General features: G+C 46.7%; 2 protein-coding genes and 1 pseudogene across 4 annotated transcripts; 2 read left to right on the forward strand and 1 right to left on the reverse strand.

The window, feature by feature from the left end:
* The first annotated feature begins 1,410 nt into the window (after nt 1-1,410).
* uhrf1 (ubiquitin-like with PHD and ring finger domains 1) lies at nt 1,411-75,746 on the forward strand. The gene is made up of 16 exons (XM_038776827.1): nt 1,411-1,763; nt 14,423-14,692; nt 18,006-18,190; nt 20,791-21,006; nt 35,502-35,611; nt 40,400-40,586; nt 56,811-56,934; nt 57,426-57,533; nt 58,530-58,634; nt 62,504-62,610; nt 63,400-63,562; nt 65,280-65,417; nt 65,604-65,718; nt 73,096-73,256; nt 73,554-73,652; nt 74,579-75,746. Exons 1-16 carry the CDS (start codon nt 1,611-1,613, stop codon nt 74,723-74,725), a joined length of 2,388 nt encoding a protein of 795 aa, XP_038632755.1. The 5' UTR covers nt 1,411-1,610; the 3' UTR covers nt 74,726-75,746.
* Nucleotides 75,747-118,327: 42,581 nt separating this feature from the next.
* Nucleotides 118,328-858,739, forward strand: kdm4b (lysine (K)-specific demethylase 4B). Of its 3 annotated transcripts, XM_038777903.1 has the most exons (23): nt 118,328-118,491; nt 217,878-217,932; nt 270,344-270,498; nt 279,098-279,273; nt 283,222-283,336; nt 286,365-286,558; nt 379,001-379,050; nt 423,939-424,042; nt 499,100-499,237; nt 645,003-645,199; nt 651,005-651,240; nt 660,229-660,647; nt 675,770-675,890; nt 721,754-721,932; nt 765,313-765,529; nt 771,242-771,318; nt 784,500-784,555; nt 786,645-786,753; nt 828,505-828,690; nt 840,957-841,124; nt 843,371-843,490; nt 848,826-848,918; nt 858,436-858,739. In XM_038777903.1, exons 3-23 carry the CDS (start codon nt 270,358-270,360, stop codon nt 858,625-858,627), a joined length of 3,288 nt encoding a protein of 1,095 aa, XP_038633831.1. In that variant the 5' UTR covers nt 118,328-118,491; nt 217,878-217,932; nt 270,344-270,357; the 3' UTR covers nt 858,628-858,739. The 3 variants fall into 3 exon arrangements, with proteins under 3 accessions (XP_038633831.1, XP_038633830.1, XP_038633832.1); XM_038777902.1 differs by lacking the exon at nt 217,878-217,932; XM_038777904.1 differs by lacking the exons at nt 217,878-217,932; nt 675,770-675,890; nt 721,754-721,932; ... (7 more) ...; nt 848,826-848,918; nt 858,436-858,739 and having other exon boundaries at nt 118,329-118,491; nt 651,005-651,236; nt 660,226-660,446.
* Nucleotides 858,740-921,048: 62,309 nt separating this feature from the next.
* LOC119953244 lies at nt 921,049-921,370 on the reverse strand (annotated as a pseudogene).
* Between the last annotated feature and the right edge of the window lie 232,063 nt (nt 921,371-1,153,433).

The raw sequence follows: 1,153,433 nt of genomic DNA on the forward strand, positions 1-1,153,433 counted from the left end.
CCTCAATGAATCTCAGGAGGCTGAGGTCTCAGTTTAGAAGTAAGATGTGGTAAGGCACAGCCAGTCCTATCCTGGCTCTGCAACACATCTCAGGCTCAGGTCTAGATTTCACTTACCTCACCAGGGTCGTTATCTCATGGTTGCATGAATTTCCTTCGTCTATTTTGTGAGGTGTTAACCCACTCCTGTTCCTATATATTATAAAGTATGATTTCACCCCTTTAAAGGTCTCGTTTCTCCCTTTCATTTTTGCTGGCAATGGCTATTGTTGGGTTAATAATTTTCACGTACCATTTGTCGGTTATAGCCTCCCTCACTCCAGAATGAGAGGCTTTTGTACCAAAATGGTGCTTCCAATTTATTGTAGTAACAGCAAAATAACTTCAAATTCTGCATACGTTGCATCAGTTTTTACAGCAAGAAGTCCTTCGGTCCATGTCATCAAGTACCAAATGCCATTTTTCAGCACTTGGCTGTAACCTTGTATGTTATAGCATGTCAAATACTCATCAAAATACTTAAATGTTGAGTGTTTCCGCCTCTATCACCAGCCTTTGAGACAGCGAGTTCCAGATTCCAACCACCCTTTCCGTGAAAGATTTTCTACATACATACCTCTCTAACCCTTGTGCCCCCTATCCATTTTGTTTGCCCCTCATAATTTTATACACCTCCGATACCCCCTCAGCCTTCCTCGCTCCAAGGAAAGCAGTCTATCGATAGTTGAAAACGTATTTAATTATCGATTTCAAAGAAAAATGTACACGATTGTAAATGACAATCTCGAGGACAAAAACGGATTTAAGCTGCCAACAGAAGAACGAGATCAGAAATGAACACTACCATGTTGAAGAGGATAATTTCATTGACAGTTGTCCTGACAATAATAAATGCAAGTGTGTTGTGCAGTTTTTTTTGAATGACACCTACAACTTTCTGTAACGAGATGAATGTGGTTTGAGGGAAGAGGAGTGGCCGTCTCGGACTTATTGCGATGAGCCATTTCCCGCCAAACCTGCACAAACAACCCGATATTTTGGCGCCAAATGAATGCTCCTGCTGAATGCAGCTTTCTTATGGCGAACAAAAACTCACTTTTCTGCTACTTGTCACCCGAGGGACTATTTTCTGAACGTTTCCTCCTTCATTAGTCATTTTTCAATCACCCTCGGCCAAGACCAATATGTACATTTTCCTCAGATGGCATGATTTGGTTGGCGCCACCAAGACCACCCGCACCCCCCTACCCTGCTACTCCTCAGAGGGCGGGGCAACACCCATTTCCGCCTGACGTAATCGCAGGCAAACGTGGGCGTGCCTTACTCCACGTTGCCAGTCTCCCATCCAATCGGAGCAGGGCGAGACTGCGCGCGCTGCAATAGGCGGGAGAGCCAAGGGGCGGCTCGCGCAAGGCGGGAGAGTGCGGATTTGAATCCGACACACGGCGCGCGGAGGAGATCCGTTGGGTCCAAAAAAAACTCCGAATTCGCGGGAAAGTTTCTTCCCCCTCTCCCAGTGAGAAGGAGATCAGGGGAGATATATCAACACCTCCGATCTCATTATCATTATTCACCTTTACAGCCGTAGAAGAGCGCTGGTGGTGACTGAAGATGTGGATCCAGGTGCGGACCATGGACGGCAAGGAGACCCGGCACATTGACGGGCTCTCCAAATTGACTCTGGTGCAGGAGCTGAGGGAAAAGATCCGGGAAGCGTTCGGCGTGGAGGCGGATCGGCAACGGCTGTTCTATCGGGGGAAACAGGTACTTTTTCCAGGGGATAATGGCGGCGGCGACCGGTTGAGGTGGGGGGGGGGGGGTGTTGAGCGGCTTTTTTTCCAACGGCAACACCGGGACACAAAGGTCGACCCGCATGAGTCGTAACTCGGCGACAGTTGAGATTGCGGCAGTGTGGAATGCAAGCTGGCACCGCAGGGGTTAATATCTGCCGCTGAGGAGCGGGAGAAACGGGGATTGACCACCGTGGGTAGATAACCCACTGAGCCCGAATTCTCCCCATCATTGGAGAGGAGGGGAGGCACTTCGATAACCGTCACTGAGGGGATCGGGATTTGTTTCAAGTTGTCTCTTTTCCTGCCGGTTGACCATCCGTTCCGCGCCATTACAATCCCGTGTTAAAACAACTTTTTAAATGGGTCTAAAACTTCAGTGAGAAACTCTTCCAACTGCTCCCGAAGGCGGGCTGTTTACACTGCAACCCAGCCTGCTGGCTATCGCAACATCATTGGCCAAAGGGTCATGGCCATTGTCCGGCTGCGCTGTTCCTCATTGGCCAGGCAGCATGTCAGTCACCCCCCCCCCCCCAATTCATGTTTGGTTGCGCGGGAGTTGTTGGGTGAAGAAAAAGGCGCTAACTTGCAGATACTCATTTAATATTTGTATTGGCCGCACTTGGAACGGATTTCACCTCTACTGTGGATTGTGTCCTCCCCATGGCGATTACATTTATTTGCGTTTCTGTTGCATAATGTGTAGGGTCGTGAGCAACAATTTTAATTCACCACACGGGGACTGGGAAATATTAAAAGTTTAAGTTGGCGCCACTCTTTCACAGGCAATTTCTTCATAAAATCTGGGATCATATTTTGGACCGCGGTTTATTTGTTTTGAATCAACTCCCTTTGCTGCTGACAGCGTTACAGCAGACGATGTTCTGAAAAGAGAAGTTTACAATTTTTAAAAATTTCTTGCAGTTAGGACGAATTAGCGACCCTTTTTGATGCTCTGGGCTTTTAATTGTAGAAAGGATCTTGTGTTTGAGCGCCGCCTAGAGAACCACGGTTCCAATATATGAATTTCCATCTTCTTGGACAGCTGATTCTCTGACAGAGGGTCAAACTAGATTTTGCAGGTGTCAAGTTTTGCCAAATGCATCTTTGTTTCTTGCTGGGGTACAGGTTTGTTTACCTCTTTCTCCCCCCCACCCATCTTGTTTGCTGCATGGTAACTGGGCATATGGTAAAAGGTTGAATTTATTAAACATTAGATGAATTGACTAAAAATACAACGGTTATCACCAAGTTTACCTGACGGTTAACTGATTACGTATCAGGAAGATGGAAGGTTAATTAATTTAAGTATTGTTGATCGCGTTGCCTTTCCGATGAGATGTTAAACCAACATCCTGTTTAGTCCCTCGGGTGTAGGCATGAAAGATCTTATGGTGCTATTTCGCAGAGCAGAAAGGATATTTCTTGTAACAGATTTTATGGTGATTATCATGTTCCTATTTCTGGGAGTTTGCTGTGTTCAAATTGGCAGCTGTGTCTCCTACATTACAAGAGTGACTTTAGCTGTAAAGTTGGGGTGTCCTACGATCATGGAAGGTGCTACATAAATGCAAGTTTATTTTAATCAAATAAATTATTCTTGCTGTCTATACGAACATGAATAAATTGGTATTTACTCAGCTGACACCATTGGGGCTAGTTCCAAGAATTCAGAACTTTAAAACATTTTGCAACCATAAATTCTAGAATGGAAAGTAGGTTGCTAAATTCTCTTTTCTTTTGGTGAACAGCAGAAATATTTATGTATAACTATAATTAGCATTTGAATATGTGTGTGGGATTCACAGAATATCTCAGTTGGGGTTTTAAAAAAAAAAGTCAGGATGTAGACATGACTAGCAAAGTAGGCATTTATTGCCCATCCCTATGGGTTAACAACGGTGAGGGATGAGTCCCTTCCTAGAACTGCAGTTAAGTGAAGATGCCCCCATAATTCTGTTGAGTTGCAGAACTTTGATCTGGTGACAAATTATTTCAAACTGGGGCATTGAAGGGTAAACACGAGTTCCTCGTGCGCGGATGGGCATGATACAGTTCAGGGTGGCACATAGGCTGCATATGACTCGGGCAAGAATGAGTGGGTTCTTCCAAGGAGTGCAGAGAAGTGTGGGTGGACCATTGGTGGCGATATTTGGGACATCGAAGAAGCCGGCGCTGATGGAGGGGTAGAAGGCCGATGTTGTGGCTTTTGCCTCTCTGCCCCGCGAAGAATCTTATTGGAATGGTGGTCTGATGGTCTACCGATATGTGTTTTGTTTTAACATTCTTAACATAATTCCATATCTGTCCTGTTTCTCAGATTTCCATTCCACACTGCCCTACAACTGGTCACTTAGTTGGGCATGTTGAAGTAACCTGACGGCAATAAGATGCAAAAGTGAAAACTTGCAGTGGCTTAGCAGTGTTACTTCCAGACACACTTCAAAAGTCATGTATAGAATTGCAGAACTATGGTGTAATCAATTTTTGGAAGTTGCTTCTGCAAAGCACTTAATACGGTGCAGTACATTTTGTCTTCCTCTAGAGTAGAGGTTCCCAACTGATCTGCCATGTGTTGTGCTGTAAAATAAGATTCAAAATGATAAAAAAAATTAGTATAAATAAACTAAATCCCGATGAACCTCTGCCCTGCCCCCCCCCCCCCCCCCCCCCCCCACCCCAAATGCATGCACTGGCTAGGAAAGGGCTGTACACGTTTTTACTTTGGTGAGGTGCATGGGCCTGATTATTGTTTTCACAAAAAATTCCAGATGCGCACATGTGGCCTTTCTCGGCTGGTGCCTGCGCAGGAAAACTGAGCTTTTCCAGGTCCTGGAGATGCTGATTACGGAGCTGACGTTTAAGGCCCCGTGTGCTCGCACAAAAAGAGAACAAAAACCCTGGGAGAAACGGGGTGGCTGGGAAGGTTTTTTTAAAAAACTTTGCAGTAAGGGAAGAAGATAGAGGTAAGAAAGAGGAACCAATAAAATTAAGAAAAGGAGAAACACTCCATTTGAAGTAAAGGCCAGAAAGAGCAGATGGGCTCAGGAGAAGCCCTACTAGGCGAAGAAACCCAAAAAGAAGCCCTGAAGATCCAAGAAGGCAACTGAAGGTTGGTAACTGCATGGTGTTGGAGCAAGGATACACATTTCGAGGAGTAGTTTTTGGCTTAGCATGGCCACCGAGCTAAGTTGTGTTTGTAAGTTGATGCTTGACATTTATTTGGCAGTGTGGTATGTTTGACCACAGCTTGCCATGGGCAAGTTCTGGGTGAAGGGTCCTATTCTGATTTGCATATGGCTGAAAGAACGGAACATAAGGAGAAATAATGAGGTTCATACACAGTACAGCAACAGCTACTTGGCCGTTGGAATTTAGTGGACTGGTGATGCCTCTTGCCTTGTCCCAGAATGCATAATTTGTAGGGACAAGTTTTCAAATGCTATAATCGTACCAAGTAATTTGAAGCACCATTTCAATATAAAACAGCATTCGCTCTCCAGCTTGGATATACAGTACTTCAAGCGCTTGAGAGAACAAAAGCAAAGCAAAATCAACATATGATGGAGTAGGTGTCGAGTAGTGCACAGGAGGAAAACTACTTTAAAATATATATATTGGCACTTTCAATATTATATACATTGACGTTCATGTTTGTTTACTGTACAGTACGATGGTTTTTCTTATGTCTATCTTTTTTTAATGCATTTTATTATAAACGTGTGTCAAACCAGGTTACAGCGAATAAACACCCTGAGAAACATACTTCCAACAATCAACTATACAGTCTGCACAGAATTTTTCCCCTTTTTCACCTCCCCTGTGACGAACAGCCCATCAAACACGGTCACAGACATCCCCCACCTTTCCTCAAACCTCCCTTAAGAGCCCCTTAATTCATACTTTATCTTCTCTGATCGCAGGAAGTCATACAGGTCACCCAACCAAGCCACTACCCCCGGTGGCGATGCCGATTGCCACTCTGGCAAAATTCCCCGCCATGCAATCGGAGAGGTGAAGGCCAAAACATCGGTCTTCCTCCTCTCCATGAGCTCTGAAATCCCAAATATCGCCACCAGAGGTCCAGGTCCACCTCCTTCTTCAGAGGTCCCGTCCAGAATCTTCTCAATTTTTCGCAGCCCCAAAATATGTGCGTGTGATTCGCTGGCCCCCGCCCACACCTCTCGCACTCATCTGCTACCTCCTGAAAGAAGCCACACATTCTCGCCCGAGTCATGTGCACCACCTTAAACTGTACCAGGCTCATCCTTGCACAAGAGGTGGTCCCGTTTACCCTACCCAGTGTCTTACTCCATACTGCCCAATTGATCTCACCTCTCAATTCCGCTTCCCATTTCCTTGATTTTCACCACCCACTCGCCTCCCTGCTCCCCCAGCCTCTTGTGTATATATCCCCAATTCTTCCCTCTCCTTCCACATCCAGAAGCATCCATCCTCCAGCAGGGTGTATCCCGGCAGCCTAGGTTAGGGGTCCATACCTTTCGCGCAAAGTCCCTAACCTGCAGACACCTGAACTCACTCCCCCCTGGCTGCTCTACCCTCTCCCTTAGCTCTTCCAAACTGGCGAACCCTTCCTCCAAATACAGATCCCTCACCTTGACCAGCCCCATTTCCCTCCACCTCCTGTATACACTACACCCCCCCCCCCACACGCTCAAGCCCATTATTCTTACACAGCGGCGTTAGCACCAAAATCCCTTCCACCCTAAAATGCCTCCTCAACTGATTCCATATCTTCACCGTAGACTGCACCACTGAGCTCCTTGAATACCTACTTGGATCCATTGGCAACGCTGACATCACCATAGCCCTCAAACTAGACCCCTTACAAGATTCCTCCTTTCTTATGTATATCTATTTACAGTTTGCCGGCATACAATCCTCTTTACCCCTCCCCCGATGCCCCCCTGCTTGTTCTGGGGAGGGGGGTTGTTCCCCCCCATCCCCCTGCCAATTTCGGCCGTGCCCATCTTGTGGATGGAGGAGCGGGGGGTTTACCCCCTTCGTGTTGTTTCTTTTGTCCCTCTGAGGCTCTCTCTTCACCCCCCCTGTCCCTTGGATTGTGTGTCCCCCGATGTTCCTTTTTTACTTTTTAGTTTTCCTCTCTACTGGTTGTTGGTGGTCGTGAACAGGTTTTGGAACAGGCTGACAAATTGCCCCCACGCTTTAAGGAAGCCTACCTTCGAACGGTGTATTTGAATTTTCTCCAAGTGGAGAAATTACAAAAGGTCTGCCAGCCAGTCTGCAACCATGGGTAGTGCTGCTGATCGTGAGCTGAGCAGGATTCTCTGGCGTGCGATTATGGAAGCAAAAGCTAGGGCATCGGTCCTCTTCCCTATGTGTAGCTCTGGCTGCTCTGATACCCCGAAGATTGATACATTTTGGCATAGCTTCACCCTCACACCCTAATCACTCACTTGCAGGAGGCCTCCTTCATCCGCACCCACTCCCAAGTTGGGTTTGTGTGCCCATCCCCTCCCTCTTTCCACTGTTGCCGCCCAGTGGTACTACTGCAGGTTTGCTCATGCCAGGCTGCCCTTAATTTTGTGCTATCGCCGGGAGTTCGATTGCTAGGGCAAACAGGAGCGGGGAAGGTGGGCAACCCTGCCTTGTGCCTCTGTGCAGCTGGACGTATTTAGCGCTGGTGGTTGAACACTCGTCTTGGGGCCGTTGTACAGGAGTTTCACCCAGGTGGTGAATCATGCTCCTAGCCCAAACCGTTCCAGTTACCCAAGGAGCTACTTCCAATTGCTTCTGTTGAAGACCTTTTCTGCGTCCAGAGAGATGATCACTGCTGTTTGCTGCCTACCCTTGACAAAGCCCGTCTGGTCCTCTGCAACCAACTCTGGTGCGCAGCTCTCCAGCCCTTTGGCCGGGGCCTTTGCTAGTATTTTCGTGTCCACGTTTAGCAGTGAAATGGGTCTATATGATCCACATTCCTACGGGCCGTTGTATTTTTTGGGTATCGGTGAGATTGCGGCCTGTGTTATTGTAGGTGACAAAGAAATGAAAATGAAAATCGCTTATTGTCACAAGTAGGCTTCAAATGAAGTTACTGTGAAAAGCCCCTAGTCGCCACATTCCGGCGCCTGTCCGGGGAGGCTGGTACGGGAATCGAACCGTGCTGTTGGTCTGCTTTCAAAGCCAGCGATTTAGCCCAGTGAGCTAAACCAGCCTCTTGCCAGAGAGTCTGCAAACATGTCCCTTGGATGTGGGACTAAGGCGGCGGAATACTTTTCTGTCGACTTCCAAGATGGCGTCGATCAGCCGTTGACTGGCCACCCTCTTCCCTGTCTCTACGTGCCTTGTAGGCTATAATTTCCACTCTGATCACAACCTTGAGTGGCTCCCAGAACGTGGAGGGTGAGACCTGCCGATTCCGGTTGTTATTCACGTCGTCGCCGAATGCCTGTGATGTTTGCTGGCAGAAATCCTTTGTCGGCCTGGAGATCCTTGTCTAGCCTCCATGTGGGGCGTTGGGCACAACCCGTCTCCAACCTCATATGCACATAGCGTGGAACGTGGTCAGAGATGACGATTGCGGAGTATTCCGTTCCTACAATTCCTGGTAGCACCGATTTCCCCACTGCAAAGGAGTCAATACGGGTGTATACCTCGTGTACTGGTGAAAAGAACGAGAATTCCTTTTCTCTCAGGTGTAGGAACCTCCATGGATCCACTGCTCCATAAATGATCCCAGTTCCTTCGCCGTGCCTGTTTTTTTTTCCTCGATCGGTGGGTGAGCGGGTCTTTCACGCAGTTAAAGTCTCCCTCCATTTATCAGTCGCTGTGTGCCAATGTTAGTAATGTCCGCCATGGTCTTAATAAATTCTGTCGTCCCAGTTGGGAGCGTACACTTTCACCGGCACTACCGGTGGCCCTTCCAGGACTCCGCTGACCATGATGTAGCGTCCCCTTGGGTCCACAACAGTCCTGGTCTCAGTAAATCCCGTCCTCTTGTTGATCAGTATGACTACTCCCCAAGCCCAGGTCCTGTAGCATGAATGGTACGTCTATCCCACCCAGCCCTTCCTTACCAGTCGCCTGTCCTCCCTCAGTTGTGTCTCCTGTAGGTAGATTATGTCAGCCCTTCAGGCTTCTCAAGTGGATGAATACTCTGGATCTTTTCACTGGGCCATTAAGTCCCCTTACATTCCAGGTGACTATCCTGGTGGAAGATTTTTGTACCCCCGTTCTTGCAGGATCAACCATATTTACCTGTTGGATGCGCCCCAGCACTCTGGGGTTTCCCTTTGTTAGGAGGTCGTCCAAAATGGCCGTGGTCGCTGTTCTCACCATGAGGTTGGGCCCCTGCGCTCCGGGGTTTCCCTTTGTCCAGAGGGCACCCAACATGGCCGGCAACTGTGTGTACGCCACGTGGGCGCGATCCTGCATTCCGGGGTCTCCCTTTGTTTAGGGACCCTCCAAAGTGGCTGTCTTGATTTCTCTGCCTGCTTCATGCTGAATCCTGTGCCTATCTTGCTGCCAACCATTCCCTATTTTGTCCCCTGTCTGTTCTGTGACTCCCTCCCCACCCCCCTTCCCTCTGGCCAGACGCACCCTCTCCCCTCGGAGGTGCTCCACGACCCCCCCCCCCCCCCCCCCCCCCCTCCTTACTACCTGTCTTCCCGTGCTAGCCCTCTCAGTTAATACAGTGGCTCCCCTCCATGGGCTGGTTCAGCCCCATATCTGTTCTGTCTGTCTGCCTCCATTCCCTCCTTCTCCTGCTTCCCGTGTCATCGCTCCGTTCTCTCTGGCTTCAAACTTTAAACTGAAAGCGAGACAGCACAGTCCCGCGCAAACACAAAGTCCACACAGTTGTCTCTGGTCCCGTTCGTTCTTCCCACTGCAGTACATTTTTCGGCGTGCCCTCACCGCTGCCGAGTTTGTTCCCTCTCTGGACTGATCGCTCTGACGAACTCGTCGGCCTCCGCCTGGGTACCAAAGTAGTATTCCTTCCCCTGATATGTGATCCAGAGTCTGGCCGGGAACAGCATGCGAACCTCGCTCTGTTGAGTGCCGATTTTGCCTTATTGAACTTTTCCTTTTTTTTTGGCAAGGTCTGCCCCAATGTATTGGTAGATCCTGATTCTGTGTCCTTCCCATGTGCATAACTTTGTTTGTCGGGCCTACCTCAGGATCTTTTCCTGGTACTGGTGCAACTTAGCGCTGATCGCTTTCGGCTGCTCCCCTTATTTTGGGTTTTGGCCGGTGTGCCCTGTCGAGTTCTGTGGGCCACGATCCTGTCGCTCTGATCAAATTATGTCTTTTCCAGGTCCAGGATTGTTCTTTCCTGTGCTTCCACCTTCTTCCCCAGGCTGTCTATTGTACGCTGGAGGGAGGCCATCGCTTCCTTCACCATCACATGAGCTCCATTTTGTATCGCCTTCTTCATGGCAGCCAGTTTTGTTTTAGGAAACTTTTCCCTGGTGTGAGGGGAGATGGCGACGTTCGCTCTGGTTCCACCGTTCAGATCGCTAGTCTTCCCTGCTCCTGGTTTACCGGGGCTTCCACCTTACCTCGTGGGTCTGCTGGTCTGTCCGCCTGTTGCTTGTACCTCTTTCCGCTGCTTCTGTCTTCTCGTCGGCTCTTTGAGCTGCTGTTTGCCGGGATCATCTTCTCCACTGTGTTCTTCGTCCCATCTAGGTTTGGGAGAGTTTTGAGGTTTTTGGGCCAGAAATCTCATAAAATTCAGTATTTTGGGTCTGGTTGGGAGGCGAGCCACCTGATGTGCATCTGCTCAGCACGTCACCGCCACCGTAAGTCCCTAGGAGGCGAACTAAGCCACACACCATTGCTGAAACTCTACTTTCACAATACCGTTTCAAGCTGGCAGACCTAATGTCGGCAGCTGAGTTAATCTTTTTGATCATACAATCAACATCGCATTGACAAAATGTTGTTTGATATTGAACAGAGATTAGAAATGAGTGAAAATATTTGCCCTGCAGATTGACTTTATAAAAAAAAAAATTGGAGTACCCAATTCTTTTTATTTCCAATTAAGGGGCAATTTAGAGTGGCAATCCAGCTACCCTGCACATCTTTGGGCTGTGGGGGTGAGACTCACGCAGACACTGGGAGAATGGGCAGTGACCTAGGGCTGGAATAAAACCTGCGTCCTCAGTGCCATGGGGCATAAGTGTGTCATGTGTCAGGCACCATGTGTCACCGTGCCACCCCCTCCCTGCAGATTGACTCCATGGGTATTAGCAAGCACTGCCAGCTCTTAGCCAAAGTCAGGATATTGATGGGGATTCTATCAAAGACCAGGTGAAATATTTTCTGTCACATGTGCTATGCTTATTTAGAGAGAAACTATCTTGGACTGGACCAAGTGAAATAGCATCTGCATTGATGGAGCTGCTCCCATGATGGGAAAAGTCATAAGACCTGTGAGTAAGGTGAAAGAACGGAATCCTGACATACAGGTCACTCGCTGTAACCTGCACCGTGAAATCTTTGTTGTCAAAACAATGCCATCTGAGTTAGCTGTAGTGTTAGGCTATACAGTGGAAATTGTGAATTATGGGAAGTCACATACATTGAAATCATGCTTGTTTACTTTTTTGTGTGAAAAAATGGGAGCTGAGTGCCAGGCTTTACTTTTGCAATGGCTGTCTTGTGGAAAGGTCCCCTTGTGTTTATGAGCTTTGTAACTAGGTGAAAGAGTTTTCAGCTCTGCATGAGTTGCCACACACCGATATAATATGTGATGATTCTTGGTGTGCTAAGCTTGCATATCTTCCGGATACATTCGGTTATCTGAATAAGCCGAATGTTAACATACAGGGATTAAAAAAAAGAACATTCTGATTGCTACAGATAAACTTCAGGATTTCAGTTCAAAACTGGTTCCTTGGCAGGAAAAAGTAGCAAGTGCATCAATTGAGATGTTCAAGTTGGCATCAGCAAATCCTGCTGGAAAAACCATGTTTACCATATCTCCACATGCCTAAAACACTAAAAGATAAGTTTGATGGCGGCACAGTGGTTAGCACTGCTGCATCGCAGCGTTGAGAATCCGGGTTTGATTCGGGGTCACTGTCCGTGTGGAATTTACACATTTTCCCCATGTTTCCCCATGTGAAGGGTGGGTGGATTGGTCATGCTAAATTGCCCCTTAATTGGAAAAAAATAATTGGCTACTGTAAATTCATTTTTTAAAAAAAAGATAAGTTTGAATGTTACTTCCCCTCCACGATAATGGAAGACACTGACTGGGTACGTGATCCATTTAGTTCGCTTTCTCTTGAATCGTAGAAATTGTCATGAAAAGAATAAGAGGAATTTGTAGAACTCAGGGTGGTTTGTACACTGAAACTGAAGTTTGCAGAGATGCCTCTGAGTGCATTGCAGGACAAGAATATCCATCTCTTTCAGATTACGCTCTCATAGCACTCTTAGCGTTTTCCACAATCTACCTGTGCGAGTTGGCATTCTCAAAGCTGGCTTATCTTTTTTTTTTAAAAAGAGGCATCTGTCAGTGGAACAGACCTGCGAGTTTCCCTGTCATCGGTTCCTCGTTGGATCAAGGGACTGCTCACAGAGGCAGGCCCAAGTGTCAGTTAATGTTGTCAGACTGCTTATAGTATTTCCTTCATTTATGAACTTCCTCGTTGAGAAATGCAGACATAAAAATGAACAAGTTTGAAATCTTTAACAGGAAACGCTTTTAAAAATTTTCAATAAAAATATTGTGTTTGACATACAATGAAAGCCTTGCCACCAGTTGTAAGCCTACACAATGAAAATTGCATTAGATGTAACTTGACATGGTTTTTAATCTTTATTATTATATTTAGGAGGCTTTGGAGATGAAAGGCTTTTGCTAGAGGGCAGTTTAGTTGGAGAATATAGCTGTGTCTCAATTCTTTGTGGTATAAAGGTGTACCATTGCATTTTAAAAAAAGTTTGGGAACCTCTGCTCTTTATTTGCTCGCAGCTCCTACTGGTAGTTCATTGGGCTTGGTGAAGGTTTTAGAGTGGATAACTGCCCTGTCTCTGAATAATTTATCAGGTTTGGAAAGGCATAGATATCAGGAGATAATTTGGACATGTATTTTGTCCAGTGATTCATATACCAGAGTGAAGAAAAACTTTACTGAGATGTTAGATTCTTGCCACAGGATGGTGCTGTGTTAAAATGAAGCTTAATTCCTGATATAGTGAAATCTGCTTTTAATGGCTGGTTGTAGTAATCTAGAGTTTATTACATTTTAAAATATATATTCATTCTGTATTGGCTATAATGTTGGGTAGATGCTGAATTTATTTCACTCGTCTCAAATGGGAAGACATTATTATCTGAATGGCCATAAATTAAGAGAGGGGACTGTGTAACGAGGCCTGAATGGCCTCATGCCAGTCCCTGAAGGCAAGCATGCAGGTGCAGCTGGTGATACAAGAGGCAAATGGGATGTTGGCATTCATAGTGAGAGAAAGTTCAGGAGCAGGGATGGCTTGCTACAATTATACAAGTCCTTGCTGAGGCCACACCTGGAATCTTGTGTGCAGTTTTGGCCTCCTTATCTGAGGAAGGGTGTTCTTGTTCTAGAGGAGGTTTGCCAAATTAATTCCTGGGGTGGCAGGACCAATGAGACATTGAGCCGGTTAGGATTGTATTCGCTGGAGTTCAGAAGAAGGGTGGGGAGGATGCAAGAAGGATGTTTCCAATGGTGGAGTGTCCAGAACCAAGGGTCACAGTCTGAGGATACAGGGTAGACCGTAGGAGCGTCATAATTTCTTCACCCAGAGTGGTCAGCGTGTGGAATTTGCTTGGCTTATTTGCAAGTTGTTGTATTCTTCCCCCACTCTGTTGTCTTGCTTCACTGAAATTTCCATGGGGCCAGATCATATGGTGTCACAGCAAAAGTAAAAAAGAATTTCTAACCTAGGATCTTGAATCCTATTACAGTATCACTAACAGTCCTGAGTTTCTAGAGTGACAGTAAAATGTATGTGGTCAGATGCCTAATAGAACCCGCCCTCATATGTTTCCCGCTTTGGAGCATGTGTGGTTGCATGGTTTTCATCCCATGTTAAAAGCATGGTTATGTAGATTAGAAACTCTGCTTGTGAATGGACTGCTTTTTGCATTTCAGGATTTTTAATTTAAACAGACACTGTTTGATGACGGAAGGTACTTCTATGCAGTAACTGCAATTGCTACTGTTGGCTGTAATACTAGTTTAGCAATTAAAGAGAAAACAATAGGGCGGCACGGTAGCGCAGTGGTTAGCACTGCTGCCTCACGCAAGGAGAGCTGGGTTTGATCCCGGGTCGCTATCTGTGGAGTTTGCACATTCTCCTCATGTCTGCGTGGTTCTCACCTCCACAACCCAAAGGTGTGCAGGTAGGTGGATTGGCCATGCTAAATTGCCCCTTAATTGGGGAAAAAAAGAATTGGGTACTTTAAATTTAGTTTTTTTTTAAACAATATTTTCTATTCCTTCCCAGCTTCTATTGCTTTTTATATGATGGTTCTTTGGTGATATCAAATATACAGTATTACCTTTAAATGTAGCTCAGATGTGAAGAGATAAATGCAAATTCTGAATTCAGATAGTACCGTAATGACTGTCTAATCTGGCTAATCTCTCTCCTTTTTAGATGGAAGATGCCCATTCACTTTTTGACTATAACGTGGGACTTAATGATATCATCCAGCTGCTTATTCGCCAGGTTGATCAAGTTGTATCAAAAGGCATCACTAGAAAAGAAAAGGATGCAGAGCTGTCTGACACAGACTCTGGATGTGGTTCTGCACAAAGTGAATCAGACAAGAACTCTAATAATGGTGAAGCTGCTATGGAATTGGATGGACAGGCAGGAACATCCACTCAGCCTGATCTCATTGACCCAGGGTTTGGATTATATAAGGTGAGCATAGTCTTTCTTTACTTATCAGTAGAACACTGGTTGTACTGGTGTATTGTTTTAAGTATCTAAATCTTCTATTTGAAGATCCAGATTATGATGCTCCTCTTGGGGAAAATCCTAGTATAGCACCAAGTCAAGTCACTTTTTTAATTGTTGACTTCCAAGTTAATATAATTGTAGAATCCCCGTAGCAATTTGCATGGAACTCTTGCATTTGGCTTGTACAAGAGTATTGTTTCTAATCTTTTCGAAATCAATGCAGTTAAAATGTTCTGGAGAATGCTGCAGATCTGTGCTCCATAGCTAGCCAAACTGATCAGTACAGCTGCAACACTGGCATCTCCTGACAGTGGAAACTTGTTTACATAGAAAATAGAAGCAGGAAGAGGCCATGGCTGATCATCAAGTTCAATAGCCTGATCACCACTGTCACACCATATCCCTTGATCTCTTTGACCCCAAGAATTATATCTAATGTTTAGCTATGTATTGATCACAAGACTTTTTTTTAGATTAACAGTACAGCACAGAACAGGCCCATCGGCCCTCGATGTTGTGCCGAGCAATGATCGCCCTACTCAAACTCGCGTATCCACCCTATACCCGTAACCCAACAACCCCACCCCCCTTAACCTTACTTTTTAGGACACTACGGGCAATTTAGCATGGCCAATCTACCTAACCCGCACATCTTTGGACTGTGGGAGGAAACCGGAGCACCCGGAGGAAACCCACGCACACACGGGGAGGACGTGCAGACTCCGCACAGACAGTGACCCAGCCGGGAACCGAACCTGGGACCCTGGAGCTGTGAAGCATTTATGCTAACCACCATGCTACCGTGCTGCCCGTAAGACGCAGCACAAATCCAAGAGGTTGATTGCCGCCCCACCAGATTACTCTCAATCATCAGCAATAGAGTCAATGGTGAAACAAACCTGCTCTTCAGTGTTCAGTTTGTGTTCTGACGGGTCTACTTGACTCCAGACCATTGGTCTAAAAAATGGATGAAACACCCCAGTGCCAGAGGTGAATTGAGTGATATCAAGGTAACATTTTTTTAAAGAAAAGTAAATTTAGAGTAACCAGTTATTTTTTTTCCAATTAAGGGGTAATTTAGCGTGGCCAATCCACCTAATCGGCACATCTTTGGGTTGTGGGATGAAACCCATGCAGACATGGGAGAATGTGAAAACTCCACATGGACAGTGACCCAGGGCCAGGATTTGAACCCGGGTCCTCGGTGCCGCAGCCCCAGTGCTAACCACTGCGCCACATGCCACCTATCAAGGTAACATTTGACCATGTTGGCACCAAGGACTCATACTTAAAGTTAAGGCCAGTGGTGATCAGGAATGCACATCTCCAATATCCAGAGTCATTCTGACTTTAAAAGAAGACGAAGTAAAGGCAGCACATGCTGGAAAAATACAGCATCTGGCAATATCTGTCAGCAATGTTAACTTTTGGGTCTGTGACCTTTCTTGAGAGAATGGTTGTAGTTGTCAACCTTGCTGCCAGAGTTCTTCAGGGCAGTTTCTTTGGCCCAACCATCTCCATCTGCTTCAACAACAACTGTTCCTCCATCATAAAACCAGAAGTAGAGATGCTCGCTCTGTTTTCAGTTTCATTTGCAACTCATCATCCTAAATTGGGAATATTATCGCTGTTCACTCCCTCGATTTTGACCCAGTGGCAGTTTGTTAAATAGTATTGAAGGTTGCGCTTTCACCACAGGGACTGCAGCGAATCAAGACACGGTGGCACCGTGGTTAGCACTGCTGCCTCACAACTCCAGGGTCCCAGGTTCAATTCCGGCTTCGGGTAACTGTCAGTGTGGAGTTTGCACTTTCTCCCCGTGTCTGCGTGGGTTTCCTGCGGGTGCTCCGGTTTCCTTACACAGTCCAAAGATGTGCAGGTTAGTTGGATTGGCCATGCTAAATTGCCCCGTAGTTTTCAAAAGGTTATTTGGGGTTACAGGGACAGTGTGGAGGCAAGTCTTTCTGTTCTAAAAGTGGCAATTTCTACCAATTGATCAGTTTTACTGAAACCTGGGTTGCAGGGAGCTGAATTCCTGTCCACCGAACAGAATCAATTTATTTGTTTGAACATAATAAATATGACTCAACTTGGTGATTCTCTGTACTATATTACCTCCCACTTGCACGTGTTGAATGTCGCATACTTTCAAGTGTAAGTTTAAAATCATGTTTTTCACATTGTGCATTTTGCCAAGATGTATTTTCTATAATCAAAATGCAGTATAGGTGATGTGGCTGCAAACTTGATTTCTAAATTTTCTCTGGCAGTGCCATGAACCATTGCTTCAATGCATGGTGCTACCTCCACAAAAAGTAATCACTTATGATGAGCTATAAGGATGGCTCTTGGACAAAATAATTAATTTTTTCCCACCCCATTCCCTATAAAGTGTCTAGGCCATAAAAGTTAAATGGTTATACGCTTCAACATTTAAACTGTCAGAGTTTGAAGCTTGCAACACAAGTTTTGTTAAATTTTTGGTGTAGCTTTGTTTTTCATAACATTTGTTGAAAGCCTTTGAAAATGTACTTGTCCAAAGTAGTGGGATTTCTAATATTTCTGAAATATCTTTGGCTCACACTGCTGTTGACTCTGTTGTAATGGCCTGAGCAGAATTTAATAGCTTATTGACATACTTAGGTATTGTTGGAACTATATGTTGGCATGATGCTGTTGAGGGGAAAAGCATGGATGAATGCCAGGGAAAGCAGGAGTGCTTGTGTGTTGGGCTGCACGTCTACTGGGTGCCAACTTTATGAACCATGGCATCTTGTGTTTAGACCCAGAGCTCCACTTTAAGCGTGAATTTAATTTTACAGCAATTATACTGCATTCACGTGAGTTGGCCTACTAACCATCAGATCTCGAGCATGCCTGTACTTTGAATATTCAGATGATGGAAATGTTGACATTTACAGTTGGTCGCATCCCTGAAGTAAGAGTGCCGTGGAAAATCTTTCTATGATCTAGCCTATTGAAAATGTTTGGTGGCAGGCAGAATTGCTGATTATTAGACAGAATCCTATAGAACAGATCACACGCTATTGGGAATTTTCTGATCTTGAAATGACTATGTGGCACTGTATAGTCTAAATATAAGATTTGGCAGTGAAAGAATGTTGGGTTGATTTAGTAATGCTAAATGTGCACTTTTGGCTTTGTTGACTTGAAATGTCTGCTAGGTTGAGTAATTTCTCCCTCCAGAGGACACCTAGTAATGCGTAACCACTAAACAGTTTGAAATATGTTTAATTTGTGCTTTTTCTTTCAGATAAATGAATTGATTGATGCTCGCGACATGCATATGGGTGCTTGGTTTGAAGCTGTTGTCGTTAATGTGACACAAGACGAGAGTGCAAGTAATACTACCAATAATGAAGAGTCTGCACATTCAAGCAAAGCTGCAGAAACAAAGATTGCTGCTGAAGATGTGATTTATCACATTAAATATGAAGAGTATGTTAAAATGACAATATAAGAAGTACCATTTATCTCTCTTGCTGTTTCCACACAAGTGCTGGTGATGGGGCAGTATCCTCCAATTTCCCAATCCATGCCTATTTGTTCCTATTTATATTCCTTATCTGGTGAAGCAGTGACTTGAGGGATGTGATTTCAAGAATCTTGGCTGCCCACGTTATGCGTCCACATTAATGTAGAGAATTTAGCAAATTATATAATCTACACATTTCACTGGGTATGGGAGGACATCATGGGTATATACTTCTGTAGGGAGCATTAATCTTTTTTCTATTCCCAAAATAAGATGTTATTTTGGATCTTGCTAGTTTGTGTGAACAATTGGGCTGTGTTTAATTGGACAGTTTGGTCTGGAAGATATGCAAAATGTGAAAAGTTGACCGATTTAGTTTGTTCACGCTGACTATTCATGATGCTGTCTGTTATGAGACCTATATTGGGAGCCTTTGGAAGATTTCCTCTCCATTTTAGCATACATAAGAGGAAAGACTAGTGATACATATGTGGGATGGAAAGAGGTAAATGGAGTAGGAAGGCTATAAATACTGGCATAGACTAGCTTGACTCAACTGCCTCTTTGTGCTGTAGATTTTGTAATTTACTGTAGTTTGAAGAATTAGTAGGGGTTTAAAGAACATATACACAATAACTGACAGGAAGAGACCCTCTGGTCCACCCAGTCTGAACCAAACAGTTGTGATGCCGTGAGAAATTTTATGCCCCTTCTCTTGGCATGTTTGGAGGCATGGAGGGCATTTAATCAGATAGGGTGGGGCATGCAAGCATTGTGCCACCTTTTCAACTCCACCAAAATTAAGTCTGAGGTGGGAAGGTCTAAGGTCAAACCTCCTGTTCAGCTGCCAATGGAGGCCCTTAAGTGAACAATTATGACCAATTAAGGGTCTCTTCCCACAACTGCTGATATTAACTCAATGGTGGGTAGACCTATCGCCACTGAGCATGACCAGCAAACATGTGCGGATTGCTTGTGATCTGCCAGAAGGCATCTTCATTCAAAGGCACTTTGTGCCTGATCAAGAGACCCAACATCTGGAAGGGTGACATTCTGCCTTGTTGCTGATAGCCCCAACACTGTGCAAACCTCTGCCGCCATAAGTAACCTCTGGCCTGGATTACACCTCGATCCGGGGCCTCCAGTGGCAGTTGGTCCCATAAAACCACCACCTTTCTCGTAATGCTAATAAGCAAAGAGAAAGTTTAAAAAAGAAAATTCAGATTACCCAATTCTTTTTATCCAATTAAGGAACAATTTAGCATGGCCAATTCACTTATTCTGCACATCAAGTCCTACCTTGATAATTAAAATACTTTCAACTCTGAATTAGTCCAATGTGCCACCTCTGTATCCTTTCAATTGCCTTACTACCACCCATCTTGTAAGGAGACCACACTGAACACAGTATTTCTCTTGAGGTCTGATGAAGGACTTGAACAATGACTAAATTGCATATTTTGTCTTACAGTCAACTGGCACATGAACTTTTGAGGTCTATGCACTGGAACACCCAGATATCTTCCTTTCTCTAAGATATTTTTCTGTTGAGTGTTTTGCCCTGCACAATACTACGATTTTTAAAAATGACACTTAATTTGTCAGGCTTAATCCCCTGACATATCAAGATCTCCCTGTGCATTCAAGTGTCCTCTAAGGGCCTGGCATTTTAATGCTATCTTTTGAAAATTGTACCACCAACAGCTACATCATAGATAAAAGTAGGCAAGCATCAGTCGTTATTGGCCTCTACTTGGGGCTAATCTAGAAAAGATCACAATCAATCAATAACTACATTTTGCTTCTGTACTCAATCCAACGCAACATATTACCACCGATACCAGAGGCATTGATCCCTGTAGAGAATCCTCTTTGTGTGTTAACTTGTCGAAAGCTTTTTATAACTTAGATATAATGTTTATTGGGCTTCCCACATTCTTTGTGACTTCAAAACTACAATTAACTTTGTAAAGCATGATCGTTTTGTTCATTTGGTGTCCCTAATATGCTCCTCTCTAAGTGTTTGTATGTTTTACTCTTAAATGGTTTCCACAGGCATCTTTCCAATTAGTGATTGACCTATGGTTAGTTACATTGGTCAATTTCTTCTCTTTATTTATTGACTTAGTCTGTAGGAACAATCCCAGAATGCAGTAAGCTATTAAAAATGTGGTCCAGAGTGTAACGGGGAGCTGCTGAGAGTCATCCCCTGGCCAATCTTCCTCCTATCACTGATCTCTCACTCACTCACCTCGGTCCTTTGATGATCCCAGGCCTCTTCCTGGGTGTATTAGCAGTGGCTTTCATCTCCTGCTGATGCTTCTAGTCTCTGGCTGAGTTGCACTTGGTGGGCTTTCCCTAAAAGGAGCTGGCATGGGGGTCTTGTCCAATGTGTCTCTAAAACAACATGATCACCATTGTTAATACCATTAGTTTTATTATCTTCATGACAGATGAGCATCATCTTCAACGGTGAAGACCGACTTAAAGTTCTCATTAATATTTTTGCCACACTCTTATATGAAAATTGTAACTTTGAAATGATTTATTTAAATTTCCAAAGTTACCCGGAAAATGGAATTGTGCAGCTGCGTTGCAAAGACATCCGGCCACGGGCAAGGGTGGTCTTGCAGTGGCACCAAATTCATGTTGGACATGTGGTGATGGTGAATTACAACCCAGATGAACCTAAAGAGCGAGGATACTGGTATGATGCAGAAATTCTACGAAAGAGAGAGACCAGGACAATCAAAGAGATCTATGCAAAAATTCTTCTGGGGTAAGGAATCTTAATAGTTTGTTGGACGTGTTGGGCTTGTGTCTTGTTTCAGGAGTACTCGCTGTACTAAGCTGTTCAAGGATATATCTGAACGGGCACAGGGCATTCTGAAGGGGGAGGGTGATGAGGCAGAGGTCAAGGCAGAGTACAATGACATAGGTAGAAAGAGAGATTAGGTCTTGCATCAAGAATTCAGGAAGTTAGGTGGTAGACTTAAAAGCAGAACCTCTCGGCTTGTAATCTCTGAATTACTCCCAGTCACACGCAGCGAATGCACAGGAGAATAGTGCAGATGATTGCATGGCTTAAGAGTTGGCCCAAGAGGGAGGGTTGCAGATTCCTGGACCACTGGGACCGTTTCTGGGGAAGGTGGGACCTGTACAATTGGAACAATCTACATCTGAACCAGAGCGGTACTAACATCCTTGCCGATGGGTTTGCTAGTACTACTGGGAGGAATTTAAACTAATTTGGCAGGGGGAGGAGATGCAGACTGTTAGCAGAATAGAGACACCGCAAAACACAGAAAAGCAATCAAGTCAGAGGAAATACGGCGGTAGTAAGGTTCAAGTCAGGAAAAACAGCGGTAGTAAGTTTCAAGGGAGTAAGACGAGGCTGGATGAGCGTATTGCAGGTAAAATGGATAAGTTAAGGCTGAGGATTGACATGTGGAATTGTGATATAGTAGCCATCACGGAGGTGTGGTTGAGGGAGGGGCAGATTGGCAGCTCAACATCCCGGGATATAAAATCTTCAGGCGAGACAGAGGAAGAGGATAAAAGAGGAGGAGGCATTGCATTATGAGTTGAGGAGTCCGTTATTGTGGTTGGAGAGCTGAAACGTTGGAGGGATGTCAAATGAAGCTTTGTGGGTAGAGCTTAGGAACAGCCACATTGCTAGATATTTATTATAGACCCCCAGATAGTCAGCGGGAAATTGACCGAATATGTGCATTATTCACAGAGGTATGTAAAAATAATAATAGGGTAATTAGGTGATTTCAACTTCCCAACATTAATTGGGATAGTCATTGTATTAATGGCTTAGATGGAGTGGAGTTCTGAAGAACATTTTAGTTCCATATGTACAGGGTCCAACAAAGGACAGTGCAGTGTTGTGCCTACTTCTGGGGAATGAAGCCGGACAAGTGGTTGCTGGACCTAATTCTGGGGAATGAAGCTGGATAGTGGTTATTGTGTTGGCGGGGAAGCATTTTGGTGATAGCGACCACAACTTGGTACAATTTCAATTTGTTTTGTTTTTTTGAAATTTTTTTTTTAATAAACAATTTTATTGAGGTAGTTTTTGGCTTTATAAACAGTTACCATAGGACATAGGAGCGGAAGTAAGGCCATTCGGCCCATCGAGTCCACTCCACCACATCATCACAAGACATCAGAAAGGAAGCAAAAAAGGCAAAAATGTGCAAACATCCACATACTTTCAATACTTCCACCGTAACATATTGCACAAGCCCGCTCCCCTCCCACCAGTACTACCCGCCATATTTTCCCTCCTACTGTACTCTTTCCCCCCCCCCCTGCTGACGCTCACTCTCCCGCAAAGAAGTCAATAAATGGTTGCCACCTCCGGGTGAACAGATCCCCTCAAGGCGAACTTAATTTTTTCCATCCCCAGGAAACTCGACATGTCCGCAAGCCACCACTCAGTCTTCGGGGGCTTCGAGTCCCTCCATGCCAATAACGGCGTCGTCGGGCTATCAGGGAAGCAAAGGCCAACACATCGGCCTCTTTCTCCCCCTGGACGCCCGGGTCTTCCGAAACCCCAAAAATTGCCACCCCTGGACTCATCATCACCCTTGTTTTTAGCACCTGGGACATGACCCCCGCAAATCCCTCCCAGTACCCCCTCAGCTCAGGGCATGCCCAGAACATGTGAACATGGTTCGCTGGTCCTCCCGCGCACCTAGCGCATTTGTCCTCTATCCCGAAAAATTTGCTCATCCGAGCCACCGTCATATGGGCCCGGTGAACGACCTTAAATTGGATCAGCCCGAGCCTAGCACATGTCGCGGTCGAGTTTACCCTACTCAGGGCCTCTGCCCACAGCCCATCCTCCATTTCCCCGCCTATCTCCTTCTCCCATTTAAGTTTCAGTTCCTCTGTCTGGGACCCTTCCTCCCTCATGAGCACCTTATAAATACCCGAGACTCTACCCTCCCCTTCGTCCCTCCCAGAGACTATTCTGTCTAGGATCCCCATTGGCGGGAGGCGCGGGAAAGATGGGACCTGTCTACGAACAAAGTCCCGCAACTGTAGGTATCTAAAATCATTTCCCCTTACCAACCCAAATTTCTCCTCCAAGCTCCTCAAACTCGCGAAGCTCCCTTCCAGGAACATATCACCCACCCTTCCCGCCCCTGCTCGCCGCCATACTCGGAACCCCCCATCCATACTGCCGGGGGCAAACCGATGGTTGTCGCAGATTGGCGCCCAGACAGACGCCCCCATCTCCCCCACATGCCTCCTCCACTGGCCCCATATCCGCAGGGTCGCCACCACTAGCGGGCTGGTGGTGTACTTGGCCGGCGGCAGCGGTAGAGGAGCCGTGACCAGGGCTTCCAAACTGGAGCCCCTGCACGAAGCCGCCTCCACCCGCTCCCAAATAGACCCCGTACCCACCATCCACTTCCTTATCATAGCGATGTTGGCCTCCCAGTAATAATTGACCAGACTCGGCAAAGCCAGCCCTCCCTCGCTGCGGTTCCTCTCCAACATCGCCTTCTTCACCCGCGGAGACTTTCCCGCCCAGACATAGCTCATGATCAGCCTGTTAACTCTTTTGAAGAAGGACTGTGGGATAAAGATCGGGAGGCACTGAAAAATAAACAAAAATCGAGGGAGGATTGTCATCTTTACAGTCTGCACCCTCCCTGCCAGCGACAGCGGGAGTGCATCCCATCTCCAAAACACTCCCTTCATTTGCTCCACCACCCTGGCCAAATTTAACTTATGCAGCCTGCCCCAGTCTCGTGCCACCTGGATTCCCAAATACCGGAAATTTTCCTCAACCAGCCTAAACGGGAGCCCTCTCAATCTGTTCTCCTGGCCCCTTGCCTGGACCACAAACATTTCACTCTTGACAGTATTTAATTTGTATCCTGAGAACTGGCCGAACTCCCTCAGCATTCCCAGTATAGTTCCCATCCGGGCCACTGGGTCCGACACGTACAGGAGCAGGTCGTCTGCATAAAGAGAAACCCTGTGTTCAACCCCGCCCCTCACCATCCCCTTCCAACCCTCTGCGGCTCTCAGCGCAATCGCTAGCGGCTCTATGGCCAGCGCAAACAGCAGCGGGGAGAGCGGGCAGCCCTGCCTGGTCCCTCGGTACAACCTAAAGTACTCCGACACTTCTCTGTTGGTCCTGACGCTGGCCCTCGGGGCCTGATATAATAATTTGATCCAATCCCTCCCCGAACCCAAACCGTCCGAGCACCTCCCATAGATAGTCCCACTCCACCCGGTCAAAGGCCTTCTCGGCGTCCATTGCCACCACTACCTCCACCTCTCTACCCGCCAGGGGCATCATTATCACATTGAGCAATCTCCTCAGATTGGCCGCCAGCTGCCTACCTTTCACGAACCCCGTTTGATCCTCCCCAATCACCTCCGGTACACAGTCCTCCATTCTACCCGCCAGTACCTTTGCCAGGAGCTTGGCGTCTACATTAATCAGGGAGATTGGCCTGTAGGACCCGCACACCTCCGGGTCTTTACCCCGCTTCAATATCAGAGATATGGTGGCTTGTGACATTGTCGGCGGCAGGGTCCCTCTGTCCCTTGCCTCATTGAAAACCCTCGCCAAGACCGGGCCCACCAGCTCAGAGAACTTCCTATAAACTCTACTGGGTATCCATCCGGCCCCGGGGACTTCCCCGACTGCATGGCCTTTAGGCCCCCCAATACCTCCTCTACTCTAATCGGGGCCCCCAGCTCTTCCACTCGCCCCCCCCCCCCCCCCCCCCCCCCCCCCCCCCCCCCCAACTGTTGGGAATGTTAACCCGTCCAGAAACCTTTTCATCCCCTCCGGTTCTTCCGGCGGCTCCGAAGTATACAGCTTACGATAGAAGTCCCGGAATACCCTATTCAATTCTGCCGGATCCTCCACTTTGCGCCTCCCCTCGTCCCTCACTCTACCTATTTCCCTGGCCGCCTCCCTCCTCCTGAGTTGCTGCGCTAACAGTCTGCTAGCCTTTTCCCCATACTCGTACACCACTCCCCTCGCCTTCCTAAGCTGTTCCACGGCCCTGCTCGTGGATAGTGCCCCCAGTTCCGCCTGTAGCCTCTGCCTCTCCCTGAGTAAAACCTCCCCCGGGGACTCCGCGTGCTCTTCATCTATCCGACCCATTTCCCTGACCAATCTATCCATCTCTGCCTTGGCTCTGTGGGCCCCAATTGAAATCAGCTCCCCCCGCACTACTGCCTTTAGCGCCTCCCACACGGTCGCCGCTGAGACCTCCCCAGTGTCATTCACCTGCAGGTAATTTTTTATACATTTACCGAAGCCTCTTGCAGATCCCCTCCTCCGACAGCAGTCCCACATCTAGCCTCCATTGCGGGCGTTGATAACTCGCTCCCCCGAACTGCAGGTCCACCCAATGCGGGGCATGGTCTGAAATGGTAATTGCTGAGTATTCCGTGTTCTTTACCTCCCCATACAGTCCCTGCTTATTACAAAGAAATCTATCCTGGAATATACTTTATGGACGTGCGAGTAAAACGAGTAGCCCCTTCCTGTTGGCTGTCCCTCTCTCCAGGGGTCCACTGCCCCCATTTGCTCCATAAACCCTTTCAGCTCCCTTGCCATTGCTGAGAGTCTACCCGTTCTGGGACGCGACCGATCCAAAGTCGGGTCAAGGACCATGTTAAAGTCCCCTCCCATTATTAGCCTGCGAGAATCCAAGTCCGGGATCTTCCCCAGCACTCTTTTAATGAAGTCCACATCATCCCAGTTCGGGGCATATATATTCACCAGCACCACTCTTCTCCCCTCCAGTCTGCCCCGTACCATCAGGTATCTGCCCCCCCTGTCTGCGGATATGCCCTCTGCCTCAAATTGCACGCGCTTGTTGATCATGATTGCCACCCCTCTGGACTTCGAGTCCAAGTCCGAGTGGAAGACCTGGCTAATCCAGCCCTTCCTTAGCCTGTCTGGTCTGACACTTTCAGATGTGTCTCCTGCAACATAATTATGTCCGCCCTCAGGGCCCGCAAGTGCGCGAACACCCGCGCCCTCTTAACCGGCCCATTCAGTCCCTTGACGTTCCAGGTGATCAGCCTGGTCGGGGGGCACATGTTTTTTTGAAATTTTTATTGAAAAATTTTGAATTTATACAACAATAACGCACCATAGTAAAATACCAAAAATAACAATAAAATTAGCAATCATAAACATTCGCCCCACCTCCATGAACAACACAGCATTTTAACAACAACGCAACATTAACACAATATAAAGTTACAGAATAGAAACTACACTAAGGAACACCCCCCCCCCCCCCCCCCCCCCCCCCCCCCCCCGGGTTGCTGCTGCTATTGACCAAGATACCTATCTTTGAGCCAGGAAGTCCAGAAAAGGCTGCCATCGTTTATGGAACCCTTGTATTGATCCTCTCAGGGCAAATTTGACCCTTTCCAATTTTATAAATCCCGCCATATCACTGATCCAGGTCTCCACACTTGGGGGGCCTCGCATCCTTCCACTGTAGCAGGATCCTTCGTCGGGCTACTACTAGGGACGCAAAGGCCAGGACACCGGCCTCTTTCGCCTCCTGCACTCCCGGCTCTACCGCAACTCCAAAAATCGCGAGAGCCCACCCTGGTTTGACCCTAGATCTAACCACCCTCGACACTGTCCCCGCCTCCCCCTTCCAGAATTCTTCCAGTGCTGGGCATGCATATGGGCGTGGTTCGCTGGACTCCCCGAACATCTGGTGCACCTGTCCTCACCCCCAAAGAACCTACTCATCCTAGTCCCGGACATGTGGGCCCGGTGCAGCACCTTAAATTGGATGAGACTAAGCCTCGCACATGAGGAGGAAGAATTGACTCTCTCCAAGGCATCCGCCCAAGTCCCGTCCTCTATCTGCTCCCCGAGTTCCTCCTCCCATTTAGCCTTCAGCTCCTCCACTGACGACTCCTCCAACTCCTGCATTACCTTATAGATGTCAGACACCTTCCCCTCTCCGACCCACACCCCCGAAAGCACTCTGTCCATCGTCCCCCGCGAGGGCAGCAGAGGGAATCCCTCTACCTGTCGCCTAGCAAACGCCTTTACCTGCAAGTATCTGAACATGTTCCCTTGGGAAGCCCAAATTTATCTTCCAGTTTCCCCAGGCCCGCAAACCTCCCGCCAATAAACAGGTCCTTCAATTTACTGATGCCTGCCCTTTGCCACCCCCTAAATCCCCCATCCCTGTTCCCCGGGACGAACTGATGGTTGCCACCCAGTGGAGCCTCCATCGAGCCCCCTGTTTCCCCCCGATGCCGTCTCCACTGTCCCCAGATTCTTAGGGTCGCCGCCACCACCGGGCTCGTGGTAAACCTCTTAGGGGAGAGCGGCAACGGCGCCGTTACCATGGCACCCAGGCTCGTACCTCTACATGACGCCATCTCCATTCTTTTCCACGCCGCCCCTCCCCCCCTCCATCACCCATTTACGCACCATTGACACATTGGCCGCCCAATAGTACCCCAGAAGGTTGGGCAGCGCCAGCCCGCCTCTATCCCTCCCTCGCTCCAGGAACACCCTCTTCACTCTCGGAGTCCCATGTGCCCACACAAAGCTCAAAATACTGCTAGTCACTCTCCTAAAGAAGGCCCTGGTGATAAAGATGGGCAGGCACTGAAAGAGGAACAAGAACCTTGGAAGCACCGTCATTTTGACGGACTGTACCCTCCCCGCCAACGATAATGGCAGCATGTCCCACCTCTTGAACTCCTCCTCCATCTGATCTACAAGTCTGGTGAAATTATGTTTGTGAAGAGTCCCCCAGTCCCTGGCCACCTGCACCCCCAGGTACCTAAAGCTCTCCCCTGCCCGCCTAAGCGGGAGCCTACCAATTCCTTCCTCCTGGTCTCCAGGGTGCACCACAAACACCTCACTCTTGCCTAAATTTAATTTATAACCTGAAAAGGTCCCAAACTCAGCTGGCAGCTCCATCACCCCCGGCATCCCTCCCACCGGGTCCGCCACATACAGTAACAGGTCATCGGCATACAACGACACCCTATGTTCCTCCCCACCTCGCACCAAGCCTCTCCACCTCTCTGAATCCCTCAACGCCATCGCCAGCAGCTCGATTGCCAGTGCAAACAACAAGGGGGACAGGGGGCAACCCTGCCTGGTCCCTCGGTAAAGCCGGAAGTACTCCGACCTCCTCCTATTTGTGGCCACGCACGCCATCGGGGCCTCATATAGCAGCCTTACCCATCTAATGAACCCTTCACCAAATCCAAACCTCCCCAACACCTCCCATAGGTACCCCCACTCTACTCTATCGAAGGCCTTCTCCGCATCCAGCGCCACCACTATCTCTGCCTCCCCCTCAATCGCCGGCATCATGATGACATTCAACAATCTCCGCACATTCGTGTTCAGCTGCCTTCCCTTCACAAAACCTGTCTGGTCCTCGTGCACAACCCCTGGCACACAGTCCTCTATCCTGGTGGCCAGGATTTTTGCCAGCACCTTAGCATCCACGTTGAGGAGAGATATGGACCTGTATGAACCACACTGCTGGGGGTCCTTGTCCCTCTTTAAAATTAATGAGATCAGCGCCCGCGACATCGTCGGGGGCAAAGTCCCCCCTTCCCACGCTTCATTGAGTGTCCGCACCAGCAAGGGGCCCACTAGGTCCACACTTTTTATAAAATTCCACTGGGAACCCATCTGGCCCCGGTGCCTTCCCTGACTGCATCTGCCCGATCCCCTTAACTAGCTCCTCCAGCTCAATCGGCGCACCCAACCCCTCCACCTTCTCCTCCTGCACCTTCGGGAAAGAAAGCCCGTCGAGGAACCTCTCCATTCCCCTCCTCTTCCCCCGTTGGCTCCGACCGGTACAGTACCCCGTAAAAGTCCTTGAAGACCTCATTCACCTCTACCCCCTTCCGCACCACATTCCCACTCTTGTCTCTCACTCCAGCAATTTCCTTAGCCGCATCCCGCTTGCGGAGCTGATGAGCCAGCATCCTACTCGCCTTTTCAGCATGTTCGTACACTGCCCCTTGTGCCTTCCTCCACTGTGCCTCCGCCTTTCTAGTGGTCAGCAAATCGAATTTGGCCTGCAGGCTGCGCCTCTCCCCCAACAGTTTCTCCTCTGGTGCCTCTGCATACCTCCTATCTACCTCCAGCATCTTTCCCACCAGTCTATCCCTCTCGCTCCTCTCCCTGTGTGCCCGGATGGATATCAGCTCCCCACGAATCACTGCCTTCAGGGCTTCCCAGACCATCCCCACCTGAACCTCCCCTGTATCATTCACCTCGAGGTACCCCTCAATACTTACCCGGACCCTCCTACACACCACCTCCGCCAACAACCCCACATCCAACCGCCACAACGGGCGTTGGTCCCGCACCTCCCCCATCTCCAACTCTATCCAATGCGGAGCGTGGTTGGAGATTGCAATGGCCGAATACTCGGCCTCCTCCACTCTCGGAATCAGTCCGCTACTCACCACGAAGAAGTCTATCCGAGAGTAGACCCTATGTACGTGGGAGAAGAAAGAGTACTCGCGTGCCCTCGGCCTCACAAACCTCCATGGATCCACCCCACCCATCTGGTCCATAAACCCTCTCAGTACCTTGGCCGCCGCCGGCCTCCTACCCGTCCTAGAGCTGGACCGATCCAGTGAAGGATCCAACACCGTATTGAAGTCCCGTTCCCCCCCCCCATGATCAGACCTCCCGCCTCCAGATCCGAGACCCGTCCCAACATACGCCTCATAAAGCCCGCATCGTCCCAATTTGGGGCATACACACAAGCAAGTACCACCGTCTCTCCTTGTAGTCTGCCCCTAACCATAACATACCTACCTCCCTTATCCGCCACCACCTCCGATGCCTCAAACAACACATTTTCCCCACCAGAATCGCCACTCCCGGTTCTTCACATCCAACCCAGAGTGGAAAACCTGCCCCACCCATCCCTTTCTCAGGCGTACCTGGTCCGCCACCTTCAGGTGGGTCTCCTGAAGCATTGCCACATCTGCCTTTAGCCCCTTCAGAAGAGCAAGTACCCTCGACCGCTTCACCGGCCCATTCAACCCTCTCGCATTCCAGGTGACCAACCGGATCAGCACCCCCTGCCCGACCCAGTCCCCACAGCGACAACACCTCACCTCTGTCCCACCAGCTCCTTCTTCCTGACCCTACCAGCAGCAACCCGGTATTCCCCTTCCCCCCCCCAGGCTAGGAACCCTCCCAGCCGCGAACCGTCCTCCATTGTACTTCCGTGGGTCAGCTAACTTCTGCTGACCCCGGAAACTCCCGCCAATAACCCAACCCCTCCCAAAGTGGGATCATCCCCCAATCTATCCGTCCTCCAGGCACCGCTCCAGCGCGGGGAAGAACCAGTTAACGCCCCGCCTCCCCTCGTCATCGTCTCTGCCCCGCAGCGCGGGAAAGCAGAGGAAAGCCCGCACTTTCGCACTGCTCCACCACACCCTTCTGACGCAGCTCCCAAATACCAGCCCCACTCCATACCCCCAACCCGACATAGAATACAACAAACCCCCCTAACCCTCCCCGCAAGATACAAAACTCAAACGATACCCCACAGCTAAAGAAAACATAACAGAACAACACCCCCATAAATAACCATATCAAAATTGCAAAAGTACAAAAAAAACAAAAAAAGAAGAACACAGCAACAGCAGAAACCAGCAATAAAGCATTACAACTGACCCCGCAACCCCCACCCCCTAGTTCAAGTCCAGTTTCTCCGTCCGCACGAAGGCCCACGCCTCCTCCGGGGAATCGAAATAGTAATGCCGGTCCAAATAAGTTACCCACAGGCGCGCGGGCTGCAACATTCCGAACTTTATCTTTTTCCTGTAAAGCACCTCTTTCATCCGATTAAATCTGGACCGCCGCTTAGCCACCCCCGCACTCCAATCCTGGTAAATCCGTACTACCCCATTCTCCCAATTGCTGCTCTTCACCTTCTTGGCCCAGCGCAGCACACACTCCCGATCACTGAACCGGTGGAACCTCACCTGCACCGCACGCTCCTTAGGCCTCCTGGCCAGTACTCTGTGTGCTCCCTCCAGCTCCAAGGGCAGATGGAAAGACCCGGCCCCCACTAGCGAGTTCAGCATTGTAGCCACGTAGGTTGTCAGGTTTGGCCCCTCCGCAAGGCCCAAGATCCGCAGGTTTTTCCGCCTCATGCGGTGATCAAGCTCCTCGAAGCGTTCCTGCCACTTGTGGAGTGCCTCGTGCCCCTCCACCTTACTCACGAGGACCACGGCCTCCTCCTCTCGTTCAGTGACCTGCGTCTGTAACTCCTTGATAGCAGCACCCTGGGTCGTCTGAATCTCCAACAGCCTTCTGTTTGTTTCCTGCAGAGAGCTCAGTACCTCAGCCTTGAAGTCTGTAAAGCAGCGCAGGAGAGCAGCTTGTTGCTCCTGGGCCCACTGCTTCCACTCCTCTGGAGCTCCGCCGGCCGCCATCTTGGATTCCTTCCCCCGTTTTTTCTGGGGAGCTGCTGCCGTTTTTTTCCCTTTCCACTCCGAGTTCGACTCATGGACTGCGGGGAAAGTCGATCAGCACACCTTCTCCCACCGGGAGACATCGAAAAATTTCCGTTTTGGGCTCTAAAAAGAGCCGAAAAGTCCGTTTAAAACGGGAGCTCCCAAATGTGTGGCTTCTTATGTCATCGCCGCCACCGGAAGTCACAATTTGAATTTGTTATCGACAAGTTGCAAAAAAGGTTTTGGACTGAGGGAGAGCGGATTTTAGTTCAAAAAGGAAATGGCCCAACATTTCCCTCTAGGGTAATAGGAAGGAGTAACAAGCCCGGAGAATCATGGATGACCAGAGACATCAGGATACGATGGGCGGCACAGTGGTTAGCACTACTGCATCACAGCTCCAGGGTCCCAGTTTCAATTCCGTCCTCGGGTATCTCTGTGGAGTTTGCACTTTCTCCCTGTGTCTGCATGGGTTTCCACCGGGTGTTCCGGTTTCCTCCCACAGTCAAAAGATGTGCAGGATAGGTAGATTGACCACGCTAAATTGCCACTTCGGATCCAAACGGTTAGGTCGGGTTAAGCGGGCTTAAGTAGGGTGCTCTTTCCAAGGTCCGGTGCAGACTTGATTGATCGAATGGCCTCCTTCTACATTGTAAATTCTATGAAAAGAGGCTTTTTGCAAGAAAAAGGGGAGCAAATCAACTGAGGCATTAGTGGAGTACAGAAAGTACAGGATGGAGCTTAAGGAAGTAATTAGGAGAGCAAAGAGGGGATATGAGAAAGCTCTGGCTGGTCAAAGTAGGGAAAATCCCAAGCTATTCTATAAGTATATCAATGGAGAGAGGATACCTAGCGAAGGATTTGGGCCCATTAGGGACCTGTGAGTGGAACCAGACGACATTGGTCAGGTGTTGAACAAATTCTTCATATCTGTCTTCATCCGAGAGAATGAGGAGGTAGATATAGAACTCTGGGTGAGAGACTGAGAGGTTCTTGTGCAAATTGTCCTAGGGAGGGACAAGGTTTTTGAGGTGTAGACAGATCTCCAGGTCCGGATGAATTGTGCCCCAGGATGCTGGGGGAAGCAAGGGAAGGGATTGCAGGGACTCGGACCCCAATTTTTAATTCCTGTCTGGCCTCGGGAAGGTGCCAGAGGACTGGAGAAGTACAAATGTTTCCCACTGTTTGAGAAAGGTTGTAGAGATAAGCCAGGGAACTACAGACCGGTGCGTCCCACGCGATGGTAGGGAAACTATTGGAGAACATTCTGAAGGAGAGAATCTCTTCACTTGGAGAAGCAAGGTTTGATCGGGAATAATCAGCATGGCTTTGTCATGCCGAACAAATTTGATTGAATTTTCTGAGCATGTGACCAGGTGTGTAGATGAGGGTACTGCAGTAGATGTAGCATACATGGATTTCAGCAAAGCCTTTGACAAGGTCCCCACATGGGAGACTTCCAAAGAAGGCAAATGCACATGGGGTTCAGGGTGACTTGAAAAGGTGGAAACTGGCTTAGCTGTAGGAGACAGTGATGGCTTGTTTAATGACTGGAAACCAGTGTCCTGTGGCATACCACAGGGATCTCTGCTGGGTCCCCTATTGTTTGTCATTTTATATAAACGACATAGATGACTATGTGGGGGTAGGATCATTAAGTTTGCGGATGACACAAAGATTAGCTGGGTGCTTACAGCGAGGTTGAGTGTCTTGGGTCACGGGAAGATATAGACGGGATGGTCAAATGGGCAGAAAAGTGGCAGATGGAATTTAACCATGAAAAGCGTGATGGGATACACTTTGGAAGGAATAATGTGACTAAGAAGTATTCAATGAATGGCCTGACACTGGGAAGTTCTGAGGAACAAAGGGATTTTTGGCGCATTTGTCCATGGACCTAAATTATTATTTTTTTAAAACACCTACCCTTCTGTTTTCAGAGTACCCAATTATTTTTTTCTAATTAAGGGGCAATTTAGTGTGGTCAATCTACCTAACCTGCACATCTTTGGACTGTGGGGGTGAAACCACACAGACAGGGGGCCGGGATCGAACCTGGGTCTTAAGCGCCATAGGCAGCAGTGCTAACAAGGGCAGGTTAATAGGGTGGTGAAAAAGGCATATGGGACACTTGCCGTTATCAATCGAGGCATAAATTACAGAAGCAGGGAGGTCATGTTGGAGTTGTGTAGGACTTTGGTGAGGTCATAGCTGGAGTACTGTGCAATTCTGGTCGCCACAGAAGGGTGTGATTGCACTGAAGGGGGTGCAGAGGTGATTCACCAGGATGTTGCCTGGGATGGACTATTTGAGTTATGAAGAGAGGTTGGATAGGCTTGGGTTGTTTTCACTGGAGGAGACAAAATTGAAGGGCAACCTGATCGAGGTATACAAGATTATGAGGGGAATGGACAGGGTGGATAGGGGGCAGTTGTTCCCCTCAGTTCAAGGGTCAGTCATGAGGGGACACAAGTTGAAGGTGTGGGGCAGGAGGTTTCAGAGGGATGTGAGGAAAAACCTTTTTACGCAGAGGGTGGTGACAGTCTGGAATACACTGCCTGGGAGGGTGGTAAAGGCAGGTTGACTCGGATCCTTTAAAAAGTACCTGGATGAGAACTTAGCAAGTCATAATGTTAAAGGCTATGGGCCAAGTGTTGGCACATGGGATTAAGTAGGCAAGTCAGATGTTTTTCATGTGTTGGTGCAGACTCAATGGGCCTCTTCTGCACTAATATTCTGTGAACAGTTGTGAATTACTTTGACTTTTCAAATGGAGCGGGTTGTCCAGCTCAGTGGTCAGATTTGGATATACTTTCCTCTTTGTTTTTAAAATAAAATATGTTGGGATTTATTAAATAAACTTGCTGTGTGCAAGACTGAAGCCACCGTCTTTGGCTACTGCAGCAATTTCCATGCCCGTGAGCACATTCATTCAACATTCAGTGGAATAATCACTTGTGAAAGCTTTAAAAATCACACTTGTACATTTGACGAAGCAAAGAAAATAATACTTAATGAGGCGGCCAATGACTTAAATGCTCTGCATGAAAGAATTGGGAAGCTGATTAAAGATATATGCTATTGCACTGCTCAATCACAATGTCATCTATGTTGGTGTGTTTTATGAGCTTTAAATACAGCAATGCATTCCGCTAGAGGGTGCATGCATGCAAATTTAACTGGTTAGAACATAGAACAGTACAGCACAGAACAGGCCCTTCGGCCCTCAATGTTGTGCCGAGCCATGATCACCCTACTCAAACCCACGTATCCACCCTATACCCGTAACCCAACAACCCCCCCTAACCTTACTTTTATTAGGACACTACGGGCAATTTAGCATGTCCAATCCACCTAACCCGCACATCTTTGGACTGTGGGAGGAAACCGGAGCACCCGGAGGAAACCCACGCACACAGGGGGAGGACGTGCAGACTCCACACAGACAGTGACCCAGCCGGGAATCGAACCTGGGACCCTGGAGCTGTGAAGCATTTATGCTAACCACTATGCTACCCTGCTGCCCCATTAGATCTTGCCCAAATGACCACCGTCTGATGTGCCATGAGGAATTTCATTGGATATTATTTAGTGTTAACTAAAAACATTAAAATACTCTTAATTTACTATAGCCGTGACACTACAACAAAGCAAAATGTTTTCTGCAATGTTTCACATCCCCACCTGCGTAACCCATTCATGTATGCTAGAAACCAGCTGATAGCAAATGACGACCAGACTTGGTCTTTGCTTGCTAATTTTTGTAAATCATTTAATTTTTGTCAGGGACGCTGGTGATTCTTTGAATGATTGCAGAATTTCATTGGTGGATGAAGTCTACAAGATTGAGGAGCCGGGAAGCGTTGGAATGAATGGATCTGAAAGTCCTTTAAAAAGTAAGCTGCTTAAGGATTGGTGGTATGTCATGTGCAAATTGCTTGTCTCCTTGAACTTAATAGGATGGGTGTTCTTGTTTATCTTAGTTTTGGCATGGCACTACATGTTCTGCAGGTTATAGTTTACGATTTGGTGAGAAGATATTTGTTGGTTCAATAAATAAGAAATTGCATTTAATAGCATGAGTTTGCACATTCTCATCGTATCTGCGTTTTTGCCCCCCCCCCCTCCACACAACCCAAAGATATGCAGGGTAGGTGGATTGGCCACGTTAAATTGCCCTTAATTGGGGGAAAAAAATAAGGTGCTCTAAATTATTTTTTTTTTAAACAAGTAGACGTAGCTTATTTCCTGTTTGTAAAAGGCATCTTTCTGCGTATCATCCACATACATCTGCATTTTACTTTTTAAAATGCGTGTTCAGGTATGGATGTCTCTGTTCTGCCGCTTATTTTTTTAAAAGTATTTTTATTCCAGTTCATAACATTTTACAACAACAAAAAACTCAACATATTAAACCCTCCACACAAAAAGATCCCCCTCCCCCACCACCACCAATAGTTGACGATAACTAGCTCTCCAAAATGCAAAATGAACAAACCCCAACTCTTGTGGAATCCATCATTCCATGCGGCAAATTTCACCACCTCCAGCGATAAAACCTCCACCAGGCACAGGATGGAGAAGCTGACCACCCGAACAGAACCCACTCGTGAGCAATCAGCGACGCGAAAGTTAAAACATCTGCCCCCGCATCCATTTGCAACTCTGGCTGGTCCGACATCCTGAATATGGCCCCCAGGGGGCAAACTCCATGTCTACATCTAAAACTGCTGTCATGGTACTAGGAAAATTACCTCCCAAAACCCCTCCAGCTTCGGGCAAGACCAGAACATATGTGTATGGTTAGCAGGCCCATGGTTACCTCCCCCCACACACACCGCTCACAGGTGTTCTCTACCCCATTAAACAGCCGGTTCATCCTTGACTTTGTCAGATGTGCCCTGTGCACCACGTTCAGCTGCATTGGCCCTAGCCTCGCACATGAGGTTGAGGCAGTCACCCTCCGCAGCACCTCACACCATACTCCCTCCTCTAATGCCACCCCCAACTCCTTTTCCCACTTGGCTGTGATCCCCTCCATGGAAACAACCTCCTTCTCCAGAATCCTCCCATAAACCGCTGAGACGACTCCAACCTCACCACTGACAGCAGCTCCTCCAACACCAAGGAGGCAGGCGCTATCGGAAAGGTCGGAAAGACCTTTCGCAAAGTTCCGCACCTGCATGCACTGAAAGCTGTCCTCCTGTGCCAGTCCAAACTTCTCGATCAACTCCCAAGTTCACAAACTGTCCTTCCAGAAACAGATCATTCATCTCCTTGGCCCTTCTCTTATCCCACCCCCGTAACCTTGCATCCATCCCCATAGGCTTGAATCCATGATTCCCCCTGATCGATATCACACTCTACCCTGCTCCTAACTGCTGGAATTGTCTTGAAATCCTGAGCATGGCCACCACCACAAGACTTCCCGAATACGTCCCTGGGGCCAACAGGTGTCGTTGCTAGCACCCGCATCTTCCCCCTTCACATGCTTGCTTCTATTCTTACCCACAAAGCTTCCCCCTCCCTAAGCCAATCCCGTAACTTCTCCGCATTCGTTGCCCAGTAATAAAAGATCGGCTCCGAAATGTATAATGATAAATCATTCGTGTCCCCCACTATCCCCTTCCACAACTTTGAACTCTTAAGCACAATGATCAAGGGCTCTTGCCAATGTAAATTGAAGGGGGGACCTCCAACAACTCAATCAGATAGCTCCACTCCACCCGATCAAACGCCTTCTCCGCATCTAATGCCACCTCCAACTCCCTTTCTACCGATGGAGAAAGCACCACATTCAGCAGCCGCCGCACATTCAACGACAGCTGTCTGCACTTGTGAACCCCATTTGATCCTCCCCAATCATCCAATGTAGGCACACTTCCAATTTTAATGCCAGCACCGTTGCCAATATCTTGCATCTACATTCAGCAGAGATAAACCTGTATGACCCCCACTCCATCGGGTCCATATCCTTTTTTAGCAGCAGCGAGATGAAGGTCTGTCCCATTGTTTTTGGCAAAACGTGCCTGACCATCGAATCTGTGAACATTTTCAGCAACAATGGTGCCAGCTTATCCTTAAATTTCTTATAGAATTCCACCAGGAAACCATCCGGCCCCGCTGCCTTTCCTGCTTGCATCCTCCCAATCACCACCTTCACCTCTACCCCCACCACTCCTCCAGGCCCACCCTCTCCACTTCACCCATGTTTCAGCACTCTTAACCACCCCCCCCCCCCCCCCCTCCACCACCAAAAAAAACTCCCTCCTGTTCAGCTCGTCTGCTGGTGGTTCCAACTTATACAGGTCTCTGTAAAACTCCTCAAACACCTTATTAATCTGCCACCACCAGTTCGCCCAAACTATCTCCCTCGCCGCAGTTTGCCTACGGAGCTGAGCGGCCAACATACAGCTGGCCTTCCCTCCAGAATCATAGTCGGCCCCTTGGCCTTTTTCAGCTACGCACCGCTTTCCCTGTGGACAACAGATCAAACCTCGCCTGCAACTCTTTCCTCTTCACCAAAGGTCCCACACCGGAGACTTCCCGTCTACTTCCAGAATCTTTATCAATCGTTGGTGTTCCTCCCTTGCACCTTTATCCATGTTAGCCTGAAATGAAATAACCTCACCCCTCACTCCTGAACCTCCAAAACCTCTGAGTCCATCGCCATTTAGTTAAACCTCATGCAATCCTTGATCATCATCCCCATTCTGGTTTAGCTCACTGGGCTAAATCGTTGGTTTTTAAAGCAGGCCAGGAGCACGGTTCGATTCCCGTACCAGCCTCCCCGGACAGGCGCCGGAATGTGGCGACTAGGGGCTTTTCACAGTAACTTCATTGAAGCCAATAAGCGATTTTCATTTCATTTCTAACACACAAACTCTGGTCTGCCAACAATCCCACATCCAGCCTCCACCCCAGCTTCTGGGGTAACCCCTTCTACAGGTCCACGTCTATCCAATGTGGAGCATGGTCTGAAATCACAATTGCCAAATTCTCTGCCATCTGAACTCTAGCTAACAGTGCCTTTCCCACAAACCTTGAGAACACATGCACCGGTGGGGGAAAATAACCAAATACTCCCAATTCCTCGGCCCTCTCCAACTCGTATAGAGGGAGGTTTTTTTCCCTCACCCATCAATTAGGTGAACATGTCCGCAAAGTACTCGGTCGGCCTCCGTCCTCCACCCCTTCAGGTAAGCCCGTGATCCTCAAGTTCTGTCTCCACAACCTGTTCTCCAGGGCCTCCAATTTGGCTCCAAGCCCTTTATTGCTCTCCACCATCCTTCACAGCTCCTCCTCATCGAGGTGAGCTAGTTGCTCTGCTGCGACAGTGCCTCTTCCACAGCCTTCATCTTCTCTCCTTGTTCCCGCACCTCCATCAAAGTTTTTGTCAAAACCCCCTTTATTGGAGTAAGCGTCTCCTCCACCGTCCTTGAGCGGGGTCATCATCATCTCTCTCCGATGCACCTCTAGATGTTTAGCAAACAGTCGTTCAAACTCCCCTGATACACCTCAGTCAGAGTTTCAATCGTAATGGGAGCAGCCCCACCCGACGAACCAGCACCTGCCATCTTCCCTCCTGCTGGACTGACAGTAGCACTCGCTGGCGAACTTTCGCTCGCCCCTTGCTCCCTGACCTTTCATCTGGAATGTTGACATTCCACCGATTCCTTAACTTCCACCAGATCTTCCAAAAAGTACCCCTGAGACTGTGCAGAAAGGCTGAAAAATCGAAGACTAGCGGGAGTTACCCAACGTGTGACCTCTACCAACATGTTGCTACTGGAAGTCTCCTGTTCTGGCACTTATACTGTGAAACCGCTGATAGCTTGACTATGAATGGTAGGTTCACTAACCTGGACCAGTTGAATTTTCATTATTTAAAAAAAAAAACAATTTAGGGTGGCCCATCCACTTGCCCTGCATATTTTTGGGCTGTGGGGGGTGAGATCCATGCAAGCACGGGGAGAAGTGCAAACTCCACATGGACAGTGACTTGGGACCTGGGATCGAACTCAGGTCCTCAGCGCTGCGATGCAGCAGTGCTAACCACTGCACCACAGTTGAATTTTCATGAGAATCTTCTCTTCTGTAAGGTGCTGACCCCCCAAACTATCATTTTTATTGAATTCCTTTTCGTATTTTTCTGCAGTGTGACTTGCATTTGTGCCATCTGAATTCCTCGTCCTGTACCATGCCTGCTACCCCACCCCACCTCATTTAATTGGAATAGCTGATGGATGGACTCAATCCTGAGCATGTGAATTGGTCTTTTGCTTAAAGTTATAACTTGTATGTTATGCGCAGTTTACTTTTACTTAGTGACTATTAGCTGGCATTCTGTACTGAGACCAAATCCTCTTATTGCAAACAACCATGTAATAGAGTAGCTTTCTGAACTGAGCTGAACCATTGTGGTAGGATACTGGTTTGTCTACTGCTGTGTAATGAGTTGCCTGTCTCGATGTAAAATTGCAAAATGCAGGCTAGCTGCTTTACAGGGAAGTAAAGTCTGAACTTGAATCATGTTATAGTTGGGGATGCACCAGAAGGTCGAGGAGGGAAAAATTAAGGCACTGTTGCATTTTGCTGACTTGTTTATCCCCCTAGTAATTTTAAAGTGGCATTGAATCTCAATACTGTATATTAGATTTTTTGTGTTTATTTTTCGTCTCTAGGGCAGAATGGACCTGAATGCAAGCATTGCAAAGATAACCCTAACAAGGACTGCAAACAGTGTGCCTGTCACATATGTGGTGGGAAAGGTGACCCAGGGAAGCAACTGCTTTGTGATGAGTGTGATATGGCCTATCATACCTACTGCCTTAACCCTCCTCTCACTAGCATACCAGAAGTCGAAGACTGGTACGTTGACCTCCACTTTAATGCTATGTTTCTACTGGGGAATTAACAGAACCTTTAAAAAAAAAAAGTTCAAATGTTTATTTATTTATTAATTTAAAGTACCCAAATTTTTTTCTAATTAAGGAGCAATTAACATGCCCAATCCACCTAACCTGCACATCTTTAGGTTGTGGGGTGAGATCCATGCAGACACTGGGAGAATGTGCAAACTCCACAGTGACCTGAGGCCAGGAACGAACTTGGGTCCTTGCGCCGTGATGCAGCAGTGCTAATCACTGCACCACCATGCTGTCCAATTCAGGAGTTTATTAATGCGTTGAATAGGGTTTAACAATCCTAACGTCGTTAGTTCCTCATGTGGCCCACAACTCCGAATATGCGGGAGATCATTGTTGATGATTATTGCTGATGATTTGCTTCCTTAACTTTGATATTTCCAATCCTGTAGGTTGTGTACTCCTGATTATGCCTGGATGTGATTAAAAAATATTTTTTTTTTTTTAAATAATTTTTTTTTCAAATTTTCAATAACAAAATACAAAAAGAAAAGAGGAAACCAAACCCCCCCCCCCATATATACAAAATAAATTAATTAACACCCGTCATCAACACGCTGCTGTTGGCCTTTTTCTACCGCTCTGCCAGGAAATCTAGGAATGGTTGCCACCTCCTGAAAAACTCCTGCACCGATCCCCTTAGGGCAAATTTCACCTTCTCCAATTTCAATGAACCCCGCCATAGCATTGATCCAGGCCTCCACGCCCGGGGGCCGCGTATCCTTCCACTGAAGAAGAATCCTCCGCCGGGCTACCAGGGACGCAAAGGCCAGAATACCGGCCTCTTTCGCCTCCTGCACTTCCGGCTCCCCTGCGAGCCTCCAGCCCGGTTTGACCCTGGATCCTACCACCCTCGACACAGTCCTTGCTACGCCCTTCCAAAATTCCTCCAGTGCTGAGCATGCCCAGAACATGTGGGCATGGTTTGCTGGGCTCCCTGAGCACCTAACACACCTGTCCTCACTCGCAAAAAACCGGCTCATCCTTGTCCCGGTCATGTGAGTCCTATGCAGCACCTTAAATTGTATGAGGCTGAGCCTCGCGCAAGAAGAGGAGTTCACCCTCCCCAGGGCGTCCGCCCACGTCCCCTCCTCGATCTCCTCCCCCAGCTCCTCCTCCCATTTACCCGTTAGCTCCTCCACCGAGGCCTCGTCCTCCTCCTGCATCACTTGGTACGTTGCCGAGATCCTCCCCTCTCCAACCCACACCTCCGAGAGCACCCTGTCCTGGACCCGCGCGGCGGCAGCAGTGGGAACTCCGCTACCTGCCACCTGACAAAAGCCCATATCTGAATGCGTTCCCCGGGGGGAGCCCGAGCTTCTCCTCCAACTCACCCAGGCTCGCGAACTTCCCGTCCACAAACAGGTCCCCCATCTTCCTAATACCTGCCCTGTGTCAATTCTCCCCGGGACAAACCGGTGGTTCCCCCATATCGGGGACCTCACCGAAGCCCCTACCTCCCCCCTGTGCCACCTCCATTGCCCCCAAATCTTGAGGGTAGCCGCCACCACCAGGCTCGTGGTATACCTCGTTGGAGGGAGCGGCAGCAGCGCCGTCACCAGCGCCTCCAGGCTCGTGCCCACACAGGACGCGGCTTCCATCCTCTTCATGCTGCCCCTTCCCCCTCCATCACCCACTTGCGCACCATCGCTGCATTCGCAGCCAAGTAATACCCACAGAGGTTGGGCAGCGCCAGCCCCCCCCCCATCCCTGCCCCGCTCCAGCAACACCCTTCTCACCCTCGAGGTCCCCTGTGCCCAGACAAACCCTGTAATGCTCCTATTAACCCGCCTGAAGAAGGCCTTCGGGATAAGGATGGGGAGGCACTGGAACAGGAACAGAAATCTTGGGAGCACCGTCATCTTGACTGACTGCATCCTACCAGCCAAAGACAGCGCAGCATGTCCCACCTCTTAAACTCCTCCTCCATTTGCTCCACCAGCCTCGTGAGGTTAAACTTGTGCAAGGCCCCCCAGCTCCTGGCCACCTGGACCCCTAAGTACCTAAAGCACCTCCGCCCTTTTTAATGGGAGCTTACCAATCCCCCCCCTCCTGGTCCCCTGGGTGAACAACGAACAGCTCGCTCTTCCCCATGTTGAGCTTGTACCCTGAGAAATCCCCAAACTCCCTGAGAATCCTCATTACCTCCGGCATTCCCCCCACCATACAACAACAGGTCATCCGCATAGAGCGACACTCGGTGTTCCTCCCCACCTTGCACCAGCCCCCTCCAGTTCCTCGACTCCCTCAACGCCATGGCCAGGGGTTCAATTGCTAGCACAAAAAGCAGGGGGGACAGGGGACACCCCTGCCTCGTCCCTCGGTATAGCTGAAAATACTCCGACCTCCTCCTATTCGTGGCCTCATATAGCAGCTTCACCCACCTGACAAACCCCTCCCCGAACCTTTTCAGCACTTCCCACAAGTACCCCCACTCTACCCTATCGAAGGCCTTCTCCGCGTCCATCACCACCAGTATCTCTGCCTCCCCTTCCACCGCCGGCATCATTATAACATTCAATAGCCTCCGTATGTTAGTATTCAACCGCCTCCCTTTCACGAACCCCGTTTGATCCTCGCGAATAACCTGCGGCACACTGTCCTCTACCCTCGTGGCTAAAATCTTCGCCAACAACTTGGCGTCTACATTTAAGAGCGAGATCGGCCTATATGACCCACACTGCAGAGGATCCTTGTCCCGCTTAAGGATCAAGGAAATCAGCGCCCGAGACATCGTCAGAGGCAAAGCCCCTCCTTCCCTTGCCTCGTCGAAGGTCCTAACCAACAGAGGGCCCAGCAGGCCTGCATACGTCTTATCGAATTCGACCGGGAACCCATCCGACCCCAGCGCCTTCCTCGACTGCATACTCCTCCAGCCCAACCGGCGCCCCCAGTCCCTCCACCTGTCCCTCCTCCACCCTCTGGAATCTCAGCCGGCCCATAAAACGCACCCCCCCCCCCCCCCCCCCTTCCAGTGGGGTTCGGACCGATACAGTTCCTCATAGAAGTCCCTGAATACCCCATTGATGCCTACCCCACTTCGCACCACGTTCCCTCCCCTATCCTTAATTCCACCGATCTCCCTAGACGCATCTCGCTTCCGACGCTGTTGCGCCAACATCCGGCTCGCCTTTTCCCATATTCATACACCGCGCCTTCCTCCACTGAACTTCCGCCTTCCTGGTGGTCAATAGGTCGAATTCGGCCTGGAGACTACGCCGCTCCCTAAGCAATTCCTCCTCCGGAGCCTCCGCGTACCTCTTGTCCACCCTCACCATCTCCCCCACCAGCCTCTCCCTCTCTCTCGGCTCTCTCCTTTCCCTGTGGGCCCGGATGGAGATCAACTTTCTCCTAACCACCGCCTTCAGCGCCTCCCAGACCGTCCCCACTTGGACCTCACCATTGTCATTGGCCTCCAGGTACCTCTCAATACAACCTCGGACCCGCCCGCCCACCTCCTCGTCCGCCAGCAACCCCACCTCTAATTGCCAAAGCGGGCGTTGGTCTCGCCCAATGCGGGGCGTGATCAGAAATGGTTATCGGCGAGTACTCCGTATTCTCCACTCTCGTAATCAGCGCCCTACTCATAACAAAAAAATAAATCCGGGAATAGGCCTTGTGCACATGGGAGAAGAATGAAAATTCCCTGGCCCTCGGTCTCGCAAACCTCCATGGATCAACCCCCCCCCCCATCTGGTCCATCAACCCCCTCAGCACCTTAGCCGCCGCTGGCCTCCTACCCATCCTGGATCTGGATCGATCCAGTGCCGGGTCCAGCACCGTGTTGAAATCTCCCCCCATTATCAGGCCCCCGTCTCCAAGTCTGGAATCCGGCCCAACATGCGCCGCATGAAACCCGCATCGTCCCAATTCGGGGCGTATACATTGACCAGCACCACCCGCTCCCCCTGCAGCCTGCCACTTACCATCACATACCTCCCACCACTGTCTGCCACAACGTTCGACGCCTCGAACGACCCCCTCTTTCCCACCAGGATCGCCACCTCCTGATATTTTTGCATCCAGCCCCGAAAGAAACACCTGGCCGACCCATCCCTTCCGCAATCTAACCTGCTCCGCCACCTTCAGGTGCATCTCCTGAAGCATGACCACATCCGCTTTCAGCCCCTCCAGGTGCGCAAACACGCGGGCCCGTTTGACCGGCCAATTCAGTCCCCTTACATTCCAGGTTATCAGCCGGATCAGGGAGCTACCTACCCCACTCCCACGCCGACTAGCCATTACCCTTCCTCAGCCCGCCACGTGCCCTCGCACGGCCTGTTCCCCACGGCGGCAGATCCCCATCCCGACCTCCGCTACCTGCTCCAGCTCCCTCTTGGCTGTTACAGCAGCAACCCGGTACTCCCCGCCCCACCCCCAGCTAGGATCCCCCCTAGCTGCATTGCTCCCTCCATTGCACTCCCGCAAGTCAGCTGACCCCGGCCACTCCTTCGACCCCTCTCAGCGTGGGGCTTCCCCTCCTCCCCATTGCCCACCAGCAGGTTCTCCTCCACCCCCTTCCGCTCTCAGCGCGGAAAAAAGCCCGTGCTTCCCAGCTCCGGCCCCGCCCCCTTCAGCCCTCAGCGCGGGAAGAAGCCCGCGCTTTCCACCTACCCGACCCCGCCTCCTCTGACGCCGCTCCCTTTACCGGCCCGGTCCCCTTCCTGCCATCGGCCCCCCACATTGCAGGTCCGCCCCCCTCCCTGAGCCCATCTGACAGACCCAAGCAAAAACAGTGCCCCACCCACCCGAAAAGCAACAAAGAACCAACAATAAACAGAGAACCCCCCCCCCCCCCCCCCCCCCCAACCAATCAAAATGTAACACAGCTACACGCAAGCCCCTGTACCCAACCCTCAGTTTCAGTCCAATTTTTCGGCCTGTACGAAGGCCCACGCCTCCTCCGGGGACTCAAAGTAAAAGTGTCGTCCCTTGTAGGTGACCCACAGACAGGCTGGCTGCAGCATGCCGAACTTAACTCCCTTCCTGTGTGGCACCGCCTTCGTCCGGTTGTACCCGGCCCTCTTCTTTGCCACCGCCGCACTCCAGTTCTGGTAGATCCGTACCTCCGCGTTCTTCCACCTGCTGCTCCGCTCCTTCTTGGCCCACCTGAGCACACACTCCCGGTCAGTAAACCGGTGGAACCGCACCAGCACTGCCCGCGGCGGCTCATTAGGCTTGTTGCCTTCTTGCCAGTACTCTGTGGGCCCCCTCCAGCTCCAGGGGCCCCTGGAAGGGCCCAGCTCCCACCAGCGAATTTAGCATGGTGACCACATAGGCCCCCAAGTCCGGCCCCTCCGGGTGGCCCAGGATCCGCAGATTTTTCCGCCTTGAACGGTTCTCCACCTCCTCGAACCGCTCCTTCCATTTTTTATGGTGCACCTTCACCGCGAGGCCTAAGATCTTGTCCTCGTTTTCGGAGACCTTTTGTCGGACCTCTCGGATCGCCATCCCCTCGGCCGTCTTGAGTTTCCAGCAGCTTACTAATTGAAGCCATCATCGGCTCCAGCAGCTCCGTTTTAAGCTCACTGAAGCAGCGCTGAAGAGCCTCCTGCTGCTCCTGTGCCCACTGCATTCATGCCGCCTGGTCTCCACCCGCCACCATCTTGTGCTTCTTCCCTTGCTTCTGCTTTGGCTTTGCTACCACTTTTGTACTCGCCCCACTCCTGGTCCAGGCCATACACCGCTGGGGAAATGTTGCTGACTCCTTCCCACACCAGGAGACGCCGAAAAAGTTCCGTTGGGGGCCCTAAAAAGAGCCCAAAAGTCCGTTCCTAGCGGGAGCTGCTGAACGTGCGACTTAGCTCCGCATAGCCGCAACCGGAAGTCTGCCTGGATGTGATTACACAACCATTTTACCTTTGAGAGGAGGTTAGTTTCCTACCAGTGGGCATTGTAATTAAGCAGCCCCCACTCCTCGAATAATATTTCTGCAATAACTGAAGAGTAGTTATCTACTATCGACTACATTAAATTATTTCATTGCAGTCACTGTTACTTGAACAAATACAATAGCCATTTTGTGCCCTGTAAAGTCCCATAAACAGTGCTCCAAAGGGTACTTGGTGAAACAAAATTGTGAACTTTTTCTAAGAAATATGTGGAGCTAGTGGACTTGGTCAGTATGATCAAGACGATCTGATCAGATGCCTCTACCAACTCTTTCCATTTGCCAAAGTTCCTCTAATGCCTTGCCCTGTCCTAGTTTCTCTCCTTCCTCTCCTCGTGCAATCTCTGCACTCATCTTTTCTATGAACACCTTGTGTTCCCTGGAACTTAATTCCCACTTAACTGTCCAACCCCCACCCCTGTCCTGATGTAAGCTGATATTAATCTCTCTTCAGGTGTTGTCCATCTTTCCTTAAATCTGCCATCATTATCCTGCTTCTCAAAAGTCTAGACCGTTACTCCACTTTCCTTGCCATCTTTTCTTCTCATGTTTTTGAACGTGTTTCCGCCTCCCAAATCCATGCCCACTATTCTCTAAACACCATGTTTGAATCCTACCAATCTGGTTTCTGCCCTTGCCACAATACTGAAACAGTTCATAGCAAAGACACATGACATCTATGTGAAAGACACATGACATCTATGTGACTGACATGGTTGACCATACCATTCTCTTCACTATCATCCAGTTGGGTGGAACTGTTATCACTTGGTTCTATTATATAATCTGATCCATGGTATTACTTGCAATTGATTTTCTTTTTGCTTCCACACTGCTTTCTCTTGGTACCTCACCAAGATCCATCCGTGGCCATCTCCTATTGTGTACATGCTGCCCATTAGTCGACATCATTCAAAGCACAACATTAACTTGTACACATATAGGGTGGCACAGTGGTTAGCACTGCTGTCTCACGGCGCTGAGGACCTGTGTCACTGTCCGTGTGGAGTTTGCACATTGTCCCCAAGTCTGTGTGGGTCTCACCCTCAACCCAAAAAGGTGTGCAGGGTAGGTGGATTGGCCACACTAAATTGCCCCTTAATTAGAGGATACTCTAAATTGATTTTTTTTTTAAACGTGTACACATGTGATGACACCCAGCCCTACCTCACCACTACCTCTCTTAATTCCTCCACCCTTTTTTTTTAAACAAACAATTTTATTGAGGTATTTTAGGCATATAGAAAAAGTGACATTGTACAGGCACAAATTACTAATTAAACATAGTGCAAACCACGGGTCTGTTCACGCACGGACCTGCCTCAATATCCCCCCTTACGCTACTCTACCCTTCCCCCCCCCCCCCCCCCCCCCCCCCCCCCCCACTTACTCCTCTGCGAAGAAGTCAATAAATGGCTGCCACCTTCGGGCGAACCCTAGTAGCGAACCTCTCAAGGCGAACTTGACTTTCTCAAGGCCAAGAAAGCTCGCCATGTCCGATAGCCATACCTCAGCCCTCGGGGGCTTTGAGACCCTCCATGCTAACAGTATTCGTCGCTGGGCTACCAAGGAAGCAAAGGCCAGAATGTTGGCCTCTCTCTTTTCCTGGATTCCCGGGTCCTCCAAAACCCCAAAGATTGCCATCTCCGGGCTCATTCGCATCCCAGTTTTCAATACCCGGGACATGACATCTGCGAATCCCTGCCAATACCCCCTGAGTTTATGGCACAACCAGAACATGTGTACATAGTTAGCTGGCCCTCCGGCGCATCTAGCACACTTGTCCTCCAGCCCGAAGAATCTGCTCATCCGGGCCACCGTCATGTGGGCCCGGTGCACGACCTTAAACAGGATCAAGCTGAGCCTGGTGCATGTTGTGGTCGTGTTTCCCTCTCCTCTCTCTTCCCCCCCCCCCCCCCCCCCCCCCGGAAGCTCCTCCTCCCACGCTCCTCCTCCCACTTAAGCTTCAGATCCTCGGTCTGTGCATCCTCGGCTCCCATTAGTTCCTTGTAGACGCCTGAAACTCTACCCTCTCCCCTAGAAACTACCCTGTCCTGCCTCCCCTTTGGTGAGAGATGTGGGAAGGACGGCACCAGTCTGCGTACAAAATCCCTCACCTGCAAGTATCTAAAGTCATTCACTCTCACCAGCCCAAACTTCTCCAGCGCCCTCATGCTCTGAAAGCTCTCTTCCAGGAACAGATCCCCCATCCTCACAATCCCCGCCCTCCTCCACAGTCGATACCCCCCCATCCATGCTCCCCGGGGCAGATCGGTGGTTGCCGCAGATTGGGATCCACACCGATGCTCTTACCTCCCCTACATGCCTCCTCCACTGGCCCCAGATCCGAAGAGCCGCCACCACTATCGGGCTGGTGGAGTACCGTGCCAGCGGCAGAGGCGCCGTGACCAGGGCTGCTAAGCTAGTGCCCCTGCACGAAGCAGCCTCCATCCGCTCCCAAACCGACCCCGCACCCACCATCCATTTCCTTATCATCGTTATGTTGGCTGCCCAGTAATAGTTGCTGACGTTCGGCAACGCCAGCCCCCCTTCTCCTCTGCTCCTTTCAAGCATCACCCTCTTCACCCGTGGGGACTTCCCTGCCCATACAAATCCCAGAATAATTTTATTCAGCCTCTTAAAGAAGGACTGCGGTATAAAGATGGGGAGACACTGAAAAACAAACAAGAACTGCGGGAGAATCGTCGTCTTAATGTTAGCATGTACTAGATGCTGTGGCAAGAGTTCAGCTCCTTTTTCACCAACACACCTTTAATGGTTCAACCTCACTGCACAGAACTCTACAGATCATCACAAGCTCCAGAGTCCACCTGAAGCCCCATTACATATCAGTGTCAATCATTGAACACTTAACATAAATGAGACAACTAATTGCAATGTCTCTTAACCCATTACTTAACAGTCTGCACCCTCCCTGCCAATGACAGCGGGAGCACATCCCACCTCCGGACCTCCTCCCTCACTCGTTCCACCAGTCGGGACAGGTTGAGCTTATGCAACCTGCCCCAGTCCCGTGCCACCTGAATGCCCAAATATTGGAAACTCTTCCCCCACTAGACTGAACGGCAACCCCTTCAGCCTACTCTCCTGCCCCCTCGCCTGAATTACAAACAACTCGCTCTTAGCCATGTTCAGTTTGTTCAGAACCGGCCAAATTCCCTCGGTTGCCATAATACCGCCCATCCCCACCATTGGGTCCAATACATATAACAGCAGATCATCTGCGTATAACGAGACTCTATGTTCCACTCCCTGCCCCGGACCAGCCCTTTCCAGCCCCCAGAAGCTCTCAGTGCAATTGCCAATGACTCTATGGCCAGTGCAAACAGCAGTGGGGAGAGAGGGCAGCCCTGTCTTGTCCCACGGTGCAGTCTAAAGTAGTCCGATGTCGTCCTGTTCGTCCTTACACTCGCCTCCGCGGCCTGATACTATAGCCTAACTCAGTCGATGAACCCTGCCCCGAACCGTCCTAGTATCTCCCACAGATAATCCCACTCGACCCGGTCAAAGGCCTTTTCAGCATCCATGGCTACCACTATCTCTACCTCCCTTCTCTCCGGGGGCATCACAATCACATTGAGCAGCCTTCTTATGTTGGCCACCAGCTGCCTCCCCTCTACAAACCCGGTTTGCTCCTCCACAATTACATCTGGTACACAGTCCTCAATTCTGGTCGGCAAAATCTTGGCCATTAACTTAGCGTCTACATTGACCAAGGAGATCGGCCTGCGTGACCCACAGGTCTCCGGGTCCTTATCCCGTTTCAGAATGAGCGAGATGGTGGCCTGTGACATCGCCGGGGGTAAACTCCCTCTGTCTCTTGTCTCGGTAAAGACCCTGACCAGCACGGCCCCACTATCCCGGCAAATTTTTTTGTAAAACTCCACCGGATACCTGTCCGGCCCCGGGGCTTTACCCGACTGCATGACCTTCAGGCCCCCCAATACCTCTTCGATCCTGACCAGGGCCCCCAGTCCACCCACCAACCCCCTCCCCACTCTTCAGAAGATCAGTCCGTCCAGGAATCGCCTCATCTCTTCTCTCTCTCCCCCCCCCCCCCCCGGTGGTTCCGAAGTGTATAGCTTCCTCTAAAAGACCCTAAAGACCTTGTTCAGCCCTGCTGGATCACCCACTAGATTACCTTCCCCATCCACTACCCTCCGTATTTCCCTGGCCGCTTCCCTCTTCCTCAGTTGCTGCGCAAGCATTCTACTGGCCTTCTCCCCGTGCTCATAAATCGCGCCGCTTACCTATCTAAGCTGCTCTACAGCCTTGCCTGTCGTCAGCACCCCAAATTCGGCCTGCAGCCTCTGTCGATTCCTGAGTAACTCTGGAATCGGGGATTCTGTGTAACTCCTGTCCGTCCGTAGAATTTCCTTAATCAGTCGGTCTGTCTCTGCCCGATCTGTCCTGTCCCTGTACGCCCGGATTGAAATCAGCTCCCCTCTCACCACTGCCTTCAGTGCCTCCCAGAGCACCGCTGCCGAGACTTCTCCAGTATCGTTCACCTGCAGGTAATTCTGCATGCATTTCCTCAGCCTCTCACACCGCCTCGTCCGCGAGTAGTCCAACTTCCAGTCTCCACGGTGGGCGCTGAAGGCTGTCCTTACAAAACTGCAGGTCTACCCAGTGCGGAGCATGGTCCGATATGCCAATTGCCGAATATTCTGCCCCCACCATTCCGGCCAGCAGGTCCCTACTCACCACAAAGTAGTCAATTCGGGAATACACCTTGTGGACGTGGGAATAACACGAGAACCCCGTCACCGTCGGCTGGCTAAATCTCCATGGATCTGCTCCCCCATTTGCTCCATGTACCCTCTCAGTTCCTTTGCCATCGCTGACATTCTGCCCGTTCTGGAGCTTGACTGGTCCAGGACTGTATTAATGTCCCCACCCATGATCAATTTACGCGAGTCCAAGTCTGGGATCTTCCCTAGCATCCTCCTAATAAAATCCACATCATCCCAATTAGGGGCATACACACTGACCAGGACTACTGTCACCCGTTCGAGCTTACCCCTCACCATAACGAACCTGCCACCCCCATCCACGATTGTGACCTCCGCCTCAAATTGTACACTTTTATTAATCAGGATCACAACCCCCCTCGTCTTAGAATCAAGTCCCGAATGAAAGACCTGACTGACCCAGCCCTTCCTTAACCTAACCTGGTCTGCCACTTTCAGGTGCGTCTCCTGCAACGTGACTATGTCCGCCTTTAGAACCTGCCGATGTGCAAACACACACACCCTCTTCACTGGTCCGTTTAACCCTCTAACATTCCAGGTGATCAGTCTGGTTGGGGGCACTTCGTTACTCTTCCCCCCCCCCCCCCCGAACACCTCGGCTCCCATTGACTAGCTGCACTCAGCTAGCCTGGGGCTCCCAGCCTGTCTCCCACCCATTGTTCCCAGTAACTCCTCCACACCACTTCCCCAGATCAGCCCTACTTAAGCAAACACTGTATCCAAGTCCTAAACAACCCCCACAATAGCACAATTCAGGTTAAACAAGAAAAAAAAGATAAGAAATAACAGGCACCGTTCAGTCCTACCCATACAGACACAGAAAAAAAAAAGATTGAACAAAGTTCCCCTGAAGCATCCATTTTAACCCAACCCTTTTAACTGTTTTCTTTATTAATTCCCCCCAGCCAAACTCCAACTAAGCAAAGAGCCCAAACAGGAAACATTCAGGAAAACCACGCAAAAACAAGAAAAAAAAAGATACATCCCAAACCGGGGGAGACGCCACATATACTTAAAAGCTCTAACATGAGTCCAAACGCCCTCGGCTCAGGGCCAGCCCTTGCTTCTTAACTAAGTCCATCGCCTCTTCGGGTTCCTCGAAATAGTGGTGCCGACCCTTCTATGTAACCCACAGTCGCGCCGCAAAAAGTAGCCCAAATTTTACCTTGTTTTTATACAGTATCTTCTTCACCTGCCTGTAGCCTCCCCTGGCCACCTCCGCGCTCAAATCTTGGTACACACGCAGGGTGGTCTTTGCCCATTGCAGCACCTGTTCCTTGTCCAGGTACCTGTGAAAGCGTACCACCATCGCTCGTGGGGGGACCCCCTTGTGCGGCTGCCTCACCTGCACTCTGTGTGCCCTGTCCACCGCTGGCAGGCACGGGAACACCTAGTTCCCCAGCAACTTCTGAAACATACCGTCCACATATACGGCAGCGTGTAGCCCCTCTGCCCCCTCCGGGAGGCCCACGATTCTCACGTTCTGCCGACAAGATCTGCTGTCCAGGTCCTCCAGCCTTTCCAGAAGAACTTTTTGCTGGTCCCTCAGTCTCCGAATCTCCACATCTGCCACCGTTTTAAAGTCAGCCGGCTCCTCCACTGACTTCTCCGACTGCTGGAGCTTCTCAGCCTGATCATCCAGCCTTTTTTCCATCCGATCAATCGACTTCTGAAGCGGCTCCAAGTTGTCACGCTTCAAAGCCAAAAGCCCTGCTGCATAGTCTGCAGCAGCTGCTGCTCCATTGTGGGCTGGGCTGTTGGCTCCTTGCTCTGAACACCAGCCATGCTAGTCTCTCTCACAGCCTCCATTGTGCCCTTACTTGACCACTTCTGCTGTTTACGGTCCCTCCGGCTTCTTGGGTCCATACAATTCTGTATGGGTCCTGTGCCTGAGTAATATTGCTTTCCAGTTCCGCACTCAAAAGCACAAAAAAGTCAGGGGGAAAGGTCCAAAAGTCCGACCGAAACGGGAGCCACCAAATGTGCGACCTACTCCCTCATAGCCGCCACCGGAAGTCCCTAATTCCTCCAACCGTGCTAAATTAACAAACTGTTTATCTGACATCTGATACTAGAAGTCATTGCTTTTAGTCTCCACCTCAAACTCATTTCCTGGGCTACTGATTCCATCAATCTCCATAGCAACAGCTTGGGGGTTAAAATTGGGGGTAAAAACTTCACAAATTTAGTGTTTTATTTGACCGTGGGATGTCTTTTTTGAACATGTTCATTTCATCACTAACACTACCCTTTTACTCTTCTCTGTAACATTGACCAACTTTGTCCCTCTCTCCGTTTAATAGCTGAAGCCCCCATTTGTGGCTTTGTTACTTCCAGACTGATAATTGCAATGCACTCTGGCTGCTTCCCATATTCAACCCTCTTTAAACCTTAGGTTATTTAAAATTGCTGTCATGTTTTGGATTGCACCAAGTCCTGTTCATCTATCATCTCTGAGCTCTTAACTTTGATTGGTTCCCCATCAGACAGCATCCTGATTGTAAAAATTCTTGTCCTTGTTTTTAATTCTCTCTACAGCCTCACCGTTCCCTATATCTGTATATGTCCTCTAGCCCTGCAACCCGTGAGATATCATTATAGAATTTACAGTGCAGAAGGAGGCCATTCAGCCCATTGAGTCTGCACCTGCTCTTGGAAAGAGCACCCTACCCAACTACAAAGCCCACAGGGCATTAAGGCTCTCCCTCTGTCACAGGACACGGCTAGGGAGATAGTCACAGTGCACAGGCCAGTGAACATCGTCACCATGTGGTAGAGAGCTAGTCTGGTCAAGCCAGTAGAAGGTTATCAGTTAGGCTAATAGTGTCAACCCACAGCAGATTATGTACAGCAATCAGCAGGTTCAATAAAACAGTGTTGGACCATCCTGTGTCGGAAGCCTGTTTCTCGTTTTACTACATCCAGTTGCAGTCTATGTTAGACCAACACAGATAACACATCACCCACAACTCCGTAACCCCACCCACCACTAAGGGCAATTTTGGACACTAACGGTAATTTAGCGTGGCCAATCCACCTAACACTGCATATCTTTGGACTGTGGGGGGAAACCGGAGCACCCGGAAGAAACCCATATGTGTTCCTCTTAATTCTGGCACCTTAATTTTAAATCCTCCACCACAGTAGCCTTGGCCCTAAGTTCTAGAAACACCACTACCTCTCTACCTTTTTTCTCATTTGAGACATCCCCTCAAATCTCCCTCTTTGGCTAAGCATTTGGTCATCTGACTTAATATCTCGTTATGTGGCTTGGTGTCCTTTTGGTTAATAAAGCTTGTGTGTGACATTTCATTATGTTAAGGGCGCTAGATCAGTTATTTTTAATTCCCTGATTGTGAACATCGTCAGCATGGTCGGTATTTGTTATTTTTGAAAGTGGTGGTGGGGAAACCGCCAGTTGCAGTTCTGTGGTGAGCAGTTTGCCTAGCAATTAGCTATCAGTTGTACCAATTTCTGATGGCAGTTAAGTCAACTACATTGTTGTAGTCACATCTGGGCCAGACAGTTTTAAGAACGGCAAGTTTCCTTTCCTAAAGAGCCAATTGAGCCAATCCTTTCCTATTGAGCCAATCTGTAGCTATTGCATACTTACCATTGCTGCTGCTACTAGTATTTTTAAATTCCAGCTCCTATTAGACTAAGTATTTAAATTACCAGCTGCCATTGAATGATTTGAATGTGTCTCGGGATTATTTGTCCCAGCGTCTGGATTAGGGATCCAGTAATACAACCACTATGCTACTGTTCTTGCTCACAATATTTGGATTGTTATCGTGCCATTTACTATTCAAATTAGCACTCGGGTAAATGAGGCAGTACTGAAACCTACTTTTAAAAGGAAGAATTGGAAAAGATCAAAGCAATAAAGGGCGATTTTTTAACTTTAAAATTGGGCAGGCTTAGGGTTGGTTAAAGTTAGAAAAATCTATCTCCTGACCCAATGCACCTTTAACCTGTCCATTTCAGTTTTAACAGAGATCTGATCCGAGGAGTCAGATTGCAACTTTAAATATGATAACAAAGCTGAGAGTCCCTGTGGTGTGGCATGGTGGCACAGTTGTTAGCATGGCTGCCTCACAGTGCTAGGGATCCGGTTCCAATTCCTGCCTTGGATCATTGTCTGTGTGGAGCTTGTTGGTTCTCCCTGTGTTTGCATGGGTTTCCTCCAGGTGCTCCAGTTTCCTCCCAAAGTCCAAAGTGTGCTGGTTCGATGCATTGGCCAAGCTAAATTGTCCCTTGATGTGTAGGTTAGGCTGTGCGGTTACGGGATTTGATGCGGGGGGGGGGGTGTATAAATCGGTAGCTCATTCAAAAGTGTTGGTGCAGACTCAATGGACCGAATGGCCTCTTTCTGCACTGTAGAGATTCGATCTTTCTCTAGTACCCGTGGAATTGGAATCAGAATAGGGCTGTAAATGTTAACTGCCATTTTTTTCTTTGCAGCCTGCTGGTCTGCGGGCATTCCCCAGACGGGGAAATAAGTCAGCCAGAAAATAGCATTGTATTGTGACTTTCAAAGAATTGCAATTAAACATGGAGGATTTCACTTGCAATGAAACAAATGCAATTACAGAGCTGGTGGTTCCTCCTATACTTCTGTAAAGCAAATAATAATGGAAGAAATCTATTCAGCATATTCATCACACTTCAAGTAACCAGTGAATAAAATGCTTGCTGAATATTACTTGACTAAAAATAGCCTTGTATTTGAGCAGGAAGATAATTACTGCAACGGTTTGCAATTGGATGCATTTCTGACTTAATTAAGATGCATTTAATTGAATGGAGACTGGGGAGGATGGTACTGTTTGTGTAAGCCATGGTGGCTGGGGTTTGTCACTGGCGGTGTGTGTTGGTTATTTTGTTTTGTTCTTGTTGCAACCTGATTTTCAAAATAAAAAGATGCATTTAATTGCATAATCTGCAATTTCCTCAACTCACAAACCAAACCTTTAAGATTCAGAGAATAACCCAGAGGTTACAGGACGCAGCTTTTAAGAATGCATTTCTACATAGCTGAACATTAAAGAAATGTAGGGTATTGATCAGTATTGAAGCTATAGATCCATCTTGCAGTGTCATCATTTTGATGAAGGAACCTCTATTACTCTAACTGTCAATTTTTTGCTGTTTAAATGGAAGAAACCCATTTTTGGTATAAAAATATTTCTACCCCCTCTGAAAAGCACCTTATACTTCTACCTTAGCAGATGGATATGAATATCATATTGAGACAATCTTGCAGGACTAAGAACTTGTGACATAAATCAAAGTGGAAAACATGCAATTGAATATCATTCAAGAACACTGTTGAAGCAAGGTGTTGTATTTGACAGTTTCAGTGCTTAGTTTTTAATCACTACCATTTTTTTCCAGTGCCCCAGTGAAAGCTTATCTTTTTTTGTCATGTTTTTGTAGCTCATTACAGATTGTAACTAACCTTGTTAGCCAACTCCTAATGTGTATTGTGGGGACCTGTTCACAGGTATTGCCCTCTCTGCAAAATTGATGCCAATGAAGTGGTGCTAGCTGGTGAGAAACTGAAAGAGAGCAAAAAGAAAGCTAAGATGGCTTCTGCTAACTCTGCCTGCCAGAGAGACTGGGGTAAGGTGAGTAAATTTCAAACAGTTGTGGTGAGGCCAGAAGGTTGAAACAACTATATTTTGACTGTTTGTCGCAGTTTTAAAGAAGGTAGAAATGAAACGGGGATAATCCATTCTCAGTATATTTGTCCAACCAAGTCTAATGTAATGAGATTTTGGTGCGGAATACATTTTTCTAGGAAGTGGTGTTCTTAAAACCCTGAAATTGGCACCGCTGCACTCCAATTTAGCCTCCATAGTAAAATTAAAAAACTATAGGAGACATTATAATGGCTATTTAATGTTGGTACACATTGCCTGCATATTAAGTACAACCCTGGCCATGTTAATCTTACCTTGGATCTAATCATCTTGTTTTGTGTAATGTCTATATGGCTTCGCTGTACACCCAGCAAATCTGCTGTCAGAACGTTCTTATGCTAATTTTCAGCCCTTTTTATGTATTCAGAAGGGTAGAAAGCTATGAACTGCATTAATCTTTTAATGGTTTATTCCAGGGTATGGCTTGTGTAGGTCGCACAAAAGAATGCACAATTGTCCCCTCCAACCATTATGGACCTATTCCTGGTGTTCCTGTGGGTACTCAGTGGAAATTCAGGGTCCAGGTATGTTTGCTTTCTATTTGCAGTTTTGGTTAGATGAAATAGGCTGGGAATACAGTATTAAAGCATATTTTAGTCAATTTGTTTGACACTAACAGCTCTACTTGCATCCTTTCATTCACAGAAGAAAAAAAAGTCAGCTATGTGTTTCTCTTACTGAGCAGCAGCTGTTTATACTCCTGTGGAAAGATAGATAATTAATTGTTGTGTTATTAGATCTTGGTAGGTGATGTGTTTTCTTTTTTAGCGTTTGTGGGGGGGGGGGGGGGGGTAAATTATAAGGCTTCTATCAGGAGATTTCACAATATGGTATTTTTTGGTTCCCGAATGCCTCCTTGATCCATGTTGATCTGGAATCAGTTAACTAGAAGTCAATCTGATATGGGGAAATTAGTTTGATTTTAAGACCCGCGTTACTATTCAGCAACCTCTGTGGACGTCTCCGAATGTAGCCACGGTGCGAGAATGGGATTGGTGTTTGGTTCTGACCCCTGCATGCCTCTTTCCAGTAATCATAACGCCTACCATTACAAACTATGATTAGCACCCTTTGTACATTGACCTCAATGTGGCCATAATGGTAAAGGTACCTGAACTGACTTGTTTGGTCTAAAATTGACTTCAGTGGCTACCCAAGTTCTTAAGAAAATTGGTAATATATTACTCAGTAGTACTACAGCTAAGTGTATCACCCATGAGCCCATCTTTATTGAATTTGTATTATACTGTTTGTTACTTGGTGCATACTGCAAGATATTTTGACATGTACAACCATATCTCTATCCTTTGTGCATGCAAAGCATGGACTGGCAGTCATGTGCACTTTAAAATGGTAGTGTTGCGCCCAGTAACATCGTGGCCTGCCCTCCTGCGTGAGGTCGGCTACATTAAATTGTGTAATTGCAGGCAAGGAAATTGGTTACGCTTATTTTGTCCCAGTGTCTGCTCTGCTATGGACATTTTGTGACTGACCATTTCACTTGATTTTTCTATTTGCAGGTGAGTGAGTCAGGGGTTCACAGGCCTCATGTTGCAGGAATTCATGGTCGAAGTAATGATGGAGCATATTCCCTTGTGCTTGCAGGCGGCTATGAAGATGATGTGGTGAGTATCATATAATAAGATCTGAATATTTTCGACTTGTGCATGTGCCTTTAAGATACTATAAATTTGGCAAAATAGGCACCTGGAATCGTAGGGTAATGGCATACAGCCATTTGGCCCATCGGGGCTCTGCTGGCTCTTTGAAACAGCAATCCGATTAGTCTCACTCCCTTGCTACTTCCCCATATCACTGCACGTTCTTCCTCTTCAAGTGTTATCCATTCCCGCTTGAAAGTTATTGTAAATTCACTCTCAATAATTCTTAACTGGCCTAATAAGGGGCGGCACGGTGACACAGTGGTTAGCACTGCTGCATCACAGCACCAGGGACCTGGGTTCAATAAGGGGTGGCATGGTGACACAGTGGTTAGCACTGCTGCATCACAGCACCAGGGACCCGGGTTCAGTTCTGGCCACGGGTGACTGTGTGGAATTTACACATTTGTCCCGTGTCTGCGTGGGTTTCTTCCAGGCACTCTGGTTTCCTCCCACAAGTCCCAAAAGAAGTGCTTATTAGGTGAATTGGACATTCTGAATTCTCCCTCCGTGTGCTCGAACAGGCGGCGGAGTGTGGTGACTAGGGGATTTTTACAGTAACTTCATTTCAGTGTTAATGTAAGCCTACTTGTGACACTAATAAAGATCATTATTATTATTTGGGTTAACTGGTCTGGTCTTTAGTTAACAGGTTTTATCCCTTTCCCTTTTTTCAGCAGAGGTAATATTAGCAACCACCCAGGCCTCTGTCTATCCAAGGACGATAAGAGTCCCAAAACTTCCATATTCTCCACCATTATTTCTCTCCGTTATCTATGATGCAACCCATCTTGACTGGTTAACTTTTCTACTTTTGAGACCTACTAACCTTTTAAGTTTTTTTTCTCTTTTATAGTTATCTAGCCGAATTCTCTACCCATTCCTTTACTGTGATATTTTCGGCATTCTCAGATGCAGAATTTGCATTCAGTCTTGATGAGCAACATGCAATCATGTGACTAGACCATGACCACCTCTTTTGGTAGCTGGTGGAACTTTCTGTCTTAAAGCTATAATTCTGTTAGATCAGGTTTGTTTAACCATAAACGGTTGCAGTCTTCCTGTCTAACCAAGCTTATGGGAGTTTTCAAAAAAACAAAGTAAAACTTGCTCAACTCATGATTATGCAGTGAACAGCTTTGTTAACCAAAAATAACCAAGGAATTCTACGACAAAAACTACTTGCCATAAGTGTTTAACAATTCTTTGAGTACCCAATTTTTTTTTTCCAATTAAGGGGTAATTTAGCGTGGCCAATCCACCTAACCTGCACATCTTTGGGTTGTGGGGGTGAAACCCATGCCGACATGGGAGGAATGTGCAAACTCCACATGGACAGTGACTTAGGGCCAGAATTTGAACCTGGGTCCTCAGCGCCGCAGTCCCAGTGCTAACCACTGCGCTACATGCCACCCTGTTTAATAGTTCTTCGAAGTAACAGAAGGTCGATGTAGGTAGTGTGAGTGACTTTTTACAACACCGTTGAAATGTGTTTGAAAAAATATTGCATAATTGGCTTTTAGTTTTGTTAGCGGGTCTTTGGGATTAAAAGAACAGGAAATGGGTGAATGCAAAATTAGCTAAGGGGCAAAAACTGTATTAATGATCACTTTATTTTCAGTCTTGAGGGAAGTGTACATCGTTCTTACCAAAACGTTGGTATTAGGACTTGCTCTTTTTGACCTTTATTAGTCAGATGGACTTGTATATCTGGTGGCTTAATTTCAAATTTTTCAGATGACATTAAGCAGCAAGGGGGACACTTCAAGAGGACATAGACTGGTGAAATGCTGTGAAGACACCTGCGTGGCAGATTAAATTTAATGTAGAGAACTAAAGTAGGAAGAATGAGTGGAGGAAATATATGGGACAGTTTTAAAGGGTGAGCAGAGACTGACATATTCTGCGGGTGTAATTTTTATATTTCATGGTGTGACAAGGCCAGCATTTCTTGCCCATCCCATATTAACCTTTAGAAGATGGTGCTGAGCAGTCGCCTTGAACTGCTGTGTCCATCTGGTGCAGTGATGCCCACAGTACTGTTAGGAAGGTTCAGCTACACGTTTTGTGATCCAGTGACCATGAAGGAATGCCAATATAGTTTCAACTCAATATGGTATATGCCTTGGAGGGAACTGGCAGGTGGTGGTGGTGTTCCCATACATCCACTGCATTTGTTCTCGGTCAGGATGTGGAGATGCCGGCGTTGGACTGGGTGGGCACAATAAGAAGTCTTACAAAACCAGTTTAAAGTCCAACAGGTTTGTTTCGAATCACTAGCTATCGGAGTGCAGAAAGTTAGTGATTCGAAACAAACCTGTTGGACTTTAACCTGGTGTTGTAAGACTTCTTGAGTTGTTCATGGTGATGGTGGTTTGGAAGATACTGTCGAAGGATCCCTGGAATGCACCTTAGAGATGGTTTACATTGCTGCCACTGCACTGAGTGGTCGAGAGAGTGAATGTTGAAACAAGCTGCTTTGTCGTGGATGGTGTCGAGCTTCTTGTGTTGTTGACACTTCACTCATCCACTCATATTGAAGTGGAAATTGTTCCAACACACACTCCTGATTTGTGCCTTGTTGGTGCTGGAAAGGCTTCTGGATGCCAAGACGTGATTTGCTTGCTGTAGAATTTCCAACCTCTGACTGGTCTTGTAGTGAAATTTTGTATAATTGGTCCAATCCAGTTTCTAGTTCGGTGATGTTAAGTCTTTGAATGTCAAGAAGGGATGATGAGGTTCTCTCTTGGTGGAGATGGTCATTGCCTGACATTTTATGGTGCAACAGTACTATCATACACAGATGCATTTGTTCATGTATGCTTTTCCCTCTTGTTGGGTCCCTCGCCACTTGCCCCAGACCTAGTCCAGCACCCATGTCCTTGCAGGTGTCTTATTATGTCTGACTCGTCTAAAACAGCACAATTTTGGCACAAGCCACAGATGTTCGAGAAGGAGGACTTTGTAGGGTCGACGTGGCTGAGTTTGCTGTTGTCGTTTCTGGTGGTCTGTGTGGTCCGTCCAATTTAATTCCCGTGAAACTTTTTTATGATTTGATACAACTGAATAGCTTGCATTTCGGAGAGAATTTCCGAATCAACCACATTGCTGTGGATCTGGAGTCACATGTAAGCCAGGCAAAGATGGCAGATTTCCTTCCCTAAAGGAGTGAACCAGATGGGTTTTCAGAACAATTTGCAATGGTTTCATGGTCATTAGAATTTTTGTTCCAGCATTTTTTAATTGGATTCAAATTCAGTATCTACTATGCTGGAATTTGAACCCAGGTTCCCAGAGCATTACCGCGGGCCTCTGGATTACGAGTCCAGTGACAACACCTACGTCACTGTCACTGTCTCCCTAATTGCGTAAGCAATTCCACCGTGTAAGTATGGTTGTCAGAATATCGATGGATGATTCTGAAAATGTTTGTACAAATAATGTAATAGGCTTCATTGATATTGCTGCCACTAGCCATTTACGTGCCTTGTATTGGAATAATGATTTTTTTTGGGATCAACTTTGAATGGTCCTACATCAAGTATTTTGGTAGTTTTCGAGTATTACTGTATGCATGTTTAATAATTAAAATGTAATCTAATAAAGTTTTGAATGGCATAGACCTTAATTAAACTGTTTTGCACGGTGGCTGGTGTGGGAGGACGGTAGTAGTATCCAGACCATGTTTGGTTGATGATCGCAAAGTGACCTTTGGGCATATGCTTTGATGCTATTTCCTTGGAACCTGTTAAAACTATGGAAAATACATTTAGGGAACAACTGCGAACTCTGCTGAAAAGATGGAAATGACTGTTGAACCCTTCGTTTTACAGGATCATGGTGGTGACTTCACCTATACAGGTAGTGGTGGACGCGACCTTTCTGGAAACAAACGTACTGCAGAACAATCATGTGATCAGAAACTGACCAACATGAACAGGTTTGTCCTTTTAACATTTGTTAAAAGAAAGAAGAAATGATTATGCTTTGAGAAATGCATTTCATTTTTCCATTATTTACTGATGATAATTCTGACAGTATAAGTTGTTTGAACTGTATTTATGGAGCTGGATTTGAATAGTTGATAAAAGAATGTTCAGCATTTTTGTCTACTTCCGGTAAATTGTTCAGACAGTTAAATCTATATAAGGGAACTCATCTTATTCGTGGAGCATTTTCTCTCTGAATTTAGAGTACTCAATTCATTGGTTCCAATTAAGGGCAATTTAGCATGGTCAATCCACCTACCCTGCACATCTTTGGATTGTGGGGGCGGAACCCACGCAAACACGAGGAGAATGTGCAAACTCCACACGGACAGTGACCCAGAGTTGGGATCGAATCTGGGTCCTCGCTGCCGTGAGGCAGCAGCGCTAACCACTGTGCTGCCATGCTGCCCCTACCTGGATCATGTTTTGTATTCAAATGAGATGTTTGAAAATCCACAAGACCAAATGTGCATCTTTTATACTGAAGCTTTTGCTTTTCTTAAATATGCAATTCAGTTTAGTACATGCCTTAATCACCTTGCCACGCTAAATTCTCTCTATTGCAGATTGGTTTACCCATTGCTGAAAGCATGCCATTGATCTTACCCATCTAAAGAGGCTGTTTTCCAAAATATCTTGTACATTCCAGTAGACCGCTGGACATATATTTTGCTTAAATATTACATTGGTGTATATAAATGTATAGTTTAATAGTAATGGAAATTCACTTTCTTTTGCAGGGCTCTGGCTCTGAACTGTAATGCTCCCATTAATGACAAAATGGGAGCTGATGCTAAAGATTGGAGAGCTGGAAAATCAGTGAGGGTTGTAAGAAGCGCCAAAGGCCGTAAACACAGCAAATATGCACCAGAAGAAGGGAACCGCTATGATGGAATTTATAAGGTGCATAGCAGATAAACAAATTTATAATTTCTATTAAACATAATGGATGAGCCCAGTAAGAAGTCTTATAACACCAGGTTAAAGTCCAACACGTTTGTTTCAAACATAATGGGTAGCATGGTAGCACAGTGGTTAGGACTGTTGCTTCACCGAGCAGGTCCCGAGTTAAATTCCCGCTTGATCACTGTCTGTGCAGTCTGCACGTTCTCCCCATGTCTGCGTGGGTTTCCTCCGGATGCTACGGTTTCCTCCCACAAGTCCCGAAAGACGTGCTGTTAGGTAAATTGGACATTCTGAATTCTCCCTCTGTGTAGCTGAACAGGCGCTGGAATGTGGCGACTAGGGGCTTTTCACAGTACCTCCATTGCAGTGTTAATGTAAACCCACTTGTGACAGTAATAAATATTATTATTACATGAATTAGCAGGCAGATCACAGTCACGTTCAATAGCAGATACAGATTTATCCGGCAGTGCACACAGCATAAACTTGGGAACAGTTCTGCTGAACATTTATTTGCCAAGCTCTCTTGGTTATAAAGCACTGGGTAGTAGGTTACTACTTAACTTAATTGACGAGCCAGGAATGTTGAATATGGCAACATCATTGAAAATCATTGTAAACATTATGCCGGCAGAAGACATGCAACATTCAACTTGCAATTTTGTTTCAGAAAACCCTGTAAAATGAGGCAAAATTATGAATTTAAAATTTGTTTGGTGTGGTGATGTCTGAGAAATCAATTCCAGTAATTCAAAATTCTTGTGAACACAATATTAACCATTTGTATTTATAATGTGAGAAAACGTTCCACGGTGCTTCACTAGGAGTACTATAAAAGAAAGTATGACACTGAACCACAGAAGGGAGATATTGAGTCAGATGACCAAAAGATTGGTCCAAGAAGCAGATTTTGAGACATGCCTTAAGGGAGGAAAGTGAGGTAGATAGGCTAAATAGGTGGAAACTTTAAGCCGAGTGCCAGGGCAGTGAATGTATGACCACCAATGTTGGAGCACCTACCCTGCACATCTTTTTGGTTGTGGAGGCGAGATTCACGCAGACATGGGGAGAATGTGCAAACTCCACACGCATGGTGACCCGGGGCCAGGATCAAACCCAGATCCTTGGCACCATGAGGCAGCAGTGCTAACCACCGCGCCATCCTATTCCTTTTTATTTGAAAAGAGGAGTATTCAATTCTACCCCCCCACCCCTCTCCGCAATTAAGGGGGAATTTATTGTGGCCAATTCATCTACCCTGCATATCTTTTTGGGTTGTGGAGGTGAGACCCACACAGACACTGGGAGAATGCGCAAACTTCACACAGACTAACCTGGGGCTGGGATTAAACCTGCTCCTCGACGCCATGAGGCAGCAGTGTTAACACTGCGCCACTGTGATGCCCCATGGCACAGCTATATAGTTGGAAGCTCATCTTGTGGTCAGAACAGTCTGATTCAGTGCTGGGAGGGGTGAAATAGGTGACATGAGAACAGTTTTTTTTTATAGGGACCATAGACGATGGCATTGGTCCAGTCTTTATGGTAATAGATTTTAAAGAGAAAACAAACGTTTCTGCCCATTTGAAGTCCAATAATGCCACCCATTTGAAGCAATAGCATTCACCACAAATCGTAAAAAGTGCTATAACTCCTTGGCTCAAAATTCACACCGTTTTGGCTTTAACTTCTATCATCTGTGTTTTTGAACTAGGTGGTAAAATACTGGCCCGAGAAGGGAAAGTCTGGTTTCTTGGTATGGAGGTACTTATTGAAAAGGGATGATGAAGAACCAGCTCCGTGGACCAGAGATGGCAAGGAGAGGATGAAAAAGCTAGGATTAACTATGCAGGTAACTCTTTTTATTTTAAACTGGTTAATGATCTAATAGATTTTTGTACAATTAAATTTAGCTCAAAATTGGCACTGCCTGATGTTTTCAGCACAGGCAGTAAATTCAGTTTGACTAAGATGTGAGTTGTCAGTGTTTTTTATCCCCATTGTGCAATATGTTGAATTAACTGATCTTGTATAACAGTACCCTGAAGGTTACCTAGATTCTGTTGCCAATAAAGAGAAAGAGAAGGAGAATAAAAAGCGAGATGATGATCCTGAACCAACACCAAGCAAAAGGAAAAGAAAATCCAACGCAGGTGTGTAGCTTGTATTCTAAAGTTGTAGAATTCCAAGCTATTGTAACATTTTCTCGGTGAATATTTTGGTTTAGCCTGTTGGAGTACTTCAGTTGGTATGTGTCCACGAAATACCATGTATTTTGTCTTGCATATGAATTAAGTTTACTGGAAAACCTACAAGAACAAACATAGTTGAGGATGACATTGAATTCTTATTGAAACTTGCTGAAATTGGGGAAGCTGTGTTGATTATTTTTAAAAGTAGAGACCTGTGGGAGATTTAAGCATTTGAGTTTTATTTAGACAATTAAAAAGACACCTGAAATTTTTGTTCACCTCATCTAACTTAAAAACTGTGATGGAATAACATGGGAGAATTAAATAAAATGGAATTTTTACATTGGTCAATTACTTTTTTTAAAAAAATATTTTAATTTAACGGTTTTACACAAACATTATCTCCCCCTCCACCTCATCCTTCGGCTGCAGCTAGGTCTCCAAAATGTAAAATGAACAGCCTCCATCTCTGGTGTAACGCCCCTCTCAGGGAAAATATCACCTTTTTCCTCTGCCCCTCTCGGGGAAAATATCACCTTTTCCTCTGCCCCTCTCGGGAAAAATATCACCTTTTCCTCTGCCCCTCTCGGGAAAAATATCACCTTTTCCTCTGCCCCTCTCGGGGAAAATTCCACCTTTTCCTCTGCCCCTCTCGGGGAAAATTTCACCTTTTCCTCTGTCCCTCTCGGGGAAAATTTCACCTTTTCCAAGGACAAAAATTCCCAACGGGTCCCCCAGACACACCGAGGCACTGGGGGAAGAAGCTGACCTCCACGCCAACAGGATCTGCCTGCGAGCAATCAATGTGGCGAGGGCTAAAACATCTGCCCCCACTCCCGTCTGCAACTCCGGCAGGTCTGATACCCCGAATATGGCCTCTTTGGGACACGGCTCCAATTCCATATGCAGAACCTCAGACATGGTGCGAGAAAAAAATGACCCCCAATATCTCTCCAACTTTGGGCAGGACCAGAACATATGGACATGGTTGGCTGGGCGCCTACCACACTGCTCGCAAATATCCACCACCCCCTCAAAACGGCCGGCCTCAACCCCAGCCTCGCACACTAGGTCGAGGCATTAATCCTTCGCAACACGTCGCACCATAATCCTTGTGCTAGCCCCATCCCCAGCTCTTCCTCCCACTTGGTCTTAATCCTTTCCATAGACTCTCTGTACTCCATAATCCTACCATAAATCGCTGAGACAAACCCACTCTCCAACCTCCAACTGCACCTCCAGCAGTGAGGAGGACAGTGCCATTGGAAAACCCTTTCTTGCAAAATACCTAAAGCGCTCGCGCGCTGCAGTCCATATTTGATTCCCAACTCTTCCAAACTGGTGAATCTCCCATCCAGATACAAATCCTTAATCACTTTTGCACCTTTCTCCTCCCAGAAACTTGCATCCATCCTCACTGGCCCAAACACATGATATCTTCTTATTGGCTAGGCCCTGTCCTCAACTTTAAGTACCATTGAAATTGTCCCCAGATCCTCAGTGTGGCTACCACTACCGGATTCCTGGAAGACTTCCCTGGGGCTAGTGGCGCCATTGCCAGTGCCTGCAGCCCTGACCTTTTACAGGACCCCGCCTGCAACCGCACCCACAAAGCTTCCGTCTCCTTCTCCAGCACCGCACTTGATCTACATTTGCTATCCATTAATAGTGCAACAGATTCTGAAGTGCCAAGCCCCCCCCCCCCGACTACCACCCCTTTGGAGCACCACTTTCCTTATCCTCGCAACCTTCCCTGCCCACACAAATGATGAAACCAGCCTATCCACCCCTTGCCTTTGGCAAAAAGACCGGTAGATACTGGGGCCAGAACAGAAACTGTGGCAAAGTATTCCTTTTTACTGCCTGCACCCAGCCAGTCAACAACATAGGGAGACTAACCCACCTCTCAAATCCTCCTTCACCTTTTCTATCAGGGTCGTGAAATTTAGTTTATGGAGTGGCATCCAGCCCCGTGCTACCTGCACCCCCAAGTATATAAAGTGAGTTGTCGCTAACGTGAATGGCAACCCTTCCACTTCCGTCCCTCCACCCAAAGGAGACATGACAAAATATTTACTCTTCCCTAAATTCAATTTATGCCCCAAATTCCCCTAGCAACCTCATTGTATCCCCCACCGATGAGCCCGTAATGTACAGCAGTAAGTCATCTGTGTACAGAGACACTCAATGCTCCACCCCTCCCCTCCATAAGCCTGACCCCCTCAACGCAATCGCCAATACGAACAAGAGTGAGGACATGGGCCCTGTCTCGTTCACTGGAATAGTGGGAAGTACTCTGACTGCATCTCATTCGTCCACACGCAAGCTGTCGGATCCTTGTATAGCAATTTTACCCAAGCCACAAACCTAACTTCTCCAGTACTGCAACCAGATAGCTCCACTCCACTCTGTCAAATGCTTTCTCTAGACCGGACCCAACTCCAAGACCATATTCACCCAGTGCAGTGCATGATCCGATATCGCGATCGCAAAGTGCTGCCTTCTTTACACTTGCCTACAACAATAAAGTCTAACCTCGAATATACTTTGTGTACCAGGGTAAGAATGAATATTCCCTGTCCCATAGGTGCTAAAACCTCCACAGATCCACCCCTCCTATTTCCTTCATAAACACAGCAAACACCTTTGCGGCCCTTGCCCCCTGGAAGGAGCCAGTGAGCACGGCCAACATCTATCCATCCTTGGGTCCAGCACCATATTTTAATCTCCATCACCATCTCCGTTGCCAATTTCAGTGAGGTTGCCCTGGCTACAAAGGATTGATCATTGAATTTGAGGTTGGTGAAGAGAAGACAAGATGGGAAAGAAAGTGAGAAACTTGCATTGAATTAAATCTGCAATGGCCAGCATTGTATTCTCAAGATTCGTATTCCTTTTGAGGAATTTTAAATGAAGTATAGTGTTTGTTTCTGGGCTAGAAATCCAGATGCCTAAGCTCGTCACTTTGGTAGTCTGGTCAATTGTGACCGCATTTTGTAGCATGGTGTTTGATGATGCAAAAAAAATTAGACTTCTATGCCTCCATCACAGATAAATCCCAATATTCTAGATATACTTGCAGAATATATTCACAATTTGGAATTTGCTATTTCCCAGTGTCATTTTGAAGCAGTCTGAGCTTAGATGCTCCACAATGCTTGCCATCTTCACACATTGAAAAAAATAACTGCTAAAATTGGTAATTTGAATGTTAATGATTACGAGCTTGAACTTGATCCTTTCATTCCAATTTGTGTAATAGAATTGCAATGTACTCTGCTGCTCTTCACCTTCTCCAGAACTCAATAGGTTCTTCTCTAGCTTCTTTTCCACACACCCGTCCTCCTTTTCAGCATGATGCCAACTCTGTTAATAAAATCTTTTCGATTCACAAATGCTGAATTCTATGATTGCCGCAAGCCTAAAGTAATCTCAATGCTTATAACTTTAAGAAGCAGTTTTATTGGTATGAGGACTTCACTGGCATTATGCAGGGGGAAGAGGTGCACTAGGTGGCTTCCGCTAGAGTACTGTTTTTAATACCTTTTGCTCAGTTTCAAGGGGTATTTTTGTTTAAAGACTCACTTGCTTAATGAAATAAGGTGCCTACATAGATGAAATGCCTAGAAAACTCAGACTGAAAAAGCCTGAAAGTAGAAATTCGTCGACTGAATCGGAAACTTTTCGGGGCTCAGTGGTGGAGAGGATGGCGGAGGCCGTCATGTGACTCTGGCTACTCCACTAGCGACCGAGAGGCATACCAGCACTGTGATGACAGAATTTGATAAGCACTGGTGGGTGCTTATCAGGGGACCTCAGCAAATCGATGGAGGAGGACTTGATTCCCATTTGTATGGCGTTGGAGAGGATCAATGAAACGTTAAAAACTCAAGGTGACACGATACAAGGCATGGACCGCCGGTGCGAGCATAGCGACTAGATTGCCTCTGGAAGTGGAGATGTCTTTGATGGCTGATGCAAATAAAGTGCTTGAGGCCAAAGTGAAAGCTTTGTTCCAAGAGGCAAAATATCTGAATTGTGTGATTGCCAGAGGAGGTGGAAGCCTAAACTTCCACAGAATATTTTGGGAAAATGGTGGGGAGGGGTGGATTTGGCACCCTCCCTAGCTTGACCGTGCCCACCAAACACTCCAACAGAAGCCCCGTTTCCAACGAACTTGTGTGGTGAAGTTTTACAGCTTCCAAGAAAAAGCCCTGAGGTGGGCAAAGGAGCATCAGGACGACAAATGGGGAGGCTATGTCACCGGGTCTTATCAGGATGTGGAAGTGGAACTGGCAAAGAAGCGAGTGGCGTTCAACAAGGCCAAAGCCGCCCTGTATAAAAGTGTAGTCCAGTTTGGGGTGGTGTAGTAATAATAATAATAATAGCTTATTGTCACAAGCAGGCATTAATGAAGTTACTGTGAAAAGCTCCTAGTCGCCACATTCCGACGCCTTTTCGGGGAGGCTGGTATGGGAACCCTGCATGGCAAAGAGTGACTTTTGAGAGGAAATGCGTTTTTTGATGCACTGGAGGAGGCAGATTCCTTTTGTAAAGGAGTGTGGGTTGAGGTTTTTTGGATATTGAGGATGTTGATATGTGGATTTGTTGGGGTTCTTTGTTTATGTTTGCATTTTTCTGTTCTAGTTCAGGTTGAATGTTTTGCAAGTTGGACTTGGGTGGAGGGCTTATTTTTATGTGGGTTTCTGTTCTGTTTATTCCAACTGTTGTGAAAATATATAGCTCCCTGTTGGAGTACTGCCTTAGACGGGATTTTCATACTTCTGATTTTTTTCCTGTATGCATTTTTCTGGGCGGGAGTCGCCCTGCTATGCTAGGCGAAAAGTTAGCTAACTGGAGTGTGCTGAGGGTTGATTGCAGCTCGTTATATTAGTTCTGTTTTGTATAATGAGCTTAGTGTTTTGTTCTATTTGGTTTATGAGAAGCAGGTTTTGGTGGTTTAGGTTCACTGTACTGTTTTCTTGGGTGTAGTGGTGCTTTTGGCAGGGGGTCAGTAACTGACGGCGACTACAGATTTTTCTTTGTTTCATCTTGTTAGTAGACATGGTCGCCATCTTGTGGGCCTGATTGCAAGACCAGACAAGGTTGAGGAAGAAATGGTGGGACAGGTTTTTCATTCAGGCTTTGATGGTAGGGCCTGGTGTGCGGCAATTTTAATCAATAAAAGGATACAATTTTCCACCGCTAAGATCTTGGCTGACGCCAATGGTACACATGTTATTGTCTGTGGGTCTTTGGCAGGCACCTTGATGATCTTGGTTAATGTCTACCATACAGCGTTCCTCCAGAGAGATGGGCGATCAGGAGGTTTGGCTTTACCCAATTTATTATTTTATTATCAGATAACTAATATTGAGAATATACTGGAGTGGTTTAGTGATCCAGGTTCCATATGAGGGCAAATGGAGGCATGTCCCTGATAGGATGCTAGCCTTGGTGTATTTGTAACCACATAGTGCCCTTCTCGCCGGCAAAGTTTCCTCTAATTCTGCAGTGGTTTCCAACCTGAGAATCTGGAAGCCATTCAGACAGGAGCTATCTGCATTAATCACTTCCTTTTGCCAGCAAATTTTGACTCAACAGTTTAGGTCGTGGTTGGGGAAGGGTTTGGACAGGTTTGGGGACTTGTTCGTGGAGGGAAGGTTTGCTAGCTTCAAGGAGCTGTCGGAGAAATTTCGAGTCCTTGGTTCCAATCTGTTTAGATACTTTTAGATTTTTCGCACAAGGCTTTTCCCTCTTTTTCTTTGGCACCTTCCTTCCTGTTGAAGAGGATTCTATCTTTGGCTGGGTCTTGTGGGAGGGGACTATTTTGTGCATATGCAGTCAGATCCTATCAGCATAATCACCTTCGCTGAATGAGATAAAGGTGAAATGGGAGGGTGAATGAGGTATGGAATGAGGGTGTTCACAGTGTCAATTCCACATCCTCTTGTGTTCGGCTTAGTCTGATCCAGTTTAAGGTGGTGCACAGGATTGGGAGGATGAGCTTTTTCTTTTCGGAGTTGGGGGACAGGTGTGAGCATTTTCTCAGCGGCCTGCTCTGGTCTTGTCCTAAGTTGGTACGCTTCTGGGTCTCTTACTTTAGCACCATGTTAGAGACATTTAATGTCGATCTGGAGCCATGTCGACTAATGACCATTTTCGGGGTATCAGATTCACCGGTGCTGCAGATGGTGGCAAAGACGGATGCCCTTGTCTTTGCCTCGTTAATAGCCGGGAAACAAATTCTTCTTGGGTGGAGGCCTCCTATTCTGCCCAGTGCCTCAGCTTGGTTGGGTGACTGCGTGACCTTTTTACGTTTGGAGAAGGTCAAGTACACCATTAGAGGGCTGTAGAAGGGTTCTACCTAAGGTGGCAGCGAACTGTCAATTGTTAAGGGGTTTAGTTTCATGTTGTTTTAGATCGTTTGCTGTGTTCTTTGTAACTTGAATTAATTGTTTTATATTATTTTGTTTATAATGAACATTTTTCAGTAAACATTAAAAAACCAACACTTTTACAGGTTCAACTTGATGTCCACAAAATTGAAAATTTAAATAGGTTGGGGAAATAGGTTTGGTATGGGATTTATGGAGATTTTGGATTGGGGTTGAACTTTGACTTTAATATTGGGTAAAGGAGCTATATTGCAAGTTACTCGGAGGCTGCTACAAATTCCTGCTGAATGAGTGTGCTGTGCGTACATGTATTTGATTGGAAAGTAGTCACTGGATCTTGGTAATCTAACACCGTGCTTCCCAAATGTTTTCCCGGTTAGACCCTGTCTTAATGCCTCCGACTTTGTGTGACCCCAGAGTGAAAATCTGGAGGATTGAGTGTTGTTTGAAGATGGGGAGGCTTCAGTTGTTGAGGGGGGGTTGGAGCCTTTTGTTCTTGACCAGGACCATCAAGCATTTTTCTTTGCAACAGCAATTGGGCCTCAAAGATCAGTTTGTTACACCCAAAAACAAAAAAGTAAGGATTTAAAGGGACGCACAGCTGTCAGAAATCAGTCTAAGCTACGGCAGCCATTGCTGCATCTGAGCCCATGACCCCAAAATCTCATCTTGCATAGTTTGGGAAGTCCTGATCTTGCATTTGAAGATTTTGACAAATAAATAACAACCTATTGTAATGTTAGCTTTTCATCTCGGTGCTGTTTTTTGAAACTTTTAATATTTTAATAACTCCAACATGTAATCCACTCAATCAGCACCAAATTATTTGTGGGGGAGAAAGAGATCATATTTCATGATTTAAAAAAATTTTTTTTATGATGTCTTGTGCATTAGTTTCTATATTTTTATGCCGAACTTTAAAATTTTAATGCATTTTCAGATGAAGACAGATTTTCACCAACCCCATCGCCAAAAGGCACCCCCAAGAAGCCAAAGGTGGAAGCATTCAAACTAACAGCAGAGCAAAAGAAACTGATAAAAGAAGATGAAGTTAACAAGAAGGTGTGGGATGAAGCACTGATGTCCCTCAAGGATGGTCCGGTAAGCAAGGATTGCATTCCAGTTGTAAATATTGTATTGCAAAATTGTAATTCTATTGCAAATTTCCCCCTTATTGTGGGACTATTGTATACTGGATGCTGAAGTAGCTTTTGCCTTTCTAGGTTGAATAGTTATCAGCAAGTACCAGTGGATGTAACATTTTTGAATTGCACTACGATTCCTGTACATAATAAGGAAGATAGGAAGGACCACTGAATGTGGCATTTGTGGGACAGTGTATGGAGATGATCTATCAATATCTTACGAGGACTAATGATTTAAAATTTGTTTCTCCAGAAATTCCTGTCAAAATTGGAGGAAACATTCTTGTGCATTTGCTGCCAGGAGGTAGTATTCCAGCCAATTACAACAGACTGCCAACACAACGTCTGTAAAGTAAGTACTGTAAACCAACCCACACTACAAAACTAACCGTAAACCATTTTCATTGTACTGGATTATATTTAAATGGCAGAATCCTGCAAAACATTTGTGATCAAATTAGTATCTATTGCCACTCTCCCACTTTGAATTCAAAATTTCTACTTCTTTCACCAAAGACTTCAGCAGAATCAAAACTTATTTTTCAGAAAGCCTGATAAAGCTGTAAAATATGCAAATCCTATGAATAAAATACTTCTGTCAAGAATCTGGCCGTGTAAATATATGAAAGTCTAACTGGGAACTATTCTCCATAGAATCCCTGCAGTGCAGAAGAAAGCCATTTGGCCCATCACATTTGCACTGACCCTCTGAAAGAGCACCCTACTTAGGCCCACTCACCCACCCTATCCTCATAATCCCATCTAGCCTGCACATCTTTGGACTGTGGGAGCAAATCGGAACATCCAAAGGCACAGGCAGAACTCCACTCCATTGAACCTGGGTCCCTGGTGCTGTGAGGCAGCAGGGATAACCACTGTGCTGCCCTTCTGAGCTCAGAAACTCAGATCTTCTGAGTTGAAATGGCAATGGTTTTCATTTGATGGGCTCAGTGTTGCCCAAGGAATAAACACTTATTCCACTTCCTCTTGCTTCGTTGTCTTCCATTCTAACATTCAGTCCTTGCTGAGCAGAAAATTCTAGGTTTGCTGGGAAGCTTAGAAAACATGTGTTTGATTCCTGGGTTTGCATCAAGATTATTTCTTGCATTTTCAGGTTCTATAATGACTAGCAACCAGTTAGACCTCTTCACTATGTAAATCTTATGAAATTTGAAACGGTACTAAATTTTCATTATTTAATTGTTAAAATCAATTAGGAATTTAGTTGGCAATGATTTGCAACTGCAGTTTTCTTATGGATTCTTTCTTTTCACCCAGAGCTGCTTACAACGTTCTTTCAAGGCTGATGTGTATACCTGTCCTGCTTGCCGCTATGACATTGGCAAGAACTGCAATATGGCAGTCAACAAATGTCTGCAGATTCTTCTAATCCAACTGTTTCCAGGATATGGTAATGGACGGTGATGCCTTCGTTTTAAGATTATTTCTTGCTTCTTGGTTGCTGATTTTTTTTTTTTAAGAGCATGGGCATTCTGGCCTGTGTAACTTGACTGGAGGGCAGATTGACTAATGAATCCAGGGTAGCTGACTTCCCATTCCCCAATCTTTCTGTGTAGCACGTATGAACTTCAAAATCTTTGTGCTTATTTTGTTTTGTTTTTAGTCTAGGAGCTTGTCTAGATGTGCAGACCAATGTTATTGGTGTAACACTGCGGGGGAAAAAAATTTATAAAAAATACTACCTCAAAGTGGGGATAACTTTCTGGGATTTTCTTTGGCCAGTGTAGGTTCAGCTGAAGACTGCCTGTCTAGTCAGCCTTGATTCTCTTTGCTTGATAAGTTAAGCCATCACACAAGTGCCTTAGTCTTGTTGAAGGCTGGGCTGTGAGCGACTTCCTAGCACTGATTTTTAAAAAAAATAAAAACTGCAAATAGCACATTGGTTGACAAACTTAGCTGTGCAGATCAATTTATCAAAGTTATTTTAACAGGGAATATGCAGGTTTTTGATGCCGTTATTTTTATAGAACAGTAACCTCTTATTCGTGATTTGTAATTCAGAAATGTACACATTTTTCCATGTTTATTGATGCTTATTGAACTGTTAATGATCTTATCCTACTCTGGTTAACTGTGAAAAGCAATCCTTTATTAATTGAAATTGCAAAAGGGGATGGAACCTGGGTAAAAGGGACCTGCAACCTGCATGTTTGTATTTGTAAATTGACTTTTCACACAGGCACCCTCTTTCTCTAATGGCAATACCAAAGGATGCAGTATGGTACCTCAACGTTGCATAGACATCATTGCATACATCAGATTTAGGCTTTTATGGAGTTAAACTGGACATAATCTAATTTAATTCCTTTTATAAAATATTGTTTAAGGGTGCTGGCTGTGAAACTTTGTGAATTTCCATGGAAATGTTCCACTTGGTACATGCTGTGTCTATATGCTGCCTTAAAATAAAGTTTCTTGCTTTTCACTTGTGGCTTTTATTTTGTGTATGTGAGAATCCCTGAAGTGTCAATTTGTAGCTAATAATATCAAATATGTTTATCCTGGTTCTATATTGCAAATTGGATGTGGTGTTTTACAATCTTCACCTCATTTAAAGCTGTAATATATTGATTGTTACAGTTTATGTTGGACACTTAAGCTGTCATTATCCTCTTCTGACTGGATAGCTTTAATCCATACAGTATAAAAATAGCATTTGATCTCTTGAGGCCATCCTGGTCAGATGAGGGCACATTGTCTTTTGAGCCATTGTTGCGTAATGCACAAAGGTTGCCAGGATAAGATGTGCTTCACCTCAATTGCAGTACATGTCATCTGCTTCACACTGCCTCAGAGATTGGAACGTGCTGGGACATAGTTATTACAAATCTACACTGCATTCTTCCACAATACAGAGGCTAGTGCACAATGTGCTGCTGGGTTTCTCATAAATTATCAAGCAGCCTTGCTTTCTTTTGATTTAAAATATGGAAAGAAAGTAGTGTTCTGCTTTTTTTTTGGTTGAACAGTATATATATTTTTTTAAACTGTGACTGTCTTTCACCACCTCCAGCCTTCTGCCACCTGATGTCTGAGTTACATTTTCAAGCTTAAATTGAGGATGGATGGTGGCTTGGTAGCCTTGATTTTGAAAGGTATCATGACTAAGTCTGATGTTAGCCTCACCCTGACTGTATGGCCTCTCTCAGGCAGTTATTTTATTTATAACAGTTGGCATTAGACATCATACCATTTTCTTGCTTGTTCTCTCCCTGACCCAAAGATCGATTCAAGTGGATCAATTGGCACTCTGGTTAACAAAGACATGGAATTGGGGCAAAGATAATAGAATAGTGCAGTTCCTCCAAAGTCCAGGATAACTTATTGGTTCAAAGGTGAACCAAAATGATCCTTCCTGCATTTTTTGGAAAGAACCAGAGACTGAGTTTTTAAAATGTTAATTTCCTCCTGCTGAACTGTCTCATCAGCTGACATTTTTGTAGGATAAAACATTTTTGTGAAGTGTTTGCTATCAAACTGTTGCTTTCAATTACAGAGGTGCAACAAATGGGATAAGGGCACCACTCAAATCTGTTCCTTCCTAGCTGAACAGATTGTGAATGTTATACACAATATTTCTTTCTAGGTTGAACCCTGTAACATATTTTCTCAACGGATTCTGCTGAGCTCAGTTAATCCACACCGTTTTAAAAATAAATTTGAGTACCCAATTATTTTTTTTTCCAATTAAGAGGTAATTTAGCATGGCCAATCCACCTAACCTACACATCTGGGTTGTGGGGGTGAAACCCACGCAGACACGGGGAGAATGTGCAAACTCCACACAGACAGTGACCTAGGGGTGGGATTCGAACCCGGGTCCTCTGCAGCGTAGGCTACAGTGCTAACCACTTGTACCAAGTGCTACCCTAGTTAATCCACAACTAAGGATTGTTTGAGATTGAGATTTCTAAATTGGCAGAAGGACTATACCCAAAGAATTCTTGGAGCATCGCGCTATGAATATTATCACTCAAAACAGCATTGGATACAACACTTAAAGAGCACACGCAGCATATAAATTACTAAGACGTGCAAGGATAAGGCAGTTAGCAAAATAATGTCAAATAAACTAAATGACAACACTTGGACTCGATGGAACATACCTAAAATCAGAAAATTAATTTTACTATGCTGATAGCACTGGAACCTCTAGTCAGCAAGTTAAGTTGCTGTGTAATGGTTTATGGAATCTGTAATTGACAAGTTGGCTATAGTCTTGCATATCTTTTTCAACTAGACAGGTATTTTGCCAAACTTCAGGCCAACACCTAAATATTTGCACCTATTTAATTCATCTGTTGCTACATGTAACTTTTACATCAAATTGTTTGGCATGAGCTCTGACAAAAGGATAATGCTTAACTTATCTCTGCATTAAACAACTATTTTTTTATAGTCCTTCGCAGGTGCTGACTTGTCAAAAAATAAATTTGGAGAACTCTTCACTTTTACAAATTAAGGGGCAAACTAGCTTGGCCAATCCACCTAGTCTGCACATCTTTGAGTTGTGGAGGTGAAACCCACGCAAACATTGGGAGAATGTGGAAACTCCACACGGACAGTAACCCATAGCCGGGATCGAACCTCGATCTCGGCGCCGTGCGGCAGCAGAGCTAACCCACTGCGCCACCGTGCTGCCCCGATTCTTGATAGAGAATAATTCCACAAGCACGTCAATGGGCTTTTCAATTTACGACGACCATGCTTTGAACATTAATTTGACGTAGGTCATCAGTCAATAGCCCGATGGTGTTCCCACTTTCTAGCCTGCTGCAAATAACATGCATTTTGTCATAGAACTGCTTGATCGCTTGACATTTCTATTGTCCGCCATGCCCACCCCAGGTTTTCATCTGGTATTTCTGTTTTGTTAACTAAGCACAGCCTGGAGTTTGAATCTGCTTTTGTAGAAAATTAGAATTGAAACCATGTCAACGAGGAAATTGTATTTGACAAATTTATTGAAGCTATGTTGGGTAATTGGGTTGCCAAGCAACATTCTATAAAGTGCCACATTAGCTATTGAGTGCGGTAGACTTTAATGATGTTGAGGCTAATATATTATGAATAGAGGATTGGCCAACTGGGAGGAAACAGTCAATGATAAATGGGTCAGCTTCATATTGGAGAACTAAGATGTGGGTGCCACAGGAATCAGTGCTGTGAACTCAAATATTTAGAATCTACATTAATCACTTCAAAGGATTGGGTCTGTTGTAGCCAGATTTAGGGCAGCACGGTAGCATAGCGGTTAGCACTGTGGCTTCACAGCTCCAAGGTTCCCAAGTTCGATTCCCTGCTGGCTCACTGTCTGTGCGGAATCTGCATGTTCTCCCCGTGTCTGCGTGGGTTTCCTCCGGGTGCTCCGGTTTCCTCACATAGTCCAAAGACGTGCAGGTTAGATGGATTGGCCATGATAAATTGCCCTTAGTGTCCAAAAAAGTTAGGAGGTGTTATTGGGTTATGGCTTAAGTGGGTTGGTGCAGCCTCTTTCTGCACTGTACTACATTAACACTGCAATGAAGTTACTGTGAAAAGCCCCTTGTTGCCACATTCCGGTGCCTGTTTGGGTACACAGCAGGAGAATTCGGAATATCCAATTCACCGAATAGTGCATCTTTTGGGACTTGTGGGAGGAAACCGGAGCACCCGGAGGAAACCCACGCAGACACAGGGAGAGCGTGCAGACTCACACGGACAGTGACCCAAGCCGGGAATCTAACCTGGAACCCTGGAACTGTGGTGTTACCGTGCTGCTCATGACTGATTTCAACTTCACTTTCCTGCCCCTTCTCCAGAACCCTTCAACCCTTTACTAATTAAAAATCTGTCTAGCCGCTCCTTAAATTTACTCAAATGTTCTGGCATCTACCACACTCAAGTAGTGAGTTCCACAGATTCATGACCCTTTGAGAGAAGTAATTTCCCCATATCGCTGCTACCTCCTATCTTAAAACTAATACCCAATTGCCCCACAAGAGGAAACATCTGCTCTGTCTCTTACTTTGTCGATACTGTTTATCATCTTGTATACCTCCATTAGATTGGATTGGTTTATTGTCAAGTGTACAGAGGTACAGTGAAAAGTATTGTTCTGCGTGCAGCTCAAACAGATCATTCTGTACATGAAAAGAAAACACATAATAGGGAAAATAACAAATACACCTCGTTGCATAGGCCTAAATTGCGCAATCTCTTTTGACAAACCCTTCACCTCTGGAGTCAATCTAATGAATCTCCTGTGAACTGCTTCCAATGCAACTACATCCCTCTGAGTAAAGGGACTAAAACCAATGCCATGTACAGTTGCAGCAGCATGTCCCTACTTCATGCACAAGGACACCCAGATCCCTCTGCACCGAAACACTCCAACGTTCTCTCCATTTAGCTGCATATCCATTTTTCCATCCAAAATGGATACCTGCACACTTGACCACATTAAATTTTATGTGCCAAATTTTAGCCACTCACTTAAACTAGCCATATTCATTTGCAATCCACTGGAACCTTTCCCGCATCCAGGGAATATTGGGTGCGATTCTCCAGCCTAGCTGCGCTCCCGTTCGAGCGAAACAAGGCCAGTGAATAGTGGGAGAGGCCTAAAATGAGAACCTTGCCAGTTGCCAAATAGTTTGCGATGCAACCAACCCACTCCCATAGGTGAAATTGGGATCCTGCCATAGCTTGGTGAGAGACCAATTATCACCACTTGAGCCCTATTTCCATTCAATTAACGGAAGCCATCCCATATCCCAATGGCCGCCTGTCAATCATTGGCAAGCGGTCATGCTGGGGCCGAGTAGTACTCCTTTTTAAAACGTGAACCTGGCGGAAGGGCTTCTGTGGGGAGCCGAGGAGGTGAGTAGCCATCTTTGCTCACAGGCAAAGAGCGAAGGGGTGCTGGGCTTGCCACCCAGTGTTCGGTGAGGGCTGGGTGACTCCGCAGGGCTGGGCTGCTATGGGAGTTTGTGTGTAAGGGGGAGGGGGGAGGGGGGCGGGGCAATTGCACATGTCAACACTTGGATTGTGTACCTGTTTCAAGGGCAACCCTTGCCCCTGCCCCACCGACTACCCGTAACACCCACAGACTGTCGAGGCCTCTGGCTGTGCGGCTCAAGGCTATTGCTAATAGGGAATTGGCAAATGTGGTTAAATGAGCACAATCCTAGTGGATTCCTGTGGGTAAGCGGGCCATGTAGCATATCGGAGTCCTTGCCTAGCATCCCAATCAGACCGCGATGCTGGACATGCCTGAAGACTGCGGGAAGCAACACCACACGAGCTACTGCCAACATTGGAACACCCAGGGAATGGCACCCACCCAGAGATGAGTAAGTGCTGCGGGGAGGGGAGGATGCCTGGAGAGATGGGCCAATGGTTTGGAGATCAGCCCACACTGCCAAAGAAAATGATAGGCATCATACTGGATAGGATTAGATTTGTTGTCATGTGGACCAAGGTACAGTGAAAAGTATTGTTCAGCATGCAATTCAGACGATCACTCTACAGGAAAAGAAAATATATAGGGCAAACATAAAATACACAATATAAATACACAGGCATTGGTATAGGAGTGTATTACTCCGTTGAGAAGATGTGTGAAGAGATCAGTTCCGTTCATAAGAGGGTTTAGGAGTCTGGTAACAGCAGGGAAGAAATTGTTTTTGAATCTGTTAGTGCGTATTCTCAGACTTTTGTATCTCCTGCATGATGGAAGAAGTTGGAAGAGAGACTAATCCGGGTGGGAGGGTTTTTGATCATGCTATCCGCTTTCCCAAGGCGGGGAGGTGTATTCAGAATCGATGGATGGGAGGTGGGTTCGTCTGGTGGATTGGGTGGAGTTCACGACTCTAGTTTCTTACGATCTTGGGCCGAGCAGTTGCCATACTAAGCTGTGATGCAGCCAGATAGGATGCATTCTATGGTGCATCTGTAAAAGTTGGTAAGAGTCAATGTGGACGTTCAAATTTCCTTTGTTTCCTGAGAAACTATAGGCACTGTTATGCTTTCTTGGTGGTAGCGTCGATGTGGATGGAGCAGGTCAGATTTTTGATGATGCGCACAACTAGCAATTTGAAGCTGTCAACCATCTCTGCCTCAGCCCGGTTGATGCAGACAGGGTGTGTACAGTACTTTGCTTCTTGAAGACAATGACCAGTTTTGCTGACATTGAGGGTGCGATTGTTGTCATTACACTCCTCCACAAGGTTCTCTATCTCCCTCCTGTATTCTGACTCATCGTTGTTCGATATCTGACCCACTACGGTCGTGTCATCAGCAAACTTGTAGATGGAGTTGGAGCCAAATTTTGCCGCACAGTCGTGTGTGTGCGTATAGGGAGTTGTGTGTGTGTGTATACTGGTTGTGCACAAGCATGTTTATTGTGTTTAACAATTCCCCACACTCCAGATGGTCCCACCCACCCTCTCCCCGGTTCCCTCAGTGATCCTTGGTGTGCTTTGCCCTCTTGGCTCTACCGCTGCGAAATGCATGCAGACACGGGGAGAATGTGCAAACTCCACACAGACAGTGACCCAGAGCCGGGATCGAACCTGGGACCTCTGCGCTGTGAAGCTGAAGTGCTAACCACTGTGCCACGGTGCTGCCCTCATAAATGTTTGACAGGTCTTCCGGGTGGAACCCGGTGGTTCCTCAACTTTGCGGCATCCACAAGCCTCCGCGTTGGTGACCGCCTTGTCCTCGGCAACCCCAGTCACCTCCAGGGCCCGTTCCTGGTAGGAGGTGAGGATTCCTAAGTCCAGCACAGTGGGCTAAACAGCTGGCTTGTCATGCAGAACAATGCCAGCAGCGTGGGTTCAATTCCCATACCGGCCTCCTCGAACAGGCGTCGGAATATGGCGACTAGGGGCTTTCACAGTAACTTCATTGAAGCCTATTCATGACAGTAAGCGATGTCCCCACTGCCAGTTCGGGACCTCTCCCGTCAGTTGTGCAGCAGCTTTTCCTGAGGTGGCACTGTTAGCTGCGCGCGTGGTTCACAGTGAAGAAAGGGTTGGGAAGTGGGTTGAAGGGAGAGGGAGGGTTGGGGGTTGCATGGAGAGTTGGCAGGGGTAGATGCGTGGGGGGTGAAAAGATCTCGGGGGGGGGGGGGGGTCTGTGGGGAGGTGTCGTTGGTGTCTGCTGGTGCAGCTTGTTGAACTTTTTCCGCACTGGAAGCCAGTCCTAGTCACACTCCCCGCGCTCACAGCCGCTGCCATCTCGTCCTAGGCAGCATTGGCTGCCCTTTGACTGACCTTCCGGGGGAATGGGACATCCCTACTGGCCTCCACTGCATCTAGAAGCCTCCCCAAATCTGTATCCCTGAATCTTGGGGCTCGTTTCCTGGGCGCCAATGTTGCAGGTTGTCTGAGCAAGTGCTGCTCAACCTTGTTAGTGGGGGCTGGCGAATCGGCTGACAACCCTTCATTTGTGGCGAGAAGCCCTTGGGGCTTCGTTAAGTGGACCAATTAACGTTGAATAGCGTTGCCAGCCTCACTGGGCGGAACGCCAGGAAGCTCATGGCAGTTCCTGCTCACCACTTAAAAATCTTTCTGGAGAATCAAGTCCATTATAACCAATCGATCCACTATCTCTACTATCCCTACGGTGTAGATCATTAGACCCTGGGGACTTGTCTGCCTTCAATCCCAGTAGCTTGTTCAGTGCTTTTCCCCTGTTGATTATTGTTCAAAGTTCTTCTCTTTCTAATACTTCTGCATTACCTGTTACTATTGGGTTGGTAGTGGTGTCCTCTACTGTGAAAACTGAGGCAAAATATTGATTTAGCGTCTCCGCCATTTGTTCCCCACTATTACCGCCCCCGGTTCCATCCTGCAAAGGACCAACATTCACTTTAGCTACTCTCTTCCCCATTATATACTTATAGAAGCTTTTACTATACTTTATATTTTGTGTTAGTTTTCTTACGTAATTTTCCTTTGCTCTTTTTACTTTTTTAGTAACCCTGTGTTCATCTTTAAAAGTTTCCAATCCTCCAGCCTTCCACTATCCTGCAATATGGTACATCTTAGTTTTTGTCTTAATCTTTTAACTTCCTCACGTAGCCACGGATATGTTTTCCTCCTCTTATAATCTGTCCTCCTCTGGAATATACTTTAGTTAGGAGGAATTGAATATCTTTTGAAACAACTGCCACTGGTCATCAACTGCCCTGCCTTTTAGTCTTCCTGCCCAGTCCACTAGGGCCAAATCTGTCCTCCTGCTGGCACAATTACCTTTATTTAACTACAGAATGCTAATGTGGGACTCCAGTTTCTCACTCTCAAACTGAATTTGAAATTCTAACGTACTATGATCACTCTTCCCTTGCAGATCCTTAACTATGAGGTTATTAACTAATTGCTCCATATTACACAATATCAAATCCAGAGGAGCCTGGTTGATTCCTCCAAGAAACCATCTCTAATGCATTCAATGTAGGCTCCCTTGAAGCTACCTATGCCAATTTGATTAATCCAGTGTATATGCATATGAAAAGCACCCATGATTATTGCCATACCATTCTTACAAGCCCCCAGTATTTCCTGGTTTATACTGTGCCCTACTGCAGAACTACAGATATGGGCCAAGTGCAGGCAAGTGGGACTAGCTTAATGATAGAAACTGAATGGCATGAACAAGCTTGGCCGAAGGGCCTGTTTCAATGCTGTAAACGTCTATGACTACTGTTTGGGGACCTAGAAATTACTCCTGCGTAAGCAGAAACTTCTTTCCCTTACTATTTCTTATTTCTACCCAGACTGATTTTCTTTCCTTTACTATTTCTTATTTCTACCCAGACTGATTTCACATCTTGATCTCCAGTGTCTATATAATTTCAGTGTGATTTGGACTAGTTGAGTGAGTGGGCAAATGAATGGCAGATGCAGTATAATTTGGATAAATGAGGTTTTCCAATTTGGCAGCAAAAACGAGAAGGAAGATTATTATCTGAATGGCCATAAAATAGGAGAGGGGAATGTGGAACAAGACCACTCACTGAAGGTAAGCATGCAGGCACAGCAGGCAATAAAGAAGGCAAATGGTATCCTGGCCTTCATTGCGAGAGGATTAGAGTACAGGAGTAGGGATGTCTTGCTGCAATAATACTGGGCCTTGGTGAGGCCACATCTGGAATATTGTGTGCAGTTTTTGTCTCCTTATCTGAGGAAGGATGTTTTTGCTCTAGAGGGAGTGCAGTGAACGTTTACCAAACTGATTCCTCGGATGGCGGGACTGACGTATGAGGAGAGATTGAATCGGTTAGGATTGTATTTACTGGAGTTATGAACAGGATCTCATAGAAACCTATAAAATTCTAACAGGACTAGACAGGGTAGATGTAGGAAGGATGTTCCCGATGGTGGGTGTGTCCAGAATCGGAGGCCACAATCAGAGGATACAGGTAGACCATTTAGGACAGATGAGGAAACATTACTTCAACCAGAGAGTGGTGAGTCTGTGGAATTTGTTACTACAGGAAGTAGTTGAGGCCAAAACATTGTATGTTTTCAAGAAGCAGTTAGATATAGAACTTGGGGCGAAAGGGATTTTGGGGGTAAACGACTTAGGCTATTAAGTTGGACGATCAGCCATGATCATAATTAATGGCATAGTAGGTTCAAAGGGCCGAATGGCCTCCTGCTGTTATTTTCTGTTTCTCACTGCAGCTCTGATCCCTTCCTTTACTAGCAAAGCTACACCACCTCCTTTTCCTTTGTCTCTATCCTTCTGAAATACTGAGTAGCCTTGGATATTCAACTCCCAGTCCTAGTCTCCTTGTAGCCCTGTCTCAGTAATCATCACCAAATCATACCCATTTGTCTCTATTTGTGCTGTTAACTCGTTAATTTTAATCCAAATGCTTTGTGCTTTCTGATCCAAAAGCCTTTAAGTTTGCTCTATTTTCAAATTTCACTTGAATATTCCTTGGTATAATATGACGTCAGAATATGACATTCTGTCCCTTCCTTTTATTGTAAAGTCGGCTTCATCACCAATCTGCACTTGCCCCATCTCCTTTAACTTTGATTTTCTGGAGTGGCATGGTGGCGCAGTGGTTAGCACTGCTGCCTACGTCGCTGAGGACCCGGGATCGATCCCGGCCCCGGGTCACTGTCTGCGTGGAGTTTGCACATTCTCTTTCTCTGCGTGGGTTTCAGCGCCACAACCCAAAGATGTGCAGGATAGCTGGATTGGCCACACTAAATTGCCCCTTAATTGGAAAAAAATAATTGGGTACTGTAAATTTATGGAAAACCTTTGATTTTCTAAATTTCCCTGCGATTACCGCCCCGCTCCCCCCCCCCCCCCCCCCCCCCCCCCAGCAGTTTAAAGCAGCCCTAGTTACGCAATTCACCAGGGCTCTGGTCCCAGCATGATTCAGGTGAAGACCATCGCATCGGAACATCTCCCTTCTTCCCCAGTCCTGGTACCAGTGTAGCCATCTAAGATGGACACTGGGCTACAAAATGGAGAACTGCTAAGACTGCAGGGAAAAACAGTCATAGTGAGGGGACACAGCTTGCAGAAGACTGTTTTGCATTTTGCACATACAGAAACCAGTTTCAAGCCAGGTGCAGAGTTTCAGCCAAAGGTGCAAATGGGAAACAGATCTGCATAGTAACGAGGTGATCCAGATCCAGACCCCGGACAATAGAAACATTTAAGTATCGATGGATACTTTTCCATAGACGCCCAGACAGAATGGTGCCAAAGCAACCAAACACAAAGAGCCGTAGGGACTGCCCCACCCATCGAGGAACGACCCTAGGATTGGGGAGTTCGAAAGATATCGATTGGGAAAGACCCAATCGATGAGGGAGCCGCCCCAAGGGGGCCTGGACCTCCTGGGACCTATAAGAATAGATCCCGCACATGGTTCGGTCTGTTTGCTCCAACTGTTGCTTCCAGACTCCGGCCCAGGCATGTTACATCGCATCCTGACTCCAGTTTCATCACCGGCCGTTGAGCATCAGCCATCGAACTGTAAGTGCCAACACAACGATCGCTACGTGATCCAGACCTTGCTAGCCCTTGACAACTTTGCCAATCAGAAAGTTACAGACCAAGAACGGGAGGAAGGCCTTGCTCCCTGACCTTGCCTGTTCCTGTCTAGATAAGTATTTAGTTGTTTAGTATTAGAAGTAAGTTAGTCTCTTTAGCGTATGCATGTGTATTTATTATATTTGTTATAATAAACACCAATCGTTTGGACTTACTAATCGGTGTATGGATTTATTACTTTGAACCTGACCTTGATATACTTGTGACGGTGTCTCAATACGGCACCTGGCGACTCCGAGCATAATTACACATACAGAGCCATAGTAGTGTTAAGCACACGGCCTTTAAACGGAGGCGTGTTAATCACACTCCAGTAAAACGAGCAACACCAGAGTCCTGGTATCGATGTCCCATGCTCACATTTGCTCAGCAGAACCTCTAACCTTGTTCTACTTATATTGTTTGTACCCATGTAGACCACAACTGGATCTTTAATGTGCAGCACGATAGCATAGTGGTTATCACAACTGCTTCACAGCTCCAGGGTCCCAGGTTCGATTCCCGGCTTGGGTCACTGTCTATGCAGAGTCTGCACGTTCTCCCCGTGTGTGTGTGGATTTCCTCCGGGTGCTCCGGTTTCCTTAGACAGTCCAAAGATGTGCAGGTTAGGTGGATTGGCCATGCTAAATTGCCCTTAGTGTCCAAAATTGCCCTTAGTGTTGGGTGGGGTTACTGGGATAATGTGGAGGTGTGGGCTTGGGTAGGGTGCTCTTTCCAAGAGCCAGTGCAGACTCGATGGGCCGAATGGCCTCCTTCTGCACTGTAACTTCTATGATTCTATGATTTATGCTCCTTCTCCAAGTTCCTCTGCAGCCCAAATGAGATATCCTGAGCCCTGGCACCAGGTAGGCAGAACCTTTGGGAGTCTCGATCCTGGTCACAGAGAACTGTCTATGCCCCTAAATATACTATAACTGATTACGACTACATTTCTCTCCCCACTTGAGTGGCTCACTGTGCCTCAGGTCAGTTTCATTAGCCTCCCTACAGTCCCCACTCTTGTCCACACAGGATGCTAGAATCTTGAACCTATTGGGCGAGGACAAGGACTGAGGCTCCTGCAACTCTACCTCCTGGGGGCAGCATGGTGGCGCAGTGGTAGCACTGCAGTCTCGCGGCGCCAAAGTCCCAGGTTCGAATCCGGCTCTGGTTCACTGTCCGCGTGGAGTTTGCACATTCTCCACGTGTTTGCGTGTTAAATTTATTTTTAAAAACTCTACCTCCTGGATCCCTCTACCTGCCTCACTCATAATCACCCTGTCATGTCCCTGACCACTGGCCAAATTCAAGATTGTTAATCTAAAAGGTGTGACTGTCTCCTGAAACACATCACCCAGGTAACTCTCCCCCTCCCTGATGTGTCACAACGTTCAAAGCTCAGACATCAGCCCTGAGCCAAAGTTTCTTGGAGCAACCAATACTTGCTGCAGATATGACCACGATCAACCACAATGGTGTCCATCAGGAATCGCAATCGTGTCCACCAGGAACCACATCACATGGTCCTGCATCCCTATTCTATTACATTTTAATTTTTTTAAAATTCCAACTGGTCTTTTTAAAAATCTAAAACGTTTCTCCTTTTTACCTTTAATCTGAAAGCAATTTAGAATATATAATTCACATTAGCAGTTACTAACCAATTAATCAATTTATGGTTTTCCTGTGATGTCCCTCTTTGTTTTGGGAGCTCTGTTTATGGTAAGCCACACCGTCCGCGCCTCTCCCCCACCCCGGCCCCTGTCCCATCTCTTCCCTTCTCCCTTCTCCGCTGTTTTGACCAGCAGGGTCCGCTGTCTGCGCTGAAGCTGCTCTCCCTTCCCCCGCTGTTTTAACTGGCTGCGTCCGGCTCTCCGTGCTCCTCGCACTGAAGCTGTACTTAGATTCCCCCACTGTTTTATCTCGCTGGGCCAAACTCTCTCTGCTGTTTCTCGCAGGAGTTGCAAATGAGAGTTTGTTTATTTTGGTAGGAAGAATAGAAAAGAATATTATTTAAAAGGAAAGAGACTACAGAATGCTGTGGTGCAGAGTGATCAGTATTTCCTCGTAAGTGAAACAGCATGCAGATACAGCGAGGAATTAGGAAGGCAAATGTAATGTTGGCCTCCATTGCAATGGGGATGGAGTATAAAGATACCATGTACAAATTTGGCCTCCTTATTTACAGAGGGATATACTTGGAGGCAGTTTAACAAAGATCAACTTAGTGAATTCCTGGCATGAAAGGATTGTCTCATGAAGAAAGGTTGAGCAGGCTGGGCCTATTGGAGTTTGGAAGCATGAGAGGTGATCTGACTGCAAATTAAGATTCTGAGGGCAAAACTTCATAGATGCAGAGAGGATGGGCAGAATCTAATCTCACCCACCAGCACTATTAGACACTGTTGGGCCTTCTCTGGGATTAAGGACACAGGTGTGGAAATCCTGCCCCTTCCCAAATGGCTGGCAGCTCTCCATTCCAGGCCGTGCTTCTGGGAGCATTGGTAGCTGTTGGTAATGCGCCCACCTAGGATTAACAAAGGATTTTTAAAGATAGGTGAGGGTGGGATGGGGCAGCCAGAGTTAAGGGCAGGGTTTGGCTTTCAGCGGTGTGCTGTCTTCCTGAGCCGGGAGTCTTGATCAAGCCTCCTTTTGGGCATCCTGTATTGCAAATCTCCTGCCCATCGCTAGTTAAATGCCAGGCCCGTGTAAGGGCCTCCATGCGGTGAGCATCCATGCCTTGGCCTTATTTGATGAAGGCAGGAAGTCAGCAGGCTCCTCACCCAGCACATCTGCCCTGTTGAAAGGCCATTGCCTGCAAACTCGTGGCGGGGGTGAATTAAATTTCACCTAATTTTTCCTTTGTGGGGAATCTAAAATTAGAGTGCATATGCCCCGCAAAGAGAAATCTGATAATGGCAAGAACATATTTTAGTGATGTTAGCTGTGGAATAAATATTGGCCAGGACAACAACTCTAACACCCTGATGTAGTAAATGTCTCCAGGTATTTCACAAGTAATATCACTGAACTAAATTTAATATCAAGCCACATAAGCTGCTATTCGGACAGATGGCCAGGTGCTTGGGCAAAGAGGTAGATTTTAAGGGACATCTTAAAAAGGTGGTCTATCGAACAATTCAAGAGTTTAGGCCCTCGGAGCTGAAAGCACATCCACCAATGATGTAATGAAGGAATTTGGAAGGATACAGACATGGTGGATTCCAGGGCTGCAGGAGTGTTAAAAGATAGAAAGGGATGATGCTATGGAGGAATTTCATAAAGTTGTAGAATGGTTACAAAGCAGAAGAAAGTTATCCAACAAGTCTCTGAAAGCTGTCTGCAGGAGCAACTCTGATAATCCCTTTCCTCGTCCCTTTTTCTGAGCTCTGCAAATTTTTCTCAAGGTGCTTATTCAATTACCTTTTAAAAGCCATTACTGAATCTGTCTCCACCAAGCACTCAAGCAGTGCATTCCAGATGCTAACTGCTTGCAGTATTAAAAAGGGGTTTTATCACAGTGCCATTGGTTCTTTTGCCATTCACCTTATATCGGTGTCCTCTGGTTCTTGCCCCTCCCCCATTGGGGACAGTTCCTCCCCATCTACTCTATCTGGGCCTCATGATTTTGAACAGTCAAATTTCCTCTCATCCTCTTCTCTATCAACTTTTCAATCTATCAACTTAACTGAAATCCCTCACTTCTGTAACCTCTTTTCCCTCAAATCCTTTTTGCACCCTCTTGAATGCCATCTCTGAAGAGCCGCACCTAGATTTGGACACAATACTCCCAATAAAGACTGAAATAATGTTTTATTAAGTTTCGGCACACCTTCCTTACTTTGGGACGCTATTTGCTTCAATTTATAAAGCCCAGGACCATAAACTATTTTAACCACCTTCTCAACTTGAAAATGAAATGAAAATCGCTTATTGTCACGAGTAAGCTTCAATGAAGTTACTGTGAAAAGCCCCTAGTCGCCACATTCCAGTGCTTGTTCGGGGAGGCTGGTACGGGAATTGAACCGTGCTGCTGGCCTGCCTTGGTCTGCTTTAAAAGCCAGCGATTTAGCCCTGTGCTAAACCAGCCCCAGGTTGCCCTACCACCTTCCAACTATGAAAATATTTGACAATTTGAAAACTGAGGGATTGCTGGGCAGGAAGCCTGGGTAAATTAGTGATCAAAAGAGATGGGCGAACTGGACGTGGTGCAAGCTAGGATATACAGAGCAAAGTTTTGGATGAACTCACGCAAATAGGGTGTAAGGTGGAGGCTGGCCAGGAGAGCATTGCAATAGTCAAGTCTAGAGGTTTCTAGCAACAGTTGAACTGAGGCAGGGGTAGAGATGATAGGATAGTTACACCACAGAAAGAAGCCATTTGGCCCATCTTGTACTGGCTCCCTGAAAGAGCAATTCACTTAGTACCACTCCACTGCCTTCTCCCTATCTCTGTGCACATTTCCTTTTCAGATAATCCAATTTCCTCTTGAATGCTTCAGTTAAACCTATCTCCACCACACTCGGGCAGTAAATTCCAGATCTTAACCACTCGCTGCACGAAAAAGCTTTTCCTCATGAATGAAGTCCCTCATCCTTCGAATCGTTCTTGTGAATTTTTTCTTCACTCTCTGGAATGCCTTTACATCCTCCCTAAAGTGTGCTGCCCAGAACTGCACAGACTACTCCAGTTTATGCTGAACCAATGTTTCTATACAGGTTAAACATAACTTCCTTACTGTCATACTCTGCCCCCATTGAAAAAAACCTGAATACTGTAGGTTTTGTTAACTTACCCTGCTATCATCAACCATTTTCTTTTGGAAATGTATTTATAATTTTTAACTATTTTCATATATAACATATAGTAACACAGAATAACAACCAAATAGTAAGAACCCCCTTCTCCTTATACTATAACATCACCACTAACCTCCCCACCTGTCGATGGCACAGTGGCACAATAGCTAGCATTGCTGCCTCACAGCTCCAGGGTCCCAGGTTCAATTCTGTCTCGGGTGACTGTCTGTGGAGTTTGCACTTTCTCCAAGTGTCTGCAAGGGTTTCATCCAGGTGCTTCAGTTTTCTCCCACTGTCCAAAGATGTGCAGATTAGGTGGATTGGCCATGCTAAATTGCCCCTTAGTGTCCAAAAGGTTAGGCAGGGCTACAGGGATAGGGTGGAGGCATGTGCTTAAGTAGAGTGCTCTTTCCAGGGGCGATGCAGACTCGATGGGCTGAACGGCCTCCTTCTGCACTGCAGGGATTCTATGATTTTATTCCCCCACACCCTAACAGCTGACAGTGACCACCTCTTTCACCGACATTATCAATGACCACCATCTACGGTGAAACACTACCACCGACCCTCTCATGGTAAACTTGATGATCTTGAGGTGCAAAAACCCCATCAAGTTACCCAGCCATGAAGAGGCACTTGACGGTGTACCTGACCTCTAGCCCAAAAATATCAACCTCCTTGCCACAAGCAAGGCAAAGGCCAGAACGCCCACTCCTGTCTGGTGTTCCAGCATGTCTGAAACCCCCAAAATCGCCACCAGTGGGCAAGGCTCCAACCCAATGCCAAAGATTGCCAACATTGTATCAAAAATGGACCTCCAGAAGCCCTCCAACTTTGAGCATGATCAGAACATGTGCACATGGTGTGCCGGCCCCCTCGAACACCGATCGCATCTATCCTCCACCCCATCGAAAAACCAACTAATTCTAGTCTTTGTGAGATGTGCTCGAAACACTACCTTGAGCTGGATGAGACTCAGCCTCACACAAGATGAGGTTGCGTTCATCCTCCTCTGTACCTCACTTCAAATCTCCTCTTCCATGATCAGCCCCAGCTCCTCTGCCCACTTTGCCTTCACACCCTCAACCGAGCATGTGTCCTCCCCCACTATCCACGGGTATATGCCTGATGTACTGGCTTACTCTGACCCTGAGCAGGATAAAATCTGCTCAAGCCTGCTTCACCAGGAAGGCTGGAAATTGCCTTTTGACCTAGCTACGCACCTGGAGATACCTGAACCCATCAGCATCTGCGAGCCCATATTTCCCCTTCCGTTCCCTCAGGCTAGCAAACCGACCTCTAAAAACAAATCTCCCACCTTCTCTAACCCCTTTTCCTTCTACTCTTTAAACTTCACATCTGACCTAGCAGACTCTAATAACTGATTTTCACAGATAGGAGTTGCCTTGAGGCAGCATTCAAATTGCAATGTTGACGGAATTGCCTTCAAATTGTTAACGTGGCTACTACCACCGGGTTAATCATCAATAATTTAGGTATATATACACCTAGGTCACTCTGCTTCTGCACCCCCTTTAGAATTGTAATTTAGAATTACAAGAAATTTCATCTGCCACATGTCCATTCTTTTTGCCAATCAGTCTATGTCCTTTTGAAGTTTGAGACTATCCTCACAATTCACAATATTTTGAAGTTTCATTTCATCTGCAAATTTTGAAATTGTGTACTGTAAACTGAGATCTAGGTCATTAATGCATGTTAGGAACAGTATGGGTCCTTGCACTGACCCCTGGAGAACTCTGTTATAATCCTTCCTCCCGTTTGAAAAACAACCATTAACTACTGCCCTCTGTTTCCTATCGCTTAGGTAATTTTGTTGCTCCTGTCCCTTTTATTCTAAGAGCTCCAACTTTGCTCACAAGTCTGTTGTGTAGAACTTGATGAATTGCCTTTTGGTGGTCCATGTATCCACATCAACAGCATACCTTTTGATGCGACCATCAATTCACTCAGAGACACAAGTTGAAGTAAACTGTGGCTTTAATCGGCTTACAATTGAGCCTGCCTGCGACTATGCTGAACTGAAGGCGGACTCGCAGGACCGCAGCACTTATACTTCCTGAAGAGGGTGGAGCCGAGGGCAGTGCCCTGTACGTGCTCCTCATCTCCCCCTGTGGGCAGAGCCGCGCAACGGCTCACAGATGGAGCCCACAGGGACACAGTAATGTACAGTGTGAATTATAGTGGTTACACATTCACCACACCCTTGTCAACCCTCTTTGATATCTCATCAAAAAGCCCGAGCAAAGTTAGTTAATCACAATTTGCCCTGACAAATCCATGTTGACTTTCCTTAATTAACCCACAGTGGCCCAAGCGATTTAATTTTGTCCCAAATTATGGTTTCTAGAAGCTTTATCATCACTGAGGTTAAACCGAATGGCTGTAGTTGCTGGACTTATCTTTACATTGTTTTGAACTAGGTTGTAATATTTGTAACTTCCAATCGCCTGGCACCACTACTAAGTTTAAGGAAGATTGGAAAATTATAGCCAGCGTCTCTGCAATTACCACTCTCACTTCACTCTATCCTTGGATGCATCTCATCCGATCCTAGTGCCATAGCAATTTCAAGTACAGAATATCCAATATCTCCTCCTTCGCAATTTTAAACCGTTCGGATGTCTCAATCACCTTTTCTTTCACCATGATATGTGCAGCAGTATCCTCCTTTATAAAGACAGATGCTGAGTATTTATTTAATACCTTAGCCATGCTCCCTACCTGCATGCATAAATCCCTTTCTTTGGTCCCTAATTAGCCCCACTCCTCCTTTTACCATCCTTTTACTTCTAAAATGTCTCTGGAAGATCTTAGGATTTTATTTTATATTAGCTACCGTTCTCAGTTCCCTTCTGAACCATTCATTATCAGCCTGGGTTCTCAGTTGTGTTTCTGACATCTGCCATAAGTACAAGTTTTCTTCAACTTAATTTCCATCTTACGTCTGAAGCTCTGAATTTCTTTGCTTTCATTTTCCCTTTTGCGGGAATATACCTTGACTGTGCCCAAACCATTTCTTCTTTTTACCTGCTTGAGATGAATTGTAGTCAAAGAATCAGTGTCAGATCCATTTTTACCCTTTTGAAATTAGCATTCATCAAATAACTTTACTCGGGATACTCCCTTGTCCTTTTCCCTCGGAAACCTAAACCTTATGATACAATGACTACTATCCCCTGGGGCGGCATGGTGGCACAGTTATTGGCAGTGCTGCCTCACAGCTCCGAGGACCCAGGTTCGTTCCCGGCCCCGGGTCACTGTCCGCGTGGAGTTTGCACATTCTCCCCATGTCTGTGTGGGTCTCACCCCCACAACCCAAAGATGTGCAGGGTAAGTAGTTTGGCCATGCTAAATTGTCCCTTAATTGGAAAAAATAATTTGGTCTTCTAAATGTAATTAAAAAAGACTACTGTCCCCTAAATGTTCCTGACTGAAACTTGATCCATTTGGCCCACCTCATTCCAAAGTGCCAGGTCGAGCAATGCCCGTTTTCTCATTAGACTGGAAACGAATGCTACAGAAAATTCTCCTGAGTACACTCCAGGAACTCCTGTCTCTCGCTGCCCTTTATAATACCATTGTCCCAGTCTATATTCAAAGAACCCAGTCTATTATAACTACTTTTTAATTCTTCCACCTCTTTGGGGATATTATGAAGGTGGAAGATTTGGTTTGGGTGATGGAAAGGATAAGGGGTCGGATATGGGGTAATTTAGTCAAATGGGATAGAGGTGATTGTTGTTAAGGGTTGTATGGTGTCTTGCTGAGAGGTCTGGAGGTTTTGTTTGCTCTGCACTATTGTTCAAGCTTATTTTGACTAATTGTTTCTGAGGCTCTTCATGTTCCTTTGTGAGAGCTTCTACTTTCTATTGCAACTGTTCAACTTTTCTCAATATCCTAGGATCTTGATTTTCGTTTCAGCCATTTCATTTTTCAACAAGTCAGTTGTTCTTCGTAAGTTGAAGTGCTTTTTCTTCTAGTATCTTGAGCTTCAGCATTTGCTTCGCATTTTCCGATCTTATTTCTGTCTTTTCTTTCTCTGCCTGCAGCAGAGATTTGTCCTTGTCCTTTATTTTGGTTTCATTGTTGACCAGATCAATCTTCAGATAAGATTTAACTTGTTTCAGTTCTGTAATCATGCTACTCCTGGTTTCACTGTCTGCTCACAGCTTAGAAAGCTCTACAGCTTTTCCTTTCAATGCTTCCTCTTTCCCATCCAGCTGGTTCTTTAGCTTTTCAATCTCTTTCTTGTACCTCTTAATAATAATAATAATGGCCTCTTGGCCTCGTTCTGAAATATTTAACAGAACAGAACAGAGAACCGATCTGCCCCTGTGTCGCCTGTGGAAACCTTGCTGACTCCTCTCTGACAACTGATTCTTCAGTTTGTTCAGAGTGATGTTAAATCCATTTGACCTCTTTTTGTAATTTTCTAGAGGAACAAACTTTGATGTGAGTGAACCTTGAAGCATGTGAAGGTCCTCCAACAGGTTTTGCTTTTCTTTGAGAACTCAATTATTTTGGCTTGAATTTGCTTGTAATTCAAGAGAGTCTCCTTGATTTTGTTTCTGCTGTACTTCCATTCTGCTCTTCAAGGTAGTCTTTACTTCAACAAGCACTGAAGGGTTATATACATCCTTTTGTATTTAATCTTGAAGGACAATCACACTACTCTTCCGTGCATTGCTTTGTTGCTACTGATCGTTCCAATGCAGCTTTTCCTGAAATAGCATTCAACAGTTTTTTTTAGCTCCTCATGTTTTTCTCAGGCCACATATTGATTCTTCAAAGCACCTTTTGGGGAAGCTATGTCTTTGAGCAGTTTGCTTTTACGCCTGGCTTACTTCCTTTTTAAAAAATAAATTTAGAGTACGCAATTATTTTTTTTTCCAATTAAGGGGCAATTGCGTGTAGCCAATCCACCTAACTTGCACATCTTTGGGTTGTGGGAGTGTAACCCACACAGACATGGGGAGAATGTACAAATGCCACACGGACGGTGACCCAGGGCTGGGATGCCTGGCTTACTTCTGGTTGCATTATTCTAACTCAACTTCGCTGTGAACATTTTCCTTTGGAACAGCTTAATTTTATTTTTGCAGGATTTGTTTTTTTTGTGGTTACATCACACAGCTTTCCTTTATTCACAGTCTTCTGGTCACCCCACACTGCCTCCTGCAGTTGGAGTTTGGGTACTGTGTCAGCATTTTCAAAAAGCACTATTGTTAGGATCCTGCAGAGTGCGGCAGAGCGGCGACGCTGATTGGCTGTTGCGGGGAATGAATTGTGGAAAGCTGCTGTCGTGTGAGTTTCTAGAACTAATATATTTCAGACAGTGGCTAACCCCGAGACACGACACAGGTAGTGTCTCCCACCCATCCGCCTCCTCTAACCAAAAAAAAAGACTGTGTGGTGAGTTGGCGAGGTAAGCTTTTCTATCCTTTTTCTCTCTCCACCCTTCCACCACCTCTAACCTGCGGGGAGTAAGAAAATCAGGTAAGCTTTTTATTTCTCTCTCTGCAATTGTTAAGTGGATAAATGGAAGGGATGGCAATGTTCCTCCTGCAGGATGTTCGAGGTGAGGGACACCGTCAGTGGCCCTGCTGAGTTCTCCTGCGGGAAGTGCACCCATCTCCAGCTCCTCAAAGACTGTGTTAGGGAACTGGAGCTGGAGCTGGATGAGCTGAGGATCATTCGGGAGGTAGAGTCAGTTATAGATAGAAGCTACGGGGATGTAGTTACTCCTAAGAATGAAGGTAGCTGGGTGATGTTTAAAAGGAAGGGGAAGGAGCAGTGAGTGCAGGGATCCCCTGCGGTTGTTCCCCTCAATAACAGGTATACTGTTTTGGATACTGTTGGAGGGGGGGGCTACCAGAGGTAAGCCACGTGACCAGGTCTCTGGCATTGAGTCTGTCCCTGTGGCTCAGAAAGGAAGGGAGGAGAGCAGGTGAGCATTAGTTATTGAAGACTATAGTTAGAGGTACAGATAGGCGGTTCTGTGGCAACGATAGAGGCTCACGGTTGGTGTGTTGCCTCATGGGTGCCAAGGTCCATGACGTCTCTGATCGTGTTTTCAGGATCCTTAAGGGGGAGCAGCCACAAGTCGTGGTACACATCGGTACCAACGACATAGGTAGGAAAAGGGACAGGGATGTAAAACAGGAATTCAGGGAGCCAGGGTGGAAGCTGAGAGCCAGGACAGACCGTGTTGTCATCTCTGGTTTGCTGCCAGTGCCACGTGCTAGCGAGGTGAGAAACAGGGAGAGAGTGCAGTTAAACACATGGCTACAGGGATGGTGTAGGAGGTAGGGTTTCAGTTACTTGGATAATTGGAGCACATTCTGGGGAAGGTGGGACCTGTACAGACAGGACGGGTTACACCTGAACCAGAGTGGCACCAATAACCTGGGAGGGAAATTTGCTGCAGCTCTTCGGGGGGGTTTAAACTAATTTGGCAGGGGGATGGGAAACTGATTTGTAGTCCAGGAGAGAGCGTTGCTGGAGTTCAGGAAGTTGAGGGTAGTGCAGTACTGAGGAAGGTACCAAGATCACAAGAGTGGACCTGCAGACATGAAGATGGTTTGAAGTGTGCCTACTTCAATGCGAAGAGGATCAGGAATAAGGTTGGTGTACTTGAAGCATGGATGGACCTGGGACTCCGATGTTGTGGCCATTACGGAGATGTGGATAGAACAGGGGCAGGAATGGTTGTTGGAGGTTCCGGGGTTTAGATGTTTCAGTGAGATTAGGGAAGGTGGTAAAAGAGCTGGCGGAGTAGCATTGTTAATCAAGGATAGTATAATGGCTGCAGAAAGACATTTTGAGGAGGATCTGTCTAATGAGGTAGTGTGGGCTGAAGTTAGGAGTTTTCTATAGGCCCCCAAATAGTAACAGAGATGTGGAGGAAAAAATTGCAATGCAGATTTTGGATAGGTGCGGTAGTCACAGGGTAGTTGTCATTGGTGACTTTAACTTTCCAAATATTGATTGGAACCACTATAATTCGAATAGCTTGGATGGGGCTGTTTTTGTCCAGTGTGTGCAGGAGGGTTTCCTCACACAATGGGCAAAATTCTCCGACCCCCGCAGGGTCGGAAAATCGCCCGGGGCCGGAGTAAATCCCACCCCTGCCGTGGCCGGAATTCTCCGCCACCCGGGAATTGGCGGTGGCGGGAATCACACCCTGCTGATCGGCGAGGCCCCTGCGCCGATTCTCCGGCCCACGATGGGCCGAAGTCCTGCCGCTGAGAGGCCAATCCCGCCGCCGTGGTTTGAACCACCTCTGTGCCGGCGGGATTGGCGGCGCGGGTGGGCCCCCAGGGTCCAGGGGGGGCGCGGGGCGAATGGACCCGGGGGGTGCCCCCACAGTGGCCAGGCCCGTGATCGGGGCCCACTGATCGGCTGGCGGCCCAGTGCCGTGGGGGTGCTCTTGCTTCCGCCGCTGCCACGACCTCTACCATGGCGGAGGCAGAAGAGAATCCCCCAGCACGCATGCGCCGGTGGTGACGTCAGCCTACCCGCTGGGTAGGGGAGAATCCCGCCCAATATGTGGATAGACCGACAAGAGGCGGGGCCACATTGGATTTGGTAATGGGTAATGAACTGGGCCACGTGTTAGATTTGGTTGTGGGAGAGCACTTTGGAGATAGTGACCACAAGTCGGTGACTTTCACTACAGCAATTGAGAGGGATAGGAACATACGGCAGGGCAAGGTTTATAACTGGGGGAAGGGTAATTACGATGCGATTAGGCAAGAATTAGGGAGCATAAGATGGAAACAGGAACTGTCAGAGATAGGCACAATTGAGATGTGGAGCTTGTTCAAGGAGCAAATACTGTGTGTCCTTGATATGTATGTCCCTGTCAGGCATAGAGGAAATGGTCGAGTGAGGGAACCATGGTTTACAAAAGATGTTGAATGTCTTGTCAAGAGGAAGAAGGGGGCTTACGTAAGGACGAGAAAACAAGGTTCAGTTAGGGCACTTGAGGGACACAAGATAGCTCGGATGTCGCTCAAGAAAGGGCTTAGGAGAGCTAGGAGGGGGCATGAGAAGTCTTTGGCAGGTAGGATCAAGGAAAGCCCCAAGACTTTTTACACTTATGTGAGGAATAAAAAATGACCAAGGTGAAGTCAGGGCCAGTCAAGGACATTAGTGGGAACCTGTGCATGGAGTCTGAAGATATAGGAGAGGCCCTAAATGAATACTTATCTTCAGAGTTCACAAAGGAGAGGGGCCATGTTGTTGAGGAGAATAGTGCGATACAGGCTGGTTGGCTGGAGGAGGTAGATATTCGGAAGGAAGATGTGTTAGAAATTTTGAGAAGCCTGAGGATAGATAAGTCCCCTGGGCCTGATGGGATATATCCTAGGATTCTTTGGGAGGCGAGGGATGAGATTGCAGAGCTTTGGCTTTGATCTTTATGTCCTCACTGTCTACGTGGAGAGTCGCAAATGTTGTCCCCTTGTTCAAGAAAGGGAATAGATATAAACCTGGGAATTATAGGCCGGTTAGTCTACTTCAGTCATAGGTAAATTATTGGAAAGGGTCCTGAGGGATAGAATTTATGATCATTTGGAAAGATATAGCTGAATCCAGGATAGTCAGCACGGATTTGTTTTTTAAAAAATAATTTTTATTCTAATTTTTCAACAACAAATTTTCTCCCAACAGTTAAAGTAAACAAAGTGTATGACTAAACAGAAACAGAAAAAGAAATCCTCCCCAATACAAAGTAATAAATTAATAACTAATAACAATACAAGAAAGAAGAAAATAGCAAACACACCGTCGCAAAAACAAACCCCCTTAACAAACCCCGAACCCACTCCCCCTTACCTCCCCCCCCACTTCCCGGGTTGCTGCTGAGACTGACCACCTGCCACCCCGCACCAAGTTCCCTCCTGCATCTGTGACACCCCCTATCTCTCTTGCTGCCTCCCGCTTCCGGAGCTGGTGGGCCAGCATCCGACTTGCCTTCTCCCCATACTCATATACCACCCCCTGCGTCCTCCTCCACTGCGCCTTCCGGGTGGTCAGTATATCAAACTCCGCTTGGAGACTGCGATGCTTCCTCAAAAGCCCCTCCTCCGGGATATCCGCATACCTCCTGTCCACCCTTACCATTTCTTCCACAAGCCTCTCCCTCTCAACCCTCTCCCCCCTCTCCCTGTATGCCCGAATGGATATCAGCTCCTCTCTAGCCACTGCCTTCAGCGCTTCCCAAACCACCCCAACTTGCACCTCCCCGTTATCGTTGGCTTCCAAATACCCCTCTATACCCCTACAGACCCACCCACATACTTCCTCCTCTTCCAGAAGCCCCATATCTAACCTCCACAGCGGGCGCTGATCCTTCCCCTCCCCCAGCTCCAGGTCCACCAAATGCGGAGCATGGTCAGATATGGCTGTCGCCGAATACTCCGCCCCCACCACTCTCGGGATTAGCGCCCTGCTGAGAACAAAAAAGTCAATCCGGGAATAAACCTTGTGGACATGGGAGAAAAAGGAGAACTCCCTACCCCCCGGCTTCAAAAACCTCCAAGGGTCTACCCCTCCCATCTGATCCATGAACCCCCTCAGCACCGAGGCCGCCGCCGGCCTCTTACCCGTCCTAGACTTCGAACGGTCCAGAGCCGGATCCAACACCATATTAAAGTCCCCTCCCAAGATCAAACCCCCGCGTCTCCAGGTCCGGGATCCGGCTCAACATTTGCCGCATGAAGCCCGCATCATCCCAGTTGGGGGCGTACACATTGACCAGAACCACCCGCTCCCCCTGAAGTCTACCACTCACCGTTACGTATCTACCTGCACTGTCCGCTACCACATTCGACGCAACAAACGACAAGCTCTTCCCGACTAAGATCACCACCCCTCGATTCTTCGCATTAAGCCCCGAGTGAAACAACTGCCCCACCCAGCCTCTTCTCAGCCTCACCTGATCCGCCACCTTAAGGTGCATATCCTGGAGCATAGCTACGTCCGCTCCTAGCCCCTTCAGGTGCGCCAAGACCCGGGAGCGCTTCACTGGTCCATTCAGCCCCCTCACGTTCCATGTGACCAGCCGAATCTGGGAGGTCTTCCCCCTCCCTCTGCACCGGTCAGCCATGCCTCTCCCTCGGCTCACCACGTGCCCAGAGAACCCCCCAGGACCGTTCCCCATGGTGGCAGACCCCACCTCCAGCCTCCCCCTTCACCAGCCGTTCCCCTACGGCCCCTACAGCAGCAACCCGGTGCCCCCCCTTACTTCCCTCCCCCTGAGCCCCCCCCCCCCCCCCCCCCCCCCAAAGCTAGGGCTTATGCTAGCTGCATAACCCCTACCATTGTACTTCCGTAAGTCAGCCGACTCCTGCTGACCCCGGCTGCTCCCGCCATCACGACGACGCCCCCCCCCGATGCAACACAACCACCAATCCCCCCTCCCAGTGCCGCCCCCGCCTCCTACTCCTCCACCATGGGAAGAAAGCCCGCGCTTCCATCCCAAACCCCGCCCCCCCCGACCCAACACGCGGGAAAAAGATGGGTACCTGACCCAGCGGGACCGCGAACAGCTCCCCAACCCTCCACCAGTGAAAAAACGAAAAAGCACCCCAATAAATAAATAACAGCCCCAAAAAGCAAAAAAGCAGAACAGCGAAAAGGCAACATCAAACACAGCCAATAAAACGAAAGGATACCAAGGAGGACAGAGCCTCTGGACTATGTACATCATTCCCCAGCCCCCCAGTCTTCAGTTCGAGTCCAATTTCTCTGCCTGGACAAAGGCCCAGGCCTCCGCCGGAGAGTCAAAGTAGAGCTGGCGGTCTTTGTAAGTGACCCAGAGGCGAGCCGGCGGTAACAGGCCAAACCTCACCCCCTTCCTGTGAAGCACTCCCTTCGCCCAATTGAAACCAGCCCTCCTCTTCGCCACCTCCGCTCTCCAGTCCTGATAGATCCTGATCTCTGCATTCTCCCACTTGCTGCTCCTTTCCTTCTTCGCCCATCTCAGCACGCACTCACGGTCAACGAAGCGGTGAAAGCGGACCAGCACCGCCCTAGGCGGCTCGTTCGGCCTGGGCTTCCTCAACAGCACTCGATGGGCCCCCTCCAGCTCCAAGGGTCCTTGGAACGACCCCGCGCCCTTTAACAAATTCAGCATCACAACCACGTAGGCCCCCAAAAATCCGAAACTTCCAGCCCCTCCGGGAGGCCCAAAATCCGCAGGTTCTTCCGACGGGAGCGGTTCTCCATCTCCTCCATCCATGCCAGCCATTTCTTGTGAAGCGCCTCGTGCGACTCCACCTTAACTGCCAGGCCCAGGAGTTCGTCCTCGCTCTCCGAGGCCTTTTGCTGTAGCTCCCGGATCTCCGCACCCTGAGTCGCCATGAGCTTGTCCAGTGAGGCCTTAAATGGCTCCAGGATCTCAGCTTTCAGCTCTCTGAAGCAGCGATGGAGCAGCTCCTGCTGCTCCTGCGCCCACTGCTGCCACTCTGCCGGTTCCCAGCCCGCCGCCATCTTGTTTTTCCTGCCTCGCACCTTTCTCTGCTCCAAAACCGATTTTTTGACCGCCCCGCTCCTGGTCCAGTCCATCCACCAGCAGTTGAGCACAGTGGATGTGTTCCCACCAGGGGAAACGTCCAACCAGCACCGCTGCGGGTCCTTAAAAAAGCCCGAAAGTCCAAAAATGGCGGGAGCTACCGAACGTGCGGCTTAGCTTTGCATCGCCGCAACCGGAAGTCGTCAGCACGGATTTGTGAGGGATAAATCTTGCCTCACAAGTTTGATTGTATTCTTTGAGGAGGTATCTAAGTACATAGGTGAAGATAGAGCAGTTGATGTCCTGTACATGGATTTTAATAAGGCGTTTGATAAGGTGCCCCATGGTCAGCTCATGCAGAAAGTAAGGAGGCATGGCATAGAGGGAAATTTGGCCGATGTGGTGAATTATAAACACTAATAATGCACACTGTATTTTACAACATGTGTTGAGCCTGTACCTTGTACTAGATCATGTGTAGTTGCGCGGCTCTACCCATAGGGGGAGATGAGGAGCTTGTACTGGGCTCCGCCCATGGCTCCTCCCCCTAGCCGGAAGTATAAAGGTTGCTGTTGTAAGTCTGCCTGCCAGTTCATCTAGAGTTCATCTCATCACAGGCAGGCTCTGTTGTAAGACGATTAAAACCACTGTTCGCTTCTAACCACGTGTCGCGTGAATTGATGGTCTCATCTGCCGATTGGATCAGTAACTGGCTATCACATAGAAGACAGAGGATGCTGGTAGATGGTAAATTTTCATCCTGGAGCCCATTCACCAGCAGTGTACCACAGGGAGCAGTGCTGGGTCCTCTGCTATTTGTGATTTTTATTAATGACTTGAATGATGGAGTTGAACATTGGGTTAGTAAATTTGCTGATGACACCAAGATTGGTGGAGTCGTGGATAATGTGGAGGGCTGTTGTAGGCTGCAAAGAGACATTGATAGGATGCAGAGCTGGGCTGAAAAGTGGCAGATGGAGTTTAACCCTGATAAGTGTGAGGTGATTCATTTTGGTAGGACAAATTTGAATGTGGATTACAGGGTTAACGGCAGGGTTCTGAAGAATGTGGAGGAGCAGAGAGATCTCGGAGTTTATGTCCATAGATCTCTGAAAGTTGCCACCCAAGTGGATAGAGCCGTGAAGAAAGCCTATAGTGTGTTAGCATTTCTTAACAGGGGGATTGAGTTTAAGAGCCGTGAAATTACGCTGCAACTGTACAAGACCTTGGTCAGACCATATTTGGAGTATTGTGTGCAGTTCTGGTCACCTCATTATAGGAATAATGTGGAAGCATTGGAAAGGGTGCAAAGGAGATTTACCAGGATGCTGCCTGGATTGGAGGGTAGGTCGTATGAGGAAAGGTTGAGGGAGCGAGGGCTTTTCTCATTGGAGTGAAGGAGGATGAGAGGTGACTTAATTGAGGTGTATAAGATGATGAGAGGGATAGATAGAGTGGACGTTCAGCGACTTTTATCTTGGGTGGATGTAACTGTTACAAGGGGGCATTACTGTAAGGTTCATGGTGAAAGATATAGGAGGGATGTCCGAGGTAGGGTCTTTACTCAGAGAGTGGTTGGGGCGTGGAACGCACTCCCAGCTACGGTAGTGGAGTCGGACACCAGGAACTTTAAGGCGGTTATTGGATAGGCATATGGAGTGCACTAGAATGATTGGGAGTAGGTTGATTTGATCTTAATTTCAGACTAATTTGGCACAACATCGTGGGCCGAAGGGCCTGTACTGTGCTGTACAGTTCCATGTTCTAAGCGTTTCAGTTGCTCCTCAGCCTCTTCTTTTGACTGCACTAAACCCGTTGGCCAGTGCACTTTGTTGTGCTGCCATGGCCTCCAACCATTTTGTGGTTTACGAGGTATTGTCTCCCTCTGCCCGGGTCTCTTGTCTCCCTTGGCCTGGGATCTCCTGTCTCCCTCAGCCGGGGGTTCCTGTCTCTCATGCCCTCTGGTGTCTTTACCCTTTTGGTGTTTTATAGGGGATGTTCCAGACCTTTTTCGATCTGTGCATTCCACAACTAAGAGTTTAAAATATTCGTCAAAGGCTTTTTTGAATTTTGCTCAGCCCTTTGTCATCTGGCTAGGTCCTTAACTCTGTCTGGCTTGCGATCGATCAGGTCTGGCTTTGGAACATTTTTAGGTGAGCTCCAGCTGTGTCATCAATTTAGGTGTTAACACCCGCGGGCCAGGCTGCAGTTTTTGTACTTTTCATGCTTTTGGCGTCCATCCTTTGCTGCCACTATATTTTAAGGGTTGTTAAATGTTTCACAGAGAAGTCTGGAGGTTTGTAAGGTTGAACATTGTGTTCATTAATAACTCATAACTATATACATCACCAAGGCATATCCCTTCATGGGCATGGGTGCTATCCCCATGCTGACTTCTGCTGGACTCTTCGACACAGTTTACCATCATGTGATGTTGGAATGGTGGCACAGTGGTTAGCACTGCTGCATCACAGCGCGAGGGACCTGGGTTCAATTCTGGCCTCGGGTGACTGTGTGGAGTTTGCATTTTCTTCCTGTGTCAGCGTGGGTTTCCTCCGGGTTCTCCAGCGATAGATTTCTTTTTTTATAAATAATTTTTATTGAGATTTTGAAAAACATATCAAAAACAGAAAATAACAACAAGAAAACAGTATTAACAACAACAACAAAAAGCAAAACACAAGAACCCCCAGTAACTACAAAACGAAGAAATAGATAAACACCCGGCATATTCAATAAACACATTTCTCCCTTCCCCCGAAACAAACCCCCCTCCGCCTCCCCTCCTTCCCCCCCCCCCCCCCCCCCCACACCCCGGTTGCTGCTGCTGCCTCCCTATTTTCCTACCGTTCTGCCAGGAAGTCCAGGAAAGGCTGCCACCGTCTAAAGAACCCCTGTACTGATCCCCTCAGGGCAAATTTCACCTTCTCCAACTTGATGAACCCCGCCATATCATTGATCCAGGCCTCCACGCTTGGGCGCCTCGCATCCTTCCATTGAAGCAAAATCCTCCGCCGGGCTACAAGGGACGCAAAGGCCAGAACACCAGCCTCTTTCGCCTCCTGCACTCCCGGCTCCACTGCAACCCCACAAATTGCGAGTCCCCAGCCCGACTTGACCCTGGATCCTACCACCCTCGACACCGTCCTTGCTACCCCCTTCCAAAACTCCCCCAGCGCTGGGCATGCCCAGAACATATGGGCGTGGTTCGCTGGGCTCCCCGAGCACCCAGCACACCTGTCTTCACCCCCAAAACACCTACTCATCCTCGTCCCGGTCATGTGGGCCCTGTGCAGCACCTTGAACTGTATGAGGCTAAGCCTCGCACAGGAAGAGGAGGAATTCACTCTTTCCAGGGCATCTGCCCACGTCCCCTCCTCAATCTCCTCACCCAGCTCCTCTTCCCATTTACCCTTCAGCTCCTCCACCGAGGCCTCATCCACCTCCTGCATGATGTGGTACACATCCGAAATCCTCCCCCCTCCAACCCACACTCCCGAGAGCACCCTGTCCCGCACCCCACGTGGGGGCAACAGAGGGAACCCCTCCACTTGCCACCTGGCAAACGCCCTAACCTGCATGTACCTAAACATGTTCCCTGGGGGGAGCCCAAACTTCCCCTCTAACTCACCCAGGCTCGCAAACCTCCCATCCACAAACAGGTCCCGCAACCTCCTAATACCTACCCTGTGCCAGCCAAGAAACCCGCCATCGATGCTCCCTGGAACAAACCGGTGGCTCCCCCGTAATGGGGACTCCATTGAGCCCCCCAATCTTGCCCCGATGCCGTCTCCATTGCCCCCAAATTTTGAGGGTAGCCACCACCACCGGGCTCGTGGTATACCTCGTTGGAGGGAGCGGCAACGGCGCCGTTACCAGCGCCTCCAGGCTCATGTCCACGCAGGACGCCATCTCCATCCTCTTCCATGCTGCCCCTGCCCTGTCCATTACCCACTTATGCACCATCGCTGCATTGGCAGCCCAATAGTACCCACAGAGGTTGGGCAACGCCAGCACCCCCCATCCCTGCCCCGCTCCAAAAACACCCTTCTCACCCTCGGAGTCCCATGCGCCCATACAAATCCCGTAATACTCCTGTTGACCCTCCTAAAAAAGGCCTTCGGGATAAGGATGGGGAGGCACTGGAACAGGAACAAAAACCTCGGGAGCACCGTCATCTTGACGGACTGCACCCTGCCCGCCAGCGACAGCGGCAACCAGCGCCGGCCCTAGGGTTGCTGGCGCCCCGGGTAAGCTGAACTTCGGCGCCCTTGGGGGGGGGGGGCCGAGGGGCGGGGGGGCGGGGCCGAGGGGCGGGGCCAAGGGGCGGGGGCGGACCCGAGGGGGGGCGGACCCGAGGGGGGGGGCGGACCCGAGGGGGGTGAGGGGGGGCGGACCCGAGGGGGGGGCAGACCCGAGGGGGGGGGCGGGGGAGGGCGGACCCGGGGGGGGGGGCGGGGGAGGGCGGACCCGAGGGGGGGCGGGGGAGGGCGGACCCGAGGGGGGGGCGGACCCGAGGGGGGGGCGGACCGAGCGGGGCGGACCGGGGGGGGGGGGGCGCCTTGGGAGAAGGCGGCCACCGCGCATGCGCTGGGTGGCACCGGCCCAACTGCACATGCGCGGGACCCGAGTCTCTGGCGCCCCCCGGCACATGGCGCCCCGGGCAACTGCCCGAGTTGCCGGTGCCTTGAGCCGGCCCTGGCGGCAACATGTCCCATCTTTTAAACTCCTCCTCCATTTGCTCCACCAGCCTAGTGAGGTTAAGTTTGTGAAGGGCCCCCCAGCTCCTAGCCACCTGGACTCCCAGGTACCGAAAGCTCCTCCCTGCCCTTTTCAGTAGGAGCCCACCAATCCCCTCCTCTTGATCCCCCGGGTGCACGACGAACAGCTCACTCTTACCCAGGTTGAGCTTGTACCCAGAAAAGCCCCCAAATTCCCTAAGGATCTTCATCACCTCCGGCATTCCCCCCACTGGGTCCGCCACATATAGCAACAAGTCATCTGCGTATAATGACACTCGGTGCTCCTCCCCACCCCGCACCAGACCCCTCCAGTTCCCCGACTCCCTCAACGCCATGGCCAGAGGCTCAATTTCCAACGCAAAGAGCAAGGGGGACAGGGGACACCCCTGTCTCGTCCCCCGGTACAACCGGAAGTACTCCAATCTCCTCCCATTCATGGCTACGTTCGCCATCGGGGCCTCATATAAACAGCCTCAGCCAACTGACAAACCCCTCCCCGAACCCAAACCTTTCCAGCACCTCCCACAAGTACCCCCACTCAACCCTATCAAAGGCCTTCTCCGCGTCTAATGCTACCACTATCTCCGTCTCCCCTTCTACCGCCGGCATCATTATAACATTCAGAAGCCTACGTATATTGGTGTTCAGCTGCCTTCCCTTCACATACCCCGTCTGGTCCTCGTGAATGACCCCTGGCACACAGTCCTCTATCCTGGTGGCCAAGATCTTCGCCAACAGCTTGGCATCCACATTTAACAACGAGATCGGCCTATATGATCCACACTGCAGGGGGTCCTTGTCCCGTTTAAGGATCAAGGAAATCAGCGCCCGTGACATAGTCGGGGGCAAAGACCCACCCTCCCTCGCCTCGTTAAAGGTCCTAACCAACAGGGGAGCCCACCAGGTCTGCATACATTTTGTAAAATTCGACCGGAAACCCATCCGGCCCCGGCTCGTTCCCCGACTGCATGCTACCTATCCCTTTAACCAGTTCCTCCAGCTCAATCGGCGCCTCCAGCCCCTCCACCTGTCCCTCCTCCAGCTTCGGAAATCTCAGCCTGTCCAAAAAGCACCCCATTCCCTCCCCCCCCCCCTCCACCGGGGGCTCGGACCGGTACAATTCCCCATAAAAGTCCCTGAAGACCCCATTAATGTCCACCCCACTTCGTACCACATTGCCTCCCCTATCTGCCACTCCACCAATCTTCCTGGCCGCGTCGCGCTTACGAAGCTGATGCGCCAGCATCCTACTCGCCTTCTCCCCATATTCGTACACCGCTCCCTGTGCCTTCCTCCACTGAGCTTCCGCCTTTCCGGTGGTCAGCAAGTTGAACTTGGCCTGCAGGTTACGTCGCTCCCCCAACAGTCCCTCCTCCGGAGCCTCCGCGTATCTCCTGTCCACCCTCACCATCACCCCCACCAACCTCTCCCTCTCTCTTTGCTCTCCCCTCTCCCTATGGGCTCGGATGGAAATCAACTCCCCTCTAATCACCGCCTACAATGCCTCCCAAACCGTCCCCACTCGGACCTCTCCATTATCATTGGCCTCTAAGTACCTCTTGATACACCCCCGAACCCGCCCGCCCACCTTCTCATCCGCCAGCAGTCCCACCTCCAGGCGCCAGAGTGGGCGCTAGTCCCTCTCCTCCCCCAGTTCAAGGTCTATCCAGTGCGGGTCATGGTCCGAAATGACTATGGCCGAATACTCGGCATCCTCCTCCCTCGAAATCAGCCCCCTGCTCAGGACAAAAAAATCGATCCGGGAATAGGCTTTATGCACGTGGTAAAAAAATGAATACTCCCTGGCCCTCGGCCTCGCGAACCTCCAAGGATCCACCCCTCCCATCTGGTCCATAAACCCCCTCAACACCTTAGCCGCTGCAGGCCTCCTGCCCATCCTGGACATGGATCGATCCAATGGGGGATCCAGCACCGTGTTAAAGTCCCCCCCCAGTATCAAGCCCCCCGTCTCTAGATCCGGAATGTGGCCCAACATGCGCCGCATAAAGCCCGCATCATCCCAATTTGGGGCATAGACATTCACCAGCACCACCCGCTCCCCTTGCAACTTGCCGCTCACCATCACATACCTCCCTCCACTGTCAGCCACCACCTTTGATGCCTCAAACGACACCCTTTTTCCCACCAGAATCGCCACCCCCCGATTTTTTGCATCCAGCCCCGAATTAAGCACCTGGCCTACCCAGCCCTTCCTCAGTCTAACCTGGTCCGCCACCTTCAGGTGCGTCTCCTGGGGCATAGCCACGTCCGCCTTCAGCCCCTTCAGGTGCGTAAACACCCGGGCCCGTTTGACCGGCCCATTCAGCCCCCTCACATTCCAAGTTATCAGTCGGATCAGAGGGCTCCCTGCCCCCCTCCCCTGCCGGCTAGCCATAACCCGTCCCCTGCTCGCCCCAGGCCAGCGACGCTCGCTCGGCCCGTTCCCCACAGCGGCAAACCCCCACCCTGGCCCCCCTTGCAGACTCCAGCTCCTTCCTGGCCATTTCAGCAGCAACCCGGTACCCCCCCCCCCCCCCCCCCCCCCCAGGCTAGGACCCCTCCCAGCCGCGTTATTCTCTCTGTAGCACTCCCGTGAGTCAGCTAACTTCTGCTGACCCCGGCAGCTCCCGCCACACCTCCGACCCCTCCCAACGTGGGGCTACTTCTCCTCCCCCAGACCCATCAGCAGACCCTCCTCCTCCCCCTCCCGCTTTTGCGCGGGAAAAAAGCCCGCGCTTCTCAGCTCCGACCTTCGCCCCATCCACCCTCAGCGCGTGCAACAGAAGAAAAGCCCGCGCTTTCCCTCTGCCCGACCCCGCCCCCGCAAAAAAAGACAGCACCCCACCCGCCCTAGAAACAACACACAACCAACTTGATGTACCATCGATTGCACGCGAGGCGAGTGATTTACCAAAGTCTGGCTTTAATTAACTAGAACACAGCTCTGCGATCGTCTACAGTGGAAAGGGACGATCGTCAGGCGTTTGAGCATTTATACCTCGTTAATAGAGGCGTGGTTAACTCAGCCTCTCGGCCAATCGGTCGAGAGGCACATGACCGACCAGGGCCAATGGTAAGCCGACGTTCTGGCCCAATGGCAGACGAGTATGCAGATCATATCATCACATTCACCCCTTACGGAGAAGGAAGGCGGGGGGGGGGGGGGGGGGTGTGAACGAGACCCAGGGGGGGGGGGGGGGGGGGGGGGGGGGAGAGAACTGATGATATGAGTAGCCGTCGGGAGAATAATTTTCTCTCCGTACCCTTATCGAATTTGGGGGCTTGCCACTGGCCCAGACATAACAATATTTACAAAAGAAAGTCCATGGGGCTGTAGAACTCTAGAAGGATTCGATCAGTCTTTTGGTGGTCCTTGACGTCCTGGCCGAGCGCCGTAGTGGAGGAGTTGTCGTCGGATCGGCTGATGGTCCTGCTGATGTCCTGGAGTCCGGGAGCGATAGACTTCGAGTAGTCTCCGTCACCTGAGCTGGCCGCGGAGACGCCATGGATGAGGGATGGAGAAGCTGAGTGGGGTGCTGGAGTGAAAAAGGGGGGGGGGTCTGTGGTGGGGGGAGGCCGCACGCCGGCGGGTGCCAGGTCCCGGAGGGAGACCGTGTCCTGCCGACCGTCGGGGTACTCCACATACGCATACTGCAGGTTAGCGTGGAGTAACTGGACATGCTCCACCAACGGGTCGGACTTGTGCACCCGCACATGCTTCCGGAGCAAGATGGGCCCGGGGGTGACCAGCCACGTCGGGAGAGGGGATCCAGAGGACGACTTCCTGGGGAAAACAAGAAGACGCTCATGAGGTGTCTGATTAGTTGCAGTACAGAGCAGTGAGCGGATAGAGTGCAGTGCATCGGGGAGCACCTCTTGCCATCGGGAAATAGGGAGGTTTCTAGACCGGAGGGCCAGTAGTATGGTCTTCCAGATGGTACCATTCTCCCGCTCGACCTGTCCGTTACCCCGGGGGTTATAGCTGGTCGTCCTGCTAGAGGCGATGCCCCTGTCGAGCAGGAATTGACGCAGCTCGTCGCTCATAAATGAGGACCCCCGATCGCTGTGAAAGTACGCGGGGTAGCCGAACAGTGAGAAGATGGAGAGTAGGGCCTTAATGATGGTCGATGTGGTCATGTCGGGACAGGGAATGGCGAAGGGGAAGCGGGAGTGTTCGTCCATAACCACCAGGAAGTAAATGTTGCGGTTGTTAGAGGGAAGGGGCCCCTTGAAGTCGATGCTGAGACGTTCGAAGGGGCGGGATGCTTTGATCAGGTGTGCGCGCTCAGGGCGGTAGAAGTGCGGTTTGCACTCGGCGCAAATGTGGCAGTCATGGGTTACTGACCTGACTTCCTCGATGGAGTAGGGCAGGTTGTGGGCCTTAATGAAGTGGTGTAGGCGGGTCACCCCTGGATGGCAGAGGTCTGCGTGGAGGGAGCGGAGGCGGTCTATCTGCGCGCTGGCGCAGATACCGCGGGACAGGGCATCAGGAGGCTCATTGAGCTTCCCAGGACGATACAAGATATCATAGTTGTTCGTGGACAACTCGATCCGCCACCGTAAAATCTTGTCATTTTTGATCTTGCCCCTTTGTGCATTATCAAACATGAAGGCTACTGACCGTTGGTCTGTGAGGAGGGTAAACCTCCTGCCGGCCAAATAGTGCCTCCAATGTCGCACGGCTTCGACTATGGCCTGGGCTTCCTTTTCCACAGAGGGGTGGCGGAGTTCGAAAGCCTGGAGAGTTCTGGAGAAGAAGGCCACGGGTCTGCCCGCTTGGTTCAGGGTGGCCGCCAGAGCTACTTCTGATGCGTCGCTCTCGACCTGGAAGGGGAGGGCCTCGTCGATGGCACGCATCGTGGCCTTTGCGATGTCTGCTTTGATGCGGCTAAAGGCCTGGCAGGCCTCCGTCGACGGCGGGAAGGTCGTGGTTTGCATGAGGGGACGGGCCTTGTCCGCGTAGTTGGGAACCCATTGGGCGTAGTATGCGAAAAACCCCAGGCAGCGTTGGAGGGATTTGGGGGTATTGGGGAGAGGGAGTTCCATCAGGGGGCGCATGCGTTCGGGGCCGGGGCCTATCACTCCGTAACGCACTACGTAGCCGAGGATGGCTAGGCGGTCGGTGCTGAACACGCATTTATCCTTATTGTACGTGAGGTTAAGGAGTTTTGCGGTTTGGAGGAATTTCTGGAGGTTGGCGTCATGGTCCTGCTGGTCGTGGCCGCAGATGGTGACATTATCAATGTACGGGAAGGTAGCCTGTAATCCGTACTTGTCGACCATTCGGTCCATCTCCAGTTGGAAGACCGAGACCCCATTTGTGACACCAAATGGAACCCTAAGGAAGTGGTAGAGGCGCCCATCAGCCTCGAACGCGGTGTACAGTCGGTCACTCGCGCGGATGGGGAGCTGGTGGTAAGCGGACTTAAGGTCCACAGTTGAGAAGACCTTGTATGTCGCGATCTCGTTTACCATGGTAGAAATACGGGGAAGAGGATACGGGTCCAGTTGCGTAAACCGATTGATGGTTTGGCTGTAATCGATGACCATCCGGTTTTTCTCCCCCGTCCGGACCACCAGCACTTGGGCTCGCCAGGGACTGTTGCTGGCCTCGATGACCCCTTCCGTCAGCAACCTCTGGACCTCGGACCTGATGACGGATCGGTCCTGGGCGCTGTACCGTCTGCTCCGTGTGGCGACGGGTTTGCAATCGGGGGTGAGGTTAGCAAACAGGGAGGGAGGGTCCACTTTGAGGGACGCGAGGCTGCAGACAGTGAGGGGGGGTATAGGGCCGCCGAATTGAAAGGTCAAGCTCTGCAGGTTGCACTGGAAGTCCAGTCCTAGGAGTGCCGGTGCGCAAAGGTCAGGGAGGACAAGGAATTTATCATTTTTAAAAACCTTCCCTTGGACCGTGAGGTCCGCGATGCAGCACCCGGTGATGTGGACGGAGTGCGAACCTGAGGCTAAACCGATTTTGCGTGTTACGTGATGGACAGGGAGCGCGCAGCGTCTTACTGTGTCAGGGTGAATGAAGCTTTCCGTGCTCCCGGAGTCCAGCAGGCGGTCCGTCTCGTGGCCGTTGAGGTGGATCAGCGTTGTCGTTTTGGCGAGCGTGCGTGGATGAGACTGGTCGAGTTGAACGGCCGTGAGCCGTGGAGAAAATCCGTCGTCGCCGTCCGAGTCGATGCTGGAGGGACCTTGCGTGGCAGATCTGGAAGTCGGTGGCCAGGATCCATATGTGAGGTGAACGGCCGCGAGCCGTGGAGAAAATCTGTCGTCGCTGTCCGATTCGATGCTGGAGGGACCTTGCGTGGCAGATCTGGAAGTCGGTGGCCAGGATCCACATGTGAGGTCTGTTCCCCAAGATGGCGGCGCCCAGTATCCGCACGTGGGGTCGGGGCCCCAAGATGGCGGCGCCCAGGAAGCCCTCGTGGCCGCTGGTGGCGGAGCTAGCGTTGCCGGCGCTGTGCGCTGATGAGGTGAAGCGCGCAGGCCGGCTCCAGGAGGCGAGCCGGGTGTAGCAGCTGTGGGGACGCGCAGGCCGGCTCCAGGAGGCGAGCCGGGTGTAGCAGCTGTGGGGACGCGCAGGCCGGCTCCAGGAGGTGAGTAACATGCATCAGCTGTGGGGATGCGCAGGCCGGCTCCAGGACGCCGGTTAGGTGCATCAGCTGTGGGGACGCTCAGGCCGGCTCCAGGACGCCGGTTAGGTGCAGCAGCTGCGGGAGGAGGTAAGGCGCGCGGGCCGGGTGCGGGGGGCCGGGGGAGCAGAGTCGCGCTGCGGGCAGGCAGGGACTGGGAGGGCCCGGAGAGGCGAGCCGGTCGGGCGCCGGGGCCCGGGGGCGGGGGGGAGAAACGTGCGGGGCAGGCTGGCAGAGGCCTGGAGGGGCCGGGGAGGTGCGCTTGTCGGCTGGCGGGGCGCGAGTCGGGAGCGGCTGGAGGGGCCCTGGAGGAGAGAGAGAGGCACACAGGCCGTTTGCAGAGGCCTGGGGGAGGGGGGGGGAGTGCTGTGCAGCTTCCAGAAGCGCTGCAGCCAGCGTTTTGGCCTGGCAGACCGTGGAGTAGTGGCCCTTCTTCCCGCAGCTCTTACAGAGGGCGGAGCGGGCTGGGCAGCGCGAGCGAGGGTGTTTAGCGTACCCGCAAAAGTAGCAGCGGGCCCCGCGGATTTATCGGGGCTCCCCGTGGCACAAGCCTGAGGGAGGCCGGGAGCGGCGGGTGGCTGGTGGGAAGCGTGCCAGGAGGTGGCCTGGCCAGGGTCATAGGTGCGAGCGCTTAGATCTGCGACCTCCAGGGAGGCGGAGAGAGTCAGCGTCTCCGTTAAACTGAGTTCGTCTCTTTCCAGCATCCGCTGGCGGATCATGGGAGACAGCATCAACAGGGTATTCGCTCGACATCTGCTGGCCACCAGAAAGCTGGTCCCCGGTGAGTCTCTAGACCAGGGGTGGGCAAACTTTTCCGTGCAAGGGCCACATTCAGAAATTCACAATTCACAAAGGGCCGCATAGTATATTAAGTAAAATAATTACTTCACCCGGTTATGATTCTGGGCGCCTCATATAGAACATAGAACAGTACAGCACAGAACAGGCCCTTCGGCCCTCGACGTTGTGCCGAGCAATGATCACCCTACTCAAGTCAACGTATCCACCCTATACCAGAAAGTAACCCAAAAGCCCCCCCCCCCCCCATTAACCTTAAAAAAAAGTTTAAAAAAAAAAAAAAATTTTTTAAATTTTTTTTTTTAAATGACTTGGTGGGCCGCAGAAATACCTTTGGCGGGCCGCATGCAGCCCGCGGGCCGTAGTTTGCCCACCCCTGCTCTAGACCAATACGCCCGGGCCCTCTATGCCCTGGGGAGAGGTTGCGCCTGTGTAGCGGACACCGCTACACAGGCGCAACCTCTCCCCAGGGCATAGAGGGCCCGGGCGTATTGGTCTAGAGACTCACCGGGGACCTGCTTTCTGGTGGCCAGCAGATGTCGAGCGAAAACCCTGTTGATCAGTTTGATGAATTGTCCTTTTAGCTTTTGTATAGCGTCATCAAAATCCGTTTCCTCTTTGATTATGGCGTAAGCGTCAATACCCACGCTGGAGTGGAGGACGTGCAGCTTCTGTGCCCCGGTGGGGGGGGTGGTTGTAGATGCTAGGAACCCTTCGAGGCAAGTCAGCCAGAGTTGGAAAAGTTCTGCAGAGTTCGGAGTTTGCGGGCTGATGCGGAGGCATTCGGGCTTGATGCGGAACTCCATCTTCAAAGTCGTAGTTAATTAAATTGATGTACCATCGATTGCACACGAGGCGAGTGATTTACCAAAGTCAGGCTTTAATTAACTAGAACACAGCCTGGCGATCGTCTACAGTGGAAAGGGACGATCGTCAGGCTTCTGAGCATTTATACCTCGTTAATAGAGGCGTGGTTAACTCAGCCTCTCGGCCAATCGGTTGAGAGGCACATGACCGACCAGGGCCAATGGTAAGCCGACGTTCGGGCCCAATGGCAGACGAGTATGCAGATCATATCATCACACAACTTAAAACAGCATGAAACAGCATAAAACAGAGACCCTTCCCACCAAAAGTTAACACAGTTATTTACAAACCCCCGACCCTCAGTCAGAGTCCAACTTCTCGGCCCGCACAAAGGCCCACGCCTCCTCCGGGGACTCAAAATAAAAGTGCCGGTCCTTGTAAGTGACCCACAGATGCGCCGGCTGTAACATGCCAAACTTCACACTCTTTCTGTGGAGCACCGCCTTGGTCCGGTTGTACCCGGCCCTCCGCTTAGCCACCTCCGCACTCCAGTCCTGGTAGATCCGCACTACTGTGTTCTCCCACTTGCTGCTCCGCTCCTTCTTGGCCCACCTAAGCACGCACTCTCGGTCAACGAACCGATGGAACCGCACCAGCACCGTCCGTGGCGGCTCATTCGGCTTGGGCCTCCTGGCCAGTATTCTGTGGGCCCCCTCCAGCTCCCATCAGTGAGTTCAACAAAATGACCACATAGGCCCCCAGGTCTGACCCCTCCAGCCTCTCCGTAAGGCCCAGGATCCGCAAGTTTTTCCGCCTCGACCGGTTCTCCATCTCCTCGAACCGCTCCTGCTACTTCTTATGGAGCGCCTCATGCATCTCCGCCTTTACTGCGAGGGCCGCGGCCTCATCCTCTCTTTTGGAGGCTTGTTGTTGGAGCTCCCGGATCTCCATCCCCTGGGCTGTCTGCGTCGCCAGCAGCTTGTCCGTATTCGCCTTCAGCGAGTCTAGCAGCTCCACTTTTAGCTCCTGAAAACAGCGCTGGAGAGTCTCCTGCTGCACCTGCGCCCACTGCCTCCATTCCGCGAGGCCTCCGCCGGCCACCATCTTGATTCTCTTCCCCCGCTTTTTGTTAGGCGCTGCCACCGCTATTTTGCTGGCCCCACTCCTGGTCAAGACCATAGACCACTGAGGATCCGCTGCAGACACATTCCCATGTCGGGAACCGCCGAGCAAGTACCGCTGGGGGCCCTTAAAAGAGCCCAAAAGTCCGTTCCTGGCGGGAGCTGCCGAACGTGCGGCTTAGCTCCGCATGGCCGTAACCGGAAGCCCCAGCGATAGATTTCTGATTTACAAAGGAGCCGAACGTTATGGGGACGGACAGGAAAATGAAGTTGAGGCACAGTTCAATCGGTCATAGAATTTACAGTGCAGATGGAGGCCATTCGGCCCAATGAGTCTGCACCAGCCCTTGGAAAGACCAGTCTCCTAAAACCCACGCCTCCACCCCCTCCATGTAACCCAGTAACCCCACCTAACCTTTTTGGACACTCAGGGCAATTTATCATGGCCAATCCACCTAACCTGCACATCTTTGGACTGTGGGAGGTAACCGGAGCACCTGGAGGAAACCCACGCAAACACAGGGAGAACATGCAGACTCCGCACAGACCGTGACCCAAGCCGGGAATCGAACCTGGGACCCTGAAGCTGTGAAGCAACTGTGCTAACCACTGTGCTACCGTGCTGCCCATGGTCTTATTGAACAGTGGATCAGGGTCGAGGGGCAAATGGCCTGCTCCTACTATTTCTTATGTTCCTATTTATTCCTATTAGAATGCAAAATATTCATGAAGCAATCATAGTTTTCATGTAAAATTTTCTTCATAAAATTGGCCTTGTATAAAGTATGTGTAATTACTTCCTGCATTGATAGTGACCTTTTCACAATAGCTAGTGATGCACATTTGTTAGCCCACGTGAGTAAGCGTATAAAGGTATTTATTTTTAGTTGGACATGGAAGGCGTTTGTATTATGTGCAAGGTTAATCTTGGAGCTGCATTTGCATCTTCCCACAGGCTGCCTCCAACTGCTCCATTAACCTGTCAAGCACAGAAGATGGGGCTCTGAGGTTAGGTGATGAGTGGTGGGACGAGCTAATTGCATCTCTCCTTCCAACAGCAACCTTCCTCAATGCCCCCAATGATTCATCTCCAGCAGTGACAGCAACCTGGAGGAGGAGGAGCTTCACTCATCTTCGTGCAATAATATTCTGCAAGTCCTCCTGCCCCTTTTGGTAAATGTGAATAGTGGCAGGCATTTCCCACGAAAAGGCGGAGGAGAGGGGAAATAAAGGGGGAATTAACCCATTGCGACAATGGCCCTGGGTCAAGATTGCAGGAATTTGAGCGAATTGGCAGGGCCTGAGTGCGGCACTACTTTGTTACGGGGCGGAGCGGTTTACCAGCCGCACGGCGGCCGCTTTTCTCACGTCGTCTCCACGCTTTGCAACCAAGCCTGATAACCGGAAGCGCCTCCGCAGGGCGGGGCTCGCGGCTACGATTGACGGGTGGGCCCGCCCAATCTCGAGGTGGCGCCGTCCGTCCATCAGGCCGAGTTACCAATGAGGAAAGGCGAGGGGGGCGGGACCGCGCGTCGGCAAGTTAGGTTGACTTTAGAGTTTTCGTTTCATGTCTTTATTTGCGTTTTAATGAATCTTCTCCCCCTCACCCGCCCCCCATCACCATCCCTCTCCTGCGAGTGTGCTGCCGGAGTGAGCGGTCAGCTGCCTCCTTGCGGGTGAGTAACTGCCGAGAGCGGCCTCCCGTTTGCCAGTGTGTGTGTGTGTGTGTGTGTGTGGAGGTGGCTGAGGGAGGGAGCTGAGGGAGGGAGCTGAGGGAGGGAGGCTAGGCCCAGCGAGAGAGAGCGCGGTGGCTCACTCAGAGTCACCAACTGTCAGCGGGGGATGGGAGCTTCGGGATTAAAATCCTTCTTAATTTGCACCCCCTCCCCATTATTACTGTGGTTAGTTTAACGGGAGCTGAGGTCTCTCTCTCTCTCTCTCCCCCCCCCCCCCCCCCCCCCCTATTCATCAGTATTTACTGTTGAGAACACAGGAGGTTTTATGTCAACCTGGAGTCTGGGCTAAAGCCAGCAAACGTTGGAAATGCGGATCAGCAGCTGAAAAGGGGAAGACGCCGGTTTTCATTTTTTTTTTGGCCGCTGATCCATCGTCTGTCTGTCTGCACCCAAACTGACAACCTCCCTCCCTCAGCTTTTCAGATGTTTGAGGGTTTTTTTAACACCCAAAGTCGTGGCTGCTCCTATTTTTCCGATCTCGTTACTGACGCGCATTTTCCGATCTTGTTCGATTTCCAACATTGCCCTTTCTTTTGGTGTCTTTTAACTTCGCTCCATGGTGACCCCAGAAGAACGAACCCGGGTGTTGCTGTTTCTCACTTTTTTTCAGCCAGCACCGCAACTCCGTGAATGTTGATTTTTCTTCCCCCCGTGTGATTTGATTGGACTGTTGGCAGTCAGTCAGTCACACGTTGACAGGAGTGAGAAAGCTTTAAAAACAAGAGGCTCGAAGCGAGGCTGGTGGCCTGAATATATGAAAATGTTTATTAAAGATAACAGTTGGAATGAGAAAAAATTGTTAAATGAACAACTTAGTGATCGCATGTATTTTAGTTTGAAACTTGTGTGTTTGACATGTAAGTTGCATACCTGTTGTCATCGACAAGCTTGAGTTCCCATTCAAGGATCCAGCTATGCTCTGCCCGGTTACTTAGAAATTTGTAGATATGGGGTCTGATTTCAAGTGGTTCAAATGGAGGCTGGGTTAGTTTATTTACAAAGCATAAGGTGCTATGGTTAGGAATATATTGCAATTTGAACTATGTAAAACTGAAAGTTGTATCTACCACAATGTTAAAATAACGGACTGAGTATTAAATGTGAAGGTTAATGTTTTTGAAAGCTGTTGCTGTCGCGGTTGCCTATATATTGGTTAGAAGAGACTGTTCAACTCATAGTGTCAATGTTAACTGCAAGAGCAACACTCGTCCCACCCTCCTTTTCTCCATTGCTTCAAGTTTCTAATTCCACTTTGAAAGCCACAATTGAATCTGTCTCTTCCACACATTGGCAGTTTCTAAACATTTGCTGCATAAAAAAACGTTTCTTCCTCATGTTGCCTTTGGTTCTTTTGAATCCTCTTTGCAACCTCTCTAATGCTTTTCTATCCTTCCTAATGTGTGGTGGCCAGAATTAGACATGGTACCCCAGTTGAGGCCAAATCCGTTTTTAATGGTTCATTTTAGCTTCCTTCCTTTGTAATCTATGCCTCTGTTTATAAAGCCCAGGATCCCCTGTGTTTATCTGTCTGCGTCTTATCCTAGCCTGCTACCTTCAGTGATTTGGAAACATATGCCCCCAGGTCCCTCTGTTCCTGCACTCCCTTTAGAATTGAATCCTTTATTTTCTATCACCATTCCTCATTCTCTCTACTAAGATATATCACTTCACACTTCTCCGGTTTAAATTTTGTCTGTCATATGCCCGCCCATTCAACCAGCCTGTGTGTGTCTTCATGTAGCTGTAACATTTGCAATTCTCCAGTCTTCTAGTACCACCCTTGTATCTATGGGGGATTGGAAGATTATGACCAATTTTTCTGTTTTTCTGGAATTTCCACTCTCCCTTCCTGCAGTATCCTTGGATATCCTTGACCCTAGCACCGGTGAGGCAATAAGCTAACCTGAGTTCATATCTGCTGAAGCCTGTACATCCCCCTAACTATAGAATTTCCTAACTATTACTTTCCCAATCGTCCTGCCCCCCCCCCCCCCCCCCCCCCCCCCCTCCTCCCAATCGTTGTTGTCACTATGGTTTCTGTTCGGCGTAATGGTGACCATGGGAAATGTTTGTGCTGTGTAATTTGAACTGTGGAAATAAAATGCCTGGTAATGCAATTAGAGGTTCTTTCTTTGAACCTTTTAATGCTGGGGTGGGCTACTGGTAGTGGTCAGAGCAACAGACGCAATGAATTAAGAGTGTAATACAAGAAGCACATTAAGATGAATTGACCGAACTGAGATTTTTGTTGCTATACAACATTGGTGCTAATATGTGTAGTAAGTCAGGTATTCACACTTCGTTTATTACCCCTGTGACTGGCATACATGACAATTGTGATTTACAAACAGTGGCTTATGTATCCCACACTAATGTGTTACTGATCCATTACTGTTGGGTGATGCCATATGACCGCTAAAGAAAGAAAATTGGAAGATATTTTCAGGGCCGCATTGGTATAAAAAAAGAGTTAGGGACTAGTTTTTCCCCTCTGAATATTATGAGGAACCCTCAGGGAAGAAAGATGGTTGCAGGGGCGGTCATGGTGTGAAAGGAGGTGTACAGTCCTGTACTCTGCCCTCCAAGCTTCTTGAGTATCCTTTGTATTCTCGTGAAAATAATAGCAAATAGGTAAGGTCTCCAAGAGTCATTTTAATTTGGTTAGCTGCCTAACTTAAATTTATTATCTATTTTCTGATAACTTAAATGTATTATCTAGAGATTATCATAAATGTGACCTATAGTGATACAATACAACTCTAATCTTGATTTTGTCTAACAATTGTCCTTTATTATTTGCTCTTTGTACAAATAAATGGTGTTATTTTGAATACAAGATTTTATGAAAACTGTTTTGGCAATTTTCAGTCTTGATAATATGGATTCAAAACAGTTGCTGAAAGAATGTGTGGCTGAAGAATGGTACCTAGACGTACAGACCTAAATGTCAGGTTTGGTACTTTCCTAATTAAAGTGGAAGGGCTGACTTCACATCTTAAGGGCTAGGGAAGAGAAAAATCAACTGTCTTTACATTTCATTTTATAATAAAATAAAATAACTGGTAGGGTATTATGCACTAGCTCAACAGCAGCAACTGTACAATTGGCAACATTATTTTTAACACATAAGTAGGCATCTGTTTGTTTGGGGGTGGGGGAACTGGGGAGGCACATATACATTTGGGTGCCGGAGAAACAATTACATCTTCACATTTCTAATTGTTAACCAGTGACACCTGCTGAAAATTCTGATCTGTGAATGTAAAATTTGCGCTGTGTTTAATTCAGCTCAATGTAATGCCCTCCAGATACAGACAATTGCATTTATATAGCATCTTTCATGTAGGAAATCATCAAAAGGTACTTCAAAGAACCGAAAACAGACGGATATTAACCTTGCCAAAGGCGATATTCGGATGAGAGAATAAATGCTTGCTCAGAGGTCTGTTTTGAGCAACATTAAAGACAGAAAGAGAAGCAAACTGGTTTATGAACAAAATTCCAGAGCTTAAAGCCTATGTAGCTGAAGGCATAGCAGGCTATGATGGGGTGAAGGAAGTCCTGAATTCGCAAGAGTTGGAGTAAAGCAGAGTTTTTGCAAGGTTTTAGAGTTGACGGAAGCCTGAGTGAGGAAAGGGAGAGACAATGAAATTAGTTGAACACAAGATTGAGAATTTTAAATTTGCAATGTTCAGGGACCAGGCGACAATGTAAATCAACAGAAGCAAGGATGATGGGTGAATGGAACTTTGTACAAATTAGGATAGAGGCAGCAGAGTTTTGAATGAGCTTATGTTTATGGAGGATTGGAGGCTGAGCAGTAGAGCATTAGAATAGTCGAGAATAGAGATTGATACTTTCATTACCTCGAGACTCAAATGAAACTATGGCGGGTTTCAGCAGCAAATGAGCTGAGGCAAGGATGCAGTCAGATGATGTGATGGAGGGGAAAATATGTGGTGGTTTGAATGTGATCAGAAGCTCACCTTGGAGTCAATATGACACCTACACAGGGAACTATAGAATTCCTACAGCGCAGAATGAGGCCATGGCCATTCGGCCCATCAAGTCTGCACTGACCCTCTGAAAGAGCAACAACCTCGGCCCACTACCCTGCCCTAACGTCTTACCTCCATAACCTCACCAAACCTACACATCTTTGTGCCATTAAGGAACAATTTAGCATGGCCAATCCAACTAACCTGCACAATTTCTGGATTGTGGGAGGAAACTGGAGTACCCGGAGGAAACCTACGCAGACATAGGGAGAAAGTGCAAACTCCACACAGACAGCTACCCTAGGCCGGAATTGAACGCGGGTCTCTGGCGCTGAGGCAGCAGTGCTAACCACTGTGCTACAATGCTGCCATTTAAGTTCAAAGGAAGTTGCCAGCGAGAAGGATGGAATTGATACCTAGTGAAATGTTTGCTCCAGTAGTAAATGTTGGATAAACAGTTTGATAATTTAGCAGAAGTGGTGGTGAGGTGGAACTGCATGTCATCAACGAACATGTGAGAACTAATGCTATGCTCTTGGACGATGTTGCCTTGGAGCAGTATTTTCAGGAAAATAGGAGGGGCCAAGGATAGATCTTTGAGAGATGCCAGAGGTAATGATAGGGCTGCAGCCATTGTAAGTGGTACTCTGGCTTTGATTAGATAAAAACGAAGCCAGGCAAGTGTAGACTGGCTAAAAAGGACAAGGAGGTTTATAATAGTTTACAATTGTCACAGTCACATAGGATATCATTTGTAAATTTGGTGGGAGCTGTTTCAGCACTGTGGCATGGACAGAAACCTGATTGGAGGGATTCAAACACAAAGTTCCAGGAAAGATGGATGTAGTTATGGAAGGATTAAAGGGAAGTTGCAGATGGGATGGTAGTTTGCAAGGACAGAAGGGTCAAGGTGGACATTTTGAGGAGATGGCAGCAGATTTTAAAGGAAGGAGGGACAGCATCTGAAGGGAGAGGACTTAACAATAGCTATGCCTATCTGTGGTACATTATTAGCTAACATGAGGACCAGAGGGCGAGTTGGGTGATTAGTGGGAGTAGGATAGAGTGAACTTGGAAAGAGCATGAGCGGAGAAATTAGCCAAACTAAAGAAAAGTTTGTTCAGAGATAGGACAGTGGAGTGGGACGGAGTGGTTAGCTTGACTTGGAGATGGCCAAGAGAAAGGAACAATGGTGGAGAGACAACTGAAAGGATGATCATAATCTTCATGACAAAGAAGTCCATAAGCTCCTTGAACCTATTGAAGTCCATGAGCTCCTTGAATCTATTACAAGTGAGGTTGGAGAGAGCAAGGGAGAATAGTTTAAGGAAACAGTTGGTAGTGGGGTAAGTTGGAGGTAATCTTTTCATTCCAGGTGACCTTGGCGTAATGAGATATTTCTGATGAGGAGAGCAGGATCTGATTATATTTGTGTGGTTCAGCCAGATCTGTGATGAATGACTAAAACCTGCTTTGCAGACATTCAAGTCTTTTGGACCCAAGAGAGTGAAGGTGGGGCGAGGACAGGTTGGGAGAGAGTGATGATTTTATTGGGAACAAGTACATCAGAGATGAGGGAGTGATTGAGCGGGAGGACAGCTCAATAACAAGCAACATGTACTGTGAAGTTTATTCATGAAGGATGGGTAAATAGACTCGGTATTGGAGGGCTGCTTCCTTTAGAATTATTCAGTAAGGCCAGCAACTCCTGTAAGGCAACCAAATTTGGAGAAGAGGGAGAAAATTGAAGAATGGTTATAGCCCAGAAGGTGGCAATACATCCCATTGTGTCCTTGCTGGCTCCCTGCGAGATCTCCTCTTCCACTTTTCCCATAACTCCGAGACTAGAACCCGAGGGCACGGCCTCGGACTGAAAGGATGATCCTTCAAAACTGAGATGAGGATGAGTTTCTTCAGCAAGAGGTTGGTGAATCTGTGGAACTCTTTGCCGCAGAAGTCTGTGGAGGCCAAATCACTGAGTGTCTTTAAGACTGATTATAGATAGGTTCTGTTGCTCGTTATGCTTTCCTTAATTTGCTCTGTTTTAATTACCTTTGCTCAAGAGTCGCCAGATATCTTTTTGATACCACCACAAGGTTCAAAACCGAATACTGATCAAAGACTCGATACACCAGTTAGTAAGTTTGAAATCAATGCACATTTATTTACACGCACAGTCAATTATTACTCATGCACAAACTCTACTCACTAAACTACAACTACTACTAAAAGCCTATACTTAGCTTAGTGGCTGCATGGCCTAATTCTGCTCCTATATCTTATGGTTTTGTAAAGGATCATTGAGTCATACAGTACAGGAGAGGCCTTTTGGTCCATCACGTCTGCACCAACAAAACTAAACAAGCCTACACTAATCCCACTTAACAGTACTTTGCCTATAGCCTTGAATGTTATGATATTTCAGGTGTACATCCAGGTACCTTTTTAAAGGCTGTGAGGTTTCCCGAATGGGCAGCACAATAGCACATAGCACTGGGTCACTGCCTGTGCGGAGTCTGCACGTTCTCCCAGTGTCCGCGTGGGTTTTCTCCGGGTGCTCCGATTTCCTCCCACAGTCCAAAGATGTGCAGGTTAGGTGGATTGGCCATGCTAAATTGCCCTTTGTGTCCAAAAAAGGTTAGGAGGGTTATTGGGTTACAGGGATAGGGTGGAAGTGAGGGCTTAATGTGGGTTGGTGCAGACTCGATGGGTCGAATGGCCTAATTCTGCACTTTATGTTCTATGTTCCCTACGACCCTCCAAGGCACTGCATTCCAGACTCTCACCACCTTTTGGGTGTAGTAAATTGCCTCAAATTCCCTCTGAACCTCCTGGGCGCAATTCTCCAATCGGGAGACTAAGTCCTGACGCCGGAGTGAAAACCGGAGTGTTTCACTCCGGCGTCGGAGGGCGCTCCCAGCCCCCTATTCTCCTACCCCCGGGGGGCTAGGAACGGTGCCGCGTAAATTACGCGGCCAGCACCGTGTAAATGACAACGGGGGGGGGAGGGGGAGAATTCCGCCCCCTGTCCCTCAACTTAAAACGATGCCCCTCATAATTGACCCTTCAACTAAGGGAAACAGCTGCTTCCTATGCACCCTGTCCATACCCTTCAATCTTGTACATCTCAATCAGGTCCCCCCTCAGCCTTCTCTGCTCCAAAGAAGACAACCCCAACCTATCCAGCGCCTCTCTTCATGGCTCAAATGCTCCATCCCAGGCAAGATCCTGGTGAATCTCCCCTGCATCCCTCCAGTTTAATCACATCCTTCCTATGGTGAGGTGACCAGAACTGCACACAGTACTCCTACCACAGTATCAACACCACTGCTCATCCTGGGCTCTCCACCAGTCCCAATCCCCCATACCCCATTTTTCCCAGCCCTTGCTGCGTGTTCACCATACCCTCCGACCTTCCCCTCTCTGAGGCTGAGCGTGGTGTTCTCAGCAAAGGACTCAGCTTTGTACCCTTACCCCACCTCAATGAATTCCAGGCTTGACATGATGTTGAGCTCTTCTTTCGTCACCTTAGTCTCCGTGTCCACTTCTTTGGGCAAGAATCCTCCCCCATTCCACTGATCCTTTCATGTGCCCCAAGATTCTGCCTCCAAGTGGACCCCTCCCCCGCCGGGACAATTACCTGCCCTTGACCTTTTCATTGAGAACTGTCGACGGGACATTGGCCGTCTTAATCTTTCTGCCCCCCCTCACCCATTCCAACCTCGCTCCTTCCGAACTTTCTGCTCTTCACTCCGTCAGGTCTAACCCTGACTTTGTCATCAAACCTGTCTACAAAGTGGGTGCTGTTGTCGCCTGGCGCACTGACCTCTACCTCGCAGAAGCCGAGTGCCAACTTTCCGATATTTCCTCTTACCTGCGTACCATGACCAGACCACTCAACATCAAGCCATTATCTCCAACACCGTTAGCGACCTAATTTCCTCCGGATGCCTTCCCCCTACGGCTTCTAACTTCATAGTCTCCCAACCCCGGACAGTCAGCTTTTACCTACTTCCCAAAATCCACAAAAAGGACTGTCCCGGCAGGCCCATTGTGTCAGCATGCTCCTGCCCCACCAAACTTATTTTCTCTTATCTTGACTCCGTCCTCACTCCTCTGGTCCATTCCCTCCCCACCTACATCCGGGATTCCTCTGATGCACTGCGTCATATTGACAGCTTCCAGTTTGCGGGCCCTAACCGCATTCTAGTCACCATGGATGTGCAATCACTCTACACCACCATCCCACACCAGGATGGCCTGAGAGCTCTTCGCTTCTTTCTCGAAAAGAGGCTTCGACAATTCCCATCCACCACCATTCTCCTCCGCCTGGCTGAACTCGTTCTATCTCTCAACAACTTCTCCTTTAACTCATCCCACTTTCTCCAAATCAAAGGTGTAGCAATGGATACCAACATGGGTCCTAGCTACGCTTGCCTTTTTATGGGGTATGTGGAACATTCCTTGTTCCAGGCCTACCCGGGAACCCTCCCACAACTCCTTTACCGATACATTGATGACTATTTTGCTGCCGCGTCATGCTCTCGTCCGGACCTGTAAAAATTAAACGGGTTCGCTTTCAGATTCCACCCCAACATCACTTTTACCTGGTCCATATCAGACACTTCCCTCCCCTTCCTTGATCTTTCTGTCTCCATTTCCGGCAATAGGCTATCTACTAATATCCATTACAAGCCCACTGACTCCCACATCTATCTGGACTACAGCTCTTCGCACCCAATATCCTGTAAGGATTCCATCCCTTTCAACTCCTTTGCCTCTGTCGCATTTGTTCCAATTATGCCACTTTCCAAAATGCTGCTTCGAAAATGTGTTCCTTCTTCCTCAACCATGATTTCCCACCTACAGTTGTTGACAGGGCCCTCAACAACGTATGGTCCATCTCTCATTCCATTACCCTCGCCCCCTCCCATCCTTCCCAGAACAAGGATAGAGTCCCCCTCGTTCTCACATTTCATCCCACCAGCCTCCGTATGCAAAGCATAATCCTCCACCATTTTCGCCATCTCCAGCATGATGCCACCACCAAACACATCTTCCCTTCGCTCCCTCTGTCAGCATTCCCTCCGAGATAATCTAGTCCACTCCTCCACCATACCCAGTACCTCTCCCATCACCCATGGCACCTTCCCATGCAATCGCAGAAGGTGTAATACCTGCCCCTTTACCTCTTCCATGCTTAACACCCGAGGCCCAAAACACTCATTCCAGGTTAAGCAGTGTTTCACTTGCATCTCTTCCAATTTGGTCTATTGCATTCACTGCTCCTAGTGTGGTCTCTATATCGGAAAGACCAAACGCAGACTGGGTGATCGCTTTGCTGAGCATCTCCGGTCTGTGCACCTTCCTGACCTTCCAGTTACTTGCCATCTTCACAAAAGACTCTGCTCCCATGCCCACATGTCTGTCCTTGGCCTGCTGCAATGTTCCAGTGAAGCTCAACGCAAAGATGAGGGACAACATCTCATCTTCCGGTCTCCACATCAAATTCAATAACTTTAGATGATTAGATCTACCACACCTTGACCCATTTGCTTTCATCCCATTTCATTTTAACTGTCTTTACCATTTCTTTCTTAATATACATTAACCCCCCCACCGCCATCTTATCCATCTTTTCTTACCCTTTCTCCACTTTGCTTTCCCCTCCACCCACATCTACATCTGTCAGAGTTTACTCTCTGATGTCAGTTTCTTTGGCCTTTCACGTCTTTTATTGTCTCTGGGGACTACCATTAGCACTATTTCCCCTTGGTTTCTGTGGCTATGACTCATCTTTCATTCTCACTCCACAGTATAAATATTTCCCACTTTCTCTGTCTGTGAGCTTTGACGAGAGTCATTGGACTCGAAACATTAGCTCTTTTCTCTCCCTACAGATGGTGCCAGACCTGCTGAGATTTTCCAACATTTTCTTTTTGGTTACAGTACTTCTGCTGAACCAAAGTTTTTTGTGTACATCTCTTTTCTCTTCTTCAGATAATTATACAGTTTGCTTTTGAAAACCATGTTATTTTGACATTCACCTTATATCAGTGTCACCTAATTCTTCCCTCTATGCCAATGGGAATCTGTGCCTACTCCCTCCAGACCTCTCATGGTTTTGAACACCTTGATCACATATCTTCTCAACATTCCCCAACTAGGATAGAGTGGATAGCCAGAGACTTTTCCCCAGGGTGGAAATGGCTGTCACAAGGGGACAGAATTTTAAAGGTGATTTGAGGTAGGTATAGGGGAGATGTCAGAGGTAGGATCTTTACACAGAGAGTGGTGGGAGTGTGGAATGCACTGCCAGCAGAGGTGGTGGAGTCTAAGAGTCATTAGGGACATTTAAGCGACTCTTAGACAGGCACATGGACAGCAGTAAATTGAAGGGGTGTAGGTTAAGTTAATTTTAGATTTGGATAAATGGTCTATAATTCTGTAGACAGAGTGGATTGTCAGAGGCTTTTTCCCAGGGTAGATCGGTCAATTACTAAGGGGCATAGGTTTAAGTTGCGAGGGGCAAAGTTTAGAGGAGATATTACGAGGCAAGTTTTTTTTTTTTACACACTGGGTATTGGGTGCCTGGAACTCACTGCCGGAGGAGGTGGTGGAAGCAGGGACGATAGTGATGTTTAAGGGGCATCTTGACAAATACATGAATAGGCTGGGAATAGAGGGATACGGACCCAGGAAGTGTAGAAGATTGTAGTTTAGACGGGCAGCATGGTTGACGCAGGCTTGGAGGGCCGAAGGGCCTGTTCCTGTGCTGTACTTTTCTTTGTTTGGTCGGCACAACCTCGTGGGCTGAAGGGCCTGTACTGTGCTGTACTGTTCTATGTCTATGTTGTAAGGAGAACAACCCCAACTTTGCCAATCTGTCCTCGTAACTGAATTCCCTCACACCTTGAACCATTGTTATGAATTCTATTTGCACCGTCTTCCATCCTTCACATGTTTCCCAAGGTCTGGTGCCTACAATTGGACACAATACTCAACTTTAGGCCAAAGCAATGTTTTATAGCATTGCAGTTATAAAACTAGGTTTTATTCTTATCTGTCTAATCCTAGCCAGAGGGTGAGATTTTCTGACTGTTCATGTTGGCAGGATTTTCTAGTCCTGCTGACGGGGTGCGGTACTTTTCAGCGCCGCCGTTTCAGCGCCAGGACTTTTCAGCGCCAGGACATTTCAGCGCCAGAAAAAAAAAAATTCTCCAATGTTGTCATATAGTTATGACAGAATTTTTTTTGGCACTAAGCAATTTACAAATCTGTAAGTTCATAAAATGAAATAAAACTCAAGTGTTAACAAAATGTTTTTATTGTAAAAGATCCACTTATAAAGATCCAAAAACAGTACATTAAAACAATTTACAAATCTGTAAGTTCATAAAATCAATCATTAAAAAGAAAGTTAATTGGACATTCATTGGAAAAAACGCATTTAGTTTGTTAAATTGTGCCCTATTGAACGAAGGTAGTCAATTTCATTCCTGCTGCCATATTCGGAAACAATTTTCAATATCCTCTCATCAGCTTTTCTATATTTAAGTAATTTTAATTGAGGTTCATTGCCAGCTAAAAGTTTCTCGAAGTGCTCGTCTCTTCCCTTTTGAAGAGTCAGCATACCAAGTCTTGGAAGTTGCCATGTGTTCTAACCAACTCTCTCTCCCAAATATAATAATCCGTTCGTTGTTCGTACCACTATCCTTTAAACAGAAATTTTCCTCGGTTTCTGGGGTGGGTTTATACATCATGTATTCATGAGGTAACTGAAGCTCTTGAATCGATCTTGGATTATCGGGGACCTGATTAACTTCGTCTCGTTTTCTACGAATAATTTTTCGCATTGCCTGCCTGTTTGGTAACTGTGCCATACCTGCCACGGACATTTTTTCATGCACTTGTTGATAATCGTACTTGGAGGCTCACAAGTCTTTTCAGCCCGGTCTCTCGCATCAGTTATGACCTTTTCCACTTCGATAGCAACTGCAGATGGGGGATGAGTATGTTTGTTGATCTTTTCGATCACCTCTCTTTCTAACGTGTGAATGCGGACCTTACACCTACCATCCTCATGGCATCGCCAAAACTTAACTTGCTTTTGTTTCTTGCTTTCTTTGTCGAAACGATATATAAAACCTTCATGACAGAACTTCTCTCTGCCTCGCTTGCTTTTCACTGATTCAGCCATGGGTTTAAAGATATGGAACTTACCAAATTTGCCAAAAGAAATTTACCAAATAACTAAGTAAGTATAAAAACTTGTTAACAAAACTCTAACATTATCTAAACAGTAATCATAATAAAACTCCAACAAAATCTAAAGACAGTTAGAACGATGAAACGACCAAATAACTAAGTGTAAAAGCTGGTATACCTGTGACCATACTCAAGAATGATTTCTGAATGAATGAGTGCTGAAACGTCCTGGCGCTGAAACGTCCTGGCGCTGAAACGTCCTGGCGCTGAAACGTCCTGGCGCTGAAACGTCCTGGCGCTGAAACGTCCTGGCGCTGAAACGTCCTGGCGCTGAAACGTCCTGGCGCTGAAACGTCCTGGCGCTGAAACGTCCTGGCGCTGAAACGTCCTGGCGCTGAAACGTCCTGGCGCTGAAACGTCCTGGCGCTGAAACGTCCTGGCGCTGAAACGTCCTGGCGCTGAAACGTCCTGGCGCTGAAACGTCCTGGCGCTGAAACGTCCTGGCGCTGAAACGTCCTGGCGCTGAAACGTCCTGGCGCTGAAACGTCCTGGCGCTGAAACGTCCTGGCGCTGAAACGTCCTGGCGCTGAAACGTCCTGGCGCTGAAACGTTTTGGCGCTGAACTGTCCCATTCCCTGTTAATCTAGTTTAAGGTAAATTAGCACAACATAGTCTGGGGATTGAGACTGAGGGCGTTCTGTACAGTTGAACTACTTATGAGAGAACCTGCTGACTTTTTCTCTCTCGTTCTGTGGCAGTAATTAACTCAATTTAAAAAAATTAAAAAATATGTAAAGTACCCAATCCATTTCCCCAGCCCCTCAATTAAACTCCACGTGGACAGTGACCCGGGGCCGGGATCGAACCGGGTCCTCGGCAAGCAATTTAGTCAATATCTGGAACAGTTAATTAATTGAAATGCACGCATTAGAAAACAATGTAGTTTGTACTGCACATGTTAATTGAAACAAAAGCAGAAAATACTGGAAAGACAGCAGTAGAGCCAGTCAGTGTCTGAATTATTCTCAAGAAATATATGCACCCAAAACGCACACTTCTGTTCCCACCATACATGTTGGCATAGATCATAATTTTTCAAACATTTTTTCACAGGACCCACTTTTTTCATTGGCATTTCTCATATTTCTAAACAGTTGTACATGTACACATCACATTTTTCTCGCCCGTGCTAATTTCCTTTATTATACAGAGGTTTAGTTTGTCCTTTGTTTAACTGATCTTATGTGCATTTCGTTGCCCTCTGGATTGGCCTACGGTTCCTCCCCCCTTCCCTGTTGTTCCCCTCCCTCCCTCTCTCCTCCCCTCCTTCCTGGGGGGCATCTCTCGCTCGCTCTCTCGCTCGCTCTCTCGCTCGCTCTCGCTCTCACTCTCTTTCCCCCCCCCCCCCCCCCCCCCCCCCCCCCCCCACGGCTTTGGCTGTGTCTTTCTTTTATTTTCTGGACAGAATGGGGAAAAGAAAGGGGGGTAGCCCCCCGCCCCCATCTCTTGTGGTTTCCCCACCTTCCTCTCCCTCCTTCCCCATGTGTAGCTCTGGCTGCTCCGATACCCCGAAGATTGCCACTATTCGACATGGTTCACCCTCGCCTCCATACCCATGGACATTGCCTCGGAGAAGGCTGTTCAGAACCCAGCAAGTTTGGGGAAAGCCTAAAGCATGTTGGTGTGGTTGTTCGGACCCCTCTGGCACCGTTCATATTTGTCCTCCACCTTCCGGAAGAACCTGCTCATTCGGGTTCTGGTCAGGTGTGCTCTGTGCACCACTTTGAGCTGCATTAGTCTTAGCCGTGTGCAGGAGGAGGTGGCATTCACCCTGCTCAGTGCTTGGCTCCAGAGTTCCCATCCTACCTCTGTTCCCAGTTTGTCCTCCCATTTTTGTCTGGTCTCGTCCAGTGGAGTCCGGGCTCTGTCCAGTAGCTGTCCGTATATTTTCCCACATAGCTCCCCCCTTTCTCGTTGCTTGTGCCTATCAGGTCCTCTATTAGTGTAGTTTCTAGGGCCCCGGGTTACACTACTGTCTCTTTGTGGAGGAAGTGCTTTATTTGGAGGTGTCTCATTTCCTGTCCTTTTGCTAGTTCGCAGGACCCACTTTTGCCAGCAGTCTGACCTTTCCAACTGCTGACCTTTGCAGCACATGCCTCGTTTTCTTGCCTTAATGCGAAGGAGGCGCCTGCTTGGTCCTCACGCTCTCACTCCACTCAGGTTCACAGGAGGAGAGGACAATGCACATAACAGGTGCGGAGTTCAGCCAGTTCCTTAGTGTCATCTTCACCTTTGTGAGAACGGAAAATCTAACCTCGTACACGTAGGTCAATAGCAACAGACTGCTTGTTTTTACTCCGCACTGGATAGTCCTGGGAGATGCTAGTCCAGAAGGCTGACAGCTTTAGAGACATTTGGCGTGATTTTAATGTTGTGTCACATGTGAGGTTAGCAGCGGAGTCTTTTCATTTGGAGTCACCTGTAAGTTAATAACTGACTCTGGGGCCTTGACATCAAAAGGGATTTTTCACCCACCATTTCTCTTTGAAAATCTGAAACTTCTTTTATTTTCCAGTACTTCCCTGCATATAACATACACGGGCGTTGCATTTTTATTTGCATTGGCACAATTGACAAAACCATTCCTCAAGAAATCATCTTTATACTGCTTTGTTCCCAAGTTAAATTTCTTCTTTGTAGGCTGTTAACCTGAGGCCCTGGAGCTCTGTACAGAGCTAACACTAGTGCTGCTTTGTCCTTCTGTGGATTCTCCTGAGCAGCTACCCGCAGATTCAGATGCAAGACCCTGGCCAGGTAGATTGCCTGTTTGTGTCTCTGGCCGTCTCTTCCTTGTAACATAATGATCCAACTTCACAATTTCCTTGCCAGCAGCTAGAAAATGGAAGAAGCTGTCCTCCGTGATTTGGCGCCAAACGTGCATATGTACAGGGCGCTTGATGTCAAGTGTACAACTGCACACAACCTCATTTCATTCTTATTTAAAAGCTGATAGCAGCTGCCATTCTCTATTTAAAAGCTGATAACGGCCGTTGGTTCTTCTCCCATGATGAGGGACCACTACAGGAAAGTTGCAGCTGATTGCTCCGTGACCCTCCCGACACCCGCCCGTGACCCACTGTGGGTTGTAACCCGCACTGTGGGAAAAACCCTGCCATAGAAATTTGATGGACTAGTAACCTACTACAATAACTTATAATTGTATATTGCCTTCAGTAGAATGAAACATCCCAAGGCACTTCAAAAGTACGGTATAAAACAAAGTATCATACTGACCGACCCATGATCAAAACCTCGGTCAAAGAGGTGGCTTTTAAAGATTGTCTTAAGGAGGAAAGAGAGGTGGAGAAGTGTTGGGAGGGAATTCCAGAGCTGGGGTAAAGGCAACTGAAGCCATGGCCACTGGTGGTGGAGCAATTAAAATTTGGTTCCACAAGAGGCCAGAGTTAGATGAGCTCTCGAGGAGATTACCGAGATAGAGGGTTGAGGCCATGGAGGGATTTAATTACTGGGATAAGAAACTTAAAATTTGCTTGACTGGGACACCCTGTAGGACAGCAAGCACAGGGGCGATAGGAGAATGGGACTTGCTGCGAGTTAAGACACATGCAACAGTATTTGTCTCAAGTTTACAATGTGATTGACCAGCCAGGAGTTTGTTGGAATAGTTGAGCCCAGAGATAACAAAGGGCATGAATGAAGATTTCAGTAGTAGATTAACTGAGTCAGGGGTGATACTATGGAGGTGGAAATAGGGAGGTTTTAGAAATGGCATGAATGTAGGATAGGAAGCTCATTTTGAGGTCAAATGTGAAATCCAGATAACGAACAGACTGGCTTAATCTCCTGATTGTTGCCAGGGAGAGAATGGAATCGGTAATGAGAGTACAAAATTTAGAGCATGGACCCAAAATAATGGCTTTGGTCATTTAGAACATAGAACGGTACAGCACAGAACAGGCCCTTCGGCCCTCAATGTTGTGCCGAGCAATGATCACCCTACTTAAACCCACGTAACCCGTATCCCAACAATCCCCCCATTAACCTTACACTACGGGCAATTTAGCCTGGCCAATCCACCTAACCCGCACATCTTTGGACTGTGGGAGGAAACCGGAGCACCCGGAGGAAACCCACGCACACACGGGGAGGACGTGCAGACTCCACACAGACAGTGACCCAGCCGGGAATCGAACCTGGGACCCTGGAGCTGTGAAGCATTGATGCTAACCACCATGCTACCGTGAGGCCCCTAATTTAATTGGAGTACATCTCTGCTCATCCAGTACTGGGCGCTAAGCAACACTGGAGGAGTCTAGGTGGTGAGGGAGAACTGGGTCATTAGCATTCACATGGAAAAACAAATATTGTGCCTTCAGGTGGTGTCACCAAGGGCCACCATGTTGATGAGAAATAGAATCCTAGAATTCCTACAGTGTAGAAGGAGGCCATTTAACCCATCAAGACTGCACCAACCCTCTGAAAGAACACCCTACCGAGGCCAACTCCACTGCCCCACCCTCGTAAACCCATAACCCTACGTAATCTGTGAGACAACCGTGCTAACCACTGTACTGCCTGTTAATTGGAGGAATAATGACGGAAACTTTTCACTTTCTACTCTCTCCAGTACAGCAAATATTCATGACAATGGTCCCAGGAGAATGAGATCTTCGTAGATAGATTAGAGAGGTCAGGACTGTTTTCTTTGAAGAAGGAATGGTTGAGAGGATCAGGGATTATGGTGAGAAGGCAGGAGAATGGGGATGAGAAAATATCAGGCATGATTGAATGGCGGAGCAGACTCGATGGGCCAAGTGGCTTAATTCTGCTCCTATGTCTTATGGTCTTTGATCTTTAGTTTAACAGTTGCATGGTGTCATACGTCAGAGGTTGCAATGATGCTGTTTGCAGAAGGTGGGCCTATTTTAAAAAATATGATGTTTTTGTTTGACTGAGAATGATTCTGGTTTTTTAAGTATGAAAAATGGGTTGGTGATGAAAAATCTTTTAATTAGGTAATCAAAAGAAATATTGGTACACTGTCTGGATGGCTCAAAAGTCTGCACAGATTCATATATACATGGATGATGATCCTTGATGAATTAGTTGGTGTAAGTCTGGGCAACAGTACGGGGGCTGATGTTTGCTTCAGTGTCCCTTCACCCTTACAAACTACTGTTCCATCTTCAACTTTCCTTTCCTCAAGTCCTTGAATGAGTTGTCACTTTCCAAATGTATGCCCATCCTTCCAGAAACTCTACGTTTGAACCCCTCCAATCAATTTTCCCCTCTGACAGTACCAAAACAGGTCATCGTAAAGTTACAAACAACATCCTAGATGACTGTAACGACTGTGACAAAGATAAACTATCCTCCTTGTCCTTCCTGTCTCATCTGCAGCCTTTGACAGATTATCCACAACATCCTCCCCCAGTGTCTCTCCTCCATCGTGGGATTGGGTGAGATAGCACTCGTGTTCCATTAATAGCCATCCATTTATAGCCAGAGAATCACCTGGAATGGCTTTTCTTTCCACTTGTGCACCATTACCTCTACAGCTCCCCAAGGATCTGTTCTTGGCCCCTCCTACCTATTTTTCTGCATCACAACAGGACACCAATCCAAATTGCCTCAACAGCCACATACAGGCAGGCACTTTGTAGTACCAGTCACTGGGTAGTAACTCACAAGTCCAAGAATACTTAAGCTTTTGTTCCCAAGCTCCTCGAGCGCTAACTTGTTACTGGACAGTAGTTTAAACTCGGTCTGCAATTTGTTTCCTGCTTGAAAATAGCTTCGGAGTAGGATTGAGCGAGTATTGGTGATTCTCCTCTAAGATAGAATCCACCAGCCTCTGCAGCTCCAACCTTGCTGTCCTCAGCATTTACGCTTATAAGAAATAATTCCGCCCCCCCCCCCCCCCCCCCCCCCCCCCCCCCCCCCCCCCCGCCGTTAAAAGCATCCCATAGCGTGGAGGGAGAGATTGAGTTGGTCTTGTTTAATTTGATATAATCATCTATGGAGATAGACAAGTGCTCACAATTTCTATTATCTGCCATCAGAGGAATATCTAATCTCCATGGTGGGAATTGGGCAGGGCTGGACAGATAAACAAAATATGGGGTGTGGTAAGTGTTTTGTTATGCTCTTTATGTAGCATAAACTGCTTCCTTGATGTGCACTCTGACAAAGGAAGGTTCAGACTTGGAGATAGCTTTAACACATTTATTTACTGTTAGAAATTCTCCTACTTGGATTCGACTCTCCTGTTAATCCTGCTATAGCTACTCAGACTGATGAACCAGTCTGCTACAATCCACGTGGTGGGCGTGATGTGTTCCAAATCAACCCTGTGTACTCACTAAGAGTCTCCACTGAAAAGAGTAAGATCATGTGTGCTGTGTCCTTTTATATGGGTTGGTGTAATGCCCCCCTGTGGTAGTGTCACCTCTGTGTGTATCGTGAATGCCCATTGGTCGTGTCCTATTTTACTGACCTATTGGTTGAATGTCTGTGTGTCATGTCTCTGGTGTTCCCTCTAGTGTATTTACATTACGTGTATTTACATGTCTACATACCTACGTGTATTTACATTAACCCCTTGTGTATTTAGTGATGCAGATTGCCATAGTAAGAAATAACAATTGCTGAGTATTCATCTGTCACTAATAAAGAGAACAGAGCACTATCCAAAATTTAAAAAATCAATGAGGGAATACTGATGGACATGTGGGGGGAAAAAAATGGAAAAATCCCTGTCCTTCAACTGCAGAAAATGCCAGGGATCTATCCCGCCCCCACCTGTGCCATAAAGGAAGATCGAGCCCTGGCCATCCTGGATGGGCAAGAGATTTAGATTTGGAACAATCCAATTTAGGGTCCAAAGTACAGTTCAGGTCCCCATCCAAAATCAACTAGTGTGAGTCAGGGTTGGGGAGAGAGGCTAAAAGAGAGTTGATTAATTTGTATCATCCCAGTTAGTTGAATAAATATTGGCCATGACTACTGGAGTGTTTTGACAGGGAGCCACAAACAATTTATTGACATTGGAGTCCGCTATAACCTGAGAGCAGAACTGCACTCTTATTAATTAAAATTGCCGTAACCGTAGCCCCGTCATTGAAACTGGTGTGAAAAACCTGCCCACTCCAACCGTTGCATAACCTGCACTGGTCCTTGACATGCAAATGGGTTTCCTGCAAGAACACAATATCGGAATTTAGACTCTTAACATGGGCGAATGTCCTCGACTGTTTTACTGGGCCATACAAATCCCTAAAATTTCTGGTAACCAAACGGATTAGAGATCTCCCATCACTCAATCTAGAGTCAGCAATTCCCAAAGAGAACTACTAAACAAAGGGACACTGAGAAGATAAAGTAAAAAGATCCACCCAAGGTGACGAACGAGCCAAATCAGATGACTCAACAAAGGAGGACCCACAGACTCTGCCAGCAAACTAACACTAAAAACCTCCACCTTCCACTCCCAAATAAGGCATATTATTACCCCCTGGGTAGGTGAGTGGTCAATTCTAGCCCTGCTTGACCCAGAGATGCAACACAATGAAATTAATAAATAATTCTTAGAAAACACCCAAAGTCTTTGACCCTTGCTGCCCAATAATTACAGTCACCAGGTTTGTAAATTTACACTTGATTAATTTTATTAATAACAATAACTAATTAAATAGGCAGAAAATACAACAGGTTAACTATTATCTAATTCCTAATGCCCCTTACCCCCACCCTATTTCTATTCAACACAGAGGGGAAAATAAGGGTGTAAAAATAAGTGAAAATGAAAAAATAAAATAAAATAGGAAAGAGTCTTTGTTTCAGATGGTTATCTTCTAGCACACCTTCCTTGCTTTCAGTTTGAAGTTTCTGCCTTCAGTCTAATGATTTTCACGGTAGGGAATTCAGCTTGAATTCTTCTTGACTTTCTCATGGGCATCTCTATTCCGCTAAATTCCGAGAGTCTCTGAGAAGTAAAAGTCCATTACGTCAGGGAAAAAAAAGCGCAAAAAGGTCGTCTTTCCAGCGGGAACCACATCGTACATGTCCTTCCCATATTCCACCAGAATCCCCCCCCCCCGTAAACTTGAGGTCATCTAAAATTCACTGTCTGTGTTTTAACTAGCAAGTCCATTTTCTCTTATCCCTGTGCTCGCTAACCTATATTAGCACCCAGTAAAGCAATATCTTGACTTTAAAATTCTCAATTGTTGTTTCCAAATCTCTCCATGAGCTCGTCCCTCCTAACCCTCTGGTAGCGTGGCCCCTGTAAGAGAGCCACGGCTTGGGCCAATGGGGGTTTGCGCAGGACCCTGGGTGGTGTGAACCGGGGAGCTGATGTGTAAAGACCTATTGTAAAGTGTTCTGTGCCTGTTATCTAACTGTCTTTGCCTTTCATCAATAAACCCCTTTGTTTATCACTAGAAGCCTCCAGTCTATGTCTCGAGCAACCACACCTTTGCCGAAGTCCCAAGCTCTGGAATTCCCAATCTACACCTCTCCCTCACTTTCCTCCCTTAAGATCTTCTTAAAACCTACCTCTTTGGTCAGGTTTTAACCATTTGACCTAATATCTGCTTAGTGTTGTGGTTAATGCTCCTGTGAAGCGTCTTGGAACATTTCATTATGATAAAGGTGCTATATTCTTCATTCAAGAGGGCAGGTGGAGCCTGATTTAATGCCTCATTGAAAAGACATTACTCCAGGAAGTAAGCCACTATATGCTCTGTCACTAGGATGGATTTTGAACCCCTGATCCGAGTCTGGGGTGAGAGGGTTGCCACTGAACGAACAGGTGCCGGAATATGACGACTAGGGGTTTTTCACAGTAACTTCATTTCAGTGTTAATGTAAGATTACTTGTGACAATAAAATAATATTATTATTATTAGTACAGGTGATGAGACGTGATTTAGAAACCATGGCAACTTTATGGTCACATTCGCTTACCATTTGCGGTACAGTCGCACAGTGGTTAAACTGCTGCCTCACCGTGCCAGGGACCCGGGTTCAATTCGAGCCTTGATTGTGGAGTTTGAACATTCTCCCCGTGACTGTGTGGGTTTCCTCCAGGAGCTCCGGTTCTCTCCCACAGTCCAAAGCTGTGCAGGTTATTTGGATTGGCCATACTAAATTGCCCCTTAGTGTCCAAAGGTTGGGTGGAGTTATGGGGATAGGGCAAGAGGGTTGGTGCAGGATTGATGGGCCGAATGGCTGCCTTCTGCACTGTAGGGAGTCTATCAAATGATGGTGTTAAACCAAATGGAAAAATTCAAGTTCTTGTATTTTCCAACAACTTACTTGAAATCTTAAAAGCACTCCCTTCAAAAGACAGTAACCACCTGATATTACAAGCAGACCTTTCTTTAAAGTTGGCAGCTGCTCAAGGATCAATTTTTGCAGAATTTGTCAGTAGGATTACAGGAGGCATCTGCAAGCTGCTTTTATAGCACACTGTTGCAGTTTGGTTTGTAGGGGTGCTGGGAAAGGCATGGCTTTTCATTCCGTCAAAATAACATTAAAGAGGGGCAGCAGGGTAGCATGGTGGTTAGCATAAATGCTTCACAGCTCCAGGGTCCCAGGTTCGATTCCCGGCTGGGTCACTGTCTGTGTGGAGTCTGCACGTCCTCCCCCTGTGTGCGTGGGTTTCCTCCGGGTGCTCCGGTTTCCTCCCACAGTCCAAAGATGTGCGGGTTAGGTGTATTGGCCATGCTAAATTGCCCGTAAGGTTAAGGGGGGGGGGTTGTTGAGTTACGGGTATAGGGTGGATACGTGGGTTTGAGTAGGGTGATCATGGCTCGGCACAACATCGAGGGCCGAAGGGCCTGTTCTGTGCTGTACTGTTCTATCTATGTAATGGTTAGCACTACTACCTCAGCACAGAGGACCCGGGTTCGATCCCGGCTCAAGGTCACTGTCCGTGTGGAGTTTGCACGTTCTTCCCGTGTCAGCGTGGGTCTTGCCCTTCCAACCGAAAAATGTGCACGGTAAGTGGATTAGTCATATCTTTTTATTAAAACAGTGAAAAAAAAAATATACAAGGCTAAACATTATGAACACTAATTTTGTGTTGGAGAAATAGGGTGCCCTCCCCTCAGTACCATACTGGGAGGGGGGTAGGATACTCTGATTATTAAAACAGTTCACAGCACAGTTGGACAAAAAACTAATGGTACGAGCACTAAACTTTGCGCGCTGGAGAGACCAGATACCCTCACCTCTGTACCAACAGAAGAGAAAAGAAGGGGGTGTGGTGGGGAGGGTGGTGAGGAGGGCCCATTAGGGCACTGCCTGAACTATCTATGGAGGCAGAAAAACAAAGGAACCTTTAATTCTGATGTGCCAGATTACGGGAGTCTCCCAGAGGGGTGAGTGGTGACATAGTGTCAGGCATGAGTGATCCCTGCACCTCACTGCAGAGAGCCTTACGTGCACCCTCCGCTCCTGACACTGGGTGGCTGACGGCCTTCGGACAGTCATTTTCTGGTCCCGAATCCTCCACCACATTGGGCAACTAATCAGGGGAACTCATTCTAATTGGCCAATCTCAAAGACCTGGCCTAGGTCATTACACCTCCCCCCCCCCCCCCCCTCCCCCTGCCCCAACCAAAGTCTGAGGAGCCTCCATGGTCCTCGTGATTCATGAGACTCCTGCTTTGTTTTTACGCCGGTCAGGCTCCTCCACTTCGTCCTCCGACGTGGGGGGGGGGGGGGGGGGGGGGGGGTTTATAACGGCTAGGCGCCCGTCTTTTGGGATGTGAGCTCCTCGGGGCGGTTCGCCCCTTCATCTCCAGCGGCAGGGGTACAGCTGCGGCATCATCCACGGTGTCCATATCCGAGTCCGATGTCTTCACCAGTGGTGTTGGAGGGACATGAATAGTTTGCTGGGGAAGACACTCCATGGTCGTTAGTATGCTGGTCTGAGTCAGCTCCGGAGGAAGAAACGAATCATGAGGCCCGCAGCTGGTCCACGTGTTTCTTTATTACATGTTTTCCCACACGTATCTCATATGACACAGGTCCTGTCCTGGCCTTGACTGTTCCTGCTACCCATGTGGGGCCATTCACATCACCCGTGTTGAACTGCCTTTCTCGGCGAGTGTTGTCGTGGCCCCTGCATTGGGCCTCTTGGTGTTGCTCTATTCTGCCACCTAAATTCGGCAATAGTAGACTCAGCTGGGTTTTGAGTCGTCTGCCCATCAGTAGCTCCACTGGTGCTATTCCCATTGCGGCGTGTGGGGTTGTTCTGTAGTCCAATAGCCAGCGCGACAGTTTGGTGTCCAATGATGCTGCTGACTGTTTCTTCAACCCAACTTTAAAGGTCTGGACGGCCCTCTCTGCCAAACCATTCGATGCCGGGTGGTATGGTGCCGTCCTCATGTGCCAAACGCCATTCGACTTCATAAATTTTGTGAACTACTGGTTGGTGAAAACTGATCTGTTACCCGAAACTAACACCACCGGGATATCATGAGTTGCGAACGAGGTCCGGAGTTTTTCAATGGTAGTTGTAGACGTCCAGCCATTTGGAATGGGCGGTCTGCTATTATAAAAAATATTGAACCCATAAACCGGCCTGTAAAAATCGACATGAAGTCGCGACCATGGTCTACCTGGCCATTCCCATGGGTGCAGCGGGGCTGCCGGTGGCACCTTCTGCCCATGTTGGCATTCTTGGCACCGACCTACCAATGCCGCTATGTATGTGTCCAGGCCCGGCCACCAGACATAGCTTCTGGCCAGCATCTTCATTTTTGAGACTCCTGGGTGCCCATGATGTAGTTTAACCAGTATGGCTTGACTGCCTTGACTTGGAACTATTACTCGAGGCCCCTATAGTAGGATCCCATCTTCCATGGTGGTCTGCTCTCTTCTGCTCCAGTAAGGGTGGAATTCCGCTTGGACCGGTCTTTCCATTTCCCCAGTTAGCACCATGTGTTTTATTTTTGATAAAACCGGGTCCTTTGGGTCCATAAACAAATGTTTTGTGCGGCCACTGGAAGGGTGTCCAGGAAATGTAACGCCATTTTGGGTTTCCTCTATTTTGGTACTAATGGCGGGGTTTCTGGTAATGGCAGCCTGCTTAGTGCGTCAGCATTTGCCACCCTAGTTCCTGGCTGATGCCCCAGTTGATACTGGTACACCGCTAGTAGTAGGGCCCAGCGTTGGATCCGAGCCAAAGCTATTGGTGGTATTGCTTAGTCTTTTAAAAACCCAGCAATGGCTTGTGGTCTGTAATTATCGTGAATTTCCACCCATATAAGTACTGGTGAAATTGCTTCACCGTAAAGATCACAGCCAGTCCTTCCTTTTCGATTTGGGCTTACTTTCGTTCTGCTGCTGTCAGCATCCTGGAAGCAAACACTATAGGTCATTCCTGTCCATTTTGTCCTGTGCCAAAATTGTACCAACACCATATGGAGACGCGGCACATGTGAGCACCAACTTTCCTGGGGTTGTGGTGTACCAAGACGTTCTCCGAGAAAAGTTGTTCTTTTATCTTCTTGAAAGCCCTGTCTTGGCGGGTGGACCACTCCCAGGCTTGCCCCTTTTTTTAGTAATTGATGTAGGGGGGGTCAAAAATGGAAGCTCTGTTCTGTATGAACTTTCCATAATATGTCACCAGTCCTAAAAAGGACCTTAACTCCTGGATTGTGGTGGGGGCCAGGCGTCTTTAATCGCCCTCACCCAATCGTCCAAAGGGTGTGGCCCTGATTTGTCAATCTTGTATCCCAGATAGATTACTCGAAGTGCTAGGAAAACACATTTCTCCCTCTTTCGGCGCACCCCTGCTGCTGGAAACCTCCTAAGGACTTCCTCCAGGTTTTGCAGGTGTTCTGCCTTTCTTTTTCCTGTATTGAGGATGTTGTCCAGGTAAATGGCGACTTGTGGTAGCCCTTGCAATATATTCTCCATTGTCCTCTTGAATATCGCACAAGCTGACGATACCCCGAAGGGTAATCTTGTATACTGAAAAAGGCCCTTCATCATTGAGAATTTTTGTGGCTCTTTGTCCAGCTTCAGCTGTAGATATGCGTGGCTCATATCCAGCTTTGAGAATAGGAATCTTCCAGCCAGCTTTGCGTACAAATCCTCAATCCGGGGAATTGGGTATTTGTCCAGTTGTGAGTAGCGATTAATTGTTTGTTTGAAATTTCCACAAAGGCGGTCCGAGCTGTCCGGCTTAAGGATAGGTACCACGGGTGCTGCTCACTCTGCAAACTGGACTGGTTTTATTATTCCCTCACGCTCTAATCGTTTTATATCCATATCGACTTTCTGCCTTAATGCGAAGGGTACTGGTCGGACCTTGCAGAATTTTGGCACTGTCTCTGGATCTACATGCAATGTCGCCTTTGCTCCCTTTATTGTTCCGAGGCATTCTCGAAAACCTCTGGGTATTTATACAGGAGATCGCTCAGGCGACTATTTTCCAGCTGGATCTCTTTTAGCCAGTTACGTCCCAATAAGCCGGGCCCCACATCTTTCACGACCATTAAAGGAGCCTAACCAGTTGCTCTCCATAAATCCAGTTACATGCATTGTGCCCAACACTCTCAGTGGTTCCCCTATGTGTGTCCTCAGTTTTGCCGAGGTCCTGGTTTGGAATAAGGGTTGGAATCCAGTGTGAATTTTATTGAATTGTCATGTGAGAGTACCTTCAAGAAATGGGTGTTTATAAATGGGTGTGTATATAAATATCTGTAATGAGAGTACCTTTAAGAAATGGGTGTTTATTACTGTAGTGATGTCAGAGAGGGGGTGGAGTTGGACTGTCTGTCAGCTTTTTTTACTTTTGTTTTAGGCTGTTTGCTGCAGGATGTGTTTTAGTTTCGTTTTCAGAGCTGGATAGCTGCAGTCACAGCCAGAAGGTGTATTAGAGTCTCTCTCTATAATCTAAAGAATGTAAATCGATCCTGATGATTTAAAACTAATAACAGTAGTGACTTTAACCTGATGTGCTTCTGGTAAAAGGTGTTTTAAGTCTTATGGATGTGAAAAGGAAAACTTAAAGGATTACTTAGTGTTGTATTCTTTGGGGGTTGTATTTGAATTAATAGTTGCTAAGATGTTGACTGTATGTTTTAAAAAGGTTTAACTTGAGTTCATAGAATAAACATTGTTTTGCTTCAAAAAATACTTCTCCATTTCTGCTGTACCACACCTGTAGAGTGGGCCGTGTGCACCCCATACCACAATCTATTAAAAGTTGTGTGTCAGGTGACTCCTTGATACACTTTGGGGTTCTCTAATCCCTGGCCCATGACAGAATACTGTTTCCCCTATCACTGATATGGCTGCTCCAGTGTCGACTTGCATCAGTGTGGGACGTCCATTCAATCTTATGGATAATTTAATGGGTTTCGTTTTCACCATCGTTACACAATTTAGTTGTTCCTTGTTGGAGGTAGGTGGGGTTTCTAGAGTATGCATTCTCCTGTACCGTGGCCTACATGACCTTCTCCAAGGTGATGGTTTTGGGCTTTTGTTTCTCCTTTCTGGCTCAGATCTCTGGCAGCAATTGCAATATTTTTCCGGGCAAAAGGCTGCAGGGGCTGCTGTCTGCCTGGACCTAATTTTCCCTTGCTTGGGAGGTCATCTGCAAGTGGGCCTGGTAAACGTAGTATCCGCATCGTTCCGGAGGGTGGCTATCCAGTTGCCTATCCCCCAGCGGTAATCCCTTAACTCAGTTTTACCTCCATCGGAGTACCCTGTAACTCGTGCGCTCTGCTTGCCGCTTTTTCTAAGGATAAAGCCACCTGCAGTGCTTGTTTGCAATCCAGCTTGGCCTCTGCTAACAGACGTTTCTGTATTGTTAAATTATTTATTCCACATACCAAACAGTCGCGGAGCATCTCATTTAGCATCAGGCCAAATTTGCATGCCTCTGCTAATCACCTTAATCTTGTTAAAAATTTGTAACTGGCTCCCCAGTGTCTTGGAATGCTGAGTAAAACCGGTACCTTCGCAGGATCAGTGGTGACATAGGGTCACTTTTACTGGAAAGCTTTTGTGTCCGGTGCCTCCAGAAAACTGAGACTGCACATAATGGCAAAGACTGCTGGCCCACACGCGTTCAGCAGAATGACCCATGGCTTTTCAGCTGGGAATTATATTGTTTGCTCTAAATAAGTGCTTCATCCGCTCTACATATTGGGCCCAGTCTTCCACTGCAGGGTCAAAAGAGTCCAACTTTCCGAATAAAGGCATTTTGCCTGTTAGTAGCTGTTGACAAGCATGTTTCTTCGGGTCGTTCCGTTTTCCTTGTCGCCGCTGTAATAAGTCCATGGAGGTCGAAGTCCCGTCACCAGAATTCCTTTTATTTACAAATCCAACAGCTGAACAACCATGACCATTTAGTCTGCTCTCTTCACTGGGAGTGCAGAGGCTCTGGCACTCCCTGTTTTATACAGAGCAAGGGGTTCCCTGATTGGGCCACTAATCGGGGAACTCTTATTCTAATTGGCCAATCTCAAAGACCTGGCATAAGTCATTACACCCCCCGCTTCTTTTCTTTCGGGGACTGGGTATGACATTTATGGAAAAGAACCTGGAGTGACGCCGTTTGCGGGGGAGAGGATCACTCGCCGGGGAGACCTCTATCTCTGGAGGCTCCTCCAGGCTGACTCCTTGTTCCTGAATGCTCTCTCCAGAATTTGTGGCTGGGACAGAGCACCCTCTGGTTTGAGGTCGCACACCTCACTACTGCCACCCACTGGGGCCTGCACAGAAGTGTCGCCAAGCCGGCATCCGATGGCAAAATGTCACCGGGCTGAGGGTGTTGCTGGATGATGGCTGGGTGAGGTGTAAAAACTGCACCCGAGTAAGTAGCCAGAGGCACTGGGCCAGTCGGGGTCAGAAGGATCCAAACCTGACCGCTGGCGAATCTTCCTGTTGGTCTTTTTCTCAGCCTTCCGGCATGCGGCTGTGCCCTCCACGTCAGTGGAAGTAGAGAGGGTGGTGGCACCATCAGTGCCGTGTTAAGAGCTGGAGCAATTTTTTTCCAATATGCCCCACCTTCCTGCAGGCATAGCACCGCACACTACCTGCAGACCAGAAGATGGGGTAGGTTTTGTCCTCAAAAGGGATCTCAAAAGCCCCTTCCAGGAGCTCCTCCTGGGCCAGGCAAACAAAGACCTCATGCCGGAAGGAGCAAATATGCTTGCGGGTGGAGTCTTTGAGACCGAGCGGGAGCGGTATCACCCCTGACCGTACCTCCCTCAGTTGGTGAAGGTGGGTGAGGACGAGCTCCGTGGGAATAACAGGTGGGACATTAGCGAGAACAAATCTCTCGGCATTGGCCTCCAGCAGATCCATCGGCAGGTAGATCATGCCCACCGTGAACCCTTTTTCCAAGGTGAGGTGGACCTCCTGTCGGTTCTCCAAAAGAAGACAGCTTTGCCAGAATGTGGCGACTAGGAGCTTTTCACAGTAACTTCATTTGAAGCCTACTTGTGACAAGCAATTTTCATTTCATACATTTCAAAAGGACAGGCTGGTGCCGAGGAAAGTCTTGCGGGCTGGTCCCCCAAAAGGTCTTCGATCCAGCAGCGAATGGGTGGGTGGGTGGGGGACAGGATCTTCAGCCCAGCAAGGGCCCAGCAAAACAGTCCATGGATATTATCCCGTCTCTGCATAATCGACAGATGAAAACAAAATAAAGTCCAGTTGCACCAACCTTCTTCTCCTCTTCGTTTCCTTCCAAGTGTTGCAGCAACCTCCTGTTTTCTGGGAGGCCTCTGGCCCTGGGGCTCTGCAGATGAAACAGTCAGCAAACTGCAAACAGTCCCAGATCCAAGGGCCCTGTAGATGGAACGGGCTGAAAACAGTCCCGGCCTCTCCTCTCCTCCTGCTGCAGGCTATGGAAATGCAGGGAGGCAGGCAGTGTATAAATCCAGTTCCAGGCTGGAACTCTATCCAATCCAGGCCAGGCCAAACCTTCACCTGTGAAGACTGCTTTCCCTCTTTTGCAGCTTCCTATAACATCCGCTGAGCTTCAGATAAACCACTTTGTGGTACTTTATTGAAGGTCCAAATATACTACACCCACTGGTTCCCCATTATCTAACCTATCAGTTACACCTTCAAACAATAAATTTGTTGATCATGATTTCCCTTTCATAAAACGATGTTGGCTTTGCTTGACCATATCATGATATTACAAGTGCCCTGTTCCTCACAGTAGATTCAGAATTTGTCCATGACAAATGTCAGGCTGAAGTCCATAGTTCCGTTTTCTCTCCCCTTTCTTGAGCAGTGATGCTATATTTGATATATTCCAATCTATGGAAACATTTTGAATCTACAGAACGCTGGAAGATCTTAATGAATGTCTCTATTTCTGCAACCACCTCTTTTTTTTAAAAAAAACCCTTGGGTAATGGGAATTTGTTGGATTTTCATCCCATTAATTTAATCAGTTCCTTTACCAATATTAATTACATTGTTACTCACAGTCATTAGATCCATGGTTGCCCACTAATTTCCATATGTGTTTGAGTCTTTTGTTAAGTCAGATTAAGACAGACCAGTTGAGTGAACCTTCACTGTACAGTCGCCAATGCAATTTACTTTGCTAATCTCTTCCTTTTTACATATTTGTGGATGTTTGAACATCTATTTTTATAGTTGTTTTTGCAGTTTGCTCTCATTTTCTATTTTCTTTCTTGATACAATCCCAGTTGGTTTTATAACTGGTCAGGAAGATCTCAGAATGGAACTCTGGCTCAAATTACAGCAACCGTTACTTTACTTTGGAGGCCATGGAGAAACAGTCACAGGACCACACATTAGTTTTAATAACAAGAAATTTTGTTTTTTATTAAACATGAAAAGATGGATTGCGATACAGTACTCCTTTGCTCACCCCTTAGTGTCACCAATGCACATTATTTTTAAGCTTAACACTGATTTCTCAGCAGCAAGTTGGCACAGTGGTTAGCGCTGCTGCCTCACAACGGCGAGGTCCCAGGTTCAATCCCGGCTCTGGGTCTCTGTCCTTGTGGAGGTTGCACATTCTCCCCGTGTTTACGTGGGTTTTGCCCCCACAATCCAAAGCTGGGCAGGGTAGATGAATTGGCCGCTAAATTAATTGGAAAATTTTATTGGGTACTCTAAATTTAAAAAGAAAAAAACCCAACTGATTTCAAAGCACATCTTAAGGAACAATGGTCTCAGTAACATAAAGTCCCTCTGAACACACAAACTGGCTCCATCCAATTACCACTCTGCTCTGAACTAGTTGATGTCTGTGGATTTCGCCTCAAAATCTCCAAAATGATTGTCACACGAGAGTTTCCACACGCTGTTCAGAAAAACATGCTTTGAAATCTTCTTTCACAACAATGCTTTGCATTGGGCAGAGCAGCACGGTAGCATGGTGGTTAGCATAAAGGCTTCACAGCTCCAGGGTCCCAGGTTCGATTCCCGGCTGGGTCACTGTCTGTGTGGAGTCTGCAAGTCCTCCCCGTGTGTGCGTGGGTTTCCTCCGGGTGCTCCGGTTTCCTCCCACAGTCCAAAGATGTGCGGGTTAGGTGGATTGGCCATGCTAAATTGCCCGTAGTGTCCTAAAAAGTAAGCTTAAGGGAGGTTGTTGGGTTAGGGATATAGGGTGGATACGTGGGTTTGAGTAGGGTGATCGTTGCTTGGCACAACATCGAGGGCCGAAGGGCCTGTTCTGTGCTGTACTGTTCTATATTAGCGACTTGCAATCTGAAATCCAATCCAGGTTTTCCAAATGATCCTTTAAAACATTGCTCCTTTTATAGAACATAGAACATAGAACAGTACAGCACAGCACAGAACAGGCCCTTTGGCCCTCAATGTTGTGCCGAGCCATGATCACCCTACTCAAACCCACGTATCCACCCTATACCCGTAACCCAACAACCCCCCCCCCCCCTTAACCTTACTTTTATTAGGACACTACGGGCAATTTAGCATGGCCAATCCACCTAACCCGCACATCTTTGGACTGTGGGAGGAAACCGGAGCACCCGGAGGAAACCCACGCACACAGGGGGAGGACGTGCAGACTCCACACAGACAGTGACCCAGCCGGGAATCGAACCTGACATCCTTCTTTCTCTTGACTGTTCTGCAAACTGTTCACAATTGTTTTAACTATTGATTCCAATACTCCATGAAAATGGCATCACACTTTTGATATATCTCTGAAATCTGATTTCCCACTTTGACCCGCAACACTTTGACTGCTTTTCCCTTAACATATATTGAACAACATACTGGTCTCTGTTCTTTTAACTTCAGTCTTTCTAAGATATTCTCTCTGTCCCAAATCCCTGGATATCGGGACAGTATCTGGTTCTTTCGGAAGTCTGCCGCTTTGCAGATCCCTTGTCCTGTCCAGTCTTGCTTCTGGCAGAGTTGAGATTTGTTCGCTCCCTGGTGTCCTTTGTAGCCACCTAAGATGGACACTGGGCTACAAAATGGAGAACTGCTAAGGCTGTAGGGAAAAACAGTCTTAGCAAGGACAAGCAGTTTGCAGAAGACTAATTAGCATTCTGCACGTACAGAAACCAGTTTGTGGCCAGGTGCAGAGTTTCAGCCAAAGGTGTAAATGGCAACAAGATCTACATAGTAATGAGGTGATCCAGATCCAGACCCCGCACAATAGAAACATTTAAGTATGAATGGATACTTTTGAGAAGACGCCCAGACAGAACGGCACTACAGTATCCAACACAAAGAACCATAGGGACAGCCCACCCATCGAGCCCGCCCCGAAGGGGCACGGACTTCTAGGAACTATAAAAGGCACATGGTTCGGTCTGTTTTGTCGCTCCGGCTCCGCTTTGCTGATACATCGCATCCTGACTCCAGTTCCATCACCAGCCGTTGAGCCATCAGCCATCGAACTGTAAGTGCCAATACAACGATCGCTACGTGATCCAGACCTTGCTAGATCCTGACAACTTTAAGTACCTGAGAGTTGCAGACCAAGAACGGGACGAAGGCCTTGCTCCCTGACCTTGCCTGTTCCTGTCTAGGTAAGTATTTTAGTTGTTTAGTATTAGAAGTAAGTTAGTCTCTTTAGCGTATGCATGTGTATTTATTATATTTGTCATAATAAATATCAATCGTTTGGACTTACTAATCGGTGTACAGATTTATTACTTTGAACCTGACCTTGATATAATTGTGAGGTGTCTAAATACGGCACCTGGCGACTCCTGAGCATAATTACATACACAGAGCCATAGTAGTGTTAAGCACACGGCCTTTAAACGGAGGCGTGTTAATACACTCCAGTAAAATGAGCAACACCTTTAACTGCCAACAAATTCAGCTAAAAACTAAACTTGAAAGTCTTTCCACGGGCTCTCAGTTGATCAGCAGCAGTTGCTACTTCTGCCAGCCTATTTACTCTTCACGCTCTAACCCTCAATAAGCCCAAGAGAAGCACAGTTGGATTGACTCAGCCCCCACACATACAAAACACATTTTGTCCAGCATGAATCCAACAGGCTTTACCCCTCCTTATACAAAACAATTAAATTAAAGCTACTTGAAATGATATCTTAATTCTAATATTTCCCAATAAAAATAATAATCCCGTAAAACTACTTTGCTTTGTAACACACTCATGATCAATTGTTTGGTTAATCTCTGATTTTTAAAATCTTTGCAAATCTCGGATTTATTATTTTTGGCAACATTGTTCGCACCTTTAATCGAAAACTATCCTTAATTTCTCTAGTTAGCTATGGGTAGTACGAGTGGCTAGCACTGTTGCTTCACAGCTCCAGGGTCCCAGGTTGATTCCCGGCTTGGGTCGCTGTCTGTGTGGTGTTTGCACGTTCTCCCCGTGTCTGCATGGGTTTCCTCCGGGTGCTCCAGTTTCCTCTCTCAGTCCAAAGATGTGCAAGTTAGGTGGATTGGCCATGCTAAATTGCCCATGGTGTCCAAAAGGTTAAGAGGGGTTATTGGGTTACGGGGCTAGGATGGAAGTGAGGGCTTAAGTGGGTCGGTGCAGACTCGATAGGCCGAATGGCCTCCTGCACTGTATGTTCTATGTTCGGACCGCTTTTTTTTATAGAGCTTTTCCTCGAAGGAAAGTAGCCTGTATGAAAATTAAAGTTCCCTATAATTATTACATTTATAATATCCTAAAATATACCAAAACACAGCCTTTTGTGTTGTTGCCAACACAAGCTTGGCCGAAAAAAGGTTAATTGGATGGTAAGATTAGAATGGTCGCTTAGGAATGACATTGATATGAAGAAAGTATGAATGAGCAAAATGGGAAGAAAAAGCAGACAATAGTAGGAACCATCCAGCTAGACTTGGGATATTTACCACTCGTGTGATGAAACATGTTAAGAAATAACGACTAGTATGGCACATTTATGCTCCATCCCTCAGCAGAAAGATTGTACTCTAAAGCATTTAACTTTCACAATGAAACATTACTGTTGTAATTAATAGAATGTGAAATCAATATGGTGAATGCATTATCCATATCACTCAACTGAATTCTGAAATAATAATTGCAGATATAAAGTGTCCTGGATAAATTTCATTATAGTTCTTTTGTTATAGACATTTAATCTGAATCTTTACCTACAGGGATTTTCAATTTAGCAGCCAAACACCTCAAGTGATAAAAGCTTATAAGGAATGTAAAACACAAGTTGCTTAAAGACATTGGGCTATAGGAATACTTCGACATAGAATGTGTAGTTCACTCAGGAGGAAGCCTTCAAATATTACCTTGCTTTCTTATAAAGTACATTTTTTAATAGCATACAGATATCCAGTATGGCATCCTTTGCATTAATCTTGGAGAAACAAAAACCTCAAAGTTACAAGTTTCAAAAACTTGACAAAGGAGAAGAACATTTCTGTTGGAAAAAAAGGTTTTCCTAGATAGATAGGCGTGCATGCTACTGCCCTGGACCTTTTTAAAAAATAAATAAATAAAATTATTCATTTGTGAGATGTGGGTGGCGCTGGCTAGGCCAGCAATTATTACCCATCCTAATGGCCCTTGGGAAGGTGATGATGAGCTGCATATTTGAACAGCTGCAGTCCATGTGGCGTAGGTCCACCCACAGTCCTGTAAGGGAAGATGGTCAGGATTTTGACCCAGCGACAGTGAAGGGGTGAAGATATAATTCCAAGTCAGGACGGTAAGTGACTTGGAGGGGAACTGTAATGGTGTTCCTTCATTAATATTGCAGAGAGTATAAAAACAAGGAACTTGTGACAACCCTTTATAAAACACCAAATTGTAAATCGGTGGAACAATTCTGGGCACCACACTTTAGGAAGGGTGTGAGTGATTTCAGAGGCTTTTGAGAGGTTGCAGAAAAGATTTGCAAGAATGATTCTGTGGGTGAGCAACATCAATTATGTGGATAGACTGGAGAAGCTGGGTGTATTCTCCTTCGAGAAGACAAGGTTGAGGGGAAATTAATAAAGGTGCTCAAAATCATGAGGGGTCTTGACAGTGTATCGGGTGGAACAGTTTCCAATTATGAAGGGGAACCAATGATGACATGGAAAACCTTTTTTATGCCGTGTGTGGTTATGATTGGAATGCATTCCCTTAGAGTTTGGTGAAGGCCAATTCAGTCCTATGTTTCAAAAGACAATTGGATACACAACCAAATTTGCAGGGCTATGGGGAAAGGGTAGGGGAGTGGGATCAGCTAAACTGCTCTTGCAGAGTCTGCATGTACACGTTAGACAAATGGTTTCCTCCTGTGCTGTAACCATTCTATGGTTTTAATAGAAAATAGAATTATTAATGATTTTGCTCAATGTAGGAAAACAACCTCAGTTCTCCAGCCTCAGCATTTCTAAGGCCCTGGTATCATTCTATAAATCTATTTTGCACCTTCCTTCAGGTCTTGATATCATTCCTAAAGAGCAGTTCCCAAAATTGATCATACTAATTAAAGATTTGGCCTTTTTCTATGTCTCCAATTCCTCCATTAATAAAGCCAAGGATCCTAATTTTTTCAGCAAGCCCCTCAACTAATCATCTGCATATTTCAGATCTCTCTCTGTACCTGCAGTCCCTTTGATGATTCTCCAATTTAGTTTATATTGTATCTCCTGATTGTTCCTACTAAAATGTAAGACTTCATACTTCACTGTGACTTCTGCCAAGCATCTGCACATTTCACCAATCTGTGTGCTTCTGAAGTCTATTACTATCCTCCTTTTTGTTTACTACATTTCCCAATTTAATTTCACCTAAAAATATTGAAATTATACCCTGTACCAAAGCTGCTAATTTGATCAAAAAGTGACGTGATCCCAATACTTTCCACTGGCCTGAAAATTAATCAATCACTGATTAATGCATGTCCTCTTCTTTTTATCTCTTAGTCAGTTTTGTATCCACGCAGTCAATATCCCTTTTAATCCGATGGGCTTTAATTGTTCTCGTGTGGTCATTTGGCAAACATCTTTTAAAGTCTGTAAACAGATCTATTTACCTATTTTTTTTCTAGCCAATGTTGTGAACACCACCTCCTTTTAAAAATGATTTGCATTTATAAAGTGCTTTAATGACCATTGGACATTGCAAAGGAGTTTACAGCCAGTGAAGGACTTTTTGAAGTGTAGTCACTTGTAATGTAGGATTGTTAATGTTTACTGCGACAAGAGCAGCATTCTTTTCTCTAGCGATGGCAGATGCAAAGTGTTCATTTAGTACCTCTGCCATTCCTCTGCCTCCAAGATGACCTTTATGGTCCCTAATCGGTCCCATACTTCTTTTGACTAATGTCTTTACCCAAACCATCTCCTCATTGAAGACCTCCCATTATTCCATTGCCATTTCACCGACCAATATTTGACCTGGTTTGATTCCCTTTTTTTTTATCTTAGCCATCCTTTCGTTGTATATTTTTGTTTAACTGTTCTTTGATCTTTTTCTAAACCTGCTTATATAATGTAACAACAACTTCTGTTTATATAGTGCCCTTAATGTAGTACATTGTTCCATGGAATTCTGTAAGAGTCTTATTAAACACATTTTTTGAATGTTTTTTTAAAATTTAAGAGTACCCAATTCATTTATTCCAATTAAGGGGCAATTTAGCGTAGTCAATCCACCTACCCAGCACATCTTTGGGCTGTGGGGGCGAAACCCATGCAAAAATGGGGAGAATGTGCAAACTCCACACGGGACAGTGACCCAGAGCTGGGATCAAACCTGGGACCTCGGTACAATGAGGCAGCAGTGCTAACCACTGCTCCAGCGTGCTGCTGTCAAACATAATTTAAGACACATAAGTTACTCAGATAAGTGCCCATGAGCTTGGTCAGAAACAAGGTTATTGAAAATGCTGGCGAGAGGTGGAGACGATTATGGAAGTAATTCCAGAATATGGGGCCTGCAATTATGGGTGGAAGAAAGAACATAGGAGATGCGCAAGAGGGGCACGCAGTGTCCCGGATTATGGGACTGGAGGACGTTGGCTCAGCTGGCTAGATGGCTAGCAGGTGGTCAAGAATAATGCCCAACGACTTCCGGTGTGCACCATGGAGTGAGTGGGCACACACACGGCAGCTCCTGCTAAGATCACAGAAAAGAGCTCTTTTTTTTAAGCAATATGGAGTGGAATTTTTGAGTATAGGTGAATGTAGGAGGAGTTTTTTCACCCAGGAATGATATGTTTCTTGGTTTCCAGTCCCGCAGAAACAGTGTAGGATTTGGCTGGGGCTGCAGCAGAGAGACAAAGCCTATTCAGCATGCAGGCGGGGGGGGAAGGGATGTGTCAGAGGCCTCAAGCTGACCTGAGGGCCCTTGTGAAAGCTGGATTCTAGCACCAAAGGGAACAACTGGAAAAGATCTCACCAAGGGCTCTTTTAAGGGCCCGCAACGGCGCTGATTTGATTTTCCCCCAGGTGGGAACGCAGCCTCGGCGCTTGGCGGCTGGTAGATGGGCTGGACTAGAAATGGAGCGACCAGAAAATCAACTTTGCAGCAGAAGAAGGTGCGAGGCAAAAAGGACAAGATGGCAGCGGGCGGGGAACCGGCAGCATGGCAGCAGTGGGCGAGGGAGCAGCAGGAGCTGCTGCTGCGCTCCTTCCAGGAACTAAAAGCTGAGATCCTGGAGCCGTTGAGGGCATTGCTGGACAGGCTTGGGGCGACTCAGATGGCTCAGGCGGCGGAGATTCGGGAGCTGCAGCAAAAGTCATCGGAGAACGAGGACGAACTCCTTGGCGTGAAGGTGGAGTCGCACGGGGCACTTCACAAGAAATGGTTTGCAAGGATGGAGGAGATGGAGAACCGCTCCCGCCGGAAGAAACTGAGGATTTTGGGCCTCCGGGAGGGGCTGGAAGGTTCGGATTTGGGGGCCTACGTGGTCCTGATGCTGAACTCGCTGATGGGCGTGGGGTCGTTCCGGGGACCCCTGGAGCTGGAGAGTGCCCATCGGGTGCGGCTGCGGAAGCCCGGGCCGAACGAGCCACACAGGGCGGTGCTGGTCCGATTTCAACACTTGGTCGACCATGAGTGTGTGCTTCGTTGGGCGAAGAGGGAGAGGAGTAGTAAGTGGGAGAATACGGAGATGAAAAAATGAAAATCGCTTATTGTCACGAGTAGGCTTCAATGAAGTTACTGTGAAAAGCCCCTAGTTGCCACATTCCGGCGCCTGTCCGGGGAGGCTGGTACGGAATCGAACCGTGCTGCTGGCCTGCTTGGTCTGCTTTAAAAGCCAGCGATTTAGCCTTGTGAGCTAAACCAGCCCCTAATCAGGATTTACCAGGACAGGAGTGCGGAGGTGGCGAAGAGAAGGGCTGGGTTTAACCGGACGAAGGCAGTGCTCCACAAGAAGGGGGTCAAGTTTGGCCTGTTACAGCCGGCACGCCTGTGGGTCACTTATAAAGACCGCCAACTTTATTTTGACTCTCCGGAGGAGGCCTGGACTTTTGTCCAGGCAGAGAAGCTGGACTTGAACTGGGGGCTGTGGAACGTTGTATGCAGCCCGGAGGCTTTGTCCTCTTTGATATCCTTTCGCTCTTTTTGGTTCTGTTGGACGAAGTTTTTTTTTTTTGCTGTCTTGCCTTTTCTTTTCTGCTTTTCGGGACTGTTATCTGTTTACTTGGGTGTTTTATCATATCATGTTGGGATTTTTATTATTTCACTGGTTACGGGTTTGGGTGGGGTTCGTGGCCCTGTTGGGTCATGTGCTTGTCTTCCCACGTTTTGGGTCGGGGGCGGGGCTTGGGATGGGGGGCGGGAGCCTCTCTCCCGTGCTGGAGAAGCAAGGGGCGGGGTCGGCATTGGAGGAATGGTTGGGGGACACTGGGGAGGGTAATTGGGGTGGCGGGAGCAGCCGGGGTCAGCAGCAGTCGGCTGACTTACGGAAGTACAATGACCAGAGTTATGCAGCTAGGGGAGGCCCTAGCTTGGGGGGGGGGGGGGGGATACCGGGCTGCTGCTGGAATGGCCAAGAAGGATCTGGAGCGTGCAGAGGGAGATCAGGATGGCGGTCTGTTGCTGTGGGGAACGGGGTGCGCGGGCACGTGGCGGACTACGGAAGGGTGATGGCTAGTCGACGGGGGAGGGGGGCAGGTGGCCCTCCGATCCGGCTGATCACCTGGAATGTGAGGGGACTCAATGGGCCGGTCAAACGGTCCCGCGTGTTCGCGCATCTGAGTGGGCTGAAGGCGGACATGGCTATGCTTCAGGAGACGCACCTGAAGGTGGCGGATCAGGTCAGGTTGAGGAAGGGGTGGGTGGGCCAAGTGTTTCATTCGGGGCTGGATGCAAAAAACCGGGGGGTGGCGATCCTGGTGGGGAAGAGGGTGTTGTTTGAGGCGTTGAGTGTGGTGGCAGACAGCGGCGGGAGGTACGTGATGGTGAGCGGCAAGCTGCAAGGGGAGCGGGTGGTGCTGGTCAATGTATATGCCCCGAACTGGGATGATGCGGGTTTCATGCGGCGCATGTTAGGTGGATTGGCCATGCTAAATTGCCCGTAGGGTAAGGTTAATGGGGGGATTGTTGGGTTACGGGTATACGGGTTACGTGGGTTTAAGTAGGGTGATCATTGCTCGGCACAGCATCGAGGGCCGAAGGGCCTGTTCTGTGCTGTACTGTTCTATGTTCTATGTTAGGCTGGATTCCAGATTTGGAGGTGGGAGGGCCTGATAATGGGGGGGGGGGGGGGGGGGGGATTTCAACACGGTGCTGGATCCGCAACTGGATCGATCCAGTTCCAGGACGGGTAGGGGTCCTGCGGCGGCTAAAGTGCTGAGGGGGGTTTATGGACCAGATGGGAGGGGCGGATCCTTGGAGGTTCGCGAGGCCGAGGGCCAGGGAATTTTCATACTTCTCCCATGTACATAAGGCCTACTCACGGATCGACTTCTTTGTTTTGAGTAGGGCGCTGATTGCGGGGGTAGTAGTCGCTGAGTAGTCGGCGATAGCCATTTCTGACCATTCCCCACATTGGGTAGACCTCGAGCTGGAGGAGGAGAGGGACCAGCGCCCGTTGTGGCGCTTGGAGGTGGGGCTGCTGGCGGATGAGGATGTGAGGGGGCGGGTTCGAGGATGCATCGAGAAGTACCTGGAGGCCAATGATAATGGGGAGGTCCGAGTGGGGACGGTCTGGGAGGCGCTGAAGGCGGTGGTTCGGGGGGAGTTGATCTCCATTCGGGCCCACAGGGAGAGAGGGGAGCAGAGGGAAAGGGAGAGATTGGTGGGGGAAATGGTGAGGGTGGACAGGAGGTACGCGGAGTCCCCGGAGGAGGGATTGCTGAGGGAGCGGTGCAGCCTTCGTGCTGAGTTCGGCTTGTTGACTACCAGAAAGGCGGAGGCTCAATGGAGAAAGGCTCGGGGTGCGGTGTACGAGTATGGGGAGAAGGCGAGTAGGATGCTGGCACACCAGCTCCGTAAGCGGGATGCGGCTAGGGAGATTGGTGGAGTTAAGGACCGGGGAGGAAATGTGGTGCGGAGGGGGGTAGACATTAATGGGGTCTTCAGGGACTTTTATGAGAGACTATATCGGTCCGAACCTCCGGCGGAGAAGGGGGCGCTTTTTGGACCGGCTGAGATTCCCGAGGGTGAAGGAGGGACGGGTGGAGGGTCTGGGGGCGCCAGTTGAGCTTGAGGAGCTGGTTAAAGGGATAGGGAACATGCAGTCGGGGAAGGCGCCGGGGCCGGATGGGTTCCCGATTGAATTTTACAAGGCGTATGCAGACCTGTTGGGCCCCCTGTTGGTTAGGGCCTTCAACGAGGCGAGGGAGGGGGGCTTTGCCTCTGACGATGTCTCGGGTGCTGATCTCCTTGATCCTTAAGCGAGACAAGGATCCCCTGCAGTGTGGGTCATACAGGCCGATCCCACTCCTGAATGTGGACACCAAGTTGTTGGCAAAGATCTTAGCCACGAGGATAGAAGATTGTGTGCCGCAGGTTATCCACGAGGATCAAACGGGGTTTGTGAAGGGGAGGCAGCTGAACACTAATATACGGAGGCTCTTCAACGTTATTATGATGCTGGCGGTGGAAGGGGAGGCGGAGATAGTGGTGGCGCTAGATGCGGAGAAGGCCTTTGATAGGGTCGAGAGGGGGTACTTGTGGGAGGTGTTGGGGAGGGATTTGTCAGTTGGGTGAGGCTGTTGTATGAGGCCCCGATGGCGAGTGTGGCCATGAATAAGAGGAGGTTGGAGTATTTTCGACTATACCGAGGGACGAGGCCAGGGGTGTCCCCTGTCCCCCCTACTTTTTGCGCTGGCAATTGAACCCCTGGCTATGGTGCTGAGTGAGTCGGGGGATAGGAGGGGGCTGGTTGGGTGGGGAGGAGCACCGAGTATTGCTCTATGCGGATGACCTATTATTGTATGTGGCAGACCCGGTGGGGGGAATGCCGGTGGTGATGGGGATTCTCCGGGAATTTGGGGATTTCTCAGGGTATAAGCTTAACTTTGGGAAAAGCGAGCTGTTTGTGGTACACCCGGGCGACCAGGAGGGGGGGATTGGGAGGCCCCCACTGAAAAGGGCGGAGAGGAGCTTCAGGTACTTGGGGGTTCAGGTGGCCAGGAGCTGGGGGGCCTTGCATAAGCTAAACCTCACAAGGCTGGTGGAGCAAATGGAGGAGGAGTTTAAGAGGTGGGACATGTTGCCGCTGTCTTTGCGGGTAGGGTGCAGTCAGTCAAGATGACGGTGCTCCCAAGGTTTCTGTTCCTGTTCCAGTGCCTCCCCATCCTTATCCCGAAGGCCTTTTTCAGGCGGGTTAACAGGAGCATTACGGGATTTGTGTGGGCATACGGGACTCGAAGGGTGAGACGGGTGTTCTTAGCGGGGGGCAGGGATGGGGGGGTGGTTGGCGTTGCCCAACCTCTGTGGGTATTATTGGGCTGCCAACGCAGCGATGGTGCGTAAGTGGGTAATGGACGGGGAGGGGGCGGCATGGAAGTGGCTGGAGATGGCATCCTATGTGGGTACGAGTCTGGAAGCGCTTGCAACGGCGCCGCTGCCGCTCCCTCCGACGAGGTATACCACGAGCCCGGTGGTGGCAGCTACCCTCAAGATTTGGGGGAAATGGAGGTGGCACGGGGGGAGGTGGGGGTCTCGATGGGGTCACCGATACGGGAGAACCACCGGTTTGTTCCGGGGAGAATTGATGGCGGGTTCCTGAGTTGCCACAGGGCAGGTGTCAGGAGGCTGGGGGACCTGTTCATAGACGGGAAGTTTGCGAGCCTGGGTGAGCTGGAAGGGAAGTTCAGGCTCCCCCCGTGGAACACCTTTAGGTACATGCAAGTAAGGGCGTTTGTCAGGCGGCAGGTTGTGGGGTCCAGGACAGGGTGCTCTCGGGGGTATGGGTTGGAGAGGGGAGGATCTCGGAAGTGTACCAGGTGATGCCGGAGGTAGACGAGGCCTCGGTGGAGGAGCTGAAAGATAAATGGGAGGAGCTGGGTGAGGAGATTGAGGAGGGGACGTGGGCGGGTGCCCTAGAAAGGGTGAACTCCTCCTCTTTGTGTGTGAGGCTTAGCCTCATACAGTTTAAGATACTGCATAGGGTTCATGTGACCGGGACAAGAATGAGCCGGTTTTTTGGGACCGAGGACAGGTGTATTAGGTGCTCGGGGAGCCCAGCAAACCATGTCCACATGTCCTGGGCATGCCCAGCACTGGGGGAATTTTGGAAGGGTGTAGCAAGGATGGTATCGAGGGTGGTAGGATCCAGGGTCAATCCAGGCTGGGGACTCGCGATATTTGGGGTTGCAGTGGAGCCGGGAGTGCAGGAGGCGAAAGAGGCCGGTGTTCTGGCCTTTGCGTCCCTAGTAGCCCGGCAGAGGATTCTTCTTCAGTGGAAGGATGCGAGGCCCCCAAGCGTGGAGGCCTGGGTCAACGATATGGAGGGGTTTATTAAATTGGAGAGGGTGAAATTTGCCCTAAGGGGGTCAGTGCAGGGGTTTTTCAGGAGATGGCAACCATTCCTAGATCTTCTGGCAGAACGGTAAAAAGAAAAGGTCAGCAGCAACGCGGGGGAGGGGGGGGGGGGGGGGGGAAGGGGGTTGTCTCTTTGTTTTGTTTTGGGTTGAATATCTCTTTTTTGCCAATGACGGGCGTTAATTTATTGTTTCTCTTTTGTATTTACGGCGGTGGGGGGGGGGGGGGGGGGGGGGTGTTCTGTTTTTATTTTGTTCTTAGAATTTTCTGTTGTTTTCTTTTTTGTGAAAATGTGAAAATTTGAATAAAAATTATTTAAAAAAAAAAAGAATAATGCCCAACAGCACTGGTTGATTTCTCTTCAGCTGAAATAGACTTGGGATCTTTTCTCGCCCTGCCTTTGAGAGTAGAAGGCCATGGCAAACTACCACTGACAAATTGCCGAGAAAACAGCTCAGGATGAAGTATCACCGACAGTGAGCCAAGGACCTGGCAAGCATAATGTGATATAGTTGCAGTCTCCTCTCCTGATGGATTGAATTTTTGCAAGTGTATAATACATTTTATAGCACTCTAACCATCATAAAGTGCCAGGATTAATGTGTGGGTAAGTGAAATGGCAAAACACATTACTGTCTTCTGGATTCAGTGGAATAGTTGCAATTCGGAGAAATTAGATTGATTTAGTATTTTGAGACAAATTTGTGGAAAGATTTTTTTAATAACTTTCTAATCAATCAATTACTAATTTGAATGCCCAGAATACTAAATAAATTACCATTTAAATTATTTTGTAACAATTTAAGGGGCAATTTTGCGTGTCGAACTACCGACCCAGCACATCTTTGGGTTGTGGGGGTGAAACCTATGCCGTTATGTGGAGAATGTGTAAATTCCACACGGACAGTGATCCAGGGCTGGAATCGAACCTCAGCGCCGTAGGCAGCAGTGCTAACCACTGCGCCACTGTGTCACCCTAAATAAATGATCATTTGTCCCGAAATGAATTAAATTGAAAATTTCCAATCAGCTGTATTTCTTATTACAGTCATAGTTTACACACATTAAGTGGATTTGATTCTTGCAAGCACAAAATGGTTTATACTCTTTGTAACTCGAGGTTAGCATATTGTATATGTCAGAACTTGAGACGACCTAATGTGGCGTGTATTGAATTAAAGGGTTTGTTGATAATGAGTAACTATGTACATTTAAGGGTGTTAACAGCACAACTATATTGGTCTACTCCAAACAGCCCCCGGCTCCAACTGCCAACCTCACAGCCCCGGGTTCTGCGCTCCAACAACTCCAACTTCCACGTGGCTGACAAAGGATCGCACATCAAAGGGGCCACATCTCCACACTCTTTGTCCACCCCTCCCCAGCCATCTCCTGAGACCACATATGATAAAGCAGAGAAAGAAAATTCACACACAGGAAGAGAAACTGCAATATTACAGAAGGGACACTAGGCAAGACGTTCATTATGTCAGTTGGTCCGGAGACTTCCGGATCACTGCAACTCTGTCAGGAGTTCTTCGGCAGCCAACGACACAGATTCCATTGATGTAGCAGATATGCTGACCATGTCCTGGAGCTAAACCTTTGCCGGCCCCTTTTGCTGTCTCTGCCACTGAAGCCAGAGGCTACCTTGGCCCCACCAAGGGCGTAGAAATCTCTGGTTCAGGGACTGGTACATATGAGCTTGATGCGGAACTCAGTTGTTGGTCTCCTGGAGTTTGTTGTACTCTCTTGTGTAAGTGGTCAACATGTTTCTTTACTCGATTCTTCTACCACATGTGAAAGTGGCCCTGTCTGCTCTACAACTCTCCTTGGCACCCAGGCAGGACTGCTACCAAAATGACTTGCCAAAATGACGCCGTCAACATTAAATGATCTGTACCTTGAGAGTCATGATACTCTTTCTGAGAGGCTTTGCCAAGCTTCACCCTCCCCAGTAAATTTGGGAACACCAAATCAAAATGGTATGCAAGCGCTGACCCATTAGCAATTCTACAGGCGTGACTCCGGTGATGGCATGAGTTGCGCTGTTGTAAGACGACAAAAGTCTTGCAAATGGCCTACAAGTCTGCTTTTTCATGGAAGCTTTGAATGTCTGCATGACTTGCTCTACTAACCCATTCGAGGCCGAATGTTAGGGTGCCAACCTCACATGATGGATGCCATGAGACTTTTAAAAATAAATATTTTCATTGAATTTTGCATTTGTACATTACACAGGGGATGATTGAAATGCTTATGGTTTATAATTTACATGTTTTTCTTTGTTAGGCACTCTCTCCCCTTTTCTGTTATTTGGGCTCAGTCTTAGGCTCTTTTCTTCAACCGTAGATGTTATAATATATCTTTTGTCCTATTTTTGTTCCTATGGCTTTGGTCTGATACCCCCTCTTCGATGTGGGATGGGAGCGCTGTCGTGGTGAGGGCTTGGAGGGTCATTCCCATGCAGGAGGACTCCTTCATCCTCACCCCATTCCTCGCTCTGTTCCCTTTCCCATCCCCTCAACCTCTCGGCTGTGGTAGTATTGCAAGTTTGGAAGCGCTCGGCCACCCATGCTTCTTCTCTGCAGCGTTGTCTTGGGGATTCTTGGATTATCTCCTTCCCTCTCCTGCCCCATGTAAACGCCATAATCATTTAATCTATTCTTTGGAAAAAGGGCTTTAGGGATGGATAAAGGGCTTGGGGATGAAGATCAGTATGGATCGGAACAGGAAGGGGAACCTTGGCAGTGGGTTCATCTTGATCGTCTGCACTTTCCCTGCCAGAGAAAGCAGAGTGCATCCCATCTCTGTAGGTCCTTTTTGACTTCCTCCGTCAGACTGGTCAGATTCCACTTGTGAATCCATGCCCAGTCATGGGCTGTCTGGATCCCCAGGTAATGGATTTTTTTCTGGGCTAGTTTATTAAACGTAGACCTTCCAGCTCTGAACCCCATCCCTAGCCCAAACCGCTCTAGTACCTCAATGAGGTGCTTCCATTCGACTCTGCCGAAGGCCTTTTCTGCGTCCAGGGAGACTATCACCTCTGGTGTGTCTCCCCGGTTGAGGTCTATATCACATTCAGTAGCTGTCTGATGTTCACAGTTAGCTGTCTACCCTTGACAAAGCCCGCCTGGTCCTCTGCGATCACTTCTGGTACGCAGTTCTTCAGTCTTTTGGCCAGGACTTTTGCGAGTACTTTCGCATCTATGTTAAGCAGCGAAATTGGTCTATATGATCCGCATTCCGTCGGTTCTCTGTCTATTTTTGGGTATCAGCGATATGGTGGCCTGTGTTGGCGTAGGAGGCAAAGTGCCCCTTGTTAGTGAGTCTGCAACCATCTCTCAGAGGTGCGAGGCACGACCTGGTGCAAATTGTTTATAGACGTCCAGGTCCTGGCGCATTCCCTTCCTGCATGGAGTTGATGCTCTCCAGGACCTCACCCGGTTCTATTGGTGCTTCCAGCTCCCTCCATCTGTCGTCCCCCACGACTGGAATGTCCAGTACGTTGAGGAACTGTTTCATCCCCATGTCCCCGTTGGGGTGCTTGGAGGTGCACAGTCCCCGGTAGAAGGCCTCAAATGCTTGGTTGACCTTTTTTTGGTTCGGCTACTAATCTGCCTCTTCTGTCTTTTGCCTGGGCTATCTCCCTCATGGCTGCCTGCTTTCTCAGCTGGTGAGCCAACAAGCAAGCAGCTAGCCTTCTCTCCATGTTCATAAAAGATCCCATGTGTCTGGCAGAGTTGGTGCACTACCTTTCTGGTGGATACGTTAAAGCCCATTTGTAGCTTTTTCCTTTATGCCAGAAACCCTACTTGGAATGAAATAAATGAATTGAAATGAAAATCGCTTATTGTCACAACTAGGCTTCAAATTAAGTTACTGTGAAAAGCCCCTAGATACCAAATTCCGGCACTTGTTCGGGGAGGCTGGTACGGGAGTATCTTCTGTCGATCTCCAGGATGGAGTCAATCAGTTGTCGCCGAGCCGCCCTCTCTTTTCTATCTCTACGAGTCTTGTAGGCTATAATCTCTCCCCTAATCATCACCTTCAGTACCTTCCAGTATGTGGAAGGTGAAACTTCCCCGTTCTGGTTGATAGTAGTGTATTTACCTATGGCCTGTGATGCTTTCTGGCAGAAGACCTTGTAGGCCAAGAGGGCCGTATCCAACCTCCATGCGGGATGTTGGGCACCGCCTGTCTCCAATCTCCCATCCATGTAATGTGAAGTGTGTTTGGAGATGACTATCATGGAGTATTCTGCTCTTACTATTTCTGGAAGCCATGATGTGGAGATGCCGGCGTGGGACTGGAGTGAGCACAGTAAGAAGTCTTAGAACACCAGGTCAAAGTCCAACCGGTATGTTTCGAACCACTAGCTTTCGGAGCACTGCTCCTGCCTCAGATTCACCTGAGGAAGGAGCAGTGCTCCAAAAGCTGGTGATTCGAAACAAACCTGTTGGACTTTAACCTGGTATTGTAAGACTTCTTGCTATTTCTGGAAGCGCTGCAAAGAAGCTGATACAAAGAACAAAGAAAAGTACAGCACAGGAACAGGCCCTTTGGCCCTCCAAGCCTGTGCCGACCATGCTGCCTGTCTAAACTAAAATCTTCTGCACCTATGGGGTCCATATCCCTCTATTCCCATCCTATTCATGTATTTGTCAAAATGCCCCTTGAATGTCACTATCGTCCCTGCTTCCACCACCACCTCCGGCAGCGCGTTCCAGGCACCTACTACCCTCTGTTTAAAAAAAAAACTTGCCTTGTACATCTCCTCTAAACCTTGCCTCTCGCACCTTAAATCTATGCCTCCTGGTAATTGACCCCTCTACTCTGGGGGGAAAAAGCATTGTGGATAGCACAATCGCTTCACAGCTCCAGGGTCCCAGGTTCGATTCCCGGCTTGGGTCACTGTCTGTGTGGAGTCTGTACATCCTCCCAGTGTGCGTGTGGGTTTCCTCCGGGTGCTCCGGTTTCCTCCCACAGTCCAAAGATGTGCAGGTTAGGTGGATTGGCCATGATAAATTGCCCTTAGTGTCCAAAATTGCCCTTAGTGTTGAGTGGGGTTACTGGGTTATGGGGATAGGGTGGAGGTGTTAACCTCGGGTAGGGTGCTCTTTCCAGGAGCCGGTGCAGACTCGATGGGCCGAATGGCCTCCTGCACTGTAAATTCTATGTTCTATCCACTCTGTCTATGCCCATCATAATTTTGTAGACCTCTGTCAGGTCGCCCCTCAACCTCCGTCGTTCCAGTGAAAACAGACCAAGTTTATTCAACCTCTCCTCATAGCTAATGCCCTCCATACCAGGCAACATCCTGGTAAATCTCTTCTGCACCCTCTCTAAAGCCTCCACATCCTTCTGGTAGTGTGGCGACCAGAATTGAACACTATACTCCAAGTGTGGCCTTTACAGCTGCAACATAACTTGCCAATTTTTATACTCAATGCCCCGGCCAATGAAGGCAAGTATGCTGTATGCCTTCTTGACTACCTTCTCCACCTGTTTTGCCCCTTTCAGTGACCTGTGGACCTGTACACCTAGATCTCTCTGACTGTCAATACTCTTTAGGGTTCTACCATTCACTGTATATTCACTGCCTGCATTAGACCTTCCAAAATGCATTACCTCACATTTGTCTGGATTAAAATCCATCTGCCATCTCTCCGCCCAAGTCTCCAAACGATCTAAATCCTGCTGTATCCTCTGACAGTCCTCATCGCTATCTGCAATTCCACCAACCTTTGTGTCGTCTGCAAACTTAGTAATCAGACCAGTTACATTTTCCTCCAAATCATTGATATATACTACGAACTGCAAAGGTCCCAGCACTGATCCCTGCGGAACACCACTAGTCACAGCCCTCTAATCAGAAAAGCACCCTTCCATTGCTACTCTCTGCCTTCTATAACCTAGCCAGTTCTGTATCCATCTTTTTTTTTATAGATTGAGTACCCAATTAATTTTTTCCAATTAAGGGGCAATTTAGCATGGCCAATCCACCTGCCCTGCACATCTTTTGGGTTGTAGGGGCGAAACCCACACACACTGGGAGAATGTACAAACTCCACAAGGACAGTGACCCAGAGCCGGGATTGAAACTGGGACCTCGCTGCCATGAGGCAGCAATGCTAACCACTGTGCCACCATGCTGCCCCTGTTCTGTATCCATCTTGCCAGCTCACACCTGATCCCATGTGACTTCACCTTTTGTACCAGTCTGCCATGAGGCACCTTGTCAAAGGCCTTACTGAAGTCCATATAGACGACATCCACTGCCCTACATGCATCGATCATCTTTGATACAGGTACTGGTGAGTACCTAGCCATGCCTGTCTTTTTCCCCATTCTGGGGTTTGATCAGTCCGTCAGTGGGTTCTGTACACCGTTAAAGGTGATAATCCTGGTGGGGGTTTTTCTTGTCGTGTCCCCCCCCCACCCCATTTCCTGCAAGATCAACCATAATTACCCGATGGCTCCGCCCCTGCATTCCATGGTTTCCCGTTGTTAGGGGCCGTACAAAATGGTCATGGTTTCCGTTCTCATCATGAGGCGGGGCCCTGCGCTCTGGGACTTCCATTTGTCCAGGGGGCACCAAACATGGCTGCCAGCTGTGCATACAAAGTTCAAACGTGCCCCCCAATCTGCACCTTACCTGCTGAAGCCAATCTGAAACCCATCCCTTTCTTGTCCTTGTATTCCCCTTGTGTTTCCCCCTTCCCCCTCCTGACCCCGCTTCTACTCCTGCACACCCACCCTCCCTTTCCTCCCTTCCTGCCGGAAGGTACGCCGCAGCCCCCTTTGCTTTCATGCTTCCTTTTTAAAAAAATATTTTTTTATTCTCCTTTTTCACATTTTTCTCCCAAATTTACACCCACCAACAATAAACAATAATCAGGAACAAATATGTCAATCCCCATATCAATAACAATCCCATCCTCCCACCAAACCCCAAACATTAGCCCGCATGTTTACATAACCAAATCAAGGAATCAGGAATCACCTTTGGCCACCATTAACACCCATTGCCTCCCTCCACCCCCTCCCCCCCCATCTACCCTCCCAACTAATGTTTGATGTTATCCAGTTCTTGAAAGTGCATAATGAATAATGCCTATGAATTGTAGAACTCCTCCATCCTTCCCCTCGGTTCAAATTTAACCTTCTTGAGTCAAGAATTCCAACAGATCCCCCTGCCATGCCAGGCCACAGGGTGGAGAGGCTGCCCTCCAACCCATCAGGATCCGCCTTCAGGCGATTAACGAGGCGAAGGCGACGATATCTGCCTCCACAACCGTTTCCAACCCTGGCTGGTCCGACACCCCGAATGTGGCCTCCCGGGGAGGCGGGTCCAGTTTCACGTGCACCACCTTGGAAATTACCCGAAAAACCTCCTTCCAGTAATCCTCTAGCTTTGGACAGGACCAAAACATATGAACGTGATTAGTGCCCCCCCCCCCCCTCCCCCCTGCAACGCTCACACACATCTTCTACTCCTTCAAAGAATCGGCTCATCCTCATCCACCTTCAGTTGTATCAGCCCCAACCTTGCGCATGAGGTGGAGGCATTCACTCTCCGGAGCACCTCACACCAGAACCCCTCCTCCATAACCTCTCCCAACTCTTCTTCCCACTTTGCTTTGATCCCTTCCAGTGGTGCCATCTCCTCTTCCAAAATAGCTCCGTAAACAGCTGACACTACCCCTTCTCCGGTCCCCCTATCATCAGCACCTCCTCCAGCAATGTGGAGGCCGGTTCCACTGGGAAGCTCTGAATCTCCTTTCTGGCAAAATCGCAAACCTGCATGTATCTAAACGCTCTCCCCTCCTCCCCCGCTCCAGCCCACACTTCGCTTCCAGCTCCTTCAGTCCTGCAAACCGACCCCGAAGAAACAAATCTTTTAGCGTCTTAATCCCCTTCTTCTCCTCCCATTTCCGAAAATTTCCATCCCAACTCCCTGGCTCAAATCTGTGGTTCTCCTGAACCGGCATTTCCCTTGACCCTGCCCCCAACCCGTAGTGTTGGCGAAACTGCCTCCAAATTCTCAATTAAGCTATTATTACCGGACTCCCTGAATATCTCCCGGGGCCGTCGGATGTGGCGCTGTTGCTAATGCTTTCAGTCCCGACCCCCTGTACAAACTCCTCCATTCTGACCCACTGGGAATCAACCCCTCTGATCCAGCTCCGCACCTTCTCCACATTCACCGCCCAGTAGTAGTACATCAGACCCCCTGCAAGACTCGAACCCCCTACCTGCTTTCCCCTCTGGAGCAGCAGCTTTCTCACTCTGGCCACCTTCCCTCCCCATATGAACGAGGTAATCCTTCCCTCAATCTCTCTGAAAAAAGCCTTTGGCAGGAAAATCAGTAGGCATTGAAAAATAGACAGAAATCGTGGCAATACATTCATTTTAACTACCTGTACCCGACCCGCCAGTGAGAGAGGGAGACCATCTCAGCGTGCCAGATCAGCTTTCACACTCCCCACCAAACTAGAGGAGATGTACCTCAGCAAGTCGTCGGCATACAAGGACACCCTTTGCTCTATCCCCCCCACCCCCTCACTATCCCTTTCCATGCTCCCGAACTTCTTAATGCGATGGCCAACGGCTCTATCGCAAGTGCAAACAGTAGGGGGGATATTGCACATCCCTGCCTCGTCCCACGGTGGAGAGAAAAGTATCTCGAGCTGATGTTTGTACGGGCACTTGCCCTCGACTCCTTATGCTCCTTGTGCATCTCACAGTCTCCCCCAGGTGGCTCGGACCTGTATAACCTCTCATAAAACTCCTCAAAAACCTTGTTAATCAGATCCGGAGCCACCGCCAACTTCCCTGCCCTATCCCCCACCTGAAGAATTTCCCTTGCCACTGCTTCCCTCCGGAGCTGACCTGCTAACATATGCCCCGCTTTATCTCCATGTTCATAAACTGCATCCCTTGCTCGTCTCAGTTGGCGCATCTCCTTCCTGGTAGGCAGTCGGTCGAAGCTCACCTATAGTTCCTTCCTCTTTTCCAGCTTCGCTGGGTCCCCATCTTCTGCATAACTCCTCTCTACCTCCAACATCTCATTTATTACCCTCTGCCGCTCCAACCTCTCCTCTTTATCTACCCTGACCTTAAACAAAATTACTTCACCCCTCACCACCGCCTTTAGAGCCTCCCAGACAACTGCCTTTGACACCTCACCCGTACAGTTGAAACCTACATATTCCTTAATTACCTTTTTCAATTTTGTCACAGAACACTTTGTTCCCCAAAAGTCCCACATCTAATTTCCACCCCGGCCTCTGCGCTACCCCCTTCTCCAGTACCCCCTTCTCCAGTACCCCCTTCTCCAGTACCATATCCACCCAATGCGGAGCATAATCTGACAGTGCAATTGGCAAGTGTTCCGACCCCGTAACCCCAGCCAGCAAAGCCTTCACCACCACAAAAAAGTCGATCCGCGAGTATACCTTATGGACTGTTGAGAAAAACGAGTACTCCAGTTCCCTCGGGTGCAGAAACCTGTAAAGGTCCACCCCTCCCATTTCCACCATTAGCCCAGCCAGCGCCTTCGTGTCCCCCCCCCCCCCCACCGATGGGACCAGCGAGTGCGGCCGTGACCTGACAAACCTTAGCTCCTGCACCAAGTTCTAGTTTCCCCCTCCCCAACAATCAGTTTGTGTGTGCCCAAGTTGAAGATGGCCCCAAATACCTTCTTTGCAAATCCCACATCATCCCAATTGGGACCGTATACACTTAACAGCGCCACTAATCTCCCCTCCAGTGCCCCGTCACGATCACATATCTACCCCCCTGATCTGCCACTACCGTCTCCATCTGGAAACGTACCCTTTTGCTGACCAGTACCGCTACCCCTCGAGCCCATCCGTCAAATCCAGAGTGAAACACTTGACGAACCCAGCCCTTTTTAAGTCTCACCTGGTCCTTCACCCTCAACTGAGTCTCCTGCAGCATTGCCACATTGGCTTTCAAACTTTTAAGATGCGCAAGCACTCTTGACCTCTTGACCTGACCTCCTAACCCTCTCACGTTCCACGTGACTATCCTAACTGGGGGTCTCTCACCCCCCCCCCCCCCACCCTTCTTATCCACCATCATCATACCACTGGGCGCTGCCCCCTAAGCCTGACCCACCCCGATCCATTATTAACATCGAACCCCCCCCCCCCCCCCCCCCAAGAACCCCCCCTACATTTCCTCTTGAAAAAACATCTCCCAGCATCAATCTCTCTTTCCCCCCCCCCCCCCCCTCACTCTCCTCGTAGGCCCGTTGAAACCCGCTATCCAGGCTCCAATGTCCGCAGCCTCACCTCCGTTCTAGCCAACTTTAGTTAGCTAGCGGGGGTGGCTCCCCCCGCCAAGGTATACCGTCCCCTCCCACCCAGTCCCAGAGAAAGAAAAAACCAAAACAACAATCCAACCCATACAATTCACTAAAATAAGATATAACCGTCGTAACACAGAACACCAATCAACCCAACCATTAACTTGAACTCTAACAATGTAAAGAGAAGTGAATTACAATACACACCAGTAAAAAGAAAGTTGTATCATTTATACATTCTCCAGCACATTCCCAAAAACAGTCCACAATCTCTCTTCCAGCTCCGCTCCTTACGTCTGTCCCAAGCCCTCTGCCTCAGGAACGCCTCAGCTGCCTCGAAATAAAAGTCTTTGGCCTTATATGTTACCCTCAGCTTCACCGGATACACCATACCAAATCGCACCTCCTTTTTGTACAGTGCCGCCTTCACTCGCCCGAACGCTGCTCATCTTTTTGCCAATTCCACCGTCAAGTCCTGGCAGATCCGAACTACAACACGATCCCACTGCACCTCGTGCTTCTGCTTCGCCCAGCATAACACCTCCTTCATGCAGTACTTATGGAAGCAGATAATTACTGCTCTTGGCGGCGCGCTCACTTTGGGCTTTGGCCTTCATGATCGATGATCTCGGTCTAGCTCGTACTGGGAGGGGTTCTCACCCTCCCCCATCAGCTCCGCCAACTTCTTAGCGGAGTATTATGTTGGCCTTGGGCCCTCTGTCCCTTCGTACAAGCCCACAATTCTCAAATTGTGCTGCCTCGAGGTGAACTGGTCGCTGTGTTGTGACACGGCCTCCTCCACTTCCTTCATCTTCTCGCCCTGCTCTCACCTTGGCCGATGCCTTTGCCACAGCAACCCTCACCGGGACAATTGCCTCCTCCACCAATGACTTCAATGCAACCACCATCTCCTTCCTCAAGGCCTCCATGTGCCTCGCAAACTGTTTTTCCAGCTCCACCGCCATCACCTCTGTCATCTTCTCCACCGTAAGTAGTGCGGCCCCACCATGCAGTTCGGCATCCGCCATCTTGTCAGCACTTTTGCTCGTCCTCTCATTTAGTGGCGAGCGCGCGTTTCCTCCTTTCTTCGACGCTGCTCTTCGCATCCTTTAACAGCTTATTGTTTTTCCTTTCTTTTTTCCCCTTCACCCTTATGTCCTTCTTCAATCTGTTTTTTTTTTTGAAAAACACACAATTTTTCTTCCTTCACACAAAAAAAGTGGAGAAAAAAAGACTTTCACCAAACTTCTTTAAAACTTCTTTCTCTTTTTTGCATTCCTCCAGAATTTCCCTGGGACCGGATTTCAGCCTTCTTTCCATATTCTAGGTGGGAGCCATCCGATGTGGGACATCTCGCCTACATCGCGCCCTGGCTTCGTGCCTGCCGCCTCGAACTCCGTTTGGCTCCGCCCCCGCTGCTCTGGCTTTCGAGCGCGCTGGGCCCGACGACTCAGCCTCCGACACCCGCGCGGGGTTCCTTGCCGGTTTTCAAACCGGCTCCGCCAGTTGCCTGTGATGGCCCCAAAGGCTGATAGTATTCTGGGGGGGGGGGGGGAGGAGAAGAGAGAGAGAGAGAGGGGAGATCGGAAAATCGGGGGAAACCCTGAAAGCGCCGCAAATCGTGGCCAACCCCGAAAGCGCCGCAAATCGTGGCCACCGGCGGGAGCTTTTCTCGATGCGGGCGACCTGCTCGCAAACGCCACCGGAAGTCTGCTTTTATGCTTCCTAGCGCTAGTTTCCCCCGCTAGTGTGGTGGTCTCCCTCCTGGGGCTGATCTTACTTCTTTCCTATGCCCACTAGATAGCTGTTCCCCCTCTGTCTCCTCTTCCCTGTAGTCTGATATTTGGCTCAAAGCGAGGCAGTTCTCTACCATGCAAACTTGTAGAAGTCCATCACAGTCCTTTTCTCTTTTCCTCCTCTGCTTCGTCCTCAGTGCTGTCTCGTCTGCCCCTTGTCCAGGCCGTTTATCCGCATGAACTCTTCTGACTCTGCCGGGGTATTGAAATAATGTTCAATAATGTTCCTTCTTTTGGAATGTAACCCAGAGCCCGGCTGGGAATAGCATTCTAAATTTCACTCTACTTTTGTACAGGGCCGATTTTGCCTGGTCGTTTGACTCGGCCTTGTGTGCTTTGCCAGGATTACCCTGATGTCCTGGTGTAGTCTTATTCCATGCACTTGCTAGCCGCTTGCCTTAGTCTGCCTTGCCCACCGCAGAATCTTTTCCTGATCCTTTTACCTATGTAATTGGGCAGTTATTGCCCTTGGCTGTTCCCCCGCCTTGGGCTTCCGTCGGAGTGATGTGTGTACCCTGTCGATCTCCGGTGGCGTGGGGACGCTGTCCCCCCCGGCTGAGTTACCCAGCATCTGAGCCATGAGACTTGACAAAAGTCTGAAATTCGTCAGACGTGAATGCCATTCCATTGTCTGAAACCAACACTTGGGGAAGAACATGCATTACAAAGTTCTGCCTCAGTTTGTCCATAGTAGATGTAACTGTGGTGAATCTCATGAGCTAACGTCCAGCCACTTCGAATGGGCATCTACTAGGTTTAGGAACACGTGCCCCAAAAAAGTTCCAGCAAAATCTATGTGAAGCCGTGACCATGGATGGCCCGGCCATTCTCAGGGGTGCATGTTTGCTGGTGGTGGTAATGCTTGCTGGGTCTAACAATTCTCACTGCCCAACGTTTTGTTCAATTTTGCGAAACCGTGCCAGGCCATCAGACATGACTTCTGGCCAGGATGGGCATCATGTAACTCTTGGTGCAGTGGCCATTGTCCTGGATTATTACGTCCCTCTGTTGCAAATATGGCTTCATTTGTTCTGCCTTGTCGAAGTGCTGCCTTGTTGAAGTGCCACCTTGTCAGCATTATTTTCTTAATCTTCGAGAACAATGGCTCTTTATCTGTCCATGATTTAATGTGGGCTGCTGAGACGAGCAAGGTGTCCAATCAATACAAAGCCGGTGTTATCTTCTGTGGAACACGCGGTGATGGTATGATCTGTGGCAGTGAGAGGCGGCTAAGTGCATCTGCATGTGAGATCTATGTTTCAGTCTGTACTGGAAAGCATAACTGCATGCTGCTAACAGCAAGGCCCATCTCTGTACTCTGGCCAAGGCCATAGTTGGCACTGGCTTATCCTCCCAGAAAAGCCCCAACAATGGCTTGTCATCTGATCTGATGGTGAAGTGCTGTCTGTAGATGTCCTGGTGCAATTTCTTTGTCGATTTGCGCGTACTTTTTCTCAGCCCCTGGACAAGGTTCTTGAAGCAAATGCAGTTGGCCCCTCTGCCCCATCTGTCATTCTATATGTTTGAACTGTTCCAACTCCATACGTCGAAGCATACGTCCATATGTCAAGTGACGAATATTGGCTTGCTCAGGTTGAAGTGTAAGGGCAATGTTAACTACTGTAAAACTTGTTTGACTTGGGCAAACACTTCTTTCTGCATGTCTCCTTCACTTCAAAGCCTCCACCCAGGATTATTTGAACTGCTCAGTGGCCATTTTAGACATGCCCCTGTTCTTGGGTCGTCTTAACCAATGTTCCTTCTAAAGTGCTTGCAAACCCAGGCTTCCAGTAATTATTAATGTCCTAAGGGCTGACATAAAAAGTCTGCTCACAACAGCGAATGATGGTATGGGGCTGAACATCAAATCCCAAAGGCAGAAACATGCGCATCTGGAGAGGAAGTGTTATAAATGGGTGGGGTAGGGATGGTAACATGAGCTGCATGGAAGGGGGAACTTGGTGGCATGAGCTGCATAGAGAGGGCTACAGTTGCATGAGCTGTGTGGTCGCACGAGCCATTGGAGGCAGGGAGGGGCGGAATTGCAGTAGCATATGTCACATGAATGCAGGTGCACAGTCACATGGGCTGTCTGAGAAGGTGGAGCAGTGATAGCATGGGCCTCATGGAGTGGGAGGTAGTGACATAATATGAGCTGGGCTGTAACAGAGGCTATGAAAGGTGGAATTTGGTCACATGGGTCGAGGATGAGCCCTGGTACACTGAGGAGTACAGGAGAGCAGACCAAAAGTAGCACCAGACATGCCTAAAAATGAGGTGGCGGCCAACTGAAGCTACAGCATGAGAATACATACATGTCAAATAGTCAAAGCAGCATAGAATAGGCACACAAAGTAATCCCACAACCAAAGGATCTGATGAAAACTTTGCAGCCCTGCCACACATCCAGTCATGAATGGTATTGGACAATTAAAAGAACTAACGAAGAGAAGGCTCCACAAAAACCCCATCCTCAATAATGATGAAGCCCAACGCATCAGTTTAAAAGATGAGGCTGAAGCATTTGCAACTAAAGTCAGATTTGCTGAGTGGATGATCCACTTATACCCTCTCCAGAGGTCCCCAGGACACAGATGCCAGTCTTCAACCAATTTAGTTCACTCCACATGATTTCAAGAAACTGCTGAAGGCACTCGATACAGTAAAGGCTATGGGCACTACAACATTCCGATAATAGTACTGAAGGCTTGTGCTCCAGAATCAATTGCTTCCCGAGCTACAGCACTAACATCTACCTGATAATGTGGAAAATTGCCCAAGTATGTCCTGCCCACAAAAAGCAGGATTAAATCAATCTGGCCAATTACCACCTCCATCGGTTTACTCTTGGCCATCAACAAAGCGATGGAAGATATTGTTGACAGTGCTTTCTCGTGGTACTTGCACAGCAAGAACCTGATCACAAGTGCTTGGTTTGAGTTCAGCCAGGGGCTTTCGGCCCCTTATCTCATTACACATTTGGCCCAAACATCATCACCCAAACATCATCAAAGAGGGGAGGTGAGAGTGACTGTCCTTTACCTCAAGGTAGCATTTGATTGAGTTTGGTATCGAGCAGTACTATTATAATTTAACTGTGGGAATCCGGGTGGAAAGCCCTCCCAAACCTGCAATTTTACCACTGGGCAGCGGCAGGGGTAAGAGTGATGGGATGGATAAAGGAGCTAGAAGCCGAGTGGGTGCGCATGGAGGAGGCCTCCTGCAAGGGGACCTCACTCCAGGCCCTCACCATGGTGGCACTCCCATACCCAAGAAACACTCCGCAGCCTGGTGGTGGTGGCCTCCCACCAGACTTGGAACCATCTGTAACTCGGAAGTTTTCAGTGAAATGTCTGTCCCATAAACAATCATTAAAATGATTACAATACTGAAGGAGGCCATTCAGAATATTGATCCTCTATCAGCTCTATCGCTAGAGCAAATTAGCTTGCCCTGTCCCTAACCCTTTCCCTGTGGCTCTGCAATTTAAAACTCTTTTGGTGCTTACCCAATTCCCTTTTGAAAGAAACAATTGGATCTGCCTCCACCTCTCGGGCACTGTGTTGTTAGTATTTTCTGCTTAAATATTTTTCCTCATGATGCCACTGGTTCTTTTGCCATTAACTTTAGATTGGTGTACTTTAACTTTCACCCCTTCCGCCAGTGAGAACCGTTTTCTCTCTACTCCTTCCAGACACACCACCCCCCACTTGATTTTGAGCAACTCTATTAAATCTTTGCAAACTTCTCTTTGAGGAGAACAGCTTCTCTGATCTATTGACTTGTCTTCCTCCACCCCTCCCCCCATGTGGCATCCAGATTTGGATACAAAATTTAAGTTGAGGCTAAGCCAGTGTCTTGTAGAGCTTCACCATAACCTCTTGTTTTTGTACTCCATAGCCCTATTTATAAAGACTAGGATCATTGATGTCTTTAAACTGTTTTCTCAACTTGCCCTGTCACTTTCCACAATTTGTGCACCTATAGCCCCAGGTCTCTCTGTTCCTGAACCCCATTTAGAATTGCACTCTTTAATTTATATTGCCTCTCCTCATCCTTTCTATCAACATGTATCACATCACTTCCCTCCATTAAATTACATCTGCCAAATGTCCTCCTGAAATCCATCACGATGAGCTAGTTCAATATACTTCCAAGATGTGCCATCAGCAAATTTTGAAATTGTGCCATGTAGAGACAAGCCTAGATCACTGATATTTAAAGCAGTGGTAAAAGTACTGATTCCTGTGGAGCTACACTGTATACTTTGCTCCATTTTGGAAAACAAGCACTCGCCACTGCTTTCTGTTTCTGTCACTTGGCTAACATTGTATCCATGCTGCCTTTCATTCATGAACTTAACTTTGCTGTCAGCCTGTGAAGTGGCTCTTTATCAAATGCCTATTCGAAGTCCATGAACACCACTTTAACAGCGTTATCATTTTCCCCCTTCTCTATGACTCTACCAAACACATAATAAAGTTAGTTGAACACAATATACCTTTAAGAAAAGCCAGCATGGATTTGTTAATGAATCTACACTTGTCTAAGTGCCTGTTAATTTTGTCCTGGATTGTTGTACCTAAACCCACCACCCTGGCTAAACTGACTGACTTATTGTTGCCAGGTTTATCCTTGACCCTTTTTCTTTTGGCAAAGGGGTGTAACGTTTGCAAACTTCTGGTCGTCTGGCACTATTCGATTTCCTCAGAATCCTGGGATGCATCCTTAAGTTCAGCAAACCTTTTATAATACCTCCACTTTATCTATTTTTATTCCATCCAGTATCTCCTCTTTGACTATGATTTCGACAGCATCTTCTTTACTAAAGATAGATACAAAATACTTCTCAGCCATGCTCTTTGATTACATATGTAGATTCCCTAATTGATCTCACCACTCCTTACTACCCTTTTACTAATTGTATGCCTTTAAGATACTTTGGAATTCCTTTATCTGTTAGCTGCAAGTCTCTTCTTATACTCTCCCTTGCTTCTCATTTGTTTTCCATGTCCTCTTTGTACTTTCTGTATTCAGTCTAGTTCTCACTTGTATTGCGAAGCAGACATCTGTTACGCACACCTTTCTTCTGCTTCATCTTACTATCTCTTTCTCATCCAGCAGGAGCTCTGACTTCACTTGACCTACCTTTTTCCCCCTTGTGGAAAAATACTTCAACAGTACCCAAACCCTTCCTCTTCAGAAACAACCTATTGTTCCATTTGCAGTTCTGCCTGCCAATTTTTGATTTCACTTTACCAGGGCGATCCCACCTCCTGAAATTGGTTCTCCTCCAATTAAGTATTTTATGCTAGATTGCTCTTTGTCCTTTTCCATAGTAACCTAAACCTTATGATACAATGATCACTAAATCACCAAATGTTCCCCTATTAAATGCCTCCTTCCTTGTTCGGTCGCAAACAAACTCGTCAACAAAATTCTCCTGAACATACTCCAACGATTCTTCTTCCTCTCGATATTTTACGGTATTACTATTCCAGTTTACATTAGGACAATTAAGGTCTCCCATTCTCACAGCCCTATAATGTTTGCATCTCTGAAATTTCCTTGCAAATGTGCTCCTCCTCTATTCTATGTATGTCCTATAGAATATACCAAGTAGTGTAATATTCTATTATTTCTTCATTCAAACCAAATAGGTGCCGGAATGTTGCGACTAGGGGCTTTTCACAGTAACTTAATTTAAAAAAAAACTTTTTATTGGAATTTTTTACAGAAAATATAAAGAAATATAACAACAAACAATAAAATACAACAAAATACCCCATAACAACCGTAACACCCCCCAAACTGTATCAACGCATGTATCCCATCCCCCCCATCCCCAACAAGAGAACTTAACAATAAGTTAAAATTAAATAAACCAAATTTAAATAAAATAAACAAACCTAGTCATCATCGTGTCCCCACCCGTGACCTTCTCTAGCCTGATAAAACCCGCCATGTCATTGATCCAGGTCTCCACGCTCGGGGGCCTCGCATCCTTCCATTGTAGCAAAATCCTGCGCCGGGCTACTAGGGACGCAAAGGCCAGCACACCGGCCTCTTTCGCCTCCTGCACTCCCGGCTCCGCCCCAACCCCAAAAATCGCGAGTCCCCATCCTGGCTTGACCCTGGATCCCACCACCCTTGACACCGTCCTGGCCACCCCCTTCCAGAACTCCTCCAGTGCCGGGCATGCCCAGAACATATGGGCATGGTTCGCTGGACTCCCCGAGCACCTGACACACCTGTCTTCATCCCCAAAGAACCTACTCATCCTCGTCCCAGTCATGTGGACCCGGTGCAGCACCTTGAATTGGATGAGGCTAAGCCGCGCACACGAGAAGCCTACTTGTGACAAAAGTGATTATTATTATTATCATTAAATATATTCTGTTCTTCACTGCTCTGGGGCATCCCCTCTCTTCACTGTAATATTCTCCTTGATCAATACTGCCACCCCTCATCCTTTTTTTTCCTGCCCTAATTTTCCTGAACACGTTGTCTCTTAAGATTATTTAATGCCAGCTCACGTTATTACCACAACACTATATTCCCATATGTTTAGTTGCACTGGCAGATCACCAGTCTTATTTATCATACTTTTACATACATGTACAATTCACCTAATTCGTGTATTTGCTCAATCTGCCATCACCTCATACCAAACTATATTTTACTGTAGTGCTTATCTGTTTGTCCTAATCCTTTGTGCACCTTGGTTCCTCCTTTCTATTGCTTGCATCCTGGTTTCCACCCTCCCTAACTACACCAGCAAATGTGCCATAAGGACATAGCCCTTCTTCTGTTGAGATACAACTTGTTTGTCCTGTACAGGTTCCAACTCCCTCAGAACTGGTCTCAATCCCACACAGGAATCTGAAGCACTCCTTCCTGCACTTTCGCTTCAGACACTTGTTCATCATTCAAATGTAATATAAAATCTAGCATAAAGATGGGTATGTATGAGTTTCAGACTTTCGGTGAAATACTGAATGCCAGTCAGGGAAGTAGAAAAAAAAAGTGTTGGTACTTAATGACCACACCATGCAGGGAGGTGTAATTATAGTGAGAAAAGTTTATATTATAAATGTATATAAGTTTATGAAGGAAAATTGCTTTTATATAATTACTGTTAAAACATTGAAGTTTAAAAAAAAAACTGCAGTGGTGGGTTGCTGTATTGAAATGATACCTTTATCTCTGTTCACACAGTATATCTGTGCCTATACTACAGAACTTATCTTGGAAAAATAATTTTATTGTAAGGAAGAAAGTGAGGAATAGAGTGTTTGGATGAATTCTTCCATTCAGCATTAGCAGCATTTGAGCTGTGCTCCCAAAGGTTTTTTTCTTGTAAACAACCTTTCCCAGTTGACATTTGTGTATTATACTGAGTTACAGTTGGGTAGTCAATATTTTCTACTTGTGTTGATATGTTAATCAGTAATTTGTGATTGAGGATTTGTACAGAATACAGTCAATGTACTTTTTGTTATTTGCTTTCATGTTTTATTGTACAAAGCAAGGCTATTAGTCTTTTGAGGTTTCATTGTCATCTCTTAGTGCGTGCATTACATGCAACGAGTATCAATTTGCATCCCAGTTCTAGGATGGAAATTATATCTGAAAGATCTTGCATTATACTTGGTGTAGACGGCCATGTGTACTAATTGAGAACTGGTTTGCTTTAACCCAGCAGGCAATACATGGAAACAATGCCTGACTGTACACTACTTTGCAAAATGCAAATAAAGTTAAGCTTCTTTGCTCTTTTTGTGGCTGGAATCGCAATAATGACCACAGGTAAGAGAAGGTGGTGGGATGGAGGAACAAGGTGGAGGCTAGTGCAGATACGCTGGCTTTATATCCCTGTAAAAATGTGGGATGTTTGTGCAGAGTTGCTGGAAGCTGGGGTTTAGGGGAAGGTGACATTTGAGTACAGGACCAGAAAATGGCTGCAGGTACAGGAGGAAATGGGTGCAAAAATAGCTTTAAAAAAGGCCAGTAATTTAGTTTACAGATTTCTATGGATCAGTTGGTCGCACTCGCATCAGAGGATTGTGAATTTAAGTCCCCACGTTTGAGACTTGGGTACAAAACTATAGGCTGACATGCCAGTGCAGTACTGAGGGAAAGCTGCACTGCCTGTGATCAGGTAAAGAAGGAGTTGAGCTCTGAAAACTAGTGATTCCAAATAAACCTGTTGGACTGGTGGTGTAAGACTTCTCGCTTTACTCTCAAGTGGACATAAAACCCCCATGCAATACTCTGAAGAAGAGCGAGGGGGTTATCCCAGGTGCCCTGGCCAAAGTTTATTTGTGGTTACAATGCCCCATTCAACATCACAGAAAGCAGATTATCCAGTTAATATCATAGTGGGAGTTTGCAGTTTAAAAATTGGCTTTTGTGTTTCCTACATTACAGCAGTAAATACACCTCCAAAGTACTTCATTGACTGTAAAACACCTTTGGGTATCCTAAGGTTGAGAAATATGCTATATTAAATGCAGGTTTATAAAAATATCAAAACATTTCAATAATTAGCAAGATTAAATCCCATCACCCCGCATCATCAACAAATCAAATTCCCACTGCAACTTCTTCCTCTCTGCCAACAGCTTCCTGGTCAGGGCCACTAAATATCGCTGATGATCCACTTCCAAAATTTCCCTCAACAACCTGTCTCCCCATTTTGGTCGAACTCTGCATACTCCTTTATAATGAAATCACCATTCCACAGAACTTTTTACCCGACAGCAGTGCCGAATCCATCCTTCATGAGGGTCTCTGTGCCCGGCCCAAACCGAGCCTTCCATCCATGTAGTGTGGCACATGGTCCATGATCAAGATTGCCACATATTCCACCCTCACTATACCCGAGAGATTTTCCCCACCATCACAAAATCTGTATGCGAATGGCGAAGTAGGAAATCGCCCTTTCACCCAGATGCCCAGTTCTCTCGCTCTCTCCAGACCCCATGCACCATCACGTACTGACCCCCTGGGTCTCGCACCTTGCTGGCCACCACAAATGCCACCCTTTTGCTAAATAGGATCGCAACCCCTCTCGACTTGGAATCAAATCCCAAGTGAATCGTCTGTCCCACCCAACCCTTGCTTAACCTCACCTGATGCTTCACCCGCCAGTGCATTTCCTGCAGAAAAACTACCTCCACATTTAAACATTTCAGGTGTACAAACACCTGCAAGTGCTTCACGGGACCATTTAAACTGCACACGTTCCAAGTCACTATCCTCACCAGGGTTTCTGATCACTCCCTCCCCCATATTGTCTTCCTACTCCACTTTCGGAGAGTCTCTGCCCAGGATCTCTTTTTTTTTCTCCACCTCCCACCAACACATGACTCAGACCCCCCCACCCCACCATAATAAAATACGGAAAAGACCAACATGTACAAAAAACAAAATATATTGCAAACGTTGTACAATATATATAAAACAGAAATTCCCACCATTAACCCTCCTCCAAACCATGCTTCTTAAAGAGTCATTTTCATCCCCTGATGTCGTAAAATAGTGTTCCTTCCCCTTAAAAGTCACTCGGAATTTGGCCAAATACAGCACCCCAAATGGGATCTTATTCCGAAAAAGCATCGCTTTAGCCTGGTTAAAATATGTCTGCCGTTTTAACAGGTCGACCCTAATGTCCTGATATATTCGAATCGCTGACCCTCCCAACTGCAGTCTCTTATCATCCTTGCCGATCTCGCATCTTCTTCTGTAATTTATGCATTTGGACTATCGCCGCCCGCAGTGGCTCTCCAGCTCTCGGCTTCTGTCGTAGTGATCAGTGTGCCTGGTCCAGCTCCGGGGCCCTCTCACAGACCCCCCTCCCCGGCCCCGCCAACCTGTTTCGCAAACATCTTCGAAAAGCACCTGTTCCCTCCAACCTCCGGCAGGTTCACGATTCTTGAATTCTACCTCCTGGACTGATTCTCCTAATCGTCCACCCTCGCCTTCAACGCCTTACAGGATGTTCCCAACATCGCTACCTCTGCCTCTTACTCCATGATCCAGTCAGTGTGATCCGTTACGGCTCTCTCCACCTCGCCGGTCGTCACAGCTTGCGATTCCAGGCACTTCTCCACCCGCTCCAAAATCCCGTAAAGAGGGACTTCTGCACTCTTAATCGCCTTGGACCAATCCTCTTGCATCTCTAGCCGATGCTGCTAGAGTCCCCTTTGATCAACACCATCAACTGCTCCACAGGCAGTGAGTGGACGACAAAGACACTCCAGACTCTACCATGATTTTTGTTACTATGCCATGCAGATCCTCCATCTCTGGACCCGCCGCATTTTATGATTTCTGCCAGGTGTGATAATCCGCCGACATTCCACTGCGGAAGTAAATTCAAACCCCACCAATTATTTTTCTTAATTTCAAACAAATCTTGGGCGGCACAGTGGTTAGCACGGCTGCCTCACAGCTCCAGGGTCCTGGGTTCAATTCCAGCCTTGGGTGACTGTCTGGTTTGTATGGAGTTTGCACTTTCTCCCCATGTCTGTGTGGGTTTCCTCCTGGTGTTCCGGTTACCTCCCACAGTCCAAAAATGTGCTGGTTAGGTGGATTGGCTATGCTAAATTGTCCCTTAGTGTCCAAAAGGGGAGGTGGGGTTACAGGGATAGGGTGGAGGCGTGGGCTTAAATGGGGTGCTCTTTCCAAGGACTGGCGCCATTCTGCCCATCGTGTAAATTCTGTAACGTCTAAGCACTGTAAATTCTATGATTCTATGAAATCACCCGTTAACTAGGCAGAAAGGGCCAAAAGCAAAGCCTCCAAGCAGGAGCCACCGATCAGCTCATGGCCGCCGCGGGAAGTCTCGGGATCAACAAATATACTTGGTGGTGTGACAGAAGGCCATTATAGGTAAACCTTTAAACTTGTACAAGAAAAAATACCATTTACTGGTGTGACTGGGAATTCTAAAATCAAGTGGATATATAATGAGATTCCACCACTGGAAAATGCTTAGCCTGTTTAGTTACACACAATCCATGCACTGATTCAATTTGTTTTAGATAGAGTAAAAGTCTTGTGAATAATACAAGACTGTTCCAGCACTTGAAGTTATTCCTCTTTAGGAACTTTGAGCTAAGTTTCTAAACAACAACCCATATTTCCTATATAGCACCTTTTTAATGTAATAAAACATCATAAGATACTTCACAGAAACGTGTTAAAAGTATGACACTGAGCCATATAAGGATGCAAGATAATCAAAAGATTAGTCAAATTTTTAAATGTAAAAAATATTTAAAAACGAGGATTGAACATAGAATTTGTAGTGCAGAAGGAGGCCATTCAGCCCATCGAGTCTGCACCGGCCCTTGGAAAGAGCACCCCACTTGAGCTCCACCCTATCCCCATAACCCAGTAAACTCACCTAACCTTTTTGGTCACTAAGGGCAATTTAGCATGACCAATCCACCTAACCTGCACATCTTTGGACTGTGGGGGGAAACCGAAGCACCTGGAGGAAACCCACACAGACACTGGGAGAATGTGCAGACTCCGCACAGACAGTGACCCAAGCCGGGAATCGAACCTGGGATCCTGGCGCTGTGAAGCAACCGTGCTAACCATTGTGCTACCGTGCTGCCTGGATTAATTGACCTGGATCACTTTGGAGCATTCTCATGAATGGAATTCTATTGTTGTGATGGGCGAGCCATCATCTACCTTTGACACTGCTGGTAAAATAGCATGGCATTTGGCGCACACACACAGTTGCGTGGGCACAAGCAGACAGACAAATATTCAACCCATATATTGCTCATGAGAATGGTGTTCCACAAGGCCTACTAGAGGAGAACTAGGTAGGTAAATAAACTTGAGAAAGAGGAATGAGAGGAAGAAGCAAGGCAGGGTCATTAATTTTAGATTGATATTGTGAAGCATGAACACAGTGATGGGTTATATGGGTGTCTGATGCTTCTAAACATAAATGAGAAGAGGGAGCAATTCAAATTGAAGGTGACCTTATTTGCAAGATTTTCATTAACAGTATGCTTGGATCGAAAGGCAGTTAAGGCTGAGCTGTTTTGTCAGGCCCAAATATAAAAGTTGAATTGATAGTTTTAATCAAATTTAATGATTTACAATTGGCTTGAGGGAACCTAGATTGTGGACAGAGCTTCTGTGGCCCGATCATTGTTTTGTTAACGGCTACATCAATTTTTGAGAAGGGGAGAATTTTTTTTGATGAGGAATTAGTAAAATAAAAATGTCACCCTGAAATGGAAGGCATGAACTTGGAGAGCTCTCTTGAGTATTGTCATTATCATTTTTAATGTTTCGGAACGGAGGGCAGATTTCTACTCTAAATCATATTCCTGATAGGTGTTCCGAGTTTCCCATTGCAATTAAAAAATGATGAGCCCTTAGAGTCCAGAAAGGTTAGGTGGGGATACTGGGTTACATACAGGGTGGAGGTGTGGGCTTAAGTAGGGTGCTCTTTAGAAGGGCTGTTGGGCCGAATGGCCTCCTTCTGTATTGTAAATTCTATGATTCTATAAAATGGCTGTACACTTATTTGAGGTTGATAAACCTGTATGTAGCTCAGTAGGATCAGTCTGAAAATTCAACCATATAAAAATATTTTCCATTTGTAGAATCACGTTAATAGGTGAGGAAGACGTTTAAATCAGCAACTGAAATTTCGTAAACTACAAAAATAATGTAACCACTGTGTTTCTTTTGTTGCATTTCACTCTGTAATCATTGTCTTATCTCAATGATTATATATTTCAGGCTTGTCCTTTTGTACTATGATTTATTTATCTTTATTGCCATACATAGGCTCAGTGTTAAAAACAAGCACAGCAACATTAGAAAATACATACATAGAATTCACACTATGGGTGGGATTCTCTGACCCCGCCCGCCCGCCGGGTCGGAGAATACCCTGGGGGGCGGCGTGAATCCCGCCGCTCTGACGGCGGATGCCGAATTCTCCGGTGCTGGTTTTCGGGCGGGGGTGGGGACCACGCCGCGCCAGTCGGGAGTTGTTGGCAGTTCTCCTCCCGGCAATTCTCCAGGACCCGATGGGCCGAGCGGCTACCTGTTTCCGGCCAGTCCCGTCGGCGTGAAATGGACAAGGTCCATCCCGGTTGGACCTGGCTTGGAGGGCAGCTACCGGAGTCCTTGGGGTGGAGGCGGTGTGGATCCGGGCCCCCACGGTGGCCTGGCCCATGATCGGGGACCACTGATCTGCGGGCGGGCGTGTGCCATGGGGGTGCTCTTTCCCTCTGCGCTGGCCTCTGTAGGGCTCCGCCATGGCCAGCGTGGAGAAGAAATCCCCTGCGCATGCGCAGGAAACATTCCGGCGGTTCTGCGCATGTGCCACCTAACGCCGGCCCTTCGGCACTGGTTGGCTCGGCGCCAACCCCTCCGCTGGCCTAGCCCCCGGAAGTGCGGAGGATTCCGCAAATTCCGGGCTGCCAGACGCTGGAGTGGTTCGCGCCGCTCTTGGTGTCGGGTCATCCGGGCAGTTGCGGGAGAATCCCGCCCTATATGTTTCTAACAAGTCTTCTAAAAGCCTTTATATTTTCAGCATTCACAACAAAATCAGAGAAAGCATTCCAAGTATCAACAATTCTCTGGGGGGGATTTTTTACAAATATCAAAATGTGAACCGGGTTGATACTGATGACCACGCTGAATGCTGTAATTCTGAGTAAATACCTTTTTGGGCTTAGTGGTAGTAAAGTCATGTCTCAATTGAGAAGCTTCAGCTAAATCAAAAATCAATCCTTTTCTCTAAAGATTGTAATCCAAGAATTCTTAAATGCTGCTCATAATAATCTTTATTGTCAAAATTAGGCTTGTATTAACACTGCAATGAAGTTACTGTGAAAAGCCCCAAGTCACCACATTCCGGCACCTGTTCGGGTACACAGAGGGAGAATTCAGAATGTCCAAATGAATGGACTGGGTTTAATCTGCTCGTGTTTGTACCGCATTTATCCCATGAAATGAAAAATGAAAATCGCTTATTGTCACAAGTAGGCTTCAAATGAAGTTACTGTGAAAAGCACCTCGTCGCCACATTCCGGCGCCTGTTCGGGGAGGCTAGTACGGGAATTGAACAGTGCTGCTGGCCTGCCTTGGTCTGCTTTAAAAGCCAGCGATTGAGCCCAGTGTGCTGAAGCAGCCATGATTAGCTTGGGACTGCTCTTTAAAAAAGCCACTAATACATTTGTCAAGGTGCATGTTGCTTAAAATCTTCGATAGCTGTCATGGACAATGTCCCTCCTGTTTTGATATGTTACTGCTCAATGCTGGTGTACTTTACATTCAGTGCTTTGTGGTTTTTGGTTTAACTATAGATTTTTTAAAAAATGATAAATTTAGTGCCCAATTTTCTTTGCCCATTGAAGGGGCAATTTAGCATGACCAGTTCATCTACCCGGCACATCTTTGGGTTGTGGGGGTGAGACCCATGCAAACACGGGTGAATGTGCAAACCCCACACAGAGAATGACCCGGGCTGGGATTGAACCCGGGTCCTCAGCACTGTGAGGCAGCAGTGCTAGCCACTGTGTCGTTGTGCCACCCTGGTTTAACTGTGGATTAGAGCACGGGTTTCCTCCTCCTGCTGCTTCTGAAAGCAGTGTAGCCACTCGGCATTAGAAACATCACTACCATACTACGCTATCTTATGAAAAAGTGTGATTAAACAGTAACTCTCCAGAAAGTTGTTCAGAGTGATGAGATCAATACCACATGTGTTAACAATTGTAGAGATTAAGACATTAACTAACCTTCTTGTTTAACTCAATAACTTCTAGATCGGTATTTTCAAAACTTTTTTTTCCTGGGATCAACCTTCATGACACATGCTGGCCGTCCTTCGCACACATGCCATGCTCGCTTACCCTTTAATGCAAAAGTAGAGCCTGCTTTGTCCGCACTATCTTGCTTGAATATGGTTCAAAGGATCAGAGGTAATGCGCATATCAGGTGCAGACTTTAGCCAGTTCCTTTTTTTCTCTCTTCATCTTTATGCAAACGGAAATCCAACCGTGCAAAAATGCGTGTTTGACTAAGTACTGGATGCTCCTGCCAGATGCTGCACCAGAAAGCTGACAACCCCGAAGATTTTTGAATCATTTTTAGTGTGGTATTACAGGTAAGTTGCAGCAGTATAATATTTTAATTTGGAGTCAGCTCTAAGTTAATAACTGACTCTGAAGTCTCAACCTGAAAAGGAATTTCTCATGAACCACTTTTCTCTTTCAAATTATGAAACTTCTCTCTTTTGCCAGTACTTCCCTGCATATAACACACATGCACTTTGCCTCCCAATTTGCATTGTCACAATTGACAAAATGGTACTTGAAGAAATCAATTTTATATTTCTTTGTTCCAAATTAAGTTTTTTTTTTTTTCAGGGCTGTTAACCAGAGGTCGTGCAGCTCTAACAGCCCTGTCCTGCCCTGGACTCGCCTGAGCAGTGCTCTCCAGATTCTGTTGTGATTCTGTCCAATAGGTAAACTGCCTATTTGAGTCTGGCCATCTCTTACTTTTAAGAAAACCACATTGATCTTCACAGTTCACTTGCCTTGTTTGCCAGCAGTCGCAAAATCAAAGCAACTCTGCTCTCTGCTTTGGCGCCAAAGGCACATAGCTGGATGGCACTTCACATCAATTCTACATGCAGGGTCAGTAACTTGCTCTTTGCTGCCACTTCTGGCCTGAAGACTCCACACAATCCACTCCACACCGCCTAATGTTTCTCCGTTTAAAAGGTGATTCTCATTTCAAAAGCTGGTAGCTGCTGTTGGTTGCTTCCCCTGTGATCGGGGCCACTGTCGGAACGGTGGGACAGATCGCTCCATGACCCTTCCGACACCCGCCCGCGACCCTGACTTTGAAAAACCTTGTTCCAGTTCACTAGGTTATATTTTCTTCGTGCATCTGGTGATTTCAGGAGGGGGAAAGGTTCTTTGGATAGGACGACGGTGTTTTGGTTAGGTCAAAATCTGGAAAATAAACTCCACCTGTCGGACTGAAGACAGGTTTTGAAATCTGTTTGAATTACCTGTATTTGGAATGTTGAATGTAGCCCTAACTATAGGTTTGCCTAACGTCAAGGATATTTCCAGCCTGAGGCAGAGTTAATTGTATTATACCAGACTAATAGACTGCAACCTTTATTTTCAAATACAGAAACAGAAAATACTGGACAATCTCAGCAGGTCTGATGGCATCTGTGGAGAGAGAAGGGGGCTAATGTTTTGAGTCTGGATGACTCTTGTCAAAGCCTATTTTCATATGCTTTGCTTTCTCCACACACTGCTTGTTCTTGGGATAACCATTTTAATTTTGCTCTTTCTCTCTTGGAGCATTTCTTTGACATGCTATTTCTCAGATGACTGGTTGAGTTTATTAGTCAACTAATGTCAATTGGTCCATAGGTGGTGTTGCTCGTTCTGGGTGAGTGTGCTTAACACTCAATTTGGCTCTGTTTCGTTACTTAGCTCTGGAGTCGCCACGTATCGTTAAGATACCATCACAAGTTTCAAGGTGAAGTTCAAAGCAATAAAACCATACACCAATTAGTAAGTTCAAACAACTGAGTTTATTATAATACAATTATAAAACTACCCATACACATGCTAAGAGGATTAAACTATTCCTACCGCTAAATAAACAAATACTTATCTCGAAGGAACTGCCGGATCAGGGGACAAGGCCTCTTGCTCTGCTCTGGTCTGCAGACTTCAGGTTGGTACGGGTTAAAAAGGGGTCAGGAGTGTCTATCTCTGGTAGTGATCGTTGTGAGACACTTATTTGCTGGCGGCTGCTGTCCCCAAACCTCTCCTCTCTCTCGTTCAAGGTCTTGGCAAAGCTGGTCGAAATGCTGGTCCAGAGAGGAGGGCTGGTTCAGAAGGAGAGGAGGGCTGGACAAGAAGAACGAACTAAGTGTGGGACCTGTCTTTTATAGGCCCCAGGGATCCGCACCCCTTTGGGCGGACCCCTTTACCTGCTCGGAATCGATTGGGTCTCTTCCCAATCGATATGTTTGAATCCCCCCAATACTGAGGCTGTTCCTTGGCTACTGGGCGGGCTTTCAGGTGCTTTGTTTTCGGACCCCACTGGTGCCGGGGTGTCTGGTATCCTATACAATGTTGCAGTTACTTCCCCATTTGTGTCCATTGTCTCTGGGATCGTTCCATTACTATGCTAACTATCCTGGAGATTGCCTCATTAGTATGCGGAATGTTCGTTTCGGTGCTGTCTCCTCTCTTAGCAGACAGAATCCGCATTTGCTTGGTGCAGCCTGCTGGTGCTGCAAACATTGTCCATTTTAACCTGTGTGCTTTGCGTTCCTCCATTTTGTATTTAGGGAATGGCCAACTTCGGTGGCTACAGTGGGCACCCTTTAGCCTTTAGAGCAAGATGATGTTCAAACAGGAATTTATCTTCTAGTTAAAATCTAGTATATCTGATGGAATGATCTAATTTTGTAGAATATAAATGATTTTTTTTCATTTACCTTTTGCAGGTTTCTCCTCTTTTTCTCTTTGCAATGGTGTGTTGGTTGTATGTGCAATATATTCTAGTACCTCAGTAAAATTACTGATACTTGTTTCTGACTCCAGATAGTGGGTGTTTGCATGATATTCAGTATGGGAAGGTGGGTGAGTGAGGCGATGGAAGGAAATGGCAGGGAGGGGGTGGCATTGTTGCGCAGTGGTTAGCACTGCTGCCTCACAGCACCGAGGACCTGGGTTCGATCCCGACTCCGGGATCACTGTCCGTGTGGAGTTTGCATATTCTCCCAGTGACTGCGTGGGCCTCACCCACAACCCAAAGATGTGCAGGATCGGTGCTTTGGCCAAGCTAAATTGTCCCTTATTGGGCACTTAAAATTTAAAAAAAGAAAGGGGAGGAGATTAAAATAAATCTTGCGAAAAAAATCTTTTGCACAATACTGACAACTCTCAAGCTTCATCAATAACAAATTCAGCATAGACTATTAAAACAGACTGCTTAGTGTAGGTTTAACAAAGGTTTTAATTTGAAACACAGAGTAAAGTGCATAATTGGTACCCGTTCGAAATGTTGGGCTTGTTCAGTCTTTGCTCCAGGAACTTTCTAAAGAGCAGTAAACTACTGCTCACATAGTCACGGGACAGCTGGGGATTTATTTTCTCTTCGTAGCCTTGGGCACTGAAAATGATTGTAGCATCCTTGGTGTCAAACTAACTCCGAGGAGGAATTGATTTTCTGGTTGTGTGATTTCAGTTTAGCCAAGTATTAACCAAAGAAGCCATCTGAGGAGTAAAAAAAACTGTTCCTTTCAACTCAAAGATTTTTCTCAAGAGCGTTGTGCGACTTTCGAACTCTGCCTCAGGTGGTGGTAGAGGCGGGGTCATTGAATACTTTAAAGACAGAAGTAGATAGATTCTTGTTAGGCATGGGAATCTAAGGTTATTTTGGGTAGATGGGAATGTAGAACTCTAAGCACAAACAGTTCAGCCATGATTATTGTGATGATATGATCTGCATACTCGTCTGCCATTGGGCCAGAACGTCGGCTTACCATTGGCCCTGGTCGGTCATGTGCCTCTCGACCGATTGGCCGAGAGGCTGAGTTAACCACGCCTCTATCAACGAGGTATAAATGCTCAGAAGCCTGACGATCGTCCCTTTCCACTGTAGACGATCGCCAGGCTGTGTTCTAGTTAATTAAAGCCTGACTTTGGTAAATCACTCGCCTCACATGCAATCGATGGTGCATCAATTTAATTAACTACAACTTTGAAGATGGAGTTCCGCATCAAGCCCGAATGCCTCCGCATCAGCCCGCAAACTCCGAACTCTACAGAACTTTTCAAACTCTGGCTGACTTGCCTCGAAGGGTTCCTGGCATCTACAACCACCCCCCCCCCACCGGGGCACAGAAGCTGCACGTCCTCCACTCCAGCGTGGGTATTGACGCTTACTCAATAATCGAAGACGAAACAGATTATGATGACGCTATACAAAAGCTAAAAGGACAATTCATCAAACCGATCAACAGGGTATTCGCTCGACATCTGCTGGCCACCAGAAAGCAGGTCCCCGGTGAGTCTCTAGACCAATACGCCCGGGCCCTCTATGCCCTGGGGAGAGGTTGCGCCTGTGTAGCGGTGTCCGCTACAGAGCACATGGAGCTACTCGTCAGAGACGCTTACGTGGCTGGGATGCTGTCTCCCGTGATCCGCCAGCGGATGCTGGAAAGAGACGAACTCAGTTTAACGGAGACGCTGACTCTCTCCGCCTCCCTGGAGGTCGCAGATCTAAGCGCTCGCACCTATGACCCTGGCCAGGCCGCCTCCTGGCACGCTTCCCACCAGCTACCCACCGCTCCCGGCGTCCCTCAGGCTTGCGCCGCGGGGCGCCCCGATAAATCCGCGGGGCCCCGCTGCTACTTTTGTGGGTACGCTAAGCACCCTCGCTCGCGCTGCCCAGCCCGCTCCGCCCTCTGTAAGAGCTGCGGGAAGAAGGGCCACTACTCCACGGTCTGCCAGGCCAAAACGCTGGCTGCAGCTTTTCTGGAAGCTGCACAGCACTCTTTTTCCCCCCCCCCCCCCTCCCCCAGGCCTCTGTAAACGGCCTGTGTGCCTCCCTCTCTCCTCCAGGGCCCCTCCAGCCGCTCCCGACTCGCGCCCCGCCGGCCGACATGCTCACCTCCCCGGCCCCTCCAAGCCTCTGCCTGCCCGCCGCGCACGTTTCTCCCCCCGGGCCCCGGCGCCCGACCGGCTCGCCTCTCCGGGCCCCCCTGGTCCCTGCCTGCCCGCAGCGGCCCTGCTTCCCCCGCTCCCGGACCCCGGCTCCCCCCACCCCGGGCCCCGGCGCCCGACCGGCTCGCCTCTCCGGGCCCCCCCGGTCCCTGCCTGCCCGCAGCGCGACTCGGTTCCCCCCGCCCCCCGCACCCGGCCCGCGCGCCTTACCTCCTCCCACAGCTGATGCACCTAGCCGGCGTCCTGGAGCCGGCCTGCGCGCCTCTCCGCTCACAGCGCCGGCAACGCTAGCTCCGCCTCCAGCGGCCACGAGGGCTTCCTGGGCGCCGCCATCTTGGGGTGCCGACCCCACGTGCGGGTCCTGGGCGCCGCCATCTTGGGGCCCCGACCCCACGTGCGGGTCCTGGTCGCCGCCATCTTGGGGAACAGACCTCACCTGGGGATCCTGGCCACCGGCTTCCACATCTGCCACGCATGGTCCCTCCAGCATGGAATCGGACAGCGACGACGGATTTTCTCCACGGCTCGCGGCCGTTCACCCCACATATGGATCCTGGCCACCGACTTCCACATCTGCCACGCAAGGTCCCTCCAGCATGGAATCGGACAGCGACGACGAATTTTCTCCACGGCTCGCGGCCGTTCAGCTCGACCAGTCTCATCCACGCACGCTCGCCAAAACGACTACGCTGATCCACCTCAACGGCCACAAGACGGACTGCCTGCTGGACTCCGGGAGCACGGAAAGCTTCGTTCACCCTGACACGGTAAGACGCTGCGCGCTCCCTGTCCATCCCGTAACACGCAAAATCGGTTTAGCCTCAGTTTCGCACTCCGTCCACATCACCGGGTGCTGCATCGCGGACCTCACGGTCCAAGGGAAGGTTTTTAAAAATTATAAATTCCTTGTCCTCCCTGACCTTTGCGCACCGGCACTCCTAGGACTGGACTTCCAGTGCAACCTGCAGAGCTTGACTTTTCAATTCGGCGGCTCTATACCCCCCCTCACTGTCTGCAGCCTCGCGTCCCTCAAAGTGGACCCTCCCTCCCTGTTTGCTAACCTCACCCCCAATTGCAAACCCGTCGCCACACGGAGCAGACGGTACAGCGCCCAGGACCGATCCTTCATCAGGTCCGAGGTCCAGAGGTTGCTGACGGAAGGGGTCATCGAAGCCAGCAACAGTCCCTGGCGAGCCCAAGTGCTGGTGGTCCGGACGGGGGAGAAAAACCGGATGGTCATCGATTACAGCTAAACCATCAATCGGTTTACGCAACTGGACGCGTATCCGCTCCCCCGTATCTCTACCATGGTAAACGAGATCGCGAGATACAAGGTCTTCTCAACTGTGGACCTTAAGTCCGCTTACCACCAGCTCCCCATCCGCGCGAGTGACCGACTGTACACCGCGTTCGAGGCTGACGGGCGCCTCTACCACTTCCTTAGGGTTCCGTTTGGTGTCACGAATGGGGTCTCGGTCTTCCAACGGGAGATGGACCGAATGGTCGACAAGTACGGATTACAGGCTACCTTCCCGTACCTTGATAATGTCACCATCTGCGGCCACGACCAGCAGGACCATGACGCCAACCTCCAGAAATTCCTCCAAACCGCAAAACTCCTTAACCTCACGTACAATAAGGATAAATGCGTGTTCAGCACCGACCGCCTAGCCATCCTCGGCTACGTAGTGCGTAACGGAGTGATAGGCCCCGATCCCGAACGCATGCGCCCCCTGATGGAACTCCCTCTCCCCAATACCCCCAAATCTCTCAAACGCTGCCTGGGGTTTTTCGCATACTACGCCCAATGGGTTCCCAACTACGCGGACAAGGCCCGTCCCCTCATGCAAACCACGACCTTCCCGCCGTCGACGGAGGCCTGTCAGGCCTTTAGCCGCATCAAAGCGGACATCGCAAAGGCCACGATGCGCGCCATCGACGAGGCCCTCCCCTTCCAGGTCGAGAGCGACGCATCTGAGGTAGCTCTGGCGGCCACCCTGAACCAAGCGGGCAGACCCGTGGCCTTCTTCTCCAGAACCCTCCAGGCTTCCGAACTCCGCCACCCCTCTGTGGAAAAGGAAGCCCAGGCCATAGTCGAAGCCGTGCGACATTGGAGGCACTATTTGGCCGGCAGGAGGTTTACCCTCCTCACAGACCAACGGTCAGTAGCCTTCATGTTTGATAATGCACAAAGGGGCAAGATCAAAAATGACAAGATTTTACGGTGGCGGATCGAGTTGTCCACGTACAACTATGATATCTTGTATCGTCCTGGGAAGCTCAATGAGCCTTCCGATGCCCTGTCCCGCGGTACCTGCGCCAGCGCGCAGATAGACCGCCTCCGCTCCCTCCACGCGGACCTCTGCCATCCAGGGGTGACCCGTCTCTACCATTTCATTAAGACCCGCAACTTGCCTTTCTCCATCACGGAAGTCAGGACAGTAACCTGTGACTGCCACATCTGCGCCGAGTGCAAACCGCACTTCTACCGCCCCGAGCGCGCACACCTGATCAAAGCATCCCACCCCTTTGAACGTCTCAGCATTGACTTCAAGGGGCCCCTTCCCTCTAACAACCGCAACATTTACTTCCTGGCGGTTGTCGACGAACACTCCCGCTTCCCCTTTGCCATTCCCTGTCCCGACATGACCACATCGACCGTCATTAAGGCCCTCCTCTCCATCTTCTCCCTGTTTGGCTACCCCGAGTACATTCATAGCGACCGGCGGTCCTCATTTATGAGCGACGAGCTGCGTCAATTCCTGCTCGACAGGGGCATCGCCTCTAGCAGGACGACCAGCTATAACCCTCGGGGTAACGGACAGGTCGAGCGGGAGAATGGTACCATCTGGAAGACCATACTTCTGGCCCTCCGGTCCAGAGATCTCCCTATTTCCCGATGGCAAGAGGTGCTCCCCGATGAGCTGCACTCTATCCGCTCACTGCTCTGTACTGCTACTAATCAGACACCTCATGAACGTCTTCTTGTTTTCCCCAGGAAGTTGTCCTCCGGATCCCCTCTCCCGACGTGGCTGGTCACCCCCGGACCCATCTTGCTCCGGAAGCATGTGCGGGTGCACAAGTCCGACCCGTTGGTGGAGCATGTCCAGTTACTCCACGCTAACCCGCAGTACGCGTATGTGGAGCACCCCGACGGTCGGCAGGACACGGTCTCCCTCCGGGACCTGGCACCCGCCGGCGTGCAGCCCCCCCCCACCACAGACCCCCCCCTCCCTTTTTTCACCCCAGCACCCCACTCAGCTTCCCCATCCCTCATCCATGGCGTCTCCGCGGCCAGCTCAGGTGACGGAGACTACTCGAAGTCTTTCGCTCCCGGACTCCAGGACATCAGCAGGACCATCAGCCGATCCGACGACACCACCTCCACTACGGCGCTCGGCCAGGACGTCAAGGACCACCAAACGACTGATCGAATCCTTCTAGAGTTCTACGGTCCCATGGACTTCCTTTTGTAAATATTGTTATGTCTGGGCCAGTGGCAAGCCCCCAAATTCGACAAGGGTACGGAGAGAAAATTATTCTCCCGACGGCTACTCATATCATCAGTTCTTTCCCCCCCCCACCCCGGGTCTCGTTCACACCCCGCCCCCCCCCCCCCCCCCGGCCTTCCTTCTCCGTAAGGGGTGAATGTGATGATATGATCTGCATACTCGTCTGCCATTGGGCCAGAACGTCGGCTTACCATTGGCCCTGGTCGGTCATGTGCCTCTCGACCGATTGGCCGAGAGGCTGAGTTAACCACGCCTCTATCAACGAGGTATAAGTGCTCAGAAGCCTGACGATCGTCCCTTTCCACTGTAGACGATCGCCAGGCTGTGTTCTAGTTAATTAAAGCCTGACTTTGGTAAATCACTCGTCTCACGTGCAATCGATGGTGCATCAATTATCGAACGCTTGAGGGGCCACATGGCCTACCTCTGGTCCTAATTTGTTGGTTCATTAAACTATGGCCAGTGTGTGGTTTTACCTGAGTTTTTCAGCAATAGAAACTTATATCACAGTTATGATGGTTGTGTAAAGCCTTATTGGTAAGGGTGGATATTTGAATGTATTACCTGTCATTTTCTTGTGGACCACTCTAAGATAGAAAATAGAGAAATTAATACCCTTCCACTGCTCTGTGCAGCAGTTTTCCTCCATACAAGTAAAAGCAATCCTAAATGCCCGAAAGAAGTATTTACAATGGGGAAATATCCTAAGCATGTGTACACAGTGCTTCTGTCTGTTCAGAATTTGATGTTTAGACATACAATGTTACGAAAACAGTGGACAAGGTAAGGAATGAACATTGCAACGGTGGGAGCAATGTTCATTATTTAAATATGCTGTACTTCAAAATGTGTTAAGTTCCTGAATTAATTTAACACTGCTGGCATGGGTCCTGAAGTGTGGAATTTGTATCCTTTTAAAGAAAATTTATGTATGAATCTGACTTTTATACATTGTTTAATCTTAAACAAAAGTCTGGAAAACGCACAAGTTGGCCTCTTAAGCATGGTTCAGCATGCATCATAACTTAACAACTTAAAGTGTTTGCAAACTGAAGTCACGTGTGCAATACAAAAGAAATTAGAGGGTTTGTTGGCCTGGTTTAACCTCTCAGTTGCCAGAGAGTGAGAGAGAGAGATGCACTTGGTAGCTGGAATTGTGACCAGCACCAAAAACAATGGCTTCAAATACTTTGTTGGATTAAGTTCTTCTCATTCAGTGCTGGATTAGAGACAGCCGAAGCATTGAGAGAGGTGTTAGTGAGGTAGAGTTAGCGGTGTACGGTTAGAAGGAAATAGATTAAATTATGCCATGTTAAAGTTTTTATATCTTTGTGAAGGCTGCAAATATTCATTATTGCAGTAACTTAGCCAGTAGGTGTGGCTGTGACTGAAGGAGATAACCTGCCCTAACTTTTCACCTGCCCTAACTTTTCACCTGCCCTAACTTTTCACCTGCCCTAACCTTTCAGCTCTTGATATATTGATATCAAAGACTGTGTATGTATGATTTGCGGTTTATTTTACAATAGTCCTTATCAATTCATTCTTTCGTTACCGAGTCTTGTAAAAAGCAATGAGTACACTGAAATTATTTTTTTTACATCAATATAACATATTACTTTGCAGTGCTGTATCTTACCAATTCTATGGCCTACCATAATTGCATCCATTTCTCACATCTAACCTTGTTGATAGCATTGGCTCCTTTGCAGCATGGGGATTGTTAAATAGTGTTATTTCATATTGCAGAATTATTTTTTGTAGAGGTCTGAACATTAAGTTTGAAGGTACACAGTGAACTTTAAAAAAAAAAAAAAAATTAATTTAAAGTACACAATTAATTTATTTTCCAATTAAGGGGCTAATCCACCTATCCTGCACATCTTTTGGTTGTGGGGATGAGACTGGCGCAGACATGGGGAGAATGTACAAACTCCACACTGTCCCGGGGTCAAGATCGAAACTGGGTCCTCAGCGCCGTGAGGCAGCAGGGTTAACCACTATGCCACCGTGCCTCAGGTTAACCGAGAACTTGACATGAAGACAAAATGACAGACCAATAACATTACAAAAAGCGTTTCAAGGAATAATGGCGATTTCCCCAGTACAAGATTAGCAGGCATCTAGAGACATTAAGGTGCAAATGACCATATCAGAACCTCATTTACCGGAGATCAGTGGGGCTATACAAATGATAACGTCTGAAGGCAAGGAACTTGAGAGATGTAGACAGATGAATCCACAGGGTGGAACGTGAAAGAGACTGAACTGTATAACTGCAAGCAATTCATTGATGAAAGAAGCTAGATCCCCAGCCAGTAGTCAGGCAAGCTAGTTACCTCTCAGATCTGATCTTTGGAGGCTTGTTCCATCTAACATTTAGAACCACAGCAGATTGCAGATATTTTTTAAAAGTCGCAGTTTTTGTGCCTTTGCTGAACCAAGAAGAGAAGTTTCCCAGACTTAATCACCTAAATGGTATTGTGTGGTAACTATTGGCCGAATTTAACGTATATTGAGTTATCAAAACTGGGTGTTTGCATGCAAAAAGCCGTGTCTCAGTGAGTTTAGGGAATGTGGGTATATTTTAGGAACAAGAGATAACATCAGATAAAACGGTGTGTTTAGTCATTAATATACTTTTGGCATACTGTACATTAGTTTTTTCTCTTGCTTCAATGAATATTCATTATTAATTATTTTTACAATGTCTGGTCTGGTTCCTCACTGGGTTGAACACTGTTCTCGCATTATTCCAAACAAATATACACCACTAAGAATCAGTGTTTCCAGATATCCTTTGGGGTTTTGAAACACACTTGCAGGTAACAATGGGGTTAACAAATTTGGGGCTCTTGGCCCGGATTTTTAAAGCATAATTCCCTTTGGGTCTGGAGGATTTATGACTTGTTCAAGAGTGAGGAATGCATGGAACCAAGTGAGAATGTGTGATTTAAAATAAAGAGATTGCAAAGATGGCTCTTGTTCTAGCCCAGGCTTATTTGGAAGTAGACAATATAAACCCTAACAAATTTGAAAAGTGTTCTTAACGCGGAATTGAGGGTGTCACAGTGGTGCAGTGGTTCGATCCTGACCCCGGGTTACTGTCCATGTGGAGTTTGCATGTTCTCCCCATGTCTGCGTGGGCCTCATCCCCACAACCCAAATATGTGCAGGGTAGGTGGATTGGCAGTGCTAACATTGCCCCTTAATGGGAATTTTAAAAAAAATGAATAGATGGAATTGTCAAGTAAATTGGAATTCAGATTACAGGGGATAAGAAAGCTGAAGTAATTGAAAGCATAGAAACCCATTTAAATGTACCAGTGGTGCCAGTGCTGCAAGAAGCTTTCTTCCTTTTCGAGCATTTCCACGAGGACAGACTGGAATGGGGAAAGATATAAAAATTTTAGAGATACAGGTGAGTCAATCCCCAATGTTGTGTGATGAAGATATTTGTTGTGTAGAAGGGGTATTGAAGGAAGAGGGTTCTGGTCAGCAGGACTCATGGCGAAACAAGAAAAAGTTCTTTGATGAAAATAGACTTAAGGTGTCGCTTGACAACAGGAGAAGTGGGTGCAGGAATGTTATAGCAGGATCACAAATAGTAATGATGCCTACTGTGGTTGAACAGTCAATAGAAAACCCAGCCACCGAGAAATTGCAAACAGACCATCTGGAGGTTTTTCCTGATTGTGTAGTGACAAGATCGCAGGCTCATAAGATAAGATAAAAGAGGGAGGAGCTGTGAGCCCAGGATGAGACCATTGAGATTGGGTTATCTGTTGCGATCTTTAGCAAGCTGAATGAAGATGAAACAGTCAAAGGGGAAAGGGGCAGAGGTACTTGATTCAAAGGGACAGATAGAATTACAAATCTATCAGACAGCGTACTCCGCATTGGAAGCTCGGTGTATTCGTGAAGTTATTACGTTATGGACCAAATAATAATGAGAAAATGACACCCACATTTGTCTAGAGGCCAAATGGGCAGAAATACACCAAATTGTATTACCTCCCTGAGTACAGGAAAGAGATTTTATAGATAGGTCATGAAATTCCATTAGGGGAATCTCGTAATACGAACACTCAAGTAAAGATCCAAACACCATTTTACTGGTCTGACCAACGTAAAGATGTAGGTAACTCCATCAAATTGGGAAACAGCAAGCTGAAATAAAACCAGCACCTTCGATCTCATCTCTATTCCAGCTTTTGAATAACTTTTTACAAGAGTTTGAATTGACTGTGCAGAACTGTTGCCGAGAATGCAAGGTGGAATTTGATGCATGTTAACTATTATGGATATATCCACTAGATGTCCTGTGTCGATACCATTAAGAACCATTTCAACCAGGAGAGTGGCAGAGGAATTAACCAAGTTGTTTACCCAAAATAGCTTTCCAAAGGAGATACAATCAGACTAAGGGTCAAATTTCATGCCAAGGTTATTTAAAGATGGGCAGCACAGTGGCGCAGTGGATAGCACTGCTGTCTCACGGTGCTGAGGTCCCAGGTTTGATCCCGGCTCTGGGTCACTGTCCATGTGGAGTTTGCACATTCTCCCCATGTTTGCGTGAATTTTGCCCCCACAACCCAAAGATGTGCAAGGTCGGTGGATTGGTCACACTAAATTGCCCCTGAATTGGAAAAAATGAATTGGGTACTCTAAATTTAAAATAAAACGATTATTTAAAAATGTAATGACTAACCTGGAGATAAAACAGCAGAAATCATAGAAACTAGGAACAGAAGAAGGCCATTCGGCCCTTTTAGCTTGCACCGCCGTTCATTATGATCATGGCTGATCATCCAACTCAACAGCCTAGTTCCATCCCCCCAATATCCTTTGACCCTTTCTTAGCCCCAAGTGCTATATCCAACTGCTTCTTGAAAACCTACAATGTTTTGGCCTCATCTACTGCCTGTGGTAACGAATTCCACATGCTCACCACTCTCTCGGAGAAGAAATTTCTCCTAATTTCTGTCCTAAATGGTCTACCCCGTATCCTCAGACTGTGACCATTGGTTCTGGACACAGCCACCATTGGGCATCCTTCCTGCATCTCCCCTGTCCAAGTCCTGTTAGGTTTCTAGGTTTCTATGAGAACCCCCCACATTCTTCTGAACTCCAGCGAATACAATCCTAACCGACTCAATATCTCTTCCTACATCTGTCCTGCCATGCCAGAAATCAGCCTGGTAAACATTTGCTACACTCCCTCTATAGCAGGAACATCCTTCTTCAGATAAGGAGACCAAAACTGCACACAGTATTCCAGGTGTGGCCTCACCAATGCCCTGTATAATTGCAGCTAGACATCCCAGCTCCTGTTCTCGAATCCTCTTGCAATGAAACCCAGCCTTACACTTTGCTTCTTTACCGCCTGCTGCAACTGCATGTTTACCTGCAGCAACTGGTGTACGAAGGCACCCAGGCCTCGTTGCACATTCCCCTCTCCTAATTTATGGCCATTCAGATGATAGTCTTGGTTCTCATTTTTGCTTTTTAATTTTGTGTGTGCACACCAAATGGCCTCCTGCACTGCAGGGATTCTATTCTATTCTGTATGTACACCACTGAGAACCAGCTTTTCAAGTTATTCTTTGGGGTTTTGAGACTCTCGCAGGTAACATTAGCGGGGTTCTTAACAGTACATGCCATTAAACAGTAATTAAAATAGCTTTACTTTTCAGGAACACCTTTATTGGACGAGGGTGTGTACTGTAGTAATTGCTTGTGTTTCGAATTTAGCAGCTCACCTAGTCATGCTTTATAACGTATTGTAAAGGAATAGTTTAGGGAAGGCATTGTGAGTAATTGAAGTTGGGTTTGGTGATGGGTTGGGAAATCACATTTACTTTTGTATAAACCCTCATGAAAAATATTAAAATAAATCTGGGGTCCATAATAACAATACCACAAAAATAAACTCAATTATATATTTTCAAAATGCTTTCCTAAAAATGAGGAGGAAAGAAAAATATTACAAATTATCTGAAAGTTTTAGGATCTGCGATCTTTGTCTTTCCCTTTTTAAATATTTGCTTGGTGGCATCATTTGTAAACATGGTCGTTCAGCTTCCATGTCTGTACCTAAGACACTGGCTCTACCTTTCCATTACTCCCTTAATTCATGAGCAATCTCCTGTAATGTCAGTTTTCTTGTTTCACATTGACCAGAATTTGCTACAGTTGAACATTAGGTAGACCATAACCATACTTCTTGTCTTCCGTCAAGAATTCCACATAATTACTATTGACTCAAATCTCTCCTTCGCTGCATGCTCAAGTTTTATTTTACTACATGTAATACTTGCACTTTGTTTGACCTGAAGTTGAGCTTGAAGTCCCTATTCTATTAGCTCTTGAGGCAGCTTACTTCTACCCCCATACTGTTTGCCTCTGTCCCTACCTTTCACCCTCTACTGTTAAAATCTCCATCCATACTGTCATCACTTGTAAACTTGACTTCTCCAATATCTTTCTTCCCAATGTCTTAACATCCTTCCTCATCAACTCCAATTTGTCCAAAATGTTGCTGCCAGATGTTATTCCTCATCCTTGCTGAGCTATTGCATGTGTATCTCTCAGTAGATTGAAATTAAAATTGTCTGGACACATCTTGATGATGGGGGTACATGTCCTGTATTCAAGTTTACTGGTGACACAGAGATTTGCGCCATTGTAAGTAATGTAGATTCAATCACAAAGGGATATTAATGGGAAAATGGCCTAAACTGTGTGAAATGGATTTCAGTCAAGGCCATTGTATGCGTTCAGTAACTTTGGACCTAAAACGATGGATAGAAATAGTATCTAAATGGTCAAAAGCTAGAAACAGTGGCGACCCAAAGAGACCATGTATATCATTGAAATGTCATGAACAAAAGAATCAAAAAGGCTAATGTAATGCTGGTCTTTATATTTGAAAACAGTGGGTAAAAGAAACATGCTCTTTCTCTAGCAGACTCTCAAAAGTGAAGAGGAAGCTGGCCGAGAAGCCTATGGCAAAAGCTTGTGTGTGGAGTCTGTTAACATGGGGAGGCTGTGACCATGCAGTTACCACAATTCTGACTGACCAGAAAACTCTCCTATGTTTACTGCCTGCTAGAGAATTTTGAGAGAATTTACAGGTTGACCGTCAACCTACTTGGACATGCCATGAACGCACCTTCCAGGGTCATCCAGTCCCTGGGTCAACAGCTTATTGCTCAAAGCTAGGGATGCTATCCACTGCAACATAAGATCTCCTCTGATAGTCATGTTACAGCTGTACAAAATCTTGATTAGACTGCAGTTGAAATACTGTGAGTAATTACGGAAACCACACATAGGAAGACTATTTTGGCCAAGAGGAAGTGAAGTGTAGATTTTTTTGAATCATGCCTAGTGTTGCCGAATACTATCCCACCAGCGTCACTAATAACTGTTGCCGATTCTGCACCGGAGACGCCAATAATGTTGCCCTTCTTAATATCGAGTAATATTGCTTTTCAGAGTCGCCAGGCATCAAATGATACCACCACAAGGTTCAACCAGATATTGATCAAAGACCCAACAACCAGTCAGTTAGTTCAAGTTCAATAATGGTTTATTTACACACAAGATTAACTCTCACATGCAACATAAAGACACTACAAGCTAAACTACACCCAACACTACAACTTAACTTTCAGGCGCCCGGCTTTGGCAGAGGAACAAGGCCGTTGTTCGGATCTGGAGTGGCTGGGTCTGGAGAAGTAACTTTGGTTCTGCTGGGCTCATCCGTCTGGGAGCGATCGTTGATCTTGAACTTGCTTCTGGTCGTGGTACTGCAGTTGGCTTCAGGTATAGGCCGGGCCGAAGAGTGCCGGTGCGCCAGGGCCAAAAAGATCAAAGACATGGCAGTGTCTCTCTTTATACTTTGGGGTTTCGCGCTCTTTTGGCGGTCCTTCGCTTGGGGCCCAATAATTCGGCAGATTTCGATCACTGCCTTCGATTTGAGCCAATAAAGGGGCGGGTCCTTGATGGCTGGGCGTGTCCTGAGCGGTCATTGACCTTGGCTGTTTGGGCTTCCTGGGTGAAGGGAGTGGCACCAATGTGTCTGGAATTGTATCTGATACCTGAGTACCAGTCCTTTGTCCTGAGGAAATAGGTCATTAGAATGCAAATTGGCTAGGGGTTTCAATACTGTCTCGTTCTCTGTTAGCAAATATATGTTTGGGCTCTGGGTTTGCCTGAATCCTGTATTGGCCATATTTTCCTTGAGTCTTTGCAAGTGTCCATGTATCCTTTGTAAGTGGCCATCCCAGATGGCTACAGTAGATTTAAAATAGAAGATGAGATTACAAAAGGTAGGATTGTATTTCCTGGAATTTAGATGGGCGAGCTGTAATGTGATTGGTAGCTTAAGGGCAACTGATAGTGGAGACAGAAGGAAAATATTTCTGCTGGGTGAGCAAATCTGAGGCAGGGTTTTTCAAACTCGGTCTGGGTCACAGGTGGGTGTCGGGAGGCTCGCGGTCCTCCTGATTGCGGGGAAAGTGCACAATAGCTGCAACCAGCTTTTAAAAATGCAAGCTGTGACCGGCTTTCAAGAATGCTGACCATCCCGCGCTTGTGTGCCACCTCAGGTGGATTTGGCAGTGTGCAGGCATGGAGCCTAGCAGGGCAGACTGCTGCCACCTGACATCAGCACACTGACCCAGGATCAAACTTAAAAAAGAACGATGGAGTCTTCCTGCCACAGTTTCTTTCTCATTTAAAGTCAGCACAGGAGTTCTCCATACAACTGGATGAAAGTTCAGACATTTCAGATTGTGCAACCGTGCTAGTTTATGTTAGGTATGTTTGATGCAATTAATTTGTTGAGGATTTGCTGGTGCTGCCAATCAACATGACTGGTGCAGGGATTTATGAAGCATTGAATAGTTACGTGATTGGAAAGTGCACGCTTGACTGGGTTCATTGTGAGGAATCACAAGTGATGGAGCAGCCAACATGATAGGAGCAACAGCAGAGTTATAATAAGGATTAAGGAGGCAGCTGGTCAGGACATTGTTTGGAATTATTATTTTAGTCACCGTGAGGCATTAGCATTGAACGGAATTCCATCCGATCTTGAAGTGGCGTTGAAAGGAATTATGAAAGTTGTGAATGCCATTAAACAGTGCATGTAATACCAGAGTTTTTGAGGCTCTGTATTCCGATATGGAGACTGAGGGGACACACTTATTGTTTTACACAGCTACGTTGTCGGAGTTTACGAATTGAGGTATCAAATCCAACCTTTCCTCCTTGAGAAATTGTCCCTTCTGGCTGATTTGTTTGGTGATGAAACTTGGATGAAACTATAGAAAATACTGTACTATCTCAGCAGGTCTGACAGCACCTGTGGAGAGAAAAGGGAGCTAACGTTTCGAGTCTGGATGACTCTTTGTCAAAGCTATGAAACTATGTCTTACCTTGCAAACATCTTTTCAATTCTACATAACTGAACCTCAAATTACAAGGGAAGTATGCTAATTGCTTTTGGCACTGTGAAGAAATAAATGCTTTCCAAAAGTAATTGAAAGTTTGGAGAGTGCGAGTACAAAGCCAAAGCTAATACATGTTTCCACACTGCTACGGCATATCGAATTAAACCGTGTTAGTAAGGGAACTGTCAATAGTATGGCAAGCCTTATTCAGTTGCATTTGGTTGCGCTGATCAACAGTTTTTGTTGCTACATTCCAGAGAAGTTTCAGATTTTGAGAGAGAAGTTATGGGTGAAAAATTCTTTTGCATTCGAGACCCCTGAGTTAATTATTAAATTATAGCTGACTCCAAATGAAGAGACTGAATTTCTGCACCTCACCCGCGACAGCACATTAAAAACACGCCACAACTCAGCATTCTGGAATAGCATCTCCGAGGAGTATCCAGTGCTGAGTAAAACGAGCACTTTGTTGCTGTTGCCCTTCACAACGACCCATATGTGCAAGGATGGATTTTCCGTCCTCACAAAGATGAAGACAGCACAAAGGAACCGTCTGAACTCTGCACTTGGTATGCATGTTATTGCCTCTCCTCTGTGAGCCTGATTGGAGTGAGATCGTGAGGACCAAGAAGGCCCACCTGTCTCATTAACGATAGGAGGAAATGGTATGTTGCAAAGGTGGGCCCGCATGGGTCATGAAAGTCACTGGCATGGGTCCCAAAGGTCGGCCGGTTGGTGAAAGTGAGTCTCAGAGTAAAAAATGTTTGAAAAACACTGATCGAAGTGGTATAGTTTAAAAGTTAGTCAGGCCCTTCAGAAATGTACGAAGCACTTTTACGAAGTTTGGTGGAAATGTGGAATTTTCTTCTGTAAGTAGCAGTGATAATGGTTTAATGTTTTTTAAATTTGAGATTTATAGATTTTTGTTAACCAAATGGATATGAAGCAGAAGCAAAAGCAAGAATGTGGAGTTTGGTCAGCCATGATCTAAATAATGACAGAACAGACTTGAGGATCCTATGTTCTCCATCTGTCATCCTTCTTCCAGCTTTCTATGTCTTCCAGTTGTCTGATTTTGGCCTTCTGTATCCCTTCCCTCATTACCACCGGCCTCTGCCCCCACTTCCCTCCACGTGCACAATTGCAGGATCAATGTTGGAACTTTAAGAACATAGAACATAGAACATAGAACATACAACAGTACAGCACAGAACAGGCCCTTCGGCCCTCAATGTTGTGCCGAGCCATGATCACCCTACTCAAACCCACGTATCCACCCTATACCTGTAACCCAACAACCCCCCCTTAACCTTACTTTTTTTTTAGGACACTACGGGCAATTTAGCATGGCCAATCCACCTAACCCGCACATCTTTGGACTGTGGGAGGAAACCGGAGCACCCGGAGGAAACCCACGCACACAGGGGGAGGACGTGCAGACTCCACACAGACAGTGACCCAGCCGGGAATCGAACCTGGGACCCTGGAGCTGTGAAGCATTTATGCTAACCACCATGCTACCCTGCTGCCCCAAAGAAGCTGCAGACATACTCTTTGGAGCTACAAACCCCACCCTCACAAAATCTTTTTCCCTTGCACTTGCACTTTTCTCACTGCTGCTCTGTGAAAATATCACAAACTTGGGGTGCAAACCTAATTTCTTAATTCTTTGGTTCCTCCTGTTTTTTCAACTGGAGATGATTCTTGTATGCTGCATGGCACTTTCCTCACCCAAGTTAATACATAAAGGCTTAAAAGAAAATTACTGCAGATGCTGGAATCTGAAACCAAAAAGAAAATGCTGGAAAATCTCAACAGGTCTGGCAGCATCTGTAGGGAGAGAAAAGAGCGAACGTTTCGCGTCCAAAGACCCATAAATGTTTAGGATGATTTACTGCATGCTGAGTGCTCGATCCAACATTGGAAGACTCTGGCAGGTCTGTAACAATATCACCAAGCTCTTCATGTTAGGAATGCAATAAATATTGGAACTGTACCCCTACAATCTGTCTCCATCTAGAATATGGTGCAGCAACATCAAATGTGTTCCACCGTCATCTGTTAAAATGTGCAAATGAAAGGAATAGGGCACTGTTGGTGGTAAAGGAGAGATTAAAGGAGGTTAGCATGAGTTGAGGTTGATTAAGTATCTGGAGGCTATTGGAAGAAATGGTGATCGAGCCTAAGGTAGGCAAGCGTGACAGTCCACGAATGAGCATGTAGAGGTTTTGCCGAATCCCTTCCCTCCAGGAGGCTCCCCATCCCTCCCTGAGGCTCCTAATTTATCAATAATTTGATAAATTAGAGAGAGCTAGCTTTTGTAGCAATATGTTTGAAATAAACTGAGCACATTGTCAGGAACAAAATACTTGAGGCAACAGATTATCATCTCCCTTTTAAAAGTGTATTGAGCAGACTTGGTTTACATAACAGTTGGATTGCAAAACCCTTTTGAAGCTGTTCTCACTCTGGTGGATCAGTCTTGATTGCTGACTGTTGAAAATCTCAAATCCATTTTCAAAAGATAAGATATTAATATTGTACATATTTTGTTGGGATATGGTGACTTGATCACCACAAGTTCGGCAAGCAGCACAATACTATTGAACATCACTGGTGCAAGAGCTGGTAGACCACAATCCATATTTAAGCCAAAAAATGAGTTAATGCATTGCAGTTAATGGATTCCACTCTCTTTCAATTGTATAACCCCTGCACTATTTGAACTTTTTATTTTTATTTTATTTCACAGAATTGTTTCGGTGCAGAAGGCGGCCATTTGGCCCATCATGTTGCACCGGTTCTCAAATCGAGAATTATGACTCGGTGCCATTCCCCTGCACGTGTTTTTAATTCAAGTAATCATCTAATGCCCTCTAGAATGCTTTGATCGAACCTGCCTCCACCATACTGCCAGGCAGTACGTTCCAGACTTCCAGACCTGAAATACTTGTGTGAAAAAGATCCGATTCCCCCCCCCCCCCCCAGTCTAGTTCTTTTGCACATCACTTTAAATCTGTGCCATCTGGTTATTTTCAAATATTCTGTTGAGTGTTCCTTTATAGGGTCTTTTGGGGTTAGTTTTAACTGAGTGTGTGATCCAACTGCCACGCTGCACCGGAAAAGCAGCTCATCATGGCGCAGCGTGGCCGTTAAAAACCGGGAGACCCTGCTCCTGGGATTTACCAGACTCTCGATGCCTCGCGAGATTCAACGCAATCTCACGAGATGTTGCAATGTGAATCCCGCCCACAATGGGCATGATTACTTTTTAGCAAATCTGCATATTGGAGCGAGACAGCAGGCCTCACTCTAATGTACAGATTCCTGGGGTACCTGAGGCTTTGGGATTCAACCCCTTCGCCTCAGACCTCTGGCAAGTCCTGTTAGGTATTGGTCCCCATAAACGGAAACCAGACAGAACAGCACTCGTGGTCTCCAAGAGGATCAGCGGCTCCCGCTGCATGCCCTTTGGGCAGGGTTACGCCCTGGCACTGCTGGTGCCATCTGGGTACCTTGGCAGTGCTACCTGGGTGTCAGCCTGGCACTGCTAAGGTGCCCAGATGCCACTGCCAGCAGACATGGGCACTGTCAGGGTGTCAAGTTGGCACTGCCAAGGTACCAAGCTGGCATTTTTCTGCGCGTGCGATCGGGCCAGGGTTGCCTGGCGTGAGTGTTTTGGGGGAGGGGACCCTCTGCTATTGCGTTCGGACTGGTTGGGGGGTGGGGGCGGGGGGAAGAAGTTCGGGCTGTGTTTTGGAGGCCTTGGAGATGGGGACGCCATTTAAAAATGGCATCCTGATCTCTCGCTACAATGGAGTTCTGGCGAGCGGAGCTTCGCGCTGTACAAAATGGGGCTATGTGCAGCCTTGCTAGCTAGTCTAGCATGTCACGCCCCAGGCGCCTAGGATTCTACCATCTGCTGGATCTTTACCCCCCAACTCTTAAGATAAGTTTTCAAAACAATAGCACCAAGCACAGAAAGCAAACAAACCATTCACTTAAGGTCTAGGCTCAACGGCCCACTCCTCCCCCTTTACAACATCTTATCAATCCCATCACCTTCAAACAGAGCCCCAAACAATTGAAGTGAAAAACAGGATAAATGGAAAGACAGAAAAAAGTATGCATGCAAAAACTCAGACAGCTGTCTTTCCTTCCTGGAACATATGAATTAGAACTTTTCTTCCCCCCCCCCCCCCCCCTTCCATTTTTTTTCTTATTTTCTGAGCGCAAAAAAAGGAAGGAACTGTACCTTGGTACATACACTAAAAGGTCAAAGTTAGATAACTCCGAGAAATCCTTCTCTTTCCGGTCATCGCAATTTGAGTTACAGTGCACCACAGAACCTTTTGATTTAAATTGCTACCGACCAGTTTTTTTTTTTCTTTTTTTTAAGTCCTTATGGGTCCACCAGGTTGTTGTCTTTCATAAAGACCGCCACTTCTTCCGGCAAGCCAAAATGTAGTTCCCGGTCCTCGTAGGTTACCCAAAGATAGGCCAGGCCGAGTAGTCCAAGTTTTATTCCCTTTGCATACAGGGCCGCTTCAACTTTATTAAAACTCGCCCTCCTCTTAGCAAGTTCTGCTCCCAAGTCTTGGTAAACCCGGATCTCGGGTTCTTCCCACACAAACTGTTTCGTCTGCCTAGCCCATCTCATGATGCGTTCTTTGTCTAGAAATCGATGCAGCCTCACCACCATCGCCCTCGGGGCCTCACGTCCCTGGGACTTGCGCATACGTGCCCTGTGAGCCCTGTCCACCTCCAACGGCCTGTCGAATGCCTCTGACCCCATAATTTTCTCCAACATCTTCATAACATATGCACCGGCATCCAATCCTTCCTTTCCCTCTGACAGACCGACGATTCGCATGTGCTGCCTGCTTGAACGATTCTTCGGGTCTTCCATATTTTCCAGCAGCCGCTTTTGCCTATTCTGTAAAATGCCGATTTGCAGTGCCACCCCAGTAGACTGCTCCTCTTGTTCTGTCGCCTGCTCCTGTAACTTTTGGATTGACTGTCCCTGGGCCGTCACTGTCACCTCCATCCGGTTGGCAGCCTCCTTAATTGAGGCTACCACCTTGGCCAGATCCTCCTCATACTCCTTTTAGTGTCGGGCGAACTTCTCATCCAGGTATGTAACTAACCGATCCATCGACCATTCAGCTTCTCTGCCATTGCAGCCACCAAGCTCAGATCCTCACTTCCAACCAGCTTTTGATCCCTTCTTTTGTGATTACTTTTTGAGCGTAGTTCCATAGGATATGGTTGCCTTCTCCTCTCACTTTTATCCACTTATGTTAGAAAAACTTGCCGTGAAAATCCAGCTTAAAAGCCGTTAAAAAACCATCAAGAGGGGGACTTCCGGTGACGGTGGGCGGGAGGCCCACCGTCGTGTTGGAGGGCTCCCGTTCGGGAACGTCATTGTCGGGGATTGACGCCCGGTCCTAGGGGCAGCAAAGGCGGTGAAGGCCAGGAGAAAACACAGGGAAGGGATATGTCGAGGGCCAGTAAAAAAACCGCTGTGAAAACAGCTGAAAGTTCGTCGGGGAGTAGAAAGGTCACCAAGGAAAATGGAAGCTGGAGCACCAGGGGAGGCCGCATTGCTTATAGCTGAAGAAATAACTAAGGTGATGGCTGCGGAATTCGAAAGGCAGTTTACAAAATACATGGAGACAATGAGGGAGGAAATGAGGGAGGTATTGAGTGTGCTGGTGGAGGAGGCGATTTCCCCGGTGACGACGGCGGTAGCGAGCGCAGTGGCAAAGGTGCGGAAGCAAGGGGAGGCGCTGAAGGAACTGGAGGAGACATTATTGCAGCACGGTGATCAACTTACCTCGATGGGGAAGGAGATGCGGAAGGTGATGGAGATTAACAAGGATCTGCGAGGAAAAGTGGAAGACCTGGAAAACCGATCAAGGCGACAGAATTTGGGGATTGTGGGGCTAGCCGAAGGAGTTGAAGGGCCGAGGCTGACTGAGTATTTTGCTGTGATGCTGGCGAAACTATTGGGGGAGGGGGAGGATCCCTCCCGATTTGAACTGGATCGGGTTCATCGGTCTTGGAAGCCTGTACCAATGGCAAGTGAGCCACCACGGGTAGTGACTGTGCTTCCGTAGGTACAGTGTGAAGGAGAAGGTCATGTGCTGGGCCAAGCAGAAGTGGGTGGTGCAGTGGGTTGGAGCTGGTATACGTGTATACCAGGACTTTACGTTGGAGCAGGCTAGGAAGCGGGCTGCTTTCAACCGGATGAAGAGGGCACTGTACATTAGCAAGATGCAGTGCAGCATTGTATATCCAGCAAAGCTGAGGGTGACTTACAAGCTCAAGGACTTTTATTTTGGAATGGCGGAAGCAGCGGAGGAGTTTGCGAAGGCAGAAGGACCGTGGCAGAACTGAGAATTTGAGAAATGGCCATGTGCCGATGTGACCTCATGACTGTATTTTCTTTTTTTTTTGTTTGTTTCACTGCGTGCGGGTGTATGGGCTGAAGGAGCCGATGTATATATTTGAACAAGGGAAGTGATGGGTCTTTCACTTGAAATGAGGGCTCTTTGGGGTGTAGGTGGATATGCGGGGTTTATGTGCTAAAAGGGGATTTCTGGGTTTTCCTCGGGCCGGGCAAGGGGGAAAGGAACCCTGGCGGGGGCCTCCACGCTGGCCGGTTTAAGCCGGCCAGTGAACGGGAGTGAGGTGGGGGGGGAGGGGCTGCGGCCATTGGAGCCTGGCAGAACAGGGTCCGAGGGATCTAGCCGGAGTGGAAAGTTGGGGGGAAGGAACCGAGGTTGGGGGAAGGAGTTTTACAAGAGGCAGTGGATGGGAGGAGTTGGGGAGGGAGGGGGGTGTTTACAACTCTTGGGTATCATGTGCGGCACTCTTTCAGAGGTTGGACGGCGTCGAGTGTGGGGGGGGGGGGGGGGGGGAGTGGACGCTATGGTGACCATGGGCGGTCCCGGACTCCTTTTTCTCCTTTGTTTTTTTGTTTCCACCGTGGGAGGGTTTGTTTTATTGGATGCATATATTGACAGGTGGGCCGTTGTTTGGGGTGGTGGGAGGATGGGATCGTTGTTATTGTTAAGGGGATTGATTTTGTATTTGTTACCGATTACTGTTTGTGGGTGGGGTGTAAAGTTTGGAGGAAAATGTGAAAATGGAGAATAAAAACATTTATTAAAAAAAAACCCACCAAGAGCATGAGCTGCTAAATGTGCGACTGTTCACCGCATGGTCGCCACCGGAAGTCCTAGCAATTACTGTTTTAACCAACCTTTTTGATGTGCCATCTGGTATCTCCATGGTTAGTTGTCACATTGTGCTTTGGTGAGACTTTTTCCTGTGTTAAAAGCATTTTATGAATTAAAATGGCGCTTTCATAATTCATTGTTTTTTGATTTAAGCCAATTTTGAACCCATGGTTTGTGTCTCATCATTAAGTACTATGATGAAAGAAAACTAAGCTCATCATTCCCAAGCTTCTTTTGGTTTAGAAGAGCAGCAAAAAAGTTGGAGATGAAGGGCAGCATGGTGGCGCAGTGGGTAGCACTGCAGCCTCACGACGCCGAGATCCCAAGTTCGATCCCGGCTCTGGGTCACTGTCCATGTGGAGTTTGCACCTTCTCCCTGTGTTTGCGTGGGTTTTGCCCCCACAACCCAAAGATGTGCAGGGTAGGTGGATTGGCCACGTTAAATTGCCCCTGAATTGGAAAAATGAATTGGGTACTCTAAATTTTATTTTTTTTTAAAGTTGGAGATGATCACTACTGCAAAACTAAAACATCACTGCTTATTTTTGTTTGTGTCCACAGCTTACAATTTTACTATACTCCCAAAAATAGCGCATAAACTTGTGTTCAACTGACTTACATAATTATTTTTAAAACACTAATTTGCATAACTTAGAAGTTGAGTGCTAAGGAGTTAATCAGCTGAAAATATGGGCTTCTGTAACTTAACGGTCATTTTGGTATTTTTCAACGTCGAGTCAAAAGGCACGAAAGTAACATCAGTGAAGTCTTCCCCCTTAAATGTTTCTCTCCCATTTTGGTCCCCTGTTTTCTTGAAGGCACTTCAGTGTCGTTGTACACATGTGATCCCACAGAATGTTTGTAGATGCTTATATAGAACATACTGTACACCCAGATTTTGTTCTCGTCTGAAATCCAGTCCACATGCCTATTTCTATCAGTAAGATGATTCAAATAGGAGAACAATTAGCTGCCTTTCCCCACTCCCCACAATTTCCAAAGGGACGGAAGCAAATTGTAGATATCTGTTATGGCTCAGTGGAAGTTAACTCAAGAGTTATTGTTATGTTATTGGTTTGAGGCCAAATCCAAGATGAAGATGATAATTCACTACATCTTTGAGGGAATTCTGTGCAGTTTGGGTATTGGTGTTAAAAGGAGGTCCAGTCTGGTCTGCCACAGGGACGTAATTGATCCCACCGCACTACTAAAATGAGAACAGAGGAACTTGAGCTAACTTATCTTTTTAAATTTAGAGCACCCTATTATTATTTTTTCCAATTAAGGAGAAATTTAACATGGCCAATTCACCTAACCTGCACATCTTTGGGAGAATGTGCAAACTCCACAGACAGTGAGTAGGGCCGGGATCAAACCCGGGTCCTCAGCGCCGTAGGCAGCAGTGCTATCCACTGTGCCATCGTGCTGCCCAGTGAGCTAACTTAAGTCTATGGGATTACTCATCCATTATCAGACCTGCTGGATGCCGAAGTGACTGGAGTTGGGGACATACTGGATGGAAGAGTGGGCCAGGTATCGCTGCAAAACCTGGCTAGATGAGATAAAGTATTATTGGGTCATTCTCATCATCGCTGAACCCCCCCCCCCCCCCGCAATTTGGGGTATATCCAGAAGGACTAAGATAACACCATATCTTCATCACAAACTGTTCTTTTAAACCATCCCCAACCCCCACCGCCATCCCCAACCTTTACCTCTAATAATAAGAAGTTTGTGGAGCTTGTTATATTCCAGAAAGCTAGTTGGTGAGAGCCAATCTTGGGCCCAAAAGGAAAGTCCCTCCAGTGACTGACTTCCACCCTATATGCAGTTCTGAAGGTGTGAATCTGTGCTTTTCGGAGAGAAAGCGACACAGAGAACAAGAGTGGGGGAAAAGGTGGGAGGATACAGGATGGAGTCACTCCTCAAAGGTTAGACTTGGTGGTTGGCAGGGTGCCTCAGGTTTGCACTTCCTGAAGATTTTTTAAGCTCTGGCTGTGATCTTCCTGGTGTTTGTGGGAAGAAAGGGGGTGTCTTCATTCAGGACAGCCCAGGCACAGTCCTCCATCAGGTCTTCATAAAAGGCAACTATGTCCACGCTCCTTAGCTGCCCTGGACCAGGCATGGGGGTGGGGCTGAGGTGGGGAATGTGGTTGATTAGTGTTTGCAGGAGCACCCTCATGATCCTCCAGCCCCTCTCCCCATCTACTATAGCAGTTTTTAAGAAAATGTATCGAGCACCTATCGTTCTACAGGTTGGTCTCTTTCTCTCTGCTCCTCCTCTGGATAGATGTGGTTGATTGCTCTCTCTTTCTCTCTCTCTCTCATTCTCACTGCCCTAATATGGGGACTTGGCAGCAAGGCTATTGATCTTCAGAAGGCCAGGTGGTGAAGGTCAGAAATGGACTTCCGAACCCAACAATCATATTGCAGTTATGAATATTTATAGGGAGCATGTGAGCTTCTGGTCAATATCTGCTGCTTGTATACAGTTAAATATAATTAAATATGACGAATGGATTCCGTTTTTAAAAATAGAAATAAGATGTTATCTATATTACCAAAATTTTGAAACAAATTGAATCAGAAACCTCCATGTTTTGCAGTGTTACATTGGAATACACCCTTCTTCTGCTACTGTTAACAATTTATTTGTGCATGCATAACTTTGTAAAACAAATCAGACAGTTAATGACTTGTACCACCAATGTAGTTTGAGATTTCCTTTCTTCCATCCCCTCTCCTCTCCCCTCTGTGCACATGTGCCACCTCTCTTGTGTGAGCAGCTCTTTTTCTCCCTCTTTTGCTCTCTCCTCCTCTCCCTCTCCCACACATCCTCTCACACTATCTCCTCTCTCGTACTGTCTTGCTTGCACACGCAATTCCTATCTTGTATGTCGTGGACCCCCCCCAAGAGAATATATTACCACCCCCCAAGAGAATATATTAGGAGTTGAAGGTTATTAAGGAAGATGTATATTTTGTGAAATTGCCCTTCAGGTTTCAATGTTCTGAATGTCTTATAGCCACTTTTGTTACTTGATTCTTTAGAATTGCAGAGGTTTTCTGCTGATGTTTTGAGTGGAGCTCCCACCACATGTGTTCTGCTCTAGTGACATTGAATGAGGGTGAAATACTGTGGGAACACTCCACATTACTATACTAGAACTAGGGGGCATACCCTCAAAATAAGGGGGAGCAGATTTAGGACGGAGTTGAGGATCTTCTTCACCCAAAGGGTCATGCATCTGTGAAATTCCCTGCCTGGTTAAGCAGTTGAGGCCATCTCCTGAAAGATAGATAAACTTTTGAAAATTAAAGGAATTAAAGGTTACAGTGAGCGGGTGGGTAAGTGGAGCTGAGTCCACAAAAAAGATCAGCTATGATCTTACTGAATGGCAGAGCAGGCGAGAGAGGCCAGATGGCCTACTCCTCCTTTTGTTCTTATGTCATTTACAATGTCACTGGAGCAGAATGGTGGTCAGTGGTGGGAGTTCAATTCGCAATGTCTGTAAATGAAATCTCATAGTCCATTGTACATATGACTTCATTAATGTGAAGTGTGTGGTATAAATATTCACTTAAATTTCTTTTTATAAAATATAGGGTTAGTGTGATTGATAAAATATATTTCTCACATCATCAAAATGGCAGTAAAGTTGATTTAGCATGTCAATTCAAAATTATGCCAAAGACCTGCAGTACACATGAAGGCAATGAAGTCTGTAATATACATGTAGTGATTTCTCACATTTTGTGTGGCATCGATAATGGACATGTTAATATGATTTAAGGAGCAGTAATATTATAAATTATTTTGCCAACCAAATTAAAGATTATCATGACTTCTGAATACTTAAATGCATCTCCGTTGCCCATGGACCAACAAGTTGCAGGAAGGGAATTTAAAGGACTAATGTGAATTAGGAAATGCTGTTTGTGAAATGAGGTCCCGATGATTTGAATGGAATCTAAATGAAGCAAATGGGATACAAATAAGTCCACTTGCTTTGGCACATAATATTTTGAGGTCCATGCACAATTTTTGAAATTGAATAGTAAAGATCTTCCCCTCCAATGGCTTTGTGTTGAAATTGCCATCTGTTGTAACACTAAACCAGAGGCCCAAGATCTCATCTGAATTAACTACTGTCAGTGAGGTCAGGAGTTGGAATGCCACAGTTGGTCTCTGAACTGCTAAGGAGCGTCAAATCAATCCGGGTTCTTGCACTTGATCTCTGCCCAATACCCCTTGCACTAAAGTGCATCTTTATTGATGCTGGGTAAGGATGAGAGTAAGTTTGGCTGCAGTAAAATCTGCAATTGAAAGTCTGCCAAGACTAGCTATCCAGGAACAAACTAAAAAATATCTGTACGAGTGAAGTACCAGAGGGAAGCTGCAGTGAAAGTGAGAGTAGTCCTGAGAAACGGGAAGAAAATTGGATAAGTATGGTGTTTTAAAGCCTGTGTACTGAGCTTCTTGAATAATAGGTAAACTGTCCTGTAGTTTATGCAATCTGACAACTCGACAGTCTGGCAGAACCCAGTAATTGGTACCTCTGATATACATACACCTATTGTTCTTAATTACAGGTGCAAATCTTTTTATCCACCTTTTCTACGCATATGAGATAACGTCAACAGCACGGTGAGTAAGCTGCAACCGACTGTGGAAAATTAAAAAAAAACAGATGGTGAGGGATAAATTTAAGAGCACCTTGGAGATTTTTGAATCCCATCTGTGCAAGTGCTGTCCCTAAACCTGCCAGTGCTAGGTTGAATGTGGGATTTGAATGTTTATTGATATTTTATGTATTTGCATAGTCTCATATTTTAACTTGTGTTGAACTGTATGTGAAGGAACAAAAGTGGATTATCTGGCGCATTGCACATTGGAGTTATGTCTGTTGGTATTGGCGATTCATATAAATGGTCAGATAAACATGTGTCCCCAAATTACAGAAATATTTTTGCATAGCCTCTTAAAAATTATTGTACTTAGTCGGCCACCTCCATCCCTTTCAGCTGTTTTGCTGTGCTTCTGCTTGTAAAGTCGTGATACCATACAGCTAATCTGACCGGTTTAGGCTTGCAACTGTACCTCGTGGCTCTAGCTGCCAGACTTACTATAGACCTGAGAGAGCCTGCTGATTGTGCCTCTGCAGCCTTGAATTTAAAGTTACAGGGAGCTGTCTGTTTACATATGTTCCTGTGCCAATGCACAGTGTGTGGTCAGCATAACATCATATGGCTACTGAATGAAGAGAAGAAAAAGGTTGGCAATCTCCAATCCTGCTGGTATCTTGTTATTTTGTCATGCCCAACTGCACACTACTTCCTAGTTCAAGAACAAATGTTATTTTTCCTGGTGAAGACTATCTTGTCCACAGCAGGTGCATGAGAGACCGGGAAAGCTTGCAAAGATGGGCAACTTACTGCTTGTGGACTTGACGTGGTTGCTGCCTGACAGACAACTGAGTGTGTTTTTAAAACATCTCCTGAATTTGCTGGAGGAGAATTTTGACAGGCCTGTGCATTTACATGGAGTTTCATTGAACCTGCTTTTCCGCTTTTTGCAGATCTGACCTGTCTGTCAAATTGAAACCAGAAACACAGAATTTTGAGAATATCGCAACTTCGCCTTTCCCTCTAAAGCTTCATTGTGTTGCACAGGAAGTTCTCAAAAGTTTTGAAGTAGCTTGGGAGCCCAATATCCACAACATAAATTGCGGCAAAGTACTTTAAATTGTCACCTCTGACACAGCTATGTTTGGCTTTTTATTTGTGCCCAGTCATATTGACGTCTCCTTACTTCATGACGTTTCTCAGTTGAAAATTCATAATTATATTCATGTATTGTGAGAAGTCAAAAGTGAAGATGTGTCTGAAATGTGAATATTTTGTTCGTTCTGTGGGACAGTCCGGTGTTGTTTCTATTCTTGTATTACCATCTAGTGGTAGAATTCCAAACTACTCTTCAGTCAGCTTGCATTGTATTATTTAAGGCATGCATTGTTCTGGGAAGGAAGAAAAATGCTTTTTGTCATGAAGCATTTTGTAATAGCAAGTTTATTACTACTTCCTAAAAGGGAATATTTATATTCAACAAAGCCATCAAGCAACTCCTGAGATGCACTATATTGAATCTCCTAACCTAAATCCTTCTTTGTTATGCTTTGTTAAGCATAATGTCCGAGTTTCTTTGCTGTTATCTGACCCGTACAACTGTAATCCCTTCACTCCGAGGAGATGAGATAAACCATCTGTTATGATTCTTTTGGTTTAGAAGTTTTTTTTCTCATCAACTGGATCAGTCACTCCTTTTTGACAACCGTATCTGCCGATCCTGCTACCTTCACGACACTGTGAACATGCTACCCAAAGTTTCTCTATTTCTCTACACTTCCATTGTCTTATTTGCTTTCTCTAAAATCATAAACTCTCGCTTCACCAGATAGAATTCTATTTTCTAGTGTTCTGACCACCTGACCAATCCATTGTTTTCTTCCTAGATTCTACAGCTTTCTTCTTCACTAGAATCACTGTTATTGATGATTTCATCCGCAAACCTCTTAATCATGCTTCCTACATTTAAATCTAAATTGTTGATATGTATCATGAAATGCAGTGGACTTAGTGCTGAGATGAAGCAGTATTCCAGTCACTAAAATAATTGACTATGTACCAGTACAGAGTAGAACATCTATCCGTCCATGTTAGTTATCAGTGCAGGATTTAACTTTATCAAACTTGGTTATTTAAAGATAGCAGTTGTCCATTACAGTTTTAATCCACAGTGGTTGGCTTATTAGGAATTTCTATAAGTTTAAAAACAATGGAAAATCATGTATTCTGAAAGAAGCAAAATACATCCTTATTTTGAAGATTAAAAATTGGCGTCAGAAGAATTTTGATTGATATCTTTTAAAAATAACAATGCTGACCATGTTATTTTCGAGTTAGAGGTTGAATTAAAAAAAGAGAAGTAAAGAGTTTGGTAGCTAACATAAAAAGGAATCTGAATGCCTTCTTGCGGCATGTAAATAGTAAAAATTAGGTACAAGGAACTGTGGAGCAAATTGGGGACCAAAAAGAGCAGTTATGCAAAGCGACAAGAAACATGGCAGAGGTATTAAATGCATATGTCGCAGCTTCTTCTATAGTAAAGAGATCTGCAGCTGATGGTGAAATAGGAGATGGTTGTGACATTGGATAGGCCAAAAATTGATAGAGGAAGGATTAGAAAGACCTGTAGTAATTACAACTGATGAGTTACCAGGATCGTAGGATATGCATCCAAGGGTACTGAGGGGAGCAAGAGCAGAAATTGTGGAGACACAGTAAAGCCATAAAAAACAGGAGTAGTAGGCCATTCAGCCCTTTGAGCCTGCTCCAGCATCCAATATGATCATGGCCAACCCTCTCTCTCAATGCATAACCCGTGCTCTCCCGGTGTCTAGGAATCGGTATCTATTCCTGTCTTAGATATATTCAGCGATTTACCCTCCACAGTTATCTGTGGTGGAGAATTCCACAGGTTCACCATCCTCTGAGTTTCTCCTCGTCTCATTCCTAAATGGCCTACCCCATATCCTGGGACCTGAATCAGTCAGGCAAACCTTCGATGTACACCTTCTATGGCAAGTATATCCTTTCTTGGTGACCAAAATGGCACACAATATTTCAGGTGTGGCCTCGCCAAGGCCCTGTACAGCTGCAGTATGTCATCCTTGCTCCTGTACTCGCCATTATCTTGCAGTTTTCCCTGGATACAAGGGTGGTGCCAGAGAAATGGTACACCCTTGTTCAATAAACAGTGCAAGGAGAATCCCAGCAATTACTGATCAATCAGTTTAGCCTCCGTGGTGGGAAAGTTCATAGAAGAAATAATTCAGGACAAACTTTAAAAAAAAAGTATTTTTATTAAGGTTTTGCAGAATTTTTCATAATAAAACAGTAGTAACAATAATAACAAAACAAACTAGTGAACACCACCAGTGTCCCCGCTGACTATACCTGCGGGAAGTGCACCCAACTCCAGCTCCTCCGAGACCGTGTTAGGGAGCTGGAGCTGGATGAACTTCGGATCATCCGGGAGGCCGAGGGGGTTATAGAGAAGAGTTACAGGGAGATAGCCACACCCAAGGTACAGGATAAGAGTAGCTGGGTTACAGTCAGGGGAAAGAAAATGAACGGGCAGACAGTGCAGGGATCCCTTGTGACCGTTCCCCTTAAAAACAAGTATACCGTTTTGGATGCTGTTGGTGGGGATGGTAGAGATGAGCTACCGGGGGAAGGACCTACCGGGGGAAGGCCCCAGCGGCCAGATCTCTGGAACTGAGTCTGGCTCTGTGGCTCAGAAGGGAAGGGGGAGAATAGAAAAGCAATCCTGATAGGAGACTCAATGGTTAGGGGAATAGATAGGAGATGCTGTGGTTGCGAGCGAGACTCCCGGAAGTCATGTTGCCTCCCGTGTGCCAGGGCCAGGGCTATCTCGGATCGAGTCTACAGGATTCTTAAGGGGGAGGGTGAGCAACCAGACGTCGTGGTGCATATAGGCACCACCGACATAGCTAAGAAACGGAATGAGGATCTAAAAAGTGATTTTAGGGAGTTGGGTTGGAAGCTAAGGAGCAGGACAAGCTGAGTAGTGATTTCAGAATTGCTACCGGTGCCACGTGCAAGTGAGGCAATGAACAGAGAGCGAGTGCAGCTGACACTACAGGGCTGGTGCATGAGGGAAGGCTTCAGATATGTGGATCATTGGGATATCTTATGGGGAAGGTGGGTCCTGAACATGAAGGACGGATTGTACCTAAACTGAAGGGGCACCAATATCCTGGGTGGGAGGTTTGCTCGAGCTCTTTGGGAGGGTTTAAAGTAGTTTGGCAGGGGGATGGGAACCTGAGCTACGGATCAGAGGATAGCGGAGCTGTTGCACAGGTAGAAATAGTATGCAGCAAGTCTGTGAGGAAGGATAGACAGTTGATAGGGCAAAGTTGCACTCAGTGGAATGGGTTAAAGTGTGTTTGTTTCAATGCAAGGAGTGTCAGGAAGAAGGGAGATGAACGTAGAGCATGGATCAGTACTTGGAACTACGATGTTGTGGCCATTATGGAGACATGAATTTCACAGGGGCAGGAATGGTTGTTAGATGTTCCGGGGTTTAGATGTTTTCAGAAGAATAGGGAGGAAGGTAAAAGAGGAGGGGGAGTGGCACTGTTAGTTAGGAAGTGCATCACAGCTACAGAAAAGGAGGTGGTTGAGGAGGGTTTGTCTACTGAGTCAGTATGGGTGGAAGTCAGAAACGAGAAAAGAGCAGTTACTTTATTGGGAGTTTTCTATAGACCCCCCAATAGCAGCAGGGAGATAGAGGAACAGATTGGGTGGCAGATCTTGGAAAAGTGCAGAAGTAACAGAGATGTTGTCATGGGTGACTTCAACTTCCCTAATATTGACTGGAACATCCTTAGTGCAAATAGTGTGGATGGAGCAGATTTTGTCAGATGTGTACAGGAAGGTTTCCTGACTCAATATGTAGGTAGGCCGACCAGGGGGGAGGCCATATTGGACTTGGTGCTCGGCAACGGACCAGGCCAGGTGTCAGATATCTTGGTGGGAGAGCATTTAGGTGACAGAGACCACAACTCCTTGACCTTTACCATAGTCATGGAGAGGGATAGGAACACACAGTATGGAAAGGTATTTAATTGGGGGAGGGTAAATTATACTGCTATGAGACAGGAGCTGAGGAGCATAAAGTGGGAACAATTGTTCTTGGGGAAATGCACAACGGTAATATGGGGGTTGTTTAAGGAGCACTTGCTGTGAGTGCCGGAAAGTTTTGTCCCACTGAGACGAGGAAGGAATGGTAAGGTGATGGAGCCTTGGATGACAAGAGAAGTTGAGCTTTTAGTCAAGAGGAAGAAGGAAGCTTCCGTAAGGTTGAGGAAGCAAGGATCTGACTCGGCTCTAAGGGTTACCAGGTAGCCAGGAAGGAACTCAAAAATGGACTGAGGAGAGCTAGAAGGGGGCATGAAAAAGCCCTGGCATGAAAAACCCCAAGTCGTTCTACACTTATGTGAGAAATAAGAGGATGACCAGAGTGAGAGATGGGTTGATCAGGGATAGGGAGGGAACTCGTGCCTAGAGTCTGAAAGATGGGTGAGGTCCTAAATGAATACTAGAGAGAGGGATCTTGTTACTCATGAGAACAGTGCGAACCAGGTTAATAGACTCGAACAGGTTGTTGTTAAGAAGGAGGATGTGCTGGAAATTTTGAAAAGCATCAGGATAGATAAGTCCCCTGGGCCTGACGGGATATACCCAAGGTTATTAGGGGAAGTGAGGGAGGAGATTGCTGCGCCATTGGCAATGATCGTTGCGTACTCGCTCTCCACTGGAGTGGTAGCGGATGATTGGAGGGAGGCGAATATTGTCCCCCTATTCAAGAAAGGGAATAGGGAAAATCTCTGGGAATTACAGACCCATCAGTCTTGCGTCTGTGGTGAGCAAAATATTGGAAAGGATTCTGAGAGATAGGATTTATGATTATTTAGATAAAACATAGTTTGATTAAAGATAGTCAGCATGGCTTTGTGAAGGGAAGGTCATGCCTCACAAGCCTCATTGAATTCTTTGAGGATGTGACGAGACACATTGATGAAGGTCGGGCAGTGGATGTGGTGTATATGGATTTCAGTAAGGCATTTGATAAGGTTCCCCATGGTAAGCTCATTCAGAAAGTTAGGGGGCATGGGTACAGGGAAATTTGGCTATCTGGATATAGAATTGGCTGGCTGAAAAAAGACAACGAGTGGTAGTGAATGGAAAGTATGCCTGGATGTCGGTGACCAGTGGTATCCCACCAGGATCTGTTCTGGGACCTCTGCTCTTTGTGGTTTTTACAAATAACTTGGATGAGGAAGTGGAAGGGTGGATTAGTAAGTTTGCCGATGACACGAAGGTTGGTGGAGTTGTAGATCGTGTTGAGGGTTGTTGCAGGTTTCATCAGGACATTGACAGGATGCAGAGCTGGGCTGAGAAGTGGCAGATGGAGTTCAACCTTGATAAATGTGAAGTGATTCATTTTGGAAGGTCGAATTTGAATGCTGAATACAAGGTTAAAGGCAGGATTCTTGAAAGTGTGGAGGAACAGAGGGATCTTGGGGTCCATGTACATAGATCCCTCAAAGTTGCCATTCAGGTTAATAAGGTTGTTAAGAAGGCATATGGTGTGTTGACTTTCATTAACAGGGGGATTGAGTTTGAGAGCCGCGAGATTTTGCTGCAGCTTTATAAAACTCTAGTTAGACCACACATGGAATATTGTGTCCAGTTCTGTTCGCCTCATTATTGGAAGAGTGTGGATGCTTTGGAAAGGGTACAGAGGAGATTTACCAGGATGCTGCCTGGACTGGAAGGCATGTCTTATGAAGAAAGGTTGAGGGAGCTAGGGCTTTTCTCACTGGAGCAAAGAAGGCAGAGAGGTGACTTGATAGAGGTGTACAAGGTGATGAGAGGCATGGATAGAGTGGATAGCCAGAGACTTTTCCCCAGGGTGGAAATGGCTGTCACGAGGGGACATAATTTTAAGGTGATTGAAGGAAGGTATAGGGGAGATGTCAAAGGTAGGTTCTTTACACAGAGTGGTTGGTGTGTGGAATGCACTGCCGGCAGAGGTGATGGAGTCAGAGTCATTTGGGACATTTAAGCGACTCTTAGACAGGCACATGGACAGCAGTAAATTGAAGGGGTGTAGGTTAGGTTGATCTTCGATTAGGATAAATGGTCGGCACAACATCGTGGGCTGAAGGGCCTGTACTGTGCTGTCCTGTTCTATGTTCTACGTAAAGGGGGGTGCAGAAGCAGAGGGACCTGGGATATATGTGCACTGATCATTGAAGGTGGCAGGGCAGGTTGAGAAAGCAGTTAATAAATTGTGTGGGATTCTGAGCTTCGTAAATAGAGCACCAAGCAAGGAAGTTATGATGATCCTATATAAAACACTGCTTCAATCTCAACTGGAATATTGTGTCTGGTTCAGGGCACACTTCAGGAAGGATGGGAGGGCATTAGAGAGGGTACACAAGATTCACGAGATTCTAGGGATCAGGAACTTCATTTGTGTGGATAGATTGGAGAAGCTTGGGATGTTCTCCTTAGAGAAGAGAAGATTGCTGCGATTTAACAGAGATGTTCAAGTCATGAGGTGTGTGGACAGAGTAGATGCGGAGTGAATGTGCCTTTGGCCTTCGGTTTGACAACCAGAGGACACCACCGGTATTGGCAAAAAAAAGCAATTGCGGTTTGGGGGAAAACCTTTTTATAGTCAGTGGCTAGGATGTGGAATTCACTGCCTGAGAGTGTGGTAGAGGCAGATTCAATTGAAGCCTTCAAAAGAGAGTTGATTGATTATCTGGCGAGTTGAGGTTTGCAGGGCTATGGGAAACAGGGTAATAATAATAATCTTTATTATTGTCACAAGTAGGCTTACATTAACACTGCAATGAAGTTACTGTGAAACACCCCTAGTCGCCACATTCCGGCGCCTGTCCGGGTACATAGGGAGAATTCAGAATGTCCAATTCACCTAACAAACACGTCTTTCGGGACTTGTGGGAGGAAACCAGAGCGCCCGTTGGAAACCCATGCAGACACTGGGAGAACGTGCAGACTCCACACAGACAATGACCCAAGCCGAGAATCGAACCTGGGAACCTGGCGCAGTGAAGCAACAATGGTAACCACTGTGCCACCCATGTAGTTGCTCTTGTCGATACTCTGCCTGGACTTGACAGCTTAAATAGTCTCTCTGTGCTGGCTTGAGGAGCTGTACTGCTTGTCTCCCAGACTACCCATGCTCAGCCCTACTCTTGTCCCACTGTATAGCTGGTTCAGGTCAGTTCCTGGTCAGTGGTCAATCTCAACATGATGGTACAGTGGACACTAAAGGGGAAGATGTCTGAACCTTTGTTTGAAATGGTCATCACCTGGCATTTATTTGATAATGTTAGTTGCCATATGTTGACTGAAGGATTGATGCTGCAAGGTCCTTCTGTAAGTTGGCATGACAGCTTCAATATCGAACTCGTGAATGGAGCTGCAGAATAGAATTGTTGGTGACATAGAGAAGGTCATTGAGGAAGGAGCTTTAAATGATTCACTCAGCTGAAGACACTCTTGAGGAGGTCCTGCAGTGAAGTTTGCTGAGTCGCATCTGAGAACTGCAACTTTGTTATTTTTGTCAGGAATGATGCCAGGCACCAGAGGATTTTCCCTTTGACCCCCATTAATCTAATTTGCTAATGACCCTTCATTGTCATACTGCTGAATACTGTCTTGATGTCAGCAACATCACCTTAAATTCACAAAGTTGGTTTAGGAGTAGGCTGTTCGGCCCTTAGAGCCAATCATTCAATATGATAATGGCTGATCATGCAAATTCAGTACCTCACTTCCATTTTCTCTCCATACCCCTTGATCCCTTAAGCGCAAGGTCCATGTCCAGCTCCCTCAACGAACTGGCCCCAACAGATTTTTGTGGTAGGAATTCCACAAGTTCACAACTCTCTGAGAGAAGTTCTTCCTCATCTCAGCCCTGATTCCCCCTTATTCTTGGGTTGTGACCCCTATTCTGGACGTGCCCAACATCTGGAACATTCTTCCTGCATCTAGCCTGCCCCGTCCTATCAAGATTTTATATGTTTCTATGAGATCCCCAGTCATTTTGCTAAACTCCAGTGAGTACAAGCCCAGTCGATCCAGTCTTTCTTCATATGTCAGTCCTGCCATTCCTGGTGAATGTTCTCTGGACACCCTCAATAAAAGGAATGTTCTTCCTCAAATAGGAGACCTGAACTGCACACAATTCTCAAGGTGGGGCCTCGCCAAGGCCCTGTATAACTGTAGCCAGTCAAATCCTCTCGCTATGAAGGCTAGCATGCCATTAACCTTCCTCGCCACCTGCTGTGCCTGCATGCCAACCTTAAGTGACTGTTCCACCTTGATACCCAGGTCTCATTGCACTTCCACTTTTCCTAAACTGCCACCATTCAGATAGTGTGCCTTCCTGTTTTTGCCACCAAAGTGGACAATCTTACATTTACCCACATTATATTGTATTTGCAGTCATCCAGCCTGTCCAAGTCATCCTTCAGCCTCTTTGCATCTTCCTCACAGCACACACTGCCACACAGCTTAGTGTCACCTGCAAAATTACTTCGTTCAAATCATTAATATATATTGTCAACAGCTGGGGCCCCAGCACTGAACCCTGCGGTACCCTACTAGTCACTGCCTGACATTCTGAAAAGGACCCATGTATTTCCACTCTCTGCTTCCTGTATATCAACCAGTTTTCTATCCACGTCAATATATTACCCCCGAATACCATGAGCTTTAATTTTGCTCACTAATTTCCTGTGTGGGACCTTGTCAAAAGCCTTTTGAAAGTCCAGATACACAACATCCACTGGTTCGCCCTTGTCCACTCTACTGGTCACGTCCTCAAAAAATTCCTGAAGATTTGTCAAGTATGCTTTCCCTTTAATGAAATGAAATGAAAATCGCTTATTGTCACAAGTAGGAGTTACTGTGAAAAGCCTCGAGTTGCCACATTCATGCTTGCTTGGACTGTTCCCGTCCCCGGTTTCCAAATGCTCAGTTATTTCATCCTTAATAATTGACTCCGGCATTTTCCCACCACCGATGTGAGGCTAACCAATCTATAATTCCCCACTTTCTCTCTCCCTCCTTTTTTTTTTAAAGAGTGAGGTTACATTAGCTAGCCTTCAATCCATTGGAACTCTTTCAGAGGCTATAGAATGCTGGAAATATTTTTTTAAAATTTGGAGTACCTACTCTTTTTCTCTCTCTCTTTATCTTTCTTTCTTTCTCTCTTTCTCTTTCTTTCTCTCTTTCTGGTGATGCCCCTCTTTCATGTCTGTTTAGCACAGGGCTAAATCGCTGGCTTTGAAAGCAGACCAAGCAGGCCAGCAGCACGGTTCGATTCCCGTAACAGCCTCCCCAAACAGGCGCCGGAATGTGGTGACTAGGGGCTTTTCACAGTAACTTCATTTGAAGCCTACTCATGACAATAAGCAATTTTAATTTCATTCATTTCATTTGGATGCTTTTCCTACTGTTTACTACTGGAGGGCTTCTTCCGCGATCCACTGTTCAGTCGTGGTGACTGCGCCAATGCTCCCAGAATGCACCTCAGTGACATCTTTCAGCTGCCCTCTGCTGGATTCCTTGACGTGTCTCTGCCGGCTTCTGTTGGTTCTACAATATCTGTATTTTATTCAGCAACTTTCACATATTAAAACCTCCGAATGCGTGTCACAAAGGCATGATAAAATCATGTGATTTGAGATGTTCGAGCAGATGACCAAATCCTTCGTCAAAGGAGTAGATTTTAAGAAACATCTTAAAGGAAGAAAGTAAGGTGGAGATTCAAAGAGATTTAGGGAGGGGATTTCAGAACTTGTGAACCTAGGCACCAAATGGCATGTCCAAAATGGGGGACAGAGCTCAGAATTATAGGTGTGCTAAGATCTGAAGGCTGTCGAGTGGTAGAGATTTCAAAGATAGGAAATGGCAAGACCTTGGACGAATTTGAAAACAAGCATGTGAGTGTTAAACATCAAGGTGTTGCTTAATGTGGTGCCAGTGAAAGTTAGTGATTATGGGTGATAGGTGACTGGAATTTATTGAGAAGCATGAGATGGGCATAAAGTTTTGAATGACCTCAGGAAAGTAGAATGTCAGAAACGGCCAGAATTGCATCCAAGTCTGGGTGTAATAAAGGCACGGTTGAGGGTTTCAGAGGCAGAAGAGCGGAGGCAGGGGCAAATCCTGATGATGCTACGGAGATGGAAACAAGGGTTCTTCGTCATGGTTGGGGTATGCGGTTGAAAGCTCATTGAGCTCAAATATGACTCCGAGGTTGCAAACCATCTTGTTCAGGGAAATTATTGACTTGGTGGCTAGGGAACAGAGATGGCTTCAATCTTTCCAGTATTTAATTGGAGAAAATTTCTTCTCGTGCAGCACTGGATACAGGGCAAGTATGAGGGATTCAAACATGCAGTTTTGATAAAAAGGGCGCTGATTTGGGAAGCGACAACAGATTCAATCACTTTGGAGAGGAAATGGATGTTGGAGACGAGACGGACAGCGGAATCAAGGGATTTTTTTTCAGGAGAGGATTGATGATGGTCGAAGGTTCGACAGGGGAGATGGAGGAAGAATGGTTCCCCTGGTTGAACCAGGGGAACATTCTCCGAATAAGAGATAGGCCATTTAAGACCAAGATGAGGAGGAATTTCTCCAAGTACAGTGAGTCCTTAGTATTCTTTACCTGAGGTGGTTGTGAACACTTAGGCATTGAGAATTTTCAAGGCGCGGATTGATATCTAGAATATGAACAATATCAAAGGATGTGGGGATAGTGCGGATCGATGGTATTTGAGGTTGAAGGTCCACCATGATCCAAGTGAAAGTCAGAGCTCACGTGAGGGGCTGAATGGCCTACTCTTGCTCCTGTTTCCTTTGTTCCTATTTTATAACACCAGAGCTAGGAAGGTTGGCATTTTATTGTTGATGGGGTCAAGAGAAGAGGAATGTCACATGGTGAAGATGTTCTCGGACAGGGCTTCAATGTCGATTGGAGAGAAATATACCAATCTGGACTCTAGTTTGTGCCGAGGACTGGGGAATTGCAAATGCTACTCCCTTGTTCAGAAAAGGATGTAAGGATAGGTCCAACCTCTACAGAAAGCATATGAAGGCATTAGAGAGAATGAAGAAAGAAAATCACAAGAAAGGTTCCAGGGATGAGGAACTTCAGTTACATAAATGGATTGGAGAAGTGGCGCTGTTTCTCATGGAGAAGAGAAGTTTGAGAGGAGATTTGATAGGGGCATTCAAAATCATGGAGGGGTCTGAACAGATATAGAGAAACTGTTCCCATTGTGAAAGGGTCGAGAACCTGAGGACACTGATTTAAGTCTATTGGCAAAAGAATGGAGACACAAGGAAACTTTCTCATGCAGTGAGTGGTTGTGACTTAGAATGCACTGCCCAAGTGTGGTGAAAACTGGTTCAATTGAGCTATTGAAGAAGGAATTGGGATGTATGAAAAGGTAGAATGTGCAGGTTTACGGGGCGAAGGAGGATAGAGGCATTTGTAAATTGCTTCTTCAGAGACCTGGTGCATACATGGTGGACTGACTGGCCGCCTCCTGTGCCCTAACAATCATGTGATTCTGTGAAGTCAGTGGTGAATACTCTCCAGTTGCTTGGTGAATGTAGCCCCAGCAACACCCGAAAAGCTTGATACCATTCAGGACAAAGCAGCCCGCTTGATCGCACCTTCCACCAATTCAAACATTCACTTTCTCCACCACCACTGTGGCAGCAGTGTGTGTACCATCCACAAGATGCTCTGCAGCAACTCACCAAGGCTCCTTTGACAGTACCTTCCAAACCCACGACTTCCACCATCTGGACATTAAACGGCATCAAATGAGTGGGAACACCATCACCCAAGTTGCTCGCCAAGCTGCACACCATCCTGACTGGGAACTATATCACCTTTGCTTCGCTGTTGTGGGATCAAAATCCCTCCGTAATAGCACAGTGGGAATGACTGAAGTTGTTCCTGAATGTGGCTCACTGCCTCCATCTTGTGGGCAATTATGGATGGACAACAAATGCTAACCTTCCCAGCAGCACCTACAGACCATGAAAGCATTTTTAAAAACTGCAAAATGCACCTCCCAGCCGTCAGCAGAATCAGTTGGCATTATTAAAAGATCCAGCGTTTTTAACCTCAACTATTTCTATGGAAATTGAAACGATCAGATTTCACTGCCAGGTTTCCATTTTGCAGAGCAGATGAAAGTTATGGGCACTTTTTCCCTGATATAGTGCCATCAGCTGAAGTCGCAAAGCCTTCCACTGTCTCCTGCAATATGAAGAGATCATGTGCAGTGGTTAGCATTGCTCCCTCACGGTGCCAAAGTCCCAGGTTTGATCCCGGATCTGGGTCACTGTCCGTGTGGAGTTTGCACATTCTCCCTGTGTTTGCATGGGTTTCACCCCCACAACCCAAAGATGCGCAGGGTAGGTGGATTGGCCATGTTAAATTGCCCCTTAATTGGAAAAATGAATTGGGTACTCTAAATTTAAAAAAAAATATGAAGAGAGCACCTTTCCTAGTTCCTGTGACCTGCCATCACAGTAGTTACCTCCACATCTGAGCCGCTAATTATGCTACATGTGTTACGGTGTAATGCCTATATGCATGGACCTATATGCAGTATGTAATTGACTTCAGTAAGGATAAGCAACAACACCTTCCCGATAGTCCTCAATACAGGGGCCCAGCAAGGCTGCATACTTAGCCCCCAACTATACTCCCTATACACACACGACTGCGTGGCAAAATTTGGCTCCAACTCCACCTCCAAGTTTGCTGACGGCATGACCGTAGTAGGTTGGATCTCAAACAACGATGAGTCAGAGTACAGTGTGGTGATCACAAGTTAACTAGATGCAATACAACTGAGCAAACACTAGAGGGAGCACGGGCGAGCCATATAAATAGACCGGGACAGGAAGTGGGGACACACTTCACAGAAGGCAGAACTTGGAGCAGGACACAGACACGTCAGCTGGTAGCACTTGAGGTAGCCGTAGGTAACGCTCTGAAGAGAGAACGAATTCACAATAAAGCATCTTCTCCACATTTGAGACTACGAGCTTTATTAAGTCACAAGGAACAACACATGGTACCCAGGAGTGGCTTCAGACGCTTACTACAGGACAACTCAGCTGCAGACACCGAAAGCGCAAAATGGCATGGAAATCTCCTACTGGACATTTGACTTGGGAAAACATCGCTAATTCAAGGATGTGGTTTAAATACCCATATCAGCTGGACCTGACTGGCAATGTAAGAAATGTCTGGAAAAGGTTTAAACAAATGTTCGATATTTATCTCATAGCTAATGATGTAGCAGCAGCCTCAGACAACATTAAAATAGCAATTCTCACCGCAGGGCATGTAAATAGGAAAGTGTACAATGGATTTAAATACTCAAAAGATGAAGACAGAAACAGCTTACAAACGATACTAAACAAATTCGAAGAGTACTGTAAGGAATTTGAACAGCAAGGCATGCTCAGAGGCCAAACTGCAGAGAGGCTGAGTGATGCAAAACTTAAAAAATCACGAAAAGAACAAGAAATCGCGAATGAAAAGTACAGATCAAAAAGAAGAAATAACATGAATTTTTCACAAAGCCAAAACGCAGAAATCCAGTCCAGATCGGAAAGAAAAGGTAACTCACAACTTTTAGAAAGAAAAATCGCTGAAATCCGCGAAAAAATGGCGTCGGAGCACATTTTGCAGTCTCGGGCAAGCAAAAAAACTACAAATTGCGCCTGCGCATGCGCCGGAACCGGAAGCCGCGCATGTGCAGTTAAAAAAAGATCGCGTTGCCGATCGTAATGCGCACGCCGCGCATGCGCAGTCTAAAAAAGTTTTGGCCGCGGATCGTAATGCGCATGCGCAAGCCGCGCATGCGCAATGGAAACAAAACCGCACAGTGAAGGAGGGCCGATTTGCGCATGCGCAATGCATTCCTGCGCGTGACGTCATGACGTCTGAGCATCCCGACCACGCCCACTTAAAAGGGAAATGCCCGAAAATTGAAAACAAGATACTTAAAGTGGTAAAAGCAAATTTTCTTGCCTCAGAACACAGAAAAACGCCTGAACTTAAACCAGCAGTTAAAAATAACTCGCACAACACCCTGGAAAAAGCAGTCTGCACCACCCAAAGTGAAGAGAACAAAAAGAATTCCGAAACAACAAAAGATGATTTGTTTTTCGAAGATTACCTCTCAGACATGGCTGAGTCAGTCGGATATGCTTCTCACAGCATCAGCGACACGGTCGCAAAGTTCAACACGAACCAACTCGTGGTAGAAGAAGCCAACCAAGATGATTTGGGTTTCAAATAATACTACTCAGAGATGGCTGAGTTATTTGGATATGCTGATCACAGCATCGGCGACACCGTTGCAAAGCTCAACACGAATCTACTCGTGGTAGATGAATCCAACACCATGATGCCATGGCAGCTCGTCGATACATTGGATGACAGCAATACCCAAGACGAAGACGACGCCACACAGAGAGCACAGAACGACTCCACAGAGCGAGCGATGACAGGCTCCACAGAGCGAGCGATGACAGGCTCCACAGTGCGAGTGATGAAAGACTCCAACAGGGATGCAAGCAAACACTCCCTGGCGAACACCATGCATGAACAAGACCATGCAGGTAAACCCGCTGTATCTGAGCAACCGCAAGCAGACTATGAAAGTCTACCAAGCTCACATGAACAAGAAGAAGACAACGTACATCTAACCACTGACACCATGCATGAACAAGACCATGAAGGTCAACCCGCTGTATCTGAGCAACCGCAAGCAGACTATGAAAGTCTACCAAGCTCACATGAACAAGAAGACGACAATGTACCTCTACCCACTGCATGCGAAAACAGTGACAAGGTGATCACACTCGACGTACAGGATCACAGCGAGACTGACAGTTCTCAGCTTGTCTGTATAGAAGCACAGAGCGAAAACAGTGACAAGGTGCTCGCACTCGACGTACAGGATCACAGTGAGACTGACAGTTCTCAGCTTGTCTGTATAGAAGCACAGAGCGAAAGCAGTGACAAGGTGATCACACTCGACGTACAGGATCACAGCGAGACTGACAGTTCTCAGCTTGTCTGTACAGAAGCACAGAGCCGGGCCACCCAACAGTCCAGAGAGACAACGCCGAAAGAAAACATGCAGATTTTGACTCCAGAAGAGGAGCACCTGGAGTCCAGAGAGACCACGCCAACAGAAACCATGCAGATTTTGACTCCAGAAGAGGAGCACCTGGAGTCCAGTGAGACAACATCAACAGAAATCATGAAGATTTTAACTCCAGAAGCGGAGCACCAAGAGTCCAGAGACACCAAGTCAACTGAAATCGAGAAGAAGTTGACTCCAGAAGAGGAGCACCAAGAAAGCCAAGATGAGGAATCAAATCCTCCACAAATGATTGATGTCACCAGCACCGATGCAACATCAGATCATTCGCACCACTCTCGAGACGAAATGCTCAATGACTCAAATTATCCACTCGGGACACTCATTGAGCATAACAAGAAAAACAAAAGTCAAAAGAAGCACAGCAGAAACGAGAACAACAACAGCAAGAACAGAAGCAACATGAAGCGCGACAAGACCAAGAACAATAGCAAGAAGCACAGCAGAAACGAGAACAACAACGGCAACGAAAACAACAAAGTCAGGAACAACGACGGCGACAACACCAAAGACAGAAACGACAAAAACAGCAACAAGTACGGCAACGAAAACAACAAAGACAGGAACGACAGAAACAACAGCATTGAAACAACGACTTGTACACAATGGTACTACTCGGCACATGAAGGACAATGCCACAGCGCACTGCAAAACGATAACAAGACTACAAACATGTCATGGGATGACAGCGAATCGCACAAACTCACATCTGCTCCAGAACAAGCAAGCACACCAGCATCCAAGGCGGATGAGATAATAAATCAATACCACAAGCACAGGAAAAAGTCCATGCCAGTCAACATCAGTGATGTGACCATGCAAACACCTCGGGATGACGCATTGGGTACTTAAAATAACAAGGAACACCATCAACATTCACAACGGAGTTGCAATATCAATCTCACCACGTCATAAACAACAAAAAGAAAAAAAAAACTGAACAAATTCATCAAGTTTGGACTCATAAATGTTTTATTAAGATTGGACTCATAAATACATTGGCTTTGTAAAAATATGCAATAGCACCATCACTTGTGTATATATACGCATATAATAAGTAACTGTTTTGTATAATTTTCTTTAACGATGTACAGACAATATGTAAAGAGAAAAAGGGGGATGTGGTGATCGTAGATTGACTAGATACAATACAATTGAGCAAACACTAGAGGGAGAGCTATAAATACACTGGGACAGGATGTACAATTTTCTTTAACGATGTACAGAAAATATGTAAAGAGAAAAAGGGGGATGTGGTGATCACAAGTTAACTAGATGCAATACAACTGAGCAAACACTAGAGGGAGCACGGGAGAGCCATATAAATAGACCGGGACAGGAAGTGGGGACACACTTCACAGAAGGCAGAACTTGGAGCAGGACACAGACACGTCAGCTGGTAGGACTTGAGGTAGCCGTAGGTAACGCTCTGAAGAGAGAACAAATTCACAATAAAGCATCTTCTCCACATTTGAGACTACGAGCTTTATTAAGTCACAAGGAACAACACATACAGGAGGGAGATACAGAACCTAGTGGAGTGGTTCTCCCTCAATGTCAGCAAAACTAAAGAGCTGGTCATTGACTTCAGGAAGCAAAGTATTGTACACACCTGTCTGCAACAATGGGGCTGAGGTGGAAGCGTTTGACAGCTTCAAATTGCTAGGTGTGCACATCACCAACAATCTGTCCTGGCCCACCCATGTCGACGCTACACCCAAGAAAGCACAACAACGCATATACTTTCTCAGGTAAATAAGGAAATTCGGCATGTCCATATTGACTCTTACTAACTTTTAGTGATGCACCATAGAAAGTATCCTATCTTGCTGCATCACTGTCTGGTATGGCATCTGCTCGGCCCAAGACCCGCAAGAAACTACAGAGAGTTGTGAACACTCCTGTCCATCACATGAACCTGCCTCCCATCCATTGACTGTCTACACCTCCCACTGCCTTGGGAAAGCGGGCAGCATAATCAAAGACCCCTCCCACCTGATTTATTCACTCTTTCAATTTCCATAGATCAGGAGATACAGAAGTATGAGAACACTCACTAACAGATTCAAAAACAGCTTCTTCCCCACTGTTACCAGACTCCTAAACCACCCTCTTATGGACTGATTTGATATTTTCACACAACTTTTCTACAGAGTAGTACTACACTCATATACCCGATGCCTGTGTCTATGTATTTTCATTGTGTATTTATGTTTGTCCTATATATTTTCTTTTCATGTACCGAATGATCTGTCTGAACTGTATGCAGAACAATACTTTTCACTACCTCGGCACACATGACGATAAACAAATCCAATCCACTTGGGCCATTGTCTATTTACCATAATGCTAAGGTTCCCTGCATGTATTGATAAATAGGTTCCTGTTTGGAAAACAAAGGTATTTTTTAAAAAACTGTTTTTAGTTCCAATTAAGGGGCAATTTAGCATGGCTAATCCACCTACCGTGCTAATTTTTGTGTTGTGGGAGTGAGGTCTATGCAGACAGGGAAAATGTACAGACTACAACACGGAGAGTTTCCCACGGCCAGGATCAAACCCAGGTCCTTGGCACCGTGAAGCAGCAGTGCTAACCACTGTGCCACCGTGCGGCCCGTAAACAGAGATAGTTTTCAGGGATTTATATTGTATTGGTGAACATTAGAAATAAGTAGTTATTTTATACATGTTTTTATTGGGTTTTATACATGGTATACTTACAGATGTACACACTGAGAAACCAGCAAGAAATAAACAACACTAGAAACTAAAAAAAACGAAGGAATGGAAAATAAAAACAGGAAATATATATACAAAGAAGCAAAAAGGAAAAAGATTCATTACAGATGCTGGGCACGGTGGGGGGGCTCCACTTCTCCCCCTCCCCCTTTATAAATCTCTTTTTTAATGTACACAAGCAAAACAAAAAGTCAGATGTCACTTGCATCTCTTGGTCTGTTTCCTTTTTTCTTTTTGTCCGTTTACCTCAGTTTCTGCCGCTTACAGCCGAGCAGGATTCCATGGTGGCCGATTAGGGAGGCAAAGGCAAAGGCATCCGCCCTCCTCCCCATGAAGAGATCTGGCACCCCAAAGACTGCCACTTTCGGGCATTACCTCAAAGAAGGCTGTCCAGCACCCAGCAAGTCTGGGGCAAGACCAGAACATGTAGGTGTGGTTGGCCGGGCCTCCTTGGCACCGTTCACATCTGTCCTTCACCCTCCAATATAATTAACCCCGCCATATCATTAATCCAAGCCTCCACGCTTGGGGGCCTCGCATCCTTCCACTGAAGTAACATCTTCCGCCGGGCTACTAGGGACGCAAAGGCCAGAACTCCAGCCTCTTTCGCTTCCTGCACTCCCAGCTCCATTGCTACCCCAAATATCGTGAGCCCCCAGCCTGGCTCGACCCTGGATCCTACCACCTTCAACACCGTGTTTGCTACCCCATTCCAAAATCCCCCCAGCACTGGGCATGCCCAGAACATACAGGTATGTTTCGCTGGGCTCCCCGAGCACCTAGCACACCTGCCTTCGCCCCCGAAGAACCTGCTCATTCTCGTCCCGGTCATATGAGCCCTATGTAGCACCTTGAACTGTATGAGGCTAAGCCTAGCACAAGAAGAGGAGGAATTCACCCTTTCCAGGGCATCCGCCCACATTCCCCCCCTCAATCTCCTCACCCAGCTCCTCTTCCCATTTACCCTTCAGCTCCTCCACCGAGGCCTCGTCTACCTCCTGCATTACGTGGTACACGTCCAAAATCCTTCCCCCCTCCAACCCACACCCACGAGAGCACCCTGTCCCGTACCCCACATGAGGGCAACAGAGGGAACCCCTCTACTTGCTGCCTGGCAAACGCCCTAACTTGCATGTACCTAAACATGTTCCCCGGGGGGAGCCCAAACTTCCCTCTCTAACTCACCCAAGCTCGCAAACCTCCCATCTACAAACAGGTCCCCATACCTCCTAATACCTACCCTGTGCCAGCTACGAAACCCGCCATCAATGCTCCCTGGAACAAACAGGTGGTTCCGTCCACCTCCCCCCTATGCCGTCTCCAATGCCCTCAAATTTTGAGGGTAGCCGCCACCACGGGCTCGTGGTATATCTCGTTGGAGGGAGCGGCAACGGCGCTGTTATCAGCGCCTCCAGGCTCGTGTCCACACAGGACGCCATCTCCATCCTCTTCCATGCTGCCCCTTCCCCGTCCATTACCCACTTACGCAACATCGCTGTGTTGGCAGCCCAATAGTACCCATAGAGGTTGGGCAGCGCCAGCCCCCTCTCCCCCCCGCCCCCCCATCCCTGCCCCGCTCCAAAAACACCTTTCTCACCCTCGGCGTCCCATGCGTCTATGCAAATCCCGTAATACTCCTGTTGACCCTCCTAAAGAAGGCCTTCGGGATAAGAATTGGGAGGCACTGGAACAGGAACAAAAACCTCGGGAGCACTGTCATCTTGACTGACTGCGTCCTGCCTCCCAGCGACAGCGGCAACATGTCCCATCTTTTAAACTCCTCCTCCATTTGCTCCACCAGCCTTGTGAGGTTAAGTTTGTGTAGGGCCCCTCGGCTCCTAGCCACCTGGACTCCCAGGTATCTGCCCTTTTCAGTGGGAGCCTACCAATCCCCTCCTCCTGATCCCCCGGGTGCACGACGAACAACTCACTCTTACCCAGGTTGAGCTTGCCCCCTGAAAAGCCCCCAAATTCCCTAAGAATCTTCATCACCTCAGGCATTCCCCCCACTGGGTCCGCCACATATAGCAACAAGTCATCTGCGTAAAGTGACACTCGGTGCTCCTCCCCACCCCGCACCAGACCCCTCTAATTCCCCGATTCCCTTAACGCCATGGCCAGGGGCTCAATTTCCAACGCAAAGAGCAAGGGGGACAAGGGACACCCCTGTCTTGTCCCCCGGTGCAACCGAAAGTACTCAGATCTCCTCCTATTCGTGGCTACGCTCGCCAATCGGGGCCTCATATAACAGCCTCACACAACTGACAAACCCCTCCCCAAACCCAAACCTTTCCAGCACCTCCCATAAGTATCCCCACTCAACACTATCAAAGGCCTTCTCCGCGTCTAATGCCACCGCTATCTCCGCCTCCCCTTCTACCGCCGGCATCATTATAACATTCAGAAGCCCACGTATATTGGTGGTCAGCTGCCTTCCGTTCACAAACCCCGTCTGGTCCTCATGAATGACCCCCGGCATACAGTCCTCTATCCTTGTGGCCAAGATCTTCGCCAACAGCTTGGCATCCACATTTAACAGCGAGATCGGCATATACGATCCACACTGCAGGAGGTCCTTGTCCCGATTAAGGATCAAGGAAATCAGCGCCCGTGACATAGTTGGGGGCAAAGCCCCCCCCCTCCCTTACCTCGTTAAAGGTCCTAACCAGCAGGGGGCCCAGCAGGTCTGCGTACATTTTATAAAATTCGACCGGAAACCCATTCGGCGCCTTCCCCAACTGCATGCTGCCTATCCCAGTGACCAGCTCCTCCAGCTCAATCCCCCTCCTCCCCCCCCCCCCCAAAACTGGGGGTACAGACCGGAACATTTCCCCATAAAAGTCTCTGAAGACCCTGTTAATGTCTACCCCCCTTCGCACCACATTTCCTCCCCTAGCCTTCACTCCACCAATCTCCCTGGCAGCGTCCCGCTACGGAGCTGATGCGCCAGCATCCTACTCGCCTTCTCCCCATATTCGTACACCGCTCCCTGTGCCTTCCCCCACTGAGCTTCCGCCTTTCTGGTGGTCAGGTCGAATTTGGCCTGATGATTACGCTGCTCCCCCAGCAATCCCTCCTCCGGAGCCTCCGCGTATCTCCTGTCCACCCTCACCATCTCCCCCACCAGCCTCTCCCTCTCTCTTTGCTCTCCCCTCTCCCTATGGGCTCGGATGGAAATCAACTCCCCTCTAATCACCGCCTACAATGCCTCCCAAACCGTCCCCACTCGGACCTCCCCATTATCATTAGTCTCTAAGTACCTCTTGATACACCCCCGAACCCGCCCGCCCACCTCCTCATCCGCCAGCAGCCCCACCTCCAGCGCCAGAGTGGGCGCTGGTCCCTCTCCTCCCCCAGCTCAAGGTCCACCCAGTGCGGGGCATGATCCGAAATAACTATGGTCGAATACTTGGCATCCTCCACCCTCGAAATTGGTCCCCTGCTCAGAACAAAAAAATCGATCCGGCAATAGGCTTTATGCACGGTGGTGATCAATGAATACTCCCTGGCCCTGGGCCTCGCGAACCTCCAAGGATCCACCCCTCCCATCTGGTCCATAAACCCCCTCAATACCTTAGCCACCGCGGGCCTCCTGCCCGTCCTAGACATGGATCGATACTATGGGGGATCCAGCACTGTATTGAAGTCCCCCCCCCAATATCAGGCCCCCCGTCTCCAGATCCGGAATGCGGCCCAACATAGATATCATAGATATCATAGAATTTACAGTACAGAAGGAGGCCATTCGGCCCATCGAGTCTGTACCGGCTCTTGGAAAGAGCACCCTACCCAAGGTCAACACCTCCACCCTATCCCCATTACCAAGTAACCCCACGAACACTAAGGGCAATTTTGGACACTAAGGGCAATTTATCATGGCCAGTCCACCTAACCTGCACATCTTTGGACTGTGGGAGGAAACTGGAGCACCTGGAGGAAACCCACGCACACACAGGGAGGATGTGCAGACTCCGCACAGACAGTGACCCAAGCTGGAATCGAACCTGGGACCCTGGAGCTGTGAAGCAATTGTACTATCCACAATGCTACCCTACGCCACATAAAACCCGCATCATCACAGTTCGGGGCATAGACATTCACCAGCACCATCCGCCCCCCTGCAGCTTGCCGTTCACCATCACATACCTCCCGCCACTATCAGCCACCACCTTTGACGCCTCAAACGACACCCTTTTTCCCACCATGATCGCCATCCCACCGGTTCTTTGCATCCAGCCCTGAATGAAACACTTGGCCCACCCATCCCTTCCTCAGTCTAACCTGGTCCGCCACTTTGAGGTGCATCTCCTGGAGCATAGCCACTTCCACCTTCAGCCCCTCCAGGTGCGTAAACACCCAGACCCGCTTGACCGGCCCATTCAGCCCCCTCACATTCCAAGTTATCAGCCGGATCAGAGGGCTCCCTGCTCCCCTCCCCTGCCGACTAGCCATAACCTATCCCCTGCCCGTCTGGAGGGTGGAACTCTTTCAGGAGCGCGATGATTCCTTCCATGCAGCTTGAGGATCTGAGATGTAGAGGAGCAGTTCATTTGTGTGGAGCGAGACTCTGTGCTTTGGATCCCCCTCCTGTTCTGAGTGCGATCGCTAGTGGTTTGATCGCTAGGGCGAACAGCAGTGGGGGCAACGAGCATCCCTACCTGGTCCTACTGTGCAGCTGGAAGTACTGGGAGCTGGTGTTGTTTGTAGGTATGCTCGCCATGGGAGAGTTGTACAGGAGTTTCACACAGGTGGTGAACCCTGTTTCCAAGCCCGAACCACTCCAGTTCCTCCTTTGACGTACTTCCACTTGACTCTGTCGAAGGCCTTTTCTGCATCCAGAGAGACAATCACCTCAGGTGTTCTCTCCTTGGATGGGGTCATGATCACGTTCGACAGGCGCCTGATGTTCGATGTTAGCTGTCTACCTTTGACAAAGCCCGTTTGATCCTCTGACCACCTCTGGAATGCAATTCTCCAGTCTTTTGGCTAGTATTTTGGTGTCTGCGTTTAGTAGTGAGATGGATCTGTACTACCCGCACTCCATTTTGTCTTTGTCTTTGTCTTTCTTAGGTATTAGCGAGATTGAGGCCTGTGCTAGAGTAGGTGGGAATGTGCCCCTAGCCAGCGAGGATGTGAACATCTCCCGCAGGTGCGGGGCCAGTTGCAAATTTTTCTGCCGGGAACCAGTCTGGTCCCTGCGCCTTCCTCGCCTGCATGGAGCTAATACTTTCCAGTTCTAGTGGTGCTTCCAGACCTCTCTCAACTGGCATGTCCAATCCGTCGAGGAACTGTTTCATCCCCGAGTCCCCTGATGGGGGCTGTGAGGTGTACAGCCCCTGAGAAAAGGCCTGAAGGTTTTGTTGACCTTTTCTGGGTCTGCTCCTAATGTGCCTCGGGTGTCTCTAATTTGCACGATCTCTCTAGTGGTGCCTGCTTTCTCAGCTGGTGGGCCAGCAGGCGGCTGACTTTGACTCGGTGTTCGTATATGTGTGCCTGGCGGAGTTGGTGTACCGATTTCTTTGTGGAGAGCAGGTCAAAGTCTATTTGTAGCTTTTTCCTGTCCGCCAAGAGCTCTACGGTCAGGGCCTCGGAGTATTTACGGTCTATCTCCAGTATGGAGTCGGCCAACTGCTGCCCAGCCGCTCTCTCCTCCATATCTCTTCGCGCTTTAAAGGCGATAACTTCCCCATTAATCATGGTCTTTAGCGCCTCCCAGAACGTGGAGGGCGAGAACTCCCCGTTTTGGTTGTTCTCCGTATACTCCCTTTTCCCTTTGTCTAGGGGGCACCCAACAAGGCTGCCAACAGTGCGTCTGCCATGTACATCTGCCCCTGCACTCTGGGGCGGGGGGGGGGGGGTGTCAGGCGGTGGGCTTGCTTGCGGCTCGTCACTCAGGATGTGTTTGTGGGGGGGGGGGGCACTTCCTCTTTTCTCTCTCTCTCTCTCTCTCTCGCTCTCTCTCCCCCCCCCCCCCCCCCCCCCCCTCCCCCCAACGCTGCCTCGTCGCCGTGCTAACGTTCCTTGCCATTGGCCCCTTATCAATACCCCTGCTGTCGCTGTTCCAGCCTGCACTCCACGACTGAACTTGTCTGCCTCGGCCTTGGTATGTGACCCAGAGCTTTGCTGGGTACTGCATGCCAAAGTGTACGTCCTAATATAGTGCTGCTTTTGCCCTGTTAAATTCCGCCCTTCGCCTGGCCAGGTCAGCCCAATGTCCTGTTGTATTCTTATTCTGTGTCCTTCTCAGCTGCAGTTCTTTGACTGCCTGGCCCATCACAGGCTTCCATCTCATTCCTGGTACAGGTGCAGTTTGGTTATTACTGTCTTCGGTTGTTCCCCGGCTTAGGGTTTCGGGCACAACGTCCTGTCTATTTCTGGTGGGTTGAGGAAAGTTTCCCTTCCCGCCAGGTTGCTCAGCAGCTGGGCCACGAAGTCAGTGAAGTCCCTGCCCTCGATTCTCTCCAGTAGGACCACAATCTGTAGGTTTTACCTCCTTGAGTGGTTCTCATGGTCCTCACCTTTACCCCTCAGACTGTCTTGCGTCGCGGCCAACCTCGCCACCTCTTTCTCCAGCGCCACAATCCGATCACTCTCTGGTTGGTTGCAGCTTCCTCCATGTCCTTGATGGTTGCCTCTTTCACTCTGCTCAAGGCGAGCTGTATTTGGGCGAGAGTCTCGGCCACCACGTCCTTCACTGCAGCCTGCATGTCCGCTTTTATATCATGCTGGTACTCCGTTAGTGCCTCCAGTGTGGGAGGGTTTTGCTCCAGCGAAACTTGTGCTCCGCTACCGCCTCGCGCGCTGGCCAGCTCGCCCAAATACTGCCGTTCCTGGCCCCTTCCACTCCTGATCTCTGTTCGGCCACTAGTCTGGCTTTTTCCGGGTATTTTTTTCTTCTTCTATTCCTCCTCTCTTTCTTCCTTCCTCGGTCTTTTTAAGGTTGGGGAATGAGTTGCTGTATTTTTTGGCGAGCTTTCATTAAAAAGTGGCTATTTTACGGATCCACGGGAGGAGAGCCACCTGTCGTGTGACTGCTCAGCACATAGTCTTCACCGGAAGTCAAAAATAAGTACCGTTTTAACTGTGTTTAATTTAATATTTCTGTGCTTGGAAGGTTAAAATTTAGATTCATGTTGGACCAAGGTTTTTGTGTCGGGGATGGTTAAGTTCCAACTGTGTTACTATTGTGCTTGTAGAGGGCTACAGTGTGAAAAATAAATAAGTCATAGACACATGGTAGTTGCTTAGCATCTAGAGATTCTTGTTAAAAAAAAAGCTTTTAAATTTTACTTTGGGTAATTTGAGAGCCATTGGAGACAGTATTCTGCCAGAAGACAAACTGGACAGGACAGGAGCTGCAAAGTGGCAGGCTTCCCACATACAAGTTACAGTCCAGATCATCAGGGAATTTGGACAGGAGACAAATGCAATAACTAGATTTGAAGTGGGGCAGCAGACTTCGGAGGTAGATTAAATGTTTGATGTCAATTTTAATACAGCCTGGGAATCAAAAGTTAAAGCAATTGTGAGTGGTTTGCACAGCAGTCAAGACAAAGAAATCCTAAAGGGGTTGGCGTGAAATTCTGGTTTGGATTCACTGTTAAAAGTGGAGTGGAACTTTGATTGAAAGAGTCATTTGTATTCCTGGACTGGAGTTCACAATGCAAACCACCAAGGGAAAGCATTATTATGAGAGAAATTTTTAAAGTGTGTTTTTGGGAATTGAGTTTGGAAACACTTGTGTGGCAATTATCCTAAGGGATTCTGAGGAGAAAGCCATAGACTCTGATTTGCGTTCAGAACAAAGTATGTATTTGATCTGGTGTGCTTAAAAGGGACTTTTTGTGTTAATGAGAACATTGTAGTTTAATATGGACTTGTAACCCATGTTAATCTTTAAATCTGTGTGTTTTTGTTAAATTGGGGGAGGGTTAAAGGAGTATAATCCAACTTTTCATGTTGAATAATTTTTTTTCCTTGTTAAAACTAATCAGCAGGACTATGACTCTGTTTCTCCATCTTTTATAAATCTGGAATCTACAAATTTTAATTATGAACAGCAACAACAACATCATGCAAAAACAATTGCAGTGATTCTTTCAATTTTTTATTGGGGCTGAGATTGATATGCTTGGACTTAGATTTTATAATGTAACTAATGAATATTGGCCCAGCCAGTAATGCCCACAACCCTGAAATAGAGTAAATCAAAAACTGCCAAAGGATACACATCCCATTTGTGCAGTTCAAGCAGATTTTAATCTAAGATGGCTAGAAATCTAATGCAATCAGAAATGTGCCTGAACTTTTAAACTGCCCATAGTGGCAGAGTCCTAATACCGTTATACCGCTGCTTGATTTGTGTAACTGCAAAGTAACTTCTGCTTTCTGACACAAGAACGACTATAATTAACTCTGGAATGCAGCAGTGCGAGACCCCGGCGGGGGGTTCTCTTCACTTAGGTTTGTTTGTAACCGGCATCAAACCAGATTTAAAACGTTTTCATGTGGTCTACTGGATCATCTTACTATTTTGTACACTGACTTCAAATGTGAAAAAAGCAAGGGAGCAAAACTGTGGCCATGTTTATAAATATGCCTGTACAGAGCTACCACTTGACAGTTAACTAGTTATGACGCTCAGTACAGCCTCCAATGACAAAGAAAAGTGCCAGAAAGTGTCATTGGCAGTGCACTCAGCAATAACCTACCCATTGATGCTTAATTTGGGTTTCATAGAATCACAGAATTACTAATCATAGAATCCCTACAGTGCAGAAGGAGGCTATTCAGCCCATCGAGTCTGCACCGACCCAAAAGAGCAGCCTACCGAGGCACAATCCCCCGCCCCATCCCTGTAACCCCACCCAACATTTGGATGCTATGGGATAATTTAGCATGGCCAATCTACCTAACCTGCCCATCTTTGGACTATGGTAGGAAACCGGAGCACGCAGAGGAAACCCATGCAGACACGGGGAGAATGTGCAAACTCTATGCATGCACTCAGCAGTGGTCAGAATCGAATCCTAGTTCCTGGCGTTGTGAAGCCGCAGTGCTAACCACTGTGCCACCATGCAGCCAGGCTAATTCCACTCCAAACTGTATTACAGCCTCAGTGCAAACATGGACAATAGATTCTAATTCTAGCGATACAATGAGAGTGACTGCCCTTGAGATCAAGGCAGCATTTCTCCATTGCACCATGGAAGCCTAACAAAATTGATGTCGTTGGTAATCGGTGAAAATTCTTCTCTTGCTGGGGTCATAGTTCGCACAAAGGAAGATGTGGTTGTTGAAGGCCAATCACCTGAGTCCAAGGAATTCCGCAGAGTCACGTCCTAGGCCCAACCATCTTCAGTTGCTTCATCAATGCCCTTCCCTCCAATATAAGGTTAGAAGTGTGAATATCTACAGATGAGTATTCAATTCCATTTGTAATTTCTCAGATAATGAAACAGGCTGTATTCAGCCTGGAAACCATCAGGCTTGGGATGATAAATGACAAGTAACTATCAGACCATTCAAAATGTTTTCATCAACGAGAGATCTAACCACTACGACAGATCTGAGGCGTTCAAGACAGACGAGACTGTCCTATACAAGAAATCCAGGTACGACCTCCGCAACGCCATCCGAAATGCCAAGAGAGAATATCAAACCAAGCTAGAGTCACAGACAGACACTCGGCGGTTGTGGCAAGGACTAAACAACATAACGGGCTACAAAGCGAAGCCGAACAGTATCTCTGGCAGCAGCGCACCCCTCCCCGATGAACTCAATGCATTCTATGCTCGGTTCGAGAGGGACCAAAAATCTGCTGTCGAGTGCCCCAGCAGCCCATAATTCACCCATACCCACCATCATAGCTTCCAAAGTCAGATCGGCCTTCCTAAAAGTGAACCCTCGGAAGGTGACGGGCCCAGATGGGATCCCTGGTCGTGCACTCAGAGCTTGCACGGACCAGCTGGCAGAGGTATTCGCGGACATCTTTAACTTGTCCCTACTCCACTCCGAGGTTCCCACCTGCTTCAAGAAGACCACCATCATACCGGTACGAAAGAAGAACCAGGCAACGTGCCTCAATGACTACCGCCCGGTGGCGCTGACTTCAGTCGTAATGAAGTGCTTTGAGAGGTTGATCATGAAGCGCATCACCTCCATACTCTCAGAACGTTTTGATCCACTGCAATTCGCATACCGTTGCAATCGGTCCACATCAGATGCCATTTCCCTGGCCCTACGCTCATCCTTAGAGCATCTCGAAAACAAGGACTCCTACATCAGACTCCTATTTGTTGACTACAGCTCCGCCTTCAACACCATAATCCCAAACAAGCTCATATCAAAGCTCCAAAACCTGGGACTTGGCTCCCCACTCTGCAACTGGACCCTTGATTTTCTGACCAACAGACCACAATCATTAAGAATGAACAACAACACCTCCTCCACAATAATCCTCAATACCGGGGCCCCGCAAGGCTGCATACTTAGCCACCCCTACTCTACTCCCTGTACACACACGACAGCGTGGCAAAACTTGGTTCCAATTCCATCTAAAAGTTTGCTGACGATATGACCATAATGGGCCGGATCTCGAATAACGACAAGTCAGAATATAGGTGGGAGATAGAGAACCTAGTGGAGTGGTGTAGTGACAACAATATCTCCCTCAATGCCAGCAAAACTAAAGAGCTGGTCATTGACTTCAGGTAGCAAAGTACTGTACACACCCCTGTCAGCATCAACAGGGTCGAGGTGAAGATGGTTAGCAGTTTCAAATTCCTAGGGGTGCACATCTCCAAAAATCTGTCCTGGTCCACCCACGTCGACGCTACCACCAAGAAAGCAGAACAGCGCCTATACTTCCGCAGGAAACTAAGGAAATTCGGCATGTCCACATTAACATGTAACAACCTTTACAGATGCATCATAGAAAGCATCCTCTCGGGCTGCATCACAGCCTGGTCTGGCAACTGTTTGGCCCAGGACCGCAAGAAACTTCAGAGAGTCGTGAACACCACCCAGTCCATCGCACAAACCTGCCTCCCATCCATTGACTCCATCTACACCTCCCGCTACCTGGGGAAAGCGGGCAGCATAATCAAAGATCCCTCCCACCTGGCTTACTCACTATTCCAACTTCTTCCATCGGGCAGGAGATACAGAAGTCTGAGAACACGCACAGACTCAAAAACAGCTACTTCCCCACTGTCACCAGACTCCTAAATGACCCTCTTTTGGACTGACCTCACTAACACTACACCCTGTATGCTTCATCCGATGCCAATGCTTATGTAGTTACATTGTATATGTTGTGTTGCCCTATTATGTATTTTCTTTTATTCCCTTTTCTTCCCATGTACTTAATGATCTGCTGAGCTGCTCGCAGAAAAATACTTTTCACTGTACCTCGGTACATGTGACAATAAACAAATCCAATCCATCAGTACATTCAATAGCATTGCCATCACCAAATTTCACTGCTAAACCATGGCACGGTAGCACAGTGGGTGGCACTGTTGCTTCACTGCGCCAGGGTCCCAGGCTTGATTCCGGCATGAGTCACTGTCTGTGTGGAGTCTGCACGTTCTCCTCGTGTCTGTGTGCGTTCCCTCCGGGTGTTCCGGATTCGTCCCACAAGTCTCGAAAGACATACTGTCAGGTGAATTGGATATTCTGAATTTTCGCTCTGTGTACCCGAACAGGCGCAGGAATGTGGCGACTAGGGGATTTTCACAGTAACTTCATTGCAGTGTTAATGCAAGCCTACTTGTGACAATAAAGATTGTTATTATTCTTACCAGAAACCTATCTGGATCAGTGGTAAAAATGCTGTGGCTAAAGAGTAAGTCAGAGGCTGGGAATTCTGCAGTGAGTAATTTGAATCCTGACTTCCCAAAGTATTTTTACCATCTACAAGGTACAAGGAGTGTGATGGAATACTTTCCACTTGCCTGAATAAGTGCAGCTCCAACAACACCTAAGAAGCTCAACACCATCCAAGACAAAGCATCCCTTTTTATTGGCAACCCCGTGTACCGCCTTAAAGGTTCATTCTCTGCACCACTGGTGTACAGTCGCAACAGTGCAACGGTCTACAAGATGTATTGTAATAAAGTACCAAGGCTTAATCTAATCTTTATAATTGTCACAAGTAATCTTACACTAACACTGCAATGAGGTAACTGTGAAAAGCCCCTAGTCGCCTGTTCGGGTACACAGTGGGAGAATTCAGAATGTCCAATTCACCTAACAAGCACGTCTTTCGGACTTGTGGGAGGAAACCGGAGCACCCGGAGAAAACCCACGCAGACATAGGGAGAACATGCAGACTCCGCACAGACAGTGACCCAAGCGGGTATCGAACCTGGGACCCTGGCGCTGTGAAGCAACAGTGCTACCATGCCTTCCCTTCTTCAACAGCATCTCCCCAAACCTGCAATCTTTCCTAACAACAAAAACTATTTATATAGTTCCTTTCATGTGATAAAAATTCCAAGGCACTTCACATATAAACACAATGTGACACTGAGCTGCCAAAGTAGATATTGGTCAGATGACCAAAAATGGGTCAAAAATGTAGGGTTTGAGCAATGTTTTGAAGAAGAAAAAGAAGGAAGTGAGGTGGGCTGGTTTAGGGAAAGAATTATCGAGCTTATGGTCCAGGCAGCTGAAGGCAAGACCTGAGTTGCTGGAGCAATTAAAATTGGGAATGCTCAAGAGGCCAGAATTAGAGCTGTCTGAGGAGGGTGTGGTTGAAGAGGGTTAGAGGTTGGGAGCCAGGGAGGAGCTTGAAGCCATAATGGGAATTTTAAATTCGAGTGCATGTCAGTGAAAACAAGGACCTCCTGGAAGGAAAAGGACAGCAGGCGCAGGTGATTTCCACCATCTTGAAATTCTCTTCCAAGACCTGTGCCATTCTGAATTGGAAACATATTTGTAACTACAAAGATATGAGGGAGGAGCTGGCCAGAGTTGATTGTAAAAGGAGCCTAGTAGGGAAGACCGTGGAACAGCAATGGCAGGGGTTTTTGGGGATTATTCGGGAGGCACAACAGAAATTCATCCCATGGAGGAGGAAACATGCTCATGGGAGGACAAGGCATCCATAGCTGATGAGGGATGTCAAGGACAGCATAAAAGCTTAAGAAAAAGCATACAAAGTGGCACGGATTAGTGGGAAGCCAGAGGATTGGGAAGCCTTTAAAAGCGGGCAGAGGACAACTAAAAAAGCAATAAGGAGGGAGAAGATTAAGTATGAGTGCCAGCCAGCTAGTAATATAAAGGAAGATAGGAACAGTTTTTTTCAATATATAAAAGGTAAGAGAGAGGCAAAAATAGACACTGGACCACTGGAAAATGTGGCTGGAGAAGTAATAATAGGAAACAAAGAAATGGCAGACGAACTGAATAGTTACTTTGCATCAGTCTTCACGGTGGAAGACACCAGTAGGATGCCAGAGCTACAGGAGAACCAGGGGGCAGAGGTGAGTGCAGTGACCATTACTAAGGTTCTGGGGAAACTGAAAGGTCTGAAGGTGGGTACGTCACCTGGACCGGATGGACTACACCCCAGGGTCCTAAAAGAGATAGCTGAGGAATCACTGGAGGCAGCAAGGGTCCCAGAGGACTGGAAAGTGGTGAATGTAACACCACTGTTTAAGAAGAGAGGGAGGCAGAAGATGGGAAATTATAGGGTGGTTAGTCTGACTTTGGTCATTGGTAAGGTTTTAGAGTCTGTTATTAAAGATGATATTGCAAAGTTCTTCTAAGTGCATGGTAAAATAGGACTGAGTCAGCACAGCTTTGTCAAAGGGAGGTCGTGTCTGACAAATCTGTTAGACTTCTTTGAGGAGGTAACAAGGAATTTGGACAAAGGAGAACCAGTGGACGTGATTTATTTATATTTCCAGAAGGCCTTTGACAAGGTGCCGCTTAGGACACTGTTAAATAAGTTAAAAGCCCATGGTGTTAAAGGTAAGATCCTGGCATGGATAGAGGATTGGCTGACTGGCAGAAGGCAGAGAGTGGGGATAAAGAGATCTTTTTCAGGATGGCAGCCGGTGACTAGTGGTGTGCCTCAGGGGCCTGTTCTGGGACCACAACTTTTCACAATATACATTAATGATCTGCAAGAAGGAACTGAAGACACTGTTGCTAAGTTTGCAGATGATACAAAGGTCTGTAGAGGGGCAGGTAGTATTGAGGAAGCAAGGGGGCTGCAGAAGGAGTTGGACAAGCTAGGAGAGTGGGAGAATGATTCCCTGGACTGAAGAACTTGTCGTACGAGGAATGGTTGAGGACTCTGGGTCTGGGGGGGATCTTATTGAAACTTACAGGATACTGCGAGGCCTGGATAGAGTGGACGTGGAGAGGATGTTTCCACTTGTAGAAGAAACTAGAAGCAGAGTACACAATCTCAGACTAAAGGGACGATCCTTTAAAAAGAGATGAGGAGGAATTGCTTCAGACAGTGGGTGGTGAATCTGTGGAACACTTTGCTGCAGAATGCTGTGGAGGCCAAATCACTGAGTGTCTTTAAGACAGAGATAGACAGGGTCTTGATTAATAAGGGGATCAGGGATTATGGGCAGAAGGCAGCAGAATGGGAATGAGAAAATATCAGCCATGACTCAATGGCGGAGCAGACTCTATGGACCGAGTGGCCTAATTCTGCTATGTCTTATGGTATTCCTTATCGAATCCTAGAACTGCCTCATAATGAATGTTGCGAGTACTTTCACCACACAACTGCAGTTTGCAAGTTGTTGGTGATGCAAATTTTAAGTGATGTATTTGGAAGGCATCCACCACTTTCCTGTTTCATACTCCAGTGATCATTCAACATGTCTCCCTGCTTCCTAATGTTTCCCAGTTTTTTTTTGAAGTAGAAGTTATACTGTCCGAAAATTATCTGTAGTTTGATGACCTGTTCCCTCATGATGATCCAAGAGTGTATGGAATCCTGTCCAATTTCCAGCATTAGTGCCGTCAAGACTCTGTGCCATCAAGGACAAAGCAGCCTGCTTGATTGGCACTCCGTTCATCACCTTAAACATTCTTTCTTACACCACTGATGATCAGTGGCAGCGGTGCATACCATCTACAGGAAGCACTGCAGCAACTCATCAAGGCTTCTTCAACAGCACCTCCTGAACCCAAGTCCTCTACTACCTAGAAGGTCGAGGGCAGCAGATGATTGGGAACGCCATCACTAGAAGTTTCCCGTCACACACCATCCGGACTTGGAACTACATTGTTGTTCCTTCATTGTCACTGGCTCAAAATCCTGAACTCCCATCCGAACAGCACTATGGGTGTAATTACACCACAAAGCTTGCAGTGGTTCAAGAAGGTTATTCACTGCCACTTTCTCAAGTCAGTCAGGGATGGACAATAAATGCTGACCAATCCAGCAACACACTCATTCCGTGAAAGAATAACTTTAAAAAAAAAAAAAATCCTTGCTCTGATAAGTGCACTGATCACAGCCTATGAAAAGATATCTGCTTGATATCAATTGGGCTGCTTGATAAAGATAGAATCATGACTTTTTAAAAAGTGTGATCACAATTCTAGTAGGTTGTACGTCTAAATGATTTTCTGGATTGGCATGCTTGGCAGCAGAAGCCTTTTTGATTGTGATACTGAGAAAAAGCTGGTTCTGCTGAGAAAAAGCTGGTTCTGCTATGACTAGTTATACTAATGCTCATACTGTTGGACCATGTCATTCATTTTGCAGTTTGTGGGTGCCTTAATCCATTATCAAAGATACAAAAAAATCATCTTGTGATTCTGATTCTCTGTTGGATATCTTGTTGGCTAAAAGATAGTTGAGTGAGAAAGATGAACTAAGTCTAATTTCAGAGGTTACTGATTGTACCTATGACAACAACTGGGTTAAACAGGAGAGATTTTAATCATGGATGTCCACCAGCATTGCAATCGGAGTCTTTTCTCTGATGATTGTATTATGAGTGGACCTGCCTGAAGATAGTGCTTTATTCTCCATGCTGAGAGTTTGCTGAACTAAATTGGTTCCTGGTTCTCCTACACCTCAAATTTAAAGTTTTCATCTTTGTTTAAATGACTTCAGAGCTTCAACCCTCCCTATCTCTTTGCTCCTCTCCAGCCTTACTACTCCTTTAAAACTCTTCATTCCTCTGTCAGGTCTTGTTGTACACTTGCTTTCCCTTAATTTCAGTATTGCTGGCTGTGTCTTTAGTCCTTTAGCCCAGTGATTTGAAATTCCCTCGCCAAACTTTTCTGCTTTTGCACTTGTATCACCATTATTAAGACTCTCTTTTTTAAAATCCATCTCTGACTTCAACTTTGATCAGCCTTTCTGAGATTTGTTTTAGAGGAGTGTGGAAAGCTGAATGCTCACTGTACTTAATAGGCCATGACAGGGGACTTGCCTCGGCATTGGATAAACCAGCATAGTTGACCAAAGATCACAATGATACAAGGTTTCTCTTAAGAACCTTCTCTTTCTTTTTTCATCTGGAATAGTAATTCTTTGGGGTGTAAAAGATCATACTTTTCCTTTTCCTCAAAGAAAATGATTATTGACTTCCGGTTGCGGCTATGCGGAGCTAAGTCGCACGTCCGGCAGCTCCCGCTAGGAACGGACTTTTGGGCTCTTTTTAGGGCCCCCAGAGGTACTTTTTCGACGTTTCCCGACGTGGGAAGGAGTCAGCAACATTTACCCAGCAGTGTATGGCCTGGACCAGGAGTGGGGCGAGTAAAAAAAAGTGGTAGCAAAACCAAAGCAGGTGCGAGGGAAGAAGCACAAGATGGTGGCGGGCGGAGACCAGGCGGCATGAATGCAGTGGGCACAGGAGCAGCAGGAGGCTCTTCAGCGCTGCTTCAGGGAGCTTAAAGCGGAGCTGCTAGAGCCGATGAAGGCTTCAATTGATAAGCTGCTGGAGACCCAGACGGCCCAGGGGGTGGTGATCCGAGAGGTCCGACAAAAGGTCTCCGAAAACGAGGACGAGATCTTAGGCCTCGCGGTGAAGGTGGAGGCGCACGATGCGCTCCATTAAAAAATGGCAGGAGAGGTTTGAGGTGATGGAGAACCGTTCGAGGCGGAAAAATCTGCGGATCCTGGGCCTTCCGGAGGGGCTTGAGGGGTCGGACGTGGGGGCCTATGTGGTCACCATGCTAAATTCGCTGATGGGAGCTGGGCCCTTTCAGGGGCCCCTGGAGCTGGAGGGGGCCCACAGAGTACTGGCAAGAAGGCAACAAGCCTAATGAGCCGCCGCGGGCGGTGCTGGTGCGGTTCCACCGGTTTACTGACCGGGAGTGTGTGCTCAGGTGGGCCAAGAAGGAGCGGAGCAGCAGGTGGGAGAACGCGGAGGTACGGTTCTACCAGGACTGGAGTGTGGAGGTGGCAAAGAAGAGGGCCGAGTACAACTGGACGAAGGCGGTGCTACACAGGGAGGGAGTGAAGTTCGGCATGCTGCAGCCGGCGAGTCTGTGGGTCACCTCCAAGGACCAACACTTGTTACTTTGAGTCCCCGGAGGAGGCGTGGGCCTTCGTACAGGCTGAAAAATTGGACTCAAACTGAGGGTTGGGTACGGGGGTTTGCGTGTAGCTGTGTTACATTTTGAGGGGGGGTTCTCTGTTTATTGTCAGTTCTTTGTTGCTTTGAAGGGTGGGTGGGGCACTGTTTTTGCTTGGGTCTGTCGGATGGGCTTGGGGAGGGGGGCAGACCTATAGTGTGGGGGGGCTGATGGCAGGAAGGAGGGTTGGGGCCCCGCGAGGGGACCGGGCCGGTAAAGGGAGCGACATCAGAGGAGGCGGGGTCGGGCAGGTGGAAAGCGCGGGCTTCTTCCCACGCTGAGAGCGGTAGGGGGAGGAGGAGAACCTGCTGGTGGGCAATGGGGAGGAGGGGAAGCCCCACGCTGGGCGGGGTCGAAGGAGTGGCCGGGGTCAGCAGGAGTCAGCTGACTTACTGGAGTGCAATGGAGGGAGCAATGCAGCTAGGATGGGTCCTAGCTTGGGGAGGGGGGGGGGGGGGGGGGGGGGGGGGTACCGGGTTGCTGCTGGAATGGCCAGGAGGGAGCTGGAGTAGGTAGAGGGAGTCGGGATGGGGGTCTGCCGCCCTGGGGAACGGGCCGAGCGGGGGGCGTGGGCACATGGCGGGCTGAGGAAGGATAATGGCTAGTCGGCGGGGGAGGGGTTAGGTAGCCCCCTGATCCGGCTGATAACCTGGAATGTAAGGGGACTGAATGGGCCGGTCAAACGGGCCCGCGTGTTTGCGCACCTGAAGGGGCTGAAGGCGGATGTGGTCATGCTTCAGGAGACTCACCTGAAGGTGGCAGATCAGGTTAGATTGCGGAAGGGATGGGTCGGCCAGGTGTTTCATTCTGGGCTGGATGCAAAATATCGGGGGGTGGCGATCCTGGTGGGAAAGAGGGTGTCGTTTGAGGCGTCGAACGTTGTGGCAGACAGTGGCGGGAGGTATGTGATGGTAAGTGGCAGGCTGCAGGTGGTGCTGGTCAACGTATACGCCCTGAATTGGGACGATGCGGGTTTCATGCGGCGCATGTTGGGTCGGGTTCCAGACTTTGAGACGGGGGGGCCTGATAATGCGGGGGGATTTCAACACGGTGCTGGACCCGGCACTGGATTGATCCAGATCCAGGACGGGTAGGAGGCCAGCGGCGGCTAAGGTGCTGAGGGGGTTTATGGACCAGATGGGAGGGGTTGACCCATGGAGGTTTGCGAGACCGAGGGCCAGGGAATTTTCATTCTTCTCCCATGTGCATAAGGCCTATTCCCGGATTGATTTTTTGTTATGAGTAGGGCGCTGATTGCGAGAGTGGAGGATACTGAGCACTCGGCGATAGCCATTTCTGATCATGCCCCGCATTGGGTGGACCTCGAGCTGGGGGAGGAGAGAGACCAGCGCCCGCTTTGGCGCTTAGAGATGGGGTTGCTGGCGGGCGAGGAGGTGGGCGGGCGGATCCGAGGATGTATTGAAAGGTACTTGGAGGCCAATAACAATGGGGAGGCCCGAGTGGGGACGGTCTGGGAGGCGCTGAAGGCGGTGGTTAGGGGAGAGTTTATCTCCATTCTGGCCCACAGGGAGAGGAGAGAGCAGAGAGAGAGGGAGAGGTTGGTGGGGGAGATGGTGAGGGTGGACAGGAGGTACGCGGAGGCTCCGGAGGAGAGATTGCTTCGGGAGCGGCGTAGTCTCCAGGCCGAATTTGACATGTTGACCACCAGGAAGGCGGAAGTTCAGTGGAGGAAGGCACAGGGGGCGGTGTATGAACATGGGGGAAAAGGCGAGCCGGATGCTGGTGCACCAGCTTCGGAAGCGAGAGCTGGGGCGTTTTCTGGACCGGCTGAGATTCCTGAGAGTGGAGGAGGGGACAGGTGGAGGGACTGGGGGCGCCGGTTGGGCTGGAGGAGTTGGTCAAAGGGATAGGGAGCATGCAGCCGGGGAAGGCGCCAGGGCCGGATGGGTTCCCGGTCGAATTCTATAAGACCGTATGCAGACCTGCTGGGCACTCTGTTGGTTAGAACCTTCAACGAGGCAAGGGAAGGAGGGGCTTTGCCTCCGACGATGTCTCGGGCGCAGATTTCCTTGATCCTTAAGCGGGACAAGGATCCCCTGCAGTGTGGGTCATACAGGCCGATCTCATTCTTAAATGTAGACGCCAAGTTGTTGGCGAAGATTTTAGCCACGAGGATAGAGGACTGTGTGCCGCAGGTTATTCACGAGGATCAAACTGGGTTCGTGAAAGGGAGGCAGTTGAATACTAACAAACTGAGGCTATTGAATGTGATAATGATGCCGGCGGTGGAAGGGGAGGCGGAGATAGTGGTGGCGATGGACGCGGAGAAGGCCTTCGATAGGGTAGAGTGGGGGTACTTATGGGAAGTGCTGAAAAGGTTCGGGTTCGGGGAGGGGTTGTCAGGTAGGTGAAGCTGCTATATGAGGCCACGAATAGGAGGAGGTCAGAGTATTTCCGGCTATACCGAGGGATAAGGCAGGGGTGTGCCTTGCCCCCCCTGCTTTTTGCACTGGCAATTGAACCCCTGGCCATGGCGTTGAGGGAGTCGAGGAACTAGAGTGGGCTGGTGCAAGGTGGGGTGGAACACCGAGTGTCGCTTTATGCGGATGACTTGTTGTATGTGGCGGACCCAGTGGGGGGGGATGCCGGAGGTAATGAGGATTCTCAGGGAGTTTGGGGATTTCTAAGGGTACAAGCTCAACATGGGGAAGAGCGAGCTGTTTGTTGTTCACCCAGGGGACCAGTAGTGGGGGGATTGATAAGCTCCCATTAAAAAGGGCGGAGAGGAGCTTCAGGTACTTGGGGATCCAGGTAGCCAGGAGCTGGGGGGCCTTGCATAAGCTAAACCTCACAAGGCTGGTGGAGCAAATGGAGGAGGAGTTTAAGAGGTGGGACATGCTGCGCTGTCTTTGGCTGGTAGGGTGCAGTCAGTCAAGATGACGGTGCTCCCAAGATTTCTGTTCCTGTTCCAGTGCCTCCCCATCCTTATCCCGAAGGCCTTCTTCAGGCGGGTTAATAGGAGCATTAAGGGGTTTGAGCGCAGGGGACCCAGAGGGTGAGAAGGGTGTTCCTGGAGCGGGGTAGGGATTGGGGGGGGGGGGGGGGGGGGGGGGGGGAGGCTGGCGCTGCTCAACCTCTGTGGGTATTACTGGGCTGTCAACGCAGCGATGGTGCGCAAGTGGGTGATGGAGGGGGAAGGGGCAGCATGGAAGGGGATGGAGAGGGTGTCCTGTGGGCACGAGCCTGGAGGCGCTGGTGACGGTGCCACTGCCGCTCCCTCCAACGAGGTATACCACGAGCCCGGTGGTGGCGGCTACCCTCAAAATTTGGGGGCAATGGAGACGGCATAGGGGGAGGTGGGGGCCTCGGTGGGGTCCCCGATACGGGGGAACCACCGGTTTGTCCCGGGGAGAATTGACGGCGGGTTCCTGAGTTGGCACAGGGCAGGTATTAGGAGGATGGGGGACCTGTTTGTGGACGGGAAGTTCGCGAGCCTGGGTGAGCTGGAGGAGAAGTTCGGGCTCCCCCCGGGTATCACCTTCAGGTATATGCAGGTAAGGGCGTTTGTCAGGTGGCATGTGGCGGAGTTCCCACTGTTGCTGCCGCGCGGGGTCCAGGACAGGGTGCTCTCGGGGGTGTGGGTTGGAGAGGGGAGGATCTCGGCAACGTACCAAGTGATGCAGGAGGAGGACGAGGCCTCAGTGGAGGAACATAGAACATAGAACAGTACAGCACAGAACAGGCCCTTCGGCCCTCAATGTTGTGCCGAGCCATGATCACCCTACTCAAACCCACGTATCCACCCTACACCCGTAACCCAACAACCCCCCCCCTTAACCTTACTTTTATTAGGACACTACGGGCAATTTAGCATGGCCAATCCACCTAACCTTTGGACTGTGGGAGGAAACCGGAGGAAACCCACGCACACAGGGGGAGGACGTGCAGACTCCACACAGACAGTGACCCAGCCGGGAATCGAACCTGGGACCCTGGAGCTGTGAAGCATTTATGCTAACCACCATGCTACCCTGCTGCCCCTGAAGGAGCTGAAGGGTAAATGGGAGGAGGTGCTGGGTGAGGAGATCGAGGAGGGGACGTGGGCGGACGCCCTCGGGAGGGTGAAACCCTCCTTGTTCGAGGCTCAGCCTCATACAATTTAAGGTGCTGCATAGGGCTCACATGACCGGGACAAGGATGAGCTGGTTTTTTGGGAGTGAGGAAAGTGTGTTAGGTGCTCCGGGAGCCGAGCAAACCACGCTCATATGTTCTGGGCATGCCCAGCGCTGGAGGAATTTTGGAAGGGCGTAGCGAGGAAGGTGTCGAGGATGGTAGGATCCAGGGTCAAACCGGACTTGGGGCTCGCAATATTTGGGGTTGCAGAGGAGCCGGGAGTGCAGGAGGCGAAAAAGGCCGGTATTCTGGCCTTTGCGTCCTTGGTAGTCCTGCGAAGGATTCTTCTTCAGTGGAAGGATGCGCGGCTCCCGGGCGTGGAGGCCTGGATCAACGATATGGCAGGGTTCATTAAATTGGATGGGTGAAATTTGCCCTAAGGGGATCAGTGCAGGAGCTCTTCAGGAGGTGGCAACCATTCCTAGCTCTCCTGGCAGAATGGTAAATACAAAAGGTCAGCAGCAGCAGCAACCCGGGGGGGGGGGGGGGGGGAAGGTCGTCTCTTTGTTTGCGTTGAAGGGGCGTGTATATTTGTTCATTGTTGATGACGGGTGTTAATTTATTTCTTTTTTGTGTATATGGGGGGGGGGGGGTTTGTTTCCACTTTTCTTTTTGTAGTTTGTTTTGATATTTTGTGAAAATTTGAATAAAAATTATTTAAAAAAAAAAAGAAAATGATTGTTGCCTAAGGCTTCACTGTTCAGTAGTTGACAGACCTTGGAGCTGGATGCGAGAGGCTGTTGGGTTGCCTTTAACCAGGACCTACTTTCAATAGCAGTCTGTATACTCCCTTAATCCCAGACAGTGAGGAGGTACCTTATGGTCTGTTCAAACCTTCGTGTTTGAGACCTACACACGTTTCCGAAGCAGGGTGAGGCTGATCACAAATATATCTGATCGTCCATTGATCCTTCTGAAATTTTAAAGTTGAGAACCTCTTGAGGTGGTAAGGTCTTGTAGTCGTGATTTTTCTGCTTCCTTTCTGTACATTTCTGTGCTGCAGGGCGGCACGGTAGCGCAGTGGTTAGCACAGTTGCTCCAGGGTTCCAGGTTTGATTCCCGGCTTGGGTCACTGTCTGTGTGGAATCTACACGTTCTCCCTGTGTCTGCGTAGGTTTTCTCCGGGTGCCCCAGATTCCTCCCACAGTCCAAAGATGTGCAAGTTAGGTGGATTGGCCATGCTAAATTTCCCTTAGTGTCCAAATGTCTTAGATGGGGTTACTGGGTTGGGAGGAATAGGGTGGAGGTGTGGGCTCGGGTGGGGGGATCTTTCTATGGGCCGGTGCAGGCTCAATAGGCCGAAAGGCCTCCTTCTGCACTATATATTCTATTATGATTCTGTGATTAGCACCAGGCTCATAGCAGTTGGTGGCAGCAGTTTGAAGTGTTCTTTTCTGGTAGTGCTCCTGCTGGCTTTTTGGTGCCACCTGGGCACCTTGGCAGGGCCAGCGTTCCAGGTGAAGAGCCAGGGGGCTACCCTGCACTATCCTTGGCCACCTAGGGGCCTTCTCTCCCCAACCCCTGGTGCTGTTCTGACTGATCCACGCTTGTGTGGGGACTTCCAAGGGAGGCCGTTAAATGACGGGCAGGATAGATCACGGGTGAGTAGCCCAAGTAGGTTTTAAACCTACTTAAGCATGTGTGAGTTGGTCCCGCCCATTGTGGGCTGGATTCTGGTCGCGTTGTCTTGTGGGACTTAGGTAAAACCCGCGAGATGTAGTGGCTGCTGGGAAGCCCATGGGAGGCCTCACCTGGCATTTACTGGCCACGTCATGCACCCAGTTGGGTTAAACATGGCCCGCACATCTCACCCGTAGTCTCTGCCATATCCTTTTAAAGCATTTTCAACTGCTGTGAAATAGTTTTGTGACAATCTCTGACATCTGTTAGTTTAGTTTTTGTTTGAAAAAATGGCAATTCCTAATTTTTATACAAATCTTTCCCTTTTTTAGAGTTTTTCTCTTGATCTGTGAGATGCTGGTATAGTTGAGGTATAGTTGAATAATCGTGACATGTTGTGGTCATACTTTTCCTCTAGATCTTCAAAATAATTTTTTGAAAACCGCTTCAATAAAAGCTGATTTTTTTAATTGTCATTTTAATAAGACGATGTTATTTTAGAAATGTGCTTCTGTCTGATTTCAGTAAACCATTCCCTAGCCTTCCTATGTACAAGTGATTACAGTTAATTGCTCTCATTGCTGTTGCTGGACTGGAGATGTCACAGTTCGTGATTTACTGTGCCTATTTTTAAGTTGGGAATGCTTGAGCGAGTGTAGCTGGTTCAAAAAAACCCACTGTTTAAGATACCATAATCTTTTAATGTTAAAGTTGCATGTACTGTAGCAAAGAGGATCTTTGCGTGCTGCACTGGTATCCAGCCTTCGGTAAGTTTGTTGAGGACAATATGGCAGCTGAATTAAACTGTGATTGTCTAAGTTTTCAAATCTGGCACAGTGCAAGAAATGTAATATGTGGGTGTTGTGAGATGTGCATTTTTGAACAAAAACACAACCTTTTGTTTTCAACCTGTAGAGATCTTTATTGAAGTCCTGTGATGCATACATGGATTTATGTATGAATTTGATAAACAAATTTGATAATTGAATCTGCCACCATGTTGTAAGGTTATTTGGTGTCTCACTAAGATGTCAGTAGACTTTGTGTGGTTGAACATAAACTGTTTATTGGCAACCCATAATGATGTACACATCTCCAAGATACAGCACTATCTAGGTGCTATCATCATGCCAACTTCTCAGACTCTCTCGAGACCACCCTGCCTACTGCCATGTGTGTCTCTATATCATACCGTGTGCAATACAGTTCACCGGTTTTGTGAAGGGGAGGTTGTGCCTCACTAACTTGATCGAGTCTTTTCAGGAGGTGACAAAGATAATAATGGAGGGCGGTGGATGTTGTTTAAATGGACTTCAGTAAAGCCTTTGACAAGGTGCTTCATGGCAGACTGTTACAAAAGGTGAAGTTACACAGGGTCAGAGGTGAGGTGGAATGATAGATCCAGAACTAGCTCGGTCACAGAAGGCAGAGGGTAGCAGTCGAAGGGGGCTTTGCTGAATGGAAGGTTGTGATAGTGGTGTTCCACAGGGATCTGTGCTGGGGTCTCTATTTGTAGAATACATAAATGATTTGGAGGAAAATGTAGCTGGTCTATAATAATTTTATTGTCACAAGTAGGCTTACCTTAACGCTGCAGTCAGTGAAGGTGTTGTATGTACTCTCTTTGCGTTAGAAAAAAAGAATATATGCAAAAATGGAAGAACACACAAGACTTGTATAAAAGTATACTGCAAATGCCTCCCCAGTACCTCGATGTATATACACACTCTTTTCCCCCCTCTCCCCCCCCCCCCCCCCCCACACACATACCTTTTTTTTCTTTACTCATTAGTTATGTGATTTTGCTAACTATATAGCGTTGTTATTTTTGGCTTGTACGTCCTATATTCTTCTTTTATTTTTCTGCTGTATTTTTTTCTTTTTGTGTACACCTGTCAATATACTATGTTCGGAAACCCAATAAAAAACATTTATAAAAAAAAAAAAGAACTGCAATAAAGTTACTGTGAAAAGCCCCAAGTTGCCACACTCTGGAGCCTGTTCGGGTACACAGAAGGCGCCTGCTCGGATACAGAGAGGGAGAATTCAGAATATCCAATTCACCTAACCGCACGTCTTTCGGGACTTGTGGGAGGAAATCGGAGCATCCGGAGGAAACCCATGCAAACACATGGAGAACGTTCAGACTCCACACAGACAGTGACCCAAGCCTGGAATCTAACCAGGTACCTGGTGCTGTGAAGCACAGTGCTAACCACTGTGCTGCCGTGCCACCGATAGCAAGTTTACAGATGACACCAAGGTTGGAGTGGCAGATAGCGTTGAGGATTGTCAGAGGATATAGCAGGACATAGATAGGTTGGAGACTTGGGCAGAGAAATGGCAAATGGAGTTTAATCCAGACAAATGTGAGATAATGCATTTTGGTAGGTCTAACGTAGAGGGGAAATATACCGTAAATGGCAAAACTCTAAGGAATATATAAAGTCAGAGAAATCTGGGCGTGCAGGTCCACAGATCTTTGAAAGTGGCAACACAAGTGGACAAGGTAGTCAAGAAAACATGCGGAATGCTTACCTTCATTGGACGAGCATAGAGTATAAAAGCTGGCAAGTCATGCTACAGTTGTATGGAACCTTGGTAAGGCCACACATGGAATATTGTGCACAATTCTGGTTGCCACACTACCAGAAGGGTATGGAGGCTTTAGAGAGGGTGCAGAGGAGGTTTACCAGGATGTTGCCCTAATTGAGCCCTAACTGAGCCCTAATTCTGTATCCCCATAATGTCTCAGTAAGCTGCTGCATTGCTGAAACCCTGATTTTTAATTCATTTTTAAGGGCAATATTTCCCCTTTCAAATTATTTATTCCATTTCTTAGTGCTTTACTGGTAGAGTGCTGGGGTAGGATTTTTGCTTTGGGTGCAGTTGGCAGCTGTGATTAAATTGTTCTGGTTTTCCGATATGATGTTTGGGTTCAAGTTTCCATTCAAACTCATTTGCATAATCATACTTCCATGCACTAGTGTGATTGGGTAGAGTTTTTTAAAATAAATTTAGATTACCCAATTATTTTTTCCAATTAAGGGGCAATTTAGCGTGGCCAATACACCTACTCTGCTCATTTTTGGGTTGTGGGGGCGAAACCCACGCAGATACGGGGAGAATGTGCAAACTCCACACGGACAGTGACCCAGAGCCGGGATCGAACCTGGGACCTCAGTGCCGTGAGGTGGTTGTGCTAACCACTAGGCCACGTGCTGCCCGATTGGGTAGAGTTTTAAAAGTAATTGCTTGCTGCACTAAAAATGTTCTTTGATATATTTGAGTGGTAAAAAGTGCAATTTAATTCATACAGCTGAAAATGTGTTTATCACAATATAAGCTTTTCGATCAGTGCCTCGTGCACTGTCAATAACTTGATTTTAAATAACTCAAAACCACTTTCAAAACATATAATGAATCATTCATTAGTTTAATTGGTGTACAATTGCCAGATTCTTTAATTAAACTTTTAAAAGGTGCAACTTAACGTGATAGTGGCTAAAACTTAAACAGCTTAATTGTAAAACCTCAAATATCTGCAATTGGTGGAAACTTGCCATACTCTGGGGTCAGATTCCAATGTTATTTTTAGATGACTTCAAAATATTGCATCAACAATGCTGGATGTAACTTGTGTTTGAAATTCCTCACTCTCTTGCACTGATTTGCCCAATCTGGGCTCAATTGCGCTGGTTTTAAAAACGTTACCTAGTAGAAATTCTTGGAGCGGGATTCTCCGACCCCTGCTGGGTCAGCGAATCCCCAGGGGACGGCATGAATCCTGCTCCGATGCTGGCTGCCGTATTCTCCGGTGCCGGTTTTCGGGCGGGGTCAGGGATCACGCTACGCCGGTCAGGGGCCGTTGGCAGTGGCCCCCTGGCAATTCTCTGGGCCCTGATGGGCCGAGCGGCCGTCGGTTTCTGGCCAGTCCGCCGGCGTGGATTGGACATGGTCCCACACGGCGGGACATGGCTGGTAGGCCAGTTGGTGCGGCCCTCGGGGGCGGGGGGGGGGCACCCAGCCCCGATCTGCGGGCGAGCCTGTGGCGTGGGGGCACTCCTATCTTCTGCGTCGGCCACTGTAGGGCTCCGCTATGGCCGTCACGGAGAAGACACCCCTCTGTCCATGCGCTAGAATGTGGTGGCCGATCTGTGCATGCACGGAACCACGCCGGCGGTTCTGCGCATGCGCTAACTCGTGCTGGCCCTTCGGCGCCGATTGGTGCAGCGCCAACCCCTACGGTGCCGGCCTGGCGCCTGAGTGGTTCGCGCCGCTTTTTACACCGGCGTCGGGCCATCGCGGGGATTTAGGAGAATCCAGCTTTTATTGTTTCTCCCTCTTCACTCTGCCAGTGTTGCTCTGAAACCACCTACAAAGAGGTGCATGTGAACCAGTCTAAAGTTTTGCATTGCCTTCCTTTCTAGCGTCCCCACTCAAAAGCGAGGATGTCCGTTGGAGGGAATTACTTGTGGCCAAATATTCAAATTCAACCAAGTTTTCTTTGATGTGCATTAAAACTTGCAACCTGCTTTTTTTGGTGCCTTGTCAATTACTACCTCTGGAATTTGCCACACCCTTCTCCTGGGGGCAGCATAGGGTGCAGTTCTCCTGTTCCAGCACCTAGCCCAATTAAGTGTGAGCTGGAACTCTTTGTAATTACTTTAGTTGGCTGGGATGAAATGTGTGACTTGATCAATTCTCCAATCATACCGGACCAAACATTTAAGATTTGATGTAGGACGTTTCCAAAGTGTATTCATAAAAATGCTAGACCCACTTAAAATTCATTGTTGGATGAAGAAATAGTGAATTGAATAACTGTGCTTTCTGTATCATTCATGTACGAAGTGGACTACATTACATGGACAGGGTGGGTAGAGAGGAATATGGGCCAAATGCGGGAAAGTGGGACCAGCTTAGTGATAAAAACTGGGCGGCATGGACAAGCTGAGCCAAAGGGCCTGCTTCCATGCTGTAAACATCTATGACTCTGTCTATTTACTAAGAAAGTTACTTGGATCAGTTTACCAAAACATCACACTGACATCTAGTGACAGTAGGGTGATGTAGCACCAGGAAGACAGTTCTGCAAAAAGGTTCTTGGGTTATGGACTGATGTGCACAACTGAAATTGAGGCTCATTAAATTAATGACTATCGCTTTGCTGAAAGCATCAGTTTGCATTGTAACTGCTTCGGGGAACCAATTTCCTTCATTGCATTCCATTATTTCAACAGAAATAGATGGGGTTAAAGCAAGGTAAAACTTAGTTAGAATTTGTAAGCATAGATTTTCTTTCGAGAAACAATGAAAGGAACACTTTTTTTTGCAGCGCACTCAACTAATTTCGTACACGATGTTCCATGGGTGGAAAGGAAGGCAGGTCTTATTGTCGAGCAGCAGTGAACATTGCTCTGTAAATTGGTGCTAGGAGATGCATAATATAAACTGTTCAGTCTGTCTGCCTGGCTGTATAAATTTACCTTTCCAGCCCTTTTGTTTGGAAAATGTCTAATGATTGTGTCCACGCCTGATGTTGAAGTCTGTAGTGTTGTGTTATGCTTCTCCATGTAGCCTAAGCTGCTTCCTTGATGTATGTTCTGACAAAGGAAGGTTCAGACTTGGAGATCGGTTTAACGCATTTATTGAACAGTTAACAATTCTCCTATTTGAGTTCGACTCTCCTGCTAATCTTGCTATAGTAACTCAGTCTAACTAACCAGTCTGCTCTAAGCCATGCGGTGGGCGTGATGCTTCTGATCTGCCCCTGTCCTTCTCTGAGTGTCGCCTGTGGAAAGAGAAAGAGCATGTGTGCCTTATCCTTTTATATGGGTTAGTGTCGCCTCTGGATGTCTTGACTGCCCATTGATTGTGTCCTATTCTATGTGTTCATTAGCTGTATGTCTGCATGTCGTGATGTCTCTGGTGCTCCCTCTCGCGTTTAGTGTATTTACATTAGCCCCTTGTGTATTTACAGTGATGCATATCACATGTAGCGTGCAGTATCATTTAGTGAACCATGCAGTCCCACAAATCAAAGTTGGATTTTGGGGTGCAAGAAAATGGGTAGAAAAAGCAAAAGTATGTCATGAAACTGTTGATATATCTTTTCCTGAAATAACTATTCACTGATGCTTTAAAAGTTGAAAACTTAGTTATAAAAGGTGGCTTGCATAAGGGTTGTGAAATAGAGGTATCTCATGGAGTCTGTATAGTACTTTTGGTGCAGGCTGCTCCTATCCACCATTCCTCTCCCACCTCTGGCTTTCTGGCATCTCCAGTGACACACCTTTGGTTGGGCTACTGTTCTGTGGGATTGTTATGTCTACATTACCTTGACTACAAAGTCTACTTGGGCAATAAGTATCGGTAGGTTGTTGGACTTTGAGGAGAGGCAATGGATGTGACATGGACAGTTTAGGTAAAAAAAAGTCTGTTTTAAAGTCAGTCACACTCAAATTGTCTAAAAATTGAATGTTGCAATTCTTGTTGGGTGAATTGAAGGCTCTCTAAAACTCAGGGAATCATCTAGTTGACAGCGCAGCATGGAAGATAGTGCCATGGCAAAATTTGCCAGGGGCCCAGTGGAAGATGGTGTCCTTATACTGCCTTCATTTTATTTCAGTTTTTCAGCAAGACACAGATGGCCTGCATATCTCTCCTTGGCCTGCTGCAATGCTCCAGTGCCCAATGCAAATTGGAGGAGTAGCATCTCATCTTCTGATTGGGCACGTTACAGCCCTCAGGACTCAACATTGAGTTCAGCTACTTTAGACCATGACCTTTCTCCTCCATCTTGACCCTTTTTAAAAAAAACCCATACTGTGACGATTGGAGGATTTTAGGAATATTGGCATCTACATATTGGGACAAATTAAGCGTGTTTGGCTGCAACGGTCATGTTTTTAAAAAGAGGGCAGCACGGTGGCGCAGTGGGTTAGCCCTGCAGCCTCACGGCGCTGAGGTCCCAGGTTTGATCCTGGCTCTGGGTCACTGTCCGTGTGGAGTTTGCACATTCTCCCTGTGTTTGCGTGGGTTTCGCCCCCACAACCCAAAGATGTGCAAGATAGGTGGATTGACCACGCTAAATTGCCCCTTAATTGGAAAAAATGAATTGGGTACTCTAAATGTATTTAAAAAAAAAATGTTTTTAAAAAGGATTTTGTTTTGCTTCTAGTAAATAGCAAATGAAATTGGCCAGAAGAATGTGAATTGACTGGGGAGGACCCTGGGGAGTGCTTTTGCAGAGATGTGTGTTTTCAGTTGGGGAGATGTGTGTTTTCAGCTGAGTAGAGCTCAAAAGGGCAGAGAGATGGTGGGTTTGGAGATGTGGGAGGAGCTGAGCTCTGATCTGCCTGACTGAGTGCATAATTCTTTCCAAGTAGGATAGTTTAAAAAAAAAGTAATATTTTATAGCAGAACATTCTTTTCTGAAGGGAAGAGGCTGAAACAACCTTGTTGAAGCAGCTATGTGAAGACATTCAGCCCTAGTCTGAAGGGTTCTAACCAGAGCCAAATATGTTTTATAAAACAATTATTACTCAATGCCCTGCACGTTTTAAGATTGATTAAGAGTGGCATGTTCCTTTTCTTGTTGTTTAATGGGAAATTGTATAATTGTGTTAAGAGGTAATTATAAGCTGTCCTTTTTGGGTGTGAAGTTAAAAGTTTAATATTGTATTCCTAATAAACTTTTGTCTTAGAAATACCAAATCCCCCCTTATTTTCATGCAATCACTCCTGGAACGAATCATTCTTTCTGCACAGTCTTAAAATAAACTAAAATATTGGGTATCGGTCCAATGTCCCAGCCATTTTGTTGGGGTCTGGTCTGGGATCGTAATATATACATTTATTGTCTCAATGTAAATCGTCCCCTCGTCCCCCATCAACCCTCCCAACCATTGGTCTCTTGTTATCTGCTACGTCTTTTGAAATCCCTCCCAGCTGTAGTTTAATATTCATCACATTTTACCTCTTCAACTCTGATGAAGAGTCATGCTGACTCGAAACGTGAACTTCATTTTTTCTCTCGATAGATGCTGTCAGATTGCAGAGTTTTTCCATCATTTTCTGTTGGATGTCCTTTTGAAGCTCTATACCATCCTCCTCACAGTTAACAAATTTTGCATCAGCCACAAATTGAGTTGTGTCCTGTTAATGAAGATCATCTTTCTTTGTCTTCTTGGGCAGTCCCTCAGGGTTGAGGATGACTTACTTCCACTCGGGGGAAGTGGATTCTGCAGTGAATAATCCAAGCCTGGATCCGCAGATTCTGCCACCGGTTTGGCAGGTGGTATTTCATGAGGTGGATGGGTTCTTTATTTCGGGCTCTCTTTCCACTGTTTACGCTTGGCCTCCGCATGCTCAGCCTATGATGCTCGAAGTGGTTTGCGCCCTCGCGGATGCTTTTTCTCTAGTTCATGCGTTCTAAGGCAAGTGATTCCCACGTGTCGATGGCGATGTTGCATTTATTTCAGAAGGCTTTGAGAATGTCCTTGTAGCGTTTCTTCTGACCTATTGAGTGCTTACCATTGTGGAGCTCGGAGTAGAGCACTTGTTTCAGGAGTCTTGTGTCAGGCACACGGGCAATGTGGCCCATCAATCTCAACTGGTTGAGCTTGACCAGTGCTTCAATACAGGGGATATTGGTCTGGAAGAGGACGCTCACATTGTTATGCCTACCCTGCCAGTGGATTTGCAGGTTTCTGCGGAAGCAATGTTGGTGATATCTCTGCAGGGATTTGAGCTGTCTGTTGTACATTGTCCATGCATACAGAAGGGTGGGGGTCACGGCTGCTCTGTAGACATGATCTTAGTGCAGGGTTTGAAGTCTTAGTCCCAGATCCTGGATCTCCTGATCATTGTCGTTGAACCAGTCTTGGTGTCTCCTCACAGGCACTATGGTGGCTTCTAAGGCGGACCAGGCACTGTGGCTCTGGCTCGTTAGTTGTCGTCAGGTTAGCTGTGAGGTGGCGACTGAGTAGCTCTTTGACATTGCAGCAGTTTTTTCTGCTTCTAGCAGGGGGTGTTGGTATGAGGTCTTCTGCTTGTCCCTCTGGCGGAATAGGGTATTCATGATTACCAGGTCATGTTCTGAACATTTTGTCAGGAGGAAAACTCTATTGGCGATTTGTTTTCCCCACACCTTTCCTGCCTAACATGCCCTTTCAAAAGTTTGCGTCCTTTCTGACTCTAGCATTGAAGTTGCCGAGGAGAATTAGCTTGTCACCCATTGGGGTGTGGGACAGCGGTTGGTCAAGGCTGGAGTAGAATGCCTCTTTTGTCTCATCTGTTCCATCTAGGGTTGGGGTGTAGGCGCTGACGGCTCTGCTATGCTGTTTCTGGGTCAGGGTGAACCTTAGGGTCATGAGTCATTTGCTCACCCCGCAAGGGAGTTTGTTGAGACGTTTCTTTATGGTGAAGCCAACCCTGTCGAGGCAGCATTCTTCTTCTGGTTTGCCTTTCCAGAAGAAGGTGTACCTGCCACCTTGTTCTTTAAGTTGGCCTCCACAAGCCAGTTGTGTCTCACTCAGGGTGCCAATGTTGATGTTGTGGCATTGGAATTCCTAGGCTATGATGGCGGTGCGACGTTCTGGTCTCTTCCTGTTGGGATTGTCCAGAAGGGTCCTGGTGTCCCAGGTCCCAAAATTCATTTGGATGGGTAGGATGAGGTTGGGGTGGAAGATGCTCGTGCATGGATTCTTTTAATGTGGGGTGGTCGTTGCACACCAGCCACCATGTGATCCCAGCGGAGCGATTTGACCCAGTGGCAGGCAAATCCGAGATGACTAGAGACCAGGCTTTGTTGTAAGATGGGGACCAACACACACTTGTCATCCTCCGACCGATCACTGGGGCACTCCACTACAAACCTTCCTCCAGTCTGAAAAACAACTATTAACCACCAATCTGTGTCCTGTCCCTCAGCCAATTTTGTGTCCATGTGACGACTGTCCCTTTTATTTCCTGAACTCTCACTTCATTTACTATTTGTTGTTCTGTACTTTTATGGAAGTGTTTTTTATGTTCACAATTCTGTGGTTGTCAATGGATTAATAAACTTTTAACCTACCTTTTTTTTAAACAGACATTCTATTAACTATGGCATCGGAACATCCAGGTCCTCCTAATCCAAACTGCAAGATCATGACCTTCTATCCAACCGTGGAAGAGTTTAAAAATTTCGGGAAGTATATTGCGTACATTGAATCCCAGGGAGCCCATAGGGCTGGTCTGGCAAAGGTAACTATGCAATCAATCATTTTGAGTTGGTGATCCAAATACACTGTGTTTTTAAAATTATTTTGAAGTGTCCAATTCTTTTTTTCCCCCCAATTTACTGTGGCCAATCCACCTACATATCTTTGGGTGTTGGGGTGAAACACACAAAGATCCGGGGAAAATGTGCAAACTCCACATGGACAGAGACCCAGGAACGGGATCGAACCAGGGTCCTCCGCGCTGTGAGGCAGCAGTGCTCACCACTGCGCCATTGTGCCACCCTCCAAATACACTGTCTGTTTGGTAACTGGTTATTTTGGAATCACCCAAATAATAATCACCTCATTCCTACCTATGCTTGAATTGTGCAAGTAGCAGGGATGGTGTTACAGCATGATTACTAGCCACAGATGAATTCAAATCAATTACAACAGAATTCTCCATTGAGGATTCCACTATTTAATTCCTGAATGAGATTTCATGTTTTGTGTGCCTGCGTAATTTATGACTGACATTCACATTGCTGATTCCTTCTTGGCTCTTTGCTGCTTGCTCTTTCATGACTGATTTCCAGTCTTAAACAAAACTGCAACTTGAGACTTATGAGAGAATCTTGAAATCAATTATTGTTGTGTGAGAATGAGGGAGGGTCGGAAATCATGCGCTGCCTGAGGTATCCTGGCTCTTCCAATGCACCGCTGTTCTGTATAAAATAACAAATTCCCTTCTAACTGGGGTTGTGCCTTGCAAGGCACCTTTCTCTAATGAGGAAAGACGTGTGGAAGCATCTGGAAGAAAAATCACAGCACTTTGTGTACACTGGTGTATATTTATAAAATTAATTTACATGGCTGTAACTTTATATATACAGTTGAAAAATGGAAATGACAGATGCTTCAATTCTTGATTTGCCACCAGATGTTGCAATCGGAGTGCATATAATTGGTAAAATGATGAGAGGGTGAGGAGCTGATGGCGACTGTGTCTCACTTTCCTCCAGTTGATTGTGTGTTGGTCTCCTCTCGGGTGATCGTGTCTTGGCAACCCCTCTGCTAGTGATTGTGTGTTGGTATAATATGTTGGGGAAAATTCCTGTATGGACTCCAATGAAAATGCACAGAAATATTAAGTACATATTTTTATGTGCTGACCAATGAACCCAAGTATTTTCTTTTTGGTGAGAGGAACTTTAAAAAAATAAAATAAAAATAATTTGAATTTCCCAGTAACCAATGCAAAGAATTGACAAGCTTTCACGTTTCAAGAATTTTACTGTAACAAATTGACATGAATATCAAGTAAACCTTATTTGGGCAAACATCACATGAAATGACAAAGAAGGTATATCCATTAAAAATCCCTAATATGGAGGAGGTGGTGGGGTAATGTTATTGTTACTGGACTAGTCACCCAGAGGCCCAGATTAATACACTGGGGGCCTAATTTGGCCATGACAGCTGGTGAAATTTAAATTCAATTTATAAATCGAGAATATAAAGCTAGACTCGGTAACACTCACACTGACGGCTATCATCGATTGTTGTAAAAACTCATCTGATTCACTAATTTCCTTTTAAGGAAGAAAATGCCATCCTTGCCTTGTCTAGCTGTGCAGTACCATATTGGTTAGCACAGTTGCTTGACAACTCCAGGTTCGATTCCCGGCTTGGGTCACTGTCTATGCGGAGTCTTCACGTTCTCCCCGTGTCTGCGTAGGTTTCCTCCGGGTGCTCCGGTTTCCTCCCACAGTCCAAAGATGTGTAGGGGTAGGTGGATTGACCATACTAAATTGCCCTTAGTGTCCAAGGAGGTTGGGTGGGGTTACTCGAATACGGGGATAGGGCTTGGGTAGGGTGCTCTTTCCAAGGGCTGGTGTAGACTCGATGGACCGAATGGCCTTGTTCTGCACTGTAAATTCTATGATTCCACACATATGACTCCAGACCCACAGCAATGTGATTGACTCTTGCAAGGGCAATTAGGGATGGACAACAAAAGCTAGCCTTGTTAGTAATGCCCACATCCCATGAATGAATTTTAAAAACTTCTTTATGCAAATGAAAATCCCACACTGCATTTGCATATTATACTCTCATAGAAATATACTCTTGTGCTGAAAGTGCCCAAGTTTCTCCTAGCTCTTAACAGGATCTCCTCTCCCACCCCCACCTGAGTGAATTTCCAGGTGTCCTTTAAAACAAAGGATTCACTCATACCCAAATAGATTTGGAGTCGCAAGGCACCCATTGGTAACTTTTGTTTTTAATTCTTCACCACAAGCTTTTTTTTTTCGAACAAGGGATCTGCCTCACCCTGCTTGGCATAGCATCACCGTGAATCTTCTTCCCCCAACAGCACTCTGGATGACTCAGTCTGTGAATCTGCATGCTGCAGGGACATCTGCCTTATTTTCTTACTTTCAATAAGTTTTGACCTGGACCCTTCAGACAACAGAGAGCATTGGACCTGCGAGGGACACTCTCTTCTGGGAATGCAGGATAAAGGGAGCACGAGGCTTGGGGCCCTTACTCACCTTGGGGCAGTGGAGAGCACCAGACCTGCGAGGGACACTCTTCTGGGAATGCAGGAAAAGGGAGCGTGAGGCTCGGGACCTTTGCTCACCTTCGGGCAGTGGAGAGCACCGGACCTGCGAGGGACACTCTTCTGGGAATGCAGGATAAAGGGAGCGCAAGGCTCGGGACCTTTGCTCACCTTGGGGCAGTGGGGGGCAGTGGAGAGCACCGGACCTGCGAGGGACACTCTTCTGGAAATGCAGGATAAAGGGAGCGCAAGGCTCGGGACCTTTGCTCACCTTCGGGCAGTGGAGAGCACTGGACCTGCGAGGGACATTCTTCTGGGAGCGGAGGATAAAGGGAGCGCGAGGCTCGGGGCCCTTACCTTTGGGCAGTGGAGAGCACCGGACCTGTGGCCACTGTTCAGACAGTGCGCTGAGTTTGAAAAATCAATGTGTGACATCCCAGGAAAGCAGTAAGCTGATTGGTGGTGAGTAACTGATATTAGGGACAGTCTTTAAATAGCTGAAACTTTAAATAAGATAACAGTTAGGGGACAAAGCTGGGAGGATAAAGGAGTTAAGAAAAAGCGAATCTAAGAGCAGAACCAGGTGGTCAAAAGACTAAAAAAAAAGTGGATTGCAAGTTTCCATCTCCTGAGGAAATCGAAACAGCTGTTTGGGTGAGTACAATTGGGTAGGTACTTACTACTACAATTGGTTATAATTGTTAAGATATCATCGTGATTCATTGTTTGTAAGAAATGTATTCAGTAGTAAGAAAGAGCAGAGAAGAAGTGCCCCAGTTGATATTGTTTTTATATTTAAAGATTAATTTAACTTAAAGGCATAAGAAATGGCAGGAGAGTTCCAAGCCATGGTATTCTGTTCTTGCTCCATGTGGGAGGTCAAGAATGCTTCCAGTTGCCAGAAACAACATGTATGTAGGAAGTGTCTCCAGCTGCAGCTTCTGGAAGCCTGAGTTTCTGAGTTGGAGCAGCATCTGAGGATACTGTGGAGCACCTGCGAGGCGGAGAGCATCGTGGATAGCATGTATAGAGAGGTGATAACACTGCAGGCTCAGACTCCCTAGGCAGGATGGGAGTGCAGAGCAAGAGGACTAGGTGGGCAGGCAGCGCAGGAGTCTCCTGTGGCTATTCCTTTGCAAAACGGATATAAAACCGATGTACCGTTGATACTGTTTGTTGGGAATAACGCCTCGAGAGTCTGTGAATCTGCATGCAGCTCTGCAGATTTGTTCTGCTGTACAGGGGAGGAGCAAACTGTTTAGAAATGCAATAGTCATTGGGGATTAAATTGTGAGGGGATTAGATAGATGCTTCTGTGGTCACAAACAAGACTCCAGGATAGTATGTTGCCTCCCTGGTGCTAGGGTCAAGGATATCGCAGAGCAGTTGCCAGACGTTCTAATGGGGGAGGGTTAACAGCCAGTTGGTGTGGTACACATTGGTACAAAACAACTTAGGTAAAAAAAGCGGTGAGGTTAAAAAAAGGGGTGAGGTCCTAAAAGCAGAATAAAGGGAGCTAGGAAGCAAGTTGAAAAGTAGGACCTCGAAGGAAATTATTTCAGGATTACTACCAGTGGCACATGCTAGTCAGAGTAGAAATAGCAAGATATATAGGATGAATGTGTGGCTGAAAAGATGGTGTGAGGAGGAGTCAGATTCCTGGGGATTTGGGACCAGTTCTGGGAGAGGTGGGACGAGTACTAGCTGGACAGGTTACACCTGGGTAGGATTGGGACTGATGTCCTGGAGAGTTGGGTTGGGGGGGGGGGGGGGGGGGGTACTTAATAGAGGGTTGGGAAAGGGAACTGTAGTGACATGTATGATCGACTGGTAGACAGGGACGACACCGTACTGGACGCAACAAGAAGGAAATGGGAGGACGACCTGGGGATGGAGATAGGGTGGGGACTCTGGAGCGAAGCACTGCATAGGGTCAACTCCACCTCCACGTGCGCAAGGCTCAGCCTGACTCAACTAAAAGTGGTACATAGAGCCCACTTAACGAGAAACCGTATGAGTAGGTTCTTCCCGGAGGTGGAGGACAAATGTGAGCGGTGCCAGAGAGGCCCGGCCAACCACGCCCACATGTTCTGGTCTTGCCCCAGACTTGTGGAGTACTGGACAGCCTTCTTCGAGGCTATGTCCAAAGTGGTGGGGGTGAGGGTGGAGCCATGCCTGATAGTGGCGGTCTTCGGGGTTTCAGACCAGCCAGATCTATTCCTGGGGAGGAGGGCGGACGCCCTTGCCTTTGCCTCCCTGATTGCCCGCCGTAGAATCCTGTTTGGCTGGCGGTCAGCAGCACCACCCAGAGCTGCAGACTGGCTGTCCGACCTCTCGGAATCTCTCCAAATGGAGAAAATCAAATTCGCCATCCGAGGGTCGGACGACGGCTTCCACAGAACGTGGGAGCCATTCATGCAACTGTTCCGGGACCTGTTTGTGGCCAACGTACATGAGGAAGAATAGTCGGGTGGCCAAGAACCAGGGGAAAATGGGCGGGAATCGGGGGAAGGTAGCCGGGGGGGGGGGGGGGGGGGGGGGGGGGGGGGGGAGGCTAGGGGCTCGGTATAGGGGTTTAATGGCAAGCCAAGGCCCAAAACCAAACTATAAATAAATGCCTATAAACATGTGCCTCAGCCATATTGGGGAATGTAAAATATGTATGCTGGCTAAAGGGGGCGGCCACAATTATTGTTATGAAGATGCTTACCTGTAAATATTCATGTAAAATGTTTGTGTTTTCCTTTTTTTTTTCTCTCTCTAATAACTTGTAATTTGTCATATATAAAATATGAAAACTCAATAAAAAAACATTTATAAAAAAAAAAAATAGAGGGTTGGGGAGGATTTAAACTAATATGGCAAAGGGATACAGTGGTTGGGGAGGGTTTAAACCAATATGGCAAGGGACTGGGAGCCCATGTAAGGATTCGGAGCAGGAGAAAAAGACAGCAAGGAGAATAAGATAAGTAATGGACAGGGAAATCCAGGACCAAAATCACAGTAAAATAATAGTAGGGACAGGGCAAGGAACGTTAAAAGCACTAGCCTTAAGGTTTTTTACCTAAACGATCAGAGCATTCAAAACAAAATGGGTGAATTAGTTGCGCAGATTCATATAAAGGGGTATGATATAGTTTGGATTACGTCGACATGGCTCCAAGGTGACCAGGGATGGGAACTAAACATTGAGGGCTATCAGTTTTTAGGAAGGAGCGATAAAGGAATTGCATTGTTGATTAAAGAAGATATTGATACAATATTGAGAAAAGATATTAGCACAAACGATATAGAATCTGTTTGGGCCGTGTTAAGTAGCACCAAGTGGTAAAAAACATTCGTTGGGGTGATATGCAGACCACCAAACTATAGTGGTAATGTTGGGAATAGCACTGGACAAGAAATCAGAAGTGCATATGATCAAAGAACATCTGTGATTATGGCTGACTTTAATCTGCACAGAAATTGGCCGAGTCAAAATAGTCACAGTACAATAGAAGAGGAATTTCTGGAGTGTATTCAGGATGGTTTTCTGGACCAATATGTTGAAGAACCAAGAAGGGAACAGACCATCTTGGACTGGGTGTTGTGAAATGAGAAAGGATTATATGGAAATCTTGTTGTGAGAGATCCCTTGGGGATGAGTAAGCATAATATGCTAGAATTATTTATCAAGGTGGACAGTAAGGTAGTTGATTCTGAGACCAGGGTCCTTAATCTCAATAAAGGTAACTATGATGGTATGAGGCATGAGTTGGCTATGATGGACTGAGGAACATTACTGAAAGGAAGGAAAGTGGTGAGACAATGGCAGACATTCGAGGAACCAATAGGTGAACTCCAAAAGTTGTTTATTCCTATTTGGCGCAAGAGTAGAAAGGGAACAATGAACAACCATGGCTTACAAGGGAAATTAGAAATAGTATTGGATTCAAAGAAGCATACAACTGATCAAGAAAAAGCAATAGACCTGAGGACTTGAAACAGTTTAAAATTTAGTAAAGGTGGACCAAAGGATTAATTAAGGGGAAAATACAATATGAAAGTAAGCTAGCGGAGAACATAAAAACTGACTAAAAGTTTGTATAGGTACGTAAAGAAAAATTGATTGACAAAAACAAATTTAGGCCCCTCAGTCATAAATGGGGAATTCATTATGGGGAGTAAAGAAATTGCTGTGGAACTAAATTCGTACTTTGCTTCTGTCTCCACAAAGGAAGGCATTAATAATGTACTGGCAGTTCTGGGAAGTTTTAATGAGGAGCTGAAGGAAATCAGTATTAGTAGAGAAATGGTTTTCGGGAAATTAATGGGATTGAAGGTGGAGAAATCTCCAGGACCTGATGATCTGCCCCAGAGTACTTAAGGAAGTGACCCCAGAAATGGTGGTCATTTTCCAAAATTCTTTGGACTTTGGAATGGTTCCTACAGATTGGAGGGTAGTGGATGTGACCCCGCTATTCAAAAAGCAAGGTAGAGACAAAACAGGGAACTATAGACCAGTGAGCCTAACACCGGTATTCGGGAAGTTGCTGGAGTCCATTATCAAGGATTTCATATCACAGTATTTGGAAAGCAGTGGTATAATCAGACAAAGTCAGCATGGATTTACAAAAGGGAAATCATGTTTGTCAAATCTACTGAAGATGTAACTAGTAGAGTTGACCAGGGAGAACCGGTGGATGTGGTTTATTTAAACTTTCAGAAGGCTTTTGATAAGGCCTTGTATGTCAAGTTGAAGCACATGGGATTGCATTGGTGTCTTGAGAAGCAAAGAGTTGGAATAAATAGGCCTTTTCTGACTGACTGAGTATGACGTGTGGGGTATCGCAAGGATTTGTGCTAGGACCTAACTATACACATTACAATGATTTGGACGAGGGAACTAAATATCTCCAAATTTGCAGATGGTCCAAAGTGGGATGAGAAGGTGAGCTGTGAGAAGGATGCAGAGATGTTTCAGCGTGATTTAGACCGGCTGAGTGAGTGGGCATATGCATGACAAGTTGCAGTATAAATGTGGATGAATGTGACGTTATCAACTTTGGTCGCAAAAATGTAATAATACTAATCTTTATTGTCACAAGTAGGCTTACATTAACACTGCAATGAAGTTAAGTTACTGTGGGAAGGCAGATTATTATTTGAATGGGTGTAAATTGAGAGAGGTGGATACTCAGGAAGACCTTGGTGCCCTCGTGCATCAGTTGCTGAAAGTAAGCATGCCGGTACAACAAGTAGTAAAGAAGGCAAATGATATGTTGGCCTTCATAGCAAGAGGATTTGAGTATGGGAACAGGGATGTTTCACTGCAATTGTATCGGGTATTGGTGAGGCCACACCTGGAGTATTATTGCAGTTTTAGTGTCCTTTTTTGAGGAAGGATGTTCTTGCTATGGAGGGAGTGCAGCGAAGGTTTACCAGGCTGATTCCTGGTATGGTGGGACTGTCATATGTAATAATCTTTTTTGTCACATGTAGCCTTATATTAACACTGAAATGAAGTTACTGTGAAAAGCCCCTAGTTGCTACATTCCGGCGCCTGTTCGGGTACACAGAGGGAGAATTCAGAATGTCCAGATTACCTAACAGCACGCCTTTTTTGGGACTTGTGGGAGGAAACCGGAGCACCCGGAGGAAACCCACACAGACACAGGGAGAATGTGCAGACTCCACACAATGACCTAAGCCGTCAATCGAACCTGGGACCCTGGAGCTGTGAAGCAACAGCACTACCCACTGTGCTACCGTGCTGCCCCATAAGTCAGGAATGAACGGCACCTGTTGGTCTCTGGGCTAATTTAGTGTGAAAACATCTGGGCTCATCTTCAGGTGAATTCTATTGGAGACCACATCCCCCTCTCTGAACATTTCAACCAGAGGCGGACACTTTAAGACATCAACATCTTATAAAGTTCACCGTAACAGCAATTTTGTTAAATCTGAGAAAATAAGCTTTGAAGACCCAACCTCAGTTTTGAGTCTCTGCTTGACATGCAGCCAACAGATCATTATTGCATGTTCCAGGTTTGAAGTAACTTATTTTTTCTGCTAGATTATGTATGCACTGTGCTTCCAGGTCATTCCCCCGAAGGAGTGGAAACCAAGGAAGTCATATGAAGATATTGATGACATGACCATCCCAGCTCCAATTCAACAAGTGGTGACTGGCCAGTCTGGGCTTTTCACGCAGTACAACATTCAGAAGAAATCCATGACTGTTGGGGAGTACAAGAAACTGGCCAACAGTGAGAAGTATGGAGAACCATTTTTAAAGCTTGTTTTTTAGTGAATGTGCCAAAAAATCTGAGAGGTAAATTTCGAATTGAGAATGTGTTCTTACAAGTGACCGGGATTACATTGGTAAAAGTAGTAGAATGTTGTGGGACCAGTAGTCCCAATAGGAGTTCAAGGTCCAGGACAAAAATTACTCTTTTGAAATGGCAACATTAAGAAACTGGACAGTGTTGCTAAAATCAGTTATTGAACCAGTACAAAAATTATTATGCAGAGGGGTGTAGAAGGAAAAGCTGAGGAATTTGCTCAAATAATCAGAAGAAATAAAAACCGACTCGCAAAAAGAATAAAATTAAATATTTTAAGCATGCTGAAAGAAGGGCAGCACGGTGGCACAGTGGTTAGCAGTGTTGCCTCCGGCGCTGAGGACCCAGGTTCGAATTGCGGCCTTGGGCCACTGTCCGTGTGGAGTTTGCACATTCTCCCCGTGTCTGCGTGGGTTTCGCCCCCACAACCCAAAAGATGTGCAGGTTAGGTGTATTGGCCATGTTAAATTGCCCCTTAATTGGAAAAAAATAATTGGGTACTCTAAATTTATGAAAAAAAAGTATACTGAAAGAAACATCTACCGGTATCATTGCAATGAGGATTAATAGGAAGGAAATGAGAACACTCAAAAGATTAAAAATGACCGTTAAATGAAATGAAATTAAAAAATATTAGATTAGTGTTTCATAAGGTGTGATCTCATGGTTGCAGTGGAGATGGGCAGTAAAATGCAGTGAGCCGCTCAAAAGTGTATTTACTTCAGCGGGACTGTTCACTAGACAAAATAGTGCAAACTGTTATTTGTTTTTTATTATATACAATATTCTAGACTCCAGATGCTGAATTTTAAAAATATATAAATAATATATTTTATTGCCATTTTTTTATTTTTACAGAATAAAAATTTAATGAATGGTGCATCTGATATTTACATGCTGTATAGTTTCTTATTTACATTCTTTTTAACATACATTGTCCTCGTCCACCCTCACTTCCCCCATTGGTTGAATATATAATCATATATAATCATTATTGTCACAAGTAGGCTTGCATTAGCACTGCAATGAAGTTACTGTGAAAAGCCCCTCATCGCCACACTCCAGCGCCTGTTCAGGTACACAGAGGGAGAATTCAGAATGTCCAAATGACCTAACGAACGTCTTTCGGGACTTGTGGGAGGAAACCGTAGCACCCGGAGGAAACCCACGCAGACATGGGGAGAACGTTCCGACTCCCCTCTTCAGCTCTGGGTGCCCAACCACTGTGCACCTCTGCTCTTTTCTGCATTTTATGTTGTTGTCTCTGTGGGTTTGGCGGGGGGCTGGGGGGGGGGGGGGGGGAAGGAAGGAGGGCTTCCTGCCCCCTCACCCAAGTTTCCCTCTGTGTCTCCCTTGGGTTCCCTTTCATCTCCCCCTTCTCCCTTTGCTCCTCCTCGTTGCATGAGGTGTGGTCTGCTCTACCCTGTCCACCCCCCTCTTTCCCTAGTCACTGTTGGCCTGGAACAGGCCGCCGAATAGCCCCCACACTTTGTGGTAACCCTTGTCTGACCCTCGGATGAAGCAAAAGCTAGGGCAACGGCCCACTTCCACATATGTAGTTCTGGCTGGACTGATACCCCAAAGATTGCCACCCTCGGGCACAGCTCCACCCTCACCCCCACAAGCTTGGGCATTGCCTCAAAGAACGCTGTCCAGAACCCGACAAGTCTGGGGCAAACCCAGAACATGTGGGTGTGGTTGGCTGGGCCTCCCAGGCACCGTTCACCATTATCCTCCACCTCCAGGAAGAACCTGTATAGGAGGAAGCAGAGTTTGCCCTATTCGGTGCTTCGCTCCAGAATCCCCAACCCACATTAGTTCGTCCTCTCATTTTCATCTGGCTTCGTCCAGTGGTAGCCTTGCCCTATCCAGTTACCATCCTTGGATGTTCCCACAGTTCCCTCCACCTCCCCCTTTTTTTCTGTCCAAGTTGATTAGTTCCTCTGGTAGTGTGTCTCTCGGGGCCCTAGGGTAACTTGTCTCCCTTGCGTATAAAGTGTTTAATTTGGAGGTGTCCTGAGTTCCTGTTCTGTCGGTAGTTCCAGGTCTTCCATCGGTTCGCCCAAGGAAGCTAGTTTGTCCCTTGTGTAAAAGCCCCCGACTGCTAGCGTCGCCCTGACCTGACTCTAGTTTTTAAATGTGTTTCAAGCATGGATGGTAGGAATTTGTGTTTTCTGCAGATTGGGGGTGGGAGCATCTCGGTAAGACAGTTGAAGATATTTACTGTAACAAACAGACGAAAAGCATATTTACTACACGCTATTTTTGTGGCAACTTGCACATTAAACTACAGTACAGGATTTTCCCCTTTTCACACAACTGGAAAGCTCACTTCACAGGTAGTCTCTTAAGTGGCCATACAATGTTCCCAGTCCAAAGTGAATCCTGGCTCCCGAGGGTTTCCATCCATTCCTTCCCTTTCCCATCCTGGTAACTCCTATACGGTGGAAGTTTTTCCTGGAGATGCATCCTCTAGTAGAAGTTAGGCGAATCTTCCAGCCTTGTTTCAAATCTTCATGAATTTGGTCTTTTCAATCCCAGTGCGAGCTCTCACCTGCAATTCTGTGCAGTGAACGATAAGAGACTTTTGCTTCCAGCTACTCTCTTTCTCCTGGTTCCTGGTAGAGCAGCCTCTCTGAGTTTCAAGAATAGTTTAGAAATAACCTTCCTCCCCAGCCAATAGCCATGGCAATATGAGTCACGGGGTCTTGTATCCAGGTGGAAATTTTGATTTGCTGTTTTTGAGACCCCCAACTCTCTTTTAGCTTGTAAGTAAATGGACAATTTAAAGCATAATTGTTCGCAACTTGACATTCTTAACACCTTCCTTGGGCCAGGGAGACTAGCAGTCTAACCACTTTAAGCACAAATGCTGCTGCAACTGTCTCCAAATGAGAACAAATTATACACCGTTTTCCAGCAAAACGCCCTGGGCCTCCCTTTAATTTTTTTCACAGCCACATCATTCAGGCCTGTTGTCAGGCATACTTCAAAACAGACCCCATGATCCCCTTCTTTTACCCTAAATTAAAGACACCGTCCCAAGACATAACAATCTTATAAATCTCCTATTTGTTACAAAATTTAAAGCCTGGTAGCACGTGACATGATGAAGCCAGATCTAACATAGTTTAACATAGAACATACAGTGTAGAAGGAAGCCATTCGGCCCATCCAGTCTGCACCGACCCACTTAAGCCCTCACTTCCATCCTATCCCCGTAACCCAATAATCCCTCCTAACCTTTTTGAACACTAAGGGCAATTTAGCATAGCCAATCCACCTAACCTGCACGTCTTTGGACTGTGGGAGGAAATAAGAGCACCCAGAGGAAACCCACGCAGACATGGGGAGGACGTGCAGACTCCGCTCAGACAGTGACCCAGCGGGGAATCGAACCTGGGACCCTGGCGCTGTGAAGCCACAGTGCTAGCTACTTTGCTACCGTGCTGCCCATCCATCTAGTGATGGATGAGTGATCAAGTGAGTGTTGGATGCGAGATATACTCTCATTGTGCGCCTTGGACATGAGGGGCTGAACATGGGGTATAGAGTGGGAGCAACAGGGTTGTGTGATTGAAATTTCACCTACTGACAGGGGTGTCAAAAGAATAATGGGAAAGGATAGAAAAACTGAATTAAGTTTGATAATTCTAGTTGAAGAGCTAATATTGGTGTGATGGGCTCATCTCTGAAGTAATTTCTATTGAATGTGAAAACTCAGACTCTTCTATGAGCCATTAACATGTGCTGGGATTTTCAAAAGGCTATTGTCTAACTTATTTCATGAATTTCTCCTTCCGTTTCCCATTTTTTCAATGCAGTGAGGCTTCTTTGAAAGAAAACAGTAGAAAGTAAAGTTGCAATTCTTCTCTTTCAGGTATTGTACTCCAAGGCATATAGATTTTGATGACCTTGAACGTAAATACTGGAAGAATCTAACATTTGTGTCTCCCATCTATGGAGCTGATATCAGTGGTTCTCTGTATGATAATGTAAGTAATAATATGGTTTAGATGGAAAACACTAATCTTTTTAAAAAGAATCGTGGTAGTTTTCCCTTTAATTTAGTCCTGGCTATAGCAGGTTAGGAACTGGAGTTATGAACTTGGAGCAGTATTTTTTGCACCCATGGCTGTCATTCCTTCTCCCATCTGAGGAGTAAGGTGGCAATATCCTGGTTTGCACCATGTATTAATTTTGTGCCATGTATGAATCATACTTTGGATTTGTGCAGTGCAACTTTTCGCTGAATTTATTAAATGCCCTGTTTCAGAACAGTTTTTCAGCTGTTGTATGTTTCACACAATGGTGAGGGAAAACAGTGGCAGCTTACTAACAGAAACTTTATTAACTGCCTGCACTGGGCTAGGATCTCTGACTATGACTGTAGAAAATAAGTGTGGAGGAAAGAAAATCAATATACAAGAACTGCAAATTTATTTGCAACTGACTCTTGAATAGTTCTTGAATGGCAGGACCGGCTCGAGAGGCCTGATGGTCCATTCCTCCTAATTCATAGATACTGATGATGACAGCCATACTGATGAAAATTGTTTCCGTAATCTGTGGAGAAAACATAATTGTCGAAAATCAAAACAAAAACTGCTGGAAATACAATCTCTGAAATATGCAGCTGGGTTAATTTTTCTTAGTAGCAGCCCAACTTGTTCACCTTCTGTTCTCTTTGGCGTGCTTATAGGCCTGCTTTATATTTTCAGGATTTGGTAAATTAAATCCTCCTGTCAGTAAACAATACAAACAATCGAATGTAGCAAACGTAACAAATCAGGGTTGATAAAGACAGAGTAAAAGTAAAAAGCAACAATATACTGTTCAGACTGTCCAGGGTCACTTGATGAATATGGGTTTTGAATGTACAAGGTGGCAAAGATTTTTGGAAGAGGCAGAACTCCTTCCACAGAATCACCCTTTGAGAGAGAACTGACTGGTAACGATTAAACCTGAGGGTCACCACACCTCGGGTGAGGAGCAAGGTTGAGAAGGCGAGGCCTTCGTGAATAATCTCAGTCGGTACATGAATTGAACTTGAGCTGTTGGTATTGCTCCACATCATGAACCAACAGTCAACCAACTCCCTTGTTTTCTCTAGATGCAACATGGGTTAGAAGTTGCACTTAATTTTGTTCCAAGTTTGATTAAAAACAGTCATTTCCTATCCAGAATATGCTACAATGCTTTGTGATCGGAGTTAAGATTACAACATTATAAATCTGAAATGTCGCTTTCCATTACTGGAAGCTGGCCTCGAATCATCATCACATGTCATATTGGACCTTTAAACTGTGTCCAAGAAGGGTTATGTTGTTTAATATGGTAGGATAGAATTAAACTTGGGTCACTGAGATGGAAGAATGTGTTCCAACTATTTTCATTTTACCAAATTCTTAATTTTAAAAAAAAATTAAAACCACTGAGTTCCTGCTGAATAATTGTTCATGTTCATGGATCCCCACGGCAGCTTGAAGCTGGTGAGCAAAATATTTATTAGAATTATATTGTGCTAAGTGATTATTGTAGCTTGGGAAATGTTTGGTGCCCGTTTTCTCCTCTCTCCTTTGCTCTCTTGTGTGCGTTTTTAGACATTTTTTTAGTGGGATGCTAGCATCAGTGGCAAGGCCAGTATTTGTTGTCCATCCCTAATTGCCCTTGAACTGAGTGGCTTGCTAGGCCATTCCAGCACTTTGTTGAGGGTTGGGAGACGCATGTAGGCCAGACCAGGTAAGGATGACAGATTTCCTCCCCGAAAGGACATTAGTGAACCAGAAGGGCTTTTACAACAAATGATCATTTCATGGCACCATTAATGACTAGCTTTCAATTCCAGATTTTTCATCAATTAACTGAATTTAGTAATTTATTGCATTTAAATTCCATCGGCTCCTGAGGTGGAATTTGAATCCGTGGTTGTTAGCCTGAGTCCCTGGATTTCTCATCTTGTGACATTGCCACTGCACTTTCATCACCACCAAGTTTTATCCTACACTCACTGGTGGTTACATAGCTGCATTCCAGCAGTGAGGTCATTGAACAGCAATCATGAGTGGGAACCCTGGCTGATTATTCTCTGTATAGACCTCTACTGACCCCATGTCTGTGATGAGGGAACAAATCAGTTAAGGTTAGCAAATGAAGAGTGGCCAACTGTGCATTAAATTGGCAATGTTATGAATTCTGCTAAAGCTTAAAGTAGAAAGAGATTTATTCGCTTGTCACTTACGTGGGCTGATGAATGTCACTTTCAAAATTTTTTGAGCTGGTTTTGTAGATGCAATCTAGGCTTTTTCTGCGAGATGACAAGGGTCCTTTTTAATGTCAAGTCATTACTTGTTGATCCAGATCAGAATGTCAATTTAAATTGTTAGCGTAAAGTAGACCTGGAGCGGGGAATGGTTAATATGCAAATGCTGTTGTAATTGTAGTCTTGTAGGTGTCGATTTGGATACCCTCTTGTTTCTTCACTGTAAAGCAGATGGTGCGCTGTTGAAATTGATAGATCTCCTATGTAATAAATGGCCGTCCCTTCAGGATGGTTTAAATTATTTCTTGTTCAGTCTTTAAGAAATTTAGACGCAGAATGGACCTACACTGCCTGCACACACCAACACAGCTGTTCTTTTCCTGAACTTGAATTAGTCCTAAATACATTCCTTCGAAATATGATGTGAATAATTAGTTTAATTATTACTTTGATCATTTCGTTAGCCAGTGATTTTCTTTAAGCCAATGAAGATTATATTATTTGCAAATCTATTAATACTCTTAATGATCTTGTTACATTAGATATTGGTTGTAAGTATTGCAGCACTGGATATTTGAGTTTCCACTGTGTTATGTGGGAGTTAACTTGTTTTTTTTACAGGCATATGTATTAGGGCAAGTATATTTATGTAAAGATGTATATGTTTTCTGAGTATTAATGAGATTTTAGTGTACATAAGAAGATGCCAGGATGGCTGACTTGCCTTTAATTATAATGTTTTCTCTTGCCTTTCCTTGTAGAATATTGAGGAGTGGAATATTGGGAATCTAAACACATTACTGGATATGGTGGAACAGGAATGTGGAATCGTGATTGAAGGCGTAAATACTCCATACTTATACTTTGGGATGTGGAAAACCACATTTGCCTGGCACACTGAAGATATGGACCTCTACAGCATTAACTACTTACACTTCGGGGAACCCAAATCCTGGTATGTAGGGAGATTATTTAATTAAGTTGAACTGGCAAACTATTTCTTCTCCTTCGGCATAATTATTATTATTGGCATGTCCAGGGAATACACAAGACACTGAGTACTGGGTTGGTTCTTGTTGACCCAGAATGATATGAAGCATTCTGCCTAACTTGTGGTCCCAATTCTTTGCAAATTACTCAGAGAGTTGGACTTGGTCCTGGGTGTGTTTGATGATTCCTGAATTTGATGGGCTGTCAATAACATTTTCTGGACTGCCGGGTGCTTTTATACGTCAAGATTTGATTATAAGAATGGCTGTGCTTTGTCACAGTAGAGGATGCATCATTTTCCAGTGAGCTGTGACCCTCTGCTAGATTGGGTGTTGGCTTGTTCAGAATCACCTGTCGCCAGGACTGTTATTTAGAGTTAGCATGACCCCTCAATTAACTCTTCTTATCTAGACTCCCACACCCATAGGAGATTTGCCAGATTGTCATTTGACAGGTAGAAAGCCCGAGTACACAGAATAAGCACCAAGGCCTCAAACAACTCCAGAAGGCATTGTGTGGAGTGCAACTGATCATAAAATATCTGTTCAGCGACACCATCCTAACGTGAACGTGCAACATTCCTCATTTACTAATTGGAAGTACGGGGCTTCATCAGATGGTGCTGATGTACTATCTGCCAAGTAATCAAGGTGGACATTGAAACCGGGATATTTGCGTAACTGGTTTCCAGGTAAATTGTCAGCTGTGTACCAAGTCTTGAGTGCCTCAGCAGCTTTGTAATGGGCATCTCCTTTGAGTGGGGTAGAACTGCTCAAAGAATGTTGTTCCAGATGAGAAAGTTTATAATTGTGTACGTGTTTATTCATCATTTAACTGCTTGTCCAAATCCTCATGTAAGTTGCTTCAGTAAGATGCTCTCGTAAGTTAATTGTGCTCTGTAGCACCCCTATGCATGCCTCTAACAGAACTGTCTTTCTTGTAAGAACAGTAGAAGCAATATACCCTAAAGGATACAATTCCAAAAAGAATGCTGGGACAAAGGGACATAAGGGTATACGCACAAATCATTGAAGGAAGGGCAGGTTGAGAAAGTAGTTAAAAAGGCATTTGGGATCTTGGGTTTTACAGACAAAGAGTACAAAAGTAAGAAAGTTATGTAAGTAAAACCTCTTGAGGTTTAGCCTCAAATGGAGTATTTCATCCAATTCATTGCAATTTAGAAACAATTGGAGAAGCTTCGGAGAGGGTGCAGGAAGGATTTATGAAAAATGGCTCCAGGGTGAGGGACTTCAGTTACATGGATAGATTCGCGACGAGGTTGAGAGTGTTATGTGGCACTTGGTCAAATTGGAAGTCCAGATACACCACGTCAACTTCATTACCGTTATCCACCTTCTCTATTACCTCATCAAAAACTTAATAAGTGGAATTGTGACTCCTTGCAGATAAAACCAGTGGTTTCACTTCATTTACCTAAAGATGCTGTCAATTTTGTTGTTGTTCTTGATTCCTTCACCGAGGCTTCACTTTATAGACTTCTACTCTCAAGAACAATTCTACTTTCCATCGCAGTCATCCTGTACACACTCTCTTTTAAATGCTGCATTTGTTCGAATTGGTCAAAGAGTTGCATGTCCGGGTGAGAGATTCTAATTGTGTTCTATCTTCTCAGGAAGAATTCTTTGCAAACAACTGAGTTGTTTAAGTTAAAGAACCACAAATGTGCAGATGTCCTGAGCTGAGTGCCTGTCTGCAAATGAATCATGCCTGTCATGAATTGCTGTGCATATTTCTTGTAGATCATATTTAAAGTGTTAAGGACTGCGAAGTCAAGTGGATTGATCCTCGCCCATTTTCTGCCTAAAGTGTAGTTGGATGGCCCACTGAAATAGCAAGCATATTTTGGGAATAAAAGACCATAAACATGTTTATTTGCTGTAAAATGAAAGATATTCCAGTTTATTCCACAAGGGGATGCTGTTGTGTAGGTAATTCTGAAAACTCCTCTGGTTTGCAACAGCATTTCTTTCACCCTTCAATCCCTCCCCCAAGGGACTGCACTGCAGTGAATTACGACAGCTGTAACCATGGAGAACAAGAGCTCAATATGCTGAACAACCGTGGGTTTCATTTATTTGTGGCTTCACTTGAGATGGCGGGGAAAATGCTATGTAATTTTTCTAAAAGATAAGCTATTATCCTTGCTGATGTTATTTTTGCAGGCTTAATACATAGTGTTCCTTGCCCATTTCTGGAAGTTTATTATTAGGTTTGTGCATTGTTTACTAAACTACTGTTTGTGCTGCAGCATTAGACCTGACAAAAAGTGTTTTGGTTAAAAACTCCTATGAATTGCAAACTACAATATACTGAATATGCTGGCTAACTCGCAAAATTGTGTTCCAGGTGTGGGAGGACATACTTGATAATTCCTTTGGTGATGGAAAACCCTATTAATGTCATCATGGGGCATCAAAGTTCAATTATTTTTTTTGTTTTTTAAAAAAAAATTTAGAGTACCCAATTATTTTGTCCAATTAAAGGGTAATTTAGGGTGGCCAATCCACCTATCCTGCACATCTTTTTGGGTTGTGGGGGGCGAAACCCACGCAAACACGGGAGAATGTGCAAACTCCACATGGACAGTGACCCAGGGCCGGGATTCGAACCCGGGTCCTCAGCGCCGCAGGCAACAATGCTAACCACTGTGCCACCGTGCTGCCCTCAAAAGTTCAATTATTGATTGCATGCTAAGTGCCCTTCTTTGGTTTAAAACACTTTGGGCGCAATTGTCGGAAATGGAGACAGTGTTCACGCCGGTGTGAAACGGGCATGGGGAATACAGATTCTGGCCCTCACAGGGGGCCAGCATGGCGTGGAGCGATTCATGCAGCTCCAACCTCTCTTCCTGGCACCAAATGGGCGCCGTGCCAACCCGTGAATGTGGAGTTGGGCCGCGCCAACCTGCGCATGCAAAGTGGCGCCGCGGGACTTCCTCAGCGCACCGGCCCCGAGGCAACATGGCGTGGGGGTTTAGAGGCTGGACGCGTAATAAAATAGGGCTGGGTCTGGGGCTGGTGGGCCCCGATCGCGGGCCAGATCCCATCGGCGGCCCCCCATGTGAAGGAGTGCGTTTCCCTGCCCCGCAGGCCGCCCCCCGACCCTTCACGCAGAATTCCCACAGGCAGCGACCAGCAGTGATTCTGCTCTTTCCGCTCGGCCCATCAAGGCCGGAGAATCGGCGGCCCGGCCGCGGACAGTGGCCCGCAAGTGACGTCTCGCCAAATGCGCCGGCACAAATGGCGCCGATTCTCCGCTCCTAGGGGAATCGCCTGCCAACCTCGGACTGGCCCCGCACGAAAAAATGGCGCGAACGGCGATTCTCCCATGTGGCGGGGCATGGAAGAATCGCGCCCCCTGTGTTTTCTGGTGGCCTTAAATGCAAGCCTTTTTCCTCCTAAAGGTTCGATTGAGAATTTAAAATGTCTTCAACTTTTGTTGTTGTTTTCATGTTTTGAAGTAATTTGCTGCAGGTGCCATCTATGCAATTTTTCATAGGCCAACAAATGTTTGCCGGTGATACGGGGCAGCTGTCTATTTGGGGAGGAGCTATATGGAATTGGTATGTGCTGCACTTCTGGAATATTGGAATCCTGGTTAACGAATCTCATCAGTTAAAAAGGTCATTCAGGATTTATACCTAAATTGTAGAACAATGCCAGGGTGTTTGCAGAAGTGGAAGTCTGCTTGGTTGTGTTGCCTGCATTGAATGCCTCCTGCCTGTTGTACATTGTTCTGACTGCAAACAAAATCCCATCTGTTTTATGAAGTGGTGGCCATTCAATATCCATTCAGGCAGATTGTATTTACTGCACTGAAAGGCAATCCATTGCAGAATATAGATTATTGTTTCCCTGTTGAGTACAGGAGCGAATGGGAAAATGTGTTCGTTCCACCCCAGTGCATGCACACAAGGCAATGCAGGGCACATGTTTGTTGCAGCTGTAAAGTTCCATTGTTCCATTAGTTTAATGTCATTATTAGGACCATTGGTTTCAACAAAATTAAGAGGAATATCGAGACAATGCATTTTGCTGGAGGTAGGAGTGGACAAAATAAGGGGCACCTGTATATTCTCTAATCTGTACATCGATTGGTTCGATCTCTTGGCCAGTCGGTTATTGAATTGTCCATAATGTGCCATGGAAATGAAGATAGGTCAGACATTTGTTTCCAAGGACTGAGAATGGTTAGAATCTATTACAGCAGTACAGTTACAGGCTGTGTTCATATTTGTGCTAATGAAATTAACTCGATTTTCTGGGCTGCAGGGGAAAGTGATTGACTCTGTGGGAAATTATTGCACAAAGTTTGCCTTATAGTTTGAACGGCATACCGGGTTAGTCTTTGTTAGTGTAATTGTGATAAAATAAATATAGTTAATTTTACGAATGTTGGTTTTAGGGTGTGTGTTACTTCATATGCTCCCACAAAGTCTTGCATCTTATTCTCTGGGTATATACATATTTTGGAGCTTTCTGTCCGGTTGACTGCAGTTTATTCTATGGTGGGTAGTGCAAGTTGTGCCAACAAAATAAATGCATTTTAAGTTGCAATCCTAGTGCATAGTTGTACTATGTAAACCATGAGAGTAGGAAAGTTCGATGTTTGATTCTTTGTGATTTTGCACAAACACACTGCAGTTTGTTTTGAACAGCTGTACGTTTTTCGTAACTTTTTGCCCCCTGAGCATCCAATTGATCACAATGCAAGTACTAACTTCAGTGCAAGGTTTTTTGGTATTATAGGTAATCCTGCAGATTATTGAAGCAGCTGGACATGTGAAATAATGCTCAAGCTGTCAGTTTCCCAATTATGCCATTATGGTTGCAAATTTATTTCTGCACACCTTGGGACTAAATCAAATGAATCCCAGTGGGAGGAAACATTAATCTATTTTGGCAGCTTGCTCAAGAATTCTCGCCCTGTGATGTCAATTGTCTGCACTGGAAGGTAACCGGGCTTTGATTCTGTACTGGTAATGACTCCCTGAAAAGCCACTAGCTTACTAATAAGATTGCCGTTGCTTTGTGAAGCTGCCATAATGTTTTGATTGCATTCAACAAGTGTATCACATATCCTTAGGTCAGGTGAAGCAGGGATCAGACGCTTGGGTTTCCGTACGTATCACTTGGCCAACCACACCAACTCTCCGCATATGAGCACTTAGATGTGACTTCTCCATTTTTCAATGGATGTTTTCCTTGTGGCCCTTTCTTGGCTGCTAAACTTGGGTCAATTCCTGTCTGTGTAGAAGCAGATTGTGACAGCACAAGGTGAGCACTAAAATAATTTCAGTTCTAATAATCAAAGAATAGAATTCTTTGCATCTCATCTGGCTTCACAAAATGTTCCCGTAACCGAGTTGTGTTAGCTTTAGAATTTATTGTGCATCCCAATCTGTATAGAATAGTGTTGATCTTGCAATCTTGCAGTACTGCAGTCAAGTATTGCCGGGGGGGGGGGGGGGGGGGGGGGGAGGAAAGAGAGAGAGGAGGAGGAGGAGGAAGAGGAAGAAGAAGAAGAGGAGGTGATGCTTCAGTATTTTACAGGATGCTGCTGTCCTCTAAGATTTTGGATTGATTTTTGAAGCAAATACATTCTGCTTGACAAGTCTATTTGGAGAAGACTGTTGGTCAATCCAATCCTCCTATCCACATTATTTTCATGGGTGCTTTTTAATAATGGCACTGGACGTCAAGTTGGCAGAGTGATTAGCACTGCTGCCTTGCAGCCCCAGGGACCCGGATTTAATTCCGGCCTTGGATGACTGTATGGAGTTTGCACTTTCTCCACATGTCTGCGTGGGTTTCCTCTGGGTGCTGCGGTTTCCTCCCACAGATGTGCAGATTAGGTGGATTGGCCACATAACACCCAACAAAAAAATGATCAATCTCATAATCTTCAGAATTTCAATTTACTGACTACTTGTGGGATGTCGGGGGATGGGCAGTGGATAATTTCAGATTTCTACCACCCTTCCAGATGTGTCACTGATTGACTATTCTAATTTTAAGATTATGTGGCAAAGCTATGTTGTCAGGTTTTACCGGAGCAGACATGATGGGCTGAATGGCCTCTTTCTAAACCGTATCATTTCTTTCCTCTATTAATATTCGCTGTAGAATAACCCTAACCGGGCATGGTGGTGCAGTGGTTAGCACTGCTGCCTCACAGCGCCGAGGTCCCAGGTTCGATGCCAGCCCTAGGTCACTGTCCGTGTCCAGTTTGCACATTCTCCCCGTGTTTGTGTGGGTTTCAGATGTGCAGGTTAGGTGGATTGACCACGCTAAATTGCCCCTTAATTGGAAAAAATTAATTGTGTACTCTAAATTTAAAAAAGAAAAAAAAAGAATAATCCTAACCAATTAACAATAAGGGGAATGAGTTAAGTGGTTCTCATCACTTGTGGACAAGCGCATGATCTAATACATGCAAGTCATTGAAATACTTACACAATGAATGGCTGCCATTTGAAAAAATGGAAAACAGCATTGCTGGAAAAAGGACATGCAATCAAAGCTTTTTGCCTTCTCATGGAGAACAACAATTTATAATAACCTGAGAAGAAAGTGCTGATTGGTGGCAAGTAGACTCTGATGGAAAAAGGGAAGAATTTAGTGGTTCAATTTGACTAACTGTAGAAGTATCTGGTCCGCTTAAAAATGGGATGACAATGGCTAATCAAACACTGCATCGCAAGTATTTAATTAAATTGATATTCTATTCTTGTATTGGTCAGTTTTCGAATATTGTGTGATTCAGAATATCTGCAAAGATTCACTGATGCATTGGAGTGATCTTTGGGGGCGAGAAAAGTGATGAGGATGCTTGCACTTGTTTTCATTTGATTTTTTCATCTTCAATTTTATTCATCTTCAATTATGATTGCAGAATCAAAGGTGTAAGTAGAAAACTGTGAGCTTCAGACTAGATATTCCACCATAGCTCTCATAATCTACAATCGGCAATGAATTATTAATCAGTATCATGGACAGATGTACATGTATGTCTATGTCTCAGTATGGTGCTCCAGTGGATGATGGCAAGTATACTTATTTATTGACAGTATCACTGTTTCGATATGTTTAAAAAAAAGCATTACAGACTGACCCAGTCTCATTTTCATGCCAACCAATTAATCATGGGGGTTCTTTGATCAGCTCTGCGTGACCTCCCAATGCTATCTATTTCTGTTGAAAATCATTTTCAAATAACTTACTCCAAAATAGATATTAAAAGACATGAAGAGGAAGAAACAAGATGAGTAAAGATTTTGATTCTGAAAATGGTTACTGTAATGGGGTGGGAATGATTATCTTGCCCATGGTCCCTGCAGAGTATGAGCTCCCCTCTAGGGGTGGGGATCTCAATTACCCTCTGTATAAAAGATCCGGCAGTAAGGCACCGACCAAAACAGGAACCAGATAGGCATCTACTGGGGAGTGTAAATAATGTGCAGGGCTGGCACGGTAGCATAGTGGTTAGCGCTGCTGCCTCACAGCGCCGGGGTCCCGGGTACGATTCACGCTTGGGTCACTGTCTGTGTGGAGTCTGCACGTTCTCCCAGTGTCTGCGTGGGTTTTCTCCGGGTGCTCCGATTTCCTCCCACAAGTCCCGAAAGACGTGCTCGTTAGGTGAACTGGACATTTTGAATTCTCCCTCTGTGTACTCGAACAGGTGCTGGAGTGTGACGACTAGGGGCTTTTCACAGTAACTTCATTGCAGCGTTAATGTAAGCCTATTTGTGACACTAAAAGATAAAGATTATTAAAAATAAAATTGTGTTTCTTTATGTTACTCGGTGTGGATTCCCTGTTGTGACATTATCATAAATGTAAGAACTGCAAGGGTTAATTAAATGTCTAAATCAAACACTAGGGGAGCTAGTTTACAAGTATATAAGACATTGATGCCAAGCCTATGGAGAGAAGTTAAGGAGATGGCCAGAGAACAGATTGAAGGAAAGATAATGTGAGTGAGAGCAGATCATGGTTAATGTAATAGTGTAGAGATTAGTAACTGATGAGGGTAGATTATATGTTAATTATCAACTGTGTACCATATCGGAGTAAGTGTCGAGACCATTTAAGTAGTGTTTTAAAAAAAATATTTTTTATTCTCCTTTTTCACATTTTCTCCCAAGTTTACACACAGCAATAAACAATAATCAGTAACGAATGCAATGTAAATCCCCATATCAATAATAACAGTCCCATCCTCCCACCAAACAATAGCCCGCATGTTAACATAAAAATATAACAAAAAGGAATCCGGAATCACCTATAGTTACCATTAACACATACAGCCCTCCTCCCCCCAACTCTCCAAACCCCCCCTTAATGTTCGATGTTATCCAATTCTCGAAAGTGCATAATGAATAACGCCCATGGATTGTAGAACCCCTCCATCCTTCCCCTCAAGAATTCCAACAGGTCCCCCCGCGACGCCAGGGCACAAGGTGGAGAGGTTGATCTCCACCCCAACAGGATCTGCCTTCGGGAGATCAACGAGGCGAAGGCTACAACATCTGCCTCCGCGCCCGTTACCAACCCCGGCTGGTCCGACACCCCGAATATGGCCTCCCGGTCCCTGGTCCAGTTTCATGTGCACCACTTTATAGATTACCCTAAAACCTCCTCCAGCTTTGGGCAGGACCAAAACATATGAACGTGGTTTGCAGGCCCCCCCCCCCGTAATGTTCACACACATCTTCTACCCCCTCAAAGAGCCGGCTCACCCTCACACTAGTGAGGTGTGCTCTATATACCACCTTCAGCTGTATCAGCCCCAACCTCGCTCACGAAGTGAAGGCATTCACCCTCCGGAGCACCTTACACTGGAACCCCTCCTCCATACCCTCTCCCAACTCTTCCTTCCACTTTGCCTTGATCCCTTCCAGTGGTACCTTATCCTCTTCCAAAATAGCCCTGTAAACTGCCGACACTACCCCCTTCTCCGGTCCCCCTGTTGTGAGCACCTCCTCCAGCAATGTGGAAAGCGGCTCTACCGGGAAGCTCTGTATCTCCTTTCTGGCATGTCTTCATGAACCTACATGTATCTAAATATTTCCCCCTGCTCCACGCCCATACTTCTCTCCCAGTTCCTTCAATCCTGCAACTGACCCCCAAGAAACAAATCTTTTAGTGTCCTAATTCCTTTCTCCACCCATCTCTGAAAATTTCCATCCCACTTTCCTGGCTCAACTCTATGGTTCCCCTGAATCGGCATTTCCCTTGACCTTGCCCCAATCCGAAGTGCTGGCGAAACTGCCTCCAAATTCTCAACGAAGCTATTACCGGACTTCCTGAATATCTCCCGGGGCTGTCGGGAGCGGCGCATTTGCTAGCGTCTTCACTCCCGACCTCCTACACAAACTCTCCTCCATTCTGACCTACTGGGAATCAACCCTTCTGACCCAGCTCCGTACCGTTTCCACATTCGCCGCCCATTAATAATACATCAGGTTCAGAAGAAACAAACCCCCTGCTTGCCTTCCTCTCTCTGTAGTAGCGCCTTTCTAATTCTAGCCACCTTCCCCCACCGTATGAACAAGGTATCATCCCTTCAACCTCTCATTTTTTAAAAAAAATGCCTTTGGCAGGAAATTCGGGAGGCATTGGAAAATAAACAGAAATTGCGGCAACACATTCATTTTAAACGCCTGTACCCGATCCGCCAGTGACATAGCAAGACCATCCCACCTTGCCAGATCAGCTTTCACCCTCCCCACCAAACTAGAAATGTTGTACCTACGGACTCCCCCCAGTCCCGACCAACCTGCACCCCATGGTATCTAAAGTGAGTCCCCGTCCTACAGGAATGGCAGCCCACACCCCACCCCTGGTCGAAACACCACAAAATGTTCACGTCTTGTCTAGATTTAATTTGTACCCCGAGAAAGACCCAAACACCCAAAGCAGCTCCAATATCCCCCCTATTGACCCACTCGGTTCTGATACATATAATAACAAGTCATTGGCATATAAGGACACTCTCTATGCTCTAATCCACGCCTCCGCGCCCGTTACCAACCCCGGCTGGTCCGACACCCCGAATATGGCCTCCCGGTCCCTGGTCCAGTTTCATGTGCACCACTTTATAGATTACCCTAAAACCTCCTCCAGCTTTGGGCAGGACCAAAACATATGAACGTGGTTTGCAGCCCCCCCCCCCCCCCCCCCCCCCCCCCCCCCCCCCCCACCCGTAATGTTCACACACATCTTCTACCCCCTCAAGAGCCGGCTCACCCTCACACTAGTGAGGTGTGCTCTATATACCACCTTCAGCTGTATCAGCCCCAACCTCGCTCACGAAGTGAAGGCATTCACCCTCCGGAGCACCTTACACTGGAACCCCTCCTCCATACCCTCTCCCAACTCTTCCTTCCACTTTGCCTTGATCCCTTCCAGTGGTACCTTATCCTCTTCCAAAATAGCCCTGTAAACTGCCGACACTACCCCCTTCTCCGGTCCCCCTGTTGTGAGCACCTCCTCCAGCAATGTGGAAAGCGGCTCTACCGGGAAGCTCTGTATCTCCTTTCTGGCATGTCTTCATGAACCTACATGTATCTAAATATTTCCCCCTGCTCCACGCCCATACTTCTCTCCCAGTTCCTTCAATCCTGCAAACTGACCCCCAAGAAACAAATCTTTTAGTGTCCTAATTCCTTTCTCCACCCATCTCTGAAAATTTCCATCCCACTTTCCTGGCTCAACTCTATGGTTCTCCTGAATCGGCATTTCCCTTGACCTTGCCCCTAATCCGAAGTACTGGCGAAACTGCCTCCAAATTCTCAACGAAGCTATTACTACCGGACTCCCTGAATATCTCCCGGGGCTGTCGGGAGCGGCGCATTTGCTAGCGTCTTCACTCCCGACCTCCTACACAAACTCTCCTCCATTCTGACCTACTGGGAATCAACCCTTCTGACCCAGCTCCGTACCGTTTCCACATTCGCCGCCCATTAATAATACATCAGGTTCAGAAGAAACAAACCCCCTGCTTGCCTTCCTCTCTCTGTAGTAGCGCCTTTCTAATTCTAGCCACCTTCCCCCACCGTATGAACAAGGTAATCATCCCTTCAACCTCTCATTTTTTAAAAAAATGCCTTTGGCAGGAAATTCGGGAGGCATTGGAAAATAAACAGAAATTGCGGCAACACATTCATTTTAAACGCCTGTACCCGATCCGCCAGTGACATAGCAAGACCATCCCACCTTGCCAGATCAGCTTTCACCCTCCCCACCAAACTAGAAATGTTGTACCTACGGACTCCCCCCAGTCCCGACCAACCTGCACCCATGGTATCTAAAGTGAGTCCCCGTCCTACAGGAATGGCAGCCCACACCCCACCCCTGGTCGAAACACCACAAAATGTTCACTCTTGTCTAGATTTAATTTGTACCCCGAGAAAGACCCAAACACCCAAAGCAGCTCCAATATCCCCCCTATTGACCCACTCGGTTCTGATACATATAATAACAAGTCATTGGCATATAAGGACACTCTCTATGCTCTAATCCACGCCTCCGCGCCCGTTACCAACCCCGGCTGGTCCGACACCCCGAATATGGCCTCCCGGTCCCTGGTCCAGTTTCATGTGCACCACTTTATAGATTACCCTAAACCTCCTCCAGCTTTGGACAGGACCAAAACATATGAACGTGGTTTGCAGCCCCCCCCCCCCCCCCCCCCCCCCCCCCCCCCCCCCCCCCCCCCCCCCCCCGTAATGTTCACACACATCTTCTACACCCTCAAAGAGCCGGCTCACCCTCACACTAGTGAGGTGTGCTCTATATACCACCTTCAGCTGTATCAGCCCCAACCTCGCTCACGAAGTGAAGGCATTCACCCTCCGGAGCACCTTACACTAGAACCCCTCCTCCATACCCTCTCCCAACTCTTCCTTCCACTTTGCCTTGATCCCTTCCAGTGGTACCTTATCCTCTTCCAAAATAGCCCTGTAAACCGCCGACACTACCCCCTTCTCCGGTCCCCCTGTTGTGAGCACCTCCTCCAGCAATGTGGAAAGCGGCTCTACCGGGAAGCTCTGTATCTCCTTTCTGGCATGTCTTCATGAACCTACATGTATCTAAATATTTCCCCCTGCTCCACGCCCATACTTCTCTCCCAGTTCCTTCAATCCTGCAAACTGACCCCCAAGAAACAAATCTTTTAGTGTCCTAATTCCTTTCTCCACCCATCTCTGAAAATTTCCATCCCACTTTCCTGGCTCAACTCTATGGTTCTCCTGAATCGGCATTTCCCTTGACCTTGCCCCTAATCCGAAGTGCTGGCGAAACTGCCTCCAAATTCTCAACGAAGCTATTACTACCGGACTCCCTGAATATCTCCCGGGGCTGTCGGGAGCGGCGCATTTGCTAGCGTCTTCACTCTCGACCTCCTACACAAACTCTCCTCCATTCTGACCTACTGGGAATCAACCCTTCTGACCCAGCTCCGTACCGTTTCCACATTCGCCGCCCATTAATAATACATCAGGTTCAGAAGAAACAAACCCCCTGCTTGCCTTCCTCTCTCTGTAGTAGCGCCTTTCTAATTCTAGCCACCTTCCCCCACCGTATGAACAAGGTAATCATCCCTTCAACCTCTCATTTTTTAAAAAAATGCCTTTGGCAGGAAATTCGGGAGGCATTGGAAAATAAACAGAAATTGCGGCAACACATTCATTTTAAACGCCTGTACCCGACCCGCCAGTGACATAGCAAGACCATCCCACCTTGCCAGATCAGCTTTCACCCTCCCCACCAAACTAGAAATGTTGTACCTACGGACTCCCCCCAGTCCCGACCAACCTGCACCCCATGGTATCTAAAGTGAGTCCCCGTCCTACAGGAATGGCAGCCCACACCCCACCCCTGGTCGAAACACCACAAAATGTTCACTCTTGTCTAGATTTAATTTGTACCCCGAGAAGGACCCAAACACCCAAAGCAGCTCCAATATCCCCCCTATTGACCCACTCGGTTCTGATACATATAATAACAAGTCATTGGCATATAAGGACACTCTCTATGCTCTAATCCACCCCCCCCCCCCAATCTCTTTCCATACCCCCAAATTCCTTACGCCGATGACCAATGGCTCATTCGTGAGTGCAAACAGCAAGGGGACATAGGAGATCCTTGCCTAGTCCCACGGTGGAGAGAAACGTATTCCGAGCTGATGTTATTTGTGCAGACACTCGCACTCGGCTCCTTATACAGTAGCTTTACCCAGTGCACAAATCTTGGTCCAATCCCAAACCGCTCCAGAACTGCCATCAAGTACCCCTATTCTACCTGGTACCATTTAAGTAGTGTTAATAATAAATTTATAGCTTTGTTCAAGTTAAAAGCTATTTGTGGTCTTTGTGAACACTACACCAACCATCGTGAATTTAGCAACACAAAGAACACCACACCCATGTCCTTATTAAAGTTATATTAAGTAGAAAACTACATTTATCAAAAGTTAAAAGAAATATAACTTGCAGAAAGGGAATTTCGAATAAATTGGAAATGGAAGAGCAAGTAAGGGCAACATTTTAAAAAAACTCTAAATAGTGACTTTTTTTGTAATTTAGGTTAATAAGTGAATTGGTATTAGTTTCATAATGAGTAGCTTTTATTGTTGTGATGTTGTACTGGGAGCAGAAAATCTACAAATTGATACCTTTAGAAGTAGGTTTCAATTTGTATTAAATTAAAAGTTGTATAATTTTGGGATGCGGGAGATATTTTTCGGGGCTTTATCTTTTTGAGACTTACCTGTAGTTATTTTCTTCCCTCCGAGATTAATTAACTACCGATGAGAGAGCTCATTTTTGCAGTGCCTGCTCCACTGGGCTGCAGTTATCGCATTAAGCAGCTGGAATTCCCAATATCATGCTCAAAAAAAGCATCAGGGATATTGCCTGGTTACTTCTTTGACATAACCAGCTCAATGCTTGATGTGCCAAGGTTTGACTGCTGGAAAATGAGCTTCAAGGTTGACTCTCAGTTCATCACCATGTAGCTTTTTATCAGTATGGATCCTGATTTGGAATGGAGGTTAGGGCAATGCAGGCAGAAGAGGAAGGGTGAACTAGCATAGTTAAATATAAAATCCAGCAAAATAAAAAAGTTGTGTACAATTAGAGCTCCTGTGATGGCTTACTAAGCACAACTATCCCATGGTGATTCCAGATTTGATCCCTGCTCCACTTTAGCTGATCTCAGCTAGAGGAGTGGGGAACAGTTTGCAATGGGGAATGCTGATCAGGAGCCCAATATTGGATCTCAGTCATTGATAACTACCAGAAATAGACAAGTGAGGATGTGGGTGAAGATGAGATTAACTTGGCTGTCAAACTTTAGCATGGTCAGTTGGCCATACTCAATGTCAAGCTGCCCAAATTTAATGTCGAGGTCTTCATAAAGGAATGGGCTGATGGTTTATTCACTTGCAAGGCACATGAGCTAAAATAATAGTAGAAATAACTGACTGACCCAGGGAAAACAGAATTCCATGAAAATACAGCCTTCTCTATTGCTATTGTTATAGGACTCCTGTGTTAGCAGTTCTCCAGTGTGTGGTTCACTCACTCCTGACTGCAAAACTTTTTTGAAATAAATTTAGAGTGCCCAATTATTTTTTTTTCCAATTAAGGGGCAATTTACCTTGGCAAATCCACCTAACCTGGACATCTTTGGGTTGTGGGGGTGAAACCCACTCAGACATGGGGAGAGGATGACCGCAAAACTGCCAAAGTGAGGTTGGTGACCAGGAAGATTAGTTTATTTTCACTGGATTCTTCTGTCTGATGGCCGTAGTAAATTGGGCATGGTTTACTTTGGATGACTATCGTGGTGAGGAGATGAATACCTGTGACTTGGATTTTTTCTTTCTCAGAATTGCATAGGTAAATTTCATTAATGTACATGAAATATGTCTTAGGAGGTGATCTCTGTACATTCCTGAAATGAAAATATGTTCAGGATATCATTGTCATTCTGTGGTTCTCCTAGTCCTAGAAGATATTGATAATTGCTTTGAGTGTTTTGCATATAAATGATTTAAGGAATAAGAATAAGCACGTGAGACTCTAATCGGGTCCCCTAGAAGTCACATTTGGGGTGTCAGATCGGCCGGGGCTGGAAGTGGAGGCACATGTCTTGGCCTTCGCCTCCCTGATCGCCCGAAGGCAGATTCTGTTGGGGTGGAGGTCGGTTTCTCTGCCCTGTGCCTTGGTGTGGCGGGGCGACCTGCTGGAGTTCTTAGCACTGAAGAAAGTAATGTTCGAGTTGAGGAGGAGGATGGAAGGGTTCTACAACTCATGGGCCTTGTTCATCATGCATTTTCATGAATTGGATAATCAAACATTAGGGTGGTGGGGGTGGTTTGGAATGTATAAATTAATGATGATTCTTTTTCTTTGGTGTTTTGTATTCAAAATGCTGGGAGCTCATAGATCATAGAATTTACAGTGCAGAAGGAGGCCATTCGGCCCATCGAGTCTGCACTGGCTCTTGGAAAGAGCACCCTATCCAAGGTCAACCCCTCCACCCTATCCCCATAACCCAGCAACCCCACCCAACACTAAGGGCAATTTTGGACACTAAGGGCAATTTTGGACACTAAGGGCAATTTATCATGGCCAATCCACCTAACCGGCACATCTTTGGACTGTGGGAGGAAACCGGAGCACCTGGAGGAAACCCACGCACACACGGGGAGGATGTGCAGACTCCGCACAGACAGTGACCCAAGCCGGAATCGAACCTGGGACCCTGGAGCTGTGAAGCAATTGTGCTATCCACAATGCTACCGTGCTGCCCGAGCTGTTTGAGGTTGGGTAGGATGAGGGGATTGATGGCTAGGGGATTGCCATTCTACTTGTTATTAATTATTTGTTTTTGTAAATATGATCAAGGAGAATAAAAATATTTTTTAAAAAAGGAATAAGAATAAAACAGAACTTTAAACTACAGATAAACAGTTGATAGATTGTTTTTGTGATGACAACAATCTGGCAATATTAAACGACTGATAGACCAATTTATTTGCTTCTTTGCGCCTTCTGCAATAAAAACAATTAGAGGCTGTCTGCAGTAGTTAGCAGTAAATGTCAAAGACTTAAATGGTAGCCAGATATATTGTACAATTCCAAAGTTTCAGAGCTGGGTTACCTGTTTCATTTTTAGCCTGCTTACTCTCTGGGTTTTGTATTGGAAACAATTGGAATGACATCAAACTGTGAACATGCAGGGAAATAGTCGGACTCTTCAATGGGTTATGTATCGATTTATCCCCCTGACTGGTGAAAATTGTGGGACGACATTGCTACTTCACTGTGCGTTTCTGCTGCGTAACTTTTAGCTTCCTTTAAGTGAATTAAATTGATATGAATCCTTCCCTGGTGCTGATATTTATCACTTGTGTCTTAATGCACTGAATCAGTGAAGATGGTTTCTTTTGTGGTTGGTCTCCATGTATGATCAAGTTTCAACCACGTATGTGAGATTTATTAGTTGTTTCCTGCCACGAGGTTTTGTGTAATTGACTTGTTATAGCATGTTCATGTTAGTTAACATTAAGGTAGCTGCTCTAGATGGTCAGGTTATGCAATGTTTTAGTACTTATACACTTCTGTTTCCTACATTTTGTTCAGTATTGGAATTTCACACGGCAAGTTTTAAATTCTTATCTGTTTAATTCTTAATGGACAGTTTCAGTTTGAACATGATTCATACAATTCTGAACTGCAACATAATCTTTCATTTCTATCTTAAAGACATTGATGTAATATGATTTATGTGTGATGCATCAAAGGACAATTGACACAAGTGACTATTTTGGTAAGAAGGCTGAGAGGCTAAATACTACGTACATATTCAGTTGCATGCATCAAGGTTGAGACTGTCTCTGTTGCTGTCTTAAGATCTCTTAACTTGCACAGACTGAAATGGATCAGGCATTTGTGACTGACTGCCTAAATCTACTGAGCATTGCAAAAACTCATTTATTGTCTTTGCAAATCTGTGTGTTTTGTGTTGAATTTCTCTTGGAGGAATATTTAAAATGCACTGAACAAGTGTAAAGTGGATTATTAAGAGAACTACTCAAATTTGCAGAATCACGTAGAATGTCCATTCCGAAAATGGGCCATACACGTTGATATGCTGATTATCAATGCTGGCATTGGTTTTATGTTTTGTTGGTTTTATGTTTTGCCCGAGCCATAGAATCATAGAATTTACAGTGCTGGACGAGGCCATTCGGCCCATTGAGTCTGCACCGGCCCTTGGAAAGACTACCCCATTTAAGCCCACGCCTCCACCCTATCCCTGTAACCTAGCAACCCCACCTAACCTTTTTGTTTTGGACACAGCGCAATTTATCATGGCCAATCCACCTAACCTGCACATCTTTGGACTGTGGGAGGAAACCGGAGCTCCCAGAGGAAATCCATGCGCGCACACAGGAGGATGTGCAGCCTCTGCACAGACAGTGACCCAAGCTGGGAATCGAACCTGGGATCCTGGAGCTGTGAAGCAACTGTGCTAACTACTGTGCTAACCACTGTGCTACCATGCTGCCCTTCCACGCTACTTCTAATCCTACGAGCCAATACTGATATTCCTTTGTTCCTTATGTTGATCTAACTCCCCTTTTAAAGTGCATCTATGCTGTTCACTGCAACTTACGATAGTAACAAGATAGCTAATTTACAATCTTGGGGAATTCAAAAGTACTACACAGTCACCTATCACTGAAATGTAGTCGCAGTTGTAATATGGGATTTTTTTTAATGTCTAGATTTAAATATCTAGGTTTAAACTCCTATTTATAGTTCATAGCTCACTTTCTATCCCTGGAATTTCTACGTGGGAGTACTCACATTTTGGTATTGCCAATTTATTATCCTGCTCTGCCGGGGCAGGATTGAACACCATCATTCTTTATCTTTTCTCTTACAAATGAATGCTCCGCCATCCTTCAGAGATAAGTGTATATGGACCTGATTCCTTTGGTGTTGCATTATGATATTTTTGTTCAAATCCTCTTCGCCACCCATCAGCTTTGCTTGAGCTGCTATGTAGGGTTCTAGTTTTCAGTTTATCAGCATTAGCAAACATCAGCTCTGAACTTGTCTTTCCATATATTTTGTAATTAATGCACTGCAGCTGAGAAAGTTGACATTTCTTGGCTTGGGGGGTGGTAGGGAGGAGGAAGATGACATTTCTCCTAAATGTAATTATTTCCTATAAATTCAGAAGTGCGCTTCCTGAGCATGAAGTTGCAAAATGGCTCACTTTTATAGCACTCTTACTCAAAGTCTAAAGGAGTAAGTTTAAGCTCTTAATTTAGGCACATAATCCTTGCTGTAATATTGGCAAGGACATGTTGCACTGTTGAAATTGCCATTTTTCAAATGGGATATGAAACAAATCTGGGGCTTTGGAACATAATTTTGAATGCCATTTTCCTATGGAGGGATGAAGGTGATGGCCTTGAAGTCTTCTACGAATATTTAGTTTGCCCATGTGTTATGGGCCAGGGTCTAGAGAACACCAAAGTATCATGGAGTTCACCTGATCTCCAACTTTTAATAGGTTTTGGTTATGAGGAGCACAAGGGTCCACTTGCCAGGTGTGATGCAACAGAGATCTAAGTATTTTTAAACTAAAAATGTTTATTCTATGAACCCAGTTAACATTTTATAAACTCAAAGTAAACATCCTATCAACAACAGCACTGATATCCCCCAAAAGATACAGAACTCTATAGGTAACTCTTAGTAACTTTCCCAACAACATCCATAAGCCAAACACCCTTTTTTCCTACAAAAACAATAGGTTTCCATTCCTTACAGAATATTACTTTGAAATTCTCAAGTGATCTGGAGACATTCTTTGGCATGCAGAGAGAGAGACCAAAATATACCTCCTTGGTTTGGATGCAGCTCCTCAACTGAAAACCGAAAGTAAAACTCGGAGCCAAAAACAGCTTCCAGCTCAAAACGAATATAAAAGCAGAGCCAGAGCCCAGCTCCACTCACACAATGATATCACTGCAGCCACTTGAGAAGATAAACATTTCTTAAAGTGACATTCCCATGACACCTCTTTCCCCCACCCCGCCAAAAAAAACCCGTCAACTTTAAGATGGCTTCATTTTTCACCTTTTCACTTTTGAGCAAAATTGACAATAAATATACCTTTTTGGAAACAAAAATGAAACATGCAAACATTTATAATAACATAGACCATTCGAATTCTTCTTCCTCCATGAACCTGCTTCTCTTCATCACATTAGTTACAAAGCATCGGGTATCATGTTTTCTTGTCCTGCCACATACATTATTTTAAAATGAAATGGCTGTAACAATAAACTCCATCGAAACAGTCTGGCATTTATTCCGGAATCGCTCCAAAATGTCAATGGATTATGATCAGTATATATAATTGTTTCAGGCGAATTGCTGGTAATATAAATGTGAAAATGTGGCAAAGTCAGCACCAAGCTCAAAGTCTCCTTCTCAATTGTTGAATACTTCTTCTGGTGCTTATTTAATTTCTTTGGAAAATAACCAATAGGTCGCTCTAGTCTTTGTCGTCTTCTTGTAAAAGCACCGCACCATCACTCGCATCAACAGCCACTTTGAATGGTTATGCGTAATTTGGGATGGCCAACACAGCAGCATTGGTTAACACAGCCTTCAGGCCGTCCAATGCCTGTTGACACTCCGCTGTCCACTGAAATTTGCTGCGCTTCTTCAGCAAGTCTGTCAGCAGAGCGGCCACACTGCTAAAGTTCGGCACAGATTTCCGGTAAAATCCACTCATGCCAAGAAATCGCATTAGTTCCGTTTGTGTCAAGGGTATTGGAAACTCCCCAATAACTCTTGTTTTTACATCCCATGGGACCATTCGACCCGGTCCAATTGTATGGCCAAGGAAAGTGACGTGGGCTTTTCCAAATTCACTTTTGGCTAGGTTTACCACCAAAGCCGCCTCCTGAAGTTGATGAATAACTCCATCAGATGCTTTAAATGTTCTTTCCATGTCTGACTAAAAATTACCAGGTCGTTGATGTATACCGCACAATTGGGTAATCCTGAAATGACTTTGTTAGGTAACCGTTGAAATGTGGTTGGGGCGTTTTTCCTGCCAAATGGCATAACTTTGAATTGGTATATACCATCTGGAGTCACAAAAGCTGAATTTACTTCGCCCATTCGGATAAAGGTACCTGCAAGTAACCTTTAAGTAAATCCGGCTTGGAAATAAAAGCGGATTGTCCCACCTTCTCAATGCAGTCCTCCAAACGTGGGATAGAACAAAGAACAAAGAACAGTACAGCACAGGAACAGGCCCTTCGGCACTCCAAGCCTGTGCCGACCATTCTGCCCGACTAAACTACAATCTTCTACACTTCCTGGGTCCATATCTCTCTATTCCCATCCTATTCATGTATTTGTCAAGATGCCCCTTGAATGTCACTCTCGTCCCTGCTTCCACCACCTCCTCCGGCAGCGAGTTCCAGGCACCCGCTACCCTCTGTGTAAAAAAAAAAAACCAAAAAACTTGCCTCTTACATCTACTCTTAAACCTTGCCCCTCGCACCTTAAACCAATGCCCCCTAGTAATTGACCCCTCTACCCTGGGGAAAAGCCTCTGACTATCCACTCTGTCTATGCTCCTCATAATTTTGTAGACCTCTTATCAGGTCGCCCCTCAACCTCTGTTGTTGCAGTGAGAACAAACCGAGTTTATTCAACCGCTCCTCATAGCTAATGCCCTCCATACCAGGCAACATCCTGGTAAATCGCTACTGCACCCTCTCTAAAGCCTCCACATCCTTCTGGTAGTGTGGCGACCAGAATTTTTTATAAATGTTTTTTATTCAGTTTTCATGTTTTATATTGAACAAATTACAAATTGTTAGAGAGAGAGGAAAAAAAAAAAGAACAGGCCAAAATTAACATATATATTTACAGGTGAGCATCTTCGTAGTAATAACTGTGGCCTCCCCCTTTTCGCCGGCATACATATTTTACATTCGGCAACATGTTTATTGGCATTTATTTAGTTTGGTTTTGGGCCTTAGCTAGCCATCAAACCCCCGTAACGAGCCCGTAGCCCCCCCCCCCCCCCCCCCTCCGGCTACCTTCCCCCGACTATTCTTCCTCTTGTACGTTGGCCACAAACAGGTCCCGGAACAATTGCATGAATGGCTCCCACGTTCTGTGGAAGCCGTCATCCGACCCTCGGATGGCGAATTTGATTTTCTCCATTTGGAGAGAATCTGAGAGGTCGGACAGCCAGTCTGCAGCTCTGGGCGGTGCTGCTGACCGCCAGCCAAACAGAATTCTACGGCGGGCGATCAGGGAGGCAAAGGCAAGGGCGTCCGCCCTCCTCCCCAGGAATAGATCTGGCTGGTCTGAAACCCCGAAGACCGCCACTATCGGGCATGACTCCACCCTCACCCCCACCACTTTGGACATAGCCTCGAAGAAGGCTGTCCAATACTCCACAAGTCTGGGGCAAGACCAGAACATGTGGGCGTGGTTGGCCGGGCCTCTTTGGCACCGCTCACATCTGTCCTCCACCTCCGGGAAGAACCTACTCCTACGGTTTCTCGTTAAGTGGGCTCTATGTACCACTTTTAGTTGCGTCAGGCTGAGCCTTGCGCACGTGGAGGTGGAGTTGACCCTATGCAGTGCTTCGCTCCAGAGTCCCCACCCTATCTCCATCCCCAGGTCGTCCTCCCATTTCCTTCTTGTTGCGTCCAGTACGGTGTCGTCCCTATCTACCAGTCGGCCATACATGTCACTACAGTTCCCTTTCTCTAGGATACTTGCGTCCAGTAGGTCTTCCAGTAGTGTCTGTCATGGCGGTTGTGGGTACGTCCTTGTCTCCTTTCGTAGGAAGTTTTTGAGCTGCAGGTACCGTAGCTCGTTCCCCCCAGCTAGCTGAAATTTCTCTGTCAGTTCGTCCAGTGTTGTGATCCTGTCGTCCGTGTATAGGTCCCTGACTGTCAGTGTCCCCCCGTCCTGTCTCCACCTTTTGAAGGTGGCGTCAGTCAGTGCTGGTTTGAACCTATGGTTGTTGCAGATGGGAGCCTTGTCCGACATTTTGTTCAGGCCAAATTGCTGCCGCAGTTGGTTCCAGGCTTGGAGGGTGGCTGTCACCACTGGGCTGCTGGAGTGTTTTTTGGGTGGGGATGGGAGTGCTGCTGTGGCGAGGGCCCGGAGGGAGGTCCCCATGCAGGAGGCCTCCTCCGCACGCATGGCGACCAGAATTGAACACTATACTCCAAGTGTGGCCTTTACAGCTGCAACATAACTTGCCAATTTTTATACTCAATGCCCCGGCCAATGAAGGCAAGCATGCCGTATGCCTTCTTGACTACCTTCTCCACCTGTGTTGCCCCTTTCAGTGACCTGTAGACCTGTACACCTAGATCTCTCTGACTTTCAATACTCTTTAGGGTTCTACCATTCACTGTATACTCCCTACCAGCATTAGACCTTACAAAATGCATTACCTCACATTTGTCCGGATTAAACTCCATCTGCCATCTCTCCGCCCAAGTCTCCAAACAATCTAAATCCTGCTGTATCCTCTGACAGTCCTCATCGCTATCTGCAATTCCACCAATCTTTGTGTCGTCTGCAAACTTACTAATCAGACCAGTTACATTTTCCTCCAAATCATTGATATATACTACGAACTGCAAAGGTCCCAGCACTGATCCCTGCGGAACACCACTAGTCACAGCCCTCCAATTAGAAAAGCACCCTTCCATTGCTACTCTCTGCCTTCTATGACCTAGCCAGTTCTTTATCCACCTTGCCAGCTCACCCCTGATCCCGTGTGACTTCACCTTTTGTACCAGTCGACATGAGGGACCTTGTCAAAGGCCTTACTGTTCCCGAAATGCTCCCCTACTGAAACTTCTGCCACCTGGCCGGGCTCATTCCCCAATACCAGGTCCAGTACAGCCCCTTCCCTAGTTGGACTGTCTACATATTGTTTTAAGAAGCCCTCCTGGATGCTCCTTACAAACTCTGCCCCGTCTAAGCCACTAGCACTAAGTGAGTCCCAGTCAATATTGGGGAAGTTGAAGTCTCCCCATCACAACAAACCTGTTGTTTTTACTCTTTTCCAAAACCTGTCTATCTATCTGCTCCTCTATCTCCCGCTGGTTGTTGGGAGGCCTGTAGTAAACCCCCAACATTGTGACTGCACCCTTCTTATTCCTGATCTCTACCCATATAGCCTCACTGCCCTCTGAGGTGTCCTCCCGTAGTACAGCTGTGATATTCTCCCTAACCAGTAGTGCAACTCTGCCACCCCTTTTACATCCCACTCTATCCCGTGAAACATCTAAATCCTGGGACGTTTAGCTTCCAATATAAGAAGATAAGAGTCTGTTCTTGTAACTACATTAACCTTTCTATAGTCCATACACAACCGTTGGGTATTGTTCGGTTTCGGTACCATCACGATGGGTGAGCTCTGTTGGCTGCAACCCACTTCAATTATGCCATTTTAAAGCATACTCAATTTCTTTGTTAAGTTGTGCCAATTTTAAAGGGTTAAGTCTATATGGATGTTGTTTAATTGGAACAGCATTTCCCACATCTACATAATGTATAGCCATTTTAGTACTTCCCAACTTATCTCCACAAACTTGCCCATGTGATATCAATAACTCTTTCAGGTCAGTTTTTCCTCTGCAAGATAACTCCCAACAATTCATTCCAATTTTTAAGAACATCCTCATTTTCCAATTTAATTTGAGAGGTGACAAATTCAAAGTCATCTGGATTTGGTTCTTCACTTTGAGTTAGAATCATTAAAACCTCCTTTGCTCTTCCTTTTCAAAGTGCCTTTTAAGCATAGTCACATGACACACTTGGTGAGTTTTCCTTCTATCTGGCGTTTTTACCACATAATTCATCTCACTTAATTTCCTTTCAATTTGATAAGGTCCACAAAATCTTGCTTTTAAAGGTTCACCTACCACTGGTAACAATACTAAAACTTTATCTCCACTGGAAAAACTACAGACTTTTGCTTTCTTGTCCGCCACCTCTTGTGCAACCTTTTTGCAACATACATCACATGTTGTGCAACCTTTAAATGTTGTCTGGCCAATTCACCTGCTCTGTTTGATCGTTCCCTAAAATTTGACACATAATCCAATAATGTAAATTCCGACTGCTCACTCACCAATTTTTCCTCAATCAATTTAAGTGGTCCTCTTACCTCATGACCAAAAATTAGTTCAAAAGGACTGAATTTGGTTGACTCATTGGATGCATCCCTAATTGCAAACAGTACGAATGGAATTCCTTTATCCCAATCCTTAGAATAATCTTGACAATAAGCCCTCAACATTGTCTTTTAATGTCTGATACCACCTTTCTAACGCTCCCTGCGATTCTGTATGGTACGCAGTTGATTTAAATTGTTTTATTCCTAAGCTATTCATAACTTCTTTGAATAACCTTGAGGTAAAATATGATCCTTGATCTGATTGTATGTCTGTGGCTAGTCCATATCTAGTAAAGAATTTAAGTAACTCCTCCAGTCTTTTTAGCTGTAATATTGTGTACTGGAATGGCCTCTGGAAACCTAGTAGACAAATCCATTATAGTCAAAAGATATTAATTCCCACTTTTTGTTGTGGGAAGCGGTTCTATGCAATCAATTAAGACCCTTGCAAAAGGTTCCTCAAATGCTGGAATGTCTATTAAGGCTTCCCTTTCACTTCACGTGTGACATGATCAATAAAATTTCACTACATCTTTATGTAGTCCAGACCAATGAAAATGTTTTTATATTTTAGCTTGAGTTTTCCTTACTCCCAAATGACCTACCTCTGGTACCTCATGTGCTACTCGCAACACCTCCTTTCTGTACCCTACCTGCAATACCACTTGCTGAACCTCTGCACACTTTTCATTCGCCTGCATATGTAAAAGTCTCCATTTTCTCATCAAGACATAATTTTTACGGTAATAACATTCTGGTATACACTCAGATTCTTCTTCCGTGTATGCTTTCTGATCCATCTGTTTTATTTTTATATTTTTCTGTTGTAACTCTGCCAATTTTCCTGAACTAAAAATATCCTCCTCATCCTCATCCTCCACCTGTTCTTGTTCTTTTCCAACCATCTGATCAAAAATCGTTTCTGATAATTGAACTTCAACTTGATCTTCACTCTTTGATTTCTTCTCGTGTCTTAACCTGTGACTTTGTGACCTTGTCACTACACAATCCAGAAAAATCCCAGGATATTTGCTCTTCAACACTTCAGTTGTCTGATTTTCCACTGGCTTATCAACCACAGTAGGCATCACTCCCACCTGCGATCCAGCTATATCATTACCCAAGATAAACTGTATTCCTGGACAAGATAGTTTCTCTATTACCCCCACTACCGCTTCACGACTCTTCACTGGCATCTCCAACCTTACCATATATAATGGAACACTACTCTTCTCACCCTGAATTCCACTTATTACCACCTTTTCTGACAATATTCTTTGCTTCACTTGGGCTTTACTTTACCACTTTAACAAACCCCACTGACTTATCTTGTTTACCACATCAGCCTTCCCAGTGCTTTTCTTCAACCACCAACACCGTGACTTTACATGGCCTAGTTTATTACAGTGAAAACATTTGAAACATTTCATTTCTCTTCTACCCTCCTGGATTTATTTTTGTAATCTGAGGTACACACTCCTTATTATCCCTGATCAGATCTCCTTTACGTCTACCACTTGAGTATTTCTCTTTCCCCCAGTTTCTATCCCTCACAGGCTGAAACTGATGACGGAAACTGAACCATGATTCATGAACTAATTCATAATCATCTGCCATTTCTGCTGCTAACCTCGCAGTTTGAACCCTCTGCTCTTCCACATGAGTTCTCACTACATCAGGAATTGAATTTTTTAATTCCTCCAAAAGTATAATTTCTCTGAGAGCTTCATATGTTTGGTCTATTTTTAAAGCCCTTATCCACCTATCAAAATTACTCTGGTTGATCCTTTCAAACTCCATGAATGTTTGACCAGGTTCTTTCCTTAAATTTTTAAACCTTTTGTCTGTAGGCTTCAGGCACGAGTTCATATGCACCCAAGATCGATTTTTTTCACCTCCTCAGACGTCCCAGATACCTCCTCTGATAGCGATGCAAACAATACAGTACTCTATAGGTAACCCTTAATTTTGCCAACAACAACCATAAGCCTTTTTCCCTCCATAAACAGTAGGATTGCATTCCTTACAGAAACAGATATTATTTTGAAATCATCAAGTGATCTGGAGACATTCTTTAGCCTGCAGCGAGAGACCAAAATACACCTTCTTGGTTTGGATGCAGCTTCCCAACTGAAAACCAAAATAGAAATCAGAGCAAAAAACAGCTTCCAGCTCAAAACTAAATAACAAAAGCAGAGCCAGAGCCCAGCTCCACCCACACAATGACATCACTGCAGCCACTTGAGAAGCCAAAGATTTCTTAAAGTGACATTACAGTAAAATACATGTTGTATTTTAGTGTGGGAATGTGGTCATGATTTGTACATTGTAGGGTCTAAATTCAGTAATACCCAGTGGGGGATTACTGCTGTTTTAAATGATTTCATCATTTAGTTATGCTAGCTGCTCTGTTTATTGGTTGTTGGCTAGAGGCAGGAGCAGAGAGGGGTCAATATTGTGATACGCTAACTTCAATTAAAGCTAGCCCATACCTTCTAAAAGAGAAGTGTGATGTGGCTGAAGCAGGTGCTCAGAACCATGCTGGAATTAAATCTGACCTGGGAAACATTGAATAGCACAACATGGGAGAGCAAGGGTGGTCAGAGGTGTCCCACTGGACGCCTTGCTGGCAGATGTGGAATTGCGGAGCAAAGTCCTCCATCTTAAGGGTGCTAGCTGGCCAACCAGACACAGGCTGGAAAAGGAGCAGTAGTTGTGACAATAAATGCTAAAAGTGAGCGTGGAGGACCTGGATACAATGCTGTAAGAGATCTGATGACCTTGCACAAGTGGGCAAGGTAAGTGAATGCATCTTCAAATGCCATGTTTAACCAACTTCCACTCTAACCTTCAGAAGCTGCTTCATTTACCACCGTATCGTTCACCCGTGAAAATTCTGGAAATCAGGACTGATACCTGGCATTCATAGGCTCCAATGTAACCGTAGACATTTAATACTGCTGCAAGCCTCATACTCACATTTCACAGCTTACACACACTACCGACCAAGCAACCTGCAACAGGTTTCAGCCTCATGAAGACTGCTCATCTGTTAGTCTCTGATGATTCCCTGCCAAGCAGACCAAGTCTTTGTACAGCAATCTCATCTCCCTGCAAGGCCAGCCACTTTAAAGGGATTCTGCACTTCTGCCTTCTGCCAGGAACCCACAGGAACTGGAACTTCTCTGTGGAAAGAACCCCTCCTTTGGACTTTGACTTTCATAGTTGTAAAACCCTCTTCCTGTATATTTGTATCTATGCAAGTTGCGATCATCCTTCTGGGCTTGAATTTGTGAATAAACTGACCTGAATTAATCATTGAAGTGACTTGCGGAAAGCTCTCTAAAATTGAACTTACAAACTGATGGTTTGGGGAAACATGCCACAGACTTTCGAAGAAAACAAATCTGCTGATGGACAAATGGCAAGAAGATAAAGGTGTTCATATAAGTCAGAGACTTTACAGTGCAGAAGGTGGCCATTCTGCCCATTGGGCCCTTGGAAAGAGCACCCCACTTAAGCCCGCACTGCCAAACTATCCCTGTTACCCAGTAACCTCGCCCAACCTTTTTGGACACCAAGGGCAATTTATCATGGCCAATCCACCTAACCTGCACATCTTTGGACTGTGGGAGGAAACTGGAGCAGCCGGAGGAAATCCACGCTGACACGGGGAGAATGTGCAGACTCCGGACAGACAGTGACCCAAGCTGGGAATTGAACCTGGGACCCTGGAGCTGTGAAGCAACTGTGCTAACCACTGTTTTGCCCCTCCTGCCGATAACATCCCAAATGATTGCTCAATACTTAATGACGCATTTCCCTTTCTCTTGGAGGAACAGTCACACACAACAGCAATAGTTGATCGCCGGGCAGGCGGTGGCGTAGTGATATTTTTACTGGACCAGTAAACCACCAACCTTAAGTAATGCTCTGGGGACCCAGGTTCAAATTTCACCACTGCAGATGATGACATTTGAATTCAATAAAAATCTGGAATTAAAAGTCTAATGATGACCATGAAATTATTGTTGATTGTTGTAAAAACCCTTCTAGTTCACTAATGTCCTTCAGGAAAAGGAATTTGCCGTGCTTACCCGGTCTGGTCTATATGTGATTCCAGGCCCACAACAATGTGATTGACTCTTAACTGGGATGGGCAATAAATGCTGGCGCAGCCTGCGATGCCCACATCCTATGAAGGAATAAAATAAAAATTGGACTGGAAAGGGGGCACCTGCATGCCCTGACCCCAGTGGAGGAGGCAGTTATTGGCTTACCCATAGCTGGAGTTTTGGCCGGTGGAAGGGCTTAAACCATTGAAGATGGGAATGTCTTTGTACCTAATTCTCCTTGCATCCAGCTCTCCCTCTCAGAGGAGGAACATGAGTAAGACAGTGATGATGAGGATTACATCATCTCTCAATTTCCGTACACGATGAGACGATCAGTTGTGAGGCCAGGGCAAGAATCGAGGCTACGCCCTGGTGCCAGTTTGTTGGAGGGCAAGGCTGCACATGCTGATGGATATGCAACAAAATATTTAATGCTTTGTGAAGTCTACTGTATGAGCCAAGGAGCTGTGGGAGATCAACACTACTTTGACAAAGACAATACACAGAGCTTTGGAGCCCCTTCTTTCCAACATGGAAGTAGTGGCCAACTCCAGCATCTTTGCAGTGTGTGATGGCCAGTGTGTCAGCTTACATTGCCGCACAATCAACTTCCACTAGAGGCCAGAGTTCTGCAGTGGAAACTCAGCTTGCTGCAATTATAGCTCTGGATTACAGTTAGCAAAAGACTTTCAGGATATATTAAATGATCGAGCATCGCCAACCCTCTGGGGCAGGGAATTTCAAAGATTCATAACCCTTTGAGTATAGTAATTTTCCCTCATCTCGGTCATAAATAATCAGGCTCTTATCCTGAGACTGCCTCCACAATTTAGATTCCCTGACCAGTGGAAATAATTCCTTCGCGTCTACCCTATCAAACCTCTTCAGAATGTTATCCATTTCATTGAGATTGCCCCTCATTCTCCCAAAAAAAATAGACCCAGGTTTCTGAGCCTCTCATCATGGGAAAATTCCTTCATCCCAGGAATCAATTTAGTGAACTTTTGCTGCTCTGCCTCCAGTGCAAATATATCTTTTTTTAAAATGTGGAGACCAAAAGTGCACACAGTGCTCCAGATGTGGTCACATCAAAACTCTGTACAAATCGAGACTTTTTAAATTCTGTGCTCCAATCTCCTTGCCATGAAGGCCAACATGTTGTTTACCGTCCTAATTTCTTGCTGTACTGGTTTTAAGTTTTTGCATTCCTTGTACAAGCACACCCAAGTCTCTTTGAACATCCACACTTACAAGTTACTCACCTTTTAAAAATAAATTGGTCGTTCTATTCTTTACACCATAGTAAATAACTTCACACTTCTTTCATTATAATTCTTTAATTATAATCTTGTTACCCACTCACTTAATATGCCTATATCTCTTTGCAGTCTCTTGTGTCCTCAGCTCAGCTTACCCTTTCCCCTCGCTTTGTATCATTAACAAACTTGGATGCATTACTTTTATGTCTCGATCTAAGTTATGAATATAGTTTGTAAATAGCCGAGGCTCCTGTACTGACCCTTGTGGTACTCCACTATTCGCTACCTGCCAACTTGAAAAAGTCCGATATATGCCTACTCACTGATTCCTACCTACTAACCACTCATTTATACGTGTTAATATATTACTTCCAACTCCATGTGCACTTGTCTTCCTATTAATTTTTGTGTGGTACCTTATTGAAAGCCTTTTGGAAATCTAGGTACACGTTACTGGTTCCCCTTTTATCTACCTTGCCAGATAAATGCCAATAAATTTGTTAATGGGATTTTGCTTAATTAAAACTATGTTGACTTGTTCTAATCATTTTGTGCTTTTCTAAGTGCTTTGTTAACACCTCCTTAATAGATTACAGCATTTTCTCAACAATTATTGTCAGCTAACTGGCCTTTGGTTCCCTGTTTTCTCTCTCCCACCTTTCTTGAAAAGTGTAGTCGCATTTGCTAACTTCCAATCTGATGGCATTCCCTAATCCAATGAATTCAGGTAAATCACAGCTAGCACATTCAAGATTTCTGCAGATATCCCTTAGAACTCAAGGATGTAAACCATCAGGGCCTGGGGATTTGTCGCACTTCAGTCCCTGAAGTTCCTCCAATAATTTTTCACTGTTGATATTAATTCCCATAATTTCCTCATTCCTTTTAGCCCCCAATTTACCGTCCATTTCATAGAACATAGAACAGCACAGTACAGGCCCTTCAGCCCACAATGTTGTGCTGACCATTTATCCTAATCTAAGATCAACCTAACCTACACCCCTTCAATTTACTGCTGTCCATGTCCCTGTCTAAGAGTCGCTTAAATGTACCCAGTGACTCTTACTCCACCACCTCTGCTGGCAGTACATTCCACACACCCACCACTCCCTGTGTAAAGAACCTACCTCTGACATCTCCCCTATACCTTCCTCCAATTGCCTTAAAATTATGTCCCCACCCTGGGGAAAAGTCTCTGGCTATCCACTCAATCCATGCCTCTCATCACCTTGTACACCTCTATCAAGTCATGTCTCTGCCTTCTTCGCTCCAGTGAGAAAAGCCCTAGCTCCCTCAACCTTTCTTCATAAGATATGCCCTCCAGTCTGTGGCTGGTTTAGCTCACTGGGCTAAATCGCTGGCTTTTAAAGCAGACCAAGCAGGCCAGCAGCACGGTTCGATTCCCGTACCAGCCTCCCCGGACAGGGGCTGGAATGTGGCGACTAGGGGCTTTTCACAGTAACTTCATTGAAGCCTACTCGTGACAATAAGCGATTTTCATTTTCATTTCATTTCAGTCCAGGCAGCATCCTGGTAAATCTCCTCTGTACCCTTGCCATAGCATCCACATCCTTCCTATAATGAGGCGACCAGAACTGGACACAGCATTCCAAGTGTGGTCTAACTAGAGTTTTATAAAGCTGCAGCAAAACATGGCGGCTCTTAAACTCAGTCCCCCTGTTAATGAAAGTCAACATACCATACGCCTTCTTAACAATCCTATCAACCTAGGTGTCAACTTTGAGGGATATATGTACGTGGACCCCAAGATCTCTCTGTTCCTCCACACTTCCAAGAATCCTGCCTTTAACCCCGTATTCTGCATTCAAATTCAACCTTCCAAAATTAATCACTTCTCATTTATCAAGGTTGAATTCCATCTGCCACTTCTCAGCCCAGCTCTGCATCCTGTCAATGTCCTGTTGTGACCTGCAACAACCCTCAACACGATCTACAACTCCACCAACCTTTGTGTCATCGGCAAACTTACTAATCCACCCTTCCACTTCCTCATCCAAGTTATTTGTAAAAACCACAAAGAGCAGAGGTCCCAGAACAGATCCTTGCGGGATACCACTGGTCACCGACATCCAGGCGGAATACTTTTCATTCACTACCATTCGTTGTCTTCTTTCAGCTAGCCAATAACTTTCTGAATGAGCCTACCATGGGGAACCTTATCAAATGCCTTACTGAAATCCATATACACCACATCCACTGCCCGACTTTCATCAATGTGTCCCATCACATCCTCAAAGAATTCACTGAGGCTTGTGAGGCATGACCTGCCCCTCACAAAGCCATGCTGACTATCTTTAATAAAACTATGGTTTTCTAAATAATCATAAATCCTATTTCTTAGAATCCATTCCAATATTTTGCTCACCACAGACTTAAGATTGATGGGCCTGTAATTCCAAGCCATTTCCCTATTCCCTTTCTTGAATAGGGGAACAACATTCGCCTCCGTCCAATCATCTGGTACTACTCCTGTGGAGATCATTGCCAACGGCACAGCAATCTCCTCCCTTGCTTCCCGTAGTAACCTTGGGTATATCCTGTCAGGCCCAGGGAACTTATCTATCCTGATGCTTTTCAACATTTACAGCACATTCTCCTTCTTAATATCAACCTGTTTGAGTCTATTAAACTGATTCACAGTGTTGTCATGAACAACAAGGTCCCTCTCTCCAGTGAATACTGAAGCAAAGTCTTCATTTAGGGCCTCCCTCATCTCTTCAGACTCTAGGCATAAGTTCCCTCCACTGTCCCTGACTGGTCCGACTCTCACTCTGATCATCCTCTTATTTCTCACAAATGTGAAGAACGCCTTGGGGTTTTCCCTGATTCTTCCCACCAGGGCTTTCTCATGCCCCCTTCTAGCTATCCTCAGTCCTTTTTTGAGTTCTTTCCTGGCTACCTTGTAATTCTCTAGAGCCGAGTCAGATCCTTGCTTCCTCAACCTCACATAAGTTTCTTTATTCCTCTTGACTAGAAGCTCCACTTCTCTTGTCATCCAAGGCTCCTTCACCTTACCATTCCTTCCTCGTCTCAGTGGGACAAAACAATTCAGCACTCTTAGCAAATGCTCCTTAAACAATCCCCACATTACTGTTGTGCATTTCCCCAAGAACAATTGTTCCCACTTTATGCTCCTCCGCTCCTGTCTAATAGCAGTATAATTTCCCCTTCCCCAATTAAATACCTTCCCATACTGTGTGTTCCTATACCTCTCCATGACTATGGCAAAAGTCAAGGAATTGTGGTCACTGTCACCAAAATGCTCTCCCACCGAGACATCTGACACTGGCCTGGTTCGTTGCCGAGCACCAAGCCCAATATGGCCTCCCCCCTAGTCGGTCTATCTACATGTTGAGTCAGGAATCCTTCCTGTACACACCTGAAAATATCTGCTCCATCCAAACCATTTGCACTAAGGAGGTTCCAGTCAATATTAGGGAAGTTCAAGTCACCCATGACAACAACTCTGTTACTTCTGCACTTTTCCAAGATCTGCCGCCCAATCTGTTCCTCTATCTCTGCTATTGGGGGTCGATAGAAAACTCCCAATAAAGTGATGGCTCCTTTCTTGTTTCTGACTTCCACCCATACTGACTCAGTAGACAGACCCCCCTCAACTACCTCCTTTTCTGTAGCTGTGATGCACTTCCTAACTAACAGTGCCACTCCCCCTCCTCTTTTACCTCCCTCCCTATTCTTCTGAAAACATCTAAACCCTGGAACATCTAACAACCATTCCTGCCCCTGTGAAATCCATGTTTCCATAATGGCCACAACATCGTAGTTCCAAGTACTGATCCATGCTCTACGTTCATCTCCCTTATTCCTGACACTCCTTGCATTGTAACAGACACATTTTAACCCATTCCACTGAGTGCAATTTTGCCCTATGAACTGTCTATCCTTCCTCACAGTCTTGATGCATACTATTTCTGCCTGTTGAACAGCTACCCTATCCTCTGATCCATAGCTCTGGTTCCCATCCCCCAGCCAAACTAGTTTAAACCCTCCCGAAGAGCTCTAGCAAACTTCCCACCCAGGATATTGGTGCCCCTCCATTTTAGGTGCAATCTGTCCTTCATGTACAGGTCCCATCTTCTCCAGAAGATATCCCAATGATCACATATCTGAAGCTTTCCCTCCTGCACCAGCCCTGTTGCCACGTGTTCAGCTGCACTCACTCTCCGTTCCTTGCCTCACTTGCACGTGGCACCGGTAGCAATCCTGAGATCACTATTCTGCTTGTCCTGCTCTTTAGCTTCCAACTTAACTCCCTAAATTCATTTTTTAGATCCTCATCCCTTTTCTTAGTTATGTCGGTGCCTATGTGCACCACGACTTCTGGTTGCTCAATCTACCCCATAAGAATCCTGTAGACTCGATCCGAGACATCCCTGCCCCTGGCACCCGGGAGGCAACATACCTTTCGGGAGTCTCGCTCGCGACCACAGAATATCCTATCTATTCCCCTAACCATTGAGTCTCCTATCACTATTGCCAGAGACCTGTCCGCTAGGGCCTCCCCCCCCCCCCCCCCCCCCAGTAGGTCACTCACCCCCCCCCCCCCCCCCCTCCCCCAAACAGCATCCAAAATGGTACACTTGTTTTGAAGGAGAACGGCCACAAGGGATCCCTGCACTGTCTGCCCGTTCATTTTCTTTCCCCTAACTCTAACCCAGCCACACTTGCCCTGTACCTTGGGTGTGGCTACCTCCCTGTAACTCTTCTCTATTACCCCCTCTGCCTCCCGGATGATCTGAAGTTCATCCAGCTCCAGTTCCCTAACACGGTCTCTGAGGAACTGGAGTTCAGTGCACTTCCCGCAGGCATAGTCAGCGGGGACACCGGTGTTATCCCTCACCACCCACATCCTACAGGAAGAGCATGCAACTGCCCTAACCTCCATCCCCTCTTACCTTGCAGAATATAGCTGCCCTGTGGACCAACTGGAACTCCGCCCTCCGACTCTGCTCCCAGTCAGCTGTACTCTGTAAACTCCCGGCTCCCTTCGCGCTCTTTGAGGAAATGTATGAAATGAAAGGAGCACCTTAACCCCTCCTGACCTAACTCACTGAGTCACCAAACTCTCACTATAGCTTTCCAATGCCCCCAAATTCAGCACTCAGTTTCAGGAATGAAATTTAAGTCTTTTGGTGTGAAGACAAAATGTTTGATCAATGGCTCTGCCATTTCTTCATTCCCCTTAACAATTTCCCCTGTCTCTGATTCTAATAGTCCAATATTTCTCTTCTTTTTTATATATTCATAAAATCTCTTGCAATATGTTACTGGCTAGTTTACTGGCATAACTTTTTTTCCCTTTTTTATCATCTTTCTGGTTACCCGTTGCTGGTTTCTGAAACACTCCCAATCCTCAGACTTGTTGCTGCCTTTTGCAATATTACAAGCCTCTTTTAATCTAATGCTTCCCCAAACTTTGAGTGAGCGGTGGATGACCTTTCTTACTCAGTCTTCTTTCCTTAATATGTTTTTTTTTGAACATTTTGAATTGTTTCTTTAAATATTTCTCACTGTTCATTTACAGCTACATCTTTTAATTGGCTTACCCAGTTTACAGTAGCTAGCTCTCCACTCATACCTTCGGAATTGGCTTAAAGGAAAAGATTTTTGTTTGCAGGGCAACACGGCGGCGCAGTGGTTAGCACTGGGACTATGGCACCGAGGACCCGGGTTCGATCACGGCTCTGGGCCACTGTCCGTGTGGAGTTTGCACATTCTCACCGTGTCTGCGTGGGTTTCACCCCCACATCCCAAAAGATGTGCAGGTTAGGTGGATTGGCCACACTAAATTGCCCCTTAATTGGAAAAAATATAATTGGGTACTCTAAATTTATTTTTAATAAGATTCTTGTTTGTGATGGAGTATGTCAGTTTCAAATTGAACCTGGAATTCAATGTAACAATGTTTTTTGCGGATACTTTAAAAAAAAAATTATTTGAGTGTCCAATTCATTTTCTCCAATTAAGGGGCAATTTAGCATGGCCAATCCACCTAACCTGCACATCTTTTTGTTTGTGGGGGTGAATCCACGTAAACACTGGGAGAATGTGCAAACTACACACGGGACAGTGATCCAGAGCCAGGATCGAACCTGGGACCTCGGTGCCGTGAGACAGCAGTGCTAACCATTGTGCCACCGCGCTGCCCTTTGCCTATACTTTTAAATCAAGGTATAAATTGGTTGAATAAACCAGACAGATCAACCTTTTAAAAAGATTTTTAAAATTGCTGAAGGAGCTACCGTTTTAAAAATGCTAATATTAGAACACATCGAAAAATGTTATGGAATGACTGCAGTCTGAAACTGGGCTTTCCAGGCCTGGAGCTATTTGACGTTGACAATCAAGACCACCTGCAATCTCCTTCACTGAAAGTTAGCAGATTTCTACCTGATAGGATTCAGCAAGTGTACAGGGGCACAAAGGCAGACAAAGGTATGCAGAAGTCTGGCTCTAAGGGAATGCACAAGGGTAATTAATGGAATTTGATAACCAATATGGAATGATTTAATTTAGAAATTTGTTTGGAATGTTTATTTTGCTTTGTGACCAAATGGACAGTGTGATGGTTGGTGTGGAAGAGAGAGGGTGAGGTATGGAACTGGAATGGGCAATTGAGTTTTAGGTCACTGGTGTCACACCAGTTAGCTACCTCTCTTGTGACTTAGTGACCTCCCTCACGTGGTAAGGTGAAGCAAACTGCAAGGTGCTGCTAATACTTGCAGCTCTAGCCTGGATGAAGCCAGACGCATACAAGCTAATTCCCAAGGTCACCTTAGCAAGCACTTCAAAGTGGCCTTTGTCCAGCAACTGGCAGACTTCAATTAAGACGTCCTTACTGAAGCACAGATGTTGTACACATTGTTCGCTGCTGAGGTTAAAGTAGGAAAATTGCTTCCGATACACTCTTTATGATCCCCTTTTGAGAACCCTTTTTCCTCTTTCTCTGCCTTCTCGCAGCCTGTCCTGCTCCGTGTGACCCATTATTCTCCAAGACGAATGGCTATCAGTGCACCCACGTCTGGGAGTAACTGGTTTTAGCAGAATTCTTGAAGTCAGCAAAAGCTCTTTTAGCACCTCTAACACCACTCCCGATAGACTTGTGCAACTTTAAATGACTGCAGAAAGCACCAAACACTTGTAGTATCATAGCAGCATTAGAAGAAATCTACCAGCAACTATTGTTTTAGAGTGGGTACTGAGGCAGCAGTTTGCAGGTACCTATATTATTGTATATATTGTAAAGTAAAAGTCTGTGGTAACTAAATTTCTCTGAAGGTTAGTTAATGCAGTGCTGTTGTAGGTGACAGATTTATGACAGGCTTGCCAGCACTTACTGATTTGTGTGACAGATTGGCTCAGAATCTGCTGCCTCATATGATTTTTTTTTTCTTAATAGCTTGCACTTTCTGTGGGGATTTAATAAATTCCTGTTCGTGTTTTGACTATTATCAAATATGGTTATAAATGGCAGTCCCCGTTTTCATTATTAGCTGGCCATCCACCTGAGTCTGAATTCAGTACTGAACAGATTTCTGTTTAGTGAAATTACTACATGCACTTGATTGTGGCGTGATTCATTTAAGGAAATGATGTATTGACCAAGCAGTTGTATTCTCTCAGCTTGATAAATGACAGAATGGGAAAGCTATTAATAAAATGTTTCGGCTTCATTTACTACAGTCATTTGTTAATCAATATTCTAACCGTTAAGCCAGTCCTTCAAAGATTATTGGAGATGGCAGAACTACAAAAAAAATGATATGACAGTCCGTGGTTGAAAACATTACCAGCTGATTGAAGAAACAGCTTGTACATGTGTGTGTGGTTCAGAAAGTTGGCAATTGAGACAACAAAATGACGGCAAGTGTGATACTCTGAAAGAGCCTCTGCACATTATTAGTCCAAAATAATCACTTGCCCAATAAAAATTACACGGTGACGTATGAAATTGTGTAGGCTATCTTTTTGAAGTGTGGGGAAAAAGCCTTTTTGCAACTAAACATGTTAGGATTGGCTTGTGTCTGGAGAAAACATTTTGAGTCCTATCACAAAGTTGAAGTATTGGTGTTTGTAGCGATGGGGACAGTTTGAGGCAATAGATGAAGGCTATCATAACTGTTTTGCACAGCATTTGGGTTTGCCAGGCTAAGAATGGTTTTCCCAACAGGGTATTAGCACTCATCTTCTCAATTGGCTTTGTGACAACAACTGAAGTTCTGGTACCAGGATAACTTTGTTATTCATATAGCTTCACTTGCATATCCATTTCTTTAAATTTACTGATTTAAAATGCAACAGGCAATACCAAAAATCTCTCTAAAATGCACAGGCATGTAGCAACTTGAAAGTCCCAGCTCTGGTTACGCGTGAGTCTGACCCTTTAAACGATCATGCTCAAGACTGCAATAAAAGGGGCTACTCACTGAAAGAAATTGCCCATATACTTAGAGGGGAGAAAGTTAGAGGGTATGTTGGAGAGTATGTATTGCATTTAACAATGTAGCAGTTGCTCAGTCAAGTTACAAGCAGATGACATTAATCTATGTGATGTATTTAATTCCTAGACTGGGATTAAATGAAAGATATGTCATGTGCCTGTTCAATGGACAGTAAAAGCAAATCATGCTGAGTTCACAGACTAGGGCATTTGTTCAGCATTGTGAATGCTATAATGCTGAGTTACCTAGTGATTGACTTCATAGCTGTTTATGCCTCACACAAAACAGCATTGAAAATTGCTGTTTTGTGTGAGAGGAACATAGCAATTCGCTCTGTTGTACATTCAGTTACTGTCCTGACCTGCTGAGATTGAATTCCAGCAATGAATTAATTCACCCATTACTTTCATTGGATGAGCTTCTGCAGTTCTAGGTTAAATCATTTTTATGGGGAGAAAGGTTTTGAGGGAAAAAATATAAAGTTGTTGTAACATATTCTGCTACCTGTATCCTAACTTGCACATATTCACCCAAAATGCTGAATGATCATCAACCTCAAATATTCCTTTTGTTTCTCTCTCTTTTGCAGGTGCTGTCTGACCTGTTGGGTGTTTACTGCATTTTCTATTTTTACCGTGATTCTGTCTGCCAGTGCCTTGTGTTTAAAATTCCCATCCTTTTTTTTCAAATTCCTCCATGGCCTCACTCCTAGCTCTACCACTGTCTGAACTTTCGGCACTCCTTCAGTCCTGACGTCTGCACATCTTGGTATCTTTCCCTTCAGCTGCCTGGGCTCTAAGCTTTGGAATTTCCTTGTTAAATTTCTGCGCCTCTACTTCGATTAGGTGTTCCTTAAAAGTGACTGTGCCGCTTTCACCAAGCTCTTGATCCCTTTTCTAAATTTCTGTTTATGACTCGATGGCAAATTTACTTTGATAATTGCTCCCATAAAATACCTTGGGCTGTTTGATTACATTAAATGTGCTACTTATAAGTTCAAGTTGGAAATCATGGTGGTATTGAAATGTCAGATTGTGGAGGAAAACATAAGTGCAAAACAATTAATGCTGCATTGGGAAAGAATCAGATAGTGCCTCTGCTGGTATGGAGCCTTAGTTCCAGACTTTGGTTTGTGGACTGTCTCTGTGGGGTTTAAAGTTGCAGGAGCAAGTTCAAGGTGTCAGGTGAAGCATAGGCAAGGAAACCATCTGTTGATTACTATCTACCACCTTCTCCACTGATGAATCAGTGCAGCTACATGTGGATCACTATTTGGAAGGAGCACTGATGGTGGCAAGGGCACAGTATTGGGACCCCCCCCCCCCCCCCCCGGGCTAGTGCACAGTTAATTCCAGACCCACTAGACCTGAGGTTGCAATACAATTGAAATTGCAAATAATTCTTAGAAAATACCCAAAGTCTCTGGCTGTCCAATAACTACAGTCACCAGGTTTGTAAATTTAAACACAAGTATTTAAAAAAATTAATAACAACAACTATAATTGAGTACACAGCAAATACAACTGGTTAACTATTATTTAATTCCTAACCCCCCACCCTTAACTTGCACCAAATATGTGTGTATATATAATGTGTGTAAAACGCAGAGGGAAAAAGAGGGGTGTAAAATAATGATGAAAGTAAAAGGATAAGAGCCGTTGTTTCAGATGAACATCTTCCAGTACAACTTTCTTCAACTGAGGCATTCAGATTGAGGCTTTTGCTTTCAGTCTGTAATTGTTTTCACGCTAATTCATCCAGGTCGCAAGAACTTCTCTGCAGTTTCACAAATCAGCAGTAGGCAGCATTTTTGGAGAATGAGAGACAGACACTCACAGCTGTTCCTCTCGGCGTTCCAGAATCCAATTGACACTTCTTGCTTCCTCTGAAAACTGTATCATTTGGGTAGGACCCAATCACCATCTGTTGCCAGGCAGGATATGGACTTTGGTCAATTCGTTGGCCACCAGCCAGCCAGTCGAACCAAATGTTTCCAATCTCTTGAATCCTGCTGTTCAAAAGCTATATTTCCAGTCGCACAGTGTACTATTTTGCAACATTTGAGTTCCCCACTCCCTCTGCTTGACTTAAAAATATATGCCCGTTAAATATGCATGGATCAAAATGATAACCACAGTAAAATAAATGGGAAAAAAGGGAATCAACAGGAAGGGCCCTTACAACAGAATATACTCTGCATGGGAGACATCAATATCCATTGCCTAGAATGGTTTGGTAGCACCACTACCGACTAAGCTGATCAGGTCCTGAAGGATATAGCTGCCAGACTGGACCTGCAGCAGGTGGTGAGGAAATTGACAAGAGGACAACATCTACTGTAGCTTGTCTTCACCAATTTGCTCATTGTGTATATATTTTTCCATGAACAAATAGATTGGAATGACCACTGCACAGTCCTGTGGAGAAAAAGTGCTGTCTCCACAGTGCGAATACCCTCCATTAAGTTGTGTGGTACTGTCACCGTGCTAAATAGGATAGGTTCAGAACAGACATAGCAACTTAAAACTGGGCATCCATGAGGTGTCTCAGCATGAGCAGAAATTTATTCACTCTGTAATGCCATGGCACGGTATATCCCTCACTTACCATTATCATTGAGCCAAGTGATCAATTCTAGTTCAATGAAGAATGCAGGAAAGCAAGCAAGGAGCAGCACCAGGCATACCTAAAAGTGATGTGTCAACCTGGTGTGGCTACAGCACAGGACTATATATATATGTCAAAACAGCAGAAGCAGCATGCAATAGATAAAGCTAAGCAATTCCACAGCCAACGGATCAGACCAAAGCTCTGGAGTCCTGCCATATGAATGGTGATGTCAATTAAACAACTGACTGAAAGAGAATGCTCAATGATGGGGAGCCTAGTGCTAAATATTAGGATGAAACATTTTCAACCATCTTTAGCCAGAAGTACAGGGTGAATGATCCATCTTGGCCTCCACCTGAGGCTCCGAGGATTACAGATGCCAGTCTTCAACCAATTCAATTCATTCCATGTGATATCAAGAAACAGCTGAAGGCTCTGTATAATGCAAAGGCTTTAGGCCTATTTCAGCAATTGTATTGTTGTAGCATAGTGGTCAGCACTGCTGCATCACAGTCCAGGGTCCAGCGTTCAATTCTGGCATTGGTTAAAGACTGTGTGGAATTTGCACTTCGTGTCAATATGGGTTTCTTCTGGGGGCTCCTGTTTCCTACCAGTCCAAAATGTGTAAGTTGGGTGGATTGGCCATGGTGCAATTGCCCCTTAGTTTCCAAAGATGTGTGATGTGCAGGTTACGTGGGATTACGGGGATAAGGCTGGTGAGTGGGTCAAGGTAGGGTGCTCTTTCAGAGGTTCAGTGTAGGCTTGATGGGCCGAATGGCCTCCGTCTGCACTGTAAGAATTCTATGGTTATTGAAGACTTGGGGCTGGTTTAGCACAGTGGGCTAAACAGCTGGCTTGTAATGCAGAACAAGGCCAGCAGCGCGGGTTCAATTCCCATACCGGCCTCCCCTGGCGACTAGGGGCTTTTCACAGTCACTTCATTGAAGCCTACTTGTGACAATAAGTGATTCTTCTTCTTCTTCCTCCTCGTCCTCCTCCTCTATTATTATTATTGTGCTCCAGGACTATGTACCCCCACCCCGTAGCTGGCCAATTACAGCTCCATTAGTCTACTCTTGGTCATCAGAAAAGTGAGGGAATGTGTCATCGACATTGCTATCAAGTAGCACTTACACAGCTTGCAACCCTAACAAAAATGAAGTCAATGGGAATCACTGGGAAAACTCTCCACTGAGAGTCTTACCTTGCACAAAAGAAGATGATTGTGTTTGCTGAAGGTTAATCACCTCAGTTCCAGGATGTGAATGCAGGAGTTCCTCAGGGTTGTGTCCAAGGGAAAACTGTCTTTAGCTGTTTCATCAAAGAACTTCCCTTTATCATAAGGTCAGAAGTGGAGATGATCTTCGCATTAATTAGCTGTAATGTTTCTCTGTAAGGTGCTTTGGGAAGTCCCAGTCATTGTGAGACTCTGTAGAAAGTTGATGTTTTGACAAACAAAGATATTTATGCGAAAGTATAATAATGTAAAAGTATTTTTCTTATAAAGTTACAGCTTAACTGTGAGCCAGTTAACTATGTCGATGAACACCTGGGAGGAGCGGGAGATGGGACTTGATGCAAATTAGGACACACACAGCAGAGGTTCGAATGGCCTCATGTTTGCTAAGTTATCGAGACAATAATGTGTTATCAGAAAGCTGATTTTGAATTAGAGCCTTGGTTTCAGTCCTTGGATTGTGGCCTCAGTTGTAAGGTTCAAAGTTGAAAGAGTGGAGTGTTGACTTGAGTCACATGAAGGTTGGCATTGGTAAGTGACATACATGGTCTGGGGGTGGGATGATGAGATTTTCTGCAGGGACTGAGAATGAATGGAGATGCTAAGGTCAGAAAGGACAGTGAGTGGAGAAATGGCTTCTTTTATGGTATTGTGGAAGGATCCAGATGCTCAGACGCTGGAAGAAACGAGCTGTGTCTATATTAATGTCTTGTCAATTATGTTGTTAATGTTAAGTGAAGCAGGTGATAGGTATTAATTGTCTTTGAACATTTATAAATCGGTTATAGCTGGGACACTGGGTGGATTGCGAGGAGGACTGGGAGACTGAACAAGTCAATAAACTCTCGATAAACGAAAGCTCTGTCGTGGTTTCGGCTTGACCAATTGGCTTGGTTCCTATTAACACAACACATCACTGAACAGTGAGATCATGCATGAACAAAGACCTGGAAGGTCTTAAAATGAGTGGTGGGCTAAAACCATTGGCAGAAGAAAGCAAGCACTAAGAGAGAAGAATGTTTTAAATCTTTTGAGCAAGGGTAAGCTTCTCAGAATACAACTTGAAATTTCCAAACAGTCATGTATAATTTATCTTTTAAATTGTGTTTTGTTATGGATATGAAGTATTAATGTTCCACTTGTGATAAGAAGGAGATCAAAAGAATAGGGGAAAATCAAGTTGAGCAATATTCTGGTGCCTACTTGGTAGCTCCTCGAACCACAAGATTTCACCAATATCAGTGTTACGATCCCATTTGATGTTATAAATGGACGGGAAAATCTCAGAATGGAACTGTGGCTCAAAAGACAGTATTGGTTAATATTCGAAAAAGGAAAACATGAAGGAACAGAGTCACAGGACCACTAATTAGTTTTAATAACAAAATAACATTTATTAAACATAGAGAAATTGGATTATAATACAATACTCCTTTACTGCGCACCCCTTTAGTTTGACAAATACACACTGATTTAAAGATTAACATGGATTACAAAGTACATCTTAAGCTACAATGGTCTCATTAACAGTGCTAAGACACACTCGCCCCTGAACCCAAGTGAGTGTTAGTGGATTTCAAGTCAAAATCCCCACAGATGTTTCTTATACCATGAGCCAACTTGTCTCAGCATCCCACGCATGATTTAAAATTCTGCTTTCAAAAGGCACGCTTTCCCTCCACTGCTTCCATCAAGGTTTTGTGTTTAGGTTTTAGATATCTCTCTTCAGGTTTCATTTATCTTAAAGGTTTTTACATGCAGTCTGAGGTCCAGCTACCGATTTCCACAATTATTTCATAGAATCAACAGTGCAGAGGGAGGCCATTCGGCCCATCGAGTCTGCACTGGCTCTTGGAAAGAGCACCCTACCCAACCGCACACCTCAACCCTATCCCCGTAACCCAGTAACCCCACCCAACACCAAGGACAATTTTGGACACTCAGGGCAATTTAGCATGGCCAGTCCACCTAACCTGCATATCTTTGGACTGAGAGGGGAAACCGGAGCACCCGGAGGAAACCCACGCACACATGGGGAGAACGTGCAGACTCCAGTGGGGAATCGAACCTGGGACCCTGGAGCTGTGAAGCAATTGTGCTAACCACTATGCTACCGTGCTGCCCTTTTCAAATAATGTCTCCCAAACTAGTAATTTCTCACAAAACGTAGCACTACTGCAGATATTTTTCTGACCTCTCATGGTCCAAACTCTCTGTAACTTCACAGAACAAATAAAAAATCTGTTCTAGTTCCCAGTTTCCTCTGTTCCATTAACTCCAGACTTCTTTTAAAATTCTCTTAATTTTTCTAGTTTCCTTAACTAGCTGGATGTTGGGTTTCTGGCATCTGTTTTTCTCAACCATTACTCCATTGTGTGGCTTTTCTTCCAGCAAGTCTGAGAGAGATGTTCCTTCTGTAACCTTCTAAAAGCAACTGCTTCAAGCAGAGTTGTGAGACCTGCCTTCTCTCACTACCTATCTCCAACTGCAATCAAATTAGCTAAACTAGAACTTAAAACCTTCTCTACCTTACAAGGCCCCAGTTCCTTCGTAACCACCTGGTTTATTTACTGTTCAGGCCATAACTCACTCTGAGCAAAATAAAATCACAGTTGGAATTTAAATCAACCCCCAGATATACAAACACCCTTGCCCAGCATGAATCTAACTAGGTTTTACCCTTCCAGGCACAGAAACATTAAATTAAACTCAAAATGATACCTTGTTTCTAATCTTAACCAATATAAATATAAATCCCTTAAAATTAGTTTTGTTTTCCTAACAATCAACAGGTAGTTTGAGCCCATCAGAACTGATTGAACATATGGCTGAAGGGAGGGGGTTTCCTTTATTTCTTTGTGGAATGTGAGTGGTCGCTGTCAAGGTCACCATTTATTGATCATACCTAATTGCCCTTGAATATGTCTCACCACCACTTTCTTTTTGTTCATGTGATATAAATACACGCAGTGCTGCTAAGAGGGGAGTTCCAGCTTTTTGACTCAGCGGCAACGAAGGAACGGCGATATAGTTCCAAGTGAGGACGCTCCGTTACTTGGAGGGGAACTTTTGGATGATTTTGTTCCCATATGTCTGCTGCCATCATTCATCTAGATGTCAGATTTTCCAGGTTTGGAACGTGCTTTCAAAGGAGGCTTGGCCAGTTGTTGCAGTGCATCTTGTCGATGGTACACACCAGGGGTGGGCAAACTTTTCCGTGCAAGGGCCACATTCAGAAATTCACAATTCACAAAGGGCCGCATAGTATATTAAGTAAAATAATTACTTCACCCGGTTATGATTCTGGGCGCCTCATATAGAACATAGAACAGTACAGCACAGAACAGGCCCTTCGGCCCTCAACGTTGTGCCGAGCAATGATCACCCTACTGAAGTCAATGTATCCACCCTATACCAGTAAGTAACCCAACAGCCCCCCCCCCATTAACCTTAAAAAAAAATTTAAAAAAAAAAACAAATTTCTAAAACAAAATTTTTTTTTTTTTAATGACTTGGTGGGCCGCAGAAATACCTTTGGCGGGCCGCATGCGGCCCGCGGGCCGTAGTTTGCCCACCCCTGGTACACACAGTTGCCAAAATGCACTGGTGGTGGATGGGGTGACAATAAAGCTAACTGCTTTACACCGGAACTTTGTGACTGTTGTTGGAGCTGCACTCAGCCAGATGAGTGGTGAATAATCCATCGCACTCCAAACGTTGTCTTGTAGATGGTGGACAGACTTTGTGGAAACAGGAGGTGAGTTACTTAGAATTCGTAGCCTTTGACCTGCTGCGAAAACCACAGTATTCATATGACTCGCCCGGTTTAGTTTCTGGTCAATGATAACTAGCAGGTGTAGATGGTAGGGAATTCTGTGGTGGTAATGACATTTAATGTCATGGGGGAGAGAGTTGAGAGATAGATTCTTTCGTGTTGGAGATGATCAGTGCCTGGCACTTGTGTGGCACAAGTGTACCTTGCCACTTGTCAATCCAAGCCTGAATATTGTCCAGGTCTTGCAGCATATGGATGATGTGTTAGGCAGGCTGGGTCGACATGGACTGCACTTGATGCAGTGTAGCGAGAGACAGACCTCTAACACTGGATAAGATGCAACACGATTTTATTTAACATCTTAACTAATATACATGTTCAACTGTGGGTTGACACTATACTGACTTTACTGGAGACCTAGTATTAGCCTGACCACACTTACTAGCTACCGCATGGTGTTTGCACTGGCTAGCTCACGAACTCTGGCTGTCTCAGTGGCTGGGTCCAGAGAGAGCGGGAAACCTAGTGCCCTCTGGCTTTATAGTCCTGTTTGGTGATTGGCTGCTCTGTTCTGTGTGCTTACTGGTCATCTTGTGTGTTAATCACTGCCTGTCTGCACTCCATTATATACATAGATGTATATTATGACAATGGACACCAACTACTTTAGCATCTGAGAAGTTGTGAATGGTACTGAATGCTGTGAAATTATCAGCGAACCTCTCCACTTCTGAGCTAACTGACTTGGTGATGGAGGGAAGGTCATTGATGAAGCAGATGAAGGCGATTGGACCTAGGAATGTATCTTGAAATCCTGTATTGATGCCTTTCCACTGAGAAGATTGGCCTCCAACAACCGAATTCATCTTTTGTACTCGGCATGACTTCACTCAGTGGCGAGTTTTCCCTCGATTGCCGTTGACTTCAATTTTGGTTGGGTTTCCAGCTTAATTATCTAAACCAGGAAAGGGTGATGAGAAATTTGAGTGTAAAATATTTGAGCAGACGCATGGGGTAGTGTGTCACTCAAATAATAATTCTTTATGCAATTACAGCAATTTGTTCCAATCTGCTGTGTAAATTCAAACTTGGAAGGCTATTACTGAGACATGGCTTCAATACGATCAGAATTGGGAACTAAATATGCCAAATTATAAATTACATAGGAAAGACTGTGAAGGTGGTATAGGGAGTAGAGCAGCCTTGATGATTAAGGGTGAGAGGGATAATGAAAGGAAATAATAATGAAAAAAAGCTTGCAGTGGAGTAGTGATGGATAGAATTATGACTTGTAACGGATTTGTAGTGGGAATTGGGTATATATAGGTCCATGGTAGCAGCTGTGCAGTGGCAGAATATATAAATTCAGAGTTTAGACAAGCATGTAGAGACAGTGATTTGAAAGAGGATTTCAACTTTCATATGGATTGGAATTAGCTGGAGGGTACATACTGTGGATTGCTTGATGTGCTTGGGATAGTTTACTGCAGCAGTGCCTTCAAACCAATACGGAGCTTGCTATTTCGAGTGACCAGATGGCTTCTATGCTCGGGTTTTAAATGAAGTCAGTGAGAACATTGCAGGTGAGTAGGAATTATAATGAATAGATGCTTCATTGCTGGTGCAGACACGTTGTGCCAAAGAGCTTCTTTCTTTGTTGTAAAACTCTAAGACTTGGCATGTCTTCATCTTGGAGGATGTTCATGTTTGTTCTTTTGTCCTCTCACTTGATATGCAAGATCCTTCGAAGACTGTGTGGATGGTGTTTATCGACGGATTTATAGAAGTTTATAAATTGTCTGAGCTTCTGCACAATAGAGAAGAGTGGGATGAACCACTACCTGATGGACTTTGAGTTTAGTGTAGGATTCCCAAAAATTTGAATACATAATTTATCATAGGCTGAGCTGGTACATTGGATTCAGTGATGTATCACTTCATCAATGTTAGCTTTTTGGGATAGCTAGATGGATTCCAAAATATGAGAAGCGTGGGACATTATCCAACACTTCAGCATGAATCTCAGCAAATGGCATTGGATATGATATGTTTGGTCTGAGTTGGTAGTGGACTTTGTTTGCTTGCGTTCAGGGAACGGTGCCATGCTCTCTCGGGCTTTGTAAAATACGTCCGCTGTCTTTTATAGCTCTTTTTCAGAGTGAGCACTAAGGTTTGTATCACTGGCAATGGTTGTCTTGCTGTTAGCTTTCAGCCAGCTGAGATTGAAAGATTTACCATCAGTGCGATAAATTATTATCACACCTGGAGGGAACCGGTCCATCTTATATTGCAGAATTATTAATTGAGATTAATAGATTTTGAATTTAAATTAATAGATTTTTGGTAACCAAATGTGTTGAGGGATATTGGGTAAAGGAGTCAGTTGCAAATCAACCATGATTATGCGGAATGGTGGCACAGGCTCCAGGGGCTGAATGGACAATCCCAGTTTCTGCGTTTTTGCAAATGCAACATGTTATTTGTGAAACTTTAGTGTTGTATTTGCAACACAGCTCATTATGTGTAAAGGTATGAAGAAAACCTATAAAACATTTTTCATGATGTCAGGGTGTCACAACTGCTAGTGGTTGAATTGTAATCACTATTTTAATGTACTGATGTCTGGCATGTTATATGTTGAGCCTGAAACTGTGCATGCAATGTGATGTCTGAAATGTTCAATGGAGCCAGGATAATTTATACCTGCGGCATCACATGTGTTTACTGACTTCTGTCACTTAAATGGGTGGGATGTTTAGGTGCAAATTGCAATATTATGTTTCCAGGATACCCGTTGGAATTTATGGTATTATCATTGGTTTCTGATAGTGCACTGAAGTTTATGGAATGTTACTTCTCTGCTTGATGTGTCTCAGTGGATGTAGTGCAGCCCAATCAGAGTGAAAATTGAATCGCTCTGTACTATAATTTTCATGCTGGAGTTTTGCTGTGATCTACATTTGCCAACCAAACTTTGATGTAGCAAATTCTTGAGAATTCTGGTTAACACGTGCTTTTTATGTTTCCAATTAATTTTGAAATTGTTTCAGCCCAACAATTGGTGTTATTTTGGTCAAATATCTATTTATCCAATAAACTGTTTGCTTTTTAAAAAATTACATTTCACATTTTTGGAGGGAATGCATCAGCCACATAATGCACAAAATATTCAATATCATGACTGTGTTCACTAAATCTTTATTTCAATATACTTAGGCAATTTAGCATAAATATACACATAGAATAGGCATGTAGTTGGAGAATGGAAGTTATTTGAGCATTTCAGGAATTGTTGCTTTTGTTGCAATGGTTATAATTTTGCACCTTCCAGGTTTTTCAAGTAAAGGGAAATAAATAATTTTGTATTCTATTTGACTACATTCATCAAAAGGCTGATCAGCTCAAACCTAGAATAATTTGTTCATCAAGACCAAGCATCATCTCTTTAGCATTTTTGCTAGATTGAAAATAAAAGATTAACCTTTCCGGAAGGATTATTTGATATTTATTCACAGCCTCGTATTGGATGCTTTTTGGTTTTAACCCAGAATAGAAACTGTTTTATAAAGTGAAATATTTTTTATCCATACACAAATGAACACCGTACATTTTATGTTTGTTTGTTCAAGTTTATATAAACTTCATTTTCCTTCAATTAAACAGAGATTGAATGCTCGACGATTGTCACAAACTCTGTACCTCCTTTGATTATTCCAAACCCTACCCCCACTGTGTACTCAGACTGAACCCAACTATTCTCAACCATGTCACCTAGTTAAACCCGAGCTGAGCTTCTAACTCCACATTCTCTATCACAAAAGCTACCTATGCCTACCTCTATAATGGTGTCCACCTCTCCCTCGCACTCAGCCCATCTGTTATTGCGTTCCTCTTTGTCTGATTATCCCTCTATGAAGAGCTAGTGATGTTTTTCTAGTTCAGGGCACTATATAAGTATGATATTTGAAATATGATGCTTTGTACACCACAATGTCCTGAAGTGCTTCACTGCCAATGAGTTACTTTTGAATTGAGATCATTATTTTTATTTAGGCAAAAGTGATAGTAATACCTTTACGAAGTATCTGTCTAGATGTGCTCACGTTCATATTGGAGCTTGACTCCATTATCTTGTTCATAATTGAAAATGGTGTCAACTGGGCCAAGCTGATTGATCTACCTACTATTATCTATTACTTTTTTTAAAAAATAATTTTTATTCAAGTTTTTCAACAACAAATTTTCTCTCCACAGTTAAAGTAGACAAGTTGTGGTTCTACACCGAAACAAGAAAAGAACCCCCCCCCCCAAAACAGAATAATAAATAATAACAAACAACAATACAAGAAAGAAGAAAATAAACAAGCCCACCGTCGCAAAAACAAACCCCCTTAACCAGCCCCAACCACCCCCCCCCCCCCCCCCCCAAAGGTTGCTGCTGAGACTGACCACCCTCTACCCCTTCGCCAGGAAATCAAGAAAGAGCTGCCACCACCAAAAGAACCCCAGTACCGACCCCCTCAGGGCAAACTTAACCTTCTCCAGCTTGATAAACCCAGCCATGTCATTGATCCAGGCCTCCGAACTCGGGGGCCGCGTGTCCCTCCACTGTAACAGAATCCTGCGCCGGGCTACTAGAGACGCAAAGGCCAGAATGCCGGCCTCTCTCGCCTCCTGCACTCCCGGCTCCGAAGCTACCCCAAAAATCACGAGCCCCCAGCCCGGCCTGACCCTAGACCCGACCACTTCAGACAAAGTCCCCGCCACCCCCTTCCAAAACCCTTCCAAGGCCGGACATGCCCAAAACGTATGGGTGTGGCTCGCTGGGCCTCCCGAACACCTCCCACACCTGTCTTCCCCTCCAAAGAACCGGCTCATCCTGGCCCCTGTCATGTGCGCCCTATGCAGCACCTTCAGCTGAATTAAGCTGAACCGTGCGCAAGAAGAGGACGAGTTCACCCTCTCCAGGGTGTCCGACCACGTTCCATCCTCAATCTCTTCCCCTAGCTCTTCCTCCCACTTCGCTTTGAGCTCCTCTACTGAGGCCTCCTCCTCCTCCTGCATCAACTGATAAATTGCCGAGATCTTCCCCTCACTGACCCACGTCCCCGAGAGCCACCTGCCGCTTAACAAATGCCCTGATCTGCATATACCTGAAAGCGTTCCCAGGGGGGAGGTTCCACTTCCCCATCAGCTCCTCCAGAGTCGCGAACTTCCCATCAAGGAAGAGGTCCCCAATCTGTCTGATGCCTGTCCTGTGCCAACTCCCAAATCCACCATCCATTCTCCCCGGTGCAAAACGGTGATTGCCCCGTATCGGGGGGGGGGGGGGGGGGGGGGGGGCCAGACTGAGGCCTTCACTTCCCCCCCATGCCGCCTCCACTGCCCCCAGATTTTGAGGGACGCCACCACTACCGGACTCGTGGAGTACTTTGCCAGGGGGGAGTGGAAGTGGGGCCGTCACCAAAGCCTCCAGACTAGTACCCACACAGGACGCCACCTCCAATCTCTTCCATGCGTCACCCTCCCCCTTTCGTCACCCACCTGCGAATCATTGCCACATTCGCCGCCCAGTAATACCCACACAGGTTGGGCAACGCCAAACCTCCAAACTCCCTTCTTCGCTCCAAGAATACCCTCCTTACTCTTGGGGCCTTCCGCGCCCACACGAACCCGAGAATAGACTTATTCACCCTTTTGAAAAAAGCCTTTGGGATCAATATGGAGAGGCACTGGAAAAGAAACAAAAACCTCGGGAGCACCGTCATCTTAATCGACTGGACCCTGCCCGCCAACAAGAGCGGCACCTTGTCCCACCTCCTGAACTCTTCCTCCATCTGCTCCACCAGCCTCAAAGTTAAGCCTGTGCATGGCCCCCCAGGTCCTAGCTATCTGGACCCCAAGATATCTAAAGCTCCTCTCAGTCCTCTTCAACGGGAGCTCACCTATCTCCCTCTCCTAATCCCCCAGGTGCAGGACAAACAGCTCACTTTTCCCCACATTGAGCTTGTAACCCGAAAAGTCCCCAAACTCCTCAAGTAGCTTCAACACCTCTGGCAACCCCTCAGCCGGATCCGCGACGTACAACAGTAGATCATCTGCGTACAACGACAGCCGGTGTCCCCCCCCCCCCCCCCCCCCCCCCCCCCGGCACCAACAATCCCCCTCCAACTCTTTGAATCCCTCAGTGCCATGGCTAGGGGCTCAATCGCTAGCACGAAGAGCAGGGGAGACGAGGGGCACCCCTGCCTCGTCCCCCTGGAAAGCCGAAAGTCCTCCAACCTCCTCCCATTCGTCACCACACTCGCCACCGGGGAGCTGTACAGCAACCTTACCCAGCTGATGAACCCCATACCAAACCCAAACCTCCTCAACACTTCCCACAGGTAACTCCACTCCACCCTATCAAAAACTTTCTCCGCATCCTTTGATGCTACTATTTCTGCCTTCCCAGCCGTCGGCGCCATCATCATAACATTAAGGAGCCGCCGTACGTTGGCATTCAGTTTCCTCCCCTTTACAAATCCCGTTTACTATTATCTATTATTACGGACTTAGAAAAGTATTATATGATTTGAACTAAGTCACCATGGTTTTACAAAACGGAAATCTGTTTGACAAATTTATTTCCCTTTTTTTTTGAGGATGTAACTAGTAGGGTAGATAAAGGGAACCAGTCGATGGCAGCATATCTGGATTTCCAAAAGGCACTCGATAAGGTACACACAAGGTTACTCCGCACTTTAGAGTTGGGGGTAATGTGTTAGCATGGAGTTTTGGTTCGTGGACAGGAGGCAAAGGGTGGGCATATGTGGGCCATTTTGAAGTTGACAAGCTGTGACTAGTGGAGTGCCACAAGGATCAATGCTGTAGCTTCAGCCATTTACAATCTAAATTACTTGGATGAAGTGACCGAGAGTAATGTAACTATGAGACATCCAGACTCCAAACATTAGATCCCTTGTCTCTCCACAAATGCTGTCAGACCTGCTGAGATTGTCCAGTATTTTCTGTTTTTGTTATTATAATGTAGCTATGTTTGCTGATGATACAAGACTAGTTGGAATGGTAAGCTGTGGGGAGAACACGGAAATGCGGCAAAGAGATGTAGACAGGTTGAAAGAGTAAGAACTGGATGGCAGATGGAGTATAATGTGGGGAAGTTTGAAGTTATTCATTTTGATTGTGAGAATAGAAGAGCAGGTTTTTTAAGAAGGTGTGAAACTTGCTGTTGGTGCTCAGAGAGCCTTGAGTGTGTTTGTTCAAGGAACACAAAGTTAGCATGCAGGCGCAGCAAACAGTTAGGAAGACAAATATATTTTGTCCTTTATTGCAAGGGAGGTGGAGCAAAGGAATAAAGAGGCCTGCTGCAATTGTAGAGGGTTTTAGTGAGACTGCATCTGGAGAGCTGTGTGCAGTTTTGGTCTCCATATTTAAGGAAGGATGTACTTCCATTGGAGGCCATACAGTGAAGGTTTACTAAATTAGTTCCTGGGATGAGAGATTTGTCTTTGATGAGAGGCTGAGTAAACCACACCGATATTCTCTGGAGTTTATAAGAATAAGGCATGGTCTCATTGAAGCACACAAGATTCAGAAAGGGCTTGATACGATAGACAATGATTTACTGTTTCTGCTGGTCAAGGAATGTAAAACACAAGGGGTAAGGGATTACTCAGTCTTGGAACCAAAAGAGAAAATGCTGGAAAATCTCAGCAGGTCTGGCCGCGTCTGTAGGGAGAGAAAAGAGCTAACGTTTCGAGTCCAGATGACCCTTTGTCAAAGCATATGCTTTGTATTCAAATCTTTCTAATACCTCACCCCCCTCTCTCTCTCGGTAACTGTTTCCAGACCTATAAGCCTCTGAGATAACTGTGCTACTCTAATTTTGGCCACTTGCTCACCCACAATATTTTTCACTCCAGCAGGGGCAGCACGGTAGCATTGTGGATAGCACAATTGCTTCACAGCTCCAGGGTCCCAGGTTCGATTCCGGCTTGGGTCACTGTGCGGAGTCTGCACATCCTCCCCGTGTGTGCGTGGGTTTCCTCCGAGTGCTCCGGTTTTCTCCCACAGTCCAAAGATGTGCAGGTTAGGTGGATTGGCCATGATAAATTGCCCGTGGTATCCAAAATTGCCCTTAGTGTTGGGTGGGGTTGCTGGGTTATGGGGATAGGGTGGGGGTGTTGACCTTGGGTAGGGTGCTCTTTCCAAGAGCCGGTGCAGAATCGATGGGCCGAATGGCCTCCTGCACTGTAAATTCTATGATAATCACTGGCAGTCGTGCGTTCAACTGTTTCCTAAGCCCTGAAATTCCTTCCCTAAATCTCTTTACCTCTCTCTCTATCCTCCTTTTAACTCACTAAACCTATTATTTGATCAAGATTTTGGTTACCAGTTCTCATATCTCCTTATGTGATTCGGCATCACATTTTATGCGAAAGCACTTCTATGGAGAACTTTAAGTCATTTCGAGGACCTATATAAAATTTGAGTTGTCGTATGACATAATTTTGTAGCTTTTTATCTGGCCCCATATTCCACAAAGAACCCGTGCTTGCATGCATTTCAGATTTAAACACTTGGCTAAATTTTTTATCGGGTCGGAAATCCGACACAGAGGCTAGTCTGGGACGTAGACATAGACATAGAACATACAGCGCAGAAGGAGACCATTCGGCCCATCGAGTCTGCACCGACCCACTTAAGCCCTCACTTCCACCCTATCGCCATAACCCAATAACCCGTCCTAACCTTTTTGGACACTAAGGGCAATTTAGCATGGCCAATCCACCTAACTTGCACGTCTTTGGACTGTGGGAGGAAACCGGAGCACTCGGAGGAAATCTACGCAGACACTGGGAGAACATGCAGACTCCGCACAGACAGTGACCCAGTGGGGAATCGAACCTGGGACCCTGGCGCTGTGAATCCACAGTGCTAGCCATGTCTGCTTCCGTGCATGCCGTCCCAACTCTACACCATGTACTTTTGACACCCACTGCAATTTTCAATTTTTCAGCCATACAAAGGCCGGGAACAGACTCTCCATTCAATCAGGGAGAGTGGACAGACTCCCAAGACCGGGGTGCCTCTGACAGGTCCTCCAGCATTCCTAGATTGGCTGCACCACTGAGTGGTGCAGTGGGGGTTGGATGATGTCAGGATAGCGATAACGAAGGACAAGTACTGGGAAATTAATTTTATTTTTAAAAATACCCTTGCTACCTGGCCTTTGCTTAATTGGCTACTTACTGACTGAGTGGCAGGAAACCAGCACTGAGGCTCACAAAAGTACAGGATCTCTAACAATTTCAGGTTATGCTTTATTTTTACAAGTAAGTACCTTATTTTATTATTGCTTCCTACCTCAGCATGCAGTATTGAGGATGGGGCACGGAAGTCAGTAACTTGACTGACTCTGCTGTGCAGTGATTGACTAGCCTTATTGTAAGTTGATTGAACAACACATTGGGAAGTTCCAGCAGTGTTCGTTTATCGCATAAAATTCCTAACATTACTGGGTTGTGCCGTGACTTTGCATTTGCAACGATGGCATTTTATGCATGTCAGCAGTCATCAGAACGAGTTTATTCACATGGATGAACTTTCAGTATGAGCAAGAAATTATGCATTTTAAATTCCTCGTCTTCGCTTTTTGGTAATTATAGCATGTTAAAATACACATCGGCTGTTTGTACAACCTCTGTGCAGCCACTGTGAAATTGGCTTCTTCTAAGTACATGACTTGGTTAGAAATAGCACTTCAAAAGACTCTCATCAAATGCAAGATTGTAACTTTTGACTAACAACTGAAGTTCAGTACATGCGGATCTGTGTGCACATCTGTGTCTATTTAATGTGAATTGACTAATTAAAATCACCATCTTTGAAATTTTTACTGTTTAATTGCAAGATGCCTAATTGAAGCAACAATTTATGTAAAACAAAATTATTCGAGTGGAGGCTTGGTCAGTATATTCACTTTTTCTTTTATTTAGAAATTCAGTCAGTGTCTTGGGTAAAATTCGATAATAGTTAATTCAAAGCATTAAAAGAAAGCAAACTTCCAGCATCACGTACAGCAAACTGCTGGAATGTAATTCACAAAGATAAAGGGTATTGAATATAAAATAAGAAACTAATCATATTTTGCCAGAGAAACATTGTAGGTTGAGAAAATCTCAAATTGAAAACATATTGTAGATCGTAGCGTATAAGTCAACCCAAGTTTTTCGGCACCCAAATGCATGTTGAGGCCTATACTCGGCTGATAGGTCAACTCCCAGTTTGTTTTTAAACTAATAAATACAGGTTTAGAGCTATACTTTAATTACAAGTCTGCATCAATTTTGCAGTTCAGAAATACATAAATAATGTTCTACTTGCATTCTAAATTGGTGCATGGGATCAAGCAGGTGATACCATTGCCAAGAAGATGCGCAGGAATTTAGAACACCCCCACAGAGCAGACCATGCATGGTGATTGACAAACCAAAATGGCTCCCCCTGCAGAAAAACAATGAATTATGAAGCTGGTTTCAAGCTTGAAGTTGAAACATTTGGTAACTTGTCAAATAAGTGCACTGCAGTGAGGAAATGTGTTGCTGGTGAAATTCTGATGTGAGAATGGAACAAAGAGGAATCAGCCCTAAAGAAACTGGACAAGACCAAACGTGTGTGAGAATATGGACCAGCCACTGGCCTGATCGTGAGAATCCTATATTGGAATGGGCCCTTGAATAGAATAGTTACATAGTCACCAGAAAAGTACATGTGCACTTAAGTGGACCAAATCAAACCCAAGTCCAGCAAAGATTTCAGAGCAATAGCTAGTGCTTCACAAAGTTATTCCAAGTGTGACCCCATTTTAATACTTCAGACTTTGTGTGGCCCCCATACACTTTAGGAGTTTACAAGAGCCGTTAATTGGGGGGGGGGGGGGGGGGGGGGGGGGGGGGGGACGACGGTGTTGTTGGGGGAGGTGGAGACTTCAGCTGTTGAGGGGGGAACGGCTTCAGTTCTTGACCAGGGCTGGGAGAACAGGAGTTGAGCATGGGGGGTGGGGGTGAACAACTACTTTTTTACAGCAGCAGCTGGGCCCTAGACATCACTCTACTAGGCCATATCCACCCAACAAATAAAAGGTGAGGATTTAGAGGGAATGCGCAGCCGTCAGAAATCAGTATGAGTTTCATGGGAACTGCTGCCTCTGTGTTCGCGACACCAATGAGGGTCATGACCCACAGTTTGGGAAGCCCTGGTGTAGCAGCTCAATGGAATTAGTGTTACGGCATAAGACCAAGTTTGTTCAGAGACTATCAAAAGATGTAAAAATCACCAGTTTCCAGCAATTCAGCAGCAAAAACGTGAATACAGATCATGTCACATTGGCAGCATCGATGAAGTGTCCTTCAATTTTTATGTGCCCAGTAACCAAACTCTGTAGTGAAACCATACTAACATGCTGGCTACAGAATTCTCATAGAGCAAAATCACAGATCATATCTCGATAAACATGGTTATTAGCCCTTAATTCTTTAGTGAGCATCCCCAGGCTAGTCATGATATTTCATGGGTTGAATACGGTACAAACACAAACCACGATGACAAGCAGATTAAACCCAGTCCATTTCATTTGCTGGAAACCTTTGCAGCTGTACAGAAATTTTCAGATTGCATCAATAAATCTGTATGATCTAAGGTCCAAGAACACAATAAACTTTTATGCACAAGAAATGAGAAATCCAGGTATTTGTTCCCCCTAATTGTTATCCTCAAGAAGTTGGCGAGATAGTGAGGACTGATGTAGTAATCAGGGTTCGTATTTTGTTGTTTTATCTTTTAATAAAGAGTTAACTTTTGAGAGAGTTTTTAATTGTACAAGGTGAACCATTCCAACTGCATTAGAATGGGCTGTTATGAAAATGCTTTAAGGTTATGTAACTTCTGTTTGCTGAGAAAATGAAGTATTGTGCAAAGGTGTAAAGAAATTATTTTAGTCCTGGAGGTTAATAATTCCTCCTTTCTTCCCTCAGGACCTTGTCCCCTGCAAAATGTTGCCATTTTTGTTCATCTTAAGCAAAATTCTTTATAATAAAAAGATTGCTTTGTCCGTGAGTTTTTCTTTCACAATGAGGTTAAATTTAGTGAGCAGAAAAAAGTCCTTTTGACTTGACCTCCAGTCCATCAATCTTAAAATGATTTCTATTCAGAGGAAGAGAAGGAGGTATTTTTGATATAGTACTACAAACAAATTCCCTCAGAAAAGATAAAAGCAGACTTTGACACAGGGTGGCCTTGGTAAGCCGGAATAGAGCTAAATAATGAGAAGCCACTCCACCCTGTCGCTTTACTAATGCTGACCACACGCAAATACTTATTGCCATAAAACATGAAGAGACTTTTGAGGACAGAATTTATCTCTCCCTCTCTGATTAGATATCGTAAGTTATAAACTTGTGACGTGCCCTGCACTAAATCCTTTTTCATTGGAATCCTCCAGTTCTCTATAATTTCATGTATTTAGTTTGTGAAAAACTTACCTAGTTTATACAATGAAATGAGTGCAGCAAGTGAAAGCATGGCTGGATGGTTATGCCAGGTTATATGTGTACAGATTTGACAAAGCTAAAGCTGGGAAGGTTTAGTAAAATGCTTTTTAATAAGGAAAGTGATTTTTCTTCCTGGAAACCTGGAGGATTTAATCATCTTAAGCAGTATTTCAGCTTAATGCTAGGCAGTTGAAAGTACTCCATTGTGATTTCATTTCAGAAACTCGTTCAGATATACTGACATTTTTTTTTGGGGTCTATCATGTAGGCAGGATTAAAAAGTGTGTTTGAAGAAACTTGTAGGGTGGCTTCTCAATTTAACTAGGCCATGATAAATACAAACTAAGCACTTGGGTTCATTTCCAGAGCACTGAAATTGATAAGCCGGGAGGTTATGTTAAGCTTGTTCCAAACTGTGGTTAGACCAAACTGTGGTTAGACTATATTATCACATATACTTCGAGAAGGTAACGTAAGAAATGGATCATATGGTCCCTTGAGCCTGCTGTACCATGCATTATAATATTAACTGATCTTCTGCCTCAACTCCACTTTTCCGCTCATCTCCCATATCCCTTACTTCCTTGAGAGACCAAAAATCACTCTATCCAAGTCTTGAATATACTCAGCAACAGAGCATCCATAACTCTGTGGGTGTAAAGTGTGGCAACATGCCGGTAAACAATATCACAGATGGATGATGTGTGACCTTCAACCATCAAGTGGCGCTGCAGACACACCATGCAGTCTCAATACAGTGGTCATGTGACCAGGCGCTCCAATATAAGTAGAGCACATCAGGCCATCACCAGATGGTTATAGGAGATGGTAGTAAGACATACAGGTGAACAGTTGTGCTAGGTACACTTCTAGAGGAGTACAAAGAAACTCCATGACAACAGACCGCTATCTTACCACATGTGATTCAATAAAGATCCTGGTTTGGACAGCTCGAGGTGTTTGGTGGATTCCTTTGCAAGACATTGAAGATCAAACACAACATAAGGTATTCCAAAAATTCACAACCCCCTGAATGAAGAAACCTACCCTTTATCTCAGTCCAAAATGATTGACCTCTTATTCTAACATGGCGGCCCTTTACCACAGCCAGGTGAAACAACGTCTCAGTGCCTACCCTGTCAAGCCCCTGTCAATAATCTTGTATATTTCAATGAAATCGGCTCCCATTCCTTCACCGCTCCAGGATCCCAGGTTCGATTCCTGGCTTGGGTCACTGTCTGTGCGGGGTCTGCACGTTCTCCCTGTGCGTGGGTTTCCTCCGGGTGCTCCGGTCTCCTCTTACAAGTCCCGAAAGACGTGCTGTTAGGTCATTTGGACATTCTTAATTCTCCCTCTGTCGACTTCCGGTGGCGGCCATGGAGCAGGTTGCACATTTGATAGCTCCCGCCTGTGACGGACTTTTGGACCTTGTTCCCCCCTTTTTTTCCCCCGGATTTTGAGATAAATCGGTCAAGAATGAGTCAGAGAAGAAACCCCTCTCCGGTGTATGGAGAATTGGACCAGAAGTGGCCATGTGAGAAGACAGAGTCCTATAAGGAAGACGCGAGCAGATCCGGCAACGCGGGAAAGTATGGAGGAGAGCAAGGGCCGCGGGGAGACGGCACAGTGGTTGACGGGGAAGCTGGTGGAATTTTTTGAAGATTGCTTCGCCAAGCTGAAGAAGGACATGCTGGACCCGATTTAAGGCTTCGATTGATAAAGTTGTGCAGAATTAAGAGACCCACGGGAGAGCGATCCAGGAGGTGGAGAAAAAGCTGTCCGAGCACGAGGAGTACATAACTGTGCTGGAGACCAAGGTGGAGATGATGAATGACCGCCAGAAAAGAATGCAGGAGAAGCTGGAGGACATGGAGAACAGGTCCAGGAAGCAGGATCTTAGAATTGTCGGCGACCCTGACGACAGTGAGGGATCGGATGCGAGGACTTATGTGGAAAAAAAATGAGATGAAAATCGCTTATTGCCACGAGTAGGCTTCAATGAAGTTACTGTGAAAAGCCCTTAGTCGCCACATTCCGGCGCCTGTCCGGGGAGGCTGGTACGGGAATCAAACCGTGCTGCTGGCCTGCTTGAAAAGCCAGCGATTTAGCTGAGTGAGCTAAACCAGCCCCTGGTGACGGACATGTTAGAGAAGTTGATGGGGGCTGAGGCGTTCCCTTGGCCCCTAGAAGTGGATAGAGCGCACAGAGCCCTTGCGAAGAAGCCCCAAGCGAATGAGCCACCGAGGGCGATGGTTGTACACTTTCACTGATTCCTGGACAAGGAACACGCTCTGCGGTGGGCCAAGAAGAAACGGAGCAGCAAGTGGGAGAATTGTGAGCTGCGCATTTATCAGGACCTGGGCGAGGATCTGGCCAAGAGGCGAGCTGGGTTTAATCGGGCAAAAATGGCCCTCTTTAAGAAGGAGGTGAAGTTTGGGATGATGTACCCAGCCCGTCTGTGGGTCACACGTGGGGAATGGGACTTCTACTTTGAAACACCAGACGAAGTATGGACTTTTATTAAAGAAAAGAAGCTGGAACCGAATTAAAAGACACTGAAGCCTTGGAGAAGTACTGTGGTGGTGATTTGTTGTGCTATGCTGTATAAGTATAAGTAGTATTATGTGTAATGGGCTGTTTGGATGGCTAAAGGTAACCTTGTCTTGCAGGGAGTTGGTTAGAGGGAGGATTGGCTTTGGGGTTGGTTCTGTTTTTTGGGTGTTTTTGTTTTCTAAAGTGGCTGTTTCTGCACTGTTTTTTTTCTGATGTTTGTTTACTGGGGAATGTGATGCTTTGGAATATGTTTGTCCAAGTGGGGCGAGAGGGGAGAGAACAATGGAGACAGACTGCTTGGTGCCAGGGGCGGGCGCGATCAAGTCAGCATGGGTCAGTTGACTCTCGGAAGCGCAGTGGCGGGTGAACAGGTGTTAAGCTGGAGCTTGACGTGGGGTTTGGGTTTCTAGTGTTGTTGCTGGGGGGGGGGGGGGGGGGGGGAGCTGCTTTGCTGACAGGGGAGGAACTGTTACTCGGGGACAAATGGGAGGTTGGGGACAGCGAATGCCCGAAGGGGGAAAGACCAAGCTGATTACATGGATCGTCAGAGGGCTGAATGGGCCGGTCAAGAGGGCTTGCGTGTTTGCGCATTTGAGGGGGCTGAATACGGACGTGGCAATGCTACAAGAGACACATCTAAAGGTTACAGACCAGACGAGATTGAGAAAGGCGTGGGATAGAATCATAGAATTTATAGTACAGAAGGAGGCCATTTGGCCCATTGGGTCTGCACCGGCCCTTGGAAAGAGCACCCTACTTAAGCCCACACCTCCACCCCATCCTCGTAATCCCAACTAACCTTTTTTCGACTCTTAAGGCAATGTAGCATGTCCAATCCACCTAACCTGCACATCTTTGGACTGTGGGAGGAAACCGGGGCACCCGGAGGAAACCCACACAAACACGGGGAGAACGTGCAGACTCCGCACAGACAGTGGCCCAAGTCGGGAATCGAACCTGGGACCCTGGAGCTGTGGAGCAATAGTGCTAACTACCGTGCCACCCTTGGGTTAACCAAGTATTCCACTCAGGGCTGGACTCAAAAGACCAGGGGGGTAGCGATCTTGATCAACAAACGAGTGGCATTCGAGTCGGGGATAATCGTGTCAGACAAGGGGGGTAGGTACATAATGGTGAGTAGGAAGCTAGACGGGGTGCAGGTGGTACTCGTGAACATATATGCTCCGAATTGGAATGATATGGAATTTGAGTGGGTTTTAGGTAAGATCCCAGACTTAGAATCAGATAACCTGATCATGGGAGGAGACTTGAACACAGTCATTGATCCGGAATTGAACCGGCCAGAATCCAGGACAGGGAGGAGGCCGGCTGTGGCAAAGGAATTGAAGGGGTTTATGGAACAGATGGGGGGAGTAGACCCATGGAGGTTTGCACGGTCAAGGGCGAAGGAGTTTTCCTTTTTCTCACATGTCCACAGGGTATACTCTCGCATCGACTTTTTTGTTCTGAGCAGGGTGCTAATACCGGAGGTGGTGGATACTGAGTACTCTGCAATCGCAGTGTCGGATCATGCCCCGCACTGAGTGGATCTATGGGTTAGTGTGGAGAGAGGGCAACGCTTGCTGTGGAGACTGGATGTGGGGTTGCGAGCGGATGAAGCGATCTGTGGGCAGGTTAACAAGTCCATCCAGAACTACCTGGAAACAAATGATACGGGGGAGGTCTCTGCAGCGACAGTTTGGGAAGCTCTGAAGGCAGTGGTCAGAGAGGAATTAATCTCGATACGGACCCACAGAGAAAAGGCGGAACGGGCTGAGAGGGATAGGCTAGTGGAGGAGTTACTCCAGGTGGACAGGAGATACTTGGAGGCCCCGGACGCGGTGCTACTGAGGGAGCGGCGGAGGTTAGACGCTGAGTTTGGGCTGTTGACCACAGGGAAAGCGGTGGAACAGTTGAGGAAGGCAAGGGGGAATTCTATAAGACATTTTCAGAGGTATTGAGCCCACTACTGGTGAGGACATTTAATGAAGCAAAAGAGAAGGGAGTCCTCCCCCAACAATGTCGCAGGCCTTGATTTCATTGATCCTGAAACGGGAGAAGGATCTGGAGCAATGCGGGTCATACAGGCCAATTTCTTGACTGAATGTGGATGCCAAACTGCTGGCTAAGATACTGGCCACAAGGATAGAGGACTGTGTCCCGGGGGTGATGGGGGAAGACCAGGCGGGATTTGTAAAGGGCAGGCAACTCGAGGCCAATGTTCGAAGGCTTTTAAATGTTATTATGATGCCCTCAGAAGGAGTGGAGGTGGTGATACCGATGGATGTGGAGAAGGCTTTTGATCAGGTTGAGCGAAATTACCTATGGGAGGTGCTGGGAAGGTTTGGGTTTGATGAGGGCTTTATTGACTGTGTGCGGTTGCTCTATCAGGCACCAGTAGCGAGTCTGCGTATGAACCGGCTGATGTCGGGGTACTTTAAACTACACCGAGGGACGAGACAAGGGTGCCCCCTCTCCCCGTTACTGTTTGCTCTGGCCATAGAGCTATTGGCCATGGTGTTAAGAACCTCTAGGAACTGGAAAGGGCTCATTCAGAGGGAGGGTAAGCACGGGTTTCGCTTTACACAGATGACCTGCTTTTGTATATTTCAGACCTGTTGGAGGGGAGGGAGGAAATAATGCGAATCCTGGGGGAATTTGGCAATTTTCGGGGTATAAATTGAACATGGGGAAAAGCGAGATGTTCGTGATTTAGGCAAGAGGACAGAAGAGACTGGGAGAGCTACCGCTTAGAATGGTAGGGAAGAGCTTTCGGTATCTGGGAATCCAGGTGGCCTGGGAGGCACTGCACAAGTTAAACCTATCCCGGCTGGTGGAACAAATGGAAGGGGACTTTAAGAGATGGCGAGGAGGGTACAGACCGTGATAATGACGGTCCTCTCCAGATTTCAGTTTGTCTTTCAGTGCCTCCACATCTTCATCCCAACGGCCTTTTTCAAGCGGGTGAATAAGGTTATTTTGGGCTTTGTGTGGGCGGGTAAAACCTGGCAAGTGAAGAAAATGTGGCTGGAGCGCAGTAGGGGGGAGGGTGGGTTGGCGCTGCCGAACTTCTGCAATTACTACTGGATAGCTAATATATCCATGATTAGGAAATGGGTAGTGGGGGAGGGGTCGGCATGGGAGCAGATGGAGGCGGCGTCATGCAAAGACACCAGTTTGGGAACACTGATAACGGCACCTCTTCCGTTCGCGCCGACCTGATTATCCACAAGTCTGGTGGTGGTGGCGGCTCTGAAAATCTGGGGGCAATGGAGGAGATAGAAGAGAGTGGAGGGAGCATTGGTTTGTACCGGGTAGGCTGGATGGTGGGTTCCGGAGATGGCAAAGGGCAGGAATTAGAAGGATGGTGGATCTATTTATAGATGGGAGCTTTCCCAGCTTGAAAGCCTTGGAGAACAAATTTGAATTGCCAGCAGGGGATGGTTTAGGTATTTGCAGGTGCGAGACTTCCTGAGAAAACAGGTGCCGGCCTTTCCGCTGCTGCCGCCATGGGGGATACGGGATAGAGTAGTCTCCAGTACTTGGGTGGGAGAGGGGAAGGTTTCAGATATTTACCAGGAACTTTCGGAGGTGGATGAAACTCCGGTGGAGGAGCTTAAGGGCAAGTGGGAGGACGAGCAGCTAGGAGGAGAGATTGAGGCCGATCTATGGGCGGATGCCCTAAGCAGGGTAAATACCTCCTCATCATGTGCTAGGCTTAGCCTGATACAATTTAAGGTAGTTCACCGGGCACACATGACCGCGGCTAGGATGAGTAACTTTTTCTGTGTAGAGGACAGCTGTGCAAGGTGCGCGGGAAGCCCAGCATATCTTGTCCACATGTTTTGGGCATGCCCGAAGCTTAGAGGGTTTTGCGAAGGCAATGTCCATGGTGCTAAAAACACGGGTGGTGCCGAGTCCGGAGGTAGCGATCTTTGGAGTGTCGGGAGATCTGGGAGTCGGGGGGAAAGAAGCTGATGTCTTAGCCTTTGCCTCCCTGGTAGCCCGGGGACGGATCTTGTTAATGTGGAGGGATTCGAAGCCCCCGAGTGTAGAGACCTGGGTTAGTGACACGGCTGGGTTTCTCAGTCTCGAGAAAATAAAGTTTGCCTTAAGAGAGTCAATGGTCGGGTTCACCTGGAGGTAGCAGTTGTTTGTCGGCTTTCATGGGGAAAATTAAAATGTCAGCAGATGCAGTATTCCAAGTTGGGGGGGGGAGAGGGCCGGATTGTTGTTTTATGGTTGGCGGTGTGAAGATTGGGATGGGGGAATGTTTATGATACCATGTTGATGTCATTGTTATTGTTATTTTTATTAAAATTTTCAAATACTTTAATAAGAATATATAAAAAAAAGAATTCTCCCTCTGTGTACCCGAATAGACGCTGGAATGTGGCGACTAAGGGCTTTTCACGCTAACTTCATTGCAGTGTTGATATAAGGCTATTTGCGACAATAAAGGTTATTATTATAAACCGCACAGAATAAAGGTCCCTTTACTTGGGGTCTCACCATAGGACAGTGTTATCATCCCAGGAGTCAATCTAGTGAAACCTCTCTGTGTTGCTGCTAATGCAAGTATATCCTTCCTTCTATATAAAGACAAAAGTGCACAGTACTCCCAAGTGTGGTCTCACTGAAGCCCTAAACAAATTGTAACTAGACTTTCCTATTCTTGTACTCCCAAATCCTTTGCACTAAAATTCAGCAAGCCTTCCTAGTTGCATGCTAACTTTCTGTATTCCTTGTGTGAGTTCACCCAAGCCCCTCTGAGCATGAATGTTGAACATTATCGTGCCTTGTGCAAATAATCTGCTTTTCTCCTCTGTCTATCAAAATGAATAAATTAACATTTCCTTACATTATACTTCATTTTCCGCCTTTGTTGGCCACGTACTTAACCTGTTTGTGTATCTTTGTGGCTTCTTTGTATCCTCCTCACAGCTTGTATTACTTCTCAGCTTTGTATCTGGTCTTCACAGTACCAAAAAGAGGTACTGTAAAAACAAAAATACAAATGTGATTTGAGGATGATGCTGAACTGACAGGTTGTAACAATCAAGAAATGCTGAACATGCTAGAGTTCTTTGCTCTTGAAAAGGGGAGGCCAAGGGGTTGACCTAGTAGGTCTTTAAAATGGCAAAGGTGTCTAATGGGGAGGTGGTGGCATAGTGGTATTGTCATTGACCTAGTAATCCAGAGATAAAAACAGAAAATGCTCGATAAACTCAGCAGGTGCGGCAGAATCTGTGGAGAAACAGGGTTAAAAATTTGGATCTAAATGATCCTTCCACGGGACACGAGAAGTAGAAATGTACAGAATTATATATTTAGAAAGGGGGTGGGGAAGGTGGGCAGAATAGAAGACCAGGGAAAGGTCGGGGCAAAAGAGATAAGACCATAAGGCACAGGAGCAGAATTAGGCCACTCGGCCCATCGAATCTGCTCCGCCATTCAATCTTGGCTGATATTTTCTCATCTTCATTCTCCTGCCTTCTCCCCATAACCCCTGATCCCCTTATTAATCAAGAATCTATCTATCTCTGTCTTAAAGACACTCAGTAATTTGGTCTCCACAGTCTTCTGCGGCAAAGAGTTCCACAGATTCACCACCCTCTGGCTGAAGAAATTTCTCCTCATCTCTGTTTTAAAGGATCGTCCTTTAGTCTGAGATGGTGTCTGAGATATGCACAAGTTTTTCATGGACATGAGACAAAGGGGAATGTTGGAGGGAGATGAGTCCAGAAGGCCGGAATGTGTCTAATCGGAAGATGAGATGTTGTTATCCAGTTTGGGTTGGGGATTACTGGAACATTACAACAGGCCAAGGACGGGCATGTGAGCTTTAGAGCCAGACACCCAGATTAATGGGTTTGAGTCTCACATGGCAGATGGTGAAATTTGAACTCAGTAAAAATCTGGAAATAAAAGTCTAATGATGACCATGAAACTCCAATGTCCTTTAGAGAAGGAAATCGGACCGATATGTGACTCCAGATCCACAGAAAAGTGGTTGACCCTGAAATGCCCTCTGAAATAGCTTAGCAAGCACTCAGTTCAAAGGCAATTAGAGATGGGCAACAAAGGCTGACACAACCAGCAATGCCCACATCTCATGAATTAATTTTTTTAAATTCGGGGTTTCACAGAGAAGCTGTTTATGGGGAGTACAAATTTGGGTGTCATTAATAAATCCATAAAAGTCCATAGAAAAGCTGTTTTACCCCAAGGGTTGTGAGAATGTGGAATTCTTTTTTTCCGGTGACCCGTTTTTAAAGAGTGGCCGATTCTTACGAACCACGCTACATTCACAATAGCAGCTGGAGTACTGTGTGCAGTTCTGATCGCCACAATATATGAAGGAAGCGATTGCACTAGAGAAGATGCAGAGGAGATTCACCAGGATGTTGCCTGGGCTGGAGCATTTCAGCTACCATGGAGCAGAGAAGGCTGAATTGGTTCCTGTAATGCAAGGACTTCTGCTTCTAGCTTTATCGGGACTTCAATTGCTCGGCAAGGATGGCATTAGCTGGCAACTAAACTGCACTCATACAGGAGCTGGTAAAATGTTTCAGTTGAATGGAATGTGTCTCTGCGTTTTGCATATTGGTCAGCTGAGTTGTACCCAGCATTGTTTTTGTTTAAAGCATGTTTTCAATCTATTACATATTTACCTGGGAAACGCTGACTGGCATCCAGTGGCATTCCATCTAACCGTGTTATTAGCAGTTAAGGCTCTTGTTTCTGAAGTGGAAGTTGAAGTTTAATTTCCTATCAGAGGTTGCGTTCGGTTTTGATCGAGTGAACATGACGCTGTTAAAACTGTATAATGAGCCTGTTAATCTTTCCAGCGCACGCAATTTTCCAAAGGCTAACAATGGGTGTGAGGATATAAAATAATCAAATAATTCTGAGTTACACCCTTTGGCAAGCTGTCAGATCTGTCCTTTACAATTTTTACATTTAATACATTTAATAAAGAAGTGCCAACAATGAGTGTGACGTTTCTAAAATTAACAATGGAGAATCTGGCTGTGGCTTACCCAGATTTTATACAGTTCCATCATATCCTCCCTGCTCTTATATTCTATGTAACAGCTAATAAAGGCAAGTATTCCGTATGCCTTCTTTGGGCGGCCAGTAGCACAATGGGTAGCGCTGTTGATTCACAGCTCCAGGGTCCCAGGTTCGATTCCCGGCTTGGGTCACTGTCTGTGTGGAGTCTGCACGTTCTCCCTGTGTTTGTGCGGGTTTCCTCTGTGTTATCCGGTTTCCTCCCACAAGTCCCGAAGGACGTGCTCTTAGGTAATTTGGACCTTCTGAATTCTCCCTCTTGAGTTTGCCCCTGAACAGGAAAAATAGAATTGGGTACACTAGGTAACCCAGCTGTTTGAAGGGATGGAGGATGTTTGGAAGTGATGTGGGAGGGACCCTGTGAACTATGTGCATGTATTTTTGTCCTGCCCGAAGCTAGAAACGGGACTGGTTCGGGGCTTTTACATGCGGACGTGGAGCCCGGTCCTATAGAAACCGTATTATGGGTGTCGGACCGGCTGAAGCGATGGGCGCGGTGGCAGATGTTTTGGCCTTCGCCTTGCTAATTGCCTGCAGGCAGGTCTTGTTGGGGTGGAGGTCAGCTTCTCCACCCTGCGCTTCTGCATGGCAGGGGGATCTGTAGTGCTTTTGACTCTTGGGGGGGGGGGGCGCGAGTGAGGGTTCTACAATTGGGCTTTGTTAATCTTGCATTTAAATCATTTCCTGATCCACACCGCAGCACGTTTCAAGTCGTTCCATGTATTTTGCTGTGCATATAGTCCTGGTGTGTATATTTAATTTGTTCCCTCCCCCACCACACCTCCCTTATTTTGTTTTAATCCTTACACCTGTTTTAGTTGTAATATCTTTCAGTTCTCAAGAAATGTTTTCTATCCAAGTTTACCTATATATCATCTGGGAGCACTGAGGCTACTTATATGGATTGTTGATGGTGGCAATGATATACAGTTGACCAGAGTAATCTTTCAGTAATTAATCCTTCAAGCCTTCACTAAAAATGAAGGGGGAAAATAATCTTTGAGTGTTGCTTGTGTTTTGGTGATTATGGTATTTTTTTCAAAAAAGGGTTGCAGTTGGCTATTAAAAATCTGAAATGTATAAAGCTGCATTGATGGATTAATATGATTTAATATTAGAACTGATCTAAGATACATTTGATTTTGAAAGAATTTGATGGATTAGAAGGAAAACTAATTTATTGTTCCGGGGCTTTTGTGATTGATGTAATAATCCATTTCTACCATCCAGCATTACCTTAATTACAATTGGTAAGTGCTAGTTGTAAAGATAAGATTAATGCAGTCAGCGAGACTTGAAAGTTGCAAATATCTGAACATCAGTGTCCATTATCTCTGCTTCCAGATTGCTGAAGTGGTGCCTGATCAGTTCTATGCAGTTCAGGGGCAGCTTTTTATTATAAAATTGGGGAGGGATTTTTACAGGAGCAAGCAAAAATGTAAGTGCTCCTGCTGGAGGCTTACATTGTAGTTTGTCAAGAACTTCTTAATAAAGAAGTTATTGAGGGAAAGGATAAAGCTTGTGTCTGCAAAATAAATGACTGCTTGGAAATGTTATTACTCCCTGTCAGATTAGCCGGGACGTGTTTGAAAGTATTCAGCATGGTAGAGACCAATTTCACGTGGACACCTGCTGTCTCTTCAGTGAGCGGCAATTTAAATTATGGTTTTATTTCACCAAATGTACAGTATTTTTATTGTCCACAAAATGCCAAATGATCTCTGACTAATCCAGAGCAAAGAGAAACTGTCCTAAGAAAGAGATTACATAGAATTAATGGATATGTATTTGGTAGACAGAATGCTGAAACATATTGGAGTTTGAATATTAACTATGCCCAAGAAGGAGAAGAAATCAAAATGCTAAAATAATTTAAATTGTTTGCATAATGTTTACAAGATGTGTATAAAATTCATATTTAAAAAAAAATCGATTACACTCATCAAATGCAATACAATGTGAGTTTTTTTTCCTTTTAGTAACTCATTCGTTAAATTTGTACAATCAATTTACCCTAGTTTTTTCTGTATTCATTTTTGAAAATGGAACATCATTTTAAAAATGGGAATCATAGACTCATAGAGTTTTACACCACAAAAAGAGGCACTTCAACCCATTGTATCTGCACTGGGCATCCGGCACTTATTTATTCTAATCCTGTTTTCCAGCACTTTGTTCGTACCCTTGTATGCTTTATTGCTTCAAGTGCTCATCAAAATGCTTCTTAAATGTTGAGGTTTCCCATCTCAGTCATCCTTTTCGACAATGATCAACATTTGTAGTTTGAATTGGAACGTTTTTATTGAAACTATACATGAGAATAATATTATTGTGTATAGAACTGAAGGGAAAAGATTTGAATAGCTACAAACTGAATAGTTGAGCAGCTTTTTGATGCAGCCTGTCTGCACTTTTCCGTGCATGTTGACCTCTGAACTTGGTTGTAGGCACAAGGTGCTTCCTCAGGAAAGCAACTTTGATCTTTAGTCATTCTAGTGAGAATGGCAATTGAGGAGGTACTTGTCTATCCTGTGGGGGGGATGCTCAACTTGGAGGGTGGAAGCTGTTCTAGAAAAGTAGCAGCATTTTTTGCAATGCACCTTTTGGAAATTTAATAAAAAGAAAGAAATGTACAGTGTAATTTTTGTTCCCAACAGAATTTAAGTGAATGTTTGTGCAGGCTCTGTCTCTTGCAGATCCACTGGAATTTTGAAGTAATGTGGACAGATTATTTCCTGCAAGTCTGGTTCTGAGGGACAGGACATGATTATCCAGAGTCTGGCAGAAAACTATTGTGAGAAAAGCTGTTGTTCAGCCAGGAAAAGCGTTCTCAGAGGGAAGGATTAATAACTGATGGGTCTTTCTCACTCTGTTTTGACTGAATGTTGCTTTTATACACGTGCAGTATATAGTCACGTGTCACTTTTTAAAAAAAAATCTCTGTATGCAAATTATGCAGTAGATGAGTGAGTGGGAGTAGATTTCTCTCTGCCTATTTGATTCTACCCTCCTGCCTCTAGCTTGCTATTGGGCCCCTTTATGTCCTGTGAGGAAACTGTGGTAGTTTTAAGTATTCTACATTTGTATTTTTGGATATTCGAAATAAGGTATAGTTTTACGTGAGTTTCATTTTTGTTTATGTGTAAGAAAGCAATAGATTGTCAGATAGATTCATGTTACAAAAAGGTGCTTGCATATCTGTAGTTTTGGTTTCATTTCAAACTATGCCTGCATTGATTAGGGGGCATATGGCGTGAAAGTAAATGAGCAGTAAATAAATACTAGTCTGTTGCTTAGTAATCAGGGGCCGCTTTAGGTTAGAAATTATTTTTAAACTGAGTTTTTGAGTTGAAACCAGAAAGCTGGAGAGGAAGCAGCTCTCACAGAAACTGCCAGAAGCAGAGAGGGAGAAGAATGGAGTAAGGGGCAGAAAGCAAGCCCTTGAATCTAAAGAACAGATAGTTCAAGAAACTAGGGAATAAAAGAGAAGTCCCAGGAAGACTGAAGTCAAAGGACAAAGGAACTGGATTTTGAACAAGGTACGGTTCACTGAAATTTAAGAAATGGGAAGAGAAAGGCTCCCAGTTAAAAGACCGAACTAAAAAGTACAAACCTGGTTCAGTTGGCCAGCAAGAAACCAGGGGCGGGATTCTCCCAGCCCTGGGCCTGGCCGGAGAATCCCCACGACTGGGCCACGCCACCCCGATGCCGGCCCGTGATTCTCCGGACTGTGGAGAAATCGGCGCCACTGGCTCCAGCGTGGTTGGCGCCTCCCCCGTGATTCTCCGTTCTGGATTGGCTGAGCGTCCGTAAGAAAAACACCGAGTCCTGTCGTCGCCATTCTAACCTTCTCTCAGCCGGCGGGACCTCTGCGTTGATGTGGCGGCCTTTTTTGGGGGCGGGGGAGGGAAGGCCCGACCCCGGGGTGGGCCTCCGATGCCGCCTGGCCCGCAATCAGGGCCCACTGATCGGCAGGCCGGCCTCTCTGGCTGGGGGCCTCCTTTCCTACGCGCCGGCCACTGTAGCCCTGTGCCATGTTGTGTCGAACCCGGTACGTTTCAGGAGGCCACTGCGCATGCGCACGTTGGCACCAGAGCCACTACGTATGTGCGCGTTGGCGCCAGCGCCACTGCGCATGCGTGTATCCCGCAGCACACAGTTCGCACCGGGATCGGCAGCTGGAGCGGCGTGAACCGCTCCAGCGCCGTGCTGGCCCCCTATAGGGGCCAGAATTAATGCTGGCAGCGGCCCGTTTACGACGGTGTGGACACTCTGCCTCAGGATTAGAGAATCTCACTCGAGATACCTGAAATAATCCTAAAATTGGTGACACCTAGGGCGACACAGTGGTTAGCACTGCTGCCTACGGCGCTGAGGACCCGGGTTTGAATCCCGGCCCTGGGTCACTGTCCGTGTGGAGTTTGCACATTCTCCCCGTGTCTGCGTGGGTTTCACCACCACAACCCAAAAGATATGCAGGATGGGTAGATTGGCCACTCTAAATTGCCCCTTAATTGGAAAAAATAATTGGGTACTCTAAATTTATATTAAAAAAAAGATTGGTGACACCTTAATACAGCTTGTAAAACAGTGGTGTTCTGTTGACATGGCTGGGTACCTGGAAGATTGAATGCACATGATAATTCAAGGTAGAGGTACACCGAAATGAGATTGAAATCCTGGATTTGTGGATCTGTGGTGAAGGCATCTGAGAGTAAGTGTTGTTTGGGAGTAGGTTCGAAGATCTATCTTTTTGAGAGTAGGGTTTCGAAACTTGTGTGAAAGCCAGAGTTCCAGTGAGACCATTTGGATTGCAGTGTGATGAACATCTGGTGGATTTGATGAGAAATCCACAGAAATTGTACTAGATGGTGTCTTATACTTGGTTTCGAGTGAGGTGTATCTGACAGTTGGCCTGTTGGTTACAGGGATTGGATATTTAGCAAGAATAATATGGTATAGGATATATTCTGCAACTTGTGTTATCTGTAAAACAAAAAAAATCTGTGTACATCTGGGACGATGTGGGTAAGTTGCAGGAGTATTGTATTATAGTGAATCTTTTCATTATTAATAAATGTTTTACTCCTTTGCTGAAGGCTAATTGGCGGTCCTCATTCTGTTCATCCACATTTCCGGAAAAAAAAGTTTTAAGTCTATTGAGCTAGGGTTCCATTCTGAGACTTTTCTGTCCAGTAGTAAAATTAGCTGAGATTGTAACAGTTCCTTCTCATGTGCATTATTTGTCCTTCACTTTCTTGCTTCTGTGCTTGCTTGCTTTTTAGTTCTGAGAATTTTTCTTTCGCACACCCTTGTGACTCTATGCGATCTCTCTGCTTCCAGAGGATGCCAGTATGGAATGTTGTTATTGAAATTGAGTTTAAATTGAAAACTTGGACAAGGCTGTTCCTTTGTTATGGTCAAAGTCACACTTATCTGACTTTACAGATTCATTTCACTTGTTCTAAACAAGACGAATAGATTCTATTTACTGTGGCCCCAATTATAATGCGTCTCAGATTGATACCTCAGTTACCATTTTCTTTTATCAGTTGATTAAGATTGGTTTGCATTTACTAGTCATTCAACTCCATGAAAGAATTGAAAAAAATATTTTCATGTCTATTAATGACAATATTTATTTTAATCAGCTTAATACAGACATTACCTTATTAATATACTCCAATCAAAAGATGTGCATTTTTCATAACAGCGGATCTATGAGTACATTATGCACATTTATCTTTTGATGATTAGTTTGCACAACCACTAATTGTAGGACCAACAAAAATTATATATACATCTTTTTAAGACCTCCTAATAATCTGTTGGCAAGGGTGTCCCCTTTATTTTACTCAAACCTGCAGTGAAGCATTTTTCTGAATGATACAAGGACCATCTCTGTTTCCAGAACATACAACAACTTGTTTTCTTCCATTCTTACCAACTACAAGAATTAACAATATTCTTCAGCACTGGGCCCGTTTGTGTCAGTGCTCGTCTCATATCTATATTGGTTCCTATGCTTGCTTGTTTTAGCATTTACAATGAAGCCTGGGTCATCCATTTTATTTTTTTTGATTAGAAAATATTTTATTGAAGCATTTATAATTTTCACAGTTTAACACATTAACATTTCTTAAACAACCGCTCGGGCTGAAACACACAAAACACCTTAAAAAAAAAAAAAATAGCAAACAACGTCCGCTACTACCCCTGCCCTATCCCCTAATTACCCGAATACCAAGTTCCCTGTCCTTATCTAACATTGCCATACCTCCTGCCTTCTCCCTGCCACCCCCCCCCCTCCCCCCACTGCTGATCTTCCGACAACCCAAATATTACCAGTTCTGGACTCAGTTACCCATCCTTCCAGGACAACCGGCATAACATCTGCAAATCCCTGCCAGAATCCCCTCAATTTCGGACTTGCCCAAAAAATATGAACATGGTTGGCTGGGCTACCCCCACACCGCCTAAATCTGTCCTCCACCTCCTCAAAGAACCTGCTTATCCGAGCTACCGTCATGTGGGCCCTGTGGACTACCTTGAACTGGATCAAGCTAAGTCTGGCACACGACAAGGATCAATTGACTCTATCATAGATTATCATAGGATTTACAGTGCAGAAGGAGGCCATTCGGCCCATCGAGTCTGCACCGGCTCTTGGAAAGAGCATCCTACCCAAGGTCAACACCTCCACCCTATCCCCATAACCCAGTAACACCACCCAACACTAAGGGCAATTTGGACACTAAGGGCATTTTATCATGGCCAATCCGCCTAACCTGCACATCTTTGGACTGTGGGAGGAAACTGGAGCAGCCGGAGGAAACTCACGCACACACGGGGAGGTTGTGCAGACTCCGCACAGACAGTGACCCAAGCCGGAATCGAACCTGGGACCGTGGAGCTGTGAAGCAATTGTGCTATCCACAATGCTAGTTCAATTTCCAGTTCTCCTCCCAGCTCCTCTTCCCACTTCCTCTTCCCCTCCCTGATAGGGGCCCCTTCCCACTCCATCAACTCCTTGTACATCTCAGAATCCCTCCTCTCTCCAACCCTTGTTTTTGACATCACCTTATCCTGTAGTCCCCTCGAGGAGGCGAGGAAAGCTTGAAACCTGCTTCCTTACAAAGTCCCGCATCTGAAGGTACTGAAACACGTTCCCACCCGGCAGCTCAAACTCCTCCTGTAATGCCTCCAAGGTCGGAAAGCCCTCCTGGATGAATAGGTCCCCAAATCTCTCAATCCCTGCTCACTGTTTTCTCTTAAAGCCCACATCCAGCCCCCTGGGGTAAACCGCTGGTTGTCACAGATCAGTAACCACACTGATGCCCCCTCCAGTCCCATGTGCTGCCTCCATTGGCTCCAAACCTTTAGGGCTGCCACCACCCCAGTGCTTGTAGAGTACCGGTAGCTGGCGAGAATGGCAGGGCACCGTTAATAAAGCCTCCAAGCTCGTACCTTTGCAGGATGCTGCTTCCACTCACTCCCAAACTGACCTCTTCCCCCACTACCCACTGACTGACCATCGATATGTTGGCCGCTCAGTAATAGTTAATAAAGCTCGGGAGGGCCCCCTTCCAGGACTACCTTCTTTACTCTCGGGGTTTTGCCCACCCACACACAACCCAATATCGCTGCGTTCATTTTCCTGAAAAAAGCCTTTGGGGCAAAAATCGGGAGACATTGAAAAAAGAAGAGCAGTCTCGGAAGGACCGTCATCTTTACCCACTGGACCCTCCCCGCCAGCATCAGCGGGAGCATGTCCCATCTGCGAAAATCCCTTTTCATTTGATCAACTGCTTTGCCCAGATTTAACTTGTGAAGCTGCCCCCAATCCTTAGCCACTTGAATCCCCAGGTATCTAAATCTCCTCTCAACCATTTTAAAAGGTAACTCCTTCAGTCTGCTTTCCTGTCCCCGTGCATGGATCACGAACATCTCGCTTTTTCCCAAACCGGGTCTGTGACATAGAGCAGAAAATCGCCCGCATAGAGAGAGACCCTGTGCTCCATCTCCCCCATTATCCCCCGCCAGGCATTCGATAAGGGTAATCGCTAAGGGCTCTATGGCCAGGGCAAACAGTAATGGGGAGAGCACACATTCCTGCCTTGTCCCCTTCCAGAGACCGAAGTATTCTGACTGGACTCGGTTGGTTCTCACATTTGCCACTGGGGCCTGATATAACAGCCGGACCCAATCCACAAATCTCTGCCCGAACCCAAACCTGCCTAAAATATCACATAGGTACTTTCACTCCTCCAGGTCGAAAGCCTTCTCTGCCTCCATGGCTACTACCACCTCAACCTCGCTCCCTTCCACTGCCATCATTATAACATTAAGAAGCCGTCTAATATTGGACGTCAGGTGCTTGCCCTTCACAAATCCCATTTGATCCTCCCCGATTACCTCCAGGACACAATCCTCTATTCGAGTGGCCAAGATCTTTGCCAGCAATTTAGCATCTACGTTCAAAAGGTAAATTGGCTTGTACGATCCACAGCTCGTCGGGTCCTTGTCTCGCTACAGGATGAGAGAGATTGGAGCCTGCAATAGTGTTGGAGGAAGCATTCCCAGCTCCTTGGAATCATTAAAATCTTTAACCAGAAGTGGCCCCAGTAATCCAGAAAACATGTTATAAAATTCCACTGGGAATCCATCAGGTCCGGGGCCTTACCCGATTGCATCACCCCCAATCTGCCTATCACCTCCCTGAGCCCAATTGGGCCCCCCAGGACTTCCATCAGCTCCTCATCTACCTTCGGGAACTCTACCCTCTCCAGGAATTTATTCATACCCTCCTCCCCGACCATTAGTTCCAACTTAAATAGCCGACTAGAATTCACAGAACACGACATTAATCGCCCCTGGGTTCATCACTACCTTCCCCCTCATATCCTTTATTTTCCCGATTTCTCTCGCCGCCTCCTGCTTCCTCAGCTGATGTGCCAGCATCCTGCTAGCTTTCTCCCCATATTCATATATTGTCCCTTTTTCCCTCCTCAGCTGTCCCTCTGCCTTACCTGTGGAAAGGGGCCAAATTCCATTTGGAGTATCTGACGCTCCTTCAGGAGCTCCTCACCTGGAGATTCCACATATCACCTGTCCGGCTCCGCCCGTTCGGTCTTCTCCCTATGGGCCCGAATCGAAATACATTTCCCTCTAATAACTGCCTTCACACACCACCCCAGCTGCGGTCTCTCCCGTGTCGTTTTTTTTACATACCACTGAATGGCCTCCCTCACTCGCTCACCGATCTCGTTGTCCGCTAACAGCCCTGCATCGAATCTCCACAGCGGGCGCTGGAACTTTTCTGTGCTTACCCGTAGGTCTATCCAATGTGGCGCGTGGTCTGACACAACAATTACTGAGTAACCTGTGTCCTCCACCCCTGCTAACAGTGTTTTATTCAGAGCAAAGACATCTATCCTGGAGTATACCTTGTGCACATGGGAGTAGAATGAATATTCCTTGCTCCTTGGCCTCCCGAACCTTCACGGATCAATCCCTCCCATGCGCTCCATAAACCCCCGCAGTTCTTTCGCCATTGCTGATACTTTCCCTGACCTAGAACTCGACTGGTCCATTCTCGGATCCAGGACCATGTTGAAGTCAACCCCCGTAACCAACCGGTACGAGTCAAGGTCCGCGATCTTTCCCAACACCTTCCTGACAAACGCGACATCATCCCAGTTGGAGGCATATATATTTACCAACACCACTGCCATTCCGTCTAGTTTCCCACTAACCATAATAAATCTGCCTCCCGGGTCTGCCTCTATCTTCACCCTTTTGTTAATCAGGATGGCCATCCGCCTTGTTTTAAAGTCCAGCTTCAAGTGGAATACCTGTCCGACCCATTCCTCATTCAGTCTAACCAGGTCTCCCAGCTTCAAGTGTGTCTCATGTAACATGGCCATGTCCGCTTTTAGCTGTCTCAAGTGTGCGAACACACAGGCTCTTTTGACTGGTCCATTCAATCCACGGACATTCCATGTAACCAGTCTGGTTGGGAGGGCTCTAACCCCCCTCCCCTGTCGATCAGCCATGACCTTTCCTCGGCCAGCCCTTAGCCCATGTCCCGCACCTCTCCTGACCCACCCCTCGGCAGCTACCGACATCTGGTCTCCATCTCCAACCTCCTAAAAGTCCCCTAGTCATCAGCAGACTCCACCTATCCCCCACCCCCTTCAGTCATCAGGAGACCCCCCATCCACCCCACTCTGTCTCTCTTCAGCTCTCCCCCCACTTGCTCCCGTGAACCAGCTTGCGCCTGGCTCCCTGTGAGGCCGATTCACCTCTAACGGCCTGTCAAACGCATCTTCCCCGAGCATCTTCTCCAGCATCTTCCCCACATGTGCACTGACATCTGATCCCTCCTTTCCTTCTGGCAGTGCCACAATCCGAATATTCTGCCGGTGAGAACGATTCTCCAGGTCGTCCACCTTCTCCAACAACCATTTCTGCCGATCCTGTAAAATATTAATTTCCAATGCCATCGCAGTGGACTGCTCCTCTTGTTCCTCCGCCAGCTCCTGCAACTTTTAGATCGCCTGTTCCTGGGTCGTCACTTTCTCCTCCACCCGGTCGACCACCTCCTTAATCAAGGCCACCGCCCGAGTCAGGTCCTTTGCACACTCCTTACGATGCCGGGCAAACTTCTTGTCCAAGTATTTAACCCACTGATCCATCGCCATTGAGCTTTGCTTCTCTGCCATTGCATCCAGCAAACTCTGAACTTCACTTCCAACCAACTTTTGATTTCTTCTTTTATGATTGTTTCTTGGACGCAACTCCATAATATAGGGGTCGCCGCCTTCTTCTCTTGCTTTTATCCACTTATGTTGCAAAATTCCCACAGAAATCCAGCTTAAAAGCAGTTAAAAAACCACTTAAGAGCGGGAGCTGCTAAATGTGCGACCATTCACTCCATGGTCGCTACTGGAAGTTGGTAATCCATTTTATTGACATATATTTAGGTAGTACCTGACCATTTTGATTCTTTGAAAATCAATGAAAAACTTAAACTCGAGTAACTTGGTTGATTGCACTTAGTCCAGACCGAGAAATACATCTTAAATAATCTAGTTCTTCCATACCATGGCATTGCATTTTGCTAAGAGGCACATTCTATTTTTCTGATGCAAAGAAACCATTTATCTGTGTTCCAAGCAGTCTTGGTTCTTGAGAGGATCAGCCTGGTGTATTTGGGTTCATTGCAATCTGTATTTGAAAGTCTTCAGCGGCTTTGATACTGACAATTGTTTAGATCAGAGATTGTGCCTGGTAGCTGACTTCTGGCATTTACACTGCAGAATCCAGTTCTCTTACCTAGCGGCAGACGAATCGGCCTGTTTTTTTTTGGAATGATAAGGGATTAGCTTTTAACAGTGTGACACTAAGAAACAGTTTTAAAATCCGCTAGGATAAAAGCAACTTTACATTCCCTCCCAAGAGGCATCCAAATCATTGTACAGTAACAAATGGAAAAAGTCTTCTGTTCAGAGCTCAAGTGGAACCAAGGAAAAGAGTTGGTTGTCATTGACAGTCTGATCTTTGGACCTTAAATCTAACTCCAGTAGAGTGCATGTTTCCGTCATATCAGTATTCCAAAAATGGGTGGATGCGATCTGTTAATCGCATCAGTTTATTAAAGGATCTTGGATTCTCCAGTCGCTGATCAAGCCAGTTATTTTATTTGAGCTTGGCCAAGTAAACTATTAGCTCCCCATACCTTTTTTAAAAATATGTTTAGTGAAAAATGTTCATGTTAAATAAACCACCCAAAACAATCAAACAGAAATACACAATAGAAGAAAGGTACCTGAAAAACAAAAGCACACATAAACTTTAATGCGGGTTAAGGCGGGTTCTCTTGGAGTGGAGGCCAGCTTCTCCAATCAGTGCCTCGGTGTGGCTGGGGGACCTCCTGGAATGTTTCTATTTGGAGGACGTTAAATACAAGCTGAAGGGGTTGATTGGGAGGTTCCATATAAGATGGCAACTGTTTGTTATGTATTTGAAAGAGCTGGTCACTGTCAGCTTTTATGGGGGTTTGGGGGGGCTGTTCTTGTTTTGGGGTTTGTTTTTGTATTTATACATTTTTAAATGTTCAATAAAAATATTTCCAAAAAAGAAACGTTAATACAAACACAGTAAACTAACCCCCTCTAACAGCTGACTGTGAAATGAATGGCTGCCATCTTAGGCAGAACTCCAAATCTCTCGAGACCCTTCCCCTCCAAGCCTTAAAGTCGAGTCCAAACCTGGTAGAAAAAGATGGTTGTTGCAGGTAGAGGCTGGTGAAGACCAAGAACAGAGCTAGAAATGTTGTCTGAACTGCTTCCAAATTCTCAGGGTGGAGACCATCACTAGATTCAAAGAAAATCTCACCAGAGAGAAAGGCAACGGTACAGTAACTATTGCGTGAAGGCTAGAAGCTGTGCAGGAGCTTACTTCCATTTGACCCCATATGGAACCAGGATTGCTAAATCACAACAGTATCTTCTGAATATTGGCTGCCCAACAGTAAAACAATAAATTGGGTGGGGCCAGGCCTCCTAATTGTCTGTCTCTTTGGCGTATAATTCTGGGAATCTTGCTTGCCCAAAGAAAGGAAGACATTAATTTGTTGACTTTGATACAAAAAGGACTTGGGAGAAAAACGGGGAGACATTGAAAGAGAAATAAAAATCTCAGGAACAGGTTCATTTTAATAGCGGGAACCCTTCCCGCCAAGGATAGGGGGATGTTATCCCATATCGGCAAGTCTGTTTTGATACTGTCGACCAAATAAGTATAAATTAATTTGTGAAGCGAGGCCCAGTTGTGGGCCACCTGGACACCCAAATAGTGAAAGCTAATCTTGACCAGATCTAAAGGTAACCCCCGGTTGGGATTTCCTCCCCAGGTGACATTCACTCTTGTTCAAGTTTAACTTATAGCCAGAGAAGCAGCTTCATAATCTTGTGCATGGAGGGCACTAGGTCTGTAATATAGAGAATTAGGTGATCCGCGTAAAGGGACACCAGATGCTCCACCCCTCCCAGGCTTATCCCCCTCCACTTAATAGAAGACCTCCGTGCTAGTGATTGGTTCTATTGCCAAAGCAAGCAGGCGTGGGGTCAATAGACACGCCTGTCTTGTGCCCCTATTCAACGGGAAATAACCAGAGTTCAGGACATTCGTGCGAACAGTGGCAGTGGGTGCCCTACACAATAGTCGAATCCAGGAATAAGATTTGAGGCCAAAACTGAACCTCCCAAGAATCTCAAACAGATACTTGCCTTTTCGACATCCAGGGATGCTGTCACCTCCGGTTCAGGCACCGAAGAAGGGAAAGGGGAGGCTACTTATATTGGCCAACAATTGTTGACCCTTAATGAAGCCTGTCTGATTCTCTGAGATTGCCTTTGGGAGGCAGTGCACCAGCTGCAGCTCCAACACCTTGGCAAGTAACTTGCCATCCATGTTCGAGTTTGAGAGGTCGTTACGGCACACACTGTGGGTCTTTATCCTTCTTGAGAATCAAGGAGATAAATGCTTGTGTGAAGGTTGAGGACAACGAACCCCAGGATAAGGAATCATTAAACATGCCCAGAATTAAAGGCACCTGCTGCTCCGAGAACTTGTTATAAAATTAAATCGGAAAGCCATCCAGACCAGGGGCTTTGCCAATCTGCATCAAACCAATGCATTTTATCATATCATCTGTGTTTAACGGGGATTCCAACTCATCGCAGCTCCATAGATGGGATCGATAGGCTGTCAAAAAAGTCAGACATGACCAATCCCTCCGACAGAGGCTCTGATCTATAAAGTTCACGATAGAACAATTCAAATGCTGCATTAACTTGCATTTCTCGTACCAGCCTCCCTGGACAGGCGCCGGAATGTGGCAACTAGGGGCTTTTTACAGTATCTTCATTGAAGCCTACTCGTGACGATAAGCGATTTTCATTTCATTTCAGGGGCGGAAAACAGATAACCGTTCGATTACATATTTGTATAATTTCCCAGAAAACCGCCTGTCGCTTAAGCTGGTGAGCGAAAAGGTAACTGGCCTTCTCCCCATATGTGTAAAACATGCTCCTTATGCATCGCAGGTGGTCTACCGTTCTGCGTGTCGACAGTAGCTCATTTATTTACAGTTCTGGTTTACATTTGGGGTTTAGTTCTATGTGGGGTTCTGTTTGTTCCGAAAATATAGCTCCCTTTCGGAGTTTTATTATTTTGTTGTTTGCAACCATTTTTCTTCATTCTCGTTGGGGGCCTCTCTGCTAACCAGAAAGTTAGCAAACTGGAACGGTGTTAAAGGGTTGACTGCAGGGGCAGCACGGTGGCACAGTGGTTAGCATTGCTGCCTACGGCGCTGAGGACCCGGGTTCGAATCCCGGCCCTGGGTCACTGTCTGTGTGGAGTTTGCACATTCTCCCCGTGTCTGCGTGGGTTTCACCCCCACAACCCAAAAGATGTGCAGGTTAGGTGAATTGGCCACGCTAAATTGCCCCATAATTCAAAAAAATGAATTGGGTACTCTAAATGTAAAAAAAAAAGGGTTGACTGCAGCTCATAATAGTAGTTTTCTCAATGGGAAAATGGCCTTCTGTAGGGATTCTATGATACTAAGGAAAAAGGAGCAAAAAGTACAGTAGTCTGGTGGGAGCCACCTCGTGCACGGCTTCCCCCTACATTATGCCACCAGAGGTCAGCTCTCCATATTTGTAGTCCAATATTAGTTGGTATCATTGATGTTGGAATGGCTGGCTAATTGCAAGATTTGACCAGCTAATGAGGAATGTTAGAGTGGAATTGGGGAATGAATTGCGTTTTAAAAATAAATTTAGAGTACCCAATTCTTTTTTTCTCCCCAATTAAGGGACAATTTAGTGTAGCCAGTCCACTTACCCTGCACATCTTTTGGTTGTGGGGGTAAGACCAACACAGACATGGGGAGAATGTGCAAACTCCACATGAACAGTGACCCGGGGCCGGGATCGAACCTGGGTCCTCGGAGCTGTGAGGCAGCAGTGCTAACCACTGTGCCACCGTGCCGCCCCGGGAAATGAATTGCTAATATAGCAAACATCCAGAATTTTATTTTAAAGTTACTGTCAAATCCCTTTGAATTGCTCTATTGTGTAACTTTCATTCTTTTTTTTTGCACTTGAAACTAATACATTATGTAGCGAATATGTGACAGCACCAAGAAAGAGATAATCAGTATCTTCAGAACTGAGGTTCAGTGAATAACTTGAGTGAGATGTGGCATATAATTTAACTTTGCAAGTGGGGTATTTATCATATCTTTGTAAGCCGTGACCTATTCAATTTAAACACTGTAAAAAGTAAGTTTAATATTAATGTCCTTTCGGGTGTGGAGAGTATGGAAGATTTATGCCTGCTCTTTCCAGACCACATATTCTAATATACGTTCTGTTTATCACAAGCATATAAAGGCTTTTCATTCCTTACAGTGGAGTGTCATGTTATAAAAGCTCCAACGAGTTGCCTACTCGCCATCCAATTTTTGCTAAATTATCAAGGCAGTTACATTGATTTTTATCTATTGTTTTGGAGTGCTGCAGCTCACAGTAAATAGGAGTCTGCTCCATCGGGCTCTGGATCAATGCGCCACATGAATAACAGCAGTGTGCAGCATTTGGTAGTCTTTGCTTTGCCCACTATAGCTAACCTCAGTCAGAGGTACCAGTTTAGAATCCAGAATTGGCCATAAGGCCTCATACCACGGCAGAACAAATATCCAAGATTTCTGCTCTTCATTGCACTAACTAATGTTAATGTCAGGTCTGGTTCACTTGGTCAAGCTTAGTGATGGAACTGTACTCGAATGCACAATGCTAACTTCAGTGGAGAAAATTGGAAGATGCAAAAGTAAACTTAACCAGCATGTGGTCAAACTTGTCACACTGTTGTTTCCCAAACTGCGTATCATAGAATCATAGAATTTACAGTGCAGAAGGAGACCATTTGGCCCATCGGGTCTGCACCGGCCCTTGGAAGGAGCACCCCACCTAAGCCCACACCACCACCCTATCCCCATAACCCAGTAACTCCACCTAACCTTTTTGGACACTAAGGGCAATTTTAGCATGGCGAATCCACCTAAACCGCACATCTTTGGACTATGGGTGGAAAACGGAGCACCCGGAGGAAACCCTCGCAAACATGGGGAGAACAGAGCCGGGAATTGAATCTGGGACCTTGGGGTTGTGAAGCAACTGTGCTACCGTGCTGTCTGAAATATGAAGTACAAATTATGAAATACAAATTAGGAGCAGGTGTTGGCCACTTAACCCCCTCAAACCTTCCCCGCCATTTAATAAGATCACGACTGATCTATTTTGACCTCCACTCCACATTCCCACCCAACCCCGCTAGCCTTTGGTCCTCTTGCATATCAAGAATCTAACATCTTCTGTCTTAAAGATATTCAAAGACTCTGCTTCAGCCAGGAAGAGAATTCCAAAGTGTCTCAACCCTCCGAGAAAAAACAATACCATTGTATTAACTTTGCATACTAATCTTTGGGATTCATGCACAAGGGACATCTCGATCTCTCTACATCTCAGCTCCGCACTCTTTCATCATCCGGATCAAATGGACAACCTCACATTTCCCCACATCTTTGCCCAGTCGTCTAACCTATTGTTATAACCTGCCCGGATGCTATTGGCTGGAGACAATTGGTTACCCCATGATCCTTGGGGAATATGAGCTCCCCGGATGGGGTGGCTGGGGGGGGGGGGGGGGGTAGGGGGAAAGGGTGACCACAATCGTTAGCAGTATAAATAGAGCTGGCCACTGTGGTATCGGCTGGAGAGGAAACCAGTAGTGAGCTGCTGGTACTTTGTACATATTGTTGTAAAAATAAAGTTACTTTCTGTTTGACTCTACAAATGGATTCTTTGTGGTCCTCACAAAATCTATCCATATCCTTTTGTAGCTTCCGTATGTTCTCTTCACCACTTACTTGCCTACCTATCTTTATGTCATCAGTAAACTTCGCAACGATACCATCGGTCTCTTCATTAAAATCAGCTATATAAATTGTAAAGAGTTGAAGCGCCAGCACTGATCTCTGTGGCACAACACTCGGCAAAAGAACTAGGTGCAGGAGTAGGCCATCTGGCCCCTCGCGCCTACTCCGCCATTCAATAAGATCATGGCTGATCTTTTTGTGGACTCGGCTCCACTTATCCTCCCGCTCACCATAAACCTTAATTCCTTTACTGTTGAAAAATCTAACTATCTCTGCCGTAGAAATACCCAAAGAGGTTAAGTAACCTCAATTGCTTCACTGGGCATGGAATTCTACAGATTCACAACTCTTTGGGTGAAGAAGTTCCTCCTCAACTCAGTCCTAATCTGCTCCCCCTTATTTTGAGCCTATGCCACCTAGTTATAGTTTCACTTGCCAGTGGAAGCTGCTACTCATCTTCTATCTTATCCATTCCCTTCATAATTTTATGTTTCTGTAAGATCCCCTCTCATTTTTCTAAGTTCCATGAGTATAGTGTCAGCCTACTCAGTCTCTCCTCATCAGCCAATCCTCTGAACTTTGAAATAAACCTTGTGAATCTCCTCTGCCCACCCTCCTGTGCCAGTACATCCTGTCTCTCTGCAATCTAAAGACTATCCCTTGATCAGTTGGTGAATTCAGTGTGATAACTGCTCTAAGTAGTGAATTTAAACCTGATGTGCATCTGTTAAAAGTTTTTTTTAATGTCTTATGGATGTTAAAAGGAAAGTTTAAGGATTACTTAGTGTTGTATTCTTTGGGGTTTTTTGAATTGATGATTGCTAAGGTGTTCACTATGTTTTAAAAGGGTTAACGGAGTCCATAGAATAAACATTGTTTTGCTTTAAAAAAATACTTTTCGATTTCTGCTGTACCACACCTGTAGAGTGGGCCGTGCGCTCCCCATAGCACAATCTAGTAAAAGTCGTGGGTCAGGTGAACTCCATGATACACTTTGGGGTTCTCTAAACTTTGGCCCACAACAAATTGGGGGCTCGCGGGAGATAAAAGACTATCTATTGGATTGGCTTTGTGAACTTAAAGACAGTGAGTGGTGAGCATATTGGGTTGCTTTTCAGGTGTGGTATTTCAGTTTTCGTAGGGAGTGTGTTGTGGACAAAGGCTCTTTCAGAGGCTCTGAAGTTTTTGGGGGTGGAGACGGTCACACGCAGTACTTTACGGGCAGAGACTAAAAGCAGACTGTTAAATTTGGCAAAAACATTGCAGTTAACATTACCTGACAAAATGCGAAAAGACAAGGTAATTATGGTGATGGCTAAGCATGTAAAATTGCCTGAGATAGAGTCTGACTCATTGTAAGTGGAAAAATTCAGTTACAGATCATGCAACTTGAACATGAAAAAGAATTAAAGCAGCTTGTGAACGAAAGAGAGAGAGAGGAAAAGGAAAAAGAGAGAGAAGAAAGGAAAACAGAAAGAATAGCCCTAACAGAACAAAACGAAAGAGAAAGGGAGATACAGTTCAGGAGAAAGAGAGAGAGAGGGGAGAAAGAGAGAGAGAGAGGGGGGAAAGAGAGAGAGAGAGGGGGGAAAGAGAGAGAGAGAGGGGGAAAGAGAGAGAGAGGGGGGGAAAGAGAGAGAGAGAGAGGGGGAAAGAGAGAGAGGGAGAGGAGGAAAGAGAGAGAGAGGAGGGAGAAAGAGAGAGAGAGAGGGGGGAGAAAGAGAGAGAGAGAGAGGGGGAAAAGAGGGAGAGAGGGGGAAGAGAGAGAAAGGGGAAAAGAAAAAGAGAGGGGGAAAAGAGAGAGGAGAGAGAGAGAGAAAGAGAGGAACGAAAAGCAGAGAGAGAGAGGAAAGAGAAGCAGAGAGAGAGAGGAAAAAGAAGCAGAGAGAGAGAGAGGAAAAAGAAGCAGAGAGAGAGGGGAAAAAGAAGCAGAGAGAGAGAGAGGAAAAAGAGTTTGAACTTTGGAAAATGGCCATGAAACATGACAGTCAGTTAAAATTGGCGGACGCGACGGGAAATTAAGGGAGGTGAATGATGTGGTAAAAACGCCAGATAGAAGGAAAACTCACCGAGTGTGTCATGTGAATATGCTTAAAAGGTACTTTGAAATGAAAGGAGAGCAAAAGGGGGAGGTTTTAATGATTCTAACTCAGTGACGAACCAAATCCAGATGACTGTGAACTTGACATACCTCCAGTTAAATTGGAAAATGAGGATGTTCTTAAAAATTGGGATAAATTGTTGAGTTACCTTCCAGAGGAAAAACTGACTGACCTGAAAGAGTTATTGATATCAAATGGGCAAATTTGTGGAGATAAATTGGGAAGTACTAAAATGGCTATACATGATGTAGATGTGGGAAATGCTGTTCCAATTAAACACATCTATATAGACTTAACCCTTTAACATTGGCACAGGTTAACAGGTTGAGAGTATGCTTAAAAATGACATAATTGAAGTGGGTTGCGGCCAATGGAACTCTCCTCTAGTGATGGTACCTAAACCAGACGGTACCCAACAGTTGTGTGTGGAATATAGAAAGGCTAATGCAATTATAAGAATGGACTCTTATCCTATCCCACGTTTGGAGGAATGCATTGAGAAAGTGGGACAATCAGCTTTTATTTCCAAATTGGATTTACTTAAAGGTTACTGGCAGGTACCTTTATCTGAAAGGGTGAAGAAGATTTCAGCTTCTATGACTCCAGATTGTATACCAATTCAAAGTTATGCCATTTGGCATGAAAAACGCCCTAGCCACATTTCAACGGTTCACTAACAAAGTCGTTTCATTGGCGATCTGGTAATTTTCAGCCAGACATGGAAAGAACATTTGAAACATCTGATGGAGTTATTCGATCGACTTCAGGAGGCGGGTTTGTTGATAAACCTAGCCAAAAGTGAATTTGGAAAAGCCCAAGTCACTTTCCTTGGCCATAACGAACGGACAGGGTCGAATGGTCACACGGGATGTGAAGACAACAGTTATGGGGAATTTTCAATACCTTCAAAAGAAAGGGAAAAAACGCGATTTCTTGGCATGAGTGGATTTGATCAAACGCTTGTGCAAAATTTTTTGTACCGTGGTTGCTCCACTGACGGACTTGCTGAAGAAATGTCAAAAATTTCAGTGGACAGCGTAGTTTCAACAGGCATTTGACTGCCTGAAAGCTGTGATAACCAATGCTCCTGTGTTGGAGAATTACGAGGGACTCTGATCAGATTGAACTAAAGTATCTGACTTCAAAGAGAAATGCCAAGGCGTAGGAAAATGGATGGATCGTGTAAAGACCTTCTTGTCCAAAGAGACTGTCAATCGAGAAGAGTTCCAGTTGGAGGAAGAAGAGCAAAATGGACTGTTATTATTAAATGTTTGCATGTTTTGTTTTGTTAAAACAAAACCTATAGTCATTGTCCATATTTCTTAAAGGAAAGTGAAAGGGTGAAAAATGAAACCATCTTGAAGTTGATAGTTCTTTTTTTTCCTTGGGGGAGGTGTCATGTGAGAGTACCTTTAAGAAATGTACTTTTAAGAAATGGGTGTTTATTACTGCAGTGATGTCAGAGTGTGGATGGAGAGGGCTCTCTGTCAGCTTTTAGTTTCGCTTTGAGAAAAGCTTGGGTGTGTGTCTTTTGGTTTCATTTTAGCGTTGGAGCTGAAACCAGCCAGAGAAGGTGTAATTTCGATCTCTCTGCAATCTAAACACTATCTCTTGATCATTTGGTGAATTCGGAGTGATAGCTACGCTCAATAGTGAATTTAAACCTGATGTGCTTCTGTTAAAAGTTTTTTTTTAATGTCTATGGATGTGAAAAGGAAAGTTTAAGGATTACTTAGTGTTGTATTCTTTGGGGGTTGTATTTGAATTGATGGTTGCTAATATGTTCACTGTAAGTTTTAAAAAGGTTAACTGCGTTCATAGAATAAACATTGTTTTTCTTTAAAAAATACTTTTCAATTACTGCTGTGCCACACCTGTAGAGTGGGCCGTGTGCTCCCCATACCACAATCTAGTAAAAGTCACGGGTCAGGTGAACTCCATGATACACTTTGGGGTTCTCTAAACCCTGGCCCATAATATCCTATACAGCTGCAACATAACCTCCCTGTTTTTAAACTCTATCCCTCCAGCAATGAAGGACAAAATTCCATTTGTCGTCTTAATTACTTGCTGTACCTGCATTTTGCAATTCATGCCCAAGGACACTCGGGTCCCTCTGCACAGCAGCATGCTGCAATTTGTTTACCATTTAAATAATAGTCCAATTTGCTGTTATTCCTACCAAAGTGGATGACCTCATATTTGTACTCCATATGCCAGACCCTAGCCCATTCACTTAAACTATCTATATCTGTTTGCAGACTGTGTCCCCTCTGCACACTTTGCTCTACCACTCATCTTAGTGTCATCTGCGAACTTTGACACATTACACTTGGTCCCCAACTCCAAATTATCTATGTAAATTGTGAAAAATTGTGGACCCAACACTGATCCCTGAGGCACACCACTAGCCAACCAGAGAAACACCCATTTATCCCCACTCTTTGCTTTCTGTTAGTTAACCAATCCTCCATCCATGTTCATACATTACCGTAACGCCATGCACATTAATCTTATGCAGCAACTTTCTGCGCGCCACCTTGTCAAATGCTTTTTGGAAATCCAGTTACATCACATCCACCTGTTGTCCACCTTGCTCATAATGTCCTCCGAGAATTCCAGTAATTTAGTTAAACATGACCTGGTTTTCATGAACCCTTACTGCGTCTGCCCTTTGGGACTATGTCTCGTTATTCTTCCTTGATGATCGATCCAAGCATTTTCCCCGCTACAGTTAAGCTAACCAGCCTATAGTTACCCGCCTTTTGTCTGCCTCTTTTTGTTTTTAATCAATGGCGTCACATTTGCTGTTTTCCAATCTGCTGAACCTCACCAGAATCCAGCGAATTTTGGTACATTATCACGAGCGCATTTGCTATTTCCCCTGCCATTTCTTTTAGTACTCTGGGATGCAGGATTGAGCCTGGGTCCATGGCACTGTGAGGCAGAAGTGCTAACCAGTGCGCCACCGTCTTTTATTTCCTTAGATATCAATGGCTAATTATCCCTTTTCCTACAGTACTTCCTTTTCACTGGTGTATATTTTTGTTGAGCACTGTGAAAAATCGCTTTGAAAATCTTCCACTGTTCCACAATTGACCCATCATAAATTCTTTGCTCCCAGTCTACCTTTGCCAACTCCTCCCTCACCCTATTGTAGTCTGCTTTATTTAAGCACAAGACACTGGTATTGGATTTTACCTTCTCACCCTCCATCTGTATTTTAAATTCAACCATACTGTGATTGCTACTTACGAGAGGATCCCGAACTATGAGATCATTAATCATTCCTGTCTCATTACACAGGACCAGATCCAGGATAGCTTGCTCGTCATAGGTTCCATTACATACTGTTCGAGGAAACTATTGCGGATACATTCTATGAACTCCTCGTCAAGGCTGCCTTAACCGACCTGGTTTGACCAATCGACATGTAGATTAAAATTCCCTGTGCTAACTGCAGTACCATATTCACATGCATCAGTTATTTCTTTGTTTATTTCCCACCCCACCATGATGTTACTATTCGACGGCCTATAGATTAGGCCTATCAGTGACCTTTTCTTCTTCGTATTTCTATTTTCCACCCAAATAGATTCAACCTTTTGCTCTCTAGAACCTATATCATCTCTCACTACGATCCTAATGTCATCCTTAAATATCAGAGCTACACCACCTTCCTTACCTTCCTGTCTGTCTTTCCGAATAGCCTGATACTCCTGGATATTTAACTCCCAGTCATGACCACCCTGCAACCATGTCTCTGCAATGGTCACTAAATCATATTCATTCATGATGATTTGTTCCGTCAACTCATTTACCTTCTTTCGAATGCCAAGAACATTCAGGTTAAGCGCCCTTATGCTAGTTTTTATACCCTATCGACTGGTTTAGCTCAATGGGCTAGACAGCTGTTTTTTAATGCAGAACAAGGCCAGGAGTAGGGATTCAATTCCCATACCGGCTTACCTGAACAGGTGCCAGAATGTGGCGACTTGAAGCTTTTAACAGTAACTTCATACTTGTGACAATAAAAGATTATTATTATTGAATCCAAACACCTCCATTAATAAAATCTTCTGAGTTCTTCCCTTTGACATTTTTTGTAATTTTCCATGTAGTTGAACCCACCTCCCCATGTGTTAACTTGCTACTTTGCTTCCCATTAACTCTCTCTCTCTCTCTCTCTCTCTCTCTCTCTCTCTCTCTCTTTTACCCCCAAGCACTTGCTAGTTTAAACTCCTGTGACCACCCTATTTATACTTTCTGCTGGAACTCTGATCCTAGATCGGTTCGGGTGAAGACCGTCCCGAAAGTACAGATCCCTCTTGTTCCAATACTGATGCCAATGCCCCATGAAATGGAACCCCTCTTTTCCAAACCACTGCTTTAGCCACATGTTTACTTCCCTTGCCAACCATTGACAGCCAGAAAATGACCTATTTGTGCTTACTCTGTTTCCTGATAGCTTGCTAATCTTCTGTCCATGCCAGTATGTTACCCCCTACACCATGAACTTGAAATGTTATTTTTGCCTAACCTTTGATTTGGCACCTTATCAAATGCCGCCTTGAAATCTAAGCACAGTACATCCACCAGTTCCCTTTTATTGACAGCAGCTATTACTGCTTCAAGATCACTAATAAATTGGTTACACGTGATTTCCCTCATGTTGATCCTGCTCGATTACCTTGAATTTATCTCAGTGTCCTGTTATAACATCTTTAATAATAACTTCTAGCGTTTTCTCTGTGATAGGTAATAAGCTAACTTGCCTTTAGTTTCCTGCTTTCTTTCTCCCTCCCTTTTTTAATAAAAGCATTACATTAGCTATTTTCCAATTTAATGGAACACTCCCCGAATTTTGTGAATTTTGGAAAATTAAAGCCAATGCATAACTATCTCACTGGCCACTTGTTTTAAGGCCCAAGGATGAAGTTCGGTAGGATCTGGGGTGTTGTCAACCCGGAGTTCCAACATTTCCTTGGTGATTGTAATTTTTCTGAGTTCCTCCCTCCCTTCCAAGTCCTGATCTGCAGCTATTTCTTAGATGTTACCTGTATCCTCTATTGTGAAGACTAATGTAAAATATTTCTTTAATTGACCTGCCCTTTACTCCTTTTTCCATTTTACAACAGATTATTGAGCATCAGTATTAAAGTTTGATTAGCAACCCTGTCAAAAACTTTAAAATTACTGAAGAAACTCATCCGGGCTGCAATCAAACTTGAGCCTGTGTTTGAAGGCATGCTGTTTATTGCCACAGCGTTTTTGCCACTTCTAATATTTTTAAAATATACTTTAATTTCAATAGGCTAATTTGATCTGTTTCAATTTATTGTAGGTATGCAATACCCCCAGAACATGGGAAAAGGCTGGAACGATTGGCAAAAGGTAAGAAGACAAAAATTGGCTTTCATAACAAAAATTAACAAGATAATCTTATTCATGAAGGAATTTCATAGTTTCAAAATATGCATTTGCAATTATCTTGAACTCTTCAGAATATTTATGGAGCCAAACAAAACCACCATAATTGACCAGACTATGGTAATACACGAAGCAAGAAATAACAACATAGATAGATCAGAATATAATGAATGTCGGCTATGGTCAGGGTGCTACTGCTTAAACTAAAGAGAAAATGCTGGACAATCTCAGCAGGACTGGCAGCGTCTGTCGGCAAAGAAAAGAGCTAACATTTCGAGTCTGATGACTCTTTGTCAAAGCTGACAAAGCTTTGACAAAGAGTCATCGGACTCGAAACATTAGGTGGATTTGCCATGCTAAATTTCTCTTGGTATCCAAAAAGATTAGGTGGGGTTGTTGGGTTGCGGGGATAGGGTCAGGTGTGGTCTTCAGTGGGGTGCTCTTTCTAAGGGCCGGTGCAGACTCGATGGACCGAATGGCCTCCTGTACTGTAAATTCTATGATTCTGTGATCTTCAGTTAGTACATATTCCATATTGCACATAGATAATAGGTGATGCTGCTAGCCACATTGGAGTTAAATAGTGGAAAGGTGTTTACTCTACAGGCCATGAGGATAGACTGCCTGTTTGCCTGTGCAAATGGCCCATGACATCATCAATTTGTCACGTGATTGTACTCTTAAAGTGACCTTGTTCCAGCAAGGAACAAACATGAATACACAGCAGGGTTGCGCAGTGGTTAGCACTGCTATTCTATGAAATGAATAATCGAGTACATTTTCACACGTGAATTGACATTGTAAAATCTGCAGTTCCTCTAATGTGCACTATACAGTACTAAAATATATCAGCATATTTGCCTTGACAATGCCCTGTCATTCGGATGAGAAGTTAAACTGAGCTCCCATCTGCTTTCTCAGGTCAACATAGATCCTATGGCACGATTGACGAAGAAAAAGAGAGTTCTCTTGGTAGTCTTGGCCAATATTTATCCTTTAGCCAATATCATTAATGTAGATTTTCTGGTCATTTGTCCCCATGGTGTTTGTTGGGAATTTTGCTGTGCAAAATAAATGGTTTCCTACATTACAACAATGAGCTTAATTGGTTATTAAGCACTTCAGACCACTTGGAGGTTATGAAAGGCACTATATAAATACACATTTTTCTGAGTTCTGTTTGAGGCGTCCAAATGTGGACTTGGAAAAAACCTGATGTTTGCTGAAATGTTGACCCAGGCATTACTCATGAATAACCTGAGACTGTATGGATAGTTCTCCGTTATGCCTCTGAACTGCTTGTTGAATTTGTCCTTAATACAAATTTTTTCATGCAGAGATGAGCCTCTGGGAGCAGTATTGAATTAATTAGATAACACAGTTGACAGCTTATTTTATTCACTTTCATTTTTTAAAATACATCTGGCACTGTTTTATTAGGTGCAAGTTCAAGGTTTTCTGAGTTTCTCATTCTCTGTGATGAATGCAGAATATTAATGGCAAAGTTTGAAAGTGTTTGGAAAGTGATTGAACACTATGCAGAGCAGAGGAATGATTACGTACCACATTATCTCTGCTAATCATTCAAGATGGTGAGCTGCATTGTTAGACTTATAATAGCATTAAAAGCAAATACATCAGGCAGGCAATAGTGGGCTGCCCATTGTGGCAGATTTAATTGAAAAGCTGCTATTACAAGTGCAAGGAGAAACCTATGCAAAGACGCTAGATCATGCACAGTTAACACCTTTTCAGGTTCAGATAATTGTAGGTCATTGCTGGAAATATGTTCTAAACACATTGCTTTGGGCTTCATTTTAAAAGCTTTTTAATGAGCTTGAGATTTGGTTGTGTTGATGACCAAAAATAAATACTTGCATTTATATTTTCCATTATCATGTTGATATGATATCTCTGAGCATTTTACACAATATATTTGGAATGGATTAGTTTGTTGCCAAACGTAGCAACCATCTGTACTGCTAACATCCCCCAAAACACAAGGTGGGATTTACTAGCTATGATTGGGTGCGGTAGGGTGGGAATTGTCAGCCAACAAACCAGGAATACCCACTGCCTCTCCCCTAATAATGCCTTGGAAACTTGAATGCTTTGCAGGTAGATTGTTTTTTGGATCAACTTTTTGTTTGAATGATAGGATCTGAGACAGTGTAGCACTCTTAGTATTGACCAAGAGTGTGTAGTTATGTGTGAATATTCTGCTGTGGCCTTGTGGTACCAAATGAGCCAAGCTGCTACCTTCACTATCCAGTAACTTACTTGGAAGTGTTTGATTGTTTTCACTGCCTGGAGGAGTTCATGTGCCTTTGCTGGGTTTTAAAAAATATGTTTTTATAGAAGTTTTCAAGTTTTAACAATTATTGCATCAAAACAAAAGAAAAAGAGAAATAGATGTCAATACGAAACAGGTACAGCACCATAACAGAAGTCATTGCAAACATAGGAAAAAATAAGACCGGATAAGTAGGGGACCATATTCCCAACATGTTCCGTCCACGTATACAAGGTCTGTTTGTACCAAAACAGGATGCGTCAACAACAAAGTTGCACCTTAGCCATGGATAGCTTCAAAGAAAAATAAAAAACCTGAGAATCCCAGAGCTGAGGAAAAATTACACAATGCAAAAAGGCCCGAGGTTAAGGAGGATATCATCCCAGATGGACGGGAACCGAGTACCATCAAAGGGGGCAGTTCTAAAAAAAAAGTGGGGAGGGGGGAAGTGCCCTGGGAGGAAAGGGGGAGGGCGAGCTCACCTCTCCTCAGCACCGGGGAACCCACACTGACAACCAAGACCACTCAAAAAGGGGTAGAAGGATGATGAGAATGAGCATGGATGCTCTGATTCAAATTAAAAGGTCGGAAACTGGTGAGCTGTAACTGGGAGATCTTCCTCGATCACAGCTAGGACTCCGACCCTCCACCCTCCCCCCACTCTGGCTCTGCTTATATTCCTTCCAAGTGAGACTGGCGGGGGAGAAGAGCGATAACAAGAAGCCCCCCTTTCCCTCCACCGCAAGGATTGTTGAACTAAATATATCAAGTAAAGCCGGTGAGCTCTTGAAATAAAAAATTAAATGAAGGTGTGAAAAGACAAAATTCAATTAATGGGCAAGTTTAAACGTGCTACTTAAAAAATATGTACGTTTACTCCACAACAGGCTGCTATTGGGTGTCACAGATAACTGCAGGTGTCTCTCTCCTGCAGGTGTTGAAATCACGACCCGGAGGTGTCGCACTGGGACAGCTTTGCAAGAGAGAGGGACCAAGTCTCACTGTTTCTACCTAACCAGTGGGATTGTCCTTTCTGCTAGGCCAGTTACCTTGACTGCCACTTAAGCCTGTGTGAGTTTCTCTCCTGTTGATGGTGAAATGTCACCCAGAAGTGCCCCACCAGTGCAACTTCACAAGAGGGAGAGAAGGAGGGACCATTGTTTTACACCTAACCAGTAGCCTCTCTTGAGTGAGCGTGTTCGAAGCACTCAGATTCCTTTTGGGTCCTCGACTATGGAATTATGTTCTGGCAATTATTGTGACTCAACCAGAACGGACAGTGAAAGAAAGGTGAGACTACAACAATGCTAGATTTAAAAATAAATAATTTATTCAAGAAAATTAGGTCCCACACAACTCAAACTATAATTCACAAACACCTGTTATAAAAATACTATGGGGGGGGTGGGAAGCATGGTGGCGCAGTGGGTTAGCCCTGCTGCCTCACGGCGCCGAGGTCTCAGGTTCGATCCCGGCTCTGGGTCACTGTCAGAGTGGAGTTTGCACATTCTCCCCATGTTTGCGTAGGTTTCGCCCCCACAACCCAAAGATGTGCAGGCTAGGTGGATCGGCCATGCTAAATTGCCCCATAATTGGAAAAGATGAATTGGGTACTGTAAATTTTTTAAAGAAATTCAAAAGAAAATAAAAATACTATGGGAAGCAAGATACTAAACGGCATATCACAAATTCTCACTTTTACACAAGTTACTTAAGCACACACAAACATATATATCTACTTACAACCCCCCCCCCCCCACCCCCAAGTAACTTCATTGAAGCCTACTCGTGACAATAAGTGATTTTCAATTTCAATTTCTTTGGCTCTTCCTCAAAACTGACTGGTCGATTTGGCTGCTGGTCCTTGATCCTGTGTAGTCTGGTGTTCGTACCTTCTTTCTTGTAGTCTGGTAGGAGCCCCATGGCAAGTGAAGAGAGAGCGAAGCAGAGAGAGAGAGAGAGCGCCTCTGTGTCCTGAATTTTTAAGGGCAAAATCTGAATGGAGCTGACTGCCCCTCCCACAGGTGAGTTTCAAGACAAAGGCCTGCTAATTGCTGGCAGGATGAAACTGATGTGATCAGTTTCTCCATAAAGGTTCTGTAATGAGTCCGAAGACCGCTAATCTCTTCCAAATGGCTCAAGTGGATGTTGGGGACAACTTTAATCATTTTCCCATTAGTATGGTGCGGATTTCTTTACGAGGCGGACCTGGGGAGAGAAGAGGGGGACTTAGAACATAGAACAGTACAGCACAGAACAGGCCCTTCGGCCCTCAATGTTGTGCCGAGCCATGATCACCCTACTCAAACCCACGTATCCACCCTATACCCGTAACCCAACAACCCCCCCTTAACCTTACTTTTTGTAGGACACTACGGGCAATTTAGCATGGCCAATCCACCTAACCCGCACATCTTTGGACTGTGGGAGGAAACCGGAGCACCCGGAGGAAACCCACGCACACAGGGGGAGGACGTGCAGACTCCACACAGACAGTGACCCAGCCGGGAATCGAACCTGGGACCCTGGAGCTGTGAAGCATTTATGCTAACCACCATGCTACCCTGCTGCCCCTTGAGGCAGTTACTAGGCGAGCTGGAATTTCCCTAGGTGGAGGAAGCAAAGAGGCAGGCATTTGAGGAGCCGCGGGGCTGAGGGAGGTGCTGTATAGTATTGGGGGTATGAAGGTAGGTACCCTGCGCAATTTTATAAGGAATTTGCGACAGACCTGGCACCATATCTGTTGGGGGTGTTTAATGAAGCACTGGAGAAGGGGGAGTTGCCGGAGGTGATGACGCAGGTAGCAATCACACTAATCACGAAAAAGGGGAAGGACCCAGTGGAATGTGGGTTCTTATCCACCTGGAATGTTTCAGCCCATTTCACTATTGAACATTGATGTGAAAGTATTGGCTAAGTTGTTGGCGGGGAGGATGGAGGATTGTGTCCGGGGTTGGTTGCAGAAGATCAAACCGGCTTTGTGAAGGGCAGGCAGCTCACGAGTAATATAAGACGGCTGTTGAATGTGGTGATGAATCCGTTGGGGCTCTGGTGCCAGAGGTGGTGGTGTCCATGGACACGGAGAAGGCATTTGATCGGGTGGAGTGGCGGTACTTGTTCGAGCTTTTGGGAAGGTTTGGGTTTGGACTGAGATTTGTGGCATGGGTGTGGTTGCTGTATGTGGCATCAAGGGAGAGGGTGAGGACGAATGATATGAGCTCATGCTATGACTTACACAGGGGTACGAGGCAGAGTGCCATGCTATCGCCATTGCTGTTTGCACTGGCCATTGAGCCGTTGGCGATTGCTTTCAGGGGGTCGGCAGATTGGCGGGGGATTATGAGGGGACAGAGGGAGCATTGGGTGTCACTCTATGCCGATGACCTCTTGCTGAATGTTTCAGATCCGTTGGAGAGTACGGGAAGGATTATGGACCTGCTGAGGAGGTTTGGAGGGTTCTCTGGGGACAAACTGAATGTAGGGAAAAGCAAGGTATTCCCAGTGAATGAGCTGGGACAGCGGGCTAATTTAGGGACGATGCCATTTATGGTAGTGAGGGATAGGTTTCGATATTTGGGCATTTAGGTAGTGAGGGAATAGACAGGGTTCCATAAGTGGAACTTAATGAAGCTGGTGGAGGAGGCCAGAGAGGATCTTAAGAGGTGGGATACACTGCACTTAACGTTGGCGGGGAGGGTCCAAGGGGTGAAAATGAATATTCTGCCGAGGTTCTTCTTTATCTTTCAGGCTCTCCCGATCTTTATGCCAAATACCTTCTTTCGGACCTTATATAGGCGGGGAAGGTGCCGAGGGTGGGGAGGACCCTGCTGCATTACCGAACTTGCTTAATTATTATTGGGCGGCGATTGTGGACAAGATGTGGCGATGATGGGAAGAGGGGTAGAGTATGTTAGGATGGAGGAGGAATCTTGTAAGTTATGGGGACAGCAGTGATGCCAATGGCTCCGAGTAGGTATTCAGGGTGCCCGTGGTACAACCAACAGTGAAGATATGTAATCAGTTGAGACATTTTAGGGTGGAAGGGAAGTTGGTGCTAACGCCACTGTGCGAGAATCATGGGTTTGAGCCAGGGGAGGATGGATAGTGTATACAGGAGGTGGAGGCAAGTGGGGCTGGTCAAGGTGAGGAATCTGTATTTGGAGGAAGTGTTTGCCAGTCTGCAAGAGCTAAGGTAGAGCTGACGAGGGGGAGTGAGCTCAGGTATCTGCAGGTTAGGGACTTTACACAAATGTTCTGGAGGGGGTTCCCTAGGCTGCCGGGCTACATCCTGCTGGAGCGATTGCTGCTTCCGGATATTGTCATGATGCTTGATCGTTTTGTTTCTCTGGAGATCTTTTGCCCATCTTTGGGAGTTGAGTTACCCTGTTAGAACCTAAACTATTTCTTGTCAAATGGTGTGGAGTGAATCAAGCTGTCTGAAAACTGGCATCTATAATGGTAGGAACCTCAGGAGGAGGCTAAGGTGGATCATACAGCCGTTTTGGCTGAAGATGGTTGTAAATAATTTAGTCTTGTCTTTTGCACTGAAGTGCTTGGCACCTCCATCATTGAGGTTGTGTATGCTTTTGGAACTGCCTCCTTCAGCTATATGTTCAATTGCCCATCATCATTCATGACTGAATGTGAAGGGACTTGCTGTGATCTGATCTGTTGGCTGTGGATTGCTCAGTTATGCCTATGGCACACTGCCTCTGCTTATTAGCATGCATGTAGTCCTGTGCTGTAGGTTCCTCGGTTTGGCATCTCATTTTAGTTATGTCTGGTGCCACTCCTGGCGTGTTCTCCTACATTTCTCATTGAACCAATGTTGGTCCCCTGACTAGATGGTAATGATAGAGTGAGGGAAATGAAATGAAATGAAAATCACTTATTGTCACAAGTAGGGTTCAAATGAAGTTACTGTAAAAAGCCCCTAGTCGCCACATTGCGGCACCTGTTCGGGGAGGCTGGTATGTGAATTGAACCGTGCTGCTGGCCTGTCTTGGTCTGCTTTAAAAGCCAGCTCATTAGCCCCGTGCTAAACCAATGAGGGCCATGAGGTTACAGAGTATGTTTGAATATAATTCTGCGACTGTTGAAGTGCCTGTGGATGCTCAATTTTGATCTCTCTGATTCAATTCCATTTCCAATGAATATTATCATGGACAGATGCATCTGTGTCAGTTAAATTAGTGAGGACAAGGTCGGGTAGGTGTTTCTCTTAAAGGAGTTTGCACCATCTTCTGTAAGCCGCATCTGCCAGATATGTCCTTCAGGACTCAGCCAGCTCGCTCAGTAGTAATGGACATTGAAGTACCCCACCCAAAGTACATTCTATGCCCCTGCTTCCGTCATTGCCTCTTCCAAGTGATACTTAATGTGGAAGAGTGCTAATTCATCTTTTGAGGGAGGCTGGTAAGTGATAATCAACTGGAGGTTTCCTTGTCAATGCTTCACCTGATGCCATGAGACTTCATGGGTTCCTGAACCGATGTTGAGAATTTCCAGGGCCAACCCCTCCTTACTGTATATCACAGTGCTGCCATTTCTGCTGAGTCTGTACTGGTATGATTTGGTGGTTATGACTATGTCAGGCTTTTGCTTGATTAGCTTGTGGGACAGTTTTTCCAATTTTGGCACTCTCTAGATGTTAGTGAGGAACTAACTGGGGAATGTGTGTCTTTGTCATTTGCACTGCCTAGGTTGATGCTGGCTGGTTCGTCTACTTTTAGACTTCAACTTTCTCTCGCAGTTCAATCTAATTGAGTGGTTTGCTGGGCCATTTCTGGGGGAATTTATGAGTCAACAACATTGCTATGCGTCTGTAATCGGAATACGTGTGGGTTAAGGGTGATAGATTTCCTTCCCTGTCGGACATTAGTGGATTAAATCGTTTTTTTATGACAATCGGGTAATTTCATGACACTTAATTAACCAGATTAGCATTTTATTCTAGGTTTATTAATTAATTCAATTTAAATTGGATCAGCTGCCATGGTGGAATTGAACTGATGTCTTCCAATCATTAGTTCAGGCCTCTGGCTTACTGGTAAAAGTAAAATTAGCATAATGCTACCAATCCTATTACTTACCTGTGCCAGCACCCACCGTGAGGGCACCATCAGAGGGTTCTCCGTTTCAGCTTTACCGCAAGACTTGAACATGTAATCCAACTGATATTCAAGAGCAGTACTGTGGAAATGCTGCATTGTTAAAGGTGTTGGGCGCAATTCTCCGCACTCACGACGGTGCGGAGAATAGCGGGGTTCGTAAAATTTTACGGCCACGCTAGTCTGACGCCCTCCCGCAGCGGGTCCGATACCCGCGCACTCTTTGTCCTTCCGCCGCCCCGCTGTATCACTTCGCGGGGCGGCTGAGGGGCATCCCGGCCCGCGCATGCGCGGGTTTCGCGCAAATGCGCGATGGCGTCATCCGCGCATGCGCGGGTTGGAGTCTTCCAATCCGAGCATGCGTGGCTGACGTCATGTGACGCGTCAGCCGGCGCAAACTCTGGCAAGCGGGCTTAACGAAATTCGTTAAGCCCGCGATGCCGGAGTTTACGGCGGCGGCATGCTAGCCCCGACCGGGGACCAGAATCGGTTCCCGGTCGGGGAGGGGGAGGCTGGCGTCAAACCCGCCCGGATTTGACGCCAGCCTTACGATTTCCCCCTCTCTGGGAGAATCGCGCCCGTTATACTTAGATGAATTGATGAACTGACACTTTGTACTTGTTAGAGGGGCACTGGAGATTCAAAGAAGAATTATGTGCCCTGGTTATCATTCCTCCCTCATGATTAATTCTTCATTTTTTTTGTGTTTGGGATCTTAATTTCTCTGAAATGCTGTTTTATTTATTTCCATGAAAACTGTTATTGAACTCAAAGCAACTCATTACACTTGAATACTGAGACATGTGATAAAGTGCTATATATAAATGAAACCATTCTTTAATATCATTACTCCATCATAGAAAAATAGAAAATAGAGCAGGAGAAAGCTATTCAGTCTCCTTATGATTATACTGATCATCCAACTCAATAGTCTAATCCTGCTTTCTCCCCATATCCCTTGTTCTCCATCTTCCTATATCCTTTGATCCACAATGCCCTACAGGCTATATCTAACCGCTTCTTGAAAACATAGGGCGGAATTCTCCGCAATGGCCGACACCGTCGTGAAACCCGGAGTGTTTCACGACTGCGTTGGAGGCCGCTCCTCGTCCCCTATTCTCCACTCCCCGGTTAGCCGCGCATGCGCAGGTTGCCGTCTTCCCCTCCGCTGCCCCGCAAGATGTGGCGGCTTGATCTTGCGGGGCGGCGGAGTGGAAAGAGTGCGTCTCTTAGAGAGGCCGGCCCGACGATTGGTGGGCACCGATCGCGGGCCAGTCCCCTCCCGAGCACGGCCGTGGTGCACAATCCCCTCTCCGCCCCCCACAGGCCCCAAACTCACCTGTCTCGCGCTGTTCACGCCGGCAGCGACCAGGTGTGTTTGCCGCTGGCGTGAACAGGTCGGGAACAGCAGGTCACTCGGCCCATCCGGTGTGTGGAGGGTGTGGGAGAATCGCGGGGGTGCCAGAGCGGCCCTCCCACGATTCTCCCACCCGGCCTGGGGAGTGGAGAATCGCGCCCATAGTGTTTTGGCCTCATTTATTTCCTGTGGTAATGAATTCCATAGACTCACTGCTCTCTGGGTGAAGACATTTTTCCTCATCTCTGTCCGAAATGGTCTACCCGTGTCCTCAGACTGTGACCCCTGGTTCTGGGGACACTCACCGTTTGGGAACATCCTTCCTGCATCTACCCTATCTACTCCTGTTAGAATTTTCTAGGTTTCTATGAGACCACTCTTCTTCTGACCCCTCTTATTCCAGCGAATACTATCCTAACCGATTCAGTCACTCCTCATACATCAGTCCCGCTGTCCCAGGAATCAATCTGGTAAACATTCGCTGCACACTTTGTAGAGCAAGAACATTCTCTTGGGGATGTTAGGGCCTCACGGTAGCATGGTGGTTAGCATCAATGCTTCACAGCTCCAGGGTCCCAGGTTCGATTCCCGGCTGGGTCACTGTCTGTGTGGAGTCTGCACGTCCTCCCCGTGTGTGCGTGGGTTTCCTCCGGGTGCTCCGGTTTCCTCCCACAGTCCAAAGATGTGCGGGTTAGGTAGATTGGCCATGCTAAATTGCCCGTAGTGTAAGGTTAATGGGGGTATTGTTGGGTTACGGGTATACGGGTTACGTGGGATTAAGTAGGGTGATCATTGCTCGGCACAACATCGAGGGCCGAAGGGCCTGTTCTGTGCTGTACTGTTCTATGTTCTATCCTTCCTTGGGTAAGTAGACCAAAACTGCACACACTATTCACCAAGCCCTGTGTAATTACAGCAATACATCCCTGCTCCTGTACTCAAATCTTCTCTTAGTGAAGGCCAACATACCATTTGCCTCCTTTACCGCCTGTTGTACCTGCATGCTTACCTTCAGTGACTGGTGCATAAGGCCACCCAGGTCTCGTTGCACATTCCTCTCTCCTAATTTATGGCCATTCAGGCAAAATTCTGCCTCGTTTTTGTTACTGAAGATAACCTTGCATTTATCCAAATTATGCTGCACCTGATGCTCATTAGCCTATTTACTCAACTTGTCCACCCTTCCACCCAATGGTGTCATCTGCAATTTTGGAGATATTATGGACGGGATTCTCTGATCCTGAGGCTAAGCGTTGACGCCGTCGGAAATGCCTATCTCATTTCTTGCGGCGTCAACATGACCTCAGGATCAGCAATTCTGTCCCCGACAGGGCCCAGCACGGCATTGGAGCGGCGTGGGCCACTCTGGTTCTGTGCAGTGGCACTGGCGCCAATGTGCGGATGCCAACATGTGCAATGGCTCCTTTCTCTGCGCTGCCCCCCCCCCCCCCCCCCCCCCCCCGGGGCAAACATGTCACCCCCCCAGACCCTTCCACGCCGAGGTCCTGCTGGCTGAGAGCAGATTAGAGCGCCGCCGGCGGGACTCTGGTTTTTCGCTACGTCCGTTTGGCCCATCCCGGGCTGAGAATCAGCGGGGGAGGGGGGGTGGGTGCGTAGAGCGGCCCCCGACCGGCACTGCGCCGACCACCAAGCGCCAATGGCGTCCCGGGGCAGAGTGGCGCGATTTTATCGGTCGCGGGGATTCTCCGGCTGGCCTCAGGCTGAGAGATTCCCGCCCTATATTTTGTTCCCTCATCTAAATCAGTCATATATATTGTGATTAGCTGGGACCCCAGCATGCTCCCTATGGTACCCCACTCATCATTGCCTGCCAATTTGAAAAAGACCCGTTAATTATCCTAGGATTGGTGGCGGTTGATGGGAAATGTTCAACCTGGAGTTCAGTTACAAGTGGTGCACCGCAAAGATCTATTTTGGGGCCACTGCTGTTTGTCATTTTTATAAATGACCTGGAGGAGGGGGTAGAAGGATGGTTGAGTAAATTTGCGGATGACACTAAAGTCGGTGGACAGTATGGAAGGATGATGCAGGTTACAGAGGGACATAGGTAAGCTGTAGAGCTGGGCTGAGAAGTGGCAAATGGAGTTTAATGCAGAAAAGTGTGAGGTAATTCATTTGGAAGGAGTAACAGGAATACAGAGTACTGGGTTAATGGTAAGATTCTTGGTAGTGTGGATAAGCAGAGAGATCTCGGTGTCCATGTTCAGATCCCTGAAAGTTGCCACCCAGGTTGATAGGGTTGTTAAGAAAGCGTAGGGTGTGTTAGTTTTTATTGATAGAGGGATTGGGTTTCGGAGCCATGAGGTCATGTTGCAGCTGTGCAAAACTCTGGTGCGGTTGCATTTGGAGTATTGCGTGCAGTTCTGGTCGCCGTATTATAGGAAAGATGTGGAAGCATTGGAAAGGGTGCAGAGGAGATTTACCAGGATGTTGCCTGGTATGGAGGGAAGATCTTATGAGGAAAGGCTAGGGTCTTGAGCCTGTTTTCATTAGAGAGAAGATGGTTAAGAGGTGACTTAATAGAGGCATACAAGATGATCAGAGGATTAGATAGGGTGGACAGTGAGAGCCCTTTTCCTCGGATGGTTATGGCTAGCACAAGGGCACATAGCTTTAAAGTGAGGGGAGATAGATATAGGACAGATGTCAGAGGTAGGTTCTTTACTCAGAGTAATAAGGGTGTGGAATGCCCTGCCTGCAACAATAGTGGACTCGCCAACATTAAGGGCATTTAATTGGTCATTGGATAAATATATGGATGATAATGGAATAGTGTAGATGGGCTTTAGATTGGTTTCACAGGTTGGTGCAACATCGAGGGCCTAAGGGCCTGTGCTGCGCTGTAATGTTCTATAATTCCTACTTTGTTTCCTGTCTGCCATCAGTTTTCTAACCATCTCAATACACTACCCCTCATCCCTTGCGGTTTAATTTTACACGCTAATCTCCTATGCGGGACTTTGTCAAAACTTTCTGAAAGTCCAAATATACCACATCCTCTGCCTTTCCTTGTCAATTCTACTAGTTACATCAGCCTTCAATCCTATCAAGTTTCCCAACACCATTTTCCTACTGATATTCTTCAGTTCCTCCCTCTCACTAACCTGGTGTTCCCCAATATTTCTGGTATGTTTTTTGTGTCCTCCTTTGTGGAGACAAAACTAAAGTATGTATTTAGTTGGTTGCTGTTTCTTTGTTCTCCACTATCAATTCCCCTGTTTCTGACTGCAGTGGCCCTACATTTGTCTTGACAAATCTTTTTCTCGTCACAACTCTGCAGAAACATTTGCAGTCAGGCTTTATGTTCCCTGCAAACATACTCTCGTACTCTATTTTCCCATTCTTAATCAATCTCTTTGGCCTCCTTTGCAGAATTATGAACAGTTCCTGATCCTCAGGTCTGTTGTTTTTTCTGGCCTTAATTTCCTTCTTTTTTTTGTTAGTCCATGTTTTTGCCATGTTTCCTCTTTTACTTTGCGCCAGACAGGAATGGGCAACTGTTGCACTTCGCCTATGTGCTCATTGTCATTGCCCTTCCGCCGTCATCCCTTTGAGTTACGTTTCTAAACCACCATGGCCAAGTCATGCCTCATATAATGACCCTAGTGTCAGAATAAACAATGTCACTCTTCATCTTGATGAAGAATGCTATCATATTGTGGTCACTTATTCCCCAGGGGCCACTCACAGCTGGACTGCCAGTTATTCTTTTCTCATTTCACCATACCCAGTCCAGGATGGCCTGTTATCCAGTTGCTTCCTCAATTTATCGGTCAAGAAAACCATCCCATTTCAACTACAGGAATTCTTCCTCCACGGCATTGTTATTAATTTGATTTTCCCAATCTACATGCAGATTAAAGTCACCCATAATTACAGATCTGCCTTTATTGCATGCATCTCTAATTTCCTGTTTAATGCCATTCCCAACATCACCACTATAGTTTGGTGATCTATATACTTCTAAAAAATGAATTTGGAGTACCCATTTTTTTTTCCAATTAAGTGCAATTTAGCGTGGCCAATCCACCTAACCTGCACATCTTTGGATTGTTGGGGTGAAACCCATGCAGACACTGGGAGAATGTGCAAACGTCACAAAGTCACCGAGGGCCGGTATTGAATCCGAGTCCTCAGTTCCGTAGGCAGCAGTGCTAACCACTGCACCACCATGCTGCCCACTGGAGATCTACATCCAACCCCCACAAATGTTTTTTTTTTCCCCCCTTGGTGTTTCTCAGCTCTGCTGATAAAGGTTCCATCTCATCGGAGCAAATATCCTTCCTCACTATTGCGTTGATTTTCTATTTAAGCAGCAATGCAACCCCACTACCTTTTCCTTTTTGTCTGTCCTTCCTAAATACTGAAAAGCCCTGGATGTTCAGTCCCATCCCTGGTCACCCTGCAGCCATATCTCCGCAATCCTGACTATATCATACCCGTTCACATCAATTTGGGGCTGGTTTAGCTCACTGGGCTAAATCGCTGGCTTTGAAAGCAGACCAAGCAGGCCAGCAGCACTGTTCGATTCCTGTACCAGCCTCCCCGGACAGGCACCGGAATGTGGCGACTAGGGGCTTTTCACAGTAACTTCATTAAAGCCTACTCATGACAATAAGCGATTTTCATTTTTCATTTTCATTTGCGCGATTAATTAATCCACTTTATTGCAAATGCTCCATGCATTCAGGCACTTTTGAACATTCCTTGCCCTATTTCCATTATTTTTCACCATGGCCCTGTTTGATTCTGGCCCTCTGCCTATCATTTTTCCTATTTTCTCCTCTGTCTTTTGTTCTTGTCCTTATTTCCCCTCCTTTGACACTTTGCATAGGTTCTCATCCCCTTCCATTTTAGTTTAAACTCTTCCCAACCACTCTAACAAATAGTTCCCCCTAGGATATCAATCTCATGTCAGATCCTGCTCTGCCTGTTTGGTCATCTTTTGTGTTCCTTCATTTCCCCCCTCTTCACCATATTCGTAATATCCCTGACTAACATCAAGAAGAATGGGGGTGGCTTTCTTATAAGCATTGACTGTATTCAGCTGCCTCTCTGGATTCTCACTCAATTCAAAGGCTGATGCTACAATTTCTGGCAGTCGGTGTGTTAGTCATGCCAAAGCCGATTTTTGCTCCAGTCTTCATTAGCATGCATTTACTTATATATTCAGACAACATGAAATATCACCAAAGATCCATAGAATCCATACAGTGCAGAAGGAGGCCATTTGGCCCATTGCGTCTACACCAACCTTCTGAAACATAACCCTACCTGGGCCCATTCCCCTGCCCTGCCCCTGACTACCATCTTTAGCTGAGTAAGAAACGTGCTTGACACTTTGCAATGCTCAACTCTGAACTCTGCTTTCTTCCTCACACATTCTCCATTACGCTCACTTGCTTTCATCACAAACAATGCTCAACTTTGCCCCATCTCTTCTCCCCCTCCCTAACCCTAATGCATTTTACCTTTACTTCAAAATATAATTTCCTCAATCTTTTGTTTGCCAACTCTGCACAATATTCAACCTCATTCAAAATGCTACAGCCTACATTCACTGCCAGCCCCTTATTTCCCGTTACTCCATGATCCACTGGCTTTCACAAGTTTCCGTAGCATTTTCAAAGACAATGGCACGAATGAGATTGGAAACATCATGGAACATTTTTAATTAAATTGATATACAAGATTTGTTTGTCATTTGTTTTTCTTACTCGCTGTCTGCATCATCACAACCAGCCATCACTCTCTGCTTTCTCTCCACGTTCCAACACCACATGCTGGATTTGACCCAGACGTTCAAAAATATCACTAATAAGCTTTTTAGCATAGCTCTTTTCTCTTCCAGCCATGTAATCCCCATACAAGCCCACTTCCTTGCACTGTCTTAATTTTATAATTAATATTATAAAGATATGTTCCCTTGCCAACAGCACACTGGCCGGTGGAAATGATCTTTCACTCATTTAAAAATTTTGAATGAGGATACCTCTCGAGTTAAAACAGTGCTACTTTATAGAACTTTTGAGCTCATTGAGTAGCTTCTGATTTAAGAAAAAACAGAATTCAAAGAAATATGGCAAGGCCTTTTTTAAAACTTGCCAGTATTTTCAGTGTTGTTGCTTTGAAAAGAATAAAAATGTAGCGACTCCAGTTTCTCTCTGGAAAATTGGGTTGAAGCACCAAGCAATATCTAAAATATGAAACAAAGCATCTACAGTTTATTGCTATCTAAAATATGAAGTTGTGTTGAACATTTTTAACATTAACTTTAGGTAGAAAATTGACAAATAACTTTCTATTAAATCAACTCAAACCATAACCATGAGCACGTGTTTTTCCATAACTTTAATCCTTAATTCTTGTCACGTTGAGGAAAATGTTATTTTTCATGGTTTGGACTGTTTTATAAATTCTCATCTTGTGTTTTAGACAAGTACGTTTTGAAAAACCTACTAGGAATAACTTAATTATGTTAATGACTACAAGCTATTAAATGTATTAATAACTTATAACCTATTAAACTATAAGTTACTCATTTCATAATGCTAATGACTGTAAGCCATTAAAGTAAACCTAACTTTAAAAGTACCGGTTCTGTTATCCCGGTTCAGCATCTCCTCTCTTGACAATATTTATCTTATCAATTTTCTATCAAAGATAACCTGCCTAAGTTTCAAATCTTCTACTTGCCCTTTTCTTGGCATTTTGATCCTGTTGTCCATTTGACTTGGCTGTAAATGGCAGCACGGTAGTGCAGTGATTAGCACTGTTGCTTCACAGCTCCAGGCTCCCAGGTTCGATTCCTGGCATGGGTCACTGTCTGTGGAGTGCGCACGTTCTCCCCGTGTCTGTGTGGGTTTCCTCCATGTGCTCCGGTTTCCTCCCACAAGTCCCAAAAGATGTGCTTTTAGGTAATTTGGACATTCTGAATTCTCTGTTTATTCGAACAGGCGCCGGAATGTGGCGACTAGGGGCTTTTCATAATAACTTCATTGCAGTGTTAATGTAAGCCTACTTCTGACAATAACGATTATTATTATAATACTGCTTTTTCAGTAATTGAATTTATACTGATGCACTGTGTAGATGTGACCTGCTGCGTATTGTTTCTTTTAAAGAGAGCTTTGATTTGAGTGCTTTCTTGAAACATTTGACAAAAAAGGTTCAGATGTTATCTAAAGCATTATTTTTTTTAATGCATTTCATTTATTAAATTCTCCAAGGTTTGGCCTATCAGGATATAGTGTAGGTTTTATTTGTTTTTTGAAAATTCATTATTTTGGGCCAGTATGTGCAAATTTGACAGCAACTTCATGTGAGAGCAGTTAAAAGCAAAAATCGGGAAGTTGCTATCTAATGGGGGCTGCTCCTCGAGATGTATGAAAATGTCACCTCGCTGTCTGATTCCTCATTCAGATGTATTGAACAGCGTAACCGTCCTGTACTTTGGTCAATACAGACTAAATTCAGCTCAAAACGTTAGGGCTGCTGCTTTCCATTGTAAAAAATCATTTTTAACATCATAATGAGGCTTATTTGTTGTTCACAGGCCCTGTTGTGGCAAACACCACACTGTAGTGCAACAACATCCACTATAAAAGCTCAGAAATGAAATGGTCCATGCCAATTCTAATGAACAATAGCTGATATTCATTCTCAAGTTGCACCAAATTATGGCCGGTTTTCTGTCTAGCATTATATTAAATATGAATTAGATAATAGAGTAGAGGAATGACTTACTAGATTTCTAAAATTAAGTTTTCAAGACTAGAGAGATTGTTAAACTGCATTTGAAACTTTGTATGCTGTTTTAAAAACTCAATTGTACTTCATTTAATGAGACCTAGCGGTTTTGATGGTTTTTACAGTGAGTATAATGTGTTTGAAAAGTTGAAGTTCATCTCAAATCACTGATGTTACTGTATATGCAAAGACTGCAACAGATGGCACCCTCTGGAGATGTGTAGACTATGAATGACAGTGACTTATGGATTTGTGCTTTTAACTGCGCATGTGTGTATGGGTAAAGTTGCTGTCAGTTTTATACAAAAATGACAGTTGATGCTGTCATTTGCTGTCATTACCACCACACATTTTATGCAAAAGGGTTGATATGATAAGTTGAAAAATTGTTTTTTTTTGGACAATTTTGGTACATTATCTCTATTTTAAGATTTTTTAAAAAACTACTTTGCTACTGCTCAGAATAGATTTGAAACTAAATTAGGTCCAGATTTTTTTTACTAAGGCTTTGAACTCCAGATGCATTCTGATCAGAGTGAGATAAATAATGCATGTGGACAGAATATACTTTGGTCTTTTACTACTTATAAACTGTATATTCCGTATGGAAAGAGATATGTCTTTTCTTACTCTTGAAATATGTATTCCAATTAAATGATTCAGCAGCAAGCTTTCAAGAGTTTACAATAATGAAGGTTATTCTCACACATTTAGGCCTTATTAGCATTGTGTTCTACACTTGGTTGCATGCATACACACACAATTGGGTACGAATAAAGATAGTGAACTTTTACAGATTAAAGTTAATTTGGTGTCTGATTTATGATTTTGGGTATTTCACATGGCAGATCTATGAATGGATTTGATGATTTAAAGTTGAAGTGAGGGTCTTGTAATGTGAAGGGCTCACAGCAGGTGGTGAGGTTTCTTGTTATCTCAAGCTGATTTTAATTACATGACCAATACTGACAATCATCCAACCCAAACGGATTGGAAGTCCAATGCCATCTCTACATGAAAGGAGATAGATGATGGTCTTCGACACATAATTCGATAACTCTCACGAGGACCAGAAGGGATCACTCATGGGACCTGTGGAGGACGAGTTCCCTTGGTAACGGGCGGAGGCCCCACCAGCTGGGACTTGTTATTGGGCCTTTTAAGTTACATCCCAGACTGAGTTCCTGTTAGTCTTGGGCTGATACACTAGTGATGTATGCCATAGACGTGGCTTTGCACATGAATTAAATACATTTGATGTTGTGCCACCAGGATTACTATACTTGCAGATATCTGGTCTTGTCAGTTTTTGTTAAATTACAAACCTGAAGGCATAGGCAGTCAGTGAATTCCTACACTCTATGTTTTCGGTAAGCTTCGAGCAATGCAGGTATCAATTCCACAAAAAGCATTCATACTGCTATTTCAGGAGGACATTCCCACCCAAGATTATTCAATTTGAAACTTTCCCGAAGCTTGATTGTCTATGTTGATGTTGGATAAGCAAAGATCATTTGACCCATTAGTAACCATCTTAACAGTTAATCAGTGTCCATTTTAAGTACCGTATATACTCTCGTATCATGCGACTTTTGAAGACCTAAATTGTAACCTAAATTTGGGGGGTCGCATGATACGCGAGATACAAAATTCGCGGGTGTTTTACTTGCTGTTTTTTCTGATGGGAAGATGTTCAGCCACTTGACATTTCCATTCATAAAAATATGAATGGAAACGTCAAGTGGCTGAACATCTTCTCATCAGAATGCTGTGGTCAAAATCTGAAGAGTAGTATTCACAGAATTCGAATGGAAACGTCAAGTGGCAGCACGACGCTAGTAAAGCCAGCTGGAAAGCTGTTCCATTCGCGAACAGCTTTCACAACAGAATCCACTCTGCAGAATCCACAGACAATGATACCATTTGGAAGTTTTAGTTTGGGCATTAATTTCCAAAAAAGTGACTCGCATGATACACGAGATATAGCATAAAATCATGTTTGGGGACGAAAATTTAGGGGTCGCATGATACGCGAGATCGCATGATACGCGAGTATATACGGTAGATAAAACACAGTTCCAAAAGCTTCCATACAAGCACAGTACACGTTTAGGAATATGATGTGCCTCTGCGGAGTATGGCTTATGATTTGAGATAAAGAAGCAGTTTAAATGGGCAGTGGGGATTCTTTCTGTTAGTATATATACTCAACATAATCAAATGTTCTTTCCCAGGAACAGAATTGATTGGAATTTAAGTGCGACTGATCTCTAGTGATCCAGACAAGGAAGGAACAATAAAGTGAAATCTCCAATTCCCTTCCCCTTACAGTCCGTAATCATTGTGGTTTTGGAGAGGAAAAAATGTGTGATTCCTAACCCCTGGAGTGTGTATGCGATCGTATTAAAAATAACACATGCAAGCTTTTGTGGCTTTAAATAATGAGAGTTATTCACACATTTAACCAGAAAGATAACTTGATCACTCCCATCCACACAAGAAAGATATGTTTAAAGAAAAATAGGTATGCCGTTCCAAGTTGTAAATGAGAAGAATAGTTAATACTTCAGGTGTTGGATTTGTTGTAGATGAGCAGTTGCTGCAAAAAGCCTAATTAAGAAAGTTATCTTTTTTCACTCTAGTCAGTTGGGTTTAAATAGATTATTGCAGAGTAGCCTTGAACAAATGCCGTTTTTTTTAGATCATGAAGGGCAATACTTCAGGAGGTCAAACTTCATTACAAGTGGACTTGAATTTTTTGAATCTGACTATGGAAGGCTTTTTGAAGATGTGTAACCTCTAGGTTCTTAAAGGCAAAAATGACACTACCTCTTGCTGCAGTCTCTGTCTCTTTTAGTGTTCTCTACAGACTCTCCAGGTTTCCTCGGTCTTCAGTTAGTCTCATTATTTCCAGCTGGTTTCGGTCACATAACCAATACTGGCATTGTCCACCAGAGATGGCATAGCTGAAAGTCACCAGGCCCTTGGTAGCCCCCTTTGCAGAATTACAGTTGCTACAGGGCAGAAGGAGGCTATTCAGCCTATTGTTTCTGCACCAGCTGTTCGACGAGCATTAACTGTGCCATTCCTGTGTCTTCTCCCTATAACGCCACACATTCTTCCTTTTCAGATAACTTATTGATTCTATTTTGAATGGTACGATTGAAGCTGCCTCCACACTTGGGCAGTGAGGAAGGTAGTGTACAACTTCAAAAGGATTTGGACAAACTGGTGAAATGGACGGACAGGTGGCAAGTGAAGGTCAATGCAGAGAAATGTGAAGTGATTAATTGTGGTAGGAAGGAGAAACAAAGGATTAGGGTGCAATTCTCCAAGCCCTGCCCCGGGCCGGAGAATCGCTGCAACCGAATCACGCCGCCCCGACGCCGGCGCGCGATTCTCCGAGGTGCGGAGAATCGCCGCCATTTGAGCCAGTGCAGGGGGTCTCCGATGGGGTCTGGCCCGCGATTGGACTTACCAATCGGTGGGTCCCCCCCCCCCCCCCCCCCCCGGGCTTACTTTGTTCCGCTTCTGGCCCCAGAACGCCCGTGCCATGTTGCGTCGGGGCTGGAGCGTTGAAGAAGTCCCCCGCGCATGCGCAGGTTGTCGCGGAGCCGGGGAGGGAGGCTGGAGCAGCGTGAGCCGCTCCAGTGCCATGCTGGCCCCCTATGGGGGACAGAATTGGTCGTCCCCACGCCCGTTTTGCACCGTCGTGAAACGCGACGGCGTTCACGACGGCGCGAACACTTAGTCTCCATTTTGGAGAATCGTCCCCTATAACTCTAAAGGAGCAGGGCCCTGGGTTTATATGTGCATTAATTAATAATTAAAGATGGCAGGACAGGTTAAGAGTGGTTTAAGACATTAGCCCTTCACTACATAAAAGTTTTTATTCCTCATTGTTTTTGCTTCTTTTGCCAAATACTTTAAATCTGTGCCCACTCGTTCTTGATCCCTTCGAGTGGGAAGTTTATTCCTATCTACTCTGACCAGACCCCTCATGACTTTGAATACCTCTATCAAATATCCACTCCGCCTTCTTTACTCCTCGGGAAACAGACTCAATTTCTCTAATCTATCTTTTTTTTAAAATAATTTTTATTGAAATGTTTACAAAATATAAACATCTCAACTCTATTAACAAAACAACCGCAGTAACACCCCAAGAACAATACCCACCGCCTAAAGAACCCTTGTATTGATCCCCTCAGGGCAAATTTCACCTTCTCCAATTTAATGAACCCCGCCATATCTTTGACCCAGGCCTCCACGCTTGGGGGCCTCGCATCCTTCCACTGGAGCAAGATCCTCCGCCGGGCTACGAGGGACGCAAAGGCCAGAACACCGGCCTCTTTCACTTCCTGCACTCCCGGCTCCACTGCAACCCCATAAATTGCGAGTCCCCAGCCTGTCTCGACCCTGGATCCCACCACCCTCGACACCGTCCTTGCTACCCCCTTCCAAAACTCCCCCAGCACTGGGCACGCCCAAAACATATGGGCGTGGTTCGCTGGGCTCCCCGAGCACCTAGCCCACCTGTCTTCACCCCCGAAAAGTCCAAACTTCCCCTCTAACTCCCCCAAGCTCGCGAACCTCCCCTCCACAAACAGGTCCCTCAACCTCCTAAACCCTGCCCTGTGCCAGCCCAGAAATCCGCCATCAATGCTCCCTGGGACAAACCGATGGTTCCCCCGTATCAGGGCCTCCATCGAGCCCCCCACTTCTCCCCTATGCCGTCTCCAATGCCCCCAAATTTTGAGGGTAGCCGCCACTACCGGGCTCGTGGTATACCTCGTTGGAGGGAGCGGCAACGGCGCCGTTATCAGCGCCTCCAGGCTCGTGCCCACAAATGACGCCGCCTCCATCCTCTTCCATGCTGCCCCTTCCTTGTCCATTACCCACTTACACACCATCGCTGCGTTGGCAGCCCAATAGTACCCACAGAGGTTGGGCAACGCCAGCCCCCCCTATCCCTGCCCTGTTCCAGGAACACCCTTCTCACCCTCGGAGTCCCATGCGCCCACACAAATCCCGTGATGCTCCTGTTGACCCTCCTAAAAAAGGCCTTCAGGATAAGGATGGGGAGGCACTGGAACAGGAACAAAAACCTCGGGAGCACCGTCATCTTAACGGACTGCACCCTCCCCGCCAGTGACAGCGGTAACATATCCCACCTCTTAAACTCCTCCTCCATCTGCTCCACCAACCTTGTGAGGTTGAGCTTGTGCAGGGCCCCCCAATTCCCAATCACATGGACCCCTAGATACCTGAAGCTCTTCCCTGCCTGCTTCAGTGGGAGCCTACCAATCCCCTCCTCTTGATCCCCCGGATGCACCACAAACAACTCACTCTTGCCCAGGTTCAACTTATACCCAGAGAAACCCTCGAATTCACTAAGAATCCTCATCACCTCCGGCATCCCCCCCCCACCGGGTCCGCCACATACAGCAACAGGTCGTCCGCATAAAGCGTCACTCGATGCTCCTCCCCACCCCGCACCAGGCCCCTGCAGGGCCCCCCAATTCCCAGTCACCTGGACCCCTAGATACCTGAAGCTCTTCCCTGCCTGCTTCAGTGGGAGCCTACCAATCCCCTCCTCTTGATCCCCCGGATGCACCACAAACAACTCACTCTTGCCCAGGTTCAACTTATACCCAGAGAAACCCTCGAATTCACTAAGAATCCTCATCACCTCCGGCATCCCCCCCCACCGGGTCCGCCACATACAGCAACAGGTCGTCCGCATAAAGCGACACTCGATGCTCCTCCCCACCCCGCACCAGGCCCCTCCAGTTCCCTGACTCCCTCAATGCCATGGCCAGGGGCTCAATCGCCAACGCAGAGAGCAAGGGGGACAGGGGGCATTCCTGTCTCGTCCCCCGGTACAGCCGAAAGTACTCCGACCTCCTCCTATTTGTGGCTACACCCGCCATCGGGGCCTCGTAGAGCAGCCTCACCCACCGGATAAACCCCTCCCCAAAACCAAACCTCTCCAACACCTCCCACAGATACTCCCACTCAACCCTATCAAAGGCCTTCTCCGCATCCAATGCCACCACTGTCTCCGCCTCCCCTTCCATGGCTGGCATCATAATGACATTGAGGAGCCTTTGCACGTTCGTATTCAACTGCCTTCCCTTCACAAACCCCGTCTGGTCCTCATGAATGACCCCGGGCACGCAATCCTCTATTCTAGTGGCCAGGATCTTTGCCAGCAGCTTAGCGTCGGCGTTTAGCAGCGCGATCGGCCTATATGACCCGCACTGCAGAGGGTCCTGTCCTGCTTCAGGATCAAGGAAATCAGCGCCCGTGACATAATTGGGGGAAAAGCCCCCCCCCCCCCCCCCCCCCCCGCCTCGTTAAAGGTCCGGACCAACAGGGGGCCCAACAGATCCACATACCTTTTATAAAGTTCCGCTGGGAACCCGTCTGGCCCCGGCGCCTTCCCCGAATGCATGCTCCCTATCCCTTTGACCACCTCCTCCAGCTCGATCGGCACCCCCAGTCCCTCCACCTGCTCCTCCTCCACCATCAAGAATCGCAGCTTGTCCAAGAAGCGCCCCATTCCACCCCCCTCCACCGGGGGTTCCGACCGGTACAGTTCCGCATAGAAGTCCCTGAAGACCCCATTAGCATCCACCCCCCTCCGCACCACCTTCCCAGCCTTATCCGTCATGCCCCCAATCTCCCTGGCCGCGTCGCGCTTTCGGAGCTGGTGTGCCAGCATCCTGCTCGCCTTCTCCCCATACTCATACGCCGCCCCATGTGCTTTCCTCCACTGAGCTTCCGCCTTTCTGGTCGTCAATAGGTCGAATCTGGCCTGAAGGCTACGCCTCTCCCCCAGCAATCCCTCTTCTGGAGCCTCCGCATATCTCCTATCCACCCTCACCATCTCCCCTATCAGTCTCTCCCTCTCCCTCTGCTCCCCCCTCTCCCTATGAGTTTGGATGGAGATCAGTTCCCCCCTCGTCACCGCCTTCAATGCCTCCCAGACCGTCCCCACTCGGACCTCCCCGTTGTCATTGGCCTCAAGGTACCTCTCGATACACCCCCGAACCCTCTCGGCCACCTCCTCGTCTGCCAACAACCCCACCTCCAATTGCCAGAGCGGACGTTGGTCCCTCTCTTCCCCCAGCCCGAGGTCCACCCAGTGCGGGGCATGATCTGAGATGGCAATGGCGGAGTATTCCACATCCTCCACCCTCGAAACCAACCCCCTGCTCAGGACAAAAAAATCAATCCTTGAGTAGGCCTTATGTACGTGGGAGAAAAACGAGTACTCCCTGGCCCTTGGTCTCGCAAACCTCCATGGATCCACCCCCCCCATCTGGTCCATAAATCCCCTCAACACCTTAGCCGCCGCCGGCCTCCTACCTGTCCGGAACTTGGATCGATCCAATGGGGGATCCAGTACTGTGTTGAAGTCCCCCCCCATGATCAGGCCCCCCACCTCCAGGTCCGGAATGCGGCCCAATATACGCCGCATAAACCCCGCATCGTCCCAATTTGGGGCGTAAACATTCACCAACACCACCCGCTCCCCTGCAGCATACCACTCACCATCACATATCTCCCGCCACTGTCAGCCACCACATTTAACGCCTCAAACGACACCTTCTTCCCCACCAGGATCGCCACCCACCTACTCTTCTCATCCAGCCCTGAATGAAATACTTGGCCCACCCACCCCTTCCTCAGTCGAACCTAGTCCGCCACCTTCCGATGCGTCCCTTGGAGCATGGCCACATCCGCCTTCAGGTGCGCAAACACCCGGGCCGTTTGACCGGCCCATTCAGCCCTCTCACATTCCAGGTTATCCGCCCGATCAGTGGGCTCCCTGCCCCTTCCCCGCCGATTAGCCATACCCCATCCCTTGCCCACCACCGGCCAACGTCCCCCGCTCTGCCAGTTTCCCACGGAGGCAACTCCCCCCCACCCCCAGCACCCCCTGCGTCCTCCAGCTCCTTCCTGACCGTTACAGCAGCAGCCCGGTACCCCCCACCAGGCTAGGACCCCTCCTAGCCGCGCCCCATCCTCCATAGCACTCCCGTGAGCCAGCTAACTTCTGCTGAACCCGGCGACTCCCGCCCTACCTCCGACACCTCCCCATGTGGGACTACCTCACCCGCCTTCACACTACCTTCTCAGCCCCGCCCCCGCCCCCACCATCTTCCAGCGCGGGAAACCCGCTCTTTCGCCCTGCCCGGCCCTGCCTCCTCTAGGGCAACTCCCATTGTCAGTCCCCCCCCCACCAGCTCCCCGAACTCCCCGTTTACCTCCCTGCCCGAACCCGTCCACCAGACCCATACAGAAAAGACAATAAACCAAGCAAATACAAATACAGTATTATACAGCATCCCCCATCTTAGACCCTCAGTTTGAGTCCAATTTCTCGGCCTGCACAAAGGCCCACGCCTCCTCCGGGGACTCAAAATAATGGTGCCGATCGTTATAGGTGACCCATAGACGCGCCGGCTGCAACATGCCAAACTTCACACTCTGTCTGTGGAGCACCACCTTCGTCCGGTTAAACCCGACCCTCCGCCTCGCCACCTCCGCACTCCAGTCCTGGAAGATCCGCACCTCCGTGTTCTCCCACTTGCTGCTCCGCTCCTTCTTGGTCCACCGGAGCACACACTCACGGTCCACGAACCGATGAAACCGCACCAACACCGCCCGCGGTGGCTCGTTCGGCTTGGGCCTCCTAGCCAGAATTCTGTGGGCCCCCTCTATCTCCAGGGGCCCCTGGAAGGACCCAGCCCCATCAGCGAGTTTAACATAACCACCACATAGGCCGCCAGGTCCGACCCCTCCAGCCCCTCCGTGAGGCCCAGGATCCGCAAATTCTTCCTCCTCGACCGGTTGTCCAGCTCCTCGAACCGCTCCTGCCATCTTTTATGGAGCACCTCGTGCATCTCCACCTTCCCCGCGACAGCCACGGCCTCATCCTCCCTTTCGGAGGCCTGCTTCTGCAGCTCCCGGATCGCAGCCCCCTGGGCTGTCTGGGTCTCCATCAGTTCCCTGTTGGTTACCTTCAACGACTCCAGCAGCCCCAACTTAAGCTCCTGGAAGCAGTGCAGTAGAGTCGCCTGCTGCTCCTGAGCCCACTGCCTCCAGTCTCCTGGGTCTCCGCTGGCCGGCATTTTGTCTTCCTTCCCCCCACTTTTTCAGGGGTGCTTTCTCCATTTTTCTCCTTACCCCACTCCTGGTCCGGACCATAGGACCGTAGGGGTCAACTCCTGTCCTCTTCCCACGTCGGGATTTGCCGAAACAACTCCGTTGGGGGCCCTGAAAAGAGCCCCAAAGTCTGTTTTCAGCGGGAGCTGCCGAATCCATCTTAATAACTGAAGTTCCTCATCCCTGGAACCATTTCCGTGAAATTTTATTGCACTCTCTCCAAAGTTTTCACACCCATCTTCAAATGTGGCTTGCAGAACCGGATGCAGTGCTGCAGCTAAGGCTTGAACAGGTTCAACATAACCTCCTTGCTCTTGTGCTTTACTGTCTGCACTCTGAACCGGTCCTGCCGCCTCCCGAACAGGTGCCGGAATGTGGCGACGCGGGGCTTTTCACTGTAACTTCATTGAAGCCTACTTATGACAATAAACAATTATTATATTATTAGTTCATGTACAACGATAGCCAGAACCCTGCTCCTCTTTCAGAATTGTGCCTTTTATTTTGTGTTGCTTCTCCATTCCCTTCCTACTAAAACTAATTACTTTACATTTCTCTGCATTGAAATCCATCTGCCAACTGTCCATTTCACCAACTTGTCTATATAATGTTGAAGTTTTACATCAGGGAGGCGGTGGCATAATGATATTGTCACTGGGCTCGTAAACCAAAGGCCCAAAGTAATCCTCTGGGGTTCAAATCCCACTTCAGCAGATGGTGAAAATCAAAATCTGGAATTAAAAGTCTAACGATGACCATGAACCCATTGTTGATTGTTGTACAAACCTACCTCATGTCATTTTAGGGAAGGAAATCCATACTTGGTCTGGCTTGCATGTGACTCCAGACTCGTCTGAAATGGCCTGACAAGCCAATCGGTTCAAGGGCAATTCGGGATGCCCACAACCCATCAATGAATTTTTTAAAAGTTCATAATGCTTCCAAATTTCGTATCATCTACAAATTTTGAAAATATGCCCTTTATGCTAAGATGTGGGTCATTAAAATAAATTGGGAAGACTTAGAGCACCGATCTCCTGGGGAACACTACTATAAACCCTTCCTTCAGCCATAAAATATCCATTAACCACTACTTTATCTTCCCTGTCACTTATCCATTTTTGTATCTGTGCTTTTACTGCCCCTTTTATTCCCTCAACTATAACTTTGTTCACAAGTTTATTATGTGGCGCTGTATTAAATGCATGGAAGTCCATGTACCTCACATCAGCAATATTGCCCTCATCAGTCCTTTGTTACCCTACCAAAAACTCCTGCACATTGGTTAAACGGTATTTTCCCTGAAGAAATCCGTCCTGACTTTCCCTAATTGATCTGCATTTGTCCATGTGACTTAAATTTGCCTTTGAATTATTGTTTCTCGAAGTTTATCCACTACTTCAGTTAAATTGATTTTCCTGTAGTTGCTGGGCTCATCATTGCCTCTTTTTTTGAACAAGGGTCTAATTTCGCAATTCTGCAGCCCCCTGACACGACCCTGTGTCGAAGGAAGACTGATAAATTATGGTCGGTGCCTCTGGAGTTTCCGTTCTCACTTACCTTTGTATGTTTGATGCATCTCATCTGGTCCTGATGCACTCTCTCTACTCTCGCCCGCTCCCTCTGCCTGTTTTCTGTGTGTGTCACCCTCTATCTATCTGTCTGTCTCTCTCCCGCTCTCGCTCTCTCCCGCTCTCGCTCTCTCCCGCTCTCGCTCTGTCCCGCTCTCGCTCTCTCCCGCTCTCGCTCTCCCCCGCTCTCGCTCTCCCCCGCTCTCGCTCTCCCCCGCTCTCGCTCTCCCCCGCTCTCGCTCTCCCCCGCTCTCGCTCTCCCCCGCTCTCGCTCTCCCCCGCTCTCGCTCTCCCCCCGCTCTCGCTCTCCCCGCTCTCGCTCCCCTCGCTCTCCCCCGCTCTCGCTCTCCCCCGCTCTCGCTCTCCCCCGCTCTCGCTCTCCCCCGCTCTCGCTCTCCCCCGCTCTCGCTCTCCCCCGCTCATCGCTCTCCCCCGCCTTTCCTCGCTCTCCCACCGCTCTCGCTCTCCCCCGCTCTCCCTCGCTCTCCCCCGCTCTCGCTCTCCCCCGCTCTCGCTCTCCCCCGCTCTCCGCTCTCCCCCGCTCTCGAACTCTCTCTCGCTCTCCCCCGCTCTCGCTCTCTCCCCCGCTCTCGCTCTCCCCCGCTCTCCGCTCTCCCCCGCTCTCGCTCTCCCCCGCTCTCGCTCTCCCCCGCTCTCGCTCTCCCCGCTCTCGCTCTCCCCCGCTCTCGCTCTCCCCCGCTCTCGCTCTCCCCCGCTCCTCGCTCTCCCCCTCTCTCCGCTCTCCCCCGCTCTCGCTCTCCTCCCCCCTCTCCGCGCTCCCCCCGCTCTCGCTCTCCCCCGCTCTCGCTCTCCCCCGCTCTCGCTCCCTCACTGCTCTCGCGCTCTCCCCGCTCTCGCTCTCCCCCGCTCTCTCGCTCTCCCCCCTCTCTCGCTCTCCCCCCGCTCTCGCTCTCCCCCGCTCTCTCGCTCTCCCCCGCTCTCGCTCTCCCCCGCTCTCGCTCTCCCCCGCTCTCCGCTCTCCCCCGCTCTCTCGCTCTCCCCCGCTCTCGCTCCTCCCCGCTCTCGCTCTCCCCCGCTTCGCTCTCCCCCGCTCTCCGCTCCCCCGCTCTCGCTCTCTCCCCGCTCTCTCGCTCTCTCCCCGGTCTCTCGCTCTCTCCCCGCTCTCGCTCTCTCCCCGCTCTCGCTCTCTCCCCCCGCTCTCGCTCTCCTCTCCCCCGCTCCCTCTCCTCTGCTCTCCCCCGCTCTGTCTCTCTCTCTCGTCTCTCTGCCTCTCGCTCCGCCTCTCTGCTTTCGCCTCTCTGCTCTCTGCTCTGCGTGTCTCTCCTCTCTCTGCTCTCGCTCGTCTCTCCTCTGTCTCGCTCTCCCCCGCTCTCTCTCTCTCTCGCTCTCTCTCTCCCTCTGTCTCTCTCTCTCAAGGATTTCTTTGCCCTATCCTTTTCTTTTGAAGGAATATACCTCGACTGTGCCTGAACTGTGACCTCTTTGAAGCGAGCCCATTGTTTAGATACCATTTTTCCTGTCCACCTTTGAGTCCAATTTGTTCGGCACAGATTTCTTCTTATCGTATTGAAGTTGGCTTTCCACCAGTTAATTATTGTTTGACCATTTCCATGCAAACTTACACCTTATGATAGCTTGTGAATGTCCATTTCAAAAGAAATAAAAGACTGTTCCAGAAGCTTCTATATGAACATAGTGCAGGTTTAAAGTTCTGACCATGTCATGCATCTATTGGCATAACATGAGGACGATAAGAGGATGTCCAGCTTCTAAGATGCTGTGGCATTAAGTTGAAACAAAGTAGAATACTATGGTAACTACTGAGTGTTTTCCAAAAAGACTTAAAGGTTTTAACTGAACAGCAACAACTTAATAAGAACATTAGAAATAAGCAGGAGTAAACCATTTTGCCCATTCGGCTAGCTCCTCCATGCAATACGACCATTGTTGATCTTCTGCCTCAATTCTTCTTTCCTCCCTGCTATCCATGTGCCTTGATTTCTTGAGATCAAAATCTAGTATCCCAGCCTTGATACATTCAGTGATGGAGCTTGCACAACCCACTAGAGATTCACAATCCTCTTGAGTGAAGAATATTCTCCTCCTCACCTAAATGATTGACTGCTTATCCTGAGGCTGTGCTCAATGTCCTAGATTTCCCAGTCAGGGGAAACTACCGCTCTATCTACCCCATCAAGTCCCTTCAGAATCTTGTATATTTCAATGAGATTGGCTCTCATTCTTCTAAACTCAACAGAGTATTGGCTCAGTTTACTTTCACCATTTGACAATCCAGTCAACCTAGAAACCAATCTAGTGAACCTTCTCTGTACCACCTGCAAAGTAAGTATGTCTTTCCATAGATATGCATACAAAAACTGCATGCAGAACTCCAGGTGTGGTCTCATCCAAGTCCTGTGTAATTGCAGCTACAGTCCTTTACTCTTGTATGCCAGTGCCCATGTATTAAAAACCAACATGCCATTTGCCTTTCTAATTGCTTGCTGTACATGCATGCTTATTTCTGAATGAAAAACTAAAAATATGCATCAGATTTGTGATTGTCAGGAAGAGGACAGTTATATCTTTGAGGAAAGATCTTCTCCAAGCCAACCTTCCCACTACTTAGTATTGCATAGGAGGATATACACCAGAGAAATGAGCCATTTTACCTAACCAGTCCATGCCAGTGTTGGTGCTCCATTCGAGCCTTCTCCCATCTTTCCTCACCTAAATCTATCATTGGAACTCTCTATTCCCTTCACCTCATTTGCATCATACTATCAGCTTCAACCACTCCCTGTGGTAGTGAATTCCACATTCTGAGCACTCTTTGGATAAATGTGTTTCTTCTAAATTCCCTATTGGATTTATATTTATTATTCTGTATTGATGGCCGCGAGTTATGCTTTTCCGCGCAAGGGAAAATGCTGTCCGTATCCACTCTATCAAAATCTTTCATCATTTTTGAGACCTTTATTAGGTTACCCCTCAGCTGCCTGAGAGAAAAAAGACCCAGCTTCTTCCTCCTTTCCTGACATGCATATATTCAATTTTGTGTCATACTTATAAATCTTCTCTCTCTGCATCCTCTCCGGTGACTATATGGTTTTTATAATATGATGACCAGAACTGCACACAATTTTAAGTGTGGGATAACCAAGGTTCAATACTGATTTAACTTATCTACATTTCAATTCTGGTCCTTTGGAAATAAAGCCTCGTGTTTGGTTTGCTATTTTTATGGCCTTACTGGTAGCTTAACTTTTAGTGATTGATGTATTGGTCCTCCAAGATCCTTTTGTTCCTCTAACCCATCTAAACTCGCAACTTCCAATTAATAAGTAACCTCTATATTCTTCCAACCAACATGTACTATCTCATATTTATCTCTGTTGCACATCATTTACCAGCTACTTTCTTTCTCTGCAATTTTATAATGTCATCCTGTATTTCAGTCCTCCTTGACTATTTCCCTCAATTTGCTGTCATCTGCAAATGGTGTTTTTAATTCCAGAGACCAAATTATTAATGTACATTGTGAACAGCAGTGGTCCCACCAAAGAATCCTGTGGAACACCAATTCCCACCTTTTGCCACTCTGAATACTAACCCCTTTCTCCCACTCTCTGCTTTCTCTCTTGAAGCCAGCTAGCAATCCATTCTGTCACTTTTCACCTGACTCCATATTCTCTAACCTTACTCATTGGTCTATTATGGTACAACTCATCAAAAGGCTTTTGAAAATCAAGGTAAGTAACATTATTGTATTACTACTGTCTACTCTTTTATGTCCTTAAAATCAATGCAGTTGGCCAAGCAAGATCTTCCCTTTTGAAATCCATGCTAACTTCATTATATATTCTTTCTAGATGTTCTTCTGTTCTCTCCTTCAATAGGTTTTCCTACCACTGATATTATAGATTGACTGATCCATAACTCCCTGGATGTGTTCTGTCCCTGTTCTTTAAATATAGGAATCAAGTTAGCTAGCCACCACTTCTCTGGTACTACACCTATTCCTAACGAGTTATTAGATATGCGTAGTAATGCCTCTGCCATCTCTTCCCTAGTTTTGCTTTTTCAAAACTTCATTTTTTGGGCAGCATGGTAGCACAGTGGGTAGCACTGTTGCTTCACCATTCCAAGGTCCCTGGTTCGATTCCTGGCTTGGGTTGCTGACTGCGTGGAGTCTGTACGTTATAAGAACATAAGAACTAGGAGCAGGAGTAGGCCATCTGGCCCCTCGAGCCTGCTCCGCCATTCAATGAGATCATGGCTGATCTTTTGTGGACTTGGCTCCATTTTCCGTCCTGAACACCATAACCCTTTATCCCTTTATTCTTCAAAAAACTATCTATCTTTATCTTAAAACATTTAATAAAGGAGCCTCTACTGCTTCACTGGGCAAGGAATTCCATAGATTCACAACCCTTTGGGTGAAGAAGTTCCTCCTAAACTCAGTCCTAAATCTACTTCCCCTTATTTTGAGGCTATGCCCCCTAGTTCTGCTTTCACCTGCCAGTGGAAACAACCTGCCCGCATCTATCCTATCTATTCCCTTCATAATTTTATATGTTTCTATAAGATCCCCCATCATCCTTCTAAATTCCACCGAGTACAGTCCCAGTCTACTCAATCACTCCTCATAATCTAACCCCTTCAGATCTGGGATTAACCTAGTGAATCTCCTCTGCACACGCTCCAGTGCCAGTACGTCCTTTCTCGAGTAAGGAGACCAAAACTGAACACAATACTTCAGGTGTGGCCTCACTAACACCGTATACAATTGCAGCATAACCTCCCTTGTCTTAAACTCCATCCCTCTTGCAATGAAGGACAAAATTCCATTTGCCTTCTTAATCACCTGTTGCACCTGTAAACCAACTTTCTGTGACTCATGCACTAGCACACCCAGGTCTCTCTGCACAGCAGCATGCTTTAATATTTTATCATTTAAATAATAATCCCATTTGCTGTTATTCCTACCAAAATGGATAACCTCACATTTGTCAACATTGTATTCCATCTGCCAGACCCTAGCTCATTAACTTAACCTATCCAAATCCCTCTGCAGACTTCCAGTATCCTCTGCACTTTTCGCTTTACCACTCATCTTAGTGTCATCTGCAAACTTGGACACATTGCCCTTGGTCCCCAACTCCAAATCATCTATGTAAATTGTGAACAATTGTGGGCACAACACAGATCCCTGAGGGACACCACTAGCTACTGATTGCCAACCAGAGAAACACCCATTAATCCCCACTCTTTGTTTTCTATTGATTAACCAATCCTCTATCCATGCTACTACTTTACCCTTAATGCCATGCATCTTTATCTTATGCAGCAACCTTTTGTGTGGCACCTTGTCAAAGGCTTTCTGGAAATCCAGATATACCACATCCATTGGCTCCCCATTATCTACTGCACTGGTAATGTCCTCAAAAAATTCCACTATATTAGTTAGGCACGACCTGCCCTTTATGAACCTATGCTGCGTCTGCCCAATGGGACAATTTCTATCCAGATGCCTCGTTATTTCTTCCTTGATGATAGATTCCAGCATCTTCCCTACTACTGAAGTTAAGCTCACTGGCGTATAATTACCCGCTCTCTGCCTACCTCCTTTTTTAAACAGTGGTGTCACATTTGCTAATTTCCAATCCACCGGGACCACCCCAGAGTCTAGTGAATTTTGGTAAATTATCACTAGTGCATTTGCAATTTCCCTAGCCATCACTTTCAGCACTCTGGGATGCATTCCATCAGGGCCAGGAGACTTATCTACCTTTAGCCCCATTAGCTTGCCCATCACTACCTCCTTAGTGATAACAATCCTCTCACCTGTCATAGCCTAATTCCTATCAGTCACTGGCATGTTATTTGTGTCTTCCATTGTGAAGACCGACCCAAAAAACCTGTTCAGTTCCTCAGCCATTTCCTCATCTCCCATTATTAAAACTCCCTTCTCATTCTCTAAAGGACCAATATTTACCTTAGCCACTCTTTTTTGTTTTATATATTTGTAGAAACTTTTACTGTCTGTTTTTATATTCTGAGCAAGTTTACTCTCATAATCTACCTTAATCTTCTTTATAGCTTTTTTAGTAGCTTTCTGTTGCCCCCTAAAGATTTCCCAGTCCTCTAGTCTCCCACCAATCTTTGCCACTTTGCATGCTTTGTCCTTCAATTTGATACTCTCCCTTATTTCCTTAGATATCCACGGTCGATTTTCCCTCTTTCTACCGTTCTTCCTTTTTGTTGGTATAAACCTTTGCTGAGCACTGTGAAAAATCGCTTGGAAGGTTCTCCACTGTTCCTCCACTGTTCCACCATAAAGTCTTTGCTACCTATGTCTGCGTGGGTTTCCTCCAGGTGCTCCAGTTTCCTTCCTCAAGTCTCGAAAGATGTGCTGATCGGTGAATTGGATATTCTGAATTCTCCCTCTGTGTACCCAAACAGGGACCGGAATGTGGCGACTAGGGGCGTTTCACAGTAACTTTATTGCAGTGTTAATGTAAGTCTACTGGTGATAATAAAGATTATTATTAAAACTTGGATGTGATCCATCCAGATTTGTGAGTCTAAACTCTTTGAACTTGATTATACACCTCTCTTTTTTAATTAGATATGCCCTTGACTCATTACTCATCACACCATTCAATGTCATGTCTACCTGTTCCATCCCTCTGGCAAATATTGAAGTTAAATATTTAATATTTCTTCCATCACTGCCATTACCTGTGATATTATTCTGACTGTCTGTTGCTCGTCCTAGTCCCATTCCAGCTTTTAAAAAATTTAATGTGTAATTTTTGTCTCTATTTTGGCTTATGTTTCTTGATAATTTAGTTTCATTGTTCCTCTATGCATTCTTAATTGTTTTCCTAACCCTCCATTGTTCCCTTACGTCTTTACTCTTCCATTGACGTTCAATAGCATTACCATCACTGAATTCCCACTATCAACATCGTGCGGGGTTACCATTCACCCGAAACTGAACTGGACTAACCTTATTAATGTTGTAGCTACAAGAGCAGGCCAGGGGTTAGGAATCCTGTGGCAAATAACTCATCACCTGACTCCCCAAAGCATGTCCACCATCTACAAGGTACAGACAGGAGTGTAGTGGAATACTGTCTACTTGCCTGGGTGAGTGCAACTCCACTACTCGAGAAATTTGACACCATCCAGGACATACCCTGCTTTATTGCTATCCTTTCCACAAATATCCACTCCCTTCACTACTGCCGAACAGTGGAAGCAGTGTGTACCATCTACAAGGTGCACTGCCAGAACTCACCAAAGTTCCCTTGGCAACACCTTTCAAACCCATGACCGCTGCCATCTAGAAGGACAAGGTGAGTAGACACGTGGGAATTTCACCCCTGGAAGGTCCCCTCCAAGGCTCTCACCATCCAAACCCGGAAATATATCGCTGTCCCTTCTCTGTCGCTGGGTCAAAATCGTGGGACTCTCTCCCTAACAGGACTGTAGGTGTACCTACACCACGTGAACTGCAGAGTTTCAAGAAGTCAGCTCATCACCATCACCTTCCCAAGGACAATTACGGATGAACAATAAATGCTGGCCTGGTCAGTGATGCCCACATCGGGTAAATGAATTAAAAATCCATGGTGTCTCACTAGCTTTTAATTATTTTCATTTGGTGGAATATGTTTTTGCTGCCCCTGAACACAGCTTTAAATACTACCCATTATTGTTCTGCATTGTTGTTTGCCGATATTGTTGTTTATTTTATTTACCCAAGTTCTATTCTCAGCCCCTCAAAATCATCTTTTGTCCAATCTATTAACTGTTTTTTGTCATGCTTATACTCTGTTATCATCTTTGGAACATATTATATCATGGGCTTGATTACTCTGATGCTCTCTACTTGTATTTTTCTGCTATGGTTGATTCCACTTTACCAGATCTGTCATGAAAATCAGATTAATTATATGTTTTAGCATATAACCAACAGATTTGGGAGTTAATTGCAGTTAAAGCTAACCTATGTTTATCTTACAAGGTCAGAGGTAAAAGTGTGAAACTTAAACAAGTGATCCATTTCTTGGCTTGTAATGGAACCAGAAGGTCAACTTAACAAGTTTAAGTAGTTCGCAGATGAAGTAAAATTGAAAGCCAGTTGTAAACAAGAGAGTTCCTTAATGGGGACAGAAATTCATATGCATATAGGTTATAGAATGGAAAGTGCTGTTGAAGATAAAATAGTTTGTTCACATTTCTGATCAAGACCATTGTAAAGCATGTCACGTCATGGAGATGGTTTGTGGGTTATAAGGTCCTTTGTGTGGATTTGCTGACAGAAGCAAGCATTTCAGTTTGGGGAACAGAAAGAGGCATTTGCAGGTTTGCATTTCAACAGATTGAGAGAGCCAACAGGGGATGCAGCTAGTGGAAAAAATTACAGTCGTCTTCACAGGGAAAGCAGTTAACAGAGTGAGCTTGGAAAGCAGTGAGAAGGTAGTTGAACATATGCTAGGAATGCGAGCAAGGAGCCGAGGCATCCACAGTGTGAAGCCTTTTTAAAATAAAAAGTGGGTGGTTGCGTAGCCCAAAAGCTAATGGAAGGACTCCTGTAGAAATTTGCTCGGAGGAGAATTAAAGTGGACTGTGGATTATTTTTGGGTTGGCCTCCAGTGATGTGCTTGCACCTTCTCGATTGTTCTAATGTATTTTCTGTAAAGTGTTTTTATTTTTATTGAATTTCACATTTTTATGTTACACATTCCAGTTTGTACTTTAAATTTACAAGTTTCATCAATGCACCTAGTATTAAGCAATGCAACCAAAGAAGAATTAAAAATTACAAATGCGATATAAGCCAAAGAAGAATGAGAAAAAGAAAACACAGACAACACAAACAAACAAGGAGCATTATACAAATTCACATGTCCCCTCCTGCCCCACTATGGCTGTGGATCCCATTTGGGCTGTTCTGCCTTAGTTGGACTGCCTAGTGTTGGCCCTAGCATGTATTGCCCGGCGTATTGTTGCTCCCTCTGCTTTTCCCGCTTGCCTTCAGGACAGTCTCCTGCAGCTATGTTGCTCGAGTCCCGTGGCCTTTTTGATGAATTTTTGCACTCCTTTCCCCTCCCCCTCCCACCCCTTCCTTTTCCTTAATGATCTGAGGCTCGTCCATTGCTCTATTGTTTGCTGGCTACAAACAGATCCCGGCCCTCTTCCGACCCAAGGATGGCACATTTTATCTTCTCCAGTTGGAGGAATTCCGACAGGTCGGACAGCCAGTCTGCAGCTTTGGATGGTGCTGTCAATCACCAGCTGAGCAGGATTCTCCCCCATCTCCTTGGACATTGCCTCAAAGAAGGTTTTCCAGAACCCAACAAGTCTGGGGCAGGCCCAGAACATGTAGGTGTGGTTGGCCGGGCTTCCCTGGCCCCGTTCGCATTTGTTCTCTGCTTCCGGGAAGAACCTGCTCTTTTGGGTTCTGGTTTGATGCATTCTGTGCATCATCTTTAGCTGCATTAGGCTCAACCCTACACCTGAGGAGGTGGAGTTCACCCTAATTAATGCTTTGACCCAGAGTCCCCCTCCTACTTCCATGCTAGTTCTTCCTCCCATTTTCCCCTTGTCTTGTCCACGGGAGTGTACCTCCTCCAACAGTCGTCTGTACAGGTCTCCGCAGTTTGCTTTGCTAGGTTTCTCGTGTCCAACAGTTTGTCAACTAGTGAGAATCCTGGCATCTTGGAGTAAGTTGTCGCTTCCCTTCAGAGGAAGTTTTTGATCTGTTTATGCCTCATTTTGCTCTCTTTAGATAGTTGGAACCTCTCCATGAGATCCTCCAGGGTCGCTAGCCTGTCGTCTGTGTACATTTTCGCTAACTGTCAAAGTGTCCCCTCTTCTTATCTCCATCATTTGAAGGTGGTGTCCATTGTTGCGGGCGTGAACCTGCAGTTGTTACATATTGGGGGCCATAGTGGGCATTTCGGTTAGACTGAAGTGTTGTCTCGTTTGATACCACTTTCAGAGCATGGCTACAACCACTGGGCTTCTTGAGTGTTTGGTCGGAGGGGATGGGAGTGCGGTCGTGACTAGGACTCTGAGGGACATCCCTATGGAGGAACTCTCCTCCATCCTCACTCCTTCCGCTCCTGGTTGCTTCACCCATCTCCTCGCTCTTTCTGCTGCCCAGTGGTGGAACTGTAGGTTTGCGAGTGAAGTAAAAAAACTCACCACTATTCTTAGAATTCCCCCTATACCTAAAAGGGTCAATAAGACATTCTAAATGGTGAACAGGGATTCTCACTCTCTGACTCCTATGCAGACCTAGGTGGGTGCTATTCAGGTCAGTCTATATTTTCAAATTATCCCCCGGTATAACCCATATCTTCATAGAAGATTTCATCTACTTACCACTTAGTTGCCTGGGTCTCGCGTTGCTAAGTAAGTAAAGTAGACTTTGTAATAACCACTGTTTCAGGTTAAAACTTTCAGTTATTTTATTATTATTTTTTTCTTTTAAAAGATAAAATTGCTGTCTTTACAGAAAAGTAAAAAGATCTTGCTTCTGGATTCTCCTGGTTAGTTGAAAAGACCTTCAGGTCTACCGTGACAATCTCTCTACTTTATCTTTTGGTTTTCTCCTCATGGATTCGCTGTTCTGCTCGGTTTCTGTGTTGTATCCTTCCCATGACCGAGGGCAGCAATGAGAGCTGACTCTGCCAGCTGTTACCGATTTATGGTTTATATTTCCCTTCTAGCAGTTATTAAGTTTATATGACATTATCGTAAAGTAACTTTGTTTTGCTCTTGATTGTTCAGTGTACCGTTGATCTTAATTACTTTGAATACGACTAGGTATTCATGTTGAGCATGACTTTACTTAATCGAACTCTGATTACATTTTTTCGTTTGTAATGTTCAAAAGTGCTTTGATCCTAGAGGGATGTTACATCTGGTTCCTGTCACTTTTAAAGTTGCTTTATTACCAAATAGTGCCCTTACCTTGTCAGAACTCTGACTCTGATTTGGAGTTAACTTGTGCTCTCGTGGACACTTCGGCTCCGGCTTCCCATATTCATCTGGTGTCAGCAGGATTTCACACCTAAACATTTGTCAACCAATTCAACTGAAGATCCTGGCAATTCTTTTTTAGCGGCTTATTAAAATAATTAACTTCAAAGAAGGTGAGAAATATTGTTTCTCTTCATGTAACTAAAAGTTCAATCTGCTTTAACTTGAAAGATAGGCATCAATTTTACAGCTTGAGCTGTTACAAGCTGTTTTCTTAACGCCTGTTTGATAAAGGTTGTCTGCATTTCAAAACCACCTTTTGTGGCTGCTGTTCCATGTTTCAAATGACATATTTTCCCCATTTTTACTTTACAGAGGGCTAGGTCTCCCATGCTTTGTAGGACCCTCGGGTTGTTCTACAGAGACACACACACACACACACAAACACACACACTTACATATATACATACACACACACACACACATACAGGCATTCACACTCAAGAGGCACACATACATGCATGTACAGACTGACACACACTTGAGGCACACACACGCGCATGTCCAGACTCTCGCACACACTTGAGGCACACAAACACATTGACAGCCACTCTCACAGGCGCACACACAGACACCCACAGACACAACTACCGTGTTGAATAAAACCTTGAGGGGGTGTAGATCTAGAGGTCACTCTGCGACCTTTCCCAAAAATCCAGGAAGAGGAACCTGGGCAGTACGTGCATTTTGATCATCTGCACTCACCATGCCAGTGACAGTGGGAGTGTGTCCCACCTCTGCAGGTCCCTTTTAACTTCCTCCTCCAGACTCGTTGGGTTTCATTTGTGGATTTGTGTCCAGTCGTGGGCAATTTGGATCACCAGGTAGTGGAATTTGTTTTGGGCTTTGAACAGTAGGCCCTCCAGCTGTATCCCTCTCCCTTGCAGATTCACTGGAAAGACTTTGCTTTTGCTCAGGTTGAGTTTGCAGCCAGAGAAAGCTCCAAGTTCCCTTAAAATCTTCATGATCCGTTCCATTCTGGCGTGGGTGTCCGAGATATGGAGGAACAGGTCATCCTCGTAGAGTGAGACACTGTGCTCTCTCTCCCCTCCCTCCTCTGGATACCTCTCAAGCCTTTCGTTGTTCTGAGGGTGATCGCCAGTGCCTTGATTTTCAGGGCAACCAGCAGCAGGACTCCCTAACTCGTGCCTCTGTGCAGATGGAAGTATTTAGAGCTGGTGTTGTTGTCTGTACACTTGCCACGGGAGTGCTGTACAGGTGAACTCTGGTCCCAAGTCCAAACCTCTGAGGTACTTGGACTCTACTTCCGTGGGCAGCATGGTAGCACAATTGGCTAGCACTGTGGCTTCACAGCGCCAGGGTCCCCGGTTCGATTTCCCGCTGGATCACTGTCTGTGTGGAGTCTGCACGTTCTCCGCATGTCTGTGTGGGTTTCCTCCGTGTGCTCCGGTTTCCTCCCACAGTCCAAAGACGTGCAGGTTAGGTGGATTGGCCATGCTAAATTGCCCTTAGTGTCCATAAAGGTTAGGAAGAATTATTGGGTTACGGGGATAGGGTGGGAGTGAGGGCTTAAGTGGGTCGGTGCAGACTCGATGGGCCGAATGGTCTCCTTCTGCACTATATGTTCTATGTACTCTGTCGAAGGCCTTTTTTGCGCCCGGGGGATGATCATTCTGGTGTTCTCTCCTGGATGGAGTCATTATCACATTCAGTTACTTCTTCCATCAGACAGGAGATACAAAAGTCTGAGAACACGCACAAACAGGCTCAAAAACAGCTTCTGCCATGCTGTTACTAGACTCCTAAATGACCCTCTTATGGACTGACCTAATTAACATTACACCACTGTATGTTTCACCCGATGCCGGTATTATGTCGTTACATTGTGTACCTCGTGTTACCCTATTATGTATTTTGTTTTATTTTCTTTTCTTTTAATGTACTTAATGATCCGCTGAGCTGCTTGCAGAAAAATATTTTTCACTGTACCTCGGTCCACGTGACAATAAACAAAATCCAAATCCAGCAGGCACCTGATGTTCGATGCTGTCTGCCCGCCCTTGACAAAGCCTGCTGGTCCTCTGTGACCACCGCTGGTACGCAGCTCTCCAGCTACCTAGCCAGGGTTTTTGCCAGGATTTTTGCATCTACATTGAGCAGCAAGATGGGTCTGTAGGATCCGCCCTCAGTTGAGTCTTTGTCTTTCTTTGTATCAGTGATATGGAGTCTTGTGCCAGAATTGGTGGCAGGGAGCCCCTAACAAGTGAGTCTGCGAACATCTCCCGCAAGTACGGGGCCAGTGTTGGCACGAATGTTTTGTAGATGTCCACCGGGAATCCACCTGGCCCTTGCGTCTTCCCCGTCTGCATGAAGTTGATACTCTCCATGACTTCCTCTCGTTCTAATAGTTCTTCCAGGCCCTGTCTCCTATCTCCCCTATGATTGACATGTCCAGTTCGTCAAGGAACTGCTTAATCATCGAGTCCGCCTTGGGGTGGAGGTGGGGGCTCAAAGGTGTACAGCGTCCGGTAGTAGGCCTCGTTGACCTTTTCCATCTTGGCTACCGACCTGCCATTGTTGTCCCCAACCTGCGCTAATTCCCTAGTTGCTGCCTGCTTTCTCATCTGGTGAGCCAGTTTGTCTCTGTGCTTTTAAAAGGACCCGTCTGGCGGAGTTGGTGCACTGCTTTTATCATGTAGAGGAGGTCAAAGTTCATCTGTAGCTTTATCCTCTCTGCCAGAAGCTCTACAGTCGGGATCGCAGAGTACTGCCAGTCCATCTCCAGTATAGAGTCGAGCAGTTGTTGCCTAGCTGTCTTCTCCTTCCTGTCTCCCGCACTTTCTACGAGATAATCTCTCCTCTGATCACAGCCTTCAGCGCCTCCCAGAATGTGGTGGGTGAGACCTCCCCATCTGGTTGATAGTAACATACCTACCTTTGGCCTGTGATATTGTTTCATAAAATGCCTTATCGGCAAGCCCCCCCCCCCCAATGATGAGTCGCCCCATGATGAGTCGCTGTGTGTCTATGTCAGGGATTTCCACCATGGTCGTCTTGATGAATTTCGCGTTGCCCCAGTTGGGAGTGTACATGTTAACAAGGTCCACAACTGTCCTCTTACTGAGTAGTATGGCGATACCCCCCCAAGCTCTCATCCTGCAGCATGAATGGTATGTCTGCCCCACCCACCCCTTTCTTATCCTCAGTCGGTCCTCCCTCAGGTGTGTCTCTTGGAGGAAGACTCTGTCAGCCTTCATACTTTTCAGGTGGGTGAAGACTCTGGATCTTTTCACTGGGCTATTAAGTCCCCTGACGTTCCAAGTGATTATTTTGATGGGGGGTCTGTCAATCTCTTAATATTTAATTAAAAACTATAGTTTTAAGTTAGCAGTGCCTACTTCAATTTATTGTTATACAGTAATGTTTGTTTTTGTTTAAAAATTTTAAATCACATGGTGTTTTTGGTCGGTTAATTACTGGTTGTTCAGATTAATAATAATAATCTTTATTAGTGTCACAAGTAGGCCTACATTAATACTGCAATGAAGTTACTGTGAAAATCCCCTAGTCGCCATACTCGGGTGCCTGTTCGGGTACACTGAGGGAGAATTCAGAATGTCTAATTCGCCTAACAAGCACAGCTTTTGGGACTTGTGGGAGGAAATCAGAGCGCCCGGAGGAAACTCACTCAGACACTGGGAGAATGTGCAGACTCCGCGCAGACATTGACCCAAGCCGGGAATCGAACCCGTGACCCTGGCGCTGTGAAGCAGCAGTGCTAACCACTGTGCTACCGTGTCACTCTATTCTTCTTTAAAATGTTAACTCACCCTGACAGGATAGTAGCCGATCTAATAGTGAAGCTTCCCTTTTTTAACATTGCAATTTTCATACCAATTTACCAATCTTTTCTTCCCAATTACTATTATGATAGCTGAAATCCCTTATAATTATCTTAAATCTTTTACAAAATTTCCGAATATGTCTGCATATTTCTTCTTCCACCTGCTTCCACTATCAGGCGGTCTGTAGACAATACCTATTAGTTTGATTGATCCTTTATTAACTTTCTCTCTCTCTATTTTTTTTAAATATAAATTTAGTGTACCCAATTCATTTTTTCCAATTAAGGGGCAATTTAGCGTGTTCAATCCACCTACCTTGCACATCTTTAGGTTGTGGGGGTGAAACCCATGCAAACACGGGGAGAATGTGCAAACTCCACACGGACAGTGACCCAGAACCAGGATCGAACCTGGGACCTCGGCGCCATGAGGCAGCAGGGCGAACCCACTGCGCCACCGTGCTGCCCCTTCTCTCTATCTATAAAGGTTCTGTATATATATTGCTGAATGGCTGCATCCCTTTTTCCTGTTGCCATTACAGTGTCAGAATCCTACGTAAGGGTTTACCCGGCAATTGCCCAGAAGGACTAACCTTCCCTGGCCAGTTGCACTGGGCTGGGAACCATCTGAGTTGAATAACTAACTTTGGATGGTTCTGACAGTTTTGCACTTAGTTACTATGAAAGAGATGGAAGGAACAAAAGGTCTTCTAACTCCAGAGTAACTATTTTAAACACTCAGACTGAGCCCCACACCCCATTTACTCACCTTAAGAAATGTATCTTCTCCCTTTCAGTGGAATCTTTAAACTCACCTGCTTTATGGCAACAAGTGCTGTAAAGAGGGGGCGTTATTCCTTCGCTCTGCTCCTTCTGCACTTTGCTGGTAGAGTCATCGACTCTTCAGTCTCACCCATATGAGTCAGGGAGGTTGGGTGGGACTGAAGCTTTGCATTTTAAGCGCAGGTAAGTTGCTACAGATTGGCAATCTGCTGCTGATTGCCACTCTGAGGATGATACAGGCCATTAGCTCTGATAAGTACAGCTGCCCATAACAGTGTCCACCCTTAACTTTTCCCCCATGTCCTTGTTGTATCCTAATATTGACCTGTTTTTTTGCAGTCTATACGTTTCATCACAGCTGTTACAGCCGCCATGTCTTGTTGAAGTTCCTTTTGAAATTTCTCATTTTGTTCCCACCTTCCCTGCTTTCAAAGGTTTTCATGAAAGGTTTTGATAAAAAAGACAGGGCATGAAGCATTAGCTCTCTTTCTCCTGTCCTACCAAGTATTTCCAACATTTGGAAATATCTGCATATATTTTGTTGTTGTACGAGATAATACCAATCGGCCAAGGATCAACCTTTGTATTTTCTACCTGGAATTGGTTGAATTTGGCAGAAAGATTGATGTTGGAAAAGAATTGGTGAATGGCCTCTGCACCCTGGAGAAAAATGAGCTAAAAATGTTCTCTTATTTGCCCTCCAGTAACCCTACGTAAAAATACCCTGCTCTGTGTTAATTCTCACACTTCAGCAAAGGTGATGCTAACACGCCCTGCAAGTTGTCAACAAATTTAGGCGGAGAGGGGGGAGAAAATTTGTGAGAAATTCATGTGCGGTGAATTAGCACAGTCTGACGAGCCAGCTTTCAGAAAGCAAACTGATCAAGTTAGAACAATACAGTTGATAATATAATGTAAATGGGAAATGTACGATCCATTCTTCTATTTTACTCTTTTCTTGCAGGCTTCTTTCCAGGCAGTTCTCAAGGATGTGATGCATTTCTTCGGCACAAAATGACTCTCATATCACCTTCAATACTGAAGAAGTACAGCATTCCCTTTGACAGGGTAGGTAATTTGTGGTGTTTGGCTCAAAATCTGTTAACCCAACTAACAGATCCGATATATATAATATATATGTTATATATGTATAAGCAGAGAACAGTGTTTTTTATTAATTTTTTCGTGGGGATGTGGGCACCACTGACAAGTGCAGCAATTGTTGCCCTTTCCCAATTATCCTTCAATGGAGTGACTTAGGCCATTTCAGAGGGCTTTTAAGAGTCAACTACTCGTCAACTACATTGTAGGCTGGACCGAGTGAGGACTGCAGATTTTCTTTCCTCAAGAATGTCAGTGAGCCAAGTGGATTTCGATACCTATCAACAATGGTTTCACTGTCACCATTATGGAGACTAGCTTTTAACGCTAGATTTATTAATTGAATTTAATTCCACCAGTTGCCATGGTGGGATTCAAACCCATGTCCCCAGAATATTCGCATGGGCTTCTGTACTAGTTCAGTGACATTAAAAGTATGCCATCATCTTCCCAGGAGAGTGAGGTTAGATGGGGCCAGTTGTTCAACCTGGTCAGAGCTTGCTTCTGTGTGGTCAAGTAGATGTAGCAAGACTGTATAGCTTTGACCTGATCAGTTGCTGTGGGAATGCCTTGCCTACAGTTTGCTACTTCTGCTCTTTGGATGCATGCAAAAAAGAAAAAAAAAGAGAAAATCTTGCATTTACCTAAAGTCTTTCATGGTTATGGGACATCCAAAAGCGCTTTAGAATTAATTAATTTTGAAGTGTAGTCAGTTGTAATGTAGGAAACATGGTAGCCAGTACGTGGAAGGAAGTTCCCACACAACAGCAAGGTGATAATGACCAATTAACTGTTTTAGTTATGTTAGTTGAGGGCTTCTAAATAGTTCCATGAGTACGTTTATATATATCTGGGAGTGTAGAGGGGCCGCAGTTTAATATCTCATCCAGAGAATGGGAACTCTGGCAGTGCAGCACTCCCTCAGCACTGGAGTGGCAGCCTTGATCTTTGTGCTCAAGCCTTGGACTGAGAATTACGTACAAACATCTGAATTGGGAACAGGAGTAAGCCACTTGAACCTGCTCCTCCATTCAACCAGATCATGGCTGATGTGATTGTGGCATCAACTCCACATTATGCCTACTCTCGATAACTGTTGACTCACTAGTTAGTCAAGAGGATGGCTTGGTGGCATAGTGGTTAGCACTGCTGCCTCAATGCCAGGGACCTGGGTTCAATTCTGGCCATGGGTGACTGTGTGGAGTTTGCACGTTCCCCCATGTATTTGTGGATCTTTCATTTTCCTCCCAGAACCCAAAGATGTGCAGCTTAGGAAGATTGGTTGTGCTAAAAATTGTCCCTTAGTGCCCAGGGATGTGCAGATTAAATGGGGTTATGGGGACAGGGTGGGGGTGTGGGTCTCCGTAGGGTGCTCTTTTGGAGGGCCGGTGGAGGCCTAAAGGGGCTAATGACCGCCTTCTGTGTAGGGATTCTACTTTTGACTTTAAAGTATAATTGACCCTGTCTCCACTGCTTTCTGGGGAAAAGTTTTCCAAAGATACACTACCCTCAGAGTAATGGCCTGTCAATTTTATCATGTAATACCCATCTCCCATACACACACAGACACTATGAACTCTTATTTTGTGTATTGAGTTTTGATGTGACTACTTGTCACATGCCTTCTGGAAATTTAAGTGCAGCATGTGCACAGGGTTTCTCTGTCCACATTGCTTGTTACTTCTTCAAAGAATTCCAATAAATTAGTCAAACATGATTTTCCTTTCATCCATATTGTCTATGCCTGCTTGCATTGAGATTTTTGTTAGGTGCCCCTTTATAAAGAATAGATTCCGACAAATTCCATACGAGAGATATTAAGTGGCCTGTAGTTTCTTGCTTTTTGTCTCCTTCCTTTCTTTAACCCGGCAGCATGGTAGCATAGTGGTTAGCACAGTTGCTTCACAGCTCCAGGGTCCCAGGTTCGATTCCCGGCTGGGTCGCTGTCTGTGCGGAGCCTGCACGTTCTCCCCGTGTCTGCATGAGTTTCCTCCGGGTGCTCCGGTTTCCTCCCACAGCCCAAAAGATGTGCAGGTTAGGTGCTTTGGCCTTGCTAAATTGCCCTTTGTGTCCACAAAAAGTTAAGTTGGGTTACTGGGTTACAGGGATGAGGTGGATTCGTGGGCTTGATTGGGGTGCTCTTTGTTGGGGCAGGTGCAGACTCGGTGGGCTGGGTGGCCTGCTGCACTGTGAATTCTGTGATTCTGTGAATAGGGGAGTCACGTGCTATTTTCCAATCTGAAAGGACCTTTCCAGAATCAAGGGAATTTTGGAAAATTCAAACCTATATATCTACTATCTCAGCAGCCATTTCTTTTAAGACCTAGGATGATGTCCTTCAGGACCTTGTCAATTTTAGTTCTAATCATTTTCTCGGTTTCCTTTCCCTAATGATTGTAATTTGTTTAAGTTCCCCCTCGACAATGATATCTATTATTTCTATCTTCTACAATAAAGACATGCAAAGTGTCTGTTTAATTCACCTGCCATTTCCTTATTTTCCTCTATTAATTCCCCATTCTCACTCTCGAGAGAACTAACACTCACTAATTTATGTCTACTTATTTCATCTTTAAGTCATTTTTTTGCTGTTCTTTATGGTCTGTCCAATCTTCTAACCTGCCATTCAGCTTCGTAGAATTATATAATTTTTCTTTCAATTCGATCCTATCTTAAACTTCTTTAGTTAGCCACAGATGAACCCTCTCATGGAGTTTTGTATTGTAATTTTATCACGCTGGTACCTCCCTTTTAGGGATGTCTGATTCAGCCCCTGGCATGCTTTCCTGCACTTATGGAACCGGGGTTGGTCCCCTGGCATGATAGTGTTGAAAGAGTGAGGATATATTCACTTGAGGATATAACTTCCTACGGAATCTAAAGAAATTTCGCATTTCGGCATCAACTCTCACAAACATCTACAGATGTGCGATAGAGAGCATCCTATCCGGCTGCATCACAGCCTGGTATGGCAACTGCTCGGTCCAAGATCGCAAGAAACTGCAGAGTGTTGTGAACTCAGCCCACCGCGTCACACAAACATGCCACTTCCACATTGATTCTGTATGCACCTCCCGCTGTCTCAGGAAGGCAGACATCATTATCAGAGTCCTCTCCCACCCATGTATTGCCTTCTTCCAGACCCTTCCGTCAGGCAGAAGGTGCAGAAGTCTGAAGACCCGCACATCCAGACATAGGAACAGCTTCTTCCCCACAGCGACAAGACTCCTCAAAGACACCCCCCCGGGTTGCTGCTGCTATTGACCAAGATACCTATCTTTGAGCCAGGAAGTCCAGAAAAGGCTGCCATCGTTTATAGAGCCCTTGTATTGATCCTCTCAGGGCAAATTTGACCCTTTCCAATTTTATAAATCCCGCCATATCACTGATACAGGTCTCCACACTTGGGGGCCTCACATCCTTCCACTGTAGCAGGATCCTTCGTCGGGCTACTACTAGGGACGCAAAGGCCAAGACACCGGCCTCTTTCGCCTCCTACACTCCCGGCTCTACCGCAACTCCAAAAACCGCGAGTCCCCACCCTGGTTTGACCCTTGATCCAACCACCCTCGACACCGTCCCCGCCACCCCCTTCCAGAATTCTTCCAGTGCTGGGCATGCATATGGGCGTGGTTCGCTGGACTCCCCGAACATCTGGTGCACCTGTCCTCACCCCCAAAGAACCTACTCATCCTAGTCCCGGACATGTGGGCCCGGTACAGCACCTTAAATTGGATGAGACTAAGCGTCGCACATGAGGAGGAAGAGTTGACTCTCTCCAAGGCATCCGCCCAAGTCCCGTCCTCTATCTGCTCCCCGAGTTCCTCCTCCCATTTAGCCTCAGCTCCTCCACTGACGACTCCTCCACCTCCTGCACTACCTTATAGATGTCAGACACCTTCCCCTCTCCGACCCACACCCCCAAAATCACTCTGTCCATCGTCCCCCGCGAGGGCAGCAGAGGGAATCCCTCTACCTGTCGCCTAGCAAACGCCTTTACCTGCAAGTATCTGAACATGTTCCCTTGGGAAAGCCCAAATTTATCTTCCAGTTCCCCCAGGCCCGCAAACGTCCCGCCAATAAACAGGTCCCTCAATTTACTGATGCCCGCCCTTTGCCACCCCCAAAATCCCCCATCCTTGTTCCCCGGGATGAACCGATGATTGCCACCCAGTGGAGCCTCCATTGAGCCCCCTGTTTCCCCCCGATGCCGTCTCCACTGTCCCCAGATTCTTAGGGTCGCCGCCACCACCGGGCTCATGGTAAACCTCTTAGGGGAGAGCGGCAACGGCGCCGTTACCATGGCACCCAGGCTCGTACCTCTACATGACGCCATCTCCATTCTTTTCCACGCCGCCCCTCCCCCCTCCATCACCCATTTACGCACCATTGACACATTGGCCGCCCAATAGTACCCCAGAAGGTTGGGCAGCGCCAGCCCGCCTCTATCCCTCCCTCGCTCCAGGAACACCCTCTTCACTCTCGGAGTCCCATGTGCCCACACAAAGCTCAAAATACTGCTAATCACTCTCCTAAAGAAGGCCCTGGGGATAAAGATGGGCAGGCACTGAAAGAGGAATAAGAACCTCGGAAGCACCGTGATTTTGACGGACTGTACCCTCCCCGCCAACGACAATGGCAGCATGTCCCACCTCTTGAACTCCTCCTCCATCTGATCTACAAGTCTGGTGAAATTATGTTTGTGAAGAGTCCCCCAGTCCCTGACCACCTGCACCCCCAGGTACCTGAAGCTCTCCCCTGCCCGCCTAAGCGGGAGCCTACCAATTCCTTCCTCCTGGTCTCCAGGGTGCACCACAAACACCTCACTCTTGCCTAAATTTAATTTATAACCTGAAAAGGTCCCAAACTCAGCTAGCAGCTCCATCACCCCCGGCATCCCTCCCACCGGGTCCGCCATATACAGTAATAGGTCATCGGCATACAACGACACCCTATGCTCCTCCCCACCTCGCACCAAGCCTCTCCACCTCTCTGAATCCCTCAACGCCATCGCCAGCGGCTCGATTGCCAGTGCAAACAACAAGGGGGACAGGGGGCAACCCTGTCTGGTCCCTCGGTAAAGCCGGAAGTACTCCGACCTCCTCCCATTCGTGGCCACGCACGCCATCGGGGCCTCATATAGCAGCCTTACCCATCTAATGAACCCATCACCCAATCCAAACCTCCCCAGCACCTCCCATAGGTACCCCCACTCCACTCTATCGAAGGGCTTCTCCGCATCCAGCGCCACCACTATCTCTGCCTCCCCCTCAATCGCCGGCATCATGATGACATTCAACGATCTCCGCATATTCGTGTTCAGCTGCCTTCCCTTCACAAAACCTGTCTGGTCCTCGTGCACAACCCCTGGCACACAGTCCTCTATCCTGGTGGCCAGGATTTTTGCCAGCACCTTAGCATCCACGTTGAGGAGAGATATGGGCCTGTATGAACCACACTGCTGGGGGTCCTTGTCCCTCTTTAAAATTAACGAGATCAGCGCCCGCGACATCGTCGGGGGCAAAGTCCCCCCTTCCCACGCTTCATTGAGTGTCCGCACCAGCAAGGGGCCCACTAGGTCCACAAACCTTTTATTAAATTCCACCGGGAACCCATCCGGCCCCGGTGCCTTCCCTGACTGCATCTGCCCGATCCCCTTAACCAGCTCAATCGGCGCACCCAACCCTTCCACCTTCTCCTCCTGCACCTTCGGGAAAGTAAGCCCGTCGAGGAACCTCTCCATTTCCCTCCTCTCCCCCGTTGGCTCCGACCGGTACAGTTCCCCGTAAAAGTCCTTGAAGACCTCATTCACCCCTACCCCCTTCCGCACCACATTCCCACTCTTGTCTCTCACTCCAGCAATTTCCTTAGCCGCATCCCGCTTGCGGAGCTGATGAGCCAGCATCCTACTCGCCTTTTCACCATGTTCGTACACTGCCCCTTGTGCCTTCCTCCACTGTGCCTCCGCCTTTCTAGTGGACAGCAGATCAAATTTAGCCTGTAGGCTGCGCCTCTCCCCCAATAGTCCCTCCTCTGGTGCCTCTGCATACCGCCTGTCTACCTCCAGCATCTTTCCCACCAGTCTATCCCTCTCACTCCTCTCGCTCCTCTCCCTGTGTGCCCGGATGGATATCAGCTCCCCGCGAATCACTGCCTTCAGGGCTTCCCAGACCATCCCCACCTGAACCTCCCCCGTATCATTCACCTCGAGGTACCCCTCAATACTTGCCCGGACCCTCCTACACACCTCCTCCTCCGCCAACAACCCCACATCCAACCGCCACAACGGGCGCTGGTCCCGCACCTCCCCCATCTCCAACTCTATCCAATGCGGAGCGTGGTCGGAGATTGCAATGGCCGAATACTCGGCCTCCTCCACTCGGAATCAGTCCCCTACTCACCACGAAGAAGTCTATCCGAGAGTAGACCCTATGTGCGTGGGAGAAGAAAGAGTACTCTCGTGCCCTCGGCCTCACAAACCTCCATTGATCCACCCCACCCATCTGGTCCATAAACCCTCTCAGTACCTTGGCCGCCGCCAGCCCCCTACCCGTCCTGGAGCTGGACCGACCCAGTGAAGGATCCAACACCGTATTGAAATCCCCCCTCTATGATCAGACCTCCCGCCTCCAGGTCCGGGACCCGTCCCAACATCCGCCTCATAAAGCCCGCATCGTCCCAATTTGGGGCATACACACTAGCAAGTACCACCTTCTCTCCTTGTAGCCTGCCCCTAACCGTAACATACCTACCCCCCTTATCCGCCACCACCTCCGATGCCTCAAACAACACATTTGTTCCCACCAGAATCGCCACTCCCCGGTTCTTCACATCCAACCCAGAGTGGAAAACCTGCCCCACCCATCCCTGACCTGGTCCGCCACCTTCAGGTGGGTCTCCTGAAGCATTGCCACATCTGCCTTTAGCCCCTTCAGATGAGCAAGTACCCTCGACCGCTTCACCGGCCCATTCAATCCTCTCGCATTCCAGGTGACCAACCGGATCAGAGGGCGTCCCGCCCCCCTCCCCCGTCGACTAGCCATAGCCCGTCGACTGCCCGCCCCAGGCCAGCACCCCCTGCCCGACCCAGTCCCCACAGCGTCAACACCTCACCTCTGTCCCACCAGCTCCTTCCTGACCCTACCAGCAGCAACCCGGTATTCCCCTTCCCCCCCCCCCCCCCCCCCCCCCCCCCCCCCCCTCCTCCAGGCTAGGAACCCTCCCAGCCGCGAACCGTCCTCCATTGCAATTCCGTGGGTCAGCTAACTTCTGCTGACCCCGGAAACTCCCGCCAATAACCCGACCCCTCCCAAAGTGGGATCATCCCCCAATCTATCCCTCCTCCAGGCACCACTCCAGCGCGGGGAAGAACCAGTTAAGGCCCCGCCTCCCCGTCATCGTCTCCGCCCCCCCAGCCCCGCAGCGCGGGAAACCAGAGGAAAGCCCGCGCTTTCGCACTGCCCCACCACACCCTCCTGACGCAGCTCCCAAATACCAGCCCCACTCCATACCCCCAACCCGACATAGAATACAACAAACCCCCCCAACCCTCCCCGCAAGATACAAAGCTCAAACAATGCCCCACAGCAAAAAAAACATAACAGAACAACACCCCCATAAATAACCATATCAAAATTGCAAAAGTACAAAAAAACAAAAAAAGAAGAACACAGCAACAGCAGAAACCAGCAATAAAGCATTACAACCGACCCCGCAACCCCCAACCCCTAGTTCAAGTCCAGTTTCTCCGTCCGCACGAAGGCCCACGCCTCCTCCGGGGAATCAAAATAATAATGCCGGTCCGAATAAGTTACCCACAGGCGCGCGGGCTGCATCATTCCGAACTTTATCTTTTTCCTGTAAAGCACCTCTTTCGTCCGATTAAATCCAGACCGCCGCATAGCCACCTCCGCACTCCAATCCTGGTAGATCCGTACTACCCCATTCTCCCAATTGCTGCTCTTCACCTTCTTGGCCCAGCGCAGCACACACTCCCGATCACTGAACCGGTGGAACCTCACCAGCACCGCACGCGGGGGTTCGTTCTCCTTAGGCCTCCTGGCCAGTACTCTGTGTGCTCCCTCCAGCTCCAAGGGCAGATGGAATGACCCGGCCCCCACTAGCGAGTTCAGCATTGTAGCCACGTAGGTTGTCAGGTCCGACCCCTCCAGCCCCTCCGCAAGGCCCAAGATCCGCAGGTTTTTCCGCTTCATGCGGTGATCAATCTCCTCGAAGCGTTCCTACCACTTCTTGTGGAGTGCCTCGTGCCCCTCCACCTTACTCACGAGGACCACAGCCTCCTCCTCTCGGTCAGTGGCCTGCGTCTGCAACTCCGTGATAGCAGCACCCTGGGTCGTCTGAATCTCCGACAGTCTTCTGTTCGTTTCCTGCAGAGAGCTCAGTACCTCAGCCTTGAAGTCTGTAAAGCAGCGCAGGAGAGCAGCTTGTTGCTCCTAGGCCCACTGCTTCCACTCCTCTGGAGCTCTGCCGGCCGCCATCTTGGATTCCTTCCCCCGTTTTTTCTGGGGAGCTGCTGCCGTTTTTTCCCTCTTTCCACTCCGAGTTCGAGTCATGGACTGTGGGGAAAGTCGATCAGCACACCTTCTCCCACCGGGAGACGTCGAAAAATTTCCGTTTTGGGCTCTAAAAAGAGCCGAAAAGTCCGTTTAAAACGGGAGCTCCCAAATGTGTGGCTTCCTACGTCATCGCCGCCACCGGAAGTCTCAATGTACTGTGTTTATTATTCTCTTTGCCTACTATGTACGCACTGTGTACGTTCCCTCGGCCGCAGTAAAATACTTTTCTCTGTACTTCGGTAGATGTGACAATAAATCAAATCAAATCACATCAAATCAAATATATGGGAGCACTAAATTGCAGATTATGTTAGAACACAATTATTCAGCTGCTGACGACCACAAAAATTTGTGGATGCCCAGTTTTGAGCTGTCGGATCAGTTCCAAATCCACCCCATTTAGTATGCTAAATAACATAATGTCTGGCGTCGCCAGTGTTGAACATGGGACTTGATTTCCAGAAGGACTATGTGGTGGTGACACCTGCCATACTGTCATAGACGGTATGACATCTGTGACAGATGGATTGGCAAGGATAAGGCTGGGTTGGTCCTCGTGTTAGTTCTCTCACCAGCTGTCACAGCCTTGGGTTTATACATAGAGGAATAGAATATAAAAGCAAAGAGATCATGCTAGAACTTTATAAATCACTGGTTAGGTCTCAGATGGAGTACTGTCGGAGATTCTGAGTGGGCAGCACGGTAAAACAGTGGTTAACACAGTTGCTTCACAGCTCCAGGGTCCCAGGTTCGATTCCCGGCTTGGGTCACTGTATGTGCGGAGTCTGCATGTTCTCCCTGAGTCTGCGTGGGTTTCCTCCGGGTGCTCAGGTTTTCTCCCACAGTCTAAAGTTGTTCAGGTTTGGTGCATTGGCCATGACAAATTGCCCTTAGTGTCCTAAAAGGTTAGGCTAGGTTACAGGGATAGGGTGGAGGCGTGGGCTTAAGTGGGGTGCTCTTTCCAAGGGCTGGTGCATGCTCGATGGGTCAAATGGCCTCCTTCTGCACTGTAAATTCCATGATTTATGACTACTTCAAGCAATTTGTAAAAGCATTCAAAAGGGTAAAGACAAGATTCACCAGGTAGTTACCAAGAAAAAGGTAGGACCGTTCTCTTTGGAAAAGGGAAAGTAACCTATTAGCGATTTTTAGGTAAGTTTTGATAGAGGCAATAGCGAAGCTTTTTCCTTCTGAAATGAAATGAAATGAAAATCACTTATTGTCACGAGTAGGCTTCAATGAAGTTACTGTGAAAAGCCCCTAGTCGCCACATTCCGGCACCTGTCCGGGGAGGCTGGTATGGGAATCGAACCGTGCTGCTGGCCTGCTTGGTCTGCTTTAAAAGCCAGTGATTTAGCCTTGTGAGCTCCTCTAAAACATGCCTCTTTGACTAAGCTTTCTGATTATGTCACCCGATGATCAGCTCGGGAATCCTTCCATCACTTCCCCACTATTCCCTAAAGGGAAAAGAGTGCGTGTGAAGATGATGCTTAAAAAGAATTGCAGATCTAGGAGAGAGACTGAAGAAGTCAATTGGGAGCTTTGAGCTTTGAATATTTAGCACCTTGAAGTTGTTGTTGGAATGACAATTTATCTGTGCAGCTTCAAAGGTTTAAGGTACAAATCATTAACAAATTGGGTCAGTTTGGAAGGTTTTGCAATTCTGCACGCCATAACAGTAATTGTGTTTACCATTTAGTAAGCAAACTCACCATAGTTCCAGATGACCATAGGCTACTTTCCCCTTTGACAGGGAGAGCTAACAAGTGGTGATTAGACCCGAGGATCACCACACCTCAGGCGAGCTGCAAGGTTAAGAAGGTGGGGTGGCATGGTGGCACAGAGGTTAGCACTGCTTTGTCACAGCACCAGGGACACGTGTTCAATTCTGGCCTCGGATGACTGTATGTGTGGAGTTTGTACATTCTCCCCGTGTTCTGCGTGGGTTTCACCCCCACAACCCAAAGATGTGCAGGATAGGTGGATCGGCCATGCTAAATTGCCGCTTAATTGGAAAAAAATAATTGGGTACTCTAAATGTTTTTTTTAAAGTACGTAAGTGCAGTCTCAAAGAGTAACTGTTCGCAATTCAGCATGAAATTAATACTACCCTGAGGGGACCTTGAGATAGCTGCTGTTGGAAATGGAGAAATATCTCACAAGTTGACTTTTTCAGGCTGAGATTGAGACACATTGAAAGGCTTAGCCTTTAATAATGCTATAACTGAACATAGTGAGAGTTTTTATTTGCCTGCACTTGCTGCATGAAATGCCCCTAACATGGACCTCCGCAATCAAGGAGCAGAATAGAAGCCACCTGCATGGAGCAGCTTGGGACACTTTTGGAGGTCAACAATAATGGAAATTCATGGTGCATTTATAAAAGAGTTGCTGTACACTCTGGAAGGCAGCCAACCACCTGGTTTGGTCAGTGAGAATAGCATTCCACAATATGCCCACTATACTTAATGGTTAAGAGTTATAGCGCAGTAATGGAGTGAGCTGAGCTAGTGCCCAGAGTACCAGAGCTGAGTTATGAAAGACTTGTATTTATGCAGTGCCTTTTATGACAATTGGATGTCTTAAACTTTACAGCGAAGGAAGTACTTTTTTGAAGTGTAGTCACTGTGTAATGTAGCCAATCAATTTGTGCACAGCAATGTTCCAGAATTAGCAATGTGATAATGACCAGGGGATCTGTTTCTGATTGAGGATGTTATAACCCCCAGGAGACCCACGGGGATGACCCAATCGATCTCCCAGTGGAGCTCGTGGAATATGAGCTCCCGCACTGAGGGCGGAGACCCAGCAGCGTGTCTTATTAATTCTCCAAAATAAAAGCCAGCCCAAGAGGGAATAGGAATCTCAGGATTCCCTCTTGGGCTGCTTTTATCTTGGAGAATTAATAAGACCCGCTGTTGGGGTCTCGGCCGAGTGTGTTCTTAATGGCTGTATTTCCTAATTGTTAGTTGGAAATAAACCACTTTTGACTTAGCTTTTTGGGGCTCCTCATTGACTATAATATTAGCAATGAGGATAAAACCGAACTACAGGCGGTGTAGATGGGCACTCCGACCGTGACTGCATCTCAGCACATAGGGGCAAGATTAGCACCACTTCAAAAATGCTGTTCTTTGGTAGACTTGAGACTCCATTGACGCGAGTGAGAAAGACTGGGCTCAGTACACGGAGCGTAAGCGCTATATTTTCAGTGTGAACACCATTACTGGGGAGGACCACCAGAAGGTGATTCTTTTGACTGCCTGTGGGCCCCACTTTCAGCGTCATAAAGAGCATAACCCACCCTGTGGCCCCAGACTCGAGACATTTGATGAATTAGTGGTGCTTGTAACGAACCACAATGACCCCAGGCCATTGGTCATTGTCCAAAGATACAGATTCAATATGGCTGAGAGAGCCCCAGGGTAGTCTGTTACTACGTTTCTGGCAAGCTTACGCAAGCTGGCAGAGCACCGAGACTATGGGCCATCCCTATCTGAGACCGTCTTATGTGCAGAGTTACCAACATCGTGACCCATGGCGATTCGGAGCTCTCAAGGAAGTGGAACTAGCAACTGTGGATGTGTTGGTGGTCATCTTCCAAGATTCTATAGACTCTTGGAACAGTTCCTCCAGTTTGAGGGTAGCTAATGTAACCCCACTATTTAAAAAGGGAGGTAGAGAGAAAACACAGAATTATAGACCAGGCAGCCTGACGTCGGCAGTGGGGAAAATTTGAGAGTCCATTATAAAAGATTTAATAGCAGAGCACTTGGATACAGTGGCAGGATCAGACAGAGTCAACATGGATTTACGAAAGGGAAGCCATGTTTAACAAGTCTACTGGAATTCTTCGAAAACATAACCAGTAGAGGTGATGAGGGGGAACTAGTGGATGTGGTTTATCTGGATTTTCAGAAGGCTTTCGACGAAGTCCCACATTAGAGATTAGTGTGTAAAATGAAAGTGCGTTAGATTGGGATAGTGTATTGAGGTGGATAGAAAACTGGTTGGCAGCCAGAAAACTCAAGAGTAGAAATAGGTCTTTTTCCGAATGACAGGTTGTGACTAGTGAATTAGCCTGGGGATCAGTGATAGGACCCCAGCTGTTCAGAATATATATTGATTTAGATGAAGAAACTAAATGGTGGATGATGAGTGTTTGTTAGTCGCCGTCCTACTGCAAAGTCAACTCGGATTTGCCTGCCACTGGGCCAAAACTTTGTTTCGCTGGAACCGTGTAGTGGTTGGTGTCCAAAAATCACCCCACATTAAAAGAATCCATGCACAGGCATCTTCTGCTCCAACCCCACTCCACCCCATTGACATTGATGCCTTGAGCAAGACACAACTAACTGGAGAAAGCCAGCTTAAAGAACAAAGTGACGGATACACCATCTTGTGGAAAGGCAAACCAGAAGCAGAATTTTGTTCCTACCGGATCGGCTTGCTGTAAAAAATGAATTGGTCGGATGTCTGAACCTATGGGGTGAGCAAATGCCTCATGACCCTACTTTCACCCTGCCCCAGAAGCAGCACGTCACAGCCGTTAGTGCCTACGCCCCAACCATCGATGCAATGGACAAGAAAAAAAGAGGCATTCTACTCCAGCCTTGACCAATCACTGTCCCACATCCCAAAGGGAGACCAGCTGATTCTCCTCGGCGACTTCAATGCTAAAGCCGGGAGGGACGCGAACCTTTGGAAAGGTGTTGTAGGCAGGGAAGGCGGGGGGGAAAGCAAAAGCCAATAGAGTCGCCCTTCTGACAAAATGTTTGGAACATGACCTGGCCATCATGAATATCCTGTTCTGTCAGAGAAACGAGCAGAAGGTCTCATGGCAACACCCTGTTCCAAGCACTGGGACCTAATAGATTATATCATCGTCTGACTGGAGCTGTCGACTGCTGGACTGACCATCAACTAATCCGATGTACCATCTCTAACAGGCAGGCCCCAAACCGGCACAGGCAGAAAAAACTCTGCAGCAGGAGACTCAATGTCACTGGATTCAAAGATCCTGAGAAGAAAGCTACTCAGTTGGTGTCCCTCAGCTAACCTGGTGATGACCAACGAGCCACAACACCTGGTTCGCCTTAAAAGCCAACATAGTCAGCACCTGGGAGGAGAAGTTCGGGCTCTCGACCAGGAAACACCAGGAATGTTTTGTTTTTTAAAAAATAATTTTTATTGATATTTTTACAAAATATAAACATCTTAACTCTATTAACAAACAACCGCGGTCACACCCCAAGAACAATACCCCCCCAACTTCAAGAGCAACTTCAAACAAAAGGAAAAAGGAAAAGAAAAACAAAAGAGCACCCAAACAACAAAAGGGAAAGAGATAGCACCCGCCACATCCCGCAGACCCATGTACACAGTTCCTCCTCCCCCCAATCCAGACCCCCCCTCGGGTTGCTGCTGCTGTCGGCCTATTTCCCTACCGTTCCGCCAGGAAGTCCAGGAAAGACTGCCACCGCCTGAAAAACCCTTGTACTGATCCCCTCAGGGCAAATTTCACCCTCTCCAATTTAATGAACCCCGCCATATCATTGATCCAGGACTCCGCGCTTGGGGGTCTCGCATCTTTCCACTGGAGCAAGATCCTCCGCCGGGCTACTAGGGACGCAAAGGCCAGAACACCGGCCTCTATCGCCTCCTGCACTCCTGGCTCCACTGCCACCCCAAAAATTGCGAGTCTCCAGCCTGGCTCGAACCTGGATCCCACCACCCTCGACACCGTCCTTGCTACCCCCTTCCAAAACTCCCCCAACGCTGGGCAAGCCCAAAACATATGGGCGTGGTTCGCTGGGCTCCCCGAGCACCTAGCACACCTGTCCTCGCCCCCGAAAAACCTACTCATTAGCAGCATGGTGGTTAGCATAAATGCTTCACAGCTCCAGGGTCCCAGGTTCGGTTCCCGGCTGGGTCACTGTCTGTGCGGAGTCTGCACGTCCTCCCCGTGTGTGCGTGGGTTTCCTCCGGATCCTCCGGTTTCCTCCCACAGTCCAAAGATGTGCAGGTTAGGTGGATTGGACATGCTACATTGCCCGTAGTGTCCTAAAAAGTAAGGCTGGGGGGGGGGGGGGGGGGGGGGGGGGGGGGGGTAGGTTGTTGGGTTACGGGTATAGGGTGGATACGTGGGTTTGAGTAGGGTGATCATTGCTCGGCACAACATCGAGGGCCGAAGGGCCTGTTCTGTGCTGTACTGTTCTATGTTCATCCTCGACCCAGTCATGTGGGTCCCATGCAGCACCTTGAACTGTATGAGACTAAGCCTCGCACAGGAAGAGAAGGAATTCACTCTCTCCAGGGCGTCCGCCCATGTCCCCGCCTCAATCTCCTCACCCAGCTCCTCTTCCCATTTACCCTTCAGTTCCTCCACCATGGCCTCGTCTACCTCCTGCATTACCCGGTATATGTCCGAAATCCTCCCTCCTCCAACCCACACCCCCGAGAGCACCCTGTCCCGTACCCCACGTGGGGGCAACAAGGGGAACCTCTCCATCTGCCGCCTGGCAAACGCCCTAACCTGCATGTACCGAAACATGTTCCCCGGGGGGGAGCCCAAACTTCCCCTCTAACTCCCCCAAGCTCGCGAACCTCCCCTCCACAAACAGGTCCCTCAACCTCCTAACCCCTGCCCTGTGCCAGCCCAGAAATCCGCCATCAATGCTCCCTGGAACAAACCGATGGTTCCCCCGTATCGGGGCCTCCATCGAGCCCCCCATTTCTCCCCTGTGCCGTCTCCATTGCCCCCAAATTTTGAGGGTAGCCGCCACCACCGGGCTCGTGGTATACCTCGTTGGGGGGAGCGGCACCGGCGCGTCACTAGCGCCTCCAAGCTCGTGCCCACGCAAGATGCCGCCTCCATCCTCTTCTATGCTGCCCCCTCCTCGTCCATTACCCACTTACGCACCATCGCTGCGTTGGCAGCCCAATAGTACCCACAGAGGTTGGGCAACGCCAGCCCCCCCCCCCATCCCTGCCTCGTTCCAGGAACACTCTTCTAACTCTCGTAGTCCCATGCGCCCACACTAGCGCCTCCAAGCTCGTGCCCACACAAGATGCCGCCTCCATCCTCTTCCATGCTGCCCCCTCCTCGTCCATTACCCACTTACGCACCATCGCTGCGTTGGCAGCCCAATAGTACCCACAGAGGTTGGGCAACGCCAGCCCCCCCCATCCCTGCCTAGTTCCAGGAACACTCTTCTAACCCTCGTAGTCCCATGCGCCCACACAAATCCCGTGATACTCCTGTTGACCCTCCTAAAAAAGGCCTTCGGGATAAGGATGGGAAGGCACTGGAACAGGAACAAAAACCTCGGGAGCACCGTCATCTTAACGGACTGCACCCCCCCGCCAGTGACAGCGGTAACATATCCCACCTCTTAAACTCCTCCTCCATCTGCTCCACCAACCTTGTGAGGTTGAGCTTGTGCAGGGCCCCCCAACTCCCAGTCACCTGGACCCCTAGGTACCTGAAACTCTTCCCTGCCTGCTTCAGTGGGAGCCTACCAATCCCCTCCTCTTGATCCCCCGGATGCACCACAAACAACTCACTCTTGCCCAGGTTCAACTTATACCCAGAGAAACCCTTGAATTCACTAAGAATCCTCATCACCTCCGGCATCCCCCCCACCGGGTCCGCCACATACAGCAACAGGACGTCCGCATAAAGCGACACTCGATGCTCCTCCCCACCCCGCACCAGGCCCCTCCAGTTCCCTGACTCCCTCAATGCCATGGCCAGGGGCTCAATCGCCAACGCAGAGAGCAAGGGGGACAGGGGGCATTCTTGTCTCGTCCCCCGGTACAGCCGAAAGTACTCCGACCTCCTCCTATTTGTGGCTACACTCGCCATCGGGGCCTCGTAGAGCAGCCTCACCCACCGGATAAACCCCTTCCCAAAACCAAACCTCTCCAACACCTCCCACAGATACTCCCACTCAACCCTATCAAAGGCCTTCTCCGCATCCAATGCCACCACTGTCTCCGCCTCCCCTTCCACGGCTGGCATCATAATGACATTGAGGAGCCTTTGCACGTTCGTATTCAACTGCCTTCCCTTCACAAACCCCGTCTGGTCCTCATGAATGACCCCGGGCACGCAATCCTCTATTCTAGTGGCCAGGATCTTTGCCAGCAGTTTAGCGTCGGCGTTCAGCAGCAAAATCGGCCTATATGATCCGCACTGCAGAGGGTCCTTGTCCTGCTTCAGGATCAAGGAAATCAGTGCCCGTGACATAGTTGGGGGCAAAGCCCCCTCCCCTCCCTTGCCTCGTTAAAGGTCCGGACCAACAGGGGGCCCAACAGGTCCACATACCTTTTATAAAATTCCGCCGGAAACCCGTCCGGCCCCGGCGCCTTCCCCGACTGCATGCTCCCTATCCCCTTAACCACCTCCTCCAGCTCGATCGGCGCCCCTAGTCCCTCCACCTGCTCCTCCTCCACCCTCAAGAATCGCAGCTTGTCCAAGGAGCGCCCCATTCCACCCCCCTCCACCGGGGGTTCAGACCGGTACAGTTCCCCATAGAAGTCCCTGATGACCCCATTAACATCTACCCCCCTCCGCACCACCTTCCCAGCTCCATCCATCACTCCCCCAATCTCCCTGGCCGCATCTCTCTTCCGGAGCTGGTGCGCCAGCATCCTGCTCGCCTTCTCCCCGTATTCATACACCGCCCCCTGTGCTTTCCTCCACTGAGCATCCGCCTTTCTGGTAGTCAATAGGTCAAATCTGGCCTGAAGGCTACGCCTCTCCCCCAGCAGTCCTTCCTCTGGGGCCTCCGCGTATCTCCTTTCCACCTGCACCATTTCCCCTATCAGTCTCTCCCTCTCCCTCTGCTCCCCCCTCTCTCTATGGGTTCGGATGGAGATCAATTCCCCCCTCATCACCGCCTTCAATGCCTCCCAGACCGTCCCCACTCGAACCTCCCCGTTATCATTGGCCTCAAGGTACCTCTCGATACACCCCCGAACCCTCTCGGCCACCTCCTCATCTGCCAACAGCCCCACCTCCAAGCGCCAGAGCGGACGTTGGTCCCTCTCTTCCCCCAGCCCGAGGTCCATCCAGTGCGGGGCATGATCTGAAACGGCAATGGCGGAGTATTCCACATCCTCCACCCTCGACACCAACCCCCTGCTCAGGACAAAAAAATCAATCCTCGAGTAGGCCTTATGTACGTGGGAGAAAAACGAGTATTCCTTGGTCTTGCAAACCTCCAGGGGTCCCCCCCCCCCCAATCTGGTCCATGAATGCCCTCAGCACCTTAGCCGCTGCCGGCCTCCTACCCGTCCGGAACTTGGATCGATCCAATGGGGGATCCAGTACTGTGTTGAAGTCCCCCCCCCCATGATCAGGCCCCCCACCTCCAGGTCCGGAATGCGGCCCAACATATGCCGCATAAACCCCGCATCGTCCCATTTTGGGGTGTAAACATTCACCAACACCACCCGCTCCCCCTGCAGCATACCACTCACCATCGCATATCTCCCGCCACTGTCAGCCACCACATTTAACGCCTCAAACGACACCTTCCCCACCAGGATCGCCACCCCCCTACTCTTCTCATTCAGCCCTGAGTGAAATACTTGGCCCACCCACCCCTTCCTCAGTCGAACCTGGTCCGCCACCTTCAGATGCGTCTCTTGGAGCATGGCCACATCCGCCTTCAGCCCCTTCAGGTGCGCAAACACCCGGGCCCGTTTGACCGGCCAATTCAGCCCTCTCACATTCCAGGTTATCAGCCCGATCAGTGGGCTCCCTGCCCCCTTCCCTGCCAATTAGCCATACCCCATCCCTTGCCCACCACCGGCCAACGCCCCCCGCTCTGCCAGTTTCCCACGGAGGTAACTCCCCCCCCCCCCCCCCCCCCCCCCCAGCACCCCCTGCGTCCTCCAGCTCCTTCCTGACCGTTTCAGCAGCAGCCCGGTACACCCCACCAGGCTAGGACCCCTCCTAGCCGCGCCCCACCCTCCATAGCACTCCCGTGAGCCAGCTAACTTCTGCTGAACCCGGCGACTCCCGCCCTACCTCCGACACCTCCCTATGTGGGACTACCTCACCCGTGCTTCTCAGCCCCGCCCCCACCATCTTCCAGCGCGGGAAACCCGCTCTTTCGCCCTGCCCGGCCCTGCCTCCTCTAGGGCAACTCCCATTGTCAGTCCCCCCCCACCAGCTCCCCGAACTCCCCGTTTACCCCCCTGCCCGAACCCGTCCACCAGACCCATACAGAAAAGACAATAAACCAAGCAAATACAAATACAGTATTATACAGCATCCCCCATCTTAGACCCTCAGTTTGAGTCCAATTTCTCGGCCTGCACAAAGGGCCACGCCTCCTCCGGGGACTCAAAATAATGGTGCCGATCGTTATAGGTGACCCATAGACGCGCCGGCTGCAACATGCCGAACTACACACTCTGTCTGTGGAGCACCACCTTCGTCTGGTTAAACCCGGCCCTCCGCCTCGCCACCTCCGCACTCCAGTCCTGGAAGATCCGCACCTCCGTGTTCTCCCACTTGCTGCTCCGCTCCTTCTTGGTCCACCGGAGCACGCACTCACGGTCCACGAACCGATGAAACCGCACCAACACCGCCCGCGGCGGCTCGTTCGGCTTGGGCCTCCTAGCCATAATTCTATGGGCCCCCTCTATCTCCAGGGGCCCCTGGAAGGACCCAGCCCCCATCAGCGAGTTTAACATAACCACCACATAGGCCGCCAGGTCCGACCCCTCCAGCTCCTCCGTGAGGCCCAGGATCCGCAAATTCTTCCTCCTCGACCGGTTGTCCAGCTCCTCGAACCGCTCCTGCCATCTTTTATGGAGCGCATCTCCACCTTCCCCGCCACGGCCACGACCTCGTCCTCCCTTTCGGAGGCCTGCTGCTGCAGCTCCCGGATCGCAGCCCCCTGGGCTGTCTGGGTCTCCATCAGTTCCTTGTTGGTTACCTTGATGGACTCCAGCAGCTCCAACTTCAGCTCCTGGAAGCAGCGCAGCAGAATCACCTGCTGCTCCTGGGCCCACTTCCTCAGCTCCTCGAGACCTTCGCCGGCCGCCATTTATTCTTCCTGCTCCCGTTTTTTCAGAGGCACTTTCCTCGGTTTTTTTTCTGCGCCGCTCCTGGTCTGGACCATGGGACCGTTGGGGTCGACTCCTGTCTTCTTCCCCCGTTGGGATTCGCCGCTGCAGCTCCGTTGGGGCCCCTGAAAAGAGCCCCAAAGTCCGTTCTCCGCGGGAGCTGCCGAATGTGCGGCTTAACTGTTCATTGCCGCCACCGGAAGTCCACACCAAGACTGTTTCGATGAGAATGGTCTAGAGGTCCAGATCTCATTGAGCGCAAACTCAATGCGTTCCTGAACTGGCAGCTCCACCAAAACTAGAGTGAGAGGAACTGAAGGCTGAGGTGTAACAAAGAACACACAACCTAAAAAATAGAAGGTGGGTGGAAATGGCACAGGAAACTCAGCAACTCGCTGACAACCACAATGTGCACAGCTTCTTCAACACAATTAAAACGATCTATGGTCCGACTACCCAGGGACCTACCCCACTGAGAGCCAAAGACAGAGAAGTGCACATCAAAGACCGAGGCAGTCAATGCCCACTGGAGAGACCACTTTGAGGAACTCATCAACCCAAGCCACATCCTTTGACGCAAGTGCCTTTGACATCATCCCGCAACACGCGACCTGTCACCATCTTAACGCAGTCCCAGCTCGTCCCGAGGTCAAAAGAATCAACCAACAAGGCCTCTGGCACAGATGGAATACCTGCAGAGGTATTAAAATGCGGTAGTGAGGCACTCTTGACAAGTATCCGCAACCTCATTACCCTTGTCTGGAAGGAAGAGAGCATGCAGGGTGATCTCCGAGATGCCTTAATTGTGACCATCGTCAAGTAAGGAGGCAGGTCCGACTGTGGAAATGACAGGGATTTCCCTACTCTCTGCCACAGGACAGGTCATCGAGACAATTTTTCTCAACCGCCTACTCTCAGTGGCTGATGAGTTCCTCCCAGAGTCTCAGGGAGGCTTCCGCCCATCAAGAGGCAGAATTGACATGATCTCCAGCACATGACAAATCCAGGGAAAATGCAGGGAGCAGTATCGACCTCTGTACATGGTCTTCTTTGAGCTTACAAAGTCCTTCGTCCCTGTCAACTGTGAAGGATTGTGGAATATCCTCATCAAATTCGGCTGCCGCAGAAATTCATCACCATTCTCCGCCTGCTCCACAATTGCATGCAATCCGTGATCCTCACCTGCAGAAGTACCACAGACCCAATACATGTGCAAACTGGGGTCAAACAGGGCCACGTCATCACACCAACGTTCTTCTCCATCTTCCTCACAGCAGCACTTAACCTGAAGCTCCCGCTGGAGTGGAGCGAAGCTACTGAACAAGCAGGAAATGTTCAGCCTCCGACACCTCCAGACCAGATCCAAGACCACACCAACCTCTGTCATTGAGGATTAGGCAGAGTGCCCGGATCTAGGATGAGTAGGTTCTTTGTGGGTGAAGACAGGTGTGTCAGGTGTTCGGGGAGTCCAGCGGACCATGCCCATATGTTCTGAGCATTCCCGGCACTGGAGGAGTTCTGGAAGGGGGTGGCGGGGACGGTGTCGAGGGTGGTGGGATCCAGAGTCAAGCCAGGTTGGGGACTCGTGATATTTGGGGTTGGGGTGGAGCCGGGAGTGCAGGAGGCGAAAGAGGCCAATGTCTTGGCCTTTGCGTCCCTAGTAGCCCGGCGGAGGACCTTGCTGCAGTGGAAAGATGCGAGACCTCCAAGTGTGGAGACCTGGATTAATGACATGGCGGGATTCATTAAGTTGGAGAGGGTCAAGTTCGCCCTGAGGGGGTCGGTAAAAGGGTTCTTTAGGAGGTGGCAGCCTTTCCTCGACTTTCTGGCTCAACGATAAGGTACTGGGTCAGCGTCAGCAGGGGGGGGGGGGAGGGAGGAGGGAGGAGTTTAGGGGGATAGTGTTTAAGTTAATTTGCTTATTGTTAATTTATTCTGTTGTTTATTGGGGTTGGGGGGGGGGGGGGTTTGTATATGCATTGTTACGGGTGCCGGGGGGTGTTTATTGTTATTATTGTCATTACTGTATTGTTTTGTTGATAATATTTTTCAAAAAATTTCAATAAAAATTATTTATATAAAAAAAAAGAGGATTAGGCAGAGGACCATCGTTGATTCATTCACCGAGGCATATGAGAGAATGGGCCTCAGACTAAACATCTGGGGGGAAATAAGGTTCTCTAGCAGCTGCTTATGCCACATAAAACTGTATCCCAACCATTAAGATCCATGGTGACCCCTGGACAATATGGATTGGTTTCCCATACCTCGGGAGCCTCCTCTCGGCACGAGCAGACATCGAAGATTAAATCTAGCATCGGCTCCAGTGCACCAGTGCAGTCTTCAAGATCAAAACCTCAAATCCACACCAAGTTCATGGCTGAATGCCATGGTCCCCACCCTCCTGTATGCATTAGAAAAATGGACATGTTTTCTTTTAAAAGTATTTTTATCCACAAATCTTCAACAGTTTTACAATAAAAAACACCCCCGCCCAAACGGCTAACGGTAACCAACTTTTGAAAATGCATGACGAACAAACTCCAACAATTGTATAACCCATCACTCATTGTCCTCCCCCTCTTCCCCCCCCCCCCCCCCCCCCCCCCCCAGAGCAAACTTCACCTTTTTTAGGGTCACAATCTTGAGTAGATTCCGCCACGCCAAGGCACAGGGTGGAGAAGCTAACCTCCACCTCAACAAGACCTGCTTACAAGCAATCAGCGAGGTAAAGACTAAAACGTTTGACCCCGCAGCTCCAGCTGCTCCGACACACCAAATACGGCTTCTAGGGGACCGGGCTCCACGTCCAGAAGTAAAACCTCCCAAATGGTGCTGAATACAGTTCTCCAAAACATTTCTAGGTTTGGGCAGGACCAAAACATATGTATGTGATTCACAGGGCCCCACCCACATCACTCACCAGACATCCTTCACCCCCTCAAATAGGCGACTCATCCGAGACCATGAGGTGCGCCCTGGACACTACCATCGGCCGTATTAGCCCCCAGCCTCGCGCACAAAATAGAGGCATTTACCGTCAGCATCTCGCACCACCCCCAACTCCTCCTCACACTTCGCATTAACCCCCTTCATGGACACTTTGTACTCCTCCAAGATCCTCCCTTAAATTGCCGAGACAACCCTCTCTCCAAACACCCCCGCTGACAGCACCGCCTCCAACAGTGAGGAGGCAGGCGCTATCAGGAAGGTGTCGGAAAGACCTTCCTCGCAAAGTCCCGAACCTACATTTACATGATACTTCGCCCCAGGCTTTCCGCCCACCTCCTCCCAACTCGCAAATCGCTCTCCCAGAAACGAATCCTTAATTTTCTTAATGCCCCCCTCTTCCCACCCCGAAACCTTGTATCCATCCTCCTCAGCTAGAACCCATGATTCCTCCTGATCGGCATCCCCCCGGCCCAGCTCCCAACCTGAAATGCTGCCTTAACTGCTTCTAGAACTTCGACATGGCTGCCACCACCGGATTCACTGATTCTTCCCTGGGGTCATCGGGAATGGAGTTGTTGCCAGCACCTGGAGCCCCGAACCCCTGCAGGAGCCCGCACCCATCCTCACCCACAAAGCCCCCCACCGTCACTGCTCCAACCCCACACCTTCTCTGCATTTGCCGCCTAATAATAATACAACAGCTTTGGGAGGCCTAACCCCGTCCAAGCCTGCCTTCTCCTCTGCAGTATGGCCGTCCTGATCCTGGCCACCTTCCCCATCCAAACAAATGAGGTGATCAGCTTGTCCACTCCCCTAAAAATAGCCTTGAGCAAAAAGACTGGCAGGCATTGAAACAAGAACATGAATTGCGGGAAAAAAAATCATCTTTCCTGCCTGCTCCCGGCCTGCCAATGACAGAAGGAGATTGTCCCACCTCAGCAAATCCGTCTTCATCCTCCCCACCAAGCTAGTAAAGTTAAACCTCCGAACCGCTGCCTGATCCAGGGCCACCTGCTCCCCATATAGCTAAAATGAGATGCTGCCAGGCGAAATGGCAGCCTCCTCTCCCCTATCCCCGCTCCCACTCCCAGATGGGAGATCACAAAATACTTGCTTTTACCCAAATTCAATTTGTACCCTGAAAATGTCCCATCTCTGGAGCAGCCCCATTATCCTCCCCACCGAAGAGCTTGGCTCCGAAATATACAGCAGCATATAAGGACATCCTATGTTCCACTCCCGCCCCTCACTATCTCCTTTCACAACCCCGAGCATCTGAGCACAATAGCCAAGGGCTCTCTAGCCAATGCAAACAGAAGTAGTTGGGGTGTGGCAGAACTACATCCATAAGAAAGAAAAAGAAAAGAAAAAAACACATGTAAATGAACTTCCCCACCCCACCCCCACGCCAGTCAGGAAACAGAGAAACAAAACCCCAATCAAATAGAAAGCCCTCCATAAGAAAAACACCATTCCTGTCCAAACCAACCAAGTCCAAATCCCAACACTCATTTCAGTCCCAGTCTTTCAACCTCACTGAACGCCTCTGCCGCCTCTACTGTCTCAAAATAAAATAGTGCGTCACTCTCAACTTCGCACCGTAAACCGCTCCAAATCGCACTCCACGGCCTTCACCCATCCAAATCGCACTCCACGGCCTTCACCCATCCAAAGGCCTTCTTGCCAGCTCCACCATCAGATCTTGATATATTTGTACACCAAAGCCTTCCCACATCGCCTCTTGTCTCTGCTTCGCCTAGCTCACGATCTTCTCCTTCACGCGGAACCTGTGAAAGCAGACTATAACCGCCCTTGGTGGCTCATTCGCCTTGGGCTTCAGTCTGAACTACCGATGTGCCCTGTCCAACTCGTAGTGGGAGGATTCTTCCTTCTCCCCCATCAACTCGGTTAGCCTCGGGCCCTCCACCCCCTCAGGCAGGCCCACGACTCTCAGATTTTGCCTCGTTGACCTGTTCTCCAGGTCCTCCACCTTCGCTCTGAGCTACCCTCTGCAGCTCCTCACCCATCAAGGTGATCTGGTCTTTATGTTGCCACAATGCCTCCTCCAGCCCCTCCATCTTCTCTCCTTGCACCTGCACCTCGACTGACAGGGGCTGGTTTAGCTCACTGGGCTAAATCGCTGGCTTTTAAAGCAGACCAAGCAGGTCAGCAGCACGGTTCGATTCCCGTACCAGCCTCCCCGGACAGGCGCCTGAATGTGGCGACTAGGGGCTTTTCACAGTAACTTCATTGAAGCCTACTTGTGACAATAAGCGATTTTCATTTCATTTTCGTTTTTCACCACTGCTGCCTTTACCGAATAATCGTTTCACTCTTTATTCGCAGTCATCCTCTCCCTCCAAAACATCTCCTTATGCTTGGCAAACAGCCTCTCAAACTCCACCAACATCACCTCGGTCAGAGTTTGCACTGTGAGCAGAACTGCCCCACCCGTCGACCCATCCCCCACTATCTTTCTTCCTTCAGGACTCACAGCCTCACTCGACGGTGGACTTTCACAATCCCCCTTCTTTCCAGCACCCTTCTTCTGGGTCTTTGACATTTCACATCTTCCTTATAGCTTCCCACACCAACTCATTCGCAAACTACCCCGAAACTGGGCATAAAAATCCAAGAGCCCCTAATGTATGACCTTCACCTACATGCCGCCACTGGAAATCCAGAAACATGGATAATGTACAGCACCTCAAATCCCTGGAGAGATACCACCAGCACTGCCTCCGTAAAATCCCGCAAATCCACTGGCAGGATAGGTGTACCAACATGCGTATCTTCTCCCAGGCCAATATCTCCAGTATCAAGGCACTGGTCACTGATCACCAGCTGCGATGGACGGGCCACATTGGCCGCATGCTCGATAGAAGACTCTCAACACAGCTCCACTCCGAGTTCTACAATATCAGACACTCTGAAAGCCTCGCTAAATAAATGAAACATCCCCATTGACATATGGGAATCACTTGCATGAAATTGCACCAACTGGAAAAGAAGCATCCGTGAAGATGCCTAGTCGCCACATTCCGGCGCCTGTACGGGGAGGCTGGTATGGGAATTGAACCGTGTTGCTGGCCCGCCTTGGTCTGCTTTAAAAGCCAGCTCTTTAGCCCTGTGCTAAAGCAGCAATATAGCGTAGGATATTGCTCACCACATGTCGTTTTAAAAATCCGAGAGTGCAAGACTTTAAAACCATTTCACGTCCAACTCAGAATTCACAACAAAACTGAGACTTAAAAGGATCCACAGCCTGTCGACTACAAATAAAGTTTTCTGGCCAGTGAGATCTGTGGTATCTTTTGAAATTCGAGAGCTGTAGACACAGCATAGTTATGTGCATTCAATTAGCTATTGGTAAGTTGCTGACTGGAATAGTCATGGCTCAGAGAAATAAAACTACAAATACATATCAGCACTGCTAGCATAACATACTGTAATGTATATTCTCTGCAGATTGAATCATCCAAGAATACTTTTTAAAAATAAATCATTTTTGGGATAATGTTGAGGCCAGCAAAGACAACGTTTATTGCCCATCCCTTTTCTTGAAACACTGCGGTTCCTCTGAAAAAGATACTTCAATAATGTTGTTAAACAGGAAGTTTCAAGGGGGGGGGGGGGGGGGGGGGTGTTCCATTTAATATATGTATGGCAAGCAGGAATAGATCCAATAAATAGTCCTGGGTGGTTGAGGTGGGAATGTTTGCCCAGAAACTGGAATAGTGATGTTGCACCCTCCATGTTTGCTGAAACATGCATTTCTTTGGATCATTATCTCATCTGAAGGACCAGTACTATGACAATACTGTGTTCCATCAGTATTGTTTGGAAGTGTCAGCCAGTTTGTTTTGAAGTTCTCGAGTGTGTCTCCAAGGGGAAAAACAATCATGAGCCTATGCTTATAACTAGGATTCTTGAAACTTGGTTCTATTCTGGTAGCTTCCTCTGGACCTTCTCTTGTCCTTTGCTCTACAGCCCTTTTCACAAATTGTCAGATCGTCAATTGGGAGCCTTGGTAAAATATTTCAGGTCTAAACATCAGTTTCCTTCATTTCTCTTCAAGTCCTTTTCCATCTCTTGCCATTTTTCATCTCTTTCTGCTCGAGTGGAAGTCCCACAGTTCCTCAATTGGTAGAGTTGCTTCCAAAAGTTGCTTTGTTGTTCTTCAGTACCTGAATTCCCTGTAAAGTCCATTGAAGACTTTAACCCAACTCCCGATGTGCGGTTATTAACAGCTCGATCGTCAGCAGATACTGATCTCTTTGTAATTTTAAATCTGTTTTGAAAATAAGAGGCTTGCTACCTTACGTCTCAGAGAAAGTTTTCAAAACAGTTCACGTTCGAAGAATCACTTTGAAATAGAGGTTGATTTTGTGCATAGAAATATTCCCTTGTTTATCAATGAGGTGCTTCAATGCACGACCAGTTAAGTTTATTGTTGGCCATGCTAAAGACAAAACCGTAGGAAAACTTCCTGATACTTTAATATATTATCATGGAATCTTCAAAACCCACTTGAACCACAAGCAGATCGGGCTTTGAATCAACATCTCACTTACCATGGTATCTCTTGGGATGTGGTTTTCTGGATTGCAAGCCTGGTTTCATGTACTCGGGGTGCAGAGTGGCATTTCAACCCAGAACCTTTAGCTCTTGAGTTACCATCTGAGACAAACTGGCACACAAGAGGGAACAGAGAAAGTTGCTATTTAAGCAAGACAGTGTCGGAGAAGACCAGAGCAACATCTGGTAGAATTTAATTTGTATCATACTGCAGCTTTGTCCACAATCTTGGATGAAATTGCTCCTCTATGTTATATTACATTTTGTTGTAATATGTTATTTTTTGCCTTGAGATCCAGAATGGTTTGATAAGTAGATGATAAAGAAACCAGCAATCTTTAGATTGAAGCAAAACTAATTTATTGAATAATGATTAAATTAAATAGAGTTTGCACACACTTCAGAGCTATAACTATTAATACAGTAATCTACAACCTAATAATAACTAATGATGTAGTCATGATACTTCTGTCAAATCTATATTACTCCCTGAGCTGTGATCAATCCCTTTCCTTTCCGCTAACACTACCCAAGATTCCCTGAGGTCTGATATTTATACTGGGAACTGGTGGTGCCCTCTGGTGTTTGCATCACACGGAGATGGAATAATTAACCCTTCACTGGTATGCCTATATACATATTATTACATCCCCCCTTTTTTAATATTTATTTTCTATGTACAAGAAAGGAAAAATGTATCATATTATCACAATACATGATATGTATATAACTTAGTAACGTAGTGAAAAATAAATAATGAAAACCGAGTTCAACGTAAACGATTCACAAGTCAAGTTTGTTTTGTTTCCTTCTTCTCCTGGTAGATCTTCTCAAAACATGAGGAGGTGACGTAGAAGTTTTTACAGTTCTTTGAGAATCTTCACGTATCTGAGAGTTTGTCAGAGTATCATGAAAAATACTTTCATTGAGTTGTAAATCTGGAAGAATGTTGTGTTTCTTGATCTTTAGTAGTGCTCGACGATTGCGCCGAACTATTGTTCTGTCAGCTGTCTGAACAATACAAGAATGTGGTGCTGCTTGTCTGATAACCTTCTCAGAAGTTGACCAATCTCCATCACGTTCTTTGATCCTGACGGTATCATCTGGAAGCAGTGAGTCCAGAGTGGTTGCATGTCGGTCATAATACGTTCTCTGTCATTCTCGCTGATGTTTCAACTTTTGTATCACCGGCAGATGATCTGGATTGGGTAGAGACATAGATGGTAGGGTTGTTCTCAAATCTCTATTCATTAACATCTGTGCAGGTGACAAACCAGTTGAAAGAGGAGTCGCTCTATTTAATAGTGGGAGTGGGAGGCAGTATTTGCACTGTTAATATTTTCCTTGTTATGTACATTGTTGATTTTGTTGCTGTTACAATTTCCTCTGTAATCCCGGAGTCATGTCATTGAGATCCTCTTGTATGATATGTACATGTGGTCTATGGTCAGTTTCAACAGAAAGGCAGGAAGGAAGTCCATAAACGTAATCATGAAACTTTAATATGTCTGTGAGTAAACCAAGACATTCTTTTTCGATTTATGCATCTCTTTTTTTCAGTTGGTGTCATTGCTCTGGATGCAGATGCAACAGGTAACCATGACATGTTGTTGTCCTTTTGCAACAAAAATGCGCCTATTCCGTCCTGGCTAGCATCAGCCGGAATTTTTGTGTCTCGAATCGAAGAACGAAAGAAGAGAGCAATCGTCAGTTGAGACTTGAGATTTAGCCATTCCTCCTGATGATTGTCGGTCCAATTTAAAATGGTAGACTTCTTTATTAGATTCCTGAGAGCAGTGGTCCTGGATGATAGGTTGGGAATGAATTTGCCTAAAAGATTCATGACACACAAAAAGCATAGAACAGCTTTCTTGTCCTCTGGAACTTTCATTCGTTGTATGGCAGCAATCTTTTCTTTTCATTGTCAGGTCGCACACCATGTTCAGAAATCTGGTCTCCTAGGAACTTGAGAGTCGAAATTCCAAAACCACACTTGGTTTTATTGAGTTTTAGGCCATTCTTGTGGACTCTTTGAAATACCTTTAGTAATCCTGTGATGTGTTCTTCTCTGATTGATGACCATATGATTATGTCATCAACATATACACAAACACCTTTGATTCCCTCAGTCATTTGTTCCATAAGATGATGGAAGATCTCGGGCGCTAAGATGATCCCAAATGGCATTGTGTTAAAACAAAACCTGCCAAAAGACGTGTTGAATGTGCATAACATTTTACTAGATTCATCAAGTTGCATCTGCCAGAATCCTCGTGCCGCATCCAATTTGGAAAAGATTCATGCGTTGGACATTTCACTAGTTATTTCCTCTCTCTTAGGAATGGGATAGTGCTCCCTCTTAATATTCTTGTTAAGATCCATGGGGTCAATGCATATCCCCAGATCACCAGAGGGTTTCTTCACACAAACTCAGTCAGTCGGTTCAGTGATTCTTGAGATGATGCCTTGATGTTGTAATCTTGCCAGTTCAAGTTTCAATCTCTCTCTGAGTGGAGCAGGAACTCATCTCAGAGGATGAACTACAAATTTAGCAAATGGTTGTAACAGAATTTTGTACTTGTAGGGAAGAGTACCCATGCCTACAAAGACATCTGGAAATTGGTCCAAGATCCCTTGAATGTTGCCTTGAGGAATTGTTTGGAGATGAATTTGCACTATAAATCCTCTTGACTAGGTGTAAATCCTTGCAGGACTGCGCACCAGAGAGCGAAGACTTGTTTGAATCAACAATTTCAAATCTTCGAGAAATTGCTATATCATTATTGGAAATTAACAAGTAGCAAGATCCACTTGATGTGATTGCATTGCCATTGTAGTTGCGTAGTTGACAAGCTGATTGATTTGTTTTCGGAATTTGCTTTATCTTCTTGAGGCCAAGCTGGGTAAGCAAATTGGCAGAAGCTCCAGTATCCAGATTAAAGTTTATTGGATAATCATTGACTTGCAAAACAGTGTTCCATTCTGTATCGGAGTTGATGGAGTTGACTGCATTGAGAGATGATACTTCCATGGTTCTGTTGTACTTTTCTACGATGCTAACAAAGAAAGTGTCTTCCAATGAATAAGCATCTGTATCCTTGGAAAAAATTGTTTCAAAACCTTCTTCCTTTGAAGCTACACTTCTCACATTAATCTGTCTTGATTTTGACTTAAATTTAAATGCGTGTGTGGATCTGCATTGGGCAGCAAAGTGGTTTAAATTGCCACATTGTGAGAATTATTTTCCTTCCGCAGGGCATTTTTTTTGAAAGTGGGCGGTTTCATACCTTCCACACGTCAAAGTAAATACACTTCTTCGCGCATGCGCAGATCAGATTTAGTCCATCTCGCATCTTTTAATGAAGTGCGCATGCGCAAGGTGGCTGCCGTCCGAAACACGCATCTTCATCTGTGACACTGCCTTAACACACTCTGCCTCGTGGTTGGTTTTCGCACCTTTTTCACAGAGAAAAAATTCTTGGTACTTACTTTTCGATGACTGATGTACTCGATACATTTGAATCGCATTTTTAAGCGTTAGATCCTTTTGCCTGAGCAATCGTTCTCTAAGCTTTTCATCACTTATACCAAAGACTATTTGGTCTCTGATCATGGAATCATTCAATACTGAGAAGTTACAAGATTGAGCTAGCAGTCTAAGATCATCAACCAAGCAGTCAATTGATTTATGCTTGTTCTGCATTCTCTTGTTAAAAATAAAATGCTCAAAACGTTTCATTTGTTTGAATTTTGCAATGATCAAATTTAGCAACTATTACTTCAAACTATCTTGGTCCGCTGTATATTGGAAAGAGTTATAGATTTCAGTGGCATGTGGACCAGTCATAGTAGAAGAGCAATTTTATGAGTATCGGTAGCCTTATTCAAATTGGAACCCTCTAAATAAATTTGAAACTCCTGCTTGAACACCTGCCAGTTTACATCAAGTGTACCAGTGATCTTCCGTTGTCGTGGAGCTAGAACTTTGTCCATCGATCCTGGATTTGTCCAAGTTCTGCAGTCACAGGTTGGTGCTTCGCAAGTCGAATAGCCTCTTAGTTTTCTGCACTAGATTCTTTCTAAACTATACTAGTTAGTTACTGTAGCCAATCCTAGTGCCATGTTATGTTACAGTTTGTTGTAATATGTTGTTATTCTTGGCCTTGAGATCCAGAATGGTTTAATGAGTAGATGATTAAGAAACCAGCAATCTTTATAATGTAGCAAAACCAATTTATTGAATAACAATTAAATTCAATAGAATTTGCACACTCTACAGAGCCAGAACTATTAATACAGTAATCTGTAATCTAATAATAATGATGTACTTGTGATACTTCTCTCCAATCTATATTACTCCCTGAGCTGTGATCAATCCCTTTCCTCTCTGCCAACACTACCCAAGATTCCACGAGGTCTGATATTTATACTGGGAGCTGGTGGTGCCCCCTAGTGTTTGAATTACACGGAGATGTAATAATTAACCCTTCACTGGTATACCTATATACATATAATTACACTCTGGACATAAATAGGAGGAAGAATATGGTCTGTGTAAAATGGTCCACACACTCCCGTTTTAGGCCTTACACAAATGTACACAGCCATTTTTAAATGTTTTTTAATGACACTTTACTGTGCCTTTGAAAACATTTTTTTGGGGGGATAATTTAGCGTGGCCAATCCACGGACTCTGCATAGCTTTGCGTTGTGGGGGTGAGACCCACGCAGACACAGGAAAAATGTGCAAACTCCACACAGACAGTGACCCGGGGCCGGGATCGAACCCGGGACCTTGGCGCCTCAGGGCAGCAGTGCTAACCACTGCGCCACCATGCTGCCCTTACTTTACTGCGTCTTGATTTAAAAGGCTATGCCGTAAATATACTAGTCCTCACTTAACTAAAGTACTGCTAACAATATAAAGGACTTGATAAACAGTCAGTCATTTTACTGACTGATCACAGGGGATTTTGATGGGTTGCTGTTCTGGTAAATCCTCCTTTCTCTGCTGAGAAAGTCAGACACAAGTTGATGAACAAGTATCAGAGGGCAAAGGAAATCCAAATCCTTATTTTCCACTAAAACTTTGACCTGCTACGCTTGAATAATTCCCAATAAGATATAAATAATTAAATTGATTCAGCCATAATGAATTTCTTCTGACATTGTTGACAAAAGGGAAGTGGTTAGGGAATTCAGTGGCATGTAGCAGAAACATCAAGGCTGTTTGACACTAAAAAATGGCATACAGTTTGTCCAAATGGAGTCAGCTGTACAGCAGTAGAGGTTTGGATCTCCTGGGGGCACACAGGCAATAATTGTCTTCAGTGTGTTACATTTTGTTTCAATTTAAAACAATGGCACTTTTTGAACAAGTCATTAAGACTTTGAAGATGTGCCCATTCAGACGGAAAAAGCATTTGAAGTAATACTTATGAATTGAAAAGTGTTCCTGTATCATATTTAGTTTAGACTAAGTCGAGTTTGCTGTGGGTTTGAGACAATAAGTGAAGGTGTAACCCCCGAGATAATTCATGTAAGGTAAGGGTAATTTGTAACTCCAGCAGTCTGAAATGAAAATTACCCTTTTGAAAAATGTAATTTGTAATTTGTTAATGTCATTTTTGTTTTGCTAGAGCTGGTATTGGCTTCCTGATAATTATGATAATGTTGCACAGTGAAAAATCAGTATTGATCAAACAACACAGGGACAACCTTGGAATCCATTTCAATAAAGAATTGCAGAGATGGAGCAAATTCCTTTTGCCAGGCGTATATGAGACATTAAGGAGTAACCTAGTGATTGACGATTAACTGCCATGGTGATCGTGCTTTAATCTTGTTTATTGTCCAAGATGCTCATCACAAAGAAGTTATTGATGTGCTATATATTTCAGAAATTAACAATTTAACTTAATTATGGAAGCGATACTAAGTTTAGCATAAAAGGCTGTGGATGATGGTAATGTTATTAAAAATGGTCAAATTGCTCAATTAACTGATTGTATTTGGATAATGGTCAACAATCTATTTGCAAGCTATCTTCTTCCCCTTCCCCCTTTCCAGCAGTCTTTGTGTCACACATTAGCATTTGACGTGAGGGGGGAGTAAACCAGAAGCTTTCTGGAATCTATAAATCTTGCTTTCTGACAAGTTGTTGAGATTGTGTGAAGATGCAACACTTTACCTGAGCAGTGACTCCTTGCATTGATGTTGTTAATACTAAATTGGTACCTCAATGGCAGAACCTTGCACAGTTACGATGAGGGACTTTGTCTTTAGTAATCAATGATTACTAAATTACCTGAACTAGAGAAAGTACCAAGTGTAAAATAACTCCTTCAGATTTGCCCAACCTTCTAATCCCATTGAGATTTTCCACTATTCCCTTTCCCACTGTGCGAATTGTGCCTGACTGTTGCTTAGCACGTCCCACATTTATAAAGTTGTCATTGGAGAATGTAGGAAAATTTGGGTGTGAACCAACGTTTCACCACTCATTGGGCAAGTGAGCTACAGAAACCTCTTTCAACTGACCTCCCTCACTGGGCCATCTGTCACTTGTTCTTAGGTTTTGCTACATCTTTGTTGCAATCTCTCCCAGCTCCCACTAATCATTGTTCCACACAGACACGGGGAGAATGTGCAAACTCCACACGGACAGTGACCCAGAGCCAGGATCGAACCTGGGACCTCAGCGCCGTGAGGCGGTTGTGCTAACCACTAGGCCACCGTGCTGCCTATATTGGACACTAATGACCCAAAATTACCAGCATTGTATCCTGGAATGTGCTCCATTGCTTTACTGTGATTTTACTGCCATTATCATTGGTTATTCCGTTCTGGAAAATGTGCACTAATCGAGAACTTACCATATTTGATGGACCATAAGATGCCCCATAATGTTCACTAGCAATTTAGAAGGAAATATTTAGACAAATAGGGTAACCTTTGGACCAGATGTTGCACAGATGTTTTCCAGAAAAATGGCATTTTATGGTCCAGCAAATACCATACCTTTTTTTTTAAAATTTAGATTACCCAATTATTTTTTCCAATTAAGGGGCAATTTAGCGTGGCCAATCCACCTACTCTGCGCATTTTTGGGTTGTGGGGGCGAAACCCACGCAGACACGGGGAGAATGTGCAAACTCCACACGGACAGTGACCCAGAGCCGGGATCGAACCTGGGACCTCAGCGCCGTGAGGCGGTTGTGCTAACCACTAGGCCACCGTGCTGCCCTGCAAATACCATACCTTAATCTAATATAGTAAAATAGTCAGATGCTGGCATCTGAAGCAACCCTCAGGGCTCAGCATTGAGTTTAGCAACTTCATACTGTGACCTTCCTCCTCCATCTTTACCTTTTTCCAATATCCCAAATTATGTTTTCATCCTCTCCCTCCCTCACTGGGCCATCCGTCACTTGTTCTTAGGTTTTGCTACATCTTTGTTGCAATCTCTCCCAGCTCCCACTAATCATTGTTCCAACTGTTCCACCCCCTGATATATAATCACATTTTTCCTCTCTTTAGTTCTGAAGAAGGGTCATGCGGACTCAAAACGTTAGCTCTGTTTTCTTTACCTATGGATGCTGGCAGACCTGTTGGGTTTTTCCAATCTTCTCTGGTTTTGTGTTGACCTCAATCTAATGTTGGTGTCAGAGTTTTCTGTGTTGTATATCTTGTGTAATATCGCTTGTTCAGTTGATTCATTTTAACCTAATCAGACACTGGAAAACCCATAGGATTGCTGCAACACCAGTTTTACACCCCCGCATGATATTATCCTCATATGAAGTCATAGAACGTAGAACAATACAGCACAGTACAGGCCCTTTAGCCCACGATGTTTTGCCAACCATTTATCTTGATCTAAGATCAACCTAACCTATACCCCTTCAATTTACTGCTGTCCATGTGCCTGAGTTGCTTAAATGTCCCTAATGACTCTGACTCCATCACCTCTGCTGGCAGTGCATGCCACACAACCACCACTCTCTATGTAAAGAACCTACCTCTGACATCTCCCCTATATCTTCATCCAATCACCTTTAAAATTATGTCCCCTCGTGACAGCCATTTCCACCCTGGGGAAAAGTCTCTGGCTATCCACTCTATCCATGCCTCTCATCACCTTCTATCAAGTCACCTCTCTGCCTTCTTCGCTCCAGTGAGAAAAGCCCTAGCTCCCTCAACCTTTCTTCATAAGACATGCCTTCCAGTCCAGGCGGCATCCTGGTAAATCTCCTCTGTACCCTTTCCAAAGCATCCGCACTCCTTCCAATAATGACGCGAACAGAACTGGACACAATATTCCAAGTGTGATCTAACTAGAGTTTTATAAAGCTGCAGCAAAACCTCGCAGCTCTTAAACTCAGTCCCCCTGTTAATGAAAGCCAACACACCATACGCCTTCTTAACAACCCTATCAACCTGGGTGGCAACTTTGAGGGATCTATGTACGTGGATCCCAAGATCCCTCTGTTCCTCCACACTTTCAAGAATCCTGCCTTTAACCCTGTATTCTGCATTCAAATTCAACCTTCCAAAATGAATCACTTCAAATTTATCAAGGTTGAACTCCATCTGCCACTTCTCAGCCCAGCTCTGCATCCTGTCAATGCCCTGTTGTAACCTGCAACAACCCTCAACACTATCTGCAACTCCCCCAACCTTTGTGTCATCGGCAAACTTACTAACCCACCTTCCACTTCCTCATCCAAGTCATTCATAAAAACCGCAAAGAGCAGAGGTCCCAGAACAGATCCTTGCGGGACACCACTGGTCACCAACCTCCAGGCGGAATACTTTCCATTCACTACCACTCGTTGTCTTCTTTCGGCCAGCCAATTCTGTATCCAGACAGCCAAATTTCCCTGTATCCCATGCCCCCTAACTTTCTGAATGAGCCTACCATGGGGAACCTTATCAAATGCCTTACTGAAATCCATATACACCACATCCACTGCCCGACCTTCATCAATGTCACTTTGTCACATCCTCAAAGAATTCACTGAGGCTTGTGAGGCATGACCTGCCCCTCACAAAGCCATGCTGACTATCTTTAATTAAACTATGTTTTTCTAAGTAATCATAAATCCATCTCTCAGAATCCTTTCCAATATTTTGCTCACCACAGACGTAAGACTGATGGGTCTGTAATTCCTGGGATTTCCCTATTCCCTTTCTTGAACAGGGGAACAACATTCGCCTCCCTCCAATCATCCGCTACCACTCCAGTGGAGAGTGAGGACGCCAAGATTATCGCCAACAGCACAGCAATCTCCTCCCTTGCTTCCCGTAGTAACCTTTGGTATATCCCGTCAGGCCCAGGTGACTTTTCTATCCTGATGCTTTTCAAAATTTGTAGCACATCCTCCTTCTTAATATAAACCTGTTTGAGTCTGTGAACCTGGTTCACACTGTTCTCATGGGCAACAAGGTCCCTCTCTCTAGTGAATACTGAAGCAAAGTATTCATTTCTGGCCTCCCCCCATCTCCTCAGACTCTAGGCACAAGTTCACTCCACTATACCTGATTGGCTCTGCTCTCACTCTGATCATCCTCTTATTTCTCACGTAAGTGTAGAACATCTTGGGGTTTAACCTTAATCCTTCCCGTCGGGCTTTTCCATGTCCCCTTCTAGCTCTCCTCAGTCCATTTTTGAGATCCTTCCTGGCTACCTTGCAACCCTCTAGAGCCGAGTCAGATCCTTGCTTCCTCAACCTTACGTAAGCTTCCTTCTTCCTCTTGACTAGAAGCTCAACTTCTCTTGTCATCAAAGGCTCCTTCACCTTACCATTCCTTCCTTGTCTCAGTGGGACAAACCTATTCAGCACTCGTAGCAAGTGCTCCTTAAACAATCCCCACATTACTGTTGTGCATTTCCCCAAGTACAATTGTTCCCACCTTGTGCTCCTCAGCTCCTGTCTAATAGCAGTATAATTTTGCCTCCCCCAATTAAATACCTTCCCATACTGTGTGTTCCTATCCCTCTCCATGACTATGGTAAAGGTCAAGGAGTTGTGGTAACTGTCACCGAAATGGTCTCCCACCGAGACATCTGACACCTGGCCTGGTTTGTTGCCGAGCACCAAGTCCAAAATGCACCTCCCCCAGTCGACCTTCCTGTACACACCTGACAAAATCTGCTCCATCCAAACCATTTGCCCTTAGGATGTTCCAGTCAATATTAGGGAAGTTGAAGTCAACCATGACAACATCTCTGTTACTTCTGCACTTTTCCAAGATCTGCCACCCAATCTGTTCCTCTATCTCTCCGCTGCTATTGGGGGTCTATAGAAAACTCCCAATAAAGTGACTGCTCCTTTCTTGTTTCTGACTTCCACCCATATTGACTCAGTAGACAAACCCTCCTCACCTACCTCCTTTTCTAAAGCTGTGGTGCACTCCCTAATTAACAGTGCCACTCCCCCCTCCTCTTTTCCCTCCCTCCCTATGCTTCTGAAAACATCTGAACCCCAGAACATCTAACAACCATTCCTGCCCCTATGAAATCCATGTCTCCTTAATGGCCATAACATCGTTGTTCCTCTCATGTACTGTACCCATCCAAAGTCGATGGAAAGAAATTTTGGTGGGCTGTAAAAGTGGCGAATTAAATCACTCTTAACTCCTGGGTAATTATAGTACTGACTCCCACGTTCCTGACGCCCCCCCTCGATTACTGGCCACGCTGACCACCCCACTCCTGATCACCCAACCCACCCCCCACATATGTAGCTCAGGCTGTTCCGATACCCGAAGACTGCCACACTCGGGCACTGCTCCATCCTCACACCCACAATCTGGGTTGGCTGGGCCTCACTGGCACCGTTCACATTTATCCTCCACCTCCGGGAAGAACCTATTAATTCGGGTTCTGTTTAGGTGCGCTCTGTGCGCCACTTTAAACTACATGAGGCTAAGCATTGCGCAGGAGGAGGTAGAGTTGGCCCTGCTCAGTGCTTCGCTCCAAAGTCCTCAACCCACTTCTGTCCCCAGTTTGTCCCCCCATTTACCTCTGGCTTCGTCCAGTGGTAATCTTGCCCTATCCAGTAACCGTCTGTAGATGTTTCCTACAGTTCCACCCCGTCCTTACTGTCTGTGTTTATCAATTCCTCTAATAGTGTGTGTCTCGGGGCCCTGGGGTATCTTGCCGTCTCTTTGCAGAGAAAGTGTTTGATTTGGAGTTGTCCGAGTTCCTGTCCTGTCGGTAGTTCCAAGTCTTCTGTCAGTTCACCCAAGGTTGCTAGTCTTCCCCCTATGTCGAGGTCCCTGACTGTTGGTGCCCGTTTTTCTCTCTCTCTCTCTCTCTCCCTCTCCCTCTCCCTCTCCCTCTCCCTCTCCCTCTCCCTCTCCCTCTCCCTCTCCCTCTCCCTCTCCCTCTCTCTCTCTTCTCTTTCTCTCTCTACTCTCTCTCTCTCCTCTCTCTACTCTCTCTCTCTCTCTCTTCTCTCTCTCTTCTCTTCTCTTCTCTTCCGCTCTCTACTCTCTCTTCTCTTCTCTCTCTACTCTCTCTCTTCTCTCTCTCTTCTTTCTCTCCTTTCTCTCTCTTTCTCTCTCTTCTTTCTCTCTCTTCTTTCTCTCTCTTTTTTTTCTCTCTCCTCCCTCTCTTCTCTTTCTCTCTCTACTCTCTCTACTCTCTCTCTACTCTCTCTCTACTCTCTCTTCTCTCTCTACTCTCTCTCTACTCTCTCTCACTCTTCCCCCCCCCCCCAATCCTGTCTCCACCTTCTAAAGGTGGGAATGTGTGCAGATGGGGGACATCTCGGTTGGACTGAAATACTGCCTCATCTAGTTCCATGTCTTTCATGTGGCTACCACCACTGGGCAGGATGTGTATTTTGTTGGGGAGGATGGGAGCGCTGCAGTGGCGAGAACCGTTCCCTTGCAGGAAGCCTCCTCCATCCTCACCCATTCCATATTGAGATCATATACCCACCCCCTCGCCCTCTCTGCCATAGCTGCCCAGTGGTAGTATTGTAGATTCAGCAGGGCCAGACCGCCCAAATCGCGCTCCCTCACAAGCGGCATGATCATTTTGTCTATGTTTAGGAAAAAAAGGTGAACCCTGCTCCTAGCCCAAACCACTCCAGTACCTCAGAGGTACTTCCACTCGACTCTGTCAAAGGCCTTTTCTGCATCCAGGAAGATGATCATCTCCGGTGTTCTCTCCCTTGGGGGGGGGGGGGGGGGTCATTGTTACATTCAGCAGCCGCCTGATGTTCACAGTTAGCTGCCTACACTTGACAAAGCCCATCTGCTCCCCTGTGACCACCTCTGGTATGCAGTTCTCCGGTTTCTTAGCCAGGACCTTTGCAGGTACCTTCGCGTCAACGTTGAGCAGGGAAATGGATCTACATGATTCGCATTCCGTCGGGTCTCGGGTGGGGCGGGCTAGGAGGTGCACAGCCCCTGGTAGAAGTTCTCAAACACCTGGTTGACCTCTTTTGCCTTGGTTAGCAGTCTGCCTCTACTATTAGCGCTATCTTCCTCATTGCTGCCTGCTTTCTCAGCTGGTGAGCCAGTAGGTGGCCAGGCTTTTCTCTGTGTTCATAGAAGGTTCCCCCGTGTCCGGCGGAGTTGTTGCGCTGCTTTGTGGTGGATAGCAGGTTACAGTCGATTTGCAGCCTTTTCCTCTCTGCCAGAAGCTCTCCCGTCGGGGCCTCTGAGGACATTCTGTCGACCTCCAGGCTGGAGTCGATCAGTTATTGCTTGGCCGCCCTCTCTTCTCTGTCTTTACGTGCCTTCCAATTTGTGCCTCCCAGAACATGGAAGGTGAGGCTTCTCCGTCCTGGTTATTCGTAATGTACTCGCCTGTGGCCTGTGATGTTTTTTGGCAGAAGGCCTTGTCGGCCAAGAGGTCCGTGTCCAGCCTCCATGTGGGGCGCTGGGCACAACCCGTCTCCAACCTCACATCCATGTAATGTGGAGCGTGGTCGGAGATGACTATCACTGAATATTCCACCCTTGCTATTCCTGGAAGCACCCATTTCCCCACTGCAACGAAGCTGATCTGGGTGTATATCTTGTGCACCGTTGAAAAGAACGAGAATACCCTCTCTGGGGTGTAGAAACCGCCATGCATCCACCGCCCCCATCTGCTCCATGAATGTTCCCAGTTCTCGAGCCATAATCTTTTTCCCTGTTCTGGGGTTTGATCAGTCCGCCAGAGGGTCCTGTATGCAATTGAAGTCGCCCACCATGATCAGTTGGTGTGCGTCAATGTTGGGCATTTCCGCCATGGTCTTCTTTATAAAGTCTGTCATTTACCAGACCTAACGGTGCCCCATCCAGGACACCGCTGACCATGACGTCCCATCCCCCCTGGTCCATAACCGTCTTTGTCTCAGTGAACCTCGTCCTCTTGCTGATCAGTATTGCGACTACCCTATCCCTCGTCCCATAGCATGAATGGTAGGTCTGTCCCACCCAGCCCTTTCTTACCCGCAGTCAGTCCTTCTCCCTCCGTGTGTCTCCTGCAGGAAGATTATGTCGGCTTTCAGACTTCTTAAGTGGCCGATGACTGCGGGATCAACAATACTTAACTGGTGGATGCGCCCTTGCACTCCGGGCTTTCCCTGTGTTAGGGGGCCGTCCAAAATGTCCGCGGGCACTGTTCTCACCATGAGGCCGGGCCCCTGCGTTCCGGGGTTTACCTTTATCCAGGTTATCCTCAACATGGCCACCAAGTGTGTGTACATCACGTGGGTGCGTCCCATGCACTCTGTGGTCTCCCTTCGTTTCTAGACCCTCCAAAGTGGCTGCTTGCGGCGACATCTTGTTTTGTCTGTCTGCTCCCCACCTGCCGAAGCCAATTCGAGAACAAAGAACAAAGAAAAGTACAGCACAGGAACAGGCCCTTCGGCCCGCCAAGCCCGTGTCGACCATGCTGCACTAACACTTTTTTTTCCTGAATTGTTTCCTATGTGTTCCTTCCCACCGCCCCCCCCCCCGCGTCTTCCCCAACCCGCCCCCCCCCCGCGTCTTCCCCAACCCGCCCCCCCTGCGTTCCTCCTCCCTGTTCCTGTGTCGTCACACCCCACCCCCTCTCTCCCAGGCGCTCCCTTCCATGCCGAGAGGTGCACCGCTTGCTGTCTGTCTTCCCGTGTTAGTTATCCTTGCTAGTACAGTGGCTCCCCTCCCAGGGCTGGTCTGGCCCCTTGCTTATGCGCGTGCTGACTGTCTGCTTTCTCTGCCTGCACCATCACCTGCACTTCCCTGTCCTCACTCTCTCCTGTGAACCGGTCTTTTTGATCAGAACGAGGCAGTAGAGTCCCGCACAAACATGGTAATTGTTCAATAAGTCTCTGACCTTTAGCGATCTTCCTCCAATCAGCCTTCATCGCTGCCGCTCCTGCCCCTTGTCCAGGCCTGCACAAAACCGTTTGTCTCCTCCAAGGGAAATAGTGCTATTTGTTCTGGTGTGTGACCCAGAGCCTGGCTGGGAATAGCATGCCAAGTCACACCCCATTTTTGTATAGCGCCATCTTTGCCTGGTTGAACTTGGCCCTTTGCTTCACCAGATCTGCCCCAATATCCTGGCAAATACAAATTCTATGTCCTTCCCATGTGCTTGCTCTAGTCTGTCTTGCCCAACGCAGGATCCTCTCCTGGTCCTGGTATGGTTGCAGCTTTGCAATGATTGCTCTTGGCTGCTCCCCTGCCTTGGGCTTCGGCCTAGAGCGACCTATGTGCCCTGTCGAGTTCTGAGGGGTTGTGGAAGCTATCTCTTCCAACTAGGTCGCCCAGCATTTGGGCGATGTAGCCTTTTGGGTCTCCACCCTCGATATCTTCAGGCAGGCACATAATCCGAACATTTTGTCGTCGGAACCGGTTCCCTTGGTCCTCTACCTTTACCTTTTCCTTTGAACTCCCTTGGGCCGCCACCAACCATTCGACTTGTGCTTCCAGAGTGACAATCCTGTTGCTCGGGCCTGTCGACGCTTTCTCCAGGTCATAGATTGTCCTCTCCTGCACCTCCACTTTCTTCCCCGACCCATCGATTGTTTTTTGTAAGGTGACCATCGCCTACGTCGCCACCACCTTGACCGCCACCTGGATTTCATTTCTGATTGCTTCTTTCATGGCAGCCAGCTCCTTCGTGAAGAAGGTCTTCCATCCATCTCCAGGTGGTGAGGGGGAGGCTGATGCTCGGATCGATGGTCTCCCCCTCTCTTGGGTGGCCGGGGTCCCCTCGCCTTGTGGGTCTGCCAGTTCGTCCACTTGTTTGTGGCCCTGTCCGCCACTTCTGCCGTCCCTTCGACCCCTCGTGCTCCCATTTGCTGGCATTTTTGTGGTCTTTTTCTTTCCTCTGTTGAGGTTACTTTGCTTTCGATTTTTTTGGGGCAAAATTCACCTGAAAGTGCCTATTTGATTCTGGTTGGGAGGAGAGCCACCTGATGTGCGTCCGCTCAGCACATCACCGTCACCGGAAATCTCAGAAACAGCAAAATTACATAAAATACATCAACTAAATATGCTTGAATGGCCTCTGATGCTGTTAGCTTTTCCAAGGAGTTGAAATAAATATTGATGCTGATGAGCAACCTGTTCAGTCCATTTTAAGCTTAACTATCCAGTAGATCTCACAGCTCCCCTAAATTTTTATTAAAGGGCTGCAAGATTTTTGCCTTCACTTTCAAATCAAGAGGCAATTCTGTGTTTAATCACTATGTAAAGAAGCACTTCCTAATGTCATGATTGCATTTTCCACCTGCTAGTTTGCATCTTTTTACCCTTGTTCCACTGTAATGATGTCACCTGAAGCAATTTTCTGGATTTACCTTTCGATTATGGCCTACTACTTTTAAGATTGTCAAATAATTAATTAAATCTGTCAATTCCTAAAGTAACATAAAGCTTGAGACATAAGCCAGTGTGCAATAATGTGCACCCTTGTGTTTGGAGAACTGAAAATTTAGATTTACTCTGTATAAAGTGAGAAACATTTTTTGATTATATTTTGTTGTACTTAATTGGTTACCTTTTTGATATACTTTTGGAATTGTTACAAATTTGGATCTTTGGACTTCCGGTGGCGGCGATGATCGAGTGAGTCGCACGTTCGGCGGGCTCTCACTCCGGCGGGGCTTTAGGGGCTGATTCCCCGCGATAGCGGGACCATGGAGCGGCAAAAAGGCGGCCGCGAAAGTGCTGGAGAGCGGGCTGCAATCTATGGAACCGTGGGAGTCCAGGAAGCAGAGGAAGAGAGAGAGAAAGGGACAGAGGCAAGGAGCAGAGGAAGCTGACCTGGAACTTAAGATGGCGGACACACGGACCTTTCATGCTCCAGGAGATGAAAAACAGTTTTGAGTCGCTGAAGCAGGACAACTTGGACCCACTTCAGAAGGCAGTGGATTAACTGAATCAGAGGCTGGATGCTCAAGATGTAAAAGTTAAGGATCTGGGAGAGGCGGTGCAGGAGCAGGCGGATGCGCAGACGATTGCGGCGTTAGAAGTTGACGGGCTGAAGGAGCGGCAAAGAAGACTGCTGGACAGAGTGGAGGAGTTGGAGAATAGAGCCCGCAGGAACAATCTGAGGATCGTCGGCCTCCGGGAGGGGGCTGAGGGAACTGATGCCGCAGCGTTTGTGGCAGACCTGTTGATGCAGCTGATGGGGGCTGAAGCCTTGCTGCGACCGCCAGAGCTGGAGGGGGCATACAGAGTGCAGGGGCGGCCGGGGGGACCCCCCCCCCCCCCCCCCCCCCCCCCCCCCCCCCCCCGTCCGTCCGTCCGATGGTGATCAGGTTCCACAGGTTCGTGGACAAGGAGCGGGTGCTGAGGTGGGCGAAGAGCGCCAAGAGCAGCACGTGGAACAACAGTGTTCTCCGTATTTACCAGGACCTAAGCCAGGAGGTCGCTCGGCAGCGAGCAGCCTTTAAACAAGTCAAGGAGGTGCTGTTCAAGAAGCATGTGAAGTTTGGTCTGCTGTTCCCGGCCCGTCTTTGGGTCACGCATCAGGGTCAACACCACTACTTCTCCGAGCCTGAAGAAGCGATGGACTTTGCGAGGGATCAGGGGCTGGTCCTGAAAAGAGCTCCCACGGGCGCGAATTAGGACCCGAGAACTATCGTATGAAGGGACACCGAATGTGCCTGGAGTGCTGTTCAACTATTTGCTGGGTTAAAGGTGCCAAGCGGGACATTTGGGACTCTTCCCTTTGTTATTTTTGGTCACTGGTTTTTTCTTTTGTTTTTGTTTTCTTCCTCTTTTTTTTCTGTTTTTCCTTTTTGTGCGGATTTTTATTTTTTGTGGGGCTCGCCGAGGGCACTGGAGCCGGTATGGTACCAAGGGTGGTCGGTCTGCAAGGGGGGTTAAGGACGTGGGCTGGGGTGTTTTTGTTTTACTGATGTGCATGCCTTCCTGTGCCAGTGAGTTTGCTCCAGTGGGTTGGAGAGGGGGATGGGGCGCCGGGGAGTGGGGATGAGGACGGGGAAACAATGGGAATGAGACAGGGGGGGGCGCCGGAGTGATGAGTCACCGGGCTAGCAGATTGGCTAGTCAAGGGAGTCAGGTGGTGGTGGTGGGGGGGGGGGGAGAGAATACAGCCAGTGGATGGCAGGGGTGGGGTTATCGGTGGGTGTTGCTAGGAGGGGGAGGGGGGGGGGGTTGTTCTGCTGACGTGGGAGGGATTTGAAGTAGGCAGTGGGAAGGAGGTCGAGGGTGGAGGCAACCTAGAGGCGGGCCAAGAATGGCGCGACGCACGGGCCGGGGGCCTGCCCCGAGAAAGGCTATGGCTGACCGGCGTTGGGGGGGCGGGGGGAGGTTTGTGCCCTCCAACCAGGCTGATCACCTGGAATGTCAGGGGACTTAATGGGCCGGTTAAGAGAGCGTGGGTGTTCGCGCACTTGCAGGCTCTGAGGGCGGACGTAATTATGTTGCAGGAGACACATCTGAAAGTGTCTGACCAGACTAGGCTAAGGAAGGGCTGGATTAGCCAGGTCTTCCACTCTGACTTGGATTCGAAGTCCAGGGGGATGGCAATTATGATCAACAAGCGGGTGCAATTTGAGGCGGAGGGCATAGCCGCAGACAGGGGGGGGCAGATACCTGATGGGAAGGGGCAGACTGGATGGGAGAAGAGTGGTGCTGGTGAATATATATGCCCCGAACTGGGATGACGTGGACTTTATTAAAAGAGTGCTGGGGAAGATCCAGGACCTGGACTCTCGTAGGCTAATGATGGGGAGGGGACTTTAACATGGTCCTTGATCCGGTGCTGGATCAGTCGTGTCCCAGAACGGGTAGACTCCCAGCAATGGCAAGGGAGCTGAAAGGGTTTATGGAGCAAATGGGGGCAGTATATTCTATGATAGACTTCTTTGTTCTAAGCAGGGACTGTATAGGGGAGGTAAAGAACACTGAATACTCGGCAATCACTATCCCGGACCGTGCCCCGCACTGGGTAGACCTGCAGGTCGGAGGAGCGAATCACCAACGCCCACAATGGAGGCTAGACGTGGGACTGCTGTCGGAGGAGGGGATCTGTGAGAGGCTTCGGAGGTGTATGCAAAATTACTTGCAGGTGAATGATACGGGGGAGGTCTCAGCGGCGACCCTGTGGGAGGCGCTAAAAGCAGTAGTGTGGGGAGAGTTGATCTCAATTGGGGCCCACAGAGCCAAGGCGCACAGGGCAGAGATGGACAGATTGGTTAGGGAAATGGGTCGGATAGATGAGGAACACGCGGAGTCCCCGGGGGAGGTTTTACTCCGGGAGAGGCAGAGACTACAGGCGGAACTGGGGGCGCTATCCACGAGTAGGGCCGTGGAACAGCTTAGGAAGGCGAGGGGCGTATGTACGAGCATGGGGAAAAGGCTAGCAGATTGTTAGCGCAGCAACTCAGGAAGAGGGAGGCGGCTAGGGAAATAAGTAGAGTGATGGATGGGGAGGGGTGCAGCGTGAAGGACCCGGCAGGATTGAATAAGGTATTCCGGGACTTCTATAGCAAACTGTACACTTCGGAGCCTCCGGAGGAGATGAAAAGGTTTCTGGACGGGTTAACATTCCCAACAGTAGGTGCGGGGCGAGTGGATGAGCTGGGGGCCTCGATTAGAGTGGAGGAGGTATTGGGGGGCCTAAAGGCCATGCAGTCGGGGAAAGCCCCGGGGCCGGATGGATACCCAGTAGAGTTTTATAGAAAGTTCTCTGAGTTAGTGGGCCCGGTTTTGGAGAGGGTTTTTAATGAGGCAAGGGAGAGAGGGACCCTGCCGCCGACGATGTCACAAGCCACTATATCACTGATATTGAAGCGGGGTAAAGACCCGGAAGCGTGCGGGTCCTACAGGCCAATCTCCCTGATCAATGTAGATGCCAAGCTCCTGGCAAAGGTACTGCCGATTAGAATTGAGGACTGCGTACCGGAGGTGATTGGGGATGACCAAACTGGGTTCGTGAAAGGTAGGCAGCTGTCGGCCAACTTGAGAAGATTACTTCATGTGATAATGATGCCCCTGACGGGCAGGGAGGTGGAGGTAGTGGTGGCGATGGATGCCGAGAAGGCCTTTGACCGGGTGGAGTGGGGCTATCTATGGGAGGTGCTCGGACGGTTTGGGTTCGGGGAGGGACTGGTGAATTGGATCAAGTTATTATATCAGGCCCCAAAGGCCAGCGTCAGGACAAACTGAGAAGTGTCAGAGTATTTTAGACTATACCGTGGGACCAGACAGGGCTGCCTGCTCTCCCCGCTGCTGTTTGCGCTGACCATAGAGCCGTTGGCGATTGCATTGAGAGCCGCAAAGGGATGGAAGGGGATGGTTAGGGGCGGGGTGGAATATAGGGTCTCTCTTTATGCGGACGACCTGCTCCTGTACGTGTCGGACCCATTGGCCGGGATGGGAAGTATACTGGAAACATTGACGAAGTTCGGCCAGTTCTCAGGATACAAACTAAATATGGCCAAGAGTGAAATGCTTGTGGTGCAGGCAAGGGGCCAGGAGAACAGATTGAGAGGGCTACCATTTAGGCTGGGTGAGGAAAATTTCTGGTACTTGGGGACCCAGGTGGCGCGAGTCTGGGGCAGGCTGCACAAGTTAAATTTGGCCAGGGTGGTGGAACAAATGAAGGGAGAGTTTCGGAGATGGGATGCACTCCCGCTGTCGCTGGCAGGGAGGGTGCAGACTGTAAAGATGACAATCCTCCCGAGATTCCTGTTCATTTTTCAGTGCCTCCCGATCTTTATCCCACAGTCCCTCTTCAAAGGGATTAACAAGATGATCATGAGCTTTGTCTGGGTGGGAAAATCTCCGCGGGTGAAGAAGGCGATGTTGGAGAGGAGCCGCAGCGAGGGAGGGCTGGCTTTGCCGAGTCTGATTAACTATTACTGGGCGGCTAATATCGCTGTGATAAAAAAGTGGATGGTGGGTATCTGGGAGTGGGTGGAGGTGGCTTCGTGCAGGGGTTCCAGCTTGGCAGCCCTGGCCACGGCTCCTCTACCGCTGCCGCCGGCCAGGTACTCCACCAGCCCGGTAGTGGTGGCACCCTGCGGCTATGGGGCCAGTGGAGGAGGCATGTAGGGGAGATGGGGGCGTCTGTCTGGGCGACAATCTGCGACAACCATTGTTTTGCCCCGGGAGTGTGGATGGGGGGTTTCGAGCATGGCGGCGGGTGGGGGTGGGGAGGGTGGGTGATATGTTCCTGGAGGGGAGCTTTGCGAGTTTGAGGAGCTTGGAGGAGAAATTTGGTCTGGTAAGGGGAACTGATTTCAGGTACCTACAGTTGCGGGACTTTGTCTGTAGGCAGGTCCCATCCTTCCCACGCCTCCCGCCATTGGGGATCCAGGACAGAATAGTCTCCAGGGGGGAAGGAGGGGAGGGTAGAGTCTCTGATATTTATAAGGTGCTCATGAAGGAGGAAGGGTCCCTGACGGAGGAACTGAAACTCAAATGGGAGGAGGAGCTAGGCGGGGAAATGGAGGACGGGCTGTGGGCAGAAGTCCTGAGTAGGGTGAATTCAACCGCAACATGTGCCAGGCTCGGCCTGATTCAATTTAAGGTCGTTCACCGGGCCCACATGACAGTGGCTCGGATGAGCAAATTCTTTGGGGTAGAGGACAAATGCGCTTGGTGCGCAGGAGGACCAGCGAACCACGTACACATGTTTTGGGCATGCCCGAGGCTTAGGGGGTACTGGGAGGGATTCGCGGGGATCATGTCTCTGGTGATAAAAAGAAGGGTGGCGATGGGTCCAGGGGTGGCAATTTTTGGGGTTTCCCGGAAGACCCGGGAGTCCAGGGTGAGAAAGAGGCCGATGTTTTGGCCGTTGCTTCCCTGATAGCCCAGCGACGAATATTATTGGCATGGAGGGACTCAAAGCCCCCGAAGACTGAGTTGTGGCTTTTGGACATGTCGAGTTTTCTGGGTATGGAAAAGATTAAGTTCGCCTTGAGGGTATCTGTACAGGGGTTCGTCCGAAGGTGGCAACCATTCATTGACTTCTTTGCGGGAGAGTGAGCATCAGCGGGGGGAGGTTAGAGTAGAGTAGGAGGGATAAATTGGCGGGTAGTGCCGATGGGAGAGGAGCGGGCTTGTGCAGTATGTTACGATTGAAGTATTGAATGTACGTGGATGTTTGCACATTTTTGCCTCTTTTTGCTTTCTTTCTGTTGATGTCTGTAACTGTTCACAATGCCGAAAAACTACCTCAATAAAATTGTTTGTTTAAAAAAATTTTTTTTTAAAAATTGGATCTTTGAGCTTAGATGTTGTTCCATACATATTTGTAAAATCATATTTGATGAATATCCCTTCACTGGGCATCTCAGCACCATTAGTGGGTAAATTTGTGAGCGATGTATCTATCTAAGTGGATAATGTACTAGCTTCAATTTTAAAACATTATAACATAGCTGCACGTTAACTTGCTGGTCATGTATATATATTTTTTCAATGTAACCCCTCTTATTTTCTCCCCTCTTTGCCTGAATGTGCTGACTCGTATTGGGTTCTACGGTCATTCCACATGCATGAGCCTAGACTTTGAACCTTGGTAGGTTGTACAAATGCATTGCTGACCTTTCCTGCACATTCCTGTCCACACATTCCTGCCCACACAGTTAAACACTAGGTAGTCTCAGTCAGTTTTACATTTGGCTAGAATTCGGAGATAACAATTGCTTATATTAAAAACAAATCAACCGATTTGTGATGAGGAAGAGAAACAATAGGCGCGATCTAATTGAATGGGAGCAAAGTCCTGTAACGTGCGCATTTAGCTGAGTGTTTCCTGCCACTCACAGTGCCGAGAAACACCACTCTACCAGGGCCCTGGCTCTCTTCGGGGCCTCAGTGGGGAATACGCTAACTGTCCCATTTCTAGCATTGAGGAGCTCCTCTCGCTGGAACTCCTCAATGCGGGAGGTGATCGGGACGCCATTTTAAAATAGCCCTCCAATTTCTCGACACCCGAACCCCCCCAGCCCCAACTCACCTATAAGGGGGTCCTTGGGGAGACCGCCCCGCTCCCCACCGCTGTGCAGTGCACCCACCCCCGGGGTCTGATCCCCGTCGTGGGAAAAATGCCAATTTGGCACGTGCACACTGCCAGCTGGCAATGCCAGGATGGCACCTCGGTGGCACTGCCCAGGTGGCACCAGCAGTGCAGCAGTGTCAGGGTGCCACCCAGCCCAGAGTGAGCACATGGGGGCCTTCAATCACCTGGGAGATCACACGTGTCGTCCCATCTCATCCCCATTTGTGGAGACCAGCACTGATTGGCGATCGTCCGAGGTCTCCAAGGCGAAGGGGTTATATCCCAACGCATCTGGTAGTTCATGGGAGAGCATGTTAGTGAGGCTAGCTGTCTAACTTTAATGTGATGTTTTTCAAAATAGTGATCTGCCCACAATAGTCGGTATTTAGAACATGACTTCTCATGAGATAATGTTGGATGTTGCAAGGCGTAGTGAGCCGGTTCGATCCTGAAAGAGGGATCTCCTGGCATCTACTGGCCGCGCCGCTTTTCGAGTGCACCGTGGCCGGTAGATCACACCCAATTAGTATTGTAAATAGCCTTGAATTACCGAATAGTTTTAGCTTTGTAACAACAGCTGCTGGCTGTCAACCACCCTAATATTAACATTTGTTGAAAGCTACATAATGCTCAGAAAATAAAGGTATTTATATTTGTATTGGGAAACATTAGAAATAAAGTGTTGTTTTAAATGGGTTTATTTGAATGTTTCTGTGGAAAGAAGGGTAAAATCTGTAGTTCAATTCATGCTGGACAAAGATGTTTATATATGTGGGAGTTTGCTGAATTCAAACTGTGCTTTCATTGTGCTTGAGTGGGTTACAGTGTGAAAAGTAAATAAACTAGCAGGAGCATGTGACCATTGCTTAGCAGCTGAGGCCCTTTTAACGAAAAAAGGCTTTTCAGCATTTCATTTTAGCTGAATTTGTTTGCAGTTGAAGAAAGGATACCGGGGAATGAACATCTCTCAAGTCTGCCAGGAAAAGATGAGCTGGACAGGGCAAGAGAGCTGCAAAGAGCAAAACTCCCCAAAGAATCAGATACAGTCCAGATAACCAGGAAATTGGTACTACGCAAATGTCTCGGGAATACTGAAGTAAAGAGTACAGAGACCAAATTATTCAGGAGAATTCACGGGAAAAGCAGACACAATCTTGTGCGTGAAAGAGACAGTTGCAGTAATCGGATTTAAAGTTGAAAAATAGACTTTGTAGGTAAATCAAAATCATCTGGTGGGATTTTAAGGACAAATCCACAGGAATTGGGTTCAGAGTGGAGTGTGTGCTTTACCACAACCAGCTTGTGTGTTTAAATGGACTTTTTGTTGCTGATACTATTGTCAGTTAAGATAGATTGTGCAACCAGTATTAATCTTAAAATATGTATATTTGTTAAGATAAGCAAGTATCGGAGTAAAGCGAGTAAAGGAGTATTGTATCATAATCCAACTTTTCATGTTTAATGTATATTTGTTTCTCTTATTGCAACTAATTAGCGGTCCTATGACTCTTCCTCCACATTTTCTCAAAAAAAAGTTTTTGTGCCAGGGTTTCGTTCTGGATGAAAACTGGATCTTTTCATCCAGTTATAATATCAACTGGGTTTGTAAAATTCCTGTTTTTCTCAATCAGTCTCATACACACGTATGAAAATAGTGCTTCTGTAAATTGCTGAATTTGTACTGTAAATATGAAATAAGCTTGCCACCGAAAGTTGGTGCTGGTACTTCATGATATAAGGGTTACGTTGATGGAGTGATTTATCGTACGTGTGTGCATGTGTTTTGTTGTGTGTTTGTTTTATGGTGTGTGTGGGTGCGTTTTGTGTGGTGGGTGGGTGTGTACGTTTTCTGATCGCATAGATCTCATAAAATTTACAGTGCAGAAGGAGGCCATTCGGCCCATCGAGTCTGCACGGGCTCTTGGAAAGAGCACCTTACTTACGCCCACACCTCCACCCTATCCCAGTAACCCTGCAACCGCAATTCACCATGGCCAACCCACCTAACCTGCACATCTTTGGACTGTGGAAGGAGCACCCGGAGGAAACCCACGCAAACATGGGGAGAACGTGCAGACTCCGTGCAGTCAGTGACCCAATCAAGATTTGAACCTGAGACCCTGGCGCAGTGAAGCCATAGTGCTAATCATGCTATGCTACCGTGATGTGGGTGTGTGTGTGTGTGTTTTGTGGTGTGGGATGTGTGTGGGCGTGTCTTGTGTTTGTGGTGGGTGTATGTATTCATCTTGTGTTTGTGGTGGGTGTATGTATTCATCTTGTGTTTGTGGTGGGTGTGTGTGCATCTTGGTTTGTGGTGGGTGTGTATGTATGCGTCCTGTTTGTGGTGGGTTGGTGTGTGTGCCTCGTGGTGGAGAGGGTGGAAACTAATCTCACCCCTACAGATAGTAAACTATTGAGTTTTGCTTTAAATGGATTTCTTTTTCCAATCACTTTTCGCTCTTGTAATCCACTTTTTCTTTTCCTCGTCTTTCTTTCTGTATCCGATTTGATTTCCATTCAATCTGTTTTATTCTTCACCATTTCCTCTATTCCTTACTCCATTCTTAAATTTCTTTGGTTGAGGAAATAGACTTTCGGTCCTCTCGTGACCTTACTGTGCCATTATCAAACTTGCACTTTCAACAATTTGTATGGCAAAATTAGTTGGAGTGGAAGGAGAAAAAATACTTCAATGCAAGATGCAAGAAAAATTGAAATTGTAATGCATCAACGGAATGGTAACCACAATTGTTCGCAGGGGACTCAAATCCCGTTATGCCTGCTGAATCTCGCGAGACAGCCATAACGCATAATGGGATCTGTTCCCCCCCCTTCTGGTGACATGATGGGCGTGAACCTGATTTCCTTACATTATACCATTTTAGCAGATACCTACTGGCCTTGACACCGCCCATGCCTTATGATCCCATCCAGTTGGTGTAACCTCACACGGCGTGCATCACTACTGGTTTTCAAAAACTAGAACCAATCGTGATGATCACCTCAGGGTCAGAGCAGTGAGTATAGCCCCCAGATGGTAAGGAACATGGCTGCTCAGTGCCAGCCAGGCAATGCCAAGTGGGCTCTGGCAGGCGGCGAAGGCGATGGGGGGGGGGGGGGGGGGGGGGGGAAGGGGGAAGGAAGAGTGAGACCCTTCTCCATTGTGGGAGGAGGTAGAAATTCCCCTTATGTGTGGTGGGCAGAGCCCTGATGATGGCATGGGGGAGGGGAGAGGAGTGGAATGGTGCCAATCGATACTTCCATGGTTGGGGGGAGCACCGAAGCTTGTGGGTCTGGTCCATTTCTTTGCGAGAGTTGGGGGAACTTATCTTAAATGCCCATCAGAGCACCCTTTAAAGTTGCCGCCCCAACCTCTGTGGAGCCGGCTTGCTGGCTTTGTCAGGCCCTGGCCCTGCCAGAGTGATGCTGCAAACCACCCCCTAAGATTTTCTGTGCACTAAATTCCAGAAAATCTGGTTTGAAAATTCAGCTGTGCTTCTGGAGGGGAACATGCCTGTTTTCAATCAGACCCTAACACTTCCCATTTCTTGGGAAAATTCTGCCCACCGATGTAGAACTTGGATTTGCATTTGTTCTAGATTTGCATTTACAAGACAGAGGAGTGAAGTATTCTTTCAGCCTGTTTAATTGAGGCTCAACATTTGCAGCAGCCACTGAAGATTTAGGATCTCATTATCACAGTTAAATTTAATCTCCTTCTTTGGGTGACTAGTAGCTATACTGTATCAGTTGAGTCTAGAAATGTAAGAACTGAAAAATGACTACTCGGCTAACCATCTTGGTGCATTTTGTTTAACTCTTGCTGGAGAATGTTTAAACTTCACACCCTAGGATTTATTTGGTGCTGTGTTACGGGTGCGAGTGTGGAATTATAGCAGTGTATGCATTTTTATACCTGCTGGTTACTAGCTGCAAACTGAAATTGTAGTTTGAGCTTTTCAATTGATCACATTTCAGATCTGTTGATATAAAGGATAAAATAAATTTATGGACAGACAAATCTAGTGAAACCCTTGTTGCATTTTGGATTCGCAGGATTGTACAGATTCACATCTCAAAACACTACCTTCTATTAATCTAAAGGTATAAGTAATGGCCTTGGCTCCCTTTTATGTTCCATGAAGGTAGTTTTCATTCTTACTCAACAGAAAAGATATCTGTACAAACCCAGTGACGTGGCACTGTCATTCCATGTGAATGATGGTAGTTCACTGTTAATTTAAATTCAATGCAATCCTAAAATGGGTAGGTTTATATTTATAAATCTTTTTAATAGTATTTACTTTTCGCTGGAATTGAATCAATACCAGACATTTAATTATTAAAACATGTATTTCTGTAATTCACTTATTGATTTACTCATTCACTTTGTAGGAAACTACCCAAGTTAGTAAATTCTGTGAAACCGTTAGTTTTACTTGGCAGTCATTACTTTTCAGGGCATGTTATCCATCACAGAATTTCCTCATTCAACATTTGCGGCCATTGACAGTGACAGCAGGTAAGATGTATATCTGGGGAGGCAAAAAACAAATGCACAGAACTGAACAGTTGCTGATGCAGAATAATTCACTTACTTTCTGAATACAGCATTAAGGATGAGTGTACTGATTTGAACTATTGTAAAACAACAACAAGTTATATTTATGTAGTACCTTGATACAATGAAACGCCTGAAGGTGCTTCACAGGAGCATTATAAAACAAAGTATGACACCCGGCGACATGAGATATGAGGTCAGATGACTAAAAGCTTGGTCAAAGAGGTAGGTTTTAAGAAGTATCGGAAAGCAAAGTGGAGGAGTTTGGAGAGTGAATTCCAGAACTTGGTGGCCCAGGCAACCGAAGGCACAGTCACCAATGGTGGAGCAATTATAACTAGGAATGCACAAGAGGTCAGAACTATAGGAGCGCAGATATCTGAGGGTTGTGGGCCTGGAGGAGATTGCAGAGATGGAGAGGGCAAGGCCATGAGTGGGGTTTGAAAACAAGGATCAGAATTTTTAAATGATTGTCAATTTGGTTTGTTCTTGAGATGTGAATGATGTTGACAAGATCATATTAATTGCCAGTCCTTGGCTGCTGTGAGAAGGTGGTGGGCATTATACTTGAATCACTGCAGCCCTGTGCTCCCATGATGATGATACATGTGGAATTTCAGCATATTAGTGCAGTGATGACGAAGGAAATGATGATGTCCAAGTCAGTATGGTGCGTACCTTGGAGGAAATGGTGTCACCATTGGATTACTGCTCGTGACCTTCTGGACGTTGGAGGTCACAAGGCAGAAGGCAGGCACCAAAACAACTATGGCGAGTTGCTGTTGTTTATCCTGCAGATTGGACAGACCAATGGTAGAACAGTAAGATAGAGACTCTTGAGGTGCAGAGTAAATCAAACGAATTGTCCTGGATGATCAGCTTTGACCAATGCAGCAGTGAGTGCACAGTAGTCTGTCGCATTCCTAACTCGAGCGCTGTCGATAGCGGAGAGCTTTATAAACAGGCCTGAGAAAAGGCAGGACTGGGTACCAAATCTTCCTGGATACAAAATGTTAAGGAAAGGAAAGAGAGGAGGTGGGTGGTAGTACTAATTTAAGAATGGGTGAAAGATGGAATGTATTTGATTGGAGCTAAGAAACAATTGAGGTATCATTATACTATTGTGTGTATTTGATTGGAGAATTGGAGAAACCAATTTGCAAGGAAATTACATAGAAATGCAATTCAGGTAACCTTATAATACAGCAGAAAATGACAAGAAGCAATCCAGACTAAAAGTAATTAATTGGGGGAGGGCCAGCGTTAATAAGATGAGAACACATCTGACCCCCGTAAATTGGAATCCAAGATTAGAAGGCAAAGCTGTTAAGGAACAATTGTCTCCCTTTAACTTCGGGTGCAGTCGGGGTACGTTGCCACATGATGGAAAGGTAGGGAAAACAAACACAGCGCTCCCTGGATAACGAAAGTGATGACGAGTAAGATAAAGCAGAAAAGGGCTGCATGTGATACGTAGGTGGATCATACAATTCAGAACCAGGCCCAGAATAGAATGTTGATGGAGACAGTGAAATACAGAACGGAGAGCAAAGAGAAAGTATGAGAAGAGAGTGGTAGCTAACATAAAAGGGAATGCAAAGTCTTCTTTCGGCATATAAATAGTAAATGGATGGTAAAATGAACAATGGGCTAATTAGAGACAAGAAAGGACATGTATGCATGGAGGCAGGTGCATTGTTGAGGCACTGAATGAGTATTTGATAAAGCGGAGATATTACAATGTTGCTCGTTCTGGGTTAGTGTGCTTTACACTCAATTGGCTCTGTTTTATTTCTTAGCTCTAGAGTCGCCAGGTATCCTTATGGTACCGCCACAAGAATCAAGTTCAAGTTCAGACCAATGACTCAATACACTAGTTAGTAAGTTCAAAACAAGACACATTTATTATTACACAGTTATTTACTACTCATGCATATAACACTAAAAGACTAGGCTATTCCTACCACTAACAGGTCAATACTTATCTGGAATAAGGGAACTGCCGGATCAGGGAACAATGGCCTCTTGCTTTGTCCTTGATCCGCAGGCTTCCATTTGGTGTGGACTAAAGGGGTCAGGAGTGTCTACTCTCATAGCGTGCCTTGTATGACACTTACTTGATGGCGGCTGCTGACCAGGCCTCTCCTTCTCAAGGTCTTCTGCTGCAAAGGTGTTCTGCTGGGAGGGCCGGCTGGTCAAGAAGAAAGAATCAGTCCTGGGACCTGACTTTTATAGGTCCCAGGGGCTTCACGCCCTTCTGGGCGGACCCTCTATAAACTTGCAATTGATTGGGTCTCTTCCCAATCGATTGATTTGAATTTCCCCAATAACGGGGCTGTTCCTCGATCACTGGGCGGTTCTTTCCACCTTATTTGTGTCCTTTGTTTCAGACTCCACTGGCGCCGGGATGTCTGACCTTCTATAGAATGTTTCAATCTCTTCTAATTGTTGTGTCCATTGTGCCTGGGAATCACCGGGAATCGCTCACTTAATATGCGCAGCTCGTTAGTTACAATGCTGTCTGGTTTCTTTAGCAGCTAGAATACGCAGGGGATTCTACAAACTGCTTGTCTCTTTGCAACTGTCCATCTTTCCCTGTAACCTTTGCGTTCTTCCATTTTGTGTGAGGAAGTGGCCAACCCAGGTAGCTACAACAAAGGCTGGTATTTAAAGCTGGTAAGCCACCAAGATCGGCTGAGTTTCACCCGAGGATACCGAGGAGAACAAGGGTGAATGCAAATTGTGAGGAAACTGGGCATAATCTTCCTGTCCTCCCTGGATACAAGGGTGGTGTCAGAGGACTGGAAGAACTGAAAATGGTACACCTTGTTCAGAAACCCAGCAATTACAGATCAGTCAGTTTAGCCTCAGTGGTGGGAAAGTTCGTAGAAATAATAATTAAAGACAAAAATATTATTGGGGAGGGCCAACTTTAATAAGGTGAGAACGCATCTGACCCCTGAAAATTAGAATCAACGTGGATTAATTAAGAAAAGCCAGCATGGATTTGTTGAGTGTAAATGGTGTTTAACAAATTTGTTTGAGAGGCTTCCGGTGACGTAATGTAGGGGGAAGAGGCACATGAGGTGGCTCCCACTGGGGTACTGTACTTTTTGCCCATTTTCTTAGTGCCACGAGTTGTTTGCTCTTGAAAACCCACATAGTTATTGGAATAAGGATCTTGTATGTCTGGAATGCCCAAAAAGGTCAGGAAAAAGAAGGTTGAGAGCAGAAGTTTGTCGACGGAGTCTGATGCCTTTCAGAGCTCATTGACAGGAGTGGCTCATTGGCCACTCCACCAATAGCCGAGGTGCTTTCTAGTAGCTTGGCGAAGGAATTTGAACAGCACTGATGAAATATGTTGGAGGATCTCCGGAAATCAATTAAAGAGGCTTTGGCCTCCTTCGAGTGGCTCTGTGGAAAACAGTGAAACTGGAAGCCCATGGAGCCACGATCAAAGATATGGAAGTGGTCCTTTCGGACCACAGTGTTCAGATTGCCTTGCTGGAATCAGAGCTATGTATCGAAGCGAACAAATCATAGAATCATCAAATTTATAGTGCAGATTGAGGCCATTCTGTCCATCGAGTCTGCTGCGACCCTTGGAAAGAGCACCCTACTAAAGCCTACACCTCCACTCTATCCCCATAACCCAACTTAACTTTTTGGACATTAAGGGCAATTTAGCATGGCCAATGCCCCTAACCTGCACTTCTTTGGACAGTGGGAGCACCTAGAGGAAGCCCACCCAGACATGGGGAGAAAAGTCCAGGAGGGCAAATATTGTGGGGCTGCCAAAGAGGTGGAAGGCCTAATGCCCACGGAGTGCTTTGCAGGAATGTTCAGTAAGTGGTGGCTGAAGGTGGGTTCACATACCATTCTGAGGATTCATTGTGTGCGGTGATATTGATGTTCCAAAGCTTCAAGGAGACAGAGGGGGTTCTAAGATAGGTGAAGGAACACCGTTGCCTGGATTCTCCGTCGGCGGGATCCTCTGTTTCGGCAGCAGCACACTCATGCCTGCGGATTTCCCAACGGTGTGGGGTTCCCACAATGGGAAACGCCATTAGCCGGCTGCCGGGAAGGAGCATCCTGCTCCCTGTGGGGGGGCGCCGCATCAGAAAATGGGGACGTGGCGCACCAGAAAATGGGTGCGGCAGGATATAGAATCCCGACCCGTAACTTTGAGTGGGAAGACCACACCACCAGATTCCATCAAAGCATGGATATTGAGCTGACTAAGAAAAGGGTTGCATTCAACAGAGTCAAAGCCGCCCTGTGTGGTCTGGTTCAGTTTGGTCTACTCTTCTTGACTGTCAAGGGAAAACACGATTTCTGTGACACATTGGGAGAAACGGACTCTTTACGTTAAAAAACACAAGTTGGGCGCAGGTTAATTGAGTCTTTGGTTCTGTTGACGGGCATTTTGAATTGTTACATTGTTGGGATTTCATGTTTGTCCTTGTATTTTCTTCTTGTTTTGGTTGAATGTATTTTCTTCTTGTTTTGGTTGAATGTTTACAGTTCTTTCTTAGATTTTGGGTTTAGTTCTATGTGGGGTTCTATTTGTTACGATAATATATAGCTCCCTTTTGGAGCACAAGGTTTTATGGGGTTTTGGTATTTTGAACTTTGGTATTAGATACACTGCCTATTTGAGCCTCTGGCCATCTCTTCCTTGTAACAACTGATCCATCTTCACAGTGCTCTTGCCTTGCTTGCTAGCAGCTAGAAAATGGAAGAAGCTCTCCTCTGTTATTTGATGCACAAAGCGCATATGTACGGGTGTTTTACCCGCACGCCACTGCCGCATATGTTCAAAAGATTGCCCACAGCCTCATTTTGTTCTCATTTAAAAGCTGACAGCGGCCACCATTCTCAATTTAAAAGCCGCTAGTGGCTGTTGGGTACTTCTGCCGCGATTGTGACCACCTCAGGAATGCCGCGACTGATCGCACCATTTACCCTCCTGACATCTGCCAGCGACCCACCTGTGGGTCGGGACCCGAACTTTGACAAACCCTGCACTAGGAGGTACGTATAACGGTCAAGACTACAGCTACTTTATCCTCCAAACATCCATTTACTTATCATTTTTCTATTCTACTTCATTAGGAACAGTTGAAACTGATCATCGGGGAATAATTGCATGACTATGGATCCACAACAGCTGTGTGGACTTCGGTGGCGGCATGTAGGAGGGAAGTCTCACATTAGGTGCCTCCCGCTTGAGATGTATTTTTGAAGTCCGGTCCCGGAGGTAATCTTTGGAGGATTGAAGAAGGAAAGATAATAAGTTAATAAAGGGCTGCGAGAAGCAGCTGGAAAGAAGGGAGGAAACAAGGGTTCACCGTTGGGTGAGAGGACCAGCAAAAGTTCTGGCAAGATGGCGCATGCCGGACCGCATGGTTGGGCCACACTGCTTATAATAGAAAAGGTGACCGAGGTGTTGGCTGTGGAGCTGGAAGGAGATGGCGGTCACATTGAAATCATTGGTGGAGGGGACAATCGCCCCGGTGAGGGTAGCTATGGCAAAGGCATCGGCCGAGATGAGAGAGCAAGGTGAGAAGATGAAATAAGTGGAGGAGGCCGTGTCGCGGCACAGCGACCAGCTCACCTCGATGGAGGACGAGCTGCGGATGGTGGTGGAAGCCAACAGAGGGCTTTGAGTGAAGCTCGAAGATTTGGAGAACTGCTTGAGGCGGCACAATCTGAGAATTGTGGGCTTGCCCAAAGGGACAGAGGGCCCGAGGCCAACAGAGTACTTCACTTAAGATGTTGGCGGAGTTGATGGGGGAAGGTGAGGACTCCTCCCGGTAGGAACGGGATTAAGCTCATTGGTCCTTAAGGCCGAAACCCAAAGTAAATGAGCCACCAAGAGCAATGATTATCTGCTTCCAGAAATACCACGTGAAGGAGAGAATATTAAGCTTGGAGAAGCAGAAGGGGGAGGTGCAGTGAGCTGGTGCTGGAGTTGGGATATACCAAGACTTGACGGTGGAGATGGCGAAGAGACGAGTGGAGTTTGGCTGAGTTAAGGCAACACTATACGACAAGAGGGTGCGATTTGGTACGGCATACCCGGCGAAGCTGAGGGTGACGTACCACACCAAGGACTTTTATTTCGAAACAGTGGAGGCAGCTGGGGCGTTCGTGAAGGCAGAAGGCTTGCGACAGTAGTGAGGAGTGGAACTGGAAGAGAGGTCATGGATTGTGTTTGGGGAGCTGGAAAATGTATAAATGTTCTAACTTTCTTTTCATTGATCTGCATTGTAACTTACTTACGTTGTTATAAAATTGAAGTTTTTTGTTTGGTTTGATTGGCATTCTTTGTTACAACGGTTATATGTTACATTATTGAGTTGTATGTGTTGGATTGTTTTTCTATTTCTTCTGGGACTGGGTGGGAGGGGGACGGAATGCCTTTGGGGGGGGGGGGGCGGGGGCAACCACACTATCTAACTAAAGTCACCTAGTGAGCAGAGATGAGGTAGGAGGAGGGCTAAGGACATTGGAGCCTGGTTAGCATGTTTTGATGGGCCTACGAGGCAAGCAAGGGGGGGAAAGGATTGACACTGGGTGAGGTGTTTTCGAGAGAGGAAGTACCGGGGGGGATTCTGGGAGGGAGGGAGGGGGTTTGATGTTAACAATGGATAGGGGCGGGTCAGGCTCATGGGGCAGGATCCGGTGGTATAATGATGCTGGATAAGAAGAGGGGGGTGAGAGACTCCCAGTTAGCATAGTCACATGGAACGTGAGGGGGCTGGGAGGTCCAGTCAAGGGTGCTTGCGCATCTTAAAAGCTTGATGTCTGATGTAGCAATGCTGTAGGAGACACACTTGAGGGTGAAGGACCAGCTGAGACATACAAAGGGCTGGGTTAGCCATTTTCTTCACTCTGGACTTGACGGAATGGCTTGAGGGGTAGCGGTAATGGTCAGTAAAAGGTCTCCAGATGGAGAAGTGGTTGCAGATCAGGGGGGTAAATATGTGATTGTGACAGGGGTGCTGGAGGGAAGGTTAGTGGCACGGGTAAGTGTATATGGTCCCAATTGAGAATTTGTGGTATTCGTGAAGAAGGTGTGTGGAGCCAACCCCGACTTGGACTCACACGAATTGGTAGCGGGGGGACTAAACCTGGTGCAGGAGCCAAGATTGGACAGGTCACGGCCGCGCTCGCTGGTCCTGTCAGTGGGGCATGAACGCGTTGGCTGCGCTAATGGTGGAAATGCACCCGAGGGAGCGTGAGTACTAATTTGTCTTGGTGGTCCATAAGGTATACTCGCGGATTGATTTTTTTTGTGGTGGGGAAGGCTCTGCTGGCTGGGATTAAGGGGTCGGAGTACTCGGCAATTGCAATATCGGGTCATGCTCTGCATTGGGTGCTTATGGTACTGGAGAGGGGGTAGGACAGAGGACGGGTGGAAATTAGATCTGGAACTGTTGGTGGCCCGAGGGTTCTGTGACAAAATTGAAAAAGTAATTGAGGAATATGTAGGGTTCAGCTGCACGGAGAATGTGTCGAAGGCGGTTATCTGAGAGGCTCTAAAGGTGGTGGTGTGGGGTGAAGTGATCTCGTTTAAGGCTAGGGTGGACAAAGAGGAGAGGTTGGAGCGTCAGAGGGTAATTGATGAGATGTTGAAGGTAGGCGTTATGCAGAAGATGGGGACCCAGTGAAGTTGGAAAAAAGGAAGGAACTACAGGCGAGCTTTGACTGACTATCAACCAGGAAGGCGGGACGCCAATTGAGGCGAGCAAGGGGTGCTGTGTACGAGCATGGAGAGAAGGCGGGGCGTATGTTAGCGGGCCAGCGTCGGAGGGAGGTGGCGGCATGGGAAGTTGTTCAGGTGCGGGGCAGGGAAGTTGGTGGTGGCTTCGGATCAGATTAACAAGGTCTCTAAGGAATTCTATGAGAGGGTGTATAGGTCAGAACCACCTGGGGGAGATCGACAGATGCAGGAATTTCTAGATGGGCTGGAGTACCCGAGGTTAGGGGAGGGGGGGGCAGGGTTTCATTAGAAGGGGCGATAGTGGAGCAGGAGATAAAAGATGCGATCGGGAGGGCACAGCTGGGGAAGGTAGCAGAGCCGAATGGGTTTCTGGTGCATTATTATAAAAAGTTTAAGGATAAGCCGGTACCTCTGATGGTAGGGATGTTTGAGGAGGCGAGAGGAAAGGGTGTCACCACAAACTTTGGGGGAGGCATCGATTTCCCTGTTGTATAAAGAAGACAAGGATCCGAAGGAGTGTGGGTTGTATAGGTCCATATCACTTTTAAACGTGGACGCAAAGGTATTGGTGAAGGTACTGGCTGGAGGATTGCCTCCCGAAGGTGATTGGTGAGGATCAGACGGGATTTGTGAGAGGGTGGCAGCTCTTTTTGAATATTGAGGGTATTGAACGTGGTTATGGCACCGGCGGAGGGGAAGGAAACAGAGGTAGCTGTGGCATTGGACACCGAGAGAGCGTTTGCCCGGGTAGAATGGGGGTACTTAATGGCAGTGCTGGAGCGGTTTGGGATTGGACCATGATTTGTTGACTGGGTAAGGCTACTGTATAAGGAACCGAGGACGAGTGTCCACACAAATAACATCAGCTCGGAATACTTTTCTCTCTCCACCGTGGGACTAGGCAGGGATGTCCTATGGCCCCCCCCCCCTGCTGTTTGCACTCATGATCGAGCCGTTGGCCATCATCGCGTTAAGTTCGGGATTATGGAAATGGATAGTGCGGGGTTGAGGGGGGTGTACAGAGCATAGGGTGTGCTTATATGCCGATGACTTGTTGTTATACATGTCGGATTCGAGTGTGTCAATAAGGGGAATATTGGAGGAGCTTCGGGTGTTTGGGTCTTTCTCGGGTTACAAGTTAAACCTGGACAAGAATGAATATTTTCTGGTGTCTCTGCCGGGGCTGGGGGCAGGGGTGGGAGGGCTGCCATTCCGTAGGGCAGGGACTCGATTTAGATACCTGGGGGTGTAGGTTGCTCGGGATTTGGGGGGGGGGGGGGGGGCTCCATAGGTACAATACTTCTAGTATGGTGGGGAGGGTGAAAGCTCATCTGGCAAAGTGGGATGGTCTCCCTCTGTCACTGGCGGGTCGGGTACAGGCAGTCAAAATGAACGTCTTGCCACGATTTTTGTTTATTTTCCAATGCCTGCCGATTTTCCTGCCATAGGCATTTTTTTTAAGAGAGATTGAAGGAATGATTACCTCATTCATATGGGGAGGGAAGGTGGCTAGAATTAGAAAGGTGCTGCTACAGAGGGGAAGGCAGGCAGGGGGTTTGGGGCTTCCGAACCTGATGTACTACTACTGGGCAGCGAATGTGGAGAAGGTGCGGAGCTGGGTCAGAGGGGTTGATTCCCAGTGGGTCAGAATGGAGGAAAGTTTGTGTTGGGGGTCGGGATTGAAGGCGCTAGCAACAGCACCGCTCTTGATGAGCTCGGGGAAGTACTCAGGGAGTACGGTGATTGCTTCATTGAGAATTTGTAGGCAGTTTCACCAGCACTTGGGGTTGGGGGCAGGGTCAAGGAAAATGCTGAAATTGGAGGAAGCCACAGATTTGAACCAGGGAAGTGGGATGGAAATTTTCATAGATGGGAGGAGAAGGGAATTAAGACACTAAAGGATTTATTTTTTGGGGGTTGGTTTGCAGGAATGAAGGAGCTGGGAAGAAAATATTGGGTTGGAGCAGTGGGAAATGCTTAGATACATGCAGGTTCGAGACTTTGCCAGGAAGGAGATACAGGGCATCCTGGTGGAGCCAGCCTCCACATTGCTGGAGGAGGCGCTGACGTCAGGGGGACTGGAAAAGGGGCTATTTTGGGAGAGGAGGAGGCACTGCTGGAAGGGATCAAAGCAAAGTGGAAGGAAGAGTCGGGAGAGGGTATGGACGAGGGGTTCTGGTGTGAGGTACCCCGGAGAGTGAATGCCTCCACCTCGTGCGCGAGGTCGGGATTGATACAGCTGAAGGTGGTATATAGAGCACACCTCACAAGGGCAAGGATGAGCCGGGTCTTTGAGGGGGTAGAAGATGTGTGGGAATGTTGCGGGGGTCCCCGCAAACCACGTTCATATGTTTTGTCCTGTCCAAAACTGGAGGATTACTGGAAGGAGGCTTTTGGATTAATTTCTAAAGTGGTGCACGTAAAACTGGACCCGGTCCCAGGGAGGCCATATTCGGGGTATCGGACCAGCCAGGGTTGGAAACGGGTGCGGAGGCAGATGTTGTAGCCTTCGCATCTTTGATCACCCGAAGGCGGATGCTGTTGTGGTGGAGATGAACCTCTCCACCCTGTGCCCTGGCATGGCAGGGGGACCGGCTGGAATTCTTGACTCTTGAAAAGGTTAAGTTTTCAGCAAATACACAGCTGTAGTCTTTTTTATATATTTTTATAGGTTAAGTTTGAACTGAGGGGAAGGATGGAAGGGTTCTACAATTCATGGGCATTATTCATTATGCACTTCAAGAATTGGATTACATTGAACATTAGATGGGGGGGATTTGGGAGGGTTGGGGGGAGAGGGACTGTATGTGTTACTGGTGATTGTGGGCATTTCCTGATTCCTTCTTGTTTTTTGTTTATGTTAACGTACGGGCTGTTTGGGGGTTTGGTGGGAGGGTGGGATTGTTGTTGTTGATAAGGGGATTGACATTACATTCGTTACCGTTGATTGTTGGTGGGTGTAAAGTTTGAAGAAAATGTGAAAAAAGAGGAGAATAAAAATATATAAAAAAGACTACAGCTGTGTATTTGCTGATAGCATAATTATGTAAACTTGCCTTTTTAGCGATTAGATATTGTAATTAGGCAAACATATAGATGCTGTAAATATAATATATATATTGAGTATCATAAGTAGGAAAACTAATTGTAATATGTTAAAAACAATCGTATGTTTAATGTCCATCTTTGGCATATGCAAATAGCTGTAATAATGCAAAGGTATTAGACTTAATGTAGTGTATTGTTCAGGGTGTCCATGTGCCATTTTGTGGATACGGCTCCCTTGAATGGATCAACAATCCGGTGAAAGAAGAATCCTGTCTGCACCTGGTCTCTTGAATAGCCAGTAGTTCCCTGAACAATACCAAGTCACATGAGATATTAGAGGGGATGACCAAACGCATGGTCAAGCAGGCAGGTTTTAAGGATCTTTTTTTTTTTTTTTTTTTCTTTTTTTTTTTTATAAATTTAGATTACCCAATTATTTTTTCCAATTAAGGGGCAATTTAGCGTGGCCAATCCACCTACTCTGCACATTTTTGGGTTGTGGGGGCGAAACCCACGCAAACACGGGGAGAATGTGCAAACTCCACACGGACAGTGACCCAGAGCCGGGATCGAACCTGGGACCTCAGCGCCGTGAGGCGGTTATGCTAACCACTTGGCCACCGTGCTGCCCCGGTTTTAAGGATCTTAAAGGAGGAAAGTGAATTAGAGATGCAGGGAGGTTCAGGAGGAAATTTCAGAACTTGGAGCCGAGGAACCTAATGGCATGTCCAAAATGGTGGGGCAATTAAAATGGGGAATATCAAGAGCCCAGAATTGCAGAAGCGCTGAAACCTAAAAGTTATGGAGCTGGAGGAGATTACATAGACAGACCTTGAAAAGATTTGAAACCAAGGGTGCGCGTGTTAAATGTTGATTCGTCGTTTAACTAGGAAGCGGCATGATTGCGGTCCACACCATGCGCTGGTGTGGGCATGCAAAATGTACAGTAGCATGAATTAACATTTCATTACTGGTACTGATCCAGTAGTGTACGGCCTCCTGCGATGTCCCGCCCCCACCAGGTGGAAGTTACGATGGCGAAGTTCACTTGTGGTATTTAAAATCGGGAAATGTGCATTTAGATAATGTTCCCAAAAGCGCAACAGTGGGCTCGACAGTTATGCCGCTGGCTGGGGTTTGTCTGCGAGGACTGGGGGCAGCGGTGGGGGGGCTGGGGACACAAGGGGATGGGCTGTGGGAATGAGGTGTCCCCCCGGGACCGGGGTGTCCTGGAGCAGACCGCCAGTGCCACAGTCTGCAAAGCAGCCATCTGGCTGCGCAGTCCACTGACAGCCCAGTCAGCTGACGGCCCACCATTCCCGTAGATGTGCAGAGCTTCACCGATCATATAGGTACTCTTTCCCCCCCCCCCCCCCCCCCCCCCCCCCCCATCAGTTAGCCCACCCACGGAGGACCCCCCCCCGAAGGTTCTTGGCAGAGGCCACAGTGTACCGCAGGCATGGGTGGCACCAGGCGCCGGTCTCCTGCCAGCAGGGACGGGTGGTGGGTTTAAAGGCCCCCTGGTGCCAGGCACTGACCGGGCCAGGGGTGCACTGTAGAAGTGTCAGGGAGGACGAGTGGGGGTGGGATCGGTGGAGGGAGTATGTGGGGGCAGGGGCTGCAGTGCAAGCTAGGGCCACCCCTGTTGGGCCTGGTTAGGCATGTGAGTTCTCGCCATGCTAACATATCTGCCCTTTACCCCCGGCAGAGAATGAATATTGGCCTCGAACCAGGAGCAATTAAGGACTCTGGGTCTGTACATGATGGGGTTTAGATGGATCTCATTGAGACTTACAGAATACAGAGAGGCCTCGATAGAGTGCGTGTGGAGACGATGTTTCCACTGGTAGGAGAGACTACAACCTAAAGACACAGCCTCAGACTGAAATGACGATCCTTTAAACTTAAGATGAGGAATTTATTCAGCCAGAGGGTGGAATCAGTGGAACGCATTGCCGCAGAAGGCTGTTGAGGCCAAATCACTGAGTTTCTTTAAGACACAGACAGATAGGTTCTTTTTTTTTATTAGAAATTTAGTGTACCCAATTCATTTTTTTCCACTTGAGAGGCAATTTAGCGTGGCCAATCCACCTACCCTTGCACATCTTTAGGTTGTCTTGCGAAACCTACGCAAACACGGGGAGAATGTGCAAACTCCATACGGACAACGACCCAGAGCCAGGATCGAACCTGGGACCTTAGCGCTGTGAGGCAGCAATGCTAACCACTGCGCCACCGTGCTGCCCTCACAGATAGGTTCTTGGTAAGGGGATCAGGGGTTATGGGAAGAAGGTAGGAGAATGGGGATGAAAAAATATCAGCCATGATTGAATGGTGGAGCAGATCCGATGGGCTGAATGGCCTAATTCAGCTCCTATATCTAATGGTTTTATGGTCTTGTACCCTTTTGAATCTGTGTTACTTGGACTTAATGAAAAGATCAATGTAAAATGTTTTATCATACTGGTAACTATATAAAGTAAGTCAGTAAATGTCCAATGTTGACAGAGGGATGCTTGGAAAAATAGTGCAATACCCAGCCTTGAGAGAAAGCCCTTTGGCATGAAACCTTCCATACTGGGTGTTGCACTGCCCTCTGACTTGGTATCCTCATTTATTTTTAATCGTACAGAATTTCCTTGAGGTTCATTTGTGGGCCCAATTGGACAACATTGTTGTTTGTATTTCACATATTTGGTACACAAGATGTTCCTGTGAATCCTGTGTAAATCCATTTCATGATGAATGGATATTTCAAAATGTACAGCACAATTTTGTTTTACTGGAATCAATAGTGTTGAGCAAAATAAATAGCTGCAGTTTGAAACAGAAAACTATTTAAATCAATTTTCTTTTGGGATTAAAATGAAAATTTTTCTGACTTCGTATCAGAGAATGGTTGCAGCACAAAAGATGACTATTCGGCCCAATAAATCCGTGCTGGCTCTATGAAAGTGCAATTTGCCTAATCCCAGTCCCCCGCCTTTTCCCAGTAATCCTGTGTATGCTCATGAGGTGTGAACATCTGATATGAGGGAACACTTTTCTTTTCATGCAGAAAGTTATGATCTGGAATGTACAATCTGTAAGGGTGAGGAAACGGGCTCAGTAGTAACTTTCAAAAGAGAAGTGGATAAATGTTTGCATTTACAGGGCTTTGAGAAAGGGTTGTGATTTGGGGCTATTTGGATAGTTTCACACGGAGCCAGCAAGGGTACAATGGGACAAATGGGAGCTTTCTGTGCTGTATCTTTCTATGATGTGTTTGGTTATTTGGTTTCATGTTGATGACATGTAACCTTTTCTGGGATAGGTTTTGAGAACTCATCCCCTTATTTGTGCTATAGTTCTACTTGATATTCTCGGGCAAGGAATCAATTCCAGGAATGAGCCACAAAATGATCCTTCCATTGAATAGACTTGATCTACAATGAATCCTAGTTGTTTCTTGTAGAAGCAAATCTTCTGCTGAAAGCAATACCATGTATGTGTTGCATGATATGTCTTCAACTTGCATCATTGACAGTACTTATAGTGTGGGCATCCTGCAAGCCAATATACAGAGAAATTCATTGGATAGTATTTGCAAGGCAGTTCTTTAGACTCTCCTGACTTGGATCATTATTTTAATATATAATGAAATTTGACCTAGATATAGTTTCTATGATAGCTTTTGAACAACTGGTCAAGTTGGGGGTGGTGGAACTTAACCCCAATGTATTTTCAATTTTTCAATTCACCTACAATGGAGAAATGAAGCAATCCTTTCCCTTTAACGAGTACCTTTCATGCTTGCAATGTAAAAATTAAAAGCTCTAGTGAATTGTCCTTGCTTTCATATCTGTGAAGAAAGACGGCTGTACTCGAATTTAATTATACCATAGTAGAATTTAATTATATCATTGTCCATTATCTATGTTTTGCTGAAGGCAGCATGTTAAGGATATGATCTGGATCCTTTGGGTAACTGGATATAACTATACGGATCGTTTGGTACCACTTTCCTCTTTCAATCTAATAATTAGGTTGCATCATGATGCAACTATCTGTATAGGCGCAGGGTTTAATGCTAAGATTGGGGCTGGTGCTGTGTGGTTGTATTTAAACTTGACTGTAGTTCATTGAGAAACAGTTTTACTGAAGGTGGAATTTAAATCCGGAGACAGGCAAATTATTGGAATGTACAGATCAATTAATCTGATAAAGTAAGAGGGGAAAAAAGTAAGTAGAGAGTATACACTTGGTGGAAAAGCTTTGAAGAGTGTAGATGAACAAAGAAAGCTGTGGCTCAGCAACATTATTTGCTGAAATTATCAGTGGAGGCACACAGTTATTGTTTTTAAAAGACTAACAGTAATTTTCATTTAATAAGTTTAATATCCTTTTCTGCACTTGCCCCACAGTCATGGCAACACAGGAACAGAAGCAGAGCTATCAGCTCCTCGTGCCTGCTACTTAAATAATGACTGATCTATAACCTCAATACAATTTATACATCTTGATCCATATTCCTACATACCCTTAATTAACAAAGATTTGTTGATCCCAATCTTGATGGTTGTAAGTGAGCTCCAGCATCCACAGCATTTTGTTCTAGATTTCCTTTTTGTGCAGGATAATATCCCGATTGCACTCCAGAACAGACCAGCTCTAATTTTGTCTCCCTTTGCTCTGGATGCCCCTACAAGAATCAAGAATTTATTTCTACGTACCCAATTGAATCCTCTATTATTTTAAGGATCTCCATGAGATCAATCTCTCAAACCTCTAAACTCAATCATGCTAATTTCCAAAAATAATGGATATCCTTGGAAACTGTGTTACATATCGACTTGACTGTTCCAGTACTCTCGTTGCCAGCCTTGCATCTTCCACACTCCATAAACTTGAACTCATCCAAAGGTCTGATGCCCATATCCCAACATGCACAAAGTCCCATCATCCATCACCACTGTGTCTGCTAACCTACATTGGTTCCCGATTAAACAAAGCCTCAATTATAAAATTATACTTTTTGGAAATTCATTCATGGCTATGTTCCTTCCTATCTTTATAATCTTTTCCTCGTCCACAATCTGCCAGAATCTTTTTACTCCACCAGTTTTGGCCTTTTGTGCATCCCCGATTTCAATCACTCCAACATTGGTGGGTGTGCCTTCAGCTGCCTAGGCTCTAAGCTCTGGAATTCACTCTTATCCTGCCTGCCTCGCTACCTGTCTGTGTGTCTCTCTCCCTATTTAATATGCTACTTATAACCTACTTCTTTGACCAAGCTTTTGCTCATTTGTCCATTCTGGCTTGGTGTTAGCTTGACAACACTCTTGTGAAACTAGTTGAGATAGTTTATTACATTAAAGATGCTATTTAAATGGCAGTTGTTATGAATGCTGAGAATGCACCTGAGTTTGACAGAGGTGACATTACTGGAAAAAATGCAGATTTGTATTACCCAAAATCTATGCTAACCTACAAAATGCTTAACATGCATGTGTGCACTTTAAGATATTTCTAATTTTATGGTTCATTGTCTATTTTTTGTTCTTCCAATCTGACATGCAGTAATGAAATCATATGCCACACAGTCCTGTCAACATTTGTGCTTAAAAACTTCTGATATCTCCATGTAACTATTATTCAGGTTTGAAGACCTGAAAGGTTGAACTTTATATGTGTCTGTTAGTGTTGGACTGTCTTGGAAGATATTGGGTGTCTTAGTGTAGTAAGAAACCGGGCTGGTGGCAAAGATCTTTCCTTAAAAGTAGTTTTATTTACATAACTAACTATATACAAGGTTACTGAACATCAGGGCAGAGCTACTGCTCCTCTTAGGTTCTTACTCGCTCATCTCTATCTGAGTGACCTTTTTTTTTTCATTTAGAGTACCCAATTTTTTTTCCAATTAAGGGGCAATTTAGTCTGGCCAATCCACCTATCCTGCACACCTTTTTGATTGTGGCAGTGAAACGCATTCAGATTAGGGGAGAATTTGCAAATTCCACACAGACAGTGACCCAGGGCCGGGATCAAACCTGGTTCCTTGGCGCCATCTGGCAATAGTGCTTGCCACTGTGTTGCCCCTCAGTGACATCATTATAACATAGCTCCTTACATACATGCTCAGTAGCTATTATTAGAGTAGTGTTAGAGTTAACACTTGTACTCCACAATGTGCACCAACATTTTGAACGTATATTGTGATCATGTGTGGGAATTATCAAATAGACCTCCATCATGAACTGATAGTGATGAAATGAATAACGATTATATTTTTAATACAAGGGAAATGGTAGTGTCAACATGGGTTAAAAAGGGAAAGCATGCTCTGCAGAAAAAACGGGTAACGAGGATGCCATGAATATATTTAAAATAGCTAAGGATAAAATTGAAATAGATTAGGGTTTCTTAGATGAAGAGTGCTCAACTTGACCAACTACTGAGGTGCATTGTCAACAAAACAAGTAGAATGCTGAATGGTATAGTCAAAACCAAGAAAAGTTCTGAGGAAGTATTGTTTAAAATGTTAGGTGCGTTAGTCAAACCACTCCTCATGTTGAGTCTGTCTCTATCAAGAGATCGATCTGTAGTATTGGAAGCCAAATCCAGAGGAAGGACTGGGGAAATTTACTTTTTGGTATTGAAAGAAGCAAGGTGAAATGTGACCTATGTAGAATACCTATATCTTTGGAGAAGGTAATTCTGGATCATTATCAAAGACTAAATTGCATGAAATGGGTCATGGGGACACTAAAGCATTTTTAGCATTGATGTCAAGAGATTCTTACTTAAATGCATGGTAATCAGTACATGGAAAGGACTTCCAGGTAAATAATTAGTGGGCTAATGGAGGTGAAAATCCTGAAGGTTTATTAATTGACAAAAGTGCTAAAATGTAAGGGGGTGAGTGGTGTGGTGTAGGGGAAGATGTAGGGGGGGCGGGATTCTCCGACCCCCCCCCACTGCCGGGTCGGAGAATCCCGGGGACGGTGCGAATCCCGCCCCAACGTCGGCTGCCGTATTCTCCGGCGCCGTTTTTTGGGCGGGGGCGGGACTCGCGACATGCTGCTCGGGGGCGTGGGCAGTCCTCGGGGGGGGGGGGGGGGGGGAGGGAGGGAGGGGCCAAGGGAGGTGGCCTGGCCTGCGATTGGGGCCCACTGATCTGTGGGAGGGCCTGTTCCGTGGGAGCACTTCTTCTGCACCGGCCCCTGTAGGGCTCAGCCATCTCCGGAGCGGAGAAGCCAAGCCCCTGCGCATGTGCCAAAATACCACGCCTGGTCTGCGCATGCGTTAATTCGCGCAGTCCCTTCGGTGCTGGCTGGAGGGGCGCCAACCTCTCCGGTCTCCACCTAGCCCCTGAGACAGGTGAGAATTTCTCACCTTGGGGGGGGCCCATTGACGCCGGAGTCGGTGGCACTGGTTTTCATGCTGGCGGGGTGACTTAGTCCCCGGAAAGGCGAATCCCGGCCAGGATCTTTATAAATGGATGAACTAAATGGTTTTGTTATCTGTTATCTTGTAATTTTGTGTATGGCCACCAGGTGTATTTAATCATTTTCAATCAGTGCTCTATGAAAAAGTTGCATAGAAGTTGTTACAGTGTAATATTGTGCCAGTATATTTTTGCTGTGCTGCTTTGCAACCATCTCCATCTGATCTGTAAATGCCAGCACTTCACTCCAATCTTGCAAAGCTGAAAATGTTGACAGACCTCAAATTTGGAAGGTTCTTTCCACATCTGCTGTACTGTAAATATCAAGTGGGAAGATACAGTTCTTGACGTCAAAGTACTTGAGGAAGCAAAGTTGCCACGCCTAATAAATTTTCTCAAACATGAACTTTTGATTATATGTCAGATGGAAGTTGGGTGCATTCCAAAAGATCTTAGAGAACTTGCAGCTGCTTCTCGGTTGTTCGGCTGACCTAACCTCCGATTTATAGGAGGACTTCAAAACCTTTGATATTGATACCACAAATAGAGAGGACGTGGCTGCATCTGGGAGCTAAAGAAATTTGAGAGAGTGGAAAATTCATCAAACATTAAACCTTAATAACGTGTGAGCTTTATTAGCTGGTCCTGTTTTTACACCCGTGCCATTGGCGGTAACAACTATCACTTGAGGATTGGATTCTCATATTATTGCAGCATAGCACAGGAACCAAATTGGTGCTTCAAAATGGGCTGTGACTGCATGTATCTTGTAGAAATTAAGAGGGATGAAATAGTTACATTGCATTATACATTAATCAACAATTCTTGCAGTCAAATTTGGAGTTCGTGGAAATAACATTCACCGGATCCAGTGATTTTATTGGTGTGTTTCACTATCCGGTTTCCTGCTTCAAAAGTTTACCAAAGTTTACAGCATTGAAGACCACCCTGCAGCCTATGCTAGATGTGTGAGCAGTCCAAAACTAAATTCAGTGTCTTGCCAGTCCCATAATCTTGCATCTTCCTCCATTTTAAAGTGTTTCTCCACTCTGTTCCCTTCATTATGCTCCCTGTAAAAGTTGAACTGTGTGCAGTTCTACTCACCGTATTATTAAAAAGGATATGGATGCACAGGAGAGGGTGCACCAGAAATGTATGGATATACATATCAGGAATGGGTTGGCAAGTGTTTGAGGGAGAAGGGAATAGAGGATTACAATGATCGATTCAGATGCGAAAAGATGGGAGGTGGCTCAAGTGGAGCATAAACTCCAGCATGGACTGGTTATGCCAAATGGCCTGTTTCTGTGCCGGCTTTAGATAAATATGGAAGTGGTGATTTATGTGTAGAGAGTCAGCAGGGTGTGATTTAACTGCTGTGGGCTGGGAGGAGTGAATATTTGTAGAATACAGTTTAACAATAGTTGCATCCAACAATTAATTTAAAAATCTGAAGTTAAAAATACATAAATTATGTTCTTTCATTTTACACTACAGGAATACTATATTGACTGGTATCAAAGGTCTCTATTCTCACGACACACAAAAAGAAGCAAGGGCTGTTATGTGCTCAGAACTGCTTACGTCTGTGGTTTACACAATAGCTGTCAGCTTTGCGCTTGCAGATGCCTGCTAGCTAACTCCCAGGCGCTGACACCACTTTTCTTTGTAGTTCTTGCTAATTTTAATTGCGTTTCATGGGAATTGCACTCACATTCAGAGGCCTGTCCTTTAGCTGGATTGGAAACTGGATTTTATAAAGAAATTAATTTTAAAATAGCAATAATCTCTTCTGGATACAGCTTGTTTATCCTGAAGATTTTTGAATAAAATATTTTTAATGCAGCCCTCTCTTCTATTCATGCAACTCTGGGCTTGTTTGGGAGTCTGCTCCTTTGTGAATGTCTGGGTTAGTACAGTAGATGTTGATGAAAACCAATAGACACCAATCATAGGAGCAAGAAAATACTGTTCAATTCATCAATCTAATACCATCCAGAGTCCATTTTATCAGCAGCTTCCTCACCCACCCGCACTCGCCCCACCAATAAATTTTGTAGAATGTGATAAAATGTGAATTTATTTTTCCTGCAAATTATACAGAAATTAGGTGATATTAACTGAAATAGAATTTACAGTGCAGAAGGAGGCCATTTGGCCCATCAAGTCTGCACCACCAGCCCTTGGAAAGAGACCCGACTTAAGTCCACTCCTCTACCCTATCCCAGTAACCCAACCTAACATTTTGGACGCTAAGGACAATTTAACACAGCCAACCCACCTAACCTGCACATTTTTGGACTGTGGGAGGAACCGGAGCACCTGGAGGAAACCCACACAGACATGGGGAGGACGTGCAGACTCCGCACAGACAGTGACCCAAGCCGGGAATCAAACCTAGGACCCTGGTGCTGTGAAGCAACTGTGCTAACTATTGTGCTACCATGCTGCCCGTGCATAGTTCTTTAGATTCATCTCTTCTTTGATTGAGGAAAGAGGAGACTGCCCCACTGTTGGAAATTGCTATTGCTGATTAGCATTTAATTTAAGTACTGACATCGAGGTTATTAGCTTCTACTTTCTTCATTATAGATTACACAGGAGGCTGGAGAGTTCATGATCACCTTTCCTTATGGTTATCATGCTGGTTTCAACCATGGGTTCAACTGTGCAGAATCAACAAACTTTGCCACACTTCGTTGGATTGATTATGGAAAAATGGCTACTCAGGTAAGGAGCTTATACACTTTGATCTGGTTATAATTCTAAATTGCTTGGGTTAGTTGCTGCCTTTTTGTGGGATGCTGTTATTAAAACACTTCCCATGGTAACAGAATACAGATGAGATGTGCAAATAAATTTGCAGTTTTATTCACCAATTGTTTTCATTGTTTATCAGTTATTTCCTCTCCACAAATCATCTACTTTGTCGATTTAGAGGAGTAAAAGTCCTCATCTACCCCTTGTGATCAGCCAGAGATTAATGCGAACAGAGTCCATAATGTTTTGTTTTCACTCAACAGCCTATCCATTAGCTGTAGGGAAGGGAAACACTCACCAGTAGTGGTGTTGGTTGAAACAAACAATGGACATTCCTAGGATTTGAACTGTTGACTGTTTAACTCTGTTTTGAAGCAAATTATCAGCCTGCTCGGAATGTTGAAACAATCTCCCGAAAACATCTCTCAAATTCCAGGAGATTAGTGACGCCAATTCCAATTGTAACTGTTCAGATTAATCAGCTCGATTGGAAAATAAAGGGCACCAGCTGCAATAGCTTGAGTAGGTAATGGAGAAGTCTGCCTCCTGGCAGTTTACCCACAGAAATCTCTTGTGTGATTCGCATGCAAATGTATGAGTGGTAGTACAAGGTGAGTAAATTGCCGCATACTTGGTGATAAAACTCAAGGATTGTGTTTTTTTTACAAGCACATTCAATGTGTCCCTTTGACTTTGTAGTTCAGGCTACTTGGTACTGAAGTGAAAAATAAGTGAAACCATTATGATTTTAAAACCTGTAAGTTAATAGGCCTGTAATCTTATTTCAAGACTAATCACAGAACTCTTCAATTTTGTACAGTGTAGTTCATCACACAGCAAACTATTAATCTTGTAAAATGTATCCAAACGTTAGGCTTTAGCTTGCTGCATTAATATATGGGTGTGTTTATTGAAATATGAAACTAAGTACAAATAACTAAAATTAGTGTGATAAAATACAGGACTGATCCAAGTGATTCAGGTCACCAAATAATATGACGGGCAAGCATTTTGGATTTGCCAGTTCAATGCTAGTCTAGGTATAATGGGTTCATTTAAGTTTTTAAAGAATATCATGAAAATTCAATTTATTGGTACTAAGAACTGAATGAGAGATCCAGCATTGCAGTAACACAGCTCTTTAAAAGCAAGACTGCAGGTGAAAAATACATAAAAAGGAAGAATGAGATTATAAACGTAGGACAGGGAATGCAGAATAATGACAAATTTCCAAGAAATGCTGATTAGGCACAGTTGGAAAACTGCAATTAGTTTTGGATAACCCATAATAAATTTATATTTGTAATGGCTATTAAGTATAAAAGCTGAATCAATTTTGCCATTTACGAAGAAAAATAAACAGCTGAAGAGGAAAAATATTCATGATGGAGAAGAGCAGCTCCAAATTGTGATTTAGGCCGCGCTGATCTAAAGATCGCACAGTTATGATGGGCAATTTTGATGATTCCAAGAGGCAGAGAAGCTGATAAGCTTCTAATGCCCAATAGCAATATCACAATCTATCTTGAAAAGAAGGGAGCATGTCAAATAAGTAAATGACAAATAAAAACAGGAATTTCAAGAAATACTCACAGGTCACGCATCTATGAAGAGGGAAACAGTTAATATTTCAGGTTGCTGATCTTCCAGCAGAACTGGACAATGTTAAAATTAGTTTGAAACCAGGACAGAGACGGGAAAAGGGATGGGGGGCAGTGAGGAAAGAACAAAACGAAAAGCCTGTGATAGATTGGGCAGGAGTGATTAAATGACAGAAGAGGTAACGCTGCGTGAAAAACATGGGCCTTAAAACTGGTTACATTATCAACTTTTTCCTGTTCTGATGAAAGTTCATCAATTTGAAACATTAACCATGGGTCTCCAGGGATGCTGCCTGCCAGACCCAGTAAGTACTTTCAGCATTTTGTATTTCAGTATCTGTAGTCTTTTGCTTTTTCCTGAATAAAATATAAGCTTTGTGATCCGATATGGAATTTGACGCAGGATCATTTAAAATCTTTAATGTTAAGGTACACAATGTCAATTTAAAAACTTGTCAACAACTTGGATAAGACCAATGGAATCATAAAATAATATAGCACAGAATGAGGCCATTGGCACTGTGCTGACTCTCCAATAGAGCTATCCCTCTGCTTTCTCCCCATGATCCTACAAATAATTTCCCTTTTAAGTATCCTTTTGAAAGTTACTATTAATTCTGCCTCCATCACCATTTCAAGCAGTGTATTCTAAATAATAATCTTTATTATTGTCACAAGTAAGCTTACATTAACACTGCAATGAAGTTACTGTGAAAATCCACTCCGGCACCTGTTCATGTACACTGAGGGAGAATTCATATTGTCCAATTCACCTAACAAGCACATATTTCGAGACCCGTGGGAGGACATGCAGACTCTGCACAGATAGTGTCCCAAGTCAGGAATCAAACCTGGGACCCTGGCACTGAAACAACAATGCTAATTACTGTGCTAACAACTCAGAATAAAAATATTTCAACCCACCTTCGCTCCTGGCTTTCCTGCTGAGCATTTTATTATATCTGTGCTCTTTGCTTACTGACTTTCCTGTCAATGTAAACAGTTTCTGCTACCTACTCTTATTAAAACCGTCATAACTTGAAAACCTTTATTGAATCTCCCGTAACCTCCTTTGCTCTAAGTAACTGAATATTTTATAATCTTTATAATCTTTATTGTCACAACTTACATTAAATGTAACATTGCAATGAAGTTACTGTGAAAAGCCCCTAGACGCCACACTCTGACGCCTGTTGAGGTACACAGAGGGAGAATTCACAATTCCCAAATTACCTAACAGCACGTCTTTCAGGACTTTTGGGAAGAAACCAAAGTACCTGGAAGAAGCCCACGTAGACACGGGGAGAATGTGCAGACTCCGCACAGACAGTGACCCAAGCTGGGAATTGAACCTGGGACCCTGACGCTGTGAAGCAACAGTGCTCACCACTGTGCTACCGTGCCGCCCAATGTTCTCATCTCTGGTGCAAATCTCCTCTACATTCTCCTCTAAAACATTCACATATTTTATTAAAGGTTAAAATGTAAATTGATACAATGTATTATCTTGTGGTGGAGCTCAGTTGTCCAATAAGTATTAGTAGATGATATCTCTTTGTGCAATGTGCATGTGGCTTATGTGTTACCATCTGCCATATGGATCATATCTAACCCAAGCCTTTAGCCGATGTTTGACAAAAGCAAAGCTGAGCATCAAATTGGAATTTAGGAAAGAGCTACATTAGTGAAATGAATGAGTATTGGCCCCATGTGGAGTTCTAGCCAGTGGGAGAAGGCTGTTCGAAGACTTTTCAATTTTGAAGCAAGCCTTTTTTGAAAGGGGTCATGAAAAATTGGATTTGTGACAGAATCAAGTTTAGAAATAAGATGCTCAGATAAGCAAACCATTCATTCCCCTTCATAAAGATTGAGGAGTAAATTACTTTATTCTTCCGTTCTGTCCAATTTTAGTTCTGTCTTGTCACAATATTCTGTGTCGGGAATGATACAGCTGAGCATGTTATTTAACTTGTGTAAGTTAAATAATAAGCCTGGTTAGCTCAGTTGGTTGAAATGCAGTGCTTATTAATGCCAATGGTGCAAGTTCAAACCCTGTACCAGCTGAGCTATTTCTTGGAGTCTGTTTCTTTTATTTGTATAATTGTGATAACATGGTATCATTGAGCCATGGTTAGCAATGATTGGACAACCAAGGACACTACATGGAGAGAGAAAGAGAGAGATAAGCCAGGATATAAATGGGATTTATTTCAATGTCTGGAGATACTGATTTTCACACTTGAAACTTTATTTCCTAATTTAACCAATTGGGCTCGGAGAATTAAACAGTTTAAGGATTGTTTATTTTGATGAGTATATAGGAAGTATCAATCTGGATGACTCCTACAATTTAAGAGTATTATAATTGAGACAAATTAACTGGGATTAGATCTTAACTCAAAGGAAGATTACAAATTGCTTGATCTTCTATAAAGTGAAGTCTGTATTTTAGAAATGCACCATTGACACTACATTCTATTGTTTAGGCTTGAGTTAATTTTTAGTTATATTGGTTCTACGCAGCAGTGAAAATGGAAAAGTCCTGTCATTTGGCAACTGTTCCAATTTCTCAAACTGTGAAAATAGCTGCTAAAATTCTCTTTGGGAATCGTGAGAGGCAGACACTTTTTTTTCTCTTTGGGCCATTGGTTGGATATGGGATAGAAGTTACAAAGAAAAAGGTTGCCTAAATAGTATTTGATTCTCTTGTTTGCTCTAGTTATCTGTATGAGTTATAACTGTAACCAAATAAGTGATGCAAACTTATCTGACTCGGATACAAATTAAAATTGCGAGACAAATAAAATTCAAAGACCATCTAGTTTGCATTCTACCATCCTGTAGTTGCATGGTACAATGATAACAGAGTTGTTGACTAATCGTAGCAATCAATCTCTAGGCATTTAGTGTACAATAGAACCAGTCACCCATTACTTCCTAGCATGCTACACTTAACATGTCATGACTCAAATTACTTATGTACGATATTGAAAAAAAATTACTTTCTGGAACAAACGTATCTAACATAATATTTCCATTAATCAGAAAAGAGCACAAATAGGTTGCCTACTTTAAGACCAGTCTTGTGCATCCTGTTTCTGACTCGTAATTTTCTCAATACTCTGGCATTCATTCATGAAGCTTAATGGCTGCAGTATTAATATAAACAGTAGTGGGAAACCCTTTGAAGACAAATCTGACTGTTATGGAAAGAGCTATTATGGTTTATTTTGGGATTTGCAACACAATTATTGATCAGTTGACAAAATCTAAAACTATTAAGAATAAAATAGCTAAAGTTTTTCTCTCTTCCCTTCTTGCAGTATTTCTCATTATTGAAAAATACAAGCTAATACTCCCGAGTCTTCCTAATTTAGCCCAGAGATTAAATATGGAATTGCCACCAGGTCTGGAAAACTAGTCTTTATCTAGTCTGCAATTGTTACTTTCCAACTGTGGTGAGCTAATAAACGGGGTCAGCTTCCAACTTTGACTCTTCCTTTCCCTATTTTACTGTCTTCATTCTGCCGCTCGGTTATCAACCAATATTCTTTATAAGCCCTTTGACTTTTGCAGCTACCGTAACTATATATTTACCCATCTCACTTCCTGTGGGGACTCTATTCCATTTCCCCAGTTTTTCATTCTCCATCATGAAATGAAAATGAAAATCGCTAATTGTCATGAGTAGGCTTCAATGAAGTCACTGTGAAAAGCCCCTAGTCGCCACATTCCGGCGCCTGTCCAGGGAGGCTGGTACGGGAATCGAACCGTGCTGCTGGCCTGCTTGGTCTGCTTTAAAAGCCAGCGATTTAGCCTTGTGAGCTAAACCAGCCCCATCTGTTCCATCACCTTCCGTACCAATGCTTCAGATTTGTCCTACTTTTACTTCAATCAAGGATTCACCTCCACAATGGTTGACAGGGCCCTCTACTGTCTGTTCTATTTTCCACACTTCTCTCTCGTTCCCTTGTCCTCACCTTCCGCCCACCAGCCTCCATATTCAACAGATCAACTTCCACCATTTCCATCAGCTCCAGCTGATCCACCTTCTGCTCACCTTTCAGAATTCTGAAGGGGCAGCTCTCTCTGCGACCTTGGTCTTCTCCTTTATCACAAAAATCCCATTTCTTTCTCATGGCATCTTCCCATGCAAGTGCAGGAAATGCAACATCCAGGGCAGAATTCAACCAAAAGGTTTCGAAGAGTAATTTTTGAAGTGTTTGACGGGGTGTCTGTTGTCGACTTTTTGGGTGAGAGCCACACTGCTATTCAATCGCTCTTCAGTCATTTTTTTGGGCCTTGAGGAATTTCTCCCCGGTCAAGCCCACTTTTCATCACCAGGGAACTGAACTCGCCAGCCAGACTGGCTCCTCCGAGATCGGGCCGGCATTTTCGAAGGGTGCCTAATCTCTTAAGTGAGCTTGAGGGTTCCCCACATCCCCCACCCACAGGCAGTGTCACACTCCCCACATACATGCGCATTACCTTACACCCCTGCAAGTCAGGACACCACTGTAAGTGAGGACACCTCGCTCTGGGGTCGCTGAGGACCCCCCTTTTCAGGCCTCCCAATCTCTCCTTTCAGACTCCCTCCTTTCAGGACCCACCCACACCTCACCTTTATGAGGCCCCTCTCCCCCTTCATCCCTCACTCTTCATAACCCCGCCCTGAGCATTGGCAGTGCCACCTGGGCACCCCAAACTATCACCCTGGCAGTGCCACCCAGGCTTCCTGGCAGTGCCAGGGTGGCAGTGCTGGTAAATCATACGTAGCGGGTAAATCACACCCCGAGTCTTTCACCTTCCTTTCCACTCTCTCAGGCCCCAAACACTCATTCCAGGTGAAATGGTGAATTACTTGTACTTGCAATTTAGTATTGTATACTGTATTGACTACTCACAATACAAGCTCTGCAAGCTCCTCTACAAACACAGACTTTGTGGAGTGACATTAAATTTCTGGTTGCCTGTCATTTCAGCTCTCCACCAGTTTGACTTCTTGGTCCTTGGCCTACGACACTGAACTCAGTGTTAGGTCAAGGAGTAGCATCTCATCTTTCACACAGCCACTTTACAACCTTTAGGACTTGACATCAAGTTCACAAATTTCATATCATAACCTCTGCTGCCATTTGTTCAGATGTAAGCTTTAATGATTCTGTTATCCTCTCTTACATAGATAGATTCACCTGAGGAACGAGCAGTGCTCCGAAAGCTAGTGTTTGAAACAAACATGTTGGACTTTAACCTGGTGTTGTAAGACTTCTTACTGTGCTCACCCTAGTCCAACGCCGGCATCTCCACATCATAGCTAAATAGAAGGTAGGAGAAGGCCTTTTGGCTCTTCGAGCCTGCTCCGCTATTTATCACGATCATGGCTGATCATCCAACCCAATAGCCTAATCTTGCCTTTTCCCCATAGCCTTTGATCCCATTCTTCCCAAGTGCTATATCTAGCTGCATCTTGAATATATTCAATGTTTTAGCATCAACTACCTCCTGTGGGAATGAATTCCACAAGCTCACCACGCTTTGGGTGAAGAAATGTCTCCTCATCTCTGTCCGAAATGGTTTACCCTGAATCCTCAGACTGTGACCCGTAGTTCTGGACACACCTACCATTGGGAACATCTTCCCTGTGTAGTCCTGTTAGAATTTTATACGTCTCTATGAGATTCCCCCTCATTCTTCTGAACTCCCATGAGAACAATCCTAACTTAGTCAATCTCTCCTCCTATGACAGTCCCACCATCTCTGGAATCAGTCTGGTAAACCTTCACTGAACTCCCTCGCGAGCAAGAACATCCTTTCTCAGAAAAGGAGGCCAAAACTGCACACTAGATGTGGCCTCACCAAGGCGTGTATAATTGCAGCATTCATCTTATGTTTCGATTACCATCTCTTTTCATGTTACACCATCATCCCGTTTATCATTTAATTACTCTTACCTTCCACCCTATTTCGGATCTCACTATTTGTTTTTCCCTCCCCACTTTTTCTGCCTCTAATTCCTTAAAAAGTGATTAAAAGTTCTGATGATCATCGACCTGAAGCATTAACATTATTTCTCTCTTCACAGATACTGCCTGATCTACTGAGTACTTCCATTATATTCTGTTTCCATTTCAGCTTCTTGGCTTGCTGCTGCTTCTCCAATTCTTCACTGTTCTTGTCATAGCTTGATTTCTTTGCTGTATGTTGAAGCTATTCCCTGGCTCCAGCTAAAGTTTCTTGGTTTTGGAAAGTAAAAATTTAACTAGTGTGAGTGCAAGAAAACATTGAGCCTGCTGCACTTCTCTTGTACTTTATTAGAAGGTCTTGGAATTCTATCCCTATCAGCAGTTAACTTCCTTTTTTGCTGATGAATTCTTGGTCTTGATTTTCATTGTCACCAAAGTACATTTGGGGCGGTTTGTAATGCTCATATTGAAAAGACTTGCAAATTTCTAATGTTTTGGAGCAGATGCATACATTGTAGAGTATTTCAGATTTCGTGTGAAGTATAACTTTTTGTGTCGACTTTCAATGGAACGCTAATGACCACTGCGAATTCTATGCAGGGTGTGACATTATTTGTGATTGTAATTTTAGCTGCCAATGTTACAAACAAGTGTATAATCTAGGCTGAGCATTAGTTCCTGTTCACTTCAAAGAAATTTCTCACTTTGAGTATTTATTTGTGGAGGCATTGCTATGCGGTCTTACATCCTGTTCTGTGCCAGAAAATCCTGATTTGTATTCCGTTGCTCTCTGTCCTTTTACTCACATTACAATCCTCGATATGAAACTCTTATCTTGAAGAAAAGCACTTACAGGCCTAATAAAGTTTTATTCAAGCAATTTGATGATGGGGTAGAAGAGTATTTCTCTAAATTACTTGAGGACCTGCAGGAACATATGATTAACTGTGTAGGAGTCGTGCTGAACAGGATGAGAGCCAGCTGGCATCTCAGTGGTGATAAACTGTGCAGACCCCTGCATGTCAATTTTGCTCGAGGAAGTCTGTTACAATGATGCAGTGATTTTCAAAATGTTATCTTACACGGGACCCACTTTAAATATTGACGCATTTGAATGGTGGTGGTGGGGGGGGAGGGGGAGGTGGAGGGGGTGGGGGGGGGGAGGGGGGGGGGAGGGGGGGGGGGGAGAGGGGGGGGGAGAGGTGGGGGGGGGGTAGGGGGGTGGGGGGGGGGGTGGGGGGGGGAGGGGGGGGGGGAGAGGGGGGGGGAGAGGTGGGGGGGGGGGTAGGGGGGTGGGGTGGGGGGGGAGAGGTGGGGGGGGGGGTAGGGGGGTGGGGTGGGGGGGGTAGGGGGGGATGGGGGGGGGGGTGGAGAACAATACAAATCTTGCCTTGACTTCTGATTCAGCTAACAAGTTTTAGTTGGGATTGTCGTGCATTGGTGCACAGGTAACCACTCATGCCAATGATCAGTTATCATGTTCGGGACTCTATAGCCATTTTTAGGTAATACTGTGATATGCAGAATAAAAGCAAAGTGGGTGGAAAAGCTCTGCCAGTCTGACGGTATCTAGAGAGAAACTAGAGTTAATGCATCAAATCCAATATGACATTTCTGCATGGTTTCTGTTTATTGAATAGAGCACATGGGAGTTGACTTCCATCCGAATGCAACATTTATGTGTGCAGCCAGTCTGGATTTTCAACTCTCCTGCAGTCCTGAAGAAATGATCAGCTTCTTAACCTTCCTTGTTTACAATTGTGGATTAGATTTTTAAGACCGGGTTTCAATTGTGGACCTTGAATATATTTTTTGAGAATTGCGACAGGTTAATTTCACAATCATAAGCTTCATTAACCACTTGATTGTAGGGATTCAATTTTAGTAAAAAAATTCTTGTTTGGAATTTTTTTTAATGCGTAGAGACTGAATACATTACATGGTGTTTGCAATGGGTTGCAAGTTAATGGCCTCATCCTTCAGATGTAATCATTTTACCATGTTCAAAATCGAGAAAGATAGCATTCAAACCTCAGTAACTTTGGCCTGACGTTCAGAACTTTCAGATTTGAAAGATTTCCTCAAAGGAATTATTGAATCTCCTTGCTGCTTCACTGTGCAAGCCAAGAAATATTTCTCATAGTTTCACTATGTTTCCTTGTGCCTGGACCAATTTGTAGATTGGTTTAAAAAAATAGTGTATTTTTTTAAGCTGTCATTGTCTGAAATGCTTTTTAATTTTGACTGACATTTGAGGAGTTGGTAATGATTTTTCAAAATAATGGGTTTGAATAAACTTCTGATATATTTGACCAGTTTACTTAAACATTTTACTCAGGTGCCCTTATTTGCGAGATGAACGAAGGACAAAACAGGTTCACAGTTCAACGCAATTTTATTCACCATTCTATTACTCAGGAAAATATGACTCAGACTCTCAACTGAGCTTTGGGGTTTACCCACACTTAGTAAAGGAGTCTGGCAGGCTTTGATCACTCGATGTTGATGTATTCTCTGGGTTCGAAATCTGGGATCCTTTCTTCTTGCGATGGTTGTGACTGGGCAACTCCCAGGTTCTCGCTCAAGATCGTTTGATGCTGCTTTCTTTATACTGGGAAGCTTGGATTGAGTCATATGTATACGCCCACCACTGGCCATTGTCCGAGCCAGACCCAACTGGTTAATGGGAAAGACAGGATACTCCTGTTTATCAGTGGTGGTTAAATCAAGACCCATTGTCCTCTGAAACTCCCCTTGTCTGACCAGCCATCAGCTCATTAAGGAGTCTGATGGCTTCTTTTGTCTGTTCTTCGTCCTACTGCAAAGTGGATCACCTGTGTCTGGAAGTTTGTTACATATTCATAGACTTGGACGGTAATCACAAAGTCCACATAGCAATAACAGGTTTGGGTGCTCTTGCAGATGGCCAGTATCGATTCCAGCCAGGGTCCCATGAGACAGTTTCTGTTCCTGGCTTATGTGCATCTTCTCAGCATGTTTTCTGTACCACAAAAATGCTTTTTAATTTTGTCTGACATTTGATGAGTTAGTAATGATTTCTCAAATAGAACATAGAACATAGAAAATACAGCACAGAACAGGCCCTTTGGCCCACGATGTTGTGCCGAACGTTTGTCCTAGATTAAGAACAAATTAATCTACACCCCATCATTCTACCGTAATCCATGTACCTATCCAATGGCCGCTTGATGGTCGCTAATGTTTCCGACTCAACTATTTCCACAGGCAGTGCATTCCATGCCCCCACTACTCTCTGGGTAAAGAACCTACCTCTGACATCCCCCCCATATCTTCCACCATTCACCTTAAATTGATGTCCCCTTGTAATGGTTTGTTCTACCCGGGGAAAAAGTTTCTGACTATCTACTCTATCTATTCCCCTGATCATCTTATAAACCTCTGTCAAGTCTCCCCTCATCCTTCTCTGTTCTAATGAGAAAAGTCCTAGCACCCTGAACTTTTCCTCGTAAGACCTACTCTCCATTCCAGGCAACATCCTGGTAAATCTCCTTTGCACCTTTTCCAAAGCTTCCACATCCTTCCTAAAATGAGGTGACCAGAACTACACACAGTACTCCAAATGTGGCCTTACAAGGTTTTGTACAGCTGCATCATCACCTCACGGCTCTTAAATTCAATCCCTCTGCTAATGAACGCTAACACACCATAGGCCTTCTTCACAGTTCTATGCACTTGAGTGACAACTTTCAAAGATCTATGAACATAGACCCCCAAGATCTCTCTGCTCCTCTACATTGCCAAGAACCCTACCGTTAACCCTGTATTCCGCATTCATATTTGTCCTTCCAAAATGAACAACCTCTCACTTTTCAGGGTTAAACTCCATCTGCCACTTCTCAGCCCAGCTCTGCATCCTATCTATGTCTCTTTGCAGCCGACAACAGCCCTCCTCACTATCCACAACTCCACCAATCTTCGTATCATCTGCAAATTTACTGACCCATCCTTCAACTCCCTCATCCAAGTCATTAATGAAAATCACAAACAGCAGAGGACCCTGAACTGATCCCTGCGGTAACTGGGCTCCAGGCTAAATATTTGCCATCCACCACCACTCTCTGACTTCTATCGGTTAGCCAGCTCGTTACCCAACTGGCCAAATTTCCCACTACCCCATGCCTCCTTACTTTCTGCATAAGCCTTCCATGGGGAACCTTACTAAAATCCATGTACACTACATCCACTGCTTTACCTTCATCCACGTGCTTGGTCACTTCCTCAAAGAAGTCAGTAAGACTTGTGAGGCAAGACCTACCCCACACAAATCCGTGCTGACTATCCCTAATCAAGCAGTGTATTTTCCAGATGCTCAGAATCCTATCCCTCAGTACCCTTTCCATTACTTTGCCTATCACTGAAGTAAGACTAACTGGCCTGCAATTCCCAGGATTATCCCTATTCCCTTTTTTGAACAGTGGCACGACATTCGCCACTCTCCAATCCCCTGGTACCACCCCTGTTGACAGTGAGGACGGAAAGATCATTGCCAACGGCTCTGCAATTTCATCTCTTGCTTCCCATAGAATCCTTGGATATATCCCGTCAGGCCCGGGGGACTTGTCTATCCTCAAGTTTTTCAAAATGCCCAACACATATTCCTTCCTAACAAGTATCTCCTCGAGCTTATCAGTCTGTTTCACACTGCCCTCTCCAACAATATGGCCCATCTCATTCATAAATACTGAAGCAAAGTACTCGTTCAAGACCTCTCCTATCTCTTCAGACTCGATACACAATCTCCCGCTACTGTCCTTGATCGGACCCACCCTTGCTCTAGTCATTCTCATATTTCTCACATATGTGGAAAAGGCCGTGGGGTTTTCTTTGATCTGACCCGCCAAAGATTTTTCATGCCCTCTCTTAGCTCTCCTAATCCCTTTCTTCAGTTCCCTCCTGGCTACCTGTATCCCTCCAGCACCCTGTCTGAACCTTGTTTCCTCAGCCTGACGTAAGTATCCTTCGTCCTCTTAACAAGACATTCAACATCTCTTGTCAACCATGGTTCCCTCACTGGACCATCTTTTCCCTGCCTGACAGGGTCATACATATCAGGGACACATAGCATCTGTTCTTTGAACAAGTTCCACATTTCAATTGCGTTCTTCCCTGACAGCCTATGTTCCCAACTTATGCACTTCAATTCTTGTCTGACAGCATCATATTTACCCTTCCCCCAATTGTAAACCTTGCCCTGTTGCACGCACCTATCCCACAGAATTGTGGTCACTATCTCCAAAATGCTCCCCCACTAACAAATCTATCACTTGCCCTGGTTCATTACCAAGTACCAAATCCAATATGGCCCCTCTGGTCGGACAATCTACATACTGTGTTAGAAAAGCTTCCTGGACACACTGCACAAACACATCCAAACTATTTGATTTAAAGAGTTTCCACTCAATATTTGGGAAGTTGAAGTCACCCGTGACTACTACCCTGTGACTTCTACACCGTTCCAAAATCTGTTTCCCAATATGTTCCTCCACATCTCTGCTGCTATTGCTCTGCTGCTATAACTCCCAACAAAGTGACTGCTCCTTTCCTATGAAACGAAAGACAAAATACTGGAAAATCTCAGCAAGTCTGGCATCATCTGTAGGGATAGAAAAGAGCTAACGTTTCGAGTCCGATGACTCTTTGTCAAAGCTAACAGACAGAGAAAGTGGGAAATATTTATACTGTGGAGTGAGAATGAAAGATGAGTCATAGCCACAGAAACCGAGCGAAACTGAGTGCTAATGGCCACAGAAACCAAGGGGAAAGAGTGCTAATGGCAGTCCCCAGAAAGGACAAAAGATGTGAACGGTCAAACAGCAGTGAAGCTAACATCAGAGGATGAACTGTAGATGTGGGGAGAGGGGAAGGGGGAAGCAATGAAGAGAAAGGTGAAGGAAAGATGGATAAGATTGGGGGGGGGGGGAATTAAATGTGTATTAAGAAAGAAAGAAATGTTAAAAGACAGTTAAAATGAAATGAAAACAAATAGGTCGAGGTGGGGTAGAGCTGATCATCTGAAGTTGTTGAATTCGATGTTCAGGCTGGAAGGCGGTAGCGTGCCTAACTGGAACATTGCAACAGGCCAAGAACAGACATGTGGGCACGGGAGAAGGGTCTTTTGTTAAAATGGCAAGCAACAGGAAGGTCAGGGTCCTGAATGCACACAGACCGAAGATGGCTTTCCTATTTCTGACTTCAACCCATACTACCTCAGTAGGCAGATCCTCCTCGTACTGCCTTTCTGCAACTGTTATACTATCTCTAATTAACAATGCCTGCCACCCCCCCCCCCCCCCCCCCAACCTCTTTTATCACCCTCCCTAATCTTATTGAAACATCTATACCCAGGAACCTCCAAGAACCATTTCTGCCCCTCTTCTATCCAAGTTTCCATGATGGCCACCACATCGTAGTCCCAAGTACCGATCCATGCCTTAAGATCACCCACCTTATTCCTGATGCTTCTTGCGTTGAAGTATTTACACACTTCAATCCATCTCCGTGCCTGCAAGTACTCTCCTTCATCAGTGTTACCTTCCCCACTGCTTCACTACGCGGCTACCTTAGTTGCTGGACTACAAATCCGGTTCCCATTCCCCTGCCAAAATAGTTTAAACCCTCCCGAAGAGTACTAGAAAACCTCCCTCCCAGGATATTGGTGCCCCTCTGCTTCAGATGCAACCCGTCCTGCTTGTACACGTCCCACCTTCCCCAGAATGCGCTCCAATTATTCAAATACCTGAAGCCCTCCCTCCTACATCATTCCTGCAGCCACATGTTCAACTGCACTCTCTCCCTATTCCTAGCCTCACTATCACGTGGCACCGGCAACAAACCAGAGATGACAACTCTGTCTGTCCTGGCTTTTAACTTCCAGCCTAACTCCCTAAACTCGTTTATTATATCCACACCCCTTTTCCTGCCTACGTCGTTGGTACCAATGTGCGCCACGACTTCTGGCTGCTCACCCTACCCCTTAAGGATCCTGAAGACACAATCCGAGACGTCATGGACCCTGGTACCCAGGAGGCAACAAACCATCAGAGAGTCTCGCCCGTGCCCACAGAACCACCTGTCTGTACCTCTAACTATTGAGTCCCCTATAACTAGTGCTCTCCTAATCTCCCCCCTTCCCTTCTGAGCCCCAGAGTCAGACCTTGTTGTTTGACCATTCCCATCACGTCCTTCCCATGTCGCTCAAAATGCTTGGTAAGCGTGTCCACAGTAAAGGCCGGACACCCACCCGGCGAGCCTGCTCCCGCCATCTCTCCTCCCACAGAACTCTGCACCAAACTCAGACCAACAGGCAGACCAGCGCTCGTTCCTCTTCGTGCCGTATTCTTCCGTCGGGTTTTCGACATCCTCTAATTCCCACTTTACTGAATTCAGCTCATATAAAGGTTCCCCCCAAAATTGGGTGAAAAGGGCCAGAAAAACGACAACCAATACATGCCAATACATGTGACCTCCAATACATGTCGCCGCCGTAAGTCTCTTAAATCTTCTACCTATGCGCATTCATTTTAACATGATTTTGGCTTCTATGCTTAGTTGGTGTTAACCTTTGTTTAATTTGCCTTCTACAAACTTTTCCTTCTTCCAATGAGCTACCTCTCTAGTTTAAATCCTCCACAACAGCACTAACAAATCTCTGTGAGGATATTGGTCCGGGCCATGACAAGGTGTAACCGATCCAGTGTGCTCAGGTCCCACCTGCTCCAGAACCGGTCTGATGACCTCTCTCCTACACCAATTCTCGAGCCACATAGTCAATGACAATGCTCACGAGCAAATGGCACTGGGAGTAATCTTTAGATTATTGCTTTTGAGGCTATGCTTTTTCATTTAGTACTTAACTAATTTTAAAATCTGCATTGAAGACTTTATCCAGCTTCCGACCTATATCATTGGTACCAATGTGGATCACGATCTCTGGCCCTCTCCCAGAAGGATGTCCAACAGCCACCCCATGGCTTCCTTGAGCTTGGCACCAGGGAGGTAACACATTGGCCTGGAGTCATATTTATAGCCACAGAAACAGCTATCTTATCCCCCGACTATCAAATCCCCTATCATTATTGCTCTTACACTCATCTTCCTACCCTCCTGTGCAGCTGAGCCACCCATGATGCCACAGACTTGGCACTGGCTGCAATCCCGAGGAACTATCACCGTCACTTGTATCAATGGAAAACTGATTAGCAAGTGGCATGATAGGCTCAGTGGACTTCTGCAGGACCCTTCATGGTTCTCTTAGGCTGCCTGGCATCACCCCTTTCACCTCTAGTGAAACCCCCTTCCTAAAGGGGAGATGGGGCGGCACGGAGGCCTCACAGCGCCAGGGACCCGGGTTCAATTCCAGCCTTGGGTCAGTGTCTATGTGGAGTTTGCGCTTTCTCCCCATGTCTGTGTGGGCTTCCTCCCACAGTCTAAAGACGTGCAGGTTGGGTGGATTGCATGGATATGCAGTTTAGGTTATGGGTAGTGGGCAGAGTGGATCGGTGCAGTCTTGATAGGTCGAACATGCTAAGCACAATTCTCCACCTTGTGGATGCACAACAGTGATTCCAGCCACCACTCAGTTCCGAAACTCGGGGAGCTCAAGATTTTGTAGCCAGTGACACGTGGGTCCATCACATGGCTTGTCCACATCTCCTTACAATACTGCAGGATGTACATTCCACCCAGACACTTGACAAAACAAGAAAGTTCACATTCCAGGCACATGAAAAATGACCATTTGGACGAGATTTTGAATGGCAACAAGAATAAGCAAACTCAAGTGTGGGACAGGAACATCACTCTCTATACTTGAATCCAATGAGTGTCTATCCTGGTGCTCACTATCACCCCATCCCGGGACAAAAGAAATACGTTATGGCTGTATGGAAATCTTAAGGTCCTCCAGCAGTCCGACTGGTGGTTAATTTACCTTGGGAGGTCGATTTCTCTTCCAGTCAGCAGACTCTACCTGCAGCTTTTCCACCAGCGGCATGGCAAACGAGAATGTTTTGCCGGTGCCAGTCCTGGCCTGTGCCACACAATCACTCCCATCATAAATGCAGTTGAACGTCTGTACTTGTATTGGAAACAAGTAAGCCACACCTCGGCCTATAGAGCAGCAACCAGAGGAATGCAACAGATTAGAAGGAACAATTTGGCAATACTCACACTTCAAAGCTGGCAATGTAAAGCACACCAAAAATAACCCAATCTGAACTATCATTTACCTTAGTTGGCAACTGATGCTTGGCTCAGAGTCTGCTTGTCCCAAAAGCACGTTGGCAAAGCAAGTGCACGGGTACAGCATAAAGCTGCTAGCTATGAAACTGCCTGTACTGTGGGGAAGCAGTGCATCTCTATCAAGGCTTGCTCACTCTGAGACTCTGTGTTAAATCTCCTGGGGTCCACCATTTAGTCTCTCAGGGGGCATTAAGTCCCAGGCTACTTCTTAGTTACCCATAACGAATGGAAAGCTAATCTCAGGATTTGAAATATTACATTTATCCCCAGTCTTGTGAGAGTTTTCAGATGTCCACAATCCGGTGTGTGAAAAAGTCCACTTTGACTTCCATCCTGAATGACTGAGCTAATTCTAAAGTTGTACCCCTCCTCACCAGAGGAACTAGTTTCAGGCAAGTTAACTTGGACAAGTTAAACTAACGGACAACAAACATAGCCAGAGTTACAGGAGTGTGTAAGTATATTTAAAAATATGAACTGCAACTAAAAACGAGTAGATGTCTATACAGCAATTGGAATAAAACACAGGAATTGGCGATATTGTGGATATCCAGCTACAGTCAGAATTATTGAGACATGGCTACAGACAAGCGAAAGGAGTGAAACAGTTGTAGTTATTCGGAAAAACAATGTCAGCAGAAAGAGACACAGCTATCAGCTAGACAGAAGTAGAAATAAATGGGTTTTAATGTAGTTAGAACATACAGTGCAAAAGGAGGCCATTTGGCCCATTGAGTCTGCACTGACCCACTTAAACCGTCACTTCCACCCTATCCCCATAACCCAATAACCCCTCCTAACCTTTTTGGTCACTAAGGGCAATTTATCATGGCCAATCCACCTAACCTGCACGTCTTTGGAACGTGGGAGGAAACCGGAGGATCCGTAGGAAACCCACGCAGACACTGGGTGAACATGCAGACTCCGCACAGACAGTGACCCAGCAGGGAATCGAACCTGGGACCCTGGTGCTGTGAAGCCACAGTGCTATCCACTTGTGCTACCGTGCTGCTCCCTTGATGGTCCTTCATCTTTCTGAACTTTGAGAATTTTCAGACATTTTATTCTGGTCTACGTAGACCTTTACTTTGTGATCCAATGGGGCTTTTGGGAGTCTGTACATAATTTCCTATGAATTGACAAAGGAATGTCTTGCTTGACAATCCTCTGATGCAAGTTATTTACCCTTCATTGTCTTACAAAACCCATGCCCCTCTGTGGTTTAAATCACTTTGCTTCAAAAAATGGAATGTTCACTGCCTGTGTTGTAAAATCCAATTTGATTTGAAATAGCATTAAGTAGTATGACATTTAAATGAATAATTACTTAATGATTGCCTTAACTGAACAGGCGCACTGTTTATTATTTTATATGTGTCAATTCTAAAGCAAAGATTCATAAAAATGCATGAAATAGTGAGCAATTTTGGTAATTGGATGGCACGCATTTATTGCTGCAACTGGATGGTCATCCTTATTCCCCCTCTCCTTACCTTTTCTTCCCTTTGTTTCCCCCTTCCCTCCCTACATCTGTCACAGCTTACCCTCTGATTTTAGTGTCTCTGTGGCCTATCACACCTTTTATTCTCTTTGGGGACTGCCATTTGCGCTCTTTTCTCTTGGTTTCTATGCTATTAGCACTCTTTCCCTTGGTTTCTGTGGCTATGACTCATCTTTCATCCTCTCACTCCATAGTATAAATATTTCCCACTTTCTATGCATTTTAGCTTTGCAAAGGGTCACTTGGACTCGAAACGTTAGCTCTTTTCTCTCCCTACAGATGCTGCCAGACCTGCTGAATCTGTTCTGGGCTGTTTTAAATGGGAGCCCCTCCAGCTCTGCCCCTCCCCCATTCAGGTTCACTGGGAATGCCTCACTTTTGTCCACAGTAAGAAGTCTTACAACACCAGGTTAAAGTCCAACAGGTTTGTTTCAAACACGAGCTTTCGGAGCACGGCTCCTTCTTCAGGTGAATGGAAAGGCTTGTTCCAGAAATGTTTATATAGACACAGTCAGAGATGCCCCGGAATGCGAGCACCTGCAGGCAATCAAATCATCAAAGATGCAGAGAGAGAGGTAACTCCAGGTTAAAGAGGTGTGAATTGTCCCAAGCCAGTTCAGTCGGTAGGCCTCTGCAAGTCCAGGCTTGTTGGTGGGGGCCGAATGTAATGCGACATGAATCCCAGATCCCGGTTGACTGTTCCCTTCCAGTTGGGGAACACTTCAGCAGTCAAGGACATTCAGCCTCTGATCTCCGGGTCAGCATTCTACAAGGAGGCCTTCAGGAGACGCGACAACGCAAAATTGCTGAGCAAAAACTTATAGCTAAGTTCCGCACGCATGAATGCGGACTCAACCGGGATCTGGGATTCATGTCGCATTACATTCGGCCCCCACCAACAAGCCTGGACTTGCAGAGGCCTACCGACTGAACTGGCTTGGGACAATTCACACCTCTTTAACCTGGAGTTACCTCTCTCTCTGCATCTTTGATGATTTGATTGCCTGCAGGTGCTCGCATTCCGGGGCATCTCTGACTGTGTCTATATAAACATTTCTGGAACAAGCCTTTCCATTCACCTGAAGAAGGAGCCGTGCTCCGAAAGCTCGTGTTTGAAACAAACCTGTTGGACTTTAACCTGGTGTTGTAAGACTTCTTACTGTGCTCACCCCAGTCCAACGCCGGCATCTCCACATCATCACTTTTGTCCAGGTTACGTTTGCAGCCCAAAAAGGTTCCAAACTCTTTCAGGGTTTGCAGTATTGCCTTTAGTCCCTCCTGTGGCTTTGAGACATAAAGGAGCAGGTCATCTGCATAGAGTGAAACTCTGTGCTCTCTGTCTCCTTCCCTTCCAACTTTTCGTGTCCCGCAGGGCAATCGCCAGGGGTTTGATCACTAGCGCGAAAAAGAGTGGGGTCAGGGGGCAGCCCTGTCTTGTTCCTCTGTGTAGCTGGAGGTATTCAGAGCTGGTGGTGTTAGTTCGGACAACGGGAGCGTCATACAGGAGCCTCACCCAGGCGGTGAACACCGCTCCTAGCCCAAACCGTTCCAGTACCTCGAGGAGGTAGTTCCACTTGACTTTGTCGAAGGTCTTTTCTGCATCCAGGGAGACAATCTCTCCCCGGGGGTGGTCATTATTACGTTCAGGAGCAGTCTGATGTTCGCTGTGAGCTGCCTACCCTTGACAAAGCCCGTTTGGTCCTCTGCGACCACCTCTGATACGCAGCATTTTGGCCAGGACCTTTGCGAGTATTTTCACATCCACCTTCAGCAGTGAAATGGGTCTGTATGATCCACATTTCGTAGGGTCTTTATCTTTTTTGGGTATCAGTGCAATTTAGGCCTGCGCTACCATGGGGGGCAGGGTGCCCCTTGCCAGTGAGTCCGTGAACATGTCCCTTGGGTATCGGGCCAGGACTGGTGCAAATTTTATGTAGAAGTTCGCCGGGAACCCATCGGGTCCCAATGCCTTCCTCGCCTGCATGGAGCTGATGCTGTCCAGAGTTTCCCCCAGGTCTATGAGTTCTTCAGGCTCCCCCCGTTTGTCTTCCCCCACCACTGGTAATTCCAGTTCGTTCAGGAACCGTTTCATCCCCTCGCACTCATTGGGGGGCTTGGAGGTGTACAGCCCCCGGAAGAAGGTCTCAACTGCCCGATTGACCTCCTTTGCTTCCGTTACCAAGCTGCCTCTGCTATTCTTTACCTGTGCTATTTCCCTTGTGGCTGACTGCTTTCTCAGCTGGTGAGCCAATAGGCGGCCAGCCTTGTCTCCGTTTTCGTAGAAGGTGCCCCCATGTCTGGCGGTGTTGGTACACTGCTTTCCTGGTGGATGGCAGGTTAAAGTCCATTTGCAGATTTTTCCTCTGCCAGCAGCTCGGCGGTCGGGGCCTCGGAGTATTTTCTGTCGACTTCCTGAATGGAGTCCATCAGTTGTTGCCTGGCCACCATCTCTTCCCTATCTCTCCTTGCCTTGTAGGCTATGATCTCTCCTCCAATCACGGCCTTCAGTGCCTCCCAAACCGTGGAGGGTGAGACCTCCCTGTTTTGGTTGTTACTAACGTAGTCGCCTGTGGCCCGCGATGTTTTTTGGCAGAAGGGCTTGTCGGCTAGGAGGTCCGTGTCCAGCCTCCACGTGGGGCACTGGGCATGTCTGTCTCCAACCTCACATCCATGTAGTGTGGAGAGTGGCCGGAGATAACGATCGTGAAATATTCAGCTCCCGTGATGCCTGGAAGCAACGATTTCCCCACAGAAAATAAGTCGATACAGGTGTACACCTTGTGCACTTGTGAAAAGTATGAGAATTCCTTTTCTCTCAGGTGTAGAAACCTCCATGGGTCCATCACCCCCATCTGCTTTATGAAAGCTCCTAGTTCCCTAGCCATGCTAGTCTTTTTCCCTGCTCTGGGGTTTGATCGGTCGGTTAGTGGGTCCTGCACACAGTTAAAGTCGCCCCCATAATCAGTCAGTGTGTGTCAATGTCGGGAATTTCCACCATGGTCTTCCTTATGAATTCAGTTGAGAGTGTACACGTTTACCAGTACCACCGGTGGCCCTTCCAGGACACCGCTGGCCATGACATACCGTCCCCCTGGGTCCGTAACTGTCTTGGTTTCTGTAAACCTCGTCCTCTTGTTGATTAGTATTGCTACTCCCCTTGCCCTCATCCCATAACATGAATGGTACGTCTGTCCCACCCAGCACTTCCTTACCAGCAGTCGGTCCTTCTCCCTCCGGTGCGTCTCTTGTAAGTATATTATGTCTGCTTTTAGGTTTCTCAGGTGGGTGAAGACTCTGGATCTTTTCACCGGCCGTTGAGTCCCCTTGCGTTCCAGGTAGCAATCCTGGTGGTGGGTATCTGCCCCCCCCCCCCCCCCCCCCCCGGGTTCTGTGGGATCACCCATACGTACCTGGTGGGCACGCCCCTGCACTCCGGGGTTTCCCTTTGTTCGGGGGCCGTCCAAAATGGCCACGGCCGCCGCTCTCACCATGAGGTCAGGCCCCAGCTCTCCGAGGTTTCCCTTTGTCCAGGGGGCGTCCAACATGGCCGCCAGCTATGTTTACGCCACATAGATGCGCCCCTGCACTCTGGGGTCTCCTGATGCCCTCCTGAGTTGCTGTTTGCGGCACCATCTTGGTTCCTCGCCCTGCTCCATGTCTGCTGAGGCCTGTGTCCATTCTGTTTCTCGACCTCAACCTTCTCTTTGCTTCTCTTTTGTTCTGCGCTCCTCCCCGACACCTCTCCACAGCCCCTGTTCCTCTGTCCATCCCCTGTGCCCTTCCCCCTCCTTCTGTTCCCCCTTTGTACCAGGCGCCCTCTCCCCTGAGAGGTGGGATAGGCCCTCTCTTCCTGCCCACCCCTCTTAGCCCTCCTCGCTAGTACGGTGGCTCCCCTCCCAGTACTTGCCCAGCTCTGGCTCTGCTTTACCTTCCTCCTTCCAGTCCTTATTTCTCCCTCACTTCCCTTGCTCCGCAACCCCTCCCCATCGCATTGAGAGAAGAAATAAGCCTGAAAACGAGGCAGCACAGTCCTGGGCAAAACAGAAAACAAATGTGTACAGTTCCTGCGATTATTATCTCTGTTTGTGGTCTGTCCTCTGCTCTCTGTTCCGATTCTGCTTTTCTTTTCCACCCCTGTGGCTTTCATTACTGTTGCGGCTGTTCCTCCCCCAATTTGTTCGATTTAACAAGCTCATCAGCCCCTGCTGGGGTGTTAAAATACAGTTCCTTTCCCTTGAATGTTACGCAGAGTCTGGCCGGGGATAACATCCCAAATCGCACCCTACTTTTGTTGAGGGCTGATTTTACTCTGTTGAACTCGGCCCTTCTTTTTGCCAGGTCTGCCCCAATATCCTGGTACACCCTTATATTCTTCCCTTCCCACGTGCACAATTTCGTCTGACGGGCCCACCTTAGGATTTTTTTCCCGGTCCTGGAACCGGTGCAGCTTCGCTATAATCGCTCAGGGATGCTCCCGATTTGGGCTTGTTGTCGAAGCGACCTGTGCACCCTGACCATTTCTGGGGGTTTGGAAAGCCTTCCCTTCCCACTAGCTTGTCCAGCATTTTGGTGATGTAGCCCATTGGGTCTCTGCCCTCTATCCCCTCTGGCAGACCCACTATTCTGATGATCTGCTGCCTGGACCTGTTTTCCTGGTTTTCCACTTTCCCTCTTAGGCTCCCCTGGATCGTTACCAACCTTCTCATCTCGGTTTCCAGATCTACAATCCTGTCACTCTGGCTCGAAGTGGCCTTCTCCAACTCCATGATCATTTTCTCCTGCACCTCCACGTTCCTTCCCAGGCCTTTGATGATTCGCTGCGTTTTATCTGTCGCCTCCGACAGCACCTCCTTCAACATCTCTGTCCTGATTGCCACCTTTATGGCGTTTAGCTCCCTTTTCAGCACGCTTCTCCACTCCCTGTGCGGAGGGGATGATGGTCGCCACGTCCTATTCCTGCTCCACTGTTTGGTTCCCCAGCTTTTCCCCTTCCAGGTTCGCCTGAACCTCCGTCCCATTTCGAGGGGCCGTCTGCCTGCGCACCCACCGTTCCTGCACTTTTCCCTCGCTGCTGCTCCTTACATCTTGCCGCCCCTTCAATTTGTTATTCTTTCCATTCATAACCATTTGTGTGCCTTTCGCCTTTGACTGGGTTTTGGTGGGCTTTTTAAGCTGAAATTCCCGATAAATTTCCTTTGCGAGGTTTGTTTGGGAGAGAGCCATCTGATGTGCGTCCGCTCAGCACATCGCCACCACCGCAATAGACCTGGACTTTATGTTTTTAGGCAAGAAAATAAGTCATGGGCTGTTAATGTTTACTACTTTTGCTATTAGTTACCTACTTTTGATAGATGTTTGTATATTTTAGGCTGATTGTAGCCAACACGGCAGATACGTTGAGATTTCCATTAGAAGGCAATGAGGTATGTTGGTGACATTGACACATTGGGTGTGATTCTTTGGCCTCCCTGCAGTGTGTTTCTCGGTGGCGGGAGGCGACTCGCCGTTGGCTGGTGACGGGATCTTCTGGTCCAGCCACCATCGATGGGATTTCCCATTGAATTCACCCCATATAGCTGGGTTGCGCCTTGGTGAGTCCGGACGATCCATCAGCGCAAACAACCGGAAGATCTCACCCATTGTTTTGAGAATGCAAACAGATGTTTTTGCGCCCCCTATGACTAAACACAATGTGATGCTCAGTTGTATGAAGCAGGGCTGCCCCAGGTTCCACCCCTTGTTTGTGGGGATTTAGCTGATCTATCTAGGGTAACGGCAGGACTTTAATTGCCCCAGGAAAGGTGAAGGAAAACCATCTCGTGTCAAATGTTGCTATTCGCTATCCAGTATTTCCTGTTAAAACACATATGGTGTGGGCTTCAGGTGAGAACAGGACTTAAGCATGGTAGATATTCATCACAGCCAACAATTACTCTTTGGATTCATGCGAAAGAATAACCACTCTGAAGCATCTTTGATTGCCGCTACCCATGGAGAAACATACCTCGCCACAATTCTGGGCTTTCCGATGAAGGGGAGAAATGGATACTTCATTAAGAGTAAGGAGTGTTTGGGATTTTGTAAAAGGCAAAATGTAATGTGATCAATGCACAATGCATGAGCAGAATCAACCAAACATCAACATTAGTGTTTGAAGAACTTAATCACTTAAACAGCTAATAAAATTACATTCCAGCAGAACACCATGAAAACTTTATTGAAATATACCAGGGGATGAGTTTCTGCTTCGGGCACAATTGGTGATCCAATTACAAATGTGGGCAGCACGGTAGCATTGTGTGGGCAGCACGGTAGCATTGTGGATAGCACAATTGCTTCACAGCTCCAGGGTCCCATGTTCGATTCCTGCTTGGGTCACTGTCTGTGCAGAGTCTGCACATCCTCCCCGTGTGTGCGTGGGTTTCCTCCGGGTGCTCCGGTTTCCTCCCACAGTCCAAAGATGTGCAGGTTAGGTGGATTGGCCATGATAAATTGCCCTTAGTGTCCAAAATTGCCCTTAGTGTTGGGTGGGGTTACTGGGGTATGGGGATAGGGTGGAGGTGTTGACCTTGGGTAGGGTGCTCTTTCCAAGAGCTGGTGCAGACTCAATTCCGAATGGCCTCCTTCTGCACTGTAAATTCTATGATAAATTCCACTTGTCTTGAAATGTGGATTTTCTCCAATTTCCATTCAAAGTCATTTGCATGTCAGGGTGCAATTGTGCCTTTTAGAATGTAATTGTTTTAAAATTATATGTTTTACTTTTATATTCTTTAATATATTAAGTGAAAACGTTGTGCAGTTTGATTATAGCAGCTGAAAATGGGTTCATCATTTAGAAAAATAAGCAATAAGCAGTTTCGTTTGCACATAACTTGATTTTAAATATTTGACTTTAAGCAATCTTTACAGAACCACTTGCTAGTTATATTAGTGAACAGTAGTCACTTTTTTAGTAAGTTCTGAAGCAGTGAGCGGGAGAAATTCAGAGTGCAGACTGTGAAGGTAAGTGATGTAAAAAAGTTATCTTGGGGCTTCTGAGGTCTTCAGCTGTGAGTGCTGTGAGTGGGAGAAATTCAGAGAGCAGTGGGAGAAATCCAGAGAGCAGCCTGGGAGGGTAAGTGATATGGAAAAACTTACCTTGGGGGATTCTGAGGCCTTTACTTCGGGAGCTGTGAGTGGGAGGAATTCAGAGTGCAGCCTGGGAAGGTGAATGATTCTCTGAAACTGACTAGAGTTCCGACTGGAGAAAAATAAACTGCGAAGTGACGTCACATGAGGGCTGTGATTTGATTGGCTAATAGGGAGGCTGTGCTAAATTTGAAAATCCATTTAAATTTCTGGTTATAAATTGCTTTCAGACTGAGGTAATACAGAGAGATAAAAAAGTTAAAAAGAATAATTTTAAAAACCAAATTAGAAACTAATTAAATAAAATAGAGATGGAGGGTCAGATGATGTATTGTTCCTGCATGATGTGGGAGCTGTTGGGCCCCAGTGTGGTTCCTAGTACCCATGTCTGTATAAGTGTTGGTTGCTTAATTCTAAGCTTCAAACGCTGCAACACGTCAGGGAGGGGGAGAGGTACCTGGACACTGTTTCAGGAGGCAGTCATACTCCTTAGATTAAATACCTTGAATTCGGCCAGTGGTTAGGGACAGGAGGGTGTGGCTGTGAGTGAGGGAGGTAGAAGGATCCAGGAGGCAGGGTTGCAGAAGCCTAAGCCCTTGAGTTTATTCAGCTGGTTCGGGATTCTTGCTCCCTGTGTGGACAGGAATATGGACTGCAGTGAGGATGAGCAGACTGACCACAGCACCGTGGTTCAAAGGGGGAAAAGAGAAAAAAAAATGTAGTCGTAATTGGGGGTAGTATAGTTGGGGGCATTGTCACCGTTCTCTGTGACCAGGATTGAGAATCCCTAAGGTTGTGTTGCCTGCCTTGTAATCGAGGTCAGGATATCTCATCTGGGTTGCAGAGGACCTTGGAGTGGGAGGGTAAAGATTCAGTTGGCGTGGTCCACTTAGGTATCAACGACATAGGTAGAACATGGACAGAGGTTCTACTAAGGTGGTCGGAACAGCTAGGAGCTAAATTAAAAAGCAGAACCAAAAAGGTAATAATCTCTGTATGACTACCTGAGCCACAAGTTAATTAGCATATGGTCAATAAGGTTAAGGTGGTAAATGCGTGGCTCAAAGACTGGTTTGGGAGGAATGGGTTTGAATTCATGGGATATTGGCACCAGTACTGGGGAAGGGGGAATCTGTTCCGATGGGACGGTTTTCATCTGAATCACGCTCGGTCCAGAGTCCTGACGAATCGCATAACTAGATAAGTCTTTAAACTAAATTGTTGGGGGGGGGGGGGGGGGGGGGAACTGTTATGAGAAAGGAGCAGGTCAATAAAGGATTGGGGGTGTTTTTTTTAATATAAATGTTTTTATTGGTTTTTTTTGAACAAGGTATAATTACCGTTATGTACACAGAATAAGAAACGCACATATATATATACACACATTTAGAGGTGAAGGGCACACCCCAACATAAAAGAAAAATTCAATAAAATATGAAATTGAATAACTGGTGGGGTATTGTGCACCAGCTCGACTGGGCATCTCTGTATGTCTGGCAAAATTACCCACCCCACATAAGTAGGCGACTGCCTGCGGGGGGGGGGGGGGGACGGACAGGCGGGGCAGGCACTCCTTTGGGTGCCAGGGAGAAAATCACAGTGTGCGATATTTGGCTGTACTGTGTGTTGCTGTCGCCTGCCCTTCCCGGACGGGTCTTGCAGCCGTCCCACGCTCGCCCCCGCTTCTGCCGCTCATCCCGTCCTCCATCTCCAGTTTCCTCGTTCCCCGCTCCTGGAGATGTCATGAACGTTCGCCCTCTATGTCCCGGCTACCTTCTCCCGACCATTTTCCCCTGATTCTTGGCCACCCGGCTATTCTTCCTCTTGTTCGTTGGCCACAAACGGGTCCCGAAACAGTTGCATGAATGGCTCCCATGTTCTGTGGAAGCCGTCGTCTGACCCTCGGATGGCAAATTTGATTTTCTCCATTTGGAGAGATTCCGAGAGGTCGGACAGCCAGTCTTCAGCTCTGGGTGGTGCTGCTGACCGCCAGCCAAACAGGATTCTACGGTGGGCGATCAGGGAGGCTAGGGCGTCCGCCCTCCTCCCCAGGAATAGATCTGGCTGGTCTGAAACCCCGAAGACCGCCACAATCGGGCATGGCTCCACCCTCACCCCCACCACTTTGGACATAGCCTCGAAGGAGGCTGTCCAGTACTCCACAAGTCTGGGGCAAGACCAGAACAAGTGGGCGTGGTTGGCCGGGCCTCTTTGGCACCGTTCACATCTGTCCGCCACCTCCGGGAAGAACCTACTCATACGGGTTCTTGTTAAGTGGGCTCTATGTACCACTTTTAGTTGCGTCAGGCTGAGCCTTGCGCATGTGGCGGTGGAGTTGACCCTATGCAGTGCCTCGCTCCAGAGTCCCCACCCTATCTCAATCCCCAGGTCCTCCTCCCATTTCTTTCTTGTTGCGTCCAGTACGGTGTCGGCCGTTTCTTCCAGTCGGTCATACACGTCGCTACAGTTACCTTTATCTAGGATGCTTGCGTCCGGTAGGTCTTCCAGTAGTGTCTGTCATGGCGGTTGTGGGTACGTCCTTGTCTCCTTTCGTAAGAAGTTTTTGAGCTGCAGATACCGTAGCTCGTTCCTCCTGGCTAGCCGTAATTTCTCTGTCCGTTCGTCCAGTGTAGCGATCCTGCCGTCCGTGTATAGGTCCCTGACTGCCAGTGTCCCTCTGTCCTGCCTCCACCTTTTGAAGGTGGCGTCAGTCAGTGCTGGTGTGAACCTATGGTTGTTGCAGATGGGAGCCTTGTCGACATTTTGGTCAGGCCAAATTGCAGCCGCAGTTGGTTTCAGGATTGGAGGGTGGCTGTCACCACTGGGCTGCTGGAGTGTTTTTTGGGTGGGGATGGGAGTGCTGCCATGGCGAGGGAGCGGAGGGAGGTCCCCACGCAGGAGGCCTCCTCCGCGCGCACCCACTCGGCCTCTGGCTCCTGGATCCATCCCCTTACTCGTTCGGCTGTTGCCGCCCAGTGGTAGAATTGTAAGTTTGCGAGGGCTAGCCCCCCCCTGGATTTTGTTTTTTGTAGGACCTTCTTTGGGATCCTAGCATTTTTACCCCCCCATACGAACTCCCTGATTAGTTTGTCCAGCGCTTTGAAAAAGGCCTTGGGGATGTAGATCGGAATGGATCTAAACAGGAAGAGGAACCTGGGCAGTACGTTCATTTTGATCGTCTCGGCTCTCCCCGGGAGGGAGAGTGGAAGTGTGTTCCATCTTTGCAGGTCCTTTTTTACTTCCTCCGTCAGACTGGTGAGGTTCCATTTGTAGATCCCTTTCCAGTCATGGGCGATTTGGATCCCCAGGTAGCGGAATTTGCGTCGGGCCTGTTTGAACGGCAGCCCCTTTAGTGCTGCCCCCCCACCTTTGCGGGTGTACTGGGAAGATCTCCCTTTTGCTCATGTTGAGTTTGTAGCCCGAGAAGGATCCAAACTCTTTCAGGAGCGCAATGATTCCGTCCATGCTGCTCTGTGGGTCCGAGATGTAGAGGAGCAGGTCATCTGCATAGAGTGAGACTCTGTGCTCTCTGCCTCCCCTTCGGATCCCCCTCCAATTTTTTGCTGCCCTGAGCGCGATTGCTAGCGGTTCGATTGCTAGTGCGAACAGCAGTGGGGACAGTGGGCATTCTTGTCTGGTGCCCCTGTACAGCTGGAAGTATTGGGAGTTGGTATTGTTGGTCCGTACGCTTGCCATGGGAGCGTTGTATAGGAGCTTTACCCAAGAGGTGAACCCTGTTCCAAGCCCGAACCGCTCCAGTACCTCTGTGAGGTATTTCGATTCGACTCTGTCGAAGGCCTTTTCTGCGTCCAGGGAGACGATTACCTCTTGTGTTCTCTCCCCGGAGGGGGGTCATTATCACGTTCAGCAGGCGCCTGATGTTCGAGGTAAGCTGTCTACCTTTGACGATGCCCGTCTGGTCCTCTGTGACCACCTCAGGTACACAGTCTTCTAGCCTTTTGACTAGGATTTTGGCCAGTATTTTGGCGTCTGCGTTCAGCAGTGAGATGGGTCTGTATGACCCAAATTCCGTTGGGTCTTTGTCTTTCTTAGCTATCAGCGAGATTGAGGCCTGTGCTAACGTGGGTGGCAGTGTGCCCCTAGCTAGTGAGTCTATGAACATCTCCCGCAGGTGTGGGGCCAGCGCTGTCACGAATTTTTTGTAGAAGTCCGCCGGGAATCCGTCCGGTCCCGGCACCTTCCCGGTCTGCATGGAGCTAATGCTGTCCATGATCTCTCCCAGGGCTAGTGGTGCTTCCAAGTCCCGCTTTCTGCCCTCTCCCACGACTGGTATGTCCAGTCCATCAAGGAACCGGTTCATCCCAGCCTTCCCCGTTGGGGGCTCTGAGGTGTACAGCTCTTGATAGAAGGCCTTGAAGGTTTTGTTAATCCTCTCTGGTTCTGTTTCCAACGTGCCTCCGGTACCCCTGATTTGCGCAATTTCTCTGGTGGCTGCTTGCTTTCTCAGCTGGTGTGCCAACAGGCGGCTGGCTTTGTCTCTGTGTTCGTACAGGGTCCCGCGCACCTGGCGGAGTTGGTGCACTGCTTTCCTGGTGGAGAGCAGGTCAAAGTTCCTTTATAGTTCTTTCCTCTCCGCCAGGAGCTCTACGGTCGGGGCCTCGGAGTACTTACGGTCTACCTCCAGTATGGAGTCGACCAGCTTCTGCCTAGCCACCCTTTCCTCCCTATCTCTTTGCGCTTTGAAGGCAATGGTTTCCTCTCTTAGTACGGCCATTAGCGCTTCCCAGAACGTGGAGGGTGTGACCTCCCCGTTTTGGTTGTTCTCCTTGTACTCTGCTATGGCCCGCACTATCCTTTCGCTGAAGGCCTTGTCAGCTAGTAAGGCACCGTCCAACCTCCATGTGGGGCGCTGGGCCCTTCCCGTCTCTAGCCGCACGTCCATGTAATGTGGAGCGTGGTCTGATATCACAATTGCGGAGTATTCCACTTTGTCTATCCCTGGAAGCACCGTTTTCCCCACCACAAAGAAGTCAATTCTGGTGTTCACGTTGTTTACTGGGGAGAAGAACGAGAATTCTTTCTCCCCCTTGTGGGCGAGCCTCCAGGGGTCCACTGCTCCCATCTGCTCAATAAAGTGACTGAGTTCCCTTGCCATGCTTGAGGTTTTCCTCGTTTTGGGGTTTGATCTGTCTGACTTTGGATCCTGTACACAGTTGTAGTCCTCTCTCTCTCTCTCTCTCTCTCTCTCTCTCTCTCTCTCTCTCTCTCTCTCTTCCCCCCCCCCCCCCCCCCCCCCCCCCCCCCCCCCTATGATTAGTCGATGTGTCGGTATGTCCGGGATTTCTGCCATGGCCTTTTAGATGAAACTCGCGTCGTTCCAGTTGGGCGCGTACACGTTGACTAGAACTACCGGTGCCCCATCCAGGGCCCCGCTGACCATGACATACCGCCCCCCTGGGTCTGTAACCGTCTTTGTCGCCCTAAACATCGTCCTCTTGCCGATCAGGATCGCCACCCCGACTGAGGGTGTTTTACCTAAATGACGCAGTATATGGAACCGGGTAAATGAGCTTGTTGCGCACATTGAAATTGGCCAGTACGAAATTGTGGCCATCACAAAGTCGTGGCTGCAAGGGGATCAGGACTGGGATCTAAATATCCAAGGATATGTGTCCGATCGAAAGGACAGGCAGATGGGAAAAGGGGAGGGGTTGCATTGTTAGTAAGGAATGAAGTTAAATCAATAGCAAGACGCGATGTAGGATCAGAAGGCATAGAATCTGTGTGGGTAGAGTTGAGGAATCGCAAAGGAAAAAAGACCCTGATGGGAGTTATGTACAGGCCCCCGAGCAGTAAGCAGGATTGCGGCAGAAAATAAATCAGTAGATAGAAAAGGCATACAAAAAAGGCAATATTACAATAATCATGGGCAACTTCAATATGCAGGTGGACTTGGAAAATCAGGTTGGTAGCTGGGAAAATCAAGTTTGTAGCGGATACCAAGAAAAGGAATTTGTGGAATGCCTACGAGATTTTCTTTGAAGCAATTTGTGGTAGAGCCCACTAGGGTCAAGCAATTCTGGATTTGGTGATTTGTAATGAGGCAGACTTGATTAGGGAACTTAAGATGAAGGAACCCTCAGGTGGCAATGACTGCAATTTAATAGAATTTACCCTGCAGTTTGAGGAAGAATGGAATCAGATGTAACAGTATTACAATAAATAATGGTAACTACAAAGACATGAGGGAGGTGGTGGCCAGAGTTGATTGGAAGAGGAGCCTAGCAGGGAAGACAATAGAACAGCAATGGTAGGATTTTCTGGGTGTTATTCGGGCGACACAGCCCAAGGAGGAGGAAACAAGCTAAGGGGAGGATGAGGCATCCATGGCTGACGAGGGAAGTCAAGGACAGCATAAAAGCAAAAGAAAGTGCGTACGAAGTGGTGAGGATTAGTGGGAAACCAGAGAATTGGGAAGCCTTTAAAAGCAAGGACAACTAAAAATGCAATATGGGGGGGGGGGAGAGAAGATGAAATATGAATGTAAGTTAGATAGTAATATAAAAGAAGATGAGAAGAGTTTTTTTCAATATATAAAAGGCAAGAGAGAGGCAAAAATAGCCATTGGACCACTGGAAAATGAGGCTGGAGAAGTAGTGAATAGGAAACAAAGAAATGGCAGAGGAACTGAATGGTTACTTTGCACCAGGCTTTGTGGTGGAAGACACCAGTAGGATGCCAGAACTTCAGGAGAATAAGGGGGCAGAGGTGAGTGTAGTAGCCAACTCTAAGAAGAAGGTTCTTTGGAAACTGAAAGGTCTGAAGGTGGATAAATCACTTGGACTGAATGGACTACACTCCAGGGTTCTAAAGAGATAGCTGAGGAGATTGTGGAGGCATTGGTGATGATCTTTCAGGAATCACTCTGGCAGGCAGGGTCCCGGGGACTGGAAAATGGCTAATGCAACGCCGCTGTTTAAGAAGGGAGGGAGGCAGAAGATGGGAAATTATAGGTTGTGTAGCCTGACTTCTGTCATTTGATAAGATTTTAGAGGCCATTATTAAAGCTGAGATTGCGAAGTACTTGGAAGTGCATGATAAAATAGGACTGAGTCAGCCCGGCTTCGTCAAAGGGAGGTCATGCCTGACAAATCTGTTAAGAGCACGGTGTTAATGATAAGCTACTGGCATGGAAAGAGGAATGGCTGACTGGCAGAAGTCAGAGAATGGGGACAAAGGGGTCTTTTTCAGGATGACAGCTGGTGACCAGTGGTGTGCCTCAGGGGTTAGTGTTGTGACCACAACGTTTCACAATATGCATTAATGATCTGGAAGAAGGAACTGAAGGCACTGTTGTTAAGTTTGCAGATGATACAAAGATATTCAAAGGAACAGGTAGTAATGAGAAAGCAGGAGGGCTGCAGAAGGACTTGGACAGGCTAGGAGAGTGGGCAAAGAAGTGGCAGATGGAATACAATGTGGAAAATTGTGAGGTTATGCACTTTGGAAGGAAGAGTGGAGGCATAGACTATTTTCTAAATGGGGAAATGCTTAGGAAATCAGAAGCACAAAGGGACTTGGGAGTCCTAACTCAAGATTCTCTTACAGTTAACCTGCAGGTTCAGTTGGCAGTTAAGAAGGCAAATGCAATGTTAGGTAGAGGGCTAGAATACAACAGCAGGGATGTACTTCTGAGGCTCTATATGTCTCCACTGGTAGGAAAAAATAGAACCAGAGGCAACAACCACAGACTGAAGGGACGATCCTTTAAAACAGGGATGATGAGGACTTTCTTCAGCCAGAGGGTGGTGAATCGGTGGAACTCTTTGCCGCAGACGGCCATGGACACCAAATCACTGAGTGTCTTTAAGACAGAGATAGATAGGTTCTATACTTATAAGGGGATCAAGGGTTATGGGGAGAAGACAGGAGAATGACGATGAGAAAAATATCAGCCAGACCCGATGGGCAAGTGGCCTGATTATACTCCTGTGTCTTATGGTCTAAATTAAAAGCCTTTTTAATGTGCCCAAATGAGCGAGTTTGAGGCCCGCAAATGGGCACAATTGGTAAAAACTCACAATAGGGATTAATTCAGTTTGGGAGCATAGCTAATTTTGTGGACAAGGCTGCTTCTAGCCTGAGTTATAGGTTCAGAGTTGCCCAAAAATCGCATAAACCCAATTTGCACTGGGTATAATTTGGGCTTGAAGTTTCGTGATCTTTTGCACTGATTTCACATGAATTGTGCGCACACACACAGAGGGAACAGTGCGACGGGTGGGGCAGACTGACGGGGGTGGGGCAGACTGACGGGGGGGGGGGGGGCAGGCAGGGGGACAACAGAATAGTCTGACCCTTGGGGGCGGGGACGACAGGACAGTCTGACGGGGGGGGGGGGGGGGGGACAGGACAGGCCAGTTTCACGGGTGGGGGGGAAACAGTCTGACGGGGGGGGGGCAATTTGTAATTTATTTAGTCAGATATGTGTTAGAATCATAGAATCCCTCCAGTGCAGAAGGAGGCCATTTGGCCCATCGAGTCTGCACCAACCCTCTGAAAGAGTACTTCACCCAAGCTTACTCCCCTGTCCTATCCAATAATCCCTTAACCAAACCTACCTACACATCTTTTTTGGATGCTCAGGGGCAATTTAGTATAGCCAATCCAGCTAACAACACATCTTTGGACTGTGAAAGGAAACCGGGGCACCCGGAGGAAACCTATCGTGCAGACACGGGAAGAAAGTGCAGACTCCACGAGACAGTAACCCAAGACTGGAATCAAATCCAGGTCCCTAGTGCTGTGAGGCAACAGTGCTAACCACTGTGCTACTGTTTGTTTCGGTGTTGTTAGGCCTCGATAATACTTTGATTTGTGTATGGGAGGTGCATTATCCTTGAAGTTAAAAATGGATGCCCAGTTCCTTATTTTGGCCATGTCCTATTGCTTAGAATACCTGAAGGGGAAGGGAAGAAGTGGAAAAATCCATGGAAGGGGAAAATTCCATGTTTGTTTTAAGTTTATACTTACTATTGCCATGGTATAAAGAATCTGATGTAAGTCCGCAGGAGAGATCAACAAGGCTGAGTGTAAAATCATATTGATCAGAAGTATGGCTTGACATATTTTAAATTAGCCGAATAATGGTATCTCCAAGGCTGCAATTCAGCTGTTTTTTTAAATAGTACATCTCCTTGAAAGTTCATTGGCATTTCATTGTGCACCATACTTGCTATGGGTTCTGTATTTTCCATGGAAATGCCTGACTGTCAAACATTCAGAGCAATAAAATCTTATTGACTGTATTGATTTTCAGCATAGGTTTGAACCAAATTCAAAGATGTTGTGAAGTATTTCTTCAATTTAATTGCTGAGAGTTCTATATGAGTGTTTTCCTGTGTTGAGAATAATAGACCAGAAATGAAAGGCTTGTCCAACTGCTGCACGTGATAATTTGTGGCCCTTTGCAGTTGCTTCCTAGAAATATGTTTACTATAAGATATATCGCTCACCGCTTCCCTGATTCATCCAGCTCACATGTTTTACACACAATACAGTAGTGAGATGCACAATTAACATACGGAGGAATGTGTGCTTGTTACAAGAAATTTGATTTACATTTCTTTGGTCAGGGATTATTCTCGGGTAGATTGGGTTCTCTTTTAGGAGTTGAGTTACCTTTAATTCTCAGGATTGATGCTGTTTCCCAGCCATCTGAAATTCAGATGGCCCGGGAAGCAGCTAGTACACAGGGGCAAAGATGTTTGTGCAGCTAGATTCTGTAAGGTTACTTGATCTTTCCTCACCCTTTGTTCTGATCTTGACAAGGGATAATGCTATGTGTCGACTTTCTCCCAGGGCATTACCCATGGTTCTCTTAGCGTTCTGCAAAAATGTGTGATGGTTCTCTTCGTGGTATACAAGGCCCCATAACCTAGCAAGCATTTAGGGTGTGAGAGAGTTTTAACCATCTTTCAAGAGAGTGTTAACCATCTTTCAAGAGAGTGTAAGAATGCTTAAAACATATTCTCTTGTATGCAATATTCCATTTGATATTCCCAGCCATGGAATAATTTAAAATCTGACGTGTGCATTGATTTTACTGGTGAAGTAATAATTCATACTGTGAATTGCCAATGCTGTGAGCAGTGAAATTACCAGTCACGTAACATAAATAAATCCTTCGTTTTCAGTTTGCAGATGTTTTTCCCTGCGCATGACCTTCAGGATCTAGTGTCGATTATCTTGTGAATGTTTCTTTCTTTGCAGTATTTTAGGTTTATTTAAAAAAACAGGTTCTGACTTTCTGTTAGAATTTCATGTCTATCTCTTTAATGTTCAAAGCGAGCTCCTTAAGAGGATAGATAGAAAGCATTGTACATATAATTTCCTTACAGAAAGATTATCCATCCATCTCTATTTTAACCAATGACATCATTCCATCTGGAGCTGTGTCTAATTGTGAAAGAGACACATTATTACTTGCTGCTCCTCACCCCTCAGATTCCATTTTTTTCATTTCCTCCAGGGTTTTCTATATAAAATTACATGGCTGAAAACTGTATTATATCTAAAATGTAGAACATTCATCTCATCACCTCTTTGTGTGATTTTTCTGCGTGCAAATTGACTGCTGTTTCCCCATTGATGACAGTGAATGGACTACAAGCTTTACAAGCTACAAAAGTACTCAGCTCTGAAGAATAGTCATACAGACTCAAAACATTATCTCTGTTTCTCTCACCGATGCTACAATATCTGCTGAGTTTTTCCAGCATTTTCTGTTTTTATTTCTAAAGTACTTTATTGGCTGTGAAACTATTTGGGAAATCCTCCAAATGTGGAAGGAGCTGTATAAAAGTGAATTGCATTTGAGCATCCGAATGATATTCTGGATGTATAGAAATTTCCTCCAATTAAATATTGAGACTGAAAATAATGTGTCCGGTCCCTGCCACTGGAAGACTGATAATGCTTTGCCGATTCATGTGTGAACATTGATCTCTCCCTAGAGGTGTTGCTTCCTAGGTCGGGAAAGTTGTTGATGTCCTATTGCCCTATGTTAATGGGAGGCCTTGTAGCAGTTGAGACATCACTGTCTTGGACTTGTAGCAGATGCACAGACCAACCTTGGCACTGCTATTCTCCAGATCGATGGTCATGTCACAGACTGCACGCAATTCGTTGGCCAGCAAGGTGATGTCTTCTGAGAAAACCAGCTCCATCAACTGGTATTGCTATGGGATAACGAAGTCTGCACCTAACATCTCCTTCCTAATGCTGAAATCAGCAACCAAAAGGAAAAGGAATGGGATGAGCAACCAAAAGGAAAAGGAATGGGGAGAGCATGCAGCTTTGCTGTACTTCGGTGATGACTTGACGTGGTCCGTGGTGCTCATGCTAGTCTTGACGTTGCAGATGGAGTCGTGGTACAAGGCTTTGAAAATGTTAATATATCACTCTGGGCTGCCATACTGTCTAGCAATATATGAGTGACTGCCAATGGATGCTACTGAAAGTCTTATTGAAATTCATGATAACAAGTGGCATCTGATACTGTAGGCTCTGCCCCAATAATGTTCTTGAGTATAAAAATATTATTGCTGCACGGTTTTTCAATCCAGAAACCTATCCATCATTCCCCGAAGGATACAGTCTACTCTTGTTTTCAATTCATTGAGCAGCGCTGTGCTTAAGACCTTGCCAGATACTGACAGCAATATTATGCCCCTCCAGTTGTTGCAGTCACAGAGGTTCCATTCTTTGGCAGCTTGACAATTAATCCTCAACCTTCAGTCATCCAAGACATCCTCCTTGGCCCAGATCTTGTTGATCAGTCCATGAGCTGTTGATGGTGCTCTTGCCATGTTTCAGTATCGCTCTATCCCAGGTGCCTTGTTGTTGAGGCTGTTGCTGGACGTTTGTGTTATATTACTTCATGTAATATATATATATATATATATATATTACTCTTTGAACCAACCGAGTAGATGAAATAACCAATAGTCTTTTAAAGATGAATTAATTTAATGAGTACTATAAATAATATTCTGTGAGTCCTTTGTACTTAATACTCAACTAGTAAAAGAACCAAAATACAGTAAAGATAACTAACTAACTATACAATGTAATAATAAAATAACTTATAACTTCTCTCTCTCTAGCTAATCTATGTCTTGTCTGTTCACTCTCCTGAAGCACACTCTCTCAGAAAGAGCGGGAAAGTCTTTCTTATGTCATCTGATAATGAGACATCTAGTGTTGAATTGACTGTACTACATTTACATGCATTGATCATGTATATTAATGTACAGAGATCACCACAGTTTGGTCCTGGAATCTGGTAATTTTGTTCAGGTTGACGCTCAGTTGTTGTCAAACTGTAATGAGCTGGAATGGGGCTGACTGAGGATCTCCCAGAAGTGCTCCCGTTGCCTTGCCTCCTGTTCTTCATCCATAAATCGTATCCTGCTATCCTTGCCCTTGATTAGTACAGTGGTGTTGCTTCTTGTACCAGTCAGTTCCCATATGATCTTGCACAATATCTTAGGAGTCATTCTGATTTGCTGCTCCTTGTGCCTGTCTGCCTTTTTACTCTATCCATCTTCATTGTCTTTCCTGCAACTCTTCTTCACAGCTTTATCGTCTTCTCTACTTCTCATCACCTTCTTGTCTTTGTTCAATATTCTTTTCCTTATTGAAGACCTCAATGCTAAAATCGGGGGCAGCGAGGATTGAACAGTGTGTGCTAACAGTTTCGCTGCCATTACTATTGCAAATTCTAGGCCAATGTTTTCAGAAAAAAATCATTGTGTTTGTTGTCTCTAATAGGTATTTTCATATGGTTCCTGGTTAGATCAAATTAGTTGAATGTGCCAGTCATGTTTTATTGAGCTGTGGTCATTACTGGTCCTGGGGAAGTAATAAAAAACCTGAACAAAATATGTTGCTGCTGTTGTTATCCATTTGGGTAGATGTTTTCAAGTTACATAAACTGCACTGTAATTGCTTTTCACATTTTCTTCTCATTTGTTTGCAGTTGTGTTTCTGATTGCCTGTGCTCTGATGGTGATGGCTTGTTGCTGGTTTGCAGATATATCACCGGGAATTGCATATTGATTAAATTATTGTCTAATGTCATGTATGTATGATTTATTGCTCCTGGAAGTGACAAATTCTTTGTTTTGGCCACATATACTGATAGTGCTATAGGCAGCTTTGTTGCTTGCAATGTTAAATGTGTGCCACTGTACCAAATTGGCCAGTTTAATGCAAGCAATAAAAAATAAAATCTTACAATGGAAATTAAATGGGTAAGACAGCATGAAATGCACTGTAGAAAAGAATGGATGTGGCTGTGAAGGGTGCAATATGTCAGGAAATCATGCTTACTCTTCCTCCCTTCAAAGAAATTCGATCAGTATGTATCGTATTGTATATAGCATGTTCTGTATACTGATTTTTTTTTAGCCTCTGTTGGGAGAGCCTTGCTTTCTCTTTTTTTAAATACTTTATCAAAATTACTGTCGAACTGTCAGCATCAGAGAAATATTGAAAAGGTTGTTTATGGTTTTAAATATATACGGATGTGTATTTGAGTGACCCAGGCTATTTTTTCTAAATCAAAATGATTAATTATCACTTCTAACAAATGGCACAGGATCAATTTGTAAATGCTGATTTGTATTAGGAATAATTTTTGTCTGTTTGCACACTAGTCACCTACAGATTAGTCACCACCGTCTGTCACACCGTTATTTTCCTTTAAGAGCGCAAACACATGTCAAATTTATACGTCTGTATTTTCTGTGTTACAATGGAGTTTAAAACTTTAAAAAGATACTCCACCTACAATGTTTGCCACAGCAGCTCAGTTGGTTAACAGAAGAAGTAGGACTCGGTCAGACTAGTAAGAGCCCAAGGCTATACCCGCTCCATAACAAAATTAATCTAGTAATTCGGTACGGCAGAACTTGAATATTGCTGAAAAAAAGAGACCTGCTATCTAAGCTTACTGCATGAGTAGAGTGCTGGTTGGTAGCAGTGTTGGCATGGCAACTCTGCCGACCAATTAGAACACTCGTCCTATGAAGTATAAATTGTTGTTCCCTTTACTGATAATAGAACATAAAACATACAGTACAGAAGGAGGCCATTCGGCCCATCGAGTCTGCACCGACCCACTTAAGCCCTCACTTCCACCCTATCTCCATAACCAATAATCCCTCCTAACCTTTTTTGGTCACTAAGGGCAATTTATCATGGCTAATCCACCTAACCTGCACGTCTTTGGACTATGGGAGGAAACCGAAGCACCCAAAGGAAACCCACACAGACAATGGGAGAACGAGCAGACTCCGCACAGTGACCCAGCAGGAAATCGAACCTTGGACCCTGGCGCTGTGAAGCCACAGTGCTATCCACTTGTGTAATCTTGTGATCTGTCCTGATGATGGGAAGATGAATACTTTAGGCAGCATGTCACTTTTTTTTAGCAATACTGAACTTCATATATTAAATCAGATTACTTGGAATTGTTCCCTTGATTAAAATGTTAAGAAATGCTGTTGGCTTAGCAATTTCATGAACCAGAATTTTACAAATGTAGTGAACGCATCTTGAGCTTCAATGTGAAAGAGTTTGATCCATTATAAAAAGTTCAAACTCATTCTGCCTGGCCATTTCTGTCACCATCTGCAGAAGATCAGAGGCCATCTACAAGGCAAGCAGGAGCAGTGCACATACTGTCTTGATTTAATGAATTAGAATGATAAAAATGTTGCTTTGCTTCAAACTGAGCAGAAATTATTGGTCTGAATCCTTCCGTTACTTTCTGCCCTACTGCTGAAATAATTCCTCTCTGGGAAATATGGCATTCCTCATCTGGCACACTTCTGTTGCAAAGTAACTCGGTGATTCTGCAATAGTGCTGTCTCCAAATAAAGAACTAAAAAAATAGCTAAAGGTAGAGGCTTGATGTCCAGCAGAATGGGGAATGATCACATTGACCTTGCAGGAAATGCAATCATTATGACAGCATCCTAATTACAAGTGGAGATTGAAACTCTTTCGAAGAATGAGGAAGACTGTGGCTACAATAGGCTAGCAGATAGGTGAACATTACTGGACAAATCATAATATCTTCCACAGGCCAGTAGATTTAAGCTCTTATTGTGTTAATGAGTTTCATGTGCAGAATGCCATCTTCTTACAGAGTAATATTTTTAAAGAGTCAGTCTTCTATGTGGCCCTGCTTTAATGGATTTTCTTCAGGAGCCTGAGCGTTTATAGTACTGACGTTTTCAGTTTATTCTTCTTCAGTGAACAGCTTCTGTTTATGCATGAAAATGACTGTCTGAAGAGAAAACCAAAAATCGCAATTATGTTACCCGAATAGAAATTGCTGGGAATACACAGTAAGCCCATCAACATCTGTGAAGTAAATAGACGCATTAATGTTTCCAAATCAACATCCTTTGTCTGAACTGTGTGACATGTCCCGTCCGATGTCCCACTGATGAACCTGCTGTATATTTCTTGTATTGTCTCTTGGTATTCTGTGCACATTTTCCCAGAGCAAACTGAAACTTTCTATCCCTACTGTTTAATTCTGGTTGAGATGGGAGTCCTGCTGTGCTCCTTAAACACTCCAACAATTTTCTTTCCACATCTTGGAGTATTTCATTGTTTTCCCTCTTGATTCCTAATGGGCAGCTTTAATTTCTCTAGTGAATTTTTAACATTTTGTTGGCAATTATGGAAGCCTATATTGAGCATTAAAATTAATTTTTAGTTCAGTGATGTGTTCACAAGCAGTGACATATAGAAAGCAGCACTTGATTGAGCAGCCTTGCTTACACTGTTATCCAGCATAGCATGAAATTACAGTACAAGCGTTACCAAGAGGTTTAATCCATACGCGCGCGCGCACACACACACACACACACCTCTCTTTCCATATTTCATGTCTATCTCTGTATTTTCATATTTTTCCTTTGCCTTGTTCTTCCTCTTTTCTGCCTGTCTCTGTATTTTTTCTCTACCTCACCTTTCCCTCTGAAATTCCAGAAATCGGCTAAACAGGAACATTGGATTGGGATATTGTTATAAGTTTTTGATTCCATTGTTTACATATTGTATGGGAAAGATGTTATAACTTAACCTGGGGTTAAGTGTAGAAATCTACCACAAAGTCAGTTTCCATTTGTTTACATTACAAAGGACCAGAGCAGTGTGAAGAAATCCACTTTGCTAAACAAATTTGTTTTTTCCTTTGCTTTTAACTTTTGAAGGAAGTGACACAGTATATCTAATCTAAGCAATGGGAATAATCGGCTAATTAGTTTGGTCATTCAAACGAAACCATAACAGTCTCGAGCTCTTTCCTTCTGCTGTCTGATTTTCAAACTCATCGATGGCCTGCACAACTTGCAATTCTGGCATATCAGTGATTCCATATAGATCTAAATGACACCAATGTTTACCACAATAGAGCAGGGTCACCTGGTTAATGATAAAAGTTAGCAAGTAATGGACTTTTAAGTGTTACTTCTGTATTTGTGTAAAATACAAATCATAGATTATCATAGAATTTACAGTGCAGAAACAGGCCATTCGGCCCATTGAGTCTGCACCGGCTCTTGGAAAGAGCACCCTACCCAAGATTAACGCCTCCACCCTATCCCCATAACCCAGTAACCCTACCCAACACTAAGGGCAATTTTGGACACTAAGGGCAATTTATCATGGCCAATCCACCTAACCTGCACATCTTTGGACTGTGGGAGGAAACCGGAGCACCCGGAGGAAACCCACGCACACACGGGGAGGATGTGCAGACTCCGCACAGACAGTGACCCAAGCCGGAATCGAACCTGGGACCCTGGAGCTGTGAAGCAATTGTGCTATCCACAATGCTACCATGCTGCCCCCTTTACTTTAAGCAAAGTAAACACTAAGATCTATATTTTCATAACTCTAGCTGTAATTCATCTATGTTATTTCGCTATCATTGGCATCACAATCAGAAATTCTAGGCCATAGTTTCAGCAACACCAGCAATTTTGTCCTGTAAAGCTTCTGAAGAATAACTGAAAGTTACAATAGAATTTAGGTAACATGGAGATTCATGCTGATACATGGCTGTCTTTCATTACACTTTTGTGTGTTACATTTACAACACTTGCACTGTTAGAAAATTACGCATCGACGTCAGTCCACTTGGTTGATAGTTATATCTGTCAATATCTTTAAAAAAGACAGCTTATTTGACCATTATCTTTATGATACATGTAAACTAATATAACCAAATTTTTCCATTTCTCCTACCCCCATGAAGAATTACCAACAAGATTTCACTTTTTGTAACTTTTGCTTTAATACAAATCAGAATCAACATAAAATAAACATGAATTAACAGGCAAAAGGTAAATTTCACTGGGTGTTCTCAACACAAATCAACATTGGTTCAAGTAGGTAGCTCGCAAGGCACAATTAGGGGTGGGCAATAAATGCTGGCCTAGTCAGTGATGCCCACCACGCGTGAACGAATAAGTGAAAAACAAAAGCAGCTCTCCACGTAGATATATGGCCCAAGTGTTTTTACAAGGTTCTCTATCTCAGCCTCTGGAAGGTAGGATCTCTCATTTTCTCACTTAAGAGTTGCATTGACCAGCAGCCACATTCTATTCAAGTTCCCTGGAGATGGTCATCAACCGAAAGGCACACTCCACAGAACCTCCTCAGCTAGGTTAATGACTGTCTTGATGGCACAGATTCCCCAGCGATTCTTTACCCCTTTGATAAAACTTGTTAAACAGTGTTACAACACCCTGGGCCAGTACAAGGTCAATTCCAGCTACACCTGACCCACAGTAACAACACAATTCAAATTAACAAATAATTCTTAGAAAGTACCTGAAGTCTAGATGTAAATAAAAGGATAAGAGCCTTTCGGCCTGATCTAACCGAATTGCAACAGAGTTCTGTGTCAAGCGCGTTCACTTGGGTGTTTTCCGGTGCTCACTGCCAGCCTGGCACACGTAGCAGTGCTAAGATGTCTGTGTGGCACTGGTGCCAGCATGCCACCCTGCCCAGAGAGCAACCACCTGGGGACCTCCAATTCCCTGGGAGCACCCCCCACCCTCCCAAGTGCCTTTCCATCTGGTCTGCATTTATGAGATCAACACTGAACGGTGCTCACCTGAGGACCCAAAGGGAAGGGGTTGGATCCCAGTGCCTTGGTAGATCAGGCAAGCTGTATTTTAGATTGCGTGTAGCTATCTCACTCTAATATGCAGATTTAGCAAACACTGATCTTACCCCCAATGTTCAGATTGTGACATCGCACGAGATTCCGGAAGAGGGATCTCTCGGCATCTTCTGGCTGCGCTGCATCCCGCCTGGTTCGCCTGGCTGGTAGATCGCACCTTTTTTTTGAGATGGGCATCTTCCAGTATATCTTTCTTCAATCTAACCTTTCAGTTGGAGGTTATTATTTTCAGTCTATAATGGTTTTCACTGTAGATTCTTCCAGGTTTCTGCAGGTTCAGAAACTGCAGATGAGGAGTATTTCTGGAGTGAGAGAGAGAGAGAGGTACTTGCAGCTGCTCCTCAGTGTCCAGGATCCGACTGTCACTCCCTGTGACCTCTTAAAACCATCCCACTCGGCCGAGACGCGATGTGAAGTGGGAAGGCCTTGGTATACCAATATACCAAGACCTGACGGCGGAGCTGGCGAGCAGCCCTTTGCATGGGTGAAGGCGACATTGTATGGCAGGGGAGTGAGATTTGGAGTGGTGTACCCTGCAAAGCTGAAGTGACTAACAATTTGAGGGATTTTTATTTTGAGACGGTGGAAGCGGCCGGGACATTCATTAAGGCTCATAATGAATGCGAGTGTGGTGGAGGAAGGGGCAGTGGGCGTTGGAGCCCGGTTGAGTAGATTCCGATGGACCTGGGAGGTGTGAATGGTGGGGGGAGGGGATCGATACTGGGTAAGTTGTTTGCAAGAGGGAGTGGAGAGGGCTATCTGGGAGGGGTGGGAAGAGTTTGACTGTAGTAAGTGGATGGGATGGGCCTGGCTGATTTGGCAGGGCCCAGAGGAACCGTGATGGCAGATAGGCAAAGGATACGGGTGAGAGAAGCCCCCGGTCAGAATGGGGACGTGGAATGCGAGGGGATTAGGGTACCGGTGAAGAAAGCAAGAGTTTTTGCTCACTTGAAGAGTTTAAAACCTGATGTGGTGATGCTGTATTTGAGGGTGAAGGTTCAGGTGAACCTTAGGAAGAGTGGGTGAGTCAGGTGTTTCATTCTGGGTTTGATAGTAGGGCTCGGGGGTTGAGAATCTTGGTGGCCAAGAGAGTGACGTTTCAGATGGAGAAGGTGCTGGCTAACCATGGGGGCAGTTACGTGGTGGTGACGGGTGCGTTGAAGGTGAGATTGGTGGTGCTGGTAAGCATATATGGCTCCAATTGGATGATGCGGGGTTCGTGAAGAGATCGTTGGGTGCCACTCGGCTTCTGGTTAACCCATGAGCTGATAGGGGGGGAGGATTGGAACACCGTGCTGGAACCGAGGGTGCACAGGTCCCAGCCGCGTTCACTGACCCATGCGGGGTGGGGGTGGGCTAAGGCGTTGGCAGGGCACATGAGGGAGATGGGCAGTGGTGAACCCGTGGAGATTTTCACATCAAGGGATCGGGAGTATTTGCTTTTCTCCCCGTTATAGAACATAGAACGTAGAACAGCACAGAACAGGCCCTTCGGCCCTCGATGTTGTGCCGTGCAATGATCACCCTACTCAAACCCACGTATCCACCCTATACCCGTAACCCAACAATCCCCCCATTAACCTTACACTACGGGCAATTTAGCATGGCCAATCTACCTAACCCGCACATCTTTGGACTGTGGGAGGAAACCGGAGCACCCGGAGGAAACCCACGCACACACGGGGAGACTCCACACAGACAGTGACCCAGCCGGGAATCGAACCTGGGACCCTGGAGCTGTGAAGCATTTATGCTAACCGCCATGCTACCGTGCTGCCCGTTGTACCGTTGCACAAGGTGTTCTCGAGAATTGACTTTTTTGTAGTGCGATAGGTGTTGTTGTCCGGAGTTAAGAGTACTCAACAGTTGTGATCTCTGACCACACTCTGCATTGGATGGATGTGGTTTTGGAGAAGTGGGCAGCCCAGGGGGTGGAAAATGGATGTGGGGTTTACTGGCTAATTGGAGATTCTGTGACGAGATGGGAAAGTTGATTGAGGAGTATGTGGGGTTTAATTGCATGGGGAGGTTTCACGGTCGGTGGTGAGAGGCGATGAAGAGGAAGGAGTTGCAGGTGAGGTTTGACCTACTGTCCACGGAGAAAGTGGTGCATCTGTTGAGAAGGGAGAAGGGGCCTGTTTATGAGTATGGGGAGAAGGTGTTAGCAGGTCAGCTCCAGAGAGAGGCCGCGGTGAGGGAGATAGTTCGAGTGCGGGACAAGATGGAGGAGTTGGTGGTGGCTCCAGAACAGATTAATAAGGTGTTTGAGGAGTTCTATAGGGACTTGTACAAGTTGGAGCCAATGGAGGAGGAGCGGGAAATGAGGGAGTTTTTGGGTGGGCTAGAGTGCAGGAGGCGGGAGAGGGCAGAGTTGGAGGAGGCGATGGGGAATGAAGGAGGCGAAGGTGAGAATTGGGACATTGCAGGCAGGGTCGAATGCGTTCTTGGTCGAATTTTACGAAAGATTTGAGGATAGGCTGGTGCCGTTGATGATGGGAATGTTTGAGGACGCGATCGTCAGGGATTGCCACAGACGAAGGGGCAGGCCTCCATCTCTTGCCTAAGAAGGACAAGAATCCAATGGAGTTTGTGTCATATAGGCCCATATCTCTGCTGAATGTATGCCTCCAGAACTAATTCATGTGCACCCAGAATAGCCCTTTTTACTTTGTCATAATCCTAGACAGCCCCTCTGACAGGGAAGCATGAACTTCCTGTGCCCACCCCGTCAATTTACTTTGCATGAGTAATGTCCACTTTTGATTCAGCCACTCCAATTGGGTTGGTATTTTCTCAAATGCCCAATTTCCTTTCTATTCAAATTTTGGGAGGGCCTGAATAAACTTAAACATATCGTCGCTGGGTTCTGTTCAAGGGTTAATCTCCCCTCTAGCTCCTGGCAGTTTCCTTTTAATTTCCAGTGCTTTAATCTGGAACTCTCTCTCTCTTTTGCTTTTTCCTCTCTCTCTTTCTTGCTTTTTCCTCTCTCTCTCTCTCTCTCTCTTTTGCTTTTTCCTCTCTCTCTCTCTCTTTTGCTTTTTCCTCTCTCTCTCTCTCTCTCTCTCTCTCTCTTTTGCTTTTTCCTCTCTCTCTCTCTCTTTTGCTTTTCCCCCTCTCTCTCTCTCTTGCTTTTTCCTCTCTAATTCCATCTTCTCATTTCAGGTTCCATTTGAAAAGCTTTTTCTTTTTGCTGCATCTCTAATTGTTTCATTTTTAACTGGATTTTCGCTAATTCTACTGATTCCTCCCATGACCCAGGCTGTTTTTGGCATTTCTTACAAATTTAAATGCTGAGCAATCATTTCAATTATTTCTACCTTCCTAGCTTTAGCCAGCACCTCTATCTTTAATTCACTTCCCAATTCTATCAGTTTGTCCTTTGAAAGATTTTTTAAGTAAAGCAAAAGCAAGTCACCCACCTGAAGTAAAGCCTTAGCAGCCTCCAGAGCCACCCTGTTATACCTGGTACCTCTTAATTTATACTGTAACCCAAATGTCACTGTCTACCGTTCCAAACTTCACAAAACTGATTCCCCAAATTATGTTACAGCACCCTGGGCTAATGTGCCGTCAATTCCAGCCCCACAAGCCCGAGAGTCGCAACACAACTGAAATTAACAAATAATTCTTAGAAAAAACCTAAAGTCCGGTCTATGACTGCCCAATAACTACAGTCACCAGGTTTGTAAATTTAAACACAATTTCTATCCATATCAATAAATAAATATGCAGTAAATACAACTGGTTAATTATTCTCTAATTCCTAATCCCACCCCCTTTAACGTGCCTTGCCTTCTTATTTTTTAAATATATATATATACACACACACACATATGCACACAAGCACACAACAGACAGAGAGGGCAAAGAAGGGTTATAATAAGGATGAAAGTAAACGAAAAAGAGCATTTGTTTCAAGTGTAGCTTTATTCAATCTACACCTTTAGTTGGAGGTTTTTGTTTTCAATCTGGTATAGTTTTCACTATAGGTTCATGCAGGTCTCACAAACTTCTCTGTAGGTTCAGAAACAACAGATAGGCAGTGTTTCTGGAGAGAGAGAGAGACAGAATGACGCTCACAGCTGCTCCTCTCAGCATCCAGAATCCGACTGTCACTTCGTCCGTCCTCTGAAAACCATCCCACGTGGGTAGGGCCCAATTACCACCTGTCGCCGGGCACAATGTGGCCTTTTGCCAATTCATTGGCTACCAGCCAACCAATCAAACTGAATCCCTTCGCTCGCTCGGGTGTCAAAAAGTCTTGAGTTTTTCTGTTCGGAAGCTAAACCTCCATAGTACAGTGTACCTTTTTGCGAGTTTCTCGCTTCCTCTGCTAGACTGAAAGATATATGCCCATTAAATATCTATGGATCAAAATGATACCAAAGTAAAAGAAATGGGAAGTAGGGGAATCAATAGGAAGGGTGCTTATAACAGTCTGGTTAGCTCCTGCAAAATTGAAGCAGCAGCACTAAAATTGTCCAATTTATAATTAAAACATAGAATTTACAGTGCAGAAGGAGGCCATTCGGCCCATCGAGTCTGCATTAGGCCTTGGCAAGTGCACCCCACTGAAGCCCCACACCTCTAACCTATCCCAGTAACCCCACCTAACCTTTTTTTGGACACTAAGGGTGATTTAGCATAGCCAATCCATCTCACCTGCACGTCTTTGGACTGTGGGAGGAAACCGGAACACCTGGAGACAAGGGGAGAACGTGCAGACTCCGCAAAGACCCAAGCTGGGACCCTGGCACTGTGAAGCGACCCTGCTAACCACTGTGTTACCGTGCTGCCCACATTGCTCTGACTACAGCTGTCTGTCATATTTAACTGTAATTTATATAGACACACGCACACATCCCCTTGTAAATGTGGCTTTTGTGTTATCCCCTCTGCAAAACTCTCTTTTTTTTACACCAGTTGCTTCTTTATTTGTCTTCTCTCTGTCTGGTCACATGCAGCCTCTGTGACATAACTTATTTCCTGTTGGTGCTGCGCCCAGATCTAAGGTCACCAGATCATATGGACCAGTATTTCTTATTATCCAATAAAATTGCAATTGATTTGTTTACAATTGATGCAAACTCTTAAATGTCACTTTCAAAATATTTTTTAAAAATTACAGATTCCACAGACCTTTTAAAGAAATTATAAATTTACCTTGCTGTACTGCTTCCAGGGTAAAGGTTGTCATTGCTGTTTGCCATACCTGGCTGTCTGCAAAAAGACCTGCTGAGTTTCATACGTTGCAACTGTGAAAATAATTCACATGTACTTCATTGGTTATGCTTTTGGACATCCTGAAGTCATAAAACATGCATTTAATGCAAATCTTTTTCTTTTTGTGATATCACTTATGAGATTCATTCTTTCTAAGATGGAAAAGCAGTTCTATCTTGTCTCGCCCCTTCGCCCAAACATCTGACATGAGCAACCAGCTTCATATCTTATCTCTCAATACGTAAATATTTTAGGTTGGCGGAACATGTGCTGTAACCCTTTTACAATATGTACCTTTTTTTAGTAAAGTCGAACTGACATTGTGATCTGATTTATTCCAATGTAATCTCATTACTTGGAACTGTTTTCACTATGGATCTTCTAAAGTTGATCAACCCTTTTAGATATATATCCTCCTTTATGGAAAGAAACTCCGTTAAAAATCATGTAGTTTGGAAATTATTGTTATGCAACCTGATGCTAACCGATCAACTTGCATGTCTGTTTCTTCCAGAAAGTTCCATTGTGTATCCCATAATACCCATTCCATTATAAGGAGCAAGCATGATATTTGCTATTTAATGCACGTTTGGACAATAAAATGGGATAGATATAGAAATCACTTCCTAAATGCATTGCTGAATACCCTGGCCTAAAAATGGAAATTGTTCAGAGTAGTCAAATGAAAACGATTTTTCTATAACTGTACTGAAAATGAACTGCTGTAGCCATATGAGAGGCAATTACACTTGTATTTATAATGAACCGCTGAATAGAGACGATACGTTTTCCTCATTTAATAGTCTGAATATTTTAAAATATGAATTTTGGAATATGACTTTTGAAAAAGTCAGCAAAATATCAAAAAAATTGTGTCCTAAAAAGGATCAAACTAGAAGCAATCTAGATATGTACAAGTCTTCAATCTTTTACCTAAAATTCAAATCCAATATGTTTCCTCTGCAGTTAATATAGCATGCTGTTGAGAGGAACAGAAAATTCTGGAAAATTTCAGCGAACTGGTTCATTCTACTTGTAGCGCAACATTTATAGCAGTGTTTTTCAAATTATTTTTCCTGGGTCCCACTTTTGCCAACTGGCTGATCTTTGTGGGCATTGCGATCTCGCCACGTTCGCTTTCCTCTAATGCGAAAGGACAGCGTGCTTGGCCCTCATGATCTCACTCCAATCAAGTTCACAGGAGGAGAGGGCAATGTGCATGTCATGCGCAGTTTCTTTTTTATTCTTTCATGGGATGTGGATATCGTTGGGTGGCCCAGTATTTATTGCGCTTCCCTAAGGGGATCCTTAAGGGGGCATTTAAGAGTCAACAACATTGCTGTGGATCTGGAGTCACATGTAGGCCAGATAAAGATGACAGATTTCCTTCCCTAAAGGACATTAGTGAACCAGATGGGTTTTTATGACTATTGACTGGTTTCACGGCCATCATTAGACTTTTAGTTCCAGATTTTTATTCATTTCAAATTTCCACCATCTGCTGTGATGGGATCCAAATCTGGGTCCTCAGAGCATTTCACTGAGCCTCTGGAATACTAGTCCAGCCACAATACCTACGCCAACGTCTCCCTTGTGCCTTCTTCATCTTCGGGTACGGAAAATACAATAGTAATAATCTTTATTAGTGTCACAAGTAGGCTTACATTAGCACTGCAATAAAATTACTGTGAAAATCACCTAGTTGCCACACTACGGTGCCTGTTCGGGTACACAGAGAATTCAGATTTCAGAATGAATTCAGAAGCATGTTTTTTGGGGATTTGTGGGAGGGAACTGGAGCACCCGGAGTAAACACATGCTGATACGGGGAGAATGTGCAGACTCTGCACAGACAATGACCCAAGCCGGGAATCGAACCCAGGTCCCTGGCGCTGTGAAGCAATCTTGCAAATGTAGGTAGCCATGAGGCAAGAGCAACAAAATGCTTTCTTTACTCAGCAGTGGATACTCCTGGGAGATGCCACTCCAGAATGCTGACAACCTCATGGGCTTTTGGCGTGTTTTTAATGTGCTATCATCGGCAGCGTAGTCTTTTCATTTGGAGCCAACTGTAAGTTAATAACTGACTCTGGAGTCTCAGTCTCAAAATAAATTTTTCGCCAACCATTTCTCTTTCAAAATGTGAAACTTCTCCTCTCATTTGCCAATACTTCTCTGCATATAACACAAGGGGCTTTGCATCCTTATTCACATTGGCACAATTGACAAAACCGTACCTCAAAAAAATCATCTTTATTCTGCTTTGTTCCCGAGTTAAGTTTCTTCTTTGTAGACTGTTCGCCAGAAGCCCTGAAGCTCTGTACAGCTCTGGCACTAGTACTGGTTTGTCCTGTCCTGGACTTTACTAAGCAGCTCTCTCCAGTAGATTCAAATGTGAGATTCTGGCCCATAGGTACAATGCTTATTTGTCTCTCTGGCTTTATCTTTCTTGTAAGAAAATTATTTATTGTCACAGTCCTCTTGCCTTGCATGCTAGCAGCTCATAAACTGAAGAAGCTCTCCTCCGTGATTTGGCGCCAAAATTACGTACACACAGGGTGCTGGACTTCAAAGTGTACAGGCATGGCTTGTGCCCTGATCACTGCTGCTGCCCCTGGCCAGAAGACTGCACACAGCCTCATCTCATTTAAAGAGCAGCAGCGGCCACCATTGTCAGTAAAAATGCCGGTAGTGGGTGCTTCTCCCGCGATTGGAACCTCTTTGGGAATACCGCCACTGATCGCTCCACAGCCCTGCCAACACCCACCTGTGTGTCTTGACCCATACTTTGTAAATACCCTGATTTATAGGACACTGTATGGTTGTGCATATTTGTAAAGAAAATGAATATTCTTCAAATCCGAGAGGTGCATGGTGTAGAAGGCACAGCTGGACACTGGTACTCAGGGCAGCCCTTCAGGGGGATTTTTTGATTGGGTCACTTTTTCCGGATGATGGAAGCCAATGTGTATTTTAAGCTGCAAATATTGTCATTATATCATCTCGTGATGTTTTGGAAATATATTTGACAAACATTAGACGTTTTGATATTAAAAACACTAAGCCAGTTTACAGGAAGATGATAGGTATAGACAGATGGGTATGTATTTTCTTCAAGTAATATTTGATATATTTTGTGTTCAGACTATAAATCTTGTCGTAAAGCATTGTGGCAAAGCCATGACGTGGGAAACAAGCTTATGTGAACTGGGAGTTTTTGTATTACATTCTTGTAATATTGTGTTATTCTTTTGCTTATTTCCAGAATGGTCCGATGGTTGCTGTTCAGTAAAACTGTCAGCCTTCAATTTAAGCAAATACTGTTTATTGAATAACGATTATATATATATCTATAAGTTTGTTCACTCTTCTACAACTATAACTGAAAACTATATAAATAAGAATAAATATATATATTGTTTAACTACACCTGCTTACAAAGCTATATCTCTAAGACTCTGCTCACTAGTCACTCCTGATATGAAGAGGTGGGAATCTCCCATGAGTGTAGCTTATATACATAGATCTGGTGCTGCTATCTAGTGGTTGTCTAGCACTATATTACAGATGTTAACTCCTTACATACCAGCAGATATACAGAAGTGATGACAAATATTTGTACATCCAGTAAAGTTTGTTAGAGAGAAATCAGGAGCAAGAATGCTGGCTGATTTCCCCTCTGCAGCTCAAACAAGAATTGCTGAACCATCGGTCTCCTCCTCCACATTCATTGCCCAAGTTAGGCAGGTCAAGGGTCGCTATGACACAGTGGGTTTGCTTCCACATATGTGCATTGACACAAAAAAACATCCAGCACCTAGAGAGCATTAGCATTGTGGCAAAGTAATACCAGCAGAACTACATCAGGCTTGTAAATGTATAGTAGAGTTCCAAGCAGCGTCCGTCTTCTCCAAATTAGTAATTTTCGTCTGTAAAAATTTTAATAGTTACTCGATGGATATTCCAGCTCGCTCCAATTGCTCTATGGATATTCCACCTCACTCTAATTACAATAAAGTGCTGTGACTTGTTATATAGGCAAAAGCAGTAACCATTTTGTACACGCAAAATCTCTCAAACAGGAGTAAGACTAATGACTGGTTAATATTTTGCTAATGATATTGGCTGAGGTAGGGATGCCATACAAGATAAAGTCATTCCCTTTCTCTCAATTGACTAAATTATATGCTTGAGTTACTTGGAGTTCAATCAGGATTAAATTAACTCCTGAGTTATACAGTTTCATGTAAACCTTGAATATTATAGCCTTGTTATCTAATAGCCAGCCTTTATTCATACCTTCCCTAATGAATTCTTGTTATGGAATCTGTATAAAAATGTAACTATTTGCTTTAATGTTGTCAAATCATTGCAAAATAACAATTTGTTTTTTTGTCCCATCACTTTAAAACGTGAAAACATTTTATATCAGGCAGTGGGGACTATGGGCATTTTGCAGTGATTTGATGTCATGGGTAAGTAAGTTAATTTCCCAAGCTTGTATTTATTGCTCACGATTCCCTTTTTCATAATAACCTGAATGAAAATTGTCCACAATTCACGATGAAAATGTAATTCTTCAATACTAGAACCAATTGTAAGAACATGACTAAAATGTTTCATAACCGGAGCTTTATTGCAGTTATAATGCATGCTACAAGTTACCAGCCATTTATAAATTTACCCGAGTACTTTGCTTACAGGTTTCTGGGAATATTAATATGGTACTGAAAGTTGTCTTTATTAAACAGGCTAATTATGCTAACAACAAGTTTACAAATGGCCATGCACTTGCAGCTGCTTCAGTTTTAGCTGCTGTTTTAGAGTGGGATGATGAATTATTGCCTGGTTTCAATTCATGTTAGTGGGAGGCTTGGAGTTGCTAGCAAGTGTTTTTAAGGCTTATAATAATATGCTAATTAACATTTTTGTTTGGTTGTTATCTCCTCCTCTGCTTTGCACAACTCCCATGAGTGTTTCACCAAATAAAATAGGGTAAATTGTAAAGAAACTCTTTGTTGCTTGGTTTGTGAATATGCTGCCTCGTTTGATAATTATCATACAGACCAGGAAGGTTGATGTCTTGTTAAATTTATTTGCATCGGTAATTTTTAGAAAATCTTCATGAGAGATGTGCCAGCAGCTGCTATGCTTATACCTTTTGATAAAGGTATTTTCTGGGGAGGGTTGTGTGGGTGGGTTAGAGGGTTCATTCCTAATTGCCTTTGAGAAGGTGCTGGTAAACTGTCAGTTTATATACAGCCCACATGCTATGCAATTTCAGAGACCAGTCAAAGGTCCATCACATCCCTGTGGGTCTGGAGACCAGATGGGTAAAGATGGGAGATTTCTTCCCCTGATGAACATTCGTGAACCACATGGGTTTTTACAATAATCTAGTAGTTTTAAGGTTACCATTACTGATACCAACATCTGTTTAATTTCATGTTATTTAATTGAACTTGAATTCCCCAGCTGCCTTGGTGCAGTTTGATCTTGTGCCTCTGGGTTAATAGTCCAGGCCTCTGGATAACCAATCCAGTAGCAAAACTACTATGCTGCCAAACTTTTACAGTCACAGTTTGAGTCATGCTACAGAGACGTGAGGTTGCAATGATATCTATGAGCCTTTGACAGTGCAAAGTGTTCCTGGGACAATGAAAAGTCAAAGACTGTGTTCAGAATTCCTGCTCATTATTTTGAGGATGGGGTGGTGCTGTAAAAATGGGAATATTTTTACCTGTTTTGTTTGTAATTAATCTAAATTAAAGAAATACAATTGAGAGATTTCCCCAACCTCTCAAGAAGTCATTCTGACAGAAATAAGCCTTCAGTAAGCAACCTTTTGAAATTTGGAAGCTGTTCTAGAAATTTTTGCCCAATACTGCTCCTCCTTCACTGAGTGAAATTTTCTGAGCTGAGCCTGACAGTTCTTTAACTTCGACATGCAGTCTGCAGAATGGGCCCTTCCTTGCTTCAGTAGCCTCCTGATTTATGATCTTTAAGTGCCTTGTTTATTTGTTGTTTGTAACATGCCCAATGGGTAAAAGCTTGCAGCTTGAATTTGCTATTCCCTTTTCTTTACTTAGAAGGGCATGGAGCACCTTGTTGTTTTAAGCTGATTTTGATGGATTGGTTTTTGCTCCGATTTGCTGCCATCACATCACGGAGCTGACAGACTGTTTAATGAAACTTTTGGCTGGAGTTTTCAGCTTTATTGTTTGTGAAATACAGCCTAGCGTTTGATGTGGTACATTCTCATCCTCTGGTGACCACCGTTTCCTTGGAGGCAGGGAGGAGAGGCGTTATTTAGTACTTTTCTACTGAGTACAGAGCAACTGCTGAGACCTGATGGAATTATAAAATAGAATTTCACTAATCCAGGCCTGGCATGAATGGAATGATAGTTAAAAAAATCCTAGCTGATTTGTCACTCGAATGGCAGGTTTGTAGTGCTTACTTTTCATTGGTTCCATTTCTCTTTTCACTGTGAGATATTTTCCCTGTCATGAAGAAAATGTAGGCGCAGGCAGAGAGTTGTGAAAGAGCAGCTACTGCTTCTACATTGTTGCTTTATTCTCTAATCTTGGGGTGGGGTAAGATAAATGCCTAAAGAGTAGAGGTTCTGAAGACAACCCTCAACATTGGAGAAATTGCAGGTGTGAAATTTTCAGTCAAGGGCAGTATATAGGAGCTACGTTGAATCATGCCAGAAACATGCAAAGTAGTGCCCGCTAAGTCTGCCACACGAAAGAAAGAATAACTTGCATTTATATTGCACCCTTCTTGGTTCAGCACATTCCACATTGCTTTCCAACGAATGATGTACTTTAGAAGCGTAGTCACTAATGTAAGAAATTGGGCCCTGAGGGACAGCTCAGTCAACTCTGTCTCATCTCTGTTTCTCTCTTTATTCCTTTCCCTTCACAGTCCACCTGGTTGTAGGATGTGAGTGATTTCTCATCAAAGTGAGAGAATTTATACATATTCTACACCAACTCTTCTGCTAGGACACTCTTGAATGCTGGCAACTCACTGCCTCCAGTGTCGCCTCCTCACTCACCATAGAGTAAAAAGAGAAATGCTGAGAATTGCTGGCAGAATCAGACAACAGTTCATTCATGTGTGAGATTGCAAACCTGCCGTTGGAGGGAAGGATAATGCATCTCGCATGATTCTCCTATTGAATGCAGGAATGTAGCAAGTTTGCTGAAGTGCAGAGCAGGAGCACTAATTCTAATATCTTTTACTTTTCTGAAAATATGCACTTGTAGGATGTCATCTTTGTACTACAAGTATTTTCCCCAGTCCATTTAATATGCTTTAATATCTTTAATGTTGCTTGTCCATGAACAGTACACATCAAAAGTAACTATAATGTGATTTTTAGCAGATTTTGTTAAGTGCTGTCATGCCGTGGGGGATTGTTTCTCGTGCCTCATGCAAGCACCCAGTCCAAAAAAGTAACTATCTCTACATTTCACAAAATAAAAATTGAGAAAATGTGTATGGTGTAAATAACTCTCACAGAACCCATGGAGCCACCCCAGTTGATCTCCCAATGGGACTCATGAAATAAGGGCTCCCCTGCTATTAGGCGGAGACCCATCTGCTGGGGCTCGTGGAAGTAGCCTCGTAAAAGCCGGTCCGGACTGGGACTGACTAAGAGCGGTGATGCTGTTTGGGCCCTTGGAGTTATAAGCAGCGTTGTGGCATTTTTTTGTTGTTGTCCGATTGCACCTCTTTTGGATTTACCTTTGCAGGCCTGTTGAGCTTTTATATGTGAAATGTTTTCATTGAATTGATTTAGTCCTTGCACTAGGTTAGTATACCGATTTTTATACACATCACCACACTTTAAGCTCTCTACCTTACTTTCTTCAGCTTGTGACATGATGACACAATGGTTAGCACTACTGCCCCTCACGGCCAGGGACCAATTCCAGCTTTGGATGACTGTTTGTGTGGAGTTTGCACTTTCTCGCTGTGTCTGCATCGGTTTCCTCCAAGTGCTCTGCTTTCCTCCCACAAAGCAAAAATGTGCAGGTTAGGTGGATTGGCCATTCCAGATTGCGACTTGGAGTCCAAAGACGTGCAGGTTAGGTGGGGTTACAGGAACTGGGTCCAGGTGAGGTGCTCTTTCAGAGGGTCGGTGCAGACACAAAGGGCCGAATAGGCCCCCTGCCAGAGGACCACCCTCCGCGCATTGGACCGAGAACACACAGCCCCCCGACAGAGACCCCCCAACCCCGCCCCACTGGACAGATCCCCTCGCACTCCCGGACACAAGACACCCGCCCTCCCAGATGGAGACCCGTCTCCCCCGCCCGCCCTCTGTCCGGGGGGTGGTGTCTCTGTCCGGGAGGGCGGGGTGGTGTCTCTGTCCGGGAGGGCGGGGTAGTGTCGCTGTCCGGGAGGGCGGGAGTGTCTCTGTCCGGGAGGGCGGGGGGGTGTCTCGGTCCGGGAGGGCGGGAGTGTCTCTGTCCGGGAGGGCGGGGGGGTGTCTCAGTCCGGGAGGGCGGGTGAGTCTTTCTCCGGGAGTGCGGGGGGGGGGGGTGTCTCGGTCCGGGAGGGTGGGGTGGTGTCTCGGTCCGGGGGGGTGTCTCGGTCCGGGAGGGCGGGTGAGTCTTTCTCTGGGAGTGCGGGGCGGGTCTCTGTCCAGGAGCATGCAGGTGGGGGGGGGGGTTCTGTCTGGGAGAATGGGGGGGGGGGGTTTCTGTCTGGGAGGACGGGGGGGCGGTTCTGTTTGGGAGGGTGGGGTTCTGTGTGGGAGGGCTGGGCGGGGGGTTCTGTCTGGGAGGGCCTCTGCCCGGGAGGGTCTCAGTCCGGAGGGCGGGGGGGGGGGGTTCTCTGTCCAGGGGGAGGGGGGGTGTCTCTGTCAGCGAAGGCGGGCAGGGGTCTCTGTCCGGGAGGGCGGGTGGGGGAGAATGTCTGGGAAGGGGGGGGGGGGGGGGGGGGGAGGAGGGTTTCTGTCAGGTAGGGTGGGTGGGGGGGCTCTGTCCGGGATGGCGGTGGGGGAGGGGAGAGGGTTGAGGTCTCTGTCCGGGACGGCGGGGTGGGGGTTTCTGTCTGTGGATGCGGGCGGTGGGTTTCTGTCTGGGGGGGTGCTATATCTGGGGGTGCTTCTGTCTGGGGAGGCGGGAGGGTTTCTGTCTGGGGAGGCGGGGGGGGGGGGGATTCAGTCTGGAGAGGGGGGGGTTTCTCTGTCCGGGAGGGCGGGGGGGGGGGGGGTTGTCTCTGTTCTCCCCCCCCCCCCCCCTCCTCCCGGACAGATACCCTCCCTCCCTCCTGGAGAGAGAACGCCCATCTCCCGCCCAGAGACACCCCCCCCCCCCCCCCCCCCCCCCCCCCCCCCAATCCGGCCCTCCCGGACAGAGACAAACCTCCCCCCTCTCTCTCTTCTCCCCCCCCCCCCCCCCCCTCTCTCGGACGGAGACCGACCTCCCAGACAGAGACAACACCCCCGCCCTCCCGGCTCCCGGACGGAGACTGACCTCCCGGTCAGAGACAACCCCTCCCGGGCAGACACCCCCCCCCAATCCGGCCCTCCCAGACAGAGACCCTCCTCCACCCGGGAAGAGACCCCGCTCCATCCGGACAGAGACTCCCCCTTCCCTCCCAGACAGAGACCCCCCCGCCATCCTGGACAGAGACCTCCCCCTCCCCATTTTTGGATTTGCCAGGAAGGATATTTAACCTGCGTGTGCCCGTATCCGTATGTACCTACCTATATATCTATGTGTATCTACTCCACAATGTCTGTGTTCATGGAACTCAAAAATAATCAAAGTTTTCAGCAATTATAAAAAATAAGAATATTGGAATGGCAAAAGTCATGATGAAGTCAAAGCCCAGTTCAACTCTCATCCATCTCGAGCTAATCATTTCTACTTGGGTATGGCTTTTTCTTTCTTTGCAAAGAAATTTTGACCTCCTCACCTCCCACCCCGTCGTGCAGAAATCATAGAAAATAAGTCACAAACAGCTTAAAATTTCTTCAATGATCTAATGTACTTTTAAAGCGTTGGGAGATTTTAAAAGTACAATCCAAAAATTTTAATCTGTTCATTTAATGCGATACAAAATTTTTAATTTGTTCCAATATTTTAAGGAGGATTAAACTATCTTGTTCTCTACTCTCCAAAGCCTATGTTTCTTAGTAAAATATTTAAAATTACTGTAGAGTATTTTATTTTACATAAACATTGGGAAGTCTTATCACCTTTAACTGCATTGAAAGCATCCCATATTAAGTGCAGGAGTATTTGTTTGCTTCTGCCACCCATTATTAATCTTGATGTTGCTTCTGCATCATGAGCTTTTGCAGCAGGTCTTGCGAAATGTAGATGCTGACGATTCTGTAAAAGCAGTGCAGTCCTATGTTTTAAATTCCTCTAGATGGAGCTCTTACTGTTGCATGCTCAACAGTGTCGGTGCAGACTGGTGAAATGTGACATGATGCCTTGAACCAGAAGGAAGAGCAATAGTTTAATTCCTTAAATACGCAACAAAGTTAGGACATCTTGCCTTCCTAAATGGGTGAAGGATGCTGAACCCTGTGCAGTCTTTCTGATGTTTTTGTATTAATTTCTAAATTTGTTTACAATAAACATCAATGTCATATGTTTTCAAAACGTTTTGAAGATCAGTTGTTTTAGAATGAATGAGCTGGAAGGTTCACCCTGTGGGATGAACTTTGAAGCTGCCAAGATTCAGACTGTATTGGGAGGTGTCACGAACATTGAACTTTACAAGACAGTTATGATTTGAAGTCTACCTTTAGCTCTAAGTAAAACGGATAATTCTGGGCAAACACCTTAGCTCGGAGACATCTTCATGCAATCCCGTTGCCATGGGGACCTTGTGAAGAGAAACTCTAAACCAGAAATCTATTGAAGGGTGATGATCTTTGTTCTGGAAACTTGGGGAGGCATAGTGGTATTGTCACTGAACTAATAAACCAGAGACCCAGAGTAATGCACTGGGGTCCCAAGTTCAAATCCTGCCAATGCAGATGGTGAAATTTGAATACAATAAAAATCTGGAATGTAAAGTCTGATGATGACCATGAAACCGTTGATGATTGTCATAAAAACCCATCTAGTTCACTAATATCCTTTAGGGAAGGAAATTTGCCATTCTTTCCTGGTCTAGCCTACATGTGACTTCAGATCCACAGCAACGTGGTTGACTCTTGACTGCTCCCTCAATTAGGGGTGGGCAATAAATTCTGGCCCGACCTGCGATGCCCATGTCCCATGAATGAATAAAAAAAAAGTAGCAGTCAGGAAAATGGTAAGATGTTTGAGGAAGCTGCAGTTGTTTTAAAAAATGTTTGAAAAGTCTTTTCAGGATTTGTATCACTTGTAAATGGAGTGATTATAGTTTTTGGAGAATGCATAGTTTCATATGACCTGACAACCCTTGACCTGGAAGCAGTACCAACAGGAAAGAAGTTAAATATGGAGGCGGTGTGGCACACGGGAGAAAGCACTGGGAGGAGCTGCCAGTTTGAAGTGCAACATATAGGAAGATTTCACAAACAGAACCCTGTTTATACAGGCCCCTGTAAAGACTACTTCTGTGAAATAATCTTTGTCTGTGCTATTCCAGGCTCACTTTATAATTTATGCTCATCATGTATACTTTTGTTTAATTTACATTGATTCTGATTTGTGTTAAAGCAAAGTTACAAAAGTGATATCTTGTCTTAATTTTGAGGGTGTTTTGGTAAACTTGATTATTTTGGTTTATGCATCCATAGGGATCTTAACAGAGGGATTGGTTTATCTGATGCAGAGCATACTTTTAGAAATTAATGTTGAGGACTAATTTTTAAACTGGCTGACCTATTTGCACTGAAAGTTGGCTGACTGGGAGGATGGTTTCGGGTTCCATGGAAGTGGTTCTGCATCCTCCAGACTCTTGGCAGATCTGAGGAAACTTTCTACTGAGTCCACACCTGAAAACGTTATTAAAACCTTTCAAGTCGGCGGTGTTTGTGATCTACTCATGTGTCTTAATTCCTGTGATGTGCAGTTACCGCTTTGCCTCTCGAGTCCAATCTCTTACAGCTAATGCTTGGAACAAAATGACACTTCTGTAAAGGAGTAAATTGGATTATACAGACTATTAAATATAAATATTATTAGTTAAGCTGGCATGTCGGGACATTTGTGTTTCTCTTTCACGCTTCCCAATGGTTTACGGTTTTAGTCTCCAAGTGATAAACCACTAGGAAACATTATTCTAGGCTCCTTTTTGTGGGAAGGCAGATTCTATGCTAACAATGCAAGTTACTTACCTGGAAGGCATTGAGCATTATATCAGTTGGCACCACTAAACTCTTAGAGAGTATTGAAAGATGTCTGGCAAGCAGCTGAATTCAGCAACTGTACAGCGTCAGCACCAATCATTGTCAATCTGTGTTCAGTTACAACTGACTGAATTTTATTTTAGACTTAATTGCCTATTTCACTGTGAATAATATAGGAAATGCATTACATTTTACAAATCAAGACCTGCTATAATAGCAGAAAGCAGATCCGTCCTGTTCAGATTGCATACCAGTGACTAACCTGATCTTCCCCAGACAGCTATACAAGAAGAAAATTAAACAGGCAAAGAGTATACCAGCATTAACCTACAAGGGAAAAATGTGCAAATTGCAATTTCGCACTCTGCACGTAAGGGATCATGTAGCTGCGCTGTGTTCATATGGTAGGCTCTTCAACGTTGGCCAATGAATAGGCTGAATTTAAACAAACCCTATCTTAATACTCTGATCGTGATGTTTGGACCAACTTCTTTAAACGCTATGTTGAATAGCCCATTTATGGTCATAGGCTGTCATGATTGTTGCGTCGAGGCGATGATACAGATGTACTCCAGGACATAAGATATTGGGACAGCTTGCAGGAATGACCAGTACCATGATACTCAAGAAAATATTTGTGGCATATCTAATACTCGTAACAATCAGCAAACAATCACTGTTGGTTGTTCATTAGAATTGAAAATGTTTGGTCACAGAGGACCAGACTGGCTTCGTCAAAGGTAGACAGCTTACCTCGAATATCAGGCGCCTGCTGAATGTGATAATGACCCCCTCCGGGGAGAAAACACTAGGTGATTGTCTCCCTGGACGCAGAAAAGGCCTTCGACAGAGTCGAATGGAAATACCTCATAGAGGTACTGGAGCGGTTCGGGCTTGGAACAGGGTTCACCTCTTGGGTAAAGCTCCTATACAACGCTCCCATGGCGAGCGTACGGACCAACAATACCAACTCCCAATACTTCCAGCTGCACAGGGATACCAGACAAGGATGCCCACTGTCCCCGCTGCTGTTCGCACTAGCAATCGAACCGCTAGCAATCGCGCTCAGGGCAGCAAAAAATTGGAGGGGGATCCGAAGGGAAGGCCGAGAGCAGGGTCTCACTCTATGTAGATGACCTGCTCCTCTACATCTCGGACCCACAGAGCAGCATGGATGGAATCATTGCGCTCCTGAAAGAGTTTGGAGCCTTTTTTGGGCTACAAACTCAACATGAGCAAAAACGAGATCTTCCCAGTACACCCGAGGGGGGGGGGGGGGGGGGGGGGGGGGGGGGCACAGCACTAAGGGGGGGGGGGCGCAGCACTAAAGGGGGGGGGGGCGCAGCACTAAAGGGGGGGGGGGCGCAGCACTAAAGGGGCTGCCGTTCAAACAAGCCCGACACAAATTCCGCTAGCTGGGGATCCAAATAACCCATGACTGGAAAGGGATCCACAAATGGAACCTCACCAGTCTGACGGAGGAAGTAAAAAAGGACCTGCAAAGATGGAACACACTTCCACTCTCCCTCGCGGGGAGAGTCCAGACGATCAAAATGAACGTACTGCCCAGGTTCCTCTTCCTGTTTAGATCCATTCCGATCTACATCCCCAAGGCCTTTTTCAAAGCGCTGGACAAACTAATCAGGGGGTTCGTATGGGGGGGTAAAAATGCTAGGATCCCAAAGAAGGTCCTGCAAAAAACAAAATCCGGGGGGGGGGGGGGGGGGGGGGGGGGGCTAGCCCTTGCAAACCTACAATTCTACCACTGGGCGGCAACAGCCGAGCGAGTAAGGGGATGGATTCAGGAGCCAGAGGCCGAGTGGGTGCACGCGGAGGAGGCCTCCTGCGTGGGTACCTCCCCGGAGGCCCTCGCCACAGTAGCACTCCCATCCCCACCCAAAAAACACTCCAGCAGCCCAGTGGTGACAGCCACCCTCCAATCCTGGAACCAACTGCGGCAGCAATTTGGCCTGACCAAAATGTCGGACAAGGCTCCCATCTGCAACAACCATAGGTTCACACCAGCACTGACTGACGCCACCTTCAAAAGGTGGAGGCAGGACGGAGGGACACTGACAGTCAGGGACCTATACACGGACGGCAGGATCGCTACACTGGACGAACTGACAGAGAAATGTCGGCTAGCCAGGGGGAACGAGCTACGGTATCTGCAGCTCAAAAACTTCTTACGAAAGGAGACAAGGACGTACCCACAACCGCCACGACAGACACTACTGGAAGACCTATTGGACGCAAGTATCCTAGATAAAGGGAACTGTAGCGACATGTATGACCGACTGGTAGAAAAGGCCGACACCGTACTGGATGCAACAAGAAAGAAATGGGAGGAGGACCTGGGGATTGAGATAGGGTGGGGACTCTGGAGCGAGGCACTGCATAGGGTCAACTCCACTACCACGTGCGCAAGGCTCAGCCTGACGCAACTGAAAGTGGTACATAGAGCCCACTTAACAAGTACCCGTATGAGTAGGTTCTTCCCGGAGGTGGAGGACAGATGTTAATGGTGCCAAAGAGGGCCGGCCAACAATGCCCACATGTTCTGGTCTTGCCCCAGACTTGTGGAGTACTGGACAACCTTCTTCGAGGCTATGTCCAAAGTGGTGGGGGTGAGGGTGGAGCCATGCCCGATAGTGGCAGTTTTCGGGGTTTCAGACCAGCCAGATCTATTCCTGGGGAGGATGGCGGACCCCCTTGCCTGTGCCTCCCTGATCGCCCACCGTAGAATCCTGTTTGGCTGGCGGTCAGCAGCACCACCCAGAGCTGCAGACTGGCTGTCCGACCTCTCAGAATCTCTCCAAATGGAGAAAATCAAATTCGCCATCCGAGGGTCAGACGACGGCTTCCACAGAACGTGGGAGCCATTCATGCAAGTGTTCCGGGGCCTGTTTGTGGCCAACGAACAAGAGGAAGAATAGCCGGGTGGCCAAGAATCAGGGGAAAATGGTCGGGAGTCGGGGGAAGGTATCCGGGGCATGGAGGGGAGAGATGGACTGGGAGGGAGGGAGGGGGGGAACGGCTAAACCTGAGGAGGGAGGGGCGAACCACGGGTGGGGGGGGGGGGGGGGGAGGACAGCTAAACCTGGGGAGAGGGAGGGGAACCGTGGAGGGGGGGACGGGAGATGAGGGCCGGCGGGGGGCAGGGAAGCAGGAGTCGGAGGGAGGACATGGGATGCCAAAACGTGCATGACATCTCCAGGAGCGGGGAACGAGGAAACTGGAGATGGAGGACGGGAGGAGCAGCAGAAGCCGGGGCGAGCGTGGGACGGCAGTGAGACCCGTCCGGGAAGGGCGGGCAGCAGCAACACACAGCACAGCCAAATATCACACGCTGTCATTTTCTCCCCGGCACCCAAAGGTGTGCTTGCCCCCCCAGTCCCCGCCCCCCGCAGGCAGTCGCCTACTTATGTGGTGTGGGTAATTTTGCCAGATGTACAGAGATGCCGCAGTCGATCTGGTGCACAATACCCCACCAGTTATTCCATTTCATTGAATATTGAATTTTACGGTGGGTCTTAAATGAAAAAAAAAAGTAGTAAGGGTAAGGCAAAGAATTCCAGAGCATGGAACAAGAGCTGCGGACATACTCACCAATGGCGAGTTGAAAATTGAGGGATGACCGGAGTGGAAATGAAGCATTTGGATTCGGGTATGGGGGATCGACGGAGAAGTAGAGATTAGGGAGGGGCAAAGTCATGAGCATAAGAAAATTAAATTTGAGACATCGGTGGACAAGAAGCCAATCTAGGTCAGCACGGGAAGGGGTGATGGCATCCAGAATTTTGTGAAAAAGTGCACAAACACCAGAGTTGTATTTGAGTTGGTTTATAGGCACTGATGGATGGGAGAAGAACATTGGCATTGTTCATTCTAGAGGTGACAAAAGTAAGGATGATAGCTTCGATGGCAGATGAACTGTGGTAAAATCAGAAGCTCAATGATGTGCCAGTGAATGCAGACATAGATCAGAAGAATGGAAGGGGGTTAGAAACTCAGCTTGGAATTGAATAGGATGCCCTGGTTAAGAAATATGGTTTGTAAAGCTTGAAGCAATGAAATGAAAATCGCTTATTGTCACGAGTAGGCTTCAATGAAGTTACTGTGAAAAGCCCCTAGTCGCCACATTCCGGCGCCTGTCCGGGGAGGCTGGTACGGGAATCGAACCGTGCAGCTGGCCTGCTTGGTCTGCTTTAAAAGCCAGTGCTTTAGCTGAGTGAGCTAAACCAGCCCAGTGTGAGCTAAACCAGCCCAGTGGCCAATGAGAAGGTTGGTGGCAGGAAACAGAGTTACAAATATGGGAAGGCGGTGGCACAGTGATATTGTCACCGGACGAGTAAGCCAGTGACCCAGGGTAATGTATTGCGTGGAGTGGGTGGGGACACGAGGAAAGATGAAAGTGAAACAAGATAAAGAAACCCAGGTCCAAGGCTAGGATGATGGTGAACTTGGAGAGAGATTTGGCTTGCTGGGGAGAAGGAAAAGGGAGAAATGGCTGAATCCTTATAGACAATAAACTTATCCTACTTGTTGGAGGGCAGAAAGGATTAAAGCAGCTGCTTGATTGTGGCCAAAATAAGGCAGGAATTATCCTCGCTTTCCAGGATGATCCAAAGTAAGTGGGTATTTTTAGCAGAGGAGAGTGAGTATCCATGCTTGATGAGGTTCAGCCAGATCTGGTGGTGGATGGATAGTGATATGTTCAAGTCTGTGTCCTTTGAACTGAGGAAGTTGAAGGTGGGGGCCATGCCAAGGGCAGTAATGGATTTGCTGAGAACAATGGATTGAAGGTGGGGTAATAGAGTGCTTTAGTGAATGTGAATGGAAACTTTAGTAGTTGGCGGTTGTGAGCTTTGAAAATACCATTCCAAGTGAACAAATGCAGAAGGAAATAGAATGGGTGTTACGAGAAATATGAGGGTTGCCTTGGTAGAAGGCATTGACTGTGATGGAGATAATAGAGAGGACACAGTAGATGGTAAAGTTGAGATGGTGACCATGAATGAAGATGAGATTTGAGATGGGTATTTGAAGGCTGATATGTATGTGGAACGCACCTGCACAGAACCCATTTGGCCAAGCAGAATGTGATGTGGTGCCGGCATACAGCCTCAATACTTCCATGCTGCATCAGCTTAAGGAGGTACTGGTCTTATGCCAGTACTGCAGTATAACTGCGCCATTAAAAAATAGTAACATTTTCACAAAATTAATGGGAATTGATGTTGAATTGTTTTATTGAGACTGTGTTGGCAAGGTATTGCAGTCCGTTTTTAAATAGAATGTATCTTTAACACAGTAAAATGTTAGCATTTTTTCAACAGAGCCTTTATTAACTTTGCATTAAAATAGTTTCCATAATTGATGCACCCTTGCAAACAAAAAGTAGTTTCCGGTACATGAAGAATTACCGCACAAACTCTAAACTATAAGCGAAATTAAGTAAAAACCTAGGAGTTGTTTAAAAGAAGTGTTTGTTATGAAAGCCAAATGTGAATTGACACATGTATGATAAAGGTTATAAGTGCGGAGGGGAGGTTCGTCTTGTGAGCCGTACTGTTTTTTAAGATTAATATTACTATCTGTATGTCTATATCTATTTATCTACCACTGTCTATAACTATCTATTTTTATTCATCACTATATCTGTCTCTCTCTATACAATGGCTTGGATGAAGCTGTAGTAAGTAAAATCTCTGCAGATGCCACTAAGTTAGAAGGCAGGTTGAATAATAGAGAAAAATGCAGGCATGTTCAGAGGAATTAGATGCCAATTTTTTCTCTTTTTTTCGTAACAGAGACAATTGTGCAACTTAATGTGGTACATGTGAAATAATTAACTTGGGACCAAGGAAAGGGAATATATGAAAAACGGAAAAGCAGCGCAGCATACTGATTACAAAAATGATCTTGGAATTACAGGAGATAAATAAACTTGTACAATGCCCAACTACAGAAAAGAGGCAAACAAGATTGGGCCTCACGGTAGCATGGTGGTTAGCATCAATGCTTCACAGCTCCAGGGTCCCAGGTTCGATTCCCGGCTGGGTCACTGTCTGTGCGGAGTCTGCACGTCCTCCCCGTGTGTGCGTGGGTTTCCTCCGGGTGCTCCGGTTTCCTCCCACAGTCCAAAGATGTGCGGGTTAGGTGGATTGGCCATGCTAAATTGCCCGTAGTGTAAGGTTAATGGGGGGATTGTTGGGTTACGGGTATACGGGTTACGTGGGTTTAAGTAGGGTGATCATTGCTCGGCACAACATCGAGGGCCGAAGGGCCTGTTCTGTGCTGTACTGTTCTATGTTCTATGTTCTAAGATACTGGATTGCATTAGCAGAAAGATAGATGTGTTTTGTGTCTGTATTGTGTTTTGTGATATTTTATATAAGACCTTGGTTCAGCCCAATCCAGTAATTATGTTCACTTCTGAGAGGTACATAATCTGGCTGGGAGGTATTCTAAATTCTGAGGAAATGTTTATGATGTTGAGCTTATTTTCTTTGGTAAAATAGAGATTATTGGATGAGGTAACTGAAAATAATGAACACTTTTGTTTATGGCTCATTGTTCATTGATAAAGGGTGAAGTTAGGGTGGATAGATTCAAAGAATAAAAAATTGGGATTATGAACAGGAGCCGGTAGAAGGCAACAAGGCATTTGTGTACTCTGATAATCCCCAAATCACTCAATTACACCAGATTATTCTTTCAAAACTGGCTCCGTCAATTCTGCATGCTATTTCTTTCTGCTTTAAAAAAAAAAGTCAGTCGTGGTAAAATGACTGATGCAGTAACAAGAGTGTCTCATTTCATCCCCCCCCTCCCCCCCCCCCCCCCCCCCCGATGATCGTAAGCACCTCACAACCAATGGATACATTTTTGAAGTGTATTTGCTGTTGTGTATCAGCTAATATGTTCAACTCCAGATACCACAAGAAAATTTGGACAGGCTTTCAAGATTGCACCAGTGTCATGTGAGAGCACCTTTAAGAAATGGGTGTTTATCAGTGATGTCAGAGTGCGGGTGGAGTTGAGCTGTCGGTTAGCTTTTTACTTTCGTTTTAGGCTGTTTGCTGCAGTGTGTGTTTTAGTTTCGTTTTCAGAGCTGGATAGCTGCAGTCACAGCCTGAAGGTGTATTAGAGCCTCCCTCTGTAATCTAAAGAATGTAAATTGATCCTTTGGTGATTTAAAACTAATAACTGCTCGCAGTAGTGACTTTAACCTGATGTGTCTCTGTTTAAAGGTTTTTTTTAAAGTCTTCTGGATATTAAAAGGACAGCTTACGGACTACTTAGTGTTGTATTCTTTGGGGATTGTATTTGAAAATAATGGTTGCTAAGTTCACAATTTAAAAAATTTAACTTGAATTCCTAGAATAAATATTGTTTTGCTTAAAAAAATACTTTTCCATTTCTGCTGTACCACACCTGTAGAGTGGGCCGTGTGCTACCCATACCACAATCTATTAAAAGTTGTGGGTCAGGTGAACTCCATGATACACTTTGGGGTTCTCTAAACCCTGGCCCATAACAAATTGGGGGCTTGTCTGAGATAAAAGTCTTATCTGTTGGATTGGCTTAGTGAACTTAAACACAGTGAGGGGTGAGCATATTGTGGTTGCTTTTCAGTTGTGGTGTTTCAGTTTAGGTCGGGAGTGTGTTGTGGACAATGGCTCTTTCAGAGGCTCTGAAGTTTTTGGGGGTAGAGACTCACACGCAGTACCTTATGGACAGAGACTAAAAGCAGACTGTTAGATTTGGCAAAAACATTGCAGTTAACATTACCTGACAAAATGCGAAAAGATGAGGTAGTTATGGCGGTGGCTAAGCATTTGAAGTTGCCTGAGATAGTTTGACTCATTGGAAATGGCAAAAATTCCGTTACAAATTAAACAAATGGAACATGAGAAAGAATTAAAGCAGCTGCAAACGAAAGAGAAAGAGAGGAAAAAGAAAGAGAAAAAGAGATAGGAAAGAAAGAGAGAGAGGAAAAAGAGAGAGAAGAAAGGAAAACAGAAAGAATAGCACTAGCAGAACAAAAAGAAAGAGAAAAAGAGAAACAGCTCAGGGAAAAAGATAGAGAGAGAGTTTGAACTTCAGAAAATCGCCATGAAACATGACAGTAAGTTAAAATTGGCAGACGTAAAGGGAAACTTACAGTTGGTTGGTAGTAATGAGGATAGTCAGAAAGAGCGTCAAAGTCAAAGGCTTGGTGGGAATCTATTTAAATATGTCCAAGCATTGCCAAGGTTTGACGAAAAGGAGGTAGAAGCCTTTTTCATTTCATTTGAGAAGATGGCTAAACAAATGAAATAGCCACTGACATGTGGGTATTACTGATTCAAACAAAACTGATAGGTAGAGCGAGTGAAGTGTTTGCATCACTACCGGAGGAGGTGTCTGGGTCGTATGAGGTGGTGAAAAAATCCTTCTTAGGTGTATATGAACTAGTGCCTGAAGCCTACAGACAAAGGTTTAGAAATTTAAGGAAAGAATTTGGTCAAACAGACATGGAGTTTGAAAGGATCAAACAGAGTAATGTTTGATAGGTGGATAAGGGCTTTGGAAATAGACCTGAACGTATGAAGCTCCCAGAGAAATTATACTTTTGGAGGAGTTTAAAAATTCAATTCCTGATGTAGTGAGAACTCATGTGGAAGAACAGAGGATTAAAAATGCGAGATTAGCAGCAGAAATGGCAGATGATTATGAATTAGTTCATAAATCAAAGCTTGGTTTCCGACATCAGTTTCAGCCTGTGAGGGATAGAAACTGGGGAAAAGAGAAATACTCAAGTGGTAAAGATAAAGGTGATCTGATGGGAGATAATAAGGAGAGTGTACCTCAGATTAAAAAAGAAATCCAGGAGGATGGAAAAGAAATGAAAAGTTTCAAATGTTTTCACTGTAATAAACTAGGCCATGTAAAGTCAGTGTTGGTGGTTGAAGAAAAGCACTGGGAAGGCTGATGTGGTAAAACAGGATAAGACAGTGGGGTTTGTTAAAATGGTAAAGGAAAGCCCAAGTGAAGCAAAGGAGGTGCAAAAGATTGTACAGCTTAATCAAGAAGTGATTGATAAGAAGGTGCCAGATTTCTTTAAAGAGTTTACTTCTGTGGGTAAAGTTTACTCCTGTGTATCGGGAGGAGCAGGTAAAGAAGTCACAATTTTAAGAGATACGGGAGCTAGTTAATCTTTAATGGTAAGAGAAGAGGAGTTACGTAGTTTGGGAAGAATGTTGCCAGAAAAGGTGGTAATATGTGGAATTCAGGGTGAGAGGAGTAGCGTTCCATTATATAAGGTAAAGTTGGAAAGTCCAGTGAAGAGAGGTGAAGTGGTAGTAGGAGTAATAGAGAAAACTATCTTGTCCAGGAATACAGTTTATCTTGGGTAATGCTATAGCTGGATCGCAGGTGGGAGTGATGCCTACTGTGGTTGATAAGATAGATAGATAGATAGATAGAGAAATACAGCACAGAACAGGCCCTTCGGCCCACGATGTTGCGCCGAACTTTTGTCCTAGGTTAATCATAGAATTTTGGACAATTTGTCATGGCCAATCCACCCAACCTGCACATCTTTGGACTGTGGGAGGAAACCGGAGTACCCGGAGGAAACCCACGCAGTCACGGGGAGGATGTGCAGACTCCACACAGACAGTGACCCAAGTCGAAATCGAACTTGGGACCCTGGAGCTGTGAAGCAATTGTGCTATCCACAATGCTACCGTGCTGCCCTTAAGAAGTTAACCTACACTCCCTTATTCTACCCTAATCCAAGTACCTATCCAATAGCCGCTTGAAGGTCCATAAATTTTCCGACTCAACTACTACCACAGGCAGTGCATTCCATGCCCCCACTACTCTCTGGGTAAAGAACCTACCTCTGACATCCCCTCTATATCTTCCACCATTTATCTTAAATTTATGTCCCCTTGTAATGGTGTGTTCCACCCGGGGAAAAAGTCTCTGACTGTCTACTCTATCTATTCCCCTGATCATCTTATAAACCTCTATCAAGTCGCCCCTCATCCTTCTCCGTTCTAATGAGAAAAGGCCTAACACCCTCAATCTTTCCTCGTATGACCTACTCTCCATTCCAGGCAACATCCTGGTAAATCTCCTTTGCACCTTTTCCAAAGCTTCCACATCCTTCCTAAAATGAGGTGACCAGAACTGCACACAGTACTCCAAATGTGGCCTGACCAAGGTTTTGTACAGCTGCATCATCACCTCACGGCTCTTAAATTCAATCCCTCTGCTAATGAACGCTAGCACACCATAGGCCTTCTTCACAGCTCTATCCACTTGAGTGGCAACTTTCAAAGAACAATGAACATAGACCCCAAGATCTCTCTGCTCCTCCACATTGCCAAGAACCCTACCATTAACCCTGTATTCCGCATTCAGATTTGTCCTTCCAAAATGGATAAGATAAGACAGTGTAAAATCAGACAACTGAAGTGTTGAAGGACAAATACCCTGGTATTTTTCCGGATTGTCTAGTAACAAGGTCGCTAAGTCACAGGTTAAGACAAGAGGAGAAATCAAAGAATGAAGCTGAAGTTGAAGTGCAATTATCAGAAACCAGTTTTGATCAGATGGTTGAAAAAGAACAAGAACAGGTGGAGGATGAGGCGGATATTTTTAGTTCAGGAAAATTGGCGGAGTTACAACAAAAAGATATAGAAATAAAACGGATTTGTCAGAAAGCATACACGGAAGAGGAATCTGAGTGTTTACCAGAGTGTTATTACCGTAAAAGTGATGTCTTGATGAGAAAATGGAGACTTTTACATATGCAGGCAGATGTAAAGTGGGCAGAAGTTCAAGAAGTATTGCCGGGAGGGTATAGAAAGGAGGTGTTGTGAGTTTCACATGAGGTAACAGTGGGAGGTCATTTGGGAATAAGGAAAACTCAAGCTAAGATCCAGAAACCTTTTTAGTCGCCTGGACTACATAACGATGTAGTTACATTTTGTCAATCATGTCGCACATGTCAAGTGATAGGAAAACCTCAAGCAGAAATAAAACGAGCGCCCTTAATACCCATTCCAGCATTTGAGGAACCTTTTACAAGGGACCTAATTGATTGCGTAGGACCACTTCCTAAAATGAAAAGTGGAATCAATATCTTGACGATAATGGATCTGTCTACGAGGTTTCCAGAGGCCATTCCAGTACGTAATATTACAGCTAAAAAGGTTGTGGAGGAATTACTTAAATTCTTTACTAGATATGGACTACCCACAGAAATACAATCGGATCAAGGATTGAATTTTACCTCGAGGTTATTCAAAGAAGTTATGGATAGCTTAGGAATAAAACAATTTAAATCAACTGCTTACCATCCAGAATCGTAGGGAGCGTTAGAAAGGTGGCATCAGAGATTAAAGACAATGTTGAGGGCTTATTGTCAAGATTATCCAGAGGATTGGAAGAAAGGAATTCCATTCGTACCATTTGCAATTAGGGATGCACCTAATGAATCAACCAAATTTAGTCCTTTTGAACTAATTTGTGGTCATGAAATAAGAGGACTACTTAAATTGATGAAGGAAAAATTGGTGAGTGAGAAATCACAACTTGCATTATTGGATTACGTGTCAAATTTTAGGGAACGATTAAATAGAGCAGGTGAATTGGCTAGACAGCATTTAAAAGGTGCACAAAATGTGATGAAACGGGTAGCGGACAAGAAATCCAAAGTGCCAGTGGAGATAAAGTTTTAGTGTTGTTACCAGTAGTAGATGAGCCTTTAAAAGCTAGGTTTTGTGGACCGTATCAGATTGAAAGGAAATTAAGTGAGGTGAATTATGTGGTAAAAACACCAGTTAGAAGGAAAACTCACCGAGTGTGTCATGTGAATATGTTTAAAAGGTACTTTGAAAGGGAAGGAGAGAAAAAAAGAGGAGGTTTTAATGATTCGGTGACGAACCAAATCCAGATGACTGTGAATTTGACATACCTCAAATTAAATTGGATAACGAGGATGTTCTTAAAAATTGGGATAAATTGTTGAGTTACCTTCCAGAGGGAAAACGGACTGACCTGAAAGAGTTATTGATATCACGTGGGCATGTTTGTAGAGATAAATTGGGAAGTACTAAAATGGCTGTACATGATGTAGATGTGGGAAATGCTGTTCCAATCAAACAACATCCATATAGACTTAACCCTTTAAAATTGGCACAGGTTAACAAAGAGATTGAGAGTATGCTTAAAAATGGCATAATTGAAGTGGGTTGCAGCCAATGGAGCTCACCCATAGTGATGGTACCTAAACCAGACGGTACCCAATGGTTGTGTGTGGACTATGGAAAGGTTAATGCAGTTACAAGAACGGAGTCTTATCCTATCCCACGTTTGGAGGATTGCATTGAAAAAGTGGGACAATCAGCTTTTATTTCCAAACTTATCCGAATGGGCGAACGAGATTTCAGCTTTTGTGACTCCAGATGGTATATACCAATTCAAAGTTATGCCATTTGGTATGAAAAGCACCCCAGCCACATTTCAACGGTTAACTAACAAAATAGTTTCAGGATTACCCAATTGTGCGGTATACATCGACGATCTGGTAATTTTCAGCCAGACATGGAAAGAACATTTGAAACATCTGATGGAGTTATTCGATCGACTTCAGGAGGCGGGTTTGGTGATAAACCAAAAGTGAATTTGGAAAAGCCCAAGTCACTTTCCTTGGCCATACAATCGACGGGGTCGAATGGTCCCACGTGATGTGAAAACAAAAGTTATTGGGGAGTTTCCGATACCCTCGACACAACGGGAAATGATGCGATTTCTTGGTATGAGTGGATTTTACCGGAAATTTGTTCCGAATTTTAGCAGTGTGGGCGCTCCACTAATGGACTTGCTCAAGAAGCGTAACAAATTCCAGTGGACAGCGGAGTATCAACAGGCATTTGATGGCCTTGAAGGCTGTGTTAACCACCGCTCCTGTATTTGCCATCCCAAATTATACGAAACCATTCAAAGTGGCGGTTGATGCGAGTGATGTGGGTGTAGGTGCGGTGCTTCTACAAGACGACGACGAAGGGCTCGAGTGGCCTATTGGTTATTTTTCAAAGAAATTGAATTCTCACCAGAAAAGGTATTCAACGATTGAGAAGGGGACATTGAGTTTGGTGCTAGCTTTGCAACATTTTCACATTTATGTGACCAGCAATCCGTCTGATACCGTTATATATACTGATCATAACCCGTTGGTGTTTTTGAAGCGATTCCGGAATAACAATGCAAGGCTGTTTAGCTGGAGTTTATTGTTACAGCCATTTCATTAAAAAATAGTACATGTGGCAGGACGAGAAAATTGGGGCCGCACGGTAGCATGGTGGTTAGCATCAATGCTTCACAGCTCCAGGGTCCCAGGTTCGATTCCCGGCTGGGTCACTGTCTGTGTGGAGTCTGCACGTCCTCCCCGTGTGTGCGTGGGTTTCCTCCGGGTGCTCCGGTTTCCTCCCACAGTCCAAAGATGTGCGGGGTTAGGTGGATTGGCCATGCTAAATTGCCCGTAGTGTAAGGTTAATGGGGGGATTGTTGGGTTACGGGTATACGGGTTACGTGGGTTTAAGTAGGGTGATCATTGCTCGGCACAACATCGAGGGCCGAAGGGCCTGTTCTGTGCTGTACTGTTCTATGTTCTATGTTCTAAAACATGGTAGCCGATGCTTTGTCACAAATGTGATGAATGGAAGTTGGAGGAAGAAGAACGAAAAAAAATGGACGATATTATTATACCTGTTTGCGTGTGTTGTTTTTTGAAACAAAAAAGTATATTTACTGTGTGCATTTCTTAAAGGACAGTGAAAAGGTGAAAAATGAAACCATCTTGAAATTGATGATTTTTTTTTTTTCTTGGGGGCAGGTGTCATGTGAGATTAGCTTCAAGACATGGGTGTTTTTAAAATGTACCTTTAAGAAATGGGTGTTTGTTCAAAAACCCAATAAAAAACATTTATGTAAAAAAAAGAAATGGGTGTTTATCAGTGATGTCAGAGTGTGGGTGGAGCTGGGCTGTCTGTTAGCTTTTTACTTTCATTTTAGGCTGTTTGCTGCAGGGTGTGTTTTAGTTTCGTTTTCAGAGCTGGATAGCTGCAGTCACAGCCATAATTGTATCAGAGTCTCCCTCTGTAATCTAAAGAATGTAAATCGATCCTTTGGTGATTTAAAGCTAATAACTGCTCGTTGTAGTGACTTTAACCTGATGTGCTTCTGTTTAAAGTTTTTTTTAAAAGTCTTCTGGACAGCATACGGATTACTTTGTGTTGTATTCTTTGGGGGTTGTATTTGAATTAATGGTTGCTAAGTTGTTCACTTTGTTTTAAAAAGGTTAACTTGAATTCATAGAATAAACATTATTTTGCTTAAAAAAATACTTTTCCATTTCTGCTGTACCACATCTGTAGAGTGGGCCGTGTGCTACCGATACCACAATCTATTAAAAGTTGTGGGTCAGGCGAACTCCATGATACACTTTGGGGTTCTCTAAACTCTGGCCCATAACACCAGTTCACTCAATGTAAGGAGATTATTTATTTATTTCACAATATTATTACATAATAAATCTCTGAATGTGTCCAGAGGAGGTTCACAAGAATGATCCCTGGAATGAAGAGTTTGTCGTATGAGGAACGGTTGTGAACTCTGTCTGTATTCGTTGGAGTTTGGAAGGATGAAGGGGAATCTTATTGAAACTGACTGTATACTGCGAGGCCTTGATAGAGTGGACGTGGAGGATGTTTCCATTTGTAGGAAAAACTAGAAGCAGAGGATACAATCTCAAACTAAACGGACGGTCCTTTAAAACAGAGATGAGGAGGAGTTTCTTCAGCCAGAGGGTGGTGAATCTGTGGAACTCTTTGCCACAGAAGGCTGCGGAGGCCAAATCACTGAGTGTCTTTAAGACAGAGATAGATAGGTTCTTGATTAATAAGGGGATCAGGGGTTATAGGGAGAAGGCAGGAGAATGGGGATGAGAAAAATATCAGCCATGATTGAATGGCAGAGCAGACTCGATGGGCCGAGTGGTCTAATTCTGCTCCTATGTCTTATGATCTTATGGTGCTCATTGGCACTTCTCACATGAAAAGACCATAAATGGCGAATGTATGAAAGGAACTTCACTGTGGCACATGCTGTACCTTGCCTGGAAGTTTTGAAGTTGATTCTTGGTACCTGAAATGGAGAATGACATAGAATCTACTACTTGAAATGCATCCTCTGACCCAACCTGGGCTTGTCTTTCAGATAACAATAGTTCTAATCCCATTCAACTACCGTCGCCCCATACCCCTTTCCACCAATTAATCTATTCTTAGAAGTTAACATGATCTGTGCCACAATTACTGTTTCTGATGATGCATTCGGCAACCTTCAGCCATTTATTTCAAATAAATTGTTTCCAGCAGGAATTTAACTAACCTAGTGAATAGCTTTCACCAAAAATAAGCTTTAGTAATTGTCCTGACACAGTAAGCTCACATTTGCACGCCTTTGCAGTTCAGATTATCAGGCCAATTAGTGAAAATAAGGATGTGGCTCACTCTTATTATATCCTATTCGAATTCAAAAATAAGTGTTGAAATAGGTGGTGATGCACTATTTCATTTGAAACGAGTCTGACAGATCAGGAATCCTATATAATTGAAATATCGTAAGGGTACATTATAAAAGTCTCTGCTTCTGCCGTTCTCTGTTTAAAATATTCTGAAATTGCACTTCATGGACCACGGATTCATCTTTCACAGAGAATGTTCACCAGCAACAAACAGAAATCAAAGCTCTGCAGTCAATTTTGTTTTACAGTTAATTAGGTTCTCTGTGTCCACAAAAGCATCATTAAAAGCTTACATTTCTGTATGCTAACTTTAAACCAGGAAGGGATATTTAAGTGATTAATTTAGCCGATATCGTATTAAAATATGCAATCACTTGGGTGTATATTTACAATTTAATATAAATATAAGCAAGAAACATAATCTATCAGTGACACTCAATAACCAAAAACTAGAGATTTTACAAGTCAAAAAATTTGGAATCCAAAATTAAATTTGAAAATTCTAGAAATACATAACTTCTGTAAAAAGAAAATGGAACATGGGTCCAAATGCTTCAGGTTTGACTTGTTGGGTCTGAAGCAAAAACAACTTGTCATTTCTCCCTTTGTGGTTTATGTGGTTCATTTACATTTAATGAAGGAGCCTCTACTGCTTCACTGGGCAAGGAATTCCATAGATTCACAACCCTTTGGGTGAAGAAGTTCCTCCTAAACTCAGTCCTAAATCTACTTCCCCTTATTTTGAGGCTATGTAGTTGCAGTCCCTGTGACGGCAAAGCTAATGATATGCCATGTCTGCATCTAAGCTGATGCGGGTCTAACAAAGACGTAAGGAAAGAAGGAGCGGGTCTACCGGGATTAGAGGATTAAGTGCTAAGTCTCGGGGAGGGGGATAGCATTGGCAGTATTTGTCACTTACTTGGACTTGAACAGAAACATTGATTTTAGTAATCTTTGCATCAAATGCATTGTTTTGCAATTTGATGATTGGGAAATAATATTGTGCTGTTAATTGCATTGCTTCATTCAAATTCTTGGCAAATTTGAATATTTTAATGCAAGACAAAAACAATGACTGACAGTTAGCTTTAAAATAAGATATTGAAACAAACCTTACCCAAACCCCAAAACACTGGTACAGTGTCATGTTTTTCAAAAATTGAACGAGCAACATTGAATTAAGACTCCTTTTGGCTGAAATATCTGCGCAAATAATACGAGCTTTCATTTCAAACGTAAAGTCAAAAGTAGAACAGTTAAGATCTTTTTTTTTTTTTTTAAATAATTTTTATTGAAAGAATTTTTTACATGAAGATATTTACCCCAACTAACTATAAAATATTACAAAATATTCCCTCTTAACAAATATCCCCCCCGCCCGAACGCGCGCGCGCGTTGTCCCTCCCCCCCTCCCCCCTCCCCCAAAAACAAACAAAGCAACAATCAACATCAAACATGACCTGCGAGCAAATTTGCCCGCATTTCAACCGTAAATAACCCACCACAACCGTTGTTGCCACCTCCCCCTCCCCCCCCCCCTCCCCTCCCCCCGGGTTGCTGCTGCTGCGACCTCTGTACCCTATCTCTGAGCCAAAAAGTCGAGGAAAGGCTGCCACCGCCTGAAGAACCCTTGTACCGACCCTCTCAGGGCGAATTTGACCCTTTCCAACTGAATAAAGCTTGCCATGTCATTAATCCAAGTTTCCACGCTTGGAGGCCTCGCGTCCTTCCACTGTATTAGTATCCTTCTTCGAGCAACTAGGGACGCAAAGGCCAGTACTCCGGCCTCTCTCGCCTCCTGTACCCCCGGCTCCATCCCAACCCCAAAGATCGCAAGTCCCCATCCTGGTTTGACCCTGGATCCCACCACCCTCGACACCGTCCTTGCCACCCCCTTCCAGAACTCCTCCAGTGCCGGACATGCCCAAAACATATGGACATGGTTCGCTGGACTTCTCGAACACCTGACACACCTGTCCTCACCCCCAAAGAACCGACTCATCCTTGTCCCCGTCAAATGGGCTCTATGTAGCACCTTAAATTGAATGAGGCTAAGCCTCGCACACGAGGAGGAAGAATTAACCCTCTCCAGGGCATCAGCCCATGTCCCATCCTCTATCTGTTCTCCCTGCTCCCCCTCCCACTTGGCTTTCAGCTCCTCTACTGATGCCTCCTCCGCCTCCTGCATTACTTTGTAGATGTCCGATATCCTCCCCCCTCCGACCCAGACCCCCGAGAGCACCCTATCACTCGCCCCCCTACTGGGGAGCAAGGGAAACCCTTCCACCTGGCGTCTAGCAAATGTCTTCACCTGCAAATGTCTAAACATGTTTCCCGGGGGGAGCCCGAATTTCTCCTCCAGCTCTCTCAGGCTCGCAAACCTCCCATCTACAAACAGATCCTTCAGCTGCCTGATGCCCACCCTGTGCCAGCTCTGAAATCCCCCGTCCATGTTCCCCGGGATGAATCTATGGTTCCCTCTTAACGGTGCCTCCATCAGACCTCCCACTTCCCCCCTGTGTCGCCTCCACTGCCCCCAGATCTTGAGGGTGGCCGCCACCACCGGGCTCGTGGTGTACCTCGTGGGAGGGAGCGGCCATGGCGCCGTTACTAGGGCCCCCAGGCTTATGTTGCCACAGGACGCCCTCTCCATTCGTTTCCAAGCTGCCCCCTCCCCTTCCATCATCCACTTACGCACCATCGATACATTTGCCGCCCAGTAATACCCCGAAAGATTGGGTAATGCCAGCCCTCCACTATCCCTACTCCGCTCCAAGAAGACCCTCCTCACCCTTGGGGTGCCGTGCATCCACACGTAGCTCATGATGCTACTCGTCACCTTTTTGAAGAAGGCCCTAGGGAGGAAGATGGGCAAGCACTGAAATAAAAACAAAAACCTCGGGAGGACCGTCATTTTAACGGACTGTACTCTGCCCGCCAGCGACAGCGGCACCATGTCCCACCTTTTAAATTCCTCCTCCATCTGTTCCACCAGCCTGGAGAAGTTCAGCTTGTGGAGAGTCCCCCAGTTCCTTGCCACCTGCACCCCTAAATATCTAAAACTCTTTCCTGCTCTCTTAAACGGGAGTCCCCCGATTCCCTCTTCCTGGTCCCCTGGGTGTATCACAAATACCTCACTCTTGCCCAAGTTTAGCTTGTACCCCGAAAAGTCCCCAAATTCTGCTAGCAGTTCCATCACCTCCGGCATTCCCCCTTCTGGGTCTGCCACGTATAGCAGCAGGTCGTCCGCGTATAGCGATACCCGGTGCTCCTCCCCGCCCCTTATCAGCCCTCTCCACCCCCCTGAGCCCCTCAGTGCCATCGCCAACGGTTCAATTGCCAGTGCGAAGAGCAGGGGGGACAAGGGGCACCCCTGTCTGGTCCCCCGGTGGAGCCCAAATACTCCGATCTCCTACCATTCGTCACTACACTTGCCGTCGGGGCCGAATAGAGCAGCTTCACCCATTTAATAAATCCCTCCCCAAATCCAAACCGTTCCAGCGTCTCCCACAGGTACTTCCACTCCACCCTATCAAATGCTTTCTCCGCGTCCAATGCCACCACTATCTCCGCCTCACCCTCCACTGCCGGCATCATGATGATGTTTAGCAGTCTCCGCACGTTCGTATTAAGCTGCCGCCCTTTCACAAAACCCGTCTGGTCCTCGTGTATCACCCCTGGCACACAATCCTCTATCCTGGTAGCCAGGATCTTTGCCAGCAACTTGGCGTCCACATTCAGGAGCGAGATAGGCCTATATGACCCACACTGCACGGGGTCCTTGTCCCGCTTCAAGATCAGAGAGATCAGTGCCTGCGACATTGTCGGGGGCAGAGCCCCCCCCTCCCATGCCTCGTTGAAGGCTTGTACCAGCACAGGGCCCACCAAATCCGCATATTTTTTGTAAAATTCCACCGGGAACCCGTCTGGCCCCGGCGCCTTCCCCGTCTGCATATGCCCAATCCCCTTGACTAGCTCCTCTAACCCTATCGGCGCCCCCAGCCCCTCTACCAGCTCCTCTTGGACCTTGGGGAACCTCAATTTGTTCAAGAAGCCCTCCATCCCCCCTCCCCTCGTCGGCGGCTCTGACCGATACAGCTCCTTATAGAAGTCTCTGAAGACCCCATTTACTTTGGCCCCTTCTGCACTACGTTCCCACCCCTCTCCCTCACTCCCCGAATTTCTCTAGCCGCATCCCGCTTGCGGAGCTGATGCGCCAACATCCTACTCGCCTTCTCCCCATATTCATAAATCGCGCCCTGCGCCCTTCTCCACTGTGTCTCTGCCTTTCTGGTGGTCAACAGGTCGAACTTAGCCTGCAAACTGCGCCGTTCCCCCAACAGCCCCTCCTCTGGTGCCTCCGCATATCTCCTATCCACGTCCAAAAGCTCCCCCACCAGCCTCTCCCTCTCCTGTCTCTCCCTCCTTTCCCTATGTGCCCGTATGGAGATCAGCTCCCCCCGGATCACCGCCTTCAGGACCTCCCAGACCATCCCCACCTGCACCTCCCCCGTGTCATTAGTGGCCAGATACCTTTCAATGCTCTTCCGGACCCTCTTACACACCTCCTCATCCGCCAGCAACCCCACATCCAGGCGGACGCTGGTCCCGCGCCTCCCCCATTTCCAAATCTACCCAGTGTGGCGCATGGTCTGAGACCGCTATGGCCGAGTACTCCACTTCCCGTACTTTCGGGATCAGTCCCCTGCTCAATACAAAAAAGTCAATTCTAGAATAGACTCTGTGGACATGGGAGAAAAAGGAATACTCCCTCGCCCTCGGCCTCCCAAACCTCCAGGGATCTACCCCTCCCATCTGCTCCATAAACCCCTTTAACACTTCTGCCGCTGCCGGCCTCCTACTCGTCCTTGAACTCGATCTGTCCAGCACGGGGTCCAGCACTGTGTTGAAGTCCCCCCCCCATGATCAGGCCCCCTGCCTCCAGGTCCGGAATGAGGCCCAGTAGGCGCCTCATGAAGCCAGCGTCGTCCCAATTCGGGGCATACACATTAACCATCACCACTTTCTCCCCCTGTAGCCTACCCTTCACCATGACATATCTACCCTCTTTATCCGCCACCACCTCCGCCGCCACGAACGACACTCTCTTCCCTACCAGGATCGCCACCCCCCGGTTCTTTGCGTCCAGTCCTGAGTGGAACACCTGTCCCACCCACCCCCTTCTCAGGCGGACCTGGTCCGCCACCTTCAAATGGGTCTCTTGTAGCATTGCTACATCCGCCTTCAGTCCCTTCAAATGCGAGATTACTCTCGTTCTCTTGACCGGCCCATTCAGCCCCCTCACATTCCAAGTGATCAGCCGGGTCGAAGGGCAGCCCGCCCCTCTCCCCTGCCGACTAGCCATATCCTGTCACCTGCTCGCCCCGAGTCAGCCCTCCCCTTCTGACCCGCTCCCCATGGCGATGGCGCCCTCCCCCCACCCCTCCGGTCCTCAACTTCTCCTCCCTGGCCTTTTCAGCAGCAACCCGGTAGCCCCCCCCTTCCCCCCTCCCCCTCCCCCCCCCCCCACCCCCCTCCCCCCCCAGGCTAGGACCCTTCCTAGCCGCGATGCACCCTCCATAGTACTTCCGTAAGTCAGCTGGTTTGCGCTGACCCGGCTGCCCCTGCCACAATCCGACTCCTCCCGGCATGGGGGACATCCCCCCCCCTACCACCCCTCCTTGACCCCGCTCCAGCGCGGGAAAGGGAGCCATTGCTGACCACGCCCCTTCCTCCCACCCTCCTCCCTCCTCTGCCCCGCGCGCGGGAAACCAGAGGAAAGCCCGCGCTTTCGCCCTGCCACTCCCCACCCCTCCATCTTCAGTTCCACCCCCGTCCCCGATCCCACACCGATAAAAAAAACCCCCACAAGAAACACATACCCCCGGCACTCTCCCCCCCCACCCCGCCCCCCCAACATAACATTATAAATAACAGAAAAAAGAAAAAAAAAAAACTGGTAGAGAGAAAAAAAGGGTCCAAAAATACAGCCAAGTGAAAATCCAACCAAAAGAAAGCCACGTGTCCAGCTTAAAGTACCAGAGCGGCAACGACCGCCAAGTATCCCCTGGTTCTAGTTCGAGTCCAGCTTTTCTTCCTGGACAAAGGCCCACGCCTCCTCCGGGGACTCGAAATAGTGGTGCTGGTCCTTATAGGTCACCCACAAGCGCGCTGGCTGCAGCATCCCGAATCTGATTCTCTTGGCATGCAGCACCGCCTTCGTCCGGTTGAACCGGGCCCGCCGCTTTGCCACCTCCGCACTCCAGTCCTGGTAGATCCTCACCGTCGAGTTCTCCCATTTGCTGCTCCTCTCTCTCTTGGCCCACCTCAGCACCCTCTCCCGGTCACTGAATCGCTGGAACCGAACCAGCACCGCCCTCGGGGGTTCGTTTGCTCTTGGCTTCCTGGCCATTACTCTGTAGGCCTCCTCCAGTTCCAGGGGCGAAGGGACGGCCCCTGCCCCCATCAGTGAGCCCAGCATTTCTGCCACATACCTCGGGAGGTCCGACCCCTCCAGCCCTTCTGCCAGGCCCAGGATCCTCAGGTTTTTTCCGCCTCATGCGGGTATCCATCTCCTCCAGTCGGTTTTGCCATTTCAGGTGGAGTGCCTCGTGCACCTCCACCTTTCCCACGAGGACCGTGGCCTCCTCCTCCCTCACAGCCATCTCCTGCTGCAGCTCCCGAATTGACGCCTCTTGGGTCGCCTGGGCTCCCATCAGCCTGGTGGTCGTCGCGTTCATCGACTCCAGCAGCTCCACTTTCAGCTCCGTGAAGAAGCGCAGGAGAACGGCCTGCTGCTCCTCCGCCCATTTCCTCCAGTCCTCGGGTGCGCCGCCGGCCGCCATTTTGGGTTTCTTCCCCCGCTTTTTTCGGGGAGCTGCTGCCGCTTTTTTTTCTGCCCCACTTCGGGTGACGACCATAAATTTTGCAGGGTTCTCCTCTGGGAACCTTCCCCCACCGGGAATCGTCGTTCCAGCGCCGTTAGGGGCCCTCCAATCGGCCCGAAAACACCTTCCTCGCAGGAGCAGCCAAACGTGCGACTTAGCTGGTCATAGCCGCAACCGGAAGTCCGAAAAGTTAAGATCTTTTAAAATGGGAAACTAATTAGGGCAGCACGGTAGCATGGTGGTTAGCATAAATGCTTCACAGCTCCAGGGTCCCAGGTTCGATTCCCGGCTGGGTCACTGTCTGTGCGGAGTCTGCACGTCCTCCCCGTGTGTGCGTGGGTTTCCTCCGGGTGCTCCGGTTTCCTCCCACAGTCCAAAGATGTGCGGGTTAGGTGGATTGGCCATGCTAAATTGCCCGTAGTGTCCTAATAAAAGTAAGGTTAAGGGGGGGTTATTGGGTTACGGGTATGGGGTGGTTGCGTGGGTTTGAGTAGGGTGATCATGGCTCGGCACAACATCGAGGGCCGAAGGGCCTGTTCTGTGCTGTACTGTTCTATGTCTATGAAACCTAGTTCCTGCACTAACCGCACTGCAAAATATATAGAAACACCTTTCCATCTCTTGCCTCAAATGAACAGTACTCAACAAAGGCTACAGCTCCTTTGTGCAGCCTCCGTCCAACAATGAATTTTACGTTCTGCACAATGCTGAACTTGTCTTCCTTAGCTTTCATGTTTTTAGCAAATGAGTCTTCTCCCACTCTCCCACCTTTCTCCTATCTTTAGAATTCTCATTCTACCTGGCCTCTTACCTTCTGACCTCTTGCCTGTTTAGATCTCTTCAATGGGTACTTTTCACATGAAGATGGCTGTCTCGATTTATGTGCTGTTCTCACTTACTCTTAACTATCTCCCTGTATACCTGCAGCACTTGTTCTCCAGGTCCAGCCTTGGCATCATTAAATCTGCTGACAAGGGTGGCGTTGCTGTGGTGAAGGCTAACTATCCAACACCACCACAAATACTTCCTCCAGGTTAAATAACAATTTTCTTGTATTTTCAATTTTACATTATTTTATTTGCTGCAGACAACATGGTCTCCTCTACACTGCGGAGAAGAAACACAGACCGGGTAATATGAGCTGCTTTGTTCAGTCCAAAAGTGTGACCCTGAACTTCTGGTCACTGCCATTTTCCCATGCACATTCTGAGCTCTCTGTTCTCATCCTCTTACCATTTCACTGAAGCTCAACAGAAGTTAATTTTCAACTAGATACTTACAGGGTCTGGTTTAGCTCACTGGGCTAAATCGCTGGCTTTTAAAGCAGACCAAGCAGGCCAGCAGCACGGTTCGATTCCCGTGCCACCCTCCCCGGACAGGCGCCGGAATGTGGCGACCAGAGGCTTTTCACAGTAACTTCATTGAAGCCTACTCGTGAAAAGCGATTTTCATTTTCATTTTTTTTCAGATACCGTACAATTTTCCATTCCTCAAAATTGAATTCAACATTATTTTTAATTCTTTCGTTGGATTTGAACACCACTGACCAGGCCAGTGTTTTGTTGTTCATCCCTAATAGTTGTTGAGAAGGAATTTCTATCTGTGATCATGCTGGTAAACTGTTGCTATTTGCAGCCTCTCTTCGCCCATCCTAACTGCTTTAATTGGCTCTGTGGCCAGGGGTGCAACTTAATCGCCCCTGCCTTCTACCCTTTTACACCTTTTTTGTTCTTCCCTGATCAGGACTGACTTAAAACCTGTTAATCTAACATTTTCCAGTTCTTTTTTTTAAATTTAAAGTGCCCAATTATTTTTTTCCCCAATTAAGGGGCAATTTAGCATGGCCAATCCACCTACACTGCACATCTTTGGATTGTGGGGTGAGACCCATGCAGACACTGGGAGAATGTGCAAACTCCACACCGGCTGTGATCGAACCTAGGTCCTCGGCGCTGTGAGGCAGCAGTGCTAACTGCTCACTGTGCTGCCCCTACGTTTTCCAGGTCTGATGAAAGGACTCTAACCTGAAAAGTTATATTTATTTTTCTCTCCACACATGCTGCCTGACCGTTAGTATTTCCAGAATTTCTGGTATTTCAGATTTCCAGCATCCACTGCATTTTGCCTGCAGGAACATACACCAGAGAAGCATAGAAACCAGATTAGTTTGTTCACACCTAAATTATTTTGCAATGAAAAATTTCTCAAATAACATTGAAATCATCAAATGTATTTTTCAATTCTGTCCTCCACCATACATTGCACAAATTACATGCTCCAAGCAAACATTTGTGCCTATTAATTATAATGCAGTAGTGACTGAAAAAGTCAACATTTGGTAAAATTAATCCTCCTTGTCCTTTGTGCTGCATTTCCGCTTCTGGAAGAGCTATTGAGTTTGATTACTGCCCAATGAATTTGTTTTATCTCTTTGACCTTTAGCTGAGGTTCCAACCCCATTTTCTCTCCATCTGTCTTCTTTCAGCCCATAGCACTGCCTGATTCTGCCTCAGATCATCTGTTGATGAAGCCCTCATCCACGCCTTTATTACTTGTCCTAAAATGTCCTTATATGGTTCAGTGTCAAATTTAGTTGACGATTCGCACTTTGGGATATTTTATTAAATTAAAGGTGTATAATTTAAAAGTTATTGTTATTAGTTTATATCCAAAATTAAATAGGACAGGCTGAAAATTTGAAATAAATGCACATAAACATATAACAGAAACAGAAATCTGTCAAACAGTGCAAATCTGAAACAGAATAACTTGACTTCTCATTACAGATGCTGATTTCTTAATGTGAATTTCTAGCATCTTCTGTTTTTGCTTTTATCCACCTGTTGGGACTTGATTGTTAAACGGAGATTATGGCAATGGTTCTCCGCAAAGATGGAGATGTTGGATCCATTATACTCATGATTGTAAAAAACTTAGTTATTTAGTGGGCTGCCAAGGGATTGAGCACTCGCCTTGTAATGCAATTTAGTATGAAGAGCTCTCGTTTGAGATAACACCTGGCATATCCTCAGGGCACCGCACCTACTTCAGAATACAGTCACTGTTTTTCTGTTTGTCAATATTGCAGCTTCAATGCACTCAGTCAGGTGGCACAAACAAGAGTGAGTTAAATAACCAAATAATCTGTTTTTATGGACTTTTCGAAGGGGCAATATTGGCAGGTTCCCAGTTGAACTCCTCACTTCAAGAATTAAAAAAATTAAATTTAGAGTGCCCAATTCTTTTTTTTCCAATTATGGGACAATTTAGTGTGACCAATCTACCTACCCTGCACACCTTTGGGCTTGTGGGGGTGAGACCCACGCAAATCCGGGGAGAATGCACAAACTCCACATGGACAGAAACCCATGGCCTGGATCAAACCCGGGCACTATGAGGCAGCAGTGTTTACGAGATCTTTTATGTATACCTGAACTTGCATATGAGGTCTTGAAGTTTCATCTGAATTGTCGTGTTAGGTACACTGGTATAACACTGGATGCAGCTTAGATCAAAAAGATACTCCAGATCTTGAAGTTAGTTCAGTCAGGTTTATTGAACTAATGGCACAGTTAGCACAGTTCTCTGTGAGTTCGACTTTCTGCTAACTTAAGTGTGGTTACTCTGTCTGACTGAACCAGACTAGCTCTTAGGCACATGGTGGAGGTGTGAGATTGTAACAACACCCTTGACTGACTCTCTAGATGTTGATCAGTGGAAAGAGGCGGAGTGTGAGTGCCTCATGTCTTTTATAGTCAGATCCCACCCCTGAGTGTCCTGCCTGTTTATTGGTCATGTCCTGTTCTCTGTGTCCATTAGCTGCTTGTCTGTATTATCTGTATGTGTGTGTGCCTGCATCTCATGACATGAATGGCAAGACCTCCCAGTAGAACTTCATCGAAGTATAGACCCTGACTCTGCTCAAGTCCTGGAGTCACAACACTATTTCTATGGAAGAATGTTACAAATGGCCAAACTAACACCTGCACCAATTATATGCCTAAAATTTGTCTATTCTACTTCGCTTGCAACTGCCATGGATTTGCAGAGTCCCAAAATTTCTTGAAAAATGGCTTTTATGTTAACTAGAAACATCTGCGCCCAATGGTGAATGCAATTATTTTCCAAACGCCCTCCTTTTATTTGTACAAGCCTGTAAAGATTTTCAACACTTTGTACATGATTTATGATACATTTGCATTGCATGAGTGACCTCAGCCCACTCGCACTAAATTGAGGAATCAAGATGATACTTGATTGTATACAGGTAGGACAAAAAAGAGGTAGGAGTTTTAATGCTTCTAACTTTTTGATTTGTTAAAAATTAACTGTCGACCATCAGGCATGTGTCCCCTTAATCTTGCACAGTTTAGTATCAGATAGATATCAAATTGCGACTATCCAGCAAATGTTCACCGAGAATGATTCTTCAACATGGATGTATATTTTTAGGGGAGCATATTCAATTTGAGTCTTTTTAAAAAATAAAATCTGGCACGGTGGCACAATGGTTAGCCTTGCTGCCTCAGCGCCAGGGAATCAGATTCCATTCCGGCCTTGGGTGACTGTCTGTGTGGAGTTTGCACGTTCTCCCTGTGTCGCCGTGGATTTGCTCTGGGCGGTCCGGTTTCCTCCCACAGTTTAAAGATGTGCACGTTAGGTGGATTAGCCATGAGCACGCATGGGGTTAAGGGATAGGGTGGGGGAATGGTCCAAGAACAAAGAAAAGTACAGCACAGGAACAGGCCCTTCGGCCCTCCAAGCCTGCGCCGACCATGCTGCCCGTCTAAACTAAAATCTTCTACACTTCCTGGGTCCGTATCCCTCTATTCCCATCCTATTCATGTATTTGTCAAGATGCCCCTTAAATGTCACTATTGCCCCTGCTTCCACCACCTCCTCCGGCAGCGAGTTCCAGGCACCCACTACCCTCTGTGTAAAAAACCTTGCCTCGTACATCTCCTCTAAACCTTGCTCCTCATACATTAAACCTATGCCCCCTAGTAATTGACCCCTCTACCCTGGGAAAAAGCCTCTGACTATCCACTCTGTCTATGCCCCTCATAATTTTGTAGACCTCTATCAGGTCGCCCCTCAACCTCCGTCATTCCAGTGAGAACAAACCGAGTTTATTCAACTGCTCCTCATAGCTAATGCCCTCCATACCAGGCAACATCCTGGTAAATCTCTTCTGCACCCTCTCTAAAGCCTCCACATCCTTCTGGTAGTGTGACAACCAGTATTGAACACTATACTTCAAGTGTGGCCTAACTAAGGTTCTATACAACTGCAACATGACTTGCCAATTCTTATACTCAGTGCTCCGGCCCATGAAGGCAAGCATGCCGTAAGGCAAGGTAGAGTGCTCTTACAGAGGGTTGGTGCACACTCGATGGGCCAACGGCCTCCATCTGCACTGTTGGGATTCTATAAATTTAAACGGTAAAATGTATTATGATTAATACAGCAGCTATGAGTATGATATAACCAAAAATTTAAGGACACTTTTTAAAAAAAAACTACTGATGGCATCTTGTGTTGTTTTGACAGTAGCTTGACTGGGCAAAGATCCTATCTCGTTTTAAAGGCTGACCAAGCCCAAAGTCAAGCAAACAACAAATAGCTCAAAACAATGTTTATTCTGTTTATAAATTGTCTTTTGACTGCACAGGAAAAACAAAATTGTCTTTTTAAGGTAAAATATGAATTTTGTATCCATAAACTGCCTAGTTCCACAGGGTACCTCTCAGACATCCATGCTTTAACATGCTGGTATATTTACAGTCAAAATTATAAATCTTCCCAGGAAGCCGTTGTTTGCAAAGTGTGAACAAGTCATCTTCTTAGGCAGTTATTTAGGATCGAGGATTAATTGCTTTGATTCAGTAGGTTCTGAAAAAACTGATGAGGCCAATGTGCAATCTGCATCATTCGGGAGGGGCGGTGCTTGAATGGTTGGCTTGATGGGCTGTTTGGAGGTTTGAACACTCCATCCGATGCCTCGATTTCACCTCTGCACATTCCTGACAAAGTCTCTCTCTGTGTTCAGTCCCTTCCTGAATAAGCCTTCTCCATTTTGCTCGGTCACAAGCCACGATCTCATGTGAGTCGGTGAGATGCTTTGTGGGAATCCGTAAAGCATTTCTGATTCTCCCTGAGAGTCTCCAGCAGAAACTGAGTTCAGAGTCTAGCAATCATTTCAGGAGTCTCGTGTCAGGCAGATAAATGATGTGTCCCACCCAGCTGCCTTCTCTCCAAAAGCAAAACAACTCCACCTGAGCTACCTCCTTGAACCGCTGCAGACCCTGAAGTATAGGTACACCCACAGTGCTGTGAGGAAGGGAGTTGCAGGATTTTGACCAGCGATAGTGAAGGAATGACGATACAGATCCAAGAATGACTTGGAGGGGAACCTCCCGGGTGGTGGTGTTCCCAGGTGTCTGTTACTCTTGTCCTTCTAGATGAAATTAAATTAAATGAACTGAAATCGCTTATTGTCACAAGTATGCTTCAACGGAGGTTACTGTGAAAAGCCCCTAGTCGCCCATTCTGGCACCTGTTCGGGGAGGCTGGTACGGGAATTGAACCGTGCTGCTGGCCTGCCTTGGTCTGCTTTCAAATCCAGCGATTTAGCCCTATGCTAAACAGCCCCTAGATAGTAGTGATCATCTACTAGTAGTGATAGTAGGCAGCACGGTAGCATGGTGGTTAGCATAAATGCTTCACAGCTCCAGAGTCCCAGGTTCGATTCCCGGCTGGGTCACTGTCTGTGCGGAGTCTGCACGTCCTCCCCGTGTGTGCGTGGGTTTCCTCCGGGTGCTCCGGTTTCCTCCCACAGTCCAAAGATGTGCAGGTTAGGTGGATTGGCCATGCTAAATTGCCCGTAGTGTCCTTAAAAAAAGTAGGGGGGGGGGGTTGTTGGGTTACGGGTATAGGGTGGATACGTGGGTTTGAGTGGGGTGATCATTGCTCGGCACAACATCGAGGGCCGAAGGGCCTGTTCTGTGCTGTACTGTTCTATGTTCTATGTGTTTAGAAGGTGCTGCCAAAGCAACCTTGGTGAATTCCTGCAGTGTAGATGGTACACATGACTGCTACTGTTCGTTGGTGGAAGGGGGAGCAATCAAGCGGGCTGCTTTGTCCTGGATGGTGTTGAATTTCTTGTGTTCGAGCTGCACTCAGCCAGGCAAATGGAGAGTATTCTATTTGCACTCCTGACTTGTGCCTTGTGGTTTTGGGGGTCAGCTGGTGAGTTACTTGCTGCAGGATTCCTCGCCTTTGATCTGCTTTGGTAGCCGCAGTATGGCGAGTTCAGTTCAGTTCCTGGTCAATGGTTACCCCAGGATGTTGGTGGTGGGGAATTCAGCAATGGTAATGCCATTGAATGTCAAGGGGCAATGGTTAGATCCCCTCTTGTTATAGATGGTTATTGCCTGGCACTTGTGTGGCGTGTATGTTACTTGCCACTTGTCAGCCCAAGCTTGGATATTGTCCATGTCTAGTTTTATTTGGGCATGATCTGCTTCAGTATCTGAGTCGCGAATGGTTCTACGACGTTTTGCAGTCGTCTGCGAACACCCCACTTCTGACCTTATAATAGAAGGAAGGTCATTGAGTAGCTGAAAATCATTGGGTCTAGGACACTACTCTGAAGAACTCCTGCAGTGATGTCCTGGAGCTGAGATGGTTGGCCTCCAACCACCACAACCATCTTCCTTTGTGCCATAGCCGTCACAGTATCCAATGTCAGCCGTTTCTTGACATCAGGCTGAGTGAAACAAATTGACTGAAGACTGACATCCGGACGTTGGGGACCTCCAGAGGAGACTGAGATGCATCATCCACTCGGCACTTCTGGCTGAAGATTGTTGCGAACCCTTCAACCTTCTCTTTTGCACAGATGTGCAGGGCTCCTCTATCATTGCGTGTGGGGATATTTGTGGAGTCTACTCCAGTGTGTTTAATTGTCCACTACCATTCATGGCTAGATGGGGCAGGATTACAGAGCTTAGATCTGATTCATTGATTGTGGAATCGCTTACCTCTGTTTATCACTTGCTGTCTATGCTGTTTGGCATGCAAGTAGTCCAATGTTGTAACTTCGCCAGATTGGCACCTCATTTTAGGTATGCCTGGTGCTACTCCTGACATGCCATCCTGCACTCTTCATTGACCCAGAGTTGATCCCCTGGTTTGGTAAACTGGGGCATATACCGGGCCATGAAGTTATTGATTGTGGGTGAGTCCAATTCTGCTGCTGCTGTTGGTCCACAGCGCCTCATGGATGCCTAATTACGAGTTGCTAGATCTGTTTTGAATCTATCTTATTCAGCATGGTGGTAGTGCCACACAACATACTGGAGGGTAACCAGACTTCATCTGCCAAGGACAGTGTAGTGGTCATTCCTACCTATACTGTAATGGACAGATGAATTTGCGACAGGCAGGTTGATGAGGATAGGGTGACACAGTAGCACAGTGTTTAACACATGTTGCTTCACCATGCTAGGGTCCCGGGTTCGATTCCCGGCTTGGGTCAATGTCTGCGGAGTCTGCACGTTCTCCCTGTGTCTGCGTGGGTTTCCTACGGGCGCTCCTGTTTCCTCCGATAAGTCCTGAAAGATATGCTGTTGGGTGAATTGGAATTCTGAATCCTCCATCTGTGTACCGAACAGGTGCCAGAGTGTGGCGACTAGGGGCTTTTCACAGCAACTTCATTGCAATGTTAATGTATGCCTACTTGTGACACTAATAAAAACATTGCAATAAAGTTACTGTGGAAATCCCCTAGTCGCCACACTGCGACGTCTGTTCGGGTACACTGATTGAGAATTCAGAATGTCAAATCACCTAACAAGCACGTATTTTGGGACTTGTGGGAGGAAACCCACGCAGACACTGGTAGAACGTGCAGACTCTGCGTGGACAGTGACCCAAGCCGGGAATCAAAACCGGGCCCCTGGCGCTGTGAAGCAACAGTGCTACCATGCAGCCCATAACCTAGTGCTATTCCTTCACCTTCTACCCCTAGCCCTGAGCATTCTTTTTTTCCGGAGAATAATCTTCTTCAACATCTCAATTGGACCTGCCTCCACCACACTCTTGGGCAGCGAGATGCATATCCTAACCACACCCTGCATGAAAAAGTTTCTCATGTCTCTATTGCTCTTTTGCCAGTTCCTTAAATCTGTGCCCTCTCATTCTTGATTCCCCCCCACCAATAAAACAGTATCCCCAATCTACTCTGCCCAGACCCATCATGATTTTGAGTACCTCCATCAAATCTCCTTTCAACCTTTTCTTCTCCAAGGAAATCAGTTCCAGCTTCTCCAATCTGTCTACGTAAGTTTCCGTGTTGTTGCAGAACTGATGTACATTGCGCATGTCATAATTTTTATCAGATATACCAGGTTATATCAATATTTTGGTATATTTATTTTAGGTACTCCTATCTGCATCATTTTTAAAAAGTTTATTTGTAACTTTGTCATCTTCTGTAAAATGTGGCTTTTGATCTCTCCACGTGTGATTTGAAACAATGGGAGTGTATCCTTTCTGGTAAAGACTGTGATACTATGAACCACGTTTTATGATCTGCTTCTTGGGAGGACTAGTTAACATTTTCAGTGCCAAAGTAGATGCAGCGCAATTCTGTGGGTCAGCGGTTCTCACTAAGATCTGCTAGAATTCCTTCAAGGTATTCCTCACGTGCTGCAAACTATGACACAAAGCTGCCTTGATAAACCAATGTGTAGAAGAATCCACTGCCAGAATGGATGGTAATTTAAGATCATCTTGAGCAAACATTAGCACCAAAGCTGTATAAGGGCATTTGTATAACCACATTTTTTACTATTGGTCTCCAGTTGTTTGTTTTGGCACAACCATTAATCCACAAGTTGGATCGCTTAATCTGTTTATTCTTCCTTTCACTAAGTTCCATGATGAATATACACATTTACTTGATGTTGCCACAGCTGATGTAGCATGTTTTGCTTTGGACATTGTCTGTCTACCTCAATTAGATTATCCATTTGCTGAGTTGGTTTCCGTATGCATCTTCCCAGGGTTGGAGTAAAACATCATTTTTACTTGTCTACTTCTCAGCAGTCTGCAGAAAATAATTCTAACTCGACTGGAGTCTTTGTGATTTCTAATGCTGCATTATTACTCTCGCTGAGCAAACAAATGAGGAGCTATGTCCTGTGTGCCTCGTTATGTTAATGCTATTGGAATTCTGCATGGCAACTTCGCATCATTGTTTCTCCCCATTGACCCCTGTAGGTTTCTTCATCTCTAGTATGGGCTACACAGAAAGGTGACTATTAGTTTTATGGTGAATCCTGCTGCTGCTGTTAAGTAGTGTACTTCTTCCTCTAACACAACATTCATTAACCTCCTGCTGCCATTTAAAATGTATTTCTCGCAGTTGTTTAAAATCCCATAAAACGTGTGCGATAAAAGTTAATATGGAGACTTCAGATCGTAACAGCCATTTGCCCTGAAAACATGTCCTCATGATAATCAATGTTATTGGTTTAACCCCCTTCACTGATGGTCGGTGGAATCTTGTGCCCTCACCATGGAGAGTTTGATGGTGGGACATTTAATCTGGCGGGAATGACAGGCAGGACTCTGCTGTGGTGGGTGTGGATTCCACTGCCTTTCTGCCTCCACCTTGATTAAGCCCGTTGCAAGAAGGCCCATCGACGGCCTTCACACCCTGCCACAAATTGAAGCGTTTAAGTGGACAATTAATCCGGCGGGGCAGTCACCACGTGGGGTGCATAACAAGAAAATCCATGAAGGATTGCTTCTGGGCCTCCATGCCTGACTGAGGGACCAGGCATCGGGAAATGGGCAGTAGGACATACCTCTGCCCTTGCTTTTGAATTGGAACTTCCCCCGTGCCCCCATCACTCCCCTGAAGCCTGGGATCTAGCAATAATACTAGACTTCGAGGAGTCGTCATAACAGACGCAGCCACAAGCTCCCCAGTGTGTCTGCCGTTGAATAAAACTGCTAGCCCCTCTTTGCCTGCTGAGAGCTGATGGCCAAGTATCAGCCCCAACGTTCCTTGACACCAGGGGAAGTCTGCCACTGTCTGTCATGTACTTGAGTGTAACAAGGTACGGTGGGCATTCCTGATAACAGGCAGTGCAGGACTCTCGCTGTCTCTGCAATCTACACCAGAGACCGCCATCACCGCCTCAAGATTCCACCCAGCGCGTGTGACATCTCTCGCTATGACTCTTAAGCTGTGCTGATTTTGATGTTTTAATGATTCTCCAGACTCGAACCGCCTCATTCTGCATTGCATTACCACTTTTCATTGCTGTAATTTTCCTCACACCCATTACTTCATATCAGTTTGCTGCACAGTTTGAGAATGCCATGCAGATGGTAGAATGTTTACAATTAATATAGCTACTCAACTGGTAGAATCTTGCTACTTATAGTATTTGAGCACATGACTTAGAATAATGCTTCATTGTAATATTGAGGGGCTGTTGGCAGTGATGCCATCTTTTAAGTAGATCAAGGACTCCTGACTGCCTGTTTCAGCAATCCAGATCTATGGTTCAGATTTCATTGAATGTTTCAAGAGACGGCATGCTGCCCTTGCATCCTGGCTGTTCTGGGGTGTTATATAATAATACAATAATCTTTATTGTTACAAGAAGGCTTACATTAACACTGCAATGAAGTTACTGTGAAAATTCCCTAGTCGCTACACTCTGGTGCCTGTTCGAGTACATGAGGGAGAATTCAGAATGTTCAAATTACCTTACAGCACATCTTTCGGGACTTATGGGAGGAAACCGGAGTACCTGGAGAAAACCCACACAGACACGGGGAGAATGTGCAGACTCTGCACAGCCAGTGACCCAAACTGGGAATCGAACCTGGGACCCTGGTGAAGCAAAAGTGTTAACCACTGTGCCTAAATCTAAGTTGTCTTTGTAGTCTTTAGCAGGTTACCTGTAAGTCTTTGTTAACTACTAGAACTATTTACAAATAAACATGAAAGAGTATAATCTAGGAGCCATCTCCATGTTTAGGTCTGCACACAGCTCTGTCCAACACCGCCCTGACCCTGGGTGCAGGTCATGTGCTCTCTTCTATCACTTTGTGGACCGTGCTGTACTCTGTGCCCCATTAACCATATATATGCCAGACCATTATACTGTATCTCACCCCCCCCCCCCAAGTTTTTAACCAATGTGTTTTAATGGTTTGTAATTAATCTGTGTCTCACATTATATTATCATATAGAATTTCAAGTTTCAGGTGATCTGGAGACCTTATAACCCTTCCATCTCTTGTTTGCTCTTCTATTAGAGAAGTGGTAGTCTCTGTCTTTACTGGTTCGTCCTATTGGTTTGGCAGCTGAGTACCTTTTCATTCTTTTCTTCCATTCCTTCTTGTTGAACTGCACTTGGTTCAACTGTTGCATTGATTGGTGGCTGCTGCTACTCTAACTGATTTCTGGCGGTGAGGACCACCATAGTGCTTATTTCCTTGTCACTTCTTTCACTTTTTCCATCATTGCGAGGGCCGTCTCTGTATTATCTGTAGCTGAGGAAGGGTGCTCCTGTGACAAGAATAAAATTCAGTGGTCCGTTCACCTCTGCTTTTTGTTGTAGATTTCGATCTTTGTTTTAATTATGTTTACTTTGAAACCAAATTACAAAAATTATTTGGTTATGTCAGTAGTACCCTCATACAAGCTACCTTTTATTTAGAATTGTCTCCAGACTAATTACTTGGTGTCTCTCAAGGCCTGATGCCTGATTTTATGGTCTGCTGCAGGTTTTGTGAAAGCCATGTCATGTCTGCCATTGATGCTAGGCAGCTCTATTTTTAGCCTGTGGTTAAATCCTGCCAGTGCCAAAATGCAATAGTCCAGCAAGAAGGCAAACAGAACAAACCAAATGAAGAAACAGTCCGAGAATATGTAGAATTCCCCGGTGCCCCTTTGTTCATTATTTTCCATCCTTTGCCATGCAAGTCCTCTCTTTAAAATGGTAAATAGGAAAACTATTCTAGATCTCTGGCATTGTTACGAGAGGGCAGGCGAGTGGCCTTTGGTCACACAAATCACAGAGATTTCAATCTCATCCATCCATCTACTGGAATTGCTGTGAGCAAAAGTAAGTGACTTTACCATAAAGGTAGAGTTGCCCCTGGCAACTTGAAGCATCTGAATTGAAACAATGTCTACCTACCTGATCTCTATAAACTGGAGAGACTAGTGTACCTGACGAGGAATAGTACACATTGAAAAATAAATCGAACAGAGGAGGACCAAGTGCCCCTTTAAACTAACTGCAGCATAAATTAGGTTCATGAAACAATTCATTAGATATTGGAGAAAGGCTTGTTTGATTTTTTTTACGATACTTTTCCTTTGCCAACGTGTATGTCCTAAAGGCCATCAGTACATAATGAAACCTGGTCATAACGAATAGCCAAGATAAGCCCCGTGATAACTCTAATGAGAAATGAAGCTTCATTATACTGCATCCCATAGCAGCACAAAGATATCACTCTCCCAGACAGCAGCTAAGTCATCGGGGCCTTTAGGATTCTGAAACAAAAACCAGAATGCCACTGCCACTTACAATACTCTGTATGAAATACAGAAGGTTCATATACAGGAAAGAGGAACATAGTAAATGTGGTGGTATGATTTGCATAGCTGTCTGCCATTGGTGCAGAACACCGGCTTACCATTGGCCCTGGTCGATCATGTGCCTCTCGACCGATTGGTTGAGACCAGTCATGTGACGGCTCTCCGATTAGTCGAGAGGCTGAGTTAACCACGCCTCCATACCGAGGTATAAATAGTCAGAACGCCCGGCGGTCGTCCATTTACTGTAGTCGACCGCAGGGCTACGTTCTAGCTTATTAAAGCCTAACTTTTGTACAGCAACTCGTCTCGCATTCGATTGATGGCTCATCAATTTAATAAGCTAGATTTTTGAAGATGGAGTTCCGGATCAAGCCCGAATGCCTCCGCATCAGCCCGCAAACTCAGAACGCTTCAGAAATTTTTCAACATTGGCTGGCATGTCTCGAAGGATACCTGGAGTCTGCAAACAGCCCCCCCCACCATGGCACAGAAGCTTCACATCCTCCACTCCAGCGTGGGCACAGCAGCCTATGCGATGATCAAGAAAGAGAAAGATTATGATGCGGCCATGCTTAAGCTGAATGGACAGTTTCTTAAACCAGTCAACAGAGTATTCACCCGACATCTGCTGGCCACCAGACAACAGCTCCCCGGTGAGTCATTAGACCAATTTTACCAGGCCCTCGCTGTCCTGGGGAGGAATTGCTCCTGCCTCCAAGTTTCAGCCACGGAGCACATGGAACTGCTGATCAGAGATGCTTACGTGGCTGGGATGCAGTCCCCCGCTATCCGCCAGCGGATGCTGGAGAAAGACGACCTCAGCTTAACTGAGGCACGGACTCTCTCCACCTCCCTGGAGGTCGCCGATTTAAACGCCCGCGCCTATGTCCCCAGCCACGCTGCACCACCCTGGGCCTCCTGGCACGCTTCCCCATCGCCATCCGCCGCTCCCGACCTCCCTCAGGCCTGTGCCGCGGGACACCCTGACAAGTCCACGGGGCCCCGCTGCTATTTTTGTGGGTTCGCGAAACACCCTCGCCCGGGCTGCCCAGCCCGCTCCGCCCTCTGTAAGAGCTGCGGGAAGAAGGGCCACTTCTCCTCCATCTGCCAGGCCAAAACGGTCGCTGCTGTACCACGCAGAGACCGGGGATCCCTCCCTCCGGGCCCTTGCTGGCCCCTCCAGTACGCCGCGCCGATCTCTCCCCCCCCCCGCCCCCGGGCCCCTGCGCCCGGCCTGCGCGCCTCTCTCTCTCCTCCGGGCCCCTCCAGTACGCCGCGCCGATCTCTCTACCCCCCCCCACCCCTGGGCCCCTGCGCCCGGCCTGTGCGCCTCGCTCTCTCCTCCGGGCCCCTCCAGCGCACCGCGCAACTCTCTCCTCGCCGCGCCTGGCCTGCGCGCCTCTCTGCCCCCGCTCCCAGCCACTCCGGTCGGCTTGCCGGCACCGCTAACTCCGCCCCCCTCAACCACGAGGGCCCCGCGGGTGCCGCCATCTTGGGGCGCCGACTCCACGTGCGGGTCCTGGACGCCGCCATCTTGGGGCGCCAACCACATGTGTGGATCCTGGGCGCCGCCATCTTGGGGCCCCGACTCCACGTGCGGGCCTGGGCGCCGTCATCTTGGGATCCCGACTCCACGTGCGGATCCTGGGCACCACCTTCCGGGACTGGAACGCAAGGTTCTTCCAGCACCTACTCGGACGACGACTATGGATCTTCTCCACGGCTCGCGGCCATTCAGTTCGACCAGTCACGTCCACACACGCTCGCCAAAACGACAATGCTGATCCACCTCAACGGCCACGAGACGGGCTGCCTGCTGGACTCCGGGAGCACGGAAAGCTTCATTCACCCGACCATGGTAAGACGCTGCGCGCTCCCTGTCCATCCTGGAAAACACAAAATTGGGTTAGCCTCAGGTTCGCACTCCGTCCGCATCACCGGCTGCTGCATCACGGACCTCACGGTCCAAGGGAAGGTTTTTAAAAATGATAAACTTCTTGTCCTCCCTGACCTTTGCGCACCGGCACTCCTAGGACTGGACTTCCAGTGTAACCTGCAGAGCTTGAATTTCCAATTCGGCGGCCCTATACCCCCCTCACTGTCTACAGCCTCGCGTCCCTTAAAGTGGACCCCCCCATCTTGTTTGCTAATCTCACCCCCGATTGCAAACCCGTCGCGACACGGAGCAGACGGTACAGCGCCCAGGACCGGTCCTTCATCAGGTCCGAGGTCCAGAGGTTGCTGAAGGAAGGGGTCATCGAGGCCAGCAACAGTCCCTGGCGAGCCCAAGTGCTGGTGGTCCAGACTGGGGAGAAAAACCGGATGCTCATCGACTATAGCCAGACCATCAACCGGTTTATGCAACTGGACGCGTATCCTCTCCCCAGTATTTCCACCATGGTAAACGATATCGTGAACTACAAAGTCTTCTCCACTGTGGATCTTAAGTCCGCTTACCACCAGCTCCCCCTCCGCGTGAGTGACCGCAAATACACCGCGTTTGAGGCAGATAGGCGCCTCTACCACTTCCTTAGGGTTCCATTTGGTGTCACAAATGGGGTCTCGGTCTTCCAACGGGAGATGGACAGAATGGTCGACAAGTACGGATTACGGGCTACCTTCCCGTATCTTGATAATGTCACCATCTGCGGCCACGATCAGCAGGACCATGACGCCAACCTCCAGAAATGCCTCCAAACCGCAAAACTCCTTAACCTCACATACAATAAGGATAAGTGCGTGTTTAGCACCGACCGTCTAGCCATCCTCGGCTACGTAGTGCGGAAAGGGGTGATAGTCCCCGACCCCGAACGCATGCGCCCCCTGATGGAACTCCCTCTCCCCAATACCCTCAAATCCCTCAAACGCTGCCTGGGTTTCTTCGCTTACTACGCCCAATGGGTTTCCAACTACGCTGACAAAGCCCGTCCCCTCATTCAAACCACGACCTTCCCGCCGTCGACAGAGGCCTGCCAGGCCTTTAGCTGCATCAAAGCAGACATCGCAAAGGCTACGATGCGCGCCATCGACGAGTCCCTCCCCTTCCAGGTCGAGAGCGACGCATCAGAAGTAGCTCTGCCGGCCACCCTGAACCAAGCGTGCAGACCCGTGACCTTCTTCTCCAGAACCCTCCAGGCTTCCGAACTCCGCCACCCCTCTGTGGAAAAGGACGCCCAGGCCATAGTCGAAGTGGTGCGACATTGGAGGCACTATTTGGCCGGCAGGAGGTTTACCCTCCTCACAGATCAACGGTCAGTAGCCTTTATGTTTGATAATGCACAAAGGGGCAAGATTAAGAATGACAAGATCTTACGGTGGCGGATCGAGTTGTCCACGTACAACTATGAGATCTTGTATCGTCCTGGGAAGCTCAATGAGCCTCCTGATGCCCTGTCCCGCGGTACCTGCGCCAGCGCGCAGATAGACCGCCTCCGCTCCCTCCACGTGGACCTCTGCCATCCAGGGGTGACCTGTCTCTACCATTTCATTAAGGCCCACAACCTGCCTTTCTCCATCGCGGAAGTCAGGACAGTAACCCGTGACTGCCACATCTGCGCAGAGTGCAAACCGCACTTCTATCGCCCTGAGCGCGCACACCTGATCAAAGCATCCCGCCCCTTCGAACGTCTCAGCATTGACTTCAAGGGGCCCCTTCCCTCTAACAACCGCAACATTTACTTCCTGGCGGTAATCGACGAATACTCCCACTTCCCCTTCGCCATTCCCTGCCCCGACATGACCACATAGACCGTCATTAAGGCCCTCCTCTCCATCTTCTCCCTGTTCGGCTACCCCGCGTACATACACAGCGATCGGGGGTCCTCATTTATGAGCGACGAGCTGCATCAATTCCTGCTCAACAGGGGCAGATCGAGCGGGAGAATGGTACCATCTGGAAGACCATACTACTGGCCTTCCGGTCCAGAGATCTCCCTATTTCCCGATGGCAAGAGGTTATCCCCGATGCCCTACATTCTATCCGCAACAAATCAGACACCTCATGAACGTCTTCTTGTTTTCCCCAGGAAGTCGTCCTCCGGATCCCCTCTCCCGACGTGGCTGGCCGCCCCCGGACCCATCTTGCTCCGGAAGCATGTGCGGGTGCACAAGTCCGACCCGTTGGTGGAACAAGTCCAGTTACTCCACGCTAACCCGCAGTATGCGTATGTGGAGTACCCCGACGGTCGGCAGGACACGGTCTCCCTCCGGGACCTGGCACCCGCCGGCGTGCGGCCTTCGCCCCCTTCACCACAGACCCCCCCCCCCCCCCCCCGTTTTTTTCCCCCCAGCGCCCCACCCAGGCCACCCCTTCCCCATCTATGGCGTCTCCACAGCCACCTCGGGTGACGGAGACTGTTCAAGGACCATCGCTCCAGGACGTCAGCGGAACCACCACCATCGGCTGAACCGACGTCACCTACTCCACTGCGGCGGTCTGCCAGAACATCACGGGCCACGAAAAGACTGATCGAATCGATTTAAATTGCAACAGCTCCATGGTCTTTGTTGGGACTTTGTGTACTATTGTTAATTGTCTGGGCCAGTGGGAAGCCAAAATATGTAATAAAAGAAAAGAAAAGAAGAGAAAAAATTTTTTCTCTCCCTTCCCCGGCTGCTACTCATACCACCATCGTTGATACCCCCCCGGCTCTCGTTGATACCCCCCCCCCCGGCTTCTTTCTCCGCAAGGGGTGAATGTGGTGGTATGATTTGCATAGCTGTCTGCCATTGGTACAGAACACCAGCTTACCATTGGCCCTGGTCGGTCATGTGCCTCTTGACCGATTGGTTGAGACCAGTAATATGACGGCTCTCCGATTGGTCGAGAGGCTGAGTTAACCACGCCTCCATACCGAGGTATAAATAGTCAGAATGCCCGGCGGTCATCCATTTACTGTAGTCGACCGCAGGGCTAAGTTCTAGCTTATTAAAGCCTAACTTTTGTTCAGCAACTCGTCTCGCGTTCGATTGATGGCTCATCAGTAAGATCACGTGATTTGTCTCATTTATTGGGGCATTTAGTTTAATAAATAAGAACTGCTTGCATTATTTTCAACTCTGCATGTGAATGCCATGCCTGGACTTCTCAACTTCCATGGTATAAATGAAAACAAAATAGAAATAAAACACCACAAATCTGAAGCATTAATCTTTTGCCTTTGTAGTGATCTGCTGTGATTTAGAAATTTATCAGAAGCTGGATTGGCCTCTCACTCTGCAGAACACAATTATCACGCCAACATTTAGAAGAGTTGTCAATTTAAATTAAATTAAACACCAATGCTGAGACTAAAGCCTCAGAAGGATACAGTATCGCCATATCCGACTATCCAAAAATAGGCCATGTCCAAAAACAGGAGATTTTCTTTGCTGCCATGCTTAAGTTTTAATTATTGGATGAGTAAAATAACTTACTGACTTATCTAGCTAGACGCTGCATTGGCGTACCAACTAGTTATCGACCTCACCCACCCGGTCCAGGCCCAAACTGCCTGACCTGAAAACTTGCAAGAGCCAAAATCTGGCATAGACTCACTTGGTCCTGAGTTGCAGGTTGGTGATACTGTACCTGCAGCAGCAATATCTCTTTCCATTTCCCCAGTGTACTTGCACTCATGACTCTCTGTAATGAACTCCAGTTGGCTTTATTGGTTGGCCAATTGGAGTATGAGCTCCCTCAATGATAGCTCATTGAGGGGGCCCATATAATCACCTGTGTAGGCTTTGTGAGCAGTCTTAAGTTGACTGGACTGCTAGCAGCACTGTTTGTAGCGGCTCCTGTAATATCGTTATTGTAAATAAATATTGGTGTGGTGACGGAACTCCTGCCTCCCGTGGATTACTACACTCTCAAAGACCATTTGCATTTGTATATTTAAAACATGTTTCATCCAAACCCTCCCTCTGTCCTTCATTGTTTGCAATAGCTGGCCAACTAAAGACCAGTGCATTTTTCTTTTGAGCAGTTTTATGAATTCAAATAATCAGCACTTGTGATTTCCCAGTTATGTGTTCTACCCATTCAGATTTATTTATTTCCTATCTTCTAAGAAAGACACGTTTGTATTCACACTGTTTTGAATTTACGATCCTTAAAATTGTTAACAATTGCTTCAGTCTGAACTAAATAGAACATTTGACATCAGATTTTAAACATACAGGATAAATATATTCCCATAACCAAGAAGCACAGACTGAGCAAATATGACCCTGAATGGATTAACAAACAAGTTAAAAGAAAAATAAAGAGGAACTTGTTCCTGTACAAATCCTGTAAGAAGAAAGGCGAATGGGCCCATTTGTATGAGAAAATCTAGAAACGTGCTAAAAAAAGTGATCAGAGGGACAAAAAGACACCAGGTAAGATAAATAGCAGCTGACGCAAAACACAATAGTTTAAAAAGAGGTCAGTTCTACAGCTTCAAGAGGGTAGTAAGAAGACTCTCCTGTCTTTTCTTCATATCCTACACTATTTACTTCTTCAAGCATTTTTCCAATTCATTTTTGAAGACTGCTATTGAATCTGCATCTGTCAACAGGCCGTCAAATCCCAATCCTGGCTGCTCGTTTTTAAAATGTTATTTTTTAAATGTTATTTCTAATTCTTGGTACAAATCTGCTTAAACCTGTGCCCTCTGGTTATTGGCCTTTTAACCATTGAAAATAGCTTCTCTTTATTTAGTCCATCTAAACACTTAGTGATCTTAAACACCTCAGCCTTTTGTCGAAGGTGAATAATCCTGCTTAAACCAGTCTATCTATCTGGAACTGTTCTTGTAAATCTCTATGCACCCTCTACAAATCTTTTTGGAGGAATTCTTTCATTTTGAGACTAGGTGCGGTGGCAGGTGGCTCTGGTGGCACCTGTCTCACTGAATAGAATGGCTGGCTCCTGCGCCTTGTACTTGAAAGCTCATTAATTATGCACAGATGTCCACCCCAACTCTCCTGGCAGGCCCACATCTGCTTGTCCACAACTAACTGGTTCAAAGATCCTGGCCCCATATTTAAATCCAATCTAGCACACTCCATATCACTCTCTCCAGCATTGTTTGTTGTCTCCATGCACCCTTTCCCCTCTGTCTGCCATTGTGAGCTCTCGCCCCATCCACCCTCCCCATCTTGCACATCTCTCCTTCCACATTGCCCTCCCCTTGTCTTTGTCAGGCTACCACTTCTCACCTTGCACTCTACTCCTGTGTGAACTTTGTACCTTTGTTGCAGTGGCTGCATGGAACCCTCAACACAAGGCGGTGGCACAGGAGGATCCATGGGTCCAGCAGCACGGTGCTGCCCATGAAGACCAGCTTGCCATGGAGATGGAGGGCAAGAACTGGTCTTCCTCAGAAGAGTAGGGTACAGTGCATCAGGAGCAGTACAGCACTAAGGCAGAAAAGCTTTGGCGCACTCACCTTGAAGTGTGAACTGAGGACCACCTTGTGCCCACCACTCTTCTGCAATCGGGTTTGACACCAAAGCAATTTCATGCTGGCGTGTCGCAAGATTGGAAAGTCTGATGGAACACTGGTGGGCAGCATTTTTAATGAGCATTCATGAGTTACAACAAAATGCAAATTACATATGCACCACCTGGCAGCAGGATGACCAACCACCATTGGGAGAATCATAACATAATTTTACACTGGGTTTCCGAATTTTTTGGTTCTCGCCAGATTCTCTGCGTCTGCTCGCCACCAAACCTGCCGTGGACAGTTAAGGAGAATTCCATACTTTGTGCCCAGGCAGCACTGCTGCATCACAGAGCCAGGGACCTGGGTTTGATTCCAACTTGGGTGACTGTCTGAAGTTTGGACATTCTCCCTGCGGCTGAGTGTTTTTTTTTGGGTGCTCCAGTTTCCTCTCACAGTCCAAAGATGTGCAGGGGATTGGCCATGCTAAATTTTCCCGTGGTGTCTAAAAGGATAGGTGGAGTTACTGCGTTACGGGGATAGGATGGTAGCCTAGTTAGGGCAGTGTTCTTCAAACTTTTTTTCCGGGGACCCATTTTTACCAACCGGCCAACCTTCGGGACCCAACCTGGCCGACCTGTGCGACCCACCATTTTCTCCTACCTTGTTTGCTGCTGACAAAAATGGAGGAAATGGTTTTGGGTCCCTTTGGCCCTCGTACACACTCCTCCAATGGAACCTGTTGGATGAAGGTGAAGCCTTCTGGTGTCGGAAAGTATGGAGTCTCCATCTGTCCAAAGTTCTGAATTTTTTTCCTGTAAAATTTTATCAAATAACCCCCCCTTGTAAAAAAACTTGTATAAAAAATAAAATGAGTAAAATAAATGAAACAAATTAATAAAACCCCCCCCGAACTCGTAAAAAAAATGAATAAAATAACCGAAAAAAATAAAAATTAAATGAATAAAATAAATGAATAAAAACCACTACAGAACTTGTAAAACAAAAAACTGAACTGATAATTGGCTCGTGCACGCATGTGCAATGCGGCCAAATTTAAAAAAAACATGTTCGCGGCCGCTTTATGAAAAGCTGGCTGCTGCGCGGGGATTTGCGCGATTGGGAGCGCTGCGGACAACGGCTCTGCGACCCTCCCGACACCCGCCAGTGACTCACCCGCGGGTCGTGGCCCCGACTTTGAAGAACACTGAGTTAGGGTGCTGTTTCGGAGGGTCGGTGAAGACTCAATGGGCCAAATGGCCTCCTTCTGCACTGAGTGATTTTTGATCCTGAAGTGTGATGCCTAGAATTGGATGCAATACTCCAGCTGTGGTCAAACTCGTGTCTGCATTTATCACAAATTCCTAGTTTTGTTCTTCATGCTTCTATTTATAAAGTCCAAGATCTAACATGCTTAATGAACAGTTTTATTAACCTGCGCAGCAACCTTCAAACACTCCTGGGTGTCTCTGTTCTTGTAGATCCTGTTGTGATATTGTATGCATGACACTGCAGACAGTGACATGTACCTTTAAGAAACTGCATAGTAGCATCACGTTAATATCGCCGTGGTTAAGACTGGGCGATAAAAGGTGCAACCTCCATGTTAGATGTTCACCATTGCCTGTGATCCCTACTGCAGATGTTCACTACTGCCTGTGATTCTGTATCAGTCAGACTTGTATACCTTATGAGTCAGGCAAACAATGAAGTAATCGGTCTATGTAACTGTCAGGCCCCAGGATAGATCAAGGCTTGTACAGAGCTGAGCATAGTTGTTGCTAATACTGTAACAAACTTCAGTCAATTGTGTTCAACCTGAAGTCTCATCATTCCAATGTCTTGCTCAGCTTTGAGATCGATCCCTTGAGACCCTCAACATATATGGTGGCACCAGACCAGAACACCTCCTTTAAAATTGGACCACTTAGCTTGCATTGCCACTCCTTATTTCTCCAACCAAAATATATCACACCTCACTTTTCTGTGTTGAATTCCATCAGCCATGTGACCATTCCACCATCCTGTCATATGTTCTCCATTACATTTGGCGTAAGCAAGTCAGTCTGGGTAATAGCATGCATTTGGTTGGGAAAAGATTTTTGAAGGACTAACTCTCCTGGTTACTTTGAGCTAGTGGCAACCAAAATAATCTATGGAAAACCCTAAGAAACAACGTTCCAAAAAACCCTTTCAATAGCCCAAAATAGGATAAAACTATATTAATTTGCATTTATCAATTGTGTCATCTATGTGGATGAGTGGCTGCAGCTGTCAGCAATGTCAGCTACCAACTTATTTGTGTAAACAACTTAACTGAGAACTGTTGAAGTTAGTGTGCTCAGGCCTTGCAGGTGTTTCTATATATTTTAAAGGCCTGGTTGATGCATATATCAATGTTATTGGTCTAATTTTTGTAGAATTTGCAACATTCTTCAGGGTTTTGGGGGGTGGGGGGTGGTGGTGTGTATGGGGTGGTGTGTATGGTCGAAGCCCATGTTCTTTCCAATAAATACTACTAGCCTGATGGAGTCAAGCTGTTTTATACCATTAATGCTTAATGGTCCATAAGAACCTAATCCTGAGTCTGCATTACATAGCAATAACGTGGAAACTAGCTGTGACGGTGAAATGATTGTGTCGCTGATACACAGATTCCTGCAGAGCTGGGTCATTCTACAAGCCGCCCTCAAGCATCAGTCAGCCACCGGTCTGCAATTAACAACCCACAATACTGATGAAACATTCTCTGACATAACAGAAATAATAAGAGCCCTCAGACTGAAATGGGCATTAACGCAGACATCAGGGTTAAGTAACGAAAATGGTAGATAAACATTCAATCAGTTAGTTTATAGAATTTTTACTAACCTGCTGATGTGTTCGGGAACCAAGCTCTTTTTGCTATTAGTTTATAATGAAGCCGGTATTTATAACGCGCAAGGCACTGGGTACTGCAAAGGCTATGGGCCCTGACAATATCCCGGCAATAGTACTGAAGGCTTGTGCTCCAGAACTTGCCACACCCTAGCCAAGCTGTTCCAGTACAGCTGCAAAACTGGCATTTACCCGACATTTGCCCAGGTGCGCCCTGGACACAAGAAACAGGACAAATCCAACCCAGCCAATTACTGCCCTATCAGTCTACTCTACATCAACAAAAAGTGGTGGAAGGAGTCATCAACAGTGCTATCAAGCGGCACTTAAATAACCTGCTCATGGATGCTCAGTTTGGGTTCCGCCAGGCTCACTCAGCTCCTGAACTCATTGTAGCCTTGGTTCAAACATGGACAAACGAGCTGAGTGCCAGAGGTGAGGTGAGGTGAGAGTGACTGCCTTTGACATTAAGGCAGCATTTGACAGAGTATGGCACCAAGGAGCCCCAGATAAACTGGGGTCAATGGGAATCGGGGAAAACTCTCCACTGGTTGGAGTCATACCTGGCACAAAGGAACATGGTTGTGGCGGTTGGAGGTCAATCATCTCAGGTGCAGGACATCGCTGCAAGAGTGCGTCAGGATAGTGTCCTTGGCCCAACCATCTTCAGCTGCTTCATGAATGACCTCCCTTCCATCAGTTTCAAATTCCTAGGAGTGCACATCTCCAAAAATCTGTCCTGGTCCACCCACGTCGACGCTACCACCAAGAAAGCACAACAGCGCCTATACTTCCTCAGGAAACTAAGGAAATTTGGCATGTCCACATTAACCCTTACCAACTTTTACAGATGCACCATAGAAAGCATCCTATCTGGCTGCATCACAGCCTGGTATGGCAACTGCTTGGCCCAGGACCGCAAGAAACTTCAGAGAGTTGTCAACACCGCCCAGTCCATCACATGAACCTGCCTCCCATCTATTGATTCCATCTACACCTCCCACTGCCTGGGGAAAGTGGGTGGCATAATAAAAGACCCCCCCCGCTGGCTTACTCACTCTTCCAACCAACTTCCTCCATCGGGCAGGAGATACAGAAGTATGAGAACATGCACGAACAGACTCAAAAACAGCTCCTTCCCCGCTGTTACCAGACTCCTAAATGACCCTCTTATGGACTGAACTCATTAACACTACACCCTGTATGCTTCATCCGATGCCTGTGCTTATGTAGTTAAATTGTATACCTTGTGTTGCCCTATTATGAATTTTCTTTTATTCCCTTTTCTTCCCATGTACTTAATGATCTGTTGAGCTGCTCGCAGAAAAACAAATCCAATCCAATAAGGTCAGAAGTGGGGTTATTTGCAGATGACTGCACAATGTTCAACACCATTCGCAGCTCTTCATATAATGAAGCAGTCCATGTCCAAATGCAGCAAGACCTCGACAATATCCAGGCCTGGGCTGACAAGTGGAAAGTTATATTCGCGCCACAGAAGTGACAGACAATGACCATCTCCTACAAAAGAGGATCAAATGACCGCCCTTCGACATTCAATGGCTGAAACCACCACAATCAACATCCTGGGTGTTACCATTGACTAGAAATTGAACTGGACTAGCTACATTAATCTGTGGCTACCAGGGCAGGTCAAAGGCTCGGAATTCTATGGTGAGTAACTCACCTTCTGACACCCCCCCCCCCCCCCCCCCCCCCAAAGCCTGTTCACCATCTACAAGGCACAAGTCAGGAGTGTAATGGAATACTCTCCACTTGCCTGGATTAGTGCAGCTCCAACAACACTCAAGAAGCTCAACAGCATCCAAACATTCAAACCCTCCACCACTGACAAAGAGTAAGATGCTTAGACAACACCTTCCAAACCCACGACCACTACCGTCTAGAAGGACAAGAGAGGCAGATACATGGAACACCACCATCAGCAGGTTCCCCTCCAAGTCACTGAGCACCCATATTTGGAAATATATCACCATTCCTTCACTGTTGCTCGGGAAACATCCTGGAACTCCCTAACAGTACAGTGGTTATACCTACACCTCAACGACTGCAGCGGTTCCAGAAGGCAGCTCACCACCACCTTGTGAAGGGGAACTAGGGATGGGCAATAAATGCTGGCCTAACCAGTGATGCCCACATCCCGTAAATGAATTAAAAGAAACTAATATTTATGGCTGTGGAATAGCTGATCCTACCCAATCCTGTTCTTATGCCTTTTTGTGGATTTATTCAAGGGAGATTTCTTGCTTTTAAGCTGTTTGGCATTGCACTAATTTGCATCACTCTCTGACCCATTTTCTATATTTTCAAAACCCACGATCATGACCATCGTGAATGACATAGGTAGGAGCCACATGGGAATGCCATCATTTGGAAGTTCCCCTCCGAGTCACTTACCATCCTGAATTGGAAATATATCGCCGTTCCTTCACTGTTGCTGAGTCAAAATCCTGCAACTCCCTCCCTGACAGAACTGTGGCCGTACATAACCACAGGTACTGCAGTGGTTCAAGAAGGCGGCTCACCACCAACGTCTTGAGGTCATGTAGATGCAGACTTTGTTAGTGGCATCTACATCCCACAAGTAAATAAATAAATAAATATGTGGGTAACTGGAGGCATTCAGCTTTAAGCACCATTGGCTGTAGAATTAATTGTCTGGATCTGGGAAATTAAGCTGACTGGAGGAAAAATGGGCGGATTGGAAAGCAGGTGGGTGTCCTTGGAGTTGAGCACCAGATTATAATCAAGATAATGGTAAACAGTTACTGAATCCTCTTCCCTGCTATGTATATGCTGGGGCTGGTTTAGCACACTGGGCTAAATAGCTGGCTTTTAAAGCAGACCAAGGCAGGCCGCAGCACGGTTCAATTCCCACACCAGCCTCCCCGATCAGGCTTCGGAATGTGGCGACTAGGGGCTTTTCACAGTAACTTCATTCAAGCCTACCCGTGACAATGAGTGATTTTCATTTTCATTTCATATGCTTAACAGTAACCCGTTGGTGCCTATGACCAACCAGATTTATGATTTGGATTAAAATTAAAATGCTGAAAAAATTCAGCAGATCTGGCAGCATCTGGGGAGAGGGAAACTGAGTTAATGTTTTGCGTCCATATTTAGTAGTTACCTGATCATCGGTGAACTTTGGGGGAAAAAATAGATGGGGGCGGGACAAAAACATTTCTCTTGATCTCTAGTGCACAACATTTTATTAAAATATAAATATTTTCTGAGGAAATAATTGTCTTCAAGTTAAATACAGTAGTATTGTACAAGAGATGGGGTAACTAATAGAAGGAAGAGTTGCAACAGTGGGACACAGCCGTGATATGTTGTGCAGAGAATGAGTTGTGTAGTTGCACGCATTATTTCCTACACTGCGAGCTTCCACTTAAATATAAAGCAGGATTGCTGTGTTGCCTTGCACTTGGAGATTGTACATGACATAGGGAAATGGTGCGCTGTAAATTACATTGTGCCTAAGGGAATTCAGCTTAAGTCCTGGGGTTGGTAGAATCTTTTTGCATATTTAACTTTTGCCAAGTGAGTTATTCTGTGCAGTGCTGCAATAATAATTGTAATGGTACTGTTCTTGAATTTATTAACTGCTATTCTTATCTGAAGTCAAAAGGCATAATCAGCTCGGATCTAAGGCATGCTTTATTTAATTGGTGACTAAATTATTGGCACTATATGTTTTTATTGTAAAGTTGTCACATCCCTGAAGTTGAATGGTAAGCCATTACTTTTATATGAAATGTTTCCCTCAGCTCTTACAATACTTGTTAGTGAAGCAATGGCATCAGTACGGGAAGTCTAACTTAAACGATTTTGGATAGATTCTACTGTATAATGATTAGTTGGTCTCGTCAGTTTGATCACATTGTTGTTGGAATTTTCAGCATGAGGGGCCTCACCAATTTATGCAGTTATTTTCCACATAGTCCCCTTGGAAAGGCAACAAAAACAGGTAAGTTAACTGGCAGCAGCAGTCCAGAGGAAGTGTAAAATGAAGCTTGGTTACAGGCATATAAAAAAGAGGCATTTTTGATTTTAATTGAACAATATTACCAATGATCAAAGGTCAATAGTACAGGAGATTGTGTCTGGGTTTAAAAGAATGAGAGAAAGTGAGGTAAATTTTGATCAGATTCTGTGGTGAGTAACTGATCTCCTGACTCCCCAAATCCTGACCCCATCTACAATGCATAGTCAGGGGTGTGATATAATACTTGCCTGGATTAATGCAGCTCCAATAACACAAGACGCTTGATGCCATCTGGAATACGGCAGCCTGATTGATTTGCATCCTAACCACCAACTTAAACATCAACTTTCTCCATCATTAATCCACAGTGACAGCAATGCATACTATATGCAAGAAAAACTGCAGCCAACGTTTCTCTGATAGCACCTTTCAAACCCACAGTCACTACCATCTAGACGAATAAGGGCTACAGACGTAAGGGGAACACCATGTGCAAATTTCCCTCCAGTCGGACACCAGACTTGGAAACATGTTGTTGCTCCTTCACTGTAACTGGGTCAAAATACTGAAACTCCTTCCCAAACAGCACTGTGCTGTACTTGAGCTGCTCAGCATCTTCTTAAGGACAATTCACAGAATCATAGAATGGTTACAGCACAGAAGAAGACCATTCGTACCTGTGCTGGCCTTTTGAAGGAACAATTCCTTTAGTGTCACTTCACTGCTTTTTCCCTGTGGTAGACCTGCAAATACTTTCTTCTCAGATAATGATCCAACTCCTTTTTAAAAGCCTCAATTGACCCTGCCCACCACATCCTCTGGCAGTGTAGCTCAGATCCTAACCATTCACTGAAAAAGTGTTTCCTCATGATGCCATTGCTTAGTTTGCCAATTACCATTAATCTGTACCCTCTCGTTCTTGATCCTGCCACCAATGGGAACAGCTTCTTCCTATTTATGTTTACAAATTGGAGGGGGGTTAATTTAATCAGCACTAATTTTTCCCCTTATCTGTGAACAGAAACATGTTTTTGATTTTTTTCGCTCGAGCGGTGCCCTATTTCTCAGCCCTTTGGTTTTGGTGTGATCCAATTTTCTATTAATTAATAGGCCCGCAGCAATCTCAAGATATGATGATCTAAAAAGGAATAATTTATTGCACATGTTCAAAACTCGAAAGGAGGGTTACAACACCACTGCCACAGTCTGAGAGTAAGGAGAGGGATAGAGAAAATAAGGTTTTACAGTAAAAGAGCACAGCGGAAATAAATATTGATTCACATGAGTTCCAGAATCAAAGTCTAATGAGATATTCCTTCACTGAGGTCGGCAGTTGTAGAATTCAATTTTCTAGTGGTGTTGACTGCACAAGATGAGATAGACATGCAAAGATAAATCATTCTTGTAGGCAAAGTGTAAATGGGGGCAGGTGTTCAAGATGGGCAGAACTCCTTTTCTGCGAGGCTGCTAGGCAGATGGTAAACAACAGATTGTGCTATGTAGTTCGGCTTGTTCCACAAGTCAGAGGCCCATTTCACATGACTTCCAACTCTCCTCCAGATCTTTGATCTTGTGTCTATCATCTGGATTCCTGTTAAATGTCTAAACCATTATGGATTTAAAAGGAAGGTTGTGGAGCATTTGTCTTAGCACAAGATCCAGCTCCTTCTGCCCAGCCTGCGTTACCAAATGTAGATGAAACTTCGTATAGCTCTCTTTGAAGTTGGTCATTTATGGGTCCTCGGAGATAAAGATTTGCAACTTTTCCCGAAATGACCGAACAGCTTCTTTCATTCAGGGGTCGCAGACAGACTTGGATTCTGCCATTCTGAAGGCCTTTGTTCCATTTTAACATTTTAAAACACGTTAATCAAATCTTTTCTCAACGTTTTCCCCTCAAGAATAGTCAAAATTTTTCCAATATCTTTACTAACTCATCTTCAAACCATTTTGGTATAGAACAGTACAGCACAGAACAGGCCCTTCGGCCCTCGATGTTGTGCCGAGCCATGATCACCCTACTCAAACCCACGTATCCACCTTAAAACCGTAACCCAACAACCCCCCCTTAACCTTACTTTTTAGGACACTACGGGCAATTTAGCATGGCCAATCCACCTAACCCGCACATCTTTGGACTGTGGGAGGAAACCGGAGCACCCGGAAGAAACCCACGCACACACGGGGAGGACGTGCAGACTCCGCACAGACTTTCTTGAATCTTTTCTGAACTCTCTCTAATGCCTTCACATTCTTCCTAAAGTGTGGTGCCCAGATCTGGATGTAATATTTCAGTTGAGGCTGAACCAGTGTTTTTATAGGTTTAACATAACTTCATTGCTTTCGTACTCTATTGATAAAACCCAGGATGCCTAATGCTTCATTAACAATGCTCAATCTGTCCTTCCACCTTCAATTATTTATGCATTTAAGCACTTCGATCCCCTCTGCTCTTGCACCCCCTTTAGTATTATACCCTTTATTTTGTATTGTTTCTCTGAGTTCGTACTACCAAAACTGATCAATTCATATTTTTCTCTGCTTATTATATGAACACGTTTTTGTCTCTTTGAAGTCTATAACCCTCATGGTTCACAATACTTCCAATTTTTGATCATCTTCAAATTTTGAAATTGTCCCCTCTAAACCAAGGTCTAAGTCATTAACTTGTATGTCAGGAAGAAGAGGGGCCCGAACACCGACCTGTGAACTCTATTCAGGTACAACCATTACACCTGTACAGGTCTCATGCCCCTCAGAACTAATCCCAAAGGCCAATGAAGCTGCACCATCTTTCCAGTCATGCATCTGCCTTAATTTTGTACTCATTTCCGCATTTTATTAAGGCATTTATAGTTTTATAACAACAGAAAAAAAAATACTAATGTAAACATAATTCAGTGCATAACACCCCCCAACCAACAACCTCACCCCGCCAACATAGCTTGTACACACGATCCCCAAGTCCCTCCATCTCCTCTCGCTGATCCCGCCTGAATTGAACTAAACTAAACTAACTCCCCCTGCTCCCCTTATTCCCTAACCCTTACCGTACTACCTTATTGCATCTGCTAACTGTTTAGTTTTCCCCAAAGAATCTGATAAACACCTCCGGATGAATCCTAATACTGATCCTTTCAGGGTTAACTTAATTTTCTCAAGCCTGAGAAACCCAGCCATGTCACTAACCCATACTCCCGATTTCAGGGGCTCTCAGTCCCTCTACGCTAATAAGATCCGTCTCCGGGCTACCAAGGAGGCAAAGACCAAAACGTCAGCCTTTCTCGCCCCCTGGACACCCGGGTCTTCTGACACTTCAAAGATCGCCACCTCTGGACTCGGCGCCACCCTTGTTTCAGCACTGTGGACATGACATCAGCAAATCCCTGCCACAATCCCCTAAGCTTCGGACATGCCTAAAACACGTGGAAATGATTTGCGGGCCCTCCTGCACACTTCACACACTTGTCCTCTACCCCAAAACCTGCTCATCCAGGCCACCGTCATGTGTTCCCAATGAACCACCTTGAATTGCATCAGGCTGAGCCTGGCACATGATGAGGAGGTATTGACCCAATCACAGCATTCTCCCACAGACCAGCCTCTAGCTCCTTACCTAGCTCACCTTCCCACTTAGGCTTTACCTCCCCAGTCTGGGTTCCCTCCCACTCCATGAGTTCTTTATAAATTTCCGAGACCTTCCCTTCCCTCACTCCTGTTTTTGAAACTACCCTGTCCTGTATCCCCTGTTACGGTAGAAGCGGAAAGGTCAAAACCTGCCTTTGCACAAAATCCCTCACCTGCAGATAGCGAAACCCATTCCTTTTTTTAAAGAAATTTAGAATACCCAATTCATTTTTTTCCAAATATAGGGGCAATTTAGCGTGGCCAATCCGCTTACCCTGCACACCTTTGGGTTGTGGGGGCGAAACCCACGCAAACACGGGGAGAATGTGCAAACTCCACATGGACAGTGACCCAGAGCCGGGATCGAACCTGGGACCTCGGTGCCGTGAGGCAGCAATGCTAACCACTGCGCCACCTTGCTGCCTGCGAAACCCATTCCTACCCGGCAATTCAAACTCCTCCTCCAAACAAGGAAAGTTCCCATCAATAAACAGATCTCCCAGTCTCTCAATACATGCTCTCTGCCACCTCCAAAACCCCCCATCCAACCTCCCCGGGACAAACCGGTGATTGCCACAAATTGGAGCCTACACCGATGCTCCCTCCACTCCCATACACTTCCGCCACTGTCCCCAAACGCTCAGAGCCGCCACCACCGGGCTTGTGGAGTACCGAGCCCGCGAGAGTGGCAGAGCTTTCTACTTATATTGTCGGTATCAATGTATTCTGTGGCAGTTCATTGATATTTGTGACCATGGCACCAAGAAGGCAGCATGCCAACCTAGATTCACTTCTGCAACCACTGTGTTTCTCTAACTATTGAATCTCTCCTCACCATTTTTTTCTCCAGTCCTCTTCATGCTCACTGTAGAGCTAAGCCAGCTGTGGTACATGGAATTGGCTCTGGCTGCACTCCCCAAATGAACTGTTACTTTCATCAATATTCAGATCTGAATACTGTCTGGAGTGAGATGTTTTTGGGGGTGGGGGGGCTTGGTTAGGGGGGGGGGGGCACCAGCAGTACCTGCCTGTTTCTTCTTGACTGCCTGATGGTCACCCATTCTCTCACCTTGCATACTCTTAAACTTCAGTGAAACCACACCTACGAACATGGGACTGAATTCTCCTGGTCCCAGCGGGATGGAATGGCGTGAACCACTCGGGCGTCAGGCCGCCCCAAAGGTGCGGAATCCTCCGTACCTTTAGGGGCCAAGCCCTCACCTTTCCCGCGCCGGAGTGGTTGGCGCGCCACCGGCTGGCGGGAAAGGCCTTTGGCGCCACACCAGTTGGGGCCAAAGGGACTCCGCCGGCCGGCGGAGGTCCGTGCATGCGCGGGAGCATCAGCGGCTGCTGACCTCATCCTCGCGTATGCGCAGGGGGGGTCACCTCCGTGCCAGCCATCACGGAGGCTGATGCCCAACGCGGAAGGAAAAGAGTGCCCCCACGGCACAGGCCCGCCTGTGGATCGGTGGGCCCCAAACGCGGGCCAGGCCACTGTGGGGCACGCCCCGGGGCCAGATCACCCCGCCCCCCCCAGGACCCTGGAGCCCGCCCACGCCGCCTGGTTCAGCCGGTAAATACCTTGTTTAATTCACGCCGGCGGGCCCGGCATAGCAGCAGCGGGACTTTGGCCCATCGCGGGCCGGAGAATCGCCGGTGGGGGGGACCCGCCGACAGGCGCGGCGCGATTCCTGTCAGGCACCGGATATTCGGCGGGGGCGGGATTCACGCCGGCCCCCGGCGATTCTCCGACCCGGCGGAGGTTCGGAGAATCCAGCCCATGATATCCACAAAGCTCTCAACCTCAAGATGTGCCAGGGCTACACAAGTTGCTCCTTAAGTTCTAAAACTCTAAGCTTGAGCTGCTGCAGCTGACAACACAGCTTCCACATACGATTATCTAGGATGCAGGAAATATCCGTGAGTTCTCACAAGAAACAGGATGTGCACTGCAGAGGTTGGAGCATCCCTGCTATTCCTTTATCAGGAAATAAAACTGATTACTTAAAAAAACTGACTCACCAGCTACTCAGTTCTCCTCTTGTGTTGTCACTTAAATATAAGGAAATTCATTGAAATGCTTTACTTCACCCTTATTAACAAATCAAAAATATTTTTTAAAATGTCCTAACTCCTGATACTAACTCTGTTACTTTGAAGAAAGAGTAGACTCACTACTTTCCTGTGTCACAGTTGGATTTGTTTTCTTGCTCACTCGCTTCACAGTGACCTGCTTCACATTCCTCCTGGTCTGATTCACAGTCATCCTGACCTGATTCACACTTTCCTGGTCTAATTCACAGAGATCCTGATGTACTTCAAACTCCTCTTGGTCTCTTCACAGTCATCCTTGACCTGCTTCAAACTCCTCCCAGTCTGATTCCCAGTGATTCTTTAAAAAAATATATATATTTAGTGGACCCAAGTCTTTTTTTCCACTTAAGGTGTAATTTACTGTTGCCAATCAACCCATCCTGCAAATCTTTGGGTTTTGGGAGTGAGACCCATGCAGACACGGGAAAATGTGCAAAGTCCACACAGATAGTGACCTGGAGCCGGGATCAAACCCAAGTCCTCAGTGTGATGAGGCAGCAGTGTTAACCTCTGTGCCCCTTGCCACTCAATTCCCAGTGATGCTGACCTGCATCAAACTCCCTCCTGGTCTCTTCATAGTGATCCTGACCTTCACACAATTCCTGGTCTCTTCCCAGTGATCCTGACCTGCAAAATGCTCCTACCAGTTGAATTCATAGTGACCCTGACCTGCATCACGTTCCTCCCGGTCAGATTCACAGTGACCCTGACCTGCATCACGTTCCTCCCGGTCAGATTCACAGTGACCCTGACCTTCTTCACACTCTGACTGGTCTAGTTCACAGTGACCCTGACCTGCTTCACACTCCAACTATCTAGTTCACAGTGATCCTGACCTGCTTCACACCCCTACCGGTCTAGTTCACAGTGATCCTGATCTGTTTTACACTCCTACAGGTCTAGTTCACAGTGACCCTGACCTGCTTCACACCCCTACCTGTCTAGTTCACAGTGATCCTGATCTGTTTTGCACTCCTCCCGGTGTAGTTCACAGTGATCCTGATCTGTTTTACACTCCTACCGGTCTAGTTCACAGTGACCCTGACCTGCTTCACACCCCTACCTGTCTAGTTCACAGTGATCCTGATCTGTTTTACACTCCTACCGGACTAGTTCACAGTGATCCTTATCTGTTTTACACTCCTCCCGGTGTAGTTCACAGTGATCTTGACCTGTTTTACATTCCTACCGGTCTAGTTCACAGTGATCCTGACCTGTTTTGCACTCTTGGTTAGAAACAAGCGATATGCTGGTCTTGCAATGATGCTGAAAACTCTGAAATACTTTTTTAAAATATAGGAGTTGAACAGTGAGTGTTCAGTATTGTGAAGGTTTTAGCTTCACAGGAAAGAGGAGCAATATGTACGATCATATCTTCCATTTGGATTGAACCCTTAATGTGGCAAATGACCTATTCTGTACATTTGAAATTTATGAAGAATGAAATGCAATATATGTAGTATATGGAGTATAGATAATTCTGGTAAAATGCAATGTATTTTCCATTGTAGAGATAGCCTGTTAAGGAGTGACTGACTCTTGTATTTTATTTTTTAAAAAACTCTTGTCTTGAAATTGGCAGCAAGAATGAAATGATGAACAAAATTCAAACAGAAACTTGCCAGATATTTTTGATTTCATATATTAAGAGTATTGAATGGAAATACAGTTAGCTGATGAATTGTATACTAAATTGCCTAACCAGTAGTTGGAGTACTGTGTGCAGTTTGGTCACCTTTTTATAAAGTGGTAACCGAAGCCGAGTCAGTCATGCCATTTCTCAATTGTTGGCACTGCGAAGGAACGCAAACATCTCAAGAATTTCAACAATAGGTTAAGCAAACTGTTTCACGCTGCTACTATGCAGTGGCAACACAGATAGTATGTTCCATTAACTGGATGCTTCCATCAGTCCAAAAAGACATTCTGTCTACCACACAATTTAAAATAATCACTCAAGCTCATGATCAGGCTCATTTACCCTTGCTGGAAGCGACATATATTCATATACTGTACAGGGAACTGTTCTCTGCAAACCAAAGAAATATATTCAAAACTTGTGCCTTTTTCCAATTGCCCAGGAATTAGGTGAGCCTCTGGATTTCTTTGCTTACTCCATGGCAACATTGCGGCCAACCAGAGTCGACAAGTCAACCAATCAACACTTTTGTCCTGTGGTGTAACTTGTCATTGATTGTTTGAATTTTGACATTCTTGCATTTGTCCTGATGAGTGCAAGATGAAAAGCTTCAGCAACATAGAATCCACAGAATCGCTGCAGTGCAGAAGGGGGCCATTCAGCCCATCGTGTTTGCACCAACTGTCTGAAACAGCACCCTATCTTGGCCTGTCTCTCTCTTCTCACCCCCCACCCTAACCCTGTAATCCCCGTAACCCTACCTAACCTGCACATCTTTGGACTGTGGGGGGAAACTGGAGCACCCGGAGGAAATGCATGCAGACACTGAGAACATGCAAACTCCACACGGACTGTCACCCAGGCCCAGAATTGCAACCTTGGGTCCTTGCTGCTATGAGGTAGTTGTGCTAACCACTCTACCACCGTGCTGTCCTGTCTCTATGCTCCGGTTTCCTCCCACAGTCCAAAGATTTGCGGGTTAGGTGGATTGGCCAGACTAAATTGCCCATAGTGTCCTAAAAGGTAAGGTTAGGGGGGGGTTGTTGGGTTACGGGTATAGGGTGGATACGTGGGTTTGAGTAGGGTGAGCATTGCTCGGCACAACATCGAGGGCCGAAGGGCCTGTTCTGTGCTGTACTGTTCTATATAAACATATGTCGCTAACGTTCTATTTATAGGAGAGGAAGCTTGTTTGGAGCATAAACACCGACATCGACATGTTTGGCCGAAATGGCTTGTTCCTGTGTTGTAGACACTGTGATCGTGTATTCTGTACTTAAAGTTTCTCTATGAAGATAGTAAAAGTTCTTGATGAGCAGCATTACTGAAAAGGTCAGAGTGTGTTAATAATCTACTGCCACTTTGGGTAGCACTATACAAATTGTTTGTATTAATGGACCAAGTTGGAAGTTAGAAATTTCTGAAGACAGTGACCCTTTAGCTTGCATTATCCTGAGTGCAATTGTTAGGAGATATCAATTACGAGATTGGAAGGAATGAAAACAGCACAGGTCACGACTGTTTGTTATACCAAATTGTGTTGCTACAGAAATTGGAACCCATAGACTACCATTATCGAAACCAATTATTAAAGGAGCACTATCAGGGTTACAGTAATTTCTAGTTTTCAAAATAAATAGTGATTTCCTCAAATTGTCTTTAAACGCTTTTCCCCATTATCATAATGATTACCAAAGTTTAACCTTCCATAGCACTGTACCGCAATCAGTAAGGCAGACATTCGTCTAACCTTTTGGTTCAGCTGATTTTAATACTTTAAGGGGTACAATGTGTAGTCTGCTTGCTAGTTAAAATGGGAAAATGTTCATTCGGTGTTTCAAACTTTGCTGAGCATGACTGCTAGTTGGTCAGTAAAAGCACTATTACACTGCCAAGATAATCATTAAAAAGGTGATGGGGTGAGCAATGGGGGGTGAGAAAACTGGAATTGTGACCTTTCCTTTAAAATCTAATTTAAATGAGAAAATCCTCCCTTTTTTCTCTCCATTTGCTGCCTCTGTGTCTATCTTTCAGAAACATTCTGGTGGTTTCCCAGTAAGATAATGTTAAAGCCTTGGTGTTGAAGGTTGCTAATGATTCCAAGGAATCATTGCTGCAAATCATTTCACAAAGAGTTCAGCACAGTTGTATGGATCAGTTTTCTTTTGATTGTGCACTTCAATTGGGATACAAGATTTAGTGCTCCATGGATTTGGAGTGTTAAATTCATCGTAAAAATATTTGGAAAAATGAAACTTCGTTATGATGTGCATGCAAAAGTATGACAGCACCTGGGGCTGCAGTGGTAATGCCACTGGACTAATAATCTGGATGAATTATCCAGAGACTCAGGGTAATTCTCTGGGGCCCGTGTTTCGAATCCCACCACAGCAGATGGTGAAGTTTGAATCTGGAATTAAAAGTCTAATGGTTGTCATAATATACACATCAGTATATGATGGTGCAGGGACACACACTGACTGACACACTGCAAGACCAATCAACACACACAACACAGCAGCCAATCACCAACTAGGGCACGGTCACTATAAAGCCAGAGAGCACTAGTTTTCCCGCTCATTCGGGTTGCAGCCTCTGAGACAGACATAGCCTGCAGTCAGTAGCACAAACATCTACCATGTGCTAGCAGTATAGGCTGGTCAGGTTAGGCAAAGGTCTTCAGTCAATCTAACATAGTGTCGACCCACAGTGCAAGTATGTTTAACAGCTCTTAGTTAAATAAAATAGAGTTGTACTATTACAAGTGTTGAAAGCCTGTCTATGTTACTGCTAAGGTAAACGCAGTCTCCACAGATCCAGAGTACCCAACACATCAATGATGACCATGAAACTATTCTTGATTGTCATAAAAGCCCATCTGGTCCATTAATGTCCTTTAGGTAAGAAAGTCTGCCGCCTTTACCCCGATCTGACCTACATGTGACTTCAGACCCACACCAAAATGGTTGACTCTTTTTTAAAAATCCGTTCTGAAATGGCCTCATAAACCATTCAGTTCAAGGGCAGTTTTGGGATGGGCAATAAATGCTGGCCCAGCCACATCCCCTGAACGGATATAAAAAAATACTTCAATCCACTTTAGTTACAGCTAAGAAATTAGAAAGCCTGGTAATAGTTATTTACAGCAATAATAGTTTGTGTGCTCCTTTGGTCTTTTTTGAAACAGAGGAAGAGGGTGACTCATGGAACTAGCATTTCTCCTTTGGTTCAGAATTCCAACAGCTAGATGAAAACTTACTGAATTTATATGCTGAATTGGATATACTGCACAGTGTAAAATCATTTCCACTATCCAACACCATTAACGTCATGTTAATCTAATGCTAATTGTCATTATCACATGCTGTACTTGGTGTTATTAAAGCATATCTCCACTTGAGCTTTGTCGGCATTGTCCATAAAATAACTGAAGCATTTACAGCTTAATGTTTGAGTAACATGGAGATAAGTCTGCATGTTTGCAAGGTAACTTGTTTCAGCTTGTAATTATATGAGTAATGAGTCAAGTTGGGGGGGAAAAAACCTGAACTAAATTGCAGTTAATTTTTAAAATACAATTCAGCCACATGTTGTCAAATTCACGCATGAATCAGCAAATTGTTTTTGTTGCGACCGATTCAATTCAGACTTTATTTGCATGAACATTAGGTCTGCTCTGAAGATCAGTAATGGTGAAGTCCTCAGCTCATCTCATGCTAAACAGGTCTTCCATTAGTCTTGCAGTAGTAGAGATACACTGTCAGTCATGAACAAAAAGTCTGCATTTGTTATTCATTGTTTCACAATGCCAACCTAGGTTTCTGTCATGTGCCAGCTTATTGGGAATTGGTAATTGCTTCTTCCTGTCATCATGCCTTCTAATCAGTTTTATTCTTGCTTAGTAAGTTTTTCCAACTATTCCACCTGCCTCTGCCTCTCCTGTTTTAAAGTTATTTGCTTTTTGCTTTGGTACATTACCAAAGTTGTTGTTCTTCACATTTGAGCTTCAAAAGTGTCAGCAGACTACTGAACTGGAGGGACTCGTCCCTGGAAAGACAGAGTGCATTTTTATGGTATTGCCTTCATTGTAGTTCTGTATTGACGAGGCTTCACTGTGAAAGAAAAGAAAGCCTTGAATTTATACAGCGCTATCATGATCGGCGGAAGTCAAAAATCCCTTTACACCAATGAAGTACTTTGAAAGTGTAGTTACTATTGTAATGTCGGAAACATGGCAACTAATTTTCCCACTGCAATCTCCCACAATAATGGCCAGGTAATCTATTTTTGTGATGTGGATTGAGGGATAAATATTGGCCAGTACCCTGGAGATAACTCCAGTTGGAAATAGTGTGATGGATCATCATGTTCATTTGAGAGGGCAGAAGGGGCTTCTGTTTATTGTGTCATCTGATGATGTCTCAAAATGGCACAGGAATGATGGCCTAGATTTTTGTGGTCAAAACTGTGGAAAGGGACTTGAACCCACAATCACAGAAAATAAGTGCAGAAGAGTCCCTTCGGCCCATCGAGTCGGCACTGACGCATGAAAGACTCCTGACCCTCGAGCCCAGAACGCGATGTAGAAGGGGACTAGAGCACACTGGGTGGCAACCACTGAAAATGGATTTTTGGATCATCACCCTTTGGTTTAAAAAGATTTTCCTCAAATGCCCCCGAAACCTCCTGTCAAATGCCCCCCAAACCTCCTGTCTCGCACTTTGACTTATGTCCCCTTGTAACTGATCCTTCAACGAACGGTAACAGCTACTCCCTATCCACTCTGTCCATGCCCCCAAAATCTTATACACCTCAATCAGGTCGCCCCTCAGTCATCCGTGCTCCAGGGTAAACAACCCAAGGCTATCCAAGTTCTCTTCATAACTTAAATGTTCAATCCCAGGCAACATCTTGGTATTTTCAGAGTGTTTAACTAATGAAAGTTAGGTCTCAGTTTTGTCATTGAAAATTTCCAATTGAACAACCGTTACGTTTCGTTAGCAATCAGTGTATTTCCTTATGAGCCGCTGGATACAACAGGTACCAGTTCCAAAGAGCAAATTCTCTCGAACAAAAAAAAATTAGCTGAGCAGTAATGTCTCCTGTGGAACTGATTGAAAATGTGGTTCTGACGACATACCTTTTAATTGTAAAAACAAATTCCTTCAGGCAGAGACGTTTACTAAGCCTCAAATCCTACTTTTCCATTAGTAAATCAACCAAAGAAATTTGAGCAGATCCATCGATCCGGAAAGAGATTCATGTCTCTTCGATTCAGTTCTTTGCCTGAAGGCAGGCCCAACACACAGCATGTGATCTCCATCTTGGGGAGGGCATGGAGGCAGGTTCCAAATCCACCCTAACTGGAACAGGGATCAAACCACGTGCTTTTGGCACCAATCAACTGTCTTCCCAAGAAATCCATGTTTTCTGTGCGTCGGTATGTGCTCCTATTTTTTTTCCATAGTATGGCTAACTAGGCATCTCTCGCATTCTCCAGTGCTTCTGTGCCTTTTTTTTGTAGTTTGCCGACTAGAACTGTACACTACATGAGGTGGCCTGCCCAGGATCCTATCTAAGTTTTTCTTTTCATTAAAGTAAATTTAGAGTGCCCAATTCTTTTTTTTTCCAATCAAGGGGCAATTTAGCATGGCCAAACTACCTACCCTGCACATCTTTTTGGGTTGTGGGGGTGAGACACAGGGTGAATGTGCAAACTCCACACGGACAGTGACCCGGGGCTGGGATCGAACCCGGGCCTTTGGTGCTATGAGGTAGCAATGCTAACCACTGTGCCACCATGCCGCTCTGCCCAAGTTTCACATAACTTCACTAATTTTTAATTCTATGCTCCTAGAAATAAATTGTACAGCTTTGTTGATATTTCTAATTGCTTTGCTAATTTGCAGTGATGCTTTAAATGATTTGTTCAATTGTATCTTTCAACCCCTTTGCTCTTGTACCCCATTCTGTTAATTTTCCAAAATGTAGGTGAAATTTCTAGTTTTCTTAGCAAAATGCATTTATCTACATTAAAGTTCATTGTCCAGTCTGCAATTTTGTTTAATACCATCTTATTTTCATTGAATTCTTCATCAGTATTTGTTAATTGAAAGCTTCTGCAAATTTTGATATTTAGGGCACGATGTAGCCACCAAGTTGCGCGTGGTGCGCATCTGAGCTCTCCAGTTAAATAGCGGGAAAGGCCAAAAATAAACATGAATCATTTTGCCGTCTAATTGGCCCAGTACCAATGGCAAGTTCCGGATCTTGTCCAAATATGGCAAGCATATCATTGACTCCAATTTTTATCAATTTCCATCTCATTGGCAAGATTGAAATTGAATGTAATGGTCTCATGGGAATGAATCGGCTCCCCAGCAAGAAATTGAGAAGGGGTCGTTAAGTACTCCTTTTTTTAAATGTGAAGCTGGCGCAATGGCTGCTGAGAGGAACTGAGTTCCCTGAGTTTTCTGGCATGCATCTCAAGGGTACTGGGCTGGGGGGGTGGGGCGCGGCTTCAAGCCCTCTTTAAAGATTGTGGATACCCAAAAAATGGGCAACTGCAGCTGCTGCCTGCCTGTCCTACCAAACACTTCCAAGATGGAGCCCTGTTCTTGGTTATATGCTGAAGGTCACTTTAACTCCCTTTGACTGTGATCAGCCTCTAGCTTCACAGCTGAAGGCTATTGCTAATTAGGAATTGGCTTTAGTAGTTGAGAGCACTTCACAGCTGCAGTTTGTCTTTGCTGCTTGCTCCTGCTTGTGGTTGCAAATGCCTGGAGGCTGCTGTTGCTGTTTGCTTCCTTTTCTGTAGCTGGAAAGAAGGACAATATTTCCTAAGATACCTGGGTCCGGGAACACTGGGCTCAGGGAGATGCATCAGTCCAGAAGGCAATCCGGTTTGAAACAAGAAGATGCTGTTGGACCTTGTGCCTGACATTGTTCCAAATGGGCCACCTGATTACACTGTTGAAGAAATGCTTTCACAGATTGCTGATGTTTTTGTTGCTGCTGTGATGAGTGCTACATGTAACTGGCACATCACCACAGGTTAAACGCGTTGGAAGTCAAGGATGTTCAACTGCACCTTGAGCACTAGTAGATTATGTAGATGCCAGGATTTGGTTCCGGTGAGATTGGGCCATGTGGGAGGGGCTGTGAACTCCTGAATGGAGAATGGCACCGATATGCGGAACACATTGATGGATAGCTCATTTCTACGACAAATATCTAGATGTAATAACATATTCTCAGGCTTCTCCTCCATTTCAGTTGAGGAGCCTGTGAGGGGTGATACGGTGTGTTTGGATTTTTTTGTGAAAATGAGCTGACATAGCTTTGTATTGGTACCAATATGGAACGGTGACCTTTCCTTGTTGTTTGATGGTTGGTGTGATTTGTGGAATGTTATGTGGTTAATTTTCAAATCTTTGCTACTGTTTGCCGCTTAATAAACAAAATATTCTCAAGTGGCTTCTTGTGGGTACAGGTGCCATATCTCAGACGATGATTATTGCGTCTTATTTCAACCAAACTTTGAAGCCTGAACACTTTGCCTGAACTCTAGAAGTGTCAGCACCATGGAGACGCAGGTGTGTGTGTGTGATCTCTGTGTATGTGTGTGTGTGATCTCTGTGTGTGTGTGTGTGTGATCTCTGTGTGATTGTGTGTGTGTGTGTGATCTCTCTGTGTGTGTGATCTCTCTGTGTGTGTGATCTCTCTGTGTGTGTGTGTGTGATCTCTCTGTGTGTGTGTGTGATCTCTGATCTCGTGTGTGTGTGTGATCTCTGATCTCGTGTGTGTGATCTCTGATCTCGTGTGTGTGATCTCTGATCTCGTGTGTGTGATCTCTGATCTTGTGTGTGTGTGATCTCTGATCTCGTGTGTGTGTGTGTGTGATCTGTGTGGGTGTGTGTGATCTGTGTGTGTGTGTGATCTGTGTGTGTGTGTGATCTGTGTGTGTGTGTGATCTCTGTGTGTGTGATCTCTGTGTGTGTGTGTCATCTGTGTGTATCATCTCTGTGTGTGTGTGTCATCTGTGTGTATCATCTCTGTGTGTGTGTCATCTGTGTGTGTGTGTGTCATCTGTGTGTGTGTCATCTCTGTGTGTATGTGTGTCATCTCTGTGTGTGTGATCGCTGTGTGTGTGATCTCTGTGCGTATGTGTGTCATCTCTGTGTGTGTGATCGCTGTGTGTGTGATCTCTGTGCGTATGTGTGATCTCTGTGTGTGTGATCTCTGTGTGTGTATGTGTCATCTCTGTGTGTGTGTGTGATCTCTGTGTGTGTGTTTGTGTGTGATCTCTGTGTGTGTATTCGGAAACCTGGATATGCGTTTTCCCTTCTTGGTTCCCAAATAACAGAGATTCCAGGCTGTGCTTTTTGGCAACGTTTTATTGAACTTTATTTGTCAGCTTTAGTGTCTACTGGTAAATGTTTGGTTACAATACAAGCTTAGGTTACATTGATTGTCGAATACAGTGGTCGCGTTTAAAATACAATTACCAAAATGGTTATTTCTTCAAATCATGATGCACAGTACAAAATTCCTGAGTGATTTAAACAAAAGAAAAATGGTGATTTAGCAAAAGCAAGCAACGAAAATAAGTTTCAGAAAAATAGAGATACAGAGAGTGATTCCTGAATGGCTGTTTCCATCCCGACAATTGATTTTTAAGGAGATCATTACCTTAAAGTTTTGCCTCCTTTACAGCTGTGATTGGCTTTAACTAATTTATAATTCTCTCAATTTGGCCAAACTATCTGTCTGTCAATTTAAGAGATAAATGTTTTGGTGTAATTTTCCACACCCTGGCTTGCCAATTATGCCTCCTAACATTAATTAGATTAACACAGTTTTCGAAAAGTTATTATGATCCTAACTGACTGTTACCATGTAAACGGTCCAGGCTTGGGAAAGCAACTGCATACAATGGAGTCTTTTGGGTCAGTAGGCGTCACTGGCCATGGATTCTCTAGCAAGTCTCAAGCAACTTGCAAAATGTGAAAATTCTAAGTCTTATCTGATTAGATCCCAGCTATTCGGCTTTCCTCACTCTCATGGTTAATATGATTTAGTTAATTACTCTTACTGATTTCTCAATTAAACCTTTTATCTATATCATCAAAAGCTAACCAGAAAAGCTGATTTCTATCAGTGCCCAAAATGACACATTAGAAATCTTTCTGTTGAATCACATCCTTAGTTGCTTGTCCGTGTGTCCAAATCATTAATGTAAATAGTGAATAACATTGGCCCCAGCACTGATCCATGACTACACTTTACCTCATGATTTCTATATTTTAAGCCAACATGCTATCCATTCAGCTATTTAACCCTGATTCCATATCCCTTAACATTTATCGTAAGTCTACCATGTAGTGCCTTACTGGAGAAGGGGCCAAATCCCAATAGAATTTAAAAGAACCCCTGGAGAGTCTAGAATTTGGGTTGGGGGGAGGGGGGGGGGGGAGTTGTACAATAGCTAAGTAGCAAATGAGATTTGATCAGTTGGGGCAAGAAGTGCCGTAATTATGTGGTACACCCATCTTTGATGGGCATGTTGAATTTGTGCTGGATGAAGTTTTTGTATTAATCCAGAGGTCAATATTTTTTGATTTTCTGGTTTCAATGCAGTTATGAAGAAACAAATATTTAATATTTTCTTCAGATTCCCCCTCCCCTGCATTTCTGTCCAGTTGCTTTTATCAATCCTATTCAATTGGTGAAAAATCACTTATACACAAGATGCAGCGTGCAGTTTTAGAAAAATCGATTTGTAGGAGTTTAAATTATTGCGTGTTTGGGGTTAAAAATTAAAGCCCTAACTTTAACAATTGCAGTCCTTTGAAAATCTGCATTTGCACTGTGGTTTTAAGTCTATTGTGTGGTTATGACATGTTTACTGTTCTCGTTTCTCATTTTTTGTACCTTCAGCCTGAATCTAGTTGCAGTAAAGCACAAAGAGAACCTTGAATGGTTTCAATTTTCTTTGGAGTTGATACTTTGGTCCCACAAGGAATTCAATATGAATATTCTTATATTTGATCTGTCACTTTTATTCTCGGCAATGACAGTTCAGTACTTGAGAGCAATCCAGAGTCACTGACATTACTGGCATGGGGAAAGGTAGATGTATTTGAACTGAATTCCACTGTTAACACATTTGGATGACAATCATTTCCATAACTGTCAGTGCTGTGGCAGCTGCACACAATGTTACATTAGCTTTCCAGATATCAGCTACTGGCATGTTCACTGGCTCTTAGCAATATGAAAGCAGTTTAAAGGTTTAAGGATTTTTCTTATTGCCAATATGTATAGCTAGATAGCCAGCAAGAAAGTGCTTGTTTTCCAACTGTTCCTATTTCATCAGACTAAACCAAACTTCTAAGCATGTCTGATAAGCTTGTGAAAGTTGTTGAACAATGCGTAGGATAGCATTATGAAACTTATTCTGCTGGTCAGCAATAATTCAGATGGAGAAGAGATGTTGATCCATGGAAACAATAGCTTTGAGTGAAACCATGATCAGCTATAGAAGATGAAGAGGGTGGGCAACAGAATTGGACGTCCAAGTCAATAAATAAATGCAATCGTTTAAACTGGACTGTTTACCCAGCTTGGAATCAAAGTGACTTGATGCAGTATCTTGTAAGCCATTGAAGGGAACTGGCTATTTCTGATAGGTAAAAATGTCATTGATTTAGCCATTTTTAATGTAAATACTAAAGCCCAGTTTAAAATCCATTTTAAACTGGATTTCATCATATAACTTCAAGCATAACTTAGATTACAAAAACACACAGCTTGCAGAATTTGCAATGGCAAAGCACAGAATTGAAACATCTAAAAAAGCTAGCTAAAGCTTATGCAACTTTATACTGAAGGTCAAATTGACATTATAGTTCATATGAGCTCTGCCATTGTTCAAATGAACAGAATTGCAGAGTTCAGCACATACCAGTTTGAAATTAAATGAAAATCGCTTATTGTCACGCGTAGGCTTCAATGAAGTTACTGTGAAAAGCCCCTAGTCACCACATTCCGGCACCTGTCCGGGAAGGCTAGTACGGGAATCGAACCGTGCTGCTGGCCTGCTTGGTCTGTTTTAAAAGCCAGCGATTTAGCCGAGTGAGCTAAACCAGCCCAGAGTGAGCTGAACCAGCCCAGTTTAATGAGCAGAGTTTGTATTCCAACACACATTTAAGAATTCCACATGCAACATTTATATAATTTTAAAAGTTCAACAAGATAATGTTGCACATTGATGATTGACAACTAACCATCCAACCAAATGCATTTGAGACCCATCCAAGCCAATCAGCATATTACAGGGGTAGGGACAGATGGAGTCAGACTGATAACATTCTCTTTAAAGATAGAGGTCCGGGCAGACATTTTCCATCCAGGATCACTCTATACCTTTTACCTAACTACTCGCTATCCTTATTCCGTATTTTCATATTTCCACTCTAACTCTTGAACTTTGCGCAAGCTGTTTTGCTTTGAGCAAGAACCATTACTGTATTTTGAAAGTTAAATCTGTTGTAAACCATTAATCCGATTATTTCTCTTAAAGTCTTTTGAGGCAAGGGCTTTATTGAGAACATGTGATTTGTAACCACAAGAAGATCTTAGTCTCTCAATTTTTTTTAATAAACATTTTATTTTTGTTTTTACAACAACGACAAAATAAACAATATACACAAGTCTATAAACAAAGTGCAAAAATCCTGCTTCCTCCCTTACAGATTTCACCTTTATTAACCCCCTACGCTAAACTAACCCCCCCCCCCCCCCCCCTCCGCTGACGATTAATTTTCCACAGAGAAGTCGACGAACAGTTGCCACCTCCAGGCGAACCCTTCCAGTGACCCTCTCAAGGCAAGCTTGATTTTCTCCAAACAGAGAAAGCTACCCATGTCAGTAAGCCAGGTCTCCGGCTTCGGGGGCTCTGAGTCCCTCCAAGCTAATAGTATCAGTCTCTGGGCTACCAGGGAAGCAAAGGCCAGAACGTTTGCCTCTTTCTCCTCCTGGATTCCCGGATCTTCAGTCACCCTGTAAATCGCCACCTCCGGACTCGGTGCCACCCTTGTTTTTAACATGACAAAATAAACAATATACATAGGTCTATAAACAGTGCAAAAAGCCTGCTTCCTCCCTTACAGATCTCACCTTTATTAACCCCCTACGCTAAACTAAACTCTCTTCCCCTCCTCTGCTGGCGATTAATGTTCTGCAAAGAAGTCGACGAACAGTTGCCACCTCCGGGCGAACCCTAACAGTGACCCTCTCAAGCAAGCTTGACATGACGCCTGCAAACCCCTGCCAGAATCCCCTAATCTTCGGGCATGCCTAGAACATATGGACATGGTTCGCTGGCCCCCCACACACCTTGCACACCTGTCTTCTACACCAAAGAACCTGCTCATCCAAGTCACTGTCATCTGAGCCCGGTGAACGACCTTTAACTGTATCAGGCTGAGCCTGGCGCATGTTATGGATGTGTTGTCGCTACACAATGCATCCGCCCAAAGACCATCCTCTATCTCTCCCCCTAACTCCTCTTTCCATTTGCGCTTCAGCGCCTCAGTCTGTGTGTCCTCTGACCCCATGACCTTCTTATAAATGTCGGAAACCATCCCTTCTTCCACCCCCACTCCGGAAACTACCCTCTCCTGAATTCCCCTTGGTGGTAGGAGCGGGAAGGTTGAGACCTGTCTACGTAGGAAGTCCTGCACCTGCAGGTACCTAAATTCGTTTCCCCTCGCTAATCCAAATTTCTCCTCCAGCTCCCTCAAGCTAGGAAAGCTCCCTTCTATAAACATATCCCCTATCCTCTCAATTCCTGCCCTCTGCCATCTCCGAAACCCCTCCATCCATCCTTCCCGGTGCAAACCGGTGGTTATTGGAGATTGGGGACCAAACCGATGCTACCTCTGCTCCCACATACTTCCTCCATTGCCCCCAGACTCTCAGAGCTGCCACCACCATGGGGCTGGTGGAGTACCATGCCGGCGGGAATATCAACGCCCCCAAGCTGGTGCCCTTGCATGAAGCCGCCTCCATACGCTCCCATACCGACCCACTTCCTGTTCATGGCTATATTCGCCGCCCAATAATAGTTACTGAAGTTTGGCAGCGCCAGTCCGTCTTCTTCCCGGCTCCGCTCAAGCATCCCCTTCCTTACTCGCAGGGTGTTGCCCGCCCATACAAAGCCCGTGATAACTTTGTTAACCCGTTTAAAAAAGATCCGTGGAATAAAGATGGGGAGACATTGGAACACAAACACAAAAAGGAACGTCATCTTCACCGTCTGGACCCTCCCAGCTAGTGATAACGGGAGCACGTCCCACCTCCGAAAATCGTCCTTCATTTGGTCCACGGGCCAGATTAAGTTTGTGTAACCGTTCCCATTCCCACGCTACTTGGATGGCTAGATACCTAAAACTTCCCCCGACCACTCAAAACAGCAGTTCCCCCAGTCGCCTCTCCTGTCCCCTCGCCTGGACCGCAAACATCTTGCTTCAGTTTCTCAATTATAATCAATAGACACAATAAAAGATTTCTATTTTGCGTCCGAGAAGTGTAACTTAAATTCTACTGAGTTTTGAAGTGTATTCAAGACTATACTTAAACTGTACGGTAGATTCCTACAGCCAAATTGTTAGTTTGATTCAAGCAAGTCATGTCTTGATCAGTTGGTACTTGTTCAGTTTCAAACAGTATCATGATACCCATCAGATTTATTATTCTAACTCCCACAGCAGAAAGGTTGGTAACCCAAAGGATAATGCTCTGGAGCCACTTAAAATTAATGTTGCATCAAAGGTGTTCGCAAAGAAACAGATCATCAGTCAAGGGGTTCTTTCAAAAGAAGAGGGCTTTCGTGAGCATTATTGACAATAGGCTGAAAATAAGATAAAATGTTGCCATCTCTTTTCTAATTCTGTCGCTGATTATCCCAAAGGGTTTTGGCCTTTCCATGTTTTCACATGTGTTGGCGGACAATTAGGCTGGGATTTTCCGCTCCCACCTGAGTCAGGTGGGTTTGTCGAAGGAAGGGGACCGTCCCCCTGTCCTGTCAGTGACGGGACATGATTCCCAACGTTCACCTCATTATAATTTATGTAATTATCAGGTCCACATGCCTGAATCGTTTCCCGAGATCAAAAAAATTCATCTACAGCAATGTGCTAGCAGAACAGCATGAAGCATGACTGGTCTCAAGCACATGGCATGCACCTGGTGAACTGTATCCCCAGGGGATCGGAGGGGGGGGGGGGGGAGGAGGATAGAGTGCCCAGTTAGTGCGGGCTTGAGCCAGGGGTAGTGCCAATAGTGCTAGAGGTGCACTTGAGTGAACTGGTTTGCTCGCTGTGTATTGTAGTGACATTTAAACATCGTGCCCTGGATTGGGATTTATCCTAGGATTCTCTGGGAAGCCAGGGAGGAGATTGCAGAGCCTTTGTCCTTGATCTTTATGTTGTCTTTGTCGACAGGAATAGTGCCGGAAGACTGGAGGATAGCAAATGTTGTCCCCTTGTTCAAGAAGGGGAGTAGAGACAACCCTGGTAATTATAGACCTGTGAGCCTTACTTCGGTTGTGGGTAAAATGTTGGAAAATGTTATAAGAGATAGGGTTTATAATCATCTTGAAAAGAACAAGTTGATTAGCGATAGTCAACACGGTTTTGTGAAGGGTAGGTCATGCCTCACAAACCTTATTGAGTTTTTTAGAAGGTGACCAAACAGGTGGATGAGGGTAAAGCGGTTGATGTGGTGTATATGGATTTCAGTAAGGCGTTTGATAAGGTTCCCCACGGTAGGCTATTGCAGAAAATAAGGAAGTATGGGATTGAAGGTGATTTAGCGGTTTGGATCAGTAATTGGCTAGCTGAAAGAAGACAGAGGGTGGTGGTTGATGGCAAATGTTCATCCTGGAGTTCAGTTACTAGTGGTGTACCGCAAGGATCTGTTTTGGGGCCACTGCTGTTTGTTATTTTTATAAATGACCTGAAAGAGGGTGTAGAAGGATGGGTTAGTAAATTTGCACATGACACGAAGGTTGGTGGAGTTGTGGATAGCGCTGAAGGATCTTATAGGATACAGAGGGACATAGATAAGCTGCAGAACTGGGCTGAGAGGTGACAGATGGAGTTTAATGCGGAAAAGTGTGAGGTGGTTCACTTTGGAAGGAGTAACAGGAATGCAGAGTACTGGGCTAATGGCAAGATTCTTGGTAGTGTAGATGAACAGAGAGATCTCGGCATCAGGTACATAAATCCTTGAAAGTTGCCACCCAGGTTAATAGGGCTGTTAAGAAGGCATGACAATGAAATGAAAATTGCTTATTGTCACGAGTAGGCTTCAATGAAGTTACTGTGAAAAGCCCCAAGTCGCCACATTCCGGCGCCTGTCCGGGGAGGCTGGTATGGGAATCGAACCGTGCTGCTGGCCTGCTTGGTCTGCTTTAAAAGCCAGCGATTTAGCCTGGTGAGCTAAACCAGCCCCTGTTGTGAACTAAACCAGCACCCCATATGGTGTGCTAGCCTTTATCAGTAGGGGAATTGAGTTTCGGAGCCACAAGGTCATGCTGCAGCTGTACATAACTCTGGTGCGGCCGCTCCTGGAGTACAGCGTGCAGTTCTGATCACCACATTATAGGAAGGATGTGGAAGCTTTGGAAAAGGTTCAGAGGAGATTTACTAGGATGTTGCCTGGTATGGAGGGAAGGCCTTACGAGGAAAGGCTCAGGGACTTGAGGTTGTTTTCGTTAGAGAGGAGAAGGCTGAGAGGTGACTTAATAGAGACATATAAGATAGTCAGAGGGTTAGATAGGGTGGACAGTGAGAGTCTTTTTCCTCGGATGGTGATGACCAACACGAGGGGACTTAGTTTTAAATTGAGGGGTGGTAGATATAGGACAGATGTCAGAGGCAGTTTCTTTACTCAGAGAGTAGTAGGGGTGTGGAACGCCCTGCCTGCAACAGAAGTAGACTCGCCAACTTTAAGGGCATTTAAGTGGTCACTGGATAGACAAATGGATGAAAATTGAATAGTGTAGGTCAGATAGGCTTCAGATGGTTTCACAGGTTGGCGCAACATCGAGGGCCGAAGGGCCTGTACTGCGCTGTAATGTTCTATATTCTATGGTGTTGCTGGCGGGGTGAACGAATCAGAGGAAAATGTCATGACTTCAAACCTTTCTTCAAAGACCCGCACCCGCCGCTTTTCTTGTGAAAATTCCAACTGCAGAATTTGTCAACTCCTGCCAATTTGCTTGAAGCTAAATATTACCTTATTTCCTTAAGTGAGTCTCTTTTGAGAAGCTGTTTCAGCTGTAAGATTTTTATTTATTTATTTTTATTAAAGATTTTCTATTTACAATAAATATTACAACAAAGCTAACAGCACAAACCACGGGTGTAACCCAGCACAGTGTAGCAAAAATACAGCCAACCATATGCACTTCACCCACAAAGAGAGGAAAAATGAAAACCCAATTCCACTCCCACCGAATTCCCTGTGCTTAGCAACTGACGGTGACCAATTCCTTAAAGTAGGCAATGATTGGCTGTCACCTCGGATGGAATCCCTCAACTAATCCCCTGATGCTGTACTTGATTTTCTCCATACACAAAGATTCCATTCGGTCACTCAACCAGACTGAGGCGCTGGGCGAAGTAGGAGACCTCCATTCCAGCAGAACTTTCCTCCAGACGATCAACGAGGCAAAGGAGAGGAAGTCTGTCTTCAACCCTGTTTGCAGCCCCAGTGAGTCCGACACCCTGAAAATGGCCACCAAAGGTCAAGAATTCAGATCAATATTCAGAATTGCCGACAAGGTGCTAAGGAAGGAGCGCAAATGCTTATCAATTTGGGACACAACCAGAACATTTTTGTGTGTGGGTGACCGGTCCCTCGACGCACCGCTCACATCTGTTGCCACCCTACGGAAAGAAGCCATTTATCTTAGCCTGGGTCAGATGAGATCTATCCACCACCTCTTCAGCTGGATCAGGCCAAGCCATGCACATGAGAGTCCACCCTATGAAGGGTCTCACTACACACTTCATTATCCACTATAGGTTCCAACACCCCCTCCCAAATCGTTCTCACCTCATGTAACCATGACCCATTCCTCCTCTAGGATCCACTCATAGATGCAAGATATGCTACCTCTATCAGGGATGGCGGCAGTGCCACGGGGAAAGCCGGGAGGACCCTTCGCACAAAATTCATGTGGGTCTGGTGAAGCTTGATTCCGCATCCTTACAGCTACAAAAGATGATCGACACAGCAAACAATCTATTTCAGATGGGGCATCTTCATATTGTACACCTTTTCTGATGGCTGAAGAGGCCAATCCTTGAGAGGCAGGTTCTGTCACAAGTGAAGGATATTAAACTAAGTGTCATTGTGGGTCGTTGTCTTCAGTGGTGGTGTCTGTTTACCAGTGCCTTTGTAGCTACTGATCATCATGGTGGTGCATGCCAGCTCACAGGCGATAGTGCCATTTTCCTCTATTGTTAACTGGTGACGCCCAGATGCGATAATTGATGTTTAGGGCCCTCATGTCACACTTGCAAAAATCTTTGGAGCAGAACTTTGGGCGTCCTATTGGTTGTCTGGCTCTGGCTACTTCACCGTGCGGACATCCTATTGGTTGTCTGGCTCTGGCTACTTCACCATGCGGACGTCCTATTGGTTGTCTGGCTCTGGCTACTTCATTGTGCGGACGTCCTATTGGTTGTCTGGCTCTGGCTACTTCACCGTGCGGACGTCCTATTGGTTGTCTGGCTCTGGCTACTTCACTGTGCGGACGTCCTATTGGTTGTCTGGCTCTGGCTACTTCACCGTGCGGACGTCCTATTGGTTGTCTGGCTCTGGCTACTTCACCGTGCGGATGTCCTATTGGTTGTCTGGCTCTGGCTACTTCACCGTGTGGACGTCCTATTGGTTGTCTGGCTCTGGCTACTTCACCGTGCGGATATCCTATTGGTTGTCTGGCTCTGGCTACTTCACCGTGTGGAAAGTCCTGAACTATGCAATCAAATTCCACCCTGCAGATGTGCCCAAGTCAAAGAAGCCACCTCGGTTTGATGAGTGCTAACAAACATGGGAGCTCTGCCTTTGAGAGGATGGCCACATTCCTGATTTTGTCGGCCAGAATAAACCCATAATGTGCCGGCAACAGTGAAGTTGAAAATTGTTTTGCTTTTCTTGCTAGCCGTAAGTCATCAATCTTTCATAGATGTACAACAAGTCCTGAGAATGCAGGCCTTATAAACCATCAGTTTGATTCTAAAGGCCAGCTTGATGTTATTCCACATTTTGTGAGTTGGCCAAAAGTGGTAGCTGCTTTCTCTGTGTGTATCAAATTCCAATCAAGGGACAGGTTGTCTGCCATTGTGGACCAGAGATGGCAGAATCTGCTAACCATTTCTGGAGTCCAATGCTCCTATTATTACTGAAATAATACAAATCTCAGCGCATTAGTCACTTCAGTGAAATCCCACTCAATTGTTTTTGAATTTAAAGAGACTATTGTAAAATTTTTTGAGAGACTTTTTTGTAAGACTATTGTAAGACTTTTGTGGGCACCACAAAATATACTGTAACAAAAGCAGCCATCTCATGCTCAGTGTAACTTTAGCTTTTTGTCACTGATTAAACTGAAGCATGACTGTTGTAAAGCTAGGAAAATTTCTGTTTTCTACTTGGTCAATAGTAACTGCATTAAACTGGTGACTTGGATGCTCGTTCAGTTCTAACCTTTGTCCATGGCTGATGGCTATTGGACTGAATCTTGTATTGAATCGGTAGTTAACTTGACATTTTTTGCTTATTTGGAATACAGCACATCTTCATCCTTAAGGTTTATATGTTGCATTAAGTTGTCCTGTGGTAATGAATAGCATTAATTCTGGTATAGTTGGTGTAAAGTAATTGTGAAAAGGGGGAGGGTGAAATTCATCCCCATGAGTTTTACTATAGAATTTTACATAGAAAATATCAATCAGTATTTTACAATTTCTTACCTTGATTCCCACAATAATCATCTGGCTTTTGTGTGAAGAGTAACAGAGAGACTATCGGTGCTTGCTGTTATTACAGAAAACCGGGGGGCAGCACGGTGGCATTGCTGCCTACGGCGCTGAGGACCCGGGTTTGAATCCCGGCCCTGGTCACTGTCCATGTGGAGTTTCCACATTCTCCCCGTGTCTGCATGGGTTTCACCACCATAATCCAAAGATGTGCCGGATAGCTGAAATGGCCACGTTACAAATTGCCCCTTAATTGGAAAAATTAATTGGGTACTCTAAATTTTAAAAAAAAGAAAAAAAATGACAGAAAACGGTCAGGCAGCAACTTCCAGCATCCACAGTGGATCTTCCACTACTGTATGTAAGCTCTAAAACCTAACATTGTACCGTTAGGCATTTCTGTTGTTCACAGTAACCATTCTGTTGAGCAAGTGAAAAGAGGTTTGACAGTTACTTCAAATTTCTACCTGGAAAAAAAGGGCACAGATCAAGTTGTATTAGGCTCGAACGTTTGGTTTTAAATCTGAAAAGGAAGTATTCCTGTGACACCGAAATGTACGTGATGTAAATAGCTCCTCACTCCTGTAGTTGCTGGATGAATTGCTTATTATTATTATATTGTATAATAAGGAAGAAAAAGATGAGTCTTGGTCTTTCCCAATGGTATTATCTTATTGATCTGTTTGATAAAGGCTGAGACAGCCAGTGGCGCTATTTACTGTCATTGACCCCTTCACCTTTTATTGTCTGTCTTTACCTGGATTTGATGACAGCTGAAATATTGTGACAATTTTCTTGATGGTCCTGCAGTTTCGTTTCAGTGAAACAAAAATGAGAAGAAGTTGTAATGTGTTTGATCTTCTTGTGCTTGTCATAGAATCATAGAATTTACAGTGCCATTCGGCCCATCGAGCCTGCACCGGCTCTTGGAAAGTGCACTCTACACAAGCCCGCACTCCACCCTATACCCAGTAACCCCACCCAAGACTAAGGGCAATTTTGAACACGAAGGGCAATTTATTAAGGCCAACCTACCTAACCTGTACATCTTTGGGCTGTGCGAGGAAACCGGAGCACCCGGAGGAAATCGACGCAGACACTGGGAGAATGTGCAGACTCCGCACAGACAGTGACCCAAGCCGGGAATCAAACCTGGAACCTTGGAGCTGTGAACCAATTAAGCTAACCACTATGCTAACGTGCTGCCTTTTATTATTTTTTATTATAAAAATGGCGCCCCGATCTCTTGACCACCGAACCCCCCCCAAACCTTAAGTCACCTATAAGGGGTCCTTGCCCCCTCCCCCCGACTCCTGCGGAGGGCACCTCCCAGGCCTGATCCCCATTGGGGGAACAATGCCAGCCTAGTACACTGGCAGCTGGCAGTGCCAGCCAGCACTGTCAGGGTGCCAGTACCAAGGTCTCCTGGTGGCACCAGCAGTGCCAGTATGCCACCCTGCTTAGCATACAAGCATCAAGGGGCCTCTGATCCCTTGGGAGACCCTCCATGTGTGCTGTTTCATCTTGTCCCCATTTGTGGAGACCAGCACAGAACGGAGCTCGCCCGAGATCTCCAAGGTCATGTAACCTATTTGAATTAGTCTGTTGTAGAAGGCCTCCAATTATTGCTGGGTCTTTACACCCTCGAGTTGAAGCTCCATAAATGTTATTGACGTATGGGGTAAATTTTAAAAGTCTTTGCTCTTAAAGTGTGATTTCTCTGAAAGGCAACTATTCGCTTTCTGTTTTAATACTGACTGGGTTACATATTCTACTCCATTCCACACAGGTGAATTCACACAGACAGGGTAATTATAATGATTCTTTGATACATGCCTCATTAAAACAAAATGAATACTAATTTCTCAGCAATCCATTCAGGTGTGGACTTGCTCTGTAGAGTTCTTTTTAGTTCTGGCCAAGTTTCCCTAAAGTTCTGCAGACACATCCATTTATTTCTAATTTCGAAGTGTAACATGCATTTGAAAAGTGAGTAATTTTGGAAAGCCAATGTTCCCTCTCTACATTCTCCCCACCAAAATAGCTGTTTGTTGTGTGTACTACCTTATTATTACCTACCCACTCCTTCATCCATTGGACTTTAGACTAGGAGCATTAACTGAGAATGTGGAACAATCCTAGGCCCAATATATCTGGAGCAAGTCGGGTTTTGGGCAGCGCGGTAGCACAAGTGGCGAGCACTGTGGCTTCATAGCGCCAGGGTCCCAGGTTTGATTCTCCGCTGGGTCATTGTCTATGAGGAGTCTGCACGTTCTCCCCGTATCTGCGTGGGTTTACTCCGGGCGCTCCGGATTCCTCCACAGTCCAAAGACGTGCAGGTTAGGTGGATTGGCTATGCTAAATTGCCCTTCGTGTCCAAAAAGGTTAGGTGGGGTTATTGGGGTACGGGGATAGGGTGAAAATTAGGGCTTAAGTGGGTCGGTGAAAACTCAATGGGCCGAATGACCTCCTTCTGCACTGTATAATCTATGTTTAAGTCAATATCCTAAGGTACTCCCAGTGATCCATCAGGCACATTTTAGTGAAAGGAGCAGATCTCCTTCAGTTTCAGCAAACACCATTCTAGCCACAAGGGCAGGCACCATTTTGAAAATTAATCGAACTATTAAATACTACAGCTATTTAAAAGATACTACACTCCTCATTCCTGGCCATCCTCTTGTCATAAGCGTTGCCTGTCATCTGTGTGAAGCACTGTCAATGGACACGAAACAAAAGGCTTTAATCAGCAAGAAGAGAGCCCGGCAGCAGACGTACAGAAATGGCCTGGCTGCTGGGGAACACGGGTTCTTATACCCCGCCTCATAGGCGGAGCTGCCTTCCTCTTAGCCAATAGGAATACAGAGAACACGGTACTTGGGCCAATGGGCAGCGAGCCCTCTGCACCAATGGCAGCTCACACTCCCAGGTACTGTAATACCTCTAGTCATACCAACACACTGTGTATCATAAAGGATGTGAAGAGTGTTGAAATGTTACATTTTCATATTTGTTTTCCTCCACAGCCTCTACCCTCCCTGCCTCTAACTTTCTCCAGTTCCACAGTCATCGCAAGCTAACTGTACACATCTTGCACATTCTTGATTTTCTTTTAATTTTTTTTATAAATATTTTTATTAAAGTTTGCATTTTGACAGTGTACAAGAAATTAATGAAATAGTTATAATTTACAATTTACACATTGCACCCTGCCTCCCCTTTTCTGCTGTCTCAGGGTCCTATCGTCGACCCTTCCCTTCACCGTAGATGGGTTGTTTTGCCATTTGTTTTACTCTTATAGCTTTGTGAGGGGCCCTCTGGTCCCCTTGTCAGTCTCTCCTTGGGTTCCCCTTTGGCATTTCATTGGGTCTCTCACCCCCCCCCCCCCCCCCCCCCCCCCACACTTCCTGATCCTGTCTGCTTTCTATGGCCTAATGGTGCTCGAAAACCTGCTAATTCAGGTTTTTGTCAGCTGTGCTCTGTGCACCACTTTAAGCTGCATGAAGCAGGTGAAGTTGGCCCTGTTGAGTGCTTCACTCTAGAGTCCCCACCCGGCTTCAGTCCCTAATTACATCTCATTTCTCTCTTGTTCCATCCAGTATGGAGAGTGTCCTCACTAAAAATCGTCCGTATATGTCCCCGCAGTTCCCTTTTTCCATACTATCCTCATCCAGTGACTCCTCCAACATTGTGTCTGTTGGGCCCGAGGGTACCTTGTCGTCTCCTTGCGGAGAAAGTTTTTGATTGTAAATGTTGGAGTTCCTGTCTGTTCGGTAGTTCCAGTCTCTCCTTCAGCTCTTCTTAGGTCGCAAGTTTGTCCCCTGTAGAAGTCTCTAACCACTAGTGTGTCGTCGTTCGTTTCCCCCCCCCGCCCCCAACTCTTAAAGGTGGCATCTAGCATGTTTGGTGGAAACCTGTGGTTGTCACAGATGGGGGGCTATGGTGGACTGTTCAGTTAAACTAAAGTGCTGCCTCATCTGGTTCTAGGTTCTTAGTGTTGCTACAACTGCTGGGCTGGTTAAGTGTTTTTTGCCGATAGGAATAGAAGCATTGTTGTGGCGAGGGCTCGGAGAGTTGTTCCTGTGCAGAAGGACTCCTCCTACTTCACCCATTCCATATTTGGTTTCTATACCCGTCTCCTCACTCTCGGCTATGGCTCCCCAGTGTTAGTATTGCACGTTTGGGAGGGCCAGGCCTCCCATACTTCCTCTCCTTTGCAGTATTGTCTTAGGGATGCTTGGATTTTAAACCCCGACTAAATGCTCCAACCATTTTGTCTATTTTTTGGGGAAAAGGCCTTGGGGATGAAGATCTGTACAGATCCAAACGGGAAGAGAAACCTTGTCTGCACCATTCCCGCCAGAGAAAGCAGAGTGCATCCCATCTCTGTAGGTCCTTTTTAACTTCCTCCGGCAGACTGGTCAGATTCCACTTGTGGATATGTGACCAATCGTGGGCTATCTGGATCCCCAGGTAGCAGAACTTGTTTTAGGCTATTTTAAATGGGAGACCTTCCAGCTCTGCCCATCCTCCAGTCGGGTTCACCAGGAAAACCTAATTTTTGCCCAGGTTGAGTTTGTAGCCTGAGAAGGCTCAAAACTCTTCCAGAAGCTTCATGATTTTGTTCATGCTGTTTTGCTGGTCCGAGATGTAGAGGAGCAGATCAGCCACATAGTGAGATTCTGTGCTCTTCAGAAAACCGTCTAACCTCTTGCATCTCGGAGATGATCGCCAAGTATTCAATTACCAGGGCGAACAGGAGTAGGACAGCGGGCATCCGTGCCTGGTGCCTCTGTGCAACTAGAAGTATTCAGAGATGTTGGCATTGGTCCAGACGCTCGCCTTGGGGGCGTTGTACAGGGGTTTCACCCATGAGATGACCCCTTTCCCGAGCCCAAATCAGTGTCTCAATGAGGGACTTCCATTCAACTCTGTCCAAGGCCTTTGCTGCGTCTGGTGAGAGGATCACCTCTGGTGTTCTATTCCCGGGTGAGCTCAGTATTACATTCAGCAGCTGTCTGATGTTTGCAAGTAACTGTCTACCCTTGACAAAGGCTGTCTGGTCCTCTGCGACCAACTCTGGTAAGCAGTTCTCCATTCAACTGACCAGGACTTTTGCGAGCATTTTCACGTCCACAATGAGCAGCGAAATAGTTCTGCATGATCCACATTCCGCGAGTCTCTTTGTCTTTATCTTTCGTACCACCATAGGCAGCAATGCCTTCAGCTGCTGAGGCTTGAAGCTCAGGAGTTCTCTTCCTAAACCTCTGCTGTGATGATAGGTAGACTATCATCAGTATATAAAACGAGTAGATCAGCATCATCTGTATGTGTATTATATGTTATATATTTTACTGTTGTAGCTCTAGCATCCAACCAGCAGGTGGTCTGAGGATGTAGGCATGTGACTCGGAGGCACCGTGTGTTCCAGGCACGGTGTTAGATAGCAGTCGCATATTAGAGTAGCTCTGTAGTATTTTAGTGTAAATTAGTGTTAGACCATCATTTCCAACTGTATTAATCTTAGACATTATAGTAATCCTTTAGAGAAGCGTTAGTAATAATTCGTTTTGTTGTAAGACAAAGTGTAAAGTTTATTGTTGACGCTACCACATCAAGATTCAACATCAGCTTAATCAAAGAACATTACATCTACCTCTCGCTCTCCTCCTTTAGGAAGGTCCTTAAAATGTACTCTTTCATCAAGATTTCGATTATCTGCCCTGATTTGACTCAGTGACAAATTCTATTTGATAATGCTCCTGTGGTGACTTAGGGTGTTTTATGATGTTAAAAGCACAACACAAATACAAGTTGTTGGAATTATTTGAATGAAGTAACGTTAATAAATGTAACGAGATTGATTCCAAAGTAGCTTTACACCAATTAAGGAATCAGTGTTTTAGTAAATGGTAGATCATTTTACAAACATCTTATGAATTTATATGCTCCATTCAGTGTCTTTTGATGTATTTGCAAATGTAACCTGTAACAAGTTTAAAATGAGACAAATTATTTTTGCTCATCGTCTGAAAACATTTTCAACACATGGTGAGGACTGCATGACTAGCAGATTAAATATAGGTCAAGGCATCCAATGTAATGGCCCAATCTTTACAGTAATAATGACTGTAATGACCAGGAAGGCAAAACTATCAGCATTCACCATCATCACTCCTCTGAAACAGCATCCAACCACAGGACCTCCTATCTGTAGATTATTGATCTCCAAGGCAGAAATTAGTAAAATATCTGCTCTGTCGTATATTTATTTTCTTCAGCCTTCTGCACCCCCCCAATGCAAAACACACACAAATGTGTTCTAGAAAGTGGAGTGTATGGCACGACAGACCAGGGAAAGAGAATAGCCATATTGATGAACATCAGGACAGATGGAGCTCCACAGAATCTCCTATTAATTTCTGTAAACCCCCTTTTATGGACTCCTTTGTGGCAGAAAATGAATTATATCTGCTTTCTTAATTAATAAAAGAAGGCAATCAGAAAATACTTTGTGTAAATCCCGTAAGCTGCCAACACAAGCATGTTATGAACTCCTTGATTTTCATATGTTCATTAGTGAGCTCTGTACCCTGTGTCATTCCAATTATTAAATTTCAGCACTTTTAACTTTTTTTAAATTAAAAGCATTATGCTTACTCAAAGTGATTGAGCCATGAGCATTTTTGTGCATGTGTACTGGGGTTTTGATTTGCTTGTCTGGTAATTTCCGAACCCTGTTCTTGGTAATTGAACATAAGGCGTACAATGCACTTCATAAATAAAGAATGATGTTACTGCACCTGAGCGGCACACACACCATGGAGTTTTACAGACTGTGATCACACAGCATAAATATTTTAGATAGTCTAAAGCAAATAAGATGAGGCCTGTATAGTGTGTGTTGTGTGTTATTGGATTTGTCTTGTAACACGTGTCAAGAATGATTGAAAAATAATGCAGGTTTTGGAGATCTCCTTTCTGGTATTAATGAAAAGGGCAAGAAGTTTAAGGCTCTCGTTACTGTATTGTATCTGGTGTTTAATATATTTTTAATCTACAGATGATTGGAAGTTTTAAACACTAAGAATTTTCAGCTAGTATCTTGATTTCACGCATTGCTAAGATTTTCCTCTGCAGTTATTTTGATGGCTATTTTAGCAGTTCTTTGACCATGGCCATTTGATATTGCATTCTTAGACAGCTAGTGGGAAGTGAATTTGGTTAATTATTATCCCATTGATTTTGAACTCCTGCTTGTATCTTGATATCAAAATGATGTTGATATTAAGGATCCGTTTATTGGTTTACTGCATCTGGAACCTATCACCAGTGCAGCAGCAGTGAGGAAAAATGCATAAATTGTCATCACTGACCTCTTGTTTCTCCTTTCTTCTCAGCTTTTCTCTGGAGTTAGTCCAGATTTAATCCCTAATGTTTGGTACTGTCACTGCTCTTGTGTGGAAATTACCGCAGTTAGCACTTTATAATGTATTCGACTTTGCTGAATTTTACATTGTGAATAAAGTTTTAAAGGTACCCCATAAATTGAGCGTATTTTTGTCCACTGAAGATGAAATTTTGGTGCAGGTATGTTTAATCTGTTCTTTTGTTTCTCCTTCTCCTCCTCTTCCCTTTTCCACCTCCCATGTTTATAGTGTACCTGTAGGAAGGACATGGTGAAGATATCAATGGATGTGTTTGTGCAGTTCCTTCAGCCTGATCGCTATGAGCTGTGGAAAAATGGCAAAGACGTTGTCACTATTGATCACAACAGACCAACTGCACTATCAAGTCCTCAGATGGATGACTGGCTGGAGCGGAAAGCTTCATTGAAAGCGAAAAGTATTCGAAGGTAATGGTTTTCTATTCACCTTTTCTATTTATAAATTTCTTGCCCTTTTCTATTTATAAATTTTGACTTTGACTCTTGGGTAGGCAGTATATTCGCACATTGTTTACTGCAAATAGGTTTAAGTTGAATTAATTCAAACTCTCAAGAGTCCTTTCACAAAATATTCTGGAAGCTGTTAACTCTTCATCACTCCTATGACTTCAGTTATCATGAGGATAAATGTCAAAATGAACATATCTGCATTGTGAGGAGGGAGTCACTAACAGCTTAGAAACTTCAACTTTAATTCTTCTCTCAAATTTGGTTCATACTTTATAAAGTAACACAGCTTCATCTTCTTTTCTCGGCTAGCTCCTTGGGATCGAGGTTGATTTGCTTTCACTCTGGTTCAATGTGTTCAGAAATGACTGACACATCCAATGTGCGATTTACAGACTCTGCCACATGAAGGGCTGGTGATGCTTGAAGGATTAGATAGATGAGTTGTTGGGAATTTTGTGCACTTTTGCCTCTGTGTGTTCCTTCCCAAATGAGCCTTCTCCAAGCTAGGGACTCCCAGGGGGGATGCTTGACCTCTTCAGGATATCCTTAAAGCATTTCTGGTGTCATCCTGGGAGTTTCCTGCCACAGTCGAGTTCCGGGTAGAACAGTTTCTTCGGAAGTGTGGTGTCCGTCATATGACCAATATGGGCCAGTGAAGCTAGTTTTGAGTTATTAGTGCCTTGATGCTGGACTTTGGTTTGGAAGAGGACACTGTTGTTGGACTGCCTTTCTTGCCAGCGCTTTGGAGGATCTTGAGAAGGCACCACTGATGTTCCTTCTCCAGTGCTTTGAGGTGCCACCTGGTAGGTTGTCCAAATACCTGAAGCATATAGGAACATGGGGATCACTACTGCCCAATAAACTCTGACCTTCATCTCGGATTTGAGATCCTAGTCTTCAAATATTCTTCTCCTCAGTTGGCAGAAGGCTGAACTGGCTTACTTACTAATTCGATGGTTCCAGTAATTGTATTTTATTTTGTATTGACTGCAATGTACATCATATTCTGACCAAACAAGACAATCTTGTGTCCTGCTGCCAAGTCCCTGCAAATTTACCGTTTTAATCCAAGTACCAACAGGTTCCCACAAGTAATTTGCCATCTTGGGTATTTTCTTTGGTTTCTCTTTTTTTTTGGAGAATTACCTACCATCTTCACAGGTGCTTCTACATTGACAGTATGACTCAGATCATGTGGAGAATTAGTGTAGGCTAGATTCCTATCAGTCAATGAAATACTGTATATGAAAATGTGAGAATAGGTAAACAGTCAATTGCAAAATTGTTCAATTTCATGAACACAATGATTATAACTCCCAATTTGGAAGAGTCATGATCTGTGCTCATAACATGAAGCAGTTTCTTTCTCCATCAAATTAAGTTTATACTTGCTGAGTTATTGGTTATAAATGACTAAGTGGTTAACTCGGATGAATTACAAAATTATTTTCCCTGTAATTCTAGGTTAAAGTCCTACCTTTGAAAATAGAACCATACCATTGGGCTAACCAATTGAGCTGAGTTTTTGAGAGACATCTCCATATGGAAATCAGGTTTCCCGTATAGCTGAAATACTGTTAGACTATCAATACATTTCTTAATATACAGCACTTCAAGAAACACAATGGCCATAATTTACTGTAGTGGACAACAAACAGACTTTCTTCTGTCCATTGAATTTCTTTGACTTTTTCAACTGGAAACTAAAGTACATTAGAGATCCAATCTGTACACTTGCAGGGCACCTGGCACCTTTTTTAAAAAAAAATGTATTTTATTACAAATATGTATCAAAACAGGTTACAGCGAACAAACACCCCGGGAAACATGCTTCTCTACAATCAACTATACAGTCTGTACAGACCGTTCCTCTTTTTCACCTCCCCCTCCCCCGTGACGAACAGCTCCTCAAACACAGTCACAAACATCTAGTACCTTTCCTCGAGCCCCACTGAAGAGCCCCTTAACTCATACTTTATCTTCTCTAATGGCACAAAGTCGTACAGGTCACACAACCAAGCCGCTATCCCCGGTGGCGATGCCGACCGTCACTCCAGCAAAATTCGCCGCCGTGCAATCAGAGAGGCGAAGGCCAAGACATCAGCCTTCTTTCTCCTCCATTAGCTCCGGCTTCTCTGAGACCCCAAATATCGCCGCCAAAGGGGCCGGGTCCACCTCCTCCTCCACTATCCTGGCTAAGACTGCGAACACTCCCGTCCAGAATCTTCCCAATTTTTCGCAACCCCAAAACATGTGCGCGTGATTCGCTGGCCCTTGCCCATATCTCTCATACTCATCTGCTACCCCCTGAAAGAATCCACTCATTCTCGCCTGAGTCATGCACCCTGTGCACCACCTTAAACTGCATCCAGCTCATCCTTGCACATGAGGAGGTCCCGTTTACCCTACGCAGTGCCTCACTCCATGCTCCCCAATTGATTTCCCCTCCCAACTCTGCTTCCCATTTCTCCTTCATCTTCACCACCCGCTTGTCTCCCTGCTCCCCCAGCCAATTTTATATATCCCCAATTCTTACCTCCCCTTCCACATCCGGGAGCAGCAGTTGCTCCAGCAGGGTGTATCCCAGCAACCTAGGGAACCCCTTCCAGACCTCTCAAGTCCCTAACCTGCAGATACCTGAATTCACTCCCCCTCGGCAGCTCAACCCTCTCCCTTAGCTCCTCCAGACTGGTGAACCCTTCCTCCAAATACAGATCCCTCACCTTGACCAGCCCCACTTCCCTCCACCTGCTGTATCCACTATCTATCACCTCTGATACAAACTCATGGTTCTCGCACAGCCGCATTAGCACCGACATCCCTTCCACCCTAAAATGCCTCCTCAACTGATTCCATATCTTCACTGTGGATTGCACCACCGGGCTCCTTGAATACCTACTCGGAGCCATTGGCAACGCTGCCGTCACCATAGCTCAAACTAGACCCCTTACAAGATTCCTCCTCCATCCTAACCCACTCTACCCCTTCTCCTTCCCACCACAGCCGCACCGTGTCAGTATTTGCCGCCCAATAATAATGAAGCAAGTTTCGCAACACTAACCCCCCTGCTGCCTCTGCCTCTCTTGCAGGGTCCTCCCCACCCTCGGCACCTTCCCCTCCCATACAAAGTCAGAAATGATCGTGTCCACTTTCCGAAAAAAGGCCTTTGGTATAAAGATCGGGAGAGATTGAAAGATAAAGAAGAACCTCAGCAGAATATTCATTTTCACCACTTGGACCCTCCCTGTTAGCGTGAAGTGTGGTGTATCCCACCTCTTAAGATTCTCCCTAGCCTCCTCCACCAGCTTTGTCAAGTTCCACTTATAGGGCACCTGGCACCTTTGTAAATAATCGTCTTCTCAACCTGTCATATTTTGACATTGTTAATGAGCAGTGCTATCGGTAAATTCAATATCAAATCAGGTACAGAGTAAAGAAAGAGAAATACAAATTGGATTGAGAGTGAAGAAAAGTTATAAATTATTTTAAAAATCTTCCAACAATTAAAATCTGAATGAATAAGACTCTCTACTTGTAAAAGTTAGTTTCAGCTTTAGAATGGTTGTTTAGCAGTAAATAAGATTATCATGTTGTAAAAAAAGTACATAAATTGAAAAAGGCAAGCCCTACATTTCTGTGGCACGTTTAGTCCATATCTACCATGCAAATAAAGGGACTCCACATCATTCAATACATGTAAATTAGTCCTCAGCCAGTGAGGTGCTGTTTTGGGTATCTTTTGCATGAGTGGCACATCTTGAACAGTAGTTCTGAATTTTTGTCAACTGTGCATCTACACTCAAAGTCGCAGTGCAATTTACACATAAATAACAAAAAGCACCATTCACCAAATCATTTTTTATTGTAAATTCTGGCCCAAAATCTCGAATAAATGTTCATGTACTAATTATTAGAAGCAACAGAACATTATATTGGAAATGAAGGCTTCAGAATACCACTCCAGGTGCGCTCAACATTTCTCGAATTTGAATACAGGAGAGGATCTGATAGTTAATTTCCATTAGCGGCATGTATTTCTAAATATGTGTGTGTATAATGCATTTTGAATGATATTATCAAACATCTGCCTTAAAAACCTTTCACAACGTTGATGCAGCATCTTGCTTTGGCATCAGTATTAATTGATGAAGGAAGTACAGTCAATGATGCATTTAATCGGGAAGAATGGTAGAAACTAGATCTTTGCAATCACAAAGTTGGAACATTCCACTCTCAATTGGTCAGACTGAATCCAAAAACTATTGAGTGCAGTGTGGCCATAATTATAGCCTGGGCTGAGAAGAGATTCCTGGGACAACTGCTTTACGAAAAAAGAAAGTTGGGATCCAAGGATGGAATATAAATATGAAAGTTCTGTGTAGTGATAGACAGATAGCACACTCCTTAGCTGGCATGTTCTCGTGCTGCAACTGTAGTACAGCTGGTCCAGTAAGATGCACCATCACTTGAACTCTGGTGTAGAGTACAGCCTGCACTAAATTGACACATTTAATATACGAGTGCGGCATGTGAGAAAAGGGAAATATTGCTATTGCACCATCAAGTATGTGCTGGTGTTTGTCTTCACAAGAATAATTTAGTAAATCCCACTCTTGCTCACTCCCTTTCTCTTTATTATTCCTTTTTTCCAATCAATTATCTGATTAATTTTAAAGTACTTAGCTGCTTCAACAAGAATTTGTGACTGACTATTCCACATGATGGTCACCCGCCATGTGAAGAATCTTTTTCTAACCTCCCTTTAATGCTTTTTGAGATGACCTTAAATTTGTGTCCTCTTATTAAGCTCTCACCAACCAGTGAAAACATGTCAGGGGTATCTTGTTCCTTCATAATCTTGAAGACATAATCTTAAATGAGTTCAGGAGCAGAGGGACCTGGGTGTATGCGTGCATAAGTCATTGAAGATGGTTGGAAAGGTTGATAATGCATACAGTATCCTAGGTTTTTTAATAAGGCAAAGAGTAAAAGAAAGAAAGTTATGTTGAACTTGTTTAAGTCACTAATTAAGCCTCAGCTGGAGAGTTGCATCCAGTTCTGGGCGCTACACTTTGGGAAGGTTGTGAAGACATTGGAGGTAGTGCAGAAAAGATTCACAAGGCTGGTTCCAGGGATGAAGAATTTCAGTTGTGAAGATCGATTGGAGAAATGAGGACAGTTTTCCTTGAGATAAGAAGGCTGAGCAGAGATTAGAGGTATTCAAAATTGTAAGGGATCTGGACAGAGTAGATAAGAAACTGTTTCCATTGTGAAAGAATCAAGAATGAGAGGGCGCAGATTTAAAGTAATTAGCACAAAAAGTAACAGTGATGCGGAAAAACCTTTTTACTCAGCAAGTGTTTAGGGTCTCGAATGCACTGTCTGATAGAATGTGGTGAAGACAAATCCATTTGTAGCAGTCGAAAAGGAATTAGACTGTTATTTGAAAAGTAAGAATGTTTAGGGTTACAGGGAGAAGTTTAGGGAATGGAATTAGATTAGTCGTTCATTCAGAGAGCTTGTGCAGACACAATGGACCAAATAGCCTCTTTCTGCACCATAACAGTTCTGTGGTTCTATGATACATTCAATAAATTACTCTTCCGCTTTATGAACTCAAAATAAAGAAAGACTTAACTGTTCAAATCTCCTTTGTAAATGCAAATTATTAATATGCAAAAATTAGGCACCACCAGTGAATGTTTGAGGTACTTTGTCAATTTCACTTTTTCTTTGCATCCCTTCCCTGAAAATGTGCTGCAGGTCCCATCGGCGAAGAACCCAGACTAGGAGACAGAAAACTGAAGACCAGAAAATATTGAATGAACCTGTAATTGAAGAAACCTCTGGAAAAGATGTGCCTGAAGATGAAGCCAAGATCAAAGAGGAGCACAAGAGAACAATAGACACAGAGGAACACAGCAAACCAAGCAAGGTTACGATCTTGGAGCTCAGCCAAGCTGACTTCACAGAAAGTTTGTTTGATCATCATTTTTCAGGTATGTGTTCAAGACACAATTATTAGTGAATATCTCTGAAATGTAGTCTGGATTGGAGTAAAGGCGGAGTGATTCCGAGCAGTGATGGAGCTACCTGAACAAAAGGTGTACAGATCATTTCAGGGTCATTTCATGTCTGTGTGCATTTTCTTTGGTCACTTTCCCCACCATCCCTTTTGCCTCACAGAAAAGACCTTGTGCAATTTTCAACTTTGCTGTACCGAATCCTTAAGTACATCTCCGGGAGGAATTAATACACACAATTGGATAAGTATTTTAAATTGAATACTAGAAGGCATCATCATTGCTTTTCCTTCGGTAAAACCTTTTGCCCGTCAACATGAAAAATATCCATGTTATGGATTAAAACACTTTTCTGCTTTATAAACATTATGGGCGGGATTCTCTAAAAATGGGGCTCTGTCCCATGCCGGCGGGAAAACTGGCGCCAACGACTCCGGCGTCAACGGCCCCCAAAAGTGAGGAATTCTCACCTTTCTAGGGGGCTAGGTTGCCGCCGGAGTCGTCCCCGCTGCTCCAGCCGGCGCCAAAGGGCTGGCGCGAGTTCGCCCATGCACGGAACGGCAGGTGTGATTTTGCACTTTCGCGAACCGGCTGATGTATTTCCGCGTATGCACGGGAGTTCCCTTCTCCACGCTGGCCCCCGGCAATATGGCGGAGCTCTACAGGGGCCCGGCGCGGAGGAAAGATGGCCCCCATGGAACCAGCCCGCCTGCAGATCAGTAGGCCCCAATCGTGAGCCAGGGCACCGTGCCCCCCCCCCCCGCACACTTATCTGCCAGGTGCCGCCGTGTGTGAGGTGAGTAATGCGCGCTGGCGGGACTGGGCAAAACTCTACGGCCACTTGGCCCATCGGAGCCCAGAGAATCGCCGGGGGTGCCGCTGTCAACGGCCCCCGACCGGCGTGGTGGGAATCCTGCCAACCCACGAAAAACGGTGCAGGAGAATAAGGCAGCAGGGGTCGGGCTGGCGGGGCAGGATTCTCCCCCCCCCCCGGTATTCTCTGATCTGGCGCAGGGTCGGAGAATCCCGTATCACCATCTAAAATTCTCATGTTGAGTACAGCACGGATCACTGGGAAGATCTTTCTACTGGACCAGTGTAATTTTTCTTCTCCATTTTAGATAATTTCCAGGAAATTGTGAATTATCAGTAACTCACAGGCAATCTTGTGTTGTGTCCAGCATTATTAAACCACAAATTGGATTTGTAAACCTACTCATTTCACTTGGGAGTCTTGCAACTTGGTGAAAAAGGAGAGAGGCACATATTTTCATTTCCATCAGTTTGAACCCAATCCCAACTGTTCAGGCTCCGAAGAATATGTGATTGACGTTCCTTTCACTGTGACAGAATTCCAAGCTTTCAACAAGTTCAGATCTAAAATACGTAAAAGCTTTAAAGTACAAATGCTACAATACTGGCCATTTGGTGCATCAGAGAATTTTTGGGTAATATTTAAATTATTCACCCCCTTTAATCTCTAATCAAAACAAAAATGAAAGCAACCAGAAATGCTGTTGATCTGGTTTGTGGTTAAAAAGATCTCAAAGCATAGATTGCAGACTGAAAATTGCACATTTAACATTTTTGTCCACCAGGGGGAAGGTCACTAAGACTTGGTAGTGAAATATATATTGCAGATATGTGCCTATGGTCTGATATTCCTGGGCTTTACTGGACATTTATCATTCCAAAATGTCAGATGCTTCAGAGCTGAATGGCATCTAATTAAACCATCTTGAAAGTTGCGTTCAAAAACTGCAAGAGGCAGTATTTGCAGTACCCACTATGACATGCCAAAAAGAACGATTCCTCGCTTAGTTTCTGCAGGAGCTATTACTTTAAATTGAATGAGTTCTTGACAGAACAGTTTGTAGGTTGTGATGTTTCATCTATTAAATGCACCCTTCACTACAGCAGTTGAAGTCTTTCATCTGTGCATTCCATTAGGTACGATGAGCTGTAATTAAATGCACTGGACCAAAATAACCTACCCTTAATGGGAAAGGTAGCCTGACTAAAATACAGTGGAACTGTCATTATCTGCACTCCAGAACCTTTGTGGGCACATAATTCAGTTATTCTTTTCCTCATTTGATGGAAAACAAAATATGATATTTCTTTTGTTTGTTTTGAATTTGTTTTCACCACTTAGGGCATTGCTGTATGATATGTATAAGACCAATAACTTAGAACTTTTCATTTTCATTATGTGAGAGGAGGCTGGGGGTTACACTGTGAAGACGCACCATCCCTGTAGTCATTGCCTGAAGCCCCAGACCTGTTTGATATTGGGGACCACTGCTATATTATTGGGTTTAAGTAATATATGTTGTTACTAACTGTAGATGATGTTAAAGAACACTCGAGCCTTCGAAGTAAACTGAAATAATTTATTACGTAACAATAAAATTAATAAATGAGTTTGACACTCCATTGAACTAACTCTAGCAATAAAGTAAGGACATATAACTGTACAAACTGCATTTAAGCTACACGTCGTGTCTAGGCTGTGATCTTACACTGCTGCTATCTGATAAGTCCTGCATGGAAAGAGAGCTAGAGCTTCTGGGAGCTCAGTTGTATAGTGGGGTTTGTAATGCCCTCTAATGGTAGTGTTATGGCTAGGTGTTGTGATTAACTCTTTAGCTATATGTCTGCCTACATATCATTACATTCCCCCCTTTTCTTTTTACATTTCTTGCTTGGTAACAAGTAAAAATGGATAGTGATATTAAAGATAAGAACATGATATGCACACATCAAATATGTTAAACAAAATGTTCATAAATTCAGTCTTTTAGATCGTCTTCTCGTTCTCGATGACCTTCTTAGAAGTTGCGGTGGAGACGTCGATGTTTTGATAGTTGTGTGTGAATCACGACTAGTAAAGTTGTTGGTTATGGTGTCCGGAAATATTTCTTCATTAAATAGAACTTGAAGAAAAAGCAATTGTGGGCGTGTGATTTTCTGAAGTGCCCTTCGATTTCTGCGAATGATTCTGCCTTCAGAAGTTTTGTGAATATAGGATCTGGGTGCGGCTTGTCTAATGATGACAGATCAACCTCCATCAGGAATTTTGATTCTGACCAGGCATCTTCTGGAGATAGTGATTCTAGAGTGGTTGCATGTCTGTTGTAGTAATATGTTTGAGCATTACGAAGCTGTTTTATCTGCTGTATCACCGGTAGGTGATCTGGATTAGGTAGTTGTAGAGCCGGAAGTGTTGTTCTCAGATCCCTGTTCATCAGAAGTTGATCTGGTGACATGCCAGTCGATAATGGAGTAGCACGATATGACAGTAGTGCTAAGTGAATGTCGGATGCTGAATCCGAGGATTTGTTGATTCGCTGTTTGACTATGTGCACCCCCTTTTCAACTTTGCCGTTGGACTGCGGGTAGTGCGGACTAGAGGTGATGTGCTTAAAGTTGTAGAGTTTTTGCAAATTCAGTCCAGTCTTGTCTGTGAAAGCACGGTCCAGTGTCAGTCATAACAGTGTTCAGTATGCCATGACGAGAGAAAGTTTTTTGTATGCTCTGATCACGGTCTTTGAGGTGAGGTCTGACAGCTTCAATACCTCAGCGTGGTAGTCTATAAGGAGTATGTAGTTACGACCATTAGAGTGAAATAAGTCAATGCCTACCTTGGACCAAGGAGAGGGTTCCATGTCATGTGGTTGTAGTATGTCATGTGGTTGTAGGAGCTTTTGACCTGTTTCGTATCCCAAAATCATGTTCGTGATATCCTTATTGATGCCAGGCCAGTAGACTGATTGTCTGGCCCTTAATTTACATTTTTCTATCCCGAGGTGTCCCTTGTGAATCTGACGATGTACCATATGCCTGAGACGCAGCGGAATCACAATTCTGTCCACCCTCAGCAGTATTTCATTAATCATCATTAAGTTGGCTTGAACATTGTGGAATTGTTGCAGCAATGGATCTTTTTTCATTTCTTCTCTTATGAGAATTATTTTTTCGTCCGTTGCAGGAAGGTTGTCTGCATATTTGTACCTGAGACTCGATGTATTGGATTATCTCCAGTGGATCACTTGGCGAAGTGACTGAACGAGACAATGTGTCTGCAATGATTAGATCTTTGCCAAGCGTTTATACAAGATTGAAATTATATTTCCGAAGTTTGAGTAGTATTCTTTGTAATTGAGGGGTTATGTCATTTTGATTCTTTTGAATGATATGCACCAAAGGTTTATGATCCGTTTCAACGGTGAATGTTGACAGGCCATAAACTTAATCATGGAATTTTAAGATACCAGTGAGGAGACCTAAACATTCCTTTCAATTTGAGCTTACCGAGTCTCTGTCGGCGTCATTGCACGTGATGCATGTGCAACTGGAACCCATGATGAGGTGTCGTCTATTTGTAACAACACTGCTCCAATTCCATCTTGACTTGCATCAGCCGGAATCTTAATTTCACGATCTGAATCAAAGAATGCTAGGACGGGTGCGGTTGTGAGTTTCGCCTTCAACTCCAACCACTCTTTTTGATGTTCCGTCGTCCACTCAAATGAGGTTGATTTTTTGATTAAATTCCTTAGAAATGTTGTGTGGTTGGCAGAATTTCGGATAAATTTGCCTAAAAAATTCAGCACTCCAAGGAAGTGAAGAATTGCTTTCTTGTCCTCGGGGACTTTCATAGCTTCAATGGCTTTTATCTTGTCTGTGTCCGGTCGTACACCATGTTCCGATATCTGGTCACCCAGGAACTTGAGTGTAGGCGTTCCAAAGCTGCATTTGTGGTCATGCTCGTGTATGCGTTGGAAGACTCTGCAGTCTCGACACATAGACACGTAGACACAAACTCCATCTATTCCTTCCATCATCTGTTCCATGAACCGGTGGAATATTTCAGATGCCGAAATGATTCCAAATGGCATTTGATTGTAGCAAAATCTGCCAAAAGGTGTATTGATGGTGCAGAGATTCCTGCTGGATTCTTCTAGTTGTATTTGCCAGAATCCCTGAGATGCATCTAACTTGGTGAAGATGCGCACGTGTGCCATCTCGCTTGTAATCTCTTCCCTTTTTGGGATCGGGTAGTGTTCCCGCATTATAATCGTGTTTAGGTCCTTAGGGTCTACGCAGATTCTTAAATCACCTTTATGCTCAGCATTGAACTGACCCAGTCAGTCAGTTCAGTAACTTTTGAGATGATGCCTTTTTTCTCGAGACTTGCTAACTCTGATTTTAACCGTTCCCTCAGTGTAGCAGGGACTCTCCTTGGTGGGTGAACTACAAGTTTTGCATCAGCACGCAGCAAAATTTTGTACTCAAATGGAAATGTGTCCATTCCGCTGAAGACTTCTGGATATTGATCCAGTATTCCTTCAATTCTGCTCTAAAGAGCTTGATGAGACGACGTTAATATGTAAATCCTTTGAATAAAGTTCAATTGGTTGCAGGCTTTCGCACCTAAGAGCGACGACTTGTCTGATCGGACAATCTCAATTCTCAGGCTCGTCTCTATGCGTTTGTTGGACACTACTAAATGGCATGACCCCAATGACAAGATTGCGTTGCCATTGTAGTTTGTAGGCAGCCGGAAAGAGTTTGGGAGCTTGCTTGAGCTTCGAGAAGTCGAACTTTGAAAGCAGGTTAGCGGAGGCACCTGTGTCCAGTTTGAATTTAATCAGGCATCTATTGACATCCAACACTGTTCCGTTCAGCATCAGAATCAATGGCATGGATTGATTTCGCTTATGATGTTTTCTCTGTGGAGTTTTCAAACTTTTCAATAATTCCCACTTGAAATGTTTTATCCAGGCAATAATCTTCAGGATCTATTGCACTATCTTGATCAGACTCATCTGTTTTAAGCTGTACACTGCCAATGTTACGCTTCTTGAAATTCTGTTTGTGAGTTTTAAATTGGAGTGCAGCTCTGTACTGTCCAGCATAGTGATTCAGTCTCCCACATTGGAGACATTGTTTGCCTTTTGCAGGGCATTTTTTTCGAAAGTGGGCGGTTCCACACCTTGTGCACATCATCGCGTCAACATCATGACGTTCTGTGTGTCTTTGCGCATGCGCAAAACGATTCTTGGCCGTCTCGCACTTCATTTCGAAGTGCGCATGTGCGGGGCCTGAGTGAGCGCGCGCAAGATGGCTGCCATCAGAAATGTGGAGCCTTTTCAATTGTGACACTGCCTTGATACATAGAACATAGAACAGTACAGCACAGAACAGGCCCTTCGGCCCTCAATGTTGTGCCGAGCAATGATCACCCTACTCAAACCCACGTATCCACCCTATACCCGTAACCCAATAACCCCCCCCCCCCATAACCTTACTTTTTAGGACACTATGGGCAATTTAGCATGGCCAATCCACCTAACCCGCACATCTTTGGACTGTGGGAGGAAACCGGATACACTTGACCTCGTGGAGGGTTTTGCCGCCACTTTCACCGATTTTATACTGCAAGTACTGATTTTTCGACTGTTGATGCACCAAATACGTTTCAATAGCGATTTCAAGGATCAAATCTTTTTGCCGAAGTAATCGCTCTCTAAGATGTTCATCAATAATTCCAAACACTGATCACGAATCATTGAGTCATTTAGTGCAGCAAAATTGCAGGATTGAGCTCACAGTTTAAGGTTACTGAAAAAGCTGTTAAAAGATTCCTCATTCCCTTGCATCCTTTGTTTAAAGATGTAGCGCTCAAATATCTAATTTGCCTGTACTTTACAGTGGCTATTAAATTTCTCAAGGATGGTCTCATACTTTTTTTTATCTTGACCTTCTGAGTAGTTAAAAGATTTGTAGATCTCTATCGCATGTGGACCACCTATAGTCAATTAAAGAGCGATCTTACGAGCATCTGGAGCATTAAGTCAGACGTTTCTAAATACAGTTGAAATTGTTGTCTAAACAACCACCAGTTAACATTAAGATTACTGGTGATCCTGAGGTGACGAGGAGCTTGTGGTCTGTCCACCGTGCCAGGAATCATCAGGTTTTGTTCCGAAGGCGATGCCTCTGTTGCCGAATAGCTGTCTATTTTCTTTCTGTTCACTAAATGTGACTAGGTAGATTCAGTAGGCACTCTGGTACCATGTTATATTACTGGGTTTAAGTAATATATGTCTGTAGATGATGTTGAAGAACACTCGAGTCTTCAAGGTAAATTGAAAGAATTTATTAAGTAACGCTAAAACTAATAAATGAGTTTGACACTCCACTGAACTAACTCTAGCAACAAAGCCAGGATAAATAACTGTACAAACTGTATCTAAGCTGCACGTGGTGTCTGGGATGTGATCTTGCTCTTCTACACTGCTGCTATCTGATAACTCCTGCATGGAAAGAGAGCGAGAACTTCTGGGAGCTCAGTTGTATAGTGGGTTTTGTAATGCCCTCTAGTAGTAGTGTTACAGCTAGGTGTTGTGATTAACCCTTTAGTTACATGTCTGTCTACATAGCATTACAACCACAATTGCCAATCTGCACTTTTTGTTCAGTTTGTAGGAAGACTGAGAGCCAAAGCCTCATTTATTTACCATATTATGTGATGAGTAATTTTCTCATCGTCATGCCTTTATGCCGTTGTCCTTGGGAATTGATATCTGCTTTCTTCTCAGTCTGTATGTTATTTTGGTCTCGTTGCTTGAGCTTTTATAAATGCAGCTCAACTGTGAGCATAAATCTTCAAGGGAGTAAAACCTGGAACATGCTCCTCATTGGGACACCTGTATTAAAATGTTCATTCTGTGGAGCCGAGGGACAGAGGAAATGCACTGTTTCACAAATTGATGACCTTGCATTAAGCTGATTGAGCAGATGTATTTTTAAAAATGGCAAAAGAACATAGAGGTTGAAGTCTTTCTGGCATAGCAACTCAAACAGTTGAAAACCGCAAGAGGCAACATTTGCAGGATCCACATTGCAGATGTAAAAAATGCAGTAACTTAGTTCTCCAAGTTATTTGGGCAACTACTTTTGGGTGCAGTATTCTGTTGTTTTATTGCTGATGACTTGAAAATTGTCATACACTTTAAAAAAACCTTTGAAGTTGGATGCTTTCTGTAGATTTCATTTTCTGCATTTTTAGTATATTGGTGAATATTATGGTAAAGCCACAGAAGCTCAGACTTTTCCCCTTCATCTGAAATTTATTTTATTGTCCAGTTACCCACAGATTCAGGTGGAAGACTTTACCATGAATGCTCCCATACCTGTTCTGGGATTTGTGTTCTGGGGAAATTGGAATTGTTAGTTTTGGCTCACTAAAAATGACACCGCCTGAGTGGGCAAAAAGTGTCTTACCAGGCTAATTACCTTTACCTTGTTCAAGCCTTTCTTATGAACCATTGAGCTGTACACCTGTTCATAAAGACAAAGAAAGACTTAGATTTATACTGTGTCAGTTGTCATATTGCTCAGTGGTTGTACACTCATCTCTGAGCCAGAATGTTGTGGGTTTAAATCCACTCAAAAGATATGGGCAAAAAATCTAGCCTGACATTCCAGTGCAGTACTGAGGGAACACTGTACTGTCAAAGCTTTTGTCTTTTGGATGAGATGTAACACTGAGGCCTTAGGAAGTCCCAAGATGCTTTATTGCCAATGGAGTACTTTTGTAGCAAAGATATTGTGTTAATGTAGAAAATACAATAGCCAATTTACAGTCAGGAAACAACATAATAATGACCAGATAATCTGCATTTTAGTGAATTTGGTTGGGGTTAAATACTAGCCGGGACTCCAGGCTCCTCTATTGGCTGAGATCTTCTTGTTGACCTTGAAGGACAAGTAGACAAGGCGGACAGTTTAATATGCCATCCAAAATACCGAAACCTGACCACCTTCTAGATGAGAGTACTACCGCTGAGAAACAACCAGCATTTAAGATAAAATGTTTTTCATTGTGATTGCAAATTGGTATGAAGACTAATATCATAAAGTCTTAGGTTTACTTCTTTCTTTTTCTGTGCACAGCTAATGGCAAGCCACTGAAAACATATTCTCGTTCCTCAAAATCCAAAAGTGAAAAGAAAAAGAAGCGTGTGGAAACAGACACAACGGCAGCTACCTCAACCGATGGTACCGAACCATCCAGGGCAGAGTCATCCCAAGCAGATTCTCTCTTTGCAAGTATGCTATCGGACAGTTTTGCTGCTGAAGATGAATTTAAACCGAAAGCCAAATCTACCATGATGTATGTGCTCCCCAAATCAAAGAAGGTGGTGTTTGAAAAGGAGCGCATGTCCTGTCAGCAGGCATTTGAACAGTTTGCTACCAGGAACAAAATACCAATATGGAGGGAGGTAGAGAGCAGCAACGAGGGAGTCACAATGGAGGAGGAAACAAGTGACCATGAAAGTGTGGATGTCAGTTTTGAAACAACTGAAGTACAGGTATAGCAATGAATGGCTTTCTTCAATGGATTTATGCTGACTTTTTAATCTATAATACCTACAATTATAGCATATAATCATGAATAATTTGAAATGAAAATCGCTTATTTTCACAAGTAAGCTTCAAATGAAGTTACTGTGAAAAGCCCCGAGTCACCACGTTCCGTCGCCTGTTCGGGGAGGCTGGTACGGGAATAATTTGGAAGATTAAGATCAATTTATGTGCCGTCCTTTCTTGGAAAACATCTTAAATTGGCAAGATTATAAGAATTTAAGAGGATAAATACCATTTTTGTTTGTGGAGTTATATTGTCAGATAGTAAATACAAAAAATTTTGTGTACAAACAACAGTTCTGAATATGGAAACCGTGATGAGATTGTATTTTTACAATTTTGAAGGTGGTGGCCTGGTGGCATTGTCACTGGACTGGCAGTGACACAGTATAATGATCTGGGGACCCAGGTTCGAAACACACGACAGCAGGCGGTGGAATTTAAACTCAGTAGAATATCTGAAATTAAAGTCTAATGATGACCATTGTCGATTGTTGTAAAAAGCCACCTGGTTTTCAGGGAAGGAAACCTGCCATCCTTTTACCTGGTCTGGCCTACATGTGACTCCAGATCCATGCAAATGAGGTTGACTCTTAAATGCCCAAGCAAGCTTCCCAGTTATATTCAACCACTGCAAAAACACTAAAAAGGAATGAAACCGGATGGGCCACTCGGCATCGCCCCAGGCACCAGAAACGACAACATTAAACCCATCCCTGTCGACCCTGCAAATTGTTCCTTACTAATATCTGGGGTCTGTGCCAAAATTGGGAGAGCTGGCTCACAAACTAGTCAAGCAACAGCCTGACATAGTCATAGTCACAGAATCGATGTCCCAGACACCACTATCACCATTCTTAGTTATGTCCTATCTCACCGGCAAGACAGACCCAGGAGAGGTGGCGGCACATTGGTATACAGTCGGGAGGGAGTTGCCCTGGGAGTTCTCAACATTGACTCTGGACCCCATGAAGTCTCATGGCTTCAGATTAAACATGGGCACGGAAGCCTTCTGCTGATTACCACGTACCGTCCACTGTCAGCTGATGAATCAGTTCTCCTCCATGTTGAACACCCCTTAGCCGAAACACTGAGGATGGCATGGGTGCAGAATATAGTCTGGGTGGCAGACTTCAATGTCCACCACAAAGAGTGGCTCAGTAGCACCACCACAGACCGAGCTGGCCATGTCCCAAAGGACATAGCGACGGGCTGTGCAGCAGGTGTTGAGGGAATCACCAGGAGGGAAAAGCATACTTGACCTCATCCTCACCAACCTGCCTGCTGCAGATGCATCTGCCCTTGACCGCAGCGGTAGAAGTGACCATCGCACTTTCCTTTTGGAGACAAAGTTTCGTCTTCACAGTGAGAATCCCCTCCATTGTGTTCTATGACACTACAACCGTGCAAAATGAGATAGACTTCGAACAGATCTCGCAACTCAAGACTGGGCACAGTCATGAGGTACTGTGGGCCATCAGCAACAGCAGAATTGCACTCTACCTCAATCTGCAACCTCATGGCCGGGCATATCCCCCACTCTACCATTTCCACCACGCCAGGGGATCAACCCTAGTTCAATGAAAAGTGCAGGAGAGCATGCCAGGAGCAACACCAGGCATACCAAAAAATGAGGTGTTACCTTGGTGAAGCTACAACACATGGCTACTTGTGTGTCAAACAGCGTAAGCAGCAGTAAATAGTAGACAGAGCTAAGCGATTCCACGACAAACGCATCAGATCTAAGCTCTGCAGTCCTGCCAAATCCAGCCAAGAATCGGGGTGGACAATTAAACAAATCACTGGAGGAGGAGGCTCCACAAATATCCCCATCCTCAATGCTGGAGGAGCAGAGCACATCTGTGCAATGGACAAGGCTGAGGCATTGGCAATAATCTTCGGTCAGAAGTGCCGAGTGGATGATCCATCCCGGTCTCCTCCGGAAATCCCCAACATCACAGATGTCAATCTTCAGCCAATAAGATTCACTCCACGTGATTGTGAGAAATGGCTGAAGACACTGGATACTGCAAAGGTTATGGGCCCTGACAATATTCTGGCAATATGCTCCAGAACTTGCCAGACCGCTAGCCAAGCTGTTCTACAGTAGTCCCCCGTTATACCGCGCTCCGCAATACCGCGGTTCGCGATATACCGCGGGGGGGGGGCTTATGGACCCCAACTGTCAGTTGTGTCAATTTCAGCGGCCGGCTCACTTTGATCCGGAGAGGGAAGCTGCTCTCTCACTGAAACAATCAGCCGGCCGCTGAAATTGACACTGCCCGCTGCTCTCTCCCTCCAATCAGAAACATTAAAACTTAAAAGTTGGATTGGAGGGAGAGAGCAGCGGGCAGTGTCAATTTCAGCGGCCGGCTGATTGTTTCAGTGAGAGAGCAGCTTCCCTCTCCGGATCAAAGTGAGCCGGCCGCTGAAATTGACACTGTTTTAATTAGATCCACGATGGGGGTTTTAAATTTATTTTAAAATCTATGCTAGCGCTTCCCATTGTGAGTCTACGGGGGTCTGACCTCTCCACCCGCCCCCTGTAGACTCTCAATGGGAAGCGCTAGCATAGATTTTTAAATAAATTTAAAACCCCCATCGTGGATATCCGCGGCTCGGATGCAACGCGGGTAGCTGTCTTGGACCCCAACACCCGCGTTATAAAGGGGGACTACTGTAGTACACTACAACACTGGCAATGTGGAAAATTGCCCAGGTGTGTCCTGGAAATAAGAAACAGTACAAATCCAACCAAACCAATTACCACCCTATCAATCGGTATGATGGAATGAAACATCAACAGTGCTGTCATGCAGCGCTTACTCAACAATAACCTGCTCACGGACACTCAATTTACGTTCCGCCAGGGTCACTCAGCTCATGACCTCATTACAACCTTCATTCAAGCAGGGTTGCACAGTGGTTAGCACAGTTGTTTCGCAGCTCCAGGGTCACAGGTTTGATTCCCAGCTTGCGTCACTGTCTGTGTGGAGTCTGCACGTTCTCCCCGTGTTTGCGTGGGTTTTCTCCGGATGCAGATTAAATGATTTAGCTAAATTACCCTTTGTGTCCAAAAAGGTTAGGTGGGGTTACGGGGATAGGGTAGGTGTAGGGATAGGGTGGAGGTGTGTGCTTAGGCAGGGTGCTCTGTCCAAGGGCCAGTGCAGAATCAATGGGCCGAATGGCCTCCTTCTGCAATGTAAATTCTATGTACAAAAGAGTTGAGGTGAGAGTGACTGCCATTGACATCAAGGCAGCATTTTACCGAATATAACAATCAGATGAAACTCACTGCTGGTTGGAATCATATCTGGCACTAAGGAAGATGGTTGTGGTGGTTGGAGGTCAATCTTCTCAGCTCCAGGACATCGCTGCAAGTGTTCCTCGGGGTAGTGTCCCAGGCACAGCCATCTTCAGCTGCTTCATCAATGACCTCCCTTCCATCATAAGTCCAGGAGTGGGGTTGTTTGCACAATATTCAGCACCTTTAGTGATTTCTCAAATAATGAAGCAGTCCATGTCCAAATGCAGCAACATCTGGACAATATGCAGGCCTGGGCTGACAAGTGGAAAGCTACATTCACGTCACACATGTGCCAAGCAATGACCATCTCCGACAAGAGATGATCTAATCACTGCCCCTTGACATCCAATGGCATTACCATTGCTGGATCCTCCATAATCAACATTCTTTGAATTACCATTGACCAGAAACTGAACTGGACTAACCATATTAATAATGTGGCTACCAGAGCAGGTCAAAGGCTAGGAATCCTATGGTGAGTAGCTCACCTCCCGACCCCAAAGCTTGTCCACAAGGCACAAGTCAGGAGTGTAATGGAATGCTCTCCACTTGCCTGGATGAGTGCAGCTCCAACAACACTCATGAAGCTCAACACCATCCAGGGCAAAACAGCCCACTTGATTGCTCCCTCTTCCACAAACATTTAATCCTCCATCACTGATGAACAGTGGCAACTGTGTGGACCATCTTTGAGATGTACTGCAGGAACTCATCAAGGTTCTTTAGGCAGCACTTTCCAAACCCACGACGACTACCATCTGAAGAACAATAACAGCAGATACCTGGGAACCCCACCACCAGGATGTTCCCCTCCAAGTCATTCACCACCCTGACTTGGAAAATTATCGCCATTCCTTCACTGTCCCTGGGTCAAAATTCTGGAACTCCCATCCCAACAGCACTGTGGGTGTACCTACACCTCGGGGACTGCAGCAGTTCAAGAAGACATCTCAATAACACCTTCCGAAGGGCAACCCGTGATGGGCAATGAATGCTGGCCTAACCAACGGCGCCCACATCCCGTAAAATAATGTTAAAAAAATCTTTTGTGTCACTGTATCAAGCTAAAAACAATTAATCTCACCTGCACGTGCTCTCTTGTAGCATTTGAATACACTGAAAAGCCATCAATGTATCTAAGGAAGACATTGGGAACAGTCCGTATTTCAACAGTAATTATTCAGATGATTCTGAATTATTCGATAGATCGTGGAGAAAAAGAAATCCGAGATAATGGAGCCAATATAGTCTTTAACAAAGCATTCGAGTATGTTTTCCTAGCTTCTCACTAGAGCAGATCATTGTGGTTTCAGCTCGCAACTAATGGCAGTGCTGCACTGTTAGATCAAGCTTCCTTTAGTGATAGGATTGGTCTGACAACCTGTCTTGTGCTGCAGCTTCAGATGGACATTGGATTATCCTGTGGTACTCTTTGGAAAACTGCGGGGAATTATATCTGTGCATAGAGACAGCAAAGCAGATGGATGGGTTCTCAGTTGAATCCCTTGCTTGAAAGAGTCCAAAACCAATGGAGCAGCACTCCCTCAGTATTGAGCTTGTACCCACAACCCTCAAATCCAAAAGCAAGGGGCCTACCAACTGGGCCAAACAACATAGAACATAGAACAGTACAGCACAGAACAGGCCCTTCGGCCCTCAATGTTGTGCCGAGCCATGATCACCCTACTCAAACCCACGTATCCACCCTATACCCGTAACCCAACAACCCCCCCCTTAAACTTACTTTTATTAGGACACTACGGGCAATTTAGCATGGCCAATCCACCTAACCCGCACATCTTTGGACTGTGGGAGGAAACCGGAGCACCCGGAGGAAACCCACGCACACAGGGGGAGGACGTGCAGACTCCACACAGACAGTGACCCAGCCGGGAATCGAACCTGGGACCCTGGAGCTGTGAAGCATTTATGCTAACCACCATGCTACCCTGCTGCCCTAAGGTGGTCTCTGTTTATTGATTCTTATATGTCCTTAAAAATGTCCAAAAAAATGAATTACTATTTTTCTTGTTTTTAAATGCTTCCTCCCCCTTTCCTGTACTGCTGCAGGCAAAACCTTTTACTGACTGAGTCCCATCCTGGACCCCTCCCCATAATCTTTCACATTGGACTCCTCTTTTTAAATAAAAACAAAAACTCATCTTTGACTAAACCTTTTTTTTTAATAAACATTTTATTGAGGTATTTTTTGGCATGGTAACAGCAGCAATATAAACAATGTACATGAAAATATAAACATAGTGCAAATACCAACTCCCTCCCCAACAGGTCCACCATTAATTAACCCTGGACTCAATGCCACACTTGTTTTTAATACCTTGGACATGACGTCAGCAAACCCCTGCCAAAATCCCTTCAACTTTGGACATGCCCAGAACATGTGGACATGGTTCGCTGGTCCTCCCGCACATTTTGTGCGCCTAATTCCCACCCCAGAGAAACTGCTCATCCGGGCCACCATCATGTGAGCCCGGTGAACGACCTTGAATTGAATCAGGCGGAGTTTGGCACAAGTTGCGGTCACGTTGACACTACTCAATGCGTCCGCCCAAAGGCCCTCCTCTATCTTTCCCCCCCAGCACCTCCTCCCACTTTCGCTTCAGCTCTTCAGTCTGTGTCTCCTCTGATCCCATAAGTTCCTTACAAATGTCAGAAACGCTCTCCTATCCATCCTCTGGAAACTCCCCTGTCCTGAATCCCCCTTAGCGGCAGTGGAAAGGTTGATACCTGTCTATGCAGAAAGTCCTGCACCTGCAGATATCAAAATTAGTTTCCCCCCGCCAATGCAAACTTCTCCTCAAGCACCCTCATATTCTGAAAGCTCCCCTCTATAAACAAGTCCCCATCCTCTCAATCCCCGCTCTCCGCCACATTCGGAACCACCCGTCCATCCTCCCCGGGGAAAACCGGTAATTATCGCAGATTGGGGACTAGACCGATGCTCCCACATATCTCCTCTATTGCCTCCTCTCAAGCCGCCACCACCACGGGGCTGGTGGAGTACCGCGCCGGCGGGAACGGCAGAGGCGCATTTACCAGCGCCCGCAAACTTGTAAGAAGCCGCCTCCATACGCACCCACGCCAACCCCCCCCCAACCACCAGCCACTTCCTAATCATGTCTATGTTAGCCACCCAATAATAATTGCTCAAATTTGGCAGCGCCAGCCCTCCCTCTCCCCGACTCCGCTCCAGCATTACCCCCCTCACTCGCAGGGACTTGCCCCCCCCCCCCCCCCCATTCAAAGCCCGCTATAACTTTATTGTCCCGCTTAAAAAAGGACCGTGGAATGAAGATGGGGAGACATTGAAATACAAGCAGGAACCTCGGGAGGACCGTCATTTTCACCGTTTGGACTCTACCAGCTAGAGACAACGGGAGCACATCCCATCTCCGAAAATCATCTTTCATCTGATCCACCAACTGGGCCAAGTTCAATTTATGTAGCCGGTCCCAATACCGTGCCACTTGGACACCTAGGTACTTGAAACTGTCCCCTACCAATCTAAATGGCAGTTCCCCCAGTCGCCTATCCTGACCCCTCGCCTGGACCGCAAACATCTCGCTCTTCCCCATATTAAGCTTATACCCTGAAAACCGGCCGAATTCCCCTCAATTGGATCTGAAACATACAGATGCAGGTCGTCCGCATACAGCGAGACTCTGTGCTCCAGCCCCCCTCCCCGGACCAGCCCCTTGAGACCCTCAGAGCAATTGCCAGCGGCTCTATAGCCAGCGCAAACAACAGTGGGGAGAGGGGGGATTCCCTGTCTCGTCCCCCGGTGCAGTCTAAAATAGTCCGAAGTCGTCCTGTTCGTCCGTACACTTGCCACAGGAGCCTGGTATAGCAACCTGACCCAGTCAATAAAGCCCTTCCAAAATCTGAACCGCCCCAGAACCTCCCATAAATAATCCCACTCAACCCTGCCAAAACCTTTTTCCGCATCCATCGCGACCACTACCTTCACCTCCCTACTTTCCGGGGGCTTATTGATCACGTTTAACAGCCTTCTTACATTGGCCACCTTAACGAACCCCATCTGATCCTCCACAGTGACGTTTGGTATACAATCCTCAATCTTGGAGGACAAAATTTTGGCCAACAGTTTGGTGTCTACATTCAATAGGGAAATCGGCCTGTAAGACCCACATAGCTACGGGTTCTTGCTCCGATTGCTGCGAAATCGTGGCCCGTGACATCGTTTGGGGCAGAACCCCTCTTTCCCTTGCCTCATTAAACACCTTCATCAGCACAGGTCCCAATATCCCGGATAACTTTTTATAGAACTCCACTGGGTACCCATCCAGTCCCGGGGCCTTACTCGACTGCATGGCCTTCAAGCCCTCCACTATCTCTTACAACCCGATTGGGGCCCCCAGTCCTTCTACCAGCTCCCTGTCCACCTTCGGAAAGTCAGCCCCTCCAGGAAGTGCCTCATCCCCTCCAGCCCCGCAGGGCGTTCTGACCTGTACAACCTGCTGTAGAAATCCCTGAATGCATTGCTCACCCCTATCGAGTCCCCAACTAAGTTCCCATCCCTGTCAAGAACTTTCCCTATTTCTCTCGTTGCCTCCCTCTTTCTGAGCTGCTGTGCAAGCATCCTGCTGGCCTTCTTACCATGCTAGTAGATCGCCCCTCTCGCCTTTCTGAGCTGTTCCACTGCCCACCCTGTGGTTAACAAGCCAAACTCCGCCTGTAGCCTCCGCTGTTCCCTTAATAAAAGCCCTATCTCTGGAGTCTCTGCGTACCTCCTGTCGACTTGTAGAATCTCCTTTACCAGTCGGTCCTTCTCTGCCCTGTCCGTCCTGTCCCTGTGAGCCCGGATCGAGATCGGCTCTCCTCTCACCACTACCTTCAGCACTTCCCAGACCACCGCTGCTGAGAACTCTCCCGTATCATTTACCTGCAGGTAGTTTGATGCTCCTCCTGCTAAGCCAGTGCCTTCTCAACCTTCTGGATCGCCCGATCGTGGACGTCCAATCTGTGCTCCAGCCAATCAATCGACTCTTTAATCGGGCCCAGGCAGTCCTGTTTCTGCTTGGCAAAGCCGTCCTGGATGACCTGCATCAACTGCTCCGTTGATTGCTGGGCCGACACACCAGGGGTACGGTCCTCGGCCATGCTGTCTCCAGCTGCAGCTTCAGCACAGCTCTTGCCTATCTTTCTATTTCTGCCTTTTCGTGCACTTTGTTCTTTTCTCCATACACCGATATGTGGAAACGGTGCCCAATTGCCTCAGCCTTCGAATTTGCCGTTTAAAACCGGAAAAAAAGTCCGGTGGAAAGGTCCAAAAGTCCAACCAGAGCGGGAGCCACCAAATGTGTGACTTACTCCTTCACAGCCGCCACCGGAAACCTCTTTTGACTAATCCTTTGACCACCCTTCCTGCTTCTCCTTTCTTTTGGAGTATTTATTTATATCTGTAAAGTGCCGTGGGATATTTGCTATGTAAATGAAAGTTACTTTATATAAGTCTCACTTGCAACAGCAGACTGGATCGCTGTTGTACAATTCACCTCTTACCATAGGAATATAGCTGGGCTATTCAGGTTTAAAATCATGAGCAGTAATTTTAGGACCAATATCTGGAAATGCTTACAGACAGAATGGACATTTTATGGAATAATTCGCAAGACAAACCAGTGGGAACGAACTCGCTTGAATCAGATAAGAAGCATTTGAATCTTACCAGCAGGAAGTTTAGAATAATTTTGATTGGATGAGTTAAAATGGCTGAATTGCCTTCCCATTCAAACTCCACGGAGGTTACGGTGTGCAGATCATCCAGTTCCCTGTGAGCTCTACCGAGTACAAACTCACCCTGGTAATGGGGGCGGGGCTTCACCCTTAAGAGGGGAGCCCATTGAATGTAGGTCGGGGCTGGAGACCCTTCAGGAAGTGGAGTCGTTATATGTGTGTATTAGTAAACCATTATTTTTGCATCCTACCCTTCGCTCCTTGTGATCACTGTGCGGATTCTACAGAAATTTTGTGATTTATTTTTTTCTGAAACCAGATTTAACAAAAGTCGGGTGCAATTCTGGGTGTTTCAGAATAAAACTGAAGTAAAATTAATGCAATCCTTTGAAATTAAGATGTTAATCCAGTTAGCCCCCTAAATAAAGTTAGTGTGCTATTTACATTTTTAATAATCCCACAGTGGGAGGAATAAACAGTTGGATACAAAATTGCCTCCGTGATGGAAAGCAAAGACTGACCGTAGACAAATGTTTTTATGACCGGAAAGCTATTTCCAGAGGGGTTCCGCAAAGGTCAATACCAGGTCCTTACTGATTTACTTTTCCTAGTGTGTGTCTGGAATTAAAAGTCTGATGATGACCATGAAACCATTGTCGGTTGTTTTAAAAACCCATCTGGTTCACTAATGGCCTTTAGGGAAGGAAATCTGCGTCCTTACCTGGTCCAGTCCACATGTAACTCCAGACCCACAGAAATGTGATTGACTCTGAAATGTCCCCTCAAGGGCAATTAAGGATGGGCAATAAATGCTGGCCCAGCCAGCGCCGTCCATATTCCATGCAAAAATAATAAGTGTGATGTCATGCATTTGGGAAGGGTGAATAAGGAAAGGGAATATTGCAATAAATTATGGAATGTTACGCCTTTAATACCAAAGTGGGCTGGGGAAAATTTTGAGAGAGGATTAATTTGTTTTCTGATTATTACTTCATTAGATTCCAAGAAATGTCTGTGCTCTGACATGGAGGTGAAGAATGAAAGAGTGTACGGAAAGCTAATTGCATTGGTGTTGGCTTTTTTTTTAGCCTGTCTTTGTGGCATACATTTCAGAGCACACTGAGAATCATTATTACAAATCACAGAATTGCTATTGGGGGGGAGGCCATTTGGCCCATCTTTTCTGAACCGGCTCTCTGAATGAGCATCATGACTTCATGCCAGTCCCCTCCCTATACCCCTGTACATTTTTTCTATTCAAATAATCATCGAATGCCCTCTTAAATTCCTCGATTGAATCTGCCTCCACCACAGTTCCAGGTAGTGAAACCCAGACCCGAACATCTCGCCGCGTGAAGAAAGTTTTTCTCACATCACATTTGCTTCTCTTGCAAATCACTTTCAGTCTGTGACCTCTCGTTCTTAATCCTTTTACGATGGGAACAGTTTCTCCCTATCTATTCTGTTCAGCCTCTTCATGACTTTGAACATCACTATCAAATCTCCTCTAAGTCACTTTCATCCCAATCCATCCTCATAACTGAAGTTTTCCATCCCTGGAATCATTCTTGTCAACATCCTCTGCACTTTCTCCAAAGCATTCAATTCCAGCTGAGGTCTAACTAGTGTCTTGTATAAGTTCATTAGAACCTCCTTGTTCTCATACTCTATGCCCCTATTAATAAAGCCCAGAATGCAATTTTCTGTATTAACTGCATTGAACCTGATATGCCACCTATCTGCCCATTCCCCCACCCTGTCTATGTCCTTTTGAAGATCTACACTGTCCTCATCACAGTTTGCAGTAGGTTTTGTGTCATCTGCAAACTTGGAAATTGCCCCCTGCACGCCAAGATCTAGATCATTAATATATATGAAAAGCAAGGATCTAATACAGACCCCTGAGGAACACCACTACAAATCTTCCATCCGCCCAGAAAAATGTAAGAATAATCTTTTATTGTCACAAGTATGAAGTTACTGTGAAAAACCCCTCGTTGCCACATTCCGGCGCCTGTTCGGGTAAACCGGTATGGGAATTGAACCCACGCTGCTGGCCGCCTTCTGCATTACAAACCAGCAGTCTAACCCACTGCGCTAAACCAGCCCAATCCATTGACCTTCATATTATTCAGCCAATTTTGATCCACGTTGCTACTGTCCCTTCTGTAACTTTTCTCACAGGTCTGGTGTCTGGCACTATATCAAATGCCTTTTGAAAGTCTCTTCCAATGTTTGTGTTGGTTCAGGTTGATGGAAGTCTTCACTAACACCATTGTCTTGCTGTTCTTGAGCAGGTTCTTTTCTTTTCAATAATGCCTGACGATTTCTTCTCAAATTCTGTCCTTGTTCTGTCATTACCGTATATGATCTTGGACCTGCCTCTTGTAGTACAGTAGCTTTTCCATACCATCCACCAGGATACTCAATCCTTACAACATCGCTTGGTAACAAAGATTTAAGACTGCTGGTTCTCTATTATAGCCTGTCTTCTGTTTTTGCTTCTGAGATTCCAGCTTATGTCTTAACTTTACATTTTGTCTTGTCTTTGTGTGGAACGGCAATGTGGTACGATTCATCAGTAACTGCAGGTGACAAGTGACAGCTTAAAGATTAATTTCTGTAACTCAGTAGAGCTAGATACAGATCAATTTGTCATTATGTTCCTCTTAGGTGGAACCCCATATGATAACGTCATCTACATAGACACGGAACCCATCAATGATATGTTCCACTGCTCTGTGGGATATCACCGGTGCATATATAATGCCAAAGGGCATGCGAAGAAAGCAATATCTGCCAAAAGAAGTATTGAATGTGCAGAACTTGGTATTTTCTTCATCAAGCTTGAGCTGCCAGAATCCCTGTAATGGATCGAGTTTGGTGATAATTTCTACCAGCCATCTTGCTTGTGATCTCTTCCCTCTTTGGAATTTGATAATGCTCCCTTTTAATGTTTGCGTTCAAATCATTCTGATCCATACAAATCCTGAGATCATTATTCTTCTTTTTCACACATACCATTGAGTTGGCCCAATCTGTAGGCTCTTCTATTTTCCTTATGATTCCAACTTGTGTCATCCAGGTTCAATTCCGGGCTTGGGTCACTGTCTGTGTGGAGACTGCACGTTCTCCCTGTGTCTGCGTGGGTTTCCTCCGGGTGCTCAGGATTCCTCCCACAAATCCCAAAAGACGTGCTGTTAGGTAATTTGGACATTCTTAATCCTCCCTCCGTGTACCTGAACAGGCGCTGGAATGTGGCGGCTAGGGGCTTTTCACAGTAACTTCATTGCAGTGCTAATGTAAGCCTACTTGTGACAATAAAGATTATTATTATCCTGTCCAACTCTGCCTTGAGACGGTCATGCAATGGTGCTGGAACTTTTTGAGGAGCATGTTTCACCGGTTGAGCACCCCCTCTTAATTGTCTTTTATATGTGAAAGGCAGGATGCCAAAGCCCTTGAATATTTCCAGAAAGACTTGTACAATGGACTCCACTGAGCAACTTTGTGTACTCAGTGCAGTCAGTGCTATAGACTCTTCGCACCAATTCCAATGCCTAACACGCTTCATCACCCAATAATGATTCATGACCTTCAGCAACAATTGAGAACTTCAGCTTGTGCACTTTGTTTTTTACTTACACGTCTAATTCGCACATACCCAAAGTGTCAATCTTCTTACCATTGTAGTTTCTAAGTAAGACCGGCTTGTTTTGAATTCTCGTCATTAGCTGCATGGTCTTAATATCACTTATACTGATTAGGTTTGCCTTTGCACCAATATCTAATTTAACAGTAATTAGTGATCGATTGATAATTTAAGATAGTCCATTTGTCCCTTGTTACTGCTGCAATATCACTTTCAGCACTCCTTATACTTGTGGGCGGCATTTTATTTGGTATGGCTTCATTTGCTGTGTCTTCATCCGACGCCAGGCCAACGAAAAATGTGTCATTTAAATTAGTGTCATCGATCACGTTAAACCACTGTCCTGCATTAATTTTCTTATTTGAGGGACGGTGTTTTGCGAAGAGATTCTTCACTTTGCACATTTTGGCAAAAGCTGGACATTGCATTGGTAGGTGCTTATAACTACATTGTTTGCATGGCATGGCTAAATGTTCAGACCATTTAGAATGGCCACTAACACCACATTTCTTTTCTCAGTGCGTCACAACACCAATGGCGGCTGCATCACTTGTAATATTTGCGCCAAAACATCTTGCATTAAACATATTAACATGTTGCGCAGCTAGCTCGCTAGCATGCCAAATGTTTACGGAATTTTATAATTGAAACTCATGGGCAGCACGGCAGCACAGTGGCTAGCACAGTTGCTTCACAGCTCCAGGGTCCCATGTTCGATTCCCGGCTGGGGTCACTGTCTGCACGTTCTCCCCGTGACTGCATGGGTTTCCTCCGGGTGCTCCGGTTTCCTGCCACAAGTCCCGAAAGACATGCTGTGAGGTGAATTGGTCGCTCTAAATTCTCCCTCTGTGTATCCGAACAGGCGCCGGAATGTGGCGACTGGAGGCTTTTCACAGTAACTTCATTGCAATGTTTATGTAAACCTACTTGTGACATTAAAGATTATTATTATTATTTTCTTGTAAAAGATGCTCTCACACCTCAGTATCATGCAGTCCAAACACAATTTGATCTCTAATCATGGAGGAGTTGTGAATTTGCACATCTGCACTTTCAGCTTAAGGTTAGTAAGAAAACTATTGAATGATTCGCCAGTCTTCTGTGTGCACATTCGAAAAATGAACCTTTCATATGTTTCATTCTTGTTAAGTGTACAATGCTCGTCAAATTTTTTGATCACAGCATATGCGCGGCTGCCGTCTTCCCCTCCACTGCCCCGCAAGACGTGGCGGCACCGATCACGGGCCAGTCCCCTCCCGAGCACGGTCGTGGTGCTCACTCCCCTCTCCGCCCCCCACAAGCCACAAACCAACTTTTGGCGCCATGTTCATGCCGGCAGCGATCAGGTGTGGTTGCCGCCGGCGTTAACCGGTCGGCAATGGCAGGCCGCTCGGCCCATCCGGGTCGGAGAATCGCTGGTCGCTGTGAAAAACGGCGGCCCGCGATTCTCCGAGCGGCGTGTCGCAAAACGCAACATGCCATTTTGGGGGGGGGGGGGGTTGGGAGAATCGTGGGGGGTGCCAGAGCGGCCCTCCCACGATTCGCCAACCCGGCGTGGGAGCAGAGAATCGCGCCCACTATCTCTGCTGCCACTTCTTTTAATACCCGAGGATGTAGGCCATCAGGCCCTGGGGACTTGGATGCCTTCAATCCCAATAATTTGTTGAGTACCGTTTCCCTATTGATGCTGATTGTTCTAAGTTCCACCTTTTCAATTATCCATCCCTATGGGAATAGTTAGCACTGTTGCTTCACAGCACGAGGGTCACGTGTTTGATTCCTGCTTGGGTCCCTGTCTGTACGTCTGCACCTTCTCCCTGTGTCTGCGTGGGTTTCCTCGGGGTGCTCCGGTTTCCTCCCACAAGTCCCGAAAGGTAGGCTGTTAGTTGAATTGGACGTTCTGAACTCTCCCTCTGTGTACCCGAACAGGTGCTGGAGTGTGGCAACTAGGGGCTTTTCACAGTAACTTCATTGTGGTGTTAATGTAATCCTACTTGTGACAATAATAAAGATTATTATTATTGTATTTTTAACCAAGCCCAGCTGGTAAGTAATCCTTGCAGAAAGTAACCATGTTGAAGTGAGTTGGATGGTTAAGTAGCTGCCACAGTAACTCAATGACGAAATTAAGCTATTGAAAAATGTATGTGTGGGCATTAAGCGAAGCCAAGGTATATCTTCAACGTAATCATTCTCAATCAGAAAAACATGCAACACTGTCTAGGTTCATGTGAAAACTATGCATCTATCTCAATACAATACATGGGCCACCTTGTTCACTGCGGCTCATTACCATATTACTTGGTTAACCATTAGACAGAAATCCAAGCTTTTTTAAATTGCATCATGTTCCATGGTATGTCAGTCTAATTATGGATGGTGTTTTTTAGTTGCCCCCAGTTTATCCAAAGTTGAAGAAGGAGATCACAAAGAGTCGACGCCATCCCTTCAGCAAACCACCAGCTAGATCTCCATTGTCTGTTGTCAAATTGGAAGCATCTAGTGATGAGGGTGAGTGAATTATTTCAAGTTTGCTTCCAAGGAAATAACATGTGCTTTCTAACATGGGGTCCTCTGTTAGAAAGTGTTGCTGCAAAATTGAAGCTTGGATCCTGTTTTTAATTGAAAATCAAAGGTGAACAGCCATGGGCTGCAGTACAAGGAGAACTAAGGTGAATTCTGTAAAAAATAAAGAGCAAGCTAAATTGGAAAGTAGTGATTAAAAAACTAAGAGATTGATAAAGATTGAAGTAGATTAAGTGGCATTTCAATTTTAATATAACAATGTCCAGTTACATAAGATATGTAATGTAGAGGAACTTTACAGAGCAAGGAGAGAAGAAAGCTAGTAATACATAAAAAGTAGATGAAGAAAGAAAGAAATGCTGAATAATAGCAAGAAAGAACTTATATTTTATACAGCACTTTTCATATCTTCAGGGCACCTCATTGTTACATTGTCAATTGATGAGTTTTGAAATGCACTTGCTATTGTATTGTAGACTAATGCAACTACCAATTTGGACACAACAAGGTCCCATTGCAGCAAATTGGAACAATTTTTTTATTGGTGATGTTGCTGAAGGAAAGAGTACAACTTTTTGATTCAGAATTGCTGAGCTAAACTGACTCAAACTGAGAATTGAAGGGAGAGGGGAATCCACAAACGGCAAGGATCAGAGGTTTGAAAGATGCAAGGCAGGAACAGTTAGCAGAGATACACTGGGGAAGTAAAGGGATGGACTGGATTTCAAGGGTGAGGATTTTAAATTCAGTATATTGAAGTGCAGAGAGTCATTGTAGAGGAGTAAGGATGGGGCTGGAGGACAAGTGGGGCTTGTCTGTCACAAGATGCTAGACAGCTATGGTTCGGCCAAGTTACCATTTATGAGGGTTTGGAGATGGGAATGGGAAACCAGTAAGAAGACCATTGGAGCCATGATGATAGAAGTATTAATAGTGGTTTTGGCAACTGAAGGCAGCATAATGTAGCAGGGAATAAACAATACGATGGCATGGGAAAATAGAGCCAGGTGATACAGCTGAGTCAGAGTTGTAGAGAAGAAAGGAATATATACGATGATTTAGAAGCAAGAAAAGGAAAGAATTGAAAAGATTAGTGGTGATATTATTCTCAGTGAAATAGAGGCAAATAAGAATTTTCAGGAATGAGTGGGAGGTTAGGATTGAATGTTGCAATTTGGGAGTTGGTAGAGCCTCGTCACACCTGGAAGTGAAATTCAAGTTTGGGCAAACTAAGGAATTAGAATCATGCTTGGAAAAAGAAAGCCCTGAAGGAACTGTGGATCAGTATTCAACTTGAGTAGTGGATTATACAGCATTACATATCTCACCCAATCTGAGGGTGGCAGTGGCATAGTGGTATTTTGGATGAGTAATCTAGAGACCCGACGTGGGTTCGAATCCCACCACGGCACATGGTGAAATTTGAATTCAATAATAATAAGCTGGAATTAAAAATCTAATGACCATTAAATTGTTGTTGATTGCTGCCCTTTAGGGAAGGAAATCTGCCATCCTTACCTAGTCTGGCCTACATGAGACACACTCTTAACTGCCCTCTGAAATGATTTTGTAAGCCACTCAGTTTGAGGGCAATTAGGGATGGGCGATAGATGTTGACACAGCCAGTGATACCCACATTTCATGAATACCTTTTAAAAACTAACCTCATTGACTTCAGGGAAAGGAAAATTTGTGCTATATAGCACCTGTTTTATGTCCCTGCTGAAGCTAATTTCAACCCCAATGTCCTGAGTTTAACGCAGTTAAGAGTTTTAGTTGCCCATTGAAAGAAATGTGAATCAGGATTTAATAGTTCAGTCAATCCACTAGAAGGAGACGGACGTTGTGAAAATTGAGGATGGAGTCTGAAGGAAACTAATGAATGTGGCATTCAATCTGTTACAAAGAGGGGAGGGCAAAGCACATCACAGTTAGTGATCCAACAATCCCAGCAGCTGCACATGGTGCCACTCACAAATTGCAACGACTTAATGCTATTTCCAGTATTCTGTTCAAACCAATGCTCAATGTACTGATTTCCTTATTGCTTTTAGTGCTGCAATTTACAATTAAGAACAGTGTAGACATAGTGGTGTATGGTCAGGAAGGTTATGAAGAATAGAGTAGAATATGTGCTGATTTAATTACAGATAAGCTATTTTAAATAATAGGATATTTTAAAGCCAAGAATTGCAAAATTACGTTAATCTTGACAAATGTTTTTTGACATCATGACAATTTAGCGTGGCCAAACCTACCCTCCTCATCTTTGGGTTGTGGGGGTGAGACCCACACAGACACCCAGGTCGAATCCAGGTCCCTGACGGTGTGCAAACTACACACCGTCAGGGACCTGGATTCGACCTGGGTGTTCGGCGCTGTGAGACAACAGTACCAGCCACTGAGCCACCTTTGGCAAATGTTGATACTTGATGAACTAATGAACCACAAATGAGTAAACACTAAAACTAATATGTCAAAACAATATTGTTCAGTTATAACAGAAAGGCGTGCTTGATGGATAGTCTTTCATTTACAAAACATTTGGGTTTCTTTGGGTGCAATCCAGTGGCCACGCTGCAGCAGAAAAGTAGCTCGCGGTGGCGCAGCGTGGCTAATGAAAGCCGGTATACCCCGCTCCCAGAATCTCCCTGCTTGCCACACCTCGCGAGATTCAACGCGATCTTGCAAGATGTTGTGATATAAATCCCGCCCATTGTGGGCGGGATCACGTTTGGCAAATCTGCATATTAGAGCGAGGCAGTAAGCCTCACTCTGATTTGCAGATTCCAAGGCACTTGAAGCTTTGCGATTCATTCCCTTCGCTTCACAGACCTCGGGCGAGCGTTGTTCAGCACTGGTCCCCACAAACAGGGAACAGACGGAACGGCACTTGTAGGGTCCCCGAGGGAATCGGAGGCCCCCAGCTGCATGCCCTTTGGACAGGGTGGCCCCATGGCAGTGCCACCTGCGTACCCTGGCACTGTCAACTGAGCACTGCCCACTTGGTATGAGGAGCGGTTAAAGACTCTGGGTCTGTACTCATTGGGGTTTAAAAGGATGAGGGGGGGATCTGATTGAAACTTACAGGATACTGCGAGGCCTGGATAGAATGGATGTGGAGAGGATGTTTCCACTTGTGGGAAAAACTAGACGTAGAGGACACAATCTCAGTCTAAAGGGCTGATTCTTTAAAACAGAGATGAGGAGGAATTTCTTCAGCCAGAGGGTGGTGAATTTGTGGAACTCTGCCGCAGAAGGCTGTGGTGGCCAAATCACTGAGTGTCTTTAAGACAGAGATAGATAGGTTCTTGAATAATCAGGCGTTATGGTGAGAAGGCAAGAGAATGGGGATGAGAAAGATATCAGCCGTGATTAAATAGCGGGGGAGACTCGATGGGCTGAATGGCCTAATTCTGCTCCTATCTCTTATGGTCTTATTGCAGGGGTACTGTCAAGGTGCCAAGCTGGCATTTTTTTGCACGTGTTGGTTTGGGCCGGGTGTGCCCGATGTCTTTTGGGCAGGGGCGGGGACCCGGGGACCCACCCATAGTACTTTTGGGCTTGAGGGGGAGGTCAGGATCATTTCAGAGGCCTTGGAGATTGGGCTGCCATTGAAAAATGCCGGGCCAATCGCTTGCTACACTGGGGAGTTCCAGTGAGTGGTGCTCCCCACTGTACAAAATAGGGCTCTGTGCGGCCTTGGGCACACATTCCCCGTTCAGGCCCCTTATACAATGCGAGTCAGCACAGCGAGCGCTGGGAAACATGCAGCAAAACGCGCTCGCTAGGGGACTTTGTTTGCTTTTGGGAGTATCGTGCCTTTATGACCCCAGAGTTGACATTGAATTGCAAGAATTTGGAAGTACAAAGGCCTACATGGGTCTGATTGTCCAATGAGTGCTTTATGCACGCATGATAAAGTCTCTAGAGTGCACATTCACTGGAGTTATTTATTACAAGGGAGTCTGACACAACACTAATGTGAACAGTTAAACCTAGTACTATATTTAACTGAGTGCTATTAAACTGATAATTTCCTGAACTGGAAAGATATCACTAACTTCAATGCCTATGGGTGAGATTCTCCGGCCTCCCAACCGCGGTTTTTTGGGAGGAGAGAGGCAGCGCGGCGGGATTCTCTACTCCCGCTGCTGTCAATGGGAATTCCCATTGAAACTACCCCACGCCGGGCTGAAGAAAAGTTCCCCAGATAATCACAGCACGATCACTGGCCTGAGACAGCAGGCGGTTTGTGATTCATCCTTGGCATGTGTGGTTGAAATGTCAGCTTTCTTGTCTTCATCATTTGTAATTTACTAATGCAGAGTAGAAGATTTCAAGACAGGCTCTTTCCCTTCAGTCAACAGGTTGATGACCTTTTCTTTAAAGCTTGACTATTACCATGTTAAAGTTGACCTTTAGAAGAGTGCACAATTGTAACAGTGCTAGCATCAGCCAGGGGTGGTGTCAAATGGACTACCTGCTGTTCAGATGTCTCCGATTTCTGTTCTCCTTTGTCTTATTTTGTTCCCCTGTTTATTAAGTCTCTGATTGTGATAGTTTACTGTTTGCCTCACGTTTTTCTGTTGCTGGTTGTTCATTTTATCTTTTTAATTTCAACTTGGTTATTTTCAAAGACTGTTAGCTCGCTGATGTAGACCTTTCCACCTTGCTGTCACCGTTGCTGCTTTGTACCTGTTGGTCAAAAAATAAATGAAAGTTCTTCAAATACTTGAAAAATAGAAACGGGAATTCATAGACTATTTGAGCAGAGAAGGAGCCATTCAGCCCATCATGCGGTGTTGGGTCTTTGAAAGAACTATCCAATGAAGCCAACTCCTGCATTCTTTCCTCACCACCTTGCAAATTAAATGAAAATCAATGATAATATTATACTTTCAATTATTCTGTGGTAAGTTTTCAAAACAATTCTTAAAGTTGATTTTCCCTTTTAAAAGAGGCCATTCAGCCCATCAAGTCTGCACCCTTCCCCCGAAAGAGCACCTTAACTACCCCGTAACTCCACCTAACCTTTGGACACTTAAGTGGCAATTTAGCATGGCCAACCCACCTAACCTGCACAGCTTTGGACTGGGAGAAAATCGGAGTACCCGGAGGAAACCCATGCAGACAAGGGGGAGAATGTGCGAACTGCACACAGTCACGCGAGGCCGGAATTGAACCTGGGTCCCTGGTGCTTGAAGCAGCAGTGCTAATCACTGTGCCACCCTGACTACATCCCTGATCACATTCTCTAGGAAAACCTTCAACAGCCTGCGAGTCTCCTCGTAGATAAAACCCAAGATCTGCTTGACACCACCATGGCAAGCCAGGTGGCAGATTTCTGATTTGGTGATGCCCTGGTTATTATCACAAAGTACTTTGGGGTGCCCTTTTGATCCATCTTTACCTAGTCCTTTGCCTCCTCTTTCTCTGTCTAACATGATGATCCTTCACTCTTTGACGACTGCTCAATATCATTCCTGGTTAGAAACTTGCTCCAAGTCTCTGGTGTCCCTGCAGTGTTAAAATAAAACAGGACATCATAACATGTACTGTTAGGCCTCTTCCCGCACACCTCATCTTGAATATACTGTAATCTGCACATTTTAGAAAATACAGGCTGATGGTGACATAATTATGACAGTGGGGCATCTGGAACCATAATGAATGAAGGAACCAATAGAGTCATAGAGTTTTACAACACAGAAAGAGGCCTTTGGCCCATGGTGTCTGCACCAACTGTCAAGCACCTGTCTATTCTAATCCATTTTCCAGCACTTAGTCCGTATCTCCTTAACCAATAAGATTTAAAGATTGAGTATGAAACAGATTCGACAGAGGAGGAAATGGAGGCAAATCAGATATAAAAAAGGAAATAAAGAAGGAAAGAAAGCTTCGATTGAGAGATTAAAATGGACAGAAGGAGAAGTAAGAAAAATGTAACTTAAGATCAAAATCTTTAAAAACAATTTATGACATTCAAGAAATAAATTGAACAGTTTCAATTTTTGCCTTCAGGGACGGAAAGATTGATTGACTTGCACATGAAAGATAATCACAGTGGTTCAAAAAAATGTTTAAATTGTTAATGATGAGTCCCAATCTTCTGTGCCACATGAAATTAGCATGTAAAATTAAAGCATATGGATTGGGGGTAGTGAATTCATAGAATCCGTACAGTGCAGAAGGAGGCCGTTCAGCCCATCAAGTCTGCATCAAACCTTTGAAAAAGCACTCTACCCATATGCACTACCCCATCCACCCCGCCCTATCCCCATAATCCCATACCTAACCTGCATATCCCTGGGCGCTAAGGGACAGTATCGCATGGTCATGAGAGGAAGAAGTGCTGACCACCCTGTCGCTGGCAAACAGGAAACAAAGAGTAGTAATAAATGGGTCTTTTTCTGAAAGGCAGACAGTGACTAGTGGCGTACCGCCAGGATCAGTGCTGGGACCCCAGCTATTCACAATATATGTTAATGATTTAGATAAAGAAACTGAATATAATATCTCCAAATTTGCAGATGATACACAGCTGGGTGGTAGGGTGAGCTGTGAAGAGGATGCTGTGATGCTTCAGTGTGATTTGGACAAGCTGAGTGAGTGGGCAAATGCATGGCAGCAGCAGTATAATGTTGATAAAAGTGATGTTGTTCACTTTGGTAGCAAAAACAGGAAGGCAAATTATTATCTGCTTGGCTATAAACAGAGGGGAATGTGCAATGACACATCGGTGCCCTTGTACACCAGTCGCTGAAGGTAAGCATGCAGGTGGTGAAGAAGGCAATCCTCAGAGAGGGAGGATTCGAGTACAGTAGCCGGGATGTAATGCTGCAATTATAGAGTGTCTTCGTGAGACCGCTCCTGGAATATTGTTGACATTTTTGTTCTCATTATCTGAGAAAGGGAGTTCTTGCCAAAGAGAGAGTGCAACGAAGATTTACAAGACTGATTCCTGGGATGAGCAGAGTTTGAGTTGGTTAGGATTATATTTGTTGGAGTTCGAAAGAATGAGGTGGGGCAGGGTGAGTCTCATAGAAACCTCCAAAATTCGAACAGGACGAGACTGGAGAGAAGCAGGAAAGATATTCCCAATGGTCGGGAACCCAGAACCAGGGGTCACAGTCTGAAGATACAGGATAAACCATTTAGGACTGAAGTGAGGAGAAATATCTGCACCCAGAGAGTGGTAAGCCTGTGGAATGTGCCACAACAGAATGGAGTTGCTGCCAAAACTTTGTGCGTTGTCAAGAAGAAGTTAGATAAAACTCTTGGGGCGAAAGGGATAAAAGAATATAGTAGGAAGGTGGGATCAACTTCTGGTGGACAAGGCATTTTATGAAAAGGTGAGAGCGGCTATTTGGAGCTTAATCAGAATAGGGAGGTGTCGGCTGTTCTGTTGTGGGAAGCTTTGAAGGCGGTGGTACGAGATGCGATTATTTCGTTTAAGACTCATAGGGATAGGAGGAGGGAGGAGCATTGGCAGCTGTTAGATCAGATAGTCGAGGTGGAGAGGAAATATTGAAAGAGTTGCTGGCGGGGTGGAAGAAGTTGCAGGGACAGTTTGACAGGTTGACCACAAGCAAGCAAGTGGGACAGCTGCAGAGGGTGAGGGGGAGTGCAGTAAGAGTATGGAGAGACGGCGAGTCTTATGTTCGCCCACCAATTGCAACGTCAAGGAGAGGCTCAGCATATTTTACAGGTGAGGGTGGTGTCGGAGCCGGAAAAGATAAATGAGATGAAGTGTTCAGGGGGTTCTGCGAGAAGTTGTATAAGGCCGACCAGGGTGAAGAGTTGGGGGATATAGGGTGCTTTCTGGATGGCTTGGAGTTCCCATAGCTGGAGGAGAGGAAGAGGTAGGCATTGGAGGGGCAGTTGAGACTGAGGGAGGTGATGGATAGTATCAGGGGAATAAAGTTGGGGAAGGCCGGGATTTCCAGCAGAGTTTTATAAGCAGTCTGCGACAGAGTTGGCCCCCAACCTCTTGGGGAATGTTTAGTTTTTTAAATAAATTTGAGTATCCAATTCATTTTTTCCAATTTAGAGGCAATTTAGTTTGGACAATTCACCTAGCCTGCACATCTTTGGGTTGTGGTGCCGAAACCCATGCAATCACAGGGAGAATGTGCAAACTCCACACGGCCAATGACCCAGAGCCAGATACGAACTTGGCACCTCGGCGCCATGAGGCAGCAGTGCTACCTATTGCCCCATCGTGCTGCCTAGTGGATGTCTAGTGAGGCAGTGGAGAGTGGTGAGTTGCTAGCAACGTTGTCTCGGGTGTCGATTTCACTGGTGCCGGAGAAGGGGAAGGACCCACTGGAATGTGGGTCCCACAGGCCTATCTCTTTGTTGAGCACGAATACATAAATAGAAGATAGGAGCCTTTTGGCCCTTCGAGCCTGCTCCACCATTCATCACGATCATGGCTGATCATCCAACTCTATAGCCTAATCCTGCTTTCTCCCCATAGCTTTTGATCCCATTCTCCCCAAGTGCTCTATCCAGCCGCCTCTTGAATATATTCAAAGCTTTAGCATCAACTACTTCCTGTGGTAATTAATTCCACAGGCTCACCAATTTTGTGTGAAGAAATGTCTCCTTATCTCTGTCGGAAATGGTTTACCTTGAATCCTCAGACTGTGACCCCTGGTCTGGACACACCCATCATCTTCCCTTCATCTACCCTGTCTAGTCCTGTTAGAATTTTATAAGTCTCTATGAGATCCCCCCTCATTCTTCTGAACTCAAGCGAGAACAATCCCAACCTAGTCAGTCTCTCCTCGTATGACAGTCCCGCCATCCCTGGAATCAGTCTGGTAAACCTTCGCTGCACTCCCTCGAGAGCAAGGACATCCTTCCTCAGAGAAGGAGACCAAAACTGCACACAATACTCCAAGTGTGGCCTCACCAAGACCCTGTACAATTGCAACAACACATCTCTGCTTCTATACTCAAAACCTCTTGCAATGAATACCAACATACCATTAGCCTTCTTTACCACCTGCTGCACCTGCATGCTTACCTTCAGCGAATGGTGCACAAAGACACCCAGGTCTCGCTGCACACTCTCCTCCCAGTTTACAACCATTCAGGTAGTAATCTGCCTTCCTGTTTTTGCTTCCAAAATGAATAACCTCACACTTATCCAAATTATACTGCATCCGCCATTAGTTTGCCCACTCACCCAACCTGTCCAGATTTTGCTGTACGATCCCTGCATCCTTGTCACAATTCACCCTCCCACCTAATTTGGTATCCTCTGCAAACTTTGAGATGTTACATTTTGTTCCCTCATCGAAATAATTAATATATATTGTGAATAGCTGGGGTCCCAGCACTGATCCCTGTGGTACCCCACTAGTTACTGCCTGCCAATTTGAAAATAACTCATTAATCCCTACTCTTTGTTTCCTCTCTGCCAAACAGTTTTCTGTCCACCTCAATACATTTCCCCCAATCCCATATGCTTTAATTTTGTATAATAATCTCTTATGCGGGACTTTGTCAAACGCCTTCTGAAAGTCCAGATATACCATATCGACTGGCTCCCCCTTGTCAACTGTACTGGTTACCTCTTCAAAGAATTCTAACAGACCTGTCAAGCATGATTTTCCCTTCATAAATCCATGCTGACTCTGACTGATCCTGTCACTGCTTTCTAATTATTCCGCTATAAAGTCCATGATAATGGATTCAAGCATTTTCCCCACTCCCGATGTTAGGCTTACTGGTCTATAGTTCCGTGCTTTCTCTCTACCTCAATTTTTGAATATCGGAGTGACATGAGCTACCCTCCAATCTGCAGGGACAGTTCCAGAGTCTATAGAATCCCCGAAGGTGACCACCAATGCATCCACTATTTCCAGAGCCACCTCCTTAAGCACTCTGGGATGCAGATTCTCAGGCCCTGCGGATTTATCCGCCTTCAGTCCCATCAGTTTTCCCAGCACCATTTCTCTACTAATGTTGATCTCCCTCAGTTCTTCCCTGTCACAAAACCTTTCATTCTCCAACATTTCTGGGATATGATTTGTGTCCTCATTTGTGAAGACAGAACCAAAGTATGTATTCATACAGAGAAAGTGAAAGTACTGGCAAAGGTGTTGACATGTAGGTTGGAGGGATGTGTGCCAAAGGTGGTATCCAAGGACCACAGGTTTTGTGAAGTGCAGTCAGTTCTCCAGTAACATTAGGAGGCTGTTGAATGTAGTTATGACTCCATCAAGGGGGCGGGGCACAAGCGACAGTACGGTAGTGTAGTGGTTAGCGCAGTTGCTTCACAGCTCCATGGTCCCGGTTCGATTCCGGCAGGGTCACTGTCTGTGCGGAGTCTGCACGTTCTCCCCGTGTCTGCGTGGGTTTCCTCCGGGTGCTCCGGTTTCCTCCCACAGTCCAAAGATGTGCAGGTTAGGTGAATTGGCCATGCTAAATTGTCCTTCGTGTCCAAAACAAAATGTTAAGTGGGGGTTACTGGGTAACGAGGATAGGGTAGATACGTGGCGTCAGTAGGGTGCTCTTTGTAAGGGCCGGTGCAGGCTCAATGGGCCGAATGGCCTTCTGCACTGTAAATTCTATGAAATCTGTGAGATTGTTGCATTTATAAATGCGGAGAAGACTTTTGACCAGGTAGAGTGGAGGTACCCTTTCAGCATTCTGGGTAGGTTTGGGTTTGGGCCGAAGTTTGTGGCGTGGGTGTGTCTTTTGTAAGCATCCCCAATGTCAAGCATGCATACGAACGAGACGAGTTTAGTGTATGTTGGGCTGCATAGGGGAACGAGGCAGGGGTGCCCACTCTTAGCATTGTTATCTGCACTGGCGATTGATGCCTTGGCGATGGCCCTTCGTGGGTTGGCCGAGTGGTGAGGGATTATGAGAGGGGGCAGGGGGCATTGGGTGTCATTGTATGCAGACGACCTGCTGTTTGTCAGACCAGCCAGAGAGTATGGGCAGATTGCCTGGCGACGTATCCTGTTGAATTGGAGGTCGGACATGCCACCAGGGGAGGCGGCCTGGTGGCATGTCCGATTAAGTTTGAGCTGAGGGAATCAGAAGATGGTTTTGAGGTGCAATGGAAGCCATTCATTTGAGGAGCTGTTCATCGTGGGATGGGAGAGCAAGGAGGGTTTAAAAGAGGACAAACTGTACAAACGGTTGACTTTGCTTTGATGGACTGTGTATTTTGTTGATGTTATTAATGTTTGGGATAAAATATATTTTAAACAAAAAGTAAGATGAGATCAGACTATTGAGTTGGATGGTCAGTCATGATCATAATGAATGGTGGAGCAGGCTCAAAGGCCCAATGGGCTCCTTCTGCTCCTATTTTCTATGTTTCTATTGTGTGAAGTGAAGTGACTCGTATTGTGGACTTGGGGAATGGGTAGAAAATTGTAAACCGACCCAGCCCATTATTTTGGTGCTCTATTTTCGAGAAATCAGTCCTGGAGTTCAGTACACATACGTCACCTTGCAATTGAGGAGGCATTCTATAAGTGATGGCCTTTGAAAGGGATGAAAATAGAGCCTGAATGAATCTCAAAACAAATAAGACGCCCAACTGATAGCAGAATAGATCTGAGCTTCAACCTTTGAGTAGCACTTTTTTATGTTTTCTAACTGTAACAATAAAGGTCTTGCAGACATTTGAAAAGGTTTTGATGGAATAAACAGTAGCAAAAGAAAAGTTTAATTTGAATTTAATGAGTTCTGTTGTGACTGCTGTCCTCCTAACGCAATAACAGTTCAGTTTAGTTTGCTTCACTTATTTGGCAGATAATGGAGCCGTCCTTGCAGCTCCCTTGTGGTGTTTGTCAGCAATCTTTTTAAATTTAGGTTACCCAATAATTTTTTTCCAGTTAAGGGCAATTTAGTGTGGCCAATCCACCTATTCTGCACATTTTTGGGTTGTGGGGGCGAAACCCACGCAGACACAGGGAAATGTGCAAACTCCACACAGACAGTGACCCAGGGCCGGGATCGAACCTGGGACCTCAGCGCCGTGAGGCAGCTGTGCTAACCACGAGGCCACCGCGCTGCCCTGTTTGTCAGCAATCTTGATGGATTTTTATACATGAACTAAAAAGATGATAGATGCCTTGAGGGAGCAATGGTTCATTAAAACAGGAATGCCGACTGAATATTCCTAGCTGGAATCCTGTACACTATTTCATTCTCTTCATTGGAGTTTACTTGCAACATGAAAAAAAGCATTACTTGACAAAAAACATCTGTTTACTTATCTCTCTCCCTCTCTTAAATTCACAAAAAATGTTAATGGATGTGTCACACGTTTCAAGCTTTAACCCTATAAAACGTTTCTAAGCTGCACTCTACCAACACATCCTTCCCACATCCTCAAATTTCTAATGCTGTTGCACTTCATATGAAAGTGGAATTTGGCTCAACATTTGGGCAGGACAGGATATTTTCTGTAAAACTGGCAAATCCTAAGCTTTGATTGCTGGTTTTCTCAGCTGATATTGTTTGATTTGTTTAATTAAAGTAAGGACAACTTCTTGCAGCTCCATAAAGTGCCTAGAAGTTTTCTAAATATCTGGCAGTATATAGTCTAATAAAACAGCATTTGACTGAACAAGGCAGATTCCTGTTTTTATTTTTTGGTGAAAGTTTACAATGTTATGTGAGCTGAATAGTTGTGGCAGGGCTACCTAGATTGGCCAGACTAAGAGAGTTTTAAATTATATGGTCTCATTGCAATATCAGGGAGGGGATGGAAAATGAGGGGATGGGGCAGTTGGGGGTTTCCAGAATTTTGGAAGCCTTATTGCATGCTGACAAAAATATATAGACATTAATAAGATTTACCTCCGTTCCATAAATTTTCTTTATCTTAGACTTCACATAATAACATTGTTATACACTGAGTAAGAAATTGGGAGGGGGGTTACTTTACCAGTCACTAATTCTAGGGCACCACTGAGGGAGTATTGCAATGTTGCTGATTTTTCCCATCAGACGTGATACCGAGGCCCAGTCTATTCTCACCCTTGGAAGCAAGAGAATCCCATTGCGTATTTCAAAGAAGAGCCAGGGGCATTATCCCCACTGTCATGGAAGCATCAGTAACAAAAGGGATTATCTGGTCGTTGTCACATCGCTCTTTGTGAGTGCATGCTGAGTGGAAATCGGTTGACAAAACATCCTACATTACAATAATGACTGTACTTCCAAGGTACTTCATTAGTTGTAAAGTATATTGAGACCTCACATAGCGTCTTTCATGACTTTGTAAGTGCTAGTATTTTGTTATCATACCAGCAATTGTACAGCTTCAAAAGTATTCATTGCCTATCAAGAACTTGGGGTAACCTGAGGATGCTATGTAAATGCAAGTCTTTTTTTCAAGCATTCTGAATTTCTTTCCTCGAATGTTTAAGTCCAAACTGTAAAAACACAATTCAAGGGTAATAATTGACAGAAATGTATTGCTGATCTGAGGCGCATATCTATGATTTTTTAGAATAAATACATTTTTCAGTCATTTCTTGCTGTTCAGCTAATTCTGTAGTAAATAGTGGTTATAGCATGAGATGGATACCAAATGATTGCACTGTATGATTTGAACTAGTTATGTACCATATAGATTAATATTGCAGTCACATTGTAGCACACAATTTGCATTGTAATGCTATTGAGCTTTATGTGACAGTATATTTATTACAGGGAAATAGCCGCTGTCATAAATATATTAAGTGAATTTATGTTCCTGACTTGTGTATGAGATCCGTCACACAAATCGGTTTTAGAATAAGGCCATGTTCCCTGCTGGCAACTATAATATCTATTACTGTGCACCAATTTGGTTCAGAGCTACACAAACCCCATGGTAGACTCCATATTTGCTAAAAAAAATGGTGTGTACTCATTGCAATGCAGAATTTGGTATTCTTGTTGCTCAAAACATCAGTGCACAGAAATATTGTGCTATGGAACAGATAAGGTATGAATGCTTTATATCCCGCCTGCAATTTCTAATAACTATGCTATCTATAACACAAAAACCATATGGTCTGGGAGACACTGTATTCTGTCCTCCTCGGAAGGCTCTGACTCAGTTGGCTATTGCACTATTGCATTCTTGGTCATGCTTAATGCACAAGTCTAGATTGTGGATGTCAGATGGCTATTCATAGTTAGGCCTTCTATTCAGATCCAATGTTGTCCTTGCTCATCATCCACAAATATATTGCACGACAGGGTGTTAAAAAGGAAATTGATAAATATGACCACTCATTAGCATCCCTGTTGAGATTACCTAACTCAGGACAGACCAAGGTTGATAACAGACCAAGGAGCAAACCTAGGATTTTGCTTGCCTACGTAGGTTATTGTATCATCCAATGGAATATTAACCCCTGGAGCTGGAGGAGCTACAGCCAAGTGTCTTTCCTGCCTAGCTTAGTGATTTTTCCTCCGGGTTCTCGATTACTTGACAAACAGTACTGTCTGTTTTTGTATTCAATTTACACATATTCAAATAATAGACAGAAGTAGACTAATGGTCCATTGAGCCTGTCCCATATGATGTTAAAGCTAAACATGATCCCAAACAATTGTCTACCACCTCCAGACATGTATGTCCTCGGTGAGACAATAAAATAAAGTAACCTAGGAAAATAAGAATTCTTGCAATAGCTTTGTTAGTTTGGATTTTCAGCAAGGAAGTATTTGTAGAAGTTGTAATCATTGCTAATAATTTTGTTATCATTCATGCGGGGATCCCTAAACCAAAATAGCCAAATGACCCCCAAATTAAGAAATTGCCATGATTCTACTTTTTGTAGCTTTTACTTCAACATTTATCAGAACCAGCGCAAATTACACATGAATTAAGAGGCTAATGATACTTCATAAAAAAAGGAAATTTCACTTCAAATAATTGATACAACTAAAATACCACACACACACAAATGTGTAACTATAGCTAAGCAGGTCGACAATATTTTGTACTTTATTCATACAGGTTAGGCCAGGACTCATATCCAATAACAGCTTTCACTTTTTAGTTTCACAGTTATGATCATCACTAATAAGGCATACTCCTACAAACTCCCTCCTCCTTTGGCCATGACTGCCCTGATGGTGTAGCTTTTTTAACCGACCAACCAATAACACGGTTGTTCACTGTTTGACTTCCAGGAAAACACTCAGCTCTTTACCGTCTCTGAGATTTGTTTTAAACTATATTAGCTAGCTGGCACAGTACCTCCAAGAGCTCCTAAATCCTATTCTACTAAACAGAAAAATTATCCTCATGAGAGTGATTTTCTTCTTCCCCTCATTAGAATCTCCGTTTTCATTTTTCTGGCTCTGTCTGCAGCCGTGCGCTAATCACCTTCACCCTCCAGCTCCTCTGCTTGTAGCTCCCCTGAGTGTCTGCCAGCCAAATTGTTTCTGATCTGAACTTCCTTCCTGCTGGTACCATAGAAATGATACAGCACAAAAGGAGGCCATTCGGCCTATTTTGTCTGTGCCAACCAATGCTTCCAATTCAAGGGCTGCAAGGTCACATGGACCAGTATTTCCTTTCATCCTAGATAAGTACAATTGATCCCTTTTACAATTGATGCAAATCCTTAAAAGTCCTTTTCAAATATTCTGAAAAATAATTGCAGATTCTACAGATAAAAAGAAATTACAAATTTTCCTTGCTGTGCTGCTTCTGGGTCAAAGATTGTCACATTAGGACCTGCAACAGTCCTGCTATTTTTTGGAAGGTTCCCTACTGCTGTTCTCCAGGTGTAAATTGTAGATTCTGAAGCAATTACTTTTTTTCTATAACCTGCTATGCTGGATTTATCGAATTGAAAATAGCCCAGTTGCAGATGCACCAAAAGCCATGTAATAAAGATGCTGCGCGTTCCACTGGATTTCAAATCTCCCCAATTTACTCCCGACAAACCACCCAAACCTTCCAATCTGTATCATTTGTGTCAGACAAATAGAACAGACATTTATATAGTGCCTTTCAAGTCCTTAGGGTGAACCCAAATGCTTTTCAGTCAATTAACTAACTTTGAATTCTACTCGCTGGATGAAATGTGACAGGCAATTTGTAAACAGAATGAAATAAATGACCAGCTAATCCTTTCTTAGTGGTGATAGTTGAGGAACACATGTTGACCTGGACATGGGAGAAATCCTGTTTTTCTTTCAATAGTGATATGGTATCTCTTGATTTTGTTTTCTTCATTCTTTCAAGGGATGTGATCATCGTTGGCAACGTCAACATTTGTTGCCCATCCCTAATTGCCCTTGAACTGATTGACATGTTAGACCATTTCAGAGGGCTGTTGAGAGTCAGCCACATTGCTGTAGATCTGGAGTCGCAGGTAGATCAGACCATGGAAGGATGGCAGAATTCCTTCCCTAAAGGATGATACTGAACCAGATGGGTTTTTATGATGATCGATGATAGTTTTATGGTCTAGATCAGTGCTTCTCAAAGTGTGGTACGCGTACCGGTGCCGGTACGCGAGCCATCGCCTGCCGGTACGTGGCGTGTTTCCAGAAAAGAAAGAGACAGTAATCCTGGATTGGCTTGTTTCGCTCACCGGTCCCTGGCACATTGAAAAAAAAAACTGCCGGTCCACCACATCAGATAGTTTGAGATGCACTGGTCTAGATGACTTAAACTGGCTTTCAATTCCAGGTCCTTTGTCCTCCTGAGAAAGGTTATTGAGATCTCTGTTGAATGTTTGATCTGATAGATGGTGGCAATACACCACACCCTCAGTATTGCACCAAAGTGCCAGTCTCATTTATGTGCATTTGCCTATTGCGTCAAGCTTGAACCCACAATGTTCCTGCTATCACTGAGCTGAGGTTGGTACCTGGCATGCAGATGGACAAGCTTGCTCACCCTAACTGTTTTCATCTGCCAGTAAAACATCTTTAGCTGGGCGGCATGGTGGCGCAGTGGCCAGCACTGCTGTCGCACTGTGCCGAGGACCCGGCTTCAATCCCGGCCCCTGTCCGTGTGGAGTTTGCACATTCTCCCCGTGGATGTGTGGGTCTAACTCCCACAACCCGAAAAAGGTGCAGGGTAGGTGAATTGGGCATGCTAAATGGCCCTTTCATTGGAAAAGAAAATAATTCAGTACTCCAAATTTAAAAAAAACTTTAGCTGTCCATTACAGCATTTACATGACTGCTGACTCTTCTGATTGAGTAATATAATTCTGTATTTTATGTGTTATTGACTTGTTCCGCAGTAACTATAGAGCCCAGCCTATTAACACTTAAAAAAAAATTTTTTTAGGGTACCCAATTCATTTTTTCCAATTAAGGGGCAATTTAGTATGGCCAACCCTGCACATCTTTGGGTTGTGGGGGCGAAACCCACACAAACACGGGAAGAAAGTGCAAACTCCACACGGACAGTGACGCAGAGCCGGGATCGAACCCGGGACCTCAGCGCCGTGAGGCAGCACTGCTGACCACTGCGCCGCCGTGCTTTCCTGGTCTATTAACATTCTTCAGATCTCTTTCAACATCATCCAGTTACTTTATATAACTCTGGGACTATTTGAATCTTTCACGATTTTTTTCCCGTGTGCCAATTGAATGAATAAAATGTATGGGGCGGATTCTCCTTGTGGGAGATTATGTTCTCCCGCCGGAGGAAAATTGCACCCATTTTACAATCCCCCTGGGAGTCCTAAATGGGAAGCAATTCTGTATCCCTTGCCATGCAAATTTATGCATGGCGAGGAAATCCCAATATCAGTCAGCTATTTTTAGCTTGCTGCCCGATAACAAAGCCCCGCGTCCATCCTCCCCCACAATCCCTGCACCGCAAAGCAGCACCTCACTCCCGGATGCCCTTCCCCCAATTACGGGGCCTCCCGGGACTCCTGTAATAGAAAGACCCTAGCCCCCCTCCCCTCCAGCGACAACGGCAATAGGGACACTATCAATAGGGAGACCCATCCCAGGAACCTCTGTAATAGGGCGACCCACCTCAGGGACCCCTGTAATAGAGCGACCTACCTCAGGGACCCCTGTATTAGGGAGACCCAACCCAGGGACCCCTGTAATAGGGAGCCCCACACCGCTGGACACTTGCAGTAGGGAGCCCCACCCCAGGAACCTCTGTAAAAGGGAGACCCACCCCAGAGTCCCCTTTAATTGTGTGACCCATCCCAGCGACTGCTGAAATAGGGAGACCCACCTGAGGGACTGCTGAAATAGGGAGACCCACCCCAGTGACTCCTGTAATAGGGAGCCCCACACCCCCAGACACCTGCAATAGGGAGCCCCACCCCAGGAACCTCTGTAATAGGGAGACCCACCCAAGGGACTCCTGTCATAGGGCAACCCACCCCAGAGACAGCTGAAATAGGGAGAGCCACCCCAGGGATCCCTGTGATAGGGCAACCCACCCCAGAGACTGCTGACATAGGGAGACCCACCCCAGAGACTGCTGAAATAGGGAGACCCACCCCAGGGATCCCTGTGATAGGGCAACCCACCCCAGAGACTGCTGAAATAGGGAGACCCACCCCAGAGACTGCTGAAATATGGAGACCCACCCCAGAGACTGCTGAAATAGGGAGACCCGCTCACATTAGCTAACTTCTTCAGCTAGCAGGACAACCTCCACATGGAATAAAGACAAAGAAATAGCCATAACCACCAGCCCACGTCCAATTTTAATAAACAAATACAAAATACAAGAACAAGAAAATTCAAACTGGTGCAAGAAACACCAACAAACTCCAATAACCGCATACCTGCCCTAATAATACCAAAACTCCGTATAAAGTATAATTAACTCGCTCCAGCTCATGCTTCCGAACAAAATCATCAGCCTCTTCCGGCGCATCTAAATAATTGTCTTTCTGATCACAAGTCACTTGGAGGCGCGCAAGGTGCACCACCCCAAATAGAACTTCATTCTTCTTTACCGCGGACTTGGCCTTGTTAAATGCCGCCTACCTTTTAGCCAGCTCTGCTCCTGCATCTTGATGCAGTCTGATGGTGTGGCCCTCCCATTTATAGTCTTGGTGATCCTTTACCCACCTCAGGACTCATTTCTTCTCCTGATAGCTATGGAACCTTATGGTGATTGCCCATGGTCGTTTGCTGGAACAGGACTTCTGCCTAAATGACTGGTGTGCTTGATCCAGCTCGGATGGGGACGTGGATCCACCCTCCCCCACCATCTTCCCAAACATCTTCGATGTGGTCATTAGGACTTTGGCCCTCCATTCCCTCCAGCAGCCCCAGGACTCTAAAGTTCAGGTCTCCAGAAATATTCTCTGGATCGTCCACCTTGGCATGTGGTGTTTTATTATCACTGGCCAACATTGCCATCTCGGCCTCCGAGGAGACAATCTGATCGCTTTTCTTCGAAAGACCTGCCTCCAAACGCATGCGCCTTTAACGTCTCATTCGTCTTCGCCAGCACCAATCAAATGGGTGATAGGGCCACCTCTATTGAATTATGGAGGTCCTCGGAGAGAAGAACCTCGAGGAGATTTCCGAATCTGTCAACGACTCTTTACTTGCTGGCTTCTTTGACCTGGACCTTCTAGGCATTTCTCTTGTGTGACAACCTTATCCCATCAAATTAGTTAAATTTTAACCTCCCCATCCCCCAAAACTATGTGAAAAGGGCTAGAAATAAAATATCCAGGCAGGTGACACCTCGTGTGCGACTACTCCCTTCATGCCGCCACCGGAAGACCCTCTGCTACTGTTCTGACCATTAATAAATTTTACATAGGCGCTCAACCTTGACCAATTGCTTAGTGTTTCTAAATTTAGAACTTTCAAAATATTTAATATTGCTCTCTTTGGCAAGAAGATTTGAAATAGATAATGTACTAATACATTTTGTATTAATAATATCAGAATAATATCAAAGTTCTGCATTTAATTTTTACTTGGACCACATTTTGCCACTTTCTATTCCTCTTGAGATTTCAGAACCACCTTGAATCTCCAGATGAAGAGGTATACTATAGCCAATCAGCACTAATTCTTTTTTAAACGAAGTAACAGTTCTGCTTCGGATCTTTACCGTCACTTCTGGAATTAATTCTAGAAACCTCAGCAAATTTATTTTCATGGGGCGTTCAATTCAGTATGCATCAATTATCACCTACTGTATATGATCTTATTTTCACTAATGTATTTGAACTTTTGTGAAGTGATGAGATACATAGCTTTGTCTCTGCTACTGCCAGCATCACCTGATCAATGTATCACTGATATCACAACAGTGATAATAATTATTGCGTTTGATATTAACAAAAATAATATAAGCCCGCATATTTGGAAAGATGAATTGAAATTTAAGAGTCCATGAGTAGTTTCATGTAGAATAAGTCACAGAAGTAACTCCCCTTTAATTACAGTATCTTGCCAGTCGGGGTTGAATTGGGGAGCAGAGAAGCCAATCTCCTCACCACACGGTCATTTTGAATTTCTTTGCTTTCTCAGGGAGGTCTTTTGCTTTCTCAGGGAGGTCTCTTCAGGGAGCGATGTTGCGACTGGGAGTAGATGGCCCATTTACCATTTTGGCTGAAGGGTCTGCCTGAAATAGGGAGTAAACATGGTAATGGGGATGTTGAAGTTCAAATATTATCAAAGTTGAATATTGCAAAAGACCTTTTCTCATGCAGTGTGGTTTAGCTGGTTTAGCACACTGGGCTAAATCGCTGGCTTTTAAAGTATACCAAGGCAGGCCAGCAGCACGGTTCAATTCCCGTACCAACCTCACCAAACAGATGCCGGAATGTGGCGACTAGGGGCTTTTCACAGTAACATCATTGAAGCCTACTCATGACAATAAGCAATTTTCATTTCATTTCATTTCAGTGTAAATTTATTGAACACAGCTGTCCTGATGATTGCAAGACAAAAAACTTTGACAACATGCATCTTTTTTCAGCAATACAAAAGTGGAAGAATGGTGTATCCCCTTAAAATGTCCCAACAGCTACTGGTTAGCAAATGGTTAGCAAATGTGAACTGGTGAGATTTATTACCTCAAGGTTTGACTAAATAAGACTGCTGAAGAGTACACTTTAATATATTTGTCGAAAGATGGGCTGAACTGAATGGTTCTACGTGGCACTGCAGGTATAAGTTGAACGTTATTCAAAATGGCTTTGTTAGACAATTGAGTGCACCTCAGATTTACCATATGAATAAACCATTCTTCAAGAAGGGATGAAAATTGAGATTTAACTTTACAACAACCTGCTGCAGCAATTGCAATAATCGGAACAATCAGTGTGCCGCCATTACTGGTTTACTGTGATGCAGCATATGGATCACAGGCTACAATACATCATTAAAGTAACTTGTGAAAAAGACAGGCCAAAAAACAGATTGCAGCTTCTGGCTGCATGATTTTCTGCAAACTACAAAGTGTTCTCATCATGATTACTTGACAGACAGGGCCACCTAAATGTTCCAGTGTCTTGTTGAATACATGAATATTTGACTATTTTAACGAAAGTACATAAAACACTCTCAAGCTTGAATGGCTTTTTTTTTTTACTTTACCTTTTTTTTAAACTTTCCTTTCCTTTACCTTTCCTTTAGTTTGCGAGACCATTATTTCTTTTTAATATGTTGCTAGTTCTCAGCAGTTTCTCTCCCTCCATTCCCAGTTACCAGGTATTTGCTGCCTGGTCAAAACAGGGCACTTACTTTGCCCTATGTTTTTTTCTGTGGCTGAGTTATAGACAGATGCTGCAGACACTGGTGGCACACTGTCAAAAATGAAGCCATGAATCAATCTTGGCTTGTGGGAGGAGGATTAAAGAAGATGCTGGTGGATAGGAGGAAGAAACATAATTTTACTATCATCATTGTTTACAGTTAAAGAAACATAGTGCTGTCGACCTCGACAATTAGAATGAAGGCTCACTCTTTCTTTCTCTGAACTGATGGGCCATGAATCCAGAAGTAATGTGAAAATTATATAACAGTAACTCAAACTTACAATCTGATTGACAAAGTCATCTTCTATGTGGGCCGATTTGTTACAGAAATATATCTCACATATTGAGTATGCAATTTATGGAATGGCAGAGCTTTGTTTATGAAATATGTGTATCCAAACCTATAACTGAACAACAATATTTATCCATTATAGAAATAGCTGACAAAGCGTCCTGAGGCATGTGTGTATTATGCTTATACCCATCAACGTATTGATAAGTTTTTGTATATTGACTATGTTTATGGGTCAGGGTTTAGGGAACCCCAAAGTGTATCATGGAATTCACCTGACCCACAACTTTTGTTCGTTTTTCCAACTGAAATCCTTCTCAATTGACAGTCTCTTTGAGGAGCACACGGCCCACTCTACAGGTGTGGTACAGCAGAAATGGAAAGTATTTTTTAAAGCAAAACAATGTTTATTCTATGAACTCAAGTTAACCTTTTAAAACATACAGTGAATATCTTAGCAACCATTAATTCAAATGCAACCCCCAGAGAATACAACACTAAGTAATCTTTAATAACTTCCCAAACAACACCCAGAAGACAAAAGAAACACCTTTTAACCGAAGTCCATGAGGTTTACATTCACTACTGAAAACATTTATAATTCTGAATTCACCAAATGATCAAGAGATAGGCTTTTCATGGCAGAGAGATCAACAGTACACCTGCTCTGTCTGGCTTCAGCTCCAACACTGAAAATGAAACGAAAACACACCCTGCAGCAAAAAGCCTAAAACGAAAGTAAAAAGCTGACAGAAAGCGCGGCTCCACCCACGCTCTGACATCACTGCAGTAATACGAGCAGCCGAACATTTCTTAAAGCGACATTCTCATGACACCTCCCCCAAGAAAAAAAACAAACCATCAACTTCAAGATGATTTCATTTTTCACCTTTTCACTATCCTTTACGAAATGCACACTGTAAATATACTTTCTAGTTTCAAAAACAACACACCCAAACAGGTATAATAATGGAAGTCCATTTTTGTTCGTTTCTCCAACTGAAATCCTTCTCAATTGACAGTCTCTTTGAACAAGAAGGTCTCTGCACGATCCATCCATTTCTCTATGCCTCGGCATGTCTCTTTGAAGTCAGATACGTTAGTTCAATCTGATCACAGAGTCCCTTGTAATTTTCCAACACAGGAGCATTGGTTATCACAGCTTTCAGGCAGTCAATGCCTGTTGAAACTCCGCTGTCCATTGAAATTTTCGACGTTTCTTTAGCAAGTCCATCAGTGGAGCAATCACGCTACAAGACCTTTGCACAAATGTTCGATCAAATCCACTCATGCCAAGAAATCTCCTTATTTCCCTTCGTCTTGAGGGTATTGAAAACTCCTCAATAACTGTTGGTTTCACATCCCGTGGGACCATTCGACCCCGTCCGATTGTATGGCCAAGGAAAGTGACTTGAGCTTTTCCAAATTCACTTTTGGCTAGGTTCATCACCAAACCTGCATCCTGAAGTCGATCGAATAACTCCATCAGATGTTTTAAATATTCTTTCCATGTCTGGCTGAAAATTACCAGATCGTCGATGTATACTGCAAATTGGGAAATCCTGAAACGACTTTGTTAGTTAACCGTTGAAATGTGGCTGGGGTGTTTTTCATGCCAAATGGCATAACTTTGAATTGGTATATACCATCTGGAGTCACAAAAGCTGAAATCTCCTTCGCCCTTTCGGATAAAGGTACCTGCCAGTAACCTTTAAGTAAATCCGGTTTGGAAATAAAAACTGATTGTCCCACTTTCTCCATGCAATCCTCCAAACACGGGATAGGATAAGAGTCCGCTCTTGGAACTGCATTAACCTTTCTGTAGTCCACACACAACCGTTGGGTACCGTCTGGGTTAGGTACCATCACTATGGGTGAGCTCCATTGGCTGCAACCCACTTCAATTATGCCATTTTTAAGCTTACTCTCAATCTCTTTGTTAACCTGTGCCAATTTTAACAGGTTAAGTCTGTATGGATGTTGTTTGATTGGAACAGCATTTCCCACATCTATATCATGTATAGCCATTTTAGTACTTACCAATTTATCTCCACAAACCTGCCCATGTGATATCAATAACTCTTTCAGGTCAGTTTGTTTTTCCTCTGGAAGGTAACTCAACAATTTATCCCAATTTTTAAGAACATCCTCGTTTTCCAATTTAATTTGAGGTATGTCAAATTTACAGTCATCTGGATTTGGTTCGTCACTTTGAGTTAGAATCATTAAAACCTCCTCCTATTTCTCTCCTTCCCTTTCAAAGTACCTTTTAAGCATATTCACATGACACACTTGGTGAGTCTTCCTTCTACCTGGTGTTTTTACCACATAATTCACCTCATTTAATTTCCTTTCAATCTGATACGGTCCACAAAACCTTGCTTTTGAAGGTTCAGCTACCACTGGTAACAACACTAAAACTTTATCTCCACTGGCAAAACTACAAACTTTGGATTTCTTGTCCGCTACCCATTTGATCGCATTTCATGCAAATTTTAAATGTTGTTTAGCCAATTCAGCTGCTCTATTTAATCGTTCCCTAAAATTTGACACTTAATCCAAGAATGTAATTTCCAATTTCTCACTCACTAATTTTTCCTTCATCAATTTAAGTGGCCCTCTTACCTCATGACCAAAAATTAGTTCAAAAGGACTGAATTTGGTTGATTAATTAGGTGCATCCCGAATTGCAAACAGTACGAATGGAATTCCTTTCTCCCAATCCTCTGGATAATCGTGACAATAAGCCCTCAACATTGTCTTTCATGTCCGATGCCACCTTTCTAACACTCCCTGCGATTCTGGATGGTACGCAGTTGATTTAAATTGTTTTATTCCTAAGCTATCCACACATCCATTATAGTCAAAAGATATTGATTCCCATCTTTTGTTTTAGGAAGCGGTCCTACGCAATCAATTAGGACCCGTGTAAAAGGTTCCTCAAATTCTGGAATGGGTATTAAGGACGCTGGTTTTATCACTGCTTGAGGTTTCCCTGTCACTTGACATGTGTGACATGATTGACAAAATTTAACTACATCTTTATGTAGTCCAGGCCAATAAAAATGTTTTTGTATTTTAGCTTGAGTTTTCCTTATTCCCAAATGACCTCCCACTCCATTTTCTCATCAAGACATCACTTTTACGGTAATACTCTGGTATACACTCAGATTCCTCTTCCGTATATGCTTTCTGATACATCCGTTTTATTTCTATATCTTCTTGTTGTAACTCCGCTAATTTTCCTGAACTAAAGTATCCGCTTCATCATCCACCTGTTAGAACATAGAACAGTACAGCACAGAACAGGCCCTTCGGCCCTCAATGTTATGCCGAGCCATGATCACCCTACTCAAACCCACGTATCCACCCTATACCCGTAACCCAACAACCCCCCCTTAACCTTACTTTTTAGGACACTACGGGCAATTTAGCATGGCCAATCCACCTAACCCACACATCTTTGGACTGTGGGAGGAAACCGGAGCACCCGGAGGAAACCCACGCACACAGGGGGAGGACGTGCAGACTCCACACAGACAGTGACCCAGCCAGGAATCGAACCTGGGACCCTGGAGCTGTGAAGCATTGATGCTAACCACCATGCTACCCTGCTGTTCTTGTTCTTTTTCAACCATCTGATCAAAAATCGTTTCTGATAATTACACTTCAACGTCATCTTCACTCTTTGATTTCTCCTCTTGTCTTAACCTGTGACTTTGCGACCTTGTTAATACAGAAACCGGAAAAATCCCTGGATACTTGTCCTTTAACACTTCAGTTGTCTGATTTTCCACTGGCTTATCACCCACAGTAGGCATCAGTCCCACCTGCAATCCAGCTGTATCATTACCCAAGATAAACTGTATTCCTGGAAAAGATAGTTTCTCTATTACTCCTACTACCACTTCACCACTCTTCACTGGACTTTCCAACCTTACCTTATATAATTGAACACTATTCCTCTCACCCTGAATTCCACATATTACCACCTTTTCTGGCAACATTCTTCCCAAACTATGTAACTCCTCATCTCTTACTCTTAAAGATTGACTAGCTCCCGTATCTCTTAAAATTGTGACTTCTTTACCTGCTTCTCCTGATACACACGAGTGAATTTTACCCACACAAGCAAATTCTCAACAAAGCTATTACTACCGGACTCCGAGTATTTCCCCGGGGCTTTCTCCTGGCGCCTTCAATCCCGACCCCCGACACAAACTCTCCTCCATTCTGACACACTGGGAGTCAACCCCTCTGACTCAGCTCCGTACCTTCTCCACAATCACCGCCCAGTAATAATAATAATAATCACTTATTGTCACAAGTATGCTTCAGTGAAGTTACTGTGAAAAGCCCCAAGTCGCCACATTCCGGCGCCTGTTCAGGGAGGCTGGTACGGGAATTGAACCCGCGCTGATGGTCTTGTTCTGCATTACAAGCCAGCTGTTTAGCCCACTGTGCTAAGCCAGCCCCTAATACATCAGGTTCGGAAGATCCAAACCCCTTGCCTGCCTTCCTCTCTATGGTAGCACCTTTCTAATTCTGGCTACCTTCCCTCCCCAAATGAAAGAGGTAATCATCCCTTCAATCTCTCTAAAAAATGCAGGAGAATCGCAGGCATTGGAAAATAAACAGAAATCACGGGAGAACATTCATTTTAACCGCCTGTACCCGACCTGGCAGTGACAGAGGGAGACCATCCCACCTTGCCATATCAGCGTTCACCCTCCCCACCAAACTAGAAGTGTTGTACCTATGGAGCCCCCCAATCCCGAGCAACCTGCAGGCCCAGGTGTCTAAAGTGTGTCCCTGCCCTACGGAATGAATTTTTTATAATATTCAACCGGAAACCCATCCAGCCCTCCCACCTTCCCCGACTACATCCTCCCCATCGCATATTTTATCTCCTGCTCCTCTACCGCCCCTTCTAATGTAGCCCTTTCCCCCTCCTAACCTTGGATACTCCAGCCCACTAGAAATTCCTGCATCTCCCGGCCTCCCCCAGATGGCTCTGACCTGGACAACCTCTCATAGAATTCCTTAAAGACCTTATAATCTGATCTGGAGCTACCACCAACTTTCCTGCCCTACCTGCATCTGGACAGGTTCCCTTGCTGCATTCTCCCTCTGGAGTTGACCTGCCTTCTCTCCATGCTTGTAAACTGCACCCCTTGGTCGCCTCCATTGGCATACTGCCTTCCTGGTAGATAGTCGGTCAAAGCTCGCCTGAAGTTCCTTCTTCTTTTCCAACTTCGCTAGGTCCCCATCTTCTGCATACCTCCAGCATTTCATCTTCTCATCTATTACCCTCTGACGCTCTAACCTCTCCTCTTTGTCTAGCCTAGCCTTGAACGGGATCACCTCACCCCTCAGCACCGCTGTTGCTACTTCTGTGTGTGTGCGCTTAACACTCAATTTGGCTCTGTTTCTTTTCTAAGCTCTGGAGACGCCAGGTGTCGCACCGCCACAAGCATCAAGGTTAAGTTCAAAGCAATAAAACCGTACACCAATTAGTAAGTCCAAACAACTGAGTTTATTATAATACAATTATTTTTTTTTTAATAAACAATTTTATTGAGGTAGTTTTTGGCTTTATAAACAGTTACAGACATCATCAGAAAGAAAGCAAAAAAGGCAAAAATGTGCAAACATCCACGTACTTTCAATACTTCCATCGTAACATATTGCACAAGCCCGCTCCTCTCCCACCAGTACTACCCGCCATATTTTCCCTCCTACTCTACTCTTACCCCCCCCCCCCCCCCCCCCCCCCCCCCTCCACCCCCTGCTGACGCTCACTCTCCCGCAAAGAAGTCAATAAATGGTTGCCACCTCCGGGCGAACCCCTGCACAGATCCCCTCAAGGTGAACTTAATTTTTTCCATACCCAGGAAACTCGACATGTCCGCAAGCCACCACTCAGTCTTCGGGGGCTTTGAGTCCCTCCACGCCAATAGTATTCGTTGCCGGGCTATCAGGGAAGCAAAGGCCAAAACATCGGCCTCTTTCTCCCCCTGGACCCCCCGGTCTTCCGAAACCCCAAAAATTGCCACCCCTGGACTCATCACCACCCTTGTTTTTAGCACCCGGGACATGACCCCCGCAAATCCCTCCCAGTACCCCCTCAGCTTAGGGCATGCCCAAAACATGTGAACGTGGTTCGCTGGTCCTCCCGCGCACCTAGCGCATTTATCCTCTATCCCGAAGAATTTGCTCATCCGAGCCACCGTCATATGGGCCCGGTGAACGACCTTAAACTGAATCAGCCCGAGCCTAGCACATGTTGCGGTCGAATTTACCCTACTCAGGGCCTCTGCCCACAGCCCCTCCTCCATTTCCCCGCCTAGCTCCTCCTCCCATTTAAGTTTCAGTTCCTCTGTCTGGGACCCTTCCTCCCTCATGAGCACCTTATATATACCCAAGACTCTGCCCTCCCCTTCTTCCCTCCTAGAGACTATTCTGTCTAGGATCCCCATTGGCGGGAGGCGTGGGAAAGATGGGACCTGTCTACGAACAAAGTCCTGCAACTGTAGGTATCTGAAATCAGTTCCCCTTACCAGACCAAATTTCTCCTCCAAGCTCCTCAAACTCGCAAAGCTCCCTTCCAGGAACATATCGCCCACCCTCACCACCCCCGCCCGCCGCCATGCTCGAAACCACCCATCCATACTCCCGGGGCAAACCAATGGTTGTCGCAGATTGGCGCCCAGACAGACGCCCCCATCTCCCCAACATGCCTCCTCCACTGGCCCCATATCCGCAGGTTCGCCACCACTACCGGCTGGTGGTGTACTTGGCCGGCGGCAGCGGTAGAGGAGCCGTGACCAGGGCTGCCAAGCTGGAGCCCCTGCACGAAGCCACCTCCACCCACTCCCAAATAGACCCCGTACCCACCATCCACTTCCTTATCATAGCGATGTTGGCCGCCCAGTAATAATTAATCAGACTCTGCAAAGCCAGCCCTCCCTCGCTGCGGTTCCTCTCCAACATCGCCTTCTTCAGACAAAGCTCATGATCATCCCGTTAACTCTTTTGAAGAAGGACTGTGGGATAAAGATCGGGAGGCACTGAAAAATAAACAGAAATCGAGGGAGGATTGTCATCTTTACAGTCTGCACCCTCCCTGCCAGCGGCAGCGGGAGTGCATCCCATCTCCGAAACTCTCCCTTCATTTGCTCCACCACCCTGGCCAAATTAACTTATGCAGCCTGCCCCAGTCTCGTGCCACCTGGATTCCCAAATACCGGATATTTTCCTCAACCAGCCTAAATGGTAGCCCTCTCAATCTGTTCTCCTGGCCCCTTGCCTGGACCACAAACATTTCACTCTTGACCGTATTTAATTTGTATCCTGAGAACTGGCCGAACTTCCTCAGCATTCCCAGTATACTTCCCATCCCGGCCACTGGGTCCGACACGTACAGGAGCAGGTCGTCTGCATAAAGAGAGACCTTAAGTTCAACCCCGCCCTCACCATCCCCTTCCATCCCTCTGCGGCTCTCAGCGCAATCGCCAGCGGCTCTATGGCCAGCGCAAACAGCAGCGGGGAGAGCGGGCAGCCCTGTCTGGTCCCTCGGTACAACCTAAAGTACTCCGACACTTCTCTGTTGGTCCTGATGCTGGCCCTCGGGGCCTGATATAATAATTTGATCCAATCCCTCCCCGAACCCAAACCGTCCAAGCACCTCCCATAGATAGTCCCACTCCACCCGGTCAAAGGCCTTCTCGGCGTCCATTGCCACCACTACCTCTACCTCCCTACCCACTGGGGGCATCATTATCACATTAAGTAATCTTCTCAGGTTGGCCGCCAGCTGCCTACCTTTCACGAACCCAGTTTGATCCTCCCCAATCACCTCCGGTACGCAGTCCTCCATTCTAACCGCCAGTACCTTTACCAGGAGCTTGGCGTCTACATTAATCAGGGAGATTGGCCTGTAGGATCCGCACGCCTCCGGGTCTTTACCACGCTTCAATATCAGTGATATAGTGGCTTGTGACATTGTCGGCGGCAGGGTCCCTCTGTCCCTTGCCTCATTGAAAACCCTCGCCAAGACCGGGCCCACCAGCTCAGAGAACTTCTTATAGAACTCTACTGGGTATCCATCCGGCCCCGGGGACTTCCCCGACTGCATGGCCTTTAGGCCCCCCAATAACTCCTCTACTCTAATCGGGGCCCCCAGCTCTTCCACTCGCCCCCCACCTACTGTTGGGAAGGTTAACCCGTCCAGAAACCTTTTCATCCCCTCCGGTTCTTCCGGCGGCTCCGAAGTATACAGCTTATGATAGAAGTCCCGGAATACCTTATTCAATTCTGCCGGATCCTCCACTTTGCGCCCCCCCCCCGTCCCTCACTCTACCTATTTCCCTGGCCGCCTCCCTCCTCCTGAGTTGCTGCGCTAGCAGTCTGCTAGCCTTTTCCCCATACTCGTACACCACTCCCCTCGCCTTCCTAAGCTGTTCCACGGCCCTACTCGTGGATAGTGCCCCCAGTTCCGCCTGTAGTCTCTGCCTCTCCCTGAGTAAAACCTCCCCCTGAGTAAAACCTCCCCCGGGGACTCTGCGTGCTCTTCATCTATCCGACCCATTTCCCTGACCAATCTATCCATCTCTGCCCGGTCTGCCTTGGCTCTGTGGGCCCCAATTGAAATCAGCTCCCCCCGCACCTTTAGCGCCTCCCACAGGGTCGCCGCTGAGACCTCCCCAGTGTCATTCACCTGCAGGTAATTTTGCATACATCTCCGAAGCCTCTCGCAGATCCCCTCCTCCGACAGCAGTCCCATGTCTAGCCTCCATTGCGGGCGTTGGTAGCTCGCTCCCCCGATCTGCAGGTCCACCCAATGCGGGGCATGGTCTGAGATAGTAATTGCCGAATATTCCGTGTTCTTTACCTCCCCCATACAGTCCCTGCTTAGTACAAAGAAATCTATCCTAGAATATACTTCATGGACGTGCAAGTAAAACGAGTAGCCCCTTCCTGTTGGCCGTCTATCTCTCCAGGGGTCCACTGCCTCCATTTGCTCCATAAACCCTTTCAGCTCCCTTGCCATTGCTGAGAGTCTACCCGTTCTGGGACACGACCGATTCAAAGTCGGGTCAAGGACTATGTTAAAGTCCCCTCCCATTATTAGCCTGCGAGAATCCAGGTCCGGGATCTTCCCCAGCACTCTTTTAATGAAGTCCACGTCATCCCAGTTCGGGGCATATATATTCACCAGCACCACTCTTCTCCCCTCCAGTCTGCCCCATACCATCAGGTATCTGCCCCCCCTGTCTGCGGATATGCCCTCTGGCTCAAATTGCACCCGCTTGTTGATCATGATTGCCACCCCTCTGGACTTCGAGTCCAAGTCCGAATGGAAGACCTGGCTAATCCAGCCCTTCCTTAGCCTGGTCTGGTCAGACACTTTCAGATGTGTCTCCTGCAACATAATTACGTCCGCCCTCAGAGCCCGCAAGTGCGCGAACTACCGCGCCCTCTTAACCGGCCCATTCAGTCCCTTGACGTTCCAGGTGATCAGCCTGGTCGGGGGGCACAACCCGTCCACCCCGCTGGTCAGCCATAGCCTTTCTCGGGCCGGCCCCCGGCCCGTGCGTTGCACCATTCCTGGTCCGCCCTTTGGCTGCCTCCACCCTCTTCCTCCTTTCCAGTGCCTATTTCAAGTCCCTCCCACGTCAGCAGAACAACCACCCCCCCCCCCCCCCCCCCCCCCAAACCACATCCCCCGATACCCCCACCCCTGCCATCTACTGGCTGTAACCTCCCCCCCCACCTGACTCCCTTGACTAGCCAATCTGCTATCCCGGTGACTCAACACTCCGGCGCCTTCCTGTCTCATTCCCATTGTTTCCCCGTCCTCCTCCCCACTCCCCGGCGCCCCATCCCCCTCTCCAACCCACTGGGGCAAGCCGGCTCCAGTGTCTTCCACGGAGCTGCACAAAAAGTACAAATCAGCCCAAAGAGGAAAAAACAAAAAAGAGGAAAAAGCACAAAAAAAAAAAAACCCCATAAGAAAAAAGAGAGACAACAAAAAAGGGTTAACCCCCAAACCAATGTCCATGAACAAAGGAAAGAGTCCCAAATGTTCCACTTGGTCCCTTTGGCCCAGCAAACCGTTGAGCAGCAGTCCAGGCCCATTCGGCGTACCTTCCCACGCTAATCCTCGGGCCCTAATTCGCGTCCTTGGGGCCTCCTTTCGGGACCAGCCCCTGGTCCCTTACAAAATCCATTGCTTCTTCGGGCTCGAAAGTGAGTACCAGTTCATGAATTTTGTGCACCAGGTCTGGTCCTTGCTGTTCATTACTGGACTTTGAGGAGTCGGTGTGTGGGAAACATTAACGGCGGGGGTCATAGAGGAAAAATGGTTTGCGTCCGCGCGCAAAAATACAAAAACAGTAACTAAAAGCATGTAGTTCTTCATCGTGGTCTTCTTCCTTCTCTTCCTTCTGTCCTTTTGTATTGCTGATCTTGCTCTGATCCTTCCTTCGAATGTTCGAAAGCTATGGGATCAAGCACAGTATCTGTCAATAATTCGTTTAATACCTGTAATGTTAGTGTATCTGTCCTCTCATTCCAATTGTCCCTTAAATGAATGGCCAAGTCACACCCTGTGACTCCCCTCATTTTTTTTTCAAAAGCGAATTTAGGACCAGACATACACCTAACAACTTTGCCACTGCGAGCCGTCTCGCAGGTTTTGCGATTTACCATCCGAATGTTCCTGGATGTAAACAGCATATGGGATGGCGGCCGAAGGGCTACCGTGAACAAAAATGAATCCAAAGTTTAGAAACAAAAAGGTCGAATGAGTTGCGTATGGGCCGCGACGGGTAAGAGTTGAATGGGATCCCCGGGTAGGGCATGCAGTGCTGTACCCGAGCTTAGCTGACCAAAGGGGGGTCCTCAGACAGGGCGGGTCCTCAATGCCGTTTCTCCACTGCCTGAGCAACCTGGAATGAACGGGCAAGAATGTAGTCATATGGAATTGCAGCCTCTATTCCCAGAATAGAGGGGCACCTAAAAATAAAAGGAAGGAGCCAAGGTGCTCCAACATCTGTAAACAGAAGACAAGTCGTGAACATTGTCGATTCTGCAGAGGACATTTCAATTGATTGAAGTTCTCCGAAATTTCGGCGGACAAACTAACGTGCATGTGAGGTGGTCACAAGCTTTTCGGCTGAAAAGCAAGTGGCCAATCTCCAAATCAAACATTTAACATACAAACAAACATACATACGTGCAGGTTCCATCAGAAAGGACAGCGCTTCTCTCAAGCGGTTCCTCTTTTTACATCATCTGGACACCTCACTTCTCCTCATTCTCTTCGAACAGGGTCGCAAAGGGGTTGCCGTGTTGGGAGTCAGACATCAAGTCCTCCTCTTCTCCCGGATCCCATACCCTTGTAAGGATCAGGCATGCAATCTTTGCATTGTGTGACCGGGGGTCACTCTCGTCATTGCGGACAAGTCGCCAAGAATTGTCCCTGTGCCTAATCGTGGGGTCTAAAATTGAAGTAGCATTGTCGGGGTCGTCAGTGTTGGGTGGTGGGTGTAGGTGTGGGTCCGGATTTTTTATGTAGGTGATCTCCATGGGGTCACTGGGGTCGTAGTCGCTGAAGTGGGGGCTGTAGGGTGGAGTTTCACAGTCACTGTCACTGCTGTGGCAGCTTGTGGGCATTCCGGGGCGTGGTCTGAAGTCAGTGGGCGGAGTCAGGTCGAGTCCGATGAGGAACTGGTCTGTGAGGGGGAGGGTGGAAATGTGTCTCTTGTGGGCGGAGCGAGGTGTTCTGCTGCATCGAGCAGGACATGGTGCGAGTGGTTTGACTGTGTTCCATAAGCCTTCAGTTGGTTAATATGAAACCACGCAGTCTTACCGTTGGGGTACTTTATCCTATAAACTGAGGGGCTGATTTTGTCCGAAATTGAGTGCGGGCCGGAAAATTTAGGAGCCAAAAACGTGCTGGGGTTATAAACAGATAGCATAACCTGTTGCCCAACCTGAAATTCTGTGGGGTGAACATTCGTGTTGAAACAGGCCGTGCTCTGTTCCCGTCGTTTTCCCAATGTTACTGCGGCTGCTAACTGTGCAGACCTCACAGTCTCAACTAATTCTTTGACTGCTTTCTCGTGTGTGAGGGCCGTCACTTCTGGGCTTGTCATGTTCAGTCCTAAAAGGAATTCTGATCCTTTCATAGGGCGTCCGGTCATGAATGTGTGTGGGGTGAAACCTGTAGATGATGAAACTGTATTTCGGATGAACATTAGTGCGAATGGGAGCACTGAATCCCAAGTCGAATTGTTCTCCTGTACCATCTTCCTAAGGGTCGATTTTAGGGTCCGATTCATGCGTTCTACTATCCCGCTTGACTGGGGGTGATGCGCAATGTGGAAATTCTGTTTTATGCCGAATATGGTCAGGACGTTCTTCATGACCCGTCCTGTAAAGTGAGATCCCTGATCTGACTCTATACTTCCGGGGAGACCCCATCTCGTAAAGATGTGGTGGGTCAGGATCTTTGCAGCTGTCTTTGCTGTGTTGGTGCGTGAAGGGAATGCCTCTACCCATTTGGTAAAGGTATCTATGACCACCAGAACATATTTATAGCCATTCCTGCAAGGGGGCAATGGTCCTATAAAATCGATCTGGAGGTTTGTCCAGGGGCCATTAACGGGGCGAGTGTGGCTGAGTTGTGCCTTCTTTGAATACCTCTCTAGGTTATTCTGTGCACAAATTAAACAATTCTCAATATAGTGGGTTACATCTTGTCGTAAGTTGGGCCACCAACAGAGTTGTCTGAGGTACCTTGTGGTAGGGTCGATCCCTTGGTGTCCATGACTGTCATGGAATAAGGTAATCATTTGATTCCTGTCCTGTTCAGGAACCACATACAATTTATCTTTAATGATCACACCCTCATGTATGGTCAAAGCGTGTTTGAATCTATCGTACTGGGCCACAAAGTTTCCTTTAAAAATCTCCCGGAGATTTTCGTCCTGCTTCTGTGCCTGTACTAAATCTTTGATTTCTGTCTGTGAGACCTGAACTGCACTCACAGGGGCGCTAGCTGGTGCGTTAGCAAAAGTGACCTCGCCTGGAACCTGCTTTTGCCAGTGCATCGGCTTTTACATTTCCAGGGGGGGATGACCTATGGTGACTCCTAACTTTAACTATGCCATACGTCCTATCCTTTGCCTTCTCTAGGATATGGCAGAGTAATGGGGCTGATGGAAGAGGGCTTCCCGTCTGCGGAAACAAAACCTCTTGTCCTCCACAGGGGTAGAAAATCGGTCAGGCTGTTACAGACATATAAGCTGTCCGAATATATGTCTGCTGGGCTGGGGAACGAATCTGGGTGGTCCACTATATAAGCAATGGCCGCGAGCTCTGCTGCCTGCGCGCCTAAGTGACCTGGTAATTTTAATGCGATCTCTTCTAGTGCGCGACCCTGCGCATCCTCAACATAAATCCCGCATCCTGTGATGCGTTCTCCATCTAAAACTGTGGATGAACCGTCCACATATATTTTCAATGGGGCACACGTGTCTGTGTGCTGGGGGCTCTGGCTTGAATTCCCTATCTTCCTGGGGGGTGTCTTCGCTATGAAGGGTCCTGTGTTGTGTAGGGGTGCTACTATCTCACATTCATGGGGCTGTCCTGGATATTGGAGGTTGTCGGCTAAAAATGTGTGTGTCCGGGTCCGTTTTACCGTAATGTCGCGTCCTTGTAAAAGTAGTGTCCACCTAGCTGCCCTAATCTGGCTAACTGAACCGTCCTTCAGTCGACTGTCTAGGAGTAACTGTGTGGGGGTGTGCTCGGTCAAAATGGTAATGGGATTAAGTCCGGTAATGTACGAGAAGTACTGAACTGCCCAAAAAACTGCTAGTAGGTACCTCTCGCCTCTCTACGGGGTCTAAAAGTCGTGAGGCATAAGCCACGGGTCGTAGCTGCTCGTACCGTTCCTGAAGGAGCACGGCCGAGAGGGTCAGATCTGTGCCAGCTATCTCTATTGCATAGGGGGAGAGTTGGTCTGGAACTTGTAGCGCGGGTGCTGCGCTAAGGGCCTTTTTTTAACTCTTCCACAGCCTCTGTATGCTGTGGAAGCCATTCCCAAGGGGCTCCTTTCTTAAGGAGGTCTGAGAGTGGGGCTGCCTTTGTCGCAAAACCATCGATATGGTTCCGACAGTACCCAACCAGTCCTAAAAACGACCGGAGGGCTGAAACATTCTGGGGAAGGGGCAATTTGACAATCGATTCAATTCTTTTGAACTCGATCTCGCGTTTGCCGTGCGTGGTGACTGTACCCAAATACATCACTTGATTCTCTAATATTTGGGCCTTTCTGGGGTTAACTTTACATCCAATCTCTTGTAAAATTTCCAGGAGCTCAGCCAGAAGCGTGATGTGCTCTGCCTTGGTGTCTGTCTGCAGTAATAGGTCGTCCACATACTGTACCAGACATTCGGGTCGGGAAAATTTGGCTAATCCATTTGCCAGCTGTCAGTGGAAAATGGAGGGGGAATTGTGGAATCCTTGTGGAAGGCATGTCCACGTATACTGCTGTCCTTTAAATGTGAAGGCAAATTTGTACTGGTACGCTTTTGCCAATGGGATTGACCAGAAGCCATTGCTAATGTCCAATACCGTGAAATATTTGGAGTGGAGTCCCTGCTTAAGCATGGTCTCGGGACTTGTTGCTACCGTGGGGGCTACTGCTGGGGTTACTTTGTTGAGTTCCCGATAATCAATGGTCAGACACCATGATCCGTCGGGCTTCCTCACTGGCCAAATAGGTGCATTATTAGTTGAGGCTACTGTCCTAAGTACACCCTGCTCTAATAAGCTTTCTATAACCGTTCCAATTTCTCCCTCTGCTTCTAGGGGAAATCGGTACTGTGTCTGTGGTCTCGGGTCAGGTCCAGTAACTTCAACTTGTCCAGTCATTCTGCCGCAGTCGTGCCGGTGACTGTGTCGGTTCAAAACTGCCCTAACCTGTTTGTCCGTGCTAAGCGTGGTCGGGTCGAAACAATAGTCGCCTACTGCGCTAATCCGATTTGCATACTCTCCTACTGTGAGAGTTGCGGGTACTCTGTCCGATTTTGCCATTCTCCAGACACACTGATTGACTGGATCGAACGACAGGCTGTGGGCATTCATAAAATCAATACCCAGTATGTGTTCTGCTGTGCGGGGCAGACTAACTAAAACAATGGGGTGTCTGGTGTAGATGTTCCCTAGCTGAATTGATATAGGGGCTGTAATGTGTCCCTGCTGTGAGTGATCAGTAAATCCGCTGAGTGTAATTGAAGCTGTAGTGGGCCACGTGTCTGCCTGTGTTGTGATGGTGGAATTAATTGTTGTGCGGGACATCCTGTGTCCCAAAGTAATTCTATGGGCTTCCCTCTAATCTTTGCTGTGACCACCGGCCTTCCGGATCGGTCCCAGAGGGTGTCACAGACCCAAGTGGGGGAGCCCAAACACCGTCAGTCCGTTCCGTCCACATTGGTCTGTCCTGACTGCGTCCCTATACTGTGGATAGGCTTAGCTTTGTTCCTGTTCAGAGTGCCTGTCTGCTGACCTCTCTGAGATCTCTGTGGGCCGTTTCATTCCCTTGCAAAATGTCCTAACTGTCTGCAGTTGTAACATTCCTGCGACTTCTGTGGGGGGGCTGTTCTTTCCTTCATCTACCCATGCGGGGTTTTGGTGCGCTCTTACTGCCTGTATGTCTGCTGCAGCCTGAGCTTCTTCTCGGTTCTTCACTTTAACCTTGCCTTGGACAGATTGCTCCCATGCGTGGGACAATCTTTTCAAAACCCATTTTTCATTATGGGCCTCTTCTGAGGGGTCATAACTATTGCAGACATTCTGTCCTGCATCTGTGGCATGGGAGATTATGGTGCGGGTCCATTTAACCATATTATCGCGGGTTAAATGTGCTCGGTCTAAATCGCCAAAAACGGCAGTGAAATGAATCCACAGCCTTCCTACGAATGCTGTGGGATGCTCTGTCCTTTTCTGCCTACACTTATTTAGGCCTTCGACTGGGTCTCCTCTATTGTACCCTATCGCGTCTAAAATAGATGTATGCATCTCCTCCAGTGTGCCTCCTCCAACGTTCTGTGGGTCGGGGAGGGCTGCAACTACTGATGAGTCTAAACTCAAAACTGTGAGCTTCACTTGCTCTCGCTCATCCAGGCCGTACATGGTAGCCTGTTGCTTCACTTTCGCGAAAAATTGGTGGGGGTCTGCAGTGGGGAGGAACGGGGTGATTTTCTCACACGCGACCCTGAGTTGTGTTACAGTTAAGGGGGTGGTGTAGGTGATGTCGGGTGCGCCTTCTGTGGTTGCCTTTCTTTGGGTGGTGACTGGGTTCATAGGTGCGGGTGCTATCTGATCTGTGGGGGGTTGGGGCGCTTTCCTTTTCTGTTGCGCTGCTGGCGCACATGTTCCCTGAACATAGCGCTGCGCTGTCTCGCTCAATTCTTGCCAATCTGGTGCATTTTCCTCATCTAACTGTGTTCCAAAGGTGCTTTGGAACCCATTCTGTATGGAAAGCAGAGATTGCAGCTCCGCAATCTGCTTCCTACACTTTGCGTGATCCACTGTGCTTTGTCTTTGTTCTGTGGTGGCAGCATGGAGTGCTCTTAAAGCTGCTTTTAGGTCAGAGCATTGCCTTTGCAGTGCCTCTACCTGCTCTTCTGACTCTTCTCTTATCAGGACTGCACGCTGCACATCTTGATAGGCTTTTTCATATTGGGTTTGGGAACTGCTCAGATGGGCTAGACAGGACTGATGTGCCCTCTTGGCATCATCCACCTCTTTATCCTTCTCTGCCAGCTTCCTTCTTAACTCTAGGTTTTCCTTTTCGATGTCCCTGACATCCACTTTACTCATCCTATTCCTTTCCTCTAATTCTGTTCGGAGCGTCCGAACGACCTCCTCTGTGCCTCGCAATTGTGCCAAGCAGGACACAATTGCCATCGGCTTGCGTGCTTTACTTAAATTCTTCCTGTGAATTTGAGAAAGGTTCTCCCACCAAGTATGTCCTATACTCCCAGGACCTGTCACCTCATTCACACAAAACTCACTCCAAAGGGGCCATCCTTTCCCTTTGAGATATTTTCTGTTCCAGCTACCATACAGGACACTGACCTACTCTGCTGCTGCTGGTCGCTGCGACCACGAACTGCTCTGGGTTCGTGAGGCGTTCCATTGCCTGCATGGCCATTTCCTCTTTCTCTCTTTAATTTGGAACAGGGGATGATCAGGTAATGCTTTTAAATACGGGTACGGCTTTCGCTATGTTCCGATTATAAAACTCCCGACAGTTTGACGCAACGAAAAATCTCTCGGTTTAACCTTACAACCCTGTTAGTTACGCATGCAAAAACACACTTCCGAATTATGACTGTTGATTTGAACTCCTTGTACACTTGTGGTTTTTCCTTTTCCCAAATGGATTTCCAATTCAAATTTCTGGGTTCTCTCGGAGTGGGGGGGGGGGGGGCACTTCTAATCAAGTCCCATCTGGAGTCTGCCACTAAATGTTGTGACTTCTGTGTGAGTGTGCTTAACACTCAATTTGGCTCTGTTTATTTTCTAAGCTCTGGAGTCGCCAGGTGTCGTTAAGACACCGCCACAAGCTTCAAGGTGAAGTTCAAAGCAATAAAACCGTACACCAATTAGTAAGTCCAAACAACTGAGTTTATTATAATACACACTAAAAGGATTAAACTTATTCCTACCGCTAAATAACTAATACTTATCTCGAAGGAACTGCTGGGTCAGGGAACAAGGCCTTTTGCTCTGCTCTGGTCTGCAGACTTCAGGTTGGTATCAATTAAAAAGGGGGTCAGGAGTGCCCATCTCTGGTAGCGGTCGTTGGGAGGCACTTACTTGTTTGTGGCTGCTGTCCGAAGGCTGGAGCAGGAGACAGGAGACTGAACCATGTGTGGGACCTTTCTTTTATAGGTCCCAGGGGATCCGCGCCCCTTTGGGCGGACTCCTTTACCTGCTTGGAATCGATTGGGTCTCTTCCCAATCGATATGTTTGAACCCCCCAATCATGGGGCAGTTCCTCGGTTGCTGGGGCGGTTCTTGGGACTTATTGTTTTGGGCTTCTCTGGCGCCGAAGGGTCTGGCCTTCCATTGAATGTATCGATCTGTGTTTAACTTGTTTCCATTGTATCTGGGGATCGCCCAGTATCACCTCATTAGTATGTTTTTTTTTTTTAAATTTAGCGTACCCAATTATTTTTTCCAATTAAGGGGCAATTTAGTGTGGCCAATCCACCTATCCTGCACATCTATTGGGTTGTGGGGGCGAAACCCACGCAGACACGGGGAGAATGTGCAAACTCCACACGGACAGTGACCCAGGGCCGGGATTCGAACCCGGGTCCTCAGCGCCGTAGGCAACAATGCTAACCATTGTGCCACCATGCTGCCCCTCCTCATTAGTATGTTAACTGGTTTCTTTTCACAGTGCTGTCTGGTTTCTGCAACAGTCAAAACTGGTTTCTGCAGCCGTCCCAATATACAATCGCTTTGCAAGCTGCTTGCTTTACAACATGTCCATTTTCCCTGCATTCCTTGCAATCTTCCATTTTGTGGGCCTTTAGAGCCTCACAGACAACCGCCTTCGACACCTCACCCGTGCAGTTAAAACCTACATATTTCCTCGATTACTTTTTCAATTTTGTCACAGAACCCTCGGTCCCCCAACAGTCCCACATCTAACTACCACCCTGGTCTCTGTACCACCCGCATTATTCTTAAAATATAAGCAAAAACATGCTGTAAACAGTCAAGCAGGTCGGGCATCATCAGTGGAGAGGTGAAGACAGGGTTAACATTTTAGGTTGAACGTACACCAGGACCATGTACTGGGAGTCTCACTGAAGCCACTTAACTCTCTAGTGGGCAGGAAGTACAGAGGGGCTAAGATTGCCCTGTTAATTTGATACTGAAAATGTATGTGTCGAGTTTCAAAAATCTATACTAGAAGTCTGGACTGAAATTTAGATTAAATGAAGTGCACCCAAGAGATGGATTTATAATTTGATAATGGTTGGAGGATTACATTATCCTTTTTTATTGGTTCTTTTTGCTGATTTAATTCCAGTTGGTGCTGAAGCTTCAGGCTTGCCCACGATAACCGTTTACAAATGCCCCCAACCTGTTACTAGTCCATGTTAAAACCAAAAAAAAAATTGAACGTATGGACCTCTTTCGCAGTACAAGCATCAGGGAGCCAGTTTGCTTCCGAGAGGTGATCATTTTATATGTTTCTGCTGAGGAAACTCTGGGCCTGTTGACTTGCCACATCAGATGCGAGTAGACATTGCAGAGGATCTCCATCGACAATCAAAGCAATTAAGGTTAGTTTGGAGACAGCCTGTCAGTGTTGTAGTCAGACTCCCCATGGCTTTGCTTTCGAAGACAGTTATTGATTCAAGGATCATGACTTCCAATTACCTGCCTTCAAAGTCACTTTGAGCAGGTCAGCAGTAGCTGTCATTCCCAGCTTCTCAGGGTGACTGAAAGTCTAACGTATGTGTAAGCCGATTACCACCGTGTGTGCAAAAGGGCTTCACATCAGCGGCCTTGCCCAGAGTTCAACTTGCAGGTCATCCAAGAATAGCCAGGGAAACAACCATTCAGAGACTGCAGAGGTAACTCTTCCACCATGAAAATATCAGACATGATATGTATTCACTGAAAAACTTCATACCATAATGTTTTTAGCTCCTACATCACTACTTGTTTTATTATATTTTCACCTATTCCAGGCAATTTATAAAAATAAGAAAAAAAATAAGCTGTCAATATATTTCTAACCAAATAGCAGACAGTTATCTGTGAGTTTAAGATTGTAATTTAGTTTCTAGGTCTGCTGATGCCAAGGAAAAGCAATTGAACACCAGAACCTTTAGATTATAGCCTTATAACTTGACTGCCAACTGTCATTTATATATAAACCTCAATAATATATATGTAAATGGATGCTTCAAATATTTGGAAGAAATTCTTGTGATGCAGTCAGCTCAGCTGGATCCTGTCTTCATCTATATTCCTAAGAGAGTGTGGCTAATGTTCATAGTTTTATGCTTTCCCTTTCTAACCAAGCCCCTCTCATCTGCACCCGATCACCCCTCTTGTTCAGCACATAAGTTGTTTAAACCACCCCCTCACTCTCTGTCTCTCTTTCTCTTCCTTTCGTGATCCCATGAATCTTTCTCCCTTGTTCTTGCAGCATTTCTCTCGCAATCATCCCCCTGCCTGCACCCGCCCAGGCCCAACTAGCACTCGTTGGGGCGGGTGGGGGGGGGGGGGGGGGGGGGGGGGGGGCAGGCTGGCTCATCTGGCCCTCGCCGCCCACCTGGTCCACGCCGCCCCCTCGGGCCCCTCTGGCGTTCGCCTTCCCACCAGGCCCTCGCCCCCACCTCGGGCCCACCTGGCCCTCGCCCTCTACACTTGGCCCTCGTTCCCTCTGGCCCAACCGGCCTCCACCATCCCCCTCCAGGCCCAACTCGCCCTTGGCCCCTGGCCCTTGCCAGCCTACCTGGCCCTCACCTACCCCGGCCCACCCGGCTCTCACCCCACCTGGCCCTCGCTCCCCCTCGGACCTGGCCCTCGCTCCGCCTCGGCCCACCTGGCCCTCGCTCCCCCTCGGCCCACCTGGCCCTCGCCGTCCACCTGGCCCTCGCTCCCCCTCGGCCCACCTGGCCCTCGCCGTCCACCTGGCCCTCGCTTCCCCCTCGGCCCACCTGGCCCTCGCTCCCCCTCGGCCCACCTGGCCCTCGCTCCCCCTCGGCCCACCTGGCCCTTGCTCCCCCTCGGCACACCTGGCCTCGCTCCCCCTCGGCCCACCTAGCCCTCGCTCACCCTCGGCCCACCTGGCCTTTGCACCCCCTTGCTCCACCTAGCTCTCGCTCCCCCTCGGCCCACCTGGCCTTCGCTCCCCTTTGCTCCACCTGGCTCTTGCTCCCCCTCGGCCCACCTGGCCCTCGCCGTCCACCTGGCCCTCGCTCCCCCTCGGCCCACCTGGCCCTCGCCGTCCACCTGGCCCTCGCTTCCCCCTCGGCCCACCTGGCCCTCGCTCCCCCTCGGCCCACCTGGCCCTCGCTCCCCCTCGGCCCACCTGGCCCTTGCTCCCCCTCGGCACACCTGGCCTCGCTCCCCCTCGGCCCACCTAGCCCTCGCTCACCCTCGGCCCACCTGGCCTTTGCACCCCCTTGCTCCACCTAGCTCTCGCTCCCCCTCGGCCCACCTGGCCTTCGCTCCCCTTTGCTCCACCTGGCTCTTGCTCCCCCTCGGCCCACCTGGCCCTCATGCCCCTGGCCCTCGTGCCCCCGCCAGTCCACCTGACTCTCGACCTCACCCCACCCTGGGCCCTCGGCCCCCTGGCCCTCGGCCGGCTGGCGTCGCGCCCCCCCTTCTCCCCTCACCACCACCGCCCTGCGCCACCACGCCCTTGAGCTTGAGTCTCTTGCGCGACCTGACCTCTTAACCAACTGGACCATGGTTGGCACTACAGATGACGATGATGCAGCAGCATGCAACGCTGTCTTTTCTTCTCTAGCATCTTTCCAAGCTTACCCTCTGCCTGCCCCCTCCCCTCTTGTGCGTGCCCTGTCCGTTGTGCATGAGTCTCTGGAACGACTTGAACTTACAACCAGCTGAGCCAGGGCTGGCACTAAAGTTGATGATGAGATAGTCGCTTGAAGCACTGTTCTTATGCCTGTGGCATCTTTTTAAACCCGGACCAGATAGATGGATGCGGTTTTTGTTTTGTGAGCATTGAGGGCATGATGTGAAATGACTTTAGCGGCACTTCATGGCACAAACCTGACTGCAATTCAACATCAGTTCTCTCACTTTTTAAAAAATATGTTTTTACTTGGGTTGCAAACCTTACATCCCAAGACAGGACCAACACACATATTTACAAAGATATCCAGCCACTGTGGACCAGGCAGTAATTTAGTTCTTGCTTTTTAGGCTGGTGCACTCGAGGGGGATTTTTTCTAAAATAGCAAACATGAAGTCCATTAGTTGGTTGGTAGATTCTTGAAGTATTTTCAAAGCTGATGCACAGACAGTTATTTCTAAACCTTTCTAACTATCGATATTTATTTAATTCTTAAGGAATTTTGGGAGGCTTGAGTTATTTATGTCAGTAAATCCTTTCTTTGTTGCTACGTCTAAGGTATCTGCATCTGAAGTGCTGTGACCTGCACGGCTATGGGCCAGATGCTGTAAACTGGGATTAAAGGAGCAGTTAGTATCTTTTTCCTCTTCTTTAGCCACACAGACACGGTGGGCTGAATGGCCTCTTTCTTCACTATAGCTCATTTGATGGTTCTAATCCAAGTTCTTCAGTGTGATACAACCATGCTCAATCTTTTGCTTGTTGAACAGTGAGCTGAGATTCAACCCTTCTCAGTCCCATCAGTGAAACCATCTGCCTCCATAATATTACCTGTGACATCCCATTTCACCTCTACCAGTCCTGAAACCAGCGCCCACACCTTTGACAAATGTGGGCTCAACATCTTCCCATCATTTCCCACTTGTACCACAGATAAAGCTCAACTCATCCAGAAATCTGACCCATATATACTGTCCATACAAAATCCTGCTTATCTGTTCCCTCAGTTTTCATCGTCCTCCATCTTACTTTCCCAACCAGTGCAAGAGTTTCTTTGTCCTCCGTCTCATTTGCTGCCTCACTCGTCCTATTTCTTTAATCTTCTCCAGCCCTACATCTCTACTCGAACATGCTTACTTCTGACTGGTCGACTGTATATTTCTTCTTCCTCTGTCGCACTGTCAGCAACGTCAATCTTCTTGCCTCTGTTCTGAAATCTTCCCAAAATCCCACTACCATGTTGCAACCCTCTTTTTATTCATTCGCCTCATTTACCAATATCCAATCTCTCCAGGTCCTGACTAACTCTTACATTTTATCCTGCTCCAGTCCAACCTCTACTTTCTGAAACTCTTCAGGGTTTTAGACATTAGGTTGTTGATGCTGTAAGAAAACAATAATGTGAATCAAAATGATGATTGATGATCAAGATGATTAACATGTGTATGTTGGGGGAGGGTGAAAATAAAGGAGAGGCAAGGTGGTTCCTTGCAAGGGGAGAAAGAGGAATAGGAGGTCCAGGTACTGACTGCATATTTGGAACAGTTAGTGTGTGATGGAGATGATCATTTAACAATCTCAGAGAAAGAGGTAAAGAATAAATAGATGCTGAGTTATTTAGATGTGGTATTGTAATTTGATTGTTGCCTAGCAGAACTTGAAGGTTCGCTAACATTTTGCTACTGGATTGACATTGTATTTGAACCCTGTTTCTAACGTGGGCTAACTTGGTGCTGACGTTCATGAGAAAGTTGGAAAATATTTACTACTCCAATAATTACTTGGAACAAAAAGCCAAAGTGTATTTTTCGATGTTATCTACTTACAAGCTAAGTTTTGCTGTTTGTGCACATGGGCAAGGTTTCACATGATCTAGCGAGGGTAAAAGAAATCCAGAACACCTTTTAATTTTTACAATATTTCCTGTTCTACGTGTACAGTAATCACCTGGGGAGCTGACATTTGCTTTGATTTTGAGTTATATATAAAGCACAGTTATATATATCACTGTGTTCTATTATGCATTATATCCTGCATTATGCATTACATGTTCTTTGCATTACAGCCTCAGTGACTCAGGATGTTGACGAATGACCATTATCATTTTGGAAACTAGATGCTAGTAGTGATTTATGAAAGCTGGTGTGGTTGGCATATTAATGCTAAATTTGCTGCACCTTTCTCCTCCTAGAAATGCTTGTTTTCTCCGATGAGGAAGATCAGACTGAACTAGAGGCCTGGAAGACGCCACTCACTCACCTTTGGCAAAGTCGGTCATACAACTTCCTTGCTGAAAGGAGGTTTAATGCATCCGCTGCTCTAACTGAGCCCTACTGTGCAATCTGTACGCTCTTCTATCCCTACTACCAGGTAAAGAAATTCCTCTCCTCCTGTTGCTGGCAAAATACACTGTGCTGATCTGAACCCTGTTTGCTTGGTGATTACTCATGTTTTATTATCTGATACAAGTTGTAACATCTTACTCAAACAAAGAAGTACCTTACCAGTTAGCATATTTGCCTTACACACCAAACCCCTAGCAAATGATGATTGCCTTAATACTGACATGCAGCCCCAAAACATGATGTAGGCTGGACCTGGGGAGTTTTGCAGCTCCTATCTCTCTCTGTCCAATTCATTGGAGAAGGTGTCCATCCATGCTTTAAAATGGAACAAATGCTCTAGTAGAAAAAAAATCAGTTATTTTACATTCAGTGCCAACAGAGAGAAGTTTATCGCCTTTGTGATTATCCACGTTGTACATGCTGCTCCATCAAAATGGCTCTCCTTGGTTCCCTTTGAATAGTTGCCTACGGAGAAATGGGATTTTGGCACAAAATAAAAGAGTAAAGATGAAATGTTGCGCTGTCTTATTAAGTTTCCCTTTGAAAGATAACACTTGCACAGTGACACAAAAAGCATTTATTCACTCAATAAAATTGACATTTCGAAATGCTGTTCCAAAAATTGATGTTAAATTATGCAAATTTAAAATCTGTTTAAAATTAGGGTTTAAAATTAACTTAATGTGAGATGAATAAAAAGCAGCCATGTGGAAATCATCCTGGTTATTGGCCAGAAGGTATTTGTGCAGCTCAGTGATGTAGATGTGCAGAAACTTGATTAGAGAAATGCATTGCATCGAAGAGATTGTGTTTTAATTGTTGTAATTAACCAATTATCCACATCTGTGGAAACTGTCTATGTTTTATAAAGATTGGCACCAAGGGCTTGTCGCTGCATGGGCAAAACAAAGACCATGGAGTGAGATGGGATGTGATTCAGCTTCACAGGCAGCAAGCAGTAACTCTTAACATGAATCTTGTATATAACAAGCAAGATGATTTGATTCACTACTGATCTTCATTTGTTATTCTCCTGACACGCAAAATGTGAGAAGCATAGTATTTTGGGCTCAGTAGTTTCAGGAACAATTGAACAAGACAATATCAGCTCATATTGATCAGACAATGGTTTCCGCACAGCAAAGAAGTTGACAGTTCTGGATGGTGCAACAATATTTTTAGCAAGAGCGATGGAAATAGAATTGGCATTGAAGCAGGAGAGCAGATGGGGATAGAGAGCAGATAGAGATTAATAAAGGAGGTCAGAATGTGTGAAATGCGCTGTGCACAAGAAAATCCTGCAAGGGAAAGACAAATCAGTAGGACATAATTAAAAACCCTGTACCCAAATGCACATGATATTCGGAATAAGATCAATTAGCTGACTGCACAAATAGAGACAAATGGGTATGATTTGGGGGGAATTACTGAAACATGGTTGCAGGGGGACCGGGACTGAGAGTTAAATGTCCAAAGGTACTCAGTGTTCCGAAAGGATAGATGGGATGGAACAGGTGATGGGGAGTTACTTTATTGGTTAAAGGTGGCATCAAGCCTGTATTAAGAAATGATATTGGCCAAAATGTTGAAACAATTTGGGTTGAAATAAAAAACAAGCGAAAAGACTCCTTGGTAAGGAGTAATCTACATGCCCCCAAGCAATGCTTCCAAAGTGGGGCATAGTATAAACCAAGAAATAATGAGAGCTTGTGAGAAGTGCACAACAGTAATCATGGGTGATTTAAAAATGCATATTGACTGGATTAATCAAATTGGCAAGGGTAGCCTCAAGGGAGATTTCATAGAGTGTATGAGGGATTGTTTCTTAGAGCAATATGTTATGGAGCCAAACAGGCAGCAAGCTATTTTAGATTTAGTATTTTGTAATGAAGAAAGGTTGATAAATAATCTTGTCGTTAAGGATCCTCTTGAAAGGAATGATCACAGTATGCCAGAATTTCAAATGTTGGTTATGCGAGAGAAGACAGAGTGCTATACTAGAGTTTTAGCGTTGGGCAGAGGTAATTATACAGGGCTGAGGAAAGAGTTGGCCCAAGTAGACTGGGCATAAATAATTGAGGGTAGGACAGTTGAGGAACAATGGCAGGTGTTCAGGGGGTATTAAATGCCTCTCAATTAAAGTATATTCCCGAGAGGAAGAGGAATTGTAAAGGGGAGAAAAATGTTCCATGGTTAGTCAAGGAAGTCAAAGGGGACATAATGACAAACACTAGGGGATACCATACTGCCAAAGCTAATGGTAAGCTGGAACATTGGGAGAACTTTAAGGTTCAGCAAAATGCTACTAAAAATAAAATCAAAAGAGCAATGATGAACTATAAAAGGAAACTAGCAGAAAACATAAACACTGATGCCAAAAGTGCCATAACTATATAAAGAGGAAGTGAATAGCTGAAGTAAATGTTAGCCCTTTAGAGGACAATACTGATGAGGTAATGATGGGGAACACAATATTTTGTCTCTGTCTTCACAGTAGAAGATAATAGAAAATGTCCAAAAAATGCAGAGGAACTTAGTGCAATAACCATCACTAGGGAGAAGGTATTGAATAAACTAATGGGCTTAAAGACAAACAATTCTCTGGGACCTGATGGCCTGCACCCTAGAGTATTAAAAGAAGTGGCAGCAGATAGTGGATGCATTGGTTATGACATTTCACGGTTCTTTGGAGTCTGGAAAGCTCCCAGTGGATTGGAAACACACTAATGTGATGCCCCTATTGAAAATGGGAGAGCATGAAAAAGGGAAATAGACCGGTTAGCTTGACGTCTGTGGCGGAGATATTGCTGGAATCAGTCATTGAGCCGGAGATGACTGAACATTTGGAAAAACAAAGCTCAATCCACCATTGTCAGCATGTTTTTATGAAGAGTAAGTCATGTTTGACAAACTTGCGTGAGTTCTGTGAGGATGTAACCAGCAAGGTGGATAATGGGGAACCTGTGAATGTGCTATATTTAGACACCCAGAAGGCATTTGACAAGATGGTGCATAAAAGACTGATCCAGAAGGTGAGCTCGTAGGGGATTGGGGGTAGAGTACTATTGGATTGAGGATTTGCTGACTGACAGAAAGCAGGGGGTCAAGATAAATAGGTCCTTCCCTGGCTGGCGAGCTGTAACTAGTGGGATGCCGTAGGGGTCAGTCCTCGGACTTCAACTGTTCATGTATATAATATGAGATGAGGGTGGTGAATTTGAGGAACTCACTGCCCCATAGTGCAGTGGAATCTGAATCATTAAAAGGTTACAAGAAGGATATAGATATATTTCTGATTTTAAAAACGGGTTAAAGGGATATGGGGAATAAGCAGGGAGGTGGATTTGAGAGCAGGAAGAGATCAACCATAATCTGGTTCGATGGCGGAGCAGGCTCGGACGGTTGAATTGTCGTCTTCTGCTCTTAATTCCTAATTTCCTATGGAACGGTAGAGCTGCTGAAGGAGTGGTGACTGAGGAATTGTTACACTTTAGCCAATTAGAATTTAGGGAGATATGTGTTTTGTTTACATTGGTGTTTGGGACGTAGACAATATAAGTTCCATGGATGCCATCCGCTGGTCAATAATGGTGATTGAAGAGATCATCAAGATTACTTTTATGCACAGACAACAAGTATTCTTAGTGGAAATATAATTATCTAACGCTAAATACAGAAGAGCACTTGAACGACAAAACGTCAATTCCCATTTAACACAAGACCACTCTGTGATGTTGTTGATATTTGAAGATGACAGACTAGTCACTGGAACTATTGAACTGCAAATTGAGTAGAAGCAATCAGCCTCCTTCACTTGCTCTGATGTTTTTCCTCAGAACAATTTTGTAAAACATAATTTTCAGAACCTTGAAAGTCTCTTCAGACCCTTTCTTGAGAGTAGGTAAGGACACCAAGATAAAAGACCTATTTAAGCTGCTGAAGAAAATTGGCTGCCTACAGAAGCTGTTCTGTGTGATCTTTTTCCATGACAACATGATGGGTAAGGTCCAGCTATGACAGGGAAACACTGAAGTCCATCAGTATCAGGAAGTTATCGTCCCACCATTGACAATGTGCCACTTGAGGTTGTTGAAAGCTTCACATAATCTAAGCCCAACAATCACCAACAATCTATCACTTGATGCTGAAATAAACAAACACGTCGCAAAAGCTGCAGCTGTCCGAGCTGAGTAAGAGTGTGTTGAACAACAGAAATTTGGCCAGTTGGATAACGAACTGGCTAACTGATAGAAGTCAGAGAGTGGTGGTGGAAGGCAAATATTCAGTCTGGAGCCCAGTTACCAGTGGCGTACCGCAGGGATCAGTTCTGGGCCCTCTGCTGTTTGTGATTTTCATTAATGACTTGGATGAGGGAGTTGAAGGGTGGGTCAGTAAATTTCCAGACGATACGAAGATTGGTGGTGTTGTGGATAGTGAGGAGGACTGTTGTCGGCTGCAAAGAGACATAGGATGCAGAGCTAGGATGAGAAGTGGCAGATGGAGTTTAACCCTGAAAAGTGTGAGGTTGTCCATTTTGGAAGGACAAATATGAATGCGGAATACAGGGTTAACGGTAGGGTTCTTGGCAATGTGGAGGAGCAGAGAGATCTTGGGGTCTATGTTCATAGATCTTTGAAAGTTGCCACTCAAGTGGATAGAGCTGTGAAGAAGGCCTATGGTGTGCTAGCATTCATTAGCAGATAGAACATAGAACACTACAGCGCAGTACGGGCCCTTCGGCCCTCGATGTTGCGCCGACCTGTGAAACCATCTGAAGCCTATCTTGGATTGAATTTAAGAGCCGTGAGGTGATGATGCAGCTGTACAAAACCTTGGTACGGCCACATTTGGAGTACTGTGTGCAGTTCTGGTCGCCTCATTTTAGGAAGGATGTGGAAGCTTTGGAAAAGGTGCAAAGGAGATTTACCAGGATGTTGCCTGGAATGGAGAGTAGGTCTTACGAAGAAAGGTTGAGTGTGCTAGGCCTTTTCTCATTAGAACGGAGAAGGATGAGGGGCGACTTGATAGAGGTTTATAAGATGATCAGGGGACTAGATAGAGTGGACAGTCAGAGACTTTTTCCCCGGGTGGAACAAACCATTACAAGGGGACATAAATTTAAGGTGGAAGAGATAGGGGGGATGTCAGAGGTAAGTTCTTTACCCAGAGAGTAGTGGGGGCATGGAATGCACTGCCTGTGGAAGTAGTTGAGTCGGAAACATTAGGAACCTTCAAGCGGCTATTGGATAGGTACATGGATTACGGTAGAATGATGGGGTGTAGATTAAGTTTGACACAACATTGTGGACCGAAGGGCCTGTTCCGTGCTGTATTTTTCTATGTTCTTACATAAACTTGACTGAGAACACAGTCCACCAAGCCTGTATCTTGCATCTACTTTAATGTGTTGAGGCCTGGGCAACAAATGCTCTGCAGGAGAAAAGGTTGGATAGATTCCACCATTGTTGTTTCAGGTATAACTTCCATCATCTCTTGACAGGACAAAGTCACCAATTCAGAGATCTTCCCATTGACATAAACATGCCTGTCATACACATGCTTGACACACACATGTTTGACCACTGGTTAGATGGGGTTACGTGGATAGGGCGGGGGAGCAGGCAAGGGTGGGTTGCTCCTTTAGAGATTCGATGCATATGATGGGCTGAATGGCCTCCTTCTGCACTGTAGGTATTCTATGATTCAAATGGCAGACAGAGGAGCAAGGAGTTGGATAAAGAAGATGAACAATGGAAGGCAGAGGGAAGAATGAAGTGAGGGAAACTGGACCCCGACAAGCCTGCATGGAAAGTTCACAAAAAAAGTCAGAAAATGGGAGAATTGTGTCCATTGATACTGACAAGTGTGAGTCAGGTGCTCATGGCTCTGACCTCCAGAAGAGTATTGGAAGAGATGAACAGAAACAAAAAGCTCAGTTGACTGAGAAGAGGGCTCGGAGAAAACAGAGAGAATCATGCACCTACTCAACTCACTGTTTCCTCTGCAGCAAATATGGCAAAGACTGTCAGAGAGCGGCTCCTGAGCCACATCCGGTGATGATTAACACAGTTGACCACCACGGTGCAAACCATCATCTAACAGGACAGAGGGTTGCTGCAATACCAGCGGTGCTAAGATAAAATCAAATTGGAGGAATGTGACCGTTTTGTAATCAGAAAATGAGATTTTAGAAGTATTTGTCATGATTTATTTTTGGGTGGCAGGGGAACATTTTTCCACTTCTGTTACTGAGAGTCAGCAACACACATCTGAGTCAGATATAATGTCATTAGATTCAGAGTAAAGTTCTGTATTTACTGCTTTACCAGCGCACCCCTAATCTCATGATGCCACCCCATACTGCACCAATTTGTGACTTTATAGTTCCATCACTTGCAATCCTCGCAGTGTGCCTGAATAAGATTGCCAGCTTAGTGCTAACGTCTGATAAATTGCAGGCAGGTTTTTTGGTCTGGTTGTGGGCTTAATGGCAATAAGTTGAGACTGCACAAACTCATTTTTACTTAATGTCAGTTTTCACAATTGAGAGGGTGAGTGTGCGGAGTGCAAGAAGAAACCTTTCCTTCAATTGGCTGCGGATTCTTACAGCTTAAAGCTCAAGTGCACAGAGGGATGATAAATATGGAATTCTGTCACCGTTGTCGATCATAAGCTGAGAAATATACTTTAAAAAAGCTGATATTTGCTTGAAAAAGAATATTAAAGATTATGAGGAATGAAGGATTAAACTGTGGCTCTTGGTGAAAAACACAAAGATTTGATGGACTGAACTGTTTGTTTTTGAGCTTCAACAACTTACAGAAGTTGAATCAGTGGATTTGTATTGGACGATGGTTCCGTGCCTTTGCATATTTCTTTCTTCCAATGGTTTCCTCTGTTCTCTTAAAAATAGGTACTGGATGTTCAGTTCCTTGGTAGCTGCCTCACCCAATTGGTCCTCTCGAGCAAATGCCAGCAGCTATACTCGCCTCCCATCCATGTGAATCACACTTTCCATCAAGAATCACTGGATTGTAATCAGGAGTAGGAAACCTGATTTTTTTTTTTCAACCTACTTCACGTGAGGAGCCGAGGTCAATTGTCACAGCCCCAATGCTAGTTTAGATTAACTAACTCAATTTCGATATGGACCAGGAAAGGCACCTTCAAATCACTACATCACGTAGAAATGCATTTACCCACTGAGCCATGAAGTGTATTTTTTATCAAAGTTTCCACAATTTCTGGGTGGAAAGGTTAGACTGTTCTACTGCTGCCTTTCAGGTATAAAACCACCAATGATGGTAATTTAACTAAAACATACTGCTCAGTGATTACATTCAAGTGTAAGTCGGTAGTGATTTCTATATAAGTATGCAGCAGCCCAGCACAGGAGTTATCGTGTGGGTCCTCTCGAGTAACTTTTCATGTATTACCTTTGGAAAAACAGCAGAGTGATAAAACAGGAGTAACTATTCCACCCCTCGAACTGTTCTGCCATTCCGTTAGATCACGGCTGACTTGCACCTCAAATCTACTCGCCTGCCTTTGCTCCATTTCCTTAGATACCCTTACCTAACACCAAATCTATTGATCGTACTGTACTGATGGATTGGATAATACCCAAGAATGGATAACAGCTTATGAAGGACATGACCATGTTTACTATTTTGCTGGTCTAACACTGGTTTGCCTGCAGCAGTGAATTCACAATGGCAAACATAAAGGACTTTGTCTCATCAAATTCTTGGCACATTTCAAAGCAAGCGACAAACTGTATCTGCCTATACTATATACCGTGAATTAGATTTAGCACCTGAAAGATTTTGGGGGATTTAATCTAACTTTGTGACTTCTAGCATTAAGCATTTGAAATACAATTTTTAAAATTAGTTGGGATGTATTACCACAGACTATGGTGTATAAGTTGATCCAGCATGTAAGGCGACCTATGTTTATACCCAAAATGCACGATTAGGTCTATACTTGGGGGTATAAGTATATCCCCTGTGTTTCAGCAAATAAATGCATCTTCAGGGCTATACTTGTATTAAGATTTGACCTCAATAATTAGTTCAGAAATACATGTTTAGGGTTGCACTTGCCTTACAAGTCAGCACATGAGATCCAACAGGCGATACAAACTGTGTTGCCAAGAAGATGGGGAGGCCATGGCATCGTGGTATTGTCACTGGACTAGTAATCTCTGGAGACCTGGGTTCGAGTTCCACCACGGCAGATGGTGAAATTTGAATTCAATTTTTAAAAAAATCTGGAATTGGAAGTCTAATGAAGACCATGAAACCATTATTGATTGTCGTAAAAACCCATCTGATTTGCTCATGTCCTTTAGGGAAGGAGCCATCCTTACCTAGTCTGGCCTACATGTGACTCCAGATCCACAGCAATGTGGTTGACTCTTTAAAAAAAAAATGTGAGCCTTTGCCTGCAATGTAAGGTGACTGCAAATTGTTCCCATGAACAATAAAGATGCATGTGAGTTTAAGACACGCAGAGCAGATTGGCCATGACAACTGGAAGGGACTAAGTTTCTAGTCAACCTTTGTGCCGCGATCTATGGTAAATGCACTTTCTTTTCAGAATGTGCGAATATTCTATAATCCTAAAATTTCCATAGTCTAATCAATGCTTCCTATGTCATATTTAACATGGACCTTGGTTCTTGGTGGGAATAAATATGTGACGGGGTTTGGATCATATTTCTCTCTGATCCTTTAACACCTATTAAGCTGTATTTAATCTGTAACCAGATTTTACTGTTTGTTGATGGAAGCAATTTCAAAAGCAATTTTTTTATTGTGTAAGAATGAGCATTGTTCACATTGTTAATTACTCATGTGTTTCTGTATAGGTGGGGGTAAGTCACAGAGTCACAGAATCTCTACAGTGCAGAAGGAGGCCACTCGGTGCATCAAGTCTGTACTGACCATCTTAAAGAATACCCCACCCGGGCCCACCCCCTGCAATCCCATAACCCCACTTAACCTTTGCACATTAAGGTACAATTTAGCATGGCCAATCCACCTAACCTGAACGTCTTTGGGCTGAGGGAGGAAACCGGAGCACCTGGAGGAAACCCACGCAGACACAGGAGAAAGTGCAAACTCCACACAGACAAGTCACCCAAGGCCAGAATTGAACAGGGTCCCTGGCGCTGTGAGGCAGCAGTGCTAATCACTATGCCACGGTGCTGCCCGGGAGTGATGGAACCCTTGGTAGATTTTACTTTTCTCTTCAAAAAGTGTACATTTTTTTAAATTCTGGGAAAATTGAGTGTACAGTAGTAGAGTGAGTGGTTCCAGAACAGTGGTTCTCCTCGTGCTTCATGAAGTGTCCTTTATTTTTGCATCTGCCTCAACATGAAGCCAATTCGGGCAACTGGGAGGTCTGGATGCATCCCCACGCGTTTCCAGTAAGATTGCTGTGTGGGTGGTGAACAGCAATCAGTGGGCATTTGTAGTGCAGCCAAACATCACAGTTTCAGTAGTCAGTGGGTGCTAATTTAGAATTTTGGACTACGAAGCTTAAAAATGAAGACTTCACTACTCAGTCCTAGACAGCAGGCAGAACAGTTGCTTTGTTCAAAGAGGAAAGCATAATTTCTGTGGAGTAGTATTCTGTAAATCAAATAAAGAAAATCAACCAGCATCTTTTAATGAAGGTGGTGCCCTTTCACTTCTTCAAAAAACTAGAATTGGCAGGCTTGCCTAGTCTGGTGCTGGATATATGGGGATGCGAGATTATGGACCCCTTGGCGGATAAGTTTTACCTACTTAGCAACTCACCTGATTGTTGGAGAGAACAGATGTTGACGAGTGTGTCAGGAATTTTAAACACTGTAAAACTAGAAAGTTAAATAAAGGTGACTCTGCAAAGCTCAGCAGAAGAACACAACATTAACCAGCCGCCACCTGCAAACACATTGGGCGGGATTCTCAGTCCAGCGACCCTGGAATCGTGAAATATGAGTGGGCGGAGAATCACAACTGAGACAAAAATGGTAACAGTGCCCGACAGAATGCCGTGCTCTTGTGCCTCGACAGCGGCGTGAATGCATTCTATTCCACACATAAAGTAAATGCTATTGACATATTATTAACGGACCTGACCCGGAAATCTTGAGGGCTCCCGCGATGCTCCGCCTCCACAGGGAGGAATTACGGACGCAGAGTTTCACTTGTGGTTTTAAAAATCAGGAAACGGGCGCCGTGGCTGCTGAGGGAGAGAGACAGGAGGCAGGACATATTACCAGAGGCGGGCCGTGGGCTGCTGGCAGGGCTAATTGGATTGGGGGGGGGGGGGGGGGGTCGGGTCAGGGTGACCCCCTCAATCCCCCCCCGGGACCATACAGACTGCTGCAGCCTGCAAGGCAGCCATTTTGGTGCACACCCCAGTAACCGCCCACCATGGCCCGTTGCACAAGAGTGACACCACCCCAGCACTCCACTCTCACTTCACACCACTAACACTGCCCCCACCCCCCACCAACTCACACACGCAACCAGGCGCCACCCACCGGTGGATCATCTCGCAACCACCCAGGGGGAAAAGCCCATAGGCACTCCTACAGGAGGGCATAGATGGGGGCCACAGAACATACCACCGGCATGGGTAGAGCCAGCCACCAGTACCCCTGCCAGTATGGATGGTGGCTGCCAGTGGGCACCAGTGCCAGGGGTGCGGTGCAGATGGCAGAATGCCAGGGTGAACAGCTGGTGGTGGTGGGTACATGCAGGGGCTGCAGTGCAGGCCGGGGCCATTGTGTAGCCGGTTAAATCTGGTTGGGCTCCATGCTAACATGTCTGATTTTCACCCCCATGCTGACGATTGATTTTGGAATTTCAACTAGGAATGGTAGCCTTCATCCTAGCCACCGCAGCCCTGAGGGATGCACTGAAGCTGTATGAGAACACGCTGTTTGGGGAGAATTCTGCAGGGGCAGACACTGCCCCAGAACAACAGAAGCCAGCCGATGAGGATGCAGAGCCAGCCGGCAACAGGCCACAGGGGAGTTGGGAAGGAGGCACAGCATCAGGCTGTGGTGATCATAGATCTGAGTAGATGCAATACAACTGAGCAAGCACTATAGGGAGCACGGGAGAGCTATATATACACAGGGACAGGAAGTGACGACACACTTCACGGAAGGCAGAACTCGTAGCAGGACACAGACACACAAGCAGGCAGCATTTGAGGTAGCCGTAAGTTAAGCTCTGAAGAGAGAACGAATTCACAATAAAGCATCTTCTCCACATTTGAGACTACGAGCTTTATTAAGACACGAGGAACAACACATGGTACCAAGAGTGGCTTCAGACGCTTACTACAGGACTAACTCAGCTGCAGATACAGAAAGAACAAAATGGCATGGAAATCTCCTACCGGACATTCGACTTGGGAAGACATCGCTAATTCGAGGATGCGGCATGGATACCCACCTCAGCTGGACACGACTGGCAATGTAAGAAATGTATGGAAAATGTTTAAACAATGGTTCGATTTATATATCATAGCTAATGATGTAGCAGCAGCCTCAGACAAAATTAAAATAGCAATGCTCATCGCAGGACATGAAGCTAGGAAAGTATACAATGGATTTAAATACTCAAAAGATGAAGACAGCAACAGCTTACAAACAATACTAAACAAATTTGAAGAGTACTGTAAGAAATTTGAACAGCACGGTATGCTCAGAGGCCAAACTGCACAGAGACTGAGTGATGCAAAACTCTACAAAAAGAAAGGGTTCAGTCAAGAAATCGCGAGTGAAAAGTACAGATTAAAAAGAAATAACTTGAATTTTTCACAAAGCCAAAATGCTGAAATCCAGTCATGATCGAAAGGAAAAGGTAACTTACAACTTTCAGAAAGAAAAAACGCTGAAATCCGCGATAAAATGGCGTCCGACCACATTTTACAGTCTCGGGCAGACAAAGAACTACAAACTGCATCTGCGCATGCGTGGGGAACGGAAGCCGCGCATGTGCAGTTACAATCACCCGTTTTGCGTTCTGCGCATGCGCAGCCTAAAAAAGTTTGCGTTGATCGTTATGCGCATGCGCAGTCTCAAAATGTTTCGGTCACGGATCGTTATGCGCATGCGCATTGGACACAAAACTGCACAGTGAAGGAAGGCCGAATTGCGCGTGCGCAATTGATTCCTACGCATGACGTCATGACGTCTGAACATCCGGACCACGCCTACTTAAAAGGGAAATGCCCGAAAATTGAAAACAAAATACTTAAAGCGGTAAAACCAAATTTTCTTGCCTCAGAACACAGAAAAACGCCTGAACTTAAATCAGCAGTTGAAAATAACTCTCACAACACCCTGGAAAAAGCAGTCTGCACCACCCAAAGTGAAGAGAACAAAAAGAATTCCGATACAACAAAAGATGATTTGTTTTTCGAAGATTACTACTCAGACATGGCTGAGTTGTTCGGATATGCTGATCACAGCATCAGCGACACGGTCACAAAGCACGGTAGCCTTGTGGATAGCACAATTGCTTCACAGCTCCAGGGTCCCAGGTTCGATTCCCGGCTTGGGTCACTGTCTGTGCGGAGTTTGCACATCCTCCCTGTGTATGCGTGGGTTTCCTCCGGGTGCTCCGGTTTCCTCCCACAGTCCAAAGATGTGCAGGTTAGGTGGATTGGCCATGATAAATTGCCCTTAGTGTCCAAAATTGCCCTCAGTGTTGGGTGGGGTTGCTGGGTTATGGGGATAGGGTGGAGGTGTGGACCTCGGGTAGGGTGCTCTTTCCAAGAGTCGGTGCAGACTCGATGGGCCGAATGGCCTCCTGCACTGTAAATTCTGTGATAATCTATTCGCGGTAGATGAATCCAACCAAGATGATTTGATTTTCGAAGAATACTACTCAGACATGGCTGAGTTATTCGGATATGCTGATCACAGCATCAGCGACACGGTCGCAAAGCTCAACAAAAATCTACTCGTGGTAGATGAATCCAACACCATGGTGCCATGACAGATCGTCGATACATTGGATGACAGCAATACCCAAGACGAAGACGACGCCACACAGAAAGCACAGAAAGACTCCACAGAGCGAGCGATGACAGGCTCCACAGTGCGAGTGATGAAAGACTCCAAAAGGGAAGCAAGCAAACACTCCCTGGCGAACACCATGCATGAACAAGACCATGAAGGTCAACCCGCTGTATCTGAGCAACCGCAAGCAGACTATGAAAGTCTACCAAGCTCACATAAACAAGAAAAAGACAATGTACATCTACCCACTGCATGCGAAAACAGTTACAAGGTGATCACACTCGACATACAGGGGTCACAGCGAGACTGACAGTTCTCAGCTTGTCTGTACAGAAACACAGAGTCGTGCCACCCAAGAGTCCAGAGAGACCACGCCAAAAGAAACCATGCAGATCTTGACTCCAGAAGAGGAGCACCAAGAGTCCAGTGAGACAACATCAACAGAAACCATGAAGAGTTTGACTCCGGAAGAGGAGCACCAAGAGTCCAGAGAGACCGCGTCAAAGGAAATCGTGAAGAATTTGACTCCAGAAGAGGAGCACCAAGAAAGCAAAGACGACGAATCTAATCCACAACAAATGACTGATGTCACCAGCACCAATGCAACATCAGATCATTCTCACCATTCTCGAGACGAAACGTTCAATGACTCAAATTATCCACACGGGTCACTCATTGAGCATAACAAGAAAAACAAAAGTCAAAAGAAGCACAGCAGAAACGAGAACAACAACAGCAAGAACAAAAGCAACATGAAGCGCGACAAGAACAACAAAAACGCAAGAAGCACCGCAGAAACAAGAACAACAGCACCAACAAAAACTACAAGCACAATGACAAAAACTACAAGAAGAACAACAAAACCAACAAGAAGCATAACAAAGATAGCGACAACAACAAAGACAGAAACGACAAAAACAGCAACAAGAACGGCAACGAAAGCAAAGACAGGAACGACAGAAACAACAGCAATGAAACAACGACTTGTACAAAATGGTACAACTCTGCACATGAAGGACAATGCCACAGCACACTGCAAAACAATGACAAGACTACAAACATGCCATGGGATGACAACGAATCGCACAAACTCACATCTGCTCCAGAACAAGCAAGCACACCAGCTTTCAAGGCAGATGACATAAAAATCGATACCACAAGCACAGAAAAAAGTCCATGTCAGTCAACATCAGTGGTTCGACCATGCAAACACCTCGGGATGACGCATTGGTTACTTAAAATTACAAGAACACCGACAACATTCACCACGTCAACAACAACAAAAGAAAAAACTCAGTTCACAAATTCATCAAGTATGGACTCATAAATGTTTTTATTGAGTGGACTCATAAATATAAATTGGCTTTGTAAAATATGCAATAGCACCATCACTTGTATAGATACACATATCATAAGTAACTGTTTTGTACAATTTTCTTTAACGATGTACAGAAAATGTAAAGAAAAAAGGGGGGATGTGGTGATCGTAGATCTGAGTAGATGCAATACAACTGAGCAAGCACTAGATGGAGCACAGGAGTGCTATATATACACAGGGACAGGAAGTGACGACACACTTCACAGAAGGCAGAACTCGTAGCAGGACACAGACACACAAGCAGGCAGCATTTGAGGTAGCCGTAAGTTAAGCTCTGAAGAGAGAACGAATTCACAATAAAGCATCTTCTCCACATTTGAGACTACAAGCTTTATTAAGACACGAGGAACAACACACATGCCTCGTGTGTACCAGCAGCCCCTGTCATTCGAAGGCCTGTCGGGCTGGGCATGCCAGCGAAGAGTCTGGCTGAGCAAAGGGACCGTATAGCATACCTGCCAGATCATGGCACACATGGAACCATTGGGGTATGGGGTAGGACATCCACTCCCTGTGGTCATCAAGGTGACGGTTGCCCTGAACCTCTACACCATGGGATCCTTCCAGGCACTGAGTGGGAACCTATCTGGGATCTCGCAGACCTTGGTGCACAGATGCAACCGCGCCATCACGGAGGCTGCATATGCCCAGTCTGCATAATACATCAGCTTCAACATCGACCAAACCCACCAGGATGCCCAGGCAGCGGGGTTCACCGCCATCGCTGGGTTGCCCTAGGTCCACGGGGTGATCAACGGGATGCAAGTCCTGCTACGGTCAAGAACTGAAAGGGGTTCCATTCAATACATGCAATGTGCCAAGGGACGCGATCGAGCGGTGCATCGGCAACCTGAAGATGCCTCCCACATCGTGGTGGCCTGCTGGTCCTCCACAAGATTGTGCAGCAGAGGGGTGATATGCTGGAGGAGGGGAGTGTGCGTCATGCCTTGTCCGAGCAAGAGGATGGCCAGGGCAGGCATATGGGGCTGCACAACGTGTGCGCCAGTGACTTCCGGTTGCGGCTATGCGGAGCTAAGCCGCACGTTCGGCAGCTCCTGCCAGGAACGGACTTTTGGGCTCTTTTAAGGGCCTCCAGCGATACTTGCTCGACGGCTCCCGATGTGGGAAGGTGTCTGCAGCGGATCCCCAGTGGTCTATGGTCTTGACCTGGAGTGGGGCCAGCAGAATAGCGGTGGCAGCGCCTAAGAAAAAGCGGGGGAAGAGAATCAAGATGGAGGCCTCGAGGAATGGAGGCAGTGGGCGCAGGTGCAGCAGGAGACTCTCCAGCGCTGTTTTCAGGAGCTCAAAGTGGAGCTGCTAGACTCGCTGAAGGCGAATACGGACAAACTGCTGGCGACGCAGACAGCCCAGGGGGTGGAGATCCGGGAGCTCCGACAACAAGCCTCTGAAAGAGAGGATGAGGCCGCGGCCCTCGCGGTAAAGGTGGAGATGCACGAGGCGCTCCACAAGAAGTGGCAGGAGCGGTTCGAGGAGATGGAGAACCGGTCGAGGCACAATAATTTGCGGATCCTGGGCCTCACGGAGGGGCTGGAAGGGTCAGACCTGGGGGCCTATGTGGTCGTTTTGTTGAACTCGCTGATGGGAGCTGGGAACTTCCAGTGGCCCCTGGAGCTGGGGGGGGCCCACAGAATACTGGCCAGGAGGCCCAAACCAAATGAGCCGCCACGGGCGGTGCTGGTGCGGTTCCACCGGTTCGTTGACCGAGAGTGCATGATTAGGTGGGCCAAGAAGGAGCGGAGCAGCAAGTGGGAGAACACGGTAGTGCGGATCTACCAGGACTGGAGTGCGGAGGTGGCCAAGCGGAGGGCCGGGTACAACCGGACGAAGGCGGTGCTCCACAGAAAGAGTGTGAAGTTTGGCATGTTACAGCCGGCACGTCTGTGGGTCACCTACAAGGACCGGCACTTTTACTTTGAGTCCCGGAGGAGGCGTGGGCCTTTGTGCAGGCCGAGAAGTTGGACTTGGACTGAGGGTCGGGGGTTTGTAAATAACTGTGTTAACGTTTGGTGGGAAGGGTCTGTGTTTTATGCTGTTTCATGCTGTTTTAAGCTGGTTGTGTGTTGTTTCTAGGGTGGGTGGGGTGCTGTCTTTTTTTTTCCTTGATCGATAAATGGGACAAGGACCCTCCTGCAGTGTGGATCATATAGGCCGATCTCGTTGTTAAATGTGGTTGCCAAGCTGTTGGCGAAGATCTTGGCCACAAGGATAGAGGACTGTGTGCCGGGGGTCATTCATGAGGACCAGACGGGATTTGTGAAGGGAAAGCAGCTGAACACCAATATACGTAGGCTTCTGAATGTTATAATGATGCCGGCGGTAGAAGGGGAGGCGGAGATAGTGGTAGCATTAGATGCTGAGAAGGCCTTTGATAGGGTTGAGTGGGGGTACTTGTGGGAGGTGCTGGAAAGGTTTGGGTTCGGGGAGGGGTTTGTCAGTTGGGTGAGGCTGTTATATGAAGCCCCGATGGCGAGTGTAGCCACGAATAGGAGGAGATCGGAGTACTTTCGGTTGTACCGGGGGACGAGACAGGGGTGTTCCCTGTCCCCCTTGCTCTTTGCGTTGGCAATTGAGCCCCTGGCCATTGCATTGAGGGAGTCGAAGAATTGGAGGGGTCTGGTGCGGGGTGGGGAGGAGTACCGAGTGTCATTATACGCAGATGACTTGTTGCTATATGTGGCGGACCCAGTAGGGGGAATGCCGGAGGTGATGAAGATCCTTAGGGAATTTGGGGGATTTTCTGGGTACAAGCTCAACCTGGTTAAGAGTGAGCTGTTCATCGTGCACCCGGGGGATCAAGAGGAGGGGATTGGTAGGCTCCCACTGAAAAGGGCAGGGAGGAGCTTTCGGTACCTGGGAGTCCAGGTGGCTAGGAGCTGGGGGGCCCTTCACAAACTTAACCTCACTAGGCTGGTGGAGCAAATGGAGGAGGAGTTTAAAAGATGGGACATGTTGCCGCTGTCGCTGGCGGGCAGGGTACAGTCCGTCAAGATGACAGTGCTCCCGCGGTTTTTGTTCCTGTTCCAGTGCCTCCCCATCCTTATCCCGAAGGCCTTTTTTTAGGAGGGTCAGAGGAGTATTACGGGATTTGTATGGGCGCATGGAACTCCGAAGGTGATAAGAGTGTTTTTGGAGCGGGGCAGGTATAGGGGGCGGCTGCCGTTGCCCAACCTCTGTGGGTACTATTGGGCTGCCAACGCAGCGATGGTGCGTAAGTGGGTAATGGACGGGGCTGGGGCATCATGGAAGAGGATGGAGATGGCATCCTGCGTGGACACGAGCCTGGAGGCGCTGGTAACGGCGCCATTGCCGCTCCCTCCAATGAGGTATACCACAAGCCCGGTGGTGGCGGCTACCCTCAAAATTTGGGGGCAATGGTGACGGCATAGGGGGGAGGCTCAATGGAGTCCCCGATACGGGGGAACTATCGGTTTGTTCCAGGGAGCATCGATGGTGGGTTTCTTGGCTGGCATAGGGTAGGTATTAGGAGGTTAAGGGACCTGTTTGTGGATGGGAGGTTTGCGAGCCTGGGTGTGTTAGAGGGGAAGTTTGGGCTCCCCCCGGGGAACTTGTTTAGGTACATGCAGGTTAGGGCGTTTGCCAGGCGGCAGGTGGAGGGGTTCCCTCTGCTGCCCCCACGTGGGGTACGGGACAGGGTGCTGTCGGGGGTGTGTGTTGGAGGGGGGAGGATTTCGGACGTGTACCGCGTCATGCAGGAGGTGGATGCGGCTTCGATGGGGGAGCTGAAGGGTAAATGGGAAGAGGAGCTGGGTGAGGAGATTGAGGAGGGGACGTGGGCGGATGCCCTGGAGAGAGTGAATTCCTCCTCTTCCTGTGCGAGGCTTAGCCTCATACAGTTCAAGGTGCTGCACAGGGCCCACATGACCGGGATGAGGATGAGTAGGTTTTTCGGGGGCGAAGACAGGTGTGCTAGTTGCTCGGGGAGCTCAGCGAACCATGCCCATGTGTTCTGGGCATGCCCAGCGCTGGGGGAATTTTGGAAGGGGGTAGCAAGGATGGTGTCGAGGGTGGTGCGATCCAGGGTCAAGCCAGGCTGGGGACTCGCAATTTTTGGGGTTGCAGTGGAGCCGGGAGTGCAGGAGGCGAAAGAGGCCGGTGTCCTGGCCTTTGTGTCCCTAGTAGCCCGGCGGAGGATTCTTCTTCAGTGGAAGGATGCGAGGCCCCCAAGCGTGGAGGCCTGGATCAATGATATGGCGGGGTTCATCAAATTGGAGAAGGTGAAATTTGCCCTGAGGGGATCAGTACAGGGGTTCTTTTAGCGGTGGCAGCCTTTCCTTGACTTCCTGGCAGAACGGCCGGCAGCAGCAGCCTGGTGTGGGGGGGGGGGGGGGAGAAATGTGTATATGTGTTTATTGAATATGCCTGGTGCTTATCTATTTCTTCTTTTTGTAGTTACTGCAGGGGGGGGGGGGGGGGGGGGGGGTTGGTCTTGGTCTTGGGGGTTATTGTGTTATTTCTTTTTGTTGTTGTTCATACGGTTTACTTGCTGTTATTTTGTGTTATTGATGTTTTTGAAAATCTTAATAAAAATTATTTGAGAAAAAAACATGTGCGCCAGTGCCGATGCACACTAGACGCTCTGATCGCCTCCAGTTTTACCGACCAGGGGGCCTGGCCGACAGCAGGAACAACCATGGGGCACAGGGACTGGGCCACCTCCCTCTGGGACTGAGCCACGTCACTCAGTGACTGTGCCACCTCCCTCCATGACTGGCACAGGTCAGCCAGCATCGAGGCAATGCTGATGATGCCCTCAGCCATAACCCATTGTGACTGGGTCAAGTTCTGGAGCGCCGCTGCAATGTCAATGTGACCCTGGTACATAGCTGCCTCTGACAGGGCAGCCCTGTGTTGTATCTGTAAAACCTCAGATATTTTCGACCACTTACTCAAGGGTTTTACCTAGGTGTCTTTATTAACGAGAGGAACAGACCACAAACACAAGTGAAAATTCAACATATTTATTTACCACAATTAACCCTTAAATTCCCCACAAAATATAAAAGAGATACCCAAGATCAGTGTATAACCTGCAAAGATAGCTTAGTAGGGCTATGGATTTGATCACTGCATTCCTCTTGTCCATCTTCATTAAGGTGATTCTCGCTGGCAGTCTTGTCCTTCCTTCCATCCTTCCTGGTCTGGTCTGGTCTCTTCTCTGGTCTGGTCAAGGGCTCCTCCCGGAGTGGCTACTTTTATCTCCCTTGCTTCATGCCCTTTTCCCACTTCCTGTGGTCTTCTGCCAATGGGGTATCGAGAGGGCGTTTTAGTGATTGATGCCCGATGACAGGTCACCTTGGCCCGTCCCAGGTGTACATCTCTACCAAATAAGGTGACAGCAAGAACTCTGGTTACCCGAGAGTCTGACCTTGCCTGGACTTGCAGCAATAGATCGGTGCATATCAATCAGATCGATTATTTCTTGATGGCTGATTAACAGGACAGGTTGGACATGTCTTGGCAACCTGTCTGACCTTTAGTGTATTCGTACTTGATCAGTTCAAATTCCCATGAGGCTCTGCTGGAGTGACTGTGGCTTGTTTTAACGTGCCCAATTCCTGAATTTAAAATGGCCAATTTTAATCGGACCTAACAACTGACCTGTGCCTTGGCTACCGCCCGCACAAAGTGCCTCAGGCCTTCGGCATCCTGACCTGTCGTCGATACCTTCATCCCCAAAGTCTCCACCATGGACGCCACCCATGTGGTATTGGCCTGGGTGGCACACTTGTCGGCTTCACCTCCCCTCCAACTGCAGCTGTCAGGCCCACTACCCATTTCCGGGTTCCATGTGCGGTGTGCACCAGATAGTGCCCCAGGAGCCTCTTCACTAAAGTCTGAGGTGAGTGTCTCTGGGATGGTGGAGGGTGTTGGAGACAGCTGTGACGAAAAGTGTGTGTTGTCCCCGGACTGACTTTCCGGGGTGTCTTGAGCTGGCGTCTGGGGGCTTGCGTCACTATCTGTTGCCTCCTCGTCACTGGAATTAGCTGGGGTCAGGGGATACCAGAAGGGCCTGCCTTGACGCCAGGGAAACCTTCAAGACACGAGACATGATGCATAATTGGATCGCGTGTGGGGGTGGCGAGTGGGTGGTGGGGGTTGTGGTTCATGCCACGCATGCCATGAGAAACCGCAGCCTAGCGGAGTCTCACTTGGTTGCCCGATGCCAACCTCCGCCTCGGCAACTGCCCTCTCTCTGGGCCTACTGACCAGGTCCAGTGCCCACTGCTCTGTGACACTGAGGGGCTGCTGGTCTGGCAGCCCCCTCCGGTCTTCCCTCTCTCTCCGATTATGCGCCACCTTCTCCTAGGAGGGGGGGAGGGGGGGGGTAGACAGCGCACAGTATTCGGCAGTTGGATGCAGGCAGCATAGCGGGTGGGCATCTGTTGGCCTTTGTGGCCAGGGCCCTCGCCATTGCGGTCGGAATGGGTGCTGGCTTGTGGTGCAGGGTGGAGTGTGCACGCACTGCTGGCGGGTGGGGTTCGCTCGCTCTCCGGGGGTGGGGGGATGGTTACGGGTGTGTGGGGAAGGACGTTGGTGCCAGGGAACAGTGCTGGTTACTCACCCTGGTCGCCCTGAGGAGGTCGTGCAACACTTTACACTGCTGTCCGGTCCCCCCACCGCGCTCACAGCATCTGTCACCTGCCCCCAGGCCTGGTGTACAGCGGCGGGTAGCAGCCTCCATTCCACACCGGGGAACAGGGTGACCTGTCTCTCCTACACGGCATCCAATAAGATGTCGAGCTCTGCATCGCAAACCGGGGTGCTGCTCTTTTTGCTGCCATTTTGTTTTCAGGAACGTGTGTGCGCGGAGTGGAATGCTGATATGCGGCTGCAGCTTGTCAACCTCTCGAGTGGCAATCCAGATTCCATTGAATCGGACGCCGTTTTTCATTGGAAATGATGGGTGCTTGCCCATTAACAGATCATGCATTGCTCCGGGACTGGCTCCAATTTAGTAGTCATAGAAGTCCACTAATTCAGTCCCGCCGTCAACGCTCTGAAAAGGAGAATCCCACCCATTACCTTCAATACCAACCTGATTCACATCGCCTGTTACCAGGCATTTCAGAGAATTTCTGCAAAAGGTTGTTAATGCCTAACTTCTCAATCAGCAAGGTATGGCAAGTGAGCTTTGAAAACAACTTAATTTGTGAACGCTGAGGACTTTTGGTTTTATTTCATGATTTCTGTTGGTAGAGTGGGTTCTGAATTATCATTGGTTGTAGCAAAGGATTAACAATTAACCACTGTTTCTAAACCTTGGATACCTGGGGGGCAGTCGCTAGTGTTTGTGATTGGTTCAAATTCAATCACTTGGCTGCTGAAATACACCCAACAGAGAAGTACAGATTTTACCTTTAACCACAACAAATTTCAGACAAGGGTACCTACAGTTAGTTAGAGTTCCTCTTTCTGCAGTGTTGTGACCACAAGGTTGGATTCTGAGTCTCACAGAAAATGCTGGAAATACATAGTGGGTTTGCTGAAGGGTCTCCACACAAAAAGTTAAAACTCCCTTGTTTATTTTCAGATGCTGAGAAACCACTGTTAATTTATAACATTTACAGATTTTTTTCTTTTTATCTTTGCATTAGATTGTCTACAATCCAATTTTGTTTACAAATGACAGTATTGGGACTGATACACATAGTTAATCCTATTCACAACACTGAGTATCTCTTGTAATTAAGCTGTCCTTTTAGCAGTGCTTGTTTGAGTTTAATACGCGGGTGCCTCACTACCAGAATTCATATTTTAAACCACCAAACAGAATAATTCTTCATCACCTTTTTAATCTGCAGACATTCAAAAAAAATAGGAGAGTAAGTTTTTTAAAATGCAAGAACATAATTACATCAACAGGAGGAGTTACTGAGCCCAGTTGTGCGTTAGAGCTGAAGAAACATATCGAGTTGAAATCACCAAATAAAACACTCAAGTACCTTGTGTTAATGACTTTAGTGATAATTTAGTCTTATTTAATAGTTCCTCCAAGCTAGACTCCAGATGTCATGAGCCTTCAGAGCTCAAACAAAAGTGTTTTTTAAAAACTGGATATCAAAATTGACACTAATTTATTTTTAACTTTTAAATATTTCAGTGTACAGCCTACTGTTGACTTATTTACAAATAAACTGATGGTTTCCAGTGCTATTCCTGGTCTTGAAAATCCATGTTGCTGCACTTATACACAGTGTGGGAGACCTTGGTATGTGAAGGAACAGTGACAAATTTCAGTGAAGCAAATAATTTTTGCCATTGTAAACAACAAATTCATCTCCAACCTCCATATGCTAGACTATGTGGTGTTCTTTATGTTGCTTATTTCAGGATGGTTGGTGCAGTGTTCACAAAGACCAAAAATAGCTTTAACTTGATTTTATTTACACTACTAAACTGGGATTCGACACTTAATCCTTAAGAATACACAATCGATCAATAACATCTAACTACACTCCTCTACTACTAATCTCACTACTGGTATACACTATAATCTAACCTTACTCACATTATCTGCTCTTATGGCCTTCTCCAGCAATCTCCTGCATACACTCCTCCCCTAAGGTCCAGCAGCACTGCCTTATATAGTTGCATCTCTAGCTCACTCTAGTGGCTTCTCTCGACACTACATTAACCCTGGCAATGCTGATAGTTATGAGAATACCATAGACTATTGTCCTTGAACCTGTTGTTAACTCTTGCAAACACCACCTTCATCCAGGTTCTGTTACAGTGTCCATCTCTACCTCTTCCTCAGCCTGTCTGTTACTGCTGAAACTTTACCTTTGGCACTTTAGACTCACTTAGTTTATTGTTGTCCTGGTTGGTCTCCCATCCACCCCTTCTAACCCAGCTGATCTAAAACTCTGCTCCCCAATATGTCCACTGCACCAAATTCAGTTTGCTCTTCACTGACCCGCCTTTGCTCTTGGGTCCCCTAGTATCTCATGTAATATTCAAATTATTGTGTTTAAGATATCCTCCTCCCTCACCATGGCCTTGACCCTTGCTATCTCATGTCCTCCAGTGTTCTTGTTCATATGACCCCTAAAGTTCCTCTTGTTCACGCCATATGCACATAACTCCCAGCCTTTGCCCTACCACGGTGCAAGATTTCAATTGATTATGCCCCACACTCTAGAATTTACAATCAAAAGCCTATCTTCTCTCCACCTCCCTGTCCTAAGATCTTCCTTGAAATCCACCTTCAAACATTTGATCATCTTGCCTAATTGCTCCATCTTTGGCGAGGCACCCAGCTTCTTCCATGTGTCACTGCAAAGTGCCTAGGAATTCTTTTTACATTAAAAAAACGGTGTGGTTCCGGTGGCAGCTATGAAGGAGTAAGTCGCACATTTTGGTGGCTCCCGCTCTGGTTGGACTTTTGGATCTTTTCCCCCGATTTTTTTAACGGGCTTGAACATAGAACATAGAACACTACAGCGCAGTACGGGCCCTTCGGCCCTCGATGTTGCGCCGACCTGTGAAACCATCTGAAGCCTATCTGACCTACACTATTCCATTTTCATCCATATGTCTATCCAGTGACCACTTAAATACCCTTAAAGTTGGCGAGTCTACTACTATTGCAGGCAGGGCGTTCCACACCCCTACTACTCTCTGAGTAAAGAAACTGCCTCTGACATCTGTCCTATATCTCTCACCCCTCAATTTAAAGCTATGTCCCCTCGTGTTGGTCATCACCATCCGAGGAAAAAGACTCTCACTGTCCACCCTATCTAACCCTCTGACTATCTTATATGTCTCTATTAAGTCACCTCTCAGCCTTCTCCTCTCTAACGAAAACAACCTCAATTCCCTGAGCCTTTCCTCGTAAGACCTTCCCTCCATACCAGGCAACATCCTAGTAAATCTCCTCTGAACCCTTTCCAAAGCTTCCACATCCTTCCTATAATGTGGTGACCAGAACTGCACGCAGTACTCCAGGTGTGGCCGCACCAGAGTTATGTACAGCTGCAGCATGACCTTGTGGTTCCGAAACTCAATCCCCCTGGTTATAAAGGCTAGCACACCATATGCCTTCTTAACAGCCCTATTAACCTGGGTGGCAACTTTCAGGGATTTATGTACCTGGATGCCGAGATCTCTCTGTTCATCTACACTACCAAGAATCTTGCCATTAGCCCAGTACTCTGCATTCCTGTTACTCCTTCCAAAGTGAACCACCTCACACTTTTCCGCATTAAACTCCATCTGCCACCTCTCAGCCCAGCTCTGCAGCTTATCTATGTCCCTCTGTATCCTATAACATCCTTCAGCACTATCCACAACTCCACCGACCTTCGTGTCATCTGCAAATTTACTAACCCATCCTTCTACACCCTCTTCCAGGTCATTTATAAAAATTACAAACAGCAGTGGCCCCAAAACAGATCCTTGCGGTACACCACTAGTAACTGAACTCCAGGATGAACATTTGCCATCAACCACCACCCTCTGTCTTCTTTCAGCTAGCCAATTACTGATCCAAACCGCTAAATCACCTTCAATTCCATACTTCCTTATTTTCTGCAATAGCCTACCGTGGGGAACCTTATCAAACGCCTTACTGAAATCCATATACACCACATCAACAGCTTTACCCTGATCCACCTGTTTGGTCACCTTCTCAAAAAACTCAATAAGGTTTGTGAGACATGACCTACCCTTCACAAAACCGTGTTGAGTATCGCTAATCAACTTGTTCTTTTCAAGATGATTATAAACCCTATCTCTTATAACCTTTTCCAACATTTTACCCACAACCGAAGTAAGGCTCACAGGTCTATAATTACCAGGGTTGTCTCTACTCCCCTTCTTGAACAAGGGGACAACATTTGCTATCCTCCAGTCTTCCGGCACTATTCCTGTCGACAAAGACGACATAAAGATCAAGGACAAAGGCTCAGCAATCTCCTCCCTGGCTTCCCAGAGAATCCTAGGATAAATCCCATCTGGCCCAGGGGACTTGTCTATTTTGACATTTTCTAAAATTGCTAACACCTCCTCCTTTTGAACCTCAATTCCATCTAGCCTTGTCGACTGAACTTGAGTGTTCTCCTCGACAACATTGTCTTTCTCCAGTGTAAACACTGACGAAAAATATCCATTTAATGCTTCCCCTATCTCCTCTGATTCCACACACAACTTTCCACTACTATCCTTGATTGGCCCTAATCTTACTCGAGTCATTCTTTTGTTCCTGATATACCTATAGAAAGCCTTAGGGTTTTCCTTGATCCTATCCGCCAACGACTTTTCGTGTCCTCTCCTCGCTCTTCTTAACTCTCCCTTTAGGTCCTTCCTGGCTAACTTGTAACTCTCAAGTGCCCTAACTGAGCCTTCATGTCTCATCCTAACATAAGCCTTCTTCTTCCTCTTGACAAGTGCTTCAACTTCCTTAGTAAACCACGGCTCCCTTGCTCGACAACTTCCTCCCTGCCTGACAGGTACATACTTATCAAGGACACGCAGTAGCTGTTCCTTGAAAAAGCTCCACATTTCGATTGTACCCATCCCCTGCAGTTTCCTTCCCCATCCTATACCTCCTAAATCTTGCCGAATAGCATCATAATTGCCTTTCCCCCAGCTATAATTCTTGCCTTGCGGTATATACCTATCCCTGCCCATTGCTAAAGTAAACATAACCGAGTTGTGATCACTATCACCAAAGTGCTCACCTACATCTAAATCTAACACCTGGCCGGGTTCATTACCCAGTACCAAATCCAATGTGGCCTCGCCCCTTGTTGGCCTGTCTACATACTGTGTCAGAAAACCCTCCTGCACACACTGCACAAAAACTGACCCATCTATAGTACTCGAACTATAGTATTTCCAGTCAATATTTGGAAAGTTAAAGTCCCCCATAACAACTACCCTGTTACTCTCGCTCCTGTCAAGAATCATCTTTGCAATCCTTTCCTCTACATCTCTGGGACTATTCGGAGGTCTATAGACAACTCCCAACAGGGTGACCTCTCCTCTACTGTTCCTAACCTCGGCCCATACTGCCTCAGTAGACGAGTCCTCAAGCGTCCTTTCTACCGCCGTAATACTTTCCTTGATTAACAATGCCACACCCCCCCCTCTTTTACCATCTTCTCTGTTCTTACAGAAACATCTAAATCCTGGAACCTGCAACAACCATTCCTGTCCCTGCTCTACCCATGTCTCCGAAATCGCCACAACATCGAGATCCCAGGTACCAACCCATGCTGCAAGCTCACCCACCTTATTCCGGATGCTCCTGGCGTTGAAGTAGACACACTTCAAACCAGCGTCCTGCTTGCCGGTGCCCTCTTTCGAACTTTTAACCCTATCCCTGACCTCACTACTCTCAACATCCTGTACACTGGGTCTACAATTTAGGTTCCCATCCCCCTGCTGAATTAGTTTAAACCCCCCGAAGAGCACTAGCAAATCTCCCTCCCAGGATATTGGTACCCCTCTGGTTCAGGTGAAGACCATCCTGTTTGTAGAGGTCCCACCTACCCCAGAATAAGCCCCAATTATCCAGGAAACCAAAACCCTCCCTCCTGCACCATCCCTGTAGCCACGTGTTCAACTCCTCTCTCTCCTTATTTCTTACTTCGCTAGCACGTGGCACGGGTAACAACCCAGAGATAACAACTCTGTTTGTTCTAGCTCTCAGCTTCCACCCTAGCTCCCTGAATTTCTGTCTCAAATCCCCATCTCTCTTCCTACCTATGTCGTTGGTACCTATGTGGACCACGACTTGGGGCTGCTCCCCCTCCCCCTTAAGGATCCCAAAAGCACGATCAGAGACATCACGAACCCTGGCACCTGGGAGGCAACACACCAACCGTGAGTCTCTTTCGTTCCCACAGAACCTCCTGTCTGTTCCTCTAACTATGGAGTCCCCAATGACAAGTGCTCTGTTCCTCTTCTCCCTTCCCTTCTGAGCAACAGGGACAGACTCTGTGCCAGAGACCTGCGCCCTATTGCTTACCCCTGGTAAGTCGTCCCCCGCAACAGTATCCAAACGGTATACTTGTTATTGAGGGGAACGACCACAGGGGAATTGTTGAACAGATGTTAGTGGCAATTCTCTACTGAATTCCCACTTTGGTGCATGGAGAAAAGGCCCAGAAGTGTCCGTAAGGGCAGAAACAAGAAGATAGAGAAGACTTGGGCTGTAGTTGCAACAGGGGACAGCATGGTGGAGGGGCGAACCTCTGGCTTGTCCACTTAACAGTCTATGGAGCAGCTGATGCAAGTCATCCAGGAGGGCTTTGCTATCAGAAACGGGACTGCTCGGACCCGATAAAAGCATCGATTGAGCGGTTAGAGCTCAGGTTGGACGCCCAGGATTGATGATCCAGAAGGTGGAGAAGGCGCTGGCGGAGCAGGAGGAGCATCAGACTGCGGTGGAGCTGGAGATGGGGATGCTGAGGGACAAGCAAATGAAGCTTCTGGAGAAGGTGGAGGACCTAGAGAATAGGTCCTGCCGGCAGAACCTAAGAATTGTCGGGCTCCCGGAGTAGTCCGAAGGAACGGACACTGGGGCATACATCGCAGGCATGTTTGGGAAGCTGCTGGGGGATGGGGCATTCTCCCGGCCCTTGGAGCACCTGCTAAGAAGCTGCGAATGGGAGACCCCCAAGGGCTATGGTGGTGAGATTCCACAAGTTCTCGGATAAGGAGCGTATTCTGCAGTGGGCCAAGCAGACACGGAGCTATAAGTGGGACAATAGCATCCTGTGGGTTTACCAACACCTGAGTGTGGAGGTGGCCAGGAGGAGAGCAGGCTTCAATCAGATCAGGGTGATTCTTTTCAAGAAAAAGGTGAAGTTTGGACTGTTATACCCAGCCCGTCTCTGGGTCACACATGAGGATCAGCACTTTTACTTTGAGTCGCCCGAGGACGCGTTGGACTTTGCAAGAAAGAAAGGGCTGATGAAGGACTGAGAACTTTTGAACTTGGCTGCAACGTTCGTGTTTCTGTTTCTCTGTTTGGTTTCTGTTTTTGTAAAAAGTTTCTCGTTTTGCTTGGAACCAGCAGTAGAGCTGAGTGAGTTTAGGTTTTAATTTGCACTGTTGGAGGATGGAGGTGTGCTAGTTTTGATCTTGGTGTTTTTCGGTTGGACAATTGTGTGGGGATTGTTTGATGTTGGAGTTTGTTTGCATGAGCAGGGAGGAGGGTGGGGAGGGAACAAAAGGTGGGAGACTATCTGGCGCCGGGGTTGGGGGCCACCAAGCTAGCTGGGTGAGCTAGCTCTCGGAAGCACAGTGGGGGGTGTGCATATGTTTGGTTTAGGAAAGGGATTGGGTTACAAGGTGTTGTTGCTCGGGGAGAGGGGGGATGAATGTTCTGCTGGCGAGGGAGGGATTTGGGCTGAGGGATAGAGAGGAGGTTGGTGGCGGGGGCTACCTGGCGATGTACCTGTGGAGGCATGGATCACGGGCTGGTGGCGGGCCTAAAAAAGGGATGACTGATCGGCGGCGGGGGGGGGGGGGGGGGGGCGCAATTAGTCCCCCAACTAGGCTGATCACCTGGAATGTTGAGGGTTAAATGGGCCGGTCAAAAGAGCAAGTGTGTTCGCACACCTTCGGGGATTGAAGGCGGATGTGGTAATGTTGCAGGAGACGCACCTTAAGGTTACGGACCAGGTTAGACAGAGGAAAGGCTGGGTCAGTCAGGTGTTTCATTCGGGACTAGATTCAAAGACTAGAGGGGTCGCGATCCTGATCAATACGCGGGCGGTATTTGAGGCAGGTAGAATAGTCTCTGATGTGGGAGGTCGTTATATTATGGTCAGTGGGAACTTGGAGGGGGTGCAGGTGGTATTAGTGAACGTATATGCGCCAAATTAGGATGATGTGGAGTTTATAAAGAGGATGCTGGACTCGCACAGGTTGGTCATGGGAGGGGACTTCAACACCGTTATTGACCCTCGCTTGGACTGGTCAAGCTCGAAAACGGGCAGGGTACCAGCAATGGCAAAGGAACTAAGAGGGTTCATGGAGCTGGGGGGGGGGGGTGGATCCATGGAGGTTTGGGCAGCCGAGGACGAAGGAGTTCTTTTTCTACTCACACGTGCATAAAGTGTACTCCCGGATTGATTTCTTTATTTTGAGCTGGGCCTTCCTGGCTGGGGTAGTGGACATGGGGTATTCGGCGATTACAATCTCAGACCATGCACCGCACTGGGTTGACCTGCAGCTTAGTAAAGACAGTAATAAGCGGCCGCACTGGAGGTTGGATGTGGGACTTTTGGTGGATGAAGGGGTGTGCGAGCGGCTGAGGAAATGCATTCAGAGCTACCTGCAGGTTAATGACACGGGAGAAAACTTGTCAGCGGTAGTTTGGGAAGCACTGAAGGCGGTGGTAAGGGGGGAGCTGATCTCGATCCAGGCTCATAGGGAGAAGGTTGACAGAGCAGAGATGGACAGACTGGTAAAGGAGATATTACAGATCGCTAGGAGGTATGCGGCGACCCCAGAGGCAGGATCCTGAGGGAACGCCGGAGGCTGCAGGCTGAGTTTAACTTGCTGACTACAGGGTGGGCAGTGGAGCAGATGAGAAAGGTGAGGGGGGTGATTTATGAACATGGGGAGAAGGCCAGCAGAATGATTGCACAGCAGCTGAGGAAGAGGGAGGCAGCTAGGGAGATAGGGAAAGTAAAGGATGGTGAGGGGAACCTGGTTGGTGATTCGGTAGGGTGAATAACGCGTTTAGAGATTTTTACAGGTCGGAACCCTCTACGGGGCCGGAGGGGATGAGGCACTTCTTGGAGGGGCTGAATTTCCCAACGGTGGACGGAGAGTGGGTAGAAGGGCTGGGGGCCCCAATTGGGCTGGAAGAGATAGTGGAGGGCTTGAAGGCCATGCAGGCGGATAAGGCCCCGGGTCCGGACGGGTACCCAGTGGAGTTTTATAAAATGTTCTCGGGGATACTGGGGCCAATGTTGTTGAGGATGTTCAATGAGGCAAGGGAAAGAGGGGTGCTGCCCCCGACGATGTCACAGGCAATGATTTCGCTGATTCTTAAGCGGGACAAGAACCCAGAGCTGTGTGGGTCCTACAGGCTGATCTCCCTGCTGAATGTGGATGCCAAGTTGCTAGCCAAAATCTTGTCCTCCAGGATTGAGGACTGTGTTCCGGACGTTATTGGGGAGGACCAGACGGGGTTTGTTAAGGGTATTCAGTTGGTGGCCAATTTAAGAAGGCTGTTTAATGTGATCATGATACCCCCGGAAGGTAGGGAGGTTGACGTAGTGGTCGCAATGGATGCAGAAAAGGCTTTTGATCGGGTAGAATGGGATTATCTGTGAAAGGTACTGGAACGGTTCGGATTTGGGTGGGGCTTTATTGACTGGGTCAGGTTGCTGTATCAAGCTCCTGTGGCAAGTGTGCGGACGAACAGGACAACTTCGGACTATTTTAGACTGCACCGGGGGACGAGACAGGGATGCCCCCTCTCCCCACTGTTGTTTGCGCTGGCTGTTGAGCCGTTGGCAATTTCTCTGAGAGCTTCAAGGGGCTGGAGGGGACTGGTCTGAGGGGGGGGTGGTGGAGCACAAGGTTTCGCTCTCTGCAGGTGATCTCCTTCTGTACGTTTCGGACCCAGTAGAGGGGATGGAGGAAATCATGAAGAATTTGGGGGAATACGGCCGGTTTTCGTGGTATAAGCTAAACATGGATAAGAGTGAGATGTTTGTGGTTCAGGTGAGGGGACAGTAGGTGCGACTGAGGGAGCTGTCGTTTAGGTCAGTAGGGGGTAGTTTTAGGTACCTGGGCATCTAAGTGGCGCGGGAATGGGACCGGCTGCATAAATTGAATCTGGCCCAGCTAGTGGACCAAATGAAGGACGATTTCCGGAGATGGGATGCGCTCCCGTTGTCGCTGGCCGGGAGGGTACAAACGGTGAAAATGACGATCCTCCCGAGGTTCCTATTTGTATTTCAATGTCTCCCCATTTTTATTCCGCAGTCCTTTTTTACGCGGGTCAACAGGGTGATCACGGGCTTCGTTTGGGTGGGCAAGACCCCGCGGGTAAGGAAGTTAATGCTTGAGCGGAGTCGGGGAGAGGGCGGGCTGGCGCTGCCAAATTTTAGCAACTATTACTAGGCGGCTAATTTGGCCATGTTCAGGAAGTGGGTGGTGGGGGAGGGGTCGGCGTGGGTGCTTTTGGAAGCGGCTTCTTGTCAGGGCACCAGTCTGGGGGCATTGGTAACAGCGCCTCTGCCGCTCCCGCCGGTGTGGTACTCCACCAGCCCTGTGGTGGTGGCGGCCCTGAGAGTTTGGGGCCAGTGGAGGTGGCATGTGGGAGCAGTGGGAGCATCGGTCTGGGCCCCAATTTGTGATAACCACCGGTCTGCCCCGGGGAGTATGGATGGGGGGGTTCCGGGTATGACGGAGAGCGGGGATTGAGAGGATGGAGGATGTGTTCATAGAGGGGAGCTTTCGGAGTATGAGGGCGCTGGAGGAAAAGTTTGGGTTGGCATGGAGAAACAAATTCAGATATCTGCAGATGCGGGACTTCCTTCATAAACAGGTGGCAACTTTCCCGCTCCTACCACTGAGGGGGATTCAGGACAGGGTAATTTCCAGAGGGTGGGTAGGGGAGGGGAGTGTCTCGGAAATCTATAAGGAGCTTATGGGGTCGGAGGAGACGCAGACCGAGGAGCTGAAGCGTAAGTGGGAGGAGGAGCTGGGAGGTGAGATAGAGGATGGTTTATGGGCAGACGCGTTGAGTAGAGTCAATGCGTCCGCAACATGTGCCAGGTTCAGTCTGATACAATGTAAGGTTGTGCACCGGGCTCACATTACAGTGGCCCGGATGAGCAGATTCTTTGAGGTGCACAAAATGCGCGGGAGGACCAGCGAACCATGTTTTGGACATGTCCAAAGCTTCGGGGATTTTGGCAGTGGTTTGCGGATGTCATGTCCAAGGTTTTAAAAATAAGGGTGGCGTTGGGTCCAGAGGTGGCGATTTTTGGGTTGTCGGAAGATCCGGGAATCCAGGAGGAGAGAGAGGCAGATAGAACATAGAACATTACAGCGCAGTACAGGCCCTTCAGCACTCAATGTTGCGCCGACTTGTGAAACCCTCTAAAGCCCATCTACACTATTCCCTTATCGTCCATATGCCTATCCAATGACCATTTTGAATGCGTTTAGTGTTGGCGAGTCCACTACTGTTGCAGGCAGGGCATTCCATGCCCTTACTACTGTCTGAGTAAAGAATCTACCTCTGACATCTGTCCTATATTTATCTCACCTCAATTTAAAGCTATGTCCCCTCGTGCTGGACATCACCATCCGAGGAAAAAAGCTCTCAATGTCCACCCTATCTAATCCTCTGATCATCTTGTATGCCTCTATTAAGTCACCTCTTAACCTTCTTCTCTCTAACGAAAACAGCCTCAAGTCCTTCAGCCTTTCCTCGTAAGATCTTCCCTCCATATCAGGCAACATTCTTGTAAATCTCCTCTGTACCCTTTCCAATGCTTCCACATCCTTCCTATAATGCGGCGACCAGAACTGCACGCAATACTCCAAATGCGGCCGCACCAGAGTTTTGTACAACTGCAATGTGACCTCATGGCTCCGAAACTCAATTCCTCTACCAATAAAAGCTAACACACCGTACGCCTTCTTAACAACCCTCTCAACCTGGGTGGCAACTTTCAGGGATCTATGGACATGGACACCGAGACCTCTCTGCTCGTCCACACTACCAAGAATCTTACCATTAGCCCAGTACTCTGTCTTCCTGTTATTCCTTCCAAAATGAATCACCTCACATTTTTCTGCATTAAACTCCATTTGCCACCTGCCAGCCCAGCTCTGCAGCTTATCTATGTCCCTCTGTAACTTGTAACATCCTTCTGCACTGTCCACAACTCCACCGACTTTAGTGTCATCTGCAAATTTACTCACCCATCCTTCTACGCCCTCTTCCAGGTCATTTATAAAATGACAAACAGCAGCGGCCCCAAAACAGATCCTTGTGGTACACCACTAGTAACTGGACACCAGTCAGAACATTTCCCATCAACCACCACCCTTTGTCTTCTTCCAGCTAGCCAATTTCTGATCCAAACTGCTAAATCACCCTGAATCCCATGCCTCTGTATTTTCTGCAATAGCCCACCGTGGGAAAGCTTATCAAACGCTTTACTGAAATCCATATACACCACATCAACTGCTTTACCCTCATCCACCTGTTTGGTCACCTTCTCGAAGAACTCAATAAGGTTTGTGAGGCACGACCTACCCTTCACAAAACCATGTTGACTATCTCTAATCAAATTATTCCTTTCCAGATGATGATACATCCTATCTCTTCTAAACCTTTCCAAGACTTTTCCCACAACAGAAGTAAGGCTCACTGGTCAATAGTTACCGGGGTTATCTCTACTCCCCTTCTTGAACATGTGCTATCCTCCAGTCTTCTGGCACTATTCCTGTAGACAAAGATGACTTAAAGATCAAAGCCAAAGGCTCAGCAATCTCCTCCCTAGCTTCCCGAAGAATCCTAGGATAAATCCCATCCGGCCATGGGGACTTATCTATTTTTACACTTTCTAGAATCGCTAACACCTCCTCCTTATGAACCTCAAGCCCTTCTAGTCTAGTAGCCTGTATCTTCGTATTCTCCTCGACAACATTGTCTTTTTCCTGTGTGAATACGGACGAAAAATACTCATTTAGCACCTCTCCTATCTCCTCGGACTCCACGCACAACTTCCCACTACTGTTCTTGACTGGCCCTACTCTTACCTTAGTCATTCTTTTATTCCTGACATATCTATAGAAAGCTTTAGGGTTATCCTTGATCCTACCTGCCAAAGATTTCTCATGTCCTCTCCTGGCTCTTCTTAGCTCCCTCTTTAGAGCCTTCCTAGCTAACTTTTAACTCTCAAGTGCCCTAACTGAACTATCAAGTCTCATCTTTACATAAGCCTCCTTCTTCCTCTTGACAAGTGTTTCAACTGCTTTAGTAAACCATGGTTCCCTCGCTCGACCACTTCCTCCCTGCCTAACAGGTACATACTTATCAAGGACACGCAGTAGCTGTTCCTTGAACATGCTCCACATTTCCATTGTGCCCATCCCCTGCAGTTTTCCTCTCCAGCCGATGCATCCTAAGTCTTGCCTCATCGCATCATAATTGCCTTTCCCCCAGATATGACTCTTGCCTTGCGGTATATACCTATCCCTTTCCGTCACTAAACTAAACGTATTCGAATTCTGGTCACTATCACCAAAGTGCTCACCTACCTCCAAATCTGACACCTGTCCTGGTTCATTACCCAGTACCAAATCCAATACGGCCTCGCCTCTCATTGGCCTATCTACATACTGCGTCAGGAAACCCTCCTGCACACATTGGACAAAAACGGACCCATCTAAAGTACTCGAACTATAGTGTTTCCAGTCAATATTTGGAAAGTTAAAGCCCCCCATAACAACTACCCTGTTACTTTCGCTCCTATCCAGTATCATCTTTGCAATCCTTTCCTCTACATCTCTGGAACTTTTAGGAGGCCTATAGAAAACACCAAACAGGGTGACCTCTCCTTTCCTGTTTCTTAACTCAGCCCATACTACCTCAGTATTCGAGTCCTCATTAAATGTCCACTCAGCCACCGTAATACTGTCCTTTACTAACAATGCCACCTCTCCCCCTCTCTTACCACCTTCCCTGAACTTACTGAAATATCTAAACCCTGGCACCTGCAACAACCATTCCTCGCCCTGTTCTATCCATGCCTCCGAAATGGCCACAACATCAAAGTCCCAGGTACCAACCCATGCCGCAAGCTCACCCACCTTATTCCGGATGCTCCTGGCATTGAAGTAGACGCACTTTAAACCACCTTCCTTCCTGCCGGTACGCCCCTGCAACTTTGAAACCTTACTCATGACCTCACTACTCTCAACTTCTTGTGTACTGGAGCTACAATTCAGGTTCCCAATCCCCTGCTGAACTAGCAAACGCCCGACTTATATACAGGTACTCACCTTCCCGACAGGCCCCTGCTCCCGCCGAAAATCCGGAGGCCACTCCTGCTGAAAGGCAAGCAAATTTAAAGGCACACACTCACCTTCCCGACAGGCCCCTGCTCCCGTCGAAAATCCGGAGACCGCTCCTGCTGTAAAGTAAGTGAATTTAAAGGCCCACACTCATCTTCCCGACAGGCCCCTGCTCCCGCCGAAAATCCGGATGTTTTGGCCTTTGCTTCCCTAGTAGCCCAGAGACGGATACTATTGGCGTGAAGGGACCCAAAGCCCCTGAAGTCGGAGACCTGGCTATCGGACACAGCTAGCTTTCTCTGTACGGAGAAAATTAAGTTCGCCTTGAGAGGTTCACTGTTAGGGTTCACCTGGAGGTGGCAACCGTTCGTCGACCTCCTTGCGGAAAATTAATCGTCAGCAGACAGGAGGTTAGAGTAGGGGTGTAATAAGGGTGGGACTTGTACGAAAGTAAACGGTTTTTGCACTTTGTTTATGGTTTCATGTATATTGTCTATTTTGTTGTTGTTTCTACACCAAAAATACCTCAATAAAATATTTATTAAAAAAACAGTGTGAATGCAAATTTCTGCTTGTAAGTCCCATCAGAAAAAGGATAAATGAAAGAAAAGCTGATGGAACCAGCAGCAATCTGTTGCTGGTGAGTACACGGTGGAAGGTGAATACATTTTCTGACTAGAGAAAGATGTTTTGAGGATGTCAGAGTGCTTGAAAGGAAAATTGATCAAATCTCGGAAAAGTTAATAATTCTGACTTTCTAAAGTCTGCCTATTTTCTGGAGTTCATGGCTATCTCCGTTTTGATTTAGTTTATAAATGGAAGTAGTGATATCCAAGTATGAGTCCTTCTATAATTGATGGAAGGGCATTTATTGTGCACATGTAACATTCACAACAAACTTTTGATTAAAGTGAGATTGGTTTTGAATTGAATTTTGTTCTACATTCCCAAAGACTGAGCGTTTGACACCTTCACATAATTGAAAATGATCTTTAAATCTGTTTGTATAATTTTGACAAGATAAAATCTCATTGGAGAAGAGAGTGGCAAGACAAATGGAATATTTGCAGAGTAATTTGTGCAATAGCATTAAGTATATTAAAAATACAGTTCATTCTAGTTTACACAAGCAATACTGAATCACTTGGAATTGATACAGAAAAAATTGGACAGTGGGTGGACAAGTGGTGTAATATCTTTGCAGTGAAAAGCCAACCCAGTCCTCATGTCAAGGCAGATTGACTTCGATGTGGCTTACTCACCTTCATAAAAATTCTTCTATTACAAAATATTAATTCCTTGACTTGGCAATGATGTCAGCAATGCTGGAAGAACTGCCGCATTGAATGTGCTCAACCCCAGATTTCACCACCTGCAACACAGGAGCAACTCGCGTGGCTTCCTCGATGAGAGTATTAGTAGAACAGATGCACTGAAGTGCCAGCATTTAAGCCTGACCTCTTTGATGCATGCAACAGCCCCTTCGCTGCACTGCAAAATTACTTTCAAAGAGTGCACACACCACACAGGCAGAACAACAGCACACAATGCTTCTCCCACCTTTGTGATTGTCTTCTCATCAGAATGTTTTGTCTGATTCAATTTCGTCCCTGCACACACCAGCTCAAACATTGGATTAGGCTGATGCAGCAAGCATTGGGGTATGGAGATTCCATTTTCAAGTTTTTCCTGCGCTCACACCCAGTACTAGGTTGAAATTTATGTGTTCCTGTTTTTTGGCTGCAGGCAATTTTATTTCCGCATGAATTTTGTTTTTGTATGTAGTTGCGTACAATCCAGAATCCTAACTCATTTCTATGTCATCCTTTTTTGCCAGAGAAAGAAACACTTGTATTTTCATGGTATTTTATCATATAGTTGAAACATCTCAAAGCCTCACACCACAAATTACTTTTGGAGTGTAATGACTGTTAGTATATGGACAAATGTGTCAGTCTTTCTGTGCCAGGAACATCACACAATAATCATGAGATGAATAAATGATTTTTTAAAAATATTGGTTGAAGGAAAAATATTGGTCAGCACAGGAGGAGAACTCTTGGCTTCTCTTCCAGCTGCACACTGGGATTGAAGCAGGAGGAAGAAACCTTGATTTAACTTCTTACCTGTCATCAGTGTGGCCACTATTTTAATACTGCGTTGGAATGTCAGCCTAGATTATGAACATACGCTTAAGGAGCAGGAGTAGACCATTCAGTCTCTTGAACCTGCTCTACCATTTAATAAGATCATGGCTGATATGATGGTAACTGTGGTGGTATGATTTGCATAGCTGTCTGCCATTGGTGCAGAACACCGGCTTACCATTGGCCCTGGTCGGTCAAGTGCCTCTCGACCGATTGGTTGAGACCAGTCATGTGACGGCTCTCTGATTGGGCGAGAGGCTGAGTTAACCACACCTCCATATCAAGGTATAAATAGCAGAACGCCCGGCGGTCGTCCATTTACTGTAGTCGAACTGCAGGGCTAACTTCTAGCTTATTAAAGCCTAACTTTTGTACAGCAACTCGTCTCGCGTTCGATTGATGGTTCATCAGTAACCTCCAATCTACACTCCGCCTAATCCCAATAACCCATTACCCCCTTGCTTACCAATAATTTATCAATCTCTGCCTCAAAAATATTCAAAGACTCTGCTTCCATCGCCTTTTCAGAAAGAGAATTCCAAAGACTCATAACCTTGAGTGACCCCTTATTTTTAAACAGTGACCCCTAGTTCTAGGTTCTCCCACAAGAGGAAACATTCTCTCCACATGGACCCTGTCAAGACCCCTCAGGATCTTGTATGTTTCAATCAAATTGTCTCTAACTCTTCTAAAATCTAGCGGTTACAAGCCTTGATGTCCAATCGTCCCTCCTACGACAGCTCACCCATTCCAGGTATTAGTCTGGTAAATCTCCTGAACTTCTTCAAATGCATTTACATCCTAATTAAGGTGACCAATACTGTGCACAATAATGCCCTGTACAACTGAAGCATAACCTCTCTACTTTTGTATTCAATTCCCCTCTCAATAGTAATAACATTCTATTAGTTTTCCTAATTACTTGCTGTACCTGCATGCAAGCATTTTGTGATTCATGCACTAGGACACCCAGATCCCTCTGCATCTCAGAGCCCTGAAATCTTGCATCATTTAAATAATATGCTTTTTTATTATTCCTGTCAATATGGACAATTTCACATTTTCCCGCATTATACATTTGCCAGATCCTTGTCCACTCACTTAACTGATCTGTATCTCATATTTTCTTCACAATATGCCTACCTATCTGTCTTTGTGCCATCAAATTTGGCAACCCAACCCTTCAATATCTTCATCCAAATCATTTATATAAATTGTAAACAGTTGAGGTCCCAGCGCTGATTTCTGTGGCACACCACTCATTATATCTTGCCAACATGAAAAAGACCCATTTATGCCTGCTCCCTGTTAGCCAACCAATCTTCTATCAATATTGGTATGTTATCCCCTACAACACGATTTGTATTTTCCACAATAACCTGTGATGTGGCACTTTACCATATGCCTTCTGCAAATCTTAAGTACAGTACATCCACCGATTCCCTTTTATTGACAGCCTGTTACTTCCTCAAAGAACTCCAATAAAGTGGTTAAACATGATTTCCCTTTCACAAAACCATGTTGACTCTGCCTGATTACCGTGAATTATTCCAAGTTCCCTGCAATTTCTTTAATAATCGCTTCTAACATTTTACTTTGCCAGATGGTAAGCTAACTGGCCTGTAGTTCACTGCTTTCTGTCTCCCTCCCTTTTTGAATAAGAGCTACATTTGCTATCTTCCAATCTAATGGGACATCCCCAAATCTAGGGAGTTTTGGAAAATTAAAACCAATGCATCAACTCTCTCATCAGACATTTTTATGACCCGAGTATGAATTCCATCGGACCTAGGCTCTTGTCATCCCGCAGCACCATCAATTTACTCAGTTTCACTTTTCTGGTGACTGTAATTTCCCTGAGTTTCTTCCTCCTTCAATTTCCTGATTTGCATTCTTTCTGGAATGTTACTTGTACCCTCTATAGTGAACACTGATACAAAATACCTGTTCAGTTAATCTGCCATCTCCTTGTTTTCCAGTATCAATTCGCCAGAGTTACTTTGCAGAGGACCAAACCTCACTTTGTAAACTCTTGTAAAAAAAATTTATAAAAACGCTTTTCTGTTTTTATACTTCTAGCTAGCTTTCCCTCGTACTCTAAGTTTTCACTCCTTATTAATCTTTTAGTCATCCTTTGCTGTTCCTTATATTCTGGCCAACCTTGTGACCTCCCATTGCACAATTATATGGTTATACTTTAAGTTTGATACTATCTTAACTTTTCTAGTAAACTATGGATGGACTTTGATACTGTCTTTTGCCTTTCTAGTAAATTATGGATGGACTTTTTCTTACTCATTGGAATGTATCTTTTCTGTGTATTCTGAAATATCCCCTTAAATGTTTGCCACTGCATCTCTATTGACCTATCCCTTAACCTAATTAGCTAATTCACTTTAACAAGCTCAGCTTTCATGATCTTATAATTGCCATTATTTAAGTTTAAAAACATTGGGCGCGATTCAACAGGACAGAAACTGAGTCCTGTTTCGGGCGCGTTGAGCAGGGTGTTTTTTCGGTGCCTGCAGCGGCGAAAAAGACCCCGCTATGCAACAGCACTTTGCCCTTACCTCTTACGGTGTCCTCAAACACCCCCTCACCACACCTCTTAGGGCAAGGCACCACAGGCCAGACCCCTGGCATGGACAAGTTAGAACCCTGGCAGTGCCTCTGCCAGTCTGCCGGTGCCACCTGGCACTGCAGGGTGCCCAGGTTGCATTGCCAAGGTACCAGTCTAGCAGTGCCAAGATGCTTGGGTGCCAACCGGAGTAACCGGAACAACCCTACCCAGAACCCAATCACCCAGGGGTCTCATGGCCTGGGAGACACCCCCAAGGTCCGTTGAATCTCGCGAGACATTTCGAATGTCACACCTCTCACAAGATTCAACCGCCTCGTCTCATCACCAGGTCTGGTGCGATGTGGCCGGTAAATTTCACCCATTGTCTCAGACCCACGCCTCTGGCCCTCAAACTGAATGTACAATTCAATCCTATCATAGTTGCTGCTATTTAATGGCTCCTTTACTCTGAGATCATGTTTGTGTGAACCAGTGCTAAATGGCGCCATGGTAAGATCTTCCAGGCGTGGTCAGGGGCCCCCACAACCCAAAAAGAAGTGCAGTGTAGGTGAATTGGCCACGCTAACTTGCCCCTTAATTGGAAAAAAAAGAATTGGGTACTCTAAACTTATTTTAAAAAATTAAATGAGCCTAATGGCTCACATAAATATGCTATTCTGGATCTTGCCCAGCAAGGGCAAGATTAAGATTGTGACATCTCGCAAGATTACGTTGAATCTTGCGAGACATTTTGAGCGTTACGCCTGTCACCAGATTCAACGACCTCATTCAAAACATTCAATGAACTCCTCATCTTGGTACCTTTGCCCATCTGACTTTTCCAGTCTAAATGTTAATTAAATCTCCAATGATTATTGCCGTACCTTTCTGACAAACCCCAATTGTTTCCTCTTTTATGCGCCACTCTATCATGTGGTTTCTGTTTGGGACCTGTGCACGACTCCCACAAGTGACTTCTTACCATTACCATTTCTCATCTCTACCCAGACTACTTCCACATCCTTGTTTCCTTAACTTAGGTCATCCCTCTGTATTGTGCTAAAACCATCATGAACTCACATGAAAACCCTTCACCTTTTCCTCAATTCCTGTCCTTCCTCAATATCCTGTACCCTTCAATATTCAGGTCCTAATCCATGTCCTCCTACAGCCATATCTCCACAATGGCTATCAATTTGTACTTCTTTATTGCTATGTACACTTCCAGTTCTTCTATTGTTTTGTTTTGAATGCCACGTGCATTCGGAGACAGAACTTTTAGTTTTATTCTTTTATTTTGTTTTATAACTTCTGGTCTCATCGGTTGATTTAAAATCTCTATCCTTACCTGTCTTGGTCTGTTTTTCATTTCCTGTAATAACACTTTTCTTTTGGTTTGTTTGTTCTTTGATTTACCACATTTCCCAAATTTGATCCCTTGCCCTCACTGTTTTGTTTAAAACTCTCTCTATTTTCCTAGTTATGCAGCTTGCACGAACACCAGCCCCAACACGGCTCAGGTGGAGACCATTCGAATGGTACAGATTCCACTTTTCCCAGTACTGGTGTCAGTGTGCCACAAAACAAAGTACACTTCTCTCTCACCAGTCTTTGAGCCAAGCATTTATCTCTCTAATCCGATTTTCCCTATGCAATTTGCATATGGTTCAGGTCCGAGAGATTATGACCTTTGAGATTCTGCTTTTTAATTTGGTGATTAGGTTTTCACGCTGACTGTGCAGAAATTCTTCTTTGTCCTGCATTGGTACCCACATGGATCACGACAGTTGTGTCCTCCCTGTCCCACTGGAAATTCCTCCACAAACCTGAGCAGATGTGCTAAACCCTGGTACCGGACAGGCAACACGCTATCTGGACTCGCGCTCTTTTGTGCAGAGAATGGTGGCAATCCCTCTGATAGGACTACTGCCTACTGCCACCACATTCCTTTTTGCTCCCCCACTTCAACCTGTCCGATGGTACCATTGCCAGTTAGCTCATCCACCCTGCAGTCCCCCACTTTCATTCAAACAAGCTGAAAAAAACCTCAAACCTGTTGAAGGCTGAGGCTCGTGTGCTCCAGCCCTCTGAATTCCCTTAACTGCCTCACTTGCCGTCTCATACTCCTGTCCCAGACCACTGACCAAAACAGAAGACCTGTCCTAAGAGGTGTGACTGCCTCTTGGCACAAAGGATCCAGGTAACTTTCTCCATCCCTGATGCATCGCAGTGTCGGCAATACTCCAGCTCATGAGCTCTTACTGCAAACGTGTTTGCCCTGCATCAGACTTGCATCTAGGAGCCCCCACATGCTGCAGCACTAACACATTCCCTGTCCTGCTGTCCTTTAATTAGCTATTTCATTATTTTATTGAATTATATATTTTGCTTATACTTTTACATATTTTATTTATCTTGCTACCAGTTGTTGGACTATTTCTAACTTTAGAAATAGACTGAACCGTACCAGATACCAAAAAACTAGATTCTTCTTCTGTAGCAGAGTAACACCACTTCTCGAAGGCTGAGAAAGTTAGAAAACATAAAGCAAAAGAGCATCTCTTTCTCTTTATGACCTTGCACTGAACTCCCAGTACTCTATTCTTTAAAGTCATACTTCTTGCAGTAAACCTTACCTAAAGTATCACTTTCCCCATGTGCACCAAATTCCTACTTCGACCAAATTTCCAAACATACTCACGTGGTCTCTGCCTCACTAAGGCCAAAGTCTCCCCTCACTAATGTAATCACTGTAATATTAAGTAATCTTTTCAGTGCTGTTTTTTGAAAAAAAGAGTAAATACAAATAAATAGCTCCTACGAAGAATCATGATGATGAAAATTGAACTGGATGGAGGGAAGAGGAAAATATATGATAATTGACTGTCAGTATGTTGCCTGCAAGATTTTTGGTGAAATATTCATTTTTGTAGCCCGAGGGTCAGATACAGTTTGTAGATAAATTGTGTTCCATGCATTTTATTATATCCCTGGCAACTGTCACTTACCTATTCCTGCTTGTCAGTTTGACGGACACCTTTGAGAGCAACAGCACAGGAGGTGGGCAGTTTATCCTGCTCTATTGGCCTTTGAGATCACTCGCTGAATGTTTCCCCTTCACGTAGAAAAATCTTAAATGTAAGTTGCAGGTCAACTGCTGAGGATTATAATTGCAAAATGATTATATTGGAAATTGAATGCTTTTCTTTAAACATTTTTTTCCCTTCTCTTTAAAGCCTGAAAGAGATGCTGTTCAGGACATTTTCACAGCAGAAGGAAATTCTTGGATAATGGCTGCCAAGGTTGGGCAAAAGACAAAGCCAATCATCCCAGAAATGTGTTTCACATCAGGTGGAGAAAACACAGAGCCTTTACCCACAAACTCGTACATCGGTGATGATGGGACCAGCTTGCTCATATCCTGTGCAAAATGCTGTCTTCAGGTCCATGCCAGTAAGTAGCTCACAGTTTTTTAAAAATACTTCTTCAAAATGCGTAGGCCGTCATTCCTGTCTTGAAAATGCTGCAATTTGTGTTGATCTGTGCCACAAAGGGCATGGTACTAACAAGATGTTGTTGAAGCAAATATTCTGTATGAATATTAATATACTGAGTTGAAAAATTTAATACATTAAAGACCTGTGAAAAGCAGAGCGTAAAAGGTCATTGAAGCAAACTCCATTTGTCATGAACGTCTTCACCACCTGTAGATGTGTTAATCACTCGATAGGGGTTCAGAGGATATTCACCAGCATAACTTACCCCTTAGTGTTCAAAAGGTTAGGTGGGGTTATTCGGTTGCGGGGATGGGGTGGGTTGTGGGCCTAGGTAGGGTGTTCTTTGGGATGGTCAGTGCAGACTCGATGGGCTGAATGGCCTCCTGCACTGATGTGAATCTATGATTCTATAATACCAGGGATTGGGTCATGGGAATTGGAGCATTCAGCCCTCTGCCTGTACCATTCAATTAGGTTATGACTGTATCTTAGCTCCATTTATTTGCCCGAGTTCCATTTTCCTTAGTCCACTTACCAAATAAAAATTCATCTCCACCTTGACATTTTAAATTCTAACCTCAACAGCCTTTTGGAGAAGAGAATACATATTTCGACTTTCCTCTATATATTTTCTGACATTACCCTTAAATGGTCTGTCTTTAATTTTAAGGCTATGCTATCTTGCTCCAGACTTCCTCACCATGGAAAATAGTTTCCATCTACCTACGTTATCAACTGTTTAAATCATCTTAAACCACAACTGAAATTCATTTGGAGTTCGCAGGTGTATTATGAATCAAAGCTAAACACTGAACCACCTAAGGTGATGTTAGGGCATACAGCCAAAAGTTTGGTTAAGAAGGTAGATTTTAAAGGAAAACGAGAGTCAGAGGTTTAGGGAGGGAGTTTTAGAGCCAAGGCTAGGCAGCACAAAGCACAGCCAGCCAATAATAGAGCAATTAAAATTGAGAATGCCAAGAGGCTAGAATTCGATAAGTACAGAAGTCTTGAGAGATTGAGGCTCAAGGAGATTGCAGAGATAGAAAGGGGCCAGACCACAAAAAGATTTGAAAACAAGGAATGATACTTTAAAAACCAAGGTATTATTTGACTAGGAGCCACTGCATGTGAAGGGTCATAGGGGTGATAGGTGAATGGTACCTGGTGTAAGGAGATTATTATCTTTGAGATTCTCCTTCTTAATTTGGTGTCTAGCTCTTCATACTGACAATGCAGAACCTTCTTCTCGTGGCCTGTCCATGTCATTGGTACCTACATGTACCACGACAACTGAATCCTCAGCAAATGTCCTGAACCCTTGCACCAGGAAAGCAACACAGCTGTTTGGACTCTCGTTCTTACTGCAGAGAACAGTGTCAATTCACCTCACTATACTGTCCTCTACTATGACTTTATTCCTGTTTACTCTCTGCACTTAAATGACTTCCTGTGCCATCGTGCCTTGGCCAGCCGGCTCATCCACCTTGCAACTTCATTTTATTTCACACAGGTTGCGAGTGCCGCAAACCTGTTTGACAATTGCAAAGTCTGAGACTCCTCCCCTATTTTCTGCTTGGTCCCTTTACCTGCTTCAGTCACTGTTGCTTCCTCCTGACCATCGCTGCTGACCAAAACAGATGATCCTATTCTAAGAGATGTGACCTTCTGGAGAAAATGTCTCCACCTCCCTTATAAAAAGAACAAAGAAAAGTACAGCACAGGAACAGGCCTTTGGCCCTCCAAGCCTGCGCTGACCATGCTGCATCTCTAACCTAAAACTTTCTACACTTCCAGGGTCTTTATCCCTCTATTCCTATCCTATTCATGTATTTGTCAAGACGCCCCGTAAACGTCATTATCGTACTTGATTCCACCACCTTCTTCAACAGTTCCAGGAATCCACTACCCTCTTTGTAAAAAAAACTTCCCTAGCACATCTTCTCCAAGTCCCCAAGTAATTGAATTATGTTGCACAGTGTCTACAGTTCGGCTTCCAGATCAGTAATCCTGATCCGGAATTCCTCCAGCTGCTTGCACTTTCTGCAGCTGTTTTTGTTCTGGATCACCTTAGCATCCAAAAGCACCTACCACCCATAACACTTAGATTGTAGAATCTACAGTGCAAAAGGAGGCTATTCGGCCCCTTCAAGTCTGCACTGGCCCTTGGAAAGAGCACCCTACTTAAGACCATGCCTCCACCCTATCCCCGTAAACCTACCTAACCTTTGGACACTAAGGGGCAATTTAGCATGACCAATCCGCGTAACCTGCACATTTTTGGACTGTGGGAGGAAACCGGAACACTCGGAGGAAACCCACGCAGACACTGGGAGAAAGTGCAAACTCCACACAGTCAACCGAGGCCGGAATTGAACCCGGGAGCCTGGAGCTGTGAGGCAGCAGTGCTGACCACTGTGCCACCGTGCCGCCCTTGTCCTGCCATTGTTACTTATGTTATTTAATTAATTTAATTACTTTATTAATTAACTTAGAGTAATTCCTATGAATGCTACTGTTCTTATTAAATGCTTGTAGCACTGACATCTAAAAGTTATATGTTTTTTAACTAGAGAGGAATGCAACTTTAGCAGTTTTTAATTTTTATTTTAATTTTAAAGTTTTAATTCTTTTAATTTATAGATCTACCTTAATTCCTGTGTCCAAAACTGGTTATTAGTTCAGCTTACCATCAAATTGTAAAATTACGATTCCTATACTATTTTTATCCTGAGTAATAGAATAACTGTTAATCGTTTATTAGATGCTCACCAGATATTGCAAACATTCACATTGCTTCTTTGCTGCAATGTCACTGTTTGTTTCTTGCACTCTCCTTTCAAACTCCGTGTGGGACGGTTCCAAGCTGCTGACTGGTGTACCTCTCTTACTCCAAGCTAATTATATAGGCCTCGAGCTTCAGCCCCAATTTATATTCTCTTGCTCTGCGCTGTTCCCTCAATGATGTGCCACCTCTTGATTTCCAAGACAAGTCAATGGAAAATGTGGCCATATATTTAATATGTTTGAAAATAAAGCACACTCGTGCCATACATTTTGAACCAACCTCTTCAGCGAGCGATCAAGGCCATTATTGATGTGGATTGTAAATGTTGTTGTCTCGCTTGCTGCTTAATTTTTCAGTGAATAACGTAACCACTAGCAAACATTCCTCAAGGGATATCTCAAGTTCAGAAACCTAATGAGGGGAACCAGTTTTGCAACTTTGGTGCTGGATTCATTCAATCAATTCTCAGCCCATGCCATTTCAGTGTGGCACTGACCTTTATTCATTCCATCAGCATTCAGTCCAGAAACTCTATATTGCACTGCCTGTGAACCATAACTAGGTTGAATTTTTCTGCTGTCAGATGTCGTGGAATACAAGTGAAATTAATAAAATGACCATTACTTGAGCATTCTTTCTAGTGTTGTCTACAATATTCTACTTTTTGTTTAGTACAGTCACTGGTTTAGCACAATTCTCTGTCTCACAGCTGGCCACTGTACTCCAGTGTGGCCTCCCAAAACCAATTCAGGCCATAATAATAATCTTTATTATTGTCACAAGTAGGCTTACATTGCAATGAAGTTACTGTGAAAAGCCCCTAGTCGCCACATTCCGGCGCCTGGTCGGGTACACAGAGGGAGAATTCAGAATGTCCAAATCACCTAACAGCACGTCTTTCGGGACTTGTGGGAGTAAACTGGAGCACTCGGAAGAAGCCCATGCAGACACGGGCAGACTCCGCACAGACAGTGATCAACCTGAGACCCTGGTGCTGTGAAGCCACATGCCGCCCCATGTTCCATTAGAGGCTTGAATGTTCCATATTTACAGAAAAGCTTGTTCCTAGTAACCAAGTTGCTTCACAACTAAACCACTGGGGGGTACGTCCAGTCTTGGGATGAATTTGTGTTATTCACATTATTCTGTCTTTTCCAGCAGCTTTTGTGTTTTTTTTTGTTTAGAGTAATTACAGCCACTTCAGTTCCAGTTAATCTTTGAATGTACACTAACCCTTTGGTTATTGCAGTAACTTTAATTTGCTTGAATACAAAGGTGGTACATAAATTTGATTTGTGTACCTTTTAACCAAAATTTCTGATACTGAAATCAATCCCATGAAGCACGTGAAGTAAATTGAACAATTGTGAAGGCTGAAAACCTGAATTGAAACAGAAAGTGCTGGAAATTTACAGCAGATCATTTGGCATCTGAGAGTAAGAAATCAGGTTAACATTTCAAATGGGATACACCATCTGAACGTGGGAGCATATTTTCTGTTATCTACAGTTTTGAAAATCTCTCACATTTATTGACTTAATTATGGGGAACAAAGAAAAGAAAAAATAAACTTGAATTTATATGTTGCCTTTTGCATTCTAGAGCAATCCTAAAATGCTTCATGTAGCTAATGACTTACTTTGAAAGTATAGTTGGTACCAATGTTCATGCTAATTTCTGTTAGCTGAACACGGCCTGCATTTTTCAGTGCACAATCCCTTTAAGATTAACGTGCAGCCAAGCATCTTAAACGGAACATTGCTTGTCACAATCTGTTTGTTCCTTGGGTGACACCTACCTGATCTTTTTGCTGCTGTGTACTCACACAGCTTAGAGGGAAAATTGGTTGCTGCTAATATCTTGGCAAAAATAGAAAGGTCCCACAAACTGTAAATGAGATAAATGACCATTGTCACCATAAATGTCCGTGTTAATTAAACCAATCGGAATTTAAAAAACTTTTATCAATAATGGTGACCGTAAAGAATACCTGATTGTTACTGAAACCCATCTGGTTCATTGGTGACCTTTGCAGAAGGAAATCTGCCAGCCTTACCTGGTCTGACCTATATTTGACTCCAGACTCAAATCAAACACTTAATTTCCTTCTGAAATGGCTTTCCACAGTAACTTAAGTGTAGTGTTAATGTAAGCCTACTTATGACAATAAATATTATTATTATTATTATTAATAATAATAATCAGTCACTCAGTTGTATTAAGAAGGCAGCTTACTAGCACCTCAAGATAATTGGAGATCGGCAATAAATGCTGACACCACATGGACTGCAGCAGTTCACCGCCTTCTCAAAGGCAATTTAAAAATTCTGAATTGGCACAGGACAATTCGCTCCAGAGAGGGAAATATTGGCCTGAAACAGATTGTTGTCTAGGAAATAGATTGTAAAAGTGTCAGCTGTATTACGGTTAGTTTTGTCCTATCCATTTTCCACAACCTAACAGATTAGAAGTGTTTCCATACTATACTCTCAAAGTTTTCGGTTTACCTTTCATGTACTCAATAGTGCTTTAAGAGTTTCTAGATTGGATATTTGGCTTCATGCTTTTGCCTTGGGATGAGCTAAAATACTGGTATGCAAACTATATTCTTATAGATTTTTAACTGATAAAAGATCGTAAGGAAGCTCATCGTTCAGTGTTCAACTGCTTTTCATGACTTCTCTGCAAGTTTGACACTCTTGAGTTGTACAGAGAATCTTTTGTGTCTTGCTGTGCAATGAAGACTAATCTTAAGAATAGTGTGCTGAGGGAGATGAGGATTAATTAGTAACACTCAAAGTTGCTTTGATTAAGGCACTGATTTGGGATTGAGTAAACATGTTTGTCAAAGCATCATTTCTAATCAGCTTTTGCTCTTGACAGGTTGTTACGGTATTCGACCAGATTTAGTCAAAAATGGCTGGACCTGCACCCGATGTACAGTCAATCCCTGGGCAGCAGTAAGTGTTTCCTACCACATATTGTACAAGTGTTTCGAACAGACCGATATCTAATGTCTGAATTGCTGTGGTCAACAGGTTATCCTGACTATACCAATCGAAGATGAAGAGGAAGGAAGTGAAATTAACACTAAATTAGATTGGGGTGTGAAAGTATTATGATTTTCTGCGTACCTTTATAGGTTAATAAATGGTAAACCCCTCAACAGGAAAGCCTATTGGTTAAAGGCTTGCGTCCCTCTAGTGTCATATCTCAATATCATAAGCCACACTGATCAGAAAGTCTGAGATTTCCTCTTCAGTCGATGAGGAGTTATTTTCTTTCACTCAGGGCTATCCTGCAGTCACTTCAGGAAAGTATACCTCTGGACATCCTATGGTTTCTTCCATGAACGAATAGACCACTGGAACCAAAGGTGTAGACTCTCAGTTAAGAAAAACAGCTTGTTGGTGTTTCAGTGAAGGTTAACAGAAATGTATCACAACATTTCAAGGTAGATGAGGAAGTTGTTAAATGGTGACGTGTACACTACCGGTGGCGGGCATGGAGTGAGCAGTCGCATGTTTGGTGGCTCTTGCTCAAAGCGGTATTTTATTGGTCTTTTTCCCGCCCAAAGGTGAAATATTTGAAGGCAAGAGATGCAGAAATGCCTGGGGAAGGTTTTACTCCTCTGGTGTGAATGGACCCACGAACTAGGAGTGGGGCAAGAAGAATAGAGCTGCTGGATCAGGAGAGTCTTTGTGATGCGTCACAGGATAGATTGGCGGAGGGCAAGGGAGCTGCCCTGTTCGCCCAGTGGTCAACGGAGCAGCTAATAGAGTTCCTAAATGGAAAGTTCTGTCAGCAGAGGAAGGATGCCCTGGAAGACCTAGCCAAGGTGGTGTACCTGATTATGCCAGGGATCGAGAGAATGGAGCAGAGGCTGGAGTCCCAGGACCGGATGATCCAGAAAGTGGAGGAAGTAGCGAGGGAGCACGAGAGGAGTTGGCCTCCTTGGTGGCCAAGGTGAGGGTGATGTGGGAGACCCTCAGGTGGGATTTTATCTCATCTTCTGACTGTTCGTCCAGACATCCGAATTATTAGTCCCGTTTAGCCCAATAACATAACTATTGTGCTATCGTACCCATGTTTCCCATTTTACAATTTATTCTTCCTGATTTTAATGGCACCTTGTTAATTTCATATTTTCTATTTTAAAAGAACCTTGGGTAATGGCAGTTAAAATTAGTTTAAATGAACTCAAAACGTTTCATACAGTGTAAACTTGCAGTTCTGTGTTCAGGTCTAATCACTGTGCTTTAGATAGTGCAGTATAGAGGGGAGGAACAGGCATAGCACAAATTTAAAGTGGCTAGTTTGCAAGGCAGTCGTAAATGGAGAAAAGGTAATTCTTAGTCCAGAAGAAAGGTGATTAAAGGAAGACCTCATCATGTTAAATTCGGATGTTAAACAGTACACAATTAGGTAAATCCAACCACTTCAGATTAAGCACGGATTTGTAAAATCAAATTAGGAAAAAGTAATGCGACATGATTAACTAATGACCTAAAGTAAAGACATCTGTAGGTAGCATCGATCAAAATATGGTTAAATTTTATATTCAGTTTGAAAAGGAGAAGAATGGGTCTAAGACTAGTACTTTGAACTTTATAATAATAATAATCTGTTCGTCACAAGTAGACTTACATTAGCACTGCAGTGAAGTTATTGTGAAAAGCACCTAGTCGCCCATTCCGGCGTCTGTTCGGGTACACAGAGGGGGAATTCAGAATGTCCAAATTACCTAACAGCATGTCTTTTGGGACTTGTGGGAGCAAACCGGAGCACCCAAAGGAAAACCACGCAGACACAGGGGGCGGGATTCTGTCAGGCTGGGGCTGGCCGGAGAATACCCGCGACCGGCGCAAATCGAGCCCCAACGCCAGGACACGATTCTCAGCAGAGTGGAGAGTTGGCGGGGGGCCGGATGGGGGCTGCTCTACGGGCCCCATTCCCCCCGGCCGCCAGGCGGCCATTACAAAAAACCTGAGTCCCGCCAGCGCCGTTCTAATCTGCTCTCAGCCTGCGGGACCTCGGCGTGGAAGGGTCTGGGGGCGGCCTGTGGGGGGTGGGGCGCATCGACCCGGGGTGGGGGGGTGCCTCCATTGTGGCCCACTGATCAGCAGGCCGGCCTCGCGGGCTGGAGGCCTCCTTTCTTCCGCGCCGGCCCCTTTAGCCCTACGCCATGTTGTGTCAGGGCCGGCGCAGAGAAGTACCACTGCGTATGCACGCATTGGCGCCGGTGCCACTGCGCAAGCGTGGACCCCACGGCGCCCAGTTGACGCCGGGATCAGCAGCTGGAGTGGCGTGGGCCCCTGCAGGGGTCAGAATTGCTGATCCTGAAGCCATGTTGACGCCGTTGAGAAACGTGACGGCGTTTCGGGACGGTGTCAACACTTAGCCTCAGGATCAGAGAATCCCGTCCAGGGCGAACGTGCAGACTAGACACAGATAGTGACCTGGGAATCAAACCTGGGACCCTGGAGCTGTGAAGCAACAGTGCTACCCACTGTGCTACCGTGCTGCCCGCAATGGCAACTGTGTGGAAATGGAAGTTGAGGTTGCTGAGGTGAACTGAGATATTAGGTGAGAGGATAGGTTAATGGAGAAGCAGTGGCAGATATTTAAGGGGATATTTGGAATACGCAGAATAAGCATATTCCTACTATCAAGAAATATTCCAATGGGGCGGACCCACCATTCGTGGTTAACTAAAAAAAGTTAATGAAAGCATCAAAATTGATGAAAAAACATTCAACTACGCAAAAGTGAGTGGCAGGTCAAATTACTGGTCAGAACATAAAAAACAACAGAGAATTACTAAAAGGTTAATCAAGAGAAATAAATTAGAGATTGTGCAAAAGCTAGCTAGAAGTATAAAAATAGAATGCAAAGATTTCAACAGGTATTTAAAAAGGAAAAGGGTAAATAAAGTGAGTGGTGGTCCTCTAGAGTATGACAATGGGGAGGTAATTGTTGATAATAAGGAAATGGTGGATGAAATAAACAAATAGTTTGCCTCCGTCTTCACTATAGAGGATATCAATAGCATTCCAATAATAGCTGTAAGCGAAGAGTGGAAGGGAGAGGGGAACTTAAGAAATTGCAATCATGAGGGAAGCGGTACTAAGCAAACTGATGGAGCTGTGGGCTAGCAAGTCTCTGAGTCCTGATGGACTTCATCCCAGTGTCTTAAAAAAAGTGGCTAATGAAGTAATAAATATGTTAATTTTCCAAAATTGAAACGATTCTGGAAGGGTTCCATCAGACTGGAATTAAATATAACCCTTCTATTCAAGAAGGGAGTGAGACAGAAAAGAGGAAACGATGGAGCAATTAGCTTGATGTCTGTCATGGGGAAGGTGATAGAATCAATCGTTAAGGAGGCTATAGATGGGTACTCAACAGTGAGTCGAGAACTAGGGGGCATTGCTTTGAAATTAAGGGTTTCCCTTTTAGGACAGAGATGAGTTTTTCTCTGAGGATTGTGCGACTTAGGAACTCTGCCTCAGAAAGAAGTAGAGGCAGAGCCATTGAATATTTTTAAGGCGGAGCTAGAGCTAGATAGATTCTTGTCAAATCAGTTGCTATTGGGAGTTGATGGGAATGTGGACTTCAAATCACAATGTTGCTGGTTGGGGATTTGACAATAATAATACTGTTGAATGACAAAGGGAAGGTGGTTAAATTTTCCCTAGTTGCAAATGTAAGAAGTCTTACAACATCAGGTTAAAGTCCAACAAGTTTGTTTCGAATCACTAGCTTTTGGAGCGCAGCACACCTGATGAAGGAGCTGCGCTTAGAAAGCTATTGATTTGAAACAAACCTGTTGGACTTTAACCTGGTGTTGTAAGACTTTTTACTGTGCCCACCCCAGTCCAATGCCGGCATCTCCACATCATTGTCGCAAGTGGTCATTGCTGGTACTTGCGTGACACGAATGTTATGGCCACTTGTCAGCTCAACCTGAGTGTTGGCAGGACATGCTGCGTATAGAGCTAGGATTGGGGCTGAAAATAATATCATCAACAACCATCCACACTTTTGACAGAACAAAGGCCTTTATGAAGCAAATAATGATGGTTGGACCTCGGATATTGCCCTGAATAAATCCTGCTGCGATGTCCAAAGGCTGAGATGTTGGGCCGCCAACAATAAAAATCATCTGTCGACCTTTGTGCTAGGTATGACTCCAACCAGTGGAGACTATTTCTTTTGCTACCCCTTGACTTCAGTTTTGATAGGGCTTTGATGGATCTCTGTGTCTATTTGGAACCGTGGATATCCGTTATCCCTCCTCAGTTCCCAAATAACAGAGGTCAAGTCTGTGCTTTTTGACAAAGTCCACTTGTACTTTATTTGTCAGCTGTGCCACTGGTAAACTTATTTTCAATACAAAATTTAGAAGGTTTCCAACTAGCCCCGCAGCAAACTAGTCAGATTGATTGTCTGTAACGAATAAAGTAGTTGGGTTTTCATTCAATTACAGATCGTAGTAATTCTTCAAATCATAATACACAGAATAAAATAACTAAGTAATTTAAACAAAAGAAAGATGGCGATTAGCAAAAGCAAGCAGCAAAAGAAATAGGTTTCAGAAATATAGATGGGGTGATCCCGGGATGAGTTTTTCCATCCCGGTAAGTGATTCTTAAGGAGATTGTTATCTTAAGGTCTAGCCTTCTTTTTACTTCTGATTGACTTTGACTAATTTATAATTTATTCAATTCGGCCAAAATGTCTGTCCATCAATTTAAGAGATAAATGTATTGCTGCAAATTTCCCATTCCATTTCTTGTCAATTTTCTAAATTATCCACACCTGCATCTAACATTAATTAGAGAAACATAGTTTTTGTTAAGACATTATCACCCTAGACTGGCTGTTACTATAGAAACGGGGCTACTCGTTCTTGGACAGCAGCACCAGTTCTTACCTCACAATGGGGCCTTTTAGCTAGCTGTTGTCACTGACCTTGCAGCCTCAAGCAACTTGCAGATGTGAAATTAAAGTGATATGATCTGGATTAACCTTTCGTGGATTCCCAGCTATTGTTGCTTAATACGATTATAGTTAATTATTCTTAATAAGTTCTCATTTAACCCTTTTACCTCTATCATATTCCCTTACTCTCATGATTATAGCTGACTAGAAACGTAAATTTCTGTCAGGCTTCTTGATGCTATATGGTCAAATGTTGTTATGATATCAAGGGCCAGTCGTTCTCCCTCCACTTCGGGAATTCAGCTATTTTGTGCATGTTTGGATCAAGCTGTAACAAGATCTGGGGTGGGATTCTCCGACCCCCGCCGGGGCGGAGAATCGCCGGGGGCTGGCGTCAATCCCGCTCCCGCCGTGTCCCAAAGTCTCCGCCACCAGAGATTCGGCAGGGGTGGGGATCGCGCCGCGCCGGTCGGCGCCCCCCCCCCCCCCCCCCCCAGGCGATTCTCCAGCCCGCGATGGGCCAAAGCCCTGCCGCTGTCAAGCCTCTCCCGTCGGCGTGGATCAAACCACCTACCTTACCGGTGTGGGCAGGCTCCGGGGTCCTGGGGGGCGCGATCTGGCCCCGGGGGGTGCCCCCATGGTGGCCTGGCCCGCGATCGGGGCCCACCGATCAGCGGCGGGCCTATGCCGTGGAGGCACTCTCTTCCTTCCGCCTTCACCATAGTCTTCACCATGGCGGAGGCGGAAGTGATTCCCTCCCCTGCACATGCACGGGGATGACGTCAGCAGCCGCTGACGCTCGGGTGCATGCGCGGACTTCCGCCGGCTGGTGAAGTCCCTTCGGCCCCAGCTGGCGTGTCACCAAAGGCCTTCCTTGCCAGCCGGCGGAGCGCCAACCACTCCGGCACGGGCCTAGCCCCTCAATGTTAGAGCTTGACCCCTAAAGGTGCGGAGACTTCCGCACCTTTGAAGCGGCCCGATTCCGGAGTGGTTCACGCCACTCCATCACGCTGGGACCCCCCCCCCCCCCCCCCCCCCCCCCCGGCCGCCGGGTAGGGGAGAATCCCGGCCCTGGAGTAGAGTGGTCCTGGCAGAACCCAAATTAATAACTGGTGAGCAGGTTATTGTTAAGTGTCATGACCATTTGCTTAGACAGCATTCAGTATATAGTTTTTCTGGAACTGCCATTTATATAAATAGCCAATGTTAACTGGGCTGTTAAATTAGTTTCTGAACGTCCGGTTAAATTTGCAATTTCTGCCACAAGAATCAGCAAAATTCATAATTGAATACCCATGAGTGGGGGGCACCCCTTGAATGGACATACCCAGATGAAACTTATTTATGGAATTTCCATCTGCTATTCTCTGTAATTTACGCAAAACTCAAATTGAATTGTCTTCCAGACTTCACGTCTCCAAGTTTGACATTGAACAAAAGAGAATTATTTTTGATATTTATATATGGGAATCTGTGCTTCATTGGCTAAGCCAGCATTTATTACCCATCCCTAATTGCTCTTGAGAAGATAGTGCCTTCTTGAACCGCTGCAGTCCATGTGTAGATACACCCACAGTGTTAGGGAAGGAATTCCAGAATGTTGACCCAGCAACTGTGAAGAAATGGCAGAGAGGGCAGGTTTAGTTCAGTGGGCTAGACAGCTGGTTTGTAATGCAGATCAAAGCCAGCTGCGCGGGTTCAATTCTCATACCGCCTTACCTGAACATGCGCCGGAATGTGGCGTCTAGGGGCTTTTCACAGTAACTTCATACTTGTGACAATAAAAGATTATTATTATTATTATATATTTCCTAGCCAGCATGGTGAGTGGCTTGGAGGGGAACTTTCATGTGGTGGTGTTCCCATGTGTCTGCTGGCTGCCCTTGACCTTCTAGATCGTAGCAGTTGTGGATTTGTTAGATGCTGTTTAAGCTGCCTTGGTGAGTTCCTGTCGTGCAATGTGCAGATGGTACACACTGCTGCCACTCTTTGTTGGTGGTGAGGGGAGTGAACATTTGTGTAAGGGCTGCTTTATCCTGGACCATTTTGAGCTTCTTGAGTGTTGTTGGAGCTGCACTTGTCCAGACAATTGGAGAGTATTCTGTCACACTCCTGACCTCTGCCTTGTAGATGGTGGACAGGCTTTAAGGAGTCAAGAGGTGAGTTTTTCCCCGCAGGATTCATTGCCTCTGAACTTCTCTTGTACCCGCCATATTTATATTACTTGCCCAGTTCCCTTTCCGGTCAATGGTAACCCCCCATTAATTGTGGGGGGGATTCAGCGATGGTAATGCCATAGAATGTCAAGGGGTGATTGTTAAATTCTCTCTTATTGGCGCTGGTCATTGCCTGGCATTTGTGTGGCACAAATGTTACTTGCCACTTGTCAGCCCAAGCCTGGATATTCTCCAGGTCTTTCTGTATTTGCACATTGGCGGCTTCAATGTCTGAGGATTTGCGAATGATGCTGAACATTGTAAAATCCTAAGCAAGTATCCCCACTTCTGACCTTATGATGAAAGGACAGTCATTGATGAAGCAGCCAAAAATGGTTGAACCAAGCATGTTGCTCTGAGGAACGACTGCAGTGATCACCTGGAACTTAGATGATTGATCTCCAACCACCACAACCATCTTCATTTGTGATATGGAGATCTTCATTTGTGCCAGGTATGACTCCCAACGAGCAGAAGGTGTTCCCAATTCCCATTGACTTCAGTTTTGCTCGAGCTCCATAATGCAATGCTGCATTGATGTCAAGGGCAGCATGGTGGCACAGCCACTGTGCCACCGTGCTGCTCTTGACATCAAGATAGAATTGCAGCCTCACAGGTTCATTTCCAGCCTTGGATGACTGCCTGTGTGGAGTTTGCATGTTCTCCCCATGTCTACGTGGGTTTCCTCCCACAGTCCAAAGCTGTGCGCGTTAGGTGGACTGGCCATGGTAAAAATGCCCCTTCGTGTTCAAATATGTGCAGGTTAGGTAGAGTTATGGGGATAGGGCAGGGGGGGTGGGCCTAGGTTTCTTTCAGAGGGTCGGGCAGATCCGATGGGCCGAATGGCCTCCTTCTGCCTGTAGGAATTCTATGTGAAAGTCATTCTCACCTCAGCTCTGGAATTCAATTGTTTTGCTTGAAGGCTGTAATGAGGTCATGAACTAAGTGACCCTGGCGGAAACCAAATTGAGCGTTCGTGAGAAGGTTATTGCTGAGCAAGTTCTGCTTGATAAAACTGTTGATGCCCCCTTCCATCACTTTAGTGATGATCAGAGCAGCCCGATCAAGGGCATAATTGGCCAGATTGGATTTGGCCGGAGTTGGATTTGTCCTGCCTTTTGCATCCAGGACATAAGTGGGCAATTTTCCACATTCTTTTTAAAAATTAATTTTTTGAGATGTGGACTTCACTGGTTAGGACACCATTTGTTGCCACCCTTAATTGCCCTTGATAAAGTGGTGGTGAGCTGCCTTCTTGAACCGCTGCAGTTCATGCGGTGTAAGTACACCCACAGTGCTATTATGGACCAGGACTTTGACCCAGCGATAGTGAAGGAACGGCGATATATGTCCAAGTCAGGATGGTGATTAACTTGGAGGGGAGTTTCCAGGTGGTGGTGTTCCCATATATCTGATGGCCTTGTCCTTCTAGATGGTAGTGGTCGTGGGTTTGGAATGTGCTGCCAATAATAAGCCTTGTGAGTTCCTGCAGTTCCATCTTGTATATTCTATGTACTGCGGCTACTGTGAGGCAGTGGTGGAGGGCATGAATGTTTGTGGAAGGGGTGCCAATCAAGTGGGCTGCTTTGTCCTGGATGGTGTTGAGCTTTTGTTACACTCATCCAGGCACTCCTGACTTGTGCGTTGTAGGTGGTGGGCAGGCTTTGGGTTGTCTGGAGATGAGTTACTCACCCCAGGATTACTGGCCTCTCTCCTGCTCTTGTAGCCACAGTATTTCCGGGTAGATGATGTGTTGCAGCTGTGCTGGAATCATTTGGCTAGGAGCGTTGGAAGCTCTGAGGTTCCCGTCTTCAGAAGTAATACAGAAATAGCATCAAGATCCATCGCCTTTGCAGTATCCAGTACCTTCAACCATTTCTCGATATCACATGAGGCGAATTGAATTGGCTGAAGACTGGCATCTGTGGTGCTGGGGACCTCTGTAGGAGGCAGAGATCATCCACTCAACACTTGGGCTGAAAATTGTTGTGAATGCTATAGCCTTTACTTTTGCACTGTTGTGCTGGGCTCCTCCATCATTGAGGATATTTGTGGGGCCTCCTGCTCCAGTGAGTTTTTAAATTGTCCATCACCATTCATGACTGAAACAAAAACAGAAAATACTGGACAGTCTCAGCAGGTCTGACCGTCTATGGAGAAAAGGGAGCTAGCTTTTTGAGTCTGGATGACTCTTTGTCAAAGCTAGCTGTCAGACCTGCTGAGATTGTCCAGTATTTTCTGCTTTTGTTTCAGATTCCAGCATCTGCTGTAATTTGCTTTTACTATTCATAACTGGATTGGCAGGGCTACAGAGTTTAGATCTGATCCATTAGTTGTGGGGTCCCTTAGCTCTATCTGTTACTTGCTGCTTATGTAGTTTGGCATGCACGTAGTCTTGTGTTGTAACGTTACCAGGATGACCCTCATTTTTACTCCTGACAGATCCTCCTGCAGTCTTCATTGAATACGGTTTGATTTCCTGGCTTGCTGGTAATGGTAGAATGGGATCTGTGACAGCCTTGATTCACGACCCCCACTATTGAAACCACCTAGATTACTTTTTCAGAGCGAACCACCTTCTTCGACCGTAAATGAAAATTAAGGATTTTCGAGAACTCCGGTCCTTGTCCATGTCATTTCATAGCACTGTCAGCGACACCTTCCATCACTTTGCTGATGATTGACAGTAGAATGATGGGGTGGCAACTGGCTGAATTGGATTTGTCCTCGTTTTTTTTGTGGATGTGAAGAATGTCGGACCAGCCATGATCCGATTGAATGGCGAAGTAGGCTTGAGCAGCCGAACGACCTACTCCTGTTCCTATTTCTTTTGGTCTTATGATATACCTGGACAATTTTCCACATTGCTGATTGGTGTTTGTGTTGGAACAACGTGGCTAGGGACACAGCATTACAGCTAAGTTGCTGGTGGGACCCAAAGCATTTACCATGTGCACTACACTCAGCCATTTCTTGATGTCATGTGGAATGAATTGAATTGCTGAAGGATGGCATCTGAATGCTAGCGAAGTTGTTGAAGAGGATTGCCCACTTGGCTTTTCTGACTGAAGATGGTTGTAAATGCTTCAGCCTTTGAACTGACATACTGGATTCCACCATCATTACTGGTGCGGATAATTATGGTGCCTTCTCCGGTTTGTTTTTAATGGTCCACAACCATGAACATACAGATGTGGCGGGATTGCAAAGCTTTGGCATGACCTGTTCGTTGTGGGATTGTTTATTTCGATCTCATGCATGTTGCATCCTCTGTTTAGAGTTAATGTGCTGTGTTGTCTGTTGGTGTTTTGTTAAACTGTCAAAAAGGCTGTCTGGTAGGTGATTTTACTCTGGAATCAATACTTTTAAGACTAACCAGGGGCAGCCAATAGGTGTTGGCAGCAAGTACAAAAGACCTTTCAGGGAGCAATATCAGGAACTATATCTGCTGTTCAAATCCCTAACTAAAGCTTTTGACAACATGAGTCAACTTGGTCTATGACACATGTTTTCCAAGCTTGGATATCTGCACAAGTTTGTCAAAATCCTGCATCTGTTATATAATGGCATTGTTGCATTATATGTCTTTGTGCCCTTGGCGTCCAATACCTTTGCAGTAACAATGGTATAAAGTAAAGATGTGTTATGAATCTCCAAACCCTCTGCTGCAATGCTTATGGAAGCCACCATGACATGCCTGCAACATCAACATTAGGTTTCATTCATGGTAACTCTCGAGTCTTTCAAGATTGTGCCCCTCTACCAAAGTCACAGAAGTAGTGATCAGAGAGGTTGTGTATGGAAGCAACTGTGCCTAGCTACAACAAGGAAGACATCCAGACTAGGGCAAATAAATTTTCGAGTGCTGCCAAAATCCTTGGCCTCTGTGACGACAGATGTTATTATATTTAATATGTTTGGGATCAACTTTGTTATTCTGTGAAGCAGGCTTGAGTGTTTGTGTGTGAAAATAATTTAATTAAACTGAAGACAGCTTGGCTGCAAGGTTTAGAACATGAAAAGAGTGTAGATGTGAAAGGCATGCTTTTGAAGTAAATATGACCAAGTGAATTTTATAGAAGTAAACAGGCAGTACATAAAGAAATAGCATTCAGAGGTCATTAGGAGTTTGTTGTTTTCAGCTGCTGAATTTCACCGAAAAGTTTTAAAAAGCTTTTACAGCGTACAATGGTTTCATAAACAAGGCAAGATTGTTCAATTTTATTTAACCCAAAAGTTGGGGGCAATAGGGACAGATGAAAATATTTGATATTTTGGGAAAGTTAAGTTCAAAGTCTTCAGCACAAAGTAATCACAGATGAAAGGCAAAAAGAGTATTGAAGGAGATATATTAAGCTGTTTTGGGGCTCTGTGATACCTCCTGAGCTGTGGCTCTGTGTTTGGAAAAGAGCTGTGGAGAGGCAAAGTTTAGCAGCCATTCCAGCCAAGCCAGAAAAGTGTCTGTTTTTAAAAAAGTAGAGTTTTGTTTTGGAGTTCTTTGATTTCCACAGCAGTGTGGCAGTAAGGGAGAAGTCCTGTAATATACCTTTCCTACAGCAACAGTGGTAATATTACTAGATTTTTATAGTTAAACATCTCTAAAGGATTGTTCACTTGTGAGCCTAACCAAGTAGGGAATCTTTTCAGGGGGATGTTTTGTAAGACTAATTTTTTAACTGTGTAAATTTAATCTTGTGTGTTTAGGGTTTCTTCACCTTTGTCAATAAGTATTTTAGTTTAATGTTTTAAATCTGAGTATGACTGGAATTTGTGGCTTTTGAATTCAGCAAACTTTTCTTCTTCTTGCCAGAATACAAAAAAAAAATGTTTTTTTGTACACGGGCCAAGTTTCCCTTTGGGATTTGGTTTGCGCGGCAGTTAACATTTGCTTGATCATAGCATCTCCAGATCAGTATCTCCAAGACCAAGGCCATGTTTCAATCAACACCAGGTATAAGCCATGAAGCAACGGACATAACCATTGATGACATCCATCTCAACGTTATAAAAATATTTTCACATCTCGGTACTGTGCTTTCCGGGATGTCACTACTGATGAAGATATCTTTTCACACATCCAGGAAACGCATTCTGCCAATAGCTGACTCCATGATCATGTCTGGAAATTGTATGGCATTATACTGAAGATGAAATTAAACTCAACCAAACCATTGTTCTTACTGCTCTGCCCTCTGGTACTATATCCTGGGCTTGCTATTGGCACCACATCAAAACAGGGGAACACTTCCACCAAAGACACCTGTGGTCCATCATGAAAAGGCGATGGCAGGACAAAATCACAAACAACAAGCTTTATCTTGCTGGATTATTTTGCATTAACTATTTTCTTCTTACGCTTTTGAGAAGAGCTCTTCGTGAACATTGTCATATTTTATGTTGCCATTAGGTTGAGAAAATATGTCAATGCTGTAGATGAGAAAGACAAAATACTACGGATGCTAGAAATCTGAAATAAAGTGATCTTGTCTTACCATGAGTTGCTATCTGCCAAATTAAATACTATATTTGAATAACTGAGAACATAATTTTGGTGCACAGCAATGAGTCAAGAGATAGCATCTGTGCTAGAGATATTTGTTCACTCATTGTATCTAATGATTTGAGAAGAAAATGCTCCAATTCAACCAGCCTGAGACTGACTGGAAATGGGTGTAATTTCTTTGCTTCAGGTTATTAACTTGTAAATGCCATGCAGAATTGTGGAGCCACCAAATTTTTGTTGTGTGGCACGTGCTCTAAATTGCCTCTTCTGCCGTGAGAGGTTGGTCTTGTCCAATCTGTTTACCTTGTGCAAAATACAAATGCTGTAAAGACGAGAAGTATTAGCCAATCTATTTAATTGGAAGCAAAAAAATTAACATTTTGTTTCATTGTTTTAGTTTCTATGCTGTGAATTCAGTTTGGTGTCAGTCTGTTAATTTTTAATTGCTATTTAACTTCTATTTTCTTCCTCATTTCAGGATTGCTGTTTATGCAATTTGAGAGGTGGGGCACTAAAAGGCACCACGGACAATAGGTAAAGAGCAACTTGTGTTCGAGAAGTAAATTCTAAGAGTACTTGAAAGTTGTATTGATCTGCATGTTGTTAAGTCGGTGATACATACGTTGTTCGCTTGTCACTTGATTGTGCAACATAACAGTACATTGCACCTTCAGTAGTGGATAGACTCTACCTATTAGGCCATTTTTAGTGCTAAGACAATGGAAATATGCATCTTAGCTGAATCTTGTGCCATCACTACAATGAGAACAATTTAAATGGATACCAGTACTTTTGTTCAGCAACATTTGCACTGCAGGTTTCATTTGACGATGGGTTGTACTTGTGTCATTTTTACATACTAGCATTGAATGTAGCATACAATATAATTTACATAGCTTTAGTGTTTGTGAATAGCTCGGAAGGTTTGGCAAACACTCTTTTTCACAAAAACACTACCCATCATTGAGTCATACAGACCAGGAAGGTCATTTATGCAGTCTGTGTTCCGTTAATCTCTCATCCGAGGCCATAACTGTCTTTATCACCCCTGGGTTAAGGAGAGCAAAATTAGCCTCTGATCCTGTTACTGATCTGATCTCTATCCAGTTACCTTACCTTGTTTGCGTGAAATCTGATCAAAAGTAAGCTGTTCCCCATTGAAATATAATGGGATGGATTCTCCGGCCACTCCTGCCCAGCGACCGGAAATTTCCGTCCGCGGTCAATGAACCGTTACATGGTCCACATTCCGCCCGCGGTGATCTTGTGGCGGGCGGGGCCTAAGAATCCAGCCCAATGCAAAATTTTGAATTTCATTTATTGACTTTGCATAGAAATGGAAATCTATGGTGTGAAATCATATTACACAATATTTGTTGCCTGTTATTTTAATGGAAATATTATTTTTAATGGGTTAGCTCCCTCATTAAAAGAACATGGGAACTTCATACAAATTTCTGATAAAATTCTGCTTTTCTTTGAAAGTATATTGTATTTAAGATGGTTATTCCCATAAAATCATAGAATTCCGCCCATTGTGTTCATACTGACTCTCTTCAAGAGCCACTCACCTGGTCCCGCTCCCCAATCTTCAGGATGTCTTTTACACCTAAATACTCCCTCAGAGCTTCACTGAGATGCCAGGCTGGGAATAAATTAAATCTATCACCATAATGGGGGATGGGGAAGACCTGGGGAAAGGAGCTCTTGCCTAACTGGCTGTGAGTCAGTCATCCTACCCTGCAGCAGACACTAGTGGGGTAAATTTAGTCTTTTAAATTTAAATTAAACTGCCTTTTCCTAATTGTTCAGCCTTTGTGGCAATACATATAACAATTCAGTCTATGAAATTGTACACTGCTAATCAAATAAAAAGAATTATTGTTATTTGATATTGAGAGCAGCAAAGGAGCAGGCGAAGGATATTCATTTCCTTGAGCATGTTTTGCTGATCAGCCTTTGATTCACCTTGGTTCCATAATCCTTAATACCCTTATCTTACAAATATATATCGGTTTTAGTCTTGAAATTTCCATTTCAGTTTGTTTTCCACTACGGTTGATGTGAGATCTCTATCTTGTATTGTATCTAATGTTAAAGCAAATTGTTGATGTGTAACCTGACAACACCCCTAAATGACCAAGTTCTAATTTTAATGTTGTACCCCCTTGATTGGACTCCCCAACAGAGGAAATAAGCTCTCTGTATCTACTCTATCAAATCCATTAATCGTGTTAAACACCTCAGATCGCCCCTTAATATTCTATATTCAGCGGAATGCAAACTTTTGTTTCTGTAATCTGTCCTCATAATTTAACTCTTTCGGCTCCAGTATAATTTTGGTGAGTCTGCTACACCCTCTCCATGTCCAATGTATCCTTCCTGAGGTGCAGGAAGCCTCCACAGGGAGAGTTTATTAACCCCCACATCCACCACTCATCACTCCTCTCCATGTTCCAATTGGGAAGTCAGTATTGAAATTTCCAATCAGCATTAATGGATCTGGTATATACGGATCAAGAACAAATGTCCATATAAATTATTTAATTAATTTAAGGTTCCAAGGTAATTTGTTTTCAAATCCATTGCTTCTCTTATTCGATGCTTGTAATTGTCTGTTTAGGTGGGTCCATGTGATCTGTGCAATAGCTGTGCCAGAGGTGACGTTTTTGAATGTGCTGGAACGGAATCCAGTTGACGTCACTGGGATCCCAGAGCAGAGACAAAAGTTGGTAGGTGCTATGTGGATCATTATCAATTCTGTTAGATCACTGGTATTGTGTCATTGTTCTTCCTGATTCATTGAGGTGACGGCATTAGAGGGAACAAGTCAATCGTAAAAGAGAAAAGGATACTCATACCTTTTATCCTGTTATCTCTATAATCAAACTGTTTACTTTTGGTTGTTTTTTACTACAGATGTTTGTGTATGTGAATGATTGTCTACCATTAAAGAAGAGGATTTCCAACTCTCTTCCACCTCTCTTCCACATTCTCCCACCCTGATGTGCTGATCCCATTCGGGGCAGTGCTGGAGACAATATAATTGGGCTTGGTGTGCTTAACAACAGCTAATGATCAGCAAGGATCATAAAGCAGTGAACCCCTATACTAGATACAAGCAAATTACATGTGGATGCTGGAATCTGAAACGAAAGAGAAAATGCTGGAAAATCTCAGCAGGTCTGGCAGCATCTGTAGGGAGAGAAAAGCACTTGACAAAGAGTCATTGGAATCGAAACATTAGCTCTTTTCTCTCCCTACAGATGCTGCCAGACCTGCTGAGATTTTCCAGCATTTTCTCTTTCTAACCTTTTTACTAAGTGTTGACTGGATGAAATGCAACTCGATTGTGGCTTCCCCTATGGTTAAATATTCTAACTACATTAACTACTGTGAACAATGGCAACTTAAGCCAATGCTTTTGGAAAGAAAAAGGCTTTTTTTCACATGTGTTACTTCTTAAGCAAAGAGAAGAGCTGTTTCTTGAAAACTAGAAATATGTTTTGTTTTAAACAAAAAGACCACGCGTGCCCAATATAACTGGGTCCATTACTTTTCTGGTTCTAATCCAGTATTGATATATTTCTGTGTTCATAATGAGCATTTCTGATATACTTCGGTCACAACTTTTGGGGAGCTTTATTATTGCATGAATTCAGTGTACCCCTTCTCATGGGGACAGTCTGCCAATAAGAGAAAACCAGGCATGTGTCACTATTTGCCAGCTTTCCCAGGCCCAGGTATCACAGACACCTTTCTCTACAGATTTCTCAGAGGTGTGCACTTTTTTGTAAGAAGTACCTAAACGTCTGATTATTTACAGTGAAATCGAATGGTTAGTATCCCCTGTAATGTATGATGATTTGCAAGAGGACCATACAGAGAGGCTTGAAAACGAATGCTATAAATTTGCACTATGTAATCATTTTAGCACTCAACTGGCAACTTTGATTTTGCTTTTTACTGATATTAGCTTGTACTTTGCTTTGAATCAGTGTATGCTGACCCAGTCATTGTTTACTTCATCCTTTTTCTATAGGATAAGCAATTCCAAAAGTAAAAGTGAGCAACTTCCTTTATAGTAACTTTGTAACTTTAATGTTACAGTTTGCTTCTTTTTTTCAGTTATCATATTTGCATTTGCAGATGATGGTATAAATGTTCAGATTTTGATTTTAGTGGTTCAAATATTCAGACTGGTCTGGTGTTTATTATTTGAAACATGAAGTTAAGTGAAAATAATTGCCTCAACGAGTTTGTCTAGTGATATGCTGGACGATAAAGACCTAGAATGTCTCTGGTTGAATCCCCAGACTGGTAGGAATGAAACAGGACTAACCGCCCAGCATCAACATAGGCACCGGAAATGTAATAGCCAATCCAGCCCTATTAACTCTGTAAAGTCCTCTTTACTAATAACTGGGGATTTGTGCCAAAGTTAGGAGAACTGTCCCACAGACTAGTCAAGTAACAGTCTGACGTAGTCATTCTCAACAAATCACACCTTACAATGTCCCACCATCACAAATCCTGGGTATATCCTGTCCCACTGGCAGGACAGATCCAGCAGAGGAGGTGACATTTGGTGTATAATCGGGAGGGTAGTACCCTCTAAGTCCTCAGCATTGACACCAGACCCCATGAAGTCTCAGAGCAGCAAGTCAAGTCTGGGTAGGGTAACATCCTGCTAATTATAACTCCTCCCTGCCTCCTTCAACTGATGAATTTGTGCTCCTCCAAGTTGAATGCCAATTAGAAGAAGCACTGAGGGTGGAAAGGGCATGAAATGTTATCTGGATGGGGGCTTCATTGTTCATCCCCAAGAATGGTGTGGTAGCAGCCGACAGACCGAGCTGGCTGAGTGCTAAAGGACTTAGCTGCTAGATTTGGTCTTTGACATGTTGACGCGACCAACAAGAGGGAAAACATACTTGACTCCATCCTCACATCTGCCCATGATTTTATTGGTAGGAGTAACCCCCTGTCCTTCTGGAGACAAATTCCTGCCTACACATTGAGACGCCCTACATCGTGTATGTATGGCACTACCACTATGCTAAATGGGATAAATTTTGGACAGATCTAACGACTCAAAATTGAACATCCATGAGGTGCTGTGAGCCATCAACAACAGCAGAATTGTATTCAATCACAATCTGTAATCTCATGGCTGAGCATACCTCCCACTCTACCATGATTACCAAGCCAAGTGATCAACTCTGGTTCTGTTAAGAGTGCAGAGGGGCATGCTAGGAGCAGCACCAGGCACACCTAGAAATGAGATGTCGATCTGTAATGCAGGATTACAGCGGATGCGGCATGCAATAGACAGAGTTAAATGATTCCACAAGCAATGGATCAGATCCCAGCTTCACGATCCTGCCACATCCAATCATGAATGATGATGGATAATTAAACTGCTAATGGGAGGAAGAGGCTTTATAAATATCCCCATCCTCAATGATGAGGGAGCCCAGCACAACAGTGCAAAAGACAGCCAGAAGTGGTGAGTGGGTGATCCATCTTGGCCTCCTCCTGAAGTCGGCAGAATCACCGATGCCAATCTTCAGCCAATTTGATTCACTCCACGTGATATCAAGAAACGACTGAAGGCACTGGATACAGCAAAGGCTATGGGTCCAACGGTCTGGCAATAGTACTGAAGACTTGTGCTCCAGAACTTGCTGCGTCCCTAGCCAAGCTGTTCCAGTACAGCTACCAAAATAGCAACTATCTGTCCATGTGAAAAATTGCCAAAGTATGCCCTATCCACAAAAACCAGGACAAATCCAACCTTCCAATTACAGCCCCATCAGCGTACTCACGATCATCAGCAGATAGATGGAAGGGTTTATCGACAGTGCTATCAGTAGGTCCGAGGCTCAGCAATAACCTGCTCATTGATGCTCATTTTGGGTTCACCAGGGTCAATCGGCACCCAACCTCATTAGAATCTTGATCCAAACATAGACAGAAGAGTTGAACTCCAGAGATGGGAGAGTCGGATTGTTCTTGACATCAAGGCAGCATTTGACCAAGTGTGGCACAAAGGAGCCCTTGCAAAACTGAGGTCAATAGAAATTGGGGGGGTGGGATTCCGGTGGAGGCTATGAGGGAGTACGTCGCACATTTGGTGACTGTCGCTCCGGTCTGACTTTAAGACCTTTTTCCCCGACTTTTTTGAACTTTTGAGTGCTGGAGTGAAAAGCAATAACACTCTAGATCTGAATCCATACAGAGTTGTATGGACTTAAGGGGCAGCACGGTAGCATGGTGGTTAGCATAAATGCTTCACAGCTTCAGGGTCCCAGGTTCGGTTCCCGGCTGGGTCACTGTCTGTGCGGAGTCTGCACGTCCTCCCCGTGTGTGCGTGGGTTTTCTCCGGGTGCTCCGGTTTCCTCCCACAGTCCAAAGATGTGCGGGTTAGGTGGATTGGCCATGCTAAATTGCCCGTAGTGTCCTAAAAAGTAAGGTTAAGGGGGGGGTTGTTGGATTACGGGTATAGGGTGGATACGTGAGTTTGAGTAGGGTGATCATTGCTCGGCACAACATCGAGGGCCGAAGGGCCTGTTCTGTGCTGTACTGTTCTATGTTCTATGTTTAAGGAGCAGAAGGGAGCGAAAACAGGTAAAGAAGGGGCTAAACAAAAGGTGGTGTGGAAGCTGAAGTGGGAGGAAAGATGGCCGATGAACTGACCACGGAAAGGACAGTCCAGACAGCACTGGACAACATGCTGCAGGTCATGAAAGAGAGCTTCGCAGCACTGAAGCGGGATAATTTGGAACCGCTCCAGAAAGCGGTGGAGAGATTTGACCAGAGGCTGAATGCTCAGGATAAGAAGGTCCAGGCACTGGAGAAGACAGTGGAAGAGCAGGCGGATTTCCAAATGGTAGCGGACGTGGAAATGAGTAAGTTGAAGGAGCAGCAAGCAAGGATGATGGACAAGCTGGAGGACATGGAAAACAGGTCTTGCCGGCAGAATCTGAGAATCATTGGGCTCCCGGAGGGGGCCGAGGGAGTGGATGTCACGGCATATGTGGCAGACATGCTTCAGAAGCTGGTGGGGGATGATTTCTTCCCGCGTCCGTTGGAGCTGGACAGGGCACACAGAGTGCAGGCGAGGCAGCCACGAAGGGGGTGGGGGGGGGGGGGGGGGGGGGGGGGGGGGCGATGGTGGTCAGGTTCCATAGGTTCATGGACAAGGAGCGGGTTCTACAGTGGTAAAAGAGCACGGCGAGCTGCTCATGGAACAACAGTGTCCTGCGCATCTACCAGGATCTGAGCCAGGAGGTGGCCAGAAGGAGGGCAACCTACAGACAAATTAAAGACATTCTGTTTAAAAAGGTCAAGTTTGGGCTATTTTTCCCGGCGCGGCTTTGGGTCACATACCGGGAACAGCAACATTAGTTTGACGACCCGGAGGAAGCGATGGATGTCGCTAAGGGGCATGGACTGGTGCCGAACTGAGGACCCATGGACTCAAGTTAGAGTGTACTAAGGGATGTCTGCAGTTCACAGATAGCCCTTCATGTTAGCGGTGTCATTCGGCATACTCTTTTATTTAAAATTGGGGATGTTCTTGTATTTGTGTTTGCCTGTTTGAAAGTTTTAAAGTTAAAGCCAAAGTTTAAGTTGCTGGGGGACTGTTCAGGTTCTCTTTGCTTTTTTTTCTCTTCTAGGAATGCTGCTTTGTTCTTTGTTTGTTTTCTCTCTGTCTCGGTCCCAGAGCGATTGCTTGAACAGGGCTGTTCTGGGGAGGTGGTGTTGATGGGCGGGAGGGGAGGGGAGCGGGGGGACAATAGGTGTGTAAGGTGATCTGCTGACGAGGGAGGGAACTGAACCAGGTTACAGGGAAGGGGTCGGGGGTGGGAGCTGCCAAGAGGCGGACCAGGGGAGGCGCGGCACATGGGCAGGGGGTGGCTGATCGGCGTTGGGGGGGAGGGGAGGGGGGGGCTGCAGGGTGCCCTCCAACCAGGCTGATCACCTAGAATGTTAGAAGATTAAACGGGCCGGTCAAGAGGACATGTGTGTTCGCGCACTTACGGGCTCTGAAGGCGGATGTAATGCTACTGCAGGAGACACATTTGAAAGTGGCGGACCAGATTAGATTAAGGAAGGGCTGGGTTAGCCAGGTCTTCCACTCGGGGCTTGACGCTAAGACCAGAGGGGTCGCGATCATGAGTAACAAACGGATTAAATTTGAGGCTGACAGCCCAGTTGCGGATGGGGGTGGTAGATTTTTTATGGTCCGGGGCGAGCTTGAGGGGGTGAAGGTGGTCCTAGTGAATGATTACGCTCCAAACTGGGATGATGTAGATTTCAGCAAAAGGCTGCTGGGGAAAATCCCCGACTTGGATTCGCACAAGTTGATTATGGGTGGGGACTTTAATACAGTCCTCGACCCCGACCTCGACCGGTCGTGCTCCAGAACGGGCAGGGTCCCGGCAATGGCAAGAGAACTGAGAGGGTTCATGGAACAAATTGGGGAGGGTAGACCCCTGGAGAATCAGCTGGCCGACGGGGAAGGAGTTCTCATTCTATTCACATGTTCACAAGGTTTATTCTCGTATTGACTTCTTTATTATGAGTAGGGACTCTTTGGAGGGGGTAAGGGATACTGAATACTCGGCGATCACTATTTCGGACCATGCTGCACATTGGGTCGACCTGCTGGTCTGCAAAGAAAGTTATCAGCGGCCACAATGGAGGTTAGAGTTGGGATTGTTGGCAGAGGAGAGGGTGCGTAAGAGAGTGGAAAAATGCATGCAGGGCTACCTGCAGGTCAACGATACAGGGGAAGTCACAGCAGCGGTGCTCTGGGAGGCGCTGAAAGCGGTGGTGAGAGGGGAACTGATCTCAATCCGAGCCCATAGGGACAGAACGGATAGGGCAGAGATGGACAGACTGGTGCAGGAGATGATACGGACGGACAGGAAATGTGCAGACTCCCCGAGGGCAGAGCTACTTAGGGAACGATGGAGACTGCAGGCGGAGCTGGGAGCGCTATCCACTGGGAAGGCCGTAGAGCAGCTCAGAAAGGCCAGGGGTGCGGTGTATGAGTATGGGGAGAAAGCCAGCAGAATGCTTGCGCAGCAACTTAGGAAGAGGGAGGCGGCCAGGGAGATAGGGACGGTAGTGGACGGGGCAGGGAACCGGGAGGGAGACCCGGCAGGACTGAACAGTGTATTCAGGGACTTTTACAGTAAGCTGTATACCTCGGACCCCCCTGCCCCCCACGGGGCCGGAGGGGATGAGGCGCTTCTCAGATGGGCTGACCTTACCAAAGGTGTACAGGGGGATGGTAGAGGGGCTGGGGGCCCCGATTAGAGCTGAAGAAGTAATGGGGGGCCTGAAGGCCATGCAGTCGGGTAAAGCCCCGGGGCCGGATGGGTATCCAGTGGAGTTCTACAAAACGTTTGCGGGTATACTGGGGCCGGTGCTGGTTAGGGTGTTTAACGAGGTGAGGGACAATGGGGTGTTACCCCCGACGATGTCGCAAGCCACCATCTCGCTGATATTAAAACGGGATAAGGATCCGGAGGTCTGTGCGTCCTATAGGCCAATCTCCCTGATTAATGTAGATGCTAAACTGCTGGCCAAGATCCTGGCGTCCAGAATCGAAGACTGCGTCCCGGACGTGATTGTGGAGGACCAAACGGGGTTTGTTAAGGGCAGGCAGCTGGTAGCCAATCTAAGAAGGCTACTCAATGTGATTATGATGCCCCGGGAGGGCAGAGAGGTGGAGGTAGTGGTGGCAGTGGATGCCGAAAAGGCTTTTGGCTGGGTGGAGTGGGGCTATTTATGGGAGATGTTGGGACAGTTTGGGTTTGGAGAGGGCTTTGTGGACTGGGTTAAACTGCTATATCAGGCCCCGGAGGCTAGTGTAAGGACGAACAGGACGACATCTGAGTATTTTAGACTACACCGCGGGACAAGACAGGGATGCCCCCTCTCTCCACTGCTGTTTGCGTTGGCCATAGAACCGCTGGCAATTGCTCTGAGAGCGGCAAGGGGATGGAAGGGAATGGTCGGTGGGGGATAGAACACAAGGTCTCGCTCTACGCGGACGACCTGCTTTTGTATGTGTCAGATCCAGCGGCAGGGATGGACGGGACTATGGACATCCTAGGGCAGTTTGGCCGGTTTTCAAGTTGAACATGGCAAAAAGCGAGATGTTTGTGGTGCAGGCGAGGGGTCAGGAGAATAAGCTGAGGGAGCTACCATTTAGGCTGGTTGGGGAAAGTTTTAGGTATCTAGGGATACAAGTGGCGCACGACTGGGGTAAGATGCATAGGTTGAACTTGTCCAGGCTGGTGGAGCAAATGAGGAGCGAGTTTCTGAGGTGGGATTCGCTCCCGCTGTCACTAGCGGGGAGAGTACAGACGGTGAAGATGACGATCCTCCCGAGATTCCTGTTTATTTTTCAGTGTCTCCCTATTTTCATCCCGCGTTCCTTCTTTAAAAGAATCAATAAAATCATCCTGGGATTTGTTTGGGCGGGGAAGTCCCCGCGGGTAAAGAGGGGGATGCTGGAACGGAACCGTAGCGAGGGGGGACTGGCGTTGCCGAACCTCAGCAACTACTACTGGGCGGCTAACATAGCCATGATAAGGAAATGGATGGAGGGTACGGGGTCGGTTTGGGAGCGGATGGAGGCTGCTTCGTGCAGGGGCACCAGCTTGGCAGGCCTGGTCACGGCCCCCCTGCCGTTCCCGCCGGCCAGGTACTCCACCAGCCCTGTAGTGGTGGCGGCTTTGCGGATTTGGGGCCAATGGAGGAAGCATGCGGGGGATGTGGGAGCGTTGGTCTGGTCCCCAATATGTGACAACCACCGATTTGTCCCGGGGAAGATGGATGGCGGGTTTCGAGCGTGGCGGAGGTCGGGGGTGGGAAGGATGGGCGACTTCTTCCTGGAAGGGAGCTTCACGAGCATGAGGGCGCTGGAGGAGAAGTTCGGGCTGGCGAAGGGGAATGACTTTCGGTACTTGCAGGTGTGGGATTTCGTACGTAGACAGGTCCCGTCCTTTCCACGCCTTCCATCCAGGACAGGGTAATTTCCAGGGGTGTGGCAGGAGAGGGGAGAATCTCTGATATTTATAAGGCGCTTATGGGAGCAGAGGACACAGGGACCGAGGAACTGAAACTTAAGTGGGAGGAGGAGCTTGGTGGGGAGTTGGAGGGAGGCGTATGGGCACACGCTCTGAGGAGGGTAAATGCAACCGCAACATGTGCCAGGCTCGGTCTGATTCAGTTCAAGGTGGTTCACCGGGCCCACGTGACGGTGGCCCAGATGAGCAAATTCTTTTGGCTGGAGGACAAGTGTGCTAGATGTGGGGGAGGACCAGCGAACCATGTCCACATGTTCTGGGCGTGTCCAGAACTCCGGAGATACTGGCAGGGATTTGCGGACGTCATATCCCGGGTACTGAAAACAAGGATGGTGATGAGTCCAGAGGTGGCGATTTTTGGGGTGTCGGAAGACCCGTGAGTACAGGAGGGGATAGACGCCGACGTTGTGGTCTTTGCTTCCCTGATAGCCCGGTGACATTCACTGAGATTAACATTGCTGAATGCCCCACTCTCAGCATCCTGGGGGCTACCATTGACCAGAAACTAAACTGGATCAGCTATATAAATACTGTGGCTACACGTTAGGCAGCACCTTTCAAACTCAGACACATGAAAACATCGCTATCTGGAAGCTCCCTTCCAGTTACTCATCATTTCTTCACTGTCACTGGGTCAACATCCAGGAACTTACACCCTAATAACACTCTGGGTATACCTACACCACATGAACTGCAGGGGTTCAAGAAAACAGCTCACTGCCATCTTCTCAAGGGCAATTATGGATGGCTAATAAATGCTGGCCTAGCCAGTGATGCCCACCTCCCTTAAATGAATATAAAAGAAAAGTAGGTCTGAGGCTAAAATTCTGCAGTGAATAACTCGTCTCCTGTCTCCCCAAAGCTTGTTGACCATCTACAAGGCACAAATCAGGAGTGTGATGGAATACTCTTCTCTTGCTTGGATGTCTGCAGTTTCTTGCAGGCTGCTTGATTGACACCCTACCCACCACTTTAAGCATTCACTCCCTCCACCACCGGCACGTGGCAGAACTATGGACCATCTCAAAGATGCACTGCAGCAACTGACCAAGGCTCCTTCCGACTTCCAAACCCACAACTTAAAAAGACAAGGGCAGCAGATGCATGGTTAACTCCACCACCTGGAATTTCCCCCCCAAGCCGCAGGATCACCCTGACTTGGAACCATAGGCGGGATTCTCTCAGCTCGGGGCTGGACTGGAGAATTCCCGCGACTGGCACAAATCGCGCCACGCCCCCCAATGCCGGGACGCGATTCTCCGCATCGGCATGGTCGGCGTGGTGCCGGTCGGGGGCCGTTCTACACAGCCCCCCCACCGCCGATTCTCAGCGCGGAATGAGCCGAGCTGCCGCAGCAAAACACCCGAGTCCCGCTGCCGCCGTTCTAATCTGCGCTCAGCTGGCAGGACCTGGGCGTGGAAGGGACTGGGGGTGGCCTGTGGGGGTGAGGGGAATCGACCCCGGGGGTGCCCTCTGTTGTGGCCTGGCCCGCGATGGGGGTCCACCAATCGCAGGCCGGCCTCTCGAGCTGGGGGCCTCCTTTCTTCCGCGCCGGCCCCTGTAGCCCTACGCCATGTTGCATCGGTGCCGGCGTGGAGAAGGGAGCCACTGCTCATACGTGCGTTGGCGCCGCTGCCACTGCGCATGCGCAGACCCCGCGGCGCCCAGTTGACAGATCTGCAGCTGGAGCGCCGTGGGCCCCTATAGTGGCCAGAATTGCTGATCCTGAGGCCGTGTTGTCGCCATCGAGAAATGCAACGGCGTTTCCGATGGCGTCAACACTTAGCCTCAGGATCAGAGAATCCCGCTTCATATCTCTGTTCCTTCGCTGAGCCTGGACCAAAATCTTGAAATTCCCTTCCAACAGCACTGACTTGGAATATATTCATGATGTGGAGATGCCGGCGTTGGACTGGGGTGAGCACAGTAAGAAGTCTTACAACACCAGGTTAAAGTCCAACAGGTTTGTTTCAAACACGAGCTTTCGGAGCACGGCTCCTTCTTCAGGTGAATGATTCACCTGAAGAAGGAGCCGTGCTCCGAAAGCTCGTGTTTGAAACAAACCTGTTGGACTTTAACCTGGTGTTGTAAGACTTCTTACTTGGAATATATTGCCATTCCATCACTGTTGCAGGGTCAACATTCTGGAATCCCCCCCCCCCCCCCCCCCCCCCGAACAGCACTGCGGGCATACCTACACCACATGGACTGCAGTGGTTGAAGAAGGCAACTCCCCACCACCTTCTCGAGCAATTAGGGATGGGCAATAAATGCTAGCCTTGCCAGAAATGCCCAAATCCCATGAACAAATAAATTTTAAAGAACTATATAGAATTAGCAGCGGTAAGGGCACCGACAGTTGCCGACTATGCTGTGCTTGATAGAGGGAGGGTGGGGAGTTGTGGGGGGGGGGGGGGGGGGGGGTGGAAAGCAGCCAGATATCTCACTTCCAATCTACATTCAGCAGTCTTTGCTGGGTTTGGGCAGGTGATCCAGCTATACCACGCAGCTGAGAATAGGGATCAAACCTCACTGGCCCATTACAGTGACGAGGAGATGGTGAAGGAATGCAACTGAGCCTGATGGACACAGAAAAGAACATACCACTTTCAACTGATGGTGGCAGGAAAAACTGGCCAAACCAAGAAAAAAACCCTGGATGACAGCTTAATGTTTAGAGCTTTAATGTACTTTAAGGTCAATATTCTCAATCAATTTGGAAAACACGGGCACTTCAAATCCCTGCAAAGCGACCAGGTATTATGTTTGCATATACAAATTAGCCTCGTTGTTATGCACAATGTATGTGTTCCTGAGACTAACTTTATTTACCAGAGGTGAAGTCTGAAAATTGATTTCTTATTTAATTGTCATTCAAAATCCATTTGGCCATGTTTCTGTGGCAACCGTTGATTAAGTCCCCTCCATTTTCTGCCTGTGAATTTGCTTCCAATTCACTTTGTAAATATGCAGAGAAATAATGGGGACTAAATTCATGGTTTATGTAATGTGGAGATTAGACTTGATACTTTGTCAAATCAATACCATGGAAACTATTAATTTTTTAATTTCCATATTCAGCCTAGAAACAGTACTTTCCTGAAGGTTAATTGTTACACATCTGACATGGTTTTGAGGCATGCATCATGCAGTGCTCAACAACCTGTTCCCCCTACTGGCAGATATAATAAATTAACTGAAACCTACCAATATAAGCAGTAATGGGATAGCCAATGAATTATTGTCCCTTTGTGGGCAAAAGGTAATTGTGCTAATATGGTAGGTATTTGAAGCTCTTTAACTTAAAGTGCTAAAATCCTGTTGCAATAATAGTCAATTCCCTTGTGTCATTGTGCATTTGTATTATGTAATTTGTGCTCATTTGCAATACTCAATATTACAGTTAAAGATGGAATCCTGACATAAAATGGAGGATGGTGAATACTAAATAGAGAAAAAAGGCATGCATTAATAGAGGCATATTTTGTCGCTCTCTGAACCACTTCATATGTGGAAAATGATGTTGCAGTGCAATGGCTGATGTTTCATAACCACATATAATAGCTGTTTGTGCACAGCAAGATTCTACAAATTGCAATGTTATTTATGCCCAGTCCTGTGTTCCCCAATACTGTCCTGACCAGCCTCCCCTCCTCAACTGCCCTAAACTCTGCTGCCTGTATTCCATCCCACAGCAAGCTGTTAACCCATGAGCTGAATTGAAAATAGAGGAGCTTGGCCAGATAACTGCTTGGGTTTATAATCCTTCATTGTCCATTGTATGTGTGCCAGTAATAAACTCTTTATTTTTCATGCATCTGTAGTATGAATATTAACTCTAAATCACATTTGAAGTACCCAATGTGCATGGTGTCTGTCATCTGGTGTTTGTCTCGAACCGATCCACAGAACAAGCACTGATACTATTATACACCTAGGCCATTACTTATCTTGGGGTCCAATAGCTTTATTTTAAACTGCTGCCCTCTCTCTCCCCAGCCCTCTGTGCTCCACTTGTCTCCTTTTTTGCGTCCGTTCGCACTTTGCCCAGCTTGAAATCAGACCTCCCTGATCCAGCTGCATTCCAGATCAGATATTACCCATAGCGGTGTTATTGGAGAGCAACCTGTATTCCACATTAATTCTAGTTGATTCAAACTTTGTATATCCAAAGCTGAAAAAAGACAGATCTGGCAACATCTGTACAGAGAAACCGAGTTAACCATTAAGGTCAATGACCTTTAATATCATTGACCAAAAACATTTGCTGGATTTTCTGCTTGGGGAGGAGGCTGCAACTTGTTAGTTTTGAAGGATAATTTTATACGGCAAACAGCAGCCATCATCGGGCTTGCTGTTGCCTAGAGGAATGGAGCAGGCAGGAGTTAGAGGGCCAGTTTCACTTTCCTTTTTTACACAAGGTTTTTCATCAGCAGCCAAAATTAATACCGGCTCCCTAGTATGTTCCCAACAACTATGCACTATTGTTTGCTCTTTGCTCTTCCCATTAGTAGCCTTGAAAATTTGATTCTGGGCGGCATTCTCCTTTCCAGAGTCTAAGTGTTCCTGCCAGTGGAGAATCGGGACTGGTTTCCGCTAGTGCTAGGAACATCCCCAAGCTGCGAGTCACAGACCTTTTGCATTCAAATATACGCAGAGCGGCAAATGCGTCGGATTCCCGTTGCTCCGCCTCAGGTCACTATTCGGAGCGGGCACCCCAATCCCGAAGTCCAAATGGCAGCCCCCCAGCCCTGCAGCACAAATCATATCGTAGAATCATCAAATTTACAGTGCAGAAGGAGTCCATTCAGCCCATCGAGTCTGCACTGGCCCTTGGAAAGGACACCCTACCTAAGCCCATCTCCACCCTATCCCCACACCTCCACCCTATCTCCGTAACCCCACCTAACCTTTTTTGGACACTAAGGGCAATTTAGCATAGCCAATCCACCTAGCCTGCACATCTTTGGACACATCATTTGGGAGGAAACCGGAGCACTCGGAGGAATCCCACGCAAACACGGAGAGAACGTGCAGACTCTACACAGACAGTGACCCAAGCCGGGAATCGAACCTGGGACCCTGGAGTTGTGAAGCAACAGTGCTGCCATGCTGCCCCCTCCGCTGACTAGGGATGCACCCCCAACCTCTCATCCTCCTCCACAGGAATAACGGGTGACACCGCAACACGCGCACATGAGGGTGACCCAACCCCCTTCAGTCCCTGCACCCTGGCACTGCCAACGGTGAGCTGCTCCATGGTACTATAGCACTGACACCCTGGCAGTGATACCGTAGCCTGGCATGATACAGTACCTTTCACCAGATTAATGGTTCAACATAGCTCTAGGGAATTGGTTTATTTATATTTCCCTTCACACTGTAATGCATCTCAAATACCCCCATTGATCCTAACCACAATGTTAAGAAACACTTTTTATGATTGACAGCTCCTGACCATTTCAACAGTGCTTTCTGTGGTTACAAAAGAGGAAGTCCACAACGCCAGGAGTGCAATTGGCAATACTTCCACCAAAGTTCGCCTGGTGGATTTCCTCTGTGGGGGGCTGGATCAACACGCTTCCAGCACGTTAATTTCATGCTCATGCCTGCAAATCAGCATTTTGCATGTTGCTGTTGGCGTGGGGCGGGTAACCTGCTACGGTGGAGATCTGTGAATGGAGACTGGGGAAGGATCTGCCACCCAGCGCCTTTCCTGTTTTTCAGCTGACGCTCCCGTTACGTTCTCCGCCCGATCGGTATTCCTGATCACAGCAGCGGAGAACGGAGAATCCCGGCCTGTGTGTCTCTTTCCAGCCTGTTAACGAGCTCTTCAATGAACATAAGACCATGTTAATTGAAGGTGTGCAGTTACCATCTTTCCCTCCCCAACCCCTGCCCTCACTTTAAATGTTCCAGCACATCACGGAGGCATCAGTGGACTGACGAGCCATGCATGTGCACTATTTTCAGAGCACGCCTGAACCCAAATTCAGCCTCACAGACGATTGAGAATTCTGAAATTCAGAAACTCTGTTTCTGTCTTTACCGAAGCTGTCTAGCTTGTTCAGGATTCCAGAAAACCTGCAATATTTAACTTGTTTTAATGAATAAGCCCTCTTGTTCCTGCTCTTAAAATCAGTAATTTTATGTGCAGGGAGATTCGATCAATTTTATCCTATTCCCTTTCGAGAGTTGAGATGATGAATTGATGAATCACCCAAGTTTGGGATATGGTCACCTTGGTGACACCTTTGTATTTTAAAGCTGGTACTCTGGAACCGAGATTCAAAACTTAAGTCAGGTGAGGAAATCATCCTGCCCCTGATGGACAAAGCAAATACAGGGTTGCAATGGTGGCCTTGAGTAGCAATCTGTTCAATGAAGTAGTTCAGTGATAATCCCCCTCACTGTTAAAGATCTAAAATGATTCTGGATATCAAAATCTAGTTTGTATTGGCATGAATTTACAACATGTGATTATTCAGATCAACCAAGATGTTGCAGAAAAACAAAAGAAATAAAATATTGAGGACTTAAATGTTTCATTCATAAATACTGAAGAGAGTTGCTGTTCTAAGTTGGGTTGACGTGCATTGAAGAGCAGATTTGACATATTTGATTATTTCTGCCCTTGGATCATTATCTGATTCTGGGTGCAAGAGGGAATTACAATCACAAATTAGATATTAAGCCTATTTTAAAAAAATACATTGAAGGTTTTAATTTAGTTTGCTACAGGATAATACCGCTAAAGTTTGTGGAGATGGTTTTGCTTTTCAGATAAAATGTGATGCCTAGTTGCACGATGAGCAACCATGGTGTTTCACCAGCAATTATGCATATGGTAAAGAACTTAACTCGCTGGGACCCTGATATCAAGAATCAACCTTGCACCTTCTTCCAGTCACTCCTGAGAGAGAGTGAAAATCAGAAACATATTTGTAACATCGGCCCCTATCTACATTAGTGTCATTTTTCAGAGCAGTACTATATTAAAAGAAAACTGACTGTTATACTTGAACTAGGGATATCCAAAAATGAGTCCAAAGACAAATGAGAGACTTCAAAAATGGAGATAAACACTAAATTAAACGGTAGGTTTAGAATCGATATATCCTATTTAAGAAGAAGACCTGAATACCTGTTTTCATTTTAGAGTGTTTGATTCGTAAAATTGACCAAAATTGATAGTCAGATTTAATTATTAGCCAAATGTAATTATTGCTTTGATTGTGAGCTAATTTGCATAATGAGTGATCTGTCAAATTACATCTGCGAATCCTCCAAGAAGTTACCTGCTGTCAATTAATAGCATTCTGTGTGGTTTACTTTGCATTAAATGGGGAACTGATGTGCCACAATGGCATCTATTGTCTTAAAATTAGTTTCTTTGGATGTCTAATTTTATATATGTTTTGCTAATCTGCTGAACTACTACTTTTACGAATTGTAAAATTTGTGGAAAATAGATTCACAAGCAAGCTGCTTCTTAAATATCTCGAGTTGTAGGGGGGTTATAGGAGGTGGTTTATAGAAACTGCAACCTAAACCCTCCTTTTGATAAATAAAATGTAGAAATTACAACATGGATGGGAATATGACCATTCAGCACACCTGTCCTTGTTGGTAAACATCCAAGTTTATACTCACGCTTTACATGATCAGTGGTCCTAGGCTCACAGGGAATGATTGAATAGTTTGGATATATTTAAGTGAAAACTAGACAGGTATACGAGGGAGAAGGTTATGATAGATTTAGATGAAAAAAGATGGCAGGAGGCTTGAATGTAGCACAAACATCACATGAACTTGTTGGACCGAATGCCTGTGCAGTATCTCCTTTGTAATCCTTGTTTCCCTGACTTTGCTGGGATTAAGCTCATTGTATGTAGCCTGTTCACACAGCCATGCTTCGTAAAGGTCTGGCTTAAAAAATATACTGTACAATATTTACTGCATTGCAGTGCAGTTATACTTTGTGCTTGTGAAGGGCTTTATTACCTGCTTGTCCTTTTGAAGGCTGCATTAGAGACACTGCGTAATGTACATCCTTCTGCTTGATGGAATGGTCCTCTTGTAAGGAAAATACATTCTCCAAATGACACCACACCTACCCAAGTTGCTGATTCTCCCTCTGTAATGCTGGTTCAGTTACCACGTGGAAAATCTTTTTCAATGCATTTACCATTGAAGATTTTCCTCACAAGTAGAGCATATGGTGCATTTTAATTTGTACTCCACTTTTATCTTTTGTGTACGCTTCTTGGAAAAGCAGCAAAAATATTTGTCAGTCTATGATACCCAATAATGTGCAGGCATTACTACAGTATTTCTTTCCTTCCCTTGATAGTTATCAGAGATTAAATCAAGGTGCTCTGATACATCATAAGAACATAAGAAATAAGAGCGGGCAAAGGCCAGGCTTCCCTTCAATTCAGTAAGATCATGTATGAACTTTTAGATCCTCTTCACTTTCCTGCCCTATTACCATATCCCTCAATTCCCTCACTGCCCGAAAATCAATCAATCTCAAGTCTTTAATATTTTAAATGCCTGTATATCCACGGTATTCTGGGGTAGAAAAGACCCCTTATCCTGAGACTATGAGCTTTGGTTCTAAACTCTCCAATCAGGGTACTAACCTTCCATCAGCTACCCTGTCAAGCTCTCTTTAGACTTTTCTCTGTTTCAAGGCGATCACCTATGATTCTTCTAAACTCCACAGATTATGGGTCCGTTCTGCTCAATCTCATCAGAAAATGTTCTCATTGCAGAAATCAATCTCGTGAACCTTCATTGCATACCCTGGAAGGCAAACATATCCTTCCTTAGGTAGGGAGACCTAAATTATACTCTATACTCGTCTCAACCAAGTCTTATATAATTTCACCATGGCTTCCTTGTCCTATGCTGCATAATTACTTGCTATAAGTATGAACACTCAATTTGCCTTTCTAATTGCTTGGCTGTACCTGCATATTCATTTTCTGTGAATCATATCCAGGGACACCCAAATCGCTCTAAATTTCAACTGTTGCTATCCTCTCACTCTTTTAATTAAAATCCTGTTTTTACATTCTTCCTGCCGAAGGGGATAATATCGCACATCCCCACAATCTGCCACCTTGCTGAATCACTTAACTGCTCTATAGCCCCTTGCAACATCTCCTCACAGCTCATTTTCGAAATTACTTTGTATTGTCAACAAACGTACGTATATTATACTTGGTCCCCTCATCTAAATCATTGATATAGATTGTAAATTACTGAAGTCCAAACACTTATTATTGCAATACCCCATTAGTTGCATCTTGCTCCTCTGAAAAAGACCCATTTATTCCTACTCTGTTTTCTGCCCATTAACCAATTTTCAATCCACGCTACCTTATTGCCCCAAATCCATGAACCCTAATCCTGTTTGAGAATATCTTGTGTGGCAGCTTATCAAATGCCTTCTGAAAACACAAATGTACTACAGTACGGTGTCTCCAATCTGGCTGTCCAAAAACTGTAGTTGCACGAAAACGGGGTATTTTTAGAATGTGCCACGCATCAGTTTAAATTGAGTAAGATTTTTTAAGAAGGCTTACCTGGGCAATGCAACTAGGCGCTGTATTGGTGTGATATGGTGCCTGACTAGTTATCCCTTTCTGTACTTGGCCACTGTCTATTCCTTGGCTCTGAGCTACCCTTGAACCCACCTGGCCTGTCTTGACTTGATCGACCCATGACCCGCACTCTCACTGCTGATGTCAAGACAGATCACGTGACATTCCACCAGCAGGGAGGTATTACTTAAATACATAATACCCCTCCCACTTTACTTCTTTAGTCCAAGCGACAACTTTTCTTAACATTTAAACAATGCAACTCCTGTATGTTTTCTGTATATTCCCTTATATCCTCTTTTCATTTTTGCTATTGCAATTTTGATCGATGGAAGATTAATGGAGCTGTGACTTTAAGGAAAGTGGCCTGTGCCTTTCTTTCAAACAGCAGGATGTAGAAGATTGTGCAGTTTTAGACTGGTGATTTGCCGATTGGCTGACATTAATGCTAACCCGATTTGATTGATTTGGCTGCTGGCCAATGCTTGGATATTATTTCTCAGAGATGCTTTTCCGTGTCACGGCTTTTTTTTTCGTTTCACTTTCGAATCTGCAGGCTGGATGGAGGAGGAATCTAACCAACACATTCCAGAAATATCCAGTTAATTCTCTCTCTCTCTCCAGAAAAGATTGATGTAAAGCAGAATCCAGAATCTGGTCATTCTCTCTCTCTCCAGAAGGTTGATATACGACAGAGGCGAGAACCTGATAACATTCTCTGTGCAGGACAGGCTGTAATAAAGCTAGAGGCCTCTCCTAAAAAAGCTGTAAGATTTACTACTGAACTGCAAAGAAGATCATTATGGGCTGTAGACCAGAGACTTTAAACCACACTCCTATTGTGAAGAAGGTGCACTGAATACCTCAACATCTGAAGCAAAGGCTTACTTTTTGACAATTTAATAAGACAGTCTCTAAGGTGGATGTCTATTTATTTCGGGTTGTACTTGACGTTCTGGAATCTGACTACTCAAAACCTTTGAAGCACCTTTTTCTTCTGTTGGTAACACTTACTGTGAAGTTACTTCAGTAGCCGTCTCCATTGCTGTTGAAGATTGCTCAGAAACAGAATCAGAATGTTCTCTGGTCTCTGTTTAGAAGCATCGCTGCTTAGATATTCCAATGGAAATACTTCCTGGGAAGTTTCAACAATTTATCTTTGTGAAGATAATAGTTGGCCAATATGAAGTCGCCAAACTCTCTCATTTATTTGTATAGTGTATAATATTGGACCCATTTTTGCTAGGATAACTGCAGGTACCAATTTCTCATTTGTAGTGTAGCTTCTTGCTGGTACTCTCTCCTTGTGAGATGAATGTAAGAAATTGGTACATTAATTGTATTTTGTATCTGTGAAAGTAAGCTTTCAAAAGCCTTGGTTAAGATATATATTTGTTGCAGTGATATTATTACAGAATCAAGGTTAAGGTATCCAAACTATCTGCTAAAGCTACAATTAAGAAGTTGTAAAAGATGTGGTCATTGTTCATTTCAACCACTTACTTGGCTACTGGAATATTGTTATGATTGCTGTAGGTTCCTTGGAGAGTAGAAAATTAAAGACGGATGATGTTTAGTCCTCGCTAAGCAGGTCATGTGACATCTTGGAAGGATACAGATGATGTAATTAATGGGAGGAGCCAGGTCTGTTTGTAGTTTTGCGGTTTGCCATAGGATTTGAATCTGACAAGACAGAAGTATTTTAAGTTGAAACTCCCTGGAACTCCCTCCCTAATAGCACTGCGGGTGTACCAGTATCTCATGGACTGCAACAGTTCACGAAGGCAGCTCATCACCACCTTCTGGAGGTAAACTAGAGGTGGGCAGTAAATGCTGGCCTAACCAATGATGCCCACATCCCATAAATTAATTTTTAAAAGTCTCTCCATAGGTCCCATCCAGGCACAGGAACATTAAATTGAACCCACCTAACTATACCTTATTTCAAATGTTTATCCATACCCATGGATAGCACAATCGCTTCACGGTTCCAGGGTCCCAGGTTCGATTCCGGCTTGGGTCACTGTCAGTGTGGAGTCTGCACATCCTCCCCGTGTGTGTGTGGGTTTCCTCCGGATGCTCCGGTTTCCTCCCACAGTCCAAAGATGTGCAGGTTAGGTGGATTGGCCATGATAAATTGCCCTTAGTGTTCAAAATTGCCCTTAGTGTTGCGTGGAGTTACTGGGTTATGGGGATAGGGTGGAGGTGTTGGCCTTGGGTAGGGTGCTCTTTCCAAGAGCCGTTGCAGACTCGATGGGCTGAATGGCCTCCTTCTGCACTGTAAATTCTATTCTATGTAAATATAAATCCCTTAAAACTACCTTTGTTTTCCTAACACTCCTGAATAGTCTTCTACACAGAAGAGTCAACATCGTCCAAAGGTGTTGCCATGTCCCCATGTGCACCAAGCACCTTCAGCCTATCACACCTACATTGGCCCCTAGTCCAGCAATGACTGAATTTTGTGTGTAAATCATGGCTGAGCTGGTACCACTTTCATCTCTGAAGAGAGGTTGTGGGTTAAGTCCCACTTCAAGAATAGAGCTCAACAGGGCAGCACGGTGGCACAGTGGTTAGCATTGCTTCCTACGGCGCTGAGGATGGGGGATCGAATCCCGGTCCTGGGTCACTGTCCGTGTGGAGTTTGCACATTCTCCCTGTGTTTGCGTGGGTTTTGCCCCCAAAAAAGATGTGCTTGTTAGGTGGATTGGTCACATTAAATTGCCCCTTAATTGGAAAAAAAATAACTGGAAACTCCAAATTAAATTTAAAAATAGAACTCAACAATCTAGACTGACACTGCAGTGGAGCACTACACTGTCAAAGGTGCGGTCTTTTGAATGAATTATTAAAACAAAGCATCATCCAGTGGATGCAAAGATCCTGGGCTGGATTCTCCGCCGGCGGGATGCTCCATTTTGACGGCAGCCCGGGGGTTTCCTGATGGCGTGGGGCTGCCCCACAATGGGAAACCCCATTGATCAGCCGGCCTAACAGAGCATCCCGCCGGTGGGGTGAAACAGAAATGTGACACAGCAGGACGGAGAATCCAGCCCCCTATTTTGAAGAAGAGCAGGAGTGTTATTCCTCATCTCCTGGTCAATATTTATCCTTCAATCAGCATCACAGAAACAATTATCTGGTCATTACCACATTGCTGTTTGTAGGGGTTTGCTGAGCACAAATTAATTATCACAGTTCCTGCATTAAAATAATTACTTCACTTCACAAAGACTTCATTGGCAGTAAAACGCTTTGGGGTATTTATTGGTCATCTAAGGCACTATATAAATGTAAGTTTTCTATCGATTTGAAAATTTTAATTTTTGTTTTCAAATTCTTCCTCCCTATTTCCATAATCTCCTAGAGCCCTACAGCCCTCTCAGATCTCCACAGTCACCTAATTGTGGCTCCTTGAATATCCCCAGATTTGTAATCCACTATTGGTGGTCATGCCATCAGCTGCTTAACCCCCTAGTTCTGAAATTCCCCCACCACATCCCTGGCTCTCTGCCTCACTTTCCTTCTTTAACACTCAAACCTACTTGTTTGTCCAATCACTGCAATAACTCCAGGTACAAATATTACAAAGAAACAAAACAATAATGAGGAAGAAATTAGACTAGCGGTATGACTCACATCATATTTGTTTTTTAATGCTTCTGGACAATACCATCAGAAATTTTATTTCATTAAAGCTGCTATATACATTTAAGTTGTTTTCAAATAGGCCAAAGAGTGAAATCTATCGAATTTTGAGCCTGTTCTTAAAACATTGTTGCTAAATTTGAAAGAATTGCCCAGTAGTTCAATACACTGCTCTGTGCCCTGGCGTTTTCCATGTTTGATCCTTTGGAATCATGTTTACACTATTTGTTTATTTAACTTAGAATTTTGCAACATCATCATTGTGAACTTGGAACTAGAGTTATGTCCATAGGCATGGGAAATTCCAACCAGGAGAATGCAGGAGGAGCTAGCAAACAAAATATGAACAGTGTTGCCAAAAGAAACTGAGGCTGTAAATTGATGGTATAACTTTCTCAAGGATCATGGGACCTTGGAAGGATTGAGGAACGGGCACATACCGCAATTTGAAAGAGGATGACAGGGCTTTTCTTGTCTATTAATCACTTTGAACATTATTGTGGGCTTTTTAAAAAAAATTCCAATTGAAGGGCAATGTAGCATGGCCAATCCACCTATCTTTGGGTTGTGGGGGGTAAGACCCACGCAGACACGGGGAGAAAGCCCAAACTCCACATGGCCAGTGACCTGGGTCCTCGGTGCTGTGATGCAGCAGTGCTAACCACTGTGCTGCCTATTATTGTGTGTTTAATGTGAAAGTTTCAGAGGAGATTGATATTGTTGGGTTAAAATATTCAGTGTGTTATGTTTTTTTAAAATCTGATCCAAGACTGAATTTCAATTAGGAATTTTGACTGTGAGGAGATGTTGCCAAGTAGAACGTCACGCTAATTGTTATCCTACAAAACTGACAGACTGAATATGTTGTGACCGATTACTCACTTTTAGCTTGATCTTTCTGGAACCATCTCGACATTTCTTCTCCATGCTGTCATCATGCTAATGATTTTTAAAAGCTTTTCATCAGAGCCTGATCTAATAGTCCTTAATGGCTTTAGTGCACAGAGAGGGACGTGTGAGAAAGATATTTAATTAAGTCCATATACTTTGGAGTAACTTCGCTGTCAATGATCCAAGATTATTTAGTTCTTTTTGTTTTGGAAGCACATCCTTTTTTTAAAGCTGCGGAGTTTAATTTCAGTCAAATGCAAATTTTTGAGCTTGACAAGTCGCTTGGATCAACTTGTACAGAGGAGCTTTTAGCAATGGGGAATTCATTTGTATGGCCTGTGACACATCAGTCAGTTTTTCTCTGGAAGATCTAGGAAAGAAATGCTCATATTTTTAGTGGTTCCTGGTAAATGTTGTATTCTAATTCCCCAATGTCTCATGTATTACATAGATCTTGTAGATGATATCCCAGTTTATAATCGGATTGAATGTTAAACATTGATGTATAGCAGTCCTGTGAACAAAAGTTTGACTTTTATTCCTGCAATTTTGCAATTGGCCTCCTTGGCAGCTCACTATCACAATCCCCTACCCTGAGCTATTTTCAATGGCTCGGGGTTTGATTAGATACCCAGTAGGAAGTAACAAGCAGTCAATTAAAGCCAATTGGTAAATATGAGACCAATTCAGGCATGAAACATATTATAGTTTTGTTTGCACTTCAGTCCCATGTTGCTGATCTATGGGCACCCAGTGCGGAGGGGGATGGGGAAGGAGGAGGACTATCTCATGAACCTGATCCAGGGCCTGGTCAAACTCGCCATAAACCGTTCCAGGCAGTGAGCAACTGAGGGAGTCATCCGATCCGACTATCTGCCCCTCTACCAAGGCTACATTTGAGGCCAGGTGTCCCTGGAGAGGGAGCACATGGAGTCCACCAGCACCGATGAGGCCTTCATGCCATGTGGGCCCTGCAGGGACTGGGGTGCCTGACGTTCACCTTAATCACATTTTGTTTTGTTGAATTCTAATTCCCCAATTTTTCTCTGGAAGATCTAGGAAAGAAATGCTCATATTTTTGGTGGTTCCTGATGAATGTTGTATTCTAATTCCCCAATGTCTCATGTATTACATAGATTTTGTAGATGATATCCCGGTAAATAATCGGATTGAATGTTAAACATTGATGTATAGCAGTACTGTGAACAAAAGTTTGACTTTTATTCCAATTTCTCTCTTTCCCCCCCCCCCCCAACAAGAAGAGACCGTGATTTGTTTTTGTTTAAGACAGGATCGCTTTAAGGGGCTGTACCTTTAATTTGTACCTCAGTTTGTTTGATTTAATTTCCTTGGTTATTTGATTTGCAACAAAATAGTTGTGTCTTCAGTTCACAATGTAGGCAGTCCACATGTCCAAGCCAATATGGTGGTCTCAGGGCAGGAATTATGGGTGGGGAATGTCATGATATGCAGACACACACATAATTGTATACAGACAAGCAGCTAATGGACACAGAGAACAGGACATGACCAATAAGCAGGCAGGACACTCAGGGGTGGGATCTGACTATAAAAGACACGAGACACTCACACTCCGCCTCTTTCCACGGATGAACATCTAGAGAGTCAGTCATGGGTGTTGTTACAATCTCACACCTCCACCACGTGGCTAAGAGCTAGTCTGGTTCAGTCAGCCAGAGTAACCACACTTAAGTTAGCAGAGAGGCGAACTCTCAGAGAACTGTGCAATTAGTTCAATAAACCTGATTGAACTAACTTCAAGGTCTGGAGTATCTTTCTGATCTAAGCTGCATCCAGTTGAAGCCAGTGTTAGACCAGTGTACCCAACACGACAAAAAGCACATGACGGACCCGTGCCATAACAAGGCTAGCTAGCTACACAGCTACCTATTTAAAGACTTCTAGCTTCCCAATTCTCGGATCTTTTCAGTTGGGACATTTATACTTTTCCCACTCGATAAGCAATTAAAGTTTTCATACAGAACTTATCTCCGATGTCGACTCAGCTGGTGCCTGACTGAGTGGGCCCTTTCAGTGAAGATGGGGAGGGTTTATGTAGCTTTCAGATATCTAGCAACTCCTTTATTTTTTTTAAAAAGTGATCAGTGGGAGATTTCTAAGCTCTGGTCAAACGTGGAAGCCTTGGAACGGGTGCAGAGGAGATTTACCAGGATGTTGCCTGGTATGGAGGGAAAATCTTATGAGGAAAGGCTGATGGACTTGAGGTTGTTTTCGTTAGAGAGAAGAAGGTTAAGAGGTGACTTAATAGAGGCATACAAAATGATAAGAGGGTTAGATAGGGTGGACAGCGAGAGCCTTCTCCCGCGGATGGAGGTGGCTAGCACGAGGGGACATAGCCTTAAATTGAGGGGTAATAGATATAGGACAGAGGTCAGAGGTGGGTTTTTTACGCAAAGAGTGGTGAGGCCGTGGAATGCCCTACCTGCAACAGTAGTGAACTCGCCAACATTGAGGGCATTTAAAAGTTTACTGGATAAGCATATGGATGATAAGGGCATAGTGTAGGTTAGATGGCCTTTAGTTTTTTTCCATGTCGGTGCAACATCGAGGGCCGAAGGGCCTGTACTGCGCTGTATCGTTCTATGTTCTCTGTTTTGGTTCTTTCTACTCAGTTCCAGATGATACTGTCCCATGGGATATGTAGTTCACCATATTCCATTTTAGATTCTCTTTAAAATGACTGCATCTTTTTTTTGCAAACCAATATAAATCCTGGCTGCTGACAGTCCTTTTGAAGAGTACTTGAACAGCTTCCACTGACGTAGCCAAAGTACTTAATTTGCCTCTGCAATGCTGACTGCACTAGCTGGTTCAGTCAGTCAAGGTATTTTTCTTCCGTATTTTATCATACATAGATCAAGTCCCTATTTTAAGTTACCTCAATTAATGTTGTGGGGCCAATAGTGTTGGAATTTCTGTTTCGGAATGATTTTGTGTCAGGCTAAAGTAGGATTGCATGATAAACACCAATTTGGAGTGGCCTTTCCCACTCGCCAATTCTCCTGTTCACTGACGCACCCGCCCGCTGACAATCCTGCTCACTGCATCTCCTGCATCCCAATTGTTCTACTCGGCAATGATCCCGCTCCCTGACATTGCCGATGCTCCTCCTTAGGAATTCAACGTGCAGGTATAAAGCTTTCATTTTTTTTCTCTGACAAGAAAGGTCCTACAGAACCTAGGGGGGAGATGATGGCATAGTGGTGATGTCACTGAACTAGTAACCCAGAGGCCAAGGCTAATGCTCTGGTTACATGGGTGTGTGTGTGAATCACACTATGGGAATTGGTGGAATTTAAATTCAACTAATAAATCTGAAATATAAACTAGTTTCAGTAATGGTGACCATGAAACTATCATCAATTGTTGTAAAAACACAGAGGTTGATCTCCATCCCAACAGGATCTGCCTTCGGGCGATCAACGAGGCGAAGGCTACAACATCTGCCTCCACACCTATCTCCAACACTGGCTGATCCGACACCCCGAATATGAAGTCCTGAGGACCCGGGTCCAGTTTCACGTGCACCACTTTAGAGATTACCCTAAAAACCTCCTTCCACTAATCCTCCAGCTTTGGACAGGACCAAAACATATGAACGTGGTTTGTGGGGCCCCCTCCGCAACGTTCACACACATCTTCTACCCCCTCAAAGAGGCAGTTCATCCCCGCCCTTGTGAGGTGTGCTCTATATACCATCTTCAGATGCATTAGTCCCAACCTCGCGCACGAGGTGGAGGCGTTCACCCTCTGGAGCATCTCACATCAGAACCCTTCCTCCATATCCTCTCCCAACTCTTCCTCCCACTTTGCCTTGATCCCTTCCAGCAGTGCCTTCTCTTCCAAAATAGCCCCCTAAACTGTCGACACTACCCCCTTCCCCAGTCCCCCTGTCGTGAGCACCTCCTCCAGCAATGTGGAAGCCGGCTCTACCAGGAAGCGCTCTCCTTTCTGGCAAAGTCTCGAACCTTCATGTATCAAAACATTTCCCCCTGCTCCAGCCCAGACTTCGCTCCCAGCTCTTTCAATCCTGCAAACCGACCCTCAAGAAACAAATCTTTTAGTGTCCTAATTCCTTTCTCCTCCCATCTCCGAATTTCACCCCACTTCCCTGGCTCAAATCTATGGTTCTCCCGAATCAGCATTTCCCTTGAACCTGCCCCAACCCAAAGTGCCGGTGAAACTGCCCCCAAATTCTCAACCAAGCTATTCCTACCGGACTCCCTGAGTATTTCCCCAGGGCAGTTTTAATGGGAACGTCAGATTCACATCACATGTTTCAATGAAGTTGCACTTTTTAGGAATACACCATGAAGAAAGGAATTACTATATTCCAGGGTGCACAATTAGTTCAGAACTTTTAGGTCTTCAGACACTAGCTTTGAAGAACCTACGGTTCATTAATTCTTAATAAAACCATTGAGTAAGGGGTGACACAGTGGTTAGCACTGCTGCCTCACCACGCCGAGGACCCGGGTTTGATCCTGGCCCTGGGTCACTGTCCGTGTAGAGTTTGCACGTTCTCCCCGTGGCTGCAAGGGTCTCGCCCTCACAAACAAAAACAATGTGCAGGGTTGGTGAATTGGCCACACTAAATTGCCCCTTAATTGGAAAAAAATAGTTGGGTGTTCTAAATTTAAAAAAAATAAAAACGTTGAGTCAGTTCTTCATCTGACTATTATTGAACATAAAAAAATGTTTACATTTACCGCCAATCTGTTCCCAAAAAGCAGTATGCCGCCGCACAACGAGGCCGATAAATGACAGGAGACCCCGCTCCTGGGATCTACCCGGCTCACCAGGCCTTGCGAGACGCCGCGATGTGAGGCCTGTCCTTTGACAATCTGCATATTAGAGCAAGACAGCTAATCTCACTTTAATATGCAGTGCCCTGAGGTAACCAAGGCATTGAAATCTATCCCCTTCTCCTTGGCGACCTCGGCATTCGCCGTTCAGGACTGATCTCCACAAACGGGAACCAAATGGCACAGCACTCGTTGGGGAACTGCCAGGGGATAGGAGGCCCCCAGGTGCACTCCCTCTGGGCATCATGGTACCCTGGCCTTCTGGTGCCACATGGGTACCCTGACACTGCCAGCCTGGAAAAGGCACTGCCAGGGTGTCAGGCTGGCACTGCCAATTTGCCAAGCTGACATTTTGTTGCATGGCAGTGATCGGGCGTGGGTTGCCCGGCGTGGGTGAGGGGGGAGCCGGGGACTCCTGCCTCTTACAGTGAGTTGGGGTGTGGATGGTTCAGGGGTCGTGTTTGGGGCTCGTGAGATCGGGAATCAATTTCTCCCTGCACTGAAGGAGGGCTCCTGAGTGCAGGAAACCGGACTAAGTGTGATCTTGGCAGTGCGTTCCCCGCTGAGGCCCCGTATATAACTGGAGTCACGTCAGATAGCGTTGTGTTTCTTGGTGCTGAAAGTGCCGGGAAACAAGCGGCTAAATGCGCTCTCAATGGGACATAGTTCCCATTTGGTTAAATTACAGCCTTAATGGCTTTGGTCATGTTTTTCGCAAACTAAACCTGTAGCACTATGAACCTGTTTACCATCATAGATGGATTTATTCTAAATTACTCATCTAAATGTCATCTTTATTATTAGAAATGCAGAGATTTTTTTTATTGTTGGAAATTGTGAACTGTTATGGGGCGAAGAATATACTGCAGTTGATTCCATTAGGTATAATGGCCAAAGAGGATATTCCACTGTTTCAAATATTTATCTACTTCAAGGTTTTTGCCTTGGATATGCCCTGTAACAAAACATTCCATCTTCCTGCAACTCTCTATGCAAATAAATTTCTCCCTTGTTCTCTGAATTGTAAATTGATCACTTGTCACTAAACGTACTCTATCATTTTAAGTCCTGCTTTAAATCTCATCCTTTTTGTCTGCCACATCTGAGGGTGCTTCCTGCATTCTCTTTATTACAAGGTAATAAACATGATGCATTCCATATGTCTAAAAACTCAGGATGAGGGGGGTAGTCAATAAAATCACCACATTTGTGACTTTGCCAGATTTACTACTTGATCTCTTTTGGAATTGCTAATGGAGAGTTTGAAACCAAATGTGGCCGTCACCAATTTATCAGCTAAGCTCCGTGCACGACAGCTTGGGAGTTACCATATAGGTCCTTTTTCAGGTTTAGTATCTTTCATGCTTATCCAAACAAAGAAATGTGAATATACAGGGCTTTGAAAAAAACTAGGTGTTCCAAACAACAGAATTTGATAGGAAACATTGGTCTTTACATAAAGCAAGGTTAAGGGATGGAGACATAATTGTCCCAGGATAGAATCAGAGAATTTACAGTGCAGAAGGAGGCCATTCTGCCCATCGAGCCTACACCAGCCCTTGAAAGAGCACCCTACTTAAATCCACACCTCCACCTTATCCCCATAACCCAGTAAACCACTTAACCCAAGGGTCAATTTAGCGTGGCCAATTCACTTAACTACATCTTTGGACTGTAGGAGGAAACAGGACCACCCAGAGGAAACCCATGCAGAAATGGGGAGAAAGTGCAAACTCCACACAGACAGTCTCCCGAGGCTGGAATTGAACCCGGGTCCCTGGAGCTGTGAGGCAACAGTACTGACCACTGTGCCACACATACTCAGATATAATGTTGTTCTAATTTAAAGTTATACATTGCCCTCAATTGTACAACACTCTTATTTTACAATTACTTCTAATTAATATAATCTTGGGTCAGTGGCAGCACGCAGCCAGCAGGTCATTGATTCAAAAGCCTTACTCTCAGGACTTGTACACATAATCCAGGATTGTGCTCAGTGTAGTAAAGGGAAACACAACGTGCATTGTTGGAGGCATTGTTTGTAGATGATGCACTAAACATATCCGTTAAGGGGGACAAAAAAGATGTCAGTGATTTGGACAACAGTTATCCTTCAAACAACATCTCCAAAAGCAGATTAACTGGTTATTTATCTTATTGCTGTCGAGGGACCTTATTGCCACAAGTGCTCAGGGCGCAGTGGTTCACAAGTATTTTGTTGGCTCTGAAGCATTGCGATACCCTGAGGATTTGAAGGACACTGTGGGCACAATTCTCCCAAAACATTTCTAAGTGTCATTTTGGGCGAGGTTGGTGGGGTGTTTCCCACTGGCTTTTTGGGTGCGGTAAAACCTAGTTCACCCTCACTTAGTAATTTTTTGGGGACTTGGAGTGTTTCTCCCCATTCTTGCCCACACTTGGAAATTGTTTCAGCAGTGGGGAGTTGAACCTGCCGGCAAGACCTGCTCCTCCAAGATCCAGATGCCATTTTGAAAGGGTGCCCAATCTCTAAGTCAGCTTGAGTGTCCTTCACACACCTCCACCCACAGGCAATGCCACCCCTCCGCATTCCCCCCCCCCCCCCCCCAGTGAGGAGACCTGTTCTGGGGTCACTGAGGGCCCACCTCCTAACAGGCCCCCCGCTCCCACACACACTTTTTAGGATCCCCCTTTCAGCCCCAAACCTTTATGAAGCCGCTTCATACAGCCTTTTTGTTGGTATATTTATTTTTTTCTTTGTTTTTTTTGAAATTGTAGTTGTATAAGTTAACCGAAGGTTTAAGACATGGCAGGAGAACCCAGACCCTTGTCATGCTCCTCGTGTGTGATGTGGGAGCTCAGGGACAAGTCCACTGTCCCTGGCTCCTTCACGTGCAAGACGTGTGTCCAGTTGCAGCTCCTGTTAGACCGCTTGCAGCTCTGGATGGACTCACTTTGGAGCATCCGTGATGCTGAGGATGTCGTGGATAGCACATTTAGCGAGTTGGTCACACCGTAGGTGAAAGTTACTGAGGGAGATAGAAAATGGGTGACCAAAAGACAGAGCAAGAGTAGGAAGGCAGTGCAGGTGTCCCCTGCGGTCATCTCCCTGCAAAACAGATATACCGCTTTGGATACAGTTGAGAGAGATGGCTCACCAGGGGAAGGCAGCAGCAGCCAGGTTCATGGCACCGTGGCTGGCTCTTCTGCGCAGCAGGGCAGGAAGAAGAATGGCAGGGCTATAGTGATAGGGGACTCAATCGGAAGGGGAATAGACAGGCGCTTCTGCGGATGCAATCGAGACTCCAGGATGGTATGTTGCCTGCCTGGTGCAAGGGTCAAGGATGTCTCGTAGCAGCTGCAGGACATTCTGGGCGGGAGGGGAGGGGGGAGGGTGAACAGCCAGCTGTCGTGGTGCACATATGCACCAACGATATAGGTAAAGGAATGGGACAAGGTCCTGCGAGCTGAATTCAAGGAGTTAGGAGTTAAACTAAAAAGTAGGACCTCAAAGGTAGTAATCTCAGGATTGCTACCTGTGCCACGAGCTAGTCAGAGTAGGAATGTCAGGAAAGATAGGATGAATGCGTGGCTCGAGAGGTGGTGCAAGAGGGAGGGATTCAAATTCCTGGGGCTTGGAACCGGTTTTGGGGGAGGTGGGACCAGTACAAACAGGACGGTCCGCACCTGGGCAGGACGGGAACCGATGTCCTGGGGGGGGGGAGGGGGGGGGGGGGTGTTTGCTAGAGCTGTTGGGAGGGTTTAAACTAATGTGGCAGGGGGTTGGGAACCAATGCAAGAAGTCGGAAGGTAGTGAAACAGGGACAGAAACAAAAGGCAGTAAGGGGGAAAGTGTAAGTCAGAGGAGCCACAATCAAAAATCAAAAAGGGCGACACTACAAGGTACAGTGACTGAGGGGAGCTCAGTGAATAGGCCCAGTAATACTAAAAGGAATAAAATGGGAAGTAAAAACTTAAATGGTAAGCGATGCGGCAAGTTGTTACATGAAGATATGGGTTCAACGACAAGGAAAATTAAGAGAAAGGTTAAGAGGAAATATAACTTAGGAGAGGTTACCAATCGAGGTGTTTAAGATTCAAAACAGAGGTATAAAACCAACATAAGTGTACTTTACCTGAATGCTCGTAGTATTTGGAATAAGGTAAATGAGTTGATGGCGCAAATCATCGTGAATGACTATGACTGAAACATGGTTAAACGATGGTCAGGGCTGGGAGTTAAATATCCAAGGGTATCAAACTATGCGGAAGGACAGAGTGGATGGTAAGGGAGGTTGTGCAGCTCTGTTATTTAAGGATGACATCCGGGCAATAGCACGGGATGACATCGGTGCTATGAGGATAAGGTTGACTCCATTTGGGTGGAAATCGGGAATAGTAAGGCGAAAAAGCCACTGATAGGAGTTGTCCATAGGCCACTAAATAGTAATGTTGTGGTGGGGCAGGCAATAAACAAAGAAATAACTGATGCATGTAGAAATGGTACAGCAGTTATCTTGGGGGATTTTAATCTACATGTCGATTGGTTTAACCCGGTCGGTCAAGGCAGCCTTGAGGAGGAGTTTATAGAATGTATCGGCTATAGTTTCCTAGAACAGTATGTAATGAAACCTACGAGGGAACAAGCGGTCCTAGATCTGGTCCTGTGTAATGAAACAGGATTGATAATGATCTCATAGTTAGGGATCCTCTCGGAAGGAGCGATCACAATATGGTGGAATTTAAAATACAGATGGAGGGTGAGAAGGTAAAATCAAACACTAGAGTTTTGTGCTTAAACAATGGAGATTACAATGGGATGAGAGAAGAGCTAGCTAAGGTAGACTTTATGGTGAAACAGTTGAGGAACAGTGTAGAGAACCTTCCAAGCGATTTTTCACAGTGCTCAGCAAAGGTTTATACCAACAAAAAGGAAGGACGGTAGAAAGAGGGAAAATCGACCGTGGATATCTAAGGAAATAAGGGAGAGTATCAAATTGAAGGAAAAAACATACAAAGTGGCAAAGATTAGTGGGAGACTAGAGGACTGGGAAATCTTTAGGGGGCAACAGAAAGCTACTTAAAAAAGCTATAAAGAAGAGTAAGATAGAGTATGAGAGTAAACTTGCTCAAAATATAAAAACAGACAGCAAAAGTTTCTACAAATATCTATAACAAAAAAGAGTGGCTGAGGTAAATATTGGTCCTATAGAGGATGAGAAGGGAGATTTAATAATGGGAGATGAGGAAATGGCTGAGGAACTGAACAGGTTTTTTGGGTCGGTCTTCACAGTGGAAGACACAAATAACATACCAGTGACCGATTGATAGAAATGAGGCTATGACAGGTGAGGACCTTGAAATGATTGCTATCACTAAGGAGGTAGTGATTGGCAAGCTAATGAGGCTAAAGGTAGACAAGTCTCCTGGCCCTGATGGAATGCATCCCAGAGTGCTAAAAGAGATGGCTAAAAGGGAAATTGAAAATATACTAGTTATAATTTACCAAAATTCACTAGACTCTGGGGTGGTCCCGGCGGATTGGAAATTGGCAAAAGTGACACAATTGTTTAAAGAAGGAGGTAGGCAGAAAGCGGATAATTATAGACCAGTGAGCTTAACTTCGGTCGGAGGGAAGATGCTGGAATCTATCATCAAGGAAGAAATAGCGAGGCATCTGGATGGAAATTGTCCCATTAGACAGACGCAGCATGGGTTCATAAAGGGCAGGTCGTGCCTAACTAATTTAGTGGAATTTTTTGAGGACATTACCAGTGGGTAGATAATGGGGAGCCAATGGATGTGGTATATCTGGATTTCCAGAAATTCTTTGACAAGGTGCCACACAAAAGGTTGCTGCATCAGATAAAGATGCATGGCATTAAGGGTAAAGTAGTAGCATGGATAGAGGACTGGTTAATTAATAGAAAGCAAAGAGTGGGGATTAATAGGTGTTTCTCTGGTTGGCAATCAGTAGCTAGTGGTGTCCCTCAGGGATCAATGTTGGGCCCACAATTGTTCACAATTTACATAGATGATTTGGAGTTGGGGACGAAGTGCAATGTGTCCAAGTTTGCAGATGACACTAAGATGAGTGGTAAAGCAAAAAGTGCAGTGGATACTGGAAGTCTGCAGAGGGATTTAGATAGGTTAAGTGAATGGGCTAGAGTTGGCAGATGGAATACAGTGTTGACAAATGTGAGGTTATCCATTTTGGTAGGAATAACAGCAAAAGGGATTATTATTTAAATGATAAAATATTAAAACATGCTGCTGTGCAGAGAGACCTGGGTGTGCTAGTGCATGAGTCGCAAAAAGTTGGTTTGCAGGTGCAACAGGTGATTAAGAAGGCAAATGGAATTTTGTCCTTCATTGCTAGAGGGATGGAGTTTAAGACTAGGGAGGTTATGCTGCAATTGTATAAAGTGTTAGTGAGGCCACACCTGGAGTATTGTGTTCAGTTTTGGTCTCCTTACCTGAGAAAGGACATACTGGCACTGGAGGGTGTGCCGAGGAGATTCACTAAATTAATCCCAGAGCTGAAGGGGTTGGTTGGATTACGAGGAGAGGTCGAGTAGACTGGGACTGTACTCGGTGGAATTTAGAAGGATATGGGGGGAATCTTATAGAAACATATAAAATTATGAAGGGAATAGATAGGATAGATGCGGGCAGGTTGTTTCCACTGGCAGGCGAAAGCAGAACTAGGGGGCATAGCCTCAAAATAAGAGGAAGTAGATTTAGGGCTGAGTTTAGGAGGAACTTCTTCACCCAAAGAGTTGTGAATCTATGGAATTCCTTGCCCAGTGAAACAGTTGAGGCTCCTTCATTAAATGTTTTTAAGTTAGAGATAGATAGTTTTTTGAAGGATAAAGGGTTATGATGTTCGGGCCAGGAAGTGGAGCTGAGTCCACAAAAGATCAGCCATGATCTCATTGAATGGCGGAGCAGGCTCGAGGGGCCATATGGCCTACTCCTGCTCCTAGTTCTTATGTTCTTTACTCCCCACCCTTCATACCCCCTATTTCATGGGTTTGCCCCCCTTCAAGCCCTGACCCTTGGCAGTACCAACCTGGCTCCCTGACACTGCCAGCCTGGCGACAGTAGAGTATCCCCAGCACCCTGGCAGTCCAACTGGGCACCCTGTCAATGCCAGGTTGGCAATGCCAGGAGGAGTGACAGGGTACTGCTCTGCATTGTCCCCAACCACCCGAGGGGTTCCAATGGCCTCCAAGACCCCCGGAGTGACCGTCACACTTTTGCGGTGACTAGTACTAATTGGTGCCCGGTTGACGCCGCGCCACTGTGGCCAGTGACTCCCGGGTGGCGGGAGAATGCGGCCTCAAATAGGCTGTGCATATCTAAATGAACCTAAAAGGGTTTCACGTTAAGCACAAAGCCCAATTAGGGCCCCCCTGTGATGCAACTGACGCACCCACAATGCATTGGGAGAATCGCAGCCTACATCCTTTTAATTGACAAAACCTGTGGAAACACTTGTTGGACCACAGGTGTTTCGCTGCAGTGCCACCAGAAAGGACTGGCGGCACAATGTTGTGGTGCTATGGCACCACCCTGAGAAGGTCTAATTCCAGTGTGACATGTTTACATAGGCAATTCCATTATAAACATGGATGTATGAATTTATAATGACAGTTGCCACAAAATATGACAACAGGTATTACATTTTTGAAGATTAGTGTAAATAGATATAAGATTTTTAATATAGTCATTCCATTCCAGAAAAAAACCTTCCAACTTTTTGTGGCTTTTGTGGCTCTTTGAAAGGTATATTGGTGTTACTGATGCAGCCATATTTTGATTACTCCCTAATGATTGATTTTTTTAGTTGGACACTTTGTGACTATGAGTATGCTGTCTATTTATCCCTTCCGAGTGCTTCTCCAAAGGAGCACAATTGCCATTCCCCTCCCCTGCCCCTGTCTTCCCCTTACATGGGTGGTTAGGGAATAAAGGAGTGAAGTGGAATGCTGCCGTCCACCTGGTTGAGCCTGACTGCTGATAAGATTAATGTGAAAGGAACCACGATTGCACATATTTAAGCCTTAACATATGTGTAGGAGAAGCTTAGGTACAATCTCAAAATTATTTCCAAGTATTTTAGTACTTGTAGTTGTGCCAGGGGGAACCTTGAACATATTTGTAAAATGTGTTATAATTTTGTGATGCACAGTTGATCATATGCATAAATTATTTGTGGCATTAAAATTTTAATATATTATATTCCAAATCTTGGTTGTGGAAATGAATTGCATTGACATAATCAACAGGGAATTGCTCAGATTACACACACTGAGCCTCTCCCTTTCACCTGCAGCAGTGAAACCATTCCTTCCTGTGAAGAGAATACCATATAAAGGTAAATTTATTGTCTGTAAATAAAGACGCGACTGAGAATCTCTAACTTCTCAATCAGATGGTCCTGAAAATCCTTGAATGTCTCATAAATATCTTAATTGTCCTTCTGAAGTTTGCTGATGATACAAAGCTAGGTGGAAAGGTAAACTGTGAGGAGGTCACTGAGAGGTTGCAGAGATATCGAGACAGGTTAAACAAGTGGGCAACAAGATGGCAGATGGAGTATAATGTGGGGAAGTCCGAACTTATCCACTTTGGTCATTAGAATATTAAATGGCGGATCAGGCACAACAGGCTATATATGGTCTACTCCTGCTCCTATTTCTTTTGTTCTTGTGTAATGTTCGTTGCTCCACACCAAACTTGTATCTTATGTGGATGCTTAGGTGAAGTTCATTCCATTTGCTTTTCTTGCAATGAAATCCAAAATAATGGAGGACAGACGGAAAATATTACACCAAAGTTACATTTAAGGCAACAGTTCATCTTGAACAGCTCCTGTTAGAAGTACAACATAATGTCCCAGCTATACCATAAAAAATCTGCCCACAAAAATTGTGAGCACCAATTGAAGTGGAATTGGTGTTTCGCAAGCCTTTATTTTTGAGCCTTATAGGCAGATGATTGTCTGTTCTCTTCCACCCATTCATTTTGCTTTCAAATATCTAGTTTTGCCTAGGCTTAGCTGATAGGCTCACAGTAGCATCTGCCACTGAACTAACCCAGTGACTGGGTTGCAGTTTTCGTCCCCACTCGGCATTTAAATTTGCCATTATTTCCATATTTTCTGTTGCAAAAATAGATAGACGATTCATAAAATTAAACAATGCATACATTTATATTTAATTGAGTATGCCCATCACTCAGACCATATTGTTCTTTAATTTGGGTGCTGAGCTTTTAGCCACTGTGTCCTTGCATTCTGTAATTTTTTTGTGATCCTCTCTGACCTACTAGAATTTTTTGTGATCCCCTCTGCCCTGCTACCTTTCTTACCATCTTCAGAAGCAGTTGAAAATCAGCTTCTTTGGGCATCACCTCTATCTTTCTCCCTCTCCTGCCTTCGAGGAAAGAGTCAGGACCTTCTATTGTCTGAAACACCTATAAAATTCAAGATGGTGATGTTGTAGTAGTGGTAGTACTCCTCTAGCACCTGGTCTTAACTTTTATTCCAGTGCACTTAATTAAGCATTCTACCTTAAAGGGCACAAACCTGATTAGAGGACATTTGATAGTGGTAAACTGAGAGTGAACTTGCTGTGCTCAGTGGCAACCGGGTCAAGCAATGAGGACAGAATATGAGCACACATATTGTAGTGAGCACATGCAGAGAAGCAGATTCATTTATTTCACTTTTGAAAGCTAGTTTCCAAGAACAGAAAAAAATTCTTACCTTATTTAAACATATTTAAACAAATCACTCTTATCAAGTTGACAGAGCATCTAATAGAAAACAGATTTGCTTGTAAAACGTGCAGTTTCTGTGAAATCTAATCATTGTGTTACCTCCTACACATTAGCAACAGGGACCCATCTGGTTAGCCATAAAGGTGATCTGGTCTTAGCTGTACTCTGGACAGTGTGAATACCTAGTCCCAATTCACATGCAAGGAGGAGTTAGTTCTTGTTCAACTGTTCTGAAAATCAGAACGTTTCCAGATGTAGCGGAAGTGTTGTTTTGCTCGCAGGGGAACTTCAAGCTTTTGTTCTGTTAGATGATCGTTCATGGTGACCTTGAATTGTATTGAAACCAATGAGGTGTTTTTGTTTTTAATGCATCATTTAAACCCAGTTTTCAATTATTTCAGTTGCTTTGTTACATATTTGTTCCTCAATCCCAGCTACAGAAAGGTAGATCTAGCTACTGTTGCCTTTTCTTACTCTTTATGTGAACCACAAGCTGTTTCTTATATTGACCAAATGACCACACAATCAGTATGTTAGCTCAAAAACACAGTTTATTAATAACACAAGACTTGTATCTTTGTGCAATAATACACGCGGCTCCATACTAAACTACACCTAACTAAGATGACCTTTACTTAACTTTGAGTGACCGGCACTCTGCGAGATAAGGCTTTTATCCGGGTCCACATGGTCGGTTGGAAGTTGTTGGGTTCGTCTCAGCTGGGCTCGCCCTTCAGTAATGGCCACGGGTCCTTGAACTTGGTTGTTCTGCTGCAGTTGGTCACGCACAGGCCGGTCCCAAAAGAGACAGATCTCTAGTGCACAGGGCTTTTTATCCTTCGTCTCTTTTGCGCCCTTTTGGGCGGTCCTTACTCCAGGCCCAATGGATCGATAGGGTTTAAATCACCCTCATCGATCTCAGCCAATTAGGGGGCGAATACCTCGATAGCTGGGCAGGTCCCAGCTGTCATTATCCCAGGCATGTAGGCCTTTCCAAATAAGGGGGGGTGGCGCCGGTTAGTCTGCTACAGTTGTAACTCCTTGATTCAAACTCTACTGTCCTGGGGGAAATGGTGATCGACTCTTAATGGATACAAGTTTCAGCCAAGTCTGGTTTCTTTGCACAATACACAGAGGCTGTGTACCTGTTTGTGTCCCAAATTCACCACAATTCCCATGGTCCTTTGCAGGTGGTCATTTTACACAGCTACAATACACCATTGCGACATTTCTGTTTCTGAAATCAGCCATGTTTCTGTGTTTGCTGAAAAGAACATAGAACATAGAACAGTGCAGCACAGAACAGGCCCTTTGGCCCTCGATGTTGTGCCGAGCTTTGTCCGAAACCAAGATCAAGCTATCCCACTCCCTGTCATTCTGGTGTGCTCCATGTGCCTATCCAATAACCGCTTGAAAGTTCCTAAAGTGTCCTACTCCACTATCACAGCGGGCAGTTTATTCCACACCCTAACCACACTCTTGAGTAAAGAACCTACTTCAGACATCCCTCCTGTATCTCCCACCCTGAACCTTATAGTTATGCCAAATAAAGTACATTTTTTGAAACAGAACGTGTGAGGTCTCCAAGGGGATCTGAGGCCCCCAGCTGCATGTCCTGGATAAAAGAGATTGTACAATTACTCACGAGCCATTGTCATTCAATTGGAGCTTTATTTTGTGGCTTTCAATCAGTCTCTCACCTCTTTGTAAGCAACTTTGTAAGCAATATTGATGAATCTGTAATTAGTGCTAATTTATAGGTGGTTCTATGCTATGGATTTGTATTCATGAACATCTGGATTCAGTTTGCCTGAACTGACTGCACCTAAGTGCTTTCAGAAAAAGGAGGTGCCATGGGGCCAGGACTCTAGTTTCAGAGGTGCCATTGTCCCCTGTTACAAAGAAGTTATACAGCAGGAAACGTATGATGTACCTTGCCGAAACCTCGATGTGGTCAGCTGCCAGGTGAATCATATTGGGGTGATTCATTATCATTTTCTCTATGAAACCGTATTGCATTTTTTCCCCCATTGCTCTTTAATAGTCAGCAGCATTGTCTGACCTCTGAACTAGTAGGTTGTGGATTCAACTGAAGTGCCATTAATGTTTGGTTTAAGAACTTGAGCATTTAATCAAGGATATCAATTAAGGAGAAAGGGATAACGCTTAAGGAGAAAGGGTATCTCATTTTTGGAGCATCTATCTTTTGAATGAGATGTATGCCTGAATCTTCCAAGGAGTGGCAGTCACCACTCTGCTCCTACTCTTCTGCGGCACACAGGAGCCCTGCATTTCTGGTTGGGATTTCTGATCCTGGTTTCTCCAGAAATGTGGAGCATTCCTGAAATCTAACTGATTCTTTGTAGCACAAGATTGTTGAGGGAAAATGAACCATACCCCCTTTTTAACAGCACTAGCTGCTATATTCTGCTAAGTGTTCACTAACACACTGAACAGCTGGGACATTTAAACCACATTTTTCAGTGTCTTAGTGAATGAGTGTCTGAATGAATTAATGTGTAGGTCGGTAAGGGGAAAGGGTGGGTGAGGTAAGGGGGTAGGGTGGCAGGTGGGTGAGGTGGCAAGGAATAGGATGGCGCTGTCGACGGAGTCATGGGAGAAGGGCAGGAGGAGCCTGGTGGTGGGGTTAGTCATGTCATGATGGGAGGGAGGGGGTCAGGGGTGAAGTTGGGTGGTGAGGTTAAGTCCGATTGGGTTGGAGGGATGTCAGGAGTCAAGACTTGAGGGGTGAAGTCAGAGGTTTCTAGGGGTGAGTCGATGGTGTCAGTGTAAGCAATTGATGGGGTCAGTTATAGTTAGACTAGGATTTTTCTGTCTCTCATTTCCTAACTATCCAGGTAAGTGCCAGAACTGATTGAAATCTCTAACTCTAGTTGGAAGCCTTTTCAGAAGATCCTGAGGAGCATGGGAGTTCTCTATGAGAAGCTCAAACGTCCTGACTAATTCCCACAGTTTCATAAAAGCTGTTCAAAACTTCAAGAGTAAGATGAAAGTGGGTTTTACACCAATCCTTCTGATTTGTATCTCATGGAATCGACTAATCTTTTGAACAATAGTCCGTACTGCTTCAGAAGCGCAGAAATAAAATTATGGACCAGAGCATTCAAAAACTTAGCCGATCTTTTCAGTTCATGTATGAAACTTGTTTTATGTTTCTGTTTTCTATTAAAAATGATGACATTTCAATATGATGAGCCACACATCCTCTTTCTGCTCAACAAATATTGAATGTACAAAGGTGCAGTTTGCTTAATATCAGCTCATACATCCTTTCCTGTGTCACTCCCCCTGACCGCCCCCAAATCTATCCTCTACCTGGCCCTGTTTTAATCTGAAATTAAAAGATTTTTATTCCAGAGTCAAGTCAAGGCATGGGAGTGCAGGGTTTATGTCAAAATGTGTGAGCAACTCGGGTGTGGTGTGGGCCTCTTCAGGTTACAGCTTTGTTTAATCTAATTGGCTTGGTTGGATGCTGACTTCAGCTGTGCATTCTGGACTTTAATTCATTATCTATGTCTGTATTTGTGTTGTTTTCCGAGGAGGGGGAGGTTCTTTTTTTTCCGATTTGATTTGATTTATTATTGTCACATGTATTAGTATACAGTGAAAAGTATTGTTCAGGTTCAGGAGAGAACAGAAATGTTAACCAATCTGATATTCTACAGGCAAAGAAATTGGAGGGCTATTATTAGAATTTCCAGATAAAAGGTGTTTTAATCAGCTGGCAAAAGCTCAGAATGTTGTTGAACAGCTGGATTTCAAAGGGAAGCTCAGCTCAATTTTGGAAGTAAATTCCCATAAATGTCTTCACTGCTTTAAAAATAAAATCCAAATTGGGTCAAATTAGCCTGGCCAGTCCATCTACCCTGCACATCTTTGGGTTGTGGGAGTGAGACCCATGTAGACACGAGGAGAATGTGCAAATTCCACACGGACAGTGGAACCCGGATCCAGGTGCCGTGAGGCAGCAGTGCTAATCACTGCGCACTGTGCCGCCCTAATATGATTTGATGTTAATGCAATTTGAATCCACATTAACCTCCTGATGGAAGCAACGTTTTAAATCCTGTTCTGAAAATGATTCTCCAAGTGGAAAGTCCAGGATATCCAGCAATTGGGTTTGACCCTTTGGATGCTGAAGACAACAAAATATCTCAAAAGGTGTGTCTAGTGGCAGTGGCTAGTGATATGGGCCTGAATATGTGGGATTGGAATGAGTCTATCATAGTTAATATATTGGAATTATAGCAATTTAAGAAACAGATGATAACAGATTTTGTTTGCGTTCTTTGTACTGATATTGGGATTGAAGTACAATTGTAGTCATTGGCAGATGGTGCCTTTTGGTGCATTATTCTCATTTACAGTAACAGCATTGAAACTTGACAAAAATTGCCCTCTTGAGATCCTATTTTATAGTACGGCCTGATCAGTTTAAAGTTATTTCATGGTAATATTCCTGTTAACATACTCAGATTATGTTGAATTAAGAGAAAGGAAGCAGTGAAGTACTTTAGTGCTTACAAGTTCATGAAAATAAAGCCAAAAGATATATTCTTACATGTCTCTCCTTTTGTCTCTATCAGAAATGTGTCTACTGCAGGAAAAGAGTGGAGAGTGTCTCAGGGGCCTGTATCCAGTGTTCATATGAGCATTGTTCAACATCATTCCATGTGACATGTGCTCATGCTGCGGGGGTTGTAATGGAACCAGACGATTGGCCTTACGTTGTGTCCATCATCTGTTTCAAGCACAAAACAACCAGTCAGAATGTAAGTATAAGCATTAATTACATTGGGCCAATGATGGTGGCGGAACAGTTACTGAGCTGGTAACTTGCAATGTCTGTCTTACTCAATTGATTAAGGTGTTTGGCACTAAATGTATTTCAAAATGCACCTGCTGGATTGATTCACAAAGTAACTGTTTCACCCTCATCACTGCTTTATGATTTCTAGATCAGGAACAGCCTGTATGGATAAACCCTATCTCCTTCATATTATCAAACTGTTAAATGATTGTATGGTTTTCAACTTCACAAACTGAAATTGCAATTCACATAATGTTCACTCATGAAGAAAATCATGACTGTCCTAAACTTATCTTCAACCAATTTAAGTATTTGTCACCTTATCAATAATAGTTAAGTTTGTTTTTTCTGTGCCACTTACTAACATAAATGGCTCCAATATTACTGCTCAATATTTACCAATTCTTTCCAGTTCGTTAAAGATTACAAATTTTCATTTATACTCCTTAAAGCTGTAGATTTTTTTTTTCGGGAGGCACGGTGGCACAGTGGTTAGCACTGCTCTCTAATGGCACCAAGGACCCAGGTTCGATCCCGGCCCCAGGTCACTGTCCACGTGGAGTTTACACATTCTCCTCGCGTTTGCAGGGTCTCACCCCACAACCCAAAGATGTGCAGGGTAGGTGGATTGGTCATGCCAAATTGTCCCCTAATTGGAGAAAAAAATAATTGAGTACTCAAAATTTATTTTTAACAAGCTGTAGAGTGTTAAAACCTGTTTGATTTTTGACACTCGAACAACTGATCTTTCGGTCGCTCCCTAGAAACTGGTGGACAGTCTGTCTCCTCTGATGGTGAAAGGTGCACAGGCAGTGGGGACTAACTAAGCTAGGGTTAAAAAATAAAATCTATTTAGCCTGCAAAATAAAGCAGGGAGGGGAAAATCCAACAAATCTCTTTTGTACATTTGTACACAATGTACCAAAGAGAGGAACGCATGACATTTTCTATCAAACGGGTTGTTGACTTGTGCATGTACCTGAACCTCTGCCTATCTGTAATTAATCCTCTAATCATCTATTCAGTTCCGTCAACTGAAAGTGAAATAACCAATTGCCCTTGAAATTAATGTATAAAACCTCTACTACTCATTATTTAAAGTTTTAAATCCAAGATTCTAGTAAGTAAAAGTAGGTTGTTGATATTTCAACTTTTACAATTTCATTGAGTTAATTGTTAGTACTATAATGCAGTAATTAATTAATCCCCAATTACTAGTGTCTCAGATCAACCTAATCAGGTCCAGTTCTCCTGTTCTTTTACTAATCTTTTAAAAAATGCAATTCTGAAACCATAGCATGGACTGGGATAAACCTAAATCATTTAACTCCATTCATAGGGGTTGATTAATTGCATATTTGTTTACTGTTTCGTCTTGATGCACTTGCAATCCCACCACAAATGTGGGGAGCACATTAATTCCAGTCGTTCATGTATAGCAGGACTATTTGGAAGACAGCAGTGGGCCATACTGAAATATATGCATGAGTAGATTATCATATCAAATAGACTACCCAGGTGAACAGACAGAATGAAAGGTTTGGGAATTTAAAATGAGGGATGACTGATATCACAGGATGAAAATTATAGGTTTGTTCCAGCTCACGTTGAGGAATCAGAATATGAAAATTGCTGTTTTTTTATTTCTTTCTTTCAAAAAGTACAGAAATATTCCACATGGAATATTGTACATCAATATTAGAAAAGAGATATTTTGGCTATAACCTGTACGTGGAGTGAACCCAAAAATATGAGTCCCTTACTTAACCTTTGGACTGCTGGTAAGTACACAGTACTTTGTAGCCGCAGGCTGGTTTTTGAGCTGATTTGACTAATGCTGTATTCAAAGGTGTTTGTGAAAATCTCTATGTACATGCACCACAGTTTTGAGACTTTTATTAAAGCTATACAGGCATAATAAATATTGGTACACTGCTAATCAGATACTTTAATATTTTCTTGGAAAATATAATTTAGGTAAAATTATAACACAATGTGAGCTGAACATGGAGATTTAATGTGCACCGATATATAAAGCATGTAAACTTTGCACACGTCATTGTGTTGCTGCATATTCTTCAGAACCATAGTGCAGTTCAGTCAGTTCGAAATAATTTTTAAAAATTATTTTACAGGACAAGGGCGTCGCTGGCTCGGCCAGCATTTTTGTTGCCCATCCCTAATTGCCCTAAATACCATGTCTCCTTGAGCCGCTGCAGTCCATGTGGTGTAGGTACACCCACACTGCTGTTAGGGAGGGTGTTCCAGGATTTCAGTGACAATGAAGGCATGACAATGTCATTCCAAGTCAGGGTGGTTTAGAGTCATATGGCTTAGAGGGGAACTTGCAAGTGGTGGTGTTCCTGTACATCTGCTGCCCTTGTCCTTTTAGCTGGTAGAGACCACAGGTTTGGTAGTGCTGTTAAAGGACCTTTGTGATTTTTAAAAATTTGTTCCTGGGATGTGGGCATCACTGGCTGGGTCAGCATTGATTGCCCATCCCTGAGGGCATTTAAGAGTCAACCACATTGCTGTGGGTCTGGAGTCGCATGTAGAGCAGATCAGATAAGGATGGCTGATTTCCTTCCCTAAAATACAAAAGTGAACCAGATGGGCTTTTGCGACAATCAACAATGGTTCATGGTCATCTTCAGACTTTTTAATTCCAGATTTTTCTTGAATTCAAATTTCACTATTTGCCCTGGTGGGATTCAAACCCGGATTGTCACTGGGTTATTTGTCCAGTGACAATACCACTACACCACTGCAATGCACCTTGAAGATGGTCAACGCTGCTGCAACTATGCATCGGTGGAGAGAAGGTGAGGGATGGGGTGCCAGTCAAGCTGCTTTGACCTGGATGGCGTTGAGCTTCTTGAGTCTTGTTGCAGCTGCACTCATCCAGCAAATAGAGAATATTCCATCATGTTCTTGACTTGTACCTTGTATGTATGGTGGACAGGCTTTGAAGAGTCATGAGCGTCACATGCTTTATATATCGGTGCACTTCAAATTACCATGTTCAGCTCACAATGTGTTACAATTTTACCTAAATCTGCACCGATCCTCCGAAAGAGCACTCTACCTAGGCCCCCATCCCATCCCTGGAACCCCATTACCCCACCTAAACTTTGGATACTAAGGGGCAATTTAGCATGGCCAATCCACCTAACCTGCTCACCTTTGGACTGTGGTGGAAAGCCAGAGCACCCGGAGAAAACCCACGTATACACAGGGAGAACGTGCAGACTCCGCACAGACAGTGACCCCAGCCAGGAATCAAACCTGGCGCTGTGAAGCAACAGTGCTAACCACTGTGCTACCATGCCACCCAATGAAGTAGAACAAGTAGGAAAATATTTGGGAAGCAGTAACCACAACATAATGCAATTTAGTCTAAGAATAGAAAATGCAATTTAGTTTAAGAATAGAAAGAGAAAAAGATAAGTTGAGGACAAGAACATATGACTGGATAAAAGCAAATCATAGAGAGATTAAAAAGAATCATAGGATGGACAAATTGCCAGGTAGAATAACAGTGGGAATAATTAAACAAGAGATAGAAATTAACCAAATGCCAGTCGGAAAATAGGGAGTTTAACGAAGGTTGGTATTTCATTGAATAGCGAAATTAGGTCAAATTTAAAACTGAAATATAATATATGAAATGAAATGAAAATCGCTTATTGTCACGAGTAGGCTTCAATGAAGTTACTGTGAAAAGCCCCTAGTCGCCACATTCCGGCACCTGTTCGAGGAGGCTGTTACGGGAATCGAACCGTGCTGCTGGCCTGCCTTGGTCTGCTTTCAAAGCCAGCGATTTAGCCCAGTGTGCTAAACAGTGCTTGCAGTGCAAATATTTAAAATAATCAAACAGGGCACATACAAAGATATACATATACATAGGGAATGTATATGTGGACTGGAAGACAAGCTTGGAGTGGAAAACTAAGGTTGAAGGTTCCTTTTTAACTCGGTTGTATATCATTTCAGCTAGCCAAACATCTGAATTATCATAAAGGACAATTGAATGTTTACAAAGAACAAAGAAAAGTACAGCACAGCAACAGGCCCTTTGGCCCTCCAAGCCTGCGCCGACCATGCTGCCCGTCTAAACTAAAATCATCTACACTTCCGGGGTCCATATCCCTCTATTCCAAACCTATTCATGTATTTGTCAAGATGCGCTTTAAACGTCACTATCAGGACATCACAATTCAGGATTAGTTATAGAACATAGAACATCGAAAAATACAGCACAGAACAGGCCCTTCGGCCCACGATGTTGTGCCAAACCTTTGTCCTAGATTAATCATAGATTATTATAGAATTTACAGTGCAGAAGGAGGCCATTCAGCCCATCGAGTCTGCACCGGCTCTTGGAAAGATCACCCAACCCAAGGTCAACACCTCCACCCTATTCCCATAACCCAGTAACCCCACCCAACACTAAGGGCAATTTTGGACACTAAGGGGAATTTATCATGGCCAATCCACCTAACCTGCACAGTTTTGGACTGTGGGAGGAAACCGGAGCACCCGGAGGAAACCCAAGCACACACGGGGAGGATGTGCAGACTCCGCACAGACAGTGACCCAAGCCGGAATCGAACCTGGGACCCTGGAGTCTGAAGCAATTGTGCTATCCACAATGCTACCGTGCTGCCCTTAAGAACAAATTAATCTACACTCCATCATTCTACCGTAATCCATGTACCTATCCAATAGCCGCTATTGTTTCCGACTCAACTACTTCCACAGGCAGTGCATTCTATGCCCTCACTACTCTCTGGGTAAAGAACCTACCTCTGACATCCCCCCCTATATCTTCCACCATTCACCTTAAATTTATGTCCACTTGTAATGGTTTTTCCACCCCGGGAAAAAGTCTTTGACTGTCTACTCTATCTATTCCCCGATCATCTTTATAAACCTTTATCAAGTTGCCCCTCATCCTTCTCCATTCTAATGAGAAAAGGCCTAGCATCCTCAACCTTTCCTCGTAAGGCCTACTCTCCATTCCAGGCAACATCCTAGTAAATCTCCTTTGCACCTTTTCCAAAGCTTCCACATTCTTCCTAAAATGAGGCGACCAGAACTGCACACAGTACTCCAAATGTGGCCTTACCAAGGTTTTGTACAGCTGCACCATCACCTCACGGCTCTTAAATTCAATCCCTCTGCTAATGAACGCTGGCACACCATAGGCCTTCTTTACAGCTCTATCCACTTGAGTGGCAAATTTCAAAGATCTATGAACATAGACCCCAAGATCTCTCTGCTCCTCCACATTGCCAAGAACCCCACCGTTAACCCTGTATTCGCATTCATATTTGTCCTTCCAAAATGGACAACCTCACACTCTTCAGGGTTAAACTTCATCTGCCACTTCTCAGCCCAGCTCTGCATCCTATCTATGTCTCTTTGCAGCCGACAACAGCCCTCCTCACTATCCACAACTCCACCAATCTTCGTATCGTCTGCAAATTTACTGACCCACCCTTCAATTCCCTCATCCAAGTCATTAATGAAAATTGCCATCCACCACCACTCTCGGACTTCTATCGGTTAGCCAGTTCGTTATCCAACTGGCCAAATTTCCCACTATCCCATGCCTTCTTACTTTCTGCATAAGCCTACCATGGGGAACCTTAGCAAATGCCTTACTAAAATCCATGTACACCACATCCACTGCTTTACCTTCATCCACATGCTTGGTCACCTCCTCAAAGAATTCAATAAGACCTTATTTCAATAAGGCAAGACCTACCCCTCACAAATCCGTGCTGACTATCCCTAATCAAGCAGTGTCTTTCCAGATGCTCAGAAATCCTATCCCTCTGTACCCTTTCCATTACTTTACCACCACTAGCCTGTAATTCCCAGGGTTATCCCTATTCCCTTTTTTGAACAGGGGCACGACATTTGCCACTCTCCAATCCTCTGGTACCACCACCTCTGTTGACAGTGAGGACGAAAAGATCATTGCCAACGGCTCTGCAATTTAATCTCTTGCTTCCCATAGAATCCTTGGATATATCCCGTCAAGCCTGGGGGACTTGTCTATCCTCAAGTTTTTCAAAATGCCCAACACATCTTCCTTCCTAACAAGTATCTCCTTGAGCTTACCAGTCTGTTTCACACTGTCCTCTTCAACAATATGACCCCTCTCATTTGTAAATACTGAAGAAAAGTACTCGTTCAAGACCTCTCCTATCTATTCAGACTCAATACACAATCTCCCGCTACAGTCCTTGATCGGACCTACCCTCGCTCTAGTCATTCTCATATTTCTCACATATGTGTAAAAGGCCTTGGGGGTTTTCCTTGATCCTACCCGCCAAAGATTTTTCATGCCCTCTCTTCGCTCTCCTAATCCCTTTCTTCAGTTCCCTCCCTATCTTGTATCCCTCCAGCGCCCTGTCTGAACCTTGTTTCCTCAGCCTTACATAAGTCTCCTTCTTCCTCTTAACAAGACATTCAACCTCTCTTGTCAACACTCGCTCCCTCACTCGACCATCTCGTCCCTGCCTGACAGGGACATACATATCAAGGACACGTAGTATCTGTTCCTTGAACAAGTTCCACATTTCACTTGTGTCCTTCCCTGACAGCCTATGTTCCCAACTTATGCACTTCAATTCTTGTCTGACAGCATCGTATTTACCCTTTCCCCAATTTTAAACCTTGCCCTGTTGTTATAACTTTGTTTTTCTTAACTGCTTTGTTTTGTGCAAGCAATTCAATTTGTCTGTGTAGTACAATCCTCTTTAGCTGCTTTAAGAACTTCGTTGAGGTTATGTTGATGTCCAGCTAAGAAAGCTTGATATTCTTTTTTACAGTAAAATTCTGCTGTTTATGGGAATTATGTTCCCGCAAGTTGTGAAATTACGAACATACTTTAAAATTAAAGTCAATTAGATAGGTTAACAACCATAAGAACTAAGAGCAGGAGTAGGCCATCTGGACCCTTGGGCCTTCTCTACGTGGGCAAGATCATAGCTGATCTTTTTGTAGATTCAGCTCCACTTACCCGCCTGCTCACCATAACCCTTAATTCCTTTACTGTTCAAAACTTTACTTATCTTTGCCATAAAAGCATTCAACGAGGTTAACCTCAACTGCTTCACTGGGCAGGGAATTCCACAGATTCACAACCCTTTGGGTGAAGAAGTTCCTCCTCAACTCGGTCCTAAAGTTTCTCCCCCTTAATTGAGACTATGTCCCCTAGTTCTAGCTTCACCCGCCAGTGGGAACAACGTCCCTGCTTCTATCTTATCTATTCCTTCATAATTTTATATATTTCTATAAGATCCCCCCTCATTCTTCTAAATTCCAATGAGTATGGTCCCAGTCTGCTCAGTCTCTCCTGATGAGCCAATTCTCTCAACTCCAGAATCAACCCAGTGAATCTCCTCTGCACCCCCTCCAGTGCCAGTACATCCTTTCTTGAGTAAGGAGACCAAAACTGTGCACAGGTTACAACCATCTTAAAATTTTACATCCAAGGCAATAAAACTACTCTTTTTTTGGCAATAAAACTACTCTTAACAAATTTAGAGAGAAATCTATTAGAGAAATTGTTAACTAAAACAGGAAAAATTAGTAAAATTTATCACAATTACAGCACTTCAGAGTGGAGTTTGACTGTGATTATGAAGTTAATCGCATCAACAGAAACGCCCCCCCCCCCCCCCCTGCAAACAACAGCACCAGACGATGTATGTGCAGAGTGCAATTTCTACTACAGGAAATGCATCATGGACACCTTCCTATTTTTATCTTTATTTCAGCTTTTAAATTATTTTTGGTATTTTCAAAAGATTTATATTTATTTTTAGAACTGTGGATAAGTGAGCAGTTGGGTCTGCAATGCGTGAACTGATGTACAAAGTCCTTTGCGCGGATAAGCAAATTCACACAAGAGGAAGTCGCAAACAGCAGGACTTTACTGTATTTAGTTCTTGCATTTTCTTGCGTTTTTGTCTTTTAGCCTCACACTGTATTCGAGCTTTGAGTAAATCATTTCTAGCAAGGGCAGTTGCTTCATTGGTTTGAAATTTAAATTTATGTTGAAGAACATCTATCTTTTCTCACAGCCCTAAATGTCAGCGCTGGATTCAGCTTTTCCACTCTCCTTCAAAGTTCGTCATTAGCTTTAGGAATTGTTGCCATCTGCTTTGCCTCATCATGATCACACTTTTTCTGCATTTTTAATCCAGGCGATTTTAAAGCTTTTCCAACTGCCATTAAATTTTCCTTTGTTGCTTGATGGTCCAATATCACTTCTAAATTAGCAGGCTGAGTTAATTGGGCACGATCCAACAGCCACGTTGCGCCACAAAACCAGCTCATCGTGGCGCAGTGTGGCCGTGAAAGCCGGGAACCCTGCTCCCAGGATCTACCCGGCTCACCATGCCTCGCAAGATCCAACGTGATCTCATGAGACGTTGCAATGTAAATCCTGTCCATTGTGGGCAGGATCATTTTTTGGCAAATCTGCATGTTAGAGCGAGGCAATAAGCTTCACTTTAATGTTCAGAGTTCTGAGATACCAGAGGCTTTGGGATTCAGCCCCTTCACCTCGGACACCTCAGGTGAGTCCCGTTCGGCACTGGTCCCCACAAATGGGGACCGGACGGAAAGGCACTCGTGGGGGTCTGTCAAGGAATAGGAGGCCGTCAGCTGCATGCCCTTTGGGTGGGTTGTGCCCCGTCACTGCTTTTGCCAGCCTGGCACCCAGTTGGCAGTGCCAGGTTGGCACAGGCACTGCGAGGGTGCCAGTTTTTGTATGTGCGCAGTCGGGCCAGGGTACCCAGCTTGGGTGTTTTGGGGATGTGGGGGGGCTGTCCCATAGTAAGTTCGGGTTGGGAGGGAGATTGGGTGCATTTCGGGGTCCTCGAAGATCAGGGCGCCATTGGATGTCCTGTTCTCTCGCTACGTTGGGGATTTCCGCTGAGCAGAGCTCCTCAGTGCTCAAAACGGGGCTATATGCAGCCTCAGCCACTTGTTCTCCTTCAGGTCCCTTATACAATGCGAGTTACATCGATAGCCATATTTTTCTCAGCACTGTGAGTGCCGGAAAACATGCGGCTAAACACGCTCGCTGGGGGACTTTGTTCCCTCTTGGGAGAATCGTGCTTTTTGGATACATCTTTTGTTGAAATAGTACTTTTAGTAGCAGACTTAACAAAATGGGAATGGGCAGCTTGCAGGTGATGGGCTTAAATGGGAATGGGCAGCTTGCAGGTGATGTGCTTGGGGAGGGAGGGGAGAGTATTTGATTGAAGGGGCAGGCTTCTTCTTGAGACTGTTAGCCTATGTCCTCTGGATTGCTGACAACTTGCGTGGCCTGATGGGCTGGGGAGAGTGACATGTGTGTGCTGAACTAGTGTTTAAATATGGCTTCAGGATCTTTGAACCCACCACTCGCAGCGGGCGTATGAATTCTCTGTTAGCCCTCCAGGCGATTGAACGGGGAAGTCACCTGTGCATGATTAATGAGGTTCAAAGTGCAGAATCTGCCATGGGATCCTGCCATTCTGGCCAGCAGTAAAAGTGCTGGAGCATCCACCACCTCACCTGAGGTCTCCAGTAGCGTGGTTCTCAGCAGCATACAGTGCGCTGATGACAGAATTATCTACTCCTGCCGCTTGTTGATCAGATTTCCCATTGAAGCCACCCCACACCGCCGGAAAGCCGTAGGTGGGGATGGCTGCCAGTGGGAAAAGCGAATCCCAACAGCCGGAGAATCCCAGCCTTAGTCTCAGAAATGGAGAATTTTGCCCATTGTGTGCAGTCTTGTGCACCACATTACAGGAAGGGTGTAAACATGATGGAAATAGCATAATGTTGATTCACTCAGAAGTTTATGACAGATATGAGACATTAGAGCTTTTCTCCGCTAGTGTTGAGAAGGTTAACGATTGACCTGCTAAAAGTCTCCAAGATTATGAAGAGTTATAGAGAAACGAATTATCATGAATTGTTCCATTATTTAGTGAGAATTCCAAGTTAAGATAAGCACACAAAGTGAAAGGGAAAGTTACAGTAAAGTTATTACACAAAAGATGGTTACAGGTGGAACTTGTTGCTAAAATATGGTGGTTGAAGCAGAGTCCATCAACTGTTTTAGAAAGGAATCAGATAGTTGTTTTAAAATGAGGCAAGTTAGGTTTTTAAAGGAGCGAGCAAGGTTACAGAATGAGACTAAGGCTGGGATTTTCTCAGATATCGGCAAAGTCTGATGTTAAGTGGCAAAAACAGCATTGAGGTCACGGACGGCAATGGTGGCATTTTGCACCATATGGTGCAGAAGTTGGTGCAGAAAGGCGGCAGGCATGGATACCATGCTGTATCGCTAGCAGGCGGTCCTTGATTCACCTGCCCGACCATCACCTCATCGCAAGTTAATTTATTACAATGAGGTTCCCAACTTTGATCAGCAGGAAATGGATAGCTCACTACTAACAGGGGGGAGGAGGCGATCACTTCTGCTTTACCTCAACATGAAACACAACTAAGTCTTCTCGCAGTATTTTCCGCTCTCACCGCCAAACCAGCCCGATGGGAGCAGAAAGTCCTGTTGTATGACTCAGAGGAAAGCATCACCATAGATTTGATCTGAATCGTGTGATTCTATTGCTGGATTGTTCTTTGATTCTGTGCCGTCTATCTTCTGTTTGGTGATTACTCAATTGACACTGTTCTTCAATTATTCCCTTTGTAATCTGATATCCAGTTGTAAAGTGATTGAAATGTGTCTCAAGAGTTCTCAAAGAGTTATCTGCATGTCTGATCTAGAAGATCTATACTCCCCAGAGTAAAGATTAATTGCAGAAGCCCTGTTTCCCTGCCACCTACCATGTTTAAAAGTACTGCATCTTCTCTGCAAGCAACTTGCATCCCTAGTGCGAACCATTTGCACCTTCCTTCCTGAAAAGAGGGAAATTGGTGACATGAGGACTTTATATAAATTGAATCTATATGATGCGTGTTCCTGGTATGACTATTGTTCTCCATGAAGAATTCAGTTCCACGAAGGCAACATCTGGCACAATTTACACAGTGTACATTACGATAAACTTGATATATTGATACAGGTTGGAGGGGTACATAATGATAAATGTGAGTGAGTTCCTAAAACAGAGCTGTGACTATGATACACACACATCACCTTGATGAAGAGGATTGCACTGCAGGAAAAGTACAGTATAAATAGACTTTAATGATAGGAAGGAAGAGTTTTTTTATTGTAAAGAATCATAATCAATAATATTGGCATGAATCAAGGGTTGCATTTGCTATTAAGTTGTAGTTTCTGGAAAATATTCCCAGCAGTTCATAGAATTTCAGTTTATGACTGCACAGGCGCAATGGGATTCAAGACTGCATTATAAATTAATGTTTTCAAGTGAGATCACATACCTCTCCTTCATTAACCTGTTTGATCAAACAATGCTGCTCTACAACTTGAGTCATCCCATTGATTGTGCCACCAAAATGAATTGTTTACCAGTTATGTAAACAATACCTTATCTGAATGCATGCATTGAATATATATAAAATCTCTGAATATGGAGAGGGGCAACATATGGGACAGGAGTGGCGTCTTCAGATGGACTGTGAGGCTATTATCATAGAAGTAACAATGAAATACAGATGGAATTGTTAAAACAAAGCCAGTGACCTATTTGTGGTTGATTTACCTCTGGCAATCTGGTTCTCAAGCACCAGGCAATTAATCCTTGTTGGTTTATTCTGTTTGAATTGTGTGGGCCTGGAGGTTTGGCAAGGTGTAATATTAATTAGCATGGATTGTAATTAAGGACACATTAATGGGATCATGGATCTCAACTTTAGACGTGACCCCTGAAGCTTCAGGGTTTTGTATCCTGAACATTCCTCAATTAAAGATTAATTGATGGGGAAAGGGGCTCTAAAAATGCAGCTTCCAGGATGACAACATTGGGAACAAAGCGAGAGGAGGGAAATTAGGGACAATTCTTAAGAATTGAATGTTATTGGAAGAGAACAGCTCATAAGTTCCTGAAAAAGCTTTTATTAAAATTGAATTCTTCTGCAATTTTGAAATAATCTATGTAGTTTTCTACCAATTGAAAGGTTAAAAAAACGTAACAAGATTAAATATATTTTTAACATTTTTCTGTATATTGACTAGTCTCCCTGTTCTGTCTAATCTTGCCCCTCCCCTACAATGAACTTTAGCAAAACCAAGATCCGTGGCTCGTGTCAATAGGTCAGATGGTCATCGCAAAAAATCGAAACGGACTTTACTACAAGTGTAAAGTGATTGGGGCTGCTGCACAGACCTTTTATGAGATCAATTTTGAAGATGGATCATACAGTGACAATGTATACCCAGAAAATATTGTTGTAAGTAGACAGGCATCTATGCCTTTTCTACTGACTCATTTATTTGTTCAGAACGTTTTACTGGTTGATGAAAAAGTCTTGGCTACATCTTCCCTTGATTAAGAAAGTATTTTCCTCTGAGAAGTCCTAGTCCCTTTGATCCTAATTAAGGTACTCAATAAGGTAATACACCAAATTAAGAACATAGCAATATAAAAGTATGATTGCCAGAATTCTCAGCAAAGAATTAAATGGTTGGGTTCAGGTCATATATTGGAAATCAATGTAAGCCCAGGCACTGTAATGGCAGGAAGCGCATTGTTTGTATCATTAATACTGCCATCAGGCACACTAATGCTGAGGATAAAGAGAGTAAGAGGATACAGATTTGTGCCTGTGATTCCTTGAACAATGAATTTGCACCATGGTTGTGATCAAGCACATTTAGTCTTTGATACCAAAATGCAATTAGAAAGAACGCGCAAGTCAGAATCCTTCCTGTTCTGTGAGCTACTTCTTGCAATACTATCAATTTGTTGCCCCAAATTTGCTGATCCCTTTTCCATACCTGTCACTTACAGCCAATGTTATAAAGCTCCAAATGCTTGTTTGCAATGATAAAATCTATCATCATTTTTTCAAGGTATTTTCCCAGTATGATCAGTAAAATAATTTATTAGCCCAACCATTAAGGTTTCAGTTTCCCCATTTTCAGATAAATCTCCCCTTCACCTGTTCACATACAGCTCCTAGCACTCGTTACTGCAGAGCAGCATTGCCTTATTTCTGGAAGGAAATTGGCTGTATTGTCCACCACCCCATAGTATAACATCATGACTATGCCTAGAAACATAAAATCTTACAGGTTACCCAACCCATTATGACTCTTTGTCGTAACTGTCCAATTCGCCCCACTTTCGAGCTCTTTCCCCATAGTCTGGCACATGTTTTCTTTTCAAGAATTTATCCCATTCCCTTTTGAAAGTTACAATTGAATCTGCTTCCACCGCCCTTTTGGACAGTACATTACAGATCCTAGCAACTCACTGTACAAGGAACATTCTCTGAATCTTCCTCTGGTTCTTTTGCCAATTACCTTAAATCTGTGTCGTCTCCTGTAACGGGACCATTGTCAACTTCTCTAGTCTCCTTATAACTGAAGGTACCCCCCCCGATTCTGTTATGATTCACATGGAGACCAACAAACCAAAAGAACCAAACTAACCTAATAACCCCAATGAAAAAAACAATGGACAGTTTACTTGAATAAACTAGCCAAAATTAGCATAAACATAAATGAACAAACAAATTGTGGTGAATGCAAACTATAAATTTCACATTAAATAGCAAAGACAATAATGGCAGATCTCTCAGATTTACTCGCAGTTCACTCAGCATATAAGACACAGGTTTCAGACACAAAAGTCCTTTACAGTTCCAAACTTTCTTCAGTAGAGTTTTAGATAATTTTTTTTGACAATTTAGCTTGATACTCAGCTGACAGAGACCAACTGGAGTTCTATGGGCACGGTCTTCACCAAAATGGCACATGTCAACAGAATCTCCTCAACTCTGGTCACGACGGTCTTGCTGGCAAGGATCCACAAATGATACCATCACAAGCAAAAAAAACTGAAGCAACAGTGTATTTGCCTATTCTCAGCTCCTGGTACCAGCTCCATCATCATCAGCCTGCCTGTACAGCACCACTGGGATCTGAGCTCGAATGTCTCTGTGCCTGATTAACTGGTTTCAACTGGTGTCACTCTCCCTAGAAACCTGAAGTTTCTGTTTCAGTTCTGGTTAGAGTGTGTGTCAAAAATACATCTTTGAAACCACCAATTTCATCACACTATCTAAATTAGGTTTCTGGCAGGTTTCTTGCAGGACTCATGGGGCTAACATCTTCCCTCAAGGTGTAGGTTTCTCCAGAAATTTCAGAGCATGTATGTACCCCATAGACTAACTGTCAGAGGTACAGGTGAGAAGCGATTCACACTATGCAAGCACTGCCCCAATGACTATCTTGTCTTTTAGCAATCCCAATCAAAGTTGGTATCCTGTAAATTGCATTGCGTGTTCAGTGATTATAATCAGCTATTTATTACTGTTTTTTTCAAGGGGAGGGGCTTTGTTACTTATTTCAAAGGTGGTCCAAGTTTTTTGATGGTTGGTTTGAGCTGAATTTCACCACAGTAATCTGTTTTTGTGCCGTATGCTCTACTATGATTGTGCTGTCCCTGATATGTTTGTTGTTATCTGTACAGAGTAGGGACTGCTTGCGACATGGTTCGCCCACTGAGGGAGAGATCATCCAGGTGCGATGGACTGACACTCTGGTGTACAGTGCAAAGTTTATTGGTTCCCAGGTCAGATACAACTATCAGGTAAGATTTAGGTCTCATTTTATCTCTCTGAAACAGCCCCGCAGACCAGCGCTACAATGATGCAATGTCCTTTTTTGTTCAAATAACAAATATCATAAAACAAGAGAAAAAGATGACTTTATGAAACCTGAAACAAAGTTTTTAATTTAGGTGAGGCTGTCTTTGAAGGGATGAGGCAGAAATTGACCACAATAGATAGGGCAGAGCTACCAACTGATAACTATGGATGCGAAGTGGGAAGTGTTTTAAAATAAAAAGATTTGTATGTACCCCTAAAAGGACAAGAGCTGTACTAGTGTAATTGAACAACCTTGGTCAACAAAGGAAGTAAGATCTAGTCTCAAACTGAAAGAAAGGAAAGTTAGGGATCCTGTGGATTGGGAGAGGTATAAAGAACAGCAAAGCAATATACATGAAGTGGTAAGAGCCACAAAGATCGATGTGACAAAAGTTTGTGAGGAACATCAATGACAGTACTGAAGACCATTTTAATAAATATTGTTACGGGCATGTGAGGCGGAGTAAAAATGACTCTCCTATTTTGCGCCTCCTAAGTCTGAGTGTAATAGGATTTTTTCGTGAATTTAACGAGGATGAAGGTATTTAATTGTTGTCTGTTCTTAACCATTTACTGGCTGATTGCAAAGAAACCAGTCTGGCAGGGGTTCTTGAGTTTAAAACACAAAAGAATAGTTTTTATTGAGTTATAAAACCACCCAGAAAAAGATAGAAAGATATTTTAAAAGGTAAAACCCACACCTGACCTTCACCACACACACAAATATGAGTTGGGAGTTACTTTTCGGCCAATTTAAAAGTTCAATGCTAAACGTTAAAAAATAGAGGTCATTGTTTGATTTCTCCACTGGTACCCGTGGCTGAAGCAGAATATCTTTCATGGTGGTCTTGAAGATTCAGTGTGGTTGAAGCCGATGTGAACTAAAATTTCTGGAGACAGTTTATTTTTTAAGCTAACTCGTCTTTTCCAAAACTGGATGATTTTTAAACCTGAGGTTCTTTTTACTGGAAATCCTCTTTCTCCATGTTGGGTTTCAAACTGTCTTATAGGGTCTTGAACGTGGGAGAAAAGGGGAGAGTGAGAGTATTAATGCCCTATTTGTGTTTTTTTCCCAGATTACTGCTCAGCAGCTTGCATGTTGTAATAAGAGATTTCAAAGATGGTTATTCTAGTCACATGACGGCTCTCTACATCATGATATCAGAAGTTATTTGCTAGTTCCTGTCTGGATAGATCATAGTTAATTTTTTATGGCTGAAGTGATTAGATGTTCTATGATCCCATTCATTAACCGCTGAATGGTCCATATTCTCCTTGAAGATGCCTTCTATATGGCTATTGTCCCAATAGCATTTCTGTTCCCGCATAAGTGGTAGTTTTATAGAAATGCAAATTTGAAGCCCAGTATAGTTTCAGTGTATATTTTTTTGAAGTAGGGTGGCACGGTCACGCAGTGGTTAGCACTGCTGCCTCACGGCGCTGAGGGCCCGGGTTCGATCTTGGCCTTGATTACTTGTGGAGTTTGCACATTCTCCCTCTGTCTGCGTGGGTCTCACCCCCACAACCCAAAGATGTGTACGGTAGGTGGACTAGCCATGCTAAATTGTTCCTTACTTGGAAAAAAATAATTGGGTACACTAAATTTATATTACAAAAATATTTGTTTGAAGTAGTTCTTGACAACAGCAGGTGTAAAATTCTATGAGAATGTGTGGGCATGTCTTGATTATAATTCCACATTGGAAACTTACAGAAAACTGGTCAACTTTGAATGCCAGATGACTTGTGGCAGTCATCTTAAGTCAATGTCTTTGCATGCTGTTTAAAAGTAATTTTTAAGCTGCTAAATATATGTTTTATAAGATGATGAAATTAAAGATTAATATCACTCTGTCACATCATAGTGACAACATGGGTGTGATTCAGCCACCGCTTTGCCCCCGGCGTGGAGTTGGGCATAATGGGTGAATCCCGGAAGAGCCTCACATAGGGTCTTGCACTGGGCCAATCACAAGTCACCTGACTCGCTGTGGCCAGTGCGATCTCGATCACGCCCTCACTGGTGTGATATTTGAATGATCTATCATGCCTGGCACAGGTTTCCACAAATGTGGTCTAGGAGTGATAGCACCTCGAAGGGTTGCGCAGGCCATTCGAGCCCCCCCCCCCCCCCCCCCCCCCCCCCCCCCCCCCCCCCCCCCTCCCCGGGTGGTTGGGAACAGGGCAGGGTAGTACCCTGGCACTCCCCCGGGAACTTTGGCACTGCCAGCCTGGCACCTGGTATTGCCACCCAGACACGCTGACCGTACCATTCGTACACAGCCAGGGTGCCAGGAGCCCGCCTGGCATTGCCCAGGTGCCAGGATGTCTGTGCCAGGCTTCGTGGCCTGGGGGTCCATGCCCATGAATTGGGGAGGGGGAGGAATGTTTGAGGGGACAAAAATAGGTTGGGGCTGTGAATGGGGGGTGTCCTAAAAGTGGAGGTGAAGTTCTGAAAGGTGGGGGGTGTAGAGTCTCTCTCCCCAGTGCAGGAAAACTGCCTGTGTGCCCTCGAAGGGGAGAAACTCCTCGAGGCCCAAAAAAAGGCAAAGTGCCATTGAATAGCTGTGTCCATCGGCACTGTAGCCACTGAGAAACACCCCACCAAACACACTCGAAACTGGACATAGAAATATTTTGGGTGAAATGCGCCCTGTATTAAGAGGAGGAGGGAAACTGAGAGTAATGTGGGCCCTTTAATGACCAAAGCGGATGGAAGATTTACTAAATATATTGGCCTTAACAATAAAGAATGAGGCTAAGATATCAAAGGTAGAGGGAAGCTAAACTAAGGGAAGGGATTATCTAGATTTAATAGGTTTCAAAAAAGTTGATGATGGAGAAACTAAATGTGAATAAAGATGGACAAATCTCCTGGACTTGACTGTTTCCACTCCAGGATACGAAAAGAAGTAGGTGAGGAAGGAAGTTGTTGATGCATTAGTCATGATCTCCCAAAACCTGTGATTCAGGAATTGTGACTTTGGATTGGAAAGCTGGCATTGTCACTCCACTGTTTCAGAAAATTTAGAGCGACAAACTAAGAAATTATAGATCTGTTGGGTGAAAATATTCACAAGTAGACCTTAATGTGAGATGCAATTTATTGTTACAAAGCTCTGGGAGAAAGGTTCTAGGCCCCTTGGTCTTTACGGCACACTTTCTCTCTGAGCTGTGGCTTAAACTGGGTTAATCATATAATTACAGTGCAGAAGGAGGCCATTCAGCTCATCGAGTCCGTACCGGCTCTTGGAAAGAGCAGCCTGCCCAAGGTCAACACCTCCACCCTATCCCCATAACCCAGTAACCCCACCCAACACTAAGGGCAATTTATTATGGCCAATCCACCTAACCTGCACATCTTTGGACTGTGGGAGGAAACCGGAGCACCCGGAGGAAACCCACGTACACACGGGGAGGATGTGCAAACTCCGCACAGACAGTGACCCAAGCCGGAATCGAACCTGGGACCCTGGAGCTGTGACGCAATTGTGCTATCCACAATGCTACTATGCTGCCCAAATATGCACTTTCAAAAGCAGAATTAGTTTGCATTCTCATTTACATACAGCTAATCAATTCTCTTGGTATCGCAGTTCATTCCATATATAGTTATCAATTCTTTACACCGTAGTTTACCTTTGTCCAATCAATATGTTGCGCGCATGATTACATAAGGTCATGAGTTGCCAGTCCTGGATGCCGGAACTAGAGGCCCCTCCTTCCTCTCGCAGCTGTTTTGACAGCTTAGAATAACAGCTCCTGCAGTCTGTGGAGCACTGGTCATCACTGACCTGTTGTCTTTGGAGGATATATCTGTTAGAGTCACTCTTAGTCCAAAGTTCACTGTTTCAGCAGAAATCACCGTTCCTGGCAACTTAAAAGCAAGCATTAATTCATATAGCCAAGTATCCCATCATACACTGCCAAACCAGAAAGTTTACACCAACAGATCTATTAGTCTAATGTCAGTTGTAGCCAAGTTACTGGAATATTTAATGAGGTTCTCTGCAGTATTGAGTTCAAAACTGGGATTGATAGATTTTACTAGGCAAGGTTATTGAAGGTTATAGAGCAGAGATGGATAATGGAGTTAAGATAAAGTGTCATAAGCTAATTGAATGGTAGGCTGGGCTCAAGGGCCATCACGTTCCTGAACTATTAATTCTTGGAAATTGCAAAAACCTAGGGTGAAGAGACAAATCTAGAGTGTAGGCCAATAGAACTGGGAATAGCAGAGAAGTCAATTAAATCCAGAATTGTGATTTTAAAGTCATGTATGTCATGTGAAGAAAGGGTGACTGAGGAAGGTGAAGAGTTATTGAGTTTTCTGGTCCAAGAGGAGAATGGATTAGACTGGGTAATGATACCTTCTTGTCAACTTCAGGAAGAAAATGCAAAGAAATTCAGATTTTGACAAGTAAGGAATGTTGAGAGACATATTTTGATAAGGTAGGGTATTGTAGCAAGTGTTGGCAGGAAGGCTTCTTTATTAGGAGGAGGAAGCACTGACTTGGTAAGAGATTTGCCCATCCAGTGTTACACAAGGCAATCATTATGTAAAAAAAATCAAGTGAACTGCCTGAATACTTTGTTACCCAAGAATGATGTATGATGTTGAAAGCCTTCAATGGGAGCAAAACTGACAATGACGTAATAGTGAGGTTCTTCTCCACTGAAACCGTTTAGAAAATCATCTGTCCAGAAGAAAATATCTTCAGTTCCATTCTCCGCCACTAGTTTACTTTGGCATATTTAGAAATACCTCCAGGTGTAGCACTTACCCAATGATCTACTGCCACCTAGTGTCATAAGATAGAATCTAAATCAATAACAGCAGAGTGCATTTATGTAGCGCCTTCAATGTAGAAAATGGCTCTCATGGAAGAAATTCTAACATCAAAAATGACCACTGTGCCACATGAATACATATTAAGGCAGGTGACCAAAAGCTTGGTGAATTAGGTAGGAGAAAGAAGAAATCAAAGGTTTTAGGGAGGTAGCCTCAGAACCTAAGGACGAATTATGGCTGTTAATGGTGGAACAGTGAAAATGAAGGATGTGCAAGAGGCTAAGATTGATGGAATACAAAAATCTCAGAGGGTTAACGAGCTGGAGGAGGTCACGGGGTAGGATGGGCCAAGGCCATGGAGGGATTGGAAATCAAGTGATGCTCTTGTAATAATAATCGCTTATTGTCACAAGTAGGCTTCAATGAAGTTCCTGTGAAAAGTTGCACTTAATGTTCATTCTCTTGATAACTTGCCTATGATTCAGGTGGAGTTTGAGGGAGGTTCTCAGTTGACCTTGAAAAGAGAAGATCTTTTCACACTGGATGAGGAGCTACCCAAGCGTGTGAAAGCAAGGCTGGTGAGTTTATGGCGTATATTACCCATCATATAGCAATCTAGTTGTTAATTATCATTTAATTGCCCAGGCACCTCTGATACATGTTGCATTATCAAAGTCTATGCCAACAATTTGAAGTGACATGGAATATATAACATCCAGCTCAAACTGCAATGGACTTTTGTTCCTCGGTATTGCTAATAAGATTCCAGCACTAATACCTGGAAGAGCTACACGAGGACCCATGTGATACTGGTGCCAGAAACTGCCCATTTAAGGTGGGGGTCAGTTCACAATTGGAGGTCGGATTCAAGTTCCTTTCCCAAATAGGGTCCTGTGCCACATGGTTTCAGCTGTCAGGTCCTCTGGAGACCTGAGATTTGATTTGCTTCCCACCAATCCAGGCACCTCCGTAATACAGGGCACACCATAATATGATAACCACCCAAGAACTGAATTTCAATGGCACACAGTAAAATAAAGAATGGCTATTATCTATGTAGCAGTTTTCACAACCTCCAGACATCACAAAATGTTTTACAATCAGCAAAGTACTTTAGAAGCATAATTGTTTTTGTAGGAAATACAGCAACCAATTTGTACATGGTAAGAGCCCACAAAAGGCAATGTGATAATGATGAGATCATATTTCTTTTAGTGGTTTTGGTTACGGGATAAATATTATCCAGAACACCAAGAGGAATACCCCTGCTCCTCTTCAAATATTATCATAGGATCTTTTATACCTACATCCAACTGTGTATTCCTGCCTTCAGTACTATAGGAAAGTGCCAGCATGGCATATGGACACCAGTCTCCAGACTGGAATTTGAACCCACTACCTTTTAATCCAAAGAAGATCTGACTTGGAAATATGGCTCTTAATAAAAATCAAAATTGTTTGGTTATCAGAGGCTACAGCATTGGCATTACAATTGGTTGCGCTGTGGATAGGGAAAGGCATACTACAATGAAAATTCTGCTATTCAATGTCCTGTGCTGAAACTGCTGTGGTTCTAATGCCTTCGTCAGTGAAATAGGCTGCTGATACTCTTGATCCAAGCTAATAAAAATGGCCGGTTTGACACGGGGCAGAGGGCTCCCAGAGCCTACGGAACTGTATGCAGCTGATGAAAGTCGACACCTTGAGGGGGAGAAAGGGGAAGAATTAAAATAGTGATTAATTATCACCATCCAGCCATTAACAAAAAAATAATTGACCTTCTCCAGTGCTTCCACACAGCACTGAAGTCAATTCACAGTGCAAGCAGTACAGTTCCACTTGTAAGTGGGGCAGGTGGCAGAGTGTGATATTTAATCATTGGCAATCTGAGGTTTATGAAGCTGATGATACTTATTTTTTAGGGAGGGAAATGGCAAAACGTACGCATGTTGCTGTTTGTAAGGTATTCTGGGATAGTTGGCCTCCGCTGCTGTGAGCAGTTTTTTAAAATTCCGTGCACATGAAATTGCTTCTGAGGATCAATGTAACACAGAAGCTGTATTCTTACTGTTCATGCAGTGCTACACCTTTTTATCAAACAAATATCATGTCTGTAAGTGTCTCACTGGAACAAGATGTAGCTTTACACAAATAGGGGGGAAATTTACCCTTAACTTCAATTTCACTAGATGCAAGCAATTTTGCAGTAAAATAGTGTTTTACTGCAAATAATGACCGGAGGGAATGTTACCATTTTGCTTACTGTGGTGAAGTTTTGAAAAAGTTGAAACAACAACACACGGTATCTTAAATGTAGGCCTAAACCTACAAATAATGATAAATACCCGAGATCAGATTTGGCGAGACATTGGTCCAATTTCCAGGGTTGACTCACCTTACAAGAGCTGGAACTCAATTTGCTTCTCTCATTGGGGCCTCATCACTCTACTATCACTGGATTGTCTAATCTTGCTCATTTTAGCTTTAAATTGTACTGTTCTGACATATCTCATTCATACAGCTCAATACACTTCAGTGGTTTATCTGTTATCACTCTTTTTGATAAATCTCAATCCGTTGTAGCTTGGGTTAAACTAATTTACTTGCCACACATATCGAACTGAGACTTGTAGAATGTGTCTAATTAAACATAGACATAGATTAGTTAGTTACTGAGTGTGGGTGACCCTAAATCGGTCTCATATGAAATTTGACCTTCAGAGGGCATTAGAGCGGAGCTACTGATTGGCTGTTCCGGGGATATTCGCATACGTGCAGTGCGGTCAGCGTAATTTGAAGGTGGTTTGTGGAGGGGCTGTTGTCAAGTGACAGTTAAACCCAAAACACTTCCTCAGTGTTTCCCTCTCCTCCCCCCCCCCCCCCCCCCCCCCCCACCCCCTCCTCTAACCGAAAAGCAACAACCGCGGTCGTCGGGAAGGTAAGTTTACTCTTTAAAACCTTGAAGTGTGACATCACAGCAAAGCAGTGACTTGATTGGCTGGTAAGGAAAGTGCTCCAATTAGCATTAGCTTGGAGAAATTTAACTCTTTGTGCGTTGGTAAGTATTGTGATTGTAAGTAAAATCCTTATTCCTTTCATTTATTCATTATTTGATACTTTATTTGTAATCAGTTAAGGTAAAGTGTGAAAATGGCAGGAGATCCCAGACCCGTGTTATGCTCCTCGTGCTCAATGTGGGAGTTCAGGGACGTGGCCGATGCCCCTGACTCCTTCATGTGCTGGAAGTGTGTCCAGCTGCAGCTCCTGTTAGACCGCATGATGGCTCTGGAGCTGCGGATGGACTCACTTTGGAGCATCCCCGATGCTGAGGAGGTCGTGGATAGCACGTTCAGTGAGTTGGTCACACCGCAGATTAGGATTGGTGAGGGAGACAGGGAATGGGTGACCAAAAGGCAGAGAAAGAGCAGGAAGGCAGTACAGGTGTCCCCTGCAGTCATCTCCCTCCAAAACAGGTATACCGTTTTGGATACTGTTGAGGGAGATGACTCACCAGGAGAAGGCAGTAGTAGCCAGGCTCATGGCACCGTGGTTGGCTCTGCTGCACAGAAGGGCGGGAAAAAGACTGGCAGGGCTATAGTCATAGGGGTTTCAATCGTAAGAGGAGTAGACAGGCGTTTCTGGGGTCGAAAACGAGACTCCCGAATGGTATGTTGCCTCCCGGGTGCACGGGTCAGGGATGTCTCAGATCGGCTGCAGGACAGACTGAAGGGGGAGGGTGAACAGCCAGTTGTCGTGGTGCATATAGGCACCAACGATATAGGTATAAAACGGGATGAGGTCCTACAATCAGAATTTAGGGAGTTAGGAGATAAGTTTAAAAAGTAAAACCTCAAAGGTAGTAATCTCAGGATTGCTACTAGTGCCACGAAACAGTCAGAGTAGAAAGTTAAGAATAGACAGAATGAATACGTGGCTTGAGAGATGGTGCAGGAGGGAGGGGTTCAGATTTATGGGACATTGGAACCGGTTCTGGGGGCGGTGTGACCATTACAAATCGGATGGTCTACACCTGGGCAGGACTGGAACCAATGTCCTCGGGGGTGCTTTTGCTAACACGTTTGGGGAGGTTTCAAACTAATGTGGCAGGGGGATGGGAACCAGATTAGGAAGTTAGAGGTCAGTAAAGAGGCAACAACTAAAGCCAGTAAGGTACTGGATAATAAACTCAATGTGACTAAGGGGAAGAGTAGACAGGGAAGAGATGATGATCGTAAAGGGACAGGTGGTCTGAGGTGCATTTGTTTTAATGCGAGAAGTGTAGCAGGTAAGGCAGATGAATTTAGGGCTTGGATTAGTACCTGGGAATATGATGTTATTGGTATTACTGAGACTTGGTTGAGGGATGGGCAAGATTGGCAACTAAATATCCCAGGGTATAGATGCTTCAGGAGGGATAGAGAGGGAGGTAAAAGGGGTGGAGGAGTTGCATTACTGGTCAGAGATGATATCACAGCTGTGATTAAGGAGGGCACGATGGAGGATTCAAGCACTGAGACAATATGGATAGAGCTAAGAAATAGGAAGGGTGCAGTAACATTGTTGGGACTTTACTATAGGCCTCCCAAAAGCGAGCGTGAAGTAGAGGTACAAATATGTAGACAGATTATAGAACAATGTCGGAGCAATAGGGTGGTTGTGATGTGAGATTTTAACTTCCCCAACATTGAATGGGTCTCATGTAGTTATCATAGAATTTACAGTGCAGAAGGAGGCCATTCAGCCCATCGAGTCTGCACTGGCTCTTGGAAAGAGCACCCTACCCAAGGTCAACACCTCCACCCCATCCCCATAACCCAGCAACCCCACCCAACACTAAGGGCAATTTTGAACACTAAGGGCAATTTATCATGGCCAATCCACCTAACCTGCACAACTTTGGACTGTGGGAGGAAACTGGAACACCCGGAGGAAACCCACGCACACACGGGGAGGATGTGCAGACTCCGCACAGACAGTGACCCAAGCCAGAATTGAACCTGGGACCCTGGAGCTGTGAAGCGATTGTGCTATCCACAATGCTACCGTGCTGCCCGGTGTTGGAGGCATAGATGGAGCAGAATTTGTAAGGAGCATCCAGGAGAGTTTTTTAGAGCAGCATGTAAATAGTCCAACTCGGGAAGGGGCCATACTGGACCTGGTATTGGGGAATGATCCCGGCCAGGTGGTTGACGTTTCAGTCGGCGATTACTTTGGGAATAGCGATCACAATTCCATAAGTTTTAGAATACTCATGGACAAAGACGAGAGTGGTCCTAAGGGAAGAGTGCTAAATTGGGGAAAGGCCAACTATAACAAAATTCGGAAAGAGCTCGGGAATGTGGATTGGGAGCAGTTGTTTAAGGGTAAATCCACATTTGAAATGTGGAAGTCTTTTAAGGAAAAGTTGATTAGAGTGCAGGACAGACATGTTCCTGTGAAAATGAGAGATAGAAATGGCAAGATTAGGGAACCATGGATGATGGGTGGAATTGTGAGACTAGCTAAAATGAAAAAGGAAGCATGCATAAGATTGAGGTGACTCAAAACTGATGAAGCTTTGGAGGAATATCGGGAAAGTAGGACAAACCTCAAACGTGCAATAAATAGGGCTAAAAGGGGTCATGAAATATCTTTGGCTAACAGGGTTAAGGAAAATACCGAAGCCTTATATTCGTATATAAGGAGCAAGAGGGTAACTAGAGAAAGGATTGGCCCACTCAAAGACAAAAGAGGGAATTTATGCGTGGAGTCAGAGGAAATGAGTGAGATTCTTAATGAGTACTTTGCATCGGTATTCACCAAGGAGAGGGACATGACGGATGTTGAGGCTAGGGATGGATGTTTAAATACTCTAGGTCAGGGGTGGGCAAACTACGGCATGCGGCCCGCCAAAGGTCTTTATGCGGCCCACCAAGTCATTAAAAAAAATTTTTTATTTTTTAAAAAATTTTATATTTTTTTTTTAAGGTTAATGGGGGGGGGGGGGCTGTTGGGTTACTTACTGGTATAGGGTGGATACGTTGACTTGAGTAGGGTGATCATAATCGGGTGAAGTAATTATTTTACTTAATATACTATGCGGCCCTTTAAAATTGTGAATTTCTGAATGTGGCCCTTGCACGGAAAAGTTTGCCCACCCCTGCTCTAGGTCATGTCAGCCTAAGGAAGGGGGAGATTTTGGGTATTCTAAAAGGCATTAAGGTGGACAAGTCCCCAGGACCGGATGAGATCTATCCCAGGTTACTGAGGGAAGCGAGGGACGAAATAGCTGGGGCCTTAACAGATATCTTTGTAGCATCCTTGAGCACAGGTGAGGTCCCGGAGGACTGGAGAATTGCTAATGTTGTCCCTTTGTTTAAGAAGGGTAGCAGGGATAATCCAGGGAATTATAGACCTGTGAGCTTGACATCAGTGGTAGGCAAACTGTTGGAGAAGATACTGAGGGATAGGATCTATTCACATTTGGAAGAAAATAGACTTATCAGTGAAAGCAGCAGGGTTTTGTGCAGGGAAGGTCATGTCTTACAACCCTAATAGAATTCTTTGAGGAAGTGACAAAGTTAATTGATGAGGGAAGGGCTGTAGATGTCATATACATGGACTTCAGTGAAGTAATTGATAAAGTTTCCCATGGCAGGTTGATGGAAAAAGTGAAATCGTATGGAGTTCAGGGTGTACTAGCTAGATGGATAAAGAACTGGCTGGGCAACAGGAGCAGAGAGTAGTGGTGGAAGGGAGTGTCTCAAAATGGAGAAAGGTGACTAGTGGTGTTCCACAGGGATCCGTGCTCGGACCACTGTTTGTGATATACATAAATGATCTGGACGAAGGTATGAGTGATCTGATGAGCAAGTTTGCAGATGATACTAAGATTGGTGGAGTTGCAGATAGCGAGGAGGACTGTCAGAGAATACAGCAAATTATAGATAGATTGGAGAGTTGGGCAGAGAAATGGCAGATGGAGTTCAATCCAGGCAAATGCGAGGTGATGCATTTTGGAAGATCTAACTCAAGAGCAGACTATATGGTCAATGGAAGAGTCCTGGGGAAAATTGGGGAGTTCAGGTCCATTGTACCCTGAAGGTGGCAATGCAGGTCGATAGAGTGGTCAAGAAGGCATACAGCATGCTTGCCTTCATCGGATGGGGATTGAGTACAAGCGTTGGCAGGTCATGTTACAGTTGTATAGGACTTTGGTTAGGCCACATTTGGAATACTGCGTGCAGTTCTGGTCGCCATATTACCAGAAGGATGTGGATGCTTTAGAGAGGGTGCACAGGAGGTTCACCAGGATGTTGCCTGGTATGGTGGGTGCTAGGTATGAAGAAAGGTTGAGTAGATTAGGATTATTTTAATTGGAAAAACGGAGGTTGAGGGGGGACCTGATTGAGGTCTACAACATTGAGAGGTATGGACAGGGTGGATAGCAACAAGCTTTTTCCAAGAGTGGGGGTGTCAATTACAAGGGGTCACAATTTCAAGGTGAGAGGGGGAAAGTTTAAGGGAGATGAGCGTGGAAAGTTTTTTACGCAGAGGGTGGTGGGTGCCTGGAACGCTTTGCCAGCGGAGGTGGTAGAGCCGGGCACGATGGCATCATTTAAGATACACCTGGACAGATATATGAAAGGGTGGGGAACAGAGAGAAGTATACCTTGGAAAATAGGCAACAGGTTTAGATAAAGGATCTGGATCAGCGCAGGCTGGGAGGGCCGAAGGGCCTGTTCCTGTGCTGTAATTTTCTTTGTTCTCTTTGTTCTTTGAAAAAAAAATTTTTTTCCTGATCATAGTACATTTGGTTCAAACAACTGTGTATCAGAATAAATCTTAGTTTCCAAGTGTGGTGTCTAACTGGCCTTAAGGTTAGATTTCCGGAAAAGAAATAACCACAGCAGGCAACCTGATAATTTTTTAGCTCATATTATTGGATTGGGAAAACATAAGTCTGCCAGTGTACACCAGATAAGATGGATGAGGCTGCTCAATTATTAAACCTCTTTTATGAGCAGAGCATCAGGCACAGGGACTAAACTCTGCAGCAGAGAATTCAATTTGTCAAAATGTTTGCTGAGTTTCCAAACATACCGCGTTCAGTGTATCAGGGTTCAAAGAGGAAAGTCCTGAGATGGAGGTAACTTCTTATGGTTTTAAAGAGGCAGTTTATCAGATTGAGATATATTCTCAGCCGCCTGGTTTATGACCAGTGATCCCCGAATCTGTGCCATCTTATTATTGGGAGCTGGCAAGAAAAGGCTAGGTGTTTCTCTTTGTTAAATTGCAGTAATCTGGTGTCAGTGGCCTGTTATAAATCAGCCATTGTTCAACCTTTAGAAATCTACTTGCCTCTTGAGACAAAGCAAATGACCAAGTAAATGCGTAATTAGCCAAATAGGAAAGAAGGAAGGAGTCCAGATGCTTCACTTGCACTTCATGTTGCAATCTTACAGAATGGATGGACACATTTTAATCCTTTGCTCCCCTCGGTTGCATTTAGGAGCAGTGTTGCACGGGTAGCACCAAACAACTTGGACAAGAGGTGAAACCTGATGTGGCAGTCGCAATTATGCGGTTTTATAAAAACCACCTAATTGGTCTCAATGCCTGAAACAATTAGCTGTGCTACATCGACCAAAGGAGACAAACGATGAAACTAAGAGAGTGAGAAGAATACCACATTAATCCTGTGATACCACCTGACTGCTGATTGCTGAGCCTCCAAATGCTCCAATGCAGTGTCAGCATATATACAGACTTGTCACTTACCAAATTCATACCATTCCATCTGTCCTCTTGTGTTTATCTGATGCATCCAACTCTCCTTGCTCACCTTCAATTCCAATAAATAAACTACATTATTAGTGGTTTATGAAGTAATACACATGGGTAACATAGCTTATCAATAAATTGAGATTGTAATTAATACCGGCACGCAGTTTGGTGTAAACCACCATCGCTTGGTTTTACTTCCTGTACAAGCTAAAGGTTTGCGCTCCCCATGTTGCTGTGACTGAGTAGATCACAGTATTTTACAGACCAGGTATTCCCAAGGTTACAGACCCAATGAGTTTTCCTGTCCCCTGAGGCAACCATACAGATTCTGTAATAGGTCCTGATGTCTCTGAGCTCCCTGTACAAAGACCCAGTGAGAATCCCTGCTTCTATTTACTGTCATCAGTACTTCTTTCCTGTAGCTTGATGCTCAGGCTCAGTTGCATTCCCTTCACCATTAGCTGCAATCAAATGGTCTACTGAGTCTTAAAACACACATGCACACAACCACGCTCACACTGACTATTTGGTCACCCAAAAGAAGCGCGAACACTTTCACTCTCTCACATGAAGAATGGCCATGTAAAGAAGGCACGTTGGGGAAGATGATGCTGCATCTTGACCTCTTGAGTGCTGAAGTATTGCATTTCCTCTTGATGCTGATCCTCACTTAATTCACCAAAACACATTTACAAGGAGCTCCACTTCCTGGCCTTTGGTTTGTTTGTGGGATAAATTCTGATTTCTCTGCAACAGGAAATTGAATGTTGAAAAATAAAGAAAGGGCACAGAAGACTTGATTAAATCTATGTCACTCAGGTGGCAAGAAGAATGAGCACTGACTTGATGGTCCAAATGGATTGTTTCTGTGTTAGAATATTCTGTGATTGATTGTGTCTTTTTTAGAATCACTTGATTTGACAAGATACATTAGGCTGTCCCTCCGTATAGGAACTGAATTTGGGCATCTTTAAACCAGGATATTGCCTTAGTTTCAATCATCATTTCAACTAAATTTACCCTCTATGGGAGCTTCTCTCTGCAGCCTCAAACATGTTATCTGCATGGTAATTCAACTTGTAATAGATGAGGCTCCGTTGATAACATTCAATTAAAGTGAAGAGTTACATCCTTTGACTTTAATCCTGACCTTTAACACCTGTGTTGTAGATTTGTATAAATTATTTGTTAAACTGATCTCAATTTCAAAGGTAGGAAATCACCAGGGAGGGATGCATCTTTAAGCCTTCCATTGACGAAGTGCTATCTTGATTTTGCTGTGAAACCTTTGATCTATGTTGTCCGTTCACTACCCTGTTTGTTTCACAGTCACCACTGATGAGCTCGCAACACAAGGATTATATCTCAGGAGAGGACGTCAAGGAACTGAAGAAGGCTCGGCCATCGAGCTCCAAGTTTCTAGAAGACTACAGCCAGAAAGATTACACCCAGAACCCTGAATATTTTACATTTATGGAAAACCTCTTTCATTCACCATACCAGCAGGGATATATTAATTAGGGAAATGCAATTCTGTGTTTTGGGGGGTGGGGGGTTTGTTGTTTTAGGTTTTTCAATGGAAAAAATGAAATGCTTTTGTGCTTAGTGAATGGATTCAATTTAAACAAAAAAATGTTCTTGAAAAGACTCTACAGTAAATGCTGTGAGCCATCTTCTGCGAAGGTGCTAAACAAATTTAGAATTGAACTACTGAATCTGCCTTGAAGCTTCGACCACATCTCTTGTACATAGAAAAAAAACTTGTTTGTGAGGTTTTTTTTTGTGTGAAAATCTTGGGCTTAAGAAGAAGGAGAGAACAAAGTTCAGCATTTTTCTAGCTTTCATGTGCAACTCCCTGGCATATTTGAACCAAAGCAATATTTGCAATTGTTGTAGGGTGCGGTAGTATTAACATGAAGGAAACCAATGTCACTTCTCTTTTTTGTCTGCAACAAGACCATTTTTTTCATCTTCAGGTGTACAGTATTTTTTTTATTGTTGAGAGGATTTGGTGGATTTTGAATTTTTTTCAAACATAAATATAAAGGCTGCCTTCCCAAAAATGGTTTAAATTTTTCACTGAAGGCAAAAAGAAAATCCCTGTTCTTAAAACCTCGGATGTGGCTAAGCATAATGATGCATGGAGTCCCAGCTTGGGAGTTGGGATGTAACTCCGGCTGCTCCAACAATGTTGGCACACCAACTGTAATGTTAACCTTTCGCTCAGTGGAATTTATAATGTGCACAGTTTTTGAGTGGCAACACACAGAAGGCGGATTCTTTCCTCTTAAAATGTTTTCGAACCTTTAATTTCTTTTTGCTGTTTTGAAATTTGTGTGGTGAATCCTGATTTAAACTGGGGCTGAAAAAATGCTATGGAGTGGTGGGGGGGGGGGGGGGGGGGGGGGGGGGGGGTGGGGGGGGGGATGAATTTAGAAAGAAATCGATCACGCCTCGTGATCTGTGGAGTCAGTTAATCCCAAACCAAGTCTTGATGAAGTCTCTACTGTTGGGTTACGGGTTTGGGGGTGGTGGGGGAGGAGAATCCGTACTTCTTTGTGTCGTCTTAATTTTTTTTCAATACTTCAAAACTTGTTCTATTTAAGGCCTGATTCACCATTGATTGCAATTGATGCTGCATTAAACTTATTGGAATTGTAAAAGATTACCACAAAGCATAATTAGTAATCATCCATGGAGGGAGGGGTGGTAGGAAACCTGTGTGTCCAACATAGTTCCCCCAGTCAATAATTTTCAGTCAGTTTATTCCTTAATATCCTTTGAGTTGTCAGAAACTCAAAACAAAACCTTGACTTGTTCATCATTGGCCAAAACAAGCACGTATTTCACTTTCTATTTAGTTCTGTTGAGCCACTTTTTCTACAAACCATTGATTTATTTGGTAACCTCCAAAAAGATGCATGTTTTGTTCATTAGAAAACAGTGTGCATATTTGTATATATTTAAATGTAATCTTTGTATAGTTTTCTTTGTATAGTTTTCTTTTTGCCCAATTTGATATTTTTCATCTGCATAAGCACTGAATCAGATTGGAATTATTTAATTTGGCTGTGAATGGCATCTCCTCATGGCTGGGACATGCAACTCCGTGGCTCCCATAAATTAGTTGAAGTAGGTTGAAGTTAAGGTGCCTTCCTTCATCCATTTGTGAGTTTGCTTCTACCTTAGCTGTGCCATCAAATAGAGGAAAGTGTTGTAGAAAATCCAGACCTTTGTGGCTTAATTAGCAAAACAAATTACAAAACCATGAGAGGAACAAAACCTTTCAATGATTTTGACTTTGCATTCAATCGTGTAGCAGCACGCGTTTAGAACTTGCCAGGTCTCAGAATTAAGTTGTTTATTTTTTGTTGTTGGAGGGATTGGGACCCCTCAGAGTATTTTTGTGTGTGTGTGTGTGGGGGGGGGGGGGAGGGGGAGGGGGGGAGGGAAGGGGGGCTTGTGGTGCAGGAAGGGTGGATTGAAACCTGATGAGAGCAAGAAATACATTAAAATGTAGAAGATGATTGTCATCAACAGTGAAACATTGATAAATTATGTACAAAATGCATCATGCCACTTATTAAATACTTTAAATTATTTCTGTAAAATGTCAAAAAGCATAAAAACACTCACTCTTCAGAAGTTATTTGCAGCCTTTTGCTTATTAGGACCAAGATGTCTAAGTATAGTAGCTGTGTGTCAAATGCAGTCGTAAATATGTTGTTTTCCAGATAGATGGTGAGTGGAGGCTAATTTTTGTAAATCTAAGTGACTAAACTGCAAACTGTTCCCTTAAAACAGGTACTGTAGAATGTGGTGACCTTGTTTCAGCATCACAAGCTATGACATTTACATAATTTTAAAAAGAAATACCTAACTCATAAATCAAAATCTACCAAATAAACCTGTGCTGTTTCATAATATTGTCAGACTCAGATAAACATTAGTTTTGCTTTGCAGACAGAATGTCCTTAACTGTGTCTCATTTGACTCCAGTCAGGAAGGTTCAAATTCATAATTCTGTTGCAAATCTAATTCTTTGATGGCTTGAGTTTTCGGAGCTCAGTATCATTAACCCACGTCCTTCATTAACTGCAAAACATTTCTCCGTGACTTGTGATGTGTTTAGGTCAGTTGAATCATTAACACTCATGTTTATTGCAAACTGATCTTGCAAACTAATGAGGACCAATCATTGAAATCTCAGTGATCAAAAGATTCGTAAAAACAGTGATTGGGAACCACAGTAGCCGCTTCAGTTTAGTGGCACTGCTTTGAGTCCAGTTGCAATACTAGAGTAAATCACCAGAATATTGCATGTCCTCTCAGTACAGTTCTACTTATTTTGCACAATGGTAAGATAAGCATTCACTATTGCAAGTTGTATAAAGACGTATGCTGTGCTGTCACTTTGGGTACACGTCGCTGCAAGTTAAGTTTGGGGACTGTCTCCTTTTCAACTGGCATCAAGAAATAGGAACTGAATGTCTGAAAGGCAAAGAGCCATGAAGAGCCCAAAAAATGTCACAGGGAGATTTAATGGGGACATCACCTATTCTGGTAGAGTTTAATGGTTGCATGTATAGTGTGTATGTATCTCCTACTGTTTCCCTGTTTACTGTGCAAAATTATACTGCAGTACCAGACCTTGCTGTAAGTTGTGGAGGAAGCTTCTCTCGCTGAGGATGAGAATGGGCAACGGTCCAGGACAGTTCTTTTCTTCTTTCCCAGACACTGCAGGTGGTCCAGTGCACTCAGCTAGTTTGCTAAGGCAAGGATCTTCCAGGCTTTATTGTAATTAGTTTTTAACTAAGTCTTGCCTTATTCTGGGCCTATTCCAGTCCGAGCAGTTGTACTGCCATTGATTCTGGGGACCCCATCAAGAGAGTAAGGAGTTCAGAGACCTGTAGTCAAAGTGAATATCTATGTATTCTCGGGATGTGGCAATGAACGGTCTTCACAGCAACATTTGACACTGATGTACTGGGAATTTTGAAACACTAACCTGACTGGTCTGGTGCTCAGAACAACTGGTAGACAGAAATTGGGATGCCCAAGAATAGAATTCCCCAATGCTCTGCTCGCATATTTTTGGGATGAATGGTCTCATAGGTGGAATATAAATAAAAACTATAGTTTTCATCAGTTGCCACTGATCCATAAACTGCATCTTTGTCGGTACCAAACTCCTAAAATGGACAGCAAAACACAGAGAGTTTGAGATTAGAAACAGAAAATGCTGTAATTCACGGCATGTCAGGAAGCATCTATGCTGACAAACAGTTGCCATTTTAGGTTGATGATGACCGTTCATCAGAACAGAACTGTAATGCTCTGATGAAGGCTCATCATTGACCAGAAGCATTAACTCTGTCTTTTCTCCACAGATGCTGCCAGACCTGCTGGGTACTCCATGCACTTTCTGTTTTCCATTTCCAACATTCGCAGTATTCTGTTTTTGTAGTTTGGATTTTTTGTCACTGGTACCAGGGACAGTGGAATATCTCCTATCTGTGATATTTTTGAGTAGTATTGATTAGTCTGTGACTATGATGGCAATTCTGTTTCCCCACCCAGCGAACGTTTTTCCTTAATATTTATATTGCGTCAGTGAATTTAACATTACAATGGAATGTTTTCTGGCATTTGATTAAAACGCTTTTGATTAAAAACAAGTTGCTTGCATTACCTGTGAATTTATTACAATTGTGAATTTTAGCAAGGGAAGGGAGGAACTGGTTTGCCTCATTCACTGTTTGCAAATACTGTACATTTTTTATAAATTTGTAACTGTATGATTTAAAGGAATTTGATTTGTTAGGTTTCAATGTCTCATGCTTATGTTTTCCTATTGTTTTGCTCTGGGTTGATAAAAATAAAAGTGAAATGGCATTGCAGATTGAGTGTCCCACCGCAGTCTCTAACATGAGTTTTTAGGCAATTAATTTTTCAGGTGATGTATCCAGCAAATTTTCAGTAGGAACTTTTGATATTTGCTATCATCAGCTATATGTTTAAGCACATGCTATTGAATAGCTATCTTTACACATGCTAACTTATAGCTGTCGTGGTTAAGAAAGACAAGGTCAGTAAGTGGTTGTGAGATAAACAGTGTCCAAAAGCCACACTGGGAACATGGGAGGAGGATAGTTTTCCTTAAAATATTTTTATTCGGCAGATTTTCACCAATTTACAATACAAAAATAACCCCAACCAAACCAAAAAAAAACGACCCCCCACCCCCAACCCCTCAACAATCAACAGTAACTAATTCCTGAAAGTGCACAATGAACAAACCCCAACAATTGTAGAACCCATCGTCCCTGCACAGCTCTAATTTCACCTCCTTGAGGGTCAAAAGCTCCAGCAAGGCCCCCATGCCATGCCGAGGCACAGAGTAGAGAAAATGACTGCCACCCCAATAAGACCGGCCTACGAGCGATAAGCTCCCCTGCACCAACCTATATTCCTCTCCCAGCTCCTCTAAACTTGTGAATCGCCCTCCAAGGAACAAATCCTTCATTTTCTTAATCCCCTTCTCGTCCCATCTCCGATATATCGCTTCCATCTTCCCCGGATCAAACCCATGATTCCCCCTAAACAGCAACCCCCCCGACCGGCCCACAGCTTAAAATGCTGCCTACATTGCCTCTAAATCTTCAATGTGGTCACCACCACCGGATTCACCGAGTACTTTCCTGGGGCCATCGGGAGCAGTGCAGTTGCCAGCGCCCCCAACCCTGACTTCCTTCAAGAGCCCGCCTCCATTTTTACCCACAGAGTTCCCCTCTCCCCTTGCTCCAGCTCTGTACATATTCTGTATTCGGTGCCCAATAATAATACAGCAAGTTTGGGAGGCTTAACTGCCCCCCCCCCCCCCCCAATGCCTGCTGTCCCCACTGCAACACCACCCTCATATTCCTGTCCCCCCCCCCCCCCCCCAAATGAACAAGGAGATCAACTTGTCCACCCCTCTGAAGAATAAAAAGACTGGTGGCAGACATTGAACTAAACACAGGAATCGTGGCGAAACATTCATTTTAAATGCCTGCAACCAGCCCGCCAACGACAAAGGGAGATTGTCCCACCTCGACAAATCAGTCTTCAACCTCCCCATCATGCTAATTAAATTAAACTTACGAAGCCCTGCTCGATCTTGGGCCACCTGCGCCCACAAATACCTCAAGCGGGTTGCCATCAAGTGGAATGACAGCCCCCCCCACCCCCTCTCCAAATCCCAGTGGGGACCATAATACTCGCTTTTTCCGAGATTCAATATATACCCAGAAAATATGAATCTCGGAGCAGTTCCATGAGATACCCCCGACATGCACGCTTCTGAAATATACAATAGCAGATCATCGGCATACAGGGACACTCTTATGTCCCCCCCCCCCCCCCCCCCCCCCGCAATATCCTCTTCCATAACCCGAGCAATGGCCAAGGGCTCTATAGCCGATGCAAACAATACCGGGCACTCCTGTCTCGTACCACGGTGCAGTGCGAAACACCCCATATTGATGGTGTTCGTGTGAACACTTGCCATCGGTTCAGCAACCTCACGTTCGAGAACAACTGCCTTCCCTTCAGGGACCCCGTCTGGTCCTCCCCAATCACCTTCAGAGACACCCTTCCAATCTTGATGCCAACACCTTTGCCAATATCTTGCCGTCTACATTCAGCAGAGATATGGGCCTATGTGACTCACACTCCACCGGTTCATGATCCTTAGGAGCAACAAAATGGAAGCCTGCCCCTTCACCTGTGGCAACACACCCCTACCCATTGCATCCTCAAACATTCCCACCATCAACAGCACCAGCTTGTCCTTAAATTTCCCATAAATTTCAACTGGGAACCCATCGGGCCCCACCGCCTTCCCTACCTGCATCCTCCCAATCACCTCCTTTGCTCCCCTACCGGCTCCTCAAACCTTGTTCTATCCTCTTCTCCCAACCTCGGATGCTCCAGCCCATCCAGAAAGCCCCTCATCCCCCGCTCCTCCTCTGGTGGCTCCAACTTATACAGGCCCCTATAAATTTCCTCAAATGCTTTATTAATCTGCTGCAGAGCTACCAATTTCCCTGTCCTAACCTGTACCTGGACCACCTCCATCGCCATGCCTCCCTTGAGCTAGCCGACCAACATGTGCACTGCCTTCTCCCCGTACTCGTAGACAGCCCCCTTCACCCTTCTCAACTGACGTAACGCTTTCCTCATGGACAATTGGTTGAACCTCTACTGCGGCTCCCTCCTCTTGGCCAGGAGACCCAGGTCCCGCGCATCCACCTTCAAAATCTCTCAGTTTTTGCTGTTCCTCCCTCTCCTCTCTATCCACCTTACCCTTGAACAAGACCACCTCCCCAATCACCACCGCCTTCAGAGCCTCCCAGATGACCGACTGCAAGACCTCCCCCATGCAATTAGCCTCACATATTTCTCGATCACCTTCCCGATCTTATCACAGAAGCTCCGGTCTGCTAACAACTCCACATCCATTCTCCACCCTGGCCTCTGGGAATACTCCCTTCTCCAAAACCACATCCATCCAGTGCAGAACATGATCCAAAATCGCGATTGCTGAGTACTCAGACCTCCTAACCACAGCCAATAGTGCCTTTCCCACCATGAAAAAGTAAATCCTCGAATACACTTTGTGTATTGAAGAGAAAAGCGAATACTCCAGTTCTCTCGGGTGTAAGAACCTCTACGTGTCCACTCCTCCCCATCTTCCTCAAGAGCCCAGCCAATGCCTTCGACACCCCCGCCCCCGCTCACACACACACACACCCTGCCCGACGTATGACCCTCATAGTTTCGGGTCCTTATCTTTCTTTAAAATCAGGGCGATGGAAGCACGCAACAGTGTTGGGGGGGGGGGGGGGGGGGGTGGAGATAAGACCCCCCCCCCCCTCTCTCTCGCCTCTTCATACATCCTCATCAGCAGTAGCCCCAGCTCTGCCCCAAACCTTTTAGAAAGCCTACATGGAACCCATATAGCACCGGGGCTTCTCTAACTGCATCGCCCCCAGGCCATCCATCAACTCCCTTATCCCAGTCAGAGCCCCTGGACCCGCTCCTCCTCCACCTTGGGAAACTCCAACCCATCCAGGAACTGCCACATCCCCTCTTCCCCCATCAGGGGCTCCAACTCATTCAGCCTCCTATAAAAGGCCTCAAATGCCCTATTCACCCCCTCCGAGTCCATCACCACCTTACCCCTCTCAACACTCATCCTCCCAATCTCCCTCACGACTGCCTGTTTCCCCAACTGTTGGGGAAACTTTCCAAACTTGTACTCTGCTCCTCTGCAACTGCCCTACCGCTTTCCCCGTGGGCTCTAATCCAAATTCCATCTGGAAACTCTGTCTCTCCCTTAACAACCCCTCCTCCAGCGCCACCGAGTACCTCTATCCACCCTCAGAATCTCATCTACCAGCCTCGCTCTCTCCATGACAAAAAGATCAATTCGGGAATACAGCCGGTGCACGTGGGAGAAGTATGAAAACTCCTTCGCCCCTGGCCTCCGAAACCTCCACCTCTCGTGTGCTCCATGAACCCTCTCTACGCCCTAGCGACCACTGATACCCTTAACGACTTAGGGCTTGACCGGCCCAGACCCAGGTCCAGCACTGTATTAAAATCCACCCCCACCCCAATTCACAACACCCACCTAAAATTGACATAATCCCAATTTGGGGCATAAACATTTACCAGGACTACTGGAACACCTCCAACTTCACATTGATTATTGCATACTTACTCCCCGAATCGGCCGCAGTGCACCCTACCTCAAACACCACCCTCTTGTTAACCAACATCCCCTCATCTTCATATCCCGCCCCGAATGGAACACCTGACCCCCCATCCCTTCCTGATTCCCCAAATTCAGATGGGTGTCCTGAAAAAATACAACGTCCACCTCCAGACTCAAATGTGTGAACACATGCAAACGTTTAACTGGCCCATTCAACCCTTGCACGTTCCACGTGACCAGCCTGGTCGGGTGGGTGTGTGTTTAGGAGGGGAGGCGCGGTGGAGCCCCCCCCCCCCCCCCCCCCCCCCCCCCCCCCCCCGCCAATCAGCATGACCACTTTTTGAGCCGGCCACGTCACGCATTCCTCCAGGCCCGCATTCGGATATCTGTCGCCAACTCTCACTTACCAACTGCACCACACCCATGTCAGCAACCCTCCACCTCCCCCACCTCAAACAAAAAATCAAGCCCGTCCACCTCCCCTCCCCCCCGTGCCTTTCTACTGGCACCCCCACTTCACTCCAGTTAAATAGCCCATCCTGCTAGGATGGTGGCCCCCACTTAAGGTCTTTGACATCCCCTCACCCCTCCAATCCACTCCAACCACCAGCAAACAAAGAGAAACAAAAGGCACACCCACCATCACCACTCCCCCTGTCAAAACCCACCCAAACTGCCCACCCCATACATTTTACAATGAACACAGCTCCTCTCCAAAGTTCATTGTCCTCACACTCCTCCCAGTCCATGGTCCCTCATAAAGTCCATCGCCTCCTCTGGCGAGTCAAAATAAAATTTCCTATTTCTGATGTGTCACCCACACGTGGGCAAGGTACAAAACCCCAAACTTCGCGAGGGCAGCCATTATCCGATTGAACCCGGCTCTCGTCTTTGCCAACTCCACACCCAGGTTCTGGTAGACCTACAGCTCACTCCCTTCCAAGGGGCATTTTGTGGTCTGCCTCACCCATTTCAGAATTTTCTCCTTGTCAAAAATCGATGCAGCCTCACCACCATTGCCCGAGGTGGTTCGCCTACCTGAGGTCTTCTCCTCAGCGCCTTGTGCGCCCGATCCACCTCGAGGGGCCAGTCGAAGGCCCCCTCCCCATCAATCCCTCCAGCATGCTCCACTCGCTCAATGCCCTCAGGCATCTCGACATTCCTGAAATTCTGTCTCCTGGAGCGGTTCTCGTGGTCCTCCACTTTCTCTCTTAGAATTTTCTGGTTGTACAGCACCATCTCCAGCTAGGCCAGCCACTTTTCATGTTCCCAAACCATCTCCTCCATCTTCTGGATCGCCAGGCCCTGAGCCTCCTGCCTCCGCTCCACTCGCTCAATCGCAGCTCTGCGTGGCTTCACCACCTTGGCCAAAGCCTCTTTCCTCTACTGCTGGAATTTGTTTTTCAAAAACTCCACCAGCTGCTCCGTCGACCACTGGGTGGGCAGCACTGCCCCCTTGCCCTCTGCCATCTTCACCTGTGGGGCACCACAAAAACTTCTTTGATCCAGCTGCGCTCTCTTTCTCGTGATGTGGAGATGCCGGCGTTGGACTGGGGTGAGCACAGTAAGATGTCTTACAACACCAGGTTAAAGTCCAACAGGTTTGTTTCAAACACTAGCTTTCGGAGCACTGCTCCTTCCTCAGGTGAATGAAGAGATATGTTCCAGAAACATATATATAGATAAATTCAAAGATGCAAGACAATGCTTAGAATGCAAGCATTTGCAGGTAATTAAGTCTTTACAGATTCAGTGATAGGGGTAACCCCAGGTTAAAGAGGTGTGAATTGTCTCAAGCCAGGACAGTTGATAGGATTTCGCAAGCCCAGGCCAGATGGTGGGGGCTGAATGTAAGGCGATATTAATTCCGGGTCCCGGTTGAGGCCGCACTCGTGTGCGGAACTTGGCTATAAGTTTCTGCTTGGCGATTCTGCGTTGTCGCGTGTCCTTGGAGAACGTTTACCCGGAGATCAGAGGCTGAATGGCCTTGACTGCTGAAGTGTTCCCCGACTGGAAGGGAGCATTCCTGCCTGGTGATTGTCACGCAATGTCCGTTCATTTGTTGTCGCAGTGTGCCAATGTACCACGCTTCGGGACATCCTTTCAGGCAGCGTATGAGGTAGAAAACATTGACCGAGTTGCACGAGTATGTACCGTGTACCTGGTGGGTGGTGTTTTCACGTGTAATGGTGGTATCCATGTCGATGATCTGGCACGTCTTGCAGAGATTGCCCTGGCAGGGTTGTGTGATGTTGTGGTCGCTGTTCTGAAGGCTGGGTAGTTTGCTGCACACAATGGTTTGTTTGAGGTTGCGCGGTTGTTTGAAGGCAAGTAGTGGGGGTGTGGGGATGACCTTGGCAAGATGTTCACCTTCATCGATGACGTGTTGAAGACTGTGAAGAAGATGTCGTAGTTTCTCCGCTCCAGGAAAGTACTGGACGACGAAGGGTACTCTGTCTGTTGTGTCTCGTGTTTGTCTTCTGAGGAGGTCGGTGCGGTTTTTTGCTGTGGCGCGTTGGAACTGTCGATCGATGAGTCGGGCGCCGTGTCCCGTTCATATGAGGGCATCTTTCAGTGTCTGTAGATGTCTGTTACGCTCCTCCTCGTCTGAGCAGATTCTGTGTGTACTTTTTTTTTGTCGAGCGCCATATCCCGTTCGTACGAGGGTATCTTTCAGCGTCTGTAGATATATGTTACGCCCCTCGTCGTCTGAGCAGATCCTGTGTATACGGAGGGCTTGTCCATAGGGGATGTCTTCTTTAATGTGTTTAGGGTGGAAACCGGAGAAGTGGAGCATTATGAGGTTATCCGTGGGCTTGCGGTAAAGCAAAGTGCTGAGGTGACCTCCTTGATGGAGATGAGTGTGTCCAAGAATGCAAGTGATTTTGGAGAGTAGTCCATTGTGAGTCTGATGGTGGGATGGAACTTTTTGATGTAATTTTGTAGTCGTTTCAGTGATTCTTCGTCGTGGGTTCAAAGGAAAAAAATTTCTTGCCAAGGTCATCCCCACACCCCCCACGACTTGCCTTCAAACAACCGCGCAACCTCAAACAAACCATTGTTTGCAGCAAACTACCCAGCCTTCAGAACAGCGACCACGACACCACACAACCCTGCCATGGCAATCTCTGCAAGACGTGCCAGATCATCGACATGGATACCACCATTACACGTGAGAACACAACCCACCAGGTACGCGGTACATACTCGTGCGACTCGACCAAAGTTGTCTACCTCATACGCTGAAGGAAAGGATGTCCCGAAGCGTGGTACATTGACAGACCATACAGACACTGCGACAATGAATGAACAGACATTGTGCGACAATCACCAGGCAGGAATGTTCCCTTCCAGTCGGGGAACACTTCAGCAGTCAAGGGCATTCAGCCTTTGCTCTCCGGGTAAGCGTTCTCCAAGGCGGCCTTCAGGACGCGCGAAAATGCAGAATCGCCGAGCAGAAACTTATAGCCAAGTTCCGCACACGAGTGCGGCCTCAACCGGGACCTGGGATTCATGTTGCATTACATTCATCCCCCACCATCTGGCCTGAGCTTGCGAAATCCTATGAACTGTCCTGGCTTGAGACAATTCGCACCTCTTTAACCTGGGGTTACCCCTATTTCTGGATCTGAAAAGACTTAATTACCTGCAAATGCTTGCATTCCAAGCATTGTCTTGCATCTTTGAATTTGTCTATATATATGTTTCTGGAACATATCTCTTCATTCACCTGAGGAAGGAGCAGTGCTCCGAAAGCTAGTGTTTGAAACAAACTTGTTGGACTTTAACCTGGTGTTGTAAGACTTCTCTTTCTCGTGGCACTTATCAGCTGATCTATACACCAGCCTCACCAGAGGAGTATCATCTTCCCTGGGCGCTCACACACCTTTCGCCCTCAAAAGAATCCCCCATGTGGGTGGGGAAGTACTGAAAAAATCAACCGTGAGCGGGAGCCACCAAATGTGCAATCACTCACTCCATGACCGCCAAGTCCATCGCCATTCCTTCACTGTTGCTGGGTCAAATTCCTGACGGTCCCTTTAATACTGTGCATGCTCACCACCAACATCTTGCACCACCAACATATCGAGTTCAGTTAGGTAGGGACAATAAATTCAGACTTTGCCAGCAATACTCACATCCCAAAAATTAATTCTCAAAAAACTAGACCGACATGCCCTAGAGTTTCGAAGAACAAGAGATGATCTCATTGTAACATAAACTCTCCAGGTGCTTGATGCTCGAAAAATGTTTCCCTTGACTGTTGATCAAGAACTAGGGGTCACAATCGCAGGATAAGGAGTTGGCCATGATGATTGAGAAAAGCAGATTTTTCTTCACCTGAAATGTTGTGAATATTTGCAGTTCTCTAGCCCAGAGAGCTGTAGATGCTCAGTAATTGAGAATACTCATGTCTGAAAACACAAAGAGAACTAAGGAAAATGGAGATAGTTCAGGAAGGTATATTTGAGATATGCTTTTGTTGAATGGCAGAGCAACCTTGAGGGACTGAATGGCCTATTCTTGCTCCTATTTCTATTTTTACGTTTGTGAAATTCAAGAGAGCAATAATTTTTTTAAAGAAAACAGACGAGGTTAAGTAGCAATCTCCAAAGAATTACCCTGTTCACGGCTATTTGGACCATAAATTCTTGCAATTAAATAACTTCCCTGGGCGCTCTCACACCCTGTTCACAGGTATTTGGACCATAAATACTTACAATTAAACACAGGGACAGAGGCAACACAGTCACACAAAGTTGCCGATTTCATAGTAAAGGTGGCAAAATCAATTAATTTTAAACAGCTAGTTTGTTTTTTACCAGGATAAATGTCTGACATTTTAAAACTGACCTTTAGCAGGGGAAAAAAAACAGTGAAAAGCCGAGGTGAACGCTGTGATTTGTATGTCTGATCTTCGTTATGGTCGTGAATACAAAATAAAAGAACAAAGACATGCCAAGCATTTAAAAGTCATGGACTGAAATGGATCAACTCGCAAAGAAATAGCTGCCGTTAATGTAATGCTTTTCACATCCATTGGTAGTGCCAAAACGCTTCATTGAGAATGACACTCTTGAAGCGTTGTCACTATTATAATGTTAGAAACACTGTGGCCGATTTGACCACGGCAAGATCCCACAAAAAACAGTGACATTGAACCATAGAATTCCTACAATGCAGAAGGAGGCCATTCAGCCCATCAGTCTGCACCATCCCTCAGAAAGAGCACCCTACCTAGGCCCATTCCCTTGCCCTATCCACATCTAACCTGGATGCAAAGGGCCAATTTTTAGTTTTTAGCGTGGCCAACCCACCTAACCTGCACATCTTTGGACTGTGGGAGGAAGCCAGAGCACCCGGCAGACACTAGGAGAAAGTGCAAACTCCACACACACACCCGATGCTGGAATTAAACCTGGGACTCTGGCGCTGAGAGGCAGCAGTGCTAACCACTGTGCTGCCCATGGAGATAAACAAAGACATTTGTTTTTAGTGATTCTATTAGGAAGATGAATGTTGACTGTATTCTTGGAGGTTTCCCACCCCTACCTCAGTCTTTCCCCATCATCCCAAGTCCAATATATTTATAACTAATAAAATGTTCAGTAAAAATATTGAAAACACGGTGGGATTCTCCATCAAGCGATTGGTGGAGAATCGCTCGTCGACAGAAATCGAGGTCGGCACCGGGCACCCAATGGAAGGCCGTGCTCCGGTGCTTTGATAGCGGCGTGAATGACATCCACGCCAGCATAGCCATGCAAATTGTGCAGTAAAGGCCATTGGCATATCATTAACGGGCCCAACCCGGCATTCTCCAGGCCTCTCACAATGCTGTGCCTCCGCCAGGCAGAATTACCGACGGCGAGATTCCCTTGTGGTATTGAAAATCGGGAACAGGGTGCCGTGGCTGCTGAGGGAGAAAGAGGCTGTACAAAATTGTCCAACATCGCTATAGTGTGCTGACAGTTGTGTTGCTGGCTGGGAAGCGACTGCCAGGGATGGGGGGAGTAGTGGGCCAGGAGGTGGGCCGTGGGGTCGGGGTGATTGGGCACGGACCTCAATTGCTGCAGCCATGCGACGGCGCACGCCACTGACTGTTCACTGCGTACTTAATCCCATGGATCATATGGTGCCTACCCCTGCCAACCCCCGGATACCCTCTGACCCAACAATCGGTGTCTTTTGTAAGGGCCACAAAGAATCCAGCACGAGTTTTCAGCATACAAAGAAATAACATTTATTTACAATAACATATATATACAGCTCATCGCGCTCCTGAAAGAGTTTGGAGCCTTCTCGGGCTACAAACTCAACATGAGCAAAAGCAAGATCTTCCCAGTACACCCGCAAGGGGGTGGGGGCAGCACTAAAGGGGCTGCTGTTCAAACAAGCCCGACACAAATTCCGCTACGTGGGGATCCAAATAGCCCATGACTGGAAAGGGATCCACAAATGGAACCTCACCAGTTTGACGGAAGAAGTAAAAAAGGACCTGCAAAGATGGAACACACTCCCACTCTACCTTGCGGGGAGAGTCCAGACGATCAAAATGAACATACTGCCCAGGTTCCTCTTCCTGTTTAGATCCATTCCGATCTACATCCCCAAGGCCTTTTTCAAAGCGCTGGACAAACTTATCATGGCGTTCGTATGGGGGGGGGGTAAAAATGCTAGGATCCCAAAGAACGTCCTACAAAAAACAAAATACTAGCCCTCCCGAACCTACAATTCTACCACTGGGCGGCAACAGCCGAGCGAGTAAGGGGATGGATCCAGGAGCCAGAAGCCGAGTGGGTGCGTGCGGAGGAGGCCTCCTGCATGGGGACCTCCCTCTGGGCCCTCACCACGGCAGCACTCCCGTCCCCACCCAAAGAACACTCCAGCAGCCCAGTGGTGACAGCCACCCTCCAATCCTGGAACCAACTGCGGCAGCAATTTGGCCTGACCAAAATGTCGGACAAAGCTCCCATCTGCAACAACCATAGGTTCACACCAGCACTGACTGACGCCACCTTCAAAAGGTGGAGGCAGGACGGAGGGACACTGACAGTCAGGGACCTATACACGGACGGCAGGATCGCAACACTGGACGAACTGACAGAGAAATTTCAGCTAGCCAGGGGGAACGAGCTGCGGTACCTGCAGCTCAAAAACTTCTTATGAAAGGAGTTAAGGACGTACCCACAATCGCCACGACAGACACTACTGGAAGACCTACTGGACGCAAATATCCTAGAGAAAGGGAACTGTAGCGACATGTATGACCGACTGGTAGAAAGGGACGACACCGTACTGGACGCAACAAGAAAGAAATGGGAGGACGACCTGGGGATTGAGATAGGGTGGGGATTCTGGAGCGAAGCACTGCATAGGGTCAACTCCACCTCCACATGCGCAAGGCTCAGCCTGACGCAACTAAAAGTGGTACATAGAGCCCACTTAACAAGAAACCGTATGAGTATGTTCTTCCCGGAGGTGGAGGACAGATGTGAACGGTGCCAAAGAGGCCCGGCCAACCACGCCCACATGTTCTGGTCTTGCCCCAGACGTGTGGAGTACTGGACAGCCTTCTTCGAGGCTATGTCCAAAGTGGTGGGGGTGAGGGTGGACCCATGCCCGATAGTGGCGGTCTTCGGGGTTTCAGACCAGCCAGATCAATTCCTGGGGAGGAGGGCGGACGCCCTTGCCTTTGCCTCCCTGATCGCCCGCCGTAGAATCCTGTTTGGCTGGCGGTCAGCAGCACCGCCCAGAGCTGCAGACTGGCTGTCCGACCTCTCGGAATCTCTCCAAATGGAGAAAATCAAATTCGCCATCCGAGGGTCAGATGACGGCTTCCACAGAACGTGGGAGCCATTCATGCAGGTAGCCTGGGGGGGGGGGGGGGGGGGGGGGTGGCTACGGGTTCGTTATGGGGGTTTGTTCTCATGGTTTTATGCTTATTTCTTTTTCTTGTTAATTTTTTGTTTTTGTATTGGAGGGGAGGGGTTACTGTTTTTCTCTGTTGTGATAAAATTTGTTGTTGAAAACTTGAATAAAAATTATACCAAAAAAAAAGGAAGGACAAAGCCGCAAGCGACAGTCTGATGGCAAGCTAAGGCCCAAAACCAAATTGTAAATAAATGCCTATAAACATGTGCCTCGGCCATATTGGGGAATGTAAAATATGTATGCCGGTTAAAGGGGGTGGCCACAGTTGTTATTATGAAGATGCTTACCTGTAAATGTACATGTTAATTTTTGCGTGTTTTTTTTCTAATAATTTGTAATTTGTTGGATATAAAATATGAAAACTCAATAAAACATTTCCAAAAAAAAAACATATATATATACAGCAACTTCCCTTGCTGCTCACTCCTCACTCTCTGCTGGTTCCAAACTGGCCAGCTCTATTTATGCAGGGAGTCTGCTAATGATTTCTCCGCCCCCCTCATTGGGGAAGCTCATACTCCCATAGGATTGTGGGATTGTCATTAGTCCCCAGCCAATGGTAAGCAAGCAGGCTTTAACATCCCTCCCCCCACAAAGTCCAAGGAATCCACCGAAGACCCTGGCGTAGGAGGGCGTCGGACTCGTTTTGCCGCAGGCCGGACACCATTTGCACGAGGCGCTGGATCGGGCGGCGTGTAACGAGATGGAGACCGGCGCTTCCGTGATGAACGGCGTAACTGTTGTACGTCCACGGCCCGTGGGCCCGAGGATTCCCCCTCTGAGGTGTCTTGTGTCTCCATCTCAAAGTCAGAGTCTGCAGCCTCCGTCATCTCGGCGTCTCTATCTCCACGCGGTTCTGTCACGATCTGCGCAGGCTTTGAGTGAGGCACCAGAGGAAGATTGTGAGGAATACTTTCCACTGTGTCTGGTCTCTGTGGCTGTAGAAATGAGCTCCTGGGGCGGGGAATCTTTGGAAGGGATAGTCTTCTGGACCGAACATGGTCTACATGTTTGCGCTGGAGACGGCCCTGGGCTTGGAGCTGGTAAGAGATAGGGCCCGTTTGGCGAAAGATTACGCCAGGGACCCACTGGGCACCACCAGCAAAATTCCAAACGAGCGCTGGGTCACCGGGCGTAAACTGCCGAATCGGCCGATGCCGAGAAAAACCATGTCCCTGTCGTTCTTGTGTGCGGCGTACTTTTGCGCCAATGTCCGGGAAAACCATGCTAAGGCGGGTGCGAGGTCTTCGTCTCATTAGGAGTTCTGCGGGAGCTACCCCAGTCACCGCATGGGGGGTGGTCCTATATGAAAACAAAAAACGAGCCAGTCTCGTGTCCATCGACCCGGAAGACTGGTTCTTTAGGCCTCATTTGAATGTCTGCACTGCACGCTCCGCCAACCCATTTGAAGCCAGGGGTAAGGGGCAGTGCGGATATGGTGTATGCGTTCATCTTCATGAACCTCGTAAACTCCTCACTTGTGAACAGAGTGCCGTGTCAGTGACCAGCATCTCAGGGAGGCCATGCGTACTGAAAGACAAACACATCTTCTCGATTGTTGCGCAGGATGTTGTGCCTCCCATCTTATGCACCTCTAGCCATTTAGACTGATTAATAGAAGGAACATGGATCCTTGAAAAGGGCCGGCGAATTCCGCATGTAAGCGCGCTCAAGGCCCCCCTGGCCATTCCCAGTGATGTAGGGACACGGCCGGCGGAAGCTTCTGATGCTCCTGGCAAATGGAGCAGTTTTGGGCCACCTTCTCAATGTCGGTGCCGAGGCCTGGCCACCAGACATAACTCCGGGCCAACATTTTCATTTTGGTCACACCTGGATGCCCATTGTGCAAGTCACTCAGTATCAGCTCCTGTCCTTTTTCCGGGATAATCACACGCGTTCCCCACAAAAGGATGCCGTCTTCCACGCTGAATTCGGACAGCCTGGAGGAAATGCCCGTTATTTACAATAACATATATCTATACAGCAGCAGCAACTTCCCTTGCTGCTCACTCCTCGCTCTGCTGGTTCCAAACTGGCCAGCTCTATTTATGCAGGGAGTCTGCTAATGATTTCTCCGCCCCCCTCATTGGGGCAGCACTTACTCCCATAGGATTGTGGGATTGTCATTAGTCCCCAGCCAATGGTAAGCAGGGTTATAACAGTGTCCTCCAGCACAATCAGTGCCACCTTGTTGGCTGAGATTAGGGTGTGTGAGAAGTGAAATGTCTATATGTAGCTCCTGCTTGTCAGTCTCTCCAGTGCTGATTCCATCCCTGTCGTATCACATGCCGGCATGCATTGGAATTGCACTGGTTTCACGTGGCGCTGGTGCCCATTAATGTGTCTGAATCGCTCCAGGATCGGTGGCACGTTCGGAGCCGTAGAATACTCGCGATTCAGTCCCGGCGTCAGCACTTAGGGTGCAATTCAATAGAACAGTTTCTAAGTTAATTTATGGCGGGTTTTTCAGGGTGTTTCCCACCAGCTCTGCTGGCGAGTTCTCCACCGCTATTCAATGACACATAATCACTTTTTGAAAGACTGCCCCGATCTCAAAGTGAGGTTGTGGGTCCCCCACGTCCCATCCCCCAAACTATGGGAAATGTCACACCCACACACATGGGCACCATCCCCCCCCCCCCCCCAAGTGAGGATGCCATGCTATGGGGTCCTTGAAGGTCCTCCCTCTTAAAGCCCTCATGTCTTACATGACCCCCCACCCGTTACCTCCCCAACCTCCCAGTGGCCCCTATTACCTGCCATGCACACCTCCCATCTCTTTTCAAGGGCATGACCCCCCTCATCCCCTGTCCCTTGGCAGTGGCACCCTGGCGCGTGGGCACCCTTGCATTACCAGCCTGGCACCCAGGCAGTGCTCCTGCCAGCATAGCAGTGCCACCTGGGAACCTTGACAGTGCCAGGGTGGCAGTGCCAAAGTGCCAGCTGGGTCAAGGTGGCCACGCTCCAGGGGGAGGGCCAAGGGGCCACCCTGAACTGACCCTGACCACCCAGGGGCCTGTGATGGCTCAGACGAACCCCCGGATGCCATTCCACCTGCTCCACATTTGTGGGGCCCGCCTGCGGCTTCGCTGGGGAGTCTGGTAGGTCCCAGGAAAGTTCGCCAAAGTCAGTTTAAAACCGACTTTGGTGCATGCCGTTTGGTCTCGCCCCTTTTGAGCAGGACTCTGACTCCAACACCTCACAGACATTGGCTAGATCCCGCGAGATGTGAAGGCTGCCAGGAAACCCGTGGGAAGCCTCCCCCGGCAGCCACCCGCCGCACAGGGCTCGAGCGAGAGTGTAACGTGGCCGGTGGATCGCGCTTTTTGTCTCTCAAACGGAGAATTCGGCCCACTATTGCTCTTGGCTGCTGTTTACAGTTTTGTCCTTGAAATTAATCTTTAATTCCTAAAGGTTCCATGATAATCCTGTAGAGCTGTCCATCCTAATTGGTCTCTGTTTAACACCTTATCCGAAAGGCAGCACACCCAAGAGGGTTGCACTTCCTTAGTACTACACTGTTGTCTTAACCTTGTACACAAATCGCAGAACTTTAACACACAGGTACCACAAGAAATTGGGAAAACAAATGATACGTTGGTCTTCATTGCAAAGGAATTGGAGTACAAGAGTTCAAAAACAGCTTAGTAGAAGTGTATAGGTTTTGGTAAGGCTGAACCTGAAGTATTTCTATACCCCTTACCTAAAGAAGGTTAAACTTGTCTAGAAAGAGTGCAACAAAGGTTCACTGGACTAATCCCTTGAATGAGTGGATTGTCCTTTAGAAGAGGGATTGAGTAGACCAGTTATATTCCCTGTAATTTAGAAGACTGAAAGGAGATTTGCAATGAATGTAAGAAATTGCTGTATATATTGTATTAAAGTAGCCATAGTCCTAGATGACCAGAGGCTACTTTCCCCTTTGAGGGGGGGGGGGGGGGGGGGGGGGGGGGGGGGGGAGCTGACTGGTGGTGATTTGACCCAAGGATCACCAAACTTCAGGCAAGGAGCATGGTTGAGAAGACAGGGCCTTTCCGACTAACCTCACCCAGTACGGGAATTGAACCCACACTATCGGCCTTGCTCTGCATCACAAACTAGCTGCCCAGCCAACTGAGCTAAACAAGCACCCAGTATGTTGTAGTATATGTATCTGATGCAGTAATGCTTTTTAAAAATCCTGGTTTGAAAGACTTTGTGGCTGCAAAAGGTACAATTAATATGTCACAAAAGTGAGATCATTCTTCTTTCCAACCTGTATATGTTTTTCAAAGAAAAGATTTTTGTTATGATTTCAGGGGATTCCCTGGGGAATAGACAATTAGCGAATTTGTGTTTAAAGTTCAACAAGCAGGTCATGGGATTTCAGTGGAATGGAGATGATGTAGTTAATGGGAGGAGCCAGGACTGTGGCAGTCAGTTTTGAGTTTTAGTTTAGTTTTGGCTGTTAGGCGAACAGCAGCTTCTGCAGATGGCTGTCAGAGATTCAGCATTAATCTGACAGGATTTCTCTCTCTCTTCAAGCAGTCTCTCAAAAGATCCCTGTATCCAAAGATTAGCAAGTAATCCTGTGTTACCTCTATTTGAAAGTGTTTTTTTTACCCATGGGGGTTTTGCTTGACTGGAGATTTTTTAAAAAGGCATCAGTTAGAAGTTAAAGTTTTCTTTTTTGTGTTGAGCATGTGTGACTGGTAATTGTAGGCTAAATTTTTGTGGTGTTACGGCAGTTTAATATTGTTTCAATAAAGATTGTTTTAATCTACCGTATCCCTATTTTTGAGTGGAATCACTTCTGGAGCAAAGTATCCTTCCCTCACAATTTTACAAATTAATAAAAAGTATTAGGGTTCCTGTCCGGCATCCTAGCAAATGTGAGGGTCTGGTCTGGGATCATAATAGTTTACATGGGAACTTATAACATTCTTATGGAACTTGAAAGAGTACACACTGAACAGAATATTTCCCCCAGCTAGAGTATCGAGAGCTAGGGGATCATAGTCTCCAAATAACCCATTGGCCAGTTAGGATTGAGATTAATCAGGGGATTATAGAATGGTTTTGGATAAAAGGCGGGTATTCAGCTCAGCAGGCCTGTGCCAGCAGTCTCCAAAAGCAATTTAGATCATCCCACAACCCTGCCCGTTCCCTGGAGTCCTGCAATTACTTTCCTTCGGCTGATTATCCAATTCTTTCATAAAAGCCAAACTTGAATCTGTCTCCACCACAGTGCCGAACACCCGCCGTGTAAAAAATATTTTTCTCATGTCGCCTTCAGTTCTGCTGTCAATAACCCCAAATCTGCACCCACGAGTTAATGATTCTTATGTAGAAAAAAACCAGAATATGGAAGTGATGAGAAACTATTACATGTGGTTGTAAAGGGATTTGAGCGTCCTCGTATACAAAACACAGGAAGTTAACTTGCAGGTGCAATTAGGAAGACGAATAGCATGTTGCCCTTTATTGCAAGGGGGTTTGGGGCACAGGAGTAAGGAAGTCTTGTTGCAATTGTGTAGTATTTTGATGAGATCACACCTGGAATACGGTGTCATTTTGGTTTCCTGCCTAAGGAAGGATATGCTTGCATTGGAAGCAATGTCACAAAGTTTGGTTGGCAGAAAAGCTTGATGGGACATAAAGCCTACTTCTGTTCCTATTTTGTGTGGTCTTACTTTCTAATGATAGGGAAGGCCAGAAAGAGGGAAGGTCAAGAGAGAAATAAACAGGAAACACAGATTCACGCAAAGGGTTTGTAAATCTTTTGGCACTCCCTACTCCCAGAGTTGGAGCTCAGTCATTGAATGTGTTCAAGACCGAGTTCACTAGGTTTTTGGATACTAAGGGAATCAAGGACTATGGAAAATCAAGCAGGAAGGTGAGAGTCGGATAGAAGATCATCCGTGATCTTGTGGATTCGAGAGGCTAGAACCAACTGTCCTGTACCTGTTTCCAATGTCCTCATCTTTTGTGCAGGAAACCATGACCCAGAAATGTGTGTCCATTGTATCTTTGACCTCTGACCTCAGGAAGTGTGATAACACGTCATTAATGGAGAGGGACATGAAATTAAGTGGGAAAACAATGGGAGGTTTGGGAGTGATAGAGTTGGGTAAATTCAGGAAGAAATTTGTTCTTTATCAATCCAGCCACAGAAACAACATTGGCAAGACTGATTGTCTTGTGACGTGAGACTGAGTAAATTGGGTCAATACTGTCCAGAGTTCAGAAAAATGTGATAGGATCTCATGAAATCATACAAGATTTTGAAGGGACCTGAAAGTGTAGAAACTGAGAGGCTATTTCCCTAGACTGGGAAATCTAGAACTGGGGGCACAGTCTCAGGAGAAGGGGCTGATCATTCAGGATTGAGATGATGTTACCAGGATGTATTTTTTCTAGAAAAAATATACAATTTTTAATTCCCTTTTTCTGGCTGGATATTTTAAAAAACCAATAAACTTTAATGCTAGTATGACAATGGGGGACTGCTACCAGCCAGAATGTACAACTTGCATTCCACTGAAGTGGAATGAAAAGGGAACAGACATCCAATTGCAACCCTCCCTCACCCCTGCTCCCCTGTTGGCTTTCACACTACCGTGAAACTCTTCAAAAGTCTCTGAGCTGCCTTAAAATGTAATTACCTCCACAAAATAATGCCTACAGCAGGCACGACAATCAAATTCATCTGGAATAGACAGCCAGCAGGAGTTTTAATAGCTGTTTTACCAAGCCAAAGAGAACACCAAAAGGCAAAATGAACATACTCTCTGTCGAAAGTATTGTGCTCAGATTTGCAAAGTAAACTTCCGGAGAAGAGGGCCCTACTGTAAACCAAGATCTTTAGGGAATAAAATGTGGAAATCTGCTCCATACAGCAACAGCCAAGAAGACAACTGAACAAAATGGCTACAATATGGAATCACCACATCGGCACCAACCAAAGGAGAGTTAACTATATATTCTTTTGATTGTTTATTGTCACTAACTGTAGAATAATCTTTAAGCTTATCCTCGTATTTTATTATCTACTAGTGAATGTGTGGGCCCAGGGAATATGTGTGAAGTATGAATGGTGGTTGCAACTTATTTTGTTTTTTTACATCTGGGAACTAAGGTAAATAAACCTTTCTTTTTCTTTCTTTAAACTCATAAAACGTGTCTCCCATGCCAGTTATGACTGGGATGAGAGGAATGTGCAGTTTATCCAGCCCCACTATTTGCAGGTCACACTATAAATTTAAAAGTTTAATTTGCTAGTAAAAATAGCCAATTATTTACCTTTGCTATGAGACCCAGAATACATGAGACTTTAACCAGGCTTCTTGCAATAAGCTTAGTGATTCATTTATTTGAAAACAATAATTTTGTTTGAAAAAAAACAAATTGCAAGAACTGGTGAACACACAATTGCACTCTGCAGGTATCCCTTTTAAAACGAAATTGTCCAGCACGCATGCACACACACACACAAACATACAGAAAGATAAACAGATAGGGTCTCTGCAGAGATGGGCAATGAAGGATTAGTTGTGTAAAATAAAGGATGAAGTTCGCAGAGTTTCGATGCTGTCGATCTTGAGCTCCCTTGTGTGAAATCGAGCCAGTAGATGTCTGGAGGGTCTCATCAACAGAACTTTGGCGTGGAGGAGAATATAGAGCTAGATGGATTCTTCTTGTCTCGGCTTTGCAAGTTTCCAAATGCAGACAAGTTACATTCTGAAGAGGATTCTCTGGCTGCAGGTTGATAACCACACCTGGAGTTTCAGGTTGCAAGGAGAGAATGAGTGAGGATAGCCTTCCTTCTCGACTTACTCCCCAAAAATGTAGTTCAAAATATCAAGCTTCTCTGCCAGCTGATTTCCAGTAAATCATTATCCTTTGCCTTTAAACCAGTTTTTTCCACATCAATGAAAGTGACTGCAACACAAACAAGCAAACAGCTCTTCCCCCTTCAAACACCACGCTGGCCAGGTGATTTCTTGGAAAAGGCATTGTTGCTCCCGGTCCAAAGATGGATTTATGACCTTTCCATAATTGAAATCCAAGTGTCCAAATAATGCAATGCCCTTCTAAATTTAAAAAATATATATATTCTGTGAAGTATGGGTTTTCCAACACTGGCTAATTATGTATCATTTGAAAGTACACACAGTGGGACTCTTGCAGTACTGGCAAAACACCAGGAGTTGGCATTGGGGGCAGTGGTACTATTACTGGACCCAGGGAGACCCAGGGTAATGCTCTTGGGACCTAGATTTGAATCCTATCACAGCAGATGGTGAGATTTAATTCAATAAAAATCTAATGATGACCATGAAAAGATTGTTGGAAAAACCCACCTGGTTCACTAATGACCTTTAGGGATGGAAATCTGCCCTCCTTACCTGGTCTCCAGATCCTCAGCAATGTGGTTCACTCCTAGCTGCCCGCTCAAGGGCAATTAGGTACGGACTATTAGCGATGCCCACAAACCATGAACGAATAAAAAAAAAATCAAAATTCGGGAAAAAATCCTCGTTACTGTCAGACTTGGAGCACTAAAAATAGGGGAATCATTTTTATCCCTCCTCACATAGCTGTAAAGGTAGAAACATTCCTTTACTCACAGGGCTGTGGATCTTCGGAATTCTACACCCTAGAGTTGTGGATGCTGTTCAATATATTCAAGGTTAGGACTTTTGGTTCATCAGGGAATTAAGAACAATTGGAAACGGTGGAAAAGTGGATATCAAAAAGAAGGTCAGTCAAGAGGATATTGAACGACGGCGAGGTTTAAGGGGATTGCCCTGTATTTGAGGATGGCCGTTGTCCCACATCCCAGAATTTTGATTCTCGCACTTATATGTGTCAACTGTGCTCTGCTACCAAAGTCTCACTCCCACAGTCTTGACAGACTTCACACCCAGCACCGCTCCTGCAGTCCCGACAAGAGACCCGCCCCCCACCACCCGTCCACCAGTTGCCGCCCTACAGCTTTGCAAAGGCGGCACAGTAGCACGGTGGTTAGCACCATTGCTTCACAGCTTCACGGTCCCAGGTTCGATTCCCAGCTTGGGTCACTGTCTGTGCAGAGTCTGCACATTCTCCCCATGTCTGCGTGGGTTTCCTCCGGGTGCTCCGGTTTCCTCCCACAGTCCAAAGACGTGCAGGTTAGCTGGATTGGCCATGATAAATTGCCCTTAGTGCCTCAAATCACTTCACAGCCAAGGACATACTTGCCAAATGTAATCATTGTGTAATGTAGGAATGGGCAGCAGAACATCCCAATGGTTATTTTTCTTGAGTCCACATTCTTATTCCATTTCTTCAGGGTATTGAGGACTGTCCTCCATGAGATTTGTTGAGCATTTCGAAGCAGATAATTAAATGTCCATCATGTATTCACCCTCTTCTCAAAAGGGAATGTACCGAGGCAAGTCATTAAGCTAGAATAAAGTTCTCCAAGTTTGAGGTCAGCCCATCAAATCCTTCTGCATCACACAAATTCATATGTGTGCCTGAGTAAATTTATACAGATCTCTGCTAACTCCCCTCCCTATTCAATGGAATTGTGTGATTAGATAATATATCCTCTTGCCTTGTAATGCACTTGCCTGACACAGGTAACTTGCATTGACGAAATGACAAAATCTTAGAATGGTGCCTGTGGGTAAATTCCTATAATAGAGTAAAATATGCTTTTTTAATAATCTTTCTTGTCACAAGTAGGCTTACATTGACACTGCAATGAAGTTACTGTGAAAAGCCCCTAGTCACCATATTCCAGCACCTGTTAGGTTACACAGAGGGAGAATTCAGAATGTCCAATTCACCTAACAGCATGCCTTGCGGGAGTTTTGGGAGGAAACCGGAGCACCCGGAGGAAACCCACACAGACACGGTGAGAACGTGCAGATTCCTCACAGGCAGTGACTCAAGCCAGGAATCAAACATGGGACCCTGGAGCTGTGAAGCAACAGTGCTACCCACTGCGCTACCGTGCTGCCCTGTGAGTAAGTTGGAAGTCAAAAACCGTATAACCTTTTCATGCTTAACTTTGCAACTTTATTTTTTTGGGAAACCCAGTTGATGAGCAAATAGTGCTGTCGTTGATTGGCATTTGTTTTCCATGAATTTTAAGGTTTCCCGGGACTCTGTCTGCTCTGATCAATCTTCCTTCAGAAATCAATGATCCCTGCAATTCATCATCCAACTTGTTTATCTGCTCTTTTGAGCATGATTCCCCCCTTACAATATCAACTTACATTTGTATTGTACCTTTGAAATAGAAAAATGTATAATTTCTGTCAGTTTGCCCAAAACACAGAGCCCACCACACTCGCAGTGCAATGGCAGACTATATATATCTTTTTTTTTAATTTAGAGTACCCAATTCATTTTTTTCAATTAAGGGGCAATTTAGCGTGGCCAATCCACATAGCTTGCACATTTTTGGGTTGTGTGGGCAAAACCCACGAAACTATGTGCAAACTCCACACAGACAGTGACCAGAGCTGGGATCGAATCTGGGACCTCGGCACTGTGAGGCCTCAGTGCTAACCCACTGTGCCACTGTGCTGCCCCAGACTATCTATATTTTGATGTCCAAGATTTCCTTTTAGGGGACAATGGAAACTGCACTTCAGTTCTTGAAAAATAATATTCCTTTTTTTGGCAAAGTTTTTTTTTATAAATTTAGAGTACCCAATTATTTTTTCCAATTAAGGGGCAATTTAGAGTGGCCAATCTACCTATCTTGCACATCTTTGGGTTGTGGGGGTGAAACCCACGCATACACGGGGAGAATGTGCAAACTCCACACGGACAGTGACCCAGGGCCGGGATTCGAACCCGGGTCCTCAGCGCCGTAGGCAGCAATGCTAACCACTGTGCCACCGTGCTGCCCTTTTTTGGCAAAGTTAACCAATAATTGCTACCGTTTCCATTGGCATTTTTTGTATCATCACCTCATACTGGGGCTGGTTTAGCACAGTGGGCTAAACAGCTGGCTCGTAATGCAGAACAATGCCAATTCCCGTACCAGCCTCCCCGAACAGGCGCCGGAATGCGATGACTGGGGGCTTTTCACAGTAACTTCATTGAAGCCTACTTGTGACAATATTAAATTATTCAGCCGAAAGTGGAATTCTTGAAATGTGTGCAGAAGAATTTTCTTGATCAATGTGTTTCCAGTCCAATAAGGAAGGAAGTAAGGTTGGACTGAGTTTTTAAGAACGTGGGGTAAGTAGAAAATGCTTCAGTAGGGAAGAATGATCCTAATAGCATCAGGTTTGGAATAATTTATGGGAAAGGACAAGGTACAAGCAAATGTAAAACTACCTAACTGGGGGAGGGCTAACTTCAGTGAATTGAAAAAGGATCTGGCCCAGGCAGACAGAATCAAAAATCGGTACAGAAAACAGTACTTGAATATCAGGTCTTCCGGGAGGAGTTGAGTAGACACATTCCTTTTTTAAAAATAAATTTAGAGTACCTATTCATTTTTCATCTGATTAAGGGGCTGGTTTAGCACAGTGGGCTAAACAGCTGGCTTGTAATGCAGAATAAGGCCAGCAGCGTGGGTTCAATTCCCGTACCAGCCTCCCCGAACAGGTGCCGGAATGTGGCGACTATGGGCTTTTCACAGTAACTTCATTGAAGCCTACTTGTGGCAATGAGCTATTATTATTTAGCGTGGCCAATCCACCTAACCAGCAGATCTTTGGGTTGGGGGGATGAAACCCACGCAGACACGGGAGAATGTGCAAACTCCACACAGACAGTGACCCAGGGCTGGGATTCCAACCTAGGTCCTGAGCGCCGCAGCCCCAGTGCTAACCATTGCGCCATGGGCTGCCCCTGACCAGACATATTCCTAAGAGGGTAAAATGAAAGAAATTCACTGTTTGAGCTCCCTAGACGATAAAGGTTAAAATGAGATAGAAAAATAGGGCTGTGGCAATGACAGGTTCATGAGAAAGTAGAAAACCCAAGTGAAAATAGTTCAGAGGAGATAAAGAGAATAAGAGTGGGAGAAAGAGACACCTTGAAAAAAGATCAGTAGCCAACATAACAGGGAACCGAAAAGCATTTTACTAAAACACGTGTAGCGCTAACAATTATACTCAAAGCCGAGAGACTGGTTCAATAGGGGCTTTATTGTTGTACGATGTTGTCCCTCCATCTGCAACTGTAGACTAAGGTCTGAGCAGCTCTCATACATTTATACATAAGCTCCCTGTGGGCGGAGCTAGCCGGCAGGGGCTTACCGGAGGAACCTGTATTACAGGTACAGGCATACATCCCCCTACTGCAGTACACATAACTACAGTGGTTATCTCACCACATTCACCCCCTGTAAAAAATGAGTCCGGCGGGGGGTGACATGTAACTCTAATACAAAGGATGCTATTTACAAGAGGGTCCAACAAGGAAAATCAAGAGTCCATCCGGTTAGCAGGTTACAGGTTGAGCCGAATCGGTGGTCGAACGTTCCGCTGTGATCGGCGTAGCTGTGGTAGTGACGTCGGCACAGGCGGTGATGGCAACGATGGTGCAGGTGTTGGCAGTGTTGGTGCTGGCTGCTGGCGGGATGACTCCGAGAGCAAGCCGAAATCTTCCGTGTCCTCCAGGGTGGGCAGGGGGATGAGGGATGGACCTGATGGGGACGAATAGGGGGGCGCTGGGGTTGGCGCGGGAAGAGAAAGGGGTGTGGGCATGGGATCGGCACCTGAGGGGGCCAGGTCCCGGAGCGAGACTGTGTCCTGGCGGCCGTCGGGGAACTCCACGTAGGCATACTGAGGGTTGGCGTGGAGAAGGCGTACTTTGTCCACCAGGGGTTCCGCCTTGTGGTGCCGTACATGCCTACGGAGAAGGACTGGGCCCGGAGTCGTGAGCCAAGTCGGGAGCAACACCCCGGATGTGGACTTCCTAGGGAAGGCAAAAACACGTTCATGGGGTGTACTGTTAGTTGCGGTGCACAGTAGCGACCGAATGGAATGGAGCGTGTCAGGGAGGACCTGCTGCCAGCGAGTGGCTGGGAGGTTCCTGGACTGTAGGGCCAGCTGGACGGCCCTCCATACCGTCCCGTTCTCCCTCTCCACCTGCCCGTTTCCCCGGGGGTTGTAGCTGGTCGTCCTGCTGGAGGCGATACCCCTGCTGAGCAGGAATTGACGCAGCTCATCGCTCAAGAATGAGGACCCCCTGTCACTGTGGATATAGTCGGAGAAACCGAACAGGGCGAAAATGGAATCCAGGGCCTTGATGACGGTGGCAGACGTCATATCCGGGCATGGGATGGCGAATGGGAACCTAGAAAATTCATCGACCACAATAAGGATGTAGGTGTTGCGGTCGGTGGAGGGAAGGGGCCCTTTGAAGTCCACGCTGAGGCGTTCAAAGGGGCGGGACGCTTTCACCAGGCACGTGCGATCTGGCCGGTAGAAGTGCGGCTTGCACTCCGCACAGATCTGGCAGTCTCTTGTGACTGTCCGTACTTCCTCGACGGAGTAGGGCAGATTGCGGGCTTTGATCAGATGGTACAAGCGAGTGACCCCCGGATGGCAAAGGCCCTCGTGCAAGGCACGGAGCTGGTTCACTTGTGCACTGGCACATGTACCTCGGGAGAGGGCGTCTGGGGGCAGGTTGAGCTTGCCGGGGCGATACAAGATCTCGTAGTTAAAGGTGGAGAGCTCGATTCTCCACCGCAAGATTTTGTCATTCTTGATCTTGCCCCGCTGCGTGTTGTTGAACATGAAGGCTACCGACCGTTGGTCAGTGAGGAGAGTGAATCTCCTGCCGGCCAGGTAATGCCTCCAGTGCCGCACCGCTTCAACGATTGCCTGGGCTTCCTTTTCAACAGAGGAATGCCGAATTTCGGAGGCGTGGAGGGTGCGTGAAAAGAATGCCACGGGTCTGCCGGCCTGATTCAGCGTGGCGGCACGGGCGACATCTGAAGCATCGCTCTCTACTTGGAAAGGCAGAGTCTCGTCTATGGCGTGCATCCCCGCCCTGGCTATGTCAGATCGAATGCGGGCGAAGGCCTGTTGTGCCTCGGCCGAGAGGGGAAAATGTGTGGACTGGATAAGTGGCCGGGCCTTGTCTGCGTATTGCGGGACCCACTGGGCGTAATAAGAAAAAAACCCAAGGCAGCGTTTGAGGGCCTTGGGGCAGTGGGGGAGTGGAAGCTCCATGAGGGGGCACATGCGGTCGGGGTCGGGCCCCAGTAGTCCGTTTTGGACTACGTAGCCAAGGATGGCTAAGTGGTCTGTGCGGAACACGCATTTCTCCTTGTTGTACGTGAGATTAAGGAGAGATGCGGTGTGGAGGAATTTATAAAGGTTGGCATCATGGTCCTGCTGGTCATGGCCACAGATGGTGACATTGTCGAGGTACGGGAAGGTGGCCTGCAGTCCGTACCGGTCAACCATTTGGTCCATTTCTCGCTGAAACACCGAGACCCCATTCGTGACGCCGAAGGGAACCCTCAGAAATTGGTACAGGCGACCGTCTGCCTCGAAGGCAGTGTAGGGACGGTCCAATTTACGGATGGGGAGCTGGTGGTAGGCGGATTTCAGGTCAATAGTAGAGAAGACCCAGTACTGTGCAATCTGATTGACCATATCAGAAATGCGGGGGAGGGGGTACGCGTCGAGCTGCGTGTACCGGTTGATGGTCTGGCTGTAGTCCACGACCATCCTGTGCTTCTCCCTGGTCTTAACCACTACCACCTGGGCTCTCCAAGGGCTGTTGCTGGCCTCGATGATACCCTCCCGAAGCAGCCGCTGGACTTCGGACCTGATGAAGGCCTTGTCCTGGGTGCTGTACCGTCTGCTCCTGGTGGCGACGGGCTTGCAATCTGTGGTCAGATTGGCAAAGAGGGAGGGAGGCTTGACCTTGAGGGTCGCGAGGCCGCAAACGGTGAGGGGAGGTAGGGGTCCGCCGAATTTGAGGGTGAGGCTCTGGAGATTGCACTGGAAATCCAGGCCTAGTAAGAGTGAAGTGCAGAGGTCGGGGAGAATGTACAGACGGAAACGGTCGAATTCCACGCCCTGTACAGTAAGTTTAACCAGGCAGAAACCCCGGATCGGGACAGAGTGGGAACCGGAGGCAAGGGAGATCTGCCGGTCGGCGGGATGGACCGCAAGCGAATAGCGCCTTACCGTGGCCGGGTAGACGAAGTTCCCGGTGCTCCCGGAGTCGATGAGGCAGGAGGTCACATGGCCGTTGACCAGCACCGATGTGGAAGAGGGTGCCAGGTTGCGAGGACGGGACTGGTCGAGCGTAACGGAGGCGAGCAGTGGTTGATCGGCGGTTGAGTCAGATGAGTCCGACGAGGAGCGGTAGCGACCCGTGTCCCGTGATGGCGGCCCCTGGAGACAAGATGGCGGCATCCGCAGTACCTGTGGGTAAAATGGCGGCGTCTATGGAGCGCACGTTGTGGGGTCGCTGTGCGGGCCGGGCAGCGTTGGCGAGGGTGCTTCTGCTGGCCGCAGAAGTAACAGCGGGGACCCCCAGGGAGCATGGTGCGGCGAGCAGCGCAGGTGTAGTGCGCGGGGGCGGCTGCTGGGGGAGCCGGTTGCGGGGTCCACGAGGGGTAGGACGGATGGGCCTGGGGGGCCGTTTGCGGGGTCCACGAGGAGTAGGACGGGTGGGCCGAGTGGCTAGCGGAGTAAGTTTGCGCACGACGGGAGGCGGCCGTCATGGAAAGCGCCAGGGCCTTTGCGGCCGCGAGGTCGGGGGCGACCCCTTCCAGCAGTCGTTGCCGGATGGGGTCCGATGCAATGCCTGTAACGAAGGCATCGCGCATGAGTAAATCGGAATGTTCCGTGGCTGTGAGGGCCCGGCAGTCGCAGTCTCCTACCAGAGGTATAAGGGCCCTCCAGAAGTCCTCAATCGACTCACCCGGCTGCTGGACGCGAGTAGAAAGTTGATGCCTCGCAAACAGGGTGTTCGCCGATGGTGCATAGTTCTCCTTGAGCAGTTCCATAGCTGCGGTGTAGTCGGTCGCATCTCGAATGAGCGGAAAGACACTGGAGCTAAGTCTGGAGTACAGGAGTTGCTTTTTCTGAGCCTCCGTCGGGGGAGGGTCTGCTGAAGAGATGTAGGCCTCGAAGACTGCGAGCCACTGATCAAAGTCTTTTCTGGCGTGAGGCGAATGCGGATCCAGCTGCAGACGGTCAGGCTTGATTCTGATGTCCATAAGACCATAAGACCATAAGACATAGGAGCGGAAGTAAGGCCATTCGGCCCATCGAGTCCACTCCACCATTCAATCATGGTTGATTTCAACTCCATTTACCCGCTCTCTCCCCATAGCCCTTAATTCCTCGAGAAATCAAGAATTTATCAGTTTCTGTCTTAAAGACACTCAACGTCCCGGCCTCCACCGCCCTCTGTGGCAATGAATTCCACAGACCTACCACTCTGGCTGAAGAAATTTCTCCTCATCTCTGTTCTAAAGTGACTCCCTTTTATTCTAAGGCTGTGCCCCCGCGTCCTAGTCTCCCCTGCTAATGGAAACAACTTCCCTACGTCCATCCTATCCAAGCCATTCATTATCTTGTAAGTTTCTATTAGATCTCCCCTCAACCTCCTAAACTCCAATGAATATAATCCCACGATCCTCAGACGTTCATCGTATGTTAGGCCTACCATTCCTGGGATCATCCGTGTGAATCTCCGCTGGACCCGCTCCAGTGCCAGTATGTCCTTCCTGAGGTGTGGGGCCCAAAATTGCTCACAGTATTCTAAATGGGGCCTAACTAGTGCTTTATAAAGCCTCAGAAGTACATCCCTGCTTTTATATTCCAAGCCTCTTGAGATAAATGACATTACATTTGCTTTCTTAATTACGGACTCAACCTGCAAATTTACCTTTAGAGAATCCTGGACTAGGACTCCCAAGTCCCTTTGCACTTTAGCATTATGAATTTTGTCACCGTTTAGAAAATAGTCCATGCCTCTATTCTTTTTTCCAAAGTGCAAGACCTCGCACTTGCCCACGTTGAATTTCATCGTGCCACTTCTTGGACCATTCTCCTAAACTGTCTAAATCTTTCTGCAGCCTCCCCACCTCCTCAATACTACCTGCCCCTCCACCTATCTTTGTATCATCGGCAAACTTGGCCAGAATGCCCCCAGTCCCGTCATCTAGATCGTTAATATATAAAGAGAACAGCTGTGACTCATTGACAGAGATTGGTACTGATACCTGGCACATTGATGGACAGATCATTTCCACAACAAAGTTCTGGATATGATAACACATTCTCAGGCTTATCCTCCATTTCAGTTGAGGAGCCTGCGTGGGGTGGTACCGTGAGTTTGGGTTTTTTGTGAAAATGAGCTGATATAGCTTTGTATTGGAGCCAATATGGAACAGTGTCCTTTCCTTGTTGTTTAATGGTTAGTGTGATATGTGGAATGTTACATATTTGATTTTCAAATCTTTGCTAATGTTGACCGTTTAATAAAGTCGATTCCAGTACATTACACCCAACCCCATGTGCTTTAATTTTGCACACTGACCCTTTATGTGGGACTTTAGCAAAATGTGCCAGTACGGTTCACAGGAGCGTTATCAAACAAAATTTAACGCCCAGCCGCAATAAGGAATATTAGGACAGGTGACTAAAAGCTTGGTTAGTTTCAAGAGGTAGGTTGTAAGTAGCATCTTAAAGGAGGAAGGTGAGCTAGTGGGTTTAGGGAGGGAATTCCAGCATTTAGGAACAGCTAAAGCAATGCTGGCAGCATGGATACAAAATTGACTAAGGGATAGAAAGCCGGGAATAGAAGTGAATATTAGCATTTCAAACTGGAAGGAGATGTGCAGTAATTTTCCCCAACAGTCGATATTTATTAACATAAATGTCGAGTCTAATTCAGGCCCTGGCTAAGTATCTATCCATTATTATATTTGGTGAATTAAGGAATTCCAGCAGTGACTTGCCTTATTTTTTTCCCTTTCATCCTGAACATGTTTGTAGCCTCTGGTGACACATGGCAGACTTATGTTTGAAAGTGGGAAGTCTGATGTGCAGAATGATACGACACTTTGGTGCCTGGAAGTAACATTGAAGAAAGATCATTTTGCATCAGGCATGAACCATTATCCTCTAAAAACTGGAGCTCCAAAGTTTCTTATAATTTGTTAATCGACACAGTGTTAAAACTGGTATTGGCAAGTGTAGTGATCTGTACATCTGTACATACATCTGCACATACACCAGGGACTGCAGCACAGATGTAACAGCCACAGCATCACTAGAGGGCAGCATCAGAGACGGGTATAAAGTGTCCAGCCCAAGGGAGGATCCACCTCTTTCAGAAGCACAAGGCTAGTGAGCAGCAGCAGACAGAGACTGCTCAGCATAGGCAGTTTACCTGAGCTTCACTGGTCTTACCTCTTGACTGTATTATATCTAGTTAAGCTCTGGAAACAGAACAAACCACTGAATAAAGTATTTGTGTTAACTGGAAGTCTACAATCTTTATTCAGACTTAGAGAATAACATATGTTACCAGAAGTGATTTCAGAAAGCTAGCTAGACACCAGCAAGAGAAGAAAAACTTAAACTGGATATTCGACTGTGGAAGACTTTGCAGCAAATGGAACCAGAACGACTAACTGATTTGATGGAACTTGTTGGAACTCCATGGCAGCTGGGAACAGCCGGTAATTTAAGTTATAACTGGAAAATTTTTGAACAGCCGTTCCAAATATTTATCACAGCTAATGATTTAAGCACTGCCTCTGATGCAACAAAAATAGCCCTACTACTCTCAACAGGAGGGCATGAAGCTAGAGAAATCTATAATTGCTTTAATTACTTAAAAGGTGAGGACAACACCAAAGTAGAAGTTATACTCAAAAAATTTGATGAATGCTGTAACAGTCAGTGCGGTGAGATGGTGGAAAGATTTAACTCTTGTCAGAGAAATGGAGGGCCTATCTCTGATTTTATTACAAATCTCAAGTTAATACCACAAGGCTGTGATTATGCTGATTTCAGAGACACTGTGATAATGCATCAATTAATTTCTGGACTATCTGATAAAAATTTGACGGAAGAACTTTCACAAAATAAGTATCTAACTCTAGAAATCGCTATACAAAAATGCCTTGCTTATGAACAAAAACAAAATCAATACTTTGAGTCTCTACAAACACAGAACTATCATTTTGAAAACAAAATTGGGAAAAATGGCTCAATAATTCACCATGAGGCGGAGGCAGGGTTGAATCAGAGGAAGATGGAGGTTCCGAGCGGCAGCCATCTTGAGAAAGGAGCCGCACATGCGCAGTTGAGAAAAGAGCGCACAGTGCAGGAAACTCGGAGTGCGCATGGGCAATCGAGTCCTACGCATGACGTCACGAGCGTCATGACGTCAAAAGACCAGGACCACGCCCAATTAAAAGGGAAATGCACGAAAATGAACAAAAAGAAATTTAAAGCTGCCAAACCCAATTTTCTTGCCTCAAAAGACAGAACAATGCCCGAACTTACACTAGCAGTTCAAAATAACTTTCACACCACCCTGGAACAAGCAGTTAGCACCGCCCTAGAAGATTATATGGTCCTTGTAGACTATGACTCAGATGAAGATTTCATCTTGGGAGATGAATACCCAGTACCAAATCCGAACCACAACTAGAAGTGTTGTACCGTGAAGACCCTGACGATGAGTTCTTCGGATTGGGGAATCCTCAGCCCAGCATATATGACATCCTGACTTGTGAGTGCAGGATTATGCTGCTGCCTGACGCCAAGAAACAGAGAGTGGTCCACGCACCACGAAGGGTCCCAGCCTCCACACAAGAAAATGATTTGTTCATTGAACATGAAGAGAACGATCACAACTCCGAAACAAAAAGCGATGATTTGTCTATCAACCAATACACACAATACTGCTCAGGCATGGCTGAGTTATTCGGAGATCCAGATCACAGCATCAGCAACATGGTTGAAAAGCTCAACCCGACTCTTCTCATGGTAAATGAATCCAATACCATGGTGCCATGGCAGATTGTTCTATACATTGGATGACAGCAATACCCAAGACGAAGACGACGCCACACAGAGAGCACAGACCGACTCTGTTGAGAGAGCACAGATCGACTCTACAGCAAGAACACTGCACAACTCTACAAAGAGAGCGATGACAGACTCCACAGAGAGAGCGATGACAGACTCCACAGAGAGAGCGATGAAGGACTCCACAAAGAGAGCAACGCAAGCCTCCAAAGAGAGTGATGCAAGCCTGCATAGACAGCTTGGTGAGACTCAAAAATTGATGCAAGCAAACAGTCCATAGCGAACACCATGCATAAACAAGACCATGAAGATCTATCAAGCTTATTTGAGCCACCAGAAGAAGACTATGAAAGTCTACCCAGCTCATTTAACCAACAAGAAGACACTGAATGTCTACCCACTGTATGTGAGACAAGTGACGAAGAAATCACAATTCCTATTCAGGATGTTCAGGATCACAGCGAGACTGACATATCTCAGCTCGTCTGCACAGAAATACTCAATAATCAGAGGACGGCCACCCATGAGTCTAGAGAGACCACGTCAAATGAAATCATGAATATTTTGACTCCAAAAGAGGAGCACCAAGAGTCCAGAGAGACCACGTCAATACAAATCTTGAAGATTTTGACTCCAGAAAAGAAGCACACGACCCACAACAAAATGAAATTGTGAAGATTTTGACTCCAGAAAAGGAGCACAAAGAGATCAATGATGATTCAAGTGAACCAGAAATGACTCTGGAAGAGGAGTACCAAGTAAGCAAAGAAGAGAAATCAAATCCACCACAAATGACTAATGTCACCGACATCAATGCAACATCAGATCATTCTCACAATTCTCAAGAAGAAACGCTCAATGTAGCAGATACCATAAAGGACACTGACACCAATAACTGTGACAATGACTCAAATCATCCGCATGGCACACCCATTGAGTGCAACAAGAATGACAAAAGCAACAAGAAGCATCCCAGAAACAACAAGCATGACAAGAAAAAGAACAAGAATAAAAGCGAAAACAACGAAAACAGAATCAACAAGCGTGACAAAAAGAACAAGAATAACAGCAACAAGAGAGGCAACGAAAACAACAAAGACAAAAATGACAGAAACAACAACAATGAAGCAACGACCTGTACAACATGGTACTCTGCACGTGAAGGACAATGCCACAGCACACTGCGAAACAATGACAAGACTACAAACATGCCATGGCATGATAAAGAATCTCACAAATTCACATCTGCTCCAGAACAAACAAGCAAAACAGCTTTCACGAACAATGACATACAGAATCAATAGCACAAACACAGGAGAAAGTCAAAGTCAGACAACGGGGCAACATAGAATCGCAACCCACAATCAAATGGAACAGGGGAAAAAGATGTCCACATCATTAAACGACTCATTAGCAAGGCAACCAAGTCACGTTCTGACATCAACCTAGCTTTGTTATCGTACCAGCGCTGGGCACGTCCAAACATATGGGTGTGGTTTGCAGGGCTCCCTGAGCACCTCACACATCGGTCCTCCACCCCAAAGAACCTACTCAACCTCGCCCCTATCATATGCACCCTGTGAACAACTTTGAACTGTATCAGGCTGAGCCTGGCACAAGAGGAGGAAGAATTAACCCTACTTAGGGCATCAGCCCACAGACCCGTATCGATCTCCTCCCCAAGCTCCTCCTCCCACTTGCCCTTCAGCTCCTCCACCGAGGTCTCCTCCTCCTCTTGCAGCTCCTCCGTAAATCGCCGAGACCTTGCCCTCTCCAACCCATACCCCCGAGATCACCCTATCCTGATGGAAGCAAGGGGAATTCCCTCATCTGTTGTCTCACAAACGCCCTCACCTGCATATACCTGAAAGCGTTCCCTGGGGGCAGCCCAAATTTCTCCTCTAGCGCCCCTAGGCTCGCAAACGCCCCGTCAATGAACAGGTCCTCCATTCTCTTGATCCCTGCCCGATGCTAGCTCAGAAACCCCCATCCATCCTTCCCGGAATGAATGGATGGTTCTCTCGAATCGGGGACCAAATCGAGGCTCCCACCTCGCCCCTGTGCCGCCTCCACTGCCCCCAGATCTTCAGAGTCGCCACCACCACCGGACTTGTGGTGTACCTTGTCGGCGAGAGCAGCAGTGGTGCCATCACCAGCGCCCTCAGACTTGTGCCCACACAGGACGCCATCTCTAGCCTCTCCCTGCATTACCCACTTGCGAATCATCGCCACGTTGGCTGCCCAATGATAGCCACATAGGTTTGGCAATGGCAGCCCCCCTCTGTCCCTGCTACGCTCCAAAAACACCGTCTTCACCCTCGAGGTCTTATTCGCCAACACGAATACCATGATGCTCCTACTTACTCGTTTGTAAAAGGCCTTAGGGATCAAAATGGGAAGGCACTGGAACACAAAGAGAAACCTCGGTAGGACCGTCATTTTAATCGACTGCACCCTACCCACGAGTGAGAATGGCAACATATCCCATCTTTTAAAATCCTCCTCCATCTGCTCCACCAGCCGCATCAAATTGAGCTTATGCAGGGCCCCCAACTCCTAGCTACCTGGATCCCCAGGTACCGAAAGCTCCTTTCCGCCCTCTTCAGCGGAAGCTCGTCTATCCCCCTTCCCTGGTCCCCTAGATGCATCACAAAGAGCTCACTCCTCCCCACGTTGAGTTTTTACCCCGAGAAGTCCCCAAACTCCCTAAGGATCCGCTTGACCTCCGCCATCCCCTCCACTGGGTCCGCAACCTGTTGATATAACAACAGGTCATCGGTGTACAACGATACCCGATGTTCCTCTCCCCCCCCGAACCAGTCCCCTCCAGTTCTTGAACTCCCTCAGTGCCATGGCCAACGGCTCAATTGCCAGTGCAAACAACAGGGGGGATAAGGGACACACCCCTGCCTCGCCCCCCGGTACAACCGAAAGTACTCCGACCTCCGCCGGTTCGTAGCCACATTCGCCACAGGGGCTTTGTATAGTAGCCTGACCCAACTTATGAACCCTTCCCCGAACCCAAACCTCCGCAGCCCTTCCCAAAGATACTCCCGCTCCACCCGATCGAAGGCCTTCTCCGCGTCCATAGCCGCCGCCACCTCCGCTTCCCCCTCCACCGAGGGCATCATAATCACATTGAGGAGCGTCTGCACATTAGTATTCAGCTGCCTACCCTTCACAAATCCCGTCTGGTCCTCATGAATCACCCCCGGGACACAGTCGTCATTTCTCGTGGCCAAAACTTTCGCCAGCAACTTAGCATCAACATTGAGGAGTGAGATCAGTCTATACGACCCACATTGCAATGGGTCCTTGTCCCGCTTCAAAATCAAAGAAATCAGCGCTCCGGACATTGTCGGGGTTAGGGTCCCCTCCTCCCTCACCTCATTAAAAGTTCTCACTAGCAACGGGCCCAGCAGGTCCACGTACTTCCTGTAAAATTCAACCGGGAATCCATCCGGCCCTGGGGCCTTACCCGCCTGCATGCTCCTTTAACCAGCTCCTCAAGCCCAATCGGTACCCCCAGCCCAACCACTTGCTCCTCCTCCACCCTCGGGAACCTCAGCTGATCTGAGAACTGTCGCATCCCCTCCTCCCCCACCGGGGGCTCAGACCTATACAGATCCCCATAGAAGTCCCTAAATACCTCATTTATTTTCACCGCACTCTGCACCGTGTTCCCCCGTTTATCCCTAACTCCACCAATCTCCCTCGCTGCCTCCCTCTTACGAAGCTGATGTGCCAGAATCCGACTCGCCTTCTCCCGATACTCCTATGTCACCCCTTGCGCTTTTCTCCACTGCGCCTCTGCTTTCCCCGTAGTCAGTAAGTCGAATTCCGTTTGGAGGCTCCGTCATTCCCTAAATAGCCCCCCCTCCCCCCCCATCTGCGTAGCTCCTGTCCACCCTTAATATCTCCCCCAACAGTCTCTCCCTCTCCCTCCTCTCTCTCTTCTCCCTATGGGCCCTAACCACCGCCTTCAACGCCTCCCAGACTACCCCCACATGCACCTCCCCATTGTCATTGGCCTCCAAGTATCTTTCAATACACCCCCGAATCTGCCCGCACACCTCCTCATCCACCAACAGTCCCACATCAAGATGCCACAGCGGGCGCTGGTCCCTCTCCTCCCCAAGCACGAGCTCCACCCAAGCACTAGCTCCACCCAATGCGGGGCATGATCCGAGATGGCTATGGCCGAATATTCCGTTCCCTCCACTTTCAGGATTAGCGCCCTACTCATAATGAAAAAAATCTATCCAGGAGTAGGCTTTATGGACGCGGGAAAAAGGGAAAATTCCCTGGCCACCGGCCTAGCGAACCTCCATGGATCCACTCCCCCCATCTGGTCCATAAATCCCCTGAGCACCTTGGCCGCAGCCGGCCTCCTACCCGTCCTGGACCTGGAACGGTCCAGTGCTGGGTCCAGCACCGTGTTGAAGTCCCCCCCCTTTATCAAGCTTCCTACATTCAGATCCGGAATCCGACCCAACATGCGTTTCATCAATCCGGCATCATCCCAGTTTGGGGCATATACGTTCATCAGCACCACCTGCACCCCCTGCAACCTACCGCTCACCATCACATACCGCCCTCCATTATCCGCCACGATGTTAAGCGCCTCGAAGGACACTCGCTTCCCCACCAGAATCGCCACCCCTCTATTCTTCACAACTAACCCCGAGTGGAAGACCTGCCCAACCCACCCCTTTCTCAGCCTAACCTGATCGGCCACCTTTAGATGCATCTCCTGGAGCATAACCATATCTGCTTTCAGTCCCTTTAAGTGCGCGAACACACGGGCCCTCTTGACTGGCCCATTCAGGCCCCTCACATTCCAAATTATCAGCCGGATCAGTGGGCTTCCCGCCTCTCCCCCCCGCCGACTAGCCATCTCCTTTTTTAGGCCCGCGACGTGCCCGCGCCTCCCGCACCCTCCAGTCCCCTAGGCGGCGAACCCCCCCCCGCCCCAACTCCCTCCCCTACCTCCAGCTCCCCTTTGGCCAATGCAGCAGCAATCCGGTCACCCCCCCCCCCCCCCCCCCCCCCTCTGCCCCCCCCCCTCCCCAGCTAGGTCCACATCTAGCCATTTTGCTCCCCCATGACACTCCCGTAAGTCAGCTGACTCCTGTTGACCCCGGCCTCTCCCGCCATTCCATCGACGCCCTCCCCCCGTGTGAGACTCCCCCCACCTCCCCTTGGCAATCAGTGCGCGCTCCTCTCCAGCACCGCCCTTCCCCTCCAGCCCCGCCCCTTCCTTCCCAAGCGCGGGAAAAAGCCCATGCTTTCCATCCAAGCCGGCCCCACCCCCTCTGGCGCAGCTCCCTTTTTGCGGCCTAACCCCAACACCCCATCCCCGGGCCACCAACCCCCCACTTCCTCCGCGGGGCACTGCTCCTCCAACTCCGGCGCCCACACACTCACACAGCCCTCACATCAGATCCATTCACCCAACCCCACCCAGCACCAAACAAAAACCGAACATTCCCAAAACACACTAAACCCCATAAGCACCCCCCCCCACAAACCACAAGCCCTCAGTTCGAGTCCAACATTTTCAGACTGAATAAAGGTCCACGCCACATCTGGCATCTCAAAGTAATGGTGTCGATCTTGAAATGTGACCCACAATCGCGCTGGCTGCAGCACCCCGAACTTCATCCCCTTCCGATAGAGAACCGCCTTAGCCCGGTTGAAACCAGCCTTCTCCTTGGTCACCTCCGCACTCCAGCCCTGGTAGATTCGGATTTCCGTATTGTCCCACCTGCTGCTCCGGTCTTTTTTGGCCTATTTCAGGACACATTCCCTGTCCATGAAGCGGTGGAACCTCACCACTACAGCCCTTGGCGACTCGCTGGCTTTGGGTCTCCTTGCCAGGACTCGATGAGCCCCGTCCAGCTCCAGGGGCCTTGGGAAAGCTCCTGCGCCCATCAACGAATTGAGCATCGTGACCACATATGCCCCGGCATCGGATCCCTCCACACCCTCAGGGAGACCCAGAATCCGGAGATTCTTCCTCCTCGACCGATTCTCCAGGTCCTCAAAATTTTGCCTGCCACTTCTTATGTAGCGCCTCATGCGCCTCCACCTTCACCGCCAGGCCCAAGATCTTATCCTCGTTCTCCGAGGCTTTTTGCCGCACCTCCCGGATCGCCGCCCCATGGGCCTTCTGTGTCTCCACAAGCTTCTCAATCGACGCCTTCATTGGTGCTAGCATTTCTGCCTTCAGCTCCGCAAAGCAGCGTTTGAGGAACTCCTGCTGCCCATGCTGCTTGGTCTCCACCCGCCGCCACCTTGCTTCTCCTCCCTCGCACTGTTCGCTGCTCTAAAATCGCTTTCTTGACCGCTCCACTCCTGGTCCAATCCATCCAGTGCCATCGGGGGAACCGTGCTGTCACCTTCCCACACTGGAAATCGTCGAACAATTGCCATTGGGGCCCCTCAAAAGAGCCCAAAAGTCCGTTCCTGGCGGGAGCTGCCGATCGTGCGACCTACCTCGGCATAGACGCAACCGGAAGTCCCCTATGTACAATTTTCTTGAGGCCACTCTCGAAAACATGTCAAATAAAAGGGGGGGGGGGCGGCGTGTAGTGATCTGTAGATCTGTACATACATCTGCATGTACACCAGGGACTGCAGCACAGATGTAACAGCCACAGCATCACTAGAGGGCAGCATCAGAGACGGGTATAAAGGGTCCAACCCAAGGGAGGATCTGCCTCTTTCAGAAGCACAGGGCTAGTGAGCAGCAGCAGACAGCGACAGCTCAGCATAGGCAGTTTACCTTAGCTACACTGGTCATACCTCTTGACTATTATATATAGTTAAGCTCTGGAAACAGAATGAACCCACTGAATAAAATATTTGTGTTAACTGGAAGTCTACAATCTTTATTCAGACTTAGAGAAATATAATAAGCGAGCACTTTTTGCCATCACTGAATCACTGAGTTGCTTGGCAGCACAACAGGGAGCAACTGTAGCCGACACTCACATATTTACACTTATGAAGTTGACACTGATCAGCAAAGATCTGAACTGTTTGCACTGGGCTGCCAGCAACAAGCAAAGGCACTTCCACATTTTGTTTTATTCAACTATGGGATGTGGACACCACAGGCTAGGCCAGCATTTATTATCCCTAGTTGCCCTTCAGAAGGTGGTGGTGAGCTGCCTTCTTGAACCTACACCCACCGTGTAGGGAGGAAGTTCCAGGATTTTGACCCAGCGACAGTGAAGGAACGGCGATATATTTGTAAGTCAAAGTGGTGAGTGGCTTGGAGGGGAACCTCGAGGTAGTGATGTTCCCATGTGTCTGCTGCTCTTGTCCTTCTCATGGGTTTGGTAGGTGCTTCTGAGGAACATTGGTGAGCTACTGCAGTGCATCTTGTAGATGGTACACACGTCTGGTGGAAGATTTTGAACGTGGAAGGGGGAGCATCAAGCGGGCTGCTTTGTCCTGGATGCTGTCGAGTTTCTTGAGTGTTGGAGCTGCACTCATCCAGGCAAGTGGAAAGTATTCCATTATACTACTGACTTGTGCCTTGTAGATAGTGAACAGGCTTTGGGGAGTCAGGAGGTGAGTCACTCGCCTCAGGACTCCTAGCCCTTGACCTGCTCTGGTAGGCATAATTTTTATATGGCTAGTCCAGTTCAGTCAATGGTAACCCCCAGGATGTTGATAGTGATGGTAATGCCATTGGACATCAAGGGACAAAGGTTAGATCCTCTCTTGTTAGAGATGGTCATTGCCTGGCACCTGTGGCACGAATGTAACTTGTCACTTATCAGCCAAGCCTGGATATTGTCTAGAACCTGCTGCATTTGGACATGCACTGAATCACTGTCTGAGGAGCCATGAATGGTGATGATCATTGTGCAGTTATCAGCAAACACCCCCACCTCTGACATTATGATGAAAGGGAGGTCGTTGATGAAGCAGCTGACGATAGTTGGGCCTAGGAACTCCTGCAGTGATGTCCTGGAACTGAGATGATTGACCTCCAACCACCACAACCATCTTCCTTTGGGCGAGGTGTGTCTTTAACCAGTGGAGAGACCCCCAACTCCAGTTTTGTTAGGGTTCTTTGATGCCATACTCAGTGAAAGGTTGCCTTGATTTCAAGGGTATTCACTGTCACCTCACCTTTGCATTCAGCTGATTCTAATGTATTGGTTCTTATATTCTAAGATTTGGTTGAGTCAGTGATGAATAACTGCGTATTTGAATGTATGTAGATAAGGCAGTACATTTCACAAGTGGCAGGAGTGTTTTGCGGTGCATTGCTCCTGATAATTTATAACTTTCCAAACTCAGACAGATGCAGCAAGTCTTATATTGCAGATGAGAGTATCAACTCCTGTGTCTCACCAGTAATTCCTTCTACAAATAGAAAACTCCATCTCTAAAATCCAACTACTATGGTGAACAAATGGTCAAACATTATTTATTATGTGGCTGTATTATGAACTATGTGTCTTAACTGTCTCTCCTGCCAACTCCAAACTTTAACTCTTCGAATCTCTAGTTTTTTTCTAGCACATTCTTTTCTTGCTTTTATTTCTCTTTTTCTGGACTGGAATATTGCTGAAAAGAGAGACATGTTGCCTAAACTTTTCATCTTGCATATATCAGGACAAATGCAAGAACACCAAATTTCAAACAATTACAACAATTTATACTGCAGGAGAAAAGGGTGCTGATTGGTTGGTAAGTCGACTCTGATTGGCTGAGGTGTTGCCATGGAGAAAGCAAAAGGAACTACAGATGTCCCAGGCTCCTGGATAATTCAAAAAAGGCACAAGGCTTGAACATATTCCTTTTGTTTGCAAAGAACGGGTCTTTGAGTGTGATTTTCCCTTTCATCGTTAAGACTTCCTTAACAATAGGTTCCAGTATCTTCCTGAAGACTGATATCAGGCCAACTAATTGTTTCAATCAACTTTACTTCTCTGCACCCCAAATTACCATTACTTTTGTTAAGGGCCTATAACGTTTCGATTATAAATTCATTTTTGGTATATGGGGTCTGTACTTGGGAGGAAACTTTATTTAAATACCTGGAATACCTGCTCTGCCCATAGGTGGCACTGTCACAGTGCTTTTCAATGTCAATCGGGCCAGACCTGTATGACAAGAGTTGCTATTTTACAATGAACGTGTATCAATCTGACCCCTGGTTTCCTCACAGCTCGGGTTTTCTGAAATCTTTTCTCAGCTGGAATTTTTTTCCTCATTGTTTAAACATTTTTAATGTTGAAGAGAAAGTTTTAAAATGACTGTTGATTTTTTTTAAAATCGTACGTATCAGTGTTTTCACTCCAAATTTTCAGTGGGAGAATTTAGGGATCTGAGCAGCAAGGGGACAGTTTGGCTACTGCAGGGAGAAATTTTATTGAACTAAATGTTTTTTTTAATTGATTTTTCTTGTGTCCACCTAATCTGATCTTATCAGATATAACACAGGATGTTGGGAAATGTTCCATTCCCTATCACTGATATTATATAGCTAGAGATACCTAAAAGCCAAGTGCCAGAGTGAGTAGTACCTACATCACTCTATTAGTCTCGTTGGGGAGATGTTCTTGAGAATTATTAGTTTCTCTTTCTGCTTCCAACAGGTTGATATAGGAACAGGAGTTGGCCATTCACCCCTTGAGTCTGTTCTACTATTCCTTGATATCATGGTTAACTTGGTACCATGGTATCCTACCTCCAGAAGCCTGCCATATCTCCTGAAACCCATGACCGTAGATTTAGTGTTTGAGTGTTTACCTCCTTTCATGGGAAAGAGTCCAACGCTTCCTCGGGGGAGTCTTGTGTAGGCAACAGGGGTCTCGGTCACAGACTGGAGAGGCACCGAGATCCTGGGTTGGATTCTCTGTTTTTGGGACCATGACCCCACGCCAGGAAAACTGGCATTAAAATGCCACAGATTCACAGCCTTGCAGGGGGCTAGCAGGCAGCTGTCATGGAGTACGCAGCTCCAGCTACCGATACGGCCCCCTTGAAAAGGGACCATTGCACAGATGGCAAGAAGGGAGTTGGGGTGTGGGGGAGAGGATGTCAGCAGCATTGGCAAGGGGGGGGGGGGTGGCTTTCAGTCGTACCTTCCCCCTCCCAACCCCCTTTTCCTGATGCTGGGACCCTCAATCAGCCATTGAGTCTTTGAATGAGGGAGCTCCCGAGAAGCCCACAAACAACCAAGCATTTCCTGTTATGCCCCCTGTCTAGTGAGCCCCTCGCCCATCACTGGGTTAATAGCAATGCAGCAGGGGATGGCCCTGAAATGGGCATTGATTGCAGGGCAGCAGCTTCACTCACAGGCTTTCTCACCACAGACTTGATCTGGGTGGAGGTGGGAAGGTGGCCGGTTCCTGATTAAATGCTAACCCCACCACCAAATGCACCATGCCGGAGGAGGACACAAGATTCTGTCCATTGTGTGAAGAGGCATTCCCTAAATTATCCTCTGAATGATCTGCCTTTGATTTTAAGGTTTCCTTTCCTTTTCCCAGATCCTATACCCCCTCCCCACCGCCAGCAGAATAGGTTTCCCACCTAACGCCCCCCATCGTTTCTTTTTAACAGGAATCCATTAAGAGCCCCCACACCACAGTCACTGGAGAATGTCAACGTTCAAATCCCAGCCATTCCCAGTCTTCTGCTTTCCCAGTTTTCCCAAAGACCAACTCCATATGGTTGGAGCTATATGTGTGAAGGTTGAAACCAAGGTCTTGATAATGTAGGAGCCCACCAGGAGCAGAAAAAGATGGGATTGGGTAAAGGAGGACTAAAGATCAAATAAATTAAGAAGTGATGGTTATGCGATGCCAAGTTTGATTTTTAAAAGCCTGAAGATTATAAGAGAGAGCGACACTCTGGGAAGTAAGGAGTTCAACTCTGCAGGAACAGGAAGAGGTCACTCATCTGCTCTAGTCAGTTCCACTATTCAATTAGCCCATGGTTGATTCATCTCTTATCCACTTTGGTTCTGTAACCCTTAGTACCCTGGCCTGGCAAAAGCAGTTTTGGCGTCTTCAAGTGAAAGCCTGCAGCCAAACAGACTCCCCTAGAGGAATGAGTCCCACATTTCCACTAGTCATTGTCCGAAAAGTATTAAAAGGTGGAGACAGTGTGGAGTAGGAAAATGGAAGGCAAAGTATTTAAAAGTTAGGAGTAGTGAGAAAACGAGAGAGAAGTTCAGAGAAGAATTGCCCTCTGAAATAGCCCACCAAGTCTGCAGTTGTACCAAAATTGTTGCTGAAAGTTAAATGAGAATAAAATTGGATGCACCACCTGGCAAAGACCCAACTTGCCCAGTAGACCTTCCAAAGTCTTCCCATTAACAATGGGGGACTTGTGCCAAAGTTAGGAGAAACAGTCCGACAGTCATTCTCACTGAATCACTATCCCTGGGTATGACCTATCCTATCAGCAGGTCAGACCCACCAGGGGTGGCAGCACTGTGGCATACAGTCGGGAGAGAGTGGCCCAGGGAGTCCTCAACATCGACTCTGAACCTCATGAAATATGGTATCAGGGCAAATATGGGCAAGAAAATCTCCTGCTGATTCCCACCTAGTGCCCTCCCTCAGCTAATCAATCAGTACTCCGCCATGTTGAACACCACTTGGAAGAAGCACTGAGGGTTGCAAGGTCAAGGGTCAAAATCCTTGAACCCCCTCCCTAACAGCACCATCAGAACACCTACACCACATGATGTGCAGCAGTTCAAGGTGGCGGCCCAACACAACCTTCCGAAGGGTAGTTAAGGATGGACAAGAAACGCTGGCCCTGTTGGTAGCACTCATGTTGCTTGAATAGATAATAAAATAAAGAAAGGGCCTCAGTATTGCTAACAGAGTAGAAAGAAAGTAAAAGAGATGGTAGGAAGTTGAGAGATAGATAAAGAGAGGGAGATCACGAGAGAGACAGGAAGAAATTGAATATTCGAGGAGGCAGCCTTTTATACAACAGCTTTTCTTGTATTCAGGTCAGGCTTACATGTCTACCTTTTGTGAAAGCCATGGTCTTGGCCAACAGATAGAGTCAGAAACATGAAAGAAGAGAAGCAACCTTCACAGCAGAGATCCAAAGCCAAAATCACTTACAAAATCCCCACTGAGGATGTGACCCTTTCTGTCTCATTGTACGGATTGTGCTCCCAGCAAAATGATTCACTGAATTTTCATTCTGTTTCTCAACTGATATATAATTCTAAAAAAGAAAGAGCTATTAATAATTTCAACCTGGTGGTGGGGGAGGGGCAGGGGGTGCAGTGGGGTGAGTCCCATTGTAGACTTGATAAATACTACTATCGACTGTGAATAAGAGATCACGTTTAGTTTCATACTGCTAATCTTACTGCAAGCTGCTATCAGAAATGAATACATTGCTTTTCTAACCTCACTCCCATTTATATAATTTTATGGATATATATTTGCTGAAATTCCAATCTCCCTCATTATCCAAGGTTCCCCGGAAACACTGGTGAGTTGAACTCATTGCCTGTTGCGAGTGTGAATAATTGCCATCGGGGTTCCATTCAAGCAGGATGTTATTAGGAGGGAGAATGACTGATGGCCTGTGGGATATGGAGATAAGCTGTTGACAGTATAGAGCCTTTCAGGGGAAGATTACACTCTACCACTCAGTGAAAAGACAGTGACAAAGGACTCCCCACGCATTTCCATGCGAGCTAGCTAATAAGCTCTTTGTCTGATTAAGGCCATCGGAGCAATCAAAGTCCTAACAGGATTTCTTTCTATTTTACCCAGAATCCTATGTTAGTTTGCGACTGCAATAATGCAGCAACTTTGATACTCACTTCACGCTGTGCTTTGTTACTTCAATTGATTGATTTAAATTTCTTTTGTTTTAAAGTTACCTCAAGCTCTCTCTATATCTGGGCATAAAGCTGTTCTCTCTGAATTCACATGGGTTAGGAAGGTGCTGGTTCCCTTGCTCCAGGTTATGCTGATTATAGCTGGGTGACAGTCATGGATTATGGCGTTTCCTTGGCCGTGAGTCGAGGGAACTCCTTAATGATGCCATTGAATCTCTTATGCCCACCTGGGGAAAGCAGATAGGCTCTCAGTTTGACATCTCATCAGGTAGACCGCACCTTTACAGTGCAGCACTCCCTTAGTACTTGCACTGGACTGCCAATCGGGATTTTATGCTCTGGAGTTTAGGATTTGAAACCACATTTTGCTAACTCCAGGGTGACAGTGCTACCTACTGTGCCTCACCTGACACTTGTGTGGGTATGAGGATAAAATGGGTCTCGACTGAAACCCTCCAAGTTTGCATGACGGACTGGCACTATCTGCCAAGGCGCACCACTAGGGGAGGTGCGTTGGAATTCTCAACACGACTTATTGACCCAGTTGGGGGGGGGGGGGGGGGGGGCGTGCCAACATGTCCGCTATGGGGGAGAGCAAATCAAGGGAGAGATCAGCAGTTTACCAGACTGCTCAGCCTCACCGCTCAGCCAAACTGCAGCCATTTTCACAGACATTGAAAATACCGGCCCAAAAACACAGCTGGAAAGAGGAATCCTTTTCGATGTCGACTGTGAATTCATCAGCAACTGTGGCGTGCACAATCCCCGCCAGGCCTTCAATGAGCCAAGTCACTGGCAGCTGTCCACACCATAAGAGTCAACCTCCTACCTGCAACAGTTTGGAAGATTGAGGCTCCCTCTGTGTGGAGTAGTCACTGCCCCGATTAACTGTCTGACCATGGAATGTGCGCACGTGAGTCCTAACCTCTTCTCCTGAATGGTGATTGAAAGTAGGATCACTTCCTAATCTTGGGGCAATTGAAATAACACCTGTCCTGACTGAGGCCTGTTAACTCTCTCCCCACAGCATGTACCCCAAATGAGGACAACATCATGCTCAGATGTGATGCAGCCACAGTTAAATAGTGCACTGAGACTCATATTCATATGTGAAGAATGGCCAACTGGGTGAGTTACTGGGGCTGGTCCGACAAGAGTAACCATCTATTTTGCCGCTGATGTTCACCCTTTGGCCTCAAGGGCGACATCTTTCAGCTGAGAGACTGTCCTAATCAGCTGCCAAGACTGTCATTCAACGACGACCAATGTAAATCAGGGATTGTGAAGCTTGATATCACAGTGTTGGAGGTTTCACTTGTAGTAAGTTGTTTCTTGCCACTGCAATGCTGAGAACAGCCCTGCTGTCAAACAGGACTCTGTTTTTTGGGGGCCGTCTTGGCGAATGAAGCCCTGCTGAGGCCGCACTTACTTTCATTTCCTGCACTGACGTGCTCCCATGCCCCAACTTACTTCTTAGGGGATCCTCGAGCCCTTCTCACCCCACCTCATAAGGGCAGGGAACCCCTGGGCCCGATCCCCGGCACGGCCAACCTGCCACCGGTACCCCTTGGCACTGCCAGCCTAGCACCCTGGCAGTGCCCCAGGCAGTGCCACCCAGGCACTGCCAAGGTGCCCAGGTGGCAGTGCCAAGATAGGAGTAGTGCCAAGATGCCCATGTGGCAGCAGAAGTGCCAGTGTACCACCCTGCCTGACCACCCGGGGGTCTCCGATGGCCTGGGAGACCCCTCTCCCCCCCAGATGCCGTTACGCCTGGTCCACGTTAGTGTGAACCAGCGCTAATAGATGCCATGGTGAGTTCACCCATGGTGCGGGTGTTCGATCCCGGGCCTTGGGAGACTCTGGCGCAGACATATTTAAATGAGATTCACTGCTGACTCAAATATGCAAATTGGAATCCCGTCCAGTGAGGACAAGATTCAGATCGCGACGTCTCACAAGATCTCGTTAGATCTCACGAGGCGTCCGAGTGTCTCAAATCCCGCAAGATTTAATGGTTTTGTTTTGTCCAAAATCAGGCACGACGAGGCCATACGATCGTGCCCCTTATTATCCCGACAACCAATCAGCCTATTCCCCATTTCTAATGTTTTCAGAATTAATAAACAAAAGTGTTCATTGATAATGAGAAAAGAAACACTATTTATTTTCATGCCTCAGTGATTGTGCAGTTGGCAGCAAAGTTAAGGAGATTAATCTGGAATCCCTGGTGACTACAGGACTGTCCCAGGGGACTGTTATATTACTGAACTGTAATATAAATATTACTCATTTGTCTTGCCGAGTTGTATTAAATTCTGATGAACTACTACTGGGCGGCCAATCTAGCTATGATTAGGAAGTGGGCAATGGGGCGGAGGGGACGGCATGGGAGCAGCTGGAGGCGGCATCATGTAAAGGTACTAGTCTGGGAGCTTTGATAATGGCTCCTTTGCCGCTCTCACCAACCCGTTACTCCACATGTCTGGTGGTGGTGGCGACACTGCGGATCTGGGGACAGTGGAGGAGGTACAAGAGGGTGGAGGGAGCGTCGGTCTGGACCCCGATATGTAACAACCACAGGTTTGTCCTGGGTAGGGTGGATGGTGGGTTCCAGAGCTGGCAGAGGGCAGGCATCAGAAGGATGGGAGATCGGTTCATAGACGGAAGCTTTCCCAGTTTGAAGGCGCTAGAGGAGCTCAAGGGCAAGTGGGAGGAGGAGCTAGGTGAGGAGTTGGAAGCGGGTCTGTGGGCAGAGGTCCTGGGCAGGGTTAATTCCTCCTCATCATGTGCCAGGCTCAGTCTAATTCAATTTAAGGTGGTCCACCAGGCACACATGACGGTAGCGAGAATGAGCAAGTTTTTTGGGGTAGAAGACAGTTGTATGAGAACATAAGAACATAAGAACATAAGAACTAGGAGCAGGAGTCGGCCATCTGGCCCCTCGAGCCTGCTCCGCCATTCAATGAGATCATGGCTGATCTTTTGTGGACTCAGCTCCACTTTCCGGCCCGAACACCATAACCCTTCATCCCTTTATTCTCCAAAAAACTATCTATCTTTACCTTAAAAACATGTAATGAAGGATCCTCAACTGCTTCACTGGGCAAGGAATTCCATAGATTCACAACTCTTTGGGTGAAGAAGTTCCTCCTAAACTCAGTCCTAAATCTACTTCCCCTTATTTTGAGGCTATGTCCCCTAGTTCTGCTTTCACCCGCCAGTGGAAACAACCTGCCCGCATCTATCCTATCTATTCCCTTCATAATTTTAAATGTTTCTATAAGATCCCCCCTCATCCTTCTAAATTCCAACGAGTACAGTCCCAGTCTACTCAACCTCTCCTCATAATCCAACCCCTTCAGCTCTGGGATTAACCGAGTTAATCTCCTCCGCACGCCCTCCAGCGCCAGTACGTCCTTTCTCAAGTAAGGAGACCAAAACTGAACACAATACTCCAGCTGTGGCCTCACTAACACCTTATACAATTGCAACATAACCTCCCTAGTCTTAAACTCCATCCCTCTAGCAATGAAGGACAAAATTCCATTTGCCTTCTTAATCACCTGTTGCACCTGTAAACCAACTTTCTGTAACTCATGCACTAGCACACCCAGGTCTCTCTGCACAGCGGCATGCTTTAATATTTTATCGTTTAAATAATAATCCCGTTTGCTGTTATTCCTACCAAAATGGATAACCTCACATTTGTCAACATTGTATTCCATCTGCCAGACCCTAGCCCATTCACTTAACCTATCCAAATCTCTCTGCAGACTTCCAGTATCCTCTGCACTTTTCGCTTTACCACTCACCTTAGTGTCATCTGCAAACTTGGACACATTGCCCTTGGTCCCCAACTCCAAATCATCTATGTAAATTGTGAACAATTGTGGGCCCAACACGGGTCCCTGAGGGATACCACTAGCTACTGATTGCCAACCAGAGAAACACCCATTAATCCCCACTCTTTGCTTTCTATTAATTAACCAATCCTCTATCCATGCTACTACTTTACTCTTAATGCCATGCATCTTTATCTTATGCAGCAACCTTTTGTGTGGCACCTTGTCAAAGGCTTTCTGGAAATCCAGATATACCACATCCATTGGCTCCCCGTTATCTACTGCACTGGTAATGTCCTCAAAAAATTCCACTAAATTAGTTAGGCACGACTTGCCCTTTATGAACCCATGCTGCGCCTGCCCAATAGGACAATTTCTATCCAGATGCCTCGCTATTTCTTCCTTGATGATAGATTCCAGCATCTTCCCTACTACCGAAGTTAAGCTCACTGGCCTATAATTTCCTGCTCTCTGCCTACCTCCTTTTTTAAACAGTGGTGACACGTTTGCTAATTTCCAATTCACCGGGACCACCCCAGAGTCTAGTGAATTTTGGTAAATCATCATTAGTGCATCTGCAATTTCCCTAGCCATTTCTTTTAGCACTCTGGGATGCATTCCATCAGGGCCAGGAGACTTGTCTATCTTTAGCCCCATTAGCTTGCCCATCACTACCTCCTTAGTGATAACAATCCTCTCAAGGTCCTCACCTGCCATGTCCTCATTTCTATCAGTCGCTGGCATTTTATTTGTGTCTTCCACTGTGAAGACCGACCCAAAAAACCTGTTCAGTTCCTCAGCCATTTCCTCATCTCCCATTATCAAAACTCCCTTCTCATCCTCTAAAGAACCAATATTTACCTTAGCCACTCTTTTTTGTTTTATATATTTGTAAAAACTTTTGCTGTCTGTTTTTATATTCTGAGCAAGTTTACTCTCATACTCTATCTTACTCTTCTTTATAGCTTTTTTAGTAGCTTTCTGTTGCCCCCTAAAGATTTCCCAGTCCTCTAGTCTCCCACCAATCTTTGCCACTTTATATGCTTTTTCTTTCAATTTGATACTCTCCCTTATTTCTTTAGATATCTACGGTCGATTTTCCCTCTTTCTACCGTCCTTCCTTTTTGTTGGTATAAACTTTTGCTGAGCACTGTGAAAAATCGCTTGGAAGGTTCTCCACTGTTCCTTAACTGTTCCACTATAAAGTCTTTGCTCCCAGTCTACGTTATCTAGTTCTTCTCTCATCCCATTGTAATCTCCTTTGTTTAAACACAAAACACTAGTATTTGATTTTACTTTCTCACCCTCCATCTGTATTTTAAATTCCACCATATTGTGATCGCTCCTTCCGAGAGGATCCCTAACTATGAGTTCATGAATCAATCCTGTCTCATTACACAGGACAAGATCTAGGACCGCTTGTTCCCTCGTAGGTTCCATTACATACTGTTCTAGAAAACTATCGCGGATACATTCTATAAACTCCCCCTCAAGGTTGCCTTGACCGACCTGGTTAAACCAATCGACATGTAAATTAAAATCCCCCATGATAACTGCTGTACCATTTCTACATGCATCAGTTATTTCTTTGTTTATTGCCTGCCCCACCATAACGTTACTATTTGGTGGCCGATAGACTACTCCTATCAGTGACTTTTTCACCTTACTATTCCTGATTTCCACCCAAATGGATTCAACCTTATCCTCCATAGCACCGGCGTCATCCCTTACTATTGCCCGGATGTCATCCTTGAATAACAGAGCAACACCACCTCCCTTACCATCCACTCTGTCCTTCCGAATAGTTTGATACCCTCGGATATTTAACTCCCAGTCGTGACCATCCTTTAACCATGTTTCAGTAATGGCCACTAAATCATAGTCATTCACGATGATTTGTGCCATCAACTCATTTACTTTATTCCGAATACTAAGGAGCATTCAGGTGAAGTACACTTATGTTGGTTTTTTTACCTCTGTTTTGAATCTTAACATCTCCAGTTTTAGTCCTTTTAGTATTACTGGGCCTATTCACTGAGCTCCCCTCAGTCACTGTACCTTGTACTGTCGCCCTTTTTGATTTTTGACTATGTCTTCTCTGCCTTGCACTTTTATCCTTACTTCCTTTTGCTTCTGTCCCTGTTTTACTACCTTCCAACTTCCTGCATCGGTTCCCATCCCCCTCCACATTAGTTTAAACCCTCCCCAACAGCTCTAGCAAACACCCCCCCTAGGACATCGGTTCCAGTCCTGCCCAGGTGCAGACCGTCCGGTTTGTACTGGTCCCAACTCCCCCAGAACCGGTCCCAATGCCCCAGGAATTTGAATCCCTCCCTCTTGCACCATCTCTCAGGCCACGCAATCATCCTATCTATCCTGACATTCCTACTCTGACTAGCTCGTGGCACCGGTAGCAATCCTGAGATTACTACCTTTGAGGTCCTACTTTTTAGTTTATCTCCTAACTCCCTGAATTCCGCTTGTAGGACCTCATCCCGTTTTTTACCTATATAGTTGGTGCCTATGTGCACCACGACAGCTGGCTGTTCACCCTCCCACCCCCAGAATGTCCTGCAGCCGCTCCGAGACATCCTTGACCCTTGCACCAGGGAGGCAACATACCATCCTGGAGTCTCGATTGCGTCCACAGATCCGCCTGTCTATTCCCCTTACGATCGAGTCCCCTATCACTATAGCCCTGCCATTTTTCTTCCTGCCCTGCTGTGCAGCAGAGCCAGCCATGGTGCCATGAACCTTGCTGCTGCTGCCTTCCCCTGGTGAGCCATCTCCCTCAACAGTATCCAAAGCGGTATATCTGTTTTGCAGGGAGATGACCGCAGGGGACACCTGCACTGCCTTCCTACTCTTGCTCTGTCTTTTGGTCACCCATTTTCTATCTCCCTCAGTAAGCTTCACCTGCGGTGTGACCAACTCGCTAAGCGTGCTATCCACGACCTCCTCAGCATCGCGGATGCCCCAAAGTGAGTCCATCCGCAGCTCCAGAGCCGTCAAGCGGTCTAACAGGAGCTGCAACTGAACACACTTCTTGCACGTGAAAGAGCCAGGGACAGTGGACGTGTCCCTGAGCTCCCACATCGCACATGAGGAGCATGACACGGGTCTGGGATCTCCTGCCATGTCTTAAACCTTAGGTAAACTTAAACAACTACAATTTCAAAGTAAAAATAAATAAATTAGACAATGAAAAGAAAAAGAGAAACTACTTACCAGTCACTTACCAGGGTTAAAAAGCAACTCCGAAAAAGCACTTTCTCTCACTCTGCACCGAATTACCTCACTACACCAAATTACCAAGGTCCAACTTCCCACTCTGGATTTGCCTCACTCCGGATGTGTCTCCTTGAAAAGCGCAAGCTTACTGAGTGGGCTTTCTGTCTGTCTTTTATGCAGACCTCAGCTAACCGATGACTCAAAAAATACCTAAATTTCAAAGAGAAGAATACAATGTGCCCTTTGTGCCCCTAAACAGGCCTCAGGTGACTGACAGATAGCTGCCTCTCAGCAATTAGGGTGGGGCCAGCTTCAACCAATCAGACACTAAGCTACACGCTGCACTTTTAACTGAAAAACAGCAGAATTAGATTTTCCACTTACCTTTCCTGATTACCTCACTGCACCAAATTACCAAGGTCCAACTTCCCACTCTGGATTTGCCTCACTCCGGATGTGTCTCCTTGAAAAGCGCAAGCTTACTGAGTGCGCTTTCTGTCTGTCTTTTATGCAGACCTCAGCTAACCGATGACTTAAAAAATACCTAAACTTCAAAGAGAAGAATACAATGTGCCCTTTGTGCCCCTAAACAGGCCTCAGGTGACTGACAGATAACTGCCTCTCAGCAATTAGGGTGGGCCAGCTTCAACCAATCAGACACTAAGCTACACACTGCACTTTTAACTGAAAAACAGCAGAATTAGATTTTCCACTTACCTTTCCTGATTACCTCACTGCACCAAATTACCAAGGTCCAACTTCCCACTCTGGATTTGCCTCACTCCGGATGTGTCTCCTTGAAAAGGTGCAAGGGCAGCCCTGCAAACTATGTCCACATGTTGGCATGCCCGGAGCTTAGAGAGTTCTGGCAAGTGTTCGCGAGGGCAATGTCCAAGGTGCTTAACACATGGGTAGTGCCGAGTCCAGAGATAGCGATCTTTGGAGTGTCAGAAGACCCGGGACTTCAGGGGGCGAAAGAGGCCGACGTCTTGGCCTTTGCCTCCCTAGTAGCCCGGAGACGGATTTTATTAATGTGGAGGGACTCGAAGCCCCCGAGTGTAGAGACTTGGGTTACCGACATGGCTGGGTTTCTCAGCCTCGAGAAAATAAAGTTTGCCTCAAGAGGTGGCATCCATTCGTCGACTTTCTCAGGGAAATGTCAGCAGCAGCAGCAATCCGTAGGGGGGGTGGGGGGTTAGTGCTTCATTGGGATGGTGTGGGAAGACTGGGTCTTGTGGGGTAATGTCTATTTAATTGTTATTGCATATTCTCTTTTTGCACTATGTTAATGTTCACTCTAGTTTGTTTTGTTATTATTGTTACTATTGTTTTATTTTGAAAACTTCTGCAAAACATTAATAAAATACTTTTAAAAATAAATAAATTCTGATGAGAAGTAGTCAACGTCTTCCAGGTGATGACAAATTATTTATTGAGTCATAAAATAATATACTTGTGAGTTTTTTCACTTTAATACTTTGACTAGGAAAACAAATAAGTAAGATTAGATTAAATTTATAATTATGATAATACACTACACTCTGATCTGCTCACGTCTTCACTCTAGCTGTCCTATGCACACACTAACTAAAGAAAGAGTGGGAAACTCCTTATAAAGCACCTTTTAGTGTTGCCATCTAGTGATCATCTGTCTGTACTGACTTCACATTAACTGAACATGTATTAACACATACAGAGATTATTACAGGGACTGGCAGCGCGGGTGCTGCTGGACTGTATGTGTTTAACAAGGCAACAAATAGCTCCAGCAACCAGCCCACAATCTGAGCCCAGAACCCTGGTGTTTGACTCAGGTATTCCAGTGTCCCAGACTGGGCCAAGCGAGCCAAGCAGCAGTTACTCAATGCAGGGATTTGCAAAACTGCAGCAAACAGGCCTTTTACTGGTGAAGTTGTTATCAAACAAAATGGGCCTTCAGAGGTTTTCAACACTTGTGCATATCTGCATTTTATTTACTGCTATAATATTCACATAATAAATTCAGTGATTTACATCCATTATGACTGCGTGCATTGGAGACGAAAGATTTATCACCCATCTGCCGTGTTTTATATACAACATTTTACGAGACTAACATGGCTGCAATTCAGGACAATCAGATGGGCTGGAGTTGTTTGATGAAGCAATGCGATGCTGGTCAGATTCTCTCGCATCGCGGACAACGAGCAACAAACAAACGCAGAATTGGTGGAGGGAGCTCGTCATAATACAGGCGGAATAGCTGAAAAATTCAATCACCTCAACTGATTCAAGAAACTTCCTTCAGAACAGACCATCGAAAGGATGCTTTCTAGATTTAAAAAAAAATCACTGACATTCCTTCTCCATTTCTGTCCTGCCCTTTGCAAGGCCATGGCACCAGGGGTGTCTCACCCAAAGGTTAGTGTTGACTTTGAAAACCCTGTCTGATGGATCACGGGAACATTCTACCTGAGCCAGAAGACAGCTACTCTCCCACCCTTTCTCCGAAGTCCTACAAGTTGTTTGTGTTCAGGTGCTTACCAAATTCTCTCCTAACACTCGCTGCGTAACATTTCCTTGAGTCATCATTGATTCCTTTGGTGTTCATCTTATACCGGTGCCTGCTGGTTCCTGGCTCTTCCATCAATGGGAATAGGTTTGACTCTATCGAGACCCCTCATGATTCTGAGCACCTTTATCAAATCTCCTTTCACCTGTGGCTTCTTTAAGGAGGACAGCCCCAGCTTCTCCAATTTATCCTTGCAACTTAAGTCCCTTTATCCCTGGAACCATTCTCGTAAACCTTCTCTCTCCCTAAAGTGTTCACATCCTTCCGAAGCTTTTATGTCTGGATTTGGACACAATCATCCTGTTGAGGCCAAACTGGTGTTTTATAAATAAAAGCAAAATACTGGGTGTGATTTTCTCGAGCAGGAACAAAGTCCCTGAGTGAGCGCGTTCAGCAATAACCTGCTCAATAACCAGTTTGGGTTCTGCCAGGGTCACTCAGCTCCTGACCTCATTACAGCGTTCAAACATGGACAAAAGAGCTGAGTGCCAGAGGTGTGGTGAGGTGAGAGTGACTGCCTTTGACATCAAGGCAGCATTTGACCGAGTATGGCATCAAGGAGCCCTCGCATAACTAGTGCCAATAGGAATCGGGGGGAAAACTTCCCACTGGTTGGAATAGCTGGCACAAGGGAAGATGGTTGTGGTGGTTGGACATCAATCATCTCAGCTCCAGGACATCACTGCAGGAGTGCTCGGGGTAGTGTCCTCAGCCCAACCATCTTCAGCTGCTTCATCAATGACCTCCCTTCCATCATACGGTCAAAGGTGGGGACATTCGCTGGTGGTTTGCTGATGACTGCACATGTTCAGCACCATTCGCGACTCTTCAGAGACTGAGCAGTACATGTCCAAATGCAACAAGGCCGGGATACTATCCAGGCTTGAGCTGACAAGTGACAAGTAACATTCGTACCACACAAGTGCCAGGCAATGATCACTCCTACAAGAGAGGATCTAACCATTGCCTCTTGGCATTCAATGGCATTACCATTGCTGAATCCCCCACGATCAACATCCTGGCGATTACCATTGACTAAAAAATGACTGGACTTGCCATATAAATACTGTGGCTACCAGAGCAGGTCAAAGGCTAGGAATATTACAGCAAGTAACTCACCTCCTGACCCCCAAAGCATGTCCATTACCTGCAAGGCACAAGTCAGGAGTGTAATGGAATACTCTCCACTTGCCTGGATGGGTGCAGCTCCAATACTCAAGAAGTTCAATGCCATCCAGAACAAGGTACATTGTTACCCCTTCCATAATCATTCAATCTCTCCACCACCAAAGAACAGGGGCAACCGTGTGTACCATCTACCAGATGCACTGCAGTAACTCACCAAGGTTCCTTAGCCAACACCTTCAAAACACATGACCACTACCATCTCAAAGGACAAGAGTAGCAGATACCTGGAAACACCACCACCTGGAGGTTCCACTCCAAGTCACTCACCATCCTGACTTGGAAATATATCACCGCTCTTTCGCTGTCGCTGGGGCAAAATCCTGAACTCCCTCCCTAATAGCACTGTAGGTGTACTTACACCTTAGGAACTACAGTGGTTCAAGAAGGCAACTCACCACCACCTTCTGAAGGGAAACTAGGGATGGGCAATAAATGCTGGCCTAACCAGCGTTAGCCACATCCCATAAATTAATTAAAAAATTAATTACCACTCCACCATCTCCCACAGCTTTATTGACTACAGCCCCCTGTACGGCATCCATCCTATTTTCCAGGTTCTCTGTCTTTGCCATATCTGTCCTGATGATCGGTCTTCGAAATCAGCGCTTCGGACAAGTCTGCCTTATTCGTCCACCGAGGTTCCCCCCACTGTGATTGACAGGGCACTCAACCGTGTCCAACCCATCTCCCACATGTCTGTCCTCACCACTTTCCCTCCCTCCCAGAACCATGCCAGTGTCCCTTTTGTCCTCATTTTTTACCACACCAGTCTACGCACTCAAAGGATCATCCTCTGTCAGTTCTGTCAACTCCATCATGGTTCCACCACTAAACACATCTTCCCCTCACCCCTCCCTGTCAGCATTCCACATGGCCCACTCCCTCCACGGCTCGCTGGTCCCCTCATCCATCTCCCCCAACCCTGCATCCCCCTCCCACGGCACCTTCCCATGCCATCATAGATGGTGCAACCTCTGCCCCTTTACCTCCTCTCTCCTCACTGCCCATGGGCCCAAACGCTCGTTTCAGGTAAAGCAGCATTTCACTTGCACCTCCTTCAATTTGGTCTACTGTATTCACTTGCCAATGTAACTCAGCATTTTCCTTTCATGCCCACATGTCCATCCGTGGCCTGTTGCAATGCTCCAGTGAAGTCCGATGCAAACTCAGCATCTCATCTTCCAATTCGGCACGTTACAGCCTTCTGGACTCAACATTGAGTTTAACAACTTTAGGCTGTGAACTTTTCCCTCCATCTTGACACCTCCCTTTTGTGTTCTGCATTCAGTTTCCCTGGCTTATATCAACATTATCCACCCCTCCCCCACATGGCCATTGTCCCTTGTTGTTCAGTTTTGCTCCCACGGAGCACGGACCTCTGTTCTCCTATTAACACATTCAGCTATCCTACCTTTGCCACCATTACATTCTGCAGTCCTTAAACGCACCATTAACAGCCCTTTGTCTTATGGTCATGACATCTTTGTCAATCTCTCCTTAGCTGCAGCCCATCACTGACTTTCTGTTCTGCCCACCCCCCACCTCTGTAATTAGTCATTACATTTTTATCCCTTTTTCAGTTCTGTAGAAGGGTCATAAGGACTTGAAACGTTAACTCTTTTTCTCTCCCCATAGATGCTGCCAGATGTGCTGCGTTTATCCAGCATTTTCTGTTTATATTTCAGTGCTTTACAAAGGTTCTTGCTTTCAGGATCTCCTCCACCTTTTGAACCGCTTTCTCAACCTGCCCTGGCACTTTCAGTGATCTGCGCACATATACCTCTAGGTCCCTCTGTTCCTGCACCCTGTGCCCTGATGCATCAGTTAGAATCTGCCAAAATTCCTACGATTCTAGTAGGGTCCCAGTGGATTGGAAAATAGCTACTGTAACACCTTTATTTCAGAAAGGTGGGAGACAGAAAGCATAAAGCTACAGGCCAATTAGCCTAACATCTATCATCGTGAAATTGCTAGAATCCATTATTAAGTAGCAGCAGGATGTTTAGAAAATCATAATGTGGTCAGACAGGCTTAACATGGCTTTGTGAAAGGAAAATAGCGTTGAACTTAATAGAGTTTTTAGCAGAAGTAACAAGCAATGTGGATGAAGGGGATCAGTGTTTTTCAAACATTTTTCCAGGGTCCATTTTTACCAACTGGCCAACGTTCGGGACACACGCCGGCCGACCTTCGCGACCCACGCCAACCGACCTTTGCGACCCACGCCGACCGACCTTCGCGACCCAAGCCAACCGACCTTCGCGACCCACGCCGACCGACCTTCGTGACCCAAGCCAGCCCACCTTTACAGCCCACCATTTTCTCTTACCTTGTTTGCTGCTGACGAAATGGAGGGATCACAATCGCGCCCAAAGCACGTGATGGCGACATTCGGGGCTGTAACCTGCTCTCTGCCTCCCTCAGGCAGGAAGATTACATAGAAGCTTTTTCAAAATCTTCTGCGTTTCTGTTTGCGCAAATTCGCGGTCTTTAGCTGCAGCCGCCGGCTTTTATATTCAATTTTTATTATTGTCTGTAATTTGCAACAATGTTGTTGCACGGCATGTTTAATCAAAGAGACCAAAGCCCATGTCATCGTCAGACTCTTCAGATTCTTCCTGTTCCTTGTTTTACTTTTTCTCTTCCGCAGCAATAGGGGCAGCGGTGGAAACAACTGCTTCAGCAGCTGGGGCACAGCTACCAGCACTAATGTTGCAGATCAGACTATTAACATCAATATTAGCCAATGCCTTGGCAAACAGATAAAAGGCTCAATGGTCACACCAGCTGTTTTAATCAGGGCATTGAGTTGCCTTCGGTGACAGTGACCTCATCGTGGTACAGGATGAGCGCGCTGTAGATACAGCCGAGTTCTGAGGTGGAGGTCATGGCGCTGGATCTCTGTGGGTGGATCCGAGTTGACAGGGGAGAAACTTGGCCTTAGCTTCATTCAGAAGAACCGAACACTTCTGAACCGGGCAGAGTGGACCCAGCCGTACCGGAACCCAGCGTGGCGGCTCTGGACCGTGTCCAGCGCCGCCACAGTCGGGCGGGATGTGCATGCGTGGCCGCAGACCGGCAATTCTCCGGCCGTTTATTTCGTGGAGGCTGGAAATTTTAGGTGGTGCAGCTGCTAGCCCCTCACCAGTCACAGCATCGGTGAGGGGGCCGCGCCGTTTTATCCATGTAAAACGCCACGGATCCTCAGCACTTAGCCTCAGAATCGGAGAATCTGGCCCTATAATTTTATTGAAAAGGTTGGAGGGGTCCGCCGGACCTGCGGCCCCTCACTGCAGCAGAGCGGAGGGCACTGGATGTGGTCCTTGGGCCCGAAAAAGGGCAGTCGCCCGGGCGGAGGTGGGCTTTGGCGATGAAGTGAGACTTTCCTGATTGCGGTTCCCCATGGCACATGTGTCACCCCCCCCGTCACTAAGTCCGCACCCGCCACCACCCCCACCACCACCCATACCCCCCCTACACACCCACTCCATCACCTCATCCTACAACCCACCCTCAACACACACCCCTCCCCCTACACATCCCCACCACCCCCACTCTCTCTCCCCCCCCCCCCCCCCCCCACCTCCGCCCCTCGCCTCGTGATGCGATTATGCGTCTTGCCTTGTGTCTTGCTGCTGGTGATGGGGTGGGCCCTTCTGGTGCCCCCCGACCCCAGCCACAGCCAGAATCTCAGGTATGACCAACGCCGAGCACCACACCGACACGTACAGGAGCCCTCAACCTGTATCCTGGGACACCCTGGAGTTCGATTCCGGGGATGACACTGATTTCTCATCACAGCTGTCTCCAACAATCTCCACCATCCCGGAGACACTCACCTCGGTTGGGCACTTTCGTGAAGAAGCTCCTGGGGCACTACCTGTGCGCACAACACACATGCTCTGGTACAGCAGGTGCAGGTAGGAACTCCTGGGGGGGCAGGTTGACCCCAGGGACAAGCTGCCGTCCAGACGGGTCTCGAATAGATGGTCTCTTCGATTGTGGAGATGCAGCCGCAGAGCCAGAGACTGCATGAGGGGTTGTCAGCGAGCATCCAGCATCTGCAGGTGCAGGTGAAGGAGTCCAACCACGTGCAGCAGCAGGTAGTGGTGCCAACCATGCCTGCCACCCAGGCCAACACCTCACAGGTGCCGTCTGCGGTGGAGGCCTTGGGGGCAAAGATTTTGGTCATCTGTCAACATATCCAAGTCCAGGGGCAGTCTGTGCAGACGGTGGCCGAGGCCCAGGACAGTGCTGCCCTATTGCAGGAAGCCATGTGCCCGAGCCACCTGGACATTGCAGCGGTGCTCCTGAAGGTGCCCCAGTTACAGCTGCCGTGGCTGAGAGCTTCGGCGGCATTGCCCAGGCGCTGGTCGATGTGGCACAGTAACAGAGGGAGATGGCCCAGTCCCAAAGGAAGATGCGCAGTCACTGGCTGATGTGGCACAGACTCAGAAGGTGGTGGCACATCGCAGCATGATGTGGCGCAGTTCCAGATGGAGGTGGTTCACTCACTGTGCACCATGGCCGCAAAAATGCAGACCCTAGTCGGGATGGCAGCGGGCCTCCAGGACTGGCAGCGACAAGTGGCAGGGGAGCCTCAGGGGATAGCTCCAGTCGCACCCTCATCACAGGGAGCACAGGATGCCCAGAGAGAGGAAGAGGGGTTGTTAGGGCCCGTACCAGTGACTCCCGCAGGGGAGATTCCGGAACACCGCAGTACCTCGGACTGCACCCCGGCTCCTGTCCCTATTGCATCACATGTGCAGTGAGCAACACTAACAGACCGTAATCTTTTAGGATAGGCAACAGCACCTCCTCCACAATAGTCCTCAACACCAGGGCCCCGCAGGATGTGTGCTCAGTCCTCTACTATACTCCCTATACACACACAACTGTGTGGCAAGATTTAACTCCAACTCACGATATAGGTTTGCAGATGATACGACTGTGGTGGGTCGTATCTCAACAACGACGAATCAGACTACAGAAGAGAGATAAATCACTTGGTTGCCTGGTGTACCAAAAACAACCTCTCTCTAAATGTCAGAAAGACCAAGGAACTGATCATCGACTTCAGGAAGGGCAGCACGACACACCCCCCCGTCTGCATCAATGGCTCCTAATTGGAGATGGTCGATAGCTTTAAGTTCCTGGGGGTCACCTTCACCAACAGTCTGTCCTCGTCCACTCACATTGATGCAACAGTCAAGAAAGCCCAACAACGTCTCTACTTCCTATGGAAGCTAAAGAAATTTGTCATGTCTGCATCGACCCTCCAGACTTCTACAGATGTGCCACAGAGAGCATCCTACCCGGTTGCATCACAGCTTGGTATGGAAACTGCTCGGCCCAAGATTACAAGAAACTGCAGAATGTGGTGAACTCAGCCCAATGCATCACATAAGCTTGCTACCTGCACATTGATTCTGTCTACACCGCCTGCTGCCTCAGGAAGGCAGACAGCATTGTCAGAGACCCCTCCCACCCAGGCTTTGCCTTCTTCTAGACCCTATCATCAGGCAAAAGATACAGAAGTCTGAAGACCCGCACATCCAGACATAAGAACAGCTTCTTCCCCACAGCTACTAGACTCCTCAATGACTTCCCCTCAGACTGATCTGTTCCCTGTAAGAACTCACAACGTCCTATGCTGCTCTTGCTCTGTATTTGCTTTGTTTGTTACAGTCACTGTAACCAATCACTGGTTGTCGGTGTACCATTTGTCAATGTAGTCTGTCGATTATTCTTTTTTGTCCACTTTGTATTTACTGTGTACATTCCTTTGGCCGCAGAAAAATACTTTTCACTGTACTTCGGTACAGGTAACAATAAATCAAATCAAATCAAAAAAGGGTAGCATCAGGCCACCTGGGTCACCTGAGCAGCAGCTGGGCCTATCCAGACCCAGTTGCCCCAGAAGGTAGGTGCCCACCAAAGTGGTCCCATGTCGCGCAGCCAGAATCACAGCAGGCTGCCTCCACTCCTGATGAACCATCTGGGAATCCATCTAGATGTAGCATTAGGACCTGTAAGGCCAGAAATATAGGCAGCAGTTAAGTTGAAACGGGTGCAGGGCACAGCATTGCGATAGGGTACAGGACACAAACCTGAATATAATCGTTCACATTAAACAGCTGTCCTGCCTTGGTGCTCTGCCAGAAGGGTGTGAGGAGTGAGCTGGTCTGGCTGGCTGCAGAGGGGCACGGGGTGGGGTGGGGGAAGGGGGGGGGGAAGGTGTGGACATTGGGGTTGGGCTTGGCACGGGGACCGCGATTCAGCCAGCTCACCGCTCCGGTGTTCCTCACCCCCCCCCCCCCCACTCCCACCCGCCATCACTGTCCCACCACCGTCACCCCTGGGACTCGATGGACCATGTGATGGAATGGCTAGCTCGCCTGCAGGGATCACCCAAGTGAATGGTGGAAAGTACTAGAATGGGCAGGAGACAGACATTGTCAAACGGTGCAACCCGCTGTTACTGCCAACCCAGGCCCGCTCCCCGAATTGAGGCGGGAGGCGGGGGAGGGAGGGGGCGGCTGGCGGGTGGCCGGGATGTGGCAGAAGGGGGGTAGTGTGATGGTGGGGGCACCCATACGGCCGGTGTCACTCTGCAGAACCAGGGCCAAGGTCAGTGAGGTGTGCAGTAAGGTGGCTACCTTGCAGGCCGCGGCAAAGGCGGTCCATGCCTGGACACCGCCCCAGTACCATGGGGGTCACTCCGACCCTACGTCTCAACCCCATCAATGCCCCCCCCGCCCTGGAATGGCCCCACACCACCCTACCCCAGCCAGCCGGCCAGTGTCAGGACCGGCAGTCCACAGTCGCGCCTCTGCATTGCCGACCTGGCGCCCGCCACAATTTCGGCGTCAAAACCGATTCTTCACTCAATCGCCTTTCCCAATTTCGGCATCGGCCGATGGAGGATTCCGCCTGTGAGATTTATTCAGAGCCTATATTGGGATCAAACACGAGCATCAGGCTAGAAGAGGGACAATCAGATATGTTTATTGAAAACATATTGAGACATATAATAATCTGAAGGGACGTTACAGAGTGGATGCTGAAGGGTGTTTCTCTTGTGGGAGAGGCTTGAACTAGATGTCACAATTTAAAGATGGGGGGTCTCCCTTATTTGGTAAGATGGAGGAGAGAATGTTTTTCTCTCAGGAGGATTCTGAGTGTTTGGAACTCTCTTCCCCAGAGATTGTCAGAGGCAGGTTCAATGAATAGCTTTAAGGCAGAGGTAACTGGATTTGTGGCCAACAAGGGAGTCAAAGGGAGTAGAAGAAGTGGATTTGTGGTCATAATCAGATCGGCCATGGTTTTATTGAATGGCAGAACAGGCTTGAGTAGCCTAATGGCCTGTTCCAATTTCATATGTTCACATTGTGGTGGAACCATAGAGTTCCTACAGTGTAGAAGGAGGCCATTCGGCCCCTCGAGTCTGCACCGACTCTCTGAAAGAGCAGCCTGCCTTGGCCCACTTCGCTGCCCTATCCCCGCAACCCCTTGGACACCAAGGGGTAGTTTAGCATGGTCAACCCATCTAACCTGCATGTCTTTAGGCTTTGGTAGCGTGAGCCCTTTTGAGGGGCGGGCTTTGTTGTCCACGTGACCAGCTCAGGACCAATCACGCAGGAGTGCACAAACCTGGGCCAATTGGGAGAAAGCGCGGGGGCCTGGGAGCAGGGGCCCGGGGAATGTAGACCCTGGAGCTGGAGAATCAAGATCTATCGAGCATTGCTCTGTGCCTGTATATACCCCTTTTAGTCGTTACTGGAAGTCTCCAGTGTACTGCCCAGAGCCACCACACATATGCTTGTATGTTTCAAGTGAAGAGAGAAGTACAACAAAGCTGTGTATTATTGCCAAAATTATTCAACCTGTATACGGACAAATATTCAGAGAATTTGATGTACTCCCGGGAAGGGAGGCAAGAACCTAACAAATTAGTGGTATGCTGATGGCGCAAATCTGACTAGATTTGGTCACAAATCTAGTTACCTCTACCTTAAAGCTAAAGAATCAGAAGAGGTCCTGCAAAATATCGCAGATCAAGAAAAATCTACCAGAGTATGGATTGAATATGGACACCAAAAAGACAAAAGCAACGGTAGTTAACGAGAGTGAAGATTGAAGTGATGAAGATTGAACTGGATGGTGTCTCACTGGAAGGAGCAAATAAGTTTGTTGATTCACGACAAATGAGAAAAGAAGGCGGTAGATGTGGTGTAGAAATTAGAAGAAGACTAGAGATGGTCAGAAGTAATTTTGTGAAGATGAAGGTTGTGTTAACGAGAAAACTGAAGCTTGTAACAAGGAAAAAAACTCATGAGATGCTACATCTTATTCACTTTCCTGTCTGCCTCGTTACAACAGCAAGAAGATGGTTGATGCCTGTAGAGCAATGTTATCCACAAACAGACAGAAGTGTTTTCAATTACATGGGCTATCTCATACTGTCATCTCTATTTGTACCCAAGCAGGTTTGAAGTAATATCCAATTATAGATGATTTGTAAGTATTGAATTTGATTCTGACGTCGATATCTCAGATGAAGAATGTGAATTAAATGAGACCACATCTGGTGTTGGGTGATATCCTACTTGTGATACTAATCGTCCACCATATTCAAGTGATTATGTTATGAAGTGAACTGTTTTTAGTTGGCGAGCAAAGCTTTCATCTCATATGATCAAGTGCATTGTTAAATTAATACCAAGGTTTGCACATGTAAGGGCAGCACGGTGGCACAGTGGTTAGCACTGCTGCCTCACGGCACCGAGGTCCCGGGTTCGATCCCGGCTCTGGGTCACTGTCCGTGTGAGGTTTGCACATTCTCCCCATGTTTGCGTGGGTTTCACCCCCACAACGCAAAAGATGTGCAGGTGGTTTAGCACACGGCTAAATCGCTGGCTTTGAAAGCAGACCAAGGCAGGCCAGCAGCACGGTTCAATTCCCGTACCAGCCTTCCCGAACAGGCGCCGGAATGTGGCGACTAGGGGCTTTTCGCAGTAACTTCATTTGAAGCCTACTTGTGACAATAAGTGATTTTCATTTCATTTCGTTAGGTGGATTGGCCATGCTAAATTTCCCCTTAATTGGAAAAAAATCATTGGGTACTCTAAAAATAAAAAAAAAGGTTTGCACATGTAACAGTGTTACTGATGAAGCTGAATATTCAAGGTATCCTGAAGTTTATAGTTCAGACTTTTGGAAACAAAATGTTGAAACATGATGGGCGCGATTCTCCCAAAACGGGAGAAATCGTAAGGCTGGCGTCAAACCCGGGCGGGTTTGACGCCAGCGCGCCCCTTCCCGACCGGGAACCGATTCTGGTCCCCGGTAGGGGCTAGCAGCCCGACGCCGCAAGCTCCGGCATCACGGGCTTAACGAATTTCGTTAAGCCCGCTTGCTGGAGTTAGCGCCGGCTGACGCGTCATATGACGTCAGCCGCGCATGCGCGGATTGGAAGACTCCAACCCGCGCATGCGCGGATGACGTCATCGCGTATTTGCGTGAAACCCGCGCATGCGCGGGCCGGGATGCCCCTCAGCCGCCCCGCGAATGGATACTGCGGGGCGGCGGAAGGACAAATAGTGCGCGGGCATCGGGCCCGCTGCCCGCGATCGGTGCCCACCGATCGCGGGCCCATGGCACCCTTGGCACGGCCGTGGTACTGCCGTGCCAATCGGTGCCATGGTTATAAAAAGCGAGTTGTTCCCGCCGTTTTTACGAACGGCCAGACCAGGTGTGTTTGCCGTTCGTAAAAACAGCGTAAAGGGCTGGGACTTCGGCCCATCTATCAGCTGTGAATCGCTGCCGGCCGTAAAAAAACGGCGGCAGCGATTCGTGTCGGGAGTTGGGCGGGGGGGGGGGGGGGAGAATAGCGGGAGGGCGGGAAAAATGTCGGGAAGGCCCTCCCGCTATTCTCCGACCCGTCGTGGGGGTCGGAGAATTTCGCCCGATATGTCTCTCATTTACTAAGTCTGGGGGGGTGGGGGGGGGGGGGGGGGGGGCGGGTGGGGGGTGGGGGGTGGGGGGGGGAGAAGGACATGCTATATTGAAAACGACATCGTGCATTTTTTCACATAAGGTTACCATATACACATGTACTGGTAGAGGGAGTCCAACAAAATAAAAACAATAATCCATGTTTTAGCAGTACTTATTAGTTCTGACTCTAAATACTTCTTGATGAATATATTACTGGTTCTACCCAAGAACTCCACATTGTCAATGATCTTTAATTCTCTGTCGTCTGGTTAATGATCTTTCTGCCATTGAGAACTTCTCCCACATAATTCTGAACAGCTACATTCAAACCTTGTTCAACCATCTCTGCTCCAAGGAGAATAATCCCTGTTCCTCCAGTCTTTCCACTTAACTGAAGTCCATCATCCCTAATATTGTTGCAATGAATCTCCCCTGCACCCTCTCTGAGGCCTGAAGATGCCATTTTTAATGCCCAGTCTGTGTTTGATTACCTGACCACAGCTGGTCAATGGTTTGAGTGCAATAATGGACTTATTGCCTATTCCACTGGAGTAAACGGAAGATTCAAGAATTGAGTAAAATCAAGATTAAAAGTGAAATTGGGATAAAGTAAAGAAATTGGATAAAAGGGATATGAAAGAGTGCAGCTGTCTGAAGGAGTGTTTTTGATATACAAATTAGCACAGCAGCAGGAAAACAAATGTTTCCCTTAGTGACGAGGTGGAAAACAATGATGTATAGAGGTAGGTGTTAGAACTATAGAAGAGGTGAGTTCAAAGTGGTGAGAAGGATATAATTTGCATCTATTTCTAAAAGCCTAGTCTGAGGTGTTATTCAGATAGCATAAAATCAAAGGACAGTACTGTATGACCATAGGAGGGTAGCTGAGTACAGCAGGAGAGAAGTAGCTACCATCATAGCCACACCCAGCTGGAGTAAGCAGGCTCTCCCCAAAATAAGTTATTGCTCAAAACTGCTGTTTAAAAAAAACACTAACAGAGAGGAACTGCTATGCTGAACTGAAGATGGTCTTCCTAAACCTGTAAAATAATCTTTGGGTGGTAACCAAATGCTGAGAGTTAAGTAATATTGAATGTTGTTTGGGAAAGGGGGCAGTTTTCAGAGTTCAAGAAACGCAGGTAATTGGGAACAAAGGGTAACTTCATGAGATAGTGTGTGCATAGTCATTATTGTAGTTAAGTGTACTTTTGTAGTGTATTGTAGTCCTTCTTGTCGTGTGTTTTTTAAGTTAATAAATATTCTTTACGAGTTGATTACAGCAAAGCCGGACTGTTTTTCACTGGTTTGCATATATTTTCTCACATTATATAAAATTAAAAATATGCACCACGAAGAACTAATGTTTCAAGTTACCCTTCTGGGTTTTAGGAAACCCTCACATATAACATCAGCGGGGTTAACAAAATATCCAAAAGGGAGGGGAAAAGTTAGCCCAGCTTTCCTCGCTCTAATATTCAATGACACTTTCTGAAAAGTGCAAATTGCTCTGGATATCAGATCCCAGGGAGAACAAGCCGGTTGAAGCTCGATGCCTCGGTATCTACTTCCAAGATGCCAGTCGGCAGCTGGCACTGAAAGATCGATAACCCAGCAATAATGCATAGCATTGGGAGGGAAGAAGAAAATTATGGGAATGAATAACTTTGTAAGACTTTGCTGCTGTGTGATGTGTAGCCACGGAAACCATTTTATGCGCTGAACAATGATGGTTGAGCAAGGTTACAGCTGGATTTGTTTCTGGCTGAGAAGCTAAGGGTCAAAGCCCTTGGTGCAACATAGGGAGACAGCGCTGTAGTGGTAATGCAACTGGACTAGTAATAAATTTATTATAAATTTAGAGTACCCAATTATTTTTTCCAATTAAGGGGCAATTTAGCGTGGCCAATCCACCTATCCTGAACATCTTTTTTGGGTTGTGGGGGTGAAATCCACGCAAACACGGGGAGAATGTGCAAACTCCACACGGACAGTAACCCAGGGCCGGGATTTGAACCCGGGTCCTCAGCGCCGTAGGCAGCAATGCTAACCACTGTGCCACCGTGCTGCCCCTGTACTAGTAATCCTGAGGCCCAGGTTAATGTTACATTTTGGGGACATGGGTTCAGATTCCACCATGGGCATTTAAATCAGTTGATAAATCTGGAGCTGAAAATAAGGGTATTATCATAAAAAAACATCTGATTCACTTGAGGAAAGGAAATCTTTTGTCGTAACCTGGTTTGGCCTACCTGTGACTCCAGACCCACAACAGTGGGGTTGACTGTTAACTTCCTTCTGAAGTGGCTGAGTAAGTCACTCAGTTCAAGGGCAATTAGGGATGAGAAACAAGTGCATGTCCACCCCCCATGAGGCAATAAATAAATAAAAAAGAATCTAGCTCAGATTGGGCAGAATTAAAGGGATGTTGTACCTTCTGGTTGGGTGAGGCCAAACTTGGGATTTAAGAAGCCTCGTAAATTGTAAAAGGAAAGGAGGGTTGAGGGAGAAGATGAGGAATATCCAGAGATTGGAAAATTCCGAATTGGGATTTTTCATGAAAGTTTAGAGATTCCAAGTTAGTGTGAACAATGTTCATGCGTTGGAAAAAAATAGCTGTTTATCTGGTTTGCATCAGTATAATCCCCACCCAGAGCTGGGAAGAAATTCAGCACACGTCTGGCTAATTAGTCAATTTTAATATTATATCTGCCTCAGAGGTTCAGGTAATGGCCTTTCGGAGCCTGCCTTACAGCTTAATGGTAAAATGCACAGTTCAGAAATGACATTTGTTCAGAAGTTTTCTTTTTGACTCCTGTGATGACTCAGTTTCTAAGTGCTCTGTACTCTCTCATTGTTTTCTATACTGACCCCAAGGTTCCAGATAAATCTCTTTGTCTGTACTGAGTTAGCTGTTTTTGGTGCTGCAGCTGGCCTCTTGAAACGCGGAAAGGGAAAAACAAAAATCAACCCTTCCAGTTGTGAATGCCACCCAGTGCCCTTGTTGTGGACATTGGTCAGGACCTCGGAGAATGAGGAGGGAACCGTGCCCTCATCCCCATTCTTTTGCATCATTTGTCACCCTCACTGTCTCAAGCTAAAAATCAAAAAAGTCACTTGACATCAATGAGGTGCCAACAAGTGACCACCGTCTATGGAACTTTATTTATATTTGCTCAGGGATTGTGGCCATCACTGGCAAAACCCATTTCTTATCCATCCCCTGAGAAGATGGTGGTGAACCAGCTTTACGACACAAAATGCTTTGAGTACTGCTGAACAAAAAAAAAATTGCCAAAACATTTCCTCGTTGGGACAATTTGCAAGAACACCAAATATTAAAAAGTAGCAATTCTGAGCAATCTTCAAGTTCTGTACTATGACATGACTGGTTATAAACCAAGTAATTTATTAGGTCATTTTCGGAGTCAGATACATATTTCCAGAGTCACATACGGGCCAGACCAGGTAAGGACAGCAGAGATCAGGAATTGCCCATCACCTTCCCACAGTATACCGAGTGACACCTAGAGATGGGATAAACATCAGCAATATTGAGAAGTATGGGAGGGTGGGCGTGGGGGGGGGGGGGGGGGGGGGGGGGGGGGGGGGAAGGAGGGGGCAGTGCTTGCCAAACCCTGAGGATCAGGTTTGCCATCAGTCATCCTGGCAGGAATGGGGTGGGGCAATTGAGGTCAGGCACCAATGTGATGCTGGGCCTGGATATGTTCCCATTTTCTGCTAATGGCCTCGCCAACCCCTGACAGGAAAGTGGAAAGAAATCCAGCCCCACATCTCCAGTGTAACCTCCAATGAGAGGGCCCGGAGTAACAAATGATCAGCCAATAGGAATGAGAGAATGGAGAAAGACTGAAGTGAGAGCTGAAAGGAAGGGGCTTTATTGTGATTGTGAAGGGAGAAAGAATGGAGAGATGGAGAGTGTGTGAAATTATGAATGAGTATATTCCAGAGGGAGGAAGCAAGGTGATTAAAGGAAGCACCATTGCAGAGCAGGACTGGATAGAGCGAAGTTGAAGGAAGTTTAGATTTATATGATGGGCATAAACTGTCCACATTCTGCGATAATATTTATGATATCATCAAAACCCCAGAAGAGAATCTTTTCTGTAACTAGCAATGGCAGCACAGTGATTATGTTATTGGAATCCAGAAGCTGGGTCCAGTCAGGTACTAATGAGCTTGAAATATAAGTGGAATCTTGTGCTGGCAACTGTGGTCATGACACTGGCAGCAGAGCCAACAAGGCCCCCACATCACCTCTTTCAGGGTGGCCCGACGGAAGTACATGCCGATCAGGCCCTTGACTGGCCAGCATCACTTTACCACGGGATCTGAATCTCGGGCGCATAAGACCTGCCTGCCAAGGCCTGTCGAGCCAATCAGAGGCTGGCAACTCTTTTGAATGGCAGTTGCACCAGGGAGGAAGTAGCTGGCTGCTGGGATGACAGGTGAGTGATGGTGGGAGGGGTTTTGCGAAATAGTGGTCATGGAGGTGTAGAGGAGTCGACAGTAAGGGCACCCCTCCCGAAGCTGGCTCCCTCGATCAGGCACTGAGTACCTTTGAACCAGGGAACTTTTACATGCCATCAGGCAAGTTCTCCGTTCACTGCTGGGTTAATACCAGCATTGGCAAAATGAGGCCTTTACGTGGACATTATTTGGCCACTCAAGGGCGGCAACGATAATGGAGTAGAAAGAACATCCATGGGCTTGCCCGTCACAGACTTCATTGGGATTTAGGTGGGAAGGTGTTGGGGACCCCCAACCACAGCCATTTGCCTGAATAAAGGCCCCTACCTCCAAACTCATCATGTTGGGGGAGGGGGCACAAAACTCCACCTCTGAGTTCAAGTCTCACAAAGGTGCTAATTAAATAAATCTGAAGTAAAAAACTGGCACCGATAATGGTGACCATAAAACTACTGGATTATAAAATCCATTCAATTCTCCACTCACTCCAGAATGATCATGGTCATGAGGTCTGATATTGGGCATTGGGTTACAGCTACAGCAGGGATGCAGCAGAGTATAGATGTCCTGCCCACTGTTGCCCACCGGGATGGCGCTAGTGCCAGCCATGCATCAAGGCTAGCGTTCTTGTCAGATGGTGACAGGGACTTGAACACAACATCTATACTGACACTGCGTTGCAGTACAGAGGGAGAACTGTTCTGTCGGAGGCGCCATTGTTTGGATGGGACATTGAACTGAGGCCACACCTGCCCTCTCAGGTGGGGCCTAGAAGGTTCCACCATCTCAAGTAAGAGCAGTGTAGATATCTCCTATGCCCTGGCCAATATTCATCTCTCAGCAACATCAATTGGGGCTAGTTTAGGGTAAAAACTGGGAGGCATGGACATGTTGGGCAGACGGGCCTGTTTTCATGCTGTAAACCTTCATGACTGTCACTAAAACCAATTATCCCTTGCAGTGTGAAAATTTCTGCCATGTGCTTTACATGACCCTCTTATGGACTGACCTCGTTCACACTACACCCTGTATGCTTCATCCGATGCCGGTGCTTATGTAGTTACATTGTATACCTTGTGTTGCCCTATTATGTATTTTCTATTATTCCCTTTTCTTCCCATGTACTTAATGATCTGTTGAGCTGCTCGCAGAAAAATACTTTTCACTGTACCTCGGTACACATGACAATAAACAAATCCATCCATCCATCCACACTGACAATTTTAGAAGGTACGTCTTTGGCTGTGCCGTGGGTTGATTACTCTGAGGTTACGAAAGGTGTCACATAAATGCAAGTCTTCCCGTTCTCATGAGTTCTTTCTGGGTTCCTTGTACAATCTGCCCTGATTCTGTGGCAACCTGTTGCTCTGTAACACAGTAACCTTGATCAAAGCGTCTTGCATGCACTCTCTGACTGTTCAGGAACAGTTGTCTGAATGTTCAGCTGGGCCAGCACTCAACTCCTGCAGGAACCCTTTAATGAAACTGAATATAGGTTGTCAGGCCTTGTCAGTGTGAATCCTCCTAATGCACCTCTCTCACCACTGCAATCATATCAATGATGGGTGCGCGACACTTCACCATTAACTGTAACTGTCATAATGACAGGCAACGGATGAGGTAGAATCACTGCTCACGAATCTGCCTGCAACGATACTGTCAAATAGCTACGGCAGGAATTAACTCTCCAGAGGACATGTGATAAAATGGTCTTTCTGGTGGAGAAAGCCAATTAATTGTTTGTTTCCCTATCTTGAGACTGGCAAAAAGTAATGGGGAGGGAGAAATTCAGAAATAAATCATCTGCTGGAAATCTGAAATAAAAAGGGAACAGTGTAGAAAAAGGGTGCCTACATACAGCTGCACATATATCTAAACAACATATATACTTGAACTTAACCTTCTCAACCTTGTCCCTTGCCTGAGGTGTGGTGACTCTCAGGTTAAATCACCACCAGTCAGCTCTCTCTCTTCCCGTACCAGCCTCCCCGAACAGGTGCCGGAATATGGTGACTAGGGGCTTTTCACAGTAACTTAATTGAAGCCTACTTGAGGCAATAAGCGATTATTATTACTGGGGCTGGTTTAGCACACTGGGCTAAATCGCTGGCTTTGAAAGCAGACCAAGGCAGGCCAGCAGCACGGTTCAATTCCCGTACCAACCTCCCCGAACAGGCGCCGGAATGTGGCGACTAGGGGCTTTTCACAGTAACTTCATTTGAAGCCTACTTGTGGCAATTAGCGATTATTATTACTGGGGCTGGTTTAGCACAGGGCTAAATCGCTGGCTTTGAAAGCAGACCAAGGCAGGCCAGCAGCACGGTTCAATTCCCATACCAGCCTCCCTGAACAGGCGCCGGAATGTGGTGACTCGGGGCTTTTCACAATAACTTCATTTGAAGCCTACTTGTGGCAATAAGCGATTTTTATTTCAAGGGGAAAGCAGCCTATAGTCCCCGGGGACTATGGCGACTTTCCGTTCACACTTGAACATGTACATATACGCATACCATCAATCCATACCCAATGTTCAATTAGAAAATGGCCTGGATTATGTGTCTCAGTAATGTGTAAATGTCTTTAAACACAGCATAAAGCCAATTAGCTGTGCATCTGAAGAGATGCAGTGACCTGGCTAAATAAGAGCCAGCACTAAGACTGGTGCCACTCTTGGTCAGCAATCAACCTTGTTCCATTCCTGTGGAGAGATTTTATAAGGACCTCGATTTAACATTTGAAACACAAGGTGCGATTCTCTCACAAGAAAACAAAGTCCCCTAGTCTGCTCGCAATGCCGAGAAACACATGGCTATTCAACATGGCTCGTGTTGTATAAGGGGCCTGAATAGGGAACGTGGGGCCGAGGCCACACATAGCCCCATTTTGTACAGTGGGGAGCTCTGCTAGTCAGCACTCCCCAATGTAGTGAGAGATCCCCCCAAAATGATCCCTGATCTACCCCAGCCCAAATGCACTGTGGGAGCATCCCCAGACCCCCCACATTCTGGCAGTGCCCATTCTAGCTGGCATCCAGGTGGCACTGCCAAAGTTCCAGGCTGGCATCACCAGGGTACTCAGGTGCCACCAGCAGTTCCAGGGCACCACTCTGACCAAAGGGCAAGCAGTTGTGGCCCCCACCCACCCATCCATCACCTGGGAGACCCCCACAAGTACTGTTTTGTCTGGTCCCCATTTTGGGGACCAGTGCTGAACAGCGCTCACCCAAGGTGTCCAAGGCAAAGGGGATGAATCTCAAAGCCTCAGGTACCTCGGAATGTCCACATTAGAGTGAGGCTTACTGCTGCGCTCTAATATGCAGATTTGCAAAGAAGTGATCCCGCCCACAATTGGCGAGATTTACATTGCAACTTCTCGCAAGATCCACTCGTGAAGTGTTGCGAGCTGGGACCGGGTCCACGGTTTTCATCGGCCACGTTGTTGTTGGATCGCGCACACAGCATCCCCAACAGCGCAGCACTCCCTTAGCCTGGATTATCTCCTCAAGTCTCCGGAGAGCAGGTTCTAACCCACATCATCCTGATACAGAGTGGAGTATGCTTCCAACTGATGGAGTCAGAGTTGATACTGAAATCTCCAAATCAGAGAATTAGAATTAAAACAGTACAGCACAGAACAGACCCTTCGGCCCTCGATGTTGTGCCGAGCAATGATCACCCTACTCAAGCCCACGTTTACCTATACCAGTAACCCAACAACCACCATTAACCTTATTTTTTAGGACACTAAGGGCAAGTTAGCCTGGCCAATCCACCTAACCCGCACATCTTTGGACTGTGGGAGGAAACCGGAGCACCCGGAGGAAACCCACGCACACACAGGAAGGATGTGCAGACTCCACACAGACAGTGACCCATCTGGGAATCGAACCTGGGACCCTGGAGCTGTGAAGCATTTATGCTAACCACCATGGTACCGTGCTGCCCAGAGGTTTAACAAGTTTAAGAAATGTGTGTTTCTAATACTTCCTTCTCCTTTCTATTAACACCTGGACTGCAAACGCTGCATGCACCTCCTCCTTTCTGTTTTTGCAATCATACCTGCACATTTAAAACTTTCTACATTGAGATATCGCATATTAATAACCTCTTTCGTAACAGGTCCGATCCTTGGATTGGTAACTAAGTAAGGATAGTTTGTCTATCATTTTAAAATCAATTTCAGTAAACTGATACTGGAGACCGCGATGTATTTTATCAAACAAAATTCTTCTTTTTAACCTTTAGCTTCTTCTTTTCTACCCATGCGCAACAGCACTTGAACTAACCTATTGTTTTTATACCCACTGGTTATAGTCTGGCTTCTTTCCTTTGCTATTTCAGCAGACAGATCATTAGACTGCCCATGGGGGCTGGCTGGATGTAATGTGAGGTTTAATACTCCACTCCCATGGATTGGAGCCTGGGTTAAGTTTGGGTTCAGAGTTGGGAAATGCGGAGTTTGGTTGGGGATTGCAGGGGTCATGTTGGAAGCAGAGGGGAAATCAGGGGTGGAGTTTGGGAGTCAGGCTGGGAATGATGGCGATTGTGGGACTTTGTGATGGAGTTGGTGGGGGAGATAAAAGAAATACCTCCCTTTAAGCACTGGCAGTGGGCTTGTGTACAGCAAGCTCCCACAAACAGCATTGTGACAATGATCAAACAACCAGTTTGTGTGCTATTGATTCAAAGATGACTTCCCTGCTCTGCTTCAAAGCTTTGCTGTTGGATGGTTTACATACATTGGAGAAGGCCCGCTCCAAAACACAGCAAAGCTGACAGTGCACTCACAGCGTTGCACTGAAGTGTCAGCCTTGATCCTTGATGTTTAAAACTTGGAGTGGGGCTTGCACCCTGAACCGTGTGACTCATGGTGCGAGTGCTACCAACTGTGGCAGGGTTGGGGGGAAAGGATGATGGGGAGGGAGATGAATCAATTCTCGTGTTACCTCCAGACTTGACTAACCCATTGTACCTGTGGCTGCAACCACCATTCCACTTTCTGTAAACTTGAGGTCATCCAGACCTCCAATATCCATGTCCTAACTTGCACAAAGATCTGTCCACCCAACATCTCTGCATTCGCCAATCTACATCGGCTCCTGGTCAAGCAATGCCTGAATGTTCAAATTCTCATGCTTGTCGGTAAGTCGTCCATGCATACCCCCTTCCCACCTCTGTAATCTCCAAACCCATAACCCCCTGAGATATCTGTTGCCAACCGATTCTGGCCTCTTGGAGCATCCTTGATTTGAATTGCTGCACCATTGATGGCCATGCCTTCAGCTGCCAGCAATCTAAGCTTGGGAATTCCCTCCTAAACCTCTCCTTCCTTTAATCCGAACTCTTTAACCAGGTTTTTGATCCCCTTGCCTTGAAATCTCCTCATGCTCTGGTGTGATATTTTTAAATTTCTACCATTCCTGTGAAGCACCGTTGGGCATTTTGTCAAATTAAAGGTGCCGTATATAAATGAAATTTATTTTTGTTATATAATTTTCCGAAATGACTGTTGTCTGTCGGTGGGAACTTCTGACAGGCCATTGCCTCCCAACAAACAATAGGACTGTATATCAAAATGTTCCACTCCATCTGAGACTTTGCAACATATTCTCCTTCCTGCTGTGGGCTGGAGTGAGGAGTGGGAAGTTGATCCTTGTTGACATCACTGAAGGAGGCTATCCAATTATTCCCATCTCCCGGCTCTGTCCCCCTCGCTCTCTAAACTGTTTCTTTTCTGCTTCCACCACCCTTTCAGGCAGCCCACTCCAGATCGAAACAACTTGTGTTGTAAAATAAATTCCCCTCCTTACCTCTTTGGTCCATTACCCTTTTTATCTGGGTCCCCCGGCTACTGACCTCACTCTGTCAGTAGGAAAGATTTATTGTTACCACTCTCTGTTAACATTCGCTATCTGCTTTCTGCAGTCACAATGGTGTTAGTGCATCGACCTGTTTCTCTCTGATGCTGCCTGATCTGCTGGGTGTGCCAGCATTTTCTGCTTTGAAACATGCACGAATGGGGCGACAGGATGCCAATTCTAGCTGGCAACATTCAAATGAGCCAGTAGCAAAATGCATGACCCCCATGGCAAACTGGAAGGAGACTGATGGCTAACAGTTGCGGGCTGTGTTGACTTTAATAGCCAATGCGTATACTGTAATGATGTTGCATTGCCACATGAAGGAAATGGTTCTGTCTCTGCTTCCCTGCAAAACATCAGTTGCCTCGGGCACAGCTCCAATTACATACTCTGCTGCCCTCGGTAACTGCTGAGAGGGATTGACATAGACTTGACAGGACGTTATAAACATCTCTTTCCCTGGTCTTGCTGGTCTTCTCTGCCGGTGGAGCACTGACGGACAAAATACAAACAATATTTCAATCCTCTCATCTTTAATTGAAGTATCTCCATTAATCCCTGCTCCAGCTGGGTGAGACTAACACGTTGCATCAGCGATGCATCACTTCAGCAGTATGGAGCAAGTCCCTCTTAAATGCCAATTTCATGCATTTAATGCCCATGATTTGAGTTTGGGCTGCAGTTCATCACATGTCAAATTAGCAACCCTGTGGGTAGGTGCTGTGGAAAATCTAAGAGGAAGGGATTGAACTAACCACACTTTCAGCTATACAAGTTTAATCTTCTGGAAATGTATATAACTGAAAGTGTGTGATATGCCAGGCATATCATCCCTGTCATCTACTGATATTGTATTCAACACCATAATAAGAACAGCCGCAGTGCTATCAAATATCATTACCTTAAATGTAATCACTGCACACTGTGTATGCCACCCGGCTGTTTCTCCTCAATGGCAATGTGGAACTGATTTTATCTAAAATCAATCTCTGCTGTCTGCTCCCTCAGTGGCAGGAGTATGTGGGATAGCTCATAGCTGGCCTCTACGTGTCTGTGAATGGTTCACGAACAAAAGTGGAGCCGTGGCCACAAACAGGGGCCTGAGGTGGCCCAACAGAAGGTTGCATCATTTCAGTGGCTGTGGAGGCAGCCAGATCTCCTTGCCACTCTCTCACAAACTCACAGCCAGTAAAGAAAGGTAATGGCACAATCCAAATGTGCGGCCATTCTGAGAGAGCAAGCGAGGGAGAAGGAGAGAGAGAGGGAGGGAGAAAGTGGGAATGAAGGAGAGGGAGCATTATCATTTGTGTCTAATGAATAGCATTTCAGCATGGCATTAGATTGACGTAAAATTGTTAACGCCCCAATCAAAGGCTCAATCTACACGATCACCAAGCAAGTTAAGGTGAAGTAGAGAACCTGCTGTACATTGGGGCCAAGACCTCCAAAGTAGTATTGACAGATCAGCAAAGACACCTTCAGAAAACCTAAGAACTGTTCATATCTATGAACAGGGGTATGTGTGTTTGAAAAGGTGGTAGAGCTGGTTTCTAGCACATAACAGGTGGACAGAGCCCTACCGCATGTTACCAACAAGAGACCCAAAGTATTATCATGGTTAGGCCAGTGAGCCTGTATAATTATGCATGGTGCTGACTTGTTGATGGGGTGTGGGAAACATCATGATTAATTTGGAAGCAGAGTTGGAATCATTGTCCTAAAGGGGCTGGTTTAGCTCACTGAGCTAAATTGCTGGCTTTTAAAGCAGACCAAGCAGGCCAGCAGCACGGTTCGATTCCCATACCAGCCTCCCCGGACAGGTGCCGGAATGTGGCGACTAGGGGCTTTTCACAGTAACTTAATTGAAGCCTACTCGTGACAATAAGCGATTTTCTTTTCATTCAAGTGGGAGTGGGGGAAATGCTGAGTACCAAGCAGAAAGTGAGGACATTTTTGTGGGACTGGGGAAACATTCAATGGCATTGTTCCTTGGCGGCCATTGTCAGGTCTACCTTGTGTCTTTTAAAGATCGTTGATTACGCTGCTGTACACCCTCTTCTGCAATAATGGAAAATTGCATTGGGTCCCTGATTTTAATAGTTTGACAGGCCTGTTAGAGGATCCTGATGTCATTAATGTACATATGGAAGATGACCCCTTGCCTTTAGTGATGTTGCCAAGGGGCAGTATGTAGCTGAGGAAGAGAAGGAGGCCAACGACAGTTCCACAAGGGACTCCAGATGCAGAGGTCAGAAGAGAAACTTTTTCACCATGATTGGTGAGGTGAGAGAAGAAACAAACAAGGACAGTCAACCTGACTGTCAGCATCAGGATAATGCAGTGCACCATGCCAAAGGCCTGAGAGACATTGAGGAGGAAGAGTAAGAGGATGCAATGAATTACTTTTTTGTGTTGTGACATGGACAGAAATTCTCCAACCCCCCGCAGGGTTGGGGAATCGCCCGGGGCCGGCGTAAATCCCGCCCCCGCCATGGCCAGAATTCTCAGCCACCCGGGAATCGGCGGGAGCGGGAATCACGCCGCGCCTCGGCGTGCCCCCCGCGGCGATTCTCCGGCCCGCGATGGGCCGAAGTCCCGCCACTGACATACCTCTCCCGCCGGCGGGAATTGGAGCACCTCTGGTGCCGGCGGGATTGGCGGCGCGAGCGGGCCCCCGGGGTCCTGGGCGGGGCGTGGGGCGATCGGACCCCGGGGGGTGCCCCCACGGTGGCCTGGCCCGCGATCAGGGCCCACCGATCGGCAGGCGGGCCAGTGCCGTGGGGCACTCTTTTTCTTCCGCCGCCGCCACGGTCCCACCATGGCGGAGGTGGAAGATACTGCGCATGCGCCGGTGGTGACGTCAGCGGCCGTTGACGCACCGGCGCATGCGCGAACTGGCGAAGGCCTTTCAGCCAGCCCTGATGCCGGGCGGCGTGCGTCAAAGGCCGTTGGTGCCGGTTTTGGCGGCAGTTGGCGTGGTGCCAACCACTCCGGCGCAGACCTAGCCCCTAATGGTGAGGAGAATTCCACACCTTTGGGGAGGCCCGACACTGGAGTGGTTAGCGCCACTCTGCTACGCCGGGACCCCCTGCCCCGCTGGGTAGGGGAGAATCCCAGCACTGATTGGAGTTGCAAGTAGATGGGCACATATTTGGGAGGTGACAATACCCAAAGATTTGGCTAGAAATGGGAGTGTGATGATGTACTCCCATAGGTTTCTTAAGCTGAACAAAGAAGCTTAATTTACAAGGTTGCCTCATTAGAAGCAGACTTTGCAATAGTTCATTATATTCTCTTTCGAATGAAGAAAATCACTCCCCTTAAAGAGATTCCCAGCTCTAGTTGTTGATTGGTTGTTCAGAAGACATGGGGCAGGCCCGATTCAGTAAGGCTGGCCTCATAGTGACAATTACCACAAGAAAATTTGTGACAGGTGGTAATTCGCAGGGATAAAGCAGTCAAGTGTGGGTATTTTCATCATGGCTAGTGATGATGTCTACTTTGAAATGGGAGTGGAGTACCCGAGGAGAAGAAACTATTTAAAATACAGCTAATGTAGAGACCCCTGATCAGAAATTGGATGGTCAGCAGTTCAATGGGATCCAGGCCGAAGGGACAAAATGTGGGTCTTGTGGATAAGATAAGCTGCAGAGCGAGCACGAGAGGAGCGCAGAACAAACCAGAGAAAGACGCAGAGCGGCAAAAGATTTGGACGAATATTGGTGGGAACGGGAAGGGGTGGGATTTATAAGAGGTGGTTGAACTGAGGTTCTCAAACATACTGACAAAAATGGCCATAAGCTCCTTGCTCTTTCTCGTTGCAGGTGAAGGATCACAAACAGATTAAGGATAAGATTGTTCAGGGGTGAAAATACACTGGGGTTAACTTTGCTCCCCAAAATGAGTTTTGAGCAGAGGTCGGTCTAGGCAGAGGAAAGCGAGACTTGATTTCCTTTGATGTTTAATATTTTAAAATCAGAAAGAAAAGGAGAGTAGTTTGACAGTTTAAAAAAAAGTGGAAGAAAATTATACAAAGGAAATAATTTGAGTTGACTATGTGGGTGTGAGGGGGTGAGTGCAAAGGCTGTTCCCTATACACTGCTGACAGTGCTGACAGTTGTGGATAACCCTGAACAATGGTGGAACATGCATTGTCAAAACTATAGGCTTCAGGCTGACTAATCTATGACTGTAACCACAGCAACAAAACATTTTACCTTGATGCAGTTGGACATTCCACCTGAGCTCTTTATTTTATCATTGTTGAAATGATGTCAACAGGTTCACCGACCTGACACAGGGAGTCAGATCCGTTCTTTTCATTTAGTGGCCCAATTTCAGTCCTAGCAATCTGCAATGGTTCAGCATGACCCAATTCAATAGCTTGAGTGGAACGATCTTGGCTCATTTGCTTTCCTTTTAATTTTTCTTGTGGAGTCTTGGGGTAAATTCCCCTTTCTTTCTTCTGAGTAATCCATCCTCTGCAGGTTCGAGGTTGGAGGCATGGCCTTCACCCAGGCTGTCGTCAGTGCCAACTTTAGCTGGTCGCCCAAGGACACAAAGACCTGTCTGTGCATTGTTCTTAATTGTTCCAATTAACCTTCATTTTTCTCTGGGAGAGCAAACTGATGTTGGCTCTCATTTGTGTTAATGAGTGTTGCACCATCCTCTAAAGTTAACGCTTAAATGTCTAATATGGGTGGCATGGGCAGCGCATTCCGTGTCTGGAGTCCGCCGTCCACCAGATTGGCAAAGGCTGAGGTTCCACTGGTTGCTGAAACAGGTGTTACGCCCTTTGAATATCCACATAGTGAGAATAGAATAGCCCCTGTTTCAGGAAATCACTTCCCAAAGCACTTTACACCCAATGAAGTGCTCTTGAATTCAATGGAATGTGCAGCCATGCCGTTCATCATGTTGAACATTTAAGCATGCACTTTGCTTAATTATAATATCAGAGGTCCTTGAACTCCCTGGAGACGAATTGCAACGTTTAATGTAGCGACGATTTCACCTTTCCTCATGATAGGATTGCTACTCTCACAATAGAGTGTTTTTGGAGGCTAAGTTCAATCTAAAAAAAGTTACACAACAATCACAATTATCAACTCAATCACCCTCCCACCACCAAAAAGGAAACAACCACGATAAAGGCCCAAAACAAACTACAAACCCCCCCACCCCTAATATCTGACGATGACCAGCTCCCTAAAATAGGAAATGAAAGGCTGCCACCTCGAATAGAGCTCTTTTGCCAAACCCCTCATGATATACTTGACCTTTGGCAAGTGCAAGAATTCCATAAGGTCACTTAACATGATGAAACACTGGGTGGAACAGGAGTCCTCCACTAAAGCAGAACTTGCCTTTGGGCTATCAGCGAGACGAAGGCCCGAACATCCGCCTTCGCCCCCCCTCTCTGCAACTCCGGCGAGTCCGAGACACCAAAAATAGCCATCAAAGGGCAAGGATCCAACACAATCCCAAGAATTCCTGACATGGTGCTGAAGGAGACCCAAAAGCTCACAAGTTCAGGACAAGACCAGAACATATGTGTGAGATTCAGCGTACCCAGTGAACAATGCTTACATTTATCCTCTACCTCCATAAAAATCCTCTCATCCATGCCCTAGTCAGATGTGCCCTATGCGCCACCTTGAACTGAATCAAGCTGAGCCTTGCACACAAGGAGGTGGAGTTGAATGTGTAAAGCCTCACTCCACATTCTTCCCTCGAAAGCCTGACCCAGCTCCCTTTCCCAGTTCCCTTTAACCTCATCCAATGTGGCCTGGTCCACCGACACCTGCTGACTATAGATGTATGATATCTTCCCTTCCCTCAGTTCAACTATCGAAAGAATCCTATCCATCAACAAGGGTGAGGGTACCAAGGGGAAGGACGGAATCTTCTCACGCAAAAGGTTACGCACCTGATAATACTTAAAGAGATTCATTCTTGGAAGCTGGAACTTGCACAACCACTCCACAAAACCAGCGAACTTCCCTTCTAAAAACATATCCCCGAGCCGCTCCAACCTCTTCTTCCCCCAAGCTAGAAATGACAAATCCAAGGTTGCCGGCACAAAAAGATGGTTACTGCAGAATGGCGCCCATCTTGAAATACTGCCTAAACTGTCTCCATAGTCTCAGAGTGGCCACAACCACCGGACTTGAAGTCCACCTTGCAGGGGAAAACGGAAGAGAAGCCGTAACCAAGGCCTTCAAAGTCATACCTTTACAGGCACTCCTCTTCATCTGCCCTCACATGGACTCAGTACCCATTAACCACCCCCACACCTTCTGAATATTTGCTGCCCAATAATAAAATAACAAATTGTGCAACGCCAGGTCCCCGATTGCTTTTCCCTCTGCAAAAACACCCTGTAAATTCAGGGAGTCTTAACCGTGCAAATAAAAGAAGATATCACTTTACTGACTTTCTTAGATTATCATAGAATTTACAGTGCAGAAGGAGGCCATTCGGCCCATCGAGTCTGCACCGGCTCTTGGAAAGAGCACCCTACCCAAGGTCAACACTTCCACCCTATCCCCATAACCCAGTAACCCCACCCAACACTAAGGGCAATTTTGGACACTAAGGGCAATTTATCATGGAGGAAACCGGAGCACCCGGAGGAAACCCACGCACACACGGGGAGGATGTGCAGACTCCGCACAGGCAGTGAGCCAAGCCGGGAATCGAACCTGGGACCCTGGAGCTGTGAAGCAATTGTGCTATCTACAATGCTACCGTGCTTTCACAAAGAAAGATGTGGGAAGTAAAACTGGAAGACACTGAAACAAAAATAGAAACCTCGGGTGAATTGTAGCCATGTAAGGTGGCCACCTGTAAAGGACCATGGGAATTGTGGTGAATTTGGGACACAAACAGGTACACAGCCTCTGTGTATTGTGCAAAGAAACCAGACTTGGCTGAAACTTGTATCCATTAAGAGTCGATCACCATTTCCCCCAGGACAATAGAGTTTGAATCAAGGAGTTACAACAGTAGCAGACTAACCGGCGCCACCCACCCTTATTTGGAAAGGCCTACGTGCCTGGGATAATGACAGCTGGGACCCGCCCAGCTATCGAGGTAGGGTGATTGAAAATCCTATCGATCCATTGGACCTGGAGTAAGCACTGCCCAAAAGGGCGTAAAAGAGACGAAGGATAAAAAGCGCTGCGCACTAGAGATCTGTCTCTTTTGAGACTGGCCTGTGCGCGACCAACTAACCAAGTTCAAGGACCCGTGACCATTCCTTTTTTTCAAAAAATAATTTTTATTGAGATTTTCAAAAACATATCCAAAACAGAAAATAACAACAAGAAAACAATATTAACAACAACAAAAAGAAAAACACACTAACCCCCAAAACCAACCCCCCCCCCCCCCCCCCCCCCCAGTAGCTACAAAAAGGAGAGATAGATAAACACCTGGCATATCCAATAAACACATATACACATTTCTCCCTTTCCCCCCTCCTCTCCCTCCCTCCCTCCCCCCCCCCCCCCCCGGGTTGTTGCTGCTGCAAGCCTATTATCCTACCGTTCTGCCAGGAAGTCCAGGAAAGGCTGCCACCGCCTAAAGAACCCTTGTACCGATGTCCTCAGGGCAAATTTCACCTTCTCCAATTTAATGAACCCTGCCATATCATTGATCCAGGCCTCCACGCTTGGGGGCCTCGCATCCTTCCATTGAAGCAAGATCCTCCGCCGGGCTACGAGGGACGCAAAGGCCAGAACCCCGGCGTCTTTCGCCTCCTGCACTCCCGGCTCCACTGCAACCCCAAAAATTGCGAGTCCCCAGCCTGGCTTGACCCTGGATCCTAACACCCTCGACACCGTCCTTGCTACCCCCTTCCAAAACTCCCCCAGCGCTGGGCATGCCCAAAACATATGGTCGTGGTTCGCACGGCTCCCTGAGCACCTAGCACACCTATCTTTGCCCCCGAAAAACCTACTCATCCTCGTCCCAGTTATGTGGGCCCTGTGCAGCACCTTGAACTGTATGAGGCTAAGCCTTGCACAGGAAGAGGAGGAATTCACTCTTTCCAGGGCATCCGCCCACGTCCCCTCCACAATCTCCTCACCCAGCTCCTCCTCCCATTTACCTTTCAGCTCCCCCACCGAGGCCTCATCCACCTCCTGCATGACGTGGTACACCTCTGAAATCCTCCCCTCTCCAATCCACACCCCGGAGAGCACCCTGTCCCGTACCCCATGTGGGGGCAGCAGAGGGAACCCATCCACCTGCCGCCTGCAAACGCCGTAACTTGCTTGTACCTAAACATGTTTCCCGGGGGGAGCCCAAACTTCCCCTCTAACTCACCCAAGCTTGCGAACCTCCCATCCACAAACAGGTCCCTCAACCTCCTAATACCTACCCTGTGCCAGCCCACTCAATGCTCCCTGGGACAAACCGGTGGTTTCCCCGCATCGGGGACTCCATCGAGCCCCCCACTTCCCCCCTATGCCATCTCCATTGCCCCCAAATTTTGAGGGTAGCCGCCACCACCGGGCTCGTGGTATAACTCGTTGGAGGGAGCGGCAATGGCGCCGTTACCAGCGCCTCCAGGCTCGTAGCCATGCAGGACGCCATCTCCACCTTCTTCCATGCTGCCCCTGCCCCGGCCATTACCCACTTATGCACCTTCGCTGCGTTGGCAGCCCAGTAGTACCCACAGAGGTTGGGCAACGCCAGCCCCCCCCCCCCCCCATCCCTGCCCCGCTCCAAAAACACCCTTCTTACCCTCGGAGTCCCATGCGCCCATAGAAATCCCGTAATACTCCTATTGACTCTCCTAAAAAAGGCCTTCGGGATAAGGATGGGGAGGCACTGGAACACGAACAAAAACCTTGGGAGCACCATCATCTTGACGAACTGCACCCTGCCCACCAGCAACAGCGGCAACATGTCCCATCTTTTGAACTCCTCCTCCATTTGCTCCACCAGCCTAGTGAGGTTAAGTTTGTGAAGGGCCCCCCAGCTCCTAGCCACCTGGACTCCCAGGTACCGAAAGCTCCTCCCTGCCCTTTTCAGTAGGAGCCTACCAATCCCCTCCTCTTGATCCTCCGGGTGCACGACGAACAGCTCACTCTTACCCAGGTTGAGCTTGTACCCAGAAAAGCCCCCAAATTCCCTAAGGATCTGCATCACCTCCAGCATTCCCCCCCCACTGGGTCCGCCACATAAAGCAACAAGTCATCTGCGTATAATGACATTCGGTGCTCCTCCCCACCCTGCACCAGACCCCTACAATTCCTCGACTCCCTCAACGCCATGGCCAGGGGCTCAGTTGCCAACGCAAAGAGCAAAGGGGACAGGGGACACCCCTGCCTCGTACCCCGGTACAACCGAAAGTACTCCGATCTCCTCCTATTCGTGGCTACGCTCGCCATCGGGGCCTCATATAGCAGCCTCACCCAACTGACAAACCCCTCCCCGAACTCAAACCTTTCCAGCACCTCCCACAAGTAGGTGGAACTCAACCCTATTAAAGGCCTTCTCCGCGTCTAATGCTACCACTATCTCCGCCTCCCCTTCTACCGCCGGCATCATTATAATATTCAGAAGCCTACGTATATTGGTGTTCAGCCGCCTTCCCTTCACAAACCCCATCTGGTCCTCATGAATGACCCCCGGCACACAGTCCTCTATCCTTGTGGCCAAGATCTTCGCCAACAGCTTGGCATCCACACTTAACAACGAGATCGGCCTATATGATCCACACTGTAGGGGGTCCTTGTCCCGTTTAAGGATCAAGGAAATCAGCGCCCGTGACATGGTCGGAGGCAAAGCCCCCCCCCCCCCCCCCCCCCCCCCCCCTCCCTTGCCTTGTTAAAGGTCCTATCCAACAGGGGGCCCAACAGTCTGCATACATTTTGTAAAATTCGACCGGAAACCCATCCGGCCCCGGCTCGTTCCCCGGCTGCATGCTCCCTATCCCTTTGACCAGCTCCTCCAGCTCAATCGGCGCCCCCAGCCCCTCCACCTGTCCCTCCTCCACATTCGGAAATCTCAGTCTACCCAAAAACGTCTCGTTTACGTAGCTGATGCGCCAGCATCCTACTCGCCTTCTCCCCATATTCGTACACCGCTCCCTGTGCCTTCCTCCACTGAGCTTCCGCCTTTCCGGTGGTCAGCAAGTCGAACTTGGCCTGAAGGTTACGTCGCTCCCCCAACAGTCCCTCCTCCGGAGCCTCCGCGTATCTCCTGTCCACCCTCACCATCTCCCCCACCAACCTCTCCCTCTCTCTTTGCTCTCCCCTTTCCCTATGGGCTCGGATGGAAATCAACTCCCCTCTAATCACCGCCTTCAATCCCACCCGTCCACGCCGCCGTCCCCACCCGGACCACCCCATTATCATTGGCCTCTAAGTACCTCTTGATACACCCCCGAACCCGCCCGCCCACCTTCTCATCCACCAGAAGTCCCACCTCCAGGCGCCAGAGCGGGCGCTGGTCCCTCTCCTCCCCCAGCTCAAGGTCTACCCAGTGCGGGGCATGGTCCGAAATGACTATGGTCGAATACTCGACATCCTTCACCCTCAAAATCAGCCCCCTGCTCAGGACAAAAAAATCAATCCGGGAATAGGCTTTATGCACGTGGGAAAAAAATGAATACTCCCTGGCCCTCGGCCTCGCGAACCTCCAAGGATCCACCCCTCCCATCTGGTCTATAAACCCCCTCAACGCCTTAGCCGCCGCAGGCCTTCTGCCCGTCCTGGACATGGATCGATCCAATGGGGGATCCAGCAATGTGTTAAAGTCCCCCCCCCAGTATCAGGCCCCCCGTCTCTAGACCCGGAATGCGGCCCAGCATACGCCGCATAAAACCCGCATCATCCCAATTTGGGGCACAGACATTCACCAGCACCACCCGCTCCCCTTGCAACTTGCCGCTCACCATCACATACCTCCCTCCACTGTCAGCCACCTCCTTTGACGCCTCAAACAACACCCTTTTTCCCACCAGAATCGCCACCCCCTGATTATTTGCATCCAGCCCCGAATGAAACACCTGGCCTACCCAGCCCTTCCTCAGTCTAACCTGGTCCGCCACCTTCAGGTGCGTCTCCTGGAGCATAGCCACGTCCGCCTTCAGCCCCTTCAGGTGCGTAAACACCCGGGCCCGTTTGACCGGCCCATTCAGCCCCCTCACATTCCAAGTTATCAGCTGGATCAGAGGGCTCCCTGCCCCCCTCCACTGCCGACTAGCCATAACCCGTCCCCTGCCCGCCCCAGGCCAGCGCCCCTCGCTCGGCCCGTTCCCCACGGCGGCAAACCCCCACCCCGGCCCCCCCTGCAGACTTCAGCTCCTTCCTGGCCATTTCAGCAGCAACACGGTACCCCCCCCCCCCCCAATCCCTCCCCCCCCCCCAAACCCCAGGCTAGGACCCCTCCCAGCCGCGTTACTCCCTCCGTAGCACTCCCGTGAGCCAGCTAACTTCTGCTGACCCTGGCAGCTCCCGCCACACCTCCAAACCCTCCCAACATGGGGCTACTCCTCCTCCCCCAGACCCATCAGCAGACCCTCCTCCTCCCCCTCCCGCTCTTGCGCGGGAAAAAAGCCCGCGCTTCTCATCTCTAACCCCGCGCCCATCCACCCTCAGCACGGGAAACAGAAGAAAAGCCCGCGCTTTCCCTCTGCCCGACCCCGCCCCCGCAAAAAAAGACAGCACCCCACCCACCCTAGAAACAACACACAACCAGCTTAAAACAGCATGAAACAGCATAAAACACAGACCCTTCCCACCAAAAGTTAACACAGTTATTTACAAACCCTCGACCCTCAGTCAGAGTCCAACTTCTCGGCACGCACAAAGGCCCACGCCTCCTCCGGGACTCAAAGTAAAAGTGCCGGTCCTTGTAGGTGACCCACAGACGTGCCGGCTGTAACATGCCAAACTTCACACTCTTTCTGTGGAGCATCGCCTTCATCCGGTTGTAACCGGCCCTCCGCTTGGCCACCTCCGCACTCCAGTCCTGGTAGATCCGCACTACCGTGTTCTCCCACTTGCTGCTCCGCTCCTTCTTGGCCCACCTAAGGACGCACTCTCGGTCAATGAACCGGTGGAACCGCACCAGCACTGTCCGTGGCGGCTCATTTGGTTTGGGCCTCCTGGCCAGTATTCTGTGGGCCCCCTCCAGCTCCAGGGGCCCCTGGAAAGACCCAGCTCCCATCAGCGAGTTCAACAAGACGACCACATAGGCCCCCAGGTCCGACCCCTCCAGCCCTTCCGTGAGGCCCAGGATCCGCAAATCTTTCTGCCTCGACCGGTTCTCCATCTCCTCGAACCGCTCCTGCCACTTCTTGTGGAGCGCCTCGTGCATCTCCACCTTTACCGCGAGGGCCGCGGCCTCATCCTCTCTTTCAGAGGCTTGTTGTCGGAGCTCCCGGATCTCCATCCCCTGGGCTGTCTGCGTCGCCAGCAGCTTGTCCGTATTCACCTTCAGCGAGTCCAGCAGCTCCACTTTGAGCTCCTGAAAACAGCGCTGGAGAGTCTCCTGCTGCACCTGCGCCCACTGCCTCCATTCCTCGAGGCCCCCGCCAGCCGCCATCTTGATTCTCTTCCCCTGCTTTTTCTTAGGCGTTGCCACCGCTATTCTGCTGGCCCCGCTCCTGGTCAAGACCATAGACCACTGGGGATCCGCTGCAGACACCTTCCCACATCGGGAACCGTCGAGCAAGTACCACTGGGGGCCCTTAAAAGATCTCAAAAGTCCGTTCCTGGCGGGAGCTGCCGAACGTGCGGCATAGCTCCGCATAGCCGCAACCGGAAGTCCAAGAATGTTCTTGCTATGGAGGGAGTGCAGCAAAGGTTTACCAGGCTCATCCGTGACCATTCCTGAAGGACAAGCTCAGCTGAGGTGAACCCAAAAACTTCCAACCGACCACGTGGACCCGGATAAAGGCCTTATCTCGCACAGTGCCGGTCACTCGAAGTTAAGTAAAGGTCATCTTAGTCATTAGGTATAGTTTAGTGCGGAACCGCATGTATTATTGCATTGAGATACAAGTCTTGTGTTATTAATAAACTGTGTTTTTGATCTAACATACTGGTTGTGTGGTCATTTAGTCAATATAAGAAACAGCTTGTGGTTCACATAAAGGGTAAGAAAAGGCAACAGAATATACATTTTTACCGACTTAACCCTGCCTGTCAGGGACAGAGGGAGGTAATCCCACTTCCTTACGTCAGCCTTGACTCCATTCACCAGACCCACAAAATTTAGTTTCTGGAGCGAGGCCCAAGCATAGACCACCCGATTCCCAGAAAATGGAAGCTGGATCTGGCCAGGCGAAAAGGCAACCTCTATAGATCGGCTCCCCTCCCTGGGAGATTCACCGAAGAGCACGTCCTTTTGCCCCGGTTCAATTTATATCCTTAAATGGACCAAAACTCCAAAACAGCTTCATTAACTGCTCTACACTAGAGGGGACAATTCGTCACGTACAACAACTAATCATCGGTGTACAGAGACACACTATGCTCACTCCCCCCTTTCTCCCTCCCCACCTCATAGGTGACCTTAAAGCTATGGCAAAAGGCACAGTTGCCAGGCAAACAATAGCGGGAACAATGGACACCCTTGCCTTGTGCTTCTTTTCAGCTGGAAGTATTTTGAGCTCAATGCATTTGTATGCACGCTCGCCATGGGGGCCCTTTCTAGCAGCTGGGTCCAAGATATAAATCTAGGTCTGAAACAAATCTACGAAGAATTTCAAACAGATGCCCCCACTTCACCTTGTCAAATGCCTTCTCAGCATCCAATAAAGTAATTACCTCTGGCTGAGGGGCTGGAAAGGGGACAGAATAACATTAGGCAATCGACGAATATTGTCTGACAGCTGCCTGCCCTGATCAAATCCAGTCTGTTCTTCTGATATTACCTCTGGAAGTCAAGGCATTGTCAAAACCTTTGCCAACAACTTTGCTTCCGCATTTAATAATGAGTTAGGGCGATACAACCCACCCTCTGTTGGGTCCTTATCTTTCTTTAAAATTAAGATAAATCGCACCTGCTCCAAAGTGGCCAGCAACGTCCCCCCAGACAGGGAGTCATTAAATATCTCAAGCAACAATGGGACCAGCTGATCCACAAATGTCTTATTGGGATGCCAATAATGTCTTCTCTCTCGGGATAGTCAAACCATCCAAAACACCAATATAGGCAACCCACCATTAGGGGGCTCTAACTTATAAAGACTATGATAAAAAGCCTCAAAAGCCTCATTGATCTTCCCTGGAGCAGAGACCAACCTCTCAGGTACTTGAGTCCTTTACCTGCCCTATTTCCTGAGAGGCCACCTTCCGCCTCAGCTGGTGCGCTCACAAACCACTGATCTTCTCTCCACGTTCATAAAAAGCCTGCCTCGAGCACCGCAGCTGGCGCACTGCCCTACCCGTCGAAAGCAACCAACATTCAAATTACAGTTTCTTCCTGCTTTCTAACAACTCCAGCGTCGGGGCACACGAGTATTGACGGTCCACTCCCAGGATAGGCTCCAACCTTTGCCTTTCCATCCTTTCAATCTTCTCCTTATGTGCCCAATAAGAGATTATCTCCCCCTTAATAACCCCCTTCAAAGACTCCCACAGAAGGTGAAATCTCCTCCCTCCGATTAAACCCAATGTTCCCAACTACCTACGTGTCCTGAACTCTGAGAAGCCCTTTTTTCCAAGCAGCATCCAGTATTATACAGCTCCACGCCCTAAATCCAACAGATAGTTACCACGTCTTGATTATTTTTCCATATTTGGGAAAACTGTCTTCAATTTTAGCAAAGGCTTAATCTTCCCCGTCCAAGTTTTTGATTTTAATCAGCTGCCCTTTTAGCAAAAACGTTTTTCAAAGAAGACTATTTTCTGCAGCTTGGTGTGGCTGTGATGGTAGCTGCCTCTGTATTCTTTTCTCCAGTGATTGTGTTTTGGAGACAACATTCATTCTCTTTGATGTTACCCACCCTGTGGTCCGGGTTTTAGTATACAACTGCCAATTACCTTATCTCTCCTCTTCTTAGTTACCTCTTCTACATCCCATTGTTCTCTCCTAGTCACATAGATAAACACTTGCTTTTCTTAATGGTACGCTTACTTGCATATCAAAACACCTCTTCACATAGTTGCCCTTATCAATTCCCCTTTTTATTTAATTATATTCCAATTTCATTTTTAATGTTAATTTTCCCCAGTTCTTTTTTTAATATAAATTTAGAGTACCCAATTAATTTGTTCCAATTAAGGGGCAATTTAGTGTGTCCAATCCACCTACCCTGCACATCTTTGTGTTGTGGGGTCAAAACCCACGCAAACACAGGGAGAATATGAAAACTCCACATGGACAGTGACCCAGAGCCGGGATCGAACCTGGGGCCTCGGCACCGTGAGGCAGCAGTGCTAACCCACTGTGCCACCATGCTGCCCTTGGGGAGCAAAGATAACCCCAGTGTATTTTCACCCCTGAACAATCTTATCCTTCATCTGTTTGTGGTCTTTCACCTGCAACTAGAAGGATGAGGAACTATTTTCCCCAGTTCTTAACACAGTGCATCACCATGCTAATCTGCAAATCCACTATAATATTAAAAGAACTATGTATGTATAATTTCCAAATATACTTTATTGTAAATGGAGAACAGCTAACTAACTGGTTATACTTTTTTTTTTAAAATTTAGATTAGCCAATTATTTTTTCCAATTAAGGGGCAATTTAGCGTGGCCAATCCACCTACTCTGCACATTTTTGGGTTGTGGGGGCGAAAACCACGCAGACACGGGGAGAACGTGCAAACTCCATACGGACAGTGACCCAGAGCCGGGTTCGAACCTGGGACCTCAGCGCCGTGAGGCGGTTGTGCTAACCACTAGGCCACCGTGCTGCCCCCTAACTGGTTATATTTAATAAAGGTACACTTGCTATACAGTTAGCTTGATCGAACGCCACGTTAGAAAAATGAAGAGGCAGCTTGTGGTTGCAGCTTCAGTACAGAAGCCAGGACCATTAGCAGTGGGAAGTGTGATTATCATTGTAAATCCCACATTCTTCATGCTTCTCAATAAGTGATGTGAGGTATTAACAGATCACAGTGAGCTGTAGGAAAAAATGTAGGCTAACAGTGACATCGATAGAGTGTCAGACAGAGAATTGCAACAAAGAGCAGTGTTACCAAGATCCAGTAAAGTGCGATGGTGGGCGTGTGAAATCTTTATACTGTGTCCACTTAAACCCCTATTATAAAGCTTGGCTGTGTGTGGAGAGAGTACTCTGGGCCATCTAATATGAGGGTGAAAATCTGGTAATATAGGGAACAGTATGAGGGAATTAAATAAGAGTATCACACAATGAGATGTGTTGGCTTAAGTGTGATTTCTTAATAGGATAATAGCCTTGATGCACTTAATCGTGATGACAGCAGTGAATTAACCTTCCTTGTGAAACTTACAGGGTAGTAACTGGCCTGCATAGTTTGGCCGAGTAGGTTTTGATGGATAGAGAGTGGTGCTCGATCAAAGGTGGTTTTATTCTGTCAGTTCAAATCCATGAGGGGGTATCAGCCATGAACTAATGCAATGGGAAAAGCTGGCTCGGTGGGCAGAATGTTCCTAGGAAAAGAGGAAGTTTTTTCTTTGAGTGGAAACTGAGCATGAGGGGCTTTGGGAAATGGAAATGCGAGAAGGGGAATCATCGAGAAGGGTGGTGGGTTTTGAAGGAGGTTTTTGAAAGCAGGGAAGAAGCTGGCAAGAGAATTGTTGAGGGCAGGAATTTGATTCCTAAGTACCTGGCTGCCCATGAGGTGGAAGGGTCAGGGGTTGGTAAGAGATTCAGTGTTAGAGGAGTGGGTGGGTATGGGGAGAGTGTTTTGTATGGGTAGATTAAGTAGGAAGAGGTCACTGCAGCAGACTGGGATGAGGCCATAAAATTCCAAGTGAAATCAATAGAACAAAGCCATCAGTGCAGGATTTCTCGGAAATGAAAGGCTCAGAACTCATTGGCTCCATTTCTGAAGCAAAAGGACTTGGTGGGAGGCAACAGAGGGAAAAGTGCAAAATCAGAGAGGTCAGTCAACATTTGTCAAGATCCATTTTATCTGCATGCACATTTTTTGGTCTGGCCGCAGATTGTAATTCCCGACACCAAATCAAATTTTTGCTCCTTCCCCAAAGAGACGGGTTGTTTAATGTGGAGCCTGTCATGTCTCGTCCATTCTGGGTATGACCGGGACGGCTGCCAATTTTTATTCACCAGATATGATTACAAAGTATTGTTCATTAAGGCAGCCCTCTTCAGGGAACACTTGAAATAGTTCCCCCACGTTCCTAACTTTGACTAAGAACGGCTTAACTGAATTAGAAATCAAATTATTTCCTTCTCCTCTCACCCCCAGTGCAAACTGCTTCTTGTGACTGTGATAGTGCTGACTGTTGGCACAAATGGAGCATCATTAGAACACAGAAAGATCTAGCATTAGAAGGAGCTAACTAGCCCATGCTGATAGACAGACATTAAGAGTACTACACTCCAAATGAACTTGAGTTTGGTAATGACTTCTCCTGATTGTGTAAGCAGCGTCCCGTGGAGCAAGCTGATACACTGCAGGCCCCTCTGCATGATAACAGTGTTTCCAAATAACTAATAAGAACAAGTGCCTGCGATTTCTGGCAATTTCCATAAGAACTAGCTGTGGCTTAGGCTGTTGTTTTGACATGAAAGGGTCACTGAATGTTGGAGTAACATTGAGAGAAAAACGAAGGATATAATACGGACAACCAGGCAATTTGTAGATGTCCTTTCACTGAGAAAAAAACAACACTTATGTTTGAAACAAAATGGCGCACATTCCACCCACAACTGTTAAAGGGAACATTGTCAATAAAATATTTACTCTGAAGACATTTACTCTGTCAATTTCGATTCATTCTGAAGGCACATATGTAATAGTCACATTTTCGATAATTTTTATTGGTGCGACTTGTTAACAAACTTGGTTTTCCTTTAGATTTTGCCATTGTACACACAGACCCTGACTGAGAAAGACAGTGTATCAAAGTAAATGAGATAACTGAAGGGATGAAGAAGAGGGTTTTAAGGACGATGTAAAGATGCACTTTCAAAGACTTCATTAATGAACACAAAAAGGATTTATTAATAAAAACTGTACAGCAGCCACATGGCTGTAGCTTGCTTCCTATAGGTCTCCTTTCCTCACAGCGTTCGACCCCTGGGGTCATTCCCCCCACTCTGAGTCCCAGTTGGTCCCCCCAGGCCAGGCCTGTATTGCTGTGATGTCCTGAAAGGGAGAATCACCACATCCATCCCCCTTTATACAACCTTCCATAACTAATTGGCTCAGTCCTAAATATTAACAAAACATTATATACATGAGTTGGGAATTATAAATCAGGTCTTTAAGGGGGTTTTCTGTTTCTTGTAGAGCGGCTGAGATGCTTCCACATGGTCAACATTCACAGGAACTGCAATCAGGGTACCCCTTCTGACACACAAAGTTCATTACTACTTACTTCCACGGAAACATCAGTTACGTCTGGCCAATCAGCTACTTTGGTGCTTATGGGTCAAAAACATTTATTGATGGCAACACTGACAGCTGGAGAGTCCCTCTACTCTTCTGGCAGTCTACTTGCTTATGAACGATCTATCTTTACATGTCTACTTGGTACACAAGGGTCCAGTTTCAGAGACAATAATTACGGGGATCTAACTTGATCCACTACTGATGTTTCATATTAAGTATTTAACATGGGTTCTTTATTTGTTGTAGTGGTGGTACTTCATTGATGAGGGAGGGTGATTCTCCGCTGGCCGACGCTGGTAACGGGTTTCCTGATCCGACGGAGAATGGAGTTTGGGCAAAAACCAGGATGGGCGTCCCATTCCAATGCTTTGGTCCCCCACCGGTGGCAGCAGCGAGCTACATGTCCCACGCTAGCGGGAGGGTGTAAATCACTGATTTGCTCTGACTAACTGGCTGGAATCCCAATTTTACACCGCCTGCTATATGCCAACCACACAGCGGGACATCCTCCCAATGGGATTTGGTGTATGCATGGCCCTGATGCGGTGGACCCCGGGAAGGGTCAAGGAGGTCAACTGAGGTGCCCCCAAATTCCATCAGAAGGCCCCCCCCCCACAATGAAAATCTTGCCTCCGTGGCCCACTCCCTCCCTCCCACCGATTCATCAGACCTCCCCAATCAGACCTCCCCATGAGATCCCCCCATCAGACCCCCCCATCTGACCCTCCCATCAGAGACCTTCAACAGAGACCCACAACAGAGACCCCCACCAATGACGCCTGCCTGAAAGCTGAAGAGAAGTCCAGGCAGTAGAGTGAAAAATCATTGCATTTTCACTTACTCTCCCATAACATCTGTTGCCTTAGACTATAGTGTTTCAAACAGCCATTGTTGCAGGTGTCAGAGACTTCCTTCAAATCCCTTGACAGCCTCTGCAATGCCAATTTTCCATTCAATTTCACACAGCAATACATTGTATTATCAAGTGATTGACAGCTGTATTGCTCCAGAGACAGGTGTTTAGTGGTTTGTTGATCTATGTTTCCCTTCATGCTTGAATGCATCTCAAGTACCCTGCTTTGATGCTAACCACAATGCTTAAGAAAACTCTTGCTATGATTCACCACATCAAAAGCAGCTATGGAAAGCACCTACCTGCTTTTGCTGCCATGAGGAACTGGGGGAAGGATGCACCTATTTGTCAGTGGAGATGGCCAGTATTTGCATTGTGGGGGAGGGGGGGGGGGGGTGGAGGGTAGCTTGCTACCGGATCTTGGTATCAGGCTGCTAGCTCAAAATGGCATCTGGATGCATGGATTCTTCTTTGCATAAATTAGCATGGGAAAGGAGAAGGAATCACACCTGGGCGCCACTCCAAGCACCAGCAGAGACCAGTAGTGAGCCCCTGCTGACTGGAACACTTAATGCCCAGAATGGAGAATCCTACCCAAGAGCATGAGGTTTGTGTTTAAACATAAACATGTTTATTGGTTGGGTTTGACCATGTACAGTTCTAAATATGGTCTTGCATGGAGCTGTTCCATACAAGCTTGCTGCTTACCGAGTTCTGTCTAAGGAACATAGGAATTAGCTGCAGAAGGAGAAACTCAGCCCTTTGAGCCTGCTCTGCCATTTAATCAGATCAAGGCTGATCTCTTTCTGGTCTCAGATCCCCCTCATTGCATGTCCCCCATATCCCTTTAGCCCGTTTTTCCTAGTCCTAAAATGTTCTCTGACTACATAATTCACTCCATGGGTGGTGCCACTCTCCAGTCCCATGTTGACCGTTGCTCTGCCGAGCACCTTACATTATAATGTCTGCAGGCACATATCATCACATTAAAAGACAGTCTTATATCTTGACAGTTCCTTCACAATCTCGGTCTGTCATGTGTGAAGGAATGATCGTGGTACACTGTTTCTCGTACTTAGGTCGTGTGATGAAAGTTCTTCGCTTTCCAGCATTTCAATTCAGCATCTTTTTCATTGACTATTTTATCATACTGATTTCCTGTGTTATTCCTTCAGTGTGATGTGAAAGAAAAAATGGGAAAATATGTCATTTGAAACATGGAAGTCCGGAAATACCTGACCTAAGGTACATGAGAGAATGTAGGGAAAAATCCCAGGAAGGGTTAATAGCAGCTGCAAAAGAAGGTTTTGAAATGCAGACAGTCTTTATCAAACAGGCGTTAAGGAGACAGCTTGTGACTATTCTAGCTGTAAAACTGATGTGATGTATTTTAAGTCACAGCAGATTGAACTTTTAGTTATATGGAAAAAAACAATATTTCGCACATTCTTTGAAGTTAATTATTTTAGTAAGCAGCTAGAAAAGAATGGCTAGGAATTTCAGTTGAATTGGGTGACAAATGTTTAGGTGTCAAATTCTGCTGACACCAGGTGAATATGGGAAGCTGGAGACAACGTGTCCGCGGGAACACACGTTGGACCCAAATCAGAGTCAGAGTTTTGAGCTGGGGGCACTATTTGATAATACAGCGACTTTAGAAATGACAGAAACCAGATGTAACACCCCTCTGGGATCAAAGCACTTTTTAACATCACAAAGGAAACAATGTAATCAGAGATCGATGAGCTGAAGTCATGCTCAATATGAATACATAGTCGTGTTAGAAACAATTCAGATTAAAGGTATCTTGTGCAATCAAGAGTAAATAAAGTTACTTTACGATAATGTCATATAAACTTAATAACTGCTAGAAGGGGCATATAAACCCTAAAAAAGGGGACAGCCAGCAGAGTCAGCTCTCATAGCTCGGGCATGGGAAGAATAGAACATAGTAACCAAGCAGAACAGTGAATCCATCTGAGGAATACCAAAAGATAAAGAAGAGAGATTGTCAAGGTGGACCTGAAGGTCTTTTCAACCAACCAGGGGAATCCAGAAGCAAGATTTTTTTTACTTTTCTGTAAAGACAGTGATTGCATCTTTTAAAAGAAAAAAATATAATAACAAAATAACTTAAAAGTTTTAACCTGAAACAGTGGTTATTACAAAATCTACTTTACTTACTCAGCAATGCAGGACCCAGGATCGATGCTACTAAGTGGTAAGTAGATAAAATTCTTCTGTGAAGATATGGGTTATACCGGGGATAACTTGAAAATATAGTTTGACCTGAATAGCACCCACCTAAGTCTGCATAGGAGTCAGGGAGTGAGAATCCCTGTTCACCATTTAGAATGTCTTATTGACCCTTTTTGGTACAGGAGGAATTCTAAGAATAGTGGTGAGTTTTTTACTTCAGTGACCATTTCAGCAATCTTGTTCTGGCACACAGTCTCAGTTTCTTTCTGTTTTTGAATTGCTGATTCTGCCGTCAATGCCAATGTTTTTACCCCTTTGTTAATTTCTCATTGCCAAGCCTCCCTTCTTCGAGCTCTCACTCTCCTGATTCAGTTCTTCACTGGACTTGTTCTTATTTACTCATTGCTTTTTCATTTCAGCTTCTTCTATATTGTCTCATTAAGTTATCCTTCTTCTTCACTTCAGCCTTCTTGTTGGTTCTGACCAAGGGTTCTTGCCGTGTTCTCTTCCTTGCTCACCTGTCCATGTTTTCTGATTGTACAATACTCAGGGTTTGGGAATATCTCAAATGGGTCTATTTGCCCAAAGGGAAGCCTTCTGGTGAGACTTCCACTAAAACAGGATACTCACAGGTGTCAGGTCAAATGCAGTGTCATGATAATTTTATCCTCATCGCCAGATGTAACGTTGCACTTTCATATACTTCTTAATGAACACAAAAATTGTTTATTCAGAAGAATTGTGTGGAAGCCACATGGCTGCAGCTTTCTCCCTCCATCTCTCCTTTCCTCAGAGAGTTCCATCACCTGGGTTGAATCCCCAACTCTAAGTCCCATTTGGTCCACCAGGCAAGGTAACCCTTAATCTGGTGTGTCGCCCTCAGGGCCGGCTCAAGGCACCGGCTACTCGGGCTGTTGCCCGGGGCGCCATGTGCTCGGGGGCGCCAGATACTCGGGTCCCGCGCATGCGCAGTTGGTCCGGTGCCAACCAGCGCATGCGCGGTGGCCGCCCGCCCCCAGGGCGGCCCCCCGGCTCGGTCCGCCCCCCCCACGATCGGTCCCCCCCGCCCCCCTCGGGTCCGCCCCCCCGCCCCACCCCGCCCTCGGGTCCGCCCCCCGCCCCGCCCTCGGGTCCGCCCCCCCGCCCCGCCCCGCCCTGGGGTCCGCCCCCCGCCCCGCCCTCGGGTCCGCCCCCCGCCCCGCCCTCGGGTCCGCCCCCACGCCCCGCCCTCGGGTCCGCCCGCCCCCCGCGTCCGTCCGCCCCCCCCCGCCCCCCCTCGGGTCCGCCCCTCCTCGGCCACCCCACACCGCCCCCCCTCCTCGCCCCCCTCGGCCCCGGCCCCCCCCTCGGCCTCGGCCCCCCCCTCGGCCTCGGCCCCGCCCCCCTCAGCCTCGGCCCCGCCCCCCCCTCGGCCGCGCCCCCCCCCCCTCGGCCTCGCCCCCCCCCCTCGGCCTCGACCCCGCCCCGCCCCCCCTCGGCCTCGGCCCCGGCCCCGCCCCCCCTCGCCCCCCCTCGCCCCCCCCGGGCCCCGCCCCCCCCGGCCCCGCCCCCCCCGCCCCCCCCGCCGCCCCCCCGGCCCCGCCCCCCCCCGCCCCCCCCCCGCCCCCCCCCCCGCCCCGGCCCCCCCCCCCCCCCAAGGGCGCCGAAGTTCAGCTTGTCCGGGGCGCCAGCAACCCTAGAGCCGGCGCTGGTCGCCCTTTAAGGGACAATCACCACGGAGAGTTTGAAAAGAGGGAGATGAGGAGGAGGAAGAGCTTAGGGCATGCATTCCAGAGTGTGGGTGGCTGGAGACACAATCACCGATGATGGTGCAAAGGGAGGGAACATGCACAAGAATCCGAATCTGAATCTGAGGACTGGAGAGGAAGAGCGGTGTCTAGCTGGTGCTGGAAGAAGCTACGTAGAACAGTACAGCACAGAACAGGCCCTTCGGCCCTCGATGTTGTGCCAAGCAATGATCACCCTACTCAAACCCACGTAACCACCCTAAACCCGTAACCCAACAACCCCCCCAACCTTACTTTTTAAGGACACTACGGGCAATTTAGCATGGCCAATCCACCTAACCCGCACATCTTTGGACTGTGGGAGGAAACCGGAGTACCCAGAGGAAACCCACGCACACACGGGGAGGATGTGCAGACTCCGCACAGACAGTGACCCAGCCGGGAACCGAACCTGGGACCCTGGAGCTGTGAAGCATTTCTGCTAACCACCATGCTACCGTGCTGCCCCTCTCACATGTTAAATGACACTAAAGTTGTGGAGAGTTTTAATAATGCCCTGAATTGGACATCTGGTGGCATCCATGGAGGGAGCGGTCGCAGCTCAAGGCGGTATTCTTTGGTCTTTTCCCTGGTGAAGGACAAGGTATTTGAGGGCAAGAGGTGCAGGAGTGCCTGTGAAACGTTTTCCTCCTCTCGTGAGGCTGGTGGAGTTCATGAGGGTCAATGGACTGGGAGGAGATTGAGGACATTGAACTTTGGAGGAGGTTGGGCGTGTGTTTGTTTTTTGAAAAGTTTTTTTCTGTGAAGAGTTTTTGATGACGGGGTTTCTGGAGGGCTGGCTTTTCATGGGGGTGCACCGAAGGTGAGTGTACCTTTTGTTGCTCTTTAGGGGGGTATGGACAAGGGGGGGGAGGGGAATTGGGGGTGGCAGGAAAGATGAAGGCCTTGGGCGGGGGGCTGCCACCATGCTAGCTGGACGGGCTAGTTAACGGGAGTGAAGTGGGGGGTTACCAGGAGGTGGACGTATGGAGGGGCTGATGTTTTGTTTCAGGGTGGATGGGGAAGGGTGAGGGTTGCTGACAAGGGTGTGGTTAATGGGGTGCAGTGGGAAAAGGATTGATGACAGTGGACATCCGAGGATCGGCTGGAGGATCATGTGACACGGGCTGGCCCAAAAAGGGATATGGCTGATCGGCGGGGGGGGGAGGGCGGGGAGCTCACCGACCAAGCTGGTCAAATGGAATGTGAGGGGGCTGAATTGGCCAGTCAAACGGTCACGTGTGCTCGCGCACCTGAGGAGCCTGAAGGTGGTCGTGGCCTTCCTGCATAAGACGCACATAAAGTTAGGGGAGCAGACTAGGTTGAGGCAGGTGTTTTATTCGGGACTGGATATGAAGACGAGGGGCGTGGCGGTGTTGTTAAATAAGCGGGTGGCGTTTGAGGTGAGGAATATTGTGGCAGACTCAGGGTGCGGGGGGGGGGGGGGGGGGGCAGGGGTGGGGATGTTCGTAATGGTGAGAGGCAAGCTGGAGGGGCTGCCGGTGGTCCTTATAAATGCTTATGCCCGAAATTGGGATGCTGTAGATTTCATGAGGCGGGTGCTGGGGAAGGTTCCTGACTTGGACTCGCACTGGTTGATCATGGAGGAGGATTTTAATACGGCTTCGGAGCCGAGTTTGGACCAGTTGAGCCCGAGGTCGTTGAAGGTGTTGGCAGTGGCAAAGGAGCTGAAGGGGTTTATGGAGCACATACAGGGGGCATTAGGTGGATTTGCGAGTGTACCGGGCCCGGGGGGGGGCATTGCCTGTAATGGAGGTTGGTTGTGAGGATGTTGGCGGATGAGGAGGTGTGCGAGCGGGTGAGGGTCGCCATTCAGGGGTATGTGGAGTTAAACGACACGGGGACGGTCACAGCCGCCACGTTGCAGGAGGCACTCAAGGCGGTGGTTAGGGACGTGTTCATCTAAATTTGGGCACAGAGGGAAAAAACAGAGTGTGTGGAGATGGCAAGGCTGGCAGATGAGATCCTGAGGGTGGGCAGACGGTATTCAGAGGCAGGGCTGTTGAAGGAGAGGCAGAGGCTCCAGATGGCGTTCGGATTAGTGTCTGCAGGGAAGGTGGTGGGGTAGTTACGGAGGGCCAGAGGGGCAGTATATGAATACAGTGCGAAGACGAGCAGGATGCTGGCCCACCAGCTGAAGAAGTGAGATGCGGAGAGGGAGATTGACAGAGTAAAGGATGATAAGGTAGGGTGGTGTTGGACCTGGAGGGGGTGAATGGCCTGTTTGAGGCATTTTATAGGAGGTTATACGAGTCGGAGACCCCGACCAAGGAGGGGGAGGGGATGCAGCGGTTTCTGGACGGGCTGAGAGTTTTCCAAGGTAGAGGAGTAACTGGGTCAAGAATTGGGGGACCCAATTGGGCTGAGGGAGGTGATGGAGAGCATGGGGCCGATGCAGGGAGGGAAGGGCCCGGGATATGATGGGTTCCCAGTGGAGTTCTACAAAACGTTTGGGGGGGACCTGGGGCCACGGCTGGTGAGAGAGTATAATGAGGTAAGGGCGAAGGGAGATCTCCCCTCTACATGGTCGCAGGCTTTCATCTCCCTGATATTGAAAAAGGACAAGGATCGGGAGCAGTGTGGGTCGTACTGCCCGATATTGTTATTGAACGTGGACGCCAAGTTGTTAGCGAAAGTGTTGGCCTCGCGAATCGAGGACTGCATCCCAGAGGTGATAGGTGAGGACTAAACAGGTTTTGTGAAGGGGAGGCAGTTGTCGGCCAATGTGAGGAGGCTACTCAATGTAATTATGATGCCTTCAGAGGGGCATGCGGTGGTGGTGCTGATGGATGCGGAGAAGGCATTTGATTGGGTGGAGTGGGAATATCTGTGGGAGGTTCTGGGACGGTTTGGGTTCGGGCAGGAGTTTGTGGACTGGGTATATAAGGTACCGGGCGCAAGTGTGCAGACAAACCGAGTGAGTTGGGGATATTTTGGGCTGCATCGGGGGACGAGGCAGGGGTGCCCGCTCTCCCCATTGCTCTTTGATTTGGCGGTAAGAGCCGCTGGCAATGGTGCTTAGGGCGTTGAGGGATTGAGCAGAGGAGGCGCCGAGCATAGGGTCTCACTGTTCGTGGACAACCTGCTGCTATACATTTTGGACCCATTGGGTAGTATTGGGGACATTATGGGCATTTTGGAGGAATTTGGCCTGTTCTCCGGGTACCAGTTGAATATGGGAAACAGCGAGGTGTTCCTGATTGAGACTCGAGGGGAGGAGAGGATATTAGGGGAGCTGCCGTTCAAGGTAGTGGGGGAGAGTTTTAGGTTTTTGGGTATCCAGGTGATGCGTGCTGGGTGCAGCTACACACACTGAACTTGACTCAGTTGGAGCAGATGAAGAGGGACTTTAAGAGGTGGAATGTGCTGCCGCTGTCGCTGGCGGGACGAGCGCAGACTGTAAAAATAATGGTGCTGTCAAGGTTTCTGTTCATGTTTCAAAACCTCCCAATCTTCATCACAAAATCGGTCTTCAAAAAGGTTAATGCGCTGATCTTTGCGTTTGCGCTTGTGGGCGGGGATGACCCCGTAGGCCAGCCAGACTTTCCTGGAGCGCTGGTGAGGAGGGGGCGGGGCTGGCGTTGCCAAACATGATGAACTGCTATTAGGCAGCGAACATCGCCATGGTTAGGAAATGGGTCGTGGGGGAGGGCTCGGCGTGGGGATGTATCGAGACGCATCATGTATAGGAACAGGTTTAAGGGCTCTGTTGTCAGCGTCCCTGCTGTTCTCGCTGGCCAGGCACTCTGTGAGCCCAGTGATGGTGTCAGCCTTAACGGTGTGGGGCAATGGAAGCAGCATTTGGGATTGGCGGATGCCTTGGTGTGGCTACTGATCTGCAACAACCATAGGCTTGCGCCAGGGAGGCGGTTGGATTGGAGGTTTTGGGAGTGGCAGCAGGCAGGGATTGAGCAATTTGGTGATCTGTTCATAGGGGGCAATTTGCGAAGTTGGATGTCTTGGAGGAAAAGTACGAGTTGCGCAGGGGGAACGGTTTCAGGTACCTGCAGGTCCAGGAGTTTCTAAAGAGAGAGGTGCCGTCCTTTCCTGGGCTATCACCCTGGGATTGCCGTATAAAGTACTGTCGAAGGATGAGATGGAGGAGGGGAAGGTGCCCGAGGTCTACAGGGACTTAATGGACTGGGAGTGGGCCCTGGTGTGGGACATAAAGCATATAAGTGGGAGGAGGTGTGGGGGGAGGTGGAAGCCGGGGGATGGCATGAGGCCCCGTGGAGGGTGAATGCATCCTCGTTGTGTGTGAGGTTAAGCCTCATTCAGTTTAAAGTAGTTCATAGGCCACATATAACAAGCATGGATGAGTAGATTTTTTGAGGGGGGGGGGTAGAGGATAGGTGTGTGCGGTGCACGGGGGGGTGGGGGGGGAGGCCTACGAATCACATCCACATGTTGTGGGCATACCCCAAGGCTGAGGGGGTTCTGGCAGGGTTCACGACGTTATGTCTGAGGTGCTGGGGATGAAGGTGGCCCCGTGTCTGGAGATGGCGATATCCGGGGTATCGGAAGACCCGGGAGTTCAGGGGGTGAGAGAGGCCGATGTTTTGGTCTTTCCCTCCCTGATAGCACGGAGACGGATTTTGCTCGGATGGAGGGACTCGGAGCCGCTGAAAGCGGGGATATGGGTGAGTGACCTGGTGGAATTCCTAATGCTGAAGACGGTCAAATTTGTCCTGAGGGGGTCAATGGGTTCACTCGGAGGTGGAAGATGTTTATTGATTTTTTTACGGAGGATTGAGGGGTCAGCAATGGGGGCGGAGGGTAAGGGAGTTAAAATGGAGAAGGCAGGATGGGAGAAGGGGACGGTTTTGGGAGAGCAGGGGGGGAGTGGGTTGTTTATAATGATGCATGGTTGTTCTTCTGTTCTTGTTCGTTTATATGAAAATGCCTTGAATTAAATACTTTAAAAAAAATAATGCCCTGAATTGAGGGTTAATTCCTGGTTTAAATATTTAAAGGAGTTAATCACCTGGAAACACTGGTCTATGGAATTAAATATTGAATCCAGACATGTGTACTTTTCGGCAATGAAACACTCACAAATTGCTCAGTGGCTGCTGACGTCATCTCCGCGCATGCGCAGGTGGGGGGGCGTTCACCTACGCGTTGGCCATCGCGGACCCTGTCACGGCCGACGCGTAGGAAAAGAGTGCCCCCACGGCACAGGCCCGTCCGTGGATTGGTGGGCCCCGACCGCAGGCCAGGCCACCGTGGGGGCAACTCCCGGTCCAGATTGCCCCGCGCTCCCCCCAGGACCCCGGAGCCCGCTCACGCCGCCAGGTCCCGCCGGTAAGGGACCAAGTCTGATCTACGCCTGCGGGACTGGCAAAGAACAAGCGGTACTTCCGCCCATCGCGGCCGGAGAATTCCGGGGGGCCACTGCGAGCGGCCGCCGACCGGCGCGGTGCGATTTCCGCCCCAGCTGAATCTCCGGTGCCGGAGAATTCAGCAGATGGCGGGGGCGGGATTCACGCCGCCCCCCACCCGGCGATTCTCCGATCCGGCGGGGGGGGGGGGGGGTCGGAAAATCCCGCCCCTTGTCACTAAACTGCTGGATATTAACCAGATGGTCCTGGCTATTCTTTGCCTGGTTGACTGGACTGAATGGGCACCTAAAGATGCTGGGATGTAGGAATGTTGTTGGAATAAGAGTAGGGGTGGGATTCTCCATCCCGCCGCAGATTTCTGGTGCGGCGCGCCCCTGGGATTCTCCGTCTCGCCAGCCGGCAAATGGGGTTTTCCATTGTGGGCAGCCCCATGCCGTCTGGAAATCCGCGGGCCGCTGGCACAACAGAGAATCCCGACAGCGGAGAATCCAGTCCAATGTCCTTGGTTCTCCTATAAACTTTCTGCTGATTTTTAACCTGTCCAAATGTCCACCCTGTTATGTTCTATGTTGTGGCCGTGGTGAAGATCAACACAGACACATCTAGTTCTTTGACTGGTAAGATCATTTATTAACAAGATAATAATAATAATAACCTTGATTCGTATCACAAGTAGGCTTACATTAACACTGCAATGAAGTTACTGTGAAAATCCCCTAGTTGCCACACTCCAGCACCTGTTCGGGTACACTGAGGGAGAATACAGAATGTCCAATTCACCGAACAGCACACCTTCCGGGACTTGTGGGAGGAAACCCACGCAGACATAGGGAGAACCTGCAGATTCTGCACAGACAGTGACCCAAGAAGGGAATCGAACTGGGACCCTGGCGCTGTAAAGCAAAAGTGCTAACCACTGTAACAGCAATGCCCTGTTGTCTCAGATTTAGGACTGAGTTTAGGAGGAACTTCTTCACCCAAACGGTTGTGAATCTATGGAATTCCTTGCCAAGTGAAGCAGTTGAGGCTCCTTCATTAAATGTTTTTAAGATAAAGATAGATAGTTTTTTGAAGAAAAAAGGGATTAAGGGTTATGGTGTTCGGGCCGGAAAGTGGAGCTGAGTCCACAAAAGATCAGCCATGATCTCATTGAATGGCGGAGCAGGCTCAAGGGGCCAGATGGCCTACTCCTGCTCCTAGTTCTTATGTTCTTATGTTCTCCCTGACTGCCACTTGGCATCGGAAACTCACTCTCCAGAAGTTTTCATCTTGCTGCTGCCTCCTCGCCTCATCTTTAAAAGTCTCCTCAAATAACTACCTCTTCAACCAAGACCTAGGTCGCCTCCCAAATGCCTAGCTTCCCATATATCTGCTTAGTGTCCTTCTCCTTCTCCCCTACTCCTCCTGTGAAGGCCCCTTGGGTCATCTATAATGTTGAAGACACCACATTGCCATTCTGTTCCTCATTTTTTTTCTGCTTCACTTCTTTTTAAATGTCTTCTCTTGGGGCTTTAGGGAGTTGCATCAAACACCCTGTTGGCAGAACTATGTGAGAAAATATGTCTACTAACTAACAAGTTTGAAATTAATCCGGGCATTGAGATGATTTTTCCTCAACTGCGATGCAGAAACTGATAGGACCTCCTTTTAAAAAGCTTCCTGAAGGCTTGTTAAATTGAATAAAACTGTTAATTTTAGAAAAATGAAGGCAGAGCTTCACACTTAATAATTTCAGGAAGAGAAAATGTTCTCTTGCACCAAATGCTGTGCTTCTTTCCTTCTTATCGCTGGAGGCTGTTTGGAGTTTTTTTTTGCTGGTAATTTGTCACTGACAACGACAAGTGTAGTTGCAGTACCTGGGCTGGGAGATATGTCTTGTCAGAAGAATTGCAGATTTGAGAGCCATCCATTGGTGATGATCTGCCTCACTGCCTCGGTGCCAGGTCCAGAAGGCTTCCTTGCACGGCTGCTTTGTACGTGATACTCCACGGGGGATGGCGCATAACAGAATGCAGAGTGTGAATAGGTTTCCCAATTGCCTTCTCTCGCAGTCTCACTGGGCGAAATTCTCCCCCCCCCACGACGGGTGGGAGAATAGCGGGAGGGCCTTCCCGACTTTTTTGACGCCCTCCCGCTATTCTCCCCCCCCCCCGCCGAAATCCCGACACGAATCGCTGCCGCCGTTTTTTTACGGCCGGCAGCGATTCACAGCTGTTAGAAGGGCCGAAGTCCCAGCCCTTTACGACCTTTTTACGAACGGCAAACACACCTGGTCCTGCCGTTCGTAAAAACGTCGTGACCACCTGGAAAAAAATAACCATGGCACCGATTGGCACGGCAGTACCACGGCCATGCCAAGGGTGCCATGGGCCCGCGATCGGTGCCCACCGATCGCGGGCAGCGGGCCCGATGCCCGCGCACTATTTGTCCTTCCGCCGCCCCGCAGTATCAATACGCGGGGCGGCTGAGGGGCAACCCGGACCGCGCATGCGCGGGTTTCGCGCAAAAACGCGATGACGTCACCCGCGCATGCGCGGGTGGAGTCTTCCCACCTGCGCATGCGCGGCTGACGTCATATGACGCGTCAGCCGGCGCTAAGTCCGACAAGCGGGCTTAACGATTTTCGTTAAGCCCGACTTGTCGGAGCCTCCGATGTCGGGCTGCTAGCCCCGACGGGGGACCAGAATCGGTCCCCCGTCGGGAAGGGGCGCGATGCCGTAAAACCCGCCCGGGTTTTACGGCAGTTTGACGATTTCTCCCGTTTTGGGAGAATTTCGCCCACTGTACTTTACTGTGCACTTTTTAATTTTTACCCTTATGTCCAGTACACAAGTGGAAGTCTGTATTTACCTTCAGAAAATATGATGGACGGGCCACGGAGCTCGACGTGCAGGAAGAAGGGAGGTGCCAGTCTTAGAGAACGAGGGGAACGAGAGAGATAAATAAGCCAGCTTTGACAGACATGTCGCCCTGACACGAAACGTTAGCTCCGTTCTTTTGCCACAGCTGCTGTCAGACCTGCTGAGATTGTCCAGCATTTGCTGTTTTTCTTTCAGATTCCAGCATCTGCCATAATTTGCATTTATCTAAAAAATTCTGCAACTTTGAAGCCCAGGGAGAGTATGAGATAAAGTTAAAGGACTTCCTTGGGTAGCCCCTCAGTGTCGAAGACTGCACTGGCACATTGTCCACCTAACCTGCACATCTTTGTGCTTCCACTCCAGGGAGGTAGGTTCTGAGGTGGTTGAATAGTCCAATCCTGGATCCGTAGATTCTGCCACAGTTTTGGCAGGTGGTGTTTGATGAGGCGGGTGGGACGCTCTGGATTCTGGGCTCTCTTTCTGCTGTTGACGTTTGGCCTCCTTGTGCTTCACGTTGTGACACTCGAGGTGATTGGCACATTCACAAAGCTTCTTCTCCAGGTTATGCGTTCTAAGGCAAGTGATTCCACATGCTGATAGGGATGTTGCACTTATTTAGGGAGGCTTTCAGAGTGTCCTTGTAGCATTTCCTCTCCCCTCCTAGTGATCGCTTGCCATTGCGGAGCTCGGAGTATAGGACTTGTTTTGGGAGCCTTGTGTCAGACATGTGGGCAATGTGGCCCACCAATCGCAGCTGGTCGAATGTGACCAGTGCCTTGATACTGGGGATATTGGCCTGGGAGAGGACACTCGCATTGTTATGCCTATCCTGCCAGTGGATTTGCAGGATTTTGCAGTCAGCAGTGGTGATATCTCTCCAGGGATTTGAGGTGCCTGCTGTACATTGACCATGTTTCTGATGTATACAGGAGGGTGGGGACCATGGCTGCTCTGTAGACCATGAGGTTGGTGTTGGATTTAAGGTCTTGGTCTTCGAACACTCTGTTCCTCAGGCATCTGAAGACTGCTCTGGCACATTGTCCACCTAACCTGCACATCTTTGGACTGTGGGATGAAACCGGAGTACCCGGAGGAAACCCACGAAGACACGGGGAGAACGTGCAAACTCTACACAGTCAATCACCCATGTTGGAATTGAACCCGGGTCCCTGGTGCTAGATTTCATCGTCAATGTCCGCTCACACCGAGAGGATGTTCCCGAGGTATGGGAAATGATTCACTTTATCCAGGGGCTCATTGTGAATCTTGATGGTTTGGGGGCAGTTTTGCGTGGCAGGAGTGGGCTGGTAGAGAATCATAGAATAGAATCCCCACAGTGCAGATGGAGGCCTTTGGCCCATCGAGTCTGCCCTGACCCTCCAAAAGAGCACATTATCCACGTTCACTCCCCCGCCCTATCCCTGTGACCCCGTAACCCCACCTAATGTTTGGACACCAAGGGGCAATTTAGCATGGCCAATCCACCTAACCTGCACATCTGTGGACTGTGGGAGTAAACCGGAGCACCCAGAGGAAACCGACACAGACATGGGTAGAATGTGCAAACTCCACATAGACAGTGACCCAAGGTCGGAATTGAACCACTGTGCCACGGTACCGCCCAAACCTTTGTTTTTCGGATGATTAGTTTGAGTAAGTTGGAATGACTTTTCCCTTCTGTATTTAGGTTTCATTCACACTCAGACTAATTGACTGAATGACTTTTTATTCCCCCAAAATAATTCCATTCAATCTATCGAACGTCTTTTAATGAATATAGGACACTGCACCAAATTCCGAGATGGACACAGCAGCACAAAGTTTGCCCTCCTTTGTAAGTCTATCCATCAAAAAGAAGGCACTACAATCCGTTCAACACTCCACCCAACTGAATCTTGAATGACCCTCACATTTGAGCATCTACCTTCCTTGCTGGAAATTCCTTTCACGTGTTGATCACTCTTTGTCAGAAGAAATGTTTCCTGAAGAGAATGCTGAATTTGCCCAATGGAACCATTGCCACCCACCGACAGGGGCTGAACCTTTTCTATTCAGGTTCTTTCCTCACCTCCCCCCATCACCCAGTGGCTATAAACATACAAAAAAAGACAGGATGATAAAGGCCACCAGAACTGAGTCACATTTATTTATTTATTTTTTTAAAATAAATTTTAGAGTACCCAATTATTTTTTCCAATTAAGGGCCAATTTAGCGTGGCCAATCCACCTACCCTGCACATCTTTTGGGTTGTAGGGTGAAACCCACGCAGCCACGGGGAGAATGTGCAAACTCCTCACGGACAGTGACCCAGAGCCGGGATTCGAACCCGGGTCCTCAGCGCTGGAGGAAGCAATGCTAACCACTGTGCCACCGTGCTTCCCGCTGGGTCACATTTATGATGGTTGCTGAATCACGCCTATGCTCATCCTACCACTCACCCTCTCCCCACACGTTCCCCAATGCCCTCTAACTCCCCACGGCCAGGATCTCTCCTGGGACAAGAAAAACTAAAGAAAAATCCAAGGCCAATGTGCAAAAACAAATTAGACTGAAACTCTTCTCTAAGCCCCTCAGCCAATTGAAAACATCCCAAGGTGTGACATGGACCAAGTGTTATGCTGGGAGCAGTAGTCTAGTGGTAATGTTGCTGGACTAGTAATAAAGGAAATAGGAGCTAAAGAAGGCGGTGCGGCCTGCCGAGCCTACTCTGCAATTCAATATGATCATGGCTGATCTTGGGCTTGAACTCCACTCTCCCACCTGCTCCTCATATTATTTGATTCCATGGGGGACCACAAATGTGTCACTGGGTGCGATCTACAGGCTGTGTTGTGCCGAAAGGTGGCGCAATATGGTTAGCAGATGCGGGAGATGCGTTTCCCGGGATCTACCTCGTATGCCATGTCTCACAAGATCTAACGCGATCTCGCAAGACATCACAATCTGAATTCCATCCATTGTGGGTGGGATCATCTGTGTATTAGAGTGAAACAGCTAGTCTCACTCTAATGTGCACTCCCTGATCTACCCAAGGCTTTGGGTTCTAATTCCTTCGCCTCCGAGGCCATGGCTGTTCAGTGCTGGTTCTATGTTATTCTCTAAGTCTGAATAAAGATTGTAGACTTCCAGTTAACATAAATACTTTAATCGTTCTGTTTCCAGAGCTTAACTAGATATAATACAGTCAAGAGGTATGACCAGTGAACTAAGGTAAACTGCCTATGCTGAGCTGTCTCTGTGTGCTGCTGCTCACTAGCCCTGTGCTTCTGACAGAGGTGGATCCTCCCTTGGGTCGGACCCTTTATACCCGTCTCTGTTGCTGCCCTCTAGCGGTGCTGTGGCTGTCACATCTGTGCTGTAGTCCATGGTGTATGTGCAGATGTACAGATCACTACATCCCCCCCCTTTTATTTGACATGTTTTCTAGATTGGCCTCAAGAAAACTGTACGTAACAAATGGTGAGAATATGGAAATCTGTACATTGTGAAAATGATAAAAGTAATATAGAAACAATTAACTGTGTTATGAGTCCATCGTGAGAAATGTCCATATTTGCCTTGTGCGTGTGTTGAAATGGCTAAATGGCTTCTGCTGGAGCATCTTAATGGTGGTGGTAGGGATGATGGTTTGATGTCATCAATACTGTCTGGCGTTGTGTGGCGAGGAACGTCCTGTGGACAAATGGACTTGGTCAAGTCCAGTGTGGGAAACACCGGCATTGTAGGTCGAATCACTAACAGATCCCAGCGGTTATGGCGAAAAAGTACTCCCGCTGACGATTTGACAATGTAGGACCACGGTGCCTCCTGCCTGATCACCATGGCTGGCTCAGACCATCCGCCTTCTGGGTCCCTAATTCTGACGATGTCGCCTATTGTCAGTGGCTTGAGTGGAATCACATGTTGAGCGTAGTATTGTTTTTGTTTGGACTGTAGTACCCGCATTTTGTCGAGGACCAAAGCGTTGTCGGGGTCTCGGAATTGTATCACCGGTAGGGTTGTCCAGATGTCTCTGCCGAAGAGCATCTGCGCTGGCGATAGTCCTGAGCTCAATGGGGTTGCTCGTTAGGATAACAGCGCTAGGTTGATGCCCGAGCGTGAATCTGTTGAGTCTATGCTTTTTACATTGAAGTTCATGCGTTTCTGTCTTGTGGTCTTCATTTGCAGTGCAGCTCTGCACCGTGAGGCAAAGTGGTTGTATTTGCCACACTTTAAACATTGTTTGCCAGAAGCTGGACATTGCCCCTTTAAGTGGGCATGTCCGCAGCAGGGACATGTCATGACGCTGTCCCTCCACGCTTGCGCATGCGCAGTAGGCCTTTCTTCCGTGTCAAATCTTCGGGAGAACTGCACATGCGTGTGGCCTGCATCCAGGTTCGCGCACGTGGGATTGCCTCTAAAGGAGCGCCTTCTGGAAGCCTGGGCCACCATTTTGACGGGCTCGACCTCGTGGTGAAGACCTTGGTCCCGGTAAATAAATTCCTCATACTCTTCTTTACTTTTTTCATGAGTAGATCATCTTTGCACGGCCATTTTTAGGGTTAGGTCTTTTCGTTTTAATAAAGATTTCCTGATCCCTCATCAGATGTGCCATTGACTATCTGGTCTCTGATGAGGGAGTCACGGAAGTTTTCAAAGTTGCAGGATTAAGCTAGTAAGTTTAAATCAGTCACAAAACTGCTGAAAGATTCTCCCAGTTTTTGCAAACGCCTGGTGAACTTGAATCTTTCAAATATCTCATTGACTTCAGATTGACCGTGGGTTTCAAATTTTTTGATGATTATTTCCAGCTTGCCTTGTCCTCCCCTTCCAGATAGGTAAATGAATTATATATTTCTAATGCCTGCAGCCCTGCCAGGGATAATAGCAAGGCTATCTTCCTGGCATCAGACGCTGAGGTCAGATCCTTAGCTTCTAGATATAGATTGAACTGTTGTATAAAAAGTTTCCAATTGGAATGCATATTACCAGTGGTCTTGAGCAGGCGTGGAGCTTGGATTGGGTTCATCGTGCCGATTGGTATCCGAAGGGTCCGAATGCTGTGAGGCCTTCCTTGGTCGAATGTCTGGTTTAAGTTCTCTTCTCTTGCTGGTGTCTAGCTAGCTTGCTGAAATCACTCTTGGTACCATATGTTATTCTCTAAGTCTGACTAAAGATTGTGGGCGCGATTCCCCGCTGCCCACGCCGGTTGGGGGAATAGCGGGAGGGCCTCCCGACATTTTTTGCGCCCTCCCGCTATTCTCCCACCACCTCGCCCGACCCACGTCACAAATCGCCGCTCGCCATTTTTTATGGCGAGCGGCGATTCTCCGCGGCCGATGGGCCTTTACGCCCATTTTTTCACGGCAGCAAACACACCTGCTTGCTGCCGTCGTACAAACGGGCGCTGGATGCCCATTTGGGGCATCCAGAGGCCCGTTTGGGGCGGGAGCACCACTGTTGTGCTCGGGAGGGGACAGGCCCGCGATCGGTGCCCACTGATCGTCGGGCCTGTGTCCAAAAGGGACGCACTATTTCCCCTCCGCCGCCCGACAAGATCAAACCGCCACATCTTGTCGGGCGGCGGTGGAGAAATGCGGAACCGCACATGCGCGGGTTCCGTCAATGGCGTGATGATGTCACCCGCGCATGCGCGGGTTGGAGCCGGCTCCAACCTGCGCATGCGCGGCTGACGTCATACAGACGCCAGCCGCGCGTCATCTTGGCGCGCGGCCTTAATGACGGTCGTTAAGGCCGCGACGCCGTGATTCCTGGGGTCCCACTCCTAGCCCCGATGGGGGGGGGGAGAATCGGGTCCCGGGAACGGGCGTGAAGGCTGCCGTGAAACACTGCCAGTTTCACGGCAGCCTTTACGACTCTCCGCATTTGCGGAGAATCTCGCCCTGTAGACTTCCAGTTAACACAAATACTTTATTCAGAGGGTTCATTCTGTTTCCAGAGCTTAACTAGATGTAATTCAGTCAAGAGGTAAGACCAGTGAAGCTAGGGTAAACTGCCTATGCTGAGCTGTCTCTGTCTGCTGCTGCTCACTAGCCCTGTGCTTCTAAAAGAGGCGGATCCTCCCTTGGGTTGGACCCTTTATACCCGTCTCTGATGCTGCCCTCTAGTGATGCTGTGGCTGTTACATCTTTGCTGCAGCCCCTGGTGTATGTGCAGATGTACAGATCACTACAGGTTCCACAAATGGGGACCAGATGGAACGGAACTTTGGGGGGGGGGGTCTCCCAGAGGATTGGTAGCCCCGAGGTGCTTGCCCTCTGGGCAGGTGGAACTCTGGGATTGCCGGTTCCGGGGTTGGGAGACTGGGACACGGAGCTCCTCAGTGCAAGAAACCGAACTAAATGCGGCCTCGGTGGGCATACTGCTGAGGCCCCGAATTGAAACAGAGCCCCGATTGATAGTGTGCGGGTGCCGAGAAACACCTGTCACCGAACTCTGATTTGCAATTTGGTTCGATCGCGTCCTCCGTGTCATGGACAGCAGAGGGGTCAGTTTAAACTGCCCTGATTTCCCCACTTCCTACCCGTTCGTGAACAGAAAGGTGTTTTTTTTTTATTCTGATTTTATTACTCATTCTTCCTCATTTTAGGAAGGATGTGGAAGCTTTGGAAAAGGTGCAAAGGATTTACCAGGATGTTGCCTGGAATGGAGAGTAGGTCTTACGAGGAAAGGTTGAGGGTGCTCGGCCTTTTCTCATTAGAACGGAGAAGAATGAGGGGCGACTTGATAGAGGTTTATAAGATGATCGGGGAATAGATAGAGTAGACAGTCAGAGACTTTTTCCCCTTGTGGAACAAACCATTACAAGGGACATAAATTTAGGGTGACTGGTGGAAGATATAGGGGGGATCTCAGAGGTAGGTACCCAGAGAGTAGTGGGGGCATGGAATGCACTGCCTGTGGAAGTAGTTGAGTCGGAAACATTAGGGACCTTCAAGCGACTATTGGATAGGTACATGGATTACGGTAGAATGATGGGGTGTAGATTAATTTGTTCTTAATCTAGGATAAAAGTTCGGCACAACATCGTGGGCCGAAGGGCCTGTTCTGTGCTGTATTTTTCTATGTTCAATGTTCTATGATTTCCCCTCTTATTAATGGTGGTACATATTCCCCAATCCTTAAATTTGCAAATGTTCCAATGCTCTGTTAATAACTTTCCCGGCAAACTCGAGGCAAAGTGAAAATAAAAGAGTTGACTTATTTTTACACTCGCACAATAAATGGGGGATACGAAAAAAGGAAGAGGGTTTAGGACAACGACCACAATAAAAATACAAGTCGGGGTTTTACATGCCATAGAATCCCTACAGTGCAGAAGGAGGCCATTCTGCCCATCGAGTCTGCACTGACCATTCAATGAGCACACCATCCATGTTCAACCGCCCCACCCACCCTATCCCTGCACCCCATTAATCTAACCTGCATATCCCTGAACACTAAGGGACAATTTACCACGGCCAATCCACCTACCCCATATATCTTTGGACTGTGGGAGGAAACCGGAGCATCGAGGCGAAAATACAAACTCCACACAGACAGTGACCCAAGGTGGGAATTTAACTGTGAGTGATAACCACTGTGCCACCATGTTCAGAATTAGAAGTCAACTGGATCTGTTCCTCCGAGGGGAGGTTGACTGATTGTGGAATAACCTTGCCTTTCCTCGAGCGAGGACTGCACAACAGGAGGAGGCAGGTAGAATGAGTCAGTCAGGAGGCTTGATGATGGACAACATTTGCTGTTGCCTCGTATTCTGTTCACGTTGAGAGTTCAGACTGTAAGTACCGGAATTCAGTTCCAACAGGCAACATCGCAATGGAGTTTGGGGGGGAGATCATGTGACACACCTCCTCAATGTTGGACACTGGATGACTGAGGTTTAATGGGAGTCAGGATTGCTTTTGTTTTTGGACACAGTAAGAAATCTTACAGCACCGGGTTAAAGTCCAACAGGTTTGTTTTGAATCACTAGCTTTCGGAGCGCAGCTCCTTCCGCAAGTGAATCAGGTGTTTTTGGAGATGCTGGTCTCGAGTCGGTAGACAGGCTCTCCTTTGTTGAGACCATTGTGTCAGAATTGCTAATGCTTCAGCCATTAGTACCATTATGGGGGATTAAGGCCACAAAAGTTTCCTTTGGCAGCACGGTGGCACAGTGTTTTGCACTGCTGCCTCACAGCGCCAGGGATTTGAGAATAATTCCGGCCTTGGGTGACTGTGTGGAGATTGCACGTTCACCCCCCTGTCTGCGTGGGTTTCCTGTGGGTGTTCCAGTTTCCTCCCACAGGCCAAAGATGTACAGGTTAGGTAGATGCGTGGGGTTACAGGGATAGGGCAGGGTGGGGCCTAGGTACAGAACTCTTTCAGAGGGTCGGTGCAGACTCGATGGGCCGAATGGCCTTCTGCACTGTGGGGATTCTATGGAGTTAGCTGAACCAGATCCCCGTCCCTGTGGCCATTGGTACTTATCTGGAGGCATGTTGTCAGCTCATCAATTTTCCATTTTATTTGCACAGAAAAAAAAAGTCTAGTTGATGAATTATCTGCATCTTTTTGTCTTTCCCATCTTAACCATGACACAGCCTTAGATATATTAATTATGGCGCATCCTCTGTCGTAAAAAAGCCCAATGATTTACAATCTTTTTGAGTGAATACATTTTTCAGTCTTTCCAGTCTTAAATAATCGACCCCTTATCCTGAAAGTGTACCTCCTTGTTCTAGATTGCCGAACCAGAGGAAACACATCAAGGCATCTACCCTATTAAGCCCCTTCAGAATCTTGAATGTCTCAACAAGATCACTGTAGTGATCTGTACATCTGCACATACACCAGGGACTACAGACAGATGTAACAGCCACAGCATCATTAGAGGGCAGCATCAGAGACGGGTATAAAGGGTCCAACCCAAAGGAGGATCCACCTCTTTTAGAAGCACAGAATTCACCTGAGGAAGGAGCAGGTCATTTCACCTGAGGAAGGAGGAGTGCTCCGAAAGCTAGTGATTTGAAGCAAACCTGTTGGACTTTAACCTGGTGCTGTAAGGCTTCTTACTGTGCTCACTGCAGTCCAACGCCGGCATCTCCACATCATGGCCTTTTAAGAGTGCAGCATTCTCAAATCTCCAGTCCTCTGTTACCATCCCTGTGTCTAAGGAGGAGTGGAAGATATTGGCCATTACCTCCGCACTTTCCATTTTTGCCTGTCTCAGCATCATTGGATGCCTTCCATCTGATCCGGATGATCCATCGATTTTACTCATCCATGCCTCATTCCCATCCAACTTACTGAATATATCACTCGCCCAGATAGACATTTCTATGCTTGCCTTTTCCTTAATTATTCTAAACCTAATAACATAATGATCACTGTTACCCAAAGACTCCCCCAATGAAACATGCTACAGGATGGAATCAATGTGGCTTTCTTCCTCATTGGGCTGTAGATCCGCTGTTTAAGGAAGTGCTCCTACAAACATTTCAGGAAGTCCTCCTCCTATTTTACCTTTGCAGAGTTCCAGCTATATGTGTAGAATTTAAATTTCTCAATGTCGCTAGTCTGTAGTTAACTTCCACAGAGTGGTAATCATCAGCGGATTGCCACTCTTGAGTGACTTACCCTCGCTCGGTCTCGCCAAACCTTCTTCAGTCAGATCAGGTCAGACAGGAGCCCTCAGCTGCATTGGTGCAGAGTTATTGAAGCACAGAGAGGAAATACATGCCCTATTTTAATGGGATGGGAGAGAGCTGTAAATGGAGGGGGGTGTATGCCCAGAATGAGCTGGGGGGGAGGGGGAGCTTACAGAAGAATCATAGAATTCCTGCAATGCAAAAGGAGGCCATTCGGCCCACTGAGTCTGAACCGACCCTTTGAAAGAGCACCCCAACCATGCCCAATCCCCTGTCCTACTGTAGCCACCTGGGGTGACCACTGCCCAAACACAAAATGGAAGATTGCACGGAATGCAGGGAAAATGGACATGTTGTAAAAAGCAAGCAGCTTGCAAAGTGCTTGTAGTGTGGGAATAGATAGGATAGATGCGGGCAGGTTGTTTCCACTGGCGGGTGACAGCAGAACTGGACCTGGACAGGGACATAGCCTCAAAATAAGGGGAAGTAGATTTAGGACTGAGTTCAGGAGGAACTTCTTCACCCAAAGGGTTGTGAATCTATGGAATTCCTTGCCCAGTGAAGCAGTTGAGGCTCCTTCATTACATGTTTTTAAGGTAAAGATAGATAGTTTTTTGAAGAATAAAGGGATTAAGGGTTATGGTGTTCGGGCCGGAAAGTGGAGCTGAGTCCACAAAAGATCAGCCATGATCTAATTGAATGGCGGAGCAGGCTCGAGGGGCCAGATGGCCTACTCCTGCTCCTAGTTCTTATGTTCTTATATTCAGACTACTGCAGAAACCAGTTTTGACTGCTGCAGAAACCAGACAGCACTATGAAAAGAAACAAGTTAACATATTAATGAGGTGATACCGGGCGATCCCCAGGCACAATAGAAACAAGTTAAACACAGATCGATACATTCAATGGAAGGCCAGACCTTTCGGCGCCAAAGAAGTCCAAAACAATAAGTCCTAAGAACCGCCCCAGTGATCGAGGCATTGCCCCGCTATTGGGGAATTCAAATCAATCAATTGGGAAGAGACCCAATCGATTGCGAAAGTATAGAGGGTCCGCCCAGGTGGGCGCAAGACCCTGAGAGGAGTATAAGACAGAGACCGCGACCCCAGCTCTCTCTCTCTGCCAGCCTCTCCTTGACCAGCCATCCCACCCAGCAGAACACCGTTGCAGCAGAAGAACCTTGAGGAGGAGAGGTCTGGACAGCAGCCGCCAACAAGTAAGTCACAACGCACGCTACGAGAGTAGACCCCCTGTTCTCCATAACTACTGGCAGCCTGCAGACCCAGGACAAAGCTAGAAGTCGTTGTTCCCTGATCCGGCAGTCCCCTTATCCAGATAAGTATTTGGACTATTAGTGGTAGGATTAGCCTAGTCTTATAGTTTATATGCATGATTAGTAGATTACTGTAATATAATAAACGTGACTTGTTTGAACTTCCTAATTGGTGTATGGTTTTATTGCTTTGAACTTGACCTTGAAACTTGTGGCGGTATCTTAACGATACCTTGTGACTCCAAAGCTAAGGACCGAAACAGAGCCAAATTGAGTGTTAAGCACACTCACCCAGAACAAGCAACATTACCCTTGAAACCCCACCTAACATTTGGACACGGAGGGGCAATTTAGCATGGGCAATCCACTTAACTTATCTTTGGACTTTGGGATGAAACCGGATCACCTGGGGAGAACATGCAAAATCCACACAGACATTTACCGAGGTTGGAATTGAACCCGGGTCCCTGGTGCTGTGAAGCAGCAGTGCTAACCACTGTGCCGCCGTGTTGCCCCTGTTTAGGAGGTGGAGGGGGTTGAGGGGGGGGTGGGAGTGGAGGTGGGAGGGAGGTGTGAGGAGGAGAAAGACCAAGGACAGGTGAGGGAAAGCCAAATTGAGGTGTGGGAAGACCTGGAATGAGGGGGCAGAGTCAGTACAATGGAGGCCGTGGGCTGGGGTCATTATGGGGGGAGACCCGGATATTGAAGAGAGATTCGGGGATGGGGGGACAGACCTAGGAATGGGTGGAGAGACCCTGGGGTGGGGGGCGGGGGGGGGGGGGGGGGGGAGGGGCGTGTTGGACCTGGAGGAGGATGTTCAAATTGGACAATGAGGCGGGGTGACAGACAGGGTTGGAGTTAAACCCAAAGGGGAAGGAGGGGGGTGGGGGAGGCAGGCGGTGAGCCGGACCGGGACGGGGTGCATTCGGAATGGTGGAGGGATGGGAGAGAGAGACCCGCGATGGAAGGCAAAGTTCAGATTTGCAGAGGGGTGCTAGTTTTGAAATGGGTGGAGGGCCGGGGAGGTGTAACCGGAACTGGAGAGACCCGAGGATTGGGGAGTGACCCCGTGGGTGGAGAGTCGGACCCAGAGGAGAATTTCAGTGTTGGATAGAGAGGTTGGGGTGGCAGTTGGGGTTGGATCTGGGGAATGATGATGGAGTCATATCAGGAGGTCGGGCACTGCAGTTGGAGTCTATCCAGGGGGATGAAGGGGGTATGGGTTGTCTGGTCCGGTTAGATGCGGCCAGGCTGGGCTGGGTGGGGGAGTGGCTTTGTTGGTGGTGGGGGTCCACTGGGGGTGGGAGGGGTGGGGGGGATGTCGCGGATGTGCGGGATGTCCCATGCGGGACTCAGTCTGTGTGTTTAAAATAGGTCCGTTGAAGTTAGAAGTCCCTTTTTTCTGGCTAACTCTTTCAGAGTAACTATCAGAGTAAAAGTGGATGAACAATTTGAAGTTAACGATTTAAGGGGCATTTTGACAAATACATGAATAGGATGGGAATAGAGGGATACGGACCCAGGAAGTGTAGATTTTAGTTTAGATGGGCAGCATTGTCGGCACAGGCTTGGAGGGCCGAAGGGCCTGTTCCTGTGCTGTACTTTTCTTTGTTTGTTCTAAATCACATTGTCGAATGGTTCCCAGGCCAGCGCAGTTGTCCAGGGGAAGTTAGCATTCTAGGAAACTGCTGGGTAAGCCCTTCTCGGGGATTCTCGAGGACATCATTGGGGTACTCCCCAAATCCGACGCTGGGGAACCAGGATTTTATGAGCCCTTGTATCTTTCTGTAAATTCCTCGCAAAATTGCTCCTCTTTTTCTTGCCGCCATTTGTTGGCCTAAAGTGCTGGAGCATTGTAGCTCCTCTATTGCGCTGGTTCTAAAAGTATGGCTCGTGGGCACCAGCGGCCTCCCAGGTGGTCTGTGGGATGATTCAAAATGCGAGTCACTGTTGTGGGAAAATCAACCACTTCGGGAGTCAGACGTGCTGTGTTCAATCAGTGCAGTTTATTGTTACACAAAGCTTCGGGAGAAAGCGTACGTACCCTGCGTACCGCGTACTGTACCGGTAGCCAACTTTTCTCGTGGTTTGAATGGCAGTCATTCATTTTATACTTTGGGTTCACAATGAGCCCAGATACAAAACTATCACCTTGTTATCTTTAAACATTTTATAGATTGTACATCGCTATTTGTAAGCGTTTTGCCATTTACACATGGTTATAGTTAAAGAGGTTTTACAGGTTACAGGTAGCAGCAGGAAAGCAGTATCGATTGTCCCTTTGTTTTCGGAAATGGCCCAAGACATTCGTATTAGCATATCATTGTGTACACCTTGGCTGAAGTCAGCTTTATTCAAGTGGTGTCCTGCATTTATGTATTTCTTAATCTTCCTGTCTGGCTCCCTTTGTCCTGGATCTGTTCCTGGATCTATTCCTATCTATCCCACTGGCACCCCGCTGGGCTCCAGGTATCAGTTATGTCTGCTTTATTCTCTGCGTCTCCATCTTGTGTGTCAGGCAGCCATCTTCTGTGCCAAGTGCCCTTCTGAACCATTTCCCACTTCAGTCACTGATGCGCAATGCCCCGACCGAGGCCATGTGAGAGAACAGGCCAGAACCCCACCACTCGCATGACGTCATGCAAGCAGACAGGCTTCAGAGGGCGCGGGCGGCATAAGATGTCAAAAGTGTGAGCAACAGCAATAGAATTTTCTAAGCAAGATTTAAGTTTGCTGTTGACTTTATTTGGTTAATATAAACGGAAGATAAATACTGGTTTTTCAGAAGAAGATGATTGTAATGATTGAATCCATATTGGAATGCTTCAAATAAACAAGTTCTCTTGTAGTACTAATATTTATAATACGAAGATGTCTGTTTTTTAGTTTCTGGCAAGAATTAATCATTTAAGTCTGATATTTAATAAAACAAATTAATGCACATAAATTGATTGCATTTAATCACAAAGAGCTCAGAAATATTTGCAATTCCCATAAGTTCCCATGAATTCTGATGATTTTGTTTGTGCTGGTAATGAAAGATCAGTAAGGGCTACGTGGCGTTTAATGCCCCGCCTAAGTGGTCCTCGAAAGAAGAAATTTGAGAACCGCTTCTCTGCTTAACTTTATAACCACACGGATCCTTTGGTTCCTCTCCAGTATTATGATAGTTTCTTAGGACAAGATCGCTCAATTTCTTCCTTTCTTTCCCTCCCTGAATGCTGTGCAGCCAGGAAGACTAGGTTCCCCAAACTTTCCCTTATTTGATTCAAGTATCCGACATTGCCACTGTAACATAATCCCATCTGGTTATTTGTGTGTGTCGATCATAAGCCTTATTTACTAATATATGTGCATTTACATAAGAACATAAGAATTAGGAGCAGGGGGGTGGGGAGGAGCATCGAGTGCCGCTTTATGCGGACGACCTGTTGCTGTATGTGGCGGAGCCGGTGGGGGGGATGCCGGAGGTGATGAGGATTCTCAGCGAATTTTGGGGCTTCTCTGGGTATAAGCTGAACCTGGGCAAGAGCGAGTTGTTCGTGGTGCACCCGGGGGATCAAGAGGAGGGGATTGGTAGGCTCCCACTGAAGCAGGCAGGGAAGAGCTTCAGGTACCTAGGAGTCCAGGTGGCTGGGAGCTGGGGGGCCCTGCACAAGCTCAACCTCACAAGGTTGGTGGAGCAGATGGAGGAGGAGTTCAAAAGGTGGGATATGTTACCGCTGTCACTGGCGGGGAGGGTGCAGTCCGTTAAGATGACGGTGCTCCTGAGGTTTTTGTTCCTGTTCCAGTGCCTTCCCATCCTTATCCCGAAGGCCTTTTTTTAGGAGAGTTAACAGGAGTATTACGGGATTTGTGTGGGCGCATGGGACTCCGAGGGTGAGAAGGGTGTTCTTGGAACGGGGCAGGGATAGGGGGGGCTGGCATGCCCAACCTCTGTGGGTACTATTGGGCTGCCAATGCAGCGATGGTGCATAAGTGGGTAATGGACGGGGAAAGGGCAGCATGGAAGAGGATGGAGATGGCGTCCTGTGTGGGCACGAGCCTGGAGGCGCTGGTACCTCCAACGAGGTATACCATGAGCCCGGTGGTGGCGGCTACCCTCAAAATTTGGGGGCAATGGAGACTGCATAGGGGAGAAGTGGGGAGTTCGATGGAGGCCCCGATACGGGGGAACCATTGGTTTGTTCCAGGGAGCATTGATGGCGGATTTCTGGTCTGGCACAGGGTAGGGGTTAGGAGGTTGAGGGACCTGTTTGTGGAGGGGAGGTTCGCGAGCTTGGGGGAGTTAGAGGGGAAGTTTGGGCTCCCACCGGGGAACATGTTTCGGTACATGCAGGTTAGGGCGTTTGCCAGGCGGCAGGTGGAGGGTTTCCCCTTGTTGCCCCCACGTGGGGTATGGGACAGGGTGCTCTCGGGGGTGTGGGTTGGAGGAGGGAGGATTTCGGACATATACCGGGTAATGCAGGAGGTAGACGAGGCCTCGGTGGAGGAACTGAAGGGTAAATGGGAAGAGGAGCTGGGTGAGGAGATTGAGGAGGGGATGTGGGCGGATGCCCTGGAGAGAGTGAATTCCTCCTCTTCCTGTGCGAGGCTTAGCCTCATACAGTTCAAGGTGCTGCATAGGGCCCACATGACTGGGACGAGGATGAGTAGGTTTTTCGGGGGCGTAGACAGGTGTGCTAGGTGCTCAGGAAGCCCAGCGAACCATGCCCATATGTTTCGGGCGTGCCCAGCGCTGGGGGAGTTTTGGAAGGGGGTAGCAAGGACGGTGTCGAGGGTGGTGGGATCCAGGGTCAAGCCAGACTGGGGACTCGCAATTTTTGGAGTTGCAGTGGAGCCGGGTGTGTAGGAGGCGAAAGAGGCCGGTGTCCTGGCCTTTGTGTCCCTAGTAGCCCGGCGGAGGATTCTTCTTCAGTGGAAGGATGCGAGGCCCCCAAGTGTGGAGGCCTGGATCAATGATATGGCGGGGTTCATCAAATTGGAGAAGGTGAAATTTGCCCTGAGGGGATCAGTACAGGGATTCTTTAGGCGGTGGCAGCCTTTCCTGGATCTCCTGGCGGAACAGTAGGGAAATAGGCTGGCAGCAGCAGCAACCGGGGTGGGGGGTTTGGTTCGGTGGGAGGGAGAATTGAGTACATGGGTTTGTTGGATGTGGCGGGTGTTATCTCTTTCCTTTTTGTTGTTTGCTTTTTTGTTGTTTTTGTAGTTGCTTTTGTAGTTGGGTGGTTGTTATTCTTGGGTTTTTACCATGGTTGTTTTGTTAATATTGTTTTGTTGTTTATATTTTGCGAAAATCTTAATAAAAATTACTTTTTAAAAAAGAAAAAAAAAAGAATTAGGAGCAGGATTAGACAATTCAGCCCCCCGAGCTCGCTCGCCATTCAGTACGATCATGACTGATCTCATCTCGGCCTCAACCCCACTTCCTGCTCCATTCTCTATAAGCCTGCAACCCATCACTTTTTGAAAATAAATTTAGAGCACCCAAGTATTTTTCTTCCAATTAAGGGGCAACTAGGGGCTTTTCACAGTAACTTCACTGAAGCCTACTTGTGACAATAAGCGATTATTATTATTATTATTTAGTATGGCCAATCCACCTAACCTGCACATCTTTGGGTTGTGGGGGTGAAACCCACGCAGACATTGGGAGAATGTACAAACTTCACACGGACAGTGACTCAGGGCCGGGATTCGAACCCAGGTCCTCAGCGCTGCAGTCCCACTGCTAACCACTGCGTCGCATGCCGCCCTTTTTTTCCACTACTAATTAAAAATCTGTCCATCTCCTCCTTAAATTTACTCAATGCACGGCACCCACCTCACTCTGGGGTAATGAATTCCTCAGATTCAAGACCCTTTGAGAGAAGCAATTTCTCTTCACCAAACTCACCATAGATTGCTTTGCAGTTACCTCCTGTTTATTTTTGAATTGTTCTTTGTACTAGTGTTTTTTGTCTCTCCCAGTACTCGGCACTGAAGGTGTGACTACCAGTCTGGGGTGACTGAAATTGAGGATGCTCGGTTGGCTAGACCTGGAGCAGTGTAGAGATCTCGGAGGATTGAAGGGCTGGAGGAGGTGAGAGAGATGCGGATGATTCCTAATGTTTGTCACAAGGACAACTTCAATGTAATTGAGTCGTTTTGTATGTTTAGATCCATTTTATGTAAAAAAACAACAATGAAGATAAAGTACAAATAGGCCTCAGCTAACATTAATAATAATTTAAAAAATAAAATTCCAATTCAGGGGCAGTTTAGCGTGGCCAATCCACCTACTCTGCACATCTTTGGGTTGTGGGGGTAAGATCCACGCAGACACGGGGAGAATGTGCAAACTCCACATGGACAGTGACTTGGGGCTGGGATCGAATCCGAGTCCTCGCTGCTGTGAGGCAGCAGTGCCAACCACTGCACCACCATGCCGGCCCTAACATTAATCATAATGAAGCTATTGCTGTTCAACAGATTGTTGAGTCGGAGAGATGGTTCAGCGGCATTTTGTTTAATTAATGAGTGTATTCATTGCAGAGAATGTTTGCTGGAGGTACAGAAGAATGATGATAGACAGAAGAATAAAAATTAGCCAGAAAGTCAAATGGGGTATTATGGAAATTAATCATTTTGATGAATTAATTGTTTTTTTTCTTTTCTAATTACCTTGTTCCACTTCAGTTCAATGGATCATTTCCTTCTTGGCCCGCATTGGCTGTTTATATATCTCCTGGTCCTGGCCTGTGTCTGTAATGCAGGGGCTCCTCCTCCTGGCAACTATAAATGCATCAGAGTGATATCCTCTGTGCCAGGATGACTAGTTCCTTTCAACACTGTGCCCTACTCTACATCAGCCAACACCTCCAGCTTTTGATCAGCATCCACCTCGCTCCCTGCATTAATTTGAGTTTGTCTAAACGCTACTGTCCATATCCTAACTTGAACCAAGTCACGCTCACCCAAAAGACAATTTTGGGTGGGTTTCTCTGTCCCGCCGCACCAGATTTCTGGTGTGGCACACCGTTGAGATTCTCCGTTTCGCTGGATGGTCAATGGGGTTTCCCATTGCGGGGCAGCCCCACGCCGTCGGGAAACCCCCCGGGCTGCCGGCAAAACGGAGAATCCCGCCGGCGGAGAATTCAGCCAATTGACTCCTGTCTTTAAAATGGTTTATCCACTTTCAGTTTTCTCAGTGGCCTGCTCTTCAAGATCTCTAACCTCCAGCAATGCTTCAAAATATCTATGCTCCTCTAATTTTGGCCTCTTGGGCATCACTAATTTTTATTGTTCCAGCATTGGCGGCTGATCCTTCAGCTAAGCTCTAAGATCTGGAGCTCCCTCCCTCTCTGCCTTAGCATCTCACCTTCTTTAGACTCGCTTTAAAACCCATGCCTTTGACCAAGCGTTTGGTCACCTGTCCTAATATCTCCTTTTATGGATTGGTGCCAAGCTTCCCCCCTGTGAAGTGCATTGTGACTTTTATTTTACATAAAAGGCATACTATATGCACTATAAATTAGAACATAGAACATAGAACAGTACAGCACAGAACAGGCCCTTCGGCCCTCGATGTTGTGCCGAGCAATGCTCACCCTACTTAACCCACGTAACCCGTATACCCGTAACCCAACAATCCCCCCATTAACCTTACACTACGGGCAATTTAGCATGGCCAATCCACCTAACCCGCACATCTTTGGACTGTGGGAGTAAACCGGAGCACCCGGAGGAAACCCACGCACACACGGGGAGGACGTGCAGACTCCACACAGACATTGACCCAGCCGGGAATCGAACCTGGGACCCTGGAGCTGTGAAGCATTGATGCTAACCACCATGCTACCGTGAGGCCCCTATTGTTGCTACTCTTGTTATATTTCAATCTCATGCTCTCTAATCTTGTGGCTTTAATTGTTTGCGCATTCCAACCCCCCAGTCCTTATTACCAAAGCATTCAGCCATCTCAGTCAGTCTCTCCTTAAACCTCTTGACCACTAAAAGTCTTCTCTAAACTTCAACTAAAGTTTCAGTTACATCTCTCAGCGCCCTCACCCTTTCCTCACCTTGCATTGTTCCTCTACTTTGAACCCTCTATGTAACCACAATTCGTTACGAAATATTGAAGTCAGACAGAACTTAAAATCAGCATGAAGGCAACCTTGAAGGATGTCTAGAATACCAAGAAACTAGACATTGCCATTGGCTGCCTACCAGACTAGCCCAAAGCAATTTTGAGATGAATCAAGCTACCTTGAGGGGCACTCAGGCTCCTCCAGAAACTCACGTGACATGTGGTTGTATGAATCAGATTTCCACGTTTAATTCCCAAAAGATCTTGGTTTGCAATAGATTCCTTTTCTCAGGATGGTTCTTTGCAGATACTTTTGAGAGAAAGGGAAAGAGAGAAAGACCTGACTCTTGCAGCCTTTCAGCATATCCTACCCACCTTGTCTCCAAATTACTAAAATCGCAGTTCTTAAAAAGCCTTACTGGCTGTATATTCAAGAGGAATTTGATTAGCATGTCTGCTGTAGTCATTGTGTGGTAGAACAGATAACTACACTTTCCATGTTTCATCTCAGAAACATTTGAAGATTAATAGTGCAAAAGTCAACAGGAGATGGGAACTTTCAGACTCCCCAGGGTGGGGGTGTAGATTAAGAGTCTGCTCCTTTTTAGGCCACTTGGGGTTAGAAAGTAATTTGTATATTCGGCTGGCTAGCAATGTTTCAATTGTCTTATGGAATTACAGGTCATTAAAAATCTAGCCAGAACAAAAGGCATAAGAAATTGTATCCTTTTTAAAATAAAAACATCTTCATAGAAAGATGAATATTAGGGGAATTTTTTGAACAGAAAATGCACCACTTAAATAGAGCTTTTGAAAGTCCTGTCCATGAACCAATAGAAGCCAGTGCCCCAGCTATTCAACATATGAGCTTTATGACTCATGGTCCTGCTGCAGCACATTGAAGAAGACACTCAGAATATCATCTAATTTATTACAATGCATTCTTTAATGACTGATGAGATCTGTTTTTGCTCAGAGTGAATGCCCACATTTTGGAATTTAAGAACACAACATAAGACCATAAGGTATGGGAACAAGAGTAGGCTATATGGGAGAAATATTCTGGTTCCGAACATTGTGGGAATTGTTGCGGGTGGGATGGACAATTTTATGGATCATTTAAAGGTCCGTTGACCTCGGGCGGGAATTTGCCGTCTCGGGGCAGGCATGAATAGAAAATCCCGCCCTTTGGTTCATCAAGTGGTTCATCAAGCCTGCTCCGCCATTCATCTGATATTTGTTTTCAACTCTTATTTACCCGTCAGTTCCCCACATCCCTTGATTCCATGGGAAACCAAAAATCTGCATATCCTTGCCTTAAATATATTCAATAATGGAGCATCCTGTCTCCCGTAGAGTAGAGAATTCCAAAGATTCACAATCGTCTGAGTGAAGACATTTTTCCTCATCTCAATCAAAACTGATCATCCCCTTATCGAAAGACTGTGCTCCGCGTTCCAGATTCCCCAGCCAGGGGAAACAACGGGCGCGATTCTCCGCCCTCCCCACGCCGGGTGGGAGAATAGCGGGAGGGCCTCCCGACATTTTTCATGCCCTCCCGCTATTCTCCCCCCCCACGCTCGACCCACGCCACAAATCGCCGCTCGCTGTTTTTTACGGCGAGCGGCGATTCTCCGAGGCCGATGGGCCGAGCGGCCGGCCCTTCATGCCCATTTCAACACGGCAGCAAACACACCTGCTCGCTGCCATTGTGAAACGGGCGCCAAATGCCCATTTGGGGCATCTAGAGGCCCGATTGGCACGGGAGCACCACGACTGTGCTTGGGAGGGGACAGGCCCACGATCGGTGCCCACCGATCGTCAGGCCAGCGTCCAAAACAGACACACTCTTTCCCCTCCGCCGCCCGGCAAGATCAAGCCGCCATGTCTTGCCGGGCGGCTGAGGAGAAGGACGCCAACTGCGCATATCATGGAGTTCACCTGACCCACAACTTTTAATAGATTGTGGTACGGGGAGCACACGGCCCACTCTACAGGTGTGGTACAGCAGAACAATGTTTATTCTGTGATCTCAAGTTAACCTTTTCAGAACATACAGTGAACATCTTAGCAACCATCAATTCAAATATAACCCCCAAAGAATAAAACACTAAGTAATCCTTAAGCTGTCCTTTTAACATCCATAAGACTTAAAAAAAAACCTTTAAACAGAAGCATATCAGGTTAAAGTCACTACTGAGAGAAGTTATTAGTTTTAAATTACCAAAGGATCGATTTACAGTCTGTAGATTACAGAGAGAGCCTCATGCACCTTCTGGCTGTGACTGCAGCTATCCAGCTCTGAAAACAAAACTGAAACACACCCTGCAGCAAAGAACCTAAAATGAAAGGAAAAAGCTGACAGACAGACCAGCTCCACCCACACTCTGACATCATTGATAAACACCCATTTCTTTAAGGTACATTTCTTAAACACTCATTTCTTAAAGGTACTCTCACATGACAGAGGTCGCCTCTCATTCTTCTAAACTCCAGGGAAAATAGACTCAATTTACTCAGCTTCTCATCTACGGGCCAGAATTCCGCAGCCATTCACTGGTGGCGGAAGTCTCTGGTCCTGCCAGCAATGTGCCCCCACCCGTGGGTTTCCCGGCGGCGTAGGGTGGCTTCAGTGGGAAATCCCTTTGGCAGCAGTAGGAATAGAGAATCCTATCACCAGAGAATTCCTCCTGCTGCCGAGAAACGTGGGGATGGGGAACCAGAGAATCCCATCCATGATGACAACCACTCCACAACTCAGGGACTAATCTGGTGAACCTTCGCTGTAACACCTCCAATGCAACAGTTAAACAGGGAGACCAAAACTCAACACAATATCCCAGGTGTGTGCTCTGAAAAGCCCTGTACAATTGTAGCAAAACTTTTTATTCCTGTACTCCAGTCGCTTTGTAATAATGGCCCAATTTCCTAATTATTTGCTGTACCTGCATGCAACTTCTGTGTTCCTTGTATAAGTATACGCAAGTCTCTCTGAACATCATTTCCAAGTTTCGCACCTCTTAAAAAATATTATGCGTTTCTATTGTTATGACCAAAGTGAATATCCTAAAACTTCCTGTTTCTATTCTCCATCTCCTACTTTGTTGCCCACTCACTTAACCTTTCTATATCTTTGTTCAGCCTCTTTGTATTCTCCTCGCAGCTGCATTCTCACCTAGCATTGTATCATCAACAAACTTAGGTACATTATTCTCTATCTCTTTGTCTAAGTCACTAATTTTGGTGCAAATAGCTGAAGCACAGAACTGATCTGTGTGGTACTCCAGCAGTCATAGAATCAAGTCATAGAATCCCGACAGTGCAAAAGGAGGCCATTTGTCCCATCAAGTTTTCAGCGACCCTTCGAATGAGCATTCTACCCATGTCCACTCCCATGTACACCCACCCTATCCTTATAACCTTAACCGCACATCCCTGGGCACTAAGAGGAAATTTGTAATGGCCAATCCACCTAACCTGCACATCTTTGGACTGTGGGAGGAAACCGGAGCACCCAGAGGAAACGCATGCAGATACAGGGAGAAAGTGCAGACTCTGCACAGAGAATGACCCAAGGCCAGAATTGAACCCGGGCCCCTGCCATTGTGAGGCAGCAATGCTAACCACTGTGTCACCTGGCAACTTGAAAATGTCCCTTTTATGCCTACTCTCTGCTTCCTGTCTAAACCAATCCTTTATCCATACTAATATATCATCCCCAATTCCATAAGTTCCTATCTTGCATGTTACCCTTTCTGTGAGGCATCTTATTGAATGTCTTTTGGAAATCTAGATATACGACTTTATCCACTCTGCTACTCACATCCTCATAAACTCTAATAAATTTGTCAAACTAGGATTTCCTTTCATTAAACCATGTTCATGTGTTCTAATTATACTGCGCCTTTCTAAGTGAATTGTTACGACTTCCTTAATAATAGACTCTGGCACTTGCCTGTCAACTGATGTCAGGCTACCTGGCCTGTAGTTCACTGTTTTCTCTCTCCTTTCTTGAATAATGATATTACATTTGCCAACTTCCAATCTAATCGGACTGTTCCCGAATTTCTGGAATTTTGGAAAATCTTAGCCAGCACATCCGCTATCTCCGCGGCTTTCTTTCTCCGAACCCGAGGGTGTAATTCATCAGGTCGTGGGAATCTGTCACATTTTAATTGGTCAAGTTTCTACGCTGATATTAATTATCTTAATTTCTTCATGCTATCGATCTTGAACATGCTCCATGGCTGAGCTTCCACTGTCCGCTGTGGAGAATTCCAAAGATTAACCACCCTCTTATGAAGAGATTCCTCCTTATCTCAGTCTTAAATGGCCTGTCCTGTCTTCTGAGGTGGTGTCCCCTGGATCTATACTCGCCAGCCAGGGGAAACATCCCATCCACATCTACCCTGGAAGAAGTTTGTAAGTTTCAATGAGATCACCTCTCATTCTTCAAAGCTCTAGAGAATGCAATCCCAGTTTCCTCACTTCTTCCTCATTACATAATTTGATCATCCCAGGGATTAGTCCAGTGAACCTCCAGCGCACTCCATCTATGGCCTCATTGGATAAAGAGGCCCAAACTGCCCACAATACTTCAGGTGCGATCAGACCAAGGATTTATACAATTGCAGCAATACATCTTTATTCCTATGCTCAAATCCGCTTGTGACGAAGGCCAACATATCATTTGCCTTCCTAATTGCCTGCTGCACCTTGCACATTAGCTTTCAGTGACTCATCATAGAATTTTCAGTGCAGAAGGAGGCCATTCGGCCCATCGAGTCTGCACCGGCTCTTGGAAAGAGCACCCTATCCAAGGTCAACACCTTCACCCTATCCCCATAACCCAGTAACCCCACCCAACTCTAAGGGCAATTTTGGACACTATGGGCAATTTAGCATGGCCAATCCACCTAACCTGCACATCTTTGGACTGTGGGAGGAAACCGGAGCACCCGGAGGAAACCCACGCACACACAGGGAGGATGTGCAGACTCCGCACAGACAGTGACCCAAGCCGGAATCGAACCTGGGACTCTGGAGCTATGAAGCAATTGTGCTATCCACAATGCTACCGTGCTGCCCACACAATGCTACCGTGCTGCCATGAACAGGAACACCCAGGTCCCTTTCGATATCAACACTTCTCAATCCCTCATCATATAAGAGACACTTTGCTTTTCTGTTTGCTCTACCAATGTGGGTAACTTCACACGTCTGCATGTTATTCCCTCAGTTCCCATTCTAATTTCCCTAGTCTCTGCCTCCAAGGGCTCAACATTTGCTTTAGCTGTGTTCCTTTTTATATCTTGGCATGAGTTCTTCCAATCTGCTTTTATAATTCTAACTAGTTTATTCTCATAATTGTTTTTCCCTTTATTTACCAATTTGTGGTGATACTGATTTGTGGGTTACTAAAGCAGTTGAAACACTTGTCAAGAGGAAGAAGGAGGCTTATGTGAAGATGAGACGTGATGGTTCAGTTGGGTCGCTTGAGAGTTACAAGTTAGCTAGGAAGGCTCTAAAGAGAGAGCTGAGAAGAGCCAAGCGAGGACATGAGAAGTCTTTGGCAGGTAGGATCAAGGATAACCCTAAAGCTTTCTATAGGTATGTCAGGAATAAAAGAATGACTAAGGTAAGAGTAGGGCCAGTCAAGGACAGTAGTGGGAAGTTGTGCGTAGAGTCCGAGGAGATAGGAGAGGTGCTAAATGAGTATTTTTCGACAGTATTCACACAGGAAAAAGACAAAGTTGCCAAGGAGAATACTGAGATACAAGCTACTGGACTAGAAGGGCTTGAGGTTCATAAGGAGGAGGTGTTAGCGATTCTGGAAAGTGTGAAAATAGATAAGTCCCCTGGGCTGGATGGGATTTATCGTAGGATTCTCTGGGAAGCTAGGGAGGAGATTGCTGAGCTTTTGGCTTTGATCTTTAAGTCATCTTTGTCTACAGGAATAGTGCCAGAGGACTGGAGGATAGCAAATGTTGTCCCCTTGTACAAGAAGGGGAGTAGAGATAACCCCGGTAACTATAGACCAGTGAGCCTTACTTCTGTTGTGGGAAAAGTCTTGGAAAGGTTTATAAGAGATAGGATGTATAATCATCTGGAAAGGAATAATTTGATTAGAGATATCAAAGTCAACATGGTTTTGTGAAGGGTAGGCCGTGCCTCACAAACCTCATTGAGTTCTTCAAGAAGGTTACCAAACAGGTGGATGAGGGTAAAGCAGTTGATGTGGTGTATATGGATTTCAGTAAAGCGTTTGATAAGTTTCCCCATGGTAGGCTAGTGCAGAAAATACAGAGGCATGGGATTCAGGGTGATTTAGCAGTTTGGATCAGAAATTGGCTAGGTGATAGAAGACAAAGAGTGGTGGTTGATGGGAAATGCTCTGACTGGTGTCCAGTTACTAGTGGTGTGCCACAAGGATCTGTTTTGGGGCCGTTACTGTTTGTCATTTTTATAAATGACTTGGAGGAGGGCGTAGAAGGATGGGTGAGTAAATTTGCAGATGACACTAAAGTCGGTGGAGTTGTGGACAGTGCAGAAGGATGTTACAAGTTACAGAGGGACATAGATAAGTTGCAGAGCTGGGCTGACAGGTGGCAAATGGAGTTTAATGCAGAAAAGTGTGAGGTGATTCATTTTGGAAGGAATAACAGGAAGGCAGAGTACTGGGCTAATGGTAAGATTCTTGGTAGTGTGGACGAGCAGAGAGATCTCGGTGTCCATGTCCATAGATCCCTGAAAGTTGCCACCCAGGTTGAGAGGGTTGTTAAGAAGGCGTACAGTGTGTTAGCTTTTATTGGTAGAGGAATTGAGTTTCGGAGCCATGAGGTCATGTTGCAGTTGTACAAAACTCTGGTGCGGCCGCATTTGGAATATTGTGTGCAGTTCTGGTCGCCACATTATAGGAAGGATGTGGAAGCATTGGAAAGGGTACAGAGGAGATTTACAAGAATGTTGCCTGGTATGGAGGGAAGATCATATGAGGAAAGGCTGAAAGATTTGAGGCTGTTTTCGTTAGAGAGAAGAAGGTTAAGAGGGGACTTAATTGAGGCATACAAGATGATCAGAGGATTAGATAGGGTGGACATCGAGAGCCTTTTTCCTCGGATGGTGATGTCCAGCACGAGGGGACATAGCTTTAAATTGAGGGGAGATAGATATAGGACAGATATCAGAGGTAAGTTCTTTACTCAGAGAGTAGTGAGGGCGTGGAATGCCCTGCCTGGAACAGTAGTGGACTCGCCAACACTAAACGCATTCAAATGGTCATTGGATAGGCATATGGACGATAAGGGAATAGTGTAGAGGGACTTTAGAGGGGTGTCACAGGACGGTGCAACATCGTGGGCCGAAGGGCCTGTACTGCGCTGTAATGTTCTATGTTCTATGTTCCCTGATTTCTAAAGTACCCCCAATCCTCAGGCCTACTACTCTTCTTTGTAACACTATATGTTTCTTCTTTTAATCTTATACTATCCGTAGCCTCCTGTATAAGGCACAGATTCATCTTTCTCATTGATTTTGATCAGTGGACTGTATTTTACTGAACATTTTATTTGTTCCTTTAAATGTTTCCCACTGTTTATTTACTGCCATACCTTTTAGTCTACTTTCCAAATCAACCACAGACAACTCTCCTCTCAGACTAACATAATTGGCTTTGTTTAAGTTTCTTTCATTCAATGTTTTTAAGATAAAGATAGATAGTTTTTTGAAGAATAAAGGGATTAGGGTTGTGGTGTTCAGACCAAAAAGTGGAGCTGAGTCCACAAAAGATCAGCCATGATCTCATTGAATGACGGAGCAGGCTCGAGGGACCAGATACTCCTGCTCCCTGTTCTTATGTTCTTAAGATTCCTGCTTGTGACTGGAGCATTTTGTATTCAAATGGGGAGTTCAATTGCATTATGATCACTATTTGCTAGTGGTTCTTTTACTTTGACATTATTAATTAATCTTGCCTCATTGCACAATAAATCTAAAATAGTTTTATCCCCATTTGGTTCCACAACATATTATTCCAGGAAACTGTCACAAAAGCTTTCTACAAATTCATCTTCCAAGACCACCTTTGCCAATTGTATTGGTTCAGTCTATGAAGATTAAAGTCACCCACAACTATTACATTGCCTTTGTTACAAGCTCCAAAAATTTCTTGTTTAATGCCTTTTCCTAGTGGTATAACTACGGCCAAGCAGATATGTGTTACACTGCACCACTTATTCTTGCTCTTCCCAATCTTAGTTTTATTAATTTAGAGTACCCAATTCATTTTTTTCAAATAAGGGGCAATTTAGCATGGCCAATCCACCTACCCTGCACATCTTTGGGTTGTGGGGGCGAAACCCACGCAAACACGGGGAGAATGTGCAAACGCACATGGACAGTCACCAGAGTTGGGATTGAATCTGGGACCTCGGCACCGTGAGGCAGCAGTGCTAACCACTATGCCATTATGCTGCCCTTAGTTCTTCCCAATCTTCACTCATATTGATTCTACTTGTTTCCTAAACCAAGTTCCTTTCACACTAGTGTCCTTATATAATTACTTATTATCAGAACTACCACACCTCTTTTCCATTCTGTCTGCATTTTCAAAAAACTGTATATTTTGGAATATTTATTTCCCACCTTGGTCATCTTGTGACCATATCTCTGTAATTATTACGCTAAGATACAGCTGATGGTAAATGCCGAGCTGTCCAAATCCCAAAGGGAAACTTGAAATGAAAATAATTTTTTGCAATTTGTTTATTATGCGGAGGTTTCCTGAAATCAAGAAATGATGCTTCTAACCAATTGTGATGATTTTATAATGAAGTAAATGTTAATTAAAATAGAGAAAATTAAAAAAAAAATTAACACAAGAATAACTTCACATAGTTAGCAGTACTTTAAAATAGTTACAAGAAGATCTTAGGCTGGATTCTCTGGTCACCGAAATCGCGTTCGGCGATCAGCCGGAGAATCAAAGTTCCCGGCCAAATCGGGGGCGCTGCTGCTTTTGCGATGCTCCACCCCCTCCAAAGGTGTGTACTCTCTGAATATGCCGCGCGATGCATTGACAGCCTCTGGACATTGCCTGAGGCCCACCCCCAATGCTCTGCCACTGACTGGCCAAGTTCCCAACGGCGCTGGTCGCGTGTGGTTTAATCCGTCGGGAACTCGGCCTGGCGGCTATGGACTCACTCACAGGGGAGACATCATCAGGGGCTGGAGTCACTGCGGGGGTGTGGTCCAGGGCGGCGAGCCGGCCGAAGGGGGGGACTATTTTGTCGGTCGTGTCCGCGAGCAGCCAGCGCCATGTAGCACGGCACGGCCGCTGAAGGCCGTCGGTGTGCACATGCATGGCCACGGACGCGGCAATTCTCCGGGCCATATCGGTAACTAGAGCCGGATGCTCTTCGCTGTCAGCATGCTAGCCCCCAGCAAAACAGAGAATTGGTGAATGTTTTACGCCATTTTTTCTGGCGTAAAAGGCCACCGTTCCCATACCGTTGTGGACATAGCCCCAGAATCGGAGAATCCAGCCCCTGAACTCAGATTACACTCAGACTAACCTTCCCTTTTCTGCTGGTAACACTCCTTATAGATTTTTAAACCTACAGAATTCCAGTAATTTTTGCTCCACAATCTTGCTCTTGGGGTGTCCTTTGAGGCTGAAAGCTTCTAGTTCCTCACGTCTGACTTTGGCCACAATGTCTCTGGGAGTTCAGTTATCATGTTGTCTTCTGGGACAATCTAAGCAGCTATCCCCTCACTCGGCCTCAGTGTCTTCTTAAATGTGTTCCTTCCCTTTGATCTCTCTACCATTTATTATTTCACACAATAGCGCAGAGGTTCCTATTTCCAAGAGCTGACCAAACTCCTTTCTTTACTTTATAGCATCTATATTTTAAAAAGTAAACTTACCTACCCCTTTGCCTTACTTACTCATAATTTTACAATTTGTGTACCATAAAACCATACGACCATAAGACACAGGAGCGAATTAGACCATTCAGCCCATCGGGTTTGCTCTGCCATTCAATCATGGCAGATATGTTTCTCATCCCCATTCTCCTGCCTTCTCCCCATAATCCCTGATCCCCTTATTAAGCAAGAACCTATCTATTTCTGTCTTAAAGTCATTCAGTGATTTGGCCTTCACAGCCTTCTGCAGCAAAGAGTTCCACAGATTCACCACCCTCTGGCTAAAGAAATTCTTCCTCATCTCAGTTTAAAGGATCGTCCCTTCAGTCTGAGGATGTGGGCTCAGGTTCTAGCTTTTCCTACTAGTGGAAAAATCTTCTTCACGTCCACTCTATCCAGGCCTCGCAGTATCCTGTACGTTTAAATAAGATCCCCCTCTCATCCTTCTGAACTCCAGCGAGTACAGACCCAGAGTCCTCAACTGCTCCTCATATAGCAAGCTCTTCATTCCGGGGATCATTCTTGTGAACCTCCTCTGGACCTTCCAAGGCCAGCACATCCTTCCTGAGATATGGGGCCCAAAACATCTCACAATACTCTAAATGGGGTCTGACCAAAGACTTATACCACCTCAGAAGTAGATCCCTGGTACAGTATGTTCCCCTTTGAACTAGAACATCCGTCTTCAAACTCCTTTTTATTGCCTTATGGCAGTACCACCCAAGCATCCTGACAGGGTCTTGGGAGAATTTGGTGTGGACATAGTTAATTGGGCCTAATGCTTCATTTAAATGTGTTAATCAGGATCTTGTCCAACGAGGGCGAGGCTTTTTGAGCATTGCGAATCTCACGGAATTAAAAGGCCTCATTGCGTCACCAAGTCAGGCACGATGAGGCTATTAAATCGTGCCCTCTATCTCTTTATCAAATTATACCAATCACACCACCACCAGTCTGTCTTCCAGTCTATGAGAAAAATGACCGTGTAATACCAAAATTAAAATATTATAATTCCTCTTTTTTCCTCACGGTGATTAGATGTTAACTATTTATCTCAATTTGTACCACAACTTCATCTATATTATTTTGGACCACAGACCAAATTCTAATGTATGCAGGAATAAAGTATCCAATTAACATTCTCCCTCACTGATGTGTTGCAGTGTCTGAAACTTGGACTCTAGTTGGACTCGAAGCTGAAGTTCCTCAAGATCCAGGCATTTACTACAAATGTGATTTCTGTGAATTACACTGCTCATCAGGTCCCACATGTTGCAGCTGCAACACATCAACTGACCTGCCATATTTATTGTGTTGTATCTGTAAAACCACAGCACCTCGACCAGTGTGTTAATCAAAGTATTACACAGGTGCCCTTATTTGTGAGATGCATAAAGGACAAAATCTGTCCACAGTTTAACACAATTTTATTCACAATTCTCTCACTCAACAGAGTATGATTCCGACTCACTGCAGAGCTTTAGGTTTTACCTGCACTTAGTGAAGGAGGCTGGCTGGGCTATGATCACTAAATGTGGATGTCTTCTCTGGGCTTCTAAACCCAGGGTCCTGTCTTCTTACGATAGCTGTGCCTGGGGACTCCCAGGTCATCGCTGAGGATCTGTTCTGATGTTCCTTTCTTAATACAGGTCTGCTAGCATTGAGTCATAGGTATACGCTCACAACTGGCCATTGTCCTATCCAGACTCCAACTGGTTAATGGGAAAGACAGGATACTCCTGTTTATCCAGGGGGATTCAATCAAGACCCATTGTCGTCTGAAGCTTCCCTTATCTGACCAGCCATCAACTCATTAAGGAGTCTGATGGCTTCTTTTGTCTGTCCTTCGTCCTACTGCAAAGTGGATCACCTGTATCTGGATGTTCATTACGTATTAATATCATGGCCTTGTTCTGTTGTGTAAACGTAAGTGGGTAATCACAAAGTGCATATAGCGATAACGAGTTTATGTGTTGACTTTAGTGTCTTGCAGGTGGCCAGTATCGATTCCAGCCAGGGCCTCATGTGACAGTTTGCGTTCCTCAGCTCACTTTGTACTCACATACCCTGTGTGGTAGTGAAATCTGACCACTTTTATAGAGAGCTGGTGACTCACACCCAAGTTGCAACTGTTAGTCAGCTTCCTGCCGCAGTAATCAACTCCTATAGGTATTCAGGCAGCCATTTACATTTGATTTACAGAAATCTACCGCAGTCAGGCAGTTTCTGTTAGCTTGCCTCCTTAACTCGTTTGCAGTTTTAATGTTAGAGTTTGACTATTATTCGTAATTATAGCTTGAGAAATACTTACCAGAAAATTCCTACTTGCACCATATGCCCAAGTTGGCACTCATACGTCGAGACACTAAGTGGGACTTTCCGGACGTTCCCGCTGGTGAGATCGTCCGGTCCTGCTGGCGGCGACCCACATCGCATTCCCCCTCCCCAAGCTGTGGGTTCCCTGGTGGCAGGGGGGTACAACCGATGGGAAACTCCACTGACAGAGGCAGGACTGGAAGATACCACTGCCTCCGCGAAACATGTCACAGTGGCCACCGTAAATCCCGCCCACTGTGCCCACGCCTCAGGCTGTGCTCCCACTGTGGGCCCTAGATACATTCGGCTGGAATCTTGATTTCTTTTGAGTGGGGCAACTCAGCGCTGCAATGTACCTCCTGGAAGGAAATGCCATCTTGGATTGTTCCTCTCCAGGCTTCCTTATCTTGAGCAAGTTGTTCCCACTTATGAATATCTATTTTGCACTGCTTCACTGTTGCTTTTAATTAGTCTCTTGGTCTCCATTGTTAACCAGCACAACATTTATTCTGGGCTGCCCATTCCTGGGAGGCAGCGGCATATCCAATGAGTTAGTGAGTTAGCTCAAGGCATGGACAGGGACTTCTTTCGTCTTTTAAACACACAGGTTTAATTTTTGTTCTGTGATTTATTTCAAAGGAAGAGCTTTAATGTGTAATCCTTGAATTTAGTGTTTTAATTGTATTTCTTGAGGATTTCACCATGGTCCACACTGAGAAACAGCCTGGATAATCCCTGCATTGTCATTTAGTTTAATTATATGCGGAAATTGCAAATGAGCGTCAAGGATGGTAAACTAGACATGAGTGTGTAACTGGGTGGTGTAGAATAACTCTGACCTTTTCTCAAACTAATGGTGCCCACACGTGTTATACCACCACACCTCGAGTACCGTGTACGATTCTGGCCATCAGGCTACAAATAAAACATAGAGGCAATGAAGAGGGTGCAAAAAAGATTTACAAGGATGATGCCAGTAATGAGGCAGTGTTGACCTATCAGGAGAGGATGAAGAGGCAGACTCTCTTTCCTCTTGTAAAGAGAAGGCTGCTAGGTGACCTAATAAAATTATAACTGTGGAAGGTTTTGATAGAGTGGACTGAGATTTTCCAGTCTCACCTGCCGTCGGGATAATGATAATAATAATCGCTTATTGTCACAAGTAGACTTCAATGAAGTTACTGTGAAAAGCCCCTAGTCGCCACATTCCGGCGCCTGTTCGGGGAGGCCAGTACGGGAATTGAACCCGCGCTGCTGGCATTGTTCTGCATTACAAGCCAGCTGTTTAGCCCGCTGTGCTAAACCAGCCCCGACTACGCTAAACCAGTCCTGCTGAAAGTCAATGGACCTCTGGAAGGCCCACCGCATCTCCCATGGCGGATCCTGCCACGCCGGGTGGGAAATTCCTGGCCAAAGAGAATGTTTCCACATGGAAAAGAGCATGACTGGAGTCCATCAATTCAAGATAGTCACCAATAAATCCAATAGGGAATTCAGAAGAAAGTTCTTTCTCCAACGAGCGGTTGAAACAAATAGGATAGATACACTCACGGAGAGGCTCTATAATTGCATGAGGGAGAAGGAAATGAACGATGGTCACGATTGAAGTGAAACATTTCTATGTCCAGCTTCGGGGACGTTTAGTGGGATGTTTCTTGGCACTGCCCACTCTCCAATGCCACTTTGCCCTTTTTTTTGTCCAGATGAGGAACTCCCTGTTGAAGCGGCACTTATGCTGTTTCCTACACTGGCGATCCCCCCCCCCCCGATCTCTTATTGGCATGGCACCCCAGGGCCTGACCACTGGCATGGGCAACCTCGCATCTTGGCACTTTGGCACTGCCAGGGTGCCATGGTAGCAGTGTGAAGGTGCCAGGCTGGCAGTGCCATGGTGCCTAAGTGCCAGTGGGAGTGCCAAGGTAGCACCGTTCTCAATGCTTGACCAGCCAAGTTCTCCAATGGCCTGGGACATCCCCCCAGGAGCTGTTATGACTGGTTCATGTTTGTGTGGGCCAGTACTAAATGGCAAGGTCTCTCAGGAGCAGCCGGAGAATCCCGGGTACCGGAAGAATCTGGCGAACGCATATTGAAATGAACCTAATGGCTAATTTAAATATGCACATCTGGATCTCGCCCAGCGAGAGGGAGATCCAAATTGCATCGCCTCGCGAGATTCCATTAAATCTCGTGAGACGCTTCGAGGATCGCAAATCTTGCGCAAGGTCTCGCATGAGATTCAACGGCCTCACCCCAACATAAACTCGGGTGCGGCGAGACCGTTGAATCGCACCTAGTTATTCTAGCTGAGCTATAGGAGGAAAGACCAGGGGGCCTTTCAATGCAGCATAAATGCTGGCATGTTTCTGTGCTGTATGGAATCCTACATAATCCTTTACCTGCACTCAAGAGATCAGGAGGGTAACCCGTTATCTCAGAATTACATGTAATGCATACGACCAAAAAGAAGTGGATATTTAGTTTCAAGTATTTAGAACTGTTGATTCTCTGTTGCTGGGTAGTACATGACCTTAAGGTACCTGTGCGTAGCCATCTCAGTATTTTTAAAATTGTGAAATGATGTTTAGCAAGGAAACTAGGAATGGAATTGTGTTTTTTTCATTCCCTGTATTTCCTGTGGGTTAGATGTAGAGTTGAATTCCCACTACTATGCTCCTAAAATGAGTCTTGACCTGAACTTTAGGAGAGAACCTTGTAATGCATGAGTGTGATATTTCACCTCAGACATCACCCATCCTTGCAAGCTGTCAAATCGTCAGTTAGTTCTGGCTGCCTGTAGTTTGCCATAGCCTGCAAGAGATCATAGGCATGTCTGTCCTTTAGGGAGAGACACAGAGAGAGAAGAGAGAGAGAGAGAGAGAGAGTAAAGCGGAAATAACTATAGGGTAACCAGTCCACACTCCGGTTTCCTCCCACAGTCCAAAGATGTGCAGGTTAGGTGGATTGGCCATGATAAATTGCCCTTAGTGTCCAAAATTGCCCTTAGTGTTGGGTGGGGTTACTGGGTTATGGGGATAAGGTGGAGGTGTTGACCTTGGGTAGGGTGCTCTTTCCAAGAGCCGGTGCAGACTCGATGGGCTGAATGGCCTCCTTCTGCACTGTAAATTCTATGATAATCTATGATAATGGGTTTTTTTTTTATAAATGTTTTTTTATTGAGTTTTCATATTTTATATATGACAAATTACAAGTTATTAGAGAGAGAGAAAAAAAAAAAGGAAAACACAAAAATTTAACATGAATATTTACAGGTAAGCATCTTCATAACAATAATTGAGGCCGCCCCCTTTAGCCAGCATACATATTTTACATTCCCCAATATGGCCGAGGCACATGTTTATAGGCATTTATTTATAGTTTGGTTTTGGGCCTTGGCTTGCCATCAAACCCCCATACCGAGCCCGTAGCCCCCCCCCCCCCCCCCCCCCCCCTCCCCCCAGCTACCTTCCCCCGATTCCCGTCCATTTTCCCCTGGTTCTTGGCCACCCGACTATTCTTCCTCATGTACGTTGGCCACAAACAGGTCCCGGAACAGTTGCATGAATGGCTTCCACGTTCTGTGGAAGCCGTCGTCCGACCCCCGGATGGCGAATTTGATTTTCTCCATTTGAAGAGATTCCGAGAGGTCGGACAGCCAGTCTGCAGCTCTGGGTGGTGCTGCTGACCGCCAGCCATGCAGGATTCTACGGCGGGCAATCAGGGAGGCAAAGGTAAGGGCGTCCGCCCTCCTCCCCAGGAATAGATCTGGCTGGTCTGAAACCCCAAAGACCGCCACTATTGGGCATGGCTCCACCCTCACCCCCACCACTTTGGACATAGCCTCGAAGAAGGCTGTCCAGTACTCCACAAGTCTGGGGCAAGACCAGAACATGTGGGCGTGGTTGGCCGGGCCTCTCTGGCACCGCTCACATTTGTCCTCCACCTCCGGGAAGAACCTACTCATACGGTTTCTCGTTAAGTGGGCTCTATGTACCACTTTTAGTTGCGTCAGGCTGAGCCTTGCGCGCGTGGAGGTGGAGTTGACCCTATGCAGTGCTTCGCTCCAGAGTCCCCACTCTATCTCCATCCCCAGGTCGTCCTCCCATTTCCTTCTTGTTGCGTCCAGTACGGTGTTGTCCCTATCTACCAGTCGGTCATACATGTCACTACAGTTCCCTTTCTCTAGGATACTTGCGTCCAGTAGGTCTTCCAATAGTGTCTGTCGTGGCGGTTGTGGGTACGTCCTTGTCTCCTTTCGTAGGAAGTTTTTGAGCTGCAGGTACCGTAGCTCGTTCCCCCCAGCTAGCTGAAATTTCTCTGTCAGTTCGTCCAGTGTTGCGATCCTGTCGTCCGTGTATAGGTCCCTGACTGTCAGTGTCCCCCCGTCCTGCCTCCACCTTTTGAAGGTGGCGTCGGTCAGTGCTGGTTTGAACCTATGGTTGTTGCAGATGGGAGCCTTGTCCGACATTTTGTACAGGCCAAATTGCTGCCGCAGTTGGTTCCAGGATTGGAGGGTGGCTGTCACCACTGGGCTGCTGGAGTGTTCTTTGGGTGGGGACGGGAGTGCTGCCGTGGTGAGGGCCCAGAGGGAGGTCCCCATGCAGGAGGCCTCCTCCACACGCACCCACTCGGCTTCTGGCTCCTGGATCCATCCCCTTACTCGCTCGGCTGTTGCCACCCAGTGGTAGAATTGTAGGTTCGGGAGGGCTAGCCCCCCCCTGGATTTTGTTTTTTGTATGACCTTCTTTGGGATCCTAGCATTTTTACCCCCCCCATACGAACGCCATGATATGTTTGTCCAGCGCTTTGAAAAAGGCCTTGGGGATGTAGATCGGAATGGATCTAAACAGGAAAAGGAACCTGGGCAGTACGTTCATTTTGATCGTCTGGACTCTCCCCGCGAGGGAGAGCGGGAGCGTGTTCCATCTTTGCAGGTCCTTTTTAACTTCCTCCGTCAGGCTGGTGAGGTTCCATTTGTGGATCCCTTTCCAGTCATGGGCTATTTGGATCCCCAGGTAGCGGAATTTATTTCGGGCTTGTTTGAACGGCAGCCCCTTTAGTGCTGCCCCCCCCCCCCCTTGCGGGTGTACTGGGAAGATCTCACTTTTGCTCATGTTGAGTTTGTAGCCCGAGAAGGCTCCAAACTCTTTCAGGAGCGCTATGATTCCGTCCATGCTGCTTTGTGGGTCCGAGATATAGAGGAGCAGATCATCCGCATAGAGTGAGACTCTGTGCTCTCTACCTCCCCTTCGGATCCCCCTCCAATTTTTTGCTGCCCTGAGCGCGATTGCTAGCGGTTCGATTGCTAGTGCGAACAGCAGCGGGGACAGTGGGCATCCTTGTCTGGTGCCCCTGTGCAGCTGGAAGTATTGGGAGTTGGTATTGTTGGTCCGTACACTCGCCACGGGAGCGTTGTATAGGAGCTTTACCCAAGCGGTGAACCCTGTTCCAAGCCCGAACCGCTCCAGTACCTCTATGAGGTATTTCCATTCGACTCTGTCGAAGGCCTTTTCTGCGTCCAGGGAGACGATCACCTCTTGTGTTCTCTCCCCGGAGGGGGTCATTATCACGTTCAGCAGGCGCCTGATGTTCGCGGTAAGCTGTCTACCTTTGACGAAGCCCGTCTGGTCCTCTGTGACCACCTCAGGTACACAGTCTTCTAGCCTTTTGGGTAGGATTTTGGCCAGTATTTTGGCGTCTGCGTTCAGCAGAGATATGGGTCTGTATGACCCACATTCCGTTGGGTCTTTGTCTTTCTTAGGTATCAGCGAGATTGAGGCCTGTGCTAACGTGGGTGGCAGTGTGCCCCTAGCTAGCGAGTCTGTGAACATCTCCCGCAGGTGCGGGGCCAGCGCTGTCGCGAATTTTTTGTAGAAGTCCGCTGGGAATCCGTCCGGTCCCGGCGCCTTCCCCGTCTGCATGGAGCTAATGCTGTCCATGATCTCTCCCAGTGCTAGTGGTGCTTCCAGCTCCCGTTTTCTGCCCTCTCCCACGACTGGTATGTCCAGTCCATCAAGAAACCGGTTCATCCCAGCCTTCCCCGTTGGGGGCTCCGAGGTGTATAGCTCTTGGTAGAAGGCCTTGAAGGTTTCATTAATCCTCTCTGGTTCTGTTTCCCACGTGCCTCTGGTACCTCTGATTTGCGCAATTTCCCTGCTGGCTGCCTGCTTTCTCAGCTGGTGTGCCAACAGGCGGCTGGCTTTGTCTCCGTGTTCGTACAGGGCCCCGCGTGCCTGGCGGAGTTGGTGTACTGCTTTCCTGGTGGAGAGCAGGTCAAAGTTCCTTTGTAATTCTTTTCTCTCCGCCAGGAGCTCTACGGTCGGGGCCTCGGAGTATTTACGGTCTACCTCCAGTATGGAGTCGACCAGCTTCTGCCTAGCCACCCTTTCCTCCCTATCTCTTTGCGCTTTGTAGGCAATGATTTCCCCTCTTAGTACGGCCTTAAGCGCTTCCCAGAACGTGGAGGATGAGACCTCCCCGTTTTGGTTGTTCTCCGTGTATTCCGCTATGGCCCGCGCTATCCTTTCGCTGAAGGCCTTGTCAGCTAGTAAGGCACCGTCCAGCCTCCATGTGGGGCGCTGGGCCCTTCCCGTCTCCAGCCGCACGTCCATGTAGTGTGGGGCGTGGTCTGATATCACAATTGCGGAGTATTCCACCTTGTCTATCCCTGGAAGCACCGTTTTCCCCACCACAAAGAAGTCAATTCTGGTGTACACGTTGTGTACTGGGGAGAAGAAAGAGAATTCTTTCTCCCCCGGGTGGGCGAATCTCCAGGGGTCTACTGCTCCCATCTGCTCCATATAGTGACTGAGTTCCCTTGCCATGTTTGAGGTTTTCCCCGTTCTGGGGTTTGATCTGTCCGTCTTTGGGTCCTGTACACAGTTGAAGTCCCCCCCCATGATTAGTCGGTGCGTCGCTATGTCCGGGATTTCTGCCATGGTCTTTTGGATGAAGCTCGTGTCGTCCCAGTTGGGCGCGTACACGTTAACTAGAACTACCGGCGCCCCATCCAGGGCCCCGCTGACCATGACATACCGTCCCCCTGGGTCCGTAACCGTCTTTGTCGCCCTAAACATTGTCCTCTTGCCAATCAGGATCGCCACCCCCCTGGCCCTTGCCCCATAACAGGAATGATAGGTTTGTCCCACCCAACTCTTTCTTACCCGCAGTTGGTCCTGCTCCCTCAGGTGCGTCTCTTGGAGGAAGACTATGTCGGCCCTCATGTTTCTAAGGTGGGTGAGGACTCTAGATCTCTTCACTGGGCCGTTAAGTCCCCTTACGTTCCAGGTGACTATTCTGGTGGGGGGCTTCTGCCCCCTTGCTCCTGTGGGGTTAACCATATTTGTCCGGTGGACGTGCCCCTGCCCTCTGGGGTTTCCCTTTGTTAGGGGGCCGTCCAGGGTGTCCACTATCACTGCTCTCCCCATGCGGTCGGGTCCCTGCGCTCCGGGGTTCCCCCTTGTCCCGGGGACACCCGCCATGGCCGTCCACTGTGTGTCCGCCACGCGGGTAGTCCCCTGCACTCCGGGGGGCCCCTTCACCCACAGACCGTACTGGGTGGGTGCTTGCAGCGGTTCCCTGTTTCGAGCCCTTGTCTGTGGCACTTTGTGGCCCTATTCCCTTTCTGGCCTCTTTTGTCCCTTCGTCCCTGCATTTCCCCTCCCTGGTCTCTCGCCCCCCGAGTGCCCCCCCCCCCCCCCCGCTCTATCCCTTTTCCCCCCCTCCCCTGCATACCCCTCCATTGCCCCTCTCTCCCCCATTCCTGTCCCCATTTGCTCTCCCACCTTTGATGAGTGATCCCCCCCCTCCCCTGCCTGGCGCCTTCCCCCCTGTTGGGGGTGCGCTGCGGCCCTGCTCTGTTGCGCGCCCCCGTCGCTAGCTTTCCTGCTAGCACAGTGGCTCCCCTCTCGGAGGTTGCTGTCCCGCTTCTCCTCTCCCCTCTCCAGTACTCCCGTTCCCTCGTGCCGGGGCCTGGCCTCCCACCTGGAGCGGGCCCTTGGGCATTGGGTTGTTTTTCGTTCTGGGTGTTCCTGCCAGGGGGGAGGGGGCTGGCTTTGCCTCGCCCCTCCCCACCCCCCCGTCGGCATGACGTTTCTCCTTGCCATGGGCCCCTCGTCCCTACTTCCCATGGCGTTTTTCCAGCCCGTGCTCCTCGACGAATCTATTCGCCTCGGCAGGGGCTGTAAAGAAATATTCCTTGTTTTGGTATGTGACCCAGAGTTTTGCTGGGTACAGCATACCAAAACGCACTTTGTTCTTGTAGAGAGCTGCTTTCGCTCTGTTGAACTCCGCCCGTCTCTTAGCTATGTCCGCTCCAAGATCCTCGTAGATTCGGATGGCGTGCCCGTTCCATTTGCAGGCTCTATTCTCCTTGGCCCAGCGCAGGATTGTCTCCCTATCCCGGTACCGGTGCAGTTTGGCTATAACTGCTCTCGGTTTTTCCCTTTCTTTGGGCTTCGGGCGCAGTGACCGATGAGCTCTGTCCATTTCCGGTGGGGTGGGAAAAGTTTCCCGCCCCACTAAGGAGCCCAGCATCGCAGCCACGAATGTTGTGGGATTTCTACCCTCGATCCCCTCTGGCAGGCCCACTATCCTAATATTTTGCCTTCTCGAGCTGTTCTCCTGGTCGTCTACCCTGCCCTTCAGGCTCCCCTGTGTTGCACTCAGTTTCGCCATTTCCGTCTCCAGGGACATGGCCCGGTCGCTCACGTCAGTCGCTGCCTTCTCCAGCTCTTTAATGGTTGCCCCCTGGGCTTCCAGTATCTTCCCTTGGGCATCCACTTTCTCCTCCAATCTGGTCAGAGCCTGCTGCACCCCTGACATGGCCCTGGTCACTGCTGCCTGTGCTGCGGCCTCTGCGTCCGCTTTTAACTCTGCCTTGATTGCCTGCAGCTGCTCCCTCACCACCTCGGCAAAGGCTTCCTTCCAATTCACGCCCCCCTCTAACCCCAGGGGAGAGGTTGCCCGCCCGTCCAGCTCTTTTGGATGCGGCGATACATCCTTCACGCCGCTTCGCGTGTTGACTCGTTCGCCCAAGCTGGCTTGCCCTTTGCCCCGTCTACTTCCGGTGCCCCCTTTCTCTTGGTTCCTTTCTGGCATTTTTTTCTCCCCCTTCCCCTTCATCTTTTCTTCTCTCCTTGTTCTTCTTTTCCCCCTTTTCCGCACCCTATTTTTATTTTATTTATTATTATATATATATATATATATTTTTTTTTAAAATAAAAATTTATTTCCCCCCTTCTTTCCTTTACCCCTTTATTTTACCCCTTTTCTCTTTACCAGTTTTCTTTTGGGTTTTTTAAAAAAAAGAACAGAAATATAAGTCTCTTTTTTCTTTTGTTTTCTCTCCCCACTCATCCAGGAGAGAGAGAGTCCCTTTGTCCTTGCCACGTGGTGGTCACTGCAGTTGGGGGGGGAGGGGCGAGTGGGCCGGTGGTCGCTGCCGGTAAGGGGGGGGGGGGGGGGGTCCCCGCTGCTGGTTGGGGGGGGGGGTCCCCGCTGCTGGTTTGGGGGGGGTCCCCGCTGCTGGTTGGGGGGGGGGAGAAAAGAGGGCCCGCCGCTGCCGCACCGCTCCTGGCCCGCGTGGGGGGGGGGAGGGAGAGGGGTTGGACCTGCCGCTGCTGGGCCCCCCTGTCGCCGCCGCTGCCTCTCCTCCGCCGCCGCTCCTCTGTCGCTGCCGCCGCCGCTCCTCTGTCGCCGCCGCCGCCTCTCCGCCGCCGCTGCTCCTCCGCTGCCGCTGCCGCTCCTCCTCCTCCTCCGCCGTCCGGCCTGTCGGGGGGGGTGCCTTGTCTGGCGCTTGCGGGAGCCCCTCTCCCTGCGACCTCCTCGCTCGCCGCCCGGAAGTCGAATCATCTATGATAATGGTTGACGAGAAATCACTTCTGCTCTTACTGCCTCGTGATGGGCCTATGGGAGGATTGCAGGTGATTAACAAACTACTTGACCATGTCATGAACAGTCTTTCCGGAGCCAACAAGTCCCTGTGAGGGAACAAGTCCAACAAGTCCCTATCCTGTGAGCCGCAAGACCCCCGTCCAATTAGTTCCCATCATTGACAAATTGTGGGCACATATGTTTTTGGATATGTGACCAATAGGCCCAGATCAGGATTGTCCCTAATTTATTGAATTCCTCAACGGTATTGCCAATTCTCCATTATTGTCCTGGAGGCAGCTCTGTTACAAAGAACACAGGAGGAAAATCATCACCGTATGAAAAAAAATTGGGTTTTTATTTCATTTTATTTGAACACTTTGGTTTATTAGCTACAGAAATATAGGACTTGTGAAAAAAGTTGAGGCCTATCCGGTGGAATCGTGAATAGTTTTCTCAGTTCCCAGTCAGGTGTGCAGACAGTGTGCCATGTGTGGGTGCCCAATGGTGGGAGAGTGCGGCTGAAGGCAGTGGGTGGCTGGATATCATGCAATGAAACCTTCAGGGTTATATCCAACTAGAGTTAGCAACCCTATTTCAGACCCTCACAGACAACAGAGGCAAGAGAATTGCAACCTATAAAGGCTGGCTGAGTTCAAACACAGTTCTCAGAGGTGAACCGACTGCACTGACCCCACTCTGTTGTCTCGGATTACCAAAAAAAAAATTTCTTCCACTCCTGTTGGGAGAAACCGAATCCCTAATACCTTCTACAATCAGGAAGGTCCCAGATTTGATCCCAATTCTGAGCTCGCCGATCTCAATCTGGAAGAAGCTGGAGCCACCATTTACCTCAGTGCCTCTGTGGGCTGCAGAAGGAGTTGGGGATGGAAGGAAGATTGAGTCAGGGTTACTATTCTCAGCTGACCCTCTGTGTACACCAGGCAAGCAGAGGGTCTGATGGGAATGTGAGAACATATTTTGTGGAATAGCTCAGGAATTCTCGATCCACTCAGGCGAGACGCTGAGGATCTTTACATCCAGACTAGACCCAAGGCCAAACCCCAAACTGAGTTACCACCTTTAAGATGGAAGGAGTGAAAACAGTCGGAACACTTTTGAGGAGGAGAATATGGGAAGACATGCAGGGAACCAGGTCACGGTGTTCCAGCATAGAATAACACTAATGTTTGGACAAATTAACCTAATTTTGTTATTACTGAAAGTGCACCTTCCGCAGCTTTTCTTGGCGAACTAATTAAAACAACTGAATGTTCACTTCATAGATACACTTCATCAATGTTAATTTTCAAAGTAAGGAAATCTTATTAAAGTTCCCAGTCGTCCGTAATGTAAATTAATTAAAGCAGCTTCTGGGCAATAACAAACCTTCTGCACAGGATTATGAATTATGTCAGTTCTAGATAATTAAAGACAAAATGCCAGCACATAAGTCTTAATTAACTTCTCATTTGATAAGACAGCAACAAGGTAAAGCATCTTTAAGAAATCCATGCTCCCTTTGTCAGTCTGATTTATAGACTTCATCACAAAGAGCTAATTAGTTTTTAAATATTCAAAGAGTAAGAAAAATTAAAAGAATCCTTATAATGATGCCATATATTATGACTTTTAACAAAGTTGCTCAGAAGAGAAAATATGGAATTGTTTAATTTTTGTCGATTGAGATAGGCCATCCAGCTTTGGCTGTGGTATTCGATGGAATGGTCTATTCAAGAAAAACCTCTTTACAGTACCACCATTGTTTTCATACGCATGCTCGCTCTTTCCTATGGTTGATGGAATGGGTCAGTGCAGTCTGATGCTTCACTGCTTCCCCTCACCACCCCCTCCCCTTTCTGGATGTAACTAAAACAACCTACATTTATATGTTTAACAAGAGCATTATCAATACTAGTCTCTGCACCAAGCCACAGAGGGAGATATTAGGACAGGTGGCCAAACATGGTCAAAGCGAGGTTTTATGGAGTGTCCTGAAGGGGGTGTGAGAGGTAGGGAGCAATGTCCCTTCTATGCTGCCATTATTGGAAAGTTTTGAGCTGGCACAGAAACCCGGAACATATCGCAAAGATCACTCACAAGATCATAGAATCCCTACAGTGCAGAAGGAGGCCATTCTGCCCATTGAGCCTGCACCAACCCTCTGAAAGAGCACTATACCCAACCCCACTTCCCTTCCCTATTCCCGCAATCCCTTAATCTAACCTACTCACTAAGGGACAATTTAGCATGACCAGTCCACCTGCCTGAACATCTATGGACTATGGGAGGAAACCAGAGCACCCGGAGGAAACCCACACAGACACGGAGAGAACGTACAAACACAGTACAGACAGTCACCCAAGGCCGCAATTGAACCTGGATTACTGGCACTGTGGGCCAGCAGAGCTTCCTCTTCAAAATAATGCCTGTCCAACCACGCAAATACATTTAAAGGTACCATGCTTTGAAAAAAAAGAGGCCATGGCACAACAACGAGAAAGCTCAGAGGGGACAATGGTAGATGTAATATAGGGGTTAATTCGAACTGTGATATGCTAATGGGACACAGTATACATCATCACAGGTGTGAAGCAATGCCTCATGATCTTGTAAATTTTCTGGCAAGGAAGCCACCAGTAAGTTGTTTCTGAAAGTTAATGTTTTCCTTACCTCGGTGGACTCGGTAAATGTTGTGTGTTATCACAACGAGACCAAAGATGTTATATGGTGGCAGCGAGTGAAGGAACAAGTATGGAAACATTTCCACCATTATTGGAATGTTTAAAGCTGGTTGCAGGTCTCAAACAGGCAGAAGCAGGGATTAATTCACTAGTGACAGAACCAACAAGCTAATGCTTGAGGATGGCCCCAATGCCAAAATCCAATGAATCTATCAGAGTTTGTGTAGATCTTACTCAGCTGAACATGGCAGTTGAATGTGAAGTTCATCCTATGTTGTCTGTGGTTGAGTGCTGAGAAAAATGGGGATAATGTTCAATCTGCACAAGTTAGATGCAGGTAGTGGTTTTTGACAACTTCCCCTTGATGCAAAGTCTAAGTTGCTCACAAACTTCCTTTTTCCATTTGGGAAGTTTTCTTTCAATAGATTACCCTTTGGCCTCACGTCAATGCCAGAAATCCTCCAGAGGACAATGTCAAGTATCCTAGAAGGACTGGATGGAGTCGGTATTACATGGATGATGCCCTGATCCACGGATCTACTCAGGCAGGGTAGCATGGTGGTTAGCATAAATGCTTCACAGCTCCAGGGTCCCAGGTTCGATTCCCGGCTGGGTCACTGTCTGTGTGGAGTCTGCACGTCCTCCCCCTGTGTGCGTGGGTTTCCTCCGGGTGCTCCGGTTTCCTCCCACAGTCCAAAGATGTGCGGGTTAGGTGGATTGGCCATGCTAAATTGCCCGTCGTGTCCTAATAAAAAGTAAGGTTGGGGGGGGGGGGGGGGGTGTTCGGTTACGGGTATAGGGTGGATACGTGGGTTTGAATAGGGTGATCATGGCTCGGCACAACATTGAGGGCCGAAGGGCCTGTTCTGTGCTGTACTGTTCTATGTTCTATGACACTAGAGCACGAGCTGTGTGTAATGCCTACAGGAAGCAATACTTACAGTCAAGTTCCCTGCATGCATCTGGTGTCAGAGTTGATCCACAGAACAAAGAGCAATGGAGGAGCCCCCAGCTCCTTGCAGTATGACTGAACTCCAGAGATTCATGTGTACGGTGAACCAAGTCAGAATGTTCTTGCCTAACCTCGTTGCCAGCTGTTGCAAGACAATATATGGTGCTGGGAGGAAGCACAACAAAGGTATTTTGAGGAAATCAAAGAGAAGCTGATACTACCTGTTATTTTAGCTCACTATGATCCAGAGTCAATATAATTGCTGCAGATGAATGTTCTACAGCAGTGTTCGTAACAATATGGATATTGTAAGGAAAACAAAGGGTTAACAATTTGATGTTAATACTTACCACCAGATGGAGATAAGGAGCAGTCATATAAATATTATGTGACTCCTGGGATTCTGGGAGAAGGTGCTTAGGCATGAGAGATATTAGTTGCATGGTGTAGAGTTCTGTAGTTAGAGATATGGTATAGTTTATTTTAATAACATTTACCTTGGAACTTGTTCGAATCTTATTTAAGTAGTGTAAATAAATCAGCTTTCTTCATTTACTTTGCTTGATGTTCTTTGTTCAACACTACAGACTCAAGACACCCTTATTTACAAAACCGAGAACATTTAAGATGCATCCCGTGAACAGGCAGAGACTGAATGAAGATATTCAGTCATAGACAATGAAGCATTATCTGCTGCATGGGCTTTTGAACGATTATGGCTGGAATCTTCTGGCCTCCACCCATGGGTTCCTCCATGGCGGGGCATGCGAGCCATTGAAACCTCCATTCACATGAACAGGACTGGAAGATCCCAGCGGCATGAAGGGCTGGAAAATCAAAGCCTATGTTTTTCACCTCCACTCCAAGATAGAAACAACCCTTAATGACATTCGTAAATTCTAAGGAGTTAGTAAAGATGCCTCCGTCAGTATGATACAGGCTGGGTATGGTGAGGTTTGACGCAAAGACAGGGTATGTTCTGGGAACATAATAGAGCAGATGCTTTGTCCCGTATCTCAGTGGCAAGGCCTGAACAACGTGTTGTAGCCTTTGTTGAGGAGGTAGAAGCCTTTGCATTAAAACAATCAAAACTTTACCAGCAACAGCTCAGCGACTAAATGAAATTAGGGATGACCTGAAATCTGTTGAAGAATGTGCTCAGGTCAGAGAGCACAGAATTGCATCAAAATATGGCCAACATGCGTGCCACACAATCCCATCTCATTCAGTGCTATGAGCAGAAAGGACACCTCAGTGTAGTTAGTGATTTACTCATCTATGATGAGAAAGTGGTCAGTCCAAGAGCTCTGAGACCCAACGTACAACAACGATTGCACCGAGGACATTTGGGCATCACAAATTGTCAAGCCAGAGCAGGATATTTTGTTTGGTGGTCAGGTCTCTCAAAGTTGCTGGGAGAGATGATATCAAACTGTATTTCTGATTCTATCTATCACCAGGAGACATGAGAACTGTTGATGACATTTTTCTTTCCATCCAGACCATGGGAACAGCTTGGGATGGACTGCTTGAACACAGCTAAAATGTTCTTGATCATAGTAGATTAGTAACTGCAGAGCCACATATCTGAGGCAGTAATTACATAATTGGAAGAGATATTTGCAATTTAAACATTGTAATTTCAGACAATGGGCCACAGTTTGGCAGTGAATGCTTTTAAAGAATTCACAATATCATATGGACTTGGCCACACTATCAGTTCATTAAGATACCCTCAAGCCAATGTTGAAAGTGAAAGAGGAGTGTGTACAGTGAAAGAAATGGTAAAGGAGAACGATGACATCCAACTTGCACTTCTCAGCTATCATTCAACCCCACTCCAAAATAGTTCAGCATCATGTGAACTTCTAATGGGAAGAATTCAACTCCTAGTGTCCCCCAGACACTCATGTTTCCTGTACAAACTGATACAAACTGTCCCCCAGACACTCATGTTGCCTGTACAAACTGATACAAACTGATACAAACTGTCCCCCAGACACTCATGTTGCCTGTACAAACTGATACAAACTGTCCCCCAGACACTCATGTTGCCTGTACAAACTGATACAAACTGTCCCCCAGACACTCATGTTGCCTGTACAAACTGATACAAACTGCCCCCCAGACACTCATGTTGCCTGTACAAACTGATACAAACTGTCCCCCAGACACTCATGTTGCCTGTACAAACTGATGGTTTGGACAAGGTGAGGTAGAAAGAGGATGGGTATCATTCCAGTCAGCTGTGTAACTATCAAAAATGTCACAAAGCATGAAACCTACCAGATCTCCAACTAGGAGAGCCAGTTTGGACCCGAGATCAATCTCACTATGGACAAGTGGTTGAGCAGACCCCACATCCAGATCCCATCTCATTCAAACCAAAATTGGGAAAGTGAGATTCCACTAGTTGCCACACAAAAGGAAGCTCCTACACGGTCGGTGCAGTCAGTTACCAGACAGGCCTTGGATGCTGTGTTTGATGAGATATCCAGATGACACCCAGGCTGGTGAACTTGAACCAACTACAAATGCTCCTTTTGCCCAGCAGAGTCTGCAAGATCACCCATAGAACTCACACCCTTAATCTCTTCCAAAGGAGCTGAGGACCTATTTCGATAGACTAGTGAACCAGCCACAACGGTGGTCCCTATAAAAAGAAATGGAAGTGAATTACTTTCAGTGTGATGTAGCATAAGGGGTTAAATCTAACTGTGTGATACACTAATGAGGCACAGTATGCATTATCACAAGAAGTGATGCAATGTCTCATGATCTTGCTTTCTCTTGTAGACCTGGCCCGGCGAGGAAGCTACAGCAAGTTGTTTCTTCATAAAAAATAATGGGCTGGATTCTCCATTCCTGCGACTAAGTGTTGACAACGGCACAGGATTCGCGGAGTTGCATGACACCAAAACTGGTGCCGTACCTGGACCGATTCAGCTACTGTTAAGTGGCCAGCACCGGCGTCACATGGAATACAATCGATTCCAATGAGGAATGGTGCCGGATTCACCGGGTCCGAGATTGACACTCAGGAGACTGACAAGCTGCAGCCACAGATAGACACTTCACTCCCCACACACACCATTCCAGCCACCAAGATGGCAGCAAGACACGCAGCCCTACACTTCATGGATGCCGAGCTGGAGACCCTCCTGGACGTGGTGGAGGAGAGGCAGTTAACCCTGTACCCCGGCCTGGGAAGGAGGCTGCCAGCCGCTGCCATTTATCATGCCTGGGCGCAGGTGGCAGAGACAGTCAGCTCCGTGGGCAACACCATATGGACCGGCCAGCAGTAGCGTAAAAACTGCATGACCTCCTCGGCGGCAAGCGTGAGTAGGCAACACTGTGCCCCTGGCACCAAACCCCATCCCACACACATCCACCCCCCCCAACCCAGAGGGTGGCTGAACCCCCACCTTGCACCACATACCGGTACCCATACTGGCCACCATGGCAGGGTGCCCTGGCCACTGGGGCCACCAGCTACCCAGCCCCTGGGCTGCATGTGTCGGAATGTCTAACAAGGTCATATTGCGTTTGCGCACCTCTAGGAGAAGGCCCCCCATAACCGCCGATAGCGGGTGAAAACTGGAGGGGGACTGCCGGACCTGCGGCCCATCACCATGGCAGAGCCCTGGACTTGGTCAGCAGCCCGAAGATAAGGGAGATCGCCGGTGTGTTGTTCGGCCACGGGCAAGGAAGTAAGACACCGCTTAGCTGCGGTTCCCCGTGACACGTGTCAACATTCCCCCAACACCATGCCCACACCACCCTCACACTCACCCTCATCCTGCACCACCCTCACCCCCATCCTCATCGGCCCCACACCCCCTCCCTCACCCTACACCACCCCCACCCTCACCACCCCCACATCCCCACTCTCATCCCCACCACCCCTCCATCATCCCAGAGACACTCACCTCGGTTGGGTACCTTAGTGAAGAGGCTCCTGGGACACTATCTGGGGTGCACCACACAGCTGATCCGGTCCAGCAAGTGGAGGTAGAAACTCTCGAGGGGACAGGCGGTCAGATGCCAGGCCGATCCCAGGGGCAGGTTGCCGTCCAGATGGGTTTCGGACTTCTGGAATGGACAGTCTCATCGATTTTGGAGATGCAGTCGCAGAGTGAGAGACTACATGAGTCACTGTCTGTGTGGAGTCTAGACATTCTCCCCGTGGGTGCGTGGGTTTCCTCTGGGTCGGTTTCCTCCCACAGTCCAAAGATATGCAGGTCAGGTGGATTGGTCATGCTAAATTGCCCTTAGTGTCCAAAATTGCCCTTAGTGTTGGGTGGGGTTTCTGGGTTGTGGGGATGGGGTGGAGGTGTGGGCTTGGGTGGCGTGCTCTTTCTGGGAGCTGGTGCGGACTCGATGGGCCGAGTGGCCTCCTTCTGCACTGTAAATTCTATGATAATGAGTTGTCAGCGAGCATTCAGCACCTTCAGATGCAGTTGGAGGAGTCCAGCCGCATGCAGGAGCAGGAGCTGACTATGCGTGCCACCAGGCCACCGCACAGGTGGCATCCATGGTAGAGGCATTGGGGATGACGGTTTTGGCGATGGATCAGCATGCGCACCGCCTGGGGCATTTTGTGCAAGACTGGCCGAGGCCCAGGACAGGGTTGCCACCTCACAGGCAACCATGTGCGAGAGCCACCTGGAAATGTCAGCGGTACTCCTGCGAACGTTGACGCCGACGCTGGCCAACGTGGCACAGACAAAGAGAGAGGTGGCCCAGTCCCAGAGGGAGATGGCGCAGTCACTGGCTGATGTGATACAGACCCAGAAGGTGGTGGCACAGTCAATGGGTGATGTGGTGCAGTCCCAGACGGAGATGGTCCACTCTCTGTGCTCCATGGCCTGAGCATGCAGACCCTGGTCATGACCAGAACTGGCCTCCAGGACTGGCAGCGCTAGGTGGCAAGGGAGCTCCAGGGGATAGCTCCGGGGGGCACCCCGAGGAAGGAGGAGGTGATGGGGCATGTGCTGGTGACTCCCACAGGGGAGGTGCGGAACACCGCAGCACCTCGGATTATCCCCCTACTGTCCCTGGCACACCTGTGGGCAGAGTGCAGAACAGGGCAGCACAATGTCCCTGGGACTCCCGAGCAGCAGCTAGACCCATCCAAGCCCCGTCGCCACAGAAGACAGCCACCAACGAGGACCCAGGTCGCAGGGCAGGGATGTAAAAGATCCAATGACATTATTTTGAAGAAAGCAAAAGAATTTTCTGGTCATCACTGATGCTTTATACAAAAACTTCATTGTTGTCAGTGTGCTCCTTATATTACAACAGCGCCTACACTTCAGAGGTTCTTCAGCTCTGAAATTTTTGTGATATCACTTTAAGAGAGGATATGCTAATGAGCAAGTAGGCAGGATGGAAACAGTGTGACTAACAGACATTTAACAGAGGACCTTTCAGTTTATCAAGCAACATGTGGTGTGATGACGTTGCACCTGTACTTACCTGTTAACAATAACTGTTGAATCTTTTTAGTAAATCTGCCTACTGTGCAATCCTGTACTACATATTCAAGTAAACTGTTTACCAGAACTGTGTTATGTTGGTAAGCAGCGAAGTACAACATGGTGAGCAGCAGTATTTCATCTTAGACAAAATGATCATGATTTGAAGATGGGCAGCACGGTAGCATTGTGGATAGCACAATCGCTTCACAGCTCCAGGGTCCCAGGTTCGATTCCGGCTTGGGTCACTGTCTTTGGGAGTCTGCACATCCTCCCCGTGTGTGGGTGGGTTTCCTCCGGGTGCTCCGGTTTCCTCCCACAGTCCAAAGATCTGCAGGTTAGGTGGATTGGCCATGATAAATTGCCCTTAGTGTCCAAAATTGCCCTTAGTGTTAGGTGGGGTTAATGAGTTATGAGGATAGGGTGGAGGTGTTGACCTTGGGTATGGGGTAGGGTGCTCTTTCCAAGAGCCGGTGCAGACTCGATGGGCCAAATGGCCTCCTTCTGCACTGTAAATTCTATGTAAATGTAAAATGTGCTGTAGTAAGGCTGGACATGCACTGAAAATCCTGCGAGGTAGTGTTTCACAGAACAGTGAGTACCTGGCCGGGATTCTCCCCTACCCGGTGGGGCGGGGGGTCCCGGCATAGCGGAGTGGCGCCAACCACTCTGGCGTCGGGCCTCCCCAAAGGTGCGAGAATTCTCTGCACCTTTGGGGGCTAGGCCCACGCCGGAGTGGTTGGCGCCACTCCGACTGGCACTAAAACCGGCGCCAACGGCCTTTGACGCCCCCCGTCCGACGTCGGGACTGGCCGAAAGGCCTTCGCCGGTTCGCGCATGCGCCGGTGCGTCAGCTGCCGCTGCGTCACCACCGGTGCATGTGCGGTAGGTGGGTTCTCTTCCGTCTCCGCCATGGTGGAGGCTGTGGCGGCGGCAGAAGAAAAAGAGTGCCCCCACGGCACTAGCCCGCCTCGCAGGCCAGGCCACCGTGGGGGCACCCCCCGGGGTCCGATCGCCCCGCGTCCCCCCCCCCCCAAGACCCCGGGGGCCCGCTCGCGCCGCCAATCCCGCTGCCACCAGAGGTGGTTGAAACCACGTCGGTGGGATTGGCCCATTGCAGGCCGGAGAATCGCCGCGGGGGGCACGCGATCGGTGCGATTCCCGCCCTCGCCAATTCCCGGGTGGCAGAGAATTCCGGCCACGGCGGGGGCGGGATTTACGCCGGCCCCGGGCGATTCTCCGACCCTGCGGCGGGTCGGAGAATTTCGCCCCTGGTTTGTGTGGTAAATTGGGCAGTACATTTTGAATTGGGCGGTACAAGCTTCAGGGTCATCACGATGTCCTCGGGGTCCATTCCCGAACCAAAGCCAGAAAACGCGTGAAACAGAAAAAAATGTGAACTCCAGCCGAAAGAAAAGGAGAGAGGAGAAGAAAAACACACAGCTGCTGCATCTCCCCTGCATGCAGAGGAGCAGTAAATCCCCTACACACGGACAGCATTCATACAAGATAGGAAACATCAGGAAGATGGCTGCCAAATTCCACAGACCGAATTGGAAGGTCGTAAAATGTTCTCAATAGATTTAAGCTTTTCAAACAAGTTGAACTATACTTTTCAGATTTATCCATCACACCACTGAATAAATAAGCAATGAATGTAAAGATAGGCATTGGAAACATGGGGTTGCTCAGAATCAACACTTGAGGGGGGGCCAGAAGGGTCCTGCTAAGCTGTGGATCATGCTAGAGGATCAGCTTCATGTAAAGGTGAACATTAGATCACATTGTTCAGTGATGGTGCCTTACAGACAACAGCCACATGAATCAATCGAACAGTTCACCAGCAGGCGCCGTGATAAGGTTAAACACTCTGATTTCCTGGAAGCTGAGCTGTCCGACCGAATAATAGAGCTGGTTATAGCTTCAACAACAATTGAAGCTTTCCAAAAGATCTTTTGGAGAGAGAGAAAGGTCACAATATTGACACGTTGCAAAATGATGGCAGAAAATATGAAGCCATCATAGCTGGACAGCAACATCTTCAGGAATTAGGTGCAACTGCCAGTATTGACTAGGTAGCCGGTGTGCAGAAAGCAAGCAAGTCGTGTGGGAAGTGCAGTTGACTGCACCCATGGTGAAGCTGTCCTGCATTCAAGGCTTTCCTTAAGTTACGCGGTACAACGGACCTTGGGCTCACCCATGTCGGAAATCTGGTTCTAGAGGAGCAACCAGAGGTGAGATACAACAAAACAAAAAGTATGTGCAATGTCCTGGCAGCAACAACAGAGAGTGCACCAGCGACCTACAAGCGATACAAGCACATGCACACGATTAGCAGCCAGGCAGACTAGAGTGAAGATTGAGATGAAAAATAACTGGTGGAATTCTCTGTTCCTGAGACTAATGGTGGGGTTTTCCGTTGGCCGACACCGAAATCACGAAACGCGATTGGGCGGAGAATTGGTTCCGATACCGAAATCGCGGTGGGCGGCAAATTGACGCCAAATCGCGATTCTCCATCACCTCGACAGAGTGCGTACCAGAATGCATGTAAACACCATATGCATATCATTAGCAGGCCTGACCCGATATTCTCCAGGGCCTCCGCGATTCTCCAACTCCAGTGGGCCAAGTTCCCGACGACGCGGTTCACTTGTGCTTCTAAAAATCGTGAAACTGCCTTAGTATCTGATGAATCATAAAATCATAGAATTTACAGTGCAGAAGGAGGAGAGAGAGAGAGGAGGTAGGACACAGCGAGGAACGACTGTGGGCTGCCGGGCCAGACAATAGCCAGGATGGCTGAGGTTGGAGGAGCCCTGCCAGGGCCAGGGGGGGTCGAGCTGACAGGGGAACAGGCCAAGTGGCCGGAATGACCCCCCACGGGACTGGGGCAGTGACCAGGCACTGACCACCATTACTGCAGCCATCTTGCTGTGCACCCCACTGACCGCTGCTTTTGTAGAGTGGCACCATCTCTTTGGGTGCTCTCAGCCCCATTTCGGCACCTCCGCCACACCCCATCACCCACCCAGCCCCCACCTGCCAGCAGCCCACCCAGGGCAACACCCACAGTAGCCTCTATGGGGCCCACAGTGCATACCCCTGATGAGGGCAGAGCCAGCCAATGGTACACCTGGCACCAGTGGCGGGCGCCACGGTCAGAGTCCCCACGGTGCCGGCCACCGATCGGGGGAGGGGTGCGGGGAGCAGGGGGGACATGCAGGGAGTCCGCAGTACCAACCGGAGCCACCATGTAGATCGGTGGACCTGTCTGGGCACGGGGGTATACACCATGCTAACATATGGACTGCAGCTCTTCGCACCCTACACCATGTAAGGACTCCTTTTCTTTCTCTCAACTCTCAAGCACTTGCTCCGATGATGGCGCTTTGCAAAATGGTGCTTCGAAAATGTGTTTATTCTTCCTCAACTGTGAATTCCCACCTACAGTTATTGACAGGGCCCTCAATAGTGTGTGGTCCATCTCCCACCCCACTACCCTCACTCCCTCCCCTCCCTCCCAGAACAAGGATAGAGTCTCCCTCATTCTCACATTTCATCCCACCAGCCTCTATATGCAACGTATAATCCTCCGCCATTTTCGCCAACTCCAGCGTGATGTGATGCCACCACCAAACACATCTTCCCTTCACTCCCTGTGTCAGCATTCCGCAGAGACTGTTCCCTCCGAGATAATCTAGTCCACTCCTCCACCATACCCAGTACCTCTCCCATCACTCATGGCACCTTCCCATGCAATCGCAGAAGGTGTAACACCTGCCCCTTTACCTCTTCCATGCTTAACATCCCAGGCCCAAAACACTCATTCCAGGTTAAGCAGCGTTTTACGTGCATCCCTTCCAATCTGGTCTATTGCATTCGCTGCTCCCAATGTGGTCTCCTCTATATCGGAGAGACCAAACGCATACTGGGTGATCACATTGCTGAGCATCTTCTGGGTGTGAGCATTCAGGACCCTGACTTCCCCGTTTGCTTGCCATTTTAACAAAAGACTCTGCTCCCATGCCCACATGTCTGTTCTTGGCCTGCTGCAATGTTCCAGTGAAGCTCAACGCAAACTGGAGGACAACATCCCATCTTCCAGTTTGGCACGCTACAGCCTTCCGGTCTCCACATCAAATTCAACAACTTCAGATAATTAGCTCACTCCCACCTCGATCAATTTGTTTTCATTCCATTTCATTTTAACTGTCTTTTACTATTTTGTTCTTTCTTGTCTTTCTTCATATATATATTAGCCCCCCCCCCCCCATCTTATCCACCTTTCCTTACCCTTTCTCCTCTTTGCTTCCCCCTTCCCCTCCCCCCACATCTATAGTTCACCCTCTGATGTTAGTTTCTCTGCTGTTTGGCCTTTCACATCTTTTGTTCTCTCTGGGGACTGCCATTAACACTCTTTCCCCTTGGTTTCTGTGGCCAATAGCACCCGGTTTCCCTGGGTTTCTGTGGTATGACCCATACTTTCATTCAATATTTCCCACTTTGTCTGTTAGCTTTGACAAAGGGTCATCGGACTCGAAATGTTAGCTCTTTTCTCTCCCTATAGACGCTGCCAGACCTGCTGAGATTTTCCAGCATTTTCTCTTTCACCATGCTAACATGTCAGCCTTTCACTCCTTACAGACAATGGATGTTGGAATTCAACCAGCAATGGTGCCACCTTGCTAGTCGCCGCAGCCCTGGGGGATGCCCTGCAGCTGTACAGGCTGGCGCTACTCGAGGAGGAGGAGGAAGCTGCAGCAGCGGAGCGGGCAGCAGAGGAACGGGGGCAGCTGCCCAAGATGGAGAGCAGGCCGCCCAACAGGCTGAGGAGGAGAAAGTGCCGCACGAGGCACCTGTGTGTACCGGCACAGTCTATCATTCGAGAACATGCCACACCGGGCATGCCATTAAAGGCTCCGGCTGAGCAGAAAGGCAGTGTGACATATCTGCCAGGTGATGGCACACCTGGCACCATAGGGGTATAGGGGAGGACACCTGTTCCCGGTGGCCACCAAGGTGATCGTTGCCCTTAACTTCTGCGCGATGGGGTACTTCCATTCGCTGAGTGGCACGTGTCTGGTGTAAAAAGGGTTTCCTTTACTCCACAACAGGCTGCTATTGGGTATCACAGATAACTTCGGGTGTCTCTCTCCTGCAGGTGTTGAAACCACAACCCAAAAGTGTCGAATTGGAACAGCTTCTCAAGAGAGAGGGAATAAGTCTCACTGTTTATGCCTAACCAGTGGGGTTGTCCTTATGCCGCGCCAGTTACCTTGACTGCCACTTACGCCTGTGTGAGTCTCTCTCCTGTTGATGGTGAAATGTCACCCGGAAGGGCCCCACCAGTGCAACTTCACAAGAGGGAGAGAAAAAGGGACCACTGTTTACCTCTAACCAGTAGCCTCTCAAGTGAGCGTGTTCGAAGCACTCGGATTCCTTTTGGGTCCTCGATTATGGAATTGTGTTCCGGCAATTATTGTGACTCAACCAGAGCTGACAGTGAAAGAAAGGTGAGACTACAACAATGGTAGATTTAAAAATAAATAATTTATTCAAGAGAATTAGGTCCTCCACAACTCAGACTATAACATACAAACACCAGTTATAAAAATTCTATGTATAAAGCAAGAGACTAAACGGCATATCGAAAATTCTTACTTCCCCAACAATCTAACCTAATTGGGAGTTTCTGTGGGCTGAGGGAGTATATTCACTGTTCCCAGGAAGAATAGTCAAACTGACACGGATGTCTTTGGCTCTTCCTCAAAACTGGCTGGTCCATGGAGTCGAGTCCGAGGTGCTGCAGTATTCCGGCATCTGCCCGAGGTTAGGCCTCGGTACATAGGTGCACCAACGCTGCCCCGGAGGACTTAAATGCCCTGGCAGCTCAAACGTCCACTGTGGAGTTCTCCCCGTGTCTGCGTGGGTTTCTTCCGACACTCCAGCTCCACAAGTCCAGAAAGACATGCTGTTAGACGAATTGGACATTCTGAATTGTCCCTCAGTGTATCAAAACAGGCATCGTAGTGTAGCGATGAGGAGATTTTCACAGTAACTTTGTTGCAATGTTAATGTAGGCCTACTTGTAAAACTAGTAAAGATTATTATTGTTATCATTATTATCAATGTGGACCAAACCCACCAAGCCACCTGGGCGGTGGGGTTCACCACCATCGCTGACACGCCCCGGGTCCAGGGGATGGCCGACGGGATGCATGTCCCTCTAGAAGCACCTGCAGACGACAGGCCACTCTACACAAACTGAAAACGATACCACTCGATGAACGTGCAGCTGATATGTGACCATATCGGAACTGGCCAAGGGCACGGACACCGCATCCCAACACCACACCCCTTCACTACCCCCAGCCTTCAACTCCCTCCATGATACATACCTGCCGCACTACGGGATGCGGGCCCTGGATTGAGAGTAACAGCGGGTCTGGTCCATTCGATGGAGAATGCTGACAACCCGCTCTGCGATGAGCTCTGGTGCTCCCCACTGTATGCCAACGTCAGACTCTTGCTCACAGTAGCACTTTTCACCGTCCACCTTGGTGCTCCCTGCATGCGAGCTGGCCATTCCATCACACGGTGCCATCGAACCCCTGGGGTGACAGTGGTGGGGGCGGTCGGCTATGGACCGTCGGGATGGGAAGGGTGGGGAGCCCAGACTACCGACAATGTCTTTACAGGCTCCAATGCTACACCCAGGTGGTTCCCCAGATGGTACAGCAGGAGTGGAGTTGGCCTGCTGTGATTTCTGCCCAGTGACCTGGGTGCCCATTGACGGGTGTCTTCTGGGGCAACTGGACCTGGGTGTCTGCTGCTCGGATGTCCCAGGTGGCGTGGTGCTGCCACGTTCTGCCCACTGCCCACTAAATCCACCAGGGACAAGGGTTGGGGGGGGGGGGGGGGGGAGTCGAGTCCGAGGTGCTGCAGTATTCCGGCATCTGCCCTGTGAAAGTCACCGACATGGGCCCCATCTCCTCAACTTCCCCTGGGGTGCCCGAGGGAGGGGTGTGAGGGGAGCTATCACCCCGCCCTGGTCACACGCTTGCGGCCATGGAGCACAGGGAGTGGACCATCTCTGCCTGGGACATGCCCCATTGACTGTACCACCACATTCTGGGTTTGTGTCACATCAGGCAGTGACTGCACCATCTCCCTCTGACACTGGGCTACCTTTCTCTGTCCCTGTGCCACATTGGCCAACGCCTGGACAATGCCACCAACATTCCCAGCCATGGCCTGCTGTGATTAGGCCATGTTCAAGAGCACCGCTGCAATGTCCAGGTGGCTCTGGCACATGGCTGCCTATGAGAGAGCAACCTGTAGAAGCCAACTGTTTTCTGACATATCTCATAGGTAAAAGATAGTTAAATATTAAGCCCCTGTCTTACTAAATACCCATTTTAAATTCACTCATAACCTCAGGTCATCTCAAAACATACAGCTTACAAAACAGCATGACACAGCACAAATTCTACAACATAAAAACACTTAAACACATAATTCAACGGAAACACAGAAGAACCTATTGATTAAAACAAACACTTTGACAAGGCAGTGTCCAAGGACAGGGCAGGCTCTATGGCAACAGCATAGCAACGACATGGTAATATCAAAGAATCATTGTTCTCAATGTTGATAACAGCTAAGTCAGCAAGAAGTCAGTTCAAGCCGGTCGCGATAACAGCATAGAATCGCATTCCATAACACATACAAGAATTCATTTATGAAACATTTCAAGTTAATGTTGCACATTAAATCAAACTCATTTGATTTTAACCCAAACCAATTAGGATTACATGGGGTGTAGATAGATGGCTAAAGACTGATATGATTTAGTATAACTGTGATCGTTAGAACAGCCATCTTTATCCTGGATCATTCTATACTTTGATCTAACTTACTCGCTGTCTCTATTTTTCATATTTTCACTTTTCCACTAACTCTTGAAGTAAATGCAAGCTGTTTGCCATAAGCAAGGAAATCATTTCTGTATCATTTGAAAGTTAAATTGTGTACAAATTACTCCTCTTTAAGTCCTTTTGCATGCTGGACTTATTAGAGATTAAGACTTAAGTGATTCTCAATTGTGATCAAATAGAAGACAATAAACAATTCTTATTTGCACCCGAGAAGTGTTATATCAAATTTCTTCTGAGTTTTAGTGTTCAAAAGTGCCACTAGATCCTCATGGTAGATAACTACAACTGGCGTAGTCGGCAGGAGGGGAGGCGCTTTGAGACGAGATCGGATGACATCGGACAAAATCGGAGAGGTTCGGAAAGCTTCGGAATGAGTCGGAGATGATCGGGGAGAATATTTCAGAAGACAAACGATCGTACCGCTAACGGAAGCTCAGAAGGACGGAAGACCCAAAGAAAAATGGTTAGACTGGAGTAAGAAACATCTTTTTCACCCATTAAAAGTCTTAAAGCCGCATCAAGCAGTGCATTGACCCCTGGAAAGGACATCTTTATAGACTGTGTTAATTCAATCGGCTGCCGGTCATTGAAACTAAAATAAAGCGGGGCTGAAAAAATAGTCACAGTAGTGTACACAGATTACACACAGTTGGCGACCAAAAAATTGGGTGTAAGGTTGAATTTATGGCGGAAATAAATCCTAAAATAGATTCAGAACCTTTAACCGACGGAGAACTACTTCCCACAACTTCCAAGGGAGGTCGCGCTGTACCGGATGTCTCTATTGACAATATATTGGGTTATTTGGGATCTTTGATTCTTAGACAATTGGGACTATGTGAAATTTCAAGAAAAATGGAATCAAAATATGATATCCCCAGAGGACAGTGGTCCCTCGATAATATCAAGAGGGCATGGGGAAAAAACACAAGCTTGCATGGTGAAGAACATGCAAAATGGTCTCTTGCAATAATGGCACAGCTTCGCAGACAGCAAGAAGTAACTGTTAAAAATAAAAGCAATCATGACCTTAAGTCCACTAATGATCAACTAGCTGCAGTTGTTGAGGAATTACGAGATGCAAAATCTAAACTTGAGCATTATGATCAGACTAAAACATTCCTGGAAAACGAAACCTTTAAAGTTCAGCAACAATCTTTTCAAATTGGAGAATTGCAACGTAAAGTTATTGAAACAGAGTCAAAAAACCAACAGCTACAGACAAAAACTGAGCGAGTCGAAATTGAAAATTGCAAGTTAATCGTAGAAAGATGTATTTTGGAAGGTGAAATTAAAATTTTTAAAGGACACTGCAAAATCTTGACAGATTATCATAGAATTTACAGTGCAGAAGGAGGCCATTCGGCCCATCGAGTCTGCACCGGCTCCTGGAAAGAGCACCCTACCCAAGGTCAACACCTCCACCCTATCCCCATAACCCAGTAACCCCACCCAACACTAAAGGCAATTTTGGACACTAAGGGCAATTTATCATGGCCAATCCACCTAACCTGCAAATCTTTGGACTGTGGGAGGAAACCGGAGCACCCGGAGGAAACCCACGCACACACAGGGAGGATGTGCAGACTCCGCACAGACAGTGACCCAAGCCGGAATCGAACCTGGGACCCTGGAGCTGTGAAGCAATTGTGCTAACCACAATGCTACCGTGCTTATAATTTAAACCGAAGCACAAACGTGAATGTTAGTTGTGATGCTGAAGTGAGTACTCTAAGCAACATAGATCCAAATCCAGTTTCACCTCCAAATTCAATTTCACAAACAATTCCTGTTTCTCAAACAGTTGCACGAACAGCTCCAGTTCAACAAGCAGCCCCAGTTGCACAATCAGCTCCAATTCCACAGCCGAGATCAAGCGTCAGGACTAAATCAAAATCTAAATTTCATTTGCCCGTTGAATCAGATGAAGATAGTGATGAAACAATTTTTCCTAGAATGCAAAATACTAAATTGATTCGATTAGCCCCTTTAAAACACAAACGGGTTAAAGTTGGAAGCAAAGAAGTAGATGATGAAGGTACGGTTATCACAAAAAACCATATTTGACCACAATTTGGTTCATGATGTAGCAGACCCTGAAAAAATTGACAGATGGTCTAAAGATCTTCAACACCCAAAAAGGGGTGGTATGACCACATGGGATCAACTTCACAGATTGCAATCCATTTACCATCTCCACCCATTTGATGGAGTACAAATTCTGACTATTATGGTAGGCACTCGTGCCAGTGCAACTCTTGGAACAGAGGTAGAAGTTGCCCTTCGAGATGATTTGCAAAATTTAGAAGCTGGTTGGCTAGCAGTCAAGAATTGGCGATTAAAATTTTGCTCTCCGAGAACCAATTGGTCTAAAATCACATCTTGCATTCAAAAATATACAGGAGATATTCAGGATTTTGAAGAAAGATTTTTACATGCTTGGATAGAATACTCAGGAATGAGACTAGAACATGAAACTGACACTTGGGCCACAAAAACTTTAGGTCTAATTAAAACGGCTTTTATAGCCGGTATTAAACCTGAAGTTTCTAATGCCTTGAATTTGATTTCACCAACTTGGGCCACAGCTGGTACCCATCGTGACATAGTTGGCAGATAGATTGCGGTATGCATAACCAGGCAATCTATAACACTGCAGCTGCTCAAATTCAGCCTGTGGTACCTGCTCAAATGCAGCCTATGTTACCTGCTCAAATGCAGCCTATGTTACCTGCTCAAATGCAGCCTATGTTACCCATTGCTCAAATGCAGCCTATGTTACCTGCTCAAATGCAGCCTATGTTACCCATTGCTCAAATGCAGCCTATGTTACCCATTGCTCAAATGCAGCCTATGTTACCCATTGCTCAAATGCAGCCTATGTTACCCATTGCTCAAATGCAGCCTATGTTACCTGCTCAAATGCAGCCTATGTTACCCATTGCTCAAATGCAGCCTATGTTACCATTGCTCAAATGCAGCCTATGTTACCCATTGCTCAAATGCAGCCTATGTTACCTGCTCAAATGCAGCCTATGTTACCCATTGCTCAAATGCAGCCTATGTTACCCATTGCTCAAATGCAGCCTATGTTACCCCTTGCTCAAATGCAGCCTATGTTACCCATTGCTCAAATGCAGCCTATGTTACCCATTGCTCAAATGCAGCCTATGTTACCCCTTGCTCAAATGCAGCCTATGTTACCCATTGCTCAAATGCAGCCTATGTTACCTGCTCAAATGCAGCCTATGTTACCCATTGCTCAAATGCAGCCTATGTTACCATTGCTCAAATGCAGCCTATGTTACCCATTGCTCAAATGCAGCCTATGTTACCTGCTCAAATGCAGCCTATGTTACCTGCTCAAATGCAGCCTATGTTACCATTGCTCAAATGCAGCCTATGTTACCTGCTCAAATGCAGCCTATGTTACCCATTGCTCAAATTCAACGTATGTTACCTGCTGCTCCAGCGGCAGCTGTTGCAGCGCTTGCAGGAATATCAGCAGTAACTACAACTTCACCAGAAGTGTCAGGGCAAACATGTACCCTAGCTCCATTAAAATCACTTAAGAAAATACCATAATGTCTTTTCTGCGGTAAAGTAGGACATTGGATGGCAACATGCTATCATAAACAACGGATCGAGTCAAGTGATGACAATGAAGTAGGCAGTGATCACTACAATACGTATCCACCTCGTGGACAATCACGTTACGCACACAGACAAGAAGCATCTAGTGTTACGTTCCAACAAGACACACCCAGACTTGCGTACAGGGATTCTAGGCCCTCCCAGCCGTTCTCACGTAGGGACGAGCTGTACCCACGTAGGGACGCATACGATGACGACAATGCTATGAACGAAATGTTAAACGGCTGTACTGTAGCTCAAAGACGTTCTATGTTTGATCATTCAAAAAAACTACTGAACCCCACTCTTGATGATTCGTTCTGTAGCCACCGAAGTTGGCCATTCCCTAAATACAAAATGGAGGAACGCAAATGGACAATGTTTGCAGCACCAGCAGGCTGCACCTAGCAGGTGTGGATTCTGTCTGCTAAGAAAGCAGGCAGCACCAAAACGAACATTCCGCATACTAATGAGCCAATCTTCGAGATAGTTAGCATGTTAATTGAACGATTCCAGAGACAATGGACACAAATGGGGAAGTAACTGCAACATTGTAAAGGATACCAGACACCCAGGCACCAGCAGGGTTCGAAAACAAAGAGCCTGAAAGCCCGCCCAGTAGCTAAGGAACAGCCTCAGTATTGGGGGGGGTTCAAACATATCGATTGGGAAGAGACCCAAGCGATTCCAAGCAGGTAAGGGAGTCCGCCCAAAGGGGCGCGGATCCCTGGGACCTATAAAAGACAGATCCCACACATGGTTCAGTCTTCTCGTCTAGCCCTCCTCTCTCCTTGACCAGCACTCCTCCGTGGACCAGCACCTCGACCAGCTTTTGCCAAGAAGACCCTGAAGGAGAGAGAGAAAGGTTCAGACAGCAGCCGCCAGCAAGTAAGTGTCTCACAACGATCGCTACCAGAGATAGACACTCCTGACCCCTTTTAACTTATACCAACCTGAAGTCTGCAGACCAGAGCAGAGCAAGAGGCCTTGTTCCCTGACCCGGCAGTTCCTTCGAGATAAGTATTAGTTTATTTAGCGGTAGGAATAGTTTAATCCTTTTAGCGTGTGCGTGGGTAGTTATTATAATTCTATTATAATAAACTCAGTTGTTTGAACTTACTAATTGGTGTATGGTTTTATTGCTTTGAACTTCATCTTGAACTTGTGGCGGTATCTTAACGATACCTGGCGACTCCAGAGCTAAGTAAAGAAACAGAGCCAAATTGAGTGTTAAGCACACTCACCCAGAACGACCAACAGTTCGATATTTCTCTACATGCACTTTTGGAACAGAAAAATTATGGACTATATATTTCATTAAGAGTGGGAGGTATTCATATCGATTTGTTTTTTGATACTGGAGCTGAACTTACCTGTGTTACGGAACAGTATGCTGCTTTCTTTTCCCTAACTGCAGGAAAAATGTACGCTTTTGCTGCAGGAGATTCTATTACTCTTCGACAAACTAAGCCACTACTTTTAGAATTTGGACCACATCAACTGATGGCATCAATATGGGTAGGTTCGGTAACACAAGCACTTTTCGGTATGGGCATCTTATCACAACTAAATTCTTCACTCAATTTCAATAAATGGAAAAATCGCCTGGTCCATTAAACACATCAAAAAAGATGAAATACAAAATCATCCAATTTGGGCAAAAGATAAAAATGATTGTGGCCTTTTGAAAATGGAACCAGTCACTTTCATGGGATCCGCTCCACCTTGTACCAAATAATACCCTATTAACAAAACTTCAATTCAAGGCATTCTACCTATAATAAAACAACTTGAAGAAAGGGGTATGTTAGTGCACTAAACAGCCCTGTGTGGCCTGTAAAAAAAGCTAATGCCACATGGCGCCTCACTATTGACTACATAAGAGCAAATCAATTCATTGTCAGAAAAGCTCCTTTAGTAGCAGATCCATCTGCAATCTTTAATTCTTTAACTCCTGACTATCAATGGTTTTTAGTCATTGACATGGTAAATGGCTTCTGGTCAGTACCACTAGCTAAGCAAGTACAACCATTGTTTGCCTTTACAGTTAATCAACAACAGTACACATGGACTAGACTACCGCAAGGTTTACACAATAGCCCAACTGTTTACCACATGGCTCTACAGAATCATCTCAGGCAACTGCCTGATCTGCCTTCCACCATTATCGAGTATGTAGATGATGTTCTAGTAGCCTCCATCAATAAAGATGATCATGAGAAAGATCTATGAGTGGTCCTGAACCACCTCAGTACTAATGGTCACAAAGCTAACTTTGCCAAAGCCCAGATTTCCCAAGAAGAAGTTGTGTACTAAGGTCAGAAAATATCCAAAGGAAAAAGGGAACTTACTTAGGACAAAACAGCTGCCATCAAAGCAGCTATAGAACCCTCAACTGTAGAGGAAGTAAGATCCTTTTTGGGACTCTGTAATTTTAACAGAAATTGGATTGATTCTTACACTCAGTTATCCCAGCCATTGAATGATCTTTTAAATGGAAACGGAAATTCAAAGGATCCAGTTAATCTCAATTCAGAATAGAAGCAATCATTTCTAAATTTGAAAAAGGTCCCGTGTTCAGCACCAGCCTAGGTATTCCAAACAACAGAAAACCTTTTACATGTTTGTTCATGAAAAAGATGGTTACATGACTGCAGTATTAGCTCAGGAACATAGTAATCTGTTAAGACCGGTTGGATACTATTCCCTTAAACTTGACAATGTGGCACTAGCATTTGGCAGCTGTTTACGAGCCATGGAAGCAACATGTTGAGCTGTAATGGCAACATCAGGGCTTGTCCTAGACCAAAAGTAAACCACAAAATGTCCACACTCAGTCCATTCTCTCCTATCCATGAAATGAAAAAAAAAATGGAAATCGCTTATTGTCACGAGTAGGCTTCAATGAAGTTACTGTGAAACGCCCCTAGTCGCCACATTCCGGCACCTGTTCGGGGAGGCTGGTACGGGAACAGAGTGTCACAAGTTATATCAGCTAGATGGACCAGATGGACAGCAGTTTTGGAAGCTCCCAACCTATATTTTCACAAAGCCAGTCCTCTAAACCCTCCAGGGTCCCAGGTTCGATTCCCGGCTGGGTCACTGTCTGTGTGGAGTCTGCACGTCCTCCCCGTGTGTGCGTGGGTTTCCTCCGGGTGCTCCGGTTTCCTCCCACAGTCCAAAGATGTGCGGGTTAGGTGGATTGGCAATGCTAAATTGCCCGTAGTGTAAGGTTAATGGGGGAGGATTGTTGGGTTACGGGTATACGGGTTACGTGGGTTTAAGTAGGGTGATCATTGCTCGGCACAACATCGAGGGCCGAAGGGCCTGTTCTGTGCTGTACTGTTCTATCCTATCTTTGCTCCCGCTTCCCAAGGAACAAAAGGGAGGAGAGGGAGAAGGACATGTCTGTGTGAAAATAATAGAGGAAATGGAAGTAGTACGCTTGGTAGAAAAAGAGCCACTACAGAACCCAGATTTAGTCCTATTCACTGATGGTTCCTCTTTTATTGACAAGGATATAAAAAAAACTGGATGGGCAGTTACACGCCCATACGAAGTATTAGCTGAAGGAAGTTTCCCCCCCGGTACATCAGCTCAGCAGGCCAAATTAAAAGCACTAACAGAAGCATGTCATGTGGCAAGAGATAAAACTGCTAACATCTATACTGACTCCAGATATGGTTTTGGAGTAGCACATGATTTTGGCCAGCTGTGAAGAAAAAGAGGATTTTTCACAACAGCAGGTACACCTATCCAAAATGGAAAGGAAGTACGAGATCTTCTAGAAGCTATGGCCTTACCAAAAGAAGTATCAATTCTAAAATGTAAAGCCCATACTCATGAGGACACTATGGAAGCAAGAGGAAATGCTCTTGTGGACCAAGCAGCAAGGGAAGCTGCCTCCCTTTGTGCCTCCCAATGGCATCAGGAATTCAGTCACATTTGCAAATTGGGAGTAACCACCTTATTACATGATTTACGTGAAATGCAGAATGATTGTACAATGGAAGAAAAACGGACATGGTTAGAATCAGGTATTCAGCCATTTGATGACGAAATTTGGAGAGAAGTTCAAACTTATAAACCAGTCGCACCACAATCACTAATGCCCTTCTTAGCTCAACAAATTCATTCATGGGGACATCTATCACCTCAACAAATGATGGATCGATTCCATAGATTTGGTGTGGTAAAGGATTAAAAAAACATGCACAATTAGTATCAAACCATTTTGCAACCTGTCAAAAGAATAACTTGGGTCCTATAACATCAATGCCTCAATTAAGAGCTCCTGCTCCCGTAGGACCATTCCAGGATATACAGGTAGATTACATCACTCTTCCTAAATGTCAACAATACAATGATGTCCATGTAATAGTGGATAAATTCTCCAGATGGGTGGAAGCTGCTCCAGATAGAAGAGGGACAGCTGCCCATACAGCCAAAGTGCTATGCAAAGACTTTATCTCCAGATGGGGAGTATCAGCTAGCATTGACTCAGACAATGGATCCCACTTCACAGGTGCTGTTTGTAAGGAAGTCTGCAGACTACTAAACATTGACTGGAATTTACATTGTCCTTATCATCCACAACCATCAGAACAAGTGGAACGTATGAATCAAACTTTGAAAGAAAGGATGTCTAAATACAACTAGGAAGGCTTGAACTGGGTCCAAGCTTTGCCAATAGTATTATGCAGTATTAGAGCTACACCAAACAGAACAACAGGCCTGAGTCCATTTGGAATCATCACAGGCAGACCAATGTCTCTGCCAGGAACTATTGATTTGCGGAAAGCAGACTTTCATTTAATGAGTGATGCTTTGCTGACTTATTGTCAAAATCTAACAAATGCTGTTAGTTCTGCTTCTCAACAGGTGTTAGCTGCGTGGGGAGATCCTCCAGAAGGTGGGCACAACCTGGTGCCCGGTGAAGAAGTGTCAGAAAGCTGCAGAAAGAACCCTTAGGATCAAAGTGGGAAGGACCATTGGTAATCCTTCTTACCACCCAATCCACTGCAAAGTTAAAAGGAAAGAAAAGCTGGATCCACGCATCACATGTGAAGCGCGCGTAAAAATTTTAAGATCTTGTAAAATGTTTACTGTAATATTCATTTTCAGTTATTTGATTGGCTTTGTAAATGTTGTACCAGATCTGAATAAGAACACATTCCTTTACACATCTAAGATATATGCTAAAAATTTCAACATTTCCAATTGTTGGGTATGCATTGCAACCCCTACTAACTCAGGAGAGGGTATTCCCTTTCTAACTATTCCCTTTAATGCTTCAGAAACAGCAGAATGGTACATCTATCAGAGTGTCCCTCACTCTGTAGTGATCCGTTCTGGAGCATATTCATGTGAAAAAGGAAGATACAAGATTTATTTACAGCAATTTATTAACTTATGGAAATCTGCAGGCTATCCACTAAACACCTTTTCGGGATGGCACCAGCTTAAATATAATGCCAACAAAAATCCTCAATATATTAGCCTCCCAACTAATATTAAACAAAAAGGATCAATATGCCTCATTAGTAATCACTCTAAAGGGATGCAAAGGGGCAATAGTGGTTGTACTAATTATTTAGATGTTAACACAGCCTATAAATGTACGCAAGATTTATTACAAAGAATTAAATGGTCCTCAACAATAACAGGCATACACAATCTCACAAATCATAAAACATTCTCAGATCATTGGTACTTAGAAGATATTTACTTATACTCTGCTTATAATGGTACTTATTTTATTTGTAATAATAGAGCATATTCCTGGCTCCCAAAATACTGGTCAGGATCTTGCTTTTTAGGATACTTAGTACCTGCTATCCGTCATTTTCCTCATAAGAACATAAGAACATAAGTACTAGGAGTAAAAGTAGACCGTCCGGTCCTTCGAGCCTGCTCCGCCATTCTATAAGATCATGGCTGATCTTTTCGTGGTCTCAGAACCACTTACCTGCATTCTTGCCATATCCCGTAATTACTTTATTTTTCAAAAAACATCTACCCTATCTTTAAATATATTCAATGAAGTAGCGTCTACTACTCCTTTCGGTAGGGAATTCCATACTTCAACCACCCTCTGAGTGAAGAAGTTCCTCCTTGATTCAGTCCTAAATCTGCTCCCCCTAATCTTGAGGCTATGCCCTCTTGTCCTACTTTCACCTACCAGTGGAAACATCCTTTCTACTTCTATCTTATCCATTCCCTTCAAAATTTTATATATTTCTATTAAATCCCCCCTCAACCTTCTGAATATAATCCCAATCTACTCAGCCTCTCCTCATACGATAACCCCCTCAACTCCGGAATCAGCCTAGTGAACCTCCTCTGCACCCCCTCTAGTGCTAGCACATCCTTTCTCAAGTGCGGAGACCAAAACTGCACACAGTACTCCAGGTGTGGCCTCGCCAGTACCTTGTACAACTGCAAAATTACCTCTCTACTTTCAAACTCAATCCCCTTCGCAATGAAGGACAAAATTCCATTTGCCTTCCTAATTACTTGTAGCACCTGCAGACCAACCTTCTGTGACTCATGCACAAGAACACTCAGGTACCTCTGCATAGCAGCATGCTGCAGCTTTTTACCATTTAAGTAATAATCCGTTCTATTGTTACTCCTACCAAAATGCATGACTTCACACTTATTGACATTATACTCCATCTGCCAGACCTTTGCCCACTCACTCAATGTGTCAATGTTCCTCTGTAAGGTTTTACAGTCCTCAGTACACTTTGCGCTGCCACACACCTTCGTGTCATCTGCAAACTTGGATACCTTACACGTAGTTCCCAACTCCAAGTCATCTATATAAATTGTAAATAATTGTGGTCCCCACACCGATCCCTGAGGCACGCCACTCATCACTGATTGCCAGCCAGAATAGCACCCTAACGATGAGGTCATTAATTATTCCTGCCTCATTACACAGGACCAGATCTAGGTTAGCTTGCTCTCTCGTCGGTTCCATTACATATTGTTCCAGAAAACTATCCCAGATACATTCAACAAACTCCTCTTCAAGGCTACCCTGACCGAGCTGATTTGACCAATCTATATGCAGATTAAAATCTCCCATGATAACTGCTGTACCCTTTTCACAGGCATTATTTATCTCTTCATTTACTGCCCGTCCCAGTGTGATGCTATTATTTGGTGGCCTATAGACTATGCCTATCAGTGTCTTTTTCTTCTTAGAATTTCTAATTTCTACCCAAATGGATTCAACCTCATTCTCCATAGAATCTATATCATCCCTCAATGCCACCCTGATGTCGTCCTTGATTATTAGTGCTACTCCACCTCCCTTACATACCTGTCTATCCCTCTGAAACGTCTGGTACCCCTGGATATTTAGCTCCCAGTCGTGACCATCCTGAAACCATGTCTCCGTAATGTCTCATCTCCCTTATGTTTCAGATCCAGCCACTCGAAGAAATAAACTTCTACAGTTGTCCCCCTTTATAACGCGGGTGTTGGGGTCCAAGACCCCAACCCGCGTTGTATCCGAGCCGCGGATATCCATGATGGGGGATTTAAATTTATTTAAAATCTATGCTAGCGCTTCCCATTGTGAGTCTACGGGGGGCGGGGGAGAGGTCAGACCCCCGTAGACTCACAATGGGAAGAGCTAGCATAGATTTTTAAATAAATTTAAAACCCCCATCGTGGATCCAATTAAAATTTCAGCGGCCGGCTCACTTTGATCCGGAGAGGGAAGCTGCTCTCTCACTGAAACAATCAGCCGGCCGCTGAAATTGACACTGCCCGCTGCTCTCTCCCTCCAATCCAACTTTTAAGTTTAATGTTTCTGATTGGAGGGAGAGAGCAGCCGGCAGTGTCAATTTCTTTTTTTTTTCCTCCGGCTCACCCCCTCTCCCCCCACATCCTCCAACTAGACCCCTCTCCCCCCACACCCTCCGGCTCGCCCCCTCTCCCCCCCACACCCTCCGGCTCGCCCCCTCTCCCCCCACACCCTCCGGTTCGCCCCCTCTCCCCCCACATCCTCCAACTAGACCCCTCTCCCCCCCACACCCTCCGGCTCGCCCCCTCTCCCCCAACACCCACTGGCTCTGTCTCCTCCTCTCCCCCAACACCCACTGGGCTGTCTCCTCCTCTCCCCCCCCCCCCCCCACCCACCTCACACCCTCCGCTAGCCCCTCCGCCTAGCCCCCTCTCCCCCCACACCCTCCTGCTCGCCCCCTCTCCCCCCCCCCCCCCACACCCTCCGGCTCGCCCACTCTCCCCCACACCCTCCTGCTCTCCCCCACAGCGTCCAGCTCGCCCCCTCTCCCCCCACACCCTCCGGCTTGCCCCCTCTCCCCCCACACCCTCCGGTTCGCCCCCTCTCCCCCCACATCCTCCAACTAGACCCCTCTCCCCCCCACACCCTCCGGCTCGCCCCCTCTCCCCAACACCCACTGGGCTCTGTCTCCTCCTCTCCCCCAACACCCACTGGCCTGTCTCCTCCTCTCCACTCCCCCCCCCCCACCCCACCCACCTCACACCCTCCGGCTAGCCCCCTCTCCCCCCACAATCTCCAACTAGCCCCTCCCCCCCCACACCCTCCTGCTCGCCCCCCCTCCCCCCCCCCCCACACCCTCCGGCTCGCCCCCTCTCCCCCACACCCTCCTGCTCTCCCCCACAGCGTCCAGCTCGCCCCCTCTCCCCCCACACCCTCCGGCTCACCCGCTCCCCCCCCTCTCCTCCCCCGTCCCCCAACACCCGCAGGGCCCTCCTCTCTCCCCCAACACCGCAGGGCCCTCCTCTCTCCCCCAACACCCTCAGGGGGGTCTCCCCCACACCCCCAGGGGGGTCCCCCCCACAACCCGCCCCCCCTCCTCTCCCCCCCCACACCCGCCCCCACTCCTCCTCCCCCCCACACCCGCCCCCCCTCTCCCCCCCCACCTGCCCCCCTCTTCTCCCCCCCCAACACCCGCCCCCCCCCTCTTCTCCCCCCCAACACCTGCCCCCCTCTTCTCCCCCCCCCAACCCCCCCCCCCCTCTTCCCCCCCCCCCAACCCACCCCCCCCCCCTCCCTTCTCCCCCCCCCAACACCCGCCCCCCCTCTTCTCCCCCCCAACACCCGCCCCCCTCTTCTCCCCCCTCTTCTCCCCCCAACACCCGCCCCCCCTCCTCCCCCCCAACACCCGCCCCCCTCTTCTCCCCCCCACACCCGCCCCCACTCCTCCTCCCCCCCCACACCCGCCCCCATCTTCTCCCCCCCACACCCCCCCCCCTCTTCCCCCCCCAACACCCGCCCCCCCTCTTCTCCCCCCCCCAACACCCGCCCCCCCTCTTCTCCCCCCAACACCCGCCCCCCTCTTCTCCCCCCCCAACACCCGCCCCCCCTCTTCTCCCCCCCACCCCCCGCCCCCCCTCTTCTCCCCCCCAACACCCGCCCCCCCTCTTCTCCCCCCAACACCCCCCCCCTCTTCTCCCCCCAACACCCGCCCCCCTCTTCTCCCCCCTCTTCTCCCCCCCAACACCCCGCCCCCCTCTTCTCCCCCCCCAACACCCGCCCCCTCTTCTCCCCCCCAACACCCGCCCCCCCCTCTTCTCCCCCCCAACACCCACCCCCCCTCTTCTCCCCCCCCCAACACCCGCCCCCCTCTTCTCCCCCCCCAACACCCGCCCCCCCCTCTTCTCCCCCCCAACACCCGCCCCCCCTCTTCTCCCCCCCCAACACCCGCCCCCCTCTTCTCCCCCCCCCCAAAACACTCCCCCCCCCAACACCCGCCCCCACCTCGGCAGTGTCAATTTCAGCAGCCAGCTGATTGTTTCAGTGAGAGAGCAGCTTCACTCTCCGGATCAAAGTGAGCCGGCCGCTGAAATTGACATTGCCCGCTGCTCTCTCCCTCCAATCCAACTTTTAAGTTTTAATGTTTCTGATTGGAGGGAGAGAGCAGCCGGCAGTGTCAATTTCAGCGGCCGGCTCACTTTGGTCCGGAGAGGGAAGCTGCTCTCTCACTGAAACAATCAGCTGGCTGCTGAAATTGACACTGCCGGCTGCTCTCTCCCTCCAATCAGAAACATTAAAACTTAAAAGTTGGATTGGAGGGAGAGAGCAGCCGGCAGTGTCAATTTCAGCGGCCGGCTGATTATTTCAGTGAGACCAGCTTCCTTCTCCGGATCAAAGTGAGCCGGCCGCTGAAATTGACACAACTGACAGTTGGGGTCCATAAGCTCCCCCGCGGTATATCGCGAACCGCGGTATTGCGGAGCGTGGTACAACGGGGGACTACTGTATAACCTTACGAGATGCAATTTATGCTAGAATTATTCCTTTCTATTGGGAAATAAGGATGGGTAATGAATTGAATAAAATAACGACCATCATACAAAACGTAGCCGATTACACCGCCAATGCCTGAGGTAAAATTTCTGACGCAATGCGAGCGATTCGAACCGTAGCATGACAAAATCGAATGGCACTTGACTATGTGCTAGCCGAAAAAGGTGGCACCTGCGCCCTGATTGGTGCGGAGTGTTGCACTTTCATTCCAGGTAACAAAAGAAGTTAAAGACCTCGCACCACGTATCCAAAAAGAAATCAAGAAACTTGATCCACCCCCAGTTATCCCTCTCTGGGATAAACTTTGCGGGCAGTTGGGACACACTGGAATGTCCACAGTAAGAATAATCTCATTCTCCTGTGTAGCTGGATTCATCATTTACATAACATGCCAATGTATCAAGTAGATTAAAGAACTATTCATTAAACGCAGGGGACCAACTATCAGAATGATTCACACTAACCCAACTGCACCACCATTAGATGAAATAGAAATGCAATATTGTTGTTGAAACGTTACTGATTAATCAATTATTTCACTGTAGAATTAATATATTGTTAATATATATTAATATAGAATCAGTAGAATCAAATTTAATTTATTGATTAATTGTTATTTCATAATAATGATTCTTTAAGAATTATAATCATTTTTGCTGAAATGCTTGTAATGTAATGCTTTCCCACTCTATTGTTTAAAACTACAATGACAATATGAATGAGTTATTCTCTGCGCTTTTACCTGTCCTATTGCATGAATGGTGTCTTTTATATTATTCTGATATATCTCACTTAATCTTTCGATTCATCAAAAGGGTGGACGGTAGAAGCCAACTGATTTCTAACAAAGCTAATAGGTAAAAGATAGCTAAATATTAAGCCCGTTTTACTAAATACCCATTTTAGTGTATTAAAATACCCATTTTAATTCACTCATAACCTCAGGTCATCTCAAAACATACAGCTTACAAAACAGCATGACACAGCACAAATTCTACAACATAAAAACACATAATTCAACAGAAACACAGAAGAACCTGATGGATTAAAACAAACACTTTGACAAGACAGTATCCAAGGACAGGGCAGGCTCTATGGCAACAGCATAGCAACAACATGGTAATATCAAGGCACCATGGTTCTCAATGTTGATAACAGCTAAGTCAGCAAGAAGTCAGTTCAAGCCGGTCGCGATAACAGCATAGAATCGCATTCCATAACACATACAAGAATTCATTTATGAAACATTTCAAGTTAATGTTGCACATTAAAGACTGACAGCTAACCGTCAAATCAAACTCATCCAAACCAATTAGGATTACATGGAGTGTAGATAGATGGCTAAAGACTGATATGATTTAGTATAACTGTGATAGTCCGTACGGCCATCTTTATCCTGGATCATTCTACACTTTGATCTAACTTACTCGCTGTCTCTATTTTTCATATTTTCACTTTTCCACTCTAACTCTTGAAGTAAATGCAAGCTGTTTGCCATAAGCAAGAAAATCATTTCTGTATCATTTAAAAGTTAAATTGTGTATGAATTACTTCTCTTTGAGTCCTTTTGCATGCTGGACTTATTAGAGATTAAGATTTAAGTGATTCTCAATTGTGATCAAATAGAAGACAATAAATAATTCTTATTTGCACCCGAGAAGTGTTAACTCAAATTTCTACTGAGTTTTAGTGTTCGCAAATGCCACGACGTCCGCATGGTAGATCTCTACACAACTCTCTCCTGGGCTTCTGCCAGCGCCTGCACAGAATTCCTCCGGCCTTGGTCATGCTGACCCATAGCTGAAACTGTCACCCTCAATGCCTCCACTGCAGACGCCACACGTGTGGCGTTGGCTTGGCAAAGAAGTTCACAAATCCTGCACTGGTGTCAACATCACGACGGGATTCCTCGTTTCTGAGACTAAGTGTTGATGTCAATGCAGAATTCGTGGACTTTCACGACAACAAAACTGGTGCCACAAATGGACCGATTCTGCTACCGTTAAGGGGCTTGCACTGGTACCATGTGGAACACAAGCGATACTAATGAGAAATTGTGCCGGAGTCGCTGGTTTCGTGATGGACACTCAGGAGGTTGACAAGCTGCAGCCGCATATACACTCTCCACACACACCATCTCAGCCAACAAGATGGCAGTAAGACACGCGGCCCATCATTTCGCAGACAAAGAGCTTGAGACCCTCCTGGATGCCATGGAGGAGGGGAGCTTGACTCTGTACCCCAGCCCGGGAGGAGGCTGCTTGTCATCGCCATTCGTTGTGCCTGCCGCAGGTAGCAGAGGCGGTCAGTGCCGTGGGCAACATAGGCTGGCCAGCCAGTAGTGCAGAAAAAGCTGCACAATCTTCTCAGGGCGATCCCTGGCACCAACCCCCGTTCCACACACCCATAACACTATACCCCTCCCAACCCAGAGGGGGGCCAATCGCCCAACCTGCACCAGGCCAACACCACATGGGTGGCGTCCGCGGTGGAGAACTTGGGGGCGAGGGCATCGGCTATAAATCAGCATGTCCAAGGCCTGGGGCAATCTGTGAAGGTTGTGGCCAATGCCCAGGACAGGGCGGCCCTCTCTCAGGCAGCCATTTGCCAGAGCCACCTGGAAATTGCAGCGGCAGTCCTGAGCGTGGCGCAGTCACAGCAGACCATGGCTGAGAATGTCAGTGGCATTGTCCAGGCGCTGGCCAACATGAACTCACTTGGCAGCGGGATCTCATGAAATGACTACTTTCAGGACACCATGCGGTAGGTATACTTTCAGAGATAACCCATTGGTTTATCCATCGGTCGAGATTCATTCCAGCAAAAAGTATCTCCGGATGTAAATGCATTGCCGACGATAATGTGGTGTTGGGCAAGGTCAAAGGAGAGCATGAATTAAATCTGGTCCCACCAATGGCAGCAGCTCATCATGAAAGACCCGTCTTCAACAGCAAGAAATGCAGGGTGAATGTGAATCCGATTAATATTTTCAGTTCTAGCTATTTAAGTTCCAGGATCCATCATGACCCAGACAAACCCAAAGGTGTACAGGACATACCTACTCCCCAGGATGAAGAGGACTTGCAGAGAGGCCTCAGATTTTTCAATTCCTTAGTACCATACACGTGCAACTTCACCAATAGAGCATCATCATTAATAGAGTTGCTGAGGCAGGATTTTCCATTTGTTTGAGTCACTTAAACAGGCTTGTCAGCAGAGACATGTGCTCTCCAATATTACAACCCAAAGAAAGAGACAATTTTAAGAGGTCAACGCAGCTCTAAAAGGGGTTGGATCATGCACTATGAAACATGGCAACCAGTTCACAGTATTTTGTATCATGAGGCCCCACATGTACATATTTGGTAAATGGTTCATTGTGGAACCTGACCACAGGCCATTGGAAATTAATTGGCACAAGCCACTGACAAGTACAATCACCCAGACCATAGCACCTTCTGATAAAAATACAGGGCTACGACTTTGAAATCTGTTACAAACCTGATGGAAAAATGATTGTCTCAGGCACATTGAATAGGTTACTCCACCCAAAGTGGATGTTTCGCTCGACCTACAAGTAGACAGTGTAGGCATCATGGGAGAGATATATTCAAGGTCAATCTGAAGAATTTCGGTCAACACAAGAATGACCACCTTCACGAGGAAACGGCAAATGATCCATGACTGAAGATGTTTTGGAGAGTCATTGCAGAAGATTGATCTGAGGTGATACACAAAGTGCCAGACCACCCTCCAATGTTTTTGATGGTATCGAGGTAAACTGGGTATATCATGAGGTGTGATTTGCATGGGCAATGGTGCTTGTACCCAAAACACCTCCCCAGGACATATTGTCACAGTTGCACCCGGGCATTTGGGCAGAGAGTGAACAAGATGCCTGGCAAGATATACTGTACATTGGCCAGGGGTCACCGATATTGAGAAGACAGTAAGTATGTGCAAAGCATGCCAGAGACATCAGACACATCATTGCAAATAACCGTTACAACCCGCACAAAGTTCCATCGTACCCTTGATCTAAAAGCACGATAGATTTATTCACTATCCATGGTGGCAACTTTCTCTGACTGTTTTTCCAAGTTCCTGATCATCAGAAAATGGAAGGATACCTCAGATCCATCCGTGCCAGACACATCAAGTTCAATTTTCAGATTGTCCTGGACCTCTGAAGAGATGACATTGGGTATTGAGCCACAGTACACTGACAGACCTTTTAGGGATGTGTCTGTTCAAGGGTATGAGCCATGTGACAGTCTCCCACACAATCCTAGATTCAATCTTTTGCCAAGTGAATGATTCAATGTTAAGTCCATCCTAGTTAGGTAACTTGGTTACTCACAGAAAGATGCAAAGTGTACAATGGCACAACACTGAATTGAGCGATGTTAAGAAGCACCAGAAGCCAGCTAAGGAAATTGTGTAACAGTATAACTGTGTAATACATAGCAATCCAACTTTGTCTGGAAAACACCCAAGGATAGACTCAGAGAATGAAATTGTGGGAGAACAACATGAAAATAATCAGCATCCCGACAGTACACAAGATACAAACACGCTTCCAAGTCATGTACACGCAGGTGGTAAGTCTGGATCTCAGGAAGGACATACTATTATGAGATCCATGAGGATTGTTGAACCAACTTTACACAGATTCTTAGGGTGGGATTCTCCGGTTGCTGATGGTGAAATCGCATTTGGCGATCGGCCGGAGAATCCCCGTTTGCGCCAAAATCGGGGGTGCCGTCGCTTTTGTGATGCTCCGCCCCCTCGAAGAGTATGGCGCATGCCTTCGGGATGGCCTCAAGATGTCACCCGAGGCCCTCCCCGATGGGCCGAGTTCCCAAAGGCGTGGAGCACTTATTATTCTTTTCTCATGAACCCAGCATGATGACTGTGGACTGAGTCACAGTCGGGGGGGGGGGGGGGGGGGGGGGGGGAGTAGTCGGGGGGGTTACTGGGGGACAGTATGTGGCAGGCAGGGTCCACGCGCTGTCGCCGCCATGTTGTACGGCGCGGCCACGAACCTGGCAATTCTCCGGCCATATCCGGCTGCTAGCTCCCCCACCAGACGGAAGATCGGTGCAGCTTTTGCGCCATTTTTCCTGGCATAAAACGACAGCGTCAAATCGGAGAATCCAGTCTGCAAACTTTTAAATTCTTAAACCTTTTTAGCTCTTGAACAGAGATTTTTGTGCAAATAGCTTTTATAACTATCTGAACAGATATTTATTTTCGCTCTTAATTTATGTAATGCTATAGTGGGAAAAAAGGGGAATGCTGTGCTATCGCTTAAAGAGAGAATATAACCACAATATAAACCATGAGATCAGCAGACATAGTTCAGAGGAGCTTTCAGTTTAGCAAGCAGCATGTGGGCAGCACGGTAGCATGGTGGTTAGCATAAATGCTTCACAGCTCCAGGGTCCCAGGTTCGATTCTCGGCTGGGTCATTGTCTGTGCGGAGTCTGCATGTCCTCCCCGTGTGTGCGTGGGTTTCCTCCGGGTTCTCCGGCTTCCTCCCACAGTCCAAAGATGTGCGGGTTAGGTGGATTGGCCATCCAAGTGTGGAAGTGTGTCTATTGCAGGCCATGGGGGATGATGACAACCCGCTCTGCGATGAGCTCTGGGCTCTACATTGTTGGACAATGTCTGATCCATGGCCACAGTACCACCCTCCACCCGGACCATCCCTGCATGCGGCCGTGACACTGCAGTGCACGGTCCATCCTCTACCCGGGGAGGGTGGTGAGGGCAACCCGGGGGGGAGGGGGGGCACACTCACCTGGGGCCGACGTAATACCACCCCTCACACACACACTGGCGCTCAATGCACACGACACCCCCGCACGCTTTGGACAGAGCACAAAGGCAGCTTCTGTAGGTGTGAAAGTGATTTTAAAACAGTTCATACACGTGCCCTAGCCCCTATAACTCGCCTGAGCCCTGCACCCGTGCCAACTTACTCAGTGCCTAATTGTTTGGTATTATGGGCCCTTTGACTACGTCTAGGTGGTTCCCCAGACGGTACAGCAGAACTGGAGGTGGACTCCTGTGATTCCTGCCCTGCGACTCGGGAACCCTTTGGCGGCCGTTTCCTGGTGCGGCCCGGCCTAGATCGGCCAGGCTGCGGCTCGGGCGACTGGAATGCGAGCTGGCAGCCTGTCCTGCCCGTTGCCCACCAGATGCACCCGAGACAGAAGGGGTGCGAGGTGTCGCGATGTTCCGGGGCCTCCCCTACAGCGGGGACCCGGAATGGGCCCCAGCACCTCCTCCTCCCTCTGGGTGCCCGACGGCCCCCGGGCCTCTACATGGGTCGGGGATGCGAATGGACCGACCATCGGATGCCCCCCCGACACCTGGCGCTGCCAGTCTTGGAGGCCTGCCCTGGTATCAACAAGAGTGTGCAAGTTTGCAGCCATGGAGCTCAGGGAGTTGGCCATCCCTGTCTGGGTCTGGGCGACGCTGGCCTGCACCAGGGTAATGGCGCCGATGCCCCCAGCGATGGCCCATTGAGACTGGGCCACTGCCTGCTGAGACTGGGCCACTGCCTGCAAAGACTGGGCCATGTCCTGCTGAGACTGGGCCACTGCCTGCTGAGACTGGGCCACTGCCTGCTGAGACTGGGCCACTGCCTGCAGAGACTGGGCCACTGCCTGCTGAGACTGGGCCACTGCCTGCAGAGACTGGGCCACTGCCTGCAGAGACTGGGCCACTGCCTGCTGAGACTGGGCCACTGCCTGCTGAGACTGGGCCACTGCCTGCAAAGACTGGGCCATGTCCTGCTGAGACTGGGCCACGGCTTTGAGCGACTCTGTCATCTGCCGCTGGCTCTGGCTCATGGCTTCCTGTGAGAGGGTAACCATGTCCTGGGCCACAGATGCAGCCTGCATGGAAAGCCCCAGGCCTCGCATCCTGCTCCCCACGTCTGACACCGTCGCACCCATTGCCTCTACCGCGGACACCACCCTTGCGGGTTCGGCCTGGGTGGCACGCATGACCGGCACCACTCCCAGCCCCTGGACACGGGTGCACTCCTCCATCTGCGTCTGCAGCTGCCGCAAGCCGGCCGTCACCCCCTTCAATTGTCCCTGGTCCGTGACCGCATCGGGTCTATGGGCGGGTCTGGTAACTCCAAGAACACGGGACCCGTCTGGGCGGCAGATGGTTGCTAGGGCCAGCCTGCCCTCGCGATCATCGTCCGACCCAGAGTCCATGGTCCCCTGGGGTGTTGGTTCCTTTCCACCCACCCACTGTGCGTCAGTGTCCTGTGTGTCCGTGTCCCGGGTAGGGGTGTCCTGGGTAGGGGTGTCCCGGGTAGGGGTGTCCCGGGTAGGGGTGTCCCGGGTAGGGGTGTCCTAGGTACTGGTGTCCTGGGTAGGGCTGTCCTGGGTAGGGGTGTCCTTCATAGGGGTGTCCTGGGTAGGGGTGTCCTGGGTAGTGGTGTCCTGGGTAGGGGTGTCCTTGATAGGGGTGTCCTGGGTAGGGGTGTCCTGGGTAGGGGTGTCCTGGGTAGGGGTGTCCTGGGTAGGGGTGTCCTGGGTAGGGCTGTCCTGGGTAGGGGTGTCCTGGGTAGGGCTGTCCTGGGTAGGGCTGTCCTGGGTACTGGTGTCCTGGGTAGGGGTGTCCTGGGTAGGGCTGTCCTGGGTAGGGCTGTCCTGGGTAGGGCTGTCCTGGGTACTGGTGTCCTGGGTAGGGGTGTCCTGGGTAGGGGTGTCCTGGGTAGGGCTGTCCTGGGTAGGGGTGTCCTGGGTAGGGCTGTCCTGGGTAGGGCTGTCCTGGGTACTGGTGTCCTTGATAGGGGTGTCCTGGGTAGGGCTGTCCTGGGTACTGGTGTCCTGGGTACTGGTGTCCTGGCTAGGGCTGTCCTGGGTAGGGCTGTCCTGGGTAGGGCTGTCCTGGGTAGGGGTGTCCTGGGTAGGGGTGTCCTTGATAGGGGTGTCCTGGGTAGGGGTGTCTGGCTCGGCTGCGAGGGGGGCATGTGGCTGCCCCCCTCGCAGTTGGGTCACCGCACTCGCACGAGACGGGGGCGCGTCTCCGTGTTGCTCCAGGCCTGCCCCTCTCTCGTGGCCGCCCTAGGGCATCCTGGGGGCGTCGCATGCCGGAGGGGCTGGGTCTCTCCCTGTCTTGTGGCCGCCCTGGGGCGTCTTGGGGGCGGTCGGCATCTGCGTGGACGGGTATTGTGTATTGGTCCTGCAATACACAATACAGCATGCATGGTTAGACACACAGGCGGTGATCGGGGGATATGGGGGATATGGGGGAGGAGGATACGGGGGAGGAGGATATGGGGATAGAGGGAAGGGGGAGGGGGGATATGGGGGAAGGGGGATATGGGGAATATGGGGGAGGAGGATATGGGGGAGGGGGGATATGGGGATATGGAGGTTATAGGGGCGGGGGGATATGGGGGATATGGGGACGGGTGGATATGGGGGATATGGGGAAGGGGGGAAAGGGGGACGGGCCCCCTTGCTGGCGGGCCCCCACCTCTGCATCGGCAATCTCCCGGTCCTTGGGTCCGTCTACCAGTTCCAGGGCCCTCTCTTCATGAACGGTGAGTGGTCTCTCATTAGCTGGGCCCCCTCCGGTCCTCTCACGCTCTTTGTTGTTGTGTGCGCACTTCTCCTGTGGGGGGCGGTCAGGTGGGTGGCAGGGGTAAAGGGCAACAGTGTTAGGCAAGGATATACATGCAGGCCAGCGGTTGTGCGTATATTGGCAGAGGTGCGCAGCACATTAGGGTTAGGGTTAGTTGCACCTGGGGGTGTGCTGCACATCGGGGCTGGGGGGGGGGGGGGGGGGGCGGGGGGTGTACTCACCCTGGCTGCCCTGAGAAGGTCATTCACCTTCTTGTGGCACTGGGCGCCTGTCCTTGGTGTCCTCGCTGACGGCCTCTGCCACCTCCCTCCACAGATGCCGGCTGAGGCGTGGGGTGACCCTGCGGCCATGTCCGAGGTACAGGGCCCCCCTCCTCTGCTCTACTGCATCCAGGAGCGGCTCGATGTCGCGCTCCTGGAACCTCGGAGCTGCACGGCGGGCGGCCACCTTATCGGATCTCCGGGGGGGGGGGGGGGGGGGGGGGCGTCTTTTGTGCTGTGACGCCACGCATCCATGGCGGGTGACGCCGTCGCGAATGGCGTCATGCCGCTCCTAGCCCATTCCAGGCCGGAGAATTTGCGGCGTTTGGGGGGCCCGACGGCGTAGTGATCGGGTTCCGTCGATCGTGCCGATTACGGGAGAATCACGCCTCATTTTTTTTCCATACTTTAATTCTATATACTAAACATCGATTAATTAAAGTAACATGATCAAATTCTTCCACTGTGCGTCTGGCTTCCAAGGCAAACCGGACATTGATACGATGTAGATGGAGAGCATCACCTGCTGAATATGGGCATGATGAGACAGGGAGAGGGGGAGAGTAGTATGGCTCAGTAATGTGATGAAAAGTTCTGGTTGCTATGCAAGTATCAAATTGGCTTGATGTTTAAACTGATCAGTGCACAGGGTGCAGGATCATTTTATTCTAGAAATGATCTCTTGTTTACTGGACAGAAACTTAATGGGTGGGTTTCTCCCTTGGCTGACTCCAAAATCGGGAAACATGGGGTGGGATTCTCCGATTACTGATGCTGAAATCGCGTTCGGCAATCAGCCAGAGAATCCCTTTTTACAATCCTCATGGATCTCATAATAGTATGACCTTCCTGAGATCCAGGCTTACCACCTGCGTGTTCATGAGAATCGGGAGAAGTGCCGTTTTCTGATGCTCTGCCCCCTCAAAAATGGCATACTCGAGGAGTACATGGCACGCCGTTGGGACGGCCTTAGGACGTCACCCGAGGCCCTCCCCCGATGCTCCGCCTCCGATGGGCCGACTTCCCGATGGTACCGGTCCCCTCTCCTCTCAACTTTTGGAAAAATGGCGTAGCGGCTGCGGACTGTGTCCAGTGCCATCACAGTAGGGGGGGGGGGGGGGGGGGGGGTTGGTGCCGTTCCGCTGGCTGGGGGGCTTCGACGGGGGCTGGGGAGACTGGTGGGAGGTGGCCTGGGGTGGCGAGGGGGTTTACAGGGGGGCAGTTTTTGGCAAGCCAGATCTGCGCAGGGCTGGCATCGTGTTGTAGGGCGCAGCTGCTGCAGGCTGCCGCCGCTGTGCGCATGTGCGGACACGGACCCGGCCATTCTGCATCCATATCGGCAGGTAAAGCTGGGGGCTTTACGTGGCGCGGCTGCTAACCCCCCACTGCGTGGAGCATCGGTGCGGGGGCGCCGCCGACGCTTTGGTCATAAGACTGGACGCATCCTCCGAACATAGCCGCAGAATCGGAGAATCCAGCCCATAATTGGGCAGACAATCGCTTTCTATGCCGAAACCGTAGCAGGCACCGATTTGATGCCAAATCACAATTCTCCGTCACCTCGACAGCGGCGTCAATGCGTTCCAGAACGCACGGTCAGTAAACACTGTTTGCATATCATTAGTGGGCCTGACCTGATATTCTCTGGGGCATCCGCGAATTCCCGACGGCGCGGTTCACTTGTGCTTTTAAAAATCGTGAAACCGGCGTCGTAGCTGATGAGGGAGAGAGAGGAGGTAGGACACAGAGAGGTGCAAACGTGGGTTCCTGGGCTGGACACTGGCTGGATTGGCTGGGGTAGGGGGGCCATGGGGCTGGGACTACACACCCATGGGACTGGCTGGTGTCCAGGCACAAACCGCCATTGCTGCGGCCTGCAAGGCAACCATTTTGCTGCGCACCCCACTGACCACCCAACTTGGCCCCTGGTTCTGCAGAGTGACACCAGCCGTATGTATACCCCCACCCTCCACCATACACCACCCCACCCGGCCGCCACCCGACAACGAGCCAACTCAATGGCAATGCTCACTGTAACCCATATGGGGTCGCTGGACTGGGGCCATGGAGTGTACCCCTGGCAAGGGCAATGCCAGCCGACAGTACCCCTGGCAGCAGGGACGGGTGCCAGAGCCAGAGGCCCTCATGGTGCCAGGCAATGACGGGGCCATGGGTGCGGAGATGGGGGAGGGGGGCTGGGTGGAAACATGCGGGGCAGAGCCTGCGGTACCAACCGGGGCCACCATGTAGCCTGGTGAACCTGGTTGAGCACGGGGGCACGTACCATGCAAACATGTTGGCCTTTCATCCCCTGCAGGCGATGGATATTGGAGTTCAACCAGCCACCAGCAATGGTGGCTTTCCTGCTAGTTTCTGCAGCCCTGGAAGGTGGGGGTGGGGGGCTGCGACTGCACGAGCTGGAGCTGCTCGGGGAGGAGGGAATTGAAGTAGCAGAGTGGACAGCAGCGGAGCCTGACCCAGAGGAACAGGAGGCAGCTGCCCAGGAGGGAGAATCGTCCGCTCAACAGACAGATGAGGAGATGCAAGAGAGGTGCCGCATGAGGCCTCATGTGTACTGGAAGCACCTGTCAGTTGAGGAACTCCCGGGCTGGGCATGTCATCAAAGACTGCGGGGGTATGTGGAAGAACACCTGTTCCAGTGACTGTCAAGATGACGGTCGTCCTGAACCTTTACATGATGGGGTCCTTCCAGGCGTCAAGTGGGGACCTGTCTGGCATTTCCCAACCCAGGCCACCCACAACGTCCGCCCATTCCCGCCATCCCCCCCGCCCCGCACCCCCTCTGTGACCAGCCCAGCCAGCCTTTACACCCATCTGATGGAGCACCAGGGCAGTTTGTAATAGTGTTAATAGGTGCTTAATGTGACAACATACATAAAGATTTGTGCCCAGCCCCATCACTAAACTGTGCCCTGTACCCGTGCCAACTTACTGGTGTCTAACTTTCTGGCCTTATGGGCCCTAACACTACGACTAGGTGGATTCCCAGACGGTACAACAGGGGTGGAGGCGGCCTGCTGTGATTCCCACCCTTCGACCTGGATCCCTGTTGGTGGCCGTCTTCTGGGGCGATTTGGCCTGGATGGGACCAGTTGTGGCTTGGCTGCCCCAGGTGGCATGGTGCTGCCTTGTTCTGCCCACTAGATGTGCCAGGGACAGGAGGGAGGTGTGTTTGGGGTGGGGGGGGGGGGGGGTGGTAGGAAGGGGGGGGGGGTTGGAGTCCAAAATGCTGTGATGTTCCTGCACCTCCCATTTGGGAGTCACCGGCACAGGCCCCAGCACCTCCTCACTTGAGGTGCCCGATGGCCCTTGAGCTATATCGTGGGATGGGGGTGTGAGCGGAGCTATCACCTGAGGCTCCCTTGCTACCTGGCTCTGCCAGTCCCACTTTCGGCCCACTGACCTAACCCAGCTATATATCTTTGTAAATTTCTTATTTCCTCATTGCAACTTACTATCACACCTATTTTAGCATCATCTGCAGATTTAGCAATAATACCTTCTATCCCTACATCCAAGTCATTAATATATATTGTAATTAGTTGGGGCCCAAGGACTGAACCCTATGACACACCATTAGTTACATCTTACCGACCAGAAAAAGATCCATTTATCCCAACTCTTTGCCTTCTGTTGGTTAGCTAGTTTTCTATCCATGCTATAAATGACCCATAAACCCATGTGATCTTACCTTGTGTATTATCCTTTTGTGCAGCACCTTATCAAATGCCATCTGGAAGTCCAGATATACTAACCTACAGGATCCGCTTGGCTTGTTATATCTCTGAAGAACTCTAGTAAATTAGTCAAACACGATTTACCCTTCAGAAAACCATGCTGGCTCTGATGGATTGCATTTGACTTTCTAAATGTCCTGTTATTACTTCCTTAATACTGGATTCCCAACGAGAGATGTTAAACTAGCTGGTCTATAGTTTCCTACTTTCTGCCTCCCTCCCTTTTTGAATAAGGGCGTTGCACTAACATTTACTGGAACCTTTCCTGCATCCAGGGAATTTTGGAACATTATAACCTGCTACTGTCCTCAAAAGGTGTGACTTACCTCCCTGTGCCTCAGTCACGCCTCGCTGATGCAGCTGGGGGCACGCTTCTATGCTCCGGTCTTACCCAGCCTGAATAGGAACGTTCGGCGAGACAGGTGCTTTGGAATTACAGCGATGGTATGTCCATCCAGAGCGGCAATCCGATGGCGGTTGCTACTCTGAGGAGGTTGCGGGCTAATGTTTGTGGGTTTCACTATCTTTGTTCATTTCTGACTTTGCAAATACGCAGGGAAACACTAGCCAGACTTATTTGAGGCCAAAACTGAGGGAAAAAACACATTCACTAGAATTGGGATCAGAGTCAGCAAAAGATCAAATCAGCCCATAAAGTTTAATCAGTTTGAGTCTCTGTCTCTTTGCCATGCTATCAGAGTTTAACGTAAGTAAATTATCTCACCATTTAGAGTCTTAAGAACCTTTATCTTACCTCCTTTAATAGATGAAAAGCTTGTGTTTCTCTTTTTTTCTTATATCTCAAATATGAAAGACTGAAGATCAGCCTTATGAGTCTTTTCACTTTGAGCCTTCTGCACATTGATCAAAACTGGGTACAATAGTCATGTCTGGCTGGAGGGTTTCCTCTAATTACTAGTCAATTGACCTTTTGATTATTGCTCTGTATTGTTTGAACGTTATGACTACTAAGTCTACAGAAACGCCGAGATTATTTTCAATTCTATCCATGAATATTTTAGGCCGTGCAAGCCTTTTATCCCTCATGCTTCTCAGTTCGTTACGTTTCTATCTTTGCAATTTCATTTTCCATTATTCTGCCCATTTTATTATTTTATCAAGATATTTCTGTAATTTCTGTCCTGCCTCCTCTAATTCTACTATTTCTCTGAATTTGTTCTCATAGAACTGCAAATGGAAAAAAACCTTACATTTATATAGCGCCTTTCACAAGTTGAGGATGTCCAAAGTTTTTTTTAAAGCACTTTAAAGTATTCTGCAGTTCTATTGTAAGGTCGGAAACTCAGCAGCCAATGTGTGCACAGCAAGGTCCCACAGCAATGAGAATTATTAAAAAGCAAATAAGCTGCTTGTTGGGTAAATATTGACCAGACCACCAGGAAGGATCCTGCTGCCCTTACTCAAAACAGCACCATGGTTTATCTTACCTCTGTCTGAAAGGATAGACAGAACCTTGGGGCGGCATGCAACCCCCCTCCTCCCCCCACCCCAGCCCCTGTCGTAGTGTGTTTTCCGGTGGTGGGGGAGAGGAGGCTTACTCTTTGCCACTGGCAGGATCTTCTGGTCCTACCAGTGTCTATGCCGTTTCACATGGCTAGCCCATGCAGCAGCCAGGGAACCCGCCATGTGTGCACAGCAAGGTCCCACAGCAATGAGAATTATTAAAAAGCACTTTAAAGCACTTTAAAGTATTCTGCAGTTCTATTGTAAGGTCGGAAACTCAGCATCCAATGTGTGCACAGCAAGGTCCCACAGCAATGAGAATTATTAAAAAACAGATAAGTTGCTTGTTGGGTAAATATTGACCAGACCACCAGGAAGGATCCTGCGGTGTGGTGGGGGTGGGGTGGGGGGGTGGTGGGGGGGGGGGGGGGGGGGGGGGATGGGGGGGGGGGGAGTGCCTTCAGCAGGCTTGAAGATTCGGCCCTCGGTTTAATATCCCATCTGCAGAAACAAATTCAATAAATATCACGGGTACATTGCATCACATGAGTTAGAACCATATTCACCTATAATTGTATGTGTCAATACCATGGTGGAAATCATATCCAGAAACAAACTCCATTTTCTTACTGACGAGAATAAACTTGTATTTATGCAGCACCTTTCATGATGTTCCATATTGTCACCTGACTATAAAAATATTGGATACAGCATGATGTATATATCCACAAGAATATAAGCAGTCGAAACAGTGCAACAAACACCTGAAACAATTGGTACTAAATGCAACTCTGGAAATGGTGGCACAAAACAACAACTTGCAGGAATGTGCCATCTTTAATGTCATAAACACCCTAAGGTGTCTCATGGGAGTGTGATCTATCAAAATTTGATACTGTGTGATCGCCACCTCATGCAGCTCAACCTGCACATCTTTGGACTATGAGAGAAAACCGGAGCACCCAGAGAACCAACCCGCAGGCACGGAGAGAATGTGCAAACTCCACACAGACAGCATTAAGGGCATCATCAATATAATGTTGTATTAGGCTGTGTGATCCCACTGTGAATATTAAACAAACCAAATAACACAAATTTTACTTCAACAGCGATATTGTTAAAATGACAGGAAAATATCCCATTTGTTATTTATAACACAGTGTGGACTATAACATTGATTTTGGTAACTGCCTCAGACCTCATTAACATGTTCTGCACATTGCCCCTTATGGACATGGTGACAAATTCATATTTGGGGAAAGATTCAATACTTGCAACCCAGATATACTGTGCAAGATCTTTCCCATTCTGTGGAAGTAGAAGACGTTCTCTGCCTGGGTGTATGATATCATGCAATTTTCATACAAGAGGTGTAATTGGATTCTATTTTACCATTACTCTCATATGGTAGAAAGATCAAATGATTCCTGAGCAACAAATTGGAATGATTGAACAACTTGGGTCTTCAGTGCGAGTGAGAAGTGTTGGAGTCCTCAAGTGTGTCTGTGCAACACAATATTTAAGAGGACAGAGGACAAAGACTTGATGGTTCATAATTGTGTCTGGGCTTTCTTGATCAGAACGTCTGAAGACTTTGCTGATTGTTGTTTCACTCTACATTATATTTTCAATTTCTGTTGCACAATGCAACTTTATCACAATATTTCAATGTCTCAAAAAACTCATAAAAGAACCAAGATAGAGTGAAATAATAGGGAAGTAGTCAATGGAAAAGACTCTTGAGAACCATGTGCTTCAAAACAGGTTCCTGATACACTATGAGCCCAATAATCACTCTTATCCTAGCAATCTTACCCCACAAAGCCTGCTCACAATAAACGTTCATTAGCGATAAACTCCAGCCATGATTCCATCCGCAAGATAATTATGGATGACAAAGGCCAGCTTGTCTCATCCATCCAGAATGACATACAAACATATATAATAGCAGCAGGAGTAGGCCATTTGGCCGTTCGACCCTGCTCCGCCTTTTGATAACATTGCCTATATTACAACAATAACTACAACCCAGAATCACTTAAGAGGCTGTGAAACAATATGGAACATCATGAAAGGTGCTGCATAAATACAAGTTTATTCTCGTCCGTAAGCACGGTTACTGTAGCAATTGGAGGTTCAATGCTGATGGTCTCAGGATAATTAATCACAGAGCGATCAACTGACATTAGATTCAATACTTGCGACCCAGATATACTGAACAAGATATTTTCCATTCTGAAGAAGTAGAAGATATTTTCTGCCTGGGTGCATGGTATTATTCAATTTTCATACAAGGTTGTAATTGGATTCTATTTTACCAGCAATCTCATAAGGCAGAAAGATCAAATGACGCCTGAGCAACAAAGTGGAATGATTGAACAACATAGGACTTCAGTGTGAGTGAGAAGTGTTGGAGCTCTCTGGTGTGTCTGGTGAGACAACAAAAAAAAGAAAGTCTCTGCAAATAAATCACTACATTCACAAACCAGTTCAACTCTGCAGCTAATACAATGTTACCATCCTGCTACCTTTGGCACCAAAGCCAGTGTCCTACAATTGTGTTGCACTTGTGCATTTATAGACTATCCATTAGTTTCAAATGATGCTGCATTACGTTTGTACAAAATAGATACGCAAATAATATTTTTGAAAACCGTTATTTGTTGTTTGAGTGTGAGGGAAACAGGCAAATTAAGTGGAAAATGTAATAATAAATAAGAAACCCCTCCAGCATTAAAAAGGTGTAACAGCAAAATCCTGAGTGAAATCATATCTAGAAGCACATAAGGCATAGGATTGGGACCCTTTCATGGCTAAAGCCCTTTATGCAATTTCTCTGGGATTTCAATGGATTTTCTGCCAAAGTTATCCTCAACCGCAGAGAAAATTTTAGCCCCAAGAGTTTGACCACCTTCTACTAGATTGTAAACAGGATGGTGAAGAATGGTACAGAGATTTATTCTTTAAGTAATCGCTTAGTGAAAAACAAGGATTTCCTTCCCAGACTTTGCAAGAGTAATAAAATGGGCAATAATGAGCCAACACGTGTTTTGCAGCAATTCCACTTTTTAGTTTCTTACATTTGTTTTGTTGAGTTTCAAGCTTCTCAAACCTCAGGTACATCAACACAGTATGTCATCAGAAGTGTACCTACTTCCTCCTGCACCACTCCTCCCCCACAACCCCCCTCCCAGACCACCTCCAACTTTCTCCACAACCTCATCCTCAGGGATGGACAATGAAGGGTGGCACGGTGCCCACTGGTTAGCACTGCTGCCTCACAGCCTCAAGGACCGGGGTTCAATTCTGGCCTTGGGTGACTGTCTGCGTGGAGTTTGCACCTTCTCCCCGTGGCTGTGTGGGTTTCCTCGGGTGCTCTGGTTTCCTCCCACAGCCCAAAGATGTGCAGGTTAGCTGGATTGGCCATGTTAAATTGCCCCTTAGAGTCTAGGGATGTGCAGAGATGTGGAGGGATTCCTACGATTCTATTAAATGCTGGCCCAGCCAGCGACGCCCACATCCAATGAATGAATAAAAAAATAAATGAATATTGCCCAGGTCTTGCTGCATATTTACATGGACTGCTTCAGTATCTGAGGAGTCAATCATGGTACTGATGCAATCATCAGTGAACATCCCCAATTTTGACCTTACGATTGAGGAAAGGTCATTGATGAAGCAGCTGAAGATAGTTTGGTCTAGGACAACTACACTGAGGACTGACAGCAGCCGGAGATGTAGTGGAAAAATTGAGGTGCAGGAGCTCTTAGAAAATGTGTTGGCTGTATAATTTCTAATGTACTGTTACCTTGTCCTCCGATGCATTGATCATTTTAGTCCTCAAAAGTTAGTAAACCTATGGTATTTAGTCGGCATGTTATTTCAAACCATGTTGGTATTCTGAAACATGAGTCTTACCATAGCTAGAATGTCATTATGCAACAGTTTCTTTCCCCCCGCACATTCTCTCACACATTTTCTTGCCACATCCTCTCACACTTACGCCCCCATCCCCATACACACACACTCCTTCATCAATCACACACTTGTTTTCTGATCCCTTCACACACTTGCACCCTCATCCTCTCACACACTCGGTCACCTATCCCCTCACACTCTTGCTCCTTCATCGTCTCACACACTCACTTCCCCACTCCCTCGCACACACACTCCCACATCCCCTCACACCCACTCACCCATCACCATAAACACTCAGTCCCTCATCAAGCAGACACTCACTCTCCGATCCCTTCACACACTCGCTCCCCCATCCCCTCACATTCGCTCCCTCACCCCACACATTCTTGCTCCCCCATCTCCTTACACACTTGCTCCCTCATCCCCTCACACTGCTCCCCACATCCTCTCACACACTCGCCCCCCCATCCAGTCACTCTCCAGTCACTCACTCACTCACTCAGAAGCCAGAAGGTCCCACCGCTCTAGCTGCCTACCCTGGGCCCCACTGGCCTGGCTGTCTTGTCTGGCTCCACACCACTGTTTCAGCTTCCTCGCCTGGGCCTCACTACTCCGGCTGCCTCTTCTGGGCCCCACATCGCTGCTCCAGCTGTCTCACCTGGGTTCCATTGCTCCAGTTGCCTCATCTGGGCCCATACTGTTGCTCCAACTGCCCCACCTGAGCCCCAGCTGCTCCGATTGTCTTGCCTAGGTGCTGCTGTTCAGACTGTCTCACCTGGGCCCCGCTGCTCCGGCTGTCTCACCTGGACCCCGCACCTCGACTCTGGCTGCCTCACACTCTGGGCCCTGAAACTTACCTTCCCACTGTTTGCTGCTCGTCCAATCATAGACTGATGCCCCTCTGATTTTCTGCTGATGGTCTCAGGGAGGAGCCAGCTTGTGATTGGATCTGAGCAGCTTTACATCAATTTTCAAATAACAGTCACTTGAATGTCCAGATTTGGCGGGCCGCATTGAGTTTACAACTCTGCTTGAAATGGAAGGTTCCGGAGTGGGGCTCCAGTGCACTCCAGCAGCACCACACCACCACCTGCAGCGATGTCCTGGGACTGAGGTCATTGACTTCTAACAACCACAACCATCTGCCTTTGTGCGGGGTATCAATCCCACCAGTGGAAAGCCTTCCCTAGTTCCCGCTAACTTTTATCCCGTTATTCTCCAGACTGCAATCCTGGCAGTCTCCAGGTTTCCTGGTTTGCTAACATTTCAGGCTTGATTATTCATTACTGCTCCAGCTCTGATAATCATTTTGACTCCATGTCACAACATCCAAATCCAGAAGCTGCCAGAAATAATATTCTGTGAAGAGATCAGAGGAATTCATTCATTCTGCAGCTCAATATTTTATACCAAAGGCAATTACTCTAGTTGATATCAAGTGAGCTACGCATGAAGGCTCTTCCACTGCAGCCATACAGTGTTTATGCACAAATCATTGACACAAATTGGAAGCAGATTTCTGGCAGACGTGACTGGCTATCCATGAGCTATGTGTCACTGAACATGCGAACATCCAAAATTGATAGGAAGTGACCAGCTGCCCCATCAGGTCTGCCTCAGTTGCTGGCAGCTGGAGCAATCTAACTGAACACTTTCTCTCTTCATCCCCTACACTTCATATCTCCTCACCCCCCCCCCCCCCCCCCCAACCTACCCATCACTCCCTCACTCTCTACATTGTAATCTCCTGGGAGAACCAAAAAGAAAAATCAGAGGAAATCAAGGGCTAATGAAAAATTCCTCAGACGATCACAACCAACCCAGGAACCTTAGAATCCCTACAGTACAGGAGGAGGCCTTTCGACCATCCGATCTGCACCGACCCTCTTAAAGAGCACCCTAGCTGGGGCCAACTCCCCCGCCCAATCCCCACAACCCCACCTAACCCGCACGTCTTTGGACCCTGAGGGACAATTTAACATGGCCAATCCACCTAACCGGTACATCTTTGGACTGTGGGAGGAAACCGGAGCACCCGGAGGAAACCCAAGCAGACACAGGGAGGAAGTGCAAACTCCACACAGAAAGTCACATGAGGCCGGAATTCAATCCAGGTCCCCGTGAGACAGCAGTGCTAACCACTGTCAATGTGCTGCCCCAAGAGATCATCAGAAAAGTAGGGTGTTATTGTTTTACACAAGAGTGTGTAGTCAACCCCCATGGCGGAACAGCACCAAGCAATAACTCCCACCTACATTGGTTATCAAAGGACAGTTTAAACCAAGGTGCTCCTCAAAAACTAAGGCGAGGGGTTCCCAGCCAATGATAAGAAAATAAAAGAAATGATAGGTAAGCTGCCAGTGACAAATACTGAACTGAAGTCAACACCATTGTTCAAGTTAGGGCCAGCCTGGGCAGCACGGTGGCCTAGTGGTTAGCACAACCGCCTCACAGCGCTGAGGTCCCAGGTTCGATCCCGACTCTGGGTCACTGTCCGTGTGGAGTTTGCACATTCTCCCCGTGTCTGCGTGGGTTTCGCCCCCACAACCCAAAAATGTGCAGAGTAGGTGGATTGGCCACGCTAAATTGCCCCTCAATTGGAAAAAATAATTGGGTAATCTAAATTAAAAAAAAAGTTAGGGCCAGCCATTTATTTTTCCAGAGAGAGTTTATGCAGTGGACACTTTCCTGACAGGAGATTATTTCTTACTGGTCAAATGTTTCTTAAACCGTAAGATGTAGCTGTAGAATTAGGCCATTCTACTGCAGCCTCGTGGCGCGAAGGACCGGGATTCGATCCCGGCCCCGGTTCACAGTCCATGTGGAATTTGCAACTTCTCCCCGAGTCTGCGTGGGTCTCACCCCCACAACCCAAAAAGATGTTCAGGGTAGGTGGATTGGCCACGCTAAATTGCCCCTTAATTAGAAAAAATATAATTGGGCACTCTAAATTCATAAAAAAAAGAATTAGGCCATCCGACCTATCGAGCCTGCTCCGCCATTCAACAAAATCGTTACTGATCTGATATGATAATCCTCAACTCCACTTTCCCACCTTATCCACATAACCCTTGATTTCTTTGCTGATGAAAAGTCTGTCTATCTCAGCCTTGAACATATCCAGCGCGACAACCCTCTGTTGTAAAGAATTCCAATCAATCGCTCACCCCCGCCACACACTTCATGGCAGCGAGGGATGCATTCAACAGGAAATCCCATTGACAATGACAGGACCAGAAGATCGTGCCGCCCTCCACTGGTTAGCCACCCTCCGCCACTACAGAACACATGGGGAACAGGAGGAAAATCCCACCCATTGAATTCTTACTCATGGCAGCTTCTGCCAATTTGATCTCCCCAACCCACATGAGGATTAATGCACTTCTTTTTTTACATGCCCTTTTGATCTCCTCATTTTTTTCTCTGTTCTACAGTATAGCTACTGTCAAGGGGCCTATAGTTTACTCCCACCAATGTCTTCTTCTCCTTGTTATTCCTTACTTCCATCTATATGGATTCTATAGCGGCTTTCAAAACGCATCTTAACAAATACGTGGATAGGATGGATATAGAGGGATACCGCACAAGGAAGTGCTGGGGGTTTTGGCCAAGGTTGGTATCATGACTGGCACAGGCTAGGAGGGACGAAGGACCTGTTCCTGTGCTGTATTATTCTTTGTTCTTTATATCATCCAATCCAAGATAATTTCTTGCTATTGTACTTATTCCATCTCTTTTGACAAAGTTACCCCACCACGCTTTCCTTCCTGCTTGTCCTTATGAAACGTCACATTCCCTGAATACTTAGGGCGAAATTCTCCCAAAACGGGAGAAATCGTCAAACTGCCGTAAAACCCGGGCGGGTTTTACGGCATCGCGCCCCTTCCCGACGGGGGACCGATTCTGGTCCCCCGTCGGGGCTAGCAGCCCGACGTCGGAGGCTCCGACAAGTCGGGCTTAACGAAAATCGTTAAACCCGCTTGTCGGATTTAGCGCCGGCTGACGCGTCATATGACGTCAGCCGCGCATGCGCAGGTGGGAAGACTCCACCCGCGCATGCGCGGGTGACGTCATCGCGTTTTTGCGCGAAACCCGCGCATGCGCGGTCCGGGTTGCCCCTCAGCCGCCCCGCGTATTGATACTGCGGGGCGGCGGAAGGACAAATAGTGCGCGGGCATCGGGCCCGCTGCCCGCGATCGGTGGGCACCGATCGCGGGCCCATGGCACCCTTGGCACGGCCGTGGTACTGCCGTGCCAATCGGTGCCATGGTTATTTTTTTCCAGGTGGTCACGACGTTTTTACGAACGGCAGGACCAGGTGTGTTTGCCGTTCGTAAAAAGGTCGTAAAGGGCTGGGACTTCGGCCCTTCTAACAGCTGTGAATCGCTGCCGGCCGTAAAAAAACGGCGGCAGCGATTCGTGTCGGGATTTCGGCGGGGGGGGGGGAGAATAGCGGGAGGGCATCAAAAAAGTCGGGAAGGCCCTCCCGCTATTCTCCCACCCGTCGTGGGGGGGGGAGAATTTCGCCCTAAACCCTTTAACCTATATTTGTGTCGTTGATTCACTTATTTTGTGCCAAATACTACTTGCATTTAAGAAAAAAGTTTTTAATATTGCTATTTTACTATTTTCCCCCCTTTAACACTATTCTCTGCTTTCTTTATGCTTGTATATTTTGGGTATCATCCTATAATCCTAAATAGCTGCCACATCCTTTGGCTTTTTAAGCCTACATATCCCCTCTACAGAACCACACCCCCTCTATTTAGTTTAAAGGCATCTCTACTTCCCTAGTTATGCGGTTTCCAGGAACACTCCAGCATATTTAGTGCCTAGCTCCTCAAACGCTCTATGCAGAACCTCTTTCCTCCTTCTACCTATGTCATTGGTACCTACATGGACCACAACAATGGGACCACCCCCCCACTGCAAGTTCCTCTCCAGCCCGGAGCAGATGTCCCGAACCCTGGCACCGGGTCAGCAACTCAGCTGCCTGAACTCTGGCTCTTTGCCGCTTAGAACAATGTCAATTTCCTCAGTCTCCTATCTCCTACTGCCACTCCAGTCTTATGTGTTCCTCCCCACTTGAATAGCTTCCTGTTCTTCTAGCATTTGAAATTGATAAGGTAAATAATAAGGTAATTGGCCATAATCTTTTCACCCTGTTAGAGAGAGCTATGTGGTGACACTCGAGGGATAGCACTTGGTACCAAGCATGAGGCAAGGCAAGGAGACAGACCTCCATGAACCACCACGGCCAGTAGTACATGAATTGAACCCATGCCATTGGTGTCACTCTGCACCATGCTCTAGCCATCTAGCTAATCAAGCTAACCAACTCCAAAGGCAATTGAAATGACCAATTCTGCAATAGCGAAAATGATACACCCCCTCCAGATGAGATTTTTACAATACATGGAATTCATGTGATCATAAAGGCAGGTCTTCATTCCCAAGTTCAGAATTTTACCTGGACAGTATTTGCTGCATATTTTTTCACCAACGTGAGACCCGACTTGCAGCTAAAGGACAATTTCATTTCAATGTTTGCCTGTTCGGATCTGGAAAGTCTTATTTTATGATTTAAACAAAAGCAGATGAGGGCTAATTTCCCTCTGCATTGCACCTGAGGTTGGGATTGAAGACCAGGCACACCAGCTCTCCATTCCTAAAATTCTAACCTGCTCCAAAATGATGTTACTAGGCCTGTGCTTAGTGTTGGTGTCAGCTGGTGTTCTAATGAGGCTGAAGCAAGTAACCATGGCCTCCCACGTTTAGTAGAATCAACTAAAGATCCGTCCCACTGTGGGGCTCCCAAAAGGTCTGGTGGAAGGGGATTACGCTGAGTCCCTCTGGAGACCAAAGATTCAGCAGTGTTAATGGGGGTGATGGTAGCCCAACTATTAAGGAAACAAGTGGCCTTTTAAAAACTTCTCCCAGCTGTCTTCCAATAACAGGCAGAAGGCCCTTGACTCTAATGGCGAAGGGTTCTCTCCAGCTCCAGCTCTCAGAACCACAGAATCATTGCGGTGCAGAAGAAGGCCATTCGGTCCATCTTGTCTCACCAATCCTAGTGTGCAAGCCTGAACTCCGGATATCCCCAGTGGTCTGAAGTAGGAAAGGTGAGGGCCCCACAGGGTCTCTGCACCTGTCGATTGGCCAAAGAGGCCTCGAGAGGGAAATCATACCCAAGGGTGTAGAACTGTCTGAAAGTTACACTCATCTAGGTACTAGTGGGTAAATAGAGACGTCTTCGTGTCACAAAGATCATGCCAAATTGTAACAACCAAAGACTCTTTCTGCCAATAAATAATGGACTGAACCTTCCTGCAGCAGGGTATTTTATGTAACATTATGTGCCCTTTTCCTGCACCCTTCAGCTCAAACTTCTATTACACTGTAATGTGTGAGCTGATGATAGTGTGTTAAGGGAAAAGCGGTGTCTGGGACCTTAGTGAAGGATTGCCCAAACACTCTACCTCCTTAACCAATGAGATTTAAGGAATGAGAAAGTACCAGATGAACATTGAAGATCGAAGGTGAATTGGAGTCAAATCAGGAACCGTAAAGAAAAATAGAAAGAAAGAAAGAATGAGTGGATTTCAACGAGAGACAAAGTTATTTATTTTAAATTTAAAGTTTAAAAAATGTTCTAAGAATAATTTATAATGTGAAGGATTAAGACTCCTTTAGTTCAATTGTTCTATTATTAGATCAGAAAGGTTAATTAGTAGTTTTTAAAGTGTCACATCATTGCCTGTGTGCGTGCGCTCTTTGGAAAATAGGACCAGGCACCAGCCATTCAGCCTATCGAGCCTGCTCCACCATTCAATATGATCATGGCTGATTATCCACTTCAATGCATTTTTCCCACTCAACCCATGTCCTTCACATCAGTGGCATTTAGAAATCTATTGATCATTGCTTTAAAAATTCTCAATGACTGAGGTTCCACAGACCTCTGAGGAAGAGAATTTCAACAATTCACAACATCCTTATAAAGAAATTTCTCCTCATCTCCGTCCTATTTTGAAATTGTGCCCCTGGGTTCTTGACTCTGCAAGGAGGGTAAATCTTTTACCTGTGATTTAATGGCCTCGTTGCACCCAACTTGGTGATGCGATAAGGCCGTTGAATCTCGCGACGCTTGAAATGCCTCGTTAAATTTAACGAGATCTTGTGAGAAGTCGCAATCTGGATCTCGCCTTCGCTGGGCAAGATCTAGATTAACATATTTAAATGAACCGCCATTTTGCTCATTTAAATATGTCTGCACTGGATTCTCCCGGGGCCCGAGAACTAATGGCCTTGCCATTAGCACTGGTTTCACAAACGTGGACTAGCACCGGTTTCCACAAACATGGATCAGGTGTAATGCCAACTTCCTGGGGCGTCATGAATGAAATGAAATGAAAATCGCTTATTGTCGCGAGTAGGCTTCTATGAAGTTACTGTGAAAAGCCCCTAGTCGCCACATTCCGACACCTATCCGGGGAGGCTGGTACGGGAATCGAACCGTGCTGCTGGCCTGCTTGGTCTGCTTTAAAGCCAGCGATTTAGCTCAGTAAGCTAAACCAGCCCCTTCTTGGTGAACCAGTTCTGAAGAAGAGTCACCCAGACTCAAAACGTTAGCGGTGTTCACTCTCCACCTACACTTCCAGACCTACTGAGATTTTCCAGCATTTTCTGCTTTTGTTGCAGGAGGACATTTGTTGCGCTCCCTCTATAGCAATAATATCCTTCCTAAGGTAAGGGGACCAAAAATGTACACAGTACTCCAGTCACAGTGTAACCAAGGTTATATGCAATTGAAGCAAGACTTCACTACTCCTGTGCTCAAATCCTCTTGTGATAAAGGCTAAGATTCCATTAGCCTTCCTAATTGCTTGCTGCACCTGCATGTTAGCCTTCAGTGACTTATGGACAAGGTTACCCAGGTCCCTTCGTACATCTATACTTTCTAATCTCTTGCCATTTAAGAAATACTCTGCACATCTGTTTCTCTACCGAAGTGGATAACCTCACACTTTTCCTGATTATATTACATCTGCCACGTTCTTTCCCAGACACTAAGGGCGCGATTCTCCGCCCCCACGCCGGGTAGGAGAATAACGGGAGAGCCTCCTGACATTTTTCACATCCTCCCGTTATTCTCCCGCCCCCCCCACGCCCGACCCACGCCACGATTCTCCGAGGCCGATGGGCCGAGCGGCTGGCCCTTCATGCCCATTTCACCACGGCAGCAAACACACCGTTTGGGCATCTAGAGGCCCGATTGGCACGGGAGCACCACGACTGTGCTCGGGAGGGGACAGGCCCGCAATCGGTGACCACCGATCGTCGGGCCAGCGTCCAAAACAGACGCACTCTTTCCCCTCTGCCACCCGGCAAGATCAAGCCGCCACGTCTTGCCGGGCGGCTGAGGAGAAAGACGGCAACTGCGCATGCGCGGGTTGCCGTTGTCCAACCTGCGCATGCGCGGCTGACGTCATCGGCCGCATCAGCCGCCGTGACGCTTGACGTGCGGCCTTGACGACCGTCATCAAGGCTGTGACGCACGGGGCCGCGCTCCTAGCCCCGCCCGGGGGGGAGAATCGGCCCCGGAAGTGGCCGTGAAGGCTGCCGTGGGTCACGGCCTGTCCCACGGCAGCCTTTACGATTCTCCGCATTTGCAGAGAATCTCGCCCTAAGTCTGTCTAAATCGTCTTGAAACTGCTTTTCATCTTCCTCACAACATACAATCCTACCTAGCTTTGTGTCATCCGCGAACTTGGAAATATTATATGTAGTCCCCATATCCAAATCCTTGATATATATTGTGCACAGCTGGGGCCCCAAGTACTGATCCTTGCGGTGCCCAACTAGTTTCAGCCTGCTAATGCGAGAATGACCTATTTATTCTTACTCTCTGTTCTCTGTCTGTTAATCACGCTTTAATCCGTACCATCTGCTTTAATTTTTCAAACTAACTTTTTATGTAGGACTTTATCAAAAATCTACTGAAAATCCATGTACACAGATTCCAATTTATCAATTTTATTAAATATCCTCAAAAACTCCAACAAGTTTGTCAAACGTGACTTCCCATTCATAAATCCATGCTGACTTTGCTAAATCGGATTATTATTATCCAAGTGTCCATTTATCACACCTTTTAGAATAGGTTCCAACATTTTTATCAAGTCTGATGTAAGGCTTAAAAGTCTGTAGTTCCCTGTTGTCTCTCTCCCTCCCTTCTTAAATAGTAGGGCGACATTGCTACCTTCCAATCTTCAGGAACCATTTCAGAATCTATTAAATTTTGGAGGCGATTACCAGTGCATCCACTATCCCTTAGCTATCTTTTTTCAACACTCTAGGATGTAGAATGTCAGGTCACTGGTATTTATACAATCTTCAGCCCCATTAATTTCTTCAATACAACTTCTTACTAAAACAAATCCCCTTCAACTCCTCATTATGCCTAATCTCTTAGAACTCTAATTCTGGGAGATGTCATGTATCTTCCTCAGTGAAGACAGACACAAAGTCATCATTTCGCTTTTCTGACATTTTTCTAATCCCCATTATAAATTCTCCTGACTGTCTGTAATGGAACCCACATTTTTCTTGTCCATACATGTCTTTTTTTACGTACCTACAGAAGCTTTTACAGTCCCTTTTTTATGTTGTCTGCTACTTTGCACAGTTTACGACAACTATACCTTCCTCCACGGCGCATAAACCCCAAACAGAAAAGTTAGTCAGCTGTGGCTACTGAAGGGAGTTCAGGATTATATAAGATTTTTTTAAAATGCAGATAAAGTTGCCATAAACAGCAGTAAACTCGAGGTTTGGGAGTATTTTAGAATACAGCAAAGGAGGACCAAGGAACAGATAAAGAAAAGCAGAATAGAATATGAAAATAAAGTAGCAAAAAACATAAAAACGGACTGTAAAAGCTTCATGGCAAGGGGGCAATTTTATTCCAAAGAAAAGTTAAATGGATGTTTATTTTTGTTCCCAACCAAAGACCGTGGATCCCCATGATTCTCAACTCCTCTAAGAATCCATGAACCATGTCTACTAACAGAATGGACCAGGCCCCATCAAATTTCTGGGGGACTGATGGGTAGGGGAGAAGGAAGCGTAAAATTCTGGCCCATACTTTTTGAGAAAAGGAGCCTGGAAACATTGTTCCTCAGAAGCTGTAAAATGGTTGAATGACTCAGCCCATCCCATCACTCTCGGTCTGAGCATTTTGTTTGCTGGAGTGTTGCTACTCTTCTCCATTAACCTAGAGTGATCCTGTGCGTCTAGTGCCCAGGTAATGGAGTTGTCTATCTTAGGAAGGGACAAAATGCTCTCCCCCCTTCATGGGGGCGAGATAGTGAGTGCCCCACCCCGTCAAATCAGAAATACCCTGGGTTTGCGCGCTGTTATGAGCTGAATGATCTCAGGTGCACTATAACCCTTGCCCAATTGGAAAGGAGGGAATCAGCCAAGCGTCCTGTTGCTGATGCTGATCCAGTCACCCTCCTGCTAGAAGTGGGTGAATTTGCACAACGGGTAAGAACAGGATTGGGGCTTGTGGTGAATGTAATATGATAATTCACACTATGTCTTTGTAAGCGCAGTGGCGTTATCCGACCACTAGGGGAAGTAGCTCTGGGAATGCTCAGGAGCTTGTACAGGGCTCCACCCTTGGCTCCGCCCATGACTTCTCCCCCTAGTGCTGCTATATAAATACCCTTGTCCAGAGTCAGCCTGCAGTTCACTGAGAGTTCATCAACGGGTAACAGGCTGGCTCTGTAGTAAGTCGATTAAAGCCTAGATACATATCGGAAACACGTGTCTGGTGAATTGATGGTTCCATCGGGGCTCAATATATTTCCCCATGCAGTCAAATAGCAAGAATTGTAACTGTTATGGTCACACATGGATAATCAGCACTTGTGCGATGAAGAGCTAACCGCACCCCTTGAACAGCACCCAGCAAGGATTCAATAACCAGAGCTTTGTTGAAGGATGCATGTTCAGAGACAGATTAACAGCCTGTTATAGTTAACCCTAGCTCTAGTTAACTCTAACAGGAACATCTTTCTCCCTCCTCTTTCAGTGACTTGATCTTTGGGCTCATGAAATTCCTCGAGCATGGCAGTCAATATGTAGTGAATTGACTGGAATGACCTTGACATCTGACTCTGCAGCCCTTGCTGTGAACCTCTGTACTGGAAGAGATGCCTTGCACGTGTATTTTATAAATCTTAGTCTGGCTAAGGGACTGTTATAAGAACATTCCAATGTGGCTTAACTAAGGAGGAATATCAGACTTGGTCCGAAACAGTCATTTTACAGAAATGCATTCAAGTTGAGAGTTCAAGGTTTCAAATGGGAATTCCGAAGAGCACTCTGCATTACTGCAATTTCTTGAAGCCAATCATTTGCAAGTTGTGTGAGGACCTGCAAAAATGTCTGATACTGTCAGAGGGGGTGATGTCCGTCTGCCCCCTCAGGTCAATGTAAATGACCCAACCAGGCCTGTTTTGAAGAAGACCAGGTGAGTTTTCTCTGGTGACCTGGTCAATATTTAAGCCTGTTAATGCCACCAATTTACTATCGTCTGTCACCATGCTTTGTTGGAGTTTGCAGTGCGCTACTTCTATGCTGCGTTTCACAGTGACTAGTCTTCAAAAATACCTTAGTTGCTGTAAAGTGCTGAGGGACATCCTGACGTTGAGGAAGGCACTATATAAATGCGAGCCTTTCTTTCTTTTCCCTGCGATATTGTTGCTGGGATGGGATGGAGATCCCCTGATTTAAGATAACTGCCCGGACTGATTTGTCAGTGGCAATCTCCCAAAATCAGAAACAACAGAGGCCCAGCGTTAGAATGGTTCATGATGAGAAAAAAGTATAGGCTGAATTACCCGCAGATTGCGTACTCTCCTGTTGTAGTGATTTTAATGAACTGCTTATATTGAAAACCTTCCATTATTAGCACATACGGTGCACTGGAATCTGCTTCAGTGATCATTGGAGCTCAGCACCTCTCCAGTCATAAAGATCTCTGTCGTCAAGCTGACTGATCTCTTAATTGCACTTTTAAAGCATTTGTCCTAATTTGACTGTAATAAGCAGTCTTAGGTTTGCAGTGTTTGCGGATGTTTAACATCAGGATCCTGACTTTAATAGCTGTGTGGCTCATCAACCTCTTTGAACCATCCCCCCCCCCCCCCCCCCCCCCCCCCCCCTAACCTCACATGCATCAGTGATCTCATCCATCTACCTGAAAGCTTGATAACTAACTATTATCTTTATTATGTTGCACTGAAAGCCCAGCTTAGTCCCCAGAAGTGTGGGTTTCCTCCGGGTGCTCCTGTTTCCTCCCACAGGACCCGAAAGGCGTACTTGTTAGGTGAAATGGACATTCTGAATTCTCCCCCTGTGTACCCGAATAGGTGCCAGAGTGTGGCGATTAGCGGCTTTTCACAGTAACTTCATTGCAGTGTTAATGTACTTGTGACAATAAAGATTATTTATTATTATTAATTACATTTGGTGAAGGGCTGAGACGGGCAACGTGGATGCGAAAAGTGTTCGCTGCGTCACTCTTCTGAGTCAGAAGATTCTGGGTTTAAATTTTATCCCGGAGTGTAATTTATTTGCATATAATGCTAATATTGTCATTAACATTTCTCTGTCCCATCTCTGGCTATGATTGGTATCCATCTTTCTGCAAAGGCTTATGTAGTAGAGTTTTTTTTTAAGCCTACCCACACACACACTTTTTACCCTTTTGGGGAATAATAGGGAAGTGGTGGGAGGATTTCTCAACTGATTATCAACTTTTGAACCGTGTTATGAACATTCCTTCTGTGGCCAACAAGACCTGAGGTTGGACTCGAACCAGGAGCTTCTGTGCCACCAGGCCTCCACATGTAGTGCAGTATGGGGTCGTTCTACACTTCAGTCAGAAATCAGCCATGCTGTCTCATGGCGAAATTTGCACGGCCATATTCATATAGGAGGTGTGGCGTGGTTAGCTTCGGATAGCATGTGCGTCAGATTAATACCAAGAGCACAGGGCTCAAGACCTGTTCCAGTTCAGGCCTGCCTCCACGCCCCACCCGTTACATAAAGAAATCACAGCACTTAGCCACGGTTCCGCGAATAATCTCCAAGGGCCTGCCTTCAGGCAGAGAATTCAAGAAGATTTATATGTTATGGTAATCATTTGATTATTCACTTCCTTGAAACAGCCATGCTAGCAGTCCATCAATCTTTCTGAGTGCTGTCCGTTGCATGACTATATTTTGTTGATGAAGGTGAGGTCAAAGCCCGTACATTTAGGCAATAGACAGCAAGAGGGACTGCAGGGTATGGAGTCACCCAGTAACCTACTGCTCGGAGTGTGGCTCGATTGTGCAAGGCCTGAGTTCAAACCGTCTCCTTGGTGACTGGGATGCCGCAAGAGTCTGCTGTACATCGAATTAAAAATAAGAGAACGTCTGCAGCCAGCGTGGGACAGGGTTTAGGTATCACTGTTACGGACAGCCACAGTAAAGGATTTACTGGGTCAATGTGGATTTTGAAGTGGACAATATTATGAAATGAAAATGAGATGAAAATCGCTTATTGTCATAAATAGGATTCAAATGAAGTTACTGTGAAAAGCCCCTAGTTGCCACATTCCGGTGCCTGTTCGGGGAGGCTGGTACGGGAATTGAACCGTGCTGCTGGCCTGCCTTGGTCTACTTTAAAAGCCAGCTCTTTAGCCCTGTGCTAAACCAGTCCCATTGGATACACCGGAACGCCTGGAATAAACGATAGGGCCTGAGTTCCATTCAGTTCACATATTGAAACAATGGATATGTTTTTCAGAGCTAATAACATTTTTAAACTTGAAGGTAAAAGTGAAGATATCAAGACTAAGAATTATTATTTTTTTAAATAACTTTTATTGTCACAAGTAGGCTTACATTAACACTGTAATGAAGTTACTGTGAAAAGCCCCTAGTCGCCACATTCCGGCACCTGTTCAGATACACAGAGGTAGATTCAGAATGTCCAAAATACCTAACAGCACTTCTTTTGGGAATTGTGGGAGAAAACCGGAGCACTCGGAGGAAACCCACGCAGACACGGGGAGAACGGGCAGACTCTGCACAGACAGTGATCCAAGCCAGGAATCGAACCTGGGACCATGGAGCTGTGAAACAACGGTGCTAACCACCGTGCTACCGTGCCGCCCTTATCTAAGGTGATACTTGAGCGCAAGAAAGCGGTTTAGTTCACAGAAATAGGCTGGGAAGTGAGTGGCATGCTGACCAACATATCAGAAAAGTAGCAAAACAGTTCATGAGTACGTTGTGGCATGAAAAGATTCATCATTACATTGTAACTTTGGCACAATCTTGGACAGTGTGTTATGAGGCAGATTTTTGTCTGGATTGGTGGATTTAAAAAATCCAATCAAAGTTACTCTGCACACAAAACGTTACATCCGAGCAGGTAGGGTCAAGATTGATCGATCCATGGAGATGGACAAAAGGTTTTCAAGGATTTCTTCCTTTGCTGGTGATGAGTAAACAGCTTTTGTCCTCTGCCAGAAGCCTTCTGCCAAGCCTAAATGGAGGGCTCTAGTCGGAACAGTGCTGGTAACAGTGTTATCGCTGTAAGGGGAGCCACCCCAGTGGTAATGGAAAGCATCTAAGTGGCTAGATGGAAAGATGTACTTTCACAGATTTCATTAATGAACACAAAGAATATTTATTAATAAGAATTGCTCAGCAGCCTCATGGTTGTAGCTGGCCCCCATGTCTCCTGCCTAAGAGGACTCCAACCCCACCCTGGGGTGATTCCCTACTCTGAGTCCCCATTCGTCCCCCAGGCCAAGTGACCCTTAATCTGCTGTGTTGCTCTGAAATGGACAATCACCACACAAGGTGCAGCAGACTCAGAGGACGGCAGAGGCCAGGAGCTGTCTACACAAGGTAGTGACCCCACATTGGGCAGGCGGGGTGGGGGGTGGGGGATGGGGAGGATGGGGCAAGAGAACAGCAGTTGTCAGCAGCAAGAAGACTATGCTGGAATCACCTAAACTTCCTTTAAATGTCTGAGCACTAGATTCAATGAGAACTGTGGATTTTCAGGAAGACCATCATCGATTTATGTACCATGCTTCAGGATGAGTGGAGACCCTGAGGTTGTATTGGTGGTCACCCAATGTCTGCGTCTCTGAAGACCACCATGCACTCAACTTTTACATGTGTGGATGTTCTCAGGGATTCACTAGGGAAATGTGTGGGATCTCCCAAGCAGCAGTCACTGCAGCATCAAGGAGGTGACAAAAGCCTTGTTCAGGAGCGCTGGCACGCGCACCATCGAACAACCCTGAAAATCTGTCTGGGAGAACCATAGACTTTGGAATCTGGATTTCCACAGGCACCAGGTGCCATTGATTCCAGGCCTGTGACCATGAAGGCTCCCCTGGAACAGCCTTTATCAACAGAAAAGTCTTCCATTCCATTAATGTGCAACTAGTCTGTGACCATCAAAAGTGCATTCTGATAGTATGTGCTCAGTCCAGGGAAGCAGCCAATACTGACACATACTCAGGCATTCGAGGCGCCATTGGTTTTCTACTCCGCCACTCACCTCCAAGGGAGGATTCTCAATGAGTGGGGCTACCCATTGAAGGATGCTTATTCCTGTGAGGAACAGATTGTTCCATTATGAGTAGAGGCAAGTAGGAGAGCAGATACAGTGATGTACTTCTAATTGGGGAGCACAAAAGGAACATTCTGAAGAACGTGGAACTGAGTGAGGAGTTAATGACCTATGGTGAGGAAGAGATTGGATCAGGACCATATTGTTTTAACATTTTAGACTGTGTGGAAAGATTTATTCGTTCCAGGAGTGATAATAGGGCTTATTTATTTTATAAACTACTTTAAACAAAATAAAAAAAAACAATATTTAAAATTTTAAACTTCAACGCTAAGAATAACAGATTACATGTAGTTTCTTAACTGTAACACGCAAGTTCCCATTAAACAGCATTTAAACAAACATGGAGCTCCCATGTCACTTACACAGATAGACAAAGGCAATACTTGCATTTACGAAGCATTTTTTCTTCTGTTACGAACATTATTTGTGAACCCCTTTACAAAGCCTGCCTTGGTGGCAACTTTCACAACCTCTGTTAGTCGATTTCCAAAGCCTTCTCCTCTGAAACTTTTATAACCTCCCCTCGTCAATTTCGAAAGCCTTCTCCTCTGTAGCTGTCCAGCCCCTCGCCAAAGGTTCTCTGCTGGGGTTTCCCAGCTTGAACCCATCAGCGTTCTCTTGGCTGTTTGATTTCCCATTCCTGTTCCTACTAAAGAACAGAGCCATGCTATTGATATGCAACTAACCTCTTAGTGACAGACAAAGAGGCCATCAGACTCTGTAATAGCTGGTCAGACAACAATGTCCCGAAGAACAATGGATCTGGGGCATCCTGCGAATTCCCACTAATGAGTTTAAGTCTGACTAGGACAATGTAACTTGGCCAGGAGTGGGGGTATCCCTCTGACTCTGTGCTAGCTGGTTTTCTTTTCCCGCCCAGTCTGTTTAACCCCTAAATTGCCTGCTATATTGGGGTCTCATTTCTGGACCCAATTTCCTAATATCTCCCTTGTATAACAGTAATCAGATAGACACATAGGCAAATTGACAGTGAGAATGGCAGACAGACAGACAGGGAGATAGACAGACAGGGAGGCAGATAGACTGGGAGATAGACAGATATGCCGACGGAGAGACAGACAGAGTGATAGACAGGGGGATGAACAGATAGATAGTGAGATAGATGGATGGACTGACAGACAAGGAGATAGAATGATAGACAGAAAGGGTGGAGGGCAGACAGACAGTTTAGGTGATAGACAGATTCACAGACAGGCAGAGGGATGAACAGAGGTTTACAGACAAGGCATTAAACAGAGTGTCAGACAAAGTAATAGACGGCATATAGATAGGAATCTAGACAGGCAGACAAGATAATAGACTGCCAGACAGCTTCAAGACCTTTGAATGAACATGGAGGCTGACAGATGCGACCTTTCTCCCACACCACATATCTTCCATTAATTTGACACCACCCAATAGATACTTCCCTGTAAATATTTAGACAGTTAAAAAGCCACCTCAATATGGGTTTCTGGACTAACAAAGGTTTAATTAAGAAATTACAATGATGAGTATATTGGATATTCTCTCGGAAAAGCATCCGGAGAGTCTGAGGAATTGGTTCTGAGTATACTTACATTAGCAGTCAGACTGAAGAGGCAGATTCATTACACTCACATATCTCCCATCTGAGCACTTTTTCTCTCTTCTGCTGAGCTCCAAAATGATAATTTCTTCCAACTTAACTTTCTTTGATTGTTCATTAAATATCTTTTCACACAGGCTTTGGTAAATCTGCTCGCCCTATTCTGAAAGCTTAGGTTTCCAGATACTGATATTACTCATGAGATGTACCTTTTGGTTTGCCTGTCAGGGGAGACTTAGGTTCAAATCCAGGCCAGGCTTAAAAGGGATAAAAGGCTCCTCTGTGCTCTGTATATAAATGTTTCGGATGAAGTAAGTGTAGGGACTCTCATACCAATTCCCACTGACAATGGGTAGATGTGCCGAGGGCAGCAGATGTCGCTGGTGCCCTGATGGTGGCAGATGTCAGAGCAACCATGGCACCTGCTGGTCTTATATCAGCTTTCAATTGCCCTGGTCAACATTGTTCCAGTCAACATAGTCCCTTGACCAACATCATAAAAAGAACCCTAGATAATCCAGTCTTTTAGCACAGGGCTAAATCGCTGGCTTTGAAAGGAGACCAAGGCAGGCCAGCAGCACGGTTCGATTCCCGTATCAGCCTCCCCGAACAGGTGCCGGAATGTGGCGACTAGGGGCTTTTCACAGTAACTTCATTTGAAGCCTACTTGTGACAATAAGCGATTTTCATTCATTTCATTTCATAATTGCCATTGTGGGAGCTTATCATGTGCATATTGATTGTCACTTTTCAACGGTGAATGCATTTCAAAACATCTTCATTGGTTGTAACGCGCTTTGGAATGTTCTGAAATCATGAAGACTAGCGACCTAGATCCATAGGAACATTTAAAAAAGTGCACCAAGGAGGCCATTCAGCCCATTGTGTCTGTGCAGGATGAAAAAGAGCTATCCAGCATTATCCCAATTTCAGCTCTTGGCCTGTAGCCCTGCAAGTTACCACACCTCCAGTGCTTATTTTTTCAAATGCTTTGAGGGTTTGTGCCTCGACCCCCTCTTCAGGCGGAGCGAAGTTCCAGACTGTCAGCTACCTCATGGTGAAAAAATTATCCCTATCCTTCAATCCTTGTACCAATTACTTTAACTCAATGCCCTCTGGTTGTTGACCTCTCTGCTAAGGGAAATGGATCCTTCTTATCCACTCCAGCTACATGCCTCATAATTTTATCCATATCAATTAAATTTTCCCTCAGACCACTTTGTGCCAAAGAAAACAACCTCAGCTCATCCAACCTTTCATCATAGATAAGATTCTTAATTCCTGGCAAAATCCTCGGTAACCTCCTCTGCATCCGAGTGTGAATACATCCTTCCTGTAATATCCTGACAGACAACCATCAGATGGATTAACAAATCAATGATTAAAGTGAGAAACTACATACAGAGACTGAGATAATGGCTCGTAACTTCCGAGTACCAGTGGAAAGCCACGGCCCTCCGATACTCGGAGAGGAAACTGCGCGCTTGGGCGCAAAACGTGTGATGAACTTTCCAGCTCCAGCAGCAGCCTCAGGCCTCCACCGCGGCAGTCTGCACAGGCTCCAGTGCGGTGCAGTTTTGATGTAGCTATGCTCCCTTGTGATGCAACTACGGGAACGCTCATTGTGGGCATTCTCATGACAAGCCAAAGCTAAAAAAAAATCTTTCTTTCACTTTCCATGATTCCAAACTCACTTTATACATTAAAGGACCTTTTCAATGGAATTCATGACAAACCACAGTTTTAAAAAATAGATATGTATCTTCCAGCCACTTTATTTGTTAGATTGTTGAATTGCTGGATTTTGTTTATTGTCATGTGTACCAAGGCACAGTGAAAAGTATTTTTCTGCGAGCAGCTCAACAGATCATGAAGTACATAGGAAGAAAAAGGAATAAAAGAAAATACACAACAGGGCAACACAAGGTACTCAATGTACACAAAAGGAAATAAAAGAAAATACATAATAGGGAAACACAAGTACACAATGTAACTGGATAACACCGGCAACGGGTGAAGCATACAGTGTTAATCAGGTCATTCCATAAGAAGGTCGTTTAGGAGTCTGGTAACAGTGGGGAAGAAGCTGTTTTTGAGTCTGTTCGTACGTGTTCTCAGACTTTTGTATCTCCTGCCTGATGGGAGAAGTTGGAAGAGTGAGTCAGCTGAGTGGGAGTGGGTCTTTGGTTTTAAACATATTTGCATTTTAAACATATTTAGAACACTGAACACTGAATACAGTCATCCTCTGGATCCGTGGTGGGATCAGGTTCCAAATCCAGCAGCCCTCTGCACACTTCGAACGCATCTGCGTTCGAACTGGGATCACTGCCCCCCTATCGGAGGTTCAGACCTGCACAAGGCCACATAATGGCCAGGCTTCTTGCAGTTGAGACATCGCCTGCCTCTTGCAGGGCATTGCCGCTTTAAATGGGCGGTGCTGCAGTTGGGGCACGTCATCACGTCAACGTCGTGACGCTCCGTGCGTCGTCGCACATGCGCAGTGCGGTCAGCCGCCGCTCGTACCTGCGCAGTGTGGTCTTCGCCGCTTCGTTCTCCCGAATGTGGTGTGCATGCGTGGGACCCCTGGAAAAGTGTGCAAAATGGCAGTCTTCGTCGATGCTCAGGCGCCACATTCGGGCGATGGCCTGTACACTCTCAGCCTCGTGGGAGGCAAGTTAGTCCTGCTCTGCCGACTTAAGGCGGGAATAGCGACTTTCTGCCTGTTCATGGACTTTGCACGTCTCGATGGCTACTGGCAGGGTCAAATTTTTTTCTTTTTAGGAGCTGTTCCCACAGGGCATCAGAGTAGATGCCAAATACAATCTGATCCCTGATGAGGGAGTCAGTGGTGTCTCCGTAGTTGCAGGATTGCGCTAGAATGTGTAGATGAGTGAGAAAAGATTGGAAAGGCTCATCCTTACCCTGAAGGCGCTGCTGGAAGACATAACGCTCGAAGCTTTCGTTCGTTTCGACTTCACAGTGACTGTCAAATTTGGCTAAGACGGTCTGGAACTAGGTCTTGTCCTCACCATCGGCAAAAGTGAGCGAATTGAAGATTTGGATGGCCTGGTCCCCTGCAGTCGATAGTAGCAGCCTTGATTTTTCGGGCATCGGACGCACTTTCGAGGCTCGAGGGCTCAATGTAAAGACTGAATTTTTGCTTGAAGACCCGCCAGTTGGTGCCAAGATTTCCGGAGATCCGGAGCTGTGGAGGTGCCTGGATCTTTTCCATGCCACTGGAAGACAGTTGTTGGTCGTCAGTGAATTTTCGAAGGTAAATTACTTAGAAGCAGTAGCCACTCATGGTATCATGTCGTCTTGTTCACCCTGGGGTAACACGGATTGCAACACGATGCAGATAAACGATAAAGCATACACCAAACGTAGGCGTTGGTTCAATAAGATTTATTGAACTTTGGTAACTAATCACACAGCTGCCTGTGGGTTGACTCTCTACTACTCTAAGTAAACTAACTCTAACTATCTAGACCAGGAGAGCTCTGATCTACATGTGGAAGGTGTTGAATGATTTGTACACCCTGACTGTCACTACAGTTATCACCAGTGGAAAGAGGCAGAGTGCTGATACCTCGTGGGTTTTATAGTTGGAAGCCCCCCTCTGGTGTTCTGTCTGGTGATTGGTCGTGTTCTGTTCTGTATATTGATTGGCTCACCTGGGTGTCTGTCACTGCCTGCTTTTACCTCACGATGTGCATGGGTGCATATTATGACAGTTACCACATCCCGTGCCCTTTAAATCCCAGATTAACATTCTCAAATAAGAAAGGAAGTATTTACAAAAATGTACAAGTGGCTCTCAAAACAGTGTCTTAAAGGGTCAGTGTGTCAGGCGAATTTTAATCCTTTGAGACAACGCAATGCAATGACAAGGGCTTCGGTAATAGAGGTGACTGATGGTTGGCCATCAACAGGCTGAATATCGATAGGTGAAGGTGTTTTCATACAGGTCGTTTTTTCAGGCCCCCGAAACAACACTGGGTTCACCCACGGGAAAGATTGCTGCGGCATGACTTTCACTCACATCCATCTTTCTGATGAGCCTACTAAGGTCACTAGTTTGGTTTGTGGTTCTCTCCTCCTTAAGTGGCCCAGGTTTTTTAAATCTTTTTCCCTTGAACCTCTGCTTTGTAGGACACTGGACCTGTTTTGGCCATGACAGATCCTGGGGCCCAATTTAGGGCAGCACCGAAATTCTTCACATAAACTATATCACCCACCATAAATGTTCTTTCAACTTACTTTGAATCGTGGTGTCTTTTCTATTCAGTTTGTTGAGCTTTCATCCCTCCCCACCAACTTTGGAAATGTAAGGTCCAATCACTTTCTGATGCGTCTGTCAATTAATAGCATGGTGGGTGCAGCCCCTGCTGTGGCACGAGGCGTAGTACGATAGGGGAGTGGGAACTGGGCTAATCTGAGTTGCAGTGGGGCTGATGATTGTTTTTTCATGGCAGCCTTGAATGTTTGGGGCTTTCTCAGCCAGTGCATTTGTAGCAGGGTGGTCAGGAGCAGTTCGAATATGTTGGTCCTCATAATATGTTAGAATTCGTCACTGGTAAAAGCAGTCCAATTATCTAAGACCAGAACCTCGGGCAACCCAGAGGTGGTGAATGTCTATTTCAATTTTGCTACCGTTGCTGATGAGGTCATGGACTTTCATGTCATGTATTTCCAACCATGTCAACTTGGTCCATTTGGCCAACTTGGTCACATTGAGTGAGTGTCAACGATAACCAAGAACATAGAGCCCATAAATGGGCCAGCAAAGTTGATGTGTAGTCTTACCTAGGGGCGACCTAGTCACTCCCAAAGGTGCATGATCATTCAGGATAGCGGCAGTGTAGCTCTTGTAACAATAGCTTTGTTGCAGGGGTGGGAACGACCAATCTGACTCCCCACAATAATACGTCACCTTCAGAACTTAACTTATCTTTTCTTATCTGAAAGGGTTGTAGTAATTCAGACTTGTTATCGTAATGCTAACCGTGAAGAACCATATGTTTTTGACTCAAGAAAATAAAGGGTCCTTTTGGGTCCAAAGCTTGAACCTGCCTCACCGACACTGGCAACATATCAAGGGAATGCAAAGCAAGAACGATCTCCTGTGGTATCAGTGGAGGGAGTATACACTGAGATAGGAGAAGACTGCTCAAAGTGTCCACGTTCGAAATGTGGGTGCTCGGCCTATGTTGAAACGTGTACTCGTAGGCTGCTAACAATAGACCACCATTGGACCCTAACTAAAGCTATGGGGAGAATGGCATTATCCTCCCTAAATAACCCCAACAGAGGTTTGTGGTCAGTAACAACTCTGAATGTTGTCCATAGACATATTCGTGAAACTTTTTGACCCTGATTATTATGGAATGTCCCTCTTTTTAAATTTGCGAATAAACCTGTTCAGCACTAGTCAAAGTCCTCGAGGCATAGACGATAGAACTTTCTGCGAAATCTTTCATCTTACAGACCAGAACCATCCCTATTCCACAAGGGGACGTGATGCAGGTAAGATCTTTTGATGGGCCAAATGGACCAAGAGACTGGCTAACCGTAAAGCTAATTTAACTTGTTCAAAGGCCTTTTTCTGATACTCTTTCCAATACCATCTCTAGTGCTTCTGGAGAAGGGTGTGTAAGGCTGCCAACAATGTGGAAATATTGGGAATAAATCTGCCATATTAGTTTACCATTTCTAAAAAGGACATCAATTCCAACGCATTTTTGGTGACCCGTTCATCTTTAATCGCTTTGATCTTCTCCTTCATAGGGCGTAGCCCTTTGGCGTCTACGCTGAATCCTAAATACACCACATCCTGAGCTTGGAGCATACACTCTTCTCATTTTAGCCTTACTCCGGCCTTCTTCAGTCTCTTTAAGACTTCCTCAAGATTTGTTACATACTCGTCTTCAGATGCTCATGTAATTAGTACATCATCTAGATCAGTGGTTCCCAACGTGGGGCGTACGCCCCACAGGGGGGCAATTTGATTTTTAAGGGGGGCAATTGAGCACGACTGAGGAGGTCTGGGTCCAAATTTTCAATTTTTATTTTTTTGGATTTTCCATCAGTTAAACAGATTTGAGACTGAAGCTGACTAAATTAGTGCCTAATATAAAATCTCTTTGCAGCACGCATGAACACAAGGGTCTCACTAACTTTATTCTAATTATCTTGAGGTGAGCTCAAATGGTATTTTGCATTTGATAGGTACCTTTACTTTATTGTACAGTAATTAAAATGATCGAAGTATTACAGAAAAAGCTTCCATTCAAATTAGTTTGTGTTGTATAACATTTCAGTTCTCTATTATATGTTTTGAAACTTTATTTGCTGTTTTCGTATGAGACAATCCACAAATATTTCAATATTCTAATATAGAAATTTTCTCTCTCTTTATTACCTGTGAATACTCTTTTATTATCATATTTATCATTATTATTATTTTAATACCACTTAATGTTTTTTTCTTTTTTTTTACAATTTTTTAGTAATTTCTTGCTCAGAACTTTAACTGTCTTTTGTTTATTTCATTTTTCTTTTTCATGGATGCCATGTTCTTTTGAAGCTTGTTTAAACCAAGGTATTGGTGTTTTAAGCTTCTTCAGCTGAAACGGAGTTCACTTTTTAAATGATAAGAATTATATATCACCACATGGGGGGGGGGGGGGGGGGGGGGGGGGGGGCATCAGGATTTTAGAGGTGATTAGGTGGGGCATGGCCAAAAAAAGGTTGGGAAACACTGATCTAGATAGACAACCACCCGATGGATTAACAAACGATTTATTAAAGTAAGAAACAATGTACAGTGAGATAATGATAATAATCTTTATTATTGTCACAAGTAGGCTAATATTAACACTACAGTGAAGTTACTGTGAAAATACCGAGTCACCACACTTTGGCACCTCTTCAGGTAAACTGACAGAGAATTCAAAATGTCCAAATTACCAAAGCACGTCTTTCGAGACTTGTGGGAGGAAATCGGAGCACCCAGAGGAAACCCACGCAGACACAGGGAGAACGTGCAGGCTCCGCACAGACAGTGGCCCAAGCCAGGAATTGAACCTGGGACCATGGCGCTGTGAAGCAACAGTACTAACTACTGTGCCATGTTCCAAGACTCCAAACTCCTAACTAACTGGGACCCCGCGCTCCACCTCCCCAGGGTTCCGTGCGGTCTGGCCTCATTGGTTGATTGGGTCACATGATCCTCTGGGGACTTGTCCCCGCCTTAAAGAGGCATGCTACCATACTTCCTTTGATGCAGTGACCAGAACTGTAATCAGTACTCTAGCTGCCGTCTCACTGGTGTTTTATGCAGTTCTGCATAACCTCCCTGATCTTGTACTCTGCAACCTGGCTAATAAAGGAAAATATCCACAATTCATCCTGAACCTTGATTAATCTGTCCTGCTGCCTTTAGAGATTTGCCCATTTTCACATTTTCCCACATTGTGATCCATCTTCCAGGTTTTAGCCCATTCACTTAACCTATCTATATCCCTTCACTTCACAACCAATGACTACCTATCTTTATGTCATCAGTACATTTTCCAACCATACATTCAGTTCCTTCAACCAAGTCGTTGAAATAGATTGTAAATAATTGAGGCCCCAGCACTGATTCCTGTGCTACTCCACTAGTTACAGTTTGTCAACCTGAAAATAACCCATTTACCCAACTCTCTGCTTACTGTTAGGTATCCAATCCCCTATCCATGCTAATATGTTATTTCCCCATACCATGAGCTCTGAATTTGTGCAGTAACCTTTGATGCAGCACCTTACTAAATGCCTTTTGGAAATCCACCACAACATCTGGTGGTGGAAAGGGAAAGAAAATATTAATTAAAAAAATAAAAGGATAATGACCTTGACGCACTGGATTAACTTCCAGTCGATGCCTTTCTGAAGTTCAGGCTTTTATTTTGATACCTTTTCCTTTTAGGGCATGAGATGTTTTTTTTCCAGTTAAGTTGTCTGCCTTCTCTGCAGACTCAGCATCATTTCAGGTTCACAGCAAAGGAATAGTCAGGCACTCACTGCTTACAGAACAATACAGCAGTTTCTTCACTTCAGCAAGCAGGAGGGAGAGAGAGTGAGCGTTCCTTTTACTTTCATTTCTGTCAAGTTCCCTCAGAAAGTAGGAACCAATCACTGACTGTTGTCAAGTAGAACACTGTCCCTGGTTAACCCACTGGTTGCCAGTTAACCAATGGAACTGATTCCCTCCAAACCCGGTTCCTAAGATCCACCCGGTGCCAAAGAGTCTGGCCTCTCCTCTCCCAAATACACAACCTGGGAACACACTGTCCTGGCAAGCAGGCTGTTTCAACTTTGAGTCTTGGCACATCCCGATTATGGGTCCATGAACCAAAACCATAAAATTAAAGAACGATGAACAAAGGAAATAAACAGGAAGGACTCTTACATTAATAAACCCCCTTGTCCGTTTTATCCTGAAAATCTGGTGAGACTGGGAATCGATTGAAATTTTCAAATTGGAGATTGATAGACTTTTGTTCGACAAGCGTATGAAGGAATTGGAACATAAATTGATAATTGGAATTAAGATACAATGCAGCTACAGGTTCGAGGAGTTGAATGACTAGTCTTGTTCCTATTGGCATTGGATCTTGACTATTACAGAGAATTGTTTTCCTTGTGGGATTGTAGGGGTGAGAGTGGAGAGGGGTAGAAATGCATTTCAGTAGCAGGAGGTAAAAAGCTGATGGCTGAGACCATGGAGGCTAGGGGTGTGATTGGGTTTTGGTGAGACAGCTCATTTTGAGTATTATTTGGCGATGGTGCCAGGACTTTGACCTTGAATTGAAATGGTTTGGCCCATTCTGTTCAACATTGTCAGAGTTGTCTATCTTGCTGCAACTCCAGTGCTGTTGGCACCTCGGCAGTGTCCCTATCACCAGCGCCCCACTTCCCCCACACCCACGACCATCCGTTTCATCCTACTGTGTGGGAACTCATCTTCTGAAAGCATAACAGCACACTACCACCAGTCTGGATATCTTCCTGAATCTGTACCATGGGAGATCCCCAGCAATCCAAGTGGTGGAATCTTTTGGAGATGAATTTCCTTCAGGTTTCTTCCCCTCTAACTCTGTAATTTTGGCATAAATCCCATCATAAACAGGGTTTCTGCCAAATTTTCACTGATGCTATCCTGCAGAGCTGAAATGAATCCTTGAAGAAATTCATCTTCCTTTGTTTCAACACATCTACAACACACACTGTTTGTACCCATACAGAAGCATTGGCCTTCATTCACCATTCATATATCCGGCCTAACGTTAAAGAGCTATGGCTTGAGAAGGGCCCCTAATTCCCCTAACAACATGGCACCACCAATGCACTTCAGATTTCAGACAGCTCAAAACAAAGTGGAGGACTCTCCTGCTTTTAGATATCTTTGTAAAAGTTATGTTTGTCAAATGAACAAACAAGCCGTCTGTGATCTGTACTGTGTTGTGGCCAGATGAGAAGGGTTGAAGTGGCTTCCCTCCATTCAGCCTTCTTGGTTGGTCACAGTGTGGTAAAATGGCCAATGGCCTGCTTCTTAGGCCCCACACAGAATTGGACACATTAAAGTAAACCACAGTCAGAACCAGACAGGCCTGATTGGAATTCAAACAGCCAAGTTCGAACACACTGGACAGAGATTGGCAAACCAGGGCAAGTCTGAACTTGTCCTGTAAACAAGAGATCAGAGATAATCTGCCCCACTCAGATAGTTCCATTGTTGTGGATTGCCCAGATGCAGCCATACTTTCTGGCACCTTGATTTTCCGTCGTTACCTTAAATGGAATAAGGCAGATTTGGAATCGGCAACTCTACTGGGTGTTGGGACCCCCGCCCAGTGACCTCATTGGCTGAGGGCCAGAAAAATGTCTGGAAGGGCGTGAAGAGGGTGATAAGAAGAGACACTCAGAGACCCTCCCTAGTGAAGACTCAACATGGAGACCACGGACCAGACTCAGTGATGAACCAGAGAACGGATGGAGGAGGCTACCTTCGCAGATGAGAACTCCGAGACATCAGTGACTCAGAGAATTAGACCCATAGTTCGATCATGCTCATTGGCACGGATAGTATTGGAACTTTGGGAAGATAATATTGGGGATCATTTGGGAGAATAAATGTTTTATTGTGTTTATGAATAAATTTGTGTTGAATCCTGAATCTGTGTCTGACCTTTGTTCGTCCAAAGATGTGCGGGTTAGGTGGATTGGTCATGCTAAATTGGCCTTAGTGTCCTAAAACTAGGGGGGTTAAGGTTAATGGGGGGGGGGGTTGTTGGGTTACTGGTATAGGGTGGATACGTTGGCTTGAGTAGGGTGATCATTGCTCGGCACAACATCGAGGGCCGAAGGGCCTGTTCTGTGCTGTACTGTTCTATGTCTATGTTCTATGTCTATGGTCAAAGAATGGACGTGGAGACAATGTTTCCGCTTGTAGGAAAAATTAAAAGCAGAGGACACAATCTCAGACTAAAGGGACAGTCCTTTAAAACAGAGATGAGGAGAATTTTTTCAGCCAGAGGGTGGTGAATCTGTGGAACTCTTTGCCACAGAAGGCCATGGAGGACAAATCACTGAGTGTCTTTAAGACAGAGATAGCTAGGTTCTTGATTAATAAGGGGATCAGGAGTTATGGGGAGAAGGCGGAAAATGGGGGTGAAAAAAGTATCAGCCATGATCTAATTGCGCAGCAGACTCGATGGGCCGAGTGGCCTAATTCTGCTCCTATGTCTTATGGTATTATGGTCTTATGACACGGAGAGGTGTGGCCATGGGCTGTTGGTCCTGACACTGGCAAGGTTGGATGTGGGGGAGTGTACCTCTGCCAGGGCCAAGAGGGGTGGCGAGGGGACAGGCCGTGGGGCTGGGGTGACTGTGCACGGGACCGGGGTGTCCAGGCATGGCCCACTATTGCATTGGCTTGAAAGGCAGCCATCTTGCTGCGCATCGCACTGACCATCCACCTTGGCTGCTGGTTCTGCAGAGTCACCCACCCCACCACCCCGGCACCCCAGCCCCCATTCTCCACCCGACCACTCCCACACCCCACCCTCTGCCATACCACCATCCCCCAACTGGTCGCCACATGCCGGCATGGCATCATGCGGCCCAACCAAGGGCAATGTCCATTGTAGCCCCACAGGGGGCACCAGATGGGTCCCGTGGAGCATACCTCTGGCATTGCAAGCACCAGCCTATGGTACCCCTGGCAGCAGGGATGGGCTCCCAGGCCAGGGGCCCGCACTGTGCCGGACACCAAGGAGGCCAGGGGTGCGGAGATAGCGGGGAACATGCGGGAGCAGAGCCCGGAGTGCTAACCGCGGCCATCATGTATCTTGTAGGATGTTGTTGGGCACGGGGGTACACATCATGATAACATGTCGGCCTTTCATCCCCTGCAAACAATGGACAATGGATATTGGAATACAACCAGCAATGGTGGCTCTCTTCCGCTGCAACCCTGGGGGATGCACTGAGGCTGGTGAGAGCTGGAGCAACTCGATGAGGAGGAAGCTGCAGCGGAGGAGCCTGTCCCAGAGGAACAGGAGGCAGTCCCTGAGGATGGAGAGCTGGCCACCCAACAAGCCAAGGGGGAGGAGGAAGAGGCGAAAAGGAGGCCCGCATGAGGCCTTGTGTGTACAGGGAGTGATTGTCATTCGAGGACCTGCTGGACTGGGCATGCCGTCAAAGACTTCGGCTGAGAAGGGGGATAGAGCACATTGTTACGACCTGCCCCGGTGCTCTGTCAGAAGAGTGCGAGCAGTGGGCTGGTCTGGACTGGTCTGGTGCTAGGGGGTGGGGGGAGGGTGTAGTGTCTTTGCACCTGGCCAGTCCGCCACCTAGACACAGATAGATACTCACAAAACCTCTTGGAACTAAACTATGGGTGAAGTAAATGGGAAGGCTGCAACCACTGCCGAGAGATTGCAAGTGACACTGGGAGAGACAAGAACGTGTTCAGCAAAGAAAAAATGCTGGAAAGCCACACTCTCTCCCTCCCTTTCTTTTTTGGAAAATAGTGGGCTGAATTCTCCACTCCCCACGTGGTGTGGGAGAATCGTGGGAGGGCCTCCCGACATTTTTTACGCACCCCTGGCGTCCCCAGCGATTCTCCCCCCCGCTAAAAGGGCATAGCATTAGCCTGGTCGGTGAAAATGTTTGTGTGTAAAACTGCATGAGTAGTCTGAGATTGCCCTGATGAACTTTCGGTGAGGAACAGTTCATCTTCAGCACATGTACATAACATTGGTGGCGTCTGTATAACCCTGTTCTCAGGCCTGAGAAATTTAATAAACCCAGATCCACTTTACGCAGGGTCAATCCTGTAGAAATATCCTTAATCTCTAGTTTCCTAATGGAAAGAAATTCCCAAGGAAAAGTTAATTCCACTAGCAGATGATTGAGGAAGATTGGTGATTAATGATGATTGGTGAATGGTGATGATCAATGATTGATAATCATCAGTGATTGATGATGATCAGTGATTGATAATGATTTGTGATTGATGATGAGCAGTGATTGATGATGATTAATGATTGATGATGATTGGTGATTGATGATGATCAGTGATTGATGATAATTGATGATGATCAGTGATTGATGATGGTCAGTGATTAATGATGATCAATGATTGGTGATGATCAATGATTGATGTAATTGATGATCGGTGATTGATGATGATCAGTGATTGATGATGATCAGTGATTCATGATGATCAGTGATTTATGATGATCAGTGATTCATGATGATCAATGATTGATGATAATCAGTGATTCATGATGATCAGTGATTGATGATCAGTGATTCATGATGATCAGTGATTCATGATGATCGGTGATTTATGATGATCAGTGATTCATGATGATCGGTGATTGATTATGATCAGTGATTTATGCCGATCAGTGATTCATGATGATCAGTGATTCATGATGATCGGTGATTGATTATGATCAGTGATTCATGATGATCAGTGATTGATGTCAATCGATGTTTGACAATGATTAGTGATTGATGTCAATCGATTATTGATAATGATCAGTGATTTATGATGATCAGTGATTAATGATGATCAGTGATTCATGATGATCAGTGATTCATGATGATCGGTGATTATGATCAGTGATTGATGATGATCGATCATTGATGATGCTCAGTGATTGATAATGACCAGTGATTGATGATGATCAGTGATTCATGATGATCAGTGATTTATGATGATCAGTGATTGATGATGATCAGTGATTGATGATGATCAGTGATTGATAATGATCAGTGATTGATGATGATCAGTGATTGATAATGATCGGTGATTGATGATGATCAGTGATTGATGATGATCGATCATTGATGATGCTCAGTGATTGATAATGACCAATGATTGATGATGATCAGTGATTTATGATGATCAGTGATTGATAATGATCAGTGATTGATGATGATCAGTGATTGATAATGGTCAGTGATTGATAATGATCGGTGATTGATGATGGTCAGTGATTGATAATGATCGGTGATTGATGATGGTCAGTGATTGATGATGATCGGTGATTCATGATGATCGGTGATTTATGATGATCAGTGATTCATGATGATCAGTGATCGGTAATGATCGGTGATTCATGATGATCAGTGATTGATGAAGCTCTGATTATCCCAGAATCCAGCATGTTTTGGAACAGGGAATTTTAGATTCTCCAAACTTTCTGAAAAATGCTTATCTATTTTACCCCTCAAAGACAGAGCTCAAATTGTAAAATTGTGACTCCCTCACAAAAGAAAATCTGATCCAATCTTTTCAATATTTCAAACTCCTCTATAGGTTCATCCTTCAATCTTCTATGCAGAACGGAATAAAAAACAAGTTAATAAAATGTGTTTTCATAATTTAAACCTCTAAGCTCTAATATTGTTTTTGGTGCATCTGCCCTCCCAAGTTAGTGTATATCCTTCCTGATGTGCGATGCCCAAATCTGAATGCAGTACTCCAGTGGAGGTCTGACCATTACTCCATAAAGCTGGAGGGGAAATTCCTCTCCTTTGTGTTCTAGCCTTCGCTCATTTCACGAACATTTCCTCACGGTCTCATTTGGAAGCAAGATATATCTGTAAAACACCTGCAAAAGCCATGATAAATGAATGTTCGCGGTTAATATCATATTTTAAAACCCATTATAGAACATAGAACAGTACAGCACAGAACAGGCCCTTCGGCCCTCAATGTTGTGCCGAGCCATGATCACCCTACTCAAACCCACCCTATACCCGTAACCCAACAACCCCCCCCTTTAACCTTACTTTTTTTATTAGGACACTACGGGCAATTTAGCATGGCCAATCCACCTAACCCGCACATCTTTGGACTGTGGGAGGAAACCGGAGCACCCGGAGGAAACCCACGCACACAGGGGGAGGACGTGCAGACTCCACACAGACAGTGACCCAGCCGGGAATTGAACCTGGGACCCTGGAGCTGTGAAGCATTTATGCTAACCACCATGCTACCCTGCTGCCCCCATATAATAGGTAAGCATTATATTGGATTAAAAATGTAAAACATGTTAAAACATTCATCAGAACATTGGTTGCTCCTGCCCTTTTGAATTTGATTTTGGACTGTTCAGGGGTGGAAGTAGCGCAGTTTCCAGAACAAGGGTAATTATCTGTGGGCACGCTAAAAGCTCTAATATGTATCCACACTGAGGCTGCCGTTCAATAGTAATAGGAGTGAATTACACCAGGCTCACAGCTTGAATGGAAATTTGCCTGGGTGCGGTTTCAGCAGGGCCAAGGTAGGACTCTTACCATTTGCACAGTACCTGCTTGCCTAAATTGCACCAGCAATGGCTTTACACTGATTAAAAAAGCTCCTGCTTATCTCCCGAGAACAGCAGTCACAAGCTTGCTCTTGTTAAGCTTGGAATTTGCTAATGGGGTTGGTTATTAAAATGCATGTTGCCATCAGCAAATCTCTCTTACCAGGCACATGAGTACTGGGAGGATTTTTATTATGGGCCTATAATGAGCTCATTTTGAGACCGTGTAAAGTGACATCGCAACCCAGTCCAGAATGCAGCTACTGTAGTCAGGTAACCCCCCCTGCCCCCCACATCAATGATACATAAAGTGAGGAAGGATAGATTTTGCACAGATAATTGGTATTACGTTGCTATCCTCCGCTGACTGTAGTTTTCAGGACACATCCTTAGAGTCCGTACAGTGTAGAAAGAAGGCATTCGGCCCATCAAATCTGCACCAACCCTCTGAAAGAATACCCCACCTAGGCCCACTCCCCGGCCCTATCCCCATAACCCTGAAACCTGCACACCTTGAGGACACTTGGGGCAATTTAGTGTGGTCAATCCACCGAACTGGCACATCTTTGGACTGTGGGTGGAAAAGAGAACATCTGAAGGAAACCCATGCGGACACGGGGAGAACATGCAAACACCACGCAGACAGTTAACCAAGGCGGGAATCGAATCCGGGTCCCCGGGGTTGTGAGGCAGCAATGCTAACCACTGTGCCATCCTCATATAATGCTGCAGGATTCTGTAGCCTCTGTTTATTGTAGTTCTGGTCATAAAGTTCGAGCCTCCAAGCGTATCAATCAATTACCAGTCCCACCGGCCTCCAAGTCATTAGCTAACACAGCAATGGCATGACAACCAAAATACTGTGGAGGGCAGAAATCTGAAATAAAAACAGGAAATTATCGAAAAACCCAGCAGGTCTTTCAACATCTGTGGAGAGAAAAACAGAGTGAACATGGTCTGTATTATTCTTCTTGATAGGGATATCAATATTCACTTCATGATTTTATTGGGAGCAAAGCTGTAGGCAGCTTGCTCATTATTTTTCTAATTTGTGGAGCCACTGGATAAGGCTGTGACCATTGATAAAACTGGCACCATTTAGTAAATGTTCGAGAGCAACAGAATAATAATACTAAAGCCAGCATACTAAACGTAGCGTTCCCTCCATTTGATTTCCCCCTCTAGCAAGACCTGCCTGCTGGGGGCGGGGGCGCTATAATCTAACATGAACTGGCAGCAAAGATGCACGGGTTGGGTGGATTGGCCAAGCTAAATTGGCCCTTCGTGTCCAAAAGGTTAGGTGGCGTTATGGGGTTATGGGGATAGGCTGCGGGGTGGGGGGGGGGGTGCGGGGGGGGGGGGGGGGGGGGGGGTGTGTGTGTGTGTGTGTGTGTGTGTGTGATGTGGGCCTAGGTAGGGTGCTCTTTCAGATGGTCAATGCAAACTCGATGGGCCGAATGTTCCCCTTCTGCGCTGCAGGGATTCTATGATCAACAGTGCCACAGCACTGCAGAGACATGTTGTTATGGTGTGATCATTGTATTGAAATAATCTTTTTTTTAGAGTACCCGATTCATTTTTTCCAATTAAGGGGCAATTTAGCGTGGCCAATCCACCTACCCTACACATCTTTGGGTTGTGGGGGCAAAATCCACAGAAATACGGTGAGAATGTGCAAACTCCACACGGACAGTGACCCAGAGCCAGGATCGAACCTGGGACTTCAGCGCCGTGAGGCAGCAGTGCTAACCACTGCGCCACCGTGCTGCCTCCTATTGAAACAATCTTAACACCTTGGTTCTGGGCAGCTCCTTGCTTACTACGAGTCTCAGACCTTACGTGTGGGCTGGTCAACAGGTGAAAGTGGCCAAATGCGGTGGATGGGACACATCCTCTGAAGTATGAAGGCATATCTGCGTGCTGCATTCTATATTGGGGTCAATATCTGTGTATTGGCGGACACTGGGACAGCACTCTCTAGAGACAGTGGTGCCAGTGAGTTGGGATTGTTTGAATACATCTCATGTGCATCGAAAATCGGAGAAGGCAGCCCAGCCCAGCCACTAATGATGCAGATTTGAACCTACATCACAATACCTGAGCTCCATCCCCAAAGTAATCATTATATACAGCATTCACTGTACAGTAATGCTGTATTATGAATAAAAATATTACATACAGCCTGACTGGTATTTAACAGGGCAGTCACATCAATATTGAATGTGTCAGGGGCATAAATGGGGACTTGGCAGCAATTTGTATAATTACAGGGATTTTCAGATGTTTTGTGCAATGTCTAAACTGGCGAACATCATCAAATAAACAAAAAGAAAAATGTTCCAATACTAGATATCTTAAATAAAATGGTAAAATGTGTGTCAGCAAAGGTTAATATTTCAGTGAGTCATGTTTAAAAATTGGAAAGGCAATGGAGACACTGCATTGGAAAGATTAGCCTGTTTTCCTCTCCTTACAGATATATTCCCAGTCTTGATTCTCCCATACCCGGCAGGGCGGGGGATCCCGGTGGGACGGAGTGGCATGAACCACTCCAGCGTTGGGTCGCCCCAAAGGTGCGGAATCCTCAGCACCTTCAGGGGCTAGGCCGGAGCTGGAGTGGTTTGCGTCCCGCCGGCCGGCGTGGAAGGCCTTTGGCATCGCGCCAGCCGAGGCCGAAGGGACTACACCAGCCGGCACAGGTCCGCGCATGCGTGGGAGCTTCGGCCCATTGCGGGTCGGAGAATCGCCGGGGGGGGGGGACCGCTGTGAGCAGCCGGCGACCAACGCAGCGCGATTTCCGCCCCCGCCGAATGTCCGGCGCCGGAGAATTCAGTGGCCGGCGAGGGATATACGCCACCCCCCAGCGATTCTCCGACCCTGCAGTGGATCGGAGAATCCCGCCGTTACTGTTGCTAATGTGGGCTGAGGTTGTTTTGCAGTTGGGATATCCACCCTTTTTACTGGTCTTGTGGCTCAGGATGTCCATTCATGGCAATTCCAAATATGTCTATTGACTGATTTGGGATTCATTGCTGTTTCCTCGTCTCTTCATTCCCTCTAACACAAGGTGGTAGGTGAATGTTATTGGGAAGCAAGGTTATCCCATGATTCTGTTACGATCCCAGTCGATGTTATAACTGAACGGAAGGATCCCAAAATGGAACCCTGGCTCAAAAGACCGTGGGCGGAATTCTCCGCTGGGTCCAAAAATCGCGGAGGCCGTCGTGAACTCGGCCGAGGTTCACGACGGCCTCGGGGCCCGCTCCCCGTACCTAATTCACCCCCACCCGGGGGGCTAGGAGCGGGCCCCCGTCGTTCCCGGCCGCGACCTTGTCGCGCCGGAAATGACGCCTGAACGGTGCATCTCTGATGTTATCTGTGCATGCGCGGGTTGCCGGTTCCAACCCGCGCATGCGTGGATGACATTAGCGCGCAGAAGGCACGAACCCGTGCATGCGCGGTGCCGTCTTTCTCCACCGCCACCCGGCAAGATGTGGCGGCTTTATCTTGCCGGGTGGCAGAGGGGAAAGAGTGCGTCCATTTTGGACGCAGGCCCGACGATCGGTAGGCACCAATCGCGGGCCTGTCCCCACCCCAGCACAGTCGCGGTGCTCCCGTCCAAATCGGGCCCCTGGATGCCCCAAACGGGCATCTGGCTCCCGTTTCATGAATGCAGCGACCAGGTGTGGTTGCTGCCGTGGTGAAACGGGCGTGAAGGGCTGGCCGCTCGGCACATTGGGCCCGGAGAATCGCCGTTCACCTTGAAAAATTGCGAGCGGCGATTTTTCCGAGCCGGGGGTGGGTGGGGGGGGGGGGGGGGAGAATCAGTGGGGCGCAGGGGGGGCATAAAAAATGTTGGGAGGTCGTCCCACGATTCTCCCACGCCACGTGGGGAGCGGAGAATTTCACCCCGTAACTTTTACTATTTTTATAAAAATGGAGGAACAGAATCATAAGACTGTTAGTTTGAACAACAGGGAAAAAACATTTATTCAACAGGACATTTTGGATTATAATACGATACTCCTTTACTGCCCCCTTAAATTAACAAATACATACAGATTTAAAGATTAACATGGATTATAAAGTACACCTTAAGCTACAATGGTCTTATTAACACAAAAGTCCCTTTTAAACACACAAGATAACCCTGGTCAAATACACACTCTGCTCTGACACCAAATTAGTGTCTGTGGTTGTCTGCTCAGAATCCTCCCAGATGATTGTACATGAGAGTTTCCAAACTCCCAAATACATGCTTTAAAATCTTCTCTCATAATAATGCTTTGCCTTAGCAGTTTGCACTCTGCAATCCAGTCCAGATTTTATAAATGACACTTTCAAACAAAGCATCTGCTCCACTTTTTAAAACAATTTCCAATTAAGGGGCAATTTAAATGGCCAATCCGCCTACCCTGTACATTTTTGGGTTGTGGGGGTGAGACCCAGATAGACACATGGAGAATGTGTAAACTCCACATGAACAGTGACCTGAGGCTGGGAGCAACCCGGATCCTTGGTGCCATGAGATAGCAGTGCTAACCACTGTGTCACCTCGCTGCCCCTTCCGCTCCACTTTTAACAGCAAATCCAGTCCAGGATTTTACATCAACCCCATTAGGATGTCTTTGCCTTGCCTGCTGTGCAAACTGCTCACAATTGCTTTAACCTTCGATTCCCAGACTATTAAATTAACATCAAACATTTTATCTACCTCTGAGGTCTGCTATTCCACTATAAATCTAGTTACTTTAACTCAGAACAGTTTGTTTACTCTTCCCTGAATTCTTCTGAACAATACCTTAGTCTCTGTTCACTTAACTCCAGAATTCTGAGACACTCTTTCTGTCATAATTTGCTGGTTATCTTGACTGTAACTTGTAAATTGGGAGCCTCTTTGCAGCTCCCAACCTGTCCAGTCTTTCTTCTGGAAGAGTTGAGAGATGTTCACTCCCTGAGATCCTTGGCAGGATCTTCTGGCCCCCAGTTACGTGTTTCTTGACGGCGTGCCGTTCACGTGTGCCGGAGTTCTCTGCTCCCGCTGCTGTCGATGGGATTTCCCATTGCAGCCACCCCGACGCTGCTGGGAAACCTGCTGGTGGGACCAGAGAATTCCGACGCCAGTACATGCTGGAGAATTCTGGCCACTGTCTCCAACTGCCCACAAATTCAGCTAAAACTAAAACGTAAAACCTTTTTTTATCATTACATCAGCATGCAGTTGTTTAGTTTTTAAATAATTTTTATTAAAGTTTGCACAAAATATCAACAACAAAATGTAAAAGGAACCCAATAAAATTAAATACAAAACAGAACAAAACAACTCAATGCCCCCCTCCCCCTATACATAAATAATAAATTAACACCCGTCGAAACACATAACAAACATAGCAAATATACACACCCCCTTAGATCCCCCAATATAGAAAAACAAAAATAAAATAGAACCCACCCCCCCTCCCCCCCCCCCCCCCCCCCCCCTGGGTTGCTGCTGCTGCTGCCCATTGTCTACCTTCTGCCAGGAAGTCTAGGAAAATCGCCTGAAAAACCCTTGCACCGACCCCCTCAAAGCAAATTTTGCCCTTTCCAATTTAATAAACCCTGCCATGACATTGATCCAGGCCTCCATGCTTGGGGGCCTCGCATCCTTCCACTGAAGAAGAATCCTCCGCCGGGCTATGAGGGACGCAAAGGCCAGAATACCGGCCTCTTTCACCTCCTGCACTCCCAGCTCCTCTGCAACCCCAAATATTGCGAGCCCCCAGCCCGGTTTGACACTGGATCCTACCACCCTCGACACCGTCCTCGCTACGCCCTTCCAAAGTTCCTCCAGAGCTGGGCATGCCCAGAACATATGGGTGTGGTTTGCTGGGCTCCCTGAGCACCTAACACACCTGTCCTCACTCCCAAAAAACCGGCTCATCCTTGTCCCGGTCATGTGTGCCCTGTGCAGCACCTCAAACTGTATGAGGCTGAGCTTCGCACACGAAGAGGAAGAGTTCACCCTCCCCAGGGCATCTGCCCATGTTCCCTCCTCGATCTCCTCCCCCAACTCCTCCTCCCACTTACCTTTCAGATCCTCCACCGAGGCCTCATCCTCCTCCTGTATCACCTGGTATGTTGCCGAAATCTTTCCCTCTCAAACCCACACCCCCGAGAGCACCCTGTCCTGTACCGTGCGTGGCGGCAGCAGCGGGAATTTCACCACTTGCCCCTGGCAAACGCCCTTACCTGTAGATACCTAAAGGTGTTTCCCGGAGGAGCCCGTACTTCTCCTCCAGCTCACCCAGGCTCGCAAACCTCCCATCCACAAACAGGTCCCCCAGCCTTCTTATCCCTGCCCTGTGCCACCCCGCAAACCCTCCATCCATTCTCCCCTGGACAAACCGGTGGACGTATAACCCCTGGGGGAGAGGAACATGTACCCTGGCACCGTCCCTAGGCACCCTGCCACTAACACCGGCCCCTGACAATCTGGCAAGTCAAAACAAAAGAACCTCCCCACAAAGGAAGATTCACCCTCCGCAGGCACATGGGCAACCTCCCCCATCCTCCCCACATGGCAACGAAGAACCAATGACTAATTTAAATATGCTGATCTGAATCACGCCCAGTGAGGGTGTCGGGCTGAGCGAGTCAGGTGACTCGCTATCGGCATGCTACCTGGCACAAACCCCGATTTGGGGCACACGCGGGATTCACCCGTTGCGCCCGGCTTTTTGCAGGGCACAACATGGTGGCTGAAACGCACTCCCTGTTTCTCCCTTTTTGGGGCAGCATGGTAGCACAGTGGTTAGCACAAATGCTTCACAGCTCCAGGGTCCCAGGTTCGATTCCCGGCTTGGGTCACTGTCTGTGTGGAGTCTGCACATCCTCCCCGTGTCTGCGTGGGTTTCCGCCGGGTGCTCCGGTTTCCTCCCACAGTCCAAAGATGTGCGGGTTAGGTGGATTGGCCATGATAAATTGCCCTTAGTGTCCAAAATTGCCCTTAGTGTTGGGTGGGGTTTCTGGGTTATGGGGATGGGGTGGAGGTGTGGACTTGGGTAGGGTGCTCTTTCCAAGAGCCGGTGCAGACTTGATGGGCTGAATGGCCTCCTTCTGCACTGTAAATTCTATGATTCTCTGTTCGGGTGCATGCTAAAGGTTCCATGGCACAACTTCAACAACAGTAATTTCCAGCAACACCCTTACCAACATGCATCCTCCAACCAGAATCCTCAACATGCTCAATGATCTCATTTGTTGTCTGTGGGGTCTTGCTCTGCACAGATTGGATATTGCATTTACCACCGAGCAACAGGGATGATACATTGTTGGATGCTCAACAAGGTTGGGATGACCCAATGGATTAGTTCAATTTTTGCTTTCTTTTGTGGAATTTGTTAAACACAACTAACAACAAATCTGCTTCGTACAAACCCAAGGAAAATTGTGCAAAAGAGGAAAAGGCAACGTGGAGTTGTATTTGGAGAGAGGTTGCCTCCAGACAAGTAAAATAACCAAAAGAGAAAATGTCAAAAAATCTCACCCCAAGTAAAATAACTATTATACATGTAGTTCCCAGCATGTGGACTATGATACATGTACTTCTCTCTAAACTGAGGCTGTTGGCTTTCTAACCTGAGGGGATTGCATCATTAACCTGAGGCTATTGCCTCTCTAACCTGAGGTTATTGCCTCTCTAACCTGAGGCTATTGCCTCTCTAACCTGAGGCTATTGCCTCTCTAACCTGAGGCTATTGCCTCTCTAACCTGAAGCTATTGCCTCTCTAACCTGAGGTTATTGCCTCTCGAACCTGAGGCTATTACCTCTCTAACCTGAGGTTATTGCCTCTCTAACCTGAGGTTATTGCCTCTCTAACCTGAGGGGATTGCCTCATTAACCTGACGCTATTGCCTCTCTAACCTGAGGTTATTGCCTCTCTAACCTGAGGGGATTGCCTAATTAACCTGAGGCTATTGCCTCTCTAACCTGAAGCTATTGCCTCTCTAACCTGAGGCTATTGCCTCTCTAACCTGAGGCTATTGCCTCTCTAACCTGAAGCTATTGCCTCTCTAACCTGAGGCTATTGCCTCTCTAACCTGAAGCTATTGCCTCTCTAACCTGAGGCTATTGCCTCTCTAACCTGAGGCTATTGCCTCTCAAACCTGAAGTTATTGCCTCTCTAACCTGAGGCTATTGCCTCTCTAACCTGAGGCTGTTGGCTTTCTAACCTGAGGGGATTGCCTCATTAACCTGACGCTATTGCCTCTCTAACCTGAGGCTATTGCCTCTCTAACCTGAGGGGATTGCCTCATTAACTTGACGCTATTGCCTCTCTAACCTGAGGCTATTGCCTCTCTAACCTGAGGCTATTGCCTCTCTAACCTGAAGTTATTGCCTCTCTAACCTGAGGTTATTGCCTCTCTAACCTGAAGTTATTGCCTCTCTGACCAGAGGCTATTGCCTCTCTAACCTGAGGTTATTGCCTCTCTAACCTGAGGTTATTGCCTCTCTAACCTGAGGTTATTGCCTCTCTAACCTGAGGTTATTGCCTCTCTAACCTGAGGCTATTGCCTCTCTAACCTGAGGCTATTGCCTCTCTAACCTGAGGCTATTGCCTCTCTAACCTGAAGCTATTGCCTCTCTAACCTGAGGCTATTGCCTCTCTAACCTGAAGTTATTGCCTCTCTGACCAGAGGCTATTGCCTCTCTGACCTGAGGCTATTGCCTCTCTAACCTGAGGTTATTGCCTCTCTAACCTGAGGTTATTGCCTCTCTAACCTGAGGTTATTGCCTCTCTAACCTGAGGCTATTGCCTCTCTAACCTGAAGCTATTGCCTCTCTAACCTGAGGCTATTGCCTCTCTAACCTGAGGTTTTGCCTCTCTAACCTGAGGTTATTGCCTCTCTAACCTGAGGCTATTGCCTCTCTAACCTGAGGTTATTGCCTCTCTGACCAGAGGCTATTGCCTCTCTAACCTGAGGTTATTGCCTCTCTAACCTGAGGCTATTGCCTCTCTAACCTGAGGTTATTGCCTCTCTAACCTGAAGTTATTGCCTCTCTAACCTGAGGTTATTGCCTCTCTAACCTGAGGCTATTGCCTCTCTAACCTGAGGTTATTGCCTCTCTGACCAGAGGCTATTGCCTCTCTAACCTGAGGTTATTGCCTCTCTAACCTGAGGCTATTGCCTCTCTGACCAGAGGCTATTACCTCATTAATTGAAGGCTATTGCCTCTCTCACCGAAGGCTATTGCCTCTTTAGCGTGAAGCATTGATACCAATTGCAGTGCTTCTACTGCTGAGGAGAGTAAAACTCACAAGGGATCAAGCATGGTTTGCCTGTGCTATGTGGCTCAGCTCTAGACTGCAATGTATACCCTGAACCAGCAAAATCAGCAGAACTTCCTCGTGAACCTAAAGAATTCATGACGAGGAACAAGAGAGTGTGGAGGGTGCAATCCTCTTCTAACGTTTTTGATGAGACATTGGGAGGAATCTTATTCCCTCTCCTGTGGAGATTCTGGTGGTCGAAGGTATCGAGGGTATTCAATTAGGCAGATGGGTGATGGAAGGCAACCAGCTACCGTCTCCCCTCCACCACAATTAAGTCGATGATGGGAAGACCTGTGGATGATCTTCCTACTACGTCACCAATTGAGGCACTTAAGGAGGCAGTTAATGCATACTTAAGGGCCTCATCCTGTCACCACTGATATTAATCCATGGGAGATCACCCTGACATATTTCCTTGTGTAAACCCTGATCCCAAACCCTGACATATTTCCTTGTGTAAGTCAGGGAAATATTACCCTTTCCCAGGGTAAGTCCCTTGTTCAAAGGCATTCAGTGTCTGAATGAAGGACCTGGCATCGGGGAAGGGCCCACTAAGAGCCACCCGCCCCCCCCGCCCCCCCCCCCCCTCAGCCCCCCCGCACCCCCCCCCCCTCGCCCCCCCCCCCCCATACTTACTGCCGATCATCCTCCCTCCTCTGCCCCATGACCCTCAACCTGCAAACCCCTTTAATTTTGCTGTTAACTTTTGATCCATGGGTGCTTAAGTCGAGCAGGGGAACTGAGGAATTCAAAGCTTACAAAAGGGAGCACTCTGCTAGCCTTAGACTGCAAAAAAGGAAAACTTTGTGACACCCAAGAGATGGGGCGGGACTCGCTTCGATTGGTTGGCCGGTGACCAATGAATTGGCCAAAAGGCCGTATTTTACCTGGTAACAGGTGGCGATTGGATCCTGTTTCAGTGGGGTCATTTTCAGAGACTGAAGGAAAGCAGAGTTTGAATCCTGGACATTTAGAGGAAAGAACCCTCTCTCTCTCCTCTGTGTTTTCTCCAGAAAAGCTACTGTATTTCTGAAACTGCAGAGACCTGAATGGATCTACAATGAAGACCGCAAACTGAAAGCCTAGATTGAAGGAGGAAAAACTGCAGAGCTGTGCACAGAATCTTCATGAATCTACAGTGAACATTTGGAACTGAAAGCAAAGTTTGAAGAGAAGCAGAGTGTAGTAGAAACAACCACTGAAACAAAGACTTTTATCTTTTACTTTCATTATCATATTTTACACCCCTCTCCTCCCCTCTGTGTTTGTTGTGTGTGTATGTGTGTGCAGAGGGTGGGGGGAAAGTTAAAGTGGGAGATTATGAAGTAGATGATAGTTAACCAATTATATTTGCTGCATATTTCATTATAGTTCTTATTATTAATAAAACGTAATTGTGTTTTGTATTTACAAACCTGCATTTTTGAGCAGTCAACGGCCAAAGAATTTGGGTATTTTTCTGATAATTATTTGTTAATTTTGTTGCGACTCCCGATCAAGGGGGCTGAAATTGACCACGCTCTAGCCCAGGGTATTGTAACATAATTTGGGGGTGCTGGTCCGGGAACTTTGCCATAAACAACATCCTCTGGTGAAGCTGCTTGGGAGGTTCAGCCCGTGGTCTGAGTCCGCCGGGGCAGAAGATCCACTTCCGCACATGGAATTGGGACTGGAGAGGGCCCCAATTCTCCTGGCCCCGAAAATCATCGTACACGCCGCGTATCACCTACCTGCGGCCATTGCTGGAGGCCCGCTTCGCCCCCGACCGGCTGACGTCCCAATGACGTGGACCATTCATGGTCCTGCAGTTCGGGATACTCGCGTGGTGGCTGCGGACTGAGTCCGCGGCCGCCATGGTCGGGGACCAGCCGACCGGAGAGCAGGGGGGCCTCATACGAGCCCGGGGTATTTTGGGGCGGGCGGTCAGGGCCGGGTGCGTGGCCGATCGAGGCACTACTTGGGAGGTTCAGCCCATGGTCTGAGTCCGCCATGGAGCTCGGCGCGGCCGCTGGAGACCGTCGCTGTGTGCATGCGTGGCTTCTGACCCAGACGTGCGGGGACCTGTACCTACAGCTACAGCTCCCTGCAGGGCTGTGAATATGTGGCCTTTACACGCCAGTTTTTCTGGCATGAAAGGCCACAGTTTTTACAACGGCGTGGGTACATAGTCCCAAAAACGGAGAATCCAGCCCCACATATTTGTGGACACAAAGAGCTTGCCTCAGCCTCCACTTAGCCTTCATTGAAAATCCCGAGCCACCACGTAGCCCTCTCCTCTGTTTATGCTTGTGTGGTCCGTTAGCCCTCTAAAAAGACAATGGAAGGCTGGCAACTTGTGGGAGTATACAAATATCAGGAGATCTGATGACTGTTGGCTTCCGAACAGTTTTATACTGGGGAGTGCTGGTTATGGCAGAGTGAACTGTATATTTATGTAGCATCTTTCATAACATCAAGCTTTCCTACAGGAAATGATGCAATGTTCACAGTATCCTCACTGTTGTGATGTACAAAATGTACGAGCTAATTTACACACAGTAAGCCACAACGAGCGGCAATATGATAAGAGTAAATGCAGTAATTAGTACAATTGTCTGCGAGATAAATGTTGGCCAGGGCTCCTCTAGGTTTCTCTGACATACTGTGCTTCATGGATCTATCATACCCTCCTGAGAGGTCAGGGGGTCCACAGTTTAAAGGCAGGAAGTGAATAGGGTCTCTGCCGCTTGGGTCTGGAGAGCCTGTTAGGACGCTTCATTGCTTCTTTCTGAGAAAATCCACCCCACTCCACCCACCCACCCACCCATCCTGGGCAACTAAGTCCTGCCCACCAAAGCTGCTGGCCAATCAGAGGTTGGCAGCTGTCTTGAATGTCAGCACCACCGGGAGTCGGTGGCTGCTGGAATGATACCCACCTGAGGTCAAGGATCATGGCTGGAATCAAGGTCAGAGGTAAGGTGAGCGATGGGGAAAAGGAAATCAACAGGAAGGACCCTTACAGTATGCACTTTTCACACCCTGTTGCTATTTTAGTTTCTCCCTGAAGCGCACCATTGATAACAATCTGCCTCTGGTGTTGAGCTGGATATGAACCCAGACCAACGTGCAAATCCAATGTGGCAATGGAGTGACTTTGCAAAGAGAGGAATTTAATGAATGAAAGGCAGGAAATGTCTTAAAGATATCTGGTGCATAATAAGGAGCCAGAGGCTGGGACATGTAAAACATCATAAACAGTGCTGATAGTGGGGGAACAAGTTCATTTTTGTTTAAATCAATAAAAATATGAGATGACATGTGCTATTTCTAGATTGCTTTATTTAGTCTGGCTGAATGCGTTTGGAAGAGAGAGGCACTGCATCTTGATCATAGTGTCTCCAAAGTTTGACCTGATGGTCTTGCCTTCATTAATCTTATCTTAATGTAATGGAAAACAGATGGAAACAATTCCTGCAATGGGCTAGATACTTGGCCAAAATCTAATCCTGTATGACCGACTGTTCATGTAACTAAATAGGATAAATATTGTACAAAGTCCCTCTGTCTTGTGTTACTTTTCTTCCAGATATAATTTAGGAAATTAAATAAAATTATTTGTTTTGATCTATTCCCAGAAAAACCATCAGTTCTCTGCTCTTTCCTCTTTTTACTTCACTTCTGAGTCACACCAGTGTACGGTTCATTTTCTGCGTACTGTGCAATGAAAGTGCAGCACAGAAACCTGTCGCTCAACTCAACTGATCAGTGTTTATGCTCAACTCAAGGCTCTTCGCATCCTTCTTCAACTAACCTATCTGTGTATCCTTCCACCCTTTCCCCCTTTTGTACTTACCCAGCTTCCCTTTAACTGCACCTATGCTACATTCACCACAGCTACTCCATGTGCTAGCAAATTCCCTATTCTCACCAGTTTTATGGCCCTGAGTTCAGGGCTTTTGCACAGTTGGCAACACCAGCGAGAATTCTCCTCCTCCCCAGCCACGAGTCTCTCAGCGGCGCACCATTGCTGGCAGAGATATTCTCCGTTCCACCGGCCACCCCACGCCACTAGGAAACCTGCGGGCAGGGGTTCGCTGCCGAAGGAAGGGAGAATCCTGTTGGTGGAGAATTCACCCCCCCCCCTCCACATCGAGCCTTTCATAATTTTAAAGCCCCTTTTAGATGACCCCCCTTCACCTTTCCCTTTTTTTCTTTTCTCCCCTGTTGCCTTCAACAGTGGTCATAGCGACCTGTCTTTCCAGCAAGAAGATTGGATACTGGGAATATTGGCTGAGTGTTTTTAATCCACCCAAGCCCAAGGGCACTGCTGCTTCTTTTTTTTTAACAAACAATTTTATTGAGGTATTTTTTGGCATTGTAAACAGTTACAGATAATAGAAATGTGCAAACATCAACGTAAAACCAATACTTCAATCAGACCATACTGCGCATGCCCGCTCCTCTCTCATAGACACTACCCGCCTATTTATCCATCCTACTCTACTCTAATCTCCCCCTCCCCCCCCTCTTCCTCCTCCCCCCCCCCCCCCGGCACTGTTGCTTCTTATATCCTCTCTACCAGTCGCCCCACTAGCGGAGATCAGTTAACTCAACACAGGAATTGAATCCGGGGCCTTCTTGGGCTGTATGACTTAGTTTCAAACTGAATAGCCATCGAGGCAAAGTGCACCGTAAGGATTTTTTAAAAAACACATGCTAGGGCTAATTTTGACTTGGAGCAATAGCTTTAATAGGACATAATCCAGTCATCTGCCCATTATGCACTTTTCCCAATTTTAGTGAACTAATCCGATATCATCCATTTTACACTGTGGCCCAAAGTCCTGATTGAGTCGCCTTATCACAATCCTCCAGCTCTTACTCTTGGGGCAGCTAAACACCTGCTCTACAAGGAGTTAAGTTCTATTTATAACCTTCCTAACTCCGACAATTGAGGATGAGCCAGGATTACCCCTCTGCCATTTCCTTTATCTTATTTAGTGGCTCGTAGCTTTCCCTTCCTGGCTGGAGCATAAACTAATTAATTTTGTCTCTCATATTCCTTCAGTGTCTCTCAGATAATTATGAAAGATTCTGCTGAATATTTGGACTCTGACCAATATTAAATAATTGCGTGTGCTTGTTCCAGCAACCTAAGTGCCTTAGGCCTCATCAACTGATATCTTTCTCCATTATACTGTCAGCTCGCCTCAGATGCAGGTAGCACTCTTGACTGAGCATCAGAAGATTGTGGGCACAAGCCCCTGGGTTTCAGAACATTACGGAGGCTGGTGTTTTAGTGTAATTAGAGAACTGCATTGTCGGAGCTTTGGTGTTGTAAGTGCAGCCTTTAAGAGTGATATATTTAACGTCAACACCCTGCAGTGATCAGTGATTTCTTTTCTTTGCAAAGTAGTAGAGTATTTTCCCATTATTCCTTATATAACCAACACTATTAAAAACAGATTAACCGATCATTTATTTAATGTGGGATCCTGCTACGTACAAATTGACTGCCATGTTCACCTGCATGACAACTGCACTTTAAAATCAATTAGTTGGATAGGATCCACATTGAGGCAATCTGATGATATAACACACCGCTTCGATGGAAGTTCTTTATCTCCATTTGAGTGCAAGTACACAACACTCAAGGAGGTCTTGGGGCGCAATGGGTAGTGTCGTTACCTCCAAGCCAGAAGCTCCAGGTTCGAGCCTCACCCACTTGGCTTGATGGCGAAGGAATGTGGTGTCCATAACACGGCCAAACAGATTGAGTATCAACCTGCAAAATCCTTCCAGCATGCTAATGCAGGTGGTAAGAGCAGGAGAGACTAATGTGGCGACACCTCCAGCTGTTCATCCCGGCGGGATCTTCCGGTCCCACCGATGGCACACCACTGCCATGGGTTTCCCAAGGCCGTGGGATGGATTCGATGGGAAATCCCATTGACAGCAGCGGAACCGGAAGACCCGGCACTGGCCAGGCAGGCCACCTCCCACCGCTGAGAAACACGGCTCAGGGATGCCAGAGAATCTCGCCCCTGGCCAGCCATGCTTCATCTGGAGTGGTGTCCCTCAAGCTATAAACCCTGGTGACTGGCTAGTGAACTGTTCCAGGGATAGCTCACTGAGTAAACAGATCAATGTCTGCCTTGTGAAACAGTTTCACAACAGCCATCAAGTGTTTTCATTTTGTAGATTGTCTATTGTTCACTTGAACTAATGCTGCCTGTGGCAGTAAAGTAAAGGGTGATGCAGGAAGGGTGTTTCCCTTGCACACCACTTCATTACCGCTTGCCCACTATGCCCCCCCCCCCCCCCCCCCCCCCCCCCCCCACCCCGGCTACCTTCCCCCGATTCCCGTCCATTTTCCCCTGATTCTTGGCCACCCGACTATTCTTCCTCTTGTTCGTTGGCCACAAACAGGTCCTGGAACAATTGCATGAATGGCTCCCACGTTCTGTGGAAGCCGTCGTCCGACCCTCGGATGGCGAATTTGATTTTCTCCATTTGGAGAGATTCCGAGAGGTCGGACAGCCAGTCTGCAGCTCTGGGTGGTGCTGCTGACCGCCAGCCAAACAGGATTCTACGGCGGGCGATCAGGGAGGCAAAGGCAAGGGCGTCCGCCCTCCTCCCCAGGAATAGATCTGGCTGGTCTGAAACCCCGAAGACCTCCACTATCGGGCATGGCTCCACCCTCACCCCCACCACTTTGGACATAGTCTCGAAGAAGGCTGTCCAGTACTCCACAAGTCTGGGGCAAGACCAGAACATGTGGGCGTGGTTGTTATAATATTTCTTTAAGGGATGACATCACTAGAAGGGAAATGTGTCATGTGACCCAGCCTTAAGTTTCACTTTTGCTTTGAGCAGAGCATACACACACAGCTTAGACCATAAGAAATAGGAACAGGAATAGACCATTAGGCCCCTCAAGCCTGCTCTAACATTCAACAGGTTCATGGCTGATCCGACATTCCTCATGTCCAATTTCCAGCCCTTTCCCCATATCTCTTGATTCCCTCACTGATCAAGAGTCTCTCTATCTGAGCCTTAAATATACACAAGGACACTGCCCCCACAGCTCTCTCTGGTAAGGAGTTCCAAAGACTCACAACCCTCTGAGAGAACGAATACCTCCTCAGCTCAGTCTTAAATTGGCACCCCTTGATTCTGAGACTCTGCCCTCTGGTCCTAGGCTCTTGCATGAGGAGAAACATGCTCTCAGCACTTATCCTGCCAAACCCCTTAAGAATCTATGTTTCAATAAGATCCCCTTTCATTCTTCTAAATTCCAATGAGTAGAGTCTGTCATGTGAGCGTCCCTTTAAGAAATGTTTTTGTCTTATCACATGGCTTCAGTGATGTCATTGTGTGGGTGGAGCTGGGCTGTGGCTCTGAGGTATTAATTTTGTTTGTGAGTTGGCAGCTTGCTGTGGTTCTGGAAGTTAGTTTTACTTTCGCTTTGAGTTTGAACTGGCTTTGTTCTGCACAGGTTGAAAAGAAGTGTCCCTCTATCTGTATTTTAAAAGCTGTTTCCAGATTACTTAGTAACTTAAAAGAGATTTATTTTTTCATGAAGGAATTTAAACCTGCTGTGTTGGAAAGGAAACAAGAGTATCCATATCAGGTCTTGAATGCTGTGTGCTGGGCCACACCTTTGAAAAGGGGTTCTAGCTCATGGCTAATTGTTATTAAATTGGAACAGTTAAAGGGGGGAATTTATTCAGAGTTATAAATAGATTGCTGTAGCTGTATGGGGTATTTATGTTTGTAGTTGATAAAAATGTTTACTGTGTGTGTTTATAAAATGTTAACTAAATTTGTAGAATAAGTCTGTTTTTTGATTAAAAGCGCCTAAGACCTCTCTTGAATAACACCTGAAAGGCAGGCCCATCTTGACCTTTGTGCCCATCATAACTAAATCAATAAATAGCTGTAGGTCAGGTGCACTCCAGGATATACTTTGGAGTTTTCTAAACCCTGACCCATAACAAGTCCCAACCTGTTTAACCTTTGATCATAAGACAATCCCTCCATACGGGAGAACATCCTAGTGAACCTTCTCTCAACCACGTCTAATGAAATAATGGGCACGATCTAACCAAATTCGTTTGAAGTGTGGTAGTGAGCGGGAAATGCTGTGAGTTTCTCGACAGCTGACTCGGTGAGGCCGTCACCGGTATCTAACGCTAATTAGGCCACTTGATGGGTCATACGGGCTTCACGCCTCAAATGACCGTTCCGCTGGCTAATTTCCCGAGACCGCGCAAGGCAGCTCTCCGCTAACGAGGGTGAGCAGCACTGAAACCGATCCCTCAGAGCAAACCCCAGACAGCACACAGACCTGCACCACAGTTTGGGGATGCCGACTTGGCCAGGCTCATGGACGCGGAGAAGTTAAGATGGGATATTCTGCTCCCCCGAGAGGGGTCGGTGTGTCAGCCACAGGACAACCAGTGCCGCCTGGGAGGCAGGAGCAAAGGCCGTCAGCATGGGGAGTGTAAACAAGAGGATCTACACCCAGTGCCGTAAGGAACTAAACAACATCCAACGGGCCTCACAGGTGAGTTGGCATTGACCCCTGGCACCATTCACGCCTATCATTCCTGGAGAGACCCCCCCACCCCCCAACGAACCTGTGCGTGTCCCTTCCCCCAGCACAATAGCGCCACATGCCACACTACACCCTGGCAGCCACCAAAACACCCCACCCATGACCAACGTGCCCCCCCGCCATAGTGCCCCCCCCCCCCCCCCCCCCCCCCCCGGTGCTCTATAAAACGTGCGGCTCATGAGAAGTTGGCCCACAACAGGGGTCAGCGATGGGGTGCTTCCACACCCCCTACGAGGAATGGCCCTGGAAGTCGCGGGGGTGGCTGAGGACAGATTGGCCACCGACATCGAGATTGGCCTGCGATGCAGAGGTGAGGATCCATCGAACCCCCCACCCAGATGACCTAACACACGTGAGTTGTTAATGCCAGAATGATGATCCTTCCCTACTACTGACCACATGTCTATTCTCCCTCAGGATCGTAATCCAGTGGTGCCGTCCCATCTGGGATGCGTCCTCCCCTGCTTTCCAAGAGAACACCTCGGAGGAGAGCTCCGGGGATGCCACCATCATTGGGTCATGGTTGTCATCCCCACCCTCCACCAGCGCGGACACACACACCTCGGAGGGCGAATGCAGTGGACAGGTTTCTGGGGCACATTCTGATGAGAACCACAGAGTTGCTGATGCACATCAGGTGGAGGCAGGAATGCAGGCAGTCAGAGGTCTGCTGGATCCCTGGAACCAGCCGATTCCAGTCAGAAGCTGAGCCTCTGGTCCAAGCTATCCCAGAGCTGATGCAGTTGATAGTGTGCGGCAATGAGAATCAGAGGGCAATATCAGTGACACTCCAGCAAGTTCAGAGCCGATTGTAGGAGTCCCAAAGGATATGGGCACATACTGTTGAGCCGGCAATGCGTGGCACCCTGGCCAACACTGCTCAGTGGCGACCGCAGTGGAAAGCCTGGAGCACGACTTCAGCAGCATGAGTGATGGTGTCCAAGGCATCACTCAGACAGTAAAGGCCATGGCTCAGTGCCTCGACAGCATGTCCTGGTCACTGAGCAGCATTGCTGAGGGCATCAACACCACGGTGCAGACATTGGGGAGCCACTAGGGCTGGCAGAGTCAGATGATGCAGGGCTGCAGAGCCCAATCCAGCTGCCCCTCCGTCCCAAGGTGCCCCTCGGACCCTACGAGCACAATTGGGAGGAGGAAGCGCTGGAGGCCGACGCGGAGACCCCCTACACGGAGACAACAGCAAGCACCAGTCTCCCAAGTCCACCTCCCCATCAACGGCACGTCTCGGGGTCAGCTTGCGGAACAGGGTGGCACAACAGGGTGTGTGTCACCTGCAATCAGCAGGGGCCCTCAGGCCCCAGCCCTCCAGAGGATGTCTGACAGGGGCATCAAAGGCCATAGGATGCAATAAGCAGCAGGCTGCCTCCACCTCTGATGTGCATCCTGGGGTAACACCGAGATGTATTGGTTGAGCTCGGAGGGCTAAGAAGATTGAGGATCCCTAAGAAAGTATTTGGGAGGGGTGGGGGGGGGGGTTGAGGACCGGGGTGGTGTGGGCAGCACTATCACATTGGTAGGAAAGGTCAGTTGGGATCACTATTGTACACTCCCTGGGAAGCATTCACACACATTCATGTGTCATGTGAGAGTACCTTTAAGAAATGGGTGTTTATAAGTGGGTGTGTATATAAATATCTGTGGTGCGAATACCTTTAAGAAATGGGTGTTTAAGAAATGTACCTTTAAGAAATGAGTATTTATCAGTGATGTCAGAGTGTGGGCTGAAGCTGGGCTGTCTGTCAGCTTTTTACTTTCATTTTCAGCTGTTTGCTGCAGGGTGTATTTTAGTTTCGTTTTCAGAGCTGGATAGCTGCAGTCACAGCCAGAAGGTGTATTAGAGTCTCTCTCTATATTCTAAAGCCTGTAAATCGATCCTTTGGGGATTTAAAACTAATAACTGCTCTCAGTAGTGACTTTAACCTGATGTGCTTCTGTTAAAAGTTCTTTTTTAAGTCTTATGGATGTTGAAAGGGAGGCTTAAAGGATTACTTAGCGTTGTATTCTTTGGGGGTTGTATTTGAATTGATGGTTGCTCAGGTGTTCACTGTATGTTTTAAAAAGGATTACTTGAGTTCATAGAATAAACATTGTTTTGCTTTAAAAAATTACTTTTCTGCTGTACCACACCTGTAGAGTGGGCGGTGTACTCCCCATACCACAATCTAGTAAAGGTTGTGGGTCAGGTGAACTCCATGATACACCTTGGGGTTATCTAAACCCTGGCCCCTGACACATGATCTTCATCTGGTGGTCGCATCTCAGCACCGTGATTGTAGCTTCCACGGGGTCCACAATATCATTTATACTGTGATATTTGTAAGGAACTGGAGGGGGTGAGAGACTGTCAATCAGTTATGGTTTCCACCCGGGGACCCTCGGATCCCCAGGCGTCCCACACCCTCACACCCTTCCCTACCCGAGGTGTATCATCCAATCAGCCGTGCAAACGCACCCCCCGGCCGCAGCCGGATCCCCTGGGCACTGGACCCCACACCCCAGACTCCAGACACCCGCCAGGATGTTACCTGGACTGGGCGCTGTTTCCCTCCCCGGACCACACACCCACCCTCTGTTTTCGGGGATAACCCCAGTGCTATGGCCCAGTTCCTGGGTGTTGGAGTGTTGCCTGCTGCTTCTGTGGTGTTGATGCCTGCAGAGTTTGTTGACTGTAGCATTCCGATAAAATATGCAGCATTCCAAATAACCCAAAATTCTCAAAGTGGAACGAACTATTGAGGCAATTCCCAAAATGGTGCCGATGCTGTATTATAGGGGAGACTATTCCCTTCTTCCAGCCATGCGTTAGCGGGCAGCTTTCAGACAATAGCTCTGTGGAAGACACTCACACCTCTGACTAAGAAGGCCATGAACTTGAGTCCCACTCCAGAGGCCCGAGTACCAAGATCTAGGCCATATTATCAGAGGTGCCATCTTTTAGACATTAAAAGGACTCAACTGCCCTCTCAGATAAATGTAAAAAGATCCTGTAGCATTATTTTGAGGATTAGCCAGATAATTATCCATGGTGTCTTGACCAATATTTATTCCTCAACCAAAATAATTAAAATAGATTATCTGTTTGTGTAAACCCAGGCAAATTATGAACCCCGTGGAAGCTACACGGTGCTGAGATGCGACCACCAGATGAAGATCATGTGTTATGGGCCAGGGTTTAGAGAACCCCAAAGTGTATCATGGAGTTCACCTGACCCACAACTTTTACTAGATTGTGGTATGGGGAAAAAAATTGGCCGTAAGGATCACTATATTATATCAGAGTTTAAAGTAATTAATTGGCTGCAAAGCACTTTGGGACATCCTGAGGTAATGAAATAAGTAAAATAAAAGCAAAGTCCCTTATTTTGTTTCAAAGAACAAAGCGCAAAGAACAATACAGCACAGGAACAGGCCCTTCGGCCTTCCACGCCTGCGCCGACTGTAGTACCTGCCTAAACTAAAACAGTATGCGCTTACGGAGTCCGTGTCCTTCCATTCCCGTCCTATTCATATATTTGTCTAGATGCCCCTTAAATGCCGCGATCGTACCTGCTCCCACCACCTCCCCAGGCAGCGCATTTCATAGATTTATCAACCCCTGTGTTAAAAGCTTGCCTCACACATCAGTTCTAAACTTTTCCCCTTGCACTGTAAACCTATGTCCCCATGTACTTGACTCTCCTACCCTAGAAAAGAGCATCTGACTATCCACTCTGTTCTCGCCACTTATAACCTTGTAGACCTCTATCAGGTCGCCTCTCAACCTCCAATGAGAATAGACCGAGTTTATCTAACCTCTCCTCATAGCTAATGCCCTCCATACCAGGCAATATCCTAGTAAACCTTTTCTGTACCCTCTCCAAAGCATCCACATCCTTCTGTTAGTGTGGCGACCAGAATTGTACACAATATTCCAAATGAGGCCTAACTCAATACCGGTACAGCTGGAACATGACTTGCCAATTTTTATATTCAACGCCTCGACTGTTGAAGGCCAGTATGCCGTATGCCTTCTTGACCAACTTAGCCACATGCATTGCCACTTTCAGCGATCGGTGGACATGCACGCCTCGATCCCTCCGCCTGTCAGTACTCGCAAGAGTTCTACCATTTATGGTGTAATTTCAAAGTGCATTACCTCACACTTGTCCGGATTAAACTCCATCTGCCATTTCTCCACCCAAGACTCCAACCAGTTTATATCCTGCTGTATCCTCTGACAATCCTCTTTCCTATCCGCAACTCCCTTAATTTTTGTCGTCTGCAAACTTACTAATCAGACCAGCTACATACAGAGCTAATCCCTGTGGAACGCAACTAGTCACAGCCTTCCATTCAGAAAAACACCCTTCTACTGCTACCCTCTGTCTTCTGTGCCCAAGCCAGTTCTGTGTCCAACTTGCCAACTCTCCTCTGATCCCATGTGACTTCACCTTTTGTACCAGTCTACTATAAGGTATCCGAGCTGGGTGGCAGTTTGAGGCAGTGATCTTGAGCACGGCTGAAGCCGTGGGTGGGAGTCCACCCCCTCTCCCCTCCCTCCCCCCCCCCACCCAACCCCCCACAGTGAGGGTTTTCCGCCAGTGGGACCAGAAGATGCCTCCGACAAGAACAGCCTGGGAGCCCAGCCCATGTGTTTCACGGCATGGAGACGACCCATTCGTGGTGATCTCGAATTGTTCATATGTGACCATTCTAATAATCTATCAGAATCTCACTAGATATGTTGAAAAGGCAGAAATTCTACTTCAAGAAGATCAAGAGCCATAACCAGCCTGAAAACGATTGAGCTGAACTGCAGGAAAAAGCTGCCAAACATCCTTTAGGTAACAAGCCAACCCTGAGAAAATGCGTGGGAGGAAGGGCCGTGGACCATTAAAATACAGGGTTGGGAGCGAGAGGCCTATAAATTTATTTCATTCGATCATCTTTTTATTATTTTTCTGTCAGAAACTTTGGCGTGTCAAGAATGGATTGCAAGCCTGTGTCACACTACATTTGGGCTGAAGCACATCCATCCTTGAAAAGAGAATTCAGCACTGTCATTTTTATTTGTTGACAAATCTAATTTTTAATCTTTTTTGAGTGAACACTTATTGGCACCAGAGGGATAATTTTGCAAGAGACATGATGGATGTGAGCACACGGTTGAGGATAGGGATAATAATGCAAGCTGCACCCTCCGTGAGCAAGACTCTAGGCTGACATTGAGTTCTTGTAGATTTATCCCTTATATCCCATTTGGGATACATCCTAGACCAAAATAATACCTTCAAACATGCCAAGGCAGCAACTCAACTACCACAAGAAGTAATAGAGGCAAATGGAATGGACGCTTTTAAGGAGAAAATCGATGAACACACGTGGAGAAAGGAACAGATGTATATGTTGATGAAGTAGAGTAGGAGGGGTGGAGGCTTACTTTGATAGCCTCATTGTCGAACCTTGGAGACTGCATGTTCCCAAACCTTTAAATCTACCCTCTTTAATTATTGACACATATGCGCCATTCAAGTGTAATGATTCACTGGCTTTGGTGCTTGACGGGCATAGGCACTGGGCTTAGGGAAGGGGTGACTGATTGAGATGTGCTGTTGCTTCTAAAATACTGTATTCTACAACTGCCTGGGTCATTCACAGTGTTCATTTTGTTTTCCCAACGCAGACAAGCACAATCTTGGTGTACTGAAGTAGTAATGGATTCATTAAATCCTGCTCCTCATGTGTCCTTCCCACACCTCTCTTACAATTAATAATAAGTCACCTTTCTTTCTAACAGACTCAACGTTTCGCCAGTGAGTGCAAAACCCTTACATTTCAAGCTCTGGTATAACTTCAAATTGTTTAATTATGGATGTTTTCAGTATCGACTCCCTGACATGTCTGTCTCCTGTGCAGCAGCTATTTGCAAGATCCAGTAAACCTAAACTTAAAAGAAAGGAACTGTGCTGCACTACTTGGGACTTCCTGTAACTGTCTCACCCCAATGACTAATTCATTCACGTCCCAGTAAATATTCTCCCTGTCTTTTCTTTGCTGGAGTCTTTCCTCTCTTAGCATCGGAATTCTGTTGTGGACTTGGGATTGGAGGAGTTCAGGCCGATTTTTCAACCCTCGGAGTGGCTTATTCAGTATCCACCAACATCTCGTTTTTTAGCGCACTTTGTTGTTATCATGCTAATATTATTGCTCGGTCGTGGGTCACATTCTGCCATGGGTTTCCATCAAACATTTGCAGACCCAGTATAATATCTTTAGCTACTCTGAGTGTGCATTTATGTTGCTCAATTTATTTCTTCCTGCTTTCGAGGGAGCTTGACTACTATTCATCGTCCTTCTCTCACAACTGCTCTTTATTTCTAAGCCTAATCCCCATTGCGCTGATCTGTGCCATTGGGCAGGGAGATCTATGTGTCTCAGTGAGGTCTGGTACCCTGAACATGTATTCTGCTGGCAACCAGTTGCCATAATCTCATTGCACATTAAATGCTTGTCGATTTGGGGGTAGGTTCGCCCGTGGGAGCCACATATTCGCAATACTGGAGGGACTGGATTGTTGTTTGGGGAACAGGGAAGTCTTACAGAGTTCAGGTATCGTGGATATATTTCGTAACGAGGGTGACGTTCTATCGGAACTGTGTGTGTGTTTCGTAATTCATACACCTTAATTGCATGAAAATGTATTTTGTATGGTTTGTCTTTTCTTTACTTTAATAAATAGTTGTGACTCGACAACTGGGCTGTTTATTCTCACTTGTCTCCTCACACTAAAACAACACAAATCTATACACCTCCCACAAACCAGTGTTCCATGGTTGGGAGACCTTCATAAATAACTTCAGCATGCTTCGTGACACCACTTTCCCCAGTAATGTCTGGAAACTGGACGCTGTCTAGAAAATACCAATCAACCACCTTTAACTGCTCTTAACAAGGCCGTGAATGAGCCAAATTGGTGCCACCATATGGGGGCAGACGGCCCTGCTGGACCCCAAATGGCCTCCCCTAAAATGAGCATTTCTGGGGACGGTGTCGGGTAACTGACACACTGGCTGATGCCACCATTTTCAGATATAATCGGCCTCTGTTGGCAAGCTCAATGTGAGCCAACAATTCTGATCAATGGATTTTTGCAAGAACATATCTGAACACCATGGGTTAGATTCTCCGCCGGCGGGATGCTCCATTTCTCTGGCAGCCCAGGGGTTTCCCGATGGCATGGGAAACCCCATTGACCCACCGGCGTAACGGAGCATCCCGCCAGTGGGGTGAACCTGTGGCACAGCGGGGTGGAGAAACCAGCCCCATGACTGGGCTGCATCCATTTGATATTCTGATCTGCCCTTCCATTGGGTGAGGTCCACATCAGAATTGTATAATGGGCAATGCCTCCTTCAGTGTCAATGTTGAAGAGGTGTCCCATGCCCTTGTTGGTTAGAAACTGGTCTGGGACTGCTTTAGGGGACTCACACTTAAGGGGATGAATTCAACCAAAACCATTTCGAAGTGTCGTTTTGGGTGGGTTTGTCGGGGTGTTTCTCACTGGTGTTTTGGGTGAGATCCACACTGCCATTCAACTACACTTAGGGCATGATCTACCGGCCGTGTCCCACCCAAACTGGGGTCTGATGTGGCCGGTAGATGCCGGGAGAGGCCTCTTCCAGGATTTACTCGACTCGCCACGCCTCGCGAGATTCAACGGGGACAAGAAGTCACAATCTGGATCTTTCCCATTGTGGGAAGGATCAATATTTGGCAAATCTGCATATTGGAGTGAGTGGCTGGTCTCACTCTAATTTGCAGCTCGCCTGATCTACCTGAGGGTTTGGGATCTAACTCCTTCGCCTCGGAGACCTTAGGTGGGCGCTGTTCAGTACTGGTCAAACGGGGACCTGGCGGAACAGCAGTTGGGGGGGGGGTCTCCCAGGGGTGGTTAGCCTCCGGGCAGGGCACTGCATTGCCAGGCTGGCAGGGACACTGCCGGGGTGCCAGGTTGGCAGTGACAAAGTGTCAGACTAGCATTGTGCCCATGCCAAGCATCAGGCCCGGGGTGCCCTGGCCATGTGAGGGGGAGTGTGGTGTGGGAGTAGGGTGGGGCGAGGACCCCCTTCTAGATGAATTGGGGCTTTAGTGGGTCTGTGGGGGCGGTCGCGAGATCGGGGCATCATTTACAAATCGAGTCCCGATCTCCTTCAGCACTGAGGAGTTGTGGCGAGCAGAGCTCCTCAGTGCACGAAATGGGACTAAGTGCGGCCTCGAGGGGACCTTCCCCATTGAGGCCCCGGGTTGCAGCTGAGCCCCTTCCATAGCGGTCTTGCTCAGTATTGTGAGCACCGGGAAACACCTGGCTAAACACACGTGACATGGGACTCTGTTGTCATTCGGTTAGATCACACCCTTAGTCATTTTTTGGGGCCTTGGCGATTTCTCTCCGGTCAAGCTCGCATTTAAGAAAATATTTCATCACTGGGGGCTGAACTCGCCGGCCAAACCAGCTCCTCAAAGATCGGGCTGTCATTTTGAAAGGGTGCCTCGATCTCAAAGTGAACTTGAAGGTCCCCCACCCCTCCCCACCCACGGGCAATGTCACACATGGGCATTAGCTCACACCCCCTATGTGAGGACACCCCGCGCTGGGGTCACTGAGGGCAACCCCTTTTCAGGCCACCTGACCCCCCTTTCTGGTCCCGCCCTTCAGGACCCCCACCCTTAACACCACCCCAACCTTTATGAGGCCCCTTTATACCCGTCCTTCACCCCCTAACCCTTCACCCCCGACTCTTCATACCCCCCTCAAGTCCCGTATCATGGTTCAGAACATTGGCAGTACCATTCTAGCACCCATGTACTCTGGGAATGCCACCCGGAACCCTGGCAGTGCCCCTGTCAGCCTAGCAGTGCCAGCCACTTTGGCTTGCCCTTGTTGGATAGAAACTGGACTGGGACTGCTTTAGGGGACTTACACTTAAGGGGATGAATTCAACCAAAAACATTTCAAAGTGTCATTTTGGGTGCCTGGCAGTGCCTGGGTGGCAGGCGGAGAGCCAGCTGGGTGGCAGACAGAGAGCCAGGGGCCCACCCTGCCAGGGGCCCACCCTGCCTTGTTCCCAACCACCTGGGGCCTCCAATGGCCTGGGAGACCACCCCAGGGGAAGTTACGCCTGGTCTACATTTGTGTGGACCAGTACTAAACAGTGCCTGTTCGAGGCCTTGCTCGGGAGGTTGTTAGTTCCCGGGCACCTGATGGATTATTTAAATATGCTGATCTCAATCTCGCCCAGCCTGGACGAGATTCAGATCACATCGTCTTGCGAGGTTCGGTCGAATCTCGCGAGACATCTCAAGTGTCGCGAATCACGCGAGAGGCCTCTTTGCATCACCAAGTCAGGTGTGACGAGGATGGTAAATCGCTCAAGAACCTTACAGCAGCAAGTACAGGAGTCTAGCTGCGATTGAGCCTCAGTCCCAGAGGTGAAAGGTCAGTGCCCCACACATCATACACAATCCCCTCAATAATGTCATTAAGCAGAAGAAATCCTGAGTAATGAAAGGGAATGAAGTTTATAGATCCCCATGTACTCCATGGAATGTAATCATTCCAAGACCCATTGGCACTATGAGAGGGTTATCTCTAGATTGTATTTAGTCAAGAATAAGTCACTTAACTATAATATTAGATTAATATCCTATTTATTTTATTGTTGTCAAGGTTTAGGCAAAAAGCTGTACCCAGTTATTCACCTCTCCCCAGCGATTAAGTAGCATTTTTGCAGTGCACATTGCCCTTGCCTCACTGACAGGAGCTGTTTCAGTGGGACAATTTGGTCTACCCTCATTGCAGCCATCTAATGACCAAAACAGAAGGTAAGTGCAAAACCATGATAATTGTCTAACAACTCAACTTATATTGCTAAGGAGCATTGATTAGCATCGCCTCCCCATAGGGATAGAATCCCATAGAATCCTTACACTGCAGAAGGAGGTCATTCGGCCCATTGAGTCTGTACTGACCCTCTGAAAGAGCACCCTACCTAGGCCCACCTCCCCGCCCTAACTTCGTGACCCCATAACTCCACGGAACCTGCACATCTTTGGACAGAGAGCATGCATGACAAGGAGGCAGATAGAGTGGGAAGCTGGGAGTAAAGGAAAGATGCAACAGACTGGCAAAGAGGAAAGAGATGGGGGAAAACTCAAAGGTAAAGGGATCACTTTTTATCATTTTGCCATGTTGCAGCTTCACAGTAGGAATCCATCACTCTGGGGTGAACAGGGGCTAGAAATTATGATCTGGATTTGGCATTCCGGTACAAAAACAAATTACTCCAATGCAGAAAATCTGAAATAAACCAATCTTGTATTGGTGAGTTGGAACTCAGATGTCAAAATTAGCACAAACCTGTAAGAGGCAAATAAATAAATAGAAAGAGAGAGAGAGGGAAAGCGAGAAAGAGAGAGAGAGAGAACCAGTAGGGTGAGCAAGCGATAGTGGGAAACTAAGGATGGTATTTAATGGAGGTAAAAGGCATCTCGACCGCTGGCTGGAGAACCAATGAGAGTCCCATAGCGCCTCCTTTCGGGCCTTCCCTGGAGTCAAGGACGTTCGAGGCAGAAACCCTGCCCTCTGAGAGCTGCCGGCCAATCTGAGGCCATCAGCAGTGCATTGTTTGGCAGCCCATTGGGAGCGGTGGCTGCTGCCCAAAATGCACCCACCAGAGGTCCAGGATCAGACTCCGGCCACAGGTGAGTGATGGCAGGATTGGGGTCACAAGGTGGGCATCATGGGGACGGGGGAGAGACACTTGCAGCAAAAGTAGGGGGTGGCTCTCATGCCCCCCCCCCCCCCCAATCCCATTTATGGTACCAGGACCTTAATCAGTCACTGAGAACCTTTGAATGCTGAGGAACCCCTCTTGGAAGCTATCACTCAACCCTGCCACTGTTTGATTATTGGGCTTCCTGCATTGCAAATCCCCAACTATCAACTTCTGCCTGATTAAATGCTGCCTGTTTGCTACCAAATTCACCTCTGACAGAGGACATTAAATTACGCCTGTGGTGATATGTCTGTGAATAGATTATATGCAGATAGCAATGCGGCCTCCAACCAACTGGTGGCATCAGACCTTAGTCACGTGATGTGGCAGACTCCTCAGTTGGTAGTAAGGCGTACACAAGGACAGTCACACATCGGGTAGTTCCAGAGCAACTTAGTCTGAACAGCATTCCGCATGTTATCCTTCCATGTATTAAATAATAAATCAGCATTCTAAGTAACTCATCAAGAGTTCTGAGTACCATAGCTGCAGCAAGGCCACAGAACACAATAATGTCCAAGGATGGTGAGAGGCCAGGGAAGGGATAAAGTGTGATAAAATGCCAAAAGAGGAGGAAGAAGTGCTGAGAGACCAGGATACCAGGTTCAATGAGAAACTGTAGCTCCTCACCATTGCAATAGATGATGTAAACCAAGCATCCTTCTTCCCAAGCTTAATGCTTATTCCTGGCAGAGGAAGAAAACAGAGAAATTGTAGCCAATTTCAAAAAGCAAACATGGAAAATAGATCCACTATTCCACAAAGCAAGAAACAAACTCCAGGACACTGTGATGAGCCATGATGCATCACTAAGGTCAAATCAAGTATCTCTTGGCCCCTCTCCTACATCCTGTAATGTGTGATTGTGTCCTCCCCACTCAGAACATTGTAAGAAGTCTTACAACACCAGGTTAAAGTCCAACAGGTTTGTTTCAAAGACGGGCTTTCGGAGCACTGCTCCTTCCTCAGGTGAATGAATACCTCTCCATTCACCTGAGGAAGGAGCAGTGCTCCGAAAGCTCGTGTTTGATACAAACCTGTTGGACTTTAACCTGGTGTTGTAAGACTTCTTACTGTGCCCACCCCAGTCCAACGCCGGCATCTCCACATCATAACTCAGAACATTGGCCAGTTCCTTCTTACAGGGCGACTGAATAGCTGCATCTAAACAATTTTGAGTTCCTTTATTTATATTTAAACCTAGTTCTCTTCATGAAATAATCAGTAGGAAAAAGCACTTCAGGGACACTCTGTAGGTCTCACCGAAGAGCTTCAAGGTTGTGCCTCTGGCATGGGAGAATCTCGCACAGGATTGCTCGGTATGACGCCGTCCCATCAGAAAAGGCACCATTTGAGCAAAGCTGAATTGCCCTGGCCAATTGGAAATGCGGACTTTGTAAGTCCAGAGCCACAAGCCCCTCTTTTGCACCAAGAATGCATGTTTGCTCAACATGCAATAGAGCTTTTCCTCCTCAAACTGAACTGATTAGTCATCTTCAAGCACATCACAGATAAAACTTAATGAATTTGTGTTGATGCCATGGTCATCGCCATCGATCACAAAGGACAAGTACAAGTATGTCTTCTTGGGCTAACAGCTTACAGACCATCTGTTCACATCAGGCTAATCATAATTTGATAATGATAATGATGATGATTTCTGAATTGAATTGGGTAAATTTGGTGATTGGTAGACGAGTGTTGGGCAAAATGATTGTGAAAGCTGCCCGATTGCTTTAAAAATCTCAACATGAACATTCTGTAAGGAAGGGAAGGCGCCATCTGCCCACTGTGGGTTGCACTTGTGAAGACCCCCTGTAGGAAGCAGTAGCAATAAAAACCTGCCTGAGTGGACTGAACATTCAGATGTATGGAATAGCTCACATGTTTGGAATGGGTTAGATGCAGGGTAGTTCGCTTGCCAAAGCACTTTTTCTTATTTTAAATATTATGTTAAAAACAAAGAAGTTTGATTTTGAGAATTTTTGAAGGGCATTGATAGGAAGGGAGGATAGGAAGGGATGGGGTGAGCAAAGGTTGAAAGTGAAGAGGCAGTGTGCCAGTTATTGAGGAGAGAGGATCGAGGTTAATGTGGTGAGTGTAAATAGAGAGTAAGGATGGGGGTGCAGAGTTGAGGGGTAATTTGAAGAGGATGAGATACAGGTCGTGAGGGGATAGAGGGTGGAATGAGCTTAGTGGAAGGGGTAAGGGACCCTATGAGAGTGAAGGTCTGGCAGAAGCAAAATAAATAGGGAGAGGGTAAAAAAAACAGAGCTACTGAAACCCACCATGTTCCAATCAGAACCCCACCACTTTCCAACAGATCACCCACCATCCCCCCTTTGGATCACCTGTCATAATATACATCCAGGTATGTTATGGTGTCCAGACAGGTAGTGATTGACACACAGGATGACCAGTGAGCACACAGAACACAGCAGCTAATCACCAGACAGGACACGACCACTATAAAGCCAGAGGGCACCAGTTTTGCCGCGCTCTCGGGATCCAGCTTCTGAGACAGTCAGAGCTCGTGAGCAGCAACTAGAACAAACACCATGTGGTGGTCAGATAGTCTGGTCAGGTTAGCCTCAGGTCTCCAGTCAAGTCAGCATAGTGTCAACCCACAGTTAAGCATGTATTATAGTTAGTTTTTCAATAAAATCGTGTTGCATTTCTTCAAGTGTTGGAAGCCTGTCTCTCTCTCTACTGCATCAAACGCTCTCCACGTAGACCCAGATTACCCAACACATCATCACCCACCATTGTTCCACTAGATCAGCCACCATCACTCTGCTGAATCACCCAACATCACCCCAGTGGATGACCCACCACCGTCACCCCACCTGGATCACCCACTATCATCACCCCACTGGATCAACCACCATTATCAGCCCACTGGATTGCACATCATCTTTACCCCCACTGGATCACCCACCATTACTCCACTCGGCCACCCAAAATCATCAGCCCACTGGATCACCCACCACAATTATCTCCCTGGATGACCCACCATGATTTCATTGAATGGCCCACCATCATTTCACTGGATCATCCAGCATCACCCCACTAGATTATCCACCATTACTTTACTGGATCACTCTCCATCTCCCCACTGGATCACCCACCATCTCCTCAGTGGATCACCCGGCTGCACCAACATCATCTGCCACTCAAAAGGAAATACAATGAACAGGAAGAAGCATAAGAGAACACAGAGATAATTTAAAAGAAGACTTAAGCAGAGAAAAGCCATCGAGAAAGAGAAGTAAAATAACAATTTTTAAAAGTGTCAGTTAAAACAGAGACCATAGTCTTCAGTGGCCAACGTAGGACTGGAGATCCACAGCATAGTTAGCAGCTCGAGGAGAGTGTGAGAGGAGGACACCCAGAAATGGGATAGACAGTCAGCAGCACCTAGAGCTGGAATAGAGGCGACATGCTTATAGAACATAGAACATAGAAAATGCAGCACAGAACAGGCCCTTCAGCCCACGATGTTGTGCCGATCTTTTGCCCTAGATTAAGAACAAATTAATCGACACCCCAGCATTCTACCGTAATCCATGTACCTATCCAATAGCCGCTTGAAGGTCCCTAATTTTTCTGACTCAACTACTTCCACAGGCAGTGCATTCCATGCCCCCACTACTCTCTGGGTAAAGAATCTACCTCTGACATCCCCCTATATCTTCCACCATTCACCTTAAATTTATGTCCCCTTGTAATGGTTTGTTCCACTCGGGGGAAAAAGTCTCTGACTGTCCACTCTATCTAGTCCCCTGATCATCTTATAAACCTCTATCAAGTCGCCCCTCATCCTTCTCCATTCTAATGAGAAAAGGCCGAGCACCCTCAACATTTCCTCGTAAGACCTACTCTCCATTCCAGGCAACATCCTGGTAAATCTCCTTTGCACCTTTTCCAAGCTTCCACATCCTTCCTAAAATGAGGCGACCAGAACTGCACACAGTACTCCAAATGTGGCCTTACCAAGGTTTTGTACAGCTGCATCAACACCTCACGGCTCTTAAATTCAATCCCTCTGCTAATGAACGCTAGTACACCATAGGCCTTCTTCACAGCTCTATCCACTCGAGTGGCAACTTTCAAAGATCTATGAACATAGACCCCAAGTTCTCTCTGCTCCTCCACATTGCCAAGAGCCCTACCGTTAACCCTGTATTCCGCATTCATATTTGTCCTTCCAAAATGGACAACCTCACATTGTCAGGGTTAAACTCCATCTGCCACTTCTTATCCCAGCCCTGCATCCTATCTATGTCTCTTTGCAGCCGACAACAGCCCTCCTCACTATCCACAACTCCACCAATCTTCGTATCGTCTGCAAATTTACTGACCCACCCTTCAACTCCCTCATCCAAGTCATTATTGAAAATCACAAACAGCAGAGTACGCTACTGGTAACTGGGCTCCAGGCTGAATATTTGCCATCCACCACCACTCTCTGACTTCTATCGGTTAGCCAGTTCGTTATCCAACTGGCCAAATTTCCCACTATCCCATGCCTCCTTACTTTCTGCATAAGCCTACCATGGGGAACCTTATCAAATGCCTTACTAAAATCCATGTACCCACATCCACTGCTTTACCTCCATTCAACATTTGGGAAGTTGAATTCACCCATGACTACAACATGTGACTTCTGCACCTTTCCAAAATCTGTTTCCCAATCTGTTCCTCCACATCTCTGCTGCTATTGGGGGGCCTATAGAATACTCCCAACAAGGTGACTGCTCATTTCCTATTTCTGACTTCAACCCATACTACCTCAGTAGGCAGATCCTCCTCGAACTGCCTTTCTGCAGCTGTTATACTATCTCGAATTAATAATGCAACCCCCCACCTCTTTTACCACCCTCCCTAATTTTATTGAAACATCTATAACCAGGAACCTCCAACAACTATTTCTGCCCCTCTTCTATCCAAGTTTCCACGATGGCCACCATATCGTAGTCCCAAGTCCCGATCCATGCCTTAAGTTCACCCACCTTATTCCTGATGCTTCTTGCGTTGAAGTATACACCCTTCAACCCATCTCCGTGCTGCAAGTACTGTCCTTTGTCAGTGTTACCTTCCCCACTGCCTCACTACATGCTTTGATGTCCTGAACATCAGCTACCTTAGTTTCTGGACTACAAGTCCGGTTCTCATTACCCTGCCAAATTAGTTTAAACCCTCCCGAAGAGTACTAGAAAACCTCCCTCCCAGGATATTGGTGCCCCTCTGGTTCAGATGCAACCCGTCCTGCTTGTACAGGTCCCACCTTCCCCAGAATGCGCTCCAATTATCCAAATACCTGAAGCCCTCCTACACCATTCCTGCAGCCACGTGTTCAACTGCACTCTCTCCCTATTCCTAGTCTCGCTATCACGTGGCACCGGCAACAAACCAGAGATGACAACTCTGTCTGTCCTGGCTTTTAACTTCCAGCCGAACTCCCTAAACTCGTTTATTACATCCACACCCCTTTTCCTACCTATGCCATTGGTACCAATGTGCACCACGATTGGTGCACACACCTGGAGTATTGTGTGCAGTTTTGTTGTCCTTATCTGAGGAAGGATATCATGATGTGGAGATGCCGGCGTTGGACTAGGGTGACACAGTAAGAAGTCTTACAAAACCCCAGGATAAAGTCCAACAGGTTTGTTTCAAATCACTGGCTTTCGGAACACGGCTCCTTCCTCAGGTGAATGAAGAGGTGGGTTCCAGAAACATATGTATAGACAAAGTCAATAATGCAAAGCGATACTTTGAATGCGAGTCTTTGCAGGTAATTAAGTCTTTACCAGGTCCAGACAGAGCAACTGGAGAGAGGGATGATCACAGGTTATAGAGGTGTGAATTGTCTCAAGCCACAATAGTGTCACGGTGGCGTGGACTGGTCGCGGGGATTCTCCGACCGGGCCCAGGGCTGGGAGAATCCCGCCCATAGTATTCAATTGTGGTCGCCACACTACCAGAAGGATGTGGAGGCTTTGGAGAGGGTACAGAAAAGATTTGCCAGGATGTTGCCTGGTATGGAGGGCATCAGGAGACGTTGAAGAAACTTAGTTTGTCCCTACCGGCACGACGTAGGTTGAAGGGCGACCTGATAGAAGTCTATAAGATTATCAGGGGCATGAACAGAGAGGATAGTCTGAAGCTTTTTCCCAGGGTGGAAGAGTCAATTACTAGGGGACATAGCTTTAAGGTACGGGGGGCAAGGTTTACAGGACATGTACGAGGCAAGCTTTTTACACAGAGGGGTAGTGAGAGCCTGGAACTCATTGCAGGGGGAGGTAGTGGAAGGACAGACGATAGTGACTTTTAAGGGGTGTCTTGATAAATACATGAATAGGATTTGAATAGAGGATATAGTCCCTGGAAAGGTAGGCGGTTTTAGTTCAGTCGGACAGTACTTGGAGTGCAGGCTTGGAGGGCCGAAATGCCTGTTCCTGTGCTGTAATTTTCTTTGTTCTTTGAAGGACCAAATGGCCTCCTCCTGCTTCTATTTTCTATGTTTAGCCAAATTATAGTGCAACGCAAAAGAAAAATCAGAGTTCACTGTTTATGGGCCATTTGCTGATATCTGTGGTTACTGCAAATTTTTCCCAATGGTGATTTCCTTCATGGTGATTTCTGAAGTTGAAGCCAACATAAAACTATGATTGCCGGGAGACAATTTCTTTTTAAAACGTAATCCGTTTTTCCAGAAGTTGATGACTTTTGTACCTGAGGTTCGTTTCAATGTAAACTTCTCTATCTCTGTACTGAATTTTAAACTGGAATAAAGATGCCACCTGAATTGAAGGAGAAGGAATAATAATAATAATCTTTATTGTCACAAGTAGGCTTACATTAACACTGCAATGAAGTTACTGTGAAAAGCCCCTAGTCTAGACCCGTGGGAGTAAACTGGAGACCCCGGAGGAAACCTACGCAGACACAGGGAGAACGTGCAGACTCCGCACAGACAGTGACCCAAGCCAGGAATCGAACCTGGGACCCTGGTGCTGTGAAGCAATAGTGCTAACCACTTGAAAGGGGGATTATTAATAGGTTTTCCCAGACTACTACTTTTTAGCAGTCTGCATGCTGTATGAAGAGATTCAGAAGATGGTTACATGACATCTCTCTCCATAATGATTTCTGAAGGCATTTGCTTAGTTGATATCCAGATGCTTTGAGGCTTTTATTTCATGGCTGTGGTGATCAGTCATTTACTGCTGAATAACCATTAGATATCTTGGTGAGATAGGAAGAGCATCTTTCCATATAGCTATTGTCCTAGTAGACTTTCTGTCTCCACTTGAGAGGCAGCCTTATAGGATTGCTAATGTAAGGTCCAATACAGTTTCAGTAAATCTTTTGAAGTAGCTCTTGACATCAGTAGGTGTGAAATTCCATAGAAGTGTGTCCTGCATGTATTAATTATAATTTACATTGCAACTTTCCAGAAGCTGGCCCACTAGCCATACCAGACATCAGGTGGCTTGTGGCAGCCATCTTAAGCGAGTGTCAATTCTTGCTTTTAAAAAGTCCTTTTTAAACAGTTCAATATATATTTGATCAGCTGATGAAAATACAGATTGATATTGTCATGCTTAAGCGACATCATCGCGGCAGTATATAACTAAAGGAAACTAATCCTTTTGTTTTGAACTTGATAAATTAATTTCACCCTGAGAACATAAGAACATAAGAACTAGGAGCAGGAGTAGGCCATCTGGCCCCTCAAGCCTGCTCCGCCATTCAATGAGATCATGGCTGATCTTTTGTGGACTCAGCTCCACTTTCCGGCCTGAACACCACAACCCTTAATCCCTTTATTCTTCAAAAAAGTATCTGTCTTTATCTTAAAAACATTTAATTAAGGAGCCTCAATGCTTCACTGGGCAAGGAATTCCATAGATTCACAACCCTTTGGGTGAAGAAGTTCCTCCTAAAATCAGTCCTAAATCTACTTCCCCTTATTCTGAGGCTATGCCCCCTAGTTCTGCTTTCACCTGCCAGTGGAAACAACCTACCCGCATCTATCCTATCTATTCCCTTCATAATTTTATGTTTCTATAAGATCCCCCCCGCATCCTTCTAAATTCCAGTGAGTACAGTCCCAGTCTACTCAACCTCTCCTCGTAATCCAACCCCTTCAGCTCTGAAATTAACCTACTGAATCTCCTCTGCACACCCTCCAGCGCCAGTACATCCTTTCTCAGGTAAGGAGACCAAAACTGAACACAATACTCCAGGTGTGGCCTCACTAACACCTTATACAATTGCAGCATAACATCCCTAGTCTTAAACTCCATCCCTCTAGAAATGAAGGACAAAACTCCATTTACCTTCTTAATCACGTGTTGTACCTGTAAACCAACTTTTTGTGACTCATGCACTCGCACACCCAGGTCTCTCTGCACAGCTGTATGGTAGCAACCAGGACATACAACGACATTTCCTCTCTAACTGACTTCCGGATATGTTCCATTTACACAGGAAATATCTCAGCAGTGGCTAGAAAGCCAGAGCAAGTGAGACAAATCGGCATCTTAGTGGCTAAACATCACAGTCGTGTTCTAGACACTACCTAGGAACACCCCATTGAGATCAAGCCTGTTAAAAAAAACATTGGTTTAAATTTGAGTGAATTCCTAGCGTGGGCAGGATCAAGATACAACATTAAATTATTCTCATTGATATCCTCTCTGCCGCCTCATCACTGTTGCAACAGATCCATTTTAGTGACACCATTATCTGAGCAACAGGGACTTTACCTATTACAACCTCATTACTTTAGCAACAGGGTTCAGTGCACTCTCACACTACAACAGATGCTTTTATGATTGTATAATTTTAAAACTGATTGACTATAGCTCCCCTGATGTCTCGGGCTAGTTCAGTGAGGCGCTGAACCTTATAGACTGAGAAGGTCCTAGTGTTCAATTTCCAGTCTGTTCTGAGTTAGATGATGCCCGCTGTGGGGGAGCAAATAGGAAGCATTACAAGTGACTTTAGTGCTGGAGTAACAAAGGGAAGTCAGACAGGATTTCTGCCCCGGTCACTATCATTTACCATGCTGCAGTTACATGGAGGTCAGTTGAGGAAAGGATCAAGTTAGGATATGACCTCGCCATATCTTCAATCCTTTGTCATCCAATGGCCAGGTGGCAGGGGGAGGGTGGAGGGATATTGCTGTCGTGGTGATGTCACTGGACTTGTTCTGGGTCATAGGTTCACGTCCCATCATGGCAGCTACTGGAATTTAAATTCAAATCAATAAATCTGGAATTGAAAACTAGCCTTAGTAATGAAACTAGTGTCAATAGACATTTAAAAAAAAACATCTGGTTCATTGTTGCCAATTAGGGAAAGAAACCAACTACCCTGACCCGGCCTGGCCAACATGTGGCTCCAGATCCATAGCAATGTGATTGACTTTTAAATACCCTTTGGAATGGCCGAGCAAGCGACTCGTTTCAAGGGCAATTAGGAATGGGCAGCAAATGCTGGTCTTGCCAACGATGGCCACATCCTATGAAGGGCCAAAGAAAAAAGATAACATTCACGATCGCGCACAAAGAGGATTTTTCACAAGGTATGCAAAGATGCCTGGTGCACAAGGCCCAAACTGTTACATATTCAGCAAAGGTTTCATCGACGAGGATTGCATTCCTTTGAGTATGGAAGATTAAGGGGTCATCTGATAGAAACTATTTTCTCTGCCGGGGAGTCCAGAGCAAGGGAGAGGTAGCCTTCGCCTTCAGGAGTAATACCAAGAAACACTTTTCATACAAAGGGTAACACAAATATGGAACTCTCTGATGCACTATCAATTATGACGAGACGAGAGTACAATGTTACTCAAGGCTTTATTACACAGAGATGTATGGCCTCCTACAGCAGCTGGCGAAATGGCTGCGGTTTGGAGAGCACACACACATTTATACTCCGCCTACTGGGCGGAGCCAGCAGTCAGGGATCTACCCCCGTACCTGTAGTACAGGGGCCTTACCGTAAAACCCATATATTCAATATAATACAACAGTGATGACTACCACATTCACCCCCTGTTAAAAACCAGTGTCCAGTGGGGGTGGTAGGAAACTATATACATACAGATTGGTTTTAAAATTACAGAGAAGGTTAAAAATTTAAATGATCTGGCGCCTTGATCTGTTGTTGAGAACGCCACGTGCTGGTGGCAACTCAGGCATTGGCTTGGTCTTCGGTGACTCCTGGAGCGTGTCAAAATCCTCTTTATCCCTGGGTGGGAGCAAGGGGAGGAAGGATTGTCCTGGAGCGGGGGCTGCTGTGGGGTGCGCCGGGGGAAGGGAGGGTGGCGCCGGGGCTGAGGGGGGGGTGTGTGTAGGGACCCAGCTGGTGCCAGGCCCCTGAGGGACACTGTGTCTTGGCGGCCGTCAGGGTACACTATGTAGGCGTACTGCGGGTTTGCGTGGAGTAGCTGTACGGGTCCGCATTGTGGAGCCGCACGTGTTTACGGAGGAGAATGTGTCCTGGGGCTGCCAGCCACGTTGGGAGCGAAACCCCGGAGGTGGACTTCCTGGGGAAGGTAAAGAGTCGTTCGTGGGGGGTTTCGTTAGTTGCGCTGCACAGGAGCGACCGAATAGAGTGAAGTGCGTCGGGGAGGACCTCCTGCCAGCGAGAGGCCGGGAGATTTCTGGATCGTAGGGTCAGCTGGACGGCCTTCCAGACCGTCCCATTCTCCTGTTCCACCTGCCCATTTCCCCTGGGGTGTAGCTGGTCGTCCTGCTTGAGGCAATGCCCCAGTTGAGCAGGTACTGGCGCAGCTCATCGCTCATAAATGAGGATCCCCGGTCGCTGTGGATGTAGGCGGGGAAACTGAACAGGGCGAAGATGGTGTTGAGGGCTTTGATGACGGTGGCAGACGTCATATTGGGGCATGGGACAGCGAAGGGGAATCGGAAAAACTCGTCGACCACACTAAGAAAGTATGTGTTGTGGTCAGTGGAGGGGAGGGGCCCTTTGAAGTCTCCGCTGAGGCGTTCAAAGGGGCTGGAGGCTTTAACCAGGCGTGCACGGTCTGGCTGATAGAAGTACGGTTTACACTACGCACAGACCTGGCAGTCTCTCGTGATCGCCCTGACTTCCTCAATGGAGTAGGGCAGATTGCAGGCCTTAATGAAGTGGTAAAAGCGGGTGACTCCTGGGTGACAGAGATTGTCGTACAGGGTCTGGAGTCGGTCCACTTGTGCGCTGGCACATGTACCTCGGGACAGGGCATCGGGGGGCTTGTTGAGCTTACCGGGGCAATACATAGTTGTAGGTGGAGTGCTCGATCCTCCACATCAAGATTTTATCATTTTTGATCTTACCCCGCTGTGTGTTGTTGACCATGAAGGCTACCGACTGTTGGTCAGTGAGGAGAGTGAACCTCCTGCCGGCCAGGTAATGCCTCCAATGCCGCACAGCTTCAACGATCGCTTGGGCCTCCTTTTCAGCGGAGGAGTGCCAAATTTTGGAGGCATGGAGGGTGCAGGAAAAGAATGCCATGGGCCTGCCTGCCTGGTTGAGGGTGGCGGTCATAGCGACATCTGATGCATTGCTCTCGACTTGGAAGGGGAGCGTCTCGTCGACCGCGTGCATCGCGGCCTTGGCGGTGTAGGCCTTGATACGGTTGAAGGCCTGGTGAGCCTCGGCCATTCAGTGGGAAAGCGGTGGATTGAATGAGTGGGTGGGCCTTGTCCGCATAGTTTGGGACCCACTGGGCGTAATACGAAAAGAACCCCAGGCATCGTTTGAGGGCCTTGGGGCAGCGGGGGAGGGGGAGTTCCATGAGGGGGCGCATGCGATCGGGGTCAGGCCCTAGAACTCCGTTCTGAACCACATAGCCGAGGATGGCTAATCGGTTCGTGCGGAACACACACTTCTTGTTGTAAGTTAGGTTGAGGAGAGTGGTGTTGTGGAGCAATTTGGAAAGGTTAGCGTCGTGGTCGTGCTGGTCATGGCTGCAGATGGTGACGTTGTCAAGATACGAGAAAGTGGCCCGCAGTCTGAGACCCTGTTGGTGACGCCAAAGGGAACCCTAAGGAAATGGTAAAGGAGGCCATCTGCTTCAAACGCAGTGTATGGGCGGTCTGCCTTACGGATGGGGAGCTGGTGGTAGGCAGATTTCAGGTCCCCTGTCAAGAAGACCCGGTACTGTGCAATCTGATTGACCATATCAGATATGCGTGGGAGGGAGTACGCGTCGAGCGGCGTGTACCGGTTGATGGACTGACTGTAGTCAACGACCATCCTGTTTTTCTCCCCAGTTTTCACCACTACCACTTGGGCTCTCCAGGGCCACGATGATACCTTCCCACAGCAGCCGCTGGACCTCAGACCTGATGAAGGTCCTGTCCTGGGCGCTGTACCACCTGCTCCTGGTGGTGACGGGTTTGCAATCCGGGGTTAGGTTTGCAAAGAGGGAAGGCGGGTCGTCCTTCAGGGCCGCGAGGCCGCAAACAGTAAGCGTTGGTAGGGGCCCGCCAAATTTCAGGCTAAGGCTCTGGAGGTTGCACTGGAAGTCCAGGCCGAGTAACAAGGCAGTGCAGAGGTTGGGGAGGACGTAGAGCCATAAGCCGCTGAACTCTACGCCCTGGACGGTGAGGGTGGCGATGCCATACCCCCGCATCGCCACGGAATGGGATCCGGAGGCCAGGGAGCTTCTTCGGTTAGCGGGGTGTACCGCGAGGGTGCAGCGCCTTACCGTATCGGGGTGGATGAAGCTCTCAGTGCTCCCGGAGCCCAGAAGGCAGGATATCTCATGCCTGTCGACCTTCACCTTTGTAGAAGCGGTCGCGAGGTTGTGCGGTCGAGACTGGTCGATCGTGACCGAGGCGAGACGCTGCTGGTCGTCGGCGGTTGCAGCCGATGGGCGGCCCGATGAGGTGGCTGACGGACAGGGGTCCTGAGGCGGCTAACATGGCGGCATCCACGGGCCGCACGTGTCCTGGGGCAGACATGATGGCGGCGCTCCCGGGCTGAACGTGTCCTGGGGCAGGCAAGATGGCGGCACCCATTGGTTCTAAGGCAAGCAAGATGGCGGCGCCCAGGGGCCGCATGTGTTGTGAGGAGAGGAAGATGGCAGCGCCCACTGGCTGCACGTGGGGGGTGCTGGGACAATAGTGGCGATTGAGCGGGCCTGGCAAACTGCAGTGAAATGTCCCTTCTTGCCACAGACCTTGCAGGGCGCGCTCCATGCTGGGCAGCGCTGCCGGGGGTGTTTTGTCTGTCTGCAAAAGTAGCATTTGGGTCCCCCGGGGTTGGTTGGCTGTCGCGCGGCCCAGGCATGGGGTTGGCTGAGGGCAGTCGCTGATAGGGTCCATGATGGGGTGGCCGCCGGTGGGGTCCACGATGCACAGGGGGGGGGGGGCCGTGCAGTCGGGGGCATAAACCTGTACATTGCTTGAGGTGACCGTGAGCGAGAGCGCTAGTTTTCTGGTCACCGCGAGTGTGGTGAATCACAGTCCATGTAATTCACACTGTTATTATATATGATGTACTGTGTCTATGTAAGCTTAGTATACGAGCAGTTGCGCGGCTCTGCCCATAGGGGGAGATGAGGAGTTTGTACTGGGCTCTACCCTTGGCTCCGCCCATGGCTCCTCCCACTAACCGGAAGTATAAAGCTTGGCAGTCGTGAGCCTGCCTGCCAGTTCATCTCGTCGCAGGCAGGCTCTGTTGTAAGACTATTAAAACCACTGTTCACTTCCAACCACGTGTCATGTGAATTGATGGTCACATCAGCGAGGTCAAGCATGGCCCCTACTAAGAGGTGCTGGCGGATGTAGTCAGACCCTATGCCCGCAACGAATGCGTCTTTCATTAGCAGGTTCGAATGTTCAGTGGCCGAAATGGCCTGGAAGTCACAGTCTCTCACCAGGGCGAGCAGGGCACGCCAGAAATCTTCCACAGACTTACCGGAAAGTTGGTGCCGCGTGAACAGGTGGTGCCTGGCGTATATCCTGTTGGTCCGCTGAGCGTAATTCTCCTTCAGTAGCGCCATGACCTCTGCATAGGTTGGCGCGTCCTGTACGAGGGGAAAAACATTGGAGCTCAGCCGCGTGTACAGAACCTGGAGCTTCTGTGCTTCTGAGATTGGGTCTGGCACATACGCGATGTATGCTTCAAAGCAAGCTAGCGAATGTTCGAAGTCTTTTTTGGCGTTGTCTGCTTGAGGATGCAGCTGCAGGCGATCCGGCTTGATGCGGAGGTCCGTCTCTGAAAATCTCTGTGTAATAAATTGATGCACTATCAATTACGACGAGACGAGAGTAGAATGCTTTATTACACAGAGATGTGTGGCCTCCGACAACAGCTGACGCATTGGCTGCTGTTCGGAGAGTACACACATTTATACTCCACCTACTGGGTGGAGCCAGCAGGCAGGGATCTACCCCTGTAGAAGGCCCCTATAGTATAGGGGCCTTACCGTAATACCATTATATACAATATAATACAACAGTGGTGACTGCCACTCTCTCCCAAAAAAGCTATTGAGACTGGAAGTCAGTTGAATATACCAAAACTGAGATTTGCTAGATTTTTGTTGGGCAAGGCTATCAAATGTTATGAAGCAAGGATGGGTAAAAAGAGTTCGGATACACATCAGCTGTGAGCTAATTGAATGTCAGAACAGGCTCAAACGGCTGAATGTTCTACTCCTATTTCTTCTGTTCCTAGGAAACTACAATTAAGCAATTAGTCAATGCATTCAAAGCAGAGGTAAATGCAAAAAAGATAAATGATGTGAAAGGCTTAATACTGAAACAGCATTCATCAAGATGGTTAATGGTAGCAATGATTTCTCTTTGGTGCATTGCCTCAGTCAGTTCTACTGAAGTTGAGAATTAGTGCTTGTGCACAGCAGGTGAGATTCTTCAATCAGCAATCTTCATTTGAAGGATCCCCGCCTTATGAAACAATGAGTGAATTTACAGTCAAGGGAAATATATTAGAGGAACTTGCAGGTTTCAATATGCCGGAGCGCTCTCTCAGAAAGTATTTGGAGTTGTGGTTCTTTCTTAGTATCCCGCTGTATGAACCTTCATTGAGCCACGGAATATTTCATGCACATGGGGAGACATTCAACTGCATTTCACCAGGTTTTGGATGAATAAATTTCAGGTCACGATCATCTTCAGAAGTTTGCTGGTCACAATGTGACGTTTAGAAGTCCAGAGAGGCTGAATAAAACAGGCATTAGGGGTCTTGCATGTGAAAATCAGATTCGGCATTGGCAGCATGTATTCACTGCCCACAAGTAGTACGTTTTGTATGGAAAGAGGTGTGTCTTTTCTTACGCTTGGAGTGTGTATTCCAATTAAATGATTAAGCAGCAAGCTTTTAAGATTTAAAAAAATAAAGATGGTTATTTATTCTCTCACACTCAGCCCAAATTAACACAACGTCACATCCTTGGGCCTGGAGTCTCCAATCCCACGGCCAAGTTCTGACGCCGGCGTGAAATGCGCCGCCAACCACTCCGGCATCAACGGTCCCCGATAATGAGGAATGCTCCCCTTCCAAGGGGAGTACATCGGCACTGGAGTGGTCCACGAAGCTCCAGCCGGTGAGGAACAGCTGGCGCGAGTTTGCGCATGTGCGCTACGGCTGGCGTGATTCCGCACATGTGCATGGTTTCCCGTCTCTGAGCCGTCCCCGTGCAATATGGTGGAGCCCTACAGAGGCCTGGCACGGAGGAACATAGGCCCCCACGGAACCAGCATGCCCGCCGATCGGTCGGCCCCGATCGAGGGCCAGGCCACCGTGGAGGCCCACCCCCCCTCCAGGACGGCCCCCGCAGCCAGGCCCCGCCGTGTGGGACCCGAGAAACCCACACCGTTGGGACCCAGCCGAGCCCACCGGCCACTCGGCCTGTCGTGGCCCAGAGAATTGCCGGGTGCTGTTGAAAACAGCCCCCGGCCGGCATGGCAGCAATCCCACGGGCGCCCGAGAATCGGCGCCGGAGAATCGGCAAGCCGGCGTGGGGACGGCGGGGCGCGATTATCGCGCCTCACTGGCCTTGGTCTCAAGCGTGCAGACAAGCACATAGACCCAAAGATTGGATACAGATCCAGGTGGACTGATTACAGTCTCTGATTCATGATTTATGGTCTCTCCTGTGGTATCTTGAATGGGTTTGATGATTTCAATTTCAATTGAGCGTCTTGTAAAACAAAGGATTCACAGCAGGTTGCTGAAATTTGCAAACAGGCCTGGTTGAATATTTAGGAGGTTAGTTCTCAGGTGAGCTTTGAAACTGCAACAGGTTAAGTACTTTAGCCGCAAGAGTTTGGTTCTTAAACCTGCTGGTGACTGATGGTCCTTAGAAAGCAATGATGGCACTGCCTTTTCTGTAGATGTTGTCTCTTCAGTGGTTTGAACATAGAACATAGGAAAATACAGCACAGAACAGGCCCTTCGTTTTCTGCAGACTGTCCTGTTCTTCCTGAGTCTTCATCTCCAACTGGTTTTGACCGCATGAACAATATTGGCAATCGTACAATGAGAAAGATTTGGAAATCCAAAGGCATCATGACACAAAAGAAGTCTTTCACACTTAACATGTGGATAGGTGGTCTTATCATTATGAGGCTTGGCTGAGAGACCAGACAGCTATTAAAATAGGAGACCAATTGTGCCCCAGAGGTAACATTGTTTGATTAACATCTCAGACTCTCTGATCTCTACGGTCAATTTCACAATGTTTGTTTACACAGTTAGGTGGTTCCAGGAACTTGTGGTTTGTGGTTTTTGAAACTCCAAATTACCTTGATGGCTGACACTAGACCATAGACCATAAGACATAGGAGTGGAAGTAAGCCCATTCGGCCCATCGAGTCCACTCCGCCATTCAATCATGGGATATAATCTATTAATAGATTATAGTCCAGACCTTCCTTTGAAGCATAGAGAAAGTTATCAATGGATTACTTTTATTCAAAACTTTTTTTTCTACATTCAATTATACACTATGGGGTTCATTGGTTCTTGGAGGTGTGTATTGGGTCAGTGAGCATGGACATGCCATAGCTTGGCTTGTGAATGAAAGAAATGACAAGTGTGAATTCCATAGATAACATTCACCTTGGTATGCCCATTCCTGGAGAGGTCACAACCATGGTTATTAAATTTAGAATTTTACGGAAACTTAATAGACTGTGTTAAGGTAAGAGGCTATTGCAGCTTAAAAACTTCCCACAAAACTTCCCACGACCACCACGACAGACACCACTAGAGGAATTACTGGAAGAAAACATTCTCGGTAAAGGAAACTGTAGCGACATGTACATATGACTGGTAGAGACGGCCGTCACTGTACTGGACGCGACGAGGAAGAAATGTGAGGAAGGCCTTGGGCTCGAAATAGGGTGGGGACTCTGGAGCGAAGACGCAACCTAACACAACTAAAGGTGGTACATTGAGCCTACTTAACAAGAACCTGAATGAGTAGGTTCTTCCTGGAGGTGGAGGACAGATGTGAATGGTACTAAGGAGGCCCGGCCAACCACGCCCACATGCTCTGGTTTTGTCCCAGACTTGCTGGGTACTGGACAGCCTTCTTCGAGGCAATGTCCAAAGTGGTGGGGATGAGGGTGGAGCCGTGCCCGAAAGTGGCGGTCTTCGGGGTTTCAGACTAACCAGATCTCTTAGTGGGGAGGAGGGTGGATGCCCTTGCCTTTCCGACCTATCGGAATTTCTCCAAATGGAGAAAATCTAATTTGCCAACCAGGAGTTGGAAGATGGATTCTTCAGAACATGGGAGCCATTCACCCAACTGTTCTGGGGCCTGTTTGTGGCCAACGAACAAACAAGTAAATAATCAAGTAGCCAAGAGCCAGGGAAAGTGGCCAAGAGATGAGAAAAGAGAAGGAAGGGAAGGAGGACTTGCGGGAGGGGGGGAAAACAGTGCAAGAGGGGGTAGCCAAACACAGCAGAAAAGAAAGGGGAGCTGCAAAGAGGGAGGGGGGCGAGGGGAGGAAAGCATGGCAGGGAAGAGGAGGAAGGAAAGAAGGAAGGACAGAGGGCAAAGAATAATAGAGGGGAGGAAAGACGAGGGAACGCAAGCTGGAAGGAGAGCAGGGGAAACGACAACAACCACAACAAACACAGCAGGGCAACAGAGAGTAAGAAAGTACAGGAGGAAGGAATGGCAGACGGCAGAGGCAGAGGCAAACACACAAAGACAACAGTGAAAACCGACTGGGAGAAGCAAGCGACATCAGGGGCGCTGCCCAGGTGCCCCCGCCCACCCAGTTTTGTTTTTGTTTTGCTTGTGCTGTATGTATTGTCTTTGTAAAAGAAAAACAGAAGAAAAGAAGGGCGGGGGGTGGGGGGGGGGGGGGGGGGGGGGGGGGGGACAGAAGGAAAGAAGGCCCCCCCTCCCAAAGACATGTATTATGTAATTGTTTCTCCGGTGCTTCTATGTATGCACACTCTCCACCCCTTATTTTTTTTATTTATGTGGCTTTATATTTATGTAGTGTTTTTGTTTTTGTTATCTCTTTTTGGTTTCTCTTTGCCTACACCTGTAAATATACCATGTACAAAAAAAGCAATAAAAAAACATTTAAAAATAAAGTAGGAGAATATCACGGGAACCCATGGCGTCCATCTTATCTGTTCATCAGTGTCCATTTTAAACAAATAAAAGACAGTTTCAGAAGCTTCTATATGAGCTTAGTTTACGTGTAAAGTCAGGAATATGATATGACTTTACTGGGCATGGCAGATTCCTAAAGCCAAATGTTAGAGCTCGGTGCAAGATTCAGGAAGTAATGGGAAGACTGTGTGGTGTGAAAACGCTGAATGACATTAATCTGGAGCGGCCTATCCTCCAATTCTATTGGAGAGTATTGGAGGCCATTCAGAAAATGTGCACAAAACATTGGTACTGGTGTACTTCTGTGGAGCCAGGAGCAGCCCTCACCTCTGCACCTATCAAGCACCTATCTATTCTAATCCTATTTTCCAGCACGTGGTCCATAGTGTTGTATGCTATGGTGTTTCAAGTGCTCATCTAAACACTTCTTAAATATTGTGAGGGTTCCCACTGTCATGATATGCAGGCACACACATAATGATATACAGGCAGGCACAGACAAACAGCTAATGGACACAGAGAACAGGACATGACCAATAAGCAGGCAGGACGCTCAGCGGTGGGATCTGACACTAAAAGACACGAGGTACTCACACTCCGCCTCTTTCCACTGATGAACATCTAGAGAGTCGGTCAAGGGTGTTGTTACAATCTCACATCTACACCATATGGCTGAGAGCTAATCTGGTTCAGTCAGACAGAGTAACCCCACTTAAATTAGCAGTGAGTCAAACTCACAGAGAACTGTGCTAACTGTGCCATTAGTTTAATAAACCCGATTGAAATAACTTCAAGGTCTGGAGTATCTTTTCGATCTAAACTGCATCCAGTTGCAGCCAGTGTTAGACCAGTGTACCTAACGCGACATGATACCAGGTGACTACTAATTTAAGGTGGCTTACCTCAGTCCGTTCCGTGACGACCAGCAACTGTATCCCGGCACCATGGAGAAGATTCAGGCTCCTCACCAGCTCTGGAACTCCGGCAATCTCAGTGCCAACTGGCGGACATTCAAGCAAAAGTTCCTGCTGTACATCGAAGCCTCAGACCTCGTGGGTGCGTCTGATGCAAGGAAGATCGCGGTTCTCCGCTCAACAGCGGGTATCAAGCCATCGAACTCTTCAACTCTTTTAACTTCACCGAAGGCCAGGAGAAGACAACGTTTCAGACTATCCTGGACAAATTTGATAGTCACTGTGAAGTGGACACCAATGAAATCTTCGAGCGCTACATATTCAAACAATGTCTTCAAGGTATAGATGAATCTTTCAATGCCTTCTTAACTAACCTCTGCCTGCTAGCGCTGTCCTGCAACTTTGGTGATATTACTGACTCCATGATCAGAGGCCAAATCGTGTTTGGAGTTCACTCTGATCGTCTGAGAGACATGTGGTGAATGTGATTCACACCGGATTATAATCTGTATATACATGTGCCAATATTGTAAATGCAGTTGCACTACCTGACCACCAGGGGGAGTAGCTCTGGGAATGCTCGAGAATTGTACTGGGCTTCTCCCTTGGTTCCGCCCAGGATTCCTCCCCCTGGAGCTGCTGGATAAAAATCAGTGCCACATGGTCAGCCGGCCAGTTCACCGAAAGTTCAATGGCTAACCTGCTGGCTCTGTTGTGAGTATATTAAAACCGCTATTCTAATCCTACAAGCACGTGTCCATAGAATTGTTGGTTCCAACAAGACAACTCTTAAAAATCAAGCATATGACACTGCCAGTCGCAATTGAAACATGTGCAGTGCATGAGCACGCAAAAAATCGGTATTCCCAATACAAATCGGCTGAAAATGAGAAACTTGCCTCCCACGAGGCAGAGAGTGTGCAGGCCATCTCCCGGATGCAGTGTCTCAGCATTGAAGACAGTGGCCATCTCGCGCGCTTTTCCCGGAGCCCCACGCATGCGCGATGCGAACGGGATAACGAAGCGGCCGACACCCACACTGCGCAGGTGCAGACGTCTGCCGACCACACTGCACATGTGCGACGACGTACACCGCGTCACGATGCCGAAGTCATGACGTGCATGAACTGTGGCAACGCCCACTTGAAGGGACACTGCCCTGCAAGAGGCAGGCGATGTTTAAACTGCAGGAAGCCTGGGCAATATGCAGCCTTGTGCAGGTCTGCACCACCAGTCAGAGGCCAGCGCTCCCAATTCCGGCGACGGCACGTCCAGAAAGGGCAACGACGATTACAGGATTCTGATCCTGGCAGTACAACGGATCCAGAGGACGAGTGCCTGGAGTCTGCCTACCGAGTGGGCATTGTTACCACACGTGAACATGCCACACCTAACTCATCTCGCATTCAGTCCATCCCGGTTGTGGATTCGGAGGACGAATGGCGTACGTGATGCAGGTCAACTGCTGCTCCATCCAGTTCAAGCTGGAGACAGGTGCTTCTGCCAACCTCCTCTCACAGGCAGACTTCAAACGCATCATGAAGCCCCCCAAGGTCCTTTCAGCAGCCTGCCAGCTCCTGGACTATAACGGTAATGCCATCACGGCACTGGGATCCTGCCATCTACTCGCCTCCAACCAGAGAACTCATGCACAACTAAGGTTTGAAATTGTCAAGCCGGACAGGGCATCCTTACTGGGCGCGCATGCCGGCAAAAAGCTAAACCTGGTGCAGCGGGTTTATTCAACAACATCCTCCAACGTGGATCTTCAAGCTGGCATTGACGACATCCTCACTCAGTATCCAGATGTGTTTGATGGGATGGGCACTTTGCCATATCAGTAAAAGATCCTACTGCGTCCTGATGCCAAGCCAGTGGCCCATGCACCACGCCGGGTCCCGGCTCCGCTGAAGGAGCGCCTGAAGGAACAGCTCAAGGAGCTGCAGCAGCAGGGGATCATTTCCAGGGTAACCGAACCGACTGACTGGGTCAGCTCGATGGTGGTGGTTAAAAAACCCTCTGGAGACCTGCGCATCTGCATTGATCCCAAGGATCTCAACCAGAATATAACGCGTGAACACTGCCCCATCCCGAAGTGGGAGGAACTCACCAGTGAGATGGCACATGCACGGTTTTTCACAAAGTTAGATGTGGCACATGGATTCTGGCAAATCCAGTTTGATGAGTCCAGCAGAAGGCTCTGCACCTTCAACACACCGTATGGCAAATACTGCTATAACCGTATGCCGTTCGGCATTCTCTCGGCATCGGAGATATTTCATCGCATCATGGAGCAGATGATGGAGGCATCGAAGGGGTTCACGTGTACGTGGACGACATCATCATATGGTCCATGACCCCGGAGGAGCATGTTTTCCGTCTCCAGCAGGTATTCCGCCGTGTCCATGCCAATGGCCTGAAGCTGAATAGGGCCAAATGTTGCTTTGGCATGTCGACACTCAAGTTCCGAGGAGACCAGATCTCTCAGCAGGGCGTGCGCCCGGACACAGACAAGGTCAAGGCCATCAAAGCCATCAAGGTCCCGGAAGACAAGAAGACAGCATTGTGCTTCCTGGGCATTTCAATTTTCTGGGCAAGTTCATCCCAAACCTGGCCTCTCACAGCACGGCCCTACGAAACCTAGTGAAGAAGTCCACTGCCTTCGAATGGAAGGCGGCCCATCAGGCAGAGTGGTTGGAGCTGAAAGCCAAGCTCACTACTGCACCAGTATTGGCATTTTTCGATCCAGAAATGGAAACAAAAATCTCGACAGATGCGAGCCAGGATGGCATCGGTGCGGTCCTGCTGCAATGCGATGACACCTCATCCTGGGCACCAGTTGCCTACGCATCAAGGGCAATGATGCCCACCGAACAAAGGTATGCACAAATCGAGAAGGTATGTCTGGGCCTTCTCACTGGCATTCTCAAGTTTCACGGCTATGTCTACGGCCAGTCGAGATGGATCACAGGCCCTTGATTCACATTATCCACAAGGACTTTAATGACATGACGCCTCGGTTGCAGCGCATCCTCCTCAAACCCAGAAGGTATGACTTTGACCTGGTCTACATGCCTGGCAAGGGGCTCATCATTGCCGATACACTGTCCCGCTCCATCACCGTGCCTAGTAAACCACTGAACGTCATCTGGCAAATTGAGTCCAGGTTGAGTCACATGTGCAGCTGTGTGTTAGCACCCTCCCGGCATCTGATGAGAAGGTGAGGAGACAGCCAAAGATCCCCTCTTGCAGCATGTTATGCAACACCTAGCCAATGGCTGGCAAAAAAGGGCAGTGCTTTCAATTTTTCAATGTAAAGGACAACCTGACGGTGGTTGATGGTATCCTTCTCAAACTGGACCGGATTGTAATTCCACACAGTCTCCCGAGCTTGGTGCTCCATCAAATCCATCAGGGCCACCAGGGTGTGGAAAAGTGCAGATGCAGAGCAAGGCAGGCTGTCTACTGACCCGGGATCAGCCAGGACATCGCGAACATGGTCCTTAACTGTGCGGCCTGTCAACACTTCCAGCCAGCGTAGAGTAAGGAGACACTTCAGCAGCATGAAATCGAAACCTCTCCGTGGTCCAAGGTTGACATCGACCTCTTTCATGCAAATGGTCGTGATTACGTGTTAATCATTGATTACTTTTCCAATTACCCTGAAGCTCACAGAGCTCACACCTCGGACCGACATCAAGGCCTGTATGGAGATGTTCTCCAGGCATGGTATCCCACTCACTGTCGTGAGTGACAATGGCCCATGCTTCAGCAGCCATGAATGGTCTCTGTTTGCCCAGTCATATCAGTTCAAACACGTCACTTCCAGCCCACACTATCTGCAGTCAAACAGAAAAGCAGAGAAAGGGATGCACATAGTGAAGCAGCTCATCTGCAAGGCCACAGATTCTGCGTCTGACATTCATCTTGCGCTGCTTGCGTACAGGGCGACCCCATTGCCCACTGGCAGTCGCTGGCTCAACTCCTGATGAACAGGGACCTGTAAACGACACTTCCAGCCATACGCTTGCCCAACCCAGATCACCTCCCGGTGCCGCTGAAGGTGCAGCAACTCCGAGACCGGCAAAAACAGGGCTATGATGCTCATGCCACCGATTTTGCCGTGTTATCCCCGTCAGACACTGTTTGGGTCAAGATACCTGATGGAGGCTGGTCAGCTCCAGCTGTCATTGTTCGACTGGCTGCCTCCCACTCGTACGTTGTGCGTCTGGCTGATGGTTCTGTTGTGCGACGAAACAGACGGGCACTGCGCAACCACATTCTTCTCCATTTCCTTCTGTTCTTTTGCCACTTCCTGATACCTCGACTCACGAGGCCACCAGTCAGGCTTCAATCCTGCCCATCAAGGCACTGTCGTCCCCACCACCACCTCTCCGGCGGTCGACCAGGATCAGACGCAAGCCACAGAGAGTGGACTTATGAACATTTGTTCTGTTTGCTTTGTTCTCGCAATAGTCAGCTGTTTTCACATGTACATATGTTCACATCCATTGCATGTATATATGTTAATATTGGCATATTCTTGTAAATACGTTTGTGGTGAATGTATTAGTAATTCACACTGTATTTACCAATACCATTGTAAGCACAGTAGCGTTATCCGACCACTAGGGGGAGTAGCTCTGGGAATGCTCAGGAGTTTGTACAGGGCTCCACCCTTGACTCCGCCCACGACTCCTCCCCCTGGACTGCTGTATAAATACCCCTGTCCAGAGCCAGCCTGCAGTTCATCGAGAGTTCAACGGGTAACAGGCTGGCTCTGTAGTAAGTAGATTAAAACCACGATTCATATCTTAAAGCACGTGTCTAGTGAATTGATGGTTCCATTAATTTAATCTACTTAAGAACAGTCAAGATCGATCATGAATCAGCCCTCAAGCCTGGACGCCTGGAACTAGATCCACAGGATTCAGAAGCAAAAGAAATCTTCTCCCACTGGCTGCGGTGCTTTAAGGCCTACCTGGCAGAAGCGAGCACAGCCGAAACAACAGAGGAACAGAAGTTAAGTCTACTGCACGCAAGGGTGAGCCACAGAATCTCTACGCAACTAAACTCGGCCGGTTCATATACTGCAGCGATACTCGATAAGATAAGTAAGGCCCATTAACGAAGTTTACGCACGCCATGTGTTCACGACTCGTCGCCAGCGGCCTACAGAATCACTCGCCGAATTTTTAAGAGAGCTCAATAATCTATCAAATGACTGAACATAGAGAACTTGCTGTACGCAATGTTTTTGTAGCGGGCCTCAGGTCTAATTATGTGCGCCAACGACTGCTGGAAAAGGGGGCCCAAGACTTAGAAACAACTGCGGAACTTGCTACCATGATGGAGGTCTCCTCCCGCAGCCTCACCTCGTTCCCCGCGGACCCCGCAACCCAATCATGGGCCCCCGACCAGCGACTCCCCCAGGCCTGTGCCACGCAGCCGCCCAGCCACCATGCTGCCCCAGCCAGCCACTATGCTGCTCCAGCCTGCCATTTCTGCGGCCAGAATCAGCACCCGCGGCAGCACTGCCCGGCCCGCAACGCGACCTGCAGCAGCTGCGGGCGGAAAGGCCACTACGCGAGAGTGTGCCTTGCAAAAATGGCCCCAGCTTCCAACTCCCCAGCGGCACGAAGTAATCGCTCCCCACACCCGCAGGCCCGCGGGGCCCGAAACGCTGCGGCAATGCCCCTCCCGCCACTTGCGATCCATGGGGGCCGCCATCTTGGCAAACCTCCACCACGCGGCCGGCCACGTGCGACTCATGGGGGCCGCCATCTTGGACGCCACCTTCCTCGTCGCCCGCCACGTGCGATCCACGGGCCCGACCTGCATCTCCACGTTCGGACAACTCATCGGAAGATTACGACCTCCCCGGGCGCTTGTCGCGCGGCCCGCAACTCGGCGCAGTCACCTTGGATCAATCATGCCCGAAGCATCTGCGAAATTCGATGGCAGAGGTCCAAATCAACGGGTACACCATGCCATGCCTTTGCGACTCCGGGAGCACTGAGAGCTTCATACAGCCAGACCTGGTAAGACGCTGTTCGCTCCCCGTTTTCCCCGTGCGGCAAACTATCTCGCTCGCTTCAGGCTCCCATTCTGTCCAGATCCAGGGGCGCACCGCCGCGACACTCACAATCCGAGGCGCTAGCTACTCAAAATTTCAACTACGTTTTGCCCGACCTCTGCGCGCCACTCTTATTAGGCCTAGATTTTCAGTGTAACTGTAAGAGCCTCACCCTCAGCTTTGGCGGGCCCCTGCCCCCACTCACTATCTGCAGCCTCGCTACGCAGCGAATCTCTCCCCCTCCTCTTTTCGCCAATCTCACAAAGGACTGTAAACCCGTAGCCACTCGTAGTAGTCGATACAGCCTGCAGGATAGGGTATTTATCAGATCAGAGGTCCGAAGTCTTCTCAGTGAGGGGATTATAGAGGCCAGCAATAGTCCCTGGAGAGCTCAGGTGGTGGTTGTTAAGACTGGGGAAAAATTCCGCATGGTTGTCGACTGTAGTCAGACCATAAATAGATTTACGCTCCTCGACGCGTATCCCCTCCCCAGGATTGCAGACATGGTAAATCAGATCGCCCAGTATCGGCTCTTTTCCACGGTGGATCTGAAGTCTGCATATCAACGGCTCCCAATCCGCCCGGAGGACCACCACTACACGGCATTCGAGGCCGATGGTCGCCTTTTCCATTTCCTCCGGGTCCCCTTCGGCGTCACTAATGGGGTCTTGGTGTTCCACCGAGCAATGGACCGAATGGTGGACCAGTACGGGCTGCGGGCCACGTTTCCGTACTTGGACAATGTCACCATCTGCAGCTATGATCAGCATGACCACGACGCCAACCTCCACCGTTTTCTCCAGATAGCACAGAAATTAAACCTCACTTATAACAAGGAGAAATGCGTTTTCCGCACAACCAGACTAGCCATCCTCGGCTATGTCGTGGAAAACGGAGTCCTGGGCCCAGACCCGGACCGTATGCGCCCACTCTTAGAACTCCCCCTCCCCCATTGCCCAAGGCCCTCAAACGGTGCTCGGGCTTCTTCTCCTACTACGCCCAGTGGGTCCCTCAATATGCGGACAAAGCCCGCCCACTCTTTAAGGCCACACGATTTCCCTTGTCAGCTAAGGCACGCCAGGCCTTCAACTGCATCAAGGAGGACATTGCCAAGGCTGCCATGCGGGCGGTGGATGAATCCACTCCAATCCAGGTTGAGAGCGATGCCTCAGAGGTAGCTCTAGCAGCCACACTAAATCAGGCAGGGAGACCAGTCGCATTTTTCTCCTGTACCCTCTCCGCTTCAGAACTCCGACACTCCTCAGTCGAGAAAGAAGCACAGGCCATCGTGGAGGCTATTCGTTACTGGAGGCACTACCTCGCAGGTAGGAGGTTCACCCTCATCACCGACCAAAGATCGGTTGCCTTTATGTTTGATAACTCGCAAAGGGGCAAAATAAAAAATGATAAAATTCTTCGGTGGAGAATCGAACTCTCCACCTATAGCTACGATATTAAGTATCGACCCGGGAAGCTCAACGAGCCTCCGGATGCCCTATCCTGCGGGACATGCGCCAGCACGCAGATTGACCAACTGAAAGTCGTCCACAACGACTTCTGCCACCCGGGGGTCACCCGGCTCGCCCACTACATCAGAGCCCGAAACCTGCCTTTCTCCAACGAGGAGGTAAAAGCGGTCACCAGGGACTGCCCGATCTGTGCGGAGTGCAAACCGCACTTCTATAGACCAGACAGGGCCCACCTGGTCAAGGCTTCTAGGCCCTTTGAACGCCTCGCGATTGATTTCAAAGGGCCACTCCCCTCAACTAACAAGAACGTTTACTTTCTAAACATCGTAGATGAGTTCTCCCGTTTCCCATTTGCTATCCCGTGCCCCGACATGACCTCCCACACAGTCATTAGGGCCCTGCATAGCATCTTCACCCTGTTTGGTTTCCCCAGCTACGTGCACAGCGACTGGGGTTTGTCCTTCATGAGCGACGAGCTGCGTCAGTACCTGCTCGACAAGGGCATTGCCTCGAGCAGGACTACCAGCTACAACCCCAGGGGGAACGGGCAGGTGGAAAGGGAGAACGCGACGGTCTGGAAGACCGTCCTACTGACCCTCCGGTCTAGAAAGCTCCAAGTCTCCCAGTGGCAGGAAGTCCTCACAGACGCGCTCCACGCTATTAGGTCCCTCTTATGCACAGCGACCAATCAGACCCCTCACGAGAGGCTCTTCATTTTTTCCAGGGGCACTACCACGGGGGTCTCACTTCCGGCATGGCTGAGAACACCAGGCCCGGTACTCCTGAGGAAACACGTCAGGGCACACAAAACCAACCCCCTTGTCGAGAAGGTGCGCCTGCTCCACTCCAACTCCCAGTACGCCTTCGTCGAGTTCCCTGACGGCCGTCAGGACACCGTATCCCTCCGGGATCTGGCACCCGCCGGATCCAGCACCCCCTCTACCCCCACAGAAGGACCCCTCACCCTACACCCCATGCTACAGCCCCCTTGCGCTCCCGAGCCCACGAGCTCGCTCCACCAGTTCCGTGCACCCGCGCCGGCCAGCCCCCAGCGCCCCCAGTCCCCGGTCAAACCAGAAGAGTATGAAGCTTGGACACAGCCCTCCCTGGAGTCCGCCATTGTACCCCAGCACACAACACCCATCCAGCCACCGCAAGAGGCTGCAACCCCGGTGCTCCGCAGATCACAGCGGACAGTTCGACCACCGGACAGACTTACTTTGTAGACCACCACCCCCACCGGACTTGATTTTTTTGCAGGGGGTGAATGTGGTGAATGTAACTTAGTAATTCACACTGTATTTACCAATACCATTGTAAGCGCAGTAGCGTTATCCGACCACTAGGGGGAGTAGCTCTGGGAATGCTCAGGAGTTTGTACAGGGCTCCACCCTTGGCTCCGCCCATGACTCCTCCCCCTGGACTGCTGTATAAATACCCTTGTCCAGAGCCAGCCTGCAGTTCATCGAGAGTTCAACGGGTAACAGGCTGGCTCTGTAGTAAGTAGATTAAAACCACTGTTCATATCTTAAAGCACGTGCCTAGTGAATTGATGGTTCCATCAACGTTCACATATGTAATCCAAACATAAACAAATAGGGGAGATGTCATGATATGCAGACACACACATAATGATATATAGGCAGGCACAGACAAGCAGCTAATGGACACAGAGAACAAGACATGACCAATAAGCAGGCAGGACACTCAGGGGTGGGATCTGACAATAAAAGACACGAGGCACTGGAACTCCGCCTTTTTCCACTGATGTACATCGGGAGAGTCAGTCAAGGGTGTTGTTACAATCTCATACCTCCACCACGTGGCTAAGAGCTAGTCTGGTTCAGTCAGACAGAGTAACCACACTTAAGTTAGCAGAGAGTCAAACTCACAAAGAACTGTGCTAACTGCTATTAGTTCAATAAACCTGATTGAACTAACTTCAAGGTCTGGAGTATCTTTTCGATCTCAGCTGCATCCAGTTGCAGCCAGTGTTATACCAGTGTACCTAACACGACACCCACCTCTACCACCCTTTCAGGCAGTGAGTTCCAGATTCCCACCACCCTCTGGGTGAAATAGCTTTTCCTCAAATCCCCTCAAAATCTCCTGCTCCTTACCATAAATCTATGCCCCCTGGTTACTGAACCTTCTTGGGTTGATGTTGGAGCCTGACAGATTTTCTCAGGTCTGACAGGCTTAGGATTCCCGATTAGCACCAGTAGCTGCTTCCTTGTTTGACTGAAACAAGACCTGAATTTGAATTTGGTTCCCATGTTCCAGTACAGGTGATTGACATGACTGAATACAGTGCAAATTCCATTTCTTGACCACAGCGAAATTTATTCCAGTATTCCAGACGCAGCACGGAAGCATAGTGGTTAGCCCAATTGCTTCACAGCTCAGGGATTTCAGGTTTGATTCCCGGCTTATGTCACTCTCTGTGCAGAGTCTGCACGTTCTCCACATGTCTGCGGGTTTCCTCTGGGTGCTGCGGTTTCCTCCCACAGCCCAAAGATGTGCAGGTTAGGTGGATTGGCAATGCTAAATTGCCCTTAGTGTCCAAAATTGCCCTTAGTGTTGAGTGGGGTTACTGGGTTATGGGGATAGGGTGGAGTTGTGGGCTTGGGTAGGGTGCTCTTTCCAAGAGCCAGCACATACGCGATGGGCCGAATTGCCTCCTTCTGCACTGTAAATTCTATGATCTATGTCCTATGATCTGATCTTCCTGTTCAGGTGACTGCATGGTTGGGTGGAATTATCCTGCTGACTACATATCTTTCTTTAGGGGCTGGTTTAGCACAGGGCTAAATTGCTGGCTTTGAAAGCAGACCCAGGCAGGCCAGCAGCACGGTTCAATCCCGTACCAGCCTCCCCGAACAGGCGCCGGAATGTGGCGACTAGGGGCTTTTCACAGCAACTTCATTTGAAGCCTACTTGTGATAATAAGCGATTTTCATTTTCATTTAATGTTCTCCTATTTTGCTAGCCCGGAGGTGGGAGTTGATACCATTCAATGAGGGAGGAGGGTGGCAATTCTGCTGCCTTTCCGTATCCCTCCAATGAAGCTCTGGCAGAAATGGAGGAGGGTCTTCTCGCCAAGGGGCCAATTACGGCCCCTAAGTAATCACTTGCGGGTTAGATAGTAATAAATTTTATTGTCACGAGTAGGCTTACATTAACATCGCAATGAAGTTACTGTGAAACGCCCCGAGCCACCACATTCCGGCGCCTGTTTGGGTGCACAAAGGGAGAGTTCAGGCGCGCACACCACACGCCCTTCCCAGGACCCCGGGGGCCCGCTCACGCTGCCAATCCCGCCGGCACAGAGGTGGTTTAAACCACGTCGGCAGGGGCCACACCGATCGGCGGGGCATGATTCCCCCTCCCGCCGATTCCCGGGTGGCGGAGAATTCCGGCCACGGCGGGGGCGGGATTTACGCCGGCCCCGGGCGATTCCCCGACCCTGCGGGGGGTCGGAAAATTCCGCCCCAGAATGTCCAAATTACCTAACAGCACGTCTTTCTGGACTTGTGGGAGGAAACCGGAGCACCCGGAGAAACCCACGCAGACACAGGGAGAACGTGCAGACTCTGAACAGACAGTGACCCAAGCCGGGAATCGAACCTTTGCCCCTGGTGCTGTTATTGTTGATTGTTGATCACTGTGAACCAACAGTGCTAACCACTGTGCTACGGGCGCCGTCCATAAGAGGCTCATCCTGCTGCATCTGGTAGTCCACCTACTGGCAGGAAAGAACGCCACCATCCAGAAGACAGCTCTGCAAGCCCTGTTGGGTCTGCCCACAGCCTACTAGAGGGGATCCCTGTTCTCAGGCATTCTGTGCCCAGTTGAAGGACCTGGCATCAGGAGGCATGGAACAAGAACATGGAACATACAGTGCAGAAGGAGGCTGTTCGGCCCATCGAGTCTGCACTGACCCACTTAAGCCCTCGCTTCCAGCATATTCCCGTAACCCAATAACCCCTCCTAACCTTTTTGGACACTAAGGGGCAATTTAGCATGGCCAATCCACCTAACCTGCACAGCTTTGGACTGTGGAAGAAAATCAGAGCACCCGGAGGAATCCTGGAGGAAACCCACACAGCCACGGGGAGAACGTGCAGACTCCGCACAGTCAGTAACCCAGCGGGGATTCGAACCTGGGACCCTGGTGCTGTGAAGCCACAGTGCTATCCACTTTTGCTACCGTGCTTCCCACTGGGGGTTCCAGATACGTGGGCACTCCTCGCCTTCCCCATCGCCAACGTTAAATTTTGCCCCCCTCGGTGAACGTTGAATTCATAAACATCAGACCTTATCTGTGCTTATACCACTCATTTTGCCTGAAACTTAATAATAATAATCACTTATTGTCACAAGTAGGCTTCAATGAAGTTACTGTGAAAAGCCCCCTAGTCGCCACATTCCAGCGCCTGTTCGGGGAGGCCGGTATGGGAATTGAACCCGCGCTGCTGGCCTTGTTCTACATTACAAGCCAGCTGTTTAGCCCACTGTGCCCCTGGTTTAAAACTTGCCTTCACTCAGGCCCTGTTTTGTTTCTCTGGCCTCCCCTCATGTCTTTACAGGCATTACATTTTGAAGGCTTTTGGGAAGTGGAGCTGTTTATCCTGTTTAGTGAGTTACTCCAGCAGCTTTTGTGCAGCTCTGTGCCAGCATAAGAATGAATGAGAGTCAATTAAAGTGCTGTAGATTCTGATCGTCGTGTGTTTCAATCAACTGGAGGTCTCCTGTTCCAGGCGAGACCCGGCTGGAGATTGTCAACCGATTGCTTGTGATAGCACTTTCAAATGCAAATTGTATTCTGATCAATGGCGAATGACAAAGGGCACATGGATCCTTTGCTGGAGCCAATCCCTGTGTGACCTGTCTGCAACTTATCGGCAAATTGCT

Source organism: Scyliorhinus canicula, chromosome 18 (genome assembly GCF_902713615.1).
Source record: "Scyliorhinus canicula chromosome 18, sScyCan1.1, whole genome shotgun sequence".
NCBI classification, from domain to species: Eukaryota; Metazoa; Chordata; class Chondrichthyes; order Carcharhiniformes; family Scyliorhinidae; genus Scyliorhinus; species Scyliorhinus canicula.

Bases quoted from the DNA above. Each gene is read 5' to 3' on its own strand.
- uhrf1 (XM_038776827.1), top strand. From the start codon at position 1,611: ATGTGGATCCAGGTGCGGACCATGGACGGCAAGGAGACCCGGCACATT. The intron at 35,612-40,399 runs GTAAGCTGCTTA...TTTCGTCTCTAG, and splicing joins ATCTGAAAGTCCTTTAAAAA to GGCAGAATGGACCTGAATGC. The intron at 62,611-63,399 runs GTTTGTCCTTTT...TTTCTTTTGCAG, and splicing joins AAACTGACCAACATGAACAG to GGCTCTGGCTCTGAACTGTA.
- kdm4b (XM_038777903.1), top strand. From the start codon at position 270,358: ATGGCATCGGAACATCCAGGTCCTCCTAATCCAAACTGCAAGATCATG. The intron at 283,337-286,364 runs GTAAGTAATAAT...CTTTCCTTGTAG, and splicing joins GTGGTTCTCTGTATGATAAT to AATATTGAGGAGTGGAATAT. The intron at 828,691-840,956 runs GTAAGTATAAGC...AATGAACTTTAG, and splicing joins ACAAAACAACCAGTCAGAAT to CAAAACCAAGATCCGTGGCT.